At 47.7% G+C, this 1,125,014-nt stretch overlaps 43 protein-coding genes, 3 long non-coding RNA genes, 4 other non-coding genes and 5 pseudogenes across 137 annotated transcripts; 25 read left to right on the forward strand and 30 right to left on the reverse strand.

The window, feature by feature from the left end:
* The first annotated feature begins 33,392 nt into the window (after positions 1–33,392).
* On the forward strand, positions 33,393–34,672 carry LOC100590210 (annotated as a pseudogene).
* Positions 34,673–46,392: 11,720 nt separating this feature from the next.
* On the reverse strand, positions 46,393–63,991 carry ATP23 (ATP23 metallopeptidase and ATP synthase assembly factor homolog). 3 transcript variants are annotated; one of them, XM_003252400.3, is made up of 6 exons: positions 63,613–63,991; positions 59,812–59,857; positions 58,123–58,204; positions 53,305–53,442; positions 49,953–50,036; positions 46,393–46,974 (listed from the first exon to the last, which is right to left on the reverse strand). In XM_003252400.3, exons 1-6 carry the CDS (start codon positions 63,797–63,799, stop codon positions 46,771–46,773), a joined length of 741 nt encoding a protein of 246 aa, XP_003252448.3. In that variant the 5' UTR covers positions 63,800–63,991; the 3' UTR covers positions 46,393–46,770. The 3 variants fall into 3 exon arrangements, with proteins under 3 accessions (XP_003252448.3, XP_030678182.1, XP_030678183.1); XM_030822322.1 differs by having other exon boundaries at positions 46,521–46,974; positions 63,573–63,934; XM_030822323.1 differs by lacking the exon at positions 59,812–59,857 and having other exon boundaries at positions 46,521–46,974; positions 63,613–63,960.
* Positions 63,992–106,928: 42,937 nt separating this feature from the next.
* On the reverse strand, positions 106,929–111,654 carry LOC115837340. 2 transcript variants are annotated; one of them, XR_004032398.1, is made up of 2 exons: positions 111,482–111,654; positions 106,929–108,126 (listed from the first exon to the last, which is right to left on the reverse strand). It is a non-coding gene; the product is annotated as an uncharacterized LOC115837340 (long non-coding RNA). The 2 variants fall into 2 exon arrangements; XR_004032399.1 differs by lacking the exon at positions 111,482–111,654 and adding an exon at positions 109,432–109,550.
* A 47,680-nt stretch (positions 111,655–159,334) lies between these two features.
* CTDSP2 (CTD small phosphatase 2) lies at positions 159,335–185,847 on the forward strand. 2 transcript variants are annotated; one of them, XM_003252739.3, is made up of 8 exons: positions 159,335–159,702; positions 176,191–176,339; positions 178,183–178,221; positions 178,674–178,775; positions 179,369–179,425; positions 181,462–181,554; positions 181,692–181,877; positions 182,054–185,847. In XM_003252739.3, exons 1-8 carry the CDS (start codon positions 159,639–159,641, stop codon positions 182,177–182,179), a joined length of 816 nt encoding a protein of 271 aa, XP_003252787.1. In that variant the 5' UTR covers positions 159,335–159,638; the 3' UTR covers positions 182,180–185,847. The 2 variants fall into 2 exon arrangements, with proteins under 2 accessions (XP_003252787.1, XP_030678184.1); XM_030822324.1 differs by having other exon boundaries at positions 159,350–159,702; positions 178,183–178,239; positions 182,054–182,976.
* A 3,823-nt stretch (positions 185,848–189,670) lies between these two features.
* TSFM (Ts translation elongation factor, mitochondrial) lies at positions 189,671–223,614 on the reverse strand. 8 transcript variants are annotated; one of them, XR_004032273.1, is made up of 7 exons: positions 223,397–223,614; positions 222,978–223,151; positions 219,982–220,110; positions 219,113–219,235; positions 213,181–213,268; positions 198,295–198,418; positions 189,671–189,777 (listed from the first exon to the last, which is right to left on the reverse strand). XR_004032273.1 is itself a non-coding variant. In XM_030822327.1 (6 exons), exons 1-6 carry the CDS (start codon positions 223,451–223,453, stop codon positions 198,387–198,389), a joined length of 603 nt encoding a protein of 200 aa, XP_030678187.1. In that variant the 5' UTR covers positions 223,454–223,614; the 3' UTR covers positions 197,872–198,386. The 8 variants fall into 8 exon arrangements, 4 of the variants coding, with proteins under 4 accessions (XP_030678187.1, XP_003252793.1, XP_003252791.1 ...); XR_004032271.1 differs by lacking the exon at positions 189,671–189,777 and adding an exon at positions 197,767–197,856 and having other exon boundaries at positions 198,130–198,418; XR_004032270.1 differs by lacking the exon at positions 189,671–189,777 and adding an exon at positions 197,769–197,856 and having other exon boundaries at positions 197,960–198,418.
* AVIL (advillin) lies at positions 190,132–209,208 on the forward strand. Its single transcript, XM_030822328.1, has 18 exons — positions 190,132–190,197; positions 191,955–192,029; positions 192,762–192,958; positions 195,138–195,246; positions 195,339–195,449; positions 195,715–195,917; positions 196,379–196,457; positions 196,570–196,668; positions 197,734–197,887; positions 197,988–198,088; positions 198,555–198,692; positions 198,793–198,951; positions 199,738–199,917; positions 202,964–203,386; positions 204,274–204,462; positions 205,408–205,476; positions 206,692–206,817; positions 208,596–209,208. The coding sequence occupies exons 1-18, from the start codon at positions 190,132–190,134 to the stop codon at positions 208,707–208,709; spliced, it is 2,592 nt and encodes an 863-aa protein (XP_030678188.1). The 3' UTR covers positions 208,710–209,208.
* Positions 200,018–200,124, forward strand: LOC115837468. The gene has a single exon (XR_004032500.1). It is a non-coding gene; the product is annotated as a U6 spliceosomal RNA (small nuclear RNA).
* A 95-nt stretch (positions 223,615–223,709) lies between the features above and the next one.
* Positions 223,710–233,597, reverse strand: EEF1AKMT3 (EEF1A lysine methyltransferase 3). 2 transcript variants are annotated; one of them, XM_003252747.4, is made up of 3 exons: positions 233,324–233,597; positions 233,101–233,212; positions 223,710–226,006 (listed from the first exon to the last, which is right to left on the reverse strand). In XM_003252747.4, exons 1-3 carry the CDS (start codon positions 233,498–233,500, stop codon positions 225,615–225,617), a joined length of 681 nt encoding a protein of 226 aa, XP_003252795.4. In that variant the 5' UTR covers positions 233,501–233,597; the 3' UTR covers positions 223,710–225,614. The 2 variants fall into 2 exon arrangements, with proteins under 2 accessions (XP_003252795.4, XP_030678190.1); XM_030822330.1 differs by lacking the exon at positions 223,710–226,006 and adding an exon at positions 231,414–231,618.
* Positions 233,598–234,170: 573 nt separating this feature from the next.
* On the forward strand, positions 234,171–237,816 carry METTL1 (methyltransferase like 1). Of its 2 annotated transcripts, XM_003252756.2 has the most exons (6): positions 234,171–234,322; positions 235,032–235,195; positions 236,332–236,516; positions 236,610–236,723; positions 236,882–236,983; positions 237,135–237,816. In XM_003252756.2, exons 1-6 carry the CDS (start codon positions 234,213–234,215, stop codon positions 237,288–237,290), a joined length of 831 nt encoding a protein of 276 aa, XP_003252804.1. In that variant the 5' UTR covers positions 234,171–234,212; the 3' UTR covers positions 237,291–237,816. The 2 variants fall into 2 exon arrangements, with proteins under 2 accessions (XP_003252804.1, XP_012365760.1); XM_012510306.2 differs by lacking the exon at positions 236,332–236,516 and having other exon boundaries at positions 234,188–234,322; positions 237,135–237,704.
* A 1,294-nt stretch (positions 237,817–239,110) lies between these two features.
* On the forward strand, positions 239,111–243,994 carry LOC100594622 (25-hydroxyvitamin D-1 alpha hydroxylase, mitochondrial). The gene is made up of 9 exons (XM_003252754.4): positions 239,111–239,473; positions 240,117–240,307; positions 240,822–241,024; positions 241,110–241,310; positions 241,395–241,567; positions 241,771–241,943; positions 242,145–242,223; positions 242,513–242,710; positions 243,066–243,994. The coding sequence occupies exons 1-9, from the start codon at positions 239,279–239,281 to the stop codon at positions 243,177–243,179; spliced, it is 1,527 nt and encodes a 508-aa protein (XP_003252802.1). The 5' UTR covers positions 239,111–239,278; the 3' UTR covers positions 243,180–243,994.
* Positions 243,995–245,946: 1,952 nt separating this feature from the next.
* Positions 245,947–254,221, reverse strand: MARCHF9 (membrane associated ring-CH-type finger 9). The gene is made up of 5 exons (XM_012510169.2): positions 254,078–254,221; positions 250,463–251,491; positions 249,264–249,419; positions 248,026–248,218; positions 245,947–247,762 (listed from the first exon to the last, which is right to left on the reverse strand). Exons 1-5 carry the CDS (start codon positions 254,219–254,221, stop codon positions 247,428–247,430), a joined length of 1,857 nt encoding a protein of 618 aa, XP_012365623.2. The 3' UTR covers positions 245,947–247,427.
* Positions 251,806–258,115, forward strand: CDK4 (cyclin dependent kinase 4). Its single transcript, XM_003252755.4, has 8 exons — positions 251,806–254,161; positions 254,600–254,836; positions 254,994–255,129; positions 255,246–255,413; positions 255,571–255,680; positions 256,828–256,878; positions 257,016–257,151; positions 257,718–258,115. Exons 2-8 carry the CDS (start codon positions 254,619–254,621, stop codon positions 257,808–257,810), a joined length of 912 nt encoding a protein of 303 aa, XP_003252803.1. The 5' UTR covers positions 251,806–254,161; positions 254,600–254,618; the 3' UTR covers positions 257,811–258,115.
* TSPAN31 (tetraspanin 31) lies at positions 258,096–268,231 on the reverse strand. Of its 3 annotated transcripts, XM_030822334.1 has the most exons (8): positions 266,395–266,811; positions 264,125–264,304; positions 263,061–263,120; positions 260,454–260,621; positions 260,114–260,194; positions 259,649–259,780; positions 259,232–259,345; positions 258,104–259,142 (listed from the first exon to the last, which is right to left on the reverse strand). In XM_030822334.1, the coding sequence occupies exons 3-8, from the start codon at positions 263,076–263,078 to the stop codon at positions 259,068–259,070; spliced, it is 588 nt and encodes a 195-aa protein (XP_030678194.1). In that variant the 5' UTR covers positions 263,079–263,120; positions 264,125–264,304; positions 266,395–266,811; the 3' UTR covers positions 258,104–259,067. The 3 variants fall into 3 exon arrangements, with proteins under 3 accessions (XP_003252805.1, XP_030678194.1, XP_030678195.1); XM_003252757.3 differs by lacking the exons at positions 263,061–263,120; positions 264,125–264,304; positions 266,395–266,811 and adding an exon at positions 261,150–262,705 and having other exon boundaries at positions 258,096–259,142; XM_030822335.1 differs by lacking the exons at positions 263,061–263,120; positions 264,125–264,304; positions 266,395–266,811 and adding an exon at positions 268,164–268,231.
* On the forward strand, positions 268,119–282,590 carry AGAP2 (ArfGAP with GTPase domain, ankyrin repeat and PH domain 2). 3 transcript variants are annotated; one of them, XR_004032274.1, is made up of 20 exons: positions 268,119–269,295; positions 270,949–271,007; positions 271,699–271,786; positions 271,974–272,059; positions 272,206–272,353; positions 273,407–273,541; positions 273,873–273,982; positions 274,413–274,571; positions 274,738–274,824; positions 274,910–275,014; positions 275,427–275,589; positions 275,768–275,887; positions 276,613–276,741; positions 277,984–278,043; positions 278,276–278,424; positions 278,590–278,680; positions 278,779–279,001; positions 279,132–279,387; positions 279,567–282,283; positions 282,393–282,590. XR_004032274.1 is itself a non-coding variant. In XM_030822331.1 (19 exons), exons 1-19 carry the CDS (start codon positions 268,119–268,121, stop codon positions 279,807–279,809), a joined length of 3,588 nt encoding a protein of 1,195 aa, XP_030678191.1. In that variant the 3' UTR covers positions 279,810–282,590. The 3 variants fall into 3 exon arrangements, 2 of the variants coding, with proteins under 2 accessions (XP_030678191.1, XP_030678193.1); XM_030822331.1 differs by having other exon boundaries at positions 279,567–282,590; XM_030822333.1 differs by lacking the exon at positions 277,984–278,043 and having other exon boundaries at positions 279,567–282,590.
* A 2,200-nt stretch (positions 282,591–284,790) lies between these two features.
* OS9 (OS9 endoplasmic reticulum lectin) lies at positions 284,791–312,679 on the reverse strand. Of its 4 annotated transcripts, none has more exons than XM_003252748.4 (15): positions 312,311–312,645; positions 311,708–311,884; positions 310,791–310,854; positions 310,593–310,669; positions 310,258–310,356; positions 290,371–290,581; positions 290,148–290,249; positions 289,829–289,929; positions 289,600–289,648; positions 288,394–288,482; positions 287,928–288,206; positions 287,167–287,356; positions 286,084–286,248; positions 285,829–285,941; positions 284,791–285,547 (listed from the first exon to the last, which is right to left on the reverse strand). In XM_003252748.4, exons 1-15 carry the CDS (start codon positions 312,470–312,472, stop codon positions 285,422–285,424), a joined length of 2,004 nt encoding a protein of 667 aa, XP_003252796.1. In that variant the 5' UTR covers positions 312,473–312,645; the 3' UTR covers positions 284,791–285,421. The 4 variants fall into 4 exon arrangements, with proteins under 4 accessions (XP_003252796.1, XP_030678196.1, XP_003252798.1 ...); XM_030822336.1 differs by having other exon boundaries at positions 290,148–290,252; XM_003252750.4 differs by lacking the exon at positions 286,084–286,248 and having other exon boundaries at positions 312,311–312,679.
* Positions 312,680–331,489: 18,810 nt separating this feature from the next.
* On the reverse strand, positions 331,490–332,075 carry LOC100607039 (annotated as a pseudogene).
* Positions 332,076–344,032: 11,957 nt separating this feature from the next.
* On the reverse strand, positions 344,033–361,116 carry LOC115837346. Its single transcript, XR_004032405.1, has 3 exons — positions 361,065–361,116; positions 344,547–344,564; positions 344,033–344,076 (listed from the first exon to the last, which is right to left on the reverse strand). It is a non-coding gene; the product is annotated as an uncharacterized LOC115837346 (long non-coding RNA).
* LOC115837446 lies at positions 348,461–348,562 on the forward strand. The gene has a single exon (XR_004032486.1). It is a non-coding gene; the product is annotated as a small nucleolar RNA U13 (small nucleolar RNA).
* A 16,118-nt stretch (positions 361,117–377,234) lies between the features above and the next one.
* B4GALNT1 (beta-1,4-N-acetyl-galactosaminyltransferase 1) lies at positions 377,235–387,154 on the forward strand. 7 transcript variants are annotated; one of them, XM_030822339.1, is made up of 12 exons: positions 377,235–377,814; positions 377,988–378,028; positions 378,436–378,654; positions 379,201–379,365; positions 379,478–379,584; positions 380,046–380,086; positions 380,232–380,412; positions 381,414–381,512; positions 381,657–381,847; positions 382,307–382,447; positions 382,711–382,951; positions 383,600–384,398. In XM_030822339.1, the coding sequence occupies exons 3-12, from the start codon at positions 378,437–378,439 to the stop codon at positions 383,815–383,817; spliced, it is 1,602 nt and encodes a 533-aa protein (XP_030678199.1). In that variant the 5' UTR covers positions 377,235–377,814; positions 377,988–378,028; position 378,436; the 3' UTR covers positions 383,818–384,398. The 7 variants fall into 7 exon arrangements, with proteins under 7 accessions (XP_030678199.1, XP_003252808.1, XP_030678197.1 ...); XM_003252760.4 differs by lacking the exon at positions 377,988–378,028 and having other exon boundaries at positions 383,600–387,154; XM_030822337.1 differs by having other exon boundaries at positions 377,988–378,654.
* Positions 384,796–390,347, reverse strand: SLC26A10 (solute carrier family 26 member 10). Its single transcript, XM_030822345.1, is given in 15 exon segments — positions 384,796–384,980; positions 385,098–385,152; positions 385,232–385,326; positions 385,406–385,439; positions 385,580–385,696; positions 386,464–386,559; positions 386,650–386,727; positions 387,426–387,536; positions 387,629–387,776; positions 387,924–387,990; positions 387,993–388,005; positions 388,727–388,879; positions 389,142–389,306; positions 389,476–389,633; positions 390,116–390,347. Coding segments are annotated over 15 exon segments (1,686 nt in total). The 3' UTR covers positions 384,796–384,816.
* Positions 390,348–393,317: 2,970 nt separating this feature from the next.
* On the reverse strand, positions 393,318–399,121 carry ARHGEF25 (Rho guanine nucleotide exchange factor 25). Of its 4 annotated transcripts, none has more exons than XM_030822343.1 (16): positions 397,993–398,542; positions 397,664–397,804; positions 397,416–397,519; positions 397,201–397,296; positions 397,044–397,120; positions 396,800–396,866; positions 396,441–396,544; positions 396,160–396,229; positions 395,955–396,044; positions 395,779–395,871; positions 395,544–395,594; positions 395,247–395,324; positions 394,849–395,049; positions 394,544–394,724; positions 394,067–394,278; positions 393,318–393,779 (listed from the first exon to the last, which is right to left on the reverse strand). In XM_030822343.1, the coding sequence occupies exons 4-16, from the start codon at positions 397,288–397,290 to the stop codon at positions 393,669–393,671; spliced, it is 1,425 nt and encodes a 474-aa protein (XP_030678203.1). In that variant the 5' UTR covers positions 397,291–397,296; positions 397,416–397,519; positions 397,664–397,804; positions 397,993–398,542; the 3' UTR covers positions 393,318–393,668. The 4 variants fall into 4 exon arrangements, with proteins under 4 accessions (XP_030678203.1, XP_030678202.1, XP_030678200.1 ...); XM_030822342.1 differs by lacking the exon at positions 397,993–398,542 and adding an exon at positions 398,569–399,121 and having other exon boundaries at positions 393,320–393,779; XM_030822340.1 differs by lacking the exons at positions 397,664–397,804; positions 397,993–398,542 and adding an exon at positions 398,569–399,121 and having other exon boundaries at positions 393,320–393,779; positions 397,416–397,630.
* A 184-nt stretch (positions 399,122–399,305) lies between these two features.
* On the reverse strand, positions 399,306–400,345 carry LOC115830442 (rho guanine nucleotide exchange factor 25-like). Its single transcript, XM_030822344.1, has 3 exons — positions 400,246–400,345; positions 399,877–399,991; positions 399,306–399,443 (listed from the first exon to the last, which is right to left on the reverse strand). Exons 1-3 carry the CDS (start codon positions 400,342–400,344, stop codon positions 399,331–399,333), a joined length of 327 nt encoding a protein of 108 aa, XP_030678204.1. The 5' UTR covers position 400,345; the 3' UTR covers positions 399,306–399,330.
* A 417-nt stretch (positions 400,346–400,762) lies between these two features.
* DTX3 (deltex E3 ubiquitin ligase 3) lies at positions 400,763–406,577 on the reverse strand. Of its 6 annotated transcripts, XM_030822349.1 has the most exons (7): positions 406,021–406,577; positions 405,151–405,415; positions 404,629–404,691; positions 404,363–404,438; positions 402,954–403,683; positions 401,828–402,045; positions 400,763–401,488 (listed from the first exon to the last, which is right to left on the reverse strand). In XM_030822349.1, exons 4-7 carry the CDS (start codon positions 404,389–404,391, stop codon positions 401,413–401,415), a joined length of 1,053 nt encoding a protein of 350 aa, XP_030678209.1. In that variant the 5' UTR covers positions 404,392–404,438; positions 404,629–404,691; positions 405,151–405,415; positions 406,021–406,577; the 3' UTR covers positions 400,763–401,412. The 6 variants fall into 6 exon arrangements, with proteins under 6 accessions (XP_030678209.1, XP_003252814.1, XP_030678207.1 ...); XM_003252766.3 differs by lacking the exon at positions 405,151–405,415; XM_030822347.1 differs by lacking the exon at positions 405,151–405,415 and having other exon boundaries at positions 404,629–404,892.
* An 877-nt stretch (positions 406,578–407,454) lies between these two features.
* Positions 407,455–420,298, reverse strand: PIP4K2C (phosphatidylinositol-5-phosphate 4-kinase type 2 gamma). The gene is made up of 11 exons (XM_030822346.1): positions 419,400–420,298; positions 416,754–416,851; positions 415,655–415,751; positions 414,835–414,978; positions 411,657–411,803; positions 411,432–411,470; positions 410,437–410,550; positions 409,791–410,058; positions 409,521–409,624; positions 409,231–409,341; positions 407,455–408,941 (listed from the first exon to the last, which is right to left on the reverse strand). The coding sequence occupies exons 1-10, from the start codon at positions 419,571–419,573 to the stop codon at positions 409,261–409,263; spliced, it is 1,266 nt and encodes a 421-aa protein (XP_030678206.1). The 5' UTR covers positions 419,574–420,298; the 3' UTR covers positions 407,455–408,941; positions 409,231–409,260.
* A 3,911-nt stretch (positions 420,299–424,209) lies between these two features.
* On the reverse strand, positions 424,210–461,664 carry KIF5A (kinesin family member 5A). Of its 2 annotated transcripts, none has more exons than XM_030822352.1 (29): positions 461,183–461,664; positions 447,094–447,181; positions 446,928–447,001; positions 446,409–446,513; positions 446,110–446,158; positions 445,645–445,700; positions 443,381–443,468; positions 442,973–443,097; positions 441,507–441,611; positions 441,170–441,318; positions 440,891–441,039; positions 440,425–440,600; positions 439,192–439,260; positions 438,304–438,510; positions 437,846–437,992; positions 435,569–435,757; positions 435,084–435,201; positions 434,690–434,754; positions 434,463–434,569; positions 433,980–434,081; positions 433,066–433,126; positions 432,759–432,830; positions 432,497–432,601; positions 429,672–429,888; positions 429,276–429,429; positions 428,892–428,974; positions 428,215–428,242; positions 427,629–427,743; positions 424,210–426,625 (listed from the first exon to the last, which is right to left on the reverse strand). In XM_030822352.1, the coding sequence occupies exons 1-28, from the start codon at positions 461,309–461,311 to the stop codon at positions 427,665–427,667; spliced, it is 3,096 nt and encodes a 1,031-aa protein (XP_030678212.1). In that variant the 5' UTR covers positions 461,312–461,664; the 3' UTR covers positions 424,210–426,625; positions 427,629–427,664. The 2 variants fall into 2 exon arrangements, with proteins under 2 accessions (XP_030678212.1, XP_030678211.1); XM_030822351.1 differs by having other exon boundaries at positions 434,463–434,572; positions 461,183–461,662.
* Positions 461,665–464,265: 2,601 nt separating this feature from the next.
* Positions 464,266–482,107, forward strand: DCTN2 (dynactin subunit 2). 3 transcript variants are annotated; one of them, XM_030822356.1, is made up of 16 exons: positions 464,266–464,569; positions 465,499–465,567; positions 470,205–470,213; positions 473,066–473,071; positions 475,726–475,822; positions 476,026–476,087; positions 476,414–476,512; positions 477,117–477,277; positions 477,472–477,616; positions 478,602–478,667; positions 478,883–478,921; positions 479,095–479,172; positions 479,262–479,333; positions 479,590–479,692; positions 479,799–479,890; positions 481,486–482,107. In XM_030822356.1, exons 1-16 carry the CDS (start codon positions 464,534–464,536, stop codon positions 481,570–481,572), a joined length of 1,221 nt encoding a protein of 406 aa, XP_030678216.1. In that variant the 5' UTR covers positions 464,266–464,533; the 3' UTR covers positions 481,573–482,107. The 3 variants fall into 3 exon arrangements, with proteins under 3 accessions (XP_030678216.1, XP_030678217.1, XP_030678218.1); XM_030822357.1 differs by lacking the exon at positions 470,205–470,213; XM_030822358.1 differs by lacking the exons at positions 470,205–470,213; positions 473,066–473,071.
* A 2-nt stretch (positions 482,108–482,109) lies between these two features.
* On the reverse strand, positions 482,110–491,586 carry MBD6 (methyl-CpG binding domain protein 6). 5 transcript variants are annotated; one of them, XR_004032277.1, is made up of 14 exons: positions 489,231–489,524; positions 488,154–488,217; positions 487,826–487,962; positions 487,420–487,522; positions 487,132–487,294; positions 485,857–486,897; positions 485,018–485,679; positions 484,585–484,738; positions 484,229–484,398; positions 483,686–484,102; positions 483,528–483,580; positions 483,237–483,300; positions 482,917–483,086; positions 482,110–482,324 (listed from the first exon to the last, which is right to left on the reverse strand). XR_004032277.1 is itself a non-coding variant. In XM_030822354.1 (13 exons), the coding sequence occupies exons 3-13, from the start codon at positions 487,936–487,938 to the stop codon at positions 483,012–483,014; spliced, it is 3,015 nt and encodes a 1,004-aa protein (XP_030678214.1). In that variant the 5' UTR covers positions 487,939–487,962; positions 488,154–488,217; positions 491,499–491,586; the 3' UTR covers positions 482,110–483,011. The 5 variants fall into 5 exon arrangements, 3 of the variants coding, with proteins under 3 accessions (XP_030678214.1, XP_030678215.1, XP_030678213.1); XR_004032276.1 differs by having other exon boundaries at positions 482,584–483,086; XM_030822354.1 differs by lacking the exon at positions 489,231–489,524 and adding an exon at positions 491,499–491,586 and having other exon boundaries at positions 482,110–483,086.
* A 97-nt stretch (positions 491,587–491,683) lies between these two features.
* On the forward strand, positions 491,684–495,650 carry DDIT3 (DNA damage inducible transcript 3). Of its 3 annotated transcripts, none has more exons than XM_012510320.2 (4): positions 491,684–491,824; positions 494,484–494,531; positions 494,718–494,968; positions 495,057–495,648. In XM_012510320.2, exons 3-4 carry the CDS (start codon positions 494,762–494,764, stop codon positions 495,426–495,428), a joined length of 579 nt encoding a protein of 192 aa, XP_012365774.1. In that variant the 5' UTR covers positions 491,684–491,824; positions 494,484–494,531; positions 494,718–494,761; the 3' UTR covers positions 495,429–495,648. The 3 variants fall into 3 exon arrangements, with proteins under 3 accessions (XP_012365774.1, XP_004089654.1, XP_012365776.1); XM_012510322.2 differs by having other exon boundaries at positions 491,686–491,824; positions 494,813–494,968; positions 495,057–495,650; XM_004089606.3 differs by having other exon boundaries at positions 494,484–494,968.
* On the reverse strand, positions 495,583–520,675 carry MARS1 (methionyl-tRNA synthetase 1). 2 transcript variants are annotated; one of them, XM_030822359.1, is made up of 22 exons: positions 520,418–520,675; positions 519,502–519,592; positions 519,266–519,344; positions 519,053–519,187; positions 518,640–518,715; positions 518,232–518,404; positions 517,967–518,073; positions 512,118–512,234; positions 511,762–511,965; positions 509,874–510,075; positions 506,055–506,129; positions 500,346–500,516; positions 500,125–500,220; positions 499,875–499,992; positions 499,256–499,469; positions 497,380–497,511; positions 497,173–497,277; positions 496,895–497,081; positions 496,247–496,318; positions 496,080–496,103; positions 495,901–495,993; positions 495,588–495,803 (listed from the first exon to the last, which is right to left on the reverse strand). In XM_030822359.1, exons 1-22 carry the CDS (start codon positions 520,524–520,526, stop codon positions 495,657–495,659), a joined length of 2,727 nt encoding a protein of 908 aa, XP_030678219.1. In that variant the 5' UTR covers positions 520,527–520,675; the 3' UTR covers positions 495,588–495,656. The 2 variants fall into 2 exon arrangements, with proteins under 2 accessions (XP_012365764.2, XP_030678219.1); XM_012510310.2 differs by lacking the exon at positions 496,080–496,103 and having other exon boundaries at positions 495,583–495,803.
* On the reverse strand, positions 501,084–501,182 carry LOC115837390 (annotated as a pseudogene).
* Positions 520,676–528,681: 8,006 nt separating the features above from the next.
* On the forward strand, positions 528,682–536,115 carry ARHGAP9 (Rho GTPase activating protein 9). 4 transcript variants are annotated; one of them, XR_004032278.1, is made up of 17 exons: positions 528,682–529,255; positions 529,589–529,806; positions 530,663–530,884; positions 531,077–531,190; positions 531,382–531,474; positions 531,703–531,764; positions 531,901–531,991; positions 532,179–532,274; positions 532,414–532,512; positions 532,729–532,870; positions 532,955–533,062; positions 533,380–533,478; positions 533,650–533,727; positions 533,877–533,901; positions 534,185–534,319; positions 534,655–534,760; positions 535,682–536,111. XR_004032278.1 is itself a non-coding variant. In XM_030822361.1 (17 exons), the coding sequence occupies exons 1-17, from the start codon at positions 528,940–528,942 to the stop codon at positions 535,851–535,853; spliced, it is 2,205 nt and encodes a 734-aa protein (XP_030678221.1). In that variant the 5' UTR covers positions 528,688–528,939; the 3' UTR covers positions 535,854–536,115. The 4 variants fall into 4 exon arrangements, 3 of the variants coding, with proteins under 3 accessions (XP_030678221.1, XP_030678223.1, XP_030678222.1); XM_030822361.1 differs by having other exon boundaries at positions 528,688–529,255; positions 533,877–533,930; positions 535,682–536,115; XM_030822363.1 differs by lacking the exon at positions 532,179–532,274 and having other exon boundaries at positions 528,688–529,255; positions 533,877–533,930; positions 535,682–536,115.
* GLI1 (GLI family zinc finger 1) lies at positions 536,102–548,522 on the reverse strand. Its single transcript, XM_030822360.1, has 12 exons — positions 548,108–548,522; positions 544,527–544,653; positions 544,227–544,319; positions 543,453–543,648; positions 543,066–543,210; positions 542,625–542,714; positions 542,398–542,535; positions 541,934–542,083; positions 540,849–541,013; positions 540,121–540,351; positions 538,664–538,931; positions 536,102–538,052 (listed from the first exon to the last, which is right to left on the reverse strand). Exons 2-12 carry the CDS (start codon positions 544,624–544,626, stop codon positions 536,308–536,310), a joined length of 3,321 nt encoding a protein of 1,106 aa, XP_030678220.1. The 5' UTR covers positions 544,627–544,653; positions 548,108–548,522; the 3' UTR covers positions 536,102–536,307.
* A 1,785-nt stretch (positions 548,523–550,307) lies between these two features.
* On the reverse strand, positions 550,308–552,995 carry INHBE (inhibin subunit beta E). The gene is made up of 2 exons (XM_003252772.4): positions 552,468–552,995; positions 550,308–552,208 (listed from the first exon to the last, which is right to left on the reverse strand). Exons 1-2 carry the CDS (start codon positions 552,763–552,765, stop codon positions 551,454–551,456), a joined length of 1,053 nt encoding a protein of 350 aa, XP_003252820.1. The 5' UTR covers positions 552,766–552,995; the 3' UTR covers positions 550,308–551,453.
* Positions 552,996–556,325: 3,330 nt separating this feature from the next.
* INHBC (inhibin subunit beta C) lies at positions 556,326–574,717 on the reverse strand. The gene is made up of 2 exons (XM_003252773.3): positions 574,233–574,717; positions 556,326–559,117 (listed from the first exon to the last, which is right to left on the reverse strand). The coding sequence occupies exons 1-2, from the start codon at positions 574,543–574,545 to the stop codon at positions 558,372–558,374; spliced, it is 1,059 nt and encodes a 352-aa protein (XP_003252821.1). The 5' UTR covers positions 574,546–574,717; the 3' UTR covers positions 556,326–558,371.
* A 3,998-nt stretch (positions 574,718–578,715) lies between these two features.
* On the forward strand, positions 578,716–760,557 carry R3HDM2 (R3H domain containing 2). 25 transcript variants are annotated; one of them, XM_030822364.1, is made up of 27 exons: positions 578,847–579,031; positions 612,168–612,237; positions 702,613–702,812; positions 707,445–707,468; positions 709,856–709,897; positions 713,069–713,155; positions 713,774–713,900; positions 715,084–715,162; positions 715,865–715,924; positions 716,701–716,841; positions 717,735–717,843; positions 720,571–720,666; positions 724,204–724,235; positions 724,334–724,387; positions 729,165–729,397; positions 732,726–732,895; positions 740,768–740,869; positions 743,470–743,712; positions 744,015–744,141; positions 744,378–744,538; positions 745,006–745,160; positions 746,626–746,726; positions 754,938–755,107; positions 755,860–756,007; positions 757,796–757,893; positions 758,233–758,317; positions 759,205–760,557. In XM_030822364.1, the coding sequence occupies exons 3-27, from the start codon at positions 702,648–702,650 to the stop codon at positions 759,543–759,545; spliced, it is 3,150 nt and encodes a 1,049-aa protein (XP_030678224.1). In that variant the 5' UTR covers positions 578,847–579,031; positions 612,168–612,237; positions 702,613–702,647; the 3' UTR covers positions 759,546–760,557. The 25 variants fall into 25 exon arrangements, with proteins under 25 accessions (XP_030678227.1, XP_012365780.1, XP_030678234.1 ...); XM_030822367.1 differs by lacking the exon at positions 707,445–707,468 and having other exon boundaries at positions 578,716–579,031; XM_030822369.1 differs by lacking the exon at positions 724,334–724,387.
* Positions 594,227–594,334, reverse strand: LOC115837378. Its single transcript, XR_004032427.1, has one exon. It is a non-coding gene; the product is annotated as a U6 spliceosomal RNA (small nuclear RNA).
* A 2,237-nt stretch (positions 760,558–762,794) lies between the features above and the next one.
* On the forward strand, positions 762,795–771,787 carry STAC3 (SH3 and cysteine rich domain 3). Of its 3 annotated transcripts, XM_003252775.2 has the most exons (12): positions 762,795–763,350; positions 764,705–764,771; positions 765,034–765,301; positions 765,539–765,636; positions 766,156–766,228; positions 767,123–767,220; positions 770,045–770,111; positions 770,291–770,340; positions 770,634–770,719; positions 770,890–770,941; positions 771,031–771,168; positions 771,336–771,787. In XM_003252775.2, the coding sequence occupies exons 2-12, from the start codon at positions 764,706–764,708 to the stop codon at positions 771,432–771,434; spliced, it is 1,095 nt and encodes a 364-aa protein (XP_003252823.1). In that variant the 5' UTR covers positions 762,795–763,350; position 764,705; the 3' UTR covers positions 771,435–771,787. The 3 variants fall into 3 exon arrangements, with proteins under 3 accessions (XP_003252823.1, XP_030678249.1, XP_030678250.1); XM_030822389.1 differs by lacking the exons at positions 770,045–770,111; positions 770,634–770,719; XM_030822390.1 differs by lacking the exons at positions 770,045–770,111; positions 771,336–771,787 and having other exon boundaries at positions 770,634–770,941; positions 771,031–771,111.
* LOC115837248 lies at positions 771,751–777,807 on the reverse strand. Of its 5 annotated transcripts, none has more exons than XR_004032281.1 (4): positions 775,588–777,807; positions 775,047–775,372; positions 773,491–773,646; positions 771,751–772,899 (listed from the first exon to the last, which is right to left on the reverse strand). XR_004032281.1 is itself a non-coding variant. In XM_030822392.1 (4 exons), the coding sequence occupies exons 1-3, from the start codon at positions 775,842–775,844 to the stop codon at positions 773,499–773,501; spliced, it is 714 nt and encodes a 237-aa protein (XP_030678252.1). In that variant the 5' UTR covers positions 775,845–777,807; the 3' UTR covers positions 771,751–772,728; positions 773,491–773,498. The 5 variants fall into 5 exon arrangements, 2 of the variants coding, with proteins under 2 accessions (XP_030678252.1, XP_030678251.1); XM_030822392.1 differs by having other exon boundaries at positions 771,751–772,728; positions 773,491–773,629; XM_030822391.1 differs by having other exon boundaries at positions 773,491–773,629.
* NDUFA4L2 (NDUFA4 mitochondrial complex associated like 2) lies at positions 774,500–780,367 on the forward strand. Of its 2 annotated transcripts, XM_030822393.1 has the most exons (6): positions 774,500–774,582; positions 778,123–778,243; positions 778,588–778,676; positions 778,849–779,004; positions 779,459–779,519; positions 779,649–780,367. In XM_030822393.1, the coding sequence occupies exons 1-6, from the start codon at positions 774,521–774,523 to the stop codon at positions 779,703–779,705; spliced, it is 546 nt and encodes a 181-aa protein (XP_030678253.1). In that variant the 5' UTR covers positions 774,500–774,520; the 3' UTR covers positions 779,706–780,367. The 2 variants fall into 2 exon arrangements, with proteins under 2 accessions (XP_030678253.1, XP_030678254.1); XM_030822394.1 differs by lacking the exons at positions 774,500–774,582; positions 778,849–779,004 and having other exon boundaries at positions 777,945–778,243.
* On the reverse strand, positions 780,341–785,687 carry SHMT2 (serine hydroxymethyltransferase 2). 4 transcript variants are annotated; one of them, XM_012510329.2, is made up of 12 exons: positions 785,449–785,599; positions 784,260–784,457; positions 783,700–783,779; positions 783,347–783,547; positions 782,963–783,044; positions 782,684–782,806; positions 782,418–782,557; positions 781,916–782,081; positions 781,599–781,698; positions 781,357–781,512; positions 781,151–781,258; positions 780,341–781,034 (listed from the first exon to the last, which is right to left on the reverse strand). In XM_012510329.2, the coding sequence occupies exons 1-12, from the start codon at positions 785,479–785,481 to the stop codon at positions 780,907–780,909; spliced, it is 1,515 nt and encodes a 504-aa protein (XP_012365783.2). In that variant the 5' UTR covers positions 785,482–785,599; the 3' UTR covers positions 780,341–780,906. The 4 variants fall into 4 exon arrangements, with proteins under 4 accessions (XP_012365783.2, XP_030678248.1, XP_030678247.1 ...); XM_030822388.1 differs by lacking the exon at positions 785,449–785,599 and adding an exon at positions 785,016–785,215 and having other exon boundaries at positions 780,344–781,034; XM_030822387.1 differs by lacking the exon at positions 783,700–783,779 and having other exon boundaries at positions 780,344–781,034; positions 785,449–785,687.
* A 3,383-nt stretch (positions 785,688–789,070) lies between these two features.
* Positions 789,071–798,704, reverse strand: NXPH4 (neurexophilin 4). Its single transcript, XM_030822395.1, has 2 exons — positions 798,496–798,704; positions 789,071–790,637 (listed from the first exon to the last, which is right to left on the reverse strand). Exons 1-2 carry the CDS (start codon positions 798,550–798,552, stop codon positions 789,768–789,770), a joined length of 927 nt encoding a protein of 308 aa, XP_030678255.1. The 5' UTR covers positions 798,553–798,704; the 3' UTR covers positions 789,071–789,767.
* Positions 798,705–802,119: 3,415 nt separating this feature from the next.
* On the reverse strand, positions 802,120–886,995 carry LRP1 (LDL receptor related protein 1). Of its 2 annotated transcripts, XM_030822396.1 has the most exons (89): positions 886,449–886,995; positions 876,929–877,051; positions 874,005–874,142; positions 871,719–871,838; positions 870,431–870,559; positions 870,041–870,304; positions 861,164–861,326; positions 860,833–861,055; positions 859,249–859,438; positions 858,613–858,756; positions 856,894–857,130; positions 855,527–855,707; positions 854,416–854,638; positions 853,071–853,272; positions 852,606–852,731; positions 849,651–849,791; positions 849,387–849,512; positions 848,547–848,663; positions 848,069–848,149; positions 846,288–846,455; positions 842,342–842,524; positions 841,713–841,913; positions 840,001–840,246; positions 839,600–839,797; positions 838,494–838,698; positions 838,148–838,312; positions 837,139–837,383; positions 836,721–836,852; positions 836,186–836,413; positions 835,785–835,959; positions 835,600–835,694; positions 835,211–835,360; positions 834,883–835,023; positions 834,400–834,534; positions 832,196–832,327; positions 831,796–831,930; positions 831,490–831,619; positions 831,251–831,377; positions 830,714–830,865; positions 830,499–830,623; positions 829,796–830,173; positions 828,262–828,451; positions 824,725–824,929; positions 824,222–824,414; positions 822,423–822,548; positions 822,089–822,217; positions 821,708–821,827; positions 821,381–821,494; positions 820,891–821,040; positions 820,695–820,817; positions 820,293–820,409; positions 819,997–820,125; positions 819,617–819,739; positions 819,394–819,534; positions 819,120–819,310; positions 818,232–818,415; positions 818,003–818,088; positions 817,723–817,842; positions 817,041–817,228; positions 816,714–816,919; positions 815,998–816,186; positions 815,374–815,522; positions 814,864–814,957; positions 814,584–814,700; positions 814,246–814,365; positions 813,780–813,902; positions 813,494–813,619; positions 812,862–812,978; positions 812,113–812,219; positions 811,879–812,011; positions 810,911–811,030; positions 810,690–810,812; positions 810,187–810,327; positions 809,951–810,085; positions 809,759–809,878; positions 808,709–808,977; positions 807,303–807,481; positions 806,702–806,808; positions 806,318–806,434; positions 805,649–805,825; positions 805,348–805,488; positions 805,037–805,210; positions 804,640–804,801; positions 804,169–804,343; positions 803,931–804,032; positions 803,702–803,766; positions 803,499–803,589; positions 803,255–803,399; positions 802,120–803,101 (listed from the first exon to the last, which is right to left on the reverse strand). In XM_030822396.1, exons 1-89 carry the CDS (start codon positions 886,513–886,515, stop codon positions 802,961–802,963), a joined length of 13,635 nt encoding a protein of 4,544 aa, XP_030678256.1. In that variant the 5' UTR covers positions 886,516–886,995; the 3' UTR covers positions 802,120–802,960. The 2 variants fall into 2 exon arrangements, 1 of the variants encoding a protein (XP_030678256.1); XR_004032282.1 differs by lacking the exons at positions 802,120–803,101; positions 803,255–803,399; positions 803,499–803,589; ... (7 more) ...; positions 806,318–806,434; positions 806,702–806,808 and having other exon boundaries at positions 807,419–807,481; positions 812,113–812,221; positions 886,449–886,989.
* Positions 865,319–870,898, forward strand: LOC115837249. The gene is made up of 2 exons (XR_004032283.1): positions 865,319–868,097; positions 870,448–870,898. It is a non-coding gene; the product is annotated as an uncharacterized LOC115837249 (long non-coding RNA).
* A 15,107-nt stretch (positions 886,996–902,102) lies between the features above and the next one.
* STAT6 (signal transducer and activator of transcription 6) lies at positions 902,103–918,478 on the forward strand. Of its 2 annotated transcripts, XM_030822398.1 has the most exons (23): positions 902,137–902,409; positions 903,424–903,491; positions 905,563–905,699; positions 906,118–906,256; positions 906,547–906,630; positions 907,030–907,168; positions 907,281–907,333; positions 907,521–907,669; positions 908,260–908,391; positions 908,520–908,708; positions 909,046–909,133; positions 909,273–909,395; positions 910,925–911,017; positions 911,350–911,556; positions 913,741–913,835; positions 913,928–914,064; positions 914,391–914,537; positions 914,779–914,842; positions 914,955–915,065; positions 915,260–915,352; positions 916,752–916,817; positions 916,907–917,035; positions 917,124–918,478. In XM_030822398.1, exons 3-23 carry the CDS (start codon positions 905,584–905,586, stop codon positions 917,311–917,313), a joined length of 2,544 nt encoding a protein of 847 aa, XP_030678258.1. In that variant the 5' UTR covers positions 902,137–902,409; positions 903,424–903,491; positions 905,563–905,583; the 3' UTR covers positions 917,314–918,478. The 2 variants fall into 2 exon arrangements, with proteins under 2 accessions (XP_030678257.1, XP_030678258.1); XM_030822397.1 differs by lacking the exon at positions 903,424–903,491 and having other exon boundaries at positions 902,103–902,409.
* On the reverse strand, positions 918,418–924,998 carry NAB2 (NGFI-A binding protein 2). The gene is made up of 7 exons (XM_003252780.3): positions 924,545–924,998; positions 921,869–922,742; positions 921,294–921,427; positions 920,907–920,958; positions 920,680–920,812; positions 920,289–920,480; positions 918,418–919,281 (listed from the first exon to the last, which is right to left on the reverse strand). The coding sequence occupies exons 1-7, from the start codon at positions 924,625–924,627 to the stop codon at positions 919,172–919,174; spliced, it is 1,578 nt and encodes a 525-aa protein (XP_003252828.2). The 5' UTR covers positions 924,628–924,998; the 3' UTR covers positions 918,418–919,171.
* Positions 924,999–935,412: 10,414 nt separating this feature from the next.
* Positions 935,413–956,272, forward strand: NEMP1 (nuclear envelope integral membrane protein 1). Its single transcript, XM_003252781.4, has 9 exons — positions 935,413–935,582; positions 940,125–940,249; positions 942,152–942,371; positions 943,729–943,801; positions 947,203–947,296; positions 947,755–947,869; positions 948,593–948,818; positions 950,977–951,150; positions 951,865–956,272. Exons 1-9 carry the CDS (start codon positions 935,456–935,458, stop codon positions 952,043–952,045), a joined length of 1,335 nt encoding a protein of 444 aa, XP_003252829.1. The 5' UTR covers positions 935,413–935,455; the 3' UTR covers positions 952,046–956,272.
* Positions 956,273–960,708: 4,436 nt separating this feature from the next.
* On the forward strand, positions 960,709–983,756 carry MYO1A (myosin IA). Of its 2 annotated transcripts, XM_030822399.1 has the most exons (29): positions 960,709–961,190; positions 961,801–962,021; positions 963,571–963,704; positions 963,810–963,925; positions 964,193–964,287; positions 964,507–964,611; positions 964,807–964,853; positions 964,990–965,053; positions 965,258–965,356; positions 967,995–968,098; positions 968,202–968,349; positions 968,846–968,964; positions 969,046–969,132; positions 971,059–971,124; positions 971,268–971,372; positions 973,283–973,345; positions 973,548–973,748; positions 973,919–974,145; positions 974,488–974,688; positions 974,916–975,009; positions 975,472–975,621; positions 975,723–975,791; positions 976,182–976,256; positions 981,099–981,233; positions 981,957–982,063; positions 982,401–982,533; positions 982,686–982,838; positions 983,014–983,141; positions 983,395–983,756. In XM_030822399.1, exons 3-29 carry the CDS (start codon positions 963,591–963,593, stop codon positions 983,519–983,521), a joined length of 3,132 nt encoding a protein of 1,043 aa, XP_030678259.1. In that variant the 5' UTR covers positions 960,709–961,190; positions 961,801–962,021; positions 963,571–963,590; the 3' UTR covers positions 983,522–983,756. The 2 variants fall into 2 exon arrangements, with proteins under 2 accessions (XP_030678259.1, XP_030678260.1); XM_030822400.1 differs by lacking the exons at positions 960,709–961,190; positions 961,801–962,021; positions 963,571–963,704; positions 963,810–963,925; positions 964,807–964,853 and having other exon boundaries at positions 964,084–964,287; positions 983,395–983,659.
* Positions 983,757–995,654: 11,898 nt separating this feature from the next.
* Positions 995,655–1,002,204, forward strand: TAC3 (tachykinin precursor 3). Of its 3 annotated transcripts, XR_004032284.1 has the most exons (9): positions 995,686–995,828; positions 996,413–996,531; positions 998,543–998,636; positions 998,824–998,853; positions 999,337–999,390; positions 999,475–999,591; positions 999,760–999,834; positions 999,921–1,000,079; positions 1,001,915–1,002,201. XR_004032284.1 is itself a non-coding variant. In XM_003252783.2 (7 exons), exons 2-6 carry the CDS (start codon positions 996,418–996,420, stop codon positions 999,831–999,833), a joined length of 366 nt encoding a protein of 121 aa, XP_003252831.1. In that variant the 5' UTR covers positions 995,655–995,828; positions 996,413–996,417; the 3' UTR covers position 999,834; positions 1,001,915–1,002,204. The 3 variants fall into 3 exon arrangements, 2 of the variants coding, with proteins under 2 accessions (XP_003252831.1, XP_030678261.1); XM_003252783.2 differs by lacking the exons at positions 999,475–999,591; positions 999,921–1,000,079 and having other exon boundaries at positions 995,655–995,828; positions 1,001,915–1,002,204; XM_030822401.1 differs by lacking the exons at positions 999,475–999,591; positions 999,921–1,000,079; positions 1,001,915–1,002,201 and adding an exon at positions 1,000,382–1,000,454.
* A 5,041-nt stretch (positions 1,002,205–1,007,245) lies between these two features.
* Positions 1,007,246–1,013,367, forward strand: ZBTB39 (zinc finger and BTB domain containing 39). The gene has a single exon (XM_030822402.1). The coding sequence runs from the start codon at positions 1,007,284–1,007,286 to the stop codon at positions 1,009,420–1,009,422; it is 2,139 nt and encodes a 712-aa protein (XP_030678262.1). The 5' UTR covers positions 1,007,246–1,007,283; the 3' UTR covers positions 1,009,423–1,013,367.
* A 2,139-nt stretch (positions 1,013,368–1,015,506) lies between these two features.
* Positions 1,015,507–1,017,736, reverse strand: GPR182 (G protein-coupled receptor 182). The gene is made up of 2 exons (XM_003252787.3): positions 1,017,534–1,017,736; positions 1,015,507–1,016,990 (listed from the first exon to the last, which is right to left on the reverse strand). Exon 2 carries the CDS (start codon positions 1,016,972–1,016,974, stop codon positions 1,015,760–1,015,762), a length of 1,215 nt encoding a protein of 404 aa, XP_003252835.1. The 5' UTR covers positions 1,016,975–1,016,990; positions 1,017,534–1,017,736; the 3' UTR covers positions 1,015,507–1,015,759.
* Positions 1,017,737–1,036,183: 18,447 nt separating this feature from the next.
* RDH16 (retinol dehydrogenase 16) lies at positions 1,036,184–1,044,101 on the forward strand. Its single transcript, XM_003252788.3, has 4 exons — positions 1,036,184–1,038,386; positions 1,040,367–1,040,625; positions 1,042,541–1,042,704; positions 1,043,285–1,044,101. The coding sequence occupies exons 1-4, from the start codon at positions 1,038,074–1,038,076 to the stop codon at positions 1,043,500–1,043,502; spliced, it is 954 nt and encodes a 317-aa protein (XP_003252836.1). The 5' UTR covers positions 1,036,184–1,038,073; the 3' UTR covers positions 1,043,503–1,044,101.
* Positions 1,044,102–1,055,323: 11,222 nt separating this feature from the next.
* Positions 1,055,324–1,058,360, forward strand: LOC101177434 (annotated as a pseudogene).
* On the forward strand, positions 1,058,336–1,073,914 carry SDR9C7 (short chain dehydrogenase/reductase family 9C member 7). 2 transcript variants are annotated; one of them, XM_030822403.1, is made up of 5 exons: positions 1,058,336–1,058,356; positions 1,062,368–1,062,574; positions 1,066,074–1,066,332; positions 1,067,005–1,067,168; positions 1,072,501–1,073,914. In XM_030822403.1, exons 2-5 carry the CDS (start codon positions 1,062,421–1,062,423, stop codon positions 1,072,716–1,072,718), a joined length of 795 nt encoding a protein of 264 aa, XP_030678263.1. In that variant the 5' UTR covers positions 1,058,336–1,058,356; positions 1,062,368–1,062,420; the 3' UTR covers positions 1,072,719–1,073,914. The 2 variants fall into 2 exon arrangements, with proteins under 2 accessions (XP_030678263.1, XP_003252837.2); XM_003252789.4 differs by lacking the exon at positions 1,058,336–1,058,356 and having other exon boundaries at positions 1,062,274–1,062,574.
* A 23,414-nt stretch (positions 1,073,915–1,097,328) lies between these two features.
* LOC100606573 lies at positions 1,097,329–1,098,047 on the reverse strand (annotated as a pseudogene).
* Positions 1,098,048–1,115,128: 17,081 nt separating this feature from the next.
* LOC115837423 lies at positions 1,115,129–1,115,262 on the reverse strand. The gene has a single exon (XR_004032467.1). It is a non-coding gene; the product is annotated as a small nucleolar RNA SNORA48 (small nucleolar RNA).
* Between the last annotated feature and the right edge of the window lie 9,752 nt (positions 1,115,263–1,125,014).

The raw sequence follows: 1,125,014 nt of genomic DNA on the forward strand, positions 1-1,125,014 counted from the left end.
TGTTTATAAGCTACCTTGTCTATGATATTTTGTTATAACAGCCCAAACAGACCAAGACACCATTCTAAGTACTTGTGTGTATTAGCTGATAACACACTTGTGTGTATTCCTGATAACAACCATGTGAGGCAGGAACTATCATCCTTATTTTATAAATAAGGGAAATGAGGCACAGAGTGGTTAAATAAGTAGTTACCCAAGATCTCATAGTTTGCAAATAGTCGAGATAGGATTTGAATGTAGCAGTCTGACTTCAAAGCCCACACAGGTGTAGGGATTGATACATACATAATACTCTGAGTTTGATTGATACATACAAACAATTGAGTTTCCTTTTGGCAGCATCATAAGTCTGGAAATCATCCTACATGGGCTATGGCCAAATTCTTTCCACCAGGCAAAGCCTAAGTCCTCCTACTCACCAATGCCTTCTGCTATTTCTATTATCTGTTGAGTATTTTGGAGAAAAAATAAATATTTTTTATAATTATTAGGCCCTGTATTTTTATTATAAAAATATTCAAACATCCCAAAAGTAGAGAGAATAAAATAATGAACTCCACATACTCATCATCATCCACCTGTTCACAATCCAGTCACCCCTCTCAAATTCCCCTACCCTACCCACATTCTGTCTCTGTCCCCACCATGCCATTGAAACTCATCAAGGATTCCCAGTGACCTCTTGAATCACAATCCAATGGATTCTTTCCAGGCTTTTTTCAACATCCTTCTGATCTGTCTGAATCTCCTGCCACTCTTGAAGAGACACTCATCATATTAGTGTGATAGCTACCACTCTTTGAGAACTGTGTACCAAGCAGAGTGCTGAGCACTTTTTATACATTATCTCATTTAATTCTCAAAACAGTGCTGAAGTAAGTACTGTTATGATCCCCATTTTCAAAATGAGGAAACAGACTGAGGCATAGAGAGGATAAGGACATTTGTCATAGGTCACACAATTAGGTAGACCCTGGGCTGGAAATGAGGTCTGTCTGACTCTGAAGCTCATACTATTCACCACTACACCATATGTTGAGTCTCTCTCTCTCATCCATGGCTTTCCATGCATCACTCTCTCCTAGAGTCACTTGGATCTCTCTCACTCCCCTTCCCCATCCCTTTTTTCATCTCATCTTCTTATGTCCATATGCTTATGTGCCCAGTAGTACTGCCCTCCAGGCTCCTCTTTCTTACACTCACTCCATCTGTGTGACCTTGCCCATACCAAGGACTTCAATTGCCACCATATGCCAATGACCTCTAATCTAGAATTCCAGCTCCAATCTCTTACAAAGGTTTCAGTTCCAACATTCTCCCTAGCTACTGGATATCACCACTTCACTTACCCATAGGAGCCTCCACTTCAGCATGTCCATTTATCATCTTACCTTGGAAATTTACTTTTCCCCCTCATGTGTTGTTGGTTTAGAGAAATTATATCACACAGTTATCCACCAAGCCCTATCGACCCTGTCTTCAAAACGTTTCTCAAGTCTGTCCTCCTCTCTATCCTTGTTTAATCCTACATCATTTTTCCTTAGATTATGGCAAATCCTTTATTATTGCCACACCATATCTTCCAATCCATTCTCCAAACATTTTTCAGATTGATTTTTAATGTAGATCTTATCACATTACCTGCCTGCCTAAAATATTTCAAAACTTCCTATTAGGCTTCCAGATAAAATCTATATTCCTTATGATGGTATACAAGGCCGTCTCTGGTCTAGTCTGGTCCCATAACACCTGTCAGAGTTGTACCTTACCACTACCTATTTGTACTCAATTCTCTAGCCTGTTGTATCTCTCCAAAATTCTTCTTCGGTCCTATAATCTTTCACATTTTCATGTCCTTCTACGTAATGTCTAGATTGTTCTTCCAACCATTCCCTTTCCTGCCTCCTGCCACCATACATCAACAAAAGTTTACATATTATCTACCTGGCCAGTTACAGCTCATATTTCAAGATCCACCTCAAAGGTTACCTTCAAGGACCTTCTCTGACCTCCCTTTCTTATCCCCAGTCCAGGTTTGGGGTCCCTCCTTGATGCTGCCATACCACTTAGACTTCTGAGGCAGATACTGTAAGTTGCCTACTCAATATCCTTTCTGCTGTCTTTCTTACTATCAGTACTCCAATTCTGTTCAGTGTCTGATGCGTCCAGTTAAAAATACTCATCTCTTGGCCTGGGTGCAGTGGCTCATTCCTGTAATCCCAGCACTTTGGAAAGGTGAAGCAGGGGGATCACTTGAGGCCAGGAGTTCAAGAACAGCCTGGGCAACATAGCAAGACCTAGTCTCTAAAAAATCTAAATATTAGCTGGGTGTGGTGGCACATACTTGTAGTCCCAGCTACTCAAGAGACAGGCAGGAGGATTGCTTGAGCTCAGGAGTTCAAGGTTATAGTGAGCTATGATCATGCCACTGCACTCCAGTCTGGGTAACAGAGTGAGACTCTGTCCCTAAACATTTAGAGACTCTATCTCTAAAAATTAATTAATTAATTAAAAAATTATCTGAGCATGGTGGTGCATACTTGTAGTCCCAACTTGGGAGGCTGAGGTGGGAGGATCACTTGAGCCCAAGAGTTTGAGGTTGCAGCAACCTAGAGTAGTGTCACTGCACTCCAGCCTGGGCAAGGGAGCAAGACGCTGTCTCAAAAAATAAAAATAATTCATCTTCCAGACTCCCTTAAGCCAGGAGTGACCATGTGAGCTACTTCACTCAATGATATGTAAGCAGAATCCTGTTGGATGGGCTTCCAAGAAAGCTATGGTTTTCCTAATAAAAACAGACTCAGCTGGCACATGTCCTCTGCCTGTCTTCCCTGTCTTCCTGCCTAGAACACAATCAGACCAACTATGAAGATGAAAGCCAGACACTAAGGATGGAAAAGCAGGAAGCTGGATGGAGCCTGGTACTGGATGACTTCCTTGAGTGCCAAACTTCCTCACTCTGAACTTTTTACATGAGAAAAATAGGTTTATTTTTAAACCACTGGGTTAAGCCTCTACTGTAGGGTTTCTGTTGCATGTATCCCAATTCTAACTGATAAACTCTCCCTATTTCCTTATCACTTATCACACTATATTCTTTGTAATTGCCTAGTGTCTGAGTTCATTAAATAGGGTCCACGACCACATGGGCTGTTTTATGACTCTCTACTTCATCCTCATCTCACAGCCTCTTAGCTTACTTTTTCGTCCAGCCTTGGCCAAGGCAAGCACCAGGTGAAAAGCGACAGCACATTTATCTCAGCTGCACCACTGTCTCTTGCTTTCTACTATGGGCAATCTGCCTTTGCTTGGAGACACTCAGCCATTCTGCTTCTTGCATAACTTGGAAGTCGAGGGAGTTAACACTCTCAAGGGCAATCCTTATTCAGTAGATTGAATACCGCCACTTCCACGTCTCAAGGGGGCAGTTCTGAGGGACATCCTACACAGCTTCTCAGAGGCCCCAAGGAATTGAACTCCAGGTGCCCACAGTGGTAAACCAGCTCATAACACTTTCCTATATTATTTCTAAATCCACTCCTGCTTATTTTCCAAACAAAGCTCCCTACCAGTGAGATCTTGTCAGGCTCTGCTCTTGGGGTGAACCTTGGCTAAAACAGCTGTGACTTCATATCTCATCAGCACTTAGGGTGGCACCCAGTGATAAATACTGAATGAATAAACTTCTTCAATTATATCCCTTTGGGAGAACTACTTTTTATTTCATTAACGCTTATAATCTGAGCAGATTCTGGGAAGATGATGAAGTAGGAAGCACCAGGAGTCTGTCTCTTCATTTAAACAACACTGCAGTGGTAGAATTTGTCTGGTGGAACTATTTAGAACTCTAGAGTCTATTGAAGGCCTGTGACTTCCAGGGGAAGGCTTAGAGCAAAACAGAGGTTAATTTAAGTTAATTTCAGCCCTTAGCAGAGTAAAAGATACACATCCCACAAGCCAGACCCATGGCAAGCAGTTGTGCACATGTCCCTGGAGCATCTTGCACACAGCTTATGGGAGTCAGAATGGGCAAAAAAGAACTTGCCTTCCAAATATTAGAGATCTGTGCTCTGATCACTCAATGGTGATCCTGATCACAGAGGTATAGAAAAAGAGGTCAGTGGACCTTGTCGTTGCACCTCCCCTCATTGTTGCGAGCCCCTCCTCCTCTAGCTGAAGTGACTTGAGGGGATTCAAAGGACCAGCGCCCTTTTTTTCTTCATTTGTTTTTCTCTTGTTCTTTTTTTGGGAGTGAGGCACTGAAAACTAGGACATTCAAAACAACTGCATAAAAGACTTGGAACCAACCCAAATGCCCATCAATGATAGGATGGATAAAGAAAATGTGGCACATATACACCATGGAATTCTATGCAGCCATAAAAAAAAGGATGAGTTCAGGTCCTTTGCAGGGACATAGATGAAGCTGGAAACCATCATTCTCAGCAAACTAACACATGAGCAGAAAACCAAACACTGCATGTTCTCACTCATAAATGGGAGTTGAACAATGAGAACACACTGGGAGGGGAACATCACACACTGGGGCCTGCTAGGGGGTGCGGGGCTAGAGGAGGGATACCATTAGGAGAAATGCCTAATGTAGATGACGGGTTGATGGGTGCAGCAAACCACCATGGCATGTGAATACCTACGTAACAAACCTGCACATTCTGCACATGTATCCCAGAACTTAAAGTATAATAAAAACAAAATAAAAATAAAAACTGCACATGTGGGAAAAGTTGGCAAGTGACCACACATAACTGGGGAAAGTCACAGGCTCAAAAAAGAGCTGAAGGGCCTTAAGTTTACATCTCAGGCTGATCCTTGGCACAACAATCAAAATAACAAAGAATAAGAGAAAACAGTGAACCCTGGGAAGAGGGAGAAGCTAATTTCAAAAGTTACCATATTATGAAATGCAAATATTTCAAAAAAGTCACAAAGCATACAAAGAAACAGAAAAGTATGGCTCATTTAAAGAAAAAAATAATAAATCAACAGAAACCATTTCTGAAAAAGACCTGATGGCTGATCTACTAGAGAAAAACATTAAACAACTGTCTTAAATATGCTCAAAGAACTAAATTAGGACATGGAGAAAGCTAAGAAATTACATATGAACAAAATGGGAATATTAATAAAGAGATAGAAGATACAAAAAGAAACAAAATTCTGAAGCTGAAAATTACAATAACTGAAATGAAAATTTGGTTGATTGAAAAAATGTTCATTCATTCAATATTCATCTTTGAACAAATATTTATTCAAAACTGGGTACTAACCTAGTGTCAGTGAGATATGAAGTCACAGCTATCTTAACCAGGGTTCCCCCAAAAAGCACATATGAACAAGCAACAGAAAGAATCAGCAAACTTGAAGATAGGATGATGGAAATTAGCAAGTCTGAGGAAGAGAAAGAAAAAAGATTAAAGAAAAGTGAAAAGAGAGCCTAGGGGACCTTGGGACACTATCAAATGGAACAAACTATGCATTGTGAAAATTCCAGAAGGAAGAGAGAGAGAGAAAACAAAAAGACAGAGACAATATTTCAATAATTGCTGAAAACTTCCCAAATTTGATGAAAGACATAAATATAGACATCCAAGAAGCTCAGTAAACTCCAAGTAAGATGAACTCAAAGACAGCCACACCAAGACACATAACCAATCTGTCAAAATTCAAAGATGAAGAGAGAATTTTGAAAGCAGTAAGACAGAAGAGAAGCGAGTTGTCATATACAAGGGGTCCTCAATAAGATTACCAGAAGATTTCTCATCAGAAACTTTTGAAAATAGAAGAGTGGCTCAATATATTCAAAGTGCTAAAAGAAAAAACTGTCAGCCAAGAATCCTATATCTGCCAAAACTGTCCTTCAAAAGTGATGAAGAAATTAAAGCGTTCCCAGATCAACAAAGCTGAGGGGGATTTTTACCACTATACCTGCCCTGCAATAAATGTTTAAGGAAGTCCTGCAGAGTTAAATGAAAGGACACTAGACATTAACTTGAAACAATACAAAGAAATAAAGATCTTAGCAGAGTGTGGTGGCCCACACCTGTAATCCCAACACTTTAGGACATCGTGGCAGAAGGACTGCTTGAGCTCAAGAGTTCAAGACCATCCTAAGCAAGATAGCAAGACCCTGTCTGCACAATAAAATGTTTAAAAATTAGCAAGGTGTGGTTGTGCATGCCTGTAGTTCCACTACTCAAGAGACTGAGGCAGGAGGAATGCTTGAATCCAGAAGTTTGAGGCTGCAGTGAGCTGTGATTGTGCCGCTACACTTCAGCCTGGGTGACAAAGCAAAACCCCATCTCTAACTTAAATAAATAAAGATTTAATGGGAATTATAAGAGCTAGTATTATTGTAATGGTAAAACTCCACTTTTTTATTTTCTGATTTAAGAGACTAATATATTAAGAAAACATATTAGTCTCGAAGCTAGTATTATTGTAACTTTGGTGTAACTCCATATTTTTTTGTTTTTTTTGTTTTTAAAATTTTATTGAGTGTGCTTTTTCTGTTTTTTTAATTATTATTATTATTATACTTTAAGTTTTAGGGTACATGTGCACAATGTGCAGGTTTGTTACATATGTATCCATGTGCCATGTTGTTTTTGCTGCACCCATTAACTCGTCATTTAACATTAAGTATATCTCCTAATGCTGTCCCTCCCCACTCCCCCCACCCCACAACAGTCCCCGGTGTGTGATGTTCCCCTTCCTGTGTCCATGTGTTCTCATTGTTCAATTCCCACCTATGAGTGAGAACATGAGGTGTTTGGTTTTTTGTCCTTGCGATAGTTTACTGAGAATGATGGTTTCCAGTTTCATCCATGTCCCTACAAAGGACATGAACTCATCATTTTTTATGGCTGCATAGTATTCCATAGTGTATATGTGCCACATTTTCTTAATCCAGTCTATCATTGTTGGACATTTGGGTTGGTTCCAAGTCTTTGCTGTTGTGAATAGTGCCACAATAAACATACGTGTGCATGTGTCCTTATAACAGCATGATTTACGGTCCTTTGGGTATATGCCCAGTAATGGGATGGCTGGGTCAAATGGTATTTCTAGTTCTAGATCCCCGAGGAATCGCCACACTGACTTCCACAATGGTTGCACTAGTTTACAGTCCCACAAACAGTGTAAAAGTGTTCCTGTTTCTCCACATCCTCTCCAGCACCTGTTGTTTCCTGACATTTTAATGATTGCCATTCTAACTGGTGCGAGATGGTATCTCATTGTGGTTTTGATTTGCATTTCTCTGATGGCCAGTGATGATGAGCACTTTTTCATGTGTTTTTTGCCTGCATAAATGTCTTCTTTTGAGAAGTGTCTGTTCATATCCTTTGCCCACTTTTTGATGGGGTTGTTTGTTTTTTGCTTGTAAATTTGTTTGAGTTCATTGTAGATTCTGGATATTAGCCCTTTGTCAGATGAGTAGGTTGCAAAAATTTTCTCCCATTCTGTAGGTTGCCTGTTCACTCTGATGGTAGTTTCTTTTCCTGTGCAGAAGCTCTTTAGTTTAATGAGATCCCATTTGTCAATTTTGGCTTTTGTTGCCATTGCTTTTGGTGTTTTAGACATGAAGTCCTTGCCCATGCCTATGTCCTGAATGGTAGTGCCTAGGTTTTCTCCCAGGGTTTTTATGGTTTTAGGTCTAACATTTAAGTCTTTAATCCATCTTGAATTAATTTTTGTATAAGGTGTAAGGAAGGGATCCAGTTTCAGCTTTCTACATATGGCTAGCCAGTTTTCCCAGCATCATTTATTAAATAGGGGAATCCTTATCCCATTGCTTGTTTTTGTCAGGTTTGTCAAAGACCAGATAGTTGTAGACATGCGGCATTATTTCTGAGGGCTCTGTTCTGTTCTATTGATCTATGTCTCTGTTTTGGTACCAGTACTATGCTGTTTTGGTTACTGTAGCCTTGTAGTATAGTTTGAAGTCAGGTGGCATGATGCCTCAAGCTTTGTTCTTTTGGCTTAGGATTGACTTGGCGATGCGGGCTTTTTGGTTCCATATGAACTTTAAAGTAGTTTTTTCCAATTCTGTGACGAAAGCCGTTGGTAGCTTGATGGGGATGGCATTGAATTTATAAATTACCTTGGGCAGTATGGCCATTTTCACAATATCGATTCTTCCAACCCATGAGCATGGAATGTTCTTCCATTTGTTTGTATCCTCTTTTATTTCATTGAGCAGTGGTTTGTAGTTCTCCTTGAAGAGGTCCTTCACATTCCTTGTAAGTTAGATTCCTAGGTATTTTATTCTCTTTGAAGCAATTGTGAATGGGAGTTCACTCATGATTTGGCTCTCTGTTTGTCTGTGATTGGTGTATAAGAATGCTTGTGATTTTTGTACATTGATTTTGTATCCTGAGACTTTGCTGAAGTTGCTAATCAGCTTAAGGAGATTTTGGGCTGAGACAATGGGGTTTTCTAGATATACAATCATGTCATCTGCAAACAGGGACAATTTGACTTCCTCTTTTCCTAATTGAATACTCTTTATTTCCTTCACCTGCCTGATTGCCCTGGCCAGAACTTCCAACACTATGTTGAATAGGAGTGGTGAGAGAGGGCATCCCTGTCTTCTGCCAGTTTTCAAAGGGAATGCTTCCAGTTTTTGCCCATTCAGTATGATATTGACTGTGGGTTTGTCGTAGATAGCTGTTATTATTTTGAGATACATCCCATCAATATCTAATTTATTGAGAGTTTTTAGCATAAAGGGTTGTTGAATTTTGTCAAAGGCCTTTACTGCATCTATAGAGATAATCACGTGGTTTTTGTCTTTGGTTCTGTTTATATGCTGGATTACATTTATTGATTTGTGTATGTTGAACCAGCCTTGCATCCCAGGTATGAAGCCCACTTGATCATGGTGGATAAGCTTTTTGATGTGCTGCTGGATTCGGTTTGCCAGTATGTTATTGAGGATTTTTGCATCAATGTTCATCAAGGATATTGGTCTAAAATTCTCTTTTTTGGTTGTGTCTCTGCCAGGCTTTGGTATCAGGATGATGCTGGCCTCATAAAATATGTTAAGGAGGATTCTCTCTTTTTCTATTGATTGGAATAGTTTCAGAAGGAATGGTACCAGTTCCTCCTTTTACCTCTGGTAGAATTCAGCTGTGAATCCATCAGGTCCTGGACTCTTTTTGGTTGGTAAGCTATTGATTATTGCCACAATTTCAGAGCCTGTTATTGGTCTATTCAGAGATTCAACTTCTTCCTGGTTTAGTCTTGGGAGGGTGTATTTGTCGAGGAATTTATCCATTTCTTCTAGATTTCCTAGTTTATTTGCGTAGAGGTGTTTGTAGTATTCTCTGATGGTAGATTGCAGTTCTGTGGGATCAGTGGTGATAACCCCTTTATCATTTTTTTATTGCGTCTATTTGATTCTTCTCTCTTTTCTTTATTAGTCTTGCTAGTGGTCTATCAATTTTGTTGATCTTCTCAAAAAACCAGCACCTGGATTCATTAATTTTTTGAAGGGTTTTTTGTGTCTCTATTTCCTTCAGTTCTCCTCTGATTTTAGTTATTTCTTGCCTTCTGCTAGCTTTTGAATGTGTTTGCTCTTGCTTTTCTAGTTCTTTTAATTGTGATGTTAGGATGTCAATTTTGGATCTTTCCTGCTTTCTCCTGTGGGCATTTAGTGCTATAAATTTCCCTCTACACACTGCTTTCAATGTGTCCCAGAGATTCTGGTATGTTGTGCCTTTGTTCTCATTAGTTTCAAAGAACATCTTTATTTCTGCCTTCATTTCATTATGTACCCAGTAGTCATTCAGGAGCAGGTTGCTCAGTTTCCATGTAGTTGAGTGGTTTTGAGTGAGTTTCTTAATCCTGAGTTCTAGTTTGATTGCACTGTGGTCTGAGAGACAGTTTGTTATAATTTCTGTTCTTTTACATTTGCTGAGGAGAGCTTTACTTCCTACTATGTGGTCAATTTTGGAGTAAGTGTGGTGTGGTGCTGAAAAAAATGTATATTTTGTTGATTTGGGGTGGAGAGTTCTGTAGATGTCTATTAGGTCCGTTTGGTGCAGAGCTGGGTTCAATTCCTGGGTATCCTTGTTAACTTTCTGTCTCATTGATCTGTCTAATGTTGACAGTGGGGTGTTAAAATCTCCCATTACTATTGTGTGGGAGTCTAAGTCTCTTTGTAGGTCACTCAGGACTTGCTTTATGAATCTGGGTGCTCCTGTATTGGGTGCATATTTATTTAGGATAGTTAGCTCTTCTTGTTGAATTGATCCCTTTACCATTATGGAATGGCCTTCTTTGTCTCTTTTGATCTTTGTTGGTTTAAAGTCTATTTTATCAGAGACTAACATTGCAACCCCTGCCTTTTTTTGTTTTCCATTTGCTTAGTAGATCTTCTTCCATCCCTTTATTTTGAGTCTATGTGTATCTCTGCACGTGAGATGGGTTTCCTGAATACAGCACACTGATGGGTCTTGACTCCTTATCCAATTTGCCAGTCTGTGTCTTTTAATTGGAGCACTAACCCACTTACATTTAAAGTTAATATTGTTATGTGTGAATTTGATCCTGTCATTATGATGTTAGCTGGTTATTTTGTCTGTTAGTTGATGCAGTTTCTTCCTAGCATCGATGGCCTTTACAATTTGGCATGTTTTTGCAGTGGCTGGTACCGGTTGTTCCTTTCCATGGTTAGTGCTTCCTTCAGGAGCTCTTTTAGGGCAGGCCTGGTGGTGACAAAATCTCTCAGCATTTGCTTGTCTGTAAAGGATTTTATTTCTCCTTCACTTATGAAGCTTAGTTTGGCTGGATATGAAATTCTGGGTTGAAAATTCTTTTCTTTAAGAATGTTGAATATCAGCCCCCACTCTCTTCTGGCTTGTAGAGTTTCTGCCGAGAGATCAGCTGTTAGTCTGATGGGCTCCCCTTTGTGGGTAACCCGACCTTTCTCTCTGGCCGCCCTTAACATTTTTTCCTTCATTTCAACTTTGGTGAATCTGACAATTATGTGTCTTGGAGTTGCTCTTCTGGAGGAGTATCTTTGTGGCGTTCTCTGTATTTCCTGAATCTGAATGTTGGCCTGCCTTGCTAGACTGGGGAAGTTCTCCTGGATAATACCTTGCAGAGTGTTTTCCAACTTGGTTCCATTCTCCCCGTCACTTTCAGGTACACCAATCAGACGTAGGTTTGGTCTTTTCAGGTAGTCCCATATATCTTGGAGGCTTTGTTCATTTCTTTTTATTCTTTTTTCTCTAAACTTCCCTTCTCACTTCATTTCATTCATTTCATCTTCCATCACTGATACCCTTTCTTCCAGTTGATCGCATCAGCTACTGAGGCTTCTGTATTCTTCACATAGTTCTTGAAACTTGGCTTTCAGCTCCATCAGCTCCTTTAAGCACTTCTCTGCATTGGTTATTTTAGTTATACATTCATCTAATTTTTTTTCAAAGTTTTTAACTTCTTTGCCATTGGTTTGAATTTCCTCCTGTAGCTCGGAGTAGTTTGATCATCTGAAGCCTTCTTCTCTCAACTCGTCAAAGTCATTCTCCATCCAGCTTTGTTCCGTTGCTGGTGAGGAACGGTGTTCCTTTGGAGGAGGAGATGCGCTCTGCTTTTCAGAGTTTCCAGTTTTTCTGCTCTGTTTTCTCCCCATCTTTGTAGTTTTTTCTACTTTTGGTCTTTGATGATGGTGATGTACAGATGGGTTTTTAGTGTGGGTGTCCTTTCTGTTTGTTAGTTTTCCTTCTACCAGACAGGACCCTCAGCTGCAGGTCTGTTGGTGTTTGCTAGAGGTCCACTCCAGACCCCATCTGCCTGGGTGTCAGCAGCAGTGACTGCAGAACAGCGGATTTTCATGAATCACAAATTCAGCTGTCTGATCATTCCTCTGGAAGTTTTGTCTCAGAGGAGTACCCAGCTGAGTGAGGTGTCAGTCTGTCCCTACTGGGAGGTGCCTCCCAGTTAGGCTGCTCAGGGGTCAGGGACCCACTTTAGGAGGCAGTCTGCCCATTCTCAGATCTCCAGCTGCATGCTGGGAGAACCACTACTCTCTTCAGAGCTGTCAGACAGGGACATTTAAGTCTGCAGAGGTTACTGCTGAATTTTTGTTTGTCTGTGCCCTGCCCCCAGAGGTGGAGCCTACAGAGGCAGGCAGGCCTCCTTGAGCTATGGTGGGCTCCACCCCGTTCGAGCTTCCTGGCTGCTTTTTTTACCTAAGCAAGCCTGGGCAATGGCGGATGCCCGTCCCCCAGCCTCGCTGCCGCCTTGCAGTTTGATCTCAGACTGCTGTGCTAGCAATCAGTGAGACTCCGTGGGCATAGGACCCTCCAAGCCAGGTGCAGGACACAATCTCCTGGTGTGCCGTTTTCCAAGCCCGTTGGAAAAGCGCAGTATTAGGGTGGGAGTAACCTGATTTTCCAGGTGCTGTCTGTCACCCCTTTCTTTGACTAGGAAAGGGAATTCCCTGACCCCTTGTGATTCCCAAGTGAGGCAATGCCTCACCCTGCTTCAGCTCGGCTCGTGCACGGTGCGCTCCACCGACTCTCCTGCACCCACTGTTTGGCACTCCCTAGTGAGATGAACCTGGTACCTCAGATGGAAATGCAGAAATCACCCGTCTTCTGTGTTGCTCACGCTGGGAGCTGTAGACTGGAGCTGTTCCTATTCGGCCATCTTGGCTCCCCCATATTTTATTTTTTACATAAAAGGCTAATTTATTTAATATAATAATTAAATTATTAATAAAATATTAATATTAAACTTAAAAATAGCATGTTTTGGAGCACAATGTATAAAACATAATTTTTTGACATCAACAACTAAAAGGGATGATGACAGAGCTGTTAAAGGAGCAGACTTATGTTATTTAAATTAATATAGTATAAATTCCTATTAGACTATTATAACTTTAGCATGTTAAATGTAATTTCCATGGCAACTACAAAGAAAATAGCTATAGAATATATACAAAAGGAAATAAGAGAGAAATTTAAACATTTTACTACCAAAAAAGAATTTTAAGACAATAATGCAGGAACTGAAAGACAAAAAAAAGCTATACACCATTCAGGAAACAAAGAGCAATATGACAGAAGTCCCTCCTTATCAGTAATTACTTTAATTGCAAGTAGATTAAATTTTCTAATCAAAAGAGAGAGATTGGCAGAAAGATTTTAAAAACATGATCTGACTATATGCTCTCTACAAGACAGACTCAATTTAGACTCACAGGCACACACAGATTGAAAGTGAAAGGGTCAAAAAAAATTCTATGTAAATCATAACCAAAAGAGAGCAGGGGCAGCTATGCTAATATCAGATAAAACAGACTTCAAATCAAAAACAAGTTAAAAAAGACAAAGAAGGACATTGTGTATTAATAAAAGAGTCAATACAGTAAGAAGACATAACACTTTTATAAACATGACAGATCATCAAAAATATATGAAGCAAAAACAGAATTGAAGAGAGAAATAATTCTATAGTAATAGTTGGTGATTTCAGTAGCCCCTTCTCTATAAAGGATAGAACAACCAAACAGAAAATAAGGAAATAGAGGACTTAACACAAAATATCAACTAGATTTAACAGACATATACAGAATACTAGACCCAACAATAACAGCAAATGCTTTCTTCTCCAGTGTACGTGAAATATTTTCACCAAGATAGACCGTATGTTAGGCCACAAATTAAGCCTCAATGTGCTTGAAAATATAGATACTATACAAAGTATTGATGGCAGCAGTGGCCTATCTGGAGCAACCACTGCCATCATGCCAGCTGCAGTGGGGAGGTACAGCTGGGGCTGCATGCTCCATGGAGACAGCAGGAGCCAAGGACAAGCAGGAGCTCCCCAGGTGCTGCTGCAGCCACCCAAGCCACAGATGAATACCTGGGCATCCCTGTGCTCTTGGAGCCTGGGAGCAAGTGGGAACCACACCTCACCCCACAGCTCCAGCCACCCAAACCATGGAGCAGGCAGGAGCTCTGCACACACACCCACACCAGGCAGAGCTGCAGCTGCAGATTCAGGCATCCCTGCGCTCTTGGAAGCCCAGGAAGGCCCCCCTGCCCTCACAGGTTCAGAAGTGCCTGCTCCCACTGCCTGGCTTCCCCCTGCTGTTGGCGCCTGCTCCAATCTCAAAGCACAGTCAGGGCCAAGCCCAGGTGCTGTCATGGCCCAGCTGAGTTTGCACACACTCAGGGAAGTGCTGACACACCAGCCCCCTGACATCCCAGCCCCCTCCAAACAAGCATAGGAGGGAAGCCAAAGGGAGGCTGAAGGCAGGTCTGAAGGCATCCCTTAGCACCTACAGCCTGGGTGCCATGAATGGCAGCAGGAGACCGGCAAGTTCCTGAGTGGAAGGGGACAGGTCCCCAGTGAGCCCCACCTTCAGGCCAAGGAGGACCTAAAGGCTGGGGGCTGGGTTGCCAGTCTCAGGGACCAGAGATGGAACTTGTGGTGCCTTTTCCGGGCCTGTCCATGACCACCCATGGACCAGTTGGCAAGCACTTCCTCCCCTCTGAGCCCCATAAAAGCCCCAGGCTCAGCCAGACAGACATCAGGAGGACCAGCTTCAGAGTGGAGCTACCCACATCAGGGTCTCCTGTCTGCTGAGAGCTGCAGAGACATTGGGACCACCAGCTGCAGAGAGGAGCTACCCACTCCAGGGCATCCTCTCTGCTGAGAGCTGCATAGACATTGGGAAAACCAGCTGCAGAAAGGAGCTACCCAATCCAGGGCCTCCTCTCTGCTGAAAGCTGGGAAGACATCAGAATGACCTGCCTGCAGAGAGGAGCTTCCCACTCCAGGGTCTCTTCTCTGCTAGGAGCAGAACATTCATCAGGGCACCCTGGTTACAGAAAGGAGCTGCCTCCTGAAGATTTCCTCTGATCTGTTATATCACTCAATAAAGCTCCTCTTTGTCTTTCTCACCCTTCACTTGTCTGTGTACTTCATTCTTCCTGGGCACAAGCCCAATGGCAAGGCTAAAAGAGCTGTAACACAAACAGGGCTGAGACATGCCCCCTTGCTTGCGACATTGTGAGTGAAGAGAAGGAAAGAAGAGCTATGGCTCTTCAGGTAGCCCAGACCTGGGAACTCCCCAAGCCAGGGCTGTGACTCCTTCTTTGGGGACCTACAGCTCCTGGCACCTCCAAGACTCCAGGCATCACCATGTTCCCCCGTTCCAGCCTTGGAAGCTGCTTGTGGTGTGCCTGGACCAGCTGTAGCCTTGCAGAGGGCCAGCACCTGGAGCTGCCCACCCCACTGCAGCAACCAGCATGTCTGACTGTATGCAGTGGCCAGACCCCATGCTTACTCACACACCCCTGGCCATTCCACGTCTGACTCACCCTTGGCAGGCATGGGACCCAGGCCAGTAGGTCAAGTGCAGCCTGCCAGGGTGAGTTGGTGAAACAGCCTAGCCACAGAGGTTTCTAGCCAGAAAAATGACACCCTGAAGATCCTGTAACTGCATATTATCTTGGGACAAAGATCCTGTCTCTAAAAAAAAAAAAAAGTTTTTTTTAATTAGCCAGTCAAGGTGGTACATGCCTTTAGACCCAGCTACTCAGGAGGCTGAGGTGGGAGGATTGCTTGAGCCAAGGAGTTCAAGGCTACAGTGAGCTAGGATAACACCACTGCATTCCAGCATGGGTGACAGAGTGAGACCCTGTATCTTTACAATTAAATAAAAATAAATGAGAAAGAAATAAAAAAGAACAAAAGATCACCATCTCTTATGAACATTGATGCAAAAATCTTCAACAAAATACTAGCAAACCAAATCTTGCAGCACATTAAAAGCATTTTACACAATCACCAAGTGGGATTTATTCCTGGAATGCAAGGATGGTTCAATGTATTAGAATCCACCACTGTAATAAACAACATTAACAGAATGAAGGGGAGGAAACCACATGATCTTTTCAATTGGTGCAGAAAAGGCATATAACAAAATTCAATACCCTTTCATGATAGAAAACACTCAACAAACTAGGAATAGAAGGAGACCACCTTAACATAATAAAAGGCATTATGAAAAACCCACAGCAAACATCATATTCAATGGTAAAACAATAAAAGCTTTTCTTCTAATATAAAGAACAGAGCAAGAATGCCCACTTTTGCCACTTGAATTCAACATAACACTGGACATTCTACGCAGAAAAATTAGGCAAGAAAAAGAAAAGACATCTAAACTGGAAAGGAAGAAGTAAAATTATCTCTGTTTACAGATGATATCATTTTATATATAGAAAACCCTCAGGATTCTAACAAAAGAAACTATTAGAACTAATAATGGAATTCAGCAAAGTAGCAGGATACAAAGTTAGCACATAAAAATCAGTTGCATTTCTACATACTAACAATAAACAATCTAAAAGGGAAATTATGAAAATTCAATTTACAATAGGATCAAAAAGAATAAAACACTTAGGAACTAACCTAAATAAAGAAGTAAAATATTTTACAATGAAAATTATGAATCACTGATGAAATTAAAGAAGACTTAAACAAATGGAAATGCATCCTATGTTCATGGATTGGAAGACAATATGGCTAAGATATCAATACTACCCAAAGTGATCTGCAGATTCAATGCAAAACCTACCAAAATCCAAATGGCATTTTTTGCAGAAATAGAAAAACCCATCCTAAAATTCATATAGAATTTCAAGGACCCAAAATAGCCAAAACAACCTGAAAAAAAGAACAAAGCTGGAGGACTCACATTTCCTGAATTTAAAACTTACCACAAAGCTATAATAATTAAAATACTGTGGTAGTGGCATAAAGACAGACATATATACCAATGGAATAGAATTAAGAGCCCAGAAATGAACTATCCTATATATATATATATATGGTCAAATGATTTTTGACAAGAATACCAAGACTATTCAGTGGGGAAAAGACAGTCTTTTCAACAAATAATCCTGGGAAAATGGGATATTCACATGCAAAAGAATAAAACTGGATCCTTATCCAATCCATATTCAAACAATATATCAAAACTGATCAGAGGCCAGGCACCGTGGCTCATGCCTGTAATCCCAGCACTTTGGGAGGCCAAGGCAAAGGATCACTTGAGGCCAAGAATTTGAGAACAGCCTAGGCAACATAGCAAAACCCTCATCTCTACAGTAAGTTTAAAAACAAAAATGAAAAAATTTTTAAAATGTTTTAATGGATCAAAAGCCTAAACATAAGACTTAAAACAATAAAACCCTTAGAAGAAAACACAGGGCAAAAGCTTCACAACACTGGATTTGACAATCATTTCTCAGATTTGACATCAAAGGCACAGACAACAAAAGAAAATATAGACAAATTGTACTTCCTAAAAAATGTTTACATTTTGTACATCAAAAGATACTATCAACCAAGTAAAAACACAACCCACAAAATGAAAGAAAATATCATATCTGATAAGGGATTAATGTGCAGCATACATAGAGAACTTCTAAAACTCAACAAGAAGACAACCTGATTCAAAAATGGGCAAAAGTCTTAAGGTGACTCACCTTTGCGGGATGCCTCGGAGTTGCCATCTGCTCAACCCCATTGGCCTTAAAAAGCCAATGGACCAAAAGGTGGCAGTCTTTTTTTCCTACAAACAGGAATTGGAAGCAGTGGCTGGCAGGCCAGTGCGATCTCTGGTTCCTATTTATGAGCCTACTCTCTATGAGTCCTGTGGTGGCCTCAGAGCTGGCAGAAGCACACTGGGTTTGTCCCTGCCTCCCTCCAACTATGAGTTGGGCCATACTAAACTGTCCACAATATTGAAAAAAAAGTGTTAATGGGCAAAAGATTTAAATAGACATCTCTTTAAAGAAAATACACAAATAGCCAATAAGCATATGAAAAGATGTTCAACATCACTAATCACTGGGGAAATGCAAATCAAAACAATGAGATACCACCTCACACCCATTAAGAGGGCTACTGCCAAAAGAACAGAACAGAACAGAAGTGTTGGAGAGGGTGTGGAGAAACTGGGACCCTTGTGTACTGTTGGTGAAAATGTAAAATGTTACAGCCGCTGTGGAAAACAGTATGACAGTTCCTCAAAAATTTAAAAATTGGATTAACTTATGATCCAGCAATTCTATTTCTGTACCCAAAAAAAGCTGAAAGCAGGGCCTCAAAGGATATTTGTATACCCATGTTGGTAGCAGCATTATTGAGCTAAACCATGAAAGCAACCCATGGTTCATCAATGGATGAATGGATAAGCTAAATGTGGTATATCTGTACAATGAAATATATTCCACCTTAAAAGGGAAGGAAATTCTGATGTAGGCTACAATATAGATGAATCTTGAGAACATTATGTGAAGTGAAATAAGCCAGTCTCTAGCAGACAAGTACTGTATGATTCCACTTATATGAGGTATTTAGAGTAGTTCAAAATTATAGAGTCAGACAGTAGAATAGTGGGTGCCAGCAGCTGGGGAAAAGGGAATATGGGGAATTATTGTTTAATGGCTACAGAGTTTCAATTTTACAAGATGAAACGTGTTATGGAGATGAATGATGGTAATGATTGCACAACATTATGAATGCATTTAAAAATACTGAACTGTATACTTAAAAATAGTCAGGATGACAAATTTTTTGTTTCATGTATTTTACCACAATTTTTCAAATGGGGAAACACTTTATAATCATTTGAAAGGATAGGAGTGCTCATAGGGGTGAAGTTTAGAAGCTACTAATTTCAACATAAAATACTAATAACAGAGGAAAGAGAAAATCGTTAACAGCAGCATCTAACCAGATTTCAACCAATGGGGTTTCATAATTCGTTATGTTCAACTAAATAGGGATCCCTGAACTGTCGATATAAAATGTGTTGTTCTAAATGCAATTACACTGTAAGCACTGTTAAACCTTGGGATATTGATTATTTGAACATTTAGACAAATAAAAGTATTAAAATATTATAAAAATTAAAAGAGTTAAGAAATCATAACATCTATGAATACACAGTCATGTTTTCCCTGAAGATATGACTTCAGTCCCAAAATAAATTTTCAAATATAAAACAGCTATAATAATGTTTCAACCAATAACTTTATATTACCATAAAATTGGAAGAGAAGTAGCTAGTTTTTAGGATAATAAGAAAATGTTAGTAATAAAGCATTATTAGGAAATATGGAGCAACGTTCTGTTACCATGGGCTTTGTTTTTAGATCCATGATTTCATAAAAATTCATGTGTCCCTTTCTATTTATTTTAAAAAGAGATAAAAACCTACCACAGTAAAATGCCTCTAGGTCTATGCCTAGTGCCTTAGAAATAAAAATTTATTATCAAAGGATGGCTAAAGCCTCAGCTCATCCAAAGAGCTCCTCCTACTGTTTCTCCAAAATATAAAATGAGTCTGAAGAGAGGACTTTTAACTGAAGAACCAGAGCATGACAAAATCAAGGCATAGGAACCAGAAGAGTTAAAGCCCCTGAGTCAGGGCTGAGATTCTGATTCTTAAACAGGAGGAGCTAAAAGTCAAACCCTAACAGGGACAAAGCTTCTAGGTTCATTCTCAGGGCTTTCCCTTCCCTTAAGCTGCTTTGTCTAAAAACTGTGCTCACTTGCAAATTTGCAGGGGCTTTTTGGTAATATCTGAACTCAAAGAAATGCAGCTCTAACTAGAAAACACCAAGCACGTGACAGAGTGTGGGAGAGAATTTTTGAACAAAGCACCTCTTCCCATCATCCCCAAACACTCCAAGGCCAGTGTCTACTCTGCACACAAATCATCTTGAAGGAAGTGAAAGATATATCCAGGTATAAAACAATTTTTTTTTAAAACAAGTTGTTAGTAATAAGTTTCTAACAACTTAGAATTAATGTATCATTGTCTGATTAATTCAAATTCTTAGTCTCTGACATTTTTGGCGAATGGGTAGTAGAGTTTGTTTTTCAGCCTATGGGCCTGACAGCCAGTGCCTGAACCACAAAGAGAAAACAGTAAATGTGTTAAATAATAAAGGTTGGAAGGTTATACACCAAACTTAACACATGGAAAGATGAAGAGCTGGTGACGAAATAAGGTGTTTTTCTTTCTACTTGATATAATTCTATTAGTTGAATTTTTTATAATAAGCATGTTTTTATGTAAAACTTCTGAAATTTTATTTTTTAAAGAGTCATCTAAAATAATAATATTATCTGCGACGTACTTACCCATCTAGGTAATAATCCATGCTCTCTATTTTGTCACTTTGTTCAGTCAGCCCACAGACTAGCTCCTTTGGGGCACCAGTCCCCAGACCAGGCACTGCAGAGGCTACAAAGACAATCCTTGCAATAGCAAACATTTATGGAGTGCTACGTGGCAGGCACTGTGTCAAGAACTTATCAGAGCTAGCTCATTTAGTCCTCATCCAATTATGTCAGACCCACTCCTCAATTGAGGAAACGAGGCACTGAGCAGTTAAGTAAATTGCTCAAGACCTCAGCTGACACCGATGGAACAAGTTGTTTGGCTTCAAGCTGCACCTTTAATCAGTATGCTATTTTTCATCCCTAAAGGTGAAAACCCTTCCCAACCTCTGAAGGTTTACAGTCTAGTTGGAGAGAAATGTAGAAACCAATCACATATCATAGATAGTATGATAAAGGCACACACAAAGAAAAAAGAAGAAAGCTTGATTGAGTGTGGGTGGGAAGGGTGAGGAGTGTCAAGGAACATTTCCAAGAGGAAGCCCCGAGCAAAGCCAAGAGCTGGTCTCCTCACAAGAGCTGAGAGAGGGGAGGGTAATGAACATCTACTCCACACCTGCCACTTACCAGGTGCTTGGTGAGTGTATTAGTCTGTTTTCACGCTGCTGATAAAGACGTACCCAAGACTGAGCAATTTACAAAAGAAAGAAGTTTAATGTATTCATAGGTCCGCGTGGCTGGGGAGGCCTCACAATCATGGCAGAAGGTGAAAGGCACATCTCACATGGTGGCAGACAAGAGAAGAAAGCTTGTGTAGGGAAATCCCCTTTATAAAACCATCAGATCTCGTGAGACTTATTCACCATCATGAGACTAGCACAGGAAAGACCCACCCCCATGATTCAATTACCTCCCACTGGGTCCTTCCCACAACAAGTGGTAATTATGAGAGTTACAATTCAAGATGAGATTCAGGAGAGGACACACCCAAACCATATCAGTAAGTGTTAACACAGATCATCTCATTCTAGCCCCATAATAGGCCCTATGAACTATGTGTTGTCTCTATTTTACTAATCAAGAGACTAATCCCCTAAAAGTAAAATAACTTGTCTAAAACTGAACAATTATTAAGTGCCAGAGCCAAGAACGAACTTTTGTCTAGCTCAGAAGCCCATGCTCTTTCCTCTCCCACCTCCCCCCACTACACACACACACACAAGCACACACACACATACAGAGTAGGAGAAGAAAAGGAAGAAATAGCAAAAAGACATTAAAAACATCCTGTAAAAGGCTGGGCGCAGTGGCTCATGCCTGTAATCCCAGCACTTTGGGAGGCCAAGGCAAGCAGATCACGAGGTCAGGAGATCTAGATCATCCTGGCTAACACAATGAAACCTCGTCTCTACTAAAAATACAAAAAATTAGCCAGGCGTGGTAGCAGGCACCTGTAGTCCCAGCTACTCGAGAGGCTGAGGCAGGAGAATGGTGTGAACCTGGGAGGCGGAGCTTGCAGTGAGCCAAAATTGTGCCACTGCATTCCAGCCTGGGCGACACAGTGAGACTCCATCTCAAAAAACAAACAAACAAAAAAATCCTGTAAAAACAAAATGGTAATTAATAATAATAAAATAGTAAGTTAAAAATAATATACAGTGAGTCTCCATTGGTTAAATAAAATAAAATAATAACAAAATGGTAATAATAAAAATTAATTAATTTAATAATAACAAATAAACATCCTGGCATGAGACATCTCCATGCTCTGAAAGAGATCTCTTAAATAAGTAGGAGGCCATTGCTCTGAGGCCATCTCCATACCTTGAGTTCCTACAAACAAATTGCAACTTAGTGAGTAAACAAACTGAAAATCTAACTTTGGAATATAACAAATGGTCAGTCTTGGCCAACCATAGCAGCTGAGCTCCAGCCAATCACAGGCTGCCACCTGCTCAGATCATGTTCAAATAGGGCAAACATCAAGCTGTAGCAAGTCAAGCTCTTTCTGCACTTCCCTTTACTGTGTAAACATACTCACTTCCAACTGTGCTTAGTGAGCTCCCTGAACTTTTGCTGGTTCTAAGTACTGCTGATGCATGAGTTATTTTTTGCTCAAATAAACTCTGCTAAATTTAAGTTGTCAAAAGCTTTTATTTTAACAGACAAAGCTATCCAGCCACAAAGTGAACTATCATAAGATGAACTTCCAGTCCTGGAAGTGTTTGTGCAAATTTTTAACATCTGTCAGCCTATCCTGGAAGGCCCAAGGTGAAAGTTTGGACTATCCAACCTCTAGGGGTTGTTAAATCACAGTGGGTTTCTATGGTTACAGTTACCCTGAGAAGTTAAGTAGAGCCACAAAATAAAGTTCCACTTTAGACTGGTTTTTGTTTCTGTGGCTACACTGTCAGTTCTCTGAAGAGAAAGGTTGAGTTTCATCCTCTTTGTTAACCTCACTCTTCTCAAGGTCACTAATGACCTTTGAGAGACAAATCTAATGGCTATCTCTCTGTTCTCATCTTACTTTACCTCTCTGCAGCACTATACTCTTCCTCCCTAAAACACTTTTTCTATTGATTTCCATAACTACATCTCTCCATCTTCCTGCCTGTTATGCTGGCTGGTCCTTCTCTTTATTTTTGCTGCTCCTCTTCCTCTTCCCAACTTCTACAATGCTGTGACTTGGAGACGCAGTTCTGCACCACCTTCTCTTGGATCTATACTGTCTCCCAACATCAGCTGGTCATGGCCCTGATCTTCCAATGCCACCTATATACAAATGACATTCAAGTGTGTATCTTCAGCTCTGACTTATCTGATATCAGTGTTTTGATGCCCAGTAGGCATCTGAAACTAAACACATTCAGATCAAACCCTTAATTTCCACCCCTTAAACCTCTTCTTTCCAATCTCAGGAGATTGTTCAGGACAAAGACCTCTTTCCCTCAATCCCTCCATCTAATCCATCAATATATCCTGTTGTTTCTCTCTCTAAAATATATTTTGGAATCAACTACTTCTCACCACTTCTACTATTTCCACCTTAGACCAAGACCCTGGACTTACCTGGCTTATCTGAAATAGCCCTCTTCCTGCGCCCACTCTTGCCCGCACAGTCATTCTCCTCACAGCAGCTGGAATTGCATGTACAATAAAATCTAAACTCTTCATCGAAATCTTACAAGATCCCAGATGGCCCAATCCCTGCCTGCCTCTCCTTGCTTATCTTCCATTACCCCTCCTTTGCTCACCAGGCTCTGGCTACAAGAGCTCCTTCCAGTACCTTGAACATGCCAAGTTTGCTCCTGCCTCGGGCCTTTGCACTTGTTTCCAATGCCTGGGGTGCTCTTTTCCTTCCCCTTCTCTAGCTGATTCCATTTTCTTAAATAATGCTCCCTCAGGGATGCCTTTTCCACCCCACGTGTCACTATTACATTAACCTATTTTATTTTCTTTATAGCCTCTTTGTTAACTTGTTTATTGTCTTTATTCCCAAGGAAAAGTAAACTCTAAGAGAGCTCGGACTTCACCCATCATGTTCACCAGTGACCCAGTACATAGAACAGTGCCTGGCATAAAATAGGTGCTTAATAAATGCTTTTTGAAGAAATTCAATAGAACTATTAAAGAAAGGTTTTTGCTTAACTGAATCTACTGATGACTTTATGCCACAACTGGATTTAAAGATGTTTAAAAAGCATTGATTTCTGTTATAAACACGTGACTAGAGAGTCCCCAGTTGCCCATGTTGCCCCAACAAGTTTGCAATGGATCTGCTACTAGGAGTGCTGAACGAGATAACAACCAGTAACTCTGGGGCTCAACTTCCTTTGTTTTGCATTCCCAATCTCTTAATGTAGGAAACACAGTTTAAATGATGAATCTGCCTCTTTCTTCCAGGCCCCCCAGTCTTATTATTTGAAATGAAGAGATATCAAAGCAGAAAGCCTGCTTTAGGCCAAGATACAAATTATCTCATTTATATTGTCAGATGTGTGTCATGTTCCCCCAGGGGAACTATCCAAAAGTAATGTCATGAGCCACTTGCAGTTTCATATGAAACATCTCCACATGGACATCCTCTGCAATTTCTAGTGAGTTTGCAGTTCCATTGGAGGCACATTTTTTAGAAATGTTCATTATTTTTAGATATTAAAGCAAATCTCATAAGGAGGATTAAGGATTAGGTGTTATCAATGTAAAGAGAAAATAATCATTCTTTATCATTACTGCATTGTGTGAAAAAATGACTTCCTTTCATTGAGTTTTGGTTCAAACCACTATAGTGAAATTGGCTTCTAAAAAATTGTCTCAGGTAACTTATTTATAGTCATAATATGGAAAAATACAATTTGCCATCAGTAGCCTATCATTTCTACACTTCTCAGTTATTTGTGACCTGAATAAATAAGGCCTATGGCTTAATAGGATAAGAATGCTGCCAAGATATGTAGAAGCAAAGATAAACCCTCTTCTCTGTCCTCCCCAAGAATATGAGATGGAGGTGCAAGTCATGATCCTTTCAAAAAAGCAAAGCTGCACACCCAGAGCCTTTCTAAGCAAAGCCCTACTTCGAAGGGACACATAGAGTGAAGTGCTGGGGCTGGCTTAAATAAGGTGATGCAGGGAGGAAAATCTTTTTTTGTTATAAGCATCTGAATACCTCAAGAAAAAAAATATTTCAAGATTGTGTTATCGGTTTGTTGTTCATCATCTTCACATTTCCCCTTGCATATCCAACCACAGCTGAATATTTCATTTCCAACTCCCCTGTTAATGTTACAACTACAAATTAATTTCATTTCCTTGTTGGTAATATGTTACATTGCTTGATAAGGTTTTAAAAGATTATTAGAAAAAAGGTGCTTCCTTCCTTCCTTCCTTCCTTCCTTCCTTCCTTCCTTCCTTCCCTTTTCTTTCCCTCTGTGGCCCAGGCTGCAATCTACTCAGCTCGCTACTGCCTGCGCCGCGGCCTGCCTGGGACTGCCGCCGCGCGCCACCGCTGCCTGCTTTTTCTCGTTTGGCTGCAAGCGCGCGGTCGCCATGTTGGCCATGCTGCTCACCAGCTCCTGACGCCGAGTGCTCTGCCCGCCTCAGCCTCCCGAGCCCCTGCCCGGCCACCGCCCCGTCTGGGAGGTGGGGAGCGTCTCTGCCCGGCCACCCATCGGCTGCGAGGTGAGGAGCGCCTCTGCCCGGCCACCCATCGTCTGCGAGGTAAGGAGCGCCTCTGCCTGGCCGCCCCGTCTGGGAAGAAGTGAGGAGTGCCTCTGCCCGGCCGCCCCGTCTGGGAAGTGAGGAGCGCCTCTGCCCCGCCGCCCCATCCGGGAAGAAGTGAGGAGCGCCTCTGCCCAGCCGCCCCGTCCAGGAAGAAGTGAGGAGCACCTCTGCCCGGCTGCCCTGTCCGGGAAGAAGGGAGGAGCCCCTCTGCCTGGCCGCCCCGTCTGGGAAGTGAGGAGCACCTCTGCCCAGGCACCCATCGTCTGGGAAGAGAGGAGCGCCTCTGCCCGGCCGCCCCGTCTGGGAAGTGAGGAGCACCTCTGCCCGGCCGCCCCGTCCGGGAAGAAGTGAGGAGCGCCTCTGCCCGCCGCCCCGTCTGGGAAGAGGTGAGGGGTACCTCTGCCCGGCCGCCCCGTCTGGGAAGTGAGGAGCACCTCTGCCCGGCCACCCATCGTCTGGGAAGTGAGGAGCGCCACTGCCCGGCCGCCCCGCCTGGGAAGTGAGGAGCGCCTCTGCCCGGCCACCCATTGTCTGGGAAGTGAGGAGCGCCTCTGCCCGGCCGCCCCGTCTGGGAAGTGAGGAGCGCCTCTGCCTGGCCACCTATCGTCTGGGAGGTGAGGAGCACCTCTGCCCGGCCGCCCCGTCCGGGAGGAAGTGAGGAGCGCCTCTGCCCGGGCGCCCCGTCCGGGAGGAAGTGAGGAGCGCCTCTGCCCGGCCGCCCTGTCCGAGAGGAAGTGAGGAGAGCCTCTGCCCGGCCGCCCCATCCGGGAAGAAGTGAGGAGCACCTCTGCCCGGGCGCCTCGTCCGGGAGGAAGTGAGGAGCGCCTCTGCCCGGCCGCCCCGTCCGGGAAGAAGTGAGGAGCGCCTCTGCCCGGCCACCCACCGTCTGGGAAGTGAGGAGCGCCTCTGCCCGGCCACCCACCATCTGGGAAGTGAGGAGCGCCTCTGCCCAGCCACCCACCGTCTGGGAAGTGAGGAGCGCCTCTGCCCGGCCACCCCGTCTGGGAAGTGAGGAGTGCCTCTACCCGGCCGCCCCATCTGGGAAGTGAGGAGCGCCTCTGCCCGGCCGCCCCGTCTGGGAAGTGAGGAGAGCCTCTGCCCGGCCACCCATCGTCTGGGAAGTGAGGAGCGCCTCTGCCCGGCCACCCATCGTCTGGGAAGTGAGGAGCGCCTCTGCCCGGCCGCCCCGTCTGGGAAGTGAGGAGCGCCTCTGCCCGGCCACCCACCGTCTGGGAAGTGAGGAGCGCCTCTGCCCGGCCACCCACCGTCTGGGAAGTGAGGAGCGTCTCTGCCCGGCCACCCACCGTCTGGGAAGTGAGGAGCGCCTCTGCCCGGCCACCCACGTCTGGGAAGTGAGGAGCGCTCTGCCCGGCCACCCACCGTCTGGGAAGTGAGGAGCGTCTCTGCCCGGCCACCCACCGTCTGGGAAGTGAGGAGTGCCTCTGCCCGGCCGCCCCGTCAGGGAAGTGAGGAGCGCCTCTGCCCGGCCACCCACCGTCTGGGAAGTGAGGAGCGCCTCTGCCCGGCCACCCACCGTCTGGGAAGTGAGGAGTGCCTCTGCCCGGCCGCCCCGTCAGGGAAGTGAGGAGCGCCTCTGCCCGGCCACCCACCGTCTGGGAAATGAGGAGCGCCTCTGCCTGGCCACCCCGTCCGGGAAGTGAGGAGCGCCTCTGCCCGGCCGCCCCATCTGTGAAATGAGGAGCGCCTCTGCCCGGCCACCTATCGTCTGGGAGGTGAGGAGCGCCTCCACCTGGCCGCCCCGTCCGGGAAGAAGTGAGGAGCGCCTCTGCCCGGCCGCCCCGTCCGGGAAGAAGTGAGGAACGCCTCTGCCCGGCCGCCCCGTCCGGGAAGAAGTGAGGAGCGCCTCTGCCCGGCCGCCCCGTCTGGGAAGTGAGGAGCGCCTCTGCCCGGCCGCCCCATCCGGGAAGAAGTGAGAAGCGCCTCTGCCTGGCCGCCCCGTCCGGGAAGAAGTGAGGAGCGCCTCTGCCCGGCCGCCCCATCCGGGAAGAAGTGAGGAGCGCCTCTGCCTGGCCGCCCCGTCCAGGAAGAAGTGAGGAGCACCTCTGCCCGGCTGCCCTGTCCGGGAAGAAGGGAGGAGCCCCTCTGCCTGGCCGCCCCGTCTGGGAAGTGAGGAGCACCTCTGCCCAGGCACCCATCGTCTGGGAAGTGAGGAGTGCCTCTGCCCAGCCGCCCCGCCTGGGAAGTGAGGAGCACCTCTGCCCGGCCACCCATCGTCTGGGAAGTGAGGAGCGCCTCTGCCCAGCCACCCCGCCTGGGAAGTGAGGAGCACCTCTGCCCGGCCACCCATCGTCTGGGAAGTGAGGAGCGCCTCTGCCCGGCCGCCCCGTCTGGGAAGTGAGGAGCACCTCTGCCTGGCCACCTATCATCTGGGAGGTGAGGAGCGCCTCTGCCCGGCCGCCCCGTCCGGGAGGAAGTGAGGAGCGCCTCTGCCCGGGCGCCCCGTCCGGGAGGAAGTGAGGAGCGCCTCTGCCCGGCCGCCCCGTCCGAGAGGAAGTGAGGAGCGCCTCTGCCCGGCCGCCCCGTCCGGGAAGAAGTGAGGAGAGCCTCTGCCCGGGCGCCCCGTCCGGGAGGAAGTGAGGAGCGCCTCTGCCCGGCCGCCCCGTCCGAGAGGAAGTGAGGAGCGCCTCTGCCCGGCCGCCCCATCCGGGAGAAGTGAGGAGCGCCTCTGCCCGGCCCCACCGTCTGGGAAGTGAGGAGCGCCTCTGCCCGGCCACCCACCGTCTGGGAAGTGAGGAGCGCCTCTGCCCAGCCACCCACCATCTGGGAAGTGAGGAGCGCCTCTGCCCGGCCACCCTCCGTCTGGGAAGTGAGGAGCGCCTCTGCCCGGCCACCCCGTCTGGGAAGTGAGGAGCGCCTCTACCCGGCCGCCCCATCTGGGAAGTGAGGAGCGCCTCTGCCCGGCCGCCCCATCTGGGAAGTGAGGAGCGCCTCTGCCCGGCCACCCACCGTCTGGGAAGTGAGGAGCGCCTCTGCCCGGGCGCCCCGTCAGGGAAGTGAGGAGCGCCTCTGCCCGGCCACCCACCGTCTGGGAAGTGAGGAGCGCCTCTGCCCGGGCGCCCCGTCAGGGAAGTGAGGAGCGCCTCTGCCCGGCCACCCACCGTCTGGGAAGTGAGGAGCGCCTCTGCCTGGCCACCCCGTCTGGGAAGTGAGGAGCGCCTCTGCCCGGCCGCCCCATCTGTGAAATGAGGAGCGCCTCTGCCCGGCCACCTATCGTCTGGGAGGTGAGGAGCGCCTCTGCCTGGCCGCCCCGTCCGGGAAGAAGTGAGGAGCGCCTCTGCCCGGCCGCCCCGTCTGGGAAGTGAGGAGTGCATCTGCCCGGCCACCCACCATCTGGGAAGTGAGGAGCGCCTCTGCCCGGCCACCCACCGTCTGGGAAGTGAGGAGCGCCTCTGCCCGGCCGCCCCCTCAGGGAAGTGAGGAGCGCCTCTGCCCAGCCGCCCCGTCTGGGAAGTGAGGAGCGCCTCTGCCTGGCCGCCCCGTCCGGGAAGAAGTGAGGAGCGCCTCTGCCCAGCCGCCCCATCCGGGAAGAAGTGAGGAGCGCCTCTGCCCAGCCGCCCCGTCCGGGAAGAAGTGAGGAGCGTCTCTGCCCGGCCGCCCCGTCCGGGAAGAAGTGAGGAGCGCCTCTGCCCAGCCGCCCCATCTGGGAAGTGAGGAGTGCCTCTGCCCGGCCACCCCGTCCGGGAAGAAGTGAGGAGCGCCTCTGCCCGGCCGCCCCGTCTGGGAAGAAGTAAGGAGCGCCTCTGCCCGGCCGCCCCGTCTGGGAAGTGAGGAGCACCTCGGCCCGGCCGCCCCATCTGGGAAGTGAGGAGCGCCTCTGCCCAGCCGCCCCATCTGGGAAGTGAGGAGCACCTCTGCCCGGCCACCCATCGTCTGGGAAGTGAGGAGCGCCTCTGCCCGGCCACCCATTGTCTGGGAAGTGAGGGGCGCCTCTGCCCGGCCGCCCCGTGTCTGGGAAGAAGTGAGGAGCGCCTCTGCCCGGCTGCTCCGTCTGGGAGGTCTACCATGGAGGCCAGAAGCAATGTGGGGGCTGGACGTGGTGGCTCACGCCTGTGGTCCCGGCACTCTGGGGGGCGAGGCGGGTTGATCACTTCGGGCTAGGAGTTCGAGACCAGTCTGGCCAACTTGGCGAAACATGAAAAATACAACACACAAACCAACCAACCAACTCAGTGACAACAAAACAGGTCTACCCTGGAGTCATACTCTAATTTTTTCTATTTTCCTCCCTTTCTGATCCTTTATCCCACTTTCTTTTTCTTCCTCTTCCTTCTCCCTCTTCTTTGTCAAATAGAGGATTGAGTTATTATCACTGATCCACATAAAGTCCCTCTCTACCTTATTTTAACTCCCACCCCCCATTTCTATTCCCCGACCTCCCATGTGTAACCTTCCTAATATGTTTGAGACGCATCTTTTTGTTTGTATGTATTTTTAGAAAATGTTTATTGTTTTTGTGTGCAAAAAAAAATTAATAAAAAAAAAGAAAAAAGGTGCCAGAACAGTGCAAAATATCATCACATCCCTAAAGAAGAAAGGCTAGAGATCTCTGGCATAGTAGTAACTTGCCAGCCTTCAAAATTACTGAAAAACAACTGAAATTTTTCAGTCTATGAACTTCAAATCCTTTGACCAATCCCTTGATATAGATATCCACAACCTTCATTTGCTTTCGTTTATCTAACAAATGACATAAAGATGTGATGCGCTGATGAGATGAAATGGAATGTGTGTGTGCATTTGAATGTGTGTGAAAAGGAAGACACCTGTTTTCCTAGGATGTGTCAAAGATGTACAATTCTTAATGACTTCTATCTGGGATTTACTTGTATTCAAATGTTTAAATTTTTCATCCTTCCAAACATCTAAGCCATACTAAATTAATGGAAGAAAGTGGCAATTGTTGGGCCAGGCGCGGTGGCTCACGCTTGTAATCCCAGCACTTTGGGAGGCCGAGGCAGGCGGATCACGAGGTCAGGAGATCGAGACCACAGTGAAACCCCTTCTCTACTAAAAATACAAAAAATTAGCCGGGCGTGGTGGCGGGCGCCTGTAGTCCCAGCTACTCAGAGAGGCTGAGGCAGGAGAATGGCATGAACCCGGGAGGCGGAGCTTGCAGTGAGCAGAGACTGCGCCACTGCACTCCAGCCTGGGCGACGGAGCAAGACTCTGTCTCAAAAAAAAAAAAAGAAAGTGGTAATTGTTTACTAGGGGAACAAAACAGAATGTCACATTAAGAAATCATTGGAAACCCTGTTATCCATGACCACCATCCTACTCTAAAAATTAAAGAAAGAAGAGCACTGGAGTTAATGTTACATTCCCACTCAAACCAAAGACATTTTTGCCTCTTCATATAAACTGTAAACTCCTCTCTCTCTCTCTCTCTCTAACAGGGTGTGTGTCATATCTCTGGATTCTATCCCAATGCCCTACAAATTGAAGGTACCAAATACCTATTTTCTTTTTTTTATTATTATACTTTAAGTTCTGGGATATATGTGCAGAATGGGCAGACTTGTTACATGGGTATACATGTGCCATGGTGGTTTGCTGCACCCATCAACCCGTCATCTAGGTTTTAAGCCCCGCATGCATTAGGTATTTGTCCTAATGCTCTCCCTCCCCTTGCCCCCACGCCCAAACAGGCCCCGGTGTGTGATGTTCCCCTACCTGTGTCCATGTGTTCTCCTTGTTCAAATCACATTTATGAGTGAGAACATGCAGTGTTTAGTTTTCCATTCTTGTGTTTGTTTGCTGAGAATGATGGTCTCCAGTTTCATCCATGTCCCTGCAAAGGACATGAACTCATTCTTTTTTATAGCTCCATAGTATTCTATCGTGTATATGTGCCACATTTTCTTTTTTTTATTATACTTTAAGTTTTAGGGTACATGTGCACAACGTGCAGGTTAGTTACATATGTATACATGTGCCACGTTGGTGTGCTGCACCCATTAACTCTTCATTTAACATTAGGTATATCTCCTAATGCTATCCCTCCCCACTTCCCCCACCCCACAACAGGCCCCAGTGTGTGATGTTCCCCTTCCTGTGTCCATGTGTTCTCATTGTTCAATTCCCACCTATGAGTGAGAACATGCAGTGTTTGGTATTTTGTCCTTGTGATAGTTTGCTGAGAATGATGGTTTCCAGCTTCATCCATGTCCCTACAAAGGATACGGACTCATCATTTTTTATGGCTGCATAGTATTCCATGGTATATATATGTGCCACATTTTCTTTATCCAGTCTATAATTGATGGGTATTCTGGTTGGTTCCAAGTCTTTGCTATTGTGAATAGTGCCACAATAAACATACATGTGCATGTGTCTTTATAGTAGAATGATTTATAATTCTTTGGGTATATACCCAGTAATGAGATTGCTGGGTAAAATGGTATCTCTGTTTCTAGATCCTTGAGGAATGACCACCCAAATACATATTTTCTAAGAATTATGATAATAATGATCTAACTCCTCTAATTCCTACCAGAAAATATATTCCATACATAATTAGACCCATGTTTCTCAAAATATGTTTCACAAAAGGTGTATGCCTTGCAACATGGATGGTAGTTCTACTAAAAATGGGAGGAAAGGAAAAATTATTTACCTAAATAAGATGGAGAAACCTAAGCATAAAGTTAAATAAGTTGTATTACCACATAATTTCTTAAGAAATTTTAAAACACTTTTGTGCATTGTGAAACTCTAAAAGACAGTTAAAGTTTGCAACATTTCCCATAATTGTTTGATAAGGAAAACTTATGAAACCTTGAATGGTACTAGTGTCTTACAGACCAAAGTTTAAGAAATGCTACATTAGACGAATGTTGAGTGCCCACTATACACAAGGATAGTGTTCATTGAAATATACCCATTCTTTCAGCCCTGGGGATTTTTTCATCTGTAAACAGATGATAATAACACCTACCTCACAGGGTTGTCATGAAACTGGAATGAAATCAAATATATGCAATGCCAAGGCTAGCACAAAGAGGGCCAAAATGAACCCTCCTTCTCTGTCCATAAAGGCATTGCTATGGGGAAAATGAAATCATCCTGAATTTTACTGCACTATACACACCGCTGTATAGGTTTATATGCCTGGGGACAGAATTGTATCATATGACACTTCACTGTCTGGTTCAGGAGTTAAGTCAGCCCAGCCATGGCCTTCTCCCACCCAACTAAGATTTTAGTTCCTCAACTTCATGAGCCTCCATCCACCCCTGCCTTCCTTAATTAGACCTATGATCCCTCACACACAGTCAACACATTTGTAAAGACCCAGGCATTCAAGCATAAACCAGAAACATTGTACATCCAGTTGCCAAAATGGTTAAGTACTTTTTTAGCGAAGGATCTTAAGCAAATATATATATATATGTATTTGCTGTTCGGCACTTGCATGACCCTGAATAACATATATATATATATATAATATGCATATTATATATATATATATGTTATTCAGGGTCATGCAAGTGCCGAACAGCAAATACATATATATATATATTTAAATAAAATCTAAGTTGAACAAAGCATTACAAAAATCTTTAAGCCTCAAGTGCATGCAGCCACAGAATATGCTCTTGAACATTGCTCCCTGAAGGGGCTGCTATCCCCCACCTCCTTGAAGGCACCCATGTCGGGGGTTGCCCCATCCAGGGAGCTGGTTTCTGGTTAAGAATATGAGAATGTGTGCACAGAAAGGCAGGCAACAGCATGAACAGCCACGCTTCTAGAAGGCTCTAGGGAGAGGGCAGGAGCAGCGCAGAGGGAATACGAATGAGCAGGCAGAGGACCGGGGTCACGAGACCGTTGGGTGGGAGGAGCCAGTGGCTGGGAAGGTTCTAGTGTGTTGTCTCCCGAAGCTGCCTGCTTCTACGAGGTCATGCCGAGCCAGCACCTGGGCCTGGAACCAGCCACAGCCCGTTAGCTTCACCCACCGCCTCCCGACCATGGACCCCCACAAAGTGAATGCGCTTCGGGCCTTTGTGAAAATGTGTAAGCAGGATCCGAGCGTTCTGCACACCAAGGAAATGTGCTTCCTGAGGGAGTGGGTGGAGAGCATGGGGAGTAAAGTGCCACCTGCTAGTCAGAAAGCTAAATCAGAAGAAAATACCAAGGAAGAAGAATCTGGTGGTAAGAAGATGGAGGAAGACTTAAAGGCAGATGAACCATCAAGTGAGGAAAGTTATCTAGAAGTTAGCAATGAAGGTGTGATTGAACCAGACACTGATGACCCTCAAGAAATGGGAGATGAAAATGCAGAGATAAGGCCAGGCGCGGTGGCTTACGCCTGTAATCCCAGCACTTTGGGAGGCCGAGGCGGGCAGATCACAAGGTCAGGAGATCGAGACCATCCTGGCTAACATGGTGAAACCCTGTCTCTACTAAAAAAATACAAAAAATTAGCCGGGCGTCATGGCGGGCGCCTGTAGTCCCAGCTACTCCGGAGGCTGAGGCAGGAGAATGGCGTGAACCCAGGAGGCGGAGCTTGCAGTGAGCCGAGATCGCGCCAATGCACTCCAGCCTGGGCGACAGAGCAAGATTCCGTCTCAAAAAAAAAAAAAAAAAAAAAAGCAGAGAGAACAGAGGAGATGATGGATCAGGCAAATGATAAGAAAGTGGCTGCTATTGAAGCCCTAAATGATGGTGAACTGCAGAAAGCCATTGATTTATTCACAAATTCCATCAAGCTGAATCCTCACTTGGCCATTTGCCAAGAGGGCCAGTGTCTTCGTCAAATTACAGAAGCCAAATGCTGCTATCCAAGACTGTGACAGAGTCATTGAAATAAATCCTGATTCAACCTAGGACACAGGAAATTGCAGAACACCGGAGAAAGCATGAGCGAAAACGTGAAGAGTGAGACACCAAAGAAAGAATAGAAAGAGTTAAGAAGGCTCAGAAGAGCACGAGAGAGCCCAGAGGGAGGAAGAAGCCAGACAATAGTCAGGAGCTCAATCTGGCTCTTTTCCAGGTGGCTTTCCTGGAGAAATGCCTGGTAATTTTCCCAGAGGAATACCTGGAATGGAGGGGGCATACCTGGGATGGCCAGGAGGCCTGGACCCAATGAAATTCTTAGTGATCCAGAGGTTCCTGCAGCCATGCAGGATCCAGAAGTTATGGTGGCCTTCCAGGATGCGGCCCAGCAAATACGTCAAAATACCAGAGCAACCCAAAGGTTATGAATCTTATCAGTAAATTGTCAGCCAAATTTGGAGGTCAAGCGTAATGCCCTTCTGATAAATAAAGGCATTGCTGAAGGAAAAGCAACCTAGATCACCTTATGGATGTTGCAGTAATACAAACCAGTGTACCTCTGACCTTCTCATCAAGAGAGCTGGAGTGCTTTGAAGATAATCCCTACCCCTCTCCCCCAAATGCAGCTGAAGCATTTTACAGTGATTTGCCATTAGGGTATTCTTTGAGATAATGTTTTCCTACTAGGAATTACAAACTTTAAACCCTTTTTAAGCCTTAAAAATATGTAAAACAAATTTAAAGGGTCTGCTAATTCTTATGTTTTTCTTAATTAATCATTTTGGATTTTTTATTTGAATTATTGGGCAGGGAAAATACTTATGTATGGAAGATTATTGCTCTAATTTGAGTGAAATAAAAGTTTATTAATGCGAGGCAAAAAAAAAAAATGTTTAAGCCTCTTGTGATGCACAATTCATAAGTGATACATTAGTGCCCTCTGCTGCTGGCTATGTTTTCCAACAGCTCAGAATTTCAGTATGGCTTTTCATTTTCTCCTTTTTTTTTTTTTTCTTCTCTCTTCTTCTTTTAAGAACATTCCAGTGATTGTTTTGGTTCAACATTTTACACATAAATTAATAAAATTAGTAGAATGGTAATCAGGATGCATGGGATTATTTTAAATTATTATTGCTTGTGTTTCGACATCAATGCAAAGAAATTTCTTGATCAAAATTACTTAGAGATTTCATATTGAGCTGCAATCATGGAACACAGCATACATTATTGCTCTTTAATTGTAAAATATTCTATAAAAGGGAATTTATGTAGCTGGCCTGACAGCATACCATGTAGGTTCCAATTTTTATTGATTATAAATATAATAGTTTTCCCCTCATTTTGCATGGCTTATTTCTTAGGGTTGCCAGATTTAGCAAATAAAACTATGTCCCAGGTACTTTCATGGAACCTATTTCTACTAAATACTTATACTAAAAAATGCTAAATTCTTAGGTAAAAAAAAAAGGATTTACAGTTGATCTGAAATTCAAATTTAACTGGATTTCCTGTATCTTACCTGGTGACCTAATCTGTTCTCATGTGTGCTCTGAATTTCATAATTGAAATTCTTTTCTGTTATGATAATCAGTTTATCCTACCATAATAATGACTAAAACCAAACATATCTTTCTTTATTTTCTATTTCTTTCCTCACATTTTGTGAAACGCTGAGTAGCTTTTCACATAACAATGCTTAATGCACAAATTGACATAACAGGGTTTGTTAGTCATGAGATTAAAAACATTTGTTCTTAAAAGAAGAGTTATTTAATTAATAGATGGATTAAGTAAGAACAATCCTGAATTCCTCAACTTCCTTTATGGAGCAACAAACATACTATATAAAAAGCATATAAAATTTCCATTTTACGAACGGTAAGTTTGAAAGTGAGGCCACCCAGATGCAACATTATGCTAAAGCAGTGATTCTCAAGCATGCACAGCTGAACTTGTGGAAGTTTTTTGGGATTTTGTGTGTTTGTTTTTGAGACAGATTCTCACTCTGTCACCCAAGCTGGAGTACAGTGGCACAATCAGTTCACTGCAGCCCCGAACTCTCAGCCTCAAGCAATCCTCCCACATCAGGTTCCCAAGTAGCTGGGACTAGGTGAACCACCATGCCTGGCTAATTTTATTTATTTATTTATTTATTTATTTATTTATTTATTTATTTTAGAAACATGGTCTCACTATGTTGTCCAGGCTGGTCTCAAACTCCTGGCCTCAAGAGATCCTTCTTCCTCAGCCTCCAGAGTCGCTGGTATTGCTGGTGTGAGCTACTGCACCTGGCCAGAGAGTGCTTATTGATTTTAATGTACACGTGAATGAAACAGATTGATCTAGCAGAATCTGGGCATTTCTAATTAGCAGCTAGTTCATGCCATTGCCGCTAAGCCAAGGACCATACTTTGAGAAGAAAGATTTTAGGAGAGACCAAAAAAGAAAAAGCAATTTGTTTCAACACGGAACTATATAATGTCTGTGTGAATTGAAAATGCAGATTACTTACCTACCACATTACCGCCAGAATGTAATGATAACTGCCATAGAAACGAAGGATGGGAGTGGAGTTGAAAGAAAACAAATCTTAATAGTCCTGTGGTGGTGTTCAGTGTGCCATCTTCAGTTTCTTTATCGTTTTCTGTCACAGTATCTCTCACTGGCAAAATGGAATTAATATTTGCTCCCTCACTACTTTTTCAGAATTTGAGAACTTGCATTAGATCATTTTATATGCAGCATCCCAAATATGCAGTAATTTAAAGCATACAAGTTTAGACCACATTAGAATTGAGTTCATAGTTTATTTCCATCAGACCTCTTTTAACCATTTTGGTCTGTTGGAGCTTAAAGTAGCAAGATGCAGATTGTGCAACCATGTGGAGCTGATCAATTCAACTCCTGAAAGTGTAATTGGTAAATCTCTTCAAGCGCTTTTGAATAATTAATCAAGACAGGTTTGGTGAACCTTTGCTGAGAGTGTCCTTAGGACAAATGACTTGGTTCCCAATATATTATCATAAAGGAAAACTCCAGCTGCAAATCCCAAGGTGACCCATTTATCTCACTTGAATGGAAAATAATGACTTTTTAAGCACTGCAAATAATTCCGCTGGTTTAAAATCAATTTGGTTAATACAATTAAATTGAACTATTTGATCTTTCAGGTTCAAAAACCACCAACTTGACTCAAACATTAACATTTTAATATGAAAACAGCCACCATAATCTTCCAATGCCTTCAAAAATGGTTTATAGGGACATGTTGTAGAAGACAGTGCATATAACATTGTCTTTAAAATCTTTCCAGAATTAATAATATAAACTGGTATTGAGGTATTCTGCCTTAAGCACTCATATTTCACCTCAAAGCCAATGCCTGTTTTTTTTTTTCACACAGTCTCACTTTGTCACCCAGGCTGAAGTGCAGCGATGTGATCTCTGCTCACTGCAACCTCCATCTCCTGGGTTCAAGCGATTCTCCTGCCTCAGCCTCCCGAGTAGCTGGGACTACAGGCATGCGCCACCACGCCCAGCTAATTTTTGTGTGTTTTTTTTAATACTTTAAGGACTGAGATACATGTGCAGAACGTGCAAGTTTGTTACATAGGTATACAAGTGCCATGGTGGTTTGCTGCCCCCATCAACCCGTCATATACATTAGGTATTTCTCCTAATGCTCTCCCTCCCCTAGCCCCCTACTCCCCAACAGGCCCCAGTGTGTGATGTTCCCCTACCTGTTGTGTTCGCATTGTTCAACTCCCACCTATGAGTGAGAACATGCGGTGTTTGGTTTTCTGTTCCTGTGTTAGTCTGCTGAGAATGATGGTTTCCAGCTTCATCCATGTCCCTGCAAAGGACATTAATTCATCCTTTTTATGGCTGCATAGTATTCCATGGTGCATATGTGTCACATTTTCTTTATCTAGTCTATCATTGATGGGCATTTGGGTTGGTTCCAAGTCTTTGCCATTCTGAATAGTACTGCAATAAACATACATGTGCATGTGTCTTTATAGTAGAATGACTTATAATACGTTGGGTATATACCCAGTAATGGGATTTCTGGGTCAAATGGTATTTCTGGTTCTAGATCCTTGAGGAATCTCCACACTGTCTTCCACAATGGTTGAACTAATTTACACTCCAACCAACAGTGTAAAAACCTTCCTATTTCTCCACATCCTCTCCAGCATCTGTTGTTTCCTGACTTTTTAATGATCACCATTCTAACTGGCATGAGATAGTATCTGATTGTGATTTTGATTTGCATTTCTCTAATGACCAGGGATGATGAGCTTTTTTTCATATGTTTATTGGCCACATAAATGTCTTCTTTTGAGAAGTGTCTGTTCATGTCTTTCTCCCACTTTTTGATGGGGTTGCCTTTTGCTTGTAAATTTGTTTAAGTTCTTTGTAGATTCTGGATATTAGCCCTTTGTCAGATGGATAGATTACAAAAATTTTTCTCCCATTCTGTAGATTGCCTGTTCACTCTGATGATAGTTTCTTTTGCTGTGCAGAAGCTCTTTAGTTTAATTAGATCCCATTTGTCAATTTTGGCTTTTGTTGTAATTGCTTTTGGTGTTCTAGTCATGAAGTCTTTGCCCATGCCTATGTCCTGAATGGTATTGCGTAGGTTTTCTTCTAGGGTTTTTATGGTTTTAGGTCTTTCAATTAAGTCTTTAATCCATCTTGAGTTAATTTTTGTATAAGGTGTAAGGAAGGGGTCCAGTTTCAGTTTTCTGCATATGGCTAGCCAGTTTTCCCAACATCATTTATTAAACAGGGAATCTTTCCCCATTGCTTGTTTTTGCCAGGTTTGTCAAAGATCAGATGGTTGTAGATATGTGGTGTTATTTCTGAGGCCTCTGTTCTGTTCCATTGGCCTATATATCTGTTTTGCTACCAGTACCATGCTGTGTTGGTTACTGTAGCCTTGTAGTATAGTTTGAAGTCAGGTAGCATGATGCCTTCAGCTTTGTTCTTTTTGCTTAGGATTGTCTTGGCTATACAGGCCCTTTTTTGATTCCATATGAAATTTAAAGTAGTTTTCTCCAATTCTGTGAAGAAAGTCAATGGTAGCTTGATGGAGATAGCACTGAATCTATAAATTACTTTGGGCAGTATGGCCATTTTCACAATATTGATTCTTCCTATCCATGAGCGTGGAATGTTTTTCCATTTGTTTGTGTCCACTCTTATTTCCTTGAAAAGTGGTTTGTAGTTCTCTTTGAAAAGGTCCTTCACATCCTTTGTAAGTTGTAGTCCAAGGTATTTTATTCTCTTCGTAGCAATTGTGAATGGGAGTTTACTCATGATTTGGCTCTCTGTTTATTACTGGTGTATAGGAATGCTTGTGATTTTTGCACATTGATTTTGTATCCTGAGACTTTGCTGAAGTTGCTTATCAGTTTAAGGAGATTTGGGGCTGAGATGATGGAGTTTTCTAAATATACAATCATGTCATCTGCAAACAAAGACAATTTGATTTCCTCTTTTCCTATTTGAATATCTCCATTTATTTAAATCTTCCTTTTTTAAGCAATTTTTAATATTTTTAATATTTTTCTTTTTAGCATTAGGTATATCTCCTAATGCTGTCCCTCCCCCCTCCCCACACGCCACAACAGTCTCCGGAGTGTAATGTTTCCCTTCCTGTGTCCACGTGTTCTCAGTTTATGTGCATAAACGTGTTAATAGTAGCTTTGAATGATCCTTTGTATTTCAGTGGTGTCAGTTGTAATATCTCCTGTTTTGTTTATTAGTGAAATTATTTGGATTTTCTCTCTCATTTTCTCAGTTAATCTTGCTAATAGTCCATCAATTTTACTTACCTTATCAAAGAACCTGCTTTTTGTTTCATTTATCTTCTGTATTGTTGTTGTTGTTGTTGCTGTTTCAATTTCCTTTAGTTCTGTTCTAATCTTGGATACTTCTTTCTTCTACTGGGTTTGGGTTTGGTTTGTTCTTGTTTCTCTAGTTCCTTGAGGTGTGACCTTAGAATGTCAGTTTGTGCTCTTTTAGTCTTTTTGATATCAGCATTTAGGGCTATGAATCTTCCTCCTAGCACCACCTTTGCTTTATCCCAGGGGTTTGATAGTTGTGTCATTACTATCATTCAGTTCAAAGAATTTTTTAATTTCCATCTTGATTTCGTTCTTGAACCAATGCTCGTTCAGGAGCAAGTTATTTAATTTCCATGTATTTGCATGGTTTTGATGGTTCCTTTTGGAGTTGATTTCCAGTTTTATTCCACTGTGGTCTGAGAGAGTGCTTGATATAATTTCGATTTTCTTAAATTTATTGAGGCTCATTTTATGGCCTATCCTAAGGTCAACCTTGGAGAAACTTCCACGCACTGTTGAATAGAATGTGTATTCTGCAGTTGTTGCATGAAATGTTCTGTATATATCGGTTAAGTCCATTTGTTCCAAGTTATAGTTTAAATCCATTGTTTCTTTGTTGACTTTCTGTCTTGATGACCTGTCTAGTGCTGTCAGTAGAGTATTGAAGTCCCCCACTCTTATTGTGTTGCTGTCTCTCATTTCTTAGGTCTATTAGTAATTGTTTTATAAATTTGGAAGCTCCAGTGTTAGGTGCATATATGTTTAGGATAGTAATATTTTCCTGTTGGACATGGCCTTTTACCATTATGTAATGTCCCTCTTTGTCTCTTTTAACTGCTGTTGTTTTAAAGTTTGTTTTGTCTGATATAACAATAGCCACCCCTGCTCACTTTTGGTGTCTATTTGCATGAAATACTTTATTCCACCCCTTTAAGTTTATGTGAGTCCTTATGTGTTATGTGAGTCTCCTGAAGGCAGCAGATAGTTGGTTGGGGTGAGTTCTTATCCATTCTGCGGTTCTATTTCTTTTAGATGGAGCATTTAGGCCATTTACATTCAATGTTATAATTGAAATGTGAGGTATCATTGCATTCATCATGCTCTTTGTTGCCTCTGTATTTTGGTTTTTTTGTTTGTTTTGCTTTTTAACTTGTATTTTTGTTTTATAGATCCTGTGTGATTTATGCTTTAAAGAGGTTCTGTTTTGATGTGTTGCATTTCCAGGATTTGTTTCAAGATTTAGAGCTCCTTTTAGCAGTTCTTGTAGTGGTGGCTTGGTAGTGGTGAATTCTCCCAGCACTTATTTGTCTGAAAAAAGACTATATCTTTCCTTCATATATGATGCTTTGTTTCACTGGATACAAAATCCTTGGCTGATAATGTTTTGTTTGAGGAGACTGAAGATAGGGCCCCAATCCCTTCTGACTTGTAGGGTTTCTGCTGAGAAATCTGCTGTTAATCTGATAGGTTTCCCTTTACAGGTTACCTGGTGCTTCTGTCTCACAGCTCTTAAGATTCTTTCCTTCATCTTAACTTTGGATAACCTGACAATGTACCTAAACAATGATCGTTTTGTGATGAATTTCCCAGGTGTTCTTTGTGCTTCTTGTATTTGAATGTATAGGTCTCTCACAAGGCCAGAGAAGTTTTCCTCGATTATTTCCCCCAAATATGTCTTACAAGCTTTTAGAATTCTCTTCTTCCTCAGGAACACTGATTACTCTTAGTTTTGGTCACTTAACATTAATCCCAGATTTCTTGGAAGCTTTGATCATATTTTCATATTCTTTTTTCTTTGTCTTTGTTGGACTGGGTTAATTTGAAGACCCTGTCTTCAAGCTCTGAATTTCTTTTTTTTTTCCCCCTTTTTTTTTTTATTAATTTTTTTTGCACACAAAAACAATAAACATTTTCTAAAAATACATACAAACAAAAAGATGCGTATCAAACATATTAGGAAGGTTACACATGGGAAGTCGGGGAATAGAAATGGGGGGTGGGAGTTAAAATAAATGAGAGAGGGACTTTATATGGATCAGTGATAATAACTCAATCCTCTATTTGACAAAGAAGAGGGAGAAGGAAGAGGAAGAAAAAGAAAGTGGGATAAAGGATCAGAAAGGGAGGAAAATAGAAAAAATTAGAGTATGACTCCAGGGTAGACCTGTTTTGTTGTCACTGAGTTGGTTGGTTGGTTTGTCTGTTGTATTTTTCATGTTTCGCCAAGTTGGCCAGACTGGTCTCGAACTCCTAGCCTGAAGTGATCAACCCACCTCGCCCCCCAGAGTGCTGGGACCACAGGCGTGAGCCACCACGTCCAGCCCCCACATTGCTTCTGGCCTCCGTGGTAGACCTCCCAGATGGAGTGGCCGGGCAGAGGCGCTCCTCACTTCTTCCCAGACACGGGGCGGCCGGGCAGAGGCACTCCTCACTTCCCAGACGGGGCGGCCAGGCAGAGACGCTCCTCACTTCTTCCCAGACGATAGGTGGCTGGGCAGAGGCGCTCCTCACTTCCCAGACGATGGGTGGCCGGGCAGAGGCGCTCCTCACTTCCCAGATGATGGGTGGCCGGGCAGAGGCGCTCCTCACTTCCCAGACGGGGCGGCCGGGCAGAGGCGCTCCTCACTTCCCAGACGGGGCGGCCGGGCCGAGGCGCTCCTCACTTCCCAGATGGGGGGCCGGGCAGAGGCGCTCCTCACTTCCCAGACGATAGGTGGCCGGGCAGAGGCGCTCCTCACTTCCCAGACAATGGGTGGCCGGGCAGAGGCGCTCCTCCCTTCCCAGACGATGGGTGGCCGGGCAGAGGCTCTCCTCATTTCCCAGATGGGGTGGCCGGGCAGAGGCGCTCCTCACTTCTTCCCAGACGGGGCGGCCGGGCAGAGGCGCTCCTCACTTCCCAGATGGGGCGGCCGGGCAGAGGCGCTCCTCACTTCCCAGACGATGGGTGGCCGGCAGAGGCTCTCCTCACTTCCCAGATGGGGCTGCCGGGCAGAGGCGCTCCTCACTTCTTCCCGGAGGGGCGGCCGGGCAGAGGCGCTCCTCACTTCTTCCCGGACGGGGCGGCCGGGCAGAGGCGCTCCTCACTTCTTCCCGGACGGGGCGGCCGGGCAGAGGCGCTCCTCACTTCTTCCCGGACGGGGCGCCGGGCAGAGGCGCTCCTCACTTCTTCCGACGGGGGCCGGCAGAGGCGTCCTCACTTCCCGGATGGGTGGCCGGGCAGAGGCGCTCCTCACTTCCCAGACGGTGGGTGGTCGGGCAGAGGCGCTCCTCACTTCCCAGACGTGGGTGGCGGGCAGAGGGCTCCTCACTTCCCAGACGGTGGGTGGTCGGGCAGAGGTGCTCCTCACTTCCCAGACGGTGGGTGGTCGGGCAGAGGTGCTCCTCACTTCCCAGACGATGGGTGGCCGGGCAGAGGTGCTCCTCACTTCCCAGGCGGGGCGGCCGGGCAGAGGCGCTCCTCACTTCCCAGACGATGGGTGGCCGGGCAGAGGCGCTCCTCACTTCCCAGACGATGGGTGGCCGGGCAGAGGCGCTCCTCGCTTCCCAGACGATGGGTGGCGGGCAGAGGCCCTCCTCACTTCCCAGATGGGGTGGCCGGGCAGAGGCGCTCCTCATTTCCCAGATGATGGGTGGCCGGGCAGAGGCGCTCCTCACTTCCCAGACGGGGTGGCGGGCAGAGGCGCTCCTCACTTCCCAGATGATGGGTGGCGGGCAGAGGCGCCCCTCACCTCTTCCCAGACGGGGCTGCCAGGCAGAGACGCTCCTCACTTCTTCCCAGACGGGGCGGCCGGGCAGAGGTGCTCCTCACTTCTTCCCGGACGGGGTGGCTGGGCAGAGGCGCTCCTCACTTCCCAGACGATGTGTGGCCGGGCAGAGGCGCTCCTCACTTCCCAGACGATGGGTGGCCGGGCAGAGGCGCTCCTCACTTCCCAGATGGGGAGGCCGGCAGAGTGGCGGCCGGGCAGAGATGCTCCCCACCTCCCAGACGGGGCGGTGGCCGGGCAGGGGCTGCAATCCCAGCACCCTGGTAGGCCAAGGCAGGCGGCTGGGAGGCGGAGGCTGCCGCGAGCCCAGACCACGCCACCGCACTCCAGCCCGGGCAACACTGAGCACCGGGTGAGCGAGACTCCGTCTGCAGTCCCAGTACCTCGGGAGGCTGAGGCGGGCAGAGCACTCGGCGTCAGGAGCTGGCGACCAGCGTGGCCAACAAGGCGAACGCGCGCCTGCAGCCAAAGGAGAAAAAGCAGGCAGCGGTGGCGCGCGCCGGCAGTCCCAGGCAGTCCGCGGCGCGGGCAGCAGCGAGCCGAGTAGATTGCAGCCTGGGCCACAGAGGGAAAGAGAGAGAGAGAGGAAGGAAGGAAGGAAGGAAGGAAGGAAGGAAGGAAGGAAGGAAGGAAGGAAGGAAGGAAGGAAGGAAGGCAGGCAGGCAGGCAGGCAGGCAGGCAGGCAGGCAGGCAGGCAGGCAGGCCAAGCTCTGAATTTCTTTCTTCTACTTGTTCAATTCTATTGCTGAGACTTTCCAGAGCATTCTGCATTTCTAAAAGTGTGTCCAAAGTTTCCTGAATTTTTTATTCCTTTTTCTTTAAGCTCTCCATTTCCTTGAATATTTCTCCCTTCACTTCTTGTATCATTTTTTGGATTTCCTTGCACTGGGCTTTGCCTTTCTCTGGTGCCTCCCTGAGTAGCTTAATAACTAACCTCCTGAATTCTTTTTCAGGTAAATCAGGGATTTCTTCTAGGTTTGAATCCATTGCTGGTGAACTAGTGTGATTTTTTTGTGGGTGTTAAAGAGCTTTTGTTTTGTCATATTACCAGGGTTAGTTTTCTGGTTCCTTCTCATTTGGGTAGGCTCTGTCAAAGAGAAGGTCTAGGGCTGAAGGCCATTGTTCAGATTCCTTTGTCCCACAGGGTGTTCCCTTGATGTAGTACCCTCCCCCTTTTCTTATGGATGTGGCTTCCTGTAAGCCAAACTGCTGTGATTGTTGTCTCTCTTCTGGGTCTAGCCACCCAGTGAGTCTACCCAGCTCCATGCTGGTACTGGGGGTTGCCTGCACAGAATCCTGTGATGTGAACCGTCAGTGGGTCTCTCAACTGTGGATACCAGCGCCTGTTCCAGTGGAGGTGGCACGGGGGTGCAATGGACTCCATGAGGGTTCTTAGCTTTGGTGGTTGAATGCTCTATTTTTGTGCTGGCTGGCCTCCTGCCAGGAGGTGGCACTTTCCAGAGAGCATCAGTTGTGGTAGTATGGAGAAGAACTTGTGGTGAGCGGGGCCCTAGAACTCCCAAGATTGTATGCCCTTTTTGTTCAGATACCAGGGTGGGTAGGGAAGGAACATCAGGTCGGGGCAGGGATAGGCATGTCTGAGCTCAGACTCTCCTTAGGCAGGTCTTGCTGTGACTGTTGTGGGAGATGAGGGTGAGATTCCCAGGTCACTGGAGTTGTGTACCTAGGAGGATTATGGCTGCCTCTGGGGAGTCATGCAGGTTGTCAGGGAAGTGGGGGAAAGCCAGCAGTCACAGGCCTCACCCAGCTCCCATACAAACCGAAGGGCCAGTCTCACTCCCACCATGCCCCCCACCACAGCCACAAGTCTGTTTCCAGGTGGTGGGTGAGACAGGCTTGAAAACTTGCCCAGGCTACCCGCCTCCCAGCTGTGAAAGAAAAGAGCTTGTTTCTTCCCCTCTGTGGATTCTGCACACAGCATTTGCACCCTCTCCCAAGTTCTGGCCAGGAGGCTTCATGCCCCATTGAAATTGTTACAAAGTTCAGCTAGAGATGTCCTTCTCCCTGTGGAGTTTTACCCGCTGCTCCTCTGGCTGCCCTCGCAATGGATCCCTGTGGTGACAGGAATGGGCTGCTTGGGGACCCAGCGAGCTCCCTGGGCCTTTCTGCTGCTTCCTCTACCCCTGTATTTCGCTCGGCTCTCTAAATTAACTCAGCTCCAGGTAAGATTGGAAACTTCCACAAACAGACCTTCAGTTTCTCCAGTGGGGGGGTGAGTTTGGGAGAGGAGGGTCTCCCTTTCCCACTTCTGCAGTTGGGCACTCACAGTATTTGGGGTGTCTCCTGGGTACTGTAGGAGTAGTCACTTCCTTCAGAGGGTCTGTGGGTCCTCTCGGTATTGCTGGTTTGTCCCTGCTGTCCATCTGGAGCTAAAATTCGAGCACTGCCTTTATTAAAAAGAAAAAGATCTAACCAGGACTGTCCCCAGAAAATTAGGCCGTATGGGTCCCACATATATGATAAAAGAAGAATAGGGAGAGGACAGCATTGACCACTGAATGAATTATTTCCAATTTTCATCATAACAACAGCTCAATAAGTGTCCTACAATGAGATCAATACACATTTCTTTACATTTAATGTAAATACCAACAGTGGTCACCTATCAACATCATGGAAGAGCACACTTCACAGGTTTCATAATCAAATTTTAAAATAATAACATGTAATAAAAACAAATCACTAAAATACAAAAATGTAATGTATTTATTTACTAAATGGTTAGCTATAAAGATACAATTTTTGCCTTGGAGTTTAAAGCAGTTTCATTTTTTGCCATAGTAACATTTTCTGATAATATGCTAGAATCACAGTCTTCCCTGTCTTATCTGGATTAAAGGGATTGTCTACATTTTATATGTTTGTTAACTTGAGAACCAAATGTTTTTTTCTTCATGATGATGGAAGCTCTGTAATATAAAATGTCACTGTGCTCATATATTTGAATAATACCGATCACGGTTTTCAAAGTCTCTATGAGCATATCTTGCATAAGTCTTGTTATGTGGGATCCTTCCAAAAGGTTCATGGTCATTGAAACAAGATTCAAAAACTTCATCAACAGCCTTTTTAGCTACTTCTTTGCTGATATTCCTAACAGCCAGAATAGAAAGAGTGGCTCTGTCTCGCACACAAGTCTAAAAAGAAGGAAAAGTATGAGGCTCTAATTTTATATAAACATTTAATCATGAAATAATACATTTTATCTAATGTCTGAATTAAAATTAATTTCCTTATATTATTTTACTAATTTCTGTCATTCCAAAGAAGAAAACAAAATGAACAAAGATCCATAACACTTAAGGAGTATTTTTAGCTCAACCTAAAATTATTTAGGCATAAGTAAGACCTTCTCTGTTTTCTCATCTTTCCCACTGATATAAGCAGATGTCATTCTCAGAAATTCTTGGCAGTGTCTGCCAAACAATATCTCCCAATTTGCAAAATCGCCAAAAAAAAAAAAAGTCTATAAGGTCCTGATTGACTTTTTGGTAAAATTTAATTAAATTTAAAATATACTTCACTTCTGTACCTCTCTTTCTTTTCAGTTGACCAATGCTGGATAACTTTTCCTTTGAGAAGGGTAAGTCCTCTCTGGAGGCAACAGGAAACCATACACATATCCACCCAAACTTGGAAAGTACCTTAATTTTTTAGGGGGGTGGAAATTAAATAACTTTTTTTTTCCTGATTGTTCTTTATACAGATATTAAAGTTCTAAGATAATAATTTACGTAATGTTTCATAGTAATAGGCTAGAATTTCTCAATACTCTAATTTAAATATTTAAGAAATATAAGGCCCTGCCATTCCAATTCTTGGAGAGCTTTTAATCGATTTATTTCTCCCCAGGCCCAATCTAAAACTCAAAAGAATGGCATTTGACCTTTTCCTAAAAATAATCAAACACTGGTTTGGATGGCTGTGCATCCTGACAACCATCCGTTTTCTCTGCATGTTCCCAGTTTTTCATTGGCCTGGTCAGTGTGCTCAAGCTGGAGAGACTCACTAACATTGGAATATAGTGTTTCTTAACCTGAATTTTACTAAACGCTGATTTTAAAAAATAAATCCCAGGCATAAAGGAACAAGAAAAGGAAGAACCATGTGAAGCCAAAACAACAGTTGCTAAAAAGAGAGGAAATTTCTCCCCTCCAGGGAAAAAAGGTACAAAAATTTGTCTCCTGAAGCCACAGGGTTGGGAGACACAAGTGTAGACCACAGATTTACTTCTTTTCAGACATAATAAATTTCTGTTAAAATAAAGATATGACTATGCAATTTTACAATCAGTAACTGTACTTGCTGTTTCTATTTCCTGTGTACATGCTATACAAAAGCAGGGACTCCATTCTCTAAGACTCTTCTCCCTCAGCCAGATTCCGACTACCTCCACATATTTTCTGTCCTATTGCTATTTCTATTTGTTTTCTGCTGCTGCTACCCAATGGTAAAAAGAGGAAAACTTCTCTTTCAAAGACTGTGTGCATCACAAACCTACCACAAAGATAGAAGGTGAATTTAAAAAAAAATCATGCTCTACTTCTTTACTATATCAACTGATTTTTTTTAATTGGAAAAGAATATAAAATTAGCATATTTTTCTAAAAACAAAGTATATGTAACAGTTTTTTTTTAAGGAATTTTTCAAACTCTATTGACAAGAGCAGATACCCATGAGCTATGCCAGCACATGCTTTAACCACATTATCCTCTTCTCTAGGGGTGTGCTGATGTGTACCCTGCTTCCACCCTCTCCACTGACAGCAGAACACACAGAATTCACCAGAGAAGCAGGGACTCAAGGGCACAGAAAACATGCAGCACAAGACAAGTCACTGGCATATCACTAAGCTGACCTGGCACAGGCTGAACACCTCACTGTCCAGAGTAACCACCCTTTCCAGGCAGGAGGCTTTTCTTCACCCTCCCATTCACTAAGTTCACAATTTCTGAGTAGCTCACTGTGACTTTCCACCCCCCGCCCTCCAGAATTGAACTACTCTCTTCTCCAGAAAACCAAGGGCCTTCCTGTTGTCCTAAGCCTATCTTTTTTCATCTAGTTGGAACTGATATCCTGATGCTCACATACTTCACCAACTGACTCAGCAGGCTCTTACTATAGAAAATGACTGACCAGCCTTTCTCCTAAACGCGGACACAGGCCCAGGCAGAACTGCTCACATTCATTATCAATCCATGAGTCCTATACTTCCTCTCCCCATGTCCACCTAATACAGATCTCAAAGCCTTTCTAACAGGATAATCTTGCCTTATAGCTCTCTTTTGTTTTTTGTTTTTGTTTTGTTTACACAAATCCCTCTCAGCTAAGCTCATCATACTCAAGTCTGTGCTAAGCCAAAGGTTTTCTATCACATTATATAGCCTTTACAGGTATACTGAGACATAGCCATAACTTGTGCAGCAACACACTCTCTGTTCTGAAAGGGATTACATTTTTTGTCTCCAGAATGCTATGGCAGATTCAAAATAGAAGTCAAGAATTGTTAGAATAACAGTAAGACATGCTGTGATTTCACTTCCATTCCTTATCCACCCCCATCGAAAAGTATCCCAGGTGCAAGATCTTAGCTCCTTTCTTTTTTTTTTGAGATGGAGTCTCGCTCTGCGGCCCAAGCTAGAGTGCAGTGACATGATCTCGGCTCACTGCAACCTCCATCTCCCAGGTTCAAGCAATTCTCCTGCCTCAGCCTCCTGAGTAGTTGGGACTACACGTGTGCGCCACCATGCCCAGCTAATTTTTTTGTATTTTTAGTAAACACAGGGTTTCACCATGTTGACCACGCTGGTCTCTATCTCCTGACCTCGTGATCCACCCGCCTCAGCCTCCCAAACTGCTAGGAGACACGAGCCACCGCGCCAGGCCTCCTTTGATTATTAAAATATCTCACACACTCATTGAGTCACATAGCTTGCCCATAATTATAAAGTAGAACTAAATGCCATCTCCTTTGTTTAAATGGTACATACTTTGTATTCTTTTCACACAGGAAGTTCTTTCAAATTTCAAATACTGAATGTACTTTTCATTTCTTTATTCATTATTTCCACTCGTAACACTCTGGAGGGGAGGTGATTTCATGTTAGTTTTTACCTGGTGGTGTTGTTTTAATCCAAAATGTAACCTGAACATTTCATTAATAAGTGAGCAGTCTCCACTAAGGTTAGCAGCTCGAACCTATCACACAGAAGACAAATAAAAAGAAATAAATGCTCATGCTCTATATATCTTTATGATATCAACCAATTTTTAAAAATTAGAAAAGAATATAAAATTAGCATCTTTGTCTGAGAAAAGAGTATTTGTAAGACTTCTTCTTAAAGGACTTTATAAACTCTATTGACGAGAGCAAATATCTGTGAGCTATGCTAGACAATGCCAAATACACTGGAGAGATGGGGAAAACTTCAATCACCTACCAAAGTAAATTTTCTAAACTTATGCTATAGCTTTACGGACAGAACTAATTTCTTTTGGAACCAAAAGTCAGAGAGCTAGACCTCAGAGTTAAACTACACACTCTACAAGATACAAATACTTGTAGAAATTGCCAAAAGTACTTCAAGAAAGCATTCTTGAAATAAACTGAGTTTCAATGTGAGCTTAAAACTGAATGCATTAATATCTGAGACCTTCCTTCCTTCCTTCCTTCCTTCCTTCCTCCCTCCTTCCTTCCTTCCTTTCCTCTGTGGCCCAGGCTGCAGTAAACTCGGCTCGCTGCAGACTCCCTGCGTCCGGCTCCCGTGATTCTCCTGCCCTGGCCTGCAGGCTGCCTGGGATTGCCGCGGCGCGCCACCACCCCTCCCTGGTTTTTCTCCTTTGGCTGGAGGCGCGGTTTCGCCATCTCGGCCAGGCTGGTCTCCAGCTCCTGACCTCCAGTGCTCTGCCCGCCTCGGCCTCCCAAGGTGCTGGGACTGCAGACGGAGGCTCGCTCATTCGGTGCTCGGTGTTGCCCCAGCTGGACTGCAGTGGCGTGGTCTTGGCTCGCTGCAGCCTCCGCCTCCCAGCCGCCTGCCTTGGCCTCCCAGGGTGCTGGGATTGCAGCCTCTGCCCAGCCACCGCCCTGTCTGGGAGGTGGGGAGCGTCTCTGCCTGGCCGCCCATCGTCTGGGTTATGAGGAGCTCCTCTGCCCGGCCGCCCCATCTGGGAGGTGAGGAGCGCCTCTGCCCGGCCGCCACCCCGTCTAGGAAGTGAGGAACGTCTCTGCCCGGACACCCATCGTCTGGGATGTGAGGAGCGACTCTGCCCGGCCGCCCCGTCTGAGAAGTGAGGAGCCCTCTGCGCGGCCCCCCGTCTGGAAAGTGAGGAGCGCCTCTGCGCGGCCGCCCCGTCTGGGAAGCGAGGAGTGCCTCTGCGCGGCCGCCCCGTCTGGGAAGTGAGGGGCGCCTCTGCCCGGCCGCCCCTTCTGGGATGTGAGGGGCGCCTCTGCCCGGCCACCCCGTCTGGGAAGTGAGGGGCGCCTCTGACCGGCCGCCCCTTCTGGGAAGTGAGGAGCGCCTCTGCCCGCCGCCCCTTCTGGGATGTGAGGAGCGCCTCGGCCTGGCCACCCATCGTCTGGGATGTGAGGAGCCCCTCTGCCCCGCCGCCACCCCATCTAGGAAGTGAGGAGCGTCTCTGCCCGGCCGCCCCGTCTGGGAAGTGAGGAGCGCCTCTGCCTGGCCGCCCCGTCTGGGATGTGGGGAGCGCCTCTGCCCGGCCGCCCCGTCTGGGAGGTCTACCACAGAGGCCAGAAGCAATGTGGGGGCCGGATGTGGTGGCTCACGCCTGTAGTCCCAGTACTCTGGGAGGCTGAGGCGGGTTGATCACTTGAGGCTAGGAGCTCGAGACCAGCCTGGCCAACATGGCGAAACATATGAAAAATACAACTGTCAAACCAACCAACGAACCAAGCGACAACAAAACAGGTCTACCCTTAAGTCATACTCTAATTTTTTCTATTTTCCTCCCTTTCTGATCCTTTATCCCACTTTCTTTTTCTTCCTCTTCCTTCTCCTTCTTCTTTGTCAAACAGAGGATTGAGTTATTATCATTGATCCATACAAAGTCCCTCTCTCATTTATTTTAATTCCCACCCCCCATTTCTATTCCCCGTCTTCCCATGTGCAACCTTCCTAATATGTTTGATATGCATCTTTTTGTTCGTATGTACTTTTAGAAAATGTTTATTGTTTTGTGTGCAAAAAAAAATAAAATAAAATTTAAAAAAAAAAATATCTGAGACACTTTGAGAATATGCCCCTCCCAACCCTAGCCCGAATCTCTCTTGGAGCTTCCCTCAAACCTGTATAAGTTCATGACCTTCCTCTAGGGACTTGATTGTCCTATGAAAAATGGAGCAATACAAAACACATAGAATCAAGAACATTCCAAACTGGTCATGCTATGAGCATGACAGCCTGAAATTAGGACATATTTTCAGATTTACTATACTTTAACGAATGAAAAAGTCTTAGAACTACCCACATAGATTCTACAAGCAGCCTGACCACATTTTTGCTAATTCATTGCTAACAGAATGGCCCACTTCTTGTTCCTTCTACAATATTATGGCCTCATTCCTCTGAGGAGCTCAAAGTACTTAACAAACTAAGTAGCTAAAAGGCATTAATTCTCACAGTACCCAAGAGAGAGACCTATTTAAAAACTCAGGTTTCAGTCTATTCTCTAAATAATGAGAATTATAATTAGATGCAGGGAGCTACATATTAATTTCAAGAGAAAGGGAAAATAATCTAAGTTATAAAGTATAGGCTTGAGATTGAGATTATTTTAATCAACTCTTCAAATAATGACATCCAAGTATATGCATATGCAGAATATGCTCTCTCTAGGAGCATATTCCAAGAGCGATCCAACGTGCTTCGTAATAAATATCTTTTTACGTTGTATTTTTGAAACAAGCATGTTTTACTCTAGGGCGAGCAAGGAGCTCTATGGAAGGCAGCCGGGCAAGCTAGTTAGAAACACTGGTTGTAATCCTGCCTCTGCCACTTACTTACTAACTTTGGAATCTAAACAACTGTCTCACTTTCCACATACGTAAAACAGGGACTATAATAGTATAATATCTATCTCAGTGGGTTATTGTGAAGATTAAATAAGAATCTGTGCAAACAGAACAGTGTTTGGAACATAACCCTCAGTAAATGTTAATTATTATTTTTTTCACATTATAAAACGTATTCCATAGGAAAAAATTAATAGCTTATTAAAGTCAGTCATCACTATTATTAGGACTTACAGGATATAGTTAAGAGAATTCTAAAAATACACTTTAAATTTCTCTAGCTGTATATTAAAAATGGTATTCAATGTTAGTTAAAAACAGAAATTCAAGACTAAGGTAGAACTATGACAGTAGGAAAAGGAATACATTTAAATAAATTACACTTGAATAAAATATTGAAGCATAGAGTGTTCTGGAAAAAAATACAATAAAACTCACCTCTGAGCACGCCAAATGTCTGATGTTGGTGAACCAGTTGACATGGGCACGACAATGATCAAATGCATGAATGAGCTCGTGTGTGACCACTCTGTTCATATGGGCCTGATTATGGATATTATTCTGGCACAAAACTATCTAGGAGACACCGAAATAAAAGAAGTTCAGTGATTTCTAAAATCTCCTTTCATAGACTCGATCTTCTCTCCCACATGACCTCACCTCTCCCCAACAAGCTCACTTGCCTGAAATATCTCTACCCACTCTTCTCCATTGGTCGCACATCTACCCACGGGACAAGTCCCAGTCCTAAGTGTACATGCTCCAATTGCCTCGCCCAGTGACTAACTTCTCCCTTCTCCTCTCTCTGGACTACAGCAGTACTTAGATTAAGGACACATATTTAGGCACCATCCTCACTGGGCTGATCGTACTAGTCTGTCTCGGACTCCACAGCATTATGGTTAAGAGAGTGGGCTTTGGAATGAAGCATACAGATTCAAATTCCAGCTCCAGCCCTTACTAACTCAGGGATCTTGGGCAAGTTTCTTAATCTCTCTGTACCTCAGTTTCCTCAACTATAAAAAGGAGATAATTAGGGTACCTACCTCATAGAACTGTGAGAATTAAATGAGAATATATGTAAAATACTTCTTATCAAGTTTCTGAATGAGCACTGAATGAACAAGGAATGACCACCACTGTCCTCATTTTACTAGAATGAGGGAAAATGCCAGGGAAAACTCCTCAGAAAGACCTTCAGAAAGAAGTGCAAAAAGCCAACAGCACACTGAGCAGGACCCTATAAGAATAAGAAAGACACAAGGGATCCTAATAATAATAGCTGCCATTGATTGTGTACTACTGCCAGACACTGGGATATGTGCCAGATATTTATATACATTCATTCAACATCCATTGATTCAACTAATACTTACTTATTGAGACCTAATAATAGATTATAATCTACTGATGGAGATAGAAATTAACCAAATATTTACCAAAATGTTTACATACATGCAATGACAGTTGTCATGAAGAAAAACCCAGGTTGTCATGAGCATATACAATGAGGTTGGGTGCAGTGGCTCATGCCTGTAATCCCAGTACTTTCAGAGGCTGAGGCAGGCAGATTGCTTGAGCCTAGGAGTTTGGGACCAGCCTGGGCAATAGAGCAAAACCGCATCTCTACAAAAAAATAAAAATAAAAATCAGCCAGGCATGGTGGCACATGCCTATAGTCCCAGCTACTTGCGAGGCTGAGGTAGGAGGATCACTTGAGCCCAGAAGGTTGGTGTTGCAGTGAGCCAGGAACACGCCACTGAACTCCAGCCTGGGCAAGAAAGGGAGACCCTGTCTCAAAAAAAAAAAAGAAAAGAAAAGAAAAGAAAAAGAAAGAATACCTGACCTAGTCTGGAAGTGGGGAAAGGTTTCTCTGTGGAAGGAATGGTTAAACTGGTATCTAATGGATGAATGGAAGTGAAATTTTAGGTGCGTCGGGGAAGGGAGTATTCTAGGCAGAGAGAAAAACCTATGCAAAGCATAGAGGGAGGGTTGACGGAAGAAAATGCTTGAGAAGCTAAAAGGAGAGCCCTAGAGTTGAAGCACAGCAGTGGGGTGGTAGGCAACAGATACGGCTGGTGAGGTCGGGGGGCCAAATCCCTGAAGACCTTGCCTTTACCCTAAGAGCAATGGGAAGCTCTCAGGATAAAGGGAATGTTGAAACAGAAAACTGCTTTTGTTTTATTTTGCTTTTATCCTTTTAATTATAGTTGGAAGAATAGGCAGGAGATGACCAAAACTGGATGCAGAGAAATTAGCTGAAGGCTAATATTCTAGGCAAGAGAGAACAGCACTTCAGCTAGAATGGTGGAAGCTGAAAGAGTCATTTAGGAGGTAAATTAGATAAAATTTGGTGATAGAATATGGGGAAGGAATCAGGGGTATCAAAGATGATCCATAAATTTCTGGCTTGGCTAATAGGATCGATGGTAGCACCATCCACTGAGATATGCAAAACTAAAAGACTGGGTTGGGTGGGGATGGGGGATGGTAAAAATCACGAATTTGGACTTAACACATTTCAAGTCTAAAGTGTCTTTAAGACACTTAAGTAGGCGGGGAGCAGTGGCTCTCGTTTATAATCCCAACACTTTGGGAGGCTGAGGTGGAAGAATCACTTGAGGCCAGGAGTTTAAGAGCAGCCTGGGCAACATAGTGAGACCTCATCTCTACAAAAAATTTTAAAAGTTAGCCGGGTCCAGTGATGCACTCCTGTAGTCCCAACTACTCAGGAGGCTGAGATGGGGGATCACTTGAGCCCAAGAGTTCAAGGCTGTAGTGAGCCATGATTGCGCCACTGCACTCCAGCCTAGGCGACAGAGCAAGACCCTGTCCCAAAAAAATTTTTTTTCATTAAAAATATAAATAAATAAATAAAAAGATGCTCAAGTAGAGGTGTTAAATGGGCACTTGGATATATGGAATGTGGAGTTCTTAAAAGTGAGCTTTGACCCCAGAAAATTGATGAGACCTCCTTGGCAGAGTGCAGAGTAAGAAAAAAAGGGGCTCTATGACCAAGGATTGAGGGACTTCGACATTTAAATGCTAGTAGAGGAAGGTAAGCTAGCAAAGGAGCAACCAGAAGAGTGCTGTATACTAGAAACCAAAGAAAGTGTTTGGCATAACAGCTGAAGTCAAGTGTATACAAACTATATGACCCAGTAATTCTGCTCTTGAGCATATACCTTAGAGAAACTCTTGCACATAGCGAAGGTCAAGAATATTCATAGCAGCATTGTTCATAATAACAAAGTTGGAAACAATCAATATTAAACTGTAGTATAAACACACAACAGAATAAATACTATATAATAGGGAAACTAAATAAACCAGAGAGGTACACACAACAACAAGAAAGAATCTCACAAATGCTGCAGGTGGAAAGTAAGTTGGAGACTATATACTATACAATTTCATAATACTACAAAATGCTACATAAAACTCAAAGTATAACATGTATAAAGCTCAAAAGCAGGCAACTAAATAACACACTGTTGGATTGTATATGTAGATGGTAAAGCCATTCAGAAAAGCAGGGAATGGTTACCACAAAAGTCAGGATAAGGAAGGGAAGAGGACCTGATTCAAGAGGACCACACAGGCTTCTGAAGTCCTAGTAATGTTCTTTTTCTCTAGTCTGGGTGGTGGTTATATAGGTGTGCACTTTATTATTACTGAAAGTGTACATATAGGTTTTTTACTCTTCTGTATGAATGAGATACTTCATAATAAAAATTTCCATTTAAAAAAATAGGCCAGGCATGGTGGCTCACATCTGTAATCCTAGCAGTTTGGGAGGCCAAGGTGGGTGGATCACCTGAGGTCAGGGGTTCAAGACCAGCCTGGCCAATATGGAGAAACCCTGTCTCTACTACAAATACAAAAATTAGCTAGGCATGGTGGCACATGCCTGCAATCCCAGCTATTCAGGAGGCTGAGGCAGGAGAATCACTTGAACCCAGGAGGCAGAGGTTGCAGTGAGCCCATATTGCACCACTGCATTCCAGCCTGGGCGACAGAGTAAGACTCTGTCTCAAAAATAATAATAATTTTAAAAATAATAATAAAATAAAAGGAGAGGGTGCCCAACTGTGTTCAACACTACTGAGAATTAGGATGAAAGTTCAAGATGTGCACTCTGTTTAACCCTGGGGGGACCAAGAAGGGGGTGAATTTATCCAGAGCCATTTTAAGAGCTATAGGTATTGTGATTACCAGTTTACAAATGAGGAAACTGAGAAGAAAAATAACTTGCCCAAGCCCCACAGATAATAAGCAGGGAAACTAGGATTTGAACTCAAGTCTGACTCCAAAATCTAGACTTCTTATCCTTGTTCTATATTGCCACTTCACATGATTACTGTAAAAATGCTATAAATAACCTAAATACATATAGAATTCTCCAGCAGGAAACAGTTAAGTGTAGTTACGTATGAATTATACATTCAAGTGGGAAACAGTTACTTATAACACCATCATTTACCCTCATCACGTGACATTATCTACCGCCTCCAAGACTCTGTCGAAACCCTCTGATGACTTAAAACTAATAATAAAATGTATTGAATGCTTACTATGGGCCAGGCACTAAGATAAGCAACTCTATAAGAGATATCTCATTTAATTTTCATAATCATTCCATAAAATAGATACAGTCGTTGCCCATATTGTACAGATTAGAAAACTCCCCTAATAAAAAATTTTCACAGGCAGTATCACTTCTCACCACATAAAGGTAAAAACCCTTTCATTTAGCATTCAAAGCCTCCCACCATAGGGCTTACATTTCTTTCCAATCCTATTTTCCCTCATTCCCCACATGTTCCTGCCCTCCAGATAAACTAGACAATATGCCATTCCCTACACATGCCATGCAGTTTCCCAGCATGCACTTTTGCTCATGCTGCCCCTGCTCTGCCCCTGCTCTGCCCCTAAGGAGGCTTTATATCCTCTAGTTGAATCTGTTGGCATCTTTCAATCAATCACATCACTGTTCCACTGTGGTAACCAAGCTCATCTAAAATGGTTTAGCTTGCCTCATTTTATAATTATCTGTGTTCAGGTCTTATCTTTCCTGTAAGGCTGTAAACTCCTTAAGACATTTTAAGAGAAAACTCCTTAGATTAAGGATAACTAATTCACTTTTTTAGTCTTACATAAAGTCTACCAAACAGAATGCCGAGCATGTGGAAGATGCCCAAAAAATATACAGAGAGAGGATTAAAAGGAAGGGAACAATTTGGCAATAATGCCTACCTGAGATGTTGAAGCATCAAAACCTCCACTGACATTTCCATTACAGTCTTCGCAAGAAAAGTGTCTATCTTTGTTAACAGCACTAAAAGGCAAGAATAGATTAAAGAGACAACGTTCAGAAACAGTGTGTATGTGGCAACAGCCCTGGGCCAGGACTCAGGAGACCCTCCACCATATAGTAAATCCCCTCTACTACTAACACATAGGAAACCTTGGGAAAGAAACAACATCTTCAGGACTCTTATCTCACCCGTAAAATAAGGAGGTTGTATGCAAAATCCATTCTAGTTCAAATTCTATAGATATGATTCCATAAAACATTTGTTCGCCAAGTGCGGTGGCTCACACCTATAATCCCAGCACTTTGGGAGGCCAAGGCGGGTGGATCACCTGAGGTCAGGAGTTCAAGACCAGCCTGACCAACATGGAGAACCCCTGTCTCTACTAAAAATACAAAATTAGCCGGGGTGGTGGTGGGCGCCTGTACTCCCAGCTACTCAGGAGGCTGAAGCAGGAGAATCGCTTGAACCCAGGAGGCGGAGATTGCAGTGAGCCGAGATCGCGCCATTGCACTCCAGCCTGGGCAAAAAAAAAAAAGAGCAAAACTCTATCTCAAAAAAAAAAAAAAAAAAAATTTGTTCAACTGATTATGGCCATATTGCAAGTATGCTGGAGTTCCTGCCCTTGGGCCAGAATGTTAAGAACTGGATGTCAGAAGTCACTTCCTTTAAACCCCTCAAAGTTATACAACATCTGCAAGGTTCCTACATAACAAGCCGAGATTTCTTTTCCATTAAAAACAGTGCTCAGGCTGGTGTAGCAGAAAGGCCAGGCTTGGTAATTACTTACAAGAAAATTTTGAGTACTGTGTTTACTAATCACCCAAGGTGAATGGTAAGAGCTAGAAAATGAGCTGGGCTGGCGCAGTGGCTCACACCTGTAATCCCAGCACTTTGGGAGGCCGAGGTGGGTGCATCACTTGAGGACAGGAGTTTGAGACCAGTCTGGTCAACATGGTGAGACCCCATTTCTACTAAAAATATAAAAATTAGCCGGGCATGGTGGCATGTGCCTGTAAACCCAGCTACTTGTGAGACTGAGGCAGAAGAATTGCTTGAACCTGGGAGACGGAGGTTGCAGTGAGCCGAGACAGCGCCACTGTACTCCCGCCTCAACAAGAGCGAGACTGTCTAAAAAAAAAAACCATGAGTTAGGGCAGAAGATGTCCAAAGAGAACAAGGCCTGCCTGGAGACAATGCAGCCAATTACCTCTATTTACCCTACAGAAAAGACTTCGTGACCTCAGAGAAATCCTAAGCAGTTCTCTTAAGAAGAGAACTTGGTGCCGGGCGCGGTGGCTCACGCTTGTAATCCCAGCACTTTGGGAGGCCGAGGCGGGCGGATCACGAGGTCAGGAGATCGAGACCACGGTGAAACCCCGTCTCTACTAAAAATACAAAAAATTAGCCGGGCGTGGTGGCGGGCGCCTGTAGTCCCAGCTACTCGGAGAGGCTGAGGCAGGAGAATGGCGTGAACCCGGGAGGCGGAGCTAGCAGTGAGCCGAGATTGCGCCACTGCACTCCAGCCTGGGTGACAGAGCGAGACTCCGTCTCAAAAAAAAAGAAGAGAACTTGGTTTTTGTTTTCAGCAGCCAGACCTCAGAGCAGCACTTCAAAAAGAGTTACTTACCAACCTGAGTGTTTCATAGCATCAAGCAGAAGTTTGACATACGGATCTAAAAAAAGATATTGATTTAATTAAGTAAGCTAATTGGAAAAGTAGCATCAATTAAACTACCCAAATAGCAGTGTAAGATATTATCAAAAAGTAACTCACAGGCCAGATGCAGTGGCTCATGCCTATAATCCCAGCCCTTTAGGAGGTTGAGGCAGGTGGATCATTTGAGGCCAGGAGTTCAAGCCTAGCCTGACCAACATAGTAAACCCCGTCTCTACTAAAAATACAAAACTTAGCTGGGCATGGTGGCACACGCCTGTAGTCCCAGCTTGAACCCAGGAGACAGACGTTACAGTGAGCTGAGATCACACCACTGCACTCCAGCCTGGATGATAGAGTGACTCTGTCTCAAAAAAAAAGTAATGTTATCTTAAAATTGGTAAAAATTGACATGAGAGGCCAAGCTTAAATCAACATCAAAGCAAGTTTGTACTGAAATAAAACACTAATCCAAATACCAAGATGGTACTACTAAGCATCTTAGACAATATCAACTATGCTTTTAAAGTTCATTTTTAGTTAAATGATCAAACACATTGTATTATGGTATATACTAAAAGACTGAGGGAATCTAGGGCCACATTCTTAGAAGTGAACAACAGCACAGTACCTAGATTTGAGGAAGCCAGTAGCCATACTGTTCTGTCCCGGTCAGATCATACTGGCAACACCATGTCCCATGCTGAGTACTACCACATTCTAAACAGGACCTGCCACTGAAGCTCCTCCCCAGGGGATGGTGACTAGGTTACTACAGGACTATTTCCAGTAAGAAGCAAGAAAGGATTTGGAGGGTTGGAAAGGAGACAGAAGACTTAACTAGGACCATAGTACCTTCAAGTATTGAAGGGGTGCCATGTGGGACTAGATTCAGTTAATATTTCTTCAAAGGGCAGAACAAGAACCAAAGTATGGAAGTTACATGTGGCAGATTTCAGCTCAGTATGAGAAAGGATTTTTCTCCAACAATTAAAGCTGATGAAACAATAGACAGTAGATTGAAAAAGCCTCAAGGAACAGGTAACTGTGTTCCAGGAGACGTCTGTAGAGTATCTGGCCAGAAATAGCACAGAGGTTTCCCTGTAAGGGGACAGGGAGGCCTAGACGATTCCTGAGGGCCCTTCCACATCTAAGACTCTATGGGCCCGTGACTACTACAGGAAAGTACAAGGAACGCAAATGCCTCTGATACTAACTTTTCACATAGGTGTCTTGTCTGAGAATATAAATGCACAGCCAATTATATGATGTAACCCAAAAAAAGTGAAAAAGAAACTAAGATTTAAAAAAATTGTTGAAGGAAAAAATAGGTGAGAAAAAGAAATGTGAGATGAGAAAGTCAGGTATAGGTTACTGCTTTACCAACCTGCCCCTTGCAAAAGTGTTCACAGTAGAATAATTATTGTTAACAATAAGTATTATTAATTGAGTGAATACCAGGTAGCAGGCACCATATTAGGCACATTATTATGCATGCAACTAGGAGAATTTTACAGAGTTAAAACAGTTTCAAAAGTCTGTAGTCCTTGTACTTAAAAAAAAAAAATGCAGGCAGCACCATGGTTTAGTACTTCAAAAAGGACCTGCAGCAATATTTAGAAAAAAAATTGCTTTGGTGAAAAAAAAAAAAAAAAGAGTCACCCATGAGGCCTGGTTTCCACCACCACGCCCCACCCAGGGATAGGATTTTAAAGCTTCAGGTTGACACTTTAATATCACCAACAGGCCCTCCCAGCCACCCTGCCCTTGGAAGATCAAGGTCCATTGATTCCTACTGGGGCTCATGTTCAGCACCCTGCCTTCCTCACATCCTATCTGTTTCCAGTCTTCCACCACTGTGTGGCCTTTCCACTGTAAAAACAGCTACCATTTATTCAGCTCAGCTCCTGATATGCTGGCACTTTACATTCATAAAATCAATACTTTTTTTTTTTAGACAGGGTCTCGCTCTGTTGCCCAGGCTGGAGTGCAGTGATGCAATCATAGCTCACTGCAGCCTCAGCCTCCTGGGTTCAAGCAAATCTCCTGCCTCTGCCTCCTACATAGCTGGGACTGCAGGCATGAGCCACCACATCCAGCTAATTTTTTTATTTTTTGTAGAGACAGGGTCTCCCTATATTACCCAGGCTGGTCTCAAACATCTGGGGTCAAGCGATCCCCCTGCCTTGGCTCCCCAAAGTGCTGAGATTACAGGCATGAGCCACTGTACCCAGCCCCATAAAATCTATTCTTCACAACAACCCTAAAAGAGGTATTTTTCCCCTTCTCTTTTTTTATAATAAGGATAGTGAGGATCAGAGAAGTTAAGTCACTCTTCACACCTGAGGAAAGGGATCCGCATTTGAACCCACATCTAACTCTGCAGCCTCATACTCTTTCCACTCTATTCCACTTTGAAGCACCTTCAAGGCAGGGTGCTAACTCATCTTTCTACTTCCCCCACCAGAACCTGGGAGGCACTCAATACATATTTGTACAGTAAATACAATATCATCATTCTCTCCCCTTTTACCCTTGACTCCCCTTCCTCCTCCTACCTCCCTGAGTCTCTACGAGCAGGTAATCCCAAGAAGGTTGGAAAATCTTTCGGTGGTTGACTTTTGAACTATGACTGACTGACTGACCAGCTGTGAAATAGTGACCTTGCTTTGGGACAAGTACGTTTAAGACTAATTTTCTAAATGTATCTGAAAGTAAACTTAAGAAGTCTATGTCAATGTAAAGGAATTAAGAAATCTTCTCTAGTGCAATGTCTCTGGGACGGGAGAGAAATTTGTCAATGGGCAGTTGCGTCCCTGTTTAACCCACAGCAGTTCTTAACCTTTGTGGGGTCGTGGGCCTCTTTGAGAATATGATGAAGCTATTTACTCTCTCCCCCCCACCAAAAAAATATGCACTTAGGGCCGGGCGTGGTGGCTCACGCCTGTAATCCCAGCACTTTGGGAGGCCGAGGCGGGCAGATCACGAGGTCAGGAGATCAAGACCATCCTGGCTAACACGGTGAAAACCCGTTTCTACTAAAAATACAAAAAATTAGCAGGGCATGGTGGCGAGCACCTGTAGTCCCAGCTACTCGGGAGGCTGAGGCAGGAGAACAGCGTGAACCCAGTAGGCGGAGCTTGCAGTGAGCAGAGATCGCGCCACTGCACCCCAGCCTGGGCGACAGAGCGAGACTCCGTCTCAAAAAAAAAAAAAAATGCACTTAGGGGCACATACACACACACGATTTCACAGACCATTTCAGGGATTTCTACGCTCTGAAGCCCATTCATGCATGAAGGCTAAGAACCGCTTCCAAGGAAGGGTAGGTTTGCAAAACTGTTTTTACATTTTTACAGCCTTTGTATGCCTTAATTACATTTTTACATTTTTACAGCCTTTGTGTGCCTTAATTAACCTGGCTGGCACTTTAAATCTCGGCCTCACCCTTACCCTGAAGTCAGTGTGGCTGCATAACTTATGTAAGAAATCGGAGGATCTGTCACAACAGTGAGTGACAAAAAAGGGCAGACAAATTCATTCCACAAGCCAAAAACAGCGACGAAAGGGGTCTCAGCGCCACCTCTAGTGGGGAAACTGAGCCCCAGGCTCCCAACCCAGCCCCCATGATGCCCAGTATGCCTAGACTCTGTGCTGAACCTAGTTCATTCAGCCCTGAGGCTGAACCTGCAGCCCCTGGCCAGGTGTTGCCCAGTCCCCACCCGGTCTCAGACCCATTCTGCCGAACCCCAGCCTCCAGGTCATAGCTCCTACTTGTCTCCAGCGTCTTCAGGAGCCTAAGCTGGCACTTCTGGTTGCTGGTGAAGAAGCTGAAGAAGAACCCTTGCTGGGGATTCCCCTGGGCCAGACGCTCGGGGAAGACCTGGCAAGAGACGTGTTGCTGCTGCAGCTGCTCCCCTGCCGCGGGGCCCCGCCCGCGCTCGTCCGGAGCTCCCGCCATACCGCCTGCAGACCTCGCCGCTGCTTCCTCCTGGCTTGGGCGGCCGGAGCGAGACCGGGAAAGGTAACCTCCCTCCCGCCAACCCGACCGCCCAGGCCCTCCCTCCACAGGGAAGAAGGGCAGCCTGGCTGGGCTGAAGACGTTAGGCGGGAGTGGGCTTTGAACCTGACGGGGAGAGCGGGAGGCGGGGCGAGAGGCGAGGGGCGGGGCGAGGGGCGGGGTGAGGGCATGGGGCGGGGCGAGGGGCGGGGCGCGGGGCCCGATGCTGTTGGGCGGAGCTGGGTCTTGCGACTTCCCTCAAAGGCAACACCACCGCTGCCGCGGGCTTCGCTGCTGCCCTCCCAGTGTGGGTGACATGTCTTTATAAGCGTTGTTCTGCAGCTTCCTGCTGCCTGCTGAGCTGCTAAGGGTGTCCCGCCTCCTCGCAGACACTCCTTCCTCACCTCGGGGCGAATATTGGCCACTAAGTGCTCTTGTGCCGCCGAAGGTCTCGGCCATCCTCCCACTCCCTGCCTTCTTCCGGGGCAAACCAGTTGTCATCTCTAGCCCGCCACTTTCCCGACCCCTGCCACCCCTCAGATCCACTCTGCCCAAAGATGCCTCTGGCCTTATTAAATGTAGTGTTTTTCAGAAACGTTTTTAAACTATAAAGAATGACTAGTCACATCAAAATCCTCAAAATATAGGACCAACTACATTTTTTCTTCCCATCTGTACCCATTCGTTTACCCTACTTTTCTGCCCCCTCCCCCCCACACCAATAACTCCCTGATAACAAAGCGCACCCGGTTTACTTCTACCTCTCAGCCTTAACTCATACTGTTATTTCCATCTTTAAGCTCCTTGCCTCAGCCCCTATGATTGGAGCCCAGGTCAAATCTGCCTACTCCACAGGGCATTCCCAGATACCTTAATCAAAATTAATGTCTCCTGATCTCCCAATGTACAGAGTACTTAGTACCTGTTAATCATTTTCATCGTAGCCTGCCAGGTTTTAACCAATTTGTGTGTTTCTCTTTTCCTACTAAATTATTCCACTCAGCTCACACATTTATTCAGCATCTACTATGATGGGCCAGGCAAGGTGTTAAGAGACTGAGGAAACACATGATTAAAAAAATTGGTAAAGATGAAGAGCAGCATGTGGTTTATGTAAGAAACATATCTGAATAATATAGGCTCACCAGGCCTTTAGGGTTATGAACAATGCTTTATGTGTCATTGATGCTCAATATCTAAATTGAGTGGGATGCTAGGATAGTCATTCATTTGGAATATTATAAAAATACAAACAACTCCTATGTACATAGACTATTAAAGCCAGAAGTCAAAAAAAAAGTAACTACTTTTTAATTAAACTCACCTTGGATGCATTATTTCTAATCCTCACTACAACCCTGCAAAGTAAGTATTATCTCTAATTTGCAGATAAAGTGGGCTCAGCAAAATTCAGTAATTTATCTAGGACCACACAACTAGCTTTCAATCCAGTTATAGAACTAAAACACACATATGGAAAACTAAGCCATTACAATTCAGTGTGATTAGTTTGGAATACTGAAGGCATGCTAGATATGCCTAGAAATGGACCATAGCCTATACACATTTGAAATACTATTTGGATTTTTTTTATGCTTTCTTTTTTTATACATAGGTTCAGGTGGTTTATGTGTAGGTTTATTATACAGATATATTGTGTAGTGGTGAGGTCTGGGCTTCTAGTGAACCCATCACCCAAACAGTGAACGTTGTACCCAATAGTTTATTTTTCAACCCTCACCCTTCACCTCCCACTCTCCCCACTTTTGGAGTCCCCAGTGTCTATTATTCCCCTCTGTATGTCCATGTGCACCCAATCTTTAGCTTCCACTTATAAGTGAGAACATGGGGTGTTTGATTTCATGCTTCTGAGTTATTTCACTTAGGATAATGGCCCCCAGCTGCATCCATGTTGCTGCAAAAGACATGATTTCATTATTTTTATGGCTGCATAGTATTCCATGGTGTATGCGTACCACATTTTCTTTAACCATCTGTTGTACCACATTTTCTTTAACCATCTGTTGGCAGACACTTAGGTTGATGCTTGATTCTGTCTTTGTCTTTTTGTCATAACAATTTCTTTTTTTTTTTTCTTTTTCAGAGACAGGTTCTTGTTCTGTCACCCAGGCTGGAGTGCAGTGGTGTAATCAGAGCTCACCACAGCCTTGAACTCTTGGGCTTAAGCAATCCTACCACCTCAGTCTCTTCAGTAGCTAGAACTACTGGCATGCACCATCATATCTGGTTAACTTTTTAATTTTTGGTAGAGATGGAGGTTTTTTGCTATGTTGCTCAAGCTGGTCTCAAACTCCTGGCATCAAGTGATCCTCCTGCCTCAGCCTCCCAAAGCTCTAGGATTACAAGCATGAGCCACCACACCCAGTCACAATTTGTTTTCCTTTGGGTAGCCAGTAGTGGGTTGCTGGGTCAAATGGTAGTTCTATTTTTAGTTCTTTGAGAAATCTCCATACTAGTTTCCACAGAGGTTGTACTAATTTACAATCCCACCAACAGTGTATAGGCAATCTCTTTTTTCTGAATTCTCATCAATATCGGATTGTTTTTTGACTTTTTAATAATAGTCATTCTGACTGGTGCGAGATGGTATCTCACCGTGGTTTTAATCTGCATTTCTCTGATGATCAGTGATGTTGAGAATTTTATCATGTTTATTAGCCACTTGTTTGTCTTCTTTTGAGAAATGTCTATTCCTGTCTTTTGCCCACTTTTGAATAGGGTTATTTAGTTTTTTCCGGTTGAGTTCCTTGTAGATTCTGGATATTAGTCCTTTGTTGGATATACAGTTTGTAAATATGTTCTTCCATTCTGTAGGTAATTTGATTATTTATCTTACTATGCAGACGCTTTTTAGCTTAATGAAACTCATTTGTCTATTTTTGTTTTTGTTGCATTTGCTTTTGAGGACTTGCTCATAAATTATTTGCCTAGGTCAATGTCCACAAGAGTTTTTCCTAGGTTTTCTTCTAGGGTTTTTATTGTTTCAGGTCTTAAATTTAACTCTAATCCATCTTGAGTTAATTTTGGTATATGGTGAAAGAAAGTTTCATTCCTCTGCATGTCTGTCCACTTTGTCTAGCACCATTTATTAAATAGAGTGTCTTTTCCCATTATATATTTTTGTTGTCATTGTCTAAGATCAGTTGGTTGTAGGTATGTGACTTTATTTCTGGATACTATTTGCAATACCCTTCAGCTACAGGAATAAGTAAAAAAGTACAAACCAAAAGCTGCAACATTTCCTTACTAAATTAGCTAAAACTCTTTCAATACTCATTGTTGAAGAAACAGACGGAAAAAAATTCATACCACAGTATCAGTGGTTGTCTAGGTATTGGAATTTTTTTGTTACATTCTCCTGAAATTTTCTAATGTTCCTCAATAAGCATGTATTACCTTTATAATCAAAAAAATAAACTTTAAAAAATCAAGTGGGCTTTGGATGCCATGTGTAACTTCATCTGTATACAGTATAAAGACATAGGTATGGAATAAAAACACATTAAAGAAGAGATAATGAAGTGCAAATACAAATGAGTTTTAAAAAGGAAAAGAATTACCACAAAGAAATTAGAGCAAGGGCAAAGATTTAGCTATAAGGATTTTCATTTCTCCATTGCAGCACTAATTGAGAGCAAAAACGGCCAGGCCAGTGGCATGTAATCATAGCTACTTGGGAGGCTGAGGCAGGAGACCTGCCTGAGCCCAGAAGTTCAAGACCAGCCTGTGTGATACAGCAAGACACCTCCTCCTCAAAAAAAAAGGGTGGCGGGAAAAGACATCAATTGTTTAAATATCCAACAAGAGATATAATGGAATATATACAACCATGTTAAGTGTCTGTTTTAAACAAAATATGTTCATTAAAAGTTTTTGAGTGTTTTGGGGTTTTTTTGAGCCAGAGTCTTACTCTGTTGCCCAGGCTGGAGTGCAGTGGCACCATCCCGGCTCACTGCAACCTCTGCCTCCCGGGTTCAAGTGATTCTCCTGCCTCAGTGAGCCAGGATTGCGCCACTGCACTCCAGCCTGGACAACAGAGCGAGACAACAGCTCGAAAAAAAAAAAAAATTCAGGCCAGGCACAGGTGGCTCATGCCTATAATCCCAGCACTTTGGGAGACCGAGGAGGGCAGATCCCTAGACCAGCCTGACCAACATGGTGAAACCTCATCTCTACTAAAAATACAAAAATTATCTGGGTATGGTGGCACCGCCTATAATCCCAAGCTACTCAGGAGACTGAGGCAGAAGAATTGCTTGAGCCCAGGTGGCAGAGAGGTTGCACTAAGCCGAGATCAGGCCACTACACTCCAGCCTGGGCGACACAGTGAAAATTTGTCTCAAAAAAAAAAGAAAAGTTTTTTAAGTTCCAAACTAGCATATACAGTATAATTCCATTTTGAATTTGTACTTACTATAATTCATAGAAAGCGTCTGGAAGACTCCTACAAAGTATTCACACTGGTTATCTTTAAGTGGGTAGGATTTGGAGTGGGTAGGATTTTGTGTTTTGGGGGGTTTTTTGGCCTTCATGTTCTAAAGCAAAAATAATTGCTTTTTTATGGGAACTAAATTATTTAAAATTGTATAAATCTATCACAGTAACAAATAAATTACATATAATTGTAAAGAGTTTACCACCTTTCAGCTGTGAAAGTTGATCATATAAATCGGGTCACTTTTGTCATACCAAGTAAAGAGTGGAGAGGCCAGAGGGAAAAAACATTCAGGTCATAAATATCACTTGAAAAAATATAATTCTCTACAGGCCTGGCTGCTGAAACTGCCTGCTAACACTTAAAACCAATTTAATCTAAAGGCTACTAAGACAGCCTGCTACAATTCTAAGAATAATTTTACCCACCACTGTCACTCAGCAGTTTGCCAACCCCACCAAAACATTAATAGTGCCAATAAGCTCTCTTGAAGACCAATAAGTAACATTTCTCCTTCTTATAAAATCTCTAACCTCTCCACTCTTCAGACATCCCGAAGACCCCCCCACTCTACATATTTGCCCCAAATTACTATTTTCTTCCCAAATGAAGCATTCTAATTTCAAAGATTCATCTCTATATTCTGACTTCACAGCTTTTAACACTTAATGCTGTTTTTTAGTTGACAAATAAAAATTATATTATAGTATACAACGTTTTGAAATATATATACACTGTGGAATGGTTAAATAAAGCTAACGTATGCACCCTTCGGCTTTTTAAAAACTAACGTCCAATTCATCCAATTCCGTGAGAGTAAAGCCTTTGCTTAGCTTTCCAGTCCTGTTAAACGGGGGGAAACAACAAAAGGGTCCCCAGGACCCTGCCCAACAATACGCCACACTCTGTCTAGCAAAGCCACACAGCCAGAAAACGCCAGGTGACTGGCAGGCAGATACTTCCGGAAGAAGTCGGCCCTCCGAGCCCGGAAGTGAAGCCATAAGACGCACAGGGTTCTGGGAGGAGTTACGGAGGGGGGATTGTGGTTGCTGGCTGTTACCAGGGCAACCGGAGGCGATTGACCGTTATCTGCGGTTTGGAGCCGTTAGCGGGAGAGGCAGAAATGTTCAGAGGTCTTTTAGCATGTGCTAAAGGGTCGTGAGGGCTCTCTTAAGATTTTCTTCACAAAAGGTTATCCAGTTGTGCCCCGCGGCCCAGCCGCTGGCCCCGGGGATCTGAGTCGTACCCTATTGTTTTTCTCTGAGTCAGTCTTAAGGTGAAATGAAGTGTGGCCTAGTGGCTCCTCACTGTCACTTCTCTAGTTTTCTGCCTCCTTTTAGAAAATTTAAGTTGAGAATTTCTAATATACATCGGGATGTGTTCTAATGCGCTTGTTTTTAAAATTGTGGAAAATTTTTAAAAGAAAATCTCACCAGTCATCCAGCTACCCAGAAGTAACAACATTTTCATGCATTACCTATTAATTGTTTTCTCTGCATATTTTTTCATGGTTGGGATAATTTAGGGAAAACCATTTTGTGTCCTGCATATATGGATGAATACAATATAATTTTGGTATTAATGTCATAGCAACAAAGAAGGCATTGAAGACTTTAAATCTGTTTACAGTGAATTGAAAAGACAGGATAAAGTGGACACAGCATGTGAAGACAATTCTTTCAAGAAGTTTGGCTGTCAAGGAAAATAGAGAATGTGAGTGGCCAAAGCAGAATGACAGGTGAAAGAAAGAAATTGGGAGCCAGACAATACAGCCTGACAGTTTACTCCTGTATTGATGTCCCACCTCTTTCACAAAAGATTGAGTATGCTTGGGGAAAAAAAATACACACTATAATAGGAGAAAATGATGAATAGAAACTGAGGCAAAGGTAATTGGAAAACAAAATAAAGCCAGGGGTATATTAATACCCCGCAACTTCATACCAAAAGGTCCGTGTAATTACTAGAGGGGTGCCACAAATTGGGTTCTGAGGTTCCTAGCAACTAAACCAAAGGGAAAATATAAGTTTAACATGATCCATATGAGGGAGGGGGCCTAATGGCATATTATAGAATCCTGTTACACATTAGCTGTATGAAATTGATTGGGTAATGTAAGCTCTTTGGACCTCATTTCTCCATCTGTTAAAGAGTGGGGAGAGGAAGAAGGAGACTGTTAGACGAGTTGATATTTTAATATCTCTTCCACTACTGACAGTCTATGATCGTATAGGCCAGAGATGGCAAACTCAGATGCCTAAATGAGGGACTAAGAAAGTTTCATAAGTGAGGAAGTGGACTGAATGTGACAAAAGCAAGGAGAGATAGAGATTAGAATGTTAGAGTTGATTGAGCTGTCCCATCTAAAACTCCAGCCAATTCTCACAAAAATAAGGACTCAGTGTTGCTAGATGTTCTGATTTTTCAGGAGAAACAGGAAAATCGTATTTTTGATAATATTATACAAAACAAACAAAACACCTCTACTAGCTAGATACAATTCATGGGTCACTAATTTTCAACCTCTGCTGTAGGTGAAAGGACCTCAACAAGAGGGATAATTGCTTGAATTAAAGAATTAAATATGAAGAAAGAGGAAGAAGTCAAAAAGAATACCAAGATTTCCCCTTGGTAATAAGAAGGAGTTAGTAACATTGATACCAAAATCAGCAGAAGGTTTGGGGAGAGAAGGTGCTTTATTGTGAGTTTCTTGAACATGGGGCAAACTTATTCATGTGTATCCATAGCACATGAATCCAATTCAGCTGCTGGATATGAGAAATCTGCGGGATTTATCAGGGGAAAGGGTGCAGGAATGTAGGTCAGGAGTTTGGGGAAAGAAGATGAAAAAGGAGTTTAAGATGTAAGATTCATTCTTTCAGTAAAGTTTTATTGATTATATATCACAATATGTATTTTCACAAGACTCTCAACTGTCTGAGGGCAGAAAGCACGGTTTTTTTTTAACCACTTACCCAGCTCCTAGCACAATACATAGTCTATGCTTAAGTATGTTGAATAAACAAATGAAAAAATACAAAACATTGTGCTTTACATTATAGGAGATGCAGAGTTGAATTAGAAAATCTTAAGGGAACAAGAAACACTGGGGTCTACTTGAGGGTAGGAGCATGGAGAGGAGCAGAAAAAATAACTATTGGTACTAGGCTTAATACGTGGGTGATGAAATAATCTTTACAACAAACCTTCACGTGTACCCCCAAACCTAAAATAAAAGTTTAAAAAGAAGAAAATCTTCTTAAAGAAGTTTATAGAGCAGGGGCCCCATCTCCTTAAAAAAAAAAAAAAGGAAAAGCGACTTTATAGGCCAAAAAGTAGGACAAGTCTTACACATAAGGAGCTAACGCAAGTTTTAAAGTAGTGCCATTAAAAAAAAAAAAAGTACCATAGGATTCAGAAGAGAAAGATCTTTTTAGAAGAAGTTAAGAAGTTAAGCTCTGTCTTTCTAGATAGTGGACAGTTAAGATTAGATCACACAGGTGTTGGGAGAGGAACTGATCAGAAGCAGTTATATAGAAGATGTAGGCTGGGTGCGGTAGCTCACGCCTGTAATCCCAGCACTTTGGGAGGCTGAGGTACGTGGATCACTTGAGGTCAGGAGTTTGAGACCAGCCTGGCCAACATGACAAAACCCCATCTCTACCAAAAATACAAAAATTAGCTGGGTGTGGTGGCACACACCTGTAATCCCAGCTACATGGGAGGCTGAGGCAAGAGAATCACTTGAGCAGGGGAGGCAGCCACTGCCCTCCAGCCCAGGCAGCAAAGTGAGACTCTGTCTCAAAAAAAAAAAAAAAAAGTGTATACCCTTCTTTTGAAAGTATTTGAAACTGCCAAAAAAAAAAAAAGAGTGAATAGTGAAACAGTTTGAAGCCAGAACCTTGAGAATCACCCACATATAAAGAAGGTGAAGAAGAAAAACCAACAAAGTAAGCAGAGAAAAAGTCATCAGAAAGCTAAGAGAAACATCAGGAGAGTGGGTTTCATAGGAACTAAGATTCCAGGTTTCAAGAAGGAAAGTTCAGTCAGTACTGTCAAATACTACAGAGACAGCAAGCCATCAAGGAGGGTCCAAGTTCATTGGATTTGATGATTAAGGAAATCATTGATGACTTTAAACAACTGGCCAATGAATATAAGAAGACGAGCTGTAAAAAGCAGTAGAATTGAGAGGCTTGTTGATTTGTTTAGGGAGGTGGGGAATGCGGTTCCTTAGGAGCAGGGGAAAAAAATAGAAGATTAAGCTGCAAAACAGGACAAATTTAGGCCGGGCGCGGTGGCTCACACTTGTAGAGCCACTTTGGGAGGCCGAGGCGGGTGGATCACGAGGTCAGGAGATCGAGACCGCAGTGAAACCCCATCTCTACTAAAAATACAAAAAAAAAAATTAGCCAGGCGTGGTGGCGGGCGCCTGTAGTCCCAGCTGCTCGGAGAGGCTGAGGCAGGAGAATGGTGTGAACCCGGGAGGCGGAGCTTGCAGTGAGCCGAGATTGTGCCACTGCACTCCAGCCTGGGCGACAGAAGGAGACTCTGTCTCAAAAAAAAAAAAAAAAAAAAAAAAAAACAGGACAAATTTATGAAGCAAGATTTTGGAGAATCTAAGCAGTGATAAGATCAAGAAATGAAGGAAGAGTAACATCAAGAATAAGCATAATTCTAACAAATATTGTTCAATTACAAGTAACTTTTCAATGTCTATCATCATGTTTTCCTACCCAATGGCCTGGTTTCTTTTCACCTTTAGCCCTAAAATAACTTCATAATCTAAAAAATAGTATTAGAACTTCGACTTAGTAATATTTCCTAGTGTTGCTTTTAAATCCTCTTTTTATAAACAGATATTATCAGCAGGGTGTGGTGGCTCACACCTGTAATCTTAGCACTTTGGGAGGCCAAGGCAGGCAGATCACCTTAGGTCAGGAGTTCAAGATCAGCCTGGCCAACATGGTGAAACCATGTCTCTACTAAAAATATAAAAATTAGCTGAGTGTGGTGACAGGCGCCTGTAATCCCAGCTACTCGGGAGGCTGAGGCAGGAGAATCACTTGAACCTGGGAGGCAGAGGTTGCAGTGAGCCGAGATCGCACCTCTGCACTCCAGCCTGGGCGACAGAGCAAGACTCCATCTAATAAATAAATAAATAAATAAATAGGTATTATGGTGTATAATTCCTGATTTTTCGGTTGCTCCACGTCCCTTTCAGGAAACCACCACTCACCAGCCTTAGCTGGTTCAAGTGAATCTGATTCCCCACACTGCCCCCATTCCTACACTTGATTCAAACCTGACCAATGAGAACCATCATTGGTACTTTTGCTGGCACTATTTATTTATTTATATATATATATATTTTGAGACGGAGTTTCACTCTTGTTGCCCAGGCCAGAGTGCAATGGCGCAATCTTGGCTCACCACAATCTCAGCTCACCACAACCTCCGCCTCCCAGGTTCAAATGATTCTCCTGCCTCAGCCTCCCAAGTAGCTGAGATTACAGGCATGCACCACCACACCCAGCTAATTTCTTATTTTTAGTAAAGACAGGGTTAATCCATGTTGGTCAGGCTGGTCTCGAACTCCCAACCTCAGGTGATCCACCCACCTCAGCCTCCCAAAGTGCTGGGATTACAGGCGTGAGCCACCACACCTGGCCTGCTGGCACTATTAAAAAAAAAAAAAAAAAAAAAAAAAAAAAAAAAAAAAAAAAAAAAACTCTCTCCCTCTGATGTTATATTGCAGGTGCTAAAGACTATACAGACACAGAGCAGACAGGCCACCTTTGCAACCACATGGAGGTTTGTCTAATATTGAAGCTAAAGAAGCTAAGCTGGAAGACAGAGAGACCAAGTCCTGATGACGTTGTTTGAACCCAGAGATCCAGACATGCCTGAAAACTAGTTTTACCACTGGACTTATCCGTTGAATGAGCCAATAAACTCTCTTTTATACTTAACCTTGGGTTTTACCTGGATTTTTGTCATTTACAGTTCAAAATATTCTAATATAGAAGTATACATCATTAAATCAAGATTATTTCTTTTTTTCTCTGTCTTATTTTAAATGTAACTCTATAAGGTACTCTAAAAGTATTCTACAGTCTCACTAAGTTAATCTGCGAATTTGGTAAAATTTCAGTATTAGTCCCAAAAGTATTTTAAGAGCTTGTTTTTGTTGTTTGCTTGTTTGGGACTAAACAGAATTACTCCAAAATTCATTGAGAGAAAAAAAAATGAAAAAAAAACAATAAAATAGAATTCATAAAGGGAAATTGTATTATGTAATAAAGCATAAAACAAGAATAATAAACATAGAGTGGTAATAGAATAAATAAGCAGTCATGGAACAGAATTCAAAGCCTGAATATATCTAAGAGCACTTACCAAATTTAATATGTGGTACATCAAGAAAAGATGAATCCAGTAAAGTATATAAGTACATTGAGCTAGATTTAGAGGAGAAAGATAATTAGATCTTTACCTTATTCCCAGAATAAATTTCAAATGGATTTGTGACTTAAGTGTAAAAAGTGAAGCCAGATTCTCAATATACATTGATTGGCATATAATTGGCACAGTCTTTAGCAATATCAATTAAATGTTAAATATTAATAACTTTGAACACAGCCTTTCAATTCTAGAAATAACCTACAGAAACAAAATATATGTCTAAATATAGGTAATGCAGTATTGGAATATCAAAAGTAGTACACATATGAATTAGGATATGGAATACCTATATCATGAATTCACAGGGTGGCAACACTGCAACAAGGAGGTGAAAATTGATTCTTGAGGGAAATTTTTTTTTCTAAAGCATAGATATGTGTAAAGCATATAAAAAAATATACAGTATATATGTGGTATTGAAACTTCATGGGAGAGTAATAATTAAGAAAAAAATGTCTATGCTGGGTGCAGTGGCTCATGCCTGCTATCCCAGCACTTCGAAAGGCCAAGGTGGGTGGATCATGAGGTCAGGAGTTCAAGACCAGCCTGGCCAAGATGGTGAAACCGCAACTGTACTAAAAATACAAAATTAGCCGGGCATGGTGGCAGGCGCCTGTAATCCCAGCTACTCAGGAGGCTGAGGCAGGAGAATCGCTTGAACCTGGGAGGTAGAGGTTGCAGTGATCCAAGATCACGCCGCTGCACTCCAGCCTGGGTGACAAAGTGAGACTCCGTCTCAAAAAAGAAAAAAGAAAAAAAGTCTAAAAGGCTGAGAAAAACTGGTATACAATTCAATACCATGTTAAAAAGAATGAGGTAGACTTGTATGTTGACAAAAGAGGATGTCCCAAGATGCATTGCTTTTAAAAAACAAGTCGTAAAATAATATGCATAATATGGATCCTTTTTTAATGATTAATATATGTTGATACAAAAAAAAGGATTGATGGTGTTTTTCTCTGGGGTTAAAATTAATCTTTAATTCTATATTAAGTAGAGGGATCCAGCCAGAGGAGGGTCGGAACAGGGGCCCCTAACTTGGTGTAAGTACTGCAATATAATTCCCACAGTCTGAGTTTTGCAGATCACATCCCCAAGGTGTCATTAAATAAGGGTTTTTTATTCCCTCTATTTCCTATAAGTTGATGTTTAGATCTAGGAGCCTGATCAGATTCAGGTTCAAAAATGTTGGTAGTATTTCATAAGTGACTTTGTGTGCACCCATCAGGAGGCACATAAAATCTATCACTTTTTGAGTTATAATTAAAATACACAGATCGTAACTGCTCAATTAGTTTTCACAATTGCGTGCAGCCATGTAGCTTCCTCCAAAAACAAGATACAGAATATTTCCTTCACTCCAGAAAGTTCTCTCATGGGTCTTTATAGTCAGTTCCTGTCCAGGCCCAGAGCCAACTATTTTCTCATTTCCATCACCATAGATAGTGTTTTAGTTCATTTATGCCACTATCACAAAATACCCTAGACTGGGTAATTTATAAATAATAGAAATTTATTTATCACAGTTCCAGAGGCTGGGAAGTCCAAGATCAAAGCACCAGCAGATTCAGTGTCTGGTAAGGGCTTGTCTCTGCTTCCAAGAGTAGTGCTTTGTTGCTGCATTCTCACCTGGTGGAAGAGGCACCGTATTCCCACATGGCAGAAGAGACGGAAGGACCAGGCAGCTCCCTGAAGCCTCTTTTATTAGGGCACCAATCCCATTCACAAGGGCAGAGCAATCATGACTAACCCACTTACCAAATGGCCCCACCTCTTAATAACACCACAATGGAGATTAAATTTCAACATGAATTTTGGAGAGACATAGGCATTTAAACCATAACAGGCCGGACACAGTGGCTCATGCCTGTAATTCCAGCACTCTGGGAGGCCAAAGAGAGTGGATCACTTGAGGTCAGGAGTTCGAGACCAGCCCGGCCAGCCTGAGGAATCCCCGCCTTTATAAAAATACAAAAATTAGCCAGGTGTGGTGGCACACACATGTAGTCCCAGCTACTCAGGAGGCTGAGGGACAAGAATCAATTGAACCCAGGAGGCAGAGGTTGCAGTGAGCCAAGACTGCACCCCTGCACTCCAGCCTGGGCGACAGAGTGAGACTTTGACTCAAAAAAAAAAACAAAAAAAACATAGCAGATAGTTTTGCCTATTCTTGGACTTCTTATGAATGAAATAATACAGTATGTAGTCTTTTATGTCTAGTTTCTTTAACTCAACAAAATGTTTTTTAAATGTATCCATGTTGTTGCATATATGAATGCACTAGTTCATCCTTTTTATTGCTGAGTTATATTCCATTATGTGAATATACCATAATTTGTTTATCCATTCTCCTTTTCATAGACATTTGGGGTGTTTCCAGCTTGAACTCTTTGGGAATACTAGTGTGGGAATAAAGCTGCTATGAACTTTTGGTGTTTCTTTTTTAGAGACAGGGTCTCACTCTGTCGCTCAGGCTAGAGTGCAGTGGCGCCATCCTGGCTCGCTGAGCCTCGATGTCCTGGGCTCAAGTGATTCTCCCCCCTCAGCCTCCAGAGTAACTGGGACTACAGGTGCAAAACACCCCACCTGGCTAAATTTTTTAATTTTTTTTGTACAGACAGGGTCTCACTATGTTGCCCAGGCTGGAATTTTTTAGTATTTTTGTAGAGAAGGGGTCTCTCTATATTGTCCAAGCTGGTCTCAAACTTCTAGCTTCAAGTGATCCTCCCACCTTGCCCTCCCAAAGCACTGGTATTATAGGTGTGAGCCACTATGCCCAGCGCTGAACATTCTTATGCACATCTTTTTATGGGCATTTTAATTTCTTCTCAGTAAGTACTTGGAAGTGAAAATGATTATTTAACTTTAAAAGAGACTGTCAAACAGTTCAAAGTGGTTGTATCATTTTTAATTGCCAACAGCAATGTATGAAAGTCCTAGGTGCTCCACATTCCATTGAAATTTAGTGTTGGTGGTCTTTTTTATTTGGGGTTGTTTGTGTGTGTGTGTGTGTGTGTGTGTGTGTGGTGTATGTGCTGTTAGCAGTTATTGATTATCATTACTTACATATATAAATTATGGTTTACAAAATGGTGATATTCTAATTCTGCCATCCATATAGTTGCTGAAATGCTTTTATGAAAAGAAGCTTCCCTCCAACATATATTTGGTTTCCCTAAAATACAGTTTATATGGGAAAGGCAGGATTCATGCTTAATTATTTCCCTTTATTTAACAATTATCAAAATAATGAGTTGGTTCTCTCATATCCATCAAAGATTACTAGTGAGAGTTGTGTCGGTTTTAAAGAATTTAAGACTTTAAATATAGGCCAGGCATGGTGGCTCTTGCCTATAGTCCCAGCACTTTGAGAAACCAAGGCGGGTGGATTGCTTGAGCTACGGCATTCAAGGCCAGCCTGAACAACATAGCGAAAACCCATTTCCACAAAAAATACAAAAATTAGCCAGGCATGGTGACTCACGCCTGTAGTCCCAGATACTCTGGAGTCTGAGATGTGGGGATTGTTTGAGCCCAGGAGGTCAAGGCTGCACCACTGCACTCAGTGGAGCAAAACCCTGTCTCGAAAAAAAAAATTTGAAATAGAGGTTGAGCATTCCTAATCCAAAAATCCAGATTCCAAAATCTGAAACGTTTTGAGCACCAACATGATTCCACAAGTGGAAAATTCAACACCTGACTACATGTGACAGGACACAGTGGAGACTGAAAGCAGCCATGTTGGCTGTCACTGTTGTTTACCAGCTGACACAGGTGTTCTGGTGATGCTACCATGCTGTTTAGTTACCCTGAACACATTAGTTTTTCACTGGATTAATAATGGTGGGTCATACTTCTTAGTGTTAGACACTTATGTGTGAACAAGTGTAAGAAAATGTTTGCTTATCAGTAGCATATAAATTCAGAGTCAGGAATAATGGTGATGTCAAACAACCACAGATTGTCCACATCGGTGACTGAGATAGTGACACTTTTGCTTTCTGATAGTTCAGTCTACACAAACTTTGTTTCATGCACAAAATTACTTAAAATATTATGTAAAAATACCTTCAGGCTGTGTATATAGCTGTATATGAAACATGAATGAATTTTGTGTTTAGATTTGGGTCCGATCCCTAAGATATCTCATTATGTATATGCAAATATTCAAAAATCCAAAATCCAAAACACTTCTAGTCCCAAGCATTTTGGATAAGGCATACTGAGCCTGTATATTTGATGCGTTTAATCTATTTCAATCATCATTCTCATTGATGTTGAAATTGTCCCATCTTTAGCCAATGGGAATCTTCTCAAAGTAAGCTCTGAGTTCTTTGACATGACTATAGAAGCTTTTGATAGCTTCCTTGCCTTCTAAATAACAAGATGTTCCACACTCATCTTCAACATTTCCTGCCTCAGATGTGGAATCAGCATGTCTCCAAGGAACCCTAAAATTCTTCTCTGTGGGAAATGGTATTTTAGAGGCCACAATCTAGAGTGGATGCTTATTCCTACTGGGTCATTCATGACCAGTTCATTGTTTCTAGACCTTTGCAGTGGGTGGAGCTAGGAAATGTTGTTGTTTTAAAGATATAAAACAACATGAGTTTTATTGCTGTATCCAATTCAAAACCAGGACTATCTTCATCAACCTCACATCTGTATCTCCTTTTCCCCTGTGCCTAAAATCCCACCGTAATTACCTATTTATTTTTCCCATCATGAATAGTCTCAGAATAACAGTCTTCACAGCACCACCACAATATGATCACTGATCATAGTTTGGGTTTTTTGTTGTTGTTTTGGGGGGACTTCTTTGCAACTCTTTTTCTGATTAGGGTATATTCCAGTAGGGATGGATAGTCAATCACTATGTTTTAAAGTCACTTGGAGGCCAGGTGCAGTGGCTCACACCTATAATCCCAGCACTTTGGGAGGCCAAGCTGGGCGGATCACTTGACGTCAGGAGTTGAAGACCAGCCTGTTCAACATGCTGAAACCCCATCTCTGCAAAAAATACAAAACTTAGCCGGGCAGAGTGTCACATGCCTGTAATCCCAGCTACTTGGGAGGCTGAAGCAAGAGAATTGCTTGAATCCAGGAGGCAGAGGTTTCAGTGAGCCAAGATTGCACCACTGCACTCCAGCCTGGGTAACAGAGCAAGACTCCATCTCAAAAAAAAAATAATACTTAAAATAATAACGATAATGTTACTTGGAAACGTTTCTCGTGTGATTATGCCACTAGCTCAGTACACAGGCTGATGTGCTTAATTTTGATTTCAATTTTTAGGGATTGCATTTTTAGTTTTAATTTTGTTTTATAATTATATAAATTATTTGTGTGGTTCTAAAGTCTATAAAACAAGGTCTATCTGAGAAAAATCTAGCTTCTACTTCATTCCATAAATGCTCCCCCATTTCTTATTATATAAATGGCCATTTATTTTTATGGCTTGTCCTTCTATTTTTTAAAGTATAAGCAATATTTCAGATATGTGTATATATGTCCATCCTCTCTTTAAATATAAATGGCACTGGGTGTGGTGGCTCACGCCTGTAATCCCAACACTTTGGGAGGCCAAGGCAGGCCGGTCACGAGGTCAGGAGTTCAAGACCAGCCTGGCCAAAATAGTGAAACCCCGTCTCTACTAAAAATACAAAAAATTAGCTGGGCGTGGTAGTGGGCGCCTGTAATTCCAGCTACTCAGGAGGCTGAGGCAGGAGAATCACTTGAACCCAGGAGGCGGAGGTTGCAGTGAGCCGAGATTGGGCCATTGCCCTCCAGCCCGGGTGACAGTGCTAGACTCTGTCTCAAAAATAAATTAATTAATTAATTAATTAATTTTAAAAATGGCAGCAGACTATGCACTCAATTCACTCATTTAAATTATACAATTCAGCAGTTTTTAGTGTATTCACAAAGCTATGCAACCATCACAACAATCAATTTTCAAACATTTTCATTACCCAAAAAGATATTCCCACCAGCATTGTGGTTTCCAATTTATCTGAATCCTTGACACCATTTATTACTGTCCATTTTCTTTATTATAGCCATCTTAGTGGAAATGAAGTGAGATCTCATTGTGGTTTGGTTTGCATTTCCCTAATGGTCTATAATATTAATATGGTTTGGCTCTGTGTCCCCACCCAAATCTCATCTCAAATTGTAATCCCCACATGTCAAGTGAGGGACTTGGTGGGAGGTGTTTGGATCATGGGGGTGGTTTCCTCAATGCTGTTCTCTTGATAATGAGTGAGTTCTCACAAGAGCTGATGGTTTTAAAGTGTGGCACTTCCTCGCTCTCTCTCTCCTGCTGCCATATGAAGAAGGTACTTGCTTCTCCATTCACCTTCTACCATGATTGTAAGTTTCCTGAGGCCTCCCCAGCCATGCAAAACTGTGAGTCAATTAAACCTTTTTCTTTATAAACTACCCAGTCTCAGGTAGTTTCCTTATAGCACTGTGAAAACGGACTAGTACAAATATGGAGCATCTTTCACGGGCGTTTTGGCCATTTGTATATCTTCTCTTTGAAGAATTGTCTGTTCAGATCCTTCACCCATTTATCAATTGAGTTATTTGTCTTTTTATTGTTGTTTTAAGAGTTTTTTTTTTGGATATAAGTCTCATCAATATTTAATTTGCAAATATTTTCTCCCATTCTATTGTCTTTTCTTTTTTTCTTTTTTTTTTTTTTTTTTTTTTTTTGAGACGGAGTCTCTCTCTGTCGCCCAGGCTGGAGTGCAGTGGTGTGATCTCGGCTCACTGCAAGCTCTGCCTCCCGGGTTCACGCTATTCTCCTGCCTCAGCCTCCTGAGTAGCTGGGACTACAGGCGCCTGCCACCAATCCTGGCTAATTTTTTTTTTTTATTTTTAGTAGAGACGGGGTTTCACCGTGTTAGCCAGGATGGTCTCGATCTCCTGACCTTGTGATCCACCCACCTCGGCCTCCCAAAGTGCTAGGATTACAGGCGTGAGCCACTGCGCCCGGCCACTTTTGTCTTTTCTTGATGGTGTCCTTTGAAGCACAAAAGGTTGGGGTTTTAAGGTAGTTTATTTTAATTTTGATCAAGTCCAATTTATCTGCTTGTTCATTTGTCACTTCTGGTGCTGGCATCAAGTCTAAGAAGGCTTTGCCTAACCCAACATCACAAAGATGTACTCCCACATTTTATTCTAAGATTTTCATAGTACTATTTCTACATTTAAGTCTATGATCCATCATTATGAGTTAATTTTTGTCTATGGCATGAGGTAGGGATCTAACTTTATTCTTTTGTATGTGATATTCAGTTGTCCTAGCACCATTTGTTGAAAAGACTATTCCCTTTTTTCTCTGATGTAATTGTGTTGGCACCATTATTTAAAAAAAAATTAGCCACAAATGTAATAGTTTAATATAATATAAAAACAAATATAATAGTTTTTATAGAGACTGTGTTTAATCTGTAAGTCAATTTGGGGGGTATTGTCATGTTTGCAACATTAAATGTTCCAATCCATGAACCTTAGATGTCTTTCCATTTATTTATGTCTTCATTAATTTATTTTAACAATAATCTTTTAATTCCTTTTTTAGTTTTCAGAGTACAAGTTTTGTACTACTTTTTGTTAAATTTATTCCTATTTCTTTTTTTTTTTTTTTTTTTTTTTTTGAGACTCGCTCTGTCACCCAGGCTGGAGTGCAGTGGCGCAATCTCGGCTCACTGCAAGCTCCGCCTCCCAGGTTCAAGCCATTCTCCTGCCTCAGCCTCTCCGAGTAGCTGGGACTACAGGCGCCTGCCACCACGCCCAGCTAATTTTTTGTATTTTTAGTACAGACGGGATTTCACCATGGTCTCAATCTCCTGACCTCGTGATCCACCCGCCTTGGCCTCCCAAAGTGCTGGGATTACAAGCGTGAGCCACCGCACCCAGCAGTATTTCTTTTTTTGCTGCTAATGTAAATGGAATTGTTTTCTTCATGTCATTGTCAGATTTCTCCTCCATTTTTTGTCTTGTTTTGTTTTTGTTTTTTGTTTTGTTAATAGGTTTTATTTTTTAGAGCAGTTTTAGGTTCACAGCAAAACTGAGCAGAAAAGTAAAGAGAATTCCCATCTGCCTCCTGTCCCCACACATGCATAGCATCCTCCACTATCAACATCCCACACCAGAGTGGGAGGTACATTTTTTTACAATTGATTATCCTACATATCATTATCCTTCATTTGCATTAGAGTTCACTCTTGGGGTTGCACATCCTTTGAGTTTTGACAAATGTATAATAACATGTCCACCATTACAGAATAGTTTCACTGTCCTAGGCCAGGTTTGGTGGCTCATACCTGTAATCCTAGCACTTTGGGAGGCCAAGGTAGATGGATCACTTGAGGCCAGGAGTCCAAGACCAGCCTGGCCAACATGGAAAAACCCAGTCTCTACTAAAAATACAAAAAAATTAGCCAGGCATGGTGGCACACACCTGTAGTCTCAGCTACTAGGGAGGCTGAGGCATGAGAATCACTTAAACCCAGGAGGCGGAAGTTGCAGTGAGCTGAGATCACACCACTGCACTTCAGCCTGGACTATAGAGCAAGACTCTGTCTCAAAAAAAAAAAAAAAAAAAAAAAAAGTGTAGTTTCACTGTCCTAAAAATCCTCTGTGCTGCCTATTCATCCCTCCCTCCCCAGTAACTGCTGGCAAACACTGCTCATTTCACTGTCTTCGTGGTTTTTCCTTTACCAGAATGTCATATAGTTGGTATTACACAGCATATACCCTTTTCAGCTAACTTCCTCTACTTAGTAATGTGCATTTAAGTTTCTGTTGTTGTTGTTAGTTGGTTGATTTGTTTTTTTGTTTGGGACAGGGCCTCACTCTGTCACCCAGGCCGGAGTGCAGTAGCGCTATCGTAGCTCACTGCTGCCTCAAACTGCTAGGCTCAAGGGATCCTCCTACCTTGGCCTCCCGAGAAGCTGGGACTGCAGGCACCCACCACCATGGCTAACTTTTCATTTTTTTGTAGAGACAAGGTCTCATTATGTTGCCCAGCTGGTCTCAACGTCCTAGACTGAAGCCATCCTTTCACCTTGGACTCCCAAAGTGCTGGGATTACTGGCATGAGCCACCATCCTTGGCCACATTTAAGTTTACTCCATGTCTTTTCTTTTTTTTTTCTTTTTTGTGGACATGAGTCTCACTATGTTGCCCAGGCTGGTCTTGAACTCCTAGGCCCAAGCAATTCTACCACCTCAGCCTCCCAAAGTCCTGGGATTATAGGCATGAGCCACTGAACCCAGCCTACTCTGTGTCTTTTCACGTCTTTATAGCTCATTTCTTTTTAGCACTGAATGCATTCCACTGTGCATTCCACTGTCTGGATCTACCACTTGGTTGCTTCCAAGTTTTGGCAATTATAAATAATGCTGCTATGTGCAGATTTGTGTGTGGATGAAAGTTTTCAGCTCATTTGGGTAAATACCAAGGAGCATGATCGCTGGATTGCTAGTAAGAATATGTTTAGTTTTGTAAGAAACTGCCCAACTGTCTTCCAAAGTGGCTACACCATTTTGCATTCCCACCAGCAATAAATGAGAGCTTTTCTTGCTCCACATCCTCACCCATATTTGGTATTTTCAATGTTTTAGATTTTGGCGATTCTAATAAGTGTGGCACTTCCTTGCTGTCTCTGTCCTGCTGGTGTAGTGTGTAGTGATATCTCATTGTTTTAATTAGCAATTCCCTGATGACATATGATGTTGACCATCTTTATACCTGCTTATTTGCCATCTGTATATCTTATTTGGTGAGGTGTCTGTTCAGGTTCAAGTGTCTGTTCAAAAAAATTTTTTAATCAAATTGTTTTCTTATTATTGAATTTTAAGAGTTCTTTGTTTACTTTGGATAACAGTCCATTTTCAGGTATGTCTTTTGCAAATATTTTCTTCCAGTATGTGGCTTGTCTTCTCATTATCTTGACCTCCTTGAGTTTTTTTTAACTTAAATCTAGACCTAAAGATCATACCAAATCTTTACTTCTAAGTATATTTAGAAGTAAATATACTTCTAACTTCTCTTTACAACTGCAATTATTTTCTTTGTTTATAGCTTAAGTTTTTCAAAAGGATTGTATATTTGTACAATTTAACAAGAAGCTATTATGTATTTTGAAATAGATAAAATAATATGCCCATCAGATAATTACCTTCATTACGTTTTACGATGTGGCAAATATTAGTATATTTGAGATGCCAATAATTGCCTGCCTGCCCACATTTTCTAAGAGAATTTGTTTTATGCACAGATTTTCTTTCCCTAAAGGATAATTTAGCCAGATGTAGTGGCTCAGACCTGTAATCCCAGCACTCGATGGGCAAATCGCTTTGGGCTGCTCAGGAGTTCAAGACTGGCCTGGGCAACATGGCGAAACCCCATCTCTACAAATACTATAAAAAACAGCCGGGCATGGTGGTTCATGCCTGTTGTCAAATACTCAGGAGGCTGAGGCTGAAGAATCGCTTGAGCCCAGGAAGCAGAGGTTACAGTGAGCTGAGATCATGCCACTGCACCGCAGCCTGGGCAACAGAGCGGACCCTGTCTCAAAAAAAAAAAAAAAAAAGATAATTTACTAGACCAAATAACCACTTATCATCACCATGACTGATCGGGCCAGGGAGTGCAACACTGCATTCAATACCATTCTCCCATTTTCCTTTTCCATCCTAATAGAAAAATTCCTTCGTTATCTTAGCCGAATGTATTATGACAGGCTGAGCACCTTCTCAGCCTAAGAGGATGAAACTTGATTAGTCTAAGTCAACCATGATAACTGTCATTTGCCTTGCTTAATCTGCCAATGAGATGTACGGGGAAGTTTGTTGGAGGCCTTCTGGGGACATTTTTCCCTGCCCTAAAAATGGAACACATAGGAACAGAAAACCAAACACTGTATGTTTTCACTCATAAGTGGGAGTTGAACATTGAGAACACACGGACACAGAGAGGGGAACAACACACACCAGGACCTGTTATGGGGTGAGGGGTGAGGGGAGGGAACTTAGAAAACAGGGCAATAGGTGCAGCAAACCACCATGGCACATGTATGTATACCTATGTAACAAACTTGCACGTTCTGCACATGTATCCCGTTTTTGTTTGTTTTTTTTTTTTGAGAAATTTTTTTTTAAATGGGACACATGAGAAGGACAGTTCGTTTTCTGTCTCCCAGTGTTGTCAACCCCTGTAATACCTGAAGCTATAACAGCCAACTTGGAATCATGAAAGAAACCAGCCTCAGTGGAAAAGCCAAACTGCTGAGGATGGCAGAGCAGAAAGATGGGAGACACCTGGGCCCCCAGGTAATGAGGTCACTGAGGACGTGCCTTATCTCTAGATTATTGTTATATATGATAACAAATGCTTAAACAACTTTGGAAGTTGTTTAATATACATTCTATCTTCAAATTTCACCAGTTTTCCCAATATTATCCCTTATACAAATCTTTTTTTACAATCTAAAATCACATATTTCATGTAGTTGTCATGTCTCTTCAGTCTCTTTTAATCTGAAACAGTTCTTGGACTTGCTTTGTCTTTCATGACAGTGACATTTTTGAAGAATACAGGCCCACTGTTTTGTTCCCATTGTTTCCCCGTGATTCAATTAAAGTTATACATTTTTGGCAGAGACGCTACAATTTATGCAATTTATGTTCATCACATCAGGACACACCTACAGTCAGTTTGTATTATTTGGGAGGATGTTGTTGACCTTGATCACTTGATTAAAGTGGTTTCCACTAGATTTGTCCTCCTTTTTTCTCCTTGTATTTAATAAATAATCTGTAGGAATATACTTTGGGACTGTGTAAATATCCGCTTCTCCAATAAATTTTCTACCAACTTCCAGCATCCACTGACAATTCTTGCCTGAATAAATTATTACTATGGTAATTGTTGCAGGTGTGACTATCTAGGGCTAGTGGCGCAAGCTAAAGGAATTTACCAAGACAGTTGTAGGTAAAGAAAGGCAGATTAAGACATGACAATTGCATTGCAAGGAAGCAACAGGCAGCACAGCAGAGAAGGAGTTCTGTGTGCAAAGCTCCTGCAAAGAGGCAAGGGCTGGAAGGAAGTTTTATAGGGCCATGCTGGAGGGGGCTACTTGCTGACCAGGTCGTTGTGCCACAAGGTCGTTGTGCCCTTGGGTTGTTTGATTAGCCATCTCTCAGAACAATTTTTCACTGTTCTTCCCCACCCGGGGCCCCTTTCCTTGCTGTTGCATACTTAACAGTACTCCACAGTAATTGCATAAATGGTGACTTTCTAACTCATCATTAGTTCTACGTTAGTTGACACTCTACTGTAAAAAGCCCTCCTTCTCCCTTCCCTATCTGCATTTGCTTGCTTGCTTGTTTTTTAGTGTCAGTATGAATTCATGGATTCTGTTTTATTCAGTGGAATGTAATCCATTAATGTCACCACTTATTTTGATGCTCAAATTATCCCAGGTTTAGCCAGGGAAAGCCCATCAACTGGCTTCTGTGTCATTTTGACATAATTTCATGCTTTTTTTTAGCACTTCTTTACTTTCTGGCCTAGCAAGTTTTTCAGGCCCATGTTGCATATTCCCTCCTCTAGCCATGAAAACAGTCCCATCTTCAAGAAGCCCTGGTTCCTTATAGCGGAGAATGATTTTTTGAAAACAAGATTTGGAAACCAAATCTCTTCATTGAAACTTGCTCTTTCAGCAAGCATAGCTAGGATGTTGTTTTGTTTTGTTTGTTTTAAAAAGAGAGGAGAACAAAAAGCATGAGTCTATGCCAATCCAACACCACCACAAGGTTCTTCCTTACCTTTCCCCATTCCGTATTGGAATCTCCCTCCTCTAAGCAAGAACTCTGGCTCCCAACAATTATTAATGTAATTATTTTCTCAATATTATAATATACAAAAAATAATTTCAGAATTGCTACACCTGTGCCACCACCAACAATAAAGCTGTCAAGTAGAGCTCAAAATTTCTCACAGCTCTTTTGTTTTTAAACTCAGGATATATAGTCAAGATACTTTGTCTAAATGTTACTTGAGTAAGTTAGGTTTCTTTTTCCTTCTGTGTGATTCTCCATTTTATGTACAGTTCAATTTCTTTGTTTCTATTTGTATCCAATTTTAGGACTTCTTCCCCAAAATTGTTGATTATTTTATAAACATGTAAAGCATTAACATGATTCCAAAAGTCAAAATAATACACAAATGGATATGGAAACGTGTCATTCTCTCTCTGTATTCCTTCCATTCTGTTCCCACTCTCCCCCCACAAGTAACAAATTTCAGTCCTTTCTGTTTTGTCCTTCTAATATGTCTTTTCGTTAAAAGGAAGTAGATATATGTGTATTGTGTCCCCTTATTTCTTATCTATGGTAGTGGCATACTATTATTCTCTTTTGCTCTTTGCTTTTTTCACTTAGCAGCAAAGCCTGAAAATCACTCCTTAAAAGCTGCCTAATATGCTATTATGTGTATGTAATGTAACATAATTTATTCACTCTGTATTCTTGTGTATACACATTTAGGTTATTTCCATTTTGCAATTACAAATAATACTGCATATAAAATCTTACACATGTCATTTTATATTGTTGAAGATGTTTCTAGATGTTTCTTCAGGTTAAATTCTTAGAAGTAAGATCATTGAGGCTGAGCACAGTGGCTCATGCCTGAATTCCCAGCACTTTGGGAGGCTGAGGCAAGCAGATCACTTGAGGTAAGGAGTTCGAGACCAGCCTGGCCAACATGATGAAACTCGGTCCTACTAAAAATACAAAAATTAACCAGGCATGGTGGCACACCACTGTAATCCCAGCTACTCAGGAGGCTGAGGCAGGAGAATGGCTTGAACCCGGGAGGCGGAGGTTGCAGTGAGCTGAGATCACACCACTGCACTCCAGCCTGGGCAACAGAGTAAGACTCCATCTCAAAAAGCAACAACAAAAAAAAAGAAGTAAGATCACTGGGTCAAAGGGTAAACTTATATGTAGTTTTCATAGATGTTGCCAAACTATGGGGATTATGTCATTTTGCGTTCAGTGGCAGCAATCTATGAGAATGCCTGCTTTTCCATAGCCTACCTGACAAGGTCACAGTGTTGTGTTTTTGGTTTGTTTTTTTTGTGGGGGGAAGTGGTTCTTTTTCTTTTGAGAGAGGTTCTTGCTCTGTTGCCCAGGCTGGAGTGCAGTGGTGCAATTATAGCTCGCTGCAACGTCAACCTCCATGTCTCAAGCAATCCTCCCATCTCAGCCCCCCAAGTAGGTGGGACTACAGGTATAAGCTACCACACACCTGAATGATATAAAAAAAAAAAAAATGTAGAGACAGTGTCTTACTATGTTGCCCTGGCTGGTCTCAAACTGCTGGGCTCAAGCAATCCGTGTGCCTCAGCCTCCCAAAATGCTGGTTTATAGGCATGAGACACTGCACCCGGCCCACAGTGGGTTTGTTTGTTTCTTTCTTTCTTGAGACAGAGTCTCGCTCTGTCACCCAGGCTGGAGTGCAGTGGCACGATCTCTGCTCACTGCAACCTCTGCCTCCCAGGTTCAAGCCATTCTCCTGCTTCAGCCTCCTGAGTAGCTGGGGTTACAGGCACCCATCACCACACCCAGCTAATTTTTGTATTTTTAGTAGAGATGGGGTTTCACCATGTTAGCCAGGCTGGTCTCGAACTCCCGACCTCTTGTGATCTGCCTGCCTCAGCCTCCCAAATTGCTGGGATTACAGGTGTAAGCCACTGTGCCCGGCCACAGTGTTTTTTAAACTACTGGTAATACTCACTTTTAAAAAAAATACAACTGTAATCATCATGTCTATCTATATATCCTAAAATTGATGCATTTTCCAAAAGAATTTTAGGTAAAGGTCTGTGGAATCATGAGCAGCTTGCATCCATGAGTTTACATTATGTGGATTTAGAACCATGTCGATTCTCTATTTGGAATTTTTCCTTCTTTTATTTTCAGCTGTACTTTGAAACAGTATGGGACCTAGAAGAAGGCAAGCACCCAGCCCCTATCATGTAGTCGGTCTGGCTGCCACTCCAGCAGCAGGATATAGTGAAAATATTATGCTCTGGGGATAACCACTCAGATAGATACCCACATATCCCTTATGCTTGTCAGTGTCTTGAGACTGGTATTGAGTTGTGTTTGTCTTTCTTGCAAAATGTGTCTGTTTTATTCACATATTTTCAGCATGTGAGAAAAAATTTTCACTGTTTTGAAACTCTGACACCAAGGAACAGGGAAAAAGCTAAACCTATAGATGTGAAACTAAACATTATGAAGAACTATGTGCCAGGAGAAGACAGCTAACATCAAAGGTTGCGTGGAACTGACTGCACATTGCAAAACTCAAGAAGCTCAAAGCTGTTGAGTGACTACAGTGGGCACACGCCTTTAACCCTCACTTTGTTCTTACCATCCTCAGAATCCCACGCAGGAAAAGGCCCACCTGTCAGTGAGCAATATTGTAGAACCAGCCAGGAGCCACAACTCCTCTTTAAGGGAGTCAAGCACCTCACTCATGTTTTCTTCCTCAAAGTCCACCTGCCTGGCTGGACTTCAAGCCATCAACCTGTGGAGGGTGGAGGAAACCACCCCCGCTAACTCCAACCCTGCACCCAACAGCTTTCCCTGCTTATGCCGCACCTCAACTTCCTTCCCTTGCTCTTTCTTTCTTACTCTGCACTCCTCCTACCCTTGGCCACTTCACCAATTACCCGCCGGTACTTCAACAAGCCCATCTGGGTCCTCTCCTTCCCCAGCCTGATGGAGGCTGCATAGTATACTGGAAACTGCACAGGCTTCAGATAAAAACAGTAAGTTTGACTTTTGGCTCTGCTTTGATGAGCTTTATGAGCTTGGGCATGTTATATAGCCCCTCTAAGTCTGTGTCTTCGTCTGTTAAGTAGAGATAATAAGATTTACCTTGCAGGAATGAAATAACGTATTTTGCAGCACCTTGGATGGAGCTGGAGGTCATTATTCTAAGTGAAGTAACTCAGGAATGGAAAATCAAATATCATAGGTTCTCATAAGTGGGAGCTAGGCTGTGAGGATGCAAAGGCATAAGAAAATTCGTGGGAAGACTTTGGGGACTTGTGGGGAGAAGGTTGGGAGGGGTGAGAGATAAAAGACTATACATTGGATATGGTGTACACTGCTCAAGTGATGGGTACACTAAAATCTCAGATATCGCCACTAAAGAACTTACCCATATAACCGAAAACCATCTGTATCCCAAAAACAATTGAAATGAAAATAAAAACTTTTTAAAAGATCTACCTTGCAGAGTTGTTGCAGGATTAATAAAGATGGTTTTAGTGTCTGACATATTAGTAGTGAAATAGGAGAGTTCCCTGACCCCCCTTGCAGGACATGTGACAGGGGTGTGGCTCATCTGTTAGGTCGCTGCCACTGATCAAACCCCTTGCAGGATGGGGAGCACACAGATGGACATGTGAAGGAGCCAGGGTGCTGGGCTCCGGACCCATGGCAGCATCCAGGGTTGGGAGCCTGTGACTCTTGGAACCCAACAGGCATGTGTTACGGTGTGCGCTTTGAGCCTTTTATATTAGTTTTCTATTGCTGCACAAAGTACCACGAATTTGGCAACTTGAAACAAATGTATTATCTTACAGTTCTATAGGTCAGAAGTCTGATGTGGTCTCATGGTCTCATCAGGCTAAATTTAAGGTGTCAGCAGGGTGGCTTTTCCTTCATGAGGTTCTAAGGGAGAATCCGTTTTTCTGCTCCTTCGGATTTCAGGCAGAATTCACCTTCTCGTGGTTGTAAGACTGAGGTCCCATGTCCTTGCTCACTGTCATTGGCTGCCCCTAGCTTCTCAAGGCTGCCATGTTCTTGGCCCCTGGCCCCTTCCTCCATCTTCAAAGCCAGACTTTAAGTACTTCCCACACTTCGAGTCTCTCCTGCCTCTTCTTCTGTCTCACCTCCCCTAACTTGTTCTTCTGCCTTTCTCTCCACTTTTAAAGGCTCTTATGATTCACATTACACCCATATGGATGATCTAGGATAATCTTCCTATTTCCACTTCATGATCTGAATTCCCTCTGCAAAGTCTCTTTTTTTTTTTTTTTTTTTTTTTTGAGACAGAGTCTCCCTCTGTCACCCAGGCTGGTGTGCAGTGGCATGATCTCAGTTCACTGCAACCTCTGCCTCCCGGGTTCAAGCGATTCTCCTGCTTCAACTTCCTGAGGAGCTGAGATTAGAGATGTGCACCATCACGCCGGGCTAATTTTTGTATTTTTTGTAGAGACGGGGTTTCACCATGTTGGCCAGGCTGATCTCAAACTCTTGGCCTCAAGTGATCCACCTGCCTCAGCCTCCCAAAGTGCTGGGATTACAGGCGTGAGCCACTATGCCTAGCCCGCAAAGTTTCTTTTACCGTGTGATTTAACATATTCACAGATTCCAGGGATTAGGGCTTGGACATTTTTGCAGGGGGCCACTATTCTGCCTATCACACCTTTCTACCCATGTTTGTGCCATTTGCTCTGTTCCAAGCACAGAGTGGGTGAGGCCGATCACTATCCCCCATGCTGGGAATCCCTCAGCAAACGTCATGAGGCAATGTTTGTCCTCAAAAGCTTCCTAAGTCTTCTTTTAATTACTAATTATTGAACTATCACCCAAGCCCCTCACCTAAAGATTCATTGCACTCGGGCCCCAGTCGCACCCACTCCTCCTGCCCCTCAGGCCAGGCTGTGACCACCATCTCTCCACCTTTCCTCCTAGTTAAAAATAAAGTTCCTCAGTGACTGCCTGGGAGGGATCCAAAGAACAATTTACTCTAAATTGCTAGTGACTGTTCAGCAGTAACCCTTCCATAATAATCTTAGTGCAAAAAAAAATTTTGCAAAATGTACTAAACTGCAAAAGAAATTTGTTACTAAATTTCTGTGAATTGCAATTAAATTGTGTCCAATGCTAATTAAATACTTCTACTTAACCTCCATTCTCCTCTTTTTTTCTTCTTAGCAGCAGCAATTGACCCCACTTACTTCATTTTATCTTGGGGACTATCGTTCATCCCTTTCCCTCCTAGGATACTCACCTTCTGTGCCAGACCCACAGCCCCTGGCTCCACACACGGGTCTCCAGGAGAGCATTGCGGAGCTGCCTGTGATGAAGCTCACAGACAAACAAGCAAGGAGGTTGCATTACAGGGAGACGGCCCAGGCTTCTTGGCCTAGACATTCTTTAACTGTCTTCTTTATAAAGGAAATTGTTATAGACTTCCTAGCTAATTCCTCAAAGTATCCTAATTTTTTAGAGAAATAGTCAAATGTAAAAATATATTGAGAATACTTATATTCACCAGTATAGATGATCTCTCTCTCTCTCTCTCTCTCTCTCACACACACACACACACACACACACACACATACATGCACACACATGCAACTATTTCTGCTATGAGTGGTCGCAATAAAAAGAAAACAATTTGTTGCTGATAGACTGTTTCATTTTTAAAACTCAAAGTTTCAGGTGTGCCCATCATTAAGCCAACACCTCCTTGGCACCACAGACAAGGAAGGCAGGCCTCTTCAGCACAATATTTGCTCACCTACTGGCGCTTGTCACAGTGGAAAGGGGGACATCACATTGTCATGCGGCTGTTTTGATGTGGGGCCATTTTTTAATAAGGTCTCAAAACCGACATCAGTTCTTTTCTCCCCCTCTCCCCAGCTCTTTCATTGTTCATCATCAGGTGGTGTGTGCAATGCACATCCTCCTCTCAACCCTTCTCTCCCATCTCTGATCTCTGCCCCATTCCTCAGTCACCTCCAAGGGTGGACTCACAGTGAAGCTAATGAAACTTCAGCTTCGGGGCCCCTCACTTTCAAGGCCTCTAGGAGGGTTGAAAGTTGCTGGGAGTTGTGAAGGGGTCTAGGTGGAGAGGGGAAGCCAGGCTGCAACCACAAAGCATTTCTGCCTGAGCAATTTTGGTAAATTGCCTAAAGGGATATTAGGAAAAAGGATTCTGGTTCCCCAAAGCATCAGTAATTTTTTTGTGATTTATTGTCTCATCCTAAATAAGTACCTAAATAGGTACCTTTGTACCTAATTTAGCATGTTTTTTATTAAAGCACTCTCCCGCCAAATTGTAAAAGCTTCAGCCCCACAAAGCCTGGATCAGCCCCTGCCTCACCTCATCACAGTTCCCCACAGCATCCACAGGCCTCAACCCACTCATACTTCATTCCTAGCTCCATCCCCATCCAGCCTGCCTCAGCCGCGGGAGCCACAAGGGTGAGAAGTCAGTTGAAATACTGTATCACTTATTAGCTCTGTGGCCCTGGGTGAGATACTGAAGCTCACTGAACTTCATATTCCCACCTATAGAAACTGGATAACAACAGTACCCATCTTGAAAGATTAAGGTTCAGAAAGAATAGATGAGAAGTACTCATCATCGTGCTTGACATGCAGGTGCTAAATTTATATAACCTAAGGCTTTCAATTACTATGGTGGATGGAGATGGGGAACACAGACTACACTCAAACCAGGTAAATTCCATAAATAGTTAAGTACTCAACATTTGCTTGCCACGACTTATATACCATCGTGTCTTAACAGAGGGTTGCTTTAGGTTTGACCCACATATTAACCATCTTCAGACCCAATCCTGGGAGTCTCGCCCTTTGGGAGCCCCAGAATCTACCTCTTAGTCCTTTTCTGCAGTGCTGCAGATACCCAAGCTCTGCCTCAGACTCTGCCTCCTACCTCCCGATTCCTCCCAGTGCCTCTTCATATTATGTTTCTGCTTTAACCCTTTATTTCTAGTTTAGAAAAACATATTAATTGCTGCTTCTCCCATTTAAATTATTTCCTAAGGATTTCTCGGTAATCAATTTTTTTACTTTTTGAGACAGGGTCTTGCTCTGTTACCCAGGCTGGAGTCCAGTGGAGCAATTATAGTTCACAACAATGTCAACCTCCTGGGCTCAAGCAATCCTCCCACCTCAGCCTCCAGAGTAGCTGGGACTACAGGCACATGGCACCATACCTGGCTAATTTTTTAAATTTTTTGTGGAGACCAGGTCTCCCTATATTGTCCAGGCTAGTCTCAAACTCCTGGCCTCAAAGATCCTCCCACCTTGGCCTCCCAAACTGGTGAGATTACAGGCATGAGCCACTGCACCTGACTCAATTGTTTTTTAATATTCATTGAGTGCCTGTATATGTGCTGGACATTTTGCTAGGCTCTTGAGAGAAAACAAGGAATGTAATACAAGACCCTTTTACCTGAACAGGGTTAGAGGAAATAAAATGGATTCTAAATTACTACAAAAGTATAGAGAATATGGGCCAGGCGCGGTGGCTCACGCTTGTAATCCCAGCACTTTGGGAGGCCGAGGCAGGCGGATCACGAGGTCAGGAGATCGAGACCACGGTGAAACCCCGTCTCTACTAAAAATACAAAAAATTAGCCGGGCGTGGTGGCGGGCGCCTGTAGTCCCAGCTACTCGGAGAGGCTGAGGCAGGAGAATGGCGTGAACCCGGGAGGCGGAGCTTGCAGTGAACCGAGATCACGCCACTGCACTCCAGCCTGGGCGACAGAGCGAGACTCTGTCTAAAAAAAAAAAAAAAAAGTATAGAGAATATGTTAAGTGCTATAGAAGTTCAGAAAAGTGATTTTTTAAAATGGTCTGGGCTAAAAGAATCAGGGAAGGTTAAAAGAAGGACTATTTGATCTTGACCTTAAAGAATGGAAGGGGCCAGGCCCAGTGGCTTGTGCCTGTAATCCCAGAACTTTGGGAGGCCAAGGCGGGCGGATCACGAGGTCAGGAGATCGAGACCATCCTGGCTAACACGGTGAAACCCTGTCTCTACTAAAAATATAAAAAATTAGCCGGCCGTCATTGCTGGCGCCTGTAGTCCCAGCTACTCGAGAGGCTGAGGCAGAGAATGGCGTCAACCCGGGAGGCGGAGCTTGCAGTAAGCCAAGATCGCGCCACTGCACTCCAGCCTGGGCGACAGAGCAACACTCCGTCTCAAAAAAAAAAAAAAAAAAAGGATGGAAGGAATTTGGGTGATGACACAGAGGTAGGGGAAGTGAGCTCCAGTGTGCCTGAGGCTCTGGCTGGGTGGAAGAGAGCGGAGGAATTCTGAGCTAAAGCAGGAAGGAGAAGTTGGGATCAGATTTTAGGGGCTCTGAATGCAAGGCTTGAGAGCTACTCTGTAGGCAGTGGGGAGCCCTGAGAGAAGGAGACTATGAAAGTGAGAATGAACGATTGTGACAGGGAAAAGTGATAAGAACTACACGTGAGTCAAGCCGGTGAGATCACAGTGGGAGAGGGGTTGCAAGGCAGAGGCCCAGGGGCAGGGAGCCCACTCCAACTCTAACTATGGGCAGCCTCCATCTATGGAACAGAAACTTGGGGCAGAGAGGGATGCTTTTACAAGAAAAACCTTTTACTAAATGTGAAGACAAGCATTGAACAAATAAATAAGCAAACACATGGTGCAGAAAACACAAGAGCAATTCCGTCTGGCCCAGGCTTCTGATCCTGTTAGGTGGACTCTTGCCCAGTGTTGGCTGACCCTTGAAGGACACCTCCCCGGGCCAGTTTCCCCTTCGGTTCTCCTCCTCTCCTAGCTCCTCTTCTGCCCCTCCCCACCCATCTTTTGGTCACCAGAGTTCATCCTCCGCTTTCCCCACCGGTCACACACTCCACACACCCTCCAGGTTTCCTTCATTCAGTTTTGTGATCCTAAACCCAGACCCATGTATTCAGATATCCTCTTGACATCGACCTGGAGGTGCCACAAACACCACCACTACGTTCGTTACCTTCCCGTCAAAATCTGCTCCACGCGGACCCCATGCCAAAACTCTGGGTGGCAGCCATCCTAGACCCTTCTCTCTCTTTCGTTGCCTCTACTGATTCTATATTGCCAACAGTACTCAAATCCATGCTTTCCTCAATGTTCCCATTTCCCTGCCTTAGGACTTCATCATCACTCACTGGGTTATTTCAGTGGCCTACTAATTAGTTATCTGCCTCCTTCTCACTGCTGCCAAAATTGTTTTTAAAATATAAATATGATCATGTCACTCCTCTGCTTAAACCCTTCAAAGGCCCTCCACCCACACCCTCCCTCACCTCTTCTAGCATGACGTTCAAATTCCTTAGTGTTATGACCTGCACGCCGCCCCCCATAACCTCTTCACCCTCCTCTCTCACCATTCCCACCATCATCATTCATAGATGCATTCATTCGGCAAGGATTTATGCAGCATCTGCTACCTACCTCACACCATATGCTACAGCCCAATGCAACGTCCCACCTGCCTGCGTGTGCTTCTCAACTGCCTGGGCCTCCCTCTCCGATCCCCACCCTCACCCACCTACCTGGAAAACTCCTCATTCTCTGAGACACAAGTCAGGTGCTAGCTCCTCTCTTTTAAGCCTTCACTCACCTCAGGTAAAGGGGGCCATTCTGACATCTGTCCTCACAGTATCGCATGCTCTTCCAGTGTTATTGCACCTACCACATTACATGGCATTTACTTGCTTTATTGTATGTCTTTTCTGCTACACCTTTAACTCTTTGAGGACAGGGCTTATTCATATCTAATTCATCCTTAAGTCCCTAACAGCACGTAGTACAGAGGCACATAGTAAAAACTCAATAAAGTTTTATTGACTTATTTCTAAGATCCTTTCCAACTCTAAAATTCTATGATTCAAAAACAGGATAAAGTTTTTTTTTGTTGTTTTTTTTTTTTTTTTTTTTGAGACGGAGTCTCGCTCTTTCACCCAGGCTGGGGTGCAGTGGCGCGATCTCGGCTCACTGCGGGCTCCGCCCCCCGGGGTTCACGCCATTCTCCTGCCTCAGCCTCCCGCGTAGCTGGGACTACAGGCTCCTGCCACCTCGCCCGGCTAATTTTTGTATTTTTAGTAGAGACGGGGTTTCACCGTGTAGCCAGGATGGTCTCGATCTCCTGACCTCGTGATCCGCCCGCCTCGGCCTCCCAAAGTGCTGGGATTACAGGCGTGAGCCACCGCGCCTGGCCAAGATTTTTTTTAATTGAGAATATGTCATAAAACTCCACCCCACTCCACCCAAAATTATGAATTGGGATTGTCATATTTGGGGTTTTTGTCAATCTCCTGTGGGCAGCAGGCAGTAACTGCGGATACCACGCCAGCGTCGGTGCTGTCCTGGCTCCTCCCGGAGCCCCATCTGCTTTAGGGCATTAAGTAAACGTTAACTTTAACTGCCTTCCTTCCTGATCTGTATCTTTTCTGTAATGCTGAACAACGCAGGGCAAAGGATTCCTACCTAGGGCGTCATACCACCTCTTGCCACGAGAGGACAGTAGGGAGCCCTGGCCGGTGTTAAAACCTTTCTGACCACCAGATGGTTCCCAACACCACTTTAATGGAGGCCAGGACTTAATTTAAATCAGGTGCACTCGACAATCGTTTTCCTTTATTCCCGCTCCCTGAAAACTGAAATCTCTCCCACAGGTGAACACACAAATACCTGCCAATTGTCTAGAGTTTTTATGTTACTTTGCTTAGGAAGAGGAAATGTAGGAAGAGAGAGGAGCAACACCGAGAGCTTTTTAAACATTGGCTGGAGAGGCTCTGTTTAGATTTTTTTTTTCATGACAGGGTCTCTGTCACCCAGGCTGGAGTGCAGGCGTCAGCCACCGCACCTGGCCGCTAGTGGTGTTTTTATTAAGAAAATAACAAATAGACATACCTAAAAGCAAAACAAACAAAACCTCTTCAAAAGGTCCTGGACAGGCCGGGCGCGGTGGCTCACGCCTGTAATCCCAACACTTTGGAAGGCCAAGGCGGGTGGATCACTTGAGGTCAGGAGTTCGAAACCAGCCTGGTCAACATGGTGAAACCCCATCTCTACTAAAAATACAAAACAAATTAGCTGGGCGTGGTGGTGGGCGCCCGTAATCCCAGCTACTCAGGAGGCTGAGGCAGGAGAATCGCTTGAACCCAGAAAGTGGAGGTTGCAGTGAGCCAAGATCGCGCCACTGCACTCCAGCCTGGGCGACAACGCAAGACTTCATCTTAAAAAAAAAAAAAAAAAAAAGTCCTGGGCAAAGAGGGTGAATCCCTTGATCATCAAATTATATTCCTGAAAGCCCAGCATTCTCACCATGGCTCAAACAACGAAAATGAGAGGAGAGGTATTTGTGAACTAAAGAAAATCCGTGTAGGGGACAGTTTTGCTGTGCCTAGAAAAGTGTGTAAGCCAGGTGCTGTCACCCAAGCCCTTGTGGACTGGCAGGTGCGAAGAGAGGAGGCGAGATGAGGAAGCAAATCCTTCAAACCTGCTTCAAGGAAGATGCTTTGCCTTGAAGGGCAGCGAATTCAAGAGAGGAGCCTTTCATGTTAGTTCTGGATAGACCTCTGGAATTTATATTATCCTTAAATGCTTTTGGGCCCTCCCATTAAATATGGGTGGTCATCTTTTACCCCAAAGAAGAAATTTGCGTGAAAAACCAGGATGCACATCCAGATTGCATGAAAAGACTGCACTCAGGGTATCTGGTGTTTGCAATCAGCAAGAAAAACTATCCAGGGAGCCTCATGGCTATTTTTATTTTGTAGACCCCAGAAGAAAAAAGTGCATACCCTGCTTTTATTCTTTGTATACTGGTGCTGTTTCTCCTCAGTTAAAAGAAAACTGTTTATATCAAAGCTGATTATAGGAAGATTTTGGGGGGTTTTTTTGCCATGTCATGAGGTGTTTTTTATTTTCAGTAATCGTACAAATAATGTTCTTTAATGAAAATTATTTGTATGATTAATACAAAATTATTTGTATTAATTTTCATTACAGAAAATTACTTGTATGATTTTCATTATAGAAAATTATTTGTATGATTTTTCATTATAGAAAATTATTGTATGATTATTGAAAATAAAACACACCTCATGGCATGGCAAAAAAAATTTTAAAAACCCTGCTATAATCAGCTTCTTCCACATGGCAGCTGGAGTCTGCAAGATGATGGGGTAGGGAATCCTCCAGGCTCTTAGGAAGTCTCACGCCGCTTCTCCTGCTCAGCAGTCTCTTGGGTTGGTTGGCAGGGTATTCTGCATCCCCATTTTCCTTAGCTTGGCCTTATGAAAGCTAGCGATTTCCTCCATGCCCGGTTCGTCTGCCATTTTCTTAAAACAATCCGAGGCGTCCTGCTCTGAGCCCAAGCTCCTGATGCTCCCGCTGGCATCACTGCAGCAAAAGACCTGTAGGAGGTATTTTTAACTCCAAAATAAATGTTAGTACCCAATCACCCACAGAATGTGTGTGACCTTCCCTGACCTGCCCACTAAAGTCAATCCCATATTATTCTCTGTCGCAGCACATGTGTATGTCCCTCACAGCACTTACGACAGCTGTTTTTTGTTTATTTACTTGTTTATTGATTATCCCTCTCACTAGACTGTAGGCTCCGTGAGGTCAGGCCCTAGGTCTGTTCACCATTCTTTCAGCTCTTAACAAAATGGCACAGAATATGAACGTGGTAAGCAGTTGTTGGATGGGTAAATGAGTGAAGAGAAAGCTTAATGTCATCCAAATTGTACTGAATGCAAGACAAGGAAAATTGGAATCTTGGCTGGTTTCTCCGTTGAACATTCTTTCAGGCATGAACAGGACTATTAAGTCTATTGCTCTTTTTCAATAGAGCCCAATTATAATTACTGTTAATTTACCTGTGTTCTCCAAGAGGGACTATTTAAGCCAATTATTGACATTAAAACATAGAAATATGAAATTTCACTGTTGAGATGGCAATCTATTTAAAATATGTTCTAATTTGACTCTTCTGTTATGAGGTTCTCCTGACAAATCTCCTTATAAAAGCCAAGTCTTCCCCTAATTGAGACTAATCATGGTAGAACCATTAGTATGCTGCAAAGAACAGAGCTGAAGAGCGAGCTAGTCCCAGAGTTGAATCCAAGCTTGGCCACTGACAGCCCTGTGACCTGGAGCAAGTCAGCTTTCTTGAGCCTCCATCAGGGCTGCATGCCTGGTACAGGCCAGACCCTCAGAACTATTCCATTCCACCACTCTCACCACCAGCCAAGGGCAGCCAAGCTACACAAGGCACTTCAGAATTCCTCACCAGGGCATTAGTAACGTTTCACTTAAGAAATGAGAATGCAGGCCACATTCCTATTGCTCCAACTCAAACTTTCTCTCCTGTCTCTGTTTGTTTTACCCTTTAATAGAAGATGGGCGTCCACAGCGTACACACTCCCTACCCTAGTTGCTCCTACTTACACAGAACTACATTGCTCCTCCTGCCGCCTCCACAAAGCCTCCAATTGCAGCTTTGTACATTCTTGTGCAACACAGCTAGTGTTCAAGGGCCAAAGAGGGCAAATGTGGTACAGAGGCTCAGGTTTTTCTAGTTCCATCATCAATGGCTTGCAGTGAGGAGGTACACATGCAGCATGTAGCCACACACACGGCAAAAACGGGGTATATTTCTTTACTATTCAGAAAGCCTTCACAAATCAATTAGGAAAAAGCAAACTACTCGATAGAAAAATGAAGAAAACAGAAAAAGAAATGTAAAAGGCCAGTAGCCTGTGAAAATATGCTCAAGCTTACCCATAATTAAGACAGATCAAAACAGTGAGACACCATTTTCACCTATCAGATTAACAAAAATTAAAATCATTCAGGCCCAGTGTTGGCAGGAGTGCGGAAAACCAGACACTCTTATACACTACTGACAGAAGTACAAGCTAAGCAATTAACAATATCAAAAATTTAAATACAAAACTATATTACATCAACTTCCGTTCATCAAAAGTCCACTCGTTTTAAAAGTGAAAAGATATCCAAGCATGATGGTGTATGCCTGTATTCCCAGCTCAAGGCAGGAGGATCACCTGAGCCCAACAGTTGGAGGCTGCACTGAGCTGTGATCGCACCATTGTGCTACAGCCTGGGCAGCAGACTGAGACCCTGTCTCAAGAAAAAAAAAGTGAAAAGATAATCAACAGATGGGAAAGATATTTGCAAAACATTTAACTGATAACAGACGAGTAAGCATAATATTTAATGGAATTCTATAATCAATATGGAAAGGACAAGCACTCCAAAAGAAGAAAATGGGCAAAGGTAATTATCATAAGAGGAGATACGTACAGCAAAAAAAAAAATATGTGACAAGATGCCTAACCTCACTAGTAATCAGAGAAATGTAAATCACAACAAGAAAGCATTTCACACCAATCAAATTCACAAAAATTAAAAGTTTGACAACAGCAAGTGATGGTAAGGAGGTGGAATAACTGACTGGATAAGAGTGTAAATTACAATAACCACTTTGGAAAAGACTTCTTTTTTTTTTTTTTTTTTTTGAGACAGAGTCTCACTCTGTCACCCAGGCTGGAGGGCAGTGGTGCAGTCTCGGCTCATTGCACCTCCGTCTCCTGGGTTCAAGCAATTCTCCTGCTTCAGCCTCTGGAGTAGCTGGTAGCTGGGATTATAGGCTCGCACCACCACATCCAGCTAATTTTCTTTCTTTCTTTTTTTTTTTGAGATGGAGTCTCACTCTGTCGCCCAGGCCAGAGGGCAGTGGCATGATCTCTGCTCACTGCGAGCTCCACCTCCCAGGTTCTTGCCATTCTCCTGCCTCAGCCTCCTGAGTAGCTGGGACTACAGGCATCCGCCACCACGCCCGGCTAATTTTTTTGTATTTTTAGTAGAGAAGGGGTTTCATCGTGTTAGCCAGGATGGTGTCGATCTCCTGACCTCGTGATCTGCCCACCTCGGCCTCCCAAAGTGCTGGGATTACAGGCGTGAGCCACTGCGCCCAGCCAATTTTTGTATTTTTTTAGTAGAGACAGGGTTTCACCATGTTGGGCAGGCTTGTCTCGAACTCCTGATCCTCATGTGATCCGCCCACCTCAGCCTCCCAAAGTGCTGGGATTACAGGTGTGCGCCACTGCGCCCGGCCTGGAGAACACTTCCAACATCATTGAAGATTCTCATAATCTATGAACCAGTCAGTAATTCCAGTCCTAAGCAAATATCCTAGAGAAACCCCCACACATATGCAATCAAGAGATGATGTGTACAAGAATGTTCATAGAAGCACTGTTTGTAACAGAAAAAAAAACTGTACAACTTTAGTGTCCATTAACCAGAAAACGGATACATAATTATAGTATATTCATACAATTTGAAGTTATACAGTGAAAATAAATTTCCTTTAAAAAGGTATCAACATGGAAGAATCTGAGAAATATAATACTGAGGAAAAGATGATGCAAGTTTCAGCCAGGCACAGTGGCGCATGCCTGTAATCCCAGCTACCCGGGAGGCTGAGGCAGGAGGATTGCTTGAGGCCCAAAGTTCAAGACCAGCCTGCACAACATAATGAGACTCAGTTGCCACAAAAAAATGTGTTTTTGCTGGGCACAGTGGCTCACGCCTGTAATCCCATTACTTTGGGAGGCCAAGGCGGGTGGATCACGAGGTCAGGAGTTCAAGACCAGCTTGGCCAAGATGATGAAACCCTGTCTCTACTAAAAACTACCAAAAAATTAGCCAGGCACAGTGGCAGGCACCTGTTATCCCAGCTACTCAGGAGGCTGAGGCAGGAGAATCACTTGAACCTGGGCAGCAAAGGTTGTAGTGAGCCGAGATCACACCACTACACTCCAGCCTGGGCAACAGAGCAAGACTCTGTATCCAAAAAAAAAAAAAAAAAATTGTTTTCATTAGCCAGGCATGGTGGCGCAAGCCTGTAGTCCTACCTACTTGGGAGGCTGAGGTAGCAGTTCGAGCTCAGGAGTTAGAGGTTATGGTGAGCCATGATCACACCACTACCCAGCATGGGCAACAGAACAACACCCTGAATCACAATAATAAAAGATGCAAGTTTCAGAAGAATACATACAGTAAAATACAATTTACGTAAAATGTAAAAACATTCAAAGCATTGCATAGGAATGATAAACACCAAATTCTGGATCCTGGTGTCCTCTAGGCAGAAGGGAAGGGATGGCAAGATCCCCTGAGCTGGTGCCGCTCAGCTGGTTCACGCTTGTGCAGCTGAAAGCTGGGAAGAGCCAGGCTGTTGGCATCATCACCAGAGTCAACACTTGGCTCACACAGAGGGCACACCTAGGGGTCTGTGAAGCCTTCTTGGGTTGTATAAAGCAGCATTCTGCTTGTGTTGACAGTGTTATTTTTTTAAGCTGCTTTTATTTTTTATGTCTATTCATATGCCTTAAATAGTGTATATTTTAAAACTTAATGTATATATACTTTCATCTAATTCCATTGCCAGGAGTTTACCTTACGTAAGCATTAGCGTATGCAATAACTATCTGCAGAGCATTTTACCAATACTTGCCTTACTCAAATCATCATTCTAAAAACCACAAACTATCTTTTCACCTAACAGGTTGTTTTTTTTTAGGAAACTCATTCAAAAAGGAAATTAGGACCCAAAGCATATTAACAGGGTGGGTTAGCATGCCCCAGCCAGGGGTGGTTCCCCGGCCGCTGTGACATCAGGTGCTGCTGTTCATCCTGCCTGACTAGAGACAGTGCACCTGGCCTTCTGCCTTGCCCCGAGCTGGTGCCGCTCAGCTGGTTCACTCTTGTGCAGCTGAAGGCTAGGCAGAGCCGGGCTGTTGGCATCATCACCAGAGTCAACACTTGGCTCACACAGAGGGTACACCTAGGGGTCTGTGAAGACTTCTTGGGCTGGGGCCTGGCTTTCACAGTCAAGAAGTTTGTGGCTGAAAAGGAAAAGAATGAAGAGCGAGAGGCTCTGGGTGCTGGGTTACCCCACAAGGAAAGCCCCACTTCTCAGCCTGGCCTGGGGTTGGGAGTGGGAGCACAGCCAAGCAGTCGTGACTCAGAACCTCCCCACTGCACTGAAACCAGAACTGGGTTGCCTATATCTATTTTATTTGACTACTGAGTAAAATTATTTCCAAAAATAAAGGGCTACAAATAGAAGTTTAGAAAGCTCTGAGCTAGAGAGTACTGATTAGACATGTGGTTCTCAACAGAATAATAAAACTTTTTACAACCATTCTTCCATTTCTTCAGCTGTGGGGGGCAGGGGGAAAGGCCTAATAATACCTGCCTTCCCAAACCCTGCAGGGCTGCTGGAAGGATCCAGTGAGGTAATAGCCAGCTTCAGCTAAGAGGCCCTTAGGAAAAAAATTTATTATTTCCTTCCTTCATAATGGAGGGTATTTCCAGTTCAAATAATTAGTCATGCAAACAAGACCGTGTGTTTCTTCTAGAAAAAGAAGGAGATGAAGAGGAGGAGGGGTAAGAAGAAAAACAACAACAATTTAAAAGGAGAGAAACTGTGTTCAGGTGCCTGCCATGAAAGGACATAGAGGGTGTGGCAGGAAGGGAAGTGTGGAAAGGAAGAACAGCTGCTGCTTGCCCTGCACCAGACACTGTGCAGTGTGTGAGATGCTTCAGACATTTCACGTCGTCCTCACAGAAAGTAATGCAAGTGCTGTTAGTGCCATTTTATAGATGAGAAAACTGAGGTGCAGACAGAATAAACAACTTGGCCAAGGTCAGGCAGAGACAATTCACGCCCAGGTTGGTCTGTCCCTGGGGTGTGAATATTCCTTCCACAGCCTTGCCAGCGGCTCCTACTCCTAAACGTGGGTGTCCCCTGGCCCTACTTCTCTTTCTCCCTTTCTGTGATCTCCCTGTAAGATCTGCAAGATCTCTTTCATCCCTTGACTTATTTCCTCTGACTTCCAGCCCACTGGACATTTCCCAGTTAAGAGCCCATTGTCTTCACAAATGCCATCTCCAAAAGGAGCTCCTCTCCTGGCCACTCGTTCACCCCCTCTCCACCTAAGGGCTGCCGTCTTCTCCCTGCCATCCATGCTCAAAATCAACATCACCTCTGGTGATTTCTCCCCTTTGCTGTATACGCAATCAATTATCTCCACTCTTTCTTCAAAATCTCTTATTTCTCGTTGTTCATTTTCACCTTTTCTCTTAACACCCCAGCACTGTGACCTTATGTCAGCCTGGTTCCTTGCAGAAGCCTCCAACGGGTCTCCATCAATGCTTCGAGTTTATCCTGCACACTGCTGCCAGACTTGTGGTCCTTAAAAACACCCCCTTCATCATACCATTCACCTGCCCTCCCACCTCTACAGGCTCGCCCACTGCCTTCACCAGATCAAGTCCACACTCAGCCCTGCACTCAAGGCCACCTGCACCTGGCCCCCCCACAGCTTCCCACCCTCACCCCCCACTCCTCCCTCTCCAGTTCCTCAGTTTAGCGAAGGGATTACTCCAACATCATGCTCCTTTCTCCCCTCCTGACACGTGCTGTCCCTCCTCCCCCAGCTGCCTGTCCCCCTCCTGCCTTGCCTCTGGCCCACCTCTCAGTCAGGGCCTCCAGAGCCCTCCTCCCAAGGCCTGAAGGACTCATTATCTGTACTGTTGATCAAGCAAGTAATTATGCACAGCCTTGTAACGCTCTTCTGTTTAGCCTGGAACAGGCATTGAAACTGACTAGTGCTATTTAATCTCTATATCTCATGTCTGCCTCTATGTCTATATCTACGTATCTCATCACCTAAATCCTATAAACCACTTGAAGGTGACGACTGTCTAAAAGGTCTTGGTTTCTCCCTACAGTGCCTAATAGGTAGATGATAGGTGCTGGATACATGTGTTGAGCTCGTTTTTCTTCCCACATAACTTAGCCTCAAACAAATAACCAGGGCTGGTCAGAACAGTAAGCATCACCCTTAGAAGTCTGCTCTTGGCCACCGCAAATCTGCCACAGGCCAATTTCATTGCAACCCCTCAGCTCAGGGTCCCCCACGGGGATCGCTGGTCTCCAGAGTGATCGCTGACCGAGGCGAGGCGCTGGAGGCCGCCCCAGCTCGGCTCTGCCTGCTGATTTGGCGACCGGATTTCCATGCCCCTCCCTGGTCCCGAGCTAAAAGGAAACATCCCGGGGATGGGGGATGGGGTGGGGGGGTTCCTGAACCCTGAACCCTGACCCCTCCTTGGTGAAACCACTCCAGCCCAGCTCAGGGGTCGTCAAAAGCACCCTAGGGAACCTCTGCCCTTGGGAGAGAAAGAAGACACTGCACCTTTAAGTCTGCAGCCGGTTGAGAAAAACAAGCTGTGATTTATATAAGCGGGAAAATCATGTGATTTGCAGGAACGCTCCCTCCTCCCCCGACCCCCTCCCCGCGTCGCCTCCAAGCCCTTCCCAGAGGGGCCCGGGCGGCGGGCTGGGCCCGGCCGCCCATGAGGGGCGCGGGCGGGGGGTGCGCCGAGCCTCGGTTCACAAAGCCTCTTCCCCGGGCGTGCATTCCCGCAGCTCTTCCTTGTGGACCTCAGACGCGGGGACAGGCGGCAGCGGGCTCTGGGGCGCGGCAGCTTGGTCCCCACGCTGCCTCGCGGCGGGCTGCGTTTCAGGGGGTCCTCGGTGGGGGCCCCGCGGTCTTGGGCCTCCGAGGGCGCACGAGGCCCACTCCCTCGACTGGGTCGGCTGCTGCCCTCAGGCCAGGGTGTGCGGTGGAGAAACTGAGGCTCTGCTCCAGCTGCTCAGGGAGAAAGGAAAGCCAGGGACCCCGCACACTGGCGTCTGTGTCCCAGAACACCCAGCAGGGGGGAGAGCAATTTAAGAAATAATCTGGTTGGCAAAGGGCGTAATGAAAATCAGCCATTTCTAGAGCTGAGGGGCGGTGGTGTTTAGCCCAGAGGACCTAGCTAGGTTTCAGGGAAAAAACGGATGTGGCCTTTCAGGCAGAGCCCAGAAAAAAGACCTGTGATTAGGAGACCCTAAGAACCAGCAAAGAGCTTTTAAATATTGGAGGGGAGGTGGTGTAGCTGCGAGGAGCCCACACCCACGCTGAGTTAGCTCTGACAGCTTCTAAAGGAAAGGGAGATGCTTAGATCATCCTGAGAAACTGGAGGATCTCCTGAATGACCTGAAAAGGTCCTCACCCATCCCCCTGCGGCTGGAGGAATATACGGAGCCCATCCCAGAAGGACTCCCAGTGGGAGAGGATGAACAATCACTTCTGAAACCAAGCTCAGGAGAAGTTGAGGAGCTTTCTCAAGGGAGAAGAGCTGCCAGGAGAAGCAAGGATCTCTCTCAGTGCCACTTCCTTTCCATAAACCATAATGATGGGCTCTGAAATTGTCCAAGGAAGGAAACCCGTGGCTTCTCAGAGCAACCAGTACCAGGGGTTCAAGTTCGTCAGAGAGCATGTTGAAGTTCTGTTTTATTTTCCTCCATTGGTCACCTGCTGGGGATGAGGTATAGGCCTAGTGTTGTCACCTGGAGGAAAGACACGATGCAATTAACAAAGCTGCTAATGCCTCCTCTCACCCTGACCTCTGCCCTCAGCCTCTGTTCCAGCCCACCCTCTGCATCCTGCACAGCCAGCTGGGCCCTGGGAGGTCCTCCTGACCCTCCTCCCACCCATCCTTTCTCTGTCAGATGGAGGGTCTTTATGCTGAGATCATTGGAGGAACAGAGCTTCAGTGCACTCTGTCACACCAGCAATGAGAAAACCTTTCTAAAGCGGAAAGCTCACGGTAGGCAGATTCCTGATTATTCCATAAATCCTGGAGAAGAAAAATATAGGTTAACATAACGATTCAAGAGGATGGCACTCTGTGTGTTCAGGCATATGCTAACTTCACTCATTCTGTTATTTAGTGATTTTGTTATTTAGGGTGTGCCTGGCACCGAGCTAGGCGCCGGGGCTACCACATGAATGAGACAGAGATGGTCCCTCCCTGAACCCTGCCGCGTGCCCTTCCACTCTGCCTCCCAGGACAGGAGGCTATGATAGACTTTCCTCTCCTGCACCAGCATATGTCTGTCTCCTTCCCAGCCCACCCCTAGCAGGTGTTGCCCCCAGCCCCAGCTGCTTATGTCTCGTGTGTTCTGCCAAGAGCTGCTTCTGTCAGAAGGCACTAACTCTCTGGTGATTGGGTAGTGGATAGAAGAGGTAACCTAAATGCCTGTCCAGAAAATGAGATCAAAGTTGGCAGCCTCCTGGGCCCCTCCCAAAAAAGGATATAGCCACCAACATTTATAATTAATTCAGGCCCCACTTCACTGTGTCCCACCTGCTTTCTGTCTCTCTCTCTTTTTTTTTTTTTTTTTTTTTAGATCTTTTTCTGATATGCCTGGATGCCCCAGTGCAAGTCTCCTGTTTCTGAAGCTTCCTGTGCCACCAGGGGCCTGTCCACCTCAGAGACCTCCCAGATGCAGCTCAGCTGTATCCACAGGAGGTCCTAAGCCCCTAGGCCCTGCACAGATGTCTACCCAGGGTCTCTTGGTCTCTTCCATAGCTATGAGGCCTCCTCATTGAGGGTGCCCAAACACCACTCTTAATCACAAGTCTGCCAGCCTCCGCCTTCTAACCCTCCTAGACCACACCAGCCCCTGCCCTATTCCAGTATTTTCCTGATTTCGCCTATTTCCAGCTTCCCTCAGCCATTCACAAGCACGGCCTGATGCTGTGCATAGGAAGACCTGGCAGTAAGCCTGCGGTGAACAAATATTTTTAATGAACAAACAGAAATTATGACCCCAAGCTGAAAACACCCTGGAAGCCACAAACTCTGTTACCTTCAAAAGAAGCCAGATCTGGACCGCTGCACTTTTTAAAAATGCAATGAGTGAATTAGTGAAATCAGCTCATCACGGACACTGTCTCTTTCAGGAAATGAAGCCTCCGAAGAAAAAAGGCATCCCAGCCCCTGCCAAATTCCATTCTGTTTCAAATTAGCCTTCCAGTAAAATGAGGGGGCTGTCCTAACTGGTCTTTAAGGTCCTCCTAGTACCAGAGCTCTGAGGCTCTATATTTCCCCTGAACAACCTCTTGGAACTCTCCACATTCTCATAACTGAGAAGAAAATGCATTTGTGCTCTGGGCTGAAGCTCAGAAGTGGGCTTTCACGACAGTCATTTCAGGCCTGTTTCCCTTTTTCTCCCTTCCCTGAAAGGGCCTCTGGTCTTTCCCAAGCTGCCTGAGTAGAAGGGAACACACAGCTCCCCCAGAGCGAGGGGCCCGCGAGAGGGAAAGCTGGCCCAGGCCCAGGGCAGGCTCGCCTCTGACTCTGCAGGGACATTCTTCCCTCCCAGCCAGCAGGGAACTTCTGGAACTTCTAAACAGCACATCCTCGGGCCAGCCCAGGCCCCCACGGCATCCTGCACCCCAGGTTTACAAGCTTTTTAGTGGTAAGTAACACATTTGGCAAACCTCCTCAAGTGTGAGCCAAGCCAGGCCTTTTTCCCCAAGTCCCAAGTAACAAAGGGTTGCTAGGCTGGGCCAAAAACAGGATCCATCTAGCCAGATGAGCCTAGAGCCTTGGTTCTCGGGGCCAAGGCTGGAGAGGACCAGAGGGAAATGTCCTCGGCCAGGCTCACCGTGGTCTCCGTCACCATGCAAGCTGGTCCAGAGATTTCAGGATGCATCACTGATTCCAGGCAGGGCTCCATCCCCGGCCCACACTCAGCCCAGGACCTGGCCAGAGAATCACCAAGCATTCCCGGCAACACGATGCACGGCCCATTTTCCATGCCACGCTCTTCCAGGGTCTCTGGGTGGGAGCAGCCCGGCCTTCTCACTGGGTTCCTGCTATGTCTGGGAGGTACAAAAAGCTTATGTTGGCCAGGCACAGTGGCTCATGCCTGTAATGCCAGCACTTTGGGAAGCCGAGGCAGGCAGATCAATTGAGGACAGGAGTTCAAGACCAGCCTGGCCAACATGGTGAAACCCTGTCTCTACTAAAAATACAAAAATTAGCCAGGCATGGTGGCACATCCTATAGTCCCAGCTACTCAGGAGGCTGAAGCAGGAGAGTCACTTGAACCTGAGAGGCGGAGGTTGCACTGAGCCGAGATCGCGCCCCTGCACTCCAGCCTGGGCAACAGAGCAAGACTCTGTCTTAAAAATAAATAAATAAATAAATAAATAAATAAATAAATAAATAAATAAAAGGTATAAGTCTCCATCAGAGATAGTCCACTGCCATATATCTCTGCTTTCAGATGATTTTAAAGAGAAGGTGTTTTGAAAGCTCGAGACATGTTCTGGGCTTGGCTTTGGCTCTACCTCCATCTCTGTTTTGAGAAACACAGGCCTCTTCTCTGTGGATCTGGAAATCTTGGAGGCAGTGAGCTGTGTTGCAGGGACTTCCTCATTACCCAGGCTGTGCCTTGTCCAAATGTTGCCAAAGGTCTCCAAGAAGAGAAATCCATCCACTCCTTCCTTCAGGCTAACTGGCGTGCCTGCCCTGTAATATCCAAGCAGTGACCCCCAGCCCCATTCCCCTAAGTGTAGGGACTCCATCATTGTGTCCCCCCAAGCTTGCAGTCCCTCTCAAATCTTGCCACAACCCCCCACCTTCTGGGTGCCAAGATTCTCAGATGGTTTGTGCTTCCTCTGGTGACCTCTGGCGGGGATTCCCTGCTTCCCACCTCTCACCCTCTATCTGCACCTCTCCTCCCGCAGCTGCTCTCCTCTCCCATCCCCTCTTTATCACCCTTTGCTTAGCCCCATCCCCGCATTGCCCCAGCCACCCCCAACTCACACGGCAGCAGACTTTTACTCAAGGTTAGGGGTCATAGAGAGGAAATGACAGTAAGCAAATGAGAATCTACGAATAGACATTACCTTGAAAGTTCACCAACCATCTCCCACCTCAGAAAACTTCTCACTGTCGCCTAAGTCCCAACTTAAACCATCTTCTCTCCAGCCTTCCTCTTCTATTCTAGACCCCTCTACCCAAACTCCAAGTTCCTGGGGATTCATCTTGCAAAACAATTTGTCTTGCCTTCCGCATGCCCAGAAAGTCTCATTGTTCTCACCAGAGCGCTTCCCTATCAGGGTTCATCATAGCATAATCCTCAAAACAGAGGCATCTACCTCCAGGATAGATGCCAGCCCGCCCCTGGAATGATAAAGCACAGCATTTTGTTTTCTATGTAACACTTTCTTCCTATCCACCCGCCACCACCGCCCCCTTACATCTGGTACCCCTGACAGTCAAGAAATCCACCCCAAAATGTTCCTGTTTTCTTTTTCCTTTTTGCTCTTTCTTTCCTTTTTCTTTTCTTTACTCCTCTATAGGCATGGCACATCACTGATCAGCATTCCTGCTGCAGTCGAAATGGTGTTCTAATTAAAAATAAGTCAGCATGAATCAGATACAAAAGCACAAAATATTGTATGATTTCCCCTTACATAAGGTACCTAGAGTAGCCAAATTCCCAGAGACAGAAAGTAGAATAGTGGTTACCAGGAGCTGGGGAGAGGGGAGAAGGGGGAGTTATTGTTTAGTGGGTGTGGAGTTTCAGTTTGGGAAGATAAAAAAGATGGAAAATGATAATGGTTGCACAATAGTGTGAATGTACTTCATGTCACTAAACTGTACACTTAAAAATGGTTAAAATGGTACATTTTATTTTATTATTTTTATTTATTTATTTATTTACTGAGACAGAGTCTTGCTCTGTCACCCAGGCTGGGGTGCAGTGGGGCCATCTCGGCTCACTGCAATTTCCGCTTCCTGGGTTCAGGTGATTCTCCTGCCTCAGTCTCCCGAGTAGCTGGGACTACAGGCACCCACTACCATGCCCGGCTAATTTTTGTATTTTTAGTAGAGATGAAGTTTCGCCATGTTGGCAGGCTGGTCTCAAACTCCTGACCTCAGGTGATGTGCCCACCTCGGCCTCCCAAAGTGCTGGGATTACAGGCGTGAGCCACCGTGCCCAGCCAAAATGGTACATTTTCTTTTATGTATACCTTACCACAATACAAACAATAATGTCAATAACATTCATTCTGACCTCAAGAGAGTCCTGCAGTTAATTCCACAAATAGGGGCTTTTCCCTCAGCAACTTTGGATCATATCACTTCTGTGAACTCCTGTGCAGAGAGGCTGTGCTCAGGAGATCAGCCTCACCTGCCTCAGGCTTGGTGGTCAATCATCTTTCTGCTGACCCCACCCATGTGGCTGTAGCCTTTATGCTCCCTTCCAAACTGATGGAAAACAGAAGAAGCACACAGCAACTGCCACTGGAATAGGAGCCTTCAGATGTTGGTTTTAAGCCTAGTTCAGTTGTTAATTAGCTATGCAGCCTTGGACAAGTTATTTAATCTCTCCTTCAATATCCTTATAAAGAAAATGGAGACAATAATAGCCAGTCCCCAGTGAAATAATGGATGTGAACACACTTTGAGAAGTGTGTGCAAGCTGGTTTCATCATCTCTTAAACATCTCAGATATAAGAAGGAAGTTGCTACCTGGAAATAAGGAGGTAGACGGCAAATAGCGCAGTAAATACAACCTAAAAATACCACTTTGATCTTGGGCCAATGTCCCTAAATCATCATCCTCCTCTAAGATGGAATGAAGCAAGGTCCTTCACAGTCTGGTCTCTACTAAGAAAACCCCATTTTACTGAGACACTGATTTTCCCCATGATTCGCTTTTATTCAGAGCCAATATCCAGCTTTGTCCACAGGGTGCCCGCTGCGTTGCTTCACTGAGGTGAGGAGTGGGTTCTGAGCAGGCGCATCATCGGGGAGGAGTGGGAACAGGACAGAGGGAAGGGCTGATTCCCAGGAGCACGTGTTCCCAACGGGGCCCTCTCATAATGTTGACTGTCAAAAGACGAAAAGGTGACAGCGTGAGTAGGGTGGATACAAGACTACAGTCTCATAAAAGACGGTGACCTGATAGTGGCTTCGACGGTGGCATTGGCTGCCCCTCAGTCTGGCTGCCAGCTGGTCCCGCTGCCCTGGCTCTTGGGATGTAAGAGGCAGCACTTCTTGTCAGGAAGGTCTCTCTTTCCCTCAGGCCTTAGGAAGAAGTTCAGGTCCCCACAGCCCAGGTGAGTCCACACTCTTCCTCCCTCTGGCCTCCCCTGCCTCACCAGGACCCTCTCCTGTCCTTCTCTCAGCTGTCCCTTCCCACCTCCAGGGAACGCCGAGAGGCAGAGGTCCCTGTACTCCATGTCTCTGGCCCCGGCCACACTCAGGCCCATCTCACACACCTCACAGTGACCCAGCTCAGCCCAGATGGAAGTCATCTGGTTAGGGCTTCAGACTGATTTCACCAACAATGACGTTATGCTTGTCCACACCCATTCCCACATCACCTCCTTCCGAGTCCCCTTCCCACTCACACAGGCAGTGCCAAGAAGTGAAAATGGAAGCAGACTCAAAGGAACCCAGGCTGGGGTTGTGTCTGGGGACACGACCAGGGCCCAGCGCTTGGACCACGGACAACTTCAGGCCCCGACCTTATCCAGCCCAGCCTCCCAAGCCGCTGCCGCACCACAGCTGCGGAATCTGCAACCTACAGGAGCTCGATTTTCACTTAAAGCCAAGGGAGGGGAACGGAGAGATTTCCCGCAAAGCCGTTCTCTCATAGGGTAGCCTGTTTCCCTGCTTGCCTCTGGGCCTCGGGACACTCAGGGTGGCCTGTCCTTGCTGCGGCCCCACAGCCTTCAATCCACGCCAGCCAGGGGTGTCTGCGTATCACCACATCCCAGGTCCAAGGACTCAGAGGGGCAGAGGGTTGCTGCGGGCTCTGAGAATGTCACCATGAATTGTAAAATTTATGGGATTTTAACTTTACCCAGCCAGGGCAGACCCAGAGGACCTCGATCCCATGGACGACCAATGGAATAAACTGTTTCTACAAATGGGGCCTCATCCCAACCTCCTCTCCACCCCTCCTCTCAAAGGTGGCCTGTTTAAAAGCAAGCTGCTGTAACCTTACCACACCTTCCTGGGAGCTGGGTGGAGGGGAGGGGTAGGGGTGCTGAGCAATCACTGTGGCTGAGAGCTCCCTGGAAAGGGGGAGAGAACTCAAGAACTCCCCATTCTTGAAAGAGCCAGAGTGGTTCCTCACAAGAAACCATGGAGTGTCACTGGCCGGACCGCTAGCACAGCCTGGAATGTATGAGCCACCAGCTTCTCCACCAGTGGCCCTCTCAGCTCCTCCATGGAGGCTGGGGGTGGAAAGGAATAATGTTTCCTCTGAGGCCCTCCGGGGCGTAGCCCATCCCAGCCTTCTCACAGGGTGCTTTGAGGGAGAAACTGCAGCCCAGCCTCTCCAGCCTCTGCCCTCACAAAGGCACCCTCTGTCACAGCCTCCCCCACGATCCCTACTCCCCGCACCACACACATGCACTTCCTACAGCAGCAGATTCCAAGCCCAGTTAATGTCGGATGCTGCCTCCCGACAACATGCTGGAACAAAGGCTGCTCATGACTAAATGTGCCGGGGTGCTTGTCAGGGCTTAGGCAAACGTAATTACAGGGAGAGGCAAAGCCGCTCTTGCAGCCACACCTGGCCATACAGTAAACAGCACTTTTTCCTGTCGAGCTGGGGGGAGCCGAGAGACAGGGAGGCGACAAACCACAATTTGAATCATTTGGAGAGAAGCTATAAATATAATAATGAGTCATTTGTAAAATATAATTTCATCCAAAAGCCTGGAAAAAAATAGGAAAGAAGTTCTTATGCTATTTCAGGCTAAATTGTTCAAGGGTGTTCTGCCAGAACCTGGGGAGGGGACCCAGCTGCCCACCAAAAGCCAGGCTGGGATTCACATACGGGCCTTCCCGAGCTCCCCGCCTCCCACCAAGAGTGCTGCCTGGGACACTGCCTTCCCCAGGCCCTCGGAGTATGGAACATGCCGAGATGGGAATGCTGCAGACTCCAGCGGTTGCTCTGTGGAGAGCTGATAAAAATCATGGACCAGCCAGCCTGACGTCCAGGCTGTGCAACCTCAGAACAGTTTAGGGCAGGCATGCTGTTGTTTTTGGCAAACTCTCCCCCAGCCTTGAGGCCCTAACCAGCCTTTCGTGCTCAGGGTGGCTTTTCTAGTGCTGTTCCAAGGTCTCTTCTAGAACACTGGGAAGACTTAATTCTAGCCCTGGGCCCCAACTGCTCTGGGGGAAGAAGGTGGAGCCTTTCTAAAGCTCTGTCTGGAGGAGGGGGCTCAGGTCACACTAGGCTTGGCCCAGGTCACCACTACCATTCTGGGTAGTTGTGAAGAGCATGTGCTCTGGAATTAGACTTTTCTTAGGTTCGGTTACATCTGGGCCACTTAATATCTGTGTGACCTTAAGAAAGTTACTTAACCTCTCTGGGCTCAGTTACCTCATTTATTAGATGGGTTTAATAATAATTGTACCTTCCTCAAAGGGTTCTTGACAAGATGAAAAGCGTTAATATGGAAACACTTGGAATAGGGCTTGGCATAGTAAGTACTCAATAATGTTAACTAATAAGATTATTATTATTTCTCACTGGGCATCTTGGTACAACAGGAAACCACAGAACGAAGGTACCACGGCATACATCATTCACCACGGGTGGCCGTGGATACACGGGGTCAGGTCCCCTGGCTTGTCCTGTCGACCCTGAGCAAACTCTTCAGTCTCTGCAGCCAGAGGATCCCCCTTATCCCTCCTTACACTCCTACTTTGCCTCTGAACTGAACTGCAAGTAGGGAGAGGAGAAAGGGTAGCATTCTACCTACTGGAGTTTGGTTTTGGTTTTGTCTTTTAGAGACAGGGTCTCACTCTGTCACCCAGGCTGGAGTGCAGTATTGTGATCATAGCTCACTGCAGCCTCTAACTCTTGGGCTCAAGCGATCCTCCCACTTCAGCCTCCCAAGTAGCTGAGACTACAGGCCGCACCACCACACCCAGATAATTTTTAAACTTTTTTTAGAGATAGGGTCTCACTATGTTGCCCAGGCTGGTCTCAAACTCCTGGCCTCAAGCAATCCTCCTGCCTCGCCCTCCTGAGTCATGGGGATTACAAGTGCAACAAGCCACTATGCCCATCTTCTACCTACTGTTTAGGGGCCCTAAGTCAGTTGCTACTTTAAAACAACTGAACACATCCTGAGCTCTAACTTCAGCCCCTCCTTCTCTTCTCTCTTCTCCTCCTCCCTTCTTCTCTTCACTTCCCTCCATACTTTCCTGTTCTTTGTGCTATACCTCTCCTCCTTCCTTGTCTTCTAATCCCAGGGCAGAGCTGGGAGAGTGGGATGAGATCAGTGTACTCAAAGCCTCTGTTCCACCCAAACCACCAGGTCCTTTTCCCTTGTTTCTGAGTGGCCTTGAAAACCCTCAGTAACACTTCTCCCCTGCCCTTAGGTGCCTGCTACACCCAGGGAGGCCAGAAGAGGTGGACAGAAATAGTCTCCATGTCAATATGCTGCATTTTCCTTTCTCAGAAACCAGAGCACCACAGCCAGCTCTAGCCGAGAAGGAAAGTAAGAGGATGTTTTTGCAGCAGGTGTCCTTTGTCCTGTAACTACTAAACTGTCACCCCTCACTAAAGAGGATGCCTTTGCCTATGCTGTCCCCACCCCTTGAAGCGAGCTTCCTCGTCTATTGGGATAGGTAACTTTTTTTTCTTCAATAATTCTTTAATGTTATAAAATACCTGCCAGTGTTCACATTTCCCTGAATGATTTTTAATTCTTTTTCCTTTTTTAGTATGTTTGTTTGAAGTAGGAATGTAAACAAGATCTATATATTGTGATTAATTGATACGTCTCCGAAGTCTCTTGTTTATAGTTCTCTCTCTTTGTAAATCTCTCTCTCTCCCCTTGCACTTTTTTAAATGAAAACAAAATCTCATTGTTTATCTTACAGAAATTCCCAAATCTGGATTTTTTTTAAAAAATTAAAACACAGTGATACCATTTAACATGTTTCTCTGTCTCTTGTAAAGCCAGTAAATTGATAGTTAGATCCAGTGGCCAGGGTCAGGTTTGGTTATTATTATCTCTTTTTGTTCTTATTTTTTGACAATATTACTTCACATGGGTGGTATATAACACCTGGTTGCCTCTCTTTTTGTCACATTGTCAGTCACTGTTGATCATTGCCTACATTCATTAATTCATGAGAGCATACAAAATTTTGTTACTCTGTTCTGTCATTACTTATTCATTTATTAGAGAGAATTCCCCATTTCCAGTGCTCTTAAATTGCTTTGTATAGATTCAGATTTCTATCTAGTATAATTTTCCTTCCGTTTGAAGGACTTCCGTCACTGTTTTTTTTTGTTGTTGTTGTTGTTTTTGAGACGGAGTCTCACTCTGTCACCCAGACTGGAGTGCAGTGGCATGATCTCGGCTCACTGCAACCTCCGACTCCCCGGTTCAAGCGATTCTCCTGCCTCAGCCTCCTGAGAAGCTGGGGCTACAGGCGCCCACCACCATGCCTGGCTAATTTTTTGTATTTTTAGTAGAGATGAGGTTTCACCATGTTAGCCAGGATGGTCTCGATCTCCTGACCTTGTGATCCACCTGCCTCGGCCTCCCAAAGTGCTGGGATTACAGGCGTGAGCCACTGCACCCAGCCATGTAATTGTTTTTTATAATGCTAGTCTTCTGGTGATCCTTGATATTTTAGATGTCTGAAAAAGTTTTTATTTGCCCTTCATTTTTGAAAGCTACTCTTGTTGGGTATAGAATTCTAGGATGACAATTTTTTTCCTTCAGTATTCAGAAGATGTTACTCCATTGCCTTCTGGCTTTCATCGTTTTCAAAAAGAAGTCTGCGGCCAGGCGCAGTGGCTCATGCCTGTAATCCCAGCACTTTAGAAGGCCAATAAGGGCAGACAACCTGAGGTCAGGAGTTCAAAACCAGTCTGGCCAACATGCCCAGAGTTTTGCTCTGTCTCTACTACAAATACAAAATTAGCTGGGCGTGGTGGCCCACGCCTGTAATCCCAGCTACTCAGGAGGCTGAGGCAGGAGAATCACCTGAACCCAGGAGGCAGACGATGCAGTGAGCCAAGATGGTGCCACTGCACTCCAGCCTAGGCCACAGAATGACAGCAGACTTCTTTTTGTTTTTCTTTGTCTTTTATTTCTTTTCTTTTCTTTTTGAGACAGAGTCTTGCTCTGTCACCCAGGCTGGAGTGCAGTGGCGTGATTTTGGCTCACTGCAAGCTCAGCCTCCTGGGTTCACGCCATTCTCCTGCTTCAGCCTCCCAAGTAGCTGGGACTACAAGCACCTGCCACCACACCTGGCTAACTTCTTGTATTTTTAGTAGAGACAGGGTTTCACCGTGTTAGCCAGGATGGTCTCGATCTCCTGACCTCGTGATCTGCCCGCCTTGGCCTCCCAAAGTGATGGGATTACAGGCATGAGCCACCATGCCCAGCCTTTGTTTTTTTTTTTTTGTTTTTGTTTTTGAGATAGAGTCTCACTCTGTGGCCCAGGCTGGAGTGCAGTGGCACAATCTTGGCCCACTGCACCCTCTGCCTCCTGAGTTCAGGTGATTCTCCTGCCTCAGCCTCCCGAGTAGCTGGGATTACAGGCATGTGCTAGCAAGCCTGGCTAATTTTTTTTGTTGGTTTGTTTGTTTGTTTTTGAGATGGAGTCTTGCTCTGTCACCCAGGCTGGAGTGCAGTGGTATGATATCGGCTCTGCAACCTCTACCTCTCGGGTTCAAGCAATTCTCTTCCTCAGCCTCCCAAATAGCTGGGATTACAGGCACCCGCCACCACACCTGGCTAATTTTTTTTATTTTTAGTAGAGATGGGGTTTCACCATCTTGGCCAGGATAGTCTTGAACTCCTAACCTCATGATCCACCCACCTTGGCCTCCCAAAGTGCTGGGATTACAGGTGTGAGCCACCACACCTGGCTAATTTTTTTTTTTTTTTTTTTTTTTTTTGGTATCTTTAGTGGAAACAGGGTTTCACCATATTGGTCAGGCTGGTCTCAAACTCCTGACTTTGTGATCCCCCCGCCTCAGCCTCCCTAAGTGCTGGGATTACAGGTTTGAGCCACCATGCCTAGCCTGCTGTCATTTTTAATGTTCTACCCTTGTACATAGTGTATCCTGTTTTCCTCTAGCTGCTTGTAAGAAATTCTGTTTCACACTGGTTTTTTTTTTTTTTTTTTTGGAGACAGAGTCTCGCTCTGTCACCCAGGCTGGAGTGCAGTGGCGCAATCTCGGCTCACTGCAAGCTCTGCCTCCTGGGTTCACGCCATTCTCCTGCCTCAGCCTCTGGAGTAGCTGGGACTACAGGGGCCCGCCACCACGCCCAGCTAATTTCTTTTGCATTTTTAGTAGAGACGGGGTTTCACCATGTTAGCCAGGATGGTCTCGATCTCCTGACCTCGTGATCCACCCATCTCGGCCTCCCAAAGTGCTGGGATTACAGGCGTGAGCCACTGCGCCCGGCCTCACACTGGTTTTAAGCAGTTTGGTTATGATGTGTCTTTGTGTAGTTCTCCAGTTTTTTGTGCTAGGGGTTCACTGAGCTTGGATTTGTGGACTTACAGTTTTCATCAAATTTGGAATATATTTGGCCATTATGTCTTCAAATATTTTTCTACTCTCCTCTTTTTCCTGGGACTCCAATTACACAAATATTAGGCCACTTGAAGTGCTCTGCTCTTTTTTGTTTTCCTCAATATTTCTTCTCTGTGTTTCTTTTTGGATAGTCTCTATGACTATAGCTTCAGGTTCATTTGTTTTTGCCTCTGCAGTGTTTACTCTGCTATTGATTTCATCCAGTATATTTTTTATTTCACATTATATTTTTCATTGCTAGAAGTTTAATTTGGATCTTTTTAATATCTTCCATGCCTTTATTTAACATATTTAATCTTTCTTTTATTTTCTTAAGCATGTAATAACTGTTTTAATGTCCTTGTCTACTAATGTTCTTTTTCTAACATCTGTGTCATTTCTGGGTCTGTTTCTATTGATTGGTTTATTTTCCTTATTATTGGTCATATTTTCCTCATTATTTATATGCCTATATCCAATAATTTTTGACTGGATAGTATACATTGTGAATTTTACCTCGTTGGGTGTTGCATATTTTTGTATTTCTGTAAATACTCTTGAACTTTGTTCTGAGACACAGTTATTTGGAAACAGATCTTTTCAAGTTTGATTGTGTTTAAACATTGTTAGTTAGGACCATAATATCCACTAGTTTAGTGCTAACTTTGCCCCACTACAGAGATAATACCCTGCTGAGTACTCTGTCTGATGTCTTGTGACTTATGAGGTTTTTCAACTGGCTGGTGAGGACATACACTCCAGGGATTATTTCCTCTGCTTCTTTTGTGTGGTTGTTTCCCTAGACTCAGATACTTTCCTCACATACATGCTCTCGTCAGTACTCAGCTGAAGACTCAATGGGACCCTCTGCAGATTTCTGCCTCTCTCTCTCTCTCACTCTCTCTCTCCTCCCACCTCCTGCCCCCCACCCTTATTCTCCTCCTTCATCTCTCTGTAGCTCTCTCCTGTCTGGTACACTGCCCTTAAAACTATAGCTGCCTTGGCCTCCCTGAATTCCCTGTTGCATCCCCTCAGCTCAGAGAGACTACTGGACTCTGCCTGGGTTGCTCCTCTTTGCACAGCAGCCTGGAAACTCTCTCAAGGCAGTAGGATGGAGCAAATGTACAGCTCAGCTCACTTGTTTTCCCTCTCTCAGGGATCACTGTCCTGTGCTGTCTGATATCCAAAACCATTGCTTCATATATTTTATACAACATTTTAATTGCTCCAGGAAGGAGGGTAAAGTCCATCCCTGTTATTGCATCTTGACCAGAAACAGCAGTTGTTCTGGGTAACTTCTGCTTAAATTTGTATATTCAGCTCAGGACCTTGCTTTCAGATTTCCCTATGCCCCACCATTATCTCCACCAGTGCAGGTTGGAAGCTCTTCTTTAGTGAGCTTATAATACCCTACCTGTGAGTATGACTATCGCTCATGAGTCTCTCTGCAGGGCCACCAAGTTGCTTTCTAGTCGGTGAGTTCATCTAGGGTACAGTTATGTCTACATATCTTTGTATTCTCCCTGGCGTCTTGCATATAGTAGGTGCTGAATTAAATGTTTAGGAGATCTCAGTAAACATATGATTCAGTTTTAAAAAAGAAATAAAAAGAAAAGAAAAAGCAAACAAGAAAGAAAAATAGAAAAAAAAAAATGTTTAGGAGAATGACGCCAGGTGCAGTGGCTCATTCCTGTGATCCCAACACTTTGGAAGGCCAAGGCAGGAGGATCACTTGAGACCAGGAGTTTGAGGTCAGCCTGGGCAACAGAGAAAGATCTTGTCTCTACAAAAAGAAAGTGAAAACATTAACTGAGCATGGTGTCATGTGCCGGCAGTCCCAGCTACTCAGGAGGCTGAAGCAGGAGGATCACTTGAGCCAGGAGTTCAAGGCTGCAGTGAGCTATCACCATGCCAATGTACTCCATCCTTGGCAACGGAGCAAGACACTTACTTTAAAAAAACAAAAAAAGTTCAGGAGAATGAATGGAAAGAAACCCATAGTCACTTGGCCGTCACCAGCTATAACTAAACAATGATAAGACCATACCTATAACTGGCATTTACTATTAGACTCACTATAAACTATGGGCACTGACACTGACAGCTGTCTCTGGGCACCTCCCTCATCCTGAGCTGACCTGGCAATGTCCAGAGCACTTCCAAGAATGTGACTTTAAATATCCTGACCTTGACAATCCCAAGGCCTTCAATGGAGGGTGTGTGGCACTGAGACATATGAGTCATTCAAGGTGCCAGAAAAGTGTAACTGCTTCACTAAGGCTTTCAGAATACTCCCTGTCCTAAGGTGAGATGGAGGAAAGAAAATAAACATCGAAAAGCCTAGTAAACACTCTCCCCAGGGTTTGTCACATTCTCTACCTCCCACAGATGTGTCCAGAACTCTCTGATTATACAAGGGACACTGACAGAGTATCCCAGGCACACTCACTGCCAGGTCAGTGTCTGGACAAAGCAATCCTAATAGAGCCAAGGCAGAATCAAACATGATCAAGGAGTAAGGGAGCAGGGACTCAGGGCAAATCAGTTCCTGGAATCATAGTCTGCATACTTCCCAAAACCACCTTGGTTCCAGAAACCCATGCTTTTCAGGTCTAATAGACAAGGCTGTGCTGAGCTCTCACTCTGGACCCTACACAGTGCACAGATACTATCAGGACAAAATGAGTCCTGCTGATCATCCCTAAAGAATGTAATACTAGGCCAGGCGCTGTGACTCACACCTGTAATCCTAGCACTTTGGGAGGCCGAGGCCGGCGGATCACTAGTTCAGGAGTTCGAGACCAGCCTGACCAACATGGTGAAACTCTGTCTCTACTAAAAATACAAAAATTAAAAAAAAAAAAAAAAATATATATATATATATATATACATTAGCCGGGTGTGGTGGCACGGGCCTGTAATCCCAGCTACTGGGGAGGCTGAGGCAGGAGAATCGCTTGAACCCAGGAGGGAGAGGTTGCAGTGAGCCGAGATCATACACCTGCACTCCAGCCTAGGCAACAGAGTGAGATTCCGTCTAATAATTTCCTTAAATGCAATGTTTCCCAAAGCGGGGCTCCCTAGCCACCCACATATGAATCACCAAGGATATTTGTTAATAATGCAGATCCCCAAGCCCAATCCCAGATGGAAGGAATCAGATTCTTTGGGGATGAAGCCCAATAATCTGTATTCTTAATAAATGTCTTATATACACAAAAGTGTGAGAACCACTGTTTTAATGTTCACAGACGACATTAAAGCAGTGGTTCTGTGAAGACAGATTCGTTGTGCTTTGGGACCTGAGAATTATGTTAGGAGTTGAAAAGTCTCCAGCCATTGTCACCTGGGCTTGAAGTTTCTTTGTGGGCTTCAAGTTTATTTGCTTCTGGTTAATTCTATGGGCTAGTATATGAAACTAGAGCTCTTTTTTTTCCCCCTTGAGACAGAGTTTCATTCTTGTTGTGCAGGCTGGAGTTCAATGGCACAATCTCGGCTCCCTGCAACCTCCACCTCCCAGGTTCAAGCAATTTTCCTGCCTCAGCCTCTCGAGTAGCTGGGATTACAGGCAGGCGCCACCAAGCCCAGCTAATTTTTGTATTTTTAGTACAGATGGGGTTTCTCCATGTTGGTCAGTCTGGTCTAGAACTCCCGACCTCAGGCAATCCGCCCGCCTCCACCTCCTAAAGTGCTGAGATTACAGGCGTGAGCCACCGCGCCCGGCTGAAACCAGAGCTCTTTGTGAGACTAGACTTTGAGTCTGGAGTCTGGCCTGGGTATTTCTTTCTCTAAGCAAATAGGTCTTAGTTCTTTTCCCAAATACCCAGCCTTACATTTAGTCTCAAACTGTACCTTTGAGCAACTTGAAGAAACTGCCTGGGAGGCACTCTAAATCTGGTCGTTGCCTATAGGCTGTGTCCCACTTACATATGTCATGGAAGTTATGGTCACCTTTGTTTTAGGAGGAGTAAAAACCAGGAGGTGCGGCCGGGCGCGGTGGCTCACGCCTGTAATCCCAGCACTTTGGGAGGCCGAGACGGGTGGATCACGAGGTCAGGAGATCGTGACCATCCTGGAAAACACAGTAAAACCCTGTCTCTACTAAAAATAAAAAAATTAGCCAGGCGTGGTGGCGGGTGCCTGCAGTTTCAGCTACTTGGGAGGCTGAGGCAGGAGAATGGCGTGAACCCGGGAGGCGGAGCTTGCAGTAAGCCGAGACTGCGCCACTGCACTCCAGCCTGGGCAACAGAGCGAGACTCAGTCTCAAAAAAAAAAAAACAAAAACCAGGAGGTGCTTGGGAAAGGGCTAGGGATAAGCCTTCAACCATATCCTATATCCCATATTCCATATCCCATAGTCCAAATCCCATATCCCACATCCATATCCCATATCTCATATCCCACAGCCCATATCCCATGTCCCATATTCCATATCCCATATCCCACATCCATAGCCCATATCCCACATCCATATCCCATATCCATATCCCACATCCATATCCCATAGCCCATATCCATATTCCATATCCCATATCCATATCCCATAGCCCATAGCCCATATCCCATATCCATATCTCATAGCCAATATCCGTATCCCATAGACCATATCCATATCCCATGTCCCATGTCCCATGTTCCATATTCCATATCTCATATCCCATATCCCGTATCTCATATCCCATATCCCGTATTTCATATCCCATATCCCATACAATGCACTCCCCCATCCCTGCTTCTGTTCATATTAGGTTAGTGCAAAAGTAATTGCAGTTTTGCAATTCTTTTCGATGGCAAAAAATGCAATTACTTTTGCACTAACCTAATACTATTGGGACAAAGTTTTCACGGCTTTCTAGTCCTCTCAGCCATTTTTTTTTTCTTTTTTTTTTTTACCATAGGCAGAAAGGGCTTCTCTTATCAAAGCTGTATTTTCTTCCTTCTCTGTTTTAGGGTAGGCTAGTTTGAACATAAGCTTACCCTTTTTTTTTTTTTTTTTTTTGAGACGGAGTCTCGCTCTGTCACCCAGGCTGGAGGGCAGTGGCATGATCTCAGCTCGCTGCAACCTCCACCTCCTGGGTTCAAGAGATTCTCCTGCCTCAGCCTCCCGAGTAGCTGGGATTACAGGTGTGCACCACCACGCTGGGCTAATTTTTGTATTTTTAGTAGAGACGGGGTTTCATCATGTTGACCAGGCTGGCCTCGAACTCCTGACCTCGTGATCTGCCCGCCTTGGCCTCCCAAAGTGCTGGGATTACAGGCGTGAGCCACTGCACCCGGCCAGCAGCTTACCTTTTTATAATACTTTACTAATAGTAACAAGAAGGAGCCAATGCAATCCAACACTCTACATTTTTCTACTAAGTAGTGTACCGCTACAGCCGCAGTAGGCACACAATCTGCACCCCAAGTCACAACAGGAAACTGTATAGCTAATTAGATGGCCAATTTCTCAGCCGAAAATGTAGGGGTTCTTTGTCCTTCCTCTTACCTCTTTGGTTGGACAATCCCATTTTTAGGGCCTGTCTCTTGAAACACCTTATGTAACTCATTTCTGTATCAGTTAGGAATCTTTAGGTTGCAGTAAACCAATCTCCAATTCAACTGGTTTAAATAATATGGAGAAGTTATTGGCTCACTTTACTGTAAAGTCCAGAGGAGGAGGTGGCTTTAAATAAGGCTTGAGGCCAGGCATGGTGGTCATGCCAATAATCCCAGCAATTTGGGAGGACAAGGTAGGTGGATTGCTTGAGCCCAGGAGTTTGAGACCAGCCTGAGCAACATAGCGAGACCCTGTCTCTACAAAAAAAAAATTTAAATTAGCTGGGCAAAGTGACATGCATCTGTGGCCCCAGCTACTCAGGAGGCTGAGGAGGGAGGATCACTTGAGCCTATGAGGTCAAGGCTGCAGTGACTGTAATCACACCACTGCAGTCCAGCCTGGGCAACAGAGTAAGACCCTATCTCAAAAAAAAAAAAAGGTAAAAAGGGGAGGGGGGAGGGACAGCATTAGGAGATATACCTAATGCTAAATGACGAGTTAATGGGTGCAGCAAACCAACATGGCACATGGATACATATGTAACAAACCTGCACATTGTGCACATGTACCCTAAAACCTTAAGTATAATAATAATTTTTTAAAAATTCACAGAAAAAAAAAACAGTAAAAAGTAAATAAGGCTTGATCCAAAAGTTCATAAAATGTTACCATGAAGTCAGTTCCCCCCCTTCTCTCTCTGCCTTTCATGGCATCATCATGTTTCATACAGTGGTCTTCCAACAGCTCCAGATTTTCCCATAGTAGTCATGGCATGGCTATAGCAATTCACACCTTACATCTTCATACTAGTAACTGCTATAAAAGTCCTGGGATTCACATTCTCTCACTCACTTAAAATGGATCAAGTGCCCATCCCCGAACCAGCCACTGTGGTCAGTGCGCTAATTAACTTAGCAATGGTTGGGAAGAAGAGCTCATCACACCCAAATCACATGGTTGAAGATGTGAAATCCTCTAAAGGAAAACCATGACTATGGCAACAGGCAGGGAACAGACACTGGCCAGGCACCCAACAAGGGGTTTGTGGCCAAATAGCCAAAAACGAGTGTGATCTACTAATTTTTTCCCATACTTTAGTCAAAGTGATCTTACTAAAACTCAGATTCAATCCCATCACCCTCCTGTCTTAAATCTTCAGGCTTCCCGTTGCCTTTTGAATAAAGTCAATATTTGTTCATAAGGTTGGCAGGGTCCTGTATGATCTGGCCAAACTCTCTTCTCTTCCTCCATCACACTTCAGACAAACTGACCCTTTTTAGTGTCTTAAATTTGCCATGCCCTTTTTGAGCTTTCAAACATGGTCTTCCCTATAACTGAACTTTCATCATACTTCTTTGGCTAATTCCTACTCAATCCTCAGATTTCAGTTTAAAAGTCATTTCTTCCTGGAAGCTTTCTCTGAGTCCCTAGTACTGAGTCATGTACCCCTCCACGGACTCCACATCACCTCTAATTTTTTTTTTTTTTTTGACAGAGTTTCACTCCGTCGCCAAGGCTGGAGTGCAACGACATGATCTCGGCTCACTGCAACCTCTGCCTCCTGGGTTCAAGCAATTCTCCTGCCTCAGCCTCCCAAGTAGCTGGGATTACAGGCACGCACCACCATGCCCAGCTATTTTTTTTTTTTTTTTTGTATTTTTAGTATAGACAGGGTTTGCCATGTTGGCCAGCCTGGTCTCGAACTCCTGACCTCAGGTGATCCACCTGCCTTGGCCTCCCAAAGTGTTGGGATTACAGGCATGAGCTACTGCGCCCAGCCTCCAATTTCTAATATATATCATTTTTTAGTGTCATTGGCATTTAATAAAAGATAAGGAGATCATTACCATGGTCCTCAAGAAATGACCACCTGAACTAAAAGCGTGGCTGCAGAGACAAATGAGGGAGAGAGGGTGATGAGGGAAGCATTTAGAATAACTCCCATGTTTCTGGCCTGGTTAATAGGAGAACACTGGTGTCATGAGAAGGAAGTTAGATCCTATCAAGCCGTGATGGAGCTGCAGTAGACAACTTTAGGTGTCCTGTACTCTATACCCTCTCTCCCTGCTCAGATTCGGGTGCAGCTGTGGCAGACAGTCCCCCTAGGCACTCACAGCTTCCCTCCTTAATGGCCACCACTTGGCTGGCTTCTTGACTTGGGCAGCCCAGAAATGCAGGGAGGCTAATATCCCCAGCACAGCGCTCAAGAAACGGGGTGTGAGAGACCATTGAATAAGTGCCCTGGCCTCCTATGCTGCTGAGGGCCAATCTGAGATGCATTCTACTCAGTTCCTTACGGGCCCAGCCAGATCGAGTTTCATTTGCTCACAGTGGTAACCAGCTCAATAACATACTCTTTGTGGCTTTTCCTTCTTCCCTGCCTCACTCTTTTTGCTCTCGCACCCTGCTTCCCAGGATCATCTCCCAAATAAACTCCCTGAGCTCAAGTTCAAGTCTCAGTCCCTACTTTCATCCCAAACAGAAACCATTGAAGACTCTGACAGAGAAAATAAGAGAAGTAGGTTGAGGGGCAGCTGGCACCTTAACAGCCACCTGTACTGTGAGAAGCCCATGGGACAACACAGGGCCATGATGTTGGCAGGGATTTGACCTCTGCTCAACCTACAGAACATTTTCCCTTTATTTGTCACGGTTGATCTCTCTCTTTGACATGCTTCACTGACACAATCCTTCCCTGGTCTTCCTCCTACATTCCTGGCTACTACTTTCAGTTTCCTTTGTAAAATAAAGTTGCTAGTGTTGAGGCTGGGTGATGGGTACCTAGGAGGCTGTGACAGAATGTTATACTTTTGTGTGTCTTACTCTTTCGAAAATACTTTTTGGGTTTTGTTTTTTGTTTTTTGTTTTTTTTGAGACAGAGTCTCGCTCTTGTTGCCCAGGCTGGAGTGCAGTGGTGCAATCTCCCTCACTGCAACCTCTGCCTCCTGGGTTCAAGCGAATCTCCTGCCTCAGCCTCCCGAGCAGCTGGGATTACAGGCACTCACCACCATGCCTGGCTAATTTTTTTGTATTTTTAGTAGAGACAGGGTTTCAACATGTTGGCCAGGCTGGTCTCAAACTCCTGACCTCAGGTGATCCACCCGCCTCGGCGTCCCAAAGTGCTAGGATTACAGGCATGAGCCACCACACCAGGCCTCCAAAATGCTTTTAAAGAATAACTTCTGGGCCAGGCGTGGTGGCTCACGACTGTAATTCCAGCACTTTGGGAAGCCGAGGCAGGAGTTCGATCACCTGAGGTCAGGAGTTCGAGACCAGCCTGGCCAACGTGGTGAAACCCTGTCTCTACTAAAAATACAAAAATTACCCAGGCGTGGTGGCGCATGCCTGTAATCCCAGCTGCTTGGGAGGCTGAGGCAGGAGAATCGCTTGAACTCCGGAGGTGGAGGTTGCAGTGAGCCGAGATTGTGCCACTGCACTCCAGCCTGGGCAACAGAGTGAGACTCTGTCTCCAAAAAAAAAAAAAAAAAAGAAGGAGAACTTTTTAAATGGGGTTTCTCTTCTCATTTCTTCTTCATCTACCTAATGGTTTTCACATGTGTGCAGAAGCTTACATAAGTGTCACCTGGGGATCTTGTTCAATGCATGCTCACCTTGCCCTACCTGAATGAGCCCCTGCTATTTTTCTGACTTTATCTCCCATCACTCCCATGTGCCTACATTGCTCCAGCCACACTGGTCTTCCTCCTCTTCCCCAAACACACTGATAAGTCCTCCATGCCTCTATGACCTTTGCACTTGCATAACCACAAATGACAGATACCACTACATGATCTCTGCTCAAATGTTACCTCCTCAAAGCAGTCATTCTAAAATAGTGTGCATGCACACACACACGCATACACCCTCTATCACACTGACCTGTTTTATTGTCTGCATAAAACCTGTCACTATCTAAAAATACCTGGCTTACTTACTTGTTTACTTGGATTTTGGCCACCAGCTCCATATTGGCTAGCACTCCTAGAAGGTGAGTTCCTATTTACTGCCCCATCACAACTCTGGGCATATTCAAGCAGCTTGATGAATATGTGTTGTGTGGATGAAGAGCTATATGCCTACAGGACTTGGGAGGGAGAGCTGGGGGCATAGACATAGGAGCTGGCATCATCACAACAGTAACAGTGGAAACCATTTTGCAAAACGGTTTGCCCAGTAAGAGTGGGTAGAAGTGAGGAAGACCAGAATAGAATCCAGGAGATCAGCCACAGAGCGGAAAAAGGAAAAGGAGCCTGGGAAGGAAACCAAGAAGCAGCCAGAGAGTCCGGACAAGCACTGGAGGGAGAACTGCCATAGAAACCACGATAGACAGAGTTCAAAAAGAGGAAGTGGTGGACAGAGCAGGCCAAGATGAAACATACCCAGTCGATTCTTGTCACTAGGAAGTCACAGGAAACACTCAGTTTTAGTAAAATGAGGGGCAACTGGCAACCAATGAAAGTCTCCGAACAAATGCCCCAGCCTCCTGCCATTTGGAGGGACAATTATAATAATAAGCTCGAAAGTATGCCCTTTGTTGGCTTGTCTTCCTTTCCTGTTTCATTCTCCCCACTCCCTTCTCCCTCCTCCCTTTACCCTGCTCCCTAGAATCCCTTACCACATAAACAATTAGCATTTTAATCTGTCTCAGGCTTTGCAATCCAGGAAATCCAAACTAGAATAGACTAGCTGCATTTCTCACCTGTTTCTGTTTTCCTAAGAGGGAACGAGACTTTCCCTTTACATTTCATCATCCAAAACTAGTTTGTGTTCCCATGTCTAAACTAATTATAGCCACCAGGGAAAGGGATTATTAGGATTCGCCTAGACCAACCATGCTTCATTCCCTGGAGCTGGGCATGCTGGGCATCGATATCAAGCCAGGTCCTGGTTCCATCTCCAAACCATCAAGATTCCCAAGACTGGCCGGGCACGGTGGCTCCCGTCTGTAATCCCAGCACTTTGGGAGGCCGAGGCGGGCGGATCATGAGATCAGGAGATGGAGACCATCCTGGCTACGGTGAAACCCCATCTCTACTAAAAATACAAAAAATTAGCCAAGTGTGGTGGTGGGCGCCTGTAGTCCCAGCTACTTGGGAGGCTGAGGCAGGAGAATGGCGTGAACCCGGGAGGCGGAGCTTGCACTGAGCCCAGATGGTGCCACTGCACTCCAGCTTGGGCGACGGAGCAAAACTTCGTCTAAAAAAACACAAAAAGATCCCCAAGACTAATGAGTACAGGGGCCCCTGGCAAGGATGACACCTCTCAACCTCTACACATACGCCCAATTGCATCCACCACAGCGAAGGACTGCTGTACATTCACCCCTCCCCTCTGCAGAGCACTATGCTGAGTGCTATGGGACAGAATGCTAAGATCGTAACATAGGATTTCTAACCTGACGGGGGTGTCATCTGGACACATTATATACACAATATAATGTGAAAACACAGAGGACAGCACAGTGGATTGCAACTCAGAGAGGGAAGACTTAGGGTAGACTCGGTTGTGCTGAAGAAACAAAAATCCCCTCAGATTTACGTGTCTCACACTACATAGCGCCCACAGGTGGACAGAAGATTCTACTCCATGGCACCACGCACACTCCAGAACCTCCAGCCTGAGGGAACAGCATTTTTTTTTTTAGATGGAGTTTTGCTCTTATGCCCAGGCTGGAATGAAGTGGCATGATCTTGGCTCACTGCAACCTCCACCCCACCAGAGTTCAAGCAATTCTGCTGCCTCAGCCTCCCGAGTAGCTGGGATTACAGGCATGCACCACCACACCTGGCTAATTTTTGTATTTTTAGTAGAGATGGGGTTTCGCCATGTTGCCCAGGCTGGTCTCGAACTCCTGACCTCAGGTGATCCACCTGCCAAAGCCTCCCAAAGTACTAGGATTACAAGTGTGAGCCACCGTCCCAGGTCTGAGAACAGCTTTAATCTGGATGTCACCCATTGCTGAGCCAGAGGGAAAGATAGCTCAGAGGGTTTTGAATTAGCAATTGAATTCTGGAATTCTTGGCCCAGAAGTGAAATGTATGACTTCCACTCACAACCCATTGGCTAAAGCTGGTCACATGGCCCCATCGAACTACAGAGAGCCAGGAAGAGAGATCCTACCATATGCCAGAAGGCAGAGAGGCACAGATATTTAGTGAGCATTGGAAAGACATCCAGAAACCACCAAGGAAGAATGACATTTGAACCGAGATTTGAAAAATATTTTAGTCTTCAATAGATGAAGTTAAGGGCCAGGGAGGAGGATCTGCCAGGTAATTATATAAGAGAAGTCACGGAGGCATGAAATGGCCTGGCTGGTATGACCAAAAGCCAGGCTGAATGAGGGGACAGGGATTGGCCTGGGATCCCCATCCCAGGGGATGGGAAAGGAAGGAGGCAGGAAGGCTGAGCCTAACTGTGAAGGGCTTTGAATCACATAATAAGGATTTTGTACTCTACTAGATTATTGCCCATAGAGAGCTACCAAAGAGTTTTCAAGCAGGAAAGCATCATGATCTGATTTGTGTTTTAGGAAGATAACTTTGGCAGCAGAATGGGAAGAAGATTGGATGGGAGAGAGATCAAAGGCTGGGAGACTCTAAGAGGCTGTTGCAGTATAGTCCAGGTAGGTGGTAAGAAGAAACTGCAGTGACGAAGGGGCTGGGAGAATATGAAGGAGGAGGTAGACGGGAGAGACAATTCTAATCTAAAAGGACCACTGCTTCTTTTTTTTTTTTACTTTTATGGAAATATTCAAACATGTACAAGAGTAGAGAGAATAGTTTAATGAACCCCCACATACCATCACCCAGCTTGGTTATCCATACATGGCCGATTTTGTTTCACTTCCACCCCTCACTTCACCCCACTAAATTATTTTCAAGCAAATTCCCATATCATATTATTTAATCTTTAATTTCTTCATTATGTGTTCCAAAAAATAAAAACTTCTCTGGAACATGACTACCATACCATTATCACCCTAAAAATTAACAATGATTACTTAATGTTATCAAATATCTAATCAACATCAAAATGTCCCTGATGGCCTCTTTTATTTTTTCCCAGTTGGTTTGTTTGGATTGGGATCTGAACAAGGTCCTCATATTTCTTTTTTCTTTTCTTTCCTTCTTTCTTTTTTTTTTTTTTAGAGACAGAATCTCACTCGGTCACCCAGGCCAGAGTGTAGTAGTGCAATCTCGGCTCACTGCAGTCTCAACCTCCTGGGCACAAGCAATCCTGCTGCCTCAGCCTCTCAACAACCTGGGACCACAGGTGCAAGCCATCACACTCAGCTAATTTTTAACTTTTTTGTAGAGACTGGGGTCTCGCCATGTTGCCCAGGCTGGTCCTGAACTCCTGGTCTCAAGCAATCCTCCCACCTCAGCCTCCCAAAATGCTGGGATTACAGGTGTTAGCCTCCATGCCCGACTGGCCTTCACATTTCACTTGGCCCTCCCTCTTTTTCTCTCTTGTCATTCGTTCATTGAGGATTCTGCGTCATTTGTCCTATAGAATTTCCCAAATTCTGGATTTTGCTGATGAAATCTCCCCACCACCACCACCATTTACCATCCCTATCTTCCTCCTGCAATTCCTGTAAACTGGTGGCTGATTATAAAACTCTTCTCCTTTTTAACAGAAGCAGAGGGAGAAGGAAAGGGGGAAGGGAATTATTTATCAACACCTACTGTGTACCAGGCACTGTGTGGGTTCTTGTATAAACATGATCTCATTTAATCCTCACTGATACCCTTTGAGGTGAATATTTATTATCACTATTCTTATGGATGAGGAAACTGGGACTCAGAAAATCTGAGTCTCACAAATTGATCTGACAAAACTGGAAAATGACGGAACCAGGGTTGGAACCTGGCTGTGTTTGACTCCAGAGCCCCTTCTCATTGCACTACACAGCCTTGGAGTGAAAAGGGGCTTGGCACATGAGTGATGGTGCAGGAAGGAGGTCTAGCTAGCCTGAGTCCTGGGACTATTATTCATACTGTTCAGTGTTAATAATACACATTGTGACTTCATATGTGCCAAGTACCTTACATGCATCACGAGGATCTGGACAATGGATGCTTTATTATCCCCATTTTACTGGTGGGGAAATTGAGACAGTGAGGTCCAGAAAGGGCAAGTGGCTTGCCCTGGGCAGTGCAGGTGGTCTCACCAGGTTTTGCTCCCAAGTTTGTCTGCCAGTGGAGCCCATGTTTCCACCACTGTCCTACGTGGCCTCTCCTCACGAATGGCTCCAACCTCCTGGATGCGATGGATGAAGCCGGGTGCAGAGATGGAAAGAGCAGCCCAACTTTCCTAACTGGAGGACTGAAGCGAGAGCTCTCACTGTCGGCCTAGTGTGGATCGACTCGTTTCCATCACATTCCGCAACCAAGGACAGTCTATACCAAGCTCACAGCACTGAGGCGCTGGGGGAGGGCCAGCCCACACCTAGCCCCGTCAATCTTGGTGGCATGGACTCCCTCCTAGAGCTTTCTCAGGAGGCCCCGTTTCCTACTGCAGCGGGGCAAGAATTCAGGAGGAGCCCAGTCAAAGGGGAGACAGAGGCAGTGCTCCCTGTGAGCAGCTCTTCCTCCCCAGAGCTGTCATGGACAATTGGAGAGAAAAACCGGGACATTCTCCCCCACCAGGATATTTTGTATGCTTTGCACTTACTGCTGCGTTCCCTTCATCTAAAAGCTCTAAAATTTCAAATAAAAAGGTACAATGAAAGCAGCAGCAGGATAAATAGCCACAGTGATCTGAGCTGAAACCCTGGAAGCTTTATTCACATCTTTAGAAAAACTCTGAAGGCTCCTAGTAGCAGCTGCAGTACAAAGCCTCACACTTTAATTCTAAGGCTGCCAGAAATAGGTCTGTCAGGCCTGAAATATCACTGCATTTCATTACTCTTAAATGTGCATTACCATCTCCGCTTCATTACCAGCTGGGGGGTATTCTCTGGATCAACTTCGGAGAGCACCAGGGATCTGGGACATATGGGGAAGGGCAGAGGACAGAGTTGGGTCTAGAACACCCGGATGGGCAGGAAGACCTAGTGGGCTTAAAGATCACACCAAAGCCCACAGGAGCGGAGGATCCATGTTCCCAGCAGAGGAAGGCGAGCTGCACTCTCCAAGTCTGATGTCACCCGCTTGGGCGGTGAAGCCAGTAGGAGATGGGAGAGGCAGCGGCAGGACTGCTGGGGCGGTGGAGAGGACAGTTTTTAAGCACGGAATAGGGCTTGTGGAAGCAATGGGTAAAGGGCCGGAGCTTTCGAGCCCAGCAGCAGGTAGGAACTGGTCAAAGGAAATTAGGCCATCAAGGCCTGGGGAAATCACAGGCACAAAGCAGCCACTGCAGAATCCTGGAGGGAGACGGCTGCTGGAGATTTGGAAGTTTGGAGCCTGGAGCAATCTGCATGTTTATAATAAAACTGACACTCAGGGCAGCTCTGAATAATTCAGTAGGCACTGTGATCTCGTTACAGTGCGTGTCCCTGGGGTACAAAGGGAGAGGGGCTGGCTCGGCCCAGGCTGGCTGCCGCCACCAGGCTCCCTGAAAGGGCGTGACAGATGGGCCGACACCAGCCACCACCCAGTCACGCTTCGCACGGTGATTGGTTTTCAAAGGAGGACAGGGTTTGTGAATGGAGCCAGCTTGTTGCTTGCTGCCTTCAAATGGATGCTGCTGGGTCGCGTGGCCAGCCGGGCCCCCTTGTGAATGGGGCATCGCCAGTGGGTGGTGAACAAGCCAGAGATGACTCCCTGCTCCCCTCGCCCGTCATTGCTGAAGCCGAGATGGAGGGAAAGGGGAGCAGGGCCCCTGACCCTTCTCTCTGCTGACGGGCTTAACCCTCCATTGGTCCTTCTCTGCTCTAACCCTGCATCAGTGAGAATTACGTTCAGGCGCATATACCAAAAAACAAAAACAAAAAGTTAAAACTGGATGGGAGTGTCTTTTTCTCTCATGTAAACAAATCCAAAGATAACTAGTACAGACCTAGTTTGTGAGCTCCACCACCATCAGACACCTAGGCCCCTTTCCCCTCACTGCCCTGCCATCCTCAGTCCTCAGCGTGCTAGTCCTGGTCCCACGTGACTGCTCAAGCTCCAACCTCACATCCACATTCCAGCCATCAGGAAAAGAAGATGGGAAGAAGCCGCCCAGGGTGCATGTTAGTCATTGAAATTTCCCAGAAGCTGCCACACACACAATAGATAATAATTTAGTTACATGGCTACACTTAGCTGCAGGAGAGGTTGGGAAATGTATGCTTGTCTTATATGGCCATTTGTTTGTTGGGAGACAATGCTCCATGGTTCTATTCCATTTCTACACATCTTGCAAGTGAGTCATTGACTGTCCTTTGTTCCAGATTATCATTTTCAGGATATAGTGGACAGCCCTGGAAGATCTACAACGTCTCCCTCCCAAAGGGGCAGGCATGCTGCCCCTTATAAAATATACATGGACCGGCCAGGCGCGGAGGCTCACGCCTGTAATCCCAGCACTTTGGGAGGCCGAGGTGGGCAGATCACGAGGTCAGGAGATTGAGACCATCCTGGATAACATGGTGAAACCCCATCTCGGCCGGGCGCGGTGGCTCACGCCTGTAATCCCAGCACTTTGGGAGGCTGAGGTGGGCGGATCACGAGGTCAGGAGATCGAGACCATCCTGGCTAACATGGTGAAACCCCGTCTCTACTAAAAATACAAAAAATCAGCCGGGCGTGGTGGCGGGCGCCTGTAGTCCCAGCTACTCGGGAGGCTGAGGCAGGAGAATGGCGTGAACCCGGCAGGCAGAGCTTGCAGTGAGCCGAGATCGCGCCACTGCACTCCAGCCTGGGTGACAGAGTGAGACTCCGTCTCAAAAAGAAAAAAAAAAAAAAAAAGAAACCCCATCTCTACTAAAAATACAAAAAAAACGGCCGGGCGTGGTGGCAGGCACCTGTAGTCCCAGCTACTCGGGAGGCTGAGGCAGAAGAATGGTGTGAACCCGGGAGGCAGAATTTGCAGTGAGCCGAGATCGTGCCACTGCACTCCAGCCTGGGTGACAGAGCAAGACTCCATCTCAAAAAAAAAAAAAAAAAAAAAAAAAAATATATATATATATATATACATACACACACACACACACAGACCATTCTAAAAGATCTGGGTTCCCTAAGTTCAGGGTTCCTGTCTTGAAATGCAATCCACTGTGTGTGCAGGCATCACCAGGCCCTTTCTGCAAAATCCTGTGGGAATTAGGGCTGATACTCTTGCTACTGCTATTGCTGTGAATAATAAACTGTCCTTCATCTCTGACCTAGGAGTCTGGGCCTCTATCACAAGCTATGACACTGGTGGGCTAATTTGTTAGCTTGTAAGTAGGATAAAATCTCAGACCCTTTACAGTTCCTGACAGTGTTCAGCTAAGAATCGGGGTTTCTGCAGGGGTAGTTACTAGAAATCTACCATAGGCTTCTTCCCAGCTACTTGAGTTGGCCATACAGGTGTTTCCAGGTATGTGGACCCCTCCCACAACCAAACAGAAGGGAGTGCCTTCAGGTGAAACTCCAGTCACTTCCAAAATTATAGCAGGTCTCAAAATGCCTAAAGACAGTAGGAGTCGGCCAGGCACAGTGGCTCACACCTATGATCCCAGCACTTTGGGAGGCCAAGATAGGAGGATCACTTGAGCCCAGGAGTTCAAGACTAGCCTGGGCAAAATAGGGAGACTCTGTCTCTACCAAACAAAAAAAAAAAAAAAAGAAAGAAAATTAGCTAGGCATGGTGGCACATGCCTGTAGTCCTAGCTTCTCAGGAAGCTGAGGTGGGAGGATCACTTGAGCTCAGGAGGTTGAGGCCACAGTGAGCCATGATTACACCACTGCACTCCAGCCTGGGTGACAGGGTGAGACCCTATCTCAATTTAAAAATAAAAAGTAAAAAAAAGACAGGGAGCTCATGCACCTGCTTACCTCCTTAGCTCTGAGTGTTCTCTAAAGAAACCCATGGACTTCCTTGTCTCCATCCAGCAGGACCAGGTGCAGGCCTTGGGATCCGGATTTATACCAGGTGCTACCAGAGCCAGCAGGCAGACCCAGCAGGAATCCCTTAATAGCATTCTCAGGATATCCAGGGCTCGAGGTGTTTCCTGGGCCATCAGGACAAGGACAGGGAGGTCAATCCAGTGCCAGGGACACTGCCTCCTGCCTCATTGCCAAGGGGAGAGACTCTACACAGTGAAATCTGGATTACATACTAAAAGGCTTCAAACCCCTAAATGCAAGGTGATGTCCCAGACTGAATCCTGAAACAGAAAAAGGACAGGAGTGGAAACATGTGAAATCCAAATAAAGTCTGTAGTTTGGTTAATAGCATTGTTCCAATGTTAATTCTTCATTTTGACAAACGTACCATGGTTAAGTAAGATACTAATTTTGGGGGAAGCGGGGTGAAGAATACATGGGAATTCTCCACACTATTGTTGCAACTTTTATGTACATCTAACAATTTTCCAAAATAAAAAGTATACTAAAATAAAATAAAGCTAAAAAAATTCAAGCTCAAGATTTAAGAGGCAGGAAAAGAAAAATATGAAGGGTGGGGCACGGTGGTGCATGCCTATAATCCCAGCGCTTTGGGAGGCCGAGGCAGGCAGATCACTTGAGTCCAGGAGTTCAATACCAGCCTGGCCAGCATGGTGAAACCCTGTTTCTACTAAAAATAAAAAAATTAGCCTGGCATGGCACGCACCTGTAGTCCCATCTACTCAAAGACTAAGGCGGGAGAATCGCTTGAGCCCGGGAGTCGGAGGTTGCAGTGAGCCGAGATCGTGCCACTGCACTCCAGGCTGGGGGACAGAGCAAGACTCTGTCTCAAATACGTATGTATATATGTGTGTGTGTGTGTGTGTGTATATATATATGTATGCATACATATATATGTACACACACACACACGATTATTGTTAAGTATTTTTTTCTTTTTTTTTTTTTTTTGAGACGGAGTCTCGCTCTGTCGCCCAGGCTGGAGTGCAGTGGCGCAATCTCGGCTCACTGCAAGCTCCGCCTCCCGGGTTCACGCCATTCTCCTGCCTCAGCCTCTCCGAGTAGCTGGGACTACAGGCGCCCGCCACCACGCCCGGCTAATTTTTTTGTATTTTTAGTAGAGACGGGGTTTCACCGTGGTCTCGATCTCCTGACGTCGTGATCCGCCCGCCTCGGCCTCCCAAAGTGCTGGGATTACAAGCGTGAGCCTATTGTTAAGTATTTAAATTCAAAGAGCTGGGTTAGGTTAGGACCCCTCTTCTGGAGTTCACTATAAACTGTCGTCTTTTCATCGACAAAGAATTTCCAGGATTGGAATAAAAATGGAAGCAAAGGCGCTCTCACTCTGTATAGAGCGTCAGAGTGGGCCGTCAACCCGGACCAACGCCAACATCAAGGTCGGGTGAGGCCTGGCACCCGCTTGGTCTTTGGGCAATCCCGCCGGCGCTGCAGGAAGGGCAGGCTGGGGCCTGGGCTCTGCGGCCCCCCTCTCCGAGCTCGGCTCCCCGGGGAGGGCCTGGCGGCCGCGCTCCACTTAAACCCGAAGCGCTGCCAGAGGCCCCGGACACTCGGGCCGCGCCCCGCGAGGGCCCCAGCGCTAGCGGCCCCGCCTTGCCCGGCCAGCCGCCCTCGGAGGAAAAGCTGTTGCTCAACCCGGAGGAATGCGGGGCCGGCGCTCCGGCGGGGGAAGCGCGGGAGACAGCACGGCCGGCGGCGGCCGCAAACTTAGCCCCTCTGGACACTGCGGCTCCGGGCGGGAAAAGAGAGGCGGCCCCAGGCCGGGCCCCCAGCCCGGAGGTGGCCCAGCCAGAGCTCCCAACTTCGGGGCCGTTTAAAAACGGCGGCAGACGCAAGGCCCGAGGGCCAACGCAAGAACCTCCCACGGAAAGCTCCAAGGAGGCGGGGATTTGTGCCTCACTGTTGTGTTCGTGATTCATCTGCGGCGCCTGAAGAGTGTCTTGAACATAGTAGGCGCTCAGTAAACATTTTTGAAAGAATAACATAATCCCTCTCGGCCTCAGTTTCCTCCCGTGTACAGGAAGGGTTTGATCTCGGAGGGCCCTATCAACTCTGAAATTCCAGGATGCTGAGATTAAATCCCATGTGTACTGCTGTGGTTTTGCTTTTAGTTTTTCGGGGACATTTTTAGTGCTACCCTTTATGATGTGCCAGGAGTGAATTTGACACCAGATGGCTTTTTTTTTCTTAATAAGAAAGAAGACAAAGGGAGGGAGAAAAATATTTTCCAACTGGCAGTGCTGACAGCATTTTGGAAAAGAATCCAGGGAGGCAAAGAGGAGCTGTTTCAGCCTGATTCTGCCTCCTCCTGCACACTCTGCCACCCTGGCCTCCACCATAAACGAGGTAGATCTGAGTGGAGATTTTTATGGATGAGGCAAAGGGAGCATCATTACAGGAGGCTCCACCCCGAGTTAGCACTTGCTTTGTCCTCTGTGGCAGTCACAGCGAACTGGCCCCTGAGCCGCATGGTGGTGGATTCCAGCTATAGGCAGGGCTCTGGCTAAAGGCTGGGTCTGGTGTTAATTAGAAGAACAGAGAGACACCTGGCGAATCAAAAGTTGGCGCTCCCTGCCTGGGGAACATTCAGGAAAAATAGCCAAAGTGGCAGTGCCTCTTCTGGAATTCCTTTTCTCTGGGATCCCAACTCCCTCTCATGGAAAGGCAGGGTGGAGAAGGGTTCCTTGCTCAAAATGACCTCTAGCTGAGTTTTTCATATGTCATGGCGCAGGGAAGGGAAATTCCTAGAATAAGACAATTTGGCAGTGTGCACAGAGGTGCCAACCAGGGATGCTGCAGGCAGTCTGCTTGGGTTCAAATCGTGGCTCCACTACTTACTAGTTGTTTGATAAGGATAAGTGACTTTATCTTTCTGTACCTTAGTTTTCCCAACTGTAAAATGGAATAATTAAAATTCCCACCAAAGGCAATTGTTGTGTGGACTGAATTAGATAATATAAGAAAAGTGCCAGTGGTCTGCCTCTTCAAACAGACACTGGCACAAGGCAAGCACTCAATATTTTCTTATTTAAGTGACAGGACCCCCAAAACTAGAACCTTGGGCTGGACAGGTCTCAAAATGGCTGCCTGTGAAGAGCCCCACTGTGGTACTATCACCTTTGGGCAAAGAAGTCTCCATCCAGCTGACTGGTCCCTCCCTCCTCCTTCACATCCCCAGGAACCTGGAGGAAGGCCACACACGATGAGCAGAAATTATGTGTCAGGCTCCAACTTGATGGATCACCTCCAAAGGGATCTTGGAGGGAAGAAGGGAGTAGTGGGCAAGGAGAAGAGGACTGTTGGTGCCAGTTTGGGAGGCTGGGACTAATGCAGTAGATGGTATATAAACCAGTGCACTGTATACCATAGGTGGCTTGTGATGGCCGCCCATGGTCTATACCTCTGTTGAATGTCCTTGATTTTCTACCGATAAATTGTTTCAGATGCAGTGTTCTCGAATTTGACCAGCAAACTCCCTGAGGCCAAGTCTTGTCTTTCTGTCATGGTATCCACCCGACACAAACATGTCAAAGACGCTACTCACAAAGTAAAGACTTCAGAGGCGTTTCTTGATTGGATGAGATGTTAAACAGGGGAGCGGATTGGAATTCCAGACTGCATGGGCAAGGGGAGACAGAGGCAGCTTGGCATGTAAGGATCAGAGGTGTGACTCATCTGCTGGCCCCAAGTATCTTCCCTCAAACCCACAGTAGAAAATCAAGTAGCAAATCTATCTATCAGTAGAAAATCAAAGACATCCAACAGAGTTATAGACCATAGGCGGCCAGCACAAGCCACCTGTGGTATATAACGCACTCCAAATATTCCACTCAAACCTCTCCAGCTTCCAGAAAGTCAGCGACACCAGGGTTCTCAGCCTGTCCTGCCACAGGGGAGGTGATATCCATGCCAGCCCTGGGAAAATATATCTCTCCAGCTACTCTGTCATTCCTGGCCTGGAGGAGCCTCCAAGGCAAACTTTGCTGCCATTTCTTTCCCTTTTCTGAATGGACATTGGACTTCCATTGCTGTAGTCAGGACAGAGCCCACTGTTGCCCTGAGATGTCTTCTGGAGTCCTCCTAAGTTTCTTCATGTGGCTGGCCCATCCCTGTACTCCCAGGCTATGTAACCTGGGGCAGGTGCGTTACATCAATGTTCAGTAAATATTAAAGTGAACTGAAGGCCCCCCTCGGTGGCTCACACCTGTAATCCCAGCACTTTGGGAGGCCAAGGTGGGCAGATCTTCTCTTCTTCAGAGGAGACTTTCTTAACCATCCTTCTATCAAAATTAACTGCCCCCCCCACCCTGCCAAATTACTTCCCATTATCTTATCCTGTTTATTTTGTTACTTACATGTTCATTGTCTCTCTACCCCACCCAGACTGAAAGTTTCCCTATGAGCTGGGACCTCGTATTTGTGTCCATCACTGTATCCCACCCCCTTTCACAGTGCCTGGCATATGGCAAGTGTCTGCTTGAGGAGTGGTGGCCTCCTTCTCCCTGAGTTAGTCCCTTTCTCTCTAGCATTTTCAATCAGTTCTTTTCTATTAGATAATTCTTCTCCCTTCAAAAAATGCATCAGCTCCTTTATTTTGCAAACTCTTTTCATTTCACCCTTTAGCCATCAGCTTACTTTCCCATCTTTTGCCCCACCTACTACCCAGGAAAAATAGCTAGCCTTCATGTGTCAGAACTTTTCAACTGAAAGCACAGAAGACCAACTAAAAGCACCTTACACAATGGGCAAGTATATTATTTTTCAGAGGCAGAGAGCATTAATTCCACCTTTAATAAAGTCAGCTTCTCTGTGATTCTTTCTCAAAGCCCTGGCCTAGCGGGCTTCCCCTTGTGTGTCCTTGGCCAACGCTGCCTCACATGCCTAAACCTAAACCAATCACTGGCACAGAGGCAGGAAGTGCCGTGGTTGGCTGAGACTCATCAACATTATCCCCTGTGGCTGAGGAGGGGATCTCCTTCCTTGGGTACAGGGCACATAAATTTCAGGACAAAATCAAGCCTTTACCAGCACAGAAAAAGGGTAGAGTGTAGCTGTTGAATCTATGAGCTGCCCAACAACCTTCCAATAAATTGTTTTTCTGCTTAAGTTAGCCAGAGTTGGTTTCTGTGGCCTGTAATCACAGACGCCTGGCGAGCTACACTCAGGGGCTGCCTGATGAGATGACAGGAGCAGCCCTCTCGGCCAGGAGGAGTGCTATCAGCACACATCTGTGAGGCGGCATAGAATGACCATATAGAAGCACATGGAAAATAGTCCCAGGACGTCAGGAAAAGACTGTGGAGTCATGCATGAGAGCTGAGTTATTACAGCTTAGAGTCAGAGTCTATGTATTTTAGGTGACTCATTGTGACTATACCCCCAGGCTATGTAACCTGGGGCAGGTGCATTACATAAACGTTCAGTAAGTATTAAAGGGAACTGAAGGCCCCTTTTGGTGGCTCACGCCTGTAATCCCAGCACTTTGGGAGGCCGAGGTGGGCAGATGGCTTGAGCTCAGGAGTTTGAGACCAGCCTGGGCAGCAAGGGGAAAAACCCTGTCTCTATCAAAAATACAAAAGTTAGCCGGGCTTGGTGGTGTGCACCTGTGGTCCCAGCTACTCAGGAGGCTGAGGTGGGAGGATCCCTGGAGCCCAGGAAGTCAAGGCTGCAGTGAGCCGTGATCGTGCCACTACACTCCAGCCTGGGTGACAGAGCGAGACCCAGTCTCAAAATATAAATAAATAAAATAAAGTGAACTGAAGTGATCACCCTTCCTGTTTAAAATTTTAAACCAGGCGTGGTAGTCAGAACCTCTTGTTCCCGCTACTCGGGAGGCTGAGGCAGAAGGATCATTTGAAGGCCGAGTGCAGTGGCTCACACCTGTAATCTGAACACTTTGGGAGGCCATGGTGGGTGAATTGTTTGAGTCCAGGAGTTTGAGACCAGTCTGGGCAACATAGCAAGACCCCATCTGTACTAAAAATACAAAAAAATTAGCTGGGTATGGTGGCATGTGCCTGTAGTCCCAGCTATTCAGGAGGCTGAGGTGGGAGAATGGCTTGAATCCAGGAGGCAGAGGCTACAATGAGATTGTACCACTGCACTCCAGCCTGGGCAATAGAGCCAGACCCTGTCTCAAAAAAAAAAAAAAAAAGAAGGATCACTTGAGCCCTGGAGTTCAAGGCTGCAGTGCTCCATGATCGTGCCCGTGAATAGCCACTGCACTCCAGCCTAGGCAACATAGTGAGACCTCATCTCTAAAAAATAAATAAAATAAAATAGTATTTTTCCTTGGTTCCCAAGAGGCCACCCATCTAAACAACTGGCCTGTCCCACCTGCTGCCATTCTTTCTGAAGACTTGAACCATTATACCACTGCTTCTTCCCACCTCACCTCTTGCCCTCCTCAGGGACACCCTGCTTCATGGGTCTGCACGTGAGCAGTCTCTCACCTCTGGAGCAGGAGACTCTATCATCACTCAGACCTGCCCCACTCCCACCTCTGAGACTCAGCCCTTCCTTCGCTGACCTAGACCGCCTTTCCTTTCTCCTCCTGGCTGCCCACTCCCACTACGCCTGCTTTGAAGAACCTGCCCCAGTCCCTGGCACATCACCAACATCTAATCAGTAGCTGTCAATACTGTCTTGTCCTCTTCTGCTCCCTGGCCAATGGCCTGCCCCAAAGCCACTTCACTGCCCTCCTTCTGGCTCTAGAATGCCCCCATCCCCTCATGTCCTCCTCTGAGCTAGAAGCTGCTGCCCACTGCTCACTGTCTCCATCCCTGTTCCCTGCTGAACTCACCACTGATTCTCACGGTCTCACCTCAACCAGGCCCCACTGGGGACCAGTAATCCTTTTCCTCTTGGGCCCTCTTGGGAGGACGGGGGCAGGCGTTCCAAATCAAGTTCCCACAGCAGCTTTTCTAAATTCCAGAAGCTTCTCTCCTCCCATCCTCACCTTCCTCCTAACATATGGCCCACTTTCGGCCACTTTGTCAGCAAGAGTGTCTGGCACAAGCACCACCACTTCCACCTCAAGAAGACATCTCTGCCTTCAGGTCACAAAATAGTGGAGTAAATCCTCCTTCTCCTCTCAAAAATCACCCCCAAGATGATAAGGAAAATAAGAAACAGGAACCCAAAGTCTATCTTCAATGAAACAAGGATTTAGAATCCTGGCCCCATCATATGAAAACAGAAAATGATAGAAGAATGGCAAATGACCCCATAGAGTCCAAGAAGGGCAGACCAAAAACATATGGAGGCACAGACCCACGAGAAGCAAGCTGATTCTTCCCTTGGAAACCCAGGAAAGCTCGGGAATTGCAAGTAGCAAGTAAGACAGAAGGATGGGCAGGGGTCTAAAGCTGAGGCAACGTCTAAAACTCCAGGGATTGCTTGAAGATCTGTTTAAAGAGCAATTAGACTGTCAGGAACCCCAGCCATCTCCAGCACAATCAGGTAACTTAATGTGTCCCCTCCCCATTCCTGCAGGAGACAGGAAGATGGATTCTGGAGATATCGAAACAGAAAGATTCTGGACTTAGGGGTTGGGGAGGTACAGGAAAAGGAGTGGGATCAAAGACTGAGGGAAAGTCGGTGACATGGTTTGGCTGTATCCCCACCCAAATCTCATCTTCAGTTGTAGTTCCCACAATTCCCATGTGTTGTGGGAAGGACCCAGTGGGAGATAAATGAATCATGGGTACAGCTTCCCCCATACTGTTCTCATGGTAGTGAATAAGTCTCACAAGATGGGATGGTTTGATAAGGGGTTTCCGCTTTCACTTGATTCTCATTCTCTCTCTTGCCAGCCACCATGTAAGAAGTCCCTTTGCGCCGGGCGCGGTGGCTCACGCCTGTAATCCCAGCACTTTGGGAGGCCGAGGCGGGCGGATCACAAGGTCAGGAGATCGAGACCATCCTGGCTAACACGGTGAGACCCCGTCTCTACTAAAAATACAAAAAATTAGCCGGGCGAGGTGGCAGGCGCCTGTAGTCCCAGCTACGCGGGAGGCTGAGGCAGGAGAATGGCGTGAACCCCGGGGGGCGGAGCCTGCAGTGAGCCGAGATCGCGCCACTGCACTCCAGCCTGGTGACAGAGCGAGACTCCGTCTCAAAAAAAAAAAAAAAAAAGAAGTCCCTTTGCTATTCCTTCATCTTCTGCCATGATTGTGAAGTCTCCCCAGCCATGTGGAACTGTGAGTCCATTAAAACTCTTTCCTTTATAAAGTACCCAGTCTTGGGTATGTCTTTATTAGCAGTGTGAGAACAGACTAATACAGTCGGCATCTGAACAATAACACCCAGTCTCCCTGCCACACACCTCTCCCTAACTCCCACACTATAGCTGGCTCTAGAACTCTAGGTGAGGGGCTTGTAACCTTCAAGCAGGAGATGAAACTAGATCATTCTTTTCTGGAAAAAAAATGTGCCAGAGAAAAAGCCTATTAACACTGACAATTGATACCCTCCAATGAAGGAGTCCAGCCAGCCACTTGATTGCCCTACTGTGAGCCCACAGGGAGAGCTTCCAACTGGATTTCTACAGCCTCCCTCTCAACAGGAGTGGACAGCCAAGGAACACCAGACCTCTGAGGAAAGCCTCCAGCATGACGCAAAGCAAAACACAGGGGGAAGAAAAATTCAAGTTAATATCCTCAGAGAGATAATTTATGTGTCCAAAGGACGTGAAACTATTTCTTAATAAAAAAAAAAAAAAAGTAAGAGGCTGGGCGTGGTGGCTCACACCTGTAATCCCAGCACTTTGGGAGGCCAAGGCTGGCGGATCACTTGAGGTCAGGAGTTCGAGACCTGCCTGGCCATCATGGTGAAACCCCGTCTCTACTAAAAATACAAAAAAAAAAAAAAAAATTAGCTGGGCATGGTGGTGGGCACCTGTAACCCCAGCTACTTGGAAGGCTGAAGCAGGAGAATCGCTTGAACCCGGGAGGTGGAGGTTGCAGTGAGCCGAATCACACCACTGCACTCCAGCCTGGGTGACACAGCAAGACTCAGTCTCAAAAAAAAAAAAAAGAAGAGAAGAGAAAAGAGGGCAGGCACCGTCATTCTCACACCTGTAATTCTAGCACTTTGGGAGGCCGAGGCAGGAAGATCACCTGAAGTCAGGAGCTCAAGACCAGCCTGGCCAACATGGTGAAACTCTGTCTCTACTAAAAATACAAAAATTAGCTGGGTGTGGTGGTGGGCACTTGTAATCCCAGCTACTCAGGAGGCTGAAGCAGGAGAATCGCTTGAACCTGGTAAGCGAAGATTGCCGTGAGCCGAGATCCCGCCATTGCACTACAGCCTGGACAACAGAGTGAGACTGCATCTCAAAAAAAAAAAAAGAAAAGAAAAAGAAAAGGAAAGAAAAAGAAATGCTGGTACATGCCTGCAGTCTCAGCAACTTCAGAGGCTGACGTGAAAACATCACTTGAGCCCAGCTCTGGGCTGCAGTGTGCTATGCTAGGATCAGGGAATCACCAGCTTGCCTAAGAGGGTAGAAGGAACCAGTTCAGGTAGAAAATTGAGCAGGTCAAAACTCCCATGCTGGCTAGGTTCAGTGGCTCATGCCTATAATCCCAGCACTTTGGGAGGCCAAGGCGGGCAAATCACTTGAGATCAGGAGTTCGAGACCAGCCTGGGCAACAGAATGAAACCTCGTCTCTACTAAAAATAAAAAAATTAGCCAGCCGTGGTGGCGCACACCTGTAGTCCCAGCTACTTGGGAGGCTGAGGCAGGAGAATTGCTTGAACCCAGGATTGCAGTGAGCCGAGATCGTGCCACTGCACTCCAGCCTGGGTGACAGAGCAAGACTGTCTCGGGAAAAAAAAAAAAAAACTCCCATGCTGACCAATAGTGTGATCATACCTGTGAATAGCCACTGCACTCTAGCCTGGGCAACGTAGTGAGACCCTTTCTCTTTAAAAAAAATTATCTTAAAAGAAGGAAAAAGTAGAGAACATGAAAGCACTCTGGAAAATTATATAAAGAAAAAATAAAAAGAGTAATAACAATACACTTAGCAAATAGATTAGGATATAGCATAGAGGATACCTACCAGAAAACAGAACAAAGGGATGGTTAATAAGAGAGAAATAATACGAAAATTAGAGGATCGATCCAAGGAGCCTGGCATCCAAGTAATCAGAGATGCAGAAGGAATGAACAGGGAAAATGGAGGAAGAAACTTCAAAGAAATTATAAAGCAATTCCCTGCCGGGCACGGTGGCTCACGCTTGTAATCCCAGCACTTTGGGAGGCCGAGGCAGGCGGATCACGAGGTCAGGAGATCGAGACCACAGTGAAACCCCGTCTCTACTAAAAATACAAAAAATTAGCCAGGCGTGGTGGCGGGCGCCTGTAGTCCCAGCTACTTGGAGAGGCTGAGGCAGGAGAATGGCGTGAACCCGGGAGGCGGAGCTTGCAGTGAGCCGAGATCGCGCCACTGCACTCCAGCCTGGGCGACAGAGCGAGACTCCGTCTCAAAAAAAAAAAAAAAAAAAAAGCAATTCCCACAACTAAAGTACATAAATTGTTTTGGGACAGAGGTTCTTCAGCTTTAGCATCAGAATACCTGGTAGGCTTGTTAAAGCACAGATGGCTGGGCCCTATCACCGGAGTTTCTGATTCAGTAGGTGTGAAGTGGGGCCCCAAGTCTGCATTGCTGACGTGTTCCCACAGTTGATACTGATGCTGCTGGACTGGGGACTACACTTTAAGAACCACTGTATTAGATTTAAAGAACCTGGCAAGTACCCAGAAAAAGGAATGAAAAGCAACCCACAGCAATATACTGTGACATTTCAAGATAGCCAAGATAAAAGAAAACAATCCTAAAAGTGGGGGTTGGGGTAAGGGCGGAGGTGAACTCAAAGTCTCAGAAATCAAAATGGCAAGAACTTCTGAACTGCAAAATTAGAAGCTGAAAAATAAAGGAACAATGTCTTCAAAATTCTGAAGGAAAATGATTTTCAACTTAAAATTCCATACCCAGCCAAAACTATCAATCAAGTGTGAGGATGGAATAAAGCCATTTTAAGTAACACGGAAGTCTAAAATGTTACCTCCCAGGCACTCTTTCTCAGGAAGCTACGGGAGGATGTGCTTCATCAAAACAAGGGAGTAAACCAAGAAAGAAGAAAACACTGAGTCCAGGAAAGAGGAAAAGGGCAAAGGTGATGAGAAACCCAGGATGACAGGTGTACCACAGCCCAGAGGGCAACACGTCCAGAGGAAAGTGCAAGAATGGGGCACCCCAGGACAAAAGTCTCCAAGGGAAAAAGAGAACCAGTAAGATTATATGACAGGTTTGGCCATATGCAAAATTGTACTGAGAGGGCGTTTTACAGAACTGTTGAAGGGTGTGGGAAGACAGAGCCAGAGATTCAAAGAAAAAACCAAGCAAATTAAAAATGAGGCAATTAACTCCAGAAAAAACAAAAAGGTTGTACAAGAAAGGAAATATAAACAGAGTATATGACAAAGTTATTTAGAAAAGGAAATGTAACCAGAATACTTGCCTCGAGAATAAACAATATTTACAAATTCAATAATGAAATCACTGAATATGTGTTTAACTATAGATTATGATATAAACATAATTTGAGTGGTGTCTCACGTGTCCATGTGAAGAGACCACCAAACAGGCTTTGTGTGAGCAACAAGGCTGTTTATTTCACCTGGATGCAGGTGGGCTGAGTCCAAAAAGAGAGTCAGCAAAGGGGGGTGGATTATCATTAGTTCTTATAGGTTTGGGGATAGGCGGTGGAGTTAGGAGCACTGTTTTGCGGGCAGGGGGTGGATCTCTCAAAGTACATTCTCAAGGGTGGGGAGAATTACAAAGAACCTTCTTAAGGGTGGGGGAGATTACAAAGAAACTTCTTAAGGGTGGGGGAGATTACAAAGTACATTGATCAGTTAGGTTGGGGCAGAAATAAATCACAATGGTGGAATGTCATCAGTTAAGGCTATTTTCACTTCTTTTGTGGATCTTCAGTTGCTTCAGGCCATCTGGATGTATACGTGCAGGTCACAGGGGATATGATGGCTTAGCTTGGGCTCAGAGGCCTGACAAGTGGGGGAGGGGAAGAAGTGAGTAGAGAATCAAAATCCTCCACTACCAAGACAAGAAGTCAACAAATTAGATGAATCCAGAATGGCAGTACATATACTATCTAGAAATAAGGGGCCAAGAATGGTGGCTTATGCCTGTAATCTCAGCACATTTGGAGGCTGAGGCAGGTGGATCACCAGAGGTCTTGGGTTCGAGACCAGCCTGGCCAACATGGCGAAACCCCGTTTCTACTAAAATTACAAAAATTAGCCAGGCATGGTGGTGTGCGCCTATAATCCCAGCTACTTGGGAGGCTGAGGCAGGGAGAATTACTTCAACCTGGGAGGCGGAGGTTGCAGTGAGCCAAGATAGCACCACTGCACTCCAGCCTGGGTGACAGAGCAAGGCTCCGTCTCAAAAAAAAAAAAAAGTAGAAACAAGGAAGGAAATACCAGAAAAAAAACAGCTGAGAATTGAAAGCGGTTGACCCTAGGGACTAGGATAAGGGCTGGGAGAAAAGCCGGGGGGACTTCTGTTTGCGTTACAAGCCTTTTAGCACTATTTGATTTTTCAGCTATGTGTATGTATTATCTTGATAAAATAAATACTGATTTTCTAAAGCAACTATAACTCTGGTGCCACAGTCTCCACTACACACACCTGCAGGACTGTGTGGACCCAAAGGAGCAGGGATTCCTTCACCCTCACCCTGTCTGGACAGGTATTATTCATCATCAGCTTAACCCTCTTCCACTCACAAATGCAATTTCTCCATCTCCTCCTGTTCCTGTAGCAGCCATCAACTGGGTGGCTGTACTGAACTATAAGTTTCTAGAGGTCAGGCACAGTGGCTCACACCTGTAATCCCAGCACTTTGGGAGGCCAAGGTGGGAGGATTGCTTGAGCTCAGGAGTTCGAGACCAGCCTGGGCAACACAGAGAGACCCTGTCTCTACAAAAAATTTAAAAATTAGCCAGGTGTGTTGGTGCTCACCTGTCGTCCCAGCTACTTGTGAGAGTGAGGTAGGAGAATTGATTGAGCCCAGGAGGTTGAGGCAGCAATGAGCTGTGATCACACCACTGTACTCCAGCCTGGGCAATGGAGGGATAGCCCATCTCGAAAATTAATTAATTAATTAATTAATTAATTAAAAGTAAGTGTCTACAACATGCCTTTAATGCTTTACAGGTACTCACTGTGCCCCTTACCTGGAAGGCTAGTTTTCCCTCCTCTTCTCCCTTCCAAATGCTGAACTCTAGTTTATACTTCAGATAACATTTCCTCCATAGCTGTTGCTCTCCCCACTCATCTGAGCTATCCCCACTTTGCCCTCCCCCTCTCCCTCCTCACACTCCTCCCCTTCTTCCTCCTTCCTCCCCTTCTTCCCCTTCCCTCTGCTTCTCCCTGCCCCCTCCTCCTCTGTTTTCCCTGCTGGAGCCTTTAGCACTTTGTACAGTAACTGCCCCTCACTGTTAGACTGTAAGCTCCATGAGGCCAGAAACTCTGTCTTATTCACTGTAGGCTCAGGACAGGGCCTGGTGCACGGTTAAGGAGTCAGTAATTATGCAAATAGATGAATGCATGACTCACTTTTAGTAAGGGCTCAAAAAGGATTTGAGTGAATTAATTAGTCACAAAGAATGCAGGCTCCCCCTCAATATTTAAAGTCTGCCTCTCTCTGCCATCTCCATTCTACCATCTACTCTCCCTCTTTCCTACAAGGTCACACCCTCTCAAATAAGTTGGCTGTGGCCAGTGCTCCACTTCCAATTCATTTACTCCTGCCTCAACCCCATAAAGAAGCCAGGGCCTTGGGCCGGGCGCGGTGGCTCACGCTTGTAATCCTAGCACTTTGGGAGGCCGAGGCGGGCGGATCACGAGGTCAGGAGATCGAGACCACGGTGAAACCCCGTCTCTACTAAAAATACAAAAAATTAGCCGGGCATGGTGGCGGGCGCCTGTAGTCCCAGCTACTCGGAGAGGCTGAGACAGGAGAATGGCGTGAACCCGGGAGGCGGAGCTTGCAGTGAGCCGAGATCACGCCACTGCACTCCAGCCTGGGCGACAGAGCGAGACTCCGTCTCAGAAAAAAAAAAAAAAAAGAAGCCAGGGCCCCTTCATGTGACCAGGGTCAGCTCCAGTACAGGGCTTAATTTTTTTTTAGAGATGGGTCCTGCTCTGTCCCATGGGCTGGAGTGCAGTTGTCCCATCATAGCTCACTGCAGCCTCAAATTCCTCGGCTCCAGCAATCCTCCTGCCTCAGCTATGGCGGCTGGCTTTTCCAGGGCTTTGCTAGCTATCTGAGTTTGTACTATAGTGGAATGAGCTGCTTAGGGAATATCTGTCTACCCAGTTCTGAAGGAAATCAATCCTCTCTCAGTTTCCCTTTCCCTAGACCCAAAGTACAGCTCTCAGAGGTCTAGGACCCAGGCTCGACAGAGGGTACCCAGTTAACTCTGGACTTTGGCCTGCTTGACAAGGATAGATCTTGGCCTAAACTAAGTGGCTGGCCCTTCCCAGTCTTCCCACTTTCCCATCCATTTTGCAGGCCAAGAGTTGAGATTCTAGTCCTTCAAGTTCACGTGCCCCGGTGACTCCCAGCCAGTGTCTTCGAGTAGGATGGGTATGCAGTCTGGGCTGAGGGTACAAGGAGGGCTGGGGGTACAGGGAGGACTGGAGGACTGCTTAGCACCGCAGGCGCTGAAGGGTGAAAACCTGCCTTGCCTCCCCACTGAGTTCTTGAGGCCAGAACGAAGCTGGCCCCCGGGAGCTTTCGGGAGAAGGGCCCCCAATCTGTTGATCACTGAAAGGCCTCAAGTCCGCCCGCCCGGGTCAGGGCGGTCCCCTCCCCACCCCCACCAGGCCACTTGACCTCAAAGAACCACCCGGGCTTTGGAATACAGCGACCTAAGCTGTGCCCCCAGAGGGGCCAGCAGGCGGCGGGGGAGGGAGGGAGGGAAGGGCGGAGAGCACCCGGGCTAGAGGATTGGAGAGGTGGGGGTGGGGCACAGGAGAGGCCCCTTCTTTCCTTTGCCCACTGCCGGAGCAGGGAGGAGCGTGGGAAGAGGGAGGTTTGGTCTGTAAATAGGGAACATGTAAATACCGGCCGAGAAACTCGATCAGGTCTCGTTGCCTCTCAATTTAGGAGAAGGGCTGGAGCCAGGCTTTCAGTGGCTGCTTGGGGCGCAGGTCACGTGGCCGCCCAGGACCGGAGGGTGGGGGGAGGCTAGGGGGCTGTTCCCGATGTGGGTAGAGGGGAGGCAGGAATCCCGGCCAACCTCGCCGGCTCTGGCCCCCAGTAGTTATTTTTGTCCTTATGGCACACTTTCCCAACACTGACTGTGGGGGCGGGAAGGCCGGGGGGCTGCGCTGCTCGGGATTCATCCGCCCCAGGCGCTTTCTGAATGCTAAGGCAAGGTGTGTCTGTGGGTTTCTCCAAGCCTCAGTTGGCCTCGGTCTTGTTTCATCTGACTCCCGGGCGGCTTGCTGCTGCCTGGGGTGATGGGCAGGGTGCTGGCAGGCTGTGCCCTGAATTGAAACTCCATCACTGACTGGCTGGTGGAGAAAGTGCCTAGGAGGCTGGCATCCCGCCTTCCGGGCTCAGTGCCCCAGGGAGATCAGCAGTGCCCAGAAAGGAAGGTGCCCGCTGGGACTGGTTTCCAACAGAGCACTGTGTGCCAGGCTCTGTGAGAGGCATTAGGGGTGTGCAGAAAAAGAGACAGCGCCTGCCCTAAAGGAGCTTACACTGCAGTAGGGGAACAGACAAGTAAACCAGAATGAAAATACAGGAGCTCCGAGAAGCTTCTAAGTCAGACTGGAACCTGGGAGGATTTGAGGAAGAGGTGGCACTTGAATTGTATCTTCAAGGATGAGGAGTTAGCTCACAGAGGAGGGGGAAAGGGCATCCAGGCAGAGAGAACTGCCTGTGCAAAGGGAGGGAGGCATAGGAGGTCAGTAACAGGATCCCAGGCACTTAGTTTCTCCTGACAGAAGCACAGGGGGCTGTGGGGGAAAGTGCTGGAGATGGGGTGGGCAGGCTGACAGAAGCTAGATCTTGGGGACCATGGGTGCCCAGCTAGGCATCTGAGCTTCCTTCTGGAAGTCTCAGGGAACTGCTGAATCATTTCATACAGACAGGATCAGGACAAGACAGAGTCAGATTTGCATTTTCTAGGAGAGCTGGGAATGGATTTGAATTTGGGATGTAGAGAATGAAAAAGGTTGATGAGAAACCTGTTGCCAACCTCCCCTGAGACAGCAGCCAGCCATGCATGTGAATGGAAAGAAGGAAAAGGCCTGACAAATCTTTGGGAGTGGAGGAGCCATTGGTTTTCAGGACTGATTGGGGGTAGGCATGAGTTAGGTGGGAGAGAATTGGGTGACCTCAGGTTTCTGGCTTGGGGAACTGGGCAGATGGATGCAGAAGGAACAGCTTTGGAGGAAAGGAGAATGATCATGATGAGCATAGTATCTATTAAACACTCAGTGTTTCAGGCATAAACACTTCATATATCATCTCATTTAATCCTCACAATAACTTACAAAGTAGGTACTATTGTTGTCTCCATCTTAAGGGGAAACTGAGTCAAGAGGTTAAGTAACTAAGCAGTGGTGTTGGAGTGATGAGCATGCCTGCACCTTGCAGGCAGTGAGGTTTCCCAGGCTGTTGCACAGAGGAGCTATCCCCGCTACCACTAGCTCCTCCCTCCCTCTCCAGCCCTCAGCATCTGGCACCCCCACAGCAGTTCAGTCATTAGCCGCTGGGTCTCTCTCCCTCACCCCACCCCACCTCAGCCCCGATACTCTGCCCTGGGAAGCCAGGACAGGACCATACCATACAAGCCTTGTGACAGGAGGGCACCAAGCTCTGGAATCTTGGCATTGACATCCACCTACTCATGAACAATACAAAGCAGAACTGAGACTGCAGGGGCAATCAGAAAAACCAAGAACATCAATGGGTTCCTTTTTTTTTTTTTTAAGTTTTAAGAAAAAAAGTAACATTTCGGTGACATCAGAGATAATCACGAAAGGTCAGTAGCCCAACCTTGTACTTATTTTCTGTGGGGAAAAGGCAATTAGGCATCTCCCATGGAGGAAGCTCCTCCAGCTGTTTCCCTTTCGCCAGCCTTGGCTCGGGACACCCAGTCCGACTTCAGTAGCCACAGCAGGAGACAGACAGGGACAGCCATTCCTTGTTTGCCCCACCTAGCCCCCCGTTCTAGCATTTGGGGGTAATGGGGACACCGCTGTTGTTTCCAAATTGCCTCTTACCAATCATGCAGTCAGAGAGGCCAGAGGAAGGGGGATACAGCAGGTAGGGAACCAAGTAAGAGTCAGTGGGCTTTCTCCTGGGAGAGTTGTTAGACCTGGCTTCAGCTATCTCCCTTGAACCACCTAAAATGAACCACCTAAAGTTACACAACCAGCAACTGGCCCAGGCCCTGTAGGCAGGATGTTATTTTTTTTTTTTTTATTTTTTTTTTTTGAGACGGAGTCTCGCTCTGTCACCAGGCTGGAGTGCAGTGGCGCGATCTCGGCTCACTGCAGGCTCCGCCCCCCGGGGTTCACGCCATTCTCCTGCCTCAGCCTCCCGCGTAGCTGGGACTACAGGCGCCTGCCACCTCGCCCGGCTAATTTTTTGTATTTTTAGTAGAGACGGGGTCTCACCGTGTTAGCCAGGATGGTCTCGATCTCCTGACCTTGTGATCCGCCCGCCTCGGCCTCCCAAAGTGCTGGGATTACAGGCGTGAGCCACCGCGCCCGGCCAGGATGTTATTTTTGAGGCTGTTTTAGGCAGAAGTTAGAAGGTCCACTTGCCTCCCACCACCCTCACCACTTCAACTACAGGAAAGAGGCCCACCATGACCCTAGAGAGCTTTCCAGAGTGCAGACCTTTTCCTAGTCATCTGTGGACAGAGCAGTGGGAAGCCTGCGGCATCAAGAGAGCAAGCCCCACCTATGTTTGGGGTTCCAGGCTCCAGTAGCGCCTCCACTGCTTTTGTAGTCTCTGGAAGCACAGGGGTCCTCACCAGGCCTCTTGGGAACTGCCCCTCCTCCCTCATTTACCCCTCCTTGCTGGGTTCTATTTGCACCCCTGTGCCTCTGGCCTTGGAACGGGTTCTATCTGTTATATACAAACTTTTATTTGACCTCAGAGCAAGAAATGCTTGAAGACCATCTCCTCTGCATCTTTCAGGGACAGCCAGAGCCCTGAGACACACATGAAGGCATCTACTGCATCCAGGAGTGAAAGTAGCATTGTTTTAACACTGGGTCACAATCCGGTGGTGGTTTGTGAATTCAATTTAGAAGGTCATGGCTGGCACCTTAAAACCATCAAATAGAACACAACACGTGCAATAGAAAATATGAGTGTGCACACATAGCCAGGGTAAGTATTGTCCATGAAACTTTTGTATCATTTATCTCACAACATAAAATGTGTTTCTTGCTATAGGTCACCGAACGAATCCCTGGACAAAAGAACACTGGTTTAGACATAAAGTCAAGGCCAGGCATGGTGGCTCACACTGGTAATCCTAGCACTTTGGGAGGCCAAGGCAGGTGGATCACCTGAGGTCAGGAGTTTGAGACCAGCCTGGCCAACATGGTGAAACCATGTTGTTTCTATTAAAAATACAAAAATTAGCTGGGCGTGGTGGCAGGTGCCTATAACCCCAGCTACTCAAGAGGCTGAGGCAGGAGAATTGCTTGAACCCAAGGGGCGGAGGTTGCAGTGAGCCAAGATCACGCCACTTCACTCCAGCCGGGGCAATAGAGTGAGACTTCATCTCAACATGTACAAGTCACCTGTTCTGTGTTAGGCACTCTGCTAGGCACAAGAAATCCAGTAAAGAATAAGACATCCCCTAGTCTCAATCCACCTTCTGGTTGGGAAGCCAATAAGCACACAGTTGCAAGATAGGGTGCCAAGTGGTCTGAGAGATATGTATGAGGCTATGAGGCTATAAAACCCTGACATGAGGGTGGGCATCTGGGAGGGCTTCAAGGAGAGGTGATGCAATTGGAGTTCACAGCAGGAAAAGAGAGCGATAGGTTCTAGTGTCTCCTCCATCCTATAGATAAGAAGAGAACTATGTTAAAGTGTCAAGGGTTCTAGTCTTAAAGTCCAAAGACATCCTGTCTCCTTAACAAGCTGTGAGGTCTCAGGTGAGTCAATTAACCTTCCCAGACCCTGATTCCTCATTTACAAAACAGGCATCTATAAAAATGGGCATAATATCTGCTCTATCAACCTCAAAGAAGTGAGAGATCAAATGAAATAGATAATATATTTGAAAGTATTTTGTAAATTACAAAAGGGGAGGTATTGTCTCTGTGGATGAGGAAATGGAAGCATAACGAAGTGAAGTGTCCTGCCCTACAGTGCTATGGGTAGCAGGCCCCCGTAAATCCTCAGTCCTCAGCTCCTGCCTGCATTCCTCCCACTGCAACTAATCTACCTTAGAAGAGGGCAGGGGAAGGGTCTAAAAAGGCCCCCCTAGCAACCTGACTATTGAAGATTTACCTTAAAGATCCTATTGTTTTAATGATGAGAGGTGGGTATGTCAGAACTCCTCCGTTTCCCTTTCTGTTAATGAATTAAGATCTACCCAAATTCAGTGTTTAAAGTTACATAAGCATCATTCAGATCTGTAACAGCCACTTTCATTTTGGAAAAACAGCATTTCCATTAAAATGGTGTTATATAAAAAGGTTTTGTATACGTGCATAGGAACAGCAGAAACAGGCACACATGATCACCGTATGGCACATAGGCATATGCAGATCATGACCTCACCTGTCCTCATGAGGAAGGGACCATAGGAAGCAGGTGTCTGATAGTACCTGGCAAGTTTGGCTGTGACCTAGTTGTCCTCTAATCATCAGTAAGACCTGATGCATGTTGGGCAATGGGAACTGCAGCAAGAAGGAAGCCCCTTCTTTGGCAGGGTGAGTGCCACTGAATCACAGAATATTAGGGTTGGATTTAGCTCAGAAGTCACCCAGTGCAATCTCACTCTACACCACTCTTGCTGGCCTTGACTTGAACAGCTACCATTGTCCCAAGGCAGCCCATGTCACCTGTAGACAGATGTAGATCACTGGAAAAGACCTGATATTGAGCTGAAACCAGCCTTTCTGGAGCTACTACCTCTGGGTAACAAAAGCACCTACAACCTTGAGCAGAGACTCCAGGAGCCGTAGGCAGCGGAAAGTGCCCCGAGGCCTAAAGAGCAAGTGGGGAGGGCAGCCTGAGTCCACAAAGCTGAAGCTCCTCCCTGAGAGACCTCCATCCATCTAAAGGAAGCTGGGACTGTGGGGGCAGAGAGAGGGGTAGGATGAGGAAGGTAGGGAGGAGGGGAGGAGTCGGGGCCGCCTTAAATGGGAGTAAGTCGGTGGCTGTGAGGAAAGCCCCGCACCTCAGGTCTCATTTTCAGTGTTGTGGGGGACACAGTCCCGAGGTCAGTTCCAGCTCTTATACTCTGGAGTCCTAGGTCCGCCTACACGCACATACCCGTTTCGGGATTCGAAGGTTGTACTTTTTTTTTTTGAGACGGAGTCTCGCTTTGACGCCCAGACTGGAGTGCAGTGGCGCGATCTCAGCCACCTGCAAGCTCCGCCTCCCGGGTTCAAGCAAGTCTGTGCCTCAGCCTCCCGAGTAGCTGGGATTACAGGCGCCCGCCACCACGCCCGGCTAATTTTTTTGTATTTTTGGTACAGACGGGGTTTCACCATCTTGGCCTGGCTGGTCTTGAACTCCTGACCTCGTGATCCACCGACCTCGGCCTTCCAAAGTTCTGGGATTACAGGCGTGAGCCACCGCGCCCGGCCTCGACGGTTGTACTTTTTATGTCACGTGGTACGTCCTTGATTCGAGAGCTAAGCAGGGGGTAAGGTAACTTCCGATCTGCCCCATCCCCTGCTGGAGTTAGGTTAGGCTTAGCGGCTTGTCCTGGTCACCCCTGAAGGGCGGAACCATTCCACCTTACCCGAGGGCTCCCTCCGAGACAACAACCCAGCACTGAGCACAGGAACGTGAGCTTCGGCGTGGCCTTTTAAATAGTTGGGAAGGGGGTGTGGCCGAGGGGACTGGGAGGCCGCAGTCCGGCGCGGGGGGAGTGGCTCGGGGGCGTGGCCGTGGCGCCTGGAATGTTGTTAGGTCCTCTCACCGCATAGTAAGGAGGGGCCACGCCCCTTTTCTCCAAGAGAGCCAATCGGAGCACCGGAACGGTTTCAAGTCTCCCCCGCCAGCCTGCCCGCCCGCCACCCCACCCCCCTTGAGGATTCGATTTTTCCGTAACAAAATAGCAAAGCTCCAGACTGTCCGCAGCCCCGGCCGCTCACAGATGAAGGGTCCCGGGGCCTAGGACGCAGCCCCGAGCGGGAAGCTCCAGCGGGCCGTGAAGAGGCCGAGTCGAGAGCCCGGAGGCGCGCGGGGGTGGGCGCTGCAGCCGCGGGTTGTTTATCTGGAGTACGGAGGGGAGGGGGGAGCCTGGAAACCGCCCCGTGTCCCATTTCCTCCTCTTGTTTTCGCTCCGGATTCTCCATGTTGGACCCAAACTGAGGAGCCCGGAGCTGCCGCTGGGGGATCGGGGCCGGGGGCACCCGGGGGAGCCGCTGCCCGGGCCGCCCGCCCTCTGTACAGGCCGCCTCCCTTCCCGGTCCGGGGAGGAAACGAGAGGGGGGATGTGAACAGCTGTGGAAGTCGGAGTCTCGGGAGCCGGAGCGGGCCCCCGCCCAGGCCCCCCAGCCCAGCCCAGCCCGCGCGCCCGCCCGTCCTCCCGCCCAGCCAGCCCGGGCCCGCGGGATTGTTAGATGGAACACGGCTCCATCATCACCCAGGCGCGGAGGGAAGACGCCCTGGTGCTCACCAAGCAAGGTAGGGGCAGCAACTTCCCAAAACTTTGCGTCGCCCCCGGGCGCGGAGGGGGCTAGCACAGCCCCGAACCCAGGTCTCGGCCCTTGACCTCCCGGGCTTAGAGCCAGCGATCCCGACTGATCCCTCCGGTTCATCCGCCCCCGCATCCCGGCTGGCACTCAGACCTCCGTGGGGGCTGCACGGGGCCCGGGATCCCGGCGCCCGAAGGGAAAGGGCGTCTTCGGCGCAGCTGTCACCCTGTCCCCCAACCCCTCCCCCCGGGGCTGAGAGACGGAGGGGTCGCTCTCGAAGCACTGGGCCACTCCGCGTCCACCCCCTCCGGAGTTGGGGGTGGGGTCGTCACTTTCCTTCGCCGCGCGCGGCTGCCCCGGGATCGCGGGGAGGGGTTAGGAAGGTGACGGAAGGACCCCCAGGTGGAACGGAGCCGGGACGAGTCCAGCACTTCCAGGCCCCCCCAAGCCCGAGGTCGTTCCAGCAGCTAGCTGGCGGTGACGGCGTCCGGCGGGACTTGGGACCAAGTTCACCTCTTGGAGGCGGGGGCGGTCGCGGTGGGGGAGGGGCCCGGGCCCTGGCACACCAGACGTGGCGGGTTCCCGGCTCAGCACGGGCCCCGGGACCTTGGCGGCGCCGGGCTCCCGCCCGGCTGCCTCTGGCCAGTTTCGCTGAGCAAACAAGCCCGACCCGGAGGCCCGGCCAGAGCCCCTCCCTGCCCGGTGCGCTCCCCCGGGGACGCCGCTGCACACACAGAGCCGCGTTTGTTTAGCCCGGGAGCGGTGTCTCTGGTTACATAATTCGCCGGATGGCATCAGACCCGGCGTGGTTCTGAATCGCGCAGCGAAAAAGTGCGAGTTCTCTGTGGGCAGCGGCTGGCGGCCCCCGCCTTCCAGAGTGTCAGGTGGAGGCGCGAGGGGGCCCGCAGGCCCTCGCGGGGGTGAGGCGGAGGCCGAGGCCTCTCCCGGGGCGGGAGAAAGCTGGGGCCCGAGGGTGGAACCTCTTAGTTTGGTCGCAGTGGGGGACTCGAAACTCTTTCCCCCTCCGCCACGTTCTTCTTCTGGCCTTGAGGAATGTGTCCAAAATAGCGGCAGAATTTCCGCGGGGTGTAAGGACGAGTGTGGCGTTTCTCTGGAGAGGCCCCGGAGGCTGGGGCGGGGGCTGGCTCCTGGGGCCGAATCCGGAGCGCTCCCTCCCCTCCTCCACAGAGCGCGAGGGGCCGGTGCTGCAGTTGAACACACTGAGGCCTAGAGCCTGGTGGGCAGCCAGCTTCGGGGCCTCGTGCGCCCCACGTCTCCCCGTTTGGCAACAGTCAGCAGGTCACTAATTCCTGGGGTTCACGTTCCAAGGAGCTCCCCCAACTTCCCTAGGGGCAAAGCTGCTGAGTTGGTGGTGTCAGCCTCTCCCAAATTCCCTCGGTGGAACGAGAGGAGCTGGGAGGGGGGGAGGGGGGCAGTGTGTTCCTCTTGCATCACTGGCCGGACTTTAAATAAGCCTGCCCTGAGAAGGGATGAGCCTTGCCTACTCAGATCCCAGCCCCCGAGAAGGCTCCGGCCTCCCTGACCTCGGTGTTGCCATGATTTCTGCTCTCCTGGCTGCATCACTAACCAGGCTGTGACCCAGGCAGCAACTTCACCGCCTCTGCTGGCTGCTCAACTGTGCTGACGGCTGAAAAAGGAAGGGAGGCTGCGTGTGTTTATAGCTCACTCCTGACTCTTCCCCACTCCCTTCTTATCCCAGGAAAAGACCCTAAGAGCCAGCCAGAGGGGAAGAAACCTAGATGTGGGGGGATTCAAGAGGGGGCAGTGGTGATGAGTAGGGGGAGGAGCCCTGTGCTTCCCCACTAGGTCTTCCTCTCTTGCAGGGACTCGGGAGTGTGCCTTGGGCATCGTGGGGCCACGCAAGGAGTAAGGGAAAACTGGACTGCGCCGGGGCGTCTTAGAAATCAGAGCTGGAAGTTTCATCCACCAGGGTGAATGGCAAGCTACAGAATAGATAACAGCAGAAAGCAAAGCAACTGGCTTGACAGTGTTAAGTTGCTGGTGTTGGATTTTCTTGGAGTTAATGTTTCTCCTTTTTTGTGTGTGGTTTAAGCCAGCAGCCACTGGGTCTCTCCCTCCCCATGTAATTTTTTATTTTAATTGAGATGGAGTCTTACTGTGTTGCCCAGGCTAGAGTGCAGTGGCGCAATCTCGGCTCACTGCACCCTCCGCCTCCCAAATTCAAGCGATTCTCCTGCCTCAGCCTCCCAAGTAGCTGGGATTACAGGCGCGCGCCATCACGCGCGGCTAATTTTTTTGTATTTTTAGTAGAGACAGGGGTTTCGCGAGTTGCCCAGGCTGGTCTCGACTCCTGAGGTGATCAGCCCTTTTCGGCCTCCCAAAGTGCTGGGATTACAGGCGTGAGCCACCGCGGCCCGGCCCCTCCCCATGTAATTTGATTCCATTCCAGAGAAGGCATACTTTCTTCCTGGGCTGCTTAGGCACCCAGCAACCACTAAACCAACTTTGAGTCCCACATCATTTACAAACAAAACCTACATCTTCAAAACAAAACAAAAAAAACAAAAGCTGGGGGACTGGGGAAGCAGATGTTTTAATTAGCTCCTTTTGGAGTTCCTCCTTCTCCCCACTCCTTCCTCTTCACAACATCCCATCTCCATGCCTTGCCTGCCTTTGGAAAAAGGGGAAGAAGGAATGTGAGGTACTTATTATTAATAAGTAAATTTCTGGAAAGAAAGAAATTGCTCCTAGCTTGGGTGGCTATTTAGTGAAGTTACTTGCCATTGCAGATTTTTTTTTTTCTTTTTTAGCATTCTGTTCTCTGAGGTTTAGGGCTGTCTGGGTGTGTTGATGATTCAAAAGTAATTACAGTAGGGGAAGTAGAACAAAGTTGCTGAAAGCATTGATGATAAAAGCACCAAAATTGGATCATCTTCCCAGACAGATGGGTGAAATGGCTTTCTGGTACAGCAAGGACAGGATTGTGTGTAACATCAAAAAGAAAAAAGAAATGTTAATATCAGCTTGGCAAGAATGGCTGTTTATTGCAGCTCTATGTGAGATCGTCACCCCATTGCTAAGAGGTTGTGACCTTGGCTTTGGGATTAGATGGGGAAAAGCCAAGGAAACAAGACCCACACTGTAACTTCCCAACCTGAAATGAGACCTGGTGGAAGCAGCCTCTTCCGGAGCTCTCAGTGACCCACACGCCTTTTGGAGGAATCAGAGATTTTTTTGTTGTCCGTGAATCCTGATGCCCCTTCCTCTCGATGATGCCTTGGATTACCTTCTCACATGCCGAACTGGACAGGTTCTGATAGCTAATCGCAAGGATTCTTCTGAGAAACTGACCATCCCTGAAAATTATGATGTGGCAAGTTTTCAGGATGGCTAGCTCTTTCTTTTGTTATCCGCTTAAGGGAGAAGTTCTGCCTTATTCCCTCAAGAAGTTGTTCAGACACCCTTCACTGTAGATGTAGCCAAGCCTTTAACTTGAAAAGCTTAGACATGAATCTTTCTGGAGCTTCCTTCCATAGCTTGCTATGCGGCGGGGCGGGAAGCCTGCATGTTTATAGCTGGCTCCTCCTCCTGCCCTGCTGGTGCCTCTCACCTTCCTTTGCCTACCCTGGGTCTTGGCCTCTTTGTGCTCTCACAGTGACTGCTGAGGCTCCCTCCTGCATCTCCTTTGGAGTTTTTCCCCCATCTTCGGGTAAGGGTTGGAGCCTGCGTGGTGACTTAAGCTTGTGTTTGCTCCTGCCCCCAAAATCGCAGAGGAGTGCTGATAAATCAGCAACAAAGTTTGTAAATGCCTAACATCTGGGGCTGGGGGTTTGCAGTTGACTCGCAGAGCTTTCCACTGAGCAGCACTGGAATTGCTGTGAAAAATCCCTCGGAGGATGGCAGAGGTGGGTGGGGGTGTTCCTTTGTCCTCTCTTCTCAACCGTAGAGGCCTTAAAGAAACTGGGTAGCAGAGAGGTGTCATTTCATCCTCTCCATGGGACCTTCCAAATCCCTTATCATGGATTTTGTTAAAATGGTAAATACTAAAGAAGTCACATTTCTAGCCAACGTGAATTGATGCTCCCAACCTAACTGTGGAGAATTAAAGTGTTTGTAAATAAGCATGGGAAAGAAAGACAATATGTAAATATATATGGGATTGTGTGTGTATGTGTATACATATCAATACATAGCTTCCCTTCCTCTTCTTCCAATTTTTTTTTTTCTGCTAGCTTTTGGGTAATTTGGGGTATTGTCTTTTATTCCCATCATGGTAAGTTTGGTTCTTAGATTGGATAAAGTGGGACCAGAGTCGGGGATGGTGGTTAAAGTTTTCATTGTTACATCAAAGCATTGTTTCTGGAGCAAAATTGCTTCAGGCCTGGGTTCAGATCCCTTCTTTTCCTGTTTGCAATGAGACTTGATAAATCACTTTAGTATTCTGAGTAACTTATCTATAAAATAGTAATAATGATATCTAACCTTCTATTATACCTGGTACTTAGTAGGTGCTTGATAAATATTAATGTCCTCCTTTTTTACATAGTGAGACTACTCTGTTCACCCTCCTCCATTCCCCCAAGGACACAGTGTAAACAGCACGTAGTCTTGTGGGTTTTATTTTTCAAGACAGGTGGCCGGGGGTCAGAGGGGACACTGACTGTGGGGGCTTGGGCCTTCTGGAAGGATCAACCTCTGAGGCTTACAAACAGCCTTGCTGCACAGACCCCTTCTTTGTGTCATGTGACTCGGGATGTGATTTGTTATCTGCCTGGGCTTTGGGACTTTGGCCATTCTGTCTGGTGCCTGGGCATCTGAGGGTGGGAGAAGGCCAGGCATGTGCCCCCTGTGAGTCTCTAAAGTCTAAACTTCTTTAGAGTTCTCAAATATGGATATAACGAATATTCAAGACAACTGTATGCCACATTCTCTCACTGTTTGCTTTGAGAGTTAATGAATTCAGAGAGATTGAGGTTGCTTTTAGGTAATTTTAATAAGAGGGGGGAAAAGAAAATGGGATTTGAAGAGAAATAGATGTTCTTAAGCTATTTGTTTGCTGCTGTGGTTTTGGGGTACAACATTGAGAAAGTAAAAAAGCAGCATTGATCTGCTTTTCATCTTGTCTTAGTCTGGCCAGCTCTGGGAAGCATGGAATTAACTCGCTTGTCTTGGGGACGTGGGATTGGGTGTGGCCCTGACATATTTCCCTCACTCTTCTGAAATGGAGGAGTAGTTCTGAACTGGGATGCAGATGAGCATATTAACATGCAAATCTTACAAAGAAACTACTAGAAATTAAAGTGGATAAGTCGACTTCTTAAAACTGGAAGCATCTCTGGACCAGAGACCAAATAGAATGGAGTTTCTTTGTCTGGCAAAATGCCCAGCCCTTCAGGTCTGAGTATGCCTGCACCAGGATCTGTTATCACAGGGTAATCCAGTGAGCACCACAGCCTCCCTCTAGGCAAAAGTGTGTATGCCCTGTTTTATGTTAGCTATTCTAGGAGTTAGCCTTGAACCTGATCTCTGAGTGGATCTGACATTTCCATTTCTCTCCTAGGTGCTCTAGTCCTCCCCCCACCCCCATCCCCCCAAATCAGACTTTGCTCTTACTCTCTTTTTATTCTATACCTTCTTTTATTTCTTGCCACAGCTTTTTCCATCCTCTTGAATTTGCACTTTCCCACCTGCACTGTTCCCAGGGAACAAATATGGCCCCAATCCCAGTGAGAGCCAAGCAGACTCATGGAAAGGCTCAAATTGCCTGCAGAAGGCTTCTTGGATAGTAGATCCCAGCTTTTCTGTTCCCGCAGCAGAATAGAGCTAGGACCCCTCTTTCACAGGAACAGGGGCCTGCAGGTAGAGACAGCAGACCCAGTTTTCTGACTCATGTCACATAGAACTACCCCTAGAGAAGAAAACCTGATCCTGGGCATGAGTCCTCCAAGGCTTGCAGAAACACTGAGCCAGTCAGGTATGGTGAGGAGAGGGGCCAAGGGGACTTTGGCCGAATTGCCTTCTAGCCCTGGGTTAGTCAGAGACCCTGGCAACCTTTAGATGTTGGCTCTCAGCCAGGGACACACATCAGAGTCTCCTGTGACACTTGCTAAAAATACAGACCCCCCACCTGGGATCTACTGAATCAGCGCATGGGCAGGTGGGTCAGGCATGCATGTGTTCCAAATGCTCCTTGTGGCTCTGACAGGTGCCCCTGGAGAAGAGCCAGGTAGGCACAGCAGTGGCCCCAACTGCCTGTTTTGCCCCGAGCAGGAAAATTCCTCTTGGTGGTCCAGTTTTACTATATGTTAAAGATCTGTGGCTCTTCAAGGGGAGTCCTAAAGTTTTCAGAGTAAATGGGCAGAGTAATGATCCATCCTTGTTTGCCCAGTAATGGTTACAGCCAATATTTATAGGGTACTTGCCACAGGCAGGGTCCTATTCCTAGCATTTTATATCTAGTATCTCACTTAGTTCTCCTGACAACTTTTCCTTTCCAATAAGAGGAATTAACCTCACCTTACAGATAAGGAAAACTTTCACAGGGAGAGGGAAGGACTTTGCCCAAGGGTACATGGCTAGTGTCAGCCAGACATTTGCATTGTCTGGCATTTCACTTTTTAGAGTGCCTTTGAGTTCATGCTTCAGGTGCATGTTTCAGGTGAAGCCACCTTTTAAGGGACCATGCAGGGGAAACCTTTCCAGATTGGCTTATGAGGAAACTGAACCCCAGAGAATTGTGCCCTAGCAAGACCACGGAACTGTTGAGAAGCTGAACTGGAGCAAGAGCTGGGTTTCCTGACTTCTAGATCAGTGTTTCTCAAGTGGACTCACCTGTACGGCTTGGCGGGTCCTAGGTGAAGCTGAGGGGTGTCAGGGGAGCAGGAGAATGTCCCTGGAGATGGGTGCCTCCCTGGCAGACTACTTCCATTCCTTCTGCAGAGGCCAGCCACATGGAGGAGGAACTGGTTGGCCAGCCTCAATGAGTGTGTATGTGTGTGTGCGACTGATTGTTTTTTTGTGGAGTCCCGGAAAACATCATTTCCGGTTTGGCCCTGTTACTACCTCTGAAATGAGGTCACCATTGAATAAGTTAAAAGAAATCTGTATGGTCCCTTTAATGTGAACATTTTGAGATGGAGACTGAGGTAAGAGTATGAAAGTACTCTGCACTTAATGAGTAGCCGTTGACACTTACAAAGCTTTTGTTAGGACCAGGACACTCCCTGAGCCCCCTGGAATTCTGACCCTGAGAAATAGGTAGTCTTCCCATTTTGCAGATGAAGAAACTGAGGCCCATGGCTGCACATGGCAGAGCCTAGATTCGAACTCAAGTCTGGGTGCCTTGTGTCACCACTGTATTGTTCCCTAGTCAGAACAGATACCCTTGCTTTCTCCTGTGTCCTCACTGCTTTCTGCAGCTCACGTTTGTATCAACCGAAAGCAGGCCTACATACCTGGAAGGGAAAGAAGCAGTGGATTCTTCCTAGGCTTCAACTATATCTAAGCATTCTAGGAGTCAAGGGCACAGCACCAAGACAGGAACTTGAAACACTCACTGAGAGGATGTCTGTGTGTAGCCCCTCCCACAGGGGCTTATTCTACACCTCCTTAGGGGGAAGGAGAGGTAACTCCAGGTGGGCAAGTGTGGTTTCCAGTCCCTCACAATGATACCTTTGCTCTGGCTGGTGCCACATAGGGCAGGGTCTCCTGCTGAGGCAGGGGCAGGATCCAGTCCTTTGAGTTTTCTTGGATGGCATCTCAGGCTTGTCCCTGCTGCCCTGTGGGCTATTAGATCACTTCCTGACATCCCCCAAGAGCCCTCTGGAGTGGGGCCTGCAGAGCTGAGCCTGCAGCTGACTTGTCTATGAGGAAATGCCTCCTCTGTCTCTGGTCCAGGATCTACTACTTCTGGAGGCCCATCCCAACCCAGCACGTTTTTAAAGTATGTTGGAGCTGCCCAGGAGGGTGCTTTGGCAATACCTGCTTTAGAGGCTGATTCTGAAATCAGCATGCTTTAGAACTTGCCAGAAATCCCCTGCTCCCAAAACTGAGTCCTCTTACCTCTCTAGCTGAGGTCAGAGAACAGATCGCTGAAGGGGCAGAGACAAGAAAGGATGTGAGCTGTGACCCTTGCCCCACAGGTGGCATTAAGGACTCAGGTCTGAAAGAAGAGACAGCCATGTAGGGAGCTCTCCTGCCCAGGGAAAGGGAACTAATGGAGACACTGGCTTAGGTAGAGCTGCCCCAGTTGCTGGTGCAGGGAGGGCACCAGCATACAACATGCTGGTATGGGCCAAACAGCATGGCTAAAACTGCTTTTTGATTTTTTTATTTTATTTATTTATTTTTTTCGAGACAGAGTTTCGCTCTGTCCCCCAGGCTGGAGTGCAATGGTGTGATCTCGGCTCACTGCAACCTCTGCCTCTTGGGTTCAAGTGATTCTTGTGCCTCAGCCTCCGGAGTAGCTGGGATTACAGGAGCTCACTACCACATCCTGCTAATTTTTGCATTTTTAGTAAAGATGGGGTTTCACCATATTGGCCATGCTGGTCTCGAACTTCTGACCTTAAGTGATCCCCACCGCCTTTGCCTCCCAAAGTGTAAAACTGCTTTTTTCAAAAAATGCCCATGCAGTTAGATTCACAGTACTTTTTGGAACTTTGGGAGCCGGTGCTAAGCTGGGTCCGGCCCTGCCTTGCTTGTTAGCTGTAGAGAACAGTGTCAGTGGCCGGGCATGAAAGCAGTACAGCCTCCCCATTGTTTGCATTCTTTTGTGTGTGGGGGCTGTCTAGGCATCTCACCCTCTTTTGTTCCCTGCCGACTCACCTGCTGGTCCCAGGAGCTCTTCCGTCCACCTGGCACTTTAGGGCATGTCCATAGCCAAGGAACAGATGCCCCTTGCAGAGGACCTGGGAGGACTTCTCTCCATGGGGGAGTCCCAGTCAAATGTGTCTTGGCTGCAGGGTTCAGGCAGCCGTCCAAGAAGGGCCGGAAATGCTCCAAATACTCTCCTTCCCCCAATAGCTGAAAGGAGGGAGGCCCCTCAGAGGGGCCATTTTATAGTGATAGCTAGGCTAAGGCTAAGTCCTTTGCTGTGGGGGATGGGAGGTGGTGGGGAAGGAAGTACTTCTGGGGATGAACCAAAAAAGAAAGCAACTTTCTACATGAATGGGCTTGTTAAAATCTGATTGCCTCAGAGGTTACCTTCTGCCGAATCCCAGGCAGATGTGTGAGGAGTTCCTTTGCTGGGACACAAAGCTGTGTTGTTGACAAAAGTGGTATCTGGACCTGACCTTCAGGAGAAGATTAAAAACAGTGTTGCCCTGGTCACTCTGGTCTTCATTTGTGTGTATGTGTGCACGTGTTCATGTGTTTGTACATGCACATTTTTTTTTTTTTTTTTTTTTTTAGACAAAATCTCACTCCGTCACCCAGGGTGGAGTGCAGTGGTGCAATCACGGCTCACCGCAGCCTCGAACTCCTGGGCTCCGGTGATTCTCCTACTTCAGCCTGCCAAGCTGGGACTACAGGTGAACCTGGCTAGTTTTTTTGGTAGAACAGGATTTTGCCATGTTGCTCAGGCTGGTCTTGAACTCCTGGGCTGTAGTGATCCAGCCGGCCCGGCCTCCCAAAGTGCTGGGATTACAGGCTTGAGCCACCTCCCCCGGCCCATGCATAGGGGCAAATAGTGTCCTCACCTGGTACTTCTTGAGGGTAGTGGGGGTGAATACCAGGGGAGACGGCGATTTTTGTCTTAAGTGAAACAGTCTTACTTGCTTTTGTTTTTCACAGAATACCCAGTCAGGGAGTTTGTGAGCTGGAAAACAAATTTTGTTGTGGACTGGGGAGAAGGTATAGGGGCTGTTTCGACTTTCTGAAACCTGCTCATGATCAGAGCTCTCAGGCATCTTTCCCTCATCTTCTTGGGCTTCATCCACATGATGATGGTGGGAGGGCTCCTGGTCTGTTGCTGGCCTCCTGGAATGAGGCCCATGATGTTGCCATTTAGTAGTCATCTCCCCTTGGATAATTAATTAAAACAAGCACAGCATTTAGCTTTAGAGTTCGCACAGTGCCTTACTCTGTAACTTCATTTATCCCTTCAGTCCTGAGTGAGGGCTTGCTCTTATCCCAATTTATGGATGAGGAAACTAAGGCTCCAAAAGGCTGTGTGGCTGAGTCAGTAACTGGCAGAGCCTGGACCCCAGCCCTAATGATCCTCAGTGGGGGCATACTCCTCACATACCCTCTTCTCCTCACACCCCGCCTCAGTAGGAAGCCTCGCAGCAGTGAGCTGGACGGCTGGCCTGGCTTTTATGTCTTCAGCCACCAGCTCACTTTCTTCTTAAGCCAGAGCTGCTTCCCTCATTGGGTCTGTGCTAGTCCTCTCAGACATCTAGCCCCAAACCAAGTGTTTGGGGCAGGGAAAGCAGAAGCACATCTGCATCTGGGCAGGAGAGGAGGGCTGGGTGTCCACAGAGGGTAGCAGGGAATGAAGGAGGGAGAGAAGCTCGTAGTGGGGCTACATGGCATCCGCTGGAGTCCTGCCCTCCCTGGTTGGGGAAACCATGTGCAATGAATTTCCTGTGGGGGCCAGGCATGATGGCTCACGCCTGTAATCCTAGCACTTTGGGAGGATGAGGCAGGAGGATTGCTTGAGCCCAGGAGTTCGAGGCCAGCCTGGGCAACATAGTGAGACCCCATCCCCTTTTTTTTTTTTTGAGATGGATTTTCGCTCTTGTTGCCCAGGCTGGAGTGCAATGGTGTGATCTTGGCTCACCGCAACCTCCGCCTTCTGGGTTCAAGCAATTCTGCCTCAGCCTCCCAAGTAGCTGGGATTACAGGCATGCGCCACCACACCTGGCTAATTTTGTATTTTTAGTAGAGACGGGGTTTCTTTCTTTTTCTTTTTTTTTTTTTTTTTTTGAGAAGGAGTTTTGCTTTTGTTGCCCAGGCTGGAGTGCAATGGCATGATCTCCAGCTCACCGTAACCTCTGCCTCCCGGGTTCAAACAATTCTCCTGCCTCAGCCTCCCGAGTAGCTGGGATTATAGGCATGTGCCACCATACCTGGCTAATTTTGTATTTTTAGTAGAGACGGGGTTTCTCCATGTTGGTCAGGGTGGTCTCGAACTCCCAATCTCAGGTGATCCGCCTGCCTCGGCCTCCCAAAGTGCTGAGATTACAGGCGTGAGCCACCACTCCCGGCTGAGACAGGGTTTCTCCACGTTGGTCAGGCTGGTTTCAAACTCCCAACCTCAGGAGATCCGCCCACCTCGGCCTCCCAAAGTGCTGGGATTACAGGCATGAGCCACCATGCCCGGCCTCTGTTTTTTTTTGTTTGTTTGTTTGTTTTTTAAAGAAGGAAATCCCTGTGGGCCTATAAATCCTCTTGTGCCCAGTGTTCCTCTCCTGGAAAGGCAGGCTGTGCCCCTCCCCATCACACACACATGGGTAGGGGTTGGCCTGCACCTGGCTGTCAGGGACACAATGCTGAGTGCTGGCTGAAAGGAGCCATGTGAAAGGCTCTTTGACACAAGTTTCAGATCCCTCTCTGAACTCTGTGGTTCCCTCACCCTTAAACCCAAGGAACAATGCAGGTCTTGGACCAAAGCTCCTGGCTCCAACCCCTCCTTCCTCCTCTGCCCCATTGTCATCTTGATCCCCCAGAGGTATCTGCTGGTCAGAGCAGGTGCAGGCAGGGGTGGGGGTGGATTCCCTGGAGTGGAATCCCAGAGCCTTGTGCTGTTTTACCCCTTCCAACTTTGACATCCTGCCCAAGAAAACCTGGGGCAAGGGGTAGGGGCTAGACCCCAGACTGGTCCTTTACCAGCTCATCCTAGAGAGGCAGAGAGCAAAAGTTCCCAAGAAGACTGTAGTCCTAGCTACTTGGGAGGCTGAGGTAGGAGGATTGCCTCAGCCTGGGACATCGAGGCTGCAGTGACCCATGATTGTACCACTGCACTTCAGCTTGGGCAACAGAATGAGACTCTTATCTTAGAAAAAAAAAAAGTTTTCCAGAAGAGACCTTGAGAGTGCCCCTACACCTCCCATTTGTTGCATGAGTAAATGTGTATGAGACCCTATACAGGGTAATGGTTAAGAGCCTGGGCTCTGGGTTCAGGCAGATCTAAGTTCAAATCCTGGCTCTGCTGTCATACTACCTGCATGACCGTGAGCCAGGTTACTTAACCTCTCCATGCTTTAGTTTCTCTTCTGTAAAGTGGGGAACTAGTGCCTACCAAAGTGTTAATAGTAAGGATTAAATGAGGTAATGATGTCAAGTGTCTAACGCAGACGTGGCACATCCTTGATGCTCAGTAAACGTGGTGGTGGCCTAGAAAGACTCAGTGGCTTGCCTCGGGGGCCCAGCTCCCTTAGTGCTCACCTTCCTCTCCTCACGTAAAGCAGGCTTCTCTATCTAACTCTTCTGGGCTGTTGCAAACTAGTGGAGGCTTCCACAGGTCCTAGCTCTGCAGACGTGACAGGCCCTGGAGGCCCCTGGAATCATTCACTCAGCCAGTCAAAGTTACTGAGCACCTGGTACGCAGAGGGTCACGGAGGCTGATGAATGCACTGGGTTGGGGCCACTGTAGACCTTGCAGGGAGGCAGTCATGCTGGGAGAGGCTTGATGCATTCTGATGAATTCTCTGGAGTAGTATTTAGAAAGGAAAGGAGGACAGCCAGCCTGGAAAAGGATGGAGGGAAGCAGGGCCCCATCAAGGGAGTGGGGAATGAGGGATGCCTGAGGTATTGACCTTGCTGTTGTGGGTCTGAGGTACTCTGCTTCAAGCTCCTGCCCTCAAGGTCAATGCATTTGTGGTCTCAGAGGCCCAGGGGCTGCCGGCCACATTGTGTTTTTGAGAAGACCCTCATCCCCTGCAGAGTCCAAGCTCCCTCCCCATCTAGGACTGAGGCGCTTCTGCCTGTTGGGCTCCCTGCAGCGGGCGCAAGCCAGGCCTTTCCGTGCCCCCAGCCAGCTGCCCCTTTCACCCCCCCAACCTCTCAGGATTACTCAGCCTTCACAGCGTCTGTCACTAAGATGCTGAGTGCATTCCTGACGGCCTCTCTTCAGGAAAAGCCCAGGCTGTGTGGCCTTTTAAAAAAGGCTCTGTGCCCGGGTTAAGCCTCTGATTGTGGTTCTGCATGAAGAAACCATAAACCAAAGGGAAAGCAATGGTTCAGCTTTGGTCTTGGAGCTTTGTGTCGGCGTCTGCCCTGAGTTCCTGAGCTTAGAATTTAATGTGAGCTATACAGGCAGGTGGGGAAGCTGTCCTTTCCCTCCAATTTCAGCATAGAAATAGGGAAAGTCCAAGGAACCTCTGTCTTGCTGTCTTTTCTTTTTTTCTTTTCCTTTTTTTTTTTTTTTTTTTTTTTTGTGAGCCAGAGTCTCGCTCTGTTGCCCAGGCTAGAGTGCAGTGGCTCGATCTCAGCTCACTGTAACCTCTGCCTCCCGGGTTCAAGTGATTCTCCTGCCTCAGCATCCCAAGTAGCTGGGACTACAGGTGTGTGCCACTACGCCCGGCTACTTTTTGTATTTTTAGTAGAGACGGTGTTTTACCATGTCGGCCAGGCTGGTCTCGAACTCCTGACCTCAGGCGATCCGCCCACCTCGGCCTTCCAAAGTGCTGGGATTACAGGTGTGAGCCACCACGACCGCCCTGTCTTTTCATTTTAAATTTGAGATGAGGTCTTGCTATGTTGCCCGGGCTGGTGTTGAACTTCTGAGCTTGAGCAGTCCTCCTATATGAGCCACTGTGCTCAGCTCATCCTGGTCTCTTTGAGTGCTGGGCTCTGCTGAATTTTTTCTCCTTGATAAAGGGCTCTGGGGGATGTCCCCAGCACAACTTCATGACAAAATCCCTGTCCCTGGAAATCTTGGTTCCTTTTCCAGAGCCAGGAGCTTGAAAGTGATGTCCAGGCGTTCAGGCTAATTGCTGGAAAGGCCGTCATTTTCTAAAAGGTTTCCAATGGCCATACCAATGTTAAGGAATCTGGCCTAACCCAGGGGGGAGAGAGCGAGCGCACGCGCGCAAGCTCTGGACTGGCCAACTGGGGAGGCTGAGCCTGCACCTGCAGGAAGTCCTCTGCCTTTCTGTTGAGGCAGAGCTGAGTCCCTTATCCTAGGGGTGATGCTGACTGTACTTGTCCACCTGCTGTGTAAAGGCCATTTTCTCATCCTTGGTCCTGGGGAATAGTTTGATCTTTCCCCGCTCCTCTCCAGGGGGTACTGGCAGCCCAGTAACTGGATGTTAAATGGCTCTCCCATTAACCACTGCTGCAAGGGCCACTTTGGTACATTTTCTGGGTGTTTTGCTCCTGGGTAGCCCCTACCACATTGTCGTCTTCTTCCCTTCATCTCTGTCCCAAGGAACAACACAGGGCAGTTTGTCCTTCACGGTACATTCTGCTTTCGTTTCTTTTCCCCACAAAGACAAAGGCATTTCCAGCATCCATTTTCCTGCACAGTAGTTTGCCCTGTGCTTTAAACTGGAATGGCTTGGGTTTAATCATTAGGCCCATCTCCTGCTCAGGCTCTGGGAAACTCCGGACCCTCTGGAGTAGAGACCTGGGACCAAGGACCATTCTGAGTGGTTGTGCAGCGCCACCTCCTGGCCACAGTGCCCATTGTATCTTTCCACTCTTGCTCAACAGTCATCAGAAAAGTTCATCTATAGCAAAAGGAACTTGCAAAAGATAACCTTTTTTTTGAGACGAGTCTTGCTGTGTCGGCCAGGCTGGAGTGCAGTGGCATGATCTCGGCTCACTGCGACCTCCACCTCCCGGGTTCAAGCAGTTCTCCTGCCTCAGCCTCCCAAGTAGCTGGGATTACAAGCGCGTGCCACACGCATGGCTGTTTTGTATTTTTAGTAGAGACAGGGTTTCACCATGTGGGCCAGGCTGGTTTCAAACTCCTGACCTCAAGTGATCCACCTGCCTCGGCCTCCCAAAGTGCTGGGATTACAGGTGTGAGCCACTACACCTGGCACAAAAGATATTCTTAAGTCCATTTCTAGTTGATCCTGTAATGCTCATAAATTATTTATTTATTTATTTATTTTTGTATCTGCTTGGCCTTTCTGGGGATGTCTTGCCAAGTCTCCTATTAAAATGACTTTGTGGCCAGGCATGGTGGCTCACGCCTGTAATCCCAGCACTTTGGGAGGCCGAGGTGGGCGGATCACCTGAGATCAGGAGTTCAAGACCAGCCTGACCAACGTGGAGACACCCCATCTCTACTAAAAGTACAAAATTAGCCAGGCGTGGTGGTGCATGGCTGTAACCCCAGCTACTCAGGAGGCTGAGGCAGGAGAATCACTTCAACCCAGGAGGTGGAGGTTGTGGTGAGCCGAGATCATGCCATTGCACTCCAGCCTGGGCAACAAGAGCAAAACTCCATCTCAAAAAAAATAAATAAATAAAATCAATAAAAATAAAATGACTTTGTTTCCACCGCCCAAATTATCAAGGTAGGACTAAGCAGCTGCAGTCCAGAAGCAAGGCTATCAGCCTAGAACCTGAGGCTGCGAATGTGTGTTCTAAGGGGCTAATCCGTGGTTATCTGTGTTTTACCAATTAGGCTCCCCATCCTTGAGGGGAGGGGGCCTTAAAGAGAGCTGCTGGAGTGGAGGAGGGAGACAAGGCTGAGAACAAAAAGTGTAGTTTCTTCCTTGGGGCTGGGGCTGCTCTGGAGTTCCTAGTCTCTTGTTTCTAGCCTGAAGTTTTGTTTATTTGTTTGTTTGTTTGTTTTTGAGACGGAGTCTCACTCTGTCGCCCAGGCTGGAATGCAGTGGCACAATCTCGGCTCACTGCAAGCTCCGCCTCCTGGGTTCATGCCATTCCCTTGCCTCAGCCTCCCAAGTAGCTGGGACTACAGGTGCCCACCACCTCACCTGGCTAATTTTTTTTATTTTTAGTAGAGACGGGGTTTCACCGTGTTAGCCAGGATGGTCTCCATCTCCTGACCGCGTGAGCCACCGCGCCCGGCCTCTAGCCTGAAGTTTTTAGGCAAATTGGGCTCAGTTCTGCCTCCACTAACCCAGTATCCAGGGAAGGTGATGCTGAACAGAACTACAGCTCCACTAACTCAAAGGGGACCAGGTTTCTCCATTGTCTGGAACTGATGGTCTTCCTGGGAATTGATGTTAGGGAGGATTTTTGTCTTTGTGAATTAATTTTGAGTGTGCTGCAGCTGGAGCAGCAGAACACCTTGATTCTATGCCTGGCCCCATCTTCCCCCATGGAATGAAGAACAAATGCTCTGTAGCTCAGGTCTCCCAAGCCAGAGAATGGGGATTCCTGACATTCCTGCTTTAAAGAGAAAAGGCTGGAATAAACATGTACGTTTGACATTAACTGTATGTGGTTGTTGACCAGCTGCATACTGTGTGCCCTAGTAGAGCTTACAAACTAGAAGAGCTATGGGTATGGTAGTATCTGTGGACAGAAACTCATGTCCCTAGAGCTAAAGCCTCTGTCATTCTCTCCACCCTAGGCCTGGTCTCCAAGTCCTCTCCTAAGAAGCCTCGTGGACGTAACATCTTCAAGGCCCTTTTCTGCTGTTTTCGCGCCCAGCATGTTGGCCAATCAAGTTCCTCCACTGAGCTTGCCGCGTATAAGGAGGAAGCAAACACCATTGCTAAGGTAGGTGGGTCGGGGTGGTAAGATGCCAGCAATGAAGGGACTGTTAGTGGGAGATCCCCACAGACTATGGCAACCAGACAAGGAAGCTTTGCCTGAGGTTGCAAAGATTTCTGGCTGCGAGGGGGCCCTTCCTCCATCCTTCCATAAGTAGTTCATTTCCTTTCTGTTCCTTCCCATTTGCGGTGTGGGCCATTCAAATGTCACTATGGTTTCTGAGGGCCCCTGTGATCCTGATCCTTCCAGGTTCCGGGAACTAGGCAAGGTGCTTTGCATGTATTGTCTCATGTGATCCAGCCAGCAGCCCTGTAAGGAGATCACAGGATTCACACTTTGCAGATACGGATTGATGTAGAGGGTTTATGTGGCACCTGAAGAGTTCATGGTTAATAAATTGTAGTGTCAGGATTTGAACTTAGATTTCTCTGGCTCTAAAGCCTGTGCTGTTGTTCTCAACTGCAAAGCTAACTTCCAAGTTACCTGACTTACAGGGAACCAAAGAATTGAAACTCTACCATGCTGTTAATAACTCCTGTCAGCAATTCTCTCCTGTACTCATGCAAGGCATTTGGGATTTTGTGGGTATTTTTTATATGTCTAGTATTTCACAGGTGGGGCCAGCCCCAACCAACAAAAATTATTCTGCCCCAAAAGCCAGTGGTACTTCTGAAACACTGAGGTCTGGTTGTCCTTTTTTTTTCTCAAGACCAGGCTGAAGACATACATCAGTGAAAAATCACTGCATTTTGCAGTAGGGGAAATGGTTAAATAAAATACAACATGACAGTATTAATGAGTGATTAGCTTTTACAGAGTTCACAATAACATGGAGAAGTATTGAGTGGTAACATTAAGTAAAAAGGTAGAGTGTATAATTATATAGGATTCTGGAAAAAGTCTGCTGACACAGATTTGAAGGCAGTACACTGAGTGCCACATTGTTTATCTAAGTGCTAGGATTTTAATTTTTCTTCAAAGTTTTCATTAAGAACACTTAAAACCATAACTTTTTTTTTTTTGAGATGGAGTTTCGCTCTTGTTGCTCAGGCTGGAGTGCAATGGCGCAATCTCGGCTCACTGCAACCTCCGCCTCCCGGGTTCAAGCGATTCTCCTGCCTCAGTCTCCCGAGTAGCTGGGATTACAGACATGTGCAACCACGCCCGGCTAATTTTGTATTTTTAGTAGAGATGGAGTTTCTCCATGTTGATCAGGCTGGTCTCGAACTCCTGACCTCAGGTGATCTGCCCGCCTCGGCCTCCCAAAGTGCTGGGATTACAGGCGTGAGCCACTGCGCCCGGCAGTCATAACATTTTATTAGCAAAAATGGGGGTGAGGGGCTTGCTGATCTCTCTGCACTCCCTCCCCTCACATTTTGGGTACCCACAGTGTGGCTTACTTGATGTTTTATAGGGCTTGTTCCCCCATATAACCCCTAAGGAGGGCATGGAAAACAACATGTTCTCAAGGAGAAGCCTGAGTTTAAGGACTTAGGGAGAGTTTGCCACTGTGAGGAATTCAGACTTTGGTTCTGCCTCTGACTCTGTGTCCCTGAATCAGTTACTTGAGTTCCCTGTTCCTCACTTTGTCCAGTTGAGGGGCAGCGACACCTGAGAACAGGGACACTTGTCTTCTCCATCCATCATCAGGCCTAATGTGGAAAGGAAGCTCTAGCCTTTCCCTTTTCCTGCCCCACTCCTAGGAAAAGTCACTTTGACATGGTAGGAGCTTCGAGGTGGCTGGGTCTGGGGCAGAAAGTTGCCCTCCAGGCTTAAGACAGAAGCAGTGGGTTTGGATGGGGTGGGAAAAGCGGTGAGATGGCGCTGACCACCTCCTTCTCTTCCTCAGTCGGATCTGCTCCAGTGTCTCCAGTACCAGTTCTACCAGGTACGTGACTCTGGCCTGGTAAGTACTCACAAGGCAGGACCCTGTGATCCCTGCCAGCTCCACGGGCAGGGGGATGTGCATAGTCCTCGGTGCCTGGCCAGCCACCTCCCTGACCTGGGAAGCCATTTGTTCCCCATGCTTGTTGAGGGCCTGCTATGTGCAAGGCATTAGATTTTCGGGGACAGCTGGTGCTCCATGCCCTCTTCCCACAGCTGCTGTCCATCCCACACCTGCCCTGGCCACCACCTCCAATGTCCAGATCACTTAATAGTTCCACTGGGAGGCTGAAACCAAGGAAAACTCCACCTCCTTTCTTCCTGGCCTTTAAGTGGTGCCTATCCTGGGTTGGTGATTGTGTCTCCACAAAGAGCCCAGCTCTTCCCATAGTTATGCCAAGGGGTACAATTGGGCTTTCTTGGTGGGCAGATCTCAGCAACCTGGCTTGGTTTTAGATCCCAGGGACCTGCCTGCTCCCAGAGGTGACAGAGGAAGATCAAGGAAGGATCTGTGTGGTCATTGACCTCGATGAAACCCTTGTGCATAGCTCCTTTAAGGTAACTCAACGTCTGGAACTCTTCCTGCCTTTATCTTGGGCCCTCTTGTGAATCTGACAACAGATGTGTAAGGCAGCCTAAAGGTGAGGACAGAAGAGTGATTAGAAGGGAAAAGGCCAGGCCTCCAGCATTTTGGCCACCCTGGTGTCAAGGTATCTAGAGGCCCCACTGAAGAATGTTGAGTAGGAACCCTGTGTGTTCCACCGGGGCTGCTATCTCCAGTCACTCCCAACAGGCTGCATCTGCCCCCGAGCCACATAGCACAGAGAGCCAGCCACGAGGGCTCTGTACAGGGCAGGCCGAAAAGAGTGGTTGAATCACCTTTGGCCCTTGCCCCTGCTTGTCTCCTCAGGAAACTCAGGCCCCAAAACTCTCAGCCCAGGTAGAATTTGTCAGAGTCAGGGTGCTAAAGAGTAGGGAAAACCAGAATGGGATGTCACATCTTGAACTAGGGTGAGAACCCCTTAATGAGGTGGCCAGAGGCACTTCCAGGAGTCTCTAAGACCTGTTTCTCCCCACCCACCTAGGGGTATGGTGGGGGCCTCATGTTTCCCTGCCACCATGCTGACAGCATTAACTTTTCTGCCTTCCAGCCAATCAACAATGCTGACTTCATAGTGCCTATAGAGATTGAGGGGACCACTCACCAGGTGAGCTGCCAGCCAGACCATACCCAGCCCAGAGGGTGGGGGGGTCTGCCTTCTGCCCCACCCGTATTGGGGTCCTCCACCCGTCTCAGGGCTTGGGTTCTGTCAGTTGATCCCTTTCCTATAACTCCAGCCTCCCCTTTTTATTGGTATCTTTCATACTCAAGGCTTTCTCATCTTAGAAAGAGTTTCAGCCCCATATCCCCCCCAGCTGTCTCCCTTGTTTCCTCTTTGCAACCAAGCTGTTTAAAAGATTAGTTTACATTTTATTTAATAATAATAATAGCTGTTGTTTGTTAACCACCATCCCCTCATGTGGCCAGCACTGTTACATGATTTATTACATTTCTCTGTTCCTTAAGAAAGGTATCTATACCGGTTAAGATACCTTAACCAGGTATCTCTTTGCCTGTAACAGGCAGGGAAGTCAGTAGTAACCATTTTCTCTGCCTGGAATGCCCTCTTGCCCATGCTCCCCCCGCCACCCCCACTGTGAATAGCTAGTGACTTTCTTCCTCCCCAGCCCAGACAGCTCCTCTGTGAAGCCTTCTCTGACTGCCTTACCTGGGGCCCTCCATTGGATTCTGCCTGAGGAAATGCTCTGTGTGTGTCTGTCAATGTAAGAGCACTCAAATCTCAACGGACCAGGCTCCAGCCTGCAGCCCAGGCAGTCCTGGGTTAAGGATCATGTGACACTGCTAGTGAAAGACCATTTACTCAGCTTGCTTGCCCAGAAGGCCTGCCATGCCCAGCGCCAGGCCCTGGTCAGGACTAGGCTTGGTCCAGCAGCCCTTTTACAGTCCAGCTGAGGGTATAGGGATGTGCTAAACCCTTGTAGAAAAGATGAAGGCATATTTTCAAACAGCTATACACTGTGAACTCCTGGCTAACAAGGAAGGGTAGGAATAATTTTTAAAAGGAATGAGATTAAAATGAGGGAGCACTACCTGCCCAAGGTGGGTGAAAGGATGCCAGACTTGATGAAAGCTGGGATGAGGAAGGGGCTTGTTGGAGGTCGAAGGAATGGCAGGCTAACAGAAGCTAAGTTGTGGCTGCCTAGAACAGAGGGTCCCTGCAGAGCTCCGAGGGGTCTGGTGAGTTGGTGGCCAGTTCAGGCCTACTCTAGCAGGGAGAGTCACGGCAGGCTGACTCTCTTTGAGCTCGGGAGTAATGGGGTAAAGGAGCTTTGGGAGTCAGGTGCCATGGCTTACACCTGTCATCCCAACACTCTGGGAGGCCGAGGCAGGAGGAATGCCTGAGCCCACAAGTTGAGCCCACAAGTTCACAACCAGCCTGGCCTCACATAGCAAGACCCTATCTCTAAAAAAATAAGTAAATAAAGAAAAGATAAAGGACCTTTTTGGAAATGGTTCTAGTAGCAGCTGTGTAGGCTAGAGTCATGGAAGCAATAGAATGCAGACCGATGAGGGGTCAGGTAGCCAAAGGACTTGCCAAAATGTGCAAGAGCGTTAAGGTGGACACAGGTGTTAAGGGTGGCTGGCAGAAGCAAGCACAAAATCGGGTGCAGAGCAAGACTCAGCAGGGTGTCTGTCTAGTCTGTGGTCATTGAGGGGAAAAAGTCACTTCTCCCTGGTGCACTTCATTACCTAATCGTGACCTGGACAGACTGTCCTGTCGGAGCCAAGGACAGAAAGCTCCCATAGAGGCTGTGGCTGGATTCAAGTAATCCAGGATAGGCTGTTTCCATCTGTGAGGCCTATTCTTGATTACTTGTTTCTGGAGGCAGCTGATGGTCCGCCGCCGGAAACAGATGGCTCCTAGGACATGGTGTATGCGCTTCTTCCTGAGCCAGGTTGAGGTTGGGACCACTGATCCATTGGAAGCCTGGTGAGGGGGTGCAGCCAGTTCTCCGGGTCTGTGGGATCTCAGGGCCGCAGGCTTCCAGCCAGGTAGCCCAGGAGGCTGGGCTGCAGGGGTTGAGAGCTCCTTGCTGCTCTCTGTGTAACTGGTGAAGGTACCCAGTACTGCAAAGCTTCATCACAGGGACGCCTCCAACAGGCTGCTCTGCTCTTCCTCAGGTGTATGTGCTCAAGAGGCCTTATGTGGATGAGTTCCTGAGACGCATGGGGGAACTCTTTGAATGTGTTCTCTTCACTGCCAGCCTGGCCAAGGTAACTAGGGGTGACAGGGAAGAACCAGGAGTGGGTGTGGTGGCCACAGGGGTAGTCCAGCAGCTCCCATTTGGTCCCTAGGGTTACACAGGAGGACCAGGACTGTATCCAAACTAAGGCATCTTCTCTCCTCCTAGTATGCCGACCCTGTGACAGACCTGCTGGACCGGTGTGGGGTGTTCCGGGCCCGCCTATTCCGCGAGTCTTGCGTGTTCCACCAGGGCTGCTACGTCAAGGACCTCAGCCGCCTGGGGAGGGACCTGAGGAAGACCCTCATCCTGGACAACTCGCCTGCTTCTTACATATTCCACCCTGAGAATGCAGTGAGTGCTCCTGATGCGTCTCCACGGTAGGGATTGGGAGAGGAAGCAGACTGGAACTGTGGGCTCCACCAGAGAAGTACACCCCTCCAGGAAGACCCAGCCACCCTCTAGGGCTCTGAGGCAAGGGAGGGGGAAGCGGCAGTCGGGAGATTGACACCACATCTTCCCCCTACCAGGTGCCTGTGCAGTCCTGGTTTGATGACATGGCAGACACTGAGTTGCTGAACCTGATCCCAATCTTTGAGGAGCTGAGCGGAGCAGAGGACGTCTACACCAGCCTTGGACAGCTGCGGGCCCCTTAGCCTGCCCTGCTTCCAAGCGACGGCCATCCCAGTAGGGGACTTTCCCACACTGTGCCTTTATGATCAGCGTGACAGAGTAGAAGCTGGAGTGCCTCACCACACGGCCCGGAAACAATGAGAAATAATTGGAAAGAGCTTTAGGACAGCTTAGATGCCGAGTGGGCGAATGCCAGACCGATACCCAGAGCTACCTGCCGCCAACTTGTTGAGATGTGTGTTTGACTGTGAGAGAGTGTGTGTTTGTGTGTATATTTTGCCATGAACTGTGGCCCCCGCGTGTAGTGTTTCAGTGGGGGAGAAGCTGAAAGACCAAGACTCTAACCAAGTTAGCTTGTCTCCTCTCCTGTCACCCTAAGAGCCACTGAGTTGTGTAGGGATGAAGACTATTGAAGGCTCCATTGCCAAACCATGGCCTTTCCTCAGTGGTGTAAGGCCTATGCCAAGGATAAAGGAAGGGTATGCCTTTGGGTACTCCAGGCACACACCTTTCTGAAATCCTTCTCCAGCCAGCTGCTGCAGACAAAGGATTACATTTCTGGGAAGATGAGGACTTGTTTCCAGACCAGCACCCAGTGGCCATCAGGTCTTGTGGCCCAAAGCTATGCTTGCCTCCGGCTGAGTGCCTGGGATGGGCCCTTTCTATGTCTCCCCAAGGCTGGGGTGCTGAGCCTGCCTTCCTCACCACCTAGCCATAGTCTCGAACCTGTGGGGAAGGAGGTTTTCTCCCTGCCCTGGAAGAGGACAGATAACTGATTTCCGTTCTTTTGACTCTGTTTTAAAATTCTCTTTCTAAACACGGAGTGTTGGGCCTGGTTTGTTTCTGACAAATTTACAGTCCTGGGCCTGTGATGAATGTCGGCGGCGCTGGGGTTGCAGGGAAAAGACAAATCCTCAAAGCGTGGACATGTGTGTCCCCGTGGCTTGTGGATCAGCTGAGCTCGGGATCATTTCCATAAGTCTGCTCTTCAGGGATTCTCTGCTGGTGCTGGTGCAAGGACTTCTGTTCCAAAGGCTGGGAAGAACTAAGCTGCCCCAGCCCCTCCCATTTCTTGGGCAGGGCTCTTTCCTGTTGTGTCTTCCCCCAGGGCCTGTCCTGTACCGAGCTCTGTCTGTTCCAGCCTTCATCCTTCCTGGCTGTTGCTTTTCCTCTTAAGGGCCTCAGAACTCTTGCTCTTCCTGGGCTGAGGGGGAATGAGTGTTCTTGCCATTTGCCAACCTAATGCGCATGCTTTCTGCCTCTGGTAACAGGAGTGAGCGAGCCCCTCAGACCTGCACTCTGGGTGTCTCCTGCTTTCAAAGGTTCTTAATAGTGAATGCTTTAAAATTAAAGACATCACGAAATGGAAGTTTTCCCAGGGTGGAAAACAAGAGGAAGTGCTGCTGTAATTGGGAGCACAAGGGGCCTCCCAAAAAGGAGCCCCACCTCAGCATCACTGCCTTAATCGTGGCCTCCCTGGGGTGGGTGGGGTTCTCTCCTCCCTCCCTCCCTCCTCCTGGGATGGGAGGGAGCTCCTATTCCCATCTCTGTGTTCCCTGGAGGCAGGTATCACAAAGCATTTGTGAATTGCTTTACGTGCAGGGACACCACCCACTCAGGACTCTTCCCCATCATCCCTTCCATTGCCACACCCTAGATCCAGCCTCAGGAACTAACAAGTTTTGAGAAAAGCAGGCGGTAGAGCAGCAGCTTGGTGCTCTCGGTGGTTGGCTGGCATTTTTCTCTAGTGTTGTGGTGCCACCTTCCCTCCTTGTCCCAAGGTTATAAGGCCTTGTCTTTCTCTTTGGAATCATAAAGTGGAACAGAGTCCCCAGAACTCGCGTGGCCATTTCCGCCAGCATCACTCCCCGGTGCCTGTGGGGTCCCGGTGTACCTAAAGGGAGAAGGGCCCCATGTGCTAGCCAGAAATATACTGTCTCTTGAGGGAAAGCAGCTCAGACTCTTAGAGCCAGCTGTGGCTTCAGACCCAAGGCCTGACCTAGGCTGCTATCCTAATATTGCAGGAAGGGCCTTTCTTCCAAGCCCCACCCTAAGGGTTAGCCCTTGGCCAAATCTTTTGCTGTCTGGGCCCAGCCAGGCTTTTCTGACTAAATAAGCAATAAGAGGCTCTAAGCTGACTGAGTTGCAAGGACCCTTTCCGCCCTCCCTTGGATCTCCATGTTTTTCCCGATGGAGGAAGAGCATATGCCACCCCCTTTCCTAACAGGCTTGTCCAAGTGCTTGGTGTGGGACCCATGACCAAAGCCCAGGATGGCTTGGTGGGAGTGTCCCTGCTGCATCTGCATGAAGCCCCTGTTTTCTAGGCCTCACTCCCATCAGAACCCTGCCTGCCCACCTGCAACTCCCCCACAGCAATGCCATTCCCACTTGCCCCAGAGAAGCTACTCAGCCAAACCTAGCCAGGGTCCATTCATGTGGACCAGAGCCAGCCTAGTCATTATTTGCTGTCAGGTTTCCAGTTTCACTGTGTGTTAGGGCGAGGGATGATTGTAAAATTTGCTCCTCAAAGGAATCAGGCCAGACTCAATTTTGGAGGGCAAGACAGGGAGAAGGCCGCTTCATCCCAGACTCTCTTCTAGGGCTTCCCACCATCAGCCCCTCCCACTTGAGACTGGTCTTTGGGAGGCAATAGGCCACCATGCCTGGTCAGCACCAATTCAAGCCATGCCAGGAATCTGCCTACCTGCCAGGTTCAGTTCTTTTAAGGTGCCTCTTCAGGGACACAGTGTGTCTCTCTGATTGGGCTTCTAAATCAAAAGCCTGATGTTCGTGTCCCTCTCATAGGGGGAGCTTTGGACACAGGACCAGTTTGGAAAAGGGTCAGGTAAGGGTTTCCACTCTGCACATTGTAGAGGGGACACTCTGTAGGCCCATGGGTCCCTTACTAGAGAGGTTGAGTGAATTTGCCTTCAGTTAACCTAGGACCTTCTGTTTAGCTTCCTCCTGCTTCCCAAAGATTTTAAGCATTTTGTAAATGTATAAACTCACCTCTGGTTAACAGTGGCCCAGACGCTGCTTTGTGCTAAAAGCATGGGAAATGTAAAGGCAGTCTTTCCCTGGGAAATGGATACTATTCTATTCTGCTGCCCCTACCTGTTCCTGAGGCCTCATTTAGAAAGAGAATCCCCTCAGAAGGCTGTCTGGCACCCAGTGTCCTAGCCAGGCCAAGTATATGAGAAAGGTAAGTCCATTTTCCCCTTCAGGTCCTCAGTGGATTACTTAACCACTGCTGTCCCTCGGTCCCTTTTTCCTAAACAGGGGTTTAGTTCTGTCTTTTTCTCCTTTTTCCTAAATGCTGGTAAATATCTACATTCGGCCAGGGAAGAGGAGGCCAGAGGTCAGGCCAGCTGCCCCATTCTTTTAACGTTGTAGGGCCTGCCCCTGGAGCGGACCCTCCTCTTTGGGCCTCGTGAGCTTTTTTGCTTATCATGTTCCATTTCGTGCCGCTTTCCCCCTTCAAGATGCCATTTGGAGGGTAGGGGATCTGCTTCCCACTGTGACTGGGCTATGGGATTCTGACTACCTTGCTTACAGATTCATGGTTTGATAAATTTGTTGTATTCAAAAACTTGAAATGCAGGACGCCATTAAGTGTCTGTTTATATTTTTGGAATATTTGTATTACTTACAATTAATTAATAAAAGTGGGTTTTAAAAACCTATCCAGGAATGTAAGCTGCCACTGACCTTCATTGGCCCTTAAGTGTTCACTGGGTCCATAGCAAGCACCGCCTTTCTTCTCGCAGCCCCTTCCATCATGAAGCAGCTGCACCCCCAGGCTGAGTGGGGTGTTGCACCCTCCGGGAGGCCAGCTGCAGATGCCACACAGGGCTTCCGCTCAAGGTTACACCAGTTCTGCTGTAATCAACCCCATTGCAGTCAGGTGCTTAGCACGCATATATGCTTGATGTCCTATTGACTTCTGGGCATGAACCAGAAGGCCTAAGGGAATGGAATCTTTTTTTTTTTTTTGAAATGGAGTCTTGCTCTGTTGCCCAGTCTGGAGTGCAATGGCACGATCTCGGCTCACTGCAACCTCCACCTCCCAGGTTCAAGCGATTCTCCTGCCTCAGCCTCCTGAGTAGCTGGGATTACAGGCGCCTGCCAGCAGACCCGGCTAATTTTTGTATTTTTAGTAGAGATGGGGTTTCACCATCTTGGCCAGGCTGTTTTCGAACTCCTGACCTTGTGATCCACCCACCTTAGCCTCCCAAAGTGCTGGGATTACAGGCGTGAGCCACCACCACACCCAGCCCTGGGGATGGAGTCTTGATTCTTCTGTGCCCCTCACTGATTCTTCCAAACTGGGAACCCTGAAGCTGAGAGCCTAGCATGGTTCCTGGCAAACAGTAGGCACTCAAATATTGATTGGTTACTGTATGACTAGTAGAGACCCCAACGAGCAAAACTGTGGCCTAATAAAATTCTCCTGGCTCCTCTCCCAGACTTCCCCTCCCTTTGAGAAATGCCAGAAGCTTCTTAGGGAGGCTCTTGCCAACCTAGACATCACAGGCACTCATGGGGCAGCTCCAGCTTCTGCCTCCTGTCATCACCATAATGCATCCATATCTACAATATGGCAAATTTCATATCCTTCCAACCTCTTTCCTGCATTATTGATGGGCTGTGTGCACTTTTTAAAAAATCAATTAGATCAGGGCGTGGAGCTGGAGTTCAAAGAAGCCTTTAAAAGTCTGCTCTTCTTGTTTTGCTGTTTTGAATAGGCAACAGATAAAGCTTTCCCTCTGGTTTGAATAAGTCAAGCTCAGTGCTAGGTTGGCTCTGATTGGCCAGGACTAGGAAAATGCGGTTAAGATGCAAACACAAGCAAATATAACCCAGTGTCTCTGCGGCCATGACTAAGCTAAGGCAGCAGGACCTGGAGCCTCCTGCTTTGGAGTGGTTCTTCAATACTGCTGCTGCCTACGCGCCGGGAAACTGGGAAGGCTGGTGAGCGAGAAGGCAAGGTAAGGTGTCTGATTTACGGGGCATGCCAGTTAATCCTCCTGAATGAGGAAGAAATGAAAGGAAGAGGAGCTTGAGAGTCCCTTGGCTTTGTCTTCTGAGATGAAGCTTTTAAAATGAACCAGGCGTCTGGCCAGTTTTGCAAACTTCTTGTTGAGAAGAACCCCTTAGAGGCAGCTGAACGTATAGGGCACATTTTCAAAAGCTGGGAAAGACAGACCCCTTTCACCTACCCTTAGAGAAAAATGGTATGGAGCAAGGCAGGAGGAGTTAAAACCAGCTTCCTGACCCAGAGAGGTGGCTCACACCTGTAATCCCAACACTTTGGGAAGCCAGGGCATGAGGATTGTTTGAGCCCAGGAGTTTGTAACTTGTGATCATCCTGGGCAACATAGTGAGACCCTGTCTCTACAAAAAAAAAAAAAATTAGCCAAGCATGGTGGTGCACACCTGTGGTCTCAGCTTCTCAGGAGGCTGAGGCAGAAGGATCACTTGAGCCCAGGAGGTGGAGGTTGCAGTGAGCTGTGACGGTACCACTGCACTCCAGCCTGGGTGACAGAGCAAGACCCTGTCTCAAAAACAACAACAAAAAACAGCTTCCTCTGCTCAGGGTCCGTCCATAAGGGCATCTCTGAGAATTACTGGCCACTGGCTTTTAATCTGACATTTCAAAACTGTGCCCCACACCCACGGGGTTTCTGCAGTCCTCTCAAAGGATACTGAATTAGGATTTAGGGAGGAGAGGAGAGACCCAGCTTTCGGAGATTTGATGTCAGAACTGTGTTTTCTCTGTGTTCCAGTGTGACAGGAAGTCCCTTCCTGGAGCTTATCCTCTCGCATTCAGGGTGCCTGGCCCAGTGAGCTCCTTGATTCCTAAATTCCTGCTGGGAAATGGGACAGGTTTCAGCCTTTGAGGCTCACAGTCCTAATTGCTGCCGGCTGGTTTGGCTTTTACCAGGGTGACAGTTCTCTGTCTCCAAGGAATGAATTCACTGGCCCTTGTCCCCTTCCCCTAGTTGGCTCATGGCTTTTGCCTTTAATGACTGCTACGTAGGGTCTGAAGAAAACCCAAACACCATATTTCCTGGCAATTCTGAGCAGCACAGGGTGGGGCAGCACAAGTTATCAAATTAAATTCTCAAACACTGGCTGCTCCGCACCACTGCCTTGCTTTAGTCCTGCTGCAGCAGTAGACAAAGGGAGTTTGCTACTAGATGGCGCATGCTCTCCAAACTTGGCTTTGTCCATCAAGGTTCAAGAAAACAATGGTCAGACATGTTCCTCTTAACAAGCACAGTATGTCCCCAAATAGCAAAAATCCATACAGTCCTTTCTGGGTGAATTTTTAAATCTTACGTAAATCCATCAACCCCATCCTTTTTCCTTTGCCTCTCGGGAGAAATTAATCTAGCTTTACATTAATTATGCACGTTATCAGATTTGAAGCTCCTTGAGAGCAGGTATTTTAATTCTATAAAGCCTCTACGTGACCTTGGACATGGATAGGTGCTTAATTACCCAAGATGCTCCTTGAATACACATGGTACACGACCTACACAGACTTAGATCTTTACCACTTCCCCCCGCTCCCCACCGTGACTTGCTCAATCCTGAAGGAACTGAGACGTCTAAGTGTCTGAGGTTCACACTTCACAGAGAAACTTGGGTCTGTGTGGGAGGGAGAAAGGAAGCCATCTGTCTGCAGGCCAGACCAGGCCACACCCTGCTGGCGCCCAGAATCCTTTGTCCCAGGCCCAGCCCTGCCATTTTACTTTCCTTTGCATCTGGAAAGCACAGGGAATATAGTAGTGACAAAAGAAGGAAGGGTTGTTTGAGTTTTAGAATAGTTTACTCTAAAAAAAAAAAGGATAAAAGCCAAAGAGAAGGTTAAAGTCATCTGTGGAGAAGGCCTTGCAAGCAGGGAACTTGGGAAGAATTGGAATGAGAGTGAGAGAAGGCAACTGAGTCTGGAAATATTTTTTCTGACTAGATTTCTTTCCAAATGCCACTGAACTTAGATTGGTATAGGAAGGGTTGTAGTACATCAAAGTGGCTAGAAGCACAGGTTTGGGGCTCAGACAAGGATTTCATTCTAGAGTGTGATCTTGTGCAAGTTATTCAGCCTTTTTTTTTTTTTTTTGAAAACATATGCTTTTATTTTTCCGTGATTACAAACACAACTGAATATCAAATGCACAAAGTAAGAATTATACGGGGGGAAAAAATCAGATACGTTCATACGTATATCACCTTTTCAAGGCTATTTCCATCCAGAATAACCTTGGTTTGCCAGGGCCAATAGAAAGAAGGCACAAAATCTCCTTTAGTCAAATTTGTGTGTTTGCTTTCTTCTATAATTCCAATACCTCCACCATCAACGACTTGAGATAGCTGCCAAGGTGTTATATAATCAGTGCCAGTGTCTTCATTCATTCTACAACGAAGGCTGTCACTTCACACTTGGAAGGTTGCACAGCGGTCAGGCAGAGGTGCTCCTCACTTCCCAGACGGGGTGGCGGCTGGGCAGAGGCGCTCCTCACTTCCCAGATGGGGCGGGCGGGCCGAGGCGCTCCTCACTTTATTCAGCCTTTCTAAACCTCAAATTCACACAATGTAAGATGAAGAAAATCACCTTCTGAAAATTAGAGATAACATATGCAAAGTGAATCAATACAGGGCTTAACATATTTATCACCCCTTTGGTAAATAACCATGATGATTACCAGAGCTCTTAAGGGCAATGGCAGGTGGTAAGCAGAACTCATGGGTGGTAATCCCCAGGCCAGCCAGGCTCACCATGTGCACTTGCACAAGTCCTTGCCCTCATCATTGTGAAATGGTGCAGGGATGCACCACGAGGGTGTGGCAGGATGGCTGACAACAGACTGGGAAGCAGCTCAGCAGAAAAACTGGATTGATGCCCACTATGGCAAAAGGTATCATCTCCCCTCTTGTTCTGTGATGTTTCAGTCCTGGAAAGACAAGCATCATGCCTCTGACCAGTGCCTTCAGGGCTGTGGACAACGACCCTGGGATCATTGTCTGGAGAATAGAGGTGAGCTGGGCTGGAGGCACCTTACTTGTGACCACTGGCATCTGGAAGCAGTCTGGCTGCCTGGGGCTGCTAGGCAACAGCCCTCCAGCACCCCTTAGCCTATGGTTTGAGGAGAATGAGAGGCAGCATCAAAGTACCTATTTCCCATCCTTCACCTCTCCTGGGTGCTCAAAGCAGGTGGTTGGCAAGTGGAGGAAATGTTCAGCCCCGAAGAACAGGGCTCCAGGCAAAAACAAGCTTGTCCTTTAGCCAGCCACCTGCTCAGTGAGTCTGCAGTTGCAGGAAACACCCTGGAAAGACAGGTGGGACCTACTCAGCAGACTCCCGGCAGCTTCCATCAGAGAAATGGAACATGTCTTCCACAGGGCACCCTGGCTCCTACAAAATATGGGGAGAGGTGGGGCACTGCAGAGGTGAGGGGGCACTGCAGAGATGAGGAGCTGTTCAGCCCGTCTCCTCTTGGGCTTGGGCCCCTCTGTGTGGCTGTGAGCTCCAGCAGTCCATAGCTTGGAAACACCCTGGCCTGGGTAGCTCCACCTGCCAGATACGAGGATTCCCCCTAACCCCTGCCCTGAGCCCAGTCAGTTGCTGCTGCATAAAACCCAGCGGTGATGCTTCACTTCACTATCCTCAACCAGGAGGGGGAGTCAGCTCTCCAGCAAGCCTCGCAGAGATTGTGAGTCCCAGGTCACTTCTATTGTTTGAAGGCTTCCAGTTTCCTTAAAAACTAACAGCTACTGGCGGGGTGTGGTGGCCCACGCCTGTAATCCCAGCACTCTGGGAGGCTGAGGTAGATGGATCACGAGGTCAGGAGATCGAGACCATCCTGGCTAACATGGTGAAACCCCACCTCTACTAAAAATACAAAAAATTAGCTGGGCGTGGTGGTGGGCGCCTATAGTCCCAGCTACTTGGGAGGCTGAGGCAGGAGAATGGCGTGAACCCAGGAGGCGGAGCTTGCAGTGAGCCGAGATCGTGCCACTGCACTCCAGCCTGGGAGACACAGTGAGACTCCGTCTCAAAAAAAAAAAAGCAAACAAAAAAAAACAAGTACTAAAACACGGTTACCAGATTTGCAGTATATTTAACACATTTTACATAGAACACACACAAGTATGGCCGCAAGTTTCCCTCACTTGGAGAGTGTGATGAAAATCTACATCAAGGCTGTGTGAACAGTCCTCCAGGGCCAAGCCATACATGCAGTGATAAATCAGGGTCCTGACCCAGATTCCAAATATAAGACACTTGGCACAGAGCCCTGCTGACCGCTGGCACTCTCCAAATGTTATCCTCCACCCCCCACGGCCCCGCAGAATCCAAGAGTTCTTTCCTACATGGGCCTGGGCCAGCACCCAGTGGTCAGCGTTGGGAAGAGCGTTGGAAGTGCTGGCACAACGGCTCAGAGAAGGGTTTGTACTTGGTCATTTATATCCAGCAAAGGGCTGGAGGTGGTTCACAGGCTTCCCACAATAGTGCGAGATGAGATCGGGTGGGAAGTGGAGAGGAGAACAGGGCGAGGGAAAGCAGGATAGGGACCAAGGTTCAGATCCGGGGTGATGCAAGCAGAGCTCACAGAAGCCAGAGGGGTGGCCACATTAATCCTGTGGCTGGCTGCCTAACATCCTATAAGGTCATTGAGAACATCTCCCTTCCTTCTCCCCACCACCTGCACCGAATGACAGAGAGGAGAGGGAGGCTCATGGGGAAGGGAGGCGGGAGGGGATGTAGCCTGTACCCACCCCTTGTCCTTCCAGAAAATGGAGCTGGCACTGGTGCCTGTGAGCGCCCATGGCAACTTCTATGAAGGGGACTGCTACGTCATCCTCTCGGTGAGCACCCTCCTCCCCACTCCTGTGAGCCTCTCCCCCTGGGGCCAGTTCTTGGGCTCTACTGGGAGATGTGCTGGTGAGGGAAGATAGTCAGTCCCAGGTATCGGTCTCAATGGTTCCTCAGTGCTATGCAGAGCAGACCTCCAGTCTGACTATCAAAGGCCATCATTAGGCCTGGGTTTTTAATTCTGCATCAGAGGATGGGGGTAGGACCCTCAGTCTGCACCTCAGTGAGCCACCCACAAGCAGCACTTCTCCCGGGCCTAGGCCCCACATTAAAGTGGTGTGGAAGGCGGCCTGATAAATGCAAGGCCTGTCTCTGGCCTCAAAGTGCTCATTCTCATGGAGGAGACTCACATGAACGGTGCTGACAGGGTCGTGCAGATGTACAGATCAGCACTGTGCCAGTTGTGTGAGTGCAAGGGACCAAGGGGACCTGTGAGGTAAGCCTGCAACCCGGCTGGGAAAAGATCCCCGTTGGTCTCTATTTATTTGGGGAACAACAAGCTGTCAACTTTCCCCAAATGTGGGGAGGAATTTGGGCTGCCAAAGTTTATGCCATGATTGCAGGTCTGCTTGGGGGCCAGGGCAGCTCCCACATCCACTGCAGGAGAGAGGGTCCTCAGTCTGCCAAGGGCAGGCACATGTGCTGCATTCTCCCCATCACAGAGGGGCCAGCAGCAAAGGGGAGGTGAGCTGGCCCCTGACCTGATCTCTCTGACTACCTCCCAGACCCGGAGAGTGGCCAGTCTCCTATCCCAGGACATCCACTTCTGGATCGGGAAGGACTCCTCCCAGGATGAGCAAAGCTGCGCAGCCATCTATACCACACAGCTGGACGACTACCTGGGAGGCAGCCCTGTGCAGCACCGAGAGGTCCAGTACCATGAGTCAGATACTTTCCGTGGCTACTTCAAGCAGGGCATCATGTGAGTAGGGGTGCACAGAGCAAGGACAGAAACAGCAGCTTACAGAAGAGGAAACCCAAAAGGCCAACATGCATATCAAGAAAGTAATCAGAGAAATGCAAATCAAAACAAAGCTGTCACTTCCACCCACTAGAGCAGCAAATTAAACAGCTGGGAGGTGCCAAGTGTTGGCAAGGCTATGGGGAAACAGGAGCCCTTGTGCCCTGCTGATGGAAGTGTGGACTAGCGCAGCATCCTGGAGAGTAGTCAGTGCCACTTGCAAATCCCACTTCTGCGTGTGTAACTCACAGAAATCCTCACGTTTCCAGGTCCATAAGGGCACATGGACCAGACTGCTCATAGCAGCCTCATTAATGATGTTAGGAAGCTGCAGGCAACGTAGGTGTCCATCACTCGGAGACTGGACATACACACCAGAGTATTATGCAGTAGCCAGAAGCAACAGATTAGATACACACCTAACACAAGGACAGAGCTCACAAACATGGTGCTTAGCACACCAAGTAAGAAACAGACTAAGACATATAACAGAATGCCAATTTCTATTTTAAGAAGCACGTGCATGGCCGGGCGTGGTGGCTCATGCCTGTAATCCCAGCACTTTGGGAGGCTGAGGCAGGAGGATAGCTTGAGCCCAAGAGTTCAAGATCAGCCTAGGCAACATAGTGAGACCCTCGTCTCTACAAAAAATATTTTGTAAAAAAGCTAGCCAGGCATGGCGGTGCACTCCTATAGTCCTAGCTACTCCATGGGCTGAGGGTATTGAGCCCTCAATTATCGAGCCTGCAGTCCCTGATGAGGCTCACTTGAGCCCGGGAGGTCAAGGCTGCAATGAGCCATGATTGCACTACTGAACTCTAGCCTGGGTGACATAGTGAGACCCCGTCTTTAAAAAAAAGAGGTGGGGGGCACAGTTTACTAGAATGAAAATAAAAAGGTCAACAGTTAGAATGGAAGCGTATGGGAGAGAGGAATGGGAGTAGGGCAGGCAGATAAAGGGAATGCACAGACGCGTAACACAAGAGAGGGAGCGAAGGCCGATGATAATGTTCCATCAACTGAGAAGTTTAACTCAAAACTTTGCCCCTGATATTAAAACAAAAAGAGGAATTCCAATGAGCTTGAGAATTGTGAGGCTGGGCCAAGATCAGCTTCTTGCAGGTCAGCAGTCTCCACTGACTGAGGCCCTTCTGGGCACAGAGGAGCACACTGAGCCACTGGGGAACCCAAGGACAAAGCCCCTCTGCTCTGGGGCTACCTTCTGCATTCCCTTAAAGTGCAGGACTCCTGGCTCGGAGGCTGGGCTGGGCTGAGTGCAGGGTGGGCGAGCTGATTCCTAGGGTAGGTGGTCTTAAGGCTGTGGAGTCATTAATGCTTCTGCTGCCGCCCAACTTTTATCCCTCTCCCAGTAACACACTGGCATTCAGACAGTTCCTGGAACAAAACAAGCCCTCTGTGCTGTGGGGCTCTTCGTCACTGATGTCTCCTCTGCCTGGAGCACTATTCCTCTGGGTATTGGTTCATTTTCCTTAGAGTATCTCAGCTCAAATGTCATTTCTTCAGAGAAGACTGCCCTGACTCGCTACCAGAAAGTCACTCACCCAGTCTACTTGTGGGGCAGCAGCTGCCACCGTCTCTATTTACCTTGCTGATGTACTGTCGTCATCACATGAGTGAGGCTGCATCTGTGTAATTCACCACTGTCTCCCTAGCACATAGCAGGCACTCAATTGTTAAAATTGTTAAATTTTTAAAACTGTTAAATTTTTAAAATTGTTAAAATTGTTAAATTTGTTAAAAATTGTTAAAAATAACAGAACCACCGGGCACGGTGGCTCACGCTTGTAATCCCAGCACAAGGGAGGCGGGCGGCCGAGGCGGGCGGATCACGAGGTCAGGAGATCAAGACCACAGTGAAACCCCGTCTCTACTAAAAATACAAAAAATCAGCCGGGCGTGGTGGCGGGCGCCTGTAGTCCCAGCTACTCAGAGAGGCTGAGGCAGGAGAATGGCGTGAACCCGGGAAGGCGGAGCTTGCAGTGAGCCGAGATTGCGCCACTGCACTCCAGCCTGGGCGACAGAGCAAGACTCTGTCTCAAAAAAATAAAAAATAAAATAAAAAAATAACAGAACCTAGCACATAGCAGGCACTCAAATAACGTAATGGATGTTCCCTTAGCTACAAGCAGGGGGGTGTCACCTCTGGGATGAAGCATGTGGAGACCAACACCTATGACGTGAAGCGGCTGCTACATGTGAAAGGGAAAAGAAACATCAGGGCTACTGAGGTTAGTCCTGCACACTGTCTGCCCCGGGCCCAGGGCTTCTCCACCTGGTACCTAAGAATTCTTCCTGAACAATGTTTACCTCTCATCGACAGGTGGAAATGAGCTGGGACAGTTTCAACCGAGGTGATGTCTTCTTGCTGGACCTTGGGAAAGTCATCATCCAATGGAATGGCCCAGAGAGCAACAGTGGGGAGCGCCTGAAGGTATGGCTTCCTAGCCTTAGCACTCTCTCAAGTTCCTCTTTCTTCTTCCCTCCGTGCTGGCTATTCCCCAAGAATCAAGGTGGAACCCTTGCCTTTGAGTAGAATCTGTCTTGGAGACATGCCAAGTGTGTGAGTTTGTGACTCACCCTGGACTCCTCAGCATCTGAGTAACTCCTGTGTCTGGGATCTAGGCTGCTCTCCCCAAAGACATCAGGCAGAAAGGGGTCCCAGAGGAGCTGAGGGCTTCCTTGGGCTTCTTTGACAGGCTATGCTTCTGGCAAAGGATATTCGAGACAGGGAGCGAGGGGGCCGTGCTGAAATAGGAGTGATCGAGGGAGACAAGGAGGCAGCCAGCCCAGAGCTGATGAAAGTCCTTCAGGACACCCTTGGCCGACGCTCCATTATCAAGCCTGCAGTCCCTGATGAGATCATAGATCAGCAGCAGAAATCAAATATCATGTTGTATCAGTGAGTAGCTAAACCTGGCTTTAGCTGGAAGCTGGGGTCGGGGGGAAGGTGTCCCCTAGAACACCAGCCACCTCTGCTTGGCTCCTTGTTTTCGGTGTAGCCATCTGGTTTTCTTCTTAGTCCTTTTCAAATGTAGCTCCTAGAAAGCTTGGAGATCCCCCACTCAAGGAGGCAGTTGTTCTTGTTAGCAACTCTCCTGATCTCTTGAGGAGACCTTTCCTTTACTCTGGCCTACACATGCCCAGGGATGTGGAAGGGATAATGTTTGGGAGAGAGATGAACAAAAGTCTCCACCAGAGAAAAAAGTCCGCACATTCCTGTCCTCACTCAAGCCATGGCTGTCTTAGGAAGTCACACTCTACCCAGAAACTCCAAACTAAAACCAAACCACAACAACATCTAGTTGACTACAAGATGCTTTATAGAGGAAAAGGCACAGGCTAACCTCTCCCCTTCTCCAGTATCTCAGATTCAGCTGGGCAGCTGGCAGTCACAGAGGTAGCAACGAGGCCTCTGGTCCAGGACTTACTGAACCATGATGTAAGTAGAGTTTGGGTGGACTTAGCTTGGGGTAGCCAGACCTGCTTCAGAAGCAGACTCTGTGCAAAATCTTCCTTCTGATCTTGATCAACCATATCTCTGGCTGCTTTAGGACTGCTACATCCTGGACCAAAGTGGAACCAAAATCTACGTGTGGAAAGGAAAAGGAGCCACAAAGGCTGAAAAACAGGCAGCCATGTCTAAAGCGCTGGTAGGAGCTACAGATGTGCAATACTGTTCAAATAATTCTGCTAAGAGCACTTCAGGTGTGTCACTTCACAGAGCCATGCTAGGTATTTGAGCATATAACATTGTGCTTACACACATGGACTGCAAAGTCAGGCAGACAAACTGGGATTCAAATCCAGGTTTTGTCTTTTCCAGCTGTGTGCTCTGAGGAAGACATACTTAACACCTCTGGGCCTCAGTTTCCCCATATCTAACATGGGGGTCATACCCATCTCCTAGGGTTATTGTGAGGATTAAATATCATTTGGAAAGCACTCAGGGCCGGGCGCAGTGGCTCACGCCTGTAATCCCAGCACTTTGGGAGGCCGAGGCAGGCGGATCACCTGAGGTAAGGAGTTCAAGACCAGCCTGGCCAACATGGTGAAACCCCGTCTCTACTAAAGATACAAAAAAAATTATCCGGGCATGGTGGCGTATGCTGGTAGTCCGGGCTACCTGGCGGGGCGCTGAGATAGGAAAATCACTTGAACCCGGGAGGTTGCAGTGAGCCGGGATCAGGCCACTGCACTCCAGCCTAGGTGAGAGTGAGACTCCGTCTCAAAAAAAAAAAAAAAAAAAAAGCACTCAAAACAGTTCTTGGCACACAGGACCTGATGAATAAAAGGTGGCTGTTATTATTGAAGGGGATATCACATATCAAAGTTAATGGCCCTGTCCTCAAGGAGCCTATATTTGTGCAGATCCATGCAGATGAACCAAGCCAGATGCACTTACAAAGCAATAAATGAGCAAACAAATGTGATGCAAAGTCAGTAAGTACAAAAGTACTGAAAGAACACAGCATAATCTTCCTAAAAATTAACAATCATAATCACCACAAGCCAATAAAGAGATCCAAAAATATTCCACTCAGTCATTTTTTTTTAGGCAGGTACCTTGGTCCTTAGACAAAAGTGAGTTAGAATTTGACTCTGACTCCCAGAGGGTGACTCTTATCATGTGGCTTCATAGAGGTGAATTACCAGACAAGCAAAGAACTCAGTGTATTCCACCACTGACCTGCCTTTGGGAATGGGTGGCTCTGCAGGGCTTCATCAAGATGAAGGGCTATCCCAGCAGCACCAATGTGGAGACCGTCAATGATGGTGCTGAGTCGGCCATGTTCAAGCAGCTGTTCCAGAAGTGGTCAGTAAAGGACCAGACCATGGGCCTGGGGAAAACATTCAGCATTGGTAAAATTGGTGAGACTGCCCCCAGATCATCCTCTCACTGCTAAGACTCTAGAAAGGCAGGCACAGATGCTTCTTACTCACTCGGCTTTTCCCAACCCTTTCTCCACAGCTAAAGTTTTCCAGGATAAATTTGATGTGACTCTGCTACATACCAAGCCAGAGGTAGCTGCCCAGGAAAGAATGGTCGATGATGGCAACGGAAAAGTTGAGGTAAGCCCAATGATTCAAATGTCAGGGCAGGAAGCACTGACCTTCCTGGCTGTCCTGCTGGGGGCAGGGGTGCAGGCGATTCTGTGTCTGCTTTGCTTTCCCTTTCCCCTCCAGCACCTCAGGAGTCTTCTCTAAGAGTCTTGTGAGTCTGTAGAGTTTTCAGGGGAGTGAAAGGCACATCCTTAAATGTGCTATCAGTATCTCACCTGGAAGATATATTCAAATCATTGCTCAGCCTTGCAAAGACCAAGCCATGATGGGATGCTCCTGACCAGGATGGCCCAGTTCATCTCAGGATTCAAATCATGCAAATGTGATGAGTCCTCAGCACTGGGAGAGAAACAGAGGGAGAGAGAGAACACGGAGTAAATGTCAGCACCTTCCCCACCTGGATTCTCTCTTTAGCGTGACCTAGCCCCTCCCAGCACCCCCATCTCTGGAAAACGGTGTCTCCTTCTATGCTCAGGTCTGGAGAATTGAGAACCTGGAGCTGGTCCCTGTGGAATATCAATGGTATGGCTTCTTTTATGGGGGAGACTGTTATCTGGTCCTCTACACATACGAGGTGAACGGGAAGCCACATCACATCTTGTACATCTGGCAGGTAGGCCTGGCACAGGCTTCAGCTTTGGATCCTGATGCATCCTCTGGCCACTGGGCTGGGGCGGGGAGCATGGGTCCTTCATGGCCTCTCACCATTGCAGGGCCGCCACGCCTCACAGGATGAGCTGGCAGCCTCGGCATACCAGGCAGTGGAGGTGGATCAGCAGTTTGATGGGGCCGCTGTGCAGGTTCGAGTCAGGATGGGGACGGAGCCACGCCACTTCATGGCCATCTTCAAAGGGAAGCTAGTTATCTTTGAGGTGAGGATGCTGTGATAAAATTACACCGTGAGCTGGAATGTTCCAAACTAACAAACCAGCACGGGACTATTGGAGAGCAGAGGAGGGGTGAGGTAGGGAGTCAGGCTTGGATTAGACAGAGGAAAAAGGGGGTTAATCCCTCTAAGACAGTCAAGTGAATCCCAGCTGCCTAGGGCTTCAAGTCTGAACCACTATCTAAATTATGTTCAAGGTCTTTCATAACCTGACCCATATTACCTATGCAGGTGCACCACCGTCAGCTCCCTAACCTGCACCCTCCACTCGTCAGGTGGGTCTCTTCATTAGACCTCACATGTACCATACCATACCCCTCCCACTGCAGATGTGCCCTTCCAAATTCAAGTCCCACTTCTTCCATGAAGCCCCGGCTGAAGCACTACCAAGCAATGCGTAATGTCACATGCTTGATATCACATAAGTTTGGGGTCAAGTCCTAGCCTTGTCATTTACTAGTCAAGTTTCCAAGTCTCAGTTTCCTCATCTGTACTGAGGAATAATAACATCTACTTCATAGAGTTATCATGAGGATCAATGAAATGATGTAGGTAAGGCACCAGTCACAGAGCCTGGCATATGATAAAGTTCTCAGAATGAAAGCTGTTGTTACTGGTACCATAACTCCAGCTCACCCTGACCCTTTCCAGTGAGCCTAGAAGCTCAAGGGCAAACACAGTATTACAACATTCACGTTTCCCACAACAGCTCCTCTAGCGCTCTGCTCACATGGTGCTCCTTAGATCTGGACTCTGCTTTTCTTCTCTCTAGGGTGGGACTTCCAGGAAGGGAAATGCCGAGCCTGACCCTCCGGTAAGACTCTTCCAAATTCATGGAAATGACAAATCTAACACCAAAGCAGTGGAGGTTCCAGCCTTTGCCTCCTCCCTAAACTCCAATGATGTCTTTCTGCTGCGAACTCAGGCAGAGCACTACCTGTGGTACGGCAAGGTAGGATGGCTGGGCCCCAGGGTCAGACTAGCCCCTGGGAGCCCAGACCTGCACTCCCCTCCTCCTGTCAGCAAGGTCAAAGGACCTTGAGTAGGCTGGAGTGCTTGCTTCGGCAGCACATATACCAAAATTGGAACGATACAGAGAAGATTAGCATGGTCCCTGCGCAAGGATGGCATGCAAATTCATGAAGCGTTCCATATTAAAAATAAAAAAAAGCCGGGTGCGGTGGCTCATGCCTGTAATCCCAGCACTTTGGCAGGCTGAGGCAGGTGGATCACGAGGTCAGGAGTTCAAGACCAGCCTGGCCAACATGGTGAAACCCCATCTCTACTAAAAATACAAAAATTGGCCAGGCGTGGTGGCACGTGCCTGTAGTCCCAGCTACTCAGGAGGCTGAGGCAGGACAATCTCTTGAACCAGGGGGCGGAGGTTGCAGTGAGCCGAGATTGTACCACTGTACTCCAGCCTGGGCAACAGAGTGAGACTCCATCTCAAAAAAAAAAAAAAAAATAAAAAAAAGCCGGGCGCTGTGGCTCATGCTTGTAATCCCAGCACTTTGGGAGGCCGAGGCAAGCGGATCACGAGGTCAGGAGATCGAGACCATCCTGGCTAAAACAGTGAAACCGCATCTCTACTAAAAATACAAAAAAAATTAGCTGGGCGTGGCAGCATGCGCAGTGAACTGAGATCACGCCACTGCACTCCAGCCTGGGCAACAGAGCGAGACTCCATCTCAAAAAAAAAAAAAAAAAAAAAAAAAAAAAAAAAAAAACAGAGTAGGCTGGAGCAGTCCTCAAAAAGAGAAGCCTTTTTTCTAAGGAATCTTCAAAAGGATCTCCAACATTCTCCACAATCAGACTCCAATTAGAAACTCACTGAAGGCCGGGCGCAGTAGCTCATACCTATAATCCCAGCACTTTGGGAGGCCGAGGCAGGTGGATCACCTGAGGTCGGGAGTTCAAGACCAGCCTGACCAACATGGAGAAACCCGGTCTCTACTAAAAATACAAAATTAGCCGGGGTGGTGGTGCATGCCTATAATCCCAGCTACTCGGGAGGCTGAGGCAGGAGAATCGTTTGAACCCAGTAGGCGGAGGTTGCGGTGAGCCGAGATCACGCCATTGCACTCCATCCTGGGCAACAAGAATGAAACTCTGTCTCAAAAAAAAAGAAACTCACTGAAAGCCCTGCTTACATCTAGCAGAAATCTCATAAACTTCTATGCAGATGGAGGCTGGATAATGACTTATCTTCTCATGTGAGTTTGGTGGACTCTAACAGACAGGCACTAATACAGAACAAAAACACAAAATATGATGTCAATTCATATTGCAATAGTGGATTAAAATGCACTAAGGCCAGGCGCGGTGGCTCACGCCTGTAATCCCAGCACTTTGGGAGGCTGAGGCAGGTGGATCACCTGAGGGCAGGAGTTTGAGATCAGCCTGGCCAGCATGGTGAAACTCCGCCTCCACTAAAAATACAAAAAATTAGCTGGGCATGGTGGTGTGCGCCTGTAGTCCCAGCTACTCCAGAGGCTGAGGCACGAGAATTGCTTGAACCTGGCAGGTGGAGGTTGCAGTGAGCCAAGATTGCGCCACTGTACTCCAGCCTGGCCAACAGAGCAAGACTCCCTCTCAAAATAAAATAAAATGCACTAAAATTGTTTTACAAAAAAGAATTGAATAGGAAAAGATGCTTAACATTAGTCACTAGGAAGATGCAAATCAAAATCACAATGAGATAACCACTACACATCTGTTAGAATGGCTAAAAAAACCGACAACATAAAATGTGAGCAACAATGCAGAGCAACAGGAATTTTCATGCATTGCTGGCAGGACTGCAAAATGGTACAGCTTCTGGAAAACATTTCGACAGTTTCAATTTTTTTTTTTTTTTTTTTGAAACAGAGTCTCGTTCTGTCGCCCAGGCTGGAGTGCAGTGGCGTGATCTTGGCTCACTGCAATTTCTGCCTCCTGGGTTCAAGTGATTCTCCTGCCTCAGTCTCCTAAGTAGCTGGGATTACAGGCATGTGCCACCACACCCAGCTAATTGTTGTATTTTCAGTAGAGACGAGGTTTCGCCATGTTGTCCAGGCTGGTCTCCAACTCCTGACCTCAGATGATCCACCTGCCTCAGCCTCCCAAAGTGCTGGGATTACGGTGGGGATCCACCACATCCAGCTAACAGTTTCTTACAAAGTTAAACATACACTTATCGTATGATCCAGCAATACTACTCCTGGGTATTTACTCAAGTAAAACAAAAAACTATCTTCACACAAAAACCTGTGCACAAATGTTTATAGCACCTTTATTCATAATCAGAAACAACCCAACTGGAAAATGGATAAACAAACAGTAGTACATCCACATGATGGAATACTACTCAGCAATAAAAAGGGATGAGCCGCTGGTAAACACAACAGAGATCTCATATGCATTCTGCTAAGAGAAAGAAGCCAGACTCAAAGGCTAAATATTGCATGACTCCACTTATAGCATTCTGGAAAAGGCAAAACTATAGTGATGGAGAATAGATTCATGGTTACCAGAGGTTAAAGATTCAGGGAGGCTTTGAATCCAAAGGGGTCGCAGCCCCAGATAATTTTGGGAGGGACTGAGGAAGAAACTGTTCTGTGCCTTTATTGTGGTGGTAGTAACATGATTCTGCTTGTCAAAATTCTTAGAATTGTATGTCAAAAGCGTATATTTTACTGTATGTACTTTTAAAAATAAATTTAAATTTTTTCTCTAAAAAAAATCAAAAGTAGGTGCTTAAATTCCAACTGAAGCTGAAACAAAGGTGACTTTTGCCAACACCCACTGTGGGTTTCAAAGCCTAGTCCTGTTCTTTGCTCCACACTGTTTTCCTCGCCACTCCCCAGCACCAGAACAAACTTGTCTGTCTTCCCAGGCTGAGGGACTGTGGCTTGGTAGCTGATCCTGGCACACTGAGTTATTAGTCTCAGATGCTTTTCTTTCCACATCAAAGTGTCCCTGTGCAACTAACACCTGTGCTCTCCTCGCCCCACTCTCAGGGGTCTAGTGGGGATGAGCGGGCAATGGCTAAGGAGCTGGCCAGCCTTCTCTGTGATGACAGCGAGAACACTGTGGCCGAGGGCCAGGAGCCGGCCGAGTTCTGGGACCTACTGGGAGGGAAAACTCCCTATGCCAATGATAAAAGGTATGGGAACACAGCCTCCCCCTCTTCTGGGCTCCCCCTGCCTGCCAGGCTTGTGAATTGCACAAAGGCTAAAACCTCAGTTTTAAAAACATTTCTAAGCAGCTCGGTGCCCTTAAATGGACTGTATTGCAGACTTCAGCAGGAAATCCTAGATGTCCAGTCCCGTCTCTTTGAATGTTCCAATAAGACTGGTCAATTCATTGTCACTGAGATCACAGACTTCACCCAGGATGACCTGAACCCTGGTGACGTGATGCTCCTAGATACCTGGGACCAGGTAAGACGCAGCTGCAGAACTCAGAACATGACGAAGACTCCCACAGTAAGGGTTGTTTTTGTGTAGTATCCCCACCCTAGAATAAACCTAGGGTAGCCCTGGACCATCCCCAGCTCAATCAAACTTTTGTCAGCAGTGACCAAAAGAAAGCCTGGGTTTTTTTTCCAGGGGTGATGTTTGAGAATGATGTTTGAAACTCACCATCCTGGGCATTTTCCCACCTTGCTTTGGAAAAACCCAGCCATCCTATCATCATTTTAATCTTAGGATCAATAGCAACGGACTCCACATGCAGAGGATATGGGCCTTTGGGGGAACAAAGGCAGTCAGTAGACTATTGTCATGGTCAAGTAAGAGCTACTGTGGGCCCACATAAGGGCAGCAGAGTAGGGATGGAGGGATGGTGACAGATTTGACAAATGCTTAGGAGGTAAAGTTGGTCAGCCCTGGTGACTCATTGGATATGGGGGGTTTCTAGGAAACTCCCAGGTTTCTGCCTTAGGTGACTAGATGGATACCACCTATCAAAAGTGGAGACTCAGATCCAAGTTTAGTAAAGAAGAGCTACATCTTGAGAGTGTTATTTTTAAGGTGCTTAGAGCAGTCAAGAGGAGATGTTCTGCAAGAAGCTGGATTCAGGAAGCTGAAGTGCAGAGACAGCTCCAATTTGGAAAAGCAGATCTGGAAGACACACATAGCAATTAAAATGATAAACATCAAGCTGATTCTGGAAAAACTTTTCTCTGCTGAACAAATTAGGCTGAGAAAGTTTTCTGAGGCTGTGAATTGCTCACGAAAGAAAGGGGAAAGATAGGGTAACGTGTATGGTCTAGTACTTAGTCCTTGGTATGAACACAGTAACATACATCAAATCTCCACCATAACAGGTGTTCTTGTGGACTGGGGCTGAGGCCAACGCCACGGAGAAGGAGAGTGCCCTTGCCACAGCGCAGCAGTACCTGCACACTCACCCCAGCGGCCGAGATCCCGACACACCAATCCTGATCATTAAGCAGGGGTTTGAGCCTCCCACCTTCACAGGCTGGTTCCTAGCCTGGGACCCTAACATTTGGAGTGTAAGAAAAGACAGTGGGGAAGCTCTAACTTCCTGCTAGGTAGCTCAGAACAGCTCAGTGGGCAGGAAGGTGGGGTACTGATTCACGGCTCAGTGAAACCAGACCTCCTTTCCCTACTCCCATCCCAGTCCCTGCCTTTTACTTTTCTCCTCTTTTTCACCTGCCACAGCAGTTAAGTCCAGGTTGACAATTCACAGCAGGTCTCAGCAATAAGCAGTGTGAAGTATAAACAGTTTATAAAGTGTATCCATACGCATCATCTTTTTTATCTTTACAACGATCCTGATAGCCAGTAGAAGTACTGCTCCCTATTTTATTGATAAGGAAGCTAAGAGGATAAGTTATTTGTCTAAAGTCACAGTTAATCAACAGAAAGCCAGGTTTCCTGACTCCTAATCAACTTTTTTTTTTTTTTTAAACAGAATTTCGCTCTTGTTGCCCAGGCTGGAGTGTAATGGCACAATATCAGCTCACTGCGACCTCCACCTCCTGGGTTCAAGTGATTCTCCTGCGTCAGCCTCCCAAGTAGCTGGGATTATAGGCATGCACCACCACGCCCAGCTAATTTTTGTATTTTTAGTAGAGATGGGGTTTCACCATGTTAGTCAGGCTGGTCTTGAACCCCTGACCTCAGGTGATCCACCCGCCTCGGCCTCCCAAAGTGCTGGGATTACAAGCGTGAGCCACCGTGCCTGGCCTTCAACTGCTCTTTCTTAAACCTTATAGGGAGGACTGAGGGGTTACCATCAAAGAATGTGCATTATGTTTAGGCACCTTTCAAGCCTGCATGGACCCAAAAGGGGGGATTTTCATTTTTACTTATCCTTGAAATGTCTTCTGACTCCCTGGCTCTTTTGCTTTTCCTGAAGACACAGACCAGACCTAAGATGTCCCTCCCCTATAAGAAAGACCTCATCCTGTGTTTTCTCTCTTTTTTCTTCTCAGACAGGAAAAACATATGAACAATTAAAAGAAGAGCTGGGAGATGCTGCTGCTATCATGCGAATCACTGCTGTGAGTCGGGTTCGCTCTTGGGAGAAGCCAGCCACACGGGCAACCAGAGCCAGAGAACCCACAAATGCTACAGACGCTCATGGGCAAAACTCATGTCCTTAGTATTACCATAGTTGTCTGTTTTGATGTAAAGATTTTTGTAATCAATAGAAAAGCAGGTTTCAGAGCCAAGTTCCTTATTTTCCTGACTTCCAGATTTTCAAACAGACTTGCTGTTTAAAAACAACAAAAATGGGGCTGGGCACGGTGGCTCATGCCTGTAATCCCAGCACTTTGGGAGGCCACGGCGGGTGGATCACCTAAGGTCAGGAGTTTGAGACCAGCCTAATATGGTGAAACCCCATCTCTACTAAAAATATAAAAATTTGCCGGGCATGGTGGCATGCGCCTGTAGTCCCAGCTACTCGGGAGGCTGAGACAGGAGACTTGCTTGAACCCAGGAGGCGGAAGTTGCTGTGAGCTGAATGGCGCCACTGCACTCCAGCCTGGGCAACAGAGCGAGAGTCCGTCTCAAAAAAACAACAACAAAAAATGAAAATTTGTTTTATTATTCAACTCTGCCATTTAGGAGCGATTAAAGTCATTGGCAGTATTTTTCAGAAATAAGCTTCTAACCCAAATGACATTTTTATTCGTTTGTGACAGTGAAGTCCACAGGAACTTAGGCCATTTACACCTATTTTAATGGTTAAAAGAAGTGGAGCCTCTGGCCAGGAATCCAGCAGTTCTTTAACCTCAGGAGGAGTGCATGGCACCAGGTGTTCAAACCATCTGGCAATTCTGTCCTTTGTGCTCTACAAACTCAGATTCCAAAGCTAATGTTGATGTAGTATCTTTAAATTGTATGTAAGTAGGACTACAACCTGAAGTCATTTAAAGGCTGGAAATGCAGAGCTAAATAAAAGTACCAAGAAAAGGTATGTGATCCCAATATTCAAATGAGATTCAGGCACAACATGTATGCCAAACTAGCTATACAGGACTTGCCTTGGACTTACTGAATCAGCTTTCCCAAGAACAACCCCCAAATCTGAGTATTTTCTATTCCCAGATGATTGTGACATGCAGCCAGGTTTGGGGAGCATTGTTATCAAAGATGATTACAGAGGGTGAAGTGGCATAAGTCAAAATGTTAAATATTATACACATTCAGAACTGTAACCACGCAGACACCGAGGAGTCTTTTCCCTGTGCCTACATTCTTATCTTACCTAGGACATGAAGAATGCAACCCTCTCCCTGAATTCTAATGACAGTGAGCCAAAATATTACCCTATAGCAGTTCTGCTGAAAAACCAGAATCAGGAGCTGCCTGAGGATGTAGACCCTGCTAAAAAGGAGGTGAGTGGCTGAAGGAACTGTGTCTGTTGGAAGTGGAGCTCTCTGTGAGTAAAAAACTCAGGTCAGCAAATGGCCTAGGACAGTTCCGGCACGTTGTAGCCGCTCAATGGACATCTGAGCTACCCAGGGGCTCAAACCAAAAAAAACAGGGTTCTTTCTTGATTCTTTTCTCTCCACCTACATCAGTTTATCAGCTAGCTTCTGTTCACTCCTCTCCATCTCTCTGCTACTAGTCTAGTCCAGTTATCATGGACTACTTACTACAATCCAACTGGCTTCCACCTGTTCTACAATCCGTTCCCCACGCAACAGCCAAAGGGATCTTTAAAATATATGGCACTGCCCTGTTTAAAACACCTCGAATAGCTTCCCACTACATTTAAAAAAAGAATGTGAAGGCCTATACAATCTGGCCCCTGCCTAGCTCTCTGATTTCATTTCATATACCAATACCCTCATCACTCACCACCCTTCAGCCAGTACAGTGGCTGCTTTGCTGTTCCTTAAACATGCTTATTCCAGCCTTTGAGCCTTTACACTTGCTACTGCTCGTGCCTGAAAAAACGTCCTTCTCCCAAATCATCACAGTGCCAGCACCTTCTCATCATGTAGGTCTCAGCCCTAATGTCACCTCCCCAGGGAGGCATTTCCTGACCACTCTAATACTGCTTCCCATACCCGTTCCAGTCCCTTTATACTTGTTCATTGCCTATTTCCCCCTCTAGTAATATCCTTAAAAGGAGGGACCTTTGTCTGTCTTGCTCACCATCATATTCTCAGCTTCTCTGCACCTACAACAGCGCCTAGCAGATAACAAGTATTCATAAGTTTTGCTTGAATGAATTAACATATTTGAGTTAAAAGAATAAATTTCTTGGCCGGGCACGGTGGTAATCCCAGCACTTTGGGAGGCTGAGGTGGGCAGATCACAAGGTCAGGAGTTCGAGACCAGCCTGGCCAATATGGTGAAACCCTGTCTCTACTAAAAATACGAAAATTAGCCAGGTGTGGTGGTGGGTGCCTATAGTCCCAGCTACTTGGGAGGCTGAGGGAGGAGAACTGCTTGAACCCAGGAGGCAGAGGTTGCAGTGAGCCGAGATTACGCCACTGTACTCCAGCCTGGGCCACAAAGCAAGACTCTGTCTCGGAAAAAAAAAAAAAAAATGAATAAATGTCTTTTCCCCTTGAAGAAGTTGATGTGGGAATGGACTCTGGACTCGATTTCCCACAATGTCTTATCTAGCCAACTCAAGTATCTGGACTACAATTTTCTTGAAAGCAAAGCCCATATATTAATAATCTTTACTTGTATATAAATATTCAATAAATCATTAAGTAAATGTTTAGAAGAATTTTATGCTCAGTAAGATCCACCTGATCATGCATTTGAAAATTTCTGGGTAAAAATGGTAGTTATAGGCAGAAAACAAGGAAAACCGTGGCTCAATTTCGTGCTTCATTCTGCCAAAATTTGATGTCTGTAATTCATCCTTAATACATAACCCATTTATTGCCTTCTGGCAAGAAACTGGTACTTGCTGGCACTATGAGAGCAGTGAATCCAGTAAGCTTCTGCCACAGGCCAAAATGGGACTCCCTGACCTGAAGAACACCTCTCCAATGAATAATTTAAATCTTTAACAGCCTTTCTGAGAAATTCATTCTACTTCCCTCTTCAAGGATCCACCTAGAACTCCCTCTTGCTCCGACTTTCTCAACTTCTGTTGGCAATGCTGTCATGTCTTCCTTCTAACTAGAAACTTTGTTTTCTCTCTTAGAATTACCTCTCTGAACAGGACTTTGTGTCTGTGTTTGGCATCACAAGAGGACAATTTGCAGCTCTGCCTGGCTGGAAACAGCTCCAAATGAAGAAAGAAAAGGGGCTTTTCTAAAGCAAGAAGGCCTATATCTATTGCAAGGCCACAGAAAAGAGCAGATAGTGCCAATATCAGGAAATAATTTATCCACCAATTTCTGCCTGACATTCAGCTACTTAATTTAGATATAATAGAGTCTGCAAATCACAGCATGTTCTCCATGTTTCTCATCCTTGCATTCCTTGCTTGTTATATACCTAAAATGTTAACCATATAGTTTTTGGGTTTTATGGCCCTCTAGCTAAAGTCTCAGCAGAAAGCACTAAAACTCCATAAATCTGGAGAAATCAAAAGAAAGAGAGCCAAAAAACAATGCTTAAAATGTTTAATAACTTTGTTTAATATTATACCGGGACCTACCTTTGTTTTCAATTTGAAGATCATTATTTCTAAAATCTATTTAACCTGTAAATCATTGAAATCATATATACACTCCATAGGCAAAATCCAAATGCCCAGATCTGTAATGTGTCAAAGCATTTTTAACTTTTCAAATAAAGATATCTGTAATGAACAAATGGAGTTATTTTCAGTATTTTGGGTCTGCTTGTTATGGTAATTTTATGTTATACTGGAAGAAATGTTTCAGTCCTGGGGAAGTAAAGAGGCAATGTTCAGTGAGCTCTCTGGGTAACTGGACTCTACTCTAATTTCTGTTTCTGGCACAAGAATGTCAAAATCTGCCTTATAGCTGGCCAGGAAACCTCAGTACCCACCCACCCACACATTATCCAAAAGAGAAATAGGGGCATGTGTTATTAATTTCATTAAATGAGGCTAGAACCAGTGTGTCTACCACTGCAGAGCGCCTTCAAAGCATACTACAATCACAAAGAAGAGAACCCACATTTTCCAGACAACTCTAGGTTTGAATCAATAATCCCAAAGAAATCCATGTGGCAGAAGTAATATAACTAGGGAGGTTCCGAGGCAGAAGCATGGTCCACAGTGTCGCAAAGCAAAAACAGAACAAAAGAGTTCTATGTCATAAAAGGTGTAAGACAGAACATGTAAGTTAGAAATTTCAGAAATACCATAATAAATCTATGTTGAAGGGAGCAGCAGTATTGTTGATGCCTGTTCTCCAAGACACTATCACGTCAATAAGGCCCGCCTGTTGTTTTTAAAGGCACAGAAAAGCTAAATCCAGTTATTATGCAAACAAGGAAAAAATTATTTTTATTATATAACTATTTAATAATTTTACCCATGCATTCTCGGTCTGAAGAGGCTTGGGAAATATTCCTTTTTGTAATGATATCCAGAGCTATAAATAAATATTCCTCCTGGGCCAAAAGTCTCTGGAACCTACTCAGTTTCTGCTGCCTCTTCACCTTCTCCACATTCAAACCGCACAAAGTCTACTACCGACACCCCCTGAGGCTGCACATACTGCCCCAAGGTAATGGAGGGATCCAGCAAGTACGGCTGGGACAGCATCTTAGTCTCTGCCTCTCCCCCAGGCTCATCGTCCAGGGAGCCAACAGAGAGGGGGGCCATGCCCACCACATGCTGCCCAAGGCGGCGGCCAACGTCTTCAAGGTTTGTTTTCTGTTCAGACGTCTCACAGATGACCAGGGCCCCATACTTCCCCAGCACCAGGTTGTGAAGTGAGGGACTCTGCATTGCTCCGTGGACATAAGAGCCAACGTAGAACCCAGATGGCACCTTCACCCATGCAGCTCGTTTAAGAATCATGTTTTCTCCCAGTTTTCCTATTAAAAAAAGCAAAAACAAAAAACCAACACACCAACAAATTGTGATGTCTGTGATGGTACCAAAATATGCACAGAAGAGGCCCAGTTTGGAAAACAGTCCCTTTGCATTTACACAGGATATACAGTAAGATGAAGAGATACCATTTTCAGTTTTTGTATAAAGAGGAAAAGGGGTATGGGGCGGGGGAGCGGGAGTGGGGGAAGTGAAGAATACCTTTATGAAGCACCAACTATATGCCAGGCACTCTGGTACTTAAAAACAGGCCAGGTGTGGTGTGGCTCACGTCTGTAATCCCAGCACTTTGGGAGGCTGAGGCGGGTGGATCACCTGAGGTCAGGAGTTCAAGACCAGCCTGGCCAACATGGATGAAACCCTGTTTCTACCAAAAATACAAAAATCAGCTGGGCGTGGTGGTGTGCACCTGTAATCCCAGCTAATCGGGAGACTGAGGCAGGAGAATCACTTGAACCCAGGAAGCGGAGGTTGCAGTGAGCTGAGATCGTACCATTGCACTCCATCCTGAGAACAAGACTCTCTCTCCAAAACAAAAAACAAAAAACAAACAAACATAGGTTGTGGTGACACAAGTATGTGTGACTCAGGTCCCAGTTCTGCCTCTTTACTGACTATATGACCTCGGGCAAGTGACTCAATGACATAATCTCATTTACTAAATTTATCAAGCCTTTGTTTCCTCACCTTTAAAATAGAGATGAGACCACCTACCTTTCAGGGTTTTGGGGAGAAATAAATAATATATGTAAAAGCAGCCAGGCGCGGTGGCTCACGCCTGTAATCCCAGCACTTTGGGAGGCCGACGCGGGCAGATCACCTGAGGTCGCGAGTTCGAGACCAGCCTGACCAACATGGAGAAACCCCGTCTCTACTAAAAATACAAAAAATTGGCCAGGCATGGTGGCACATGCCTGTAATCCCAGCTACTCAGGAGGCTGAGGCAGGCGAATCGCTTGAACCTGGGGGGCAGAGGTTGCAGCGAGTGAGATCATGCCATTGCACTCCAGCCTGGGCAACCAGAGTGAAACTCTATCCCCCCAGAAAAAAAAATATATATATATAAAGCATTAACTAGGGCCAGGCGCGGTGGCTCATGCCCGTAATCTCAGCACTTTGGGAGGCCAAGGTGGGCGGATCACAAGGTCAGGAGATCGATACCATCCTGGCTAACACAGTGAAACCCTGTCTCTACTAAAAATACAAAAAATTAGCCGGGCGTGGTGGCGGGCACCTGCAGTCCCAGCTATTCGGGAGGCTGAGGCAGGAGAATGGCGTGAACCCGGGAGGCGGAGCTTGCAGTGAGCCGAGATTGTGCCACTGCACTCCAGCCTGGGCAACAGAGCAAGACTCTGTCTCAAAAAAAATAATAATAAATAAATAAATAAAGCATTAACTATAGTATCTGGCACATAGCACTCAAATGCTAGCTACTATTACAATAAGCTTAGTCTTAGAGAACTTAGGTAACCCACCCAGTAATACAAGGCAGAGTTAGAATTAAAACTCAGATCTGACTTCAAAGCAATTAAGTGCTTTTTCCCACCGTCCTGAATACTCCATAACTGACACAGACAACTCCTGATCATCCCTTCTATCCGGAAAAAGTCCACAGCTCAAAGCTCCATGTCATCGGATAGTTTCAATTTCCTCTCATCAAAAACAGAAAAGATAACACTGTCAGTTATTTATGAGAACCATAAACAGATTGTAACTAATTTTTCCCCTTTCTCTCAGGATGTTATTCTCTTCTAAAAGAAGTCCAAATAAGCCAAAAGGTAGAAAGGGGTAGGAGAATAAATGAAAGGTTCTGTATAAGTATGCCTGGATTAGCCATAGTCACATCTAAAAGTCATGAAAAAGGAGAATCCAGAAACCAAAAGAAATTTTAAAATAGCTCAAAGCATATACCCAATAGTTAATTCCCAGAAACTGACAAGGCTGAAACACCCAGCTCTTCCAGAATTTCTTAATAAGCCTCATACACAGCTGTCTGCCTGGTTTCTCACCCATGACTCATTGAAACATCATAGATAATACAAGATGACCTGATAAAAACGGAATTGATGCCTTGACTGGAAACTTCAGATGAGTAGTAAATTCCCACCAAGCTCCAACCCTTCCCTACCACCCTCCCTCCATCAAGGATACTTAGGAAGAAAGCAAGATCCCTGCTAGTCCCACCACAATGATTCAGATATGGTTCCTATAGCCAACAGGCTCTAAAAGAATGTATCTTTACAAATTCACAACCAGATTTTTTGAAAAGAAAGATCAAATTCCTAAAACAATGCTCCTCAATTGTCCTGCCACCTTTTATAAAGAAGAGGAAATAATCTTTAATGTACTATTTTCCCTACAGCATATACTAAAGTACTCAGCTGGAAGTCAAAATGCCATCTCTGCCTAAAGACATGCTTTGTTTTGTTGGCACAGTGATGCAAACAGCCAAAACCCGTGAGATTTTGGATACAAGTCTAAATTCTTTTAAGGAATTTAGAAATTCTGATGACCCTGGGACTCCGTTTCCCTAGATATAACAATTGGTTAGAGCTTGGCAATGGGACTTCCTCCAGCAGCGTATGAGCTCTTTAAGATGCCTAATGTTCCCTAACATCTAACACACAAACCACTTCTCACATTCATATCATCTGACCCTTGTAGGCACATGATTCTTGACCTAGATTTGGAGGAACAAGGTAACAAGAGATCCAGTCCCTAATTTCCAGTTTCCAGAACCTTTACAAATACTCACCAATTGCTAAAGCCAACTGATCCTTGAGTGAGCCTTCTCTGTCAGGCCCAGCTGGAAGTCCAGAAAGCTCAGAGGAATTCAAGAAACCCTAAGTGCACGAAGAAAACAAACATGAACTGATTCTGTACAGAATTCAAACTATCAAAATAATAGGCAAAAATAGTCGATTTCTAAGAAAATTATTGGCCAGGCGTGGTGGCTCACGCCTGTAATCCCAACACTTTGGGAGGCCGAGGAGGGCGGATCACCCGAGGTCAGGAGTTCAAGACCAGCCTGGCAAACGTGGTGAAACCCTGTCTCTAATAAAATACAAAAATTAGCTGGGCATGGTGGCACACGCCTGTAATCCCAGCTACTGGGGAGCCTGAGGCACGAGAATCGCTTGAACCTGGGAGGCGGAGGTTGCAGTGAGCTGAGATTGTGCCAATGCACTCCAGCCTGGGAAACAGAGTTGAGACTCCATCTCAAAAAAAAAAAAAAAAAGAAAAAGAAAACATTATTTAAGACAACTGAGTGTAGACAATATTTTCATTAAGCCAAGAATGTTAAAAGTGGTAACAGTTCCATCTTTATAAACATTTTATTCTATCACTGCACCACCCCCAATTACACTCCACTCTCATCCTCCAGCCTAACTTCCTAGAATGTAATTTCCTAGAAATCAAGAACAATTATTTTCTTTTTCTTTTAAATATAGAGATGGGGTTTCCCTATGTTGCTCAGGCTGGTCTTGAACTCTTAGCTTAAGAGATCCTCCTGCTTCAGCCTCCCAAAGTGTTGGGATTACAGACGTAAGCCACTGCACCTAGCCAAGAACAATATTTTCTTTTTTTTGAGATGGGGTCTCGCTCTGCCGCCCAGGCTGGAGTGCAGTGGCATGATTTCGGCTTACTGCAACCTCCACCTCCCGGGTTCAAGAGATCCTCCTGCCTCAGCCTCCCAAGTAGATGGGACTACAGGCATGCGCCACCATGCCTGGCAAATTTTTATATCTTTTTTAGTGGAGACAGGGTTTCACCATGTTGGCCAGGCTGGTCTTGAACTCCTGACCTCAAGTGATCCACCTGCTTCAGCCTCCCAAAGTGCTAGGATTACAGGCATGAGCCACTGTGCCTGGCCAAGAACAATATTTTCATAAAATCATAAAATGTTAGAGCTAGATTTGCACATTTTTGATGGGAATGCAAAATGGTACAAATCCAATGGTATGAAATTGTAGTATCTAATAAAACTACATATGCATTTATCCTTTGACCCTGAAATCCTATTTCTAGGAATTCACCTTGATGATATACTTTCAATAATACTGCACAAGATTATTCATTGAACAAGTATTTCTAATCATAAAATTTTAAAAACAGCCTAAATGCCCAAACATAGGAGGAGATTAGTTAAACTATAGCACATCCACACAACAGAATACTATGTAGTTGGAAAAAATAAAAAGGATGACCTTCATGAATTGCTATGGAGTATTTCCAGGATATATTATTAAGTGAAAAAGGCAATTTATAAGTGTACGTGCATATTATACTACTATTTGTGCAACAAAGAACTATTTGCATAAATATGCTTATTTTTGCAAAAAGAAATACTGAAAGGATAACCACAATCCAGTGACACTGGTTATCTAAATAAAGGGATGAATGGGAACGGGGTAGAAGGGAGAGAAGCAGTAATACTTCTCTGAGTATACTTTTTTTTTTTTGACAGTTTTAACTTTGAGGACTTTCTTAATGTATTTTATGTATTCAAAAATAAAGTAAACCTGGCCGGCCAGGCGCGGTAGCCCACGCCTGTAATCTCAGCACTTTGGGAGGCTGAGGCGGGTGGATCATCTAAGGTCAGGAGTTCGAGACCAGCCTGGCCAACATGGTAAAACCCCATCTCTACTAAAAATACAAAAATTAGCCAGGTGTGGTGGCGGGCACATATAATCTCAGCTATTCAGGAGGCTGAGGCAGGAGAATCACTTGAACCCAGGAGGCGGTGGCTGCAGTGAGCTGAGATCATGCCATTGCACTCTGGCCTGGGTAATGAGAGTGAAACTCCATCTTAAAAAAAAAAAAATCTGGCCCAGTGCCATGGCTCATGCCCATAATCCCAGCACTTTGGGGAGGCCAAGTCAGGCAGATCACTTGAAGCCAGGAGTTTGAGACCAGCCTGGCCAATATGGTGAAACCTCATCTCTATTAATATAAAAAAGATTTAAAAAACAAACAAATAAAAAACCCCAAAGTGCCGGGATTACAGGCATGAGCCACTGTGCCCAGCCAAAAAAAAAACACACACATTTAAAAAATAAAATTAAATCAACACATATTTGGGGTGAAAATAAATATTGACTACAAAGAAATATAAAACTATATTTCAAATGAGTAACATAACCTCACAGAAGGAAAAAAAAAAATCCAAATAACTAAACAGTCATTTGACCATCTAACTTCAATGTAAAGACAAAAAGAACTACAAACAAATCTTGAACTCCTTAGTAGTTTTGTTATTTGCAGTGGTCAGGGGTAGCAATTCTGAAACAATTTTGTATATATATTGTAACACTTAGTACATATGAGTACATAAGTAAAAATAGTAAACATATTGAAGTTGCTATGAAAAAGGAAGGATTGAACCACACGCACACAGCATATACACCTGCACTGTCTGCTGAAAGAACAAATGACATTCCAGTAGAAATCAGCACACCTGGACGGGCGTGCTGGCTCACGCCTGTAATCCCAGCACTTTGGGAGGCCGAGATGGGTGGATCATGAGGTCAGGAGTTCAAGACCAGCCTGGCCAACATGGTGAAACCCTGTCTCTACTGAAAATACAAAAATTAGCTGGGTAGGGTGGCACGTGCCTGTAATCCCAGCTACTCGGGAGGCTGAGGCAGGAGAATTGCTTGAACCGGGACCCGGAAGGCAGAGGTAGCAGTGAGCCAAGATCACGCCACTGCACTCCAGCCTGGGCTACAGAGCAACACTGTCTCAAAAAAAAAAAAAAAAAAAAAAAAAAAAAAAAAAAAAAAAAAAAAAGAAATCAGCACACCTAATATTTAAATCTTGGTTTCTAAAAACCATTCCCCAACTAAAAAGGACCAGGACTCCTTGAAGAAGTGGCCCATTCCACAGTTGGGGAAAGGAAAGTATGACATAAACCCAAAAGATAAGAACAAACAAAAAAGCCAAAAAGTAAGAAAATACTCAGAAAATAATAAGGACATATCAAAGGACATTAGAGTCAGCTTGCATTGGTCAAATTCGCAGATAATTTGAGCATCAAAATGAATAATGAGTTACAACTTATTGTATAACATAAGAACCCATGAGTCAATGTTAGTGCTGAATAAATCACTAATAAAAAGGAGAAGGGAAATTTCTTTCTAATAGTAGAATGACAACTATTAAAACTAACATATTTTGGCCGGGTGCAGTGGCTCACGCCTGTAATCCCAGCACTTCAGGAGGCCGAAGCGGGCAGATTACCTGAGGTCAGGAGTTCGAGACCAGCCTGACCAACATGGCAAAACCCCGTTTCTACTAAAAACACAAAAAAATTAAGCCGGAAGTAGTAATGCATGCCTGTAATCCTAGCTACTCAGGAGGCTGAAGCATGAGAATCGCTGGAACCTGGGAGGTGAAGGTTGCAGTGAGCCAAGATCACGCCACTGCACTCCATCTCAAAAAAAAAATTCCTGGCCGGGCGCAGTGGCTCACGCCTGTAATCCCAGCACTTTGGGAGGCCGAGGTGGGCGGATCACCTGAGGTTGGGAGTTCGAGACCAGCCTGACTAACATGGAGAAACCTCATCTCTACTAAAAATACAAAATTAGCCGGGCGTGGTGGTGCGTGCCTGTAATCCCAGCTTCTCGGGGGGCTGAGGCAGGAGAATCACTTGAACCCGGGAGGCGGAGGCTGTGGTGAGCCGAGATCGTGCCATTGCACTCCAGCCTGGGCAACAAGAGCAAAACTCCGTCTCAAAAGAAAAAAAAAAAAAATTAAAAAAAAAAAAAAAAAAAATTCCTAAATGTGATCGCTGTCCTGTGGTTATATAAGAATGTCCTTGTTTTTACAAGATAACATGCTGAAGGAATAAAGGGTCCTGATGTCTGCAACATACTTACAAAAAGATTTTTTTTAAACAGTGATGATGGCCGGGCGCAGTGGCTCACACCTGTAATCCCAGCACTTTGGGAGGCCCAGGTGGGCAGATCACCTGAGGTCAGGAGTTCAAGACCAGCCTGGCCAACATGGTGAAACCCCCATCTCTACAAAAATACAAAAAAAATTAGCTGGGCATGATGGCAGGTGCCTGTAATCTCAGCTACTTGAGAGGGGAGGTGGAAGAATCACTTGAACCGGGAGGGAGAGGTTGCAGTGAGCGAGATGGCACCATTGCACTCCAGCCTGGGTGACAGAGAGACTCCATCTCAAAAAAAAAAAAAAAAAAACAAAAACACAAAGCGATGATAACATGTATATAAAAAGTGACAGGGCCAGATGTAGTGACTCAAGCCTATAATCCCAACACTTTGGGAGGCCAAAGTAGGTGGATTTCTTGAGCCCAGAGGTTTGAGACCAGCCTGGGCAAGATGGCAAGACTGCCTCTACAAAAAACTTAAAAATGAGCCTAGCATGGTGGTGTGCACATGTAGCCCCAGCTACTCAGGAGTCTGAGGTGGGAAGATCACTTGAGCCCAGGAATTTGAGGCAGCAGTAAACAATGATTGTGCCACTGCACTCCAGCCTGAGCGACAGAGCAAGATTTTGTCTCAAAAAACAAAAACAAAAAAAAAGAGTACACTGGTGTTTACTGGCAAAATCAAAGCTAAAATTTCTAGTTCAAGTGACTTACCTACTCAATACAATTTAAAAAAATAATCTCAACATTGTTTTCCATATGACTATGTAATGCCAATAATAATTATCGTTTACCAAGACATCTCAAGAGAAGGATAAAGAAGATAAAAAAAAGTTGGTAATAAACTCAAAAAAATTACTGTGAGTGGTTGGTTCATTTTTGCCTTGGCAATAAGGCTGAGTCAAAGACAGAATGACATAATTCCTTTCCTTGATCCCTCTATGGATAAGAATATGCTTATTTTCCTAAACTGTGTCTTTTCCAATCTCTCTTTTTTTTTTTTCTGAGACGGAGTTTTGCTCTTGTTGCCCAGGCTGGAGTACAACAGCTCACTGCAACCTCCACCTCCCCGGTTCAAGCTTCAACTTCCTGCTTCAACTTCCTGAGTAGCTGGGATTCTCCTGCTTCAACTTCCTGAGTAGCTGGGATTATAGGCATACGCCACCACGCCCAGCTAATTTTGTATTTTTAGTAGAGACGGGTTTCTCCATGTTGGTCAGCCTGGTCTTGAACTCCCGACTTCAGGTAATCCGCCTGCCTCTGCCTCCCAAAGTGCTGGGATTACAGGGGTGAGCCACCACACCCGGCTCCAATCTCTTTATTTAGAAATCCTTTCCTAAGACCATTCCAAATTTCTGAACACAAAGCCTCAAATGGCTTCACTTGATCTGGCTAACTCCATTTCACTGGCATGCATTCATTCATTCATTCATTCATTCATCTGACAAAGATTTATTGAGCTCCAACTAAGTAGTGGGCCCAATCCTCTTTCACCAGAGATACAACAGTGAAAAGACAAATTCCCTGCCTCATAAAGCTTACATTCTATTACGGAAGACAGACAACATACAGATAAATTAAAATGTAATATATAAGCACCGTAATAAAAAATTTTAAATGAAGCATGACACAGGGATATAGCAACGGGAGAAGGGTAATCCTATGCAAAGAGATAGCATTTAAGCAGAGATGTTAAGTAACAGAATGAGACATGAGAATGTCTAAAATAGGAACAGCAAAGACCCAAAGAGGAGAGCAAATTCAGCACACTAGAGACAAACCCCAAACTTACTTTACTGTATGTAGAGAGTTGATCCTTTAGGCTCTGACAATGCATCATGGTTCCAAGGGCTACTTGCTGGACCAACTGTTGAAATTTTAAATTTCTGGAAACAAAATCCGTCTCACAGTTTACCTGTGGGAACAAATTGATATAGCTGTATAAGCTGTTTAATGATAATTTCCAAAAGTGCCTTAAGGCTGGAGAGTAAATCAAGATACTGATAGAACAAGCTACAGACTCAACAGAAAAAAAATGACTCCAAAATTTTAAAGCTATAGTTCCTCTCCTAGCCTGAAACAGAATGAAGTGATTCATGTTGGGCCAGTGAGTTAGCAATAGCCTGTATATTCAGAAGATGGTTCAATAATGTCCTGAAGGACTCACCACAAGTTCACCACTTACCTATGTCTGCACACTATCACCTCATTCTCCAGCCATCCCAACTCCAAACCACTTATGCTATTATCTTGTTTATCCCCATCGCTCACTCTAAACTAATCCACATCTGACTCTTCACCAATTATGGCGCCCAAACCTCCTCTAAAATACCTACTCTCTATTCAGCAACAATTAATATAATTAACTTTGTAATGTAACTGTTCCAGGAAACAATCAGTGACAAGGGGTAAGGCTGCACCAGACTCACATTCAGGAGTAATATTCTAGACTGCCAGGCCATTTCTCATCAACACACCAGGACATTTCTATACTTAAACGAATTCGTAACTAATACCCGAGGTTTCATGAGTTCAACTTCAGCTACCCTTTATGGTTCTTAAACAGATCTCTTCTTCAACAACAGGCCCCTTTAGGGCCTACTACAAGCTTTACACCCAAGGGACAGCTGTTCTCGGTATCTAGAATTTCCAACAATTCACCTCTACTAATACAGTTGTGTTTCCTTCCTGCAACAGCCCAATCAGGCCTTCTTTGGTCTTCCTCCCTTGGAGCTTGGCAGCTTTGCTCCAGCCCTCCTTCTGGGCCTCCTTGTGGAGCCAGATCTCTGCCTATAAATTGAGAAGAAAAAGAGCAGACAACAAAGTCACAGAATTTAGAACTAAATGTAGTTCTAAGATATGCTCAGGTTTCCTGATTCTCTAAATTCTCTAACAGAAACTAAAGTAATCTATCATTTACTGGCAGTCTACCACTAAACCAAATACCAGCTATTATTATAACTGGTGCCTTGGATGAATTTAATCTTCACAACAACCCTATGGGGCACACAGTTGTATTTTCTTTATACAGTTATGCACCACATAATGATATTTCAGACAATGACGGACTGCATATATGATGATGGTCCCTAAGATTATAATGGAGCTGAAAAATTCCTATTGTCTAGTGACACTGTAGTCCTCCTAACCTTGTAGGGCAACATATTACCTACATGTTTGTGGCAATGCTAGTGTAAAGAAAATTTCTGTGCTGCCAGTCCTATTAAAGTATAGCACATACAATTATATACAGTACATGATACTTGAAACAATAATGAACAACTATGTTACTGGCTTATGTATTTATTATAATATATATACTTCATTGTTATTTTAAAGTGTACTCCAACTTATAAACTACTCGGATGGCTGAATCTCTGGAACCTGGGAGGTGGAGGTTGCAGTGAATCAAGATCAATCGCACCACTGCACTCCAGCCTGGGTGACAAGGTGAGACTCTGTCTCAAAAAAATAAAAAATAAAAAAAGTTAACAGTAAAACAGCTTCAGGCAGGTCCTTCAAGAGGTAGTCCAGAAAAAAACATTGTTATCATAGGAGATGACAGGTCCATGCCCTTTACTGCCCCTGAAGACCTTCCAGCAGGACAAGATGTGAAAGTGGAACACAGTGTTAATGATGATCCCACTCCTGTGTAGGCCTAGGCTAATGTATGTGTCTGTGTCTCCATTTTTAACAAAACAATTTTTTAAGTTAAAAAAAAGTTTTGGCCAAGTGCGGTGGCTCATGCCTGTAATCCCAGCACTTTGGGAGGCCGAGGTGGGCGGATCACAAGGTCAGGAGATCGAGACCATCCTGGCTAACACAGTAAAACCCTGTCTCTATTAAAAATACAAAAAATTAGCTGGGCGTGGTGGCAGGCACCTGTAGTCCCAGCTACTCAGGAGGCTGAGGCAGGAGAATGGCATGAACCTGAGAGGCGGAGCTTGCAGTAAGCCATGATCGTGCCACTGCACTCCAGCCTGGGGGACAGAGCAAGACTCTGTCTCAAAAAAAAAAAAAAAAAAAAAAAAAAGATATTTCAATAAAAACAATTTTTTTTTTTTTTTTTTTTTTTTTTTGAGATGGAGCTTCACTCTTAGTTGCCCAGGCCGGAGTGCAATGGTGCGATCTTGGCTCACCACAACCTCCGCCTCCCGGGTTCAAGTGATTCTCCTGCCTCAGCCTCCCGAGTAGCTGGGATTACAGGCCCTCGCCACGACACCTGGCTAATTTTATATTTTTTTAGTAGAGACGAGGTTTCTCCATGTTGGTCAGGCTAGTCTCGAACTCACAACCTCAGGTGATCCGCTTGCCTCGGTCTCCCAAAGTGCTGAGATTACAGGCATGAGCCACCGCGCCCAGCCAAAAAAAGTTTAAAATTTTAAAAACAGAAAAAAGCTCATAGAAAAAACGCATAAAGAAAAATATTTTGGTACAGCTGTACAATATGTGTTTTACGCTGTTATTACAGAAGAGTCCAAAAGTTTAAAACATGTTAAAAGTTTATAAAATAAAAATGTTACATTAACCTAAGGTTAACTTATTATCGAAGAAAAAAATGTCTTATAAATTTAACGTAGCCTATGTGTACTGTGTTTTAACGTCTACTGTAGTGTACCATAGTGTCCTAAGGCAGGCCTTCATATTCACTCACCACTCACTCACCCAGAGCAACTTCCAGTCCTGCAAGCTCCATACATGATAAGTTCCCTATGGAGATGTATCGTTTTTTATCTTTTATGCTTATTTACTGTACTTTTTCTATGTTTAGATACACAATACTTACCACTGTGTTACAACTGCCTACAGTATTCAGTCAAGTAACATTCTGTAACGGTTTGTAGCCTAGGAGCAGCTGGCAGTTCCATATAGCCCAGGTTGTAGTACAATATACCATCTAGGTTTGTGTAAGTACTCTATGATGTGCATAAGCCAAAATCTCCTAACGACGCCATTTCTCAGAATGTATCTTCCTAGTTAAGAGACGCATGACTGTACAGACAAAAACTACACAACTCTGAAAGATTAAGATGTCTAAAGTCAGCCAAGCGAGGTGGCTCACTCCTGTAATCCCATCACTCTGGGAGGCCGAGGCGGGCGGATCACCTGAGGCCAGGAGTTCGAGACCAGCCAGGCCAACATGGCGAAACCCCATCTCTACTAAAAATACAAAAAAAAATAGCCGGGTGTGGTGGCGCACGCCTGTAATCCCAAGTACTCGGGAGGCTGAGGCAGGAGAATCGCTTGAACCCGGGAGGCACAGGTTACAGTGAGCCAAGATCGTGCCACTGCACTCCAGCCTGGGCAATAAGAGCAAGACTCCGTCTCAAAAAAAAAAAAAAAAACAAAAAAAAACGTGTAAAGTCAGACAGTGTGGGGGCCCCACAATTTGACTCCTGATCGATCTGACTCCAGAGCTCACACAAACCCTTTCAGCTTCAGGCAACAAGAAACACCGTAACAGTCTCGTTTGTTAATCCTGGGATACTCAATTGCTTCCAAATAAGACAAAGTCAAGGCCAAGGTTGTCATTTAACCCAGATTTCCACTTAGGGCTGTGCCATTATGGTCACTGGAGAGCAGTCTAACTTTATGCTCCCCAGCGTGACCGCCCCAAGAGTCTGAGGTCGAGCTCTAGTACTCCGCCCTGCACACACCTGTTTGAGGTCCCCGCCACAAGTCTCCAGAGCTTTCTTGCAATTTACAAAGGAGTAGCCTGTTTTCCGCCGCAGCTTCATGAGGAGCTCCTTGCTGGAGGCCGAGGCAGACAGACGGGGCCCAGCATGAAATGTGTGCCTTGGCTGGGGCGACTGACGCAGAAGAGACCCAGCCTAGATGGAATAAGAAAGGGATGAGGAGCAGGAAGCAGCAAACTCCAGAGGGTGGAGGGTACACGGGCAGGGAAGCGACCTTAGGGAGCGGACGGTGTGCAAAGGGGGGTGCACCGGGGCTGGACTGGGCAGAGGCAATGCTGTCGAGGAAGGTGGGATGGGGTCAAACGGGGTTGGGAGGAAGGGAAAGCTACAGGCGCACAGGAGAGCTGCAGGGAAACCAGGTCGGCACCAGGACTTCTCACCGGGTGGCTCCCGGTCCGCGCGACCAGGAACACGCGTAATGACCGCAGCAGCGACATCTCCCTGGCCGCAGTAAACTCCCTCCGGCGGGCGCACTGGTGAGGCGACGAACCTACGGCGCGGCGGAAGGGCCACAATTCTCCAGCGGAACGCACCAAACGAGGATGGTGCCACCTGCTGGCTGGAGGAACACCGTCCTCTCCTCTACTTGATTTCTGGAGACGACACATTTCATACGGAATTACCCCCCACCTGCCACCCCAGGTAAAGTAACAGAAACCAAGAAATATAGTTGTCACAAAACAACACAAGAAATGTGGGTAACATTTTATGTTTATTTTCAATGCGCGTTTATATTCATTATCCATTTATGACTCACAACAAACTTGTGTGGTTGGTGAATGGGTTCAGGAATTTGTCCAAGGTCACCTAGGAAGGCAGGGGTGGAATCCATTTAACAAAGCGAGCAAGTATTTATTGAATGAGCACAATATCTGTTGAACACCTGTTGTGTGCCAGGAACTGTTAGGCTTCAGGGGTTTAGACATGAGTAAACCACAGCCCTACCCTCCAAGGTAATTTAATGGTGAGAAAATGAGAATCACAAATGTCCGTGCAAGACAAATTAAGGTCCCATAAGATGAACAAATAGTTAAAGGGCCTCAGGGAGAAAGAAATCACATTCAAGCAAGAGGCTCAGGAAAGAGACAAAGAATAATGAAGATTTTGACAGGTGGCAATAGCCTTTCAGGAAGAGGATTATCATAAAGAGTGAGAAAGAAGTCAGAAAACTTAAGTGTGGTTTTAGAAAACAAAGAGTACATCTTTTGTAATTTGGCCAGAGGTCCAATACACGTAGCGAAGGAGTAGGAAATGCAATAGGAAGGTAATTTGGGATCACATGGACACAGACTAAGTACCAAGCAGAGGAGCTTTTTCTTGCTTCTGCAGGCAGTGAAAGCTAATCAGAGCTAATTTTGGACGATCACAAGAGTTTGCAGAACGGACTGAAGAAGAAAGCACGGAAGCAGGGAGTCCAGAGAAGGTGACTATGTGCCTAAGCAGTAAGTAAAGAGAGCCGCAACCAGAAGTACCAATGTGGGAAGAGAAAAGAGGTGAAGGCAAAACACATTAGGAACTGTGTTAGGCTTCAGGGGATTAGAGATTAAGAAGGAAGGACTGATGAAGCTAAAGAAAAATCAAAGATGAAAAGAACTTAATACTAAGTACAGTGTTCTTCTGCAGAGCATGATGTTCTGTGATCAAGGCTCTAACTCTGGAAAGCATGAAGAAACTACAGTCCAAAGGACAGCTCTGCAGCCTTAGCTTCAGAGCTAGGAGGACTTGACTCAGTTAGAGCCATGGCTCCACCAGACTCTATCTCTAAAAAGCAGAAATGGGTGGTTTGAGGCTTCTTCCTTCTCAGCTCCTGAGCAAAAGCTGAGTTCTTGCACAACAGATTTTTAAGGCTTAATTCTTTCTTAAAAAAAAAAAAAATCCTAGGCTAGCGCAGTGGCCCATGCCTATAATCCCAGCACTTTGGGAGGCAAGGCGGGTGGATCACTTGAGCCCAGGAGTTTGAGACCACCCTGGGCAACATGGCGAAACCCTGTCTCTACTGAAAATACAAAAATTAGCCGGGTGTGGTGGCGCATGCCTCTAGTCCCAGCTACTTGGGGAGCTGAGGCAGGAAGATCATCTGGGCCTTCGGAGGCTGAGGCTGCAGTGAGCTGTGATCATGCCACTGCACTCCAGCCTGGGTGACAGAGTGAGACCCTGTCTCAAAAAAAAAAAAAAAAGAGAAGAAAAAGAAAAAAAAATGCCATAGAATTTTTTTAAGTCCATTCTGTGTAAACAGCAACAGGAATGGAAATGATCAGTGACAGTCTCTCTACAACCACTGCTCTCACATCCCATATACCTCCCTTACCCCCTAAAAATCCTGGATACCTTACCATCCTCCTCCTCTGAGAACAGGAGCCAGGAACCTCCTTGGTGTTCTAACACTAGTGCTGCCAGAGCTCTGGGATTCCTTGTAAGCAGGCACCTCACTGCACCTGCCCAAATGTATCTGGGGTAACAAAAATGGAAGGAGGAAAGTGAGAGGCCAGGGAAATCCATCCTTTTTGGTCCTCGTGTTTGTGGCTCTGAAAATACGGTTTTTGAGATACACGGTTCCTTCCTTATGGCAAGAGATTGAGAAGAACAGCAAGGGTGATGTCAAGCAGGTCTTGGTTCCCTGTGCCTGGCCCTATAGATGTTGACATTTTCATCCTCATCCCGCTGAGCCAGCTCCAGTTGGAAATGCCGGGGCAGGAGGTGCTGAAAGAAGCTCTCTGTCCCGTGCTCCTTTCTCATCTTGGAGGCCAGATAGATGGTGCCATGGGGCCTGCACAGGTGTTGGAGGGTCCCCAGCAGCAGAGGGAAGGTGGGTTCCAGGTACACGATATCAGCCCCCAGCACCAGGTCATAGTTTCCAGGGAAGACATGATGGTCAATCCCCCAGGACAAGGCACGCACCTGGGCCTGGCCTCCAGCTGGCACATTGGCCTGGACGTTGCCCTGGATCTGTTCTAGGGCCAGGGGCAGGTCAGTGATGGTAACATCCCCCCCTGAGAGAGAGGAAGGAGGAAAAATGCAAGTCAGAAGGACCAACCAGGCGTTCTTGGCTCCTGCCTGGAAGGTCTAGAGACCTCAGAGCATAGAGAACAATATCCTGACAGCCTGGAGCCCATACTGGCTTTTAGTTGCCTCAACCTCCACTTCACCCACTGCTATTCTCATTACTCTACATTCTACAACATCAACATTCTCTCTGAGCTAATCTTCAACTCTCTGGCCAACACACAACAATCAGATGTCAGCAGAAGCCTGGGCAGGACTAAGCTGGAGATGGGTTATGTACCCACCCCCACTGACACAAGCTCGCCTTAAGGGTCTGGAAAGCTTCCCAGAAAATGTGACCTCAGCTGAGCCCTAAAGGACAAGTAGGAGTTAGTCAGGTGGAGCTTTCCAAGAAAAGAACAGTGAGTACAAAGGCCTGGGAGTGAGAGAGCATGGCATATTCAAGAAAGGCTGGATCTTAGAGGATGTGGAAGGGGGAGAAAAGTGTCAAGACATAAGACAAAGGGAAAGTGATTATGACATGCTAAGGAGATTCAGGTTTGATACTGAGGGCAGTAGGCTTTAAGGGCAGAAACGGGTGAAGATGGTCAGATTAGCATCTCAGAAACCTTCATTCATGCAGTACATATAATTTGGAGCACCTAAGTGCTGAGTATATAAGGCGAGCAAGACAAAAACACAGCTTTCTTTGTTTCATTCTAGAGGTAGAGACACACTAGGTACTGCATCATAATCATGATGACTATGATGGAAAGAGAAGCAAGAAGTACTAGGAATCCATTCATTCATTCATATTTATTATGTGCCTATATGCCACGTGCTGAGAACATAATGATGAACCAAGAAGATAAGAATCCCCCCTCACTGAGCTTATGGTCCAGTGGCAAGAAACAGATGATAACAACAAACAAAATAAATAAAATAAAATACAGTGTACACCAGACGGTAATATGTGCCATGGTGAAGCCCCAAGCAGGGAAGCGGGATAAGAATTGCTTGAGGGATGGGGAGAAATGCAAGTTGGAGGGACCAACCAACGGTTCTCGGCTCCTACCTGGAAGGTCCAGAGACCTCAAGGCATAGAGGACAAAGTCTTAGCAGCTTGAATGTAATTTTAAATTGAGTGGCTGGAGAATGAAATTTTAAATTGAGTGGTCAGACCAGCCTGACCAAAATGGTGAAACCTCGTGTCTACTAAAAATACAAAAATTAGCTGGGTGTGGTGGCAGGCACCTGTAATCCCAGCTACTTGGGAGGCTGAGGCAGGAGAATCGCTTGAACCCAGGAGGCGGAGGTTGCAATGAGGCGAGATCGTGCCATTGCACTCCAGCCTGGGCAACAAGTGCGAGACTTCGTCTCAAAAAAAAAGAATGGCACATGCTGGCATGCTTTAGGAGGAGCATGCTGGCTGCTATGATGAGAAGAGTATAGGAGGGCAAGGTCAGAAGCTAGGAGACCACTTAGGAGGTGATGGCAATGACTCAGGTGAGAGATGATGATGGTTTAAACCAGGGCAGTAGCAATGGCTAAGAAATGGTCAGATCCTGATATATTTTGAAGGTAGAGTCAACAGGATTTGCCAATAGATTGGATATAAAATATGAGAGAGAGAGAAAAGCTTGGGATGGGCCAGGCACAGTGGCTCACGCCTGTAATCCCTTTGGATTACACTTTGGGAGGCCAATGCGGGATGATCGCTGGGGTCCAGGAGTTTGAGACCAGTCTGGGCAACATAGCAAAACCTCGTCTCTACAAAAAATACAAAAATTAGTTGGGTGTGGTGGCACTTCCTGTAGTCCCAGCTACTCGGGAGGCTGAGGTGGGAGGATCGCTTGAGCCTCGGAAGGTTGAAAGTTCAGGGATTTAGTGAGCATGATTGTGCTACTTTCACTCCAGCCTGGGCAACAGAGCGAGAACCTGTCTCGAAAAAAAAAAAAAAGCTCAGGATGGTTTCTGGGTGTTTGGCCTGACCAACTAGAAGACCAAATTGCCACTCATTTAGATGAGAAAGGTTGCAGGAGGCGCAATTTGGACAGGAAGATCATGAGTTCATTTTCTGAGCACATTAAGTTTGACATGGACATCTATATCACATCAGACAACCACATGAAGATACTGAGTAGGCACTAGGTTATGCAAGCAAGTCTGGAGATAGAAATGGGATAGTCTTAGAGTCATGATCACCAACAGGGCATTTTTTTTTTTTTTTTTTTTTTGAGACGGAGTCTCGCACATGTTGCCTAGGCTGGAGTACAATGGCACGATCTCAGCTCATTGCAACCTCCACCTCCCGGGTTTAAGCGATTCTCCTGCCTCAGCCTCACAAGTAGCTGGGATTACAGGTGCCTGCCACCACGCCCGGCTAATTTTGTATTTTTAGTAGAGATCGGGTTTCACCATGTTGGTCAGGCTAGTCTCGAACTCCTGACCTCAGGTGATCCACCCACCTTAGCCTCCCAAAGTGCTGGCATTACGGGCGTGAGCCACCACGCCCGGCTTCAACAGGGCATTTAAAGGCATGAGGTGATGGGCTGCTCAGGAGTGAGGTAGACAAGAAAAGGAGGGGATCAAAGGACTGCCCCTGAGCCCTGGAGCACTCACATTTTCAGTTGTGAAGATGAAAAAGAACCAACAAGAGAGTATGGAAAGGGAGTGCCTGCCAGGTAAGCAGAAACCAGAAGTGTGGTCCCCTGGAAACCACAGGAATTGTTCCAAGGAGGAGGGAGTGTCAGCATCAAATGCAAAGTCATCAAAGGTAGGCTGATAACTGACTCCTGCGTTTAACAACCTGGAGTTGGAAATGAAGCTCACGACCTTAACTAGAACAATTGGATTGAAGGAAAGAATAGAAGGAGAGGAACTAGACACTAAATATTAACTCTTTTGAGGAGTTTTATTTTAAAGTGGAGCACAGAAATGGAGTGATAGCTGGAGGGAGATGTAGGATCAAGAGTTTTTTTCTGAAATAGGAGAAATCATAGCATATTTATATGCATTTTATATTCCATATATTGCTAAATATGGAATGATCCAAAGAAAAGGAAAAACTGAGAATGCAGGAGAGATGGGGGTGGGTGTTGCTGGAACAATGTCTTTGAGTAGGCAGAAAGATTTGGGGTCTTGTGACAAGTGGGGGGCTTGACCTTAGCTAGCACAATGTGTTCATCCATGGTAACAGGAGAGAAGGCACTGCACACAGATGCAGATGCAGTTACATAAGTAGATGTCGTGATAGGAATATGTGGACATTTTCTGAGAAAACAGAAGCAATCATTAGAGATAAGAAACAGCCCAGGCACGGTGGCTCACATTTGTAATCCCAGCACCTTGAGAGGCCAAGGCAGGTGGATCACCTGAGGTCAGGAGTTCGTGACCAGCCTGGCCAACATGGTGAAACCCCCATCTCTACTAAAAATACAAAAATTAGCCAGGCATGGTGGTGCGTGCCTGTAATCCCAGCTACTTGGGAGGCTGAGACAGGAGAATCGCTTGAACCTGGGAGGCAGAGGTTGCAGTGAACCAAGGTCGCACTACTGCAGTCCAGCCTGGGCAACAGAGTGAGACTCCATCTCAAAAAATAAAATAAAATAAAATAAAATAAAATAGATAGGAAACAAAGTCATCAGGTGAGGGTGAAGATGGCAGAGGAGGCATTTGGAGGTTTGAGGAATAAGAAGGTAAGAAACAGTTGTTCAGTAGAGTGGCAGAAAAAGTGGACAAGAGAATGCACCAGGCTAGCTGGGAAGCACTTAGGACCCACCTAAGGCCAATGGTAACAAAGTTAAAATTAGCCCAGTTAGCACAGTTGCGTATGTACTGGGAGGGTCTAAGTTAGCCTAGGAGTGGGAGTGCCAAGGAGGCCTTCCCTTCGAAGTAACATTTGAGCCGAGGAAGGAGGGATGCATATGCATTAAGCAGATGGTAAAAAGTTTCAGACAGAAAGTAAGCCTGAGTGAAGTCCCCAAGGAAGGGAACATCAGAGTAGGTCTGAGGAACTGATGGACAGGCAATAGGCAGCCCTAGAAAAACAAGAAAGAGGCACAGAAAGAGGGAGGCAGGACCTTGGAGGCCATGCCATAGGTGTTGGTTCTATCCTGAAAGCAACAAGAAGCCACTGAAAGATTTGGGGCTGGAATACACGATTACAGTTTTATTTTGAAAAGATCACTCTGACCACCGGGTGGAAGGGCAGAGGTCTAGGTGAGGACAAGGAGTCAAAGCAGGAAGACAAGTGTGGCTGTTGTAGTAGTCCAGGCAAGTGATTGTGGTGGTTTGGACTGGGGAGCTGTCAGTAGAGATGGAAAAACGTGAGAAGATTTGAGATTTTTAGGAGATAAACTGAATAATAGACATGTGGGTGAGAAAGAGGGTCGTGTCAATGGTGACGTCTAGGCTTCCCACTGGGTGCACAGTGATTTGATTCACTGAGATAGGGAAGTCTGATGGAGAAATGTGTTTGGCGGGGGAAGGTCACAAGATCTAGTTGGGTATGTCACATTTCCCCAGAAGAAGCTTGAAGGCTCTTGGGAAAATCCAGGCAAGAGATGCCAGTGGCCTGAACTAGAGATGATGAAAAGATAATACTTCCCCAGACAACTGGAAGTCCTGGCCGGATCACTTGAGGCCAGGAGTTCATGACCAGCCTGGCCAACGTGGCGAAACTCCGTCTCTACTAAAAATACAAAAATTAGTGAGGCATGGTGGCACACATCTGTAATCCCAGCTACTTGGGAGGCTGAGGCAGGAGAATCGCTTGAACCCGGGAGGCAGATGTTGCGGTGAGCCGAGATCATGCCACTGCATTGCAGCTTGGGTGACAGAGTGAGACTCTGTCTCAAAAAGGAAAAAAAAAAAAAAAAAAAAGAACATTTAACTCATAGGACTGGGTGATTGCTGGAATGTGAGGGGAGAGAGGGACAAGATGACATCTAGCTTTCTGACTTGACAGCTAAATAGGAGGCAAAGAAGGAGAAGCCAGTCTGGGAGCAAGTGAAGCTAGGTGTTCCCATCCATACCGCATGCCTTTTCTCCCCTTTTTAGCATAACTGCCTGCATCCACCCATGCTTCATGCAAAAACTGCTGTTGGCACCCTCCACTGTTTCTTTTTTTTTTTTTTTTTTGAGATGGGAGTTTCACTCTTGTTGCCCATGCTGGAGTGCAACGGCACAATCTTGGCTCACTGCAACCTCCGCCTCCTGGGTTCAAGCAATTCTCCTGTCTCAGCCTCCCAAGTAGCTGGGATTACCGGCATGTACCACCACACCCGGCTAATTTTGTATTTTTAGTAGAGACGGGGTTTCTCCATGTTGGTCAGGCTGGTCTCGAACTCCTGACCTCAGGTAATCCGCCTGCCTCGGCCTCCCAAAGTGCTGGGATTATAGACATGAGCCACCGAGCCCAGTCGGCACCCTCCACTGTTTCTGAGGCTGCTGTGTTCACACTGTTCACCTCCTCCTCACCTGACAGAGCTTCCCTTGATGGACTCCTAGGGAGTCATGGTAGACATGGATAGAGCATGTCCACAGGCTCCACGCATACCTCGCCAGAGTTCTTGTTCTGTGACATCGTCCTCTGTCTCCCTCACTAGACCATAAGCTCCTTGGGGAGAGAAAATCTGTCTTATTTATTGCTGAATCCCCAATACCTAGCATGATTCTTGGTACATAGGGGACTTGAAATACATTTTGGTTGAATGAATAGAAGAATGAATGCCTGCCTCTGGGAAGATTTCCCTTTTTTTATTTTTGAGACAGAGTTTCACTCTTGTTGCCCAGGCTGGAGTGCAATGGTGCGATCTCAGCTCACTGCAACCTTCACCTCCCGGGTTCAAGCGATTCTCCTGCCTCAGCCTCCCAAGTAGCTGGGATTACAGGCATAAGCCATCATGCCCAGCTAATTTTGTATTTTTAGTAGAGACGGGGTTTCACCATGTTGGTCAGGCTGGTCTCAAACTCCTGACCTCAGGTGATCCACCCACCTTGGCCTCCCAAAGGGCTGGGATTACAGGCGTGAGCCACCATGCCTGGCTAGACTTCCCTTAATATGACCTAGTTCTGTCCCTATGAACAAAGACATGTTAATTTACATTCCTAGGGAGATGACATTGTAAGAATTTAGTGCTTTCAGTTTGAGGTTTTGTCTGCCCATTAGATTATAATTTGTGAAACTGTTTCCTCTGTAGTTTTTGGTTCTTGACAAAAGAGAAGCAAATTTTTCCTTACCTTTTCCTTTTCCAAGTCTGCAGTGTCTAATTTCTACCCCCGCTTCCTACAAAACACATCCTAACCCTTGGAAACTCATAAACTTGTTTCTCTTAGCCATAAAAACCTAAGGAATCTGAAACATATTCATAATAAAGTTATAAAGCACTCACGAAGTTTAATGTCTGCAAGTCTCCCTACAGCGTACCCCCATCAGTGCATCTTGACAGAAGACCATGTCCAAAGCCAAGGCGCTTTTAAGTGACAGCATTCTTCATAAAATCACAAAGAGTAACACAAGGCTGGGTGTCGTGGCTCACACCTGTAATCCCAGGCGCCTCGCAAGGCAGTTGGATCACCTGAGGTCAGGAGTTCGAGACCAGCCTGGCCAACATGGTGAAACTCTGTCTTCTACTAAAAATACAAAAATTAGCCGGGTATGGTAGCGCAAGCCTGTAATTCCAATTACTTCGGAGGCTGAGGCATGAGAATTGCTCGAACCCGGGAGGCAGCGGTTGCAGTTAGTGGGGATCGCGGCCACTGCACTCCAGCCTGGGTGACAGAGTGAGACTCTGTCTCAAAAAAATAAAAATAAAGAGCAACACGATAGAAACAACTCCTTCTTACAGGCCTGCCTGAGTTTTATTTCCTACCCTCCCCAAATCACCCACCCTAGGTGCTTTGACAGGCAATTCGCGCTGTCTGGCACACAGAAGTAGGCGCCAAAATAAAAACAAAAACAAATTTAAAAAAAGTTTGTTAAAAAGAAGGGGTTGGACTGGGCCCAAAGTACTCCCCTCTCCCCCAAAGATCCACGAAGTGACCATTTCTCCGCGTCCCTGGGTCCCCACTCTCTCCCGCAAAAAGCCAGCTCACGCACCCTGCAGCGCTGCCAAGATCCCCACGATGCCTGTCCCCGCACCCAGTTCGATCACCTTCTTGCCTCGGAAATCCACATTTTGACTCTCGAAATAATTGCACAGGCTCAGGGCCTACGGGAGAAAAGACAGAGAAAAAGCCGTGAGAATGGCTCCATATGGGAGAGGCGGAGTCCGGGATCTGGACCTTCCACGGACCCTCACCCGGCGCAGCCCACTCCTCACCGCGTCCCACACGCGCGCCGCCACCCCGAGGCGGGACCCAAAGTTCTGGGTGATGGTCAGCACATGCCCACAGAAACAGAATTGGCTCTTCTCCGGGTAAGAGTCTGCAAAGAGCCCGACCTCCCGCGGGAACACCGATTCCAATTCAGATTCGGGATCTGGGCCGGGGTCTGCCATCGGGCCCGCCAAGGGAGTGGCCGGGCACCGCGGCCGGCGCTCAGATCCCGGATCCGGAGCGGGGTAGAGGCTGGGGGCCGCGAGCCGTCGTGGTGTCCCTGTGGCACGAGCCCCGCCTCCCTGAGTTTGCCCTCCTTCCTCCAGTTCGACTTCCTGGAGGTGGAATGAGGAGCTGCCCCTCCCGCCCCAGCCCCGAGCGCACACTCGACTAAACCCACACGGGACCATAAGAGTCAGACCGGGCGGACTGGTCCGAGACCAGGAGTAATGGGAGAGGAGCGAGGACTGATGCCACTGTAGAAGGCGAGGTCTGTAGACCCCTCTCACCTGTGGGGTGCACAGGTGCCTGCAACCAGGATGGTAACCCAGACCAGGCAGAAGCAAGCTAAGAGAAAACGAGAAAACCTTGGGTCCCTGGGCCTGGCCTTGCCCTCCCAGTTGGAGGCTAACGGTGCGGAGGTTCCCTCCAGCACTCGCTCCTTGCAGCCCTCCCCCACCCCAACCCCAGCCCAGCCCCCAGGCCCAGCCCCAGCCCAGCCCAGCCCCAGCCCAGCCCCAGCCCAGCCCAGCCAGCCCAGCCCCGCCCAGCCGAATTTACTCTTGGGTCTTTAAGAGGCGGGAACTGCCACCAACGCGCATGGCTGCGTCATTAACTTGCGCCTCTGGCCTGCGCCTCCACGTGGATTTGGTAGAGAAACCCCGGACTGGGATCATGGCAGCCGAAACTTGGAGCGTAGCCGGAGCAGAGGCCCCGACGCCCCAGAAGCGCTACTACCGGCAACGTGCTCACTCCAACCCCATGGCGGACCACACGCTGCGCTAGTGAGAAGTGGGCAGAGGGAGAGAGAGGAGGGCGGGATTCTCAAAGCAGCGGAGAGAGCAGTTGTGCTGTGACTGCTCGGAGGATTTGGGATAGACCCGGGAGGATCAGATGGGTGACGTCAGTTTTGGGGGTGGGACCGGGAGATTCGACCGAGAGAGGAGTTGGCGGGTTAAGAGTGGGCGTGACGTTCGGGCCTAAGTCTGGGTAGCGGTGCTAAGTTTGGGAAGAGAAATAAATTGTTACTGAGACTGAAGTGATAGAGGCAGAATGTCGTTTACATCTTTTGCTTTTGTTTGTTGGATTTAATAAAAAGGCAAACATATACACAATCCTGCCCGCACCTTACCTTCCCTCCCCGCAGGGCATAAACACAAAGTAGGATCCCAATGCATTAGGCAGCCAGTCTCGGGAGAAGGGGAATTTGTGCCCCAGAAAGGGCAGCTACCCGGCCAGGGTTACATCAACCGCCAGAGTGGAGTTGGGCAGGTCAGCGTTTATGGGCCTCATGATGGGCCTATGATTCACACTGGGAGTTAAGGGTGGTTTCCATTGTCCCTCTTAGAGGCCACAGGGCCCAGTGTTACAGAATTTTTGAGAAACCCTCCTCCCTTTTACCTCCCACCCTCACCCACCCACACACTCTCACAGTACCACTTCTGCAATAGTGTGACCAACCTTCTTATACTTCTTATGTCTTCTTTCCAATAGCCCTGTGAAGCCAGAGGAGATGGACTGGTCTGAGCTATACCCAGCGTTCTTCGCCCCACTCACTCAAAATCAGAGCCACGATGACCCAAAGGATAAGAAAGAAAAGAGAGCTCAGGCCCAAGTGGAGTTTGCAGACATAGGCTGTGGCTATGGTGGCCTGTTAGGTAACACTCAGGCCCTTTCTCTGGGGTGAGAAGAGGCCTAGTAGCTTCTGCTGCCTCAGCAGCTTTTGTGGGGGGTCATAATTGGCCTTTCCCCTTTCGTCCAGACACTGGTGACATCAGCATGGAGAGACTCCACCTACCCTCTACTCTGGGTCTGTGACCTTTGCCCTGGAGAGTGGAGGGGGCTGCCTCAAATGCTTCTTAAAACCTGGGTTGTCCTTTCAGGCATCTATCCCTACATGAGCCATTTCATCTGCCAGGTTCCGGGTCAGTGAGCTGGTCAGCACAAGCGTCAGAGATTAGCCATTGTGGCCAGTGATCCTGAACTGTCTTTCTCAGGGATTCTACCATCTCCCATCTCCTTTGCCCCTCCTTCGCCAGATCTCATTCTTTCTGCCCCACTCTCCTGTTTTTTGGGTTCCTCTTATATTGTCTGTATTGTCCCACCCATGCATGCCAAGCCACTCCCTATTTTTAGATCTTCCCAGATAACAGCCTGATAGAGAAGAAGAGCATGGTACATAGAGGCAGAAAACCTTGGTTTAAGGTCCAGTTCTGTCCGGGCACAGTGGCTCACGCCTGCAATCCCAACACTTTGGGAGGCTGAGGCAGGTGGACCACTTGAGGCCAGGAGTTCAAGACCAGCTACTCAGGAGGCTGAGGCACGAGAATTGCTTGAACCTGGGAGGCAGGGATTGCAGTGAGCCAAGATTGTGCCACTGCACTCCAGCCTGGGTGACAGAGCAAGACTCCATCTCAAATAAATGAATAAGTTCCAGTTCTGCCCCTTCTTAACTCTATGATCTTCGGCATTTCTGACCCTCAGTTTCCTCATCTTCACAATTTACCACAGAGTGTTATAAGGATGAAATAACACAATGTGTGAAAACACTGTGGAAACTCTAAAGCAATGGCAAAATATACATGTATTCTCAGCCCTCCCATTCTGGTCCTGGTGACTATTTTCATTTCTCCCCCAGCCTCTTGAGCATAAAACTATCCATATATTTATCTCTGTCCTCTCTTGCCGTTCTGGACTTTGGTAGTTGCAGATTGAGGCTTCCTTTCCTGTGTTGACCCCTTTGCACTTCCTACAAGTATATGGTTGATGATTCCATTGCTATTTCTATGTCCAGTGGAACTGTCACCGCTGTTCCCAGACACACTTATTCTGGGTCTGGAGATCCGGGTGAAGGTCTCAGACTATGTACAAGACCGGATTCGGGCCCTACGTGCAGCTCCTGCAGGCGGCTTCCAGAACATCGCCTGTCTCCGTAGCAATGCCATGAAGCACCTTCCTAACTTCTTCTACAAGGGCCAGGTGGGGAGGGGCCCTGGTGGGTTAGGCTGGTAGGCAGGTGGGGGCATGGAGGCCAGGATCTCACAGCCCTGTTGGTGCGTGTCTGTCTCACAGCTGACAAAGATGTTCTTCCTCTTCCCCGACCCACATTTCAAGCGGACAAAGCACAAGTGGCGAATCATCAGTCCCACCCTGCTAGCAGAATATGCCTACGTGCTAAGAGTTGGGGTGAGTTGGGATGGGAGGGATGATGGGGTGAGTGGCCCACTCAGGGGCCCTTCACTAAGAATTCAGTGGGGGTGCATTTAGGGACTCACCACCACTCCCATCATCTGGCTGCTGATGTTGCATGCAGCCTCCTGTCTAGGGTGATTTTGCCTGTGCAGGGGCTGGTGTATACCATAACCGACGTGCTGGAGCTACACGACTGGATGTGCACTCATTTTGAAAAGCACCCACTGTTTGAGCGTGTGCCTCTGGAGGACCTGGTGAGTAGGCGACCTACAGGAGGTGGAGGCCCTTTCCAGAGTGGTTCTGTATTTGAACTTAACTCAGTGCCAGGAGGATGGGATAGGTGTCTAAGGGCCAGGGGCAGTCTGAACAGTGAGCAAGGACTTATTGGACCCTTCCTTCTCCCAGAGTGAAGACCCCATTGTGGGACATCTAGGCACCTCAACTGAGGAGGGGAAGAAAGTTCTACGTAATGGAGGGAAGAATTTCCCAGCCATCTTCCGAAGAATACAAGATCCCGTCCTCCAGGCAGTGACCCCCCAAACCAGCCTGCCTGGTCACTGACTGCTTACTCTACCTTAGCTGGACCTCGTCTCCCAGGGACTAGAGAAAAGAGCAGGAGTCCTGGGTCTTCCCAGTTGAGACTGCTGTAGCTGAGACACAGTACTCTCTTAAAGAAGGTGGGGAGCTGCCCAGGGCAGCACCCACTGGTGTTCATGACTACCCCTGGCTCCTCTCACCTTGTCCCTCCGCTGCCAACAGAAAACAAAGCAGCTGACTGAGATGGTCAAAGGACTTTGGACCATAGGGGATCTTTGGAAGGCTGTGGGGTCTTGCTGTCCCTTAGCACTCCCTTCTCCTTGTGAGATCTCTCCTCAGCTGGAATGAGGAATGTAGTCCATCTAAACTGCTTGCTAGGCTCAATTACCACTTCTGTTTGCTTTGTGGATCCTGGGATAACATGTATATGTGTACACATGCCTATTCTGCCATTTCTCAGGAAAGGGTAGAGTATGTATCATATGCCTTCTACCATCCTCCTGTCCTCTCCCTGCGTAAGACTTGACCTGGGGAATCTGTGTTCCCTAAATGTTGTCTCTGGAGAGTCCTTGGGAAGGTGTGGGGGTGGAGACCCTCTCCTTTTTCACATTGACCTTCAATTCCAGAACTTCAGAGCTGACTGACTGGCACAGAGCCTGATAGAGTTGGAGTGGGGAATGAGGGAGTAAGGAGCAGAGAGGTAAACTGTAGGAGATTCTTTTATTTTAATTTTTTTTAGAGACAGGCCCTCTCTCTGTTGCCTAGGCTGGAGTGCAATGGCATAATCATAACTCACTGCAGCCTTGACCTCCTGGGCTCATGTAATCCACCTCAGCCTCTCAAGTAGCTGGCACTACAGGCATATGCCACCATGCCTGGCTAATTTTTGTATTTTTTATGGAGACAGACTTTCACTATGTTGCCCAGGCTGGTCTCAGACTCCTGAGCTCAAGCAGTCTGCCCACCTCAGCCTCCCAAAGTGTTGGGATTACAGTCTTGAGCTGCCGTGCCCAGCCTAATTTTTAAACTTCTTTTGTAGAGACAGTCTTGCTATGTTGCTCAAGCTTGTCTCAACCTCCTGGCCTCATGCCATCCTCCCGCCTCAGCCTCCCAAAGTGCTGGGATTATAGGCATGAGCCACCACGCCTGGCCCTGTGGAAGATTCTGAGGCTAAAAGTAGAACGGGACTGCTAACCAGAAAGCCCCCCAGAGGAGACCGAGTGAGCTGGGGAATTAGAACATCCACATCCCATCCATTTAGCTCCTCTAACAGCCCAGAGACAATCTTTGAACTTAACTAATGTACAAAAAGGTTCTTCATTTCTGCTTCTCAAGCCCCAAATTCCCATGTCTGAAAGAAGGGGGCTTGTACACCCAAGACACCCCATTATCCTCAAGAAAGAAAGATGGAGGTTCTAGGAGCCATTTTAGCCCATTAACCAACCTGTCATCTGCCCAGTATATGTTAGGTACAGGAGGAGGGGGAGGTGTGGCTAGTGCAGGAAAATAATGCAGAGAAGATAAAACCCACTAAGCCAAGAATGTGGGGACAGTTACAGCTGTGCCTCCCCTGCTTCCCTTCCCGGAGGAGCTGGAAGTTGGGGAATTCCTGAGGATGGGCCTGAAGGGGCTGGGCTCACTGGTAGAAGTGGTGGGAATATCAGAGACTGACTAGTGTAGCTTGGTCACCTAGTCTGTACTAAAAAGCCTTATAGCCTTTTCTAGGATGAGACTTTGAGGCTCTTAGACTAGGGCACTCTCCCAGGAGGAAAATCTTAGGCCCTCCCTCCCATGAGGGTCATTGCAACATGAGACCCACGGGAAGTTGTGAAGTCAGCCCCAGCCCCGCCTACTGTTCCTGGGTGCTAATCCCCAGCACAGACCACTCAGGAGGAGGGATTGGCTGAGGAGCTTGAAGAGGGGGCGTCATCACCTCGCCCAAAGGTTAAATAGGGGTTGAGACAAGATGCTCAGGAGAAGCGCTTTCTTTCGCGAGCACCCTGAACCAGACCATGACCCAGACCCTCAAGTACGCCTCCAGAGTGTTCCATCGCGTCCGCTGGGCGCCGGAGTTGGGCGCCTTCCTAGGCTACCGAGAGTACCACTCAGCACGCCGGAGCTTGGCAGACATCCCAGGCCCCTCTACGCCCAGCTTTCTGGCCGAACTTTTCTGCAAGGGGGGGCTGTCGAGACTACACGAACTGCAGGTAGGAAGGGACGCCTTTCCCGAGACTGAGTGCTGGGGAAACTGGCTTTGGCAGCGTCAAAAACGACTGACTAGTGCAGAGCAAATGTGGGAGAGCCAGAGAGAACGGATGCCCATGAATTAAGGAAAAGGCGAGTTGAGGCTGGGGGCGGTGTGGCTAGACTCGGGCAGAGTCCGTCCCGACTCTTAGCAGAGGGCGCTGGGAAAGCGCCTTCTCGCTGTCCTGAGGTGTAGAGATCCTGCAGATATAGTACAAGTGCACGGAAGGCCGGAGTGCGCGGTACCCTCCGCCTGCGTGCGGCTTAAAGCTACGTGCGTTCCTTTTCATTCACTGAGGACTCGTCCTGAGACGGACAGTCCAGACATGGAACTTTTAGAGATTTCTCCTCGACCAAGATGATCAGAGAGGTCCTGAATGTCTGCCTTGCACAAAGTTCCTGTTTTGCCCATCACACTCAAACTTTCTAGGGATGGGAAATGAGAGAGGAGGAGTTTGCAGTATCAAAGGCATACACTAGTTGGGCACCCGAGAAGGAGCAGAAGCTCCCTCTTCCCAAGCCCAGTCAACGCCCTTGGCGTGGGCACAGGTCAAGCTGAAAGTCCCCGCCCAGGTATCCAAGTGTCTGCTGCGTCCGCTACTCCAGGTGCAGGGCGCCGCGCGCTTCGGGCCGGTGTGGCTAGCCAGCTTTGGGACAGTGCGCACCGTGTACGTGGCTGCCCCTGCACTCGTCGAGGAGCTGCTGCGACAGGAGGGACCCCGGCCCGAGCGCTGCAGCTTCTCGCCCTGGACGGAGCACCGCCGCCGCCGCCAGCGGGCTTGCGGACTGCTCACTGCGTGAGTCTTCTCTGCCCCCAGAAGCCCAGACGCCCTGCAGCGGCCCTCTCCTGCTGCGGGTCCCGAAACTATCAATCTGGGGGCAAGGTGGGAGGTCGGCTGTCCCACTCTACCTTTGGGCATCTTGGGGTTCCCATCCCAGTCTGCTTCACCCACACTCGGGTTGAGCCCCAACCTCACTCCCCGCCTACCGCCTACCTCCTTATCCTTTGAGGCCAGAATCCTGGGAACTGGGGGAACCGGAGGAATTGGGCTAGGGTACAAGGATCTGGATGGAATGAATGTAAGGTTCTGTGACTCAAGTTACCCGGGAACCCCGGCCCCTGCGGGCAGGAAATGAGTAAAGAGGAAGGGGGCTGGAAGACAGGCGCAGGCCGGTGCAGGTTTCTGTACCCCAAGGGGGCAGACGCAATCCCTCTCCTGGCCATCGCAGTTGAACGTGCTCCTTCACTGCAGCCAGTCCCGTCGAGTCGTCCCCACCTTCCAGATGCACACTCTCTCCTCAACCCTGCAGGGAAGGCGAAGAATGGCAAAGGCTCCGCAGTCTCCTGGCCCCGCTCCTCCTCCGGCCTCAAGCGGCCGCCCGCTACGCCGAAACCCTGGACAACGTAGTCTGCGACCTTGTGCGGCGTCTGAGGCGCCAGCGGGGACATGGCACGGGGCTGCCCACCCTGGTTCGGGACGTGGCGGGGGAATTTTACAAGTTCGGACTGGAAGGTGAGTCCCAGGACAGAGCTGGGCAGGCGTCAGGGGCGCCCTACCGGAGCCTCCCGGAACCCTGACGGCGCCCCCTCCCGACAAGGCATCGCTGCGGTTCTGCTCGGCTCGCGCTTGGGCTGCCTGGAGGCTCAAGTGCCGCCTGACACGGAGACCTTCATCCGCGCTGTGGGCTCGGTGTTTGTGTCCACGCTGTTGACCATGGCGATGCCCCACTGGCTGCGCCACCTTGTGCCTGGGCCCTGGGGCCGCCTCTGCCGAGACTGGGACCAGATGTTTGCATTTGGTAAGGCACAGGACGAGGTGGGCATGGGGGAATGTAAAGCTGTCCAGGGGTAGCGAGGTATTCACGTGCCTTCTACCCACGCAGCTCAGAGGCACGTGGAGCGGCGAGAGGCAGAGGCAGCCATGAGGAACCGAGGACAGCCCGAGAAGGACCTGGAATCTGGGGCGCACCTGACCTACTTCCTGTTCCGGGAAGAGTTGCCTGCCCAGTCCATCCTGGGAAATGTGACAGAGTTGCTACTGGCGGGAGTGGACACGGTGAGGTTCTCCCTCCGTGCTGTGAGCCAGTTCCAGGGCTTAGCCTCCCCAGACTCCGGGGCCATTTTTCTGTTGCAGGGGATCCATTATGGCCACCTAGACCAGCTTGTCTTAGCACCCCTTAGCCCCAGACTCTTCCATAATCTGCACCCTCTGCTGGGTTCCCACACCCAACACCTCTCTTGCTTTCACCTGTTTCTCAGGTGTCCAACACGCTCTCCTGGGCTCTGTATGAGCTCTCCCGGCACCCTGAAGTCCAGACAGCACTCCACTCCGAGATCACAGCTGCCCTGAGTCCCGGCTCCAGTGCCTACCCCCCGGCCACTGTTCTGTTCCAGCTGCCCCTGCTGAAGGCGGTGGTCAAGGAAGTGCTAAGGTGAAGGGGAAGGAGAGAAGGAACAAGAGGAAATGCCAAGGAAGGGCTGGGGAAGCAAATAGTGGATGGAAGCAGGGAGAGAGCAGAGAAAAGTGGCCCTCTACTCCTGGCCAAAAAGGGTTTGGAAGTTGGAAACAATGAGAAGGGGGCTGCAGTCCCTAGCCTCATCTTGCTGTCTCCATTTTGTGTTTTGCAACCTAGACTGTACCCTGTGGTACCTGGAAATTCTCGTGTCCCAGACAAAGACATTCATGTGGGTGACTATATTATCCCCAAAAATGTGAGTAGAGTCTATGCACCCGTTCTACTGAGCCATTCCTCACTATCTTGGGCCCCAGCCCTGTTCTCAAACACTCTCCTGAAAGCTCTTCAAACACTCCCCTTGACCCCTCTCTAGGACATGCCTTTCTAGGATGTAATGGGACAGTGGGGAGATCCTTCCAAAAGTAGTTCCAGAAAACTTCCCCATCACCCACCAGGACCTACCTTTGTCCCTGTCTGAATATCATCTTCTTCATGCCTGCCCTATTCTGAGCCCAAACTGACAAGTTTGTTTTCCTTCCCACCAGACGCTGGTCACTCTGTGTCACTATGCCACTTCAAGGGACCCTGCCCATTTCCCAGAGCCAAATTCTTTTCGTCCAGCTCGCTGGCTAGGGGAGGGTCCCACCCCCCACCCATTTGCATCTCTTCCCTTTGGCTTTGGCAAGCGCAGCTGTATGGGGAGACGCCTGGCAGAGCTTGAATTGCAAATGGCTTTAGCCCAGGTGAGTGCTCCAGATTTTATACCTTCCCCAGACTGGAGAGACCCTAACCCTCTAAAGTTGTGAGCTCTTTCCCCTGACAAGCATAGGAAATCATATAAGACCTGGTAGAATGAATCTTCTGAAATATGATAAGCCTATTATAGGCCTGGAGTGTAAGTGAGAGTATTCAAACTATTTTTTCACTACCATAATCCCTCACCCTTATTAACCAAGAAGTCCCCTACTGGCCACAGGTGCCACCCAATCATTGACCATTCTAACACTAATAATGCATGCCCTTTACCAATTGGATTACCAATGAATCCCCCCATTATAGATATCTTTCATAGTAATGCTCACCTTCTTCCCTTTCCAGATCCTGACACATTTTGAGGTGCAGCCTGAGCCAGGTGCGGCTCCAGTTAGACCTATGACCCGGACTGTCCTGGTACCTGAGAGGAGCATCAACCTACAGTTTTTGGACAGATAGTCCCGTGGAAAGAGACTGTCATCATCACCCTTTCATTCATCGTAGGGATAAGATTTTTTGTAGGCGCAAGACCAAAATATACATCTTCCCCTAATGCCTGTCTATCTGACCAAACTGGATAGAACCACCATAGTGAAGTGTGAGGCGGCCCTGACCAATGTGTGAAGTATGCACTTAGCCTGACTCAGGAGGCCAAGTGAGAAAACCATGGTTTCTCTGCTTGCTTGGCCCTTCTGATCATGTATGCATCCCCCAAGGATGAAATCAGATTTTAACTAATAATGCTGGATGGCCTGAGGAAAGACTCAACTGCCTCTCTTTTTGGGCTTTCATAGTGTTCATTGATGCTACTGGCTAAGCTTTTATCAAAGCATAAGCTCAGTAACTGTGCTTCTGGTCTGTACCTGGTTGGTCCTTCCTCTTTGCATGTAAGCTCTTTGAGAGGAAGGGTGGAGCCTTATTTGTTTTTTATGTCCTCTGCCAGGGCCTGTGTCTGACTAGGTGACACCACACACATTCTTAGATTGAATCTGAACCACGTGGCAGAAGGGATAAGCAGCTTAGTAGGCTCTGTCTACCCCCTTCATTCTTTGTCTTGCCCCTAGGAAGGTGAATCTGCCCTAGCCTGGTTTATGGTTTCTTATAACTCTCCTTTGCTCTCTGGCCAATATTAAGTGGGTTTGCCCCATCACTTAGTTCTCAGGCAGAGACATCTTTGGGCCTGTCCCTGCCCAGGCCTCTGGCTTCTTTTTTATATTGAAAATTTTTAAATATTCATAAATTTTAGAATAAAAAATCAAATATTCCATTCTTGACTTTGACTTCTCTCATATTCCCACTTCCTACAAGACCTGGAGGCAAGACCCTAACCCTCCCATCTCCCACCTTGGTTTCTCAGGTCCTGGGGGTGACCCCCATAACAATGGGAGGTCTGGACGCCTGGAAGAGTAGTTTGTAACACAAACCCAGGCATGTTTCTGTCTGTAGTGGGAACAGCCAAGTCTAGTCTGGCTTCCTGTAAGAGATTAAGGGGGTGGGGGTTGAAAAGTAACTGCAGGGGCTAAGCTGTAAAATGGGCCCGGAGCTAGGGATTTGCAGACATGGGCAGAGGTTGCTGACTCTGGTAAGGAAAGTGTTTTTGGACTGCCAGGATTGAAGGAAGTCCTAGATTGGTCACTCTGCCCTCTCTGGAAAAGTTGTTCCAAGATAATTTCCTTCAGAGGAAGGGATACAAGCAGAGAAGTGGAATCAGACAGACAGAATGAAAGCTGAGTGTGGGGGTGGCCAGAAGCCCTGGGGCACTGAGGCAGGATAAGGGCAGTGGGCAGAGGGAGCCTGTTTCCCTGAGTCAGCATTCTCTGGCCCCCCAGAGGCTGGGCACAGCTCTCCTCTTGTGATGTATACAGATTAACTCATCTTCCATCCAAATAAATCTCTCAGCACACTGCACATTTCCTTCTGCATCCCAGATTACCCTCCCCATGTCAGGACTTGCCCCCCTTCCCCTACCGCTCATCCTATTCCAATTAGCTGGGTGTAGATGGAGATTTCACTTCACACTTCTTCCTCCTCCACACCTTGGCCTCCTGGCCTAGACATGGCTCCCTGACCAAAGAAACTCCGTTAGCCACCAGGCCTTCTGCAGGGGCATCTAATTATGCAAGATCTACAGAGGGGCAGGGCAGACCCAAAGCCTCGTACAAAGATCAAGGTTTCTGTGCATTTTCTGCCCTTCTCAACTCCTTCCCTACTGTATACTCAGTCTCCACCCCTATTCCTCTATCACTGAACTCAATTTGAACCTAAATGACCAAATTTTCAGCAGATTTGATCTTTGAGGGAGAATAAAGCCCAGCTTGTCAGACCCTTTCCCCTGGAATCAGTGATGAGAATTCTGCCCATCCATACTCCCTATTTTCCACTGGGCAAGCAGGAATGCCCACTTGAAGAGGGCAGCAGTTCCCATGACCCCTTTCCTGGACAACGATCTTTTTAAGTTGGAAAAAGGGAAGAAGAGGAGACCATACTGATTGCTGGCCCCAATCTCCATACGAAGGCTTCCATTAGTGCTGAAGGAGAGGGGAAAGTGTCCCACTTGGCCTCATTTTAGGACCCAGAGTGTAAATGGATACAGTGTGTTTGTGTGTGAGTATGTCTATTTTCTTTGGTATGTCTAACCTTCCCTGCAGAGCCATCACAGAGGACAGCTCAGGCTTGGCGCAGGAAGCTCCACATGTGTCCTGTCTACCTGAACCCTATCTGCCAGTATAGATATTAGTAGTCACTCTGATTTGCAATCCCCCATTTGGTCCCCACCAGCTCTTCTGAGAATGGCAAATCAGTAAAGTCTGGCCTTTCTGTCTCCCAAGATGGGGGATCTAGAGGGTTCTCTCTCTGGGGAAAGAGTTTCCTACTGAGCAGATGGAGGGTTCAGTCTCAGTTCCCTATCCACTCTACTCCCTCAGAAATTGGAAGTTATATACTTCCACACTTTGAAATTACTTGAACCCCAGTCCAGCTTTGGTTCCTACATCCCGAGGCTGGTCTGGATACCAGCACCATGGACAGCAACCAAGACCCCTTTGGGAGAGGGGAGGGGATCAAGGTTTCTTGGGCAAAGATATGTGTGGGCCTTTACAAGAGAAGCATTTTCTCCAAAACATCCCCAGGGAGGAAGGAGGCAAAGCAGAACCTTCCCTAATAGAAGGATCAATAATAAGAAAGGCCTCCAGATCTGACTTTAGCCGTGAATGAAGGAATTATTTAATTGCTGATGAATGGTTTACTTAAAAAACAGCATCATTCATATAATACACAACCCCAAGGTCACAGAAGAAAGTGCCCAGGCTTCAGGCTGACCCACATTGTAACCAGTCCTTCCCAAATCTTTTCTCTATAAACAACAGTCCTCTATGCTGCTGCCTCCAAACATAATGCCATCCATTAATACCACTAGCTGGGCACACCGGGATCAAACCTGTGACCCTAAACTGCCATAGAAATAGCTTAAACTGGGGTTGGAGACTCATAACACTGAGTGGGGGGATTCCCTCCATCTCACTCCAAATGAGTCCAAATTCTCTTCACATTGCTTCTCTAGATGAGCACAGTACTTGAGAAGAACTAATAGAACCCAGATGATCTCCAGAACAAGGCGGATGGCTCCAGCCTTCCCCAGCCCACAGGCCCAAATATTTAGAGTCAGAGGAGTTCTCATTCTTACAAATAACCACCATGCTTCACATTTGCAATGTCTATTTCCCCCATATTTCCGTACCTATTATGTCACTCAACACAAAATTCCATGATTCTGTGCAACTCCAGATGAAAAACACATTTTAGAATTTGTTATACCAGCTACTATTTGAAATAAATGGACCATCAACTATTCTAGAAATCTCTTTATGTCATTGCTGATTTTCTTTGCAACGGCATCCAACCTGTCCCTCATTTATCCTTATTCCAACCCTATGAGGTAGACAGGAAAACCATAGCTAAGAGATTTTTTTCTAAATCACACAACGCATAGGTGGCAGGTCCAGGTCTACCCCTTAGATACCTCTGAGCGCTGCCACCTAGCAGCCAACATGAATTATTCACCAGCAAGTGGGAGTCACACCTACAACTCGGAACCCACTGCTGCATTTGGGATTTGCAACCTGTGCAGAGAAACCTCCCCACACCTCCCAACCCTCCAGAAAAGCCCCAGATGAGAAAGGAGTCTCCACGTGCATATAAATGATTCTTTATGCCCTTCCCCCATGCAGTGGGGGATGGAGCAGGGGGAAGTCCCCGCCCTCATGCAGGGAACGGGAGGTCAATGTATACTAGTCTTATTGCCAGATGCCCTGTGGCCATGGGGTGGGGAATAGGGCTCTACAGCCCCTTTCTTCTGGCACTGGTCCCCCTTCACCAAGTCACCGTGGTGGAGCTGGGGGGCTGGAGGCCCTAGGAGCTGAGGTAAAGATGGTTCTCTCCAGGGAAGGAAAGCTGCTCTCCCCGCCTGCCCACTGGCTGTCTCTGGATGAGTGTGAGGAGCTGCCAGCGGGTACTGAAATGTCATCCAGGTGTCTCTACCCAGTGGGCAGTGAGGCCAGACAATGTCTCCAGCTTGAGGCTGCCCACACAGATCCTCGGTGACGGGGGCAGCATGCCCCAAACACCTTGTCCAGCTGGTACCTCCAGCAGCCATGAGAGCTCTTCTCTGACCGATGCATTGACTCAAGATCCCTGCTCCTGGAGTCCAGTTCAGACTGTAGTGACCCTCATGACAACCTCTCGGCCAGAATGGGAGCTGGAACGGGCATCTGGTGGCCGCAGCTGCCCAAGGAGGTGCAAGATTGTATAACCACAGCGCTGAGGCAAGAGCGTCCGCATGCGCTGGGCAGCTGGGGGGCGGCTGGTGGCCCCAGAGGTGGGGCCCGTCCGTGAGGTCCTGGGGCCCGGCTTCCCTGCCGTCCCTCCCCCTGCATCTCCTCCTATGTCCTTGGTCTTGTCATAATTTAGGACCTTCCACTGCTGGTTCACTGCCTGCCAGCGCTTGAAGATGCGGTAGACAGAGGAGCCTTCATGGATGATGAGGCCTGAGCAATAGGGATAAGAAATCCAGGGTTAACTGTGGCCTAGATCTAGGCCAGAGGTACTTAAGCAAGCATTGCTTCAGAGTGAGAAGATACAGTTGCAAAGGGCCCTGGAGAAGCAGGGAAGTGAGTTGAGGTGGCACCAGGATAGCACTAAAGGCCCCCAGTGGCAGAAAATAAGGCCATGAAACTGAGGGGATGGGCAGGGGAGTTAGGTGTGTAAGAGGAAGATACAGAGCAGGTAAAGGAGAGAGAGGTGCCCTTACCTATGCAGACGACATCCATGAAGCCATACATGCCGTAGCAGATCTGAAAGAGCAGATCCTGTCGTTGCCACTTGGCTGAAGGGCTGAGTGAGGACCAGATGAGCCAGGAGATGCTGGCAACCAGGAAGAGCGAGCCCAGGACTATGGCAGCAATCTGGACCTTCTCGATAACCGTCAGGGAGATGGCCTGCCACTGTGTGGGACAAAGGGCTCCAAAGAGTCCCAGAAAGGGATGGAGGGCCAGGTGATGGGTGGCCCTGAAAGGCAGGGTGCTCCAGGAACCTTCCCTAAAACCTTCAGGCAGGATCAACATCTGTCTTCTCTGTGCCTTGATTAAATCTAGAATGTGGCACTTGTCTGACACCATTTGTCTGTCTTATTTTAGAAAGGCAGGACTGGGCAAGTGCCCTGAAACCAAAACATCTAGATTTGAATCCTAAATCTTGACTCCACCACTTACTGGCTGAGTAACCTTGGGTAAGTTTTCAAATCTTTGTGCATCAGTGTCCTCATTTGTAAAAGGGGATAATAATAGTATCTAACTAATAAGATTATTGTGAAGATTAAGAGTTAATACACACCAAAACTTGACACAGAAAACACTACATATTTGCTATCATCATCAACATCATTTTTTCTTTTTTCTTTTTTTTTTTTCCTTCGAGACAGAGTCTTGCTCTGTTGCCCAGGCTGGAGTGCAGTGGCTGTGATCTCGGCTCACTGCAACCTCTGCCTCCCGGGTTCAAGGATTCTCCTGCCTCAGCCTCGGGAGTAGCTTACAGGCACGTGCCACCACGCCCGGCTAATTTTTGTATTCTTAGTAGAGACAGGGTTTCACCATGTTGGCCAGGCTGGTCTCAAACTCTTGACCTCGTGATCCGCCCGCCTCGGCCTCCCAAAGTGCTGGGATTACAGGCGTGAGCCACCGCGCCCGGCATTTTTTCTTTTCTTTCTTCTTTCTTTCTTTCTTTTTTTTTTTTTTTTTTTTGTGGCGAGTGGGGAGTGGTGATTGTCCCGTGCCTAGAACAGTGCCTGGAATATAAGTGGCACCCCATAAATATCTTTGTGAATAAATTAAGGGCTTAGGAAGGATATACAGACACATAGGAGACTGTGGTAATTGGTGGGGAAGGGTGGCTTTGGGAAAAGAGTAAATGAAATAGGCCTCCTGGAGGGTCCCTGATTCCAATAGCTAAAAGGTCCTCGTCCAATCTCCGAGTCCTCTCCTTGCACCTCACCTGCAGTGGGTTCTTGGTGCTGATCGCCAGGACCTGGTACTTGAAGTAGCAGAGCTCACAGCTCCAGGAGCCCCTCTCGCTGATCCAGCGGATGAGGCAGGGCTGATGCGTGCAGCGCACTGAGCCGTCGCAGCGGCAGGGGCTCAAGAGCTCCCCCTGGAGGAAGAGTGAGGAGGGGCCCTGTCAGCCATCACCACCCCGACCCCACTCAGCCGCGCTCCCCGACAGGGAAACCTCCTCTTCAGGTCACTTTCCCACCTTAAATAATTCAGGCCTTTCACCCAAGACAGGGCAATAGGCTAAGCAAGGCTGCAACCGAAAAGAAGTTTCCCTTGGAGATCAAGGGAAACTTCCCATACCAAAGAGATGAGGGATGGAAAGGGATGGGGGGATTAGAGGGGAGAAGGACTGGGTCTTCTCTTTTCCTAGAATTTGGGATGGGTAGTCTTTAAGACTTCTCAAAAGAAAGGCTTCCTCTTAGGATCTGGAGGGAGGGGAGTGTTAGAGCTTCTGAGCCATGCTTTCCTTCCCCCACCCCATCATTGTAAAGTTACTTCACAGATCTGGTGCAAACTGGGATGGGTTACGGTCCTCGGTTTCCACGTATTAAAAAGCGGAGAAATCGCGGAGGTGGGAGTGAAGGGTGTTTCCCTTTAATCAAGGAATTAATTGTCACTGCACAGAGACACCCCCTGGCACTATTCTGGGACAACTTTGCCCATAAAATTTTAACAAAGAATACTCTTTAGAATGAGATAGAAAGTTGCAGAATGGGAAGTGAAAAAAAGTGCCCCACGGGGAGAAATACTGAGCTAAGCAAGGGCGCTGGCTGGGCCCCTCCCTTCAAGGGGGGCACAGAAGCACTCTCCTTTTTGCCCACCTGCAAGAGAACAGGTCCCCTTAGCTTACGGAGACCCTGGAGCGAGGGAAATAGGAGAGAACAGCAGTCCCTGTTAATGGGTGAGAGGGATTTTGCGCTCTCTGGGGAGAAAGCCCCACCCCTTCCTGGGGACCCTTGACCCTCCAACACAAACAAGCGCTCCAGGAGTCCCCTGCCAGCCCCTCGGCCTCACCCCACTCCCACTCCGGGTCCTGGGGCCCGCCCAGCCTCCTTAGGCGCCGCCCCTGCTCGCGGTCTCCGCGGACACCCCAGGTGCGCGCCCCCACCCTCCGCGCCCGGCCAGGTGCCCAGGCCTGACCTGCTCCGGGCCCTGGAAGCAGATCCGGCACTGAGGGGTTCGGAGTCCGCTGTCCAGGCTGCTGCTGAGCGACAGGGCGTCCAGCGCGCCCGGGGGTGGCAGCGGCGGCGCGGGCGGCGGCAGGGGTCCGGCCCGCGGCTCCTTGTCACCGGCGAGGCCCCGGGCCCGCGGCTCCGACCCGTAGTACTCCTCCTCGTCGCCGTCGCCGTCCCGGGTGGAGCAGCCAGCGAAGGGCGCCCAGCCGCAGCCGCCTCCCCCGCCCCCCCGGGGCTGCGGCTCGGCCCGGGGCCGCCCCCCGCCTGTCAGCACCAGCAGCTTCAGCTCGTTCAGAAACATGCGGAGCCGAGACTTGAGCATCGTCCGGACACCGGGGGCGGGGGGCGGCGTGCAAGAGGGGCTCGCTAGCGGCGGGGGGAGGGGAGAGGACAAGGCCGGGAAGGGGGCGCGCGCTAGAGAGCCGAGCCGGGCCGGGGTCTTCGGGGCCTGCGACAGCCGTTCACTGCTGCCACCGCCGGGGCTCTGCTGCTTGCGGGGCCGAGCGGGCTGGCGGCCCGGGGGCGGCGGGGTGGGCGGCCATGGCCAGGGCAGGGGGCGGGGAGGGGGGCTCAGGGTGCCGCACCCCGCGGGTCTGGGTCCGGAGCGGGCCGGGCCCCCGGGGTTACGCGCCCGGGTCCTCCTGCGGCGGGGCCGCCCCCCATCGCCGTTCTCTCGGTCCCAGTCCCCCTCCGGCTCCGGGATCAGGCTTGACTCGGCCCGTGCGCTCGGCAGTGGCAAATGGCGGCTCCTTCCGGCGGCGGCGGCGGCGGAGACCCCCCCGGAGCGGCGGGCGGGCGGGGCGGGCGCCGGGGAGCGGGTGAGGGATGGAGGGAGGGGCGGGGCGGGGAGGGGGAGAGGAGAAGGGGCCGCGGCTGCGCATCCCCGCCCTGCCCCGCACGAGCAGGTGTCCCCAGGGGCGGGGGCAAGTGTGGGAGCCCGAGGAGGGTGGAGGAAGGGGAGTGGCCAAGGAAGGGGAGTGTGCACACGAGTTGACTAGGTGTGTGTCTGGGAGTGGGGGATGAGCGGGTGAGCATGGAAGGTGAGTGGTCAAATGACGCAGGTGTACCAGGGAGGGAGAGGCTTGTGCAAAATGGGAATGTGCAAAGAAAGAACTGTGCAAGGGTCAGAGGTGTGAGGGAGGTACATGGGCAGGGGTGGGACTCAAGCAATATACACTTTACCCAAAGGGCTGAAAAGTGTGCTCGATGGGGACTGGGAAAGAGAGGTGTGTAAGGAATGGAATCGAATTGTCTGAGAAACGGAAGCCTGTGATTGTAATGTGTGAAGGAGGTGAAGGAGCAGGGGAGGTAGGCGTGCTAAAGGGATGGGAGTGTCTTTCCTGGTACTCTCCTGCCCTCACCTCCACTGCATTGAAGTAAATAATACACACACTTAGCCCTTTGCTTTTATGGAGCCTTCGCTCTGAGAACAAGTTCTACCCCCATCACATTTTTTTCCTGCCTTACACTTACATTCTCCCTCTCCTCCCCTTTGCAAAGCTGAGGGAAAAGGGATTCCAGGGGAGCTCATTGGGTCAAATACACTGGGAAAAAATTTAATTAGTGAAAGAGTAATTAACAGAAGAAGGGAGGGGACAGAGCCTGGGACAGACTGCCAAATTAAGGTTCCTCAATAGAAAGTGATGGAGAGACAGTAATGTTCCCATGAAGTATTCAAATGTTTTGGATGGACTAACGAATGAATCAGAAAAAGGGGCTGGGACCCAAGCAGACAGAGACGACGTCTTCTGTTGCAAAGACAGTAAGCTGTGAAGGTCTTATGTGGAAGGTGAGGCTGAAGTGGGGAATGCTGGTGTGGGAAGGGAGTTTGAAAAACTCACAGACACTTATCTTAGCCTTCCAGAAGGCTTACAAAGCACCCACCCCTAGCAAGGTAGCCAATAAAACATTCACCTCTTGAGCCCCTTAGTTCACTCCTTGAGGTTTTTCTTACTAGTGTTCCAGCTGCCCTTGCCAGGAGGGGCCCAGGGCTACAAGTATCAGGATGGAAAGAGGAGGCATCTGTATTAATATGTATTCCATTTTGCTCTAAATCATGGTTTATATTCATCTTCTAGTTTGAACTCTTATATTCTCAGCCAGATGGTTAAGGAAAACAGAAGTTAGAGTGGAAGGAGTGGCAAATAGGGTAATAAAATGGCTTTAGATTTTAGACAAATTCTCACAAATGAGACACTAACAGCTTTCCTCCTTTACTCCCATACCCCCAAAGGGCTGGGAGATAAAGACCTTGGAGCCAATAAAACAAAGAAAGTAGGAGAAATCTACTTGTGTCTACCTAGGTGTCTGGGCAGAGGCCATTTGGGAACAAGTGTGTTCTGGACAGTGCTAAGTGCTAAGAAAGCGGCACTAGGGAAAAAGAGGGAAGCACAGTGGCTCCAAATGAGCAGTCACAAGGTTTGCAGAAGGGGACATGTCATTTTCATTCATTGTGGTGGTCTGGAGGGTGCAGGGGGTGTGGTGGTAACTTTCTTGCATATGTGCAATCCTGTATCCATCTTATATATGACATGTGATAAATAATATATACATACATATATACATAGAAGTATATATGCACACATACAAATATCACATAATCATAGAACCTTCCTACTGGAAAAAAAAAAACTTTTAAAGGTCAAGTATTCCTGTCTCCTGCTCATCAGTAACTTCTCTGCCAGATGGCCTCAGGTCTTTGCATTAACACTCCCAGGGAGGTTTGGAAGTTGGAAAAGCGAGAGCATTATCTTGTCACTGAGCCTGTTGGATTACTGTATTAATCTGCCTTCAGGCATCCTTTAATCGTAGTTTTGCCCTCAAATGGGCATTGTTTACTCCCTATTTTAGAAGACCCCATTGTTGGCTACATCTTTATAGATAGTCGTACCACTACTTTAAAGGGCCAGTGACAGACACCAAAAACAAAAACCCACATACACACTGGAAGCAAGCAGTCAGTAAAATGTTGTAGAATTAATGAATGAAACAATGACACAATGAGAGTATGTTTTCTCATGGTGGAGCGAAAAGGTGACAGCATCACCTCTGGTACCCCAACTCCCACCCCCTCCCCAATATAGACAGGATGAAAGACCGGTAGTGAGACTGGAGTTCAGCCTTCAGACCGGTAGTGAGACAATCCTTCAGCCAGGAGTTGGGCTCTGGGTGGCCTAGGTTGCCATGGCACCGCCTCGGGCTCCACCCTCTCTTGTCCCCCTCACCGCTCCCTCCCGCAGCGGGGGTTGTGGCAGCCAGTCACGTGCCCGCCGCGTAACCACACCTCTGCTCCTCAGAGCAATGTCAAGCGGTCACGTGTGATAGCAACAGATCACGTGGCTGCCATCGCCCCTCCGCCCCCTTACACTCTTCGCCCTCCTCCCCGCCGAAGCGGCTCCTGGCCGCCCCTCAGCGCATGGGTGGCGGTCACGTGCCCAGAACGTCCGGCGTTCGCCCCGCCCTCCCAGTTTCCGCGCGCCTCTTTGGCAGCTGGTCACATGGTGAGGGTGGGGGTGAGGGGGCCTCTCTAGCTTGCGGCCTGTGTCTATGGTCGGGCCCTCTGCGTCCAGCTGCTCCGGACCGAGCTCGGGTATATGGGGCCGTAGGAACCGGCTCCGGGGCCCCGATAACGGGCCGCCCCCGCAGCACCCCGGTCTGGCGTGAGGTAAGTGCTGTCCCTTCCCAGGAATGAGAACCAGTGCCCGCCCCCCTCACAGCTTTCCATGCGTTCGTTTCGCGAGCTGGTTATGGAAGGGTCGCTCAAGGGCGGGAAGTGGGGCCTTTGTGGTCATGGGAAGGTATAATTTTAGGGACTGAGGTGTAGGATCTTCGATGCAAGGCATGTGTCATGTGTGATCTTTGTGCGGGGCGCGATTGTCCCAAAGGAAAAAGCGTTTTTTATTGCAGGGCCTCACGTGGCTGGAGGGGTCGGTATTGAGTCATTGTGTTATCTCTGGGGCCGGCCCCAAGGAAGACTGGGAGTGGGGGATGGGATGCTGGTGTTGTTCTTTGTGCTTTTTTTTTGGGAGTCCCTTTGTTGCTGCAGGCTCATACCATCCTAACTCTGTAAGGGACTTTTGGTAATAGGAGTCTGTGATTGTAGGGTCTCACTTGATCTGAGAATGGCTACCTCTCGATATGAGCCAGTCGCTGAAATTGGTGTCGGTGCCTATGGGACAGTGTACAAGGCCCGTGATCCCCACAGTGGCCACTTTGTGGCCCTCAAGAGTGTGAGAGTCCCCAATGGAGGAGGAGCTGGAGGAGGCCTTCCCATCAGCACAGTTCGTGAGGTGGCCTTACTGAGGCGACTGGAGGCTTTTGAGCATCCCAATGTTGTCCGGTGAGAAGGTGGTGGAGGGTTGGGAGTGGGGAGTAAAGGGAAAAGACAGCCTATAGGTGGGGTGTGATGATCTGTAGAGAAGTGGGGACCCTGAGGAAATAATGAGAGGCCATGTTGGGTTAAAGGGGATTGAAAAGTGAGCATCTACTCTGGTCAGGCTGATGGACGTCTGTGCCACATCCCGAACTGACCGGGAGATCAAGGTAACCCTGGTGTTTGAGCATGTAGACCAGGACCTAAGGACATATCTGGACAAGGCGCCCCCACCAGGCTTGCCAGCCGAAACCATCAAGGTGAGTGGGGTTGGTAGGCATTGAGAGGTGGATTGGGACCTTTGTAGTAGAACCTTCTGGGATTTCAGGTATAGTGCCTAGTTTCCAGTGCATCTGTACCTCCCCTTTGAAACTAGGATCTGATGCGCCAGTTTCTAAGAGGCCTAGATTTCCTTCATGCCAATTGCATCGTTCACCGAGATCTGAAGCCAGAGAACATTCTGGTGACAAGTGGTGGAACAGTCAAGCTGGCTGACTTTGGCCTAGCCAGAATCTACAGCTACCAGATGGCACTTACACCCGTGGTCAGTAGAAAGATGGTACCAAAATGGGTTCTGGTTGGGAGTAGGACGGTGATTGCCTGTAGCAACTGAGAAGTCATGTGCTTCATGTGTTCAGTCAAGTAAGTTGTGTTTCGTGATAACCCATGGGGTCCCCATCCATTCTTCCTATTCCCTTTAGGTTGTTACACTCTGGTACCGAGCTCCCGAAGTTCTTCTGCAGTCCACATATGCAACACCTGTGGACATGTGGAGTGTTGGCTGCATCTTTGCAGAGATGTTTCGTCGAAAGTATGGGACCCACATACCCTGGACTACCTTGAATTCCCCAAATCGCTTGTTCATAAACCACATCCATACCCTGCCCATTCTTTTTTTTGAGACCGGGGCTTGCTGTGTTGCCCAGGCTGGATTGCAATGGCATGATCACAGCTCACTGCAGCTTCAACCTCCTGGGCTCAACTGATCCTCCCATCTCAGATTCCCAAGTAGCTGACACTACAGGCACGCACCGCCATGCTTGGCTAGTTTTTTAATATTTTTGTAGAGACGGGGTCTCAGTTTATTGCCCAGGCTGGTCTTGAACTCTTGCACTCAAGCAATCCTCCCACCCCTACCTCCCAAAGTAGCGTAAGCTACTGCATCTGGCCCCATTCTTTCACTTGTGTACTACTACCTTGCCCATAGCAGAAAGCTCTGAAATGTTCTGGAATTAGGAACTTCATATCCCTTTATTCTCTTTATTTTTATTTATTTATTTATTTTGAGATAAGGTTTCACTCTGTCACCCAGGCTGGAGTGCAGTAGCCCAATTACAGCTCACTGTAGCCTCTACCTCCTGGGCTAAAGCAATCCTCCTGTCTCAGCCTCTTGAGTAGCTGAGACTACAGGTGCACACCACCATGACTGGCTTTTTTTTTTTTTTTTAGACGGAGTCTCGCTCTGTCGCCAGGCTGGAGTGCAATGGCGTGATCTCAGCTCACTGCAACCTCCACCTCCCAGATTCAAGCAATTCTCCTGACTCAGCCTCCCGAGTAGCTGGGACTACAGGTGCATGCCACCACGCTCAGCTAATTTTTGTATTTTTAGTAGAGATGGGTTTCACCATGTTGGCCAGGATGGTCTTGATCTCTTGACCTCATGATCCACCTGCCTCAGACTCCCAAAGTGCTGGGATTACAGGCATGAGCCACTGCACCTGGCATTTCTTTTTTTTTTTTTTTTTTTTTTTTTTTTTTTTTTTTAAGAGACAAGGTCTTGCTTGCCCAGGCTGATCTAGAACTCCTGTGCTCAAGCAGTCCTCTCACCTCAGCATCCCAAAGTGCTGGAATTACTGGCCTTTATTCCCTATACTTTCTATTTTGAGCCACTAAGCAGTAACCATTCAACTAAGATATCTTTGAAAATGACTGCTACCTTATGTCCCTTCTCACCTTAGGCCTCTCTTCTGTGGAAACTCTGAAGCCGACCAGTTGGGCAAAATCTTTGAGTAAGTGACCAACATGGGAGAAAAAGATTTTCTATTCCGAGTCCTCTTTCTGCTGAGTCCAGGATGGCAACTGGCTCTGCCCATGGGGATGGGAACTGGAGGACCCTCCTGACCAGAGTTCTCCTGTCCCCCCACAGCCTGATTGGGCTGCCTCCAGAAGATGACTGGCCTCGAGATGTATCCCTGCCCCGTGGAGCCTTTCCCCCCAGAGGGCCCCGCCCAGTGCAGTCGGTGGTACCTGAGATGGAGGAGTCGGGAGCACAGCTGCTGCTGGTACTGGAGATGGCTGTGGGCATAGGGAGAGACTGGGGAAAGAAATAGAGCAGTATGCAGGGCCCTGGCCACTGTGGTTAATGAAACTTGGTTGGTAGATGGGCTGTAGTTTCTATTACAGCTGCAAATGGCCACCCACAGAGAAGGATGTAGAAGAGAACCCATCCTGTCCGGGCACGGTGGCTCATGCCTGTAATCCCAGCACTTTGGGAGGCCAAGGTGGGCCTATCACCTGAGGTCAGGAGTTCGAGACCAGACTGGCCAACATGGTGAAACCTCGTCTTTACTAAAAATACAAAAATAAGCCGGTCGTGGTGGCACACGCCTGTAATCTCACCTACTTGGGAGACTGAGGTAGGAGAATCACTTGAACTCAGGAGGCGGAGGTTGCAGTGAGCTGAGTTCATGCCATTGCACTCCAGCCTGGGTGACAGAGCGAGACTCCGTCTCAAAAAAAAAAAAAAAGAAGAAGAAAAAAGAAGAGAGCTCATCCCAGGTATTGTTGTGGGTGGGCAGAAGTCTCCCTGTTTTCTTCATGGTTTTCTGACCTTTGCCTCTCCCCTCAGGAAATGCTGACTTTTAACCCGCACAAGCGAATCTCTGCCTTTCGAGCTCTGCAGCACTCTTATCTACATAAGGATGAAGGTAATCCGGAGTGAGCAATGGAGTGGCTGCCATGGAAGGAAGAAAAGCTGCCATTTCCCTTCTGGACACTGAGAGGGCAATCTTTGCCTTTATCTCTGAGGCTATGGAGGCTCCTCCTCCATCTTTCTACAGAGGTTACTTTGCTGCCTTAATGACATTCCCCTCCTACCTCTCCTTTTGAGGCTTCTCCTTCTCCTGCCCCCCTATTTCTCTACACTAAGGGGTATGTTCCCTCTTGTCCCTTTCCCTACCTTTATATTTGGGGTCCTTTTTTATACAGGAAAAACAAAACAAAGAAATAATGGTCTTTTTTTTTTTTTAATGTTTCTTCCTCTGTTTGGCTTTGCCATTGTGCGATTTGGAAAAACCACTTGGAAGAAGGGACTTTCCTGCAAAACCTTAAAGACTGGTTAAGTTACAGGGCCTAGGAAGTCAGTGGAGCCCCTTGACTGACAAAGCTTAGAAAGGAACTGAAATTGCTTCTTTGAATATGGATTTTAGGCGGGGTGCGGTGGCTCACGCCTATAATCCCAGCACTTTGGGAGGCCAACGCAGGTGGATCACCTGAGGTCAGGAGTTCGAGACCAGCCTGACTAACATGGTGAAACCCTGTCTCTACTAAAAATACAAAATTAGCCGGGCATGGTGGCGCACACCTGTAATCCCAGCTACTTGGGAGACTGAGGCAGGAGAATCGCTTGAACCCGGAAGGCAGAGGTTGCAGTGAGCCGAGATCATGCCATTGCACTCCAGCCTGGGCGACAGAGCAAGACTCTGTTTCAAAAAAAAAAAAATATATATATATATATATATATATAGATTTTTAAATGGCTTTTACTTTTATATTCACTGAACTTTCTCAAACTGGGTCCTGCTTATTACAGGAAAGAGTTCTTGCTTGTTTTCTCCTTGGCGCTATCCCTGATTTACCCTTAGAGCCACACCAGGGTATGTTGAGGTGATCCAGCATATGGACGGAGGAGGAGGGGAAACAGCTAAGAATGACTCCAGCCCCCATCCTATATACTCCTAGAAGCTTCCCATGTCCTCTTGGAGAGAGAGGGAGAAAGTTTTTCCTTTTATTCCTTATAGTCTGGCTCCCACTAAAATACGTCAAGGCATAAAGTCTTGCTATTCTATCAATTTTAGAGGATGTGACAAGGGGCCTTTCCTTTTTCTCAAACCAAAACGGTTACAGACCCTAGATATTCCCTAAGGGAGGAAGAGAAAGCTTAGAGAGAGCAGAAGAGAAGTCAGAAGGATCCAAAGTCTCATAGAAAGGCACTGGGGTTGGCTCTAGGATCCTTCTGATTCCGAAATCTCATTGCTAGCCAAACACCAAGGATCTGTAGGAACAAAGGGAGAGAGATAAGTATCAATCAATTCTCAGTCTCAAGTTAAAAAGGATGTGCGTGAGGGAACTGGAGAATGTTACCTCTGTAAAGCTAAAGAAGAGTCCAACACCCCCTAGGATTTTCAGGGCTTCATCTGAATGCTTAAGAAACTTTTCTCCACACATCTGGCATGTGGGGCTCTGGCTCTTGCAGATCTAAGGATAAAACGTGTGTGAAGAATGCAAAGTTGTGAATGCAAAGTTGCTAGTCACCAATATCTATGCCGAATGTCCCTAGAAACTTCACTGTTACCTGACCAGTGTCCTACAAACTAAAATCCCACTTGACTAATTCCCCAGCCTCTATCCACCCCCACCTCCCACCAACACACAGCCCCAATACAAGAGGGCTTATAGAGAGAGAAACAATGACATTCAAACTAAATTTGCCAACTTGGGCATTGTCCTTACCCAGTTTCCTACCTCCCCTGGCTGCTGCGCCACCCCCAACACACTCACTGCAGTGCAGAAATCATAATCTTGTTGATACAGGGTTGTGAGGTTGAATAAGCCACAACAATCAAAACTTCTTTCCAGTTCGTCCCGAGTCTTGTTGCTCATGACCCACCAAGAAGCATTGATGACATCTGTCTGGAAGATATGGGTAGAGGGAAATTAAGTCTCCCTACATCCTGGTATCAGTTTAAGTGCCTCAATTTCCCTAGTCCAGCAAAGGAAGTCAAACAGAAGCATAATGGTGTGCAACAATTATAGACATGATAAATATCTACCTTTTCAGGTTCTCTAGATCATCCTCATGGAAAATTAACCAGACATCCCAGAGAAAGCAAATAGCCCAAGAGGCCAGAGGCAGTGCATGTAAGGATGATCTTTGGGTAGTTGGGGCTAGACTAAGGAAGGAGTTCGAGGTTAAGAGGAAAATTTTAAAAAGCAAGTTAAGTACTTGAAAGGGTACGGTCTTACCTGTTTGCTTCGGTTAATAGCCAGACATGAGCAAGAGATTACAAATTGGAAGATGAAGACCAAACCAAGGATGATCATGTACTGAGAGGAAAGGTTATGGAAAAAAGTCCTAGATTCCTTTATGTTTCATCTGTATTAACTGGTCTCATCTGTTCATAGAACTTATACCACCATGTCAAATTGAAAGCAATAAAATCAGCTCTTGTTTCGTAGATTATGGGACAGGGCAGGGCAAGAAGACGTGTCCAAGATCCCTGAGGTCCCCTACCCTTCTAACATCTTCCTTAGATGACAGCCCTCCCAAGCGCCCGGTTGCCCCCATCACTTCAGGTCAGGATACAAAGAACAGCAGGACTTGGTGGTGGTTGACAGCACCCACCAGTCCAGCCACTGCAATAAGGAGAAGGAAGACTCCCACGGCAATGACTCCGCCGATGATGTGGATGCTGGACACCAGACCCAGGCCCTTGCCCCAAGCAGCCACTCCAATGAGCAACAAGCTCACCAGCTACGAAGAAAGAGCAGGTTACATCTCAAGAATTCTAGTATGCAGCACAGGCCAAGGCCAGTACAAGAGGACTTGGGGGCGGGGCGGGGGGAAGGAATAATGGAATGGTGTGTGAATGGGAGCTGGGGATGGTGCTATCCGCACCAGGAGCATCCCTAGGCACTCCCAAAGGTTAGAATGGCTGGGACGGGGGGGTAGGGGGTGGCAGGGATGGTGGTATGAATGCAAAAGCTGAACCCTCAGGATCATCCTATCACTTCCACTTTGGGAGAAACTGAGGTTCACAGGAGGGAGGTATGGAACTTATGCCCACGGCCTTCAGTTCATTCCCCCACTCCCAGACAAACCCCCTCATCAACCGGAAGTCTCCCCTCTCCCACGGAAGTCCCCAGGAATTCCCTCTTCGCCGGAAGTTCCTGGGAATCTTCCCGGAACCCCCATACACCCTTCTCCCCACCGGAAGTACCCTAGAGATTCTGCCCACGGGGCCTTTCCGCCCTGAAGCTTCCCCCACCTCCAAAACCTCACCATGTAGACCACGTTGAGAGCGCAAAGCGCATTCTTGGAGCAGGCAAAGCCGCCGCAAACCATCTCCCCAGCTCTGGGGACCCAAGTGGTCCCAAGGACTTGGGGGGAGGGTATTGGGGACCGTCTTCCAGGACCCCGACAGCTTCTGTCTCTTTAAATCAAGGCCAGCCAAACCCAATTCTCTGCGCCTGCACCGTCCCTCCCCTGCCTCTGGATTGGCTAAATGCGTGGCTAATCCTGGACGTCCAAGGCCTGCCTGGCAATCAACCCGCATTACGTCACCGACCCGCCTTCTGTCCCCCTCCTTTTGTTTTTTCATTGGGCGAAACTTAAAACTAGGGGCAGGGTTTCTAGAGATTCTCTTAGGGACTACAGCCTAAACTCCAAAAGCTTGGGTTGAAAGCTGAGCTTTCTGTGGTCGGAGTTAGGAGAGGGCTAATTCGAGGGAGACGGCTCTGGAGGAACTTAGGTGAAGGGGAGACGGCGGGAGGGGCGGGTAGGGGGCCGCTCCGAGAGCTGGGCAGAAAGGGCTCCGCCCGTAGAAGGAGGGCCCTTCCCCGCCCCCTTCCCCCTGTTCTGCAGTGACCTCATGATGACGCCATTGTTTTGTTGTTGCGTCACGCTCGGGAACACCCAAAGGAGCCACATATTGAGCTTATTTAGCCCGGCCACAGAGTCCGCGGGTTGGACACGGCAACACCCAGGAAATCATCACACGTTTGTGTGTCCGCTAGTACCCATGTCCTGTTCCATATCTCCTCCTAAAGGGGTGCGAATATACCAGAAATTCAGTGTGGAAATAGCGGCCTCAGGCCAGTGCATTCCTGTATGTGGCATTGCCACAAGTGCACAGACGGGTGTGCTCAGCATTTTCAGAGTACACGCCTGATCTAGGGCTTGCAAAAAACGACAGGCAAGAGGAAGAGTCTCGGATTTAAATAAATATAAGTGGAAGGAGCCTCCACCTTTTCACCTGGGGGTAGACTGATCAATCACTTTATTATCTAGTAAAGTGCTTTGACAAACCGTCCTTTTCACGGTGGTGGGGAAAGGCGTAATCCTTCTCTCCCCAGGAGAAAGAAACAGTAGGAACAAAAAAGAAAACCCTCCAATCAACTCAACAGAATGATTTAAGTTTGTGTGTACTTAGATTCTATAGTCTTACTGCCACAGTCAGATTGCCACTTCCTAGCTGTGTTACCTTCGGCCAGACACTTAGAAACTGTCTGTGCGTGTTTCCTCATCTGTAAAATGGGGATATATAACAACACACCCTACCTCGGGTTGTGAGAATTAAGTGAGTTAATATATGTAGAATACTTAGAACAGTACCTGGCACATAGTAAACACTCAATGTTAGTTATTACTTTTGAGGTCATTTTACAGGTTCCTGTGGGCAATTCCAACCTCAATTCCCTTATCTTTAACTACACAGTATTTATATAAACTCTTTCAGAAATTAATACCAAAAAGGTATGCAGGAGAATAGATGTTTGACAGGGCCAGAGAGGTGTTTGAGTCTTGAAACAAAGTAATTAAGTTATTATTATTATTATTATTTTGAGACAGAGTCTCCCCTGTCGCCCAGGTTGGAGTGCAGTGGCGCGATCTCAGTTCACTGCAACCTTCACCTCCCAGGTTCAAACAATTCTCCTCCCTGGCTCAGCCTCCCAAGTAGCTGGGATTACAGGTGCCCACCACCCAGCTAATTTTTTTGTATTTTTAGTAGAGATGGGGTTTTGCCATGTTGGCCATGCTGGTGGTGAACTCCTGACCTTAGGTGATCTGCCCGCCTCAGCCTCCCAAAGTGCTACGATTACAGGCGTCCGGTGGAAACAAAGTAATCAGGTCAAACTACCCACTACCTCCCACCTCCCACGCCCTCACTCCCCACCTCCATCCCCTTCCTACCCCAACTCCCATCTTCATTGCCTCCTTCAGTTCCTCATCTACCTTCTTTTCTTTCAGGTCCTAAATCAAGGGCAAGACAATGGTATTAGAAGGGGAACTGGTTGACGAGCATTTTGGTTGTGTGGTGTAGTGAAAGGGATATCAAAATTATAACCAATCTGGGCTTTATGTGCTCAGTGAAAAATAAAAATAAAAATGTAAAAATAAAATCAGAAGATCTAAATCCATGTCTTTGTTTCACCTCTTAATGGCTTCTCTGAGCCTTAGTTTCCTTTTATGCAAATAGGGATAAATAATCCTACTCCTCAGGGCTGTCATGAGGATAATATATATGAAAGTATGTTGTAAACTATTAAGTGTTATAGACATGTTAATTATTAGGAAAGTGATTGAACATGGAACGTGGTAGTTTTTGTCTTTTTATAGGTTACTTTCCTCCTTCATAACCCATAATCACTTGGCCTATTTATTTATTTATTTATTTTTGACATGGAGTGTCGCTTAGTCACCCAGGCTGGAGTGCAGTGGCATGATCTTGGCTCACTGCAACCTCCACCTCCTGGGTTCAAGTGATTCTCCTGCCTCAGCCTCCCAAGGTGCTGGGATTACAGGCATGAGCCACCACGCCTGGCCTCACTTGTCCCTTTTAAACAGGAGGTGGCCTCAGTGGGTAGCTGACTGAAAAAGGGTTACATTGTAAGACATAAGGATACAGGGCTCATTGGGATGTGTAGAGAGGGCGATGGGTACAAGTGTATACTAGAATGCAGGGCTGTGAGGGTAACAGACCAAGTGTGCATGAATTCCTGTGAGAGTTTGAAATTTGCAGATCATCAAGAGTTTAGGATTGCACCTGGGACCTAGCTTGCCATATTCTCCCAGAACCAACACCCATCTTAATTAGCCACCTCCCACAGGAGGCCCTGGGACACTGTTAAGATCTCTCCATCCACCTGGCTGGGAAATCATAGCAGGGACTGGCTGGCAGGGTTGATGAGCCAACGCTAGAGGGGGTGGGAGGTGCAGGAGGTAGTGCTGTCCCAGGCTGTGGGTTTGAAACTCACCAGTCAGGAAGTGAGGTCGACAGACGGAAGGGCAGGCAGGGGCGGGGAGTTCTGGGCACAGCAGAAGGGGCCTTCTGAGGTTTGGGGGCTGTAGGGCCATGGGCCTCAGGGCCAGAGGTGGTTGTTAGCCTGGCAAGACAGGTCTGGGCAACATGCATGCCCAGAGGCAGTTCGTTGTAGCTGCAGTGAGAGCAGAAGTCAGACGACATGAGGTGGCCAAGCAGGCTCTAAACCGCCTCAGGAAGCTGGCAGAGAGGGTGGACGACCCCGAACTCCAGGACAGCATCCAGGCCTCATTGGCCAGCATTCGAGGTAAGAGAAAGGTCAGCCCTCAACTTGAGTGTATCGGGGACTAGCAGGTGCATAGAAGGGTTAGCTGTATCATATATCACTTCCCAGTCAGCTACTTCCTAGTCCCTAAGATGGGACTCTGGGGAAGAATACATTTAGAGAGGATGGAAAAAGACATGGGAGGTATCATTCTTTCTCTTTCCCTGCTCTGATCCTTCTCCCAGGAGATCAAAATACCGGTCCCTGTTGAGCTGACCTTCTTGGCAATGAAGAAATGTGTGAGCAGGGGGAAGATAGGCGGTGACAGACTCATGGTAGACTTGGTCCCTGCCTGGGGAGTCCAGAGCAGGAAGCAGTCTGGGGCAGCAGGTTCTGGGACTGGATAATGAGTTCATTCCCAGGACCCACTAAGGATCAGTGACCTCTTGTTCTCCAGCTCTAGAGAGAAACACATGCACACACGTACACACACACACGCATGCACATTGAAGTACACCATGCAGAGAATCTCAGGCTCCCAAGCATATTCTAACTTACACACCATGCTCTGCAGAGCCAAAGTGCAGATAGGTCCCCAGAACTCTTCTTGGTCCCCTCTCCTCCCCTTGCTCCTGTTCCTGTCTTCCCCCCACACACCTTCCGCTCTACCTCCTTAGTGCCATTAGAGCAAGTGATGACAACACAGGGAGGAAGTGCTGCCATGGCAACACCATCCGCCACATCCTCCTGCCCACCCCAGGCTTCAATCCTGTGGTGGAGCCCTGGCAGGAACAGCTTCTCTCCATCCACAAGGCCCTACCACTGAGGAACTGGTGGAACTGGAGGTTGTTCCAGCTCGCTCTCATTTCATTCACCTCTGATGCGGCAAAGAGCTAACAAAAGCAGGCTGCTTTGCTCATGAAAAGTATCTGGTGGAAGCACTTCCTCCATCATATCCTGATCTCTTCCAGCCATTTCAGTCCTCTCCATTGTTACCTGCCTACCTGGTGGGGGAGTGTCAAGAGATCATTCTTTCCCTCAAGGACACCTCCTGCCAGACCTCTCTGCTGGTACACCAGAGTATAACTTAGGGAAGGAACAGCTTGCTTTGGATGCCTAGTGGGACGGGCTGATGATCCCCTTCCCATTGTTCTTCGGAGGCTAGTGCCCCTCTCACCTCCTGTCCCACACCCTTTGCCAGGAACTACACCCAAAGCCTCCCCTGACAGCCTTAGTGTTTGGAAAGACCAAGGGGGAGTGGGCCATGGGGCCTCCTAGGGAGAAACTCTAAGACCCACCCCTGTCAAAAATAATAATGATAATAATAATAAAGGAGAAGAGCGGTTTAGGCCAGGCAGAAAAGCTGTGCTTAGCTCTGGAGGGGGAGGAGGGTGAGGAGGGTGAGGAGGGGTGGAGGCGGAAATCCCTGAGAAGGCTTCACTCCTCATAAGTGATTTGTTTTACTCCTTCTCTAAGAATTAGTATTCTGTTCCCATTGAACATAAAGGAAAACTGAGGCTATCAAAGGAGGGAAGTTTAAGCCAGAGCCAACAATTCTCCTTCACCCTCTCCGTCAAAAAACACTACTGAAGCGTCTCCTGTCCTGGGGATGGTGTCATCCTGGTTCTGTAGGGAGGGAGGGAGAAGCTGCTGAGCCCCAGGACAGAACATTGGAGGGATTGGGTACAGGTCTCTGGGAGAACAAAGGGCTCCTGGCATCCTGGCTCAGCGCCCCCACCTTCAGAACCCCCACCCTCAGCCCCCCACCAGGCCAAGCACGCTGCAGGCTCCTGCCTCCAAGAGCCGCCCACGGCAGCACTTATTATAGTCTCAGCTGCGTCAGGAGGGTGGGACGCCAAATCAGGGGACCGCTGTGACTCCCCAAGTCCCAGGAAGGGGTCTCCAAGGCTGCAGAGAGACCTTCCTTTGCCCATCTTACCCCACCGCCAAGGGGTCTCAACCTCTTTTCCACTTTGGCCTAACCACTTCAGGATTCTCACCTGGCTGGAGGATAGAAAGCCTTGAACTCCAAGACCCCTAGAGGGGTGGGGGACACAGAGCAGACGGTTTCCATTCACTTTGCCTGCCTCCTCTTTAATCTTCTGAAAGAATCCCACCAGCAAACCTCAGGAGACTGAAAGGGAATCCTGAAGAGGCCAGCTCTCACTGCCTCAACTGAAGAGTCCTTATACTTGGGGAGTGAAATCCTCCACCTGTGGGTAGCCAGGTGTCAGGGCAGTGCCTCCACTAATTCAGCATCCCCCGGTTGGTCCCCCACCCACCATACACACAGATTCCTCTCTGCTTCTGCCTGATGTTTCTGAGGCACTCTTGGAGCTACGGTTGCTATGGAGACTGGATGCATTTTGGCATGGGGGGGTATCAGTCTAAGACACATCCTTCTCCCTCCTCCTAGAGCTGGAGCCTTTGACTTACCCTGTGGTCTGGGCTCCTCCAGCACTCAGATCTCTCCCCTCTCTCCTACCCTGCTAAGTTCCATGTTTGTCCCCATCCCTGGGGAACATTTTCCAAGTTCACTTTGGGACAGTCGAGCTGAAGTCTTGGCCCCGTCAAAGTATTAAGTGTGGGGGTGTGAGTGGGAAAGGGAGCTGGGTCATGAGAAAGGGAACGCGTCCAGGTACCTAGGGGAGACAAGAGATCCTGGGGGAAGGGATTTCAGGGCCCTCGCTTTCCCACATCATCTTCCCCAGAATTGGCAGTGACCCTGGGTTTGCTCTGTTTACCGCGGCCTGTCCACCCAATAGATCGATTTTCACCCTTATCCCTAAATGCCATACCTCACAGTCGCGCTTCCCAACCTTGGTGCAAGAGAGGAGGGGACTAGGTTGTTGGAGGAGGTGAGTCCAAGTCCCAGGAAATCCAGCCCAGGATTTGGGAGAGAAATCCAGTCCTGGATTTTGCACCGCCCTCACAGACATCGGTGCTGGTGGAGAAAAGGTTGGGGGGGAGATAGGGTGGGGGGGCCTGGGGGCTGCCTCCTCCTCAATGTGAGGGGAGCGCCCGGACACAGCGCGCATCCGGACCAAGCCGAGCCCGGGCGAGGCCCCCGGACTCTTCGCCCGGATCTCACGCCCCTCCCCTCCCAGACCCCAGACCCGTGGGTTCCCACCCACCTCCCATTCCCTCTTTCCTCCCCCGCCGCCTCCTGTATCTCCATCCCCAGCATCCTCCCCGGGCCCCTGCGAATCCCCCCGCACGGCCAGCCCCACTAGCTTCCCACCCTCCTCAAGACCCTCTCTCCGACCGCATCCGCGGCCCCTGTCCCTTGAGTCCCAATTCCCCGCTCCTGCCTCCCCCGCACTGGTTCGTTTCCCCTAGCCTCCAGTCCCCTTTTCTGCCCTCTTTTCCTCTCTCTCCCCCATTTGCCCCCACTACTGTCCTCCCCGCCCTCCCCCACCCATCTCAGCGCCCCCACCCAGGCCGGGGTGGACGGTCCGGCGCGCCTCCCTGGAGCAGCACCAAGGTCCCGGGGCTCCAAGAGGGTGGGGGCGCAGGGCGGGGAGCATGGGGAGGGGGCGCCCCATGTGATGGGAGGGGGGCGCAAGCGGAGGCGGCGGAGGCGGCGGCGACAGCGGAGCCGGGCCGGGGGCTCAGCGGGGTCCGGGGGCTGGGGGCAGCGAGCAGGGCGGCCCCATGGCCGGGCCCCCCTGAGGCAGTCCGGGGGAGTCCCCTCCCCTCCCCAGCTCGGGGGTCTCCGGGCCCCATGAGCCGGGGCGCGGGCGCGCTTCAGCGCCGGACAACGACCTACCTCATCTCGCTGACCCTGGTTAAGCTCGAGTCGGTGCCTCCGCCGCCGCCTTCTCCGTCTGCGGCTGCGGCCGGCGCCGCCGGTGCCAGAGGCTCCGAGACTGGGGATCCTGGCAGCCCCCGAGGCGCGGAGGAGCCGGGCAAGAAGCGGCACGAACGTCTCTTCCACCGGCAGGATGCGCTGTGGATCAGCACGAGCAGCGCGGGCACCGGGGGCGCGGAGCCCCCGGCCCTGTCCCCGGCTCCGGCCAGTCCGGCCCGCCCAGTCTCCCCCGCTGCCGGCCGCCGCCTCTCCCTCTGGGCCGCCCCTCCGGGACCCCCGCTCTCCGGGGGACTGAGCCCCGACCCCAAGCCTGGGGGCGCCCTCACCTCCTCCCGGCGCCCCCTACTCAGCAGCCCGAGCTGGGGCGGCCCGGAGCCCGAAGGCCGGGCGGGCGGCGGCATCCCTGGCTCATCCTCTCCGCACCCTGGCACCGGCAGCCGGAGGCTCAAGGTGGCGCCTCCTCCGCCGGCTCCCAAGCCTTGCAAGACCGTGACCACGAGTGGAGCCAAAGCCGGCGGGGGCAAGGGCGCGGGTAGCCGCCTGTCATGGCCCGAAAGCGAGGGCAAGCCCAGGGTCAAGGGGTCAAAGAGCAGCGCCGGAACTGGAGCTTCGGCCTCTGCCGCCGCCACCGCCGCCACCGCCGCCGCCGCCGGGGGAGGGGGCGCTACAGCTGCGACCTCTGGTGGGGTCGGGGCTGGGGCTGGAGCCCGAGGGAAGTTGTCCCCTCGGAAAGGCAAGAGTAAGACCTTGGACAACAGTGACTTGCATCCGGGACCGCCTGCCGGCTCTCCTCCTCCGCTAACCCTCCCACCAACTCCGACTCCAGCGGCTGCTGTCACCGCTGCTACCGCGCAGCCCCCCGGTCCTGCACCTCCAATCACTCTGGAGCCTCCAGCTCCGGGGCTGAAACGGGGCCGGGAGGGGGGCCGAGCATCCACTCGTGACCGCAAGATGCTCAAGTTTATCAGCGGCATCTTCACCAAGAGCACAGGAGGGCCTCCTGGCTCCGGGCCCCTTCCCGGACCCCCCAGCCTGTCTTCTGGCAGCGGGTCCAGGGAGCTGCTGGGCGCCGAGCTCCGCGCTTCCCCTAGTGAGTTGAGTCAGGGCTTGAGAACAGGGAGGGAAGGGTACCTGGAATGCTCAGCTTGGGGTGGAGGAGCGAGGTCCAGGAAACTAGGGAAGATTTTCTCTGGGGTGGGCGGATGAACCAAGCTCACTCCTCTGCCAAGGACTGGGGCAAAGAATAGGAGTCTTGAAGCGGGGTGAGTAGCTACATTGTGCGACAGGAGAAATGACTTGATTTCAGAGGGACTCAGAGAGCCTCAGAGCTTTCTGGGAAAATAATGTCCTTGATCAGAGTGACTAGAAAATTGCTCCCAGAGAAGCCCAGGACCCTACTTCCAGCCTCAGCTGAACTCTGGGAACATGGAAATGGGGCTTTGCCGTGTTTAGAGCGACGTTGAAGGTGAAGGGGATGAGGAAGCCTCAGTTTCCCCTGAGCACTTGGGGCAGGTGGCATGACAGTGACCTTGCAGGCAGCTTCTCGCCAGGGACTAGTCGTCCCCTGGGCTGAGAGCAGGCTGGTGATGTTTTTCGTGCGGTGAAGGCGGATTGGGCGGTACGCGAGTGCGCGGGGGCTGGAACGTGCAGAATATTTAAATGTGAAGTGAGAGGGGGCGGATAGGAAGCCTCACTTCCCCCACTGCCCACCCTCTCCCCAGAGCCGCATTGAAACCCACCGGGGCTGACCCTGGAGTGAGTCAGTGGGGGCGGAACTGCTGCAAAGGCAATCCGTACCCCGGGAGACTTGGGAGGCGGTACGGGGAAGGTAGTGTTTTTTACGGGGGCAGGGTGTCTATTATTATTACTATTTTCCTACTGGAGGAGATAGGCAGGAGACTCTCGGTTCGGCTCACACTCCCGGGAGAGGAGGCGGGTCCGGGAGCGGAGGCGGCCCCCGGGGTTTGGCTCCGGAGCGTGTGGGAGCAGATGGCTCCGGATCCCAGAGTTCCCGCCGCAGCTGCGGCGCCCCGGGAACGTCCGGCCGGTGTCAGGCGCGGGGGCTGGACCCGGCGGGCGGAAGGAGCATCCTTTCCCCCAGGCCTGTGGCTTCTCTCGGCCAGGCGATGGAGCCCTTCCCCACAGTTCTTTTGGAGGGCGTTTGTGGGGAGGGTGTGGGAGATGGAGGCACAGGAAAATCGTAGCTCTTTCCTTTGGGCTGTGGGGAGGGGTCCAGGGCCACGGTGCCGTTGACCTTGAAAAAGGGGAGGGAAACCCCTCACCTCAGTTTCTCTCCTGTGGAATGGAAGCTGGGGAAGACACACTCTCTTCTATGTTTCAGCACCTCCTCCCAGGGTCTGCCCTGGGAACCAGTGGGTTAGGGAGGAGCTCCTCTTCTATTCTTTTTCCAGAGGGAAGAACCTGCCACTGTCAGAGCCCTGGTCTCCCTGTCTGGGGCCGGGACCCGCGTTTGGGGATGTGCTTTAAGGGAGATGCCAACTGAAGTATTTTTGTCTTGCTAGCTCCGTTGCTAAGCAACCACTGAGCGGCAGCAACAGCTGGGGGAGAGCGGCTGGGATGGGAGGCCTGGGGACCACCCTCAAACCTGTCTGTTCCACACACCTCTCCAGTGCGGGCAGGGTTCGGGGAATTTGGAAAGCTGCAGAGGGAGGAGGGGTGGCTCAGTGTTGGGGGTCCTCCTGAGCCAGGAGCCTCCCCTCTTACTGCCCTTCTTCTGTTACAGAGGCTGTGATCAATAGCCAGGAATGGACTTTGAGCCGCTCCATTCCTGAACTGCGCCTGGTAGGTAACCCAGTCCCCTTGTCTATAGGGAAGGCTGACCTCCCACCCACTGCTCTCTCAGCTCTCTCCCTTCACCTCTCCTTCTCTCTCTCTCTCTCTTTGGGAATAGGGAATTGTTTTCCAGTTCTCCTGAGAGTCTACCTTCATAGCACCAACATGGGGTTTGCTATATCCTCCTCACAAGTTTTTCCTATCTAGTCTTTATGCAGCCATCCCCTTTTTCCTGTTTGTTCACGGTCCTCCTCCAGGCTTCTCATTTCTGGTATCTGCCCTTTGGCCTTCATGTTGTATTGCCTAGAATTGGGTAAAGTTTTCCAACTAGTGCCTAGAACTGTGACATGCTACAAACACACACACAGAGAGACACACACGCACAAAACATATCTAGTATGTTTTCTAAACAACCCAACACACAAAAAAGCTGGTACTGAATTGCTGACATTCTTCAGCTCATGCTCCACTTTGAGCTTGGGATCATTTCTTACCACACTCATGCCCTGATCCTCCCAACTGCTCCGATCCCCCCAGCTGCTCTGATCCTCCCAACTGCTCTCTCTGGAATGACTGTCATCCAGGCCCTGTAGGGTCCTGCTTGGATGATTTATCTCTCTGGGTTTTCTGGAGTGTCCAGACCCATGCATCCTGCCTTCTCTTATATCCCACAATTTCTGCTCCACAACCTTGCCCTCAGGGTGTGCTGGGCGACGCCAGGAGTGGGAAGTCATCGCTCATCCACCGATTCCTGACTGGCTCATACCAGGTGCTGGAGAAGACAGAGAGTGAGTTCTCAAGAGCCATAGTAAGCTAACCATTGGGGTCAGGGATCCAGGAGTGAGATCAATGATTAGGCAGGTATGGAGACCAGGGGGGAAGGATGAGGCCATGATAGCAAAAGCACTGGGAGCATGGGGAGGTTTGGTGACCTGTCACCTCTGACCTGTTACCCCTCCCAATTCTTCTGGACAGGTGAGCAGTACAAGAAAGAGATGTTGGTGGATGGGCAGACACATCTGGTGCTAATCCGAGAGGAAGCTGGGGCACCTGACGCCAAGGTGAGGGTGGAGGTGGTGGGGGACAGGCTGGCTGGGGTCAGCACTGGCCAAGGGAGAGGGCTGTGGTTTCCCAGGTCTCCATCTGGATTGGGTCCAGAGGAGTAGACCTATCTGACTTTCCATTTGTTCCCTCAACTCCCCGCAAGTTCTCAGGCTGGGCAGATGCTGTGATCTTCGTCTTCAGCCTGGAGGATGAGAACAGTTTCCAGGCTGTGAGCCGTCTCCATGGGCAGCTGAGTTCCCTTCGGGGGGAGGGACGAGGAGGCCTGGCCTTGGCACTGGTGGGGACACAAGGTAAGGAGGGGTTCGGAAAGCACTGCTTTCAAGGGAGGCCCTGAGGAGGCTACTGGGATATTGCCCAACATGGGTGAGAACTTGATAAGGTGTGGAAATGGCCACTTGGATTACAGTACCCTTCTGGAGAGAGCCTGGCCTCCAAATAAGGGAGTCATGAAACCAAACAATAACTTCCCAAGGTCTGAGCAGAGAACAGGGGATCTCCAGGGAGGAAAGGACAGCTATAGTAGCCATCTCCTTGCCTCTCCTGAAATGTCACCTACCTTGTATTCTGACACTGCCATTTCCCGGTGCCATCATAGGACACAGAAAATCTCAAGTCCTAGTGTGGATAGGAAACCTTTTCCATCTTCCTTTTTGCGACAGCTGGGTCAGGCTGACACCTTTTAAAGGAACTTATCCAAAAACAAAGTGAAAACACAAAGGAAACGATGATGAAAAGAAGACAGCAGAAAACCTTTTAGTTCTCAAAGAAGTGACTCAGAGGCTCCCAGACTCTGCCAGGGCCAGGAAATGCTTTTCCAGCACTCCCCTGTGTCGAGCTGGTGGGACTTGGTCTGGATGCCTGTTCTGCTGGTGCCTATCTCCACCTGTTGCTTGCATCCTGGTTTCTTGCTGCAGAGTGGGCAGTCCAGCCATGACCCACGGGCACCCAACCTTTTCCTAGTTCACAAGCCGGTGTCCTCCCACCAGTTCAGGGTTCGATGGATTTGCAGGGCAGGGTGATTATCACTCGCACCTGGGTCTCAGCTATGTAGACCTTGTCAGGAAGCACCACTCAGCAGCTCTGGAGTATTCTTTGAGCACACACACACACACACACACACACAGCTCACGCAGCCTATTCATACACAGCTAGGTGTGTGAACTGGGCCCAGTACTCAGAAAGGGCTTATGTACTCCCACTCCACCTGGTCACAGAAAAGATGATCTCTCACACCCCATCCCCAGTGGGCCCAGCCTGAGGGCCCAACGAAGGATAAAGGAATTGTGAAAAATCTAACAAGGTGGGGCTCCTTGTTCAACCCTGCCCCTTTCCTGTCCCCTCAGACAGGATCAGTGCTTCCTCCCCTCGGGTGGTGGGAGATGCTCGTGCCAGAGCTCTGTGCGCAGACATGAAACGCTGCAGCTACTATGAGACTTGTGCAACCTATGGGCTCAATGTGGATCGGGTCTTCCAGGAGGGTGAGTGTAGTGATCTCCAGCATATGTGGGAAGCCAGAGCAAGGGGCCTGGGATATTCTCAGAGGTCAGGCATCCAGGCCTCTCTCTGTGAGTGAAGGAAATTAGCCTTTGTGGGAGGGAGGAGAGATCAGGGAGGCCAGAGAAGGTTTGCTTAACAGTCGCAAGGTCTTTCTGGGCTGGAGGAGCTGGCAAGGCCACAGGTGGCATGGAGGCCACAGTGACAAGGAAGTTGGGTCCTGTGTTGTCTACTGGGGATTTCTCAAAGCTGGGCATGGAAGGGTGGTCTTGGGTATCTGGCCTGCTCACACCTCCTTCCCTCAACTCCCCTCAGTGGCCCAGAAGGTGGTGACCTTGCGCAAGCAGCAACAGCTTCTGGCTGCCTGCAAGTCCCTGCCCAGCTCCCCAAGCCACTCAGCTGCATCCACTCCGGTAGCTGGCCAGGTGAGTTGGGGTTTCAGAGTCTGCAGAGGGGCCGGGAAGATGCAGAGGGGCTGGGGATCCTAGGACAGGTACAGAGTACCCAAGGAGGTTCGGGGAGTGGGGAAACAGATGGAAATGGCAGTGAAACTATTGGCAGAAAGTGCATTGGACTGGAAATCAACCAGATTTGAGACATCATTTGCAGTGTCCTTAAGCAACTCACCTAACCTCCTAAGGCTATCGGAAGATTGTATGACATAATACTTGTGAATCAACCTTTGCAACATTTAAAGCACTGTCACAATGTTAGTGCGGATTTTAAAAATTATTAATGACAACATAAATGGTGAGGTGATCAAGGAATGTCTCAAATTCCCCATAACGAGATATGAGTGTAGCTTGGTGGAGTAGGGGGCATCTCAGCTCTGCTGACTCTTCCATATGCGCCCAGGCTAGTAACGGGGGCCACACTAGCGACTACTCTTCTTCCCTCCCGTCCTCACCGAATGTTGGTCACCGGGAGCTCCGAGCCGAGGCAGCTGCAGTGGCTGGATTGAGCACCCCAGGGTCCCTGCACCGGGCAGCCAAGCGCAGGACCAGCCTTTTTGCGGTATTGGACATGGACATGCTGACCCCCATCCTCCTGTCCCCCATGACCTGCCCATCTTCCCTAGCCCCTAGACTCCTCTGTTGGGCCCTTCTTCATCTATCTTCCATATCGTCACATCAGTGTATCCCTCTATCCATCCTCAAACGGATTCCAATAACCGTTCCAGAATCGTCGGGGTAGTGACTCCGAGAAACGGAGCTTGGATAGTCGGGGAGAGACAACAGGGAGTGGGCGAGCCATCCCCATCAAACAGGTAAGTGATCCAGGGGCTGCGGCAGGCTAGGGGCAGCTGGTCTTAGTTGGCTTTTTTCCCACATGTGTCTTTCCCCTTTCTCCAGAGCTTCCTACTAAAACGAAGTGGCAATTCCTTGAACAAAGAATGGAAGAAGAAATATGTAACCCTGTCCAGTAATGGCTTTCTACTCTACCACCCCAGCATTAACGTGAGTGGCAGAGACTGGGCCACGTTGGCCAGCTTTGAATTTCCCTCAAGCTCTACCTGTCTGTGTCTCTGACAAAGCACTAACCTCATTTCTAGGAAGTGCTAGTCCTGTTCTCTTAAGTTTAGCAGGCATGTGTTAAGAGCCCACCATGTGCCCCTGCCGGGAATGTAAAGGTAAATACATTGCCCCAGGAACTTGCAGTCTAGTGGGAGAGCACCCAGGAAGGGAACGCTTTCTGGAGGAGACAATGCTGGGCCAAGTCTGATGGGCCCATCCCCTAGCTGCTCATCACAACCCATTTGGCCCCCAAGACCCCCTCCCCAGTCCCTCTCTATTCTGTACCATATTGACTGCTTCCCAGCATACCAAGGACCCCAACCTTCCCTACACTCTCGGCCCTGTACCCCTCCAGGATTACATCCACAGTACCCACGGCAAGGAGATGGACTTGCTGCGAACAACAGTCAAAGTCCCGGGCAAGCGGCCCCCGAGGGCCATCTCTGCCTTTGGCCCCTCAGCCAGCATCAACGGGCTCGTCAAGGACATGAGCACTGTCCAGATGGGTGAAGGCCTGGGTAAGTAAGGTTTATGACATAGGAGCAGGAGAGGGGCCAGGGCTGGGGAAAAGGAGGGGTAAGGGGGAAGAGGGGGCTGGCACTGGGCGAGTAGGAAGCTGGGTGATAAAGAGGGACCACGTAAGGAATGGGGCCAGAAGAAAGAGAGGCTCACTGAGGTTTCATCTTCTTCCGACAGAAGCCACTACTCCCATGCCAAGCCCTAGCCCTAGCCCCAGTTCCCTGCAGCCACCACCAGATCAGACATCCAAACACCTGCTGAAGCCAGACCGGAATTTGGCCCGAGCCCTCAGCACAGGTCAGTGGGGATGATCTTCCATCTGCTGTCTTCCACACCCAAATAGGATGGGTGTGGGAAATGAATACGGGGTGAAGGCTTGGAGGCTGGAACAAATGCATGAGTGAACACGTGGAGCCCCACACATGAATAAGTTCAATCATACCATGTCTATCATAATGGTTAAGACAAGTGGACTCTAACGTCAACTGTCTGAGCTTGAATCCTGGCTTGCCACATGAGCAAGTTACTTGACCTCTCCATGCCTCAGTTTCCTCATCTGTAACATGGAGATAATAGTTTCTACCTCAGAGGGTTGCTTTGAGGTTTAAACAAACTGAGAATATTGTCTAGTACATAGTCAGCCATGTTTGCCATGTTTGAAAAAAAATATATATATAGTATGCAAATAACATTATAAACAAATGATCCTCACAACAGTTTTGTCAGGTCAAGATTATTACCCCTATTTCAGAGATAAAGAAACTGAGGCTCAGAAGATTAAGTGCCTTGCTCAAGGTCTTAAGGCCAGTAAGTGGCAGAACCAGGATCTGAGTGCAGGTCTGACTCTAAACCGCTCATCTCCCTGCATCCCCAGGAATGATCAAGGGGGAACTCCTGGAGAGGGACAGTTGAGGAGGGGTGCCCTAAAATGCCAAAGCTAGTTCAGGGAATGAGACAGGCTATCAAGAAATCAGGAAATCTGTGGAGGGGGCTACTGAGGCAGCCGTGTCTTCCTCCCTAAGACTGTACCCCATCTGGAGACCTGAGCCCCCTGAGTCGGGAACCCCCTCCTTCTCCCATGGTGAAGAAGCAGAGGAGGAAAAAATTGACAACACCATCCAAGACTGAAGGCTCGGCTGGGCAGGCTGAAGGTGAGGCTCTGGCGGGCACTTCCACTCCCACCCAGAACCCTCATCCCCAACATCAGCTCCCCGGCCCAACTCCTGCAGCAGGAGGAAAAGTGCCTGAGCTGAGTGCTTGACTACCATTACCACTGCACACAACTTAGTGAAAGAGTGGATGGACATCCCCCAGCCCCTGTCCTTCTTTCCTTGTTCCCCAGCTAATTCCTTTCCCCAGCCCCATTCTTAACGATGTCCATGTCTATAGCTCCTGCTGCGTCTCCTAATGACGTTCTAGTTCCTCTTCCTTCCCTCAACTCCACTTACCACCCCAGCCCCTACACCCAGCTGCCCCCCAGCCGATCCCCAGTGACTCAGCCCCTTATCTCTGCATCTCCCACTGATTCCCCAGATCCTGGATTCTGTGACCACCCAGCCCCCTTCTCCCAATAACTTTCTTTTTTTCTTTTTTTTGAGATGGAGTCTCACTCTGTCACCCAGGCTGGAGTACAGTGGTGCGATCTCGGCTCACTGCAACCTCCGCCTCCTGGGTTCACGCCATTCTCCTGCCTCAGCCTTACAAGTAGCTGGGACTACAGGCTTTCGCCACCATGCCCGGCTAATTTTTTGTATTTTTTAGTAGAGACGGGGTTTCACTGTGTTAGCCAGGATGGTCTTGATCTCCTGACCTCATGATCTGCCCGCCTCGGCCTCCCAAAGTGCTGGGATTACAGGCGGTGGGGATTACAGGCATAAGTCACCGCGCCTGGCCTTCTCCCGATAACTTTCTATCGCCAAGTGCTCCCCAACAGCCCTTGACCATAGTGATCCCCATTCTTGTCCCTCAGTGACTCCCCGCACCCCCACCGCCACCAGCCCTGGGGCCCTCTCATCTTAGCCCTGCGCCCCAGCTTCTGTCCCCTTCCCCCGTGTTCACTCAAATCCTGACCCTCCCTTCTTCTCCCAGAGGCCCAGCACCTCGCTGGTCTTGATAATCTATCCCTGCTGCCCCTGCTCTCTGCCGGGTGCTCAGACCCAGGTTCCAGATCTGCCTACTCTCATGGCTCTTGGCTTCTGCTCCACTCTGCTCCGGGGCCACTGACTTTAGTTCTGCTTTCTCTCCCCATCTGTCTGTCCTGCTTTGTCTCTGGCACACTGTCACTATCTCTCTCCATCTCTCCATCTACCTGTCTTTTTCTCCTTCTTTCTTGGTCTCTCTTTCTCTATTCTGCTCTCCATTCTATCTCTATCTCCTTCGCTTCGGGAAACCAGCCAAGCGCAAAATGTGGAAACTAAAATCCTTTGGTAGTTTAAGAAATATTTATAAAGCAGGTAACAAGTGGGGAGCCGGGAGGGACGCTCAGCTGGGGTGCAGAAGGGTGGGGGTGCCCCCGCTTTCCCCTGCATGTGCTCGGGCTTCCTGCTGCCCCCCACCCTCTGCTTCCCCTACCCCCACTGCCCCACTCCCGGGGGCTCGGGATGGACATCAGGGAGGACGGGCTTGGGGAAGGCAGCCCCTGCTTGAACTCTGTCTCTTAATGACCCCATCCCATCCCCCACTCAGAGGAAAACTTTGAGTTCCTGATCGTGTCCAGCACGGGTCAGACGTGGCACTTTGAGGCAGCCAGTTTTGAGGAGCGGGATGCCTGGGTCCAGGCCATCGAGAGTCAGATCCTAGCCAGTCTGCAGTGCTGTGAGAGCAGCAAGGTCAAGGTAAGAGTTTGAGGTGGGGTGGAGGACTGGCCGCAGGAACTGACCCTGGTGCTGACGGCCATTGGCAACGACACGGCGGAAGTCGTGTGAGAGGAGAGCAGAGGTGTCTGAGAAGGAGGTGGGGCTTGGAGGCAGAGTCAGTGCCAACCCAAACCCTCTCTGCAGCTGCGCACAGACAGCCAAAGCGAGGCCGTGGCCATCCAGGCGATCCGGAACGCCAAGGGGAATTCAATCTGCGTGGACTGCGGGGCCCCCAGTGAGTGCCAGGAGGCAGCGGAGGGGCTAGGGTGTGTGGTGAATGCCGGGGTGCCTGTGCTGCCCGGCTGGGAGCCGACCTCTACGCTCCGTCCGCAGACCCCACGTGGGCCAGCTTGAACCTGGGCGCCCTCATCTGCATCGAGTGTTCTGGCATCCACCGCAACCTGGGCACACACCTGTCCCGCGTCCGCTCGCTGGACTTGGACGACTGGCCACGGGAGCTGACCCTGGTGCTGACGGCTATTGGCAACGACACGGCCAACCGCGTGTGGGAAAGCGACACGCGAGGCCGTGCCAAGCCCACGCGGGACTCTTCGCGGTAAGCGTGAGGGAACAGAGCAGGGGGAGGGTTGCTGAGGGTGTGCGAACCTGAGACGGTCCCCTGGGTAGGGGCAGAGGTCCTGGCTGGGGGTCCCTAGAGCCTTTTCCATTGATCCCTGGTCTTGCAGGGAGGAGCGCGAGTCGTGGATTCGCGCCAAGTACGAGCAGCTGCTGTTCCTGGCGCCGCTGAGCACCATGGAGGAGCCGCTGGGCCGCCAGCTGTGGGCCGCTGTGCAGGCCCAGGACGTGGCTACCGTTCTCCTGCTTTTGGCCCATGCGCGACACGGGCCGCTCGACACCAGCGTAGAGGACCCACAGCTGCGCTCCCCACTCCACCTGGCGGCCGAGCTCGCCCACGTCGTCATCACGCAACTGCTGCTGTGGGTACGTGAGCTGGGGGGAGGAAAGGGGGTCTTTGAGGCTTCATCTCGGAAAACGCCTGGCGCGGGAAAGCCCGAAATTCCCAGAGGGACCCCGGAGGTAGGCTTGGCCATGTGGGGGAGGCGGCGCCGGGTGTGGGCGCCCTGGGGACGCGCGGTCACGCGGCCGTTTCCGCCCTCTAGTACGGCGCGGACGTGGCGGCCCGTGACGCCCAGGGCCGCACGGCGCTGTTCTACGCCCGCCAGGCTGGAAGCCAGCTGTGCGCCGACATCCTTCTCCAGCACGGCTGCCCCGGTGAGGGCGGCAGCGCGGCCACCACGCCCAGCGCGGCCACCACGCCCAGCATCACCGCCACGCCCAGCCCCCGCCGCCGGAGCAGCGCCGCTAGCGTGGGCCGCGCCGACGCCCCGGTTGCGCTGGTATAGTTGCCCAGCGGGAGAGACACCCCCATCCTCATGCGGGCCGGGCACGACCACACCGGGCGGACCGCTGGACAGACGCACCCACTCACCTCTCCGATCCGCACCCCGCCCCACGGGAGCACTTCCTACCCCCAGGAGGGCACAGCCCCCACGCCTTCAGAAGACACAAACTCACCTCCCTCTCCCCAACGAGGCATGGAGACCCCAGCTCAACACGCCCCCTCTCCACTGTTTCCACACTTGGATTGCTCTGGGTCTATCCGCTCGGGGTTCGCGGAAGGGGACGTCCCCGGCGGTACGGGCTCCTAGGCGCTTGGACATGTCCGCTTGTGCCCCCTAGGGGCGGGAAGAAGACCCGGTCCTGCCCGAGCTCAACAATCCCAGGGCGGGAGCCCATACCCAGGCTGGCTCCTGGGGCGACGCCACGCCAGAGGGAGGGTTTAGTACATGGGAGGGCTAGCCCCGGGACTTGGGGCCAATACGGAAACCCTACCCCTTCCATGCTCATCTCACTGCCCAGTGAAGGGGGCAAGGGCAGCGAGGGGCAGGACCCCTGCTGCTCATGGGGGGGGGGGGTTCCCAACCCTTTCCGTGAAAGGGACCGTGAGTAGTGGAAACCAGGACGTCCCCCTACACCTACCCATGGGTGGAAGCTAAAGTGTCCGGGGGGAGCCAAGAGCCTGGGTCCCTGGGAGGGAGAAGGGATGGAGCAGGAGCGGGCTAAGAGGGCTTCGGGGGCCTTGTAATTTATTGCTTTGTTCCCCAACATGGGGGTGGGGGCGGGCAGGGGCGTGGGGAGGGCGTTTTGGGGTAGGGGAAGCCCAGGGTGGGCAGGGGGTGGGGTGGGGTGGGGGTGCTCTCGGGTTGTGAGTGTCTGTGACCGTGACTGCGTACCTGTGACTGTGCAGCGCCCGTGGTGATCTGGGGTAGGGGGCACCCCTACAGTGGGACCCCTCCCCCCTTCTTTCTGTCCAGCCCCTCCCTCCCACTGGAGCAGCTCCAGAGCCATTCCTCACCCCCGTGACCTCTCCCAGCCAGGGCTGAGAGGATTCGAGGTGGCTGGGAGGGTTTCCAGGCCCCCTGCCCCTTCCCCACAAAGTGGGTGATAGGGCGGACTTACCTGGCCCAGCCCTGCCTCCCTCAGCCAACCCAGCCCTTGGGCTGTCTGTGTCAGTGGTTTCCGGTCTTTTTTTTTTTTTTTTTTTTTTCTGGCTAAAATAGTTTGCAAAGGACCAGGTAATTGGGGCGGGGAGAGAGGTGGGGGCAAGGGGGAAATGCCCCCCCCCATCTCCTTGGAGGCAGTGGTGTGAATCTTCTTCAACAGCAATTAAAGAGGAAGTGATTTTGTCTAGGGGGTGAGCTGCTGGTCTGTTCTTGGAGGCAGGTTAGGGCATGGCCTTGGTCAAGATGGGGTACTGGGGTGGGACAGGGACAGGCAGAGGTGCCTCCCACTGGGGCTGGTGGCAGGACAGTACCCATGGGCATGGAGGTGGTTCCATCACGTACAACAGTTCTGGTTTCATGTAGTGGAGGACGTGAGCAGGTTGGAGTCAGTGGGGACCCTGGGAGCAGAGAAGGCACTGACTCTTAAGATGACGCCAGTCCTGGGAGAGTTCGGATATGGTACTTAGAGGAGACGACAGGCCCATGGAGAGGGGTGAGAAGATGGGACAGCTTTGGTTAAGAGCAGGAACTTTGGAGACAGATCTGATTTTGAAACCTGCCCCTCCACTGCACAGCTAGGCGACCTTGGTGGCATCTGTTTATCTGTATTCTGACCAGTATCTGTTCAGAGGGCACCTGAAAGGTGCTCCAGCTCTGAGGAGGGCTGCTCCGGGCCAGCCTGCTCACCGTGAGCACTAGGTACCAGAGTAGAACATAGAGTAGGGGTTCCTCCCCTGGGCCCGTCAGGGGGTGTTCCAGAGGGAAGGGGTGAGAGACCTCCTGGGAAAGCTTTCCCAGCTAGCTGCAGAGGTCCCTGGTGTCCACAAACTCAGTGTCAGCGGATGCAGGCATTTATCCACCTCCGTGCCATCAAAGGGACCACCAAGGCCACAGTGGCCTGAAGCCAGTGCTGCCTCCATGAGCTGCAGTGCCGCCAGGCTCAGCACATAGCCAATCCTACCATTTCTCAAGGGCAGCTGAAAGTGTTTACTCAGGTAGAGGGGCTGGACAGGGTAGGGTTGGATCAGCAGCTAGTGCAGGTTGGGCACAGCCATGTGTTGTTATCTACCTTGAGAAGTTAGTTGGTAGCACCAGCATCTTTGGGTAGAATTGTTTCTGACCCTTGGTGCCCACCAGCCCCAAGATGTTCAGCTGCAAGTGTGCCACTGACCTGAGGACACAGCACCAGACCTGAATCCAGTACACATGGAGGCTGCGGCTCTGCAGGGTCCTAGGCTGTGACCACCCAGCACAGCGGCGTGACCCAGGAAAGGTGGATTCAACAGTGCAGGTGCAGTGACAAGTAGAGGCAGGTGTGTGGTCTGGGCAAAGCGAGAAGAGGGGGAGGTAGCAAAGAAGATTGGACTGGAGGACCTGGCCATTCCCCCTTCACCTCCAAGACCTTGGACTCTCTTATTTCAGCTCCACTCCTTCCTCGTGGCCAAAGTTTGCTCCCTTCTTCAGAAGTTTGGGAGTGTGAGAGAATATGGGGAGGAAATAAGGACCCTGGAGAGAATGAAATTGCCTGCAAAGAGCAAGTGGGAAGTTCCTTTCATTTCCAACCAGTGAAAAATGGTCAAGGTGTCAGCAAACCTCACAACAAATCCCAACACCAAGTAATCCACTTGCCTCTTGTCTTAATGGGGAGTATCTTTGGTCTTGTAGGGGAGATGTAAAGGGCTGTAGTGGATGGAATGACAAAATATCAAGCCCTCCAGGTTATGACAAAATAGGAGCCCAGACGGGGACTCCCTGGGTGGGTGAAGAAGAGCTGCTGCCCCTTTGTGCCCATGCCTCCTTCACAGCTCGCCCTGGGCTGCCTTGCTTGGATGCCCTGCCATGCAGGATGCCGTTGCCATCCGCCAGCCCTCCCTGCAGCCCTGCTGGCTGCCATCTGCCACACCCTGCTCCCTGCCTTTTGTCTTAGCACAGCTGGGGCAGACCAACCTTCACCATGGGAGTGCTGCCAAAAGCCAAAGGAAAGGAAAAAGGAATTTTGAATGAAAGTACAAAATGATTAACAGAGTGAAATTTCCAGAACTCTGCTTTCTGGTGATGCTGAGACTCCATCCCCAGCAAATCAAAGCACAGCCCTCCTGCCCCAGCCCCTTCTCATTCTGAGCTTCTGATCAGCTTTGGGAACTCCTTCTGAGACTCTTGCCTCCAAGTAACCCAGTCTTTTCAGAACTCAGGAGCTGGCTTATAATAGAAAGCTAGTGAGCACTTACTTGGGGCCAGGTTCTGTGCTAAAAGCACGACATACACTCTATCTCATTCAATCCTTGCAACCATCTTGAAAAGCCCTTGCTGTTGTCCACAATTTACCAATGAGGAAACAGCATTTAGAAAGTTAAGTGACTTGTTCAAGGGTCCGCTGGTGGGAGATGAGGGGTGCGGTCTGGGAGCAGCATTCTGACTACTGCTGCCCTCAAGGCAGTGTCTAAGCTCTTGTCCAGCTGGAGCATCCCTCCCTCAGGGGGCGCAGATGGACCAGAGGAAGCAGGGTTTTCTAAGTCTACCTATTCACACTTCAAAACAAAACAACATAAGCATAGCATGCACAGTAAGCACTAGTCCACGTTCAGCAAGAGCTTCCTTCAACAGTTGAATCCTTCACTCTCCATTTATAGACACGTGAGAGTTCTGGGCCCTCTATCCTTTTTTTTTTTTTTTTTTTTTTTTGAGACAGTCTCACTCTGTCGCTCAGGTTGGAGTGCAGTGGCGTGATCTCAGCTCACCGCAACCTCCGCCTCCCGGGTTCAAGTGATTCTCCTGCCTCAGCCTCCCGTATAGCTGGGATTATGGGCGCCTGCCACCACACTCAGCTAATTTTTTGTATTTTTAGTAGAGATGGGGTTTCACCATGTTGGCCAGGCTGGTCTCAAACTCCTGGCCTCAAGTGATCCACCCGCCTCAGCCTCCCAAAGTACTGGGATTACAGGGGTGAGCCACCGCTCCCGGCCCCTCTATCCCTTTTCTTATCCTGTGAGCCCGGGGGCAGCCTTCAGCAGAAAGGCCGTTCGCCTCAGAGACCACAGCAGAGGACTCTACCTCAGAGTCCTCTGCACTCAAAATTAGCAGAGCATGGTGGTGTGTGCCTGTAATTCCAGTCACTGGGAGGCTGAGGCAGAATTGCTTGAACCTGGGAGGCAGAGGTTGCAGTGAGCTGAGATTGGGCCACTGCACTCCAGCCTGGGCAACAGAGTGAGACTCTTGTCTCGAAACAAAACAAACAAACAAAAAAAATCAGAGTCCTCTGCACTGGGAGGAGGCATGTGGGGGGACCCATGCCCGCACTTGGTAGTGAAGAAGGGAGATACCAGGCCCACGTACCCTTGGCATACTAAGAAACTGGCATGTGTGGGCAGCAGCCCTCTCCCTGGGCATGCCCAAAGGTGGAGGTCTTTTTTGGAAAATGTTGAAAGGACAGGTGGGTAGGGGTGTGGGTGACAAATGGAATGTGGAGCATGCTATGGGAGAGACCGCAGCAGAAGGAAGATTCCCGCCAGGGGGAACTCCATGGTGTGCATTTTGGCTTTCAGCGTATAAAGGGGGAAACAATAGGGAAAGAGTTGGTGCAAAAGAAGGGAAGGAACGGAAACAGACAGATGAGAAAAGGAAGATGACAGTATTGCAAGTGTTTCTTTCAATCCTTGCCAGGCCAGGCTTCGTTTAGCTACCCTGGTCTCTTCCTGCATACCCCAGCCCCCATTTATAGTACCTGGGGAATGGTGAGCAAAGAACAGGATCAGAGCATGATCTGAAAAGAACACAGCCTCCTCCCTGCTGGAACCCCCACCCCACAAAAAAGGTTGATGGATTGATGGTCCAGTTCTTTATTTAGAAACCTGATTGTTCAAGAACATGGTGGGTGCTTCACTCCTTTTTCACTGGGATTGTGCTGGAGGTGATGCGCAGCATTCTACCATTTCCTCAGCAACAGAGGTGAAGGCTCCTCAACTCAGAAGCACAAATTGTAGGGGACAGGGTGGGCAGGGAAAGGGAAAAGGAAGTCCCAAGGCAATTCAATAGAAGGGGATAAAGCGACTCCACACAGCACTAAGGCTTTCTCAGTGCCTGCTAAGTGTCCTGCCCTGCTTGCTCTCTCCACCCACCTCCACTCAAAAGAGCCTACCAAATCTCCAGGTAGGCAGCAGGGAATATCCTCTCGTTAGGGGACAATAACAGGAAAAGCCACAGAGGAGAGGAAGAGGATTGAGTGAGAGTTCAGGAGAGCAAACATCACAGGCCCAGTGAGGTCTCAAGGTGGCTGCCAGCAGGGGCAGCAGCATTCACCCAGGGCCCCCACACCCAGAGTTGCCCGAGAGGTCCACAGCTCAGCTCCACTCTGCTGTTTGGCCCTCAGGGGTTCCAGGGTGGAGAGGTGGGGAGAAGCCAGGCCAGTCCAGGAAAAGTCTGGATTCCGTGAAGGGTCAAGTGCAGTGTTGGTCTCAGAAGTCAAATTCGTCCAGGTCCCCTGTGCCCTCCCCACCTGGAGAGCCCCACACCCGGCGGTAATTGCTCTCCAGCTCTTTCTGCCGCTGGCGTTCCTTCTGGGCCTCTTCTGCTCCCGGCACCTGGTGGGAGAGGCTAGAGGTGGGCTGGAGCTACTGGCGGTCGAGCCCAGGGAAGTCCTGGGCCAGGCGGCTGGGGGAAGGCAGGGAATGAGGACACCCATGTCCTGAGGGGCTCCTTCCTGCATGGCAGCACTCTGAGCCACTGGAACCCCAGCCTTGTCTTACAGATCAGGAAATGGAAGCTCAGCAATGGCGTGGCTGGGGCAAGCCCGCACCTCCACTCCAGGTGGGCTGGGGACAGGAGGGCTAGGGGCCAGGACTTGGGGGTAGAAGCCTCTTACCAAGATATTGAAGAAGATCTCCTTGAGGTTTCTCGTGTCCTCATCAGTCAGCCAACGTGCACCCTCTTCAGTCCCTTCAGCCCATGGGCGGACAATTTTGATCTCAATTTTCCCTGGAAAGGAGCAGTATGCAGTGAGAGGAGAGGATGGCTGGGAGCCTCAGGGCAGGCCCCCTGCCCCACTGATCCCAGCCCCTCCACTTCCGGCAGCTTGCCCTTCCGACAGCGCTGGGTCCAGCCGCCCTCCAGGGCCCACCTGCAGCTGTGAGTCCCTCCCTCTCCAGCAGCTCCTTCACCAGCCCCTCGATTTGTTTCAGCTGTGGGTTTTCCCGTTTCATCTCGAGGACAGTCAGATCCTGATTAGGGCCTCCGAGACGGAGCTTGGTGACCCGGACCCGGACTCTGTGCTCAGGATCCTCCTCTTAGAGGGGGAGACACACAGGGAAACACAAAGCAGAGGCGTGACTCCAGGGTTAGGGGTGTGGGGGTCATCTCCTCCTAAAACATCAATTGGCTTTGGCAGCTCTTCCATCTCAACATGTATATGAGCCAGGGCTCAAAAAAATGTGTGCCCCCCCCACCGCCCAATTCAGCCTGTAGAGCTCCCTCCACCAATTGCAGCCTTCCATCTTCCCACCCTACCCAATAATTCTGCCCATCACCTATAGGAAAACAAATGTTTTCTGAAGCCAAACTCAGGCCACCTGCAGCAACAAAGTTTTGTTTGAAGAAGCAGGTTGGAAAAGTGTGGTCTCCTCCTCCATATGTTGGGACTTTAAAGATATTTCAATGTTTATAGAGAGAGTGGGAATGGAAGGTTTGAAACTGGAACATTCGATTTAGAATATCTGATGTCCACACCCATGGGACCCTATGAAATGGACACAAGGGGATGCAAGAAGAAGAAATAATTTAAAGTCTATACAGGCTATTGGCTCATGTGCAGCTGGGCTCTCCTATTCATGCCCTGACAGCTGGGGCTTCTCTTGGTGCAAAGTCCTAAAGTGGTTTTCAGCATATAGACTCGCAAGCATTCAATTACTGCCTACTGATCATCCATTGTGTGCCAGGCAGAGTGCTAGGCACTGGGTGTACAGGAGCAAACCAGAAAACAAGCAGATATGCTCTAAAAGCTGCTTCCCAGAGGGATGAATAGGAGGTAAGCACGCAAAGGGATGATGGTGGTGGGAAGCAGGCACAAGTGAGGACAGTGTTCCAGCAACTGGGGAGAGAATGAGCACCCTCAGAAGGGAAGGAACAGGGTCCCCTCTGGGAACAGGACCAGCTGAGGGATGAAAACAACGGACTGGGCTACTCCTTCTTGTCTGACTGCTCTCACCTGTAGGTTGGGGTGATGGGGGAGGCTTTTTGGGGACAACCCTCTTTTTCTTGTGCTTCTTCACCAGCTCTGGACTCTGTTTTTCCTCCAGTCTTTTGATGAGTTTGTTGAGAGTGGATGTCAGAGCCAGCATTGCCCGATCCCGCTCTGACTCCTTCTTCAGCCCATCTGGGTCCAGCTCTTTCTCTGTCTGGAATACCCAAGAGACAAGAGTGAGTCAAGGGTCTGGGGCGTGGAGGCAGCCAGCAGGCTGGGCTCTGTAGGAGAGTCTGATATTTTGAAATGGAATTTTGCTTATCACCCAGGCTGGAGTACAGTGGTACCATCTCGGCTCACTGCAACCTCCACCTCCTGGGTTCAAGTGGTTCTCTTGCCTCAGCCTTCCGAGGAACTGGGATTACAGGTGCCCACCGCCACGCCTGGCCAACTTTTTTGCATTTTTACTAGAGAGGGTTTCGCCATGTTGGCCAGGCTGGTCTTGAACTCCTGACCTCAGGTGATCTGCTCGCCTCGGCCTCCCAAAGTGCTGGGATTACAGGTGTGAGCCACTGCGCCCGGCCGGAGAGTCTGATATTTAAGTCTTGTCCCTCTCTCTGGTCCCCCTTCCCCAACAGCCCCGATTAATTAGGGAAACAGCTACCACTTCCAAGTGCCCCGTCCTTGCCCTGTGCTGTGCCCTCTGTTTCTTTTAGCCCGTCAGCCTGTCCTGCTCCATGGGACCAGGCAGCTGTGGAAGCAACAGGAGGAAGAGCTGGGCTTGCCTCCTGGATGATGTTCTCCAGTTCCCGCTCCATGCCAGCCTTCACCTCCGAACGGAGCCGGTCTCGGTCTGACGGAAGCAGGATCCCTTCTAGTTCCTTTTCGAATTCTCCCAGTAACTGCCGTTCATCCTCATCTTCATCCTCATCCTCATCCTCGTCCTCTTCTTCTTCCATCTCTCTCTGCCGTTCTGGATCACCCCTTTCCTTCTCCTCTGGTTCCCTCTGAGGAACTTCTGCAGCATCATCCACAGGCTGCTCTTGGCCTATATTTGGCTTCCCCTAGGTGGGTAGGGAGTGGGGAGAAAGACAGTTGGGGTTTCAACAGAGACACATGGTCGGGGGCAGACAAACAGTAGCAGGTGTGTGGTACTGGGGGACCCAGGAGTTGAGTCCCAGGTCAGGGTAGTTTTTCAAATGCTCGCAGTTGGGAGGTGGGTTCTACCCATTCCCTAAGCACGGCCTATACCTTTTTTGTTCCACCTTTCAGCTCCTCTATGAATCGAATCAAATCCGCAGGGCTTCGAATGACTTTGACCTGCACGTTGTTCTGAAAATCTGAGATGAAAGAATAATAATCATGAACCTGTTCTGTTGTATTTAAATTTTTTTTTTTTTTTTTTTTTGAGACGGAGTCTTGCACTGTCATCCAAGCTGGAGCGCAGTGGTGCAATCTCTGCTCACTGCAACCTCTGCCTCCTGGGTTCGAGTGATTCTCCTGCCTCAGCCTCCCAAGTAGCTGGGATTACAGGCGCCTGCCACCACGCCCAGCCAATTTTTGTATTTTTAGTAGAGATGGGGTTTCACCATGTTGGCCAGGTTTGTCTTGAACTCTTGACCTCAGGTGATCCACCTGCCTCAGCCTCCCAAAGTGCTGGGATTACAGGCATGAGCCACCGTGCCCGGCTCTTTTTCTTTTTCAACATGGTGTGTTACTATGTTGCCCAAGATGATCTTGAACTCCTGGGCTCAAGCAATCTTCCTGGGTCAGCCTTCCAAGTAACTAGGATTACAGGTGTGCGCTACTGCACTCCTAAATTCTCTCTGGATTCCTAAGTACAGGTAATGAGAGACCAAGGAAGGACATGGTCCCTGCCACTAGGATTTACCTGTGTGACAGTGAGACAAGGGCAAACATTTGCCTGCAGAGAGCACCGTCCTAAGGTGGACACTCTGGTAGGAGAGATAGATGCTAACAACCTGCTAAGTCCCCACTCTTCCATGCACTTCTGAGGCCCTTCTGGCGGTCACTCTAGCTTTTAGGACTACAGAGGAGATCCTAGGGCTAAGGGCTTGTCTTCCCTGGAACACTTCTCCTCTTTCCACAAATATTAACCATTTAGTTTGTTCAGTTCCAGGCCTTCTACTATGAATTATGGATGCATTCTCTTTTAATCTCATGCAACCCTCTAAAGTAGGGGTTATTACCCTCATTTTTTGGGTAAGAAAATTGAGGTTAAGTGAATTACAAAGTCACCAAGTGGTGGAGCCGCTGTGTTCTGCCACCTTGCTAAAATAGCAGTGCTGTCTACAAAGAGTATTAACTACTATAAAAATGAATTTGCTGCTGGCCTGGCTACCCAACCTCCCTCCCAGTGCTTAGCTCTCCCCTCCATCCCTACCCCTGCCAATCCTAAAATACATTCAGTAAAGGAGACATGGAAGGTTCACTCACCACTGGGAGCACCTGAAGCTGAATCTGCTGCCTCAGTGCTCTCCTGCTCCTAACAAGGAGAAAAGGAGAGAGCCAAGTATGAAAGCCTGTTCATGCCCTCCATACTATGAAGGCAAAGGTTCTGGGGATATCCTTGCATCCCTAGGTAGATGTAGGTCTCCTCACAATGGCCCCAGCTGCAGTGACCCTCCCCATCCCCATCCCACTCCTCTGAGGCAGCTGGTCTCACCTCAGCCTGCACCTCCTCCCCTCCTGGGGCCTGGTCCTCTGGCTCATTAAGCATCTTCCAGAAATCTGAGTCCTTACTGTCATCCTTGGTTGGGCTCGCATCTAGGGTACAGAGAACAGGGAGAGATTGATCTGACAGGAGGGGTGAGACAGAAGGCAGCAAATAGGATGGGGTCCCTTCCCCTCCTCTATCACCAAGGGATGAGGGCCCATGGTACTTTTCCACCCCACCCCACCCTACCAGTCAGTCAGGACAGTAAGATCAGGGGAAGGGAAGACATGGAAGTGAGTCTCACGGAACAGGTGAAACAAGGTCCTACCTGCCATCTTTTGGGGTGGCACCCCAGACTTGGTCTCACTCCACACTTGGGGGCCTAGATCTTGCAGCTCCTCTATGATCTTATCTCCATACTGCTTTGAGTCTACTGAGAAACAGCATGCAAGCAGGCCAGGAACACATTCCTCTGGCTATTCAATACTTGGTCTTTTGCCACCCCCTGCCCCCATATCTCCCCTTCTTCTCCTCCTTCTCTAATTACTCACCAGCTTGCCTCTGAACGTAGGCCATGTACTCCTCAGGCTGTAGGGAAGGGTGACAGAGGATGGCCTGGGGTGCAGCACTGGGTGGGGGCCGGAGGAGAGGGTGGGGGCAGAGCCGAGGAGTGCGAATGGTCAGCACATAAGAGCAGGACAAGGGCTCGTCCACACGATCGATGTAGTCCCCAGAGATACCTGCACCCTCGTCACAGAGGAACTGCCAGGACAGAAAGGGTGAATACACTTAATCACCAACAATAATTTGCTGTAGTTATTAGAGCAGGTGTCTTTTACTAAGCACTGATTATCTGTCAAGCATTGTGCATACACTATGCATATGGTACTTTACATAAATTGGCTCACTTATCACAAAGACCCAGTGAGGCAATATTGGTATCTCAACTTCGTGCCTCAAGAAACAGGTGTGATGCAGTTAAGGCGCTTGTTCAGGTTGACTAGTTTTTAAATGGTAAAAACAAGAACTGAATTCAGGCAGCTTAACTGTAGGTAACCAATTTGTGTTTCATATTCTTGCTTTGTATAAATATTGTGTGTGTGTATATATATATACTTTTATTTCCTTTATATAGGTATTATTATTATTATTATTTTTGAGATGGAGTCTCGCTCTGTCATCCAGGCTGGAGTGCAATGGCATGATCTCAGCTCACTGCAACCTCCGCCTCCTGGGTTCAAGCGATTCTCCGGCCTCAGCCTCTCGAGTAGCTGGGATTACAGGCACCTGCCATCATGCCTGGCTAATTTTTGTATTTTTGTAGAGATGGGGTTTCACCGTGTTGGCCCAGCTGGTCTTTAACTCCTGACCTCAGGCGATCCGCCCACCTTGGCCTCCCAAAGTGCTAGGGTTACAGGCATGAGCCACGAGGCCTGGCTTGTATTTTTTTTAAAGTGTATATATATTTGTGTACAAATATGTATTTTTTATATATGTGCATATGGTAAAAATCTTCAAACAATTCTAAGATTCTTATATCATTCAGAAAGAGGGTAAAGATATTGATTGGCCTTTGATAAATTAAGCATGCAATATTCTAATTTTTAAAATAACTATTAAAAGTAAGAGAGGCTGGTGGTTCACACCTGTAATCCCAACACTTTGGGAGGCCAAGGCAGGAGGATGGCTTGATGCCAAAAATTCAAGACCAGCCTTGGCAACATAGTGAGACTCATCTCCACAGAAAATTTTTAAAAATTAGCCAGGTGTGGTGGTGTGCACCTGTAGTCTTAGCTACTTGGGAGACTGAGGCAGGAAGATCCCTTAAGCCCAGGAGTTCAAAGTTACAGTGAGCTATGATCATGCCACTGCATTCCAACCTGTGTGGAAAGCAAGACCTTGTCTCAAAACAAACAAAAAGTGGGAGAGGTCCTACTTCTGAAATGGCAGCATGAAGGACTTCGCACACTCCACAGGGAAACTCCATAACTGATGAAAATTTAAAAACACAAAGCATGGCTGGGCGCAGTGGCTCACACCTGTAATCCCAGCACTTTGGGAGGCCGAGGCAGGCAGATCACCTGAGGTCAGGAATTCGAGACCAGCCTAACCAACATGGAGAAACCCCGTCTCTACTAAAAATACAAAATTAGCCAGCCTTGTGGCGCATGCCTGTAATCCCAGCTACTCAGGAGGCTGAGGCAGGAGAATCGCTTGAACCTAGGAGGCTGAGGTTGTGGTGAGCCAAGATCGCGCCATTGCACTCCAGCCTGGGCAACAAGAGCAAAACTCTGTCTCAGTACAAACAAACAAACAAACAAACACAAAGCATTTAAACTCTTGGGAAATTTTCCTAAGGACATATAACGAATGAGGAAATGTTTACTCAAGAAAATCTACTAAATCTTTTTTTTTTTTTCAGACAGGGTCTCACTGTGTCACCCAGGCTGGAGTGCAGTGGCATGATCACAGCTCACTGAAGCCTCAACCTCCTAGGTTCAAGTGATCTTCCCACTTCAACCTCGCAAGGTAGGACTACAGGTGTGTGCCACCATATCCAACTAATTTTTACAAGCTTTTTGTAGAGACAGGGTCCCGCTATGTTGACCAGGCTTTCTGGGGCTCAAGCAATCGTCCCACCCAAAGTGCTGGGATTACAGGTGTGAGCCACCATGCCCAGCTACTAAATCTTGAATAGTGAGAATTTGCAGCACTTGAACCATGACCTGCTCCCTCACTCTATGCCCCAAACCCCCACCCCACAGCTCAGTTAGACAAAAGCTCTACTCCAGCAGGTGAGCATAGTTTAAAAAAAAAAAAAAAAAAAAAGGTGGGGTGGGGCGGTGGAGGGGGAGGGACTTCCTATTCTCTCAACATCCAGTCATGAGATATGGTATATGGTATTTTACCAGGAGGGCCACCAGCTCCAAGATACAGCAACTAAATTCCTGAAAAAGATCAAGGGCTTCCTTCCTCCACTCAGCCCCACCCACAGGGCAGAGGCTTTACCTCAAGTGCAGTGGGACAAAAGTATCAGGGCCCTGAACGCCCTCACTGAAGCTTGCTCAGAGAGTGGAGGTTTCACAAAAAGAGATGCAAACCGAGAGAGCAGAGGCTGTCATCCCTGCCTAGCTCCCTGCTCATAAAGCAGGAATGTCCTTCCAAGGGAAGCAAGCCATTGTTCCTGACCCCAACTCCAGAGCAGGGCCTCGGGGATTTTGCCCAGGGGGACAGACAGTCCATAAGAACACAGAGCTCCAAAACATTCTCCAAAGGACCTGACTTAATATGAAACAGAGTATGGGGAAATTCAAGCCTATAGGCACTTCCAAAATGTAGAGATTTTGGCAGGAGGCAATTAAAAGGAGGCTGATTGCTCCGTGATGGCAACAGGCTAAACCTTGGGACGGCTAGTTTAACAGAGAGAACCAGGGAAAGGGCAACTGAGAGCCGTCCTGGACTCAGAACAAACCTACATATTGCCCTCAAAAACTAGCCCGACAAAGGGGCCCACAATTAACTGGACTAAACTATGGAACAACTTATGCCCCACATGTCAAAAACAATAAAGCAATTAGTTGGCAATGAATGGAGCCTAACAGCTGGGGGTGATACTGGCAGAGGCAGGTGGCTTAACAAATTCACAAAAGAAACAGTCAAAAAGCCTGCTGAAACCACTGTCATCTAGTGTGGCTGTGTGCAGGGCCAAGACTGTGCACCCTGAGAACACACACTAGAGGCTTCATGTTGTGAGACTGAACGCAAGTAGTTCAGCCAAGTCACTGAACAAATGAACAAACAAAAGCCATGGGGTGGAGGGCAGGAATTTCTATCTGGAGTTACTACAACATACTATCTAAAATGTCTGGTTTTCAACAACCATTATGAAACATGCAGAAACAGTAAAGTATGAAACATATATAGGAAAATATGCAGGCAACAGAAACCACCCGTGAGAGGGCCCAGATGTTGGATCTCACAAAGACTTAAAAGTAGCCGTTATATTAATAAATATGTTCAAAGAATTAAGAATTTAAGTCACACAAAGTATGTTCTCTGACCATAATGGAATAAAATTAGAAATGAATAAGGAAAAAAATTTGGAAATTCAGAACTATGTAGAAATTAAACAATATACTCATTAAGTAACCAATGAGTTAAAGGAAAAAAATCAAAAGAAAACTATAAAATAACTCAAAAATGAATGAAAATGAAGACATAACATATCCAAACTTACAGGATGCAGCTGAAGTAGTGCTTAGAGGGAAATTTATACCTATGAACATCAATTTTTTTTTTTTTTTTTTGAGACGGAGTCTCGCTCTGTCGCCCAGGCTGGAGTGCAGTGGCGCAATCTCGGCTCACTGCAAGCTCCGCCTCCCGGGTTCACGCCATTCTCCTGCCTCAGCCTCTCCGAGTAGCTGGGACTACAGGCGCCCGCCACCACGCCCGGCTAATTTTTTTTTTGTATTTTTAGTAGAGACGGGGTTTCACCGTGGTCTCGATCTCCTGACCTCGTGATCCGCCCGCCTCGGCCTCCCAAAGTGCTGGGATTACAAGCGTGAGCCACCGCGCCCGGCCTGAACATCCATTTTTTAAAAACAAAATCTTGACTCCATAATCTACCCTTCTATCTTAAGAAACTAGAAAAAGAAGAACACACTAAACCAAGAGCCAGCAGAGGGAAAGAACACAGACTAGGACAAAAATAAATGAAACAGAGAACAGGAATACCATCCCATGCGTCCAAAGACAGGGAACCACAGATACACCTTTGTAGGGAGTTTATATATGTTTTTAAGTTTCTGTAATAAAAAGTTTCAAAAAAGACAATCTTTAAATATCCATAACTTGCACCTGGCAATTATGCTTTTTTTTGCCTACTTTCTTTTCTTTTTTAATAGATGCAGGGTCTTGCTCTGTTGCCCAGGCTGGTCTCAAACTCCTGGGCTCAAGTGATCCTCTCTCCTCAGCCTCCCAAAGTGTTGGGATTATTGGCATTAGCCACTGTGCCCAGCCCAATTATATGTAAGATACATTTACACATGCATATATGTACAATGTAATAATCATTTGTGATAACAAAAGAATTGCGGGGGGACTATTTCAACCAGTAGAATAATGGTTACAAAATGGTGGAACACACAATGGAATTTTATGCAGCTATAAAAACAAAAAAGGGCCAGGCATGGTGGCTCATGCCTGTAATCCCAGCACTTTGGGAGGCCAAGGCGGGCAGATCACAAGGTCAAGAGATCAAGGCCATCCTGGTCAACATGGTGAAACCCTGTCTCTACTAAAAATACAAAAATTAGCTGGGTGTGGTGGCGCACACCTGTAGTCCCAGCTACTCGGGAGGCTGAGGCAGATGAATCCCTTGAACCCGGGAGGTGGAGTTTGCGTGAGCAGAGATTGCGCCACTGCACTCCAGCCTGGGTAACAGAACAAGACTCCGTCTCAAAAAAAAAAAAAAAAAAAGATGTAGTGCCACTGAAGGATCTCTAAGGTTTATTGTCAAGAGAAATAAAAGCAAGGTATAGAACAGTGTGTTTAATTTACTATATATTGTTTATAAATAAAGGGGAAAGGAAATAAGAATCTCCATTCATAATTGTTTGTAATCACACAAAAAGGCTGGAAGGATACATGCAAAACTAAGACCAGGGATAACCTGTGGGGCTGGAGCAGGGATGGAGGGGAGAGAATGGGAAATGAGCAGATGAGAGGCAAGTATGGGAAGGAAATATTTCTTTTTTTTTTTTTTTTTTTTTTTTTTTTTTTTGAGACGGAGTCTTGCTCTGTCGCCCAGGCTGGAGCATAGTGGTGTGATCTCGGCTCACTGCAACCTCTGCCTCCCGGGTTCAAGCGATTCTCCTGCCTCAGCCTCCTGAGTAGCTGGGACTACAGACATGCCCCACCACACCCCGTAATTTTTGTATTTTTAGTAGAGACGGGGTTTCACCATGTTGGCCAAGCTGGTCTTGAACTCCTGACCTCAGGTGGTCCGCCTGCCTCGGCCTCCCAAAGTGCTGGGATTACAGGCATGAGCCACCGTGCCCAGCCGGGAAATATTTCATTACATACCTTTTAAATAATACTTTCTGGATTTTGTATCATGGGAAAGTATTATCTATTTAATAATTAGATAAGGAATTTAAAATAGCCATTAAAAACTTGTGAGAGATATATAGATAGTTGGAGACAAATTTATGAGATATAAAAGAGGAAAAGCTGAAAATGGATGAGCTAGGCATTCATTTCAAGAAGTTGAACAAACAGCAAAATAAACCTAGAAAAGTAGAAGGAAGGAAAATAAAGATTAGAGTAGAAATTAATCGAAAACAAATACAATAAAGAAGCTCAACAGAGCCAAAAGTTGTTTCTTTGAAAAAACTAATAAAACTGACTAACCTCTGATGTGACTGACCAGTAACAAATGAGTGATGCAAAAGTAACCCATGAGGAATGAAAAGAGGAACCTAATTACAGATGCCACAGAGATTAAAAAGATAGAAGAATATAATGAACTTTATGCCAATAAATCTTAAAAGTCAGATGAAATGAACAAACTCCTGAAAAGAAAACTTAAACTGTCCCAAGTAGAAATAGAAAACTTTGAATATCCCTAAAACTACTTCAGAAAATGAATCAGTAGTTAAAAATCTACCCGCAGCCAGGTGCAGGTGGCTCACGCCTGTAATCTCAGCACTTCAGGAGGCCAAGGCGAGCGGATCATTTGAGGTCAGGAGTTTGAGACCAGCCCGGCCAACATGGCGAAACCACATCTCTACTAAAAATACAAAAATTAGCTGGGCATGGTGGCACACGCCTGTAATTCCAGCTACTTGGGAGGCTGATGCACGAGAATCTCTTGAACCTGGGAGGTGGAGGTTGCAGTGAGCTGAGATCATGCCACTGCACTCCAGCCTGGGTGACATAGTGAGACTCTGTCTCAAAAAAATAACAATAATAATTTAAAAAAAGGGATCATCAGGGACAATATATATGACCACATTTGGTTCATTTCAGGAATGCAAAGTTGGTGCAACATTAGAAAACCTATAAATTATTTAATTTCAAAATTAAACATAGCCTTAAAACATATAAATAAAAAATTAACAAAATTGCCAAATCCACCGTCACAGTGGGAACATTAACAGAGTTCTTTAAATGATCACTAGTCAACTCCACATAAAATTGTAGAAAATCTGAACAATACAGTGAGCATCTTGAACTGCTTACTTGGAGAAAAGACATGCTTTCAAGCACAAACATACAATTTTTTAAAAATTCATCAAAAAGAAAGTCTCAACAATCACCAAAAGAATCACTGACACAATGGCATAAAATTAGAAACCAATAGCAATCATATAAAAACAACAAAGCAAAACACATTTGTTTAGAAATATATTAAGCATAATTCTAAATAAGTTCAGAAGCACGTAGAAACCATAATGAAAATGGAAACACCACATATTAAAATTTGAGGGATGCAACCAAAATAGTACTCACAGTGAAATGCAGAGCTTTAAGTGTATAATTAAGAGAGAAGACAGATTGAAAAGCATTTCGCTGAAGAAGTTATAAAAATATTTGCAACTCATGTCACAGACAAAAGGATAATATCTCTACTATATAGAGTTCTTATAAATTGACAAGAAAAAGACCAGCAAGCCATTAGGAAAATGAGCAAAGAATTTGGATAGCTGAAAGAAAAGAGTAAAGAAGGGAGTAGAGACAACCCTTAAATGAGTAAAATCAGACATTTTTTTTCTTAAGAGAAATGCAAATTAAAACCACACTAAGAAATCATTCTTTCTCTGATGCCTAGCTGATGATTGGCCAAAATCCAAAAGTTTAAAAATATACCGGGTTGGCATGGCTATAGGGAAATCAGCATTCCCATACGTTGTTGGAGTGAAAGTAATCTACCTAAGCAGAGTGATTTGGCAGCACATAGCAAAATTACACAAACTTAGTGCAGCACATAGCAAAACTACACAAACTTACTTCCAGGAACTCAATTTACATATCCTCTGTAAGTACAAGATTATTCACTGCAGCACTTGTGTGTTAATAAAAGATTTAAAGCAAGCTAAATGTCCATCAACAGGGAACTATTTAGATAAACAATGATACAGCTATATAACAGAATAACAGAAACTATATGCAGAAATAAGGATGACTTTTTTTTTTTGGAGACAGTGTCACTCTGTTGCTCAGGCTGGAGTGCAATGGTATGACAACAGCTCATCGCAACCTTCACCTCCTGGGCTGAAAAGATCCTCCCTTATCAGCCTCCTGAGAGCTGGGACCACAGGCACACACTACCACACCTGGCTAAATATTTTTTTGTAGAGATGGGATCTCACTACATTGGCTAGGCTGGTCTCAAACTACTGGCCTCAAGCGATCCTCCTGCCTCCACTTCCCAAAGTGCTAGGATTACAGGCATGAGCCGCCACACCTGGCCCAAGTAAGGTTTTATATATATACTGATTTAGAAAGAGTGCAAAGATATATGCTTATATGTGCTTTTAAAAAAATCTCAGAGTATATAAAGAAATTAACAATGGTTACCTTTCTTTAAGGATGGAAAGAGGCTAATGAAGGACAATATGTGTTAAAACTTTTCTCTGTATACCTTTTAAGCATTTCTATAGTTGAGTTATGTGAATGTGATGCCTATTCAGAACATTTAATATAGAATTTTTTATTTAAAAAATTTGAGATGATGTCTTGCTCTGTCACTAAGCTGGAGTGCAGTGGTGTGTTCATAGCTCACTGTAGCCTTGACCTCCTGGGTTGAAGAGATCCTCCCAACTCAGCCTCCCAAGTAGCTGGGACCACAGGCACATGCCACCACACCTGGCTAATGTTTTTTTTTTTTTCCATAGAGACAGGGTCTCACTGTGTTGCCTAGGCTGGCCTCAAACTCCCAGCCTCAAGTGATCCTCCCACCTTGGCCTCCCAAAATGATAGGATTATAGGGCATGAGCTATGATGCCTGGCCAGAATTTTTTAATGTTAAAAAAATTCAAGTTGTTAGAAAAAAAAGAAATCAGAATAACACAAAGAAAGGAGAAGGAAGGAAATAACAAAGATAAAATAATGAACATGTGGCAGGACACAGTGGCTCACACCTGTAATCCCAGCACTTTGGGAAGCTGAGGCAGGTGGATCACCTGAGGTCAGGAGTTCGAGACCAGCCTGATCAACATGAAGAAACCCCGTCTCTACTAAAAATACAAAAATTAACCAGGCATGGTGGCGCATAAAGCACCATCCCCTTGGTGCTTTCTCGTGACAGTGAGTGAGTTCTCAAGAGATCTGGTTGTGGCATGTCCCCCCTCTCTCTTTTGCTCCTGCTCCCGCCATGTGAGACTCTGGCTCCCCACTTGCCTTTCACCATGATTGGAAGCTTCCTAAACCCTCCCCAGAAGTAGAGGCTGCTATGCTTCCTGTATGGCCAGCACAACTGTGAGACAATTAAACCTCTTTTCTTTATAAATTGCCCAGTTACAGGTATTTCTTTATAACAATGTGAGAATGGACTAATATGATGTTAGTGAAATACTAAATGGACAACAGAGAGGATAAACAAAACCAAAAGGTGGTTATTGGACTAATAAAGTAGACAAGCCTCTGGCAACATAGATCAAGAAAAAAGAGAAAAGGCAAAGTCAATATTAGGAATGCAAAAGAGGACATATTTACAAAAAGAGATTATTAAAAAACAAGAAAACCTGTAATTTTATGCTAATACATTTGAAAATTTAGACAAATGAATAATGGCCCATGAAATTATACTTTATTAAAGCTTCATGATGCAGCAAACTGAAAAAGCCTTACAATCTTTAAATAAATTAAATCAGTAGCAACAACGATCCCCACAATATACCGGTTTTGTAGCATATTGTGGGGATGGGGAGGATTTATTTTATCTAACTTTTTTTTTTCCCAGAGAGTCATGCTCTGTCACCCAGGCTGGAGTCCAGTGGCATGATAACAGCTCCTAACAGCCTCAACCTCTCCAACTCAAGCAATCCTCCTGCTTCAGCCTCCCAAGTAACTGGGACTACAGGTGTACACCACCACATCAGGCTAATTTAAAACTTTTTTTTTTGAGAGACAGGAGTCTCATTATGTTGCTCAGGCTGGGCTCCTAGGCTCAAGCAATCTTCCTGCCTTGGCCTCCCAAAGTGTTGGGATTACAGACATGAGCCACCACAACCGACCCTACCTAACCTTTGAAGAATAATCTCTATCTTAGCAAACTGCTCCACAGAGCAGAAAAAGAGGGAAGCTCCTCAAGATATTTTATGAAGTGAATGCAACTTTATATAAAAACAAGGTAAGTACAAGAACAGAAAATTATAGACCAATTCACTTATGAAAATAGTTGTAAAAGGTAATTATACTATCAGGATACTGAATATAGCAATGTATAAAAAAAACTTCATGACCATGGATTATCCCAGAAATGAAAGAATAAAAAAAACTACAAAATAAATTAATTTGGCCGGGCACGGTGGCTCACGCTTGTAATCCCAGCACTTTGGGAGGCCGAGGCGGGAGGATCATGAGGTCAGGAGATCGAGACCACGGTGAAACCCCGTCTCTACTAAAAATACAAAAAAATTAGCTGGGCGTGGTGGCGGGCGCCTGTAGTCCCAGCTACTCGGAGAGGCTGAGGCAGGAGAATGGCGTGAACCCAGGAGGCGGAGCTTGCAGTGAGCCGAGATTGCGCCACTGCACTCCAGCCTGGGCAACAGAGCGAGACTCCGTCTCAAAAAAAAAAAAAAAAAAGTAAATTAATTTAACATTTTTAATATTAAAAAAACCATATGACTATCTCAATAGACACAGAATAAGCATGTGTTAAAATTCCACACCTATACATGGTGAAAATATCCAGCAGTCTAGGTACAGAATGGAACTTCACATACCTGATAAAAGGTATCTGCAAAAAGCCTGCAGGAAAACATCATGCTAACAGTGAAACTTCAGGAGCATCCCCTTTAAAGTCAGAAACAAGTCAAAGATGCCCATCATTGCCACTTCTGTTGCACTCGAGGTATAAGAAAAATGAAATGTATAAGACTTAGAAAGGAAGAAACCAAAACTGTTTTTCTTGCAGATGACATAATTATCTATACAGAAAATCTACAAGAATTTGTGAACTACTAAAAATGAAAGAGTTCAAAAAAAGTTGCTGAGTATAAGATCAATATGTAAAACCAATAATGTGACCATGTACCAGCAACAATCAGAAAACGGAATTTTTGGCCAGGCACAGTGGCTCATGCCTGTAATCCCAGCACTTTAGCAGGCCGACGGTGGATCACATGAGGCCAGGAGTTTGAGACTAGCCTGGCCAATATGACGAAACCCCTCTCTAAAAAAATTACAATAATTAGCCGGGCATGGTGGTATGCACCTGTAATCCCAGCTACTCGGGAGGTTGAGGTAGAGAATCACTTGAACCTGGGAGGCAGAGGCTGCAGTGAGCCAAGATCGCACCCTAGCCTTGATGACAGAGCAAGACCCCATCTCAAAAAATAATAATAATAAAGAAAATGAAATTTGTAAAAGATGCTACTTAAAATAGCATCTAAAACTATGAGGTCCTGTATGTTTGAAATATATGCATACACAAACAAGACAAAAATAAAAACTATAAGGTATCTAAGACTAATCTCACATAAGACGTAGAAGAATTTTTAGAGAAAATTAAAACTTTACTAAAATATAGGACAACAAGTAAATGGAAACAAACATGTTCATAGTGTGTGAAGACTTCATATTATAAAGTATCGATTCTCTCCAAATCAGTCTAAAATTAAATTCCAACCAAAATCCCCAAAAGGAGTTTTAATAGAACTTGGCCAGTGATAGCCCCGACAGTTTTGAAATATATCCTACCAGATACCAAGATTTATGAAAAAGCTATAGTAATTAAAACAATGTGGTAATGACATAGGAATAGATAGACTATTGGAAAAAAAGAGAAGCCAAGAAGAAAATGCACATATATTTGAGAACTTGGTAAATAACTGAGGAGGCATTACAAATCAGAGAGGAATGTATGGACTATTCAATAAACAGTGCTGGGGCAACTGTGGAAAATAGGTGTATCTAGGTCCTAACCTTATAACACACATTAAGATAAATTTTTACTGAATTGTAGTCCAAAGTATGAGAAACTCTATTCACGCTTTTCTACTTTTTTTAGAAACCTAAAAAAATAGATGAATAGTAAATATGAAAGGATTAAAGACATAAGATGTACAAGGTATAAAGAAAAAGACTGATAAGTTTGACTATATTGGAATTTAAATTTTTTAAATTAAAATTCATTTAAGCACTAGAAACAAAACAAAAAGACAAAGTATAGATAGAAAGAATGTAGGTGACAAATAATTAAATCTGAAATTTATATAAAGAATGCCTTCCTAACTTATTCTGTGAGGCTGGCATTACCATAATATCAAAGCTAGACAATACTACTACAAAATACTACAGAAAATAGATTAATATCTTTTTTTTTTTTTTTTTGAGATGAGTCTTGCTCTGTCACCCAGGTTGGAGTGCAGTGGTGCGATCTTGGTTTGCTGCAACCTCCATCTCCCAGGTTCAAGCGATTCTCCTTTCTCAGTTTCCTGAGTAGCTGGGATTACAGGTGTGCGCCACCATGCCTGTAATTTTTGTATTTTCAGTAGAGATGAGGTTTCACCATGTTGGCCAGGCTGGTCTCAAACTCCTGACCTCAGATGATCCACCTGCCTTGGCCTCCCAAAGTGCTGGGATTACAGGTGTGAGCCACCACTCCCGGCGACTAATATCTTTTATACATACAGTTGCAAAATTCTTCAACTAAGTGGTAGCAAACCAAATTCAGCAGCATATTAAAAGCATTATACATCATGATTTATGTTAGATTCACTCCAAGAATGCAAGGATGGTTCAACATAGGTAAATCAATGTCATATACTATATTAATAGAATGAAGGGGAAAAAACCCACATGATCATCTCAACTGATGCAGAAAATGGACTTGATAAATTCAATAACCTTTTCATGTAAAAAAAAATCAACTAGGAATAGGAGGGAATGTCTTCAGTTATTGATAAAGTCCATATAAGAAAAACCCACAGCTAACATCATACTCAATGGTGAAACACTGAAAGCTTCTCCCTTAAGATTAGGAACAAGACAAGGATAGCCATTCTTTTCATTTCTATTCAACATAGTACTGGAAGTTTTAGAGTGATTAGGAATGAAAAAGAAATGAAAGGCATCCAATAGTGTTTTTTATAGAAAAAAAAAATCTTAAAATTCACATGGAATCTCCAGGGATCCCAAATATCCATAACAATCTTAAAAAAAGAACAAAGTTAGAGGACTCACATTTCCTGACTTAAATCTTAATACAAAGCTACTATAATCAAAACAGTGTGATACTGGCAAAAAGACAGACATATTTACCAATGGAATAGAATAGAAAGGCCAGAAATAAACCCTCACATATATAGTCAATTGATTTTTGGTAAGGATACCAAGAGTATTCCATGGGGAAAGGACAGTCTTTTCAACAAATGGTGCCAGGAAAACTGGATATCCATATTCAAAACAATGAGGTTGGACCATATGCAAAAATTACACCATATACAAAAATTAACTCAAAATCATCATCTGGGCACAATGGCACACCCCTATAATCCCAGCTACTCAGAAGCTGAAGTAGGAAGCTTACCTGAGCCCAGGAGTTTGAGGCTAGCCTGGGCAACATAACGAGACCCCCATCTCTAAGAAAAAAAAATTAACCTCAAATGAATCAAAGACCTAAATTTAAAAGCTAAAACTATAAAACTCTTGGAAATCAAAATTAAAAGCTTTTGTGCACCAAAGGACACTGCTGAGGCAGGAGAATCGCTTGAACCTGGGAGGCGGAGGTTGCAGTGAGCTGAGATCGTGTCATTGCACTACAGCCTGGGCAACGAGAGTGAAACTCTATCTCCAAAAAACAAAGCAAAACAAAAGATAGTAAAAAGGCAACCACAGGATGGGAGAAAATACTTACAAATCATAGATCTGATAAGGGATTAATATGCAGAATTTATTACATAAAGAACTCTCACAACTCACCAACAAAAACCAACTCAATTCAAAAATGGGCAGAGGATTTGAATAGACATTTCTCCAAAAAAGATATACAAATGGTCACCAAGCCCCTGAAAAGATGTTCAGCATCATTAATCACTAGGGAAATGCAAATCAAAAACCACTATGAGATACTACTTCACACCCATTAAGATGGCTATTATTGAAAAAAAAGAAAAAGAAAACAAAAGAAAGGAAAATAAGTGATGGAGGTAGTATGGAGAAACTGGAACCCTGTGCACTGCTACTAGGAATGTAAAATGATGCAGCTGCTATGGAAAACAGTTTGGCAGTTCCTCAAAAAACTAAACCTAGAATTACCATAAGGCACATTCTACTCCTAGGTACAGACCCAAAAGAATTGAAAACAGGACTCAAACAGATACTTGTACACCAATGTTCATCGCAGCATTATTCACAATAACCAAAAGATGAAAACAACCCAAGTGTCCATCCATTGACAAATAGGTAAACAAAATGTATATACAGACAATGGAACATGATTAAGCCATAAAAAGAAATAAAATTCTGATATATGCTACAACATGGATGAACCTTGAAAACACCATGCTGGCCGGGCACAGTGGCTCAAGCCTGTAATCCCAGCACTTTGGGAGGCCGAGGCAGGCAGATCACAAGGTCAGGAGATCGAGACCATCCTGGCTAACACGGTGAAACCCCGTCTCTACTAAAAATACAAAAAATTAGCCAGGTGTGATGGCGGGCGCCTTTAGTCCCAGGTACTTGGGAGGCTGAGGCAGGAGAATGGCTTGAACCCGGGAGGTGGAGCTTGCAGTAAGCCGAGATCGTGCCACTGCACTCCAGCCTGGGCAACAGAGCAAGACTCCGTCTCAAAAAAAAAAAAAAAAAGAAAACACCATGCTAAGTGAAATAAGCCAAACACAAAAGGACAAATCTTGTATTATTTCACTCATATGAAGTACCTAGAACAGGAAACTCATACAGACAGAAAGTAGAACAGAGTCTGGAAGAGGGAGAAATAGGAGTTATTTTTGTTTGGAATGATGAAAAAAGTTTTGGAAATAGTAGTGATGGTGATAGAACATTGTGAATGTTTCCACTGAATTGTACACTTAAAGACTGTTAGAATGATAACTTTTAGGTTATATATTGTTTCAATCACTAAAAAAATTGAGGGCCAGGCGTGGTGGCTCACACCTGTAATCTCAGCACTTTGGGAGGCTGAGGCGGATGGATCACAATGTAAGGAGCTTGAGACCAGCCTGGCCAACATGGTGAAACCCAGTCTCCACTAAAAATACAAAAATTAGCTGGGCATGGTGGCGGGCACCTGTAGTCCCAGCTACTCGGGAGGCTGAGGCAGGACAATCGCTTGATCCTGGGAGGCGGAGGTTGCAATGAGCCGAGATCACACCATTGCACTCCAGCCTGGGCAACAAGAGTGAAACTCTATCTCAAAAAACAAAACAAAACAAACAAACAAAAAATTGAATTCACCAATAACATACACTCCTATAACCCAGTGATTCTACTTTCTAGGTATTTCCCTGGAGAAATGCTTGTACACTCACAATAAGACCTACATTGCAGCACTGTGTATAAGGGCATTAGAGTTGAAACCCAACTGTTTATCAACAGAGGAATGGGTAAGTAAGCAATGAAACACAATACAGACATTAAAATCACTCAACCAGGCCAGGCACAGTGGCTCACACCTGTAATCCCAGCACTTTGGGAGGCCGAGGTGGGTGGATCACTGAGGTCAGGAGTTCAAGACCAGCCTGGCCAACATGGTGAAACCCCTTCCCTACTAAAAATACAAAAATTAGCTGGGCGTGGTGGTGGGCGCCTATAGTCCCAGCTACTCAGGAGGCTGAGGCAGCAGAATCGCTTGAACCCAGGAAGCCGAGGTTGCAGTGAGCCTAGATTGTGCTACTGTACTCCAGCCTGGGTGACAGAGTAAGACTCTGTCTCAAAAAAAAAAAAAAATCACTCAACCAGAGCTCCATGTCATGCCATGGAATGGCAAACACACTGATCAGTGAAAAAAAAAGTTGATACTCCTGATGTATAATTTTAACACAAAACACTATCTATTGTCTGTAATATATATATCAGTAATAAAAATACAAAACAAGCACAGTGAGGGTTGTGGTTGTTTCTGGTGAGGAGGGAGAGTGACTAAATATGAAGGTGGGCTTTAGCTATTAGCACGAGCATTTTATTCCTTTTTTTAAACCAGAGATCTGAAGCAAATCAGGCAAAACATTAACATCTGTTTAACTTGGCAGTGAATTTATGGGTCTCTATGACTTTTTTTGTATAATTGTATGTTTTATAACTTAAAAAAATCTTTGATATCTCTAGAATCTTACTTTATAAGAACTGAGTTGGTCTACCACCCTAGACCTTCCTTTTGAGGCAAATTGCTCTCCCAGGGTTCTGCATCCCAGCCCTGTCCACATTCTTTTCACATTCTCTCTACTATACCTTGACCTCCCTCTCCTCCTCTCCATTAACATTCACCCAACAGCCTTCAACATGTTCTAGTCTGTTCCATCTTAAAACACACACCAACCACAGAATGCCTCCTCTCTCAACCCCCCAGCACCTCTCACTAATGTTTACCTTTTATCTCCCCTTCATATCCAAACTTCTTCAAAGATTTCCACTTTCTTTTTCTTTTGTTTTAGACAGTCTCACTCTGTCACCCAGGCTGGAGTGCAATGGTGCGCTATCAGCTCACTGCAACCTCCGCCTCCTGGGTTCAAGCAATTCTCTTGCCTCAGCCTCCCGAGTAGCTGGGACTACAGGCGCCCACCACCACACCCGGCTAATTTTGTATTTTTAGTAGACATGGGGTTTCACTATATTGGCCAGACTGTTCTCAAATTCCTGACCTCAAGTGATTTGCCTGCCTTGGCCTCCCAAAGTGCTGGGATTACAGGCATGAGCCACCGCGCCCAGCAGAGTTCCACTTTTTCACCACTTTTCTCAACACCTCATCTTCACCACTCTGCTCAAATTGCCCCAGCAAAGATCACCAATGACCTCAAAATTAAGTCCAACCAAAGGATTGGTCAGGGGTGCCTGGAAGTAGAGAATTTATACTTTCCATCTGGCTCTCTTCTCTACTGTCTGAATTTTTTATTTCCATGTACATGTTTTGCCTTTATTAAAATAATAATGACTATGATTGCCTATAAGCAGTTTTTAATCCTCCTCTTCCTTGAAGGTTCAGACACAGCCAACACCATGGACCAATTTCCCCTTGAAATATGTCCTTCCTCGTTTCCACGTCACCATAGCCTTCTCTCTGGCCCTTTCTTCTGGCAAAACCCTCTTCTTCCCATGCTCTCAGTGATGGCTTCCTTGAAGTTCCATCCCACTTTTCTCACTAGATACTGTTTTCTTTGGGGGATTTCATCCATACCTTGGCTTCAGTTATGGCTGATACAAGGACGACTCTCCACCTCTGGGTTCAATTCAGATCTCTGTGCTAAACTCCAGACCCAGAGATCCACAGCCTCCCTGGAAATCTCTACTTGAATGCCTAGCAGCCATTAAAATCATATTCAAAGCCAAACTCACCATTTTCCTTCACCACACCTACTCCTCTTCCCATTATACCTATCTCAGTAACACGAATCACCGTCTATCTAACTGCACAAGCCAGAAGCCTGGAAATCATTCTTGACTCCTTCTTACTCTATTGATTTTGCCCCCTAAATCTCTCTCCAAATATTCACATTTCTTCATCCCCAGGCCACTTTTATTTCATACCTGGATTACTGCAGCTGCGTAAGTGAGCTCTCAATCTTTGCTATACTCCAGCTAGAGTGGGCCTTCAATTCCAAACCTGAATGTGTCATCATTCTGCTTCAAATACCTCATTGCCTCCCCCAACCACTGTCTCTTGGATTGTCTAAACTCCTCATCATAGCTACAGAGCCCTTCATGACCTGTCCCCTACCAAGTGCCCAGACTCATCTCCTACACTCCTCTTCCCATGATTATCCCCTCAGTCCCTGTGAATATCTGTCAGTTCCTGGGATAGGCCATTGCCTCGTCTCCAGGCCTTTTACACTTAGCGCACCTTCCATTTGGAATGCCCTCTCATTCCCTCTGCCATCCTCTCCATCTGCTAGTCTAACTCCTCATCCTCCAATGTCAGTTCAAAGGTCACTTTTCCCAAGAGGCCTCCTTTTCACAGTTTCACAGTTAAATGTGGCTGTTCATTTAACATGTCTCCTGAGAGCAGGACTAGGTGTCATCCACCTTTTTGTTCCTAGTTTCTATTAGTGCTCGGCACAGGGCATATGTTCACCACATATGAGGAAGCTATGCAGTCTTGACCTCAGTTCTTGGCCTACTGAAGATACAAACACCCAACGGAATAACTAGAATACAATGAAGTAAGTGCTATAACGGATTATATATGTGTGTGGATGCTTGTATTATTAAGTGCTGAAGGAACACAACTAACTAATTTTCTGGGTTAATCAAGAAAGGTGACATTAGAACTGGCTTGTCAGTCATTTCATTCATTCAGTGAATAATTTCTAGGTACCTATTTGAGTGAAGCACTGTTCCAGGAGCTGTGGATACAGCAGAAAACAAGACAGACATCATCCCTGCCTTCCCAGAGCTTATCTTAGTGAGGGAAGACAGAAATTAAACTTAAACAAATACAATAATTTCAAGTAATGATACCTGCTTTGAAGAATGCAAAACACTGTGGATGCTTACCAGGACAGGAGCAATAGGGTGCGTGTGTGTGTGTGTGTGTGTGTGTGTGTGTGTGTGTGTGTGTGTCTGTTTGCTTATGTTAGGTTCCCTGGGAGTTGTCACTTGAATATAACCTGAATGAGGGGATGGGGCCAATTATTCAAAGATCTGCAGGAGTCTGCTCCAGGCAGAGGGAACAATGAGGCCCACTGGTTCGAAGGACAGAAAAAGGCCAGTGTGGCAGAAATACAGTGAGTACTTATATTTCTATCCCAGAACTTGTCCCTGAATTCCAGAACCACAGAGCCAACTGTCAACTGGACATCACCACTAGGATGTCTAAAGGCACCTCAACCTTCAATATCCAAAACCAACCTAATTTCCTCCCCCAAACCTGTTCCTTCACACTTCAGTAAATTACAATTCCATCATTCCAGTTGCTCAAGCCAAAAATCTTGAAGTAATCCATGATTCTATCCCACATCCAAACCATCAACAAATCTCATTGGCTCTATCTTCAAAATATACCCAGAATCCAACTACTTCCCATCACCTCCACTGCCACCACCCTGGTCTGTGCTGAAACATTTGGATCTTAGCCTTTGTGCAAGGCAGAAACATTGAAGGTTTTTCAGGACTGAACAGAGAAGTGATGCAGACTTACAGGTGTGTTGGAGCCAACTGGTAAGTTTTGGAGAATGTTGCAAGACAGTTGACATCATTTGACTTGCACATCATGGGAGTATTTATACCACAGACATTGGCGAACATTACAAATCAGGGCTTCCCTCCCACACCCATAGGGATCTGGGGGTCCAACACTTACCAGCACACAACGGCAGGTACAAATCTGCATTATGGAAAGATAACTCTGGCAGGTGTCATGTAATTCTTTACAGGTGTGTATGAATACATGAGAATCACCCAAGGAACTTTTTGCATTCTATATGCCTGCCTCCACTCAGCTAAGGACCACTAGATGAGAAGCACTTGTAAAGAAGCTGTTCGCAGGGATGCAGGCAAGAGTGAAGGTACCGACCACAGGAAGGCATAGGAGAGTTTTGAGAGATATCTAGTGCTGGGATTACGGGCGTGAGCCACCGTGCCCGGCCTGGAAATAATGTGGGTTTTTTTTTGCTTTTTTTTTTCCTTTTTTGAGACAGAGTCTCGCTCTGTCACCCAGGTTGGAGCACAGTGGCACAACCTCGGCTCACTGCAACGTCCGCCTCCCAGGTTCAAGCAATTCTCCTGTCTCAGCCTCCCGAGTAGCTGGGACTACAGGCACCCGCTATCACACCCGGCTGATTTTTGTATTTTTAGTAGAAACGGGGTTTCACCATATTGGTCAGGCTGGTCTCGAACTCCTGACCTCAGGTGATCTGCCCACCTCGGCCTCCCAAAGTGCCAGGATTACAGGCGTGAGCCACTGCGCCCGGCTGGAAATATGTTTTAAACTTTGGATTTAGGGTCTGGGAGGGACCCCCCCGACTATAAGATGCAACCCTCTTCCCTTAGAATCTGAACTGTCCCTGTGGGAGTGTCAACTTCCCTCTCTCAAGACTCACCCGAACCTCGGCCTCCCGGGGCCTCCCATTGAGGTCACACTTGGACCCATTGCCATAGGTCTGGCTGTGGTAGCGTTTAAGACGATGCTGCTTGGAGGCCTGGAGAAGACATGAGGCAGGAAAGGGGGACATGAGAAAGATAGCAAAGAGGAAGGACGGCACTGCGTCCCCAAAGAGACAAAAGAATGGCCTGTGCCCCCAGGCCCCAGGAAACTTTGTCCTAATGGCCACCAAGCCCCAAGAAACAGATCAGCTAATCTTGACCCTCCCCTTCTTGTCAGGGCTCTCAGCCAGTAGCCAGAACCCTTTCTCCCCGAATCCCACACTCTTGCCACCTTGGCTGTTTCATCATCCCAGTCGAAGGCCGATTGGTAGTAGCCGAGATAGAGGACTTCACCCTTGATCTCTGAATCTGCAAGAGAAGCCACAGTGAAGCACTGTTACTCTTAAGAGGAGGAGAAAGGAACTGGGGAGGCAGGTTACCTTCCATGATATGACGCTAAGGGCTTAAGGAAAATATAGGAGTGAGTTACCTTCCATGTGGTATTGCTGGATGTGGCGTCCATAACAGAATTCATATGTCCACCAGTCCTTTGTCTGACAATTAAAAAATAAGCAATCAGGGGGATGGAGTGCAGATGTCTTTTCTTGGAACCAGAGTCTCCTGGCTCCAAGACACATAACCTCTCATCTACTTACACACTCAATTATCTTCCCTTCACTTCCACTGTCAATTTTCCAGACTGCCAGTAAGGAGGGAGGGCTGCTTTCCTTCTGTGACTTGGAGAGATATCTCTAAAGTCTGTTTTCCACTTGTGGTCTTTCCATTCCTCCCTTTTAAAAGATTTTTTAAATCCTCGTTTGCCCTCCATAAAGATAAGAAATTATGGTATCCCTGAAGCAATCATATTAGGAAAACATAGAAGAACCCAAAATTAAATATTAATTGAACTTCTTGAACATTCCTTGCACTGTTCTGGCCACTGGGAATACAACTGTGAACAAGATTAATTCTTTGACCTCATGGAGTTTACATTCTAATGCGGGGAATCAGACCGAAAATAAACAAACTGATTCAGTAAATATGATTTCAGATCATGAAAAGTGCTACGATGAAAATAAAACAGGATACTGGAGCAGAGTGATAGGGCAAGGGGTGACTTTAGCAGGTAGGCTTAAGGAAGTACTCCTCCTACCCCACGCAGACCCTCAATCTTGCTTTAGCCCTTTTCTGAGATCTTCTATCCTAACCTGCTCCTACATTCAGCAAAGTTTCATCAGTGGTTGCAGGATTCTTTGCTTCTTTCCTGTCCGTGTAATCTGTCTACTCCTACAGTGGTCTTCTTAACCACTACAGGTCCCCTAGATCCTGCCTCATTCACTGGACTCCAGTTCTCGGATGAACTGCTAGTTTCCAAGCCCTCATTCTATCTAACCCAGTCCCTTTCACCTTCAGCAAGCAGGGAGCGTCTCTCATTGGGCTCAACAACTCAGGGATCCCAGGCCCTTGGTAAGCAGGTGTTTCCTCCTCCCTTTCACGCTGGAAGTGAATAGCTCCAGCTGGCAGGCGACACTCATAGCGCTGTTTGTACTTAGAGGAGACAATCACCACGTCCGAAGATTGGCTCTGGGAAAGAAGAGAGGGTCGGGGGGCAAAGAAGCAAAGAAAGGCTGGGATCAGGAAGAACAACGAAATCCCTCTTCAAACCCTGGGGAAGAGCTCAGTCGAAGACAGAATAAGCCACAAGCCCTCCAGCTGTATTTAATGGGTGAGGGGAGAGGGCGCTCCCATTTCTCCACGGGGGCGGAGTCCGAGTGTTTCTATCATAAACTGAGACCTGAAGGTTGACAGCGGGAAGCCCTACCTCTCCCAATTCCTGGCCCCCAGAGAATGGGTCTCAGTCTACGACCCCCAGGGGTCACCGTAAAAGCAATACCTGCTCTTCCCGATTCCCCGTAGGCTCCAGCCCCAGACTCTGGAGCTGCCCTTCTTCCTCTATCTCTTACCCGCTTCCTCTTCTGCCCGGACCCTCGCCCCTTATACGCCTCTCACCTGCCCTCCCATGACAGGCAACGGCAGGATCTCGATCCCATAACGCATCTCACTCAGCTCCTCCAGGTTCAGGCTCCCGACACCACCGGTCAGACTTGCGGGTAACAGGAGTCCCAGAAGCAGCAGCCCTAACAAACTGGACAGCAGCGTTTCCGCCGCCATCTTTCGTTCCCCTTCTTATCCAGAGAATCTGTTTCCGCCCTAAGCCAGGCAGCGGCCTCAACACGCCCATCGGCGCCACATGATTTTATTGGCTGTACGTTCTATCCCTCCCACGTACCCTATTCCTATTTGTAAACGTGGCTCAAAGGCCCCGGGGAGGTGGATCACGACGAGTAGAAATATCAATCGCCGTCCGTGATTGGTCAGAGACCAGCCAATCATCGACAGAATCAAACCCCTCTCACCTTCCCCAATTTCAGAGGCGTGGTCTACGCGCTTGGTCCTTTTAAGTTTGCCCTCTGTCTTCGCCCAGCTGTCATGCGCATCTCATTGCTTTTTCGGACGTTTCTTGCATTATATCCTGCCCACCGCCGGGCGGAGTATTGAGGCAGATAGGTAGCGTGCGCAGTGCCCAAGAAAGTTGTTAAATGCTTGTTGCAAAACAAACAATTATTATACAGACGCTTACCTCTTTTCATATATACATATTGCTTTGGGGCAATCAGAAAATTTGTGTTAAAACCTTCCTATACGATTCTGCAGTTGACCTCCAGTAAAATGACCTCCAGTAAAAATCCTAGAGAAATAATGCGGGCAGCCAGACGCGGTGGCACGCACCTGTGGTATCAGCTACTCCGGAGGCTGAGGCAGGAGGATCTCCTCAGCCCATGAGTTCAAGTGCAGCCTGCGCAACACAGCGAAACCCCATCTCAAGTGAGTACACACACACATACATACATACATACATACATACATACATACAGCAACATTTTGGAAGCTGGAAATCAAACAGAAGAATGGTAACTGGTTTAGCAAACTTGAGAATATTTATTACGAAACAAAGGTAAACAAGAGGCTGATTATACCTTTGGAAAACGCTCTCTGGGGGAATCTCACCAGCCCCAACGAAAAATCCCAAAGATACCCTCATCAGAGTTCTCTTAATGATATAGATAATTAGAATGAATTCCACATGTAAGACTTTGGCCTACGTGCCCCAGCCCTCATTCCACTTTCCAATCAGCTTTTTAGTGTTCTTACTTTTCAAAATAAATAGCCAGAGATCATTAGACATTTAAGGAAGGACTTTAATATACAAGTAAGAAACAAAAACAAACAAGAAGGAAAAAGCAAATGAGAGGAAACATAAATTGCAAGGGAGGGAAAAAAAACCCACTAAAAATAAAACATTTAAAAATAGGCCGGGCACGGTGGCTCACACCTGTAATCCCAAAACTTTGGGAGGCCGAGGTGGGCAGATCACTTGAGGTCAGGAGCTCAAGACCAGCCTGGCTAAACGTGGTGAAACCCCGTATCTATTAAAAACACGAAAATTAGCTGGGCATGGTGGCATGCGCCTATAGTTCCAGCTACTCAGGAGGCTGAGGCAGAAGAACTGATTGAACCTGGGAGGCGGAAGTTGCAGTGAGCTGAGATTGTGGCACTGCATTCCAGCCTGGGCCACAGAGCTAGACTCCATCTAAAACAACAAAGCATTTAAAAATAATCCATCATCAGACTTCTCAAAGAGATATTATAGTGCATTCATAAAATAACAACAGGAAACTACTTGAGAGTAACTACTATTCAGATAAGCAAAAAGAGCTCTTGGAAACTAAAACCATGTTACAGAAATAAAAATTCTATAAAAAGACTGGAGGATAAAGTTGAAGAAGATCAAATTTGTTCTACTTTAGGAGAAAACATAAAAATTAAAGGATCAGTCCAGAAGGTCTGGACTAAATAAGAGTTCTAAATTAGAGTTCCAGAAAGAGAACAGAGAATCAGAAGAGATCATCAAAAAATTATTTAAAGGGACTATCCCAAACTGAAGAACAGTCTCCAAATTGAACAGGCACCCTAAGTATCCAGAACAACAAATCAAACCCACACCAAGACACATCATTATAGAATCTCAGAGTACTGGACACAGAGAAAAAATTCTAAAAGCTTCCAGAGAGAAAGAACAAGTTGCATATACAGACAAAAAAATCAGAACATGTGACTTCATGTTGTTGCTTTGTTAATAAATTTTTTAAAAATCAGAACAACATTAGGATTAAGAATCAGAACACCATTGCTACCCAAAGCAATCTATAGATTCAATGCAATCCCTATCAAAATACCAATGACATTCTTAACAGAAATAGAAAAAACAACCCTAAGAGACCTAGAATGGAACAACAAAAGACCTAGAATAGCCAAAGCTATCGTGAGCAAAAAGAACAAAACTGGAGGAATCACATTACCTGACTTCAAATTATACTGCAGAGCTATAACAACCAAAACAGCATGGTACTGGCATAAAAACAGACACAGACCAATGGTCTAGAATCCAGAATCCAGAAACAAATCCATATGTCTGTATTGAACTCATTTTTGACAAAGGTGCCAAGAACAAACACTGGGGGAAAGACAGTTTCTTCAATAAATGATACAGGGAAAACTGGATATCCATATGCAGAAGAATAAAACTTGACCCCTATCTCTTGCCATATATAAAAATCAAATCAAAATGGCTTAAAGACTTAAATCTGGCTGGGTGCAATGGCTCATGCCTGTAATCCCAGCACTTTGGGAGGCCGAGGCGGGTGGATCACGAGGTGAAGAGATCGAGACCATCCTGGCTAACACGGTGAAACCCTGTCTCTACTAAAAATACAAAACATTAGCCAGGCATGGTGGCAGGTACCTGGAGTCACAGCTACTTGGGAGGCTGAGGCAGGAGAATGACATGAACCCGGGAGGCTGAGCTTGCAGTGAGCCGAGATTGCACCACTGCACTCCAGCCTGGGCGACAGAGCGAGACTCTGTCTCAAAAAAAAAAAAAAAAAAAGACTTAAATCTATGAGCTGAAACTATTAAACTACTACAAGGAAACGTTGAGGAGCCTCTCCAGGACATTGGCCTGGGCAAAAATTTCTTGAGATACGCCACAAGCACAGGTAACCAAAGCAAAAATAGACAAACAGGATCACATCAAGTTAAAAAACTTCTGCACAGCAAACAACAAAGTGAAGTGACAACCCACAGAATGGGAGAAAATACTTGCAAACTACTTGTCTGACAAAGGAGTAATAACAAGAATATATAAGGAGCACAAACAAAAGAAAAAAATCTAATAATCTGATTTAAAAATGGGCAAAAGATCTGAATAGACATTTCTCAAAAGAAGACATACAAATGGCAAACAAGTGTATGAAAAGGTACTCAACATCATTGATCATCAGAGAAATGCAAATCAAAACTACAATAAGATATAATCTCACCCCAGTTTAAATGGCTTTTATCCAAAAGACAGGCAGTAACAAATGTGGGAGAGGATGTGGAGAAAATGGAACCCTCGTACACTGTTGGTGTGAATGTAAATTAGTACAACCACTATGGAGAACAGCTTGGAGTTTCCTCAAAAAACTAAAAATAGAGCTACCATACAATCCAGCAATCCCACTGATGGATATATACCCAAAAGAAAGGAAATCAGTATATCGAAATGATATCTGTACTCCCATTTTTGTTGCAGCACCATCCACAATAGCTAAGATTTGGAAACAACCTAAGTGTCCATCAACAGATGGATTTTTAAAAATGTAGTACATATACACGTAGGAGTACTTACTATTCAGCCATGAAAAAGAATGAGATCCTGTAACTTGCAACAACATGGATGAAACTGGAGGTCATTATGTCAAATGAAATAAGCCAGGCACAGAAAGACAAACTTAGCATGTTCTCACTTATTTGTGAGAGCTAAAAACCAAAGCAGTTGAACTCACGGAGATAGAGAGTAGAAGGATAGTTACCAAAGGCTGGGAAGAGTAGTGTGGGGTTGGGGAGAAGTGGGGATGGCTAATGGGTACAACACATAGAAATAATGAAAAAGACCTAGTATGTGATAGCATAACAGGGTGACTATAGTCAATAATAATTTAATTGTACATTTTAAAATAACTAAAAGAGTATAATCGGATTGTTTGTAACACAAAGGATAAATTCTTGAGGGGACAGATACTCCATTTTTCATGATGTGGTTATTACTTATTGCATGTCTGTATCAAAGTATCTCATGTACCCCATAAATATATACATATATACACCACTGTGTGCCCACACAAAAATACAATTTTTAATTGTATTTAATTGATTCCTTATCAGAACAGCATTGGGCTTACAAACTCATCAACATTGGGAGGGCTGGGTGTGGTGGCTTGCTCCTCTAATCCCAGCACTTTGGGAGGCCAAGATGGGAGGATCACTTGAGCCTAAGAGTTTGAGACCAGCCAGGGCAACATAGGGAGGCTGCATCTTTACAAAAAAAATAAAAAATAAATAGCAGGGCATGGTAGCGAGTGCCTGTGATCCCAGCTGCTTGGGAGTCTGAGGCGGGAATATTGCTTGAGCCCAGGAGGTCAAGGCTGCAGTCAGCCATGATCACGCCACTGCACACCAACCTGGGTGACAGAGTGAGACCCTGTCTCTTCAAAAAGAAAAAATATATTGGGAGCTAGAAAATAATATAAAATACCTTCAAATTTTTTAGGGAAATTATTTCCAACCTGTAATTCTATGCTCCACCGAACTATAATGTTTTTTGATTCAACATTATTTTTGTATAAATTTGTGGAATACAAGTGCAATTTTGTTAGATGCATAGATTGTGTAGTGGTGAAGTCAGGGCTTTTTAGGGTATCCATTACCCAAACAATATGCATTGTACCCATTAAGTAATTTCTCATCATCCAGCCCCCTCAAACTCCATCATCCTTCTGAGTCTCCATTGTCTATTATTCCACACTCTATGTCCATGTGTACACATTGTTTAGCTCCCACTTATAAGTGAGAACATGCAACATTTGTCTTTCTGTTTCTGACTTGTTTCACTTAAGATAATGGTCTCCCATTCCATCCATGTTTATGCAAAAGACAGATTTTTTTTATGGCTGAATAGTATTTCATTGTATATATAGACCACATTTTCTTTAACCAGTTGTCCATTGATATACACTTAGGTTGATTCCATATCTTTGCTATTGTGAATAGTATTGCAGTAAACATACAAATGCCAGTATCTTTTTGATATAATAATTTCTTTTCCTTGGGTAGATACCCAGTAATGGGATTGCGGGATCAAGTGGTAGTTTTATTTTTTAGTTCTTTGAGAAATCTCCATACTGTTTTCCTTAGAAGTTGTACTAATTTACATTCCCACCAACAGTGTTTAAGTGTTCTCTTTTCTTCATATCCTCACCAACATCTGTTATTTTTTGACTTTTCAGTAATAGCCATTCTGACTATTGTAAGACGGTATCTCATTGTGATTTTAATTTGCATTTCTCTGATGATTAGTGATGTTGAGGATTTTTTCATATGTTTCTTGGCCATTTGTATGTATTTTTGGAAAAAAATGTCTATTCATATCCTTTACTCACTTTTAATGGGGTTATCTGAGATTTTTGTCAAATTTTAGTTCCTTTTATATTCTGATATTAGACCCTTGTTGGATGTGTATTTTGCAAATAGCTTCTCCCATTCTGCACATTGTCTGTTCATTCTGTTGACTATTTCTTTTGCTAGGCAGAAGCTTTGTAGTTCAATTAAGTGCCATTTGCCTATTTTTGTTTTTTGTTGCCTGTGCTTTTGAGGTCTTAGTTATGAATTATTTTCCTAAACCAATGTCCAGAAGAGTTTTCCCTAGGTTTTTGGCTAGGATTTTTATAGTTTCACATCTTATATTTAAGTCTTTAGTCCACCTCGAGTTGATTTTTGCATGTAGTAAAAGATAGGGGTCTAGTTTCATTCTTCTGCACATGGCAGTCCAATTTCCCCAGCACTGTTTATACCATTTGTTGAAAAGGATATTCTTTCCCGTATGTGTGTGCCTGTGTGTATTTATTGATTTTTTGAGACAGGGTCTCGCATTGTTGCCCACACTAGAGTGCAGTGGCACAATCATGGCTCACTGTGGCTTTGACTTCCTGGGCTTAAGCTATTCCCCCACCTCAGTCTCCCGAGTAGCTGGGACTACAGGCACATGCCACCACTCCCGGATAATTTTTTAAATTAATTTTTTGTAGAGATGGAGCCTCACTATATTGCCCAGGTTGGCCCAGTGTGTGTTCTTGTCGACTGTGTCAAAGATCAGGCCAGGCATGGTGGCTCATCCCTATAATTCCAACACTTTGGGAGGCTAAGGCAGAAGGATCACTTGAGGCCAGGAGTTTGAGACCCGCCTGGGCAGCATAGTGAGACCTTGACTCTACAAAAAATACAATTAAAAAAATTAGCTGTGTATGATGGTGTGTGCCTGTAGTCCTGAGCTACTCTAAAGGTGAAGGAGGAGGATTGCTTAAGCCCAAGAGGTCCAGGCTGCAGTGAGTCATGATCACACCACTGCACTGCAGCCTGAGCAACAGAGTGAGACCCTGACTCAAAAAAAATTTTTTTTTTTACTCTAAATATGTGCATCTATTTCTGGGTTCTCTATTCTGTTCCATTGATCTATGTGTCTATTTTTAAATGAATATCATGCTGTTTTGTTTACTATAGCCTTGTAGTATAATTTCAAGTTAGATAATGTGATGCCTCCAGCTTTGTTTATTTTGCTTAGGAATGTTCTGGCTATTTGGGCTCTTTTTTGTTTCCATATGAATTTTTTAGGATTTTTTTTTCTAATTCTGTGAAAAATAACCTTGATATTTTGGTAGGGATTGCACTGAATCTGTAGATTGCTTTAGATAGTATGGTCATTTTAACAGTATTAACTCTTCCAATCAATGAGCATGGGATGTTTGTGTCACCTACAATTTCTTTCATCAATGTTATGTAGTTTTTCTTATAGAATCCTTTCACCTCCTTGGTTAATATATTCCTAGATATTTTATTTTTTGATAGCTATTGTAAATGAGATTGCCTTCTTGATTTCATTCGTGGCTAGAACATTATTAGTGAATACAAACACTCTTGATTTTTGAACATTTATTTTGTATCCTGAAACTTTACTGAATTAATTGATCAAATCTAAGAGTTTTTTTTGGTGGAGTTTTTTTGGTGGAGTCTTCAGGATTTTGTAGATATAAGATCATATTGCCAGGCGCGGTGACTCAAAACCTGTAATCCCAGCACTTTGGGAGGCCAAGGCAGTCAGATCACCTGAGGTCGGGAGTTCAAGACCAGCCTGACCAACGTGGAGAAACCCCGTCTCTACTGAAAATACAAAACAAGCCGAGCATGGTGGCACATGCCTGTAATCCCAGCTACTTGGGAGGCTGAGGCAGGAGAATTGCTTGAACCCGAGAGGCAGAGGTTGCAGTGAGCCAAGGTGCTGCCATTGCACTCCAGTCTGGGCAACAAGAGCGAAACTCCGTCTCAAAAAAAAAAAAAAAAAAAAAAAAAGATAATATCATCAGTGAACAGGGATAACTTGACTTCCTCTTTTCTAGTCTGGATACCTTTTATTTCTTTCTCTCTTGCCTGATTGCTCTGGCTAGAACTTCTAGTACTATGTTGAATCAAACTATAATTGAATTGTGAATCCAGAATAAAAACTATTTCAGACATGCAAGTTCTCAAATTATTGCTATTCCATGCACTGCTTTTCAGAAAGATAGAGGATTTATTATGCCAAGACAAATTAGTCAGTCGAAAAAAAAAGAGAGAGAGAGAGAGAGAGAAATGCATGAAGTCCAACAAATGGGATCCAGCACAAAAGAGACAAAAGTAATCTCCAGGACAATGGTGAAGGGAGATGCCAAGTTGTGTAGCAGGAATAGAGATCAATTCATCAAGATTAGAGCAGTTCAAAAGGGTTTGAGAGTGATTTCTTTAAGAAATACATAGACTACCTAATGCATTTGAACTTAGGGAGAAGAGATTTGCATGAGAAGAGTTTGCAGATGTATTAGTGGCAAGTTGGTAGAAAGCTAAGGAGGATAAAAGACAATTATTAATTCTATAAAAATAAAAGGTTGTGCTGGAAAAGCTAAACAGATTTCTGTTTTCTTCAATATTCAATTGATACTCCCCCCCCAAAAAAAAAACTAAAAAATGCTGGGGAAAATGGAAATACCTTCTTAAAAGCATGGTATAGCCAAGAAGACAGTAAAGAATCAACAGGCCAAAATATAAAGGGGATCAGAAACCTAAAGATGTATTCAAAACAGCAGTCACATTTGCTTGGAGGGCATCTACTGCATATGCAGACTTGAGCTTTGTTTTCTAGAGGAAGGGATGGAAGAATCACCAGGGTGGAGAGTCTGAGAGGAGATTCCCCCTGTACTGAACCTTCCCTTACCTCCCCATTCTCAGGGAACGGCAACAAAAGCTGCCTTGGTGTCAGAGCAGAGGAATTTGTGACCACAAGTGGACCCTTACAGAAATTTTCAGTGTAATTTCAGATTCAGGTAGTTTAAAAACAGACAAACAAAAAAATCTGCTTAATTTGTACATTTAGTTTGATGTAGTCCTGAAGAGGTGAGTATAATGTGCCCAGGCATGTGACAGAAACAAATCCAAATCCACACTAGAAAAATATCTTTTCATCTTAGCACCAAAGAATGCCTACAAGTCATTTTCCAAGGAAAATTAGTAGCGCGCACACACACACACACACACACACACACACACACAAAGAGACCTCATAAATAAGAACCAGAAGAAATAACAACAGCAAAAACTGAGCCCAAAAGACTTTAGATATTGTAATTGTGATACAGATTCTAAAATAATTACACTTATTCTGTTTAAAGAAATAGAAACAAGAATACATTGAAAAACAGAAAACGAAAGAAATAAGGAATAAATAAATAATAATGTAGTATATTTAAAAATAGAGGCTCCAGAAGTAAAAGGTATAAAGTTTTAAATTAAAAAATGAGACTTTACTGAATTCATTTATCAGATCTGGAATTTTCTGGATGAGTCTTTAGGGTTTTCTAGGTATATGATCCTATCCACACCAACAACCAAGCTGAGAATCAAATCAAGAACTCAATCCCTTTACAACAGCTGCAAAAATATAAAATACTTAGGAATATATTTAACCAAGGAGGTGAGAGATCTCTACAAGGAAAACTACGAAATACTGCTGAAAGAAATCAAAATCATAGATGACACAAACAAATGGAACTATATCCTATGCTTACATATAGGTAGACTCAATTGTGAAAATGATTACACTGTCCAAAGCAATGTACAGATTCAATGCAATTCCCATCAAAATACCATCGTCATTCTTCACAGAACTAGAAAAAACAATCCTAAAATTCATGTGGAACCAAAAAGGAGCCCACACAGCCAAAGCAAGACTAAGCAAAAAGAACAAATCTAGAAGAATCACATTACCTGACTTCAAACTGTACTACAAGGCTATAATTACTGAAACAGCGTGGTACTGGTATAAAAATAGGCACATAGACCAATGGAACAGAATAGAGAATCCAGAAACAAAGCCAAATACTTGCAGCCAACTGATCTTTGACAAAGCAAACAAAAACATAAATCAGGGAAAGGACACCCTATACAATAAATGGTGCTGGGAAAACTGGCAGGCCACATGTAGAAGAATGAAACTGAATCCTCATATCTCTCACAAAAATCAACTCAAGATGGATCAAAGACTTAAATCTAAGACTTGAAACTATAAAAATTCTAGAAGATAGCATCAGAAAAACTCTTCTAGACATTGGCTTAGGCAAATAATTCATGACTAAGACCCCAAAAGTAAATGCAACAACAACAACAACAACAGCAACAAAGAAGACCTAATTAAACTAAAAAGCTTCTGCACAGCAATATAAATAATCAGCAGAGTAAACAGACAATCCGCAGAGTGGGAGAAAATATTCACAAACTATGCATCTGCCAAAGGACTAATATCCAGAATCTAAAAGGAACTCAGAAAAACCAGCAAGAAAACAAACAAACAATCCCATCAAACAAACGACCCCATCAAAAAGCAAACAATCCCATCAAAAAGTTGACAAAGGACAAGAATATACACACAGCCAACAAACATTTGAAAAAACGCTCAACATCACTAATTATCAGGGAAATGCAAATTACAACCACAATGATATACCACCTTACTTCTGCAAGAATGACCATAATAAAAAAGTCAAAAAATAATAGATGTTGGTGTGGATGTGGTAAAAATGGAACACTTTTACACTGCTGGTGGGAATGTAAACTAGTACAACCACTATGGAAAACAGTATGGAGATCATTTAAAACTGAAAGTAGAACTACCATTCAATCCAACAATCCCACTGCTGGGTATCTACCCAAAGGAAAAAGAAGTCATTATAAGCTTATAGCAGCACAATTTGCAGTTGCAAAAATATGAAACCAACCTAAGTGCCCATCAACCAATTAGTAGATGAAGAAAATGTGGTATATATACACACGGAATACTATTCAGCCATAAAAAAGAATAAAATAATGTCTTTTACAGGAACTTGAATGGAGCTAGAGGCCATTATTCTAAGTGAAGTAACTCAGGAATGGAAAACCCAATACCATATGTTCTCACTTATAAGTGGGAGCTAAGCTGTGAGGATGCAAAGACATAAAAATGATATAATGGAATTTGGGGACTTGGAGGTGGAATGAGAGAAGGGGATGAGTGATAAAAGACTACATGTTGGGTACAGTGTACACTGCTTGGGTGATGGGTGCACCAAAATTTCTGAAATCACCACCAAAGAACTTATCCATGTAACCTAAAACCACCTGTACTCCAAAAACTATTGAAATAAAAAATAAAAATAGGCGGGCATGGTGGCTCACGCCTGTAATCCCAGCACTTTGGGAGGCTGAGGCAGGAGGATCACTTGAGATCAGGAGTTTGAGACCAGCCTGGCCAACATGGTGAAACCCCTTCTCTACTAAAAATACAAAAATTAGCTGGGCATGGTAGCATGTGCCTATAGTCCCAGCTACTCTGGAGGCTGAGGCAGGAGAATCACTTGAACCTGGGGGGTGGAGGTTGCAGTTAGCTGAGATCACGTCATTGCACTCCAGCCTGAGCAACAAGAGCGAGACTCCGTCTCAAAAAAAATTAAAAATTATAAATATAAATATAAATTCAAAAATAAAAAATAAATTTTAAAATGAATGGATAAAGTAATTAAATAACTTAAGAATTCTTCTTTATGGAATAATTTCAGCTAATAAGTGCAGAAGGAATGATATGCTGCCATCTTTTTACAGTCCTAATGAAATAAATAATCTAGTCAACAGTCACCAATGACCTCCAAAAGATTAGGTACATGGCTTGTGGGTGAATCAAACGGGCACCAAGTGAATACATTGACAAAATCTAACATCACGAAAGGAGGAACAACCAGAGCTTCTTGATGTAATACAATAGGAAACACAGAGCATTATCTATGAAGGATTCTTGCTCTCCAAAGAAGACTTTTTTTTTTTTTAAGACAGAGTGTGGCTCTGACATCCAAGCTGGAGTACCGTGGCATGATCTCGGCTCACTGCAATCTCTGCCTCCTGGGTTCAAGTGATTCTCCTGCCTCAGCCTCCCGAGTAGCTGGGATTACAGGCGTGCACCACCATGCCTGGCTAATTTTTGTATTTTTAGCAGAGACGGGGTTTCACCATGTTGGCCTGGCTGGTCTTCAACTCCTGACCTCAGGTGGTCTGCCCGCCTTGGCCTCCCAAAGTGCTGGGATTACAGGCATGAGCCATCATGCCCAGCCCAAAGAAGATTCTAAATATAACCAACAGTTTACAGGAAATACGAGAAATCAGAGAATATGTTAAATGACACCACAGGAATGTAATCAGGAACAAACAGAATCAAAGCTCCAGTTTCTTCAACAAAGTACACTGCAAGAGGAAAAAGGTGGGGAATGTGAACTGTTATAGAGTAAAAGAGATCTAGGAGACATAGCAACCAAATGTAATGCATAGATCTCATTTGGATCCTGAATCAAACTATCTATAAAAAAACTTTTATTAGTCAATTATGGACACTGGATATTATGTGATATTAAGATATTGTTGGCTGAGTACAGTGGCTCAGGCCTGTAATCCCAGCACTTTGGGAGGCCAAGGCAGGTGGATCACTTGAGGTCAGAAGTTTGAGACCAGCTGAGGCAGGAGAATTGTTTGAACCTGGGAGGCAGAGGTGGCAGTGAGCCGAGATCACGCCATTGCCCTCCAGCCTGGGCAACAAGAGTGAAACTCTCTCTCAAAAAAAAAAAAAAAAGACGAGCGCGGTGGCTCACCCTTGTAATCCCAGCACTTTGGGAGGCCAAGGCGGGCGGATCACGAGGTCAGGAGATTGAGACCACGGTGAAACCCCGTCTCTACTAAAAGTACAATAAATTAGCCGGGTGTGGTGGCGGGCGCCTGTAGTCCCAGCTACTCAGAGAGGCTGAGGCAGGAGAATGGCATGAACCCGGGAGGCGGAGCTTGCAGTGAGCCGAGATCGCACCACTGCACTCCAGCCTGGGTGAGAGAGCGAGACTCTGTCTCAAAAAAAAAAAAAAAAAAAAAAAAGTAAAAATAAAAATACCAAAAAATTAGCAGGCGTGGTGGTGGGCACCTGTAATCCCAGCTACTTGGGAGGCTGAGGCATGAGAATCTCTTGAGCTGGGGAGTCGGAGGTTGCAGTGAGCTGAGATCTTGCCTCTGCACTCCACCCTGGGTAGGATGGAGTAAGACTTTGCCTCAAAAAAAAAGAATTTGTTAATTTTGTTAGATGTAATCATGGTATTTTGGTATGGTTTTTAAAATGGTCCTTAACTCTTACAGATACATACTCACGCATTTATTAATGGAATGACATAACGTCTGGGATTTGCATTAAAACAATCCTGTGGGAGTCCGGGGGAAATTGGTGGGATATAGATGAAACAAAATTAAATATATTTTGTAATTGTTGCAGCAAGATGATAGGTACAGAGGGATTCATTATACTTTTGATTATGTTTGAAATTTTCCATTTAAAATTTCTTTTAAGTAACCCAAAGACCAGTTTAGATTTAGCTGAAGATAGGATTAATGAACTGGAAGATAGATGAGAATAACTTATCCAGAATAAAATGCAGAGCAACAAAGAGGAGAGTATGAAAGAGAAAGACATATGAAGAGCAGAGTAAAAATCTAACTAGGCTGGGCACCGTGGCTCATGCCTGTAATCCCAGCACTTTGGGAGACCAAGGCAGGTGGATCACGAGGTCAAGAGATCTAGACCATCCTGGCCAACATGGTGAAATCCTGTCTCTACTAAAAATACAAAAATTAGCTGGGTGTGGTGGTACACACCTAGTCCCAGCTACTCAGGAGGCTGAGGCAGGAGAATCACTTGAACCCAGGAGACGGAGGTTGCAGTGAGCCGAGATCGCACCACTGCACTCCAGCCTGGCAACAGAGGGAAACTCTGTCTAAAAAAAAAAAAAAAAAAAAAAAAAAACACTAACTAATTGTAGTTCTGGAATGAGAAGACAGCATGGTGCAAACCTAATGATTGGGCATTTTTCAGAACTAATGAAAGATACAAATCAACACAGATTCAAGAGGCCCAACAAATTTCAGACAGGATAGATAAAAAGAAGTCCACACATAAACATAGGATGGTTGAAACCGAATAACATTAAAGGAAAACAGCAGATCTTAAAAGCAGCCAGATTGTGGGATATATGGGTGTATGCATTTGTCAAAATTCACTGCCCTTATACAGGTAAGGTCTGTGCACTTCACTGCATGCAACTTTTACCAGAGTAAAAAATTAAATTAAAAGCAGCTAGAGAAACAGCTTCCCTTCAAAGGAGCAGCAGTTTAGACTGAAAACTAACTTCTTATGGCAACAATGAAAGACAGAAGTCAATAGCTGATATCTTTAATGTGATGAAAGAAAACAACTTCTACTAGATATTTTATGACTAGTGTAAATACATTTCAGTAATGAGGATAGCCAGGTGTGGTGGCTCATGCCTGTAATCCCAGAACATTGGGAGGCCAAGAAGAGAGGATCGCTTGAGGCCAGGAGTTCGAGACCAGCCTAGGCTACCTAGGGAGACCCTGTCTCTACTAAAAAAAAAAAAAAAAAAAGAAAGAAAAAAGAAAGTAATAAAACAACAACATTAATGTTTTCTGGAATTTAAGTAAAAATATAGAATTAAAACAATAACATAGACATTGGGAGGTGGGCGGACAAAGTTAAATTGTTCTAGGCTTCTTATATTGTCTGCAAGGATAGTATGCTGATTATCAAACTATGTCCTTCAACTTCAAATCCACCTTTCTGTACACCATGATGCTGGGGCTGGTATTCTGCAAACTACATTTTGTTTTCTTTCTTAAATTGACTTATTTTTTCAAACAACAGATTTAGGTTCACAGTGAAACTAATCAGAAAATATGAGTGTATTCATACACCCTTTGTCCCCACACATGCACAGGCTCCCCCACTGTCAACATCCTGCCCCAGAGTGGCATACTTGTTACAGCTGATGAGCCTATATTGATACATCATTATCACCCAAGGTCCACAGTTTACACGTGGGTTCCCTGTGGTGAACACAACTCTGTGTTGTACATTCTCTGGATTTGGATAAATGTGTAATGACCTGTATCCATCATATAAGTATCATATAGAATGGTCTTACTGCCCTAAAAATCCTCTGTGGTCCACCCCTTTATCCCTTCCCCTACCCCAGTCCCTGGTAACCACTGATCTTTTTACTGTCTCTATAGTTTTGCCTTTTCCAGAATGTCACATAGTTGGAATCACAGTATTTAGCCTTTTCAGCTGGCTTCTTTTACTTAATAATATGCACTCAATGCATGTTCCTCCATGTCTTCTTATGACTTAATAGCTCATTTCTTTATAGCACTGAATAATATTTCATGTCTGGATATACCATAGTTTAGTTTTCCATTCACCTACAGAAAGACATCTTGGTTGCTTACAAGTTTTGTAAGACAATTAAGGATAAAGCTGCTATAAACACCCATGTGCAGGTTTGTGTGAACATAAGTTTTCAACTAATCTAAGCATATACCAAAAAGCATGAATGCTGGATAATATTGTAAGAGTATATTTAGTATTGTAAGAAATTGCCAAACTGCCTTCCAAAGTAGCTGTACCATTTGGCATTCCCACCAACAATGAATGAGAGCTCCTGTTGTTCTAGATCCTTGACAGCATTTGGTGTTTTCAGTGTTCTAGATTTTGGCCATTCTAATAAGTGTGTAGTGGTATCACATTTTTGTTTTAATTTGCAGTTTCCTAAAGACATATGATGTGGAACATCTTTACATCTTTACATATGTTTGCCTTTTTTTTTTTTTGGAGACAGGGTCTCACTCTGTCATACAGGCTGGAATGCACTGGCACAATCACAGCTCACTGCAAACCGAACCTTCCAAGTTTAAGCAGTCCTCCTGCCTCAGCCTCCCAAGTAGCTGGGATTATAGGCACATGCCACCACACCCGGCTAATTTTTGTATTTTTAGTAGAGACGGGATTTTGCCATGTTGGCCAGGCTGATCTTGAACTCCTGACCTCAAGTGATATGCCTGCCTCGGCCTCCCAAATTATAGGCATGAGCCACTGCACCTGGCCTTAGTTCTTAGGCCTTTGGACTCAGACTGAGATTTAACACCATTAGCCCCCTGATTCACAGGTGTTAGGTTTGGACCAGAATTACAGCACTGGCTTTCCTGGCCTCTAGCTTGCAGATGACAGATTGTGGGACTTAATCATTGTATAAGCCAATCCCTCGTAATAAATATCTCTCTATGTATCTGACTATCTACCTTTCTACCTACCTGTCTATTCACTTATATATCTCTCCTATTGATTCTGTTTCTCTGGAGAACCTGACTAAATACATTTATTGTTGAATTTTAAGAGTTCTCTGATATTTTGGAAACTAGTCCTTTATCAGAAACATCTTTTGTAAACATATATCTATGTATGTGTATGTGCATGTGTGTGTGTATATGTGTGTGTATATATATTCTTGCTCTGTCATCTAGGCTGAAATGCAGTGACATAATCATGGCTCACTGTAGCCTTGAGCTCTGGGCTCAACTGATTCTCCCACCTCAGCCTCCTGAATAGCTGGGACTACAGGTGCATGCCAACACATCTGGCTAATTTTTATTTATTTATTTATTTATTTTGAGATGGAGTCTCGCTCTATCACCAGGGTGGAGTGCAGTGGCGCAATCTTGGCTCACTCCAACCTCTGCCTCCCAGGTTCAAGCGATTCTCCTGCCTCAGCCTCCCGAGTAGCTGGGACTACAGGCACGTGCCACTACGCCCAGGTAATTTTTTGTATTTTTAGTAGAGATGGGATTTCACCATATTGGCCAAGCTGGTCTCAAACTCCTGACCTTGTGATCTGCCCGCCTCGGCCCCCCAAAGTGCTGGGATTACAGGCGTGAGCCACTGCACCCAGCCAAATTTTGTCTAGAGACAGAGTCTCGCTATGTTGCCCAGGCTGGTCTTGAACACCTGTGTTCAAGTGATCTTCCCACCTTGGCCTCCCAAAGTGGCAAATATTTTCTCCTAGGCTGTGTCTTGTCCTCTCATTTCTCTTTATAGTGTCTTTCACAGAGCAAGTTTTTAGTTTTAATGAAATCCAGCTTATCAATTCTTTCATGGATCATGCTTTTGGTATTATATCTAAAAAGTTATGGCCATACCCAAGTTCATCTAGATTTTCTCCTATGTTATATGCTAAGACTTTTATAGTTTGCATTTTACATTTAGTTCCATGATCCATTTTGAGTTAATTTTTGTTGAGGGTGTAAGGTCTGTGTCTCGATTCTTTTTTTTTTTTTTTTTTTTTGGCATGTGGATGCCCAGTTGTTCGAGTACCATTTGTTGACAAGGTTATCTTTTCTCCATTGTGCTGGCTTTTCTCCTCTTCTTTGTCAAAGATCAGTTGACTGCATTTATGTGGGTCTATTTCTGGGTTCCATTGATCCATTTGTCTATTACTTTGCCAATACCTCACTGTCTTGATTATTGTAGCTTTATACTAAGTCTTGAAGTTAGGTACTATCAGTCCTCCAACTTCGGTCTCTTATGTCATTGTGTTGGCTATTTCAGATCTTTTGCCTCTCCATACAAACTTTAGAATCAGTTTGTTGATATCTGCAAAACAACTTGCTAGGATTTTTATTGAGATTGCATTGAATGTATCAGTCAAGTAGGGGAGAATTGACATTTTGACAATATCAAGTCTTCTTTCCATGAACATAGACTGTCTCTCCTTTTATTTAGTTCTTTGATTTCTTCCATCAGAGTTTATAATTTTCCTCATATAGATCTTGTACATATTTTGTTACATTTAAACCTAAGTAGTTTATTTTGGGGGAGTATCGTGTTTTTAATTTCAAATTCCACTTGCTCATTGCTGGTATAAAGAAAAGTAATTTACTTTTTTATATTAACCTGTATCCTACAAACTTGCTGTAATCATTATTAGTTTCAGAAATTTTTTGTTAATTCTTTTGGAATTTCTACATAGACGGTCATGTCATCTGTGAACAAAGACAGTTTTATTCACATTTCTTTCTTGTCAACTGGCTCCCTCTTAGTTTCTATCAATAGGAGTGTTGAGGGAGACTGGAAAACTGAAAGAAAAGTGACTTTCGTTTTCCTCTTTGCTTGCTATGCCTGTCAGTGTTGGCCTAGCATGAGAAGTTAGTCCAGCCTCAAGCTTCTATCAGCTCTCCCAGAACAGCTCTTGTGCCCCCTTAGACATCCAGCACCAATCAGGAAACATCCCATCCTCAGAGGTCTAAGCCTCAGCTCTGTTAGGTCCTTTCTCTGAACTTTTGGTTTAGATAACCCCAGCTTCTTCCCGTTGTTTCGCCAGCTCCAAAGGTGGTAGCTGCTCCTTGCAGATTTTATCTCTATGTTACCTCAATGTTTCCCTTTGCTTTTTCATTCCTCCAACACTTATTTAATCAACTCCCTGCCTTGCATTCTGTATTGAAGCATCTAGTGTTACTTTTGTTTTCCTGAATGAACTCTTACTGATACAAATAATACTGATTAACTTCACATTTTGATAAATGAAAGGTTTGTGTTGTAGGTAACCAGTAAAAGTGTGGACATAGAATTATATAACTTCAAATTGATCAAGGGAAAAATGAAATGAGAAATAAATACCAGTTATGATGCCACTGATTTCAGGAAATACTTGTATCTATCATCAAAAAGAATATCAGCAGGGCTTGGTGGCTCATGCCTGTAATCCCAGCACTTTGGGAGGCCGAGGTGGGCAGATCACAAGGTCAGGAGATCGAGACCATCCTGGCTAACACGGTGAAACCCCGTCTCTACTAAAAATACAAAAAATTAGCCGGGCTTGGTGGCGGGTGCCTGTAGTCCCAGCTACTCGGGAGGCTGAGGCAGGAGAATGGTGTGAACCCAGGAGGCGGAGCTTGCAGTGAGCCGAGATTGCACCACTGCACTCCAGCCTGGGCAAGAGAGCAAGACTCCATCTCAAAAAAAAAAAAAAAAAAAAAAAAGAATAAATGTAATTTATTTGATTCTGATCACAAAATACAGGCAAGAAGCACGGGCAATGCCTGTAACTCCTTGATCACACATCTTCCCAGTCTGTGCTTTTATAATACCTTTGTACAACAGCAAGCTCATGCTGTCCCTAAGCGCTTGTTCACATTCTAACAGCTGCAAAGATCAGTGTATGACCAGTTGGGAAGTTAAACAGATGCCCTGCTCACAAGGTAGGGCCCCTCCAATTAGTGTTACAGCTCCCTTTTGCTGATACTGAAACTGAAGTAATTGGTTGCTTTATCCGTCACAGATGAATTAGGCCTGCACAATTCTTCGAGTGCTTTAAGCAACCTTACTGAAAGGCGGTGACTAAGACCCTTTCCTTGCTCCCGAGCTCCCTAAGTCCCGGGCTGCCTGTGGCACCTGGACTGCTGCCCCTGGGTCCCCCACATTCCAGGGCCACGATGGAGGAAGGGCAGGCCAGGCCAAGCATGAGGAATAAACAGTCTTTACTGGGCTCAGGCCAGGAGTCCGTGGGCCTTGAGGACCTCCCTGTATTTGTCAGTTTTCTTCTCCACATTCTTTTCGGCCTGTCTCCATAGCCTCAGGAGTTGTTTCTTCTGGTCGTGGATCTTGGCTTTCTCCTTCCCCTTCTCCTCCAGGGTGGCTGTCACGGTCTGGTACTTTCAACCAATCTCGTGAGCCAGGCACCCCAGGTAGGCGAACTTTCTCGTAGGCTTCAGACGCACAACCTTGGGGGCAACAGGAAGCACCATCCGCTTTTTCCTGTCACAGGGCGGTGGGACGCCACCCAACACCTGGCGGCGGGTCCTAGGCGGCCTGGCTGGGTGCTGTCGTGGGGCTGCCTGCCTCGCAAGCTCCGCCAGAAGACGTGGGGCCCCGGGAAGGGCTGGTGTTCATCCGCTTGCGGAGGAAAGCCAGGTACTTCAACTTGTTTCTGTAGAAATTGCCAGAAATGTTGATGCCCTTGCAGCGCAAGATCACCACCTTCCGGCCCAGCAGCACCTGCTTAGCCACGATGGCCGCCAGGCAGCCCCGGAGGTGACCTCGGCCATTGAGCACTAGGACCTGCCTCTCCGCCATCTTCGGCAGCCACCTAGAAGAGATTGAATTATAAATCAGAAACTTCCCATGAAGAAAATATCAATACTATTTATTCACAAGCTTTTCCAAAAATAGAAGACAATGAAGCTCTTCCAAGCCCATTCAATGAAGTAGTACTACTCAGATACCAAAATCAGACAAACACAAGAAAACTATAGACTATTTCTTATGAATATAGACCCAGAAATTCTCCACAAATTACCATGAATTCAACAACAAATAAAAAGGATTATATACCACGACCAAGTGGGATTTATCCCAGGAATGAAAGCTTCAGTTAACATAAGAAATAAAATTAATGTAGTACATCCTATCCATAGACTAAAGGACAAAAACCACACGGTCATCTTAATAGACACAGAAAAGACATTCGACAAAACTCAACATCTCTTCATGATAAAAACATTTAATAAACCAGGAAGATAAAGGGACTTAATCAACCTGGTAAAAGTTATCAAGCATCTACAAAAAACCCACAACTAATATCATACTTTTTGGTAAAAAAATGAATGATTACTCTCTCTAATATTAGGAATAAGACAACAATACCTACTCTTACCATTTCTATTCGACATTGTACTGGACATTCTAACCAGTGTAATTAGGCAAGAAGATGAAAGTTCTATGTAGATGAATGAATGAATGTAAAAGGCATACAGATTGGAGAGAAAAATAAAAACATCTCTATTTGCAGATGACCTTGTATCTAAAATATCCTAAGGAATTCACTAAAAAATCTATTAGAACTAATACAAGAGTTCAACAAGGTTGCAGAATACAAGAATCAATTGTATTTCTATACACTTGCAATGAACAATCTAAGAACAAAAGTAAGAACATGATTCCATTTGCAATAGCATCAAAAAGAATAAAATAATTAGAAATACATGTAGCAAAGAAGTACAAAACATATACTCTAGGCCAGGTGCAGTGGCTCACATGTGTAATCCCAGCACTTTGGGAAGCCAAGGCGGGCAGATCACCTGAGGTCAGGAGTTCGAGACCAGCGTGGCCAACATGGTGAAACCATGCTCTACAAAAAATACAAAAAAAATCAGTCGAGCATGGTGGCAGGCGCCTATAATCTCAGCTACTTGGGAGGCTGAGGCAGGAGGATCGCTTGAACCTGGGAGGCCGGTCAAGGTTGCAGTGAGCTGAGATCACGCCACTACACTCCAGCCTGGGTGACAGAGCAGGACTCCATCTCAAAAAAAAAAAAAAAAAAAAGAGGCCAAAAGAGGCTAAGCGAACAAAGCAGCTAGTCTTCAAAACCACATATTGTATGATTAATATGAAATGCCCAGAATAGGTAATTCTATAGACAGAAAGTAGATTAGAGGTTACCTTGGGCTGAGGAGCTCACTGAAAGTCGGGAAATGGGTAGTGACTGCTAATGGGTGCAGAGTTTTTTTGGTGATAAAAATGTTCTAGAACTGATTGTAGTGCACTACTCTGTGAATATACTAAAAACCATTGAATCTACACTTTAAATTTGTGTGATAGTTAATACTGAGTATCAACTTGATTGGATTGAAGGATGCAAAGTATTGTTCCTGGGTGTGTCTGTGAGGGTCTTACCAAAGAAGGTTAACATTTGAGTCGGTGAACCAGGAGAGGCAGACCCAACCTCAATCTGGATGGGCATCGTTTAATCAGCTGCCAGCATGGCTGGGATAAAAGGAGAGGAATGTGGAAGGGCTAGACTGACCAAGTCTTCTGGCCTCCATCTTTCTCCCATGCTGGATGCTTCCTGCCCTTGAACATCGGACTCCAGGTTCTTCAGCTTTTGGACTCTTGGACCTACGCCAGTGGTTTGCCAGGGGCTCTTGGGCCTTTGGCCACAGACTGAAGGCTGCACCGTTCGCTTCCCTACTTTTTTTTTTTTTTGAGATGGAGTCTCACTCTATTGCCCAGGCTGGAGTGCAGTGGCACAATCTCGGCTCCCTGCAAGCTCTGCCTCCAGAGTTCACACCGTTCTCCTGCCTCAGCCTCCCGAGTAGCTGGGACTATAGGCACCCGCCACCACGCCCAGCTAATTTTTTGTACTTTTTAGTAGAGACGGGGGTTTCACCATGTTAGCCAGTATGGTCTCGATCTCCTGACCTTGTGATCCGCCTGCCTCAGCCTCCCAAAGTGCTGGGATTACAGGCATGAGCCACCGTGCCTGGCCCTTTTTTTTTTTCTTTTTTTGAGATGGAATCTCGCTCTGTCACCCTGGCTGGAGTGCATTGGTGTGATCTCGGCTCACTGCAACCTCTGCTTCTCATGTTCAAGCAATTCTTCTGCCTCAGCCTCCCAAGTAGCTGGGACTACAGGCACTCACCACGACACCTGGCTAATTTTTTTATTTTTAGTAGAGATGGGGTTTCACCATGTTGAGGAGGCTGGTCTCGAACTGTTGACCTCAAGTGATCTGCCCGCCTCAGCCTCCCAAAGTGCTGGGATTACAGGCTTGAGCCACCATGCCCGGCTGGCTTCCCTACTTTTGAGGTTTTGGAACTTGGACTGGCTTCCTTGCTCCTCAGCTTGCAGATGGCCTATTGTGGGACTTCATCTTGTGATCGTGTGAGTCAGTACTCCTTAATAAACTCTCTTTCATATATACATCTATCCTGTTAGCCCTGTCCCTCTAGAGAACCCTAATATAATGGGTAAGTTGTTTGATATGTGAATTATATATTCTTTTATGTTTTAGAGACAGGGTCTTGCTGTGTTGCTCAGGTTGGCCTAGAACTCCTGGGCTCCAGGGATCATCCTGCATCAGGCTGCTGAGTAGCTGGGACTTAAAGGCACAAGCCACTACACCAGACTTATATAAATTATATATTGATAATACTACTTTTTTTTAAAGTGAAAGGAACAGAGCACATAGCTTCCAACCTAGATGAGGAAAAAAAAAAATAGGCAAAGGGCCAGGTGCAGTGGCTTATGTCTGTAATACCAGCACTTTGGGAGGCTGAGGCAGGTGGATCGCTCCCAGGTCTGTCCTGCAGACCTTGGCTGATGGATGAAATGAGTACTCAGACACAGGTATGTAGTCTAAGAGCAGCTGGGTGACTGCCTGGCTCTAGTGGCCAGAGAGCAGCCCTGAGAAGCTGGAGCTGCTTGCTTTTATTCAGTGCAGGCACAATGCCGAAAACCTGGAGCCAACACGACCTGTATGTAATTAACATTTATCGTTCCCCTTTCAGGGAACGTCTGGTGAGCGGATAATCAAAGGTTAGTTCCTGGTCAACATAAGTAAACGAGACTGTTTAAGATAAATTTCCCCACACTCCCTTGTACTTACTCCTTGCCCTCTGCCTGAGGGTTATAGAACAGCTGCCTTCGGCTGGGCACGGTGGCTCACGCCTGTAATCCCAGCACTTTGGGAGTCTGAGGCAGGCAGATCACGAGGTCAGGAGATCGAGACCATCCTGGCTAACACAGTGAAACCCCGTCTCTACTAAAAATACAAAAAATTAGCCAAGCCAGGTGGCAGGCGCCTGTAGTCCCAGCTACTCGGGAGGCTGAGGCAGGAGAATGGCATGAACCCTGGGGGGCGGAGCCTGCAGTGAGCCGAGATGGTGCCACTGCACTCCAGCCTGGGCGACAGCGAGACTCCATCTCGAAAAAAAAAAAAAAAAAAAAAAAAAGAACAGCTGCCTTCAGCTATTCTCCCCCCAGGCTCTGCAGAACCTTCTGACCTTTCAGAAAATTTGCGTCCTTTCCCTATAGTTTTTCTCACAACTCTGATCATCCCCCAAGGATCCCTTGAGTAACGAGTTCAAGACAAGCCTGCACAACACAGTGAGATTTCGTCTTTACAAAAAATATTTCAAAAATTAGCCAGGCATGGTGGTACATATCTGTGGTCCCAACTACTTGGGAGGCTGAGGTGAGTTGGGAGGATCGGTTGAACCCAGGAGGTCAAAGCTGCAGTGAGCCAAGATCGTGCCATTGCATTCCAGCCTGGGTGACAGAGTGAGACCCTGTCTGAAAGAAAGAAAGAAAAGAAAGAGAGAGAGAGAGAAACAAAGAAAGAGTGAAATGATCAAAACAAATGCCAGAGGAGAGAGAAAAGAAATAGTAGTAGAATAAATAGAAAGCATAAAATAAAATGTTAGATATAAATGCAAATATATTTATATATACAAAATAAGTGTAAATTGATTAATTTTTTTAGATAATGACATGCCACACTGGTTAAAATTTTGAAAGTACAACTGCATACTGTCTAGAAAACACATTTAAAATATAGGAATACAGAAACTTGAAAAGGATGGAAATATATTTAAAAACAGTAACTCAATATGAGTGGCGTTATAATTTGAGTATAGTTTTTTGTCTCCATCAAATCTCTTGTTGAAATTTGATTCCCAGTGTGGCAATGTCTGGAGGTGGATGTAGTGGGAGGTGTTTGGGTCATGGGGGCAGATCTCTCATGAATAGATTAATGAGGGGGGAGAAAGGGGAGTGAGCAAGTTCTTGCTCTATTCATTCCTGCAAAAGTTGATTGTTAAAGATAGCTTAGCACCTTCTCTCTCTCTCTCCCTACCTCTTTCTTGATTTCCCACTGTGTGGTTTCTGCACACACCGACCTCCCTTCCCCTGCTGCCATGAGTGGAAGCAGCCTGAGGCCTTCACCAGATGCAGATGCCCAATCTTAAACTCTTGAACTTTTCCAGCCATCAGAATCATGAGCCTCATCAAACTTTTTTTCTTTATAAATTACCCAGCCTCAGGTATTCCTTTATAGCAACACAAAAATGGATGAAGACGAGCTGTTATCACAATATTAACATCACACAAATTAGAGTTTGTGTTAAAAACTATTAAAGATAAAAAGGTCATTTCATAATGTTCAAAGATTCCATTTAGAGAAAGATAATTTCAAAATTGTATGCAATTATTTATCTTGCTTATGGTCTGACTCTCTCAACAATAGTAGGAATGTTTGCCTGTTTGGTTCACTGCTGTATCCCCTAGCAAGTAGAGCAGTGTCTGGCACTCAGAAAGCTCTCTCTCTCAGGCTGGTCTCAAATTCCTAGGCTCAAGCAATCTGCCCACCTCTCAATATACCTTTAATGAATAAATGAATAAGTAGTTCCAGTATACCTAAAATATCAAGTGACAGAATAATAAGGTGTATAAACAAATCCATAATTATGGTGCGAGACTTATAAATCAATACAGCTACAAAATATTTGAATAGCGTGATTAACATTCATGACCTAGGAGACATACAGAAAACACAGTAGCCAACAATAGAGCATGCAAATAAACATTCACAGAAATTGACATATACCAGACCACAGAAATCTCAACAAATGTAAAAGAACTCAAATCAATTAGGACAAGTTCTGTGACAACAATGTAATAAAGCCAGAAATCAGTAACAAAGAGATAACTAGAATAAATGCAAATGTTTGAAAAAAAGAAATTTCTAACAACCCTATAGTTCAAAGCAGAAATCATAATGTAATTAGAACATATATATAATAATGGAATAATATTCTATTATCTGAATATACTACAGTTTATTTTACCCATTCACCTATAGAAGGATATCTTGGTTGCATCTAAATTTTGGCAACTAAGGATAAACCTGCTACAAACACCCAAGTGCAGGTTTTTGTGTGAACATAATTTTCAACTCATTTGAAGCATGATTGCTGGATTGTATGGTAAGAGTATGTTTCATTTGGTAAGAAATTGCCAAACTGTCTTCCAAAGTAGCTGTACTATTTGGCATTTCCACCAACAATGAATGAGAGTTCCTGTTGCTCCACATCCGATTTGGGCCGTTCTAATAGGTGTGTCATGGCATCTCATTGCTGTTTTAATTTTCAGCACCCTAAAGATATATGATATGGGGCATCTTTTCATATGTTTATTTGCCAATCTGTGTATTTTCTTTGGTGAGGTGTCTGCTCAGGGCTGCTGCCCATTTTTGAATTGGGATGTTTTCTTATCATTGAGTTTTAAGAGTTCTTTGTATATTTTGGATACTAGTTCCTTATCAGGTATGTCTTTTGCAAATATTTCTCTCCCAGTCTGCACCTTGTCTTCTCATTCTCTTGAAGGACTCGGTATTTTTAAGATGACAATTATCTTTAGATAATTTAGACAATTCTATAAAGATTGATCTGTAGATGCAATGCAATCCATACCAAAATCCCAGAAGGATCTTTTGTCAAAGTTGTCATGCTTACCCTAAAATTTATATGGAAAAGCAAAGATCCCATAACAGCCAAAATAAATTTGAAAAAGAAGAAGAAATTCAGATGATTTACCTCATCCCATTTCACAACTTAGTATAAAGCCTCAATAATAAAAGACTATGGTACTGGGGTAAAACTAGGCATATAGATTAATGAAACAAATTTGAGAGTCTGGACATAAACCATTGTACTTCTGGTCAATTGATTTTTGACAAAGTTGCCAAGGCAATTCAATAGTGGAAAGGGTAGTCTAATCAACAAATGGTGCGAAGACCACTGGATATCCATAAGCAAAATGTAGACCCTTGTCCCACACAAAAATTAACTCATAATGGATCACACATCTAAATTGTATTAGTCTGTTTTCACACTGCTGATAAAGACATACCTGAGACTAGGTAATTTATAAAGAAAAAGAGGTTTAATGGACTCACAGTTCCACGTGGCTGGGGAGGCCTTACAATCATGGCAGAAGGTGAAAGGCACATCTTTCATGATGGCAGGCAAAGAGGAAATGAGAGAGCCAAGTGAAAGGGGTTTTCCATTATAAAATCATCAGATCTCATGAGATTTATTCACTACCAGGAGAACAGTATAGGGAAACCACCCCCATGATTCAATTATCTCCCACTGGGTCCCTCCCATAACACATGAGAATTATGGGAGCTACCATGAGATTTGGGTGGGAACACAGCCAAACCATATAATAAATGTAAAAGCTAAAACTATAAAACTTCTAGGAAAAATTCTTTGTGTCTTGGCTGAGACAAAGCACTCTTAGATATAACACTAAAACATGACCCATAAAATTAAAAATTAATAAATTGGACTATATGAAAAATTTAAAATTTGTACAGGACAGTTCTCTGGGTGCATGGACCCACCCAGTTCTTCCCTGTTTCTTGCTTGTAAGAATAACTTGGAATGTGCTGGGAATGTAACATCCTCAAAAATAACTTGGAATGTACTGGGAATGTAACATCCTGACATAAGGAGGAACTGCCTGAAACAGCCCAGGCCTTGTTCCTGTCCCTCCTGGGGAATGGAACATCTTGAGTAGGGAGGAACTGCTTGGGATAGCCCAAGAGTTGTTCCTCTCTCCCCTGGAAGCAGTACATTTTTCAAAGCATTGCCCAGCAAGACATACGACCATGAGATATGTAACACAGAGAGGGCTACTTTTGGGGTCCCTCAGCTGTGATGCAAGTGGGGCACATGCAGCGGAGACTATATCTGCCCCAGGCAGCTTTCTTGAGCCTTGGCATATGAGCTCACAGTGGACCCCAGGCTTCTGCCATTCCTTGCTGCCTATCTGTGAGGAGTAATTCTGCATCATGTAACTTGCATACAAGTGTGTTCTGCCTCACCAGACTGACACAAGTTGGTAAGCGGTGCACAGTGAACCTGCTTCACAAAATTGGCACAGTGAGCAGCATCTGATCTGACAAAACTATGGCTTATTGTCGACATGGGAGGGGCAATACCTCCCAGTACCTGGCCCAGAGTGGAGAGATCAGCTTAGGGGTTCAGGAGCTGAAAATGCAAATGGATGATTTATGGGAAAGGAAGAGTGATAAGCAGGATATAGACTGCTAACCCTACCCCAGCCCCACAGATGTGAGTGAGCTGGCTTCATGGATTGAGGCAAAGAGAGAGCAATGTCGTGTCAATCAAGAAAAATGACGAAACAAGTGTCAATCATTTTAGGAGGTTTATTTGTCAAAGTAAAAAATGCGTGCCCATGACACCGTCTCAGGAGGTCCTGACGACACGTACCCAAGGTGGTCGGGGCACGGCTTGGCTTTATACATTTCAGGGAGACATGAGATATCAATCAATATATGTAAGAAGTACATTGGTTCTGTCCAGAAAGGTGGGACAAATCGAAGAAAGGAGGGGGCTTCCAGGTCACGGTAGGTGAGAGACAAATTGTTGCATTCTTTGAGTTTCTGATGAGCCTTTCCAAAGGAGGCAATCAGAATATGCATCTATCTCAGCAAGCAGAGGGGTGACTTTGAATAGAATGAGAGGCAGGTTTGTCCTGAGCAGTTCCCAGCTTGACTTTTCCCTTAGCTTAGTAATTTTGGGGCCCCAAGATTTTCCTTTCACAGTGGCAGTAGGGAGACATAATGCAAGATCCCCTGATTTTTGAGCACTTATGTGATCCCTCATTCCCCGGGGCCAGAGAGTTTGAGAAGTAGCTACTCAGATGGACCCTGAGGTACTTGACTGGGTACAAGAAAGAGGTACTCAGGTGGCCCCTGAGGCATCCAAGGGGAAGCAGTGGTCCTTCACAGAAAGCGAGACTCACTATCTAAAGGTCAGACATGGAGAAACGCCGGGGAAGTCTTATGCAGCCTAGTTGGTGTGTCTGTTCGATAAAGGGACATTACAAACCCAGATGTCTCAGGCTGAATGGTGCAGTTGGGAGTGGGGGCAAGGTCTCCAGGTCCCCACTGGAGGCCAGTAGCCCTATATCCCTGTCAAGATAAAAGCGGGGAAAGATGGGGAGTTCAGACTTTTCTGAGGCTCTTGAATACTGGGGCCCACACAACAATATTTCCATGTTCCCATAGAAGAAAAAATTAAACTGATGACAGCGAGAAGTTTTGGGATGAACACAGTGACCCGCAGTGTTTATCTGCTTGTGGTGCTTACTTGCTTGTGAATGGGGCCCTCTGGGACATTTCAGGTGCTGATGCCGATAGTTCCTACCACTGAGTGCATTATAGACGTTGACATTTTGGCTGCTGCCTGAGGAGGTATGCCCCCTCACACGGGAAAATTCGAGCTATAACAGTGGGGCAAATTCACTCCTACCTGCCACCCAGCTACCCAAGCCCCAATGGGTCATTCAGCAAAAGCAGTGCTGCATATTAAAACCTTTAAAGGCAATGCCTGCTAGTCTGATGGAATTTCAGGTATCTCAGGTATCCCAACCTCCATACACACTGATTAGCGTCTGTGGCAACAACAAACTGCCACTGGGGTGCCCCAGCCTCTCAGATTTTGGACATGTAACTTGCTTGAAGCAGCATGAAACATAACCATTTTAAATGGAAACTCCGTACTTGCTTCTGGGCCCTGGTGGAAACAGCATCTTACAGCTGGAGTGCCACATGTTGATGCTGTGACCTGAATTGCCAGTTCTCACTTGGGTGCTTAGAAATCCCACCAAGAAAACTGGATAGGCTCAACAGAGTGCAATTATCAAATGGAAATGGTACATTCAAGATAGGGCCCAGCCAGGACCTCAAAGGACCAGTAAGCTTCATGGGCAAATGGCCAGCTTGCCACAAGGGACCAAGTGACCTGTAAGGGATGCTTTGGCTCCTTCTGTGGCTATCTGTAGCCCAAGACTCAGACCTCAGAGACATGCCTAGTGCTGGCATGGCATGTTTTACTGATGGCTCTGTGAAACAACAAGCAGACGGGATCCACCAGGCTGCAGCAGCCATCCATTCATTTTCACTGACTCAAGGGCCATTGCCAACAGCCCAGCCACCTGGTCAGGAGAATGGCAACTAGGAGACTGGACTGTTAAAGGAACCCCTGTGTAGGGACAAGAACTTGCTGCCTGAAAGAGACAAATATACATCACTCACGTGGATGCTGGGTCTAACATGACCACCCTCCACCCTTGAGAGGAACTTGTGTCATGTTTTTGGATGACCTATGGGACTTTACTCTGACCAAGAAACATGCTTCACTGACCAAGCAACTTGCCAGTGGGCACTCTCTCATGAAATACATACACCTCATCATCCTCTGAATGAAAACTTTTAATAATGAAACACCCAGCTCACACAACAACTGAAGAAAGACATCAAGATGGCCTGCTAATGGGATGGCACCCCTCTCTGACTAGGGCAGTATTGACACTAAACTCTGAACTCCAGTGCAAGGGAAACAGCACCACGGTGCATGTTGAAAGACACTGAGCTCAGCAGGGGTGTTGGTGGACCAGGCAGCCACCCGCTAGGCTGCACCTTTGAAATCCCAATCTTAGTGTTCCCAGACATTCTTTTCCCTTTTTCCCTTTAGAGTGCACACCTTGGGAGTGGTTTGCAATTCAGGCTGCTATATTAGCCCAGAGAAGGCACCCCAACTCTAATCTGGAGGTGAGGCTTCACTGAGTGACTCCACTCTATGTGATCCCACAGGAGTGGAGAATGGGACCCAGAAATACCAGGGTGCTAGGTCCCTCAAGCTGTGCTGGGGATGCCTGATTCTTCCATTCAGGTGAGCAACATATCAAGTTTGTATAGGATGTGACCTCCCTTCCTGGACTGGACAACTGAGGCAGAAAGGTCTGAGTCAAGCAACAAGGGCAGTGGGTGCCCATACAGGTTAACAGCCTCAGGAAGAGACAGACAGATGGAGTTGCTACATTAACCCAGGCCAAGCCCATCTGATAGGTAGGGAATGCGTGAGACCCCAGAGGATGGAGGGTGGGGCAGTAACCTGTCCATCTGCTTTTTTCACAAGAAAATGGCAGCAGAGGCCTGGAAACAAAAACACTTTTGTTAGGCTCTCCCAAACTGTGGCCACAAAAGATAACCTGAAGCAGCGCTGGATCTGCCATCCTAGACCTCATTTTGCTGCTGACCAGAGTGACCTTCTTGTCCTGCAAGTAGTAAACTACACCAGCATTCCCAATACCACAGTGTACACCAGCACACCAGCAGAATGCAAGCTCAGGCTTACTGAGGATCTGGCACCCTCTGCATGGCAGGGAGGTGGAAATGGCCTGTTTTAGCTGACTCTGGCAGAGTGTCACAACCACAACTAACAAAACTTTGATGGACTGGAACTTTAATGTACCAAGGTCTTTTGATTACATGAATAGAAGTGTCCCAAAGGCAACAACAAAAATAAGGACTGGACTAATGCTAATCCTCTGAGTAGGGGCTTCATGAACAATATTATATGGGGGAAACTGAGCTCATGCAACCATGCCATCAATAAAACTTGATTGGCAGACACCAATGTGTCCATACATATATAGAATATGTATGGTAAACTAGAGGAAAAAGAAAGGCAATATTTAAAACCCTGGATAGTAGTTACTGGTGAGGGAGGGAAACGGTTGTAATAGGGAGGGTCATTTAGGGGCTTTAAAGCAATGGTTCTCAAACTTCTGAGTCCCAGGACTCCTTTACATACTTAAAAATTATCAGCCGGACATGGTGGCTCAAGCCTGTAATCCCAGCACTTTGGGAGGCCTAGGTTGGCGGATCACCTGAGGTCGGGAGTTTGAGACCAGCCTGACCAACATGGAGAAACCCCGTCTCTACTAAAAATACAAAATTAGCCAGGTGTGGTGGTGGGTGCCTGTAATCCCAGCTATTCGGGAGGCTGAGGCAGGAGAATTGCTTGAACTTGGGAGGCGGAGGTTGCAGTGAGCTGAGATCGTGTCATTGCACTCCAGCCTGGGCAACAAGAGCAAAACTCCGTCTAAAAAAAAAAAAAAAAAAAATTATTGGGAACTACAAAGGACATTAGTTTTTGTGGGTTAATATCTTTTCTTTTCTTTTTCTTTTTTTTTTTTTTTTTTTTTTTTGAGACAGAGTCTCACTCTCACCCAGGCTGGAGTGCAGTGGCACAATTTCAGATCACTGCAACCTCTGCCTCCTGGGTTCAAGCGATTCTAATGCCTCAGCCTCCCAAGTAGCTGGGATTACTAGCATGTGCTACCACTCCTGGCTAATTTTTGTATTTTTTTCAGTAGAGATGGGGTTTCACCATGTTGGCCAGGCTGGTCTCGAACTCCTGACCTCAAGTGATTCACCCACTTCAGCCCCTGAAAGTGCCAGGATTACGGGTGTAAGACACCATGCCCAGCCTTGTGGGTTAATATCTATTGATATTTACCATATTAGAAATTGAGGCTGGACACGGTGGCTCACACCCGTAATCCTGGTACTTTGGGAGGCCGAGGCGGGAGGATCACTTGAGCCCAGGAGTTTGAGACCAGCCTGGGCAACAAAGCAAGACTGAATCTCTACAAAAAAAAAAAAAAAAAATTTTTTTTTTGAGACGGAGTATCACTCTGTTGCCCAGGCTGGAGTGCCACGGTGTAATCTCAGCCCACTGCAACTTCCACCTCCTGGGTTCAGGTGATTCTCCTGCCTCAGCCTCCTGAGTAGCTGGGATTACAGGCACACACCACCATGCCTGGCTAATTTTTGTATTTTTGTTAGAAACAAGGTTTCACCATTGGCCAGGCTGGTCTTGAACTCCTGACCTCAGGTGATCCACCTACCTTGACCTCCCAAAGTGTTGAGATTACAGGCATGAGCCACCATGCCCGGCCAAAATTTTTTTTTTAATTAGCCAGGTGTGGTAGCACACACCTGTGGTTCCAGCTACTCAGTAGGCTGAGAAGGAAGGATCACTTGAGCCCAGGAGTTCTGGGCTGCAGTGAGCTATGATTTCGCTACTGCACTTGTCTGGGTGACAGAAACCCTGTTTCAAAAAAAAAAAGAAGAGAAGAAATTAAAGCAGAAAAACTGTAAATATATACTTATAAATTCATGTTAAGTAATAATAAGACCACTAATTTTAACATACATATATATTTTAAAACTATTGTATTTTCTAAAACAAAAAATAGTGAGAAGAGGCATTGTTTTAAACTTTTGCAAATCTCTTTAGTGTGTGAGTTAATAATAAAAAACAGCTGGACTCTCATATTAGTTCTTCATTCAATATATTTGCTTTTCTGGGTTTTTTGTTAGTTTTTTTTTTTTTTTTTTTTTTTTTTTGAGATGGAATCTCACTCTGTCACCAGGCTGGAGTGCAGTGGTGTGGTCTCGGCTCACTGCAACCTCCATCTCCCGGGTTTAAGCAATTCTCTTGTCTCAGCCTCCCAAGTAGCTGGGACTACAGGCGCACGCCACCACACCCAGCTAATTTTTGTATTTTTAGTAGAGATGGGGTTTCATCATGGTGGTCAGGATGGTCTTGCTATCTTGACTTCGTGATCCACCTGCCTCGGCCTCCCAAAGTGCTGGGATTACAGGTGCGGGCCACCATGTCCGGCCTGTTTATTTTTGAGATGGAGTCTCACTCTGTCGCCTAGGCTGGAGTGCAGTAGTGCCATTATGGCTCACTGCAGCCTCAACCTCCCAGGTTCAAGTGATCCTCCCACCTAGCCCCCTGAGTAGCTAGGACTACAGGCGTGCACCACCACACCTGGCTAATTTCTTTGTATTTTTTGTAGAGATGGGGTTTTACCATGTCGCTCAGGCTGGTCTTGAACTCCTGGGCTCAAGTGATCCACCCACCTCAGCCTCCCAAATCACTGGGATTATAGGCATGAGCCACCACCCTCGGCCTCCATTCAATATATTTGTGATAAGTTGTTTTGGCTAAACTATATGAAGAATTCTGAGCCACTGTACCTGTAGTCCAAGCTGCTCAAGAGGCCGAAGCAGTAGGATTACTTGAGCCCAGGAGTTTGAGGCCAGCCTAGGCAACGTAGTGAGACTCCATGTCTAAAAAAACAAAAAACAAGAACTGTATGATGCAGGATTTAGTTGCCTTTTGTTTATTACACCACACTCAACAAACAGTTCTTTCTTTCTCTCTCTCTCTCTCTCTCTCTCTCTCTTTCTTTCTTTCTTTTCTTTCTTTCTTTCTCTTCTCTTGAGACAGGGTCCTGCTCTGACACCCAGGCTGGAGTGCAGAGTGCAGAGGTACAATCATAGCTCACTGCAGCCTTGACCTCCTGAGCTCAAGCAATCCTTCCACCTCAGCCTCCTGAGTACTTGGGACTACAAGGAGGTGCCATCACGCCCGGCTAAATTGAAAAACAAAATAAAAATTGTAGAGACAGCATCTCCCAATGTTGCCCAGGCTGAAATATTTGTTTCTTAAACGTTAGCTGCAATGTAAAATCTGAAACCATATCAATAAGCCTTTTCCACTCTAGGTTGTATGAAAATCTATCTTGCACTTCGATTGGATTTTTTTACCCATGCATGATTTTGTATCATCAACGAATTGGTCATTCGGAATACATTGGTTCACTGAGCTATGCAGAGCTTCCAAATGTTGCCACATTTCACTATACAACGTTTTTAAAATAACATTCATTAATATCACCACCAGTCTCATCAGAAAGGTCTTTAAGTATTGGGAAATGGTCAAGCTTGGGTGGCAGGTACAAAATTCTATTTCGCTTGAAAGTTCTAATTTTCATTGCCAACAAATAATGTTAAGTTGTTTTCCTTGAAGCGACAGGCTTACTTTATTTTTGTAAAACTGTCTGCCAAATACTCAAGACTCAATAAACATAGTTCATTATACTTTCAAGAAAAAACTGCGTTCACTGAAAAAAAATTGGCTAGTTCAGCTTGTGTCTAAATAACACAAGTGCTTTTCTTCCGAACAACCAGACTTTGGTAGGGAGCAAAAGCACTTTACGCATACTTCCCATTTTGTTAGACAGAATTTTCAAAAGATGTTCACTCAAGGGTTGAGATTTAACAAAATTAATACTTTTCACAGCTTCACAAAGGACACTCTTTGTTTTTGTTTTGTTTTTTTGTCTTCGTTGTTGTTGTTGTTTTGAAATGGAGTCTCACTCTGTCGCTCAGGCTGGAGTGCAGTGGTGCGATCTAGGCTTACTGCAACCTCCACCTCCCGGGTTCAACTGATCCTTGTGCCTCAGCCTCCTGAGCAACTGGGACTCCGTCTCACAAAACAAACAAAAAGAGGCAAGTAATGTTTTATTTGTTTGTTTGTTTGTTTGTTTTCTAATAGAGAAAGGATTTTCCTATCTTGCCTAGGCTGATATCAAACTTCTGGGCTCAAGGTATCCTCCTGCCTCTACTTTCCCAAGTGTTGGGATTATAGGCATGAACCACTTTTTTTTTTTTTTTTTTGTGATGGAGTTTTGCCCTTGTCACCCAGGCTGGCACACTGCAACCTCCGCCTCCCAGGTTCGAGTGATTCTCCTGCCTCAGCCTCCCGAGTAGCTGGGACTACAGGCACATGTCACCACACCTGGCTAATTTTTTGTATTTTTAGTAGAGACGGGGTTTCACCACGTTGGCCAGGCTGGTCTCGAACTCCTGACCCCAGGTGATCTGCCCCCTTCGGCCTGCCAAAGTGCTGGGATTACAGGCGTGAACCACCATGTCCGTTTTTTGTTTGTTTGTTTTTAAAGAGACAGAGTCTCACTCTGTCATCCAGGCTGAAGTGCAGTGGCACAATCTTGGCTCACTGCAGCCTTGGCCTCCAGGGCTCAAAGAGATCCTCCCACCTCGGCTTCCTGAGAAGCTGGGACTGCAGGCGTGCATCACCCCACCCAGCTAATTTTTGGGGATTTTTGTGTATGTGTGGAAACGGGGTTTCACCATGTTGTCCAGGCTGGTCTCAAACTCCTGGGCTCAAGCAATCCACCTGCCTTGGCCTCCCAAAGTGCTGTGATTACAGGCGTGAGTCACCTCGCCCAGCCATATTTTTTAATAAAAAAGAAGATGGTGCTTTGGGAGGCCAAGGTGGGAGGATCACTGAAAGCCAGGACTTTGGGAGCAGCATGGGCAACATAACATGACTCTGTCTATACAAAAAAATTTTTTAAATTAGCCAGGCATGATGGCACACTCCTGTAGTCCTAGATACTCAGGAGGCTGTGGCAGGAGGATTGCTTGAGCCCAGGAGTTTGAGGCTGCAGTGAGCTGTGATCATGCCACTGCATTCAAACCTGTGCGACAGAGTGAAAACCTGTCTCAAAAAAGAAAAGAAAATGGAAAAAGTGCCAAAAAAACATCAATAATATGATATAATAACATTGGCCAGTCGCAGTGGCTCATGCCTGTAGTCCCAGCACCTTGGGAGGCCAAGGCAGGCGGATCACGAGGTCAGGAGATCAAGACCATCCTGGCTAACACGGTGAAACCCCGTCTCTACTAAAAATACAAAAAAAATTAGCCGGGCGTGGTGGCGGGCGCCTGTAGTCCCAGCTACTCAGGAGGCTGAGGCAGGAGAATGGCGTGAACCCAGGAGGCGGAGCTTGCAGTAAACCAAGATAGCGCCACTGCAGTCCAGCCTGGGCGACAGAGCGAGACTCCGTCTGGAATAATAATAATAATAATATTAGCAAAAAAGTGAAAATATCTAGTAATAACAGCAATAATAATAGCATGCACGATCCTTTTGTGGGTCATACACATGATGATTGGGTGTTCACGCACAAGTATGAGATGTGCCACTTTTTTTTTTTTTTTTTTGAGACGGAGTCTTGCTCTGTCGCCCAGGCTGGAGTGCAGTGGTGCAATCTCAGCTCACTGCAAGCTCCGCCTCCCGGGTTCACGCCATTCTCCTGCCCCAGCCTCTCCGAGTAGCTGGGACCACAGGCGCCCGCCACCACGCCCGGCTAATTTTTTTTTGTATTTTTTTAGTAGAGACAGGGTTTCACCGTGGTCTCGATCTCCTGACTTCATGATCCGCCCGCCTCGGCCTCCCAAAGTGCTGGGATTACAAGCGTGAGCCACCGCCCCCGGCGGAGATGTGCCACCTTTTTACAGCGTTGGCACATTACCTGTCTGACGATGACGATGACAAGAAGAAGGAGGAGAAGAAAAGGAGAAGGAGAGGAAGAGGAAGAGAAAAAGGAGAGCAGGCACTTTTTTTTTTTTTGAGACAGAGTCTAGCACTGTCACCCCGCCTGGAGTGCAATGTCGCGATCTTAGCCGGCTCACTGCAACCTCCTCCTCCCAGGTTCAAGTGATTCTCCTGCCTCAGCCCCCTGAGTAGCTGGGATTACAGGTGTCCACCACCACGCCCAGGTAATTTTTTGTATTTTTAGTAGAGACTGGGTTTCACTATGTTGGCCAGGCTGGTCTCGAACTCCTGACCTCGTGATCCGCCCACGTCGGCCTCCCAAAGTGCTGAGATTACAGGCGTGAGGCACCGCCCCTGGCCTGGGAAGGCACTATTAAAGCATTTTAATTATGGTACATCTACATGACAGAATACTAGGCAGCCTTAAAAATATGGTGGCAATACTTGGCGAGAGTGTAAATTGGCATAAACTTTCTGGAGAACAATTTGGGACTAACTATCCAAATTTAATATGTATATAATCCTTTCATTTAAAAATCCCACTGCTAGGAATTTATCTTAAGGATATTGTAATAAGTGCAATTAATAAATAAATTATAAGGTGATATGATGTATAAATTCAGAGTAATGTAATATATTCTATCATCCTGAATTATTTGCTGAGATGTGTTGGATGGGGTGAGGTGCAATTTGTAAGTAAACATGTTACCTTAAACTTATAAACACATATACAGGTCCACTAAGCTGTATCACACTAAAAATAAGCAGGTATTGTTTACACCACTTCATCACTAATAAGCACTTGTTGTGTGCTGAAGATGTAAACAACTGGCCAGGCGCAGTGGCTCACACCTGTAATCCCAGCACTTTGGGAGGCTGAGGTGGGCGGATCACGAGGTCAAGAGATCAAGACCATCCTGGCCAACATGGTGAAACCCCATCTCTACTGAAAATACAAAAAATTAGCCAGGCAGATGCCTGTAATCCCAGCTACTTGGGAGACTGAGGCAGAAGAATTGCTTGAACCCAGGAGGCGGAAGTTGCAGTGAGCCGAGATCGTGCCATTGCACTCCAGCCTGGGCAAAAAGAGCAAAACTCTGTCTCAAAAAAAAAAAAAAAAATTAGCCAGGCGTGGTGGTGCATGCCTGTAATATCAGCTACTCGGGAGGCTGAGTCAGAAGAATCGCTTGAACCTGGGAAGCAGAGGTTACGGTGAGCTGAGATCACGCCATTGCACTCCAGCCTGGGCAAAAAGAGTGAAACTCTGTCTCAAAAAAAAAAAAAAAAAAAAAAAAAAAGATGTACACAACCTAAAATTGTAAATGTATTAGGTAAAATATAATTTGTAAAAAAGTGACATCTGTTACATACAGCCTTGTATAATAGGAATGTGAAAAGTGTGAACCCTGAAAATCTGAGACAGGTCTCAGTTAATTTAGAAAGTTTATTTTGCCAAGGTTGAGGACGTGTGCCTGTGGCACAGCCTGAGGAGGTCCTGAGGACATGTGCCCAAAGGGGTCAGAGCACGGTTTGGTTTTATACATTTAGGGACACATGAGACATCAGACATATGTAAGATGAACATTGGTTCAGTCTGGAAAGGCTGGGCAACTCAAAGCAGGGAAGGGGCTTCCAGGTCATAGGTAAATAAGAGACAAATGGTTGTATTCTTTTGAGTTTCTGATTAGCCTCTCCAAAGGGGGCAATCAGATGTGCATTTATTTCAGTGAGCAGGGGGTGACTTTGAATAGAATGGGAGGCAGGTTTTGCCCTGATAAAAGAAAAACTTCAGCCGAATTAAATTTAAAGGAGTTTAACTGAGCAATGAAGTATTGGAAAATCAGGCAGCCCCCAGAATCAGAGCAGATTCACAGACTTCAGTGGTGCCTCGTGGCCAGAACAAATTTATAGACAAAAAAGTTAAAGTGACATGCAGGAATCGGAAGTGAGGTACAGAAACAGTGAGATTGGTTACACACCTCCGCGTTTGCCTTTCTTGAACTAGTTTGAACACTCGGCAGTCTATGAGTGGTTGGCCAACACTCAGCTATTGTTACGGGTGCATACTATTAAGTTAGGTTTTCAATTTTGTCTGACTATTAAGCTAAGTTACAGTTCATCCACAAGGTCTCAGATATGGAAGTACGGAGTCTTTCTCAGGCCATATTTAGTTTGCTTTAACAATTCTCCCATTTTGGTCATTTTCTCAATTTTGAGAGATTGACCAAAACCTTAGTCGTTGATGTTACTATCACTGTTGTAAATGTACTTATATGGTTTTGAAACCCACTGGAAAACAGTAGAATAGTGGGTTTTGCAAGGAGAGAATAAGCACTGAGTAGAGGGTATCTCCTTATGCTGGAACATCTGTTTACAGGAGAAAAAACAAAACCTGATCTGGTCTAGGATCTAGGTGTTTTCTTAAAGCCTTAGTTTGATTATGTCACATTTAGCACAAGTGACTCCATTTTAGTTTCATTTGGTTTCTTAGGGCCTAGTGCATGAGCTCAGTCCAAAATAATGGCCTCCCATAATTTTGTTTCAAAAAATTCCCCTTTTCTGGCCAGGTTCTCAGTTAGGTGAGAGTGTGACCAAAACTTAGGGCCTTAGCGCCACTCTCAGTTACCATCATTTTAGGTTTCCAGTCTCAGTGTGTCATTCATAGGTTATGGTATCCTCATTGTTGCACATTTCTTTCAGCTTTTGTCATTCCAGTTGAAGAGAGACTATTTGGCGTTCTAGAGATGGCCACATGCAAACATTTAAAACCTTTGAGAGAATACAGCGCACCAGGGGGACTGTTATTATGACTATGGGGAGGCCATACGCCAAGGGTTTGGAGTATATTCTTTACCCAGGGTCCCCATAAACCAAACCACCTAAAATTAAATAGATTAATGAATGAGCTAGCTAGAGTCTACTCACTTAACTAAGTGGTCTTTGCATTAATCCCCTACAACAGAATTTTTATAATTTACATTTGATGTATTTCTCCATAGGCCACAAATGTCAGCAGCTGCACAGGTACTTTTCTGTTTAGCCAATTCTATTATTTAGCATAACTTTCACAAGAGAATTTAAAGTCTGTTGTGTAACAATAGCCTTTAAAGTAGAATTTGCTGTAGAGCCTATTGTGAGGGAGACATTTCTAATTATTGCCTCTTTTATTCTAAACCATGAAAAAAGGACCAAACAAATGATGTCCTTCTAGAAGGGTGAAGGCCTCTTGTCAATGTTCTCTTTAATCCATGAGGTGTTTTGACTGATTTTGAGGCAACGTATGTATCACTAAAGTTTCTCACCTACATTGGGCCTTCATCTTTTATCTATTAAAGTGTAAGTGTATTCATGTATAAGGCTGGCTGCAAAATCCTTCACAAAGAAAAGCGTACCCTGTAAGAGCACATAATAGACCCCCTTTTTATTTCTATTGTTCATAGAGGCATAAACAAGAAAAAAAATTCAAAGATAAGAGTCTCATGATAGTAGAAGTTTTGATCCGTGATCTTGCAGAAAAGCTATTCACATCAAGGATGCCATCTTCTTCTGGGGAGAAACTTTCCTGATTAGTTTTACCCTAAGGGTTCCAAGAGGTGTACAGTTCCAGGAGTGTGGAGGGACCCTTCTCAGTTGTGAGATTATAAACTCAAGGTTCGAGGCTCCAAAGTTTTTCTGTAGCATGGATGGCAAGGACGGTCTTTCTCTGATGTTCTCAGAAGATCCAATCTTCGGGTTCTAGATTGTGAAGGGATCGTCCTCAGAGAACCATAAAAAGCTTACTTTACCTGGTTAAAATATACTGTAGCATAATAATCTACTGCTATAACATCAGCCCTCTTGCATGGAAAAGCTTTTATACACCAGAAAACATGTATTGAAAGTGACAATTGAATGAAATTCCTTTATAAATGTTTAAATGGCCCATCAGGTAGCCAAATGTACCTGAAGCTTTGATTGTCTTCCCAGGAATATGGAACCAAACATTGGTTTTAAACTATTTCCTCAATTTATAAGTCACCACATCAATATATTCAATTTGGATTATTTTATCTTTTCCATGACCAGTCATGGAATGAAGAACCTTTAATAACAAAAGCTTTAAGGATTCAGGAAGGACAAGGCAGCTGTCCTGGTTCTTAATGAGACCATGCTTAACATTAGACATATGTCCTCTTGAATACCAGTTGTTTTCCAATTTAGGTGCATAGCACTGATAACTAATGGGTTATCATAGGTAATTTGACTTAGACCATGGAGTTCATTCAAATTGTATATTTAAACAATTTTAGTGTTGGCTGATTTAGCATGATAATCTACAGCTTGATTTTGAAAGGTTTGTTAAATACGAAAGGTTTAAAACATTGGATATTACAAAATAGACTCTCAGATTACCATAAATCACTCAATTAGCCAAAATGATAACTCAAAAATTTTTTAGGCCAGGCATCATGGCTCATGCCTGTAATCTCACCACTTTGGGGAGGCCCACCACTTTGGATCATTTGAGGTCAGGAGTTCAAGACCAGCCTGGCCAACATGGTGAAACTCTGCCTGTACTAAAAATACAAAAATTAGCCATGCATGGTGGTGGGTGCCTGCAGTCTCAGTTACTCGGGAGGCTGAGGGGGGAGAATCACTTGAACCCAGGAGGCAGAGGTTGGAGTGAGCCGAGACCACACCACTGCACTCCAGTGAGACTCTGTCTCAAAAAAAAAATTTTTTTTAAGGAAAAAACATTATTCTGATAAAGAGGAGACTCAGCTTTCCAAACAAGACCCAATGAAGATGAAGATAGCGTGAGGACAACTGATTCCATCTCCTTTTGTTCCTTTCCTCGCTTTTTCCTTTTATAGTTTACTTAAAAGGTAAACAAAAACCTTTCATTATCTTTTAATATTACATAAATATCCTTTTTAAGATAGAAAACCAAATTTTTTGTTTCCATTAGTGTTATTTTTAATGTTAAAGCTAGTTTTAAAAAACATTTTATAAATCTATTCAGTTTTAGTTAGTTTGACTATAAGGTAAGATTTATATAAACATTTTATAACACTTTACAGTATTTTTTTCTCAGAGCAGAACAATGTTCTAACGAAACTCTGTTGTGCTTCTATTCCAATGTCCAATTTATGGGGAAAAAAACTAAATAATGCCATTTTAACTTTAGCCAATATGTTCACACATAGAATCTCTTATAATTAATTTTTATAAACCTTTTACAACTTGTTCACATCTTTAGCTTTATTTAATTTAAAACAATCCTTTAACCCTCTAATCTAGGCAAAACTTTACATTCCCATACTTTCTTATAATCTCTTACAAAAACACATTTTATTCTCCCTACACATCTTGTATGTAAACTTATTTTTTTAGTAGTCTCAATTACATATTACGATGTTAACTCCTAGTAATTTTACTTTTGGTGAAAATCTTGGTAAGTTTGGGATTTTAATTATGTACTAGGTGTGGAGCCCAGGACCCAGACAGAAATGCAGATAAGGTCTGACTCTTTCCAGTGCCTAACTCCATGTGTCCCAGGCCTTACCTAGCTGTAAAGCAGGCAAGCTGTACAGTTAAGAGTCATAGCGGCATTTTATGAAGCATTTAGGAGGCCAAATCACCTTTAAATTGTACAACATTTTTGGCATAAATTTCTTTTCATAAATTCTTTCACGACTTGCACAGACCATGTACAACATGTTTAGACCTTATGACTTGCCCTAAACATCCCTCTTTTAAACAACCAGTCATTTCACTTTAGGACAAGAATTTACCATAAAACATCCTTTCTTATATAAAATTTCTTTTCTTTATAACCTTCTTTGCATAGCTAGGGGGCATGGCTAATTCCATGTATCTCCATGCCTTATTTAGAATTTAATGTCTTCAAAATAAATTGAACAATTTTCAAAAGTCAAAGCAGTTTATGACCTTAAAGCCTTTAGCAAACCTAATATCTGACCTGCATAATTTAGACAAAATGTTTTTATTTTATCAATAATCTTTAAAGCTATTTTTATTTGCCAAAGATTACCAAAGTTACATGAACTAAAAGGCATTACAGTTTTTATTTTATTTTTAAGAGCTTATTTTTGTTTAAACCAATTAATTAGAGCTCTTTTATATAAGCATTACACACAACCCATATATAGTTACACAGAAAGACAGAAGATTACTACAGTAGTTGTAAGATTTTTCATTTGCCAGTTTTTAAGTTTCTCAATTGGTTATTGGTGTTAGGGTGGAGCCCTTGGAAAAACAGAGCCAGGAAAGGGGTTTCTGGTGCCTCCTGTTTTTCCCAAGGAGTCCAGGATGTTAGAGCTTGAATATCTGCTTTTAATTAAGCTGACTTTTAATCATAGCACTTTTTAATGAAGTCCATTTAAAATTTCCTATTACCTAATTTTAGCCAGGCTAAATGGCCGATATTTCTGGCTTTTGAAATTCACTAGGCTGCAGTGCAGTGGAGCGATCTTGGCTGCAACCTCTGCCTCCTGGGTTCAAGTGATTCTCCTGCCTCGCCCTCCCAAGTAGCTGGGACTACTGGTGTGTGCCACCATGCCCAGCTAATTTTTGTATTTTTAGTAGAGATGAGGTTTCACACCATGTTGGCCAGGATGGCCTCAAACTCCTGACTTTGTGATCCACCTGCCTTGGCCTCCCAAAGTGCTGGAATTACAGGCATGAGCCACCACACTTGGCCAGAGAAAGGAAAATTTAAGATAGTCCATGGAGAAGAGACTAGACAAAGTTATGCACATATTAAACCAGAAAGGACTTACTTCCTAAACAGGGAATCAAACCTGGACTGCCAGTGTGAAATGCCGAAACGCTAGCTATTAAACTACAGCACAGGGTAGTCTCTGTTGCTCTTCCCAGAAGAAGTCTAGAGCAGTTAATTTTGAGCTTGCAAAGGCTTTTATCTACTCAAGATAATTTTTAGAGCAACCTATGATATAAGCCCTAAAATTCCTGTTCCCTGGAAGGCAGAGACCAAGAGAAAGTACTGCCACGTGGTTATAAGGTCAAGCACCCAAGGACATAAAACAAGATGGAGACCCCATCCAGTTGTTTGTTTATTTCAGGGACATGCAGGAAAGTTTGTTATTAACCAGCTTGCTGGGTCATCTTGGGCAGCGAGTTTATGGGGTACTAAGCCCATGTTTTATCCTAAGGTACCCCTCAACACAGAAAAACAAATTCATAGCACAAATACATCAGTATGAGACTGGCCTCAGAATTCTTTTTTGCATTAATCACAACTTTACAGAAGAGCAAACAGTGATTTTTACCATTCATTCAACTGTTTGCACAGAGAGAGAACCAGAAATCTGACTGGTAAGAAATTCTTACCCTTGGCTGGGTGTGGTGGCTCATGCCTGTAATCTTAGCACTTTGGGATGCTGAGGTGGGCAGATCATGAGGTCAGGAGTTCAAGACCAGCCTGGCCAACATAGTGAAACCCCATCTCTGCTACAAATACAAAAATTAGCCAGCTGTGGTGGCACACACCTGTACTACTCCCAGCTACTCGGGAGGCTGAGGCAGGAGAATCGCTTGAACCTGGGAGGCAGAGGTTGCAGTGAGCTGAGATCATGCCACTGCCCTGGTAACAGAGCGAGACTTTGACTCAAAAAGAAAAAAGAAATTCTTACCCTTTTGCCAGCATGCCAGGCTTCTGGGTTCCCTTTCCCTGAGTGGCCCCAGTGACCCAGCTTGCCGTGTCATCACGCTGGGGGCCAAGCTGCATCATAAAGGAAAATTATCTTTTTTGGTTCTGACCAGAGTAAAATATGAGTAATAAAACATATACATTGGCCACTCTTCTTATCACACAATATCAAACTGATAAGGCTTAAATTTGCCCTCACATGGGCCCCTTCATCTTTAATCCAACCTCCGACTAGGAGTTTCAACACGTGGTCTCTGGGCAAGATGGCTGCCCTGAGTAACAGAAAAGATAAAAAAGGGAAAGGAGAGAGAGAGAGAGATTGAGAGAGAGAGAGAAAGCATTGCCTGTGGCAGGGTGGGAAGGCAAACTGCTCAGGGAGCCCAGAGAAAGACCCGCACTGAAAAGCTCAGGTGGCTGCAGCTGCTGTCATGAAAGGATTTTTTTTTCCAACAGTCCCATCAGCTCTCAAGTTTCCCCTTTTGGGGAAGGAAGAAGCTCCCCATGTCCCACTATCCTCTCTATGCCTAATCCTGTCACCCATAGTCATCAGCAAAGAGCGCAAGGAATATTATTCCAAAGGGAATAGCAGTTGACATCCTGTAGTGCCAAATTTGTTCTTAGCCAAAAGGGACTTTACTGAGAGCCTTTATTTATTTATTTATTTATTTTTTTGACAGAGTCTCACTCTGTTTCCAGGCTGAAGTGCAGTGGCCTGATCTCGGCTGTGATCTCGGCTCTTTGCAACCTCCAACTCCCTGGTTCAAGCGATTCTGCTGCCTCAGCCTCCTGAGTAGCTGGGATTATAGGCACACGCCACCATACCCAGCTAATTTTTGTATTTTTAGTAGAGACGGGGTTTCACCATGTTGGCAAGGATGGTCTGGATCTCCTAACCTCGTGATCTGCCTGCCTTGGCCTCCCAAAGTGCTGATTACAGGTATGAGCCACTACGCCTGACCAAGAGCCTTCATTTTTAAATGTACTTCAATGCATTGCTGTTCATTCAGAACGTTCCACTGTAAGTTATCTTTAGTAAGATTCTGCCAGACTTCGCTGCCTCCCAGGCCTAAAGTATAAGCCAGAAGGAACTGTTTCCCAGAAATTAAGGATCCCATTTTTACCTAAAATATTGGCTTTACTCTCAGGTTCTCTTAACTTAGCCAATAATTTTTCCTACCTAAGCATGCAAGAAAAATGAAACAAAAGGGTAGAACACAAAAATCCCTGTGAAGTTTCAAAAGTCAAATTTTATAATCCCTGAAATATTACTGCTTACTACCAGTTCCTTTCTGACCCATTCAGATGTAAGACACCTCTAATTGGATCCAAGCCAGTTCATTCCTGGATCAAATCCATTCCTGGACCTAGTCCAGTTTCTGTTGCAACTCCAAACCCAGTTTGAACCAGATATTTGCTCAAAGAAACTTGGAGAGCTCAAAGACAAATCTGTGGAACTCTGAAATCCAAGAGGAAGCTTACTCACGATCTCCAGCCACTCTGAGAGATCAATGGACACAAGTGGATCCTGCAGTCACCTTGCGTGTTCACTCAGTGCTCCTGGGGGTCGCTAGAAGCTCCATTTCAGATCCCGCTTCTGACACCATCTGATAAAAGAAAAATTTCAGCCAAATTAAATTTAAAGGAGTTTAATTGAGCAACGAAGGATTCACAAATCAGGCAGCCCCCAGAATCACAGCAGATTCACAGAGACTCCAGGGGTGCCTCATGGTCAGAACAAATTTATAGACAAAAAGTTAAAGTGACGTACAGGAATTGGAAGTGAGGTACAGAAACAGTGAGATTGGTTACAGCTCTGCATTTGCCTTATTTGAAGACAGTTTGAAAACTCAGCAGTCTATGAGTGGTTGAAGTATGGCCACTGAGATTGGCCAACACTCAGCTATTGTTACGGGTGCATACTATTAAGTTAGGTTTTCAATTTTGTCTGACTATTAAGCTAAGTTACAGTTCAAGCACAAGGACTCAATATAGAAGTATGGAGACCTTCTCAGGTCATATTTAGTTTGCTTTAGCAGCCCTAAGCAGTTCCCAGCGTGACTTTTTCCTTTAGCTTAGTGATTTTGGGGGCCCCCAAGATTTATTTTCTTTTTACATTTCCCCCCTTGTCTTTTTAAAAATCTTTTCTAGAAAGCATTTTAGAAGAAAATGAGTCTCTGGTTTGAGGTTCTGTTTGATCTCTCATGGCCAGAATGGTTTATTCCTAGACAGGTAGGTCCTAAGCTATTAGTGTATCTCGAATTGGTGGGTTCTTGGTCTCGCTGACTTCAAGAATGAAGCTGCAGACCCTCGCGGTGAGTGTTACAGTTCTTAAAGATGGTGTGTCTGGAGTTTTTTCCTTCTGATGTTCGGATGTGTTCAGAGTTTCTTCCTTCTGGTGGGTTCGTGGTCTCACTGGCTTCAGGAGTGAAGCTGCAGACCTTCATGGTGAGTGTTACAGCTCTTAAGGCAGCACGTCTGGAGTTGTTTGTTCCTCCCCTCCAGAGTTGTTTATTCCTCCCAGCAGGTTCGTGGTCTCGCTGGCCTCAGGAGTGAAACCGCAGACCTTCACGGTGAGTGTTACAGCTCATAAAAAAAGTGTGGACCCAAAGAGTGAGCAGCAGCAAGATTTATCGCAAAGAGCAAAAGAACTAAGCCTCCACAGTTCGGAAGAGGACGCAAGCGGGGTGCCATTGCTGGCTCCTGCAGCCTGCTTTTATTCCCTTATCGGACCCCACCCATATCCTGCTGATTGGTCCATTTTACAGAGAGCTGATTGGTCCGTTTTGCAGAGAGCTGATTGGTCCGTTTTGATAGGGTGCTGACTGGTGCATTTACAAATCTTGGGCTAGATGCAGAGTGCTGATTGGTGCATTTATAATCCTTTAGCTAGACACGAAAGTTCTCCAAGTCCCCACCAGATTAGCTAGACACAGGGCACTGATAAGAGCATTTACAAACCTTGAGCTAGACACAGGGTGCTGATTGGTGTGTTTACAAACCTTGAGCTAGACACGGAGTGCTGATTGGTGCATCCATGAACCCCAAGCTAGACACAGAGTGCTGATTGGTGCATCCACAAACCCCGAGCTAGGCAGAGTGCTGATTGGTGCATATACAATCCTCCAGCTAGACATAAAAGTTCTCCAAGTCCCCACAAGACTCAGGAGCCCATCTCCAATTACCCACTAGACTCAGAAGCCCAGCTGGCTTTGCCTGGTGGATCCCATGCCAGAGCCACAGGCAGAGCTGCCTGCCAGTCCCACACCATGCACCCGCACTCCTCAGCCCTTGGGCAGTCGATGGGACCAGGTGGGGCAGAGCAGGGGGTGGCTCTTGTCAGGGAGGCTCGGGCCGCATGGGAGCCCATGGAGGGGGGGGGTGGGCAGGGGTGATCGAGCATGGAGGGCTGCAGGTCCCAAGCCCTGCCCCATGGGGAGGCAGCTGAGGCCCAGCGAGAATTTGAGTGCCACGCTGCTGGGCCAGCAGTGCTGGGGGACCCAGAGCACCCTCTGCAGCTGCTGGCCCGGGTGCTAAGCCTCTCACTGCCAGGGGCCAGTGGCACTGGCCAGCCATTCCAAGTGCAGGGCTCCCCGAGCCCGTGCCCACCTGGAACTCTCGTTGGCCCGCCAGCACCACATGCAGCCCCAGTTCCCACCTGCGCTTCTCCCTCCACACCGTCCCGCAAGCAGAGGGAGCGGGCTCCAGCCTCGGCAAGCACAGAGGGGCTCCCACAGTGCAGCGGTGGGCTGAAGGGCTCCTCAAGTGTGGCCAAAGTGGACACCAAGGCCGAGGAGGTGCCAAGAGTGAGCAAGGGCTGCCAGCACGCTGTCACCTCTCATTAGGAAAGCTCATTTTTAGCAGGGTGTGAAGTCTCATGTCCTGTGAAGAGAAAATATGGGGAGGAAGGGAGAAAACAACAACAAACAACGAAACAATTCTGGAAAATTGATATTGGCCACATTACTCTGAAGTCCATACATCAGTAGGCAGGTGTGAAAGTGCCTTATGTATATAAATAGGTTACTATTATTTTCTTCTGAAGTTTAATTTGTCTAGCTTCAGTTTACAGAGTTTTATGAAAGTACAGCTTAGTTTTTGGTGACTCCAAATTATAAAAAAATAGAAAAAAAAGGAAAAAATTGAAAACATTATTTTGCAGGCTTATAGCCAAGAAAAGTTGGTGCAAACTGTAGGAAATAATAAAAATTGAAAAACATTAGGCAAGACTAGAATCTAACAACAGGTTACTGTAGTTTTTGTTTTTGTTTTTGTTTTGTTTTGTTTTTTTGAGACGGAGTCTCATTTTATCACCCAGGCTGGAGTGCAGTGGTGCTATCTCAGCTCACTGCAAGCTCCGCCTCCTGGGTTCACGCCACTCTCGTGCCTTAACCTCCCAAGTAGCTGGGACTACAAGCGCCCGCCACCATGCCTGGCTAATTTTTTGTATTTTTAGTAGAGACAGGGTCTCACCGTGTTAGCCAGGATGGTCTTGATCTCCTGACCTCGTGATCCCCCCACCTCAGCCTCCCAAAGTGCTGGGATTACAGGCATGAGCCATGGCACCTGGCCTACTGTAGTTTTTGAAACACATTTTTTCTCTCTCCAGTTTCCCATTTTTACTAAAGACAAATCATGGTAGGACTGGTTTGCTTTATTATACTTGGCCTGATTATTTGTATACAGTGCAGCCAGAATAATTATTTTTTTACATAGCCTTTTAAATTGGCTTTGATGGAACTTTGTTCCATAGAAGGAATTTCAGATAAAACTTTCTTAAAGCCACCGGGTGCGGTGGCTCACGCTTGTAATCCCAGCACTTTGGGAGGCCGAGGCGGGCGGATCACAAGGTCAGGAGATCGAGACCACGGTGAAACCCCGTCTCTACTAAAAATACAAAAAAAATTAGCCAGGCGTGGTGGCGGCGCCTGTAGTCCCAGCTACTCAGAGAGGCTGAGGCAGGAGAATGGCATGAACCTGGGAGGCGGAGCTTGCAGTGAGCCGAGATCATGCCACTGCACTCCAGCCTGGGCAACAGAGCGAGACTCCATCTCAAAAAAAAAAAAAAAAAAAAACCTTTTTTAAAGCCAAGCCCAGCCATAGATTTGTACCATCAAATACCTATGAGTTAGGTGAATTCCTCTTCTCTTGAGGTTTTAAGATAAACTTAGGGCTCCTGGGCCTGTCAGAAAGTAACATTCTTTACTTACCACAGGTCAGGAACCCTGTATGGGTACTGTGTAGACAAAGGTATGAGACCAGTATTTCCAAGGGACTTTTATTGGCTCCATAAATCAAGTTTTATTCCTTAAAGGAAAGCACACCATTCCAGCCAAAGCCTTGGTAAAATAACCAGTTTCTTTAACTGTGACATGTTACAAATGAAAACAGATTCTTATTGCACTTATGCAAATAACTGTATTGTCATAAGTTAAGAATACTCACAAATAGTTTCCAAATTCTGTAGAAATCAGGTAGAAAGAAATGAATATGCTCCAAATTGTGTTCATAGGAGTACATTTTACTCAATTGTTAAACGCTGTAAATAGCTTAAAAGTTTTCTTGACTCTGAAAAATGAAACGAAAAGATCAGCAACGTTTTTAGCAAAAAGTTAAAAAGATCACTTCAGACTTCTATTATTTTAGACCATGTAGTTAACTTCTGTTCTGCTTGATATTCATAAGTATTTCAGCTCTCCATAAGTCCTGAAAGTTTTTCCTCTATTCTGATGTCACAATCATCAAAGTTATCAGAAACCTGCATTCAAAAGCACATGTTAGAGTTTTATAGTTGATTATAAAACCACCTTCTAAAGAGGACTAAAACAAGACAATTGTTCATGGATGACAAAAAGTTTTAGGGCAGCCATAGCCAAAGACACAACTGACAAGGAAATTTGTTACCTCTGTGGCATACAATAATTTAACATAGCAATTATAATTATTAAATGTACATTAAGCTATATCAGAATTATAGGAGTTTCCCATAATTTTGGGACACATGCTAATAACATATTTATATGAATACAGCCCAAGGGAAGCCAAACACCATTTTATATTTGACAATATTTCCTGTACAATTTTCATACCAAATAAGCAAAATATGTCATTTTTGGACTTTAGAGAACCTAATATCTTAAAGGATTAATTAGGTCAGAAAAAGATATAATTTATAATTTTTTTTTGAGATGGAGTCTTGTTCTGTTTCCCAGGCTGGAGTACAGTGGCACAATCTCAGCTCACTGCAACCTCCACCTGGCAGGTTCAAGCAATTCTCTTGCCTCAGCTTCCAGAGTAGCTGTGACTACAGGCATGCACCACCATGCCCAGCTAATTTTTGTACTTTTTTAGTAGAGACCAGGTTTCGTCATGTTGGCCAGGCTAGTCTTGAACTCCTGACCTCAGGTGATCCACCCACCTCGGCCTCCTGAAGTGCTGGGATTACAGACATGAGCCACCATGCCTGGCCATAATTTATAGTTTGATTTGGAAAGTTTGTTCAATATCAAAAGTTTAAAACACTTGATATCACAAAGTACCATTATATGTCACCGTAAAATAAGTAATTTCATTTAATCAAAGTAATATCTCAAGGATTTAAAAAAAAGAAAAAGGTAAAACCTTCATTCTTTGAGAGAGGAGACTTAATTTTCCAAACAATAAGCCCTAATAAAAACAGCATGAAGCCAATTAAATTTGTTTTTCAAAATTTAATGAACAATCTATAAAATTTTAATCTTTACTATAAAATATAACTTCCATAAGCCTTTTATAACCTTTATTCAGGAGTTGGTTAATGCCTCAAGAAAACCTTGTTAATCTGACACAGGGGCCCATATGCTGGTCTTGCATTAGTGTACCTTTGACATTGATGATTAATTTATAGAGAAACTGAACTTATTTTATCTCTTAAAATTGGCCTTTACAATCTCACATGTCTACCTCTTCCACGATAGTCCCTAGGCCTTGAGGAGTTGAATAACTTTAATTTCTGGCCCTGTGTCTCAAGAATGCAGTTTAATTTGATTGGCATCTTCAACTGGGACTGAAGATGGGGTTTTAATTGCTGTCAGTGTTTAAACTTTAGCAGGACTTGGTGTCCTTTTTAGACCCAGGAGTCAAAGCCCTGTAACTCAGTGTCACAAGTACTTTAAAAGCAGAAACAGAGAGATACACAGATGTAATAATCTTAATTTTTAAAATTTTTTATGTTTTTTCTAAAGCAAACCAAAACTTAATAATAATATGATAACTTGATCATATAAAAGTATTTTTTAGGCTGGGTGCAGTGGCTCATGCCTATAATCACAACACTTTGGGAGGCCAAGTCAGGCAGATCACCCGAGGTCAGAAGTTCAAGACCAGCCTGACCAATATGGAGAAACCCTGTCTCTACTAAAAATACAAAATTAACTGGGCATGGTGGCGCATGCCTGTAATCCCAGCTACTCGGGAGGCTGAGACAGGAGAATCGCTTGAACCCAGGAGACAAAGGTTGCGGTGAGCCGAGATTGTGCCATTGCACTCCAGCCTAGGCAACAAGAGCAAAACTCCATCTCAAAAAAAAAAAAAAAAAAAAGTTTTTTAAAATAAATTCTCTCTTTGTGACTTAGACCATTCACGACATGCTTGGACTTTCTGGTTTGGCCTGAACATCCCTCTTTTTTAAACAACCAGTTATTTTACTCCAGGACTAAATTTACCATACAAGATTCTTTCTCATATGAAATTATTTCTTTTTCAGCTTTCTTACCAATAAAAAACTCTTCATTTTTATAACTTATTTTACATTTCTCTTATTTCATGGTTCCTTTTACCTTGTTTTACACATAACCTTTAAATAAGCTTTGAATTAGATGAAAATTGTTCACATTTTTTAAAAGGACACACTTTTTTAAAAAGAATGTTTTCTTACAAATATATTTTTATTGGAAAATACCCAAATAATGAAATATCTATTATGTAATTTAATATAATTTAGATTCTAAATTATGACAAGTTTGTCTACAAGTATGTGTCCAATTACAATTACCTAATTATTTTATTTTAATTGTTTTTTGTTTGTTTGTTTTTGAGACAGTGTCTCACTCTGTCACCCAGGCTGGAGTGTAGTGACATGATCTTGGCTCACTGCAACCTCCGCCTCCTGGGTTCAAGCAATTCTTCTGCTTCAGCCTCCTGAGTAGCTGGAATTACAGGCATGCGCCACCATGCCTGGCTAATTTTTTTTTGTATTTTTTGTAGAGGTGAGGTTTTGCCATGTTGGCCAGGCTGGTCTAAAATTCCTGACCTCAAGTTATCCACCTGTCTTGGCCTCCCAAAGTGCTGGGATTACAGGTGTGAGACACCATGCCTAGCCTCATTGTTTACCTAGATTATTTATGAAAACTGCAATAGTTGTTGTTTAAAATTATGGAACCACCATTGCAAAATTATAACTGAGACAGTGAAAAGATTTGACCTAACTGACTCCATCTTGCTTCTAACCTCCAAACTGTCCTTGTTCATTCCCGGACTTTGGGAGGAACTTAGCTTATAGTTTAGCTTTCAAACAAAGACAATAGCAGTTCTTTCCCAAAACAAACCTCATTACTACCTGTGGACTAGACTGCCTAAAGCCATATAATTAGAAGTTATGGTAATTTTATTAAATAATTCAAGATGTAGCTATTTTCATTAAACCAATATCAATGTCTTATTTATTAAAGACCATACAAGCAAAGTTTTATTATGTCTTGGGCTGGGTTTATAATTTTGTAAGCCCTATGCCAAATTTTGACAACTTATAGTATTTAGCAGGGATAAGTATGAAATTGCTTGATTAAGAAATGCAAACAAAAATGTATGCTGGCAATTCTTATGACATTTTTAATATTATTTTACCAATAATTTTAAAGCTAGTTTATTTATTAAAGATTTTACTTAAGTTCTGTAAACTTGAAAAAGCATTTGACTAGTCTTTTCTTTTTTCTTGATAAAATATATGATTCAAGCACTTTTACTTTTCTTTAAGCCAATTAATTAGAGCTCTTTTATATATTTTCAGTAGGGAAACGTTATGTACACCACACATAAATACACAGATGTATTAGGCATGCCTATCAAGGTATGTCTTATAGATTCAAAAAACCCTTTTCTTTCCCCTGTCTTAGACTTTCAGATTCTTGATAACCTGCTTCACAACCCTAGGCAGTTGTTAGCAAAACAGACTTAAATTTGCATATTAAAGGAAATAACCCAGATGAAAAATAAATAGCAAAATTTACACCATAAGATACAGAGAGGGCTGGGAGTGGTGGCTCATGCCTGTAATCCCAGCAGTTTGGGTGGCTGAGGCTGGCGGATCACCTGAGGTCAAGGGTTCAAGATCAGCCTGACCAACATGGTGAAACTCCATCTCTACTAAAAATACAAAAAATTAACCAGGCATGGTGGTGAGTGCCTGTAATCCCAGCTACTGGGGAGGCTGAGGCAGGAGAATCACTTGAAACCAGGAGGCAGAAGTTGCAGTGAGCCGAGATCATGCCATTGCACTGCAACCTGGGCAGCAAGAGCTAAACTCCGTCTCAAAAAAAAAAAAAAACCAAACAAATGAACATGTACATTTTGGATGTTAGCTTTTAATTAAGCTGACTGTAACCATTAAGCTCCTTTAAAAATGTGTTTTCTTCTTTTTTTTTTTTTTTTTTTTTAGGCCAGGCGCAGTGGCTCACACCTGTAATCTGAGCACTTTGGGAGGCTGAGGCTGGCAGATCACGAGGTCAGGAGATCAAGACCATCCTGGCTAACATGGTGAAACCCCATCTCTACTAAAAATACAAAAAATTAGCCAGGCATGGTGGCACGCACCTGTAGTCCCAGCTACTTGGGAGGCTGAGGCAAGAGAATCATTTGAACTTGGGAGGTGGAGGCTGCAGTGAGCTGAGACTGCACCACTGCACTCCAGCCTGGGTGACAGAGCGAGACTCCATCTCAAAAACAAAATTTTTTTTTAATCTCATTACTGAAGCGGCCTTATTGTCTGGGGTGATACCCAAGGTTTATTGTCTCACAGTCACGAAGATCAAGGACATGAACACACAAGAGTGAGGTTCCGGCCGGGCACGGTGGCTCATGCCTGTAATCCCAGCACTTTGGGAGGCCGAGGCAGGTGGATCATGAGGTCAGGAGTTCAAGAGCAGCCTGGTCAACATGGTAAAACCCCATCTCTACTAAAAATACAAAAATTAGCCAGGTGTAGTGGCCGGCACCTGTAATCCCAGCTACTTGGGAAGCTGAGGCAGGAGAATCACTTGAACCCAGGAGGCGGAGGTTGCAGTGAACCAAGATTGTGCCACTGCACTCCAGCCTGGGCGACAGAGGGGGACTCCGTCTCAAAAAAAAAAAAAAAAAAGAATGGAAGTTTAACTGGCAAAAGAAAGTGAATAGCTCTCTGCTACAGAAAGGGGTCCTGGAAAAATGGATTGCTAGATCCGCAGTGAAATGCAGGGAGTTTTATAGATGAGCTGGTGGGGAGGTGGTGTCTGATTTACATAGAGTGCAAAAAACTGGTTAGGACCAGGTGTGCCATTTGCATAGGGCACGAATCTCTGGTAGCCTCCATACTAATCTTTTTAATTTAATTTAATTTAATTTTACTTTATTTTATTTTTTTGAGACTGGATCTCACTCTGGTTAACCAGGTGCAATCCCGGCTCACTGCAGCTTCGACTTCCTGGGCTCAGGTGATCCTCCCTCCTCAGCCTGTTGAGTAGCTGGGACTACAGGCATGTACCACCATGCCCAGCTCATTTTTTGCATTTTTAGTGGAGACAGGTTTTGCCATGTTGCCCAGGCTTGTCTCAAACTCCTGCACTCAAATGATCCTACTTCAGCCTCCCAAAGTGCTGGGATTACAGGTGTGAGACACCATGCCCAGCCTCCTAAAATTTTATTATGCAGATGGGTTATCTGCCTGAGCTGTGCCATGTTACCCATTTCTTTCTTACTGTACACATGCTAACAAAGAAGGGAAGATGGAGCCTCCATGTTGGACATGCTTGGTCCCCAGGTAGCCCTTTTCTATTGACACAGCTGCCAGCATTCCCCCGTGCAAGCTTCCAGCTTGTTTATCTATGTTTGCAGCTCGATTTTTCAGGCTTCTCTGTTTTAGGAAAAAAAAATGATTTTGGGGGACCGCTTACTGTTAGAGGGGAAGCTCTGCCGAGGACTCTTTTGCCCTCACTATCTGCCTAAATAATTTCTTTCTACCTCCTGTATCATTATCATATTTCAGCTAGGACAAATTGCTGCTATTTCAGAAGTACCAAGTATCAAACCAGAAAGGGCTTGATTTAGGAACAAAAGCCCAGGCTGCCGTGGTGGAAAAAAGAAAGCAGAACCTCAGCTATCAAACTGTAGCATGGGGCAACAGCCATTGCTTTCACTTTGGCCTGGCTAGCAAAAGGTGGTCTTGTTATGTAAATAAAGCCCCTTTGGTAGTCAAAATCAAAAATCTTTCCTCCTTTTTTTCTTTTGCTGGTCATTTTTCTCCCCCACCACACCACCTTTTCTGTGTGTGGGGGAATTTAAGCAGTTCAGAGGACTTATTCCCCATAATTTGGAACTTCCCTTGTATTTGATCAAGTCGTATAGAGTTGACCAAACCCAATGGGAAAAACACCAAAACAACAACAAAAACAGAAACAAACAACAACAGCAACAAAAATAGGTAAACTTATGTGATCACTTAGTGCTCTAATGGTAAGGAGAAATTAAGACCAGCTGGTTGTTAATTCTCACTTTAGCCACGACAATCCTCAATTCAGTTACTTACCTAGGGATGGGTCTCAGGCTGTAGACTGTTTTCTACCATTTTAGAAGCCGGAAAAAAAAACTCACCTTCCCTGTTGGAAGCTAGCTGAAACTCTATAAAGGAGTTACCTGCCTTCCGTCATCATGGAAACAGGAAATCTTGCCTTCCTTGTTGGAAGAAGTAAAACTCAAAAAAATAAGAGGAGTTGCACAGCAAAATAAACTTTAGATTTCAACCAAATTTGGAGAGATCAGGGATTTTCTGGAGGGGGTGCTCTCAGGCCTCAGCAAATTGTCCTACTGGTTTGAGCCATGAAGTTAGCTCCTGCTGGTCCCAAGCACTGATAGGAGATTTGTCAAAGGTCAGGGGCAGCTCCACTCAGAATCCTCCCATGGTTACCAAAATGTGAACCCCAAAAATCTGAAACAGGTCTCAGTTAATTTTGAAAGTTTCTTTTGCCAAGGTTGAGGACACATGCCTGTGGCACAGCCTCAGGGAGTCCTGATGACATGTCCCCAAGGTGGTCAGAGCAGTTGGGTTTTATACATTTTAGGAAGACATGAGACATCAATCAACATATGTAAGATGAACATTAGTTCAGTCTGGAAAGGCTGGACAACTCGAAGCCGGGGGGGAGATTCCAGGTCATAGGTAGATAAGAGGCAAGTGGTTGTATTCTTTTGAATTTCTGATTAGACTCTCAAAAGAAGGCAATCAGATATGCATTTATCTCAGTGAGCAGAGGGGTGACTTTGAATAGAATACGAGGCAGCTTTGCCCTATGAAGTTCCCAGCTTGACTTTGTCCTTTAACTTAGTGGTTTGGGGGGGTCCCAAGATTTATTTTCCTTTCACAAAATTATCATACAATATTGAACCAATAGAATGTAAGGTATATCTAAAACACCCAAAGCCCAAGCTAGCATAAAAATCCCAGCCTGCCACCAAACACTGGAGGACAAGAACACTACTGTCCCTGCGTCTCTCTGGAGTAACTGGACAATTTCATGTAAGCCGTGAGGTCTTTACGACACCCTTGTGCTGGTTAGGGTAAACAAAATCCATGAGCAAAAGAATACTTTGATGAAAACAGCCAAGAAAAGCTGACCAAATCCTGGCACTAAAGTAGCATGGGGCTTCCCTTTTGTTAGTTCTCATCGCCAGCTAATTGAGCAATACACTGATTTTTATTAACTTGTTGAATGCAAATAAATGTGTGTATGGCAAGCATTAACTGGTTCACAGTTTTCTTGGTTGCCTCTTCTGATTGACATCTTTGAACTCGGTCTTTGCTGTAACCTAAGCAAAAAATCTAAATTAAAGAACAATGACATAATAATTGGCATTCAGTTTAAATAGATCGGGCATATTTATAACAGTTCACCAAGTATGTTTATTGCAGCACTGTTTGTCATGAAAACGAAGTGTTAATTAATATATTCATTTGATGTAGTAATATGCAAAATTTTAAATGAGACATATTTTCATATGCTCTTATAAAGAGACCTCCAAGATATGTGTGTCATGTAAAAAAGCAGCATGGGGTTCCACGTGTATAGTATAATTTCTTTCCTGTTTAAAAAAAAAGTTTATATGTAGACAATTTGTAGGGTCACTTCCATCAAAAAGATTGAGTAAATTCAAGGGAAAATCCTTCCTTCACTACAAACAGATCAAATTAAAATGACAGATAATATACCCCAAATATGTATTAAAAAGACAAGCCATGTTCAATAAACAAAATAAGCATACTTTGAATTGTTAAGGGAAAGATAACAGCTGGGGGCTTAAGTCACAGGTCTGCTGGGCCACAGGACAAGAAACAGCACCTGCCAGGAACCCAGGTCCTTTGGAGAACTCACTGGATGTTCTGATGCATGACAGGGGGCTGTATAACGTTGTGACTGCTAGCTGGGCTCCATCCATTCAGAGCCACTTGCCTAGAGTGATTGAGAGGAGCAGAGAGGACAGAGCTAGCCCAGCCCTGTCCCCAGCCCTCTAGGCTGCCATGCAGAATTGGACTTCGCCTGCAGCTGGCTGGGGATAGGATCAAGCAACATACTCTCCGGATTTTTTGTTTGTTTGTTTGTTTGTTTTGAGACAGAGTCTCGCTCTGTCGCCCAGCCTGGAGTGCAGTGGCGCAATCTCGGCTCACTGCAACCTCCGCCTCCCGGGTTCACGCCATTCTCCTGCCTCAGCCTCTCTGAGTAGCTGGGACTACAGGCGCCCGCCACTACGCCCGGCTAATTTTTTGTATTTTTAGTAGAGACGGGGTTTCACTGTGGTCTCGATCTCCTGACTTCGTGATCCACCCGCCTCAGCCTCCCAAGGTGCTGGGATTACAAGCGTGAGCCACCGCGCCCTGCCTGGATTTTTTTAAAAATGTAATCCCCCTGCCTGTCAAATGTAAATTCTAGGCTGTGGAGACAAGCTTGACACCACTTAACATGAATGGATGGAGTGGCGAGAGAGGGAAACCTACAACTCCAAAGTGGACTGGCATATTTAGCACCCATTACAATCTTTTCCTAATGAATCTGACTCTGCTGGAGTACGAAAAACTGCATTTTCTGAACTCCCTCTGAGCTAGCGTTCCTTGTGTCAATCAGGTGCACACTTGAGAAATCTGAATTGGGATAGGGCTTAAATGGGAGAATGCGGGAGGACCTTGAGTGGAAGGTGTCTGCTTTTCTCATGTAAATTGTGGCAGAGGCATTGGGGTTCCTCAGCTAGTAGTAGCTTCTTGGTTTTGAAAGCTTGCTGCACCAGGCATGGTGGCTCATGCCTGTAATCCCAGCACTTTGGGAAGCCGAAGCAGGTGCATCATTTGAGGTCAGGAGTTCAAGACCAGCCTGGCCAACATGGTGAAACCCCGTCTCTACTAAAAATACAAAAAATTAGCCAGACATGGTGGCAGGCGCCTGTAATCCCAGCTACTTGGGAGGCTGAGGCAGGAGAATCACTTGAACCCAGGAGGCAGAGGTTGCAGTGAGCCGAGATCACGCCACTGCACTCCAGCCTAGGCAACACAGTGAAACTCCATATTAAAAGAGAGAGAGAGAGAGAGAGAGCTTGCTGCAGTTGTGACCCCAGTTTTGCTGATACCAACAGAGTTGTGTGATTCTGGAGGCAGGGAGCTGTTTCTAGAAGTTCCGCCTAAAGCAGAGCTTCTCCATCGGTAGGGCAAGTCTTTCTTGCATAGGCTTGTTCTGTTCATCGTAGGACATTTAGCTCAGCTGACACCTGCCCACCAATTGCTGGCAGCTGGCCCAGCTATTATGACAACCCAAAATGGCCCCACATATTTCCAAAAGCCTGGGGAAGCACTATCACCCATGGCATTAAAAGAACAGCCCCCAAATCACATTGTAAGCCCCCAGTACCAAGAAATAAACCTCTGTCATCTACAATGTTTCTGTCAGCTACAATGAACCCTAACAAGGACACACACGTACAAGAAATTCACACACACACAAAACAAGCTAGCAAACTAAAATTTCAAAGCTCTTCATGAAAATTAACATCATGAAAGATAAAAAGCTTAATACACAAGGGAATTTATTCTAGAGTAAATAGAAATAATAGACCAACTGGAGAAAAAAAATTAAATATAGTCATCCCGGGCCGGGCGCGGTGGCTCACGCTTGTAATCCCAGCACGTTGGGAGGCCGAGGCGGGCGGATCACGAGGTCAGGAGATCGAGACCACGGTGAAACCCCGTCTCTACTAAAAAAAATACAAAAAATTAGCCAGGCGTGGTGGCGGGCGCCTGTAGTTCCAACTACTCGGAAGGCTGAGGCAGGAGAATGGCGTGAACCCGGAAGGCGGAGCTTGCAGTGAGCCGAGATTGCGCCACTGCAGTCCAGCCTGGGTGACAGAGCGAGACTCTGTCTCAAGAAAAAAAAAAAATATAGTCATCCCTCATTTCTCAATTATCTGCAGAGGATTGGTTCCAAGACTTGCAGGTACCAAAATCCCAGAATGCTTAAGTTCCTTATATGATATGGTATATTATTTATATATAATCTATGTACATACTCTTCTATACTTTAAATCATCTCTAGTTTCTTTATACCTAATACAATGTAAATGCTGTGCAAATCATTGTTACGCTTTAAATTTTGTATTATTTTCAATTGTTATATTGTTATTTTTTTCCAAATATTTTTGATCAGCAGGTGGCAGAACAGCACTTGGTGAACCCAGAGGGCCCACTGTAAGTATGTTTAATATCCTCAAAGACAAGGAAACAAAAAGACATGACAACTAAATACACTAAGTAAAAAATCAGCCGGGCATGTTGGTGAGCACCTGTAGTTCCATTACAGGTGGGCTTGAGCCCAGGAGGTGGAGGCTTCAGTGAGCCAAGATCACACCACTGCCCCTCAGCCTGGGCAACAGAGACTCAAATCTCAAAAAAAAAAAAAAAAAAAAAAAGAAAGTCTTAATGTCTACAAAACATGAGAAAAAGAGAGAGAGAATTAAAATCAGTATTTCGGTATTCAGCTGAGGCTACATATCACCATCATAGAATGAAATGCTGAGATACAAGAACTAATATGAAGTTCTATTAGAAAATTTTAATTATTAATATTTCATTATGAAAAATCTTTAGCTGTCATTTTTAGAAAGTGTGACAGTTACATGCTACAACAATTTCTCAGTACGGTCACCAACTTATTAAATAGACATTCACTTTCTTTTTTGTTTGTTTGTTTTCAAGACGGAGTCTCGTTCTTGTCACCCAGGCTGGAGTGCAATGGCGTGATCTCGGCTCACTGCAACCTCCACCTCCTGGGTTCAAGCCATTCTCCTGCCTCAGCCTCTGGAGTAGCTGGGATTACAGGCACCCGCCACCATGCTCAGCTAATTTTTGTATTTTTAGTAGAGACTGGGCTTTACCATGTTAGCCAGGATGGTCTCGAACTCCCGAGCTCAGATGATCCGCCCACCTCCGCCTCCAAAAGCGCTGAGATTACAGGCATGAGCCACCACACCTGGCCAACACTCACTTTCAATTAAAGTAAATAAAGGAGTGATTTTTTTCTTTTTCTTTTTACTTTGAAATAATTTCAAACTTAGATATTTAAAGAATAATACAGAGCACTCCCACATATCATTTATTCAGCTTCACCAATTTTTCACATTTGGTCACATTTTATCATTTTCTCTCTATACACAATTTTATATAATTTATAATAAATAATGTGATTAATAATTGTCAAATTAACAATAAAATATAAATTACACATTATATATACCACACACATATATTATATAAATGTATCACATACACATTACTATTATTTATTTTTTCGAACAATTTGAAAGTAGATTGCAGACATCCTTCCACTTTACCCTTTAACACTTTAGGTCATATACTCTAAGAACAGGGATGTTTTATTGTATATCCACAGTTATCAACTTTGGGAAATTTAGTATTTACCATTTGTCTTTTAACAAAGATAAAACAACTTTTATCTGATCAACTTTCCATATTCCAGGTTTTTTTTAGAAAAAAAAAGATAAGGCTGGGCGCGGTGGCTCACGCCTGTAATCCCAGCACTTTGGGAGGCCGAGGCAGGTGGATCACGAGGTCAGGAGATCGAGACCAAGGTGAAACCCCATCTCTACTAAAAATACAAAAAAAAAAAATTAGCTGGGCGCGGTGGCGGGTGCCTATAGTCCCAGCTACTCGGGAGGCTGAGGCAGGAGAATGGCGTGAACCCGGGAGGCAGAGCTTGCAGTGAGCCGAGATCGCGCCACTGCACTCCAGCCTGGGCGACAGCAAGACTCCTTCTCAAAAAAAAAAAAGAAAAAAGAAAAAGAAAAAAAAAGATAGGTTCTTGCTCTGTTACCCAAGCTGGAGTGCAGTGGTGCAATCATAGCTCACTGCAGCCCCAAACTCCTGGGCTCAAGCAATCCTCCCACCTCAGCCTCCCGAGTAGCTGGTACTACAGCCACGTGCTGCCACACCTGGCTAATTTTTTAAAAAGTTTTTGTAGCCCAGCTAGGTGTCTCACACCTGTGATCCCAAAACTTTAGGAGGCCCAGGCAGAAGGATTGCTTGAGGCTGGAAGTTGGAGACCAACCCGGGCAGCATAGCAAGACTCCATCTCTACAGAAAATAAAAATAAAAATAAATTTCTGTAGAGATGAAATCTCATTATATTGCCCAGGCTGGTCTCAAAGGCCTGATCTCAAGTGATCCTCCTACTTTGGCCTCCCAAAGTGCTGAGATTACAGGCATGAACCACTTCACCTGGCCCCAATTTTTTAAATAGTCCCCCAAAATGTCTGTTATATCACTTTTAATCTAGGATCACATGTTGCATTGAGTTGTCATGTCTCTCTAGTCTCCTTTAATCTGGAGCAGTTCCTCATTCTTTGTCTTTCATGACCAACATTTTTAAAAAATACTAGCCAGTTTCTTTTTCTTTTCCTTTTTTTTTTTTTTTTTTTTTTTTTGAGACAGAGTCTTGCTCTGTCACCCAGACTGGAGTGCAGTGGCGAAATATTGGCTCCCTGCAACCTTTGCCTCCCAAGTTCAAGTGATTCTCATGCCTCAGCCTCCCAAGTAGCTGGGACTACAGGTGTGAGCCACCATGCCCAGCTTATGCCTGGCTAATTTTTGTATTAAGTTTCTTTTTTTCTTTTTCTTGTGACAGAGTCTCACTCTGTCACTCAGGCTGAAGTGCGCTGGTGCGACCTTGGCTCACTGCAACGTCCATCTCTGGGTTCTAGGGTTCAAGTGATTCTCCTGCCTCAGCCTCCAGAGTAGCTGGGATTACAGGCACTCATCACTATGACTGGCTAATTTTTTGTATTTTTGGTAGAGACAGGGTTGCACTATGTTGGCCAGACTGGTCTCGAACTCCTGACTTCAAGTGATCCACCCACCTTGGCCTCCCAAAGTGCTGGGATTACAGGCATGAGCCACCGTGCCCAGCCTAAGTTTCTTTTATACAGAGAAAATATTCCTTACTTGAGCGCGGTGGCTCACGCTTGTAATCCCAGCATTTTGGGAGGCCGAGGCGGGCGGATCACGAGGTCAGGAGATCGAGACCACGGTGAAACCCCGTCTCTACTAAAAATACAAAAAATTAGCCGGGCGTGGTGGTGGGCGCCTGTAGTCCCAGCTACTCGGAGAGGCTGAGGCAGGAGAATGGCGTGAACCCGGGAGGCGGAGCTTGCAGTGAGCCGAGATTGCGCCACTGCACTCCAGCCTGGGCTATAGAGCAAGACTCCGTCTCAAAAAAAAAAAAAAACAAAAAAAAATTCCTTACTTGGGGTCTGTCTGTTTCTTTGTATTTAAAATCAAGTTATGTATTCCCAGCCAGATCACTACATAAATGATGTCATGCTTTCTCCGGGGAGCATTTCTGGAGGCACATGATATTCTTCTGTCCCTCATTGGTGATGTTAACTTTGGCCACCAAGTCAAGGTGCTGTCTGGTTTTCCCACTGTGCAGTTACAATTTTTCCTCTTGCAACGAATAAGCCAACTATGGGGAGATACTTTAAGCTGTGTACATACCCTGCTTCTGTCAAACTTTCCCCCTAGAATTAGCATTCATTGATAATTCTTGCCCAAACCAACTCTGATGGTTGCAAAATAGTTATTTTCCAACTCCATCAGCTCCCTCCACATTTATTAATTGGCATTCTCCCTTCTCCTTCATTCATTTAATGAATTAATTATCTATGTATTATCAGTGTGGAGTCATGGATTCCTATGTTTTCAATGGTTCATAATTCATTCCTGGTCATCTCCGCTGGGGGCACCAACCAGATAAAGTATACCTGTCTTATATGTTACAAATATTTTTTCACAGTTTGTCATTTCTCTCTCAAATTTAGTGTATGTTAATTTCTTCACTCGAGTTTTTCATATAGTCAGATTTATTAATATTTCCCTTTACATCTGGCTTAGAGATCTCTTCCCTACTCCAAAATCATAAACAAAACAAAAAGTCCATGATTTCTTTTTTTGAGACAGAGTCTCGCTCTGTCACCCAGGCTACAGTGCCATGGCACCATCTCAGCTCATTGCAGCTTCAACTTTCCGAGCTCAAGCAATCTTCCCACTTCAGCCTCCTAAGTAGTTGGACTACAGGTGTGAGCCACCTTGCTGGGCTAATTTTTAAATTTTTTGTAGAGACGAGGAGGTCTCACCATGTTGCCCAGGCTGGTCTCGAACTCCTGGTCTCCTATAGCCTCAGCCGCCCAAAGTGCTGGGATTACAAGCATGAGCCACTGCGCCGGGTTTCATGATTTCTTTCACTACTTTTATGATTTCACCTTTAATATTAAAATATTTAATACACTTGGAATTTTGGTGTAAGAAGGGTAGAAATTCCACTTTCTCCCCAGCTGATTAGTCATTTATTTGTATAAAATTCATTCATTCAATAATCCACCACACACACATACACATATTTTATGTTCTATATTTCTTATTATATCTTTTTTTCCTGTTGAATCTTGATGCATCTTTTATTAGAACCATGGAGCCACAGAACTCCGATTCTCGGCAATGTGAGGTATCATGCTATGACCTAAGGCTTGCAAGCAGAACTACCGCCAATCTGGCCTCTCTGGGGTTCCCTTCCTCCTGCAAGGTTGCACCAAGCGGCAGTTCGGGGAAATAGGCCCTTGAATTACCCAGTGTGTATCTCTTGAGTGTCTGTTAAATAATGGGGGGCAGGGCGGGGGAGGAGGGGGAGAGGGAGGCTGTGCATCAGTCTTTGTTAGCCAGGCAGAGCGTTTATTTTCCAGGGGTTGTTTCCTTTATCTTCACCCTAACATTCAAACTTGACGTGAGTTTTAGCGTGCCCCCGCCCTACCCCCTCCCAAAGCCCTTATTTGCCCATCCTTGCCTACAAGCTCAGAACCAGCAGGCAACGGAATGGATGGTCCTGGGAGCAGGCGGTTGAGATGCCAGGGTTTGGAGGCTAAGGACTGGGGGCTGTGAGAGAGGACCTTCCCGCGTCTGCTCCGCGCCCCCGCAGTTTCCTCCGCGCCCACTAGAAGGCGCCGGGGCGCTCGCATTCCCCGCGCGGAGCCGAAGCAGCCGCAACCAGCCGGGAGCTGAGCCGCGCTGCGATGCGGTGCGAAGAGCCGGGCGGCGGCCAGAGCGCACCCCGCGCTGCCAGTGGGACGCTGAGCCAGGGATCCCCGGCCTTGCCTCGGGGCTGGGGTGCAACGGACTCTTAACTTGGTCCTCGCGCCCCGCCAACCGCCCCCGGGCGGGAAACGCCCAGAACCACCACCGCGCCGCGCTCCACAAAAGCCCCGGGAGTTCCAAGGCGGGAGGGTTCGGGCGCGCTCCAGAGGCAGGAGGGTCCCCCACACCCTCAGGCTCATGCCCAGCTCCCCCATCGGGCAGCCCCCAGCCCCATGAGGACCCAAAGGCCGGGGCCGAGAGCCCGGCACAGCCCGGACCGAAATTTTGCCGCTGCCTTAGAGCATTAGACAGGTCAGTGCCCGGGGGCGGGGGGGGTGGGGAATGAGGGGAGGAGCAGGAGGCGGGAGGAGGCGCGCTTCCTGGTCCACCCTGTCCGCCGCGCCGCTTCCCGAGGCCACTCATCGGGTCACCTCCGCCGGGGGCGCCCGCCAGCACGGGCGTGATTCTGCATTTTTTCCTGACAGGCTAGGTGTGGAGCCGCCCTCCGCAGCCCACCCCGGCCCAGGTGATGCTCGGACTGAGGAGTCGGGGGCGCGCCGGCCGGGGCGGGCGGCGGGCTTGGGGACTGCCACTGCCCTAATAGAGCGGGGCTTTTCCGCTCACGCACGGCCGCGTCGAAACCGCGGCATCCAAATGTCTTCAGCATTAAGATGCCAGGCCTCGGGTGTGAGAGGAAACCGAGATGCAGGAGAGGGCGAGAAGAAAGGAGGCCGGGAGACCCTGGGGCCTGGGAAGTGAGGGGAGGGGTACCGGGAAAACCGCGGCTGGCAGTGCAAACCCTAGCGCGATGTGTGGAGTGGAGAGCGCTCTTGGGAGCCGGCAGGAGCCTCTGAGGACGCGGGGGCCAAGGGCCCCATCCCTTGCCCTCCCTTCTTCCCTCCCTTTCTCACTCCCCACCCTACCCCCACCTAGGATGTGGCTGGGCCGCCGGGCCCTGTGCGCTCTTGTCCTTCTGCTCGCCTGCGCCTCGCTGGGGCTCCTGTACGCGAGCACCCGGGACGCGCCCGGCCTCCGCGCACCTCTTGCGCCTTGGGCGCCCCCGCAAAGCCCCCGCAGGCCCGAGCTGCCAGATCTTGCTCCTGAGCCCCGCTACGCACACATCCCGGTCAGGATCAAGGAGCAAGTAGTGGGGTGAGTGCCGACCGCGGCGGCGCAGCGCGGCGCTCGCTGGGGGTGGTCTGGGGGCTTTTGTTTCCTCCACTGCTGGGCTCAGATGCCTGCATTCTCCTAACGGGTTGTGTGGAGTGAAGTAGGAGGTGGAAGTGGGAGGCTGCTGAGGCTTGGGCTGGGGAAAATCTGTTCTCCCTGAACCTTGCCATGGGGATGAGGATGGGGATGGGCGTGGGCGGTTGTGCAGTCAAAGGAGGGCCCTGAAAGACTCCCTGAGGTCCTGATTCAGGTATGAGAAGAGACTCCAGGTGGGGTCCTGGTTGGTGGGTAGGCAGCTCCTGAAATCCTGGTAATTGGCCCTATCCTACAACTCTAAAATCCAGATTTAGGGGATAGGTCATCCGATCCTTGGTCCCCCTCCCGAGGACTATTTGAAGGGCAGCATTTAAGGGGACAGATCCTAGATGGACAGAATTGCAGGGCCAAGGTGTGGGGTGCTGTGTCAGTGTTTATGGGATGAATGGAGCTGTGTAGCTGGGCTCTGATGACCCTCACTACCCCCTTCAGGCTGCTGGCTTGGAACAACTGCAGTTGTGAGTCCAGTGGGGGGGGCCTCCCCCTCCCCTTCCAGAAACAAGTCCGAGCTATTGACCTCACCAAGGCCTTTGACCCTGCAGAGCTGAGGGCTGCCTCTGCCACAAGAGAGCAGGAGTTCCAGGCCTTTCTGTCGAGGTACCAGCTTGAAAGAAGGGCATGAGTCTACAGGGGGAGAGCAGTGATTGTGCCGGGAGGGAGAGACCCTCTCCCCCGACTCTGCTCTGTCCTCTCCTTCCTCCACTGCCAGGAGCCAGTCCCCAGCTGACCAGCTGCTCATAGCCCCTGCCAACTCCCCACTCCAGTACCCCCTACAGGGTGTGGAAGTTCAGCCCCTCAGGAGCATCTTGGTGCCAGGTAGGGAGGAGGGTCCCAGAGGATGACCCCAGCCACAGTGGGGGTGGCACAGCCCAAGGTTGGGTGGGGAAGAATGGGAGATGATTGGAATGGGAGATGGGAACCTTTGATGAACGGGGGACTTAAGCTCAAAAGGGGGCTTAGGAGGTGGGAAGTGAGGACGGAAGGGACTCTAGGAATTTCAGAAGACTGGAACTGGGGAGTTTTGGGGGAAAGAATCTATTCTTTGCTGACTAACCATTGGTTAGGTGGTGGTCAGGGCAGGCCATAGGGCAAGCTTTGATGGGACGGGCTCAAAAATCAGTCACTGTAGGCTATGTTATACAGTGTGCCCTGCTGAGGCCTCAGTAAGAAGAATAGGTGGAAAGTTCTCTATTGTGTGTGGTGACACCAGGGAGAGAAAATGAGAAAGAATTCAGGGCTGCCTATGTGATTCTGATTCCCCCACTCCTTTCTTCTAGGGCTGAGCCTTCAGGCAGCTTCTGGTCAGGAGGTATACCAGGTGAGAGAAAACAAGAAGGCAAGGAGGCCAAGTAGGCATCAAGAATGCTGGGAGGGAGGCAGGGCTACTAAGGGAAGGATGGACGAATCAGGGAGGCAAGAAGTGGGTCTGGGGCCTAACCCTGCACTCTCCAATCCCCTCCTAGGTGAACCTGACTGCCTCCCTAGGCACCTGGGATGTGGCAGGGAAAGTGACTGGAGTGACTCTCACTGGAGAGGGGCAGGCAGATCTCTCCCTTGTCAGCCCAGGGCTGGACCAACTCAACAGGCAACTACAACTGGTCACTTACAGCAGCCGAAGCTACCAGACCAACACAGCAGACACAGGTGCGAGGCCTGGGTGGAGAGGGGGCAGGCTGGGCAAACAGAGAAGAACCAGAAAGGCTGGAGTGGGCAAATGGCAGAGGGCATGGGAGGCATCTGGGCTATGGCCAGAGCTGTCCAGCCACACAATGGGTGCTTCAACTGGACCAACAGGGCCAGAGGGAGAAAGGGGGCCTTTGTTCATCTGGGGCTGGAGCAGGCCAGAGGGAAACCCGAGCCTTGGGTGTGTCTCCCCTTTAGGCCAACTATGGGGGCCCCAGGAAGAGACCTGTCTAAGGAGTTAGAAGACTATATTCCCAACCCACCCCTTACTAGAGGGCAAAGGCCTTTACTTTCCTCAGTTCCCATTTCTCTTCCAGCAAAAGAGGCCTAAAAGCCCTCCTTGCTTCTCCCCAAAGCTGGTTTGTTGCACTAAGTTTGCTTCGACCTTGGGGCCTTTGCACTTTCTGTTTTCTCAGCCTGGAATGCTTTTCCCCAGATTTTTGCAGACTGGCTCCTTCTTGTCACTTAGATCTCAGCTCAAATGTCTCCTCTTCACTATTACATTACTTGTTTGTCTTATTTTCCATTCAATACTTACCAGTATCTGAATTTTTTAGTTTACTTAGCCTGGCACCAGACTGACTAGGTTGCTATCAGTTTTGTTGCTTAATAGTTGTGTAAATGTGGCAAGTTACTTTTCTGTGTCTCAGCTTCTTTTTCTGTTGTAGGAATCTACTTAATAGGGCTATCATGAGGATAAAATGAGTGCATATATTTAAGGTAATTTTTAACGGGTCTGGCACATAGTAAGTGCTCAATAAAGGTTAGCTTTTACTTAAAATTTTATTTATTGTTTTTCTTCTACCCATTAGAATGTAAGTTCCATGAAGGTAAGAACCTTGTGTTCTTGTCCACCAAGGCCTAGAAAGGTGGGACACAGAGTAGGCACTTAAATATTGATTGGCTGAAAACAGAATGTTATCCTACCCTTCAGGGTCAAATGCCATGTCCTTTCTTCCCAGTCCGGTTCTCCACCGAGGGACATGAGGCTGCTTTCACTATCCGCATAAGACACCCGACCAACCCTCGGCTGTACCCACCTGGGTCTCTACCCCAGGGAGGTGAGGCTGGTAGGGGCAGGGACATATTAGATCCAGCCTTGGTGGGGAGCAAGTTGGAAGAGGGCAGTCCTGGGAGGGGATATCTACCTGCTCCCCTCTCCCAACTCTCCTTGTCTGCACCCAACCCTGTGCCCCCAATCTCAGACCAGTACAACATCAGCGCTCTAGTCACGATTGCCACCAAGACTTTCCTGCGTTATGATCGGCTACGGGCTCTCATCACCAGTATCCGCCGCTTCTACCCAACGGTTACTGTGGTCATCGCTGACGACAGCGACAAGCCAGAGCGCCTCAGTGGCCCCTACCTGGAACACTATCTCATGCCCTTCGGCAAGGTGTGCAGCTAGCAGGCTGAACGGCAGGCCAGAGGACTCCCGCAGGGAGTGTGCCCTCAATCTGCAGCCTCCAGGGTAGTGATTCGAGGACCACCTGCCTCAGAATCATGGGGTGCCGGTTAAGCATGAGGATTCCTGGAATGTAAGCTTCGTGGGAGCAGGAAATTCTCTCTGCATTCTTAGAATGGTGCTTAGTGCCTAATGGCATTCAATAAAATAGCTGATGAATGAATAAATAAATGCACACAGAAATTAAACGCATTCCAAGACCACTGACTTGGAACCTCTGTGGGGATCTGCATTTTTTTTTTTTTTTTTACCTAGCTCCTGGCCTTTCGAAAGCACTCAAAAGTCTGAAGAAGAATACAAGCTGAGAAGGGTCGGGGGAGAGAAAGAAAGGTGGCAGAGGGCCATGTCCTATTTCTGCAGCCTCCCCAACCACACACACCTTTCCGCCAGGGCTGGTTCGCAGGCCGGAACCTGGCTGTGTCCCAAGTAACCACCAAGTACGTGCTATGGGTGGACGACGACTTCGTCTTCACGGCGCGGACGCGGCTGGAGAGGCTTGTGGACGTGCTGGAGCGGACGCCGCTGGACCTGGTAGGGCAGGGGCCGCAGGATGTGGGGGTGGAGAAGGTTTTTGAACAGGCTAAGGCCACAGCGGGGGCGCTGCGGCCAGGAATGGCCAGCCCTGGGACAAAGAGAGGACCACGAAGTGGGGCCTGGGAACTGTCTGGGTCCTGCAGGGGTGAAGCGGAAGAGGATGGGGCAGGGGTACCCCCGAAGGCACCGGAGCGCAGACCTTGACCCCTTCGGGTCCCCTATCCCAGGCCCGCCTGGAGCCAGCCTCCCTCTCCCTGCAGGTGGGGGGCGCGGTGCGCGAGATCTCCGGCTTTGCCACCACTTACCGGCAGCTGCTGAGCGTGGAGCCCGGCGCCCCAGGCCTCGGGAACTGCCTCCGGCAAAGGCGCGGCTTCCACCACGAGCTCGTCGGCTTCCCAGGCTGCGTGGTCACCGACGGCGTGGTTAACTTCTTCCTGGCGCGGACTGACAAGGTGCGCGAGGTCGGTTTCGACCCCCGCCTCAGCCGCGTGGCTCATCTGGGTGAGTGGCGCCCCTTCCCGGTGGACCCTGGCAGGAGCCCCACGGGGAGCTGGCGCACGGTCACCCGCCTCTCCTCCTAGGCTGCACCCAAGCCCAGCCGCCACCGGGAACCCTAGAACAGTTCTGCAATGATTTACCAAGACCTGCACCTGGGCGAGAGACAGCTCCCACCCTCTCCCAGCCCTGCATACTCTTTTTTTTATAAATATATATGTTTTTATTATACTTTAAGTTCTAGGGTACATGTGCACAACGTGCAGGTTTGTTACGTATGTATACATGTGCCATGTTGAATCTCCATTCCCAGCACAGCCGCTGGGCCCCCATAAGCTTCCCCATCACTGTCCCCGCCACCCCCACTCTACTCCCAGCGCTTCCCCTAGTTCAGACCACAGTCAGTGCAACCCATCTGGCGTTTATTTAACCTCTGAGAGTGGGGGTAGGTTTTTCCATTTTCAAAGCACAAGTATATTGACTCCATTTACACAAGAGTAAAACTGAGACCCAGGGAGCTGATTTACATGCTCAAGGTCCTTAGAAACGCCTTTGCACACACACTTTCCACACCCTAAATTTGAGAGTTCTCCCTTACCAGTCGGCCTTCTGCACCCTCAGGATCCCTCACTGTGTACCCCCCTCCACCCCCAGAATTCTTCTTGGATGGGCTTGGTTCCCTTCGGGTTGGCTCCTGCTCCGACGTCGTGGTGGATCATGCATCAAAATTGAAGCTGCCTTGGACATCAAGGGATGCCGGGGCAGAGACTTACGCCCGGTACCGTTACCCAGGATCACTGGACGAGAGCCAGATGGCCAAACACCGGCTGCTCTTCTTCAAACACCGGCTGCAGTGCATGACCTCCCAGTGATGGCCCACTGGGGATTTCTGACTGTCAGGCTGGGCATGCCTCCTTGTCCCTGCCAGGGATTTCCAACAAACCCCACCACCCTGTGAGCACTCAACTGGCTGTCCCTGAGCCTCTAGTTCCTCACTCTTCCTTTTCAGAACCTGATGCCCAATAGGGGTTGTCCTGGTGACACCCCTCCTTTTTCCAGTGCCCAGAGGCCTGGTGGAGCCGTAACCTCTCCCACAGCCAGTGCCAAGTCCTCCCCCTGCCCATTCTCATGGGGCAGGAAATGGGGGGATCACTTTCCAAGTGCCAAAGAGCCCAGAGGGACTCTAAGAACCTAAGGTGGAAACACTGTCCTCTCATCTTGGGACTGAGGGGGTGGGGAAGTTCCCCAACACATAATCCCAAGACTGTGCCCCTCATCCGCATCTTCAGATCCAGTACTCTGTGTACCTGCTCCAGCCCCACCCCCACAGAGAGAACTTGTGGCTCTGGGGCTGGGGTGAGGGCTGGTGGTTGGTGAAAGCCATTCTTAGTTGTGTCTCTGCAATGCTGTGGGCACAAAAGAAGGGGCACCAGAGTCCCTGTGCAAACACCTAGACTCACTTCATGGATTCCAAAGCTCTCAGCTTCATTCTATTAGTTACGTTAGGTAAGGGGGTTCAAGGGTCATGGTCCTCATCACACACGTCATCGGGGCCCTCTGCACTCCACATGATGAGGTCAGACCCACACTATGCAAATCTTTGGGTCAGTGAGCTCCTGGAGAAGAGAGGAGACGTGTCAGGAATAGATTAGGCACCCCTCTTCCTTGACGAAATGTGGCAGTCCTCTCAGGGGTACCCCACCCACTTAGGGATCTGAGTTCTTCAGTTCCTCACCCATAGCTCAGCCCAGGCTCCCTGAGTTGGTCTTCAATCTACTATTCATTCCGTCCCCACCCTTTCCTTCTTGATCTTCCTCCACAGACCCTTTCCCAAACCCCTCTCCCTGGGTCTCCAGCCACTTACCCCTGCCTCACTTGCCGCAGCCCAGTGCCTCCTGGCTCCCACTCCTGGCGCTACTGCCCCTTACCAGGCTCCCCAGGGCATAAGCAGCTGCATCCTGCACACTCACAAACAGCTGATCTGGGGTCACCCTGTCCAGAAGTCCTGCCCGGGTCAGTGTCCCAAGCACGGAGGCTATGTGGGGAGGGTGTCAGGCTCTGAGACCCTAAGTCCACACCGGGTCTTTTTCCCTCCCGCAGGTGTCCAGTCATTGCCCAGGCACTGGGCCCTGCTCTTCTCCCCACATCTCACCATTACACTGAGCCAGGAGGAGGCGGATCCTAGCATCTCGACATTGGCTGGCCAGCTGCAGGGATGGGGCAAAGGGGTTAAGTCCCAGATTAGAGGGTATAAGTGAGATGCTAAGGGGTTTCTCCTCAACATACCCTCTCCCTCACCTCCACCACTTCTCTGGCCCCAGCAGCATCTGCAAAGGTGACACCACTGAAGTCTAGGACCACCACCCTGACAGGCTCAGCAACTAGAATGGGAGAAGACAGGAGTACCCAGGTGCCACCATGCAACATGCCCAAATCTTCCTTCTTGTCACCCCATCTCACCTGCAACTGTTGGGCCATCTGGCTTTGAAGTCTCCTATGAGTAAAGAAGGGCAGTCACCACTCCCAAGACACAGCATGAACATGCACCCCTTGAGCACAAGGATCCCCTTCAGAACACCCACCTGCCTCCCACTCCCCGAGGATCCACATTCCTCCTAAACCAAGCTCCTTCACCTTTTCTCCTTCTCCGAGCCCCAGGTGCCACTCCAGGTTGCAGCGAAACTGCCCACAGGTCTCAAAGTACAGTGGTGTTGGATAGCTCAGGATGCAGAGCCCCGGGACCTGCAGGAGCTAAGAGGTCAAAGGATCGGAGAAACATCTGGGGCTAATCTTCCCTTCTTTCTTTGGCTGCAGCCCACCCACCTTGTGGCTTCCTCTGAGTGGTCTGTAGAGCTCTGTCCCCTCAGCCTGTCCAAGTGCCAGGCACTGCACCCTAGGGAAGAAGGTGGGGCCAGATTTCCACCTTAGCCTGGCCTGGCTGGAGAGTCACCCCAAGCACCTCATTCTCTTCCCCTGCCCCGAACTCAACTCCCCTCATCTGTATGCCCACCTCCGGGTGCAGCAGACCACAGTCATCATGGAGAAGATCACACCCACAGCCAGGCCCAAATCCACACTCAGGGTCACTACAACCACCCAGGTGACCATCCACACAGCCTGCAGGACAGGGATAGGGGTGGATTGCCCAAAAGAAAAGCCAGGCCATCACTGCTGGGGAAAGAGATCCAGGGCAGTGACTACCAAGGCAAGTGATGGGGAGAGATGACCCACAAAGTAGTAGAAAGCATGACGGAGGGAAAGAACAGGGTTGATTCAATGGGACACACACCAAATGTAATGACCTGCACCAGTTGGGAAGTGACAAATATTCAGGTCAAAGGGGTTCAAACCCCATCCTTTCCCTTGCCTATGAGTAAAGCGTATTAGGAGTTATGTTTGTTGGGGGAGTGGGTGGGTTGCAGAACTTAGGACCAGAACAATTAGGTTTGGTACAGGGCAGAGGCTGGGGATGCTAACAAGATGAGAGGGGGCAATCTGGGGGTAACGGCATTTCTCACAAAGTCCACTTGGCTGATGTGCCATAGTTGTGGAAGTTCCTGCATCTGGCAGAACATCTGGCGCATGCTGGAGATGTTGATGCAAGCCAGGACAGCCTTGAGGCAGAGGAGGTGGGCTGACTACCTCAATGTCCTGGAATACAGCCACCCCTCCCCAGCCATGCTCATGCCTCCTCTGCTCCTTACCTTGGGCAGATAGTAAAAGAAGGGCCCCAGCCACAGCAGCACCGACAAGACCACTATGCAGGAGAAGAGGCCTGCCAGCTAGAAGGAAGGAGGAACAGGAGCAAAAAAGTAAGGGACCCTCCCACCCCCACATGAGAGCTGGTCTCCCTGCTCACTCTGCCTAATCTTCCTCAGAAATCTCCGTTCTCCCAAATCTCCTTCCACACAACCCCCTTCTTAAAATTCTGCCGTTCACATCTAACCCTCCCCCTCCCCCCAATTAATTAAATGCCCATTATTCACCAGTCTCCCTGTAGATGTCTGTTGTTCAAGTTCTCCAGTTTTGCAGCCCACCTCCACCTTAAAAGCCACTGTTGGGTTACCCTATAAGCAAGCTATACGTGCTTAGGGCACCAGCAAAGTAAGGGAAACCAAAAATATTAGGGGGAGGCTTTGATATGTGATATTCCTTTCAAAAGACAATGTCATTGTGTGAAAAAAATAAGAATTTTATCTCTTAAGTTTATTTTATAGTTTTGTGTTTTTATTTTGAACCACACCTGGGGCACCATAAACTTTTTCAGTGCTTAGAGCCTACAAAGGTCTTACTGGAACATTATTATCTTCCATCTCTCCTATCTATAATTCCATCCCTTCAGTCACCCTTTCTCACAGATCCCCAGTCTTCTCTATATAGATGCCACCTGGGTATCTAGCCATCTTCCACCTGTTTCTCCACCACTGCCACCTTGCCTGGATGGCCCATCCTTTCTCCTCATCCAAGGATGCCCTCTTACCTGTGTTTTCCCACCAGCATCGACCAGTAGACTGGTGGTGGCCAGCGTAGCCGAGTTGGGAAAGCAAGAGAAGAGGGAGGAGATGAGGTTGGAGGCACCATGTGCCAGGAGCTCTTGGAGGGATGCAGTGAGATGAAGTGGAAGAGACAAAGGCATGGTGGGAAGTCAAATGAGAGGGTTGGGGTCCACAGTCAGAGTCCCACCTGGTTGGAGTCAATAGTGTAGCTATACTTGTCTGCATAGATGGAGGCCAGGGAGGCAGACACCACAACAGTAACCAGTGCAATGGGCAGCAAGTCAGCCAGAATCCTGGGCAGCTCAGCCAGGTTGGGGAGGAGGGGTTGGGGAAATCTGGAGAGGGAGGGATCCATGGTGAGGAGGGGTTGGGTGCTTCAGTGAGATAAGGAAGGCAGAGAAAATGGGGGGTGGAGATAAGAGGAAGTGTTGAGTGGGAGAGGTGGGAGAAGAGAAAGCTGGCGTCTTTTCATTCTGTCTTACCCTCCAGGCAACAGCCCCACTATCTGGACATGGTATCTTGTGTCCAGAGAAGAGGTGAAGCAGAGAAGGAGGCCAGAAGCACCTGAGAAAGAGAGCAAAATGAAGGCATGGGAAGAGATGGGGTCCCTGGCAGAAGCTAGAAGGGGCTGACCATGAGAGAGGACCATAATGCAGGCCTAGCTGGTTGCAGGAGCCCAGCACCTGGGGGAGCGGGGATGTGTTTGGGATGGGGGCCTGACAACTGATTTGTAGTGTAGAGCTGGGAAAGAGGGATGACATATGCCTGAGGCCACAGAGCGCTGGAGCCAAGGAAGTAAGAGGAGGCTTCTGTGAAGGATGATGGATATGAAGAGATGCCACTGAGCCTTCCAAAGAGGGAAGCTGGACGATATCTAGTGATATACTGGCATCTGTGGAGACGCGGAACGTTTATTTAGTGGGGGAGAGAGAGAAATGTCGGTGGAGGGTGGAGAGGGAGATGCACTGTGAATTACAGGGAAGGACCCTGGTGAGGACAGATGTCAGAGAAGGTGCTGTGACCAGCAAGACCTCAAGAGAGCGCTGTAGGATGGCAGAAGAAACTCCAAGAGGTCTAGGGGGTGCTCCGTGAGAGACGTGGGACAGTGTCGAGGGGGGCTGTGGAAGGTCAAAGCGTCCTTCTGCAGGAGGCCAGGGAAAGTGAGTGTAAGCCGGCCCTCTGTTCCGTGGCCTCTCTGCACTCCACCAGGGGGCGGCAGCGGCCAGTTCCCACAGGACTGCAGGGTCTGCGCGGGCAGGGAGCCGGCGCGCACGGCCATCCTCACCAAGACGACTTCCCCCGGGATCGGCGTGAGTAGCCGGTCTCGGAATCTCACGTTCAATTCTTTGACCGGCACGAGCAGCTCCAGGCTGAGCGCGGAGATGGTCAGTTCGGCCGGACTGCTCGGGGGCAGCGCAGTCAGCACGGCAGCCAGCGTCTGAGGGCAGGGGCGATGAGCAGAGGGCCCTGTGCCAGGGTTCATGCGCCCCGGCGCGGGCCCCCCAGAGCGAGGCCCTCTCTCCCCGGTGCCACCAGGGCTTACACCTCCTCAGCGCCCTCGTTCAGCCACGTGGCTCCAACCTCCTTTCCTGCGCCCTTGTCACATACTACCCCTCCACCCTCCGTCCTTCCTCCCTTTTCGAGTTTCCCTATTCCCGGGACCTCTAGAAGCCCCTTCTCCTTTCTTCTCCCACCCCGACCTTGAAGAGAGAGAAGCAGCCGATCTGGCGCGGGAGGGACAACCCCAAGAGGCTCGGCAGCTGGGACACGAACACGTGCAGCGCGGCCCCGCTGGTCAGCGCCTTGACCACAGGCTCGGACAAAAAGGTGGACAAGACGCCGAGCTGCAGCACGAACATCCCCAGCTGCGGGGGAGAAGACGCGCTGTCACCATCTAGAGGAGTAGCAAACCAACCCCGCGCACCTCCGCCCTCCCGAACCCAAGCCGAAAGCTGGTCCCTCCCTCTTCCCCGGCCCAATTTCCCCGGCCCCTCAGCAGGGATCCCCCGGGATCCTCCCCGGGTCCTCCCTCACCATCAACGCCCCGCTCCCGAAGGCCATGGCCGCGGCTACCCCAACCCGCTGAGCGTCCAGCTGCTCCTTCTCGATTCCGCTCAGGTTCCCCACGAGAGGTTCCGGCACCAGCCGCTCGACGGCCGAGCCTGTCATGAGGCTGAGTATGGCGAAAGTTCCTGTCGCCGGGGGACAAATGCAGACATCACCAGCTGTGCAGCCCTGGGCAGGGCAACAGCTCAGGGTCCACGCCCTGGGTCCGAGATCCTGCTGCCAGACTCCGCTCTCCAAGAAGGCTGCCACCTGGTCAAGACTGTGGGGCGCGAAGAGCTGCGCTAGCCGGCAAAAACTGCTCCCTCTTGCAGATTCTCTGCCTACTGCGTGCCCCTTTAGGGGACCATGCACCTATTCTTCCCCTTCCAAGTCCCTGAGATGTTCATTTTAACCAAATTTCATAGGGGAAAAAAGTTCAGGTAAACTCCCACCTCTTCGCACTCACTCTAGCAAGCATTGCCTAGGTCAGTTTCCTGGCAGGATTGGGCAAGGAGGGAGGTGAAGGTGGGAGGGGTGAAGAGGGAAATTAGGAAGAAGGGAAATGACAGCCCCTGTCCATTTTCACCCCATAAGGAAGAAGAGTCATTAGAAGTCCCTGGTCACTCACCTGTGGACAGGTGTCTCCCAGTACCTAGCAAGCTGTAGATGAGGACGGGGAAGAAAGACGTGTAGAGTCCAAACACCGGGGGCACGGAGGCCAGGAGAGCAAAAGCCATGCCTGGGATAGAAGTGGATGGAAAGGTGTGCTGTGGGGAGGGGGCCTTGTCCAACCTCCAGGACTTAAATGCACTTCCCAGACTCTTAGGGGCTGGCATCAAGGATGCTAAATCATGCCTCATGAGGGAACTGAGGGCTTAATGGGCCTCAGTGGGAGGTCATGGGGCAGACAAGATCAGGGACGCTGTGGCCAAGTCCTGGGGGCCAGGCGTTGTGCCTCTCTCCAGTTCTCTGAGCCAGAACCTGTCTAAGCCTTCTCGCAGGATTGAGCAGATGAGGAGAGGTGGGGGTGGGGATCTGATGGAGCTCCACAGTCCTTACCTCAAACTCCCTCTCTCCCACCCTCAACGGCACGAACCCACCATCTGCTCCCGGATTCTCAGCTTCCTACGCCTCCTCCCGGAAGCCCTCTAGAGCTTGTGCTCCTGACAGGCTGCTGTTAGGGCCTCTCACCCTGGGGCACGTGCACGATGCCCACGGTCACTCCGGCCGCCGCATCTCCGAGCAGCCAGGCCCGCCAGCGGTAATTGGGCAGCCAGTGCAGTGCCGGCAGCCGAGCCAGCAGCAGGCGCCTCGCCCCCGTCCCGGAACAAGCGCGAGCCCGAAGCCTCCACAGCCCGAAGAGCCGGGGAAAGCGGCGCTCTGCAGGTAGCTCCGGTTCCTGCTCTTCGCCCCCGAAGAGCTGATGGAACCGAGCCTCGGTGAGACCTTCCCTCAGCCTGGTTCCCAAGGGGTACTTAAGGTCAGAGGTATCCCCCGCGCCTGGGTAGGTCCTGGTGCCCTGAATCCCGCTCATTCTGCCCTTGGCCACCTCCAACTCCGCCCGGTCTTGAATACTCCTCCGCCCGCGAAGCCCTGAGTCCCGCCTCTCACGAAGCAGGGTCCAATCCGGCCCCGAGGGCACTCTCGCTTGAGGACCTTCTCGGGTCTGGCGAGAGCCGCGGCTTGGAGAGAGAGAGTCTCTATGTTAGGCGTTTCTGCAGACATCCTTGGCCGGATCTGATCGCTGGCTCTAGGGTGGCTGTGGAAATGCGTAGAGATTAGAGAGAGAGAAGCCGAAAGGCAAGCGCACCTCGACACTCAACACCCGCTATTTACCCCTTCTTAGACTTTTCACTTCACTCCCGGTTCCTTTCCCCATCGGCACCTTGGGCGGAGAAAGAGGCTGGTTCCTCTTGGGTCACTGGTCCTTCCCTGAACCACTACATTCTCCCAGCCAGAGCAAAAAAGTTCAGCGCCCATCCTGAACCTCACCCAGACTCACATCTTCATGGGGCACAGCTGGCTCCAAAAAGCAGTTTCATGTCCTACTGACATGGAATGCAGCCACACGTATTGGAGAGGGATAATGACAGAACCAGCACCCACACCTCTGTGAGGAGTGGCTGGGCCTAGTTCAGGGCCTCGGGGGAAATATTGAACCCACAGGATATTTTTTTCTTAGGAACCAAAAAAACTGAAGCACCATTTATCACATTCAAATGCTTTTCACAGGCCAGGCAAAATGGCTCATGCCTGTAATCCCAGCACTTTGAGGCCGAGGCAGGTGGATCACCTGAGGTCAGGAGTTTGAGACCAGCCTGACCAACATAGAGAAACCCTGTCTCTACTAAAATATACAAAAATTAGCTGGGCATGGTGGCAGGTGCCTGTAATCCCAGCTACTGGGGAGGCTGAAGCAGGATAATCGCTTGAACCCAGGAGGTGGAGGTTGCAGTGAGCCGAGATGGAGCCACTGCATTCAAGCCTAGGCGACAGAGTGAGACTCCACCTCAAAAAGAACAAAAAACAAACAAACAAACAAAAAATGCTGTTCACAAAGTAGGCATTCAAAAGTACATATATGGTCAAACTAAGTGCAAAGGAGTCAGCCACCCACCTCATGTGTCCCTATGGTTTCCTAAAGAAATATAAATGTTCTAACTCCAGAATCCTGCTGTTGGCCACAATCCCCCCTCCATTCGCAAGAATCTTCGGCACCCCTCCCCATGATACTCTGGTCCCCCAGTCCATGACCCCAAAGCCCGGGGGGTGGGGTGCAGTGAGGGTGGGTCTCCCCTCTTCAATTCCTCCTATTGTTCCGCAGAAGTCTTATCTGGGCAATAGGTCCTGTCCCCCCGCCTTAGGAATCCCTCCCCCTATTGTCAGCCAAAGGGACCTCCGGCCCACAGGGAGGCTCCAGCTCTCCTCCTCACCCTCCCACCCCAGCAGTCTATTGTCTGTTGAGGAAGCCCAAGTGCACGTGACTGAGCCCAAGGGACGAATGGATACAGTGGACTCGGAGATGCATAAGGACCCAGGACAGGACATCTGGACATGGCTGTGTGAATGTTTGGCTCGCTCTGTTCCAGCGGCTCTCCCAGAAGTTGGGAGGGGTGAAGATCCCCTTGGGCTGTCCATTCTTGGGTCCATGGCTTGAAGAAGAATCCCCTTCTGCTCACTATGAACATGGCTTATGACCTCGCAGAGAACAAAGATAAGGAGACCCAGAGCCAGGAAAAGGCTGCAGCCCCCGGGATCCTCTCCACCTTCCCATCCTCCCTCAGCTGAACATGGCAGCCTCAGAAGGAAAGGTACATTGGCATTTTGTGCTTTCGTATCTGGGTGTTGGGGGAATGGTGAGAAGTCACACTGCATTGGGCTTTCTGGTGGGGTCTAGACCAGAGGGTGGCTAGGGAAAAAGAAGGGCTGGGTAAAGAGGATACATCAAGAATCTAGGGCTGGCCAGATGCAATGGCTCATGGCTGTAATCCTAGCACTTTGGGAGGGCAAGACAGGTGGATCACTTGAGCCCAGGAGTTCAAGACCTTGGGCAACATAGTGAGACTCTAACTCTACAAAAAAAAAAAAAAAAAAAAGGAAGAAGAATCTAGGGCTTTCCAGTGGTTTCATGCCTCAGTCTTTGTCCCTCAACTGCTGCAACTGCAGTTGAGGGACAAAGATAACAACATCTTTTATCTTACACCCTGTCCCCTTCTCCTTTCACCAGACCCCCTCCTCCAGTGGCTGGGGCCAACCGATCTCTTCCATATCACTTCACCCCACCTACCCCCACTACAGCCTCCCCTTCCCTCTGCCAAGACAGCAGCCTCAGTGATATAACAAAACCTTTATTCTCAGAAAACAGGAAAAACAAAATTAAAAAACAAAACCAATAATTTCCATCTGGCCCCTGCCCCAGCCCTCCCACCCACCCACATATCCTCCTTTTGGGGGGACCATGATGCATGCATAGGGGTGGGAGCTAAAGGAAACTGTGTTCCTTGGGCGGAAAAAAGTCCTTGGGTCTAGGTGCTCTCCTCCAAGTTGATATCCCTCCCAGCCTTGCCCACCCTCCAGGCACACCAAGAAGGAGGAATTCTGGAGCAGTGCCAGAAGGACTGCCCTGAAGCTCCTCGGGGAATAGGCGGCTGAGTCAGTACCACCCCCATGGTTTTCACCAGTTACAGCTCATCTTCATCCAGCTTGGCAAGTCTGGCTTGGCAGCGAGGGGTTTTTGGAGTTGGAGAGACTGGAGGAGAGTCATGGGGAGCCTGGGGGATGTCACCAAGGGCCTGAAGAAAAGATTCAAGTCAGAGGATCAAAAAGGCCAGAAATCTACCCTCACTTCTCTCTTTTCAGTTAAGTCCCTAGCCAAGCCACCTCCTCTTCCCAGATATCTTAGACTGTCTGAGACTATCAGCTTCTCCTGAGTTAAAATAGAGGGGAGAAGCGTAAGGGGTGAGAAGTAGGAAGGACCAGACAAAAGTAAGGAATGATATCGGGAGGGAGCTTGGGGTCCCAGAACAAGAGAGGCTCTCCCCTTTTTATCCCTACAATGAGGGAGCTTTATTCGTCATACCTGTTTATCCAGTGGCAAGGGGGCTCTGGCCACCTCCCCTTTGGGTGATGGCAGCAGGGAGGGGAGAGAGCCATTGATGGGTGTGTGTGTGCTGCCCTGGGCCTGATCTCCAAGCCGAATTCTTCCAGGGCTCCCCACTCCAGGCCCTCCTGGCCGCCCCAGGCTGTTGGTCTGGCTCTCCCGTCTCTGGTACTCAATGGGTGACTGCAATGCTGGAGCAAAGAGAGGAACAGAAGGAGGGTTACCTCAGAGACAGATCTCTTCCCTAGGGCCTGTATCATTCTCCCACTTTGCCCTCCCTCTCTGTCAGCCAGTGTCAACTGCTTAGGGCTTTAAGGATTCTATCAAATTTTGAGCTAGCAGTGGAAAAGGGGATGGGCCATGGTCAGAGGGTAGGCACTGGAGACTGGGCAGTGAGGGATTCAGGAGGTCAAGGGGCTGAGAGAGCACATCGGGAAGAAAGGATGAGAGCTTCACCGTTGAGGAAGTCCCGTTGGCTCTCCAAGATCTGAGCCACATGCTTGATCCAGGCCTGACTGATAGCAGGGTCTGCAGCCTGCAGGACATAGCGCTGGATCCCACCCTCTGGCCCTCTGGAGGTCAATGCAAAGCGGCAAGGGTCACCTTGGAGGTTCCGCTCCAGTCCCAGGCAGCTCACCTGAATTGGCAGATAGGAGACAGCCCCCAGATTCCTCAGGCCCTCTCTGGCTCCTCTGAGACATCCTCTCAGAGGCCTCATGCCTTCTCTCTCTCCAAGCCCTCCCTCGTGGCCCTCTCCCCACCTTAATGCTGTTCTTGTATACATATCCAGGCTGTGTTCCACCTCTCACTCCTCCTCCCAGGGCTTCACTGAAGATGATGATTTGCTCAAAGAGGAAGACGCGCCTCTCTCGACCTCGGGAAGACAGCAGCCCTCCAGCCTCAGGCTCGGTGACCCAGAAAGTGTCCTGGCCCAAGAGCTTCCCCTGAGCAGTCAGTTTGCCCTGAAACCAAAAGGATAGTGGCCTTGGAAAAAGAACAAGAAAAAGGACAATTCTCTGCTCCTCCCTTCCTCACCTGACATGCCCAACCAACCACGGGGTCAGCCCCTGGAGAAGACAACTCCCCACAAGGACCTCCTGAGTGCTAGGGCTGGGGCAGAAGAGCATCGGGCCTCCGGTTTCTTGCCCTATCTCCGTACCTCAAATCCCCGCAATCTCCCCAGCGTCATCATATCGTTGCAGCGCTTGGGCACAAAGCACATGACCTCCACAGCTTGCTGGGACACAGGTGAGGGAGGCGCATTGTTGGACGAAGAGAGTCATTATTGGGAAAGAGGCCTCCTCAGCCAGTTGCCTCTTCAGACGGTGTCTCAACCCCAACCAGCCTCCCCCTAAAAACCAGACAGCTGTAAACCACCCGAGGGGCTGGGGGAACCCATGAGATACTAGAAGGATAAGGAGCACATGGTGTGTCCTGGAAGATCTGGGGTCCTCACCTCTAGCTCTGCAGTATCCATCCCAGCTCTATTGTAATACTTGAGAAAATCCTAAGACAGAGAGAAGAAACGCTCAGGGAGGTCACGAGGACACCCTTAGAAGCTCTCACATCCTCCCTGAGGACACCAGTGAGGGCCCTCAGGAAGTCTGGGGGAGCCCTAAGAACCCTGGGGAGATGAATGAGGAAACGGCTATGACAGCCAGCTGTGCCCCCAGGAAAAAGGGGGTCCTGACCTTGAGCAGCAGCTGGTATTTCATGATCCGCTGCACAGGTTTGATGAGGAGGTCGTTCAGCTGCAGGCGGTGCCCCAGCTGCTGCCGGAGCTCCTGGGGACAGGGACAGGATGGTTATGCAGCCTGGAAAGCCCCAGTTCTGTCCTCCTTCCCACCAAGACATCTCAGCCACTGACCTCAAAGTAGCTGTCCCCAAACTCTGACACCACATGCTCTGACTTGGGCTTATTCTGACAGTACACCACATACATATGCAGCCGGCGCTCCTAACACGGGTAATGTTTAAGAGAGAGCAGGGTGGGCAAGGAGGGAGGACACATCTCCAGAGAATCCCAGCCAATTCCTAAGCCCCGCCCCAGGCCCTGCCCCCTCAAGCCTCACGTGTTTGATGAATAGCTGAGCCAGCCAATCAGGATCTTTCAAACACTGTTGTAGCTCTTGCAAGAAATAGCTGGAGGGGTTGGTAGAGAAGGGCAGGTCAAATACATTTCAGAACCCCCACCTCGCCCACTCCCAGCAATTTCGAGCTGTCTGCCCTGGTAATGTGCCCTACAAAACTTCTCCAAACATTCCTTAAGTCGCAATGGGCTGATGTTAGGATACAGGGACAACCAGATGAGGGCCCCTCCCCAGCACCTAGCTGTCAGAGTTCCACCACTCACTCTCGGTGCCACTCATAGATTTGCTGGATATTCCCAAACACAATCCTGTCACGGCCTCGAAGACTCTCGGGGACCCCCTGAGCAGCCATGGTGGCCATGTAACCCTGTGGGAAAGTTGAGGGTGGGTCATGAGCATGTGGTGGCCCTCTCCCCACCTTAATGGTGCTCCTATACACAAATCCAGAGTGTGTTCCACCTCCTGCTCCCTGGTGGGAGCCGCCCTGCCCCCAGAGTAGGGAGGTCCAGGAGTGGGGAGGCTTGAGAGGTGGGACAGAGGAGCGCCCAGGCACCTCCTGAAAATAGCCCTGGGCAGATGGAAAAGCAGGCAGGAGGGGCTGGGAAGGGGTAAAGGGAGCTACCTCCACAATCTGCCCCAAGTCGTCCACGTACATTTTCTCTGTTTCTACCAGTTCACTCAGGACATACCTAGGATGAAAGCAGGAGGAGGCCCCCACTTCAGTGTCGGAGCTCATCCTTGGTTCAGCTGGTTCCTCCCTCCTCCCCTTTATCATCATAGCCAACCTTGGAGGAAATTCCATCTAAAATGTGAGGGACAGTCTTCTGGAAGTTGCGCAACCGCAGGGAAGGGCTGTGGACACTTACATACTCCTTTCCAGAGCCTTCTTCTTCTGTTCCTCCTCACTCTCAGGGGCTTGGGACAAAGTCTCCTCTTCAGGTGGCTGGAAGGAAAGAACATCCTAGGGTGAGCAAACGAATGCCCCTTGAGTGAAAGGAGCCTCCCCAGAGCCTGTCCTCACACCTGCGTCTTATCTCCAGGGCCCTCCAACAATGTGGTCAGCAAGGTCAGTTCCGGCAGCTCCTCTCCTGTGGCTAGAGCTGGCTCCAACATCCAGTTCTGGGTGCCAGAAGTCAAGTGTCAGAGGTCAGGGACAGTAGCTGGGTGGCCCCAACTTGCCCTCTCTGCCAGTGTCCTTCATAGATGTCCCACATGCTTTGGTGCCGTTCCCTGCTCACCTCATATGGTCCTGCCTGACCACTGTCTGCCTCAGTTTCCACACTGAGACAATGTTTGGAATGATCCAACCATCTCCTCAGGCCACTGATGGGCCCTGGGGGGCCTGGGGAACAGGGGCCAGAGCTGAGGCCAGAGCTGGGGCCAGAGGGGGCAGCCAGACCGGAGGCAGCAGAAGCCGATATACTCCCCTCACTGCCCGCAATGGAATAGGATTCTAATGGGAGGAAAAAGAGAGGAGGTGATAGACCTTGCCCCAGCTCCAGACTCAGGGTCCCCAGGGAACTCCCAGGGTCTTCTCTTCATGATGCTCAGCCTCTCTCTCCAAGGGCTCACTCTCTTGCCATCCTCATTTGAGTTGGCCAGGATAGAAAATTTCACCAGGGCACCCCTGGGAGAAAGCACAGTAAGGTAAACACCTGGCTCTCCAGGCCTGGAACCCCCAGTTACATGTGGAGGTTCCCCATATCCTGAGCATAGCACAGATATGGGGGCGGGGGCAGCCATCTGGGCAGACATTGGAAACTGGGGGTGGCCATCTGCTCTCCTACAACCCTCCCCCTTTCAATGGGTACAGACCATTCTCTGGGGAGAGGGGAGGATGAGCTGGGTCCATCTGCCACTCCCAGTCCCCTCCTCCACCAATTGCAGTAATCACTATAGAAAGAAAAGACTTCTGCAGCCCACCTCCCCAACACATGCGTAGACCCAATAGAGGAGGCCAATGAGGAGGGTCCATCAGGGTTATCTTTGGCCTGTGCTCAGCGACAGAGAGCTGTGATTCCTTATAAAGCCCCTTGTAGAACCACCTCATTCTCATTCCTCCATTCCCCTGTCCCTCTTCAGAAGTAGATTCTTAGCAAAAGGTTTGAGGAAAATAATCGGTTCTAGGACTAAGGGGATTGTGGTTGGATTTTTCTCAAACCCGTTTGACTAAGGGAAAGAGATGAGTTCCCTGCCCCTTCCCCAATTTCCTTAACTTGAACTAACAGAAATTTGGAGGCAGAAGGGACCTTAGGGATCACTTAAGAAACCACTTTCCTGGAAAACACATACAGTCTCCAACCCTAAATCCCAAGGGCCAGGGCAAACAGATGCCCTGAACCCCCAGCCCGCCCCCCACTCGACACTGGGCCCTCTCGACCTGGCACTCACCACGTCCCCCCCGGGCGAAGCAGCAGCCGCATTTTGCCAGCACTTTTCGGATCACACGGGGACAGGCACAGCGACCCCCTTTGTGCCCCCCCCGCATGGCGCCCGGGCCCCCCCGCTCCCCCCACCCGGGCCGGCCATGCAGGGGGAATCACGGGGGGCGGGGCGGGGACGGCGCCGGGCGCACACCCCCCCTCCCTCCTACCCTGGTCCAGGCTGTGGGAGGGGGGGAGGGAGGGGACCGGGAGGAGGTGTCCAGGGGTAGGCGGAAGTCTAGTCTTGAGGCGGGCTGGGGGGCTCTAGAGAGAGAGAGGCGCGGGGCCCGGCCGCCGGGCTGGGCGGGGAGGGTTTCCGGAACCCTGTCGGTGCGGGGGCCTAGGGTCCAGATGTCCAGTGGAAGGGGGAGGGATGGTAGGGGAGGCTGGGCCGGGATGCGGCAGCCTCTCCAGCTGTCTCCGGCCTCTGGTTGGGGGTGGCTCTAGGCCCGGGCCAGGGAGGAGGCGAGGGCCGACCCCCGAGCCACTGGCGCTGTGCGGGTCCCAGCGGAGCGGCGAGCTGAATAACAGGCCTGGCCGCGGGGCCGCCACGAGGCGGGGCCTCTGCGGCCCAGCTCCGCCCTCTCCATCGCGTTCCCCCTCCTGCCTGCGCCGGGTTCCCGCCCCGATCGCCCCTCCCCCAGACACCACCACGTTCCCACTCCACGTCCCCAGCGCTTTTTCCCCTCCCCAGCCCGTGCTCCCCCGCCCCGGGGTCCCCCTCCCTCTCTCATCCCGGGGTCTGCGGAGCGCTGGGGTCGGGGTTCAGCCTGTCGGCAGGGTCTGCCCAGGTCTCCCCTTGGCCTCTGCGATGAAGGAGGACTCGGTGGATGGGGCCTTGGCCTGTGCGAAGATGTTCTAGGTTTGGGGCTGTCCCCGACCGCGTGGACAGAGGCCCCCTGGTACGGGGTGCGTGTATGGGGAGTCTTTTGTGGGTGAACACAACCCAGATGCCGCCCTCTGTCAGGACCCTTCTTTCCTCCAGGCCTCGGAACTCCAGCTAAGACTAATCGCCAATTAAGGCGAAGTCCTGGAGCCCGGGCTGGCGAGGGGCCAGGGGTGGGGCGCGGGGACACTCTGCCTGCGGGGGCTCGGGACCGACTGGGATGGGGGATACACATTGGACTCGAAGGCGAGAGGAGTGGAGGTCTCTGCGATTAAATGGGTCTCATGCAAACTAGATGCGAACTTTATGCTAATAAGAGCAGAATATTTTTGAATTCGCCACTTGGCGCAGGATAGCAAACTGTGCCCCACCCCACCCCCAGCTTCTTACCGGGCTGCAGAGCCCCGGCGAGGACCTCATGTTCGCGATCCCTTCTGTGATCTCCCTCCGTACGTTCAGACTCTGGCTCGGTACCCCCCAACCCCAGGGGGCTTCTCCTCGGGGGCTGCGGGGACAGAACCCCTGTAAGGAACCTGCCCTCCTAGGCAGCCCTGACTTCCCCCTTCCCCTTCTCCTACCTGTCAAAATCCACATTGTTATAAAAGTGTCGCCCAGAACGGGGCTATGGCCCTCGTAATAGAACTCATGCATTCCTGCGACTGCCCCGCAGAACTCGTTTTCGGATAAATTGAGTTGTGGGTGCAGCCCTCCTGAAGGCCCTGAAAGACCCCCGACCCCACCGCGAGCCCCCATTCTTACCCCCTCCTGCCCGGGGAGGGCGCATGCGCTTAGCATGCCCCCCATGACCCCCAGTATCCGGTCAGTGCGGCCAGGGGCGGGGCGGTCCGGGGGCTTCATACTGAACCCCCACCCTGCTCCAAGTTTCAGGGTCGAGGGGGCACGGAAGCTGGGGGGCTTTGAGGCCTGCGCGCGTCCGGGGAGTTGCTGCTACGGAATCCGCCCCCTGCCCGGCTCCGCCCCCACTCCCACCCCAGCCAAACTTCGCAAAGTGGGTAGGGTTGTTCTTTTCTCTACAACCATAGTTGAACAACAAAACAACACCCTCTTAATACTAATTCCAACATCGAAGTGTGACCCAGGGTTTCTCAGTGTTACTACAGAGCCCGCTGGTGCATCCCGTTTCCCCAGGTCCTCAGGAGGCAGAGGGACTGGGAGTGCACGCAGGGATCTCCCCATCACCCCCTCTCCCCTTTCCAGCAGGTCCCGCTCCCCACCCCACCCCCACCCAGTCCCTGGAAAAGAACGGTGTGGCATAAAGAGTTACATATTTTACTTTATTTTTATTAAATTAAAAGCTACAGTCTGGCAGCGATTCCAGAACAGGGTAAGGAGGTTCCTCATAGGGATCAGAGAAGAGCGGAGAAAGACAGACTGACGGAGACTGAGACACAGGAGAGAAAGGACAAGGTTAAGGGAGAACTGTATCTGATGAACACACACAGCCGGCTCCATGGGGGGTGGCGGGGAGCTCACATCAGCCCAATTTCTCCTCCCCGGCACCCGAAGTTCAGCGGTGAAGCAGTATGTGGGGGCGGTTGGGAATCAAGAGACCCTCCCTTCCCCACCCTAGGTCCTTTCTCCGCTTGGTCATGGAGCACAGCACATACCAGAAAAAGCCAAGGGCAATGGAGGGGCAGGGAAACCGGGAGTATATGTACACGGGGAGCGGGGAACAGAGCCTTGGAGGTCGGCCTCTGCCAGAAGGGAGTGGCTCACTCTGCATTGAAACACTTGGCCAGTGGGGGATGGGGGAATGGGTTGCCCCCTCCCTCTCGGAACTCCCTTCCCAGTCAGACAGGTCCCCTACAGGTGTGGTGTGGGGGGCAGGGGGCAGAGAGGAGAAAGAGGCTTCTGCTGGGTCCTAGTAGAGGCGGACAGCAGGGGCCTTGGCAAAGGCGATGTCCTTCAGTCATCTGTGATACCCTTCGCTCTCAGCTCCTCTTGCACCCGGGTCAGGTAGGTGGGGTCTGGGTACCCAAACCTGGGAGCAAAGAGAAATGAGGGTGAGGGTTGTTAGCTGTTTGAACTTGCTATTATCCCCATGCTCACCCTCATTCTAGGTGGCTCAGACACCTCCCCACCTCTCCTAAGGGAGGACACCTCCAAACCCAAGATAACTTAGCCCAATTCTGCTTATTTTTGTAGGCTAAGCTGGGCACACCAGGACCAGGTTGAATGTAGGAGAAACTGAGATGGCTGAACAGTTTGGAAGTGGTCCTCTCCAGTTAGGAGGCTCCCTGAGTGAGGGGTTGGTGGGTCCCTCAGTGGAAATGGAGCAAAGGGGAGGAGCCAAGGGAAAGGAAATGAAGAGGGGTCGCACAGCTGGGGTCCCCCTGTGCAGCTGGTCTTGTGGTGGATGTCGTTCCAGGTGATGACATTCGGTCTCCCTGTGGTCATGGACGTGCCGATAGTGAAGGTGAGACGCTGGTCAAACGCCTTGCGGAACAGGGTCAGCACCTTGTTGCCCTCAGGGCAGTCCGGGAGGTAGGCCACCCGTGTGGTGCCAGGATACCGAACTCCTGGGTTTGGGTGTTCAGCCTGGGAGGAAGGTGAAGCAGAGTGGGCAGTAAGCAGCCAGGCATCCTAAGGCCCAGATGCCAGTGGAGGGTCATCCAGGCCAGTCTCTGTCTGAGCACCCCCAGCTAATGCGAACGGGGCAGCAACAGGCTGACAGCTTTCCACAGCAGGAGAGATTATACGGCCTCTGCAGCAAAAGCCTGTTTCAGAGCATAATCCTTATGTTTTAAGAGATTTTTTCTGCTGCCTCAATCCTTCAAGTCTCCATTCAGCAACAAATGGATTCTCAGAAGTGATGGAAGTTAGCTGGTCCCTACACTCCAGACAACTCAGCAAAAATGTGAAGACAGAATAATCTATCTTTCAGCCTTCCCTTCACCTGAAAATACTCCTAATGTTTCTGCCACTGTCTAACTTGTTCCATTTTCCATCACTCTTCTGTGCAGCTTCTTCACCCCTCTGCAGCCAGAATTGCACATTACTCTTTGTCTAGCAGGAAGACACCTATAGGCCTTGACCACTCCTGTTTTTACAGAGTGATGCTCCTGGCTTTGTTGGGTTGGTCAGATCCCTTCCTATTGTGCCTCCCTTCCCCTAAGCCACCACCTCCACAGAATTTACCTCTGCCAAGATGTCAGCACAGTATTTGTGTTCATCAAGGAAATAATATGCAATTCCTTTCTCTCATATCTGATTTGCTTTTTTTTTTTTCCTAGCTCATATCTGATTTTCACGTGTGCCTTGGGATCACAGGGATGGAAAAGCTGGGCCTCACGGGGACCTCCTAGGTCCAGGGCACTGAGTAGGAGGGCACAGTGGAAGACAGCAAGACTGTCTCACATCTAACAAGCACGCTCACCCTCACTCGGTTTTCCTAGGTCAGAGCTTGGGGAAAGCCAAAGGGTAAGGGCAGGCCATGGTCTTCTTACCCCCTGGACACCGGGCGGGAAGACGTACTGGATGACAATGGTGCCGTACTTCTCATAGCTGGGCAGTAGGAGGGTGGCGTCCTTAGAGACCAGCATCCGCCCATTCTGGGGCTGGTTGCCCACCAGCTGCCCATAGAAGCGGCCGCACATGGGGCAGGCCTTTTTCACCTGCAGAGCCCGGGTGATGCAGCCCTCGCAGAATGAATGCCGGCACTTCTCCAATGTCTTGGCATTCTGGATCTCCCCCAGACAGATGGGGCAGGTGCTCTCCTGCTCTTCTGCCTCCTCCCGAAGGCGAGGAGGAAGAGGTGGGGGCAGGGGGGGAGGAGGAGGGGGGAGCCCCCTGGCTCCTGGGGGCAGAAGTGGGGCTGCTCGGAGAGGGGGTGGGCCTGTGCGGTGCATCTCAGGATGCTCCCCTCCACCCCCCAGAGCCAGGCAGCCCATCAGCTCCCCCTGCCTCTGAGCTTTCTTCAGCTCTTTCTCCGCCTCTTTTAGCAGCCCCTTGAGAGCCTTCCGGGCTAGGTAGAGCCCATTGGGAGGGGCCGGGGGAGGGCCCTGTGGGGAAAGCTGGAGAACATAGATGTCAGAAGTCTCGCCATCTATGAGGATGGACACACGGTGCTCCTCCCGAAGCCGGGCCAGCCGGGCTGGGGTCTCTTTGCTCAGGAAGTCCCACACAGGCTTGGAGACAGTCACTTTGTTCTTGCAGGTGCCTCCACAGGCTGCCATTCTGGACAGGACGAACGACACTGCCCCCAGGGTGAAAGGGACTCAGGGTGGGGGGTCCCCATTTGACAAGTATCAGTGCCTCCTACTTCAGGTTCCTTCCAAATTCTCTATTACCTCTGTTTTCTCAAAGCCTAATCCCCAACCCTTCCCCCAAATTCATATTCTGTCTCCCCTTATCTTCCAAACCCAGTACCCACTGAAGAGCAAAAAAGTTTCCAGAGCTGGCCGGGCGCGGTGGCTCAAGCCTGTAATCCCAGCACTTTGGGAGGCCGAGGCGGGCGGATCAGGAGGTCAGGAGATCGAGACCATCCTGGCTAACACGGTGAAACCCCGTCTCTACTAAAAATACAAAAAATTAGCCAGACGTGTTGGCGGGCGCCTGTAGTCCCAGCTACTCCGGAGGCTGAGGCAGGAGAATGGCGTGAACCCGGGAGGCGGAGCTTGCAGTGAGCCGAGATCCAGCCACTGCACTCCAGCCTGGGGGACAGAGCAAGACTCTGCCTCAAAAAAAAAAAAAAAAAAAAAAGTTTCCACAGCTATGTTATCATCTAAGCCACGTATCAGTCTTGTTTCTCCTGTCATTTCTCCCAGATCATGGAAACAATTTGCCCCTCCCACTTCTGGGGGGAAAATGGACTGTTTAAAGGGGAGGGAGACTTTTTGCCCCTCCTTTTGCTTACTTTGATCCTGAAGAGCTTAGAATTGGCATGCAGGCTCACTCTTCTTTCCCTGCTCCCTACTTGTAGGTCGTGTGACCTGGTAGGGCAGAAAAATGGAAGGAAAATGAGAAACCCCTTCTCCCAATTCCCATGGCCCCCAAACCAGCAGCCCATGGAACAGAGACAGAAACCTGGGTACAGGTTGCTAAGAATGGCATTACTTGGAACATGGAATGAAGGAAACCAGTTTAAGGGTGAAAATTGAGGATCCCTTGCCGGGGAGATACCTGGAAAGCCCATGGAAGATGATGGCAGCAGAAATCCTTCTATTTCCACTCAGCTGACCAGGACTGGGAGTTGGGGAAGGGTAAAAAGTTATGATGGCAAATGTTACCATTTCCCTCAGCCAACCCAGAAATAAAAAGTCCCCTTCCATCTCCTCTCTCCTCTGCAGAATTCCATCATCAGCTTCTCCCCAAGTTGCTCAAGAAGGAACTTCAACATGCTAACCTTCCTCCTTTCTTCCCCAGCTCTGAGGCCCCCAAGAAAGCCTAGGGCACACATAAGAGAAGTCAGGAAAGAAAACGCCCACACAGGTGGAGGTCTTCTTGCCACCTCCCTCAGATCACATGGACCAGAATATTTCCTATGCTCCCCAACTCCTCGCCCTGCTCCATATTCCCAAATATTTCAGCCCCTATTGCCAGGGAGCCTTCCTTGAGAGCTAACTCAGTCCCTTCTGCTGAAGTCTGTTAAGGATGTGACCAAAGTGGCAGCAGCCCCTGCAATAACAAAGTTCTCATTGTCACCTTTTAAACCCAGCACAGGCAGGGCTGTCAGCTCCCAAGTCTGGCATTTAGGGAGGGGCGGGGCTCACACAAGGGCTCAGCTGGAGGGCCCTGATGTTTTCCCTGAGTCTGGTTGCATTGTGCTACGGGGCTGTCTCCACAACACTTCCAAATGCAGCTCAAACAGAAAGAAGGGCCATTGGTGTGACCTCCATTTATTGACTGATCCAAAAAGGAGCAGCTGTCCCTTCATGCCTCCATCATCGTTCCCCAAGGCCAGATGCACCTCGAGATTCATAAAGTGAAAATGGAACCCTAGAGTCTCAGCCCATACAGTCTATCCGCGATGCAACACTTCTCTCCCCATCACAGGGGACCCAGGACCTAGGTGTCCTAGGTCCAAGTCCTGCTGGCACAGAAAAGGGAGGCGGGGCCACAGTTTAGGGTGGGTCTGTGATTCCTCTGTGGCAACCCAGGCCGGACAAGGGACCAGTCTCTCCCTCCAGACAGAGACCAGAGGGAGGCACAGCCCGGACGGGCAAGGGTCCCTGGGGGCATCCACTGAAGCAGCTCCCGCCCTCCCCCCACGGCCTCCTCCAAGACCCGACCCGGAACCAACTCCCCACATCCCTCACTAGCCAAAGCCCCCGGATCCCCACCGCCGGGTGGGGGTGCATGTCGGCCCGATCGCAGCCCTCAGAACCCCCGAATGGAGGCCAAGGCTGGAGGGTGCTAGAAAGATGATCGGCCGGGCACGGAGCAGGGAGCCTGGAGCCGCGCGCGGGGAAGGGAGGTGGAGGAGGGGGTGCCGGGGGAGCGGGGGGCGCGTGAGGGGTGCGAGCGGGGCCCGGGGGGCGCGCGGTGGGTGTGGGGGGCGCCGGGCTCACCTACCTCTCGTCAGCGCCGCCATTGCCGGTCACATGACTGAGGCTGTTGCTGGGATGACGGTCCGGGCCTTAGCAACAAGGGGGGGAGACCCCGAAAGGTGGGGGGTTGCAGGGGGTGCAGGCTGAGGGAAAGGGAAGGAGGGAGGACGGCACCCCCTTTCCCCTCACAGGTGATAATCACCGTTCCTTTGACCCCCTTCTATCCGCAAGCCCCTGCCCTTCCTCCCCAAAACAAAAATGGAGGCGCTGTCCCAGTCTTTGGAGGGAGGGGGTGGCGTCATGGAACTGAGGGTAGGAGGTTAAATCCCTGGAGACGCCACCCTTCTCGCTCCCCGCTCCCGGAGGAGCACTCTCCCTTTTCTTTCCCAGCCAGCTGCGTAGCAGCTCCCGGGAGCTGGTGGTGGATGGGTGGGTGAAGTGTTGGTGGGTATATGGGGATTCGGGGGGAGGGCGGCAATTTTTTGAATCCTTATGGTAGAAGGGCCTTTGAGGAACAATGTGGGATGGGAAGAGTCATAGTAAAAAGAAAAGCATTGGCTCTAAAAAATAAACAAATCCGGGTACTAAACTATTTCAATCCCCTCCCTCATCTCCTGCCTCTTTCTAGATTGTTACCTCCTATGACCCCCACAACCTGCTCTCAGATGATCATTGGTAAGTGCCTCTGATTTTTCTCTTTCCACAAACAGGGATATGGAGGCTGGTGCATAATGGGAAGCGAATACATTTTTTAAAAAGTGGCTTGAGGTGGTGGTAGTGTCAAGTGTATGGTTCAAATAGAGTTAAAAACTCTCAAAGAAAAAAAAAAGCTCTGCTCTGCTTCCCACATCAAGCAGTCTCCGCCCAATCCAACTCACTTCCCTGGGGCCACATCAAGCCAGGTTTTTCCACCAGCCAAAAGACTTCCTCAGCCAAGACAGGAATCTCCCAAACTGGCAACAACCTCTATTCATCCACCCCTTTTTCACTCCCCCTCTGGACTGGAGGGCTAGTCACTTTCTTCACTTTCCCAGGACCCTGCTGTACTCTTCCTTCCCTCCAGGAAGAGGACAGCTTTCCCAGGAAGCCTAGGGGAATTCTGGGTTCCTTTTCTTTTAGCTGGTGGGCCGAGAGGCCTACTCACCTTTACAAAGATGGAGTGTTAGCAAGCCCAGAACTCTGGGAAGAGGAAGGGTCCCATCACCCTACTCTTCCCTGGCCCTCACTACCGCTGACCTCCCACAAGGTTGAAGACTAAGTTTTCCATTCCAGTGCACACCCTTCACAGCCTTTTTAAAAAAGTTCACAGCCATCTGTCTAGAAACCCACATCCTTAGTTAGGGGCCCAACACCTTGAACACCAGAATTCAGCTGGTCTCTGCACCGTTAAGCACAGGCTTCCTGAGAGAAGTGAAATTATAAAAAAAAAAAAGAAGCATTTCTGTACAGGAATTTGGATTGAATAATTTATTTCCTGTATTATGATAGTAATGGGAGCAAATACATAAATTTTTATTAATAAAACAAAAAAGATGAAAAACAGAAGCAACAAATGAAGACATCCATACTGCCCATAATACATCAGCCATGTGATCAGAAAACCCATTTCTAAAGAACAATGGTTGCTGGTGTCACAGAGTTTTATTGCATTCATCAGGGGAAAGGGAGATGGTTGGAATGAAAAAGATCCATCAGTCTTCTGACAGGAAGATGTTACATGGGGGCTCCAACCCCTAATTGGGGACTCCTCTTGCTACCACCTTTGGAGCAGAAGATGAAGAGGAGAGGGAGCTTCTCCCTATGGCCTCATGGCTTCTTATGAGACAGATCAGTCCAGCCAGATACAGAGCAAAGCAGCTTTGCATCACCACAGGCCAGTTGCTGGTGCCCATCTTTATGTTTAAAAAAAAAAGTGGAAGCCTCAAGGGGGATGGAGGATAGCAAGAATGGGTGCCTTGGCCCCAGAGGCACTGTAGGGAGAGGAAGACAATGTATCTCATCAGGGTTCTCAACATTATGAGAATATCACACATCAACTCAACTATCTTTGGAAGGGCTGAGTGATTGAGTTATGGCTCTGACTCCTCTCTGGGGGTGGAGAGTGAAGATGACAAAGAAGGCCATCTGTCCCCTAAGAGACACGGTTGCAGTATAAGACAAGACAGAAGAGAACGGAAAAACAAATCCAACTGGAAAAAGGGGTGGGAGAAGGAAGCGTGCTAGGCACACACATCCAGGGAGTAGGGGAAGTTCCCACACTTGAGGCCTCCATCCTCTTGAAATGACCAAAATTGATCTAAGTAGAGATATTCCTTTCTTCTGGAAATAAACCTTGGGGATGGCTAGGCAGGATGAAAGGAAACTTTACATGGAGAATGAATCTTACACCCTGGCCCATCATCCCAGCCTCCAAAACTGGCCACACACCCACTGAAGGGTTCCAGTCCCAGGAGAGGGGTGAGGTTTCGGTGAAAAGCAGCAATAGTCAAACATCTTCCTCCAGGCTTGAATGCTTTTGGCCATCTCTGGGCTCCTGTGCCCAGATGTAGAGATGGGTGGGGACGGAATTGAGGTGAGGGAAGAGATTACTCAATCTTTGACAGAGACCCAATCCAATTCTCTGCATAATCACAAGAGTCCTCTTAGGTCCCACCTCTGTGAGGTGCCAGGCTGCTGACCCACTCTCTACCCCACCTGTGTAGGAATGGCCATATTCCATCGTGTGTGTGCATGCCTGCACCCACATCTGTAGTATCTTGACTGTCATCCATCCTAGGGCCCACCAGGAGGGAGGCATGCCATAGTGAGTTTTATAAAGTTATCAGCAAAATTCAGACACTTTTAGTTCATCCCACACAGTGAAGTGCATCCAGAGTAGTTGCTTGAGCCAGGTCCATCTGTCCAGTCAGGTCCTGAAGATGGCAAACAACCCCCTTCCCCTAGCTCCTATATCATAGAAACAACAGGAGATATTACAAAGATCAAGGCACTTGGGAGAGAGTCAACAATAACATTCTAATACTACAAGCAGACTTCTTGTGGGGAGGGAGAGAGGGAAGAAAAATGGCCAAAGGGGGAAAAGGACAATATATTTCTGAGGGTCAGAAAGAGCCTACTTGACAGGATGGAGTTATCTGGATGGAAGGAGACTGCAGCCTGAATTTAGCAAAGGAAGAAGAGAAGTGGTGGCTAGAATATCCCCACAATTCCCCGAAGCGTCTCAGAACCCCACCACCTTGAACATCAGAGAGAACCAGGCAGTCTCTTAGGCAAAGATGTTGGTAATAAAATCCAGGAATCGCTTAGCATACTGCTCTGGATGGACAGTAGAGATCTCTGCCCCAGCCTGTGAGAGGAGATATGGAACAATGTGTCAGGCCACCCTAGCACCCGTCCCCATCAGCCCCACCCAATGTACCCCAGACCACTTCCATTCTTTTGCCACCCCAATGCTCTGGCACAAGAGGCTCTCCCTTCCCAAACAATAGTCAAGACAGGAAAGGAAAGGCTGTTGGGAACTCTCACCCCATGCTTAACAGTTTTGGCTGCATGAGCTGCTTTCTTCTTGGCATCATACTGTGTAAGGATATCAATGAGGCCCATGAAGTAGACCTCCTTCTGGGGGGCTCCTGGGAGAGAGACCAACAATTCGGAGCAGGTTTAGTTCCAATTCCCTTTCTCCAGGAAGCAGTCAGTTTTGTTCAGAAAAGCTAATCAGGCTCTCCCCCACCACTCTAGTATCTGTCCTCCAGGAACAATCCCCTCTCCACCCTTAAATTGTCCCGGTTCTCTCACCTTCAGCACTCCGGATGGCGTAGACATCAATGAAGGACTCAAACTCTCCTGGGCCCAGGGGCCGATGAGAATGGATGTAGCCTCCAATACCCTCTGGGGAGGTGCCATAGGAGCCCACCAGAGCAGGAGGTCCAGTCAGGCTGCAGTCCCCATCCACCTCTGACTCATCCTCCCGCACGGGCCCTTCCTCCTCTGGTTCAGAGCCCCGAATGATGTCGTGGATGCCTAGCAGAAGGCTGTAGTCCATGATCTTCAGCTGCACTAGAAACTGAGACCCACTGACAAATCAGACACCTCTCTCTCACTCTTCACTGCTAGGTATCACCCCTGTACCTGTACCTTTGGATTTCTGGGGCCCTTCTGGGGAAAGGAAGTATAAAAACTGAGGTTGCAGGGCATCCCACTGCCTTTAGTGCCTGTATGTCCTGGTATCTAAGATTATCCTTTTAGCTTATTCCAGCCACCCCTTCCATGGGTGAGCTCAGCTCCAGGGGTTTTTCATGTCTCATACCAAACCCCCATACATGCAGAGGACCTGAAGAATAAAGGGAAGGGGAGGAGCTCCCTCATACTGTGAACGAAAGAGACAACTACCCTCTAGGGAGCAAAAAAAGGAAAGCCATTTCCCAGAGCATCCAATCATCACCTCCACATCTCTCTTTAGCTTCTCCAGAAATATTTTCTTCTCCTCTTCACCAATATATACTTTCTGGTTCTTGTTGAGAAAGTCCATATCCTTAAGGGTGGGCAATTCTTTAACCTAAGAATAGATAAAGGGACATCTTGGGAACATATCCCTTCCCCAAGGTCTCAGAACCCCACCTTCTGTCTAGGGCTCTATGCTAGCTCAGTTAGATCTCATCTAACTCCACACTGTGATGCTTCCCTGGTCTGTTCTCACCTCCAGTGACTTCCACAGACTCAGTCACTACAGCTATATCCCAAATCACATCCCACTACTCTCTGCTTATGGTTTTCAGCCAAGACCCTCCAGGCTGACTTTTCTTTCTCCTCCATTTTTTTTTTTTTTTTTTTTGAGATAGGATCTCGATCACTCTGTTGCCCAGGTTGGAATGCAAGTGATGTGATCTCAGCTCACTGTAGCCTTGACCTCCTGGACTCAAGTGATTCTCCCACCTCAGCCTCCCGAGTAGCTGGGACTACAGGCACGTGCCACCACGCCCAGCTAATTTTTTTGTTTTTTGTAGAGATTACGTTGCCCAGGCTGGTCTGGAACTCCTGGACTCAAGCAGTCCTGCCTTGGCCTTCTAAAGTTCTGGGATTACATGCATGAGCCACCATGCCCGGCCTGTGTCTTCTTAAGCAAAAGTAGCTGCTTGAATAAAATAACCCAGAATGGGAAGTGGAAGTTAAACATTTTGCTCTTCAACTCTGGCAACCTCACCCATCCCCAAGCCTTCCATATGGAATAACCCATGCCGGTGTTAAAGCAGCTGCTCCCACTGCCCCTTCCAAACAATCCCTGGATCAACAGAAGTTTACCCCCTCTTCTTTTAAGTGGTTTAAGATAATAAATAGCTAGTAATCCCTATTCCTATATAGAGTGGCCTCTCCATCCTAAGAAGTTCCCCTCATCTGCCCTCCCTCATCCCTCACCCTAGCATATAAAATTACTATCACCTTTTCCTTATCGCTGGCTTCCCGGGACACTAGGGAACCCTGCAGAGAGACCCAAAGACCAAGTCAGTAGAAGTGGCTAAAAGAACAGTCAGAACCCAGCCCCTAAGATGAGTACTCAAACCCAGCCTTCTTTCCCTTAAAAGGAATCATCCAAAGACCTCCCAGGGTCTTCCCCATTCTCAGGCTATCAGGAGCCTCCCTCTATCAGAGCTATCCTCTTCTTACCTTGAGGTCATACTTCCTGTGCACAGGAAGACGGTGGCTAAACATATTGCGCATCACAAGCATGTAGCTGTCTTCATTGTCCACACTGACTCGGTACATCCCCAGGAACTGGGGCAGAAGCGTGTTGCCATGGCACTTCACAATGTACTACGGTGAAAGGGGGAAGGAACGGGGAGAGGCTGAGTAGCAGATACACAAACAGCCCAGGGAAATTCAAACACTGCCATTCCAGGGTAGAGCAGAGGACTTCAAGTAGAGAGGTTACAAAGTCAAAAGTGGTGGAAGCTTCCCCAAAACACTCCAGGTTATCCATGCCGTTTCTGAATCCCCCTTTCCTCTGATTCCTTCCATTTGTACATCTCTTAGTTTTTAAGTGTCATCTCTCAATTCACCTTTATCATTCTTTGAGATGAGGGAGGTTAAGTGTTATTATCCTTATTTTAGACGCTTTCTATATGCAAGTGGCACAGAACCAGGATTAGAACTTACATTTTGTCAATGAAATCATTTTATCTAGAGCAGTGTTTCTTCATAGGCTAGATTCCCATAATTTAAAATGTCTGTATTGGGTTGGGCTGTGCTGTGTCATTCTGTCACTGTAATATAAATACAGATTTTTTATACCTCAAAAAAAAAAAAAAACAGTCTGCATGATGGCCTACAATTTGGATTTTTTTTTTTTTTTTTTTTTTTGGAGATGGAGTCTCACTCTGTTGCCCAGGCTGGAGTACAGTGGCGCAATCTCGGCTCACTGCAACCTCCACCTCCCAGGTTCAAGCAATTCTCCTGCCTCAGCCTCCCCAGTAGCTGGGAGTACAGGCGCACACTACCACACTCAGCTAATTTTTTGTATTTTAGTAGAAGCGGGGTTTCACTGAGTTACCCAGGCTGGTCTCGAACTCCTGAACTCAGGCAATCTGCCCACCTCGGCCTCCCAAAGTGCTAGGATTATAGGCGTGAGCCACTGCACCCGGCCTACAATTTGGATTCTTTTTTAAAAATTCTCCTGTTAAGCCAGGCTCACACCTGTAATCCCAGCTACTTGGGAGGCTGAGGCAGGAGGATCGCTTGAGCCCAGGAGTTTGAGACCAGCCTGGGGAACAGAGTGAGATCCTGTCTCTAAAAAACAAAAATTATTCCTTCAGTGCTTACCATCTCTCTTTCTGTGTTGCTGCCTCTTTCTCTTCACAGCCAACCTTCTCAGAAAAGTAATCAGGAATAAATCCATTTCCTGTCTCTCATTCACACCTTGAATCACTGAAATCAGGTTTATACTTCATTCCTCGTCTGAAATCTCCCCCATATCCCTCAGTTGTCAAATCTAGTAAGTATTCTAGTCATTGTCATATTTCAGCTTTGTGGCACTTGATCCTATTGACCAGTATCTCCTTAAAACTCTTTTCATCCTCAGCTATTATTATATCACCCTCCTGATTCCCCTCCTCTCTGTCCTCGAGTACTGTATGGAATGTAGCATGGCATAAATAATTAAAAGTGTCCATCTACTCTTAGTTTCCTTTATGGGCTCATTTCTTCACTTGCTCCTTTAGGTTCTGTCCTCAACCTTCTTTTTATTTCACTGCACACAACCTCCCTACAATAATCGTATCTATAGTCATGGTTTTAATGATCACTTATTCACATATAATTCTCAAACCTATACTCCCAGTCTAATCCTTTCCTGAATTCTGTACCCATACCCCAACCACTTACTGGACATCCTCATCTGGATGAATTGCAGAAACCTCAAATTCAGTATGTCCAAATCAGAACTTTCTTCCTCCAAAAACCTGTTCCTGTTTCTAATTTCTGGCGAATGGGCACCCAGTTATCCCTAACCAGGAACTTGGAGGCCCCTGTGTCTTAACTCTCAGTTCTCCCATAGGTCTTCCTTTGTATCCCCACCACCATCGCTCCCCCAGGCCTTCATTGTTTCTACCCTGGACTATTAAAATTACCTCCTAACTGGTATCCACCCTTCGAGTGTTCCCTCCCACCAATCCATTCTCTAAGATGCTGTCACATTTTCTAAATATTTCTAAATAACAAATATATCATGCCCCTTGCAAAACCACCTTCAGGATAAAGCCCAAACTTCTTTATGGGGCTTATAAGCCTCTTTACAATCTGGCTCCTGCGTATTTCCATAGTACTACATCCCATCCAAATGGAATTTCTTGCCGTTTCCTAACACGAAGTTCTCTCATGGCTCTGTGCCTTAGAAGTGCTGTTTTCCTTTGCCTAGAATGCTCTTCCACCCTGTCCAATGGTTAACCTCTACTAAGTCCTTCAAGGATCAACTCTTGCAGTATCTCCTCTAAAAAACTCTCTTTAGCCTCCCATGTGCACTTCTTTCCCCAGGTGAGTTAGGATGCTCTTCTCTAGCTTCAGAACATTCTGTACAGACTTCTACTATTGTATATATCTTGCTGTGTGCTAATACTGGGTCACTGGTCACTGCCATTAGACCAAGGGATCTGTAAGGGCCACAGATGTTTCATTTACCTCCTTCTCTACTGCCTAACATAGGGCCTAATAAGAGATATTCAATATTTGTTGCATAAACCAAAGACTCCTTTTGGACTCTTTGATGTATTCCTTGCTCACTGATTTTGGTGAAATTTTTCTTCAGTAGAGACATTCAGAAAGAGTGTTTTTACTGCCAAAACATTCCATAAACTCCACACTCCAAGTAAGTCTTTTTTTTTTTATCTTTTTTTTTTTTAGATGGAGTTTTGCTCTTGTTGCCCAGGCTGAAGTGCAAATGCACAATCTCGGCTCACTACAACCTCCGCTTCCCGGGTTCAAGTGATTCTCCTGCCTCAGCTTCCTGAGCAGCTGGGATTACAGGCATGAGCCACCATGCCCAGCTAATTTTGTATTTTTAGTAGAGACAGGGTTTCTCCATGTTGGTCAGACTGGTCTCCAACTCCTGACCTCAGGTGATCCTCCCGCCTTGGCCTCCCAAAGTGCTGGGACTACAGGTGTGAGCCACTGCCCCCGGCCTGTAAATCTTATCAGACAGAACAGCTTCCCTCATCCTATTTAGGGCTGGATATGATTATGGATTCTCTCTTCCAATGAGATTTTTCCCCAGTCAGCATCTATTACTGACAGCAGCTGAGCTGTATGTGAGTAGGGAGGAGAGGAAAAGAATGGGGCTAGAGAGAGGCCTGACCTGGTGATAGTTGGAGAGGTTGCTATGCATGTCAGCAATGTCCTCACTGGATACTTCTTTGATGACCAGAGTCCGATCGTAGGAGATAAGGAAGCGACCATCACTGCCTTCACTTTCGCTGGGGGGGTTTCGGGTAAGGGACACCTGGGGACACAGAATAGGCCAGAGCTCTTTTCCTCCCCCTTTATATGCAGAAACAAGTCAGAGGAAAATGGTCAGCTGAAAGTGGATGAATTCCTGGGGCAGGAGATTCAGCACAGGTTCCTCATCAGGTGTCCATATGTGGACTGAAGGAAACTGAATGCAAAATTCTTTTTTTTTTTTTTTTTTTTTTTTTTGACAAGGAGTCTCACTCTGTCACCCAGGCTGGAGTGTAGTGGTGCGATCTCAGCTCACTGCAACCTTCGCTTCCCAAGTTCAGGTGATTCTCCTGCCTCAGCCTCCCAAGTAGCAGCGACTACAGACGTGCGCCACCACACCTGGCTAATTTTCATATCTTTAGTAGAGACGGGGTTTTGCCATGTTGGCCAGGATGGTCTCGAACTCCTGACCTCAGGTGATCTGCCTGTCTCGGCCTCCCAAAGTGTTGGGATTACAGGCGTGAGCCACCGCGCCCGGCCAAAATTCTTAATGGATCTACATCTTTTCCCCCAAGGACAAGGTTTATAGTTTTCATTAAATTTCTGAAAATGCTACAATCACAAAAAGGTAAAGAATTATATTTGCCAAGACTCTCATTTCTCCAAATATGGCTGTCCCAAATAGTACTCCTCAGTTGCTGGGGGGAAAGGGCTACCCTCACCCCTTAATGGACTCTCACCAAGTAATCTTGGTCATCAATGCCAAATCGATCACGGAGGTTCCTGAAGACCTGGGGACAATACTCCTTGAACTTGAAATGACTGGGCAGATTTTCCCTGAAATTCAGGTTTTCAAAGTAAGAAAACAAACAATATTACATTTACATACACTTGGTAGTTTATAAAGTACTTTCAGACATATTACCTCATTTGATTCTCATAAAACCCTGTGAGGTCCTTTTTATTTTTATTTTTATTTTTTATTATTATTTTTTGAGACAGAGTCTCAATCTGTTGCCAGGTTGGAGTGCAGTGGCGCAATCTTGGCTATCACTGCAACCTCCGTCCCGTGGGTTCAAGCAATTCTCCTGCCTCAGCCTCCCAAGTAGGTGGGACTACAGGCATGCGCCACCATGCCTGGCTAACTTTTTGTATTTTTAGTAGAGATAGGGTTTTGCCATTATTTGCAGGCTGGTCTCGAACTCCTGACCTCAAGTGATCCACCCGCCTTGGCCTCCCAGTGCTGGGATTACAGGCATGAGCCACCACGCCTAGCCCTTGTGAGGTCCTATAAAAACATATTATTTCCATTTTATAGAAGGGGAGACTGTCTCAGAGTGATTCAGTGACCTGCCTAAGTAACATGGTTGGTAAGTGGTATAGTAGAGCCAGGATATACTACCCATCCAAACAGCAGCATTTCCCAAATCTCAAGCAAGTCAGAAGCATTCTAAAGTCAGCAACAGCCACCACTGTTTTGAATGGCATCTTCTTTTCCTAGGAGGGCTTAGAGAATTCAGGTTTTTCTTTCAAGGAGTCCCTGTCAGAAGCTAATGGTTCTCATGGCATCTCCAAGGTCACAAGCAGAAAAAGAGAAAAAGAGCAGGTAATGGTATCTGCACATATTTACTCTATGGAATTGCCAGGCTAGAGGAGAGATAACACTGATTCATAGAAGGATATAGGGAACACCAGAAATTATTCTCATGGTTTCCTTGCACAAAACTAATTTCTGCATTTGGGAAGGATGTTAAATTTTCACCTCACTGAAACTTTTAAAATTACTTATTACTCCTTTCTGGGAAGGTTGACATGAGAATGGCAAGGATCATCACTTACCTGTGGAAAAGGTGATTGTTGACCTTGATCTTGGAGCTGGCCTTAAAGTCATCTGGCAGCAGCATCACCGGGGGAGGCACCTGGCTGAGCTCATTGATCTGATAAGCCAAACCATGAATAGGGAAGCCATGAGGAAGGGTGTGGAGAGCTACCCATACACTGTGTCCGGGCAGCAGTCATGCAAGGGCCACTCAGACCTCATTCCTTTAAAAACACTGGCTATGCATATGCTTGACAGAAGTGAGAGAATGTGTCTAACCCTTCTGCTGCCCAAGAAGGACTACAGTAAGCAACTCTCACATACAGCCCCCAACACGCCCACCCCCGTGGAACTTCATGCTCACAACAGTCATTTTATATTAGGCTAACCCTGTAAGCAACTCAGGACTATTTTTAAAGCTGTGAGAAATTCTAGAAAAAAAAAAAAAAACTCTGCAAGCTCAAGGCAGCTACATGTTCTATTAGAAAAAGAAAAAAAAAGGCATTTTTAAAATGCACAAGAGTGTTAATGGGATTCTGTGGGGCCAACCACAGCAAAAAGGATAAATGTCCATATCCTGCAAAAGGCATCTCTTTGCAAACAGGACCAGTCTTCCTAGACCACTCTGACCCAGTTGTTTGCAGTAGGCCCCCACCTGTCTAGGTGTAAGGTAAAGGAAGAGCAGCTGATTTCAGAGCAAATGCAGGCAATCAGAGGATATGAGCTCATTAGGCATCTGTTCCCTAAAGCCAAACTAATCCACAGCCCAAAGGACACAAGCATCACATGCTCTCCTCGGCCCCCAGGATCTGCAGTCTGCTAATTCAGGGTAGAAAGGGAGCTCTGGTACTTAAAAATCCCGAGCTGTGCTTTCTCCTTGGTGTTGCTACAGTACCTTTCACCTGCCTTTGTTACTGCGTGACTCTAATCACTAGTTTATGTAAGTTCTCCCATCTAGATTGTGAGCTCTTCAAGAGCAAGGACTCATTCTAGTCGTCTGCATCTTTCAGGTGTCTAACTAGCACAATGTTTGGCACACAGTGATCCTGACATGTCTATTAACTGAATAAATGAATGCCTTGCCTATCCTTACTAGATCATTCCACAGAGGCTATGAACTGCAGTCTAACCTAAATCACACACACTGCAGTGCAACCAACTCCTCCCGTTCTCAGTAGAAAAGGAGGACAGAACATATTCCTCCAGATTAAAAAAAAAAAAAAAAAAAAAGCCACTTGAGACTCCCAGCCTAAAATTCAGCTATAGCTCCTCCTGCCCCCTCCTCCCCACCTGCTAAGCAAGCTGAATCATCACTAAGACATATGTTCAAGGAATTTCTCCATTCCAAACACTTGAAGTAGATATGTGTTGGCAGAGGGTGGGGTGCTGGGGCTAAAGTATATATACCTAGTGAAGCTGAGGTAGGTCTTACATGTAACTCCCCCAATCCTTAAAAGGGAAAACCCTCCCTGTTAAGCATCCCACAGGGAATGGATGAATCACCTGGAAGGTACATATGAGAGGCGGCCCTACCTCCATCAGCCTTCCCCATACCAAGTGCCTTCCACTGAATACTCACTAAGAGCTTACCACCCAGAGAGACACAAATCCAAAAGGGATGCGACTGGCCACAAACAACATTCTTAATTTGTGGTTAAATTCTTTACCACAAATTTAAAATGTGACAAAACGCGTATTCTTCCTCACAACTTCCATCTCCACAGCTAGCCATGACTATAATCATTCAAGAACGTTGATTTCGAAAATATTCCGTGTCACATTCAAGATCACTGCATTTCTCCCACTCCAGACCTGACGAAAGATGGGTAATGGCTGTGCTTCTTTCAGCTGAGGTATCCTCAGGAAAGGGGATGGAGGTCTCCCTGGACTCCTCCTGACTCCCAGAGCAGTTTTCTGCTTCAAAAGTTCACCACCATAGTGACCCCAGGAAAAGAGCCCCTCAGCCTTCTCTTTGGTCAACAATCGCCACCACCTACACCAAACACGATCGCTCTAGCCAGCGATAAGGATGCACTTAAGACCAAAGGCATATATACATAAGTCCTGAGAGAGTGCAACTTCTAGCTCAGGGTGCGGTAGCTTCTCTGAAATGCTGTACCTCTGGAAGGGAAAGGAAGGGACAAGCAGGATTAGAAAGTCCAGGAAACCTGGAGCTTCCCCGAGACAAAGCCAAGATTCAAAAGCCAAGGACCAGGGCTGGGAAGCAAGGTGGAAAGCAAAGTGAAAGAACCTCTTCATCCATCTACTCCCCTTGGCCCCTCACCCTCCACCTACACTCTCACCAAAAACCACCCGAGAAAAAGCCACTCCCCCTAATGTCCTCCCCGCTTGCGCCCGGTCCTGGCCAGTCCGCGTAGCCTGAGGCTGAAGCTAGACACGGCAGGAAGGAGTCAAAGCACAGGCAGCTGGATTTCACGGGGGGAAGGTGGAACTAGAGTGGAGCAGTAAAGAACTAATGGGGAGAAAAAAGTCCACAGTCAGAAAACCTGCTGGGGGAACACCTGGGGTTGGTGGGCAGAGACCAAGACAACCCGGGGGAGGGGAGTGGCACTGCGTGGGGCTCCGGAGGCTGGAGCCTGGAAACAGGGACGCCTCGGAGCCGAGGGGTTTGGACAGGGCTGCGGGGATCTCGGGCTGGCTCTCACCGAGTGGGCTACGCCCCACAGGAACACGCCTACCAGCGGGTCGGCCGCCCGGAACACCTTCACCTTCTGCTGCACGAAATGCTTCTTCTTGGTCTTGGAGGCGAAGCCGAAACCTGGGCCGGGGCCTGCTGTCGCCGCCGATACCGTGGCTGGTGGGACCGAGGAGGACGCCATAGTCTACCGCGCAACCGACCAAGTGGAAGCCGGAGCCGGCCGCGATCCAGGCGCCCGACCCCGGAAGCGGCGCTCACCTGCGCTGCTGTCACGTGACCGGAGGCCGGACAACGGACGCGCGAACAGGGCGAGGCAGGACGGGGCGGGGCGACGCTGGCCCCGCCCCCCGGCTCCTGCTGCCTGTCCCAACGTCCGCGCCGTGTGTGGGCTCACCTGGCGCGCGGGATCCCTGTAAGCTGACGACGCAGGCGGCCCGCGAGGCCCCTCGACCTGTCAACTAGGACACCGTGGTGCGGCCTGGGCTGGCGTGATTGACTCCCAAGGTCTAGGGCTTCTTTGCTGCAAAGTGGCCGCCTTCCGGCTTTGCCCAGTTTCTAATGAGTAACCTCGGGCCTGATGCTAATGCGAAAGCATTCTTACCGAATGGGGGTTGGGAAGGGGAGGGTTTTGGAAACCCAAAATTCTTACCAGTGGTCTCAAGCGTCTTGAAATTCATTCATTCATTTAACAAGTATTTATTGAGCACTTACTTGTACTAGGACCTGTTCTGGGGCTGATTTTCCTTTTACTGAAGCAGAGAATAGGACAGTGACTGCCCCGAAGTAGTTGGGAGTCTAATGGCACTGGTTGGCCAATGGAGATCAAGTTTGCAGTATGCTAAGTATGAGCTATCCTAGAACTGTGTATGAAGCAAAGACAATGATACAAAGAAAGGAAGCGTAGCTGGTCAGGGAAGGCTTCAAAGAGGATAGAGACTTTACCGAGTTTGGAAGGGTGGGTGGAGTTCAAGAATAGAGGTTAAAGGCTGTCTAGACAGAGAGAACAGCATACAAAGACATGGAGACAAGAAAGAACAAAGCCAGGTGCGGTGGCTCACGCCTGTAATCCCAGCACTTTCGGAGGCCGAGGCGGGAGGATCACCTGAGGTCAGGAGTTCAAGACCAGCCTGGCCAACATGGTGAAACCTCGTCTCTACAAAAATACAAAAATTAGCCGGGCGTGATGGCGTGAGCCTGTAATCCCAGCTACTCAGGAGGCTGAGGCAGGAGAATCACTTGAACCCAGGAGGTGGAGGTAGCGGTGAGCTGAGATCACGCCAAGCAGAGATCACGCCAAGCAGAGATCACGCCACTGCACTCCAGCCTGGGTGACAGAGCAAGACTCCATCTCAAAAGAAAAAAAAAAAATTAGCCGGGCATGATGGCAGGTGCCTATAGTCCCAGCTACTTGAGAGGCTGAGGCAGGAGAATTGCTTGAACCCAGGAGGCAGAGGTTGCAGTGAGCCGAGATCATGCCATTGCACTTCAGCCTGGCGACAGAGCAAGACTCTGTCTCAAAAAAAAGAAAAAAAAAAAAAAAAGCCAGATGCAGTAGCTCACGCCTGTAATCCCAGCACTTTGGGAGGCCGAGGCGGGCGGATCACCTGAGGTCAGGAGTTGTGGGTGAAGGATTACCCAGGTGCCCAGGCAAGAGACTGAAGGCACAAACTGTTGCAGTATAATAAAGAAAATAGTTAGAATAAAGAATAGTTACAATACAAATTAGATATAGAGATGATCATGGATAATTATCAATCATCAGTATAAACATTATTAATCATTAGCTTTTAATATTACTCTTTGTTGCATTACTAATATAACCTAGGAATAACCAGCAGGTATAGGGTCAGGTGCTGAAGGGACATTGTGAGAAGTGACCCAGAAGGCAAGAGGTGAGTCTTCTGTCACGCCCGCGTAAGGGCCACTTGAGGGCTCCTTGGTCAAGCGGTAACGCCAGTGCCCGGGAAGGCACCTGTTACTTAGCGGACTGCGAAAGGGAGTCTCCCTTTCCTTGGAGGAGTCAGGGAACACTCTGCTCCACCAGCTTCTTGTGGGAGGCTGGATATTATCCAGGCCTGCCTGCAGTCATCTGGAGGCCTAAGCCCCTCCCTTTGGTGCTGTGCTCCAGTGGTCATGCTCCTTGTCCACTTTCATGTTCCTCCTGTACTCCTGGTTCCTCTTTGAAGTTCTTAGTAGATATCGGTAGAAGAAATAGTGAAAATCTTAGTCTTTGATCTTTCTTATAAGTGCATAGAAGAAAATGCTGACGTATGCTGCCTTCCCTCTCTGCTTTGGCTATCTAAAAGAGAAGGGCCTCCTGTCCCATGATCACGTGATTTGCTTGACCTTACCAATCACTTGGACAACTCACCCTCCTTACCCTGCCCCTTGTCTTGTATTCAATAAATACCAGCACGCCTAGCCATTAGGGGCCGCTACCGGTCTCCGCGTCTTGGTGGCAGTGGTCCCCGGGCCCAGCTGTTTTCCCTTTATTTCTTTGTCTTTTGTCTTTATTTCTTACAACCTCTCGTCTCCGCACACGGGGAGAACACCCACTAAGCCCCGTAGGGCTGGACCCTACAAGGAGTTCGAGACCAGCTTGACCAACATGGTGAAACCCCGTCTCTACTAAAAATACAAAATTTAGCCGGGCGTGGTGGCACACACCTGTAATCCCAGCTACTCAGGAGGCTGAGGCAGGAGAATCACTTGATCTGGGGGAAGGGGGTGTGCCAAGGTTGCAATGAGCTGAGATCCTGCCACTGCACTCCAGCCTGGGCGACAGAGCAAGACTCCATCTCAAAAAAAAAAAAAAAAAAAGGATCACTCAGGCATGTTCCTGGAGGATGACTTGAGTATTGCAAAAGTTCAGGGAGAGATAATGAACTAAAGCAGTGGCTGTTGTGGTTGAAAGAAGGGGGTGGCATCTAAAGATGCAGTTTGATGTCAACCTGGAAAATTCATATGAATGTGCGGATTAAAGGAAAAGGGCGGCATTGAGAGTGAGTCTAAGGCTTCTGGCTAATGATGACGATGATGACATCAAAGAGATGATGGTGACATGAAAAGGAGCAGATTCAGAGGAAGGTGAGTTCAGTTTGGAACATGTTTGAGGCATCTGAGGTCAACTGGACACATGCTCCTGCAGCTGAGCAGAATGGTCTGGACTGGGGATACGGATTTAAGAATTGTGGAATCTGCAGGCATGGATGACATGTCTTAGAAAGAGCAAGGAAGGAACCAAGGGCTGAGCCCTGGGATAGAGCAGCATTTAAGAGGCTTGGGGAGGAAGACTCGGAAGGGTGGCCAAGAAAGTACAAGGAGCCAAGATAGCAGGGTCACAAAAGCCAAGAGGAGTTGAGTTTCAAGAAGGAAGGAGTGAAGAAGTGTCATATGTCATGGAGAGGTGAAGCAAAACAAGGACTGCTGTGCAGAAGAAACGTCCACTGTATTTGGTAACCAATGCCATTTACAAAAGCAGTTTTGAGCAGAACAAGCAGCAGATCAAGGTGGGCTAAGGAATGAATGGGGGGTGAGGATGTGGGGATGGGAAGCTTGGGATGGTTTCTGGATATCTGACTTTAAGAAAACAAGTAAGATAGAGAAACACACAGTAAAGGGAGGGACTCTTATGGGAGGGACCTTACAAGGAGATGAGACCACTGAGACAGGCATTAATAAAGAAGATGCACCAAGGGGGGCGGATCACTTGGGGCCAGGAGTTTGAGACAAGCCTGGCCAACATGGTGAAAACCCATCTTTATTAAAAATGCAAAAATTAGCCGAGCATGGTGGTGTGCACCTGTAGTCCCAGATACTCGGGAGGCTGAGGTAGGAGAATCGCTTGAACCTGAGAGGCAGAGGTTGCAGTGAGCCGAGATTGTGTCACTGCACTCCAGCCTGGGCAACAGAGCAAGACTCTGTTTAAAAAAAAAAAAAAGATCCAAACTCCCCAAGTCTCCATCAGTTTATCAGTTTTAGATATGTTATATATTTATATATTGAGATTCTATATCAGTATCTCAAGAATGAAATATCTAGAAGGGATTCACTTTAGCCCAGAGAAAGGAGATTTATCACTTGTCAGAAGGGAGAAGCAAAAGATAAGTGCAGACACAGATAGGTAATTGTGTAGGTGCATGTGGGTAGGGGGCAAGATAAAGAATTTCAGGCTCAAGTGCCTTAGATGACAAAGTTGTTGCCTGACAGAGGAGGGTGGAAAGGGTGTAGAACCTTGCTCTGGGAGACAGGAGAGGAAAGTGAGCAGCACCAAAGGTCCTGGCAGGTTTGTAGGCTCTTCAGTTTTACCTCCCCCAGTTTTTTGAGTGTGCAGTTTTCTCCATCTGAGAAGCTTTGAGATATGAGCAGAAAAGAGAGGTGGAGTATGCTTTAAAATGGGGGTTGGAAGGATGATTGTAGTGGATGCTCCTGGGACACGAATATTGATCTGTTGGCTGTGGAGAGATGATGAAACACTGGAGTGGGAAGGAATTGATGCCAGGACCGAGACTGTTCTGGGTAAAAAATGAAAGAACAAGACACTGCTTTTGGTAAAAATTACAAACAGTGTAGATATCCACCAGTCGTAGACTGGTTGAATGAACTGTAGGATAAATATGTGAAAAATTATATTTTAATGAGGTCAATTGATACATATTGACATACAAAGATCTCCAGGATATATTGTCAAGTGGGAAAAAAAACAAGCCTTATGTAAATCTATAGAAAAACATCTGGAAGGATATATTCCATCAAGTTCCATTTCATCCAAAGAAGGCAGTGAGATTGGGAAGGGATAAAGAATATTTACAACAACATAGAGTTATCATTGAATTTATTTTATTTTAAAGATATCTATGTACACCAAGTAAATACACACAGGGGGCTGTGCGGTTTGGTTTGTCTTCCACGCTGGCATGCAACATTTTGGCAGATGTGAGTGGGCAGGCCAGGTGCCCCTTGCAGTGACCCTGGCTCTGAAAGGGATGCGGTGAAGGTGGGGAGCAGGAGGAGGAGGATGTAGTGTGAAGCTTCTGGTGAAGGGTTTGCGTGTGTGTTGTTTCTTTTTTATGTAAGTGAATTATATTTCCCTTACATCTTGCTAAAGAGAAGGCTGCTCCCTCTGTGTCATCTCTCTCCTCATCTGCGCTACGCCCTCACATTTCCTTATGTGTTTTTAAAAGAACCATGTGGTGGCAACATTACATAAAACCCCCTGGATTCTTAAGTGCCCTGCTGGCAGCAAATATTAGCCTAAGTCCACAGGCCCACAGGAACCTTCCTTCCACCCAGTGCGTCTGGAGACAGCATGGCTTGTCTACCCCACCGTTGCCCTCTTTCCCATGAGTTGCAGCTTTAGTGCAGAGGAGCCAGATTGGACCCCCTTCCTCAGAACAATGGTTTTCAAACTACTCCACAGAATCCTCAGGGTCTCTTAGGACTGTTCAAGGGCTCATTCGCTGAGGAGCCTTTGAACAGTCAATCCTAAGAGACGCTGAGACTTCTTCCACCAAAAAAAAAAAAAAATGCAGACTGCCCAGGTCCGCATTACTTTATTTTTTATATTGGGGTTCTATGTAAGATTTGTTTTGAAAAACATTTAAAAATCACTGCTTTGGATTTATTCCACACTCCACTGGTATTTTTCCCCCTGCAGTTCTCCCTAACTGCTAAAAGGAGCTCAGCAGGTAAAGGGAGCAGGGCCTCTTTCCCTTGAAGGAGTCATGGGCCAGTGCGGCCTGCGCTTACCAGCTGTCATTCCCACTCAGCTTCCTTTCCTGACTTAGAAGTTGGGTGATAGGCTGCCCTGCCGCTGGAGAATCTTGGTCTTCCTCCTAGAAAAGACTGGATATCAGGACACCAGACTTTCTCTCCTGGTTTGGACTGGCTAGTGACCTCCATCCCTGCAGTTACCTAGAAAACCACCTTAGCACCATGTGGAAGGAAAGGACCATCTGAAACTAAAACAACAGTCCTCTTCAGTATGGCGGGTGCTGCATATGGGCTGAGAATAGCTGGGAGAAGACCCCTCAGCGTCAAGCCTTAGAGCTCCCCACCTCTTGAAAATCCACCCTGCCCCTTTCTTTAAAGTGCACTTAATACCAGATGGGGACATTAGAGAAGGAACTCCTTGTGGAGAAAAAAAAATTGTAAATTGGGGAAAAGTCAGGCTCCAGCTTGAATGGAAGGCAACCAGAGAGAGAGATTTTGCCAATGAGCTGGAAGTCCCTAAACCAAAGGGTGGAGATGGGAGGAGTGTGCTGCCCAGTATGGAATGAGAAAGAAATCCAGCTCATCACTTCAACTTGAGGGCACTGTGACAAAAAAAAAAAAAAGGCTCAGAAATTTCCCAGCCTATTCACCCCAAACCCAAGGAATCGATCATTTTGACTACACCTGCCTGTAACCATCTCCATGGACAGATGAGCAGCCATTGACAGGCTGCTGGGAGCAGTCTGCCTCCTCCATTTTTCAAAATATTTTAAATCAACTCTGGGTTCTGGTCACGAGCTCTGGGGCAGGGAATATCAAAAGGAGCTTGAAGAAAAAGGGAAATGGTCCCTTGAGCAACCCATTTCTCAGTCCAGGGGAAAACAGGAAGAGGGAGGCAAAAGGCAGACTTTGTAGGGCAGAGGTAACACCTGAATCCTTTGATTAAGGTGAGGGGTGTATGAAGAAAATTCTATGTCTCAATTAGCAGCCCTTCCATTTTACCTTCCCCTGTGCTATATGTGAAAGAGGAGGGAGGAAGAGTCTATTTCTCTGTCTTATGATGCTAAGACATTCTTCTGCTTAAGGCTTTGTGTGTGTGCATGTGTGTGTGCATGTTTGCGTGCGTGTGTGTGTGTGTGTGTGTGAAGGGTCACAACCCTCTAGCTCCCGTTTTTCCTTTTGTCATCTCTGTGACCTCTACTCAGTGACTAACACCACTCAGTGTGAGACGAGTAGATGAGAAAGAAGAAACATTCACCCTCCTCCCTATTGCCCCAAATAAGGAAGGTAGACTATGCTTTGAAATTGCTAAATACATCAGTAGATACTTGAGAATAAGACAGAAGAGAGACATAGCAGCAGCTTTTGATATATAGATACAGAGTACAAAGAGATACAGAGTAAGTAAGAGAAGACATCAAACATAGTACAGTCCAACAACAGGGGTTGGGGAGGGAGTTAGTATCAGAGACCACAGGTTTGCAGCATGCTGAGAGAAGAGGCCTCAGTCCCTCTTAGAAACTGGGAAAGAAAGAGAAAGAGGGTGTGAGGGCCCAGCTTGTAGCTCAGTCACAGAACAGGAACAGGTGGCATCTGCACACACTTTGGTTTACTATCCTGTTCCTTTAATACCAACAAGCAGACCCCCCTACCACTGCCCCCCGTGACCCAGGCTTGCACCTCCACCCCTAGGCCTCCCCAACTCCTCTTCCGCATTCCTACTTCTCTGCTTCTCAGGCTTTTCTGCCTGTGTGTGCCCGGTTTACTATTCTGGGAAACCCCTGGAGAGGGCTCAGCTTAGATGCAGCCCAGTAAGAGACTGGCCATGTTCTCTGTGCCATTTCTGGGCCCTATAGCAACCTTGGTGAGAAACCCAGTGACACACAAGAACCAAGAAGGTTCCTGTGCTGCTAGAGGAGAGCACCTGGGGACAGAGGAGGAAAAAGAGGGGCTTTTCCACCTCCACTGAGCAAGATGGGAGGGGAGCACTGACTGATTTCGTGGGGCATTTCCTAAAGCTTACTGGTGGCATATACAGATGGGAGGAGGATGGGACACAGGTGCAGGCGTGAAGCAAACATCGCCTTAACCGGAGATGTCTTAGTTCCAGAAACACCTATCCATCCAAAATTATTTCAGAGTGGAGGAAGAGGTGGGGTTGAGATGGCCCCGTAGGGTCTCCTGATAGACCTGCGGTCTACCACCCCGTGTGGCTCTAATCTACAGCGGCCAAGCTCACTTCTTTGGACGTGTGACAGTGACCCCTAGTGGCAGAAAGACAGTACTGTGGTTACCACTGTAGCCTAAGGGAAAGCAAAAGGGGGCACGGGAGGTCAGTGTCCAGATTACACGGGGCAGCACAGGCGTAGCCCCCAGCAGGGGAAAGCAGGAGTTGAGGGGTAACTACGTAGTAAAAGTTTTGAGGTGATAAAAAAAAAAAGAAGCAGCAGCAGGAAAACCAAAGAGGCTGTCAGCAAGAGGGGAAACAACCTGAGGCTGGTCCGAGGAAGCAGCCTGACGCTACCTGAAAGTGCAGGTATGCAGCTGTGAGTGTGGGAGATTAGCTGGCTGCTGTCTCTTGGTGGAGAGGGAAAAGCTTGGCCTGGTCCTCAGCCTCATAGCCACACGGCAGGTCACTCCTGGAGGAAGAGACCCACCGTAATCAGCTCCATAGAAATTAAAGTATTCCTGTCATCGTGGTTACTCTGCTCTGAGAGCGTCCCTGTGAGATCACAAAGGGCAGGGACTATTTGTGTTTTACAGGAATACAGGGAAACTCAAGGCCAGAGGGATGTAAATGACTTGTCCAATGTCACAACGCTTCCAAAGGTAGGAGAGAAACCCAGTCGTCAGATGCCCACGTTGTTTTCGTCCAGACCTTATCACTGGAATAGGGAGAAGCCACAGATGGGATTGGAGGAGGGGAGATATTCTGCACTGAGGCAGGGGAATGACTGGATCTCCTGAACAACACAGTGATGAAAAGAATGAGTCTCACTCCCTCCTCCTTCCCCCAAGGCTCCAGGAACCTCCAAGTGGGGCACAAGGGAAATTTAATCATTTCTTCTGGTCCCACCCAGAGAACCCAGGGGTAGTGGGGACTGTTGTACCTATTGTCATTGATATCTGTGGCATTTCCTGAAGAGATCATCATTGAGAACACAGGATTAGAAGAAGAAAAAAGGAGATTGGGTGTTAGAAACAGTTTGCGCAAACCCTCTCCCACCTTAATCCCTTAGAGAAAAAGATAAGCTGTGACGCTTTCTCCTTAGTTATGCCAAGCTACATCATTATTTTGTTTGAGAAAAAGTCTCCCCAGCCCGTCACCAAGGAGAGGAAAAGGGGACTGGAAGGTAAGGGCTGGGATTGGCATGGTAATAGGAGGAATCCACTCTGAGGCAGCCTGAGACCTAAAGGGCTGGGCAGTGCTCAGGCTGTAGGTACAGGGTCACCTTTTTTTCATATGTGTTATTATTATTATTTTAGACATGGGGCTTTACTATGTTGCCCCAGGCTGAGTGCAGTGGCTGTTCACAGGTGTATTCACAGTGCACTTCAGCCTTAAGCTCCTGAGCTCAAGCAATCCTCCTATCTCAACCTCCCGAGTAGCTAGGACTACAGGTGCATGCCACCACACCTGGCTATATGTATTTTTTTTTTTATTTGAAGCCTTGGCACACCAGAAAGCTTCAGTCAGTGTTTTTTGTAGACTAAGGTCACTTACTTTTATGCCTCTCAACTTGCCCTGAGGACCCCAAAGGCGGGATTACCCTTCTTTTTCACTCACCATTGTCCATGTTGGCCTTCTGGTAGGAAGCCAAGGGGCCGCCAGAAGATGTGGCTCCACTGCTGGTACAGGAGTTGGCAAAGCTGGATGGAGCAGAGGAAAGAGGCAGCCTCTGACACCCACCCTCCACTAGTCTGAGGACCACTAATCCACACTCATCCTCAGCGATAGAGCTGCTCAGCCCTCCCCATCCCCAGAGAGCAGAGGACAACAAACATGGCCACGGGCTGGGAGGGCAGACACCTACCTTCTAATCATAGGCAGGAAGTTGAGAAAGGGTTTAGAAAAATAATTAAGCCACAACCAATAACTGACCCCACCCTATGCCTTCTAGGGTCCAGTGAGCCTTGGGTGGGACTCCAATCCACACGTGTGGTCACTCACTACATATCTGAGGTGGAGCTGGGCGTGGCCTGCAGGTAGAGATTCTGGTAGTTCTGGAAGAGGCTGTTGGTGTAACTGATGCACTCAGGGCTCCGGGTGCCATAGGGGTTGGTGGGTGAGGATGCTGGGTAGTGGCCAGGCCGGACAGGTTTGGCTGCAATAAAGAAAGAAAACAACCATGAGGAGGCTATGACCCTGCATTTGCCCTGGTCCCTGAGGTCATTTAGCTGGGGTTGAACTGAGTTGCTTGTAACATAATCACTTTTTTACTTTTTGGGGGGAAGTGGGATGAGGCTAGGGGTAGGTAAGAAGCAATAATCTAGTTGCTTGGCAATTAGCAATTTGCTAAATTTGCTTCAGGAGATACTCCCACCTTGCCTGCTAACACCTACTCACCAATCTGGGCAGAATGGCCCCGTTTGCCCGAGCTCTTGTAGCGAACAGCCTCCTTGATGCGGTCCACCTCCTGCTGGTACCGGCGCTTGTCCTTCATGGCGCCCTCCTTGGCCTCCTTCAGTGCACCCTCCAGGGCCTTAACTCTCTCAGCCGTAGCCCTAAGTCGTTTTTCCAATTTAGGAAGCTCACAACGCAGATCTGCATTGTCACGTACCAGCTATGGGGCAAGCCAAAGGGAAGAAGTGGAAAGGAAGGCAAGTGACGCAAGACAGTCACCCAAAACAGTGTAGGGGACAGGGGTGAGGAGAGAGAATAAAGAAAAATCAGGGGTCAGAGAAGATGGAGACCATGTCATTTCCTCAAAAGGCCTCATTGCCTTTATGTAATGGACTGTTCTGTCCAGCTCATTCCTTCTCCCAGAGCGAAGGGTGGGTGGTCAGGCATTTAAAAGTTATATAATTTTCTAGGCAGTAAAACCTGCCATCTCCACTGCAGCCCAGAACTCTTGTGACAGCGCCCTGTCCCGTCCCCATGTGGTTTCCCCCACATCTCCCAGCATGTGCCAGATCAATAGCCCCAGGGCGGCCATGGGGATGAGGGACCCCCTTCCCCAGAGAGGGCTCTGTGGACATGCAAAGGGTGGGGCAGCAAGGGCACAGTAGCAGTTTGGTGGCTGTGGCATTGAGGAGAATCTGTGCGTGGCAGGTGCAGTGCAGAGCAGGAGCAGAAGCTGGAATTCAGGAGCCCCCAACATACACATATAGACAGGCAGAGCCCGCCCCGTAGGAAGGAAAGAAAATGTTTGAGGTCTCACAAACATTTGCACTCATTACCTTCACATTCAAGGACTTCCTGGGTTATCCCTCCCCCAGTGAAATTAAGCTAGAGCGTGGTAGCAACCACCCTGCAGCCAGAAAATACTTCCTGATCCTTTTACAGGTTCCACACAATGACTGGGGGCACTACAGGTTGCAAAAGGAACAGAGCCTTGGAAGACAGCGGGTAAATCAGCATAGCGGGCAACACCAGGGGCTCAGGGGGACAAGCTAGAAACCCTTCCATGCAGTTTCCATTTGGACAATTTATGGAGTATAAGCGATGTTTTGCTGTGACAATACTTTAGCTTAATTGATAATAGGGCTATAGTCCTGGCTGTTAAGATTCTGTTAACTGAAAAGTTTTTATCTCCTTTTCCTTTTTACTCTTGTGTCTGCTGAGGTAGGAAATTGTAGAGTCCTCTATTTATCCTATAGGTGAGTCATTTTTGTTTTTTGGGACTTTGAACAGAGGCAGAGGCTTCAATGAAGATAAAAGAAACAGTGTGTGATTGTGTTTTTTCATGGAAATTTTTTGGGGGGCTTGCTCCATAGAGCAGGGCTTTCCCATAGGCAGAGAGGCCCAGAGTAGCATACACGTGTGTGTGTGTGTTTTAAGCAACATAATATGGATTTGGACAGAGAGGGAAAGTGAATGCAGGAATGAAAATCGAATGGCAGAACTGATTTCAAATGTTTCCTATCTGCCTTTCAACTTTTCTATAATTTTGTTACTCAGTTTCATAATAAACAAAGGAAATAAAATCGTAGCAAAGCCCTCTGCAGGCCTAAATAAAATAAACTCTGTACATTATCACTGGGCACAGGTTTGGGAATCATTAAGAAAAAAAAAAGTACTGAATATTTACTATATAGGCTGGGCATTATACTAGGAGGAAAAGAAGTTTAAGTGCTAGGCTAGTGAGAATGTAAATTTAAATGGAATCTTAAGGTAGATTTGAAAGGAAAGGAATGAAGTATAGGTTAGGGTTTATTTTATGAATTAGTTAAAAGGACCAGTTGACAGCCTGCTGAGCCTGTCTTCAAGGCTCAGATATTTAGTGCTAGTGAGAGTGCCCCTACCCAGCACGCACCAAACATTTCCTGTCCTGACTCCTTTGAACTGCCCTTCTGCCTCCCCACCCCATACATCTGAAACCCAGTCATCCACCTAAGGAACCGCAGCAGCAAGGACAGGGACAGAGTGGCAGCAACTTAATACACAGGAGTTTTGACTGGGGCCCCAACCAGGGGCTGGTTGGGCCATCTTAGGGACATCATTTTTTTTTTATTGAAACAGGGTCTCACTCTGTCACCTAGGATGGAGTGCAGTGGCATGATCACAGCTCACTGCAGCCTCTACTTCCTGGGCTCAATCGCCCTACCTCAGCCTCCCAAGTAGCTGGGACTATGGGTGTGCGCCACCACATCCGGCTAATTTTTGTATTTTTTGTAGAGATGGGGTTTCGCCATGTTGCCCAGGCTGGTCTTGAACTCCTGTGCTCAAGTGATCTGCCTGCCTCGGCTTCCTGAAGTGCTGGGACTACAGGCATGCGCCACTGTGCCTAGCCAGGGACATCATTTAATGTCCCTGCACGCCTGCCCCAGACCTAGACAGATGCAGTTCTGTCCACGAGAGAAGCCCAACTCCCTTGCTTCTTCTCATCTCCCTGCCTTGCATCTCTGGGTAACGTCTGACCAGTCTCTCTCCTGTATAGTTACAGCCCATGCCTCTGTTAGTTTCAACCTCTCCCTCCAAGGTAGACCTGGGGAATTCCACTTTGAGCAGAGGTGGGTTAGAAACTTTGAGAAGAGAATACAGGCATGAAACAAAGAACAAGGTACAAGTGGACCAAATACTGTATAAAGAAGGGATTAGTAGGGAAAGTAAAAGCGAACAGTAAGGAAAACATGCAACTAGATTTTCCTGAATCCAAGGGGCCTCTGAGGATTTGGTATGCTAGGTACCTGGCCTCAAAACTTCTCTTCACTCCTTCAGCAGACTCTTACCTGTTTGTGAACCTTTGTAAGCTGTTCCAGGTTGTTCTCAAGAAAGGAAATCTTCTGCTTTTGGGAGTGAATCCCCCCACTGTCTTCGGGCTCCATTTCTGCACTCTGAGAACAGAGAGAAGGAAAGACGTGGCTGTCCTGAGGCCAAACAGGTCCCACCAAGACCAGGCCAAGCCAGCCCCATGGGGGCAACAGGGGCAGGAGAAACCTAAGGATGGGAGGAGGATGTGGGGGCTGATAAGACCCCAAGGACAGCACTCACTTTCTTGACTCGAGTCGTGACGTCTTGAACGAACAGCTTGCGAAGGTTGTGGAGGGTCTGGAGTTCCCGGGCCTGGAAAGAATGATGAAAAATTGGGAATAGCCAGATACCAGGTCTGTCCTATTACTCCAGAATTATAGGAACCTCCAGTCTCTATAATCAAGTGAGTCACTTATCTTTTAGGAAAAAATGTATCTTGATTATGCTACAGAATGGCTGCAAAAGGGCAGGAGGAATAGGGTTAGGAAGAAATGAACCCTCCCCACTCCCCAGTCCTGTGAATTTGGTACGGAAGGGAACCACTCACAACTGTCTCCTCCAGACCCTTGAGGTCCTGCTTGGACTGCTCATGTCGCTCGTACAGAAATCTGTAGCAAGAGAAATAAGGGAAATGGAAAGATCCCCCAGGACTCTCCTTCCTCCTGCCTCTTCCTCTATTACTTTTATCTCCATTTAAGTATTACTATTATTGTTATTTTTTGAAACAGGGTCTCATTCTGTTACCTAGGCTAGAGAGAGTACAGTGGCACAATCAGGGCTCACTGCAGCCTCAACCTCCTGGGCTTAAGGGATCCTTCCCACCTCAGCCTCCCAAGCATCTGGGACCACAGACGTATGCCACCATGCCCAGCTAATTTTTGTATTTTTAGTAGAGACAGGGTTTTGCCATGTTGCCCAAGCTGGTCTCGAACTACTGAGCTCAAGCAGTCCACTTGCTTTGGCCTCCCAAAGTGCTGAGCTTATAGGTGTGAGCCATCGCACCCAGCCTATTGTTATTTATTACACAAGTTACTCATGTTTACCGTGCAAAAATTAGAAAACAATTTTAAAGAGAGACATAAGGCAAGTTTTTATAAAAAGCCTATGATTCTACTATTTACAGATCAAACCAACATTAACCTTCTGGTGTCCACCTTTCCAGACTCTTTTTTCTATGCCTACATATCCGTGTATACATTTTTATGGGATCATACCATGCATATGGTTTTGTAACCTGTTTTTACACTGAATAGAACGTCGTAAACCTCCTTCCATACTGGTGAATACTTAACGGCAGTCATTGCTGAGAATGTCCTTTTGGTCCCGTCCCTACCCCATCATATTTTTCCCATGAGTCACCCTATCATGTCTGCATGTGTGTCCTGCCTCTGCAAGCGCGTCTGAGTTCGCAGTTCTGAGCCTACAAGGCTGTAGGCTTACAGGCAAATCCATGCCACTCACGTCAGCTCCTGCAACTTGGTGCTCTTCTCATGTTCTTCACTCTTCAGCTTCTCATAGTCAGCCTGAAGCTTCTCTAGCTCTAACTGGAGCTTCTGATTTAGGCTACAGAGCATCAGAAGGTAATGGAGATGGGGGAGAAAGATGTTAATGAGGAGGAAGGGAAGGCCAGCTCTTCAAACTTCTTCCTTTTTGAACGAGTGAGTCCAGTTAGAATTGATGTGTCCACCTTCAGATACCAGAGGCAGACTCAGGCCACTGTTTCCATGACAGAGCCAGGAACCCTGACTTCTCTAATCCTAGGACCCTCAAGGAGAGGGACTAGTCCTTATTCCATGTATCTCCTGAGGTGGGGCTACAAAGTTGTGGCATTGTTGAGGGAATGACACACAGATGTTAAAGATCAGATCCAGAGGGGACATGTGAGTCAATACAGCAAGATGACAGGACCCGGGAGGGGCTGGAGTCGCCCTTGGGAACCCTTACTCTTTGAGCTCATCAATGGTCTTCTGCTTCTCGTTGATCTCGTCCCGGAGCCGGGCCAGCTGCCGGTGATGGGCCTCCCGGTGACTTTCCATCTGCAGCTCCAGAGCCTTCTGCAAACAAGCCCACCTCAAGCTCAAAGGCCAGACTCCCAGCAACAAGCTCTGTGAGGGCCAGCACAGCTTTCACCACACCAGGCCCCAATTGTCCCTGACACCTTCCCCACTCACCTTCACGTCATCTGCATCCTGGGTGTCAGGCTCCTTGTCCTTCAGGGCCACTTCATGCACAGTTTCTAAAGGAATGAGGGGAAGACAGCTGACATCAAACCTACCTCTTTCAGAAAGAACTTCACGTTGTGACCAGAACTCTGGGCAGGGCTGGGAATGGACCCACAGGGATGTTCTTCTGTGTTAGAACTGTCCAATTTGATATAACAGGAACAGAGAACAAGGGTGTGTGGTTCACGTAAAATGAGCTACATGCAAAATCTTGGCTAACATATGAGTTGGCATCCATGACTTCAAGCTAATGCTTTGAGTGAGTGATTATTGGGGTGATTTATTTTGATGTTTCTGACTTTTCTGCCCTGGACGGTGGGATGGAGTTATAAGAAGGCCTCACCCTGGGCCTGGAGCTTGGCCAGCTCGTCACTCAAGGAGTCATAGGACTCTTCCAGGTGCCGCTTCTTTAGCTCCACGCTCTGCATGTATTCTGTAAGCGAGCGGATCTTGGCCTCATGCTGATGGAAGAAAGTTGGTGAGAGAAAGAAGATGGAGCAAAGGACACAAACCCAGGCCGCACAGATCTCCAACTCCAGCTCTCCTCCCAGCCCTCCCTCCTGCTACACTTCCCATGAGGGTGCAGGGTTGGGGGCCATTCCTATGGGGCTCTTCCTTTAGCTCCCATGGCTCAGGGGGCAGTACCCACCCTGAGCCCTTACTTTTTTGGCCCTGATCTGCACCCCTGCCACCCCAGCTCTTCTGTCCTTGATTTCACTTGACCCCAGAACTTTGACATAAAGGTGGGTGTTAGGAATTTTAGCCATAACCCCAGAGTAGCCTTCTTTCTCCCATGGCATCTGAAGGTTCTCAAACTTAGGCACTCACCTGAGAGATGAGGAGCTGGCAGGACGAGAGCTCCCGCCCAGTCACTTCCATCTTGCGGTGACATTCCACCTGGAGGTTCTCCAGTTGCCGGCACCGCTTGACCACAGACTTGACTTCTGATTTGATTTTGCTGATGTAGAGTCGGGCCACAGTGAACTCCTCCTCGATGGCCCCACTGATCTCCACTGGCTAAGGTGAGTAAAGGAGGAAGAGATGCTTCTTGGCTGCTGGGAAGCTTTATCCGTTCCCTCCCACCTTCTACGTACCCACACACACCCACATATGCAGGGACTCAAATGGGATGGGTATTTTCCAAACGACCTTTAGCAGCTCTCTATCACGGGCATTTCACATTAAATTCCTCCGCCTGCATTTAAAAATCCAATTCTGGCCGGGTGCAGTAGCTCACGCCTGTAATCCCAGCACTTTGGGAGGCCATGGTGGGTGGATCACCTGAGGTCAGGAGTTCAAGACCAGCCTGACCAACATGGTGGTGAAACCCTGTCTCTACTAAAAATACAAAATTAGCCAAGCATCATGGCACATGCCTGTAATCCCAGCTACTCAAGAGGCTGAGGCAGGAGAATCGCTTGAACCCAGGAGGCGGAGGTTGCAGTGAACCGAGATCACACCACTGCACTCCAGCCTGGGCAACAGAGAGAGACTCCATCTCAAAAAAAAAAATCCAATTCTGGGCCGGGCTCGGTGGCTCACTCCTGTAATCCCAGCACTTTGGGAGGCCAAGGTGGGTGGACTACAAGGTCAGGAGTTCGAGACCAGCCTGGCCAATATGGTGAAACCCTCTCTCTACTAAAAATGCAAAAAATTAGCCAGGAGTGGTGGCGTGTGCCTGTAGTCCCAGCTACTCGGGAGGCTGAAGCAGAAGAATTGCTTGAACCCAGGAGGCAGTGGTTGCAGTGAGCCGAGATCACACCACTGCACTCCAGCCTGGCCAACAGAGCAAGACTCCATCTCAAAAAAAAAAAATCGAATTCTGACAGTCCCCCACTTACAAATAAATCTTATAAAGCAACATGATTTTCTTTTGATCTGCTTGATCACCCAGATTATTCTCACATCCACAGATTTGCATATTTCATCCTGAACTCCATGCCTATGCCCCACCTCTAACTCCTACTGCAAGCACTGCTCTGTTGCTGCTTTTTTTTTTTGAGATGGAATCTCGCTCTGTCGCCCAGGCTGGAGTGCAATGGTGCAATCTCAGCTTACTGCAACCTCCGCCTCCGGGTTCAAGCGATTCCCCTGCCTCAGCCTCCCGAGTAGCTGGGATTATAGGCATGAGCCACCACACCTGGCTAATTTTATATTTTTAGTAGACACAGGGTTTCTCCATGTTGATCAGGCTGGTCTCAAACTCCGGACCCCACGTGATCCACCTACCTCGGCCTCCCAAAGTGCTGGGATTACAGGTGTGAGCCACCGTGTACAGCCTCGTTTTTTTTTTTTTTAAGACAAGGTCTGGCTCTGTCGCCCAGGCTGGAGTGCAGTAGCTCAATCATGGCTCACTGCAGCTTCAACCTCCCATACTCAGGTGATTCTCCCACCTCAGCCTCTCAAGTAGCTGGTACTACAGGCGTGTGCCACCACGCCCAGCTAATCGTTTGTATTTTTTGTAGAGATAGGGTTTCACTATGTCACCCAGGCTGGTCGTGAACTCCTGGGCTCAAGCGATCCGCCTGTCTCAGCCTCCCAAAATGTTGGGATTACAGGCATGAACCACCATGCCTGGCCTCCATTGCTTCTTTATTCAGCACCATTTAGAATTTTTTTTTTTTTTTTTTTAAGGCAGAGTCTCACTCTATAACCCAGGCTAGAGTGCAGTGGTGTGATCTCGGTTCAGTGCAACCTCCACCTCCCAGGTTGAAGCGATTCTCCTGCCTCAGTCTCCTGAGTAGCTGGAATTACAGGTGCACGTCACCACGCCTGGCTAATTTTTGTATTTTCAGTAGAGACAGGGTTTCGCCATGTTGGCGAGGTCAGGTCTCGAACTCCTGACCTCGAGTGATCCGCCCGCCTCGGCCTCCCAAAGTGCTGGGATTACAGCAGTGAGCCACTGCGCCCAACCTAGAATATATCTTTTCAATTGGGTCTATACAGGCCTCTACCTGTCTTCCTGGGTCTAGTTCAAAGGCATGTTTCCTGGCTCTCTGGCTGCCTTTCTCAGTATCTGGATGGCCTTCTCAGTATCTGGATGGCTCATCTTGCATCTTCCACTAGTGCCCAGCCTGAACAAGGCTGCTGTCTCTCACCACTCACCAGCTTAATCTCCCCGTTGCCCACAATGACACTGAACTCGCTCAGATCCTTCATCAGCCCGTTCAGCACCTCAGCAATTCGCTTTCGCTGGTGTCCGCTGACCTCCTGTAGCCGCTGCAACTCAGACTCCAGGGACAGCATGGTGGCCTGAGGACAGCCCCTCAGGTCATTCCTGTTGCCATCCTCCTGCTCCCCTGCCCAGCCCAGGCAGAGGCCTCTCCCTTCATGCAAGACCCTGAGGGCTGCTATGAAGGGAACACAGCCCTGCAGAAGAGTCTGGAAGACAGAGGGACTGTGAGGGGAAAGTGCAGTGACAGAGTTGGGGAGGGACTCATAATGCACTGAACAGCAGTGCAGAGGTGCAGCCACCATATAGCCCTGGAAGGATGCAGAGGTCCCCTCGACATGGGAGATGTTCTGTGGTCAGGGAGCTGTTGGGCCATTGGCACACCACTTACCACCTTCTGAGACAGCTCATCCACCAGAAGCTGGTTCTGCTGGCTCTTCTCCTCCACCTCCTGGGACTTCTGGTCATAGTTCACAGCCAGCTCCTCCAGGGCCTGTAGCACTTCCTTCACCTCATCCTTAGCAGCATCGTTCTCTGATTGCAGGTGGCTCAGCTCCCGCTGGACCTTCTCGTTGTCTCCTCGGGTGGACACCAGCAGCTTCAAGGGAGAGGAGTCGCATGTGGGAAAGCTCACTGCCAGTGACCATTTCTAAGTCTGGGAAGCTGAGCCCCCACCCTACCCAAAATAAAGAGTTAAGAGGAAGGGGACTTTAGGCTTCATAGAAATAGGGCAACAGAATGAAGAATGAAGAAGCCCCCAGACTTTAAAATTTGTGCTTTAAGAAAAGCCCCAGCCGGGCGCAGTGGCTCACGCCTGTAATCCCAGCACTTTGGGAGGCCTAGGTGGGCAGATTGCCTGAGCTCAGGAGTCCGAGACCAGCCTGGGTAACATGGCAAAACTCCATCTCTACAAAAAATACAAAAATTAGCCATGTGTGGTGGTGCACTTGTAGTCCCAGCTGCTTAGGGGGCTGAGGCAGGAGGACTGCTTGACCCTGGAAGATCGAGGCTGCAGTGAGCTGAGATTGCACCACTGCATTCCAGCCTAGGTAACAAATTGAGACTCCATCACTAAAAAAAAAAAGAAAAAGAAAAAAAGAAAGAAAAAAGAAGTAAAGAAAAGCCCCAGTGAGGTTCCCAGACTTCTGCTGTTTGTGGGAGTGATTAATCCCCAAGCAGAAAGCCCCTTCTTCCATCTGATTTTAAAAAGGTCTATTCCATGCCTTCTAGTGATGAACAGAACCCCTTTCCTCTCATGTCCTGCCCTCTCTCCTGTTACCTCTTCCTGGTCCAGCATTTGCTGCTTGAGCTTCTCTATGAGTTGGCTTTGCTGGTTGATTTCATCATCCTGTTGGAGGCAACAGGGGAAGACAGGTAAAGGGAAGCTACTCCTTCCAGTTTAGACGTAAGAAGTTTGGGGGTAGAGGCAGGATCCTGATAAAAATCCAGATAGTATAAACTTTGAGTTAGAAACCCCATATCCTACAGGAAGATCGGTTGAGGCCAGGAGTTCAAGGCCAGCCTGGGCAACATAGTGAGACCCTGTCTCTACAAAAAATTTAAAATATTAGCTAGCCTGGTGATGCATGCCTTTAATCCCAGCTCATTGAAGGGCCAAGGCAGGAGGATCGCTTGAGGCCAGGAGTTTGAGACCAGCCTGGGCAACAAAGTGAGACTCCAACTCTACCAAAAAAAAAAAAAAAAAAAAAAAATTAGCTGGGCATGGTGGTGTGCACCTGTAGTCCCAGCTGCTTCGGAGGCTGAGGTTGGGGGGGATCCCTCGAGCCCAGGAGTTTGAGGCTACAGTGAGCTATTACTGCACCACTGCACTTCAGCCTGAGTAACAAGGCAAGACTCTTTCTCTCAAAGCAAAATAATAATAATAAATGAAAATAAAAATACTTTTATGAAGAATTATTAATGAAGTAGGAAATTGTGCATAATATAATGCCGAATGAAAAAAATCAGATGTATAATTACATATACAGGCTGGGCACGGTGGCTCACACCTGTAATCCAAGCACTTCGGGGGGCCGAGGCGGGCGGATCACTGGAGGTCAGCCTAGCCAACATGGTGAAAGCCCGTTTCTACTGAAAATACAAAAATTAGCCAGGCGTGGTGGTGTGCGCCTGTAATCCCACCTACTCTGGAGGCTGAGGTAGGAGAATCACTTGAACCCGAGAGGCAGAGGTTGCAGTGAACCACAATCGTGCCACTGCACTCTAGCCTGGGCGACACAGCAAGACCCTGTCTCAAAAAAAAAAAAAATTACATATACAGTATAACTCAATTGCATGGTATATGCACAGAGAAAAGCAAAATGTTAAGTGTTATCTCTGAATAGTGGATGATTTTAATTTTCTTCTATACATTTATATTGATTTTTCCACATTTCAAGCATGAGCATTTATCCCTTTTAAAACCAGAAAGAGGCAATATAAGTGATTTTCTTTAATCCTCTACCTCTCATCCCACCTGGCATGCCTCAGTGCCCTGCCTGGCCACCCTCACCTTGTCGTCAAGCTGCTTATAGAGACGGCGGATCTCCTCCTCGTATTTCTGCCGCTCCTCGGGCGCGATGCGCACCACGATGGATGAGTTGTCATTCACAGGGGTCTCCTCACAGAGCTCAGCTCCCAGGGCTGCCTCCTCCCCAGCCAGGCGCTCCGTCTCAGGCACATTCTCTCCTGAAAAGGGGCAGGACAAGGTGAGATACGGGAGAAGAAGCAGCTGCATCCACGAGTTCTTCCTTCTCACTCACCATGCCCCCTGAACTCTCTTGCCAGGTGGACCTTTCTACCTTTTGGGAGTCTGGGAGGTAGGTAGTCCGGCCCCTCCCTTCCCCCATGACTGCTCTACTGCACCTGCCCTCTTCTTGGAGATTGGCCTGGCCAGAAACATCACCCAAACAGAGTTGGCTCCCAAACCTCCTCCTCGTCCTCCCACTGCCCCTCACTCCCACCTATCCCTCTCTAACCATTGCGCCACCGGCTCAGCTCAGCCTCCAGCTTCGCGATCGTCTCCTTCTGGGCCTTTGTCTTCTCCTTCTCCTTCTCATATTTCTTCTTCCACTGCTCAGCAGTCAACTCCAGATTTACTGAGGCAGTGTTCTTAATGGTCTTTGCCCTGGGTGAGGAGAAAAGGAACAAAGACATGAGACCGACATTAGACTTGGGTGACCCTGAGGAGAGAGAGCTGCAGAGGCTGGGATGGGAAGCTGGGTACCAGGGATCCCTCTGGGGACCCTGCCACTGACCGCTGCCCAAACATCAGGGTGGACTTGGTCTCTGCATCATTATAACTGGACGGTGAGCAACAGATGAACATAGTTGTCCGGCAGTTTCCCCCGAGAGAGTCCTGAAGAATCCTTGTCATTTTGCTGTCACGATATGGAACATAGCTTTTCTGGGGGAGGAAGGAGACCATGAATCAGAAATAAACAAATAAAATTCAACAGGGAATCAGAAAGGATAGTGGTGCCACCTGGGGATCAAGCAACCCATGAATTGGGGCATGATGATATGGTGGCATTAGCAGGTGGGGGAGGAGATGGGGTGGGGCTTGAGGGGTGAGGGGACCTAAGGATCACTCACAGTGCCCTCAGCCAGTGCGGAGATCACATTGCCCAGAGCTGACAGTGACTTGTTGATATTCTTTGCCTCGTCCAGCACGGCTCCCTCTGCTCCAGTCTTGCTGACCTACCAGGGCAGTAGGAGATGAGTGTGTATGAGCAGCTGCACATGGAGAGGGCTGTCACCTCCTCATTCCAGGGCTCAGTCCACAGAGAAAGGAAGGAACAGGGAAGAAGATGGAGTAAAAGAGATGCTTGGCTGGGATTGAGGAAGGCCCTTCCTCTGTTCCCCTAAACTGTCTTGTCAAACACCACATTGCCCCTAACCCCCGCCACATATTACATGATTCCTTTTTTTTTTTTTTTTTGAGATGGAGTTTCACTCTTGTTGCCCAGGCTGGAGTGCAATGGTGCGATCTTGGCTCACCACAACCTCCGCCTCCCAGGTTCAAGCGGTTATCCTGCCTCAGCCTCCGGAGTAGCTGGGATTACAGGCATGTGCCACCACGCCCGGCTAATTTTGCATTTTTTGTAGAGATGGGGGTTTCTCTATGTTGGCCAGGCTGGTCTCGAACTCCCGACCTCAGGTGATCCACCCGCCTCAGCCTCTCAAAGTGCTGGGATTACAGGCGTGAGCCACCGTGCCCAGCCATATGATTCCATTTATATGAAATGTTCAGGATAGGCAGATCCATAGAGACAGAAAGTAGATTAGAAGTTGACAGGGGATGGGGTCAGGGGACATTGGAGAGTGACTGTGAATGGAAGATGACAGTGTTCTAGAATTGGATAGCGTAATGGTTGCACAACCTTGGGAACGTACTACAAACAACTGAATTGCACTTTAAAATGGTGAACTTTATGGTATGTCAATTATATCCCAATACAAATCATTTTTTAGTTAAAAAAGAGCCGGCCGGGCACAGTGGCTCATGCCTGTAGTCCCAGCACTTTGGGAGGCTGAGGCAGGTGGATCTCGAGGTCACGAGTTCAAGACCAGCCTGGCCAACATGGTGAAACCCCGTCTCTACTAAAAATACAAAAATTAGCTGGGCCTGGTGGCAGGAGCCTGTAATCCCAGCTACTAGGGAGGCTGAGGCAGGAGAATCGCTTGAATCTGGGAGGCGGGGGTTGCAGTGAGCTGAGAGCATGCCACTGCACTCCAGCCTGGGTGACAGAGCAAGAATCCATCTCAAAAAAAAAAAACAAAGAGTCAAGAACCAGCCTGATCAACATAGTGAAATCCCGTCTCTACTAAAAATATAAAAAATTACCAGGCGTGGTGGTGGGCATCTGTAATCCCAGCTACTTGGGAGGCTGAGGCAGGAGAATCACTTGAACCCAGGAAGCGGAGGTTGCAGTGAACAGAGATTGTGCCACTGCAAGCCAGCCCGGGCGACAGAGTGAGACTCTGTCTCAAAAAAAAAAAACAAAAAAGAGCCAAGGCTTCCACCCACCCCATATCCACAGGACCACAGGACCCCCTACCTTCTCACTCCCTGCCAGGTCCACCAGATACAGCTTCCCACTGAGCTTCTGCTCCGTTTCCATGTTCTCCTGCTTGATGTTGATGAGGAAGATGCTATGGCTCCGAGAGCTGTGTTCATTCATGTCTGCACAAGCAAGGGAGAAACAGGACCTGCCCCACCTTGCAGAACTGAGGTCCTCAGCCCCCGGCTTCCACTGACCCCAGCCCCGCCCACCCAGAGAGAAGGTGCCCCACCAGGACTAGCCCTGCTGCCACATCTCCCAGGCAGCAGGGTCCCACAGACAAGGGGTCCTCCTCCTCTGGGGGGCACAGTGTTTCCTTGCTCACTTTTGAGTCCCTCCACCCCAGAGGACACAGAACACAGGTGGATCCTCAGACTCGAGAGATCCCCTTGTATCCTCACTCACTGGTGACAGCCACATGACGATTTGATTTCCCTTCATCAATCACATCCAGAATCTCCTCCGGGCTGGACACAAAGCGTTCAGTACAACCCTGTGGGGGACAAATGGACAGTGACCCATAAGCTTTGTTTTTTAAGTTTGTATTTATTTATTTATTTTTATTATTATTATTTTCTTCTGAGATGGAGTCTCGCTCTGTTGCCCAGGCTGGAGTGCAGTGTCAAGATCTCAGCTCACTGCAACCTCCACCTCCCAGGTTCAAGCGATTCTCCTGCCTCAGCCTCCCGAGTAGCTGGGATTACAGGCACGAGCCACCACGTCCAGCTAATTTTTGTATTTTTAGTAGAGACAGGGTTTCACCATGTTGGTCATGCTGGTCTCAAAGTCCTGACCTCGTGATCCGCCTGCCTCGGCCTCCCAAAGTGCTGAGATTACAGGCGTGAGCCACTGCGCCTGCTTGATATTTATTTTTATCTTATGTATTTACTACTTTTTTGAAACAGCGGTGGGCACGGTGGCTCACGCCTGTAATCCCAGCACTTTGGTTTGGGAGGCCAAGGCGGGTGGATCACCTGAGGTCAGGAGTTCGTGACCAGCCTGGCCAACATGGTGAAATCCCATCTCCACTAAAAATACAAAATTAGCCAGACGTGGTGGCACATGCCTGCAATTCCAGCTACTCAGGAAGCTGAGGCAGGAGAATCACTTGAACCCGGGAGGCTGAGGTTGCAGTGAGCCAAGATTGGGTGCCATTGTGCCCCAGCCTGGGCAACAAGAGAGAAACTCTGTCTCAAAAAAAAAAAAAAGTGTCGCAGCCAGGTGCAGTGGCTTATGCCTGTAATGCCAGCACACTGGGAGGCTGAGGTGGGCGGATCACCTGAGGTCAGGAGTTTGAGACCAGCCTGGCTAACATGGTGAAACCCCATCTCTACTAAAAATACAAAAATTAGCTGGGCGTGGTGGCAGGCATCTATAATCTCAGCTGCTTGGGAGTCTGAGGCAGGAGAATCGCTTAAACCCAGGAGGTGGAGGTTGCAGTGAGCCAAGATCATGCCATTGCACTCCAGCCTGGGTGACACAGCGAGAATCTGTCTCAAAAAAAAAAAAAAAAAAAAAAAAACAAAAAAACAGTGTCTCTCTGCTACCCAGGCTGGAGTGCAGTGGCGCTATCATGGCTCACTGCAACCTCAAACTCCTGAGCTCAAGCAATCCTCCCACCTCAGCCTCCTGAGTAGCTGGGACTACAGGTGTGTGCCACCATGCCTGACTAATTTTTTTTTTTTTTTTTAAACAAGAGACTGGGCACAGTGGCTCTTGCCTGTAATCCCAGCACTTTGGGAAGCTGAGGCAGGTGGATCACCTGAGGTCAGGAGTTAAGGACCAGCCTGGCCACCATGGTGAAACCCTGTCTCTACTAAAAATACTAAAATTAGCCAGGCGTGGTGGCACGTGCCTGTAGTCCCAGCTACTCAGGAGCCCGACGCAGGAGAATCATTTGAACCCGGGACGGGGAGGTTGCAGTGACCCTAGATTGAGCCACTGCACTCCAGCCTGGGCAACAGAGTGAGACTCTTTGTCTCCAAAAAAAAAAAAATAAATTAAATTAAATGAGAGAGACAGGGTCTTGCTATGTTGGCCAGGCTGATCTTGAACTCCTCAAGTGATCCTCCCACCTCAGCCTTCTAAAGTGTTGGGATTACAGGCATGAGCCACGGCCCCCAGGCATGTCTTCCAGTAAACTTTGATTTGCAAATTAAATTGCATGCACACTGACCAATGACCTTTCAAGACAGTATCTTTTCTTTTCTTCTTTTTTTTTAAAGACAGGTTCTCACTCTGTTGCCCAGGCTGGAGTGCAGTGGCGCGATCTCTGCTCACCGCAACCTCTGCCTCTCAGGTTCAAGAGATTCTCCTGCCTCAGTGTCCCAAGTAGCTGGGATTACAGGCATGCACCACCACACCCAGTTAATTTTTTGTATTTTTAGTAGAAACAGGGTTTCACTATATTGGCCAGGCTGGTCTTGAACTCCCGGCCTCAAGTGATCCACCCACCTCAGCCTCCCAAAGTGCTGGAATTACAGGTGTGAGCCACCATGCCCAGCCAAGACAGTATCTTTTCTGATCCCCTAGACTCTCCCTGGCCCCTAGGCACATCTCATTCCTCCAGGATGTCCACCCTCCAACTTCAGAGTCACTGACCTATGCTCCTCCCCTACCCATACTCTCAATACACTGGCCCCACATAGGTGCCCCACACCCACTCTCACCTTGACAAATGGCACCCGGTTCTTGTCCTCGTGCACAGACAGATTTGTCTTGGTCACTGAATCAAAAGAATGCAGGGTAAGCAAGACTAGTACTTCCGCCACCCCCACCTGCACCTTGCAGTCGGCTCAGATGGTGATTTTCTTCTCTGTGCTAAAGGAAGACTCTCCCTGTGAAGCCTAAACTCCCTGCACGAGCTGAAGGCTCAGTTCCTCCTCCTTCTCCTCCCCAGGGCTCCTGCTCCCCAGCCCCAGATCCTCTCGAATTGTTTATATGTAGTCCTTGGCTGCTAAGCTCATCTCCTGACCTTCTCAGTTTTTGGAAATTCTGGTGAATGGAACCAAAGGATTTGGGTGCTGTGTGCCCTCTGCATCTCTTGTCAGTTGGTACCTAATTCCAAATGCAATGTGAGCTCTCTTTTCTCCACCCTCCTCACACACCCTCACCCAATGGGACAAAACACTCACCATCCAGAAGGTCACGAATTTTGTCCAGGTAAATTTCAAAGTAAGAAACCTGGTTAAGAAGAAAGAAGGAGCGTGAAGTAAAGAGGGCCTATCTTAAATCTAGTTCAGGAATCCCATACTAATGTGACCTGCTCAAACGGTGGTGGTGGGAGGAAAAGAACAGAAGAGAACATCTTGACAAAGAACTGTGGTAACCGGAAAGGGAGTCAAGTTGGGGAGCCCAGGCTCTTCAGTGGGTTTATTTTAGATCTTCCCCTCCCAGTCCCCATCTGAATGCCCAGCTGTCGTGCCCTGGTCACCTTGATGTGGAACTCGAGGTTCTCATCCATGGAGTAGATGTGGTTGAAGATGTCTCGGGCAATTCGAGGAATGATTCCCATCAGCTGAGGGTCGTGCAGCTTTCCCTGGCGAGTGAAGGTATTTGAGAGTGAAGCTGGGGCTCAGGGAGAATGAGACAACTCAGATGTATGCAGGTGAACACCAAAGCAAGAGTCAATAAGAAGAACACCCTAAGTTAGGAGATGGTCACCACCATGTCTGCCTTTTAGAGGAGCAAGAAGATAATCGAGTAGCCCTTTGGACTTCCATTGCTTTTCCAGATCAAAAGAAGACTGGAGTAGTGGAAAGGATGATCCATTGCAGTGGGTTGAAGGGATTCCATTAAACTTCCCCTAATATTGCCCTTCAGTTCATCCTCTGTACCCATCTATCTGCCTCTGGACCAGGCAATCCTTGATTCCTAGATCTTCCCCCACTGAGATTCCCTGATCTTCCATTAACACTCCTAGCCCCTCAACCACCAGAGCCAGAACCCTCACCTCCATGGTATGTGTTTTCCCTGAGGATGTCTGTCCATAAGCAAAAATGGTGCCATTGTAGCCAGCAAGGACATCTGGAAGAGACAGTAGAGAAAGATACTGGTGGAGATAGGTCGGGTAGGAAATGGGGTGCTAAGAAAAGACATTCTACAAAGAAATCTATTACCTTTGACAATCTGCATGGCACATGCATGATAAACTTGCTCCTGAGTCGTGTTTGGGGGGAATACACGGTCAAAAACGTATGGCTTCCCCTGGAATGAAAATAAAAGACATCAGACATCAACAGGCAGGATGTGAGGGAAAAGAAATACCACAACCTCCTTCCAGCCGCTGAGAAAGGCACCCTTTTCTTTTTTTTTTTTTTTTTTTTTTTGAGACGGAGTCTCGCTCTGTCGCCCAGGCTGGAGTGCAGTGGCGCAATCTTGGCTCACTGCAAGCTCCACCTCCCAGGTTCACGCCATTCTCCTGCCTCAGCCTCTCCGAGTAGCTGGGACTACAGGCGCCCGCCACCACGCCCGGCTAATTTTTTTTTTTTTTGTATTTTTTAGTAGAGACGAGGTTCCACCATGGTCTCGATCTCTTGACCTCGTGATCCGCCCGCCTCGGCCTCCCAAAGTGCTGGGATTACAAGCGTGAGCCACTGCGCCCGGCCGAAAGGCACCCTTTTCTTCAATGCCCTTAACGAACAGAAAGGTGGGAGAATGGCCGGGCATGGTGGCTCACACCTGTAATCCCAGCATTTTAAGAGGCTGAGGCGGGTGGATCACGAGGTTAGGAGTTCAAGACCAGCCTGGCCAATATAGTGAAACCCCGTCTCTACTAAAAATACAAAAATTAGCCAGGTGTGGTGGCACGTGCCTGTAGTCCCAGCTACTCGGGAGGCAGAGACAGGAGAATCACTTGAACCCGGGAGGCAGAGGTTGCAGTGAGCCGAGATTGTGCCACTGCACTCCAGCCTGGCGACAGAGCGAGACTCCATCTCAAAAAAAAAAAAAAAAAAAAAAAGAAGAAGAAAAGAAAAGAAATGTGGGAGAATAAGGGAAACTAAAGGTACTGACGCCAGGAGTTGTGTCTGTGTGGTAGAGGAGTGTCGCACAGTGAGATTGTGTTAGGGGATCTTAGTTGTGGTGTGATGATTGAGCACTCCACAACCCCAAACTCCTCCCTGGGAAACCAGATGAAAAAAGACAATAGGGCCACAGGTGAACAATTCATTAACACTGAAAAGTATCTCAAGCTAGAAATATCTTCCTCAACAGATCCATGTACCCTGATATGGAAAGATCTTCAGATGTACTAAGTGAAAGATGCAAACTTAGTGACATATATGTATAGCATGTTCCCTAGCATGTAAATGAAATTCAGTCTACACTGAGAGCCTCTGTGGAAACATCAACGCAAGCTCTCTCTCTTTGTGAAAGGAATATATGAAATCAGATATGTGGGTCTCCCTTTAAGAACAGAACAAGCTTTAATTAAAAAACTGTGGGCCAGGCGTGGTGGCTCAAGCCTGTAATCCCAGCACTTTGGGAGGCCAAGGCAGGCGGATCACCTGAGGTCAGGAGTTCGAGACCAGCCTGGCCAACATGGTGAAATCCCATCTCTACTAAAAATACAAAAATTAGCCGGCCATGGTGGCAGGCACCTGTAATCCCAGCTACGCAGGAGGCTGAGGCAGGAGAATCGCTTGAATCCAGGAGGCGGAGGTTGCAGTGAGCCAAGATTGTGCCATTGCACTCCAGCCTGGGGGACAAGAGCAAGACTTCATCTCAAAAAAAAAAAAAAAAAGAACTGTGAAGCAAATCATTCAGACCTACAAATCCTTGTTTAATTCAGGAATATGTTGTAAATCACGTGTGCTGATAAGAATGATAAAGATGGCCGGGCGCGGTGGCTCACGCTTGTAATCCCAGCACTTTGGGAGGCCGAGGTGGGCGGATCACGAGGTCAGGAGATCGAGACCATGGTGAAACCCCATCTCTACTAAAAATACAAAAAATTAGTCGGGCGTGGTGGCAGGCACCTGTAGTCCCAGCTACTCGGAGAGGCTGAGGCAGGAGAATGGCATGAACCTGGGAGGCGGAGCTTGCAGTGAGCCAAGATCGCACCACTGCACTCCAGCCTGGGTGATAGAGCGAGACTCCGTCTCAAAAAAAAAAAAAAAAAAAAAAGAATGATAAAGATACAAAATACTTACAACTTAGGGAGCTAACCAATGAATATATTTGATGGCTAATCACATTAGAGGTAAATCTCTGGGAAGAGTAAATGAGACAATGCTTGTTCTCTATCATAGGTGACTGACTTGTCAAATTGTTTTACTACAGAGTCCATCTTTATCCAATCGAAATGTAAACCTCAAGATCTACAGACGCCAGAGTTTGCAGAGTTCGGGAGATACATTTTAACTAATTAAGGAAAGCTGTAAACTTTGGCTAGAGCTGGAGATGTGGTTCTAGGTATAGCAATAACATTGCATGAATATATACAGAATTTTTTTTTCTAGAAGGAATTATACAAAAGTGTTAACAGAGGTTACTTTGAGGAGAGAAACTGAGAGAAAGGCTTTTATTTTTCATTTTGTATCCTGCATGGTTTACATTTTTAAACTATGTACAAGCATTATATTTAAAAAAGTTTTAATGGCAAAGAAGAGATAATTGTGTATTCTTTTCTCCTTTATATTTCTTTGTATAAAAGAAAAGTAATAAATGTTTTTTAATATTAAAACAATTAAATCTGGCTTATAGAAAAAAATCCTACCTAAAATATTTATCTAGTCTCTCTGTGGTGAAAGCCTCTGAAGCCCAAGAAACAGAATCCACAAAGGAAAAGAAATTAGAAAAGTGCTCTCTGTAAAGTACCAACTGATAGAACCTTCCTGGAGGACAATTCTATTAAATATTTAAATGTCCATACTGTTCATAGTCTGTACCAGGATTCCAGTGCTAAGATTTCCTTTTACAAAACACCTGCTGGGCTGGGCACGGTGACTCTTGCCTGTAATCCCAGCACTTTGGGAGGCTGAGGCAGGCGGATCACTTGAGGTCAGGAGTTTAAGACCAGCCTGGGCAACATGGTGAAACCCCATCTCTACAAAAAATACAAAAATTAGCTGGGTGTGGTGGTGCACACCTGTAATTCCAGCTACTCAGGAGGCTGAGGTGGGAGATTTACCTGAGCTCAAAAGGCAGAGGTTGCAGTGAGCCAAGATCGGGCCACTGCACTCCAGCCTGGGTGACAGAGAGAGACCCTGCATCAAACAAACAAACAAACAAATAATCAAAAAACCTCTCTATTTTCTTTTCTTTTCTTTTTCTTGAGTCAGGGTCTCATCTGTCATGCAGGCTGGAGTATAGTGGCGAAAGCATAGCTCACTGCAGCTGCAACCTCCCGGGCCCAAGCAATCCTCCCAAGTAGCTGGGACCACAGGCACATACCACTATATCTGCCTAATTTTGTTTATTTTTTGTAGAGGCAGAGTCTCACCATGTTGCCTGGGCTGGTCTCAAACTCCTGGGCTCAAGCAATCCACCCACCTCAGCCTCCCAAAGTGCTAGGATTGCAAGCCTGAGCCACCATGTCCCGCCTTAAAAACTCTCATAAATTAGTAACAAAAAGACAAAAACTAAACAGAAAAAGGTGAACAAGAACTACAAACAAGCAACAGAATAAGAAATATAAATGTTCGGTAATCATGAAGATGTTCAACATTTTCCAAGAAAAGAAACTGAAATGGTAAAATCTCTTTTCACCTCTCAAACTGGAAAACAAAATTTGCACTGTAATACCTAGTGTAGATGTGGGTTCAAAAAAATGAGAACTTTCATTATTTTCTGGTTGGAGAGTACATCCATATAACAATTCAAAAATGCATAATCAAAAGCCTTAAATTTTACATATCCATTGATCTAGAAATTCTACTTCTAAGAATTGATATCATGGAAATCAAGATTTCGCTACAAGGGTGTTTATCATCTCATTGCTTATAATAATGAGAAATTGAAGACGACTTAAAGGAGTAACATTTAGGAGACTGGTTAACCTAAGGAGTGGATTAAATTATAGCATATACATATATTTTATTCCTCACTGTTATTTAAAATAATGCCATAACTGGCTAGGCATGGTGGCTCATGCCTGTAATCTCAGCACTTTGGGAGGCCAACGCGGGCAGATTACTTGAGGTCAGGAGTTCGAGACTAGCCTGGCCAACATGGTGAAACCCTGTCTCTACTAAAAATACAAAAATTAGCTGGGCATAGTGGTGCATGCCGCTAATCTCAGCTACTTGGGAGGCTGAGGCACAAGAATCGCTTGAACCCAGGAGGCAGAGGTTGCAGTGAGCCGAGATCGTGCCACCGCACTCCAGCCTGAGCAACAAAGTGAGACTCTGTCTCAAAAATAAATAAATAAATAAAATAAAAATATCATAATAGAACATTAATAAATAGAACGTCAATATATCTCAAAAACCTGTTGAAAGAATCCAAACACAAAAGAGCACATACTGTATTACTGCCTTCATAAGAAGTTCAAGAACGGACAGAACTTATCTGTAGTGCTAGAAGTCAAAACAGCAGCTACCTGCTATTGTGGTAACAACATACAAGTGGTATTTACAGGAAGAGAATATGAAGGAGCTTTCAGGAGTGACAGAAATGTTCTAGATCTTGATCTGTGTAGTGGTTACATGGGTGTCTACATATGTTATAAAATTCATCAAGCTGTTTGCCTAAGATCCGTACACTGTATGTAAATTATATCACTATCATAAATTATAACATCATAAAATGATGTTATAGTGGCTCTTAAACATTAATTAATGCTTGACCTCACTGTTAATAAGCAAAATGCATATTAAAACTATGAAACACCATTTTTACCTATAAAAGTGGCCAAAATAAAAGACAATGCATTACACTGGTGAGAATGTGAGTAAACAGATATTCACACATATTGCTCAGGGTACATGGAAATTGGAGCCAACTCTATGAAAGGCAATTTGGAAATAGCCTCACATTTTTAAATGCATATGCTTTATGACCTCCACTTCGGAAAATTTATCCTGTAGACATACTGCACATATGCAAAAAATATCTATACAAGGTCATTCAACTGTTTGTAATAGCAGATGATTAGAACAACCCTTAATGTCCACCAACAGAGGCCTGGTTAAATAATGGCCTATCCCTACAACAAATTATACAGTTGAATGAGACAGCTCATGTGCAGTGTAATCCGAGCCCTTTGGAAGGTCAAGGCTGGAGGATCCTTGAGGCCGGGAGTTGGAGACCAGCCGGGGCAACACAGGGAGACCCTGTCTCTACAAAAATTAAAAAAAAAATAGCCAGGCATGGTGGCATGGGCCTTGTGGTCCCAGCTACTCAGCAGGCTGAGGCAGGATGATGGCCTGAGCCTCGAAGGTGGAGGTTGCAGTGAGCCATGATTGCACCACTGCACTCCAGCCTGAGCAACAGAGTGAGACCCTGTCTTGAAAAACAAAACAAAACAAAACCAAAAAAGAATGAGATAAATCTTTATGTGCTGATAAGGAAGGGTCTCCAAGACTCAGTGTTTTGTTTTGGGTTTTTTGTTTGTTTGTTTTGCTTTTTGTTTTTTGAGACAAGAGTCTTGCTCTGTCGCCCAAGCTGGAGTGCAGTGGCTTCATCTCAGCTCACTGCAACTTCTGCCTCCCGGGCTCAAGCAGTTCTCCTGCCTCAGCCTCCAGAGTAGCTGGGATTACAGGTGTCTGCCACCACACCCGGCTAATTTCTGTATTTTTAGTAGAGACGGGGTTTCGTCATGTTGGCCAGGCTGGTCTCGAACTCCTGACCTCAGGTGATCCACCCACCTTGGCCTCCCAATGCTGAGATTACAGGCGTAAGCCACAGCACCTGGCCTAATTTTTGTATTTTTAGTAGAGACGAGGTTTCACCATGTTGGCCAGGATGGTCTCCATCTCCTGACCTCATGATCCGCCCTCCTCGGCCTCCCAAAGTGCTAGGATTACAGGTGTGAACCACTGCGCCCAGCTGGAATTTTTGTATTTTTAGTAGAGATGGGGTTTCACCATGTTGGCCAGGCTGGTCTCGAACTCCTGACCTCAAGTGATCCTCCCACCTCGGCCTCAAAGTGCTTAGATTACAGGCATGAGCCACCACACCCAGGCTGTTTTTGTTTTTAAAGGTGCAGAATGGATGTATAATACGCTACCATTTGTGTAAAAAAAGGTATGCAGGTATATACGTATTTGCTTATAAACGTATAGTAGGTTTTTGGAAAGATCCACAAGAAGTTGCCTTCTGAAAGGGGAACTGTGTGGCTGGAAAAGAGGGGTGAGAAGGAGAAGGAAACAATATAAACCTTTTCATATCCTTTGCATTTTGTCACATGTGCAGGTAAGACACTCGAAAGTTAAATTGAAAATTGTAAAATACAGCCAGGCATGGTGGTACATGCCTATAATCCTAGCTACTCAGGATGCTGAGGTGGGAGGATTGCTTTAACCCGGGAGGCGGAGGTTGCAGTGAGCCGAGATCACACCACTGCACACTCCAGCCTGAGTGACAGCACGTGACTCCATCTCAAAAAAAAACAAAAAAATTGTAAAATAATAAAGTTATGTAAAAATATTTAACAATGGCAAAATAGTAATAATATTTTGTTTGAGAAAAAAGGTTACAAAACAATACATAGTTTATGATATAATCTTATTAAAATTAACATATGTATATATGCAGAAAAAACACTGGAAAAATACATCAAATTATTATTAATAACAGTGCCTTTTTGGGGTGGTAAGATATTGGGTGATTTTTAGCTTCTTCTGTGTCCTTTCCTTTGTCTTTAACTTTGTTAACAATTAAAATGTATTAGTGTTGTAATTACATTATTTTTAATATTATTAAAGAAAAATCTACCTTAATTTTGAATTGTAATTAATTCTTGAATTGTAATCTACCTCAATGTTTCTCCCACCCAGTGGCCAAGAAACAGAAACAAGCAAAATATGCCTATCTCAAGCCAATGCCTCTCATCTTTTTTTTAATTTCCTTTTTCCTTTATTATGTGACATAAGATTTATTGACTTCATATCAGCATTTAAGTATTGTTAACTTTATATAATAGCATTTGGGTTGGGGATTGGTGCATTTCTGGTTGTACGAAGGATAGTTGTATTATATTAGGTGTAATTATGACCTTATTATTGTCCTTATTTGAAGATTTGTATGATCTCAGGAGATGTGTATGGGTTCAAGTTGACGAGGGGTGGAATTGTGATAGTTAATACTGAGTGTCAACTTGATTGGACTGAATGATGCAAAGTATTGATCCTGGGTGTGTCTGTGAGGATGTTGCCAAAGGGTATTAACATATGAATCAGTGGACTGGGAAAGGCAGATCCACCCTTAATCTGGGTGGGCATCATTTAATCAGCTGCCAGTGCAGCCAGAATATAAAACAGGCAGAAAAATGTGAAAAGATGAGACTGGCTTTCTCATCTCTTTCCCACCAACAATCTCTATCCATGCTTCATGAAGCCAGGCACCCAGCCAAAGGGGATTAAATGTAATCTCAAGCCAACCTTGCCCCTCCCCTCCCCCCACAAACACATGGGCACCAATGCACCAACCACCCCACCCCAGCCCCCACACACACTCCCTCAAAACATTCCCAGTTACAGGATTCTAGAAGGCTCCACAGACGCATTAAAATGGAGAGCGCTCTCCAAATGCTGAAGCCAATTATAGCCCCTTTTCATCAGGAACCCCTTTACATCAGTCTAGGCTGGGAAGAAAGAAAGCAGCAGAGAGGAAAGAAGGAGGAGGTTCTCAGATCTGTGAGTCTAAAAGATACCCAACAGCGGGCTGGGCGCAGTGGCTCACACCTGTAATCCCAGCACTTTGGGAGGCTGAGGCGGGCAGATCATGAGGTCAGGAGATCGAGACCATCCTGGCTAACACGGTGAAACCCCGTCTCCACTAAAAATACAAAAAATTAGCCGGGCATGGTGGCAGGCACCTGTAGTCCCAGCTGCTCGGGAGGCTGAGGCAGGAGAATGGCGTGAACCTGGAAGGCGGAGTTTGCAGTGAGCCGAGATTGCACCACTGCACTCCAGCCTGGGTGACAGAGCAAGACTCCGTCTCAAAAAAAAAAAAAAAAAAAAAAAAAACAGATACCCAAGAGCTAAAAATTGGTGCGTTTAGTAATCTCCTGAGCAGGGAAAGCCATGTGACATGAGATATGATTTCAGGAGTTCTGGGAAGGCCTGCTACCTACTTCTCTATTCTTGGCTGGGCTCTAAAATTCCAAGCCTAGCTCTTTATTTCTTTAAGTTTTTTTATTCCTTTTAAAATGTAAATTTCTTTTTTCTTTTTTTCTTTCTTTTTTTTTTGAGATGGAGTTTCACTCTTTCACCCAGGCTAGAGTGCAGCAGCATGATCTTGGCTCACTGCAACCTTTGCCTCCCAGGTTCAAGCGATTCTCCTGCCTCAGCCTTCCGAGTAGCTGGGATTACAGGCGCCCGCCAACGCATCCGGCTAATTTTTGTATTTTCAGTACAGACAGGGTTTCACCATGTTGGCCATGCTGGTGTCGAACTCCTGACCTCGTTATCCGCCCGCCTCTGTCTCCCAAAGTGCTGAGATTACAGGCGTGAGCCACCATGCCCAGCCAATTTCTTTTTTTAATATTTATTTATTTATTTATTTATTTATTTATTTATTTTTGAGACAGAGTCTTGCTCTGTTGCCCAGGCTGGAGTGCAGTGGCAAGATCTCGGCTCACTGCAACCTCCGCCTCCCAGGTTCAAGCAATTCTCCTGCATCAGCCTCCGGAGTAGCTGGGACTACAGGCAGCTGCCACCATGCCCAGCTAAGTTTTGTACATTTCTTTTAATTTTCTATTGATTATACTCAGGATGAATTAATTTTGCCTGATTTTTTTTTAATTACTGCTCCTTGTACAGCAGGGCTAACCCATGGGCAGTGTGCCCAGAGAATAGTGATCTTTTCATGAAAATAACTAGACCAGTGGTCTTCCACTTTTCCTGCCCGTAGACATGGGAAGCACCACCATTATTTATAGCTCTCATAACACACAATTACTCTGAATCAGACTGTAGTATGTTCTGGGAGGTTTCTTATCAGAATCTGGGGGAGTATATAGTTAGTTAGCAAAAGCCATATCTGATGTTCCTCTCCCCTGCCTCTGCCCAGGCCACTCCATGGGCTGTGGATCACAACCTTGATCCAGATTTTCTTGAAGGCAGGGATTCCCTTTAAATCCCCAACACCAAACACAGTCCCTGGCTTATAGGATACTGATGTAGTTTGGATGTTTGTCCCCTCCAAATCTCATGTTGACATTTGATCCCCATTGTTGGAGGTGGGGCATGGTGGGAAGTGCTTGACTCAAGGAGGTAAATCCCTGATGAGTGGCTTGGTGCCTTCCCCATGGTAATGAGTAAGTTCTCGCTCTATGAGTTCATGTGAGAGCTGGCTGTTAAAAAGAGCTTGGCACCTCTTGCTCTCCCTCTTTTTCCCTCTCTCGCCATGTGATTCCTGCTCCCTCTTTGCCTCCCACCATGATTGGAAGCTTCCTGAGGCCCTCACCAGAGCAGATGCTGGTGCCATGCTTCTTGTACAGCCTGCGGAACTGTTTGCCAAATATCTCTTTTCTTTATAAATTACCCAGCCTGGGGTATTCCTTTATAGCAACATATAGAGGACTATGACAGATGCTCTTCACAAATATTTGTTTTTTTTTGTTTGTTTGTTTGTTTTGAGGCGGAGTCTCACTCTTTCCCCCAGGCTGGAGTGCAGTGGCGCAATCTCGGCTCACTGCAAGCTCCGCCTCCCGGGTTCAAGCCATTCTCCTGCCTCAGCCTCCCGAGTAGCTGGGACTACAGGCGCCCACCACCACGCCCGGCTAATTTTTTTGTATTTTTAATAGAGACGGGGTTTCACTGTGTTAGCCAGGATGGTCTCGATCTCCTGACCTCGTGATCCACCCGCCTCGGCCTCCCAAAGTGCTTGGATTACAGGCGTGAGCCACCGCGCCCAGCCAGATAAATATTTGTTGACTAAACATAGATATTGACAAAGAAGGGAGCAAGAAGATACTTGGGATCTGGAGGTTTGGATGAAACAATTAGTAAAAAGGAAAAGTGTTACCGACTTCCCAATTTTGTCAAAGCTAGCTTGTGGGGAGATAGCATATAAAATAGTGATAATATCTAACTCTTATTGAGGGTTTACTGTGTGCCTGCCATGTTACAAAGCAGTTTATATGCATTATCTCATTTAATGTTCACAGTAATCCTAGGACATAGATACTATTATTATTACCACTTTATAGATGACGAAATAGGCTCAAAGAGGTCAGGTAGCTTCCCCACAGTCACATGGCTGAGAAACGGTAGAGCACAGTTTCAAATTCAAGCAATCTGATTCCAGACCCACACTGCAAAGTGATCCAAGAACTGAAATGCCAACACTGTGTCAGAGCCTTATCAAGGCTTTTCCTTCCCCTATTCCATATCCCACCTCCTCACATTTGGGCATTTTTCCAAGTATTTTCAGACAGAACTAAAGCCTTTCATCACTCCCTTTTTCCAACCTCAATCCCATTTTCAGAAGTATGTAATTCTGCTATCCACCCTCTCTACCTCCAGGTAATCGAAGACTCTGTGAGTTGTTAATGAGAAATAAGTTCAGAGTCCCTCCTCCTCTTAGAAATGTCCCCGATATCCAATCTCTCTCCCACCCCCAGGAGTCTAAGTGCTCCTTATAGCCTTCTCTGAAGGGCCTCTCTTCAGAGTCCCACAGTCCAGGGTTCTTTGTTCTCCTTTAATCACACTCTGAGCCTCCCTGGTGTCCCCTCTTCCATTTGTGTATCCCGGCACCTTTCTGTACTTTTCTATCATGTGTGCTGACTAAAGCTAATTGGGGCTGGGGGTTTAATATCAGGGGTCCAAAGATGACCAACCTGTTCAACCCTCAGTAAAGCACTTGGTATAAACTGAACTTCAAGTGCCAGGCCTGATTTCCATAGTGACACCCGTGGGGATTGTTGCCATGGTAATGCTGGAGAGACACTGGCCACAGTGAACGTTACTTCTCGTCTCCATTTTTCTTTATGAGACTCCCCCAAAGCAAAGGAGAGCCCTGCTCCCCACTTCAGATATCAAATCCCAGGCCACCCCAAACAATACTGATTCTGCTCCAATAACCCTGCAGGTCCCAACCTAGCTTTGCCAAGTGAAGTACACAATGGTCCTGGTTTCTTGCATTAAGAACCCACTTAACCATTGGGAGACCTGAGGGAGGTAGCTGTGTACACTTGAATGAAGGGGAAAGAGAAAGAGTGTGTGTGTGTACGTATGTGTCTCTTCACTGTCATCCCTCCCACATCTGGTGCAGAGGCAGCAGCCCAGACAGCAGGCATTGCGACACTGCTGAGAAAGAGCAAGGCAGAGGAAGACAGAGAGACACTTAAATGGGTCTGGCGAAAAAGTCACACTGGATTCTGAGTGTGCAAAAGCAAAACAAGATGGGCACCACACATAGACGGTGACCCAGGCACCCTTCTACTATGACTCAGGCCATTAACTTTGGCTAAGCCCCATCCCCCAGGTTCCTGGAAGAAGTCAGAAGAGTAGGGGAGAAAAAAGGCACACAGAGCTGTCTCTCCAGCTTATTCTCCTACCCTCTAACAAGCAGAACAAAGCCCACCAACAGAAGGGACTCTGAAGTTCAGCGCTAGCCGCAGTGCTGCAGAGGCGAAGGGGAGAGCAGTCACAGGAAGGAGTAGGGGCTGCATTGGGAAAGATTATCTCTCCCACCTTCACTCTTCCCGCACCTTCCCAGACATCCTGAAGCAGTCTCCCCCATTAATTCCTAAGCCAGCTCCCGACCTGGTGGGCTCCAAAAAGAGCTAGAGGAGAAAAGAGAAAAAGGAGTAGGAGTTTCCTTCCCTTGTTGGGACCCTCAAGGGTCTCCTAAAAATCATGTCTCCTGTAGCCCTCATTCCCTAAATGATGAATGAATATTAAGTCTGAAAAAGCAAACTCCAAGGATGTTGCCTAAGACAAAATGGCCCCCCGTAAGCATTTATCTTCAAGTGAGAGATTGACAGGGAGGGCTAGGGTGAGGGAAGATACGAGCAAGACAAAGGTACAGCCCTACCGATATCAGGCAAAACAGACAAGGAAGATCCAGCTGTGGAGCTGAGATGGAATCTGAATTGGCAGGAGGCCTTGGGCTTCTTTTCATCTTTCCTCCTTGCCCACCTCCCACTGTGTGTCTCTCCTGTTTAGCTGGGCTAACAACAGATGGACACCACACCCCTCTTACCAACATCACTCCCTGCCCCATCCCACTATACCAGGATGGCCCAGAGAGCCTAAAGGAGTTGGTCCAGTCTCACTGGAAAGACCTTCCAGAGCAAGGAAACTGGGCCTAAAAGTTTTGCCCCCCATCGTCACCCCCCTCCTGTTTCTCAGCCTTTATGTCTTAGGGGGATCTTAAGCTCCAACTCTCACAACTAATGCTGGCTGTCCAGGGCACTCTGAGGGGGGTCTTCCAGAGTTGATCCAGGAGTTGTTTTGTGGTTGTTTTGTTTTGTTTTGTTTTTAGCCCAGCCAGACTGAACAGACTGCAGGGCCAGAGAGGTCCCTGAAGCAAAAACAAACAGAGGCCTTCTCCATGTGGCAAATACATACACATACACACACACACACACACACACACACACACACACACACACACAGAGAGACAAAAGCATCCATTTGAGTTAACAGTGTGGGTTAGGGTGCAAGGTGGTGACAGACTGGGGCCCTTGGGGACCGGTAAGCAGGTCTCCCCCCAAGCATGTTTATTCAAAGTCCCATTCTCACTGACTCAGAAGGCCCAGGCTTCCTCCCCTTCTTTCCTTCATTCCTTTAACAAGCCTGTGTCCAGGTGCTCTGTGCCAAGCACTGTGGATAAAGATACATAAGAAGCACCTCTGACCTTGACTGCCCTCGTACATGCCCCTCCCTCCTCAAGCTAGTTTTTGTTTCCTGGCCCAGCACCCCTCAGGCCCTACAGAACTCGACCCCAGATCTTTTCTCCCTACACACAGCCTGAGGTCCCTACCAACCTCAGGGGGAGTGGGCAAGACCTAGAATTTCCCTTTGGGCCATTACAGATAAAGGTGTAGAACAGAAACCTGGGCAGGCAATGTGATAGGAAGAGATGGGAGGTTTGCAGTCACAGATTTAGGTTCAGATCCATGGATCAATAGCATGACCTTGAGAAAGTTATTCAAGTTCTTTGGGCCTCAATTTCTGCATCTGTAAAATGGAAATATTGATACTACTTCTGAATGTTGTTTTGGGGGTTAAATAATATACATAGAGTAACAGGCCCACTGTAAATATTAGTTCCCTTCAAATATCCTCCTTGGGTAGGGCTGTCATGATGAGGTAGAGCTGGATGGCTACTTTCTATTGGATTCTCAAGAGAAAGGATGAATAAGCAAGTACTTACTAGGATCTCAGGGTTTGGGCATTTTTCTTTAGCGGGGTCAGTTGGGGAATCTGAAACCCTCTTTCTACTGTACCTGGGACCAAAAGGCAGACCTGACCTTAGGATTCCAGAGGCTCCCCCCAAGATTGGGTGTGGCATCAATGATTTCTTTCCCAGTAAACCCTGCATCAGACCTACTCCCCACAACACACACACACAAATCCAGGCTGTAACTACTTTAGGGAATGATGGAAGGTTTGGTCTTAGAGCCCACTTCCATCCACACTCTGCAGAGACCCTGGACTGCTCACCTCCCATCTAGTCCACTCAAAAGTCTTCCGCCTTACCTTCCGGGAGGTGGGGGTAGAGATCTGAGCCCATAACAAAGGGAAGATACGCTTTCTCTTGGGGAGCGGGTGGTGGAGAAGGGGAAAACATCAGAAAAACATGGGACTGGTTCTAACGGGTGGAGACGCTGCAGACAGCAGCAAAGGGGAGTTGGATCTCCCGAAGGTAGGGAAGCAGCCCCCTGCCACTCTGCAGAGACTCGGCCGCTGGCCTGGCCAGGCCACACCCAGCCATCCTGATGCAGGGGAGAGGAGGGGCTGCGGGGAAGAGGATGAAGGATGAGCGGCGGGGAGGGGGAGCAGAGGGACCGGCAGAGACTAAGGCTCTAAGGGGGGCGGGGAGATTCAGCCCCCTGCCCCCTCCCCGAATTCCATCCTGGGCGACACTCACCCCAATAACGACGCTGTCGTCCCCTTGGAAAATGGGGATGAACTTGTCTCCCCGCAGAATCTCAGCCTGGTTCAGGGGCCGGAATCGGCAGAGCACCTTGATGCTACATTCGTTGTTGGTCTCCGCCATGGTGGTAGCCAGCGTGGGGCTTGGACTCTTCTTGGGCTGCAGGGGTGGTGTGTGCTCCAGAGGAGAGGGCTCTCAGCGGAGGCCGAGGCGGAGGACAGGTGCTCAGTCTCTGGGGGCAGAGTTGAGGGCGCCCGGGCGAAGCCTGGGGAGCAGGGCCGGGGCGCGCTCTCTCTCTCCTGCGGCAGCGGGATGCGGGCGACCTGGGCGTCTGGTCCTCTCGGGCTCTCTGCCTCTCCGCCCCTCGCGCTGCAGCGCCGCGCTGCGGGCCTGGGCGGGGCCGCGATGGAGGAGCGGGGGCGGGGCTCCCTCCACTGGGGACGCTGGCTCGACGTCGACCCCCGAAGGGTGGAACCTCACCGCTCTTCTCCTCCGTCCCCCACTCCTAACGTTCGCAGATAACCTTGCCCTCGAACCTTCCCCACCCAACTCACTGCATCCCACCCTTATACCCCCGACCTGTTTGTCCCTCCATCAGACTCCACCCCCTGGAAGGGATAAGGGGACTGAGGTGGGCCTGTCGCCTGTGTAGCGAAAAGGGTCAACAGATCTCCCTCTCCCTTTATTCCAGGGCATCCCCCAACCCGTCACAGTCCTCTCTCCAAACTGGGATCACACTTCTCATTCTCCCCCTACGCCCATCCCATGCCCCACACGCACAGAAGCTGGACTCCCAACCCACTCAGCTTTCTGGGGGGACCCCTGCCTGTACTCTATGGAGTTGGGTGTCATGGGAGGTTCTGGCTACTCCCTTCCCCTTCCACATCCAAAGGTGCACTCTACTGTCTCCCCAACGTACACACCAGGTCCCCAGTTTCAGGGAAGATAAACTCCCATTCTGGGTTATGGGAATTCAAAAGCAGACACAATACTTATTTTTGTGTCCTAGGTTGAGGATGGGAGGAAGATGGGTAGGAAACATTTTTGCAAGAGAAAGGGAGTCAGAAAGCAGTGAAGGAGGGGCAATGATGGGGATGGGTAAGGCCAGAGAGACTTTGAAGTCTAAGGCAACACCTGCATTTGGGTTTCAGGCAAATTCAGGTACCTACGAGAGTGTGTGTTTCCTGTCTCAGTAACCATTGGAGGATAGAGTCCCAATACTTCAGCCCCCTTCCCTAGCCAAAAAAAAAAAAAGGTGTGGGGGAAGAAAAACGAAAGAAGTGCCAAGCCCAGAGATTCCTTGTCCTTCCTTTGGGTCAGACTCCTGCTGCAGCCCCTGGAAAGAACCACCAAGAAGCTGGCCAAATTGATTTTTCTCCATGTCACAGGCCTCTGCTGGCCAACGGAGAGTTGGACTGCAGGAGTTGAGGTTCTAGGCAAAGGGGAAGGGCAGGGTGGATGAGAGAAGGAGGAGGAAAGCAAAGTTCTGCTCAGCAATTGTCTGGTGAGTGGTTAAGGTCACTTAAGACACTATGGGACAAAAGTAAGAGGCTGATAGCCTGGCCAGACAAGACCTAACTATTCAGAACTCGGGGGTTTCCCACATTGGGGCTACACCTCTAACCTACCTTGAATCTTAAAGGAACTGAAAGAAAAGAGTCCAACATAAGGAATGGGACAGGAAAGCTGTAGGACTATGGAGAAAGGGATAGAGGCTTGGGGAGGAGCCAGGAGAAAGAAAGACAATGAGTTCCGAACTCAGGAACTCTCTAGTCACTTGGTTTGGCACAATTTCTAAGTGTTGCAGCATCCTGCAAGCTCAGGAAACATCCTGGGAAACATCCCATCCTTGGGTCCCCAGGGGCTCCAAGGTGGCATCTTTAGTAAAGGGGTTTCAAAATGCCAGTCCACGGAGGGTCACTGGTCAGAGACAAAAGTTCACTGAGTATGCCCTCACCTCCAAAAGAACAATGGTGAGTTGTTTTTTTTTTAATATAAAGCTGGATTTGATAAGTTTCAAAGGACTATCTTTTATTCTGAGTGTGTCCTTCTTGCTTTTCTACCAAGTAATGATGGTGATAGTAAATAATAGGTTTTCTATTTGTAATATACTTACTTGATAAAATAAAAAGGCAAATCTTCAAGGTTTGTAGTTGTTTTAATTTTATTGAATGATGAAATTTAAAAGTCTGAGAACGGAAGGTAAGGTTGGTGAATAGGTACAAAAAATTAGAAAGTATAATAAGACCTACTATTTGATAGCACAATAGGGTGACTATGGTCAAGAATAACTCAACTGTACATTTTAAAATAACTTAAAGAGTGTAATTGGATTATTTGTAACTTAAAGGATAAACGCTTGAGAGGATGGATACCCTCTTCTCCATGATGTGCTTATTTCACATTGCATGCCTGTATCAAAATATCTCATGTGTCCCATAAATACATACACCTACTGTGTACCCACAAAATTGAAAAAGTTGAAAAATAAATAAAAGCCTGAGAACTATTAACGAAGTGGTTAAGAGCCCAGAGAGTGTTCAGACAGACCTGCAGACACCACTTACCTATTTATGAACTTCAGATAGGATTGCCAGATTTGAAAAACAAAAAACAAAAACAGTATGCTCAGTTAAATGTGAATTTCAGATACATAATTTTTGGGGGGCTGGTATACCCACACACACCCACACACACCACACACAACACACACACACCTACTTATTATCTGAAATTCAAATTATCTGAAAGCCCTTACTTGAGAATATTGCCTAACTTTTTCATTCCTAACATACACTAAGCGTTTACTAAATTTTACTTCTTGTTTTTACTTTGTTTTTATAATACACAGTATCAAGCAAACTTTTTGTTTTTGAAACCCCGGCTGTGTCACAATATGACTAGCTGTATGATTTAATCTAGTCATTTTATTCCTGGGAGCCCAAAACAGGAATTATAAATGTTCTTTCACTGACTTGCTGTAAAAGTGAGAGAAAAGGCTGTATGAAATAGCTCCCAAACGTTCGTTATTGTCGCTCCCCGCCCAAGCTCCCGTACACCAAAACTACACATCCCACAATCCTAGGCGGCGTCCCCTGGCCATTACCTCATTCCCTGGCCTCGTTCCCCCAATCCCGGCCTCTCCAGGGGTGTAGCAGCAGGGCTGTTCTCGCGACTTTTGCTTTACCCTTCTGCTGTGCTACTGCTGTCGCGAGACTTCCTGCTCATCTGCCGCTCCCTTTGCCGCCGCCTTAGCCCGGGACCCGAACCCAGCCTCTCCCCTACCTGAACACCGGCCCCGGCTCCACCGAGGCCCCGGTCCCCCAGCCCCGTCTCGCCGCCGCCATGGCGGACCCTAAATACGCCGACCTTCCCGGCATTGTGAGTACAGGGCCGGCCCCGGCTCCCCAGGACCGCGCCCCCGACCTCCCAAGGACCCCCAACAGAAACCAGCCCGCGACCCCTCCCGCCTGCAGCCCATCCTCCGCCCAAGGGCTCCCGCCGCTCGTTCTCCGATCGGCCTCAGCACCCCCCGAACTCTTCTGACCCGACTGGGCCGGGCCGCCGGACGGCGCACCAGGCCCCCTTTCCGGCGGTCGCCGGTAGCTCGGCCCAGAAATCGACTCCGGGTACTGACCGCTTGTGCCTGAGTGTTTCCACCATCCGTGTCAACGCCTCCCATGTCCCCCCCCCAAATCTCTCAATAAGACCCCATCGCTACCCCAGACACACACACCAGACCACTTAGCGATGGCCTTCATCCTGCCAAGGAAGAGGTTACCGTGGCAGAACCCTCTTGTGCCACATGGGGAGCTCTATCCTTGGGGGAACCTGTGCCCTCCCCCACCCCCCACTCCCATGACAATCCTGGCGTGTACCTTCCTTTTGTGCTGCCCTGCCTGCTTCTCAAGGTGAGGGTTGGGACACAGGACCTTGAGTACTAAGGTCCTGAGTCACTCTCAATCCTTGTGCCAGGGTAGTGGTGTACGGGGCCTAATTGGAGGATAGCCTTCACCTTCTTCGGCAATAGTGATTGCCAAGGACCTGCCCGCCTCTAGATTTAGAGTAACATCGTTGCTATCACTTACACTCACCGTTTACTGTCAGGTCCCAATTGTCTCCACTGTCATCCCTACCCCTTGAGACATGGGAGCTGACATACTGTTGACTCACGGGGCAGGTGGAGGAGAAAGGACAGAACCTTGGCATCACACCCTGCCTTCTCCATTAGCTTATTCAAATGGAATGGGGTAAGGGGTGTTGTTGGATGCTGGGTAGTGAGGTTGGGTGGTCACTGCTTCTACCTGCAGGCCAGGAATGAGCCAGATGTTTATGAAACCAGCGACCTACCTGAGGATGATCAAGCGGAGTTCGATGCGGTAAGAATGTGTGCTGCCACAGACTCCTCCGGACTCTGACCTTTCTCCCCTAGACAGGTCCTTCCCTTTCTCTGGGGAGCTACAGCAATAAGCGGGTATGCCAACCCCAGCCTGGGTGGTATGTAGGTTGCAGGGCTTGCAGCCACCAATGAGCAATGGCAGGAGGGAGAGTCAAGTCAGTGGAATTACAGCTAACAACATCTGTTTGCAAAGACCTGATTCTTGGGCCTTTTAAATAAAATTGAAATATCTCAGAACAGGTTTGGGGCTAGTGACTTAGGCCCCTGGGTTCTAACCCATGGAAATGAATCATGAAGCCTGGGCACTTGTAATAAACTGCTACCAAGAACTAGACTTTGAAATATAGAGAAATACTTTTTCAATATGAATATCCAGTATCCATTGGGCAAGGAATTAAGAAAGTGATTCCAAGATTTTAAAGCAAAACAAATTTGAGGAAGAATGTAAATATTTCATATCAGCGGAGGTGAGACTGTGGTTGCATTTTTAGATCCGAGAACTGTGAGGATGGAGTAATTAGGTACGGACACATTTTAACTGTGAGGGGAAACATTTAGTATGGTTTACTGAGTGTGTTCATTCTGTGGTTTTTTTGTGCAATGCAAAGGAAGAAATGTCTCTGCCCCCAATGAGCCCCAGACTAATGGGGAATTAGGATACATATGGGAAACATATAGAAGGAAAAAAAAACTGAGTGAATGGAAATCAATATAGTAAAAACTCTGTTTAAGTGCCAAGGGGTGTGTTTATAGGATGTGTTTTAGGTTCTATTATTTCTGAAGAGAGCTGGGCTGGGATCACATTGATGATGTGAGTTCTCAGTAAAGGTGTGTCCAAGAGTCATTGCAATATGCAGGCTCAGTATGCTTGTCTGTAAGTCCTGTGGCTATGTCTGTGGGGCTGGTTAGTTCTGGGGAATGCTGACTGCTGGCTTACAATGTATGGCTTGGCGTACTCACTTATTTCTTATTTGACTCCCCCATGTGGAAGTGGTTCTTACATTGTGGGAAACACCTTCTCTGTCCCTTCTCCCAGTGGTGTGTTCCTTGTGGCTTCTGTATTTGCTGGCATGCCAATCTATCCCCCAAGCTTGAGTATCTTGGAGATAATGCAGATGATGTTGTTGCTCAAGGACCTGGGTGTGCACCTGTCACTCCAAGAGGCATCTTATAGGAAGCTGCCTCTGTCCTCACAGAATAGGAGTGTATACAATTGGTTCTCTGTATTTATGGGTTCCAAACCCATGGATTCAACCAACCACAAATGGAAAATATTTTTTAAAAATAAAAAATAGGCCCAGTGCGGTGGTTCATGCCTGTAATCCCAGCACTTTGGGAGGCTGAGGCAGGTGGATCATTTGAGGTCAGAAGTTCGAGACCCCGTCTCTACTAAAAAATATAAAAATTAGCAAGGCGTGGTGGCGAGCGCTTATAGTCCCAGCTACTAGGGAGGCTGAGGCAGGAGAATTGCTTGAACCTGGGAGGTGGAGCTTGCAGTGAGCCGAGATTGTACCACTGCACCCCAGCCTGGGTGACAGAGCAAGACTCCATCTAAAAAAAAAAACCAGTACAACAATAAAAAAAAATACAAAATTTAAAAACACAATATAACAACTATTCACATAGCATTTACATTGTACTAGGTATTTTAAGTAATCTAGAGATGATTTGAAGTATACAGGAGGATGTAGGTAGGTTATATGCAGATACTGTGCCAATTTATATAGAAGATGGGAACGTATGCAGATTTTGGTATCAAGGGAGGTCCTGGAGCCAGTCTCCCGCAGTTGCCAAGGGACAGCTGTATGCTGAAAACTTTACTGTACCACCACAGTTCAGACTGTTCAACTTAGGCCTAGGCTTCCGCCCTTCATGGTGAGATAATGAATAGAACTCAATCCTTTTGTCGCTGTGATACAAACAGGTAGTTTCACAGTAATCCCCTTTCTAAACAAAAAAATATATATTGTCATTCCCTTTTGAAGATACTGGGATATCTCTTAATAAAAAGGAGATGACACCCATTCCAGGTGTGGAAGAACCTGACTGTGCAGCTCTGATTGGCTGTTTCTCCCCCAGAGCCTGAACAGCCTATTTTAGTAGCATCTAGTGGGGTGGCTGATGAGGAGAGGATACTGAGTGTTCATTTCCTGTGGCATGTTGCCCAGGGTGCCAGTATAGAAGTGCATATAAGCTGAACGGCAAATACAAGAAGAGTTGAATTGTTTCTGTCACCTAAGGCTCAGCTAAGTGACTCTCTGTCACTAGGGAGGAATGGGGTGGGCAGACCTTCAGCCGCTTCAGGAGCCCTAAGAGCCAAGATGTTTCCTGATGTCAGCTAATGTCTCTGGCCCCCGCATGTCCCTATGGGTCTTGCAGCTTTCGGGAAGTCAGCTGAGTAATGGCTCTGCCGCTGCTTTTAATACTGACGTAAATATGCAATTTGAGGAGCAGTGAATTGTATGCTTAGATAATTTAGAAATGTCATGTCCATGAGGCCTGGGATCTCACCAGCAGCCTGTCTGTTTCCTGCCTACCTGCCCAAGACTTTGTACAAGTGACAGTGCACATGACCTGTCTTGTGGCTGAACCATGAGATTTTCAGTCACCTTCTTTTTTGTTGTTGTTTTTTTGTTTTTTTTGAGGCGGAGTCTCGCTCTGTCGCCCAGGCTGGAGTGCAGTGGCGTGATCTTGGCTCACTGCAAGCTCCACCTCCCGGGTTCATGCCATTCTCCTGCCTCAGCCTCCCGAGTAGCTGGGACTGTAGGTGCCCACCACCACACCCGGCTAATTTTCTTGCATTTTTAGTAGAGATGGGGTTTCACTGTGTTAGCCAGGATGGTCTTGATCTCCTGACCTCATGATCCGCCTGTCTTGGCCTCCCAAAGTGCTGGGATTATAGACGTGAGCCACCGTGCCCAGCCTCAGTCGCCTTCTTAACCCCTGACAACAGCATTCTCCACCTTAATCTTCAGATTATTTTCAACTTTAATTTTATCAGTTTTTAAAGTAGGTAATATATGCACAGGGAATAGAGGATTCAAGGCAGTGAAAAATCTGCCTCCCACCTCTGCCTACCACCACTCAGTTCTCTTCCCTAGAGACAACTAATATGGACAGACTCTTATGGAACCTTTCAGGGGGTCTCCAGATTTCTTTTTGATTTTTGAGACAGAGTCTTACTCTTTCCCCCAGGCTGGAGTGCAGTGGCACAATCTTGTCTCACTGCAACCTTTGCCTCCCCGGTTCAAGCAATTCTCCTGCCTCAGCCTCCCAAGTAGCTGGAATTACAGGCATGTGCCACCACATCTGGCTAATTTTCTGTATTTTTAGTAGAGATGGGGTTTCACCATGTTGGCCAGGCTGGTCTCAAACTCCTGGCCTCAAGTGATCCACCCATCTTGGCCTCCCAAAGTGCTGGGATTACAGGCGTGAGCTACCACACCAGCTGGGTCTCCAGATTTCTGTCTAAAGGAATAGTCAAGTTGTGTTGACCCTCACTGCTCCATAACTTTCTTCCTGTGATTCCTCCACTGTGGAAGAAATTGGGCTACTAAAGGAAAAATGTCCTCAAACATCCCTTAAAGATTTAAATTGCTAATTTAACTTAAACATAAACATTTTCTGATTCCCATAGTGGGGAGGATGGGGGAGGAAAGCATAAAAGATTTAAATTTTGCTACAGATGATCATGAATTTTTTTTTTTTTTTTTGAGACAGAGTTTCACTCTTTTTGCCTAGGCTGGAGTGCAATGGTGTGATCTCAGCTCACTGCAACCTCCACCTCCCGAGTTCAAGAGATTCTCCTGCCTCAGTCTCCCGAGTAGCTGGAATTACAGGTGTCCATCACCACACCTGGCTAATTTTTTATATTTTTAGTAGAGACAGGGTTTCACCGTGTTGGCTAGGCTGGTCTCGAACCCCTGACCTCAGGTGATCCACCCACCTAGCCCTCCCAGAGTGCTGGGATTACAAGCATGAGCCACTGTGCCTGGCCAATCCTGATTTTTCTACTATCCCTTTAAAACAATTTTAGCAGGAAGTAAAATCTTCTAAAACAGGAATGGACCAGGAAAGTGCACAGGCTGTAGCCCTTTCCTCCTCAATCTGGGAAGATCTCTTTGCACTTCAGACACTCCCAGGTTAATTGGGGCAATAGGCTTGCTTGGAGATTTTTCTTAAAATGTTTGGAAAATGAATTCCCAAATAGAATTCCACCCATACACACACCCCCACCCTAACCCCCAGGGCCCACAGCCTGCCTTGGGTCAGTGAGGCTTTCTGCTCATGGCTTTGAACTGCTGGAATAAGGGAAGTAAATTAAGAAAAACCTCATTAGAAACAATTTAGCTTCTCTCTTTATGGCATAACTACCCCCAGTAAAAGGGGAAAAAATGACCTAGCCATAGTTTGATGGGGCCCTGGCAGAGGCTTCATTTCTCCAAAAGGTAGATATTACTGGACACTCCTGAGATGAGAAACAGTACTTCCTTACAATTTAGAAGATCCTGGAGTATGCTTGATTGTGTTCATTGACTGTTGGTGCACTTAAACTTACCTGAGTTTTTCCTAATGCTTCCCCCATCCTCCCTCCTCACCACCTTGCCTGGACACTAGTTTGCACAAGTAAGACCATTCAATGCTTCTTCTCTGCATGTTTTTTTCATCTGCCATCTCGCATGCAATGCTCTGCCACTGTGCTATTGTTGTAGCTAATTGTTTTAAATTCCAGTGAGTCCCTGACTGGGTCACTGAGGGGCCTGCTGGCCTTATGTTTAAAGATCATTAATCAAGGGTTAGAAACAGCTATGATCCATGAATCATTGTCTCTTCCCCTTGTGAGGTCTGCAGAGTAAAACTGTCCAATGGAGGATGGGATAGAAGCATGGAGGCTATAAATGCTTTTGAACATGAGGCATTTAGGGGCTGGAGTTAGAAGGCAGTTTCCTTTCTCCTCCTCAGACTAAGATCAAATGAAGATTTTTCTATGGAACGACTTTTAGCTATTCTAGACAAGGATAGAGAACAAAAGGGATGACAGCCACAGTCCTCAGTTCTTGGCTGTATGTGGATTATCTCTGGGAAAAACTCATTTTAATATTCCCCTATGCTAGGTCTTTAGAGAAATGTAAATGGGATGAGAAGGAGGTTTATATGCAATTGTAAGATGATCACTTGTATTATTTGTGCTTTCGTGAGTCTTTCTGTTTCTGCACCCCTCCTTTTGAAATGGATGGATGGTCAGCAATATATTGATCCATCCCGGACAGTTTTACTCTACAGCTCTGTCCATCTTCCTTGTCATCATGGTTTTGAAGTCCCCTGGCTGCAGTGTTGGCATACAGCCTGAATAGGCTCAGAGAGTAGCAGTGGCCACTTTCCCTGTCTGATTTAGAACCTCAGGTCTTGCCCTCTGAGGCACAGCCACTTAGCCAAACAGCCCTGGGGGGTCTGGGAGTCCGTTAGTGAAAGAGACTGGGAGTCACATACTAGGTAAGCTGGCACCCGGGGCCAGGGCACTTGAAATTTTCCAATCAAGGTGACTAGTACTACTCCAGGTTATGCAGGAATTATGCCTAAAATCTCATCATCCTTCAGCCCACCCATAGGACAGACCTGGAGGTGGTATATACTATCTGCAAACTAATATACCACTTTTTCTTTGATTTTCTGTCCTCCCTATTCTGCCCAATCCGCATGGTTTGAACTTGAGCTTATGGCCCATTGTCTTCTTTCTCTCCTTGAGTTTCTCCCAAGCTGGTTTTAGCTTGGTGGGACAAATCAGAGAAAGGTATAGTGTGTGTACTTCTCCTTTGTGTTTGCATGTTTGCACTTATGGGTGCTTACACCCACTCTATGCAGAGACATCCCAGCCTCGACCACAGGACCTGCAGTCACCTCTACCCTGAGCTGAAAGAGGAATCTTTTTTTTTTTTTTTTTGAGACAGTCTCACTCTGTCACCCAGGCTGGAGTGCAGTGGCATGATCTCAGCTCACTGCAACTTCCGCTTCCCAGGTTCAACTGCAACCTCCACCTCCTGGGTTCAAATGATTCTCCTGCCTCAGCCTCCTGAGTAGCTGGGATTACAGGCGCCCACCACCACGCCTGGCTAATTTTGTATTTTTAGTAGAGATAGGGTTTCACCATGGTGGCCAGGCTGGTCTCGAACTCCTGACCTCAAGTGACCCACCCGCCTCGCCCTCCCAAAGTGCTGGGATTACAGATGTGAGACACCATGCCTGGCGGAAAGAGGAATCTTGGCTGGGACCCTAGCATCATCTAGGGAACAGAGAGGTTGTGGGTCAGAGGTATCTGGATGAAATCTTGGTGAAAGGAAGCATTTGTTTTTAATCCCACCATGGTTTTTCATATGCACACAACCATCCTGAACCTTCCACACTTCCATCTGCCCATCAGCAGAGCTCCTAGAAAGGCAGGGCATACCACTGGATATCCCCTCCTGGCAGTTCTAAACCAGCCTTTCCTGGAAGTGGGAGCCTTATCTGTGTGGCCCAGACTCAAATAAGGCCTCTTGGAAATACTCTCACCCTTCCCCTTTGTCTACCCTCCAACCCCTGTGAATCTTGTGAACAGAGGGTTGAAGAAACATGTTCTGCACATGTGCTGGTAGCTGTGGATCTTGGTGTCCCCTGGACCCTCTGTGCAAGTACATCATGGCAGAATTGCTCTGGATCCCTCGGAGCTGCAGGGTGAGTTACTAGCCACTCAAGGTGGAGGCAAACACGCCAGGCTGCACAACGGACGAGGAGCAGCCCTGCCTCTTCCCTTACAGGAGGAAATGAGAACGGGGCTATACTTAGGTACTTCATCATTCCTTAAACTCACCATCTGTACCTGACATATTTTGTTTTGTCTCACCTAAAGTCATATCAGACTTCCTACCTGATCACTCTCATTGTGACTGATTCTGCCATCCAAATGTCTAATTTTTCACAGCTAGAGAAACCAAGAGATAGGAAGACAAGGGCCATGAACTAAGAAGGGGAACTCCTCTCCTGAGAATTATTGACCCTCTATCAGCTACAAGTCTAAGAATCTCTAACTTCTGCTTCATCTTTTACCATTTCTAATAGCTTCCCCGCCACCTCAGCCTTCTCTCCCCAGTCTCTTACTCCATGCCACTGGCTTGTAACATCTAACTCCTAGTTTTCAGATGATCCTAAACTGCTGCTGTTAATGGCAAAGCTTCATGACATCCTCACCACCAGAGGGAAAAGGGTCTCATGCTCTTCTTTCTCTTGGGGTATATGGTGACCCCAGCTGAAATTTCTTGGCCCCTAAATTTCGCTAGGCTCCCCTGGGGCCCTGTGGTGCAGTGTGTTGGAAGACTGTCATGTAGTGCATGTGACAATTTGCTAATAACAATTTTGTCTTTTTTTTCCCTCCCTCATCCCCATTCCCCCACTCCCTTTCCTTTTAACTCTTTTGATTTTCTCACCTCTGGGGAAACCACAAGGAGCTGGTAAGAAGCCTGACCTTTCATCTGCTTTTTAACGGGGTGTGCTATGATGAGCAGTTGTTTCTCTGTCCTTTAGACTCTACTAAATCTTTCATTCCTCTATTCAGTCCCACACCCAGCCTTTTCCTATCTCACAAGTCACTGTAATTATACTGCCCCCAACTCATGCCCCAGATCTTCAAGACACTGCTGGAGTAGGTGCTACTGGAGGACTAGAGTGTACTCCCGGGCCACAGCCTTGGAGAGGCTCCAGAGGATGCCAGCGCCAGGTAGCCCAACTGGCCCAGGACACTCTCCCACAGCAGGAATGAAAATGCTCTCTGTGCCTGTGACTGTCCAGAACCTCTGAGATTCACCGTCTATGTGTTGACCCTGTTTTACTCCCCGCTTTCCCTACTTAGGAACGTAAATAAGAAAGTAGGTTCCCATCTGCATAGTGCCTGCCAATAATAAGGGCTTAACAAATGGTAGCTATGATTAATTTTTTCCTGGGTCTGTAGGTTATGCCTCCCATTCCTCTTTTTTAAGAGGATTAAACAAAAGAGGATGGGTGGGATTGGCCTGGATTGGGGCTTTCACAGGGAGAAGTGGCATATTCGTGAGTATGAACTTCAGAGAAGATGGTTGTCTATCCTTAGCCTGAGCCCTTCTCAGTTGATAAGAGGCCAGAGATCACACAGCTATTAGGTGGGTGGGTGTTCTGGCTGTAACATTTCAGAACAGGTTAAAGAGATAATCATTTGGGACTCAAATGTCTCTTCCCCTGGGCACTTGCATATGGGACATTGAGTCCTTTTGTTTTCCCTTGATCTATAGCTCTTACCCCTCTGCCCAGTAATTCCGAGGAAGAGGTAAAGATCAAAGTTGATACTTTGTCCTTTCCCCCCCGCTTCCCTTATTTTTAAAGCTGCCACCCACACTGATTCCTGCTCTAATAGCAGAGCAGAGATGAAGGAAGGAGCTTCCTTCTATCTGCTTTTCTTTCTCAATGATGTCTCACCATGTCCCCCTCACACCCTCTCCCCACATACCTACACACAGGCAGAGGTTCTCAGTCCTGGCTGTAGGTTAGAATCACCTGGATTCTAGCCCTACCCCAGAATAATTCATTAGAATCACTAGAAGTGGGCCCAGGCCTTTTTTTTTTTTTTCTTTTCTCTTTCTTTTTTTGAGACAGGGTCTCACTCTGTTGCCCAGGCTGGAGTGCAGTGGCATGATCTCTGCTCACTGCAGCCTTCACCTGTCAGGCTCAAGTGACCCTTTCACCTCAGCCTCCTGAGTAGCTGGGACCACAGGCACGTGCCACAATACCCAGCTATTTTATATTTTTTGTTGCCCAGGCTGGTCTTGAACTCCTGAGATCCACCTGCCTTGGCCGAACTTTGGGAGGCCGAGGCGGGTGGATCACTTGGATCCTAATTCCAAGTGATCCACCCGCCTCGGCCTCCCAAAGTGCTGGGACTACAGACAGGCTTGAGCCACCATTGCCCGGCTGTCTATTTAAAAAAAAAAAAAAAAAATTCTAAGTGATTCTAACATGCAGCCTGGGGTGAGAACCATTGTTCTAGGTGAAAGAAGGAAGGCTTATTTTGCCTTCCTCCCGTAGAAGGTGGAGATGTTATCCCCAACAGAAAAAGACTCCTGGGTCTCCCTCCTCCTTCCATCAGTACTCTGTTGGGAGCTATCAGGCTTATGACAATTGAAAAAGGGACATGCAGTCAGGAGTGCTTGATGCAGTCTTGGTGTTGTCACTGGAATCTGAATAGCATGTAGATATCTAGTAAGGAGGGAACCTCTCTGTTTTAGTTTCTAGGGTAAAGTCTCTTTCACCACCTACTTGTGTCCCCTGTTTTTGGAAGAGCTTCAGTGCTTAAAGCATAGCAGAGGAGTCAGGGAGAAATATCAGGTGCTGCAGCATCTCTGAAGAGATGCTGGGTTATCTCCATTTCAGAGCTTACATGTGGCTCTTGCCCATGGATACTCTTGGCAAGCAGATATTGCCTATGTTTATTGCTTCTAAGATGTCCCATAAAGATAATCCAGTAAGCCCTTGCCCCTTCTCCCTATCCCTGAATTCACTGGCCTCATGGCAGCCTGGAAATCAGGCTTCTGGTCAGGCCCTCTATCGGCCTTCTTTTTGTACTAAGAGCTTGTGTCTTACCTTCAACAGGTTTAAAGTTCACACTCAGGGTTAGTGGCCTGATTATCTGCCTTCCCTCCTCTTTCCTTCTAGCAAGGATGGGAGGTTAACATTAAAATGGACTTGCTCAGCGGGCAAGGAGATTTACTTTTGGGAGGGGGAGGTTAAAAGAGGTCAGGTTGGTTTCTTGCCTTGAGTGCATGGTGTGTGCCAGACAACTGGGAGGGGTAGCATTGGGGGATGGGAAGGCTTATGTACAGAGAGGGTGGGGAGGTTATGCTCCCTCTGTTCCCAGTTGAATGAGGGTGTTAATATTTATACAACTGAGGCTCCAAATTTACCAGGAAGCTTCAGTTTCCTAGGTTAAGCCTGGGTGGGCACCTTGGAATAGAGCCATCCTTCTTTCCCCTTGGACAAGTAGGGCCCAGTCACCTAATGGTTTGGGGATTTTGTGGGGTAGAGTAAGTTTGAGAGTGGGAATGAGTGTGTCCCTGGCCTAAACTACCTGTTCTTGCAGGAGGAGCTGACAAGCACAAGTGTGGAACACATCATTGTCAATCCTAATGCTGCCTATGACAAGTTCAAGGACAAGAGAGTGGGGACAAAGGGACTTGGTGAGACTGGGCTGGAAGTTGGGTGGGGGGAAGACTGGAGGATAAGCATGAGAAGTGGCTTCCTGTCCTAAGGTCTTAGTGAGTTGTGCCTGGGGGAAGGGGTCCCTCATGGAGATCTTTTATGGAAGCCCTCACAGTCACCTGAGACCATGACTGCCTTGGGCCTAGATCAGGCCCTCAGTTCCATCTTCTTTTCTTGGCAGATTTCTCAGATCGTATTGGAAAAACCAAGAGGACAGGATATGAATCTGGAGAATATGAGATGGTTTGTTGTGTGTGTGTGTGTTGATGGGAATGGTGTAGTGACCCTATCTAGCAGACATGTAGTAGGGAGATCAAGGGATACAGGTGGGATTCTGTTCCTCCTCTGTTCCTGAGGAAGCAGCAGGATGCAGTCAGGGAAACTCTGCCCTCCTGCTGTTTGTTCTGGAGAGCCTCCAGCCCTCTAGCTATCTCAGTTCTTTGGTACTAGGGTGTTGTGGAATCTCAATTGGATATGATACCTTTATGACTTAGGCCCAGGGTGTGGATGAATTCTTGAGGCTGCCTATAATGAGACGTGTAACATTACCCTCTGTGCTTGCTCTCTAGCTTGGAGAGGGTCTGGGAGTGAAGGAGACACCCCAGCAAAAGTACCACCGCCTACTGCATGAGGTCCAAGAGCTGACAACTGAAGTTGAAAAAATCAAGGTAACTACAAACTCTCTTCTCCCTTCTCTGCTGTGACTTACACAGTAGAGGAAGACCTCAAGCAAGAAGAGAAAGATTCCCTGCCTGGCCGGGTGTGGTGGCTCATGCCTATAATCCTACCACTTTGGGAGGCCGAGGTGGGCGGATCACTTGAGGTCAGGAGTTCAAGACCAGCCAGGCCAACATGATGAAACCCCATCTGTACTAAAAAAAATACAAAAAATTAGCCAGGTGTGGTGGCGCATGCCTGTAATCCCAGCTACTCGGGAGGCTAAGGCAGGAGAATTGCTTGAACTTGGAGGCAGAAGTTGCAGTGAGCCGAGATCATGCCAATTCACTCCAACCTGGGCGACACAGTGAGACTCCATCTCAAAAAACAAAAGAAAGAAAGATTCCTTAAGCTCCTGGATAAAGGGGCTAAGGTTTCCAGAGTTTAGAAATATGCATCCATCTGTATGCAGTGCTACACACAGGTGGGCAGTCTGTCATGCTAAAAACCATCCCAGTGACCTCCAGCTACAACTACCTTTAAAGGACTTTACCTATTTTTTTGCTTCTTGATTCATTCTTGCCATCCCCCGATTTCTACCTTTTTTCATACTAGACGACAGTGAAGGAGTCAGCCACGGAGGAGAAGCTGACCCCTGTGGTGCTGGCTAAACAGCTGGCAGCCCTGAAGCAGCAGCTGGTTGCTTCCCACCTGGAGAAGCTGCTGGGACCAGATGCTGCAATCAACCTTACCGACCCCGATGGCGCCCTGGCTAAGTGGGTACCCTACTTTGTTGAAAAATTATTGCTGATTGGGGTTGTGGATGGACTCAGCCAGCTACTGACAGGGGTGCTAAGTGGCAGAGAAGTGGCTTAGATGTTTCTTAATGCTGATTATGAGGCAAAAGTGAGGGAGAGTGACTGGCCCTCCTCCTTCCAGTCATGATATTATTACTCGGTCTCCTAACTAGGCGCCTACTGCTGCAGCTGGAAGCAACAAAGAACAGCAAAGGGGGATCAGGGGGAAAAACCACTGGGACCCCCCCAGATAGCAGCCTTGTCACTTATGAACTACATTCTCGGCCTGAGCAGGACAAGTTCTCTCAAGCTGCTAAAGTAAGTGTGGATACAGTGTTGGTTGGGAAGCCAAGGGGAGATGTGACCCTAGGGATTTTCCTGCCTCTCTCCAAGGAGAGGGTGCTGGGAAGGCTTCTGACCTTACTCTGATTCCTCTTGATTGATTCCTCTTTTGATTCCTGATTCCTTGTTCTCTCTGTTTCTTTCTCTTTTTTTTTTTTTTTTTTTTTTTTTTTTGAGACGGAGTCTTGCACTGTTTCCCAGGCTGGAGTGCAGCGGCACAATCTTGGCTCACTGCAAGCTCCGCCTCCCGGGTTCACGCCATTCTCCTGCCTCAGCCTCCTGAGTAGCTGGGACTACAGGGGCCCGCCACCACGCCCAGCTCATTTTTTGTATTTTTAGTAGAGATGGGGTTTCACCGTGTTAGCCAGGATGGTCTCGATCTCCTGACCTCGTGATCCACCCGCCTCGGCCTCCCAAAGTACTGGGATTACAGGCGTGAGCCACTGCGCCCGACCTCATTCTCTCTGTTTCCCTCGCCCATCTACCTTCAGTTAGGATTTTAAGATTGTGGCTAGATGCCGGGTGCGGTGGCTCACGCCTGTAATCCCGCACTTTGAGAGGCCGAGGCGGGCAGATCACGAGGTCAGGAGATCAAGACCATCCTGGCTAACACGGTGAAACCCCGTCTCTACTAAAAATACAAAAAATTAGCCGGGTGAGATGGCGGGTGCCTGTAGTCCCAGCTACTCGGGAGGCTGAGGCAGGAGAATGGCGGGAACCCCGGGGGGCGGAGCCTGCAGTGAGCCGAGATCGTGCCACTGCACTCCAGCCTGGGCGACAGCGAGACTCTGTCTCAAAAAAAAAAAAAAAAAAAAAAAAAAAAGATTGTGGCTAGGTATGTATTCCAGGGAAAGGAGTCCCTTGGGGTGGCGAGTGGCAAGCAGAGTAGAGCAGGATGGTATTCCTCCCATTGCAACAGCAGGGAAGCAGATGGCAAATCTCACCTCTTTCCTCCCACTAGGTCGCAGAACTTGAAAAGCGCCTGACAGAGCTGGAGACAGCTGTACGTTGTGATCAGGATGCTCAGGTCAGGTGTTCTCCTGTACATAATCTGAGCCTTAGATCCTGCAACTCTAGGCCTTAAGGTCTACAACATTCCACATAAGCCTGGGAGGAGTCATCAAAGGGCTTCAGTTACAGGGATCAGCTAGTGGGTTCCCAGCTAGAACCAGGAAAGATGGGAGAAGATGATAATCATGCAGATATAAGGACCACTCACTTCTTCCCTCCCTTTCCCACCAGAATCCCCTTTCTGCAGGTCTACAGGGAGCCTGTCTCATGGTGAGTTTGGAAGAAACTGGAGTGTTTGGATCACAGAGGGGATAATTGGGATTGGGTTTGCTTTGAGGATTATTTTTGAGTTTGTAGCTATATATTAATTTAGTGGAATATGGGAGGCCTCTTCCTAGTCTGCCTTTCCTCTTCATGATGCTTGTCCCAACTTCCATCCTCAGGAGACTGTAGAGCTGTTGCAAGCAAAGGTGAGCGCCCTAGACCTTGCAGTTTTGGATCAAGTGGAGGCTCGGCTACAGGTATTAAATGGAGGGAAAATTAAATTATGGATAGCTTGGGACTTTGGAAGCCCTGGATGCCCTATCAACCTTAAAATCTGTGTTTTCAGAGTGTCCTGGGAAAGGTGAACGAGATTGCCAAGCATAAAGCCTCTGTAGAAGATGCAGATACACAAAGCAAGGTCAGGAAGACACCTTCCCTATCTCCTCTCCACCCCCTCAGGTTCTCCGAGTGCCAGTGTCAAAGCATGAGAACACACTGACTCCTCAGGTCCCCATCTTCGTAAGCTCTTATGAAGAGCTTATCAGCTTGGAAAGTCAGGGCACTGCTTTCCTCTGCCCACTTGATCCTTTCCCCCATTATGGTAAAGTAGCAGTCTGTGCATACTGACCTGGCTGCCTCAGCCATCCCCTCTGGGCCCTATTGTGTCCCTTCAGGTGCACCAGCTATATGAAACTATACAGCGCTGGAGCCCCATTGCCTCCACCCTCCCTGAGCTGGTGCAGAGACTTGTCACCATCAAGCAGCTGCACGAGCAAGGTGGGAGGCCAGCTGCCAGGAGTGCTAAGAGAAGTTGAAAAATGGGCAACTTTTGGTCCCCTCCCTCATCTTGGATTCTAGTCTCAACCATACATTTCTTTTGTAGCCATGCAGTTTGGTCAGCTCCTGACACACCTGGATACCACCCAGCAGATGATTGCTAATTCCTTGAAGGACAATACCACCCTCTTGACCCAGGTGTGTGCCCCTTTGTTGATCTGTCTCCTTTCTCCAGCATGTGCAAACTAGGTTCTCCAGTGTTATAGGGTTCTGCCTTAGCCTATTTTGTAGCATGGTGTTGTGGCAGGGGGTTGGTCTGGAGTCTCCATCCTGCTTTCAATGTGAAGGCCCTTTGACAACTTATTTAATCTATGAAACTCCATCTTTCCATCTGGGAAATTATACCTCCCTCAGAGTTATGTAGATGAGGTGAAATAATATGGGCAAATTGTTAGGGGCTAGTGAACGTGCTTTCTTATAAAACCCCACTCTTTCCCTTTGTCATCTCAACTTTACTCTCCCTGATAAGCACAGTACACTGGAAGGAATCCGGGCTTTGAAGTCAGAAGCAGGCCCTAATCTGGTTCTGTCGCTTCCTTTCTGACCCTGGACAATGAGCCTCACCTAGTTCCTTCATTGTTTTAGTAATGCCTGGCACACAGCAAGTCCACAATTTCTTTTTATTGTTTTTTATTTTTAAGACAGTCTCGGCCGGGCGCGGTGGCTCACGCCTGTAGTCCCAGCACTTTGGGAGGCCGAGGCGGGCGGATCACGAGGTCAGGAGATCGAGACCATCCTGGCTAACACGGTTAAACCCCCGTCTCTACTAAAAATACAAAAAATTAGCCGGGCGAGGTGGCGGGCGCCTGTAGTCCCAGCTACGCGGGAGGCTGAGGCAGGAGAATGGCGTGAACCCTGGGGGGCGGAGCCTGCAGTGAGCGGAGATCGCGCCATTGCACTCCAGTCTGGGTGAAAGAGCGAGACTCCGTCTCAAAAAAAAAACAAAACAAAACAAAACAAAACAAAACAAAACAAAACAAAAAAAAAAAAGACAGTCTTGCTCTGTTGCCCAGGCTGGAGTGCAGTGGCGTGATCTCAGCTCACTGCAGCCTCCACCTCCCGGGCTCAAGTGATTCTCATGCCTCAGCCTATTGAGTAGCTGGGATTACAGGCACGTGCCACCACACCTAATTTTTTTTTTAGTAGAGACGGGGTTTCACCATGTTGTCCAGGGTGGTCTCAAACTCCTGACCTCAAGTGATCCCACCCATCTCGGCCTCCCGAAGTGCTGGGATTACAGGTGTGAGCCACTGCACCTGGCCGCAAGTCCACAATTTCTGTTGGAGGCACTGTTCTCAGTGCTGGAAGAAGCATTAAAGTCGAGAGACCAGCATCAATCACAGGATCACTGAGATAAATGAAAAAATATATAAAAGACTTAGAATAATATCCTCTTCCTCCAGAGCAGTTTTCTAGCATTTTGAACCAGTGAAACCCTCATTTCAACAAAATCTTATTTAGCTCTCATTACATAAAACAGATTTTAAAAAACTGTTCTGGCTGAAGTCAGGATGGGAATTCTAAAGAGTCCTGCCTGCATGGGCTCACACCCTGAGCGTGGTCTATGGTACTCTAAGGGTAGCTTGAAAATTGGTGCTATAAACATAAACATCCCCCCTCTGTGGCCCACAAATTGTGCTTCCATTTGCCTTCTCTCAGAGAATTCCTTCAGGTCCTCATCCAGTTAAGCAACTGGACCTGACAAAGAGTAAAACCTCTCTACCACTTTGTAGGTGCAGACAACCATGCGTGAAAACCTGGCCACAGTTGAGGGGAACTTTGCCAGCATTGATGAACGGATGAAGAAGCTGGGAAAGTGAGCACATTTGGGAGCTGGAGAACAAGGGTTATCCCTACCCCTGTGAACTCTGTTAACAGCTTACATAGGGTTTCCCCTTTACTATAACTCTAGCATCCCCATCCCATTTGACACTGGGGGCAAGGGTTCTTCTTGCATGTGGGGTTTATACCCCTCCCCTGATGAATACAGAGTGGTAGCTAGGGGTTGGTTATTAGAAGGTGGTCTCCCCTCAGGCCTGGGGGATAAGGACGTGGGCCCAGCCACATGCCAGCTCATGTCCAATACTGCTTTGCCTGGTGTGGGGAAGGACTGGGTCTTGTCCTCCAACACAGCTTCTGTGGCTGACTGTAATACTGTACAACTGTTTCTAACCATTAAATGCTGTTGTACTCTGTGTGGCCTCTGCTGTGTTTCCTGGGGAGGAAGCAGCACTAGGACATAGATATTCATTCATCATAACAGGCAATCTAAGCCACTCTATACTACAAGAGATGGATTTAAATTGTAACCTGTTCTTACCAAAGAACTAAATAAAAAATGAGTACAGAGCCAGAGCCAGAGTTTCAAAATATTCTCATCTGTTAAATTAAGAGTGTCTCCCATAGAAAAGCAGTGGAGGCCCCACAGGGCAAGTACAAAACAGAATTAAAACTCCCAAGGGTCTTGTCTTTACAAAAGAAAAGGCAGGAGGCAGCCCCTGGACAGCTGGTCATGCTGGCCGCTCCGGTTGGACCACGTTGCATAATCCTCAGTCGCATCATCACAACGTCTCTGAGCGTTTTGATGGGGGGAGAAGGGGCAGTGTAGTGTGTATGGGAGGAGAGGCCCATAGGGCTCTCTTTGCCCCCTTACCCCCTTTTTTATATCCCAGAGGAAAGTCGGGGGAACCTGGCTACACCTTGAAATGAGGCTATGTGTTTCAAACCTGGGGACGGGGTAAGAGGGGATCTGTGCTTTGAGCAACCTGAGCCAGAGGCAGAGGGGTTTTGGAGGGGTAAGGGGAGGATGCATGATGCTTATTGCTTTGTACCTTTTACTGGGAAGGAGGGCAGCAGCCAACAGTAGCTCACAGGTTTGTAAACTGAGCCTGTTGGCTTTAAGAAGGGAAGCAATGAAATCGAATTAAATATAAAAGAGTCATTTGTGCAAAAATAACTTAAACAAATAAAAGACCTGGGGAAGGGGGTGTTCCCCTTAGCGCCTGGTGGGGAAAGGGCCATATACCATCCCCCCCAGGCCTTTTCAGTGACATGGCTTCGGGGGGTGCGGGGGGGTGAACTTCCCTGCCCCCTGCAATGGCTCAGGATGGGATTGTAGGGGAAGGAGTTGCATTTGTGCTCTGAGTGGGGAGTAGTGCCCCCACCCACTGTCCACAGGTGCAGGTGGCTGGCAGGGGCTCCCAAGGCTCAGCACTCAGCTCTCCCCAGTCAGGGTCAGATCCAGCTCCAGGTATGGCTGCTATGGGGCCAGTTTCCTCCTCTTGTTTTTGGCAGGACGGCCAGGGCGGGCCCGGGGAGGCAGAGGGACAGCCGCCTAATACCAGAGGGGAAGTTGATAGAAGTAGTCAATTGCTAGGTATCAGGAAGTCTTCTTTTCTCCCCACTCCTTCTAACCCTCCTTTCCTCCTGCTGCCTCATCCCTTACACCCTACCCATACACCCACCTACCCAAACACATACTTACTCGGGCTGTAGGGCTGGGTTCCAAGGTAATATCCTGGCGGGAGCTATTGCTGTTCCGGGTAGGGCTGCAATAAGGGGCACAGATGATCAGGAACAACTCCCAAGCACCAGGTGAATTTCAGAAGTTTGGGTGGGAAACTTTCTACATTTGGATAGTAAAGGCATAATATCCTTATTCATATTCAAGTAAGAATCTGCCCTTTTGAAAACCAAGCCACGATTTGGACATTAGAACTGTCCAAACCAAAAAGAAGTAGGCAAAGGCCAGCACTATAGTAGGCCCAACACTCACTTGTATTTTCTCCTACGGCCACGACGAGACTTTCTGACTACTCCCGGGGGCACCTGAGAAAAGATGGACTGTGTGTGTGGGAAATTTCGAAAAAGGCACCACAGCCCCAACCTTTCCTCAGAGCCCCTGAGCCCAGACCGCCAGCACTCTGCACTCACCTTAAGGTCCTCAGAATGGGGCCCGGGAGGGGGTGGATCCTTGGGCTCAGCACCCCCTTCAGCCAGCTCCCCATTATGCTGCCAATGGTGGGTTCTTCTTGGGGACCTTTCCATTTGTCCATTGAAGCCACCACGTGTCCCCCATTTGAGGGCCAGTCGGCCAGGCTCCCGCCGGCTGCCAGGCTTTCGGCCCCGGGCTGGCCTGGCCTCACCATTAATGCCCCTAAGTCCCCCTCCTCCCCTCCGGCCCCGTTTCCCTGACCCCCTCCCAGTGAGCAGCTCAGGGACTGGGGGGTCGGGAGAACCATGGGGTGGGGCTAAGGCACTGAGGGGAGGCCTGGCAGGCTCTGGTTCGAGGGCTGAGGCGGGGCTCTCGGGGGGTAGACAGGGGGCTTCTGGCTGCTCTGGAGGGATCTGCTGGCAAAAAAATAAGTTCTCAGTCAATCTCAAATACAGTCCCTCTTCTACTATAACTCAGAAAGCCCTAAATTTCCAGTTTGAGAAAAAACTATCTCCCTGACAAATATATGCCCACACCCTCACCTGGAGACTCTGTAGCAGGCAGGCTAGGGGACTAGAAGCCTCTGAGAGGGGTGGAGGAGCTCCCCCCCCAGGGAGGAGCTGCAGCCCCAACTGGCCAGAGAGAAGAGGGCCAGGAGGCTGCAACAGGCTGGGGAGGGCTCCAGGGCTGCTGGTCAGTGAAGACAGATCACCTGTTGAGAAATTATAGTCAGGGGTCTCTCCCTAGGCAAACCAATTAGGCTGAGCAGACCCTACTATTCTCTTTAGGCTTTATCCAGTGGCCAAAGACTTTCTTCCCCAATTTATTCGGCCACTACTCCCAAGTTTTACTCCTGCTTTTTCACACCAAGAGTGTGAATTCACACTCCCTCACTCACCCAGCAGGCTGGCACCCAGCAGAGGGCTAAGGAGTTGGGGGGGTCTCCCTGAGTTGGAGGGGGCCTTGCCCAGAGAGGAGGCCCCCGGGTCAGTAGTTGCCGTGGTGACACTGGAGGTAGGTGGTCCAGGTTGGGGGGCACTCAGGACACAGGGCTAAGAAAAAAGAATGATTCTAACACTTACGCATGTAAAATACTCAACAGATTTATAGTGCTTTCACATCCACTATCTGACTGAAGCCTCAAGTGAGATAGGCCATGCTTATTAAATACAGATCCAATTCTTGCAGTCATCCTACCCCCAGCCAAGAACTAAGGCCTCCCCAAAGGCCCCAAGGAAGAGCTCAGGAATGAAACTGAAAGCTTTTGATTCCCAGCTCCCATCTCTCATTCTACATCTTGTTCTGTCCCACGTACTCACCCCCATCCTCACCTGGGGGGGTGTCCCCGAGGGGGGATCCAGGCTGGCAGCCAGCAGCGCAGAATTTAAAGCTATGAGGGTAGGGGGGGCTGAAAGTGGGGGAAAAAGTAGGGGGGACAGGTCTCCCAAGCCTGAAAATGGCTCCCCACTTGGACCCCCGGCTCCCTCTGCAGATCCCTCCCCATCCCCAGCTGTGGGGCCCAGAGCCAACAGGGGCAGGAAAGAGGCAAGGAGGTTGCTGGGAGGTGCTGAAGGAGGTGGAAGAAGGTCTGAGGGTGGTGGAGGAAGCAAGGAAGCCACCAAAAGCGAAGGCCCTTCAGGCTCTCCTGGGGCTAGGGGAGGACCAGGTCCTCCTGGTGGGGGTAGCAGGGGCTCAGGGGGAGGTTGTCCTCCTCCCCCAGTCAGCACACCAAATAAACTGTGGTTGAGCAATGGAGAAGGTGGAGGCTGCCCCAGACTCAGAGGGAGAGGCAAGGCCCCAAGCATCCCAGGGAAGCCAGCTCCACTCAGTGCCAGGCCCTGCTCAGGGCTGGGGAAAGGGAAAGCCTCTCCACCAGCCAGGGGAGGCAAAGGGCAGGCTGGGCCTGCCCCCATCCCCAGCCCTTCGGATGGGCTTTGAAGCACAGGGCTGGGGACTACTGGGGCTTTGGAGGCAGCTGGTGGGGCAGGGGCACCTGTAAAAAAGGAGAGAAATTCAGCTCAAGGGAGGCCCTTTCTCCCATCATCCAAAGAAGCCACCCTCCCTGTCCCCAACCCAGAAAACCCTCAAAGACCTCTCTGAACATTCCCCTAAATGCCTTGGCTGCCTCTTTCCAGCCAGGATGAGGAAGGGCTCCACAATACTCACATACCTGGCACACTGCTGAGGCTGCCACTGGTGGTCCCAGGCAGGGAGGGCTGGATGGGGTGCCTGGGCTGGGGAGGGCTCCCTGAGGAGAGGGTTGGGGGAGGAGGAAGGTGTGCATCTGACCCCAAAAGGTTAAAGCTTCCATCAGAGTGGGAAGGGCCAGGGGTGGGGAGTCCCAGGAGGGACAGCACAGAAGGGAGAATTGGTTGGGATGGCTCCGGGAGAGAAAAGGGTTGGGGGACAGGAGCAGGGGCCCGAGGACGGCTCCGTCTAGGGGTTTGAGGGCCTCTCCCTTCTAGCAATCGAAATACAGTAGGGGGTCTGCGGGGACGACGCTGAGAGGGACGAAGTGATGAGGGGTGGGAAGCTGAGGGCGCCTGGGCACGGGGCCTTCGGCCCTGTAAAGTGCTGGGAGGGGGTAGTGGGGGATGCTGTGCCTTGGCCGCTGCAGAGAGTAGGCTGCTAGCAAGGAAGGGGGGTGCCCCAGGCCCCTCCACCGTGGGGGCCCCTCCCAGGGGCCCCAAGACCAGGGGCAGGTGCATAGTGGCTGAAGACACTGGTGGCTGAGTGGCAGGACCAGGGTGGGCGGGGAGATTATTGCTCGGGGGCAGGGGAGGGGGTGTTAAGGCATCACTACAGTGGAAGAGAGGAGGGTCTGAAGGTGGTGAGGAGGAGGCATGAGAGGCCGGAGGAGAGCCCAGGTCAGAGGGCACCAGGCTGGATCTGAGGACAGCTCCCCAGTTGTATGAGGGAGCATTGAGGCTGATAGCAGGTGGAGGAGGTGGGGCTGGAGAGGGGGCATTGCCCCTTGGGAGGAAACGGGGGCTGCTACTGCCCCCAGAAGGGACTGGGTCAGGAAGCCTTGCAGGGAAAAGCCCCCCAGGGCCTGCTAGAGTGGGGAAGGCCTGGGAAACTGAGGGTGGTTCTGGGGGAAGGGAGCCAGGACCCCCATTAAGTGGAGTTGTAGGAGGAACTCGACAGGGAGGGCGGGCAGAGGGGGGCCCTGGGGACACAGTGTGGAACATTTGGGGGCTCGCTCCCTCTCCTGCAATAAATGAAAAATGAAGGGTCAGCCTGTGGCTCCCCTTCCAAAAACTTGCTTTTGTCTTCTCTAGTCCCATCTCCCACAAGTTCCCAACCTCCCTGTGCCCTCCTCTCAACACGCAGCTCCCCACCCACTCCCCTTTCTCTTTGCTCCCTCTCATGGAACTCCTCCCACCACCAGCCTTCCAAGCCCTTAGGTTTTCCTCGGTCTTCTGTAAAGTGGCAGAAGACTCACCAGGAGAAGAGTGTGAGCAGGTGGTCTCCATGCTGCGGTACAGAGTTGCCATAGCAACAGCTTTCCGCCGGTGGTTGCACAGCTTGGTCATGTCCTCCTCTGATGCTGGCCCCACCCCAGCCCCACCCGGGGTCACCGGGGCCAAAGGGTCAAAGTTGAAAACCTGTAAGGTGGAAAGCAAGGACAGGGACCCTGAGGGGCTGGAATCTGTGAGAAGGGCTACCTCAGTCAGTGATTTGCATTAAGACTTTGACCTCTGTACTCTCAGGCGCCCCTCACCACTCTGACCTTGGGGACATTAAGTGGACACTCCAGACCGCACTTGCAGGTCCCATCGCTGAGGAGGTAGCTCCGGGTTTGCTCCAAGGAAGACAGCTCTGTGCCACTTGGACTGGGAGAGGACAGGATCAGAGGACATGGGGTTAGCTGGCAGTGAATCAGGCAATACTCCTAAAGCACAGTGCTTAAGTTACAGATCCTCCTAGAAGAACAGAGGATAAGGAATGTGGGAAGACACAGAAAAAGGGAGAATGGATTCAAAGGCCCAGAGCTACAGAAAGCAAAAAGGCTGAGGAAGGAAAGGGAAGAGAGGAGAGCAATCGGGTACCAGAGAGCTGAGCTGAGAGAAGAAGCGGAAGAAAGAAAACCCGGGCAACTGGAGTGGCAGAGCTTGGGGACCTGTGAAGATCCGTACCTGATGTAGAGCACAGCACCCTCTCGCACACAGCGCTGCCAGCCGATGGGGACAGATGTGGCCACAGGGCCCCCAGCTCTGTCTGCTCCACTGCTCTCATTGCCCCCATTCATTGTGTGTAATCAGCTCCCGCGTGCCTGATAACACAGACATCCATGTAGGCACTAGGAGGATTAAACTGGGCGAGGTACCTGAGAGAGGACTCCAGGAAGGCAAAGGTTGTGGGGAGACCCAAGAAAACTCAGGGGAAGCCCCAGAGGAGCAAGGGGAACCCCTCAGAGGGCTGGGAGGGAGAATGAGAAGTCCTCTGCCGTATCACCACAGCTACCTGAACATCTCTGCAAACATTGTGGGGTCCAGTCTAAAGCCGGGGCCACCAGCTTAGCCCACACCTGCAACGCAAGTAGAGAGATGGGACTGTCAGGAGTCTGCCCAACTCTAAAGAGCACCACAGCCCAGCATCCTCTCAAGAGAAAGATCCTTAACAATGTGAGGCAAGCACCTATAAAGATCTCGGGGATCTGCTGGCTTAGTCTACAACCATCCTTTCCAAGCCCAGTCCCTAGGGACCAGAGGGTCAGAACCTCAGCTCCCTGGGACCAAGAAAGTCTAGCCCAATTCTTAGGCATATGAAGGCAAGGCCTCCGTCCATTCGGAGTAGAAGACTTCAACCAGGAGTATGGGCACATTCCCATAATGCTAGGCCACTAGGAAGTTTCCCAGAGTGGCTCCTGTTGTTCTCTACCCAGGAAGATGATATAAAAAGTACAGATTGCCCCACAGGTCACCAGGCAACTGCCCGCTGGGGTGGTACCAGCAGAACTCCCCCCATGCCTGCTCCATCAGACAATCGCTGATCTAGTTCATTCGGGTCTTAAGAGGTGAGGATCATAGCTCAGTCTTCTCCCAGGATCCTGAGAAGCTCCTGATTTTCCCTCAAGCCTAAGGCAAAGGGATTCAGAACCTCCTATTCCACTGGCTTCCGATTATCTCCAAGAGAGCCTGTCCTCCGATAGGAGGGGAAGCCCCTCCAACCTGCAGGTATCCTCCCCAGCCTCACCATTGCTCCCACCCCACACTGGCGGCTTCCAAACTTTCCCTCTCATAACAAGGCGCCCTGTCACCCAGACTGCTTCCCTCAGCTTGAGGAGGAGGGGAAGGCGCACGAAGTAGGAAGGAACTTGGGGAGAGGGCGGGCGGAGGGTGGGCGAAGCACTGAGGGGAGGGCGGTGAGGAAGGCAGAAGTCAGGCAGTGAGAGGGAGAAGCGGCGGGGGCAGGTGAGGGCGGGGGAGTGGGGATGGGGCCGGGGAAAGGGGCCGAGAGGACGCGGAGGGGGCAGAGGGTAGGGACAGCAGGGGAGGGGAGGGGGAGGGGCAGGGTGGGGGGGCCGGGCCCCGCACTCACCGCGGCCCATGGTTCGGCCGGCCCCGCCCTGCGCAGTCGCGGCCCAGAGGGTGAGTGGGAGGGGGGTGGGAGGAGGGTCGGTGGAGCCCGAGCCTCCGGTACGGCCCCGGCCGGTCCTAGCAGGAAGCGCCGCTGCCGCCGCCGCGGATCACCGAGCGGCCTCCCGCGCATGCGCCATGGGGGCCAGGGGCAGCCCTGGGGATTCCGTTCCCAGAAGGCACTGCGCAGGCTGCTGCCGCTGCCGCCGCCGCCGCCGCCGTTGCTGCCGCAGCCACCGCCGCAGCCGCCGCCGCCTCCGCCGCTGCCCGGACGGGAGAGGGGCGGGGCCGGGCCCCCGCCCAGCGGACAGCGACGAGCCAACTGGAGGGGCCGCAGTGCGCATGCGGGAGCGCGCCTACCCCTCCCCCACAACCCCCCATTAATCCCCAAGAGAACAAACACCCCACGCGGCCCCCCCGCCCTCCGCGGAAGGATCTGCGCCTCTTCCCAGGCCACTGGTGGCCAATCCCAGCTCTCCTCAGGGAGGGGACCCTTCTAAAGCCACAGTCTGTTGCGGGAGCCAGGAATGCCAGGTCCGGGAGGGGCCAGGCCCCGAAAGATGAAAGTCGCGACTTGCCCTGCCCCGCCCCAAAGGCTTCCCGGGTAGTGTGCTGGGACTTGACCCGCCTCCCCAGGTCAACATGTCACAACACGACCTCGGCCTGTCAAGTCACATGACCTCTGCCTGTCACTGACAACCTGGTCTGTCTTTAGGCCAGGAGAGACCATCTGGTCCACCCTCCACACTACCCCCATTTTCAGAAGGGAAATGGAGGTGTGGAGCAAAGGAGCAGCCTAACCAAAGACCTGTCATTGCCACACCACTCCAGTCACAACCGGCCTTGTGACAGTTTCTACTTAAACTCTGGCTGCCCCCATGAGGGTATGACAGGATATGTAACAGGCCACCACATGGCCTCTGTTTTCAAGGCACAAGAAAAATACTTTGCATTCTGCGTGGTGCGTTTTACTTTTGTTCAAGTTGCCTCCCAGTTCATGGTTCTCATTTTACCTTCACAACTCTTATCTTTAATTGACAAACGAGGACGGTAAGATCCCTTGGCAAGTGAGGGGGAGTTGAGGCTAAAATCGCGGCTCCGGTCTCCCCAGTCCAGGGCGGTCCTGCGCTGAAGTGCACTCACACGTCCCGGGATGAGACTCCGCTGTAAATCTCGACCCGAACACCTAGGAGGCAGGCCTGTGCCGCGCTCCTCACACAGGGAGTCACAGGACTTGCTGTCTGATACAGCAAGAGAGGGTCTTGGAGAAAGCCATAAGAGTACCGTGGGGGAAAATAGGTGGCCAAACAGAATCGGGTCCACTGGGCAAAATACATGACTTCTGGCAGGCTGAGGGCTTAGCAACTACAAGGTAAAAAAGTCAAGGGCGCTGTTCTGAGAGAAGCAGAAAATGACTACCAAGGGATTCCAGTACCTCGGCCCCTTTTGGGGGATTTACGGGTCTAGAACAGGAGACCACCCCCGTTTTTTTGTTTGTTTTTTGTTTTTGGTGAAACGTAGTCTCCCTCTGTCACGCAGGCTGGAGTGCAGTGGCGCGATCTCGGTCACTGCAACATCCGCCTCCAGGGTTCAAGCGTTTCTCCTGCCTCTGCCTCCAGAGTAGCTGGGATTACAGGCGCGCATCACCACACTCGGCTAATTTTTGTATTTTTAGTAGAGACGGGGTTTCACCATGTTGGTCAGGCTGATCTCGAACTCCTGACCTCAAGTGATCAGCTCTCCTCAGCCTCCCAAAGTGCTGAGATTACAGGCGTAAGCCACCGAGCCCGGCCAGGAGACCTCTTTAAGAAGACTCGAGATGTCGACAATCCCGGTGGATGGATACCAACTTTCAAAAGAAAAGTTCAAAAGGTCTATGTGCCCATTAGCTAGGAGGGGCCAAGGAAAATGGGAGTCCCTTATAGTGGGAGTAAAACGGCGGGTAAAGCTAGGTGGGCGGAACAGCAGCTTCTGGGGGAGACAAGCGGTAAAGAGGCTCACGACCGACGAGGGCTGACCAAGGCTGATAGCCGTTGGGGCCGTTGGGCGCCGGGAGCTGGCGCCCCGCCCTCTCTCCTCTCCCCCACCCTCCGCACCTCCCACCACCCTCGTTGTCCCTTGCGCGTGCGCGTGCAGACACCGGTTGCCAAACATTGCATCATCCCCGCCCCCCTTTCCTCCCCTCCCCCCCGCTACAGTCCCCCTCCGCGCGCGCGCATGACTCACCCACCTCCTCCGTGAAGCCTCGTGACCCAAAGCCACTTCCGGGTCCGACACTACGTCGACCCCCTAGCTAGAGGGAGCGACGGGGGCGGTGCCGCGGGGCTCCTGAGTGGCGGATGCGAGGGACGAGGCGGGGCCAATGCCGGCGTGCCACTTTCTGATTGGTAGGTTTTGGGGTCCCGCCCCTGAGAGGAGGGCAAGGCCATGGTAAAAGATTACAGCTGGGCGCTCCCGAGGTCAGAGGCTTAAGTCTAAGGCACTGAGCGTATCATGTTGAAGATGAGCGGGTGGCAGCGACAGAGCCAAAATCAGAGCTGGAACCTGAGGAGAGAGGCGAGTACTGATTCCCATCTACCCTTTACCCTCCCGTCTCCTCAAAGTTGGGGCGTCCGCTCTTTAGGATCGGCCTCACTCCTCCACAGTGAAGTTAGGGACCGTCCGAGAGAGGAATAGGGAGAGTCCTTTATTCTGGAGTGGTGCTTACAAACCCCTGTTGCTTCGGACGACAGCGTCACTCCACCCCTGCCCGGAACCGGAGCATGGGCCCTGCTCTGTGCTGCTGGGCAAAGGGACCTCGGCTGCCCTTGGGAAATTTATTTACTCCCGTAGCCAACTTAAGGTCACATCGTTAGGCCTGTCCGGGAGGAGGCAGGGCAGCAGGACACACCCCCGCTCTAAGACTGGGTGACCATCGCTCAGGCCGTTTCCGCCGCTTCGCCACCAGCGGCCTTCTTCCTACCCCACCTCCAATTCTGTCTCAGTCTCAGTGCCTCTGGTGTCAGCATGGCCACCTCGGTAGCTGGGGCTACTGGATCCTGCAGCGGATAGGGGAACCATGAGGAGACACAAGCCTTTGGGAGGGGTGCCGATGGACAGGGAGTGGTGTGTTTTCCCTTTGCCGTAGAGGTCTCTGGGCCTCCCGCACAAGAGAGCAGCCTGGATCTCTTAAGTGTGGGAGGCCATTTGGGGTCTCCCCAGGGTATTGTCCTTCCCTCGGGATTAGTCCCTCCCTCTTTAACCCGGTCCTGTCTCCCAGCTAATCTCTGTGTAACCATTGCATCAGGCCAGCCCCGTTTGGCTCTGCAGCCTTCTGACCTGAGGCTCCGCTGCTGATGAAAGCCAAGTCCCACACACTGGAAGGCAAGGGAGGGCTCCCCAGGGAGGACAGTCCTGCAGAGAAATACTTTGGGCAATATTGCATCTCTAGCCCCTAGGGATCGGCAGCTGCCGCTCTGCCTCCACCCCTTCCCTATAAGAGAGACTGGGGGGAATTTATCCATTCATTCTTAACAAATACTTAACGAGGACCTCCTGTGTGCCAAACAGTTTGGGGTTCAGGGTACATCCTTGAGCAAGAGGAAAAAATCATCTCAGTGGGAGGCCTACAGTAAACAAAATATAAGTGCCATGGAGAAAGCTAAAGCAGAGAAAGGAATGGAGAATGTTCAGGATGGAGGTCAGAGTGTTACATCAGGTGGACAGGAATTACCTTAGGTAATTCCTCTGCTCAAAACCCTCCAGTGACTTCCCTGACATGAAATAGGAAGTCATTGGAGGGTTTTGAGCAGAGGAATGACCTGTTTTAAAAGGCTCACTCAGGCTGCTGTATGGTGAATAGAGTTACGGAGGGGTGGCGAGAAGAAATGGGAAGACCTTCTGCAATCAGGAAGTTTCTGCAGTAATTTAGAGATGGTGGTGAATTGACCTAGATTGGAAACAATGGAATTAGAAGTGTTTAGCTTCTTCTAAGCAAAGGTTTTAAAAACTCATTTTTAAAGAATGAGTTAAGGGCCGGACATGGTGGCTCACGCCTGTAATCCTAGCACTTTGGGATACCAGAGGTGGGTGGATCACATGAGGTCAGGAGTTCAAGACCAGCCTCGCCAACATGGTGAAACCCCATCTTTACTAAAAATACAAAAATTAGCCGGGCATGGTAGTGCATGCCTGTAATCCCAGCTACTCAGGAGGCTGAGGCAGGAGAATCGCTTGAACCCGGCAGGCGGAGGTTGCAGTGAGCCGATTGCGCCACTGCCTTCCAGCCTGGGTGAGACCCATCTCAAAGAGTGAGACCCGTCTCAAAAAAAAAGGAATGAGTTAAAATTTGCTAGTACTTTGGATTGCAGGGTGTGAGAGAAGAGGAATGAAGGATGATACCAAGGTTTTTTTAGCTTAAGCAACCAGAGTTGTCATCTGAGATGGGATAACCTTGGAAGGGGAAAATCAGCAAGAGTTTGCCTTTACACATAGTCTTAGGTGCCTATTAGACATTGAAAAAGAAATGGCAAGTAGGCAGTAGACAGCAGAGTCGGAAGTTCTGGAAGAGGTCCACGCTGGAAATGTACATTTGGAGGATGTCAGCCCTGTGGGAATGGAGTTTGGAAAATGCTATGATTTGTTCCCTTCCCTGTAGTTTAGTCTTTACCCTGGCAGATTTGAGGCCTGCTTTGAATTTAGGAAAGCTGAGTTGGCCAGGACTTTACTATTATGTAACCAGGACTACAAATGTCAGCAACTAAAAATAAATTCAGGCCCTCTTCTGCCCTTGGAAATGGCTACAGGGACCAAGTATGCATACCCCACAAGACTGGAAGGAAGGAAGGACCAGGAGGAGGCTGAAGGTAAAAGAAAAATAAAGGCCCAGCACGGTGGCTCATGCCTATAATCCCAGCACTTTGGGAAGCGATGGATCACAAGGTCAAGAGATGGAGACCATCCTGGCCAACATAGTGAAACCCTGTCTCTACTAAAAACACAAAAATTAGCTGGGCATGGTGGCACGCGTCTGTAGTCTCAGCTACCCGGGAGGCTGAGGCAGAAGAATCGCTTGAACTGAGGAGGCAGAGGTTGCAGTGAGCGGAGATCGCACCACTGCACTTCAGCCTGGCAACAGAGCAAGGCTCCGTCTCAAAAAGAAAAAGAAAAAGAAAAGAAAACTAAGTTGCCTCTCTCCCTTCCAAAAATGGCTGACATTTCTCTTTGTTGCCCACAGTGTTCAAGAAGGAAGTGTATCTTCATACATCACCACACCTGAAAGCAGGTAAACTTAACCTACCCTTTCCCAAAAATTTTAAAGGGCAAGATAGTAAATATTTTAGATGTTAAGAGTCCTATAGTCTCTAGCATGACTCTTCATCTCTGCCACTGTAGCACCAAAGCAGCCATAAACAATACATAAATAAACAGATGTGGCTGTATTCCAATACAACTTTACCTACAAAAACAGGCATCAGACCAGCTTGCCAACCTGTGGCATAGACTGTTTGCTACATGGAGCTTGTTCCAGCCACTCCCCATTATCCTGCAAATGTGCTTTTCCAGACTGATCCAACTGCAGAGATGGCAGCTGAGTCATTGCCTTTCTCCTTCGGGACACTGTCCAGCTGGGAGCTGGAAGCCTGGTACGAGGACCTGCAAGAGGTCCTGTCTTCAGATGAAAATGGGGGTACCTGTGTCTCACCTCCTGGAAATGAAGAGGTAAGAATGCTAGGCCTAAAGCTAAAGGGGGATGTTACCTTTCCCTTCTCAACTAATATCTATGTTCCCTTTCCTCATTTCCTTGAAGGAAGAATCAAAAATCTTCACCACTCTTGACCCTGCTTCTCTGGCTTGGCTGACTGAGGAAGAGCCAGAACCAGCAGAGGTCACAAGCACCTCCCAGAGCCCTCACTCTCCAGATTCCAGTCAGAGCTCCCTGGCTCAGGAGGAAGAGGAAGAAGACCAAGGGAGAACTAGGAAACGGAAACAGAGTGGCCATTCCCCAGCCCGGGCTGGAAAGCAGCGCATGAAGGAGAAAGAACAGGAGAATGAAAGGAAAGTGGCACAGCTAGCTGAAGAGAATGAACGGCTCAAGCAGGAAATCGAGCGCCTGACCAGGGAAGTAGAGGCGACTCGCCGAGCTCTCATCGACCGAATGGTGAATCTGCACCAAGCATGAACAATTGGGAGCATCAGTCCCCCACTCGGGCCACACTACCCACCTTTCCCAGAAGTGGCTACTGACCACCCTGTCACTAGTGCCAATGATGTGACCCTCAATCCCACATATTCAGGGGGAAGGCTTGGAGTAGACAAAAGGAAAGGGTCTCAGCTTGTATATAGAGATTGTACATTTATTTATTACTGTCCCTATCTATTAAAGTGACTTTCTATGAGCCAAGGTCTTTTACTTTTTCTTCTTGCCTTTAGGAGCTTCAGGGGGTTTCCCCTCAGCTACAGCCAACTGTTTCTTTAGATCCAAGAGTTTCGCCACTTCCGCAGCAACCTCGTTCTTGTCTGCCTTTTGTGCTTTCAGTTCTCGGACAACGTTTCCCTAAGATAAAGGGGGGTGGGGACGTAACAGTGAGGCAAGAAAAAGATCTATTTAGGATTCAGCTTGTCCAGTCTCCCACAGGGCTTAAGCTTCATACTTGTTTTGTCACTTCATCCATCAGCACTTGTATCTGCTGTGGCCTGGCTGTTGTAACAGTCTCTACAACTGCTGGCTTCGGGGACGTTTTCACCTGGAGAACAACAAAGTTATCACCAGCAACCATAAATATCCCCTAACCTCCAGTTTTATACAGCATCTCAGAGGGAAAGTGATTACCTTTAAGTCGAAGGTCTCTTCTAGCTAAGACAGGAAAGAAAAACTGTAAGTGAGGAAGCGGCAGGGCCAAAAGATGGAAAGAGTGATGGGTGAGGACTACTTAGGGAAATTAAGGAATTGACGCTGTGGCTGTTGTGTAGCGAGGGCACAGCCTTTAGCTTTCTCACCTGGCCCCCTCCAAAGCGCTGCCTTAAACTTTCAATCTGGTCATTTTCCAATTTTTGGAACAAGGGACTGACCTGTAAAAAAAGTTCCCGAATCATCTACTGATTGGATACACTCTACCAGACTATACCGATGACCTCTCCAACCCCAATCTCTGATGTGTTTTAGAAAGAATGAGCTTAACACTGAGCTAATATCTGCTGATTTTAGGAAATTAGTGGTAGCTTTCCCTATGAAACCCCAAATAATTTATAGGGTCAAGATTCTTTAAGCTCTCTAAGGATGCTAGGCTGATCCAGAAGTTTAGCAATGTACTTACTTTTAAATTTTGTGTCAAAGAGGAAATGGCTATCCTGTATTTTCCCTGCCCACTATCTGCTAGCATTATGGAGACTAGGTGATCACAGTGTTTCTTCAAATACCTGTTTACCAGTTAGTTTTGTGTGCCAGGTTCTGGTTTCTGGCATGAAGAACAATGAAGATGTACAGATAATTCTGGACTTGTGAACAACTACCAAGGACTTTACATCAGAAACTTAAGAGTCCCATGACCAAAGTAACACTGGAGAGATGTTAGGTCTTCTCTCACCCACTCCAAAAGCTGCATGGCAAGAGTATCAATTTTAAGAGAGGCTGGCTCTTCCACCTACTGTGCCAATCTGGTGTCCTGCTGGTAAGGTACACAGGAAGTTTGTCAGCAGGATACTGCAGGCTGGAGGTGGGAGCTGCAGCTGGGCCTGGATTGTGGCACTAACTGTGGGCATGTAAGGCTGAAGCATGACAGAGAGCAAGGCAGCTATATTCACTGCCAAGCCAGTCACTGTTCCTGCCCGTTGCCTGAGGAAGAAGAGATATTAGTCAAGACCTCCAGGAGGATACAGCTTACAAGCCACTTTATGCCTTTAGCCAACCCTCCCCGCTTACCTACCTGTCAGCCTCACTGCCTTTAATCCGCTTCCAGGGCTCATTCACCTGAATATATTGGTTGCCATGTCGAGATACGGTGAGGATACTGCGCAAGGCATCCCGGATCCTGGGAAGTGAGGAAGCAGGCCAAGGTGTAATGTCCTACAGATACCAATACAAGGAGGCTCTCAACACGCCAGCAGATGAGACGGAGGTGTCAGTTACTTACCGAACCTTCTCAAGTAGCTGGTGATAGTGCTGGAGCTCCAGGGTGACATGGGCCAGCAGGCGCTGATCATCAGGGGTAAGCACCATCTCAGGCACACAGCCCCCAAAGAACTTAGACACAAACATCCCAGCTCTTGGTTGAGAGTAGGAAAGGAGAAGTGGAAAAAAGAGGGGAAGTTATTATCCAGTCTCCTTGTTAGAATTTGACCCAATTTCCACAGCCGTACATTCTCTCAGGATTCCTGCCTGGAACAGGTAACTCCTGGCTCCCTTAAGCTAGTAGACAAGGCTTAACTAGTTAATGATTTACTCTGTCCCTCCCCTAAGAATCTGACTCTGCACATAAACCTGACTAAATTAAACAACTGTACTTCTTATTTTTAAGAAGTCATTACTCGGCCAGGCGCAGTGGCTCATGCCTGAAATCCCAGCACTCTGGGAGGCCGAGGTGGGCAGATCACCTGAGGTCAGGAGTTCAAGACCAGCCTAGCCATGGTGAAACCTCGTCTCTATTAAAAATACAAAAAATTAGCCGGGCATGGTGGTGTGCACCTGTAATCCCAGCTACTAGGGAGACTGAGGCAGAAGAATCGCTTGAACCTGGGAGGCGGAGGTTGCAGTGAGCCAAGATTGCGCCATTGCACTCTAGCCTGGGCAACAAGAGAGAAACTCCGTCTCAAAAAAAAAAAAAAAAAAAGTCATTATTCAAAATGACCAAGCTGGATATGTGTTAACTGCTATCAAACAAACACTCTAGGTAAGGACTTTTTTTTTTTTTTTTTTTTTTTTTGAGGAGTCTCACTCTGTTGCCCAGGCTGGAGCACAGTGGCATGATCTTGGCTCACTGCAACCTTTGCCTCCCGGGTTCAAGTGATTCTCCTGCCTCAACCTCTCGAGAAGCTGGGATTACAGATGTGCACCACCACGCGCGGCTACTTTTTGTATTTTTAGTGGAGTCGGGGTTTCACCAGGTTGGCCAGGCTGGTCTCGAACTCCTGTAGGTAAGGACTATGTATTAAATGTGGTTAATGACCAAAGCTGAAAGTGAGTAGCAGGACTGACTTATAAGGGTCCAGGGCTCAGAGAGCATGACTAAAGAATCCTAAGTTATGGAGGATACTGCTTTAGATTGCAGAAGAGCTGAGATAGGCACCAATGATAGAATGTGAGCCTAAGGTAACAAAAACTCTGAAGAGTATAGCAGAAGCCTTTTTTTTTTTTTTTTTTGAGACAGGATCTCCCTCTTTTGCCAAGGCTGGAGTGTAGGGGTATGAGTACTGCTCCACTGCAGACTCAATCTCCCAAGCTCATGAGACCATCCCGCCTCAGCATCCTGAGTGGCTGGGACTACAGGTGTGCGCCACCATGCCTGGCTGATTCTTTTTGTAGAGATGGCAGATTCATTATGTTGGTCAGGCAAGTCTTGAACTCCCAGCCTCAAGTGATCCTCCTGCCTCAGCCTCCCAAAGTGCTGGGATTACAGACGTAAGCCACCATGCCCAGCCCACAGAAGCCTCCTACTCCCACACCAAAATAACCCCTTTCTTCAGCCAAACTTTTCAATGATCTGCAGGTGAACTATTTTGCTAGGAGAGAATACATCTTCAATTCTACAAAGAACAGTAATAAGAAAACAATTTACAAAAACCCACTTTAAAACCAACTTTGCTAAATCACATCTCTATAGCTAACTGTTCCATCAAACATACATAGCCTAGTATGTGCTAGGAACAGATCCCAATTAATAGAAATCAACTTTCCACACTGTCCTCACAGCCTCCTGCCCATTTTCTAGTTCTCTCCACATTCCCATCTCCTGAGGGAAAATGAGCCCCACTCCAGCTCACTGCTAACTCTGACCCCTTACCAAGTCCTACCTGTTGATGAAGTTGCCCAGGTTGTTAAGCAGCTCAGAATTATTCTTCAGCAGCAGGTCCGTCCAGGAGAAAGCACTGTCCTGGCCCTCAGGCCGAATGTACAGCAGATAGAAGCGCCAGATGTCAGCAGGGATCCCCGTGTCCTGGGCCATGTCCCCAAACACTCCCACACCCCGGCTCTTAGAGAATTTCCCATCCTCATAGTTCAGGTACTCTGGACAGAGGAGAATGAGTGAGAACCATCTGCTCAAATCACATCCTTCCCCTCTCTAGCCCACTAACTCTTCCTTCTTTCCTCTTTCTAACCTCAACTATGGGTGTCTAGCAACATTTCTCCTTAAGGGGCTGGTATGCTCAGATTTTGGGAGTCCCTTCCTATCCATTCTGGCCCTTTTTTCTCTTTGCTTATATCTACTACAGAGTTTTAGCTTTGGACTTTTGCCTTCTTTAGGTTCTTGTTTCGTTTCTCCAGGTTGAGTTCTCATTTTAATTATTTCCTATTTCATCTCAAATCTCAACTCCTAACTCAAGACAGCAGCTCTCCAAGATCTTTTTCCAAGTACTGCCTCACCCCTCATTTCCTATGAACACCCCATCAGTAGCCTTCCAGGGTACTTACCTGTAGCAATGATGTGGCTGACCAAGGTATAGTTATCCTCAGCTCCTAGGACTGAGCAAGGAAAGACTAAGCCATGGAAAGGAACATTGTCTTTGGCCATGAACTGATACAGGTCCACCTAGGGGAATGTGGTTAGGAGAGATTTCCTGAGACCTTCTTCAAAGGCCCAAGGAAGACCAGACACCCAACCCTAACACCCACGCCCTACCACCTACCCTCCCCATGCACAGCCTAACCAAGAACTGCTCACTTGCTCTGGGTTCTTCCACCATCTCTCCCACTGGTCTGTGTAGTTGGCTGTGATGGACAGATAGCCAATAGTGGCATCAAACCAGACATAGAATACCTGGAGGTCAGGAGGAGGTAAACATGTTAGTCTCAAACTGAAACAAGACATAATCAGCAGTCTATTCTGCTAGCCCAGGGTTTCAACACCAAGGCTGAATGATATGAATAAAAAAGGGTTTTTACCTTGTCTTTAAAACCTTCTAAGGGTACAGGGGTTCCCCATTTGAGGTCTCGGGTTATGCAGCGTGGCTTGAGGCCATCCCGAAGCCAAGAACGGATGATAAACCGGGCATTGGGTGTCCAGTCACTGCCAGGCAATGTCCTCCCCAACCACTCCTCCAGTCGCTTCTCCAGCTGAGATAACGGAGAAAGACAGAGGGCTGATTTAGGAAAGTCTCATATATGGTTAGCATAAGGATAAACACATATAACCTTTGTGGAGCACAGCTTGGCAATATATAACTTTTTTTTTGGAGACAGAGTCTTGCTCTGTCGCCCAGACTGGAATGCAGTGGTGCAATCATAATCACAGCTCACTGCAGCCTAAACCTCCTGGGCTCAAGCAATCCTCCTACCTCAACCTCCCCAGTAGCTGGGACCACAGGTGCACACCACCATGCCAGACTAATTTTTGTAATTTTTGTAGAAACAGGGTTTTGACACATTGCCCAGGCTGGTCTTGAACTCCTGAGCTCAAGCAATCTGCCCACCTCAGCCTCCAAAGGCGCTGAGACTACAGTTGTGAGCCACCCTGCCCAGCCTTAACTAGATTTTTCACACACAGCCAGGGCAGTGGCTTGCGCCTGTAGTCCCAGCTACTCTGAAGGCTGACGCAGGAGGACCACTTGAGGGCAGGAGTTCATGACCATCCTGGGCAACACAGCAAAATCCTGTCCTTAAAAAAATTTTTTTTTAATTTTTAAAAATACGGAACACTTCACAAGTTTGCATGTCATTCTTGTGCAGAGGATGTGCTAATCTTGTCTATATCAGGGTCTCACTGTCACCCAGGCTGGAGTACAGTGGCACATCATGGCTCACTGCAGCCTCAACCTCCCGGGCTTAAGTGATCCTTCCACCTCAGCCTCCTGAGTAGCTGGCACTACAGGCACGTGCCATCACACCTGGTTAATTTTTGTATTTTTAGTACAGATGGGTTTCACCAAGTTGCCCACCCTGGTCTCAAACTCTTAGGGTCAAGCAATTCTCCCGCCTCAGCCTCCCAAAGTGTTGGAAGTTGGAATTACAGGCATAAGCCACCGGGCCCAACCAATTTTTTCTTTTTTTTAATACAGACAGGGTCTTGCTTTGTTGCCCAGGCTACTCTCAAACTCCTGGCTTCCAGCGATCCTCCTGCCTCAGCCTCCCAAAGTGCTGGAATTACAGGCATGAACCACCATGGCCAGCTGAGGAAGTACAAAAAAGAAACAAAAATTTTTTTCTTTTTTTTTTTTCTTTTTTTTTTAAGGTAGGGTGTCACTCTGTTGCCCAGGCTGGTCTTAAACTCCAAGGCTCAAGCAATCCTCCAGCCTTGGCCTCCCAAAGCATTGGGATTACAGGTGTAAACCAGCATGCCCAACCAAAAAAAAATTTTTTTGAGCTGGAGTCTCGCTCAGCTGCCCAGGCTGGAGTACAGTGACATGATATCAGCTACTGCAACCTCCCTACCTCCAGGTTCAAGTGATTCTCCTGCCTCAGCCTCCTGAGTAGATGGGACTACAGGTGGGTGCCACCACGCCTGGCTAATTTTTGTATTTTTAGTAGAGATGGGGTTTCACCATGTTGGCCAGGATGGTCTTGATCTATTGACCTCGTGATCCACCTGCCTTGGCCTCCCAAAGTGCTAGGATTACAGGCGTGAATCACCATGCCCGCCCACATTTTTTTTAATTAGCCAGGCATGGTAGTACACGCCTGTAGTCCCAACTACTCAGAAGGCTGAAGCAAAAGGATAACTTGAGCCCAGGAGTTTGAGGGTGCAGTGAGCTATGATTGTGTCACTGCACTCCAGCCTGGGTGACAGAGTGAGACCCTCTCTCTAGAAAAAAATTTTGTTTGAACACACTTGACTATATACCCTTAGTCTAGGGGAGGAATCAGGATTGCCAACAAATCCTAAACTCTTTTCAATAGGTTATTTTTTTTGTAGACGTACCAGCAAAGCAATTCTGAAATTGTTTTAGGTGTATTGTAGGACTGAGCTAATAAGTAAATGTGCTGATGCCTATTGAGAACCAGAACACCTACAGTGGAAGAAGGTAGATAAGAGATATGAAATAAATAAGAGAAAGTGACAAAGAACTCTGTGAGGATGGACTGAAATTGCAGGTGTCCATGTGAACCTAAAATAAATACCAACTGGCCGGGCGCGATGGCTCACGCCTGTAATCCCAGCACTTTGGGAGGCCAAGGCAGGCGGATCACCTGAGGTCAGGAGTTGGAGACCAGCCTGGCCAACATGGTGAAACCCTGTCTCTACTAAAAATACAAAAAAAATTAGCTCGGTGTGGTGGCAGGTGCCTATAATCTCAGCTACTCGGGAGGCTGAGGCAGGAGAATCGCTTGAGCCCTGGAGGTGGCGGTTGCAGTGAGCCAAAATAGTTCCACTGCACTCCAGCCTAGGTGACAGCGAGACCCTGTCTCAAAACAAACAAACAACAACAACAACAACAAAAAACAAATACCAACTCTCTTTGATAAAAGGTCCTAGTAGCAAAGACACCCAGTAGCAATGAGCACATCTACTACCTAGATTTCAGTATCTAATACTGTTCCCTACTAAATTAAACTCAAGGTTGGTGACATGGTTGATTTCAAGGCTGAAGCAGATGAACCTAGAGTATCTTTTTATGCCACAAATTAAGGAAGTGTTTAAAAAATGATGGGAGATCTCAAAAGCAGACAAGCCACCTTGAATACGTTCCTACTGATGAAATAAGTAACAATTTGAATGTGAAAATAAATTTAGGACAGGAAAGGATTATAAGAAATTGAAAAAAATAGGAATCCATGAGTCTATACTGATAATAAATAGTTAACTAAATTAAAAAATAAATGGAGGGAGAAGGATAAATATAGAGGGTAGTGGCAGAGTTGGAAAATCACCATAATAAAGATTGATTCAGGTAAGAATGATCAATGAATGCTACATTTAGAGGGAATATTTTGTTCATGAAGAGCAAAGTATTGCATGGTCTTAAAGTGTATTCCCTCAAGGCTGGGCGCAGTGGCTCACACCTGTAATCCCAGCACTTTGGGAGGCCAAGGCGGGTGAATCATTTGAGGTCAGAAGTTTGGGACCAGCCTGGCCAACACAGTGAAACCCCATCTCTATTAAAAATACAAAAATGAGCCAGGCATGGTGGTATGTGCCTGTAATCCCAGCTACTCGAAAGCTGAGACAGGAGAATCGCCTGAACCTGGGAGGTGGAGGTTGCAGTGAGCTGAAATCACAACACTGCACTCCAGTCTGGGCGACAGAGCAGGACTCTATCTCAAGAAAAGAAAAAAATAAAGTGTATTCCCAGACTGCTCATAAGTTGCAATGGGGAAAATATTAATTACACAGTGGACAAATTGAATAACACCTGACCAAACAAAATTAAGATTCCCAGTGAAGGGGATGGCCATCACATGCCTCTGAAAAGGACACAATGTCATTTATGTAGTATTCCAAGCAAGAATGCATAGCCTGAAATCACGAGGAAACACCCAACAAACCCAACATGAGGACTATTATATTTTATGTATTTATTTATTTTTGAGACAGGGTCTCACTTTGCTGCCCAGACTGGAGTGCAGTGGTGCAATCATGGCTCACTATAGCTTCCAGCTCCTGGGCTCAACCTTCCTACCTTAGCCTCCCAAGTAGCTGGGGCCAGAGATGTGCACCACCACATTTGGCTAATTTTTTCTTTTTTTCTTTTTTTTGATACAGAGTCTCAGTCTGTCACCCAAGCTGCAGTGCAGTGGTTCAATCACGGCTCACTGCAGTCTCAAACCTTCCCAGGCTCAGGTGATCTTCCCACCTCAGCCTCCTGAGTAGCTGGGACTAAAGCCGCTCACAACCACACCCAGTTAACTTTTGTATTTTTTGTAGAGATGGGGTCTCACCATGTTGCCCAGGCTGGTCTCAAAGTCCTAGGCTCAAGTCATCCGCTCACCTAGGTAGGCCTTGCAAAGTGTTGGGATTAATGCGTGAGCCACTGCGCCCAGGCCAGGATAATTGTTTCACTGTTTGTAGAGTCAGGGTCTTGCCACGTTGCTCAGGCTGGTCTCAAACCCCTGGGCTCAAGCAATCCTCCTGCCTCAGCCTCCCAAAGTAATGGAATTATAGGTGTGAGTCACTGCATGTGGCCGTTAATTTTTTTACCTTTAGAGATAGAGTCTCACTCTGTTGCCCAGGCTGGAGTGTAGTGGCACAATCACAGCTCACTGTAACCTCAAACTCCTGGGCTCAAATGATCCTCCCACCTCAGCCTCTTGCATAGCTGAGACTACAGGATCGCACCACCATACCCGGCTAATTTTTCAATTATTTTGTAAAGACAGTGTCTCACTATGTTTTCCAGGCTGGTCTCCAACTCCTGGCATCAACAGATCCTCCCACCTCAGCCTCCTAAAGTGCTAGGATTACAGGCATGATGAGCCACTGCACCCAGCCTATTTTTTTTTTTTCTCCAAGCCCAGGGTACAGAAGGAGGAACACTGTATTTTAAAAAGGAGGTTAGGCTGGGCATGGTGGCTCACACCTGTAATCCCAGCACTTTGGGAGGCCGAGGTGGATGGATCACCTGAGGTCAGGAGTTCAAGACCAGCCTGGCCAACATGGTGAAACCCCTTCTCTACTAAAAACACAAAAATTAGTCAGGCATGGTGGCAGGCACCTATAATCCCAGCTACTTGGGAGGCTGACGCAGAGGAATCGCTTGAACCTGGGAGGCAGAGTTTGCAGTGAGCCGAGACCATGCCATTGCACTCCAGTGTGGGCAACAAGAGAGAAGCTCCATCTCAAAAAAAAAAAAAAAAAAAAAAAATTAGCAGGTCAATGCCGGACACAGTTGCTCATGCCTGTAATCCCAACACGTTTGCAGGCCAAGGCAGGAGAACTGCTTGAGCCCAAGAGTTTGACACCAGCCTGGGTAACATAGTAAGAACCCATCTCTACAAAAACATTTTAAAAATTAGTCAGGTGGCCCAGTGCGGTAGTTCACACCTGTAATCCCAGCACTTTGGGAGGCTGAGCCAGGCAGATCATCTGAGGTCAGGAGTTCGAGACCAGCCTGGTCAACATGGCAAAACCCTGTCTCTACTAAAAATACAAAAATTAGCCGGGCATGGTGGTGGGCGCCTGTAATCCCAGCTATTCTGGAGGCTGACGCAGAAGAATCGCTTGAACCCAGGAGGCGAAGGTTGCAGTGAGCCAAGATTGCGCTATTGCACACCAGCCTGGGCAACAAGAGCGAAACTCTGTCTCAAAAAAAAAAAAAAAAATCAGTCAGGCATGGTACTTGGGAGGCTGAGGTGAGAGGATTGCTTGGTCCTAGGAGATCAAGGCTACAGTGAGCTATGATCATGCTACTGCATTCCAGCTTAGGTGATAGAGTGAGAACCTATCCCTTAAAAAAAAAAAAGAGACATAAAAATACTTTTATATGCATATGACGTTTCTGAATAGACACAAAGGAAAATGAGTAGTAAATGCCTCTCACAAGTGGGCCTGGGGCTTTCACTTTGTGCCCTTTAATCTATTTCATCTCTTGACAATAGTATGTACAATTCTTAATGGAAATTTAAAACTTTAAAGAGTAATCTGCTCTCAGTATTTGTGGCTAAGGCAGAGGGGACAGAAGAGGCATCCTGAAAACTAGGTTGAGAGAAAAGCTCACTTACCTTAGGCAGGTCCAGAAACAGGTGCTGGGTCGACTGCACCACAGGACATGATCGGCAGACTTTACACTGAGGCTTCTGCGAAGGAAAATTCCAGAGGACAGATCAGGCCTGCAGGCCAGGGGAGGGGTCCAGGCAAGGGGAGAGCAGAGAGGGATTAGCTCCTCAGTCTGCCATCTAGTTTAGCTTCATGCTCACACCCCAATAACTCTACTATGTGGCCTGCTCTAAACATGGAGATTCAAATCTTCTCAGTATAACTCCATTTGTTCTCAGAGTTTCAGATCTCTGTCCCATCACACCAGAGTAGAAAAAGCATTCTCTGAGCACAGGCTAGGTACAGAGCACTGCACTGTACTGGGCTGTGTGAGGGGAGGAAGGAGTGATAAAGTGAAGACATAGCCCCTCTCTTTGAGGAAGCTACAAGTCAGGGAGAGATGGCTTGTATAAGAAACAAGAGTGGGCCGGGCGCGGTGGCTCACGCCTGTAATTCCAGCATTTTGGGAGGCCAAGGCAGGCGGATCATGAGGTCAAGAGATTGAGACCATCCTGGCCAACATAGTGAAACCCCGTCTGTACTAAAAATACAAAAATTAGCTGGGCGTGGTGGCGCACACCTGTAGTCCCAGCTACTTGGGAGGCTGAGGCAGGAGAATTGCTTGAACCTGAGAGGCAGAGGTTGCAGTGAGCCAAGATCGCGCCACCGCACTCCAGGCTGGTGACAGAGCAGACTCCGTCTCAAAAAAAAAAAAAAAAAAAAAGAAGGAAAAAGACACAAGTATGGCTGAGCACCATGGCTCACGCCTATAATCCCAACATTTTGGGAGGCTGAGGCAGGTGGAACACCTGAGGTCAGTAGTTCAAATCCAGCCTGGCCAGCATGGTGAAACCCCGTCGCTACTAAAAATACAAAATTAGCCGGTTTTGGTAGTGCGCGCTTGTAATCCCTGTTACTCAGGAGGCTGAGGCAGGAGAATCGCTTGAACCTGGGTGGTGGAGATTGCACTGAGCCGAGATCGTGCCATTGCACTCCAGCCTGGGCAACAAGAGCAAAACTCCATCTCAAAAAAAAAAAAAAAAAAAAAGAAATAAGTGCAGATCTTTACAAAATAAATTTATTTGTGTGGCATAAAATGACTATATAAACATGGAAGGGTGATGGCTAATGGAGTGAACAGTTAGGTGGAGCTAATGAATGAAAGCTTTCGAGTTTTTTTGTTGTTGTTGTTGTTTTTTCCATCTTTCAGAGAGGGCTTTGTAGTAGAGTTTGGTTTTTTTTTTGGTTTTTTTTTTTGAGACAAAGTCTCACTCTGTTGCCTAGGCTGGAGTGCAGTGGTACAATCTTGGCTCACTGCAACCTCCACCTCCCGGGTTCAAGCGATTCTCCTGCCTCAGCCTCCTGAGTAGCTGGGACTACAGGCACGTGCCACCGCGCCTGGCTAATTTTTGTATTTTTAGTAGAGATGGAGTTTCACCATGGTGTTTAGGCTGGTCTCGAACTCCTGATCTCGTGATCTGCCCCCCTCAGCCTCCCAAAGTGCGGGGATTACAGGCGTGAGCCACTGTGCCTCGCTTGTTTTTTTTGTTGTTGCTTTTTTTTTTTTTTTTTGAGACAGAGTCTCTCTCTGTCGCCTAGGCTGGAGTGCAGTAGCACAATCTCCGCTCACTGAAACCTCCACCTCCCAGGTTCAAGAGATTATCCTGCCTCAGCCTCCCTGGTAGTTGGGATTACAGGCACGCACCAACACACCCAGCTAATTTTTGTATTTTTAGTAGAGGTGGGGTTTCGCCATGTTGGTCAGACTGGTCTGAACTCCTGACCTCAGGTGATCTGCCCGCCTCAGCCTCCCAAAGTCCTGGGATTACAAGCATGAGCCACCACACCTGGCCCCAAGTGAGTTTTGATCTGAGTTTTTGAAGGTGAGAAATTATAATTCTCTCAGGACCTCTCTCCTGAACCCCATATGCCTAATATCCAACTGTCTACCTAACTTCTCTGCCTGGATATCTAACGGGCATCTCAAGCTTAACAAACCCAAACAGTATGGCTGCATCCCACCTGAAAGCCTGTTCTCCTCACTCACGTTCACAGATGGTACTACCATCTACCCAGGCCAAAAACTTACAAGGCATCTTTTTCCTGACCATCCCAAATTCCAGTCTATCCAACTCCATGGAGTTTACCTCCAAAAATATACCTCAAGTCTATTTTTTCTTTTCCATTTCTAGTGCTACTAACCTAGTGCAAGCCACCATCATCCCATTTCTCAGTTGTAGCCTTGTAGCCTCCAAATCCTTCTCCATACTTTTTGTTTGTGGGGGCGGAGTCTTGCTCTGTCACCCAGGCTGGAATGCAGTGGCAATCTTGGCTCACTGCAACCGCTGCCTCCCAGGTTCAAGAGATTCTCCTGCTTCAGCCTCCCAAGTAGCTGGGATTACAGGTGTGCGCCACCATGGCCTAGATAATTTGTGTGTGTGTGTGTGTGTGTGTGTGTGTGTGTGTGTGTGTGTGTGTGTGTTTTTAGACAGAGTCTTACTTTGTAACCCAGGCTGGAGTGCAGTGCCGCAATCTCGGCTCACTGCAACCTCTGCCTCCCAGGTTCAAGTGATTCTCAAGCTTCAGCCTCCCAAGAAGCGGGAATTACAGGGGTCTGCCACCACACCCAGCTGATTTTTGTATTTTTTTTAGTAGAGAAGGGGTTTCACCACGTTGGCCAGGCTGGTCTCAAACTCCTGACCTCAAGTGATCTGCCCACCTCAGCCTCCCAAAGTGCTGGGATTACAGGTATGAGCCACTGCACCTAGCCATTTCTGTATTTTCAGTAGAGACAGGGTTGCCATGTTACAGGCCAGGCTGGTCTCAAACTCGTGGCTTCAAGTGATCCACCCAGCTTGGCCTCCCAAAGTGCTGAGATTATAGGTATGAGCCACCATGCCCAGCCCCTTCAACATACTTTATTTCTTGCTTCTCTGCCATCCATTTTCCACAGAGCAGCTTGTCATTCACCAGAATAAAATCTAAATTCCCACAATGGCTTCATAGGCCCTGGTGATCTGGTCCCTGCCATCTCTCTCACCTCATCTCAGTCTACCCTCCTCCTCACTCACTGTGCTAGTGCTATACTGGCCTTGCCAATTCTGCCTTTTCAGCTCTTAGCTGCCTCATGGCCTTTGCATTTCCTAGTCCTTCTGCTTAGAACATTCTTAATCTCTTATTGCCTGGCTTGCTCCTAATTCTTCGGTTAAACTCTCAGTTCAAATGTTACTGCCTCTGAAAGGCCTTCCCTATCTACCTAAGTTAAATCTTCCCCCAGAAGTCACTCTCTGTCACATTTTCCTGGCAGTTTATCCTATATCATTTCCTTAGTTAGTGTTGGTCTTCTGACCATACTAAATAAAAGTCTGTTTTGTTCATTGCTATATCCCCAGCACGCAGAATTGTAATTGGCCTATTCTAAGGACTCAAAAAATGTATGTTGAATAAATGAATGAAGAAATAAATTAACAAATGGCTAGAAGAGAAGGTATTTAAGGAAGAGAGAAGGATCTAAACAAATATAGATCAGGTGGTGTGATGCAAGACCAAAGGTTGGGAAATATAAACTCAACTTGTCTGTTTCTTAGCACAGTGCTCAGCACATAGTAAGTGCTCAGGGGGTATTTTTCAAATGAACTAAATGACAAGTTGCTGAGATGGGGCAGAAAGGGCCACTGGTTAAAGGTCTAGAATGCTAAAATAAAAATCCTAAATGGGACAAGAAGGGAGTCCCTTAAGAATAAGGACTGTCTCCTTCCGGGCTCCCATAGAGACCCTCCTCTTACCTTAAGCTCGACAGCATTGATGAGTTTGCCACACTTGTCACACTGGTCCCCCCGAGCCTCCTCATAGCCACAGAAGGGACACACGCCCTCCACGAAGCGGTCAGCCAGGAAGCGAGCACAGTGCTCACACCGCAGTTGCTCCACAGTATCTTGCAGCACAAAACCTCGTTTCAACAACCGCTGGAAAATGTCCTGGGTGATTCTGGTGAGGCGGGCCAGGGATCAGGAAGAGACAGTCAGAAGATGTGGTGGACCCCTTCCTCCTGCCACTCCAACCAGGGACCCAAACTCAGTGACAAAGAAATCAGGCAGAAGGCTCCTCAAGGAAAAGGGCATCTATTCATCTTTTGAGAGTTTTACTGGATGAGCTCAGACCCATCACACATATTCCCCAACTGCCCACACGATCTCTCCCCTCAACACTTTAGAATTCACTTTTGTTGAATACAGATTTATCTGTTTTGTATCTTTCATTAACAAAAATCTCCAATAGGATAGGCCTGTGTCTGTTCTTTAATATATCCTAAAAATTAAGTCAGTCCAAGTGCTAAACTAAACTGCATAGCACTATCAGTTGGCGGCCTGTCTACTATGTAAAGTTTTGGGGGTTTTTTTGTTTGTTTTGAGATGGAGTCTCGCTCTGTCGCCCAGGCTGGAGTGCAGTGGCGTGATCTCAACTCACTGCAACCTCAGCCTCCTGGGTTCAAGCAATTCTCTGCCTCAGCCACCCAAGTAGCTGGGATTACAGGTGCCCACTACCAGGTCTGGCTAATTTTTGTATTCTTAGTAGAGACGGGGTTTCACCATGTTGGCCAGGCTGGTCTTGAACTCCTGACCTCATGATCCACCCGCCTCGGCCTCTCAAAGTGCTGAGATTACAGGCGTGAGCCACTGTGCCCAGCCCTTTTTTTATTGAGACAGTCTCGCTCTGTCACCAAGTCTGAAGTGCAGTGGCACTATCTCGGCTCACTGTAAGCTCTGCCTCCCGGGTTCACACCATTCTCCTGCCTCAGCCTCCGGAGTAGCTGGGACTACAGGCGCCCACCACCACGCCTGGTTAATTTTTTTTTTTTTTTTTTGTATTTTTAGTAGAGACAGGGTTTCACTGGGTTAGCCAGGATGGTCTGGATCTCCTGACCTCGTGATCCACCTGCCTTGGCCTCCCAAAGTGCTGGGATTACTGGTGTGAGCGACCGCGCCCAGCCCCAGCCTTTTTTTTTTTTTTGAGACAGAGTTTTGCTCTTGTTGCCCAGGCTAGAGTGCAACGGCATGATCTTGGCTCACCACAACCTCCGCCTCCTGGGTTCAAGAGATTCTTCTGCCTCAGCTTCCCAAGTAGCTGGGTTGACAGGCATGCGCCACCACGCCCAGCTAACTTTTGTATTTTTAGTAGAGATGGGGTTTCCCCATGTTGGTCAGGCTGGTCTCGAACTCCTGACCTCAGGTGATCCGCCCGCCTCGGCCCACCCAAGTGCTGGGATTACAGGTATGAGCCACCGCACCCGGCTATGCAAAGTTTTTATAAGGATGAGTATTAGGCAGAGGAAGAATGAGATTATGTGTTATAAATGCATACAGGAGTGGGAAGAAGTGTCTTAGACTTCAGGACAGCCAGAGAGGAAGGGAGGCACTAGAGGGAAGATAGATATTTCCCATCAGCCTGCATCCAGTCTCTTCCCTCCCTCAGCTGCTCCTTCAGCTCCTGGTCAGGCTTCTACACACACCATCTTCCCTCAAAAATGCCTGGATAACTGCCCAGGGTGATATTGAGATCCTAAGTTTAGGAGTGCCCAGACAGCCACCCAGGTTCCTTCTGTCTCCAAGATACTCTCACTGTTTCCAGTCCCAGCCTTCAAGCCCCATTTCTGCCTCATTAGAGGAAACTTACTTGGTCTGCTGTGGAGTGGTGGTGCGACCAAAAATATCAAACGAAATGTTAAACCAGCGGTAGATGTCAGCATGGATGATGTGGTACTTGTCGCAGATCTCCTGGGGGGTTAGTCCCTCCTCCAGAGCCTTGGTCTCTGTTGCTGTACCATACTCATCTGTCCCACACAGATAGAGGGTGTTCCACTGGCGGAGGCGAGAGTACCTGCAAGGGAATATGGTGATCGCTAGGGGGCCCCACTTCAGCACTTACTTGTCCTTGGGATCTCCCCAGCCCCACCCTTGAGGCATCCTATTCCCCTGGGACCCGGACCCGCCCTTCCCTTAGGAGGTCTCTCCCCCAGCAGCTGGCTCCACCTGGCAAAGACATCGGCACTGAGCACACAACCAATGATGTTCCCAAGGTGGGGGACGTTGTTGACGTAAGGAAGGGCACTGGTGATGAGCACATTCCTTTCCCCAGCCACAGGCAACCTAGTAAGGAAAGAGGAAGAGAATAGTGCGTGGGGGGAGAGGGTCAAGAGGGACCAAAAGTACACAGAACACCCAGACATAGATTTGTTCTACTGTCGTGTGTTCATGTACACTTGAAGTCTTTCTGCACACGAACCCACAGGACCACAGCATCCCGAGGCACCCTAAGATCCCCAGAGCTGCAAATACAGGGCACTGCCACAGTGAGGAAGTCTCCTATACTGCTATGAAGGAGGTTTGTTCAACACCAATTTCTGTCTCTTTTGCTATCATGACTGCCTCTTTTCTATTACCTCATTCACAGGCTCAAACTCCCACTAGGTCTGTCCAATCATCACCCTCTCACCACTCCCAAGAACCCTTTCCCAGCACTGGCTTCTCCCCTTCTTTCCGGGTGCTATGTTACTATAATCTCTAGCCACTATCTGAAATCCAAAGAGCTCACCACCCTAGATACAACCCTTAACAAGTCCTTTTGTACCGACTCTCTAACCCATGTCTGTCACTTTCTCATGGCCTAACTCAAACCAGCAGGCACCAGTTTTGCCTTCACCATCACCCTCTCCTTCCACTTTTCCAGGATCATTGCTGGTCATGCCATTCAACTTGCTGTCTGAAGGCACTCAATTCAGTATTCCTTTTCAAGTTTCATCATCCTTGACATCTGAGCTGTACACATCCTGTATCAACATCCCCTCTTTAGCACCGACACTACACTAAGGCTCCTATCATCTTTCCAACCATTCTTAGCCTACAGTCACTGGCTCCCCGATTCCCTCACATTAACCTCAACCCTTCTTCCCAGCTGCTGCTATATATCCCAAAAGATGGCCCAACTACTTCCTAGAACATTTTACAGCTTATTTCCATAAAACACATCTCACTAATCTCTTGTGCATCCATCACCCTTTCTCCCCATAACTGAATATCATAACTTTCTCTGAAATCCAGCTTAGAAATCACCTCCTCCAATAAAACCTTCCTTCACTGATGGCCATCTTCCCACACAGTCTTTTTTGTATCCCAACCCCCTAACCACTTTGTACCATATTGAGTAGTGCTCCCTTTGTGTTACCCTGTCACTTATCTCTCAGAATAAGTGGAGATCCAGCTACTTGGGAGGCTGAGATGGAAGGATCATTTTGAGCCCAGGAGTTCAAGATTACGGTGTGCTATGTTGTGCCACTGCCCTCCTGCCTAGGTGACAGAGGGAGACCCTGTCTCCAAAAAAAAAAAAAATAGGAGATAACCTTTCTCAGGCATGTATACAGGCAAATACATTTAAATGCATAAGTGGAGGAGGAGACAACTGGCATTGAAGATCCTATGGGCAGATTAAGCTGTGTTGGGCTAGAGTGCTTGCCTTCCTTTGATCTCCTTTGACACTTTGCACCTCTTCATTACACTGATCCCTGTCAGCAGTTACAGAATAGAATGTAATACCCTTGGGAGCAGAACCTAGGGCATATTCGCCTCTATACTTGCCACAGCAGTAAGCACACTTCAGGCAGGCATCACCGTGCCTGGATAATTTTTAAATTTTTTTTGTAGAGATGCAGTCTGTGTTGCCAGGACTGGTCTCGAACTCCTGGGCTCAAGTGATCCTCCCGCCTCAACCTCCCAAAGTGCTGGGATTTCAGGCATGAGCCACGGCACTGCTTCCTATTCTATATGAGCCTTGAAAGTGCTTAGTATTGGCTGGATGCAGTGGCTCACACCTGTAATCCCAGCACTTTGGGAGGCTCAGGCAGGTGGATCACGAGGTCGGAGTTCAAGACCAGCCTGGCCAACATGGTAAAACCCCATTTCTACTAAAAAAGTACAAAAATTAGCCGGGCGTGGTGGCACGTGCTTGTAATCCCAGCTACTCAGCGGGGCTGAGACAGGAGAATCACTTGAACCCAGGAGGCGGAGGTTGCGGTGAGCCTAGATTGCGCCACTCACTCCATCCTAGTGAGACTCAGTTTCAAAAAAAAAAAAAGAAAGTGCTTAGTATTGCTGGGCGCAGTAGCTCATGCCTGTAATCCCAGCACTTTGGGAGGCCAAGACAAGTGGATCATGAGGTCAGTTCAAGACCAGCCTAGCCAACATAGTGAAACCCCGTCTCTACTAAAAATACAAAAAATTAGCCGGGCGTGGTGGCAGGCACCTGTAATCCCAGCTACTCAGGAGGCTGAGACATAAGAATCACTTGAACCTGGGAGGCGGAGGTTGCAGCAGTGAGCCAAGATCATGCCATTGCACTCCAGCCTGGACGACAGCGTGAGACTCCGTCTCAAAAAAAAAAAAAAAAAAAAAAAAAAGCAAATGCTTAGTATTAAACTGAATCCACAATATATGCTCAAGATATACTCAAAACAAGGCTGGGCATGGTGGCTCACGCCTGTAATCCAAGCATTTTGGGAGGCCGAGGCAGGTGGATCCCCTGAAGTTAGGAGTTTAAGACCAGCCTGGCCAACGTGGTGAAACCTCATCTCTACCAAAAATACAAAAATTAGCCGGGCATGGTGGTGTGTGCCTATAATTCCAGCTACTCAGGAGGTTGAGACAGGAGAATCATTTGAACCTGGGAGGCGGAGGTTGCAGTGAGCTGAGATCACGCCACTGCACTCCAGCCTGGATGACAAGGTGAGACTGTCTCAAAAAAAAAAAAAAAAATATATATATATATATATATATATATGTGTACATATATATATGTGTGTGTGTATATATATGTGTGTATATATATATATGTGTGTGTATATATATATGTGTGTATATATATGTGTGTGTGTATATATATATATATACTCAAAACAAGCAAAACAACAAGGATGGACTTTCATAAATTCATTCAAATGTTATCAATATCTACAGAACATTTGACCCTGTGCTAGCAACTGAGCCCCATAAAAGAGACATCTTTACCTTCAATGAGCTTACAAATTAGTGAAGAAACAAACATGTAATGTGACAATTACAACATAACATGACATGGGACCTCCCAGAAATTGAAGCACTTAAGACTGTCTCACACTCTATAGAGAAGGAAAAGGAAGAACTCCCCTCTGCAAGAAGAGTTGTGCGTCAGGCAGGTAAGATGCTGGCATTCCAGGGAGAAGGAACAGTATGCATAAAGGCACAGAGGTGAGAGACAATGGTATGATGCCAGCCCCACCTGCCTCTCAAAACTCATTTTGACCCATGTGTCCCCGACTGACCAGCCTGCCGCCACTGCCCTTTTAGGAATTCCTTAAGAGGCAAACTCTCTTGCTCCTCAGGTCTTTGCCTATTAGGTTTCCTCTCTCTGAAACACCCTCTCTCCACTGTTACTCTGGCCTAACTAGCCCCTACTTATCTTGCAAGCCTCAAATTTGTTTAAGTCTTTGTGTGTGTGTGTGTGTGTGTGTGTGTGTGTGTGTGTGTGTAATGGAGTCGCACTCTGTTGCCCAGGCTGGAGTGCATTGGTGCAATCTAGGCTCACTGCAACCTCCGCCTCCTGGGTTCAAGCGATTCTCCTGCCTTAGCCTCCTGAGTAGCAGGGATTACAGGCACGAGCTACCGTGCCCAGCTAATTTTTGTGTATTTAGATAGAGATGGGGTTTTGCTCTGTTGGCCAGCCTGGTCTCAAACTGCTGATCTCAGGTGATCTGCCGCCTTGGCCTCCCAAAGTGGAGGATTACAGGCATGAGCCACCGCACCTGGCAGTTTTAAGTCTTCACTCAATTTTTTAGAGAGGCCTCTAAATTAGTCACCTCTGATATTTCCTCACATAGCAACCTCTTCTTTTCCTGCAATGGACTTTTTTTTTTGGAGACAGAGTCTTGCTCTCTTGCCCAGGCTGGAGTGCAGTGGCATGATCTTGGCTCATTGCAACCTCCGCCTCCCAGGTTCAAGCGATTCTCCTGCCTCACCTTCCCGAGTAGCTGGGACTACAGGTGCCTGCCACAACGCCCGGCTAATTTTTGTATTTTTAGTAGAGGCAGGGTTTCACCGTTGGCCAGGCTGGTCTTGAATTCCTGACTCAAATGATCCATCCACCTCAGCCTCCCAAAGTGCTAGGATTACAGGCATGAGCCACCGCGCCCGGCCTGGACTTTTCAAAATGTGTAATTCTACATTTGTGTGACAGTTTTTTTTTTTTTTTTGAGTCAGAGTCTGGCTCTGTCCCCCAGGCTGGAGTGCAGTGGCACCATCTCGGCTCACTGCAAGCTCCGCCTCCCAGGTTCACGCCATTCTCCTGCCTCAGCCTCCCGAGTAGCTGGGACTACAGGCGCCCGCCACCACGCCCTGCTAATTTTTTTTTTGTATTTTTACTAGAGACAGGGTTTCACTATGTTGGCCAGGATGGTCTCGAACTCCTGACCTTGTGATCCGCCCACCTCGGCCTCCCAAAGTGCTAGGATTACAGGCTTGAGCCACCGCGCCCGGCCTGTGTGACAGTTTTTTAAAATACCTGTTTATCCTACCAGACAGAAAGTCCCATGACAGCGGAGATCCTGTCTGTCTTGTTCCCCTCTGTATACCCAGCTCCTAGCATGCAGGGACTGGCAAGGAGTAAACACTCAAATTTTTATTGAATGGCAAACATACTCAGAACTATAAATAATTTCATTTTGATGGAAAAATCTGCATATGTATAAATATTATCTTAGTGTAGGAGGAGAGTGACAAAATATGTTACTGAGCCTGCAGTCAGGGACCTTGTGAATTACACAAAGGAACCATCGATAGAATTCTAAAAAGGAGTGATAACAGTCTGTGCAGTTTTAAGCAGTCACTCTGGAGGCAGTGTGGAGTACAGAGTGGCAGGGAAAGAGGATAAGAGATGAAAAGGTCTGTTAGTATCTGTGTAGTGACAGTGACAACAGAGAGGAAAAGAGGTGGATTCAAGGACTACTGAAGAGTTAGAATCAATGACTTGGTAAGGGAATAAATAATACAGCTAGGGAGAAAGGAAGAAGTCTAGGTAGCACCAAGATCTCTGGCTTGGATTTTTAGGTGGAAGGTGGAAGCTGTTCAACAAAGGCAGGTGAATAAATAAAAGGGCATTTGGCAGGAAAGATAACAGGTTTGGTTTTGGATATGTTGAATTTGAGATACCTGTAGAGGTGAAGGAGTCTAGGATAGTATGGCAAATGTGTCTGGAGTTCAGAATACAGATCTGGACTGGAAAAATAGATTTAGCTCCTATCAGTGGGTAAAAAGTAGCTGAAAAACATGGGTGCAGGGCCAGCACAGTGGCTCATGTCTGTAATCCCAGCACTTTGGGAGGCCGAGGCTGGTGGATCACCTGAGGTCAGGAGTTCGAGACCAGTCTGTCTGGGCAACATGGTGAAACCTTGTCTCTTCAAAAAATTAGCCAGGCATGGTGGTGCACACCTATAATCCCAGCTACTTGGGAAGCTAAGGCAGGAGACTCGCTTGAACCCGGGAGGCGGAGGTTGCAGTGAGCTGAGATCGCGCCAGTGCACTCCAGCCTGGGCAACAAGAGCGAAACTCCGCCTCAAAAAAAAAAAAAAAAAAAAAAGGATAGACAAGAAAAACATGGGTGCAGATGGGACAGATGGAGTGTCCAAAATGATAGGCTAAGAGAAAATGTAAAAAAAAAAAAGAGGCGTAAGAATTAAAAGGAGAGGATGAAAAATTAAAGAGAGATCAGCAAACAGGACCTAGCAGGCAGGTTCTGGCTCTATCAACAATTTCCACTACAAAATCAAGCCCCACTCACATGTGCCATGTCTACTCACACTGGATTCTGCTGGGGCCGCAGCGGGGGCAAACTTTCTAGGCCCTTCTCCCAAGCAGTAACAGCCGTAGCAATCTCCTCCTCAGATAGGGTAGCCAGCTCCTCCTCCTATAAAGAGTGGAGAGAATCCCTTACCAGGTGAGGAGGGCCCACAGGGTAAAGAAACTTTCTCCTTGCCACTACCTGAAAAAGTTAGTGGCCATGTTCAAAGTCCATCTCCTAGCCACCTCCCACCTCAGGCCCCAAGGCTCTGCCCTGTTCCAAACCTCAGGCTCATTGGTGACAGCCCTTCCCTCAGGGGGGCTGGGCTGGGGCTGCTTTTGGAAGTAAGGCCGGAGAGCCAGGACACCTTGCTGTTTCAGTACAGTCTCTGCAGCTTGCTGACATGGCTCCTGGGTACTCAGTGTCTGGAACCAGCTGTGCAGGGCACTCAGCTCCTCTGTGGGTATGGAAGAAAAGAAAATCAGCAAACATAAGGACCTGGTAGGCAGGAGCAGGCATCTTTCCCCTTCTTTGTGAGGTTTCTCCAGTTGCTTTCCCCAGTTCCCTCAGCCATCTTCTGCTATAGTTGCCCAGTCAAGCTGCACCTTGAAGGGAGTTCTCAGTATTCTACTGCCCATTCTGTAACCCCTACACCAAGCTCCTAGGGTTGGAGAGATATGCACAGTTCTCACCAGGGAGGTAGGCGGGATCTTGCAGTAATGGGTATAGGGCTCCCCACAAAACAATGTCGGCTAGAGATTCTGTCTCCTTTGTTGGGGATAGAAAAGGAAAATGTACACAAATGAGACACTCAGTTTCTTCCCAATGGTAATATCTAACATTTACTGAGCAATTTATGTGTCAAGCACTGTATTAAGCACTTTATATGATCTCACTTAATCCTCACAATAACTCACTGAGATAGGTACTAATATTACCCCATTTCACAACTGAAAAAAATTGAGGATTAGAGAGATTAAGTGATTTGCCAAGATTACACTACTAGTAAGTGGCAGTGTTGGGTTCGAACACTCTGAATACAGTCTTCCCTCTTAATCCTTACACCATAAGCCTTCCCCAGTCCTCATCTCAAGACCCAACTCACCCCAGCCAGGAAAGGACAGTTCTGACGACTCAAGCTGTGGTCAATGTGAGTCAGGGCTCTCCGCACTGAACCAAGAACATCTTCCCCCTTCTTGCCTTGGACCACTAAATAGTACAGGGCAGCAGACAAAGCTGGCTAAAATGCAGGGGATATGAGTCAGGATGGCCACGCAGAGCAAGGGCCTGCCTGACATCCCCCATACCTTAGTCCTACCTGCAGCTCTGTCGCTTCCCATTCCAGCCACTGGTTAGTGAGGTCATCTTGCTCCCCGCCAGATAACAAAAAGAAATATCTGCCCAGAGAGAGAGCAACAGATGATGGATTTAGAGGGTCCCATTTAGCCCGCTTTTCATCACACAGGGAAACAATGGCTGCAAATAAAGCCACACAAATGACAGTGAGGCCTGATTTGATTCAGTCACCTCCCTACACCAAGGACCAATACTGACCGGCAGATTGCACTAGTGGAGAAGAGGTAGTTGCCACTATCCAGCTGCAAGACAGGGATCTTAGGCCGGGTCAGGAATGGGACCACACAATCTGATGCAAGAATGGAAAATGGGTTAAAAAAAAAAAACAAAGGAAAAGAAAAGAAATACTTTGTCAACTTAGGATAACCTTGCATTGTTCAGTGAGTAAAAAAAGAAAGATGGGCAGTCTCAACCCAGAAGTTCCAGGATAGGACCACTGAAAGGGGGTGGGTCCAGAATGGGCTGGAGAGGCCAGCAGGTGTTCAGCTCAAACTGCCAGCTGGAAGCAACAGATGGGGACTGCAGAGGAGGTGGTGGTATTGGGATAGTGCTGCAGCCAAGAACTTAACGACTGAAAGTAACTGGGATATCTTCATAATTATCTGAAGGTCACAGTGGGAGAACAAAATTAAAAGAGCTGAGAAGACTTACAAGAGAACCTCCTAAGAGTCACCCAAACAATCGGCTGAGAATGAGAAGAGGTAAACAGAAAGGAACGTGTGTGTGTGGTAGGAGGGGAGAGAGGGATTTTCTAAGAACACAAAAGGGTGCCTTGGGGCTCTCATGCTAGTAACTAAAGAGCAGAGGGGGATGCCTGATAGGTGTAGGAGAAGGCTGGGAAGGGAAGAGCAGTTTACTGGGGTGAGGCGGGGACCTGGAAGACGGAAGAGGGGAGGAGACAGATAAGGGAAGGGTATTATATCGAGGGTAATTAAAGGAAGTGAAAGATGTGACTGGGAGGGAAGAAGGCGTGGAGTGATCAAGGATAATAGGAGAAGTGGTCGGTTGGGGTGTGTGGCGAGGGCTAGGGGTTTGGCAAAGACAGCTGCAGAGAATCTGGCGTGTTTCGGTCCCGCCCCCCTCATCCACCACCCACTAGCACCAGCACGAGTACCTTCGGGGCCTACAGTGCTGATGAGCAGCTCTGCTCTGCCCCGGGCTCTCCTGGCGGCGGCCAGCACCGGCAAGCAACCCGGGACGCCCTCACTCACGAACAGTCTCATTTCGCCGTGAATCCCACGCTGATGCAACCGGAACCGGCCTCCCGCTTCTGAGTTGAGGAGCCTCCGCGAGGCACGCCGGGAAATGGAGTTCCGTATTAGGCCACTGCCCTGGCACCGCTACACGAAAGTAGACTATTTCTCCCATCATGCAACACTAGGACACAGGAAAAGACTATCATCGAGATGAAGAGGCCGCAGATGCGGGCTAGAGTGCACTTTTTTTTTTTTTTTTTTTCGTAAGAGGGCGTCTCCCTCTGTCACCTGGGCTGAAGTGCAGTGGCACGATCTTGGCTCACTACAATCTCTGCCTCCAGGGTTCAAGCGATTCTCCGGCCTCAGCCTCCCATGTAGCTGGGACTACAGGCATGTGCCACCACGCTCGGCTAATTTTTGTATTTTTAGTAGAGGCGTGCTTTGACAATTTTGGCCAGGCTGGTCTCGAAGTCCTCACCTCAGATGATCCGCCCGCCTCAGCGTTCCAAAGTGCTAGGATTACAGGCGTGAGCCACCGCGGCCGGCCTAGAGCAGCACTTTTTTTCTGGAGATCCAGAAGAGACGTTTAGATTTTAGGGCAAGTCGCACTTTTAGCCTCTTAACGCTGCTGGAGGGCGGTGACTGAAACCGCGGTTTCTCTTGTCGTTGTTGAGAATGAAATGGCCATGTCATTAGAGCAGCTACTCGCAGTGGCTCTCGATGCAAGCTCTTAATGGTCAGGGTTTTAGAGTTCGGAGTTACCATGTGTGGAATTACTTTAGTGACAAAGTGGAAGTTAGTGTACATATCCATCCTATCAACAACAACAACAAAAATGTAGATAGGCCGGGCGCGGTGGCTCATGCCTGTAATCCCAGCACTTTGGGGAGTCGAGGCGGGCGGATCACCTGAGGTCAGCAGTTCGAGACCAGCCTGGCCAACATGCTGAAACCCCGTCTCTACTAAAAATACAAAATTAGCTGGGCATGGTGGCAGGCGCCTGTAATCCCAGCTACCTGGGAGACTGAGGGAAAAAAAAATCGCCTGAACCCGGGAAGGGGAGGTTGCAGTCAGCCGAGACAGCGTCATCGTACTCCAGCCTGGGCAACAAGAGGAAACTCCATCTCAAAAAAAAAAGAATGTAGATAAATAAAATATTAATACCAGTCTGAGTTCATATACAGCTCGACGTCTCATCAAAGGGGTAGAAGAGCATCTCTTTTTTTTTTTTTTTTTGAGACGGAGTCTTGCTCTGCCACCCAGTCTGGACTGCAGTGGCACGATCTCGGCTCACTGCAACCTCCGTCCCCCGGGGTTCACGCCATTCTCCTGCCTCAGCCTCCCGAGTAGCTGGAACTACAGGTGCCCGCCACCACGCTCGGCTAATTGTTTGTATTTTTAGTACAGACGGGGTTTCACCGTGTTAGCCAGGATGGTCTCTATCCCCTGACCTCGTGATCTGCCCGCCTCAGCCTCCCAAAGTGCTGGGATTACAGGCGTGAGCCACCGCGCCCGGCCTAACATCTCTAGGGAAAAGATGAAATTGAGAAGTAAGGCCGGGCGCGGTGGCTCATGCCTGTAACCCCAGCACGTTGGGAGGCCAAGGCGAGCGGATCACTTGAGGTCAGGAGTTTGAGACCAGCCTGGCCAACATGGTGAAACCCCTTCTTTAGTGAAAATACAAAAATTAGCTGGGTGTGGTGGTGCACGCCTGTAATCCCAGCTACTCAGGAGGCTGAGCCAGGAGAATTACTTGACTCCAGGAGGCAGAGGTTGCAGTGAGCCGAGATCGTGCCTCTACACTCCAGCCTGCACAACAGAGCAAGACTTCGTCTCAAAAAAAAAAAAATTGAGATTCAAGATGGCTAAGAGTTTGGCAATAAGTATATATTATGCAAGGAAGCACATACCTGTTATTGAGAAAGGGACGCTTCTTATCTTTATATTATTTTAAGGATAATTAATATCTAATAGTACTTATGAGCTAAGCACTGTTTTAAGCACTTTATATTTGATCTCAGAAAATTCTGTGGAGGTTCTGGGCCTTTTGAAGCTAGGCCATAAGAAGTTTTGCAGCTTCAGTTGCAGGCTATCCAGCACACTGGTAGTTTTGAGCTGCCATGTAAGAAATCCTACCACTTTGACCTGCCATGCTAGACAGGTCTCATGTAGATATTCTGTCTGACAGCTCCAGCTAATCCCAGCATTCCAGTCATCCTTACCAAGGTGCCAGACCTGTGAGTGAAGCCTTCCAGACCAGCCCATCTGCCCACTGAAAACTCTTAAGTGACCCTTGGTAGGGTCTCAAGGCCACATGAGACAGAAGAATCATCCATCTGAGCCCTACCCAAATTTCTGCTCCATACCTGTACAATTGTTAAACTATAATAAAATGGCTGTTGTTACATTAACAACAACAAAACAAACAAACAAAAAAAAAACTAGGTCAGGCCCAGTGACTTATGCCTGTAATCCCTGTGCTTTGGGCAGCTCGATCACTTGAGCCCGGGAATTCAAGACTGCCTGGGCAACATAAAAAAAATAGTTTTTTTGTCTTTTTGTTTTTGTTTTTTTTGAGACAGAGTCTCACTCTTATTGCCCAGGCTGGAGTGCAATGGTGTGGTCTTGGTTCACTGCAACATCCACCTCCTGGGTTCAAGCGATTCTCTTGCCTCAGCCTCCCTAGTAGCTGGGATTACAGACACCTGCCACCATGCCCGGCTAATTTTTGTATTTTTAGTAGAGACGGGGTTTCATCATGTTGGCCAGGCTGGTCTCAAACTCCTGACCTCAGGTGATACACCTGTCTCCACCTCCCAAATTGCTGGGATTACAGGCATGAGCTACCACTCCTGGCCAAAAATAGTTTTTAAAACTAGCCAAGAGGCTGGGCGTGGTGGTTCAGGCCTGTAATCCTAGCACTTTGGGAGGCCAAGGCGGACAAATCATCAGAGGTCAGGAGTTCGAAACCAACCTGGCCAACATGATGAAACCCAGTCTCTACTAAAAATACAAAAAATTGGGGAGGTGTCGTGGTGCATGCCTGTAATCCCAGCTACTTAGGATGCTGAGGCAGGAGAATCACTTGAACCTGGGAGGCAGAGGTTGCAGTGAACCGAGATCATGCCATTGCACTCCAGCCTGGACGACAGAGCCAGACTCTATCTCAAAAAAAAAAAAAAAAAAAAAATAGGCTGGGCGCAGTGGCTCACACCTATAATCCTAGCACTTTGGGAGGCCGAGGCGGGCGGATCACCTGAGGTCAGGAGTTCGAGACCATCATGGCCAACATAGTGAAACCCCGTCTCTAATAAAAATACAAAAATTAGCTGGGCCTGGTGGCACATGCCTGTAATCCCAGCTACTTGGGAGGCTGAGGCAGGAGAATTGCTTGAACTTGGGAGGCAGAGGTTGCAGTGAGCCGAGATCGCACCACTGTACTCCAGGCTGGCAACAGACCGAGACTCTGTCTAAAATAAATAAATAAACAAACAAACTGAGGTAGGTCTCTCATCCCCATTTTAGTAATGAGGGAACTGAGGCACAAAGATGTGACTTTATGCCAGAAATCACTGTAGAAGTGACTGTAGAAGGCATTGAAGGTACAGTTATCAACAAAATGAATGTGGGCTTCTGCTACCTTGGCAGCACTCACAGACTTCCTGAAAGTTAGAAAATCAAATAATCCTTAAAGTGTGATGAAATTTATGATAGAGGAGGCAAAGCCTGCCATGGTACCTCCTAGTTAGGGCCCCTCTAATGGGTGAAAAGATGCTTTTTTTTTGAGACAGAGTCTCGCACTGTCGCCCAGGCTGGAGTGCAGTGGCGCAATCTTGGCTCACCGCAACCTATGCCTCCCGGGTTCAAGCGATTCTCCTGCCTCAGCCTCCCAAGTAGCTGGGATTACAGGTGCCCACCACCACGCCCAGCTAATTTTTTGTATTTTTAGTAGAGACAGGGTTTCACCATGTTGGCCAGGCTGATCTCGAACTCCTGACCTTGTGATTCACCTGCCTCGGCTTTCCAAAGTGCTGGGATTACAGGTGTGAGCCACCGCACCCGGCCTTTTTTTTTTTTTTTTTTTTTTTGAGACAGGGTCTTGCTCTGTCACCCAGGCTGGAGTGCAGTGGCATGATCTCAGCTCAGTGCAATCTCTGCCTCCCAGGTTCAAGCGATTCTTGTGCCTCAGGCTTCCAAGTAGCTGGGACTACAGTAGCTGGGCCAGCACACCTAGGTAAGTTTTGTATTTTTAGTAGGGACGGGGTTTTACCATGTTGCCCAGGCTGGTCTCAAACTCCTGACCTCAAGTGATCTGCCCGCCTCGGCCTCCCAAAGTGTTGGGTTTACAGGTGTGAGCCATCACGCCTGGCTGAGATGCTTTCCTGTGCATGTGACCTTTCAGCTGAGATCTCAGTGATGTGTAAGAGTTATCTAGGTGAAGACTGGAGGGAGTGAAGAAGGGACGTGTTTCAGGCAAAGGAAACAACATGTGCAAAGGATCAAAGATTTCAGTGCACTTTAAGAATGTGAGGAATTCGCATAAGACTGCAGTGTGGAGTTTGTGGTGGAGACTGTGAAAAGGGTAGAGAGGGAATCTGTAAATGACATTATAAAATGTGGAAAGTTTAAGTCAGGAGAGTAGCAGGGCATATGTGTTTTAGAAAGGTCACTCTGGCTGCTGTGTCAGGAATGGATGGAAGGGGAGCAGAACTATATGCAATGAGAACTATATGCAATGAGACTAGTTAGGAAGTTATATCATCCAGGCTAAAGGAGTGGTAGTTGGGATAAAAAGTAGGTAGATTGGGAAAATATAAATTGAAGTGTTCAGTCATCAATTGAATCAATGTGGGTGGTGAGGAAACAAGATAAATTCAGGTCGGCTGCTAGGTTTCTGGCACGGGAAATAGGGCATACTTTCTATGTGCTACAACAGATGATAGTATTTCCTCTATGATAGTGATCATTATTACATCGTATTTTCATTGTTATGAGTGGGCGAGTGGGCCGGGATCATATTTTTTGTTTTGTTTTAAGACAGAGTCTCGCTCTGTCACCCAGGCTGGAGTGCAGCGGCACGATCTTAGCTCACTGCAACCTCCGTCTCCTGGGTTCAAGCAATTCTTCTACCCCAGCCTCCCGAGTAGCTGGGAGTACAGACACCTGCCGCCACGCCCAGCTGATTTTTGTATTTTTATTAGAGATGGGGGTTTCACCACATTGGCCAGGCTGGTCTTGAACTCCTGACCTCAGGTGATCTGCCTGCCTTGGCCTTCCAAAGTGCTGGGATTGAGCTGGATGTGAGCCACTGCGCCCGGCCCCATATTCACCATCTTAATTGACGATGCCTAGTACATAGTCCCTACCTGGCATATATGGTAGTAAACATTCAATAAATATTTGTTAAATTATTTTATTTATTTATTTTGAGACAGGGTCTCACTCTGGCGCCTAGGCTGGAGTGCGGTGGCACTATCATGCATCACTGCAGCCTCAACTTCCCAGGTTCAATAGATACTCCCACTCACCGTCCCGAGCAGCTGGGACTACAAGGCGCACACTGCCATACCTGGCTAATTAAAAAAAATTTTTTTGTAGAGGTAGGATCTGACTATGTTGCACCTCAAGCTCCTAGGCTCAGGTGATATTCTGCCTTGGCCTCCCAAAGTGCTGGGATTATAGGTGTGAGTTACTGTACCAGGCCAGTATTTATTGATTTCATATTAAACTAAATAGTGGTATTGGGAGAGAAACAGGTTTGTGGGGAAAGCTGATAAGTTCAGTTTGGTTCATACTGAGTTTGTGGTACCTGCGAAATACTCGAGTGGATTTTTTGGTGGACAGTGGATTAGATTGGAGCCCCAGAGAAAGATCTTGACTGGAGATACGGTCCTTAGCAGCATATGGAAATCATTTGAGCTGGGGAGAGAATAAGACCACCCAGGGAGGGCGTGCAGAAAGCACAGGGCACAGGATCTCAGACAGGCTTCTGCGGTTTAAGGAACAGGCAGAGGAAGGTCATTTCTCATGCCACAGACAAGGAACTGCTAGAAAGGTAAGAGGGATACCAGCAGAGTGTTTGTAGGAGAGAAAGGTCAATTGTGTTGCCTGCTACTGAGATGTCAAGCAACATAAGGACTGCATAAGGACTGCAGCGTGTTCAGGCAAGGTCGGGGGTGACTATTGAGGAGTGACTTTGAAAAGGTGGCAGAGTGAGGGGACAGGAAACGGAGATCCCCTATACAGTGTAGGCAACTCAAGAAGTTTGACTGTAAAAAGAAAGAGGCCGGGCACGGTGGCTCACACCTGTAATCCCAGCACTTTGGGAGGCCTAGGTGGGCAGATCACGAGGTCAGGAGTTTGAGACCAGCCTGGCCAACATAGTGAAATCCTGTCTCTACTAAAAATACAAAAAAATTAGCGGGCATGGTGGCGGGCGCCTGTAATCCCAGCTACTTAGGAGGCAGAGGCAGGAGAATCGCTTAAACCTGGGAAGCTGAGGTTGCAGTGAGCCGAGATTGTGCCACTGCACTCCAGCCCAGGCAACGGTGCGAGACTCTGTCTCAAAAAAAAAAAAGAGAAGAAGAAAGAGAGAGAGACATATATATGGTGATACCTGGAAAGCCCAGTAACGGGAGGTTTGTCTAAAGACGGGAGAGACTTGGATATGTTTAAAAGTGAATGCAAAGAGGCTAACAAAAACAAGCTGAAGTATAGGAGAGAGAGTTTCAGAGAAGGCAAAAAAAAAGGGTAGATTCAAGCACTGAACACCAAATGAATGAATAAGTGAATAAATGGGTGAAATTAGTCACTATTTTGGAAGTGGGAAGGAAGAATTGAGGGGTAGGGTTCTCCATGTGTTGAAGTGAAGTAAACTAGGAAGATCACTGAGGCAGAAGCCCAGTACTAGCCACTCAGCCCTCAGGGGAAGAGAGCTGGCTCTCTGATATCACCAGTGGGGAGGGGCATTCGCTCCTTAATCCACCTCTCCAAACCCAAACAGAAAGCCTCACATTGTGCAGTGGAGAAGCTAAGAGAAGGGGAAAAGAGGAGTGGTCAGGTAAGGCGGAAGCAGAAGTGTGGGTTTTAAAGTGCTGGTAATCCAGGGAAGGTCAGTTCCCACCTTCCACCAAGGAGAAGCTGACATCAGTCCCCTATCTACCTGTCATAGCATCTTGTATTGCTTGTCCATTGTCCCTGATTCAATTGTAATTATTAAGTTTATTGTGTCATTAGTTAAGGTCTGTCTCTCCTTAAGCTCCAAAAGGGCTCATTCCCTTCTCTCATCTCCAGTGCCTGACACTGCTCCTTGCACGCAGGAGGCACTCAATCAATCCTGGATAAAAGCACAAATGAGGCCGGGCGCGGTGGCTCACACCTGTAATCCCAGCACTTTGGGAGGCCGAGGCGGGTGAATCACCTGAAGTCAGGAGTTCTAGACCAGCCTGGCCAACATGGTGAAACCCTGTCTCTACTAAAAATACAAAAACTAGCCGGGTGTGGTGACAGGCACCTGTAATCCCAGCTACTCAGGGGACTGAGACAGGAGAATCACTTGAACCCGGGGGGGCGGAGGTTTCAGTGACCCGAGATCGCGCCATCGCACTCCAGCCTGGGGGACAAGAACGAGACTTCGTCTCAAAAAAAAAAAAAAAAAAAAAAATGAATGAACCCACACACTAAAGTAGCTCCCGCCTCAAGAAGCTTGTGTATACAGGACAGTATCAAGGCTTCTCAGCTCCCAAAATCGTGTCCTGGATTGGGAGGGTGGTGATATTTCAACTCTGAATCCCTCTGTGTTTCTCCCACTTTGTCTTTCTCTCTGATTTGGTCTTGGTATTTATTTGGCTTTCTGTTTCTCTGTCACCATGTCTCTCTGAGTCTGCACAGGAAGCACGCAGCTGTGGTCTGAGGTGATTGGTAACGGAAACATTGATGCTTGCATAAATTTAATAAAGAATAACACACATTTTTGTCCTTGTCATTAACCTTGTGTCTCCCTGTTTCTGTCTTGAACCTGATTCTTTCTTCTTATCTCCTTCCTGCGTCCAGCTCAAGACTCCCACCACTACCCAGGACCAACTCCTGCCCCTGAATCTTCTGATGGGCCCCATAAGGTACTAGGAGGAAAACTACTGGCCTAGGTCATCTCCTCTAATTTCCTGCCTTGCCGGCCATGCAGCCCTGCTGACCACATCCTCTCTCATGTTACTTATATACTTCCTCACCAGACACCACCAGGAGTTCTCAGCCCCCAAAACCTGTCACCGATCCTCACCAGGCTGTTTGCTCTACCCTTTCCCCCAACTCAAGGGCTCCTGTCCTCACCTGCCCGCAACACTGCTCCTAGAACCATGTCTCTCTACCTGGAGACAGCCAGGCCTGTTCCCTTCTGGGTCTCCAGTGTCCCTTTTTCCCACAGGTGACAGTGCTGGCTACAATGCTATCCGGCCGGTGGTGGCCAAGTTCCTGGGGGATCCTAGGGCTGGGTCCTCGAAGCCCTTCTCAGGGATCCCAGCTCTGTGCCCTCTATGCCTTTACTTATACTGGGGCAGATGGCCGGCAGGTGTCTCTGGCTGAAGGAGACAGGTTCCTACTGCTTCGAAAGACCAACTCCGACTGGTGGTTGGCAAGACGCCTAGAAGCTCCCTCCACCTCCCGACCCATCTTCGTCCCAGCAGCCTATATGATAGAGGAATCCATCCCTTCCCAGAGTCCAACTACCGTCATCCCCAGCCAATTGCTCTGGACTCCTGGTGAGTAAGTGCTAAGCCCTCTCCCTTCACCTTCCTACCTCCCATCACCTTCCTACCTCCCTGGCTTCTGGAAATTTTTGGGAGGTCCCCCTCCCTCAAGCTTCTGCTAACCACCTTCTCTTGTTTTCCTTTGATCAGCCTACCTCTCGCCCCCGCCATGGCATCCTCATCCCACTGCCTGTCCTCCTAGTCCTAAGGCTTCTAAGTCTCATGCCATTTTCCACATCCTCCCTCTGCCCTTCTTGTCTTCCCTGTGAGTTCCCAAGATGGGGGACCCAGTTACAACAACAGTTCTGATCACCTGCCACCCACCCTCCCCTTTTCTGTTTCCAGGGCCGAAGTTGTTTCATGGTTCCCTGGAGGAGTTGTCTCAGGCCCTGCCAAGCAGGGCTCAGGCTAGCTCGGAGCAGCCTCCTCCACTTCCCCCCAGAATGTGTAGGAGCGTCAGCACTGACAGTCTGAGGCCCAGCCTTCTGAAGCCTTTCCAGGAAGGACCAAGTGGAAGATCCCCCTCCCAGGAAGACTTGCTGTCAGAAGCCAGTGCCAGCACAGTGAGTCACAGCTCTTTTGAGCTGCTCCCTGTTCTAGGCACAGGACAGACAGCACCCCTGTCTTCAGGGGACTCCCCTGGGGATGACAAACACAAAAACAAATAAATAAGATAACCCTTGGTACTACTGATAAGTCTACAAAGGCAAGTTAACATGGTGGAGAGTGGCTGGGGTGGTGCGGGGAGACATCTGTGAGGTCACGGCATTCAGTTGACTCTGAACAAGGAGGAGAAAGAGGCAGCCAAGAGGCAAACTGGGTAGGAGGTGAGAAGGGACAGCAGGAACCAAAGGCCCCGAGGGGACAGGGCACAGGGCGCAGTGGAGGCACTGAAAGGCCAGCCCTGTGCTCTTCCTTCCTCCAGACTCCTAGCCCAGGGCAGGGTTTTTCTGTGATCTGCTTGCCTGCTAGGCCACAGCAGGTCTCCTCTAGAGATGTGACTTGCTCAGCCCTTCCCTCTCTTTCTTAACAGTGGGTGGAAAGGGGCTCCTCCTCCCTTCTGTAGACCCTTCTCTGTCTTCTTTTACCTTGCAGGATATGAGGGTGGGGCATGCCCTTCAACATTCCCCCCACCCCACAAAAAGCCTGTTCCCCTTTCCTGTGGCCCTGAGGTGGGGGTGGGGTGGGGGAGGCGGGAAGTTGGCAACAGGAAGTGAGGAGAAGAGCAAAGAAAACTGTGAGAGAATTTTTAAAAAGCAGCTGGGGCCTGGGGTTTCTCCCCCAGTACCTAGGTCACCTCAGCCCAGTGCTGGCGGTGAGAAGACAGTGGGGGAGGGAGCAGGAGATGGGAAGGCCAAGAGAAGCATGGGAAGGGCAACAGGCAGAATGACCACCTCCTTCTTCCCCTTTTTCTGGCAGGCAGGCCCCCAGCCCCTCATGTCAGAGCCCCCCGTGTACTGTAACCTGGTGGACCTTCGCCGCTGTCCTCGGTCCCCACCCCCAGGCCCTGCATGCCCCCTGCTGCAGAGGCTGGATGCCTGGGAGCAGCACCTGGACCCCAACTCTGGACGCTGCTTCTACATAAATTCACTGACTGGCTGCAAGTCCTGGAAGCCCCCGCGCCGCAGTCGCAGTGACATGGTGAGACCTTACCTCCTGCTTCTCCACTGTCCTCTCAAGCTCTTCCTTCCCCTGCTGAACCTCAAGGTACTGTGTTTTCTCTCTGGGGCTCTCGGAAGATCAGAAGAATCAGCCAAGTATGAGAAGGGTGTGGACTAGAGTGGGTAGAGGTGGCATCTGGATGTAGCTTTATTTCCTCCTCCCCTAACCCAGAACCCTGGCTCCATGGAGGGGACACAGACCCTGAAGAGGAACAATGATGTCCTGCAACCTCAGGCAAAGGGCTTCGGATCTGACACAGGGACCCCAGAACCGCTTGACCCACAGGTGAGATCCCTCCCATCTCCCAGTCACATGCAGAAAAAGCCAGCTTGTTATGACTTTTTGTTTTGTGTAAGACATTCTCCATTCCCCACCACACCCACCACCTCTCACCCGTATCCCACCCCTCTTCCTCCTTCAGCCGGGGATTCCTGAGTCGAGGGTTTCCCACCTGTTTCTCCAATCCTCTCCCCTAGGGTTCACTCAGTCTCAGCCAACGCACCTCGCAGCTTGGCCCTCCAGCCTTGCAGGCCCCTCGACCTCTGCCGCAGCTCCTGGACGACCCCCATGTGAATCTCCCATTTCTTTGTGAAGGCCAAGATCCTCCCTGCCCCCCCCTCCCCCGCCCGCCCCATTCCTGCTCCACATAAACATCTTCCTCTTTCTGAATATCCTCTTACCCAGCCCTCCCCGAGCAACTTTAAGGGACTTCACTCCTGGGAGACCCCCTAGGGAAAGCCGTGGCCACTGTGGAGGGCGCGGGGTGACTTACAGATGCCATTCCCCCCACTTCCCAGGAGGTGGAAAAGTCGGGTCTGCTCAACATGACCAAGATTGCTCAAGGCGGGCGCAAGCTCAGGTGAGAACCCGGAATACAGCTAGGGCCTGGGCTGTCAACTCCATAGGGTAGAGCAGGATGTTGGAAGAGCACCCTCCCCGTGTCATTCTAGAATGACCTGTTCGCTACCACTACCTCCCCCTCTCTGTCCCCGCAGGAAGAACTGGGGCCCATCTTGGGTGGTGTTAACCGGTAACAGCCTGGTGTTCTACCGAGAGCCACCGCCGACAGCGCCCACCTCGGGCTGGGTGAGTGTGAGCGAGAGGCGCAGGAGGGGTGGGGGCGCTGCCTACCGCCTCACGCCAATGTGGGGGGCGGCAGCGGGGAGGGCGGTGCAGAGGAAGGTAAAGAAGCCCACCTCCTCACAGCTCACGGGGGAGAGGGAAGCAGTAAAGGAAACAACACCGTGGCCTCAGTTTCCTCCCTTATTGTCAGGGGCCAGCGGGTAGCCGGCCCGAAAGTAGCGTGGACCTGCGCGGGGCGGCCCTGGCGCACGGCCGCCACCTGTCCAGCCGCCGCAACGTCCTGCACGTGAGCGCCCTCCCGCGCGTCCCCAAGGCCCCACCTTACCCGAGGGCGCCCCCAATCTTCCGCGCAGGCCTCCCGTTAGGTCTCCCTGCTTTTTATACTCCTCCCCGTTGACCCGAGCGTTTCCCCGCCTGGCCCTCAGATCCGCACGGTTCCTGGCCACGAGTTCCTGCTGCAGTCGGACCACGAGACAGAGCTGCGAGCCTGGCACCGCGCGCTGCGGACTGTCATCGAGCGGCTGGTTAGATGGGTGGAGGCCCGGAGGGAGGCTCGGGCCGGCCGGGACCAAGGGAGTGGGGTAGGAACGATAGGAGTCAGGGGCAGTGGGGGCAGGGTGGGCTCGCTGGAGAGCCTTGGCCTGGGCCGGGACGTGGGACCCTGGCAGGGGGTCAGAGTCCTGCTAGGGGTGCAGATTTCTCTCCTCTCTCACCTTCGACACGGCCCGCCCCGGGTCAAGGATCGGGAGAACCCCCTGGAGCTGCGTCTGTCGGGCTCTGGACCCGCGGAGCTGGCGGAGCTGAGCGCCGGGGAGGACGAAGAAGAGGAGTCGGAGCCGGTGTCCAAGCCGCTGCTGCGCCTCAGCAGCCGCCGGAGCTCCAGTGAGGCGAGGGCCGGGGACGGACGGTCCGGGAGCGCAGCGAGGCTCCCGGGCGCTCACGCCCCGCTCTACCTGCCTCCTGCAGTTCGCGGGCCCGAAGGCACCGAGCAGAACCGCGTGCGCAACAAACTAAAGCGGCTCATCGCGAAGAGACCGCCCTTACAAAGCCTGCAGGAGCGGGGTCTGCTCCGAGGTGAGGGGCCTGGGCCAGGTTCATGGATAAGAAAACTCCAGCGAGGCTCAGAATAGAGCTTCCCAGAACTAGACCACAACCTTCTGTGACTGCTGCTTTCCCACTACCCCAGATTGTTTAGGGGAGAAGCCGGGGTGACCTGTACCCCTTTGCCAGATTGTTTGAAGCAGGGGAAGGGGGGTGGAATGTATTTCCTTGCCCAGGCCTGGCACAGGCAGCCAGGAGGACCAGCCTCACTTAAGGATAAAGACCTATGCTGAGAAGACCTCCTGTGAGTGACGCTGGCACTGGCTTCCCGCCTCACTCTGCTTCCCCAGACCAGGTGTTCGGCTGCCAGTTGGAATCACTCTGCCAGCGGGAAGGAGACACGGTGCCCAGCTTTGTGCGACTCTGCATTGCTGCTGTGGATAAAAGAGGTCATTTTCTCAGAGACCCCAGAATCCTCTTCCAACAGGCTAAGGCCTAGAATTTTCTGCCTCCCCCATTCTACCTAGTCTTCCTACTGCCCTTTTTCTCTCCACCCTTATATCCCTCACCACACACACTTTCAAGAAGCAGACCTCATCTACTCCTTCCTCATCTCTCAGGTCTAGATGTGGATGGCATTTATCGGGTGAGTGGGAACTTGGCAGTGGTCCAGAAGCTTCGCTTTCTGGTGGACAGAGGTGAGAAGGCTTGTGGGCCAGTGGTTGTACTAAGAATGTCTTGCCTGAGAACCATGGGCCGTCCTACATGAGGAAGCTGGCAGAACAGAGAGGCCGTCAGGCTAGAAGTGTATGTCTTAGCTCCTGATCTCTCCTCATTCATGTTGCAGAGCGTGCGGTCACCTCCGATGGGAGGTATGTGTTCCCAGAACAGCCAGGACAAGGTACTTACATGGAAGACCCTTCAGACCCCTAAAACTTCCATGTATCCTCTTTGCTTCCTGTGGAAACCCCCATGTACCACTCCTGGGAGGGTTGTCCTCATCCCCACCTTAGCTGCCTTGCCCCATTGCAGACCCTCTAGGCATTCCTACAGTCTGCTTTGACTGGATTTCTCCAGAACTTCTAATCTCTCAGTCTCTAGATCTTTCTGGCCCTTCATGAGCCCTGAAGCCCCTATACCTCCTTCTCCCTCCAGAAGGTCGGTTAGATTTGGACAGTACTGAGTGGGATGACATTCATGTGGTCACCGGAGCCCTGAAGCTTTTTCTCCGGGAGCTGCCCCAGCCTCTGGTGCCACCACTGCTGCTGCCCCGTTTCCGTGCTACCCTTGGTAAGGGTTGGAGCTTTGGAAAGAACCCTTGATATGGGGGACACGGGCGGTAAATAATAGAATAGAGGTTCCCTTATACTCTTCTTTCCCATTCTGACCTTAGAGATGGAAAATAACATTCAACTCAGGTGCCTACTCCAGTTGCTTTTTTGTGAATATTTAGAGGGTTGAATTGAAAAGAATTATGAGGCTATAGTTGGGCTATGTGAAAAAGAAAGCTGTGCTAGATTAATGATGTCTTCCATGCCTGTGGGAAAGAGCAGTGAATTTACCCACCCTGTCCTAGCACCTTCCCTAACCTTACTACCATGCCTTTCCCATCACTCTCTTTCTAGCACTCTCCGAATCAGAGCAGTGCCTCTCTCAGATACAAGAATTAATAGGCTCAATGCCAAAGCCCAACCATGACACTCTACGGTACCTCCTGGAGCATTTATGCAGGTCAGGAAGACTGAACCTCTTTGTTCATGCTGGGGAAAGGTGGAGTGGGGAATGCCACAGGGACTCTGTGCAGGTGGAGTGAAGGTAGGGAAACACCTAAGTTTAATGGGCAGGTGAGGAAACAGGCAGCCTCTGTGCAGGAGCATATTACTAGAGTCAAAACCTTTATTTTTTTATTTTATTTATTTTGAGACAGAGTCTCGCTCTGTCGCCCAGACTGGAGTGCAGTGGTGCAATTTCAGCTCACTGCAACCTCTGCCTCCCGGATTCAAGCGATTCTCCTGTCTCAGCCTCCTGAGTAACTGGGATTACAGGTGCCCGCCACCACGCCTGGCTAATTTTTGTATTTTTAGTAGAGATGGGGTTTCACCATGTTGGCCAGGCTGGTCTCGAACTCCTGACCTCAGGTGATTTACCTACCTCAGCCTCCCAAAGTGCTGGGATTACAGGTGTAAGCCACCGTGTCCATCAAAGCCTTTAGGTCCAAACCTAAATGTCAGCATCAAGTGGGGAAATGGAACCAAGATGCTGTGAAAGAAATAAGGGAAATCTTACTTCTTCCTTCCCTCTGTGTCTTTGTCTCCCATTGGGACATTGCTGATGGCTTCTTTGGTTGAACTGGGCCTGGGCAGTGACTTCTGAGAGAGGATGGCCATTTGAATTAAAGACTCCCAAACTATGAGCAGACAGAACTCTTGGGGGCAGCCCCTGAAGCTGGAAGAGGCAGTTGTATCTTCAGGTTGTATCCTGAAGGTTTCTCCACTGGTCCATCTCCATTCCCCTTGTGTCTCCTTGTTTTTTTGGTCACCACGTGGAGGAATCCCAGAGTGAACTCTTCCCTGCTCAGAACTTTGAAGGGTTACATTGCTATGAAGTGGCAAGCTGCTGCCATATATCCCCTTCCTTGGCCTTTGCTTACAGGGTGATAGCACACTCAGATAAGAATCGCATGACACCCCACAATCTGGGAATTGTGTTTGGACCAACCCTGTTTCGGCCAGAGCAGGAGACATCTGACCCAGCAGCCCATGCTCTCTATCCAGGGCAGCTGGTCCAGCTGATGCTCACCAACTTCACCAGCCTCTTCCCCTGATGCAGGGAAGGAAGAAGAGAAAACATATTTCCAGTCATCTCTGGTGGTGAGAGTCTGGTGTTCTGTTTTGAGGACATCCCTTTAAATCTCCCAAATGACTGTCTCCATCTTCATGAGTGTGACTTGAGGTGTTGGGATGGGTGAGGGAACTTCTCTAAAGAGGAAACTGAGTGGATTAATCCCTGCATCTCTTCTTGTTCCCTGTTATCATTCCTCCCCAACATAATAATACACAAAGCGGCATGTTATTTTTTCTGATGCAGTTCCTTTATTATCAGGAAACAGTGTCATTATCAAATTTCTCCTCAAAACATATACAGACTATACATAGCCCCCAGCCCATATCTCCCATCCCTGGGGCATCTTGTGCAGGGGACTGCAGCTCCCCCAATTTTTCTGGAAGGATAGAAACCCCTTAGGAAAGCGATCTGTGATGGATGAGATTCCCTACTCTTCAGGCACTAGAGTTGAGGAATTGTGTTTCCCCAGGTAGGGATCTCAGTAAGACACTCATGTTGCCCACAGCCATGTTGGGGGGCCCAGAGGGAGGTGGGGTATGTCCAGAGCTGCCCCCCTGATCATGGGAAGGAGGAGGACTCAGCCCCTGGGCCTCATCCAGAATAGCCACAAAGTCCAGCTGCGTGTTGTCAAGATCAAGAGAGTCCAGGGGGTTACATACCTGTCCTTCGGGAGGAGGGTACAAGGCAGGACCCCCTCCTAGCCTGCCCACCTCAGGATGGCCACAGCTGGGGTTTGTGCCTCCTACTTTGAGAGGCCCATAGCAAGTTGGCAATGGGGGCAGAAGTCGAGGTGGTGCTGCTGCCCTATGGGAAGCCCTGTTTGCCCCCACTACAAAATTTTCATGGCATGGTGAAGGGGTGAGATAGGAGCCTGACTTGTGATTGGGCAAGTTGGGTCCAAAGCCAGGTCCATATGTGGTCACTGGAGCTTTAGCAGGGCTTGGGCTAACCTGGGAACCCCCCAGAAACTTAGGACTCTGGTAGGAAGGTTCCTGGGCTGGGGCATCTTCCCTGCCCCCACCCTCCCACAGCAGCTCCTGTTGAGATTGAACATAATTACACACAAGCTGAGCCTTGAGCTGCCCTGTGGAATGGGTGGGGGAATCAAAGTCCAGGCAAGGTCTGGGTTCTGAAGGAAGATAATCAGGGGGTGGCTGGGGATAGGGGCCTGACTGGAGATACTGGGGAGGAGGGGGCTGGGGGTAATGGGAAATGAGAGGCTGTGGATGTGGGGGCCCCTCACTGGGGTGGGCACTGAGGCAGGGTGCCAGTCCTGTGGAGTCAGACCCCACTGGGCACGCCTGTTCCGGCTTGACTTGCACTTGTCCATAATGTTCAAGTCGAGGACACTGGCTGTAGGTTCCACCTAGAGCCTTGGGGCTTGGGTACAGCCCAGAGTGGGAAGGGAACTCACCCCATGTTTCTTGGGTGGGGTCAGGATATGAGGCCTGCTGGGGACAGGGGTTGGGGCCATAGTTGGTGGGTGGACCAGGCCCAAGGGGCAGAGAGCCTGGACCCCTCGCTCCATAAGGCTCAGCTGCTGCCCCTTCAGGTCCCCCATATCCCAGAGTATCAGCAGGTGGGAAGTCCATATAGGGGTTCAGACCACTGCCCACCATAGAGGTCCCAACTTCTGGCTCTTCCTGTAGCCCTCTAGCATCCATGGCAGCATTCTCAGTGATGCTGGGGGGCTGTGGTGAGTAGACAGAGGTTGGGAGGTAAGGATCAAAGTTCTGTCCTCCCCCTGCCACAGTGGGTGGGGTATGGACACAGCCCAGGCTCTTGAACCTCTGGACTCTAGCTGGAGCAGGACGGTCAGCAGCCCGGGCTGGGTCACTGGCCCTCCGGGTGACCCCTGCATTGGGGTTGTATCCTGGATACTCGGCTCGGCTTCTCCAAGGAGGCATGGGAAGACCCCCTATCCGATCCAGGCTGGATGCTGCAGTGGGTGGAGTACCACCCCCTCCGGCTGAAGCATATCTTGCCCGGAGCAGGTAGTGCTGGGCAGGCATAAGGCCAGGCAGGGAGGATGCTCCATTCTCTGGTGGGGAGCCAGGGGGGAAAGGAGAGGCCAGGGAGGAGCGGCGGCTGACAGTATAGGCAGAGCTGATGCTGCTGGAGCTGCTGCTGCGGCGGTCAAGAGAGACTGGGGGGCCCGCGCGGCGGGACACAGGGGTACCTGCAAGTGATGGGGGGAAAAGGTAGGACGGTCAAGGATCTTCCTAAATCTCACCCTGCCTCCTCCATGCAACAGCCTTGTCCTGGATTCCCAGGTATAAGCTCGTTATCCCTAACCAGTCAGTTCTGTCTCCTACTTCTCCCATGCCTATTCTGTTTCTGGGTTACCAAGGATTCAGGGTCGCTATGAACAGTTGTACAGGTTGTATGCTGCACAGTCCTAGGGAACAGCATTCGCATCATAGCCTTTGCATACTTGTTTGTTTGTTTGTTTTGTTTTGTTTGAGACAGAGTTTCGCTCGTTGCCCAAGCTGGAGTGCAATGGCGCAATCTCAGCTCACTGCAACCTCTGCCTCCCAGGTTCAAGCGATTCTCCTGCCTCAGCTTCCTGAGTAGCTGGGATTACAGGTGCCCACCACCATGCCTGGCTAGCCTTTGCATGTTTGTACATCACAACTATTTTCTGATAAATGGGAAGTGTCTTGAGGAAGGAGATCATTTTCTAATTATACAAAAGTGCTATGTGACAGCCCTCAAGGGTGACTTCCTCCTCTCAACCTCAGGGCAGGTCCAGATCTCACCCCAGCCACTCCTCCCACACCCAGGTCTCACCGGTGTGGGACAAGCTGGGCAGTTTGAGACCCCGGGTCCCTATTGGCCGGAGTTGATGCAGCTGGTCCAGCCTGAGGTTCTCAAGGCGGCGAAGAGTGGACAGACCAGTGCCAGCGATGCAAGGTCCCTCGTCCAAGCTGGAGAGGTCTTCATTGCTGCCCCCTGCATTGCCAGTCATTTCCACACCGCTGTCTGTATTGGCTGCACTGCCTGCCGGGGAGTGGTCACTGCTGCAGGATGACTGGGCCCCAGGGCTTGGCTGTGGCTTCTGTGGAGAAGATGAGGTCTGAGGGCAACACCCTTCCCCATAGCTCCTTCAACTTGATAAGTGGCTGAAGCCTGTGTCCCAGTGACTGCTGGGGTTCCAAGGAAGCTTGTAAGTGTAGAAAGGGCTAAGCAGGTAAGAGATGGGGGAGCAAACTGAATGTGAGACATTTGATGAGAAGAACCTAGGCTGGAGCACGGACTGGCTGGACTCAAATTCTTGCTCTTAGTTCTATGACCTTGGGCTATTTCTCTATGTCTGAGTTTCTTCACCTGAAAATGGGAACAGTGAGTCCCTTTCTCATGAAGTTGCTGTGAGAAGTACATGGAATTATACATGTAAAAGGCTTGGAACATATACTAAGTGCTATTTAAGAAAGAGTTGCCGGGTGCGGTGGCTCACGCCTGTAATCCCAGCACTTTGCAAGGCCGAGGCGGGCGGATCACGAGGTCAGGAGATCGAGACCATCCTGGTTAACACGGTGAAACCCCATCTCTACTAAAAATACAAAAAAGTTAGCTGGGCGTGGTGGCAGGCACCTGTAGTCCCAGCTACTCAGGAGGCTGAGGCAGAATGGCGTGAACCCAGGAGGCGGAGGTTGCAGTGAGCCGAGATCGTGCCACTGCACTCCAGCCTGGGCAACAGAGCGAGACTCCGTCTGAAAAAAAAAGAAAGAGTTTGGGTTGGATGCATTGGCTCATCCCAGCACTGTGGGAAGCTGAGGTGGGAGGATCATTCGAGGCCAGGAGTTTGAGACCAGCCTGGTCAACATAGCAAGACTCCATCTCTAAAAAGAAGAAAAATTAGCCAGGCATGATGGTGTGTGCCTGTAGTGATCACCCGAGCCCAGGAGTTTGAGGCTGCAGTGAGCTATGATTATGCCACTACACTCCAGCCTGGGCAACAGAGCAAGACCCTGTCAGAAAGAGAGAGAGAGAGAGAGAGACAGAGAGAAAGAAAGAAAAGAAGAAAGGAAAGAAGGAAAGAAGGAAGGAGAGAGAGAGAGAGTGAGAGAGTGAGACAGAGAAAGATTCTAAAATCTCTAGATTTGGGGAAGCCCAAAGAGCAACACTAAGACAAGAGACAGGCAGACTGGTCACAGAAGAGTGACTTCTATAGGAGGGAAGTAACTAGAAAGATGTCCACAGGGTGAGCTGGGGTATGGAGGTGAGGGTTGCCTGGGCTCTCTCACCATGGCACCCTCTGGCACAGTCAGTCTGCTCTCCTCCCTGATGGGACCTCCTTCCCGCTCCCTCTTGGGCTCCACTGTAGAAATGGATGGTGCCCGAGGCAGGGGGCCATCCCCTCGGTGCCGTTTGGTCACATGGGCGTCAGGACCATGCACTGTCTTGACATGTTTTCGCAGTGAGCTGGGATCTGTATAGCGTTTGGTGCAGCCAGGGAGCTTACACACATACGGCTTCTGTTGAGTAGAGAGTGGAGACAGAAGGCAAACAGATCAAAGCGGAAGAATGCAGAAGAAATGGGAAAAAGTGGTGACAACACAGGGGGCAGGGGAGGAGCACACAGCACCAAAGGAAGTAAGGAGGGTGGAGGCCTCGGGTGGGAGTCAAAGATGCAGAGATTAAGTGGAGGGTTAGGAAAACTGACAGCCTGGGAAAGATGAGGGGGTGAACCCAGGGCTGTGACGTCCCATAAATCCAGGGGTTGGAGGGATCAGGGGTCTCCTCTAGATGGCATCTTTTAGGTTAGCCCTTTGGCTGGTTAGAGGTTAGAGGTAGGAGGAGGAGTGGTGAAGTGGAAATTCTGGGTTTCAGAAAAGCCTTTTCTGGGCGAATTATGTGGGGAGGGGGACTCACCTCTGTGGAGTGGGTGCTGGGCTAAGGGATTTCTTATGGGGGAAATCTCCCTGGTAGGTGGCTTCTCAAGAGGGGAGGGTCTCTTAGTTGGGGCATTCACCTCATTGGAATGGGTCCGATTCTGGTGCTTGGCTCGGTCACTGGCATTGCTGAAGGCTTTACTGCAGCCCTCATGCTCACACATGTATGGCTTCTCACCCGTGTGTGACCGCAGGTGCGTCTTCAGGTTTTCGAGGCGTGAGTATGACTTCCGGCACCCTTCAAACTGGGGGACATGCGGGGGTCAAAGGATAGTTCTCAGACGGAGGACATGGAGATGGAAGGAACCCTCAATCTCCAAAAGGACACACATCAGAGAATATAACTCAAGATGAAAGGCACTTCCCAAAACTAGGGGACAAGGGCAGGCAAGAACTTGGAGAAGGGAAGCAGTTGGAGGCACTCTCCCTGTGGGAATATAAAGAAGCTAGAGCATCTTCTGACCAAGTCAGGGCAGATTTCTCTGCATGGGGATCTTAGGCTGTCCCAAGATGGGGTCGTCTTGGGGGAACAGGCTGTTGTCCTTGATGCAGGGTTTATCCATTAGGCAGAGTAGTAGGCACAGTACTGAAGGCCGACAATACTTTAAGAGGCCCACGAACATGTTTTAATGTCTTTTTAAAAAAATTTTTTTTTGAGGCAGAGTTTCGCTCTGTTGCCCAGGCTGGAGTGCAGTGGTGCCATCTTGGTTCACTGCAACCTCCACCTCCCGGGTTCAAGTGATTCTTCTGCCTCAGCCTCCCGAGTAGCAGGGACTACAGGCGCCCATCACCACGCCCAGCTAATTTTTATATTTTTAGTAGAGGCAGGGTTTCACCATATTGGCCAAGCTGGTCTCGAACTCCTGACCTTGTGATCTGCCCGGCTCAGCCTCCCAAAGTGCTGGGATTACAGGTGTCAGCCACCGTGCCTGGCCTGTTTTAATGTCTTTTAAAATCAAGGGGAAAAAAATGAGCTTTTAGGTCCAAGAGTGTTTTAATATATATCATCATATTCATCTTTATGCCAACACAGTCACACAAACATTATTTTTAATATTTGTTTATGGAAGAAAGGACTTATAAAAGCAAGTCTGCCTTGGGCCCTACCTTGAAGGACAGCCCCGATTTAGGAAGAGACCCTGGACTTGGGACACTGGTGCCTCACCGTGCACTTGTGTGGCTTCTCGCCAGTGTGTCTGCGCATGTGCACCACCAGCATATACTGGGCTTTGAAGGGCCTCAGCTCCCTGGAGCAGCCCCCCCAGTGGCACACGAACTCTTTCCGCTCCCCGTGGATGTGCTCGCTGTTGATGTGCTGAGGGAGAAGATACAAAGGCACTCCAAGGCTCTCCCATGCCCCCAAGGTCCAGAACAGACCTTCCCTCCACCCCCTGTTCCTCTTCCACGACTCCACCTCAAGGAGGAAGAGGCAAGAACAATATCGTATCTCATGTCTCAGGTCTTCCAGCTCCCTAAGGCAAAGCTACAACTTCTGAGCTTCTGCCTACCCAACTGAGCATTCAACTTCAGTCTCCTCTGACCTCCTGCCCTCAGCCGGATTCCACCATGTCCCACTCAGAATCTCCTAAAGGTTCTGGCTAGCCATTCCTGTTACCCCCTGGGGCTCACGTGCACCAGCTGCTCTTGGGAGTCAAATTCCTGGCTGCAGCCATCCCAACGGCAGTCAGTTTCATACACAGATTCAGGCTCACGCTTCTCCTCTCTCTCAAGGTCCTCCCGCCCATCCAGCATCCCCAACAGGGGATCCTAGGGCAAGAGAGGCAATCTCAGGGTCACTTGGGTGACCTTTAGTTTTGCTCAGGTCCCAGAGGTAAAGCTCCCACCCATCCCCTTACCTGTATGCCTGTGGAGTTGGGGCTGGACATATCACCTTCCAAGGGTTCCTCCCGGCACTTGCCAACCAGCATGTCCAGCTCAGACTTCAGCTTCCCCAGGGGAAGAGGTGACGGTGATGAGGGTGGAAGCAAGCAGAAGGAAGAGGAAACCAAGCCAGGTCTTCCTGGCCTAAGTGCCCCCACCCAAGCAGCTAGAGCCTCCTGGGTTTGGAAGGGACTTCCTCCTCAGACTACACTGGTGAATGGGATGGGCAAAAGGTGGGATCCCATTTGGAAGTGTCTGACTCAACTGCAAGGAGTGAACCCCAGCACCCACACCTCTTTACTTTTCTAGTACTGAAAACTTATATCCCTTGTCCTTCCTTCACCTTTCCCCTACAAAATCCACCACCTACCCACCCTGAGCTGAGGGAAATCAGGTAGCAATATGGGCACTCTCACCTGGCAAGTTGGGAGGGGTCCCCGGGACTGAGGATGTGGGATCATCCCGCCCCGGGCGGAGTCATGGGGACCACAAGGCTGGACCCCGAAGGAAGGCGAGGGCCCTTTTTGGTGATTCATCTGGGCTGGGAATCCCAGAGATGGGCTGAGGAGGAGAGGAGGCAGTTACTTAAGATAGTTAGGAAGTCTCAGGAAGGATTGGGCTATTTGGAGGATTTCTGGAAGACTTGGGATTTGTAGTGGTTGAGGCAGTCCCAGGGAAGTACTGAGGAGAGTTGTCTTTGAAATGACAAGGATTCAAATAGAGTTAGGTAGTTTGAGGGCTTGAGACTTTTAATGGACTTTGGTAGGGGCTTTAGGGGCCTCTTGGCCCGGGGCTGACTGCACCTCATGGTGCCAATGGAGAGATGACCGTAGGAGCCTCCTGGAGATGTGCATCGTGAGTTGATGAAAGCTACGAGGGAGCTGGGTGAGGTGCGGATAACCGTCTGCAGGTCCAGGCTGGCATCTGACAGAGGTGAGATGGACAGTGCCCGCTTCTTGGTCAACTTGACTGCACTCCGGGGAGAAGAAAAGAGTGGGCCTGGGGCAGGAGACAGTGGAGATGGATATGGTAAAGGGGCGTGTCTCTTCATGCACCTAACCTATGGGTCCTGACTTGGCAAAACCAATGATACTTGATTCTGCTTTGCCCTGTTGATCCTATCTGTGACTTTTTTTTTTTTTTGAGAGACACAGAGTCATGCTCTGTAACCCAGGCTGGAGTGCGTGGCACCATCTTGCCTCACTGCAACCTCCACGTTCCCAGCTTCAAGTGATTCTCCTGCCTCAGCCTCCCCTGTAATCGGGACTACAGGTGCACACCACCACGCCTGGCTAATTTTTGTATTGTTAGTAGAGACGGGGTTTCACCATGTTGGCCTGGCTGGTTTTGAATTCCTGACCTCAAGCGATCTTCTTGCCACGGCCTCCCCACAAAGTGCTGGGATTACAGGCGTGAGCCACCGTGCCCGGCCCCATCTGTGACTTCTTGATGGTGCTCTGATGCCTCACATCTCCAAGCATCTCCTCCTCCAAGTGAGATCCCCTGCCCTCCCACTTTCTCTTTCAGAACAAGTCAGAGAGGGGCAGAAAGGGAAGAGGTGTTGCCTGAGCCCTCACCCTCGGTGTAGCTGTTGGTCTCTCTGGCTGACCCATAACTGTGGGGGCCGGACATGAGGTTAGCTTGGTGGCAGAAGGGCGGGCCAGACAGTCCTAGAAAAAAGAGACAGCTGGAATGGGAATGGAGGATACGTAAGCCTCACCTTAAAACCCCAGACATGACCTGATCCCAGATTCCAGGTCCATATGACATGGGGTCTCAAATCCTCCTGTAGATAGGAAACTGGCATGGGGTGGGAGTGGGCCCAAGTGGGAGACCTGCCAAATCCTCAAGGCCCAGGGATTGGTATATACACTGACCTTCTGTCCCCACACTGGGGGCCCCCTGACTGGGGAGGGGCCGGAGACAGCAGGGCTCGCCATAGCTACTGACTGGTGGTGGGGTCATCGAGTTGAACATGGCGTCTCAGAGGAGGGTGTGGGGACACTGCAGAAAGGGAAGGTAGTTATAAAGGTGGAGGCAAATAGAGACGGTCAGACAGCAGTCTCAGGCACAGAATCCTGGGCAGAACATCCCTGGTGTCCCCTGCCCCTCTAAGGCATGTGCCACGAAAATCGAGTTGAAAAGAGCATCACTGAGCCGGGCATGGTGGCTCACACCTGTAATCCCAACACTTTGAGAGGCTGAGGCGGGAGGATCACCTGAGGTCAGTTCAAGACCAGCCTGGCCAACACGGTGAAACCCCCGTCTCTACAAAAATACAAAAATTAGCCAGTCATGATGGCGGGTGCCTGTAATCCCAGCTACTCGGAAGGCTGAGGCAGGAGAATCGCTTGAACCTGGGAGGCGGAGGTTTCAGTGAGTCGAGATGGCGCCACTGCACTCCAGCCTGGGCGACAGAGCGAGATTCCGTCTCAAAAAAAAAAAAAAAAAAAAAAAAAGCATCACTCACTGAGTGAGGGAGGGGATAAGGGGAAATGATGTTCCAGAGACGCAGAGGCAGTCTTGTAGTCTGTGTACTCTGGGGATCTTCTTGGGAACTGGGTGGGAGCTTTGCCTGTGTGGTCTGTGTGTAGAGGGCATGTTTTGGACTAATTGTGCCTATATTAACTTCAAGTGATTTTAGTAACATGGACTCTCTAATTCTTCTTGCTCTAACCCCGGGCCGGCTTTGAGGGGTGGGATGGGAGAACTCGTGTGATGGATCTGACTTCAAGCACTGGGCGGCTCTGCTAGAGCCCGTTTCCCCTTCCTTCTTGTGCCCCTCCCCAGGGACAGCCCGTGTACAATCTCTGCAGTGTCCAGCAGAGGGAGCCCTAGCCACAGTCCCGACATAGAGCCAGGTGGGGCCAGGAGGGAGCACAAGCGATCTGCCCTCTTAGACAGAAAACAGTGTGGAGGAGGAGGTAAGGTTCCTGAGGGGAGTCTTCTGGGTCTGTTGGGTACAAAGGTGAAAGCTGGTGTTATTCTGGGGTAGTTTAAATCGGGCCCACCTAATCTTTTTGTCTCTGTTTTGGGGGAACAGGAAAGGAAGTATGAGGGGAGACTCTGAGAGAATGAAAAAAACAATGTGATCGTTATAAAAGCGTAGCGAGGAAGAAGGTGCTGCTGTCCGTTTTTCTTTTCAAACTCCAGTTTTGACTCCATCCCGGGTTTTCCGGTCTCCCGGGAATGAGGGTGGGGTGGGGCGGGGTGGGGTGGAGAACCACCGGGAGCGGGCCGGGCCGGCCGGCGCGGTGGGTGATCCCGGGATGCTGGGATTTAGGGTGAGGGCGGGGTGAGATGGGGAGCGGAACCCGGACCCCGCGACCCAGCCCGGCCCGGCAGCCTGGGCTGTACCCTTCCTAACTCCTCCTTTTCCAACCGAGATGCGGATCCCGCATCCAAGACCTCCCAACTTGACCTTGGCACTAATGTTGGGGGGCGGGGGGCACAGCTGGCTGGCAGCTGGATGGGGGGACAATTCTCCCGCCTCCTTCCCTCTATGACTCACCCAGGGGAAGGAGGCAAGTTCGCAAATGATCCCCCAAACACTAGAGACTCCCCCAAACTTGCCTACTCAGTCATCTTTCTGCTCCACTGCCCAGCCGCCGAAGAGCCTCCAAGGAAATGGGGCTACACCCCTCGCCCACGCGTGCCACAGCCCACCCACATCTCCCCTTCAGGCTAGTAAAAGGAAAATGTCGCCAACTTTTTTAGCTTCGGTAAAGTTTTTCTGGGGTGTGAGAGTTCGGGATGGGACAGGGAGCTCTAGGGTTCCCCTGCCGGAACCCTAAACCATCTTCGGTGTCTCCCTGTTTTCCAGCGTCCCCCTCGCACCCCCGCTCCCCAACTCCCAGGAGTCGGCTCCGCCCCCCTACTCCCGGTCCCGCCTTCCCCGCCCCCGTGCCTCCTCGGCCCACCCAAGTCGCCGCCGCAGGCACTGGCTGCAGACGGCTCCGCTCCCCCCTCCCGCCCCGGGAGCCCAGTCGAGCGAGCGGTAGGGGTGGGGGCTGAGGGGCGGGCCGCATTCTTCCCTCCTCCTCTCAGCGCATCCGGAAAGCAGGCAGTGGCGCCCAGGGGGGCACTACTGGAGAATGGGGGTCCCCATTGGTGGGGTTAGAAAGGGAGAAGAATCCAGAAAGTATAGGGGAGAGAAATGAGAGAAAGTGACTGGGTCAATAAAATTAGGTGTGTATGGGGAGGAGGAGGGGCCCGGACACCTTAGGTTCCTGGTTATAGCAGCCGGCTTCCCAAGGGTTAACCCCTCCAGACCCCCGGGAACCCCCTGGTGACGTCAAGGGCGGGGATGCCAGGGAGATAATGGTGGAGGGGGAGAGGTCTCTGGACCCCGCCCCCTAGGGAAAACCACACTTATTCCGACCCTTACATATCCCCCGGGAAACCGCCCGCCTTCTCCCTCTACTGGAACGTAAAGACCTATCCTATAAGACCCCAGCTCTCCAGATCCCTAAAACCCTCAGTCTCAGGCTCTACGGGGTCCCCTTTCCCTAATCCTGTCCCGAAAGCTAGCTGCCCAGTGCTGATTGTTTCGGGGTCATGGGACCTGAAAGAGAATTCAGAGCGGGGAGCAAGGGCAGGCAGGGTGGTCTGAGGCAGAGGAGGGGCCTCGATCCCCAGCTCCCGTTTGGGCGGGGGGCCAACGGGGATACACAGGCTGGCAGTGACCAGTGGTCCCGCCCAGCCCCGGTAGGGGTCTCCCTGCGGCTGGCTCCCGCTGCCCCGGTGGTCCTGAGGTCAGAGGGTCAAGACAAGGTCTCCCCGGCTCCTCCTGAGCGCCTTGCCCACAGCCCTTGGGACTTAGCAGTCCAAAATTGCCTGGGGTCATTCTAGGGCCATCACTACACCTTGGACAGCCCCCTGCCCCCAGCCCCCTTCCAAGTCCAGAAGACACTCCTTTCCCCCCAAACACAAGCATCCACTGGCACATCTGTCACAAGACAGGTCAAGGGTTCAAGCCTGGCTGGCCCCTAGTGGCTCTGTTGCCTCCCACACACCCGTCCCCACCCCACCTGGAGCTCCCTCCTTTGCAGTCCCCTCCTTTCAGAAACACTGACGTCTTCCTGCCCCACGCGCAGACACACACCTGGAGTTCCCTCTCTACAACGCAGACCTCCAGCTAGCCATCCCTCCAGCCTCTTCAGCTTAACCGCATGAAAGTGAGATATTTCTAATATATGGGAGAGGCGGAGACAAAGACCCACGGTTCCCTGAGACAGAGATACACAGACTGACAGAAGAAAAAAGGGAAGAAAAAGAAGATACAGAGAAAGATACAAGTGAAAAATTTGGAGTTTCTAATGTCTCACCCCAGGCTCTCCCACCCCTATTTTGCCTCTATGTCCCGGGTCTGGGATGAGTCCCTAGGAAGCTGAGCATCCCCTCAGGCCCCCTCCCCCACTGCTCCCAGGTGGTCCCCCGCCTGCCCCCCCCTTCTCACCTCTGTCTGGGCGCTGGGCTCGAGATGCGCGGTCCAGGGCAGGAGTCTGGGCTGGGGGGTGTGCGGTGGGGAGGGGGGCGGAGAGGGCCACGGCGGCGCAGCCTCGATGCCACCCCCACCCCCCCAACCTGGCCCCCAGCCCTCCCGCCGGCCCAGCCCGCCGGGCCGCAAGCCCGGACCACCCGCGAGAAGCGCAAACTTTTTTTTCCCTTTTGCAAAAACTTTTTCTCGCTCCAGCCGCTGGCGCGCCGCCGCTCTTCCCGCTCGCCCCTCACCTCCCTTCTATTTCCCTCCCTCTTGCCGTTCTGGAGGATGAGGCGGGGTAGCTGGAAGCAAGAGAGGGGGTGCCGGGCTTATTGCACCCCCAGGACCCCCAGGATCCTCCCCCTCCCTTGAGGGACCCTATGCTGCCTACGCCCCCCTCCCCCCCCCGCGCTGAACACGCTGCTGTTGGTGGGTAGTAAATCCCGGCTTGGATTTCTGGATCGGCTGGCCCCAAAGAGGCCCCGACAACCAGATTGAGGAAAATATTGCGGGGTAGGGGGAGAAGTTCAACCGAGAACGGTAATAGTGGATGTAGGGTACTCGCCTTTGGTTGGTGCTAACTGAGCATTCTGCCATCCTGTGATTTATCGGCAGGCCTCACCCTTTGGATGGAACTTGGAGCGGCTGGGACAGAGTTGGGGTTTGGGGCAAATCAAGTTGAGGGGCTGGGGGCTCTGGCAGAAGATGAGGAGTCTATGGAGCATAAAAGCAAGAAGCAGCGGCTGAGGCTCTGGGTGCAGGGTGTGTGTTCACGAGGTAACCAAGGAGCCCTGGGACTGAAGCCCCTTTCCCGAGAACCCCGGATCTGCCTCTCGAAGTTCTGGAGACTGCCGCCCCTCCGCACCACGCCACTGCAGGCTCTAGCCGCTCTTCCAGGCTTTCTGCTCCCTCTGCTGGCCGTCCTCACACATGACACCTGCTCGGAGTCGAAGCAGAAGAGCTGGGGAGCTGAAGGAGGAGCCCAGCTGAAGGAGGAGCCCCTCACTAAGGCCCACTTAAAAGCACAGGAGATGGATATGTGAGCTCTGAGAAACGGAGAGGCAGAGGTTGCTATGCCCGGCGGTACTGCCTGACAGGGAAGTGCCCTGCCTCTTTAGATTTGCGTTGCCATCGTGACCGGATATAGGGGAGGGGCAGCATTTCAGTCTGATTTTTATGAGAAAGAGGAGAAAGAATGACAGGGAAAAAGGGCACCCGCTCCCGTTTTTTTCAACCCCACAGGCAGACCTCCCACATCCTAGCTCTGCTTCCAAGAACCACCCCCTTGGGTCTGGAAGGTCGGTGGGTTAACTGTTCAGTTTGAGGGTCAAGGGGGAAAAGAAAAGGTGAAGGTAGGGGGAGGTCTGGGACTTTGACCCAGACTAGTTATCCCCAGAGGGTCAGAGACCCAGCTCAGTCAGACCAGACTAACGGTCACTGAAAAGAAGGCACCCCACACATGCTCCTGCCCCAGCCTCGAGCCCCTTCTTCCAGAGGAGCTATTTATGTATTTATTTATTTATTTATTTTTATTTGGAACGGGGTCTCACTATTTGCCCAGGCTGGAGTGCAGAGGCTATTCACAAGTGTTATCATAGCCTTGAACTCCTGGGTTTAAGCGGTCTTCCGGCCTTAGCCTCCCAAGAAGCTGGGACCACTGGTGCCCAGCAAGAGGAGCTCTCTTAGAACACGTTACTTTCTTCTCCCCACCCAGTTCTATAGACCAGTGAGTCTCAAACTTTTTGGTTTCCTCTATACTCTTAAAAGTCATTAGGTTAGGCACAGTGGCTCAGACCTGTAATCCCAGCACTTTGGGAGGCCAAGGCGGGCGGATCACCTCAGGTCAGGAGTCCAAGACCAGCCTGGCCAACATGGTGAAACCCTGTCTCTACTAAAAATACAAAATTAGCTGGGCATGGTGGCGCAGGCCTGTAGTCCCAGCTACTCAGGAGGCTGAGGCAGAAGAATCGCTTGAACTTGGGAGGTGGAGGTTGCAGTGAGCCGAGATTGCACCACTGCACTCCAGCTTGGGCGACAGAGCGAGACTCCGTCTCAAAAAAAAAAAAAAAAAAAATCATTGAGCTTTTGTTCATATGATTTACATCTATCAATTCACTACATTAGAAATTAAAACTGAAAAAGGCTATAACACAAGAACATACAAGCACACATTCCATTAACAATGATGTCAGAAAGATGATGTAATCACATGTCACACAGCCTCTGGAAAACTCCACTGTACAATTTTAAGATAATGAGAATTCAAAAGGCGAATAACATGTTAGTATTATTATGAAAATAGCTTTGACTTTGTGGACACCCCTGAAAAGGGACCTCCCAGAAGCCTACAGAGTACACTTGAAGAACTGTTGCTCTGGACCATCATCCGAACCCTTCTTTATGACTCACATTTGTTGATTTTCTTTCTCCTTTTTATTAAGAAAGTATAAGCCGGGCGCGGTGGCTCACACCTGTAATCTCATCACTTTGGGAGGCCAAGTCGGGTGGATCAAGAGGTCAAGACATCAAGACCATCCTGGCCAACATGTTGAATACAAAAATTAGCGGGTGCCTATAATCCCAGCTACTCGGGAGGCTGAGGCAGAAGAATCACTTGAACCCAGGAGACGGAGGTTGCAGTGAGCCAAGATCGTGCCACTGCACTCCAACCTGGTGACAGAGCGAGACTCCGTCTTAAAAAAACAAAAAGAAAAAGAAGAAAGAAAGTGTAAATGCTTGTCTTCCAGTGGGTCCTGTCCCCTGGGAAAAACCAGGGAACTTCTTAGGCTTAGTACCTCATTTTCCTGACTCCTGTTTCTGGGGGTCCCCTAAGCATCCTCCCTCAGCGCCTTGCCCGTCTCCCTCTTGACCCTCCCTTAAGATACCTCAACAGCCCTTACCCTGGGCCAGCCTGCTTACCCTGCTTCAAGCCTGCTGGACCATCTATCTGCTTCCTCCTCCCCTCACTTGAGGACTTTCTCATCTTGGGAGAGACTTAGTAATTTTTCTCTGCCTTCCCTCCCTCCCTCCCTAGTCCCTGACATCTTCTCACAGGACTTAGGGCAGGAAATCATGCTTTCTGGGTAGACCCCTTTAGAAGAAACGCTTTACCCATCTCCCAACACATCAGCCAACCTGGAACAAGCCAGAGTCTCAGACAAGAAAGTGCCCATTTGGGTCCCGTAGGGGTCAAGTGAGTCATACTGCCAGGTGGTTTTTGGGTTGGGGTGTGGATCAGGAATCTGACGCCTCCAGTCACAAGTGCCCTGTGCCTGGGAAACTTCATCTTGGTCTCTTCACTCCAAAGCCCCAGGTCCTCTTGCTAGCTGCAGCCACAGGCCTCCACCACCATATCTGGCACATCTGTCTTGACCACATTGCCATTATGATCCAGGTAGAGGAGAGAGAGGGGCCTTCGGGCAGTAGGGACACAACATGAGGTACTGGCAGGCCAAGGATTGTTGGCTTTGAGGAGGCTGAAGACGGCAGAATGGAAAGAGGCAGCAATGCCTGGGCTGCCAGCCAGGTGGGGAGGGCACTGCCCACTGCAGTAATTCAGTTGGTACCCCTCGGGCTGCAGTATCCAGTCCTGCCATCCCAGTTCCTGGAAGTCTACGTAACGGTCTCGCCTGCAACATAAGGGGGTCGCAGGCTCACAGGTGGGGGTCCTCCTCCTGGCCCGGCCTGCTCCAGGCTCATTGGCTCGGATCTTAAGCTCTAGGAAGGGCTGCTGATGTCCTGCTGTGTCCAGGAGCCGCCTTGGTTGTCCAGTAACTGTGCTGTTGCCTTCTAGGGGTCTGCAGTCTAGTTGCAGTTTCAGGACACCAGACTTCTCACCCCTCAAGCCACTAGAGGGCAGAGTTAAGGCATGCCAGCCCAGGTTGGTGATGTGGTGCTCAGCCAGGAGGGTACGGGACCCTTGGCGCCTCCTCCTTGGTCCCCATCGGAAGATCCTCAAGCAAAGAGTGCCAGGAAGGGTGGGGAGCACGTGCAGCCACAGGCGGGCATGGTACAGGTGGTGGGACCGAGGAGTGGACAGGTGAAAAGTGAGCAGGGAGCTGTAGGCTGAAGTGGAGTCTGCCCGAAAGACAGAAAAGGGAAAGAAAATGTGAGCAGAGATGAAGCTCTCCTCTGAGACTCCCCAAGCCCTGCCCACTGCTCTCCCTCGAACCTACCTTTAGAAAAGTAGAGAGTGCTTTGTGTCCTCTGCAACCAGTCCCTGCCCCAGCTCCTCGTTCTCCTGCCACACCCCACTCCCTCTGCTGCTCCTGCCAGGCTCCCCTTCTGCCTCCTTTTCCCTATCTGCTCTCTGCCTGTTGCTCTCTCCCTCACCCACCTGTGACAGTAGCAAAGCTGATGACCTCCTCCCCATTCCCTGAAGCCACACTCCCTGGCTGTAGTCTCCGGAGGGCTCTGGTCAGCGCTGCCTGGGGTGGAGGATGAGTTATTCTGGGACGACTGGTCAGGTGCAACCCATCCAGGATTTGCTGCTTGGCTAGCTCCAGCACCAGAGCTCGTTCTGCTTGGGGCGCCAGTTTGGAGCCCCCACAGGAGGGACACACAGACCCTGTCCCCTGTGCTCGCACCAGTGCCCACAGCAGCACCAGCCAGAGCTGGACATCAGGGAGCCCCATGCTCCTGGTGAATGGCCCTGGTTCGGGAGCCTCAGATGGCAGTTGCTCCGTCTGTTGAGTCTGATTGCTGGGGGCCAATGAGGGCACAGTGACAGCAGACACCACTGCCACACCTACCCTTGGCCAAGGGTAGAGCCACCTGTCTTCTATTGTCTGGGACTCAGGAAGGCTGAAAGTAGATCATCTGATGGATAGCTGTGCTTGACCCTCACAGCTCATGTCTGGCTACTGACCTGGGGCCTCTTTAGAGCCAGCTGCCTGGGGCTTCCAAACCTAGTGGTCAGCCAGCCGACCTACCCTCGGAGTCCCAGGATTGGCCAGCTGTGCTGCCCATCAGGCCCCTGCAGGGGGTGGAGGTCCTCCTCCCCACCAGCTCAGGTTTCACCATCTGGCCATGGTGACTGGGCCTGAAGTAGGGGTATGGGGGTGGGGGGTGCAATGTGGACACGCATGATGCAAGAAAGAGGATGATTTCACATGCCCAGTCCCCAAGGTCTGGGACTTGGGGGAGGGAACGCCTTATGAGCCAGGTGGGGAAGGGCAATTTTCCCTCATACCTCTAGTCTTTCTGGCTTCACCACTGCTGCAGCAGTTTCCATGAGGCAGCTGTGAGTTCCCGTGGGTATTTCTCTGGGGCCCTTAGGCCAGAAGGAAAATTCTGGTCTCTTTATTTCCAGCATTGGAGCTGGGAGAGGGATGAGGGTTTGGGCGGGTAGGAGAATGGAGCCCTCTTGCTCAGGCCCAGGTGGCAGTGCCACGAGGCACAGAAGTCACCCCCTGACCCTGCCTGTGCTGGCCGCCCAGAGTCCAGTTGGCCTGGAGCATGATGTGGAGGAGGGCCAGAGCAGGGGGGTTGGGGCGGGGAACGTGTTCCTGTGATGTCTGGGGAAGCCCAGAGAGGTGGTGGTGGTGGTGATGCAATCTTAAACAGGGCAGAGTCCATCAGGACTGTCAGGGGGCATGACACTTGGGAGGGCCTATACCCAGCTGCCACTTCTCTTTCAAGGGACTGTGAGAGTTGCTTAAATTTGGGGCATCCTAGAAGTAGTGCCAGGCCTCTTTTTTTTCTTAAATTTTTAAAATTTAAATTTTATTTTATTTTATTGAGGTAAGGTCTCAATCTGTTATTCAGGCTGCAGTGCAGTGGCACAATCATAGCTCACTGCAGCCTTGAACTCCTGGGCTCAGACAATCCTTCTGCCTCAGCCTCCTTAGTAGTTGGGAATACAGGTGCGCACCACCACACCTGGCTAATTTTTAAATTTTCCGTAGAGACAGGGTCTCGCTATGTTGCCCAGGCTGGTCTTGAACTCCTGGGCTCAAGCAATCCACTTGCCTCAGCCTCCTAAAGTGCTGAGGTTACAGGCGTGAGCCACTGCACCACCCTTCAGGCCCGTTAATGGGGGTAGAAAATGGGAGCTTTAAGAGCTTTTGACAACAAAGCAAGGTGAATACAGCAGTCTTGGTTCCCAGTCTCAGCCCTCCTGACCACATTTCCTCACTGGCTTTATTTTATTTTGTTTTATTTTATTTTATTTTATATTTTTTGAGGCTGAGTCTCGCTCTGTCGCCCAGGCTGGAGTGCAGTGGCACAATCTCAGCTCACTGCAAGCTCCGTCTCCCGGGTTCACGCCATTCTTCTGCCTCAGCCTCTCGAGTCGCTGGGACCACAGCTGCTTGCCACCATGCCCGGCTAGTTTTTTGTATTTTTAGTAGAGACAGGGTTTCACTGTGTTAGCCAGGATGGTCTCCATCTCCTGACCTCATGATCTGCCCACCTCGGCCTCCCAAAGTGCTGGGATTACAGGCGTGAGCCACCACACCTGACCTATTTTTTATTTTATTTTTTATGTTTTTGAGACAGGGTCTCACTCTGTCATCCAGGCTAGAGTGTGGTGGGTGGCCTGATCACAGCTCACTGCAGCCTTGACCTCCTGAGCTAAGTGATTCTTCCACCTCAGCTTCCAGAGTAGCTAAGTCTACAGGTGCGTGCCACCACACCACACCCCACACCACACCACACCACACCACACCACACCACACCACACCACACCACACCCCACACCACACCATACCACACAGGCTAATTTATTTTTTATTCTTTTGTAGAGACAGGGTCTTGCTGTGTTGCCCAGGGTGGTCTCAAGCTCCTGGGCTCAAGCGATCCTCTCACCTCAGCCTCCCAAGGTGCTAGGATTATAGACATGAGCCACTGCACCCAGTCCTCACTGGCTTTAAATGGGGGGGGATTCAGACCCCTCCACCTTGAATTCATGAGGGTGGGCCTCATGCTAGCTTTTCTCCTTATGCCCCAGTTTCTCCAAGAAGCTTGACGGGGAGAAAGCTGTGGGGGAAGTGGGTGTGATTTGGAAATGTGTCTTTACTCCACTTTGTTCCTCTCCCCTCTGTTTAGATGATAGGGGCTGTCAAGAGAGACTATTAGATCTGGGGGACAGGGTTCCTAATTGGAGGGCTGGGCCTCAGTACCACCAGTGTCCACCATGTGGCAGTGCCGCGCCTCTGGACATCAGCTGGCTTGTAGCTGGCTGGAGCTTCCCAGGGACGGGGAAGGGGCAGCTCTGGGGAATGGAGCGATGAGGAGTGCTCCTCAACCTCTCACTCTGGGGACCCTGCCTCCCCCACAAGAGACAGGGACAAGCTGTTTCCTCTGTTCTTTCCCCATCACACTGCCAGAGAAGAGAGGCTGTCTTCAGGATCCACATCACTGCTACCTTTGGTTTTGGACCTCATCGCACAAACACGTGGCAATGGAGCTTGGTGATATACCAGGCTCTTCCTAGAACCTCAGGGCACTATTTGGTGGGGGTGGAGTGGGGTGGGGGTGCACTGAGATGATTAGACCCTCCTGTCCACCCTGCATTTCTCCCCAAGCTCTGAAACACATTCGAGAACTCTGTCCAGTGTTCTCCCCAGCCCCCAGCTCCCATTCTGTTGGTCGGGCTGGTAAATGACAACCCTCTACCCCCTCGCGTCTGGAACATCGGTCAGCAAAGTGGAGGTATCTATCCATGGTGGTGCCTTAGAAGGCTTACCTGTTGGTATCAGTAGGCAGTCAGGGGAAGTGACAAGAAGTGGCTGCAGGAGTCACTGACCCCACCTCTCCCCACCCTCACTGTCAGGTGCCCCCAATTTCCAGCTCTTCCCACCCCCTTGCTGCTGTGCCTGGCCTGGCCCTACCTCCCCACTGACACTTACGTCAGAGCTCAGCTATAAATACGTTCTTAGCATCTTAGTCACTTTTCCCAAGAAGTGCTCCTGGGTTATAAATACCCCAGCCATCTGCCTCACTGCCTGCCCTACCACCAACCTGGTTGGGGGCTGGGGATAGCGACAGGCTTGGGGGTAGGTAAGGAAGTAGAAGACAGGCTTGGGGGTGGATAAGGAAGTAGAAGAAGCGGGAGTGGTTATCTTGCTCAAATGAGAAAAGCCTGAAGGGGTCCAGAGGTAGGAGCTAGGAAGCTCTAGAAGAAAATGTTTGGAAGAAGACAGACCCACTCTCTCCCCTTATTACAAAAGACAGAGCCAAAAAAGAAAGGGAATAATACTGATCCTGTTTTTATTTAAAAGTAGGCTATTTTTTCATCATGGATTTTTTGCATTAATTTTGACTTTAAAGTAATATTGCATTAAAGTCCTATCTTGATTAATAAATTGTTCACCAACCCCTTAAAATTTAGCCCCCCCAGATGAATGACTCACTTTGCTTTACCCCAGTCTTAGCCCTGGGGACTAAGCTGTACTTGGGAAGGAGGTTAGATCTGGGGGTCGGGGGTGTGTTGGGGAGACACCAGAAGGCCTCCTTAGATTCTCCTTAGATGAAGGTCTCCTCAAGTCAAAGGTGGGATAACTTCCATGGGTTGCTCAGGAAGCCCTCAGGCTCAGATTTACAGTCCCCCAGGCAGTCCTTTTCAGACTTTCTCCTCTAGGGTTTCTATTTCAGGGACCTCTTACCCTCATAGGAGGGGGTTATAAACTGAGCAAACACAGACATCACGTTTACCAAAGAACACATGGGTTTTGCGCAAACTCGGCCTTGGGCTGCAGACAATATCGACTTTGTGGTTCAGGACTGTCCAGCCAAAGGGAGGAGATGTGGGGGAGGAAAGGCAAAGGTCTAAAAAAGACCCAGTCTCAGAGCAAATGCCACCCTCTCCTCATCCAGGCCTTCCTCTTCTCCCTGTCCCACTCCAGCAGCCCTTGCCCATTCCAGCTTCCAGGCAGGACTCCTGGGTGGAGCACTGGGGACGGGTGAAAGGAAGGCAAGTCAGAGGTCCTGGCAGCCAGCTCTGAGCGTGCCTCTGCCTCCTACACTTGCGTGCACACAGCTGGTCAGTTTACTGGATGACTAAGCATCGATCTGTCTCATCTTTTGGAGGGATTACAGAGGGAACAGGTAAAGCCTAGGTTTTTATTAGCCATGAGACCTCAAAGATGGTTCTGGAAGGATAGAGGGACGGGGGTGCCTAAGAAAGAAGAGGCATAAAGTGTGAGATGGATACAATAGCTCAGTTCTGAGGAGACCATGTGAAGAGAGAGCAGAGTAGGCAGACTACAGCATAGGCAGGCAGGCTCTGTGTCATCTGGGGTGCCAGTTAGGGCCCTTGTAGGAGATAGAGGACCATTCAGCTGTCTGTTTTTCTTCATCAAGAGAACTTAGTGAAGGAATTATTTACAGAGGTATAGGCAGAGTTAAGGGAACCAGTAAGAGATGTTGAGGCCCCAGGGACTAGCAAGATAGAAAGCCTTTAGGACCCCCTAGTGTTGAAGCAGTTATATCAGAATGTAGGCAGAGCTGGGGCCATGGAAGGGGGTAGCCAGGCTACTAGTGTAGGGACACAGAATAGCCACAGTTACACAGAACCATGGCACCTAGGCAGAGAGGGAACAGGGATAAAAAATGCCCTGACCTCAGCAGGAAGCCAGAGGGCAGGGGAGCTCAGGTGATAGAGCTCAGGCGAGTCAGCCCTTAAGGGCATAGAGAAAGGCAGAGAAGGACAAAAAATGGATGAAGGTATGCAAAGAGAGCTTTAGCAGTTCACCTGGACAACTAAGAAGGAAAGGGGCTCACAACAAAGAGGTGGGTAAGTAAGCCTCTATTTTGGGCAGCAGTGATCTAAACTTTGGTGAATCCAAAGAAGGGGGCTCTCTGGAGATGCACAAAAATCGGGGGAAGGGGCTGTTTCAGCTCATCTTGGAGTGGAGACCATCGAGTAGAAAGGACAGGAAGGCATAGTGGGTTATGGGGTCAATTAAAGGTGAGCTAAGCGTGTCTTTGCCTGGGAACCAGATGGCATCGCTCATGGTTGGAGATGGGTCTGAGTCCCTTGAGTCGGGGTTAAGCATGTGGGGCTAGCGGGATGGACCATGCCCTAGGAAAGAGGGTAGTGGTCAGGAAGATGGCACAGTGACTTGCTTTAGATGAAGGTTTCTTCAAGTCAAAGGTGGGATAATTTCCATAAGATGCTCAGGAAGAGGCAGTCCACATTCTGGACAGAGAATGAGGTCATTCCCTCCTCTCAAGGAAGTGCACTTCTGTAGGGGCGTGTTTTCCCATGCAACCTTGGGCTGCCCATACCACACACAGACTAACTGCACCCACAGGCCTCCACTACCATGTCAGGTATGTCAGTCTTGACAATGTTGCTGTCCCTGTCATAATAGAGCAGAGACAGGGGGCGCCGGGCCGTGGGTACACAGCATGAGCCCCCTCCAGTGGTGCCTGCAGCTGTGTTGGCCTTGAGAAGATTGAGCACTGCAGTGTGAAAGGAGGCAGCAATACCAGGCATGCCTGCTATGTGTAGTGGGCACTGCCCTATGCAGAAGTTCATGGCGTAGCCCTCTGGCTGGATGATCCAGTCGTGCCAGCCAATCTCACGGAAGTCCACAAAAAACTCTTGTCGACAGCACATCCTGGACCCTCCTTGGCAGTCGATGCCTCGTCGGTGAATCCGGTGTTTGCCCCCAACTCTCACCCGGGCTGCCACAAAAGGCCTATGGGCAGCTCCACCCAGGATGACTGAGCTCTGGGCTACCTGGCCTTCAAGTACCAGCTCCAGGGTCAGGTGCCCCTGGCTGCAGGCAGCTTGAGCTTCAGGCCCCAAGAGGAGTTGATGCCAGCCACTGGCATCCACCTCCAGCAGGTACTGAGTAGCCAAGGAGAGGTTGGTGTTATGTGGACCCAGCACAAGGACCCTCACTTTCAAGGTCCAAGTGGTATTGGAAGGGAGCTGCACAAAGAACATGAGACTGGCCTGCTGGACCTCCCTGTCACCAGCAGTTCTATCAGAGGAGAAGTGAAAATCAAGACGAGTCTGGTTGATGGTGGACAGGCCTGTGGACATAAGAAGCCCCAGTCATTGCGGCCTTCTGAGTGTCAATTCTACCAACTATTTCTCTATACTCAGCATTCTTGAGTTGTCTATAGCACTTGGCATTTGCTACAGTTTAAACATGTCCTCCAAAGTTCATGTGCTGGAAATTGGACCCCCAATGCAGTGGTGTTGGGAAGTGGGGCCTAATGGGAGGTGTTTGGGTCATGGGAACACCACCTTCATGAATGGATTAATGCCCTTATCTTGGGAATGGGTACCTTATAAAAGGATAAGTTTAATTCTCAGCCCCACCCTCTCTTTGCCCTTCTGCCATGGAATAACACAGCAAGAAGCAAGAAGGCCCTCACCAGATGCCAGCCCCTTGATCTTGGACTTACCAGCCACCAGAACCATGAGTTAATACGTTTCTGCTCATTATAAATGACCTAGTCTGTGGTATTCTGTTATACCAGCACAAAATGGACTAAGACAGCACTGCTGACAATCCTTTCGTTCCTGAAAATCTTTTCTCTCTTGGCTTCCGTGACACAACTCTTGTTATAATTCTTCCCTGGTTTTCTTTGCTGGCTTTTCTTTCTCTGACCATCCCTTTAATATCAGAGTTTTCCAAGGTCTGTCTTGGACTTTCATTTCCTTCTAGTCTACATTAAGGGAGCTCTTAATTAGACTCATGGTCAAGCAACACAATTTTTTTTTTTTTAAGACGGAGTCTCATTCTGTCACTTAGGCTGGAGTGCAGTGGCATGATCTTGGCTCACTGCAACCTCTGCCTCCTGGGTTCAAGTGATTCTTCTGCCTCAGCCTTCCAAGTAGCTGGGATTACAGGTGCCTGCCACCACTCCCGGTTAATTTTTGTATTTTTAGTAGAGACGGGGTTTCACCATGTTGGCCAGGCTGGTCTTGAACTCCTGACCTTGTGATCCACTCGCCTCGGTCTCCCAAAGTGCTGGGATTACCGGCGTGAGCCACCACGCCTAGCCAAGCACACAATTTTTATGTTGGTGATTCCCAAATCTGTATGCCTAGACCAGACCATTTTGCATATTTGGACCAGACATATAGATTTGGAAATCACCAAGCTTCAGGCCTAGATTTCTAACTACTTACTTTTGTCACATGAATGTCCTGGCAGCACATTAAAATCAATTTGTCCCAGAGCTGGGTGCAGTAGTGCATGCCTGTAATCCCAGCTACTTGGGAGACTGAGGCAACATGCCCAAGACAAGCCCGGGCAACATGGCAAGACCCCATCTTATAAATACATATGTGTGTGCGTATGTGTGTGTATATATATGTATCTATGTGTATACATGTGTGCGTACACATATACAAACACAAACACACACACGTATATTATATACATATATATGTATTTTATATATATATATATATTTTATTTTTTTGAGACAGAATTTTGTTCCTGTTGCCCAGGCTGGAGTGCAATGGCGCAATCTCAGCTCACTGCAACCTCCGCCTCTCGGGTTCAAGCAATTCTCCTGCCTCAGCCTCCCAAGTAGCTGCACCCAGCTAATTTTGTATTTTTAGTAGAGACAGGGTTTCTCCATGTTGGTCAGGCTGGTCTGGAACTCCTGACCTCAAGTGATTCGCCCCGCTCAGCCTCCCAAAGTGCTGGGATTACAGGCGTAAGCCACCGCGCCTGGCCTATATATTTTTTTTAATCAATTTTTTTCAACCTGAAAAATCATTACTTTCCTTCCTATATACCCCCTTTTCATTCTTGGTGGTGCCACTACCCTCTTTATCACCTGTAAAAACTCTATGATCAGCCGGGCCTGGTGATTCACGTCTGTAATCCCAGCACTTTGGGAGGCTGAGGCAGGTGGATCACCTTAGGTCAGGAGTTTGAGACAAGCCTGGCCAACATGGTGAAACCCCATATCTACTAAAAATACAAAAATTAGCCAGGCGTGGTGGTGGGCGCCTGTAATCCCAGCTACTTGGGAGGCTGAGGCAGGAGAATCGCTTGAACTCGGGAGGCAGAGGTTGCAATGAGCCAAGACCACACCATTGCACTCCATCCTGAGTGACAGAGCGAGGCTCCGCCTCAAAAAAAGAAAAAAAAAACAACTATGATTCTTTCTTTACTCCCCATATACCTTGTCTCACCAGAATGGTTCTAATGCCTGTGTATTTTTTTATATCCCTATTACTACTGCCCAGTTTCCTCTTATCATCCCTCACCTTCCTTACTGAACATCTTAGTTGGGTTTCTATTCCCTCTGCTCTACTACAATTGCACACGTCAAGATCACCAACACCTTCCACAAAACAAATCTATCCATTTGTATTCATCTTACTTGACCATTAAGCAGTGTTTGACACAGTTAACCACTCCCTCCTTCTTCCATATTTTCTTCTCTTGGCTTTTATAACACTGGCCACTCTATCTTTTTCTCCTCTATTGACAGCTCCTCTTTGTCGGCCCAACCTTTAAATGTTGGAAGTCAGGCCAGGTGTGGTGGCTCACACCTGTAATCCCAGAACTTTGGGAGACTGAGGTGGATAGATTGCTTGAGTCCAGGAGTTTGAGATCAGTGAGATCAGCCTGGACAACTTGGCAAAACCCTGTCTCTACAAAAATTACAAAATTACCCAGGCGTAGTAGTGTACACCTGTAGTTCCAGCTACTACAGAGGGCTAAGGTGGAAGGATTGCTTGACCCTGGGAGATCAAGGCTATAGTGAGACATCAATGCACCACTGCACTCCAGGCTGGGCAACAAAGTGAGACTGTGTCTCAAATAAATAAATAAATAAATAAATAAAGTCCTAAGCTCCCTTCTCTTCTCTATCTATACCCTCTCCCAGAATGATCATCCATTCCATGGCTTTCAATTCCATCTATATGCTGATGACTTCCAAATATATATCTCTGGTCCTGACCTCTCCCTGAGCCCCAGCCTTGTATGTCCAAGTGCCTATCTGATATTTGACTTGGACATCCAATGATATTGCAATCTCTTCTTTTTTTAATTAAAAAAAATTTTTTAGGCCAGGTGTGGTGGCTCACACCTGTAATCCCAGCACTTTGGGAGGCCGAGGCGGGTGGATCAGTTGAGGTCAGGAGTTCGAGACCAGCCTGGCCAACATGGTGAAACCCTGTCTCTACTAAAATTACAAAAAATCAGCCAGGCATGTTGGCATATGCCTGTAATCCCAGCTACTCAGGAGGCTGAGGCAGGAGAATTGCTTGAACCCAGGAGGCGGAGGTTGCAGTGAGCTGACATCGCGCCACTGCACTCCACCCTGGGTAACAGAGCGAGACTCTGTCTCAAAAAAAAAAAAAAAACCCACAAAAATTTAGCCAGGCATGGTGTGGGCACCTGTAATCCCAGCTACTTGGGAGGCTGAGGCAGGAGAATCACTTGAACCTGGGAGGCAGAGGTTGCAGTGAGCCGAGATTGTACCATTGCACTCTAGCCTGGACGACAGAGCAAGATTCTGTCTCCAAAAAAAAAAAAAAAAAAAAATTTACATGGAGATGGAGATGGAGGGGGGGTCTCACTATGTTACCCAGCAGACTGGTCTTGAACTCCTGGCCTTAAGTGATCCTCTCACCTTGGCCTTCCAAAGTGCTGAGATCACAGGCATGAGTCAATGTGCCCAGCCTCAATCCTGTACAAGGAAGTCTAAATGTATCCCCCCAATCCAAACCTGTTCCTTCTCCAAACTTCTCCTCTGTAAACGCATTGCTTAAGGCAAAATCTTGATTGTGTTTATCCTCTACTTTGAAATTATCTGAAAGTTTTATCAACTCTACTTCTAATTCCTAATATAATTTCACTTCTCCCCACTTCCTCTACTACACATTAGTCCAACTCACAACCATCTTTTTAACTATAGCTTTCGTTCACTCAAGTGATTCACTCTTGCCCTCCAAACCATTCTCCAAATATCAGCCAGTGATCTTTTTATAAATCTGATTAGTTTTATCTTCTCAGCTTAAAACACTTCAAAGTCTTCCCCTTGCTCTTTGGATAAAATCTAAACTCCTTGAAATAGAAAACTTGTTTGACACTTTACTACACCCTACCTATACTGGCCTTTTTCTGTTCCTCAAATTCACCAAACATAAAGCTATCTCATAGCCTTTACACTTGCTAGTCCCTTTCCCTGGAACATCTTTCCAAGATCTTTGAATGACTGACTTCTTTTTGGCATTCAGCTCAGATGTCTCCTCCTCAGAGAGGCTTCAGGCTTCCTTCCTAATCTATCTAAAGGAGGCTTCAGCCAGGCGTGGTGGCACATGCCTGTAATCGCAGCACTACGGGAGGTCAAGGTGGTAGGACTGCTTGAGGCCAGGAGTTTGAGACCAACTGGGCAACATAGTGAGACCCTGTCTCTTCAATAAGTAAAAAAAATATAAATAAATAAAAAATAGCTGGGCATGGAGGAACACACCTGTAATCCCAGCCACTCGGGAGAATCACTTGAGCCCAGGAGGTCAAAGCTGCAATGAGCCAAGATCATGCCACTGCACTCTAGCCTGGGCAACAGAGCGAGACTGTCTCAAAAATGAAATAAAATAGAATAAAATGTAATAAAATAAAATAAAATAAGAATAGCCTTCAATCCTGCCTCCATCTCTCTAATATATCATCCTGCTTAATTGTTTGTATAGCCATTATCATGTTATTATGGTCTATGATCAGTGTGTGTTTTTTTTTTTTTTTTTTTTTTCTGAGACAGAGTCTTGCTCTGTCACCCAGGCTAGATTGCAGTGGTACGATCTTGGCACACTGCAACTTCCACCTACCCGATTCAAGCATTGAACCTGAGTAGCTGGGATTACAGGCATGCACCAGCACGCCCTGCTAATTTTTGTATTTTTAGTAGAGACGGGGTTTCACCATGTTGGCCAGGCCACTCCGGAACTCCTGACCTTGTGATCCTCCTGCCTCGGGCTCCCAAAGTGCTAGGATTACAGGGGTGAGCCACCAAGCCCAGTCCAGTGTGATTCTTCATTCATTTGTTTACTACGTATTTCTCCTACCCCTCCTTCTTCCCTGCAGCTAGAATGTAAGCTCCATGAAAACAGCAGTTGTGCCCGTATGGTTCACCATTGTATCCTTAGTACTTGGTATTTAGTAAGCACTCAATAAACACTTGTTGAGACCAAGCGTGGTGGCTCACACCTGTAATACCTGCACTTTGGGAGGCCGAGATGGGAGGATCACCTGAGGTCATGAGGTCATGAATTTGAGATCAGCCTGGCCAACATGGTGAAACCCCTTTTCTACTAAACATACAAAAATTAGCCGAGTGTGGTGGCATGCACTTGTAGTCCCAGCTACTCAGGAGGCTGAGGCAGGAGAATTGCTTGAACTCGGGAGGCAAAGGTTGCAGTGAGCAGAGATCATGCCACTGCACTCCAGCCTGGGTGACAGAGCCAGACTCTGTCTCAAAAACAAACAAACAAACAAACAAACAAACAAAATACTTGTTGAATGATCTTTCATTTATTTAATTATTTTATGTTAACATCAGGATTCTTTTCCCAAAACATGGATGGATCATAAAATTCATGGTCTCAAAAACCTTATTAGTTAATAAAGTCCTAACTCTTTTAGGAAGCAGTTAAATACCCATTGTAATTTGGCCTTAGCTACTTTTTTTTTTTTAAAGTAAAAAATGCTTTATGAGGCCCGGCGCGGTGGCTCATGCCTGTAATCCCAGCACTTTGAGAGGCCGAGGTGGGCAGATCACCTGAGGTCGGGAGTTCGAGACAAGCCTGAACAACATGGAGAAACCCCATCTCTACTAAAAATACAAAATTAGCCAGGCGTGGTGGCACATGCCTGTAATCCCAGCTACTCAGGAGGCTGAGGCAGGAGAATTGCTTGAACCTGGGAGTCGGGGGTTGTGGTGAGCTGAGATTACGCCATTGCACTCCAGCCCGGGCAACAAGAGCGAAACTCTGTCTCAAAAAAAGAAAAAAAAAATTAGCTGGGCATGGTGGCACGCCCCTGTAGTCCCAGCTACTCAGGAAGCTGAGGCAGGAGAATCACTTGAACCCAGGAGGCGGAGGTTGCAGTGAGCCGAGGTCGCACCACTGCACTCCAGCCTGGCGACAGAGCAAGACTCCATCTCAAAAAAACAAAACAAAACAAAACAAAAAACAAAAAGAGTGCTTTATTATGGGAATGGAACTGATACTCTCATGGGCTCAAAAAGGCAGGATATGAAGTTCAACTAGGCTTCATGTAAATTGGAAAGTCAGGAATAGGGTTCTTTTTTTTTTTTTGGAGACGGAGTCTCACTCTTGTCTCCTGGGCTGGAGTGCAGTGGCGCAATCTCGGCTCACTGCAACTTCAGCCTCCCAGGTTCAAGCAATTCTCCTGCCTCTGCCTCCTGAGTAGGTGGGATTAGAGACACCCGCCACCATGCCCAGCTAATTTTTGTATTTTTAGTAGTGACGGGGTTTCCCCATGTTGGCCAGGCTGGTCTTGAACTCCTGACCTTAGGTGATCTGCCCACCTCAGCCTCCCAAAGTGCCGGGATTACAGGTGTGAGTCAACGCGACCAGCAGGAACAAGGCTGCTCTTGACAGCTCTCAGAGCCAACAAGATCTCTTTCATCTCTCTCTCTAGATAAGTCAGTTCCACTCTTCTCTCTCTGTGGATCTACTACTTCTGCCTCCTTGTCAGCTTCTTCAGGTCCCAGAGTTGTAGCCCAGGTCCCAAGTCTATAGGACCTTTTGCTCAGCTCCTCCTAAGTGAGCAGATCTTCCAGTGTCCCAATTCCAAAATCCTAAAAGAGTCTGACTGGCCCAACTAATCTTTTTCTTGCTAGGTCACAAAGCACCCTATAGTTAGCGCCTTTTAAGTCACTCCAGTTATGGCAGGCAAACATAAGACCAACAGGGGCTGTAGTAGACTATTACACTGTTGGCCCCAAAGGCCAACACCTCCCAATATTCGTGGCTTTGTGCTGTCCCTTTCCATATTAATGCTGGGCTTCACCATGTGACTTGATTTGGGCAGTGAGACATTAGCAAGCATGGTGTTTATTGAGTACTTACATATTGAGGCATTCCACTCTTGGAAGCCAGCCACAGTGCTTTAAAGGAAGTTGAGCTAGACTACTAAATTATGAGAAGTCATGTGGGGAGAGACTTTGGAGGATTAGAGACCATCTTATATGTTCCAGTCCCATCTGAGTCCCCAACTGAAGTTGCATGGGAGACCTCAGCTACACCACATGGAGCAGAAGAACTGTCCAGATAAGCACAGTCAAACCACAAAATCATGAGAGTGGCTGGGGGCAGTGGCTCATGCTTGTAATCCCAGCACTTTGGGAGGCTGAGGTGGGTGGATCACTTGAAGTCAGGAGTTCAAGACCAGCCTGTCCAACATGGTGAAACCCTGTCTCTACTAAAAATACAAAAAAAGCCAGGCACGGTGGTGGGCACCTATAATCCCAACTACTCGGGAGGCTGAGGGAAGAGAATCTCTTGAACCCTGGAGACGGAGGTTGCAGTGACCCAAGACTGCGCCACTGCACTCCAGCCTGGGCAACAGAGTGAGACTCCATCTAAAAAAAAAAAAAGAATCATGAGAGATAATGAATGTGTTGTTTTAAGCCTCTATGTTTTGGGCTGGTTTGTTATATTGATAAGTAACTGAAACAAAAATTAGTATCAGAAGTGGGGTGCTACCATCACAAAAACCTAAACTATGTTGCGTTGGCTTTTTTTTCTTTTTCCGAGACGGAGTTTTGATCTTATTGCCCAGGCTGGAGTGCAGTGATATTGATCTTGGCTCACTGCAACCTCTGCCTCCTGGGTTCAAGCGATTCTCCTGCCTCAGCCTCCCCAGTAGCTGGGATTACAGGCATGTACCACCACACCCGGCTTTTTTTTTTTTTCAGATGGAATTTCACTCTTGTTGCCCAGGCTGGAGTGCAATGGCATGAACTCAGCTCACTGCAACCTCCACCCTCTGGGTTCAAGCAATTCTCTTGCTGCCTCAGCCTCCTGAGTAGCTGGGATTACAGACATGTGCCACCACACCTGGCTAATTTTTTGTATTTTTAGTAGAGATGGGTTTCTCCATGTTGGTCAGTCTGATCTCGAACTCCTGACCTCAGGTGATCCACCTGCCTTGGCCTCCCAAAGTGCTGGGATTACAGGCGTGAGCCACTGTGCCCCACATGCCCGGCTATTTTTGTATTTTTAGTAGAGATGGGGTTTTTCCATGTTGGTCAGGCTGGTCTCGAACTCCCGACCTCAGGTGATCTGCCTGCCTCAGCCTCCCAAAGTGCTGGGATTACAGGCGTGAGCCACAGCACCCAGCCTTTTTTTTTTTTTTTTTTTTTTTAAAGAAACATCTTGCTATGTTGACCAGGCTGGTCTCAAACTCGCGGCCTCAAGTGATCCTCCCACCCTGGCCTCCCAAAGTGTTGGGATTACAGGCATGAGCCACTGTGCTTGGTCAGTTGCACTGGCTTCGGGAATGAGTGGCAGGCAGAAGTTAGAAGGATAGGGAAGAAACTGTTAGTAAAGGAAGGAAGAACAGTGAGGAAATTGCTATTGGAAGCTGAAGAAAGGGGAACTTGTATTATGTATTGGCTATCACCTGTGGTAACTTAGAAGCCAGGGAAGATATCTAACAAAGTTGTGAATTTAGCTAATGATATTTCCAGGCAGAATGCTGAAAATGCCAATTGGTATATTTTAGTTGCCTAAGATAAGGCATTTCAGGAGAGAGATGAACTAAAAAAGGAACTGTGGCTGGGCGCGGTGGCTAACACCTATAATCCCAGCACTTTGGGAGGCCGAGGCGGGCAGATCACAAGGTCAAGAGATTGAGACTATCCGGGCTAACATGGTGAAAACCCATCTCTACTAAAAATACAAAAATTAGCTGGGTTTGGTGGTGTGCACCTGTAGTCCCAGCTACTCAGGAGGCTGAGGCAGGAGAATCGCTTGAACCCAGGAGGCAGAGGTTGCAGTGTGCCAAAATTGCACCACTGCACTCCAGCCTGGTGACAGAGCAAGACTCCGTCTCAAAAAAAAAAAAAAAAAAAAAAAGGCACTGTTCAATTTTCAAACAGAATTTACAGAAAATATTTCTAAAACGACTTGCTAAATTAAAAAATAGAACCCCTTACTCTATGTTGCTAATTTTTCAGAAAAAAAACAAAACAAAACAAAAAAACTTTCTTCATGTTGTACATGTAGAGGAAAGAAAAGAAAAATAACAACAAAAATTCTTTTTCATTCTTCCTCTCTGACAAAAGGTTCTTAAAGTAAGAAATTACCTCAGGGTAAAAATCAATCCAGGGCATTTCCAGTAATACAGGGACTCAGAGTGAAGATCAAAACAAATAAAGGGTCAGCTATAAAACCTTTTGTTAGCTAGTCATGGGAACACATGCCTATAGCCCCAGCTACTCAGGAGGCTGAAGCAGGAGGATCCCTTGAGGCCAGGAGTTTGAGGCTATAATGCAATATTATTGAGGCTGCAAATAGCCACTATACTCCAGCCTGGGCAACATAGCGAGACCATGTCTAAAACACAAACCAAAAAAATGCTTTGTTTGTTAAGATCTAACTTTTTTTTTTTGAGATCTAAAATTTAAGACGATGTTCTGTCAACCCTCACAACTAGACAAATGCACTTCTAAACATCTTAAAGGTGTCATCCCATGACACAGACTTGTAGCCTAAAGAAGGGTCTGTCTTGATAGAATGTGGTGCCTTCTGTATAACTAAGTAGACTACAATTTATTATTTACAGGGTCCACAGAGTTTTAAAGAGAAGTTTAATACTGAAAGCAGCACCAGTTTGGATTAAAAGGGACAATTCAAAATAGAAAGGGGTCTCTGGGCCCCCAACTCTGGGCAGAAAGTAGGCTGAGAAAACTACTCGGCCACAAACACAGATCATTTCCTATTTAAAAGGAAAGACATCTCAGCAGGTAGAGTGCCAAGGACTGAGAGGGTGGATTTGGAAGTCCAGGAGAGCAGTGGTGAACAATGGGAAATACCAGGGAGCAGAACCAGGCCCTAACTAACCAAGGGAATTCTGGGTTTGGAGTGGACCTAGATATTTGCCTGGCTGAATATAAGAAGTTTTATAGCAGGGAGCAGTGGCTCACGCTTGTAATCCCAGCACTTTGGGAGGCCGAGGCGGGCGGATCACGAGGTCAGGAGATCGAGACCACGGTGAAACCCCGTCTCTACTAAAAATACAAAAAAATTAGCCGGGCGTGGTGGCGGGCGCCTGTAGTCCCAGCTGCTCGGAGAGGCTGAGGCAGGAGAAGGGCGTGAACCCGGGAGGCGGAGCTTGCAGTGAGCCGAGACTGCGCCACTGCACTCCAGCCTGGGCGACAGAGCGAGACTCTGTCTCAAAAAAAAAAAAAAAAAAAAAAGAAGTTTTATGGATCAGTGACTGCTCTGTGTCTCCTATTCTCCCATACCCCATTTTGAACAGGAGTATCTGTTATGTTTATCCTGTCCCTGTCTCCTCGGCATTGTATGTTAGGTGCGTGGGAGGCAGAGAACTTGTATTTTTAGGACACAGACAGTGGTATGCTGGTAAATGTTTAATAACTGGTCTCCAGGGAAAAAAATCAAAAGCCCTGATTTGTAGTCTTTGTCAATTTCTATAGTATAAATTCTCCCACCATGGCTGATTTCAAGCTGCTAATGTGACATCACTGAATGCTGAGTTGGGAGAAGATGTTCACAATCAGCTTTCATAAGTCAGAATAAGCCAGTGCTAGGACACCACTGAAGGCCCCTGCACCTGAAGAAATGTACCAGAAGAGCCTCACCTGTATTTGCACCTAATTCAGGTGATGAGATGCTGTACTTCAGCCTGATCCTGATGCCATAAAGGGATGAAAGTTTGATGTGGGTAGCTGGGAGGGGATGACTGTATTTTGCTTGCGGGAGAGATATAAATTGTTAGGGGTCAGAGGGCAGACTTTAGTAGGCTGCTAGATTGGTAGTCCCCAATAAACACTACCTCATGGATTTCATGCCTTCGTCTAGTTCCATCTCACAGTGATTGATTCTAGGCTTGGCTACAATGACTTGCTTTGTCAATAGGACATTAGCAAGCAGGGTGTATGTAGAAGTTTGAGAATAATTTACACATTGAAATTATCCTCTTGGAATCTAGCCACCGTTCTCTAAAGAAACTTGGGATAGACCATTGAATGATAAGAGGCTTCATGGAGAGAGGCTGCTACATTCCCTCAAAATTCATATGTTGAAATCCTAACCCCCATGTGATCGTATTAGGAAGTGGAGCCTTTGGGAGGTGATTAAGTAATGAGGGTGGAGCCCTCATTAATAGGATTAGTGCCTTTATAAAAGATTTCCAGAGAGCTGCCTTGTCCCTTTCCTCCATGGGCAGGCACTAAGTCTACTCTCTAGTTCCTGCTCCCTCCCACTTTAACATTCAAAGTACTTTACCTGTATTAGCCCATTTAATTCTCTCAACTATCCTCTTATTATCCCCATTTAACAAATGAGAAAACTATTAACCACTAGGTCAAATAATAATGGCTAATAAATGGCTGAGCAAGAATCTGAGCCCAGGCTATCTAGCTCCAGTTCAAGCGGGGTCTTGAAACAGGCGGGGGCAGGTGCAGTGGCTCACGCCTGTAATCCTAGCACTTTGGGAGGCCGAGGCGAGCAGATCACTCGGGGTCAGGAGTTCGAGACCAGCCTGGCCAACATGGTGAAACCCCGTGTCTACGAAAAATACAAAAATTAGCCGGGTTTAGTGGCGTTCACCTATAGTCCCAGATACTTGGGAGGCTGAGGCAGGAGAATGGCTTGAACCCGGGAGGCGGGGGTTGCAGGGAGCTGAGACTGTGCCACTGCGCTCCAACCTGGGCAACAGAATGAGACTCCATCTCAAACAAACAAACAAACAAACAAACAAAAAAACGAGGGAATGAGGGGCCAGAAATGGGAAGGGTCTTCTAGACCTAAGAAAGAGCTTGGAAAGGGCTCAATTGGCATTTTCTTTCTTTCTTTTTTTTTTTTGAGACAGAGTCTCGCTCTTTCACCCAGGCTGGAGTGCAGTGGCGCGATCTCGGCTCACTGCAGGCTCCGCCTCCTGGGTTCACGCCATTCTCCTGCCTCAGCCTCCCGAGTAGCTGGGACTACAGGTGCCCGCCACCACGCCCGGCTAATTTTTTGTATTTTTTTTAGTGGAGACGGGGTTTCACCGTGTTAGCCAGGATGGTCTCGATCTCCTGACCTCGTGATCCGCCCACCTCAGCCTCCCAAAGTGCTGGGATTACAGGCGTGAGCCACCGCGCCCGGCCACTTTCTTTCTTTTTTTGAGACGGAGTGTCACTCTGTTCCCCAGGCTGGAGTGCAGCGGCGCAATCTCGGCTCACTGCAAGCTCTGCCTCCAGGGTCCACGCCATTCTCCTGCCTCAGCCTCCAGAGTAGCTGGGACTACAGGTGCCCGCCACCATGCCCAGCTAATTTTTTTGAGTGTTTTTAGTAGAGACGGGGTTTTACCATGTTAGCCAGGATGGTCTCGATCTCCTGACTTTGTGATCTGCGCGACTCGGCCTCCCAAATTGCTAGGATTACAGGCGTGAGCCACTGTGCCCGGCCTTCAATTTGCATTTTCTAGAGTCCTGGCTTAGAATTTCTGATCTGCTCACTATATACTCCAACTATTCCCCTGTCTATGGAAGTAACTATCTCTCCACCTTGTCCTCTATCTTTTATCCATCTTTCTTTAATTAATTAATTTTAGAGATGGGGGTCTCACTCTGTTGCCCAGGCTGAAGGGCAGTGGTGCAAACAGCTCAGTGCAGTCTCAAACTCCTGGGCTCAATGATCCTCCATCTCAGCCTCCCAAATAGCTGGGACTGCAGGTGCACTCCACTGCACCCAGCTGTTTTTAGCCCAAGGATGGTGGCTCATGTCTGTAATCTTAGCATTTTGCGAGGCTGAGGCGAGTGGATTGCTTGAGCCCAAAAGTTCAAGACCAACCTGGGCAACATGATGAAATCCTGTCTCTATAAAAAAAATATACGCGCCGGGCGCGGTGGCTCACGCTTGTAATCCCAGCACTTTGGGAGGCCGGGGCGGGCGGATCACAAGGTCAGGAGATCGAGACCACGGTGAAACCCCGTCTCTACTAAAAATACAAAAAATTAGCCGGGCGTGGTGGCGGGCGCCTGTAGTCCCAGCTACTCGGAGAGGCTGAGGCAGGAGAATGGTGTGAACCCGGGAGGCGGAGCTTGCAGTGAGCCGAGATCACGCCACTGCACTCCATCCAGCCTGGGTGATAGAGCGAGACTCCGTCTCAAAAAAAAAAAAAAAAAAAAAAAAAAAAAAATATACGCTGGGCGCGGTGGCTCACGCCTGTAATCCCAGCACTTTGGGAGGGTGAGGCAGGCGGATCACAAGGTCAGGAGATCGAGATTATCCTGGCTAACACGGTGAAACCCTGTCTCTACTAAAAATACATAAAAAGTAGCCAGGCGTGGTGGTGGGCGCCTGTAGTCCCAGCTACTCGGGAGGCTGAGGCAGGAGAATGGCGTGAACCCAGGAGGTGGAGCTTGCAGTGAGCCAAGATCGCGCCACTGCACTCCAGCCTGGGCGACAAAGCGAGACTCCATCTCAAAAAATAAAATAAAATAAAAAATAAAAAAATTAGCCAGGCATGATGGTGCATACCTGCAGTCTCAGCTACTTGGGAGGCTGAGGTGGGAGGATCACCTGAGCTTGAGCCTGGGAGGTTGAGGCTGCAATGAGCTGTGATCATACCACTGCATTCCAGCCTGGGTGACAGAGGAAGACTCTGTCTCAAAAAAAAAAAAAAAAAAAAAAGAAAAAGAAAAGGCCGGGCACAGTGGCTCACACTTGTAATCCCAGCACTTTGGGAGGCCGAGGCGGGCGGATCACGAGGTCAGGAGCTCGAGACCAGCGTGGCCAACATAGTGAAACCCCGTCTCTACTAAAAATACAAAAATTAGCCGGGTATGGTGACACACGCCTGTAGTCCCAGCTACTCGGGAGGCTGAGGTGGGAGAACTGCTTGAACCCAGGTGGCAGAGGTTGCAGTGACCTGAGACCATGCCATTGCACTCCAGCCTGGGTGACACAGTGAGACTCTATTTCAAAAAAAAAAAAAAAAAGGTTTTTAAAAAAGAGACAGGGTTGCCGGGTGCGGTGGCTCACGCCTGTAATCCCAGCACTTTGGGAGGCTGAGGCGGGAGGATCATGCGGTCAGGAGTTTGAGATCAGCTTGGGCAACACGGTGAAACCCAGTCTCTACTAAAAATACAAAAATTAGCCGGGTGTGGTGGCGGGTACCTGTAATCCTAGCTACTCAAGAGGCTGGGGCAGGAGAATTGCTTGAACCCAGGAGGTGGAGGTTGCAGTGAGCAGAGATCACGCCATTGCACTCCCGCCTGGGTGACAGAGCAAGACTCTGTCTCAGGAAAAAAAAAAAAAGGGTCTTAGCTACGTTGCTCAGGCTGGTCTCGAACTCCTGGCTTCAAGTGATCCTCCTGCCTTCTGAGTAGCTGGGATTACAGGCACAAGCCACTGTGCCCAGCCCCTTTATCCATCTTTCTGAGTCCCATTTTGATCCTGTTCTCTGTGATATGGGGACCTGAGGTATATATGGGAACATGACATATGGTGAGGTATTGTAGTCCTGGTGTTTTATTTTTTCTTCTTTTACTCAAATGAGGCATCTGGAGGAGAGGGGAAGGGAGGGGCTACATCGTGGGGCCAGAGAAAGGAGAGACTCCCCACCTCCCAGTCGCTGTGTGCAGGCCCAGGAAGTGGATGGGCTCACACCACAGCCTGTGGGTTTGTGGGGCCTGCAGAGAAAGGAGCCAGAGGAGATGACGGCAGCCAATCTCAAAAGAAGTGAAATTTACCAGCTTTCCAGCTGCCTATTGGTCAGGTCTGAGCTACCAGAGTGACCCCAGGGGGATGTGGGGGTTGTGGGGACACCTGGGATAAGGAGATTACAGCCTGTGGGAAGCAGGGGTTGGATGGTTTTTGGGGAAGGAGTCAGAGGTAAGGCTAGTGAGGAAACTTTTCCTTTCCTTGAGGGGTCAAGTTCTGGGGAAGAGCTACAGATCAGGAACCCACCTGTCTCGGCAAAGCTGATGATTTCACATTCCTGTTCCCCGTTGTCCTCCGGAAGTGCCCCCTGTGGGACCCCGTGGAGGCGCTGCAGTGCAGTCCTCAAAGCAGCTCTGGACACAGGGCGATTCAGTGTTGGGCGCTGGGTGAGGTGCAGCTTGTCCAAGATGCTTCTCTTGGCCAGATCAAGAAGCAGCTCCCGCTGGCTCTCCAGTTCCAAGGTGGGCCCCCCACATGCTGGACACTGACCGCCAGCTCTGGGAGTGGCCACTGTGGTTGGAGCCAGGAGGAGAAAGGCCAGAAGCAATGAGGAGGTCATTGCTGGGGAAGGCCCTTCTTGAGCAATACAGACTCAGGGCTCAGGGTCTCAACAGCTGTGGTCTCAACTCTGTCCTGGCTGCCAGAGGCCCTGGAAGAAGTGTGCGTCCAGTTGGCATGGCTCCTTGTTGCAGGGGACAGAGCAGCAGCCAAACATCTGACTTGAAAATGAAGCCAGTTACAGGTGGAACTTGGCAGAATCTGCCAACGCATAGTCAGTGAAAGTACAGAGTGGGGGACGTGAGGAGAGGTTGGTTTGTTTAGGGAAAGACATGTCCCTGGGCCAATGTTGGGAGACAGTTGTTATCCATGTGAGCTGCCAGGCCTGGGGACAAAGGTGAGAGATTAAATTCCTCCTCAGATCTCTACCCTTGCTGGGAATCCTGGGGATGGGGGAAAGGGACAGATCACAGGTTTTGGGAAAGAATGTTAAAGGGAGACTCTCAAACAAGAAGGGGTCATTGGCAAGGCACTTTAGCTCACTGTCATACATGAACAATTGAGAGTTGCATTCTTTTTTGCCTGGTGTTTCTCAAAGCCCATCCCCATCCCTCCATCCTCCCTCCCTGGGGTTCTCAATCTAGTCTTATTTGTTAGCCCTGGTTGAGTTTTGCCCAAGAGGTCTCAAAACCATGAAGTCTGAAGGTTAAGGGAAGGGAGGCACAGTGTTCTAGCCATGTCTTCGATGCTCTCAGAGGGAACTCTTAAGGGGGGTAAAGGGCTTGAGTTCCAGATTTGCTCACCCTTTGGGGTTTTTTTCTGTCTTGGAAAAGAAGTTTTGAGATTCCCTTTTTTTTTTTCTTTTGAGATGGAGTCTCGCTCTGTCGCCCAGGCTGGAGTGCAGTGGCGTAATTTCAGCTCACTGCAACCTCTGCCTCCCGGGTTCAAGCAGTTCTCCTGCCTCAGCCTCCTGGGTAGCTGGGATTACAGGTGCGTGCCACCATGCCTGGTTAATTTTTGTATTTTTAGTAGAGACGGGGTTTCACCATGTTGGTCAGGCTGGTCTCGAACTCCTGACCTCGTGATCCGCCCGCCTCGGCCTCCCAACATGCTGGGATTACAGGCGTGAGCCACTGTGCCCGGCCAGGAGTATAGGTTTTAAATCCAGGTATTCTTGGTTGTTGTCCTTCAGTTCTTGCACTTGTCTCAGAAACATTTCAGGCTTTCATTCTGTGTCAGGGCACTGAGAAAATAAAACAATTTTCATCTGGGAAATGCAAGTCTTTTACGATTATCAGGCTCAGAGAGACATTAAAATGAGACAGCAGACCAGGCACGGTGGCTCAAGCCTATAATCCCAGCACTTTAGGAGGCCAAAGCGGGCAAATCATTTAAACTCACGAGTTCAAGACCAGCCTGGGCAACATAGCCAGACCCTATCCGTACTAAAATAAAAAATAAATAAATAAAATAAAATTTAAAAAAAGCTGGGAGTGGTGGTGTGTGTCTGTAGTCCCAGCTATTCAGGAGGCTGAGACTGGAGGATCATTTGAGCCCAGGAGGTGGAAGGTGCAGTGAGCTGTAATTGTACTGCTGCACACCTGCCTGGGAAATAGAGTGAGAGCATGTCTCAAAAAAAAAATAAAAAATGAATAAATAAAATGAGACGGCAGTCATGTCCTACTCCCTGCTTTTGAGCTATGTATTCATCTCTTTTTTTTTTTTTTTTTTTGAGACGGAGTCTCGCTCTGTCGCCCAGGCTGGAGTGCAGTGGCGCAATCTCGGCTCACTGCAAGCTCCACCTCCCGGGTTCACGCCATTCTCCTGCCTCAGCCTCTCCGAGTAGCTGGGACTACAGGCGCCCGCCACCACGCCCGGCTAATTTTTTTGTATTTTTAGTAGAGACGGGGTTTCACCGTGGTCTCGATCTCCTGACCTCGTGATCTGCCCGCCTCGGCCTCCCAAAGTGCTGGGATTACAAGCGTGAGCCACCGCGCCCGGCCACGTATTCATCTCTTGAAATTGCTTGCTATTGCCACAAGTAACTATAAATTAACGTAATAATGCTGCACTGGACACTATAACCTAGATCCTATAGCTTAACAATGTATAGCCAGTCACTAATCAATGTTATTTCTGTAAACCAACAAGAATACCTGACAACTTTGTATCAGTCTACTCCCTGTCTCCTTCTTTTTTGCCCTTAAAAACGTGCTTGTAGGCTGGGCGTGATGGCTCACGTCTGTAATTCCAGTACTTTGGGAGGCCGAAGTGGGCAGTTCACTTGGGGTCAGGAGTTTGAGACTAGCCTGGCCAGCATGGTGATACCCCATCTGTACTAAAAATACCAAAGGAAAATAAAAAAATAAAAATAAGCCAGGCATGGTGGCACATGCCTGTAGTCCCAGCTACCTGAGAGGCTAAGGCAGGAGAATCACCTGAACCCAGGAGGTGGAGGTTGCAGTGAGCTGAGATCACGCCACTGCACTCCAGCCTGGGTGACAGAGCAAGACTCCGCCTCAAAAAAAAAAAAAAAAAAAAAAAATCTGGAACTTTGGTTTAATTATTGTGCCTCAGGTTTCCTCATTTATAAAACAGGTATAATAATAGTACCTATTGTATTGAGGATTTGATAGTAACAATAGATGTAGAATGCTACACATTGTATATTGTACTTACATACACATAATACAAATATTAGCTATTATTTCCTACTGGTCATCCCTGCCTGGTCTGGAACTCCTGAGCTCAAACGATCCACCTGCCTTGGCCTCCCAAAGTGCTAGGTGTGAGCCACTGCGCCCGGCCAAGACAAAAAGTTTAAATCGTGGTGAAAAGTGGCAGGTTAGATCAGTTCAGTTCAGTTGTATTTTTCTTCCCCCATTGTTGTTCTCTAGAGGGTTGAGAGAATTTGGGGGCAGGAGGCAGTGATGACCAAGAGAGAGGGCTGGGCGAGGTGGCTCACACCTGTAATCCCAGCACTTTGGAAGGCCAAGGCAGGTGGATCACCTGAGGCCAGGAGTTCGAGACCAGCCTGGCCAACATGGCAAAACCCTGTCTCTACTAAAAATACAAAAAATAGCCGGGCGTGATGGTGCATGCCTGTAGTCCCAGCTACTCCGGACGCTGAGGCAGGAGAATCCCTTGAACCTGAGAGGTGGAGGTTGCAGTGAACCGACATTGCACCACTGCAATCTAGTTGCCTGGGTGACAAAGGGAGACCCCATCTCAAAAATAAATAAATAAATAAATAAAACAAACAAACAAAAAAACACCAACCAACCTGGAACTTGCTCATCCTTGAAGGAAAGATGAACTTCATGCCTCTATGACTTTGCTGGAATCTCCATTCTTACCTCTCTAGTGAACTATTTATAGTCTCAAGATTAGCTGGAATTTCACCTGTAGTTTCTTTGTAACTTACTCAATCTCTTTTACCTCTAAGAACGAATTGCTGTTCCTTGTGTTTCCATAGCACATTTAAACCTTTCTATTGTAGCACTTAAATTGTACTATAATTATTTGACTTTTTTTGCCTACCGCAGTTCCTGTCACAAGGTAAATATTTAATGGTCGAATTCTACAAAAGACTACATTGCTTCTTTGAGGGAGTTTGGTCAGTAAATTGTCCACACACACATAATCAGTAACTAAATTGATTCTGCCTAGAATGGACAAAACGGGGGAGGTTGGGCATTTAAGACGATTTTTGAGAACTGTATCTTCGAGAGGGGATGATGGTAAGAATGTGATCTTAATAGGACAAACTGAGTTCCTCCTAGGTCAGTTTTTTTCATCTTTACGTAAAATGGACATTTACCTGCTGAACTATAGTTATCCATGTATGCAACAAATACCGAGTGTACGTTCCTTTGGTACAGGAGTTACTGCCCTAAGTGAAAGGCTGTTTTGAAAGTGCTCTGTAAATTGAAATTACTTTAGAATGATCACTATTAGTATTATATTGAAATCCAGGGTATTCTATCTAACAGACTTGATGGGTTTAAGGAGGACCGAGACTCCCAGTGGCTCCGGATTGGTGTCCTGACACAGGTAACGCGGAAGGAGGAGAGGGCGAGCGAGCTAGTGAGTGCGAGTGCGCGCGCGCCGGCGGGAGTGCGTGCGGCAGGCGGTGAGCCCCGCAGGGCTGCTGAGGGGCACGCGGGAAGCCAGGAAGCAGGGACGGGCAGAACGCAGGACGCGGTGACGACAACGCCGGACGTACTGACGTAGCGCGCAGCCGCAGCGGGGGGCGGACTCTGGGCTTTTCTTCCCCTTCTGATTTTCCCCTCCCCCCTTTTCTCCCTTTCCGGGTTTGGTTCCCCCCTTTTCTTCCCCTCTCCCCCTCCTTCCCAAGCCCCTTTTCCCTCCCCCGTCCCAGTCCCCCCTGCTTCCCAGCCCTCGGCCCTAGGGAAGCCCCGGCCGAGAAAAGCCCGCCCCCAGAAGCGCGCCGCCGCCGGCCGTCGGGGCCGAGCCGCAGCCGAGCGGCCGTGGGCCCGGGCGGCGGGCGGAGACGCGGGCGCCTTCCCCGCTACGGCCCGTGCGAGGTGAGGCCACCTCCCGGCCGAGGGGGCGGGCGGCCCGGACGGCTTGTGGGGAGGGGGCGTGGCGGCCGCGCGGGCGGGCGCGAGGAGGCCCCGCGGCCTGGGTTCCCCGCGCCTGGCGGCTGGTCCCGGGGACGATGGGTCAGGGTCAGATGGCCCCGGGAAAGACTGCTCTAAGTGTGCGCTGCTGGAGAGAAGCTGGGGGCGCGGGGCGGAGGGCGGCGGTGCGGGGGCAGGGGGGTGGCGCCACCTGTGGCCTTTGCGGGGGGACCTAAAAACTGTTACGCCCTTGTAGTGCTTCGGGGTGGCTAGCTCCGTGTGTTTCTTGGGTGGCGGTTTTCCTTTGAGCGTGGAGCATGGGAAAATAGGACGGAGAGGTGTAGAAGAAGTGTTTAAAATCGTGCTGGTGTCCAGGTTTCTTACAGGGACGGGGATTTGAGTTGGCACATACAAGGAGATGTTTCTATAGCTTAAAACTTGGGCCTACACTAAGCTCATAACTTACTCGAGCCCCTGAAAACGCTTCGATTCGTTTTCCCGTAGAGCTAACATTTTTCAACATTTGTGGCCATTAGTCTCGGAACTACCAGGAATACTTACTTAAAGTGAATTGTCATTGGATAATGATGAGGAATGACCGAATAACAATCCCAGAACTGCATTAAAACGGAAGAAAGAAAAGTGGAAAAGTTTGAATTCATATCCCAGTTGGATGAATATTCTTGTACATATTTGTTCAAATAGATAACTAAGATTGAGAAGCCTGAGTCCTGTCTGATATGCATAAGCCACGTGGAGACTCAAGGAAGGAGGAAAGTGACAGGTTTCACTTCAGGAATATCACAGATTCGTAGCATTTTCTTGTATTTTTAGATAGATTTGCAGTTGAATTATTTGTGGCTCTTGTTCCTAATGCTTTTTGTTGTTGTTCCACCAATATCCCCCCCCATCCCACCGCCCTTTTGATGCTGGGGTATCAAGACAAAAAGTTGTAATTTTTTTTGAGACAGGGTCTCAGTCTGTCACCCAGAATGGAGTGTAGTGGTTCCTTTTCGGCTCAATGCGACCTCTGCCTCCTGGCCTCAAGTGATCCTCCTACCTCAGCCCCCCAAGTAGCTGGGAGTACAGGCGTGAGCCACCACTCCTGGCTGATTTTTGTAGAGATGGGGTTTCACCTTGCTGCCCAGGCTGGTCTGGAACTCCTGGGCTCAAGTGATCCACCTGCCTTGGCCTCCGAAAGTGGTAGGCGTGAGCCACCACGCCGGGAAAGACAAAAAGTTTAAATAGTGGTGAAAAGTGGCCGGTTAGATTAATTCAGTTCAGTTTTTAGTTGTATTTTTCTTACCCTGTTGCTGTTCTCCAGAGTTGAGAGAAAAGATAACTTTTTTCTTGAAGGCCTGATGAACTCACAAGTTAAATTTCAGAGTTGAAGTTCCAGTTGTCTTTGTGTCCATTATATGATGAGTAGAGCTTCACAGTTTTTTTTTCACAGGGATGGGATCTTGCTATGTTGCCCAGGCTGGTCTTGAACTCCTGGCCTTAAGTGATCCTCTGGCCTCAGACTCCCAAAAGCACTGGGGTTACAGGCGTGAGCCATTGCTCTTGGCAGAGCTTCACAATGCAAAGTTTTTAAAAAATGTGACAAAAATAGCGTGCCTGACTGGCTGGGCACGGTGGCTCATGCTGTAATCCCAGCACTTTGGGAGGCCAAGGCAGGTGGATCACCTGAGGTCAGGAGTTTGAGACCAGCCTGGCCAACATGGTGGAACTTCGTCTCTACTAAAAATACAAAAAGTAGCCAGGCGTGGTGGCAGGCACCTGTAATCTCAGCTTCTTGGCAGGCTGAGATGGGAGAAGCATTTGAACCCGGGAGGCGGAGGTTGCAGTAAGCCAAGATCGTGCCACTGTACTCCAGGCTGGGCAACAGAGCGAGAGACTGTCTCAAAAAAAAAAAAAAAAAAAATAGCATGCCTAATATTTTTTAATGGAAAGTTAAGAGAGGAGATGGCTTCCTTTCTCTTTCAAAATAAAAACCAATGTTACTTTTTGTTGTTGTTGTTCTGTTCTCGCTCTGTCACCCAGGCTGGAGTGCAGTGGTGCAATCTCGGCTCACTGCAAGCTCCATCTCCTGGGTTAACGCCATTCTCCTGCCTCAGCCTCCTGGGTAGCTGGGACTACAGGCGCCTCCCCCCGCCCCCACCACACCCCCCACCACACCCGGCTAATATTTTGTATTTTTAGTAGAGACGAGGTTTCACCGTGTTAGCCAGGATGGTCTCCATCTCCTGATCTCATGATCTGCCCACCTCAGCCTCCCAAAGTGCTGGGATTACAGGCATGAGCCACCGCACCCAGCCAAACCAATCTTAGCTTTAAAGCTCTAGATCTGTGGCACCCTTTCCCCCTAACATGCACACTGGCCTCTGGCTGTTCCTTGAGCACACTAGGCACACTTCTGCCTCAAGGTCTATGCTCTTGTTCCCTCTTCCTGAATTACCTTTCTCTTACAAAGCTGTATAAGAGCATATAGCCTGTCTGTCCCCTCACCTCCTTCAGGTCTTTACTCAAATTTCACTTTTTTTTTTTTTTGAGATGGAGTCTTGCTCTGTCACCCAGGCTGGAGTGTAGTGGCATGATCTCGGCTCACTGCAACCTCCACCTCCTGGGTTCAAGCGATTCTCCTGCCTCAGCCCCCTGAGTAGCTGGGATTACAGGTGTCCGCCACCATGCCTGGCTAATTTTTTTGTATTTTTAGTACAGACAGGGTTTCACTGTATGTTGGCCAGGCTGGTCTTGAACTCCTGACCTTAAGTGATCCACCCACCTCCGCCTCCCAAAGTGTAGGGATTACAGGTGTGAGCCACTGCGCCTGGCCCAAATGTCACTCTTAACAGTGATATTCCCTTGGCTATCTGGATGGCAAAGCCCCTCCTGCATACATATTTACATAACTATCCCCCTTTTCTGCTTTATTTTATGCCTTAGCCCTTATCAACCTATAACATGTTATATATTTTAATCTCCCCCAGTGGAAAGTAAACTTCAGGGCCAGGTGCAGTGGCTCATGCCTATAGTCCTAGCACTTTGGGAGGCCAAGGACGGGGCATCACCTGAGGTTAGAAGTTCTAGACCAGTCTGGTCAACGTGGTGAAACCCGGTCTCTACTAAAAATAAAAAAATTAGCTGGGTGTGGTGGTACACGCCTGCAATCCCAGCTACTCGAGAGACTGAGGCAGGAGAATGGCTTGAACCCGGGAGGCTAAGGTTGCAGTGAGCCGAGATCGTGCCACTGCACTCCAACCTGAGCAGCAGACCGAGACTCTGTCTCAAAAAAAAAAAAAAAAAAAAGAAAGCTTCAGGAGAGTAGGCATTTTTGTTTTATTTATTTTATTATTATTATTTTTTTTGAGACAGAGTCTTGGTCTGTCGCCCAGGCTGGAGTGCAGTGGCATGATGTCAGCTTACTGCAACCTCCACCTCCCGGGTTCAAGTGATTGTCCTGCCTCAGCCTCCTGAGTAGCTAGGAATACAGGCACGCGCCACCACACCCGACTAATTTTTGTATTTTTAGTAGAGATGGCGTTTCACCATGTTGGTCAGGCTGGTCTTGAACTCCTGACCTCGTGATCCTCCCGCCTTGGCCTCCCAAAGTGCTGGGATTATAGGCATGAGCTTCTGCGCCCAGCCACATTTTTGTTTTATTGATTTCCATATCCTCAGCACTTAGCACAGCACTTGATGTTCAGTAAAGTGCACAACAGATGTATTGACTGATAGGTAAGGGGGAGTTTTTTCCTTGAACTCTTTCCATGAATTTTTCATCGTGATTAGTTGTCCTTGGAAGGGTGGGATGGGTTTTCACTAGGAAAACCTAGTTTTCTAAGGTACTCATTGAGAGATGTTGAGATGTTTTTTCTGGGGATGTTTCTCTTTGGACAAACATCTTGTGCTTTGGGGCCATTGAATGAAAATACTGAGGGCAGAGAAGAGGATGGAGTGTGGAAGTCTTTGGTGTTGGTAGTCTTATCTCAGATTTCATGTGGCTAGAATTTTTACCTACTTCATGCTCTTCCCTTGAGGTTGTTCATGTCCCTGCCAAGACAAATACCACTCTTGTTACTTCTCTGACCCTACAGAGCTGAGCAGGCTGGTTCCACTTTGAGTTTTTCAGTAGCCTGAAGATGTTAATATTTATAGTTCTGTCTTTATGGGCTAGTTCCTACCCTCACCCCCACCAATTCATGTAGAGACAGTTGAGCTTAAAAACTTCAAGAATAGGTTTCTCTAACAATTGTAGAATGTTCAGTTCTAGAGAACACTTGATCCTTTTTTCACAGATTGATTTTGGGGGACATTTTTAGCAACTAAATCTATGCTAAGTTTGAGGATAAAAAGGAGCAGGCACCCTAAATTCTGTGGGTTATCCCTCATTTTATCTTTATTTATTTATTTATTTTTTTGAGATGGAGTCTCGCTCTGTCGCCCAAGCTGGGGTGCAATGGTGCGATCTTGGCTCACTGCAACCTCTGCCTCCCAGGTTCAAGGGATTCTCCTACCTCCGCCTCCCAAGTAGCTGGGATTACAGGCATCCGCTACCACGCCCAGATGATTTTTTTATTTTTAGTAGATACAGGGTTCTGTCATGTCTCGAACTCCTAACCTCAGGTGATCTGCCCGCCTCGGCCTCCCGAAGTGCTGGGATTACAGGCATGAGCCACCGCGCCTGACCTATCTTTCCTTAGTTTCTTGGTTGGTACGTTAGTTACCTGCATTGATCTTCCAGCTAGAGTAACCTGGATGAGATTTCTCTTTGGGGCAGTTTGGCTACTCTTCTTTAGCTCAGGAAGGCAAAGGGAGTGAAGTGTGCTTTTTTCTTTTTGAGATGGAGTCTTGCTGTGTCTCCTAGGCTGGAGTGCAGTGTCCTGATTTCAGTTCACTACAACCTCCGCCTCCCAGGTTCAAGCGATTCTCCTGCCTCAGCCTCCCAACTAGCTGGATTATAGGCACCCGCCATCATGCCCAGCTAATTTTTGTTTTTTTGTAGAGACAGGGTTTCACCATGTTGGCCAGGCTGGTCTTGGACTCCTGACCTCAGGTGATTCGCCTGCCTCGGCCTCCCAAAGTGCTGGGATTACAGATGTGAGCCGCTACGCCCGGCCTGAAGTGTGCTTTTAACACTTTGTAGGAATGCTAGTGGCAAAGCTAAGGCTTTTGCTTCAACCTTTGCGAGGACATTGAAAGCTGCCAGGCCTAGGAGAGAACAGTTAATGGGAGGTGCAAGAATTGGGGATCTGCTATGCATTTGACTGGACATAGTTCTGATATTATTAGTATAAAGAAATAACTGCATCTTCTAGAATCATATTAGTAGTTCTCATTTTGTGAATAATTTTTTCTTTTTTTTTTTTTTGAGACGGAGTTTTGCTCTTGTTGTCCAGGCTGGAGTGCAATGACCCGATCTCAGCTCACCACAACCTCTTCCTCCTGGGTTCAAGTGATTCTCCTGCCTCAGCCTCCCCAGTAGCTGGGATTAACAGAGATGCGCCACCACACCTGGCTAATTTTGTATTTTTAGTAGAGGCAGGGTTTCTCCATGTTGGTCAGGCTGGTCTCAAACTCCCGAGCTCAGGTGATCTGCCCACCTCAGCCTCCTGAAGTGCTGGGATTATAGGCGTGAGCCACCGCACCTGACTGAATAATTTCTTTTTATGTATTTATTTTTTTGAGACGGAGTCTCACTTTGTTGCCCAGGCTCATGTGACAAAGTACAGCCAAAACTTTGTTTTACGTGCACAGTTATTAAAAATATTATATAGGCTTGGCTTGGTGGTTCACACCTGTAATGCAGCACTTTGGGAATCTGAGGCGGGAGGATTGCTTGAGCCCAGAAGTTTGCAGCTGCGGTGAACTATGATTGTGCCACCATACTCTGACCTGGGTGACAGAATGAGAGCCTGTCTCTTAAACCCAAAAAGGCTAGGTTTTCAAAAAATACAGTTCATATTTTTGTTGGGCCTATGTCTTCGTTGCATATGACAGTTGTAAGAATTTATGGTTTTTGTTTATGAGGAACAGTATGGGCATCAAGAAATCCTTGGTGTCTTGGAAAAGGGTGGGTCAGATTTGTGAAAGCTTACAGGATTAATAACAGAAGACTAGGAGGAAAGTAATTAAGGCAGTGACAATCCAAATTTAATGGTAGGTACATTTGAAATATATGGTTGGGTGTGGTGGCTCACGCCTGTAATTCCAGCACTTTGGGAGGCTGAGGTGGGTGGGTCACTTGAGGTCAGGAGTTCAAGACCAGCCTGGCTAACATAATGAAACCCCATCTCTACTAAAAATACAAGACCTTAGCTGGGTGTTATGGTATCACATGCTTGTAATCCCAGCTACTCGGGAGGCTGAGGCATGAGAATCGCTTGAACCTGGAAGGCGGAAGTTGCAGTGATTGGGATTGCGCCACTGTACTCCAGCCTGTAGCAGGTGAATGTATACCCATGAGAAGTGTTCACTTACAGTTTCTTTGTTCCTTTTTTTTTTTTTTTTTTGAGACAGAGTTTTGCTCTTGTTGCCCAGGCTGGAGTGCAATGGCGCTATCTCGGCTCACCACAACCTCCGACTCCCGGGTTCAAGTGATTCTCCTGCCTCAGCCTCCCAAGTAGCTGGGATTACAGGCATGTGCCACCACGCCTGGCAAATTTTGTATTTTTAGTAGAGATGGGCTTTCTCCATGTTGGTCAGGCTGGCCTCGAACCCCCGACCTCAGGTGATCTTCCCGCCTCAGCCTCCCAAAGGGCTGGGATCACAGGTGTGAGCCACTGCCCCTGGCCTTTTTTGTTGTTGTTGTTGTTGAGACAGTCTTGCTCTGTTGCCCAGGCTTGAGTTCAGTGGTACGATACCGGCTTACTGCAACCTCCGTCTTCCTGGGTTAAAGCAATCACCTCAGCCTCCCGAGTAGCTGGGATTACAGGTGCCCGCCACCACATCTGGCTAATTTTTGTATTTTTAGTAGAGACGGGGTTTCACCATGTTGGCCAGGCTGATCTCAAACTCTGGGGCTCAGACAATCCACCCGCCTTGGCCTCCCAAAGTGCTGGGCGTGAGACACCACGCCTGGCCCACTTAAAGTTTCTAATGCTGTTGGTAGAGACAGCTCCCAGCAACCATCAAAATCAATGGGAAGAATATGGGAGACCTTGTAAAATTTAACAGATCTCTTTTCTTTCTTTTTTTGTGACAGGGTCTTGCTCTCTTGCCCAGGCTGCAGTGCAGTGGCGTGATCTCGGCTCACTGCACCCTCCGCCTCCTGGGTTCAAGCAGTTCTCCCACTTACAGTCTTACAAGTAGCTGGGATTACAGGGGTGTGCCACTGTGCCTGGCTAATTTTTGCATTTTTAGTAGAGACAGGGTTTTCACCATGTTTGCCAGCCTGGTCTTGAACTCCTGACCTTAGGTGATCCACCTGCCTTGGCCTCCCAAAGTGCTGGGATTACAGGCATGAGCCACTGCGCCCGGCCACAGATCTCTTTTCATCCTTGTCTTACTCTGTTGTTTTTGCAGCGTTCGTTACTGTTGACCCCTCTCCTTCTTCAAATATTTGGTGATGCTATACTTTTTTACTTGCTTTCCTGGCTCTTTTTCTCCTGCCCATTCTTCATTTATATATTTTTTTATTTTTATTTTTTATTTTGACACAGGGTCTTGCTCTGTTGCCCAGGCTGGAGTAAACTGGCATGATCATGACTCACTGCTCCCTCCATCTCCTTGGCTCAAGGCTTCCAAGTAGCTGGAACTACAAGTGCACACCATCACACCTAGCTAATTTTATTTTTTAATTTTGTAGAGATGAGTTCTCCCTGTGTTGCCCAGGCTGGTCTTGAACTCTTGGGCTCAATCAGTCGTCCTGTCCTGCCTTGGCCTCCCAAAGTGCTGGGATTGTAGACTTGAATTACTGCACCTGGCCCCTGTCCTTTAAATGTTCATTTTCCTGAAAGTTTCTGTTGTATTCTCCCTCTCTATCTCTCGATCTTAAACCTAGTGGCATATGTATCTCTTGAAAGACTTATTAAGATTATGGCCTACAAAAACTCTATGATCTGGCCCCTGTCAGCCTTTCCGGCTTTTCCTTAACTACCTGGGAGTTAGCTAGGTGAAGTATGGGGAAGAAAGTTCTGGGGAGGCACTGCCTATGTAAATCATGGAGGTATAGAGCAGGGTAACATAGAGTCTTTGCCAAACTGCACGGAATGGGATGAGGCTACATATGGGATTCTTGTGGGAATTACAGAAAAGACTAGAGAGGTACCTAGGTGCGTGATCTTGAAGTCCTTATTTGATAGGCTAAAAAGTTTGAGTTTTGTCTTAAACTGTGAAAGCTACTGAAGGATTTACTTTTTAAAAATATCTCTTGTAGCAATTTGGAGACTGGATTGGAAAATAGACTGGAATTAGGGAGTCCAGTTTAGGGAGGATCACAATAATCCAGATAAGAAATAGGGTCTAAAGTAGTCATACAAGTGCACAGGGATAGATGGACTCAATTTTTTTTTTTTTTTTTTTTTTTTGTGAGGCGGAGTCTCCCTCTGTCTCCCAGGCTGGAGTGCAGTGGCACATTTCGGCTCACTGCAACCTCTGCCTCCCGGGTTCAAGCGATTCTCCTGCCTCATCCTGAGTAGCTGGGATTACAGGTGCATGCCACCACACCCGGCTAATTTTTATATTTTTAGTAGAGATGGGTTTCACCATGTTGGTCAGGTTGGTCGTGAACTCCTGATCTCAGACGATCCGCCCCCCTCTGCCTCCCAGAGTGCTGGGATTACAGGCATGAGCCCCCATGAGATATTTAATAGATAGTCAGGCTGGGTGTGGTGTCTCAGCACTTTGGGAGGCTGAGGTGGGAGGATCTCTTGAGCCCAGTTCGAGACTAGCCTGGGGCAACTTAGTGAGAACCTGCCTCTAAAGAAATACAAGAAAAATTAGCTGGGCCTGGTGGCACACACCTATAGTCCCAGCTATTTGGGAGGCTGAGGTGGGAGGATCACCTAAACCTGGAAATCAAGGCTGCAGTGAGCCACAGTCCCACCACACTGCACTCCAGCCTGAGCAATAGAATGAGACCCTGTCTTTTACTATGCTTGATCTTAGCCAAAAGGCAGAGAAGTGATGACCCTGTCTTAAAAAAAAAAAAGAGCCGGGTGTGGTCGCTTACGCCTGTAATCCCAGCACTTTGGGAGGCTGAGGTGGGCAGATCACCTGAGGTCAGGAGTTGGAGACCAGCCTGACCAACATGGAGAAACCCATCTCTACTAAAAATACAAAATTAGCTGGGTGTGGTGGTGCATGCCTGTAATCCCAGCTACGCGGGAGGCTGAGGCAGGAGAATTGCTTGAACCTGGTAGGCGGAGGTTGCTGTGAGCCGAGATTGTGCCATTGCACCCCAGCCTGGGCAACAGGAGCAAAACTCTGTCTCAGAAAAAAAAAAAAAAAGAATCTGTTAGACATGGAGATGTGTGCATGCGTGATTGACAAAGCTAGAGAGCAAGAGAGAGGATAATAGTGGTAATGAGAAGGATGAGCTCTGGGATGACTTCTAGTTTTCTGGGTTCCATGCTAGGGTGGATAGTGACTTCCATTTATAAATTAGGGAATATAGGAAGGTGCACGTTTGGGAACAAAAAATGAGATGTTTGGTTTTTGAATGGTTGAATTTGAGGTACCTGTGGAACCATATGGAAATGCCTGCTGGGTAGTTGGATATACCAGTCCAGAGGTAGAGAAGTTGGGACTGGAGAGAGATTTGGGAGTCAGCAGTATAGTAGTATATACGTTGTAGTTGAAGTTATGGGTTTGGGTCAGCTAAGAGGCATGTTGAGACTGAAGAGCTGCAGGCTGAGGAGAGGAGTTGGAGAACACTGGTGGTTAAAGGTGTGACTGGTGGAAGTGGAGCCCCAGAAGAAATCTGAGGAAGCCTAAAGATAGATGGAAAACTAGTAAAGGCTGGGCACAGTGGCTCACGCCCGTAATCCCAATACTATGGGCCTAGGCGAGAGGATTACTTGAGGCCAGGAATTTGAGACCAGCCTGGGCAATATAATGAGACCTCATCTTTATTAAAAAAAAAAAAAAAAAAAAAAAGAAAACCAGTAAAGTGTGTATAATTAGAACTAGGAGGAGTTTCATGGAGGAGGAAGGCAGTATCAGAGGTGGTAGAAAGACCAAGTAGGATAAGGACAGAAAATAACTAATTGGATTTGACAGTCAGGTCATTGGTGTCTTCAGTGAGAGCAGGGTCACTAGAATGATGATAACATTTTGAGGAATAAATGGAGGAGAGGAAAACAAACTTTGTCTTTCAAGATGACTGCAAAGAGATGGAGAGAGAGGACAGTAATTAGAGGGAATGTGCAAGGAAGAGTTTTTTAAGATGACAAACTCGAGCATATTTATATATACAGGAGAATGAGCAAGACAGTACAGAGCCATGATAACAGAATGAAGTTCTTGAGCCTGTAGAGAAGATGCAATCTAAAGTAGGGTTAGAATTATTATCCCCTTCATTAAGAGAAGGAAAAGGTCAGGAAAGGGGTGGGGAGAAATGTTTGGTATCTAAACAAAGGAATTTGAGAGAGTTTCTGCCATATGACCTTTGTATTACTTGTGATGTAGGAGGCTTATTTTTTTGGGTCAGGGAGCTGATGTCTTAGAGTAAGGCGGGTTGGTTGAATAGGGGCCTTGAGAAGGGAGGCAGGTTCAAGTAGCTGTTGAGAGAATGGGAGGGATAGCTGCTGAGGGTACTTGTATGGCTAGGCAGGCAAAGATATCATGGGGTAGTGTAAGGGTGGGAGAGCATTTCAAGCAGGTACAATAGCCTGGGCAAAGACCTAGAGGTATTAAAGAATATGGTATGAGGCTGGGCACGGTGGATTACACCTGTAATCCTAGTGCTTTGGGAGGTCAAGGCGGGAGAATTACATCATGTCAGGAGTTTGAAAGCAATCTGGGCAACATTGTGAGACACCCACCTCTACCAAAAGTTAAAGCAATTAGCTGGATGTGGTGGCATGCATCTTTTGTCCCAGCTACTTGAGAGATAGGTGGGAGGATCACTTGAGCCCAGGAATTTGCAGTGAGCTATGATTGCACCACTGTACCCCAGGCTGGTCAACAGAGTGAGACCCTGTCTCTAAAAACAGAAAAAGATGGCCAGATACAGTGGCTCATGCCTGTAATCCCAGCACTTTGGGAGGCCGAGGCGGGCAGATCATGAGGTCAGGAGTTCAAGACCAGCCTGGCCAACCTGATAAAACCCCGTCTCAACTAAAAATACAAAAAATTAGCCAGGCATGGTGGCGCTTGCCTGTAATCCTAGGTGCTGGGGAGGCTGAGGCACAAGAATCTCTTGAACCGTGGAGGCGGAGGTTGCAGTGAGCCGAGATCACACCACTGTACTCCAGCTTGGGCGACAGAGCAAGACTCCATCTCAAAAAAAAAAAAAAAAAAAAAAAAGGAGAATATGGATGGTATATATGGGGCAGTATTTTGAATGACTGAAGAGAAGGATATATTTAGGGCCTGATTTTATGGTGGGCTTTACAAGCTATATTAAGGAATTTGGAATATGAGGCAAAGGTGAACCTCTGAAGATTTTTAATCAGAGAAATGAAATGATTATTTTGTATTTTATAAGGGAAACTGGCAGCAATTTGAAGAAATACTTATACTGGATTTAGAGTAGAGGGAGTCACACTGGTTAGGAGGCTGTTGTAGTCTATATAAGAGATACTGAGGCCGAGCACAGTGGCTCATGCCTGTTATCCCAGCACTTTGGGAGGTTGAGGCAGGCAGATCACCTGAGGTCAGAGTTTGAGACCAGTGTGGCCAATATGGTGAAACCCCATCTCTACCAAAAATACACACAAAAAATTATCTGGGCATGGTGGTGGGTGCCTGTAATCCCAGCTACTGGGGAGGCTAAGGCAGGAGAATCACTTGAACCCGGGAGACAGAGAGATTGCAGTGAGCTGAGGTTGCACCACTGTACTCCAGCCTGGACGACAGAGACTCCGTTTACAACAAAAAAAAAGATATCGAAGTCAGGGTAGCCTAGAGTATGCTGGGTAAAAAACAGTCTCCATACCTCAGTAGCTTGAAACAATTAGTTTCCTTTCCACTGTCACTACATGTCCATCAAAGATAGGCTAAAGACTTTTAGTTGTACAAGGACGAAGATCAACAGCAGCCTGCGCAACCACTGTTGGGAATATTGCCAGTTGCTCTGCTGAAGGCAAAAGAAAGCTCTGGAGGCCTTGCCCCGTTAACTAAATGTTCTGCGCAAAAGTAATGAGAATGGAGGAGAGGAAACAGCTGAAAAGAGCAGATGAATGTGAGATGGTTCCAGAATTTGGAGATTGTTTAAATGTGGGAAGAGGGGAGGAATCGTGGATGGATGACGCTCAGGTTTGTGTCTCGGGCGAACTGGGTGGTGTTGGCTTACTGAGATAAGAAAAGGGTAGGTTTGGGATTAGAGGAAATGTTGGTAGAGAGTTCACTTTTGGAAATGTCTAGCAGCTAGTTGTCTAAATGGATCTGGAGTGCTAGAGAGAGGCAGGGGTGTTTAGATTTGGAAGTACTCTCCACAAGAAGGTTTAATCTGTGATAGGGAACAGGGTTACTCGGGGCAAACTTAAGAAAGTGATAGGAGAGTAGACATGGAGCCCCAGGAAATGCCAGAATTTTAGGGATGCTCCTGGTCTGATGGCATTGGATTTTAATGTTAAGATTGACATTTTTGGGACCAAGGTAGCCTATGCCCATTCCTGACAGATAACCCAGTAATTTTTTGAGGAAGGAGCAAACGTAAGCTGGTAAGCTACATTTCCCATCACGTGCTATATTCTTTAGAGAATGTTAGTTCTCACTTATTTGTGCCAGTGGAGAACTGTTATTGGTCCTTGGATGGAATGCATTATAATTCTTTGATTTTGGATATATTTGGCAAAAATTTTGACAGTGACCTGTAAGCTGCCAAGACATACAAAAAAAGAACAAATAATGTGATAATATCATGGGAGTATAGTAATAAATTATACATATTAGATCATTTAATCTTCAGAATAATAATCCTCATGGAATAGTATTGTATTATCCCCATTTCACAGTGAGGCTTAGGGAAGTTAGGTTAGATTATATGACCATCATCATGTGGCCAGGATATAAACCCAGTTTGATGTGGAAGTCTTTTTTTTTTTGAAATGGAATTTCGCCCTGTAGCCCAGGCTGGAGTGCAGTGGCGGGATCTCTACTCAATGCAACATCCGGTTCCTGGGCTCAATCGATTCTCCTGCCTCAGCCTCCCAAGTAGCTGGGATTGCAGGCCTAATTTTGTATTTTTAGTAGAGATGGGGTTTTACCATGTTGGTCAGGCTGGTCTCAAACTCTTGACCTAAGGTGATCCACCCACCTTGGCCTCCCAAAGTGCTAGGATTACCTAGGCTTTTTTGTTGTTGTTGAGACGGAGTCTCACTCTGTCGCCCAGGCTGGAGTGCAGTGGTGGGATCTTGGCTCACTGCAACCTCCGCCTCCTGGGTTCAAGCAATTCTGCCTCAGCCTGCCTCAGCCTCCTGAGTAGCTGGGACTACAGGTGCCCACCACCACGCCTGGCTAATTTGTATTTTTAGTAGAGATGGGGTTTCACCATGTTGGCCAGGCTGGTCTCAATCTCCTGACCTCATGATCTGCCCTCCTTGGCCTCCCAAAGTGCTGGGGTTACAAGCGTGAGTCACCATGCCCGGCCGGCTTTTTTTTTTGGGGGAGGGACAGAGTCTCACTCTGTTGCCCAGGCTGGAGTGCAGTGGCGCAGTCTCTGCTCACTGCAACCTCCGCCTCTCAGATTCAAGTGATTTTCCTGCCTCATCCTCTCGAGTAGCTAGGACTACAGGCATGCGCCACCATTGCCAGCTAATTTTTTGTATTTTTAGTAGAGACAGGGTTTCACCTTGTTGCCCAGGCTGGTCTTGAACTCCTGGGGCTGAATCAGCCCTTCTCATCCTCCCATTGTTAGGATTACAGGTGTGAGTCATCATGCCTGGCCTGAAGTCTGTGCTTTTAACCCTCATCTCAAATTGCCTTTTAGGACAGGGCAAGTTTGTGTTGGGCAGCCAAGAAGTTTGGTTAATGTTGCTTCTTGTTCTTTTCGGCTCCAATATTTTATTTGGAAGAATTTCAAACCTATAGGAAAGGTGGAGGAATGATACAGTGGACACTGGCATGACATTTACCTGTATTTACCAATTGATAATATTTTGCCAGATTTGTATGTTTGCTCTCTCCCTTCCTCTCTTTCTCTTCCTCTCTCCCTCTCACTTTTTCCCAATCCTCTCTCCTCCCTCCCTACACACATAGCACACACACAGTTTTTTCTGTTACTGTTTATTAGGAATTTTTATTCACGTATTAGGAAATAACAGACATCAGGATACCTCACTCCATAATTTCTTAAGCATATATCGCCTGAGAACAGTGGTGTTTTCCACAATACCATTAAGTTCACTATCACATTCAAAATATTTTACAGTGATATAAACAGTCCATATTTAAATTTCTTCAGTTATCTCAACCTGCTTTACAACTTACCCCCACAATCCTGGATTCCTACAAGGAACATGTGTTGCATTTAATCGTTGTATGTTTGTAGTCTCTTTTAACCTAGAGCGTTCTCTTCTGTTTTTTTTTTTTTTTTCATGTTATTAATATTTTTGAAGTGTCCAGGCCAGTTGTTTTGAAGAATGTTGTACAATTTGAATTTGTCATGATTAGATTCAAGTCAAATATACTTGGCAAGACTACTACCCAGGTGATGTTGTGTGCACATAATGTCACTTTGTCTCATTATTGATTATGTTAACTTTGATCACTTGGTTAAATTGATGTCTGCTTGGTTAAATTGATGTCTGCTTGGTTAAATTGATATCTGCTAGATTTCTTCATTGTAAAGGAATCTTTCCGCTTTTTTTTTCCCCACCCCTGGCCTTGTGATGTTGGATCCTTTTCCTTTGGTAAAAATTAAGAAACAGCTGTGGGATGATACTTTTAAGATTTTGGGTCTCTTTTCCTCCACAACCTTTTACCTAGTGACATTAGCATCCATTGATGATCCTTGTCTGAATTTGTTATTATACTAGTGGTTTCTTTTTTCCTTTTTTAATAGAATACTTCATTAATTTGCATGTTATCCTTGGTCAGGGACCATGCTAAATCTTCTCTGTATCAGTCCAATTTTAGTATATGTGCTGTGGAAGGGAACACCACTGGTGCTTTGAATATGTTGATTTTCACATTCTCTCAGTCCCTCTGCATTTACGGCTGGTATTGTTCTAAAGAGAAGAGCTTTTCTCCTCCCTTATGTTTTTGAGGATAACTATAGATTTGATAGTTTAAAAAAATTCAACAAGTTACAATCCATTACTGTTAGTATTAAAAGTACCAGTAATATTCATTATTAGAGATGTATTAAAAGTACCAGTAATATTCATTATTAGAAATATGAAAATTGTCCTAAATTTGATTCGAAGGGGCTTGAGGGAGCCCCTTCAAGCTGGCTGCTTTGTCCTTTTGACATATCCCTGTCATGTTTTGAGCACTTCCTTACACTCTGGTACAAGGGGTTCTGCGCTCACTTTGTATTTTACTTGCCCCAGACTTGGAATCAATTGTTTCTGTAAGGAATCCTGATTCCTTGAATGGGGAATGGTTGCTATAAAGAGAAATTGCTTCTCATTCTTTTCTTTTGTATTTTTTTTTTGACGGAGTTTTGCTCTTGTCACCCAGGCTGGAGTGCAGTGGTGTGATGTCGGCTCACTGCAACCTCCGCCTACTGGGTACAAGTGATTCTCCTGCCTCAGACTCCTGAGTAGCTGGGATTCTAGGCGCTTGCTACCATGCCCAGCTAATTTTTGTATTTTTAGTAGATACGGGGTTTTGCCATGTTGGCCAGGCTGGTCTCGAAATCCTGACCTCAGCTGAGCTAATCCGTCTGCCTCGGCCTCCCAAAGTGCTGGGATTATAGGCGTGAGACACCGCACCTGGCCTGCTTCTCATTCTTAATTCTCTATTCTTTTGTTTTTTCGTTGTTGTTGTTTTTTTTTTTTTTTGTGATGGAGTCTTTCTCTTTGCCCAGGCTGGAGTGCAGTGATGTGATCTCAGCTCACTGCAACTTCGCCTCCCGGGTTCAAGCGATTCTCGTGCCTCAGCCTTCCCAGTAGCTAGGATGACAGGTTCGCATCACCACGCCCGGCTAGACTAATTATTGTATTTTTAGTAGAGATGGGGTTTCACCATGTTGGCCAAGCTGGTCTCGAACTTCTGACCTCAAGTGATCAGCCCGCCTCAGCCTCCCAGAGTGCTGGGATTACAGGCATGAGCCACTGTGCCTGGCCTATTCTTTGTTATTTTTATGAGATTAGTTATTTATAGTAAAAAAAAGATAGAGTGGGCCGGGCGCGGTGGCTCACGCCTGTGATCCCAGCACTCTGGGAGGCCGAGGTGGGTGGATCATTTGAGGTCAGGAGTTCAAGACCAGCCTGACCAACATGATGAAACCCCTTCTCTACTAAAAATACAAAAAATTTAGCTGGGCATGGTGGTGCGTGCCTGTAATCTCAGCTACTCGGGAGGCTGAGGCGGGAGAATCACTTGAACTCGGGAGGCGGAGGTTGCAGTGAGCTGAGACCGCGCCACGTACTCCAGCCTAGGTGACAGAGTGAGACTCCATCTCAAAAAAAAAAAAAGAAAAGAGTGGATTACAGATCTAAGACTCTGTGTCTTCCCAGATTTGCTTGAGCAATAAAGTATCTAACCTGAGTTTGTTTTTTTGTTGTTGTTGTTGTTTTTTCCTTGAGATGGAGTCTTGCTCTGTCACCCAGGCTGGAGTGCAGTGGTATGATCTCGGCTCACTGCAACCTCCACCTCCTGAGTTCAAGCGATTCTCCTGCTTCAGCCTCCTGAGTAGCTGGGATTACAGGTGCCTGCCACCATGCCTGGCTAATTTTTGTATTTTTAGTAGAGAAGGGGTTTCACCATGTTGGTCAGGCTGGTCTTGATCTCCTGACTTCAAGCGATCTGCCCACCTCAGCCTCCCAAAGTGCTGGGATTACAGGCATGAGCCACTGTGCCCAGCCTTTTTTTTTTTTTTTTTTTTAAATAGAAGATTGCACTATATTGGCCTGGCTGGTCTTGAACTCATGGGCTCAAGTGATCCTCGCACCTCAGCATCCCAAAGTGTTGGGAGTACAGACGTGAGCTACCATGCCTAGCCTTAACCTGAATTATTTCACATAATGAAGTGATTTATAAGTAGTTATGGTGACTTGGCATGGGAGATGGGCTATTGCACAGAAGATTGGCATTGTATTGCTTTTTTTCACCTAATTTGGTGGTGACATAAGTTTTTCTTTTTCTTTCTTATTTTTTTTGAGACAGAGTCTTGCTCTGTTATCCAGGCTGGAGTGTAGTGGCACGATCTTGGCTCACTGCAACCTCTGCCTTCCAGGTTCAAGCAATTCTCCTGCCTCAGCCTCCTAAGTAGCTGGACTACAGGCACATGCCACCACGCCTGGCTAAATTTTTTTTTTTTTTTTTTGAGATGGTGTCTCGCTCTGTGGCCCAGGCTGGAGTGCAGTGGTGTGATCTCGGCTCACTGCAAGCACCGCCTCCCGGGTTCATGCCATTCTCCAGCCTCAGCCTCCAGAGTAGCTGGGACTACAGGTGCCTGCTACCACGCCTGGCTAATTTTTGTATTTTTAGTAGAGGCGGGGTTTCACCTGTTAGCCAGGATGGTCTTGGTCTCCTGACCTCGTGATCCGCCTGCCTCGGCCTCCCAAAGTGCTGGGATTACAGGTGTGAGCCACCGTGCCCGGCCTGTGCCTGGCTAATTTTTTTTGTGTTTTTAGTAGAGACGGGGTTTCACCATGTTGGCCAGGCCAGTCTCAAACTCCTGACCTTGTGATCTGCCCGCCTCGGCCTCCCAAAGTGCTGGGATTACAGATGTGAGCCACTACGCCTGGCCAAAAATACATTCTCATATCCCTCTTAGGCTCAGGTAATCCAGGCTGTAGTCACTTAAGAGTTGTTTCCCTCTTTATATCTTCTGCTGTCTGAATTAAAATATTCTTAGGTAGGGAATCTTCTCAACCCAGGCCTTTAATACTTTGTGGGTTTTGTGTGTTTGTTTGTTTTAATTTTTTCTTTGAGACAGAATCTCACTCTGTTGCCCAGGCTGGAGTGCAATAGTGCGATCTCGGCTCACTGCAGCCGCCGCCTCTCAAGTTCAAGTGATTCTCCTACCTCAGCCTCCCAAGTAGCTGGGATTACAGGCGCGTGCCACCATGCTTGGCTAATTTTTTTGTATTTTTAGTAGGGATAAGGTTTCGCAATGTTGGTCAGGCTAGTCTTGACCTCCTGATCTCAAGTGATTCGCCCCCCTTGGCCTCCCAAAGTGCTGGGATTACAGGCATGAGCCACCGCGCCCGGCCAATATTTTGTATTTTGAACCTGCGTCTTGCATTCATCTGCATATATATTTTACATATTGATCTGTGAATACAATCTAGAACTCATATGAAGTTAGGATGTGTATTTGTTTGTTCTCACACTGTTATAAAGAAATGCCTGAGACTGGCTAATTTATAAAGAAAAGAGGTTTAATTGACTCACAGTTTCAAATGGGTGGGCAGGCCTCAGGAAACTTAAAATTATGGTGGAAGCAAAAGCAGGCATGTCTTACATGACAGCAGGTGAGAGAGCATGTGAAGGAAGCAAAGGGGGAAGAGCCCCTTGTAAAACCATCAGCTCTTGTGAGAACTCGCTGGCTATCACAAGAACAGCATGGGGGAAACCACCCCTATGACCCAGTCACCTCCCACCAGGTCTCTCTGTCAACACCTGGGTATTACAATTCAGGATGATATTTGGGTGGGGATACAAAGCCTAACCACATCATGGTGTTCAGTGTATTGAACGTTTCTGTTGGAGCATAGTTTTATAGTTCTTGATGAGGTCTCATGTTTTAGAAAGTCTGAAATAGGATTAGCCTTGGAATTGGGATCTGTTATATCAAAATCACTTCTTATTCAACAGCTTGAGAATGTACTGCTCTGGGACTCTACATGAAACCAGACATGTCAGTCTTATCCACAAAAATATTTTGCACTGAAGGTGAAACCCATTAAATGTATCTGCATATTTCTTTGATGTGGAAACATATAAATAAGCTGCACAGAAGGTGATGATGTGTTAGTAACATGTTCCTTTGAAATAGTTACAATTCTGCATATTAGGCCGTGGCTCATGCCTGTAATCCCAACATTTTGGGAGGCTGAGGCAGGTGGATCACTTGAGGTCAGGAGTTTGAGACCAGCCTGGCGAACATGGTCTCTACTGAAAATACAGAAATTAGCTAAGTGTGATGGTGGACATTTGTAATCCCAGCTACTCAGGAGGCTGAGGTAGAAGAATTGCTTGAACCCTGGAGGCTGAGGTTGCAGATAGCCAAGATCACACCACTGCACTCCATCTGGCCTGGGCAACAGAGTGAGACGCTGTCTCAAAAAAACAAACAAAAATCCTGCATATTATTGCTATTGAGGAAGTATAAAATACTGTTTTGATGGGGGAAGGTGGTCATTTTCAGACGTTTTAGCTGGTATTTTAATTAACTTACTAACTTATCAGTTAATTGTGTGGCTTTTGTTTTATGTGGATGACTGCTCTTACTTAAGAAATGAGCTGCCTGGTAACATAAATTGCAGATATTAAGATGAATTGTATACTTTCCCATTATTTCTGTTACTTGGCCAAATTTAGAACCATGTAGAGCTCTCCTGTAGAATTGAAATCCACTATTTTTTCCCTAGTGTCTTTCCAAATTATACTTGATAAATAGAGTTTCTTTTTATTTATTTAGAGACAGGGTCTTGCTCTGTCACTCAGGCTGTAATACAGTGGTGCCATCATGGCTCACCATAGCTTCAACCTCTGTGGCTCAAGCGATCTTCTGCCTCATCCTCCCACATAGCTGAGACTACAGGCACACACACCATGCCTGGCTAATTTTTTGATTTTTCTGCAGAGAGAGGGTCTTGCCATGTTGCCCAGGCTGGTCTCAAACTCCTGGCCTCAAGTGATCTTCCTGCCTCAGCCTCTAAAAGTGTTGGAATTATAGGCGTGAACCATTGTGCCTGGCCACTAAATATATTGCTTAATAAATACACTTCTTAACACTTCACCTGGATGGTTGGGGCAATACATTTGAGCTTGAGATCAGGTGAGCCTTACACTTGGGTGCTTGTGGGAGAATGTTACGATGCTGGAATTGTTTTCCATGTATTGAATTCAGACTAGAGTTTATGTAGGATACTTTGAGAAGAACCTTAGTAATTCCATGTATGTTTAGCTGTCCATGAAATGTAAAGTTTCTTTTTTTTTTTTTTAAGGTTATACTACCTCCCTGGTAATGTGAAGATCTATTGATGTATTAATAGTTGGTAGAGCCTCAACACAAGAAATGGCACATAAAAGGAATGGTTATGTTGAGTAATTCATTTAAATGAAAAATAAGTTAAAATAGAGTAAGATTACACATACAGAGTGAATATGATATGTTTACCACCTGATCTGGTATTTGGAAAAGTAGGACCTTGTTGCTACTATAGCAAGCAGTTTTAGGGACAGTAGAAAAAAATGCTGAACATTTATTAACCAACAAAAATAATTCATAAAAATGGAATGTGTGGTTATTCTTACCCTAGATTTATACAAATGGTAAATGTAAGAGAAAATTGAAAAACAAATCTACATATTCTCTCATTGATTTAAGCCCATGTGCTTTTTTTCTTTTCTTTCCTTCCTTCTGGGTCTTCCTACATCAGTTTTAGAAGGGAGAGACGTGTTTTCTTTGGAAAAACGAGCTGTCTTCAAAGAACTTACTGAGACAAAAAAGTTATGAAGGGGGTTATGGGGTAAATTTTTGTTTTCCTTTAGCTTATTTCTATTCATAAAGAATATTTATTTTTATAATTGGAGGAATAAACCAATTATCTTAACACTTTACAAAAGGGATAAAGGGGCTATATGTCATCTCTGAAGCTTGTATGTACTCCAATAGACCAGGTGGTCTTAATTGGTCTTCAATTAGGTAGTGATTTCTTTTTTTCCTGGGTTTTGTGACTTTTCCTTTGGGTAGGCTCTCTGTGTATTGCAGCCAATTTTTTTTTTCTTTTTTTTTTTGCCCCACCTCTAAGCTGTAGTTTTTATTAAATAACTTCACTCTACTTTATCAGTTAGTTAACAGAACTTCTATTTAAATCTAGTAGTATATAATTCTCTTTCTGTGACAGAGTATAAATATGCTCATTTGAACTCTGGGAGAAGGAAAGCTGGTGCGTATTAGCGTGCCTTAAGTGGCTAGAGACTTTTGGTGTGATCTGTGTAAAATTTGAAGAAGATAATATTGTATGTTTTACTAGAGTAAAAACTTAGTTTTAGTGCAAAGTGGCTATTGGGGTGATAAGGAAGAATATTGTATTTTTCCATAGGTCCCAAGGTTTTTTGAGACAACTTGAGTGTCAGATGAGGTACTTGGGATCATTAGGAGGCTTAATAATCATTTTTAGGGTTTGTATGTATTAAAGAACCTTACTGACTGGCTAGCTGTAGAGATAAAAAATGAACAATTAATGAGCAGGATATAATGGATTAGATCCTGTGATGGAAACAGAATGCAGTATAATTTAATTAAGTCAATTGCTCAGTATAAACAGATACAAAATAAGAGAGAAGTCAATATAGAAAGGCATCATGGGCCGGATGCGGTGGCTCACGCTTGTAATCCCAGCACTTTGGGAGGCCGAGGCGGGCGGATCACGAGGTCAGGAGATCGAGACTATGGTGAAACCCCGTCTCTACTAAAAAATACAAAAAACTTAGCCGGGCGTGGTGGCGGGCGCCTGTAGTCCCAGCTACTCGGAGAGGCTGAGGCAGGAGAATGGCGTGAACCCGGAAGGCGGAGCTTGCAGTGAGCCGAGATTGCGCCACTGCACTCCAGCCTGGGCGACAGAGCGAGACTCCGTCTCAAAAAAAGAAAAAAAAAAAAAAGAAAGGCATCATGATGGAAAAAGTAGAAATTGAACTAGGCTTTAAAGATTAGTATACAAGATTCATTTCGGTCATCATCTTTTTTTTTTTCAAGCCAAACTCATCCTTTTAATCAGTAATCCACTCCTGAGGTAACTAACCCACTTCCTCGATAATAGCATTAATCCCCTCATGAGGGTGGAATTCTCATGGATCATCATATTTCAAATATATATATATTTCTTTTTTGAGATTTGCTCTTTTCTGAAACATTTTACTATGGAAAATTTCATACGTATTCAAAAGCAACAAGAGTGGTATAACGAATGTCCATATGCAATTATCTGCTCATGGTTAATTTTCCTAGTACCTCCCTTATTGTTTTGTTTTTGTTTTTAAATAGAGACAGGGTTTAACCATGTTGCCCAGGCTGGTCTCGAACTCCTGAGCTTAAGCAACCCACCTGTCTTGGCCTCTCAAAGTGCTGGGATTACAGACAGGAACCACCAAGCCTGGCCCCTTATTGATTATTTTGAAGCAAATCCTTGATATGTTATTTCGCCTACGAATATATCAGCATGTATCTAAAAAAATAAGGACTTGTGGGTGTGGTGGCTCGTGCCTATAATCTTGGCACTTTGGGAGTCCGAAGTGGGAGGATCACTTGAGGTCAGGAGTTCAAGACCAGCCTGAGCAATATAGTGAGACCTCATCTCTACAAAGAGTTCAAAATTTAGGGCAGGCATGGTGGCTTACACCTGTAATGCCAGCACTTTGGGAGGCCGAGGTGGGAGGATCATTTGAGGTTAGGAGTTCGAGACCAGCCTGACCAACATGGTGAAACCCTGTTTCTACCTAAAATAATAAAAACTAGCTGGGTGTGGTGGCGGACGCCTGTAATTTCAGTTACTCGGAAGGCTGAGGCAGGAGAATGGCTTGAACCTGGGAGGTGGAGGTTACAGTTAGCTGAGTTCACACCACTGCACTCCAACCTGGGCAACAGAGTGAGACTCCACCATCAGAAAAACAAAAAATTAGCTGGATGTGGTGGCACGCACCTGTAGTCCCCAGCCATGTGGGAGGTTGAGCTGAGAGGATTGTTTGAGCCCAGGAGTTTCAGGTTGCAGTGAGCCGTGATTTTACAACTGCACTGTAGCCTGGGTAGCAGAGCAAGACCCTTTTCTTTAAAAAAGAAAACAAAAAAACACGCACAAAAATAAGGACTTTAAAAAACCAATTGCCCGTTTAAAATAATAATTCCAGGCCGGGTGTGGTGGCTCACACCTGTAATCCCAGCATTTTGGGTGGCCGAGGTGGGTGGATCACGAGGTCAGGAGTTCAAGACCAGCCTGGTCAAGATGGTGAAACCCCATCTCTACTAAAAACACAAAAAATTAGCTGGGCGCAGTGGCAGACGCCTGTAATCCCAGCTACTCAGGAGGCTGAGGCAGGAGAATTGCTTGAACCCAGAGGGCGGAGGTTGCAGTGAGCTGAGATCGTGCCACTGCACTCCAGCCTGGGCAACAGAGTGAGACTCTGTCTCAAAAAAGAAAAAAAGAAAAAAAATTCCTTAATATTAAATACCTGGTGTTCATATTTCACTGATTGTATCATGATTTTTTTAGTAGCTTATATGTTTAAAATAGGATCCAAATAAAGTCTGTTGTAGTTGGTCAGTGCATGTTTAACATCTTTTAATTTTTTTTTTTTTTTGAGAAGGAGTCTTGCTCTGTTGCCCAGGCTGGAGTGCAGTGGCAAGATCTTGGCTCACTGCAACCTCCACCTCCCAGATTCAAGCGATTTTCCTGCCTCAGCTTCCCAAGTAGCTGGGATTACACGTGGTTTTCCTTTAACATTTTCAATCATATAGAAATTTGCATTTTTCAAATTGCAAAAGTAATATGTACTCATTATGAGAAATTTAAATGATTTTATAGTATAAAAGCCATCCTAGTCAACACAGTGAGACCCGCATCTCTACAAAAAATTTTTTAAATTACTTGAGTGTGCTGCGACACATACCTGTAGTCCTAGCTGCTTGGGGGGCTGAGGTGGGAAGATTACTCGAGCCCAGGAGGTTGAGGTTACAGTGAGTTATAATCATGTCACTGTACTCTAGCTGGGGCAACAGAGTGAGACCCTGTCTTGAAAAAAGAGAAAGAAAGGAAAAACATATAATGTAAAAGATGAAAATTCTGACCCTACCCCAGAATCACTAGTTAACCAACTTAACAATTCAAAGTTTTATAGTGGGTGGGTATCTTTGTCTCATATTAATTATAGGTAAAATCTGTGTTTTACAAATACAGATGGGGTCTCATTATGTTTTTCAAGCTGGTATTGAACTCCTGCGTTCAAGTAATCCTCTGGCCTCAGCCTCAAAGTACGGGGATTACAGGTGTGAGCCAGCATGCCTGGCCTAGATACCTTGTTTTTTTGTTTGTTTGTTTTTGTTTTGAGACAATCTCGCCCTGTTGCCAGGCTGGAGTGCAGTGGCGCGATCTCGGCTCACTGCAACCTCCACCTCCTGGGTTCAAGTGATTCTGTTTCAGCCTCTTGAGTAGCTGGGACTACAGGTGCACGCCACCATGCCCATTTAATTTTTTTTTACTTTATTTTTAATAGAGACGAGGTTTCACCGTGTTGGCCAGGATGGTCTTGATCTCTTGACCTCGTGATCTGCCCTCCTCGGCCTCCCAAAGTGCTGGGATTACAGGTGTGAGCCACCGTGCCTGGCTAGATACCTTGTTTAGGTAGCACTGAACCTATAGTTAAGAATTAGGAATGGATGGCCAGGCGCGGTGGCTCATGCCTGTAATCCTAGCATTTTGGGAGGCCCAGGCGGGCGGATCACCTGAGGTTGGGAGTTCGAGACTAGCCTGACCAACATGGAGAAACCCCATCTCTACTAAAAATACAAAATTAGCCGCGCGTTGTGGCGCATGCCTGTAATCCCAGTTACTCGGGAGGATGAGGCAGGAGAATCACTTGAACCCGGGACGCAGAGGTTGTGGTGAGCCAAGATTGCAACATTGCACTCCAGCCTGGACAACAAGAGCGAAACTCCATCTAAAAAAAAAAAAAAATTAGGAATGGACTTTTTTTTTTTTTTTTTTTTTTTTTAGTATATGTGCTGCCAAAGTAAGCACATGGGATGGATATTTTTGGAGACTAGAGAAAAAAATATGAGAAGTTGTTCCTTATATAAAATGAGAATTCTTAAACATTTTTGGATTTACTTTTTGAATTGGTATTACATTTATATGGTTCAAAGTTTTAAGGATAGAAAAAAGTATGAAATGGAGTTTCCATCTTGCCTTTTTTTTTTTGAGACAGAGTCTCACTCTGTCGCCCAGGCTGGAGTGTAGTGGCATCATCTTGGCTCACTGCAGCCTCCACCTCCTGGGCTCAGGTGATCCTCCCTCCTCCCACCTCAGCCTCACAAGTTGAGCTGGGACTACAGGTGTGAGCCACCATGCCTACAGGTGTGAGCCACCACACTCAGCTAATTTTTGGTATTTTTAGAAGAGACGGGTTTTTGCCATGTTGCCCAGGCTGGTCTCGAATTCCTGAGCTCAAGCAATACACTCGCCCCTGTCTCCCAAAGTGCTAGAGTAACAGGTGTGAGCCACCATGCCAGGCCCCATCTTGCTCTTTTTTTTTTTTCTTTGTGAGACTGAGTTTCGCTCTTGTCACCCAGGCTGGAGTGCAATGGTGTGATCTCGGCTCACTACAACCTCCGCCTCCCAGGTTCAAGCCATTCGCCTGCCTCAGCCTCCCAAGTAGCTGGGACTACAGGTGTGTGCCATCACGCCCAGCTAATTTTTGTATTTTTAGTAGATATGGGATTTCACAATGTTGGCCAGGATGGTCTCGATCTCTTGACTTCGTGATCCACCCACCTCGGCCTCCCAAAGTGCTAGGATTACAGGCGTGAGCCACCGGCAGCCGGCCAATTGTTTTGTATTTTTAGTAGAGACGAGGTTTCACCATGTTGGTCAGGCTGGTCTCAAACTCCTAACCTCAGGTGATCCACCTGTCTCAGCCTCCCAAAGTGCTGAGATTACAGGTATGAGCCACCGTGCCTGGCCCCATCTTGCTCTTATACCCCCAAACAAGTCACTTTCTATGCCTCTCTCCAGAGGCAACTATTATTACCAGTTTTTGTGCTTCATATGTGTTGATAAGCATAAAAAAGGCAAGTTTATATATGTATATTTTCCCCCATTTTACAAAAATGGTTCTGCATCTTTTTTCACTTAGCAATATAGCTTTTAAGTATCATACATCAAGAATTTCCTTATTTTTGGCTGGCTGCAGTAGCTTATGCCTGTAATCCCAGCATTTTGGGAGGCCAAGGCAGGTGGATCACTTGAGGCCAGGAGTTTTTGTTTTTGGAGACGGAGTCCTGCTCTGTCGCCCAGACTGGAGGACAGTGCTCTGATCTCAGCTCATTGCAGCCTCTGCCTCCCGGGTTGAAGTGATTCTCCTGCCTCAGCCTCCCGAGTAGCTGAGATTTACAAGCACCTGCCACCATGCCCAGCTAATTTTTGTATTTTTAGTAGAGATGGGGTTTCGCCATTTTGGTCAGGCTGGGAGGCCAGGAGTTTGAGACCAGCCTGGCCAACATGGTGAAACCCCAACTCTACTAAAAATATAAAAATTAGCTGGACGTGGTGGTGCATGGCTATTTGGGAGGCTGAGGTATGAGAATTGCTTGAACCCAGGAGGTGGAGGTTGCAATGAGCTGAGATGGCGTCACTGCACTCCAGCCTGGGCGACAGAGTGAGACTCTTATCTCCAAAAACATTTCCTTATTTTTGTTTATGCATGCAGAGTATTGTGGGATATGTATGCACCTTTTGTTTTTTTTTTTTTGAGACGGAGTCTTGCTCTCTTGCCCAGGCTGGAGTGCAGTGGTGGGATCTCAGCTCACTGCAACCTCTGCCTCTCGGATTCAGGAGATTCTCCTGCCTCAGTCTCCTAAGTAGCTGGGATTACAGGCGCCTGTCACCACGTCTGGCTAATTTTTGTATTTTTAGTAGAGATGGGGTTTCACCGTGTTGGCCAGGATGGTCTCTTAACTCCTGACTTCAGAAGATCCACCTGCCTCGGCCTCCGGAAGTGCTGGGATAACAGGTGTAAGCCACTGCGTCTGGCTTGTGCGTGCACTTTTTCTTTTATTTTTTTGAGACAGAGTCTTGCTTTGTTGCCCAGGCTGGAATGCAGCAGCTCGATCTCGGCTCACTGCAACCTCCACCTCCTGGGTCCAAGTGATCTCCTGCCTCAGCCTCCCGAGTAGCTGGGACTACAGGTGCCTGCCACCACACCCAGCTAATTTTTGTATTTTTAGTAGAGGCAGGGGTTTCACCATGTTGGCCAGGCTGGTCTCGAACTCCTGACCCTAAATGATCCACCTACCTTGGCCTCCCAAAATTCTGGGATTACAGGCATGAGCCACTGTGCCTGGCAGAATAGTCTTTATTGAGAAACTGTCAAGCTCATCATAGTGATTACATGTTTTTCAAAATTCTGATTTTCACTTGAGAGCTCGATTTTTATCATTGGTAATAAACCTGTATTGTTCAATGGTCAGCTGCATTCTTTGTTTATGATTTAAGTGGGTTGGCAATTTGAGCAAGGCTCATCTGTCACAGTTTGCCTCTATTCCACATGGTTTTTGGCTGGGCTGACTCATCTGTGGTCAGTTGGCATGTTAGCTAGGGGCTGGTTGGACCTGGATAGCCTCATTCACGTGTCTAGCATTGGGCTAGAGCTGCCCTCTAGGTTGGTATGGCCTCTTGCAGGCTGGCTTGGTTTCTTTGCATGATGGTTAGGTTCCAAGAGTTTTGAGTGGAAACTGAACGGCCTCTTGAGGCCTGGGCTCGGTGGTGGCAGTGTCATTCATGCTGCACTCTGATGGTTAAAGCAAGTCACAAGGCCAGCTCATATTCAAGGGGTGGGGAAATGAACTGCACTCTTTTTTTTTTTTTTTGAGATGAACTGCACTTCTTGATGGGAATTGCTACACATAACTGTGGCCATGTTAAACGTGGGCATAGTTCTTTATTATTCTTCTTTTTCCCCTTCCCTTTCTCTCTTTCATTCTTTTTAAATGAAATGGATGTTTTCTGCTTGTTTTTATTGCCCTGACTTGTCTTTCTTTTTGAAGTTCATGTTAGAACAAAGCTTACTTACTTATAAATATTTCTATGATTATTTGGTGTGGCTGGGGACTGGTATTTTCAGGTCCCAGCTTAGCAACTATTTTTCAGATTACCGTAATAATACCAAACATCTGTTAATGCTGAAAAGATAGTGTTTCTTCTCCAGGTGATTTTGATCTCTTTGAAAAATTGGCAATTTCTGAGGGTTAACACTCTGGTCCTTTTATGGGCTCTGTTTCCAGCCCTTTATGGCTTGTTAGTTATAGAGAGTTACTACTATTGACCTGAAATATACATATATATTTTGTTGTTGCTAGTTGCTCCATGAAGTCAGAGAGGGAAAGGCTCTGTTGCAGGAGCAGAAGGTGTCTGGATAGTAGTTGTCTTGAGTAGACAGTGTTTTTTTTTTAATATATATGTATTTTTATTATACTTTAAGTTCTAGGGTACATGTGCACAACGTGCAGGTTTGTTACATATGTATACATGTGCCATGATGGTGTGCTGCACCCATTAACTCGTCATTTACATTAGGTATATCTCCTAATGCTATCCCTCCCCCATCCCGCCACCCCACAACAGGCCCCGGAGTGTGATGTTCCCCTTCCTGTGTCCATGTGTTCTCATTGTTCAATTCCCACCTATGAGTGAGAACATGCAGTGTTTGGTTTTTTGTCCTTGTGATAGTTTGCTGAGAATGATAGTTTCCAGCTTCATCCATGTCCCTACAAAGGACATGAACTCATCATTTTTATGGCTGCATAGTATTCCATGATGTATATGTGCCACATTTTCTTAATTCAGTCTATCATTGTTGGACATTTGGGTTGGTTCCAAGTCTTTGCTATTGTGAATAGTGCCACAGTAAACATACATCTGCATGTGTCTTTATAGCAGCATGATTTATAATCCTTTGGGTATATACCCAGTAATGGAATGGCTGGGTCAAATGATATTTCTAGTTCTAGATCCCTGAGGAATCGCCACACTGGAGTAGACAGTGTTTTTATATGTGAAATAAACAAGATTCTTTGGCAAGTCAGTGACTAATCAGCTCATCAGGATGAATCAGCAGAAGTCCTAGGTGAGGTGAGAATGTCAGCACAGTGAGCCCCTTGCCCTGAGTTTATTGGGCATCCCATTAAGGTAGCTGTCATAGCTCCTATTTTGGAGAAGAGTAGGAGTCATTGTTCAAGATTTAGCTTACTTTAAAAACTTTTGGAGGGGGAAGGTCACTTTTAGTATAATGACACCATTAGAAGTGACATGTGGCTGTTTTTCAGATTACAGCCATTTTGGCGTGCCCAAGTGTTAACAGTTGTTAAGATCTTTAAAACTTGTCTTCAGGTGATTAGAGGCTATTCTGCTTCTCCAAGTAAATTTTATTGTCTTGGGTCCTAGACAAGTTAACTGTAGTTTCTGATTTATCTATTGCCTAAACCTGTGATAATTTGATAGCAATAGGCACTAAGAGGTGGCATTTAATTGCAAAAGATGGATGTTGGCTGCTAAATACAGCTGATTAGAAGGCTAGGACAAAGTGTCTTTTTCTGGTGACAGGGTCATTATTAAAGCTTTATTTTATTTTTATTTTATTTTATTTTATTTTTTGAGACGGAGTCTCACTCTGTTGCCCAGGCTGAAGTGCAGTGGCATGATCTCAGCTCACTGCAACCTCCACCTCTCGGGGTCAAGCGATTCTGCTGCCTCAGTCTCCCGAGAAGCTGGGACTACAGGTGCACGCCATCGTGCCTGGCTAATTTTTGTATTTTTAGTAGAGACGGTGTTTCACCACACCAGCCAGGCTGGTCTCAAACTCCTGACCTCCTGATCCACCCACCTCGGCCTCCCAAAGTGCTGGGATTACAAGTGTGAGCCACCGTGCCTGGCCTAAAGGTTTATAGAACGCTTCAGTAGTCAGATGGCTGAGTTCAGCTCCTTTCCACTCCTGTGAAGTTATCTTTTAAGACATTTGGAATCCTTCATAGAAGTCTTATCAGCAGTGATTCTCTTATAGGTGTTTGCTACTTGGGTCAATTTAGCCTAAATGGTTCTAAGCTGTGAAGCACTCCTCGATGCTATGCTGGTAGCCAGATCTTTGACAATTGCTGCTGCCTCAGAAGATTGGATATGGGCCCCACAGAGGCAGAGAATGGTTAACTGCCATCTTATTTTCCAAGCATAAATTTTACCTTCTGAGAAAGGAAGAGAGGGCTGGGTGCGGTGGCTCACGCCTGTAATCCCAGCACTTTGGGAGGCTGAGGCGGGCAGATCACCTGAGGTCAGGAGTTTGAGACCAGCCTGACCAACATGGTAAAACTCTGTCGCTACTAAAAATACAAAAATTAGCCGGGCATGGTGGCGGGCACCTGTAATCCCATCTACTTGGGAGGTTGAGGCAGGAGAATGGCTTGAACCCAGGAGGCGGAGGTTGCAGTGAGCTGAGATCACGCCGCTGCACTCCAGCCTGCATGACGGAGTAAGACTCCGTCTCAAAAAAAAAAAAAAAAAAAAAAAAAAAAAAAAAAAAAAAGAGATTTCTGAGAATACAAGGCAGATTGTTAGAATGAAGAAAAGAACAAGGTTTTGACAGTTTGGCCATTTTATTGGCTGTACAAATAAGTTTTAAACACCTTAAGAAACCTAAGTTTACCTCAGAGGAAGTAACTTCTTAGCTTTGTAAATGCACCAAACAATTAGAAAACTGTTTCAGTGCTTATTATGTGTCAGACACTGTTTAAAATTGCAGGTACAGATACGAACAAGGTAATAAAATATTTCTTTTTTTTTTTTTTTTTTTGAGGCAGAGTCTCGCTCTTTCGCCCAGGGTGCTGGAGTGAAGTGTTGTGATTTCGGCTCACTACAACCTCTGCCCCTCTCCCCTGCCCACCCCCGCCCCCACCGGTTTCAAGCGATTTTCCTGCTTCAGCCCCCTGAGTAGCTGGAATTACTGGTGCCCGCCACCATGCCCAGCTAATTTCTGTATTTTTAGTAGAGACGAGGTTTCACCATGTTGGCCAGGCTGGTCTCGAACTCCTGACCTCGTGATTCGCCTGCCTTAGCCTCCCAAAGTGCTGGGATTATAGGCGTGAGCCACCGTGCCCAGCCCACAGTATTTCACTTTTAATTATAATATGATTACAATTAGGGCAAGAAAGTCAAAATTATGTTGCTCTTGATTGTCTTAATCAGAGTTAGAGAGTGACCTCTTGGTGTGACAAAGCTCTTAGTGTGAACCCACTGTGCCCACTTAAAAATTAGATGTATCTGGGCATGGCTTGAGTGCCAATGGGGAAAGGAAACTAGTAAATATTTTGCATAGGGGAGAACAAGGTATTTCATGGGAAAAAGTTTACCACAGGAGGAGTGTTTTAGGACCAGCACTAGTGGTGAAAATGGGAAAGGCAATATCCTCTGGCCATTCCTTCGCAACTTTAGCCAACTACTCCACATTCCTAATGTCAAAACCATGATGTGCAGGGGCTATAAAAAAAAAAAAACTAGAACTTTTTCATAGAAACCTTTGTTAAGATACAAGAAGGCAGACTTTCATGATGTGGTATTTGTGGAACAGGGTTATAAAACAAAATGGTGAGTTAGGGGTATTCTCACTTTAGCATAGAACACAGTAGGGCTTGGGTGTTTTGAAGGCTTCCAAGAATACAGACTGACTTGGGCATATTAAGGGTTCCAGTGGTGGCCTCCTGAAATAGATTAAACAGCCAGCCCTCAGGGTCTTGTAATAATAATAACTACTGCTTTTAGGGTGAAGAGATACTAAATTATGTACTTGCAATGCCTACTTCTATTCACAGAATAAAATTCTGCCTCTGGCCTCTTTTCACTTCTGCTTCTCATCTATTAAGAGAGATCCTAGTTTTGTTTGCTCAGTTCTAGACGATTTTTTTTTTTTTTTTTTTTGAGATAGAGTTTTGCTCCTGCTGCCCAGGCTGGAGTGCGATGGTGTGATCTCGGCTCACTGCAATTTCTGCCTCCTGGGTTGAAGCCATTCTCCTCCCTCAGCCTCCCAAGTAGCTGAGATTACAGGTGCATGCCACCTTGCCCAGTAATTTTTTGTATTTTTAGTAGAGATGGTGTTTCACCATATTGGCCAGGCTGATCTCAAACCTCTGACAGTAGGTGATCCACCTGCCTTGGCCTCCCAAAGTAAAGCGCTGGGGTTACAGGTGTGAGCCACCATGCCCAGCCTAGACTACTCTTTTTTTTTGAGACAGAGTCTCACTCTGTCACCCAGCCTGGAGTGCAGTGGCACGATCTCAGCTCACTGCACCCTTTGCCTCCTGGGTTCAAGCAATTCTCTGGCTCAGCTTTCTGAGTAGCTGCAATTACAGGCACCCGCCAACACACTCGGCTAATTTTTGTGTTTTTTTAGTAGAGACGGGGTTTCACCATCTTTGCTAGGCTGATCTTGAACTCCTGACCTCGTGATCCACCTGCCTGGACCTCCCAAAGTGCTAGGATTATAGGCGTGAGCCACCGTGCCCAGCCTAGACGACTCTTTTTAATGAGTAAAAAACAGCTGAAGAATTTCAGGGAATAGACTGGGTGATTAATTTATGTTAGAAAGTGGTAGGCCAAGAAATGCTCATACAAAGAGGGAGTCAATGTAGAGAGGAACAAAATGCAGGGTTTTTTATTGTAAATCGACAGTGGGAATGGTTATAGAGGGTTCAGGGCAGGGGCAGTGTTAGGGGAAACATTGTGAGCCGAAGAAATTGGGAAAGATGATATTAACAGGTGCTGCTGTGGATTTTGAATTGGATCTAATATATTAAGGTTTAAAATTGCTTTTAACTTTTTTTTTTTTTCCCCTCCTCCCCCAGAGGTTAGACTTGTTTCTTATATGTGATGCCATTCCAGCACTGGACTCATGGAGGCTGAGCATTTATTCAGGTAATAATAGATAACATTTATGGAGCACTTTCTGTGTTCCAGGCAACAAATTAAGTGTTATACATCTGTTCTCATTTAATCCTCACACAACTCCATGGTGTTGGAAGTGTTATTGTACCCATTTAGTAGATGAAGAAATTGAGATGCAGAGAGTGTATAAAGAGTGAGTTCAGTGCCGGGCGAGGTGGCTCACACCTGCACTTTGGGAGGCTGAGGTGGGCAGATCACCTTTTTTTTGTTGAGATGGAGTTTTGCTCTTGTTGCCAAGGCTGGAGTGCAGTGGCACCATCTCAACTCACCGCAACTTCCGCTCCTGGATTCAAGCGATTCTCCCGCCTCAGCTTCCTGAGTTGCTGGGATTACAGGCATGCACCACCACGCCCAGCTAGTTTTGTATTTTTAATAGAGGCAGGGTTTCTCCCTGTTGGTCAGGCTGGTCTCGAACTCCCGACCTTAGGTGGCCTGGCCGCCTCAGCCTCAAAGTGCTGGGATTACAGGCATGAGCCACCGCGCCCGGCTCTAATTTTTTTTTTTTTTGAAACAGAGTCTTGCCCTGTGGCCCAGGCTGGAGTGCAATGGCGCGATCTCAGCCACCTCTGCCTCCCAAGTTCAAATGATTCTCCTGTCTCACCCTCCCTAGATGCTGGGATTACAGGCGCCCACCACCATGCCCAGCTAATTTTTTTTGTATTTTTAGTAGAGACGGGGTTTCACCATGTTGGCCAGGCTGGTCTCGAACTCCTGACCTTGTGATCCACCCTCCTCGGCCTCCCAAAGTGCTGGATTTACAGGCGTGAGCCACTGCGCCCAGCCTTATAATTTTTTATAAAGTAGATAAAACGTTTTGAAATAGTTAAAGTGTATTTGCATGAATATCCATATAAGGTAAATATGTATAACTAGGGAATTCTTTCTTAAGAGGTGATTAATATAGATAACAGAAATCTCTTGATTTCTTCCTGCTTGAGATACTGTTCACAGGTATTTTCACCTTTAAGAAGCCTTATTAGAGTTTCTTATAGGACCTTTCTTGGTGCATTTAAATGCTTATATATGGATTACATTAATTGCAGTACTATGATATCAGTTACTGAGTGGCCAGCATTAATACATTTGTCCTATTTTTATTTTCTGTCTTTTTAAAAAAAGAACTTTATTGAAATATAGTTGACATACAGTAAACTGCACATATTCAAAGTATACATGCGCTATGTCAGTTCACTCACTGCAACCTCCGCCTCCCAGGTTCAAGTGATTCTCCTGCCTCGGCCTCCCGAGTAAATGGGACTACAGGTGCATGCCACCATGCCTGGCTAATTTTTGTGTTTTCAGTAGAGACAGGGTTTCGCCATGTTGGCCAGGCTGGTCTAGAACTCCTGACCTCAAATGATCCGCCCGCCTCGGCCACCCAAAGTGCTGGGATTACAGGCATGAGCCACCACCGTGCCCGCTGTGCCATTTCTTTTCTTTTTTTTTTTTTTTGAGACAGACTCTTGCTCTGTCACCCAGGCTGGAGTGCAGTGGTGCGATCTCAGCTCACTTTAACCTCCGCCTCCCGGATTCAAGCGATTCTTACACCTCAGCCTCTTGTGTGGCTGGGATTACAGTTGTATGCCACCACACCCGGCTAATTTTTTGTATTTTTAGTAGAGATGGGATTTTTCCATGTTGGCCAGGCTAGTCTCAAACTCCTGACCTCAAGAGCCCGCCTCGGCCTCCCAAAGTGTTGGGATTTCAGATGAGAGCCACCACACCCAGCCTAGAGTAGAGCCATTTCTTGTAGAGTAGGTCTGCTAGTGATGAATTATGTCTTTCTGTTTTTCTGGGAATATCTTTTTCTCCTTTGTTTTTGAAGGATAGTTTTGCTGGATTTTGGGAATGCTTGGTTTGCATTATTTTAGCTTCCATGGTTTCTGATGAAAAATATGTGTTATCTTAAGGATCTCTTGTGTGATAAGACACTTTTGCTGCTTTCATGATTGTCTTTGTCTTTGTTTTTTAACAGTTTGATTGTATGCCTAGGTGTAGATCTCTGAGTTTTTCCTGGTTGGAATTTATTGAGCTTCCTGGATGTATAGATTAGTGATTTTCATCAAATTTGAGCTTTTGGCCATTATTTTACTAAATATTATTCTTGCCCCTTTTTCTCCTCTCATAGGACTCCTAGTAAGTATTTGTTAGTATGCTTGATGGTGTCCCACAGGTCTCTCAGACTTTGTTCATTTTTCTTCATTCTTTTTTCTTTTTGTTCCCCAAACTGGATAATCTTTATGTTATTTTGTTTTGTTTTATTTTATTTTATTAGAGATGAGGTCTTGCTGTGTTGCCCAGGCTGGAGTATAGTGGCTATTCACAGGCACTACGAGTTCAAGTGTACTATAGGCTGGGCGTCCTGGCTTATGCCTGTAATCCCAGCACTTTGGGAGGCCAAGGCAGGTGGATTACCTGAGGTCAAGAGTTCGAGACCAGTCTGGCCAATATGGTGAAACCCCGTTTCTACTAAAAATTCCAAAATTAGCCAAGCGTGTTGGTGGGTGCCTGTAGTCCCAGCTACTGGGGAGGCTGAGGCAGGAGAGTTGCTTGAACCTGGGAGGCAGAGGTTGCAGTGAGCCAAGATCGCACCATTGCACTCCAGCCTGGGCTACAGAGCGAGACTCCTTCTGAAAATAAATAAATAAATAAAATAAAATGAAATGCCAGGTGCAGTGGCTGATGCCTGTAATCCCAGCACTCTGGGAGGCCGAGGTGGGTGGATCACGAGGTCAGGAGATCGAGACCATACTGGCTAACATGGTGAAACCCCGTCTCTACTAAAAATACAAAAAATTAGCCGGGCATGGTGGCAGGCGCCTGTAGTCCCAGTTACTCCGGAAGCTGAGGCAGGAGAATGGCAGGAACCCAGGAGGCGGAGCTTGCAGTGAGCCGAGATCGCGCCACTGCACTCCAGCCTGGGAGACAGAGCAAGACTCTAGCAAAAAAAAAAAAAAAAAAGTGTACTATAGACGTAAACTGCTGGGCTCCCAAAGTGCTGGGATTATAGACATGAGCCACCACAGTCGGCCTTAGTTTTTTAAGATACTTCATTGTCTTTGGGCTTGAATAGCTTCCAATGAGGCGGAGGTTGTGGTGAGCTGAGATCGCGCCATTGCACTCCAGCCTGGGCAAGAAGAGCGAAACTCCATCTCAAAAATTAAAAAAAGAGAGAGAGAATTCTGTTGTTATCTTTATCTTGGTTCTTCTATATGTCAGTGTTCCCCAGTCCCTGGGCCATGGACCAGTGCTGGTCCAAGAGGTAAGCGGCAGGCGAGTGAACATTACCCCCTGAACTCAGCCTCCTGTCAGATCAGCAGTGGCATTAGATTCTCATAGGAGTGTGAACCCTATTGTGAACTGTGCACGTGAGGGATCTAGGTTGTATAGTCCTTAGGCAAATCTAATGCCTGATGATCTGAGGTGGAACAGTTTCATCCTGAAACCATCCCCTTACTGTCCATGGAAAATTTGTCTTCCACAAAACTGGTCCCTGGTGCCAAAAAGGTTGGAAACTGCTGTTATATGTGTCCTTTTGCTCTGGCTGCTTTTAAGATTTTCCCTTAGCTGGGTGTGGTGGTTCATGAAGCCTGTAGTCTCAGCTACTTGGGAGGCCTGAGGTAGGAGGATCACTTGAGCACAGGAGTTTGAGGTTGTAGAACACTATGATCGTGCCTGTGAATAGCCATTGAGCTCCAGACTGGGCAACACAGCGAGATGTCATCTCTTAAAAAAATAAAATAGCCATGCATGGTGGCTCACGCCTGTAATCCCAGCACTTTGGGAGGCCAAGGCGGGTGGATTACTTGAGGCCAGGAGTTTGAGACCAGCCTGGCCAACATGGCAAAACCCTCTCTCTACTAAAAATAAAAAAGTTAGCCAGGCATGGTGGTGCGTGCCTGTGGTCCCAGCTACTAGGGAGGCTGAGGTATAAGAATCACTTGAACCTGGGAGAAGGAGGTTGCAGTGAGCCAAGATCGCATCACTGCACTCCAGCCTGGGGCGACAGAGCAAGACCCTGTCTCAAAAAATATATATATATATGTTCTGGTAATGATGTGCCTTGGTATGGTTCATTGAGCTTCTTGAATCTGTGTGTTTATAGTTATACTCCAGTTTGGAAACTTTTAAGTTATTATTTCTTTAAATTTTTTTCACTTTCTCTTCTTTGAAAAATGCACTGACAGATGTATTAGGTAGGCCTTTTTTTTTTGAGATGAAATCTCCCTCTGTTGCCCAGGCTGGAATGCAGTGGCAGGATGTCAGCTCACTGCAGCCTCGACCTTCTGGGCTGAAGCAGTCCTCCCACCTCAGCCCCTCAAATAGTTGAGACTACAGGCATACCAGGATAATTTATTAAAATTAAAAAAAAATTTTTTTTGTAGAGTTGGAGTCTTGCTTTATTGTCTAAACTGGCCTGCAACTCCTGGGCTCAAGCAGTGTTCCCACCTCTGCCTCCCAAAGTGGTGGGATTACAGATATGAGCCACCATGCCCAGCTATGCATTTTATTTCAGTATTTATTTTTTCTTGTTTCTGTTTTGGGTAGTTCTATTGCTATGTTCTCAAAATTTTTCCCCTGATTTTTTCTTCTGTAATTTCTAATCTGTTGTTAGTCCCATATAGTGTATTTTTAATCTCAAACAATTCAAAGTTTTTTGTTTTTTTTTACTTCTACCTGACATGCTCACTTTTTTTTTTTTTTTTTACTTCTATCTGACATGCTTACTTTTTTTTTTTTTTTGAGACGGAGTTTTGCTCTTGTTGCCCAGGCTGGAGTGCAATGGCGCGATCTCGGCTCACTGCAACCTCCACCTCCCGGGTTGAAGCGATTCTCCTACCTCGGACTCCCAAGTTGCTGGGATTACAGGTGCCCACCACCACACCTGGCTAATTTTTTGTATTTTTAGTAGAGACAGGATTTTGCCATGTTGGCCAGGCTGGTCTCAAACTCCTGACCTCAGGTAATCCACCCCCCTCAGCCTCCCACAGTGCTGGGATTACAGGCTTCAGCCACTGGGCCCGGCTGCTCACTTTTTACTATAGGTCTTTGCACATGTGGAATATAGTTGTAATATAACTTTTCAAGTGTCTGTACAGATTCTATAATTTGTATCATTTATCAGTCATTTATTTTAACTTTTCATTGTGAAACAAATATAGATTTATAGGAAGTTGCAAAAAGAGTATAGGAATATCCTATGATATCCTTTTACTCAGTGTCTTCCATTAGTAACATCACATAACTATAGTACAATATTAAAGTTAGGAAGTAGCCATTGGTAAAATTTACAGTTTATTCAGATTTGTCCAGTTTTACATGTACTTGTATTTGTGTATGTTGGTCTTTGAATTTCATAATGTGTGAATTTGTGTATCTACCATCACTGTGAAGATGCAGAACAGTTCCATCCCCACAAGGATCTTTCTTGTTGCCCTTTTATAACTACACCTCCCTCCCTCCACCCCATTCCCTGGAAACCACTAATATGTTCTCCATCTCTATAATATTGTTATTTCAAAAATATTACATAGATGGAATCCTACAGTATATACAGTTGGCTTTTTTCTTTTTGAGATTGGCTTACCCCAACCCCTGACCCAGTTAGCTTAATTATCTGGAGATTCATCAAAGTTGTTACATGTATCAATAATTTGTTCCTTTTGATTGCTGAGTAGTGTTCCGTGGTGTCGCTGTATGCGTTTGCTTAATCATTCACCTATTGAAGGACTTCTGTGTTGGTTCCAATTTTCATCTATTGCATATAAAGCTACTATGAATATTCATGTACAGATTTTTGTATAATTATTAGTTTTTATTTGTCTGTGATAAATGCTTAAGAGTCTGATTGCTAGAGGTATGGTAATTACATATTTCTTTTCTTTTTTTTTTTTTTTTTTGAGACGGAGTTTTGTTCTTGTTGCCCAGGCTGGAGTGCAGTGGCACGATCTCGGCTCACTGCAACCTGTGCTTCCCAGGTTCAAGTGATTCTTCTGCCTCAGGCTCCTGAGTAGCTGGGATCACAGGCGACCACCACCACACCTGGCTAATTTCCTGTATTTTTAGTAGAGACAGGGTTTCACCATGTTGGCCAGACTGGTCTCAGACTCCTGACCTCAGGTAATCCACCCGCCTCACCTCCCAAAGTGCTGGGCTTGCAGGCGTGGTGAGCCACCTCGCCCAGCCTGGTAATTACATATTTCTTTCTTCCTTTTTTTGAGACGGATTTCACTCTGTCATCAAGGCTGGAGTGCAGCCGTACAATCATGGCTCACTGCAGCCTCGAACTCCTGGGCTCAAGTGATCCTCTTGCCTCAGCCTCCCAAAGTGCTGAGACCACTGGTACATTCCGCCTTGCTTGGCTAATTGTTTTATTTTTTGTAAAGATGGGGTCTCACTGTGTTGCCAAGCTGGTCTTGAACTCCTGAGCTCTAGTGATCTTCCTGCCTCAGCCTCCCAAAGTGCTGGGATTTCAGATGTGAGCCACTGCATTTGTCCTATTTTCTTCACTCAGGGAGCATGCTGGACTCTGCCCTTGCTCCCCCTAGAGTCTCCTTGCCTGTTACATTCCTTGGAAACACTGTTTAGGGATTAAGCCTGATAATCACACACTTAAGCCTGATAATCACAGGACTCACCTCATTTGTTTCCCATCTCCCAGGAATCACTATCCTTCACTGCCTGATGCCCAGTAACTTGAAAACCATTGTTTCATATATTTTTTCTTTTTCTTTTTTTAGTTATTTCTCCTAGGAAGGTATTTTGATTCTTGTTACTCTGTTAGCCAGAAGTGGAATCCCCTCCCCCAACCTGTAAAGTTTTCATTAGCATTATTACACCTATTGTTACTGACTACTATCCAATAATTCCTTTCTTTCTCGAGTTCTTAAAAAGGGAATGGCAGCCAAATAGGGCTAAGACAAAAAAGATACTTCTGATGTTGTTCAGTGTCTCTTGAAGCCCACATAATTCCAGAAAATTGCAAATCAATCAGATACAGGCTTAGAGCTAGAAGTAGGTCAGCTACCATAGCACAAGATGATGGTGTGAAAATATTTTAGTGACAGCTTGTGCATGATAATATATCCTTTCTTGTTCAGGGTTCTTTTTGGATATAATGCTGAATTCTGGGTGTTATCATATGCTTTTTTTCTATTCTAATCTTTTTATTCTTTGTTAAAAAATATGGTCATGCTTATAAAATCACAACTTCTACATTTAAAGGGTAGGTTGGCCAATTAAAGCAGCCTTTCCAACCTAAGTGCATCTAGCCAGGTAATTCTCTCTGAGCTTCATTATTTGTTTTAGAGCTTAGATCAGAGTTTGACAATGTAGCGTATATACTAAGATTTCTTAAAGATTTATCTGTGTATTCCAAGGTGTGCTTATCTGTGTAAAAAACTCAGCAAGACATGGCATTGCCAACAGGCTATCAAACATTTGAAATATTCCTTTGGAGTTATTTTCTGGAATTAGGCCACTTTTCAATAATTAGGTGACTTTGAGCTCTTGGAGTCATCTCCTAGAACCACCTTTGGAATGGAGCTGCCTCTGTGCTAGTCTTACCAGTAGAGTTTTATTTGTATTTCCAGCCTGTTGCTTCTGCTGATGAACCTGGGTATAGCTTTGTATATTAGTCAGCTATTTTCAACATTGCCTATCATGGTGCTTTGCGAGTGGTTACTCGGTAGTTATTTGCTGCATGAACGAATGTCTCTTCATTGAGTCACTGCATCAGTCACTTCCCTCCTAACATTTCAGGGGAGCTTTCCTTTTCTTTCCATCTCTATCCTTTTGGTTATTTTCTTTCTTGCTTGCATTTCCTCTGGAGGGTAAACCAAGAAGGCAAAGGAGATGAGCCCAAAACCATTCTGTTGTTTATTAGTAACCCTGATAAGAAAAAAGTATTATATGAGAAAGGATTGAAATACTTGGTGAAAATGAGATTTTGGAGTTAATGCTGGATTTCATTTTTTCATTCTATTTCTCCCACTACTAGTTATGGATTCGGTTTTTGCTCTTTTTTCTTTTCTTCAAAGCCCTGACCATCTTTTTTTTCTTTAATTTATGGCTAGTGATGTCCTCTTACATTTTATTTTATTTCTCATTTTTATAACTTTTTCCCCCTCCGTATGGAAGCCTCTCCCATGTGGAGTCCTAATTCGGGAAAAGGAGTCAGGCTGGCGGGACCAAGGGAAAGCAAAAAGAGAAGGCAGATAAGCTGTAAATCTGCCTTCGTGGTCCAGGACACATAGCCCTCCTGCGCAAATAACTCATAATCTTTCTGCACCCAGCTATCACCAGACCCTCAGCTGATAGAAAAATGCAAGTTATCTCACTGCAACCTTGACATTGTCAGTACTGCACAAGGTGTTATCATTAACCCTCTTCAGCACACAGCACAAGTACCATCTTATAGAATCCCCAGCAAGCCTTTGCGTCTCCTGGCAGCCATTTCTTCTCTTGCTGACTTGTCGTTTGCTTCCTTACAACATATTTTCCTACTTTCTCTAATAAATAAATATGCCTTTCTTTACCTACAACTGTCTTGGTAAATTCCTTTTACTGCCTGCATGACACTGGCCCCAGATAGTTGCCACTCAAAATACTCCTCTTCTTTATCCCTTTAAATATTGGTGTGTCTTGGCCAGGCGTGGTGGCTCACGCCTGTAATCCCAGCACCTTGGGAGGCTAAGGCAGGCAGCTCACCTGAGGTCATGAGTTCGAGGTCAGCCTGGCCAACATGGTGAAACCCCATCTCTACTAAAAATACAAAAATTAGGCCGGGCACGGTGGCTCATGCTTGTAATCCCAGCACTCTGGGAGGCCGAGGCGGGCGGATCACAAGGTCAGGAGATCGAGACCACGGTGAAACCCCGTCTCTACTAAAAATACAAAAAAATTAGCCGGTTGTGGTGGCAGGCGCCTGTAGTCCCAGCTACTTGGAGAGGCTGAGGCAGGAGAATGGCGTGAACCCGGGAGGCGGAGCTTGCAGTGAGCCGAGATTGCGCCACTGCACTCCAGCCTGGGCGACAGAGCGAGACTCTGTCTAAAAAAAAAAAAAAAAAAATACAAAAATTAGGCAAGCATGGTGGCAGGCGCCTGTAATCCCAGCTACTTGGGAGGCTGAGGCAAGAGAATCGCTTGAACCCAGGAGGTGGAGGTTGCAGTGAGCTGATATCCCGCCATTGCACTCCAACCTGGGGGACAAGAGCGAGACTTCGTCAAAAAAAAAAAAAAAAAAAAAAAAATTGGTCTGTCTTGAGGCCCCTGCTTCTCTTCTAGCCTTTTCTTTGGTTACTCTGCCACTGTTTTCATTGTGTTTTCTCCCTCTGTGACCCTGTTTAAAATCCAAGGTTTCAACTACTCTCAGTTTGGTGTTCTAGATTTCCAGTTCCACTGGTGTAACTATCCACTAGACACTTTAATTTTGTCCGTCCATAGGCATAACGTATTTATTATGTATGAAACAGAACTTTTTCTTTCCAAACTGGTTTCTTCTTCAGTATTCATATTTCAGTGAGTAGAAATATTATCCACTCAGTGTTTCTCAAACTTTTTGGTATCAGAACCCCTCAACACTCTTAAAAATGATTGAAGTCTCCAGAGAGCTTTTGTCTTTGTGAGTTATAACATTAAATATTAATGATTAGAAGTTAAAACTGAGAAAATTTAAAATACCTATTTTTAAAAAGTATAAATTTACTAAAAGTGACAGTAAATCTGTGTCCAGAATTGGTGGGTTCTTGGTCTCACTGACTTCAAGAATGAAGCGGCAGACCCTTGCGGTGAGTGTCACAGTTCTTAAAGGCAGCGTGTCCGGAGTTTGTTCCTTCTGATGCTCGGATGTGTTCGGAGTTTCTTCCTTCCGGTGGGTTCGTGGTCTCGCTGGCTTCAGGAGTGAAGCTGCAGACCCTTGCGATGAGTGTTACAGCTCTTAAGGCGGCGCGTCTGGAGTTGTTTGTTCCTCCTGGTGGGTTCGTGGTCTCACTGGCTTCAGGAGTGAAGCTGCAGACCTTCGCGGTGAGTGTTACAGCTCATAAAGGCAGTGTGGACCCAAAGAGTGGGCAGCAGCAAGATTTATTGCAAAGAGCAAAAGAACAAAGCTTCCACAGTGTGGAAGGGGACCTGAGTGGGTTGCCACTGCTGGCTGGGGCAGCCTGCTTTTATTGTCTTATCTGGCCCCACCCACATCCTGCTGATTGATCCATTTTACAGAGAGCTGATTGGTCTGTTTTACAGAGAGCTGATTGGTCCATTTTGACAGGGTGCTGATTGGTGCATTTACAGTTCCTGAGCTAGACACAAAAGTTCTCCACCTCCCCGGGGACTAGAGGCTGAGGCGGGAGAATGGTGTGAACCCGGGAGGCGGAGCTTACAGTGAGCCGAGATTGCGCCACTGCACTCCAGCCTGGGCGACAGAGTGAGACTCCGTCTCAAAAAAAAAAAAAAAAAAAAAGTTCTCCACCTTCCCACTAGATTAGCTAGATACAGCCCACTAGATTAGCTAGATACAGAGTGTCGATTGGTGTATTTACAAACCTTGAGCTAGATACAGAGTGCCTATTGGTGCATTCACAATCCCTTAGCTAGACATAAAGGTTCTCCAAGTCCCCACCAGATTAACTAGATACAGAGTGCCGATTGGTGCATTCACAAACCCTGAGCTAGACACAGGGTGCTGACTGGTGAGTTTACAAACCTTGAGCTAGATACAGAGTGCTGATTAGTGTATTTACAATCCCTTAGCTAGATATAAAGATTCTCCAAGTCCCCACCAGACTCAGGAGCCCACCTGGCTTCACCCAGTGGATCCTGCACTGGGGCTGCAGGTGGAGCTGCCTGCCAGTCCCACACAGTGGGCCTGCACTCCTCAGCCCTTGGGTTGTTGATGGGACTGGGCGCCCTGGAGCAGGGGGCGGCTGGCGCTTGGGGAGGCTCAGGCCACGCAGGAGTCCACAGTGTGGGGGAGGCTCAGGCATGGCGGGCTGCAGGTACTGAGCCCTGCCCCGCCGGGAGGAGGCAGCTAAGGCCCGGCGAGAAGTCAAGCACAGCAGCTGCTGGCCCAGGTGCTAAGCATCTCACTGCCTGGGCCGGCGGGGTCCGCTGAGCCCACGCCCACCCGGAACTTGTGCTGGCCCGCAAGTGCTGGGTGTGCAGCCCGGGTTCCCGCCCACGCCTCTCCCTCCACACCTCGCTGCAAGCTGAGGGAGCCGGCTACCACAGTGCAGCGGTGGGCTGAAGGGCTCCTCAAGTGCTGCCAAAGTGGGAGCCCAGGCAGAGGAGGCGCCGAGAGCGAGTGAGGGCTGCGAGGGCTGCCAGCACGCTGTCACCTCTCAAACCCATTGCATGTTAACATAAATTTTTATGAAAAATAACTTTTTACAAAACAGCAGCAACAAAATTTGGTGAGAAATGTGGCATTTTTTTCATTTTTGTAATTATTTTTAATGATGGTACTAATAGAAGACAGCTGGATTCTCATAACTGCATTTTCATTCAAATTGGTTACAATATTCCATTTTATATATCTTCTGGAAAATGCTACTATACACCCATGAGAGCATGACAGTGAAAAAGACAAACAGGGTTTTACTACTACTGTGAAAATGGTTTTGACCATGTAGGTTCCGTGAAAGTCTTGGGGATTCCCAGGGGTTCCAGGCCACACTTTGAGAGCTGCTCTTCTGTCTAGTACCCCAGGTGTCTTCTTAGATGTCTTCTCTCCCAGTCATTACACACATCTCATATGTTACTACGTTTTTTTTTTTTGGAGACGGGGTCCTGCTCTATTGCCCAGGCTGGAGTGCAGGGCTCACCACAGCCTCGACCTCTCAGGATCAAGTGATCCTCCCACCTCAGCCTCCCAACTAGCTGGGACCACAGGTGTGTGCCACCACACCCAGATAAAAGTCTTAAAGTTAGGCCAGGCATGGTGGCTTGCCTGTAATCCCAGCACTTTGGGAGGCTGAGGCGGGCGGATCGCGAGGTCAGAAGATTGAGACCATCCTGGCTAACACGGTGAAACCCCCCTCTACTAAAAATACAAAAAATTAGCTGGGCGTGGTAGCAGGCGCCTGTAAGTCCCAGCTACTTGGGAGGCTGAGGCAGGAGAATGGCGTGAACCCAGGAGGTGGAGCTTGCAGTGAGCCAAGATTGTGCCACTGCACTCCAGCCTGGGTGACAGAGCGAGATTCTGTCTCAAAAAAAAAAAAAAGTCTTTAAAGTTTTTATCTCCTCAATGTATCTTAAGTCAGAGTCCCCTCATTCTACAGCCAGAGTACTTTTCTTCTTCGTTTTTTTTGTTTGTTTGTTTGTTTGAGATGGAGTCTCACTCTGTTGCCCAGGCTGGAGTACAGTGGCGCGATCTCGCGATATCTGCTCACTGCAACCTCCACCTCCTGGGTTCAAGCAGTTCTCTGCCTCAGCCTCCTGAGTAGCTGGGATTACAGGCACCTGCCACCACGTCCAGCTAATTTTAGTATTTTTAGTAGAGATGGAGTTTCACCATTTTGGCCGGGCTGGTCTTGAACTCCTGACCTCGTGATCCACCCGCCTTGGCCTCCCAAAGTGCTGGCATTACAGTCGTGAGCGACCAAGCCTGGCCTGGGCCAGAGTACTTTTCACATTTTTTTCTATCTAGTGTTTTTGCCTCTCTTCTTTTTTTTTCTAAGCCATTCACGTTGTAGAAAAAGTAATCTTTCCAAAATAGAAATCTGATGATGTAACTCCTTTCCAAAAGTCCTTTATGAGTTTCTTACAGCTTTATTAGTATGTAAGACTTTTTATAATCCTGTTTCTACTAACCTCTCTAGATTCTTCTCAGCCATTCATTTCTCCATGAATACCTTTATGTTATAGCTTTCTTTATGCGATACTTGCAGCTCTGAGAAAAAATCATGGTGACCTGTATATCTGTATTAACAGTGTTGAGTTTGCACATATGTACTTTACATATGTTATTTTTTTAGACAGCCTTCCAAAAGAAGTACTCTTATTATTCTGTTTTATAGATGAGGAAACTGAGACAGATGATTGATCTCTTGTTAAACCTCTAAGATAATCTCAAGGAACATAGGCTTGTTTCCCTACTTTTCTTTTCCTTTTCTTTTTTTTTTTTTTTTTTGAGACGGAGTCTCGCTCTGTCACCCAGGCTGGAGTGCAGTGGCGTGATCTCGGTTCACTGCAAGCTCCGCCTCCCGGGTTCACGCCGTTCTCCTGCCTCAGCCTCCCGAGTAGCTGGGACTACAGGCGCCCACCACCGTGCCCGGCTAATTTTTTTGTTGTTCTTGTATTTTTAGTAGAGACGGTTTCACCGTGGTCTTGATCTCCTGACCTCGTGATCCACCCGCCTCGGCCTCCCAAAGTGCTGGGATTACAGGTGTGAGCCACCGCGCCAGGCCTGTTTCCATACTTTTCTATTTGGCTAAATATTACTTATCCTGGAGGATCAGGCTTAAGTATTCCCTCCTTCTGAAGCCTTTCCAACGGTCTGATTTAGATACCTGCTCCCTCCATGGCTTACCTTGTGAGCAGCTCGAGCTAGCCCTTAACATAATACAGTTTTTACTTGTTTGTCAGGGAATTTTATTTCTTTGGAACAGGAATATTAGATTGCATCTAATATTTATTCCCAGAACAAATGTGCATATTGAGGTCCTTAAAATCTGATATCCCTCTGGACCTTCTTATTCTGGTCATTCTAAGCAAGCAGGACCCTCAGTTTAGGAGGAACTGTAAAACAGATACTATTATTATTATTATTATTTTCTTTGTTTTTGAGACGAAGTCTCGCTCTGTTACCCAGGCTGGAGTGCAGTGGCATGATCTCGGCTCACCGCAACCTCCGCCTCCTGGGTTCAAGCGATTCTCCTGCATCAGCCTCCTGAGTAGCTGGGATTACAGGCACCCACCATCATGCCCAGGTAATTTTTTTTTTTTTTTTGTATTTTTATAGAGACGGGGTTTCACCATGTTGGCCAGGGTGGTCTTGAACTCCTGACCTCAGGTGATCCACTCACCTTGGCCTTCCAAAGTGCTGGGATTACAGGCGTTAGCCAGTGTGCCCGGCCGATCATGTTATTATTAATTCTTCCAGATTTTACAAATTGTGATCCCAATGTATTAGTTTAAAGAAGACTTAATAATAACAGAAAATAATAGCTAACCTTTATTTATTTATTTAGAGACAGGGTCTCGCTCCAGGTTGGAGTGCAATGGCGTGACCACAGCTCACTGCAGCCTTGATCTCCTTGGCTCAAGCGATCCTCTCACCTCAGCCTCCCAAGTAGCTGGGACTACAGGCATGCACCACCACATTTGGCTAATACAAAAATTTTTTTGGCTGGGCACTGTGGCTCACGCCTATAATCCCAGAACTTTGGGAGGCCAAGGCCAGTGGATCACCTGAGGTCAGGAGTTCAAGACTAGCCTGGCCACCATGGTGAAACCCCGTCTTTACTAAAAATACAAAAATTAGCCAGGCCTGGTGGTGCATGCCTGTAAACCCAGCTATTCAGGAGGCTGAGGCATGAGAATTGCTTGAACCCGGGAGGCAGAGGTTGCAGTGAGAGGTTGCCGTCAGGCGAGATCACGCCATTGCACTCCAGACTGGGCAACAAGAGCGAAAGTCCATCTCAAAAATAAATAAATAAATAAAAATTATTTTATTTTTTAACAATTTTTAAATTATTTATTTATTTTCGAGATGGAGTCTCGCTCTGTTGCCCAGGCTGGAGTGCAGTGGCGTGATCTCAGCTCACTGCAAGCTCCGCCTCCTGGGTTGAAGCCATTCTCCTGCCTCAGCCTCCCGAGTAGCTGGGACTACAGGTGCCTGCCACCACGTGATTTCACTGTGTTAGCCAGGGGATTTCACTGTGTTAGCCAGGATGGTCTCGATCTCCTGACCTGGTGATCCGCCCGCCTCGGCCTCCTAAAGTGCTGGGATTACAGGTGTGAGCCACCGTGCTTGGCCTTTTTTGTTGTTGTTGTTGGCTGGGCTCATGCCTGTCATCCCAGCACTTTGAGAGGCTGAGGCAGGCAGATTACTTGAGATCAGGAGTTTGAGACCAGCCTGGCCAACATGGTGAAACCCTGTCTATACTAAAAATACAAAAATTAGCTGGGCATGGTGGTGCATGCCTGTAATTCCAGGTGCTCAGGAGGCTGAGGCAGGAGAATTGCTTGAGGCCAGGAGTCTGAGACCAGCCTGGACAACATAGTGAAACTTTACAAAAAAAAAACCAAATTAGCCAGATGTGTTGGTGTGTGCTTATAGTCCCAGGTATTTGGGAGACTGAGGTAGGAGGATCGCTTGAGCCTAGGAGGTTGAGGCTGCAGTGAGCCACGATTGTGTTATTGCACTCTAGCCTGAACAATAGAGACCCTGCCTCCACAAAGAAAAAAAAAGTCTGGGTGCAGTGGCTCATATCTGTAGTCCCAGCACTTTGGGAGGTTGAGTTGGGAGGATCACTTGAATCCAGGAGTTAGAGACCAGCCTGGGCAACACAGGGAGACCCCATCTCTCCAAATTAAAAAAAAAAAAAAAAAAAAAAGCCAGGCATGGTGGTGCATGTGTATAGTTTGAGCTACTCAGGAGGCTGATAGGAGGATTGCTTGAGTCTGAGAGGTTGAGGCTGCAGTGAGTCATGATTATACCACTACACTCCAGCCTGGGCCTCAGAGCGAGACCCTGTGTGTCTGTCTCTCTGTTTCTCTCTCTATATATATCTCTATCCCCCCTCTCTCTATATATGTATATATAAAATTGCAATTCTCAGCCTCTTGCCCACCTAATTCTCACTTTCCTGTGAATAACATCAATAAAACATGTCACATTTTAGTTGTGATTTATGAAGTCGATACCATTTTCCTTCTCTCAGTAAGTTATATTGTTTAATTCTAGAATCCGGTTTTCTTTTCTTTATTAGAGATACATCTGAATTTTATCTTTTTGATGGGATTCATTTGCCCCATTCTTTTTTTTTTTTTTTTTTTGAGATGGAGTCTTGCTCTGTTGCCCAGGCTGGAGTGCAGTGGTACGATCTCGGCTCACTGCAACCTCCGCCTCATGGATTGAAGAGATTCTCCTGCCTCAACCTCCCGAGTAGCTGGGATTACATTACAGATGCCCAGCTAATTTTTGTATTTTTTAGTAGAGACGGGGTTTCGCCATGTTGGCCAGGCTGGTCTTGAACTCCTGACCTTGTGATCCACCCGCTTTGGCCTCCCAAAGTGCTGGGATTACAGGTGTGAGCCACCGCGCCCAGCCTCATTTGCCCATTCATTCTTATTTTTATGTTAATTTTTTTTGAGACAGAGTTTCGCTTTTGTTGCCCAAGTTGGAGTGCAATGGCGTGATCTCAGCTCACTGCAACCTCTGCCCCCCAGGTTCAAGTGATTCTCCTGCCTCCGCCTCCCAAGTAGCAGGGATTACAGGTGTGCGCCACCATGCTTGACTAATTTTTTGTATTTTTAGTAGAAACAGGGTTTCACCATGTTAGCCAGGCTGGTCTCGAATGCCTGACCTCAGGTGATCCTCCCATCTCTGCCCCCCAAAGGGCTGGGATTACAGGCGTGGGCCACCGTGCCCGGCCTGCCCATTATTTCTTTCTGCCCACCTCTCCAATTCCTTGAGCATTGCAGTGGATGTTTAATTTTGAGAATACTAATTAGCTTCAGTAATTATACACCTTGAGGCATTTCAGGATATTTATAGCTTTGTAGTTTTGGTCTTGATATGTTGTAGCTTTTTGGCTTTTGTGTCTTTTTTTTTGCTTAAGAAAGCTTTGAATTCTGTTCAGAGAAGATTTGTGTTAATCCATCTAACTGGAATTTAGGGGTATTAGAGGTTTATTTTGTCGGTGCCCAAAAATATCATATTTGTATTTTGTTCATAGCATTTTGAGGTCACCAAGAGTTTTAAGATGATGTCTTTTGTTGTAGACAAGTTTCAGAATCAGACCAGTATGGAGGATGCAATCTTACTGTGTCTTTGAATATGTACCCAGGCTAGTGTGGGGACTTGTGTAACACACAAAGAACATCTGCAACCTGCCCCCTTGTTGCCACACTTTAATTTGCAATTAGGCCTTGCAGGATGTGTAGCTGTATTCTCTTTTACCAGCCATCATTCTGTCTACCTGCAAGGGTCTTTTGTGTAATATTAGTGTCATCGAAATCTGTTTCAGAATAGATTTGATTCTGAATCACTTACTTCTATAATATTTTAACCTTTAGTTGGGAAATGAACTTTCATCAGAAAGATAAAAATGGATTGATTAAGGAAATTTGAAAAACAATATGTTTTTGAGAGTGTCATGGTGTATAAGATATAGTTCGTAGACTTGGCTTTGAGTTTTTAGGAGTTAATAGGATTGAATTATTCAAGACTCAAGAGGAACAGGAAGAAAGATTTCGTTTTCCTACCTGCTTTTTTGGACTTCTTTCTGTTACATCCTATTATATTTGGAGCTTAAAACTAGAGCTTCAGTACAATTTAGTTAATTGAATTATGCTAGTAATTCTCTCTGGTGAGATTATGTATGGAGTTACTGATTATTTTTAGTATGCCTATGTAGACAGGTGAGGAAGATAAGTTGAAGAGATCAGAAATACCTTTATATTAAATATATACTCTAATATTCATTAATTTCATTTTTAAGGAAACTGTCCTGAAGTTAGAGGAAGCACTAAGTGAAGTAGCCATATATAAATAATTTATTTTCTGGTCAGGCCAAGCTTGCTTACATATTATATTGTATAACATATATAGGCTTATATTTTGATGTTAGAATATTAGATAACCACTTCATATTTGCTTTTTGTGGCCAATAGCTTATTTAACAAATACTCATCATGTCAGAACTATCTGAGAGTAAGGGATATAGCAGTGAAGAAACAGAAAAAAATCCCTGCCCTTATTGAGCTTATCTTTTTTTTCATTTTCTTTTTTTTTTTTTTTTTTTTTTTGAGACGGATTTTCGCTCTTGTTGCCCAGGCTGGAGTGCAATGGTGCGATCTCGGCTCACCACCACCTCCTCCTCCCAGGTTCAAGCTATTCTCCTGCCTCAGCCTCCCGAGTAGCTGGGATTACAGGCATGCGTCACCACGCCAGGCTTATTTTGTATTTTTAGTAGAGACAGGGTTTCTCCATGTTGGTCAGGCTGGTCTCGAACTTCTGACCTCAGGTGATCTGCCTGCCTCGGCCTCCCAAAGTGCTGGGATTACAGGTATGAGCTACCGCGTCTGGCCTCATTTTCCAATTTTTTATTGTGTTAAAATCCACATAACAGAATTTGCCATCTTAACCATAACATAAAATTTACTATTTTAACAGAATTAACCCTCTTAACAGTTCAGTGGTATTAAATACATTTATGATGTCATGCAGCCATCACCACCAATCCTTCTCCATAATTATTTTCATTTTGTAAAACTGAGAAATTCTGTACTCATAAAACAATAATTCTCCATTCTGCTCTCCCCCTTCCCCCCAGCCCTGGCAAGTACCATTCTACTTTCTGTCTTCTATGATTTTGAATATTCTAACTACCTCATATAAGTGGAATTATACAGAAGTTATCATTTTGTGACTGGCTTTAGCGTGTCGTCAAGGTTATCCATGTTGCAGCATTTGTCAGAATTTCCTTTTTAAGGCTGAATATTATTCCGTTGCATGTATATACCACATTTTGCTTATCTATTCATTTGTTGATAAACACTTGCTTCTACCATGTAGCTATTATAAATAATGCTGCTATGAACATAGATGTACAAATATCTCTTTGAGACCCTATTTTCAATTCTTTTGAATATATACCCAGAAGTAGAATTGCTGAATCAGAACTTAGACTTTAGTGAGAAGAATGAAAAATAGGCCAGGTGCAGTGACCTGTAATCGCAGCACTTTGGGAGGCCAAAGCAGAAGGATGTCTTGAGTCCAGGAGTTTGAGACCAGCCTGGGCAACACGGCAAAACCCTGTCTCTACAAAATACAAAAAAAAATTAGCCAGTCGTGGTGGCACATGCCTGTAGTCTCAGCTACTAGGGAGGCTGAGGTGGGAGGATCACTTGAGCCTGGGGTTAGTGAGTCTTGACTGCACCACTGCACACCAGCCTGGACAACAGAGCAAGACCCTGTCTCAAAAAAAAGAAAAATAATACCATCAGACAGACCAACATGGAATCCATGAAAGCAAATCCTTAAAATGAGACCCACAAACAGCTGTCTTGATTATAGTTTATCTGAAATTGGCTCTACTTTTTTGCCTTTTCATGCCCCCTTTTTGCCCATGATAGGAAACAGAGTGATGACAGAGCATGTAATAATAGTTTCATTTTGTTACAGATTTGCTGTGGGCCAGACACCCTGCAAAATTACTTTGAAAATTATATAATCACAATATCCTATGAAAGTTGTTTTTTGTTTGTTTGTTTGTTTTTTGTTGAGACAGTGTCTTGCTCTGTTACCCAGGCTGGAGTGCAGTGGCATGATCTCAGCTCACTGCAACCTCCACCTCCTGGGTTCAAGAGATTCTCTTGCTTCAGCCTCCCTTCAGCCTCCCGAGTAGCTGGGATTACAGGCATGCACCACCACACCTGGCTAATTTTTGTATTTTTAGTGGAGATGGGGTTTTACCACGTTGGTCAGGCTGGGCTCAAACTCCTGACCTCAAGCAATCCGCCCGCCTCGGCCTCTCAAACTTCTGGGATTACAGGTGTGAGCCACTGCGCCTGGCCGAAAGGTTTCAACTTGCTTATTTTACGGTGAGATAAAGAGAGGCTTAGAGAGGTGATTACTTGTCTAGGATCACAAAGCCTGGTATGTGATAGGGCTAGGTAGGCATGGTCCTAATGTTATCAAGCAAAAGGGGCTTGCTGCCCAGTGCACTACAAGCCAATATTACGACACTGAGTTTTTGAGAAAAGAAAAGCTTATATTGCCAGTTAACTCACAGGAGTCAAGCTCAAATCTGTCTCCCGGTGCAGTAATTTTATTAGAACAGGTTTAGCGAGTCGATTCTGGGCTTACTAGGTGATTGGTGGAAGGAAAGGAGAGGTCTAGAAAGTCCTTGGCAGTACCCAGTTATCTCTTCATGACTCCTCATGGGTCCCATATTCAAATTTGGGAGGAGTTAATATGAAGCATGTGGTGGCAATTCAGGCTGTGATGAAGCTCCTTCAGAGTGAACTCTAGTTGGCTGTATTGGTTGCAACTGATTTCAGCCAGTTTTGTTATATTACAAGCAGAAGGAGTTTCAGTGTTTCAGAAAGTTGTTTCTTTTCTTATCTGCTATCTTGCAAACTCAAGACTTTCTGTTACTGGTTTAAGTTTTTGGGGCATGGTTTTACTAACAACTTCAGTCCCTGGGCAACAGCATGAATGGAAGCCCACATTCCATATTTTTAATTTTTTTTTTTTTTTTCTGAGACTGAGTCTCTTTTATTTACGTATTTTTTTTTTTAGTGTGGACCCAAAGAGTGAGCAGCAGCAAGATTTACTGCAAAGAGTGAAAGAACAAAGCTTCCACAGCATGGAAGGGGACTCGAGTGGGTTGCCCCTTTTTTAAAACTTTTATTTATTTATTTATTTATTTTTTACCAAGTCTCATTCTTTTGCCCAGGCTAGAGTGCAGTGGTGTCATCTTGGCTTATTGCAACCGCCACCTCCTGGGTTCAAGTGATTCTTCTGTCTCAGCCTCCCAAGTAGCTGGGATTACAGGCACTTGCCACCATGCTTGGCTAATTTTTGTATTTTTTAGTAGAGATGGGACTTTGTCATGTTGGCCAGGCTGGTCTGGAACTCCTGACCTCAGGTGATCCGCCTGCCTCAGCCTCCCAAAGTGTTGGGAGTATAGGTGTGAGCCACTGCCCCCGTCCCCATATTTCTAAATATTTAGTAGTTATAAATCAAGATTTTTAAAAAAGGAACCTAATAATTTTATTTCACTACAGCCTTGAACTTCTGGCTTCAGGTGAACCTCCTGCCTCATCTTCCTGAGTAGCTGGGACCACAGGCATGTGCCACCTCACCCAGTAAATCAAAATTAAAAAACTGTTAGAACTTTGAAGGGAAATTATTTTTTGAGACAGAATAAGATAGTTCAGGGATATCCTACAAGCCTAGTCTCCATCTGTACCCTTCCCGTTGTTTGTCCCTTGCCCACCATTCAGGCAATGGAACGTGTATAACAGAAGGTTATTGTCCATGGAAGGACAAAGTTTGAGATGAGAAGAAATCCACTGAAGGCCCTGATTGGGGTTTGGGGCTGCTTAGGCAGGAGAACCTGGGATCTGGAGCATAGCTGAGAGTAGTAGAGTAAGGGTCTTCAGGTAGGTATGTCCTCTGGTCCCATGGATATCTTGCCCTGAGGGCACGGACAAGTCAGAGGAGGGTCATAGTGGTTCTATCTTCAATGAAGGATCCAGAATAGGTCCAAGACCAAGAGTGCCAGAACTCAAAACTGGGCCCCTTTGACCATGCTGTCTGTTGTTAATAGTAAGAAAGCCTCAGTTTACAGAATGAGATGATGGCTTACTCTGTATGGTTAGTGGAGAGGGGATAGAAAGCAGCTGATCTGGCTGGGCATGGTGGCTCACGCCTGTAATCCCAGCACTTTGGGAGGCCGAGGTGGGTGGATCACGAGGTCAGGAGATCGAGACCATCCTGGCCAACATAGTGAAACCCTGTCTCTACTAAAAATACAAAAAATTAGCTGGACATGGTGGTGTGTGCCTGTAATCCCAGCTACTCGGGAGGCTGAGGTGGGAGAATCGCTTGAACCAAGGAGTCAGAGGTTGTAGTGAGCAGAGATTGCGCCACTGCACTCCAGCCTGGCGACAGAGCAAGACTCCCTCTCAAAAAAAAAAAAAAAAAAAAACAGCTGATCTGACCTGGAGAAGTGCTTTAAATGGACCATATTTTGAAAGAACCAGCCTGTTTCTCCTTTGAAAATACAGTTTAGTATTTACTCATAGAATCTAGAGAATTTAAGAATTGAAAAAACGCTGCTTCTTCCAAGTGCATTCTGTTCTGGTCTTTGCACAGTTTAAGTTGAATGGCACAGTTATGAAGAGATATAGCCATTTTTTTCCTCTAAAAATAGGTGAGGCAGGAGCATATTCATCTGATATTCATCTGATTATATGTTGGTTTGCAGTTTATACTGAACAAGATTTTTTTTCAATACCATTTGTTTGCTTACTTAGGATAAAGTAATGTATAAAAGGATCAGATTATGGTTTTATATTCTATATTATACTTTTATAGGGAGATAAGTCATAAAAATTATCTTATATTGTCCTAAAATTTCCAATTGTCTGAAATTCATCTCAGATTTATGAAGAGAGGTGTATATTTTTATTTATTTTTAATTTTCGAGAGATGTATATTTTGATGGCTGCAGAGAAATGCAGTTTTGGATGCAGAATATTATTTCTTCATCACATAAATTGTTGAGTTTGTGGAATATATCTGGTCTGGTCTTTTTTTTTTTTTAAAATGGTTAATTTTATGTTATGTGAATGTCACTTCAATTTTATTTATTTATTTTTTATTTATTTTTTTGAGATGGAGTCTCGCTCTGTCACCCAGCCTGGAGTGCAGTGGCATGATCTTGGCTCATTGCAAGCTCCGCCTCCCAGGTTCACGCCATTCTCCTGCCTCAGCCTCCAGAGTAGCTGGGACTACAGGCGCCCGCCACCACGCCCGGCTAATTTTTTGTATTTTTAGTAGAGACAGGGTTTCACCGTGTTAGCCAGGATGATCTCGATCTCCTGACCTCGTGATCCACCTGCCTCAGCCTCCCAGAGTGCTAGTATTACAGGCGTGAGCCACCGCACCCGGTCTTTTTTTTTTTTTTTAAGATAGAATTTCTCTCTTTTTGCCCAGGCTGGGGTGCAATGGCGCGATCTTGGCTCACTGCAACCTCCACCTCCTGGGTTCAAGTGATTCTTCTGCCTCAGCCTCCCAAGTAGCTGGGATTACAGGTACCTGCCACCATGTCTGGCTAATTTTTTGTATTTTTAGTAGAGACAGGGTTTTACCATGTTGGCCAGGCTGGTCTCGAACTCCTGACCTCAGGCTGCCTTGACCTCCCAAAGTGCTGGAATTACAGACATGAGCCACCACGCCCGGCCTGGTCTGGTCATTCTTGTCATTCTTAAGATACCAGTTTTATGATTGACTGTCCAGCCACACACTATTCATCAGACCTCATACATTTTTTTTTTTTTTTTTTTTTGAGATGGTCTCACTCCCATTGCCCAGGCTAGAGTACAGTGACACGATCATGGCTCCCTGTAATCTCGACCTCCCCAGCCTCAGGTGATTCTCCTACCTCAGCCTTCTGAGTAGCTGGGACTACAGCTCATTATTACATCGTATTTTCATTGTTAAGAGTGGGCAGGGACCATATTTTTTTGTTTTGTTTTGAGACAGAGTCTTGCTCAGGCACCCAGGCTGGAGTACAGTGGCGCGATCTCATCTCACTGCAACCTCTGTCTCCTGAGTTCAAGCAATTCTCCTACCTTAGCCTCCCGAGTAGCTGGGATTACAGGCGCCTGTCACCACCCCCAGCTGATTTTTGTATTTTTAGTAGAGACAGGGTTTCACGATGTTGGCCAGGCTGGTCCTGAAGTCCTGACCTCAGATGATCTGCCCACCTCGGCCTCCCAAAGTGCTAGGATTACAGGCATGAGCCACCATGCCCTTATTATTATTATTATTTATTTACTTATTTTTGAGACAGAGTTTTGCTCTTGTTGCCCAGGCTGGAGTGCAGTGGTGCCATCTCAGCTCACCTCAACCTCCTCCTCCACTTGGGCTCAAGTGATTCTTTTGCCTTAGCCTTCCGAGTAGCTGGGATTACAAATAGGCATGCGCCACCGCCCCCTGCTAAATTTGTATTTTTAGTAGAGACAGGATGTCTCCATGTTGTTCAGGCTGGTCTCAAACTCCCGACCTCAGGTGATCTGCCCACCTCGGCCTCCCAAAGTGCTGGGATTACAGGCGTGAGCCACCATGCCCGGCCTCTATTATTATTATTACTTTTTTTGTGTGTGTGTGTGAGACGGAGTCTTGCTCTGTCACCCAGGCTGGAGTGCAGTGGCGCGATCTTGGCTCACTGCAAGCTCCGCCTTCCAGGTCACGCCATAATCCTGCCTCAGGTTCCTTAGTAGCTGGTACTACAGGCGCCCGTCACCACGCCTGGCTAATTTTTTGTATTTTTAGTAGAGACGGGGTTTCACCATGCTAGCCAGGAAGATCTCAATCTCCTGACCTCGTGATCTGCCCACCTCGGCCTCCCAAAGTGCTGAGATTACAGGTGTGAGCCACCGCGCCCAGCCTATTATTACTGTTTTTAGAGACAGCGTCTTGCTTTGTCATCTAGGTTGAAGTGCAGCAGCACAGTCATAGCTTACTGCAGCCTCAAACTCCTTGGCTCAAGTGATTCTCTCACCTCAACCTCCCAAGTAGCTAGGACTACAGGCACATGCCACCGTGTCCGGCTAATTTTTTTGTAGAGATGGGGGTCTCACTACATTGCCCAGGCTAGTATCAATCTCCTGGCCTCAAGCGATCCTCCCACTTTGGCCTCCTGCCAAAGGGCTGGGATTACAGGCACAAGCCATCATGCTTGGCCAGAGTTGGAGTTTAATTTAAATCTGAGAAGACCATAATCATGGATTTTGTTCAGTTTTCAAGCTACCCTTTTTATTGATTGGTGTGACTCTTGTGTTTGCATGTGTTGAGCTGTAGGATCTATTAGAGGTGGAAAAAGGAATAGCAAAATATTGAGTGCTATCTCAGTACTAGAGGCATAATTAGTAAAAGTCTGAATTGATGTTAGACCTAGAATTTGGTGGTGTGGAAAATCGAGTTTTAATCCCTTCTTTTTTTTAAAAAACGTATCTTCCTATGTCATTTAGATTTGCTTTCTCTATCATAACTGCTCTTTCCAAATAGTACCATTGTTTATTAGCTCTCTTGTTATCAGATTTGCCAAATTCCTGAAAAATATTTGATTTTTTTAGAAAGTACATTAGAGTTTGGCATTTGGTTTGCGTGACAATTTCAGCAGCACCCTTTATTGCAAAGAGCTTGGGAATTTGTTGACAGAAATCCGTTTTCTCTATGACTCCTGATTCCCCCCACACCCCCGCCCCAAGGCTTTCTAGCCTGTGGTCTATTTTTAAATCCCGCTGCTGTGCTCTGTATTGCGGCAGTTCTTTTCCTGAATTATTTATCATTGTTGGAAGCTGAATGGAGCAGTATGTTTCTTCACCACTGCTCATTAGGACCCACGTGTCTGTCTTCAACTTGGATGACATATCTGGTTCATGTTAAATCCCACTGGTCCATCCTGGGAAGGCTTTGAGATAATAACAGGCCACAGTTGGCTGGGCGCAGTGGCTCACACCTGTAATCTCAGCACTTTGAGAGTCCAAGGCGGGTGGATCACCTGAGGTCAGGAGTTCAAGACCAGCCTGACCAATGTGGAGAAACCTCATCTCTACTAAAAATAAAAAATTAGTCTGGTGTGTTGGTGCATGCCTGCAATCCCACCTACTCGGGAGGTTGAGGCAGGAGAATCGCTTGAACCCGGGAGGCGGAGGTTATAGTGAGCCGAGATCACACCATTGCACTCCAGCCTGGGCAACAAGAGCGAAACTCCATCTCAAAATTTAAAAAAAAAAAAAAAAAGAACAGGACAATCTATGATATGTTATAAAATCATTCAGACTTTTGGATTACTGTTATTTTGTTTCAGCAGCAGTGGGACAGAGAGAAGCTATGCCATGTCCTTCCCTTAGACTATGCTCAAAGATACTATGTTATACTGGCTTTTCTGATGATATTTACTTTTTGTTTTCATAGTTGTTGCATTGATGTTACTCATTGAGGAAAAGTGAAAGAGAAATCCCTATAAGAAGCACAATGTTAAATCAAGATTCATTTTAGTTATAAATATGACCTGGATATTTGGAGATATCTTGAAATTCTCTGTTTTGGGGGTTTGGGTTGTGGGGGATTGGCTTGTTTTGTTTGGGAGTATTTCTTCTCATTGTCTGTCTTCTCATCTTATTACAGACTATAGGCTTGGAAGAAGAATGACAAAACCTAAGAGCAAGGCAGTTATTTTGAATGATATTTCTTACCTTTTCTGTTTTGCAGAACTGATGTTTCTCTTTTGTTTTCATTCTATTTTTTTCTACATCCTGTCTTTCATGAAAATATTTTTCTCTCCCTTGATATCACTGCTTTTTTCTTTTTGATATATGAATACACAGCTACTCCTGTGTTCTTTACTTCTTTAAACAGTTAAACCTTTTATGTTACTGTAGGCAGAAAAAGGGTAGCTGTTAATCATTTAGGCACTGAAGAGGGTAAAACTTTGTTTGCCTGCCCTAGTTTGTTGGCTGTCTCTGAGTTTGTGTGTGTGTGTATCTTAAAAAAAAAAAAAAAAAAGTAATGGTATATATTTGGTTCCCATTCTTGGAATAATGATGAAATATTTTTATATTTTGAACCAGAACAAATTTTGGTCTTCTGTTGCTGCTTCTAATCAGTTCTACTGGCGCAGAAACTGGCATATCACTGCTCAGTGATTTCTTTTATTATTATCATTCCATTCATTCCCCTGTAACAGTGGCTCTTGGTTGCATAAATCCCATATTTCTCAGCAGCTTATATCATCTTTGCTCACTGACTGCTGTCCTGACATTAGCTTGTTTCTTTGGACTGTGTCAACTAAGTCAAAGTAGACTAAATTTACCATTTTTCCCTTGTGCTTTTGCTCCCTTCTTAGTTATCTTGCCCTCTGTATTAGTCCATTTTTACACTGCTGTAAACATACTACCTGAGACTGGGTAATTTATCAAAGAAAGAGGTTTATTTTATTTTATTTTTCTTTTGAGATGGAGTTTCGCTCTTGTTGCCCAGGCTGGAGTGCAATGGCGCGATCTTGGCTCACCGCAACCTCCACCTCCCGGGTTCAAGCAATTCTCCTGCCTCAGCCTCCCGAGTAGCTGGGATTACAGGCATGCACCACCATGCCTGGCTAATTTTGTATTTTTAGTAGAGATGGGGTTTTTCTATGTTGGTCAGGCTGGTCTTGAACTCCCGACCTCAGGTGATCCACCCCCCGGGCCTCCCAAAGTGCTGTGATTAGAGGCATGAGCCACCGTGCCCAGTAAGGTTTAATTGGCTCACAGGAAGTTCCGCATGCCTGGGGAGGCCTCAGGAAACTTACTGTCATGGCGGAAAGGGAAGCAGGCATGTATGTCTTCGTGAGTGCAAGCAGGGGAAATTCCAGACGCTTATGTAATAAAACCATCAGATCTTGTGAGAACTCACTCACTAGCATGAGAACAGCAGGGGGGAACCGCCCCCATGATCCAATAAGCCTCCTTTCCTCACACATGCGGGGATTATAATTCAAGATGAGATTTGGGTGGGGACACAGAGCCAAACCATAGCACCCTCTCTTTGCTATTACTCCTTGAAAAAGCCAGTTGAAAATTAACATTTTTTAGGAAACTTTCTATGATTTAGGCTCTTATTAATTTATATGTGCTATTTTGTATTTATTTAACCTTCTGTCTTGAAGGTGCTTATAATTTAAAGCATAGTCCCTGCACCCAAAAAGTTATCTAGAGAAAATAAGAAATGAATTGACTTCTTTTTCTTTTATTACTTTGAATTTCTGTTGCTTTTAAATTTCATATTATATTTTTAAATTCCAGATTTCAATGGTAAGGGCAAGAGCAAGGATCTTGTTTCCCGTGAAATCTTAACGGACTGTTCCTGCCGCCCTCATCCATCTTACCATGGGGCATACTTGTTGGATGATAGGGTAACAGTGTAGGAAAGAGGGATCTTAGGTGTTGGGGATTTTCTGTTTTGTGCCTTTTCGAATGGTAAAAATTCTAAGTATTTAGTCTTACTTGAAATTGTATTTTGGAGACTAAAATGACACAGACTACAAATTGAATGTACAAAAAAAGACATGCTAGATTTCTGAAATAGCCATCCAAGTTTTCGCTGCATAAAAAAGTTAGTGCTTATTTATTACTGGCATGCTAGAACGGTGGCTTACTTGAGCTAAAGTCTGTCGCTGATGGCCTGATGATGTTGTTTTACACTCTTAATAAAATTGAGTTCGCATCAATTTATGATGAAAGTCTTTTAGGTGACTTTCAGAACCAGAATTGGATATCATCTGCAGAGCTGTTAACCTCATTTTCCAAATTCCCATGACACTTTGCACAAGAGTTATGTTTGCCCCAGAGATCTTAATTCAGAACTAGGGTCCTTCATCTTTTAAGAGGTGAAGCTACATTTGATTTTCCTGACACTTGAGATCATTTGATGGTGTTAAGATGCTGGGGTAGGGGTAGGAAGTGGGAAATGGGAGAGTGGGGGTAGGTGACAAGAAAGTTCTTGAGTAAAGGCTAGGAGGAAAACTACCTGAGGTTACTTATTTGCCTAATCCTTCTATTATTAGAATTAGGAGATTGTAAATTAGTCTCCAGGTCTCTTGTGTTGCCTTCTTAGTCCCACCCTAGCCATGACAGACAAATTCTCAGCCCTGGCCCTGCTGACTGTGTGCAAAGTTAGAGAACAGCCCCCAGATCCACCCCCCACTTTTGGCAGCAACTGCAGAGTTTGGGGGGGTCCGCAAGATCACCCTCGGGTTCAATAGTTTACTAGAACGACTCACAGAACTCACTAAAGCTATTATACTCACAGTGAAGGGAGACAGACTAAAATCACCCAAGAGAAGAGATATATGGGCAAAGTCCAGGAGGGTTTCAGATGCTGAGCTTCCAGTTTTCCTTTCCCAGTGGAGTCATGGATAGTGTAACTCCTCCTGTCAGTGGTGTGTGGTAATACACATGGAGTATTGCCAACCAAGGAGGCTACGTAAGCCTTGATGTCCTGAATTTTTACTGGGGCTCCATCACATAAATATAATTGCCCAAGTGGCTGACCTCAGTCTCCAGCCCTTCCTGAGGTTGAGTTGATAGTATGTAACCTGAAGTCCCCACCATAAATCATATTGGTAGACTTATCTGTCACGGTTAAGTCCCCTAGTAAATCATTATCAAGAGGATATTCAAAGAGTTTAACATTACTTCCTAAGAGCTAAGGGCAAATGCCAGACCTCTGTTTAGGCAAGGTTAAATTCTTTACTACATACCGTGCTAGTTGAAGTGTTAGGCCTAACTAAGAGAAAGGGGAAGGGGACTAGTTTAGAGTTTTTTGAACTAAGAAAATTTATTTTCTGCTTAAAAAGTTAAATATATATATACACATTGAATTTTTTTAAAAAAGTAGATCCAAGTTGATAGAGCTTCCAGGCACCTGAGAGATGCAAACTCAGATCATCCCTGGTGGAATATACCTCAACCCTGGCTTCAAAGAATTCTTAAAGATAGATTACCAACATATGTGAGCTTATAATAGTAACCAAAGAAACAAAAAAAAAATCACAAAAGAAACACGGTTCTGTGAACCAGCATCAACAGAAACAACTGAACCAGACCCAGAGAAACTTTAGGTATTGGAATTATTGAATATAGAACATAAAATAAATATATTTAATGAAATAGAAAAGTGAATAAAGACCAAAAATAAGAAATGAGAGAATAAAGCAAGACTAGTTGGTTTGTAAAATAAGCAATTAAATTATTTTAGAAATAAAAAAATAATGATTGAAAGAAACTCAGTGGGAGGGAACTTACAGTTCTGGTGATAGCTGTGTAACAGGAAGCTGATTTATGCTGCTGCCTTAAGTGAATAATTGGACAAAGTATATGAAAAAATGTTTTCAGATATTGGACAAAGAGTAGCACAGAACAGTAATTCCTGAGAGAAAAGAAAGAAATTTGACACTATGATTGTCCATCTTTCAGCCTGAAGAAAGTTTCTGGGTTGAAACTAGGGTTGGGAGGGATACGCATACAGAGCTGGCAATCTTGAATTGAGGAGACAGAGGTAGGAATCGAGAAGCCAAGGCAGCTGGAATTGTGTGGCAGAATATTTAAGAGGAGAGAGCCTCTTAAGAAAAAGAGAGCTCTGGAAATTTGCAGAGGGTTCCCGTAAACCTACACTGTACAGTACAGTAGCTACTAGCTACATGTGGATATTTAAATAAAAATTGAGTTCCTCAGTTACACTAACTACAATTCAAGTACTTAGTAGCCACAGTTTCATCATCACAGAAAGTTCTATTGAACTTTCCTGTCATGGATGCTTTAGCTTTAGTTCACTGGTGTGAGGAAACTACTCAAGGCCAGAGAAAGACTTCTGGAAAGGATTAGTTGAGGAATAAAGGGCCATGAGTATTTTTTGTTTCTACTAACCAGAGTAGAAACACTGAACACCTGGGACATTAAGTAGAGTCCTTAGAAGGATATTGCCTCAGTAGTGATACCAAATTAGCTCCAGTGTAAAGGCTGTCGAAGACTAGCCTAATCAAGCATAAAAGCAAGCCTCAGAAGGATCAAACTATTTCTAAGTCACTGAGTCTCAAAAGAAAGCCCAGACCGGGCGTGGTGGCTCACGCCTGTATTCCCAGCACTTTGGGAGGCCAAGGTGGGGGGGTATGAGGTCAGGAGATCGAGACCATCCTGGGTAACATGGTGAAACCCTGTCTCTACTAAAAATACAAAAAAATTAGCTGAGCGTGGTGATGGGCGCCTGTAGTCCCAGCTACTCAGGAGGCTGAGGCAGCAGAATGGCGTGAACCTGGGAGGCAGAGCTTGCAGTGAGCCGAGATCGTGCCACTGCACTCCAGCCTGGGTGACAGAGCAAGACTCTGTCTCAAAAAAAGCAAAACAAAACAACAACAGCAAAAAAGCCCAAAATTAGTTAAAGGAATATTTTAAAACTAGAAACCAACAGTGTAAAATTTACATTTGGCATCTGGTCACAAATTATCAGGCATGCAAAGAATCAGAGAACACAGTCCATAATGAGAACAAAAACAGTCAATAGAAAGAGACCCAGGAATGATTCAGAGAATGCATGTTAAGGAGAGACATGGAAAATATAAAAATGACCAAAATCTAACTTTTAAAAACAAAAACTGCAATGTCTGAGATGAGAAATATAGTGCCCAGGATTTACAGATCAGCACAGCAGAAGAAAAAATTAGTGAACTAATTCATAGCAAATGAAACTTACTCAAAATGTAATATAGAAAAAAAGGCTGGGTGTACTGGCTCATACCAACACATAATCCCAGCACTTTGGGAAACCAGGGTGGGAGGATCACTTGAGCCCAGGAATTCAAGGCTGCAGTGAACCAACATCACACCACAGCACTCCAGCCTGGGCAACAGAGAGAGAGCCTGTCTCTAAATAAAACATAGATAGACAAAAAAATAAGTGAAGAGTGTTAATGAGCAGTGGAACATCAAGCAGTCTAAAAATATGTGTAATTAGAGTCTCAGAAAAGTGGGAAGGGAGACAAATATTTGAAGAAATAATGGCTGAAGTTTTTTAATTTTAGTGAAAACTGTAATCCCACAGATCTGGAAAACTCACTGAAGATTTTCTCTTCATCACTGATAAATTTTTTTTTTTTTGAGATGGAGTCTTGCTCTGTTGCCCAGGCTGGAGTGCAGTGGTGCAGTCTCCACTCACTGCCACCTCCGTTTCCCAGGTTCAAGCAGTTCTCCTGCCTCAGCCTCCTGAGTAGCTGGGATTACAGGCGCCTGCCACCACGCCCAGCTAATTTTTGTATTTTTAATAGAGACGGGGTTTCACCATGTTGGCCAGGCTGGTCTTGAACCCCTGACTTCAGGTGATCCATCCGCCTCGGCCTCCCAAAGTGCTGGGATTACAGGCATAAGCCACCGTTCCCAGCTTTATCACTGATCTTAAGCAATTTGATTATGATATTCTTCCTTGGTAGTTCTCTTTGAGATTTTCTGTTTTGAGTTCTTTGAGCCATTTGGATCTGTGGGATCCCAACAGAAAAATCGTGAAGAAAGTTATACCAAGGTGCATTTTAATCAAATTGCTTAAAACTAGTGATAAAGTCTTAAAAGCAGACGGAGAAAATAAAACATGTTAAATATAGAGGAACCAAGATGGGCTGAATTGAGTCCTCCTAAAATTCATATGTTAAAGCCCTAACCCTAGTACCTCAGAATGTGATAGTATTTGGAGAGAAGGCCATTAAATAGGTGAATAAAATAAAATAGGAGGGCCCTAATCCAATTTGACTGGTGTCCTTTTTTTCTTTCTTTCTTTCTTTTTTTTTCTGGAGACAGAGTCTCATTCTGTCACCCAGGTTGGAGTGCAGTGGCATGATCTCGGCTCACTGCAACCTCCGCCTCACGGGTTCAAGCGATTCTCCTGTCTCAGCCTCCCTAGTAGCTGGGATTACAGGCATGCGCCACCTTGACCAGCTAGTTTTTTTTATTTTTACTAGAGACGGGGTTTTACCATGTTGGCCGGGCTGATCTTGAACTCCTGACCTCAGGTGATCCGCCTACCTCAGCCTCCCGAAGTGCTGGGATTACAGTCATGAACCACTGCACCTGGCCCAGTGTCCTTTTTTTTTTTTGAGATGGAGTCTCACCCTGTCACCCAGGCTGGAGTGCAGTGGTGTGATCTCAGCTCGCTGCAACCTCTGCCTCCTGGGTTCAGGTGATTCTCCTGCCTCAGCCTTCCAAGTAGCTGGGACTACAGGCACCTGCCACCACGCCTGGCTAATTTTTGTATTTTTAGTAGAGACAGGGTTTCACTATGTTGGCCAGGCTGGTCTTGAACTCCTGACCTTATGATCCACCCACCTTAGCCTCCCAAAGTGCTGGGATTACAGGCGTGAGCCACTGCGCCCGGCCTGTTGTCCTTTTAAGAAGAGGAAATTTAGACACACAGAGGGATAGTGGGGCATGGGCATATGTGTACCAAGCAAAGACCATATGAGGACACAGTGAGATGGCCATCTGGAAGTCAAGGAGAGAGCCCTTGGGAGAAACCAAATCTGTGAACACCTTGATCTTGGACTTCTAGCATCTAGAACTGTGAGAAAATAAATTTTCTTTTTAAGACACCCAGCCTGTAGGTTAGGCGTGGTGGCTCACACCTATAATCCCAGCAATTTGGGAGGCTGAGGCTGGCAGATCACCTCAGGTCAGGAGTTCAACACCAGCCTGGCCAACGTGATGAAACCCTGTCTCTACTAAAAATGCAAAAAAATTAGCCAGGCATGGTGATGTGCACCTGTAATCCCAGCTACTCTGGAGGCCGACACAGGAGAATTGCTTGAGCCCGGGAGGTGAAGGTTGCAGTTAACTGAGATCGCACCACTGCACTCCAACCTGGGTGACAGAGTGATACTCCATCTGAAAAAAAAAAAAAGACACCCAGTCTGTGCTATTTTCATATGACAGCCCTAGCAAACTAATATATAAGGTAAGAATTACAGCAAACTTTTTATCAGAGTCATTGCAAGCTAATGATTCTGAGAGATAACATTAAAATGCTAGATGAAAAAACCTATCAACCAGCGAAAATACCTTTCAAAATTGAAGAGGAAACTGTCCAGGATGGGCAAAACATTAGTGGCTTAGGGCTGGGAATTGGGAGAAAATAGGAAGTTCATTCTTTTGCCTTTTTTTTTTTTTAAGAGATGGAGTCTTGGTTGCCCAGGCTGGAGCACAGTGGTGTGATCCTAGCTCACTACGGCCTTGATCTCAGGCTCTGGCAGTCCTCCAACCTCAGCCTCCTAAGTAGCTGGGAGTATAGGCACGTGCCTCTACACTCAGCCTTTTTAAAAAATTGACATAATATAATTATTGTATATATTTATGGGTTACATAATGATGATGTTTTGATACTCTAATGTGTAATGATCAGATGAGGGTAATTAGCATATCCATCTCAAATTTTATTATTTTGTTGCATTGGGACCATTTAGTATCCTCTTAGTTACTGGAAACTAAAAATTATTGTTAATTATAGTTGTGCTGCAGTGATATAGAACATTAGAACTTATTCCTCCTATCTAGCTATAATTTTGTATCCTTTAACAAATCTCTCTCTATACCCCGTTCCCCCTAGCCTTAATCAGAAGTTGTTTCTAATGAGTATAAGGTTTCTTTTGGGGGTGATAAAGTGTTCTAAAATTGATTTTGATTGTGGTAGTATAACTCTGAATATGCTAAAAGCAATAGAATTGTGCACTTTAAATGGGTGAATTGTATGGCATATGAATTATGTCACAATAAAAAGTGTAGATGAAATAAGGCCTTTTTAAAACATAACAAAAGCTGATAGAATTCACCACCATCAGACCACCACTACAGAAAGTGTTAAAGACAGGAGAAAACTACACCAAATCAAAATTTAGATAGAAATAAAATAAGGCAGGCTGGGCGCAGTGGCTTATGCCTGTAATTCCAGCACTTTGGGAGGCCAAGGTGGGTGGATCACTTGAGGCCAGGAGTTTGAGACCAGCCGGCCAACATGGCGAAACCCCATCTCTACTAAAAATACAAAAAAACTAGCTGGGCATGGTGGCGTGTGCCTGTAGTCCCAGCTACTCAGGAGGCTGAGGCAGGAGAACTGCTTGAACCACAAGGCGGAGGTTGCAGTGAGCCGACATAGCGCCACTGCACCCCAGCCTGGGCAACAGCGCAAGACTCTGTCTCAAAAAAAAAAAAAAAAAATGCAGATCATCAGAAATCTGTGGAGGAAATATTATTTTATTTGGAAAAATATTTAAAAGATAATTGTTCAAAACAAAAATAATAAAACTTCTGTGGGGTTTATAACGTGCAGAAATAAAGTGGATGACAGCAGTTGCCCAAAAGATTGGGAGAGGTGAAACAGTAGTACAAGGTCACATTGGCCCTTGAACAATGTGGGGGGGTTAGGGGTACTGACCCCCCATGCAGTCAAAAATCCACATATAACTTTTGACTCCAGAGAAACTTAACTATTAATCGTCTACCGTTGACTGGAAGCCTTACCAGTAACATAAACAGTTCATTAACAATTAAACAGTTGATTAAACAGTTGATTAATAGCCTTAACAATAACCATAAACAGTTGATTACAACATATTTTGTATGTGTATTATGTACCATATTCTTACAATGCAGTAAGTTAGGAAAAAGAAAATGTTAAGAAAATCATAAGGAAGAGAAAATACGTTTACTATTAAGTGAAAGCGGATCATCGTAAAAGTCTTCATTCTTGTCTTCACATTAAGTAGGCTGAAGAGGAAGAAGAGGGGTTGGTCTTGCTGTCTCAGGGATGGAAGAGGGGAGGAGGGGAAAGGAGAGGCAGGCACACTTGTAACTTTACAGAAATAGTCAAAATTTATGTTTGACTGTTCTGCTTTTTTTTTTTTTTTTTTTTTTTTTTTTGAGACAGGGTCTTACACTGTCTCCCAGGATGGAGTGCAGTGGCACGATCTTGGCTCATTGCAACTTCTGCCTCCCAGGCTCAAGCAGTCCTCCCACCTCAGCCTCCGAGTAGCTGGGACTGCAGGCCTGCTCCACCGCGCCTGGCTAATTTTTGTATTTTTTGTAGATATGGGGTTTTGCCATGTTGCCCAGGCTCTTAATGATTTTCTTAATGGTGTCTGGAAACTCATCTGTTGCTTCTTGGTTGACAAAAGCTGCTGTTTCTGTTATCTTGACATTTTTAAAACCCAATTTCTTTCTAAAATTATGAAACCATCTTTTGCTGGCATTAAATTCTCTAGCTTTAGATCCTTCATCTTCCTTTTGCTTTAGTTGTCATATGATGACCTCTTTTTCTTGAATCATATTAGAGTCTATAGGTATGCCTTTCTTAGGTTTTTTTTTAGAGACGGTCTCACTTTGTCACCCAGGCTGGAGTGTATAAGGGCACAATCATGACACTCTGCTGCAGCCTTGAACTCCTGGGCTCAAGTGGTTCTCCTGCCTCAGCCTCCTGAAAAGTTGGGACCACAGGTGCATGACACCATACCCAGCTAGTTTTTAATTTTTGTAGTGCCAGCGACTCGCATTGTTGGCCAGGCTGGTCTTGAACTCCCAGCCTCAAATGATCCTCCTCCCTCAGTTTCCCAAAGTGTGGGGATTACAGGCATGAGCCAGTGTGCTTGCTTTATGCCTTTTTTTTTTTTTTTTGAGACAGAGTTTCGCTCTTGATGCCCAGGCTGGAGTGCAATGGCGTGATCTCGGCTCACCGCAACCTCCTCCTCACAGGTTCCAGCGATTCTCCTGCCTCAGCTTCCCGAGTAGCTGGGATTACAGGCATGTGCCACCACGCCCGGCTCATTTTGTATTTTTAGTAGAGATGGGGTTTCTCCATGTTGGTCAAGCTGGTCTCAAACTCCCGACCTCAGGTGATCTGCCCACTTTGGCCTCCCAAAGTTCTGGGATTACAGGTGTGAGCCACTGTGCCCGACCTATGCTTTTCTTTTTTTTTTTTTTTTTTTGGAGACGTGTCTCGCTCTGTTGCCCAGGCTGGAGTGCAGTGGTGCATCTCCGCTCACTGCAAGCTGCGCCTCCCAGGTTCAAGCCGTTCTCCTGCCTCAGCCTCCTGAGTAGCTGGGACTATAGGCGCCCGCCACCACGCCCAGCTAATTTTTTGTATTTTTGGTAGAGATGGGGTTTCACTGTGTTAGCCAGAATGGTCTCGATCTCTTGACCTCATGACCCACCCGCTTCATCCTCCCAAAGTGCTGGGATTACAGGCGTGAGCCACTGCGCCCGGCGCTATGCCTTTCTTAAAGCAATCCTGCATCCATATAAAAGCCACATTTTCTTTTCTTTTTTTCTTCCTTTCCTTTCCTTTTTCCTTTCCCCTTTCCTTTTTCCTTCCCTTTCCTCTTTCCTTTCCCCTTCCCTTCCTTTTTCCTTATTCCTTTCCTTTCCTACAGTCTCTGTTGCTCAGGCTGGAGTACAGTGGCACAATGAGGGCTCACCATAGCCTCGAACTTACAGGCTGAAGCAATCTTCCCACCTTAGCTCCCTGCTTCTTGGTTTCCATGCCTGACTAATTAAAAAAAATTTTTTTTTTTTTAGAGATGGGGCTCTCACTATGTTGATCAGGCTGGCATACCCTTTTCTTAATTTTCAAAAATATTTCTGTGGTACGCAGTTTGTCTGCAAGTTTTTTTCAAATTGTTGCAAATCTCCAAAAAAATTCCCAATGTATTTACTGAGACCAGGCACAGTGGCTCATGCCTGTAATCCCAGCACTTTGGGAGGCCGAGGTGGGTGGATCACCTGAGGTTAGGAGTTCGAGACCAGCCTGACCAACATGGTGAAAACCTGTCTGTACTAAAAATTCAAAATTAGCCAGGCATGGTGTTGCATACCTGTAATCCCAGCTACTAGGGAGGCCGAGGCAGGAGAATTACTTGAACCCGGAAGGCGGAGGTTGCAGTGATCTGAGATCACGCCACTACACTCCAGCCTGAGCGACCAAAAAAAAAAAAAAAAAAAAAAAAAAAAAATATATATATATATATATATATATATATATTTACTGAAAACAATTCACATATAAGTGGACCTGTGCAGTTCAAACCTGTGTTGTTCAAGAATCAACTGTATACTGTTTTACGATTCTTAAATATGAAGTGGTATATTACTTTAAGATAGATTATGATAAAAGGATACACTAATAAACCACTTCCTAAAAAAAGCAAAGAGGTATAGCTAGTAAGCCAATAAAGGAGATAAAATTGAATCATAAGAATGCTTAATTAATCTAAAAGATAAGAGAAAAAGGAAGATGAACATATTGGACAAGTGTGGTCGATTTAAATCCAGCCATATCAATAATCACATTAAATACAGACAATCTAATCACCACTACCAATAGGTGAAAATTTTCAGATTGCATCTAAAAGCACGACCCAGCCACATGCTGTCTGCAAGAAACTTTTAAATATATTTCAATACACAGACTAAAAGTAGAAGGATGAAAGACGATATACCATGCAAACACCAATTAGAAGAAATCAAGATTTTACTGTATGTATCAAAGCAGATTTCAGAACAAAGAATATTACCATGAATATAAGCAGCTTATTTAATGATGAAAAAGGAGTTAGTTCTTCAAGAGGACTTAATGATCATAAATGTTTATACATTTAGTAATAGTTCCAAATATGTGAAGCAGGTGTGGTGCACACCTATACCTAGCATTTTGGGAGGAAAAGCCAGGCGGATCACTTGGGTTCAGGAGTTCAAGACCAGCTTGGGCAGCATGGCGAAACACCATCTCTACAAAAAAGTACAAAAATTAGCCAGGGGACTGGGTGCGGTGATTCACGCCTGTAATCTCAGCACTTTGGGATGCTGAGGTGGGTGGATCATTTGAGGTCAGTAGTTCAAAACCAGCCTGGCCAACATGTGAAGCCTCGCCTCTACTAAAAATACAAAAATTAGATGGGCGTGGTGATGGGCGCCTGTAGTCCCAGCTACTCGGGAGGCTGAGGCAGGAGAATTACTTGAACCCAGGAGGCAGAGGTTGCAGTGAGCCGAGATTGCACCACTGCACTCCAGTCTGGGTGACAGAGCGAGACTCCCTCAGAAAAAAAAAAAAATTTAGCCAGACATGGTGGCATGTGCCTGTAGTCTCAGTTACTGGAGGTGCTGAGGTGGGAGGATGGTATAGTTGGAGATTTCAACACCATTCTCTAAATAATTGGTAGAATAAATAAAACACAAATCAGTAATTAACTTAACCCAGTTAACACTTAACCACTCCAACAACAGCATGATACACATTCTTTACTGGTGTTCATAGAATGTTTACTACAATAGACCATATCTTGGGCCATAAAATAAGTTTCAATAAATTTAGAATTTTTTTTTTTTTTTGAGATGGAGTCTCACTCTGTCACCCAGGCTGGAGTGCAATGGTGCCATCTTGGCTCACTGCACTCTCCACCTTCTGGGTTCAACTGATTCTCCTGCCTAAGCCTCTGAAGTAGTTGGTACAGGTGCACACTACCATGCCCAGCTAATTTTTTTTTTTTTTTGTATTTTTAGTGGACACAGGTTTTTGCCATGTTGGCCAGCCTGGTCTCAAACTCCTGGCCTCAAGTGATCCACCCAACTTGACCTCCCAAAGTGCTAGGATTACAGGCGTACACTTCTGCACCCGGCCTCTATTACTAATTTCTAACTAAATCTCTTTATGACAAAACATACTTTGTGTATTTAAATCCTAAATTTGGCTGGGCACGGTGGCTCAACGCCTGTAATCCCAGCACTTTGGGAGACCTAGGCGGGCGGATCACTTGAGGTTGGGAGTTCAAGACCAGCGTGGCCAGCATGGCAAAACCCCATATCTACTAAAAATAGAAAAAAATTAGCTGGGCGTAGCGTCATGCGCCTGTAGTCCCAGCTACTCGGGAAGCTGAGGCAGGAGAATTGCTTGAATCTGGGAGGCAGGGGTTGAAATGTTCCGAGACTGCGCCACTACACTCCAGCCTGGGTGACAGAGAGAAACTCTGTCTCAACAAAAAAAAAAAAAAAAAAAAGAAATGAGTAACATAAAAATATCTGGAAAATCCCCAAATATTTGGAAACCTAACACACTCTGAAACTCTGTCAACAAAGAATTAATAAGGGAAATTAGAAAATGTTAACAGAATGAAAATGGGAACATGATATGGAAAAATTTGTGGGATGCAATTAATTAAGTACTTAAAGGAAGTTTTCTAGCATTAAATAGTTATATTAGGAAGCAGAAGAATCTAAAATCATTGACCTTAAGAAATTAGAAAAGAAGAGCAAACTAAAAGTAAGCAAAGGAGAGGAAATTGTAAAGACCAGAGCAAAAATTAATGAACTAAAAAGCCAAAAAAAAATCAGCAAAACTGAAAGCTAGTTCTTTAAGATTGACAAAATTCAACTTTTAGCCAGATTTACTAGGAAAGGAAGAGAGAAGACACACCTTATCAGTATCAGGTATGAATGAGAGAGAGAACATCACTGATGATTTTCCAGGCATTGAATATCATGAACCATTCTTTTTTTTTTTTTTTTTTTTTCCTTGAGATGGAGTCTTGCTCTGTTGCCCAGGCTGGAGTGCAATGGCGCGATCTTGGCTCACTTCAACCACTGCCTCCAAGGTTCAAGTGATTCTCCTGCCTCAGCCTTCCAAGTAGCTGAGACTACAGGCATGTACCACCATGCCCAGCTAAGTTTTGTATTTTTAGTAGAGATGGGGTTTTGCTGTGTTGGCCAGGCTGGTCTCAAATTCCTGACCTCAGGTGATTCGCCCACCTGCCTCGGCCTCCCAAAGTGCTGGGATTACAGGGGAGAGCCACCGCGCCTGGCCTGTCATGAGCCATTTTATGCCAATAAATTTTACTATTTATTTATTTTTCGAGACAGAGTCTCGCTCTGTCGCCCAGGCTGGAGTGCAGTGACGCGATCTTGGCTCACTGCAACCTCCGCCTCCCGGGTTCACGCCATTCTCCTGCCTCAGCCTCCTGACTACAGGTGCCCGCCACCACGCCTAAGTTTTGTATTTTTAGTAGAGACGGGGTTTCACCGTGTTACCCAGGATGGTCTCGATCTCCTGACCTCGTGATTCGCCCGCCTTGGCCTCCCAAAGTGCTGGGATTACAGGCGTGAGCTACCACGCCTGGCCAAATTTTGCTGTTTATATTAAATGGACACATTTCATGAAAGACCCAAACTGCTAAAGCTCATTCAAAAAGAAACATAACCTGAATAGGTTTATATCTACTAGAGAAATTGTAGTTTAAAAACTCACCCACAGGGTCAAATGGCTTTACTGCTGAAGTCTATCAAGAATTTAAGACATACCATTTCTACATAAACTTTTGAAGAACATAGAGGAACACTTACCAACTCATATTATGAGCCCAACCTTACTCTGATTCCAAAACTAGATAAAGATATAAGAAAACTACAGACCAAATTTTCTTGCGTACATGGATACAAAAATCTTTAACAAAGTTTTAGTAAATTAAAGCCAACGATATGTAAAAAGGACAATACATCATGATCAAGTAGGGTTTATCACAGAAATTCAAGGTTCATTACATTCAGAATTCAACCAATGTAATTCTCTATTAACAGACTGAAAAAATAACCCATGATCATCTCAACAGAAGCAGAAAAAGCATTTGACAAAATTCAGCTTCCTTAAGAACCACTGGGTTTAAAAAAAAAAAAAGAAAATTCAGGCTTCATTCATGTTAAAAACTCTGAATAAATGAGAAGGAAATTCTTCAATTGATAGAGGGCATTTATGAAAAACCTACAGCTAATATAATACTTAGTGCTAATACTGAATTCTCTGCCCCTAAGAATAAGAAAAAGGCATGGGTATTTGCTCTTACTGATTCTTTTCAACACAGTACTGATGGTTCTGGTCAGTGTACTAAGTAAGGGGATGGGGGAAACAGTAAAAGGCATAAGATTGAAAAGGGAAAAACAGTTTTCCCACTGCAGAGGACAGCATATCTCTATCTATTATATACTCTACATGTATGTAGAGTATCATAAAATGTATAAAACTAGAAAAATTTAGGAAGGTTGCAGGTTACAAAGTCAATATATAAAAACCCATTATATGTTTATATGCTAGCAGGAGCAATCTGAAATCGATAAAACATACCATGTACAAATAGCATAAAAATATGAAATACTCAGGGCTAAATTTGACAAGATACATGCAATACCATTGCTTATAGATCAAAACATTGCTTATGGATCAGAAGACTTGATATTTTAAAATTCTTCCCATGTCCATAGATTCAATACAATTCCAATTGACAAAATTTGTCTGGAAGCACAAAGGGTCTAGAATAGACAAAACAAGTTTGAAAACGAAGATTAAAGTTGGAAGACAAACTACCTATTTCAAGACTTATTATAAAAGTTCATTAATTAAAATGGTGTGTGAAATAAACATGTCAGTTGATTTTTGACAGAGTTGCCAAGTCATTTCAATGGGAAAGAGATGACTTTTTAAGAAGTGTTTTTGTTTTTTTTTTTGAGACGGAGTCTTGCTCTGTTGCCCAGGCTGGAGTGCAGTGGCGTGATCTCAGACCACTGGAAGCTCCGTCTCCCGGGTTCACGCCATTCTCCTGCCTCAGCCTCCCGAGTAGCTGGGACTATAGGCGCCTGCCACTAAGCCCGGCTAATTTTTTTTGTATTTTTAGTAGAGACGGGGTTTCACCGTGTTAGCCAGGATGGTCTCGATCTCCTGACCTCGTGATCCGTCTGCCTGGGCCTCCCAAAGTGCTGCAATTAACAGGCGTGAGCCACCGCACCCGGCCAAGAAGTGTTTCTTAAACAATTGGATAAACTATACTAAAAACAAACCTTCAAACTTACCTCAAAAAATTAACTCAAAATGAATCATAGATCCGGGTGTGGTGGCTTAACGCCTGTAATCCCAGCACTGTGGGAGGTGGAGGCAGACTCTACTAAAGAAAAGCAAACAAACAAACAAACAAAACTAGCCTGGCATGGTGGCACATGCCTGTAATCCCAGCTACTCAGGAGGCTGAGGTGGGAGAATCGCTTGAGTCTGGGAGGTCGAGGCTGCAGTGAGCTGTGATCATCCCACTGCATTCCACCCTGGGAAATAGAGCAAGACCCTGTCTCGAAAATAAAATTCTTTTTTAAAGACACTGTTGAGAAAATGAAAACGCAAGTTTCATACTGGCAGAAAATGTAAGTTTTAGAAAACACTCATATGTAGAATATATGAAGAACTCCTAGAATTCATCAATAAGAAGACAACCCAATTAAAAAATGGACAAGAGATGTCAACAAACACTTGGCCAGAGAAGATAGAGGGTTGAAAAATGAGCACATGAAAAGATGTTCAGTATTAGTCATTAAAAAAATGCAGGCAGGGTGCAGTGGCTCACTTCGGTAATCCCAGCACTTTGGGAGGCTGAGGCAGGCGAATCACTTGAGGCCAGGAGTTCGAGATCAGCCTGGCCAACATGGTGAAACCCCATCTCTACTAAAAATACAAAAAATTAGCTGGGTATGGTGGCCCACATCTGTGGTTCCAGCTACTCTGGAGGCTGAGACATGAGAATCACTTGAACCTGGGAGCCAGAGGTTACATGAACTGCGATTGCACCACCGCACTCCAGCCTGCATGACAGAGTGAGACTCTGTCTCAAAAACAACAAGAAAAAAACCCCATCAAACAAAAAGTCTGGCCATACCAAACGTTGATGAGACTGTGGAGCAGTTGGAACTCTGTTACTGATAAGAAAGATGGTACAACCACTTTGAAACAGATTTAAAAAAAAAAAATTAGGCCAGGCGTGGTGGCTCACGCCTGTAATCCCAGCACTTTGGGAGGCCGAGGTGGGCAGACACCTGAGGTCAGGAGTTCAAGACCAGCCTGGCCAACATGGTGAAACCCTGTCTCTACTAAAAATACAAAAATTACCTGGCTGTGGTGGCATGCGCTTGTAATCCTAGCTACTTAGAAGGCTGAATCAGAAAATTGCTTGAACCCGGAGGTGGAGGTTACAGTAAGCCGAGATTGCACCACTGCACTACAGCCTGGGTGACAGAGCGGGACTCTCTCTAAAAAAAAAATAAAAAAACATTCTTGCCACAAGAGACACCCATTCTCTCTCTATGTCTTTATGCAAGAGAAATGAATCTATATGTCCATGTCAAGATTTATATATGATTTTTTTATACCTGCTCTATTTGTAATAGTTAAAAATTAGAAATAGCTGGGTATGGTGGCACACACCTATAGTTCCTAGCTATTCGGGAGGATGAGGTGGGAAGATCCTGGAGTCCAAGAGTTTGAGGCCAGCTTGAGCAACATAACAAGAACCCATATCTAAAAAAATAAAAATAAATTAAAAATGGGAAACAACCCAGATATTCCTCAACTCATAAATGAATAAATTGTGCTTTATCTATTCAATGGTATATAACTCAACAAATTAACAATTTATTGATATATCAGTACATGGAAATTGTGAGACATTAATTTTTAAAAGTTTTTGATGGTCTGTTGGGTGCCACATGAAATTTTTGGTTTTAATTTGTATTTTCCTAATTCCTAGGAGAAGATGAATTTCTCTTTATTATTAGTCATTTGGGTTTCTAATTTTTAGTCTTTGCCAAGTTTTCTAATTACTTACTCGTCTTTTTCTTTTTGGTTTGTAATTCTTTGTATATACTGAGTACCAATTATTTGTCCTATATGTATGTTTCACAAAAAAACTCGCAGTCTGTAGCTTATTTTTTAACTGTTTATGAATTTTTTAAATTGTATAGAAGTTTTCAATTTTGAAGTCATCAAAAGTTTCAGTGTTTTTTCTGATTTGTGCTAATTCTTATTCAAGAAATCCTTCTTTATGCTGAGGTCATTAAGAATCTTGTATATCTGTTTTTGAATGTTTTAAGGATTTACTTTTCATGTGTAGGTCTTTAATCTACCAGAAATTTATGTTTGTGTGTGGTGTGAATAGGGCTGTAATTTTTTTTCTATGTGGATAACTAATTGCCCCAACACATCTGGTACTGTATTTAATTATGCTTCTAATATAATGAAGTTTTGGGGCATGTACAGGATCTCTATTCTTTTCCCATTGATCTGCTTAATTCCCACGTCTAAATTACTATATAAGAAGCCTATCCCTTGGATGCCATGGTTCACGCCTGTAATCCCAGCACTTTAGGAGGCTGAGGCGGGTGGATCTTTTGAGGTTAGGAGTTTGAGACCAGCCTGGCCAACATGGTGAAACCCCATGTCTACAAAAAATACAAAAATTAGCTGGGTGTGGTGGCGCGCACCTGTAGTCCCAGCTACTCGGGAGGCTGAGACAAGAGAATCGCCTGAGCGCAGGAGGCAGAGGTTGCGGTGAGCCGAGATCATGCCACTGCACTCCAACCTGGGTGACAGAGTGAGAATCCATCTAAAAAAAAAAAAAAAAAAACCCTTTGCCTAGTGTGGCAGATTTTCCTTCCTTGTGCATCATATTTAAACTCCATTGACATTTTTGTTGGAATTGAATTGAATTTAAGGATTAACATGGGGGAACTGGCTTTGCAATATTGAGTCGTTCTAGCCAGAGATGTGATCTATGACTCCATTTGTTTGGGTTATTTATACCCTTCAATAACATTTCATAAGTTTTTCATTAAAGATCTTTTTTCCCTAGATAGTTTTGTGTTTGTTTGTTTGTTTTTTTTTTTTTTTTGAGATGGAGTCTTGCTCTGTTGCCCAGGCTAGAGTGCAGTGGCGCCATCTTGGCTCACTGCAACCTCCGCCTCTTGGGTTCAAGTGATTCTCCTGCCTCAGCCTCCCATACCCTAAGTAGTTTTGTTAATTGTTGTATTTCCTTTTTCTACCATTAGAATATAGATACACTGTTAATTTTAGTACATCGATCTTCATTTCAGCTGAATTATTTTAAATGCTAAATGTTTGGTACTTAGATTTTCTTGGGTATTAGACAGCCACATTGGTTAAATTTAGGAAAGTTTTGTTTCTTTTTAATTATACCTTCTTTGTTTTTTATGTCTTACTGCTTTTGTCTAAGCATTCCCATTCAATAACGAACAGAGATGGTGATGGTGAGCATCCATATATCATTCCTGACTCTAACGATGACTTTTTTTCATATAAACTCAGTAATAACAATACTGACTCCAATTTATTAAGTGCCTACTCCGCGCCATGTACAAATCACACAGTGTGTTAGTGATTTGTTTCTAATTTTTGTAGTATCTTGCAAGACAGAGTTACCCCATTTTATATATGACATTCAAACAGGTAGAGTAGTAGTTTGCCTGTTACATAATTAGTGAGTAGAAAATCTGGGAATTAGTTACTGTTAGTTTTTGTGCCTTACCTAGAGAAAATCTCTCAGCGGGGAGAAGTAGAAAGACTTGCTAAAATGAAATGCTGACATTTTCTTTATGAATTCTCCATCTGCTACATGCTATAGAAATGGCACATACTCCCTCAGTACTCACCATCCACAGGCCTTACTTATTGCTTCCTTTTATATCCTGTTGATGTGAATGAACACTATTGTTTATTTTAGTCTTAATTATTGCTTAATTCAGATTATATCTTATTCATCACATAAGCAGATTTTGCCTTCTACAGCAGCAGCTCTTCGTTCTACATCTCTTTTTTCATTCTTTAGACAGTTTTTTATTTTAATCAGACAGGATCTTGCTCTGTCACCTAGGCTAGAGTACAGTGGTGCCATCATGGCTTGCTCCAGCCTCAACCTCCTGGGCTCAAGCAGTCCTTCCACCTCAGCCTCCTGAGTAGCTGGGACTGCAGGTGAGCGCCTAGCTAATTTTGTATTTTATTTTTATTTTTTGAGATGGAGTCTCACACTGTCGCCCAGGCTGGAGTGCAGTGGTGCGCATGGTCTTGGCTCACTGCAACCTCCGCCTCCAAGGTTCAAGCAATTCTTTGCCTCAGCCTTTGGAGTAGCTGGGATTACAGGCACCCGCCACCATGCCCGGCTAATTTTTGTATTTTTAATAGAGATGGGGTTTCACCATCTTGGCCAGGCTGGTCTTGAACTCCTGACTTCGTGATCCACCCTCCTTGGCCTCCCAAAGTGCTGGGATTACAGGCGTGAACCACTGTGCCTGGCCAACGCCTAGCTAATTACAGGTTCTCACCTGTAATTCCAGCACTTTGGGAGGCCAAGGCAGGTTGATCACCTGAGATCAGGAGTTCAAGACCAGCCTGGCCAACATGGCAAAATGTCATCTCTACTAAAAATACAAAAAATAAGGCCGGGAGCAGTGGCTCATGCCTGTAATCCCAGCGCTTTGGGAAGCTGAGGCAGGAGGATCTCCTGAGGTCAGGAGTTCGCGACCAGGCTGACCAACATGGAGAAACCCCGTCTCTACAAAAAATACAAAATTAGCCTGGCATGGTGGCGCATGCCTGTAATCCCAGCTACTCGGGAGGCTGAGGCAGGAGAATTGCTTGAACATGGGAGGTGGAGGTTGCAGTGAGCCAAGACTGTGTCGTTGTACTCCAGCCTAAGCAACAAGAGCGAAACTCCATCTCAAAAAACAAAAAATAGCTGAGCGTGGTGCCTCACACCTGTAATCCCAGCACTTTGGGAGGCCAAGGCGGGTGGATCACCTGAGGTCAGGAGTTCAAGACCAGCCTGGCCAACAGGCAAAAGCCCATCTCTACTAAAAATTCAAAAAATAGCCAGGCACGATGGCTCACACCTGTAATGCCAGCTACTGAAGAGGCTGAGGCAGGAGAATCACTTGAACCCAGGAGGCAGAGGTTGCAGCGAGCTGAGATCGCACCATTACACTTCAGCCTGGGCAACAGAGCGAGACTCAGTCTCAAAAAATAAATGAATAAATAAATAAATAAAGTGCTTAGGATAGGTTTGGCAAAGTGACTCACGCCTCCCAGCACTTGGGAAGATGAGGATCGCTTGAGGTCAGAAGTTCAAGACTAGCCTGGGCAACAACTGAGATCCTTTCTCTACCTAAAAGAAAAAAAAAAGTTTAGCCTGGTGTGGTGACGTGTGCCTGTAGTCCAAGTTACTTTGGAGGCTGAGGCAGGAGGATCCCTTGAGCCCAGGAGCTTGAGATTGCAGTGTGTTATTATTGCCACTGCACTCCAACCTGGGTGACAGAGTGAGACATTGTCGCTAAATAAAAAAATAGAAAATAAAGTGCTTAGAACAGTACCTGGACTACACAAGTTCTCAAAAGGATTTTGGCAAATGTAACTTGATTTTATCACTTTTTTTTTTTTTGAGGTGGAGTCTTGCTCTGTCACCCAGGCTAGAGTGCAGTGGCATGATCTCGGCTCACTGCAACCTCCCACCTCCCGGGTTCAAGCAATTATTTTGCCTCAGCCCCTCGAGTAGTTGGGATTACAGGCCTGTGCCACCATGCCCAGCTATTTTTTGTATTTTTGGTAGAGACCGGGTTTCACCATGTTGGCCAGGCTGGTCTTGAACTGACCTGAGGTGATCCTCTTGCCTTGGCCTCCCAAAGTGCTGGGATTACAGGCATGAGCCTCGGCACCCAACCTTGCTTTTATCACTTAATGTGTCCTGGGGATCTTTTCATACTATATATGGATTTTGTAAATGATTCTTTAAGAGAGTAACTTTGTACCAGCCTGGGTGAAGCCAAACACTGTCTCAAAAAGAAAAAAAAAAGTAACTTTGTGAAGGAACGTCAGCATTAAGTTTTGTTGTAATTTGTCCCATCTTATAAAACACCTCTTTATCGCCTCCATCCTCCAGCTATCAGCCGATTTCACTTTACAACAAAGTTGTCTGAAAGAGTTGTTTATTCTTGCTATCCCCAATTTCTCTTTTTCTTTCTTATACCTACTCCCGTTAGGCTTTCACCACCACTCTCTATTCCTAAATCCAGTAATCAGATAAAAATTCTCATTTCATTTGACCTATCAGTACTTGATGCAGTACATCACCTTCTTCTCTTTAAAATACTTTTTCATTTGGCTTCCAAAACACTGTACTGTCTTTTCTCACTGGCCATTTCTTCTTAGTCTCCTTTGTTGGTTCTTCTGACCCTCCTTTTTTTCTTAATGAAAAATTTCAAAGATATAAAGTAAATTTTTAATATTATAATGAATTCCCTCATGTACCCTTCATAATCATCAACATTCTACTATTCTTGTTTAATCTATGACTCTACACATTGCTTACCCCCACTTGGTTATTATTTTTAAAAGTCTCATTTGGCTGGGCACTGTGGCTCATGCCTATAATCCCAGCACTTTGGGAGGCCAAGATGAGAGGATCACTTGAGGCCAGGAGTTCAAGACTAGCCTGGTCAATATAGTAAGACCCCATCTCTGATAAAAAAAAAATTATTAAAAATAATGAAAGTCTCATTTATTGTATATAATTTACTTGAATAACTCTTACCCTTTTAGATGAACAGTTCTGTAAATTTTTACAAACATTTACAATCTCCTAACCACCATCACAATCCAAATATAAAATATTTTCATCTCAGATGGTTACCTTTTGCCCCTTGTAGTTCATTCCCTCCACTTACCCCCAGACTCTGGCAGCCACTAATATGTTTATTGTCCTTATAATTTTGCCTTTTTTCCAGAATGTCATGTAAATGGCATCACACTGTATATAACTTTTTGTTTGTTTGTTTTTTGAGACAAGAGTCTCACTCTGTCCAGGCTGGAGTGCAGTGGCACAATCTTGGCTCACTGTAACCTCTGCCTCCTGAATTCAAGCAATCCTCCCACCTCAGCCTCCCGAGTACCTGAGACTACAGGTGTGTCCCACCATGCCCAGCTAATTTTTGTATTTTTAGTAGAGACATGGTCTCACCATGTTTCCCAGGCTAATCTTGAACTCCTGGGCTCAAGCGATGCGCCCGCCTTGGCCTCCCAAAGTGCTGGGATTACTATAAGCATGAGCCACTGCGCTCGGCCAGTATATGACATTTTGAGACTGACTTCTTTCACTCAGCATAATGTCTTTGAGATTCATCCAACTTGTTCCTTATATTAGTACTTTTTTTTTTCTTTTTGAGACAAGGTCTCACTCTGCTGCCCAGGCTGAGTGCAGTGGTGCAATCACAGCTCACTGCAGCGTCGACCTCCTGGGCTCAAGTATTCCTCCTGCCTTAGCTTCCTGAGTAGCTGGGACTACAGCCATACCACCATGCCTGCTAATTTTTGTATTTTTCGTAGATATGGGGTCTCACTATGTTGCCCGGGCTGGCCTTGAACAACAAATGATCTGGCCACCTCGGCCTCCCAAAATGCTGGGATTATAGGAGTGAGCCACCATGCCTGGCCAGTTCATTCCTTTTTATTGCTGAGTATAATTCTGTTGTATGAGTGTACCACAGTTTGTTTATCTGAGTCTGCTAGAGATTTATCAATTGTATTAATCTTTGAAGGAACCAGTTTTTTGTTTCATATTTTTTCCTGTTTTCAATTTCATTGAGTTTTGCTTTTTATTATTACTTTCATTCTGATTCCTTTGAATGTATTTTGTTCTCCTCTTTTTAGTTTCTTAAGATGGAAAGTTAGATTATTGATATAAGATCTTTCTACTTGTATTAGTCAGCTTCAGCTGCCATTGCAAAATACCACAGACTAGGTAGCTTAAACAGCAGAAATTTTTCTTTCTTTTCTTTCTTCTTTTTCCCTCCCTCCCTCCTTTCTTTCTTTCTCTTTCCTTCCTTTCTTTCTTTCTTTTTTCTTTCTTTTTCTTTCTTTCCTTTCTATTTTCTTTCTTTCCTTTCTCTTTTCTTTCTCTCTTTCTTTCCTTCTTTCTTTCTCTTTCTCTCCTTCTTTCTCTCTTTTCTTTCTCTTCTTTATTTCTCTCCTCCCCTCCCCTTCTCTCCCCCCTTTTTTTTTTTTTTTGAGACAGGGTCTTGTTCTGTTGCCCAGGCTGGAATACATTGGTGCCATCATGGCTCACTACAACCTTGACCTCCCAGACTCAAGTGATCTTCCCGAGAAGCTGGGACCACAGGCACGCACCACCTGTATATATATATATATATATATATATATATATATATATATTTTTTTTTTTTTTTGTAGACATAAGGTCTCACTGTGTTGCCTAGGTTGGTCTCAAGCTCCTGGGCTCAAGTGATTCTGCCTACCTCAGCCTCCCATACCTGGGAGTAGCTCATACCTGGGATTACAGGTGTGAGCTACTGCATCCAGCCAGAAAGTTATTTCTTATGGTTCTAGAGGCTGAGAAGTTGAAGATCAAGGTACTGCCAAGGTGGTTATAATCCTGAAGCATCCTGAAGCCTCTTAGCGTGTAGGCAGCTGCCATGTCTCTGTGTGTTTATATGACCTGTTTGTGTGAGAGGTAGTGAGGGAGAGAGAGAACTTTCTGTTGTCTCTTCCGATAAGGATACTAATACGATCAGATCAGGGCCTCGTGTGACTTCATTTAACCTTAATTACTTTCTTAGAGGTCCCATCTCTAAATACAGCCCCACTACCAGTTAGGGCTTCAACATTCGAATTTTGGGGGGACACAGACTTTTAGTCTGTGGCACTACTTTCCTAGTGTAAGCATTTATTATTATGTATATATTTCTCTTTAGGCACTTTTTTAGTTTGCATCCCACAAATTTTGCTACATAATGTTTGCATTTTTGTTCAGCTCAAAATATCTTCCAATTTCCCTTGAGACTTCCTCTTTGACCCAAGGATTAATTAGAAGTATATTTAACTTCCAAGTGTTTGGAGATTTTCCTGTTCTATTTTTGTTACTGATTTCTACTTTAATTTCATTATAGTTAGAGCATATACTTCGTATAATTTTGATTCCATTACATTTGTTAAGGTTGTTTTACAACTCAAGATATGATCTGTCTTGGTGAATGCTCCATGAGCACCTGAAAATAATGTGTATTCTTTTTTCAGTTGGAGTGTTCCATATATGTCAGTTAGATCCTATTGGTTGATGATATTGTTCAGTTTTTTTTTTTAATTTTCTTTTTCTTTCTAAAATAAATTCCTGAACCCAGAGTGTTCAGTTCTTTTATATCCTTGCTTTTTTTTCTGTCTAATGGTTCTATTTCTGAGAGAGTGGTGTTAAAATATCCCATTGTAATTGTGCATTTGTCTACTTTTCCTTTTAGTTCTCAGTTTTTGTTTGTGTATTTTGAAGTTCTTTTATTAGGTGCCTAGATATTTAGAATTACGTCTTTTTGGTGAATTATTATCATTATGTAATGTTCCTCTTTATCCCTGGTAATTTTCTTTGATCCGATGTATACTTTGTCTAAGATTAAAATTCTAGCCTTTTTTTGGTTAGTGTTTATATGGTACATCTTTTTCTATTACTTTTTAAAATTAATAGACTGGCCAGGCACTGTGGCTCATGCCTGTAATCTCAGCACTTTGGAAGGCCGAGGTGGGAAGATCGTTTGAGGCCATGAGTTTGAGACTAGGCTGAGGAACATAGGGTGACCCTGCCTCTTAAAAAAAAGAAAATAGCTGGGCAATGTTGATACATGCCTGTGGTCTCAACTGTTTGGGAGACTGAGATATGAAGATTCCTGGGGCCTGTGAGGTTGAGGCTGCAGTGAGCCATGATTGCACCACTTCACGCCAGCCTGGGTGACGGAGGGAGACCTAGTCTCAAAAAAATAATAATTAAAAAAAATTAGGCTGGGCACAGTGGCTCACGCCTCTAAACCCAGCACTTTGGGAGGCCGAGGTGGGTGGATCACCTGAGGTTGGGAGTTCAAGAGCAGCTTGACCAACATGTAGAAACCCCGTCTCTAGTAAAAATACAAAATTAGCCGGGTGTAGTAGCGCATGCCTGTAATCCCAGCTACTTGGGAGGCTGAGGCAGGAGAACTGCTTGAACCTGGGAGGCGGAGGTTGTGGTGAGCCGAGATCGTGCCATTGCACTCCAACCTGGGCAACAAGAGTAAAACTCTGTCTCAAAAAAAAAAAAAAAAAAAATATATATATATATATATATATATATATACTTTCATTTTTAGAACAGTTGTAAGTTTACAGAAAAATTGAGCAGAAAGTACAGAGTCCCCATATGCCACCCACTGTCTTCCATACACACAGTAGTGTCCCCTGTTATTAACATCTTGTATTAGTATGGTTCATATATTAAAACTGATAAACTAATATTGATGTATTATTATTTTTAAAGAGACAGAACCTTAATGAGCCGAGATCGCGCCTCTGCACTCCAGCCTGGGCAACAGAGCGAGACTCTGTCTCAAAAAAAAAAAAAAAAAAAGAGAACCTTACTCTGTTGCCCTGGCCAGAGTGCAGTGGTGTGATCATGACTCACTGCAGCCTCTAACTCCCTGGCTCAAACGATCCTTCTGCTTCAGCCACCAGAGTGGCTGGGATTACAAGCACAAAGCTACTGTGCCCAGCGTGATACATTTTTATGAACTAAAGTCCATAGTTTACATTAGGTTTTATTCTTTGTGTTATACAATTCTTTTGATTTTGACAAATGTATAATATCATGTATCCACCCTTAAAGTACCATACGGCATAGTTTAATTCATATTTTTTTTTTGAGGTTAAGAGCGGAGGTTTAATAGGCAAAAGAAAGAGAACAGCTCTCTCTCCTGCGAGAGAGAGGGGCGCCCAAGGGGGACTTCCTAATCCATATACTTTTAACCTGCTTGTATCATTGTATTTGCAGTGAGTTCCTTGTAGATGGCATGTAATTGGGTCATTTATAAAAATGTATTTGGACAATCTCTGTCTTTTAACTGGCATTTTTAGATGATTTACACTTAATATAATTGTTACTATGTTAGATTTTGTCTACCATCTTATTATGTGTTTTTTCTTTGTTCCTCTTATTTTTTAATCACTTATTGATTCTGTTGTTTTGCCTTTGAGTGATTTGAACCTTTGTAGTATTGGATTTTAATCTTTGTAATTTACCTACTAGGTTCTGACTATATCTTTTTGTATAGGCTTTTTATTGGTTACTCTAGAGATCTCTCTAGATCTCTATGTATATATGCACACATATATACATACACAGATATGTGGTACATGTACACATGTGTGCATATAGATATACACACCTAACTTTTTTTTTTTTTTGAGATGGGGTCTCACTCTGTCATCCAGGCTGGAGTGCAGTGGCACAGATACAGCTCATTGCAGCTTCAAACTCCTGGGCTCAAGTGATCCTCCCTCCTCAGCCTCCTGAGTAGCTGAGACTGTAGGCCTATGCCACCAAGCCCGGCTAATTTTTTAATTTTTTGTACAGATAGGGTCTCGGTATGTTGACCAGGCTGGTCTTGAACTCCTGGCCTCAGGTGATCCTCCTGCCTCAGCCTCCTTACATGCTGGGATTACAGGTGTGAGCCACCATGCCCAGCTACATGTAACTTTTAATATTTAGAATTGATATTTTACCATTTAAGGTGGAGTCTTGAAACCTTACCACCATATAGGTTTCTTTCGTATCCCTCTTTATGTTGTAGTTGCCTTATCTGTTACATCTACATACATTAAAAACCCCGTCAACTTAAAATTTTTGCTCTCAAACACCAAACATTTTAAGGAACTCAATAGGAGAATAGTCTATTATATGTAATCAGATATTTACCATTTATGTTTTTCTTCCTTCTGGTCTTCCGTATTTTGTTGTATTATCATTTTCTTTTTGTAAAATGTCCTTTGACCATTCTTTTAGTGCAGATCTGCTACTGTGAATTCTCTTAGTTTTCCTTCATCTGAGAATGCCTTTATTTGATCTTCATTACTGAAGGATATTTTCTCTAGATATAGAATACCGTATTTATAGTTCTTTCATTTAGCACTTTAAAAAAATGTTGTCCCACTTCCTTCTAGTTCTCATGGTTTCTTTTTTTTTTTTTTTTTTGAGATGGAGTTTCACTCTTGTTGCCCAGGCTGGAGTGCAATGGCACGGTCTCGGCTCACTGCAACCTCTGCCTCGTAGGTTCAAGTGATTCTCCTGCCTCAGCCTCCCAAGTAGCTGGGATTACAGGCGCCTGCCACCATGCCTGGCTAATTTTTTGTACTTTTAGTAGAGACGAGGTTTCACCACGTTGGCCAGGCTGGTCTTGAACTCCTAACCTCAGGTGATCCACCCGCTTCGGCCTCCCAAAGTGCTGGGATTATAGGTGTGAGCCACTGCTCCTGGCCTTTTTTTTTTTTTTTTTGAGACTGAGTTTTGCTCTTGTTGCCCAGGCTGGAGTGCAATGGCACGATCTTGGCTCACTGCAACCTCTGCCTCTCGGGTTCAAGCAATTCTGACTCAGCCTCCTGAGTAGCTGGGATTACAGGCACTCACCACCATGCCCGACTAATTTTTGTATTTTTGGTAGAGGTTGGGTTTCACCATGTTGGCCAGCCTGGTCTTGAACTCCTGACCTCAGGTGATCTGCCCGCCTTGGCCTCCCAAAGTGCTGGGATTACAGGCGTGAGCCACCGCACCCAGCCCTCATTCTCCTGGTTTTTAATAAGAAATATGAAGCTGCCAGGCATGGTGGCTGGTGCCTGTAATCTCAGTTACTTGGGAGGCTGAAGTGGGAGGATTGCTTGGGGCCAGGAGTTGAAGAGAAGCCTGGGCAGCATAGCAAGAACTCTTCTCTAAAAAAATAAAATAAATATAGATTGGGGGCATGGGGGCACATGCCTGTAGTCCCAGCTACCTGAGAGCCAGAGCCAGGAGGCAGGAGGATTGCTTGAGCCCAGAAGTTCAACGCTGCAGTGAGGTGCAATCCTGCCACTGCACTCCAGCCTGATGCTAGAACAAGACCTGTCTCTTAATATATGTGTATATATATATGAAAGAAATATGAAGCCGTTTGAATCATTATTGCCTTAATAACGAATGCATCATTTCATTTTGGTTGCCTTCAAGATTTTTTCTCTTTTTGTGTTTAGCTGTTAGATTATGATGAATCCAGGAGTTTATCATGGATTCGTTTGTGTTTATCCTGTTTGGGGCAATTACTGAGCTTCTTGAATCTGTTGGTTTATGTCTTTTGTCAAACTTGTGAAGTTTGCTTCCATTATTTCTTTCAATATTTCAGTACAGTCCTTCTCCTCACCCTCTGGGACTCTAATGTCCAGAATATTAGACATTTTGGTATTGTTCCTCAGGTCCTTGATGATCTGTTTTTTTTTTTTTCCCCCAATAAGGAAATTTTTTTAGGCCAGTTGCAGTGGCTTATGCCTGTAATCCCAGCACTTTGGGAGCCCGAGGCAGGCAGATCATCCAAGGTCGGGAGTTCGAGACCAGCCTGACCAACATGGAGAAACCCAGTATCTACTAAAAATACAAAATTAGCCGGGCATGGTGCCACATGCCTGTAATCCCAGCTACTCGGGAGGCTGAGGCAGGAGAATCGCTTGAACCAGGAAGGTGGAAAGATGGAGGTTGCGGTGAGCTGAGATTGCGCTATTGCACTCCAACCTGGGCAACAAGAGCAAAACTCCATCTCAAAAAAAAAAAAAAAAAAAAAAAAAAATTTTTTTTCCTTTAGTGTTGAGATTCAATATTCACATTTGATACCTCTGTTGATCTGACTTCAAATTCATTGACTCTTTCCCCTGTCATTTCTGTTCTGCTATTGAACTCATCAAGTGAGTTTTTATGTTTTGATTGTTATATTTTCCAGTTCTAAAATTTTCATTTGGTTCTTCTTTATATCCTCTGTTTCTTTGCTGAGACATTCTGTCTTTTCATTAGTTTCAAGAATGTTTGTCCTACCTTGTTGGAATATTTTTGTAATGTGAGATCGTTAATTTCAACATTTGTGTCATCTTCTTGTTTTGACTATTCATCTCTTTTCTTATACAAATTCAAATTATCTTGGTTCTTCATATGCTGGGAAATTTTAGATTGTATCCTGGAAAATTTGAATATTATGTCATGAATATCAGGGTCTCGTTTAAATCCTGTGGTGAATATTGACTTTAATTTTAGCAGACATTCAACCTGGTTGTGTTCAACTTCAAGTTCCGTGCAGCTTTTTGTGAGTGATGATTCCAAAGTCTGTTCAGTTTTTGAAGGCTTTGCAGTGCTATTTAGATCTGCCTTGCACGTATATCACCTACCCACTCATCTGAGATTTGGCTGATGGCTATTCTTATAGTTCAGAATGACCTTAATGTTAGGAGATACGTACTGAATTGTTTTAGGTGTGAAGAGTGATCATGAAAGCATGTCAAATAGACCTGAAAAAAATTTATATGCACATATATGCATGCACATATGTGTTTACATAAGTTTGTATATGTATCTAGGTGATTGTTGTGCTAGTTTTGCAAATTCTCTTTATGTTAGAAATTTCTCAAGTAAAAATTTCAGGGCAACAAATAAATAAATAAAGGTCAGAAACATGTCATTCATCTGCTTAAAAACCACGAATGGCCTGTCATCTCATGAAGTGTAAAAGTTAGATTGCTTTCAGTGGTCGATTTGGCCCTGTGGGATCAGCCTTCCAACCCCCTAAGGCTTCTCATCTCACTCAGAGTAAAAGCCAGAGCCTGTTTTTTTTTTTTTTTTTTAAACCTTTTGTATGACCCTTAATGAGTCTATCTCTTATTCCTAGAGCTTATCTTAGTTCCTGTCCATGGTAAGAATCCAACCATACAAGTATTTGTCTGAATAAATAAATAGATGTGTCTTTGTGACAAGTTTTATTGTTTTCATCAGGATGCCTTGACCATAGCTATACATTATTTTGTGCTGTTGCAGATCATGCACTGCCTGTAATGTTCATTACTTCCTGAGCAATAGAGATTATTACTATCTTTCCTTGGGCTCTTAAAAATTAAGATCTGAGGCCAGGCTCAGTGGCTAACGCCTGTAATCCCAGCACTCTGGGAGGCCAAGGCGGGCAGATCACCTGAGGTCGAGAGTTCGAGACTAGCCTGAGCAGCCTGGAGAAACCCTGTCTCCACTAAAAATACAAAATTAGCTGGGCGTGGTGGCGCATGTCTGTAATCCTAGCAACTCGGGAGGCTGATACAGGAGAATCACTTGAACCCGGGAGGCGGAGGTTGTGGTGAGCCAAGATCGCGCCATTGGACTCCAGCTTGGGCAACAAGAGCGAAACTCCGTCTCAAAAAAAAAAAAAAAAAAAAATTAAGACCTGAGGGTCATATCTAAGCTTGCCGTTCCAGAGCCATGTATACTGTCTCAAATAATTACTTTTCTTTCCTGGTCTCCTTTGTAGCAGTTTCTTTATTTTAATCTACTTATTGTCATCCCTGTACTTATACTCTCCATTACCATCCTTTTTCATCAGTTCTGTCAGTAAGATGCCTTCATGGTTTCCTTATTCCCTCATTTTACAGCCAAAGTATTTTTCCCTTCCTTTGGGGGCAAATAATAGGAAGAGGAACAGATAGCTAGCTACTGGTGTCCTGTGCTGTCTGCCTTCTGCCCCAAAATGAAAAACAATTTTACTAAATATAGCTCGCTGGCAAGAAAATTCTCTGTAACAAGGTTTGGTCTTAATTTTACATTTCTAAAGTCCAGCCCAGTAGCTTTTAGGCAAAGATCATATCTCTGGCCTCAGTTATTTTGCAGGTGAGAAAAAGGTAAGGTAAATTTAAAGGTGAGCTTTTAATTCAATACGTATTTCCAACTTGTTATTCACTGAAGAGACTATTTTGGTATTTCGACATATGTAGCAGAAAGGAGCTGCTGCTGTGTCTTTAAAAGCTATCCTCAGAGCAGTGTGGAGGCAGGCGTGCCACTGAAGTACTTGAATGAGAGAAGAGGAGGTGGGAGGGGGTGCTCTTACAGCCTCTGTGTGTGTGTGTGTGTGCGTGCGTGTGTGTCTGTGTATGCCTGTGTCTGTGAGTGTATGTGCCAGTGTGACTGTTGGCAGAGCTCTGGATGATATCTCTCTGAACAGCTGGGCCATGGTCGGCTTCAGAGCTGCTTGTCAGAGCAATTAGCTAGCTGGAGCTGCAGCAGCAAGGATCAGTATCATTTCATTCAAGGGTGAAGGGGGCGGGAGAGGGCTGCGGGTGGGGGAAGAGGCACAGGTTTCCCAGAAGGAATTTCTTCCGGCAAAATTCCGGCAGATCAGATCTTTACAATGAAATCTCCATTAATAATGTGAGCTCGCTGTTGGTGTAAGTACAGATCCATCTGGGGTGAGTTTTGGATAATTTTCTTTTTTTATATAAAAGTCCTTGAACTCCACAGACTGGGTAGAAAGAAGCTATAAAGATATTTTTCTATCTTGGCTGATTTAACTGTATAATATACACTAGGGAAATTAGAGAATTTAGAGGTGCTAAGTTTTGTGAGGGTTTTTTAGGCATTTTCATTTGCTGTTTTTTATCTTTAAAATATTATAAAAATTAGGTTTGCTAAAACTTTTACTCTATTCAGATTTTACCTCTTCCGTGGCTATTTCAAGCAATGCTTCATTCAGATGCAGCTTATGAGAACAGTGGTGATTTCTGTTCTCTTTGGTGATGCTCTTGACGCACATTGCAGGAAGCAGGGATTCCCCTATAAATATCCTTCACTGTGTCATTACCCAGCTATCCACACCTGGCTGGTGAATGTGCCTATCTGTCCTATATCTTTATGTAACTATCCCCTAGTCTTTAAATGTGATAAGTCTTTGCTATGGCTGGGGAGCTTTTTTGATTATGAACATCCTAGGAGGCATTTGTTAAAACCTTTTTACTAAAAAATGCCTTTTGATGTGTTGAGATTGTCACATGGATTTCTTCTGGGTTTATTTATTCTTATTTTGTATTACTTTTTCTTATAATTGGCTTGTTTTTATTTGCTGGCCTTGGCTTCTAAAGAGTGCAGAGATGGGATTCCCTCTACCTCCAGTGACGTAGTGATTTTGTTTGCAGTCTTTTTCTTCTGAGAGGGAGGGGACAGAGAGAAGGAAGAAGAAAAATCCATCTGAAGCGGTGCGTTCTTCCTTCTGTGACTTGATGTTGGTAACTGGGTGCCATTGAATAGAGCTGAAGCCAAAGTGGGATGTTTTAAGGGTGCTATAATTTTGTTTGTTTCCTTTTAAAATAGGGTCAGACCGAAGTCAGAATTGCTGAAGCAAGGTGCCTGAATTAACCCTATATGTCCTGCTGTTAATTTTACCTAATTACTTTTTCTAAATAAGGAAAGAAAAAGAACTCATGAGCAGGTTTCTGGAACCAGGATCCATGAATAATTTTGGTTGAGTTTTGGATTTGGAATTTTTCTGCCTTATTTGCACAGACAGTTTGTACACTGTTTCTCAGACCTAAAAAATAGGTAGTTATGTAAAATTCCTTGACACTGTAGTTTAGAACAAAATTCTAATTTTGATATATGTAGCTAAAGCAAAGCTTTAGGAAGAAATTGTTATATATACTCTTAGGTGTGAGCATAACAGCCCAACCCATTTTTTTTTTTTTTTGGATTGAGTATCTGGGCTTCCAGCCCCTTTTCGTGCAACTCCATTTTAATACCGCTGATTTCTAGAGGGCTGCAGAGGTCAGTTTGAAAAACTCAGGAAACTAGAGCCTAGGAAAATTGAAGGTTTACCTATCTGTCAATGTGTGTTTGGGTAACATATGTGGAAAAGTGCCTTTAAGAATATGCTGGTTTATTTTCTATCTTTATTTTCTCTTCTGTTCTGTGCTTTCATTTACTCTAAATTCTTTGTGTGAAGTGAAAAGAGTAATAATGTCTGCTTCTCAGCTTACATTAGGTATTCTTATTTTTCTATGATAGTTCAATTATATTAATATTTATTACAGCCATAAATGTTTCAAACCAACACAATCTATTTTTGGAAGGGGGCGGTAGGAGAAGAAAAAGGAAGATAATCCTAGGGCAAATGGAGAGAATTCTAGAAGAATAACCTATTTAGATGCTTGCCAGAGACAGGAGCTATAAGGGTTAAGAGAAATTCCACCACATCCTTGCATCTTGATATTGCAGCAAATTTGTGGATAATTTCTTGCTAGCTTTTCAGGAAACCCCTGTGGTGGACAACCCTCATTAATCGTTGCTGGGAGACTGCTCTGACGTCACTGGGAGCAGTTCCCTGTCTGCAACTAGGACAGGAATAGCCTTTGAGGGGGAAGAAAACTGCTGTGAAATTAAAAGATGATGGTTTTGTTTAGTTGGTTTTCCTTTCATTTGAGGGTAGATAAGATAGACCTAAAGTCTTTCTTAAATGTTTGTCATTACCAAGGGAAAAATTGCCAAAAGTTCTTTTTATTTCAACTGGAAGGGCCTTCTTTTGAAATCTTTATTTTCTAACCATCAAGGTTTTGGAAGAGGTCAAGGAAAAAGAAAAGCTATTGAAAGATGTTAGAGAAGTAAGATTTCTGTTTCTTTTTATCCCCTTTTCCCTCTCCTTTTTTTTTTTTTTTTTTGTTTTTGGAAGAAGGAAAGATCAAGAACAGCTTTTATAAATCGTTGTTTTTAGCATCACCCTTTTTGGGATAATTAAAAATGTGATATATATGTTGGAAGGACACTACTGTGCCTAAAAGTTACTATACCTACTTAATTCTCTTCTCTCTGATGTCTTCCTCTCCTGGCCCACTCCCTTAACAGCTCTCACTGTTAACACACTGTTAACAGCTTCTCTCTCTCTCTCTCTTTTTTTTTTTTTTTTAAGACGGAGTCTTGCTCTGTCACCCAGGCTGGACTGCCGTGGCATGATCTTGGCTCACTGCACCTTCCACCTCTCGGGTTTAAGCAAGTCTCCTGCCTCAGCCTCCCAAGTAGCTGGCATTATAGGTACATGCCACCACACCCAGATAATTTTTGTATTTTTAGTACAGATGGGGTTTCACCATGTTGGCCAGGTTGATCTCGAACTTCTGACCTCGTGATCCGCCCGCCAGCCTCTCAGAGTGCTGGGATTACAGGCATGAGCCACCACATCCGGCAAGAGCTTCTCTTTAGAAAAAACTTACTGGTTGAATGCTTGCCCCCTGAAATTCAAATCCCAGCTTTGCCAATTGCTGCTCTGTGACCTTGGCCAAATTACTTAACGTCTCCATTTGTAAAATGGGTCAGACATAGTGGCTTACACCTGTAATCCCAGCACCTTGGGAGGCTGAGGCGGATGGATCACTTGAGGTCAGGAGTTTGAGACTAGCCTGGCCAACATGGTGAAACCCAGTCTCTACTAAAACTACAAAAAAAATTAGCCGGGTATGGTGGCGAACACCTGTAATCCCAGCTACAGGGCAGAGGTTGCAGTGAGCTGAGATCACACTTCTGCACTCCAGCCTGGGCAGCGGAGCAAGACTCTGCCTTTTAAAAAGACACACACATGCACACACATTTGTAAAATGAAGACAATAATTAGTACCCACTTCCTAGGGTTGTTTTGAGGATTAAAAGAGTTAATATATGCATAATAAAGCTTTTAAGACAGTTCCTGGTCATTTAAAGACTTAGTTAGCATTAGCCATTATTATTAATATTTAGAAATAGAGTCCAGCCCAGGTGGCAGAGTGAGACCCTATCTCTCTCTCTCTCTCTTTAAAAAAAAAAAAAAGGCAGGGGTATGTACTATTTGTGCTTCAGATCACATGTAATTTTTGAGGAAGCCATAAGAGGTTTTCAAGCCATGTAAGAGATTGAGTTTTTAAAATGAAGATCAGGGTCGGGCATTGTGGCTCACACTTGTAAGACCAGCACGTTACTTTGGGAGGCCAAGGGGGGTGGATCAGTTGAGGTCTGGGGTTTGAGACCAGCCTGGGCCTTGTCTCTACCGAAAATGCAAATAAATTAGCTGGGCATGGTGGCTCATGCCTGTAGTCCCTGTAGTCCCAGTTACTCGGGAGGCTGAGGCAGGAGGACCACTTGAACATATCCAACCAATATGGATACAAATTCTGTACTAATATGGAAACAAAGTTTAGAAAGAGATATCTCAAAACATCGTGTTGTTAATAGCAGTTATCTCTGAGTTGTTGATCATGGGTTTTTTTGTTTGTTTGTTTTCTTCTCTATAATTGTGCATTTTTGTTTTGTTTTTTGTTTTTGAGATGGAGCTTTGCTCTTGTTGCCCAGGCTGGAGTGCAATGGTGCAATCTTGGCTCACTGCAGCCTCTGCCTCCCGGGTTCAAGCAATTCTCCTGCCTCAGCCTTCCGAGTAGCTGGGAGTACAGGCATGCGCTACCATGCCCGGATAATTTTGTATTTTTAGTAGAGACAGGTTTTCTCCACGTTGGTCAGGCTGGTCTTGAACTCCTGACCTCAGGTGATCCGCCCATCTCAGCCTCGCAAAGAGCTGAGATTACAGGCGTGCGCCACTGCACCCAGCCATGCATGTTTTTTCTAAGTATAAAGAAACCTGCAGTACTTTTCTAATCATAAAAATTAAAAAATATAAAAATTTCTAGTGTTCATATCTGACAGATGAAAATTTTTAGCATTTGTTAAATTCAAATAATTGTGATGACTTGTATAACCTGGACACAGTGTTTGGAATACAGTAAATGATAGCTGCTGCTATTATTAGTTGAGAAAGATAGCTTCCTATGATTAGCGTTTGGGGCTTTCATATTGGGAGGTAACATCTCTGAGAAGATACCCTCTTCATGCACCTTCTTGTCCTTCTGAGGTTAATAAATATGCTCTCTATCTGCTAGCCCAAGAGCTTTACACACATACACCACATACACAAGGTTATAGAATTAGAGTGCAATGTTTCATGGTTTTGGTTTTTTTTGTGTGTGATGGTATAGAGGAAATTTAATGTGCAGAGAGGCCTGCTAGTGACTTTCTTTGCCGTGACTTAAAAAAATGCTTTAATACAATTTATGACTCCCACTGAAAATTGCTTCTACCCTATTTTCTGAGTTGTTGCCTTAAGAATTCTTGGGAAATTTGGGCTGGGCACAGTGGCTCATACCTGTAATCCCAGCACTTTGGGAGGCCAAGATAGGCAGATCCCTTGAGCCCAGGAGTTCGAAACCAGCCTAGGCAAGATAGGGAGATCCAGTCTCTAAAAAAGAAAAAAAAAAATCAGCCAAGTGTATGGCCCTGTAGGCTCAGCTAATTGGGAGGCTGAGGCAGGAGATCACCTGAACCCATGAGGTTGAGGCCACAGAGAGCCGAGATAGCACCTTTATTCTCCATCCAACCTGGGCAACAGAGCGAGACCCTGTCTCAAAACAACAACAACAACAACAACAACAACAACACCACTACCACCACCACCACAAGAAAAAGAGAGAAAGAATTCTTGGGAAATTTGAAATAGCATTCCAGAAAAGATTTTCTCAGTTTTAGGAATTTCTGAAATTCTGTCTATTGCTTCTCATGTTAGTCTGCTATGTGGGTCCCTTGGAACTCAGTGCTAACAAATGAGATCTAGACATCCACCTGTTTTTTTACAAATAATTTTCAAAAATTTATTTGAAAAATTACTTTTCAACTTCAAGAATCTGCTTATAAGTAAAGCATAGAAGACAATTTTGTAATGTAAACGTTAGCATTGCCTAGCTCTAGAAACCTTTGCTTCTATTCCACAGCCTCTTATTTTTTTTTTTTTTAACTTTTATTTTAGGTTTGGGGGTATATATGAAGGTTTGTTATACAGGTAAACATGTATCACAGGGGTTTGTTATACATATTATTTCACCACCAGTGTTAAGCCCAGTACCCAATAGTTATCTTTTCTGGTCCTCTCCCTCCTGTCACCCTCCCCGCTCAAGTAGACCCCAGTGTCTATTGTTTTCTTCTTTGTGTCCGTAAGTTCTTATAATTTAGCTCCCACTTACAAGTGATAACATGCGATATTTGGTTTTCTGTTCCTGCCTTAGTTTGCCTTGCGCTTCATCCATGTTCCTGCAAAAGACATTATCTTATTCTTTTTTATGGCTGCATAGTATTCCATGGTGTCTGTACCACATTTTCTTTATCCCTAAATCAACCACATCTTTGCTATTCTGAATAGTGTTGCAGTGAACATTCATGTGAATGTGTCTTTATGTTGGTAGAATGATTTATATTCCTCTAGGTATAAACTCAGTAATGGGATTGCTGGGTTGAATGGTAGTTCTGCTTTTAGCTCTTTGAGGAATCATCACACTGCTTTCCATAATGATTGAACAATTTACACTCCCATCAATAGTGTTTAAGTGTTTCCTTTTCACTGTAACCTCACCAGCATCTGTTATTTTTTGACTTTTTAATAATAGCCATTCTGACTGGTGTGAGGTATGAAATTAAAAAAAAACACCCACAATGAGATACCATTAGATACTATGGTATGGTATCTCATTGTGGGTGTTTTTGATGGGCATTTCTCTAATTATCAGTGAGATTGAGCTTTTTTTCCATATGCTTGTTGTCTGCATGTATGTCTTCTTTTGAGAAGTGTCTGTTCATATCCTTTGCCCACTTTTTAATGGGGTTGTTTGTTTTTCTCTTGTAAATTTAAGTTCCTTATGGATGATGGAACTCGTAGGCTCAAGCCGTCCTCCTGCCTCAGCCTCCCAAATTGCTGAGTTTGCAATGGTGAGCCACCGTGCCTGGCTCACACCTATAATCTCAACACTTTGGGAGGCCGAGATGGGAAGATCTTGTGAGGCCAGGAGTTCAAGGCCAGCCTGGGCAACCTGATAAGAACCTGTCTCTACAAAAAAAAAAAAAAAAAAGTTAGCTGGGCGTGGTGGTGCCTGCCTGTAGTCCCAGCTATTTGGGAGGCTGAGGCAGGAGGATTGGTTGAGCCCAGGAGTTCAAAGTTGCAGCGAGCTGTGACTAGGCCACTGCACTCCAGCCTGGGCAACATAGCAAGATGCTGTCACTTAAAAAAAAAAAAAAAAGGTGGCCGGGCATGGTGGCTCACACCTGTAATCCCAGCACTTTGGGAAGCCGAGGCGGGCGAATCACCTGAGGTCAGGAGTTTGAGGCCAGCCTGGCCAACATGGTGAAACCCTGTGTCTACTAAAAATACAAAAATCAGCCAGGCGTGGTGGCAGGCGTCTGTAGTCCCAGCTACTTGTGAGGCTAAGGCAGGAGAATCACTTGAACCCAGGAGGCAGAGGTTGCAGTGAGCTGAGATTATGCCATTGCACTCCAGCCTGGGTGACAGAGCAAGACTCTGTCTCAAAAAAAAAAAAAAAGTATGGGAGATTGACACAGATCAGCAGTACTAAATTATATATATGAAAAAATATATGTTATATATTTTGTAGTGACCAGGTCTTGCTCTGTTGCCCAGGCTGGAGTGCAATGGCCCAATCATAGCTCACTATAGCCTCAACCTCCTGGGCTCAAGGGATCCTCCTGCTATAGCCTCTCAAGTAGCTAGGACTACACAGAGGTACCACTACACCCAGCTAACTTTTTTTTTTTGGTAGAGGTAGGGTCTCACTGTGTTGCCCAGGCTGCTCTCAAACTGCTAGCCTCAGGTGACACTCCTGCTTTGGCCTCTCAAAGTGCTGGGATTACAGGCATGAGCCACAACACCTGGCCAGCAGTCCTAAACTAAAATCTTCAGCTCTCCATATATTGAGGCATGGGAAGTTTAAATATTGTGATTTAGCTGGACAGCACTCCCCTACACTGATTCCTCAATATATCCTGGTGTTGGTTTTCCAGCAGTTTAAAGATTCTTAATTTCTTTACTGAAATTCAACAAGGAAAAATCTCCAGGGTTTTTGGGATCCCTTGTTATTTGCATAGATTGATTGTCTTTGCTATTCAGTCCTTGCCCCATTCATTTTTAGTACAACAGAATGGCAGCATTTCTTATTCGTCTGTATAGACTATTCTCTGACAGTTTTTGCAGCAGTTTCTATGGGAAATGCTTTATTTAAAAAAAAAAAAAAAAAGGCAAGGGAAATCTCATCTTGAGGCTGTTAGTGATAGAGCCTGTTGCCATGGAGTCTTGGATCAGATTGGCTGACCCAGGGGCCAATGAACAGATAGAACATAAACACATTATCATTTAACTTTGCAGAATTTATTATTCGATAATAGGTGACATTAACACCATAACTGTATATAGAAACTGTGAAATAAAATGTTTCAAAAATGGTGTAAGGTGTTTTTTAAATTTGCTGTTAAATATAAATATGATAATTGCATATTCTTAATGTGATTTGATTGGGGGAGGATATGGTGGGAAATACCTACCACCTATCTGTGAATTGGGCTGCTACTGCAGCCACTTGGTCTTGTGCTAAGTCTAAGTCTAACTATGACCTTCTAGACTAGAGGAGATTTTTGTTATATATATGAAGCTGCCTTTCTTCTTTTTTTTTTTTGAGACGGAGTCTCTCTCTGTCCCAGGCTGGAGTGCAGTGGCACAGTCTTGGCTCATTGCAACCTCTGCCTCCTGAGTTCAAGCTCTTCTGCCTCAGCCTCCCAAGTAGTTGGGATTACAGGCACGTGCCACCATGCCCGGCTAATTTTTTGTATTTTTAGTAGAGATGGGGTTTCGCCATGTTAGCCAGGCTGGTCTCGAACTCCTAACCTCGTCATCCACTCGCCTCAGCCTCCAGAAGTGCTGGGATTACAGGCATGAGCCACCACACCCAGTGCCCTTCCTTTCTTCCTTCCTTCTTCCCTCCCTCCCTCCAGAAATATTTATTTATTTATTTATTTATTTATTTATTTATTTATTTTGAGATGGAGTTTCGCTCTTGTCACCCAGGCTGCAGTGGTGCAATCTCGGCCCACTGCAACCTCTACCTCCCAGATTCAGGCAGTTCTCTTGCCTCAGCCTTCCAAGTAGCTGAGATTACAGGCGCCTGCCACGATGCCTGGCTAATTTTTTTGTATTTTTAGTAGAGATGGGGTTTCACCATGTTAGCCAGGCTGGTCTCAAACTCCTGATATTAGGTGATCCACCCGCTTTGTCCTCCCAAAGTGTTGGGATTACAGGCATGAGCCACTGTGCCTGGCCTGAAGCTGCCTTTCTTATTTTGATAGCTTTTAAATCTGCATCGGAAATTATTAGCTTTTTTCTTCCTTGTTTTTCTTTTTTTTCTCCTCCAATCTGACATGGTAGATCCCCGTCAACATTATATAGTTGTCTCTCTCTTTGGTCTGGAGATAGAGGAATGGCTGAGGGTAGCTTCCATGTTTTCCATCTTTACTTCTCTAGCTAGTTTATATTGACTTAGATCTGGGATATTTCACTGAGCTCAGTGTTGGTTCCTTGTCATAGCAGATCATGGCATGTTCCTTTTCCTATTTTATTGCGCAAGAGAATAAGAATGATTCATTCATAGAAATTTCCCTCTCTAGATCTTGTAAATGAAAGAAGTCAAGAGTTTTGCATTTCCCTTCTTACACTTTATGTCAAGGGATACTTGAGAAATTATGGTGGGTCTTATTCTTTGCTCTTCCAGTGTTCTCATACTTAGATATTTACAGAGCTGAAGGATTGAAAGCGATATCCAGAGGTCCATGAGTTTATTCCTTTATTTTGAGCTACTCAGGTCTCTGTAAGATATGAATCATTATACCATCACCTCCATCTCAGGAAAAACCAATTTTAGATTCTCTATTAAGCAAGAAAGACAAAAAGTGTGTTCAGTATCTGACTGGATAACTTACTTTAGGGTAAGAATCAGGAATGTGGTTTGGTTCATTGGATAAGCACAAAGCAGGAGGAAGAAGTATCACGTTAGATTCACAGGTTATAAGCTTGAATCTCAGTTCACACAGTTTGTTAGATCTTGCGGATCTTTTCTTGCTAAGCTTTATTTTGAATGAGAATCACTGATCTCTTAGGTGAAAATTTTGGAAAGCCGTCCTGATCTGAATTTGGGAAAGCAGCAGACCATTTTGAGAAAACAGTGTGATATTAAAGAAAGAACGTGAATTTGGAGGCATTCTTGAGTTGAATTCTAGCTTTGCCACTTACTTTTTTTTTTTTTGAGACAGGGTCTCACTCCAGGCTGGAGTGCTGGAGTGATGCAATCACAGCTCACTGTAGCCTTGACCTCCCAGGCTCAAGCAATCCTCTCACCTCAGCCTCCCAAGTAGCTAGGACTACAGGTGTGTGTCACCACACCTGGTTTATTTTTTTATTTTTGTTTTTGTAGAGACAGAGTTCCACTATGTTGCTCAGGCTGGTCTCAAAATCCTAGGCTCAAGCAATCCTCCCCGCTCAGCCTCCCAAAGTGCTGGAATTACAGGCATGGATCATCACACCTGGCCACTGTTTACATTCTATTAATATGGCAAATTACTTTTTTCTTTTCAAGACAGGGTCTTGCTCTGTGGTCCAGGCTGGAGTCCAATGGCACAATCACAGCTCACCATAGGCTCCTGGGTGCAAGTGATCCTGCTACCTCACCCTTTCAAGTATCTGGGACTACAGGCACATGCCACCATGCCTAGCTAATTAAAAAAAAATTTTTTTTTTAGACAGAGTCTTGCTCTGTCGCCCAGGCTGTAGTACAGTGGCGTGATCTTGGCTCACTGCAAGCTCCACATCCCGGGTTCACGCCATTCTCCTGCCTCAGCCTCCCAAGTAGCTGGTACTACAGGCGCCTGCCACCACGCTCGGCTAATTTTTTTGTATTTTTAGTGGAGACAGGGTTTCACCGTGTTAGCCAGGATGGTCTCAATCTCCTAACCTCATGACCCACCCACCTCGGCCTCCCAAAGTGCTGGAATTACAGGCGTGAGCCACAAAAAAATTTTATTGAGACAGAGTTTCCTATATTGCTCAGCCTGCAAATTAATTCACTTATTTATTTTAAAATATACTTATTATATGCCAGGCACTATTCTAGACCCTGTTTATAAGCAGCGAGCAAAGCAAAATCAAAATCCCTGCCCTCTTTGAGTGTACCTTGGGGACAGAGAGATAATAAACAAGATAAATAGTAAAATAAATTGATCGTTCGACAATGATAAATGATGAGAAAAATAAAGTCAAGGAAATGGGATAGGAAGTATTTGGGGTTTGGTAAGAGATAGGGTCAAAGAACAAACACTGGTGGTCAGGTCATTTAAGATCTTGTAGATCATTTTAGGGACATTTGCTCTGAGTGAGATGGAGACCCATTGGGGGATTTTGAGCAAAGATGTAAAATGACCTAACAATGTTTTTACACAATCATTGTGGCTGCTGTTTACAAAATACTATGGTAGGGGTGAAAGTGGAAGTAAAGAAACCAATTAGAGGGATGTTGCAGTCATTCAGCCAAGAGAGGATGGTGGAATGATAAGGCAAGGAAAAGAAATAAAAGGCATCAAAATTAGAAGGGAAGAAGTAAAATTATCTTTATTTGCAGACGATGGGATCTGAGATATAGAAAACCCTAAAGATTCCGGCCAGGCGCAGTGGCTCACGCCTATAATCCCAACACTTTGGGAGGCCGAGTCGGGCGGATCACAAGGTCAGGAGATCGAGACCATCTGGCTAACATGGTGAAACCCCGTCTCTACTAAAAACACAAAAAAATTAGCCAGGCGTGGTGGCGGGCGCCTGTAGTCCCAGCTACTTGGGAGGCTGAGGCAGGAGAATGACTTGAACCCAGGAGGCGGAGGTTGCTGTGAGCCGAGGTTGTGTCATTGAACTCCAGCCTGGGCAACAAGAGCAAAACCCCATCTCAAAAAAAAATAATAATAATAAAATAAAAGAATAAATGCATTCAGCAAAATAGCAGGATACAAAGTTATCACAAAAATCAGTTGCATTTCTGTACATTAATAATGAATAATCTGGCCAGGCACGGTGGCTCACGCCTGTAATCCCAGCACTTTGGGAAGCTGAGGCAGGTAGATCACCTGAGGTCAGGAGTTCAAGACCAGCCTGACCAACATGGAGAAACCCTGTCTCTACTAAAAATACAAAATTAGCCAGGCATGGCGGTGCATGCCTGTAATCCCAGCTACTCGGGAGGCTGAAGCAGGAGAATCACTTAAACCTGGGAGGCAGAGGTTGCAGTGAGCCGAGATCGTACCTCCAGCCTGGGCAACAAGAGCGAAACTCCATCTCATAAAAACAACAACAACAACAACAACAACAAAAATCTGAGAAGGAAATTATGAAAACAATTCCATTTACAATAGCATCAAAAAGAATAAAATACTTAGGAATTAACCAAGGACGTGAGAGACTTATACAATAAAAACTATAAAACATTGCTGAGAGAAAAGAAATTAAAGAAAATATAAATGGAAACACATCCCATGTTCATGGATTGGAAGACTTAATATTGTTCTTTTTTTTCTTTTTCTTTTTTTTTTGAGACGGAGTCTTGTTCTGTCGGCCCACTACAACTTCTGCCTCCTGGTTCAAGCAATTCTTCTGCTTCAGCCTCCCGAGTAGAGGCTATTTATATGATGCCAATTTGACATGGGAATATGTTACTCATAAGAGAAAAACAGTACCAGTAAGCAGCAAGGAAAAGAGATGTCTCAATTATTTTTCTCTCCCTTCTTACTATAAAATGATTAGGAGGAACTAGTATTCACTGAGCAACTACTGTGCAGGCACCTTGCAATTGTTATCTTGTGATTTTTAGTGGCTCTGTGAGGTATTTATCATGCCTATCCTACAGATAAGGAGGCCGAGGCTCAGTGACATAATTAATAAGTTGTAGAAACAGTAGTCACACAGCCAAATTCTTGTGGATCTATGAAGTCCACAATCTTATCTACTGTTCTTATCTACTATAACATGATTGTTGTCTCCTGCATTGTAGAGATTAATATTCTTTATTTTGATAGGTTCTACCCCTCATTCACCATAATGACGCTCGTCTTTCTCCTTACAGCAGAGATAGTGTTAGGCACAAGGGTGGTATACCCTTATATCCTCCATAAAAGTGGCAACTCTCCCTTATTTTACCTCTTTCCTCCCAATCAGCTCCAGGATGTTGAGATAGTATTCTTTGCTTATATAAATTGTTTATTATTTTTTCATTATTATACTTAGTATGTGTGTTTTTTATATATATGAGATACCATGTAGAGAGTATATTAGGATTGGGATCTTCTACAATTAACAGCAAAACCCAAATACAGGCATACCTTGGAGACACTGAGTTTTGTTCCAGACCACTGCAATTGAATATCACAATAAAGCAAGTCATACAAATATTTTGTGTCTCAGTGCATATAAAAGTTATGTTTACACTATACTATCATCCATTAAGTATTCAACAGCATTGTCTAAAAAAAGTACATACCTTAATTTCAAAGTACTTTATTGCTGCCAGGTGCAGTGACACATACCTGTAGTCCCACCTGCTCAGGAGGCTGAGATGGGAGGATCACTTAAGGCCCAGGAATTCAAGGCTGTGGGACACTTATGATTGCACCCATGAATAGACATTGCACTCCAGCCTGGGCAACCTACTGAGAGACCCTATCTCAAAACAAAGAAATGAAAAAACTTTATTGCTAAAACATTCTAATAATCATCTGAGCCTTCAGCAAGTCATATATTTTGGCTGGTGAAGAGTCTGGTCTCGAGGTTGATGATTGCTGACTGATCATGGCGGTGGTTGCTGAAGGTTGGGGTGGCTGTGGCAATTTCTTAAGATAAGACAACTTGCCAGGCGTGGTGGCTCACACCAGTAATCCCAGCACTTTGAGAGGCAGAGGCAGGCAGATCACTTAAGCTCAGTAGTTCGAGAGCAGCCTGGGCAACACAGCGAAACCCTGTCTCTACAGAAAATATAAAAATTAGCCAGGCTTACCTGTAGTCCCAGCTCCTTGGGAGGTTGAGGCGGGAGGATTGCCTGAACCTGGGAGTTTGAGGCTGCAGTGAGCTGTGATCGCACCACTGCACTCCAGCCTGGGTGACAGAACGAGACCCTGTCTCAAAAAAAAAAAGATAACATGAATTTACCGAATCGACTGACTGTTCCTTTCGTGAAAGATGTCTCTAGAGCATACGGTACGGTTTGATAGCATGTTATCCACAGTTGAACTTGCAAAATTGGAGTCAGTCCTCTCAAACCCTGCCACTGCTTTATCAACTTAGTTTATGTAATATTCTAAATCCTTTATTGTCATTTCAGCAGTGTCCACAGCATCTTCACCAAGAATAGATTCCATCTCAAGAACCTACTTTTTTGCTCATCCATAAGAAACAACCCTCATCCATTGAAGTTTTACCATGAGATTGCAGCAATTCAGTCACATCTTCAGGCTCTACTTCTAATTCTAGTTCTCTGGCTATCTCGGCTGTTTCCACCCCACCTTCAGATACTTCCACTAAAGTCTTGAACCCCTCAAAGTCTTCTGCAAGTGTTGCAATCCACTTCTTCCAAACTTCTGTTCGTGTTGATATTTTGACCTCCCATGAATCACAAATGTTTTTAATGGCACCTAGAATAGTGAATCCTTTCCAGGTTTTCAATTTACTTTGCCTGGATCCATCAGAGGAATCAGTGTCTATGGCAGCTATAGCCTTACAAAATTTCTTTCTTTTTTTTTTTTTTTTTTTTTTTTTAGATGGAGTCTTGCTCTGTCACCCGGGCTGGAGTGCAATGGCGCGTTCTCAGCTCACTGCAACCTCTGCCTCCAGGGTTCAAGTGATCCTCCTGCCTCAGCCTCCCGGGTAGTTGGGATTACAGGCCCCCACCACCACGCCTGGCTAATTTTTATATTTTTACTAGAGATGGGGTTTCACCATGTTGGTCAGGCTGGTTTTGAACTCCTGACCTCAGGTGATCCGCCTGCCTCGGCCTCCCAAAGTGCTGGGATTACAGATGTGAACCACCATGTCTGGCCCTACAAAATGTATTTCTTAAATAATAAGACTTGAAAGTCTAAATGACTCCTTGATCCATGGGCTGCAGGATAATACATGTTATGTTAGCAGGCCTGAAAATTAATCTCCTTGTACATATGAATCTTAGCTCTTGGGCGATTAGGTGCATTGTCAATGAGCAGTAATATTTTGAAAGGAATCTTTTTTTTTTTTTGAACAACATATCTCAACAGTGGGCTTAAAATACTGAGTAAACTATGCTATAAACATGCGCTGTCATCCAGGTTTCTTTGTTCTGTTTTTAGAGCACAGGCAGAGTTGATTTGGCATAATTGTTAAGGCCATAGGATTTTCAGAATGGTAAATGAATATTGGCTTCAACTTAAAGTCACCAGCTGCATTAGACCCTAACAAGAGAATCAGCCTGTCCTTTGAAGCACTGGAACCAGGTTTTGACTTCTCCTCTCTAGCTATGAAAGATAACATCTCCTTCCAATAAAAGGCTCTTTTGTCTACACTGAAATTATTGTTTAGTGTAGCCACCTTTATCAATTTTCTTAACTAGATCTTCTATATAATTTGCTACAGCTTCTACAACAGCACTTGCTGCTTCACCTTGCACCTTTAGGTTATGAAGACAACTTCTTTCCTTAAACTCATGAACCAACCTCTGCTAGCAGCAAACTTTTCTTCTGCAGCTTCCTCACCTTTCTCAGCCTTCATAGAATTGAAGAGAATTAGGGACTTGGTCTGGATTAGATTTTGGTTTAAGAGAATGTTGTAGCTGGTTTGATCTTCTGTCCAGACCACTGAGACTTTCTCCATGTCAGCAATAAGGCTGTTTCACTTTCTTACCATTTGTGTGTTCCCTGTAGTAGCACATTTAATTTCAAGAACTTTTGCTTTGCATTCACCAGATGGGTAACTGCTTGGCACAAGAGGCCTAGCTTTTGGCCTGTCTTGGCTTTCAACATGCCTTCCTCATGAAGCATAATTTCTAGCTTTTGATTTAAAGTGAGAGATGTGTGACTCTTCCTTTCACTTGAATGCTTACTTAGAGGCCACTGTAGAGTTATTAATTGGCCTAATTTCAATATTGTTGCATCTCAGTGAATAGGGAGAGCCAAGGAGAGGGAGAGAGATCGGGGAACAGTTGGTTGCTAGAAGAGTCAGAACACATACATTTATTGATTAAGTTCACTGTCTTACATGGGCACAGTTCCTGGTGCCCCCAAACAGTTACAATAGCGACATCAAAGATCACTGATCACAGATCACAATAACATATAATAATAAGGAGAAAGTTTGAAATATTACGAGAATTACCAAAATGTGACACAGAACATGAAGTGAACACATGCTGTTGGAAAAATGGTGCCGATAGACTTGCCTGACAGGGTTGCCAAAACCTCCAATTTGTTAAAAAAAAAAAAAAGAAAAGAAAAAACCAGGCACAGTGGTTTACACCTGTAATCCAGCACTTTGGGAGGCTGAGGTGGCAGGATTGCTTGAGGAATTCAAGACCAGCCCAGGCAATATAGGGAGACCCCCATCTCTACCAAAAAAAAAAAAAAAAAAAAATTAGCTGAGGATAGTAGTGCATGCCTGTGGTTCCAGCAATTTGGGAGGCTGAGGTGGGAGGATAGCTTGGGCCTAAGGTCAAGGCTTCAGTGAGCTATGATCACACCACTGCACTCCAGAAGGAGTGACACAGCGAGAACCTGTATCTTGGAAAAAAATAAAATCAGAGGTAGTCAGTCCAGGACTGGTCTAATCAGGGGCCTAGGTATCTATGTCTATGGTTTTCCACTCTGGTATCATCTCAGGGTCCAAATGGCTGCTGGAGTGCTAGCCTTTACTTTCACATTCAAGCCAGAAGGAATTAGGGATGAGTGAAGAAGTACTACCCACTTCCTTTAAAGATACTTCATGGCCAGCCTAGCCAATATGGTGAAACCCTGTCTCTGTTAAAACTACAAAAATTAGCCAAGCATGGTGGTATGTGCCTGTAATCCCAGCTACTCGGGGAGGCTGAGGCCGGATAATCTCTTGAACCCGGGAGGTGGAGGTTGTAGTGAGCCGAGATCGTGCCACTGCACTCCAGCCTGGGCGACAGAGTGAGACTGCTAGGGCTGCCATAACAAAAGAGCACATGCTGGGTGGCTTAAACAATATACATGTATTTTCTTACAGTTTTGGAGGCTAGAAGCCCAAGATCAAGGTGTTGGCAGGTTTGGTTTCTCCTGAAGCCTCTGTGGCTTCCAGATGGTCACCTCTCTGTCCTCATGTGATATTTCCTTTGTGGGCACCATGCCTCTGGTGTACTTCTGTGTCCAAATTTCCTCTTCTTATAATGACACTAGTCAGATTGGATTAGGGCCCACCCTAACAGCTTCATTTAACTTAATTGCCTCTTTAAAGGCCCTGTCTCCAAATGCAGTCACATTCTGAGGTACTGGGGGTAAGGACTTTAACACGGGAACTGGGTGGGGGACATCATGTGTTCAGCCCATAACACTAATTCTTTTTTTTTTTCTTTTCTTTTTTTTTTTTTTTTTTTTTTTTTGAGACAGAGTCTCGCTCTGTCACCCAGGCTGGAATGCAGTGGCGCAGTCTCAGGCTCACTGCAAGCTCTGCCTCCCGGGTTCACGCCATTCTCCTGCCTCAGCCTCTCAGAGTAGCTGGGACTACAGGCGCCCGCCCCCACGCCCGGCTAATTTTTTTTTTTTTTGTATTTTTAGTAGAGACGGGGTTTCACTGTGGTCTCGATCTCCTGACCTCGTGATCCGCCCGCCTCGGCCTCCCAAAGTGCTGGGATTACAAGCGTGAGCCGCCGCGCCCGGCCAACACTACTTCTTATATCTCATGGACTATAACTTAGTCATGTACTCATTTAAGATTTACAATGGAAATTAGGATGTGTGTAGCTTTTCCCCAGGAAGCTGTGTGCCCCAACTTAAAATCAGCAGCTCTGTTACAAAAGAGATGATTGGATATTGGGGAATAAATAGCAGTTTCTCCTTTGCAGCAGAGGCTTGAGGACTAATGATTATTACAGATTTCCATTTTTTCTTTGAAATCAGGTTGTTGTCTAATTTCTCTGGCCAATCTCACATTTGATGTTAGATTTTGAAAGATTGTCAGCCAGGCGTGGTGGCTCATACCTGTAATCCCAGCACTTTGGGAGGCTGAGGCAGACGGATCAACTGAGGTCAGGAGTTCGAGACCAGCCTGCCCAACATGGTGAAATCCTGTCTCTACTAAAAATACAAAATTAGCCAGGTGTGGTGGCACACACCTGTAATCCCAGCTACTGGGGAGGCTGAGGCAGGAGAATTGCTTGAACCCAGGAGATGGAGATTGCAGTGATCCGAGATTGCGCCATTGCACTCCAGCCTGGGCAACAAGAGTGAAACTCCATCTCAAAAGAAAGAAAGATTGTTTTAATACTGAATTGTTGTCTGACGTGTCCTTTCTAAGGTCATCAGTTATGGCAGGATAGATGTAGTTGCCTGGCATTTAAGTTAGCAATGGAAGGCATCCTGAGAGTGCCATGAATGTAGATAAATTGTGATTTTTTTTTCCTTTTCCAGATGTCTTCTCTGGGTTGAGTTGGAAACAGTTTCGCAAAGGGGTGGGAAAAGACAGTGTGAACTTTCAGGGTCTCTTTCATCCCTAAGATTCTGTGGTGCTTTCTGCATAGTGGCATTACTTTGATAAAGCTAGAGAAAATGGAAGCATTAGAGGGGAAGGACCCTCTGCTCCTCTTTGTTTGAAAGAGGAGGCTATTTGGTTTGTTCTGTTCCACTTTAGGACGTAAAAAGGGCATTTTTGACCAAGAATGTAGAGAAGCTGACAAAAAGTGTAACAGGGCCCAACCAGCACTTCAGTCCATTGATCAAAGCACCTACAGTTCTCATTTTAAGGCAAGTACAGCCATAACAGATACTGAGCAAATAAAGAGGGTATACCTGTCCAGAACATTTTAATCTTGTTCTCTCTTTACTTTGCCTAAGGAATTGCTCTGGATACCAGCCAGTTCCTATGGGTTTCCTTACACACCAGTGAATCCTTTTGCAGTTATAGAATAGAATGATTTTCATGCTTCCTTGATTTGGAATATTGGCACAACTATTGTTTTATTATTGTTATTGGCCCAGTACTAATAAAGCCTATGACAGTTTACTTCTACAGTCCTTAAAGGGCTTGGTGACTGTCATAGACCTGTAGCTTTATGTGTTTCATAAGTACTTTACACTCTATTCCCATATATTCATTCTGTCTTTGAAGAGAATGAAGATTCGGACCTATATCTCTCATTCATAACTCAGTAGGACCTTCCTTCCTGTCCTTCTCCAAATGGCTGTTAGGCATTTACCTCTTCAGACATGCAGTTATACTGTTTTTGTTTTTGTCCTTTGTTTTGACACTGTAATGGAAAGAACATGGAATTTTGGAACCAAGTAGACCTGGATTTGAATTCTGGCTCCTTGCCTGTAGCGTATGGAATGGAACAAGTCACTTAGTATTTCTGAGTGTTGGTATCTTTATTTTTTTTTGTATCTTTTTTGTAAAGTGGAGATAACACTTTATACCTTGAGAATATTGAGTAAGATGATCTCAATAAACTTTAAAAAAAATTCAAAGTCATAGGGGTGGACCCAGGTTGAGGGGAAAGATGAGAGTTTACAAGTCTAATTTTTTAATTCAAAAATATGTCCCCCCACTGGTACTCAGAGGCCTCAGATCTAGGCACCCTTCATATCCCACACTTCACACCCCAGAATGCTTCTGAATGAGCAGCCACCCTGGAACACCTAGGACTTTAACTTTTGGATCAGACACAGCTAGGTTGGAATTCTACCATTGCCTCTCTTGTATTGACTTGGGAAAGTTATTGCATTTCTCTGAGCTTTGGTTTCTTCAACTGGAAAATACCCTAACAAAGAGTTGTGTTAGGATTCAACAATAAGTAAAAAGAAAAAAATAATTTAAAAAAAGTCGAGAAAGAATGCAGACTTTGGCATCAGACAACATGGAGGTTCTGGTCTGTTTCTGCCACTTAGTGATGGAACCTTGATCAGGTTGCTTAGCTGCACTTGGTGGATATGAGTTGAAGTACATAAAGCACCAGGCTCATAATCTTGCTCAGTAAACCTCAGTAAATCATGCACCTTTTCCTTTTCTCCTAATTCCCAATGTCAAAGAATGGAAGAAAAGGCTTGTGACACAGGAGCACCTAGACTGTTTTGTTTTTAACCTACCACTTAACCCCTGTGGATGTTTGTTCCTACTGTTTGATTCCTAAAGGAATTTTTGGGTTGGTTTGTTTGTTTGTTTTGGTGTAGTTAAATAATGTATAATAAAATGCACAGATCTTAACCATTTTGTTAATGAAGTTTGTTTGTTTGTTTTGAGATGGAGTCTCACTCTGTTGCCCGGGCTGGAGTGCAGTGGCGCGATCTTGGCTCACTGCAACCTCCGCCTCCAGGATTCAAGCAGTTCTGCCTCAGCCTCCCGAACAGGCGAGCGCCACCACACTCGGCTAATTTTTGTATTTTTTAGTAGAGATGGGGTTTCACCATATTGGCCAGGCTGGTCTCGAACTCCTGGCCTCGTGATCCGCCCACCTTGGCCTCCCAGAGTGCTGGGATTTACAGGCGTGAGCCACCGCGCCTGGCCTAGTTAATGAGTTTTGACAATTGTATTCACCCATGTAACCACTGCATCAAATAAAATTGAATATTTCAATCAGTCCTGGAGGGTCCCTTTTTTCTCTTTGCAGTTAAGTCTTGAGCGATCATTTTCTGATTGTGATCACTGTAGGTTAGTTTTGCTTGTTCTTGAGCTTCACATAAATAGACATATATAGTATGTGTTCTGGTGGCAGGGGGTGGGGAGGAGAGTCTACTTTCTTTACTTTATCGTAGTAGTTTTGAGATCCATCCATGTTTTTGTTTTGTTTTGTTTTGTTTTCCAAGATGGAGTTTCACTCTTGCCCAGCCTGGAGTGCAATGGCCCGATCTTGGCTCACTGCAACCTCTGCCTCCCAGGTTCAGGCAATTTTTCTGCCTCAGCCTCCCGAGTAGCTGGGATTACAGGCATGCCACCACCACACCCGGCTAATTTTTGCATTTTTAGTAGAGACGGGGTTTCACCATGTTGGTCAGGCTGGTCTCGAACTCCTGACCTCAGGTGATGCACCCAACCTGGCCTCCCAAAGTGCTAGGATTACAGGCATGAGCCACTTTGCCCGGCCCTATCCACGTTTTTGTGTGTCTCAGTAAGGTGGAGCAACCTTTACCCAAAATGCTTGGGACTGTCTGTATTTCAGATTTCAGATTTTTTGGATTTTGGAAATTTTTTTTTTATTTTGGAATATTATGGTTAAGCATCCATAATCCAAAACCCCAAATTGGAAATGTTCCTGTGTACATCCTTTGATCATCATTGGTGCTCAAAAAGCTTTGGATTTTGTACTCTTTCAGATTTCAGATTTTCTCATTAGGGATGCTCAGCCTATGCCCGCCTGTCCCCCCGACATCTCACAGTCCCCTCTGTGCAGCTTTGAGCTACTGAGTATCCTCAGGAGACATCTTGCCTTTGAAATTGTGCTAGTTGGCTGGATGAAATGTACACTGTACACAAATAGGTTGTAGGGAAGCACACATCTAGGCCCTCCTGGGAGCCTAATGTCTGCTTTGTTCTAGTCACCGTTACATATGAAATAGTTCCTTTCTTCTCCCACCAAAAACCTCCCAAACCCTTAATTTCTTCTCTATACCAAATAAACTATGAAGAATGGAATTACTTCTCTGCCTTTTAAGCTACTACTGGCTTTATTTTAGCTGTTTAAGGCTTTTTTTTTTTTTTTTTTTTTTTTTTGAGATAGAGTTTCACTCTTGTTGCCCAAGCTGGAGTGCAGTGGCGCAATCTTGGCTCACTGCAACCTCCACCTCCCAGGTTCAAGAGATTCTCCTGCCTCAAGCCTCCTGAGTAGCTGGAATTAGCAGGCATGAGCCACCATGCCCAGCTAATTTTTTGTATTTTTAGTAGAAACGGGGTTTCACCATGTTAGCCAGGCTAGTCTCAAACTCCTGACCTTAGTGATCCGCCCGCCTCCCAAAGTGGTGGGATTGCAGGCGTGAGCCACTACGCCCAGCCTAAGGCCTTTTTTAGTTAGTTGCTTACTTTTGCTTTTGTTTTGGCCCAGAAAAAATTGTTTCCAGGAATCCTTATGCCCCAAGAGTAACGAGAGCCTTCTGCATTGGCTGAAAGGACTGGAAATGACCTTAATTAAAGGTTATTTTGGAAAGCAAAAGAGAGCCTCAGCCTAAGAAATACAGTTTTATGCTTAGTTTATCTTCCAGGGGATCTTAACTCTGGATTAGTAACAATCTGACCCCTCATTACTAGCCTCTGCCTACTTTCAGGGCAGTTTCTTTTATCCTAGAAGAAAATGGTAAGGAGACTTAAAGCCGTGTGATTTGAAAGCCTGACTTGAAGCTGGGAATGTTTAGAGAAGGACATAAGGTAAAGTTTTCTCTTATAAAGAGCTGATAGGGAAGCAAGATTAAGCTTGTTCTTTATGACTCGCACAGAAGGCTAAACAGGGGCCAGTGGGAGGAACTACCAAAGAGGTAAATTTTGCCTCTTTAAAAGGAAAGTGTTCCAAAAAGAAATGGTTTCTTTCCGGAGGTGAAGACTTTCCCTTCACTAAGAGGTATACAAGCAGGGACATTTTTCACAGTTACTAATGAGTCAAGAACCTAATTATGGAAGACTATGGATGTAGAAAAATGGAGCTAAGGCTGGGCGTAGTGGCTCACGCCTGTAATCCTAGCACTTTGGGAGGCTGAGGCGGGCAGATTACTTGAGGTCAAGAGTTCGAGACCAGCCTGGCCAACATGATGAAACCCCTTCTCTACTAAAAGTACAAAAATTAGCCAGAAATTGCTTGAACCCGGGAGGCGGAGGTTGCCGAGATCATGCCACTTGCACTCCAGCCTGGGCAACAAAGCAAAACTCCATCTCAAAAAAAAGAAAAAGAAAAATGGAGCAGAATGAGAAAGCTTCTAAGTACTCTTACAGTTATGAGATTCCATGATTCCCTTGTGTCTTTGGTAGACTTTCCTTTCTGGTTTTTGACTATTTCTCTCCTTAGTTAGAGGCAGTATTGTATAAAGTTTAGGAAAGCAAGTAACAAAGCCAGATTTTCTGGCTTTGAGTCCTGGCTCTGCCATATGCCAGTTGTGTGCCCTTTTAAGCAAACTGTTTAACTTCTCTGTGCCTCAGTTTACTTGTCTGTAAAATGGTGATGATAGTAAGAATAAATATGTAATAGGATCATTGTAAGATTAAATGAGATATATAAAATATTTTAGGATAGTGCCTGGAACAATGTAAGCACTCAAAAGTTTTAGCTGATTATTATTATTATTGCCTGTCTCCCTGTCAGTTATTTCTTTCTTTCTTTTTTCTTTTCTTTCTTTCTTTCTTTTTTTTTTTTGAGATGGATTCTCACTTTTTTGCCGAGGCTGGAGTGCAGTGGTGTGATCTCAGCTCACCACAACCTCCGCTTCCCAGGTTCAAGCGATTCTTCTGCCTCAGGCTCCTGAGAAGCTGGGACTACAGGCACACACCACCATGCCTGGCTAATTTTTGTACTTTTAGTAGAGATGGGGTTTCACTATGTTGGCCAGGCTGGTCTCCAACTCCTGACCTCGTGATCTGCCCACCTCGGCCCCCCAAAGTGCTAGGATTACAGGAGTGAGCCACTGCACCACCCAGCCTGTCAGTTATTTCTACTTAAAGAGCTGGACTTCTCTGTCTGGTCCAGGTAGTTCCTCTCTTTTTTCTTTTCTTTGAGACAGAGTCTTGCCTTTTTGCCCAGGTTGGAGTGCAGTGGTATGATCTCGGTTCCCTGCAACCTCCTCTTCCTGGATTCAAGCGATTCTCCTGCCTCAGCCCCCCAAGTAGCTGGAATTACAGGCAGACACCCCACGACGCCCAGCTAATTTTTGTATTTTTAGTAGAGATGGGGTTTGACCATATTGGCCAGGCTGGTCTCGAACCCCTGACCTCAAGTGATCCACCCGCCTCAGCCTCTCAAAGTGCTGGAATTACAGGCGTGAGCCACCTCGCCCAGCCATTCTTTTTTTTTTTTGGGACGGAGTCTCGCTCTGTTGCCCAAGCTGGAATGCAATGGCGCAATCTTGGCTCACTGCAACCTCCACCTCCTAGGTTCAAGTGATTCTCCTGCCTCAGCCTCCTGAGTAGCTGGGATTACAGGCACCCCCCATCACACCCAGCTAGTAATTTTTTTGTGTTTTTAGTAGAGACGGGGTTTCACTATGCTGGCCAGGCTGGTCTTGAACTCCTGACCTCATGATTCGCCTGTCTTGGCCTTTATAGGCGTGAGCCACCCGGCCTGGCCCGTTCCTCTCTTAATATTCCCTTTTTTTTTTTTTTTTTAACTATCTTCTTAATATACTTTTTTTTTTTTTTTAAACTATCTTTCAGGATTCTGACATAATAAACTCAACTCAGAGTAGCTTAAATGGTAACAGGATTTATGACTTCACATATCAGGAAGTCCAGAGATAGGGAGTGTCCAGACTGACTAATTATTGTCTAATCACAGCATCAAGGATGCAGGCTCCAGCCAGGCCTGGTGGCTCACATCTGTAATCCTAGCACTTTGGGAGGCTAAGGCAGGTGGATTGCTTAAGCCCAGGAGTTCAAGACCAGCTTGGATGACATGGTGAAACTCCATCTCTATTACAAATACAAAAATTAGCCATTCGTGGTGATGGGCGCCTGTAATCCCAGCTACTCAGGAGGCTGAGGTGGAAGGATCACCTGAGCCCCAGAGGTTGAGGCTGCAGTGAGCTGTGATCATGCCACTACACTCTAGCCTAGGTGACAGACTGAGACCCTGTCTCAAAAAAAAAAAAAAAAAAAGCCTGGGTGAGGTGGTTCACACCTTTATTCCAATTGCTTTGGGAGGCTGAGGCAGGCAGATCACCTGAGGTCAGGAGATTGAGACCAGGCTGGCCAACATGGCAAAACCCCATCTCTCCAGCAATACAAAAATTAGGCCGGGTGCGATGTCTCACACCTGTAATCCCTGCACTTTGGGAGGCCAAGGTGGGTGGATTACCTGAGGTCAGGGGTTCAAGACCAGCCTGGCCAACATGGAGAAACCCCATCTCTACCAAAATACAGAAATTAGCCGAATGTGGTGGCACACGCCTGTAATCCCAGCTACTCAGGAGGCTGAGGTAGAATCGCTTGAACCCAGGAGGCAGAGGTTGCAGTGAGCCAAGATCACACCACTGCACTCCAGCCTGGGTGACAGAGTGAGACTCCATGTAAAAAAAAAAAAAAAAAAAAATTAGCTGGGCGTGGTGGTGCATGCCTGTAATCCCAGCTACTAGGGCATGGTGGTGCATGCCTATAATCCAGCTGAGGCAGGAGAATCACTTGAACCTGGGAGGTGGAGGTTGCAGTAAGCCAAGATCTCACCACCGTACTCTAACCTGGGTGATATAGTGAGACTCCATCTCAAAAAAATAAGAAGAAAGGTTGGATGCAGACTTATTTTCTCTGCTTCCCCATCCTCCATGTGTTGGCAGGGTGCTGCCACAGTCTAGGTATCATCTGCATCCAAGATCACCTTTGGTAGAAGATACCTGTTTCTTCCAGAGGCTTTAAAAAATTTTTAAATAAAATAGGAAACCTTTTCCATCCAACAAAGTCCCTTTGTGTCTCACTTGTTCCTTCTAAAACCAGTCACAAAAGGGAAACAGAATTACCACAATTGGTTTAATTAATTTATATCCATCTCCCAGGGATTGGGGATAAGGTCTCCTTCCCTGATCATGTATTCTCAGGGGAAGGCAAGCGCCAAAAGAAATCTGGGTTAGATCAATGAATGTGGAAGAACAGGGAAATCTGGGGAGGTGCCCTTTCCTCTGCTGCTTCATTTTTCTCAGTGTAAGAATTACTTTGTTTTATACAGCTCTTCAAGAGGCTGGTGGTCTCAGTAGAATAACTGACTAAATTTTTTTTGAGACAGGTCTCACTCTGTTGTACAGGCTGGAGTACAGTAGAGCGATCTCAGCTCACTGCAACCTCTGCCTCCCCGGCTCAACTAAGTAGCTAGGACCACAGGCGTGTGCGACCACAGGCGTGTGCCACCACGCCCGGCTAATTATTGTATTTTTGATAGAGATGGGGTTTGCCATGTTGCCCAGGCTGGTCTTGTACTCCTAAGCTTGAGCAATTCACCTGCCTTGGCCTCCCAAAGTGCTCTGGTTGTAGGCGTGAGCCAACACGCCCAGCCAACTGACTAAATTCTTAAAAGTGGGTAGTTAAATCAGTCTGTTTTATGGGTATCTGTAAGAAGCTAAAGTTCAAGTCTTCCTGTTTCTCCAATGAATGAAGGAAGCCATGTGTCTCCGTAAAACTTGAGGTTGAATATGTGACCATATTCTACAGATGAAAGATCATTTTTTATTTGTTTGCATTCAGTGTTTTGGCTGAGAAACAGTACTTGGACACTGAAACTATTCCAGGTATCCAGATAGTTGGTCTTTTCCTGACCCACATGTGAAGGACAGCTGCAAAGTTGTCATTTTGATTTGATGAAATATACCCATTTGGTAATTAAGGCCCATCCTTGAAAAAGAAACAAAGCACTGCTGTGCCTTGCACGGTGGCTCAGGCCTGTAATCCTAGCACTTTGGGAGGCCAAGGCAGGTGGATCACTTGAGCTCAGGAGTTTGAGACCAGCCTGGGCAACATGGCAAAACCCTATCTCTAAAAGTAATAGAAAAATTAGGCTGGGTGCAGTGGCTCACACCTATAATCCCAGCACTTTGGGAGGCCGATGGATCATCTGAGGTCAGGAGTTGGAGACCAGCCTGGCCAACATGGTGAAACCCCATCTCTGCTAAAAATATAAAAATTAGCCAGTTATGGAAGCGAGCGCATGTAATCCCAGCTACTTGGGAGGGTGAGGCAGGAGAATCGCTTGAACCTGGGAGGCAGAAGTTGCAGTGAGTGAGATCGCCACTGCATTCCAACCTGAGTGACAGAGCGAAACTCTGTCTCAAGAAAAAAAAAAAAAAGAAAAATTAGTCAGGCATGGTGGCACATACCTGTAGTCCCAGCTACTTGGGAGGCTGAGATAGGAGGATCACCTGGGCCCGGGGAGGTCGAGGCTGAAGTGGGCCACAAACATGCCACTGCAGCCTGAGTGACAGAGTGAGACCCTGTCTCAAAAACAAAACCAAAAAACAAAAACTGCTTTATAATTTTTTATATCACCTTCTCTTTCTGACAAATAAATTTGAGGCTATTTAAGCTTGGAAAAGAGAAAAATTCTGAAGGCCTATCATGATAGAAGATATAAACTTAATTTTCTGTGACTCTAAGACTGATTTAGGATCAAGATTGAAGCAGTTCATAATTTATAATAGGGAGCAACTATATAACAATTAAGATTATTTCATAAATAGTGAAATGATCCTGTTCCCGTTTTCCCAGAGGTTAGCAGGCCTTTCAGAAAATTGCAAAAATGAGTTCTTCTTTGGGGAATAGGGGAAGATTGTGGGAGGTCAAATCTAAGAACCCTTCCAGTTTTGACTGTTATTTAATTTTTTTTTTTTTTTTTTGAGACAGTTTTACTCTTGTTGCCTAGGCTGGAGTGCAATGGCACGATCTTGGCTCACCGCAACCTCCGCCTCCCAGGTTCAAGTGATTTTCCTGCCTCAGCCTTCCGAATAGCCGGGATTGCAGGCATGCACCACCACGCCCAGGTGATTTTGTATTTTTAGTAGAGATGGAGTTTCTCCATGTTGGTCAGGCTGGTCTCTAACTCCTGACCTCAGGTTATCCAACCACCTCGGCCTCCCAAAGTGCTGGGATTACACGTGTGAGCCACCGTGCCTGACTAATTTTTTTTTTTTTTTGAGACGGATTTTTGCTCTTGTTGCCCAGGCTAGACTGCAATGGCACAATCTCAGCTCACCGCAACCTCCACCTTCCTGGTTCAAGTGATTCTCCTGCCTCAGCCTCCCGAGTAGCTGGGATTACAGGCATGCACCACCACACCTGGCTAATTTTGTATTTTTAGTAGAGACGGGGTTTCTCCATGTTGGTCAGGCTGGTCTCAAACTCCCAGCGTCAGGTGATCCGCCCACCTCAGCCTCCCAAACTGCTGGGATTACAGGCATGAGCCACTGTACCTGATTTTTTTTGTTGTTGTTGTTTTCAGAGACAGGATCTTGCTTTGTCACCCAGGCTGGAGTGTAGTGGTATGGTTGTAGCCCACTGCAGCCTTGAACTTCTGGGCTCAAGTGATCCTCCCACCTCAGCCTCCCAAGTAGCTGGGATGACAGGCACACTCCACCGCATCCAGCTAATTTTGTTCTTTTTTTGTAGAGAGGAGGTCTCACTATGTCACCCAGGCCAGTCTCAAACTCTTGGCCTCAGGCGACCCTCCCACCTCAGCCTTCTGAAGTGCTAAGATTATAGGCATGAGCCACTGCACCCAGCATAATTTATTTATTATTATTATTATTTTTTTTTGAGACAAGGTCTTACTCTGTTGCCCAGGCTGTAGTGCAGTGGTAGAGTCATGGCTTAATGCATCCTTGACCTCCTGGGCTCAAGTGATCCTCCCGCCTCAGCCTCCTGAGTAGCTGAGACTACAAGTGTGCACCACCATGTCTGGCTAATTTTTTTAAAAAAATTTTGTAGAGACAGGGTCTCACTGTGTTGTCTAGGCTAGTCTTGAACTCCTAGGCTCAAGCAATCCTGCTGGCTCAGCCTCCCAAAGTGTTGGGGTTACAGGCATAAGACAACACACACAGCCCCCAGTTTTGATCTTTATTAATGTTTCCTAGCCAAGAGATATGGAGAATGCATGTGCTGAGTTTTACTAGTACTTTAGACTGAAGAGAACTGAGGCTTGATTTACCCATTGTGGGGGTGGGTAATACATACATACATACTACATACATAAACAAAGTCCCATGTATAGCAAATGATCCATGAAGGTCTGTAGGTTATAACTGTTTTTATAGTAGCCTTTAGTTACTGAATCAGATAATTTTAAAATGGAAGTTTGTAGTCAGTTTCTTTCAATATTTGTAGCCAGTTTCTTCTAATATTTCTCATCTTTAAATTCAACTATATGACTTTTTTTTTTTTTTTTTTGAGCCAGAGTCTCGCTCTGTCACCCAGGCTGGAGTGCAGTGGTGCGACCTCGGCTCACCACAACTTCCGCCTCCCAGGTTCAAGCGATTCTCCTGCCTCGGTCTCCCAAGCAGCTGGGAGGCAATTGAGCGCAATTGAACCAGCTTGCTTAAGATAAAGGAAATAATTTAAGGCTGGATGCAATGGCTTACCACCATGCCAGGCTAATTTTTGTATTTTTAGTAGAGACAGGGTTTCACCATATTGGTCAGGCTGGTCTCGAACTCCTGACCTCAGGTGATCCACCCACCTCGGCTTCCCAAAGTGCTGGGATTGCAGGTGTGAGCCACTGTGCCCGGCCGTCAACTATATGACTTTGCAATTGTGTGAATGACTCTCTGGCCCTCTAAAGATAATTTGTCTAGCCCTAAGTAAACCAAGTCTCCAGGCAGCTGCTGAAGAGCCACCACAAGGTGAACAAAACAATACTCCAACCACCTCAGCCTTCTGAGTAGCTGAGTAGCTAGAACTACAGGCACATGCCACCACTCCCTGAACCCAGGAGTTTGAGGCTGCAGTGAGCTATGATCGCATCACTGCACTCCAGCCTGGGTGACAGAGTGAGATCCTGTCTCAAAAAAAAGAAAAAAAAAAAAATCACAGGCCGGGCGCAGTGGCTCACGCTTGTAATCCCAGCACTTTGGGAGGCCGAGGCGGGCGGATCACGAGGTCAGGAGATCGAGACCACGGTGAAACCCCATCTCTACTAAAAAATACAAAAAATTAGCCGGGCATGGAGGCGGGCGCCTGTAGTCTCAGCTACTCGGAGAGGCTGAGGCAGGAGAATGGCGTGAACCCGGGAGGCAGAGCTTGCAGTGAGCTGAGATTGCGCCACTGCACTCCAGCCTGGGCGACAGAGCGAGACTCCGTCTCAAAAAAAAAAAAAAAAAAAAATCACAAAGCAATAGCTTGGCAGACCATCTAACTTATGTCAGGATGAGGCTAACTTTACTTCTTAAAAGACTTCTGGGTCTTACCCTTCTTACCCTTTAAACTGATTTGAAGGAGAGGAAAATGTCTGTTGTGACCATTTTCTTGAAGCATTGCTAACCATTTGTCTGTTTATTTAATTCCATTTCTAGGGCTACACTGGGAATAGATGTGACATCTGGGAGAGTTTCCAGTGAAGGAGGGAAAGAAGTCTTTAGGGTTGAAGTACAGTCGGTAACCTGTATAAGGAGAAACCTCTGCAAACTATTGTTGGCGCTAAACATGTTTGACTTGGGCAATTGAGGACATGAATCTGTGTATAAGAGTATCATCTTCTGTTTCTTAGTGTGTGGCTGGAGAACTGTGTAGGCTTCATTACAGGATTTCCCAGGTAGTGATAGTAAGTGATAACGAAGCAGCCATCCCTGCAGTATAGATACTCTATCACTGGGAGACAGTAGATTGACTGAACCCAAATAGTGTGTAGCAAAGTCAAGATTCCTCCTCCAGGGAGGGACCCAACCTTTCTGAAGGACAGATGTCTACAAAGTTCTCTTCTTGTTTTTTCAGCTTGCTTAAGATAAAGGAAAGAATTTAAGGCTGGGTGCGATGGCTCACACCTCTAATCCCAACACTTTGGGAGGCCGAGGTGGGAGGATCATTTGAGTCCAGGAGTTCAAGACCAGTCTGGGCAATATACCAAGACTCCATCTCTACAAAAAAAATCTTAAAAATTAGCCAGGCAGGCTGGGCGCGGTGGCTCACACCTGTAATCCCAGCACTTTGGGAGGCTGAGGCGGGCGGATCAGGAGATCAAGACCATCCTGGCTAACACGGTGAAACTCCGTCTGCACTAAAAAATAGAAAAAATTAGCTGAGCGTGGTGGCGGGCATCTGTAGCCCCAGCTACCCAGGAGGCTGAGGCAGGAGAATGGCGTGAACCCAGGAGGTGGAGCTTGCAGTAAGCCGAGATCATGCCACTGCACTCCAGCCTGGGTGACAAAGTGAGACTCCATCTCAAAAAAAAAAAAAAAAAAAAAAAAATTAGCTGGGCATATGCCCGTATTCCTAGTTACTTGGGAGGCAGAGGTGAGAAGATTGCTTGAGCCCATAAGTTCAAGGTTGCAGTGAGCTATGATTGTGCCACTGCACCCCAGCCTGGGTGACAGAGCAGGACTCCATCTCAAAAAAAAAAAATATATATATATATATATATAGGATTTTATAGATTCTGTAACCATTTAAGCTTTGTCTGATTTTACTTCTTTTTGAAGGGAGAGTAGCTTGAAGTTGGTGACAGTGTTGTGGGTTTGTGGTAGCTGTGAAAGTTTTTCCTTGGGAAAGGAGAATACTCCTTTCTAGTAGTCAGTGGAGCTTTATAATTTTCTTCTTTCTGGAGAGAATCTAATGGGTGAAGTGATTGAGCCAGAAATGTGAGCAAATTTCTGTAGGGAACAAGGGGAGAAAATAAAGTGTCAAGAGGGCTCATGCTACTTTAGAACTGAATCCTGGTGAATCTCAAAATAATTATGCTGAGTAAAAGAGTCCAGACAGTGTATGAGTGATTCCATTTATATAAAATTCTAGAAAATACAGACTAATCTGTAGTGACAGAACAGATCAGTAGTTGGCTGGGGGTAGTGTGAAGGGAGGAAGAGATTACAAAGGGACAAGAGGAACCTTTGGGGCATGATGAATGTGCTCACTGTTTTGATTGGGGTGATGGTTTCACAGGTGAATGCATGTGTCATAATATAAAATTATACATTTTAAATACATGCATTTTATGTCAATTTTACCTCAATAAAGGTTTTTTTTTTTTTTTTAATAAATGAACCCAGGGACAGCATTTATTAAATAACTCTTTTCTGGGTTATAGGAAGGCTGCTGGAAAAAATGTACCCGGGTGAAATACAAGTCTTGTGTATTTGTTAAGTATGGATACATACCTCCTGCTTAATGCATTTGATGTTTCTTTAGGAGTCCATAGAGGCCACTGTATTCTATTGAAGAACATGTCTAACAGTAACACTACTCAAGAGACCCTGGAAATAATGAAAGAATCAGAAAAAAAACTGGTGGAAGAATCTGTAAACAAAAACAAGTTTATGTCTAAGACTCCAAGTAAGGAAGAAATTGAGAAAGAATGTGAAGATACCAGTTTGCGTCAGGAGACACAGGTAACGACTGGAAGTGCATTGTATGCACACTTTTTTTTTTCCTTTAGAGACAGGGTTACCCAGCTCTGTCTGTTACCCAGCCTGGAGTGCAGTGGCACAATTAGGGCTCACTGCAACCTCAAACTCCTGGGTCAAGAGATCCTCCCACCTCAGCCTCCCAAGTAGCTGGGACTACAGGCATGTGCAACCACATCCAGCTAATATAAAAAAAAAAATTTGTAGAGACACGGTCTCTCTCTATATTGCCCAGGCTGGTCTCAAACTCCTGGCCTCAAATGATTCTCCTGTCTTTGCCTCTCAAAATGCTGGGATTATAGGTGTGAGCCACTGTGCTTGGCCAACATTCTTTATACCTGAATAAAAGTGGAAATGTGTAAGAATCAGTCACTTTTAGAAACACTTGATTCTCTTTAAAAACTCCAGCTTCAACTCTCAAAAGAAATCTTCCCTTATTGTCATATAGTCCACAATGAAGTCTAAAAAGGACAGAGTAAAATCCCCAATCTATTTGGGCCTGAGTTCACTGGTTCTTGCTGCATTTTGACTTTTTTTATTACCAAAAAATAAACTGTACACAAATACATATTTAATAAGTCATAAAATGACTCATACAATAAATTCTTAAAACTTGAGCTTCCTGGCTTTACACACAGTGTTAAATTCATATCCTGGTTGTGTTAAAGCAGTCAGCATTTTTCTGGGTCAGAAATAGCCTCTGAGCTTGCCACTTGGTAAATGTGAGTAAAAGGAATTTTACTCTTTGTTTGCCTTGTTGTTTTTCATCCAAATTCATACTATAGTACAGAAATGATAGTAGTAGATAGTTAGCCAAACTTCCTCACGGGGTTCTTCTTTGGTTTCTGCCTGGCCAGCCCAAACTCTGAGCCTCCTCTCATCTACCTGTTAGAGCCCTTATTCTGTGGTCACTGCTGGTTTCTTCTGTTACCCAAGCCCAACAAATCCTTTCCTTCATGCCCAGGGGTGAAAACTGGTTTTATTATAAGTCAAGAGACAGACAATTAACACTAGCAAGAAGTTAGATTAAAACACAGGAACAACAACATTTTAGAGGGTCTGGAAACTTGAAGCACAATTTTTCTAGACAATTCAATTCACATAAGGCTTGTCTTCTTTAAAGATTAAAACAGCAGTAATATAAAGGAACGAATTAAAATTAGACAGCTCTCTGAGATATTTTATTCTCTAGCTGCCTGCTTTTCTACTGTTTTTCGTCTTACAATTCATCAGTCTCTGCCCTGGCTGTTTTTCTTTCCATTATTACATGTGACTTGTCATTCTCTGCCCATTCTTCCAGAGCTTGTGGAGACAATCTGCCACTGTTCCAGCTGTACTTCCAGCCTCCACTGATACAAATAATGAATTTTAAATATTCAGGACAGATAAGTGATGAATGTTTCATTATGTGCTGTCATGTTACATGAAAGATAATAATTAAATGAACTTTTGGGTCTAAGTTATTCTATTCTTAGGAGACAATTATAAATGGTGTTCTGAATTCCTGTTTTATGTACTTCTTGAAGCTAGGCAGAAAAAAAGGGACATCTATAGTGTTTTTTTTTTTTTTTTTTTTTTTTGAGGCTGAATTTCACTCTTGTTGCACAAGCTGGAGTGCAATGGCACAATCTTGGCTCACTGCAACCTCTGCCTCCCAGGTTCAAGCAATTCTCCTGCCTCAGCCTCCCGAGTAGTTGGGATTACAGGCGCCCACCACCACACCTGGCTAATTTTTTGTATTTTTAGTAGAGGTGGGGTTTCACCATGTTGGCCAGGCTGGTCTTGAACTCCTGACCTCAGGTGATCTGCCCGCCTTGGCCTCCCTAAGTGCTGGGATTGCAGGTATGAGCTACCGCACCTGGCCCCATCTATAGGTTTTATATGCTTTATGGACACTCGCTTAGTTTAAAAATGTCTTCAGGCCTGGTGCAGTGGCTCATGCCTATAATCCCATCACTTTGGGAGGCCAAGGTGAGCGGATCACTTGAGGTTAGGAGTTCAAGATCAGCCTGGCCAACATGGTGAAACCCTGTCTCTACTAAAAATACAAAAAATTAGCGGGCGTGGTGGCGTGTGCCTGTAGTCCCAGCTACTTGGGAGGCTGAGGCAGGAGAATTGCTTGAACCCAGGAGGCAGAGGTTGCAGTGAGTCAAGATCACCCCACTGCACTCCAGCCTGGGTGACAGAGCGAGACTCCAAGACTCCAACTCAAAAAAAAAAGAAAAAGTCTTCACCTGGAAATACAAATACAATGTCTCAGGGTTTGGAAGGGGACCTGCCTCCTCTCTGGCTTGACTCCTTTTGCTGCTGGTAGAGCAGGTGGAGCTGCTGCTGCCATCTACTGGAGCTCTTGTTCCTTTTGCAAAGTATTCAGTCTGGTCAGCCTCCCTGGATCCTATGGAGCAGTACCTTAAGAAGCACTCTACTCTCTATCCATTTCCCAACATACCATTTACACCTTCATCAGCACTAAAAATTCTGCTGCTGAGCCGGGCATGTGGCGCGTCCCTGTAATCCCAGCTACTTGGGAGGCTAAAGCAGGAGAATTGCTTGAACCTGGGAGGCAGAGGTTGCGGTGAGTCAAGATTGTACCACTGCACTCCAGCCTGGGCGACAGAGTGAGACCCTGTCTCAAAAAAAAAAAAAAAAAAAGAGCATGGCTGGGTGCAATGGCTCATGCCTATAATCCCAGCACTTTGGGAGGCCCAGGCAGGTGGATCACTTGAGGTCAGGAGTTAGAGACCAGCCTGGCCAACATGGCAAAACCCCGTCTCTACTAAAAATACAAAAATTAACTGGGCCTGGTGGCGCATGCCTGTAATCCCAGCTACTCAGGAAGATGAGGCAGGAGAATCACTTGAACCCCTGGGAGGTGGAGGTTGCAGTAGCCCAAAATTGCACCACTGCACTCCGGCCTGGGTGACAGTGAGACCCCGTCTCAAAAAAAAAAAAAAAAAAAAAAAACCCCAAAAAACAGCATTTCTGCTTCTCCAGGTTTTACAGGTTTTACACCCTGGAAGTCTCCCCAAGAATCCAAGTGGTCCTTTCAAAAAAGTCCCTGTTATGAATTGGAGCTGAAAAGTTTGGGGAAAAGGGACATTCATTACATATAATGTGTGAGATATATCCTTGGGATCAGCAAGTGAAACTCAGAACATCTTTTGCATGGAAACAATGCTAGAAAATGCAGGTTCTGAGATTCTGTTTAGAATGGGCAAGTCCTCAACACATACTGAATTTAGGTGTGTCCTTTTTTTTGTTTTGAGATGGAGTCTCACTCTGTCACCCAGGCTGGAGCGCAGTGGCGCGATCTTGGCTCACTGTAACGTCTGCCTGCCAGGTTCAAGTGATTCTCCTGCCTCGGCCTCCCAAGTAGCTGGGACTACAGGTGCGTGCCACCATGCCTGGCTAATTTTTGTATTTTTAGTAGAGACAGGGTTTCACCATGTTGGCCAGGCTGGTCTCAATGTCCTGACATCAGGTGATCCACCCACCTCAGCCTCCCAAAGTGCTGGGATTATAGGTGTGAGCCGCCATGCCCAACCAAGAATGTCCTTTAGCCAACTTGGAGGCCGGGCGTGGTGGCTCACGCCTGTAATCCCAGCACTTTGGGAGGCCAAGGTGAGTGGATCATGAGGTCAAGAGATCGAGCCCATCCTGGCCAACATGGTGAAATCCCATCTCTACTAAAAATACAAGAAAGTTAGCTGGGTGTGGTGACGCGTGCCTGTAGTCCCAGCTACTCGGGAGGCTGAGGCAGGAGAATCGCTTGAACCCAGGAGGTGGAGGTTGCAGTGAGCCGAGATGACACCACTGCACTCCAGCCTGGCAACAGAGTGAGACTCCATCTCAAAAAAAAAAAAAATAGCCAACTTGGTAAGGCCTCTTAGTTGGGCTTTCTGCCTTTAAACTTGTAATCCCTTTTGATAAATGTACCATATTGTTTTAGAAAGGTGGTTGTGAAATAAAGAACTGCGTGTGTTAACCCTCTTCAAACATTCTGTGTGTCTTACTGCCTTAAGCCAAGTCCAATATTTCTCAGCATGTTATATTGTGACCTAGTCTCTTGCCTGTCAGCCATCACCTCTGACATCCAGTGCATCAGCATTATCTGATTCCTTGGTCCCTGTTATAAATAGGAGCTGAAAATTTGGGGAAAGCATGCTTTTGTACATGCTTTCTCTGCCCGGAATGCCCTTCATTCCTTAATATTCTTATCCTGACCTCCTCCAACTCCCACCCCTACCAACATCTGTCTAATGCCTATTTATCCTTCAAAACTCAATCCAGATGATGTCTTTCTCTAGGAAGCCTTTGAAAACCTTATTCACCTATTGCAGGTCTATATAGTATAATTCTTTGATTAATGTCATCCTTACAGAACTATAAGCACTACGAGGCCCAGGATTAGGTCAATTTTGGCTCACCATTGTATCTCTAAGGCCAACACAGTGCCTTGCACATAGCAGGCACTCAATATCTGTAAAGGTATGAATCTATGGGTTGCTAGGTCTGAGTCAGATGCTTCTGCTGTGTGCTGTAGCACTCCATGAGTACCTCTCTAGTACACTTAATGTACTGTATTGTAATTGTCTGTTTGTCTGTCTTCTCCAACAGGATTATGAGTTCCTTTTTGACAAGGTTTGTGCCTTTTATCTCCATATCCTCCAGTAGCTAGCATGATAACATGGTGTATATTAGGCTTTTAATATATGTTTGGCTGTTAAAACTATCCATTCTGGGAAATAAGCAGATTCATTCATATATTGTTGGTAAGAGCCTAAATTGGTACAACCACTTTGAGGGGCAATTTAGGAATACTTTATAAAAAACTTTTAAATGGACTACAGATATACTATATTTATATATATTCAATGATATGGTCATTATTTATACTAACAAAAGGTCAGAAACATCCTAAATGGTGAAACAGAGACTGGTAAAATAAGTTATGGTATAGGTACACAGTGGAATACTATGTAGCCATTTAAAATGGGGTAGATCTTCTATAGAATGATACTCATGAAAAAAGTTTAAAAGCAAAGTTCACAGTAGTATGTATAATATGTTTATTTTTATTTTTATTTTTTTGAAACAGAGCCTTGCTCTGTTGCTCAGGCTGGAGTGCAGTGTCGCAGTCTCAGCTCACTGCAACTTCCACCTCCCAAGTTCAAGCAATTCTCCTGCCTTAGCTTCCCAAGTAGCTGGGATTACGGGTGCCCACCACCACGCCTGGCTAATTTTGGTATTTTTTAGTAGAGACAGGGTTTTGCCATGTTGGCCAGGCTGGCCTTGAACTCCTGACTTCAGGTGATTGCCCACCTTGGCCTCCTAAAGTGCTGGGATTATAGGCATGAGCCACCGCCCCCAGCCAATATATTTGGTTTTTTAAAAAACCTTTGTGTACACATACACTAAGCTTATATATGCATAAAAGATACCTGGATATATCCAAAAGAACTTCAATACTGGTTGACCATTTAGGAGAGAACCAAGTATCTGGGGGACAGTTGTGAAAGGAGACTTACTGTGCTATATATACCCCCATTATGCCTTTTGAATCTTTGTGCCATGTGTTATGTATTGCCTGTTTGAAAAAGTAGTGACAAATACTGCTTCATATTTCTGGACTATGAATCTTCCCTTACTGCAACAGATCTTACCACTGAGCAGATCCACCATCATTTCTTATTCTTTCCATCCACCTTCTCAGTTCTCCATTTTGCATTGTGGCCGTGTTATTTGCTAACTAGTGAAGAAGACCAAGAAAAGAGAAATCCTCACCTACCCAAGGCCATGCTGGTACTCTGTCTCTTGTTTCCCCTCTGCTATCCTCCTGCCTCAGTTCTCTCTACGCCCCATTGGAGTTCCATTCCAAACATCTCAGAACTCCTAAGTGCCTCATCCCCATACATAACCCTACCCAACCTCTTCCCAGAAGCCCCCATTTTGACTTCTCAGATGTTTACAAATCTTATTAATTGGCTGTTCTTTCCCTCATCCCACCTTACGCCTTCATTCTTTATCTTCCTCAGTTTCTAACCTGACCCTTATCCACTCTCTTCCCCTTGCTCTGGAGGTCTTATCCCTATCTTTTATGCTCCCTTCTTTGTATCTTGATGCTCAGGGAGGGAGGCATTTGGGAAGAAGACTCTTCATTCCATTTTTGCATCTATAGAAACAGATATTTTGGGTATCTCAAGTTGGAACTATGAATGCATGTGTTGTCCTATAAAGATATTATAAGTGATGGTTAGGGGCCATATTTCATATCCATTATAGATTAAATAGGCTTTTGTGAACAGGGTTGGGGGGAAAAACACTCTTTCATGCCGTGGTAGTGACATTTCCAGAAGCATCCTAAATAGGACAGGATACCATGGTTTGTCCAAAAGTAACTTTTATCAGTCTGTGAAATAGGCCAACAAAATCAGTGTCTTCCAACTCTTTTTTTTTTTTTTTTTTAATGGTTTTTGTTGTTTGGTTTTTGAAACAGGGTCTGGCTCTTATCACCCAGGCTGGAGTGCAGTAGTGCGATCTCGGCTTACTGCAACCTCCGCTTCCCAGGCTCAAGCCATCCTCCCACCCCAGCCTCGCAGATACCTGGGACTACAGGTGCATGCCACCACACATGGCTAATTTTTTTTTTTTTTCTTTTTTTGTAGAGATGGGATTTCGCCTTGTTGCCCAGGCTGGTCTCAAACTCCTGAGCTCAAGGGATCCGCCTGCCTCGGCCTCCCAAAGTGCTGGGATTACAGGCATGAGCCACCACATATGACCATCTTCTGATTCTCTAACTTAATGGTGAATGATGATTTGACTATAGATAGCCTGTAGTCCCTTTCCTGTCACAGTTGTTAGAGTTGTAGGTTGTAGGGAGAAACCCATATCAAGTGGTCCTCATCATAGTTTGGCTGTTGTTGTAATGGTTTTTACAGTTAGTGCTTTTTCTTTATAAACATGTATTGTTTTTAACTTACATGTTGATTTTCTTCCACCTTTAATATTTTCCAATTCCCTTCTAACAGAGGCGGACATCTAACCATGGTCATGCCAGGAAAAGAGCCAAGGTGAGAGCCCTTCCTCTGTAGCTTCTTTTCTAATGTTATTAGTAATACATTTCACAAGTAGACTTGTCATGAATATCTAGTTTGTTCAAATTATGTAGGCAGAGTTTTCTTGCCTGTACTCTGTACCCCAATTGTGAACCTGCAAAAGTGTGCACACACACATGTACACATACACATACATATCTCTAATGGAAACTGTGTATGCGTACATAGGTGTATACACATTTGATGCCTGAAAGGCTACCCAGCTGGAGCCTTCCACAGAGCCTAAAAGAACTGGATACTAGTTGTGCTGAAATACCAGTTTCTCTGCTCACTCCTAGCTTCTCTAGGAGAATGGCTGCTTATATGAGTCTTTTTATTCCCCCTTCCTTTTTTTTTTTTTTCCTTGTGAGTTTTCTTTAAGATAAATCCTGCCCCACTAAGAAAAATGACTCAACATTTTTGGATATCCTAAAAATACAGGCTTTTTTTTCCCCCTAATGTTTTACTGTTTTTTTTTTTTGAGAGGGAGTTTTTTGCTCTGTTGCCCAGGCTTGAGTGCGATGGTGCAATCTTGGCTCACTGCAACCTCCGTCTTCTGGATTCAAGAGTTTCTCCTGCCTCAGCCTCCCAAGTAGCTGGGATTACAGGCGCCTGCCACCATGTCTGGCTAATTTTTGTAATTTTAGGAGAGATGAGGTTTCATCATGTTGGCCAGGCTGGTCTCAAACTCTTTTTTTTTTTTTTTTTGAGATGGAGTTTCACTCTTGTTGCCCAGGCTGGAGTGCAATGGCCCGATCTCGGCTCACTGCCTGATCTCAGCTCACTGCAACTTCTGCCTCCCAGGTTCAAGTGATTCTCCTGCCTCAGCCTCCCAAGTAGCTGAGATTGCAGGCATGCATCACCACTCCCGGGTAATTTTGTATTTTTAGTAGAGACGGGGTTTCACCATGTTGGTCAGGCTGGTCTTGAACTCCTGACCTCAAGTGATCCACCCACCTTGGCCTCCCAAAGTACTGGGATTACAGGCATGAGCCACCGTGCCCGGCTTCGAACTCTTGACCTCAGGTGATCCACCCGTCTCAGCCCCACAAAGTGCTAGGATTACAGGCGTGAGCCACCATGCCTGGCCATTTTTTCTTTTTTTTTTTTTTGAGATGGAGTCTTACTCTGTAGCCGGAGTGCGGTGGTGTGATCTCGGCTCACTGCAACCTCTGCCTTCCGTGTTCAAGTGATTCTCATGCCTCAGCCTCCCAAGCAGCTGAGCTTACAGGCACACACTACTATGCCAGGCTAATTTTTGTGTTTTTAGTAGAGATGGGATTTTGCCATGTCACGCAGGCAGTTCTCGAACTCCTGGGCTCAAGCGATCCACCTGTCTTGGCTTCCCAAAGTGCCGGGATTACAGACATGAGCCACCAGGGGCAGGAAGAAGATTTTGCTTTTAATCATTATATGATAAAATTACCACATCACAGATTATTTTAAGCAGTTATCAGGGAAGACTACATGTGTTAGTGTGTGATAGGTTTTTAATTTAGCTGGGAAGCAGTAAAGTATTAAATTTTTCTTGCATTGGGAAGAATTGCCACCAAAAGTAATAATTAAGGTTGGCCACCCTGTTCCTCCAAAAAAATAATGATAGAATTTGGAGAGTGGCTCAGCCACTATGTGGCTTGAGTTTGAAGAAGGCCAAGAACTATGATAAATTGGCTCTGTGGCTTGCCTTACATGGCTTGATCCATAGTGACGGGCTTGATGTTAAAGTTCAAAACAAAGGTTACTTACTGCTACTTTAGTTCCTCTCAAATTTTTTGGGATAAGTAAGACAGCTATTATCTCCATCTTACAGATGAGGAAACTTAGGCTATAGGGATTGAGTGGCTTAACAAAGTACATTCAGTAGCAAGTGGCAGAATTAGGCATGAAGTTAATTCCTCAGGCTCACAAGTTCTTTCTGCTATACTGCGCTACTTAGAGCATACCTGTCATGTTTTGTACTTTGGTATTTACTGTAATCCTTGGTTTTATTGTATTGAGTCTCAGTAAATGTTTATAGGTAGATTTCTAATGAGTCACCCTATAGTTTTTAGCTTTGGGTGGGTCCCTAGGAGAGAAATGATTTGCATAGTGGATTTCTGATATTTTTGGGATTCACCAGCTAGCAGAAGTAAAGTGGGCAGATTAGGTATTATTGCATTAAATCCCAAATGTTAATAAAGTTTTATCTGTCTCTTTTTTTTTTAATTTTTTGTTTTTTGGTTTTTTTGAGATAGGGTCTCACTCTGTTGCCCAGGTTGGAGTGCAGTGGCATGATCACAGCTCACTGTAGCCCTAACCTCCTAGGCTCAAGCAGTTCTCCCGCCTCAGCCTCCCGAGTAGCTGGGACCACAGTCATGTGCCACCATGGCCACCTAATTTTTTAAAAATTTTTTTGTAGAAATAGGGTCTCACTATGTTGCCCAGACTGTGACCTCCTGGCCTCAAGTGATCCTCCTACCTCGGCTTCCCAAAATGCCGAGTTTACAGGTGTGAGCCACCATGCTTGGCCTGTCTTTCTCTTACTCTTTTCTTAGACACTTCTTTCCATACCCTTGGCATCTCAGGTTTAGAGTCATTTAGCATTTATTGTCTACTGTATGCTAAGCACTATTTAATGATATGTATATTTACATACTGTATATTATCTAATTCTCACAACAGGTTTTTAGGTAATTTTAGGTATTTATCGCCATTTTCCTGAGGAAAAACAGAGACCTGGAGAGGTCAGGTAATTTGCTCAGGGTCTCATAGCTTGTAAGTACAAAACCAGGAGTTGAAGCTAGGACTTTTGGCTCTCAGCCCCATTGTCTTTCTACTATGCTATGTTGCTGTGTGTTTGCATAAAGTTCTGAGACTGAAATTAGAGTACGGGGCTGAAGAGAGAAGAGGGCTGAGTGAAATGGTTTCCTACCATCTGTCCACGTAGCCAGTTTGTACATGTCTACTGCTGTAAGCAAGAGAAGTATCTTTCAAGTGAATCAGGAACTGATGAGTAGGACCCGTTTGAAAAAAACCCCTGTTTAATGGAAACAGCAACTAACAGAGCCAAAAAGGACACTTTTCATTCAGCCAAAAGCTTTCTGAATGTTCACCAAGGGAAGAAATATATAAGATACATAAAAAAAAATTGAAAATTGTTTTTTTCAGTCTAATTCCAAGCTAAAGTTGGTGCGCAGCCTGGCAGTGTGTGAGGAGTCCTCCACCCCATTTGCTGATGGGCCATTAGAAACCCAGGTAGGTCATTTGAAGGAGTAAGTGTAGCTTTTGCGCTTGGCAGTTGTTTGGTAAGATGTAGTATGGCAGTCACAGCAACATCAGACTTGAAAATCAGGGTAGACGGTACTTCAGAACAAAAGCTGTTGTATTAAAACAGGGCATGGTCTCTCCTCCCAGCTGTGGGTTCCAGTGGCAGTGGCAGTGCTGACAGACCTGCGCCAGAGAGGAGGGGGACCCTAAAAAAGAAAAAAGAAAAAAACCCCAGCATAGTGAGAGCATGAAGTATAGGTCTTCATGTCTTGACCACCTAGGATGATGCAGACAAGAAGATCCCAGGGCTAGATCTTATTTTCTTATGTGTATCCTCCCCCTCTGGTGGTTAGAACCATTCCCATTCAATACCTATGCCAAGAACAGCCTGTGTAATTTGAGCTCTCCATAAAGTAGGCTGTGCTTGCTGGCAGAAAAAGCTGTGTCTCTACCCTCTTGACAGAACAAAACTAAAACAGTTTAATTAGTAAAATAACACTATAAGAGAGAGCTGCCTCCCCAAGATTCACCTTCTTTGAGATTCCAAGGGAGCTGCAAAAAAGTTAAAATCCTTTTCCCCCTTTGATTATCCTTTTTCCCCTTAAGGATATAATTCAATTGCACATCAGTTGCCCTTCTGACAAGGAGGAAGAAAAGTCCACAAAAGATGTCTCTGAAAAGGAAGACAAGGACAAAAACAAAGAAAAGATCCCAAGGAAGATGCTGTCCAGAGGTAAGGAGTTTTTCCCATCTCTCATCTGTTCTAGGGCAGTGCCCTTTTCTTTTATCCTGAAGCCTGGCACCTGCTAGCCTTACTGGCCCATCAATTTGTAGTGTTCTGCTAACTTGGTTGCTTGAGGAGATGCCTAACAAGGTTACTTTCTTTGCCTCTTTAACTGAACCTGCCTTAGGAGCTCACATGCCACAGACAGCTACTCCATCCGCATTGGCATTATCCATAGGAGGACGATGTAGTCAATTCTGATTTTACTTATGCTCTGGAATAATGGTGACATTGATAATCATTGGTAGCAAATCCTCCAGATGCCATTTATATTTTGGTTTGGGGACGGCTAGGGTGATATTTATTTATTTATTTTTATTTTTATTTTTATTTTTTTGAGACGGAGTCTCCCTCTGTGGCCCAGGCTGGAGTGCAGTGGCACGATCTTGGCTCACTGCAAGCTTTGCCTCCCGAGTTCAAGCGATTTTCTTGCCTTAGCCTCCTGAGTAGCTGGGACTACAGGCAAATGCCACCACACCTGGCTAATTTTTGTATTTTTGTAGCAATATTTAGTTTCACTATGTTGACCAGGCTGGTCTCGAACTTCTAACCTCAGGTGATCTACCCGCCTCGACCTCCCAAAGTGCTGGGATTACAGATGTGAGCCACTGCGCCTGGCCTGGTTTTTTTTTTTTTTAAATAATGCAGATTTGCCTCTAATTATTAGACTGTCTTTGCCTTTAAACTCTTGTACTGGTAGCAAAAAGACATAGTCCATAAAAATGATAATTGATAAGAAAAGGCAAACAGGATTAAAAAATAATATTTGGGCATATTTACTGAGATTCTGGAAAATTCAGCCCTGACTGCCCTTACCTGGAATTTATTTTCTTTAATAAAACCTGCTATATTTTGATCAGGACATTCAGTAAATACCTGTTGATGATAGATGGCTTTTCAGTGTAATATTGATGTAATACTATGGCCCAGATTCTTTCTTCTGTCATTCTGATGGGGAATTTTGGGATCTAGCACATCAAGTTCATTCTGGGTTTTACGTTAAAACCCTGGAAGTTTGATTTTGCTTTCCTATTCTTTTTTCTCCTGGTTAGGTTGTGGACTTCTGCTTAGGATTAGATAGCATGCAAAGCAGTTTCATTTATTTTAATTTCTTTTGTTGTGGTGGTTCTAGACTCCAGCCAGGAATATACGGACTCCACTGGAATAGACCTACATGAATTTCTTGTAAATACACTGAAAAAGAACCCAAGGTAATAACATGATGGGTATAAGAGGAAAAGGGGTTAGGGGATAGCAAGATTCCAAGAGGCCAAACGGCTTGCCAGAATTTTTCCATTCTTAGAATCTAGGATGCTCATCTCCCTGTCCCCCTGGTGTTTGTCAGGTATAGTTTTATATTCTGTGAGGGATTCAAAATACTCTCACATTGAGGTTTCTGTTTTCAGAAGAATTGGGAAAAATTCTGTGAAAGAAGAATGTAGAAACAAAGAAATATGAAGTCTTGGGAGTATACTGATTAAAAAGCACACATTGGGAGTGATAGTAAGAGGAACTAAAATAAAAAGCATAGAAGGAAAAAATAATTGATTTGTACATAAGCTAAATTATAATTCCTTTAAAATTCTGTATATAACAAGATGGAATATAGAGTGACGATTAGATTTATAACGTGTTTATATGAATATGTTGCTAACAGTGAGATTTCTGATATGGTATAACAAAGTATATGATTGGAGGACCTGAAAAATGTATACTTGGGTTGTTTTTCTTTTTAAAAATATTGTAAAATAGTCAAGTGAAGCTTAGCAGCATTATGGTTCATTACTGGGTTTGGATATATACCTTTTTCAGCTTCTGTAATGAGCAAGTTGTGTTTTCAATCCCTGCTTTCAATGTCTATGGGAGGGCTGCTTTTTGTTTTGTTTTGTTTTGTTTTAATCTTTTTTAAACAGGGACAGAATGATGCTGCTAAAATTAGAACAGGAGATTCTGGAATTTATTAATGACAACAAGTAAGTTACTTGCATGAAATACATAATTAGAGGTGGGAGGGGGCACTGGAAATAAATTTAGGTACAATTTTAGGAGATGTTCCCCTTGAAGTGTGATTTTTGAAAACATACTGAAGTTTTTAAGTTATTATGTAGATTTGAGTTGAAAAATAATTTATATCTTTTCAGTAGCTTGCCCTTGTCCCAGATTTTACTATTCTTAAATGTCTTCCTTTTTCTTTGTTAAACATCATCTAGGTGGGTGGGACCTAGGGCTTAATAAGTAGTCTTTTTTTTGAGACAGTCTTTCTTTGTCGCCTAGGCTGGAGCACCGTGGTACAGTCTTAACTCACTGCAATTCTGCCTCCTGGGTTCAAGTGATTCTTGTGCCTCAGCCATTGAGTAGCTGGGATGACAGGCACATGCCTAGCTAATTTTTGTATTTTTTGTAGAGACGGGGTTTCGCCATGTTGACCAGGTTGGTCTTGAACTCCTGAACTCAATTGATCCGCCCGCCTTGGCCTCCCAAAGTGCTGGGATTACGGGCATGAGCCACTGCACCCAGCAATGAGTAGTCTTAATGAGGAAAGTAGGTCATAGTAATCTGCAGAATACTGTAGATAAAGAAACTGAGAAAAACCTGTTTGGTTCCCATTTAGTAAATATCTATATTCCTTATAATATGTCTATTTCTCCTAAGAAACTTTCCACTTTAGACACTTGTAAGAAAAATTAAAATTGGTTGTTATTGCAGTTGTTTGTCTTATTTCACTTTTTTTCCCCGGGTTTCCCTTCAGTAATCAGTTCAAGAAGTTCCCTCAGATGACCTCATATCACCGGATGCTATTACACCGGGTAGCTGCCTATTTTGGGATGGACCACAATGTTGATCAAACTGGGAAAGCTGTCATCATCAACAAAACTAGTAACACAAGAATGTAAGGGAGGAAACCATGGTTTGGGAAGACTTCCCTGGGATAACCTGCTGGGTTGGAAGAGGAAGGTGTAGGATCAGGATGTCTCTTGGAGATGGCCAGGCGTGGTGGCTCACGCCTGTAATCCCAGCACTTTGGGAGGCCAAGATGGGAAGACTGCTTGAAGCCAGGAGTTCGAGACCAGCCTGGTCAACACAGCAAGATCCCATCTCTATTACTTTAAAAAAAAAAAAGTGTAAAAATGGCCAGGCGCAGTGGCTCATGCCTGTAATCCTAGCACTTTGGGAGGCTGAGGCGGGTGGATCATGAGGTCAGGAGTTCAAGACCAGCCTGGCCAAGATGGTGAAACCCCATCTCTACTAAAAATACAAAAATTGGCCGGGCGCGGTGGCAGGCGCCTGTAATCCCAGCTACTCGGGAGGAGAATCATTTGAACCCCGGTGGCAGAGGTTGGGGTGAGCTGAGATCACGCCATGCACTCCAGCTTGAGCGATAGAGTGAGACTCCATCTCAAAAAACAAACAAACAAAAAAATTTTTTAAAGTATTTTTCAGGGAAGGGGATTGGGGTTGGGGTTGGTTATATAATTAATTCCTACTCTTTCTGAGCCTTGGAGATAGATTCTAGAGAGACTGATGTTTCATGAAGTCTGGCCCTAGCCTCTCTTCACTTCACTGATAGGACAGATATAACTATGGAGGAAGAGAAGTTATAGATGTATAAAGAACAGACCCTGAAGATTTCATTAAAACCTGCATGTGACTTTTTGGATTCCTTACTCCAGAAATTCCCTGAGTGTGAGTTGTGTAATTTAGGAGAGCTGTACCTAATAGGTCTGCTTCCTAACAAAAGGGTCTTTGTCCTCCTTTCCTTTCACATTTCTCTCCAAATCTCAGCCCTGAACAGAGGTTCTCAGAACATATAAAGGATGAGAAGAATACAGAATTTCAACAGAGGTTCATTCTCAAGAGAGATGATGCCAGTATGGACCGAGATGATAACCAGGTGAAGAATGGAAAGGGGTGGGCCTATATAGAGAGGTTGCATTAAGAGAAACTGGGAAGGGAGAAGAATTTTTGTGGGATGGAGAAAACTCAAACTATCTTAGTACGGAGAAATGTATTGAGCTATACTGAGTTGGCTTTCGCTTAATGTCGAGAACTGTTTATTTGTTGAACTGGATGCCACCCTCTTAGCCCTAGAGAGACATGGTGCTGAGGTTTGCTAGGTGATCTCATTTGGCCTGGAACTCCTTGGGTCTGCCACTGACTTCTAACACCACATCATTTAGAATAAAGCAAGGTTGATCCCTGCCTCAGCCTTGATCCAACTGTTGGTTTCATTCTTTTTTTTCTTTAATAGTTAGGGATTTCTTTGGGAACCACAAATAGCTACCTTGTCCCACTTCAACTCTTATCCTAGCTTAGGGCTAGCCTTGAACTGGCAAAGTTGCGATCTAATTTACCCAATTATAAAGGTGTTTCTGATCCCTTTCTGCAAACTCCTTAATCTTTTTCCAACTCCTTCCACCAAGGTGAGTGAGTTAATTTGACATTTGATGCTGGGAACCTCAGATAGATCACTCTGTGATCCACTGCTGTGGGAATAAGAAGGGAACAGCCTATCCTATCCCTTTAAATGGACCTGGCTATTGCTTTGATCTGAAGCCTACCCTTTAGATAGTAAGTGATTATTTGGGGGTTAGCTAAGAAGAAGGTTTAGATCCAGCCTGCCTCTGCTTGGCCTCCAAAAGGGATTCGATTTGAAGAGCGTGGTTGAGTAGAGCCTACATGAATCTTGCTAATTAATAACTATAATAATATCTTACCTCTAGTGTCAAAATTAGTTTTCTTGGGATATTGTATGGTCTTGAGACCAGGACCTTTCCTGCTTGCTACTTGAGTATTTGAGGGAGTCCTTTTGAGAAAAGTGCCATTATCTATTGTGGACAAACACGCTGGGACTGATTGAAAACAAAGAAACATACAAAAAGACAAAATTTAAAAAACGAGAAAGAGCCTTTCCATCCTGATGCCCTTCTCCATTTTCCCAAACCCTTTTTCTGTGGATCAGGAATTATTCAGACCTAGAGGCACACTGGGGCAAAGTGGAGTCTGTCCCTATTGTGAACTTTTCATCTCTCAGCTTCAGGCTTGATCCAATAGGGTTGTTTCTGTGTACTTACTGTCTGTGATGTTAATAATAAGCATAATAATTGCTATCTTATTGAGTGTTTTCCCTGAACTAGGCTGTGTTCTAAACACATTTTATGCATTATCTCTTTTAATCCTCTTCACAACCCAATGCGGATGGGGGTTATTATCCCCACTTTACATATAAGAAAACTGAGGCTAAGAGATGTTAAGTTACTTGTCTAAAGTTATATTACTGGGAGGTGGCAGAGCTGAGATTCTGCCTGACCTCAAAGTCCATTATGTTCTTTCTACTTTGCCATTGGTTTACCTAGGGGCTGAGGACAATATAGCTCCTTGAGGTCCTGTGTCTTCTTGCAATGGGATTTATAAAAGGACATTTGGTAGGATTTAGGTTCTTGAAGCTAATGAGAACTAAATCTAGGCAAGGTTGATATTCTTGAAGTTATGGTTACCTCTGGAGATGGTAAAGATCAGGAAGACCAGCCTAGAGCAGCAATCTCCTTAGTTGCTTCATGTGAAGCTTTCAAAGCCTCTGGATTGGAAGTCAGAATCTTTTATAATCTGGTGATATTCATTTGATGAGTTTTCTCCCTTAGAACTCCTTGCCTTCAAGAGCAGGATGGATAAGGACACTCTATTACACCCTACCCTGGACAGTGTTCACCAATTGCAGGCCAAGAGAGGAAAGATCATGATGAGGATTTAGATGGGAGGCTACTCAGAGGTGGTGATCTCCCCAGCCATCCCTTCTGGTTACCTCACTACATTTTCTAGAGAATGTAAGGTTCTTCTCTATCCTCTATTTTCTTCTTTTCCTTGTCTATCTCTCTGTCTCTCCCCTTCCTCCACTGTACCTTACTTCTCTTCCTTTCTCTGCCCCTCTTTCTATCTGTTCTCCTTTTCTTTCTCTTTGTATTGCTCTAATCTCTTTCTTCTTTATTTCTGTAATTTGTCTCTCCCCTTCCCCACCTCCAGTTAATATAGTTAAGTTCAGGAAAAAAAATGCTTAGGCTTTGAGTTTAGCTTCGCCCTTGGGATTTCATTTCCAAGGCCCTCTTTGCTGAGCTGTGTGTGATTTGGGTCTTCAGGCCATGGCATTAGTGACTAAATAAGGAATAATGCCAGGTGCTAGTTCTATAAGCCTCCTCCTCTACGTTCAGCTCTGCTAAACACCTGTTTCTTCTCCCGTTCCAGCTTCCCTCTGTCCTTTGCTTTCCCTCTAAGGCAGTGTTGTTCCTTTTCCCAGGGCTATTTTCTCGATCCTTACTGACTGGAGGCTACCTGATTACTAGAGGGAAGCAACCCAGTCCTTATAAATAGTTGTTATTCTTGATACTGCGGGGGTGGGAGGGGTGGGGATTTGGAGAGTCCCCAGCCATCCAGAAAACCTGATCTCCCAAACTGCATGGTCAGATGTACCCAGTGAAACCTCTCCAGGACTGGAAATTTTATTCTTTTTTTTTTCCATTTTTTTGATGGCAACTATAAACTTTCCCGGTTTCTCTTCCTTGCTGGTGTGCAGTGAGCTTGCAGTACGAGGAGAACTTAACTAGCTTAATTCTGCTCATCGATCTAGATCAGAGTTCCATTGCAGGATGGAAGGAGGAGCAAGTCAATAGAAGAGAGAGAGGAGGAATATCAAAGGGTCCGAGAGAGAATATTTGCCCGAGAGGTAAGTGTAGCATCTGAGAGTTGTCAGCCCATAGCTTTTAGCTCTTAATCATTGGAACTGTGAATGGAATGAACCCTCCACAAATGTTTTTGGGTTTGTTTGTTTGTTTTATTTTAACCAACATCAGCCAACCCCAGATTTGATCTCTAAAACTAAATGTGGCTTATTGGGAAGCTGCAGATTTTTACTTATATTGTTTTCAATACATTCTGCCATATGGTATACAAAGAGAACTATAACTTGGAGTGGCTGAATTTGGTAAATTTGCCTAGACTGAAAATAGAAATGGTTTTGGCAGGGTCTGAATCTTGCCTCTAAAACCCTCCTCCTGCTTACCCTCTTTGACTCCCTCTATCCATTTTAGGCATCTTTGCTTCTAAGTGGAAGACATAGTGTTCACACAGGCTGTACATTCATCTTGTTTGACCAGCCTCATTTTTAGGATATGTTGGTGATTGTTAGAGCACAGGTCTGGCATCCATCCTCTATGAGCTCCACATTCTACATGCACAGAGAGTACCACTATTCTCTCCAGTCTCTACCTGAAAAGGAAGTCTCTTTCTTCCTATATTTCTTACCTTGCTTCCTACAACAGGACTAGCTCCTAGGGCTAAAAGCCAACATGAATCAGTTTAGGCAACGTTATTCTTAAATGTGTGGACTATATCAAATATACTTGGTACCCCTGTATCTGGTTGCCTTTGCCTACCAGATTGAAGAGAAGAATAGCAGAAATTCAGTAAAGGTTGTGGGTGTACAAGAGGGAAACAAATCTCCAGAAAATGTAGTATCCAGATATGAGCACCATCTCACAATCACATGAGTAACAAAAGAGGGAAAGCCAGTCTCCCTTCATTGTCAAAAATGGTCAGGGTTTTCTTTGTTTTTTATTTTTTTATTTTTATTTTTTTAGATAGGGTTTCGCTTTGTCACCCAGGCTGCAGTGCAATGGCACAGTCACAGCTCACTGTAGCCTCAACCTCCTGGGCTCAAACGATCCTCTTGCCTCAGCCTCCCAAGTAGCTGGGATTACAGGCACGCATTACCACGCCTGGCTAACTTTTTTATTTTTTGTAGAGATGGGGTCTCACTGTGTTGCCCAGACTGGTCTCAAACTCCTGTGCTCAAGTGATCCTTCCGCCACAGCCTCCTAAAGTGCTGGGATCATAGGCATGACCCACTGTGCCTGGCAAAAGATGGTCAGTTTTAATCAATATACTTAGATGAACACTACTCTCCTCCCATTCCCCCATTCTCCCCTTTCTCACCAAGGGGGGAAATATATATATATATATATATATATATATATATCTTTTCATCATCATCATTAGTTTAGAAAAATACTGTCTCCAACTAAAAAACTGAACAACTATGTACTTGCTCCATTGTCTCAGAGATCCTCACTGGGAACTGATACACAACAAACCTTCTGGCCCAAAGTCCAAGAAGGAATCTTCTTACCTCCTATTATGTAGACTTCCATTCTAAGTCAGAAAAGTCTGTCTTCCAAATTATTCAACCATAGCCCAAAAAGGGTTCTCTACCTTTACCTACAAACCAGTTGGGTGGAATGAGAGGAGAGATGTCATTTGTACATGGCTGTGGCCAGTGATAACCCCCTAAGTTGTGTACGGAACAGGTTGGTGGATAATAGCAGCAAGCACTGGTCGGGCACGGTGGGTCACGCCTGTAATCCCAGCACTCTGGGAGGCTGAGGCAGGCGGATCACCTGAGCTCGGGAGTTCGAGACCAACCTGGCCATCATGGAGAAACCCTATCTCTACTAAAAATACAAAATTAGCCAGGCATAGTGGCACATGCCTGTAATCCCAGCTACTCAGGGGGCTGAGGCGGGAAATCACTTGAACCCAGGAGGCAGAGGTTGCGGTGAGCCAAGATCGTGCCATTGCACTCCAGCCTGGGCAACAAGAGCAAAACTCCATCTCAAAAAAAAAAAAAAAAAAAAAAAGTAGCAAGCGCTTATATAGCACTTACTATCTTTTAGGCATTGTTCTTAATACTTGATATAGATTAACTCAGTCCTCATACTAGGCCTATGAAGTAGTTTATATTATTTTCCCCATTTTATAAATGAGGAACTAAGGCACATAAAGATTAAACAACCGCCTAAGTTAACACTGCTAGTTAGAAAAAGAGCTAAGTATTTGAATTCAGCCTGGCTCCAGAGTCTATGCTCTTAACCCCCTAATGTAAACCACCTCCCAATAGCTTGCTCTGCTCTGGGCTCTTTAGATTAAGAAGTACCAGTGACATCGTAACCTAGCTGACTATCTGTGATGTGTTCCTCTGCTTCACTTACACCTGGAAAATGACTGCCCCACTATGATAGCCATTAGCAAAGCTACAGATGTTCTGAAAACACAGACAATTTATAATAGGGTATTGGAGCTAATTATGTACAACAGCGGACTGTATCTACCTACAACCATAACAAAGGCAAAGTTAGCTCTTCTCTTTTTTTTTTTCTCCTGATTTCTAGTCTTCAAGCCTCTACTAATGTATGTATTCTTTGTTAGATCCTTGTAGATTTATCACTTTGATTTCAGCACTTCTAACTCTTGTTGTGGTAGAGGCATCAGGAATCTCAGAAAGTCTAGACAAGGAACTATGGCCAAAGCCCATCATACTCCAAAGATTCCATGTGGAGAGGAGCCTGGCTAAAGGAGCTGATTAGGGGTGGAGTTGTGGGGTTGGGTGTGGGAGCAGGAGGCAAGCCAAAAAGAAAGGAAGTGGCAAGAAGGGTGTTTGGATGGAAATGCTGCTGCTGCAGCCTTCTCTGGAGCCTGAGCTGTATATTGGAAAAGCTGCCCAGCATAGGCTCTGCTCTGCATGGAGCTCACTCTGCTCAGCAGCTGGACACTCTTGGTACCTTTTCCTAAAGCTTGGGAATCCACCACAATGCTCACTTCACTCAGCTCAGTGGCTTTGTCAGGAAATGATCCCCAAAGGGAATGTTTCAGGCTTTTAATTTTCTCATTTTTTCTAGGCCCTGAAAAGTAACTGCTTACCCAATATCCCACCCTCCTTGGGTCTCAGGTCAGAATGTCTTTCATTTTGGCCAATGTAGGAGACAGAAATGGAAAAGCCATTAAGGATGATTTCCAAAAACAAAGTTTCTTTCTCTTGTCTCCCTTTTCCCTTCCTTTGAACACACTCTTTAGGACCAAGGACATCAGTTATTATTCCCAGGTTACCAATAAATTCAGAGCTAAAAAGGAAATAATAATTAGGTTAATACTTTCCTCTTCCTCCTTTTCACACTCCTGCCTTTGTCAGCCTCTTTTTTAAAAACACCTATCCAAAGGCTAAAGCCACCAGATGCTCTTTCCCATTAAAGGTGAGAAGTCAGATTGGGTATGTGGGTGTGGGTCATCCTGTCCCTGGCCCCTCTCTCCCTGTTGGTGGGGTGAGCTTTGGTTTGAGGACCTTGGGTATTCATAGCATCATGGACATCCTTTTCAGTCATGCCATGCTGTTTTCTTATAAGTTATTTTCCGTTTTCTCCCCCTCACCTAGACTGGCCAGAACGGATATCTAAATGACATCAGGTTAGTACCACTTAGCATGTTCCCTGCTTCTCATTGAGCTTTGCCAGTGAGGTTAATATAATCCTGTAATGATGCTTTTCTTTGATGTTAACCAACAGACTCTCCAAAGAAGCCTTTTCTTCTAGCTCTCACAAGAGAAGGCAGATTTTTAGGTACCTCTGTGTGATCTATATCTCTCCTTTTTATTTTTAATTTTATTTTGTTTTGCTGTAATCTTTTCAGCAGAGTGGGTTTGCTCCATGCATGGCTGCTTGTGGAATAATTAAATTTGTGGTTTTTGCAACATTGGATATTTTTCCCCATTTAAAAAAATGGCTCCTGGTCAATGACTTTATTTTTATTGTTGCTGATTTCATTTCGAGTCCTAAATAGGTGGTGAAGGGGACCAAATAGGTGTGTCTGGGATAGGTACAGCTTCCTCCCAGAAATTTGCTGGAATGGGGCATTTTTGAAAGATTCAAACATATTTATGGTAAAGTAAAAGAATGGGTGTCTTCTGGCTAACCTTTTCTGAATCTATGGAAAAGATGTGTAGACATTATTCCTGACCCAGCATAGGAATATTTTTTCTTAAAGATATCTTTAAGAAAAAATAATACATATATATAGAGAGAGAGACACATACATGGACACCTCTATGTATGTAGTTTTCTCTTGAGGCAATGTAATGTGTAAGATGACCTCAGAAAGGACCTGGCCAGGCGCGGTGGCTCACGCCTGTAATCCCAGCACATTGGGAGGCTGAGGTGAGTGGATTACAAGGTCAGGAGTTCAAGACCAGTCTGGCCAAGATGGTGAAACCTTGTCTCTACTAAAAATACAAAAATTAGCCAGGTGTGGTGGTGGGCGCCTGTAATCCCAGCCACTCGGGAGGCTGAGGCAGAGAATTGCTTGAACCCAGGAGGCGGAGGTTGCCGTGAGCCGAGATCACGCCACTGCACTCCATCCAGCCTGAGCGACAGAGCCAGACTCTGTCTCAAAAAAAAAAAAAAAAGGACCTAAGGGACCTGTCTGCCTTAGAATGGACTTAAAGTGTGTCCTTCATATGATTGTTCACTACTTATTCTGAATGCTGGTGCAACCTGTTGTATTAACTTCCCCAGTTCCCAGTGTTCTCCATTTCTCCACAAGGCAGGTATAAGACCCTCCCTTTCATTTCAGTCTCTCAATCCTACCCCAGAGGATAATACAAGGCAGTGGTAAGAGAATAGGGTCTATTCTGTTACCAACTCATTTTAAGTATATTCTTCCCAATTTACCAATAGAAAAACTAGAAAATACCGATAACCTGAGTATTTAACACTAGAATTCAGGTCTAACCCCCTTTCCAAAGGGTTTCTCTCTTATTGACTACTACACTTGATAAGGACTGTCTGACTAACTTGTATTTGAGATCTCACTCCTAGTACTCTAGTTGTCCTTTCCCTGTTGTCCTTTCTAAAGCTAGCCAAACCTTGTGGAAATTGGGATAGTGAGATTTCCCATTCTTGGGGTAGAGGATTTTCCATCTCTCTCAAGTCTTTTTTTCTTAGGCTATCCTGCCCTGCAGTTCATCTGAAAACCCCAGGCAGAGAGGGCCTTGCATTGTTGGTGGTAGTAGAGATAGATAGAGTCCCCTGCATTAAAAACAAAAAACAAAAAATCAGGATTCCTGTTCCACAGTCTACACTTCGGGGTCATAGATCATCCCAGGATAACTGTAAGAAATAGGAGTTTTAAACCAACTCCTATGTGTGAATTAATGCACAGTGCTTTACAGTCACCAGAGTATACTTTATCTGATTCAGTTCTGTCAACATCCTAATTTGGTCAGCTGGATTACATGTAAAAAAACAAAAGCAGAGAGATTAAGTGGCTAGCCCAAGTTTACATGGCTAATAGAAGCAAAAATGGAGCTGATTCTTAGTTTAGTGTCCTCTTCACTACACCACACCAGCTCTCTACAGATGTCACCCCTTCCTCTCTTAGTAGTGTTACATTTGGAGCCCTAATCCAGATTCACTGATTAGAGTGATGCTCTTATTAGGGCTGTGGAGCATCAGACTACATCAAACTGTGCAGATAATAGCTTGAAGGATCTACTGAGCAGGTGCAGCCCTTTCCTCTCTAGACCCCCCCACCCCGAGACGGAGTTTCACTCTTGTTGCCCAGGCTGAAGTGCAATGGCATGATCTTGGCTCACCGCAACCTCCGCCTCCCAGGTTCAAGCAGTTCTCCTGCCTCAGCCTCCCGAGTAGCTAGGATTACAGGCATGCACCACCACGCCCGGCTAATTTTGTATTTTTAGTAGAGACGGAGTTTCTCCATGTTGAGGCTGGTCTCAAACTCCTGACCTCAGGTGATCCACCCACCTCAGCCTTCCAAAGTCCTTGTATTACAGGCCTGAGCCACTGCACCTGGCCCTCTCCAGACCTTTTAAGCTACGGATTTTCCAACTGAGCTTTGATTGAAGATCTAGGTCATCTAAAATGCAGCATCGTGGGCACTTAAGGGAATAATTCCTTCCTCTACTTGGATACTAGTCCAAAACGCTAATGATTAGAAGCTGATCTTCTCTAATTGCTTTACACCTTTCTGGCCCAGTTTATGTTTGTGAAACAAATACCTGTAAACCAAACTCCATTATCCACATTGACAATAACTATGGCAGCTCCCCAGTTCTTTGGAAGAGTCTGCTCCATTGACATGCCACAGTGAGGCCTTACTGATGTTTATTGCCACCTCTTCCACAGGCATCTCTACCCATTCCCCAGACCCAACAAGCTGGACTTTTCACCAGCACTAAATCTGCTTGTAAAAACTAATCAGCTCTGATTTTATATGAATATGAGGTGTGACTGCTCTTTGTCCTTTACCTCCATCTCTCCAGCATACACACAACCCAATCCAGTGCTCAAAATTGAATCTGGGTAGCGTTCCCTAATTATTTTTATTTGTAGAGAGGGAAAATTGATCTTTTTCCTGCCAAGACTCAACTTAGATTCTCCAAGTTTCAGGGTAGTAGTGTACTAACCCAGGTTAGTCAGATCATCAGGCAGTCTACATTTTGAGTGTTTGGTCATCACTGTCTTGGGAAAACTGGATTAGTATAGAAGTGCTGCCATTTTGGCCCTAGCTTTTCAAGGTATGTGGTTTAAAGTTGCCTTGTTCACTGTCTACCTCTAGTAGCAAGAGAAAATAAATGGCAGGATTTCCTTTTCAGTGGAAAAGGCCTTTAGGACTTGTCTTGCAAAATTCAAGCTCTAATGTCTAATGAGCAGCTTCATCTATTGCCACTGCTGTATCCCCTTACCCCACAAACACACTCATTTTTATTGAGTCCTCTTAGTGTACTTGCCTTTGTCCATTGAGATGTAGCTGTTGTCTCTCACTTCAGGTCTGGTTCTGTTCCTGGAGAGTACCTAACTTATACTTCTTTCTTGTTTCCCATTCTACTTTTGGCATTCCAAAGGAAAGGGGTAAAGCTTTGGAGAAACAGGAATATTTTTTAATTCACTAACTACATAAAAGCATTTAAGTGCTTACACACACAGACACATGCACACACACACACTCTCACTCTTGGGGTTGCAGGGAAGAATTAGCATGTTCCTAATCAGTTGTGCCAGTGTATTCTTAGCTCATCGTGATTGGCTTGACTAATACCTAAAAGAAGGACCCTAGCATGTATTTTGCCCATTTTTCCTACAGTGCCTTTGGAGTAGGTATTCTAATAAAGAAAGGTGTTTTCTTTAACATTAATGCCCTTAAGAAAAATGCCTTTCTCTATTAAAATAACTCTGAGCCTAGTGCCTTTGGGGCCAGTGGGATTAGAATGGGGTTTCCTATTTGCTTTTGATGGGATGGTGGTAAAAAGAAGGGAGCCCAAACTACAATGATTTTTTGCTTAATTATTCCTCGGTATACCTACCAAAATCTTTGTAATTGTTGTCATTTGGTTTCCTTAGGTCATTAGTTGTTGGGGATGTGGGGTATGAAAGAAAAATTGCTGGTTCTTGGTTGCTTAATGATTAAGAAGCAGTGAGAGTTCAACCAGACAGGGTTTTCAGGCCAACCTGGCTATCTTGAGGCATACAGCTGTTAATAATCATAGACAGTGATTATAACATCAAGATAACCCTGCTGTTTCCAGAGCCAAATAAGAGAGGGAGAACCCCTTTCCTTAATAGTTTTGCTTAGGGAGATAGGATTATGAATATGAAGGCAACTAGGCACAGTCAACCCCCCTGCTCCTTGCCATCCTGAGTCCCAAGAGCGTATTTGCTGAAGACTTTAGCCCTTAGAGATCCTGAAACCAATTGTTCACAGACAGTAACATGGAATTTCCACAAAACAGGTTGGATCAATCCTAGACTATCAAACTGAGTTTTCCATAGTGCCCCTTTAGTTCACTATACTCTTCTTGCAACTCCTGGAAGGGTGGCCATAAGCAGTACCTCTGCTGGCTTAGACATGTGTTATATGGAAGACCCATTGTGGGTTTTATCCGTGTCATTGGTTCCTGCCTTTTAGCAATAGCAACTTCTAGGAGTCCTTTTATTTTAAGAACTTTCAGAAGGAACTGGTACCCCTCTGTTCCCCATTATTTCTTGCATGTGTGGGATTACCCTCAGAGGGTGGGAAAGAGACCACAGCCAATCTCAGCATCATGTATATGGTTTCCCATCCACCTCTGGTCTGATGTATTAAATTAGTTGCCAGTGCACTGTCTTCCAGATTTGCCTCTGTGTTCTTTGTTACTGTACTGGATCTTGTTCTGTCTGCTCCCATCAACTCTTAGTTGGCCAGCCAACTAACAATAAGTCAGTGTCCATCCTCCCTTTAATTCTTACTCATTCTTTGTTATTGAGAGAATAGAAATGAATTATCTCCTAGCCCTTCTGCTAAAGTGGTGGGTGGGAGGTGCTCTGACCACTATGGTCTCTGCAGGGGGAACCGTGAAGGGCTGAGCCGCACCTCAAGCAGCCGCCAGAGCAGCACAGACAGCGAACTCAAATCCCTGGAGCCACGCCCTTGGAGCAGCACAGACTCTGATGGCTCTGTCCGGAGCATGCGACCCCCTGTCACCAAAGCCAGCAGCTTCAGTGGAATCTCTATTCTTACCCGAGGTGACAGCATCGGCAGCAGTAAAGGCGGCAGTGCAGGAAGGATCTCCAGGCCAGGTATTACAGCTTCTTTTCTTCCATGTCATACCCATCCCTTCTTGTTTGTCTCCTGTGAAACATCACTGATACTTACTTTTTTTTTTGAGACAGAGTCTCCTCTGTTGCCCAGGCTGGAGTGCAGTGGTATGATCTCAGCTCACTGCAACTTCCGTCTCCCAGGTTCAAGTGATTCTCCTGCCTCAGCTGCTTGAATAGCTGGGATTACAGGCTTGCGCCACCATGCCTGACTAATTTTTGTATTTTTAGTAGAGGTGAGGTTTCACCATGTTGGTCAGGCTGGTCTCGAACTCCTGACCTGAGGTGATCCACCTGCCTCAGCCTCCCAAAGTGCTGGGATTACAGGCGTGAGTCACCACGCCCAGCCCATATTTACTTTTAATAAAACATTTGTCCCAGTATAGTTTCCTGGAAACCTAATACAGCCAGGGGAAGGGACATTTGAATTTTGGATCCATTGTCCTTGCTTGGATTTAGTCCTCCTCATTTTCTTTCAAACCTTCTGCCTGATTGAAAAAAAAAAAAAGAATTAATTATGATTAGATTATTTTCTCTGATTTTCATGTAAGGTGGAACATCCATATCAGCCCAGGTCTCAAGTTATATACTAAGATGAAAATGATAGCCACTTCGTTCTACGACTCTTGAGATTGTAGAGGCTTTGTAGAGCAGAGGGAATCCTTAGAGATTAGTTGTTTGTAATTAATTGATACCAGCCAATAGGCTAGAATTTAGAGGGATGCTGCTATGGCTGCTTCTCTGGAGCTCAGTCACCGGAAAGGAGCAGACACTCCTATGTTCCACATGAAAGCTCTGTAACCACCCATCAGCTCTCCTGCTACAAAACCTTCTCCATCTATTTCTGCTGCTCTCTTAGCAGAAGGGCATTTAGACCTCTATTTCATCGTCCTCCTCCCTTTGAAGAGTTGCTTGAATCTCATCCCAGAAGTTCTGTAGTTATCCTCAGAAGACATCAGTAGTGCTGAAGATTTTGCCTCTGACCCCTAGGTCTCTGCTGCCCTTCTCTGTTACCTCCTTTCTAATTCCACTGCCTCAGCCTTTATCCAGGCTTTTATTTCCTTTTATGTAACTATGACACTGGCGCCCAAACTGATATCTCTACTCCATTCTCAGCTCTTTTTTTTATTGATTTTTTTTTTAACTTTTTCAAGAGTCAGGGTCTTGCTATCATCCAGGCTGGATTGCAGTTGCACCATCATAGCTTACTGCAGCCTTGAACTCCTGGGCCCAAATGATCCTCCCACCTCAGACTCCCAAGTAGCTGGGATTACAAACATGAGCCATTGCATCTGGTTGCTTAGCCCTTTTTAGAGCCAGTTTGCCAATCTAAAACAGATCTAAACTCATCAGTAGTCTCTTAAAAATGTTCATTTCTGCATCATCACCTGAATAGTAAAATCCAAACTACTTAATATAGCATAACTTCCTGATTCCAGTTTGCCATTGCTGTCTAATTTCCAGATCTTTCCTTCTTTCCAACCATTTCTTTTTTTTTTTTTTTTTTTTTGAGATGGAGTCTCGCTCTTGTTATGCAATGGCACGACCTCGGCTCACTGCAACCTCCGCCTCCCGGGTTCAAGCGATTCTCCTGCCTCAGCCTTTTGAGTAGCTGTGATTACAGGCACCTGTCACCACGGCTAGCTAATTTTTTGTATTTTTAGTAGAGATGGGGTTTCACCATGTTGGCCAGGCTAGTCTCAAACTTCTGATGTCAGGTGATCCACCCACCTAAGCCTCCCAAAGTGCTGGGATTACAGGCATGAGCCACAACACCCAGCCAACCATTTCTTGAATATGGCATTAGCTTTGTTTCCTCTTGGTCTTACAAGCGTCTGTCATTCTTCAACCGCAGCTTTCCTGCTGACCCCTCTTTAAATCCTTTCCTGACCCTCCCAGGAGTTTTTGCTTCCTCATCTTTGCTTTCATACAACTTTGTCGATATCACCGATGTATTCCTTATCCTTATCAGATTATAATTGTGTGGATGTCTATCTCTCATCAGAAGTTCCTGTGCTGTTGGCCGGGCATGGCGGCTCACACCTGTAATTCTAGCACTCTGGGAGGCAGAGGCAGGCAGATCACTTGAGGCCAGGAGTTCGAAACCAGCCTGGCCAACAAGGCAAAACCCCGTCTCTACCAAAAACATCAAAATTAGCTGGGCGTGGTGGTGGGTGCCTGTAATCCCAGCTACTTGGGAGGCTGAGGCAGAAGAATTGCTTGAACCTGGGAGGTGGAGGTTGCAGTGAGCCAACATTGTGCCACTGCACTCCAGCCTGGGCGACAGAGTGAGACCTTGTCTCAAAAAAAGAAAAAAGTTTCTGTGCTGTTAAGGGCAAGGACTGTGTTTCACTCATCTTTATGTCTTTAGTTCACTATACAGTGCCTGGCACATAGTAGATATTCAGTAAAAGTATGTTGTGTTGAATGAGTTCATGCCTTGGAGAGCCTAGAAATGGGGAAATTAGTTGGATAAAGGTTATGTGTATGCATGTGCCCATGTGTATGCTTGAAGTTTTCTCAGCAACTTTTTTTTTTTTTTTTTGAGACCGAGTCTTGCTCTTGTTGCCCAGGCTGGAGTGTCATGGCACGATCTCGGCTCACTGCAACCTCTGCCTCCTGGGTTCAAGCGATTCTCCTGTCTCAGCCTCCCAGGTAGCTGGGATTACAGGTGCCCACCCTCAAGCTCGGATAATTTTTATATTTTTAGTAGAGATGGAGTTTCACTATGTTGGTTGGCCAGGCTGGTCTCAAACTCCTGACCTCAGGTGATCCACCTGCCTCAGCCTCGAAAAGTGCTAGGATTACAGGCGTGAGCCACTGCGCCCGGCCCTCAGCAACTTTTATAAGAGATGTTGCAAATTGAGAAGAAAGCAAAGAGAAGACAGATCTCTCTCTCTCTCTCTCTCTAGCAAAAAGATGAATCTCTTAAGAGACCAAAAATCTGTGCCTTCCCAGGAAGTAAGCATTTATATTTTCAGCTATCTAAGTGTGATGGACAGATTCCAGACACTTCAGGGGAGGTGCTTCAGCAGCCTCACATTTTGTTCAATTTCATAACCAAACATTGACAGTCAAGGTGGTTCCTGTCCCTAGGGAGCAGAAGCCTGCAAAGAGGAGGACTGGCATCAGCAAGGCAGCTGAAATGCATCTGTGCTCATCTGTGAATCTTCAAAAGACAGTGGGGGAGGGGACAAAAGGGAATAAAGAGGAAAGGCAAAGAAAAAGTAGAGCCCTCTGACTAAGCTTCCAGGGATAATGTGTTCATGGCTGTGCTTCCAACTTTTCGTGGGTTTCTTCTTTGCCTTAGGTATGGCACTAGGTGCCCCAGAAGTGTGCAACCAAGTCACCTCATCCCAGTCTGTCCGGGGGCTTCTCCCTTGTACTGCCCAACAGCAACAGCAGCAGCAGCAGCAACTTCCTGCTCTCCCACCCACGCCTCAGCAACAGCCACCCTTGAATAATCACATGATCTCACAGGTGAGTCACCACTCAGTGTCACAGTCCTCTCCACTCTGATTCAAGCAAACTTTAGATGTACCGTCATGTCTCTTGTGCTGTGGGTGGCAGGAAGGATCAGTTTTTGGACACATGCCACTCTCTCCCCCATTTCTCATTTGTTAGTTGTAGGGAAAGAAGAACCTTGGGCAAAGGTTTTGCCAAATAACTACTGAGTCAGCTTGGGGGTTTTTTGCTTTATATTTCTTCCACTGCTTCCTGAACATTGTCAGTAGAATCTTTTATTTCATACCACATTTCTACTATACCCCATCTCCCTCTATGTCCATGTGTAATTAACAAGGCATTTTTTTTCATTACATCTATTTATGGAACTTGAAAAGATTATAACTTCCACCATCATCTGACCAACTATGTGGACCCATAAACACATATTTATGTGTTGGGGTTTGGGGAAAAAAGAAGTAACACTCAAGACCCCTGCCATACATATGCCAAGAAACACAAAGACTCCAAATGTTGTCTTTGTTTTCCATGACTCAAAAGGGCTGTATCCTTCTCCTTTTGTTGCTGGACTGGTAAATGTTGGTACCAACTAGAGTTTAAGTGAAGTTTTGCATCTGCGGAAACCAGGAAGGTCATCAGCCTAAGAATCAGGTCCTGTTCTAAACCGGAACTTCAGTATTCTGTTTTATTTATTTCTTTCAATTTTTTAAAAATGTATTGTTATTATTATTATTTTGAGACAGGGTCTTGCTTATGTTGCCTAGGCTGGTCTCAAATTTGTGGGCTCAAGTGATCCTCCCTCCTTGGCCTCCTAAAGTGCTGAGATTACAGGCATGAGCCACCACGCCTGGCCAGTGTCATTAAGGTGACTATGTTTAAAAGTCACCTTAAGGCCAGGCGTGGTGGCTCAAGCCTGTAATCCCAGCACTTTGGGAGGCTGAGGCGGGTGAATCGCCTGAGGTCAGGAGTTCAAGACCAGCCTGCCCAACATGGTGAAGCCCGGTCCCTACTAAAAATACAAAAATTAGCCAGGTATGTTGGCGGGCGCCTGTAATCCCAGCTACTAGGGAGGCTGAGGCAGGAGAATTGCTTGAACCCATGAGGCGGAGGTTGCGGTGAGCTGAGATTGCGCCACTGCTCTCTAGCCTGGGCGACAGAGTAAGACCCTGTCTCAAAAAAAAAAAATAAAAAAATAAAAAGAAAAGTCACCTTAATGCTCTGAGCAGAGCTGTGCTGAGATCTTCACTTACTCTCTTCTCACATGAATAAAGCTCTTTATGAGGAGAGCCCCATACTTTATCCTGAAGTATTCTCTGGTAGCTGGAAAGCCCATGTGTCTGCAGTCTTTTCTGCTGCAGTTTACATTCTCATTTTACCTCCCAGGCTCCCTCATCCCCCTGCTCATTAGTCCAGCTTGGCCTTAGAAATATTTCTTCCCTAGGTGTAAGAAGCAAGTCCCAAACACTAATACCCCCTGAACTAGAAACTAGAGTGCAAAGACCCCAGAATGGCCCAGTATTGCCCTATCTCAAATATTGTGAAATGAAGCTGAAATAAAGAACAGTGAAGATCTAGGAAATCCTACTTTGTGTCTGTATGTAATTCGCATGCAAGTCATTGCAGTCCTCTATCTTAGTCTAAGTCAGTTCTTTATATGGTCCTAACTTTCTTGTTCTACCACCATCTACCCCAGTAAGTCTCGTTCACTTCAGTTTACCTTGCTCCCTACTGAAGCATAGTGTTCATGTGTACTTTTCTTTGTCTGTGTCTTAATTCAAACCTGTAAGTGGGTAAACTGTGCTTCTCCTTCTGTCATCTGCTACTGTGTTTTTGTATGTGTATGACTTGCTTTTCCAAGGTCCTAATATTTTCTAGTTTTTTTTTCCCGTAAAATGTGTATTTTAATAGTCTTGCTCCCTTTTCTCCCTCTTAGTCTCCCATCTGCCGGCATCTTCCACCTATCATCTCATACCTAGAAACAGACAGCAAGAGTGGGAGAGGAATAAAGAGATAAGAGAAGAACCATTTGGGACTGAAATTTTTACAGAATGTCCAAGTGACTGGCCCTAAACCCCAATCTTCTACTCAGGTTCTGTCCCTGCTACTGGATTGTGAGGGTCAATGGGTCGATCGTTGGCATTGGCTTATCTCCTATGGGGAGTGTGGTGCCAGGTTAGGTGCTATAGCTTGGGGGTAAGGGAACACTACTTGGTGCAGTGATTCCTGTTCTCTTAGAAATTCATTCTTGAGATTAATTGTGATCACTAACTCCAAATGAAAGAATTTATCCAAGTTTTGATGCCCTGGAAGCATTTATGGAAGCTGCTAAAAATTATCCCACCATCGCACTGTATGTATCTCCTTTTTTCTTCCTCTCCACTTTTTCACCCTTCCTCTTTATTTTTTTATTCCTCTTCCTACTGCCATTTTCTTTCTTTCTTTTGCTTTCTTTTTCCCTGATTGGCCTTCAGCACTGGGGGCTCCCTAGACCAAAGTTGCTGAGCCTGGGAATAATTATTGTTCAGTTTCTAATGGTATATAACAGTGCTAGCATTAAAGAAGTGATCACGTGCACACACAAACACCACTGTGCTTACTCTAAAGCTTTTCCTGTAGAAGAAAAACTTTGAGACTGGGTGCAGTAGCTCACGCCTGTAATCCCAGCACTTTGGGAGGCCGAGGAGGGCAGATTACTTGAAGCCTGAAGTTTGAGACCAGCCTGGCCAACCTGGTGAAACAACGTCTCTACTAAAAATACAGAAATTAGCTGGGTGTGATGGTGTATGTCTGTAATCCCAGCTTCTTGGGAGGCTTCAGCCTCCTAAGCATAAGAATCGCTTGAACCTGGAAGGTGGAGGTTGCAGTGAGCTGAGATTGCACCACTGCACTCCAGCCTAGGCAACATAGTGAGACTCTGTCTAAAAAAAAAAAAAAAAAAAAAGATCTTTGAGGAAGTGTTGTTACCTTTAACTCTGTCACACAAGGCACTTGCCCCAGGTCTGGGACCAGTACTGACTAAACTATGATCTTTCCCTTCCTGGCAGGCCTCCTCTGTCCAAGCAGGCCTTCAAATTGTATGTCAGTGAAGCTCGTGAAACCAGGGGTGAGGCTGAGGATTAAAGGGCCAGGGGATCCCTTTTGCCCAATTGCTTAAAATGAAGTAGACTTCTTGAAAAGGAGTTCTCTGGGCCTCCTCTTGTCATCAGGCATCCGAGAGCCAGTGAACAAGCCCAGAATTTGCCAGTAGGTGGCAGCCACATGCCTCGGGGCCAGTCTTTTTTTTTTTTTCATTATTTATTTTTCCATAGGTTATTGGGGTACAGGCAGTACTTGGTTACATGGGTGAGCTCTTTAGAGGTGATTTGTGAGATTTTGGTGCACCTATCTCCCGAGCAGTATACACTGCACCATATTTGTAGTCTTTTATCCTTTGCCCCCCTCCCACTCTTCCCCCCAAGTCTCCAAAGTCCATTTTATCATTCTTTTTTTTTTTCTTTTGAGATGGAGTCTTGCTGTGTCACCCAGGTTGGAGTGCAGTGATGCAGTCTTGGCTCACTGCAACCTCCACCTCCCAGGTTCAAGTGGTTCTCCTGCCTCAGCCTCCTGAGTAGCTGGGATTACAGGCACGCACCACCACGCCCAGCTAATTTTTGTATTTTTAGTAGAAATTGGGGTTTCACCATGTAGGTCAGGCTGGTCTCAGACTCCTGACCTCATGATCTGCCCACCTCGGCCTCCCATAGTGCTGGGATTACAGGCGTGAGCCACTGTGCCCGGCCCATTTTATCATTCTTATGCCTTTGCATCCTCATAGCTTAGCTCCCACATATCAGTGAGAACATGTGATGTTTGTTTTTCCATTCCTGAGTTACTTCACTTAGAACAATAGTCTCCAATCTCATCCAGGTCACTGCAAATGCTGTTAATTCATTCCTTTTTATGGCTGAATAAGTATTCCACCGTGTCTATATACCACAGTTTCTTTATCCACTCATTGATTGATGGGCATTTGGGTTGGTTCCATGATTTTGCAATTGTGAATTGTGCTGCTATAAACATGCACATGCAAGTATCTTTTTTGTATAATGACTTTTTTTCCTCTGGGTAGATACCCAGTTGTGGGATTCCTGGATCAAATGGTAGTTCTACTTTTAGTTCTTTTTTTTTTTTTTTTTTTAGATGGAGTCTCACTCTGTTGCCCAGGCTGGAGTGCAGTGGCGCGATCTTGGCTCACTGCAAACTCCAGGTTCACACCATTCTCGTGCCTCAGCCTCCTGAGTAGCTAGGACTACAGGCGACCACCACTATGCCCAGCTAATTTTTTGTATTTTTAGTAGAGATGGGGTTTCACCGTGTTAGCCAGGATGGTCTCGATCTTCTGACCTCATTATCTGCCCCCCTCAGCCTCCCAAAGTGCTGGGATTACAGGCATGAGCCACTGCACCCGGCCCTACTTTTAGTTCTTTAAGGAATCTCCACATTATTTTCCATAGTGGCTGTACTAGTTTACATTCCCACCAGCAGTGTAGAAGTGTTCCCTGACACTGCATCCATGCCAACATCTACTGTTTTTTGATTTTTTGGTTATGACCATTCTTGCAGGAGTAAGGTGATATCACATTGTGGTTTTGATTTGGATTTCCCTGATCATTAGTGATGTTGAGCATTTTTTCATATATTTGTTGGCCATTTGTATATCTTCTTTTGAGAATTGTCTATTCATGTCCTTAGCCCACTTTTTGATGGGATTTTTTTTCTTACTGATTTATTTGAGTTCGTTGTAGATTCTGTATATTAGTCTTTTGTCAGATGTATAGATTGTGAAGATTTTCTCCCACTCTGTGGTTTGTCTGTTTACTCTGCTGTTGTTTGTTTGTTTTTTTTCCATGCAAAAGTTTTTTAGTTTAATTAAGTCCCAACTATTTATCTTTGTTTTTATTGCATTTGGTTTTAGGTTCTTGGTCATGAAATCCTTGCCTAAGCCAACATCTAGAAGGGTTTTTCCAATATTATCTTCTAGAATTTTTAATTTCAGGTCTTAGATTTAAGTCCTTAATCCATCTTGAGTTGATTTTTGTATAAGGTGAGAGATGAGGATCCAGTTTCATTCTCCTACATGTGGCTAGCCAATTATCCCAGCACCATTTGTTGAAAAGGGTGTCCTTTCCCCACTTTATGTTTTTGTTTGCTTTGTCAAAGATCAGTTGGCTGTAAGTATTTGGGTTTATTTCTAGGTTCTGTATTCTGTTCCATTGGTCTATGTGCCTATTTTTATACCAGTACCATGCTGTTTTAGTCACTATAACCTTATAGTATAGTTTAAAATCAGGTAGTATGATGCCTCCAGATTTGTTCTTTTTGCTTAGTCTTGTTTTGGCTATGGGGGCTCTTTTTTTGTTCCATATGAATTTTAGAATTTTTTTTTTTTTAATTCTGTGAAGAATGATGTTGGTATTTTGATGGGGATTGCATTGAATTTGTAGATTGCTTTTGGCAGTATGGTCATTTTTACAGTATTGACTCTACCCATCCATGACCATGAGATGTGTTTCCATTTGTTTGTATCATCTATGATTTCTTTCAGCAGTGTTTTGTAGTTTTCCATGTAGAGGTCTTTCAACTCCTTGGTTAGGTATATTCCTAAGTTTTGTTTAAATAAATTTCCTTATGGTTTTTCAGAGTTTCCCTGACTTTGCAGTTTGACACCCTTCAAGAAGAGAACTATAGCTGAGGATAGCTGTGGAGTAACTAAAAAAATAGCACTGCTATCATTGCCCTTCCCCAGTTAGGGGAGGCCTAAGAGGAGCATCACTTCTTCTCACTTTACTCTTTAGTCACAACTTACAAGTGTGGGGAAAACAGGCCCAGTTTTGTTTTGTTTGTTTGAGACTGAGTTTTGCTCTGTTGCCCGGGCTGGAGTGCAGTGGCGCGAGCTCAGCTCACTGCAACCTCTGCCTCCCAGGTTCAAGCGATTCTCCTGCCTCAGCCTCCTGAGTAGCTGGGACTACAGGCACGTGCCACCCTGCCCAGCTAATTTTTGTATTTTTAGTAGAAACGGGCTTTCACCGTGTTGGGCAGGCTGGTCTCGACTCAGGTGGTCCACCCACCTCAGCCTCCCAGAGTGTTGGGATTACAGGTGTGAACCACTGCAGGCAGCTATTTTTTTTTTTTTTTTTTTTTTTTTTTTTTTTTTTTTTTTTTTTACCACTTTACTGTCCTTTTACCACTTTACCGTCCCAGAATATATATGCCCTGAACCAAGATAGACCCTCCTCCAAAAGAATGAAGAGAATTGGGATAATAGAAAATGTGTATGAAAGCCACCAGTATAAGCAGCTAATACTGAACATCTTGTCCATCAGTTATATTTGGAATGCCATTGTCTTGACAGAAAATAGGTGTGCCAGTAGAGCTAAGAGTTTATTTTCAAGGCTACAGCAGCAACTCTTCCATGTCACACAGTGGATTCTCAATAATTTTACCTAACCAAAATTACTTACATTTTATTTAATTCAGATATCAGGTCCTCTGCTGAGACCTCCAGAGTATTCTCCTCTTTGGGGAGTCTTCTAATTCCTGTACTCTGCCTCCTGAACTGTTAGTCTCTTCTGTGAAAGAAACTCTGGAGATGTGTGGCAGGAGAGGATATTGATACCATGGCCCCACACATCTTATTGCTCTAAATGTGGAGGGAGGAGCCTGTGGAAGGTGCTTGGATAATTCTGCTTGACTTCTTCCTTCACCTCCTCCCCACTACTAGAGTGGAGTGGAAAGAACCTATGCCAGGCAGAACTAGATTTCAATCTCAGCTCTGCCATATTAACTGTGGAAGCCTAGATGAGTGATTTAATTTATCTGAGCCTTTTTTAATTGCAAATACAAGTTATATCTCCCTATAGGATTCTTGTGTGAGGCTGTAATGAGACAATGTATGTAATAAGATAATATATACAAATGTTATTTTCCCCCCTTCCTTGCCTCTCTCCTTCTCTCATCTCTCCTACCACCAGGGACTATGACTGGAGAACTGATGAGGTGATCAAAATGCCTGGAGGGGAAGAAGGGAAGGAAAAAATAATAACTACCCACCAGTTGATTTAGAACACTCTATGTTCCTAGTAAACAAATCCTCCTGCTTGAGGCTAGTGAAGGGGGACTGAAGGGACAAAAACTAAAGCTAAGCTATTTATATTTTATTCCTAAATCCTTCCTGTTTGCTTGGGGGGAGTGGAGGTGGATTTTTCATATTGCTGTCACAGCCTGGAGGAGCAATCATGGAGTGGAAGGAAGTAGCCAGAAGCAGGCACGATCTTGGGTGTTTTTTCCTTCTCTGCCCTTGGGAGGGAGATGATCCTTGTGAATGAGTATTTCCTCTAGGAGAGCTGTGGTGTGAAATCAAGGAGCAGCTGAGCCAGACCTTGGATGACCCTTCCTGCAGAAGCAGTGCAGCAGTGCAGACAGAAATCCCTTCTCAAGTGGGCAGTCAAGGAGGGTTATGATCATGCTCCCCAGGAATTGTGTGTTCAGAAAAACTGCTTTGGGAAAAGCTGTATTTGGAATCAGACAGCAGACCCTGACCCTGAGAGTCCTCAGATTGCTCACAACAGCTGCAGAGCTCTGAATGGCTAATGGGGAAGGGAGTGCAGCAGGTCTCCCCTGATAAGAGAGATTGCCTGTTTGTCAAAGAGATGTTAAATCTTCAAGCTGTCCCAGGCTTGGTCACCTACCTGCTCAACAGTCATGCTACTCATGTGAAATTTCTTCTATGATTATTAACCTTATTGTTCCTTCCCTTTCCCTCCCCATCTCTGCCCACTCCCCCCCCCACCCCGCTTCCCACCTCTCTTTTCTCTTCCCTTTTCCACATGCCTCTCTGCTGGTCCACAGCCAGTCCCGGCTCTGCAGCCCTCTCCGCAGCCTGTTCAGTTCTCTCCAAGCTCCTGTCCCCAAGTCCTTCTGCCAGTCTCTCCGCCCCAGCAGTACAACATGGTATAAACTCCATTCCCCCTTTTTGTCTTGTCCATGTGTGGCCTGTATCTGTGGGTATGTCTGGGTCTGTCTGTGATGGCCTTGTAAGCATGTGGTGCTTTTGGAGGGCATATTGAAAGCTATTTCTTCTTGAGGGGCCAGCACAGGCTGAACTATACTCCATGCTAATGGCCTCATCACAGCACATCAAAAGATGCTTAAATGTAAGACAGAGGAACACTGTGTTCCCCCGAGTTTCAGGACAGAGAATGAAATTGGATGTTGGTATAACCTAGGCTCCTCATCTCTACCATGTACATCCTAAATCTAATTTGCTCCCTAGGCATGTCTGAGGAACCTAGTTTCTTCTATACAGAATGGTTCTCTATAATTTCCTTTAAAAATAAAAACACAGACTGGGCGTGATGGCTCACACCTGTAATTCCAGCACTTTGGGAGGCCAAGGTGGGTGGATCACCTGAGGTCAGGAGTTCGAAACCAGCCTGCCCAACATGGTGAAACCCCATGTCTACCAGAAAATACAAAAATTAGCTGGGCGTGGTGGCACACACCTGTAGTCCTAGCTACTCGAGAGGCTGAGGCAGGAGAATCGCTTGAACCTGGGAGGCTGAGGTTGCAGTGAGCCAAGATCGCACCACTGCACTCCAGCCTGGGCAACAGAACAACATTCCGTCTCAAAAAAAAAAAAAAAAAAAAAAATGCAATTGCAGACTTCTCTGGTATCACTGGCAAAAACTTAAACTGTTCCCCTGTTTTACCATGTCAGTTTATATTTTAAAGATCCTCATCCACTGCATAGCACATGCTGTTTAAATCGTTTGTACTCTACAAATCCTTTGAAGATCTGATTTGCCTCATAGTTGATAACTTCCATCATAGTTGTAGGAGCCCTGAATTGTTTTGCTCTGTCTTAACATCTGCTTTTTCACTAGAATCCTCTCCCTCCTCCTACCTCTTATTTCCATTTTGATTGTCCTGGAATATTGAGTTCAAAATAATATGCAGTCCAGTTCACTTGTCATCTGTTCCTGCCCAATAAGTAGCAAAACAGCTAACTTGAAGATCAGATCCCTGAAAATGGAATGAAACTACAGAAAAGCATTGTCTTTTGGTTTCTGCTAGTTGTGTGTGTGTGTGTGTGTGTGTGTGTGTGTGTGTGTGTGTGTGTGTGTGAATTACTGTCCAGGGAGCAGAAGGGAAAAGGAAGCTAACAAACTCTAACCTATCACCATGCGAGTGAGAGATGGAACACCATCACCCTTGCTGCTTAGGAAAGACAGCTGAGAGAGAAGGCAATTACAGCCTGGCCAGTCAGTCTTATCCTCCAGCTTAGCCACTCACTCTGCCCTCCTTTTGGAGGTGAGAATTGGAAGTAGTTTCTGAAGGGCAGGAGAACTCTAGGCTAGTGTCAGAGAACAAAGGTGGAAATGACCTCCAGAGGGAGTAAGGAGATAAGCAGCAGGAGTGGGAGCCCCCAGTCTTGCTGCTGCATAGGCAGAGCTGTGAAGGCACATGAACCTAGCTACCCATGGTCCACTCAAGGTGTTATCTGGGTCCTTTATTAAAAAAACAGGATTTGTGGCAATGTAGGGGCCTTTTTATGGTTGGGGGCATAAGGAAGACAGGAAATGGAAAGACTCTTTAATCTTTTTCGTTAAGCCGCTAGTTTGTCCTGTTTTTTCTATATACAATAATTGTGTCATTGCTCTCATCTCCCAAGGACTAACCCTAACAACAATCATAGGCCAGGCACGGTGGCTCACACCTGTAATCCCAGCACTTTGGGAGGCTGAGGCAGGCTGATCACTTGAGTTCAGGAGTTCAAGACCAGCCTGGCCAACATGGTGAAATCCCGTCTCTACTAAAAATACAAGAATAAGGCTGGTGCAGTGGCTCACGCCTGTAATCCAAACGCTTTGGGAGGCTGAGGCAGGTGGATCCACCTGAGGTCAGGAGTTTGAGACCAGCCTGGCCAACATGGTGAAACCCCGTCTCTACTAAAAATACAAAAAAATTAGCTGGGTATGGTGGTGCATGCCTGTAATCCCAGCTACTTGGGAGGCTGAGGCAGGAGAATTGCTTGAACCCGGGTGGCAGAGGTTGCAGTGAGCCGAGACTGCACCATTGCACTACAGCCTGGGCGACAAGAACCAAAACTCCGTCTCAAAAAAAAAAAAAAAAAAAAAAAAAAACAACAAGAATTAGAATTAGCCGGGTTTGGTGGCAGGAGCCTGTAATCCCAGCTACTCAGGAGGCTGAGGCACGAGAATTGCTTGAACCTGGGAGGCGGAGGTTGCAGTGAGCTGGGATTGAGCCACTGCACTCCAGGCTGGGCAACAAAATGAGACTGTGTCTCAAAAAAAAAAAAAAAACACACAGTTATAATCAGGGTCACCATTGTTACCTCATATGTGATAGAGAGACTGGCTCTGGAGTTGGACTTCAACAGCTATTCAATTCATAGCACAGCACAGAGGTAGGACTATCCCCCATTGTTTTAAAGAAGGTTGTAAAAAGCATTGCTATTTCTGTCTATGTTGAAGCCAAAGACATGAGGTTTGATACAGCCCCAATCCTTGCGTCTTATACTCTCTCAACAGGCAGATGACCTCAGCAACCCCTTTGGACAAATGAGCCTTAGTCGCCAAGGTTCTACTGAAGCAGCTGACCCATCTGCAGCTCTATTCCAGACCCCACTTATCTCCCAGCACCCTCAGCAGACTAGCTTCATCATGGCTTCCACGGGTCAGCCCCTCCCCACTTCCAACTATTCCACCTCCAGCCATGCACCACCTACTCAGCAAGTTCTGCCACCGCAGGGGTACATGCAGCCCCCTCAACAGGTGAGCAGCTCCAGTTCCCAGCTTAAATCACTTAATTCAGTTTGTCTAGTATTATACTTTCTTTATTCCTCTAATTTAGACAGACCAGAGGGAATACCTCTCCCTACCTTGCACTTGAGAGTTGTTCTAGCCAGAAAGTCTTCTTTCTGTATAACATAAATCCTTGTTTTACTGCAATTGCAGGTCCAAAATATCTCCGTTTACATATTTCTGGCCATCAATCTTGAGGCATTTATAGTAGTATGCTGATGTTGCGGCTGAATTTTAGGGACTTCTCACACATCTGTCTCCTCTCACCATAGATCCAGGTTTCTTACTATCCCCCTGGACAATATACTAACTCCAACCAGCAATATCGACCTCTCTCTCACCCGGTGGCCTATAGCCCCCAACGTGGTCAGCAGCTGCCTCAGCCATCCCAGCAGCCTGGTAAGAGAAACCACTGGTTTAAGAAGGCAGTGAATAAGGGAAGGGCACACCAGGAAAGAAGGTAGTATTTTCTCCATTAAAATGAAGGTGGGTCTAGGGGCAGGAATGATTAGGGTCCTAAGAACAGACCTATGCTCTCCAGAAAAAGATAAAATAGGATGGAGAAGGAAATTACAGATAGAGTGTGACCTCCTAAACATTCATACTAATGTATTTTCTGCCTTGCCCATCTCTAGGTTTACAGCCCATGATGCCTAACCAGCAGCAGGCGGCTTACCAAGGCATGATTGGGGTCCAGCAGCCACAGAACCAGGGCCTGCTCAGCAGCCAGAGGAGCAGCATGGGGGGCCAGATGCAAGGCCTGGTGGTTCAGTACACTCCACTGCCTTCTTACCAAGTGGGTGCATTCTGCATTGGGAAGGATCACCCCAGTCCTTGGCATGAGGAAAAGGAGAGACTCCCAGGGTCATCCATACTAAAAACTCCAATACTAAAATATTGTCTACTTTCCCCTAGAATTTTTAGGGTTTTTTCCTATGACGGAAAGCCAATGGAGTTTGAGAAGAATCTTTAAATTGTTTGGTCTTTATACAGCCATGGAATGAGTATATGCCCAGGAAAGTAGTGGCTAAAGGAAATCAGGCTCCTTTCTTTATGTCAGATGCCCAAGGGCGGTATTTGAAGAAGGCAGAAATAGAGACAGCTCTGGAAACATTTTCTTTAGGCAGATGGGGAGAACAGGAGGAGGATCTAAGGTAGGGAAGGAAGTTGTAATGCCCTGATCTCGTGATGACTAGGCTGTTTCTGCATGAGCTCAATGTGAATGCGAATGTGAGTAGTCATGCTCTTCTCTTTCTCAACCAGGTTCCAGTGGGTAGTGACTCGCAAAATGTGGTCCAGCCGCCTTTCCAGCAACCCATGCTGGTCCCTGTGAGCCAGTCTGTGCAAGGAGGTCTCCCAGCAGCGGGGGTACCAGTGTACTATAGCATGATCCCACCTGCTCAGCAGAACGGTACAAGGTGAGGACTCCCAGAGAGCCAGGACATCTCCCATAGACCTTCAGCAATGGTTGCATCATGGTTTTGTTTCCACTGGCCTAAGAAAGGCAGGGGTAAAGATCCCAGTAGTGCCCTAAAGCAGGTAGAATATGAGGGAGTTCATTCTCCTTTTCACTTATTGATTTGACATTTGCATAAGAGGTTATCAGCAGAAAAAAATTCCTGCTTCAGAGACTTATAATTTATGATTACGTCCATTTTTATGTTTCAAAAGAATGGGACTCAGTACTAGAGGATAGAGATTGCTCATCAAGAGAAGAAATTTTTTTGGACTGTGATGTGTAAATTGTTCTGTGTACCTCTGTTTATCAATGAAACTGATGGTGTGTCTATTTCTGTATCTATTTATATATAACTGAATATAGGTCATAGTGGATAGAATTTTTAGTGGTAGAAGTCACTTTAGAAATCATCTAGTCCACTCCTCCCGTTTTATTTTTCTCTCGTTTTTAAATGAGGAAATTCCAGCTAGGGCTGTTAAAAAATTTACCTAAATTCACGTAGCTAGTTAGAGGCAGAGGTGGAACAAGAACTGGAGTCTGGGCAACTCCATGTGTTTCTGTATGCCTGTCTCCCAGTATATGTGCATTTACCTTTGTCTTTTTCTATATATGTCTCCAGGTTGTTTTGAGTTTTGTGGAGTTTTTTTTTTCTATTTGTCTTTATGTGACTGTATTTGTTTTTTACTTTTCTTTTCTTTTTGAGATGGAGTTTTGCTCTTGTCACCCAGGCTGGAGTGCAATGACAATCTCAGCTCACTGCAACCTCTACCTCTTAGGTTCAAGCAATTCTCCTGTCTCAGCCTCCTGAGTAGCTGGGACTACAGGTGTGCGCCACCATGCCCAGCTAATTTTTGTATTTTTAGTAGAGACGGGGTTTCACCATGTTGGCCAGGTTGGTCTTGAACTCCTGACCTCATGATCTGCCTGCCTTGGCCTCCCAAAGTGCTGAGATTACAGGCATAAGCCACTGCACCTGGCTGACTTTTTTTTTTTAGGTCAAAAATAATTAGCAATCCTTAGTTTTTGTGTTGTTTTTTTTTACCCATCTCTTTATAGCACTCTGTGTCTGTGTCTGTGACACTCTCTTTGTCTGTGTTTCTGTTGTGTTTCTTGAAATCTGTGTGTGTGCATATGTGCATGTATGTGTGTCTGGTGTTTCCAGTGTTGGGAAGAGCATGTGTCACTAACATTCCATCTGTAGCACTGATTAGCAGCTTCCTAATTGAAAGATGATCAAGTACAAATACATATAATTAACTTTGAACTGATGAGTGATTTTAGAAATTGCATGGCAAATTGGTCTGAGCATGGCTTGAAGCTGCCTCTGCTTCCCATAGGGGAGGACCAGGAAGCAGCAGCTGTTTGCCAGGAGCTGTGTTCGTCCCTCTACTGCTTCACCACTCCTCTCTTCTCTGTCTTCCCAGCCCTTCTGTAGGGTTTCTGCAACCCCCTGGCTCTGAGCAGTACCAGATGCCTCAGTCTCCCTCTCCCTGCAGTCCACCACAGATGCCACAGCAGTACTCAGGTAAGAGGATAAAAAATTGTGGGTCTTGGGCACTGGCAAGAGCAAACATTGCTGAAGGGCTTATGCTCTAGAGCTGGGAAGGGCAAAAAGAGTTCAGGTATTGGGTCTGTCCCCACTGTGACTCCATCACAAACTAAAAACAAAGTCTTAGCTGGTGTTTTCCAAGAGTAGTGAAGCTGACCTCTCAAGATGACACTGGGGCCAGGCACACTGGCTCACACCTGTAATCCCAACACTTTGGGAGGCCAGGGCAGGAGGATCACTTGAGCTGAGGAGTTTGAGACCAGCCTGGTCAACATAGCAAGACTTTGACTCTACTAAAAAAACTTTTTTAAAAGGCCAGGCGTGGTGGCTCACACCTGTAATCCCAGCACTTTGGGAGGCCAAGGCGGGTGGATCACTTGAGCCCAGGAGTTTGAGACCAGCCTGGCCAACATGGCAAAACCCCATCTCTACTAAAAATACAAAAATTAGCCAGGCATGATGGCGCACACTTGTCATCCGGCTACTCAGGAGGCTGAGGCATGAGAATCACTTGAACCTGGGAGGCAGAGGTTGCAGCTCATGCCACTGCATTCCAGCCTGGGCAACAGAGCAAGACTCCGTCTCAAAAAAAAAAAAAAAATTATGGCCAGGTGCGGAGGCTCACGCCTGTAATCCCAACACTTTGGGAGGCCAAGATGGGCAGATCACCTGAGGTCAGGAGTTCAAGACCAGCCTGGCAAACATGGTGAAACCCCACTTCTATTAAAAATACAAAAATTAGCTGGGCATGGTGGCGTGCACCTGTAATCCTAGCTACTCGGGAGGCTGAGGCACAAGAAATGCTTGAACCTGGGAGGTGGAGCTTGCAGTGAGCCGAGATCGTGCCACTGCACTCCAGTCTGGGCAACAAAGCGAGACTCCGTCTCAAAAAAAAAAAAAAAAAAAAGCCAAGTGTGGTGATGCGCCCAGTAGTCACAGCTACTCAGGAGTCTGAGGGGAATGATCGCTTGACCTGGGAGGTTGAGGCTGTAAGGAGCTGGCATCGTGCCATTGCACTCCAGCCTGGATGGACCCAGATAGGGAGTGGGACCCTGTCTCTAGGGGAAAAAAAAATGAAATGACATTGGTTGCCTCAGCCCTGAAAAGCTATGTCTCTGAATTCTTAGTTTTCTTTGTTTTTCTTTTTTCTTTTTCTTTCTTTCTTTTTTTTTTTCTGAATCTAGCACTATACTCACATGCCTTTGGGTCATGAAATGAAGACACAGAAGACCTGTGTCTTCTGTACTTATCCTTCGTATAGACAGCATTTCTTTTCTCTTGGGAGGGTGAGGGAAGTTGATAAAATTCTTTTTAACTTAGAGCTTAGATTTGTTTAGCAGCTTTTGTTGTGTGCTCACATACATTGTAACATTTTACTTCTCACCATAACTTTGTGAGGAGGAAATTTAAAACTCAAAGAAATTAAATGACTTGCCTAAAGTCACAATCCTCTAACTTGAATTTGGGTCTTTTGACTTTCTGCATCCCATACTCAGTCTTCAACACATTTTCTTTTTTTATTTTATTTTATTTTATTATTATTATACTTTAAGTTTTAGGGTACATGTGCACAACGTACAGGTTTGTTACACATGTATCCATGTGCCATGTTGGTGTGCTGTACCCATTAACTCGTTATTTAGCATTAGGTATATCTCCTAATGCAATCCCTCCCCCCTCCCCCCACCCCACAACAGTCCCCGGAGTGTGATGTTCCCCTTCCTGTGTCCATGTGTTCTCATTGTTCAATTCCCACCTATGAGTGAGAACATGTGGACTGAGTCTTCAACACATTTTCAACACATTTTTTTACTCAATTTCTTTCTCTCCAGTGGAAAATAAATGGACATCATGTTACACAGCTAAGGGCCCTCTTTGGAGAGGCCAGCCATTCCAAGTTAATAAGTTTATGCCATGCAGCCTTTCACTGCCTTTGCCAAGAATTCCCCTAACACGCAAGTACAGCTGCCCTTGTTTGTATCCCTTTCACCCTACCCTCAAATAGCAGTACACTGCAGTTAAAGAAACTTTAGGGGGCTGTGTGTAGTGGTACACACCTATAATCCCAACACTTTGGGAGGCCAAGGCAGGAGAATTTCTTGAAGCCAGGAGTTCCAGACAAGCATGGGCAACAAAGCAAGACCCTATCTCTACAAAAAATTTAAAAATTAGCTGGGCATGGTGGCATGTGCTTTTAGTTCATCCCAGCTACTTGAGAGGCTGAGGCAGGAGGATCACTTGAGCCCAGGTGTTTGAGGCTGCAGTGAGCTATGATGGTGCCACTGCATCATGGTGATGTCACCCTGTCATCATGGAGAGCAAGACCCTGTCTCAAAAAAAAAAAGGCCGGGTGCGGTGGCTCACGCTTGTAATCCCAGCACTTTGGGAGGCCGAGGCAGGCGGATCACGAGGTCAGGAGATTGAGACCACGGTGAAACCCCGTCTCTACTAAAAATACAAAAAATTAGCCAGGCGTGGTGGCAGGTGCCTGTAGTTCCAGCTACTCGGAGAGGCTGAGGCAGGAGAATGGCGTGAACCCGGGAGGCGGAGCTTGCAGTGAGCCGAGATTGCGCCACTGCACTCCAGCCTGGGCGACAGAGTGAGACTCCGTCTCAAAAAAAAAAAAAATCTGGAAGGAAGGAAGTCTTTTGTTTCTTCTTTTCTTTTTTTTTTTTTTTGAGACAGAGTCTTGCTCTGTCACCCAGGATGGAGTGCAGTGGTGCAATCTTGGCTCACTGCAACCTCCATCTCCCAGGTTCAAGCAGTTCTCCTCCCTCAGCCTCCTGAGAAGCTGGGACTACAGGCGCCTGCCACCATGCCTGGCTAATTTTTGTATTTTTTTTTTGTAGTAGAGGCGGGGTTTCATCATGTTGGCCAGGCTGGTCTTGAACTCTTGACCTCAGGTGATCCGCCTGCCTCAGCCTCCCAAAGTGCTAGGATTACAGATGTTGAGCCAGTTTCCCAGCCCAGCTGGGAAGGAAGTCTTTTTTTTTTTTTTGAGACAGGGTCTCTATCTGTCGCCCAGGCTGGAGTGCAGTGGCACGATCTCAGCTCACTGCAGCCTCCGCCTCCCGGGTTCAAGCAATTCTCTTGCCTCCCAAGTAGCTGGGATTACAGATGCATGCCACCACACCTGGCTAATTTTTAAATTTTTGGTAGAGATGGCGTTTCACCATGTTGGCCAGGATGGGCCTGATCTCCTGACCTCATGATCTGCCCACCTCGGCAGGAAGTCTTAATTTAGCCTCCAACCATCTCCTTTCCACTCTATTGTGGGAATGTCAGAGTGCCCTCTTCTGGTAAGAGGGAGATGTTTTGTCAATTTTCCCCATTTAGAAATGGAATATTTTCACTTGAAGATTTTTTGTACCCTCACTATGTTGGATGCTGTGGAGTAGATTCCAGAATTAATCTTACTTATTAGACATGATCAGTTCTTACCTTTAAGGAGCAATGACTTCCAGGCCAGGCATGGTGTCGCATGCCTGTAATCCCATCACTTTGGGAGGCCAAGGACGGTGGATCACTTGAGGCCAGGAGTTCGAGACCAGCCAGCCTGGCCAACATGGCAAAACCCCATCTCTTCTAAAAATACAAAAATTAGCCAGGCATGAGGGTGCACATCTGTAATCCCAGCTACTTGGAAGGCTGAGGCATGAGAATCGCTTGAACCCAGGAGGCAGAGGTTGCAGTGAGCCGAGATTGCGCCACTGCACTCCAGCCTGGGCAACAGAGCGAGACTGTCTCAAAACAACAAAACAAAAAAAGGAGCAATGACTTCTGCCTTCATACAGGCTAAGGCTTTTAATTCAAAAGTCCTTAACTTTTATTATGTTATTGGTCTCTCTGGCTGTTTTTCCTAGTGTCTGTCAGGGGCACTTGGCCTTAAAATTTCCAGTGGGGTATAGATATTGCAGAAACCAGCTGCAAGAAGCACTGTAGCCTGTGGTGGTGCTGGGTACTGCAGGGCATTTTTTCTCCTGCATGTACACGTAGGTATACTTTATGTGCATTTTTGTGTGTATCCTTTGTGGTATGTCCTTATATCTTTTGGGTCACTGTGGTTACATCTATTCATCTTCAAATGCAACGTCTTTGAACCATAAACAAATCAAGTGAAAAGAATTTTTCATTACCTACTCTGACTGTCATACTAGGTTAATTTAAGTAAACTAAAACAACAGTTCTGGAAGTTGGCAACACTAGAAATCTGGACTAGGGTTAGTAGAAAGAGATAATTAATGTAGGCTTCCCACATCAAAAGAAATGGGGAATCCCTCTTTATCATCTGTTTTCCTTGCTTCTTTGGAATTTTCTCAGTTTTATCTCCTTTGTTCCTAGTTACCTGGTTGATCCTAGGCTTCTGACTGACCCCTTGTACTTTTCCTAGTGGGACCTTGTGTTCTACCCATATCCTCTAAAATACTGTATTCACCATATGGATTTTATAGGTCTTTAATCCCTGCTTGTGGAAATCTAAGAGGAGGTGGAAAAAGGGAAACAAGTGCTTCTTGTGCCTCATTTACCCTATACTGAAAAGATAGACAGCAGGCATAACCCACAAGGGCCCCTCTGTCACCTTCAGAGGACAGTTGCCCGCCCTTCTGTCATGTAGCAACATGGTCACTTTTCCAAAAATAAAGGCAGGGATTAGGATTGGCTGTTCCTGGAACAACTGTTCTGGTTTATTAATACATTTTTGTAGTTGCCCTGTTTACCCCCACGCCTGAACTTTAATTCCTTCACTATAGTAGGAGACATAACTCTAACCCCAGGAAAAACTTCTCCCATTAAAATAATGAGTTGCAGGTCCCTTGAGGTTTCTACAGGGGTGCTTGTCTGGGGAAGATGCACACAGACATGAAATGGCAGTGATACCTATACAGAGACACCCAACTCACAGTGACACAGCAGCATGGACAGAGTGAAATGCATACAGAAATAGCCTCTCACATATTTACTGGCTCATTGTTTAGCTGAGGGGTTTCCAAAGCTGAGACTGCTCTTTCATCTTCCATTTAGTGAAGATATCCTACTCCCCCACCAAAAAAGGGAAAAATACCAAGATATTATTGGATTCTATCTTTTAATTTGGGAAAGATGCCTGTGGATTTTATTTCTCCAAACAATTCCTTTCCATAGATGTGATTTCTGGTGGTAAGAAGCCTATCGGTCTTCTACCTCAGTGATTTAAAAAAACAAAAAAACAAAAACGAAAAACAATTCTGCCAGACATAAATGTCATCTGTTTGTATTTATGCGGTTTGCTGTGCCCAATCGACCTTTCTGCCCAGGTTTAATGATGCCACTTAAAAAGCCATTCACATGTCCCCTCTCCTTTCAGAGCTTTCAAGCTGAAATTGATTTCCTTATTCAACCCCCCTCTCCCCCTTCCCACCGGCTGCCAACCCATGCTCCTTCCCCAAACCTGATTATATGGAAGTGCTGTCACTGGGCAGCGGTTTTTTGTTGTTTTTTTTTTTGCCACGTCTATTAAGAAGTAGCGACAGTTCAGCTGCTAACAGATGCCACCTGCTTTGGGCTCGAGGAAGAGAAACATAAAAATCAGCTCATCAGTGGAGTAGTGCTCTGTGTCCTCAGCTAAGTGAAGGAACAATGCTTCAGGCCAGCAGGGGAGGACTCAGTGTGAGGAGGAGCTCAGGACAGAGGCTGCAACTAAAAACCCTGGCTTTGTTTTTGTTGGGATCAGAAATAAATAATATGAGGACTTTGTTTTCTTTCCCTCTCCCTGTGACCTCCCTAATAGCTCCTTATGGCTACCTGCTGGTATTAGAGCTTCCACTGCCTTGCTTATGCTTATTCCTCCACACTCACCCCCTTCTCCACCTTTCCTGGCCCAGGGCATTAGGCTCAGATTATGAGCTACTTTCTAGAAAAACAATACATTTAATTATTCTTACATTGGACCCTCAGGTAGCAATGAGGTATTTGAATACCTTCTAGAAAAACAATAGATTTAATTATTTTTACAGTAGACCCTCAAGTAGCAATGAGGTATTTGAATAAGGTCAATTGCAATTTTGTTGGTAGAGGATGTTGAAGCAGGTGAGCGATTCTTAGGATGGGGAAATAAAATGCCCAGAAAAACTACAGTAAGGGGAGAGTTGTTAAATGCATGACACTCCACAACTGTGCAGTTTTCCTATGGCCCTACTACAACCTATGCCCATGAATACTCTATCTACCTTGGCAGGAGATGGGGATATGTGAGCCTATTGCACTGAGTATTTGTGCTCTCTGATTGGATGAACCCTAGAGGGTCAGGGGTACAAATGGTCTGGGGAATATGATATGACAGATGCTGTCTCCTGAGCTTCTCTCTCAGACCTCCCACCATTTCTTTTCCTTTCTTTTGACTGGTACTACCTGAGAAAAACAATCACACTCACTTCCCAGCATGACTGGTGCCCAGGGCAGAGGCTGCAACATTTCCCATTATAGGAAGCAATTTGATGACAGCAGCAGTGGCAGCCCTGGAGCATCGAGCCATGAAAACAGCAGCATTGCAGCAGGTTTTCAAGCTAGTAACCCCCAATTCCCATTTTTCCACCACCACCCACATGTGAACTCAGCTTCAACAGGAATATAGCCTGGGAGGTCAGGAATAAACCCTCACTCTAGATAATCCGTTGCGGGGAAGCAGAGCGCTAGCCCATCCCTCCCAGCAGGGACCGTCCATCAAACTGCTTGACCCTGACTCTTTACCTTGCTTTTCACCATGAAGATTTAGGTCTTAATGTTCCTCCTTATTAAGGCCTTCCCTTCTCCCACCCTGTGGGAGGATAAGTCTATCCATGGTTGCCAGTGCCAAAACCCCAAGGTCGCATTCAGTCAGCCACCTGAACCTGTCAGTGTAACCTTCAGAGGGTCTGACTTTCACTCCATTCCTGCTGGCATTGCCCTAATTTCAAATCTCTTCATTCTGTTTCAGCAGGCTTTTTTTTTTTTTTTTTTTTTTGAGACAGGGTCTCATTCTGTCACCCAGTCTGGAGTGCAATGGCATAATCACGGCTCACTGCAACCTCAACCTCCCAGGCTCAAGTGATCCTCTCACCTCAGCCTCCTGAGCTGCTGAGACTACAGGTGCATGCCACCATGCCCAGCTAATTTTTGTATTTTCTGTAGAGATGGGGTTTCACCATGTTGCCCAGGCTAGTCTTGAACTCCTGGGCTCAAGCAGTCCACCTGCCTCGGCTTCCCAAAGTGCTGGGATTACAGCCATGAGCCACTGTGCCCGATCTTCAGTAGCTTCCTAAATGGTCTTTCTTGCTGTTAGTCTCTCTCCCTAGCTATCCTACATTTGGCCGTTTGAGTTAGCTCTCCAAAGCATAGCTCTCCCAACACCTACAGGATAAAGTCCAAACATCTTACCAGAATGTGCTTCAAACTCTGACACCAACTATTTGTTTAATGTCTGACTCTTTAATAGACTGTCCATTCTATCAGGGCAGGGACAGCCTTGTTTTTTGTACACTCAGTGCCCAACATAGGAACTAGCACGTAGCAAATGTTCAATAAGAGTTTGTTAAATAAACGTGTCTCATCTCCTACTGCTTCCCCTATATGGCCCCTGTGGCTTAGCACCTTGAATCATTTGTCAGTTCCTGAATATGACATACATCTCCATGCCATTCCCTCTGCTTAAAATGCTTCCCAACTTACCCCATTCTTGGCCAAGACATACTTTCTGGGTCTGGCATAGTGAAACTACGTGCATTTATCTTCTCCAGAACAACCAGAGGTCACTGGCTTATCTATAGCCATTACCAGAAAAGCCTGCACGTGTCTGCAGCCCTGGCCCATGGCCCAGACCAGGACCCATACCATGCCTAGACATTTGAGCAATCTGACCTGGGCATTTGGTTATAGCCAGCGTTGACAGAATGGAGTAGTTTTCTGCCAAGCATACCAAAGTACCCCTCACCAGGTGAAGGCCAGGGGAGCACTGGCATCTGGGGCTCATACCCCTTCCACTCAAACTTCTACTGGTCTGAGAAGATGAAGTCAGAAGCCACATCAGCAGCCATCTCAGGTTCCTGGCAAGACGTAGCTTGAGTGACCTTGAGGCAATGGGTGGATTTATTTGCTGCTTTCCCACTCAGGGCTAGCTGGAAGGCAAAAATACAGTTTGAATTTGTAACCAACTGCTTTCTTCCTGCCCTTCAGGAGTGTCACCTTCTGGACCAGGTGTAGTGGTCATGCAGCTGAATGTCCCTAATGGACCCCAGCCCCCTCAGAACCCATCCATGGTCCAGTGGAGTCATTGTAAATACTACAGCATGGACCAGCGGGGGCAGAAGCCTGGAGACCTGTACAGTCCTGACAGCAGCCCCCAGGTGAGTGCAGCACTCAGCCTTGTCTTAGCAAGGAGATGACCGTATTCTTCCCAGGGCACAATGTTTGCTATTGACTGAGCAGCCTCTTTTACATGTCTTTTCCTGGGTACTTTTTGGGGAGAAACACAAGAAATAGAGAGCATCCTCTTTTAAGGAACCTAATATATAAGGTGGCAGGTGGGATACACACTTGAAAATGCTCAGAGAATACTTAAATCAATATGCCAGAAATGGATATTAAAATAACATAAATGGGCCAGGCACGGTGGCGCACACCTGTCATCTCGGCACTTTGGGAGGACGAGACAGAAGGATCACTTGAGGTCAGGAGTTTGAGACCAACATGGTGATACCCCGTCTCTACTAAAAATTAAAAAATTAGCCAGGCGTGATGGTGGGCACCTGTAATTCCAGCTACTTGGAAGGCTGAGGCAGGAGAATCGCTTGAACCTGGGAGGTGTAGGTTGCAGTGAGCCAAGATTGCACCACTGCACTCCAGCCTGTCTGGGTGATAGAGCAAGACTCCATCTCAAAATAAATAAATAAATAAATAAATAAATAAATAAATAAATAAATAAAATAGCATAAATGAATTAAGGACTGAGGTTGCAGTTTGAAAGAAGAGTCTGACTTTGGCAGAGTTCAGCAAGAGAAACTTATTTCCTGAGAGAGGTGAATTTTAAGCCAAGCCATAGGAATATCCAGAGGGTAATGTTTGATGTTTATGTGACGTGTGCTCCTCTTTTCCACAGGCCAACACACAAATGAGCAGCAGCCCTGTCACATCTCCTACCCAGTCTCCAGCACCCTCTCCTGTCACCAGCCTCAGCAGCGTCTGCACAGGACTCAGTCCCCTGCCTGTCCTCACACAGTTTCCCCGGCCTGGGGGTCCAGCACAGGGTAGGGGGTTGGATTAGTGCTGGCTGCTGTGGAATTCACCTTTCACATCCCATTCCCAATTGCAGAGATTGAAAGAGTAACAACAGGCAGGGGACCAGTGTAGATGATCCAATTCTGGGAGCTAACTCTTCCTTTAACCTCCCTGTATAGGCCTTGGACACTTGCCCCTCTCTAGTGCTGTCCATGCTTAACTTTATTTAGCCTTCTTTACATACTTAGTACTTACAACCAAGTAGGTGAAAAGAGCTGGAGAAAATAAGTTCACTGAACTTTCTAATGACCAAAGAGTTTAACCTAATATCAGTACCAAGTTTGAGGGCTGGGAATGTGGGGCTTTGTAAGAAACGGTATGGTCTTAGAAAAGGAAACACTAGATTTGGTTTCAGAAGTTCCAGTCTCACCACTAACTAGCTTTGTGATGTTCAGCAAGTTGCATAAACTCAGAAGTAGACCTCAGTTCCTAGTCTGTAAAATGGGGTTAATCACACATAAGATGGGAATTTTATCTGCTTTCTGCCCTAGCTGTCACAAGCAGTATAAAAATGAGAATGTAGTTTAAAAACGTTAAAGTGCTGGCCAGGCGCAGTGGCTCATGCCTGTAATCCCAGCACTTTGGGAGGCCGAGGTGGGCGGATCACCTGAGGTTGGGAGTTCGAGACCAGCCTGACTAACATGGAGAAACTTCATCTCTACTAAAAATACAAAATTAGCCGGGCGTGGTGGTGCGTGCCTGTAATCCCAGCTTCTGGGGGGGCTGAGGCAGGAGAATTACTTGAACCCGGGAGGCGGAGGTTGTGGTGAGCTGAGATTGTGCCATTGCACTCCAGCCTGGGCAACAAGAGCAAAACTCCGTCTCAAAAAAAAATAAATAAAAAAAATAAAGTGCTTTGAAATGTAATATTTATCAATAATAGGTAACACTTAATGGTACTTAATATGTACCAGGCATTGCTATAAATGCTTTATGTGCGTATATTTGTTTAACCTTTCCAGCAACATTACTGAGAGAAAAAAATACCCAACATCGGATCATATTTCCAGTAACAGAGCCACTATTTTAACCCAGGCAGTCTGGCTCCAAGTCTGTGCTCTTGTCTACTGTGCTTATACTGCCTCTCACATGAGTCAGAAACTTGGACCCTGGGTTTAGGGGTTGGGAGAATCTATATAAGAGATAAAAGACAGCCGGGTGCAGTGGCTCATGCCTGTAATCCCAGCACTTTGGGAGGCCGGGGCAGGCAGATCACCTGAGGTCAGGAGTTCAAGACCAGCCTGGCCAACGTGGTGAAACCCCATCTCTACTAAAAATACAAAAAAAAATTAGCCAGGCGTGGTGGCACATGCTTGTAATCCCAGCTACTCGGGAGGCTGAAGCAGGAGAATCGCTTCCTGGGAGGCAGAGGTTGCAGTGAGCCGAGATCATGCCATTGCACTCCAGCCTGAGTGACAAGTGAAACTCTGTCTCAAAAAAAAAAAAAAGAGATAAAAGACATTCATAAGGGTCTGTAAGTTTCTTCCCTGGTCATTTTCATAGGACTGTTGTCTACAATGGATAGTGCCTTTCTTCAAGGATGATGGGACCTAGTAGTCCCATTTGTCTGTGAGACACAGTTGAGAGCCAAAGGATTTAGGAAGAGAAACAACTCTTATACCAGTTACATGGGCATTTCCATCATAGAAAATTAGGAATAGTATGCATTGTTGCTATCTCCAAAGCCCCTTGAAGTCTTATGAAAGTCACACTATGAAGCTTAAGCTCCCAGAAAACCAATTGCTCTTACTCCCTAGGTGATGGGCGCTACTCCCTTTTGGGCCAGCCATTACAGTACAATCTGTCCATCTGCCCTCCCTTGCTCCATGGCCAGTCAACTTACACGGTGCACCAGGTAAGGGTGTCCACCAGCAACCGTAGGGCCATCAGACCCCCCTTCTTATTTGGGTGCCTGTCTCTGAGCTTCAACCAGCTGGGTGTACAAGGGAAATAACACAGAATGAACAAAGTGGGAGCCTTGCCGTACCTCCTATACTCATGTCTCCCAACCGACCCCCATGCCAAGGGGGAGGGGCTCTTTGTTTCTCAGTCGCTGCTCCATGGCCAACCTGACTGCCTGGTGGGGTGGGGTCCTCTGGGTTGGTGCTACTCCACAATCTCTCAGGCAGACATTATGATGCAAGGCAGTCAATGTTGTTTACATGGGATGAGAGTCGTCTTTTAAATGTTGAAGGGACAGAGTGGATTGAAGCACGGAAACCGGGGCAAGAGACAAGCACTCAAATCTGCCTCCACTGACCTGGGGACAGCAGATGTTGGTGAGTCACGGGATGCTGAATCCCCAAGAGAAGGTGCCCACCCTTCCGGCGCTTAATTACTACTCCAGCATGGGTGGGAAAAGCCAGCTTAGGACAGGGAGTGGAAGTGGGATCCTTTGTGCTCAAAAGCAAGCAGGAACTGGAGAAGAGAAGTATCTCAGTCCTCCTTACCAAGCCATCTCAGATTCTGAGGAATATCATGGTAAAAAGTGGGAATAACACAATTATGGGAGTTGCCTCTCATTAACAAAGAGTTTTCTAATTAGTGTCCTGTCCCTAATCTACGACATCTACCTTTGGTAGTCCTAGACCCAGTTTAGGAGAAGATTGGTAGAGAATATGGGGGAGGAACTCTTGTCCTGCAAGCCTCCCACTAGGTGAACAAGATCTGTCTTGGGATTTGGAGCAATTTCCTAAACAAGGAAAGGAAGGGAAACTTGACTTCCTGAGATGTTAAGAAGGAATATTCTATTTGAGCCAGCCTCTGAGTGGGAAGGGAACTATGGAACATATTTCAGATTGATACATTATTGTTAAAGAACATTAGCAAAAGCCACATTTTCTTCATAGCAGTAGCACCTTGTGAGAGAACTGAGGTATACGTTCTTAGTTCAGAAACCCGGGATTCTGATTCGCAGTCCCTTCTTGCCTACATCTCTGGGCTAGGAGAAGAGAAAGGTTCATTTGTTTTTCTCCTAGTTGCCCTGATCAGAGCTGGGATGGTGGGGAGGGGAAGAAAGGGCTAAGAGAGAAAGGCCAGGCTTTTGAAGACATTGTATACAGATTTAGTCAGCTGGACACTTCTCTGCCGGGCTGCTCTCCAGTCCTTCCTGTCCTATTCCTCTCCTATTCCTCTCACAACCGTGTCCTTTCTCCTCCCCTTCCAGTCCTGGGGCGGGTGCTGGAGGTGACAGATCTCCCTGAGGGCATCACCCGTACCGAGGCGGACAAACTCTTCACGCAGCTCGCCATGTCTGGCGCCAAGATCCAGTGGCTCAAGGATGCTCAGGGGCTGCCTGGAGGGGGTGGGGGGGACAACAGTGGAACTGCTGAGAATGGCCGCCACTCGGACCTCGCTGCCTTGTACACCATCGTGGCTGTGTTCCCCAGCCCCCTGGCTGCCCAAAATGCCTCCCTTCGTCTCAACAACTCCGTGAGTCGCTTCAAACTTCGAATGGCCAAAAAGAACTATGACCTGAGGATCCTGGAGCGAGCCAGCTCCCAATAAATGGAGGAGGGGAAAGGGACTGTCACAGAAGGAGCAAGGGCAGGGTGGAGGGGGTTGAAGGGTCCTGACAGACCATGGACAGAGGCAGGAAGTAAGGAAACCGATGTTAAACTGGAGCCTAAGACAGTGATGAAGATGGAAACAGACAGATACCCACACTGGCATTGGACTCCTTCTTGCTCCCCTGCCATGGGTCCCTTCGTTTTCCCTGGTTGACCCCCCTTGCATCACTCTTCTTCCCATCCTCTTCTTTTTTTTTTTTTTTTTTGAGACGGAGTTTTGCTCTTGTCACCCAAGCTGGAGTGCAGTGGCACGATCTTGGCTAACTGCAACCTCCAGCTCCTGGGTTCAGGTGATTCTCCTGCCTCAGCCTCCCAAGTAGCTGGCACTACAGACACGTGCCACCATGCCCGGCTAATTTTTGTATTTTTAGTAGAGATGGAGTTTCACCATGTTGGCCAGGCTGGTCTCAAACTCCTGACCTCAGGTGATCCACCCACCTTGGCCTCCCAAAGTGCTGGGATTACAGGCATGAGCCACTGTGCCCAGCCCCCATCCTCTTCTATCATTTTTCAAATCTCTTCTCCCATCATAAAATTAATTTCTCTCACATTTTTTGGTCAGGTAGAATTGGGAAAGTCCCACACTGTCCTCCTATTACCTTAACATCCCAAGCTTCCTTTCCTTTTTTTGGTCTTTATGAATATATTTATATGGACAGAATTAAGATAAACAAAATTGATTGCCCTATTCTCTCACTTCCCCATCTTGTCTTCCTAGACCCCACAGAGTTAAAACTTGGGACTCCCCCGGCCCCCCCAGAACACTTGTATATTGTTTGTTTGAGGTTTGTGCCGCAGTTAACAGACACAGTATTTAATTGCACATACAGATGTTTGCTGGGTATATTCACTGTAAATTTTATTTAATCTGGTTTTTTGTTTGTTTGGGGGTTATTTGGGGGGAGGTTGGTTTTGTTTTTAAATATAAAAAAAAAAAATCTGTCACTGGACATCAGTCACTGTTTCTCTGTTGCCTCCCTGGTATGGGTAAAGGGTTGGAGGCCCTGGGTAGGTATAGCCCTACAGCTGTTGGAGGTGTTTGTTGTGGGTTGGGATGGCTTTCTGTAACATACGCACACTATTGTTAACACCATTCCCTCTGTCTCATCCTCTTCCCCGTACACGGTTCTGATAGATGGCTAGATCTCTAATGGGACCATGGCTTTGGGCTCTCCCAGTTCTGCCACTGTGGTTCATCGAGCAGATCACTTCTCAACTCTGGATCTGTGTCCATATCAGTAAAATAAGAGACTTGGACTTACTAGGTGACCTCTAAGTTTCCTTCCAGACTATTAATTCTGTGGTACTGTGTACTCATTTAGGGCCCTTGTAGTTGAGTTTTGAGATAGGGTCTTGCTCTGTCACCCAGGCTGGAGTGCAGTGGCAGATCTCAGCTGACTGCAGCCGCCTCCCGTGTTCAAGCGATTCTTGTGCCTCAGTCTCCCGAGTAGCTGGGATTACAGGCGCGATCCAACATGCCTGGCTAATTTTTTTTTTTTTTTTTTTTTTTGGTATTTTTGGTAGAGACAGGGTTTTACCATGTTGCCCAGGCTGGTCTTGAACTCCTGAGCTCAAGTGATCTCCCGCCTTGGACTCCTAAACTGCTGGGATTACAGACATGAGCCACCGCTCCCAGCCCAGCTCATCTTCTGAAAACCCTTTAGGGATGGAGAACTTGGGCTTTTTTTTTTTTTTTTTTTTTTTTTTGAGACGGAGCCTCGCCCTGTCGCCCAGGCTGGAGTGCAGTGGCGCGATATCTCGGCTCACTGCAACTTCCACCTCCCGAGTTCAAGCAATTCTTCTGCCTCAGCCTCCCGAGTAGCTGGGACTACAGGCGTGCCCCACCGTGCCCAGCTAATTTTTGTATTTTTAGTTGAGATGGGGTTTCACCATGTTGGCCAGGCTGGTCTTGAACTCCTGACCTTGTGATCCACCCGCCTCGGCCTCCCAAAGTGCTGTGATTACAGGCATGAGCCACCGTGCCTGGCCGCCCTTCTTTAATCCTAAAGCCAGAGGATTAGGTTTTACCTGTAAGGGACAGAAGCAGATGTTTATTGCAATGAAAGCTACAGCAACTGAACTCGCAGTGCCAAGATGCTATATTATCCAAACATGCTCAGCAGTCCCTGTCCTCTGTGGCTGAAAAAAGGTGAAGAGCAGAAGTCATCTTGCCTGCAATATGGAGCCTTTCCTTTAGAGCATCTCAAAGCAAGCCCTGTTGTTCTGCAGCCTGTCAAAGCAGGGCCATTAAAGAACCTGCAGAGTCAGAACCATCCTGCACACCCTTTTCAAACTCCCCCCTTAAATAAAAAAAAAAAGTACTGGGTGAGAATGACAAAGCACATTGCCCTGGAAATCTCTTGGGTCCAAGTAGCTGTATCCCTAACCATGATCCTACAGGAGCTTGCCTGACCCAGTCTCCAACACAGTCCTTTATTTCTTACAGATACAGGGAATAAAGCAGCACTGCATTGCCACCTCTAAATTCTCTCCCCTGAGATGGGAGTATCTCCTCTTTCATCCATGTCACAGCCCAAAGAGTAGGAGAAGGGTGCACCCCTGTGAGATGAGAATGGCATCTGTCTCTTTGATCCATCAGTTATATACTGAGGCATCAAAGGTGGGAGATGGAATCAGGGAATCAAAAGGGTTTAGGAAGTGTGAGGGTTGGCCATCCTACCTTTAAGAGTTTGCAGTTCTCATGAGGAAGGGGATATTACTTAGAAATGATTTTAAAAATTCCTTATGTGGCAGCTATATGCTTCTGTCCAGTGTTAACTGGCCCTTTTTAATAGCCCTGGTAATTCCCTTCACTCTAAGGACAAAATTTTACAAGGAGGGTGGGGAGATGTCTCTGGGAGCTGCTGGAGGGAATGAAGCAATACTACATATTCTTCACTTTCTTACAGGATAGCAAAGTACTCCTCCAACCACCCACAGATAAAAAGCAATCTAGCCATGCACGGTGGCTCACACCTGTAATCCTAGCACTTTGGGAGGCCGAGGCAGGTGGATCACCCGAGGTCAGGGGTTCGAGACCAGCCTGGCCAACGTGGTGAAACCCCATCTGTACTGAAAATACAAAAATTACCTGGGTGTGGTGGTGGGCGCCTGTAATCCCAGCCACTTAGGAGGCTGAGGCAGGAGAATCACTTGAACTTGGGAGGTTGCAGTGAGCCCGGATTGCTTCATTGCACTCCAGCCTGGGCGACAAGAGCAAGACTCCGTCTCAAAAAAAAAAAAAAAAGCCATCTAGAATGGCCGATAGGAGAGCTCTGTGAGTTCAAATTAGCCTTTTTTTACCCTGTCTCAAAAAAATAAATGAAAAATAAAAATAAACTCCCCTTAAATGTTAAATGAACATGAACAGAAACTGCCCCTTCCTGAATTCAGCCATTATTCACCTGTTCGCCTTAGATGAAGAATCAAGGAACAGCAACTGTGGGGGGATGGGAGGAGTTAGGGTCCTGCCCTGCCCCAGACCTCTCAGTGTCCAATTTCTCTGTGTCAGCTGTGTTTCTCAGCTGTCCACTTTCCTCCAGCCCTGTCATTTCAGCCCTGACACCAAGGCAGGAGGCTAGGAGGTCTACAAATAGCGACTGGGTAGCTGGTGTGAACACAGAGGGTACTGGGGGGGCTTAGCCCCCAAGGAAGAGGACCAGTTTTTCCCCAGCACCACCATCAAGGCCTTGGGGCTCCCAGATCCCTCTACAGACTGTGGACTGACTTAGGGAATCCCGGACGTAAGTTACCTCTTCATCCTCTCGATTTCCACGACTGCTCACCCCAGCTGCCCTGATCTATAATCTATTCAGCTTCTTCATTTCTCTCCTTGTCTGTGAGTCGTTTGGGTTTTAGGAGTAAAATTATTATTCTACTCTAGGATGAGTTTGGATTGGAGGGTGGGGTGGGGGTGGGGGTGGGGTGAAGGGAATGAAGTAGTAAGGGAAGGAAAGGCTCATATTACCCTGAAAACTTAAAATAGCTGAGCCCTGAGGCAGGCTGGGACAGAACTAGGCACAGGGCCCCCAGGGCTCGAGAAAGAAGTAGGCGAGGACAAATGTCTCCAGTCCATCCTTCCTTGTGTGCACACGAGGACACACATTAAACCTCTTGAGGAGAGGAGATCTGGGAAGGTATGCATCACATCTCTGTTGCCCACAGATTCCCAGGAGAAACAAAGTACCTATAGGAAAATGACGTAAACCATGCAGCTTTGAACACTGTGTAAGGGCTGTAAACTATGGGGTCACCCCTCAGGATGGAAGGATGAGTATCAGCTTGAGGAACTAATTGGGAAGCTCTTTAGTCTGTTGGGCATTTTTTATTTATTTATTTTTTTTTGAGACAGTCTTGCTCTGTCACCCAGGCTGGAAGGCAGTGGCACAATCCCGACTCACTGCAACCTCCGCCTCCTGGGTTCAAGCGATTCTCCTTCCTCAGCTTCCTGAGTAGATGGAATTACAGGTGTCCACCACCACACCCGGCTAATTTTTGTATATTTAGTAGAGATGGGGTTTCACCATGTTGGCCAGGCTAGTCTTGAACTCCTGATCTCTAGTGATCCGCCCGCCTCAGCCTCCCAAAGTGCTGGGATTACAGGCATGCACCACCACACCCGGCCATGTTGAGCTTTTTTCTAGACCTCCATGAAATCTGTTAATAAAACCTGCCAAAGGATCTGTATTTGGCCCAGTGCAGTGGCTCACGCCTGGAATCTCAACTATTTGTGAGGTTGAAACAGGAGGATTGCTTGAGCTAGTTCGGGACCAGCCTAGGCAACAAAGCAAGACCATGTCTCTACAAAAAATAAAAAAGTAGCCAGGTAATGCGCACCTTGTGTTCCAGCTACTCAGTAAGCTGAGGTAGGGGAATCGCTTCAGACTGGGAGGTCAAGGCTGCAGTGAGCTATGATCACGCCACTGCACTCCAGCCTGGGTGACAGAGTGAGACCCCATCCCAACAACAACAACAAAATCTCTCATCACATTTCTCCGAAAGCCTCCCCTTTGAGGACCACCCTACTGCAAGGGACAGAAATAAGGGAGAGAAGAATGAAAGGGATTAGATTTCATAGTGGGGTCCAACCTCTTGCAGGATGACAGAAAAGGAGGTGCTGGAGTCCCCTAAGCCCTCCTTCCCAGCAGAGACTCGGCAAAGTGGGGTGAGTCTGGGCCTCTGACCACTGGGTGTGGGGGCCCGGGAAGCCATTACAGCTGAAGAAGAGTGCTTAAATTGATCTCATTTGTGTGTGACTCATTTTTTGCTGGCCAGCACCTGCAGTCCCCAATACCAATACCCCCCTAATCCTGGGGTACCTTCCTTGCCCGAAACTAGAAAACTGTCTAGTTTGCTCTAGCGCCCCCCTACTCTAGAGAGGGTGACAAGTCCTTTTAATATTGGATTTTCTTCACTCCCTCCCTCAGCTACAGCGGCTGAAGCAGTTACTCAGGAAGGGTTCTACAGGGACAAAGGAGATGGAACTTCCCCCAGAGCCCCAGGCCAATGGGGAGGCAGTGGGAGCTGGGGGTGGGCCCATCTACTACATCTATGAGGAAGAGGAAGAGGAAGAAGAGGAGGAGGAGGAGCCACCCCAAGAACCTCCTAAGCTGGTCAACGATAAGCCCCACAAATTCAAAGATCACTTCTTCAAGAAGCCAAAGTTCTGTGATGTCTGTGCCCGGATGATTGTTCGTGAGTCATGAAGGGAAGTGAAAAGAGTATGATATTGAAGGCAGAGGTTTGGGGAGAGGGCATAGGAGAGGAGTATTTGTAGCAGATGGGCTGTGGCTAGAGTTGGCGTAAGGCAATGCTACTAGAGATTGCGCAAGTAGGGTCCCAGACAGAAAAGGGAACCTAAGAGTAGCAGCAGTGGTACAAAGGGAAAGGGCAATCTGGAACCTTATCTGAATTTTCTCCCCCTCTCCCAAGTCAACAACAAGTTTGGGCTTCGCTGTAAGAACTGCAAAACCAACATCCATGAACACTGTCAGTCCTATGTGGAAATGCAGAGATGCTTCGGCAAGATCGTGAGTAGGCTCTGGAGAACAAGGTGTAGAAAGGAGGGGACATGGCCGGGCGCGGTGGCTCACGCCTGTAATCCCAGCACTTTGGGAGGCTGAGGCAGGTGGATCACGAGGTCAGGAGATTGAGACCATCCTGGCTAACACAGTGAAACCCCAACTCTAAATACAAAAAAATTAGCCGGGCGTGGTGGCGGGTGCCTGTTGTCCCAGCTACTCAGGCGGCCGAGGCAGGAGAATGGTGTAAACCCGGGAGGCGGAGCTTGCAGTGAGCCGAGATTGCGCCACTGCACTCCAGCCTGGGTGACAGAGCGAGACTCCGTCTCAAAAAAAAAAAAGAAAAAAAGAGGGGACATGTCACCAGCCAGCTACCCCTTGCTGGTCTCTCCTCCATCCCATTCATTTCTCTGTTTTTTCTTTCTCAGCCCATCTCTTTTTCTGAAAAAGGGTGAGCACTCATGGGAGAGGTGGGCTTCTGGACCTTACTTTGCTACCTCTAATGCTTCCTCCCATCCCATCCTACAGCCGCCTGGTTTCCATCGGGCCTATAGTTCCCCACTCTACAGCAACCAGCAGTACGCTTGTGTCAAAGATCTCTGTAAGTGCCCTTTATGGAACATGAGGGAATGGGCAAGCCTAGACATGGTTTCATGCCATCTCTAGCTTTGGGAGCCAACTTCTGAAACAGAAACTTCCTATTTCCCATAATTCTCCCTCAGCCTCACATTTTTATATCCATTTGGATGCAGAGGCAATATCCCCATTTTACAGCAGAGGGAGATAAGATTTAGTTGCAACTACATACAGTTAGCAAGAGGTAGAGCCAAGACTGGAATCTTCAGTTGCTAGCTTCAGAATCTGTACTCTTTATGTGCAAAATCATTTCTAAGCAAGAACAAGGATTCTAGATTGTCCTCATCCTTACTACAGAGTCATATCAGACTCGGGGCAAGACCCAAAGGCTGCAGGCACCCTGGGCAGGTTCATAATTTGACAACCCTTAAAAGCATATTCATTGACAAATTTGCTCAACATTTATTTGGAGGAGAGGCTGAACTCTGTGAAGAGCATGGGTGAAAAAGAAGAACCTATTGGTGGCAGCACCTCAGCTTACACATGCCATTCAGCAGAACAAAGCCAGCAGTTAAGGGCCTATTCTCCTTAGAAGGAGAATAGTGATTCTGCGCATGTCTCAACTCCCAAGCAACCAAAGTTGTCTTTCAAACGTCATATAATGCTCTGCCTGGAAGGAGTTCTAATAAATACTTTTCTCCCTCACATTACATCACCAGTGATATTTTTAGAATCCTTTATAGATTGGTATCCTGGGTATTGCCCAGCTGACCCTTCCCTAATCTTCCCCCGCGGTGCCCCCACCACCACCCAACACACACATGGGTATCCATCTACTCAATCCTGCCTCTCCCTTCCTTTCCTCCAAGCCTTTCTCTGCCTCCCCAATAATGTCTTCTTTCTCCTCCCATTCGATTAGCTGCTGCCAATCGCAATGATCCTGTGTTTGAAACCCTGCGCACTGGGGTGATCATGGCAAACAAGGAACGGAAGAAGGGACAGGCAGATAAGAAAAATGTGAGCACTGTACCTCCCCACGAGGTCCCTCCCAGAGATCCCATGGAGCAGGTCATTTTCCCATTTGGAAAGCTGACAGAAGTAATAGATTGTCTTCCCCTAAAATTGCACAAAACTCGGCCGGGCATGGTGGCTCATGCCTGTAATCCCAGGACTTTGGGAGGCCAACACGGATGGATCATGAGGTCAGGAGATCGAGACCATCCTGGCCAACATGGTGAAACCTCGTCTCTACTAAAAATACAAAAATTAGCCAGGCATGGTGGTGTGTGCCTGTAATCCCAGCTACTCAGGAGGCCGAGGCAGGAGAATCACTTGAACCCAGGAGGCAGAGGTTGCAGTGAGCTGAGATCATGCCACTGCACTCCAGCCTGGGTGACAGAGTGAGACTCCATCTCAAAAAAAAAAAAAGCCAGGTGAGGTGGCTCACGCCTGTAATCCCAGCACTTTGGGAGGCTGAGGTGGGTGGATCACCTGAGGTCAGGAGTTTGAGACCAGTCTGGCCAACATGGTGAAACCCCATCTCTACTAAAAATACAAAAATTAGCCAGGCGTGGTGGCACACTCCTGTAATCCCAGCTACTTGGGAGGCTGAGGCAGGAGAATCGCTTGAGCCCAGGAGGCGGAGGTTGCAGTGAGCCGAGATGGTGCCAATGCACTCCAGCCTAGCCGACAGAGCGAGACTCTGTCTCAAAAAAAAAAAAAGAAAAAAAATTGCACATAACCCAACAGACATATTTTTGCATGCAATTTTAGGGTGTTTTGGAACCTGCTGCAGCTCACTATGGGCCTCTGGTTAAGAACTCCAGCCGTAGATTATGTTTTCTCAGCTTCCTTCTGAAATTGTCAGATTAGCCACCACAACCACCTGAAGGCTAGGCCCAAAGTCTTTGGCATTGCTGGGTGACAGAGGCAAGAGCTGTGCTTTTGGATGTAGGGAAGAGAACTTGTCATGCCAAGTAACTGGAGAATTCTAGAGCCATGCAAGGATCCATGAAGATCATCTGGTCTGACCTGTTCATTTTACAGATGATGAAACTGAGGCACAAAGCTACTGGCCAAGATAAACCTCATTTCCTTTTGTAACAGGGTTACTAGGTTGGTGATGCCATAGATTTGCATTCAGTTCAGCAAGGAATTTGTTAGAATATTCTTATATCTTTCTGGACAACCAGGGTGGACTAGTATGGATGATGGTTACAGTTAGATGGACTCCTAAAATTGGTTGAGTGGCAGAACCCAGAGTCCAGGTCTTTTCAGCATTATACAGCTAGAGGGAGATTTCTGATGCCTTATAACATGATTTAGATATAATGAAGTTACAAATTATATATTCATGCTGGGTGTGGTGGTTCACGCCTGTAATCCCAGCACTTTGGGAGGCCGAAGTGGGCAGATTGCCTGAGGTCAGGAGTTCGAAACCTGCCTGGCCAACATGGTGAAACCCTGTCTCTACTAAAAATACAAAAAAAAAAAAAAAAAAAATCCAGGTGTGGTGGCGCTCGCTTGTAATCCCAGCTATTTGGGAGGCTGAGGCAGGAGAATCGCTTGAACCCGGGAGGCGGAGGTTGCAGTGAGCCACTGCACTCCAGCCTGGGGGAGAAAGTGAGACCCTGTCAAGAAAAAAAAAAAAAAAAAGGAAGGAAGGAAAGAAGGAAGGAAGGGAAAAGAAAAGAGAAAAGAAAAGAAAAGATAAATGTACATATTTGATCAAAAAAATCAACTGCAAAAAACAGAACTAGAAATCTGGCCTCAAACTTGTTGATATGGAGGTTGGACACAGATAAGGGATTTCTATGGAGTGAATTAATGACTTATAAGGCACTAGCAGTGTGATTTGGCTGCTTCCAGAAGGGCTAACATATTCTTGGGTTATATTCTTTTAAGGGAATTATAAAAATTGTGCTGCTCTTTTTTTTTTTTTTCTTTTAAGACGGAGTTTCGCTCTTGTTGCCCAGGCTGGAGTGCAATGGCACGATCTCGGCTCACCGCACACTCCGCCTCCCGGGTTCAAGCGATTATCCTGCCTCAGCCTCCCAAGTAGCTGGGATTACAGGCATGCGCCACCATGCCTGGCTAATTTTGTATTTTTAGTAGAGAGGAGGTTTCTCCATGTTGGTCAGGCTGGCCTCGAACTCCCGACCTCAGGTGATCCACCCACCTCAGCCTCCCAAAGTGCTGGGATTACAGGCATAAGCCACCGCGCCTGGCCATGCTGCTCACTTTTTACTTACACACTAGAGTATTTTTAAAGGCTGACAGCATAGTCAAGGACCTGGAATCTGGTAGTGAATTCCCTGTCATTTAACTACATTCAAGCAGAATGTGGGTGACCCACCTGATAGGATGTTTTAGAGAAAGTCCCTGCATGGCCGGGCGCAGTGGCTCACGCCTGTAATCCCAGCACTTTGGGAGGCCGAGGCTGGCGGATCATGAGGTCAGAAGATCGAGATCATCCTGGCTAACACGGTGAAAACCCGTCTCTACTAAAAATACAAAAAATTAGCTGGGCGTGGTGGCGAGCGCCTGTAGTCCCAGCTACTCGGGAGGCTGAGGCAGGAGAATGGCGTGAACCCGAAGGCGGAGCTGGCACTGAGCCGAGATTGCGCCACTGCACTCCAGCCTGGGTGACAGAGGGAGACCCCGTCTCAAAAAAAAAAAGAGAGAAAGTTCCCGCATTAGGCAGATGGCTGGACTAGATATTTCCTCCAAGGCCTCTTCCATCTCTGAGATCCCATTATTCTATAGTTCTCTGACCTGATTATAGAGAGCCAGGGCATGTGTTCCCAAGACAGTGTCTCCCTAACTCTGGTGCCCCCTCCAGCCTCTAGCAGCCATGATGGAGGAGGAGCCAGAGTCGGCCAGACCAGAGGAAGGCAAACCCCAGGATGGTGAGTGTCACCCACCTCCATCCAGAGATGGAGTAGGATCAGAGGCTCAGCTGTGGAACAGAGGGTGGAGGAGCAAAGGGCAGGCCAGCTTTGGATAGATGAGGCCCTTCCACAGAAGGGTAAGAGAATAAGAATTGCCCTCCAGGAGACAGACAATTCGTTGGTGTTTCCTATCCCAGGAAACCCTGAAGGGGATAAGAAGGCTGAGAAGAAGACACTTGATGACAAGGTAAGAATCCTTCCTCCCTGCAAGGAACCCAGTTCTCTCCCCAACCCAGCTCTGACACCACCATTCATGGCCCTGGCAGAAACTCACTCTTTAACTCCTAGGCTTCCCATCACCTTTGACCCACTCTCTCCATCACCTTGCACACCCACCCACAACCAAAACACTTCTGTCAGTTCAGGGACCTAGAAGAGAGTTGGAGTGTAGAGTGTGTGGTGAATGTCCCTGCCTTGGAATCCTGCCCCTCAGTGTGGGGTAGAGGAGCCCTAAGACTCATCATTCCCTTTCACCCCCAGCACAAGCAGCCTGGCTTCCAGCAGTCTCATTACTTTGTGGCTCTCTATCGGTTCAAAGCCCTGGAGAAGGACGATCTGGATTTCCCGTGAGAGGCCTTGGGGCAGGGGGCTGGTACTGTGGAGTGAAGAGGAAAGAGCTGGGTTCCCCCAAGGGAAAGGAAAAGGGGGGACTCAGGGCTTGGAGCCTATTGATGCTGGACCCAGGGCACAGAAGGGGACCTGTTATGTGAGCGAGGCCCCTCCCTTCCCCTCCCAGGCCAGGAGAGAAGATCACAGTCATTGATGACTCCAATGAAGAATGGTGGCGGGTGAGAGAAATGGCTAGGGCTGGGGTGGAGTGTGGGTTGAGTCCAGAACCCGACATTGAGAGATGGACTCTCCCTACTATCTTCCCTAGGGGAAAATCGGGGAGAAGGTAGGATTTTTCCCTCCAAACTTCATCATTCGAGTCCGGGCTGGAGAACGTGTGCACCGCGTGACGAGATCCTTTGTGGGGAACCGCGAGATAGGGCAGATTACTCTCAAGAAGGACCAGGTAGGCTGTTGCCCCAACCCAATCCCAGGCCTGAATGCTCCCTAGCCCACCACACTCCCTGGAGAGCTTAACCATTAATGAGACTAGGGTGAGCCCCGGCTCCCCTGCTGTCCTCTCCTACCTTTTCCTTTGATTCCTCTCCTACTTCTGATCCTTTAATCTTCTAGATCGTGGTGCAGAAAGGAGATGAAGCGGGCGGCTACGTCAAGGTCTACACCGGCCGCAAGGTGGGGCTGTTTCCCACCGACTTTCTGGAGGAGATTTAGGCGTGCGGGCGCCTGCAAGCGGGAGACACCCACACCCCATTCTGGGCTGGCCCAGTGGAGTTTGGGGAGGGGGGCGAAAGCAACGGGACTGCTGGGAGAGGAGGGGTAGGAAGGCCTGCCTGAGCGCGACGGGGCTTCCGGGAAGGGACTGGTTCTCGCCCCCTTCCCCAGCCTGGGGCCTCGGATACCTGCTGCCCAGAGCAGCCCGGACCGGAAATCTTTCAGGCCCCGCTTGCAAGAGCTGGAAGAAAACGCGTATCTACTAGGAGGAGCGAGGGACTGGGGCGGGGGCGGGGGCGAGGGAGGGCGAACTGTCGAATGTTGCAAATTTATTAAACTTTTGACAAAACTTAGAAAAGTTGTTATTTAACTGGGGTTGAGAAGAGGGCCTGCGGAGGGGTGGAGAATCCTCCCTAGCTGTCCCGCCTCGTTACCATTGGGTAACCTGAGACCCATCTGGGCTGAGGTTGGCGGGAGGTGGGAAGTCCGCCCGCCAGGTGAGGCCTCTGTAGTCAGTAAAGAAAGGGGAGGGCGGGGCTGGAGTCACCGCCCCCGCGCCCCAGCGATTGGGAGCAGGATCTTGTAGTAGGGTAAGTTCCCCCTTGCTCTTGGCGATTTAGCCACAGGCAGCCCCTTGCATTTCGGAATCTGGCTTGGTGCCGAGCTAGGCCGCCAGGGGGCGATGCAAGATCTCGGTTGGAGAGCGAGGGATGGGGAGGGGGTGGAGGGTGGGTAAGGGGAGAGAACCAGAGACACCAAGCCCGAGACCCTGGGCCTGGGAGGGGGTGGGGTGCGTGCCGTCTCCATGGCAACACTTCCTCAAGTCCTCCGAGAACCGAGCTAGCTAGGCCGGGGGCCTAACCCCACCCGCGCGGCCCCTGCCCTAACCCTTTCCGACAGGTACCGAGTGAGGACGGAGGGCAGACAGCTAACCGGCTCTCGTGGAGACACCCCTGCGGAGCGCCCTATGCAAATGTTATTATTTGCATATGCAAATATGCAAATACGCCGGCCCTGGTCAGGGCGGCAGGTGGCGAGGAGCGGGAAGGTGTGGGGAAGGGAGCAGAAGGAGACGAGGAGTTTGGGGACCTGAGAGCGGACCCAGTGAGAGGCAGGCTGGGGTGGTCGCTGGAGTGGGGCAGGCGTGTGTGGGGGGTCTTGAGCTCGATGCCGGGTGGGGGAGGGTCGGCTTGGCCAGCCAGGAGCTCCTCTTCTCGTCTGCCCGTTGTCTGCCAGGACTGAGGTTGGCACCGCCTAGCAAGGTTGGCAGCGGGAGCCCGGGCACCATCTGCTGCTGGCGGGGGGAGGGCAGAGGCTCAGCTGGGCTAGGGAAGAGGAGGGCCTGGGACGGGCGCGCCCCCCTTCCAGAAGGCTGAGGTGTGATGGGGGTAGGGAGGCACACAAGAAGACTCTGCAGAACTGGGTTCAGTTTTCTGTTCCCTTTGCCCTTGACGGTCCCGGATGCCTGAGGGGGTGGAGGCGGAGTCATTAAAGAAGACCCCCCTTTAATCGCGATTGAGCTGGGATAGGAGCAGATCACAGGCAAACACACACCAACCACACGCAAATCAAGCCTTCTGTCCTTATCCTTCCTTGAAATCTACCTACCAGGAATGTATGAAGGGAGGGACCGCGAGGGCTCGGGTCGTCTCTATTCATCAAGGTCTGAGGGACTCAAAATCAGAGCCCCCCGAGATCCTCGAGAGGCCCCCGCCAATGCTAAGGCAAAACCAATTTACTGGCTCATTGGGCGGCAATGCTGGTGTGCGGATGCCGAGAAGCAGGGAGAGCGGCTGTTCTCCCCCAACACTCGGGGGGCGCCCCCCTCCCTAGCCTCACTGAGCCGGCAGCTGTCCCTAATTAGAGCGGCGGTTTAATTGGATTTATCAGCAGTTAATAGGAAATTAAGCAAAGGGCCCGAGAGAAGGGGGGCGGGAAAAGCGGGGAAACAGGCTGTGCTGGACTAGAAGGAGGGGTGCTAGGGTACCAGGGGTGGGGACATGTGACCCAGTGTCCCGATCCAGCCCCATGGTCACGACCTCCCGTCAGTACTTACCAAGACTGTTAAGCCCTGGCCCGCGGGCCGGAGAGCAGGTCCCCAGAGAGGGCGGCAGGCGTGACAGCCACCCTATGTGAGCTCCCAGCGCCCTCCATCCCGTAAGCGGCGCCCGGGTGATGGATGATACTGCCGCACGCTGCAAAGGTCATAAGTCTGGGCCAAGGAGCAGACTGAATTGAAAACAGATCCGAGGAAGGGCCGGTACTGGGGTACAAGACAACCCGCACCCCAACCTCTTCCACTGCCCACTCCACTCAGCGCGCGCGCGCGCGCACACACACACACACACACACACACACACACACACACACGTGCCCCTTGAAGTTGGAAGACTGAGCAGCACGGGGGGAAAAGGCAGAGTACAGAGTGACCCTCTCTATAAACCCCACCAGAAGCAGTGTTGGGGATCCTGAGAATCTCCTGGTGCAGCTCCAGTGTTCCCTTTAGGCTCTCCCTCCACCAAACTGCCCGATTTGAGTCAGTGGGGTCCGCCGGGTCTGCTGCTCAGGGGCGGCCCAACGTCGGCACCACCCGCCCTAGGGGCCAGTCAAGGAAGCTTGCAGGCAGCTAAGCCCTGGTGCACGGGCCTCCTAGTCCACAGCCCCAGGCGCCTCCTGTCACCAAGACCTCATTATACTGCTAGGCTAACAAGGCCTGCTCCGGAGACCCTGATGACTTCCCTGCCACATTCCACCCCGCAGGGCACAGATGGCAACTCTTGCATATGCTAAGGTGTGCTAGCCTCTGAGTGGGTGTGGGTGGTCTCTCCGTGCCCCTGGCAATTATGGACGTCTGTATCCCCGGCGTGTGGTTTGTGTGTCCGTTTGTTCCCTGGGTATGTGAGGTGTGTCTACCTGAGCCCCAGGTGTGTCCGACTCTGTGCCCGAGTGTGTGTCTGTGCCCCTGAGTGTGTCTATATCTGTCGGGTTTGTCCACTTCCCCGTCCCCAGCTCCCATCTGGGAGATTTTGCCCGGGTGTGCCTCCGCGTGGGGGCGTTTCCGTGAGTCTCCGCCTGCAGGTCTGTGTATGTGTGAAAATCAGGAAGAGCCAGCGGGGAGTGTGTGTTGCTATCGCGTCTCCGCCTGCAGGTATGTGTGTCTCGGTGACAGTGCGTAGGCGTGCGCCTGGGTGTGAGCCGCGCGGCGGCGTGTATCCGAATGACAGTGTGACGCACGTGCGCGCGCGCGTGTGTGTGCGCGCGCGCCTGGGTGAGTCTCCCGCCCCCACTCCTTCCTTTCCCCATTTCTATTCCTCTCTCCTCTCCCGGCCAGCTCGGCTTCGCCGTCCGCATCATCTCCATCCATTATTGAAGAAACAGCCGCGTCCGCTCCAATCACATCAACACCCCCACCCCCTCTCCGTTCCGCTCGCCCCGCGGCCCCTCTGAGTGCTGAGGAGAGGGGAAGCCAAGGCGCGGTGGGGGCGCCGGGTGGGAATGGGCTTATGACCCTTGCCCCAAGCCCGGCCAGGAGCCGGGACGCCGGGGTCCCCGGCGGAGAGCGCTTTGCATAAACAGATGGCGCGGGCGTCTTTGTCTCACTCGTTCGCTCACCGCGCAGCTCCCGGCTCCGCTTCTGTCTGGCTGATGCAATCATGATCATCTCGGTGCCTCGGGACCCGGCGCCCTTAATAATGGCAGAGGGGGTCAGGGGCCCCGGGGCTCCCGAGCAGATATGCTGGGCCCTGTGTCTTCCCTCCCGGGCGCCCCTCCACGTCCCACAGCCGCAGCGGGAAGACCAACGCTGCGTGGAGGTGACCAGGAGGAGGACCCCGGGCACTGAGGAGGAGGACCCCGGGCAGTGCCCTGAGGCGTCCCCGGGCTGCCCTGTTGGGCTGCTGCAGTCCCCAGAGGCAGCAACCCAGAGAATAGGAATAGAGCTGGGGAATGGGGTTGGGGAGAGACAGAGATAAAGACAGAGACAAAGAGAGGCATTAGTAAAGAGAGACACAGTGAGATGGAGAGATGTGGAGGGAGGGAGCGAGACACAGAGAGACACAGAAACCGAAGCAGAGGGACAAAGCCAGGTAGGGAAGGCAGCAAGAGGGAGAGCAGACAGACACAGCCAGAATAGGGAAGAGAGAGATGGACATACCCAGAGACAGGAAGCAGACAGACCGCCCGAACAAGAGGCAGAAAGAAGGGCAGACAGAGGCTAGGACAGGCCAGGTCAGAGGGCTTAGGGCAATCTCGAATCTGCAGCCCAGAAGCAGAGATGAAGCCCCCGCCTCCCCGGCCCCCAGGCATCTGAGGCTGCCCAACCCCAGAAGAGGAACCCGCCTGAACCCTGGGTGCCGATTGTGGCTGGCGAGATAGGAGCTTCCGCGTCCACTCTCCGCCCTCCGGTCCCATCTCACACCAGAAGAGTGGAGGCTGCGGGACCCACTGTCTTGGCGGCGGGAGTGGCGGAGTGACGGGTTGGGCGTGGACGGACACTCTAGGCACCAACTTAGCGGCCCGAATGCCGGGAGTGCAGGGTCGGCACTGCCCGACAGGGGGTGCCCAAGGCCTCTTCCCCGAGCTTGGGGGACGCTCGGCCTCCAGGGGGCGCCCGAGCCCACGGCCCCTCCAACACGCTCGATCCGCTGAGTCCCGCTGCCTTTGATCCGCTGTGCAGCCAGAGCGCGGACTGGGATCCTGGTGCGGGTTAGCGCTTGGAGTCCAGTCCCAGCGGGATCCCGGGCCGCGCCTAATCTGCGGCTAATGACTTCTGCGGTCCCTCACTCCACTGGGCCAGCGTGGCCTGAGTCCTCGTGGTGGGAAAGTGTGGGGAGCGAGGGGAGATGGGATCCGGAACCCAAGGAGTCCTGTGTTCCAGATCGGCCCCATGGGCCAAGAGCCAGAGACTGGAACCAAAGATGAAAGGGGGCTTAGAAGTAAATTCACAGAGACAGGGACCAGAAGCAGGAGAAGGGTCAAAGAGTGGCGGAGAGGCGGAGCGGAGGCAATAATATAACGTTGCATCTCGGTGAGCGGGGCGGAGGCCCAAGGCCGGAGGGACAGCGGCGGCTCTGGAAAAGCAGCGCGACAGAGAATTTGGGACCTGGCCGGGGTCACCGGAACTCAGAACAAGGGGCACAAGGAAGCAGGCGAGGGCCCGTGAGCAAAGGCGCAAGGACCAGGCGCCCCTTCCGGCGTCCTGGCTCCCCAGCTGTGCCACAGAGAACCAGATGTGCAGCCCAGCTGTGCGGCCGCTCAAGTTTGAACCCTGGGATTGCTTTTTGGTCCCAGAGACTGGAGGGCTGGGGGGCGCGGGTGACAGGACACGCCCTCCCTTCCTGGGCCCTGGAGGTGCGGGCTCTCTGGGAGGGCTGGGCTGCTGGAGACTCTGACAGCCCGTCAGCCCCGCTCCCCCGCCCCCCACACACATCGCAGCGAGTCTCTGTCTCTTTGTTCTCGCCGTGTCTCTGACACTTTATCTCATTATCCGCCGGAGGGAGGCGGAGAGCCCGGGACCCCGCAGCCTAATTACAGCCGCGCTTGTCAGAGTAGGGGGCGGCGGAAGTATCAGCGCGAAGAAAAGGGAGGGGGACCCTAGAAAGCGCCCTCTCTCTCCCTGTACCCCGACGATCCCAGTGACGGGTGCATAGCTCGCTCCCACCCGCGCCCTCCACAGGGCGGGCTCTGGAGGGGGAGGTGGGGGGTGCTCTGCAGGATCGGCTGCGAGGAGGGAGGGGGTGGTGGAGGTTATCGTGGGAGTAGGGAGAGATATTAGGACTTGGTTCCTACGTCCCTAAGACCCAAATTCCCCAGAGACGGGGGCTGTGAGCCTCCCCACCCCAGCAGCATAGCACACACCTGAGATGGTTGAGGACAGGAGGGAATCGCTTGCAGTTCTGTGTCTGTGTCTTGTTCTCTTTCAGCATCTGTCTGATCTTTCCTGTTTCTCCCACTCCATTCCCTTCCTCTCCATCCCACAGCCAGAGGAAGGGGATGGCCTCCTTGGGCGGCCCCACCTTTACCCTACCCCAGGTAGGCAGAGCAAGCAAGTCTCTCAAGCCCCACTGCCATGACTGTAGTAGAATAAATAAACTGGCATATGCTATCCTGATCCTGAGCCATGATGAACATACACCTGGTTCTTCCAGCCTCCAACCACGATTACAGTCCAACCACAACCTGAAGAAACCACTCAGAACAAGAGGGGCTGGGGGAGCTTTATGGTGTGGGCCTGTGTTCCTCCTTCCCCCACTACACTGTGGAGGGGACAGAACCAGGGTTCTCAGGACCCGCTCCTGGACAGCTCTAAGGGTGTCAGGGAAGTGCTGCCCATGCCCTCACGGGCCCTAGCCCCTCCTGGTCCCACCTGTGAACACTCCACACATGCATTTTGCTAAGTGCCTGTTCCAGGGCCATGCATCCTCCCACATCTTATGGGGTCGTATGCCAGTGAGGTCCTTCCCTCAGATGCCAAAAGCCCCAAGAATGATGGTGTCACTTGGTCGAGGTGCAGGCATATGGAGGAGAGAGTCAGAGAGCAGAAACCACTTGGCTCCCAGACAATTCCCCTACAGGCTTTGGGCCTGGAATTGAGGAGAAAGTGAGCTAAGTCGGGGTGGGGTGAGTCCAAAGAAGCACGGGCTGGGCCAAGCTACGCTGCTCTGGGCTGGGCTGATCCCTCCCCACTCAGGGGCGGGACCCCAGGAGGAGGGAGAGGACAGAGCCACTGGAGAGTACCAGACTGGAAAAACGATATGGCAGGAGCCAGTATTGGGGCCCGCTTCTACCGGCAGATCAAAAGACATCCGGGGGTGAGTCCCAACCTCAGAACCTCTAACTCCTAACTCTCCTGCTGCCCCACCCTCCAAATCCCCCAGTGCCTTGCCTTGTGCCCAGGTCCCTCAGCACTCCTATTCTTCCCCTAAGGTTGCCCCAGTCTCTCTCCGAAATGTCCCTGTGTCCCACAAATCTACTACCTTGGACAGGATCGCTGTAGGGTGAGGGAGACCATGCCAGGAAATATGGTTATAGGAGATTCCAGGGAGGGAGCACAAGACCCGGGGTGGGGTTGGGGTGGGCAGAAAAGCTTGTAAAGGGTGACTGGGAACTGCAGGGAGACGGCTGACCCCAAAAGTGCTCTCCGTCTTCCTCGCAGATCATCCCGATGATCGGCTTAACCTGCCTGGGCATGGGCAGCGCTGCGCTCTACTTGCTGCGACTCGCCCTTCGCAGCCCCGACGTCTGGTAAAGGCCGGGCTTGGGATGCTCACGGGGACCTGGGTGAGGCAAGATGGGGTGGAAATAGGCGGCCCTAGTGGGGATCCCGTGCCCTGCTGCATGTACCTTCGACTGTACCGACCAGCATCTCAGGGCTGGAGCCCACTGCTGACCTGGGAGACCTCCGTATCCCCTCCAGCCCACCTGGCCGGTCACTCCTCAGCTTGGCCCGCCCTGAAATGCGGAACCCGCGCCTCTCCCCGCCTGGTTGCCATGACGACGCCGCTCAGCCAGCGGCGGGCTCGGGCTTTTGGGTACCTCTAAGTCCTCACCAGAGCACTGGGGGTGTGGCCGGGTGAGCTGCTGGGGGTGGCACTGGGGACCAGTGTGGGGCGGAGATTTCATACCCGGCCCGCAGAGGGGGTCCGGAAGTGAAAGGCGCACCCATGGCTTTATAATTCCCGGCACATCACCAGAAACCCAGCCCCATGGGATCTCTGTCTGATTCCCACGACTCTGCTCTTAGGGTTAACCTAGGGTGGCAGGTAGCAAGTGGGAGTCCCTGGGCCCCGTTGTCAGTTTGTCACCCAGCCCCATGCTGACAATGGTGACAGGCTTCTTGTCTCACTTGTCAGCACCTGCTAATATGACCGTTCCTTTGTCAGTCTCTGGGAAATGGGACCCCCGGGCAGAAGGCGGAGGTACTGGGGTGGGGCCAGAGCCTCTGGCTGGAACTTGGGGGTCAAATTGGGTTACAGAGTCCTGGGTTCCAGGGAGGAGACCCTAACCCTCCCCCTCCTGCTCCACAGCTGGGACAGAAAGAACAACCCGGAGCCCTGGAACCGCCTGAGCCCCAATGACCAATACAAGGTACGTCTCGATGGCTCTAGGGTTGCCCCCCATCCTCTTATCTCCTGGTCCTGGCACCCACAACTCCCATACTAGAAGCAAAGGGAGGCTTGGGGCACTCAGCGCAACCCCCTTTCCCTCTCCTCTTAGTTCCTTGCAGTTTCCACTGACTATAAGAAGCTAAAGAAGGACCGGCCAGACTTCTAAGCCAGGCTGGGCTGCCAGTGCCATGCAAACCACGGACAGCCAGCCCATCCACTTCTTCCACTCCTCCCCCCAGGCCCCAAGGCGTCAGTCCGGCCACCCTGTCCTGCTCCTGCTTACACAGGCCGGGTTCCCACGCAGAGGGGAGGCTGCTCCACTCCTACTCTCCTCCCTTGCTCCCAGCAGCGGAAGCGCCTCTGACCCTTGGCTTGAGTCCCATGTGGGGGAGGAGGAGGCAGGCAGCACCAGCAGGGGTCCACCAAAAGAGCCCAGACCAGCCCCTCTGCCCTCCTACCCGGGCCTCGAAGGGTGTGGCACAGGCTACGTGTTGAGCGTGGCCTACGTGCGCCAACAAGAAGCAGGGGCCTCTGAGTGCCAAGCGACGTGGCGGGCTCCAAGTTAGCCCAGGCTCTGGGAGCCAGCCCAGGGGCGGCGCTGCTCAGCTTGGGCTGGTCCAGGGCCTGCCCAGGCCGGGGGACCTTTGCCTCCCGAGGTGCAGCGCACTCCTCCCCTGCCCAAGCCTACTGCCTCCCGCTGCCACCAGTGCCCCCTCCAGCCCCACACCTGGGCCTCCCCCTGCCGCTCCCCTCCCTTGCTCCCCTCTGTCCCCAGGGATCAAACAGAGGCAGCCGTGGGCAAAATACAATTTCATTTAACAAATTGAATTTGCTGCGCCTGCTAATCACGTCTGGTGTCGGCTCTGATCAGAGACAGAAAGAGGAAGCTGCAGCCCTGGGGGTCCTTGTGGTAGAGGTGGTGGGAGGGGAGCGGTGTACACATTGAGGGAGACAAATCACCGTTTGGCCCAGGGGACCCCACCCACAGTAATGGAAACTCAGGGCAGGTTAGCATTTTATTAGATAAAATCAGGAAGGAGGGTGCCTACCCACCCCTGCCTGCCACTGGCTCTGAAGGGCACTCCCCAACTTCCCCAAGAAAGAGCACGCATCTCTGACACTGTGATCATGACAGGGGTTCAAACAGAAAGTGCCTGGGCCCTCCTTCTAAGTCTTGTTACCAAAAAAGGAAAAAGAAAATATCTTCTCAGTTACAAATTCTGGGAAGGGGGACTATACCTGGCTCTCGCCCTAAGTGAGAGGTCTTCCCTCCTGCACCAAAAAATAGAAAGGCTTTCTATTTCACTGGCCCAGGTAGGGGGAGGGAGAGTAACTTCCAGTCTATGGGCCTCATTTCCCAGGTGCCTTCAATGCTCATCAAAACCAGGCATGGGGAAGGCCCTGGCAAACTGCTCCACCCGTTGCCTGAGGTCGGCCAGACGCTGACTTGTTTCTGAGTCCTTGAGCAGGAAGGATTTGAAATCCTGGAGCTTGGCTAGAGAGAGAGGGTGAGGAAACAAGAGCTCTAGGGAAGGCAGTGAGATCAGCTGGGGGAGGGAGCAGACAGTGAGTGGGAACTGGCTGGCCCGGGGCTCCTTCTTGCTCACTCACCAGTCTTGCTCTTCACCTCTAAGCCAATGTCGACCCCTTCATCTATAAAGTCCACAACTCTCCGGAAGTCATCCTCACGGAACTGTCGAGAAGTTAAGGCCGGGGCCCCTGGAATGAGGCACAAGGGGAGGGATGAGCATAGCCCAAGGTCACCTGGCAGTCATCCAGCATGGGAGCCCCTTCCCTCCTCAAACCCCAGGTCTCACCAAGCCGCAGGCCCCCTGGTGTGATGGCACTTCGGTCTCCAGGACAGGTGTTCTTGTTGGCAGTGATGGATACAAGCTCTAGCACCCGCTCAGCCCGAGCTCCATCCAGGCCCTTGGGCCGCAGGTCCACCAGCACCAGGTGGTTGTCAGTACCACCTAAGGTGGGTCAGAAATGGGGAGTGGTGAGTCCTGGGCCTCTGCCTGAAGCTACCGAGGCCCTCACCCATCCCCTGCTGGCTTACCTGATACCAGTGAGTAGCCTCGCTCTAGCAGGGCATCTGCCATGGCCCGAGCATTCTTCAGAACCTGCAGGGAGTACTCCCGGAACATGGGGGTGCAGGCCTGGAGATGAGACAGTAGCAGCTGTGACCCTAGGCCTGGACCCAAGCCCTGCACTACCCTCTGGCCCTGCACCCTCAGCATAGCTTTGTGATCCCAGTCTTGACCCCTTCCATCCTGGCATTTCCCTTCCATCAGCCCCAGCATCAGTTAGCAAGGTGCAGGGTCTAAGCCTCCAGGCCATTGCCCCCCAACATCCTACAAAGACAGGATCGCCAACCTGCTTTAGGGCCACAGCTACTGCAGCAATGGCATGATTGTGGGGGCCCCCTTGCAGGGATGGGAACACAGCAAAGTTGATTCGGTCCTCAAATGTGTAAGGGATCTCCCGGCCAGTCTTGGGGTCCACAGCCTTCACCCCTTTCCGGTAGAAGATGAGCCCTGACCTGTGTGAGAGGTGGGTGGTCAGAGTCTAAGCTGAAAAGAAGGACAAGGGACAGAGAAGGCAGAGGAAGCTGGTGGACCTGGGCCCCAAGGGCACACCTCACGTGGGCTTGCTACACTGGATTCCAGTGGTAGAGGGAATCGGCCCCTCAATCCCATCCCCGAATCCCCTGCCAGGGCATGGCCACCATGGGCAAAAGAAGGAGAACTGTCACAGACGGGGCAGGAGTCTTAAGGGCTGCAGGTGGGAATGAATTCCTCTCAGGTCCAGGCCAACAGTGCCCCAGGAATAGGCCTGAAGGCAGGGAAAGGCAAGGCCCGACCTCAGGGAGCCTGACCTGGCCCCTCGAAGAGTCTTGTGAGTAGTGGTGGTGACGATGTCCGCATGCTTGAAAGGCGAGGGAATCACCTTGGCAGCCACCAGGCCACTGATATGGGCCATGTCTGCCAGCAGGTGTGCTTTGACTTCATCACACACCTGGGCAGGTACAGAGGCAAGGCCTCAGCCTGGGGAGGGCCCGGAGAGGCCTGCCCAAGGCTGCCATCCTCCCACACCTCCTCACCACCCCCTGGGGAGGTGCCCAGTCTCCAGCCCCCCACCAACCTCTCTCATGCGGGCATAGTCAATGAGGCGAGCATAGGCGCTGGTGCCAGCTATGATGAGCCGCGGTCGGAAAAGTCGAGCAGTCAGTGCCAGCTGGTCATAGTCAATGAGGCCAGTTTTGGGCTGGACAGACACAAACAGCTAAAGCCCTGAGAAGGAAGCAGGGCAGCTCACTCCTCCTTGACCCTAAGGACGGCCTAGCGCTCCAGTCCCTCAGCTTCTCCAGGGGAGGACCACCACCAGGGCCAAGAGCCCCTCCCCACACCCTAGAGCACTCACGTTGAGCTTATAGGGCATAGACTCGAAGAAGATGGACGTGGCTGATATCCGCTTGACGTCAGACATGTAGCCGTGGGTGAGACTGGGAAGTGAGAGGAAGTAGGGAGGCCTGGGTGGAAGGACCCCCAGACTTACCGCTCCCTTCAACTCCACAGTTCTCTGTCCCCGGAACACCACTCCTAGTACACACTGCCTCACTGCTCTGTCCACTCTGTGGTAGGCACTATAACTGGGATCTTATCTTCCTCATCCACTGTGACATGCAGGACAGGGCAAGGCCTGTTCCATCTCTATGGTCCACAATACAGTAGGTATTCAATAAATAACTCCTTTCCCACACCAATGCTGCCCGCCACGACCATCAGCCAGCCCATCCATACTCACTGGCCCCCATCGGGCAGGTCCAGCCCCATGATCCGGTCGTGAGGTTGCAGAAGGGCTGTGTAGACGGCCAGGTTGGCTGGGGACCCGGAGTAGGGCTGGACATTGACTCCCCACTGTGCAGGATCCAGGTCAAAGGCTTCCAAGGCCCGGCGCTGGCACAGCAGCTCAATTTCATCCACCACCTCTGCTCCCCCATAGTATCTGCCGTGGGAGAGGGGTAATGAGGGCACAGAGAAAGGACTCTCAACCATCAGCAAAGGACTGGGAAGTTCACTCCTCAATGAACACTGGGAAGGTACAGGTGGGTTCCCCCACTGGGAGCACCATCCCTGACACTGCCCTCCAGCCCTCACCTCTTGCCAGGATAACCCTCCGAGTACTTGTTGTTCAGACAGGACCCCAGGGCCTCCAGCGCAGCTCGGCTGCAGAAGTTCTGGGGTGGTGGGGGGCAATGTCAGAAGGTATTGAGCCCCTTCCCCTGGACTCCCACAGTCCCTCCCTGCCAGAGCCAGAGCTGAAAGCGGGAGTACTCCCTGCAGAAAGCTCCACTCACACAGCACCAGGCCTGGGGCAAAGCCAGAGGCAGCATTCTCAGAAACCCAGCTGCCATGAGCGGTGGCCCCTCAATGCCAGCTACGCACTCAAACTTGTGCTTCTAGGCTCCTCCTTCCTCATAGGAGGAAGGAAGGAAGAGATCAGATGAGACTGTAGGGACCCTGGAGGCTCCCTAAATGCTCCAACCCCATAAACTGGACTTGCACTGCCTTTGCTTGAGGGAGATAAGAAAGGAAGATAAAGCCCAAAGAAAGGTCCTGAGTGTGAAAGGGGGTTTTGGAGAAATATCAGTTAAGATAACTTTGTTACTTCCTGCACCCACGGTGGCCCAACCCCTGCCCATCTCCCCAGGTCCCACCTCTGAGGCAATGAGCTCCAGGCCACGACACTGCCTGTCCTTCTCCCTCTGCAGCAACTCCCACATCTCAGGATCACTGTCCGACAGGCTCTCCTGGCCTGTCCAGCCCCTGTTTGCTTCCCCAGTCTGAGTCTGGGCTGCCTTGCTGTGCTGAGCCCGAATGGCCATCCTGACCAGCTGCCCACATCTCTGCAAAGGCTGGAGGCAGGAAAAGTCAGGGTGAAATCACAACAGTCCAGACAAACTGTCTCCCAGCCACCCTCACTCATGCTTCTAAGGCCACACCGAGCTGCCAGTTGTCCAGCCAGCCTGTTTCAGTTCTCACTACCCCCACCTCCACCTTCAAAAGCCAGTTCTGGAGCCAAGCTTGAGATCAACGTCCAGGGGGTGGTTCTGACTTGCTCCATTCACTGCACGGCATCTCAGAAATCTCCCACCACCTCACTCCATGAACCACTCTGCAAAGCTTGTCCTCCAAAAGCCTATGTCTCCCCAACTCCAGAGAGGGCCACTGAGATTCCAGAACCTTCCCACCCACAGGAACAAGAGGGTCTTCCTGCAGGGCACCATAAACTGATACCCCAGTCAGCGGGGGAAGAGGCAGAGTTGGCAAGGGCTGAGGCCACAGATTGTAGAGCAATGGAGGTGGGAGGGTAGACCTTTTGCAGTCCCTGAGGAAGAGCTGTGTGGGAGTGGCGGGGGTGGGGATCTGTCCGAGAGTAAGCCAATACCCTTTCCCCTTACTTAGCCTCCTACCCGTTCCACCTTCTTCCAGCCCTCACTGCCGCCGGGACCCCTGCCTGATGCAAGCAGTGAGGCTCGGTTGCATCATCTGCAGGGCTCAGAGCTGGCCGGAAAGGCTCAGCTTGTGAGGCCAGGCCGAAAACTCCGCTCATTTACGAGCACGGGGTCCGCGGGGCATCCGGGGCTGTCCTCTACCCTAATGCCACGTGAAATGGGCGGTCACGAGGCCCTGGGGCGTCTGATCGCCAGAATGAGGACAGGCTCGCAGTTAACTCCACGCGCGCCCAGGGGTCTTGGGGATTCCCTAGTTACACGTCCGCTCCCTGAGGCCCCAGTCCACGTGCGTGGAAAAGCCATGAGAACCCCAGAGTTTGTGACTAGGAACTAAGGTAGGAGAAGAGCTTCCTTTCCACTGATTACCCAGCGTCTGGAGCCCCATTCTTACCCGAGCCGCCCAGAACAAAGAGAAGTACAGCATCGCAACTCGGAAGTCGCAGGAGGTCCAGCCACCAACTCCGGTCTACGGCAGCAAGCTGTCGGAAGACGACCGTTCGGAGAACGCATGCGCGAGAAGAGGGCGCTGAGACGCCAAGGCTAACGGGAGGAATCTACGCATGCGTAGTGATGGCCCCTTTGTGGCCTTTTGGGAATTGTAGTTCTCCCCCCTCCCCGCTTTTTTCTCTACGATTCCCGTCTGCAGCCCCAGGGTTAGAGGCCTTTGCCTGGGGAAAAAAACAAAAACAAAAACAGAGGCCCAGTGCCGCCCCCTCTCCTTACTGTCCTGAAGCTTTTCAGGGTTTTCCCTCTGCTTGTAGTCAAGACAAACGTTTATAGGGTGCCTACTGAATATCTAGCTAGCATTATTAGACTCCAGGAGATCTGGGCCCCCACACAAGATAGAGAGCTATGGAGCACTGGAAAGCACCGTAGTTTAGAAGGATCGGAGACCTGACTTCAAGTTCTGGCTCTGGGACTAGTGCATTAGCCTATGTGGGCTTCAGTTTCCTCCCTGGTAAAGCCACAAGAAAATACTGTGTGATGAGGATTCAATGAGGCTTTTCCTGTGAACATGGGCTGTGACGGATTGTCCTCCCCTCTTACTCTGACCCACAGACCTGCCTCCTCCATGGCATCTCCTCTTTCTCCTCAGACATCTGGGAGCAGAGGAAGGCACCCCTCCTGTTGTTCACTTGTCGCATTTTGTTACCTGTCCATCTCTTGATGTCCCAGGAGTCAGTGGGCTCTCCTTTTTTCCGCAGGGCTATAGGTCTTTGAGACTGGAAGGGATCTTCCTTTTAGCCTAACTTCATCCAGACGAAACCCTTGGGAATGGGATTTATCAACCCCTCCAGGAGTAGGTTCCCAAACCTCGGCATCAGAATGGGTTGGAAAATATGATATAAACATGAGTGTAGGGTCTGTCTTCAGAGGTTCTAATTCAATGGATCTCAAAGAGTAGAATTTGCCCACTTACGCTGTCACACAACTAAACCTCTCCTCAGTGGTTCTGATAAGCCAGGTTTTTTTTTTAATTAAAAAAAATGTTTTTGGGCCGGGCGCGGTGGCTCACGCTTGTAATCCCAGCACTTTGGGAGGCCGAGGCGGGTGGATCACGAGGTCAGGAGATCGAGACCACGGTGAAACCCCGTCTCTACTAAAAATACAAAAAATTAGCCGGGCGTGGTGGCGGGCGCCTGTAGTCCCAGCTACTCGGAGAGGCTGAGGCAGGAGAATGGCGTGAACCCAGGAGGCGGAGCTTGCAGTGAGCCGAGATTGCGCCATTGCACTCCATCCTGGGCGATAGAGCGAGACTCCGTCTCAAAAAAAAAAAATTTTTGGCCGGGCATGGTGGTTCATGCCTGTAATCCCAGCACTTTTGGAGGCCAAGGCAGGAGGATCTCTTGAGGCCAGGAGTTCTAAACCAGCCTGGTCAACATAGTGAGACCCTATCTCTACAAAAGAAAAAATTTAAAATTAGCTAGGCATGGTGGTATGTGCATGCAGTCCCAGCTACTGGGAAGGTTGAGGCAGGAGGGTCACTTGAGCCCAGGGGTTCAAGGTGAGCCATGATCAAGCCACTGCACTCCAGCCTGAGCGAGAGAGCAAGACTGTCTTCAAAAAAAAAAAATTGTTTTTTTTTTTGAGATGGAGTCTCATTCTGTCACCCAGGCTGGAGTGCAGTGGCATGATCTTCACTCACTGCAACCTCTGCCTCTGGGTTCAAACAATTCTCCCTGCCTCAGCCTCCTCAGTAGCTGGGATTACAGGCGCCCACCACCACTTCCGGCTAATTTTTATATTTTTTAGTAGAGACGGGGTTTCACCATGTTGGTCAGGCTGATCTGGAACTCCTGACCTCAGGTGATCCGCCTGCCTTGGCCTCCCAAAGTTCTGGGATTACAGGTGTGAACCACCGCGCCTGGCCAAAAAAATTGTTTTTAAAAGGCCAGTCAAGTGAAGCAGTGGGAGTGAAGAAGAAACAAAGAAATCTGTAACTGATTGTGATCAATTAGTTATAAACATCACTGCACTTGGACCAGCCTGTTAAACAGCGGTTTTGCGAATCATTGCCTTATGTAGCAATGTTACTCTATGCCATGCATTCCATAGCCCTGGAGATACATGAAGAGCTCACTGGCTGCTAGGATACCAAGAGGTGAACAGGTAACAAAGTGTGACAAGTGCAATGACAGACAGACACACCTAACTCTGCTCTCAGATGTCCAGTTGTATGAGGAAGAGGAGGAGAAGGCAAAGGAAGAGGGGAGGACAATCCAGCACAGCAGCATGTTCACAGGAAAAGCCTCACTGAATCCCCACCACACACTATTTTATTGTGGCTTTACAAGTGAGGAAACTAAGGCCCAGATGGGTGAATTTGTTAATTCCAGCCGTTCCCACCTGGCTCTCATACCAGCCCTTAGAAATCTCCCCTTAGCCGGAACCTCCTTCCCTGCCACTCTAGGCTCAGCTCTTCTCAGGTGTTTCCAGCAATAAGCCTGGTGTTAGGAGACTTCCGGGTTCTTCTGCTTTTGGGCAGTCTCGGATCCAGAACCATTCCTGATCTCCCTCCTCTTTTCAGTTGACCCTGTTATTCAGCCAGCCAGCCAGCAGATATTTATTTTCTGCCTACTGACTTTTCACTCCCAGATATGTCTGGGTCAGACCCCATGTCTGACTTAGTTTCGGGCTGGAGCCAGTGGGCAAGCCCCTGGGGAACACTGCCCTCCCAGTGGGCACCCTGACCCCGGACTCCAGGCGAAGATGAGGAGTTTCTCGGTGCCTCAGCTTGTCCGCACCGCACCCCCTCCCTCCTCCAGCCAGGGGTCCCAAGGGGAGGGGGCGGCTGAGCGGAGAACCGCTAATGAAGCCGCAGCCAATTAACGCCCAGGCCAGGGTCGGGGGGCGGATAAAATTAGCAGCCTCGGCTGCAGGAGGGAGCCGGAGGCGGGGGTTGGGGGAGGGTGGGCAGCTGGCTAAAGGGGGCCGTGTTTGCTAGTGGCAAGTAGCGGCCACGGGCCCCGCCCTCCAAACCCGCGCTGGTCCCTTCCCCCACCCCCTCATCCCAAAGCTCCCTCCCTACCTCCTCCGTCTGCAAACTCAGCGCCCACGAAATTAGGAAGGAAAAGGAAGATCGATGACTCCAGATGCCGCGAACACCGTTCCCCCTCCCTCCCAACCTGCCACCTCCCGCCGGCCCCGTGGAGCTTAGCAGGTTGTCAGCGCTCTGCCTACACTGTCCCTGTCCATCCCATTCAAGGTCTTACACCTCCTTCCCCAAATCGTCCGCCGGTGATCCCCACTCAGGTCTCATCTCCATCCCACTTGCTGCAGCTTCCCTTCGCCCACCTCAGGGAGGAGAATCCCAATCTCAGGCGGGGCTCCTACCCCGAGGGTAACCCTCAGCTCTCTTTGATCCGGTCTTTGGTGACTTCCAAGGTGCTAGCTCTGTCAGTCTTTGTCCTGGTTTCCCCACGAGCCGCTGAGGGAGAAGGCCTTGGCCAGGTCTCTATGATATAGAAGCCCCACGCCACCTCCCCATTCCCTACAAAGGTCTCACACAGGCGTGTACTGGATTTCACTTTATTTTGTTCCCTTTCCCGTCTGTTTTGGCGTAAAAAAATACCACCGAGAGGAAGCAGCAGGAGAGGGCAGGTGGAGCTGGACTGCCTGGACTGGAGGGGGGCGGGCAGGGGCCGGGGGCGGGGCCAGCGCCTCAGCCCAGGGGTTCTGCTTCTGGTACCCTAATAGGGTTTGGAGGAAAAGGGGACAGGCATATGGCAGGCAGAAAGGTGGGAGGACAGACCGAGGTTTTTAGGCCTTTACAGTCTTAGGCGGGGCAGGGTGGAGCAGGACAAGCGCTGGGGGATGGGAAAGTCAGGGTGGGGTGAGGGTGCCAGGACAGGAGTTATTAAAGCTGAGGGGAAAGGGAGTGCCCAGCCTAGCGCCAAGGGTGAAAAGGGGACCCACTGTGGACCTAGGGGACATTGGGACCGCCTCCAAGCCCCGCCTATTCTGGGGCTGCACTCTTATCCCTTTCACTTTGGGGTGTATTGGAGGGGGCTACCCCAGCCTTGCGGGCACTCCGCATAAGGAAAAGGGCACCCACGCTAGCTGAGGGTCCCGAGAGGCCGTTCCCCTCCGCCCCCAGAGTGGAAGGAGTGGGCGACATGGCCACAGGAGCGGCAGAACACTGGGAAGGGGGTCCCAACTAGCGAGGCTGGGATTTGGCGGGAGGCTCGGGGCTGTGGCTTGGGAGGGGCGCTATCCGAAGTAGGGGTGCTCACTCTGGAAGTTATAGTCTGGGCACACCTTCTGCACCAGTTTGTAGTCAAAGCTGAGGAAAGAGACGAAGATACAGATGACTTTGAAGGGCTTGGCACAGAGCCAGGCGGCCTGGCTCTGCGTGTGCTCGGTGAAGCACACCTGCGATGGGTCGTACAGGCACGGTCGGTGCTTGCGCGCGCGGTTTGTCTTCTCATACTCCACGTGGCAATTGAAAGCGCGTGACTCTTTGGCCCCAGGCACTCCCAACGCGCCCCCAAGCGGCCCCGCCAGTGCGCCCCCGAGGGAGCCCCCAAACCCCGGCCCCGCCGCTGCTGCTGCCATCCCCAGCGGGGGCCCCAGCCCAGGAAGCACCCCCTCCAGGGCGAGCGTAGACTGCAGAGGGTGGGGGACAGGCCCGGGCAGCCAGACTCCTCCGAACTCGACACGCTTGGAGGGCGGCACGATGCTGACACTGAGGTTGCCCAGGCTGGACGAGTTGTGGCGGAAATACACACTGAAGGTACCGTTCACATGGTCCACGATCTTGCCGGTCACCAGCAGCGAAAACTTGAGGGTATGCACCCGAAAGTAGAAGTCCCCCCAGCCGAAGATCTTTTTGGCGCGGGCCGCCTTGATGGACGGCTTCCTCTTGGTGCGCTGCGCCGGCAACGCCCCGGCTGCCCCTGCCCGGGCCAGCGCCCCCGTGTGGTTGGTCGGCCAGGCCCAGCTCCAGGCGCGGCCCGCGCCTAGGCCGTCGGAAGACCTTGGCGCTGGGAGCTGCTGGCCGGGGGCACCCGCTCCGGCCGCGGCGGGGCGCAGCCCCAGGTACTGCGGCCTTCCGGACTCTGGTATCTGGGCACTGACGGCCTGTGCACGAAGAAAGAGGAGAGAGAGACGCTGGGGTTGTCCCCCGCCATCCCGCCAGAGCCCTGTCGACGCCAGCCCCTTTCCACAGCCGCTAGGAGACCAAATGGAACCACGCAGTCCCGCAGGGGACAGGGAGCGTGCCTTGGAGGAGAACTGCAGCTCTTTCAAGCCATGTAGTCTTGGCCCAGTCACTTCATCGATCTGGGCCTCAGTTTGTACATCTGTGAAATGACGTCAAGAACCCTCGTGTGCCCACAGAGCTCCAATGAGGGCCAAAAACCCAAAGCCAGTGTGAACACGAGTAGGGAGTGGAGCTCTGGATCCTGGCTCGTCTTTCCTGGCCCAGCACCTGGTTGGTTCCAGTAATGAGCCAGGGAGGGACTGGACTCTGAGCAAACTGAGCCAGGGAGGCTGTGACCACGTTAACATCCAGCATCAAGAAAGAGGCCCCGGCCGGGCACACGCAGTGACTCACGCCTGTAATCCCAGCACTTTGGGGGGCTGAGGTGGTCAGATTGCCTGAGGTCAGCAGTTCAGTTCGAGACCAGCCTGGCCAACATGGAGAAACCTCATCTCTACTAAAATTAGGCGGGCATTGTGGGGTGCGCCTGTAGTCCCAGCTACTGGGGAGGCTGAGGTGGAAGAATCACTTGAACCTGGTAGGTGGAGGTTGCAGTGAGCCTAGATCGCACCACTGCACTCCAGCCTGGGCGACAGAGTGAGACTCCCTCTCAGAGAAAAAAAAAAAGGAAAGAAAAAAGTAAAGGAAAAGAAAAACAAAGAGGCTCCAAGACCTCAGAGAGCAGAGCCCCCACCTGGGCCTCAGCCCCAATTGGCCTGCAAGGAGTGAGTGCTGGGAACCAGTTGAGCAGAGGAGGAAAGCCTGGGTATCCCTCCCAGTCGCCAGTGCTCCACTCTGGTGGAGGCCGCCTGGCCATTCTTTTCCTGGGCTCCATGGGGGCTGAGGAGCCCCCTCCGGCTCCCACCCGTTCTATGTGTCTCAGGTGGCCACTGATCTTGGAGACAGCACGGGCTCGAGGACAAGATGGATCGAGAGGCAGGAGTGGCCTGGCCAGGCCCAGGCCATCAATTATCTGGGGTAGGGGTGAGTGGGGGTGGCCGGGAGTGAAGGAGACAGAAAGGAAGCAAGAGGAAGAAATATGGAGATGCCGCTCCAGCGAGGGGAGCAGGCGAGAGAGGAGCTGCATGTCAGAGTGTGTCAGTCAGCCTGAGCTAGCCACCACCAGCGAGTGCTGTGGCCCTGACTATGCACAGGTCCCGTGGGGGAGGTGGTACCATGTGTGTCAGCCTGGGGTTCTGGTGTCTCCGTTAGCCCCAAATGGTTGTGTGTGTGGCCTGTACATGTGTGTGTGGCTGTGGTGGCTGTGTGGGTGTGTGTCTGGATGCCCATGGTTATGAGTCTGAGGAGCCTGTGTGTGTGTGGCTGCTTGTCGTGGCTGCATGTCTGTTGTGTAAATCGGTGGTGACTGTGTATGTGCCTGGATTGGCTGGGTGTGTGTGTCAATCTGTGGAGTGGTGTCTGTGTGACTGGTGTGGTTATGTGTCTGGGTTGGCTATATGGCTGTGTATAGCGGTCTGAGGGTAGCTATATGTGGTTGTCTGGAGGTGTCACCTTTCCTGTGTGAGCCCCTGTCATCCTCTGCCCAAGTGTCAAGCTCTTTTTAAAGGGGGTGTATCCGTAGTCACAGAACAAGTGTGGTCTTGCTGTGTTCCAACAGGGGTGACATATATGCATGTCAATTGTATCTGAGTGGTCTCTGGGGAGGTGTCCCACACTGGCCTGCAGGCTGTGCTGTGGGTAGGTAAGGAGGCCAGGAAGCATGGGTGCCCCCCTCTGTTTGCCCACACCCATGTGTACACACACAGTGTCACTGGGGACAGGAACAGCAGAGCCAAGCTGCTGGGCTAGAATCTCCACCGCCTGGTCCTCGTCCCCGCTGCACTGCGATCCCGGGTTATTAATGCTGCCACCACCCGCTCGTCATACATATTTATCGCCCCCCTCATTCCCCCTCCCATCCATCCCTCCTCTCAGCCCAGGTGAGGGGGCGGGGGCAGCAAGAATGATTGACTCCCACAGACAGGCTTAAGCCAGCAGCTAACACCTGGAGGGTGGGCCTGAGAGGGGGTGGAGGGAGGGGTCCCAGGGTACAGTGGGAGGGAGAAGAGGCCCCAGAAGTGGGCTTGGAGAGGGCAGGGCCTGAACCTGAGAGAGGGCATTGGGGGAGGGGGGTTAGGTTTCCTGGGAAAGCCAAAGGGTGGGCCATTTGAACTCTGATCCCTAATCTCACCCAACCGCTGTTCTTTCCAGAAGCCCAGTCATCCAGGTCCCCTCTATCCCCATGCCATCAGATGTTATAACCCCAAATGCCTCCAAGCCATCCCCTCCCAGCAGACCAGAGCACCCCTATGTCTTGCATCCGGTCAGAACCTGGCTGGGGTGATTCAGGCCAGTGACTTCTACCAAGCAGGGGCAGGGGGTAGAAGTCAGGGGCAGGGGGAGGGGAGGAGGTTCAGCAGGGTATGGAGAGGTTCCAGGGTGTCACCCCCATCTCTGGTCTCAGACAAAGTGCCGTCTGTGCTTCTCTGATCCTGGCGAATCCCCTGGCTTTGGGCACTCCCGCCCCCACCCACTACCGTAGACAGCCAAGATAAAAAGGAAGAGTTGGGGGGGCACGGTTGAAGCGACCTTGTGGGGGAGTTCGGACAGGGAGGGGTGAGAGTCTGTGAGGAAACGAGCCGAGAAATGGAAACATGGAATAAAATAAAATAAAATCCTCCCTCTGGCTCCCTTGATTGCTCGTGCTCTCTCTCCCTCTCTTGCGCTGTTTTTCCATCTCTCCCTCCCCATTCTCTCAGTCTCTTTTGTCTCTCAGTCTCTTCTCACTGTCTCTGTCTCAAATTTCCTCCTCCCATGATTCTGATTTTCTCCCTCTTTCTGTCTGTGGTTCTCTCTCGCCGTCCTTCAGGTTGTCTGTCTCCAGCGACATGGGGGGAGGTGGGGGAGTTGGGAAGGCAGGTGGTAAGGAGCTCCTCTCTGCCCAGAGCTCTTGTCGCCCACCTCCATGGCTGAGGGTGGGAGCAGGATGTTGTCCGAGGAGGGGTCCCCCTTGCTCCAGAGCTGGCTTAATTAAGCTAATTGGGCGCGGTGACATTTGCGGAGGGGAGAGGCTAGCGCCGCTGTCGGCGCGGGGGCGGGGTGGAGGTGCTTGGCAGCTGGGGGGTTCAGCAGGCTCCTTCAGGCCCATTGCGGAGCGGGGAGAGCTGCACCAGGAGTGCTTTGCCCCCGAGGCAGCAGGCCCACACACCTGCAGGGAGTTGATGTGGCCTCCTGCTAGTGGGGGCAACAAACTCCACTTCAGGGAGTGGCTCTTTGGGGATGACACTGCTGGGATTGGGGGAAGATCAGGCTGTCAGCCCCCCAGCCGCATTGCAGGGTGCACCTCCCCTGGGCCTCCAGGCTGGCCCGTTGCTTTTCCCCTACCACCTGGGTCAGGCAGGGTGCTCCCAGGATCTGGCCGGGGGAAGGGACAGTACCCTATGGTTGGGGAAGGGACAGTCCAGGCCTGGGCTGGGGAAGGGGAGAAAAGAGCATCCTGAGCCCCTGCACCTAGAAAGAGGCAGGGGGGCCGCAGTCGGGGCCGGTGGAGTCTGGCTGGGAACCAGGGATAGAGATGTGGGGGAGGACAGAGGTGGGGTGGACAGGACAGCCTGGGGTGAGGACTGAGACAGAGAGGGAGGGGGACTGGGATTGGGGACTTGCAGGCACAGATATAGGGTACAGGGATGAGGATACAATAAGGATAGGCCTGGGGACAGGGATGAGAAGCAGGATAGAAATGGTGGCCAGGCGTGGGGCAGAGACAGAGATGTGGATGGGGTAAGGACCAGAGGAATGAAGATGGGCTACAGAACAGTCCAGGAAGCAGCATGGGGACAGGAATGGTGGATGAGGGATAGGCACAGGGGACAGGCAGGGATGGAGTCGGGGTGGGGCAAAACAGAGATGGGGGATGGGGGTGGTTACTGGGCAGAAACAGGGATGGATGCAGAGACCCAGGAGATGGGGATGGGAGACTCAAACGAAGACTGGAATGGGAAATGGGGGACAAGGGAAGACATAGGAGACGAGGACAGAGACAGGGGCTGAGGACAGGTATGAGAAAGGAGCCAGAGGGCAAGGCAAAGACCAGGCAGGATCAGGCTGTGGGAGGGGGCCAGGCAGGGTGAAGCGAAGACACCTCTTTCCAGACCCTACCACTGCATGAGGGGGCGGGCACTGCTGGTGGGGTGGGGTAGGCTCTGCCCTTGGGCTGGACGCCCCCTCCCTCTATCCCTGCCTGCCTGCCTGCCTTCTCTCGGCCTGCCGCGCAAGGCTCACCGTTATCTGAATTTTTATTTTATTTTATTTTATTTTATTTCCCTGCTTCCTAGAGCCAGCGCGGTCCCCGCGGGAACGGCTGCCCCCCGCCCCCCGCCCCGCGCCTCACTTTATTATTGCAATAAATGTGCCTATAAAGGCGCCGGCTCCAGGGCGCGGTGGGGGTTGGGGGGAGCCGCGGAGCGGGGATGTAATTTCCCGAAGCCGGAGCCGGAGGGGGAGTGGGCGGGGTGGAGGTGGAGGAGGGGCAGGCGGGGGAGAGGGGGAGCCTCGCCAATTTCCAGCGCTCCAGGCAGCGCTCCCTGCTCCCCATCCCCACTGGGCAGCTGCTTCCCACCCCACGCCCTGCGACTCCTCCTGCGCCTGAGCCCTGGGACCCTCTCCTATGACCCTGCCCCCTCTCTGTTGCCCTGTCCCTCACGGATCCCACACATCTTGAGTTGCAGGGCTAGGTCCAAAGTTCCCCATCTCCTTGCCAATTACTCCATCTCTGACCCCTGTGAGGTCCTCCCACTTACCTGCTTTCTTTAGACGTTTGTTTTGTCTCTCTCCAATTACCTCGTCCCTGACCCTGCTTTGCCTTGCTTCTGTCCTTATTACCTCACCTCTTCCCCAGTCACCCCGCTCCTGGGTCTCCAGCTCCTCAACCCATCCCAACCCTGACACTCTAAATTCTCCTTTCTGACGCATGCCCCTCCTATTAGGAATGTGAGGCTTCCACTGCAGGCTCTGGCCCAAGGGAGCTGTCACAGCAGGCCTTCCCCTGTCCCCCTGGCCCAGCTGCGGCCCCTGATTACCCCCAAATCCCTGCCAGCAGCTCTGGGCCCTAGCCCAGGCTGTGCGTGCCTAAGTGGCCCAGCCAGAGATTAGCTGGGGGGCTAGAGGAGGGTGTGGAGGCAGGAGGGGGTAGCTGGCCGAGGGGCTTGGGCCAGCCAGCTCTGAGAGAATCAGACCTAATCCTTTCCTGAGGCGGGATAGAGCTGGCAGGTCCCACAGGGCCCCGCCCCTGCCCTCCCCCAGCTAATTAGTAATTAGTGATTAGTGATTAGTGACTATTGATCGCCTGCTGCTTCTCCCAGTAGGCAGCTGCTTTGGCAAGGGGTCAGGGAGACAGAGAGAGAGGGAAAGGAGTCAGCGACTGTATGAGAAAGATCCTGAAGAATCCCTGGCTGAGAGGCCAGAACCCCAGAGGCAGTGGAAGCCAGGAGTCCCAGGCTCTGAGAGATGGGAAGGCTGGAGTGAGGAGTAAGGGAGAGAAACCTGGAGGAGGGTGAGCAAGCAGGACGGGAGAGGCAGAGGTGTCAGCCATTCATGGTTAGGGTTGCCAGAGTTGCCCTGTAAACTGTCCCCTAGCCACCTCTTACCCAGGACCAGCCTCACCTTTTGCCCACTCCCAGTGCTGGCACCAAGACACCCCTAAGCACCCACACACATAAGCCACACTCAGATACATAAACACATCCTGAGGCTCACAATCTCACAGCACACTCAAATGCACTCACAAGCACACAGAAACACACTCACAAACCCCAGAGACTCATACAGACAACACAAGGGCCCCAGCACACAGATGCACCAGAAACCCCAGGGTATACATGTGCATACGCCACACTCACAAGTGCACAGAAGCACACACAGGTATTTGGACACACAAACACTCCTATACCCACACCTCCCCATGCAGTTTTACATATTCACACACCCGCAGTGTGTACACACGTAAACACATTCTCACATGCACATAAGCTGGGCTAACCAGCAGATCCACTCTCCTCATTGACTCCAACACGGAGGCCCCACAGCTGCAGCTCACACACACACACACTCAGATGGATCCCATTGCTCATATCCTCACGCTCACTCTCCCTCAAGTCTCCACCAGATGTTTCATTCCCCCTCAGGGGCCAAAGGAAATTAAACCAGATCTGTCCACAGGGGAGTTTATTTGCCGGGGAGAGTGGAGATGAGGTGGGAGGAAGTGGAAAGGAGGGGCAAGGGAATGCCATACCTACCACCTCTTGACCCCAGGCCTTCACACATGGGTGGGTGGGAGGTAAGGCACAGACCCCCCCACCCCTCCAGTCCACTAAGGACAGAGCTGGGCAGCAAGTCCCTAAGAAGCTCCTGCTAGTGGAAGCAGTTTTCATGGAGGGGCTCCTCTGCCTACCTTCCAGCCCCTCAAGGTCACCAGGCGGGGCTGGGAGGGCCAGGGAGCTCTAATGTTAGCTTCACTGGGGCAGCCCCTGCCCTGCTGGAGTTTGCCAAATGTGATTTGGCTGAGCAGGCAGAGGTCCAAGTGTTGGGGGAAGAAATACACCCCTTCTAGACTCTACAGGGGCTGAGGGTACAGAGAGTGAGGGTTTGGGGAACGACCTGCCTGCCCCCAAACTAGGTAGGTCACAGTTGGGGGTCAGAAAACAGGGAAGCCATAGGCAGGGGAGGCTGGTAGAAGGAAAATGGGGGACTGGGGCCTGGGCCCCCCATTGCGGGCACACACCAGGGGCATAGGCAGATGGCTGCACTGTAAGGCAGGCACTGGCACTCACTCATGCAAAGCCAACACCCCACACCACACCAGTATACACATGTACCCTTGGCCCCAGTACTGGACCAAGCCTGGCTTCCCTGGACACACGAACACAGGTGCACACGGTGACCCACGCCCTCCGCCCAGCACATATGAGCACACCATGTTCGCAGGTTGAAGCCTCCAAGTCAGGAAGGAGGCAGATCAAGTCTGGGTCTCCTTAGCCTCTGGCTCTTCGCCCGAGAGCCTCAGGGAAAGAGGCCTTGGAGTGGGGTTAGAGGCAGGGAGGGCATGGGAGGAGAGACCCCCGTTCCAGACAGCCTCCCCTTTCAGTGGGGCATGAGAGGGGGGTGTGTCGGTGAGGTCGTGCAGGGGAGATGGTGTCTCCGTGGGAAATGTGATGGGAGGCTGGCTGTAGCCAAGTTCAGCCGTGTCTGCCTGAGTCCGTGTGTGCGCGTGTGCTCGGGCCATGGATGCTCCCGACACAGGGCCCACCTGGCATGGTGACAAGTGCAGAAAAGAGAAATGGGAAGGCGGGGGTGGAGGGGTGGAAAGACAGACAGACAGTGAGGCAGGCGAGCGAGACTGGCGCGGAAAGACGGCAAGGCTGACACTCTGCTGGCTTGTCTGTCTGTCTCGCACTCCCGCTCTGTCTGGCGCACTCGCGGGTCGGGCTTCGTCCCCTCCCCCGCCGCGCCTGAAGTCGGCTACGAGGGGGACCTCCGCCCGGCACCCTCTCCAAGCCTCAGCCAACTTGCGCTAGGAGAGTACCCGTCCTGAATCGGGCAGTCTGTCTGTCCGCGTCCCCCGCGCCGCGCAAACTTGGGACGCTCGGAGCTGGGGGCGGGGCGGGCGCACGGAGCCCCTCGCACACTGGGACCTTCGCGTCCCGGACCCCCGCGCTCGCGCCCCAGCCCTGCCACCCTTACCTTCCTAAGGAGCCACGGGCCAAAGAGCAAGAGGAACCATTCCGGGAGCAGCCTCATCTTCTCTGGCGGCTGAGCGGGGCAGGCCGGGCGGGTCCCGGGCAGGCGGGAGCCAGGCCTAGGGGCTCGGGGCTCCGGGCGGGCGGCGGGGCGGCTGCGGGAGCGGCGGGAGCGGCGGCGCGGCCCGCGGACTGGGCGCGAGGCGCGGAGCCGGCGCTGGGGGCGGGGCGCGGGCGGGGGAGAAAGTTGGGTCTGACTCCGCGGGAGGGGGGCGGGGCTCCGCGGCGCTCCAATCCCGGCCGCGCCCCGCGCGCCCCCTCCCGCCCAGCTGGGGGCACCGAAGGTGACTTTCACTCAGACACGCCCCGGACACGCCCCTGGCCCAGGTGCGAAGCGGAGGGGGTCGAGGGGCTCAGGCACTGGGCCCCCGACAGGCCGCGTCTGTGCGCCCAGGAGGAACGGGGCAGGGCGTGGGGCTCTGGGCTCCGGGCCCGTGCACCCGGAGTGGGGGCGCCGCGGAGCCCGGCCGGACGAGGCTCTCCAAGCCCCGGGCCTCTACCCTGTTCAGGGCCAAGGTGGGTCGGGGCAGGCGCAGGGCAGGGGCCGAGGTGGGGACGGGCGGGGCCTCGGGCGGCTGCCGCCGCGCGATGCTGACGGGGATGGATGGGCGCCCCGCGGCTCATTCGGCCGGGAGATGAGAATCATTGATCACGGACGGAAACCCCATCACGTCTGTCAATAGGGCTGACAAACGGCGCCCGCTGCCCTGTCCCCGCCTCACCGCACCTCTGCGGTCTCAGGACCCCTCGGCTAGACCGGCTGTTCACCTTTGCCCCTGGCCCCCACCACTGACCCCCACGAGGCCCAGTGCGCCTCTGCATGGGGGCTGGGCAGGAAATCCCTCTCAGCGCCGCCTGCCCGGCCTCTTGGTGCAGTCTCTGTTCCTTCCCTCCCGCCGTCCCATCTTTCACCACCAGCTCTTCTAGATCCTTGTCCCCATTCCCTATCTCTGTCCTTGTCTCTGTCCCCAGCCCCAGCTCTCTGTCCCCATCCTCTTCTCTGTTTCTTCCTCGGTTCCCTCCTCGCCACTGCCTCTCTCTCTCCTGCCCGGGAGGCTTCAGCTGTCAGCTGTTGCTATGCACTGAGGCTGTGGCTGAGGTTGTGGTATGACCAACACCTAGACAGTGAGAGATAGGGACAAGCAAAGAGACCGAGAGACAGACACATCCCTTGAGAGCCCACCCCAGGGATGCACGCAGATGCATTCACGGGGACAGGGCACACAGAGCGAAATACAGAGACAGGCGCACACCTAGCGGCACCCCAACACACAGAGGAGCACAGCAACAGAGGCGAGCACACCTGCACCCAGACGAGCACACCCAGACAGCTGCTCAGTGCACTCACCCTCTCTTTGTCTTGGCAGAGAGCAAACACCCACAGAGGTGGACACACACACTGAGACACACACAGGTGTGTGCTGTCACTGGCAGCCCAGAAGACAAGTGGGGGCACATACAAAGAAATGGACAGATAGATATGGGACGTGACAGCCACACACACGAGTCAGGAAAAGGACCGGGTGCTGAGAGGATGAGCCAGATGCAGAGACACCCAGGGAGACAGGTAGAAGCCAGGAGGCAGGAACCTGGGTGCCGGGGTGGGGGTGGAGAGGAGAGAGGCAGGAAGGGGCAGAAGTGTTCAGGCTCAAGGCCAGAAGGCCTTGAGCCAGAACTCTGAACCCAGGTTCCAAGCACGGGGGCTGCTTCAGTAGTAGGTGGGAACTGTGGGCACACCCAGGCCTAGGCTGTCCAGGACAGAAGCCCATTACCAGGGTCCTGGTCTTCTGGGGGCCTAACCCACTGCATCTCTCCTCCTTTAGCTACAGTCTCAGGCCACCCGTTCTCTCTCCAGTTACACACACATATGTGTGCGCGCTTGCACAAACACAAGTGCAAACACACACATGCACACTACTCGCCCTGTCTCTGGGTCTTTGCCTCTGTCCCCCTGTCTCTCCGCCTCTGGATCTCTGCCTCTCATTCGGTATCAGCTTCTGTCCCTGGTTCTCAGCCTCTGCCCTTGGTTCTTCCCATTTCTCAGGCCGAGGTGAGGGCTTCCCATCTGCCTCCCGGGTGGGTAGTTTGAGAAACTGCCTCCTGGTGGACCCTCTCCTAGCAGGTCCTGACGGGCGGAGTGGGGGATGCTGACTGGAGGGGTATGCCTTCCAAGCTGCAGCGGGGGTCCCTTGTCGCTCTGCCCAGGATCTTGAGGTGACAGGCAGAGATCAGTGGCTCCCGGGGGGCGCCAGATGCACCGCTGGCAGAGGGGCAGGGGTGGGGCTGGCGGTGGCGGGAGCGGGCAGGCACTGAGGGAGGGAGGGGAGCCGACTGGCAGAGGGTGGAGGGGTGTGGCAAAATAGCCGGAGGGAAGGAAGCGAGAGGCTGGGCTGGGGTCCCCCGCAGGTGCATAATGAGTGCTGAGGCGGGGGCTGTGTGGGGCTTCAGGATAGGCAGTGCTGCAGGAGTACAGACACCACCTGGTGGCCAGATTGGGACACAGACCTCCTACTCGGCAACCACGGATTCTGTTTCCCCGCAGAGTTGCCCATCCAGCGCCCTTGGGAAGGCAGGGGAGGATCTCAGAGTTGGCTTGGAGGATGAGGTTGGAGAGGGCTCCTCAAGGCTAAGAGGGAAGGGGAGGGCTCCTGTTTCCGCAGGTGCCTAGACTTGTAGCTTCCCCAAGGCAGAAGGAAGCCTGGGAGGAATCTCCTGGAGTTGAACCAGTGAGGGAAGAGGAATGAAAGGCAGCACTCCCTGGTTGGGAGCTGGGTAAGGGATCTTCAGACATTTGCGGCCACCATCCCTGAGCTCATATTTGCTGTCCTGGGACTCAAACCCTCTCTCAGTCCTGGGCAGTGTAAACTGTGCAACTTTCTGCAAGAAGTTTCCCCCTCTAGGCAGGGGTTGAAATGGACCTGGACACCTTTGACTGACAGTTTTTTCCTGTTACCCCCTGGAATGACTGAAATGATTGGTGAGCTGGAGCTGCTGGGGGCCTAGGGGGCCTGGCAAACTGGTCTTCCCAGCTCTCCTTCACCGCGGGAGACACCTGGCTCTGGAATGCAGCATTTTACTTTGCATTTGATTCATTAGTCTCCACAAAGTGAGATGTCAATGCTTCAAGAGCAAACTCAGGCAGAGAGAACTGCATGGGAGCACCCTGAAGGATGAGAAAGCCTTCGCAGCCTCAGTGTATTCACTTCTTATAGTGGGGCTTCTTACTGTGGGAGATCATTTTGGGTAGGGGGGTGGTGTCTGCTAGAAGTGAACGCAGAGAAACAGATCTGAGTTAGTGTCCTAGAGCCAGAGGGAACACAAAATCCGGAGACACGAAGTCACGGCTGAAGGTCACACAGCCAGGAGAAGCAGATCTTCCATGTCAAGTCCACTGCCACCCGCTTCCCGGACACAGCAAGATGGAGAGGGAGAGGGCCCTGGGAGAAGGGCACTGAAAACCACGCATCAGCCTGCCTCCAGCACGGGGCAGGTCTCCCTCTGGTGGCCGAAGCAGGAAAGCGCAGCCCCAGCTCCCAGCGTCTCTCACACACAGGCAGACACCAGCGGCTTTTTTTCTTTCTTTCTTTTTTTTTTGGGCTTTTTTTTTTTTTTTTTTTTTTTTTACAATTTTATTTATAACAATATTTGTGTTATTTAGTTGTAAAGGAATTCAGCAAAAATTATTAAAACGTTCACGTCCCCAAAACGGGGCTGCCCGCTTTCCCTTCCTGGGTGTGGCCCACCTCCTCAGCGTCCCCAGGGGAGGGGAGGCTGGGGGAATGTTTACCAGAGGAAGTCTCCAGTCCTGGGAACCTCGGTGGGGACCCTGGAGACGGGGAGGGCCTGTCTGGGAGGGGGGTTGAGCATGGCCATCTCATAGGTGCCCCTGGAGTCAGGGCTGGGCTTTGGGGTGGCCTCCCCCAAGAACTAAAACACTCCATCCTTTCCTGCCTACCTCACCCAGAGCCACATCTTCCAGACAGGGGCAGCAAAGAACTCTCCCTTCCCAGAATTAGCCCTCAGGGAGCTGTGGGAGCGGGCAAGCAGGGGTAGGGGCGAGAGGGGAGAGCCTTGGCAAAGTGTCTTATACAGGGAGGGGGAGGCTGCACCACCAGCTCTCCCAGTGGGGTGCGTTCTGGTGGGAGGGTAGGAGGTGCAGCCCCGAGCCCTCCCTGCCTGCCTCCCTGAAGGCAGCATGGGGGTGCCGAGGAGCAGGCAGGGAGGGGATGGAGAAATAATACTGTGCTCGCTTGCCGGCTTGCTCGCTCACATATAAAATGTAATTCCTTCATTTTTACATTTATACATCCGGCGGGGCCAGGGAAGGGCTGGCTAGGGAGGGGCTCACTGAAGGACTTCACTGGCAGGGGGCAGGAGGCTTTCTGGGGGCAGTCCGACGGGGCAGGGCCCTATGCCAAGGGGTCCCCTATCTCGTCCTCAGGGCCCCTGCCCAGGAGTTCTCGCTTCTCGTCCGTGCTGGCCAGGGAGTGGCGACTGCCGTGGCCCCCCATGTAGAGTGTGGCATACACGGGGTTGGTGAAGTTGGTGGGCTGCAGGGTGACAGAGGGTTCAGGTAGGGCTCAGGAGCTGGTCCTGTAGCCCAGGTCACCCCACCCCCACCTCCGTCCCTCACCTAACCCAACACCTTTGGTTAAGCCACCCACGGCCTCTTGGCCCTCAACCCTGCCTGCCTCCCAGCCCACCTTGTCAGGGTCCAGGGCAAAGTCGGCATCCAGTAGGCCTCCCACGTCATCAGGCTCTCCGCCTTCGTACATCTTGTAGGTGGGGTTTCCAATCTCCACGTTCATGGCCCCGTTGGTCATCCGTTGGTGCTGGAAGCCCTTAGCCCTGGGGAGAGGCAGGAGTATAAGGAGACAGAGATTACTGGGGCGGAAGGCTAGGATGGCAAAATAATGGCCAGAATGTTCCAGATTCCCTGTGACTCACCCTTGGACTCGCCGCTTATACCAGAATACCACTCCGGCCACCAGAAGCAGCAGCAGCAGCAACAGCAGAGGGATTAGGATGGAGGCTATATCTGGAGGGAAGAGGTGGGACACTGAGTCACCAAGGCTCAGGGAAGCAGGAGGCACACAGTCCCCCTGCTCTAGGTCCCGGTGGCCCTGCCTGCCCCAACCCCTGCCACCTACGTCCTGGCTGCTGCTGGCTGAAGACGTGCTCCTCACACCGGGGCCCTGTCATGTGGGGTGGGCACCTGCAGAAAGGAGGGACACGGCTGAGTAGGCATAACCTCCATAGCCACTGCTGCCAGGGAAATGGGGTGGGGGGGGGGTGGACACTGAGGCCTGACGGTCCTCCTGCTCAAATCTGGGGAAGGGAGGATGATCTATGCCTGGCTGAAGCCCGGGCCCAACTCACTGGCACTCAGGCATCATTTTGCTGTTCATGGTACAGGAGCCGCCATTGCTGCAGTGGCCGACGCAGGTCAGACAGCTGGGGGCCACCCGGCCGTCCGTGCAGCTGCAGGAAGGAATCAGAGGCTGGGGCTGGGGCTGGCAGAGGTGTGCCTGGGATGATGAGGAAGGGAGGGGCAGGGCAGGGCTAGGACAGAGCAGGGGCCAGGCTGGGTGGAACTGTGGAGGAGGGCCCCACTCACTTGCAGGTGACATCCCCACTCTGCTTGTTGACCACACAGGCCCCTTCGAGACAGCGGCTGCACTTGTTCACCTCACACCTCGGTCCCTCAAAGTAGGCAGTGCAGCGGCATTGTCGGGAGCCATCAGCAGCCATCTGGCATGTGCCAAAGTTCTCACAGTAGCCAGAGCACTGCCCTGTGGTTGGGGAGGGACAGAAGTGCCTCAAGCCCCACCCTCATGAGGGCTCTCCATAGATTGAACAGAGCTTTTCTATTTGCATAATCTTGGTGCTGGGGGCGCACTGCCTCAGGGGAAGTGTGCCCGCACCTTTGTGGGGAAGCGCCAGCAGCTTGGGCCTGCCTCAGCTGCATAAAGCCCCCTTTCCTGAACTTGCCCCTGTGGGTCCCAGGCATAGGCTGAACATCACCCCATGCTCTGGGGTCCCCCGTCACCCTCCCGCCTGCCCTGGGGCCCAGGGATGTCTCACTCACGGTACTGGCAGCGGTCACCCAGGAAGCCGGGTAGGCATCGGCACTGGGGCTGGTTGCCCTGGTTGACGGTGCAGGTGCTGTTGTTGGCACAGTAGCCCGCACACACCTGCTGAGTGCATTTGGGGCCCGTGAAGCCCGTGGGGCACCGGCACGTGGGCATGCCTGGTGGGAGAGGATGTGTGAGCGGGACTGTGGCCCTCGGGACCACCTGGCCCTATAGCAGAGGAATGGGCTGGGGGGACCGGGCGAGAGGCAGAGACTGGAGTGACTGGATGCTGGGTCCTAGAAAGGAGGCTGGAGGCGAGGCAGGGGCTGGGCATTTGCCTGAGGTGGGGTGGTGGGTGGTGGGGCTGGGGCCCGGGGGAAGGAGCAGGTGTGGCGGGATGAGGGGGCATACCAGAGGGGGAGGCAGCACAGGTGCCCCCATTGCGACAGTGCTCCCAGCACTGGTCCAGTTCACACTTGTCACCCGTGTAGCGGGGCTGGCAGCGGCACTTGGGCTGCCTCCGTGCATTGAGGAAACAGCTGCCACCGTTGAAGCACTGCAGGTTACAGGTTCCAGGCCGGGGAGCTGCAGGAAGGGCCCGTCAAGGGGCAGAGCCAGGGGAATAGGAGGAGAGGGACAGGCAACAAGGTCAGGGGAAGTCAGGAGCCACAGGAAGGAGATGGTCCTGAGGCATGGCTGGGACTGGGAGGGCATGAGCGTACCATCTGGTGGGGGCGTTGGAGAGGGCACAGGCACGCATGTGCCGTTGTCCAGCCGCTTCCCATTGGGACAGGTGCAGACAGGCCCACTGGGACTCAGCAGGCAGAGCCACTCGCATTTCTTGCGGTCACATGGGTTGGTCACTGCAGGTATGGATGGGGTGGGGAGGATGCTGAGCAGGACCCTTCTCTGAGCCTTGTGAGCCCAGGGTGACCCCCTCTCCACCAGGTCCCAAGGCCACAGCTTGGAGACTCAATGCCCACAGGCCCCCCTTCCCCAGCCCAGGCTCCCCTCCACCCCCACCTTCGGGCTGCTTGTGCTGATGGTACAGGACCACGTCAGAGGCGTGGCTCAGGCCCCCTGTCAGGTTGACCAAGGGGCTGTGGCCAAACTTATGGATCTTGAAGACACGATTATTGATGTAGGTGACACCATAGATGTAATCCTCAAAGACATCGATGCTGAAGGGGTGACTTAGGCCTGAGGGAGGAGGTGGAGTCAGAGGGGAACTGAGGGGCACTCAGGCCCTGCCCACGCTGTCCAAGACACTGGCACCCATGACTCCCAGACACCTCCAACTTAACACATCCAGACCAAATTCCCCCTCCCCACACCTGTTCCTCCTCCTGTGGCCACTACTGGCAAAAGGTCCCACCACCCCCGGACTTCCGGGGTCATTCATGGCTGACTTCTATTCCTTCTCCCCCAATTTGCTACATTCCTAATGTACCTATGCTGCCTCTGTGCAACCCAACCAATGAATGGACAAGTAGGCCAGAGGGTCAGGGTGGGCCTCAGGCCTGCAGGGCTGGTTCAGGGGGAGGCCAGCTGGAGAGGCCTGGAAGGAGCTACAGCATTGCTGGGGGTCAGTGACAAAGGATGGGAGGCACTGAAGTGAGGCCTTTGGCTCAGTAGGGAGGATGGCAAGGCTGGGGACAGGGTTGGGGACTGTGACTGCTGCCGGGCTCTGACCTCGTTTGCTGTCAGCAGCCACAATGGGGTCCGTGCCATTAAGCCGGATGCTGCCGATGACTGAAAGCTTGGCGTCTGCCCAGTACAGCCGCTCATTGTGATAATCCACGGCCAGGCCTGGGGAGGGAGAGAGCACTGTGAGGGCTTGGCCTCCCCAACCCAGGCTCAGGGAGGAAAGAACTGCCTCCGTGCCTGGGACAGCTCCACCCTGTTCACACGCCACTCACAGTCACCTCTTCCGGGAAAAGCCTCCATGGCCAATCTGCCCTGCCCCAGTCCAAGCCCCATCCCATCCCTTGCTTTTGTGTGACTTCAGCAGCAGCTGGGCTCTGCGGGCCGGGCCTCCTCCACGTCCCTGTCCCTCCTGCACCCTGCCCCACAAACCTGTGGGCCACTGAATGTTGTCCTGCACCAGTGTCTCCCGAAGCGTCCCATCCATCGCTGCTGTCTCAATCTTGGGGTGGTTGCCCCAGTCTGACCAGTACATGGTGCTGGGGAGGGAGAAGGGGTGAGTGTGGGCAGGCCGGAGGGCCAGAGGAGGCAGACCCAGGCGGGACACCAGCTTCTTGGTCTGGGCACAGAGACTGCTGGGGACTGGGAGGAGGGCATTCTGTCCTTCTACAGAGAAGCAGGAGGGAGTCCGCTTCTGAGCAGGTTGAGGGGCTTTTCCTCTAAAACCACAGTGTGCTCATTCAGAGCCACCGAAGCTGGCAGAGCTGTTCCCCAGGGCAGAGTGTGGCTGTGCATGACAGCCGGCTAAGCAGAGGTCAGGTCCCTGCCCGAGCAGGCCCAGCTGGGGGCCCTGGGCAGAGGCAGCATGGGGAGAGCCAGGCAGGGGTGGCCGAGAAGGCCCAAGAGCCTGAAAAGGACTCTGTCCTCAGGCTGGCCTGGGAGGGAAGGGCACGCCTGTGGGTGCAGCCCCCAACCCTGTCCTGGGGGCTTCCTACCACCGGCCCAGAGGCCTCCCCCCAGGGCCCTTGCCCACCCCCTCAGTGGGTCCACCACAATGGCGTGGGGCTCGTCAATCATGCCCGAGATGAGCGTCTTGCGGTTCTCGCCCTTCATCTGCGCCACCTCAATCACATCTCGGCCCGAGTCAGTCCAGTACACATTCCCGGCCACCCAGTCGATGGCGATGCCTCTGGGCATTTTCAGCCCTGAAATCTGAATGGAAGCCACAGGTTTAGGGGCCACCGCTTTGTCTTCCTGCCATTATCCCCCCATCACCACTCTGCCAGCCTGCTGGAACATCACCCCAGGCTCACAGCCAAGTCCCTGGCTTTAAAGAGATTCAACCGGCATGGAGCTTATGCGCCAGACTTGCAGCTCTCACACGTGGCTGGTGAGCCCTCCCTGAAGCCTGTGCAATGGCGATGATCACCTAATTTTATTGATAAACAAAGTGAAACCCAAAGAGGTTAAATGAGGCAGCTAAGACGTACACAGTGGGTGGTGGCAACGATGGGGGATTGGTGCCGGAGGGCTGTCTGCCTGCCCATCGTGCCCTGTGCTGCCTGCAGCACAGCCAGCTGCTGACCATTCCCACTGCTCTGTCTTCCAGCCAGCCATGCCTCAGAACACAATCCTAAGACTGCCCCCTGCTCCACTCTCACCCTTTGCCCCTTGCACTGCCCTTTTCTTTTCTTTTTTTTTTGAGACGGAGTCTCGCTCCATCAGCCAGGCTGGAGTGCAGTGCTATTCTGCAACCTCGGTGCCACTGCAACCGAGTGGCATTCGGCTCACCGCAACTTCCACCTTCTGGGTTCAAGGGATTCTCCTGCTTCAGCCTCCCGAGTAGCTGGGATTACAGGCTCCCGCCACCATGCCTAGCTAATTTTTGGATTTTTATTTTATTTTATTTTAATTAAATTAATTTATTTATTTATTTTGAGACGGAGTCTCACTCTGTCGCCCAGCCTGGAGTGCAGTGGCGTGATCTCGGTTCACTGCAAGCTCCACCTCCTGGGTTCATGCCACTCTCCGGCCCCAGCTTCCCAAGTAGCTGGGACTATAGGCGCCTGCCACCATGCCCGGCTAATTTTTTTGTATTTTTTAATAGAGATGGGGGTTTCACCGTGTTAGCCAGGTTGGTCTCGATCCCCTGACCTCGTGATCCGCCCACCTTGGCCTCCCAAAGTGCTGGGATTACAGGCGTGAGCCACCGCGCCCAGCCAAATTTTTGTATTTTTAGTAGAGACAGGGTTTCACCATGTTGCCACGCTGGTCTCAAACTCCTGATCTCAGGTGATCTGCCCGCCTTGGCCTCCCAAAGTGCTGGGATTACAGGCGTGAGCCACTGTGCCCAGCCAGCACTGCCCTTTTCAAATCCTGCTCTGAACTGCCTGCTCTATGGAGCTCTTCCACTCCATCCACACCAGGTTGGGCACTCACGTTGAGGTGGGTGACACCCCGGTCAATCTGTCGCCGGTGGCGGTTGGAAGTGGTAGGAGGCGCAGCAGGTGGCAGGCTGCGGTAGGAGATGGTGCCCGTGTGCCAGTTGGTCCAATAGACACGGCCAGCCTTGACATGGACATCCATGGCATCAATGCGGACACTCTCGTCACCCTGGAATGCCTGCTCGTAAGCCGAATGGGGGTGCCCGGGGAACAGGCTGCGGATCTCATTGTCATCAGCGATGTACAGGACCTGGTATTCAGAGCCTGGAGAAGCAAGAGGCCAGGGCTGGGGCTGTGGGATGCAGGTGTGCACCCCACCCAGCTCAGCTCCTTTCACATGAACAGTATCCTCTCTCCTGGTAGAACCATCTGCTCCGGCCAGAAGCTGCTTCTTACCCTCCCTGCTCAGGGTTGCAGGCTCCAACCTCAGCCTCTGAACCTCCTCCTCTCCTCCCCTGAGCTGATCCACTGTGACCTGCTCCTTTCAGCCAGAAAGCTGTCCCTGCCCCTCCAGACCCAGAGACTTCTGCCTCCTCACGGCTGCTGGATAGCATCACCACGCTCTCTGCTACAAACTGCCTGGCACATGCTCGGGGGTGCATAGGCACATGGGGTGTGTGTGCTTGGCATGGAGCATGTGGGTGTGCATGGGAGTGCATGGTGGGGGTGTGTGTGTACCAGGGGTGTGTATGAATGTCTGTGTACAGGCATGTGGAAGGCACAGGTGGGCATCAAAGCGTGTGGGGAATGTGCAGGTGAGGCCCCCATGACTGTGAGTGTGCTCTCATCCTGGCAGTGGTGGGTGAGGAGGCGTGTGTGCAATTCAGAGCACTGCCACACCCCAGACTCCTTCAGTCAGCCAGCCCCAGGACCTGCCCCCGCTGTTGGGCCAGGATTGTGCTCAGGCAGCTGCACTATGAGTCTGGGGCTTCCTGTCCGGGCAAGATGTCCGCAGGAAGAGATTCAATTCCAAGTCGGCCCCGTTTGATATTATCCCGGTCGCCCTGCCCCACCCAGCTTTTCTGCCCTCTGGCGGCTCCGGCACCTTCGGCCTTGCAGGTGTTGTGCGTCTTCATGAAGTTTCGAGCACAGCTGCAGAGGTGGCCACCCTTGGTGTTGTTGCAGAGCTGGGAGCAGGTGCCGAAGCGCAGGCACTCGTTGATGTCTAAGGGTTACAGAGAGGGTCATGGGAGTCCACAGCTGGGGTGTCCGCCCCTGCTCTGCCCTGCTTTCCTACCTTGGCATCCGGGCTGGCCAGGCACAGTGTGGAAACCCGAGCGGCAGGCACAGTAGGCCGCTTTCTCAGTGCGCACGCAACGTGCCTCGTCCCCACAGATGCTGGCGTTGGTGGCGCAGCTGGTCAGCTTGGGGTCTGTGGGGGACAGAGAGTGGATGCCCTCCCTTGAGCCACCCCAGGCCAGGGCTTGGCTCTCCCCGCTCCCCACCGGTGTCCGGTCCGCTGCTGGGCCTCACCGATGCTGCAGTCCTCCTCGTCAGAGCCGTCCCCGCAGTCATCGAACATGTTGCAGCGCAGGGAGAAGGAAAGGCAGCGCTGGTTCCGGCACAGAAACTCCTTCTTGTCTTTGCAGTGGGTGGTCTGGGCCGTGGGGGGCTCTGAGGAGGGCGGAGGCTTTAGGCCCTGGGTATTCACCCCTGCCCCCTCCTCCCACGGCAACCCCATAGATAACAGTGGCTCCCAATTCCTAAGTGACAAGGCTTGCAGGGGGAGCAGGTCAAATGTTTGGGTTCCCAGCCCCACTTGCAAGACCTAAGGCATCAGGCAGCCCCCAGAGCCTTCCCCAGGGGCTTCTCTTTCCTAACGAAGAGCCCCCAGGCTCCTAGCAATAGATCCTCCCTCCCCTTCCTGGGCAAGTCCTCCTGGTTAACCCTAACCCCAGTGCAGCTCCCACGAGGCCCACACTCACCCCACTGTGCACTACCCGCCCCTGCAGGCCTCTCGTGGGCCCCCTGCTCACCACAGTCCTCTTCATCAGTCCCATCTCCACAGTTGTCCATGCCGTCGCATTGGCGCCCGATCCACAGACAGACGCGGTCATTCTTGCAACGGAAGGGCCGGTTGGGAGGACACACGAATCGGGCTGCGGCAGCCAGGGGGACACAGAGCCAGAATCAGTCTTGGGAGTGGGGGGTGGCTGCTGGCCACTGGGGAGCTTGGGAGCCCCACCCCAAATCTCACCACACTCCTCGGGGTTCTCATCTGAGTTGTCCCCACAGTCATCCTCGCCATCGCACTTCCAGGCCAGCGGCTTGCACAAGGTGTTGTTGCACTGGAACTCGTCCAAGGGGCAAGTCCGCACTGGTGCCAGGGGGAGCCAAGAGATAGAATGAGCCATGAGCCCACCTAGACCCGTCTCCACAGGTGGGGGTTCCAGGCTCAGAGGGGTCACCAGGCAAGCAGTGGCACAGCCAGATTGGAGCCAGGTCTCTTAATTTTCTACTTGGTGGGGCCAAACTGCCTCCTCTGGTATTTAGGGGAGAAGAGGCCATTTTTTCAGGGGTGTCTGGAGTAGTTCAGAGGGCACTGCTTCTCTGGTATGTGGCAGGGCACTGTGCTGTGTAGTTCCACAGCGGGGATGCAGGAACAGCACTGGGCTGGGAATGGAAGACCACGTTCCCATCCCTGTGCCTGGCCTACCAAGGCAGAGCCAAGACATCTGCCCGCACAGTTGGGATTTCCGCTTCAAACCCCAGTCTTTTCTCACCCCGGGCTTCACCTGCCCCCTCTGTGCTGCCGAGGCCAGGCAGGTCAGCGAGGGACAGGCACTGTCTCACTGTCCCCAGGAAGGGAAAATAGGCAGGGCTTTTCTTCTTGGGGCAGCAGACTGTCTCGGAGGGACTTGTGGGGTGGGCCCTAGATGGGCACAGCCCTCAGGGTTTGCTGGATTTCAGCTCAACTGGTCCCCTAGACTAGGGGGCATTGAGCTGGGGCACAACCCGCACAAAAATGTGTATTCAGGGGCCCTGTGTCTTGTTTACTACTACGTCCCTAACACCTATGGCAGTGCCTGGTACATGGTAAATGCTCAATAAGTATTTGTTGCATGAAGAATGAATACAGAAGAGAAAGAATGAGTGAATGACTAGGCCATGTGGCAGGGTGGGCAGCAGAGGGAGGACCCAGGGAGACCAAGCCAAGGGGCGCACCGCCAGTGCTGCAGGCCTCCTCGTCACTGCCGTCCATGCAGTCGGCGTCTGCGTCACAGCGCCAGCGCAGGGGGATGCAGTGGCCGCTCTTGCACTGGAACTGGTCCATGTCACAGCGGGGGGTGCAGTCTTTCTGTGGGCATGGGCACAGGCAGCTGGTCAGCTCTCGGCACCCCCCAAGCCCTGCCTGAACTCCTCTGAGGCCATCTCCTTCCTTCTCATCTCCCTGCCCACCTCGTCTGAGCCATCCGCGCAGTCGTGGTCACCATCGCATTTCCAGCGCCCCGCGATGCAGCGGCCGTTGGCACAGGAGAACTCACTCTCGGAGCAGGGTCGAGGGGCTGGGAAGGACAGGGGGAGACAGGCCCAGGAGGGTGGGCACAAGGACTCCAGGCCTCAGTAGTACCACAGTCCCCAGCCCAAGGCCCATCCCCGTGTCTCTGAAGGCCACAGCTGACTGACCCAGAGGCCGAGCCAGTCCTGGCAGAGCCCACTGGCTGCCCCCGTGGAACAGCTAGGCATAGGCGGGCTCACACTTACCCCATGGGACAGACACCAGAGAGGGCACAGGTCCCTGGCCTTGCCCTCAGGACAGACTGTGTTTGGGGACGGGAGCGGGGGCAAGACCACTGAGACAAGCACCAGGGTTTGGGGAGAGGTCAATCAAGGATGATGGGTAGAGGCACGGCACAGGGACAGGGGCTCTGGGACAGAGGCGGGGGTATGGTGGGAGCACAGGCACATCAGAGACACCTACCTCTGCAACCCCAAGAGGACAGTGTGAAAATGGAGAGAAACATGAGATGAGGTGAAATGGCACAAACTCAAATACACGACATGGAGTGGGGTGGGTGAGGAGGGCGGCTCCTGCCCCCGCCCTGGGAGGTGGCCGCCAGCTCTGGCGAGGCCTGTGGCAGGAGGGTGGCGCGGCAAGGGCCAGGCCTGGGAGGGGCTCACGCGGGGCTGGGTGGCTGGGGACGTACTGCAGCTCTCTTCATCGGAGTTGTCACCGCAATCATTGTCGTAGTCGCACTGCCAGCGGCCGGGCACGCAGCGGTTGTTCTTGCAGCGGAACTGGTATGGCTCACAGGTGCGTTCATCTGGAGGAGGCAAGTGTCAGGGCAGTCAGGGACAGGGCTGGGGCAGACATTAGGGTCCAAGCAGGCATGGTCAGGCTGGCCTGGCAGGGATGGTGGGCATCCCAGCTTGGGAAGGGTCAGCTGCGGGGAGCCCAGGCGGTGTTTTGAGATGTGGGGTCTATAAGGAGGTCTGGGGACAGGAGACATGGTTGGGGGTGTGTGTGTGGGCAGCTGCCTTGGGGAGGAGAGGAACATATCCCATAGGGTAGGCAGGGAAAACTCCACACAGGTATGTGTGGATGAGGCGTGGGCAGGGGCAGGGATAGGGAAACTGGGAGACATGGGGCACGGGTGGATGTGGGGAAGTGAGCTCCAGCCAGGCTTCCTTCCCCAGCCCCACAGCAGGCCCAGGAAGCCCAGCACCAGGTCCACGCTGAGACCGGTGAGCAGGCGGCCTCCAGCCCGCCGCCTGCCAGGGGCGCCATGCCTCCCACTCAGGTAGACCATCTTCCTCCTGGAGCGGGGTCTCAGCTCACCACACTCTTCCTTAGGCTCATCCGAGCCATCCCCACAGTCATCCTCTCCATCACACTTCCAACGCGCTGGGATGCAGCGGCCGGAATCCTTGCAGCGGAACTCGTCCACACCACAGGTCATCTGGGCTGCAAGCAGGTGGGCATGGGGTGAGGATGAGACTCCTTCCAGGAGTGTGCCGGGAGGGTGGGGAGGCTGTGGGAGCGGCCACTGAGGGGGTCACACATCGGGGTGGTGTGAGCAGCAGACACTGGAGAGGGAAGTTGGGCCCCAGGCCAGGCAACTCACTGCAGTTGGCGGGCTCATCACTGCCATCCACACAGTCATTGTCCCGGTCGCAGACCCAGACCCGAGGGATGCACCGTTTGGTAATGGAGCACTGGAACTGGTTGGGGGCGCAGGTCACCTCGGCTGCGGGGCAGGCAAGAGAATGAGGGCCCTCCCTTACACCTGCTACTCCAGTTCACCATCACCGTCTTCTCCCTCTTCCAAGCCCTGGCCTTGGTCCTGGCAGCAACTTCTTGGGAGGAAGGAACAGTTTATCCCCAGTTTTGGTGCTTTTTGTTTTCTGGATCTCTATGTCTCTGTATCATGCATGATGATTTTTATGAGCAAAGCAAGTTACATCCAATATAATTTGTGTTGCCCATCTACTAAAGCTATTTGAGAGCCTCTCAAAGCTGTGGGGAAATTCTGCCTGCCCTGCTTCCATGTCATCTCCCACCGCTGCCCCACCGCCACCTCCAACACTCACGGCAGTCCCTCTCGTCCTCCCCATCTCCGCAGTTGTCCTGCCCATTGCAGCGGAAGATGCCGGGAATACAGCGGTTGGTGTTGGTGCATTTGAACTGACTGGGCAAGCAGACGTGGATGTCTGTGGAGGGAGGAGGGGGTGACTCGTGGCGAAGGGAGGACTCAGGGGCAGGGAGAGGGTGCCCATCCCTCAGCAGGGAGGACACAGGCTTGAGCCGCAGGAATCCAGCCTGGAGAGCAAGCTGCCATGGGCTGCAACTTCCCTGCCCTTGAAAGCCCCAAATCCTGGGGTGGGGAAGATGCTGGGGAAGGAGGGAAGGTGGGCGGGCAGTGCTTTACCACAGTTGGCCTCGTCACTGTTGTCCTGGCAGTCATTGTCGCCATCGCAGATGAAGGCAGGGTTTGTGCAGATACCTGTGGAGCACTGGAACTGTCCGGGCCGGCACTTGAACTCGGCTGCCAGAGAGGGAGGCTCAGAGTCAGAGTGGCTGGGGTGGACACGGCCAGGTCCACTTGCAGGGCACCACAGCCCCAGCCTCTCCAGTGGCCATTCAAAGCCTCAGGAGTCAGGCCTCCGACACAGCTGGGGGCCCTCCTGTCACCCCCAGCAGGCACTCACGGCAGTCCGGGGGCTCGTCTGAGTGGTCCCCGCAGTCGTCCTCGGTGTCACACTTCCACCAGAAGGGGATGCACTTGTCGTTCTTGCATACAAACTGGAGGGCAGGTGGGGGCAAGAGGGGTTGGTGGGGGTCTGGGGGACTCAGAAGTCTTTCTTTTGAGGGGCTTGGATGTTTCAAAGAAGTTGAGGCAGGGGTCAGGGTGTTATGGGGCAGGTTGGGATATGGTGAGTGCAGAAAGGCCAGGTATGGGGCTGCGTGGGACAGGGTGGGGAAGGCAGCACTGGAGCATGGTGAGGAGGGTCAAGGTTAGGGTGTGGAGGTGTCTGTGTGAGGTGACGGGGGTAAAAGTATTGCTGTGGGGAGACAAGAGGTAGGCAAGAAATGTGGGGGTGTTAGTGTGGGGAAACCAGATGCGTGAGGACATTAGGACAGAGCAGGTGTTGGGGTCCAAGGAGGATTGGGGGGTTGGGGAGCGGGCACTGGCAATGGGGTCTGGGGGACAGCCTCACCTGGCTCGCCGTGCAGTTGGACACACAGGTGCGTCCGTCGCTACCCAGGTAGAAGTTGGTGGGGCAGGCACATTTGTGCCCTCCCCCAGGGGACAGCAGGCACAGGTTGCTGCAGCCACCATTGTTGACCTTGCAGGGGTGATTGGGCACTGCCAGAGAAAACATTGTGAAATGTGGTGATATTTTCTGGCCTACCAAAGGCTGCCTCACTCACTCTATCCTGGACGGAGGCGGGTGGGTCTGAACCCTGCCTCTTTTAGGAGGGAGCTGAAGCCGGAGATAGGAGAGGATCCTCTCAAGGTCCCAGAATCAGGCCAGGCCTGAAGGCCAGCTCCCCACCTCCTCTGTGCTTCCCTCCCAGGGGCCTGCCTTCCTTCTGGGGGCCCGGCACCCAGACCCCCACTTGACTGGCCTCAGGGCCTTGCTGCTGCCAGACTCCAGGGCTGGATCCAGGCCGGGCTGAAGCTCCTGGGAGCCAGACCATCCCCTGTCTAGACCCTCCTGGAGTCTCCCAGTGTCTGGCCAGGAGGGTTTGGTCAATGCTGGAGAAGGGATGAGCAGGAACTCCCAGGGACCCCGGTGCCTGGCTCACCCTTCGCCTGCTCCCACCCCTTGCCTGCTCACCATCCGGCTGGCGCAGGGCATGGAAGACATGCAGGTCCATGGGCCGGTGCAGCGTGCTGATGAGGAGCGTTTTGTTGGTGCCCGTGGTCTTGTGGGCTCGGTTGATGGACTTTGTTTCCCAGTCGGTCCAGTAGACGTAGTCCTCAAACAGGGTCAGTGCAAAGATGTGCGGGATGTCCTGGCTCAGCACTGTGGGGCCGAGGGGCAGGCACAGTGCCAGTCAGCCCAAGCTCGGACAGGGTGTCGGCCCACTCCACCTCCTCAAGCCCCACTACCACCCTGAGAGGTGGGTGTCAGCCCCAGTTACAGATGGTTCAGGGGCCCCCCATGGTCTCACAGCTAACAAGTGTCAGAGCTGGAGTTCAAACCTAGACTGCCTCATGGCAAGTTCCTGCCCCGCCAGTGTATGGTTCCCCTCGGGAAGTGGGGAGCACTGCAGTTCCCAATCGCAGGCCTCCCACCCCCACCCTCCTAGGGGCCAGTCCTCCAGAACTGTGTATACAATGGAAAGGCCTCTCCTCTTCCTTCCCAAGGGAGCTGGGTGGTGGCCAGGCTGGGGAAGCCCCCGGGGTGCTCTGAACCAGCAAGTGGTGTCCTCAGGCCATATCCTCCGCTTTTTACGTCCACTCTTGTCCCCAAAACTTGATCCCCTGTCGCTTCAGACCTCCATTCCCACTGAGTCTGCTGTGCCTGGACAGCTTCACTGGCACACTGACCAACGTGGCGATTGGAGCCATCCAGGCTGGCAAATTCAATGTAGTCCTCGCGGGCGTCAGCCCAGTAGATGCGCTCAGTGACATAGTCCAGCGTCAGGCCGTTGGGCCATGTGATCTTGGTGTCCACGATGACGCTGCGGCTGGACCCATCCATGCCGATGCGGCCGATCAGTGAATGGTCACCCCAGTCTGTCCAGTACAGGTACCTGGCGATGGGTAGGCAGTGAGCCCTGGGAGATCCTGTAACCCATCCCACCAGTGGCCTGCAGGGAGGCTGGGCTTGGATGCTGCTTTCAGGGGCTCCCCCAACCCTCCTCAGCCACATACCCATTCTGCACATCCACCACCAGAGCCCTGGGCTCACGGAGGCCAGAGCTGACCAGCACCGTCCGATAGGCCCCATTGAGCTTGGACACCTCGATGGTGTCCCGGCCTTTGTCGCACCAGTACAGGTTGCCACCCACCCAGTCCACAGCCAGCCCATCGGGGTTGCTGAGGCCTGTACGGTGTAGGACCTGCAGGAAGGGGCAGGGGAGGGAGAGCTCTGGGTAACTTGGAGGAGCACCTGCAAGCCTCTGTGAGGCTCAGCCTCCCTACGTGTAAAATGGGGTAGAGCTCCCTCTGCCAGCTCTGGTGGGAGAACCATGGAAGTAAAATGCCCAGTCCTGGGCCTGACACTGTGTAGGTGTCGGCAGAGGCTCTAGGAGAGGGGGTTCTAGGTGAATGGAACCACAACCCAAGCCTCACAGTGCTTGGCCAGACCTCATGGGGAACTTCCTGATAATTAAGGAGATGTGGGGCTGGCAGCGAGGGGAAGAGCAAGAGGAATCTCCCAGTCCTTGCTGTCTGGGCCCAGAGGAGGGTGAGCAGCTAGAACAAGCAAGCAGTCATACAGTGACTAGTGGAGTGAGAAGGAAGCAATTTGGGTTGGTGGGCGGGAAGGAGAGACGATCTGAAAACAGTCATCTGAGGCGGGCCAGTGTTTGTCGCCGAGGGCCGCCCGCCTCACCTGCACATTACTCCCATTAAGGTGCATCCTTCGGATCATGCTGCCCTGGGTCGTCACATCTGTCCAGTAGATCATCTGCTCTCGGTAGTCAAAGTCCAAGGCAACGGCGTTGTTCAGGCCCTGGATTTGGGGAGTGAGGGAGAGTAGAAGTCGGTTGTGGCAGCAGGGGCCACATTTGCATCTGGGGGAGGGATGGTTGGACCTAAGCGGGGAGACTTGCAGGGGAGGCTGTGCTGGGTCTGGGAGATGGGCACCGGGGAGGAGAGCCTGGGTTTGCTACCTGCTTAAGTAACGTGTAGTTGGACCCGTCCAGATTGAGCTTGCGCAGGTAGTACCGGTTGGCGAAGATCAGAAACGGTTCCTCGTCTGCAGACAGAGGATCTTGCCTCAGCTCCTGGCACATTCTAGCGGCCCTGATCTCCTGCCTGTCTGGAGCTCTGCTGCCCAGGCGGTCCCACACAGCCCCTAGATGCCTGGGTCACCTCATGCCCTCCAAGCGTGCATCTCACCAGTCACAGCCTTGCAGCTGTGGGGGTCGCCGCCGCGGGGTGCGTAGCCCTCCACGCACAGACACTTATAGCTGCCATGGGTGTTGATGCAGCGCTGGCTGCAGGGGAAGGTGGTGCTGCACTCGTCCACATCAGCACACGTCCGGCCGTCGTCCTTCAGCCGGAAGCCAGGGCGACAGCGGCACTGCAGGCACAGGGAGCCTTGGGCTGGGCGTGTGGCAGGGTCTGGGCCTCCCACCCTGGAGACCTGGCTCAGAGACTCCAATTCCCTCTACCCGGCCTCACTAGGGGCAGCAGCACATGGGTACTGAGTCCACCCAGCTGGCCCACAGTGCAGGCCTCCTTCTGTGTGCCCCCGAGTGTCATTTGACAGAGCTGCACGTGCCCTCCCCCTGGAAATGCTTTCTTCTCGTGGCTATTCTCCTGCCTCAGCAGCTGCTCCTTCTCAGGCTCTTCTGCTGGTCCCCTCACCTCCCTGCTCCTGGCTGTTGCTCAGCTAGGGGCTCAGAGTTTGGACTCCTCTCTTCTCCACCTACACTGCTCCCTTGGGAATCATATTCAGGCTCATAGATTCAAATAACATCTCTATGGTGATAACTCCCGGACTTCCCTCTCCAGCCTGGGCCTCTCCTTGAACTCCAGACCTGTGTATCTCTTGCCTACTTGACGCCTCACTCCTCTCTTCCTCTCACACTCCGTATCTCATCTGTCAGCAAATCTGCTGGCTGTCTACCTGCCAGATAGAGGCAGACCCCAACCAAGCAGATTTCTGTCTCATTCACTGCTGTATCCCCAGTGACTAGGGGATGAATGAATGAATGAGGCAGTGGAGAAAGGCGTTCCTGGCAAGTCTGGGGTGTGGAAGCTCCTCCCCAGGGCTGGGCATACCTTGAAGCCGATCTTGAGGTCCTCACAGTCCTGGCTGCAGCCACTGAGCTTGCGGCTGAGACACTCATTGATGTGGCAGCCACGCTCGTCCGAGCTGTCGCCACAGTCATCCTGGCCGTTGCAGAGCAGTGCCTCAGCCACACAGCGCCCACTGCTGCACAGGAACTGTGACGAGGCATTGCACTTGTGCTCTGCGGAGGGGCGGAGGCGGCAGGTCAGCGGGGTCTCGGGCAGTCTGGGGAGGGGGCAGAGGGGAGCCAGGTCTGGGGCCCACCTGGGCTGGTGCAGTGTGGGTTCTTGGGAGCCTCGTCACTCTGGTCGTGGCAGTCATTCTCGCCATCGCACTCCCACTGGCGGGAGCTCAGACAGCGCCCATTGGCACAGCGGAACTCACTGGGGCCACAGGTCGGGTACTCTGGGGGAGTAACGGACCTGTGAGGCTGATGCCCTGGCCCGGCGGAGGGCAGGGCCTCCTCCCACCACCGCCGAGGGCTCACCACACTCAGGGGACTCATCAGAGCCATCTGCACAGTCACGGTCGTGGTCACACACGAAGTGCTTGGGGATGCACTGGCGGTTCTGGCACATGAACTCACGGTCGTCGCAAGTGCTATTGTACACTGCGGACAGAGGTGGACACAGCCCTTCAGCCCTGCCCGGCCAGCGGCTGACCGTCCCCCACTCTGACCTCCTGTGGTTCTCCTGGTAGAGTGGGCAGGGCACTGGATGAGGAGTCTGGACACCTGGGCTACAGCTAGGGCTCCGCCCCAGTGGACCCCACTGAGGCATTTCCTCTCCTGCACCCCGGCTTCCTCATCTGCAAAGTGAGACTGTGGCCATTTGCTGTCCACCCGCTCCACGTGGCCCTGCCACTCACAGCAACCAGCTGCGATGCTCTCATCTGCACCATCAGCACAGTCTTTGTCACCGTCACAGAGCCAGCGCTCGGGGACACATACGTGGGTGCCAGGGCAGGAGAAGGAGGAGGGGCCGCACGTCTTGCCTTCTGTAGGGGGAGAGGGGGCCACCGAGAGACTTAGGAGGAGGTGGATCAGGGCTAGCAGTGGGTGATGCTTCGCCGTCGTCTGCAGGGGTGTCTGTGTGTGGGGTGGAGTTGGGTGGGGTCTGTCCCTCCCTGGGGCACCTCCCCCGGCCCAATCCCAGCTTCCTCACCACAGTGAGCAGCCTCGTCTGAGCCATCCCCACAGTCATCGCTGCCGTCACACAGCCACTGCTTGGAGATGCAACGATGGTTCTGGCACTCAAACTGGGCCTCTGAGCAGAACTTGTCTGGGGCAGTCAGAAGCCACAGTTAGATGGGGAAGGGCGGGGATCGCCCACCTGGGGAGGCTGATGCCATGCGAAGGACAGGAGAGATGCCCACAGCACCCCTCTGTGGGGGGGCTCAGCAGCAGCTAGAGGCAGAGTCTCTGAGTCTGACCTCAAGAGTTGGGGTGTGGGGCAGGGGGTGAAGGCTCTGGGTGCCCTTTTCCAAGCGGGCATTTGCTGGGGGGGGACTAAGAAGTGGGGCCCAGCAGGTTCTTGGAGCACTGAGTGGGTTTAGTGGTCACTCACTGCAGTGGGTCTCGTCCTCGCCATGTTCACAGTCATCCTCCTTGTCACATGTCCAGCTCATGGGGATGCAGCGCCCACTAGGGCAGGCGAAGTAATTCAGAGGGCATCTGGGGCGTTTCACACCTGAGGGGCGAGGCAGGTGTGAGGGCCCTGCTCACCGCAGGCCACCACCCACCACACACCTGCCCTTGCCCACCTGGGCAGTCACGCTCATCACTGTAGTCCCCGCAGTCATTGGCGCCATCACACACCCAGCTGGGTGCGTAGCAGAGTGAGGTCCGCTCGCAGGGCTGGAAGAGCACACCCTTCACGCCCAGGCGGAAGTAGCTGCTGCAGTCGGTGGCACCTGGTGGGGGCAGGGGTGAGGGTGATACCTGGTTCTCCCCGGATCACACCCGACTGGGGCAGCTGCCAGCCCTATGGAGCCTTCATGCTTTTCCAAAAGTTGAACGGTGCCCTTCCGGTGGGGCGCTGTCTGCACCATCTCCTCACTGCCCCCTCTCGGAAGCCCACAGGAGCCCAGGAGCAGGAGCGGGATGGGGACGGGGCCTCAGGGAGATGGAGGCTGTCAGCAGGGATGAGGGAAGGCAGAGAGGAATGTGGGCAGTTGCAGGAGGGCCTGAAGGTGGGAGATGCAGTGAGCGATGGGGAGGAGCCCAGAGGTGCCAGCAAAGGGCGTCACTCACTGCAGTTCATCTCATCTGAGGCGTCCTCACAATCCACAAACTGGTTGCAGCGGCTGGAGTTCCCGATGCAGGTCCCGTCCCGGCAGCGGAACTCGCCCACACCACAGGCTGTCTCTAGAACAGTGCCCGCCCCGTACCGTCAGGCCAGAGTTTTCTCTGTGGGGGCCAGGAGGATGCAGGACAGAACTCTTGGCCCACAGCACCTGCCCTGGCCTGTCACAGAGTGCCTTGAACCAGACACCACGGGGCCCAGGGACAAAGCTCGGCCAGGGAGGGGTGGGGCAGGAACTGAGGTACAGATGGGTTATGCCAGTGCGCCTCACTTACTGTTGCAGGGGATCTCGTCAGAGCCATCCCCACAGTCGTCGGCCCCGTTGCACCACAGCATGTTGGACACACAGCGCCCATTGCTGCACTGGCGGAAAGTCTTCTTGCAGCGGCGGGAGTCTGCAAATGGAGGAGTAGGCTGCGCGTCAGCCACAGGCACAGGGAAAGGGCTGCCTCCCTGAGACGTCATGCACGTGTCCAGCTGGCCGCCCCCAAACCCAAAGGCCCAGTCCAGGCTCACAGTGGTTCTGCCCTTCATGAGCTCCCAAAACTCATGGTCAGGAAGCTGGGTCCTGATCCTGCTCCATCCTGCAGGGGCCTGGGGGAGGGGGACCTGGGCTCTGGGCCTGGAAGAGGCAGGGGCTGCAGGGGGCTCCTTACTGCAGTAGGATGGCTTCTCATCGGACTTGTCCTTGCAGTGGGGGACACCGTCGCAGGTCAGGCTGAAGTTGATGCACTCGCCATTGGCACACTCAAACTCATCTTGTGCTCGGCAAGAGGAATTCACCGCTGGGGAGGGAGGTGGAAGGAGCTTTCTGAGCCAGGGCTGTGGGCCCCAGTGCCCACGCCTCCTCCCTGGGGGAGCTGAGGTCATCATCAGCTTCTTCTTGGCAAAAGGCTTTGGGGTGCTGGGCTGGAGCATGTGGGGGAGATGGTCACCATCCCTGGTGTGTGCTTGGGTTCCCCACCAGCCCCTCCCCCCTGCCTCTCTCACCTCGGCAGGTGAGGTCATCCTGGAGGATTCGGCCCCCTCGGCATGAGCAGTTGACGTGGCCCTGGTGAGTGAGCAGACACAGGTCCTGGCAGCCACCGTTGTTGATTCGGCATGGAGAGAGTTCACCTGAGCAGGGACAGGGCAGGCGCAGGGCTGGAGAGTGTTCTCTGCTGTGCATGCACCCACAGTGCACCCGCCCACTCACTGACTTCATGGAGCTCCCAAGGCCCTGCTCAGCCATGGCAGGAACAGCGGCTTGCAGCCAGTGGGGAGTCTTGCATGGGGATGGCTGCTGTGGGAGGGCCAGGTGCATGGGGTTTTCGGCGGGTGTGCTGTTGAGGATGTGTGTGCTTTTAGGCAGGGCACCGTGGGCTTTGAGGAGTGTTTCTGGGAGATTGGAGTCTGAGGGCCCTGAGATCACGGGTGCAGTAGTGAGCCCAAGGGCGCATGGGAGACGCCTGGGAAAGCTGCAGGTCCGTGGTGGGGGGCGCTGGGGCATGTACTTGTGCCCACTGAGGGCACGTGCACCCAGGCTCTCGGCTGTCTGTGTGGCTCCAAGTGAGGAGAGTGACCAGGGTGGGGGTGGGGGCACCGAGGGCATGGATGAGCCCTGAGGGGTGGGTGTGACATGAATGTGTGTGTGCAATGTGGAGGAGATGCCAGGCGTGTGCAGAGTCCATCTGTGTGCATAGATGCCTTGGTGGGAAGGGGTACAGGAGCACTGGGGGTTTTGCAGTTTCAAAGGTGTGTACAGCTGTGTGTGTCTGAGTAATGGAGGCCCAGGGAGAGCAGGACCAGGCAAGTGTGTGGTGTGTGGGGTGTGGGGTGTTTATAGTATGTCTGTGTGATGTGTGATGTGTGTGTGTGTGTGGTGTGTTTGTGGTACGTGTGGTGTGTGTGTGTGATATGTGTTGTGGGTGGTAGGTGTGTGGCATGTGTATGTGTGTCCTATGTGTGGTGTGTATGTGTCATGTGTGGTGTGTGTGTGTGGTGTGTGTGTGGTGTGTTGCATGGTGTGGTGTGTGTCTTGTGTGTGCTGCAGTGTGTGTGGTATGTGTGTATGTGGTATGTGTGTGGTGTGGTGTGTGTGCTGCGTGTGTATGTGGTATAGTATGTGTGGTGTGTGTATGTGTATATGTGTTGTGTGTGTGTGTGTGTGTGCATGTGGTGTGTGTTGGTTGTGTGTGTGGTGTATGTGTCCTGTGTGGTGTGTGTGGTGTGTTGTATGGTGTGATGTATATTTTGTGTGTGCTGCAGTGTGCGTGCTATGTGGTGTATGTATTGTGTGTGTGGTGGTGTGTGTATGTGGTATGTGTGGTGTGTGTGTGGGGAATGTGTGTATGTGGTGTGGTGTGTGTGTGGGGAATGTGGTGTGGTGTGTGTGTAGTGTGTGTATGTGGTGTGGTGTGGTGTGTGTGGGGGGTGTGTATGTAGTATGGTTGTCTGTGGTGTGTATGTGGTGTGTGGTGTGTGGTGTGTGTGGTATGTGTGTGGTGGGTGTGTGTGGTGTGGCGTATGTGGGGTGTGCGTGTGATATGTGTGGGGTGTGTATGTGTGTGTACGTGTCGGGGGTGTATGTGTATGTGGTGTGTGGGGGGTGTGTATGGTGTGTTGTGTGTGTGTTGTGTGTGTGGGAGGGGTGTGGTGTGTGTAGTGTAGTATGTGTGGGATGTGCGTGTGTGGTATGTGTGGGGTGTGTGGGGTGTGTGTGGTATGTGTGGGGTGTGTGTGGGGTGTGTGTTTGTATGTCCAGGCACGACAGGCAGGAGGGCAAGGCAGGTGGCGGCAGCCCCACTCACAGCTGTTGGTGTCGTTGGCCACGGCGATGATGCCCATGGGCTGCTGGGGGATGTCCACGCGCAGCAGCTTCATGTTGCTGCCCACGTGCTTGTTGGCCCGCTGCACTGCCCGCCGCACCCAGTCGGTCCAGAAAATGTGCTCCCCATACACGGCCAGCCCGAAGGGGTGGACAGGCTCTGACTTTAGGATCACCTGTGGAGACAGCGCCATCACCGTCACAGCATCGCTCGGGCCTCTCGCCCAGTCTCCACCGGACCACAGCCTGGCCTGGCCTCTGACAGCTACAGAATGAGGGCCCGCAGAGGCATCCTGCCATCTCCCTCATCTAGCTGATGAGGAGCAACCTGGGCAGGGTGGGGTTGACCGAGGCTGGGGCCTGGAGGGACTCACCTCCGCCCAGCTGTTCCCACCATGTCTGTGCCTGGACGGTCTCGGTTGACGGCTGACCCCGGCCCCGGCCTCCCCTCAGCCGCCCGCCAGCTCACCCACCCCGCAGACTCACATAGCGGTGGGAGCCGTCATACTCGCACCGCTCGATCTTGTCCAGGGTGGCGTCAGAGAAGTAGAGCTTCTCAGCACGGTGGTCGATGGCCAGCCCGTTGGGGGTGCGGATGTCCTTCTCGATGAGGGTCAGGACATTGGCTCCTGACAGCGCCGCCCGCATGATGCTGGGATGCTGCTCATTCCAGTTGGTCCAGAACATGAGGCTGGGGGAAGAGGGTCCAGAGATCAGGAGGCAAAGCCTGAGAGTCCACCACAGAGGGCACAGGCCAGGACGCGTAGGCACCTGGAACCCGGAGGCCTGCCAGGGCAAAGCCGCCCCAGAGCCATAGAGGCCAGCAGTGCCCCGATGCCCAGGAAGGGCCCCGCTACTGCACAGACAGCTCACACACGAGGTGGCTGAGTGTGAGGGGATGAGGGCCAAGTGTGAGATATTCACATTGCAGTATCTGGGCAGTGACTGTTTACTTGCAAAGAAGAGAGCCGGTGCAGCCAACTGAGACAGGCTCTGGGGTTCCAGCCCTGGCTCCACCACCCACCAGCTAGGTGCCCTTAGGCAACTTACTCAACTGCCCTGTGCCTCAGTTTCCTCCTCTATGAGGTGGGGATGGTAGCACCACCTGCCTCGCAGGATGGTTGTGAGAGTGGAAGAAGTTAATCTCCATCTTAAGGACAGATGGCACACGCTATGTGAGTATTTCCCAGGAGTTTATTCGTAACTGCTCTCTTCTGTGCAGGGAGGCTGGCTGTCTTCCAGATCATTCAGGAAGCCCTTGTGGAGTTGAGTGTGGCATGTGTCCCAGGTCCTGGGGTATGTGGGTCCTATCCTTAAGGAGCTCTCAAGAGTCCCCTTCTCCGTACTTTGAGGCCTTTGCATGTTTGGGGTTGGAGCCACCGTTCTGCCTTGTAACGGCTCGGATCTTGAATGAGCCTGTCGCCCCTCTGAGCCTTGGTTTCCTCTCAGTAAAGGAAGCAATGGGAACAGCCAGCCCCCAATTATGCCGTGCTCCTTGTGGGGTGGTGCTGAGGCTGGAAGGGGGCTGTGGAAGGCCTCAGGGCTGGTCATGCACTACCCTGGGTGTGACAGAGTGGTCCTCGGACCACCGGCATTGGATGGTGAGCCCTGGGCCCTCGGTCCCAGAGCTTGTCACTCAGCTAGGCCCAGGGCGGGGCAGGGGACTCCACGTTCTCTTGCTCCTAGGCGATCTTTATGCACAGTGGAGTCTGAGACACTAAAGCCACACAAAAGCCAGCTCCGTTCCCCAGTTCCCTGACAGGACCTGCCCCTGCCCCCACCCCAGTGCCTCTGGCCCCCTCCCACCTCCGCCCCTCACTATTCTGGCCACAGATCTGTCCTCTGGCCTGTGAACTTGTCTCCTCAGACCTCTCCAGGTCGCACCCTTCTTGCCCACCCCCAGCGTCTCCAGCACCATTGAACTATCCCGCCTTCTGCTGGGCTCACGTAGGAAAATGGTGCTGCTCTGCCCCTCTGGAGACACTGGCTGCCCTGAGCCTCGGCGAGCTCATGAGAAGCTCTGATCTTAAGGGCCTCATCCTGGAGGAGAGCAGGGGTTTGCGGTGGCTCTGGAATCGAGATGTAAGTTGGGAGGGAGGCGGCGTGTCCTTCTAGCCTCCATAAGGGAAAATGGGTATCCTGGGGCAGCAGCTGGTCATCTTCCTGGAGGATTGGACTTGGCCTGTCAGTCCCCACCAGGGACTCCCACACCTCAGGTGAAACAACTCGCACCTGCAGTGAGAAGTGGTTTTCCTCCCGGCGTCAACAAACTCCTCCATGTGACACGACTGTGTTCTGGGTGAACCTGCTTCCCAGGAATGGGGCAGGAGGGAGAGAGAGGCTTTCCTGGGGTAGGTGCTCAGCGTCCAGGAACATGGCGGACCTTCTAACTATCCTGCTGTGAGCTCTACAGGGCCATCGGTGCTCCAGTGCTGACGTGGGGAGGGCTCAGGAGGAGGCTGGGTTGTTGGAGTCTCCACTGGCCCCTGCCCTCTCCACTGGGGTCCACAATCTTCCGATTCCCCGAAAGTGCCTGCTCCTTGTGGCCAGGGGGAGGGCCCCTCCTGCTGGTTCAGCTCTTTCTTCTGGGCGCTGGGACCATGCTCCCACTCAGCCACTCCTGCCATCCTCAGATGCTGGCTAACATGCCGCCTCTTCAAGGACACGTTCCCTGACTTCCAGGTGGGGCCAGTCCTCAGCACACAGCCATGAAGCTCTTCATGACGCCCCTTGCGCTCCCCACTGGGTCCTCTGCACCTTCTTTGCCCTCAAAAGCCACTCGCTGAATGTGTGATGGAATCCCCTGGGCTCATAAGAAAGGAGCTTGGTGGGCAGCCAGGGGGGCACATCCTCTGGGACGAGGGCCAGGCAGCCCTGCTGGACCCTCCAGGGAGGCTTCAGACTCATGAGAGACAGGCTCTGAGGCCATCCCCAGACAGGTGAGGCAGCCAAGGGTCATGGAAGGGGGGCTGGACCTCCATCATCAGCTGCAGACATGCCAGATGACAGAGGCAGGAGGAAACAGAGGGCCCTTGAGCCAGGTTGGACGTGACTGACATTGGTGGGGAGAATCTGGGTTCGGGACACTCACATATCTATACAGCTGCTTTGGGCTGTGTTTACTAGTTTCCTAGTAAAGCTTTTGAAAAACATTCCAAGCACTGCTGAACTGGGAAAAAAATGTTGCTAACATGTGGGCCAGGATCCCTAAGGCGAGGGGGTGGCTCACTAGAGGCCCAAACAGCCGGGATGAGGGCTGCCCCTGCGGGAGAACAGAGCAGGCTGACTTCGGGTGAACCCTCCAGGGGGAGCACCCACCCCCGGGTGCTTCCTGCCACCTGTCCTGGCTTGTGCTCCTAACTCCTCCGCACCCTGACCTCACTTCCCGGCTGGGCTCGGGCCTGCCTACGCCCCATGGCATGCAGAGGTCCCCCTCTGTCCTCCCTGCCTTGAATTTGCCTTTCTTCAGGCTTTTGCTCAAAGCACTTCCCCTGTCCAAGCTGGCCTTCCTTGTCTTTTCCAATTCCAGGCTCTGAGCCAATCTACTGCCTTCATGACGCCTGTGGTCACCCGTATACAGCCCTGTGCCAGTTACCATCACTTCCCACAAGTATGACTTCTCAACCCAGCTAGGTGGCTTGATAGGCCCAGCCTCAGGCTTCTGTACGAGGGGTTCGACAAGCATTCTTTGCCTGAAGCTTTGGATCCCAGAGCTAGAGGCCCTACCCTGTGCCTCCAACATGGTGCTCTGATGAATGAATCAATCACAAAGGCAGAGCGTCCCCCACAATCCTGATGCTTCCTTTGGTGCAGGCAGCTGGAATCTTAGCCAGCTTGTATCACACAAGAGGAACCTGAGGCTTGGGAAGCTTTTGCAACTCCCCCCAGATCACACAGCAGGGAAGGGTGGAGCTCAAGTCAGGGCCTGCCTCTCCTGCACCCCCGCCTGGGTCTGCCTGGGGAGTTTCTGCCACCCCGAGTCCCACCTCTCCCTGCTACCCCCATCCCCAGGCAGCAGCTCACTTCTGGCACTCATCCAAAACGAAGGCCCGTGGGTGGTCATCTCCAGACATAGTGATGACGGTCTCACGCTCGAAGGCCCCTGGGCGGGTCTGGTCCACTGTGTGGCGTGTGATGGTGGATGTCGTGTAGCTTGTCCAATAGAGAGTGTCCCAGCCACGGTGATAGGCCAGGCCTTCCACGGAGCCCACGTCTGTGAAGAGACAGGAGCAGCCATTGGTCGGGAGGGGCCAGAGGGCAGCCTGCACAGGAGCCGTGGGGGACAGCCTGGGGCACGTGCTCTCCTGGCTGGAAGGCGAAGTGTGGGGTATGAGAGTGCATGAGGTGCAGCAGAGAGGGCTCGGGGGCACCAGGGTCTGACTCAGTGCCCCCAACCTCTGCTGTCCTCACCCAAATGACCTGTGGTCACCTCCCAATCCTCTCCCACTCAGGGCGATCGGGCTTCCTGGTGTGTTTGCACTTTCCTGGAGCTGCAGTTCTGCTGAGTTAAGTGCAATGTAGATTTCAGTAAATCAAATCCTACTTGGGCTGTGCTGGGGAGCCCCCTACTTAAAAAGACCCTGAGCTGGATTGATTATTTTATAAAGCAGACATCTTAAACTCAGGTTAAAGAACCAAGGTACAGTGAGAGACACAGCTGAACAACAGTGTAAGAGAAAAGACTCGAGTGTTAATGGCTACAAGCGATGGTGGCTACCAAAAGGCCACGCTGTGGTATGGTCTGCAGACAGCTGGAGGGGAGGGGACATCCCTTCCAGGGGACTGGGGATTGATCTGCCAGTCTCTCCTGATCGAGCTGCGAGCATGGAGTACCGAGTTTAGCTTCGGATGCTACATTTTTAGACAGACATGCAGGCTGGACTACATGCAGCAGAAAATGTCCCAAAAAAGGCTGAAAGGACAGGTCTGTATAAGTAGCACCTAGTTCCATAACTGGCAGGTCTTTATGGACCAGCTGAATGAACAAATGAGCAAATGAATGAGTCAAGGGACCTGGTGGTAACCAGGCTGAAGAAGAGAAAATGTAGTGGGATGCAGTTTTCAAAGAGCTGAAAGGCTGTCCTATGATGACGGCCCTGACACTGTAACTGCTCTTTCCAGAGCACACACTCCGTCCTCAGCATCACTGAGCTAAGCCTTCATGCGCAGCAGCTCGAGGAATCCTGTCTCACCACGCAGATGAGAAGGCTCAGGCTTGGCAAGAGCAGGAAACTGACCCAAGTTACTGAAACCCCAAGTGACTGGAGCTCAGCCCTATGTCTGCAGCCTGGGTTTGTGAGCACTGGGCTCCACGGAGACCTCTCGCTTGTTCTGTGCAGCCCTGAAGGCAGAACTAGGACCAGTGGCAGGGGGAAGACGGGGGCCGACGCTGACTCCAAATCAGGAGTCACGTAACTGCGGGGGTGCAGTGGGATTCGGCTGAGTTGCAGCTGCTGGGATTCAGACCCAGGGTAGAGTGCCTGGCTGGGGTCTGAGAGTCTGTGCTGCTCCCCGCCCCATGTCCCACTTCCTGGGAAGACTTAGGGTCTGGGCTCACTCTCCACAATGGTGATCCTCCTGGAGCCATCGTCGTTGATCTGTTGGATGTTCCCAAAGTGGATGTCGCTGAAGAAGATGCGATTGGGGGTGCCCGGAGAGGTGCCTGCCCGGTAGTCAAAGGCCAGGGCGATGACGTTCTTCATGTGCTCAGGGTCCTCGAAGGGCTGCACGGGCGCATTGAGGTTGCGCTCATCCGACAGGTGGATGCTCTTAAGAATGGTGCGCTCTGAGTAGAGCAGGTAGCCGGCGTACTCGCGGCACGATGCTCCGTCTTCAGCCAGCATCCCGTGGGCACAGGCGCAGGCCCGCTGCCCACGGCCCCGGTACAGGCACAGCTGCTGGCACCCGCCATTGGCCACTGCACACACGTTGGTGCCTGGGGGAGGGGAGGGTACAGAGGGCAGGGCCTGCCTTGGGAAAGGCTCGCTGGTGCCTTTGTCATCCAGGCTTTGGCGAAAGCTCTGCCCTCTGCCTCGGTATCCCCAGCTTGGACGACCCTCCAGGGCCCAGAGCCCGATGCCCAGATCTGTCCCAGAGCACCTCAGCCTTTCCTCCCCATCCCTGGGTCTCTCGGGCCATTGGAAGGTGCCCCATGGGTCTAACTTGTCTCCCAGCCCTCTCACACTGGGTTCCCTGGGGAGCACTCTCCCAGGCCAGAGTCCCCCTCACCTCTCCACCCCAGCCCAGAGCCCCAGCCTCACCTTTCTGCCGGTCCCGGTTGAAGACTTTGATGTCTTTAAGCTGGACGCCGATGCCGGTTCGCAGGGGCACGGAGTCTGTGGCATTGTCTTTGCTCCCACGCTTGATGGAGCCGTTGGCATGAGTCCTGAAGGAAGGAGAGGGCACAAGCAGGGCATCAGTGGAGCCAGGAGGGAAGGAAGAGATTGGCTGAGGAGGCCAGGACAGAAGCCCTCACCTGTCACTCCAGTAGATGAAATCCTCAAACACAGACACTGAAAACATGTCCATGTTGTTGCTAGACAGAACCACCTCGCGGTTCTCACCCGTCTCCAGGTCGATCCGTTCAATCTTGTCTGTCCGTGCATCGCACCAGTACAGCTTCCCATCCTACAGGCCAGAGGCACCCACCTCACCTCCAGGGCTGAGCTCGCTGCCAGCCCCATGTCTGGGGCAGCATGGAGTGCATGGGCCAGAGTGGGGCCCTCAGTTCAGCCTCCCCTACTCACTCCTGCCTCCTGCATACACTCCCACTCTCTGCCCTGCTAATAAGGCGACCTCTAGGCATCTCTCCACTCCCCCACTCCCCACTTCTGAGCGACCCCTGCCCATCATCTCTGTGGTAGCAGGAGTCCTACTCTGGGTGGAGGGCTGGGCCGGGAGACCCCGTGACGTCCCCTGGGCTCCATGTCCTTCCAGAATGGGCTCATCACAGGGAACAGGGGCCTGGGTCAGGGGTCTACCATCGGCTCCAGGGCCAAGTTGGTGTGCGAACCTGGTAGTCCACTGAGATGCCGTTGGGCCAGCTGATGCTGACGTTGACCAGCACCACACGCTCCGTGCCATCTAGCCGAGACCGCTCAATACGCGGATACTGTCCCCACTCAGTCCAGAACAAGTACCTGTGGGGTGTGGGTGGAAGTGGGGGGTCAGTCCCCAGACCCTGGAGGAGACAGGGCCTTATCAGCATGGGCCATGGGCAGAATGACAAGGCCAGTCTGTCCAGCTCCTCACCCTTTCTCCGGGTGGACGGTGATGGCTCGGGGCTTGTCTAGACCCTGGGAGATCACCACATAGCGGAAGGAGCCGTTGAGCCGGGCGACCTCGATGACATCAAAGCCCTGGTCCGTCCAGTAGATATTGCCTAAGGAGGGAGTTGGTGGCGCTCAGGAAGGTTGGGTGAGGACAGGTGGACCTGGTGTCCTCCGAGCCCCCAGGCACCCCTGCAGCTCCTCTTCCTGCTCCCGCCAACTCTTCCTCCCACTATGTCCCCCAGTCCTCTGCCACACCTCAAGCCCCACAAACCCGCCCACTGCTCACCTGCGATCCAGTCCACTGCAATGCCCTCCACACGGCCAATGCCATTGGTCACCACGTCTTCACGCCACGTCTGGTCCCGCTTGGCCCGGCTGATCGTGCTCAGGCCCATGTCCACCCAGTAGATGGTGTCATTTTCTGGAGGTGGAGGAGGTGACATGGGGATGCCCAATAAGGCAGGGGTAAGGCGAGGGGCTAAAATCTCACAAGGCTCAGGACAGAGGTGAGAGGGTGCCGGAGGGGCCAGGTGCTTGGAAGGGGAGGTGGAGTCGGGGTGGCAGCTGTAGCAAGTGCCCCACCTCGGGCTAATTCAGGCAGCCTCTCACTGGACCCTCAGGACACACCACACCACCCCTAAAGCTCCTACGCCATGCCCAACTCCCTCCGCCACCAAATGGCTCACCAGCATGGAAGTCGATGCCGACAGCCAGCGAGGTCCCCGACACTGGGACCAGGGCATCTGACTTGTCATTGGGATCCAGGGGAATTCCCCTGATTCCCTCATGCACAGAGTATAGGAGAAAGGAACCTACGCCTGAAAGACAAGGAAACTTAAGGCATGGGTATCACCAACAGTCCCTTAAGCTTGGTTCCTGTCACCCTCCAACTGTTCTCTGCTTCTGCTTTGATATCATCCCCCCCTCCCCCCGCCATCATCCCTATCCTCCACCCAGCACACACACCCTAGCCTGAGGCCAGAGCATGCACCTGGCTGGTAGCTCTGGGGAACCACCTGCAGGACCCCTAGCCACCATGAGAGGGCAGCAGAGACTCGGATTTCTCACCCTGTGCTCTGCCCGCCTCCACCCAGCACAACCCAACCCTGCACCCCTGCAAGTCCATTAGGGAAAGTCTGGGAGTTCAGACCAGACAATCAGGACTAGGTGACTCCAAAATCTAGACTTCCAGTTTGGTGCTCAGCCTGATCCTAGTTTCCTCTTTGTCCTCCCTCTGTCTGGTCTATGCCACACCCTCTCTCCAACATCTAAAACTCAACCCCCTAAGGTCACTACTAAGCCAGTCTCATTCCCAGTTACCGCATTTCTTTTTCTTTTCTTTTTGTTTTTTTTGTTTGTTTTTTTGAGACGGAATTTCACTCTTGTTCCCCAGGCTGGAGTGCAATGACACGATCTCGGCTCACCGCAACCTCCGCGTCCCAGGTTCAAGTGATTCTCCTGCCTCAGCCTTCCGAGTAGCTGGGATTACAGGCATGCACCACCACGCCCAGCTAATTTTGTATTTTTAGTAGAGACAGGGTTTCTCCATGTTGGTCAGGCTGGTCTCGAACCCGGGCCTCAAAGTAATCTGCCCGCTTCGGCCTCCCAAAGTGCTGGGATTACAGGCGTGAGCCATGAGCCTGGCTCTTTTTTTTTTTTTTTAAATTGAGATGGAGTCTTGATCTGTTGCCCAGGCTGGAGTTCAGTGGCGCAATATTGGCCCACTGCAACCCTTGAACCTTCCTGGTTCAAGCGATTCTCCTGCCTAGGTCTTCTGAGTAGCTGGGATTACAGGTGCCCACCACCACGCCCAGCTAATTTTTGTGGTTTTAGTAGAGAAAGAGTTTTGCCATGTTGGCCAGGCTAGTCTCAAACTCCTGATCTCAAGTGATCGGCCAGCCTCGGCCTCCCAAAGTGCTGGGATTACAGGCATGAGCCACCGCGCCTGGCCCAGCTTTCCCATGTCTTGAGGCACCACTACCCATGCACCTCAGAATCCTCCCTTGCCTTTATCCCTTTGATACAGCACGTCCCAAAGTGAATCCCCAAATGGGCCCTGGTTGCTCAGACTCAGTGAAAAAAAGAATGAATGGTCAAGTGAGTTTTGGAAAACCCCAAACACTTGAAAAATTCTTGGCACACATAATCATATTCAAGGCTCTGAGAAGTTCTGCAGCACAAAACACTTTTAAACTTCATTCAATTCAGAGTTTCTTTTGGTAAAATCTACCCACATCAAAGAGGGAGGCTCCTAGGAATGCACTTTTGGGAAATGCTGTCCCCCGGCAAGCTCATAAATCAGTTAGCAGGTTCTTGTGAAATGCGTCTGAGTTTCATTTCTTTTCTTCAACCCTTGCTGAGCCCAGCCCAGGCCCATCATCTCACACTCTGATTACTCCTAATGGCCTCCTAACTGGTTTAACTGCCTCTGTTTCTTCCCCACCACCAATGCGGGCCAGGTTGATCTTTCCCAAACATCACTTTCCAGGCACTCCTGGCTGAGAACACAGGAGCCCCGCCTAGCTCACAGCCTTATCTCCAGGACTTCCCCACACTTTGCCCACCACTCTTGGCTGGGGCTCCTGCACACACCTTGCCTTGTGTATAGTTCCCTCTCCTTTGAACCATGCATCCAAATCCTACTTGTCCTAGAAAACCCAGCTCAGAGCATGCCTCTTCCATGCGGCTGCCCCGATCTGCCTGCTGACATCTATTTTTCCAAAATCCTACTGGAGGCACTGGAGAGTCACAGCCACTTCACAGTCCAGTGTCCCCTACACGATGAATGTAGTCTTGTCCCCAAGGTAAGAAGAGGAAGGTGGGGCTGTAGGGTAGGAGGGGTCAAGGTTGGGGAGCTGGGACAAGGCTGGGAGGAAAGCCAGGCACTAACCCTCGCAGGCCTGCTGGCCACTCCGGAGGCTATAGCCGGCTGTGCACATGCAGGAGCGGGTCATCTCTGACGTGGGCAGGCAGAGCTGGGAGCAGTCACCGTTGTTGACACTGCAGGGGTTGGTGCCCTTATGGTCTGGGGGCAGGTGGGAGGCAGAGGGAAAGGGTTAGGTGGGCCTCCTTGGGACCTCAGGGTCAGGCTTGGGCTGCTCAGAAACAGGATGGTCACTGACTACCCTGGACCTAATGGGGGTCACCACCCTACCCGGCTCTCAGGTTTTCTGTCCTCCTGGGCCCCTGGCCTTGTGAACAGGGCTGCTGGGAGCCTATAAGGCGCCTTTGTGGTAAGGAAACAAGGAACCCCTTTAGGTGGTGGGTGCAGCCTAACCCACTTACTCCCTTGCCCCATGGCCCTGCAGCCTGCAGCTCTGGAGCCTCCCCTGTTGCCCCTGAGCTCCCAGCGGCCGCCCGGCCTCGCACCTACCCAGCTGGATGCTCTCATCATAGACCTTCATGTGCATCACCAGGGTGGTGCTGTTCCGAAGGACCACGGAGCCCGAGCCGTCAGCCTTGCTGCATGTGCCCATCTTCTCCGACACCTGATCTGCCCACCACAGCTTGTCTCCTGGGGCAGCAGGAGGGGATGAGACCCTTGGGAAGTCCCCACACCCAGCTCTCCTGAAGGGCCCATTGGCCCTAAGTCATCAGGCCCGCCCCACTTGGTGAGAGACTGCCCCAAGCCAGCCCCTGTCTCCCAGTAGGTCTGGCCTGGCCTGCTCTGCGTCATCTCTGCTTCGCCCAGCAGCCCTCACCCATGATGGCCAGGGCGGTGGCTTTGCCCAGCTGGCTCCGCATGGCATCGATGACCTCCAGCCCACTCCCATCCAGGTTGCAGCGGTTGATGGTATGGTTCCCGGAGCTGATCCAGTAGAGTTTGCTTTCAGGGAAGTCAATAGCCAGGCCTGGAAAAGGGGGAGTCACTGCCGGGGAGTCTGGCCCAGGGCTGGGGATCCAGGGATGGGAGCAGAGGATGTGTGTGAGAGTGTGTGGCTGTGCGTGGGGGGAGGCGAGGGGGCAGGTGGTGAGAACAGGCACTAAGCTGGGGCTCTGGGGAGGCTAAGGGGCAGCTGAGAGACCCTGCAAGCACCTGCTGGTCAAGGAATTAGGGAAGGGCTGTGGGGGTGGGCAGGGAAGCTCGTACCCACGGGGCCCTTCTGGCCACTGAAGAGCAGGGTGCGATTGCTGCCGTCCATGTTGGCCATGCTGATGTTGTCACCATCGGTCCAGTAGAGCTTCCTGGGGGGAGGGTGCCAAGAGGGAAGGGTCAGGGTCCTCTTCTTCCCAGCCCCACACCCCATGCTCCCCGGCCCTGGGCCCTAGACTGACCCACGCAGAGGGTGGACGACAAGGCCATGGGGCTGCTCCAGGCCTTGCACCACTGCGTTCTTGAAGGAGCCATCCAGCCGGGCCACATTGATCTGCTTCTTATTGGTGTCATAGCTTGTCCAGAACAGGTTTCGGGAGACCCAGTCCACAGCCAGCCCGTGGGCATTTGGCAAGTCTGGGGACACAAGTAGGGAGTCAGTTGTTGGGTGTCTGCAGGGCAGTGGGTCAGGAGGGGGGGCCAGTGTGCTTTCTGGAGAAAAGGGATCAGGAAACCAGGCTGGAACACTGAGGGGGAGCAGGACTGGGAGAAGGACCACTCGGACCAAGTAGACCAGGGTTGGGAGCAAGGGGCGGGTGGGGGTGCCCATGTCCACTGGTGGGCATCCAGGGCCAGGAAGAACCTGCAGAGACGACTGTCTCCACGCCTGTGCCGTTGATGAAGGCCCGCTTGATGGCCTGTGTCCGCACGTCAGACCAGTACACACGCTGCTCACGGGCATCGTAGTCTAGCACTGTGACGTTGTCGATGTCGGGCACCGTGAAGGAGATGATGTAGTTGTAATAGGGAGCATCCAGGTCCACACCTCGGATCTCCATCTGACGTGCGTACAGCAGGAACTTCTTAAACTCTGTGGGGCACAGGCTGGTCACTGAAGGCAGTCCCTGCCTCTGTGCTTCCCACCCACCCGGTTTCTGGCCCTGCCTTCTTCTGGATCCGTCTGTTTGCTACTGGCCCTTGGCTCCGTGGACATACCCCGCTGGGTGCAGCCTCCCTGGCAGACCTGCAGCCCCTTCTCACAGTGGCTGTCTCTGGAGCCTCTCCTATCGGGACCCTCCCGACTGGGACTCTGCCTTTGCTGACAACCGGGATCCTGGGGCCTGCGGCCTTCCCTCCAGCCTCAGTTGCTCACTGGCTCTGGAGGGAGGGGCTCCTACCATAGCAGGTGGTGTTGTCCTTGTGGAGCTTCATGAGGTGGGGGCAGGCGCAGGACACGGTCCGGTTGTAGTTGATGAGACACAGGTGGGAGCAGGGGCCCCGGCCCCCATTGGCCTCACAGGGATTGGGAGCTGGGGGCAGGGTGGGGAAGAGAAGAAGCCAGAGCATCCTGTGACTTGCTGCTCCCTACATGGACCACCCCTTCCTCGCCCACTCTCCTCCCCCTGTTCCAGCAGCCACTATTGCTAGACCCTCCTCTGCTGCTAGACGGTGCCTCTGTCAACAGCCGGCCCACCCCTGCCATCGCAGCACAGACTTGCTCCTGTTCTCACTGCCCTCTCCTCTCCTAAGAGCTTCTACAGCTTCTAAAGAGGCTGCTGGCTCCTTTCCGGCTGCTCGAGGCCCCGAGCCCCTTACCCATGGGCTGGCGGGAGGGGTGGTACACCTGCAGGTCAAAGGGCTGGGTGTTGGTCCTCTGTACCACGGTGACATTGTGGCCGGTCCACTTGTTGGCCTTAGCCAGTGTGTTTGTTCGCCAGTCAGTCCAGTAGACTTCCCCCCCATACAGCGTCACTGCAAACGGGTGCGACAGGAACTCGTGTCCCCGAAGCACCTCCATGTGGCCAGAGCCGTCGTAACGGGCTGAGTAAATGGCATCTGACCTGAGAGCATGATGGAGCAGAATGAGGATGCCAGCCAGGATCTCAGCCCTCAGAGCTCTGCCCAGGCGCCCACCCTCTGGGCCCTGGCCACAGCCCTCCCAACGAAGAGCACGGGACCATTCCCTCCCCTAAGCCCTGCTGGCCAGAGCAGACAGACAGAAAGACCAAGGTGTGAGAACCCAACAGGTCCAGGTTTCACCTCTCAGGCCCCGATTCCCAAGCCCCAAGGGAATCTTTCGGTTACTTCTCCCCAGGGCTGCTGTCGGCACTCAGGGCTTTGATGAAAGTCAGAAAAAGGCACCCTCAGTGTGAACCCCAGGGGTGCGGAGCCTGCAGTGAGCCAAGATCGCGCCACTGCACTCCAGCCTGGGCGACAGAGCGAGACTCTGTCTCAAAAAAAAAAAAAAAAAAAAGAAAAAGGCACCCTTCCTGGGCAGACCAATTAGAAAGAAGTTTCCCCTCCCTCTGGGCAGACACAGCCCCAGCAGAGGGAACAGAGTGGAGAGGACAGGTGAGTGGAGAGGATGGTACAGTGTGAATAACCACAGCTGACGGCCCTGCTTCTGCCTCCTCTATCCGCCCCCTCCCCTCGGCCCTGGCCTCCCCATGCCCCTCCATCCTCCTCCTCCTGTGCCCAGTCCTTTGCCACCGTTCCTAGTTCTAGATCCCTTGGTCCTTCTCGCCACCCTCATCACCACAGGTCCCTCCCCACCCTGTCCTGGTGCCACAGACTTGGGCCTCCCCAGGGCACAGAGGGCGCTGACCTGGCGTCAATCCAAAGGATGCGCTTCTCCAGGTAGTCCACGGTGAGCCCGTTGGGCCAGCCCCCAGAGCCGGTCTCCCGGTGCACGGTGCGGCGCCCGGCCCCACTCATGGAGGCTGCCTCAATGCGGGGCAGGCTGGCATCCCAGTCTGTCCAAAACAGGATCCTGGGGAGTGGGGAGGGGTCAGGAGGGCTAAAGTCGGGGCCCTCAGGGAGGGACTGTGGTGGGATCGTAGGTAGAGGGTGGGAGGAGGCAAATGGCACTGAGGAGTAAGGTGTCCCTGGCCAGGCTGAATGGGACTTCAGGGGGGCCATGGGGCCAGGAGAGGGCTGGGTAGGGTCCTCACCCATCCCGGGGATCCAGTGCGATTGCCCTTGGGTGCTCAATGTCACCGGCCAGCAGGGTGGTCCGGAGGGTCCCATCCAGCTTGGCCACCTCGATCTGGTCCAGGTTACTCTCCACCCAGTAGATGTTGCCTGCAATCCAGTCTACAGCCAGGCCCTCGGGTGTGGCCAGGCCGTACTGAATCACCACCTCGAAACTAGTCAGGGCTGGAGAAGAGAGGGCAGTGAAAGGTTAGCGTCTCCTGGGGAGCTGTGCATGAATGTGTGAAATCCTGGGAGCCCTCGATGACCCACCCTCAACCCCGGCACCTCTGCCAAAGTTTCTGACTCCTATTGTCTCCCCAACTTTTTTTTTTTTTGAGACAGCGTCTTCTGTCACCAAGGCTGGATAAAGTGGCATGATCATGGCTCACGGCAACCTCGACTGCTTGAGCTCAAGTGACTGCCATAAAGATTTCTCCGTGCTAATACATTATGTGTGTGCCTCATTGTTTTAGAGACTGTTGCACAGTGTGAATATCATCACAGTTTACTTAGCCTCCCCTTGTTGATGGACATTTGTAATGGTTTCAAGTTTTCCTTATTACAAACAATACAAATTTCTCTAGTAAAATGTGCCTCTTTCAAATCTTTGCTCAGATGTCACCTTCTCAGGGGACCTTCCTTGACCACACAACTGAAAACAGCCTGTTTTGATCACTGCTGCATGCCCACTGCCCAGTGTGTACAGTGGGCACTCACTATTGCGTGTGACTGAAGGAAGTCTGGGGTGCACCACGCTGCCTGGGACAGAAGGCAGCGTTCAGGTACGCCACTCTTAAGTGGCTTTTTTCTTTCAAGCCTGCAATTCTATATCTGGGGAGCAGAGCTCCAGGCCATTCAAAGGTAAGGCTGATCATTTTCTTAATTATCAGGCTGGCAGTTCTGCTGACGATAATTATGGGGCATCAGGCATGGAGACCCACAGCAAAATCTAACCCAATTAACAGAAGTGTGGGGGATGGGGGAGCCAAGCCTCTGCTTTGGGGCCACTTGGATGGGACCTGTGGCCCCTAGCGCCTAAGTGCTCCGCCTGAGTGCATCCCGCCTGGCAGCAATCGGTGGTCACCTCCGTTGTCCAGCAGCTTCCCGCGGTAGATCTTGTCCTCCACCACGTCGGTCCAGTAGAGGGCGCTCTGGCTGAGGTGGAAGTCCAGGGCGATGGTGTTGCGCAGGCCGGGCACCAGGACGCTGTAGTCTCCTTTGTGAAGATCGATGCGCCGGATCTCATGGCGGTTGGAGAAGATGATGAACGGCTTGAAGGGGTCTGGGATGGGAGGGATGTGACGGGGTCAGCAAGGGGCTAGCTGCCTGTGTGCCACCCATCCTGGCGCAGGCAGGTCTCTGCTGGTCCGGGCACTGGGGGCTAGGGTGGAAAACTCAGCCTTTGGCACCTGGCCACCAAGCCCAACCCACTGCAGCTCAGAGGCCTGCCTCGGCCTGCCCCACCACACCTCGCTGTTGTCTCACCCAGGCTGCGGCAGCTCTCGCCGTCAGGCTCCAGGACCCAGCCCTCGTAGCAGGAGCACTTCACGCTGAACTTGTTCTGGTCGCACTTTTGGCTGCATTTGAGATGCTTGGCACAGTAGCTCTGGATCTGGCAGGTGTGGTTGTCGGGCCCCAGCTCCATGCCCAGAGGGCAGGAACACACAATGCCTTCGCCAGGTGCCACTGAGCAGTTGTGGCTGCAGCCACCGTTATTCAGAGAGCACTGGTCTAGGGGAGGGGCAGGCATGGAACAGACCCAGGGTCAGAAGCTGAGAGGAGGCAAGACCACGGCCCTGCTGGGCCCCAAGTCCTGGGCAGTGTGGACCAAGTCCTTGTGCCCTGCCCACGGCCCCATTCGTCTCCATTCCTGCTGAGTTTCAGCCCAGGACTTCCTGGGCTCCCTCAGGACCAGAGTTGGGACCCTTGCACCCACCAGCTGGCACCATACCTCCCCTTCCCACAGGGAGCACCCCTCAATATCTCTGTCTGGTCTCGATATGTCCCTGCCTTCTTGGGCCCAGGGTGGGGGCCCCAGCTTTTTGCCTCCGTGGGAGGGACCCCGGGAGGTCCTTAGGTCCAGTCCCCTTGTGCTGATCTCTCCTGATTTGGAGGGGGTTAGGGTGGGGTGCGGTAGGGCCTATCCCACCCTTGGTCCTCTGGCACACCTTGGAACCTGCCAGCCTGTCGGCAGTTCTCCCAGCCAGTCCCTGTGGCCTTATCTTCCACTCCTCCGTTCCAAGGAACTGGGGGCTGTGCCTGGCTAAGAGGACCACATAAGGCTGCTCTGCTCCTCATCTCCAAGTCACACCACATGGTCCTCCCTGACTCCCAGACTCCCCCAACCTCATTTCTTTTGGTCTTGAATGGGCACCCTCCTCCCCTTGCCTTTTTGTTTGTTTGTTTGTTTGTTTGGGACAGGGTCTCGCTCTGTCGCCCAGGCTGGAGTGTAGTGGCAGGATGTTGGCTCACTGCAACCTCTGCCTCCCAGGTTCAAGCGATTCTCCTGCCTCTGCCTCCCAAGTAGCTGGGACTACAGACATGTCCAGCTAATTTTTGTATTTTTAGTAGAGACAGGGTTTCGCCATGTTGGCCAGGCTGGTCTCAAATACCTGAGCTCAAGTGATCTGCCCGCCTCAGCCTCCCAAAGTGCTGGAATGACAGACCTGAGCCACCGCGCCTGCCCCCATGCCTTCTCACTCACTCTGCAAGTTCTGCCTGTCCTTGGGAACCCCATGCAATCCCCACATCCTCCAGGAAGCCTGCCCTGACCATCAGCACTCAACCCTGGTGCCTTTGTCTCCACAAGAGCACTCCGCATCTCTCTGTGGTATGCATGTGGGCGAGGGGTCCGAGTCTCCACAGCAGTTTAGGAACTGTACAACCTTGGCCCAGGTCTGGGGGACCACTATGGAACCCCTCTATGCCTCAGTGCTCCCATCTGTAAAACGGAGAAAACAGAGCACCTGGCCCCCAGGGATGCCTTGTGGATAAACTGCTCTAATGGCGTGGCTCGCTCAGCACAGCGCCATGGGGAGCGCCAGGTCCACACAGGCTGCTGGTGACCACTCTGGGTGCTGCTCGCCTGCCCGGCTGCCAGAGCTGCTCTCTCCTAGACTCAGGTCCCCCCAAGACTGTCCTTGGCCCAGACTCCTATCCAGCCACCCTCCCACCCTTCCCCTGGGACCAGGCCTCACCGCAGAGCTCGCCCTCGTCTGAGCCGTCGCCACAGTCGTCGTTGCCATCACACAGCTTGTCAGGGGGCAGGCAGACTGAGGTGTTGTTGGCACAGGGGTGCGAGGGTGGCCTGCAGGCCAGGGACTCGCAGTTCTCCTCATCCGAGTTATCCTCACAGTCGTTGTCGCCATCACACACCCACGCTTTGCTGATGCACCGAGCTGAGGGACAGGTGCATTATGTGGGCCCGGGCCCGGGGACTGGGGCTCCCCCTGCCCTTTCTTCCAGACCCCGTGGGCTTCTCTGATAGGGTCAGGATTGCAACGCTGTGGGGTCCACAAGGAACCCTGAGGCTTTTTGGGTCAAATTCACATAGGCAACAAACAAGGCAGGAATCTGCAGCAGGAGGTGCTGAAGCTCAACTCTGGCAAGGGCTTTGGCTCCCCAGGTCCTCTGTGAGCTCTGGCCCTTCATGCCTTCCCCCACCCATGACACACAAGCTTCCTTTGGACTGCCTTTTGCCTTGCACTGTCCCCAGCCCCACTCCATACAGCACAGTGCCATCCCCCTTGCTGCTACTCTGCTCTCAACATGGTCTCCTCCTGCCCACATTATGCTGCTCCAGATTATCTCCAACCCTCCTCTTCACCTGAGTCCTTGCAGCCAAACTTGACACTGGGATCGCAGACGTGGGTCACTCCCTCACAGCTCTTCTCGTCGCTGGAGTCCATGCAGTCAGTGTCCCCATCGCAGCGCCACCGCAGGGGGATGCATAGTCCATCCAGCCGGCACTGGAATTCATCAGTGTGGCAGCCACCAGGGGGCCTCGTGGCTGCAGAGGGACAGTGGAGGGCCTCAGGAGGGAGGGGCCTCAGGTCAGCCCTCCTCATCCCTGCGCCCTGCCACCCCGGTAAGCCCAGCCTGGGGTTATGAGCAGAGGCAGGCCTGGAGAGACTGCCAAGCTTTGCTGATACTCCTTGGAAGCACCAACTCAGTAGTAGAGTCAGGTGGTATCACACCTCCAAGGGCCCCACAATCACATCATCTAATCCCCCCATTGACACCGGAGATCTCGGCTGGAGAAGCAACTTGCTAAGGCCTGAGCCCAAATGCCCACCACCTTGGCCTCTATTTCATTCATTCATGCCACAGATGTTTACTGAGTGCCTCCTGTGTGCCAGGCGCTGTCCCGGGGCCAGCACTGAACCAGACAAAGTCCTTACCCTCATGGAGCTTAGGTTCTAATGGGGAAGAGAGACAAGACATAAGCCATAAATCTAGACTGTAATTTCAGGTATTGATAAAGCTATGGAGATAAAGCTGGGTAGAAGCTGAGAGGGATGGGGGTGATCTGTCAGGTAAGATGGTCAGGGAAGACCTCTGGGCAGAAGGCATCTGAGCAGAGGCCTGCATGAAGAGCGAGTGAGCCCAGAGGATCCCTGGAGGCACACTCCAGGCAAAGGGAACAGCCGCTGCAAAGTCTCATCTCCGAGACAGGACTACGCTGGCACTTCAGAAAACACCACACAGGCCGGGCGCGGTGGCTCACGCCTGTAATCCCAGCACTTTGGGATGCCAAGGCGGGCAGATCACGAGGTCAGGAGATCGAGACCATCCTGGCTAACATGGTGAAACCCCGTCTCTACTAAAAATACAAAAAATTAGCCAGGCGTGGTGGCAGGTACCTGTAGTCCCAGCTACTCGGGAGGCTGAGGCAGGAGAATGGTGTGAACCTGGGAGGCGGAGCTTGCAGTGAGCTGAGATCGCGCCACTGCACTCCAGCCTGGGCGACAGAGGGAGACTCCATCTCAAAAAAAAAAAAAAGAAAAAAGAAAAAAGAAAACGCCACAGCTGGAGTAGAGTGCAGGGGGCGGGGAGGGCAGGAATGCAGGTCAGAGGGGTAGGGGAGGGGGCCCTGCAGGCCGTGCAGAGGGGCTTGGCATTTGTTCCAAGGGTGCAGAGGCCAGTACAGGCTCAAGGGCAGGGCCGGGGCATGATCTGACTTATGTTGTCAGGATCACTCTGGCTGCTGTCCTGAGATCTGACTCAGGAGGCCGGGAGAGGAGCAGGAGCACTGCCTGGTGGAGCCCCACACTCATACACTCATGCTGCCACAGGCACCCTGCTCCTCCCCCTTCCCTACCCTGGGCCCAGCTGATGCTCTCATCTCATGCCGGGACTTTCAGCAGCAGTCTCTGAACTGATTTTCCTTTCTTGGGGCCCCTGAACCTCTTCTCAATCTAATCTTCCTCTAGGGCTGTGTTCCGAAATCACCTCCTACATCACAGCACCTTCCGGCTTGAAAATCCTTCAAAGGTTCCCAGTGCCTCCCAAATCAAGCCTCTCACTGATTTACACCTGCTGTCATCATCTGCCCCCTTTGAGGACAGCCTCATTCCCCACTGTCCCTGCACGAGCCTTTCCCTCTGTCTGAACGGACCCACCTGGCCCCACTGTCACCCTACGGAAGTGCTCAGTTTCACCCTCTAAGTCTTGACGACAGCATTCTCCGGACCATGCCATCCCCACTGGAAGACCCTCCCTCCTGTCCATTTACCTGCAGTCTAAACACAACTCCTCCTGAATGGTCCCAGACCATCCAGCTCATACCATAGTTAACAAATGCTACCAATAGCGACACCCTGCTCCTCCACGCCAGGCCTCGCATACCTCCGCTCATTTCATACAGGAGGATGCCCAGGCTCAGGGGAAGCAACTTGTCCAAATTTGCCCAGCTTATCTGGGAGGGGCAGGGAGCTCTTCTCACCACACCACACAGCCTCCAGGGGCCCCTTCTCAGAACCCTAAGGGATATCACCTGTGCCCCTCACCCTCCCCTTCACAGAGATGGCCCTGGAGACGCAATTACTATTTCCCGAGCTTCCTGTGGCCTTCTCTGTCCTCCCTCTCAGGGTGGGGCTCAAGGTGGGCACTCAACGCTGTCCAGTCTTCTCCTACTAGGGTGGGAATGTGCCCTAACTCTATAAGGCAGAGGCTGTAATCTAGTGGTCCACGGGTCAGATGAGGCCTGCAGGAAGAGTTTGGTCTGTAGTTTTTTTTGAACTTTTTTTTTTCTTTTGAGACAAGGTCTTATTCTGTCACCCAGGCTGGAGTGCAGTGGCGAGCTCACAGCTCACTGCAGCCTCAACCTCCTGGGCTCAAGTGATCCTCTCACCTCAGCCTTCTGAGTAACTGGGACTACAGGCATGTGCCACCATGCCCAGCTAATTTTGTTTATTTTTTGCAGAGAAAGGGGTCTCACTATGTTGCCCAGGCTGGTCTTAAACTCCTGGAAACAAGGGCTCCTCCTGCCTTGCCTCCCAAAGTGATAGGATTACAGGTGTGAGTCACCACACCCAGCCCTTTTTTTTTTTCTTTTCTTTTCTTTTTTCAAGATGGGGTCTCGCTATGTTGACCAGGTTGGTCTTGAACCCCTGGCCTCAAGTGATCCTCCCACTTCACCTCCCAAAGTGCTGGGATTATAGGCATGAGCCACCATGCCTGGCCCGCACCCAGCCTTTTAAAACTTCTAAAATCAACTGCTAGTTGGTATGGCTTAAATTGTGTTCCCTAAAAAGATATTAGTCCTATCGCATAATACCTGTGAATATGACTTTATTTGGAAATAGTGTCTTTGCAGATGGTCAACTTAAGATGAGGTCATAAGGGTGTACCTTATCCAACATGACAGGTGTCCTCACAGAAAGGGGAAATGGGGATCTGGTGACAGACATGCCCACAGGGAGGACACCATGTGAAGATGAAGGCAGAGATCGGGTCAAGCTTCGACAAGCCAAGGAGCTGCAAAGATTGCCAGCAAACCACGGAGGCTGGGGAGAGGCCTGGGACAGAATCTCCCACACGGCCTCAGAAGGAACCCACCCTGTCAACAGCTGGGTCTGGGACTTCCAGCCTCCAGAACTGTGAGACGAGCGAAACTAGTACTGTAGTGTTAAAAATTTGGTAGTTTTCACATAAAAATCTGTATATCTTCCAGAGCTAGGAAGCCAGCATTCCTTGAGAGGGCCCATCCCTCCAGAAAACTAGGCCCCCACTGCCCCCGAGGCTGGGCCCCAGAGGCCAGGGCACTGGGAGCCTTGTGGAGCCAGCCCCTCTCTCCTCTGTCTCTTCATGCTCATTCATCCCTGCCTGCAGCATCCTTTTCTCAAGCGACTATTTACCAAACACAGGCCATGTGCTGAGCGCTTTTCGTGCGTGATCTCACTAAACCCCCACATCAGCGCTGTGATGTTGGTGCTAATATTACCCCACTTTGCAGACGAAACTCACAGAGGCCCATGGAGATTAAGTAACTTGCTCAAGGCCACCCAGATAATAAGTTGCAGAGCTGGAGCTCAAACCCAAGGCCACCAACTGCAAAGCGCATGATATTAACAGTGTGTGGCAATGATTTTTCGGCAACCTCCCTCTGCCACAGGTCCGGGAGCTCCTGAAGGACAAGAGCCATGCCTAGGCTACCTCTGGCTCCCAGACGGTGGCCGACGCACCGTGGGTCTGAAAGACAGATGGATGGGCTGGGGGTCTGATGCAGGGGGCTCAATCTCATCCCTGCCCCACGGGCCCCCGGTGCCCACCCTGGTTGGTGCAGTTGGCGTGTGTCTCATCACTGTAGTCTCCGCAGTCATTGTCCCCATCGCAGGTCCAGTGCTCGGGGATGCAACGCCCGCTGTTGCACTTGAACTGGGTGCTAGAGCAGGAGTGGCTGCAGCCGGCTTCGTCACTGTTGTCCCCACAGTCATTGTCTGGCGGTGGGGGAAGAAGGGGAGAGGCAAAGAGGGAGTTGGTGGAGCAGCCTTCTCTGTGATCCCAGCCTGGGCCCCCTGCCCAGAACCCACCCTCAGCCCACCCTAACCCCCCCACTGGGAAAAGAACAAACAGAAAAGACACAGAAACTGCATAGACTGCAGCATGCACCATGACCCACGTGGTCGGGATGAGGAGGAGGAGAAGGCTCCCGGAGGGCCCCTCACTGAAGCTCAGAAAGGCTGGGTGTAGGGAACGTTAAACATTTGTTTCCCCTTTCTGGCAGGTGTGGGAACAGGGGTCTGTTTGCTTTTGGGGGAAAGGCAGGGGTTTCTCTAGTTTTGGAGGGAGAGAGGTAGGTGGGGTGCAGGCGTGGCCGGGGTGAGACAAGCTTTACAGGCCTGCCCTGAGGCTGGCACTGCTGAATACCATGCTCTGGGTGCCTGGCTTATAGGGGCCCTGCCTGTGGCTGGCAAGAGTGGGGGCCACTTCTGGACCAAGGTCGCTGAGGCTGGCTGAAGGAAGCTCCTGCTTTCTCGGCCTTGGGTGGGGGCTGCTTGACTTGACCTTCCGCATTTATGGGACATGTGGTGGAGACTGGGGTCTGGGTTATGTTCCTGCCTCTTTTCCAACTGGATTTGCTTCTCTAACTCTCTCCTCCCCCTGCATCTTGGCCTTCTTGTCACCACCTCTCTGTCATCTCCTTTCCTGAGAGGCTCCCTCTGCCCTCTCTGCTTCTTTCCTGACCACTATTTGCTTTCTCCCTCTGTTTTCTGCTCTCCCTCCTCTCTGTTGCTTTTTCTTCATATCCTAGCAGCTCTGGAGTGGGGGCCTGGAGAACCTGCAGGGGGCTGGGGCCAGCTGGGCTCTGGGTGATGGTGCATGTGCTTCTATGCACTGACCGGCAGGCTCAGGACAGGTCTGTTCGTCAGAGCCGTCCCCACAATCCTTTTCTGAAACACAGAAACCGCCGGGGCAACCATTGGCATGCGAGACACGGCAAAGGTGAGGGGCAACGTGGCGCTGACCCAACACATCCGCTCACACATCAGCTGGGACAGGAACCACTGGGGCAGCACGTCACAACACAACACAGATATAACAGAGCCCTGAGACACCACACACGGCGGTCACCTGCCGCACATTTACACATATAATAGCCCCGGTGGCTCGAGGCTGACATCACCTGGTCCATGGCTATCCGCCAGGTAGGCTTCTGAGCCTGAAGCCCAGAGCCTGAGGGGTGCACCAAGGACTCCAGGAGATGGGGGTTTGCAAGGAGAAAGGAGTCAGGCACTGGTTTCTCCTTGCTCTGCCTCTCTGGCCCATCTCACTCATCTCTCCCTGGCCTCCGAGCCCTACTAGAGGGTGGGCAGCTCAGGCCCTGCCTGGGGTAGGAACGACACTAAAAGTTGATGGTCTCCCCTTGGTCCATTGTGGCTCCCTCCTGGCATTTCTGACTTCTCCTATTTTCTCCCAGGCAATCCAGCAGGGATTCAGTGTCCTGGAGGGAGGCCCTGCTGGATTCTGAAGCCCTTTGCCTTCCCTGAAGGGCCTGGCTGTAGCCTCTAGCTGTCTTAGGAATCGGCAGGTGAAGAGAGCAAGCTCTTACCATTGTCGCATCTCCAGTTGATGTTGATACATCTGCCATTGTTGCAGGTAAACTGAGTCAGGGGGAAGCAGGTGGGATAGGCTGTGAGGAAGAAAGAGTAGCTGAGTAGGGCCTTCAAGATTACATGGCATCACAGTACTGGGCAGGTGAGTGCAGGGGCCCTCCCATAGCCAGCAGCCCTTAGCCCAGTCAGGAAGGGTGGGGAAGGCCCCACAGCAGTGCCTCGGCTGGAAACTCCACTCACTCATCCCCATGAGTCAGCAGACACAGGACCCGTGCTGAGTGCTTCTCCTGCATGGGTTTGCTGAGACACAATGCTGTGATGATGGGGCTCTCCTCTCACAGAGGCCACCGAGATTAACTTGCTCAAGGCCACCCAAGTACTGGGTTGCAGGTGCCTCCGGCACCCCCAACAGTCATGCTCTCAGGATGCCCCTCCCCCAGGCCCAGCCTGACTCCCTCTGCCCATCCCTCTTACCACACGAGGCAGACTCATCAGACCGGTCCCCACAGTCGTCATCCAGATCACACGTCCAGGAGATGGGGATGCAGCGGCCACTGGCACAGGAGAACTGGTTGGGGGGGCAGGTGCGGGCTGGGGGGAGGGATGGGTGTGAGTACTCATTGTCCTGACCCTCTTCACTGCCTCTTCTTCCCTATTATTCTCTGCCTTTGGTGTCCCTTATTTCCAAGGATCCAAAACCATTTCTCTTAGAGAATTCAAAAGCATCTCTCTGGTCTCACTGGATGCTTTACCCTTTCTCTCAACGGGTCTCTGGTATCCTCCCAGGAGGAGATCTACCCTGCCTTGTTCCTCCTCTCCAGTCTAGAGCTGTGCTGTGTCCCCTGCAAGCTCAGCCCTCGCAGTTTCCCAGGCTGGGAAGGGGATAGCAGACCCCGCTCCTGCTCAGGGCTCCATCCCCTCTGCCCTAAATTCTTTTCCTCCTTTCTTTTATTTTATTTTTAGAGACAGGTCTTGCTCCGTTGTCTAGGCTGGAGTGCAGTGGCATGACCATGGCTCACTGCAGCCTCAACCTCCCAGGCTCAAGTGATCCTCCCACCTCAGCCTCTCAAGTAGCTGGGACTAGAGGTGCACGCCACCAAGCCCGGCTGTTTTTTTTGTTTTTTTTTTTGTAGAGAGTGGGAGGTCTCACTATGTTGGCCAGGCTGGTCTTGAGCTCCTGGGCTCAAGTGATCCTCTCACCTCAGCCTCCCGAAGTGCTGAGATTGTAGGCATGAGCCACCGAACATGGCACCCTCGTCTCCCCTGCCTCCTTGACTGAGGGGTGCCTTGTGTGATCTGAGCCCCATTCCACACCTGAACAAGTGGCATTGGACTCGTCTTCACTGTTCCCACAGTCATTGTCCCCGTCGCAGAGCCAGCGGTTGGGGATGCACCGGTTGTTCTCGCACTTGAATCGGTCCGACGGGCAGGTGTGCTGATCTGAGGAGGGAATGAGTCAGGGGTCAGTGAGAAGTTGGGTGCCCCCAGCTTCCTGCCTGCTCCGGGATAGGCACTGCCAGAGCCGAGCTGCCCTGCAGGCCTGCCATCCAACAGGGTGGGGCATGGCGGGTGACTCACGGCAGAGGGCTGGGGCCTCATCACTGTTGTCCAGGCAGTCGTTGTCTCCGTCACACTTCCAGCGCTCCTGGATGCAGCGGCTGTTGGCACAGGCAAACTCGCCCGGCTGGCACTGGGGTGGAGGCACGTAGGATGGGTTCGCTGTGGGCACCACAGGATTGTGAGGGGGAAAGTCAGACCCCAGTCGTGGGACAAGTGCTAAGCCCTTTGCACCATTTTTGTTTGTTTTACTATTTTTTAATAATACAAAGTAATTTTTTCTAGTACAAAATTCTTCATGAACAAATTATCTGGATGGAAACTGCAATTCTTTCCCAAGCAACAATAGTGATGTTTACTCTACTTAATACTTGCTGTACTTCAGTGTGACCTGAGAATCAAATGGTGTCCAAGAGAGCCCATGGCCTCTATACCTCTGTCACCACCGAACAGGCTCTCACCACTCCTTCCCTGACTTCTCCATGAACTTCCCCTTGGAAGTCATCTCCGGGAACCCCAGGGCCCTGCCCCGGTCCCTGGACTTTTTATTTAGTTTCATCGGTCCCATCAGCAGGAGTGAAGACAGGCAGCAGAACCGCACAGGCTCCACCCCTCCTGTCCCCAGAACATACGCCTCACCATCACTATCTGTCTTGGCCCATTAGCAGCTAAATCACGATGTCCTTTGTCTGTGGCTTGGTAACCTCCACAAGAGCAGGCTCCTGTGTGAGCCCGGTCTCCAGACCTCACAGCTGTGCGCTTGCCTGGTCTGACTCATCTCCCATCCCTCTCTAATCTCTGAAACTTCCCATGGCCTCACGGGTGGCAATTTCCCCTCCCGTATCCCATGGACCATGGGCCTGGAGGCTGGTATGTGTCCTCCTTGCTCCTCACTGCTGTTCCCTGGACTGTTCTTCCCCTTACATCACGCTTCTATACCAACCTCTACTTCTGGGAGGCTCCCAGGCCGCGCCCTGTCATCTGTAAGGGTTTTTAGCTCCTGGCTCACCAGCACTTTCTCCAAAATCACTCCTGGTTCAATTCTTGGTGACTTCAATTTCCATGTGGATGATCCTCCCATTACCTTGGCCCCTCCCTTCCTTAACCCGCTCAGCCAACGCCCTCTCCTGACCCCAGCCACTCCCTCCTAGCTGTACACTATGGCTGCACTGACGCATTTTCACTTCCGGGATTCTATCCTAAGGAAACCATCCAGAATATGGGCAGGCATGGTGACGTGCGAAATAGCAGAGGCAGGATTACAAAACAGGCTCTGGGTCAAATTTCCTGGGTTTAAATCCTGCTCTAACTTTGGGCCTCAGTTTTTTCATCTGTAAAATTGGGATAATAAAACCACTTTTCCCACCGGGATGTTTTTAGGGGTAAACAAATAACTGCAAGGGAAATGTCTATGACAGTGCTGGGCACATAGTCCATATGCTCAACAAACGTGGGTTGTGATTATATCAAAAAACTGGAAACAACCTAAACATCCAACAGTAGAGAAACGGTTGAGTAAATTACACGAAATTTATCAAATGAAATATATTTTAGTCATTAAAAATGCTGCTTATGTACTCGTTACATACTGTCAAGTGACAAAAGCAGGAAACAGAACAGTATGTGCAGCACGATTCCATTTATGTGAAAGTAAATCATAGGGAAATGTTTGGGAGGTGGTTCCCCCAAATGGTAACAGTGGTTATCTACAGGTGGTGGAATCTGGGGTGATTTGGGCTTTCTCCTTTGTGTTTTTCTATACTGTTTACTTATTTCATTGTTTTGTTTTGTTTTTTTGAGACGATGTCTTGCTCTGTCGCCAGGCTGGAGTGCAGTGGCACAATCTCGGCTCACTGCAACCTCCGCTTCCCAGGTTCAAGCGATTCTCCTGTTTCAACCTCCCAAATAGCTGGGACTACAGGCGCGTGACACCACACCTGGCTAATTTTTGTGTTTTTAGTAGAAATGGGGTTTCACCATGTTGGCCAGGCTGGTCTCGAACTCCTGACCTCAGGTGATTCACCCGCCTCGGGCTCCCAAAGTGCTGGGATTACAGGCGTGAGCCACTGCGCCTGGCCTTACTTATTCAGTTTTACAATGAACACAACCCATTTTTATGAAAAACAAGGCTTGTTAAAATCATGCAATAATAACACAGAAAATGCTGTGACACTTGAACCAAAAAGGGCAGAAGACATTTTACAAACAGACGATTACAGCTATGTAAAAAACAATATAACCCCCCTGAGGAAAAAAGAATGGTGTTCACTTTACCACAATGCTAACAATATATGGTGCTCACTGGTGGGATTTGGGCTTTTTTCTCCTCTCTAATTTCCAACATATATATTATGTATATTTTTTAATTTTAATTTTTTTTTTTTTTTTGAGACAGAGTCTCCATCTGTTGCCTAGACTGGAGTGCAGTGGCATGATTTCGGCCCACTGCAACCTTCGCCTCCGGGCTTCAAGTGATTCTCCTGCCTCAGCCTCCCGAGTGGCTAGGATTACAGGCACCTGCCACCACGCTTGGCTAATTTTTGTATTTTTAGTAGAGATGGGGTTTTGCCTTGTTGACCAGGCTGGTCTTAAACTCCTGACCTCAAGTGATCCACCTGCCTTGGCCTCCCAAAGTAATTTCCAATATTTGGAACTATTATTATTTTACTTTAGTAATGGAGAAATACATTTAAAAGAAGTAAAGGATAATTTCCTCCTTCCATCCATAGCTGTCCATTCTTCACTCAGTTTCCCCTAATCGCCATCCCCTCACAAGTCCCTCCCAGCCTCCCATCTTCCCTAAACTCCCTCCTAGCCCCCTTTGCTCACCCCCTCCCTTGCTTCCTGTTGGCCCCCTCAGGGCCCCTCATTGCCTCCTTAATCTCTGACTGGGACCCTGTAGCCTCCCCTCCCCTCTCTGCGGCATCCTCCTGCTGGGGTCTGCTTCCCACTCCCACCCAGCCAGGCCCCTCATACCCAAGCAAGTGACGCCATCTGCGTCCAACACCTGGTCCTCAGCACAGGCGCACTGGCGGCTCCCAGGGGTGGCCAAGCACAGGCTGCTGCAGCCGCCATTGTTCACCCGGCATTTGTTGGTGCCAACTGTGGGGAAGGGCCATGGGGAAAGGCAAGGGGAGGAAGAGGTCAGGAGAGGTCAGAGAAAGAATAGGGGAGGAGACACATTAAGATGTGGGGACAGAAAGAGGAAATATGGAGAGGAAGAAGATCATGTTGAAGAACAGGAGACACAGACATGGGGCAGGAAGGGAAATGGGGAACAGAGAATCAGATTGTGTTGGGGGAGTTCTCTTCTCAGGATCCTCAAAAGTCAGAGCCTAGGATCCCTGGGAAGTGCCTTCACTCCCAGGGAAGTCTCAAATCAATGCCTAGGTCCCACCACCCCTTCCAGGTCCCATGCTGCCCCCAGCCCCAAGGAGGTACCTTGCTGCTGCTGGGCATCATACATTCGGATCTCAAAGATGGGGGGCCGCTCACTGCGCAGAAGGGTCACAGTGGGGGGTGTGCCTCCTACACCCCGTTCCAAGCGGTAGACACTGCCACTCCGATACTCAGTCCAGAAGAGGTAGTTGCCATGGTGACACAGGCCAAAGGCATGGTTCAGCTCAGGACCTTCATACACAATCTAGGGATGGAGAGGATATTACTAAGGGGTTGGAAGAAAATTGAGGGAGGCCTGTGGGATCACTGTTTTGTACATTCATTTGTCTATGTCCTGGGCATGGGTTTTGCTTTGTTTCCCCCATTAGCCTGGGAGCCCCTGAGGGTGATAGTTTTGCACACAGTGGGATGGTAGATCCTGAAGCCAGCAGATGATCGAGTGATCCAGCAAGGATGCTGATGGTGAGGTTGTCCATATGGTCCTCTCCTGGGCTCATTCATATTCATTCATAGTCCCCAAATACACACACACACACACACACACACAAATGAGCAGACAGGCAGTATTCATCCATTCATTTCTTCAACATTTACCAGGATCTGTTAGGGGCTGAGCTGTAGTAGGTAGTAAGAGGTGAAAACGACACGGTCTCTGCCCTTGAGCTGCCCACTGTCTCATGTAGGGCACATACGGGTGATCCAGAGTGAAGAGGGGTCTGGAGATGACACCCTAGGGGAGGTGGCCCCTGAGCAGTCTGCCAGGGGAAGAGGAGCTGGGGTGAATATTCCATGTGGAATGAACTTCGTGAGTAATGGCACAGAGGGCAGATGCTCTGTGACGTGTGCTGGGAGGAGCAAGCTGTCTAGTGCTGCTTGTTCAAAGAGTGTTGGGATGAAGGAAGTGGGGAGAAAAGAGACCAGAGAGGGGGTCAGGGGCCATATCATGAAGGGCCCTTATACACTAGAACACGTACATGACTCATGAAGCACATGACAATCCAAATGACCAAGTGTAGAGATATGCCGTCCCTAGGCCCTCACACTTGCAGAGAGTGCAGACACACACCAAGGCATGCCGTGTATTTACGCACACACATGAGGAGGCGCACATGATGTGTATGCAGAGACCAGCACATGGACAGTCAACTTCACAGACAACACGAATAGACACAAAGAGACACAAATGGAGGCAATCCTCAAATAACGCAATACATAAGATATGCAAGCACACAGATGTACACATCTATAGATGCACAGAAAAACATACATGAGGCACATAGGCCTGGACACACACAGATACCCACATACTCACACACAACCTCATCCACGCCCAAGCATGGTCTAGCAACACACACAGACTCCCGCACACAGGCACATGCCTGCCCACCTTCCGGTCTGTGCCATTGAGCAGTATCGTCTCGATGCGGTCGTAGAAGGCATCCACCCAGTAGAGGCGCCCAGCCGGGATGTCCAGGCTTAGCCCATTGGGCCAAAGCACTGTCTTGGAGGTGACAAAGATGTCTCGATGTGAGCCGTCCATCCAGGCCCTCTCCAGCCGCCCACGCCGACTGTCCTTGGGGTCCTCCTCCCAGTCTGTCCAGTACATCCACCTGTGGGCAGCGACTGGTCAGCATCACGTGGGCACCCCCTGCCATCAGCAGCCTCCCCTGTGATCCCAATCCATGAGTACTGTCCCAGAGCTCCTCACAGGGGTCTCCTGTCCTGCTCATCACTGGATCACACATTTCATTCATTCACTCCATTCAACAAATATTTGTTGAGTGCCTGTAAGTTGGGCACAGTTTTGGCATTCATGGATGCAGAGGAGACCAAGGCAGCCAAGGTCCCTGCTCCCACGGAGCTCCCATCCCACAAGAAACAGGTCAATCAAGGTTACATGGAGAGCAATAAAGGCCAGGAGGGAAATAAAGCAGGGTGATGGGGTGGAGAGTGACCGGGCAGCAGGTGGGGGTGTCAGGAGAGTGGTGGAGAAGGCCACCATGAGAAGGTGGCATGAGTGAGACTTGATGTAGAGAAGAAGCCAGTCCTGCAAATATCTGGGAGTTCCAGGCTGAGGAACTCCAAGAGCAAAAGCCCTGAGGCAGGAGGAGCTGGGGTGCTTGTTTGAGAAACAGACAGCAGGCAGTGGGGACAGAACTTCAAGTGTGGGAAGCGAGATGCAGATGAGGTCAGACAAGGGCCAGGAAGACACTGTGGGTCTTTGCAGGCCTGACAAGAACGTGGGCCTCATTCTCAGGATAAGGGGAGCTGGTGGAAGGCCCTGAACTGGGAGTGACAGGATCAGATTTCTTCTATGTTTAAGGAATCACTCCCATTTCCCTGAAGACAGGGACTCCTTCTCCTCTTGCAGACTCTCATTCCTGCTAAAGTATCCCGCCTCAGCTGCCTTCCCCTGCTTCCCTGTCCATTTCATCCTCCAGTTATCTGAAGCCCACACACTCCCGGCTCCTCCCACCCCAAGGCCTGGGAGGACTCACCCATTGAGTGGATCCACCACAATAGCCCTGGGGTGTGTCATTTTGCCCTCGATTAAAGTCTTGCGGGTCTGAGCAGCTTTCTCCAGCCTGGCCACGCTGATTGTCTTTTTGGGCCCATCGTCCGTCCAGTACAGATTGTCTCCCATCCAGTCCACGGCCACACCCTCCACATTGTGGATGCCTGTTGGGGAAAGAGGGACCGGTGATGAACAGCTTCAAAGGAAGTTCAAAGCTGCCTGCCTCTGGCCCTCCCGGACTCAAGTACCTTTGAGCAGTCTGGGCTACAGAGGGGTGCAGGGACCCTCTGGGGCCCTAGACAGATGGGTGGGGGTAGGGACAGGAGGCTGGAAAAGGAATAGGGAAGGCCCTGTGTGCTGCCATTTGTATTGGGGCTAGCTTCTCAAAATCACGCATGGCAGACAGTAAACTACATGGCTGATGTGGGCTCTTGCGTGAGGGCATCTGGCCCATGCCTGAGTGGAGAGCTGAAACAATGGGCATGTGGCTCTGGGCACAAGTGTGACATCATATCCTAGGCCTAAAAATCCTGAACTAACAAAATGAATGAATTAGGAAGTGATTTTTCACTTAGCCAAAGGCTTCACCCCAAGTGTCCTTTAAATAGCAGTTCCCTTGATATAGGGATCCCCAATCTTTTCCTGATGAGTTACTTTTGATTTCCCCAAAGTCTTGTGATATGATTGCTGACTGTTGTTTTTCTTTGAACTGCAGTGTGGATGGGGTGCAGGGCAAAGGTTATAACTGGCATCTGCCAGATTGATTGGGAGGCAGCCTGATCCTGGGGCCCAAGTGCAGATTTGGGGCAGAACTCGTACAGCTCAGAATCCTTCACATAGACATTAAAAAGACAATGCACTGTGAACCTGCCCAAGCAGCTCAGAGGGAAGACCTGGATGCAATTCACAAAACACAATTTTCTCAGGACACATGAGCATGCAGTTTTTGGTGACTGCAAGGTCAGCTGCACAGACCCTGTGTGCGCACATACGTGTGGGTGTGTCCTGTTTTGATCTGGCAGGACTGTCTCCAATTCAAGACCTCAGTTGTCTCCTGGCTGTCTGCTGTGTGCAGCTCCAGGGCTCTGAGCCAATGCAGAGAGACCCTGAGTTTTCCCAAGGGCTGGCAAGGACGGCCCATGCTGCCTAACCCATCCATCCTCCTGCCTCTTCGGCTCAGCCAAGAAGGGGGTCACATAGGGGTCAATCTGTCTATCCCCTCATCTCCATGCCAACCAGTGCAGCCAGCCGGTCAGCAGGGGACCATCCTGCTGAGAGGGCACCGAGAAACAGATGCCTGGGCCCCAGCCCCCTTCCATCCCCATGGGCCACATCCCTAGGAGCCAGTACCGTCCTTCAGGATGGTCTCCCGCTCAGTGCCATCAATCTTCTGGCGGCCAATGAGGTAGCTGGTGGTGTCGGCAAAGTAGATGAAGCCGGTCTCAGCGTGGAAGTCCAGGGCTCGGGGGTTCATGAGGTTTTCAATGGGGATCATGTGCTCGTCTGGGACCTTGGCCCCCATATCCATGCCCCGGATGATGCCTGGCCGGCCCTTGCCATACACGAGGAACAGCTCGTGCTCCGGCTCTAGAGCAGGCACAAGCCAGGGTACAGTCAGACACACACACGACTATCATCCCCACCCAGGGGCTGCGGCCAAGGGGCTGCAATGCCCCAGCTGTGATGGGTCAGGAGACGTTAGGGATGCGAGGCTCTGGGTCAGATGGACTGACCACACACACACTAACATACAGGACGCTGGGTCCTGGCCGCAATACCCCAGGGGCTGACCTCTGCACTCCAACGGTAGGAAATGAGGGAAGAATAGCAGGTTTTCAGCTAAGTGCCCTCTGATCAGTCATGAAATCAGTGGCATAAAAGGAGTACCTTCAAAATACGTTGGAGTCACATCACTGTTTACCACTTCCTCTGCTGCCACCCTAGTGTAAACCACGTCACTTCTTGCCCACTACACTGAAACAGTCTTCTGGCTACTTCCCTACTGCCCATCCCCCACCCAGCAGCAGCGTGACTTTTATACAAATGTGAATCCAATCATGTCACTTCCATTCTCAAAAGTCACTATGAACTTCCCATCCCAGATATAATAAAATCCAACCCCTGCCTCCTTCTCTGTCCTCACACCACTCAGCCCCGCTGGCCTTCGTGCTGTTCCTCTGGCTTGCCACACTCACGCTGGCCTCGGGGCCTTTGCACTGTTGATTCCCTCTGCCGGACACGCTCCTCCCTCAGGGAGTTACATGGTTGCCCTCTTCATTTCACAGAGAGCTTGGCTCAAACACCACATCCTCAGAGAGGCCCTTGCTGTCCTCATTAACTCTGTTCTCTGCTTTATTTATTCATTTATTTTTAATTTTTTGAGACAAAGTCTCACTCTGTCACCCAGGCTGGAGTGTGGTAGTGCCATCTCAGCTCACGCAACCTCGACCTCCCAGGTTCAAGCGATTCTCCTGCCTCAGCCTCCCCAATAGCTGGGATTATAGGCATGCACCATCACACCCAGCTAATTTTTGTATTTTCAGTAGAGACGGGGTTTCATCATGTTGGCCAGCCTGGTCTGGAACGCCTCACCTCAAGTGATCTGCCTGCCTCGGCCTCCCAAAGTGCTGAGATTATAGACATAAGCCACTATGCCTGACTATTCTCTGTTTTATTTTCTTCATAACCACTTATTACCACCTAAAGTTACATTTATTTGTTTCCCCAACTAGACTATAAGCTCCATGAGGCCAGGGACAACATCTGTCTCGTTCACTGCTTAATCCTGATGACCAGAACAGTGCCAAACATGTAGTGAGTGCTCACTGCTCACTAGACACTTGCTGAATGAATCAGTTTAGTTTTCTGCAGAGTCCGGTGGGCGAGTGAGAAAAGCACTTTTTTCGAATGTAGATTCAAGTCCCATCACTGCCCTCACTAGCAGGTACACTCTGGGACACTTCCTTCATCTCCCTGCACGTCAGACAGGGGCAGCCGGGCTGTGGGGGACACCTGAGGAACCCTCCTGCCGCCTCCCGATGGGCACACACCCCCTTCCCTGTCACTCACTCTTGCATGACTTCCCGTCACTGCCCAGGCTGAAGCCGGAGCGGCAGCGGCAGGTCCGCGCCTTGTGGCTGTTGGCCAGCAGGCAGATGTCAGAGCAGCCACCCGGCTTCCCATACTGGTCGTTTTCACAGGCATGGCTCCTCACTGGGGGCAGGGTGAAGAGCTGTCAGGACCCCTCAGAGCCCCTGTGCCAGGCCTTGAGAAGGCTTCCTGAATCTGACCACACCCCTTGCTGCTGTGGTCTTTGTGCTTGCTATCCCATTTTAGGATTTGGAAGCCACAGGGGTGGAAACCCTCTGCCCCCCAACAACCCAGCCTTCAGACTCTTGGGTGGGGACTTCAGTAGTCAGGGGAGAGAGTTCCAGGGTTGCCCATGGCCAGGTGCTCCTGCTCCAGACTGGCAAGGGGAATGGGAGGGACAGAGTGGGATCTGAAGGCTGAGTGGGTGGATGGGGGCTGGCAGGGGAAGCTGGGGGGCCAGGGCAGATAGCACGAGTGGCTGGCTAGGAGAATCGGTCATGACATGAAAGAAGCCAGGGTCCCCACAGGAGGGCCCATAGAGGGGCTGTGATCCCAAGGTCCCAGAACCATCATGGGGTAAAGCCAGCTTTGGAGGGGCCATGGAGCCCTGCTCACCTCGGGGCTGACGCCTCTGGTGGTAGATGTGGAGGGCACCACCCTTGTCCACCCGGGTGACAACCTGGTACTCGGTGCTGTTAAAGCGGTTCACACGGATCACACTCGTCTTCTGCTGGGCATTGGCATTGTCCGAGTTGGTGGCATAGAGATAATTCTCAAACACGGTCAGGCCATACAGGTGCTCGATCTGAGACAGGCAGGCAAGAATGGACAGCATGAGATGACAGGGGTTCCTCCCTCTGCCCTGGAGATCCCCTCAGCTTCCTCCAGACTTCATGACCTGCATTCCCCAATTCATCCTGTAGTTTTTTTATTTTTATTTATTTATTTTGAGACAGGACCTCACTCTGTCACCCAGGCTGAAGTGCAGTGGCACGATCACGGCTCACTGCAGCCTCCACCTCCTGGGCTTAAGCGATCCTCCTGCTTCAGCCTCCTGAGTAGTTGGGACTACAGGCACATACCAACACACCTGGCTAATTAAAAAAAATTTTTGTGTAGAGATGGGGTTTCCCTATGTTGCTCAGGCTGGTCTCGACCTCCGAGGCTCAAGCAATTCTCCTGCCTCAGCCTCCCAAAGTGCTGGGATTACAGGTGTGGGCTACCGTGCCTGGCCCCACCATTTTTTAACTCAATGCTTTACTCCTGTCTCCTCTGGCTGGATTAACCTATTCTGAAGATTTTTGCTTACCAAGATCCCACTCATCCTCTACAGAGCATGTCTTTAAAGAATTTATGGGATCTTCTAACCAGAGATGTTTTCTCCTTCTATACATCCTCCGTGACACTGCTATCTATCCATGTCTGGCACGGTGATTTGTGGACTTATCTCACCCACTCTACTCAGACCCCTTGAGGGCAGAAACCCTGTCCTTCACAGAATTAGGCACTCGGTAGACACTTTAGTGATTTTAGACTGAATTAGAGTTGGGCTCTAAACTCTGTCCACAGAGGACATTCTTAGTCTGTTATGAGGGCTAAGAGGACACACTTGCCCCAAGCAAGCCCTGTAACACCCCTGACTACCCACATAGCTTATCTGCAGTGACCAACTGTCCTAGTTTGCCTAAGACAAAGGTAAGGGTTTGCTGGCTTACCAGACTTTCAGGGCTAAAACTGGGACAGTCCTAGGCAAACTGGGCTGGTTGCTCACCCTAATTATCCCACAATGGAGATGCCACCTCCGAGCCAGCAAGGCTTCTAGACCAAGTTCCAGTGCTACCATCCGGCTTTGTAAACACAGGCAAGTCACCTAACCTCTTTGATCCTGCTTTTTCATCTGCTGAAAGGGAACTGAACCACCGCCCTGTTCATCAACTAGGGGTTATTATAAGGGTCAAATGAGAAAAAGGAAGTAAACAGAAGTGGTGTCTCTAAAATGACTGTTCCCATCACAGTGGAACCCGTATCTTGTCCTTTCTCTGTAGTATTCACGCCCACCCCACTCCCACTAGAGGCCTGGGGCATCCACCCTCTTTACCAGGAGCATCAGAGAACGGTTCCCCTACAGAGGCTTCCCCCCTCACCAGAAGGCCCTGAATCATGGTTCCCCCACAAAACCTCAGACAGTAACTCCCTCACCAGGATGCCCTGGATGATGGTCTGGCGGCCCTTGCCCTCATAGTCCACCACTTCAATATAGTCCAGGTAGGCATCTGCCCAGTAGACAAGGCGGCTGACCAGGTCCAGCGTGATACCGTGAGGAAACACAATCTTGCTGTCGACGAGCTTGGTGCGGTTCTGCCCATCCATGTCACAGCGTTCCACCTTTGGGATCTGCCCATAGTCAGTGAAAAACACCTTCCTGTGGGAAGATGCATGTTAAATGGGGTCTGGACATTGGGCACCCTCCTTTCCACTGTGGCCTCAGCCTCCCACCTTCCAGGGCCAGAACCCCGCCTGCCACTCTCACCCCATGGCAGGGTCCAGGGCAATGCCCTTGGGGTTGTAGAGTTCCAGGTCTAGCAATGTGACACATGTGTCCCCATTTCTGTTGCAGACAAAGATCCTATCATCGATGTCATCCACGAAGTAGAAGTTGCCTGTCAGCCAGTCGATGGCCATCTGTTCCACGTCTGGAGAGTATGAATGAAAAAGCCATGGGGTGGGGTAGGCCCTCTTGCAGAGATGCCCACCCTTTGCTGGTGAGAACCCACACCTGGAAGCCCACCTTCTCTGGATGCCCTCCCACTTAACACCCCCATGCTGAGCTCAGAGTGGATATACAGGAGGCCTTGCGTAAATGCTGGCTGGCCGGTTGACTGACAGACTTCCCAATTCTAGCCCGTCCTTGAAAAGGGGCCATCTTCTTGGGGCACCTAAAGGTAGAGAGCACAGGTCCACTAGCTCAGTCCAGTTTTTTTTTTTTTTGTTTTTTTTTTTTTTTACTTTGCTTTTACTTGGGATAAGAGCACTCAGGCTACCAAAACATTACACATCTTTGCTTTTCACTGGACTTTTATCTACCTTCTACAGTAAATCTAGTTATCTCATGCTAACCAGAAGCACTGACTGGAAGCTGGACATATGGTATAAATTTTTAGCAGGATACACGCTAATAAACCCAGTTTGGGAGAAAAGTATTTCAAAATATGAACTCTACAGAGATGCAAAAGGGAAGATCCATGGGGGCAAAAGGTTGGGCACCAGTGACATGGGCCAAACTTCCTCTACTCAGCCCCAGTCCCCTGTTCCTGCAATGTCCTTATTGCTCAATGTCCTCATGTCCTGGGGAGGGTCAGAAGAGGTGGGGAATAAGTCATAGGGCTGGAGGAGAGAGAGTCTAGGAGGAGGGCCATGAAAGAATCCTCAGGGTAAACTGAGGCATGGCTCAGAAAGAGATGGGGCTTAAGGAGGATGGGAGTGGGGGAAGGAGATGGAGCCCAGCTGCCTAGACTCAGTTTCAGGCACGGTTCTGGAGGAGATGGAAGAGGCCAAGAAGGGCCAAAGGAAAGAGAGGCAGGGCAAGGGTGGCCGGAAGTCAAGGAGACAGGAAGTCTGGGGACAGGGACGCACGCTAGCCTCCTCTGGGCTCCTCGTCTCCAGGACCACTGGCTTCCTTCCATCTACTCACTGCCCCCTTCAACTATCACCATCAGATGGTGCCTCTTGCAAACTGGGAAACTCCTAAGGCAGTGACTTTCTGGGACCCCTGCCTGGAACTCCATCTCCACCAGTTTCCCCAACAGGTAAAGAAATCTTTGGGCTACCTGCTTTGGGCTGAAACTCATCCTCCATTAGCCACACTCAACCCAGTAGGGATTCTTCCACCCCCACACAGCTACAGGTATAATGACTTGCTGTTCTGCTCAACCCCTCCCTAATTCCCCCTCCTCCCCACAGGGATTCAGGGGCTGCTCCCTAACAGTGGGTGGGGATGGGGTGGGGGCAACAAGAACAGAAACGCAGCTCTCAAGGAACTTGGCTGGGCCCTGACACTGACTCAGAGTCACAGGACAGGAAGGGAAGGAGCCAACTGAGGGCTTCATCAAACTCGTTTCTTCTTCAGGTCCTCTCTGCTAAATCCCATCCCAATGCCTGGAGAACAAGGCCACAGAGACGAGGTATTACCCCTGTAAGTATTCATGCATCCCCAAGCCCAGCCACTCTTTCCTCTGGGCCCCCAATACTGTCCCATCCTCACAAGATTGGAGAGAGGGGGAAGAGTAGCTTGAGGAGGCCAAGGCCCTGTAGGAAGAGGGCCTAGTGCAGGGGTAAGGCAACCAAATTCTTTGCCCCACACGCTGTAACCACAGAGAAAACAGATTCAAATGAATGCTGCTGGGCTGCCTCCAAAGGAAATCGAAGTCTCAAAGCAGGGACCTGCCTGCAGCCCCTGGCAGCCAGCAGGGTGGCTGGAAGTCAAACAGGGCTGCGTGCCCTTTACTTGGTGGGCACGGCAGGGGTCTGGGGGCTGCTGGCATGTATATGAACTTCATCAGCGAAAGCTGTTTTCCCAGCACCAGCTGGCGCAGCTACGGCCGGCCTTCTCTCCGACTTCCTGAGGCTTCCCTGAGTCACTGCCCAGCCCTAGGGCTGGCAATACCCTGCCCCTGCTCCCCCTATCCACCCTTCTCTTGGCAAGAGAGAGGAGGAAGAAACCTGCAGAGATCTGATGCCGCTATCCCAGGTGCAGCTCCACAATCAGCCCCCCTCAGCCCCAGGATGTGGCCTGGATTCCCTCCCAATTCCGGGAAGGAAGGCAGAGAGATCATCCCTGCTCTCAGATATTTACCCTTGGCCGGTCTCCCTTCCACCTCCCCAAAGGCCAGGCAGGGCCCCACTCAGCAGGCCGGTGAGGAGTTGGCAAGAACTGGAGTCCTCAGCCTGCCTGGCCTCCCCTTTGGTATTTTTGCAGCTGGAGACTATTAGTTGCAAGCAAAAATCCTTTGTTATCCAACCCGCTGCACCACATTATTTTTCTCTCTCCTAAAGTTCAGATTCCTCTGCCTGCCCCACCACACACACACATGCACACACATGCACACACGCATGTATGCACACACACACGCATACACAATCACACACACACACATACACTTGGCCATCACTCCAAGGCCAGTGTAGAGAGATGGGCTCAAATCGAGAGGAGGAACCTTGCCTTCAGGGCTGCCCTATTAGGCAGTATCTGGGCCACCCCTCTCTGTCTTATGAATTGGGGTCCAGGTGGGGTCCTGGGCTTCAGCCCAGAGATCCTGAGCATTCTGGCTCCACCAACCCTGAGGGGAGCTGTCCCCTTGTGGCCCAGCCTTCTAAGGGCCAACCACCTCAGCGCACCTTCTGGAGAGGCTCTGGCCAAGGGCCGAAAATCCTAAGGACAGGAGAATCTCAAATAAACCCAAGGGGAGAGAGGGAGGCTGTGTTGTGGAAGGAGTTGGGGGTGGTCTAGGGGCAGAGGGGCAGGGGATTCCAGCGTGAAGAGGGAGGCTAGGAAGCAGGGAAGAGGTGCAGGAGTCAGACGAGAGACCACAGCTGCCCATTATGGCACAGAGGACTTTCAGTTCCAGGCCCCAGAACAGACCTGGTGTCCTGGCACCCCATCCCACTGCGCAGCATCTGCACTCACTACAACTCCAGCTTTTCTCAACTTCTCCACCATTCCCATTGTTCAAGAGGCATTTCTGTACATGGTGGCTACTTTCCCAAACACACGGGCCCCACCCCATGTCCCAAAAGACTCTAGCTTCAGCTGCAGGATTCTAGTCACCTGCTCTAAAATAAGGAAATCTGAAGGAAGGAAGAAGCCTTTATGCCCTGAGAAAATGTCACCCAACACATCTACACACCCAAGAGTGTATACACATCCAAAGAGGTCCCTGGACCTCTAACCACATCCCCAGGGAGCACACTAGATTCTGGCCCTTGTTCCTGGAACCTCCCCACCTCTCCTTCTATCATTCTGCTCTGCCCTGGGTCCAGCTGGGCCCTAGACACTCACAGCCTGAGTTTGAATTCTGGTTCTGTCACCTTCCAGCTGAGGCTATGGGCAAGTTACTTAATGCCTCGGAGTCTCTGTTTCCTCATCTGTAAAACTGGATGGTGCACTAACTGCACTTAGCATGAGGCCTGGTGCATGATTAACACTCTCCACATGGGGGCTGCGGTTCCCACCATGTCCTCCCCTCCCTGAGCCCATCCTTTCCCACCTTTTCCACCAAGTCGCCCTCTGTGGCCTCCTGACTCTGGGTGGGCCCTCCAGGTGGGCCATTTGGGGCTAACCCCTACTACTCGTCAAGACTCAGCTCAGGCTCCCAGAAGGAAGCTTGCCCTGTTAGAAGGAAGTTTTCGAGGCCGGGCTCGGTGGTTCACGCCTGTAATCCCAGCACTTTGGGAGGCTGAAGCAGGTGGATCATGAGGCCAGGAGATCGAGACCATCCTGGCTAACATGGTGAAATTCCATCTCTACTAAAAACACAAAAAATTAGCCAGGCATGGTGGTGGGTGCCTGTAGTCCTAGCTACTCGGGAGGCTGAGGCAGAAGAATGGCGTGAACCCGGGAGGCAGAGCTTGCAGTGAGCCGAGATTGCATCACTGCACTCCAGCTTGGGCGACAGTGTGAGACTCCGTCTCAAAAAAAAAGGAGGAAGTTTTCCTGTTACAGGCTCCATAGGCCTCTGGAGCTCCTTTGATCATGGCCTCTTCACCTGACTACAAAAACTGTAAGGAGGGTGCTGCTTTTTATCTTTGTCTCAGGCACCTGACACACATGTATTGATCCATTGAACAAATATTTATTGAAGACTGAGTCTGTTGTTCTAGAGCTGGGACATCATTTTCCCCCTCTCTTCTACTGCCAGGATCCTGCCTCTCTGGCCTTGGGACACTCCAAGACAGTGGGAGAGGACAGTCTGTCTAGTAATCCCACTCAGGGATCTCGCCTGGGCCTGGGAGAGATGGTGGAGAGTCTGAGGACTTAGAAGGTGGGAAGGAGACCTCATGGTGAGCCTGGCAGAAGCTCTGCTAAACGATGTGGCCTCATGCTCCTTTTTTCCTGCTGGGTCCTGACTTCAGCTCTTCCTCCTTCCACCAGCCAGTCTGGAGCTTAGCCGTGTTGTGTCACCTCGTTCTCCTGGGCTCCCTTCCTGCTCCTGCCTGTGATTCCAGCCTGTGGTTATATCCTGCTACCTTCCCCTGCCTGGCTTAGGTCCCCAAGAGGCATTTCGACCTAGATCCCAGGGATGACTCCTGGATTCCGCTCAGCCCATCTTAGGGTCTTCCCTCTATTGAGAAATCCTTGTCGGGCTCTAAAACACATCTCTCTTGCTTAAGTTACTTCCTTTGGCTTGAAAACAGCGAGGGGAGTGCTGGGAGCAGTCTGGGTGGAGAGGCAATTTCAAGGAGACAGCAGGGGAGGAGAGGACAGGGCTGGATCTGGGCCGGGAGACACAGGGCTGGCCCTGGCCAGGAGAGAGGAGGAGCAAGAGCGAGCTGTTAAATGATTAGGAAACTCAGAACAGGAATGGGAAGCAAAAGTGCCAGGATGCAGGCGGCCCAAGGCCAAAGAGTGGGGTGGCTACAGCCACCCCTTCCCAAACGGCCTGGCATCCCGTTGGTCAGAAAGGCCAAGGAAGGGCATGGTTAGCTTTCACATGTGAAGTCTGGAAGTACTTTGTAGGCACGGGTGGTAGGCTGAGAGGGTCCAGGGGTGCCCAGCACAGTGGGGAGATAGCACCCCTTCCAGCAGCAGCAGCCAGTTCATTAGACTCAGAGGGGCTGCTGTCTGCCCCTTCTTTGCCTCCCCTCTAGACAAATCACTACCCCATTTCCTGTTGTGATTTCGAAAACACACACACTAAAAAAATAAATAAATAAAAGAAAGGGAGAGGAAGGGAAAAGTGAAGTTGGCCAGCTGGACCTGGGACCCATTTCGCAACCTTGCTGCCTGCAGCCCAGGGGGCCTTTGCTGAGCTCCCCAGCCACCTCCTTCTTCCCCATGCAGCATGGTGCAGGGAGGGGAACCCTGAGACCTCTGAGGGCCCCTTCAGACCATCCTTTCACACACAGTCCAAACTCCTGAGTGACTTCAGCAAACCTGATTCCCTTCAAGGCCTCTATTTACAACCTCAGAACCTCCCCTCACCATACACACCCATGTTCCCAGGACCCCAATCTTGCAGTCTGCCTCATTCTTTCTACAGTGGTGGCATCCTCCAAGGTGAAGGGAATACAGATCAGAGGAGCTCAGCTTAGGAAATGCAGGGCTGGGCTGAGGTCGGTAGACTGCATCACCAGCCCTGCCCAGGGGCAGCCTGGCAGGAGGCTGGACAAAGCTGGGTTACAGGCTCCATAGGCCTCTGGAGCTGAGAGACTGGTCAGAGGTGGGGGTGAGAGTGCGCAGGCCTGGTTCCTGACTCAGGGACTATCAGGCCTGTTGATCCCTCTGGGCCTCAATTTTCAGAACTTTAATCTTTTGTGTATCACTTTCAAAATGTCTGCCGTGCTTATGTACAGCTTGTGCTACTGTTTATTACCAGTTATTTCAATTAACTTACTTTTCTTATTTCACTGCATCCTAAACAATTGCTGAAGTAACAGATTTGATGTGCTAGTTACAGGAGTTATCCTAATGCATATCAAATAAAAACATAACTATAACAGTTAAAAAAAAAAAAAAAAAGCTTGTCCAGGTACCATCTAAAATCAAATCAATGCATAGCCCGTTTGAGAAAGCAGTAGTGAAAGCCAGGGCTGCTCTTGGTGCTGGCCAAGGGTCTTGCCTTCTCTTCCAGCGCTCCCCATCGAGTTCTCTGGTCTTGGAATTCGAGCCTCATAGACCTCCCCAAACCACTGGGCCAGCGGCAGAGGGGAGGGGGAGGTAATCTCAGGTGGGAGGAAAAGAGATGACCCACCCAATCCAGGGGGACGACACTGGGCCTGAGGCAGGAGAGTCAGCAGCCCTGGGGCGTTGAAGAGGAATGTGCACACACTGCAGGGCCTCAGGCGGGGTGGGGGGGGGGGCCTTGGGGGCTCTCAGGACTCCACAACAGGTCTGACTCACATGGCCCAGGACACATGTGAACCAGGCTCATTTCCTGGCCTCCTTCCTTCTTTCTATTCTATTTCTGCTTCCAGAGTTTTCTCTGGGGCATGCTCCCCCTTCTGCCTGCACCAGCGGGCTGGCCTCGCTGGCTCGAACACTCCTCAATTGTCAGACTCCTCCCTCTGTGTGCACCCCTGCTGCATGAGGCTCAGCCCCAGGGGTCTAACAGAGGTCACAGTCACAGCACAGAATGGAAGGCTTGCAGGGAGGGCAGCCCTAGAGGGCAGAGTGAAAGCAGGAGAAAGCTGCAGCCTTTCTTCTTCATCCTCCTTGGGGAGCTAATTACAGGCCAGCAGCTGCTGTGCAGGTGAGTGCCTGGGACCAGCCACCCTACACACCAGGGCAGGCCAGTCAGCATCTCCTGGGGAGGAGGATGACCCGGGAACTGGGGGAGGGGCTAGGGGAGAGACACTGACATCCTCAGTTTGGGACCCATAATTAGTTTGTGGGAGAGAGCAAAACAACCATCCTCAGGGTGACAGCCAGACATTCAGGCGGCAGGGGTGTGGAGCAGGGGGAGGGCAGGGAGGAAGGGACAGAAGCTGGGACAAGAGAAACCCGCTCATTTACCCCACAAGCATTTCCCCTTGGACTCTTTGAGCCTCCTGGACTCTGCCCCTGAGAGGCCCAGTGAGTTTAGCAGACTGGGAGGCAAGGCAAATCTGTTTGCCAAGGGAGAGGTACTGGCTTCTCCTGGGGAGGAAGTCAGATAAGAAGAGGCCAGAGTAGAAGTTGAGAAGGTTACCTCTAGGACACCCCATAGCCACCTACCCACAAGCCCACTGTATGGCAAGATGCAGGGCTGGGGAGGAAACTGACAAGCTGTCTGCCCAGACAGGCCTGTTGAGTAGGGCAGTGGACAAGGAACAGGGGGAGGGCAGCTGCACAAGAGGGTCTAGCACCAATCCCACCCCATCAGCCATGGGGTTCCCTGAGTCACCCACTCGTTAAGAGCTCAGCCAACCAGGCTTGACAGCCCCCAGCTCAGCACCCCAAGGAGGACACATGTCTGATCACAGGTGAGCTGTGGACACCAGCAGCCCAAGGACGCTATCGGGGATGCTCTGGAGGAGCCAAAGGCAGAAATGTGAACCTTACGCTGAGGCCACGGAGAGTGACGGCTCTCAGAGGAACCCCTGCTCTCCACCATCCCGGGAAGGCGCCTTTCTCTCTCCCAGAATGAATCCCTTGTAACCTCCTGGGATCTTTCTTTTCATCACAAGAACCAAATAAAGAAACTTGAAGATCTTCTAGAGAGGCCCAAGGTTCACAATCCTCAACTTCAAAGTGTGCTGTCCTTTACCACTGGCTTTCACTCCAGTTAATCTGATCTAGACAGACAAGCCCAGACCCATTATGCAGATTAGGAAACCAAGGCAGAGATGGGAATTCTGGTTTACTAAACAGTTACAGATCAAGTTAATCTCCCTTAGGGGGTCAGATCAACCACAGGCCAGATTCTTCCTCTCAGCCCTGTGGTGCATTTCTTTGGAAATGTGATGCTGCCAGATGTTGACTTTAAGGCTGCTGGTGTAACAGCCTCTGAGATGGGCAGGGCTGTTCCCAGCAGTGGGTCTACACCCAGCTATGCTCGTGCCCCTTCCTGTGACACCCCTTCTTCCACAACTAGGACAGCAAAGTGTAGCCTAGGGAGGAGCCTGAATGGAAGCATCCAGGATATTCTAAAATCTCATGTGGCTCACGCTCCTCTCCCAGCCTCATTCACTGCCACAAAGCCACAGAGAAATAATCTCAGTACTGCCCTCCCCCGATGGCAGCAGAGAGTCCATTGGCAACCGTCCCTGAGGGAAACGATGGCCCATGGAGACAGAGCAGCTGGGCCCCAGCTCCTTTACCCTCAGCTGCAGCCTAACAGGGCACCTCAGGCTTCCGCTCCTTCTTTCCCTAGCCTTGGCTCCCACTGCACCGGAAAGTCCCTCTGCAGTCTAGTCAACACTCCCCTCTCAGAGAAGGGACAGTCCCTGGTCTCTGGAGATTGACCATTCACTGCCCCCTCAGCCCTTGGCCAGAAATGCAGGGGCCATCCAGACACTTGCTCAGAGAGCTGGGAGGGAGCATGCCCGTGGCTCTGCCCCTGCCTCAAACACACACCATTGTATCCAGCCTCCTGCTTCTCCTGCCCCAGACAGGACCATCCTGTGTAACTCCCGGCCTCTGTTCAAGACAGGGTCTACCTTCCCCGTCTCCCCTACCCTTCCCAGCCCTCCAAGCTGAGAGCAGGTGACTCACGGTGCAGACTGAGGGAGATGTTGATGGTGTGCTCATCCACGAAGCCCTTTAGGCCAGGCATGCGGGCACACTTGAGCTGCGTCTGGGCAGCATTGTCCCCGACATGCACCCAGCATACGGTCTCATTGGCATAGCTGAAGTCCATGGCTGTGGTCTGCCGCGTGCTCGTAGGTGTGATTGTAGACACCTGGGCCCCACTCAGGTACGTGGCCAAGATGTTCTGGGAGTTGGCTATCAACAGCACAGGGGGCCGGTCTACTGGCTCTGGGAATGGGGAAGAGAAGAGTCCGTGCAGCCAGGGCTCTAGGACCACCTCTCAGGCCACCACCCACCAGGGAACAGCACTGAGGGGGCTTAGTTAGCACTGTGGCCACAGGCACCCCCACCCACCATTCTTGGCCTTGCAGGAGCGGTTATCCGGCTGCAGCAGGTATCCTTCAACACAGCCACATATGAAGGAGCCGTCTGTGTTGGTGCATAGCTGGCTGCAGGTGCCATACACTGAGCACTCATCAAAATCTGTCGGGGAAAGGGCAAGAATGTGGTCATTTCCAGTGTGACAGGGGCAACGAAGTGGGTGATCATCAGACATGATCAACGTGTCCATCCTTACAGCTACCTTGAAGGAAAGTTCGGCAGAATCTATTACAGCATGAAATGTGCAAACCTTATCACCCAGCAAGTCCAGTCTTGGAAAACACTCATGTACATATCACTCATTCACGCAGGGAAGATTTATTGAGTCCCTACTATGGGTCAGGTGCCAGGGGTACATCAGTGAACTTTAAAATAGACCCACATTGCTGTCCTCATGAAACTTATATTCAGATAATAAATGAAATATAGTTACTATAATAACATATGAAACAAAGTAAATAAAGTATACATTAGAGGTGCTAGTGCAATGGAAAGAGAACAGGGATACAGAATGCAGATGGCAGGGATGTAATTTTAGAGGGGTCGGGGGACGGCTTCACTGAGAAGGTGGCATTTCCACAAAGACCCGAGGGAGGCAAATTTAAAACAGAGAAGTTTGCATTGCTTGTAGCAGTGAAAAATTGGGAACATCTCACTCATCAACAGGGAGGTGACCAAGTAAACTGTGGTAAAAGTCATACGTCATAGTGGTTTCTAAAAGAATGATGTAGATCTTTACATATTAACACAGAAAAAAAATTGTGGAACACACTGATGAGTGAAAAACATTGAAAATAATACATACAGTATACTATCATTTATGTAAAAAAGAGCACGCAGTACTCTTGAGCAGTACTTCCAATTACATTTTCTGTGAATACACACAGACAAATGCACAAAAAAGGGTCTGAAAGAGAGACAGCAAACTGATAACAGAGGTGAACTCCAGGGAGAAGGGAAGGGGACCAGAATTGAAGGAGATTTGTCAAAGGGGACTTTGGTTTTATCTGTTAACGCTTTAATTTTTTACAACAGAAAAATTTACATATCAACTATAATTTTAAGGTGAATTTTTAAAAGTCTAGTGGAAGCAAATGGTTAGGGTTCACAGTCATGCCCTGGGGTGGTGGCACGCCCTCTCTTGCACCTTCCTTCTAGTTTCTTATTCCAGCCAGGCCCCCTACCCCTCTCTGCCCCTCCCTGCCCACCTCAACTGGCCACTGGCACACACACATGCACACAGGCATATGCACTCACATACCTTTGCAGGTCTTGCCGTCTGCCTGAAGCTGAAAGCTGCTGTTGCAGTAGCAGGTGGGCCCATCGAGTGTGGGGACACAATGGTGCTGGCAGCCCAGGCGAGAGCAGTTGCCTCGGAGCTCTGTGTGGGGGCAGGAGAGACACATATTCAGGCTGCCAGATCTGGCAGCTGCACTCAGGCCACAACCTTCCCCTAAACCCAGTCAACCTTCAGAAACCACTTCTAAGGGCTGCAGTGTCAGAGACGGAAGGGTCTTAGGAAGCATCTACTATATTTCACAAGTGAAGAAACTGAAGCCCAGAAAGGCTATAAGACAAGCCCAAGGTCACACAGCCAGTGATGGCTTAGAACCCACATGTCCCTGTTCTGGATGTTCTGGGCTACCTCTGTCCCTATGGAGAGTGGTTCTGGCACTTTCTTGGGGTCAACAGGAAGAGGGGACGGTGAGTCTTATCCCTTTCATATGCCTCTCGTCTACACTGCCTGGGGATTACAATGTTGGCTTCAGCTGGGGCTGAAGAGTGGGCATAGAATCGTGTCTGTCCCCACAGGATCCCAGCTCTGGCCTGGAAGCACCTGTCTAACCCATCCCCGGAGCCCTAGAGGCCTCAGAGAGAAGGCCTAAGGCCCAGGTAGAGGACAGGAAGGAGGAGCAAAACTGGTCCCCTCTGGATTCTTTTCTAATCTTTCTCCTGCCACTGACCCACTTCCACATTGGAGACAGAAGGGAATGAGACAGGAGGGGGGAGAGGTGGGAGAGCAGTTGCCCCCCCAGACCAGCGACCCAGTTAATGGCCTTGCGTGGGGCCAGGCAGCCTGGCCACAAAGACCCCTTTGTCCAGCGGCCTCACACCCTGGCTTCCCCCTCCACCCCCACCTAGGAGAGAGAGCCGCCCAAGATGCTAAGACGTTTAGAGGCACTAAGCCTGCCAGGAAGAGTTGGGATGGGGGGCCAGGCCCCAGCGATTCTTTCTCCTCCCCACTTCCACCCGAGAGCCATTCGTGCTGCCTGCCCAGACTTCCTCCACAGAGGGGGAAAATATCATTTGCTCTGGAAAACCTAGAAAGAGTAACTTTTCTGGATATAGCGTGAGGGAATGAGGAGGCCGATTTCTGCAATATCAGAGAAGGAAGTTCAGACCTGAGGTTTCTGAAGTTCTCTGTTGTTTTAGAGACTGTAAATGTACTCAGAAGGAAGCAAGCTTGAACACACACCACACGAGAGGAAGGGGTGCGCGTGGTCATTTAAGTCAGCCCCCAGGCCCGCATTCTGCATCCCGTCCCAGGAGCTTCAGATGAAAACATGCAAAATCAACCAAAGAAAGGGAGAAAAATCTTCCACAAACTCCCTTGCTCCATCCTCCCTCCTCCTAGTGAACAGGATCCAGACGAGTCTCCTCCCACAGACAGATGTTTTCTCGGGCACACAGCACAGGACACTGCCCCCACACCCAAGCACAGCCCCTCCCCTAGGGCCACGCTCATGGCCTCTCAAAGCCGGCCTCTTGCTCCGGGCCCAGACCCCGAGGAAAAGAGAAGGGAGAGGCCACTATTCCCTAACATGCAGGCTTGAGGCTGTGCCTCCCCCGACATGACTCTCAAATGCTCACGCTGTGACCGGACTCTCCATGGCCCACAGGGCCCTTTGGGGAAAAGACTGTAGAGCTGGTGACCTGAGCTACAGGCTGGAAGCAGCCTGACTTATCATCCTAATGTTCCCACCTCAGCCTGGATGGCTTTCCTATCAACCACCTCAGACAGTCTAGACTGTCAGAGAGGGAGGGACCAAGGCAGCTTTAGGGCCCCTCAAAGATCTGCAGCTCCTGGGGGATGCCTTCTAGGGCACCCGTAGGGGCGGCAGGTGGACTAAACTAGATCGCTAAGCTTTAGTCACAGCACCTCTGCTCCTCCCTGTGTTCACACTCAGGCTTCATGCAGAAAACCTTTTGAAGAAAGGATCATGCTATTTTTAAAAAAGTATGAAAACACTGATCTCTCATCTTACAGAAGAAAAACTGCGACCTGGAGAGAGGTAGTGACTAGTCCAAGAACACACAGCCAGAGGGAAGTGCCCAGGCTACAGCCCACGGCTGAGGCCCACAGGGGTGTCTGACCAAGCCCCAGGCCCAAGGGGCACATCAATTTCACCTGCTCTCTGAAGGCAAATCTAAGCAGGGGACCAGGACAAGGCCTTATCCCCACTGAAGGTGCCAGGACAGTCCTCAGAAGGTGGGCTGATAACATGCTGCATCCACACAGGAGAGTAGAGAGTGGAAAAGTCCTTACCTCGGCAGTGGGGCCCCTCATCTGAGCCGTCCATGCAGTCCTGGACCCCATTGCAGAGGCGGGACATAGGAACACACAGCTCGGTACCCAGGCAGTTATGCTCGTTTGGCTGGCATCGCTGGGCCTTACTCTGTGGACCTGAGGGCAGACAGAAGGGTGGGCATGAACAAGCTGGCTATGGTGGCTCTCTGGTCAGCTGTTCACTGGGGACGAGGGGAGATAAAACTGGGGTTTCAGATCTCAGGAGGCCTCGGGGCTAGTTAGACTCTTCCACCTAGAACTCTTTTATAACATTCCCCACAGTAGCCACACACCTGTAGGCAAACAGGTGGAGGTAGAAACTAGGCCTTCAGCAAAGAGTCCACCCTCCAAATGCCCCATACCTATGGACCCCAGTGCCTCAACATTCTATGCTCAGGAGACAGGCTGAGGACAGCCTGGTTTTTGATGATGACTGAGGTCAGTAAAAGTTTTGATGATGCCGGGAGTGATGGCTTATGCTTATAAATCCTAGCACTTTGGGAGGCTGACGCGGGCAGATCACTTGAAGTCAGGAGTTCAGGATGAGCCTGGCCAACATGGTGAAACCCCATCTCTGCTAAAAATGCAAAAAATTAGCCGGGCATGGTGGCATGCACCTGTAGTCCCAGCTACTCAGGAGGCTGAGGCAGGACAATCGCTTGAACCCAGGAGGCAGAAGTTGCAGTGAGCTGAGATTGCACCACTGCACTCCAGCCTGCACGAGAGTGAGATCTGTCTCAAAACAAACAAACAAAAAAAGGTTTTGATGAGCTGAGGGAAGCAGAGTCCATGGCAGAGAAACTCCAATGATAAGGAAAAACTCCTTCCCACAGCTCCCAGGTTGCAGAACCCGGGGCCAAGAGTGGTGCCAAATCTTCTAGACCTTCACTTTCCAATACGTAGCCCAGTCACATGTGGCTATCAAGCACTTGAAAGGCAGCAAGTTCAAACTGTAAGTATAAAATGTACACTGGATTTTGATGACTTAATACCAGAAAAATTCAAAAGATCTCTAATGACTTTATATGAATATACTGTACTAAAGTGATAATATTTTGGATCCATTGGATAAAATATTCAAATTCATTTCATCTGTTCATTTTTACCTTTTTTATGTGGCTACTCGCAAATTTCAAAATAGCACATGTGGCTTGCAATACATTTCTATTGGACAGCACTATTCTAGACTTCCAACCCCACAGCAACAGGCCTGATAGAAGGATTTGGGAAGAATCAAAGGTTATGGTCTGGCCAGGCATGGTGGCTCATGCCTATAGTCCCAGAACTCTGGGAAGCTGTGTCAGGAGGATCACTTGAGGTCAGGAGTTTGAGACCAGCCAAGGCGACATAGTGAGATACCACCTTTCAAAAAAAAAAAAAAAAGGGTTGTGGCCAACTGGTCATATCATCTCTGGAACTTCCTTTGTTGCTCAAGAGGATGGATGAGATAGAGAGACCACTGTCTATTGGCCCCCAAGCCTGGACATGGTGTGTGAGTGACAGTGTCTATGACCCATGTGTGCCTGGACAGGAGTCCGCTTGCACAACTGAGGGTGTGGCTGTATAGCATGCAACAGTGTGTAGTGAGAGTGTATCTGTGTGTCTTTCTGTATGCTGGTGTTTCTGGCCTCAGGGAGTTTCCATGTGAATCAATCTGGGTTTGTGTGTGTGTGTCTCTATGTTGGTATGTGTGTCTGGGAACATCTCTCTGAGTATAGAGTGTGTTTCTGCATCCACGTTTGAGTGTGACTCTGTGTTACCGTGAGAATGTGTTTGTGCCTTTGGGTGGGAGGTGGGCTCATCAGTGCCAGGTGGGTCGGTGTGTGATGTTATGAGTCCAGGGGGTATGAGTGTGAACAGAGTGGTAATGCATATAAGGTGAGATTTACAGCAAACTGAAGGAAGAATGAACAAAAAGAGCCAGATCTGACCCTTCAGCATGACTTTCTTTACTTCTAACGCCAAGGATCAGGGTCAAAAGTTTGGGGGTGCAGGTGGCATCAGACAAGAAGAGACTCCAGGCTGAAGCACCCTGCCGTAGATATACCTGCTGAATACCCCTGGTCCCCATCCTCCAGGGCAGAGTGTAGGGGTGAGGCAGAGCCCACTAGTGACTCCCTTTCCAGCCCTAAAATTACCCCTGATAATTATGGGTGGGGGTGTGGGGACAGGACACCAGATGAGACTGGAGCAGGATAAAGCCCACGAGAGAGAACAGAGATGGACCTAGGAATGCAGGGTCGCTTTGACCCTGGCCCGGATTAACCAAGCAGGGGAGAGGCTAAAGGTGGAGCCACCAGGACTGTGCCAGCTACCCAGGACTCTGGGGTCCCACCAACAAGTTCTCCACTTTTCTTGGCAGGGCAAAAGCTGGGCGGGGACCTTTCTCCCAGTTACAACAGCTGCCTCCGATTACACCACTTACTGGGGGCAGGGGAAGGCGGGGGTAGCGGGAAACGCACAGGGGTGGGGCTTCTGGTTTGGGGCTGAGCAAGTGCCATGGCCTCTGGCCTGGGAGCCAAAGGACAGAGGGAGATCTGAGGATCCGACAAGACCTGGGGCCAGTCATCAAGGGTCAGGGAGGCCGAGAGGTGGAACAAGGGAAGAGCTGGAAGGAAAGGGAGGCCGGGCCATCTTCTAGCAAAGCTGTCAGCCCAGAGAACACCGTCTTGGGGTGCAGCACCTGAGGGAGAAATCTGAGGTGCCATTTCTAAGCCCAACAGGCACCATGCCAAACATTTTGAAGGGGTGTAAAGGACAGTTTTAACTGTGTCATGGACAAATACAATCACTGAGCGAGGTCCACACCAGGCTAGGGATCAGCTGTCCTCCTCCCAAACATCTGCCAAAGGAAGAGGGATAAGTTAAGGGTTTAGGGAGAAGAATCCAGAAAAGGTACTTACAAATCTCAGGGGCCTCATCAGATCCATCTGGGCAGTCCCTCTCACCGTCGCACCGCCAGCCCTTTGAGATACAGGTTATTTGATCTCTGCAGGCAAACTGCTTGGGGCTGCAAGTCTTAGGGGCTAGGGCAAGGAAAGAAAAGGGGGTATAAATGAAGGATGGAGGCCAACTCTGTGGCCCCAAAGTTCCCTAGGACTGCTCTTCCTTCCCTAGCATCAGTCTCCATCTAGCCCAGACCCTGAGCCATGGTCTATGTGCCTGGGGGTGTCAGGGGGTGGCTTTGGGTAGTTCCTAGACACTGTGTATCTGCGGTGGGAGTGGGGAGGATCCGGAAGCACATTTTACTGCACCCCTCCAAGTCCTCTAGGCTGCCTGTTCCTGGGAGTCAGGGTCAAAGTCTTTGCTATTCTTGGTTACTCTGATCAGACACCAGCACCCCCTGGCTTTGATGACAGAGTGATGGTGAAGGGGGGTGCATTTAGGCCTTGACATGTTTTCTCTTTATCTTCCTCTAACTCCTACTAGAGGCCCAGAGCTGGTGTTATCTAACCTCTCTGCTTCCCTACCTTCTGGGACACTCCTGGTCCCCTGACCCATCACCCCATCCTTCCCAACCCCTAATCACTAGGCCCCCAGATGGGAGCAGTGGGGAGGGATGCCCTTGGCACACACAGTAGTAGTTGGAGATGGTATTAGCAGAGGCACAGGAGGGCAACGCTGGGCAGGAACGGGCAGGGTGGAGAGCCCTGCTTCCATCTCCATTCCCTATTCTTTTTTTTTTTTTTTTTGAGACAAGGTCTCACTCTGTCCCCCAGGCTGGAGTGCAGTGGCACAATCTCAGCTCACCGCAACCTCCACCTCCCAGGCTCAGGCGATTCTCCTGCCTCAGCCTCGCCAGTGGCTGGAACTACAGACACGTATCACCATGTGCAGCTAATTTTTGTATTTTTAGTAGAGATGGGGTTTCGCCATGTTGGCCATGCTGGTCTCAAACTCCTGACCTCAGGTGATCCACCTGCCTTGTACTCTCCATTCTCTAAAGACACAGCCTCCCTTGGTTAGACCTTAGGGAGACTTTCAGTAGACATCCTTAGAGTTAAGAAGCACCTAAAGATTTTGAAGATATCAGAATTGGGGAGCAGAGGCAGGGGGATGGCTGAAATGAACTCTAGGAACTGGTTTCAGTACAGTCCGACTAGTTAGCTACTATATTCAGGACCTCTTGGCCCTATCCTCCCACCCCAATCAGGCTTCTTCCACTCCTACCCCATTCTCTTCCCTCATCCCCCAAGGAGGAATTAAGAATGGTGACAATTAAATCTTTTTTTTTTTTTTTTGAGATGGAGTTTTGCTCTTGTTGCCCAGGCTGGAGTGCAATGGCACGATCTTGGCTCACTGCAACCTCTGCCTCCTGGGTTCAAGCAATTCTTCTGCCTCAGCCTCCCGAGTAGCTGGGATTACAGGCATGCGCCACCACGCATGGCTAATTTTGTATTTGTAGTAGAGACAGGGTTTCTCCATGTTGGTCAGGCTGGTCTCGAACTCCCGACCTCATCTGATCCATCCATCTCAGCCTCCCAAAGTGCTGCGATTACAGGCGTGAGCCACCACGCCCGGCTGACAACTAACTGTTATTGTGGGCTCAGTATTTGCCAGGAACTGTGGTAAAGCAGTTTTTTCCATGTATCATCGTATTTAATTCCCTCCACAGTATGACAAATGGGGACAACTAATACCACCATTTCACAGATGAAGAAATTGAGCCAGGTGACTTGGCCAGGGTCAAATAGCTGGCAAGTGACAAAACCAGGACTCAAACCAGCTAAGCTGACTCCAAGCTCTGAAACAGTGAAATCCACACCAGTCCTCCCATTCCCACTCCTCCCAACCTCTATCACCACATCCTCCACAGGAGAAACAGTCACCCACCCCTTCTCTCCCACCCAAGGCTGAGCTCCCAGTCTCCTGGCCTTTCGTGGCTTTTCCTCAGCCTGTGCCATCACATTTCTATTCTGCTGGCACACACTGAAGGCCAGCTCTATGCCAGGCACTGCACTAGGCATTAGGGTGCCAAGGAGGGTGAGATGACCCTCTGCCCTGCAGGAGCCAGAGTCGCCTGAGAAGACAGCTGTACCCAACTAATGCAAATGCAGGGCAGAGACAGAAGTATAAGGAAAATGGGTGGGGGGCTCTTAGGAGGGAGAGAGTCTGATGGGAGCCTCACCGAGATGTCCTCCCTCCTAACCCCCACCGCTGGCAGGGGGGACAGCACTCAGGCCCCTGGCCAAAATGACCGAGTTCAGGAAACACATCAAGGATGGCCTAGCCAGGCTCCCCCTTCAGCCCCCCTCCCCTGGCCCCCACCCTGAGCCTGGAATAAAGGCCCCTTGAGGAGGTGGATAATGCTGAGTTCATTGCCCCACTGGGCCAGCTGTGAGGTCTTCCCGGGAAACACAGCCCGCCAGCCTAGTTAGCATGCCGGAGAACCGTCCGCTTCCCCTGACCAGCCGTGGCCGGCTGAGGGGGAAGAGGGGGGCTGGAATGGGACTCAGAGGCAGATGGGATGTTTGGAGCCCAGAAACAGACCCCCGTGCCACCCACCTGGGACTTGGTCCATGCCCTGCTCCTCCCAGGGGCAGAGCGCACAGCCATGGCCTGAGGTCACCAGGTGGTCACCTAACCTCCCCTCCATTCCACATCCCAGCCATGGTGTCCCCTCCTTTAGCCCTCACTGAGTCCCCCCGCTGTCCCCCACCCCCATTTTTGGCTTGAACTCCACAGAGGAAACAGCAGCTGGCAAACTCCAAAAGCTGGAATGAGAGAGATTCACAAACCAGATGTGCTCTTGCAGGGAGGGGATGGGGGATGGGACAAGTGAAAGAAAGAGGAGGGCCCAGGCCCCTATCCCACAGCAGCACCGGGGGAGGGGGCCACATCTCCTGAGGGCCTGGCCAGCACAAGGATTGCAGAGAGATACGTGAAAGAACTTCCTGTCAGGGCTGGTGTTGAAGGCCCCAGGAATCTGGAGTGAGAAGGCTGAGGCCTGTCTTTGATTTCCTTCAGGGGGAGAGGGAAGAAAGAAACAAATAAACTACTTTGGGGCAGTATACACAGCCAAGGGAAGCCTCACTCAGAGCTGGGAGAGAGCTGGGTTGGGAGTGGGGTAGGACACTTATAATCTGCTTAGAAGGAAAGCCAACCCCACTCCCCTCAAAAAAGCCTTCTGTGTCTGAATCCAGCACCCAGAAAACCCACCTTTGTGGCCTGCAGTTTAGATGAGAGAACAACACTGCCCTAAGGTCTGAAGCAACTAAGGCCTTCCCCGCCTCCTGGCCCGCATGAGAGAACCCGGAGTTCTCCCTGACCGATGGGAGCTAACCTTTTTCACCTTGCTAACCACCAGCCACTGATTGGAAATACGGTGACTATTAACTCACTTAGATACTATAACCCTGTGAGGTGGGTGCCCTTGCAGCCCCCCTCTCACACATGAGGGCACAGGGTGACTGGTAACTGAGCAGGTGGTTTCCTCATAGGTCATGGGATGGAGCCGGGTTAAGAAAGGAAACCAGGCCAGGTGCGGTGGCTCACGCCTGTAATCCCAGTACTTTGGGAGGCCCAGGCAGGCGGATCACAATGTCAGGAGATCGAGACCATCCTGGCTAACGCCGTGAAATCCTGTCTCTACTAAAAATACAAAAAATTGGCTGGGCATGGTGGCAGGCACCTGTAGTCCCAGTTACTCGGGAGGCTGAGGCAGGAGAATGGCATGAACCAGGGGAGGCGGAGCTCGCAGTGAACTGAGATGGTGCCACTGCACTCCAGCCTGGGCAACAGAGTGAGACTCCATCTCAAAAGAAAAAAAAGAAAGAAAGGAAACCAGCTGGGCGCAGTGGCTCCCGCCTGTAGTACCAGCACTTTGGGAGGTGGAGGCGGAGATGGGCGGATCACTTGAGATCAGGAGTTCGAGACCAGCCTGGGCAACATGGTGAAACCCTGTCTCTACTAAAAATACAAAAATTAGCGGGAGGCGGAGGTTGCGGTGAGTAGAGATCACGCCATTGCACTTCAGTCTGGGTGATGGAGTGAGAGTCTGTCTCAAAAACAAAACAAAACAAAAACAAAAAAGGAAGGGAAATTGCAGGGAGAACGCTGTTGTTCTCTGGCCCTGGCAGTGGGGAGAGGATTTTAAGGGGTGGCCTTCAGGGCTCCTCAGAGAGGAGGGAAGGGCATAGAGGAGACAGAGAGGAGCAAGAATGGGACAGAAGAAGGGGAAGACAGGCAGGAGAAGAAGGAGGAGAGAACTAGAGAGGAAGGAGAGAGAGCGAGTTTGGAGGAAGAACACCAGGACACAGGGGCCGTCTGTTCTCGGCTTTGCCTGAAGATGAATGTGACTGCCATGCTAACTTGGCCAACACCCTGCCCCACCCCCCCAAACCCAGGCACCCAGCCCAGCCACGGCCCCCAGGGCCACCAAGCTGGAGCCAGGGCAGGAGGTGTAGAGTTGGGTGTGTGTCCAGACACAACACAGACCCCACTGCCCTGCTTGAGCCTTGGCTGTCATCCTGTGTCCCATTCTGGGACCTCGGGGGTGGGGAAGTGGGGTGAGAATGCCTGGCCAGAGAGGGTGACAGCGAAGTCCAACCCTGAAGGAGTCTTCTCCAGAGGGGGGGAACCCATCCTTTGATACCCCTTGAGGGAGCGAGAGCAAGGAAGAGAGCTAAGACCTTAGAGGTGCTTCTTAAAAGACAAGGAGACTCAGGGACTGCAAAAGCATGACAGGGACCCTTGGGGCCCTTTTTAAGAGTGGACACAGCAGAAGGAGAGATAGGCTCCCCTCTGAGATAGGTGAGAGGGGGGTTTTCTAAAGGGAACCGCATGATATAGCTAAGGGAACAGAGTGGGAGGAGGATGCTCAAGGTGTGGGGGGGCGGGGGCGGCGGGGACAGAGCCTGCAAGAATCTGAATTTTCAACCTTATGGGGGTGGGGCAGCAAGGGCCTCCCAAACCCAAACCGAGAGGTTTTCACTGAATTTTATGTATTTTGGGTGTTGCCCGGTGGCTCCTTCCTGAGGCTCAGACACATTTTTGTCATTCCTGAGTCTGGGCCTCTGCTTTGCGGCCTGGACAGACAGACAGACAGGGTGGCTTGGACAGCCAGGGGAGGGGAAGGGTCTCCGTTTCCATTCTGAGTCAATATTGACGCAGCAGGACATTAGCCTGACCCGTGACCTCCCCCACCAGCTTTTCCTTTCCCCACAAATAAAAGCCAGACCCCCAGAAGGCCTCCAGAGGTCACCATATCACTCACTAGGCATTTCTAAGCCTCCCCTCCTTCTCCCCCGACCCCAGCCACACACACGGCTTATGCTAACCAGAGTAAAAGCTCCAAGCTCTTGACTCACTCCTTACATCTTTCTCTAGTTCTTAGGCTCCTGGTCAGGAGGAAGTTCTGCCAGAAGTCTAACCTCCCTCCTTCCTTCTGAAATACCTCCTTTCTCCCTCTTAGTCCACAAAGGGTATCAAGTTCCTTTCTTCCAGAAACATTCTCTCCAAAACGCATTCCCCAAATTAGTGGAGGAGGAAGAAGAAACAGGAAGTCGGAGGAAAGTGGAGAGGAAACTTTTGGTGCTGAACTGGACACTGGGTTTGGCCAGGAAGGGGGAAAAATAGCCAAAACGGAGGGAAGGGAGCTAGGGGGTGAGTGGGAAAGCCCAGAGAGACTCTTGCTCCCAAGAAGCTTTTGGGATACCAAGAGGCCTGGATGGGGGTAAATGGAGACAGGCAGAGAAAAATAAGACAAGTGACAGAGACGCAGAAAGCAGGGCAGAGAATGTCACAAAGGTTCGGCAGTAAGAGATGAACCGAGAGGGTGAGAGACAGAGAAGTTCTAAAAAGCCAAGACAGCGCACACTAATGACAGACAGACAGAAAGACAGACAGCCAGAAAAGCCAGGAAGGGGGCTCAGTCCAGAGATTGCCAAGGCGATGACACAGTTGTCCTGGGATGAACCCAGAGAATGACTACCCCGCTGAGCCTAGAGTAGGGTGGGAGCAAGATCTGCCCTAGCTTGGGGAGACAGAGTCTCAGCCCTAGGCAGTGCCTGACTCAAGGGAGACCCAGAATAGGGACCACTACCACCACTGAAGTCAGGAGGGTAGAAAGGAGGAAGGAAAATGGAGCTCTTCAGCCAGGGAAGCTAAGGCCTGGGGGGGAGAGGCTTTCGTCTCCCCTGGGGGAGCAAGAGGGACAACTCTCCACATACACCCCTCACCTCTTTCCCAGGGAGGGTTTATATTGGTGCCTGAGGCCATTGCACCGGAAACACTCCAAAGCCAACTGCTTCCTTCTCCAAACAATGCAAGATCCTGCTAACCAGGCTGAAATCTGGGACAGAAGAGGGAGGCAGGTTCTCCACCGCTCATATCCAGCACTACCAAGTCAGGGGCCTTCCTGCAGTACCATTCAGCTGCACCCAGATGCCCCAAGAGCAATGAGCCCACACCCAGAGCTGGAGGACCTGAAAGGTGAAGAGTCTGAGGAGTGAGGAGGACCCTGAGAAGAGAGTACTGGGAGGGAATAAACCGAGGCTTGGGGGTTCTGATGTGCAAGGGCTCACACTGTAGCAGGAGGAAAGAGAGTTAGACTTGAGTAAGGAAGAGCTTCCCAAAAGGTAAGGAAGGGGTTTTGAAGAAGGGGGGCATCTGGACAGAACTGACTCTGGCCAGGACCTGGGCTGTCATCCTTTGGGAGGCTCAGTGATGGAAGGGTGGTTGAGAAAATGAAGAGAGGAGAGATAACAAGATCAGAAGAAAAAGATGTCCAGTGAAGCAGCCCTAAACATCAAAATATCCCTCCAACCCCAAAATGAATTTCTTACACATTCTTGCTTTAAAAGACAGCGAGGCAAAGGGAGGCGTTTAGGATGTGAGTCTGATCAGGCAGAAAGGAGTTTGGAACTTTCTCTCAGGGATCTAGGACGCTAACACCCCAGCTTCATAACTCACTTCCACTATACCTACTCTAGTAACTGGTAATATGCCGGCTCAAGGGGGTGTGTGGAGGAAGGTCAGGAAAAAGGGAGGGAGGAAGTCAGCCTTATTCTGGGAGCTGTATCTGTCTGGGGGTGCCCTCCCCACTAGAAAATATTCCCCAATCTCAGCAGGGCCCTCAATAGTCCCATTCTCCACCCCAACTTTCTGCAACCTCTCCAGCAGCAAGTACGCTCAATTTTGTCACTAGTGGGGAGTGACGTTACTCCCCAAAGGGCAGGGGACCCCAGAGGCAGTTTCGGGCATAGAAGAGAAAGCAGAAGAGGTGGGAAAGCCCCTAGGATTGCTGCCCTGGAGAGAAAGCAGCAAGGCTGTGATAGCAGGAGGAAGGTTACATACTAAGTCAGGTGAGCTGGGTCATTTCCATTCTCTGGAAAGTAAACAAGAAAGTTCAGTGTTGATGGACCCTGAGGCAAGAGGGCAGGGGTTAGGGATAAGGGATCTCCTAGGCTGCCTCTGGACAGTTGAACTTAACATTTCTATGCAATTCCCCTTTCTCACCACCCTGTACCCAAGAGTTGAGTGGAGCTGATTATTTATATTCCTACTCCCAAGGCAGAAATATTGGTGTGTGTTTGGGGAGGGGTCCTCTCCTGGGGCTTTGGATAGTTTGATCTGAGCTGGAGATACAGAGGGGGCGTGGGTGAACATTTTAAGAAAGGGTAGGGAGATAGTTAAGGAGAACATGTCCAGTCTCTCTCTTCCACTAACTTGGTGTGGCAAATAGAACTCCCTTAGGGCCCTGGGAGTGATGCTATCTGGGGTCCCTTCCTGACCTTCCCTGCTCTCCACAGAAACCCTCTTGCTTCTGCCTAACTCTAGCCACCCTCCTTCATGGGGCTCCTGACGGGTCTCTCTCTCTCTCAACATTTTCTTCTATTCCTCCCAGAAGCGGCTGCAACCCCAATCTCCCTGCCTCGATTTCCCTTCTCACCTCACAGGGCTGAGAACAAGAGAAAAACACATGATAATGACAGGAGTTATGGGCAGGGGCTGGCTGTGCGGCATCTGGAGGATATTCAGGAAAAGCCCCTCTCCTCCTCCGGGGCAGGTAATTGGTGGGGTGGGGGTGGGGGGTAGACAGTCCCCAAGATGGCACAACTGAGGGCCACTAACTATGTTTTTTGGGGACACAGCTGCTTCCTGACCCTGTAAGTCTCCTCCCCCAGTGGAAGCAAGTTAGGGAGAGGGAGGGAGATAATCTGGTTTCAGAGAAAAACTTTCCCAATCCCAGTCTGGCGAGACAGAGGAGGGGGTGTATGATGGTATCGGGCCCAGTTTTGTCTTTGGATGACAGGGCTAAGATGACAGGAAGGGATGAGATCCCACCCCTTCTCAAATCAGGGACCTAGCCCAGCCCAACCCCATGACCCCAGCTTAATGCTTAAAGCTTGGGCAAGACTTGAACCAGTGACTCACAAGTAGGAGAAAAAAACAGCTGACAAAAAAAGGGAAGAGAGGCACCCCATTTCCCCAAAAGGATGCAGTTCTAGCCTAAGCCTAACTCTGCAATATACAAAGTGTGTGTGTATGGGATTTTGGGCTTGGGGGGGTGGTGCAGGGAATAAACACATTTACTAAAGGAGTGTGGGGGGAACAGCCATAATCCCCATCCAGCCTCCAACTCTCCTTCTAATCCAAACTGTGATGAAGCCAGAAGTCAGGGAGAAGGCAGCCTCCCCCACCCTCCTACCCCAGCATTCCAGGCCATTCTCCAGTCCCCTTCCCCAGTGATGACATCTGACGTTTTTTCATCTCAAAGCTCCCAGGAATTAAGAAGGAAAATTCAAAGTCACATAGTATGGCGAGCTCCCCCTCTCTGCCCCCCAACACAGCCCTACCCCAGGCTACTGACAGAGGCCCTGATAGGGGGAAGAGCCCTCTTCAACACCCAGGCCTCCAGCCGGGGCTCTGGGGTCGATTCCACGCCCAAGCAGGGGGCCCTCCCTCTCCCCACCCACAGCCTTCCCGGGCCTCCCTGCCCTCTACCCGGCAGGGTACCCCTGGCCTGGCTCCCCCTTCGAGCTACAGAGGCCAGTGCAAAAAGCCACCCCCCCACCCCCACCCCCTTTTGCAGCCGAACATTGCAAATCCGGATTCCTTCACAATTCAGATGGGGGCTGGGGGGTTGGAGGATGTAGGGGAGGCAGAGGCCCTCCCCGAACAGAGATAGGAAAAGAAGGCCTCTCCTCCCCAGGATCAGAAAAATGGGGAGCCCTCTTCTCTCTACCCAGGCCTCTGGTCTTTGTTTGTGCTGGGGGGCCCCGGAAGCATCATTTGCCCAGGGCCCCCATCCCCCAAATCGGACCCCCATCCCCGCCCCCAGTCGGGCCGCTGCTGTGTCAGCTGGACTGGGATAACAAAAGGCACCCCCTCCCGCGTCTCCCTTCCCCATCCGTATGCAGGAGTGGGGGCTGGGGAGAGGGTGCCCCCAGGGGTCCAAGGGGGACGCGGAATCTCACTCACCGTCGATAGCGGCCGCGACCAGAGCTGAGAGCAGGGGCAGCAGCAGGAGCAACGGCGGGGTCAGCATGGTGTGGGCTGATGCAAGCAGCAGCCCCTTCCCCTCTGGTCCTGCTACTTCTCTCCTTCACCCCCCCAGTTGGGGGGTCCCCCTTTTCCTCCTTTCCCCCTCCTTCTCTGTTCTTATTCTTTCCTTCGGCAAAGCGCACCAGGGGCGTGGGTGAAGAGGTAGAGTTCCGAGCCCCTTGGGGAGGGCCTGCTGACGGGGGTGCGCCCCCTGCCCCCAAATCCAAACCCTTCACCCCACCCCCCCCCGCTTCACTCCTCGCTGCTCTTTCCCCCTCCCCTGGCGAAGCTCACAGCCCCATCTCGGAGCCGCCTCCGGCTGCAAAAATGCACAATTGGGAGGAGGCGGGGAGGGGGGGTGGGGGGCGTGGACCAGGTAGGGGAGCCTTTGGAGGGGGCTTGATGGAGCTCTGGGGGCTCCCCTCGTTTCCGCCTCCTCAGTGCATGGGCCTGGAGCTCGCACCGCTGTTCCCCGGACTGAAGTGCCGAGGGGGGGTGCTGATGGGGGAGAGGGAGGGGACGGGTAGAGGAGGGAGGGAGGGAAGGGGCGGGGAAAGAAAGAAGGTTGGTGGGGGGGAGAAAGAGCTACGCGGCAATCCAGTGAGTGCGCATGCGCCGATTTGACGCGCTGCCCGGGGGAGGGGGACGCGGACCCGCGACAGGGTTCGGAGTTCTGGAAAGCGGTCCAAGAGTGAGGGTCCCGGGGACTGGCTAGCTAGTTTGGGGCCTGGGGCGCCCTCTCCCCTGGCTGGGCCCTCCTCCCTGGTGCTCCAGAGAGCAGAAGGGGCCGAGGGTGGGATTGGGCAGTGGGCGGAGAGCTGAGCTGCTCCCCTTTGAAACTCAGTGTCATACTCTAGGATTTCAGGCTCCCTCCGGGGGCGTCCGGGACTCGGTGGTCTGGGCCGAGGCTCGATTTTCTAGGGGAACCCTGAAGGTGCCTCCTCTGCCTGGGGTGGGGACAGGGGCCGCCAGTCCGCAGGGAAGGTGCAGGGAAAGGCTGAGCTTTGATTTGGAGACTTTGGAAGACCGGACCGGGATTGGGGCCTGCGAAGGAGGAGGCGGGGTGGGGGAGGGACCGAGAGGACCCGCCCCCACCTCGCTCCCGGGCTCGGAGTAAACAGGGACACCCGCGGGGACACGCCGGAGCTTGTCCGCCCGCGTGGAGCTCGGGGATGGAGCCCACCTTAGTACCCGCCCTGCTCGCCCAGCCCTGGGCGCGGGAGGGGCAGGCTCTGGTTTGGAGGGAGGTGAGTCACCAGCGGGTGGGGTTGAGGAAGGGCCACCCCCTTTCGCCCAAGAAGTCGGGGCTCATTTATTTTTCTGTTTTTTTTTTTTGTTGTTTGTTTTTTTTTTAAATACCTTCTGACTGGCTTGCCATCAAGTTAGGGTTTTAGATTCCGAGCGCCAGGATTTGGAATAAGATGAGGGACTCTGGACCTTCGTTTCCAGGCCTCGGGTTCCAAGGAGGTGTCTGCTGAGTGCCAGACCTTTGTCCCCAGGCTCAGCCCACACGGGAATGATACTTTGCAGAAGGCAGGCGCCAGGCGGTTCCCAGGGGCCAGTGAACGTGCTTCTGGCCAGTGCCCCCTTCTGGGCGGCGTTTTATGGCTGTTCCCTTAGTGTCTGACTTTCTGGGTGTCTGCATGTCAGAGTTCAAGGAGCCGGGCAGACGACGTCGGCTGCCAAAAATTGACGCTGGAGAGGAGGGACGGTTCCCCCTTTTACGTACTAGTTACAGAGAAGTCCCCACTCCAGTCTGTCCTTGGCAGAAACAGGAGCAACACCAAGGACTTGCCTCCTAATGACAGTGAGCTCAACCTTTAGCTTCTTCCAGCCGGCTTTGCTGAGCGCGGTGGCCACCTGCCTTTAGTCTCCCGGGCTAGAAACCTCAGACTTTTTGGCAAGCCAAGGGGTCCTTTCCTTCCTATATCCAATCTTGACAGCCTGTGCTCCAGGCTTGTCATTTTTTTCCTCTGAAATATATCTCAGATTTCCTCCATTTCCACTGCCAGAGAGTTGCTCCAGGCAGGAATGGGGTCTTATTTCTCCTTTTATCCAGCTCCTATGGCCCAATACAGTGTGAGACGCACTATGGGGACTCACCAAATGCCTACGAGGTTCCTCCCAGGGCCCCTCCCAGTATTGGGATCCAAGTGAAATCAGGTTGAAACAGACTTTAGACAGCTTGACAGCTTTGAAAGGAAAACGGTATCTGGAGCAACCACATGTAGCCTGAGAGGGCTTGAAGGGGCTTTCCTCCCTCCCCCTACCCATCTGTCAGGTGAATCTTCCAAAAACTGCTTTCCCTGTGTCTCTTCCTTGCTGGGGAACCTCTAGTGGGTGTCTATAGACCAGAGTCAAATGTGAACTCCCCTTCAGTCATGGCTTTCCAAAACCTGGCCGGCATGCACTTCTCACTTGCAACCTCCCATCCCCTGCTATCTCCTGAATGTGAATGTGTATTTTTATTAACTTTATATTGTTAAAAAAAAAAAAAAAAAAGGAAAGAAAAGGTAATACCTAGTGGTTAAAAAAAGTACAGGAAGGTACAAAGTGAAAGGAAACTTGATGCTCTCCACCCCCCCCCCATTTTTCTGCTGCACCCTCAGAGTAGCTTCTACCAACAGTTCTTCAGGTCTCCCCTTCCAGCAGAGGTTCCCCCCGCTGCCCAGGTTGGAGTGCAGTGGCCTAATCTTGGCTCACTACAACCTCTGCTTCCTGGGTTCAGCGATTCTCCTGCCTTGACCTCCCAAGTAGCTGGGATTGCAGACACATGCCTCTATACCCAGCTAATTTTTTTTTGTATTTTTGGTAGAGCTGGGGTTTCACGATGTTGGCCAGGCTGGTCTCGAACTTCTGACCACGTGATCTGGCCTCAGCCTCCCAAAGTGCTGGGATTACAGGTGTGAGCCACTGTGCCCGGCCAGGAGAGTTTTTAAAACAGTAACATACAGGCCAGGCGTGGTGGCTCACGCCTGTAATCCCAACACTTTGGGAGGCCAAGGCGGGTGGATCACTTTTCAGGAGTTCGAGACCAGACTGGCCAACATGGCAGAACCCCATCTCTACTAAAAATACAAAAATAAGCCAGGTATCGTGACGCATACCTGTAATCCCAGCCACTGGGGAGGCTGAGGCACGAAAATCGCTTGAACCCAGGAGGTTGTGGTGAGCCGAGATCGTGCCACCGCACTCCAGCCTGAGCAACAGAGGGAGACCCTGTCTCAAATAAATAAATAAATGAATAAAACAGTAACGTACAAATATAAGTGAATATCCTTTAAAACTACAAAGAAACTCATATGATATATACTGTTGTAACTTGCCTTTTTTTCAATTAACTTAGCTTGATCCCTTTCCACATTGAACGCATTTAGCTCACCCTTTGATCTTGGCTACTTGGAATCTCCTTGCTTGGATGTTCCACAGTTTGTTGGGATTGTTGGGCACTTGGGTTATTTCCAGCAGGTGAACTGCTAAGGGCATGTCTGTAAGGTGAGAGAATGCATATTTATGTCTTTCTTTTTTTTTTTTTTTTTTTTTTTTTGAGATGGAGTTGCACTCTTGTTGCCCAGGCTGGAGTGCAGTGGCATGATTTCAGCTCACTGCAACCTCCGCCTCCCAGGTTCAAGTGATTCTCCTGCCTCAGCCTCCCGAGTAGTTGAGATTACAGGCACCCATCACCATGCCTGGCTCATTTTTGTATTTTTAGTAGAGATGGGATTTCTCCATGTTGGCCAGGCTGGTCTTAAACTCCTGACCTCAGGTAATCCACCCACCTTGGCCTCCCAAAGTGCTGTGATTACAGGTGTGAGCCACTTTGCCCTGCTGAGAATGCATATTTCTACCTGAGCCATTAATTATACTGTTCCCCTGCTCCTCTATCCTCCTCAGAAAAGCCCTCCTGTTATTCTTGCTCTGCCTATCTCTCCTGTTCCAAACTTGTATTCAGGATAGCTTCAGTATCCAGAGTTTAGCACTTTATTTTGTGGGCTCTGTATCCACCACTAGACTATATACTCCTTGAGGGCAGGGACCATGTCTTTTTCTTCTTTGTTTCCACCCAGCGTGAGAGGCTCTTGATTGGTGAAAGGAATGTTAGGACTAGAGTTGCCTTTCCTGGAACAGGATGTGACTTCAAGCATCTTCTTCCCTCTATTTCTCCCATAGCATTCATTGTTTAATCCTCTCTGCCTCAGCGCCTTCTCTTCCTCCTCACATCTGTTCTTAAGAGGCATCTTCAAATCCTTGGGTTGAGATTATAACCATAATAGTAGGGAATCATGGAGGAATTCTCTGCAATTCATGATTGATACCTGGAATGGTGACGAGGGCAAAGAAGCTAGTGTGGGGAAAGGGTATCTCCTTTTTCGGGTCGCTCAGCAAATTACAAAATACCCCCCTTTTCTGAGTATAACAGGGCCTGGGCTGGGGCGTTAATTGGGTAGCTCTGGAACTGAATGTCAAGCCAGAGGCTAGCACCACCTAGTGGTCAGTTAAGGAAGTGTGCGTAGGAAGGGTATCCCGGAAACGTCTGATGGCAGGCGGAGAGAGGGAAAAGGACCAGTATTTACTGAGCGCTTACCATGTCCCAGGCCCACGCAGTGGACTTTATTTACAGTATCAGCTCACTTAAGTCTACCTTTTGTCATGGGTGTTATTTCCAGTGTGTATAAGAAAATAGAATGTTCTGAGAGATTAAGGAATCTGTCCCAAATAATGGTGCAGATCCAAGCCCAGATTTCATTCACTTAATAAAAATATTAGGTACCTCGTATAAGCAAGTACATTGCTAGGCACTAGGGATAAGAGACGGAAACACACAGTCTCAGCCTTCAAGAAGCTTACAGGTTAGCTGGGTGCTCAACAAGTGACAGACAATGACAACACAGTCAGTTCCAGTTCCTTAACACCCGTGATGAAGGCATGAGCAGAAGGGCATGGGAACACGGGAAGGATACCTCTTCCAGACAAGGTGGTCAAGACAGAGAGCAGCAGATGATGCCAGGCTAAATGTTGAGTGAGAGGAAGAAAATGACAACCAATAACAAAAGAAAAGGGTGTTTTAGGCTGGATGGCAGGCAAAGGCATTGGAGGCATGAGAAGTTTAAAACATGTGAAGAACATCAAATATGGTATGATAGCTGAAGTTTAAGGTACTTTGAGGGGAGGGTGATGGATGAAGTATCAGAAAGCCTAATCACAAAGCATGATTTTAGCCACAGTAAGGACTTAGAATTTTTTTTCTAGAAGTAGTGTAGAGCCGGTTGAGAAATTGGTGAAGTCCTTAATGCATGAGCGATGGAGCTGGAGAGGAAGAGGATTCAGAAACAATAAAGAAGTAGGATCTAGTATACTAACCAGTTAACTGTATAGGCCTGAAGATAGTGACAGAGAAATCTGAGTCTAGAAAATTCGGCTCACATTAGAATCACCTGGAGAGTTTTAAAAAATCTCAGTGCTGTGGTGGCATGCATCTGTAGGCCCAGCTACTCGGGAGATTAAGGTGGTAGGATTGCTTGGGCTCAGGAGGTTGAGGCTGCAGTGAACAATGATCATGCCACTGCACTCCAGCCTGGGTGACAGAGTGCAACCCTGTCTCAAAAAGAAAAATAAATGTATCAATGCTGGAGGATTTATGCTACTTGATTTCAAGACTTTTAAGTGACAATAATCAAGACTATGTGGTGCTAGCATGAGAATTGACAAACAGATCCATGGAGCAGAATAGAGAACCAGAAATAGACTCACAATCATTTGATTTTTTTCAATAAAAATTCTATATGCATTTATTATTTTATAATGTTACTTTTATACACTTTTATCTTGGAATTATTATTTTTCATTTGATTAGTTTTCTACGCATCTATCATTTTCCCCAAATATCTCAACATAATTAAAAAAATCAGATAGTTGTTTGATTTCTTATTGCAATTCCTTCGTGTTTACCACCCCTCCACCCTGCTCATTCCTATCTCACCCTGCGCAACTTCTGCATTCTTGCTTCAATGTTGACTAGGCACAGCCTTCGTTTTTCTTTTTGAGACAGAGTTTTGCTCTGTTGCCCAGTCTGGAGTGCAGTGGTATGATCATAGCTCACTGCAGCCTCAACCTCCTGGGCTTAAACTATTCTCCCCTGTCAAATTCCCGAGTAGCTGGGACTACAGAAACATGCCACCATGCCTGGCTTCAGCATCCATTCTTAAACTGCTTTTCACCATTGATCTGGGATTTTACTCGTAGCTGGAACCTGTCTGAGACCAGACTATTGGAGGTCTCTTACTGCTGGAGGATGGTATCTCTGGGAAAGGCCCACTCCCAGACCCAGGAATGCAGGATCCATCTCAGTGCAGCTTTTCTCAGCTCTCTACTTGTCTGGGATACCACACTTCTCAACCAGATTCTGTGCTTCTCATAAAGGTATTTTGATCAGTAAATTGTTAAATCTGTGTTTCTGTGAGGGGATGAGAGGCGCGACTTCCTATTGCACCAACTGGCTGATCCCACTGTAAAAGTCATTTGATTTTGGCAAAGATGTCAAAGCCAGCCAGTGGAGAAAGGAATGTCTGTTCAATAAATAGTTCTGGAATAACTCATATCTATATGGGAGAAATAAATGAACCTTGACCCCTACCTCACACCATATGAAAAATTAATTCAAGATTGATTATAGGCCGGGCCCAGTGGCTCACACCTGTAATCCCAGCACTTTGGGAGGATGAGGCAGGAGGATCATAAGGTCAAGAGATTGAGACCATCCTGGCTAACACAGTGAAACCCCCTCTCTACTAAAAATACAAAAAATTAGCTGGGTGTGGTGGTGGGCACCTGTGGTCCCAGCTACTCAGGAGGCTGAGGCAGGAGAATGGCATGAACCCAGGAGGCGGAGCTTGTGGTGAGCCGAGATCGTGCCACTGCACTCCAGCCTGGGCGACAGAGCGAGATTCCATCTCAAAAAAAAAAAATGCAAATTATATCCACAGTATGATATCTCTCAATACTCACCAAAATGATTAAACTTTAAAAAACTGATGATACCAAATGTTAGTGGGAATACAGAGCAACTGGAACTCTCATACATCATTAGTGGGAATGTAAAATGTTCTATCAATTTGGAACAATATGTAGCAGTTTCTTATAAAACTACACATACACCTACCCTATGACTCAGCAATTCTATTCCTAGTTATTTATCCAAGAGAAATGAAAGCATATGTTCACACACAGACTTGAACACAGAATATTCATAGCAGTTTTCTTCACAGTAGCCAAAAGCTGGCTATAGCTCAGGTATCCTTCATTTGAAAAAGGATAAACAAACTGTGGTATAGATCCACCATGGGACACTACTCAGCAAGAAAAATGAAAGAACTATGGATACATGCAGCAACATGGATGAACCTCAAAACATGTTGCGTAAAATAAGCCAGACATAAAAGTACATTCTATATTACTCGACTTAAAAAAAAATCAGAACAGTGGCTTCCCCTGTGGGTTGGGGTGAGGGTAATGATCCACATCTTGATAGAAGTTTGGGTGTTACAAAGCAACCACCTGGTAGGGCAGAGATTTGAACACAGGTGGTCTGCCAGCAGCCAAGGTTTTAATCACCATACTACATAGCCTTGCCCAGGCTGTGGAGCCTCAGATGTGGATGAGATCACACAGAAAGAGTATCCCGTGAAGACAGGAGACTGAGAGGGAGGACGCAGAGAGGTAGGTCGAAGACCGAGAAAGGAATCATGAAAAGTAGTTGGGGGAGAACTTACTCAAGAATGGCTAACAGTGTTGAGTACTGCCGAAAGGCCCAGCAAGAGAAAGACAGGAATGTGCCATCATTCAAGGCCCTTAGGAGGGTGTATGTGACATGGGCCAGGACAGTTTCATGACTGGTGGGGGCAGCAGCCAGCCGGCAGTGTAATGAGGAAGTAGGGAAGAGAAGACTGAATATGAATAACTTTCCCAAGATGCTTGGCTGCACAGGGGAAGGGAGAGAGGTAAGACAGTAGTAAGAGAGCTGAGATTTCCTTGCAGAGGCACAATCCTGACCACAGCTGACTCCATCCAGAGCTGCTTGACTTTGCCCACTCACCAGGATGGCTAACTTGTCCTTCTGTGAAGTAAAGGTCCGTTGGCTACAGTACGCCTGTGACAGCCTGAGGGCTCCGTTTGAAGCCTTGAGATCAGCTGACTCCACCATTGCTCACATCCTGTCATCCTTGGCAGGCCTTGATTGGCATCCATCCTTCTCCACTAAGTCCAGTCCTTCCTCTTCCTAACACTGTTATACTGGTCTCTACCCCTCTCCTTTCTTGAAGCCTGGAGCCACCCCTGGCTCACATTATCCTGACCCCTCTTGGCTTGCCTGGAACCTGATCGTTCCTTGAGAACATTCTTCCTTTAATGAGGTATCACTTATTTTCTCAAGTGTATAGGGCGGGTGGTAGTGGGAGGACGGGCAGGCAGCCCACCCTGGAGTCTCCATTTCCTATGGCCATATGGCTTCACCATGGTCTTAGTTAGGGTTGCATTTAGCAGCAAGCAATGGAAGACCCAATTAAAGCAGGCTCAACAATGAGGAGTTTTATAGCAGGTCCAGGGCTGGTTGATTCATCAAGGGTTTTCCACTTCTTCACACTCATACTTTATCCTCATTGATTGGTGGTATCTCCCCTCCCAGTTGCAACGTGGTTGCAGCTATTCCAATCCTAAAAGTGAACATGGCACTGAAGAAGAACAAAACCTTTCCCAGAAGCCCCCTAAGTCCTATTGGCCAGGATTGGGTCACTAGCCAAGGGAATAGAAATACTGTGATTGACTAGGCCAATTAGATTCATCCCGTGAATACATAGGAGGGGGACACCTGTGCGAAATCCAGACTTTGCTAGCAAGGGAGAAAAGCTTGACTGCTGAATAGGCACTGCCAGTGCTTGCCTCAGTAGTCATATCAAATTCCTCTTCCTTTAAGAGCCAGCTATTTCACCTTCCATTGGGATGTGCAACATAGGGCTTAAGGGCAACATTTCCGGTGCCAAACTAACTGGATTTGAATCCCAGCTCTCTCACCTTAGCCTTGAGCAAGTTGCTGAGTTTTCCATGCCACAGTTTCCTCATTTGTAAAATGAGGGTTATCAGCACTATCCAATAGAATTTTCTGTGATGATGGAAATGCCCCATGTCTGTTTTAATATAGTAGACACAAGTCATACATAGCTATTGCACATTTGAAATATGGCTGATACGTCAGAAGCATTGAATTTTAAAATTGAAATAGCCACAAGTGGTTAGCAGCTACTGTACTGGGCACATAGTTCTAGCTCATAGTATTATTGTAGGATAAAAAGTACAGCGCTTCAATTTTAGAGTAAGAATTGAAGTAACACATAAAGCCCCACTAAGTGTTAGTTATTATTTTTGCTGTTATCCACTGATGTCCTGGTCACTTTACTCCGTGAAGGCTTTGTTTATTTTATTTTTATTTTTTTGAGACAGGCTCTCACTCTGTTGCCCAGGCTAGCGTGCTGTGGTGCAATTATGGCTCACTGCAGCCTTGACATCCTGGACTCAGGGATCCTCCCACCTCAGCCTCCCCAGTGGCTGGAACTACAGGCACGAACCACCACACCAGGCTAATTTTTGTATTTTTTCTAGAGACAGCATTTCACCATGTTGCCCAGGCTGGTCTCAAACTCCTGGTCTCAGGCAATCTGCCCACCTCAGCCTCCCAGATTGCTGGGATTACAGGCATGAGCCACCACACCTGGCCTTCTGTGAAGACTTTAGCAGCTGACTGTCTTCCTGTCCACCTCAAGTTTTCCACAAACCCAGATGGTTTCAGTGCTCAGGCAGGTAGTCCAGCCAACACCCTGGCCTCTTGGTTCCTTGTTCTCTTTGACTCCAGTGACTTACCTCTGTGTTGCTGTAGCCACTCACTCTCATAGCCACCACCTTTACCACACCCTTGCAGGAGAGCTGGACTGAAATCTCACTCCCTAGATTCTGACCACAACATCCTAGCCTTACAGCTCTTTCTTTCCCTTGCCCCCGGGAAGCCTGGTCTTTAAGTCTGTTGAGACTTCCAGTTTCTTGCCTTTCTTTCCTTTGACACCGGCCCCTCGTGTCTTCACTTTTCTTCCTAACCAGTCTCCATTCCACAGTGCTTCACCTCTGCTCTTCAACTGTATTGTCTCCCTCTCTGTTGTTATTAACTTTCTGAATGGATCTCCTGGCTTCAGGACTTATCTTTTAAATCCATCCTCCACATTGCAGCTAGGCTGATCCCTCTACTAAATCTTATCATATGACTCATCTGTCTAAATCTTCTAATGCTCCCCATTGCCCACTACTACCCGTTCCCAGAAGGTACCATGCTCCCACAGGTATCCATGCCTTTGCATATGCTAGACCTTCTTCCTGCTTTAATGCTCTTCTTGTTCTTTGCCTGAATAATTCTTATGTCCCTTCAAGATTCATTTCAGGCTGGGCACGGTGGCTCGCGCCTGTAATCCCAAAACTTTGGGAGGTCGAGGCAGGAGGATCACTTGAGTTCAGGAGTTCGAGAGCCTGGACAACATATTGAGACCCTGTTCTATGAGAGAGAGAGAGAGAGGAGAGAGAGAAGGATTCGAACATGCTTTATGCTGAAGTATAGAGCTGTCATAACTACAGAGCAGGAGGGTGGAGATTTGGGGAATGAAGGCGATAATAAATGGAACAAGTGCCTGAAGAGGCAGAAGGGAGGGGCCTTGAGCACAGGTGTTTCCTAATTAAATGATGAGTTGGTATGAAGATGGATGGAAACTTGGGGAGAATAGTGAAGGCCTGGGAAATAGAGCTGGCTAGGGGTCCTCAGCAGCTTCCCACAATTCTTTTGTGACCTCTTCCTCGTTTCCCTCATCCTCCACAAATCACAGTCCACTATTCAGTGTTCTTGAACTGTCTTGTCTGTGAAATGTGCTGAGCTCCAGCAATCAATCCATCAATCAGTTTAGTCCTTACATAGGAGAGTATGTGTAAAACATTTAGCCCAGCACCAAGTACATGGGAGACACTCAGTTAATTGCAAGCCTTGGTATCTTTACCAGCAAGAATGCATGTTGTTTTTTCTAGCTGCTGCACAGCAGTGTGTACAGTATGATATGAGTCCTTGCCCTCCTTGAACTTGTGTTATTGTTGAGGAAGAAAGATGTACCCACAAAATAATTAAAAAGCAATACAAAGGAATATGTAGTGGCCACCAGTATCCAAATTGTGCTTCTATTATTATTATTATTATTTTTGAGACAGACCCTCACTCTGTCGCTGGAGTGCAGTGGTGTGATCCTGGCTCACTGTAACCTCCACCTCCTGGGTTTAAGCAATTCTCGTGCCTCAGCCTCCCAAGTAGCTGGGACTACAGGGCAGTGCCACCACACCTGGCTAATTTTTGTATTTTTAGAGACGGGGTTTCACCATGTTGGCCAAGCTGATCTCGAACTCCTTACCTCAGGTGATCTGCCCACCTTGGCCTCCCAAAGTGCTGGGATTACAGGCGTGAGCCACCATGCATGGCTGTGCTTTTTTTTTTTTCCCCCCACAACCAGCACTAAAAAGTATGTTTTATCATGACTTAGAATTCAGATACATATAGGGCTGGGAGTGGTGGCTCATGGCTGTAATCCCAGCACTTTGGGAGGCCGAGGTGGGTGCATCACCTGAGGCCAAGAGTTTGAGAGCAGCCTGACCAATATGGTGTCTCTACTAAAAATACAAAAATTAGCTGGGTGTCGTGGCGTGTGCCTGTAGTCCCAGCTACTGGGGAAGCTGAGACAGGAGAATTGCTTGAACCCAGGAGGCAGAAGTTGCAGTGAGCCGAGATCCCGCCACTGTACTCCAGCCTGGGTGACAGAGGGAGACTCCATCTCAAATAAAAAAAAAGAATTCAGATACATATATAAAGCTGAAACAAAAGCTTAATTAAACAATACTTATCCTTACTTCGCATGATGCCTTCTAATATTTTCTGTACTGTTCTATTCTACTTCAGTTTTATTTTTTAATTTTATTCACTTTTTTATTTTTATTTTTTATTTTTTGAGATGGAGTCTCGCTCTGTTGCCCAGGCTGGAGTGCAGGGGTGTGATCTCAGCTCACTACAGCCTCTGCCTCCTGGGTTCCAGTGATTTTCCTGCCTCAGCCTCCCGGGTAGCTGGGATTACAGGCACATGCCATTGTGCCGGGCTAATTTTTTGTATTTTTTAGTAGAGACAGGGCTTCACCATGTTGGCCAGGCTGGTCTCAGACTCCTAATCTCAGGTGATCCACCCACCTCGGCCTCCTAAAGTGCTAGGATTACAGGCATGAGCCTCTGCACCTGGCCTTTACTTCAGTTTTAAAGAGTGAAGGTCAAGACACTGTATTTTTTGTTTGTTTGTTTTGTTTTAAATTTTTTTTGTAGAGATGGGATCTTGCTATGTTGCCCAGGCTGGTCTCGAACTCCTGGCCTCCAGCAATCCTCCTGCCTCAGCCTCCCAGAGTATTGAGATTACAGGTGTGAGCCATTGTGCCTGGTCAAGATGCTGTTATGGGCTGAGTTGTGTTCCTCAAAAATTCTCTTGAAGTCCTAATCCCAAGTACCTCAGGATGTGACCTTATTTTGAAGGACCCCCTTATAGGGTCTTTACAGAGGTAATTAAGTTAAAATGAGGCCATTAGGGTGGGGTCTAATGCAATATGACTGGTATCCTTGAAAAAAGGGGAAACTTGGAGAGTGACTTGCATACAAAGAGAACACTGTGTGAACATGAAAATGGCCATCTACAAGCCAAGAAGGGAGGCCTGGAACAGAGCCTTCCTTCACATCCCTGAGAAGGGATCAGTCAACCCTGCTCATGTTAACCTTGATCTTGGACTTCTAGCCTCCAGCATCTTGAGAGATTTCTGTTGTTTAAGTCATACAATATGTAGTACTTTGTTACAGCAGCCCTAGCAAACTGTTACAGTCACCAAATTGATTTTGTGACTCACTATTGGGTTGTAACCGGCAGTACACAGACATAAAGTTATTTTTTCCTTATGCTTTCTCTTGTGCAATCTTTTGTGTGTGTGTGTGTGTGACGGAGTCTTGTTCTGTCACCAGGCTGGAGTGCAGTGGCCTGATCTCGGCTCACTACAATCTCTGCCTTCCAGGTTCAAGTGATTTCCCTGCCTCAGCCTCCTGAGTAGCTGGGATTACAGGTGCCCACCACCACGCCTGACTAATTTTTTGTATTTTTAGTAGAGACGGGTTTCACCATGTTGGCCAGGATGGTCTCAATCTCCTGACCTTGTGATCTGCCTGCCTCAGCCTCCCAAAGTGCTGGGATTACAGGCGTGAGCCTCTCTTGTGCAATCTTTACCACCACTCGATGGGATAGCAAGGTCCAGGGGAGGGTGATACAGTCACCCTCACAGTCATGCAGGTGCAGATGTCATTAATGAAGGTCTGACAGACCCTGCAATTGTACAATCTGAAGATGAGTATCTCCTTAAATTTCAAACTCTAGGCACTTTACCCTAGCCTAGATTCTGTTGAAGTAGGTGTAACTATTATTCTCATTTGAGGGATTGACACCTGATTGTGAACCTCCTAAATGGAGTCAGACCCAAGCCAGATTTGCCTCTAAATTCTGATTTTTCCCCTTACATCACAGTGTTCCCATTGGTATAATCAGTTAGAGAGGGAGTAATAAATACTATTTTTCTACCAGTACTTGCTCCTCGCCTTCCTACCCCCTAAAAGGAGCCAAAGTCAGAGACCACATTTACTCTTTTCCCTCCTCCTCTCCAAGTCTTTGGGGACTTGTAGCTCTGACACCCTTAGATGGTGAAACCTGGCTTCACCTACTGTCTGTGGGTGTCTGCAGGCAGAGTGGGCACCTGGGAGCACATACAAAGCACGCGTGCCGTGAACACGTATGTGCACACACCTTGATCCTAGCATGGCTTGTTGGACAAGCCAGTGGACAGAGTCCCTGCCTGCCACCTCCACCCTTGCTCTCCCTTCTCTTCCATTCACTGTCCTGCAGACATAGCAAACACATATGCACATACACCCTCAATAGGATCCTTTTGGCAGTAATATGACCCCCAAATCTGGAGAGTTCTATGTCGGATGGAGACCCTTCTCCTTTCCTCATACCTGGTTTATTATGAACCATAAAAATAGTGCCTGACAGTTACTGTGTGTCAGGCAGTGTTCTAAGCCTTCAGATGTATTACTGCATTTTATTCTCACATTATGGGTTAAGACTTACTTGCTCCATTTTACAGATGACGAGAATGAATCACAGAGTAAATTGCCCAGGGTTGTGTGGTTAGCAGCATTAGCAGGATTTGAACCCAAGCAGCCTGTATCCACAGTCCAGTCTCTTAACTGCTATATTTTGCTGTGTTCAAACCCTCTGCTGCCTGGCTGGGTCCACACACACGTGCACTCCTGCACAGACCTGCGGGGTAGCAAGGGATGGAGGGGGAGGAGCTGGTTCTGGAAATCAGTTCAGGCACCAGGGGGCAGCATAGGCCTAGCTTTGGCCCCTCAGCCCAGCCCTTCTATGGGAGGGAGGAGGGGAGCAGAAACTTCCTCCCACCGCCCCTCAGACACCACCTCTTCCCCACACCGGGGCTCTCAGGTGTCGGGGAGTAAAGGCCTCTCTGGATCCCTTGGTCTTCTCCAGCTCCTCCCCCAGCAAAAACTGCAGAACCCTCCACTAGTTATGTTGATGACTCAGAAGCTGAGCAAGACTGTGTGTGTGTGTGTGTGTGTGTGTGTGTGGTGTTGTGATTGCAATGGGCTCTGAGTGCGGATATGTTTGTGAGCCTGCCTGCACGTGTGTGTGTGTGTGTGTGTGTGTGTGTGTGTGTAGTCTTGTGGTCAGGGAAGTTGTGCATGTGTGTGTTTGTTTCTTGGCGTGTCTCAGTGTTTACCCCAGAAACAGATAGGAACTTGGCAGATAGGAACACAGCAGATTCGTATTCAAACTTGTCCCTTGTGAATCTGCAGGCAGCAGCTCCGGCTTGTGCTGGTTCCCACCACAGTCTCAGGAGGGGTGCCCTGTGAGGAGAGGGCAAAGACCAGCTTCAGTCCAAGGGACTCCTGGAGTCTTCCAGAATTCTGAGCTGAGGGTTTCCCTCCCCCACTCCCTCCCATCAGTGGTCACGAGACCGACCTCTAAGGCGTTCCCTGCCAGAAGGGAGGGGGACCTAGGAGTTGGCTGGCATCGAGCTCCCCGGCTGCTTTTCAGGGTCCTCCACTGGAGGGAGCGCAGAGTCCAGAGGGATTTACTTTTCCTGAGGCCCTGGGGAGCCCAGTCCCTTGTGGGCCCAAACCCCAGCCCTTGGCAGAGTTTGAGTTTGGGAGCCAGCCAGTTAGGAGTGGCATCTCTGTTTGATATTGGGTGACTTTCTGGAGAAAAGCTGATGCTTTTGAGGGAGCCGGAGTAAGTGGGGGTCAGCCTCCCCCCAAGCCTGGCTCCAAGGCCTGGACCCCAGTCCTGATCCCCCACGTGTTCCCCCACTCGGCACAGGAGGCACACATATTCACTCCACTTTCTTCCTCTTCCTCCTCCAGCCCACTTTCTCTTCTCTGTGTCGTCAGAGCTCCAGGGAGGGACCTGGGTAGAAGGAGAAGCCGGAAACAGCGGGCTGGGGCAGCCACTGCTTACACTGAAGAGGGAGGACGGGAGAGGAGTGTGTGTGTGTGTGTGTGTGTGTGTGTGTGTATGTATGTGTGTGTTTTATCTTATTTTTCTTTTTGGTGGTGGTGGTGGAAGGGGGGAGGTGCTAGCAGGGCCAGCCTTGAACTCGCTGGACAGAGCTACAGACCTATGGGGCCTGGAAGTGCCCGCTGAGAAAGGGAGAAGACAGCAGAGGGGTTGCCAAGGTGAGGGGTTGCCTCCGAGGTGGGTGCGGGGGCCTCTAGGAGTGCATGGGGGTGGATTCGTGGGGGGAGCTCTCGGGATCCTCCCCTGGCTGGGTGGATGGTCCCCAAGAGATGGTTTCAGCTACTGTTGGTGGCTGGTGGCACTGGGTTTTGGCAGTTTCGAACTCCTGGAGGAATCTGGGAGGGTCCAGGCCTCAGTACTCCCCTCCCCCATGGGTCACGTTTTCACAGCCTCACCCCTGCACCCCCAGGGCCATGGAAAGTCAGGGAAAGGAGGTGAAGGAGTGACCCTCTGCCCTGGGTCGGGGGAAGTGGCCGCCCCTCCCTGGAAGGTTGATGCCAGAGGGCAGTGGATCCTTGTTAAACCCCTATCCTGCCCTCCGCTAAAGGTTCCTGTTCAAGGGTGTGGCTGGGGGGTGAGAGAGCCCCAGATGTAGACCTCATGGTGGCCCAGAGGAGGGGGAATTTCCCCCTCAAAACTGCTCCACGCTTGGCTGCTGTAGACGCTGAGATTTCCCAGCGGCGGCGCCGAGTTAACCCTCCTCGTGCTGAACTGGCTCCACCTCCCCGCCCGCCCCCACCGCCACATCCACACATTGGGCAACTCAGAGAAGCTATTTTAACTTTCGATCCTGTGGTCCCACAGAGGACTCGGGGAGGTAGGGGTTGAGATAGGCGAGTTTAGGCCACCAAGCGGGCGGACGAGGATCCCAGACTTTGCGCTTCCCTTCTGGGTTTGGAAGGGAACACTGGCCCCGCCCCTCACGCCGTGGCTCCTCCTTCCCTTCCCCTTCATGGGGCTGAAGACAAAAGGTGCCCCTGTCCTGGTCAAGCCAATCGACCCAGGCTTGTTATGGGTTGAGGTGGGGAGAAATGTGACCTCCTGATGTCTGGGGAAGAAGAGGGGTTGGATGTTTCTAGCCAGGGCCACGCCAGGAGGCTGGTCACTCTGCAAGGGGATGCAGAGGAAAGCGGTGCCCATCCACTCCAGAGGACCTTTCTCTCTTGGGTTAGAGAAAGGCCTATTGGAGGAACCTGAGCAGGAGGGGTAAGGATTCTGCCTTGAGGAGAAAAGAGCTGGGGTAAGTGGGAACTGGAGGAAAGAGGGGCATGAAGGTCTTGGAGCAGGAACGTCCAGGGAAGGGACCTCTCCATTTTCCATCCCTTTGAGAGTCCTGGGAGAGGTGAAAGGCTGAACGTGCAACAGGAGGACTTGGGGTTACTGGGATTGGGGAGACCCGGGGAGTTCTCATCCCATCCTCTCCCTCATCTCTGGGAGAGGGTTATTATGAGAAACGTGAACTGAGAGGCCCCTGGGAAACCACTGGTTACCCAGTCCCCCCCGAACCTGGAAATGGGGATGCAACCCCCTCTTCTACTTCCCTGTCCCCTCCTCTCCTTTCTACCTCTTTTAGTCTCTCCTCTTTGCCTTCTAGCCCTCCAGATTCCTCTCTCTTCTAGGCTCTTTCCTCCTGGCTTACTAAACCCGCCTTTTTTCTAGTCTCTCCCATCCTCTTCCTCAGTTCTGTCTACTTTCCTTTTCCATCTCTCCTCCTTCGAGTCTCCTCCCACCTTCCCCCACTTCTTAGGATGATCAGATTTGCCCCTGGAAGGGATCCTAACAACACAGTGCGATGGTTAATCCCCACACAGATTCAAAGCCTGCTTTCCAAACTCACTTACTGAGTGGCCTTGGGCAAGGTAGAGAAACTCCTTAAGCCTCAGTTTCTTCATCTATAAAATGGGATATTAGGCCAGGCGCGGTGGCTCATGCCTGTAATCCCAGCACTTTGGGGGGCTGAGGCGGGAGGATCACGAGGTCAGGAGATCAAGACCATCCTGGCTAACATGGTGAAACCCTGTCTCCACCAAAAATACAAAAAATTAGCCGGGCGTGGTGGCGGGCACCTGTAGTCCCAGCTACTCAGGAGGCTGAGGCAGGAGAATGGCGTGAACCCTAAAGGCGGAGCTTGCAGTGAGCCAATATCGCGCCACTGCACTCCAGCCTGGGCGACAGAACAAGACTCTGTCTCAAAAAAATGAAATGAAATGAAATGAAATGAAAATAAAATAGATATTATATATTTTAAAAAGTGTCGTGAGGCCTGAAGGAGATAATACACTGAGTGTAATGCCTCATACATAGTAAGTGCTTAACAAATAGTAGCTGTTATTACTCTCCCATCCTCTTCATCATCTAGCCTTGTGGTTTTCATTTTTATTTTATTTCATTTATTTATTTATTTATTTTGAGACAGAGTCTCTCTCTGTTGCCCAGGCTGGAGTGCAGTGGCTCAATCTTGGCTCACTGCAAGCTCCGCCCCCCAGGTTCATGCCATTCTCTCACCTCAGCCTCCCCAGTAGCTGGGACTACAGGCGCTCGCCACCTCGCTCTGCTAATTTTGTTTTTGGATTTTTAGTAGAGATGGGGTTTCACTGTGTTAGCCAGGATGGTCTTGATCTCCTGACCTCGTGATCCGCCTGCCTCGGCCTGCCAAAGTGCTGGGATTACAAGCGTGAGGCACAGCGCCCGGCCGAGCCTGTGGTTTTCAAATTATCTCATGGAGTCCTAGAATTTTGAGAGGTTTGTCTAGGGATGCCTTTGGCGTCAGGAGGTGGGGAGAGGGAAGTTGAAGCAGTTGAGTTTCAGGCTTTCCATGCTTGCTTTCAACAGGGCATCTTCGGTTTCGTACCTTTTATGTAATTGAGATTCCACAGATTAAAAGCTGACATTGCCTACTGCTTTAAAAAGTTTGGAAAGTTTTCCACTCATCTAACACTCATATTTTATAGATGAGAAGATCGAAGCCCACAAAGGGAAGGCTCTTTGCCCACAGAACCAGAGCCAGGTCTAGAGCTGCAACCAAATCCTCTGCCATCTCTAAGAGAGCTCTCTCTCTACTGCCCTGTCTCCCTTTGCCTCCCTATCCCTCTGGCTACAGCTCAGCTCCTCCCACCCCTGTGTCTATCACTGAAGGAGTTACCCCCATCTCAGGCATTGACTCAGGATGCCCCTGGTTTAAGGTGGTCTGGCCGTGAGTGGTGGTGGGGATGGTCCCTAGGAGGGCTATCTATGGGAGGTCCCTGGCTGCCCCAGGAGATAGGCCAAGTTTCTTGGGCACCCCTCAGAGTGGCCTTATTTTTCTCCTCCAGGCAACCTCCAAGTCCCAGATCATGTCTCTGTGGGGTCTGGTCTCCAAGATGCCCCCAGAAAAAGTGCAGCGGCTCTATGTCGACTTTCCCCAACACCTGCGGCATCTTCTGGGTGACTGGCTGGAGAGCCAGCCCTGGTGAGTCCTGGCTGCTCCCTGCTGGTCCCCCAAGTCTTCCCTGACTCATCTTCCTTCTCCTTAGATTTTTCTTCCCTCACCCATGGATTCAGAACTTGAGACCTGTTATTCCATGTGTAGTGACCTAGATTTAGCGGGGAGTCTGTGCCCCATCAAGACCAGGCTATGAATGTTGACAGATGGAGACCCCATCTCTTAGGAGGCTGAGCCGAAGAGGAGGGGGTTTGGGCTGGGACAAAGGCACTTCTCACAACAGCTAGAAGACTGGGGAACAAGGAGCAAGGGTGAAAGCTACAGAGGGCCTAGATGGAGAATAAGGAGCGAAAAAGGAACTGCTGAGCTTTTGGCTGTGGGGTAAAGGGTCAGGAGAGCTGAGGAAGCCCTGGCCTAAGGTAGCCTCATCCTGATCTTCCTGCAGGGAGTTCCTGGTCGGCTCAGATGCCTTCTGCTGCAACTTGGCTAGTGCCCTACTTTCAGACACTGTCCAGCGCCTTCAGGCCTCGGCGGGAGAGCAGGGGGAGGGGAGCACCATCTTGCAACACATCAGCACCCTGGAGGTGGGGCAGGAGGGGAGGGGACAAGGCTGGGTGGGGCTGAGGTTGAACTGGGTTGAGCATTGGGCCCTGGAAGAAAATTGTTTGGATGCTGGAAGCAAATTGGTGTTCCTGTGGTTAACTGCTAGCTAGCAGGCAAATTAGATTTTAAAAGCATGCAAATGCACAAAAACTTCTGGAGTCTACAGTTGTGCTTCCTTATAGTATATGTGTGAATGGGGGCCTGGGGATTGGAGGGATTGAAGGACATGAGTAAGAGCCAAGCTCACTGTTTACCACCCTCATTTCTGTAGAGCATATATCAGAGGGACCCCCTGAAGCTGGTGGCCACTTTCAGACAAATACTTCAAGGAGAGAAAAAAGCTGTTATGGAACAGGTATTGTGATATTCCACCTCCCACCCCAACTCAATTCCCGGAGACTTTGGCCTGAGCCATGACAAACTAGAAAGAATTTGAACCTCAGTAAAGGCTCAGTGTTCTAGGCCCAGGAATGACCAAAGGAGGTTCCTAGGGTCAGAGCGAACCCCAAGTCAAGCTCAGGGAATCTTTCTATGAGGGACTGAGGGTAAGAGGCTGGGGAGAACAGAGCAAGGGATAAGGAGCCGATTCTGCTAGGAGCAAGGTCTTATCCCCACGATATTCCAAAAGGTCAGGAAGAACTGCCAAACGGGAGAGGGGAGCAAGAAAACGCTATCTGCAGAGCAGAGAGTGGAGGCCAGGTACAGAGGGATGAGCAGAGTGTTTCACCTCTTGGCATCTGTCCTTCCTGTGTAGTTCCGCCACTTGCCAATGCCTTTCCACTGGAAGCAGGAAGAACTCAAGTTTAAGACAGCCCTGCGGAGGCTGCAGCACCGAGTAGGGGAGATCCACCTCCTCCGAGAAGCCCTGCAGAAGGGGGCTGAGGCTGGCCAAGGTGGGGGCCAGGGCGGTTCTGGGGAGTGTGTAGAAGTGGTTCCCTCTTGGATCTCAACCTTAACTGAACCTCTAATCTGTCTCCACCCTTGATTTCTGCCCCCAACCCTCAGTGTCTCTGCACAGCTTGATAGAAACTCCTGCTAATGAGACTGGGCCAAGTGAGGTGAGTAATGGGCTGAGAGGTGGAGACTGAGGTCAAAGTGCAGCTGGAGGGATGAACGCTAGACCTCAGAAAGACACAGGCTGAAGTAGGGTAAGGGAATGCTAGAGGAGTGAGAAAAAGAGCCGTATCCAGGAGCTGGGTGTGGAGGCAGCGTGAGGCCCTGGCTCAGGCCCCTCTCTGCCCGTAGGCCCTGGCCATGCTACTGCAGGAGACCACTGGAGAGCTAGAGGCAGCCAAAGCCCTAGTGCTGAAGAGGATCCAGATTTGGAAACGGCAGCAGCAGCTGGCAGGGAATGGCGCACCCTTTGAGGAGAGCCTGGCCCCACTCCAGGAGAGGTTGGGCTAGGGCTGATGGGGAACGGGGGGCAAGCTGGGAGTGGGCAGCTGACCCTGCTGGAGGCCCTACAGGTGAGAGAGAGAAGCCAGGCGGGAGTGCCTTGGAGTGGACCAAGATGCATAAAAGCCAGTTCCAGCGGGGCTGTGCACACTATCGTTCAGGTCGCATCCTGTACAAGTGGGCCCAGTGGAGGGGCACAAGCGGGGACTCATCCAACGCAGGCTTCTCTCCTCAAGCCCCATGCCTAGAGGAATAGGAGGGCTTTTCCATTTGGTTTATTGGGTGGGAACACTTTCCAATTTGCCACAAAGCACTGTAAGTGCTGGCAGCTGTCCTGGGTGCAAGAGCCATCAGGGGAGAGGCAGCTGGGTTTCCACAGGGGGTGTAGGCACTGAGAATGAACCTCCCACCCAGACCCTAGGCCAACAGATCACAGAACCCCCTTCAGCCCAGGTGCCTTGCAGCCACACCCACTACCCACCCCACTCTTCCACACATGATAGCCTTTCTCCCTGGGTATAGGGGAAGGGGGTCTGGGCCAGAGCAAGCAGCCTTAATCCTGTGCTCCCTGACCGCTGTCCTGCCCCAGGTGTGAGAGCCTGGTGGACATTTATTCCCAGCTACAGCAGGAGGTAGGGGCGGCTGGTGGGGAGCTTGAGCCCAAGACCCGGGCATCACTGATTGGCCGGCTGGATGAAGTCCTGCGAACCCTCGTCACCAGGTATTCCCCGGGAGCCCCCAGTGTGGCCTAGAACAGACCTCGGGAAGAAAAGAAGGGGGCTAGAGCTGTGGGGAGGGCACCAGCAGGGACCTAGCCCCCAACTCCCCTTGTGTCCTCCTCACTCCCAGTTGCTTCCTGGTGGAGAAGCAGCCACCCCAGGTACTGAAGACTCAGACCAAGTTCCAGGCTGGAGTTCGATTCCTGCTGGGCTTGAGGTTCCTGGGGGCCCCAGCCAAGCCTCCGCTGGTCAGGGCCGACATGGTGACAGAGAAGCAGGCGAGGGAGCTGAGTGTGCCTCAGGGTCCTGGGGCTGGAGCGTAAGCTGGGATTGGACCTGGGGTTGGAGAAGGGCTGTTAGGGTGATGGAGGCAGCCTGGAGGGCTGGCACTGAAAAGAGCAAGGGATGGGGAGGGAGGGCCATGGGATGTGGAGACCCTGAATGGTCAAGGCAGAGGAAAGGGAGGGACCCATTTAGGGCTGGAATGGGGTAGGGGCATCATGATTTGGCCAAGATGGGGACTCCTCCCTTAAGAACCCAAACAGAGACGTGGAGATTTAGGGCTGGTGACAGTGGGTAGTCTACACTCACCCATGCACTTGCCACACCTGGCCACAGTGAGATGAGCTCATTCACACTCTGACCTCCCCTGGCAGAGAAAGCACTGGAGAAATCATCAACAACACTGTGCCCTTGGAGAACAGCATTCCTGGGAACTGCTGCTCTGCCCTGTTCAAGAACCTGGTGAGGGGCTTTGGGGTGCAGTGAGGGGGGCACCACTAGGATACTATGGTACTCTCCTTGGAGAGGATGTCGGAAAGCCCAGAAGGAGCGGTCTCTGTCCTCATGCCCTCGCCCTTGCTCTCCCTCACCCCACCCACAGCTTCTCAAGAAGATCAAGCGGTGTGAGCGGAAGGGCACTGAGTCTGTTACAGAGGAGAAATGCGCTGTGCTCTTCTCTGCCAGCTTCACACTTGGCCCTGGCAAACTCCCCATTCAGCTCCAGGTGAACCGTGGCCCAGCCCTTCCCCAATCTGGGACCCCAAGTCCTCCTCCAATGCTACACACAGGGGCCCTGGACCCTCACCTCTTGTGACTGCCCCATACCCCATGTGTCTGGGATTCATGCACACTGGGGCCCGGGTGAGTGGGGGTGAGCAAGAGCATGGAGTGCACAGGGCAGGGAATGGTAGTGGATAGCAGCAAACACTTTGGAAGCACTTCCTATAGACCAGGGCACTCTATTAAATGATACATACGCACATGCGTGCCAGCACACACACGTTTGGTTTTTTCACAATGACATTATGAGGTAGGCAGTATTATCAGCCTCATTTTATAGATAAGGACATTGAGACAGAGAGTTTAAGTAGTTTGTCCCAGTCACACAGCTAAGTGTTAGAGTTGGTATTTGAAACCTGGAGGTCTGGCTCCATAGCAATGACTCATAACCACTTCTCTACAGTGAGGCCCTGATTGAGCTTCAGAAAGCATTTAATAACATGGCATGAGCTTTTTGATTATGATGTGTGAGTCCAATAACTTCTCTGAGTGCTCAGAGCCAGCCCCCTGAGGAAACTTCTTGCTTCACTAAGAAACCCCTGTCCGGCTGGGCGTGGTGGCTCACGCCTGTAATCCCAGCACTTTGGGAGGCCGAGGTGGGTAGGTCACGAGGTCAGGAGTTCAAGACCAGCCTGGCCAATATGGTGAAACCCCGTCTCCACTAAAAATACAAAAATTAGCTGGGCGTGGTGGTGCAGGCCTGTAGTCCCAGCTGCTCGGGAGGCTGGGGCAGGAAAATCGCTTGAACCCAGGAGGCAGAGGTTGCAGTGAGCCAAGACTGCGCCACTGCACTTCAGCCTGGGCGACAGAGCAAGACTCTGTCTCAAAACAAACGAACAAACAAAAAACAACTCAGCACTTTGGGAGGCCAAGGTAGGAGGATCGCTTGAGGCTACAAGTTTAAGGCCAGCCTGGGCTGCATAGGGAGATCCAATCTCTACAAAAAATAAAAAATTGGCCGGGCACGGTGGCTCATGCCTGTAATCCCAGCATTTTGGGAGGCCAAGGCAGGTGGATCATGAGGTCAGGAGATCGAGACCATCCTGGCTAACATGGTGAAACCTCATATCTGCTAAAAATACAAAAAATTAGCCAGGCGTGGTGGCGGGCGCCTGAGTCCCAGCTACTTGGGAGGCTGAGGCAGGAGAATGGCGTGAACCTGGGAGGCAGAGCTTGCAGTGAGCCAAGATCACGCCACTGCACTCCAGCCTGAGTGACAGAGCGAGACTCTGTCTCAAAAATAAATAAATATATATGTAAAAATTAGCTGGATTAGGTGGTACACATCTGTAGTTCCAGCTATTCAGGAGGCTGAGGTGGAAGGATCACTTGAGCCCTGAAGGCGGAGGCTGCAGTGAGCTGAGATTGCACTACTGCACTCCAGCCTGGGCAACAGAGTGAGATACTCTCTAAAAAAAAAAAAAAAAAAGGAAAGAAAGAAAGAAAAGAAACCCCTGTCCTCACCCCCTTCAGGCCCTGTCTCTGCCTCTGGTGGTCATCGTCCATGGCAACCAAGACAACAATGCCAAAGCCACCATCCTGTGGGACAATGCCTTCTCTGAGATGGTGAGGAAAGTCCTGGAGTTGGAGGGAACAGGGGCAGGGTGGGTTCTAACATGGGCAGTGGTGCAGGCCTGTTGATGGAGTGGCGGGCATGTTTAAATGGGTGTGACCTTAACACCTTCTCATGGGCCTGCTTTCGTACTTCTGACCTCTTTTCACCCCAGTCTTAACAACTATCAGGCCACAGCACTGTAACCTACAAAAAGCAGCAAGTTGGTGAGCGGTATCAGGTGCTGTGGAGGGGTAGGCCACAGGCAGGTGGGAGGGATGAAGGCCGGCCCGAGGAAGAACAAGATGGTAGTCTGCAGTGCTCTCTTCTTCCCCCTTCTCCCCAGGACCGCGTGCCCTTTGTGGTGGCTGAGCGGGTGCCCTGGGAGAAGATGTGTGAAACTCTGAACCTGAAGTTCATGGCTGAGGTGGGGACCAACCGGGGGCTGCTCCCAGAGCACTTCCTCTTCCTGGCCCAGAAGATCTTCAATGACAACAGCCTCAGCATGGAGGCCTTCCAGCACCGTTGTGTGTCCTGGTCGCAGTTCAACAAGGTCATTCTCCTGCCCTTTGGACCTCCCACCCCCAAGCTCTTCATCCCTCGGGCACTCAGGGCCTGCTCAGCCTCCACGCAGGGACCTTCCACTGGATTCTCCACAGTGCCCCCTCAGGTCCTTTAGGGAGGCCTGTCATGGACCAGGGAGGAAAAACCCCAGGCCTGGGGGTTGGCTCTGGAGATGCATTCTCTGACATCCCTGAGGTTTTGTTCTGGGGGCCATCTGTCCTTCGTCTTTACCAGTGACTTGCATGACTCACCCAGATTGTGTGTAAACAGAGCTCTGATTCAAAGTGACTTTGACCCGTTGGAAAAATAGTTCCTGGCCGGGCACAGTGGCTCATGCCTGTAATCCCAGTCTTTGACATGCCGGGGTGGGCGGATCACCTGAGGTCAGGAGTTCCAGACCAGCCTGGCCAACATGGTGAAACTCCATCTCTACTAAAAATACAAAAATTAGCCAGTTGCGGTGGCACGTGCCTGTAATCCGAGCTACATGGGAGGCTGACGCAGGAGAATCGCTTGAACCCAGGAGGTGGAGGTTGCAGTGAGCTGAGATCATACCACTGTGCTCAAGCCTGGGTGACAGAGCAAGACTCTGTCTCAAAAAAAAAAAAAAAGGCGGGGGGTAGGCATGGTGGTTCATGCTTGCAATCCTAGCACTTTGGGAGGCCAAGACGGGTGGATCACCTGAGGTCAGGAGTTCAAGACCAGCCTGGCCAACATGGCAAAACCCTGTCTCTACTAAAAACACAAAAAATTAGCTGGGAGTGGTCATTTGCATCTGTAATCCCAGCTACTCGGGAGGCTGAGGCAGGAGGTGAACCCAGGAGGTAGAGGCTGCAGGGAAGATCACACACTCCAGCCTGGGCAAGACTCTGTATCAAAAAAAACAAAACAAACAAACAAAAAAAAAACAAGGCTGGGTGTGGTGGCTCACACCTGTAATCCCAGCACTTTGGGAGGCCAAGGCGGGTGGATCACAAGGTCAAGAGACCGAGACCATCCTGGCCAACATGGTGGAACCCTGTCTCTACTAAATATACAAAAATTACCTGGGCATGGTGGCGTGTGCCTATAGTCCCAGCTACTCGGGAGGCTGAGGCATGAGAATCACTTGAACCTGGGAGGTGGAGGTTGCAGTGAGCCAAGATTGTGCCACTGCACTCCAGCCTGCCAACAGAATGAGATTCTGTCTAAAAAAAAAGAAAGAAAGAAAGAAAAAGAATTCCTATTGCAAAAACTGAACAAAATCCCACAGGGACATGTGCAGTAATACCAGCTACCACGTGTTGACAGCTTATATGCCAGGCGCTGTGCTTAACACCTTATGTATGTTATCTCACTTAATCTTCCCAACATCCCTTTGAGGTAGACACTATTATTATCCCCATTTTACAGACGAGGAATCTGATGCTGAGAGGGTTATGTAGTTTGTTCAAGGTCCCAAAGCAGGTGAGTGCCATGGCTAGGAGAGAATCACATATTTCTGACTCTTGCTCTTTTATTTTATGTTACATTATGTTATTTTATGTTTTGGTTTTTTCTTTCTTTCTTTCTTTCTTTCTTTCTTTCTTTCTTTCTTTCTTCTTTCTTTTTCTTTCTCTTTCTCTCTCTCTTTCTTTCTCTCTCTCTCTCTCTTTTTCTTTCTTTCTTATTCTTTTTTTGTGTGACACAGAATCTTTACAGAGAAGAAAGAAATGCTCATGTGACCAGAGGGTGTGTTAGCAAAAGGGAGCAAGACAGTCACACCCAGCAGGTTACCTTCCTTTGGGCTTCACCTCTGCCACACCTCCTTAGGGAGAGGGTGTAGCATAGTAGTTAAGAGGGGTTCCAGTGCCAGAATGCCTGGGTTTAAATCCTAGCTCTGCCTCTTACCAGCTATGTAGACCTGGGCAAGTCATTAGACGATTTGGACTTCCATTTATTCATCTGTAAGATGGAATTATAGTCCCTACCTCCATAGCCTAGTAAAGAGCAAATAAATATATGGAAAGGCTTGAAATAGTGGCTGGCACATGTAAGCATTAGGATTGGTTTTTGTTATTGATGGAGTCTCAGGTTTGGTCTGATCCTCAGCCCTGTGATTCTGTCGTGAGGGCACTCACAGCTCAGTGCCTGCCCTAAACAGGCTCCAGCTCTGGCCCTCCCTTGGCTCACACCGTTTCCCCTCTCCCCTTAGGAGATCCTGCTGGGCCGTGGCTTCACCTTTTGGCAGTGGTTTGATGGTGTCCTGGACCTCACCAAACGCTGTCTCCGGAGCTACTGGTCTGACCGGTGAGTCCCCGCCCTGGGTAGTCTGAGCAGCCATACTCCAGTCACCTCCATACTCACTGCCCATGCCCCATCCTCTCCTTCATCCCGGCCAGGCTGATCATTGGCTTCATCAGCAAACAGTATGTTACTAGCCTTCTTCTCAATGAGCCCGATGGAACCTTTCTCCTCCGCTTCAGCGACTCAGAGATTGGGGGCATCACCATTGCCCATGTCATCCGGGCCCAGGATGGTGAGGCCACCCCAGCCAGTCCTCTGTCTCTGTGCCTGTGCCCTCTGGGGTTTCTTCTGGGAATGAAATGTCCTGACCTTCCTGATGCCGATGCTGATCTTCAGGAAGTTCTTCCAGCTTCTCTTCTTCCTTCTGTGGTCTAAATGTTCACCTTCTCACTGTGAGCTCTGTGGGACTGGAGACTAGTGGGTCTCTCTCCCTCAGGAGCCCCACCCTAGGTCCTCTCTCCCTTGCCTTGGTGGAGTGAGAACTGGTCTTATGGTGGGGATTGGGGAAGGGGAAGAAAGTCCGGATAGAGGGATCTCAGGGTCTCATTCCTACCATAGGCTCTCCACAGATAGAGAACATCCAGCCATTCTCTGCCAAAGACCTGTCCATTCGCTCACTGGGGGACCGAATCCGGGATCTTGCTCAGCTCAAAAACCTCTATCCCAAGAAGCCCAAGGATGAGGCTTTCCGGAGCCACTACAAGCGTGAGCTGGAACTGGCAGCTCTGATTCCTTCCTGTCACCCACTTCCTCCCTGCTCCCCACTGCCCTCCTCTCCCTGCCCCCCGCCCCCCTCCTCTCCCTGCCCGCGTGTGTCATCCTGATGTCACTCCGTATTACATAGCTGCGCTTCTCTTACTTCCCCATCATCCATGCCCACCTTTTCCACCTCCCTTCCTCCCTAACCCTAGAGCACTCCATGGCTCTCTTTTCCTTCTCACAACAGCTGAACAGATGGGTAAGGATGGCAGGGGTTATGTCCCAGCTACCATCAAGATGACCGTGGAAAGGTGAGTGTGGTGGTGTGGACAGTGGGTAGGTCAGGGGCCTAGTGCTTATCTGCAGGAAGGAGGGGTGGCATCAACCCTTGGTCAGTCACATGTACCTCCTTCCCTCCTCCAGGGACCAACCACTTCCTACCCCAGAGCTCCAGATGCCTACCATGGTGCCTTCTTATGACCTTGGAATGGCCCCTGATTCCTCCATGAGCATGCAGCTTGGCCCAGATATGGTGTAAGGAGCTGGAAAGACAGGAATGGGAGTGGTCTGTGCAGATGGGCTAATCTTAGCATGGGCAGCTGGGAGAGCTGGCATTGGGGGCTAAACAGGGAATTTTCCTTTCCATGAAAGGGACACCCGTTCAAAAGCAGGGTGTGGTGGTGTCCAGGAGAAGGGCTGGCATCAGGGGGTCTATTTTCTTTCCCCAGGCCCCAGGTGTACCCACCACACTCTCACTCCATCCCCCCGTATCAAGGCCTCTCCCCAGAAGAATCAGTCAACGTGTTGTCAGCCTTCCAGGAGTAAGTGAAAAACCTCATGGGGATACCATCCCACTCTAAGGGGGTGGGCATTTGAATTGTTAGAAGAGGCTCTTCTGTGAGAAAGGAGCAGCAAATGCTAACAGCCTTTCTTCTTCTCTTCTGTTCACTCTAATGAGGGGGTAGTAGTTAAGATCTGGACTGTCTAGGTTTGAATTCTAGCTCCACCACTTACTGGTTTGGGGCAAATTACTTAGCCTTTGGTGCCTTATCTGCACAATGGGGAATAATAATGCTAATAATAATAACCTACCTCACTGCATTATTGTGGAGGTTAAATGAGTTCATAACACTTATAAAGTGAGTTCATAACACTTATAAAGCTGAGCATAATGCATGGCTCATAGCAAAAGCTGTGTTAAGTCCAGTCGTGGATCACTTAATGAAGGAGCATTTTCTGTCCTTAGGCAGTTTCATAATTATGTGAATATCATAGAGTGTAATTACACAAACCTAGATGGTATAGGCTACTAGACACTGAGGCTATATTGTGTAGCCTATTGATCCTAGCTTTAAACCTGAGCAGCATGATACTGTTCTGAATAGTATAAGGAAATAGTAACATAAAGGTAAATATTTGTGTGATACGAATTTTCAGCTTGATTATAATTTTTTTTTTTTTGAGACAGGGTCTCATTCGCTGGAGTGCAGTGGTGCGATCTTAGCTCCCTCCAACCTCCGCCTCTTGGGCTTGAGCAGTCCTTCTGCTGTAGTGCACCATGACACTCGGCTAATTCTTTTTTAAGGTTTTTCTGCAGACAAGGTCTCACTTACTGCCCAAGCTGGTCTCAAACTCCTGGGCTCAAGTGATCCTCCCACCTCAGCCTCCCAAAGCGTCAGGATTACAGGCATGAGTCACTCTGCCTGGCCTTGATTATAATCTTATGGGACCACTGTGGTCTGTAGTTGACAGAAATGTCGTTAGGTGGTGCATGACTGTTATTATTATTTTCTGTCCTGCCCCTGGGAGCCACTGTCACTTCTCTGCTGTGTTGATTTTTGTTTACTCATCTGTTTTGGCCTTCAAGTGGCCTAGACATTTTTCTTCCCGAAGTATGACACTCAGGTGCTTATTAACTCTTAGTCAAGGCACAACATCTCCCTTCCCAGAAGGTGAGGCGGGAGTGAGGACTTGGGGACTTAAAAACTACCAAAGTTCAGAGTCCAAAGAAACATTAGAAATTGGCTAATCCACCCCCCCTAACACGCACATTTTACAGATGAGAAGATTGAGCTCAGAGCATAGAAATAGCTTGCCCAAGGCCACGACTAAGTCAGGATAAGGAGCTGGAGCTTGTTTCCTCACTCAGTGGTCCTGACTTGGCACCACTCTGCCTTTGCCTAGCCTGCCTTCCTCTAACTGTGCTCTCCCTACTTCCAGGCCTCACCTGCAGATGCCCCCCAGCCTGGGCCAGATGAGCCTGCCCTTTGACCAGCCTCACCCCCAGTGAGTGACAAAGCCCCTCCTGACCCCACGCGCCTCTTCTTTCCTGGCCTTGCCCCGCCCTCCTCATTTCCGTTGCTGGTTCCTGGCAGGGGCCTGCTGCCGTGCCAGCCTCAGGAGCATGCTGTGTCCAGCCCTGACCCCCTGCTCTGCTCAGATGTGAACATGGTGGAAGACAGCTGCCTGAGCCAGCCAGTGAGAGCGTTTCCTCAGGGCACTTGGTGAGTAGCAGCTTGGGAGTGGAGGCTGGGTGGCATCTAGGGGAGTCGGCGCCATGCCTACTCCACTGCTTCTCCCATCTCCTTGCAGGATTGGCGAAGACATATTCCCTCCTCTGCTGCCTCCCACTGAACAGGACCTCACTAAGCTTCTCCTGGAGGGGCAAGGGGAGTTGAGGGGAGGGTCCTTGGGGGCCCAACCCCTCCTGCAGCCCTCCCACTATGGGCAATCTGGGATCTCAATGTCCCACATGGACCTAAGGGCCAACCCCAGTTGGTGATCCCAGCTGGAGGGAGAACCCAGAGACAGCTCTTCTACTACCCCCACAGACCTGCTCTGGACACTTGCTCATGCCCTGCCAAGCAGCAGATGGGGAGGGTGCCCTCCTATCCCCACCTACTCCTGGGTCAGGAGGAAAAGACTACCAGGAGAATGCACAGTGGGTGGAGCCAATCCACTCCTTCCTTTCTATCATTCCCCTGCCCACCTCCTTCCAGCACTGACTGGAAGGGAAGTTCAGGCTCTGAGACACGCCCCAACATGCCTGCACCTGCAGCACACACACACACACACACGCACACACAGATACAGAGCTCCCTGAGGGTGATGGGGCTGAGCAGGAGGGGGGCTGGGTAAGAGCACAGGTTAGGGCATGGAAGGCTTCTCTGCCCACTCTGACCCAGGGCCTAGGACGGATAGGCAGGAACATACAGACACATTTACACTAGAGCCAGGGATAGAGGATATTGGGTCTCAGCCCTGGGTGAATTGGAAGCAGCTCAAGGGACCCTGGGTGGGAGCACAGGAGGGGTCTGGACATGTGGTTACTAATACAAGTTTTGCCCTGATTAAAAAATCTCCCAAAGCCCCAAATTCCTGTTGGCCAGGTGGAGGCTTCTGATATGTGTATGAGACTATGCAAAAGTACAAGGGCTGAGTTTCTTCATGTATAGCTGTGTGAACGTGTATGTACCTAGGATATGTTAATGTATAGCTGGCACGTTAGTTGCATGACCACATAGAACATGTGTCTGTCTGCTTTTGCCTATGTGACAACACAAATTTGGGAGTGTGAGACACTGCACAGAAGACAGCAGCAAGTGTGCTGGCCTCTCTGACATATGCTAACCCCAAAATACTCTGAATTTGGAGTCTGACTGTGCCCAAGTGGGTCTAGGTAGCTATGACATCTACATATGGCTCCACACCTCCAATGCTGCCTGGGAGCCAGGGCGCGAGTCTGGGTCCAGGCCTGGCCATGCGGCCCTCCAGTGTATGAGAGGAGGGCCTGCTGCATCTTTTCTGTTGCCCTATCCACTGCCAGCTTTCCTTCACTCCCCCATCCCATGCCACCCTTTCTCCCTCTCGAGGCAGGGGTCATAGATCCTAAGCCATAAAATAAATTTTATTCCAAAATAACAAAATAAATAATCTACTGTACACAATCTGAAAAGAAAGACGCTCTAACTGCTCAGATAGGTGCTGCGGTCCAGCCCCCAGCTGGAGGAGACCCTGAGTCCAACCCAGGCCTCCCAAGGGGGCCAGTGAAGGGATCCCACACCCACCGCCCCCATGTAGGGCAGGAGGGAAGAAATTGCAAAGGACTTGGGGGATAGATGGGAATGGGAGGGCAAACTGCAGCACTTGTTAAATTAAAGAAACAAACCAGAAGCACAAAAATGGGGAAGGAGAGGGGAGAAGGAGCAGGTCCAGTGTTCCCAGGCCCCCAATTCTGGGGGCAAATGTTGCCACTTTTAGCTGGACCTTCCCAGGGAAGTCCCCCTTTCCCCCTTGTCCAAACTGAGTCCAACTGCTCACACCACTGGTGCAAACCTAAAGAGAATGGGAGTGTGTTGTGTGAGGGAGGGGAAAACCCCAGATGCCCTGGAAGCAGAGTCCTTGCCCTCTCGCTCTGGGCAGGGGTGAGGGCACCACGCACCCTCCTTGTGTCCTCTCTCCAGGCCTCTGCTTGTTATTGCTTGAAGCCCCACAGTCTTATGCCCATGGAGCAGGTGGGGAGGCAGGAGAAGGGCAGAGGAAGGATCCAGGGTTGTGACTAGATTCCGGGGATGGAGAGCGTGGGGGTCTGTGTGAGCCAGAAGTCTGAGGTCCTGGGTCTGAAGACACCAGTCCACCCCTCACTGCCGGCTGGCCTCAGCCTCCACTTTCACGCTGCTCCTGCGACCCTCCACCAGCGCGGGATGGGGTCCTGGGGCAGGACATCTGTCCAGCAGCCCTTCCTCGAACTCTGCAGGGAAAAGGGGGCAGTTAGGAGACTGCAGGGTGACTGGCTGCAGACAGAGGTGGTTGGGAACAGAAGCAGGGGCAAAGAAAGCTGTGAAGATGGGCTCAGTTTAGGTTTATTGAATTACTGCCTCCTGCCCACTGCATGTGTATGGGGGGTTCCATTCCCGTGTGTGTGAGCCCCCTCCCCTCCCTGGCTGTGCGTAGCTGTCTCTGTCTGTCTCTCTCTCTCTTTCTCTGTCTCTCCCGCCTCCTCGGTTGCGCTGGAATTTCTGGTTCTGTCAGGAGCTGCGGGGGTGGTTCGTCTCTGACCTCTCCCCTCCCCCCTTCCCAAGCTCTGCCACCCCCACTCATCCCTGGCCCCCTCCCAGGCCACTCTACCATGGCCCCCCAAGTTTTTCGGTAGCCAAATCAGGGGGAGCACAGGAAGCCAGCCTCCGAGCTCCTCCCTCAAGAAGAGCCCCCCTTCCAGTCCCCGCCCCCACTTCCCACCCACGCACAGTTTAAAAATACCAAGCCAGGGTTGGTGGCTTTGTCTGCTGCGTCACTCTCAGCCCAGCGGCTGCCCGGCCCTCTGCCGGCCCACTCCCTCTTCCCCCTTCCACACACAAAGCATCACTGCTTTGGGCTCCTCTGCTTCCAAGCTGGGCATCCCCATCCCCATCCCCACAACTCCTAGCCTGCTCCCCACTCCTGGGTTGGTGGAAGTGCCATCTGAGCTTCCCTTATTGATGCTCCTCCTTCCTGCTCCTTCATTCTCTTTTCTCTGTCCCCCGTTCCCCAGTTCCCCTTTCACAGGTTTACACTAGGACCAGACTTTCCATGGTGGGAGCTGCCTGGCAGGGTCTGCCTCTCCACACCCCAAGGCCTGGCTGGCTGGAGCCCAGCCATCCTACTGCCCTCTCTGACAACTATATCCCTCTTCCTCCCACCTGGCCCCAGGACACCAGAATTGCTGTGTGGGGCCTGGGTGGCCGGGGTGCTTGGGGACAGCACTGCTGGCTGCCTCACCTGCGAGAGGTGGCTTCGCAGGCACACAGGGGCTGAGGCGGCCCACGCGGTCGTGGGAGACGAGGCGGGCGAGCCGCAGCCCCTCGTCCATCAGTGTCTGCTGCAGGATGTGGCGGCTCCATAGCCCATGGGCTGGCAATGCCAGAGGCAGGTCAGCAGGGGGCGGCGTCAGCCTTGGACATGACCCCACAGCTGTGGGCATGGGCACTGGTCAGGTAAGGGGCTGCAGCCAATGGAACCCCCACCCTCAACCACACAGCCAGCCCACAGGCCCTTCTGCACCCCCTCCCAACCCTGTTCCAGGCGCTGCCTCCTGGCTCACTCCTCCCCCAACCCCCTCCCCTACTTCCCCACCCTCAACGAAGAGAAAAGTGTTCTGAGGCACACTCACCCTGCAAATGTCCATCCAGACTCTCCCCAGACAGGCTGGCGCTGTCCTCCTCCAGGCTGGGGCGGTATGGGGGTACATAGGACTCAGGACCTGGGGGAGGCTGCTGGATTTCAGGGTGACTCTGTTCTCCAACCTGTGGATGCCCAAAATGGGGAAATGAAGACCTGGCAAGGGAGGGGATCGGGGAAGGCTGCCCAATGCCCCTCTATGCACCCCGGAAATCATACCTCTTGTTTCAGCTTCTTCAGTGGAGGGCCTCCCAGTTCTTCAGGGTGAAGCCTGAAAAGATGGGTAAGAATAAAGTGGGTGAGGCTGACGAGGGCCACACGACGGGCAGAGCACAGAACCCGGCCAAAGGCATGTGTTATTTAAAACTTTTGCCAAGAAGCTGGCCGAGAAAGAGTCTCTAGTTCAAGCACTATTGTTGTAGGCGGTTGGGGGGGCCCGACATGGATGGGAGGAGAGACCAGACCTGAGACAAGCTGACTTGGCCAAAAGCAGGACATCCAGGTGGGCGGGAAGCAGGCCTAGAGCTGCCTGAGCTGAAGGTTAGGACATGATCTAACTCCATAGCAGGATTCCAGTCCAGGAAGGATCTGGGGAAGGGGTCTCACCTGGAGCCCTTCAAGGAGGACAAGTAGGTGCTCTCTCGGGCTACTTGGCGGGACAAAGAGAAGAGCTCCACTCTCCGTAATAAGAGCGTGTTGTCCCTCATGCAGAACTGGGCAGCAGCCTCGTTGATGGTGAGCTGTGGAGAGAGGGCAGCCAAGGAGAGTCAGAATTCGAACTTGCCCACTGCCTCACCAGACCTCCTCACACCCCTTCACCATCGGACAAATGAGGCCCATCCATCAGACGCTTGCTTTGGTTTTAACACTACATGGGAGCTTTCTGAGGAAGAAAGACAGAGGTCAGCACCCACAGCTTCCTAGGAATGCCTGGGGCCTCCTCCACTCCTGTGGGGTCCTGAGTGACAAGGAGCTGAACAGCTCGGTGCTGCATGTATCTCTGCTTCCCCCTCAGCTGAGGATGGAAGCACTGCGGCTGCTGGGGTAGGGGCCTGTCGGGGAGGGGGTCAGGGCCTGGGGTCCTGGTCAAGAGGTAATGAAAGATAGTTGGAGACTGTAGAAACTCGCAGAGGTAAGTGGCTGGAGGCAAGGGCAATCCTAGGAGGCCTGGGGGTTCTCACCTCGTGCAGGCTGAGCTGCTTGCCCTCCCGCCGCTTAGAGTCAAAACGGCCATAGATGATGCTGTATTTGCGGATCTCCTCTTCCTTCTGGCTGTCATTATCATCCATCTCAAAGATGTGCCCAACGCTCCGTGCCAGCTTCTTATTCAGCTTTAGCAGGGATGTGACCTCCCCAGCATCCCCCCTTGGGAAGCTCCGGAAGATCCTCTCCACACTTTCCACCACCATGCGTACCATCTCTGGCTCCAGTCGGTCTGGACCACCCCCAGTCCCACCTGCTGCCAGCCCCCCAGCCCCAGTCCCCTCAGGGACTCCTCCCCCTGCAGGGGGGGAGAAGGGGGGCGAGCCAGCCTCCTCTTCTCCTCCTGCCCCAACGTCCGACTCTGGAGTGCTCCGGCCTGGCCAGATCCGGGGGTCCCCTGCCCCAGGTCCCCCAGGCAGTGGTGATAGCTTCTCTCCAAGTTCAAGGGGGCTCTTGGGGCTGAAACTGCGGGCACTGCCTGCCTTTTCCCCTGGGCTGCCATGCCCATTGCTCATGCTCCCTTTCCGGGTACCCGCAGTCTCAGAGATCTTGAAGAGCGGGATGCTGGAGACAGGAACAGCAGGCACTGGTTGACTGAAGAGCCCTGGATTGGTGGCCCACTCTCTCAGTGCCTTCTGCAGGCGCCGGACATGGAGGGGCTTGGTGGCCATGCCCACAAGTGCCATGATCTCCAGAAACTCCTCCTCACCCGCCTCACACAGCTGCTGCACGTCGTCCCCTCCCTGCTGGATGAAGGTCTCATAGTAGGAAAGGAGGTTGGCACGCTGCAGGACCCGGTACAGCTGCAGCTCCCCCAGCGTCCGAGGCAGTGCCATGGCTCGGGCACTGGGCCTGAGAAGGAGGGGCACAAGAGAGAGGCAGTCGGTGCAAGTCCCCCTACTGGGTACCAACCCACACTAACAATTGTTCCCTCTTTCCTGCCTGCTTTTCTTCCCCTCCCTCATTTGGATGCTATCCTGCCCAGTGCCCAGGTCTGAGTACAGACTCTGGGAATCAGGCACTGCTCAGAGGCATGGACAAGCCAGTGTCGTCCTAGACTGGCCTAAAGCCCCAAAAGTCAGTGGGTTGTGTCTGTAGGAGTCGAAGCCTCTTACAACCTTATCTTCAGCTTTTATGTTTTTGGTCTGGGGCAAGAAGAACTTGAGCGCTGAGGCTAACCAGCACCGACCTGGGATGGCTGGACCTCCCTCTCCCCCAAAACACAATCCTCACCTTCCACTCTAAACACTCAGCAGTCTCAACACTGAAGTGAAGTCACCCACACTAAAGTGAATGTAGGAGCCCCGTCTCCCCCACAGTGGGAAGCTGCTGTCCCAGCTTCATTCCCTGTGAAGGGGCCACAGCCCCAGGTGGCTAAGAGGGAGGGTGTGGCACCTTTCCTGGCTTTCCCACTCAGTGAGCCAGGTGATGCCTTGCTCTTCTCTGCTCAGCTTTTCCCAGGGGTTAAGCATTTATTTATTTATTTATTTATTTACTTATTTATTTATTTATTTATTTTTTGAGACGGAGTCTTGCTCTGTCACCCAGGCTGGAGTGCAGTGGCGCTGTCACTGCAACCTCCGCCTCCCGGGTTCAAGCGATTCTCCTGCCTCAGCCTCCTGAGTAGCTGAGATTACAGGCGCCCGCCACCACGCCCGGCTAATTTTCGTATTTTTAGTAGAGACGGGGTTTCACCATGTTGGTCAGGCTGGTCTCGAATTCCTGACCTCGTGATCCAACCGCCTCGGCCTCCCAAAGTGCTGGGATTACAGGCGTGAGCCACGGCGCCCGGCCTGGTTAAGCATTCTTAACGCACGCTTCCTCTCTCCCCGCAGGACCTCTCCACCCTTCCAGGCTGCCCAGTGCTCCTCAGTGGCCCCTCTCCTAGCAGTGACACTCCCCACTTCCTCGGTCAGCCTTTTCCTTCAGCTCAGGGGCCGCGGCAGGGGGAGGGGCGCAATTGTTCTGCTCCGGGGCCGTCCGCCCACACACACTCCCACAGTGGTAGCGTCTGTGGGCGAAAACCGCCCAGGGGCTCCCGCCTACTCTCCTCTCCCTTATTTTCCACCCGCATCTTCAAGTGGAGTGGGGGAGCGGCTCAAGGCCTCTTGATGAAGGGGCTGCACACTGAAACTCCCCTCCCCACTCTGTGAATAAAAGGACAGATATGGGAAGGAACGCCTAAAGCCTCCCTGCCTCCCTCGTCACCCCCCCTTTCCCCCGCTGATGCTCCTTTAACTCAAAGACACCGCCTTCTCCAGGACCCCGGGGGCCCGCGCGCTCCGTGCCAACGAGGGACTGAGGCAACTGAGCGTCCCCCACCTTCCGCACTGATGCCAGCTCGAGCTGCAGGGCATCCCCTGGTGCTTGGAGGCTCCCACATTCTTTGCAGGGGGCTCTTAGGCCAGATGGAGCCCACAGAGTAAACCAGGAATGGAGATTTAGGTACTACTCTTTCATATCCAGCTTCATCAGATCCTTGCCTGCTCCCAGGGCCCCCTAATTCGAAGACGCACCCCCTTTTCCATCAGTCTCCACCCCCCACCTCCGTCCTGCTTCCCCACGTCCTCCCCTCGACCTCCGCCCTCTGGACCCCATTCCCAAGTCCAGCTCCACCCATCTCCACTCCCCGCTGCCTCCCTTTGCCCACTAACTTGAGTCTGGGCTGCAGGGTCCGGCGGGCGCTGTCCCCTCCGCCCGGCGGCTGCTCGGCTGTGGGGGAAGGCGCTCTGTGCATGGACGGCCGGAGACCACCCGGGCTGCCCTTCTCGGTGCCCGGCGCTCGGCGCCTGCTGCGTGCTGCCCTCTTCCCCACGCACGATGCCGTGTCCACCGCTGTCCAGGCTCTGTCCCTCCCTCCACGTCTTCTCTCTCCGAGCCTCCGCGCCTCTGTCTGTGCCTCTGCCCCCCCACCCTCCCCGGCTGCGCTTGCCGCCTCTCCGCGCCTCCGCCCCCGCAGGACGCACGGGGAGCGAGGCCCGGAGCTGCGCTGGCTGCCGGGCTGGCGGGCGGAGGGCGTGGGCAGAGCCGGGGGCGGGGGTGGGGGCGGGGGCCGGGGGGCGGGCGCTGGGGCCTCTCGGCCGCGGAGACGCCGCGGCTTAGAGACTGGGAGAGGCGGAGACTGGGGGGAGGGGGTGTGGAGCAGGAGGCGGGGGCGGGGATTCAGAGCTGGGGCGCCGAATTGGGGACCGAGGTGACCGAGGCCCGGCTGTGGAGGGCGGGCTTGGGGACCCAGCAGGCGGGGCGAGGTCGCTCTGTGCCGCCCACGCCGGATGCACAGCCGGCCCTCTTGGCGCCCACGTACCCACGTGAGCGCCCCGCCGGCGACATTCCTTCTCTCCCCCACCCCTCCGAGCTGAGAGAGGAGTTTCACAACCACGCACAAGTACACAAAGACACAGAAGCGCACGGACGTGCACACGCGCCTAAACAACTACGGGGACGCCCGTTGCCCACACTCAGGCCTTGTGGTGCTGGACGTGTGAATGTTAGGAGTGAGTCGGGAAAAGTTAGCGAAGGCTGGGCTGTGCGGCTTCTCCTGTGCGTGCATCTGACTCCCATATAGTGTGCATTTAAGGCGGGCCTGAGAGCGTGGGGCTCTACAGGGATCTCCTAGATATCCCCGCGCCCCTTCCCAGCCCCCAGTGGAATAATCTAAGGGGGTCGCTCTCAGAAACCCAGGCTTCCATGCTAGCCTGGAAAGTTTGAGAAACAGGAATGGGAGGGTTATGCTGCACGCCACCACTTTGGTGCGCGTGTTGATTAGACGCGTCGGGTTTTGTCAGCGCGTAGGTCAGGCAGGGATTCCTCCACTTGTCCTCTGTTTGCTGAGGATGAGGCCCTGCCTGGGAATTTTGTGTGGCAAGGCTGTGACAGAGACGATACCCTTCCTGGGGCCGTCTATTAGGGACCTCGCCCGAGAGTCTAGTGGAAGATGAGTAAGAGGTCGGGAGCCTACGACGTGACTTCCTGCGGCGGGGCTGGAAGGAGGAGCGCCTTGAAGGAGCTTAGCCCCCCCTCTGCAACCCACCGCCGTCTCCCCCTTTGGTTTCTCCTAGCCCCATCTGGTTCGCATTGCACTCCCGCCCACGGCTGGGAGGGCTGCTGGGGGAGGCGGGGGCTCTAAGGGCCCGGCCCAAAGGCTCTAAGCCCCAGGGAAAGTGGGGGGGGGAGGGGGTGGGGGACAGAGAAGCGAACGGACTGGCCACAGATGAGGTTTCCCCTAGTCAGAAACCTCAGACCCGCCCCGCCTCTCTGTCCGCACTTCTGAGGGGCCGGGGCATGGCGGGGTGTGGAGGCCGTGGGTCGGGGCTGGTTTTACAATCTGGCCTAGCGAGGAGACCTTTCCGCCTTGTGGGGTCCGGGGAGAAAGAGCGCGTTGTTGGTGGGAGGATTTCAGTTGCTCAGGTCCTTTTCTCCAACCTATTAAGCGCCAAACCCAGTGGGGGTGGTGGGAACGAGCAGAGTCCCGTCTCCCAGTCCCCCGCCCCGCAACTGGAGGGTGCGGCTAGACGGGCTCCTCTGGGGACGCTCCCGACCCGGTACGGGGTGTGGGCGACCCCTCCCCCGCTCCCCACCTCAGGTTATTTTGGATCCCGGGCTGCCAGCCGCTGGCCCCGGGTTTCCACGTGCCCCCTCCCTCCCCCAGCCCACGCTCCCCGTGACGCACATCCTCCGCCCACGCAGCCTCTGCTCGAGGCGCCCCCCTCCCTCCCACCCCGGCCCCCTTGGGGCGGTGCTGAGCCTTAGGATCTGGAGGGAGACGCCCGCCCAAGGAGGAGGCGGAGTAGGGCGTGAGCAAGTGAGCGGCAACCTACTGGGCGCGGGGCGCCCGGGTCCCGGTTATGGTCCGGCAAAGACGGGGAGGGAGGAGCCGATTTTGAGCTCTCCACTCCCCAGTCCTGGGAGTTGGCGGGGAGGTGCTCGGCCAGAGAGGGACGAGGGAAGAGAAATTCCGCAGAAGGGGCCTGCCCACTCCCCTAGGGGAGCCAGCGGGGGTCCGGGTGCGAACCCGTGTGTGAGAGTGAAACTACCGGGTGTTTGTGTCTTTGTACCCTTTTTTCTCAAGATTGTCGTGAGATTCGGGTGAGAGAATGTACAGGAAAACTCTCTAAATTGTAGAATGCTAAGCATATTTAAGACGCTACTGCCAGTTTGTGTCTCTGCACCCGAGATTATGTATTTATATGTTTCTTTATATCCACTTGTATATCTGTGTCCGTCTTTCTCTCTAGGTTTGTATATGAGCCCCTATTGAAAAAATCATTGACTTGTCAGGGCCCGCCAGAGGCCCAGAGCGCCCCCGCAGCCCGCAGCCAGAGCTGCCGAGATGTCTGTTCTTCCCGCCCACTCCTGCCACCCCCAACTCCCCTCCTACTCCCTTCCGTTGAGAACAAGGAATTTCCAGCCTTTAGCAAAGGGAAAGAGGCAAAGACAAAGACGGAGACCATGGGAAACTATAGAAAAACATAAAGAGACAGGTGTGTGTGTGTGGGGGGGGGGGGGGCGGGTCGGGAGTGGTGACAAAAAGGGAGTGGGGACAAATACAAAAATTTTCATTTGTTTCCTGCATGGGCCCTGTTCTCCCCTGTGTCCCCTTGGCTCACTCAAAGAAGGACCACTTCTTTGCCTGACTCACCTGCTCCCCCCATCCCCAGTGCTCTCAAAGACAGAGCAGAGCAACTGATCTCGTGATAAAAAGGATTAATATTCCCTTTATCTGTACTGGTCTCCTCCGTGAAGGGAAACAGTATCCTCAGTCCTAGTTTTCCAAGAAAAGGGGAAACGATTGCGAGGAAAGGGAGGAAAGTGGGCGGCAGAGGAGTGCAGAGACTGTCGTCCCTACGCGCACGTGTAGATTTTCATCTAGCAGATTGCTCTGCTCACTCCTCCCCCAACGTCTCCACTGGGCCAGATCCGACTCACTCAGCAAGGTTTGGCTCACCCTCTCCTTCCTGGACCCCTTCCACTCCTCCAGGCAGAATTAATTCCTCCCACCCTTCGGTGGCCTCCTCATTGCTCTTTGTACACATTTCCAATTATAGTTGCTTGTTTCAGCCGAAACCCAGGACCTCTCCAGGATAGGCCTGTTATCTGGTGGACCCTCTGAAATGAATGAATTGATCCTATTCACAGGCCTGTGCAACTTCGAAAGGGCAGGTGACACAGATTTTACTCCCAAAGGGGCTGAGCCTGGGCAAAACTGTTTAAGTGGAGACATTTGTTTTCCATATCTCTTTCTCTTGTAAAGTTTCCAGTGAGTCCCACAAGTCTGTCTCCTTGGCCTTCTAAAATGTCCACCATTCTGGTAAATTAATTCACACTCAGATGCTAAAGGTAGTAGGCTGAAGTCCTGGCTGGTAATAGGAATATAAAGTAATGATCCCTTTTTTCTGTTTCAGTAACATGCCAGAATTTATCATCTAAGGAATGTTGTCCTTCAAATTAGTTATTTTACAAGAAATGTTTCACTCCTGAAAGACAGATAATCCTAACCACTGCCTTTAAGGAACTCACAGACTAATAGAGGAAATAGACCTATAAACAAATAATTACAACATAGTGCAATAATAGGGGTACAACAATGACAGAAGTATAAGAGGGTAAGTGATCTGTTCTGCTTGGAGTTGTGAGGGGCCTTGGTTTAGACAGGCATCCAAAGGAGGTGATGATGCAGTCAGTATGAGATTTCCAGGAGTGGCCAGGGTGGTGGCTCACACCTATAATCACAGCACTTTAGGAGGCTGAGGTGGGAGGAACATTTGAGCCCAGAAGTTGGAGGCTGCAGTGAGCCTTGATGGCGCCACTGCATCCCTGCACCACAGAGCAAAAAGTGAGTCTCAAAAAAAAGAAACAAAAAAAAATTTCTAGGAGGAAGGGAAGTCAAGTCAGAGAGGACAGAAAGTGCATTTCCATGGAGGTGGAGGTATGAAACAGAGTGATATGTTTCAGAAACTATAAAAGGTTGTTCATTATTGCTGGGTGGTGGGTGGAGGTGGTTAGAAATGAGCCTAGGGAGGTGTACAGGTACATTACATTAAAAATATTATGGACCAGTGCTTCTCAAAGTATGGCTAAGGACCAATTTTTAAAACATTTCCAATCTGTTATTGTCCACTACTTTTATAGAATGCACTAAAAGTGAATTATGCAAAAAACAAACTACCATTTTGTTAGATTCAATAAATATAAAATTTCTGTGTCAAATACCTATAAAACTTTCTAAATGCTTACACTTAATTTCTGAAATTGTTTCATTACAGATTGGTGACAAACATTGAATAACATTATTATAGTTATTTGTGTCTTTGCTTCTGAGTTTTAGATCATACTAAGGATGTTGGACTTCATCCTGTGGTGTTACTGGAACCATAAAGACTCTGGAAACAAACACTCATGGCATGGTCAGATCTGCACTTAGGAGCAGAGTGGAGGAAGGATTTATGGCTGCAAAAACAGTAGGAAGGTCAGCTTGAAAAAAACTGAGGACCCTCTCAGTTGAAAGATGGCAAGGCACTGGCATGGGGGGAAAGAACAGATTCAAAAGATAGAAAATAAGATCGACAGGACTTGATTGATTGGCTGAGGGGTTGAGAGGAGAGAATGAGGGTTTAGGGTGACTCTCAGGCTCCTAGCTTGGGTGACTGAGTATGTGGAATGGAGTGTTCCTTCTCAAAACTCTGGAATCGCCTTCATCAAATATTCGTGGCCTGCAAATCCTTTATCCACAATTCCTAAATTTAAAAAAATTATGAAAACCAAAAGCTTGACCGGGTACTGTGGCTTATGCCCTTAATCTCAGCACTTTGGGAGGCTGAGGTGGGTGGATCACCTGAGGTCAGGAGTTCAAGACAAGCCGGCCAACATAGCAAAACCCCGTCTCTACTAAAAATACAAAAATTACCTGGGCGTGGTGGCGCATGCCTGTAATCCCAGTTACTCAGGAGGTGGAGGCACGAGAATCGCTTGAACCTGGGAAGCAGAAGTTGCAGCGAGCCAAGATGGTGCCGTTGTAGGAGGCCGGGCGCGGTGGCTCACGCTTGTAATCCCAGCACTTTGGGAGGCCGAGGCGGGCGGATCACGAGGTCAGGAGATCGAGACCATGATGAAACCCCGTCTCTACTAAAAATACAAAAATTTAGCCGGGCGTGGTGGCGGGCGCCTGTAGTCCCAGCTACTCGGAGAGGCTGAGGCAGGAGAATGGCGTGAACCCGGGAGGCGGAGCTTGCAGTGAGCCGAGATCGCGCCACTGCACTCCAGCCTGGGCGACAGAGCGAGACTCCGTCTCAAAAAAAAAAAAAAAAAAAAAAAAAAAAAAAAAAAAAAAAGATGGTGCCGTTGCACTCCAGCCTGGGTGACAGAGTGAGACTCGGTCTCAAAACAAAAGAAAACAAAAATTAACTGGGTGTGGTGGCGGGCATCTGTAATCTCAGCTACTCGGGAGGTGGAGGCATGAGAATCGCTTGAACCTGGGAAGCAGAAGTTGCAGCGAGCTGAGATCACGCCATTGCACTCTGGCCTGGGCGATAAGAGCAAAACTCCATATCAAAAACAAAAACAAAAACAAAATCTTTTTCATAACATATTTGACAATAAAACCTAATCCGAACTGAATTTATTTTGTGGCAGAACCTGACCTAAACTTACATAAGGTTATTTACAGTTTTCACTTTTCCATCTTTCACTTACCACAGTATGAAGTCATATATGTCATTCCAGAAATATTAATTTGTTTGATTACTGGGTGCTGTCCCGATGCATTGGGATTGTTGCTTTATATTTTGTATATGCACCATACTATCTTTCAAAAATCCCCAAAATTTTGAAACACATTTACCATCCAGATTTCCCACCCCATTTACTCATCAGTGTTGGCCTGAGTTCTTTTGGCTATTTGCATAAATCCAATCCACCTGCAGATAATGAATATTCATTGCATTGTGTGTTATAGACTCTGAAGGAGATTCTTGTTGTTTTGAGCAGTGTCCTCATTAAAACAAGGCTAAAAGCTTCTTGAATGACTATCTTGAAATGGCAGCACTCATTTGGATGATAAGTTGTAATGTGTTTATGGACAGCCAGTCTCATTACTATACACTTCATTTATATATTTTAATAGTCAGTGGTCAGTGATCTTCTGAAATTAGTTCCCCTGGATTTGCTTTAGTGAAAACCAAAGAGCAAGCTCTGAATAGTGAGAATCGGGCCTGGTAAAAAAAAAAATGAAGTATGTGTTTATATATGTGTATATATACCTACACATAAAAAATACATATACATATCTATACATATATATTAGTAAACTTTATTTTATTTTATTTATTTATTTTGAGACAGGGTCTCACTCTGTCACCCAGGCTGCACAGTGGTGCAATCACAGCTCATTGCAGTCGTGACTTCCCAGGCTCAGGTGATTCTCCCACGTCAACCTCCCAAGTAGCTGGGACCACAGGTGCATGCCACCACACCTGGCTAATTTTTTTTTTTTTTATTCTTTGTAAAGACGGGGTTTCACTATGTTGCTCAGGCTGGTCTCAAACTCCTAGGCTTAAGTGATCCACCTGCCTCTGCCTCCCAAGACATTGGGATTACAGGCATGAGCCACCACGCCTGCCCAATTTATTCATTTTTTTTAGCAACAAGGTCTTACTCTGTCACCCAGGGTGGAGTGCAGAGGCATGATCATGGCTCACTGCAGGCTCAACCTCCCAGACTCAAGTGATCGTCCCATCTCAGCCTGTTGAGCAGCTGGGACTACAGGCATGTGCCAACACACTCAGCTAATTTTTGTATTTTTGTAAAGACAGAGTCCTACTATTTTGCCCAGGCTGGTCTTGAACTCCTGGGCTCAAGCCATCCTGAGCCCCGGTCTCCTAAAGTGCTGGGATCACAGGTGTGAACCACTGAGGCTAGCCAACTTTATTTTTAGAAACATTACATGTACAGAAAAATTGAAAAGATAATATGGTGAATTCCTATATACCCTACATTCAATTTCCCCAATTATTATCTGACATTAGTGTGGTACATTTGGCACCATTAATGAAACAGTATTGAAACATTATTAACTAAAGTCTACAGTTTATTCAGATTTCCTTTGGTTTTTGTTGTTGTTGTTGTTGTTGTTTTTAGACTGAGTCTTACTCTGTCACCAGGCTGGAGTGCAGTGGCACTGATCTTGGCTCACTGCTGCAACCTCTGCCTCCCAGGTTCAAGTGATTCTCCTGCCTCAGCCTCCCGAGTAGCTGGGTTTACAGGTGCCGGCCACTACGCCCAGCTAATTTTTTGTATTTTTAGTAGAGATGGGGTTTCACCATGGTGGCCAGGCTGGTCTTGAACTCCTGATCTCGTGATTCGCCCGCCTTGGCCTCCCAAAGTGCTGGGACTACAGGCGTGAGCCACCATGCTCGGCCTCCATGTTTTTTTTTTTGAGACGGAGTCTTGCTCTGTCACCCAAGCTGGAGTGCAGTGGCGCGATCTCGGCTCACTGCAAGCTCCACCTCCCAGGTTCACACCACTCTCCGGCCTCAGCCTCCTGAGTAGCTGGGACTACTACAGGCGCCCGCCACCACGTCCGGCTAATTTTTTTGTATTTTTAGTAGAGATGGAGTTTCACCGTGTTACCCAGGATGGTCTCCATCTCCTGACCTCATGATCCGCCCACCTCAGCCTCCCAAAGTGCTGGGATTACAGGCATGAGCCACTGTGCCCGGCCTCGTTTTTTTAAACTAATGTGTTTTTCTGTTCCAGGACCACATTATGTTTAGTTCTCAAAAACATAATGGGCTGGGCATGGTGGCTCATGCCTGTAATCCCAGCACTTTGGGAGGCCGAGGCGGGCGAATTACCTGAGGTCAGGAGTTCAAGACCAGCTTGACCAACATGGAGAAACCCCATCTCTACTAAAAATACAAAATTAGCTGGGCGGGGTGGCACATGCCTGTAATCCCAGCTACTTGGGGGGCTGAGGCAGGAGAATTGCTTGAACCTGGGAGGGGGAGGTTGCGGTGAGCCAAGTTTGCGCCATTGCACTCCAGCCTGGGCAACAAGAGTGAAACTCTGTCTCAAAAAACAAAAACAAAAAAACCCTAATGATGTTTTGATGACTTTGACAGCTTTGAGGAGTACTGGTCAGGTATTTTGTGGGATGCCTCTATTGGAATTTGTCTAATGTTCTTCTCATGATTAGAGTAGTGTTACGGGTTTTGGGAAGGAAAACCACAGAGTTAAAATGCCATTTTCATCTCATGTTATCAAGGGTACATAGTATCAACATGATTGATGCTGACTTCCCTAGGTCGGCTGAGGGAGTGTGTGTGTGAAATACAGGATGACCATATCAGCACTGTTGGCCTAGACTTTTCCTTCTGAGAATGAAATTTATTCTCTTGCCCATAGCTCAGCCCCATTTTGACTTTTTTTTTTGAGACAGAGAGGCTCGGTCTGTCACCCAGGCTGTAGTGAAGTGGCGTGATCTCAGCTCACTGCAACCTCTGCCTCCTGGGCTCAAGCAATTCTTCTGTCTCAGACTCCTAAGTAGCTGGGATTACAGGAACCCGGCACCATGCTGGGCTAATTTTTGTATTTTTATTAGAGAGAGGGTTTCGCTATGTTGGCCAGGCTGGTCTCAAACTTCTGGCCTCAAGTGATCCTTCCACCTCAACCTCCCAAAAGTGCTGGGATTACAGGCATGAGCCACCACACCCAGCCCATTTTGACTTTTTTTTTTTTTCTTTTTTGAGACAGAGTCTTGGTCTGTCGCCCAGGCTGGAGTGCAATGGGGCGATCTTGGCTCACTGCAGCCTCCGCCTCCTGGGTTCAAGGGATTCTCCTGCCTCAGCCTCCCGAGTAGCTGGGGTTACAGCCACCTACCACCATGCCTGGCTAATTTTTATATTTTTAGTAGAGATGGGGTTTTGCCATGTTGGCCAGGCTGGTCTTGAACTCCTGACCTCAGGTGATCCACCCGCCTCGGCCTCTCAAAGTGTTAGGATTACAGACCTGAGCTACCGTGCCCGGCCCATTTTGACTTTAACAAAATTCCTTGTTTTAGACCAGGCGCAGTGGCTTACGCCTGTAATTTCAGTAATTTGGGAGGCCAAGGTGGGAGAATCACTTGAGGCCAGGAGTTTGAGGTCAGCCTGGGCAATGTAGCACGATATTGTCTCTACAAAAAGTAATTAAAAAAAATTAAGCCAGACATAGTGACTCATGCCTGTAGTCCCAGCTACTTGGGAGATTGAAGTGGGAGGATCATTTGATCCTGGGAGTTCGAGGCTGCAGTGAGCTGTGTTTACGCCACTGCACTCCAGGAGGGTTACAGAAAGATACCTTGTCTTAATAACAACAACAACAACAACGACACAAACAAATAGCTGGGCATGGTGGTGCGTCCCTGTAGCCCAACCTGTCTAGGAGGCTGAGGTGGGAAGATGGTTTAAGTCCAGGAATTCAAGGTTACACTGAGCTGTGATGGTGCTGTCGCACTCCAGCTTGGGTGTCAGAGAATGACCCTGTCTCTAAAAACATTAAAAAAAAAAAATCTTGTTTTGAAAGCTTGAACCTTCCCCAGGAGATACCCCCTTCCTTGGATTCCTCAATTCATTTGGCTCTATCATCTGTAGTTTTCCTACCCATCACCATCAGATCCTCTTAAAAAAAAAAAAGTTTCAATTTCTACTAACAGTTTCTGAACACCTGGATCTCTGCTGGGCCCTGTATTAAATCATTGAATGGGAAGCAGCTAATCCATATAAATAACTCCGGCTTTGGGGTCAGTAGGATTTAGGTTGGGATCACAGACCAGATGAACTATGAAATCTTGGGCAGGTTCCTGTGGCTGTCTTGGCTTTGGCTTCTTAAATGGAGAGAATTATATTTGTCTCACAAGATGATAAGAGGAATAAATGAATCTTTCTTAATCCTAACATTAATTTTACTTCCAAAAATAAAAATCCTATGAATACATTTTTAAAAGCTAATGTTTATGCTTATAAAATATTGACAACACACACTTTTTTGTGACTTCTATTTTAAATCCTTTAGGACTTTGGAGAACCACACTTTTGTCAGTCGACTTTAAAAATTGCCCTATCAGGACCCTACTCATAAAGCGATCTCAATTGTAGGCGTCTCATAACAGAAAGGTCGTGATAAAAAACCGAAAGGAAACCAAAGGAACTTCAGACAGCTTCGATGGAAATACCGAGTTTGATCAAGGAGGCCTCTCCCATTCCGATTTTCTATTGGTTAAGCTTACCATCAATCACACCAGTTGTAAATAAACTGAAGACGGAAGCATGTTGTTAGCGGGGTGGGATCTTCCTGTCGCCGCTGCTAGGGTGAGAACCCATTTTCTAATAGGCTGAAAGCTGCTTTTCCCGCCCTCTCTCTTCAGTTGCTAAGGGGCGGGACTCGTAGGGCCCTTGGAGGGCTGGGTGCTCGAAGCCCTGCCCATCCAATTGGTTAATAGGGGCGGGTTTCGTAGAGGATAGGCTGCTGTCGCTGCCCGTTCGGAGTTAGTTGCTGGGGTAAGGCACGTGAGGAGGAGGTGGCTTGAGGCAACCATGGCGGGAGGAATGAAAGTGGCGGTCTCGCCGGCGGTTGGTCCCGGGCCCTGGGGCTCGGGTGTCGGGGGCGGTGGGACAGTGCGGCTACTCTTGATCCTCTCCGGCTGCTTGGTCTACGGCACAGGTACCGCCCGGGCAGCAGCTGCCAAGGGGGCAGGTGCCGAGGGGGTTATTTTTGGAAAAAGGATTGTCCCGAGGGCGCGGGCCGTTACTTTGCAGAAGGGCGGTGGCTCTACCGAGGGGCGCCGGCGTAGTGTGGTGGAAGAAACTTGGCAGGCTAGTGGGCGTCGGGACTGAGGGTCTGGGCCCTGGAGCGGGCTGGGGCAGCTTCCAGAGTGGGGAGGAGCCTGAAGCCTTTTGGCGGAGACAGGAAGGGAGGCCTAGACTCGTTGAGAAGCGGTCCTGGGGGCTGTGTCTCGTTGCAGAGGCCTCGAGTTTCTTGGTTAAAAGCGAGAAAACCTGGGGACTATTCTGGGCAGGCAGAGCAGCCGCGGGAAAGGGACTATCTCATTCATTCGGCAAATCAGCAAACACCATCTGAGCGTATGCTCTGTCAGGACGCAGGGCACGGGTGGCAGAACGGATGTAGCTGACAGAAATGCAGTGATCTCTATTATCTTCTGCTCTTGTAAAACCTTGACTTCTTACCCCCCCCGCCGCGAGATGGAGTCTTGCTCTGTAACCCAGGCTGGAGTGCAGTGGTGCGATCTCGCTCACTGAAACCTCCGCCTCCTGGGTTCAAGCAGTTCTCCTGCTTCAGCCTCCCGAGTAGCTGGGATTACAGGCACCCGCCACCGCGCCCGGCTAATTTTTGTATTTTTAGTAGAAATGGGGTTTCACCATGTTGGCCAGGGTGGTCTCGAACTCCTGACCTCGTGATCCATCCGCCTTGGCCTCCCAAAGTGCTGGGATTACAGGCGTGAGCCACCGTGACCGGCCAAGATAATGCATGTTTATTTTAGATGATTTGGCAAGGTACAATTAAGTATAAAGAAGTAGGCAGAAACCACACTGTTAATCCATTCAGAAGCAATCTATTTTGGCACACTTTCTTCTGATCTTTTTCCACATATTTTTAATTTTTTATGAATTGATAATTCGTATCCAGTTAGTACTCTAGTTCTTTTCCCTGGAGGCTGCCAGTCGTTACCAGAGATAGTTTTCTCGTTTGATTTTGTAGTACAATAATTTTCCTAAGTAATTTAAAATTCTTTTTTTGTTTTGTTTGTTTGTTTGTTTGTTTTTTTAAGATGGAGTTTGGCTCTTGTTGCCCAGGCTGGAGTGCAGTGGTGCAATCTCAGCTCACTGCAACCTCCGCCTCCTGGATTTAAATGATTCTCCTGCCTCAGCCTCCTGAGTAGCTGGGATTACAGGCACCCGCCACCACGCCCGGCTAATGTTTTTTTTTTTTTTTTTTTAAACAGAGTCTCCCTGTTTTGCCCAGGCTGGAGTGCAGTGGCCAGATCTTGGCTCACTGCAAGCTCCGCCTCCCGGGTTCACGCCATTCTCCTGCCTCAGCCTCCCGAGTAGCTGGGACTACAGGCGCCCACCACCATGCCCAGCTAATTTTTTGTATTTTTAGTAGAGATGGGGTTTTACCGTGTTAGCCAGGATGGTCTTGATCTCCTGACCTCGTGATCCGCCCGCCTCGGCCTCCCAAAGTGCTGGGATTACAGGCATGAGCCTCCACACCTGGCCTTAAAGTTCTTCATAAATATTGTCTTACTTGTATTACATTCCAGTGTATGGGCAGATCTTCATTTAATTTTTTTTCTTTTTTTCCCTCCACGAGATGTAGTCTTGCTCTGTCTTGCCCAGGCTGGAGTGCAGTGGCGCAATCTCGGTTCCCGTTTCAAGCCATTCTCCCATCTCAGCCTCCCAAGTAGCTGGGACTACAGGCGTGTGCCACCACACTCGGCTAATTTTTTTTTTTTTTTTTTTTTAGATTGAGTTTCGCCCTTGTTGCCCAGGCTGGAGTGCAGTGGCACTATCTAGGCTCACTGCAACCTCAGCCTCTAGGGTTCAAGCACTTCTCCCTCTGCCTCCCGAGTAGGTGGGATTGTAGGTGCACGCCACCATGCCTGGCTAACTTTTTGTATTTTTTGTACAGACGGGGTTTCACCAGGCTGGCCTCAAACTCCTGACCTCGTGATCTGCCTGCCTCAGCCTCCCAAAGTGCTGGGATTACAGGTGTGAGCCACCGTGCCTGGCCATATTTTTTTTTTGTAGAGATGGGGTTTCGTCATGTTGGCCAGGCTGGTCTCAAACTCCTGAGGTCAGGAAATCCCCTCACCTTGGCTTCCCAAAGTCCTAGGACTACAGGCGTGAGCCACCACGCCTGGGCCCAGCTATTTATTTATTTATTTATTTATTTATATTGAGACGGAGTCTGGCTCTGTCGCCCAGGCTGGAGTGCAGTGGTGCGATCTTGGCTCACTGCAAGCTCCACTTCCCAGGTTCACGCCATTCTCCTGCATCAGCCTCCCAAGTAGCTGGGACTACAGGTGCCCACCACCACACCCAGCTAATTTTTTTTGTACTTGTAGTAGAGATGGGGTTTCACCTTGTTAGCCAGGATGGTCTCAATCTGCTGACCTCATGATCCACCTGCCTCGACCTCCCAAAGTGGTGGGATTACAGGTGTGAGCCACTGCGCCCAGCCCCTTATTTATTTTTTTGAGACGTAGTCTTGCTCCGTCACCCAGGCTGGAGTGCAGAGGCACGATCTCGGCTCACTGCAGTCTCACCTCCCAGTTTCAAGCGATTCTCCTGCCTCAGCCTCCCTAGAAGCTGCGATTACAGGCGCCCGCCACCACGCCCAGCTGATTTTTTTGTATTTGTAGTAGAGACGGGGTTTCACCATGTTGGCCAGGCTGGTTTTGAACTCCTGACCTTAAGTGATCTGTCTGCCTTGGCCTCCCCAAGTGCTGGGATTTCAGGTGTGAGCCACCATGCCCAGCTGGACAGTGGTCACTTTTAAACCTTGAATTAGCTGATATTAAATACAAATTGAGAGGAGAATCTTCTGTTTTGGTAAATCAGAGGGACTGCATGTAATCATTGCCTGCTCTTAAAACTTGAAGTGACACAAAACAGCTGGAAGGAAACAAGCTTGAAATCTTTTAGTATCCTCCTAAAGTACTATATATTTAAAATATTGCTGGCTGGGCGTGGTGGCTCATGCCTGTAATCCCAGCACTTTGGGAGGGTGAGGTGGGTGGATCAATTAAGGCCAGGAGTTCTAGATCAGTCTGGCCAACATGGTGAAACCCCATCTCTACTACAAAAAAAAAAAAAAAAAAAAAAGTTAGCCAATTGAGGTGGCTCATGCCTGTAATGCTAGCTACTCAGGAGGCTGAGGTAGGAGAATCGCTGGAACCTGGGAGGCAGAGGTTGCAATGAGCCAAGATTGCACCACTGTATTCCAGCCTGGGTGACAGAGTGAGTGAGACCCTGTCTGAAAAAAATAAAAATGCTGGCTGGGTGTGGTGACAGATCTGTAATCCCAGTGCTTTGGGAGGTCAACGTGGGTGCTTTGGGAGGCCAATGTGGGAGGATGCTTTAGGCCAGGAGTTCAAGACCAGCCTGGGCAACATAGTAAGACCTTGTCTCTCTAAAAAAAAAAATACTAGCTGGGTTTGGTGGTGTGTACCTGTAGTCCTGGCTACTTGGGAGGCTGAAGTGGGAGGATTGTTTGAGCCCAAGAGTTTGAGGCTGCAATGAGCTATGATCACATTACTGTACTCCAGCCTGAGCAGCAGAGCAAGACCCTGTCTCAAAAAAATAAAAAAATAAAATAAAACCTGCCAATTCTGTTCTACTCAGGAAAGGGATAGAGAAAATCAACAGATGGAGTATTTTAGCTTACTTTATTTCTTTATAGGACAGGAAGTATATCTAGTGTTTAAGACCATAGTCAGACCTGGGGGTGAATCTCAGATAGGTGATTTACTACTTGTGTGATTTTGGAGCAAATTACTTAATCTTTCTTAAACATCAGTTCCTCATTTATAAAATAAGGGATTATGAGAGTGCTTACCTCAGCATTGTTGGGAGCATGAAATGAGACAGCATACTGTCTTTTTTATTTATTTTTTTTTTATTTTTTATTTTTTTTGAGACGGAGTTTTGCTCTTTTTGCCCAGGCTGGGGTGCGATGTCGTGATCTCTGCTCACTGCAACCTCTACCTCCCAAGTTCAAGTGATTCTCCTGCCTCAGCCTCCCGAGTAGCTGGGATTACAGGCATGTGCCACCACGCCTGGCTAATGTTTTTGTATTTTAGTAGAGACGGGGAGTTTCTCCATATTGGTCAGGCTGGTCTCAAACTTCTGACCTCAGGTCATCCGCCCACCTCGGCCTCCCAAAGTGCTGGGATTACAGGCATGAGCCACTGCGCCTGGCAGCATACTGTCTTAATTGATACTTAATAGTAGTTTTTATTATTACTTGTCTGACTGAATGAATGTGTAATATTTAAATAATTAAACGACAGAAATAAGACTCTGCCTTAGTTCTTCTTTCTTCTCAGTTTTTTTTCTTATTTCTCAGTCTGGCTAATGTTTTAACCCAAAGTTTAGGAAAGTGGTTAGTTTAATCTTTTTCATGAAATGAGTTACAGTTATTAGCTTGTTATGTTTAATTCTTGTTTCCTTTCTTTGCATAAAGCTGAAATTGATGTAAATGTGGTCATGCTTCAGGAATCCCAAGTTTGTGAAAAGCATGCCAGCCAACAATTCTGTTACACAAATGTGCTTATCCCAAAATGGCATGATATATGGACACGGATACAGGTAATAACTTGGAATCCTCTGGCAGGGGCAGCTTCTGTAAATTTCTATCTGTTGGTGATTAGTGAGTATTTTGACACTTTCCTCCCCTTCACATACTTAAAAAAAATGTTGTTAACAATCTTGTTAGGGTTGAGATTATCCTGAGTTGTGTTTTCATCAATAAGCATTTATGCCTACTTTGTATTCCTCTCTGCTCCCTCAAGTAGATTACAGTATTCTAAGGTAAACTTCTTTCCTCCTCCCTCCTTTTCCCAAAGAAACTGCTTTGTTTTCTTGTCCTTCATTTTGCAGTATGTGTGTGTGCACACCCACACACCCCTCTTTCTTTTTTTATTTTTATTTTTTATTTTTTGAGGCAGAGTCTCCCTCTGTTGCCCAGGCTGGAGTGCAGTGGCACCATCTTGGCTCACTGCAATCTCTGCCTCCCGGGTTCAAGCGATTCTCCTGCCTTAGCCTCCCAAGTAGCTGGGATTACAGGCATATGCCACCACACCTGGCCAATTTTTTTGTATTTTTTTAGAGATGGGGTTTCATCATGTTGGCCAGGCTGGTCTGAAACTCCTGCCCTCAGGTGATCTGCCCACCTCGGCCTCCCAAGGTGTTGGGATTATAGGCATGAGCCATCGCACCCAGCCCCCCTCTTTCTTTTTAAAGGCCTTATGCCTTCTTTGGGCTGGAAACTGTTATGTGCCTGTCGGGATGTAAACTCTTTTGCTCCACTGTTCCTATTCTGATTCTACATGAGATATTTCATAAATCCCCGAACTGAAGAATGACTTTGGTCTCATTTATTTCGTAACACTGTTAAGTCACCTGGCAAACAGGAATGTCTGGCTGTAACAGTGATTGAACAAAATGAGTCCTTTCAGAAATGTAGTTGTTATAAGCATAGTTACTGATGAGGACATTTGTTGTTCACATCAAAAACATAAGGGTGGACTTGTGGATTTTTTTTTTTTTTTGAAACGGAGTCTCGCTCAGTCACGCAGGCTGGAGTGCAGTGGCACGACCTCGGCTCTCTGCAACCTCTGCCTCCTGAGTAGCTGTGGGCTGTGCCCAGCCAACTCGTGGATTTTTAAAAAAAATTCTTTAAAAAAAATGTCTGATAAGCTGGGCGCTGTGGCTCATGCCTGTAATCTTAGCATTTTGGGAAGCTGAGGCGGGCGAATCACTTGAGGTCAGGAGTTTGAGACCAGCCTGGCCAATATGGTGAAACCCCGTCTCTACTAAAAATACAAAAATTAGCTGGGCATGGTGGCGCAAACCCTGTAGTCCCAGCTACTCAGGAGGCTGAGGCAGAAGAATCGCTTGAACCCAGGAGGTGGCGGTTGCAGTGAGCCGAGGTCATGTCACTGTACTCCAGCCTGGGCGACAGAGCGAGACTCCATCTCAAAAAAAAAAAAAAAAATTATAAAAAAGTGATACTCCATCTGGGGCACATTATAACCAACATTTACTCATAATCAGTGGCTTGTGACAATGGATTGAACTCAGCCTGTCATTATGGAAAACATTTTTAGTTTTCTGGGGCAGTTTATGCCTGGCAATTTTCTTAATATTATAGACATTTGCTTTGTGTGATCTCTAATAAATAGCTGTATTGATAACTCTTTCAGTTTGGAAGTATTTTTTCCCTCTATGTTCTGCCCTAATAGTAGATTCAGATCACGTTAACAAGAAGGTATTCTAACAGCTGTCTCTCTGTAACATGTGCAGTGTTATTTGCCCAATTATGTTTTAGCCACTGTATTTCTATATTTCTGATAAGCTTTGTGGAAAACTGGCACCATTACTGATTTGGTTGTTTACTCTGAGGGTTTTTTAAAAAATTGTATTTGTGAAAAATTAAAATTCCTACTTCCTTTTTTCTCATCCTGATTTTATTTTTTTATTTATTTACAGATCCGAGTAAATAGTTCCAAATTGGTTCGAGTCATCCAGGTGGAGAATGAGCAGAAACTGAAGGAGCTAGAGCAGTTTAGTATCTGGAACTTTTTTTCCTCTTTTTTAAAAGAGAAATTGAATGACACCTATGTTAACGTGGGTCTATACAGCACAAAAACCTGCCTCAAAGTTGAGATTACAGAGAAGGACACCAAGTACAGTGTCATTGTGATCCGGAGTAAGTCTCACCTCTGTTTTTCTGATGGATTCTGTAGTGATAAGGACTGAGTTCTGAAGGGTATAATTAGTGAGACTGAGAAGTCAGCCTAAGACAGCTCCAGTTGGGTTCTGATTATAACCCTGAGTATACCACTTCTCCAAACAGTTCATGGAGACTTCACCTGTATCAGACAGGCCTAGAATTGAAACTCCACCTCAGGAAATTCTGAGTACCTCCTTACCTGGAACTGTGAAGACTTTTATTCCTAATTATAATGTGCTGCTAATGGCCCTGAGCATATATGCCAAATACTGTTAGAGTAAATCAGATAGACGTGTTCTACCTTCTGGACACTTCTAAACAAAGGTAACTGTCTGATGTGTACATGCCTACATTTAAAGACGTGAATGGTTAATAAAAATTGAAGAAAGGTAAAATTGAAAATCATTCACAAGTAAAAAGAATATTCGTGGAACCATAAATAAAGATGAAGACCACCACAGTTTAAAACTTATTCAGTGGAACTGGGAGAAGTTTTCTCTTTTCTGAAGATGACTGAGAAAGTTTCAGGGGAGATGGATCCTGTTGAATTCTCTCTGACTTTGTTTCCCCTTGGTTACTACACAGGGTCCTGGGATGTTGTAAGTAGTAGAAATGTTTCTCGGTTTAGTATGAAATAGGTTGTGCCCTTCCATTTGTCCCAGGGTTCTTTGGTTATGTAGGGTTGGCTTGTTTTTTGACGTTCCTTCTACAATTACTGATTCCTCCTGCTCCTGTTCTGTTTGTGGGCCTCCTGTAGAGCTCTTGAATGTGAAAGCTGTGGGAGTATCTGGTATGCCACTAAGGGGCCTTTGCTAGGGCCCCCTGGTCCTGAGTGAGATGTATTTGCGTGTAGGCTTTTCCAGCACAGTGCTCTGTAGCAAAAGGAAGTAGGTGGTATTGTTGGGCAAGAAAAGCAGCCAGTTAGAGAACAACACAAGGCCCTGACCCACAGTTCTGGGCAAATCTGCTGAGTTCCATGACTGAGTGACTTACAGCTTGAAAGCCAGAGTGATAGAGACCCCTTGTGGGTGATTGCATGAATTGCTGATGGTACTGTGTCTAGCTTTGTCCAAAACGAAGCTTGAGTTTCTTTTAACCTTAGCATAGGTAGCTGAAATAAAAATAAGATCTTCAGGCAAATACAGGTTAGACAGAGACCTAATTATACATTGGAAGGGTGCCCAGGCTTTAGATGAAATTTAAATGCTTTTTAGGTGGGCTGTTTGCATTTATTTTTATTGTAGCTGACCAATAGTGCCAACATTGTCTTTTATTCTATAATGGCTTAAGCAGTTTTGTTCCCTTATTAAGCAAAAATCTTTATTTATTTCAGGATTTGATCCCAAACTCTTTCTTGTTTTCCTTCTTGGACTTATGCTATTTTTTTGTGGAGACTTGCTGAGCAGGTAGGTTCCAAGGATAGTGTGCAGAATGACACGGCTCATACCTATCCTGCTTGGGTTTTATAGTAACTATTAAGTACTGCCATTCCCATTTCCAGGACCTTTATGGCTTGGCCATTGCCCACTTGGATATTTACAAAAAAATAATGTGTATTATGATTTTTGTTTTTTCTTATTTGAACAATATTGACAATAATGAAATTCCCACATTAGGTTGGCCCATCATTAGGTTGATAGGAGTTAGCCAATACAATGAAATGGAACATCATCACCCTTTCTATTGCTAGAAGTAATGTGTTAAGGTGTCATCTTTACAGGTCCATGGGTTGATGATTTTGTTCAGATGTAAAGAGACAAATAGCGGCTGGGCGCAGTGGCTCACGCCTGTAATCCCAGCACTTTGGGAGGCCAAGGCTGGCAGATCATGAGGTCAGGAGATGGAGACCATCCTGGCTAACACGGTGAAACCCCATCTCTACTGAAAATACAAAAAAATTAGCCGGGCGTGGTGGCGGGCGCCTATAGTCCCAGCTACTTGTGAGGTTGAGGCAGGAGAATGGCGTGAACCCAGGAGGTGGAGCTTACAGTGAGCCGAGATCGTGCCACTGTGCTCAGCCTGGGCAACATGGCAAAACCTCATCTATACAAAAATTAGCTAGGCGTGGTGGTATGTGCCTGTGATCCCAGTTACTCGAGAGGCTAAGGCACAGGAACCACTTGAGCCTGGAGGTGGAGGTTGCAGTGAGCCAAGATCACACCACTGCACTCCAACCTGGGCCACAGAGGGAGACCCTGTTTTAAAAAAAAAAAAAAAAATCAAGTGTTTATTCATTTCTTCCTTTAGGAACCTACTAGTTAAGACAGGTGAGACTGACATGTACAAATATGAAGAAAATATATAGGTAACTAAATAAACATTGAATGAAGGTAAAATCAACATTAAGTTTGTATACAAGTAAAAAGTATTTGTGGAGTAGTGAATGAAAGATTAACAATTGGAGTTTGAAGTTGGGCTGGAGTGGGGTTGCTGGAAGTTGTTCCTTATTTTGGGGATGCTGAGAGAAACAGTGAAGGAGGAATAACTGGTAGAAAAAATCTGGAATGGGGGGCTGGTTGTGGTGGCTCACACCTGTAATCCTAGCACTTTGGGAGGCTGAAGGGGGAGGATGACTTGAGCCCAAGAGTTTGAGACCAGCCTAGGCAACATAGTGAGACCCTGCCTCTACAAAAAAATACAAAAATTAGCCAGGCATGGTTGTGTGTGCCAGTAGTCCCAGCTACTTGGGAGTCTGAGGTAGGAGGATCACTTGAGCCCAGGAGGTTGAGGCTGCAGTGATCCGTGATTGCACCACTGCACTCCATCCTGGGTGACAGAGTGAGACCCTGTCTCAAAAATAATAATACTCAGGTTGGGAGAGATGATGGGGGATGTGAATAGGACATTATGTAAAGGCTGATTATTGGGAAATATATGAGGGAAGCCATTTAATCCTAATCTTCATAATCTGGCAGTAACTACATAGCATCAGTCTCTACAGTTCTCTGACCTCAAGTTTTGGGCAAATATAGGCACACATCACTTTATTGTACTTCACTTTTTTGTGGTTCACAGATAGTGCATTTCTTTCCAAATTGAAGGTTCGTGGCAACCCTGGGTCAAGCAAGTCTGTCACACCATTTTCCCAATAGCATGTGCTCACTTGGGGTCTCCGTGTCACATTTTAGTAATTCTCATAGTATTTCAAACTTTTTCTTGTGATTATAACTGTTATGGTGATCCATGATCAGTGATCTTTGATGCTGCTGTTGCAATTATTTTGGGTCACCACATGTCCATGTAAGACAGTATATTCATTTTCTTTTCTTTTTTTTTTTTTTTTTTTTTTTTTTGAGACAGAGTCTCACTGTGTCGCCCAGGCTGGAGTGTAATGGCACGATCTCGGCTCACTGCAAGCTCCATCTTCCAGGTTCACGCCATTCTCCTGCCTCAGCCTCCCCAGTGGCTGGGACTACAGGCGCCCGCCACCACACCCGGCTAATTTTTTTGTATTTTTAGTAGAGACAGGTTTTCACTGTGTTAACCAGGATGGTCTCGATTTCCAGACTTCGTGATCCGCCCGTCTCGGCCTCCCAAAGTGCTGGGATTACAGGCTTGAGCCACCGCGCCCAGCCAGATACAAGTTTTGATCCAGAGCAAGACCCTAACTGTCTTCAATTTTGTGAAGGGTGAGAGGTGAGGAAGCCTCAGAAGAAAAGTTTATAGCTAGTGAAGGTTCTTGGTTCATGAGATTTAAGGAAAGAAGCTGTCTTATTACATAAAAGTGCAAGGTAGTCTGGGCGTGGTGGCTCAGGCCTGAAGTCCCAGCACTTTGGGAGGCCGAGGCGGGCAGATCACTTGAGCCCAGTGAGATCGAGACCAGCCTGAGCAACATGGTGAAACCCTGCCTTTACAAAAAATACAAAAAAGCCAGTCGTGGTACCAGCTACTCGGGAGGCTGAGGTGGGAGAATCACCTGGGCCCAGTAGATCAAGGCTGCAGTGAACCATGATCACGCCATCGCACCCCAGCTTGGGCAACAGAGTGAAACCTTGTCTCAAAAAAAAAAAAAAAAAAAAAAAAAAAAAGGTGAACCAAGCACTGGTATAGAAGCTGTAGCAAGTTATTCAGAAGATCTAGCTAACATCATTGTTAAAAGTGGCTACAATTAAAGAGCTCCTCAATGTAGACAAAATACCTTATACTGGAAGAAGATGCCATTGAGGACTTTGATAGTGAGAGAGAAGTCAGTGCCTAGCTTCAAAGGAGGGGTGATCCTCTTGGTAAGGGTTAATGCTGTTGGAGGATTGACTCCAATTTTGAAAGAAGTTGTGGTAAAATGCTATCAGACAGTATTGCATGCTTTAGAGAAATCTTCATTGAAAGGATGAGTCAATGCAGCAAACTTCATTGTATTTTAAGAAATTGCCACAGCCACTCCAGCCTTCAGAAACCACCGCCTTCATCAGTCAACAGCCATCAACATGGAAGTGAGACCCTTCACCAGCAAAAAAAATGATGACTCACTGAAGGCGTAGATGATCTTTAGCAGCTGTTAGCAAAGTATTTTAAATTAAAGAATATATATTTTTAAGACATAATGCTGTTGTACACTTAATACACTATAATATAGTGTAAACAATTTTTGTATGCAGTGGGAAACCAAAAGATTTGTGTGACTTACTTATTGCAATATTTGGTTTATTGCAGTGGTCTGGAACCAAATTTGAAATGTCTCTGATGTATGCTTGTACTGCTGTAATCTTGTACCTTTTGAAATCTTTCGGCTGGGTTAGTTGCCCTAGTTTCAACAGTGCTATGTATGAAATATATACATATGGTCATGAAATACATTTTTTTTCTGCAGAAGTCAAATTTTCTACTACTCTACTGGGATGAGTGTGGGAATTGTGGCCTCTCTACTAATCATCATTTTTATACTATCTAAGTTTATGCCTAAGGTAAGTATCAGAATCTTCATGTGCAGCTAGAATGAATTTGGATAGCTGAAGGACTGTTTTCCTGGGTAATCTTAGAAAACTGAAAATGTGTATTGATGGCTGATGAGTCAATATCCTACTCTCCTTGATTCAGAAAGGTACTTTCCACGATGAAACTTGGAGCCTGATTACAAATTCTTTCTTTTTATATAAAATCCTGTGCTCAGAGGGGGATTAAAGTCTGCTTCCTGTTTTTTAATTATATAGCCAGGCTTTTAAGTTATTTAGCATCTCATCTTCCCAGTGTTCGTTGCAGACTGTACCATTTTAAGTATAAAGGACATCTTTTTAAGAGAAGTGTTTTTTGTGCGTTTTGAGTAGGTTGAATTTTTTTTTTTAAATCATAGTTCCATTTTGCTTCTTTTATGTATGGAAAGCCTGTTGTAACTTTTTGCTTTCACTTCTACTCTCTGTCTTAGAAAAGTCCCATTTACGTCATCCTGGTGGGAGGCTGGTCTTTTTCTCTGTACCTCATTCAACTAGTTTTTAAAAATTTACAAGAGATCTGGAGGTGTTACTGGCAGTATCTTTTAAGTAAGTGTTGTCGGTTTTGCTTTCCTTTTGTACGTTTATAGGCTGTTTCAGTTAATTTGATCATGAAAAGATTTTGCATGCTTATGGGATTTAATAGTTCATGTCATTTTTTTAAACTTTTAAAAATCATAGTTTTTCACTTATTTCTAACCCCTCTACAATTATCACCTTCTCTTAAATTAGAATGGTGCTGTTAGGGAGAAGATGTTCATTTATTGGTATTTATAAATATACCTTTCTTTACACAATAAACATCTTTCTGAAAAGCTGTAAGTTGACTTTATTAATGGAATCATATTTTAAATATACTTGGGGACCTTATGTAAAGGACTCTGCAGTTAATTTTTTTCTCCTTCATTTCTGAATGAAACTGCTGTAGATTTTATTTACAAAGTAAAAATCCTTGGTCATATAGATAGTAACCTTTGATTTATCCTTTGAGGGGTGATTAATCTGGATTTCCATATATTGGTTTTTTAAAATAGTCTATTTCACGGTTGTTCAACATGTAGCTTTAATGTTCTGTTTGAACCAAATAAATTTGGGACAGCAGAAAGGATAGAAACTTAGAGAAATGTATTCTAAGAAAAAAATGTGAAAAATTAAGTAAAAATCTGATTTCCTGGTTCAATTGGTGCTATATAGTAAATTACTGCTTCCCACACAAATTATTTTTACCAAGTATAGATGAAAAAGAATGTCTTCTGATAACTCTTCTCATAGGTTATGTCCTCACAGTTGGATTCATGAGTTTCGCAGTGTGTTACAAGTATGGGCCCTTGGAGAATGAACGAAGTATCAACCTGCTGACCTGGACCTTGCAGCTGATGGGCCTGTGTTTCATGTATTCTGGCATCCAGATACCACATATTGCCCTTGCCATTATCATCATTGCTCTTTGTACTAAGAACCTGGAATACCCTATTCAGTGGCTGTACATCACCTACAGGTGACTGAAAGGCAATGTAACTTAATATTGACAGGTACAGTGTGAGATGCAGTTGCAGCAAGAGGATACAGAGGTGTTGACCTGGGAGCTTCTTTGTTAATGAAAAGTCATTGTATTATACTTCCACTTTTGTTCCTTCCCGAGTCTATTTTTTTTTTTACTTTCTATAGGAATTTTTATATTTTTATTCTAGTCATTTTATATAAAATGTCTAGTAAAATGTCATGTGTTCCTGTTACCACAAGGTGGTGCAAATTATATCACTTTTTTTTTGAGATGGAGTCTCGCTCTGTCGCCCAGGCTGGAGTGCAGTGGCGTGATCTCGGCTCACTGCAACCTCCACCTCCCGGGTTCAAACGATTCTCCTGCCTCAGCCTCTTGAGTAGCTGGGATTACAGGCGTGCACCACCACACCCAGCTAATTTTTATATTTTTAGTAGGGTTCCCCATGTTGACCAGGCTGGTCTTGAACTCCTGACCTCAAATGTCAGGAGTTCCTAAAGTGCTGAGGAGCTCCCAGAGTGCTCGGATTACAAAGTGCTGGGATTACAGATGGGAGCCACCGTGCCCCGCCACAAATCGTATGCTCATTGAGGTCTCCTGGGTCGTTTTTTTTTTTTTCTTTTGAGACAGAGTCTCGCTCTGTCACCGAGGCTGGAGCACAATGGCGTGATCTCGGCTCACTGCAACCTCCAACTCCTGGGTTCAAGTGATTCTCCTGCCTCAGCCTCCCGAGTAGTTGGGACTACGGGTGGGCGCCACCATGCCTGGCTAATTTTTGTATTTTTAATCGAGATGTGGTTTCACCATGTTGGCCAGGGTGGTCTCAAACTCCTGACCTCAGGTGATTTGCCCACCTCAGCCTCCCAAAGTGCTAGGATTATAGGCATGAGCCACCTCACCCAGCCCATTTCAGACTTTCTCAGTGGCTTTCAGATTGCTCTGGAGGTCTTAGTCTTATTTTAAGATGTAATTCATAGCATGTTTTGTCAACTTGCATAATAAATATGGAATGTTACTAGGTCCTGAAGTTGTCTATTAATAGATAGTCGAGGTGATGCTTTCAGTTTGGGAAACCAAGTTATTGGACCACAATCTTTTTTTTTTTTTTGAGATGAAGTCTTCCTCTGTTACCAGGCTGTAGTGCAGTGGCACGATCTCGGCTCACTGCAACCTCTGCTTCCCGGGTTTAAGCGATTCTCCTGCCTCAGCCTCCTGAGTAGCTGGGGTTACAGGCACATGCCACCATGCCCAGCTAATTTTTGCATTTTTATAGTAGAGATGGCGTTTCACTATGTTGGCCAGGATGGTCTCAATCTCGACCTTGTGATCTGCCCGACTTGGCCTCCCAAAGTGCTGGGATTACAGGTGTGAGCCACCTTGCCCGGCCTTTTTTTTTTTTTCTTTTGAGATAGAGTTTTGCTCTTGTTGCCCAGGCTGGAGTGCAATGGCATGACCTCGGCTCACTGCAACCTCCGCCTCCCCGGTTCAAGCGATTGTCCTGCCTCAGCCTCCTGAATAGCTGGGATTACAGGTGTGCACCACCATGCCTGGCTAATTTTGTATTTTTAGTAGAGACGGGGTTCCTCCGTGTTGGTCAGGTTGGTCTCCAACTCCTGACCTCAGGTGATCTGCCTGCCTTGGCTTCCCAAAGTGCTGGGATTATAGGCGTGAGCCACTGTGCCCGGCTAGGACCACAATCTTACACCATGATTTTCTTGTTATTTTCCCATCTACTAAAAAATAAGTAAATATTTTATCATTTATTGGAAAATAAAGTGAGTTTGTTCACATTAGTGAATAATATTGACTATAAATAATTTTTTACTTTCTATAGGCATTTTTATATTTTTATTCTAGTTACTTTATATAAAATAAAAAGGTCTAGTAAAATGTCATGTGTTCCTGTTACCACAAGGTGGTGCAAGTTATATCACTTTTTTTTGAGATGGAGTCTTGCTCTGTTGCCTATGAATTGTCACTCATAGTCTAATATGTCAGGAGTTCGTTATAACTGAAGATGTCTGGAATTTTTAGGAGTGATGACTCTTAATGTTCAGGCTGTCTGCTGTATGCTTGGCCCACTAAAGGGAGCTAGAAGTAAGGATGGATATAGATTACTGATTAATGATTCATAATGTTATTTTGGTGAGCACAGAAAGGTGTGTAAGGCAGCAGAAAAGCCTGTCCCCCCTCGTCTCCTGACAGAAGAAGAATATCGGATACAAGGAGAGGTAGAAACCCGAAAGGCTTTAGAGGAGCTCCGAGAATTTTGTAACAGTCCAGACTGCTCTGCTTGGAAGACTGTTTCTCGAATCCAGTCTCCAAAAAGGTAAACTCAGCCAGATATACCAAGCATCTATCAGGGTAATTGTGACTTTGAGTTCTACCAGAGATCATACTTGTAGAGAATCGTGCACTTGTGACCTTTGTTTTCCTGTTAATCTTCAAGTAGTCAAGAGAAAGGTGGATATATAATTACACATTAAGCAGTAACCTGTTTCCTCAGGAAACTATCTACTCTAGCTTTGATTGTAGCATTAAGATGGGAAGAGTCCAGTACCATATTAAGTTTCCCTTCTGAAAGTTTTGCATTGCTCTCTGAGTTGGTAGGGTTCCCCCCTACCCACTTGTTAGTTGGGGGCAAATGTACCAATGAGTATGTGAAGCTTCAATTTGGAATCATGATGGCATAAAGTTTATAGGGCCATAAACGTGAATAACTGTGTAATGCCCCTTAATCTTCTCTTATCAGGATTACAGATGACTAAAGGAACCTTGGCACTTTCATAATTAGAAAGGATAGGCAAGTGCTTATTAAGCAGGATGGAGTTGCAGGGGTATTGGCCTATGATCCCAGCTTTCCTTTTCTCCTTAACTTCATGCATTAGTCTACTTACCTGCCGGAGTAAGGACAAGGATGTTGGCTAGACTCAATATAATTTGAGTTGTGAGCATATCGAGGGCTTTAATTTGTTCTTACTTTGAAAGAAGACCAGAAAGGACAGAAGGCATATTTCTAATGAGTATTATCTTCTGTTTCCAGATTTGCTGACTTTGTGGAAGGCTCTTCCCACCTCACGCCAAATGAAGTTTCTGTCCATGAGCAGGAGTATGGATTAGGGAGCATTATTGCCCAGGATGAAATCTATGAGGAAGCATCCTCTGAGGAGGAGGACTCATATTCTCGGTGTCCTGCTATCACACAGAACAACTTTCTAGCCTAGGTAGTGGTCAGTTATCTTTATGTGGACTGGCTTGGTGCCTTGGTCCATGTTGCATGTGTTGTGCAATTGCTTTCAACCCTTTGAAACAAAGTGAGATAGGGTAGAAATTCTCTCACTGAAATAAGAGGCCTAAAAAGGCCTCCCTTTGGAAATGAGAGGTCTCTATGGGATCCCTGAGGAAGGAGAATGGATAAAGTAGTGAATGCTGGGTAGTTCACTTCCCACTGGTTAAGCTAACAGCTCACTTTTATGTTCCCAGAGAAATTGGATGGCCACAGCTAGCATGGCATTCTAGCTCCTTTTTGAAAATTGATTCAATCATGGCATTTCTGTCACTGGCTGGCTCTCCAAAGTAAGAACTGCTGTTAAGTGCAGGAATGCTTTTAGACTATAGGCTGCAACTTCCAGAGAGAAATCCACAAATCTGAGCCTCCTTCACTCCAGCTTTTATTTCAGTGACTTTAGAATAATTATTGATTTAACTGTTTTGGGAGGAAAATAGATTTTTATTGTTTTGTTTTTTTAAATGAATGTCTTTTAAAAAACATAACAAACTCATGTTCCAGAACCAGCAAGTGCTCCAGAGTGACACACCCCCTAGGCCTCTACATATTTATTAATATGGATTATCCATTAAAGCCCCAGGAGCTGCTGTTTTAAGCTTTGATTTAGTTCTCATACATATGATAGAAAGTCCTATTTGCCTTTAGGAACATGCCTGTAGGCTCTTCTGCAGGTGAGGTGTATTGGGCTTTTCATTATATTCAACTTTCAATTCCATCTTAAAAAACATTCGTATTCTTCTCTTCCCATTCTTCCTTGCCCTGCCTTTGCCCTTTCAGGAAGAGTCAGTTCCTTTACCTGTGAACTATATATGTTCAGAGTAGCATTATTCCTGCTAGCTAGGAGAAGTCATCTTGTTTAGGGGATTTGGATGCTTTTTACAAGTTCTCCATTTTTCCTGTCATTGGGTCATGTATCTTTGAGTTGCTATGAAATCAGGAAACTGTCTCCTTTTTCTTTCCCTTCCTTTGTCTACATGTTCTGTCCATTCCTTTCAGCCTTTTCTCACCACCCATACTCCCCCAAATCTAGGTAATTTTTAAGCCTCGAAACTATGTAGTTTCTTGATACACAATTTGTAGTTACGCAGCAGCCACAATTTGCATTGCTAGGAAATAGGCTCCAGGTTATCTTCATGCCTCTGGGTGCTCATTCAGCTGTCAAGTTTCCATGAACTTACACTTATTTATGATTGCGTTTCTGACCTGAGATTTATGCTGCCTGTTATTGCAGTAGCATTAGTTTCAGATTCTTTTGCCATTGCAAAGTACCCCTTATAAACCAGCAATGTCATCTGTGAGGAAGCAAATTCTCAAGTGTCTGTCATTTACTTGGTTCTTTTTCTTTGTGGTCTTCACCCTCATGCCCTGGAAAAATCTGTAATTACCTTAGCCAGGAAGATAGATGGTCATGGCAAGCGCGCAGCACCAGACTTACTGGCTCACCATGATCATGGAAAAAAAGCGGATGATTTTTTTAAAAGCCGTAATGACTCCTTTAGACCAGCCATTTGCGTGGTAATTTTGAAAGTCCTGGCTCCATTGCAGACTTCCAAAGGGTCAGCTCTGAGACTGCCCTCCAGGTGGGCAGTTGATTATTTCCACCAGTGTTTTCCACAGCCTTAAACTGTCCTAAAGTGACAACTACCTCAGTTGGCAGGAAAGAGACATATAGTAGAAAGTGAAAAATGAGCAGTATTTGGGCAGATGCTATGGGTTACAGTTGAAGGGTAAAAGAAACTTTACATTGGGAAACCTTTATACCCTTGTGAATTATGTACATGGTAAAATGTTCTCTCTCTACAAAGAACTATTAAAATTTCTGAAATATACTATTTTTTACCTTATTTATAGAAACTGAGACTTAGCATATTTAAGCATAAGTTTATTTTAAAAAATAATCCAACTTGTGCAAGTGGTCTTAGGATTCTCTGGAGATTTTGGTGCCTCCCCTACTTAGGGAGGTGATAGCTTGCCTATAAGGGTTACTTTTCCTGATCATGTCTTTATTTCAATAAGAAAGCACTGTGAAATTGTGAAAGATTCTCTTTCTCTGTTTAATAAACCCCCATGAAATATAGTTTCCATCTCTAGACCAGTTTTTTTCCACCGTGTTTAGATTTGAGGTGAGTAAAATCAAACTGTTTTTTACTCCCTATCTGGTAGTTGGAGACCTGCGCTGTAGGCAGTGGAGATGGCAATTTGTTCTGCAGCCTGAGAGTTACTCTCAGACAGTGAAGGACAGTGCTGCTCTGGTGTGCTGTGTGTCCTTGCCCTGCCTGCCTGTGGCTCTACCCAGATGCTTCAGATCCTCTGTGTACCCGGAGATTGCTTGACTTCAACCTTCTTTAGGAGCTGCTCTTGTCTCCCTCTTGGCCACTTAGTTTGCTGGCTCAGTCACTACTTGAAGACCCCATTTAATTTTTCTCTGGCAGTTATAGCTCTTGTGATTTCAGTAGTCTCATCTCTCAGGCCAATCTCATCAAGAAGGATTGAAGGGATAACTATGAGGTAAGCTGGACATTGGAGCCATGTTTGCTGCCACGTCAGCGTCTTGCTGGGTGAATGTCAAGCCATAAATGGGCTCCAGGGCTCTGGATCTCATCAGCATTGGAAATCTATTGTCTCTCATCAGTCTGACCAAATTATGTAGAGCATTAATGTAGAGACTCCCATTAATGGGAATACAGGAGGCAGCTGGCATAAAACATTTCTTTCACTTTCCTTTCCCACTCAGATTGCTTCAAGAGACCAACAGAACACAGGGATCAAAAGCAAGGAAAATTTAGCAACTTCGTTACTTTCTAATAAGTAATTCCTGTTAGCTGCTGCATCCCACCAAAACTAGTTTATTTTTCTCCTCAAATTCATGATTTTTACGTCTGTTACAAAGGCAATTTTGCTGATAGCTCTTTGGGTCCCACTGTTCCTTTTTATGCTAATAGATTCCATTCTAGGGCCCAGCCGTCTCTTGACTGATGGTGTTCCCTTTAACCCTTGGCATGTATAATAGAATTTTGGTGAATGAAAGAACCCAAATAGGCCAGATAGTCCCCCCAGGCCCTGATATCCATAAAAGGCTTGGGAATGCATTATGTAATTGTCCTTAGTCTTTTTGTTGTTTTAGAAAAAAAAAAAAGATGGGCTCAGATGGATGCCTACGTAAAAATGGTTCCTAGCTCTGTACTCATAACTTTTCTTTGAATTGAGTAGTGAAAGGAAGTAGGAGGAAAGGAAATTAAATGTCCTTCTAGTATTCTCTGGACTCAAGTCTGACATATGAGATAATAACCTATATTGAAATGCCAAGAATTGTATCTGAAACAAGAGAACAGTTTGACACATTTATCATGCCTTCATATTACATATTAACTGAAACCAATTAATAAACATATGAAATATCCATTGCACAAGGCAAAGGCACCTAAACCTTTTGTTTCTGTTTCTACATAGCAGAAATTGATTTATTTTTTATTTTTTTAGGGGAACCTATATAATTATGACCCAGTGATGTCTTTTGGTGACTTAAGCTTACAGATTCAGATTACAATTGAGTTGATTCTAGATGGTTACTACCTTGAAAAGGATGTTGGTGCATTATGTGACACGAGCCAGAGCCTGCTGGGAATAAACAAAGCAGATTCATGCCAACACCAACTCGTAGCTTTAGTGGCGGATGGGAGTGGTCACAGACTCCCAAAATGTGGAGCTTTGGATTTCCACACCACCCCACGTGTGTGTCATCTTCCGGTTTCACACTCTTGATGATAATTTGAAAATGGTGAAATCACCTCTGAATTTGCCTATAGCATGAGCACATTCTTATGACAACATAACAAATAGTTCGTAATGTGAATATTAGAAACTGTTACAGCCTGCAATTACTGTAATTTTCCATGTTTGTGGAATTGATATAGAAATAGCAGGGCTAAGGAATTACTGGCAAGTTTTAGCCTGTGGGTAATACCTTAGGGTTATTTAAATATTTGTAATTTTATTTAAATGTTCATGAATGTTTGAAAGGGACAAAATTATCAGGGATGGCTCTTTGCCATGGGTCTTATTTTCACCCTCTTTTCTGTAAGAAAAAAGAACAATGTCTTATGTATTTTTAAAGTTTTTGGTATAGTTTCTAATTCCAATTTTAATAAAAGTTTTATAGATATATCGTGGTCTTTCTTAATGAACATATTATTTTCTTGTTTGGATTTCTTGTTTTCAGGTAATCAGCAATTAACTCCTCAGTTTCATCTTTCTAATGAGATAGTTTTGCATGCCATTGATTTCCCTTTTTTTCTTAGCCACCCCTTCCTGTCCTGAGTCTGTACTGGTCTACTTTCATCCTTGGACTGGATGATTTCCCAGGATGCAAAATCTCTAAGGGGTATTCTTGCAGGAGCAGCAGGTTGTACTATCATGCTGTCTCATAGAAAAGCAAAATACAGGTTATTCTTGGCCCAAGGAACTACTCTGATTATACTTTAGTTCTTTTGTTTTTTTACGGCATAAAGTATCTCTTTTGTTTGTCCATTGGGATGGGGAGAAGACCTATGGCTCCAGCTGTGGGATCCCTACCAATAGCTCTGTATAGGGTGGAAGAGAGAGTAGGGCTGTAGTAAGCATTATGTGTATTGAATAAAAACTTCAATTATGTCTAGGCCCAGCTTCTACCATAGGAGTCTGATACCTTTCATTTTGTGTATTGGCTACCTTCTTTGCTCTGGGAATCCTTTGTAATATTCATATTAACTCTGTACCTGTCTTTTTTCATCTCATTTATTAATAATTATTATTATTTTTTGAGACAGTCTCTTCCTGTTGCCCAGGCTGGAGTGCAGTGGCATGATCTCGGCTCACTGCAATCTCTGCCTCCCGGGTTCAAGTGATTCTCCTGCCCCAGCCTCCCGAGTAGCTGGGATTACAGGCACCTGCCACCACACCCTGCTAATTTTTGTAGTTTTAGTAGAGATGGGGTTTCACCACGTTGGCCAGACTGGTCTTGAACTCCTGATCTCAAATTATCTGCCCGCCTGGGCCTCCCAAAGTGCTGGGATTACAGGCATGAGCCACTGCACCCTGCCTATTTATTATCATTATTATTATTATTTGTTTTGTTTTGTTTTTTGAGATGGAGTTTCACTCTGTCACCCAGGCTGGAGTGCAGTGGCGGGATCTTGGCTCACTGTAACCTCTGCCTCCTGGGTTAAAGCAATTCTCCCTGCCTCAGCCTCCTGAGTAGCTGGGATTACAGGCCCCCACCACCATGCCCGGCTAAGTTTTTGTATTTTTTAAGTAGAGATGGGGTTTCACCATGTTGGCCATGCTGGTCTTGAACTCCTGACCTCAGGTGATCTGCCCACCTCAGCCTCCCAAAGTTCATCTCAGTTATTTGGACCACATGGAAATCCATTGTCTATTTTTTTTTAAGACAAAGTTGGCAAAGTAGGAAGAAAACAGGATGTAGAACATATGTAAATTTATGTTAATATACACTAATGACATCTTTTCTCTTCTTCCTTCCATAACTACTACTAGGTAAATAAGAGACATAGGTGATCGTTAATGGTTGAACTAATAAAAAAGCATAATTGCTAGATGTACATCATAGAGTTTTAGCGAGGATAAAAAAACATGGTAAGTGATGAGCATTTTTTCATGTGTCTTTTGGCTGCATAAATGTCTTCTTTTGAGAAGTGTCTGTTCATATCTTTTGCCCACTTTTTGATGGGGTTGTTTGTTTTTTTCTTGTAAATTTGTTGGAGTTCATTGTAGATTCTGGATATTAGCCTTTTGTCAGATGAGTAGATTGCAAAAATTTTCTCCCATTCTGTAGGTTGTCTGTTCACTCTGATGGTAGTTTCTTTTGCTGTGCAGAAGCTCTTTAGTTTAATTCGATCCCATTTGTCAATTTTGGCTTTTGTTGCCATTGCTTTTGGTGTTTTAGACATGAAGTCCTTGCCCATGCCTATGTCCTGAATGGTATTGTCTAGGTTTTCTTCTAGGGTTTTTATGGTTTTAGGTCTAACATTTAAGTCTTTAATCCCTCCTGGCCATCAGAGAAATGCAAATCAAAACCACAATGAGATACCATCTCACACCAGTTAGAATGGCCATCATTAAAAAGTCAGGAAACAACAGGTGCTGGAGAGGATGTGGAGAAATAGGAACACTTTTACACTGTTGGTGGGACTGTAAACTAGTTCAACCATTGTGGAAGTCAGTGTGGTGATTCCTCAGGGATCTAGAACTAGAAATACCATTTGACCCAGCCATCCCATTACTGGATATATACCCAAAGGACTATAAATCATGCTGCTATAAAGACACATGCACACATATGTTTATTGTGGCACTATTCACAATAGCAAAGACTTCGAACCAACCCCAATGTCCAACAACGATAGACTGGATTAAGAAAATGTGACACAAATACACCATGGAATACTATGCAGCCATAAAAAGTGATGAGTTCATGTCCTTTGTAGGGATATGGATGAAGCTGGAAACCATCATTCTCAGCAAACTATCGCAAGGACAAAAAACCAAACACCACATGTTCTCACTCATAGGTGGGAATTGAACAATGAGAACACATGGACACAGGAAGGGGAACATCACACACCAGGGACTGTTGTGGGGTGGGGGGAGGGGGGAGGGATAGCCTTTGGAGATATACCTAATGCTAAATGACGAGTTAATGGGTGCAGCACACCAACATGGCACATGTATACATATGTAACTAACCTGCACGTTGTGCACATGTACCCTAGAACTTTAATTAAAAAAAAAAACATGATAAGTTGTCTAAAGCACTTCTCCAACTTTAAAGTGCATGGGAATCACCTGGGGATCTTGTTAAAATGCAGATTCTGATTCAGTAAATCTTCAATGGTGCCCAAGAATCTGCATTTTTTTTTATTAAGAGGGAGGATCTTGCTGTGTCACCCAGGCTGGAGTGGAGTGCAGTGGCACACTCATAGCTCAGTGCAGCCTGGAACTCTTGGGTTCAAGCAGACCTCCCAATTCAGCCTCCCAAAGATTCTGGATTTCTAGTAAGCTCCCAGGTGATCAGATGGTGCTGGTCTGTGGACCTCATTTTGAATAGCAATGATGTAAAGCACTTAGCTTGTTGCCTGGCACATCTTAGTCCAGTCTAAGTATGATAAATGTTATTAATACCAGATAGTTTATGAGAGCCAAGAAGACCCTCTACCACCAAGTATCTTCCTCACCATGTCTGAAAATACCTGCCTTTTTATTGTGTAACATCTTTTTAAAAGTTAGTATCTGTGGGAAGATTAATGAGTGAATTGGCTTAATCAGATTGCTGCCCTCCCAATTTGTTAGAAATCAGCACCAAATGATTTGGATTTTTTTTTTTTTTTTGAGACAGAGTTTTGCTCTTGTCCAGGCTGGAGTGCAATGGCGTGATCTCAGCTCACTGCAACCTCCACCGCCCGGGTTCAAGCGATTCTCCTGCCTCAGTCTCCTGAGTAGCTGGGATTACAGGCACCCGCCACCATGCCCGGCTAATCTTTTTTGTATTTTTAGTACAGACGGGGTTTCACCATGTTGGCCAGGCTGGTTTCGAGCTCCTGGCCTCAAGTGATCGGCCCGCCTTGGCCTCCCAAAGTGTTAGGATTACAGGCGTGAGCCACCGCACCCAGCCTAGAATTTATTTTTATTTTTTTGCCGGTTTTATTGAAGTACAATTTATATAACAATATAATTTGCCAGTTTTAAGTGTACAGATTTGCTGAGTTTTGACAAATGGAAACAGTTGTATAACCACTACCACAATCAGGATATAGACTATTTCTGTAACCCCAAAAAGTTCCCTCTTGCCCCTTCCATGGTCTAGAAATGTTAAGGGGGAAAAAGGAAGGTGATTTAGGAGTCAAAGTAGAGGAAGACTAATAAGCTCTGGTTGCTTCAGTTTTGCCTAGAAAGCAGGAGATTAGAAAATCCCAGCTGACTTGGATGTGTATGTTATATCTTGTTAGTTTAGGTTGACCCACTGGCTCCAGTTTGCCTGGGACTTTCCTAGTTTTAACACTCAAATTCCCATGTCCAGAGAACCCCGCTGTGTCCCACAGGCAGATCAGTACAGTTGGTTGCCCTAGCTGTGATGTTCATGTCATTGTTCTTAACACCTGAGAGTCCCATCTCATTTTAGAGTCACTTTTCTCATGAGTAAGCACATAGTAGGCACTCAGTTGACTGAATGGGTGGACATGCAGGTAAACCCCAGATGGCTGCAGATTCCTGGCCTAGAGAACATGAGACTTGGGTTTTGGTGCCAGCTCTGCCAGGTTTGCAGTGGTGTGACCCTGGAAAAGTGGTTTTCTCACTCTAGATCTGTTTCTTCCAGTGGTAAATAGGTGATATTTGTCACTTCTGCCTCTAGGACATGGATACTACTCCACCTATATATAGCATTATGTTTTGATGTCACTTCCACTCAGCTTTCTCTCTTTTCCTTGCCTCCCTCCACCTTCAAATATATGTAGTAGATCAATAAATTATGTAAAGGCAGGTTGATAATAGAACTGCTGATGGGCCAGGCTTATGCAGAGTGCTTCTGTGAGAGCAATAGAGTTTGGACCTTGCACCAAGCAGCCATAGCTGAGAGTTGGAGAATCAAGTCTCTCTTCAGTTAAGTGTCTATAATTACCTGTAATTACCTAATTTGTTCTTTGTGCATGCCTGGGAGAGAGGATGGTAGGCAGAGGGGGCTTGCTGTTTTTAGGAATTTTCCTGGCTGGATGAAGGGGTACTTCTTATCTATCAGATGGAGCTATTACAGCAGCTCAGGGTCTTACTCAGTGTCCTAGTGCTGAAGAATTAAAATTAGAACTTGGGCTCCAACTTATGGCAAACTTAGGGAGCTGCATTCTGTTCCTGGTTCTGCCATGCACTAGCATGGAACTGTGGGCACATTGTGTAACCTCTCTGATTCTGGTGTTTGTCCCTAGTTTTCCATTTTAATGGAGTATCTGTATTGCCCTCCTCAGGATGGTGCTATTCAGTGAGGCATTGCAGGGGGGAGTTCAATGAAACTGGGACATCTATACACATGTGAGGTATTATTACTAATCACTTTAATCTTTAGGTCTCTATGATAGGGTCTGATTCATGGGGGAAGGGAAGTGGAGAAGAATTTGGGGATTTTGTCTGCTTACCTCTCCAAGTAATCTCATTAACATCCCCTGACTCCCGATAAGATAGGAAGAGTAGGTATGAGGGAGGTACTGTTTTTTGCTAGGAAGACACTCTTTGTAAAGACGTGTCTCGCCATGTTGCCTAGGCTGGTCTCGAACTCCTGGGCTCAAGTGATCTTCCCGCCTTGGCCTCCCAAAGTGCTGGGAGTATAGGCATGAGCAGCCGCACTTGGCCCTACCTGTCCTTGACAAAATTCCTGACTTCTCTTTGGGAAATATTTTCCTTGGCTATAAATTCCATTATTTCAGCTTTCATTTCCAAATTTGGGAGACAATGGAGCAAGAACCCTCCTTTAGTTAAGCCTCTCAGCTAATGCCAGCCAGATACCCTTTCCTACCTAGCGAGAGCTTGAGTGTCTCCCTCTGGGGCTTCAGGCCTGTGAAGGGTTAAGTGAGCCACACCCTCAGCAGGAACAGTCTGGACTTTGTGCTAATCAGCCATCTCCGGCCTCTCCTGGTTTGACTGGCACAGGGAGCCTGGGCTGGAAGAGGCAGCAAAAGGGAACATCAGAAGAGTGGACACTGGCAAGAGGAGGGCAGCGTTTTTCCCAGCTTCCCTGCACCATGGACAGCTCCCATTAAGCCACCTCTCCATCCTGGGGCCGGAACACCTGTGCCCCATTCCTGTCAAATTGAGATTTCATCCACCATTCTCCAAAGAACAGTGAAGTTATACCCTAGTTCCAGTGTTGGGTGAGTCCTGCCTTGACCTGTCACTGCTTCTCTTTAACACCTTGGGGCGCCCCATCTGGGGCCTGTTGCCTTTTTCCCTTCCCTACCCTCAACCAGTCACATTCCCACTCCCTTCAAATCCAAATCCAAAGAAGATGACTGCTCCCAACCCACCTTCTGCTTCTCAACCTTCTCTGCCAAGTTAGTTAAAAGACTTAGTTTTTTGTAAAATCTAGAAAATACAAAAATAGTATCTATTTCATGGGGATATTGTAAGCACTAAATGAATTAGTGTATGTACAGTGCTTAGAACCCTGTCCAGTTCATGGTAAACGCTGCCTGATTGCTAGAGACTGCTATTATTGATATTCTTATTGCTTCCTCAGTTGTGTCCTTCTGATAAGTGACAAGTGCTCTCTTTTCCTAGAGCTTGGGAAAAGCCAAGTGAAGGGAGAAGGAAGCCTGTGTGCCCCTTCTTGCCCCACTTCCAATCCTCCTTCCTCCCCTCCCCAGCCCGGGTTCAGAGATGCAATAGCATAGGAGGATGTGTCTCTTTCATTCCTGTTCGGGAGTGGCATTGACCATTGTACTAATAATTCTGTCCTGTGCCTGGCCACTCTGCCTACTCGGTCTCACAGGAAAGACTGAGGAGGGCCGGGTTTCCTCCTTAGGGAACACCTGCCCATGTGCCTACTGCATGGGGGCCAAGCCCCACCACCCTCCCTGTAGTTCCAACTCTGCTCCTCCTTTTTCACTCCCCCAAGAAGCTAGGTGTGTCCCTCTGGGGCAAAGTCCATGCCAGAAGTTTACAGGAGTGGGTGTAAAAGCTGGAGATGGAAAAATAGAGACAGACATGTAGCACATCCAGAGGTCCTGACAACTGCCTGTTTGTTGGGGAAGCAAACTCCACTTTCATTTTCTTTGGGAAATTCCAGTCTCTTATGGAGGAACTCCTGCCTCTATCCTCTATAATTCTGCCTTGTCCAGTTCCCATTTTAAAAATGAAGCTCACTGTAGCAATGACAGGGAAGGAGAGACCTTTGGAAGAACTTCTGAAATGGGTATGGGTAGGTTGGGTGCCTTTAATAGGGGCTGTGAGAGGTAAGGGGTTGAGAAGAAGCACTGGGGGGAGATGGGGAGTCTTTACCCTGGCCAGGGCCCATTGTAGGAGAGAGAGGGCTTTCTGTACCTGGCGGCAGCACAAGTCTTTGCTTACACTTTCCTCCTCAGCCCTCTCTCCTTCAGTCACAACTCTGCTTCCCCAGTTGTAGCCCACTGGGTGCCTGCCTTCCCCTGGTAGTCAGAGGCAGGTGTTCCTGTCCCACCCCTGCCCCACCCCCACCAACTGTAACCCAGGCAGCAGAGGATCCCCCCCCACCTCCTGCTGAGAGTTTCAGCCTCCCTAGTTAGCTTGGGCTGGTCCAGAGGCCTCTCCTAGGTTGGGGGCTCTCTTTAGGGCCAGGGTAGGAAAAGAGGAAGGCTCTTCTGGTCCTTCTGCCATCCTCCTCTCAAACAGTTACTGGCCCCTAAAGCTGAGTGGACATCAGCAAACTGCGCCCCTTATCCCCAGGATCAGTGGCCCCTCTGGACATGCCTCTCCTGGAAGGTTCTGTGGGGGTGGAGGATCTTGTCCTCCTGGAACCCTTGGTGGAGGAATCACTGCTCAAGAATCTTCAGCTTCGCTATGAAAACAAGGAGATTTATGTGAGTGTCATATGGGTGCCTCTGGCTGTGGATATGTGGCTGGAGAGGTCACAGGCTCCCACCTCACCCTCAAGCTCATTCCCTTCACCTTTTTCCTGGCTCCAGACCTACATTGGGAATGTGGTGATCTCGGTGAATCCCTATCAACAGCTTCCCATCTATGGGCCAGAGTTCATTGCCAAATATCAAGACTATACTTTCTATGAGCTGAAGCCCCATATGTGAGTAGGGGGACCAAGGGAAGGCTGAGAGGGCCCCAGCTTCTTGACACTGAGTCATCCTAATTTCCTTTGTCCCTTCCCCTGAAGGGGCTTCTCCAGCTGCCCCTTCCTTCCCTGGCCTTCTGGAGGCCCCTTCCAAGGCCTGTCACATCTTGCCCAGTCTGCTCCAAGTAGAGAGAGTGGATGAACCTGGGTGCTGGAGATTGAATGAAAGATGGTGTCTTGAACTGGTTCCACAATAGTCATTGCCCACTTCCTCCCCACAAGCTACGCATTGGCAAATGTGGCGTACCAGTCATTGAGGGACAGGGACCGAGACCAGTGTATCCTCATCACAGGCGAGAGTGGATCAGGGAAGACTGGTGAGGCCCCTGGCTGGGGGAGCACATGGAGTCACCTCTGGAACTGTCTCCTTGTCTCTTTGCAAGCCAGACTTAGACCTGACCCTCCACCCCACAGAACTTCCTTTCCACTTTTTCTGACTCCAAGGGGTGGTGAGGCACCAGGGTGAAGGAAGTTAAGGAGGTGGGGGGATGGGCTAGTCCTGGGTGGGGACCCACGAGAGTGTTTCTCCTGCACAGAGGCCAGCAAGCTGGTGATGTCTTACGTGGCTGCTGTCTGTGGGAAAGGAGAGCAGGTGAACTCTGTGAAGGAGCAGCTGCTGCAGTCTAACCCAGTGCTGGAGGGTGAGAATTCTGCTCTCTGCTCTCTCCACCCTCCATCTAACCCCCAGAATCACTGAGCCGTAGACCCTCTTCCCCAGTGCTGCAAAATCACCTCTCTTGTTCAGCCCAAAAAAATCTGAGATTGTCATGAGGACTGGAAGCCCTTCCTCCTTTCCCTTCTCTAGAGTTTCACTTCTCCCCTCCTCGTCTCTGTAGCTTTTGGCAATGCCAAGACCATTCGCAACAACAATTCCTCCCGATTTGTGAGTAAATGTCTCCCCACCTGGGAGGAGAGGATGTGGGGGCTTGAGAGGGAGGAATGTGGCACAGACCCCTCCCAGGCAGAGTGGTGAGAAGAGGAAGAAGCTAAGTCTCTCTCTCTCTGGTCTCTCTCTGAAGGGAAAATACATGGATATTGAATTTGACTTCAAGGGATCCCCCCTCGGTGGTGTCATCACAAACTGTACGTGTCTCCCCAGTTCCACTCACCTGTCTTCCACCTGCCTCCCATGGCCCTTTCTGCTAATCTGTTCCTGTAGAAAGGCAGAATGTTAGATGTCAAGGAGACTTCCCAACCACTAGGAATGCCGGCGATGGGGGCAGAGTTAGAGGGAAGCTACTGCATCTCCCAGGCCCTCAGGATGTTATTTTTCTAATTCTCTGCCAGATCTGCTTGAGAAATCCCGAGTAGTGAAGCAGCTCAAAGGAGAAAGGAACTTCCACATCTTCTATCAGCTGCTGGCTGGAGCAGATGCACAGCTGCTGAGTATGTGCCTGCATGGGGAAAGTGTCCTCATGAGTGACACATGGCAAAGTCCCCAACCTCCATTCAGTTCCAGAACCCCTGTTCCCTCTGGGCCCCTACAGCCCTCTTCCCTTGAGCCTCCCAGATTTTCCTTGCTGCATTTCCCATTCTGAGCCTCACCCACTCATTGTTGGGAACAAATTCCTTTACCCCTGTGTTCTCTTCCTTTTCTGGGGTTTTATTGCCAGGGATATGCCTTCTTGCTTCTTCACTGTTCTCGTTCCTCTTTCCTGCCTGGGTTCTGCTTTCCCTGAGCTGGCTTCAAATATAAAACACTTATATCCATCTACTTTCCTTCCTACCTTCATCTTAAGGGAATTTAATTAAAGCAGGGAAGCAGGCAGAATGTTGTAAGTGTTCAGGACCTTTCAGTGAACTCTAGTTGAAGCTGTCCTGGGTCTACATCTGCCTTACCTAGGACCCTGTTCCTGATTTTCTTTTCATTCATTCATTCATTCATTCATTCAACATCTCTTGAACACCTATGATCAAATATTATGCTAGCCTCTAGGGATACAGAGTTGAGTAAGACATGACCCTGTCCTCGAAGAACTTATAGTCTTCTAGGGATAACAGGTGTGTGAGCAGATCCATTGTAATATGGTGTGATCAGGGCCATCAGGCCTGTGCAGCTGGCTATAAGAGCAGAAGACCGGCCGGGCGCGGTGGCTCACGCTTGTAATCCCAGCACTTTGGGAGGCTGAGGCGGGCGAATCACGAGATCAGGAGATCGAGACCACGGTGAAACCCCGTCTCTACTAAAAATATAAAAAATTAGCCGGGCGTGGTGGCGGGCGCCTGTAGTCCCAGCTACTCGGAGAGGCTGAGGCATGAGAATGGCGTGAACCCAGGAGGCGGAACTTGCAGTGAGCCGAGATTGCGCCACTGAACTCCAGCCTGGGCGACAGAGCAAGACTCTGTCTCAAAAAAAAAAAAAAAAAAAAAAAAAAAAAGAGCAGAAGACCTAGAGCCCCTTGGCTTGGCCTGGGGAAGGGTCGATCACAGCCTGGATGCTGGACTGGCCTGAAGTGGCTCTGGGTGGGCATCACTGGAGTGTCTGGTGGACTTTAAGCCCTACTGGAGTTTGCCTCCCAATCTCCCCTCTGGCTGTGAGCACCGTGGGTGTCTGGCCCCCAAGAATGTCTCTTTGGTTTCTGGTGATTCTACGCTAGGTCTGTGCTATCTCCTTTTCCACTCTTGGATATCTCTGTGATCTTCGGGAACCCCTGCAGATCTCATGCTCTTTCCTGGCTTAATAGTTTTGGTTATGTTCAACTTGTCTGCATCATGGGCATTAGTGTCTTGTTCTGGTTGGTCTGTCATCTATTGGTTTAAATCAACTCTAGATGAGGTCTCCCAGGTATCATCATCCCCAGACTTTCTGACTCATTCTCCCTCCAGATACCCCTCCTTAGCAGGCTCTTGTTTCAAAATTTGTGTGCCGAGGGAGCTGCCATTAGACTATAGTTTGAGGGATACTCCCTGATTCTCAGATCATTTGCATACCAGATAATTGACATCCCTCAAACTCCATGATTCACCGAATCTCTCCCATCCTAGGGAAACAGCTTTGATCATTCACTTGATTCATTTATTAAAAAGAGAAAATTTCCTGCATGCCAGAAAGGCACACAGAATATGGAGATGAAAAACACAGTCCCAACACACAAGTTGCTCATTTGTGGGAGAGACAGAAAAAAACAAAACCTAGCCCATATGATATGGGCTGAGATATAGATTCACCAGTGGAGAATGCAAGAGAGCCATTTGGCTCAGGCCCTCAGCATCAAAGAAAACTTTTCAGAAGAGGTGTCAGGGTTGGGGAACATGCTACCTGCCATTTTATTGGTGTTTGGTGTTCAAACAATGAATGAGCAACCCAGGCCAAGAGTTGAGGCTGGGGGCAGGCAGGAGATATGCGTTTACCTTTCTCCCCTTATCTTCACCCTCCAGAGGCACCTGCGTAGGATGGAAGGGTTGCTTATTTTTATTGTTTAGAACCCTGAGGGTAGGGAGAAGAGTAAAATGAGGGTTTTGTTTCATAAAAGTTGGGGGAAAACCCAATCAATATGAGCATAAAAACCCTAAACACTACTTAAAAGTGTACTTAAAAATTTAGTCTGTTAGGCCAAGTGACTCATGCCTGTAATCCCAGCACTTTGAGAGGCCGAGGCGGGTGGATTGCTTGAGTGCAGGAGTTGAGACCAGCCTGGCCAACATGGAGAAACCCCATCTCTACTAAAAATACCAAAATTAGCCAGGCGTGGTGGCACTCACCCATAGTCCCAGCTACACAGGAGGCTGAGGCATGAGAATCACTTGAACCTGGGAGGTGGAGCTTGCAGTGAGCTGAGATCGCACCACTGCCCTCCAGCCTGCGTGACAGAGTGAGACCCTGTCTCAACAACAACAAAAATTAGTCTATCATCACAGGAATTAATGATCCCAAAACAAAGGAGGCAGGGGAAGAACCCAAAACAAAAATCACTCCTTTGAATAAATGAATGAATCCATTAGGGCAAGAGCTGTGAGGTGTCAAGGCTGGAGGGCTCCAGAGAGCCTGGGTACTAACCCTCTTCCCCAACACTGGCCCTCCCAGAGGCCCTGAAGCTTGAGCGGGATACAACTGGCTATGCCTATCTGAATCATGAAGCATCCAGAGTGGATGGCATGGACGACGCCTCCAGCTTCAGGGCTGTACAGGTGGGTGCCCAGGGGTGAGGCAGGCTTGGGCCCTTAGGTCATCCTCTATTCGCATTGGACTGGCACCAACAGTTCAGCTTTTGATTTCTGCTTTCTGCCTAAGAGTGCAATGGCAGTGATTGGGTTCTCAGAGGAGGAGATTCGACAAGTGCTAGAGGTGACATCCATGGTGCTAAAGCTGGGGAACGTGTTGGTGGCTGATGAGTTCCAGGCCAATGGGATACCAGCAAGTGGCATCCATGATGGGAGAGGTCTGCATCCCAGCCTGCTGGAGCCCCTACCCAGACCCTGAATCTCCTACTGCAAGTCGTGTCCTTCTACCATCTCTAGCATAATTGATCTCACCCTGATGCAGTCCCACTCAGCCCACTCCTGAATTCTCCCCTACACAGACTCACTGAGAACTCCTGATGAAGCATATTAGAATGAGCTTTTAAATTTGATATATCTAGGTCTGGAAATTCTCTGAGTCTGAGTTGATTATTCTGCAGAATGGGGATAATCACACCTAATTCATGAGATTCTCATATTACAGTAGATGATACATGCAAAATGCCCAGATCCCCTTTCTCCTGTCCCCCACCTCCCTGAGATTCCTCCAGGGCCATGTTCTGGGTTGGCTGCAATGACTTCTCCAGTGAGACCCCAGGACACCAGTGTCTCAGGCAATTTCACTTATCAGATTGCACTCCCTCCCCTGAGAGAAAGCTGCCTCTAAGGACATGCTGTACTTTCTTATTACCCCAGGTGTTCGGGAGATTGGGGAGATGGTGGGCTTGAATTCAGAAGAACTAGAGAGAGCTTTGTGCTCGAGGACCATGGAAACAGCCAAGGAAAAGGTGGTCACTGCACTGAATGTTATGCAGGTAAGGGGCTCACTGGAGTGGAGGAGGCTGTTTTGACCCTGTTCTGTGATGCCACCCTAACCAGCTGGGCCTCACCCACAGGCTCAGTATGCTCGGGACGCCCTGGCTAAGAACATCTACAGCCGCCTCTTTGACTGGATAGTGAATCGAATCAATGAGAGCATCAAGGCAAGTGGCTGCTCTCTTTTCTCCATGCTCTCCTGTCTGCCTCACTTTCCTGCCCCGTCACCAGCCCTATACCTTGGTTTCTGAGATGAGCAGAGTAGGGAGGATGATGGGGAGGGTACAGTTCCTTCCAACAGTGTGTTGTCATGGAAACATCACTGGCTTTTGAGTTAGACAATCTGGATCTATCATCTACTTACTTAATTGAAAGTCATGTGGACTTTCAATTAAGTAAAAAGTCATGTGGACTTTCAATTTCACAAAGGTTCTGGGCCTCAGTGTCCTGATTTGGAAATGCCCACTAAGAAACACTAATGGCCAGGCGCGGTGGCTCACGCTTGTAATCCCAGCACTTTGAGAGGCCGAGGCGGGCGGATCATGAGGTCAGGAGATCAAGACCACGGTGAAACCCCGTCTCTACTAAAAATACAAAAAAATTAGCCGGGCGTGGTGGCGGGCGCCTGTAGTCCCAGCTTCTCGGAGAGGCTGAGGCAGGAGAATGGCGTGAACCCAGGAGGCGGAGCTTGCAGTGAGCTGAGATTGCGCCACTGCACTCCAGCCTGGGCGACAGAGCGAGACTCTGTCTCAAAAAAAAAAAAAAAAAAAAAAAGAAACACTAATGTGCTGGGTGTGGTGGCCCATGCCTGTAATCCCAGGACTTTGGGAGGCCGAGGTGGGAGGATTGCTTGAGCTCAGTAGTTCAAGACCGGTCTGGGCAATATAGTGAGACCCAAACTCTATATTTTATGAAAAAAAAAAGTTAAATAAAAAACTATTTAAGAAACACTAATGCATTCCTACCTGCTTCACAGGGTTTAATGAGGATCAGATAAATTATGTAAATAGTTACCATATGTTACCACAATTCCCACGCCTAGGTATATACCCAAGAGAACTGAAATTAGATGTTCTCACTAAAATTTGTACACAAATGTTCATAGAAGCCTTATTTGTAATAGCCAAAAAGTAGAAATAGCCCAAATGTCCATCAGCTGATGAAGAGATAAACAAAATGTGGTATATCTGTACAAAAGAATGTTATTTGTCCATAAAAAGAATGAAGTACTGATACATGCTTCAAGATTGATGAGCCTTGAAAACATTTTGCTGAGTGAAAGAAGCTAGTCACAAAAGACCACATTTTGTTTGATTCCATTCATATGAAATGTCCAGAATAGGCAAATTCATAGAGATGTGAAGTAGATCAATGACTGCTAAGGGCTGGGGGAAGAGGGGTATGGGGAGTGACTAATAATGGGTATAGGATTTCTTTTGTGGGGCGATGAAAATGTTCTGAAATTAGGTAGTGGTGATGGTTGTACAACCTTTTGAATATACTAAAAAGCCACTGAATTGTACATGGTATGTGAATTATATTCAGTAAAGCTGTTATTAACAAACTATCCACATGGAAGTGCCATCTATTTAGAAGCTATTACTGAAAGGTAGTAGAATAAGAAGGAATTTGAGTCTAGGCTTGGTAAGTACCTATCCTTCTGAAATTTGACTTTTTCATCTGTAAAATGGGAACAATAATACCTTATAAGGTTATGATAAATAAAGACGTGGAATCTTTTGTAAAATGCTCTACAAATATAAGAGATGGTTATTGTCCTGAGAGGTTTTATTGTCTTTCTACCTGGTACCATCGGAGCACCATCCTGGAATCTATCTGTATCTTCCTTTTCCTCCTTTCCTCCCTCTTTGCTTCTTCTCTAGTGTGTGGAGGAGGGAGAGTAAAATCACAACAATTCCTTTCCAGTTTGGCAAAGCTCTTGCTAGTTCTGTTTGCCCCCTACTCCAACCCCATCCGCTCCAGAAGGAGCTGGCCTGGTGTGCAGACCTGGGGTTGCAAAGGGGTCTCCAAACCCCTTTACTGAGGACAGTAAAGGGGGCCTGTCCTCAGATTTATCTTTCTCTCCTCTTCAGGTGGGCATCGGGGAAAAGAAGAAGGTAATGGGAGTCCTTGATATCTACGGTTTTGAGATATTAGAGGTGAGAGTGCCTCACCTCAGCACCTTGCTCGCCTAGGATTAGAGGTGGACAGGCTCACAGGGGGGATGTGAGGGAGGGGAGGTAGGACTGAGAGGGAGAAACAGTCTTGGAGTGAGCTCTCTAACCTGTGCTCCCTCTCTCAGGATAATAGCTTTGAGCAATTTGTGATCAACTACTGCAATGAGAAGCTGCAGCAGGTGTTCATAGAGATGACCCTGAAAGAAGAGCAAGAGGAATATAAGAGAGAAGTAAACCAAGTCTTTTCTACTTCCCCCTCTTAAACAACTTCTAGGCATATGCCAGAGCTTCCTTTCTCCTTGATCACAATTTCCTCTACATCGTCCCCAGATGGGAACACAGAGGACAAAATGTTTCCCTTGCATAGTAGATCATTCCAGCATTACCAAGTAGCCCTAATCCTCTGCTCTCCATTCTTCATTTCCCTGGCCTCCCGGGGTGCATGTGTGGAAAGTCCTGACAAGAGGGAAGTGACAGCTGTGCTTGGCCTATGGCAGACTGAGAGCCAAATATAAAAAGGACATTTCTCCTGGGCTTGGCCCAACCACATCTCTTTCTGTGCCCTTCTCTAACATCTCAGAGTCCTTGGTCTCCCCCGGGCCCTAGCTACGGTTGCTGTCCTTTCTTGTAACACCATGATCCCAGACTTCCTCACCAGAAGTGCCCCATGGCTCTAATTTCTATGGCTAGGTGTTAGAAAAGCTCTCTGATTGAGCTCATTACCTTCAAAGTGTGAATGGCTGAGAGTCTCCCTCATCAAAACCCTCCCAGGGATGTTCCCTTGTGAGCTCTCAGGAATAGGTTGTAACAGAATTTCAGGCAATGTGGTCACAATGTGTGAAAAAGTTTTTTTAGTTGTTTTGTATGTTTTAACTTTAACAATTTAAATGATCAAATACATAATACATTCCCATGCTTCAAAATTCAAAAAGCTTAGAAAGTATATAAGGAAAGTTTCCCTCCTACTTCTGCCCCTAGCCTCCTAGTTCTCCTCCCCACCCAAAGGCAACCAACATGGGCCTCCTTCCAGAAGTCTCTTACGCATATGCAAACAAATTTGTAAATATATTTCCCCACAAAATCTATACAAATGGCAGTAAATACACTCTGTTCTGTACCTTGTTGTCATCACGTAACGAGATCTTTCCATATCAGTATGTAAGGATGCTTTTTTACAGCAACACAGTATTTTAAGAATGTCATAATTCCTTTAACTGGTTGGGGAAGGTATTTGGGGGATTAAGTGGGAGGCAACTTAATTTAATTCTGTTTTCTCTAAAGACCTGTGATAGAGGGAGGAACGAAAGACCTATGCTTCCCAGCCATACATGAGAATGTCCCAGCCTGCAGTGTCTGACCCTTGGGTGGGATCAGGAGCTATCCTATCTGTAGGCCTGATGCCCAGCAAGTCCCCAAAGTGGAGAATGATTATCTTTGGGTCTTCTGCTTTTGTACCATTCTTGCTTTTCAAAACATTATATAGTCTCAAAGTCTCATGTAGATAAAGTGGTTCCTAAAGGGTGGTCCTGGACCAGCAGCATCAAAATCACCTGGAAACATGTTGGAAATGCAGATTCCAGGCCCACATCCCAGACCTGTTGAATCAGAAACTTGGGGAGTGGGACCCATAAATCTGTATTTTAACAGCCCTCCAGGTGATTGTGCTGCACACTCAAGTTTGAGAATCACTGATGTAGATCTTTGAAGATGTATCAAATTAGCCTTGTTGTTTGATGATAAACTCTCATGTGCTGTGGTTTTATAGAGCACAGAGTAGTGTGGCCGCTGTTCCACATACACATGGATCCTTCCCCACTCCCACACGGGAAATCTCTATCCTAATCTTCACTCAACATGTTACACTTCCCTCTCCACCCTACACCACCTACGGGGATCTCTGCATTGTCCCACCCTGTCTCACAGCTGCTCCAGTTCCTCCCGTGTGTCTGTCTACCCACCCCACAAATTCTCCACCAGCCTTGGAGGGATGGGGACATAAATAGAAATCATACCAAGGACCCCTCTGAACTATGGGGCTTTCTGATGTCCTTTGTTGGGTGGGTGAAAGGCTGGATCTGGTGAGGTCTCTGGAGGCTTGTCTTGGACGTGTTCCCTGTAATTTGTTGTCTCCCCTGACCAGGGCATACCGTGGACAAAGGTGGACTACTTTGATAATGGCATCATTTGTAAGCTCATTGAGCATGTGAGTTGTCATTCTCTTATCTGTGGGACTTCCCCTTCCAGACTGCCTGAACATCCTTCCCCTATCTCTCTCCCTGATTCCCCACTTGGTAGGGGCAGTAAAGAGGGCAGAAGATAAGAGCAGAGAAAGGGGGCAGCAATGAGAAAGTGGACATCTTGGAGGACCAGATTTAGGTTGGGCTTCTTTTGTTCCCCCGGCCCAGAATCAGCGAGGTATCCTGGCCATGTTGGATGAGGAGTGCCTGCGGCCTGGGGTGGTCAGTGACTCCACTTTCCTAGCAAAGCTGAACCAGCTCTTCTCCAAGCATGGCAACTACGAGAGCAAAGTCACTCAGAATGCCCAGCGTCAGTATGACCACACCATGGGCCTCAGCTGCTTCCGCATCTGCCACTATGCGGGCAAGGTGAAATGGCAGGGCTGGAGGGCAGAGATTAGGGCCCAGGCCCAGGCTGAAGCCAATGGGGGAGGAACCCGGGGAAGGTGAGAGTCTGGAATACTTCACAATGAGACTGGGAGGGCCAAGTGCTGGGACAAGGTTGTGGGGTCTCCAAACCGATAGCTGCTCCTTTACAGGTGACATACAACGTGACCAGCTTTATTGACAAGAATAATGACCTACTCTTCCGAGACCTGTCGCAGGCCATGTGGAAGGCCCAGCACCCCCTCCTTCGGTCCTTGTTTCCTGAGGGCAATCCTAAGCAGGCGTCTCTCAAACGCCCCCCGACTGCTGGGGCCCAGTTCAGGAGTTCTGTGGCCATCCTCATGAAGAACCTGTATTCCAAGAACCCCAACTACATCAGGTGACATGGTGGCATGCAGGGGAACATGCTACATATGTGATGGCACGTGCGGGGTCCATGTGCTGTAGAACATGTCCATGTGGGGGTGCTTCTGGAATAAGGATATCAGAGGTCCTTTCCTCACAGAAAACAGTCAGATAAGGAGCTGAGAATCCCACAGGGAGAGAGCATCAGATTCAGTAGGGAATACATAGAAGTGAGTGAAACTGGGGAGGCCAGTGTGTCTACTTTCTTTGAAACTTTTCAGTGAAGTGGACCGTGTGCAGCATAGGGGAATATGATGGGTTACACTGGCAATGGTGTCAGCCCCTGAAGCCTGTGCCTTACCCCACCTCCTACCAGGTGCATAAAGCCCAATGAGCATCAGCAGCGAGGTCAGTTCTCTTCAGACCTGGTGGCAACCCAGGCTCGGTACCTGGGACTGCTGGAGAATGTGCGGGTGCGACGGGCAGGCTATGCCCACCGCCAGGGTTACGGGCCCTTCCTGGAAAGGTACCGATTGCTGAGCCGGAGCACCTGGCCTCACTGGAATGGGGGAGACCGGTAAGACCCCATGAGGAGACTGGGCATCAGGAAAGGGCAGTGCAGGAAACATCTCTGGGGGAAGAGACCTGGAGGTGCAGTGCACATCTGCTGAAGCTGGGTGAATGGATACTTTGAGGAATGAATTGAGTGATCACTTCTTGGAGGCTGAAAGGATTAGGGGAAAGGTGGAAGAGGACTCCCTCCTGAGATACCCCTCTGCAGCTTTCTGTCATCTGCTTCCATAGGGAAGGTGTCGAAAAGGTCCTGGGGGAGCTGAGCATGTCCTCGGGGGAGCTGGCCTTTGGCAAGACAAAGATCTTCATTAGAAGCCCCAAGACTGTGAGTTAGAGAGTGCACTTGCATTTGGTGAGGGTAGAAGGTGGAAGAGTGAGAGCCCACGTGAGAAAGGCTGGAAGGGGAGGGAGCATGTATAACCTGGAATGGATCACTATCCAGTGGATGGGAAGCTTCCTGTCTGCAGGAACCGTATCCCTGGGAATTGAACTCTTGGGTTCCTACACTGCCCTGAGCCTGCGGAGCTCAGTGCTGCATGGCTCTAAGTGCCTTTGCCTGAGGCAGAGCCCTTGAGGGTTGGGTTGATCAACATCTAGCTTACGGCCTGCTACAAAGTTAGAGTTAAGTAGATACTTGTTTACTGAATGAATAAATGAGTGAACTAAGAAGACAAAGGAATGATCAAATAAGGCCTGGTTGGGAAGCCTCAGTACTGTGGGGTATAGGAGAGGACAGCACTGTTCCCTTGAGCCAGTCTCTCTGTCACACCCTTCTACCTCTCCACAGCTTTTCTACCTTGAAGAACAGAGGCGCCTGAGACTCCAGCAGCTGGCCACACTCATACAGAAGATTTACCGAGGCTGGCGCTGCCGCACCCACTACCAGCTGATGCGAAAGAGTCAGATCCTCATCTCCTCTTGGTTTCGGGGAAACATGGTACGGTCATCCCCAGAGTCCCACTCTGTTCACTCTAATAGGGAGGATGGAAGGTGGCTCAGGAGGTGCCATTTTTCTAACATCTCCTATGTTTTCTACAGCAAAAGAAATGCTATGGGAAGATAAAGGCATCCGTGTTATTGATCCAGGCTTTTGTGAGAGGGTGGAAGGTAATGGAGATTGGAAGAGAGATTTCCTCACGTTGTTCCTCCTGGATTGTGCCACCTGCTGGCAAGAGCAGCAGAGAGCTAGTCCTGCCTGCACCCAGGCCGTACCTCTGTGTATCAGGTCGTCCGTGTGTGGGTGGGTGTCTGGGAGTGAGAGGCCCGTAGGGGAGACCTGTATAGGTGTCTGGGTGAGTAGATGCCTAACTTGGCAGCAGAACTTTGCCTTCTGCTCTAAGTGTCCTCACTGCCAACTTGTCTGACTTTACTTCCTCCTTCCAGCTACAGTCTCAGCTCTTTATCTTACTCAGGTCTTTGTGTGGTTGAAAAATAGTACAACCTCTTCTAGAATCTGCCTATCTTCACTTTGGCTCCTTTCTTGTACTTTTCTTCCAGGCCCGAAAGAATTATCGCAAATATTTCCGGTCAGAGGCTGCCCTCACCTTGGCAGATTTCATCTACAAGAGCATGGTAAGTGGTAGGGGTTAGGGTGGATGTTAAGGATGGAGCAGGGAGGCACAGGTTTGGGAGAGGGGTTTGAGAAGAGGCAACTGAAAGCTTTCCCCCAAGAGTTTCCTCAGTCTGCATGTACTTAAGTCCTAGGAGAAGAGGGCAGCTACCTGCAGGGACCAGGCCCCGGTGCCTTGGACTCAGGGGCAGAATCAGATAGCATTTTGGCTTGAGTGGACACTCCAGGCAACCTTGTGGCAGGAAGGGGTCTCAGCACATCCACCATCTGGTCTGTGGTCAAATAGCCTTGTGAAGAGCCTGGGGCTGGATGTTTAACAACTGTTGAAGAGGCTAAGCCTCATTGAAGAGTAGAGTGATCCACACATTAACTAGCCCAACCTCCCAAGATCCATTTTAGGGTTGGGGTGAGAGTAGGCGAATTGTATCTTCCTTCTACTTCCTCTGAAACTATTGTCAGCAAGTCAGAAAGTAAATCTCAGGAAGGACCTATCCTAATTCTGGAGGATGTGGGTCAGGCTGGGTGGGAAGACCCACCTGGAAGGCCTACACATTCAAACTTACAGGCAGTTCCCAGGGGGAGAAAAACAGGGACAGAGAAGAGTAACTTCTGGAGACATCAGTCAGATAGCAATAGTGCTCCTGAGAAGTGTCAGGGAGGAAACCAGGGAGGGAGAAGCACTTCCAATGAAACCTTGGGAAAGGCCAGAGAGCCTTTCCCAAGGAGGAAGAGCAAGATCCCACAGAGCAAGAGGGATCTTGGACAGAGGCTGGAGCAGATTGTAACTGACCTCCACTGATTGGGTTTTTGACCATAGTTAGGACCCTGACTGTGCTCATTCAGACATAAGACACGTTTGCTTGCAGCCCCTCTTTGTTGTTTGAGAGTCTGGATCCCTCAGCTCAAGAGAGGAATGGGGGCTCTGAAGCTCTGGGCCTCTTTTTTGCCTTCCTGAGCCTTCATTTGCTCGTCCTCTTCCCCTTCCCAGGGAAGTTCCATCTTCCAGGTCTCTTCAGTTGCCTGATCACCTCTTGTGCTGGTGCCAGAGTGTCTGCCTTCCCACCATACATGCTTCTTGCTACACACCTGAGACTTGTAATCTGATTTTGCTGTTATCTCCTGACTGCCCTTCTTCTTCCTTTTCTTTCATCTGTATATCGTCAGGCAGCTACTAATTGTCAACCCAGAAGCTGCTGGGTTTAGACCAGGGTCTCAATAAATCACACCCCCACAGAAGCCTGCGGGCACTGGGCACTGATTCCCCCAGTGTTTCTGACTATTCCAGTTTGTCATTGCCTTGACTGTAACTAATGCTAGTATCCATTATCATTTGTTTTATTTTTATTTATTCATTTATTTACTTTTTGAGACAGAGTTTCACTCTTGTCGCCCAGGCTGGAGTACAATGGCGTGATCTCGGCTCACTGCAACCTCCACCTCCCAGGTTCAAGCGATTATCCTGCCTCAGCCTCCTGAGCTGGGATTATAGGCATGCGCCACTGTGCCCAGCTAATTTTTGTATTTTTAGTAGAGACAGAGTTTCACCATGTTGGCCAGGCTGGTCTTGAACTCCTGACCTCAAGTGACCCACCCATCTTGACCTCCCAAAGTGCTAGGATTACAGGTGTGAGCCACTGCACCCGGCCTTACCCATTATCTTTTGAACATCTACTATGCTTTAAGCTCTTTACATGCGTTAACTCTAATACTTTCAATAACCCTGTGAGGTAGGCTCTTTTCTTTCTCCCATTTTATAGTTAAAAAGCCAAGGCTCAGGGAGGTTAAATAACTTGCCGGGGGTTCCACAGCTGTAAGTGGTAAAGCTGGGTTACAAACTATTTGACTCTAGAGCTTTTAACCACTGCCTAAGACTGCCCCTCATTGATAGAGGCTCAGGCAACCCATGGCCCTAGGCAGACCTGGTGGCAGGAGGGCTGCATAGGAAAGGGCAGAACTTTCTAGATCTAGAAAAAACAATAAAAAGAAGAAAGCCTTCAGAGGCCTCACATTAATTGGAACAAAGGGGATTATGACAGATGTTTAGGCATGTTTGTTGAATTATTAATAAATAAAATCAGACTAGGGACTGGGGACTCCAGTCTTGGAGGCCTTCCCAGGCCCAGATCCCAAACCCACGAAACCCACCAGACCTGTAGTGGAAGCTACAATGAGCTTGGATAGTTCCTGCAGTTAACAGCAATATACTATGTATTCTGCCTCTTTCTATTTTAATTTTTTAACCTGATATCTTAGTAAAACATTTTCATAAAAATTCCAGACATTTGGAAGTGCCAAAAATCAAGTCATTTTTTATATCTTCAGTAATTCTGTGCCATAAACAAACAGGTTGCTAGGTGCTCTATGGGATGTAAAACCTTGGCCAGGCAAGGTGACTCACTCCTGTAAGCCTAGCACTTTGGGAGGCTGAGGCGGGAATATTGCTTGAGCCCAGGAATTTGTGACCAGTCTGGGCAACATAGTGAGACCTAGACTCTACAAAAAAAATTTAAAAATTAGGTGGATGTGGTGGCTCGTACCTGTAGTCCCAGCTACTTGGAAGGCTGAGGTGGGAGGATCGCTTGAGCCCGGGCGGGCAAGGCTGCAGTGAGCTGTGATGGTGGCACTGCACTCCAGCCTGGGCGACAGAGCAAAACCCTGTCTCAAAAAAAGAGGCAAAAACAAAAACTTAAGAATCCTTGTCCTAGGTTGGGGGAGACTAAAGAGTCAGTTGCCATGGATGAAGCTTGATTGGATCCTGGAAAAGGAAAAATAAAACAAAGCTTCAAAGGACATGTTTAGAAGTTTATAAAGGACATGTAGAGAAATCTGAGAGTGGATTGCTGCTGGATGAGTGATGTTGATTTTCTTAGGTGTGGTGATGGAGTTATGATCGTGTAAGAGAATGTTCCAGTTCTTGGGAGAGGCATGCTGACGTTTTAGGGTAAAATGTCATGATATCTATAACCTACTTTAGGATGGTAGGGTAGCAAGGATTTGTGTAAATGTGTATATGCATGTATTTATATGCACACATGTGTGTGTGTTAGAGCACACAGATAGTGCAAGGTGTTAACATTATCAGTTGGTGCATTTAGATGAGGAACATACAGTACACAGATGTTAATTGTATCTTTTTTCAACTTTTCTATAAGTTAAAAAAACTCAAAATAATAAGCTATATTGAATTTTTAAAACATCATATTAAGCCATTCTTCTGTATAAATTCTCCAGTGGTGTTCCACTCCTTACCACAGCCTACAAGGCCCATCATGATCTGCCCCGACCTACTCTCTGATCCTGCTCAAGTGATTCCGGCCACCCTTTTTTTTTTTTTTTAGACAGAGTCTTGCTCTGTCACCCAGGCTGGAGTGCAGTGGTGTGATCTTGGCTCACTGCAACCTCCGCCTCCTGGGTTCAAGCGATTCTCCTGTCTCAGCCTCTAGAGTAGCTGGGATTACAGGCATGCGCCACCATGCCTGGCTAATTTTTGCTCACCCTGGCTTTTTAATGTCTTTGGAAAATGCTGCCACTCATTCCTGCCTCAGGGTCTACTTCTTTGCATCACAGCAGATGCCATTATCTGACATCACACTATATATTTATTTGCTTGTGTAGTTGGTACCCTTCTCCACCCTACAGTAGAATGTAAGTCCAGTGAAAATGAAGACTTTGTTCACTGTTATGTCCCAATACCTAGAACAGTGCCAGGCACTAAGTAGACACTCAATAAATGTTGACTAGTGAAAAAAATGTGAGACCTGGGATCCTGCCTTATAAGGACTCAGTGTCTAGAAAAGGGAGCTGCTTTCCATGCAAATAACTATAGTACAAAGACAAGTGTAGGCAAATTGCTATGGGGCTTCAAAGAAAGGAGAGGCAATCTGGGGCTTGGGGAATCAGGGAGGGCTTTGAGCTGATCTCCCAGGTTGGCAGAGTTGAGTCAAGAGAGCATCGAGAGCTAAAGCACACAGTGATCATGCATGGACTGGGTAGGGGCATGGGAAACAGTCCTGTCCGGGTGGTGTGCCCAGGGAATGCAGGGGTCCTGCGACATGAGGCTGGGCTCTAAGTGTCAGGGAGGAAACCCAGGAGAGAAAAGCACTTCCAATGAAACCTTAGGAAAGGCCAGAGAGAAGGAGGATGAGCATGGGATCTTGGACAGAGGCTGGAGCAAATTGTAACTGACCTCCGCTGATTGGATTTTTGACCGTGGTTAGGACCCTGACTATTGCTCATTCAGACATGAGACACATTTGCTTACAGCCCCTCTTTGTTGTTCGAGGGTCTGGATCCCTCAGCTTAAGAGAGGAATGGGGGCTCTGAAGCTCTGGGCCTCTTCATTGTCTCCCTGAATTCATTTGCTCTTTCTCCTTTGCTCCTTTATTTGCTCCTTCTTCCTTTGAATGGAGGCTGACATGTTTGGACTTGACTGATTTGAGAGGACGGGAAATTTGGTACCTAGCCAACAGCCGACACAGACAGTGGCTGCCACCTGTAGGCAATTGTGAACAGAAGGAATAGAAAGCTACAGGAGCAAAACTTTGAGACCAGCTTTCATATTGGTTCCTCTTACCTCACTGCCCTGGGTAGCAGGTCTCTGGTTGGAACTAATCCTTCTCTCCCTCCGGTCTCCTATTCATGCTATTACCTCCCGGCCTCAAGCCTGCACCTCATGCTGAAAAAGATCCAGGAGGTGACTCCCTTCCATCTCTTCAGCTCCACCCCTTGCTTCTCACTGTGGGTTAACTTCCTCCTTTGAAGTGGCAGGATCTGGGTGCCAGTTTGCCTGTCAGGAAGTGTTTCTTCTCATCACTCCACTCCCAATCCCCCTTCTCCCAAACTAGGTACAGAAATACCTACTGGGGCTGAAGAACAATTTGCCATCCACAAACGTCTTGGACAAGACATGGCCAGCCGCCCCCTACAAGTGCCTCAGCACAGCAAATCAGGAGCTGCGGCAGCTCTTCTACCAGTGGAAGGCAAGTGGAGCCCAGGCACCCCTCCTCTCATTTCGTCTTTTTTTTCCCTCCCCCTGATTTTCCTCTTTTGCCTCCCTCTTCTATTTTTTTCCCATTAAAAAAATTGTGGTAAAATATACATAACATACCATCTACCATTTTAACGGTGTTTAAGTGTATAGTTCAGTGGCATGAGCGACATTCATGTTGTTCTGCAGCCATCACTGCCATCCATCTCCATATGTGTTTTTCATCACCCCAAACTGAAACTCTGTACCCATTAAGTAATAACCCCCTATTCTCCCATTCCCCTAGCCCCTGATATCTTATAATCTACTTTCTGTTTCTATGAATTTCACTTTTCCAGGTGCCTCATATAAGTGGGAATCTCATAATATTTGTCGTTTTGTGTCTGGCTTATTTCACTTAGCATAAAGTAATTTGTTCTTTTATTCAGGAAATGCTTATTGAATACCTGTCTGGGGCTAAGCCTTGCCCTGAGAGCTGAGCATAGAGCCCTCCTGGTGCTTTTATTTGATGGTGTCCATTCCCTCCCCCAGCCTCCCTCGGTTCTCACACTCCTCCTTAATGGTCCTCCAGCCCCGGCCTCTCCCTGAGGTGTCTAGTGCCTGTCCTTTTTCTCTCTCTCCTCTCCTAGTGTCTTCCAGTCAATGTTTCTCACCTCCCCCCCCAGCCCTGCCCTCCCACTCTATGATTTTAGCTCCTGTCCCTCCTTCCTCACAGTGCAAGAGGTTCCGTGATCAGCTGTCCCCAAAGCAGGTAGAGATCCTGAGGGAAAAGCTCTGTGCCAGTGAACTGTTCAAGGGCAAGAAGGCTTCATATCCCCAGAGGTGAGCACCTCCCAGACCCTGCACAGCCAGTTCCATCAAGCAGCAGTTCTCAAACTTGACCATGCCTTAGAATCACCTGGCAGGATTGTCACCCCCAGGTGCTGTGTCCCTCCTCAGAGTCTCTGATCCAGCAGGTCTTGGGGTTGGGACCAAAATTTGCCTTTCTAACAACTCCCCAAGTGGTGCTGATGTCTTGGTCCTGGACTGTGCTCTGTGGACACTGACAGAGGATACGTGGATGTGGGGGAAGGGCCTGGGAGGACTAGGATGGGAACACTGGGGGTGGGGAAGAGGCCTGTGGGCCTTGTCCCGCTGCACACCTCCCGTGTGTTCTCAGTGTCCCCATTCCATTCTGTGGTGACTACATTGGGCTGCAAGGGAACCCCAAGCTGCAGAAGCTGAAAGGCGGGGAGGAAGGGCCTGTTCTGATGGCAGAGGCCGTGAAGAAGGTCAATCGTGGCAATGGCAAGGTAAGGGCCTGCAGGCTGAACTCCTCCCGCAGCTAGTGCAGAGCTGTGGGCTGGCATCTGGAGAGCGGATGGCAGGCTGTGTTTGCGCCCTGCCAGGTGGAGTGGGGGCAATTAATCCTGTCTTTCCTCACCCTTTCCTGTTCCGTCCCTAGACTTCTTCTCGGATTCTCCTCCTGACCAAGGGCCATGTGATTCTCACAGACACCAAGAAGTCCCAGGCCAAAATTGTCATTGGGCTAGACAATGTGGCTGGGGTGTCAGTCACCAGCCTCAAGGATGGACTCTTTAGCTTGCATCTGAGTGAGGTATCAGAGCTGGGTGGGGCAGGCCTTGGACTGGAGAAGGTGGTATGCATCCCAGGGCTGGGGCAGGCTGGAGGTGATGGGGACCAGACCTTTCACTCTGGGCCTTTGATGTCCCTCAGATGCTCCTAAAGAGAAAAAATGAATCCCTTTCCTGCTATTTTTCCCTCTTCCTAAGATGTCATCAGTGGGCTCCAAGGGGGACTTCCTGCTGGTCAGCGAGCATGTGATTGAACTGCTGACCAAAATGTACCGGGCTGTGCTGGATGCCACGCAGAGGCAGCTTGCAGTCACCGTGACTGAGAAGTGAGGCCATGAACTGGGGGTGAGGGGCGGCTTAGAGTAGACGGCCAGGCTGATGGTCATTGTGACCGGGATCAGAAAGCGAAACATGTAGGGCAGTGCAGGCCGGGGCTTGGAGGTGTTTCTCAGGCCCCCACCCAGGTTCTCTGGGGCCTCAAGTCCTCTGACTCGCATGATGGCGGGGGGCCATCATGAAAATGTGGGAGTCAGGGTGAGGGGATGGGCACTAGACTTAGTTTTTCTGTTCCCTCTCCAGGTTCTCAGTGAGGTTCAAGGAGAACAGTGTGGCTGTCAAGGTCATCCAGGGCCCTGCAGGTGGTGACAACAGCAAGCTACGCTGCAGGAAGAATGGGAGTCATTGCCTGGAGGTGACTGTGCAGTGAGGAGGGGGCACCATGCAGAGATGGCAGTTGCTTCCTCCTGAACCAGCACTAACCCCCCTCTGCCCTCCTGTGTGGGAGGATCTCTAACCCCTCTGATCGTGGGGCATGGCTTGGGGATTAAACTACCCTTGAAGAGGACCCTTGTCCCAAACCCTTCCTGTTCTCTCCTCCAAAAGTAGCTTCCTCCAACCCTCAGCCTCTCTGCTCAGTAATAAAACATGTGGCTTGGAAAGGTTCAGTCAGGGTGGGTGGGTCCCTGTTCCCCCTATCTTTTCACCCAGGTGTACTTAGACCCCTGCCCCCATGCCCTTTTTCCTCCTCAAGCTCCTTGGATCCAGCTAGTGAGGTAATAAGAAAGGAAAAGAAGAGAAATTGTCTCCGGGCTCCTTGACCGGCTGAGCTCTGGGGGGGTGTTCAGAGAGACTGCGGTGGGTGGAGGGGCTGCGGGGGGAGTTAAGGATGGGGCTCAGGTCGCAGGTGGCCAGTGGACTGATTCATTAAGTGTGTCCCTGGAGGGAAGAAGTGAGCATCCCTGTGTTGGCAGAAACTGGGGTCCTTTGGCGATTTAGCCTGAAAAGCGGCCCAAGGCTGGAGGGCTTATGTATGCTGGGGTGCTGGGGAATGCAGGGTCTCCTGTACATGGGAGCGCCATCACCCCCTCTACTCCCACACACAGCACAGGGCTGCATCACACCAGCCTCCCCGACACCCCCTTCCTTCTCACACACCCGAGATGCCAAACTGCTGCCAACAGTTATCTTGCTCGTCTCTGTCCCACAGCTGGGGCCTGCAGCAGGTGGCACTTCACTGGGAGGCTCCCTCATCAAGACCCTTCTATCCCTGTGACCTGGCCCTTTCGTCTCCTCTTCCTTTATTTTTCCTGCGTCATCGTCATTATCTTTTTCTCACCCTCCCGACTATCTCACACCATCTCATTGTCCCTGTTTCTGTGGGCTCTGACTAATATCAATATGTAATATTTTGTAAAATGCTTTAAATATTTTCCTACTCCCCCTCATATCTATTTTCTCATAGATTCTGTCTTGTCTCAGCCTCTCACCATCCTGGCCTCTACCTTTGGGGAACAAGCTGCTCATATATTCACAGTAAAATTTAGAGCTGTGGTCTGTGAGAGCTTAGCAGGGGCTGCCTTTGTTTTTGTCTCTGGCTGTCTTTTCCTCCTGTCAAGATCTCTACCTTGCCTACCTCTTCCCGCTTCCTTCCCTGAACTCACTGTGCCTTGAGGCTGGGGTCTCCCTCCACCTGACTTCCATCTGCAGCCAGCTCACGGCCTGGCTATCATGCTGGCCAGCGAAAACTGATTAACTTCTCTTCCTGCCTGCAGATTAATCTGCTCTCTGAGCACAAGCCACGTGCTTCTGGCACACCCTGCTTTGAGCTGAGATAGAACTTGGGGAATCATCTGTTTTCAGGCGGGTGAGGGGCTAGAGCCTGCCTTGTTTGGGAGGAGGGTGGCTCTGTTCAGAATAGGGTAGCTCAGGCTCTGGCCAGCCTTCTCCCACCCCCAACAGCTCCCCCCATCCTTGACTTCTCAGAATCAGGCCGAGAAGAGCCTATCTGGCCGAGAGGGGGGTGGTGACCTGCGCCTCATCGCCCCCGCTCTCCATCTCATCTCCTGCTCCCAGGGCCCAAATTGTCGTCACTTTCCCAGTGAAGTGTCTGGTCATTTTCAGAAGCAATTTCAGGAGAACATGCAGCTGCTGTTCCCTATCCTGCATGTCCCTTCACAGGGCTGAAGGCACTGTCAGCTCCCTGGGCTGGGGGGTAGGAGAGGGGAAGGGCTAGGGCCCTCACTCCTGTCATCACTGTGCCCGTTATGTAGATGGACTGGAGTTCAAGGAAGGGCAGGCGCTCCCCCTGTCCTTTACTCTTTTGTCTCTCTCTTCCTCCTCTGCTTTCCTGTCTCTGCCTCTCTTTTCTGGAGCCTAGGAGTGTGTGTTTTCATCCCCTGAAACCATAGGGACTCAGTTTCCCCACCTGTGTTACAGGGTTGGAATTGGCTCCATCACTGTGGGAGAAGCTGGAGTTCTGCTACCAGTCCTCCCCTCCCCAGCCCTGCCTCTTCTCTCCCAGCCCTCTCCCTTCGGCTAGTTCAGTGCTCTGAGAGTCTGGGTTGTTTCAGCCTCTGAGGGGCACAAGCCATCCTGGATTCCCCTAACCCCATGAGGAGCCATTCTAGCATCTCACAGCTTAAACCAGCTCTACCTCAGTCCTCCTGGCTTAGTCCATTTCTTCCCCAGGCTCTGAGGGCCTCTTGTTCCTTGCTCTGTGGGCTTTTCTCCAGTTGTCTCCTGGCTGCAGGACATGGCAGGACGTGGAATGCTGTCATCCTTCCACTCTTCATTGATATTTCCACCCAGTGTCACATATGACCCTAGCCCTGCCCTCCCCTCGCCAGTACCCCTCTGGGATTTTGAGAGAGTCCACAAGTTGTGCATGTGGTGGATATATTCAGGCCATCTCGTGTGTACAAGCTAGAGGGTCTGCTTCCACCTCTGGCCCTCAGTGAATTGCTGACTAACCTGTCTCATCACAGCACAACTCTACACACCTTTTCCTGGCCTCATTCCTAACCCATCATAGCCCCAAAGAGGGGAAGTTGCAGGGGAGGAGCTACTAAGGACCCAAGTACCCTGCTCCTCTAGGCCAGGGACATCATCTGAGATGTGGCTCAAATAAAGGGTGGGTGTTCAACAAAAAACACTTGGGGACTCTATAGCTGCAACACCCACTTTACATGTTATTTCCATATGATTTGTAGGCAAAATGAAGCCCAGGCTGTCCTAGCCCTCCAATACCTCCCTCCCTCATCACCTCTCCAACATAGCCTAGCATTAGCTCTTTCAAGTCTTTGCTAATCCCAGAGATCAAGGGGTGATCAGCTCTCCCTGCCATCCCCTTGTTCCCCCCCCACTTCCCCACCATCCTTGGCTCCTGCCATCCTCTTTGAGATGCTGCATCATCAAAGGACATTATTTATGGTGTACCTTTGCTGAAGCCCTGCTTCCCTGGTGCCAGGGCTTGGGAGCAGGGATGGATTTGTTGGTGGGGGAGAGGGGTGGATGCAGAGATTGGACCCAGGAGGCTTTTAGTCCTCAGCTCTTGGCTTAATACCTCCTCCTCTTGCACACCCAACTCCCTCCAGCCTGCCTAGCTTGGGCCTCCAGCTCCAGATTGGTGGGGTTAGGAGAGGAGGAGGAGGGAAATGGATGAATCCAATTAGGAACAGCACCTGGGCTCCTCACAGGAATGAACCAGTTGTGCCATTTGCATGTAAACAGCTTCCCACTTCTCTCCTCATCCTACCAAATGCTCCCAACCCTGGGTCCTGGCCCATGTTCTTTGCCCACACAGCCCTGTAATTAGCTGGGTAATGAGAAACTTTTAATGAGTCCCATTAGCATCTCACATAATAAAGAGGCCTTGAGACCCAGCTGCTGTCCTCACTTTGGGATGAACACGGGTCCCCGTGTAGCCAGTGACTTCTGTCATTACAATCTAAGTTCTCGGGTGGGGTGGGAGACAAACATTTCAGGACCCCAGCAGCACTTGAGAGGTTCCATGGTGGATCCATGTTTTTGACTGTGATGCAAGAAACTTGGCTCTGGCTTCCTTGTTCATTTTGTAAATAACATTTTTTCCTCTTTTAAGAGACAGAGTCTTACTTTGTTACCCAGGCTGGAGTGCAGCAATGCAATTATAGCTCACCGCAGCCTCAACCTCCTGGGCTCAAGTGATCCTCCTGCCTCAGCCTCTGGGATAGCTGGGGCCACAGGCGTGCACCACCATGCGTGGCTAATTTTTAAAAATGTTTTTGTAGAGATGGGGTCTTACTTGCTATGTTGCTCAGACTGGTCTCGAACTTCTGGCTTCAAGCAATTCTCCCACCTCGCCCTCCTAAAGTGCTGGGAGTATGGGCATGAGCCACCATGTCCAGCCTTGTAAATATATTTTTATTGCGCACCTATTATATGTCAAACATTATAAAGTGAGGGATACAGTAGCAAACAAAACAGACAAAAATTCTTGCCATCATGACACTTATATTCCTGGGTGGGAGTGGTAATAGAAAGACAATAAGTAAAATACTTAGCATAGTGGATGTAATAAGTTCATGAAGGGAAAAATAGAAGTGAGGTATATGGAGTTTTGGGGTAGTGATAATTTTAAATAGGGTGATTGGGGAAGGCTTTGTTGCACAGATTGTTTTTGTAGTAAATATGAGCTAAAGATACAGTTATCTCCCAATCTCAAGATGTGGAAGAGTAGAAGGTCCCAAATCTTCAAGTCTCTTGGAGAGGGGGGCCACCCATTCCCTCTGGGACAGTTAACTGTTCCCTCACAGGTCAAAGTTTATGCCAGTGCAGTAAAAAGAGTGGGAGACCTGGGGTGAGACAAACCTGGATTTGAGGCTGTTCTTCACTGATTAGTAGCCATACATACTGGAGCAAGTGACTGAACCTTCTGGGCCTGTTTTCTCACCTGGAAAATCGGAATATTTCCTACTTACATGGTCATGGTGATGAAAACCAGTTGGACTGCTCCACGCCAAAGCACCCTGCAAACATTCAAACCCTGCATCCATTACAAATACTGGGCTGACGGATGGCTCTGGCTTTGCTTTTGCATCTCCGCTGTCTCATTCAGCAGCAGCATCTGGCTCTGGCGCTCGGCTCTGATCCTGGTTCTGACTCTCCCCTGGAGCTCTCTCCCTTGGGTGAGAAATAAGCAGATAATCTCCCTCATCTGTGTGGGGTGTGAACAAGAGGCTTGAAAGGTCAGAGAAGAAGATGCCTGAACTGCAGGGAGACAGATTAGAATGGAGAAAATGTAACTCTGAGGAAAAAGGGAAGCAATTAAGAGATCAAGGCCGGGGGCGGTGGCTCATGCCTGTAATCCCAACACTGGGAGGCTGAGGCGGGCGGATCATGAGGTCAGGAGTTCGAGACCAGTCTGGCCAACATAGTGAAACCCCGTCTCTACTAAAAATACAAAAAAATTAGCCAGGTATGGTGGTGTGCACCTGTAATCCCAGCTACTTGGGAGGCTGAGGCAGAAGAACTGCGTGAACCCGGGAGGCAGAGGTTGCAGTGAGCCGAGATCGAATCATTGCACTCCAACCTGGGCAACAGTGTGAGACTCTGTCTCCAAAAAAAAAAAAAGAGATCAAGGCCGGGGAGGGGGTAGGGGTGGTGCAGCTATCGAGTTCTGTTCATCCTCTCTGAGATTACATCAGGAGGTGTAAAAGAACTCTAGAAGGATGCAGCTAAGTCCAGCTGATTCAGGGGTCAAGAAGGATTGAGGTGGGGGAGGCATCGTGACCACTGGTGAGGAGTGGAGGGAGGCAGACACTGGAGCTTTCTTTGCCCAACAGCAGGGGAGGGGTGTGACACTCACGAGGACCAATGTAATGGGGCAGCTCCCTCTAGGAGGGGGACAGGAGAGGACTGGAGGGGATGCTAAACTCACCTTCTAACCCTCAGGGGTCTGAGCCTGATTGTCCTGGGTGGGGAGGGGCGCCTGCCTGAAACTGTTTTAGCCCAGGAGTCAAGCCTGAAGGTTACAGGGCAAGGAACTGGTGGATGAACAAGGTGGGGAAAGAGGCCCAGGGTCCACATCTACTAAGCTGGACTCAGGCATGGGAATTGGTGTTGTGAGGGCCAAGACACTTGGCCTCCTAAAAGTTTGCTGAAAATCACTGACATGAGACTAATTGATTCATAGGAGAAAAGGTAGATAAATTTATTTAATATGTATATATGAGCACCTTTAGAATGAAGACCCAAAGATACAGGGGAAATTGCCAGTTATTTATTTATTTTTTTTGGAGATGAAGTCTCGCTGTGGCTCCCACGCTGGAGTGCAGTGGCACGATCTCGGCTCACTGCAACCTCCACTTGCTGGGTTCAAGCAATTCTCCTGCCTCATCCTCCTGAGTAGCTGCGACTACAGGCACGCACCACCATGCCCGGCTAATTTTTTGTATTTTTTAATAGAGACAGGGTTTCACCATGCTGGCCAGGCTGGTCTCAAACTCCTGACCTTGTGATCCGCCCGCCTCGGCCTCCCAAAGTGCTGGGATTATAGGCGTGAGCCACCGCACCCAGCCTGAAATTGCCAGTTTTTATGTTTTACAAAGTATGGACAGCTATGTAGAAATATGACTGGACAGAAGGGCATGCTCTAATGTTAAGACTGAGTGGGGAAACCCAGCAAGGCCTGTTGAGATTCCTCCTGGCCTCTCTCATTCCTTCCTTCTGGGTATGGGGCAGGACCCTCTCTGGAATAGGGAGATCTTAGGACCTAAGTCAAATAAGGTAGGTCAGATAATTTTTTATGGCCAGTTTTTACATAGAGTAATTTTAGGTTTTATGGCTGGCTTTGGGGAAAAGAAGTTCTGATTTTTATAGCTGGCCTTGGGGGAGAATGGGACCCAGCGACAGGAGGACAGGAGAGGGTCAGAGAAAAACTCTGCTTCTGAGGCTGCTACTGAGGTCTTCATTTTAGGGTATTGTCTTCTGAGCCCTAGCATTCCTCGGTGTGAAAAATTTTAAAGAAATTTTATAGTCCAGAAATTGAGTTGGTGAATTGTCTTATAAGCCATGGAACTAGTCTCTTAGTCCTGAGAATAGGCCAGTCTAGTTAAATAGTTATTAGTTGTGTCTAATTTTAGGCAGTGTGTTGCAGATGGGCTTCCACCAAAGCCAGGCCTCTATATGATATGAGTAATCAGTTATTTAATAAGAGGCATTTTTGTCTCAATAAATAAATAAATAAAAATATACGAATAAATGAATGTATGTTTCTTATCAGACTACGTCTGTTCTATCATTAATTCCAAAAGGGAGGAGGGTGTGGTTCCCCCTTCCCATCATGGCCTGACCTAGTTTTCAGGTTAATTTTAGAACACCCTTGGCTGTGAGGAGTGGTCCATTCAGATGGTTAGGGAGTCTTAGAATTTTACTTTTGGTTTACAAAGTCATGTGAAATAAGCAGACATTTGAGTTAAAGTTTTTATTTTTTAATAAAATATTTGATTTAAGCACTTTTTTAACTGAATTAATTAGAGCTCTTTTATATATTTTGATAATGGAACATTACATACACAGGCAAATATAAATATGTAGACACATAAACAGAAGTAGAGCTTATAGATTTATACTTTTTTTTTTTTTATGAGACAGTTTCTCCTTCTGTCACCTAGGCCGGAGTGCAGTGGTGCCATCACAGCTCACTGCAGCCTCGACCTCCAGGGCTCAAGCAATCCTTCCACCTGACTGACTAGCTGGGACTACAGGCGCGTGCCACCATGCCTGGCTAATTCATGTATTTTTTGTAGATATGGGGGGTTTTACCATCTTGTCCAGCTGGTCTTGAACTCCTGGGCTCAAGCAATTTTCCCAACTTGACCTACCAAAGTGTTGGAATTACAGGCGTGAGGCACTACACCAGACCAGATTTTTTATGTTAGTTTCTAGGTAGTTTTCCCCAATTTCAGACTATCAATTTTTAAATTATCTGTTTTATGTCTTAATTATTAACTAGGCAACTCTAAACTTGTATCTCTAAGACATGACTTTTAGGTGAAATAAGGTAGAAAATGTATATTTCAAAGGCATGGAATTTAGATCTAAATAAAGGTAAAGTTATCTAAATTTTAAGCTGTTGCCTTTTCTATTCTAAAAGGTTTTGGAGGTTTGGGTGTAGAGAGGGAGATGCCCTTACAAATGGAGTTTTTGTTGTTGTTGTTTTTGTTTTGAGACAGAGTCTTGCTCTGTCACCCAGAGTCTTGCTCTGTCGCCCAGGCTGGAGTGCAGTGGCACGGTCTCTGCTCACTGCCACCTCCGCCTCCCGGGTTCAAGTGATTCTCCTGCCTCAACCTCCTGAGTAGTGGGGATTACAGCTGTGTGCCACCACGCCCAGCTAATTTTTGTATTTTTAGTAGAGACTGGGTTTCACCATGCTGGCCAGGCTGATCTCGAACTCCCAACCTCAGGTGATCCACTCGCCGTGGCCTCCCAAAGTGCTGGGATAACAGGCATGAGCCACTGCCCGGCCTTTTCTGAGTTTTTTTAAGGAGTCTGAGTCGTTAGAAGCCTTTTCTAGATTTTTTAAAAATGTGGTATTGAAGATGGCAAAGAGGAAGGAGGAATAGGGTGGAGTAAAAGTAAATGGGAGAATAGTTTTTAAGAAAGGAAGTGAATAGAGACATCAAACACATTTAAAAAAAAAGATTTCAGTCTACTGAACAAAATTTTTTAAAATAAGATTTAAAGAGAAAACACAGGAAGGTTTTAAAAATATACACATAGCTTGAAAATTAGCTTTTAATTAAGCTGACTTCTAACCATGGAGCTCTTTAACAAAAATTCTTTTAAATTTCTCTCTCTCTCTCCTTTAAAACTTTTAGTAGAGATGATGGGGTTTCGCCCTGTTACCCAGGCTGGTCTCAAGTCCGGGCAACTTCTGGGCTAAAGCGATCTGCCTGTCTTGGCCTCCCAAGTGATAGGATTACAGGTGTGAGCCACTGCGCCTCACCTTAACTCTCGTTACCAGATTTTAGTTGGGACAAATGCTGATATTTTAAAAGTCACATAAATATTAAGCCAAAAAGGACTGATTTCTGATTAGGAAGGAAACCCTAAGCCACGGCGGGAATTTTAATTATTAAACTGTAAAATAGAGCAGCCTTCATTGTTAATTTTGTATGGAATCCAAAATGGCAGTTTGAGTGTAATTGTTTTAGGTCAGGTTTTTGTGCTTTAATTTAATCAAGACAATTTTTAAGGATAGCTATGACACTATTATGTATCCTTTTAATTTGATCTTTCTATCAATTCTTTAGAACAAGTGATTTTTTTAAATTTAGGAATTTTAGTCTAAAGGATTTATCTTTTGGCCATTGACAATTAGAATTTTTAATGGGGTATTTAATTCCAATAGCGACTTAATCCAAAGGTTTCTTTATGTCAAAGAAAACAGAAGCCCAGGAGGGATGAGACCTTGTAAGACAAACTCCCCTAGGAGCTTGGAATGTTTGAAAAGACATGTGTTGAGCTCCCAATCTTTTCATACTGGCTGTGATAGTACCTGAAAAATCACGTCCTTTGGATGGTGGAGACCAAGCGGGAATATCCCCATCTAGTCACGTCATGCTCTCAAGGACATAAGACAAGAGGGAAACCTCTCACCCTGTTTTTATTTCAGGGACTGGCAGCAAAGTTTATCATAACAGAAGTCAGCATAACCAGAACCACAAAACTGACCAGTTTGCAGGGCCGGCTCAAACAGTGGGTTGCAGGCCTGTTCTACCCTAGGGTACCCCTCCTTATGACAGAACACCAAAAGACAAAGACAAAAACAAAGGAAAATGGCAACAACAACAAAAAAGCTATTTCTGAAAGGAAAACAGCAACAACAACAAAAAAAGCTATTTCTGAAAGGAATGGGGTCAAACAATATGAATACTTATACCACAAAGTACTAAAAAATATATCAGACTCACTATACCAAGGTTAGTCACACACAAAACCTGTTCTCTCATTAATCTTACATTTGGAAAGGAAAAGGGAAACAATGATTTTTACTGTCCACTCATCCAGAGTCCACAGAGGGAGAGACGAAAACTGGAAAACTGGGAGTCTGGCAGGAAATTCTCACTCTTCTGCTGGCTTGTCAGGTTCCTGTATTTCCTTCTCTGTGGCTTCCAGAAAAGCACAATAGCTTTGGTGGTCTTATTTGTGATGCCAAACGGTGGTCTTGGCCCCCTAAAGTTTCAGTGAAAATCACTGACATGAAGCAGATTAATAGGGAAAAAGGCATACAAATTTATTTAATATGAATGGGAGCCTTTAGAAAGAAGCCTTGAAGCTACAGGGGAAATTGTCTATTTTTATGTTTAGGTTTAACAAAGTATGGACAGCTGTGTAGAAATAAGACTGGACAGAAAGGGCATGATCTAATGTTAACAGACTTGAGTGGGGCCACCCAGCAAGGCCTGTCTGTTGAGATTCCTCCTGGCCGCTTTCATTCCTTCCTTCTGGGTGTGGGGCAGGACCCTCTCTGGAATGGAGGTTTTATGACCTAAGTCAAATAATGTAGGTCAGATAATTTTTTTTTTTTTTTTTTTTTTTTTGAGATGGAGTCTCTCTGTCAACAGGCTGGAGTGCAGTGGCGTGATCTCGGCTCACTGCAACCTCCGCCTCCTGGGTTCAAGCCATTCTCCTGCCTTAGCCTCCTGAGTAGCTGGGATTACAGGTGTGTGCCACCATGCCCAGCTAATTTTTGTATTTTTAGTAGAGACGGGGTTTCACCTTGTTGGTCAGGCTGGTCTCAAATTCCTGACCTTGTGATCCACCTGCCTCGGCCTCCCAAAGTGCTGGGATTACAGGCGTGAGCCACTGTGCCCGGCCTTTTTTTTTTTTTTTTTTAGAAAGTTGTATTTTGGGCTTTTTAACTAGCTTGTTTTTTAATTAGATTATTGGCTTTAGGGTGGAGCCCTTTAATAAATAGGGGGAAGAAAACATAGTTTTTAGGGCCTCATATTTAAATGTGTAAAGCAGGCATAGCTGGAAGGCAGAATACAGATCCCCCCTAATCAAGGATCCCATTTTTATATTGAATCCTAGGCCCCCCAAAAGAGGGAAACGTCATGGGACGAGATGTGTGGCATTTTTATCGAGTGCCCCACTGTAAAGATGCTCCCCCAAGGCTGCCAGCCCAGTGCCGATTAGCCCACTCTGTGCGTAGCCTTTTTTTTTTTTTTTTTTTTGAGGTGGAGTCTTGCAGTGTTGCCCAGGCTGGAGTGCAATGGAGTGATCTCGGCTCACTGCAATCTCTGCCTCACGGGTTCAAGCAATTCTCCTGCCTCAGCCTCCTGAGTAGCTGGGATTACAGGCACCTGCCACCATGCTCGGCTAATTTTTTGTATTTTTAGTAGAGATGGGGTTTCAACATGTTGGCCAGGCTGGTCTCGAACTTCTGACCCCCAGTGATCAGCCCACCTCGGCCTCCCAAAGTGCTGGGATTACAGGTGTGAGCCACTGCGCCTGGCGTGCTTAGCCTATTTTTAATGAGAGTTTCATCCTCAATGGTGAGTGCTTTCATTGTCTTTAGGTGCCCAAATCATGTTTTTAAAAATTTAAATGCACAAAGAAATAAGTAGCCTTGTATAGTGTTAATAATTTGTGGTGAATAACTGTCATAAGTCATCTCTAAAACTGTATTTTTTATCTAGTTATTATATATGACTAGCTGTATGTCTAGTTTTTAAAATAATACAAAGTAATTTATTTTTGGCATCCTCAAAAACCAAAGAGATTAGGTAATGTAGTGTAGAAGAGAGCAGAGCTTTAGACCTGAGAAGAATCTGCCCATGACTCGAAACTCCACAACGAAAGTAGGAGACCCCAAAAAAGGGGTGAGTGTCATCTTTTCTGAATTTTTTTTTTTTTAGATGGAGTCTTGCTCTGTCACCAGGCTGGAGTGCAGTGGTGCAATCTCGGCTCAGCCTCCCGAGTAGCTAGGATTACAGGCACGTGCCACCATGCCCAGCTAATTTTTGTATTTTTAGTAGAGACAGCATTTCACCATGTTAGCCAGGATGGTCTCGATCTATTGACCTCGTGATCCGCCCACCTCGGCCTCCCAAAGTGCTGGGATTACAGGCGTGAGCCACTGCACTTGGCCAGTCAGATAATTTTTTTGGCCAGTTTTTACATAGAGTGATTTTAGGTTTTATGGCTGGCTTTGGGGCAGAGGGGTTCTGGTTTTTATAGCTGGTCTTGGGGGAGAATAGAACTGAGTGACAAGAGGACAGGAGAGGGTCAGAGAAAAACTTCTGCTTCTGAGGCTGCTATTGAGGCCTTCATTTTGGGGTATTGTCCTTTAAGCCCCAGCGGTGTCGAACTGTACACAAACCATACACAGCAGCCAGCTCGGGTGCTGTTAGGAAATGGGCTCACTGCTGGGTCTGTGGGGTATGTGTGTGTTTGGGTGTGTGGCTGCTGTCTGCATCCTCCTCCCCCCTACAGCCTCCCCGCCTCCCCTCCAGCCACCCTGGGATTGGTGACTCTCAGCCCCTCCCCTCAGCTCCCCTAGACCCTCCCAGAGCCTTTATCAGGGAGCTGGGACTGAGTGACTGCAGCCTTCCTAGATCCCCTCCACTCGATTTCTCTCTTTGCAGCAGCACCGGCAGCACCAGTGTGTGAGGGGAGCAGGCAGCGCTCCCAGCCAGTTCCTTGATCCTGCCAGACCACCCAGCCCCCGGCACAGAGCTGCTCCACAGGTAGGCGAGCAGGAGAATGCTGGATGGACCGGAGCTGGCACCAGGGGACAGGAGCCAGCGTCAGGAGGGAATAAAGCAGATGGCAGCCTCTGATAGGGGAGCAGGGGACTGGGAAGGTGAGCACAAAGCACCTGTAGGGCCTAGAGCTGGTTAGTGTTTGGAGCCTGTGGCTGCAGACTCATTCTTTCATACCAGAAAGTTTTTGCCTAAGTCTTGGGATTATCTAGTACTGGAAAATAGCATCCAGGATCCCTCCTCCAGCTGACTAAGGAAACAGACCAGTCCATGTCCTATAAATCTATCATCTTCCTTGGGAGCTAGAGTCCCCCTGGCACCACTATAGCATTGCACATCCCCTGGGGAGATATCTGATGGGGAAGCAGGGATACTAAGCCCAAGGGTTGTACCCCCTTCTCAGAAATACTTTCCACCCTCTCTCCAGACCAGGGCTTGGACAGTGGAGTTGGGGGCTGGGGAAGCAGGGTCAAGCCAAGCTGCTGGTAATGAATGTCTCTTGTGTCTTCACCCATGCTGTATCTTCCTCTTCTCTCCTTTACCTGAGTCCTGTCCCTTTGCTCTCCCAGGCACCATGAGGATCATGCTGCTATTCACAGCCATCCTGGCCTTCAGCCTAGCTCAGAGCTTTGGGGCTGTCTGTAAGGAGCCACAGGAGGAGGTGGTTCCTGGCGGGGGCCGCAGCAAGGTAAGTCTCCCCTGGCAGAGTACTGGGGACATCACGGGAACTTGGGACCCTGCCTGTCTGGACAGCTGTAGTGAGGAAACTGGGGTGGGTGGGTTGTCCATCAGAGGGCATTTTGCCTCCCTTTGGATTTCTTTGTTTCTCTGGTCCTTTCACGTTCCCACTGTCTCCAGGTGTGTTTGTGTCTCGGTATCTCTGCATGTCTTTGACACCTTGTACATAAAAGGTGCCCTACAAATATGTTGTTTGGTGGGTTGATCGATGGGAGACTTGGTGATTGGATGGTACTGTGAGGGGTGAGCTAGGGTGATCTAAGGCTCTCTATGGTCTACCTCAGGTCCCTTTGCAAGGGACAGATCTCTTCTATTTCCTGGATGGTATGAAACAGTCAGAATTTCTTTCCCAAATGGTCATTTGTGTGCTATTTTACCTATCAGTTATGTGTATTGTTTTATTTTCAAAATGCAAATAAATTCCCTTATCTTTTTCTCATCCACCCCCAGTAACCTCAGGTGCTTCGAAGATCCCAACCCCTTCCTTCTTCTCTTTTCTCCCTTGCCTGCCCCATCCTCTGCTTAGTCAGGATGGGAAAACAACAACAGCAAAAAAACCAGGTTGAGCCTTGATTTCCACAGTTCCTTTACGAAACAGAATAGGAATTGTCAGGGTAGGGGCACAGGGGGAGGATAGGGAGGAAGTCTTTTCAAGGGTTTGAAATGACAGCAATTACATCAGTACAAATGCTTTTAAGATGATTACGGGTGGGACTTATTACAAATTCAGCGTGTGAAGTTTAACTGCCTCTTCAGCTCAAATCTGTTTAGCATCTCATTACAGGAGGTGGGCAGAGTATTCAACAATTTGGGAAAAGTGGCTGCCTGAATGCCATATGCTGGGCCAAGGGAGATATCACCAGGGCAGCCTTGCAGGTGGCAGCAGTTGTGCCATATCCAAAAGGCCAGAACCGTTAAAAAAAAACACCCAGGGGAGTGCCAAGTATGGGCTGGACACCGTTTGGAGCCACGAAATTCCAGCCCAGGATAGTTAGAGTATCTGGGTTCTTCTGAGACAAACTTGTTTCAAGACCCTGGCCAATGAGATATCCCCTCTGCCCCTCTTGGTCAATGAATGAGAGGGATTGCCATCCTACCCCTTCTCCCTGAGAGTCTGTGAGGATGAGGGAAATTGGGGCAGGAAGAGGGTAGTACATAGGTGTGCCTAGGCAACTGGGTTGGTATGTGTGGGGGTGCGTTCTTTGTAAATGCACTTCTGTGTGTGCACAACAGCCAAAGGATGCCCGGGTTCTGGAAAGAGAGGCACTGCCGAGACTTGAGATTTGAGGTGAAAATCTCCAGCCATGATCATTGTTATTGTCTCTCTGCAGCTGCAATTAACTGGCTGTGTGGTGTGTGCCCACCACCCTGCTGTACCCAAGTTGCTAAAAAAAAAAAAAAAATCACAGGGACAATCAAGAGCCCGTGCTGGGCAACAGCTCTAGAACTTGGGGTTCAGTTGTGGAGAGAAGAAGACGTGCCTTCTGAGCATGTTGCCTTCCTGGAATTCTAGACCTAGGGCCGAAAAGGGAGAGGGAGAGAAAACTAGAGGCAGAAAGCTATGGAGAATAGAGAAAGACATGGTGGAAAACAGGGAGAGAAACATCCGTGGACATCGTGCAGAGTGGGGGAATCACAGGTGCAGATGTGTGCCTCCAACCTCACCACGCGTGTGAATCACCTGGGGGGGCTGCTTAAAATGCAGATTCTGTCTCAGGAGGTCCGGGGTAGGAACAAGAGTCTGCATTTCTAACAGGCTCTGTGTAGTGCTGGTGTTGCTGTTGGTCCACAGGTCACTCCTGGAGCACCTACTTCTCGTCCAGTGTGAACCAGAGGAAACTCTGAAAGAAATAGGGTGTTGGATTCAGGATGGGCTCAGGAAGAGGCTGTTTCTTGTGGGAAAAGGATGAGTGGATCCAGGGGGGAGCCTCCTGCCTCAGCCCTCTTTGTTTCTTCCCTAGAGGGATCCGGATCTCTACCAGCTGCTCCAGAGACTCTTCAAAAGCCACTCATCTCTGGAGGGATTGCTCAAAGCCCTGAGCCAGGCTAGCACAGGTAGGAGGCAGCCCTAGGAGAGAGGGGAATGAGGGGCAGGATTCTGAAGATAAGAGGCCTGGGAGATCCTTTTAGATGGGAGGGAGATGGGGGATAGCTTAGTGAATCGATGAGGGTTGTGATCTGAACCCCCCTCATCACTTTCCAACTTCACTCCCCATTTAGACATTTGTTCTTGGTTTCACAGATCCTAAGGAATCAACATCTCCCGAGAAACGTGAGTAGCCTCTTCTCCCTCCCTATCTCTTGCCACTTGCCCAGAGCTCTGTGGGGCATTGGGCCCAGGGGCCAGTTTGTCCAGCCCCTTCTCACCTGGTACAAACAATATGCCAGCTCCCACTGCCCAGCCAACCTTTCCTGAAAGGGAGAAGCCATCCGGAACTAGGAGGAAGCTGGTGTGAGGGGCGTGGTGGGCTCTCCCTCTGCTGGCTGGTCCTTGGAAAACCAGGGGATCTCTTCATGGCCCTGAAGATTCCAAGTCAGGCACCTGCTAGAGCAGAAAATTCTTGAAATGTGGAGGAAGGAAAGGTGGGCAGAGAGAGTGGGTTTAGGGGAGGCACTTGCTAACTGCGAGGAGTCATGCTTTGACAAGAAAAAGGAACAGAGACCAAAAACCCAGTCTCAGAAGTGTTGACCCATGTCTGGGGAGATGCATCACTTTCTCACCATCACTGCTGACAATGTTGGCCCTTTTCTGCAGGTGACATGCATGACTTCTTTGTGGGACTTATGGGCAAGAGGAGCGTCCAGCCAGGTAGGAGTGTGCGCGGGTACAGTGGAAGGGCTTAGGGTACTGGCAGAATATGATAGAAGTCATGTGCCTCATATTTGTCACCAGAGGGAAAGACAGGACCTTTCTTACCTTCAGTGAGGGTTCCTTGACCCCTTCATCCCAATCAGCTTGGATCCACAGGAAAGCTTTCCCTGGGAACAGAGGAGCAGAGACCGTTATAATGTAGTCCTGCTGCAGCTGGGAGGAAGGACAGGGAGACTCTGCTTCCTCCCCAGTCTCCCAACTCTGTCTTTGAACACTGCCCTTCATAGCCAGCCCTTTGCTGTTGGATCAGGGTGTAGTTCACGTTCAGAAAGACCCCTCTTACTTACACTGTTCGCTTTACCCTAGACTCTCTTACTGATGTCAATCAAGAGAACGTCCCCAGCTTTGGCATCCTCAAGTATCCCCCGAGAGCAGAATGAGGTAAGGATTGTTCATTAGAGAGGGGAGAGGGGACTGGGGAGGGGGCTGTGGGGGTTGCCAGCTGTGCATTTCCTCCCATGCTACAGGTATTAAAGCTCATAGATTTGCCCTGAAATATACTGCCGGTGCCTAGCACACTGTCAGTCAAACACAAAGACACTTAGAGGCACATGTGTTTGTACACATCCTCCCGTCTTTCATCTCTTTCCTCTGGATCATGGACCGCAGCTGACTATTGAGCAGGAGTGAGTGTTGGGAGATGAGGAGAGAGGGGCTTCCCCGATGGGCAACTTCTGTTGTTTGGACTTCATTCTTTTCTGATCTATGCAAAAAGATGGAGAAATTATTATCTGATAATTACAAATACCACAACCAATTCACAGGCAAGCATTTGCCTCCCAGGCAGGCTGAGCCTTTCGGATCACTCAGAATCCTGGGTTAATGGGTCCAGAGAGTAGTCATACACAAGGATGATTCAGGCAGAAATGCAAGGAACTCTGAAATCTAATGGGGATTAGCAGGAAACCATATCTGAATCTCTCTTTAGCATAATGAATAAGAACATGGCCTGAATGTGAATCCTGGATCTGCCACTCTACCTGTATCTTTTTGGCCAAGGTACATACCCTCCTGTGCTTCAGTTTCCTCATCAAAAAATGAAAGTGATAATAGTATCTCGCAGGGTTGTGGTTTTGAGGATTGAGTATAGGTAAAGTGTTCAGAACAGTGCTGGGTGCACAGTGCTGTGTGCCAATTTTATGATAATTGTCCCAGTTTGGGAGGTATGGGGGATGTCCTAATGTTTCCGCTGACTGGCTCTGTCTGGACCCCAGGCCTGAGTGGGCTGACAGATTCCTCATTTGGTATGCGAGTGTGAGAGTCCCCCAGGGAAGTGTCTAGTCAAAACACGAAACTTCTGCCTTGACACTGTCTTCCCACACACAGCAAGAGCAGCTCCACCAATGGCTTTCTTTTCACTAGTTTCCAAAGAAGTGGGGTGGAGGGAGTGAAAAGGAGAGGGAGAGGGATTGGGAAGGCTCATAATCATGGAGAGCCTCCTGCCTTCCTCCCTGTGTCCCTGTTACCCATACTCATTGGTTTCAAGGTGGTACGCCCAAGACCCAAGGAGCTGGTGCTTGATGATGCTGCCTGTGCATGAATTCCTGGGACCAGAGACTGGGTCTGGCCCCCCATTTAGTGTTGGGTGAGAGGGCACAAAGAGCTATAATAACTGTAACTTGCTGATTACATGGTAGTTACTGTATCATTTTGCGCTCATTAGATGGTTATTTCAGTCCTGCCGACGGCCAGATAATTATACGAGCAGCTATATCTGGATGACATACTCTCCTCCAGCGTTATGCACTGGCCATAAAGATAATTACAGTGCAATTTTGCTATAGTATTTTATACAAATGGCAAAAACAAGTGCATTGTGGAAATCTACTTTTAATGCTTGTTTGTGCATCCAGGCTCTTTCAGAGGGACCCATAATTGCAGCCTTCATAATCTTACCACTGAGGGAGCATTCCCAACCTGTTAGGTGTCAGGCAGAATAGGACATAAGGTTTCTGGGAGCTGGCATTTAAAGATTAGATGAAATGGATCAACACAGATCATTGTGTCATCTGATTTCATTCATGTGAAACTGTAAGTAATCCCTGGGCCTGTGCTTCCTCTGGGAGGTTTCTGGGAAGAGGAGGAACTGGATAAGGCAGGGGGAGCATTCATAGTAGGGCACCTTGGACACGGCTGTGTGTATGTCTGGCTCATGGGGGTGCTAGGATGGCATGAACTTGGTTCCTACATCTTTGGTCTGCATGGGTCCCACTGACCATGCACACAGGTGTGTAGAGTCATGTAAATATGGCAGCTGGGAAGGTGCAAGTACCTGCGGCTAGGAGAGTTCCATCCTCAAGCCCAAAGCCTGGAGGGCAGGCTGAGGGTCAAGACTCATGTTCTTTCCTCTTTCACAGATGCCTCTCCCCTTCTCTCCTGCTGCCCCAGCAGGTTTTCAGTGGGAGTTTTTTACAGGACATAAGATGTGATTTCATTGTGTTGTTTTTTTTTTTGTCCTCAGTACTCCACTTCCGGACTCCTGCACTGCATCAGGAAGACCTCTTTCCCTGTCCCAATCCCCAGGTGCGCACGCTCCTGTTACCCTTTCTCTTCCCCGTTCTTGTAACATTCTTGTGCTTTGACTCCTTCTCCATCTTTTCTACCTGACCCTGGTGTGGAAACTGCATAGTGAATATCCCCAATCCCAATGGGCATTGACTGTAGAATCTCCTAGAGTTCCTGTAGTGTCCTACATTAAAAATATAATGTCTCTCTCTACTCCTCAACAATAAAGGATTTTTTGCATATGAATGATGTGATGTGTGTGTTTACTTGTTTGGTTAGTGGGTTTTTCTGTTCCTTGACTCCTCCAGGTCCATGGCAAATACACACATACTTATGATACACACACTTCATATTTAAATGTAAATAACTTTACATATCTTTTTGTATATATCTATTTCCTGAACAGTGCCTAACACAGTGCTTTGCACGATGAGTATCAGATTTATTTAGTGATTAAAATAAATACATGAATTTGGCAGATAGTTTCTAACACACAAAGATTTTCACAGACCAGTTTTAGATAAAGAAAAAACAGGCCGGGCCCGGTGGCTCACGCCTGTAATCCCAGCACTTTGGGAGGCCGAGGCGGGTGGATCACGAGCTCAGGAGGTCGAGACCAGCCTGACCAACACGGTGAAACCCCAGCTCTACTAAAAATACAAAAATTAGCCGGGCATGGTGGCACATGCCTGTAATTCCAGCTACTTGGGAGGCTGAGGCAGGAGAATCGTTTGAACCCAGGAGGCGGAGGTTGCAGTGAGCCGAGATCACGCCACTGCACTCCAGCCTGGGCAACAAGAGCAAAAAACTCTGTCTCAAAAAAAACAAAACAAAACAAAACAAAAAAGAAAAAAAGAAAAAGAAACAGAAAAAATATATTCAGAGTGACTTGTATTACTAGGATGGGCCTGACAGATATCCATTCCTGAATCTGACCCTACTTAATTAGAGAAGGAGGTGGGGATCAAGGCTGTGCCGAGACCCAGCCACAGAGGAGGATGAATCTATGAGCCTATACAATTCTTCTGTCTCCAAATGTTGAGCCTGGGTTCTGTGACAGATCCTGGGGATGAAATGATGACTCATACACAGAGTTTACAGTTTAGCAGGGCTGTGGACAAGCAAACAGAACTTGATCCAGCTAGGATGAGATGTGGACAGGGAAGTTACTACCGAGGCCAAGAAAGAGAGGAGCAGATATCTTTACCGTTAACTGGCTGCCTTAGTTATTATAAAGGGAAAACATTTATCTCCGACTCCTCTCTAACGTGCCTGTTACCAGCCCCTGCAGCTCTGACTCAACAGTCCCCAGAATGTGTAAGGCACTTACATGTGGTATGCATGGGTATGGATGTCTTTTATTAATCTGTGATGTCAACTATCACCTGTCATCCCAAGGGGGCTTCTGCACCCTAATGGAACAGCCAGTGAAATCCTCAGGCTCCTTATCTTAGCTTGGTACAGGGGCCTTGGTTATGCCCCTGAATTGCACTGATAAAACATCAACACATAGATTTCCCAAGGCAGTGTAAGAACAGGGCCACAGAGCCAGAGGCCACTTCCTGCAGTCCTTTCATTCTAGTGAAAGTTCTATCTTCCTACAGCCCGACTTGGGGCCACTTTGAAATGACAGCTGTATAGTGGGGGGTGGGGAAAGGAGGGAATACTCACCCTAGTATTACTTATGTCAGCTCTATAGCCAGAGGTCATAGAATGCCCCCCACTCCAGAGCCTAGACCCTTTTTCCAGTGAGTCATCTCTTTGACTTTTCAAAATTATCTATCTATAGGGCTTAAAACTGGGGACACTTTTGCAGAGTCTAGGGGCTTTCTTTGGGTCATGAAAGCTACAAGAGTTGGTTCTGCTCAGACTTGGTGGGAGTTAGGCTTATAGGCTGAGATGAGACAATTGCTTTGCAAGTAGGAACGTTAAGTGCAGAAAGATTGCTCTCTAGTGGGACTGACAAAAATTGCAGGGGACTCCAGAAAAAAATGAAGACAAATGTTAAGTTAGATTCCTGTGTTTGCACTTGAAGAATGTGTGAAGGGATCCTGACCCTCCCTTTCCTGCTGTAAAATGGTTGATGCCTAAAGAGATCTGGTCCACAAGACCTTGACTAAATTCCTGGCCCTTTCTTCTCCATTTAACTTTGTATATGTTTGTTATTGTGACTATATGGTGATTTACTTTAAAAAGACTTCAATGTAAGTGGTATATACTTTCACCTGCGTCTTTTGGATGATTTGTTTTCATGTGAAGTTTAATGGGGTCAACCCTCCAGAGATGGCTGGGGCAGTTGGTTAGAAAGACTGAACAGGCCCAGGCCCTTGCAAGCCCAGCAGCCCTCTGTCTCCAGAGTCATGCTGGAGGTCTGGACCTGCTGGCTGTGTGATATTCCACTTTAGGGAGACTCAGTCACCTTGCACAACTGTGAGAGCTGGGCCTGCCATTGAAACACTGTGTGAACCTCTAAGTGACCCTTTCACTAGATGGTAAAGTGAGATGCCTCATCCCCAAACTATAAGAACAGCCGTATGGCTGTTTTTGTATCTCCTGGCTAACAAATGTTACATGTTTGGCAGCATTTGGTATAGTGCTTGCTTTCAGTATAGTCTACCACCAGTTAATGAGGTTGTGGAAAGGAGGACACACAATCTCCCAAATTCATCAAGAGAATGGACAATTGCTGAATGGCCAAACTGGCTTAGATCTGTTGGCAACATTCAGTGTGTCCCTTCCTTTCCATTTATCCATCAAGGAATTACTGAATCCTACCATGCGCCTGTCCTGGGAGTTTGTCCTTGGCTGCAAGCTATTTTCAGGCAATGACTGGGATGGGATGGGAGACAGGATGAAACTGAAGGGTCTTGGAGCCTAAGAGCTTCCTCTGTACTGAGGGAAGGAGGGTGACATGACCAAGACTTCTAATGTCTTTGGTGGTGGTGGGTGGGGCAGGCAGTGTAGGTGGTTTTGGTTTGATGACAATTCTTGGGTAGGAGCATTTGAAAAGATGATTTGGGAGAGGGGTGGGGAGGAAGAGTGATCGAGTTCTACACAGAGTTGGGGAGGGCAGGCTTCAGGAAACAGGCCTGGGGTGCCAAAGAACAGTGAGATCCGGTGACTTTCTTCATTTGGCCACCTAGGTGGAAGGAAGGACAGCAGTGGATTATCAGAAGGGTCCAGTAGTTGCGGTCTAGCCCTCAAGTGCTCCTTCATTCATTCAAGCAGGCTTAATGTATTAAGCACTTATTGTGCCAGGAAGTGTGGTAAGAGGCAGTGTGGACATGCGGCCGTGTGCAAAGCCACAGATCCCTGCCTTCAGGAAGCCCACAGCCTAGTGGAGGAGATATATAGTGATCAAACAATCTTACATTTTGTAAAATGCCTATAGTAGATGTTCTGAGGAGAAGCTTTTGGAACTGTGAGCGTAGAACAGGGGAGGTGAAGAGAGTTTGGATAGGGTTTTTCATTCTTCAGGCACCAAGTCCCCCACACAGTGGATGGGCGCTTAGAAAAAGCCAGGCCAGGGGACTTGGAAGCCCCTGCACCCCTCGCGCGGGTCCTGGCCCCGGCCCCGCCGTTGGGGGGCGCTGCCTCCTCCCGGGCGGCGGGGGGCGCTGCGGCCGGGCGGCGGGGGGCGCTGCCTCCTCCGGGACGGCGGGGGGCGCTGCGGGCCGGGCGGCGGGGGCGGCCCGGGCCGGCGCGGCGAGCCGCGCGGCGGATGGAGACTCTGGCCGCGGCCGGCGGCGCCACCTCCTCGTCGGGCCGGGCACGGCGGGCCGGGGCCTTTGTGTGAAGCGGCGGCGGCGATGGTGCTCGGGGCCCCGCAGAGCCGGGTAAGCGCGGCCAGGCCGAGGGCTGCCCCTGGCCGAAGCCCGACCCCCGGCCCGGCATTTATCTCGCTCTTGCTGGGGTCTCTCTTGCCCGCTCCCTTCGGCCGGACCCATCCTCCGCGCCCGCGCGCAGACCCGGCCGGCCCCGCCGCTCCTCCCTTGGCCCCTTATTCAGCCCCGTGCCCGCAACAGGCTCACCCGGGTGAGCCCTGCGCTGTTTGTGGAGGCAGCGAGGCGCTCGGTTCCTCCAGAGGGAGCGCCCCAGCCGATGCAGCGCCCTTCCCTCCCAGATGCGACTCTCCGGAGGGGAGACCGCGGCGCCCGGGGATTGTTGGGGTGTCCTCGGAAGTTCCCAGCCTCCCCCTCTCCCACCCTCCACTCTGGCTGCCCAGCGCTCCGACCCGACGATCGTTCAGGGGTGGCCACCAGGGCCCGGGAGATGCTTGGCCGGTACCCCACAATACTTAGACGCTTCCTGGGCCCCAGAAAAAGTTGGGAGTTGTTAGAATCTGGAGAGATGGAGAAAGGGGCTGTGTTGGGCAGAGTTGTGAGACTGAACAAGGATGCAAGTAGCTCTTCTTCCTTAGTCGTGCAGGAGTCAGAAGGGGCAGAAAGTGGTAGTGGACAAGCCTCTAGGAGTCTTATCTGTATAATTGGAAGTCTTTCTTGCGGCATCAAGTAAATCTGTTAGTGCAGGGCCAACAAAATATAAACCCCGAAAAGGGTGGCGAAAAAGAATACAACATATTAAAGTAATATTAAATACTACCACAGTTGTGTTCTACTTTGCTTTACTGTGCATTCTGAGTGTTTTAACTTCACAGGATACAGGGACTGTGTTGAAGCAGTATCTGGAGGGGCTCTGGGTTATCGAAAGGCCAGAGAGCGGATATGTAGTATAGGCAGAGAGAGATGGGGATTCAAGAACGTGAGATTTATTTGGAGATTATTGAGAGGTTGAAGACACAGCAATGACAAAGCTAAAAAATGGAACTACCTTATCTGTTCCTCAGTAGCTAGTGGAGCTTTGATAGTTGTGTTCAAGCATGTGCATGGCATTTGGCATCATGAGGGAAAAGAATATGCTTAATGAATTAGGAAAGCTTGTATTTGGGAGGAAATTAATAGGAGAAAAATTTGATCCAGTGGCTCTGGTAATGAAGTATAAGATTGTGTCCGAGGGAATGCCTCTGGTTCGTCTCTAGGCACCAGCTTAAGACCAAGCTATCAGATTGTCATCAGTCCTTTTGGTTTTTGTCATAACTCTTTGAGTATATACAGGGCGAGATGTCATTGCCTTGTCATAATGGAGGAACTCTCCATGCCAGTTTACTCCTGATCCCCACCTGGGGCTTGGAAGCATTCACGGTGGTGGTATTTTCTCCTGCATAGCCCCTCTTTTGCACGGATGTGTTTGGCCATCCATCTTTTTCTCTTGCTGTCCACAGATTAACTGTGCTGATAAGGAGGTAATTTCATAGGAGCTGCTAAGATGGGCATGAGGATCAAACTGCAAAGCACCAACCACCCCAACAACCTGCTGAAGGAACTCAACAAGTGCCGGCTCTCGGAGACCATGTGCGACGTCACCATTGTGGTGGGGAGCCGCTCCTTCCCGGCCCACAAGGCTGTGCTGGCCTGTGCAGCTGGCTACTTCCAGAACCTCTTCCTGAATACTGGGCTTGATGCTGCCAGGACCTATGTGGTGGACTTCATCACCCCTGCCAACTTTGAGAAGGTTCTGAGCTTTGTCTACACGTCAGAACTCTTCACAGACCTGATCAATGTTGGGGTCATCTACGAGGTGGCTGAGCGTCTGGGTATGGAGGACCTCCTCCAGGCCTGTCACTCTACCTTTCCTGATCTAGAGAGCACTGCCAGGGCCAAGCCCCTGACCAGCACCAGTGAGAGCCACTCTGGTACCCTGAGTTGTCCTTCGGCCGAACCTGCCCATCCCCTTGGGGAACTCCGAGGTGGTGGGGACCACTTTGGTGCTGATAGAAACTATGTGTTGCCCAGTGATGCTGGAGGGAGCTATAAAGAGGAAGAGAAGAATGTTGCCAGTGATGCTAACCATAGCCTGCATCTGCCGCAGCCGCCACCACCACCGCCAAAGACAGAAGACCATGACACCCCTGCTCCCTTCATGTCCATTCCTAGCATGATGACCCAGCCAGTCCTAGGCACTGTCAGCACGGGCATCCAGACCAGCACAAGCTCCTGCCAGCCATACAAAGTTCAAAGCAATGGAGACTTCAGTAAAAACAACTTCCTCACCCCTGACAATGCAGTAGACATTACCACTGGGACCAACTCCTGTCTGAGCAATAGTGAGCACTCCAAAGATCCAGGCTTTGGGCAGATGGATGAGCTCCAGCTCGAGGACCTGGGGGATGATGACTTGCAGTTTGAAGACCCTGCTGAGGATATAGGCACAGCTGAGGAGGTGATTGAGCTGAGTGATGACAGTGAGGATGAGCTGACTTTTGGAGAGAATGACAATCGGGAGAATAAGGCCATGCCCTGCCAGGTGTGCAAGAAAGTTCTAGAGCCCAACATTCAACTGATCCGGCAGCATGCTCGGGACCACGTGGACCTGCTGACGGGCAACTGCAAGGTCTGCGAGACCCACTTCCAGGACCGAAACTCCCGGGTGACTCATGTCCTGTCCCATATTGGTATTTTCCTTTTCTCCTGCGATATGTGTGAAACTAAGTTCTTTACCCAGTGGCAGCTGACCCTTCACCGACGGGATGGAATATTTGAGAACAACATCATTGTCCACCCCAACGATCCCCTGCCAGGGAAGCTGGGTCTCTTTTCAGGGGCAGCCTCCCCAGAGCTGAAATGCGCTGCCTGTGGGAAAGTATTGGCCAAAGATTTCCATGTGGTCCGGGGCCACATCCTTGACCATCTAAACTTGAAGGGCCAGGCCTGCAGTGTCTGCGACCAGCGTCACCTTAACCTCTGCAGCCTCATGTGGCACACGCTGTCCCATCTCGGCATTTCAGTCTTCTCCTGTTCTGTCTGTGCCAACAGCTTTGTGGACTGGCATCTTCTAGAGAAGCACATGGCTGTGCACCAAAGTCTGGAAGATGCCCTCTTCCACTGCCACTTGTGCAGCCAGAGCTTCAAGTCAGAGGCTGCCTATCGCTACCACGTCAGCCAGCACAAATGCAACAGTGGCCTTGATGCACGGCCTGGTTTTGGGCTGCAGCACCCAGCTCTCCAGAAGCGGAAGCTGCCAGCAGAGGAGTTTCTGAGTGAAGAGCTGGCGCTGCAGGGCCAACCTGGTAACAGCAAGTATAGCTGCAAGGTCTGTGGCAAAAGATTTGCCCACACAAGCGAATTCAACTACCACCGGCGGATCCACACGGGGGAGAAGCCATACCAATGTAAGGTGTGCCACAAGTTCTTCCGAGGCCGCTCGACCATCAAGTGCCACCTAAAGACACACTCGGGGGCCCTCATGTACCGCTGCACAGTCTGTGGGCACTACAGTTCCACCCTTAACCTCATGAGCAAGCATGTTGGTGTGCACAAAGGCAGCCTCCCCCCTGACTTCACCATTGAGCAGACCTTCATGTACATAATCCATTCCAAAGAGGTGGAAAAGAACCCGGACAGTTGACTGGGTCCCGGCAGAGCCACGGGGAGCATCCAAGCAGCAGCCAGGACGCTGATATCTAAGAGCTGTTGGTCCCTCCCCAGCTGAAGTTATAATTTTGCCTTGGTAGGAATTCTGTTCTGTGTTGTGTTTAAAGAAGAAAAGAAGAAGAAATAGCACATAAGCTGTTACTGTTGTTGAGAAGCAACAGCCCTATCACATTTACCTCCATACCTGTTCTTGCCCATGAAGGGCTGTGTTTTTCATTCTTTTGAGGCTGGTTTTGGGATCTAGTCAAGCAGTTGATGTCCACTAGACCCCCTTCCCCAGCCTCTCTAGTTTTAGTTTACTGATAGGTTTTATGCTGCTAAGAATCTAACCAACAGCCTCACTTAACAGAGGAGGTAAAGGGAGGTTTTCACTGTGGGTGTTACCGCCAGGCCTCCAACCGGGATGACCAGCTATGAGAAAGATTTTGGGAATGTGGTCATTCAGAAAAGACAGGTCAGCAGGGCAGTCCCCTCAGGTTCCAGCCCTCAGCAGGGACAAGATATCAGGGATGTTGGTGTCTGCTTATCTACAGCCCTAATCTGCTGATTGGACAGTGAAAATCTTTTGGCAGCTAGATCCATACTAGGGACAGAGCTTTCTGTTTAGGTCAGAAAGCTTTGGGATGAATCCCTGCCAGCCAGAAGGGGTGTCCTGCAGTGCCGCCAGAAGTGGCAGCCTGGATGGACAGGAGAGGTTTGTCTTTTCTCCTCATTTCCAAAGAAACAGGATTTTATGGAGTGATGGCCCGGGACGTCCGGCCTTCTGTGGGGCAGAGAGGATAGGGAACCACTTTGATATAGTCATCTGTTTTGGCTACTTCTGTTGGCCGTGAGTGTCTTGGTGGAGAGGTGGGGATGTCTCTGACAGCAGCAGCCTTGCCTTAATTTATATCTGGTCTCCCGCCCAGAAGTGTTTGGCCCGTGGTGTAGATGAGCTGACTCCATGAAGTGGTGGAGTGGCAGACCGCGAGCCCTTCAGGATTAAAGGGACCTGAGTAACTGGTGGTGTGTAGCAGGGTGTGCGTTCTGACTGTCTGTCCTAGTCGGGTAACCTGTTGTTTACTTTGTGCTAACAGTGCCGGAGCTTTGTCAGCTCACCTTTGACCTGCTGGAATTTATCCTGATCTGTCGTTGCCATCACCTCCAGGGGGCGCTATTGGATGGCAGCTGGTTCAGGCCCTCCGTGGGTGGCTGCAGAGTACGCCGGCACAGCCCACGCAGCTGGTTAGCTCCACTCTTACTTGGTTTTCTAAGGGGCTTTGCCCAAAGAAGGCTTGAGGGATAGGGCCCTCGATCTTGCATACTTGTGAGGTGCCACCTCAGTAGCTCATACTACCTCACCCTGCTCAGGTGAGCTCTGAGAGTCCCTGGCCTCAGCCCTGACACTGCCCCTGGTGGGATTCAGCAACACCCCGGGCTGTTTCACAAGCAAGTGGTTTTCATTAACTCACAAAGCCTTTTTGGACATTAATGTTTATTTATTTTTGTTTTTGTATACACATTACCCAGCATCTCTTTTGTATAAGAGACTTTAGGAAAATGAGTTTCTCCCCAGCAAGTAGCCATATTCCAGAGAACAGCCTTGACCAGAGATTTGGAGAACCAGGGGTCTAACTAAGGGAAGATGTGTCAAGCCCTTAAGCAAGTTCTTTTCTTCTTCTCCAGATTGTCTCTAGCATAATAAACCCAGGGAACACTTTAGGCCATGGGTATATGTTCTAGAAAGTTCGGGACAGTTAAATTCCAGGCCTTTCATCCCCCTTCCATCCTGTGATGGGGTAGATTGGGGACAGGGTTGAGGGGAACAAGTGACATGAATGACCTGTTTGCACAGTTTGGAAGCCTCCTGTCTTTATATTGAGATGTCAGACAAACCAAAGTTCCATCCTTGTTGGACCTGCTGCTGCTCCCCAGCCCTGAACTGATAAAGCCTCAGAGTCGGAGTGCATGGCTCTCTGGTGGGGTGACCATTAGATGAAGGGACTTGTACAGTGGCCAGTTTAAAGGTCCACCTTTGACCATCTAAACCCACCTTGTTCAGTGTCCCCTCAGGACATCCTCATCAGGAAAGCAGTGTTGAGACTCTTCATTGCTGACTGGCTTCTCCCTTTCTTGCTCACACTGACCATTAGAATTTAAGAAGGAAATGTGTAACAGACTACAGTCAAGTGTCTGCTACATTTTCAAGCATGAGCAATCCCTCCCAGGCTGTTGGTGAGGACTGATTTTTGAAATGCTGGCGTGAGAGAGGTGGTAATTACAGGAACCAGCCAAGTGGCTGAGAGCAGATAAATGTGCTGGAGAAACCTTTTTCCTTAACAGAGGGCATCATGGATGCTGGGTGGTCTGTGTACTTAACCTGAAACTGTGAAGTTTTCCCTTTTTGCCAGTAAACCAAAAAGCAGATCCTTGAAATTTTGCCCTTGAAACACGAAACAGAAAACTGCATCCCCTGATCCCCCTGGGGCTGATCAGATTGATCAGGGTGGCCCAGTTGGTCCCAGTCAGATACGTCATAGGATCAGTAGCTCGTGAGATTTGTTGACCAAACCCTCTCCCTGTTGGTGACCCCTGTATTCACACCTGAACTTCCCTGTTTCCCCCCACCCCACCAAAGTCATGTCTGCTTCCTCTGCCTCTAGCTCACCCTCTTCTGAATGGTTTTGCTTGAAACACTATATTGCGGCAGAGGGCACCCTGGGATACCTGGTAGAAGGTATTCATTTTATTTTGCATTTTTAATTGTTTTGACTTTCTGTTCACTTGATTTTGTTGCTTCCTCTGTACTGGAGCCTAGTTTAGTACTCTCTTCTGTGTTACTCTGAAGTTCTGTTCAAGCCTTGAACATCCTCTTCTCCCGTTTTCTTGGTATGTACTCAGGACCAGCTACATCATTTGTGGAGCCCTCTTATTCACAAATTATTAAGAATTTCAAGGTGGTGGTCATAGAGCATTAAACCAAATATGAGGCCATTCCCAACTTGTTTTCTGAGGGGAAAATGGTAATACTTGTGTGGCATCCGGGGTTAAACAGCAGAGGCTCCATGTGGCCAGAGGCAGAGATTACTATCCTGGCACTCCAGTGACCCACTGGTGACTCACTGATGCCACAGCACCCGCTAGGAAGCTCTGCTAAACCTTAGTATTTGGTCCTAAATTTTATGACTCCATGGAGTTCCCATAGTCCATGGCTAGTTAGGAAGAAAGAAGGTGGGATAAGGGTCAGGCCCAGGTGACCCCGAAGAACCAGGAGATGGGTAAAAGTTTTTTGTTATATTCTTCTTTTCTGATCTGTGAGTACCCGTTTGTCTCCAGGCCAAACCTTTGGGCTTAAATATCTTTTTCCTAGACAGGTTTTTGCTAGTGTTGAATTTTCTTCCTCCTCTGGCCTCCTTCTGTGCCCCTTTCCCCAAGCCCCAGACTGCTTAACTTCCAAAGCAAATTCTAGATGGACACTATTTATTGGTATGGGAGTGGGCTCTATGGGGTGGTCTGCGCCCATTTGGGACTCTTTTCCCTAAATCCTGCACCAAATGAGTCAGGAGGCAGGGTGCACAGCATTAGTTTCAATGCGGTTATGCATCGTAAGCTTAACATCAGAATGAAAATGAAACTCGATTTTGATGTTTCTTTAAAACCCCCTGTCCAATCCACTCGCCGCCCCCACCTTGAATAGCTAAAGTCTCTTATGAAACAGAAGAGTTGTTGATGTCTAACTCCTTCCATTAAATTAATAAGTACTGACCTCCTAATATTTAAGTGTTTACTATCTATTGCTGTAAAGTTTTGTATATTTTGTAAACTTTTTTCCCCAAATAGTAGATGTCCAAAATCATTGTACATCTGATTGTTTTATATTCCATTGTTCAGCACAAAGTGTGATTTTTATTTAGAATAAAAAAAGAAATTTGAAATGAGAGTTCTCTTCCTACCTACTATGAATATGCTCATACCTGGAGTTCAGAATATCTGGGCTCATCACCCTTTTAGTAGCACATTTCTGCCCAGCAGATGCCAGAATTCTTTCAGGTAGCACATTTTCCTTTCCTGTAGCTGGAATTCCCCAGGATTAACTTGTTGACCTGTTTTTAGTGGGAAATTAAGTCAAAGACTCAGCCTTTTCAGGGGATATCCCTGAGAGGATCCTTCATCAGCCCGGAGAGAGTGGTGGGTCCCTGTCCATGTCTAGTTGGACTAACGTTACTAAGTGAGAGATTTGGCTACAATTTGTCTTGCCAATGCCATTTGATTTGCTGGGACATGGTGTGTCTTTGAGTGGAGCGAGGCAGATTGAAACAGGGAGGAGGCAAAAGTTTGGCATAGTTTAATGAGGTTGATACGTGGGTGTTTCCACAGAGGAGACAGACCTCAAGAAGTTAGGGAGTGATGTCCATTTGGCCCCAGAGCACATGGCCCACGCGGGGCTCCCATCAGTGCTCAGTAGATGCTGAGTGTAGCAGGTGGTTCCCACTCTTCCCCTCCATGGATGGGAGGCCTTAGGGAAGTATTCATACTGCCAGGGTGATAACTAATCTTGGGAGAGTAGCCTCTGAGGTGATCTGGAATGCAACAGAGATGTAAAATTTGGTTTCCTTCAGGAAATTCCTGTAGCCCAAGTCAGAGGAGGCAGTGATATGGGCATCAGATCTTGGCTTTTTTATGTTGGGACAAGAGAGGAAAGTCTTTTTCAATGTGAATTCTGGATTAGTAGGCTAAGCCCTTACTGCGACCCAAGCCACAACCCAGACTCCTGGTTCAAAAAGCCTTCAGCTCCGTGCTACTGAGAAGCTGTCTACAGCTTAAGACCCTTTCAGGTTTGGGCCCAGTGAGCAGGGAGATGCAGGTTTCCTTCCATGCTCCTGACAAACCTGGGTGCATATGCAATTGGAGCACGCGGTCAGTGCATCCACAGAACAGTTCTGATTTCTCAAAGCAGAACAGGTGGTCTCCAGGTCAGTGAGTAGTTACTCCAAGTTAAACATTCCAGACACATGGAGCACTTAAGCAGGACAGAGGAGATGGTGAAGAGGCCATCAGTGATTCCATCCAGTCCCCTCACCACGGGCAGGATTAAGAGGCAAAGGATGTGGAATTGGAAGGCGGAAACTCGATCCTGTTCTTAGACCTTTACTTCAGAGTTCCTCATGGACAGGGTCCTAGTCTCCCAAACATAAGTGATCCTTTTCCAGAAGGTCTACTCGTTAACAGAGGACTTTTTTGTTTCATCTGTAGAACAAGTGTTAAGGAACCTAAGTTGTGGGACAGGAAAATTATGAAAAGACATGGCCAGGGAGAACTGACTTATAACAGTGTCAGGGCTCTGCCCTGTGGCGGAATTGAGAAGTTTCCACTGTGGCCTTCCCCATCTGGTGCCGGGGACAGAGGGTGAAGGACAGAGCATCTGTCAGCACCTGCTGCTGGCTGTCCCAAGGGCTGCTCCCGGAATGACATCCCTTGATACTTTCCTATGATCTGGAGAGAAAGAGATGGGGGTGGGTTGGGCTTTCTGGTAGCTCTGTGTCTCCCTAGAAGAAGTCTGGAAGTTGCCTAGATCCGAAGCTGGGAAGAGGTCAGCTATGAGGAGCTGACTCTGGGACAGCTTCTCTTGCTTGTGGGGAGGGAGCAGGATGGACAATGGGGAGGGGTGTCAGCAAGGAAATGGAGCTGTGTTTCCTGGATGGCCGTGGGTGGAGATACCATCCTGCTGACCCAGCTGCAGGGTGCAGGTCTCAGACCTTGGCTTCGCCCCCACCCCTGCCATCCCCATCCCCCTTCACTTATCATGGCTGTGCATAGGATGCACAGCTAGGGAACGTCCTGCTGGGGCTGCCTGGTTCCTTGGCCTCTGGCCTCTTGTCCCCGTAACCTGCATAGTGAGCTGGAAGATCAACAAGCTCACAAACACAAAAGGAGTTTGTGAGGTTCCTGCAGAGTTCACTGTTTCTGGCCAGAGTGATTTATGAAATGAATGTGTCTAGTTTCCTCTCCCGAGCACCTCTTTAGCCTCAGCTCCCTTCCCAATCCCAGCTGGAAGTGCAGATTTTTAAAAGATCCAGAGTCCATGGCTATCTCTTCCATTTATTTCACCTTTTTTTCTGCATGGCTGCTTAGACACAAGAACCGAGACAAATAGTACAACACTGAGGGCCTGCTCTCTGTCCCTCCTGATCCTGTCTCTCTCTCCACACGTCAGTATTTTAAGATAGATTCAAAATTGACCATGAATGCTTTGACTCTCCCCTGTACATCCCCCCAAATCTCCCTCTCACCTGTGCCTTTTCCTTCACTGTTGGAGGAGCCTGGCCTCTACCTCAGCTAGGTGTAAGAGGTTGAGGGGGAGAGATGGGGGAAGTATTTGGAAGCAAATGGAGCGCCTGAAAGCTCAGGCTTGGCTCAGGGTGGGGGGCTGCTGCAGCGGGCTGGCTGTCCCCCTTGGTGATGATGATGGAATGCTGGGTAGAACAGGAGGAAGAGGAGGCACGTGTGCCCGCCTTGGTCTGGTCCTTAGGAAGGTAATGGACTACAGCGTTCAGGAGCCGGCCCCGGAAGTGTGGGCTGAGAAAGTTGTAAAGGATGGGGTTGATGACACAGTGCAGCATGGAGAAGCAGTCGATGACATCATAGAAGAAGTAGAGCAAGTGGACCAGGTGGCAGTGGAGGGAGATGTGGGTCCCATGCAGTGTGAGCAGCAGCAGGGTCACATGATAGGGCAGCCAGCACATGACAAAGACAGCCACGTAGGCACACATCAGCAGGCAGTGGCGCCGGCTCTTGGGTTGTCCTGGCTGCCGCAGCCGGCAGGCTGTCAGCACATTGAAGACTGCAATGAGAGGGAAGGGCAGCAGGAAGCCCAGGATGGTGGTGGACAGGGCCACTGCCAGGGCCCAGGTGCTGTACGTTTCAAAAGGTGCCATGAAGAGGCACATGGGCTCAGGGCCCTCCACCAGCTGGATGTGGACCACCTCAGGCAGCGGGATGATGGCCGAGAGGACCCAGATGCCCGCACACATGGTCCGCCGCACTCGGTGCTGGTAACGCTGCCAGGAGGGGGAGGCGCCGGTGAGGGTGACATAGCGGTCAACACTGAGGCACACCAGGAAGAAGATGCTGCTGTACATGTTGACAAAGTAGAAGTAGTGAGTGAAGCGACAGGAGAAGCTGCCCCAGAGCCAGGTGTAGTCCAGCGTGACCTCCAGCATCCACACGGGCAGAGACAGGACGATGCCCAGGTCCGCGATGGCCATGTTGAGGATGTAGAGGTTCAGCAGCCCCGCCCGGCCTGAGCCGTGCCAGTTGACGCAGATCACCAGGAGGTTCTCCACCAGCCCAACCACAAACATGGCCAGGTAGAGGGCAAAGAGGACCACGCGCTTGGTGCTCTGGCTGAGCTCCACGTGGCACTCAAACAAAGTGTGGTTGAAGAGGTCGAGCAGCTCGGTCCAGTTGTGGATCTCTCCAAGGTCACTGGCAGGCACTGCGGTGACCCCCTCCGAGGGGCCGGGCCCCCAGCTGGGTTTCACTGACATTGGGACCAGCACACGCCTATTGGGATGAAGGGAGGGTTGGAAGGGAAAGCAGACCTCGAGAGCCTTGGGTCCTTAAGGTAGACGCCACAGGGAGTTGGGGGCTTTGGGGAAAGACTCTGTGGCTGACAAGGCAAGAAAGGGAAGTTTAGCTTTCAAACTGTGAATAAATAATACACAACTCACTTGCTAGCTCTGACCCAAGAGCAGAGATACTTTCTTAAGGGGTTTCAGCTGGAAGAGGCCGGGACTGTTGGTGTCCACCAACATTTCTTCCCACCCCCAGCCAGTTCCCCCTCAACAACCCCCTCAATCCCCCCACACCTGCCATTCCTAGGTGGTCTCCAACCTCCACCTCTCTCCTGGCACTTCATTCCTCAGCCCTTTTGTACAGATCTTCATTACTCTTTTTCTGTCTTGTTATTTGGACCATGAGTGTGGAACACACAAACGCACACCACACACATCTAATTTGCTCCTAGGAAAACCTGTGGATCACGCAGGATAGCCAGTTGTCTCCAAGCCCTGATTCCCATCTTCCCTGGGAGAGGGTGACACTCACCTGAATTTCCCTTGGGAGCCCCTCGGTCCTGGAGGGAGGGCCGGCAGGTCCAGGCTGTGGGGAGCTGTGAGGAGGCTGGGGGGCCCTTGGCTGTGGGGCTGGCTTCCCTGCTGGCTTCACGGCGGCTCTTCTCATCCAGGAAGTAGCTGTCACTGCTGAGGCTCTGTGGGGAGGGCTGGGGTTTTTCCTGCATTCCCCCAATCCGGTTACAGGGGACGTCCCAGCAAAAGACCCGGTGTGCCAGTGGCGGGGAGGTCATACTGCCAGCATTAAAATCCCAACTCCTCCCTCACCCGCTGAATGAATTTACCTCTTTCCTTAGCCTCAGTGCTCTCCTCTGCAAAGTGGGGTCTATTATCTACTAAAAAGGGATGCTTTGAGAATTAAAGGAGCTGTTGAGGGAGGGAAAGTGCTTAGCTCAGGCGGGGCCTGTGACAAATGCTTTACATATGTATGTATTTTCCTCTCCCTAAGTCAGCTTGGAATCTCTCTCTCCCCTGTCTTGATTCCAACTAGAGTGAAATTGGATGTGGGGGTGTAGGGGAGGGTCAAAATAAATCTGAAAATCAGTTGGGCTTTTAATAACTCTGGCCCACCCCTGCCATTCTCCCCAGCCCCTCACAGGTCTGTGAGCTCCCTGCCTTCATCTTGTGATTGGAGGTGAGAATCTGGGAAAGAAAAGATTGAATGGCCAGGCATGGTGGCTCGCGCCAGTAATTCCAGCACTTTGGGAGGCTGAGGCAGGAGAATCGCTTGAGCCCAGGAGGCGGAGGTTGCAGTGAGCTGAGATCAGGTCACTGCACTCCAGCCTGGGTGACAGAGTTAATAAAAAAAATAAAAATAAGATTGAATGCGGGGTGTCAAGGGGGCTTTGTCAAAGCTTCAGAGAGATTCCTGAGTAGGGAGGGAGAGAGAACAGCGCCCTCCCCCTGTGGCTCTATACTTCTCTGCATGAAGGGTGTGGTCGGTGGCTGGTAGGGGATGAGCAGGGGATGGGGCGTGGGGGAGGGAGAGCAGACTTCTCTCTCCTGCCAAGCTAGAGGGTAAGGGACTCTGAGCCACGTGTTATGGGTAAACATTTTGTGTCAGCAGAGCTTCCCGCCCCTCAGAGCGCTTTCACCTCACTTCATCTCGTTTGATTCTGGAGATACCCCTGTGGGGAGGATGGATTTCTTCATCCTCTTTGAGGCCCGGAGAGGTTGTGTGTTACACAAGCCACACTTGGCAGATGGCAGAGCTGCCTAGGCCTGAGCCAAAGGTGTGTCGGCTGGAGGGGATTGAGTATATATTGTCAAGGTGAAATTCCCATAGCATAAAATTAACCATTTTAAAATGTGTGATTTAATGGCATTTAGACATGCACATTGTGCAACCGCCACCTCTGTCTAAGTGCTAAACATCTTCATTACCCGCAAAGAAAACCCCATAACCATTAAGCAGTCAATCCTATTCCCCCCGCCCCCAACCTTCTGCTTCCTGTCCCTATGGATTTACCTATTCTGGATACTTAATAGAAAGGGAACCATATCATATGTGACCTTCCGTGTCTGTGTTTTTTTTTTTCCACTCAGTATGTTTTCAAGGTTCATTCACATTGGAACATGCATCCGTACTTCATTTCCTTTCATGGCTGAGTAATATTCCCATATATATATACACACACACACCACATTTTCTTTATCCACTCAAAGAGAACATTTTTTAAAAGTTTGCTAATTGATTCTTTTATTATGGTAAAATATACCTAAGATTTACCACGTTAACCATTTTTAGGTGTACAGTTCAGTGGCGCTAAGTGCATTTACACTGCTGTGCAACCATCAGCGCCATTTACCTCCATGGGAGGGGATATTTTTAATTTTGTAGTTTTGTAGTTTTCTTAAACCTTCCACTTACATATCAGATCACTCCAAGATCACAAAATCTATCATGGCCAGTGCAGTGGCTCACACCAGTAATCCCAGCATTTTGGGAGGCCGAAGGGGGAAGACTGCTTGAGCCCAGGAGTGTGAGACCAGCCTGGGCAACAAGATGAGACCCCCATCTCTACAAAAAATAAAATAATTAGCCAGTTGTGATGGTACAGTCTGTACTTGGGAGGCTGAGGTGGGAGGATCACTTGAGACTAGGAATTCAAGGTTGCAGTGAGCCGTGATCACCCTGCTGCACTGAAGCCTGGGCGAGAGAGCTAGATCCCATCTCCTAAAAAAAAAAAAAAAAAAGCCAATCATGGGCTAGGCTAGGTGGCTTATGCTTGTAATCTTGGCACTTTGGGAGGCTGAGACAGGTGTATCACCTGAGGTCAGGAATTCAAGATCAGCCTGGCCAACATGGTGAAACCTTGTCTCTACTAAAAATGCAAAAATTCCAGGCATGGTGGTGGGTGCCTATAATCCCAGCTACACAGTAGTCTGCTGAGGTGGGAGAATCTCTTGAACTCAGGAGGCGGAGGTTGCAGTGAGCGGAGATCACGCCACTGCACTCCAGCCTGGGTGACAGAGCGAGACTCCGTCTCAAAAAACAAACAAACAAAACAAAACAAAAACAAAAAACCATCATGATGAACCACAACAGTGTGAAATGTGGTTTACTTCGATTTTTCAGTTAGTTTTGCTCTTATTCTCTCTCTTTAGGATCTTAGTTTCTATCCCATTGACATTTTTATTCAGTAAGGAGCCTTCTGAGAATTTCCCCTTCCCACTACGTGCTTTTGACCCATGCAAATGAAGCCTGTCCTAGACCAAGCACCCTCCAAGGAAGGCCCTGGTCTGGTCTTTGTCCTTTCCAGATGTCCACATCTGTGACCACTTCCATTCCTCACAAGACTGCCCTTTAGTGACTCCTGTCTCCTGGGTCTCTGAATTGTCCTTCCCATATGGAGACATCCCCCCTGCAGCCTCACCTCTACCTGCTACCTTCTCCCACCTACTCCTGTCACCCAATGTGTATTTGTAGAAAGAGGAAGTGATGGTGGTTCCTTCTGGCAGAGGCTCAGAGGGAAAGCTCCTCCTTCAGGAAGAAATAAGTGATAGCTCTGCAGTTTTCATGTGGGGCTTTTTTAGGGGGTGGGGGTGCAGCTGGAAAGAGAAAGACTGGGAGGAAGAGAAAGAGGGAGGAGCAGGAGGCCAGGCTCCTCGCCAACCTGGGCAAAAGGAGCAGGCCAGCAGCTTTGCCCTATGCAGCAGGAACAGCAGCAGTGAAACAATTCCTGGAAATTTACTCTTTTTCCTCCCCACCCCACTATTTTTCCCCAAAAAAGTATAGACAAGACTTTGCGATCAACAATCAGAAAGGAAGGAAGGTACCAGGGAGGAGGTATTGGGAGGCAGAGATAAAGGCAGACGACTTTCCAGGGTCGGGTTAGGCAAAGGGCTGTGCTTGGACCCTGGCAGAAGGGGTGAGGCAGGCTGTCCTAGGGATCAACCCACGTGCCTGGCTTATGGGGTGGAGGCAGGTGCTTTGTGGACAGGTTAAGGCTGAGGGATTTGGCAGTGACTGCACTCGCGTCCACAGTGTGAACTTCCAGAAGGCCACTGAGTCGGGAAGCCAAGTCTATTCGTGGAGGTTGCTCTGCTGTCCTGCCGCCGGCTTCCCCAAGCTAGAGAGGAATCTGGTTTGCCAAGAAGTACCAGATTAGGAGCTTTCCAGGCTCCTCAAAGCCTGTGCCCCACTCCCCTGTCCGTGGCTCTCTCTGCTCAGTTCTTCCCTGTTCACCGGCCCTTCACAAGACCCTGTGGAGATAACACCAGTTTTTGAGTCAGACCTGTTTTTGACACTTTCTTCCACCACTTGGTAGCTGTGTGATCTTGGGCAGGTCACTTAACCTTTCTGAATCTCAGTTTCTTTCTTTTGTTTTTTGTTTTTAAATATTTATTTGTACAGATTGATGTGGTACATGTGCAGTTTTGTTACATGCATAGGTTGCATGTTGGTCAAGCCAGGGCTTTTAGGGTATCCACCACAAGAATAACATGCATGGTACCCATTGACTAGTTTCTCATCATCCACCCCTCTCCCATTCCCTCTTCCTTCCACGTTTTCACTGTTTACCATTTCACTCTCCACATCCATGTGTACACATCTTTTAGCACTCACATATGAGTGAGAACATGCAATATTTGATTTTCTGTGCCTTGATTGTTTTACTTAAAATAATGATCTCCAGTTCCATCCACATTGCTGCAAAAGACATAATTTCATTCTTTTTTATGGCCAAATAGTATTCCATTGTGTGTATATACCACATTTTCTTTATCCTTTTATTCATTGATGGACACTTAGGTTGATTCCATGTCTTTGCTATTGTGAATAGGGCTGTGATAAACTTACTAGTGCAGGTGTCTTTTTAATGTACTGATTTCTTTCTCATTGAGTAAATACCCAGTAGTGGGATTGCTGGGTCGAATGGCAGTTCTACTCTTAGTTTTTTGAAAAATCTGCATACTGTTTTCCATAGAAGTTGTACTAGTTCACATTCCCACCAGCAATGTCTAAGAGTTCTCTTTGCTCCACTTTCTTGCCAGCATCTGTTATTTTTTTATCTTTTTAATAATAGCCATTCTGACTGGGGTACGATGATATCGCGTCGTGGTTTTTATTTGCATTTCTCTGATGATTAGTGATGTTGAAGATTTTTTCATATATCTGTTGGCCATTTGAAAAATGTCTTTTGAAAAATATCTATTCACGTCATTTGCCCACATTTTAGTGGGATTATTTGTGGGGTTTTTTTTTCTTGCTCGAGTTCTTTGTATATTTTGGATATCTGCCCTGTCAGATGAATAGTTTACAAATATTTTCTCCAATTCTGCGGGTTGTTCATTCTGTTGCTTATTTCTTTTGTTGTGCAGAGCTTTTTAGTTTAATTAAGTCCCATTTGTTTATTTTTGTTTTTGTTACCTGTGCTTCTGAGATCTTAGTCATAAATTCTTTGCCTAGTCCAATGTCCAGGAGACTTTTCCTTATACTAGATACTAGATTTTTCCCATAATACTAGATTTTCTTCTAATAATTTAATAATAGTTTTGGGTCTTATATGTAAGTCTTTAATCCATCTTGAGTTGATTTTTGTGTCTGGTGAGAGGTAGGAGTTTAATGTCAGCTTCTTAATATGTAAAGTGAGGATAATGATGCTTCCCTTACAGGTTATTATATGGGATACATGAGATAATATATACAAGCCTGCCCTTTTTCTGCTTCATGGGAATAAGGAAAAAGGAATCCTCTCTTGTGGAATAGACATTGAGAGACCTCTCTAGTCCTACTACCACCAGCCATTTTTTTCCTCTCTGAATTAGATCAACGTGAGCTTCCTCTTTTATTTGGCTGTCTTGGGTTGTGTTTTTTACATAGAAGGGTGGGAACATTCCCAAATGTCACTATGAATTACCACAGAGAGATGTAGTAATAGTAACAGCTAATGTTTATCGAATACGCACCATTGGCCAGACACAGTTGTAAGGGGCTTTATCCATATCACCTCGTTTAATCCTCATAACAACTTCATGGAGTGGGTACTACCATCGACAAGGAAACCGAAGCACAGAAACTTTAAATAACTTGCCCCAGTCACACAGCTAGTAGTTCAATAAGCCCATATTACAAGGATTCTTGAGCTGGAGTCCATGCAGCTAATGGTTTTAGGTGTGAACTCTATGAAAAGTATAAGCAAGTTTTTGTTTGTTGTGTTACGTGCATTTCTGTGGGGGCTTATAACCTTCCTTAGATTCTCGAAGGGGCCCAGATGTCCAAAAGCTTAAAAAAAAATGACCCTTGGAGAGCTTCTCCTAGACTGGGGTCAGGATAAAAAAAGCAATGTTGGGTATCCACTTGTGTGGAGCTGACTCAGACCTGGGGATTCTAGGAAATTTCTTGCATGAGGAAGAAGGTGTCTCCTTCATGAAGGCTGAGGGATTTGTAGGATGATCTTGGAGGGATTTGAAAAGGGGAAAGTGAATGTCTTTGCTTCCCACTCCCTATCTTTCACGAGATGAAGGACAGCTGTTTCCTCTGTGATTTCCCAAGTGTGAGAAGGGAGGGTGTGACATCAGTCTAAGGAAGAGGAAGCTTGAAAAGACTGATAAGAGACTGGAAGGGCCCCAGGTACTATTCATATCCCACTGCTGCCTACAGCACCAGCAACCTCCCCGCATGCCTCCACCCTTCCCCCTTCCTTTGATCTCCTATCTCTGCCAGCTTCTGTTTCTCCCTCCCTCTCCCATCTCCTGATCTGCACCCCTCCCCCAGCCTCTCTGTAGATGTGGTAAGTCTCTTGTTGATTCCAGATTTCTTCCGTTTCTGTTAACTTTTGTTGAGCACCTAATGTATGCTGGTCAGAAATTCTCCAGTGCTTCCCAAGACCCCATCTTTCTAAGTTTTCACCATTTTAATAAAGGCATATGAATTCTTAGACTCCCTGAAATTGGAGTTGGGAGGACCTGACAAAGTCATCTTGATTCTCTGCCCTCGTTATAAAGATGAGAAAAATAGAGGCTTTAGGAAATTTCATATTGTCGCATGATGTAAGAAATAGTGATGAAAATGGAAAGCGAAGCCAGATGTTGCAGTGTCAGCTACCTCAACATTCATTCATCTCTGCTAGAAGCTAGCACTGCCGGGGCTGGAAATACAAAAATGACTGGACTCAGTCTCGGAGCCCTCAAGGGGCTCTGAGTCTGTCAAACCTCTAGTGTGCAGCACACTCAAGGCACCATCCATGTTGCTTAATTAACACTAGTCCAGTCTCTTACCAGCCAGCATCTTGCTGTTTCCGCCCTTCTTGGAGGATCCATGCAGGGAGATATGGGGGCTCCCTGATGCTGGAGAGAGTGGCCATTGGGATGAGCTGAAGAGCCTTGGCCGATCCCAGGCCGATGCCCACGTCGTGACTGCAGGGCTAGAGAAGAACCACCAGGGGGCGCGCGGCTCTTTGCTAGCCTCTGGTTTCTGCAGGAAACCTCTCCTTCCCTCTCCCAGTCCATCTCCACTTCTTCCTTAAATTAGGGGACAGAAATTGGGCAAACATGGACAGTGAGAGAGACGCCCAGTGCAAGGAAACCCTGGATTATTCTGTCCCACCCCTACTCCCCCAGCTCCCTGCCCCTCTACATCCTGCCCACCAGTTATGAAATAGTTTCCTCGACCTCACCCGGAGGGACCCTCCATGGACAGCAGTGAGGTCCACTCTGTACCCCTTTCTGTAGTCTCCTGAGGAGAAGATCCCTCCTGTCCATCAACACCCTGATACAAACTGAAGTAATACCTTTCCAGTTACTAGGGTTCATATCCTTCCCTGCTTGGGCAAGGTTTTGGACACACCATCCTCATTGTCCTTGTTCAAATGAGCAATGTTTTTAGCCTCTCAGTGTCTGAGGGGTCCAGATCCTGGATGTGGGCCCTGACAGGGGAGGGCAGAGGGCAGTGGAGCCAGCACCCAGGGCATATCAGGAGGTGAGCGAGTGAGCCCTGTGACACCTGCGTAAGTCATTCCATTCCCCCTCCCAGCAGCCCTGGGTACTTCCTTCCTGTGGGTTCCAAGGCTCCATTCCCTTCTTTCCCCTTTCTTTTCCTGTGAGGTTGGACTCCCTGTGTGGGTCTTCAACTTCTTTCTGCCCCAGAAAAACTGTAGCAGGAGGGGACCTGCTCTTGTTCACTCTTTTGCCTTCTCCTTCTCATCCTAGAGAGCCTGATCGTGCCCTACTTTTCTGGGGAGAGATTGATTCTGGATGCTGAGTGGGATGAGGAAACTCAGGCTCAGAGCAGGATTTCTACTGAATGTGCCTGGAAACCATGTGTAGCTTCCCAGTAAAGTCTATTTTCTGGGAGACCATGGTCCAGGAGTGTTGGTATACAATGTGTGTTAGGCCGTTCTTGTGTTGCTATAATAAATACCTGAGACTGGGTAATTTATAAAGAAAATAGGTTTAATTGGCTCATGGTTCTGCAGGCTGTACAAGCACGCATCTGCTTGGCTCCCGGTGAGGCATCAGGAAGCTTATAATCACGGCAGAAGGCAAAGGGGGAGCTGATTTGTCACATGGTGAGTGGGAGCAAGAGAGAGAGAGAGCTGGGGAGGTGCCACACTTTTAAACAATCAGATCCCATCACAACTCATTCCAGTGTCTCCAGGACAGCACCAAGCCATGAGGGATCCACTACCATGACCCAACACCTCCCACCAGCCCCTGCCTCCAATACTGGGAACCGCATTTCGACATGCAATTTTGGTGGCACAAATATCCAAACCATATCACGAGATATGTAGAGACAAGTTCTGACCCTTGTTTGTAGATCACAGTGGTGTGTGTCATGGTGTGTGTGTGTGGGCCCCTGCGTGGACACCTGTGTGTACACCTGAGTAGGCACAGCAAGGCAGAGAGGCATTGGTGGACTAGGGAAGCATTGCTGAGTAGTGATAACTACTCACTGGGCAGGACTTGGGGTTTGCAATTGCAAAATTTAATCAAAGTAATAAAAGATCTCTGTAATGAAAACTATAAAACACTGAGGGAAGACTTAAAAATAATACCAAAAAAACGGAAAAATATTTCATGTTCATGGATTGGAAGAATCAATAGTGTTAAAATGACCATACTACCCAAAGTAGTTTACAGATTCAATGCAATCCCTGTCAAAATACCAATGACATTCTTCACAGAAATGAAAAAAAAAACTTTAATATTTATATGGAACCACAAAAGACCCAGAAATTTACATGGTACTGCAAAAGACCCAGAATAGCCAAAGCCATCTTGAGCAAAAAGAACAAAACTGGAGGAATCACACTATCTGACTTCAAATTATACTAGAGAGCTATAGTAACCAAAACAGCATGGTACTGGCATAAAAACAGACACATAGACCAATGGAACAGAGCAGACAACCCAGATACAAATCCACACACCTACAGTAAATTCATTTTTGACAAAAGTGCCAAGAGCATACACAGGGGAAAAGACAATCACTTTAATAAATGGTGCTGGGAAAACTGGATATCATATGCAGGAGAATGAAACTACAGCCTTATCTCTTACCATACACAAAAAATCAAATCAAAATGGATTAAATACTTATATCTAAGGCCTCAAACTATGAAACTACTACAAGAAATTTTATATCCACAAGCACAGACAACCAAAGTAAAAATGGATGAAGTGGATCACATCAAGTTAAAAACCTTCTGTGCAGTGAAATATACAAGCAAGTAAGCGAAGAGACAGCCCATAGAATGGGAGAAAATACTTGTAAACTACACATCTGACAAACAATTAATAACCAGAATATATTAGGAGCTCAAACAACTCTGTAGGAAAAAAAATCTAATAATCCAATCAAAAAGTGTGCAAAAGGCATTTTGCAAAAGAGGAGATAAAAATGGCAAACAAGTATATATAAAGGTGCTCAACATGATTGAGCCTTGGAGAAATGCAAATCAGAACTACACTGAGATATCATCTCACCCCAGTTAATGGCTTATGTCCAAACACAGGCAATGAATAATGCTGCCGAGGATGTGAAGAAATGGGAACATTCATACACTGTTGGTGGGAATGTAAATGAGTACAACCACTTGGGGAACAGTTTGGAGGCTCCTCAAGAAAACTAAAAATTGAGCTACCCTATGATCCAGCAACCCCACTGCTGGGAGTATACCCATAACAAAGGAAATCAGTATATTGAAGAGATATCTGTACTCCTATGTTTGTTGCAGCACTGTTTTCAATAGCTAAGGTTTAGAAGCAATCTAAGTGTGCATTAACAGATTCGTGGATAAAGAAAATGTGATACATATATGCAATGGAGTACTATACAGCCATAAAAAGAATGATATTCAGCCCGGCACAGTTGCTCACGCCTGTAATTTCAGCATTTTGGGAGGCCAAGGCAGGTGGATCTCCTGAGGTTAGGAGTTCGAGACCAGCCTGGGCTTCTCTACTAAAAATACAAAAATTATCCAGGCATGGTGGTCCACGCCTATAATCCCAGCTACTAGGGAGGTTGAGGTGGGAGAATCACTTGAACCCAGGAGGCGGAGGTTGCAGTGAGCCAAGATTGTGCCACTGCACTCCATCCTGGGTGACAGAGTGAGACTCTGTATTGCGGGCTCTTTTTTGGTTCCATATGAACTTTAAAGTAGTTTTTTCCAATTCTGTGAAGAAAGTCATTGGTAGCTTGATGGGTATGGCATTGAATCTATAAATTATCTTGGGCAGTATGGCCATTTTCATGATATTGATTCTTCCTACCCATGAGCATGGAATGTTCTTCCATTTGTTTGTATCCTCTTTTATTTTATTGGGCAGTGGTTTATAGTTCTCCTTGAAGAGGTCTTTCACATCCCTTGTAAGCTGGATTCCTAGGTATTTTATTCTCTTTGAAGCAATTGTGAATGGGAGTTCTCTCATGATTTGGCTCTCTGTTTGTCTGTTATTGGTGTATAAAAATGCTTGTGATTTTTGCACATTGATTTTGTATCCTGAGACTTTGCTGAAGTTGCTTATCAGCTTAAGGAGATTTTGGGCTGAGACGATGGGGTTTTCTAGATACACAATCATGTCATCTGCAAACAGGGACAATTTGACTTCCTCTTTTCCTAATTGAATGCCCTTTATTTCCTTCTCCTGCCTGATTGCCCTGGCGAGAACTTCCAACACTATGTTGAATAGGAGTGGTGAGAGAGGGTATCCCTGTCTTGTGCCAGTTTTCAAAGGGAATGCTTCCAGTTTTTGTCCATTCAGTATGATATTGGCTGTGGGTTTGTCATAGATAGCTCTTATTATTTTGAGATACATCCCATCAATACCTAATTTATTGAGAGTTTTTAGCATGAAGGGTTGTTGAATTTTGTCGAAGGCCTTTTCTGCATCTATTGAGATAATCATGTGGTTTTTGTCTTTGGTTCTGTTTATATGCTGGATTACGTTTATTGATTTTCATATGTTGAACCAGCCTTGCATCCCAGGGATGAAGCCCACTTGATCATGGTGGATAAGCTTTTTGATGTGCTGCTGGATTCGGTTTGCCAGTATTTTATTGAGGATTTTTGCATCAATGTTCATCAAGGATATTGGTCTAAAATTCTCTTTTTTGGTTGTTCCAGGCTTTGGTATCAGGATGATGCTGGCCTCATAAAATGAGTTAGGGAGGATTCCCTCTTTTTCTATTGATTGGAATAGTTTCGGAAGGAATGGTACCAGCTCCTCCTTGTACCTCTGGTAGAATTCCACTGTGAATCCATCTGGTCCTGGACTTTTTTTGGTTGGTAAGCTACTAATTATTGCCTCAATTTCAGAGCCTGTTATTGGTCTATTCAGAGATTCCACTTCTTCCTGGTTTAGTCTTGGGAGAGTGTATGTGTCAAGGAATTTATCCATTTCTTCTAGATTTTCTAGTTTATTTGTGTAGAGGGGTTTATAGTATTCTCTGATGGTAGTTTGTATTTCTGTGGGATCGGTGGTGATATCCCATTTGTCATTTTTTATTGAGTCTATTTGATTTTTCTCTCTTTTCTTCTTTATTAGTCTTGGTAGCAGTCTATCAATTTTGTTGATCTTTTCAAAAAACCAGCTCCTGGATTCGTTGATTTTTTGAAGGGTTTTTTGTGTCTCTATTTCCTTCAGTTCTGCTCTGAACTTAGTTATTTCTTGCCTTCTGCTAGCTTTTGAATGTGTTTGCTCTTGCTTCTCTAGTTCTTTTAATTGTGATGTTAGGGTGTCAATTTTAGATCTTTCCTGCTTTCTCTTGTGGGCATTTAGTGCTATAAATTTCCCTCTACACACTGCTTTGAATATGTCCCAGAGATTCTGGTATGTTGTGTCTTTGTTCTCGTTGGTTTCAAAGAACATCTTTATTTCTGCCTTCATTTCGTTATGTACCCAGTAGTCATTCAGGAGCAGGTTGTTCAGTTTCCATGTAGTTGAGCGGTTTTGAGTGAGTTTCTTAATCCTGAGTTCTAGTTTGATTGCACTGTGGTCTGAGAGACAGTTTGTTATAACTTCTGTTCTTTTACATTTGCTGAGGAGTGCTTAACTTCCAACTATGTGGTCAGTTTTGGAACAGGTGTGGTGTGGTGCTGAAAAGAACATCTGTTCTGTTGATTTGGGGTGGAGAGTTCTGTAGATGTCTATTAGGTCGGCTTGGTGCAGAGCTGAGTTCAATTCCTGGATATCCTTGTTAACTTTCTGTCTTGTTGATCTGTCTAATGTTGACAGTGGGATGTCAAAGTCTCCCATTATTATTGTGTGGGAGTCTAAGCTCTTTGTAGGTCACTCAGGACTTGCTTTATGAATCTGGGTGCTCCTGTATTGGGTGCATATATATTTAGGATAGTTAGCTCTTCTTGTTGAATTGATCCCTTTACTATTATGTAATGGCTTTCTTTGTCTCTTTTGATCTTTGTTGGTTTAAAGTCTATTTTATCAGAGACTAGGATTGCAACCCCTGCCTTTTTCTGTTTTCCATTTGCTTGGTAGATCTTCCTCCATCCCTTTATTTTGAGTCTATGTGTGTCTCTGCACGTGAGATGGGTTTCCTGAATACAGCACACTGATGAGTCTTGACTCTTTATCCAATTTGCCAGTCTGTGCCTTTTAATTGGAGCATTTAGCCCATTTACATTTAAGGTTATTATTGTTATGTGTGAATTTGATCCTTTCATTATGATGTTAGCTGGTTATTTTGCTCATTAGTTGATGCAGTTTCTTCTTAGCATCGATGGTCTTTACAGTTTGGCCTGTTTCTGCAGTGGCTGGTACCAGTTGTTCCTTTCCATGTTTAGTGCTTCCTTCAGGAGTTATTTTAGGGCAGGCCTGGTGGTGACAAAATCTTTCAGCATTTGCTTGTCTGTAAAGTATTTTATTTCTCCTTCACTTATGAAGCTTAGTTTGGCTGGATATAAAATTGTCGGTTGAAAATTCTTTTCTTTAAGAATGTTGAATATTGGCCCCCACTCTCTTCTGGCTTGTAGAGTTTCTGCCGAGAGATCCGTTGTTAGTCTGATGGGCTTCCCTTTGTGGGTAGCCCGACCTTTCTCTCTGGCTGCCCTTAACATTTTTTCCTTCATTTCAACTTTGGTGAATCTGACAATTAAATGTCTTGGAGTTGCTCTTCTCGAGGAGTATCTTTGTGGCGTTCTCTGTATTTCCTGAATTTGAATATTGGCCTGCCTTGCTAGATTGGGGAAGTTCTCCTGGATAATATCCTGCAGAGTGTTTTCCAGGTTGGTTCCACTCTCCCCATCACTTTCAGGTACACCAATTAGATGTAGATTTGGTCTTTTCACATAGTCCTGTATTTCTTGGAGGCTTTGTTCGTTTCTTTTTATTCTTTTTTCTCTAAACTTCTCTTCATGCTTCATTTCATTCATTTCATCTTCCATCGCTGATACTCTTTCTTCCAGTTGATCACATCAGTTACAGAGGCTTGTGCATTCGTCACATAGTTCTCATGCCATGGTTTTCAGCTCCATCAGGTCCTTTAAGGACTTCTCTGCATTAGTTATTCTAGTTATCCATTCGTCTAATTTTTTTTCAAAGTTTTTAACTTCTTTGCCATTGGTTTGAACTTCCTCCTTTAGCTCGGAGTAGTTTGATCTTCTGAAGCCTTCCTCTCTCAACTCATCAAAGTCATTCTCCATCCAGCTTTGTTCTGTTGCTGGTGAGGAGCTGTGTTCCTTTGGATGAGGAGAGGTGCTCTGATTTTTAGAGTTTCCAGTTTTTCTGCTCTGTTTTTTCCCCATCTTTGTGGTTTTATCTACCTTTGGTCTTTGATGATGGTGATGTACAGATGGATTTTTGGTGTGGATGTCCTTTCTTTTTGTTAGTTTTCCTTCCAGCTGCAGGTCTGTTGGAGTTTACTGGAGGTCCACTCCAGACACTGTTTGCCTGGGTATCAGCAGTGGTGGCTGCAGAACAGCGGATATTGGTGAACTGCAAATACTGCTGCCTGATTGTTCCTCTAGAAGTTTTGTCTCAGACAAGTACCCGGCCGTGTGAGGTGTCAGTCCGCCCCTACTGGGGGGTGCCTCCCAGTTAGGCTACTCGGGGATCAGGGACCCACTTGAGGAGGCAGTCTGCCTGTTCTCAGATTGCAAGCTGTGTGCTGGGAGAACCACTACTCTCTTCAAAGCTGTCAGACAGGGACATTTAAGTTTGCAGAGGTTATTGCTGTCTTTTGTTTGTCTGTGCCCTGCCCCCAGAGGTGGAGCCTACAGAGGCAGGCAGGCCTCCTTGAGCTGTGGTGAGCTCCACCCAGTTTGAGCTTCCCAGCTGCTTTGTTTACCTACTCAAGCCTGAGCAATGGCGGGCGCCCCTTCCCCAGCCTTGCTGCCACCTTGCAGTTTGATCTCAGATTGCTGTGCTAGCAATAAGTGAGGTTCCATGGGCGTAGGGCCCTCCAAGCCAGGTGCGGGATATAATCTCCTGGTGTGCCATTTGTTAAGCCCATTGGAAAAGCACAGTATTAGGGTGGGAGTGACCCAACTTTCCAGGTGCCATCTGTCACCCCTTTCTTTGACTAGGAAAGGGAATTCCCTGACCCTTTGCACTTCCCGGGTGAGGCAATGCCTCGCCCTGCTTTGGCTCATGCACGGTGCGCTGCACCCACTGTCCTGTACCCACAGTCCAGCACTCCCCAGTGAGATAAACCTGGTACCTCAGTTGGAAATGCAGAAATCACCCATCTTCTGCATCGCTCATGCTGGGAGCTGTAGACTGGAGCTATTCCTATTTGGCCATCTTGGCTCCACCTCTCTCTTGTAGGGTTTTTATGGCTTCAGGTCTAACATTTAAATCTTTAATCCATCTTGAATTAATTTTTGTATAAGGTGTAAGGAAGGGATCCAGTTTCAGCTTTCTACATATGGCTAGCCAGTTTTCCCAGCACCATTTATTACGTAGGGAATCCTTTCCCATTTCTTATTTTTGTCAGGTTTGTCAAAGATCAGATGGTTGTAGATGTGTGGTGTTATTTCTGAGGCCTCTGTTCTGTTCCATTGGTCTATATATCTGTTTTGGTACCAGTACCGTGCTGTTTTGGTTACTGTAGCCTTGTAGTATAGTTTGAAGTGATGCCTCCAGCTTTGTTCTTTTGGCTTAGGATTGACCTGGCAATGCGGGCTGTTTTTTGGTTCCATATGAACTTTAAAGTAGTTTTTTCCAATTCTGTGAAGAAAGTCATTGGTAGCTTGATGGGGATGGCACTGAATCTATAAATTACCTTGGGCAGTATGGCCATTTTCATGATATTGATTTTTCATATCCATGACCATGGAATGTTCTTCCATTTGTTTGTGTCCTCTTTTATTTCATTGAGCAGTGGTTTGTTGTTCTCCTTGAAGAAGTCCTTCACATCCCTTGTAAGTTGGATTCCTAGGTATTTTATTCTCTTTTGAAGCAATTGTGAATGGGAGTTCACTCATGATTTGGATCTCTGTTTGCCTGTTATTGGTGTATAGGAATGCTTGAGATTTTTGCACATTGATTTTGTATCCTGAGACTTTGCTGAAGTTGCTTATCAGTTTAAGGAGGTTTTGGGCTGACGATGGGGTTTTCTAAATATACAGTCATGTAATCGGCAAACAGGGACAATTTGACTTCCTCTTTTCCTAATTGAATACCCTTTATTTCTTTCTCTTGCCTGATTGCCCTGGCCAGAACTTCCAACACTATGTTGAATAGGAGAGGTGAGAGAGGGCATCCTGTCTTGTACCAGTTTTCAAAGGGAAGGCTTCCAGTTTTTGCCCATTCAGTATGATATTGGCTGTGGATTTGTCATAAATAGCTCTTATTATTTTGAGATACATCCCATCAATACCTAATTTATTGAGTTTTTAGCATGAAGGGCTGTTGAATTTTGTCAAAGGCCTTTTCTGCATCTATTGAGATAATCATGTGGTTTTTGTCATTGGTTCTGTTTATGTGATGGATTACATGTATTGATTTGCATTTGTTGAATCAGCCTTGCATCCCAGGGATGAAGCCAACTTGATCATGGTGGATAAGCTTTTTGATGTGCTGCTGGATTTGGTTTGCCAGTATTTTATTGAGGATTTTTGCATCGATGTTCATCAGGGATATTGGTCTAAAATTCTCTTTTTTTTGTTGTGTCTCTGCCAGGCTTTGGTATCAGGATGATGCTGGCCTCATAAAATGAGTTAGAGAGGATTACTTCTTTTTCTATTCATTGGAATAATTTCAGAAGGGATGGTACCAGCTCCTCTTTGTACCTCTGGTAGAATTCCACTGTGAATCCATCTGGTCCTGGACTTTTTTTGGTTGATAGGCTATTAATTATTGCCTCAATTTCAGAGCCTGTATTGGTCTATTCAGAGATTCCATTTCTTTCTGGTTTAGTCTTGGGAGGGTGTATGTGTCGAGGAATTTATCCATTTCTTCTAGATTTTCTAGTTTATTTGCGTAGAGGTATTTATGGTATTCTCTGATGGTAGTTTGTATTTCTGTGGGATCAGTGGTGAAATCCCCTTTATCATTTTTTATTGAGTCTGTTTGATTCTTCTCTCTTTTCTTCTTTATTAGTCTTGCTAGTGGTCTATCAATTTTTTTTAACCTTTTCAAAAACCCAGCTCCTGGATTCATTGATTTTTTGTAGGGTTTTTTTGTGTCTCTATCTCCTTCAGTTCTGCTCTTAGTTATTTCTTGCCTTCTGTTAGCTTTTGAACTTGTTTGTTCTTGCTTCTCTAGTTCTTTTCATTGTGATGTTAGGGTGTCAATTTTAGATCTTTCCTGCTTTCTCTTGTGGGCATTTAGTGCTATAAATTTCCTTCTACACACTGCTGTAAATGTGTCCCGGAGATTCTGGTATGTTGTGTTTGTTCTTATTGGTTTCGAAGAACATCTTTATTTCTGCCTTCATTTCGTTATTTACCCAGTAGTGATTCAGAAGCAGGTTGTTCAGTTTCCATGTCGTTGAGTGGTTTTGAGTGAGTTTCTTAGTCCTGAGTTCTAATTTGATTGCAGTGTGGTCTGAGAGACAGTTTGTTGTGATTTCTGTTCTTTTACATTTGCTGAGGAGTGCTTTACTTCCAACTATGTGATCAATTTTGGAATAAGTGTGATGTGGTGCTGAGAATAATGTATATTCTGCTGATTTGGGGTGGAGAGTTCTGTAGATGTCTATTAGGTCAGCTTGGTGCAGAGCTGAGTTCAAGTCCTGGATATCCTTTTTAACCTTCTGTCTCATTGATCTGTCTAATATTGACAGTGGGTTGTTAAAATCTCCCATTATTATTGAGGAGTCTAAGTCTCTTTGTAGGTTTCTAAGGACTTGCTTTATGAATCTGGGTGCTCCTGTATTGAGTGCATATATATTTAGGATAGTTAGCTCTTCTTTTTGAATTGATCCCTTTACTATTATGTAATGGCCTTCTTTGTCTCTTTTGATCTTTGATGGTTTAAAATCTGTGTTATCAGAAAGTAGGATTGCAATCCCTGCTTTTTTTTTCTTTTTTTGCTTTCTATTTGCTTGGTGGATCTTCCTCCATCCCTTTATTTTGAGCCTATGTGTGTCTCTGCATGTGAGATGCGTCTCCTGAATAGAGCACATTGATGGGTCTTGACTCTTTATCTAATTTGGCAGTCTGTGTCTTTTAATTGGGGCATTTAGCCCATTTACATTTAAGGTTAATATTGTTATGTGTGAATTTGATCCTGTCATTATGATGTTAGCTGGTTATTTTGCTCATTAGTTGATGCAGTTTCTTCCTAGCATCGATGGTCTTTACAATTTGGCATGTTTTTGCAGTGGCTGGTACTGGTTATTTCTTTCTGTGTTTAGTGCTTCCTTCAGGAGCTCTTGTAAGGCAGGCCTGGTGGTCACAGAATCTCTCAGCATTTGCTTGTCTGTAAAGAATTTTATTTCTCCTTCACTTATGAAGCTTAGCTTGGCTGGATATGAAATTCTGAGTTGAAAATTCTTTTCTTTAAGAATGTTGAATATTGGCCCCCACTCTCTTCTGACTTGTAGAGTTTCTGCCGAGAGATCCGTTATTAGTCTGATGGGCTTCCCTTTGTGGATAACTCTACCTTTCTCTCTGGCTGCCCTTAACATTTTTTCCTTCATTTCAACCTTGGCAAATATGACAATTATGTGTCTTAGGGTTCCTCTTCTTGAAGAGTATCTTTGTGGTGTTCTCTGTATTTCCCGAATTTGAATGTTGGCCTGCCTTGCTAGATTGGGGAAGTTCTCCTGGATAATAACCTGAAGAGTATTTTCCAACTTGGTTTCATTCTCCCTGTCACTTTCAGGTACACCAGTCAAACGTAGGTTTGGTTTTTTCACATAGTTCCATATTTCTTGGAGGCTTTGTTCATTTCTTTTTCTCTTTTTTCTCCAAACTTCTCTTCTCACTTCATTTCATTAATTTGATCTCCAGTCACTGATATTCTTTCTTCCACTTGATCAAATCGGCTATTGAAGCTTGTGCATGCATCCTGTAGTTCTCATGCCATGGTTTTCAGCTCCATCAGGTCATTTAAGGACTTATCTACACTATTTATTCTAGTTAGCCATTCATCTAATCTTTTTTCAAGATTGTTAGCTTCCTTGTGATGGGTTCCAACATCCTCCTTTAGCTCGGAGAATTTTGTTACTACTGACCTTCTGAAGCCTACTTCTGCCAAAGTCATTCTTCATCCAGCTTTTTTCTGTTCCTGGCGAGGAGCTGCAATCCTTTGGAAGAGAAGAGGCAGTCTGTTTTTTTTAATTTTCAGCTTTTCTGCTCTGGTGTCTCCCCATCTTTGTGGTTTTATCTACCTTTGGTCTTTGATGTTGGTGACCTACAGATGGGGTTTTGGTGTGGATGTCCTTTTTGTTGATTTTGAGCTATTCCTTTCTGTTTGTTAGTTTTCCTTCAAACAGTTTCCTCAGCTGCAGGTCTGTTGGAGTTTGCTGGAGGTCCACTCCAGATCCTTTTTGCCTGTGTGTCACCAGCAGAGGCTGCAGAACAGCAAATATTGTTGCCTGATCCTTCCTCCGGAAGCTTTGTCCCAGAGGGGCACCCACCTGTATGAGATGTCAGTCGGCCCCTACTGGGAGGTGTCTCCCAGTTAGTCTACACAGGATTCAGGGACCCATTTGAAAAGGCAGTCCGTCTGTCCTAAGAGCTCAAACACCATGCTGGGAGAACCACTGCTCTCTTCAGTGCTGTCAGACAGGGATGTTTAAGTCTGCAGAGGTTCCTGCTGCCTTTTGTTCAGCTATGTACTGCCCCCAGAGGTGGAGTCTATAGAGGCAGCAAGCCTTGCCTTGCTGCGGTGGGCTCTGCCCAGTTTGAGCTGCCCAGCTGCTTTGCTTTCCTACTCAAGCCTCAGCAATGGTGAATGACCCTCCTCCTGCCAGGCTGCTGCTTTGCAGGTTGATCTCAGACTACTGCACTAGCAGTGAGCAAGGCTCCGTGGGAATGGGACCTGCCAAACCAGGCACGGGATATAATCTCCTGGTGTGCCATTTGCCAAGACCATTGGAAAAGTACAGTATTTGAGCAGGAGTGTCTTGTTTTTCCAGGTACAGTCTGTCACGGCTTCCCTTGTCTAGGAAAGGGAAATCCCCTGACCTCTTACACTTCCTGGGTGAGGCAATGCCCTGCCCTGCTTCAGCTCACCCTCTGTGGGCTGCATGCACTGTCCAACCAGTCCCAATGAGATGAACTAGGTACCTCAGCTAGAAATGCAGAAATCACCCATTTTCTGCATCAGTCACACTGGGAGCTGCAGACCGGAGCTGTTCCAATTTGCCCATCCTCTCCCTGCTTTCTTTACTGCTGAGGTTGGATTCCCCCTGTGGGATCCTGCAATCCTTCTGCCCCAAAAAACTATTATAGCAGGAGGAAACCTGCTCCTGCTCACTCTTTGCCTTCTCCTTCTCATCCTAGAGAGCCTGACCGTGCCCTAGTTTTCTGAGGAGTGATCGATTCTGGGGTGCGGAGCAGGATGAGGAAACTCAGGCTCAGAGAGGGATTTCCACCTAATGTGCCTGGAAACCATGTGTAGCTACCCAATAAGGCCTTTCTATGTTCAGAAGGTCATGGACCAGGGGTGTTGGTATAGGAGCTTTGTAGAGACAGTTTTGACCCCTGTACTTAGAGCAGAGGGGTGTGTTTGCCATGGAGAGTGTGTGTGGGCAGCTGTGTGTGAGCCTGTGTGGGCTCTGTGTGTGTTCCTGTGTGAATATATGTGTGTGCTCCTTCATGGACACAGCATGCATGTAGTGGGCAGAGCAAGGCAGAGAGAAATCAGGAGACTAGGGACACATTGCTGAGTGATAGTATCTTCCTACTGGGCAGAACTTGAGGTGTGCAAAGGTGTGCATGAGTACTGCAAAAACAGTTCAAAGAGCAGAGAGGTGGGGCCAGAATAAATATGTTGCAGAAAGGCAGTCATCGGGGAGGAAAGTGAGGATTCCCTGCCAAAATGCCTGAGGGCTTCCCTGCCTACCACAGCCCTCTGTGTTCTTAAATCCTCCTGTTTGAACAGAGATCAGACTCTGGTTTCCCCCACAGCCTGTCTGTGTCTGTCCTCTGCAAAGCCATGTGGCTCTACCTGGCAGTTTTCGTGGGCCTGTACTACCTTCTGCACTGGTACCGGGAGAGGCAGGTGCTGACCCACCTGAGAGATAAGTATGTGTTCATCACGGGCTGTGACTCTGGCTTCGGGAAACTGCTGGCCAGACAGCTGGACGCACGAGGCTTGCGGGTGCTGGCTGCGTGTCTGACAGAGAAAGGAGCCGAGCAGCTGAGGGGCCAGACTTCAGACAGGCTGGAGACGGTGACCCTGGATGTCACCAAAACAGAGAGCGTTGCTGCAGCCGCCCAGTGGGTGAAGGAGTGCGTGGGAGACAAAGGTAACCACCCAGGTTTCTCAAGTCTGTCTCTGTCTTCCCTCTGTGTGAAGGGACCACCTCCTGTCTGCTCCCTGGGAAGATTTCTACAGTGTCTTTCCAGGTTGAAGTAACAGTAACTTTCTAATATTTCTCACTTATCAGGCTGGCCTGAGCCCCGTATCTTTTCAATCCTTAACCTCTCCCGACATTGGACGTGTCTAGTCCTGGGGAGAGTTTGCCCTGATGAGATTTTCTCTCCAGAATTCCTCTCTATCCTCTCCCTCCTGTCTAAGCAGAAGTCATAGATTGTTTGATGCTAAGAGCCTGGGTGAGAGATCTGGAGACTTGCTGGAGCATGGTTGAGAAGGGAGCACAGGGCTGCAAGTATGCACGGAGGCTGTGCCTGTGCTGGAGCCGGGCTCATGTTCCCAGCACTTTACCTTGTTCTTGCTAGGGCCCATCAGCGTCCACTGAGAGCTACGATCATCTCCATCTTCAGAGGAGAGTATCAACATAAGGACTGCTTAAGGAAGGCAGAACTAGTAAGGGGTTACTTTTTCTTTCTTTCTTCTTTTCACTACACTAATTCATCTGTCTTATTATAGAGGAAGAAAGAAACATGGATTTATTTTAGGTAACAATAAATGCAGAATATGATCTTTGTGGAAAACACTGAAAAGAATAAAGATGAAAACAAAAGTTTCCCTGAAATTGTCATCCACACATAAGTCCTTTTTACAATTATACATAATGAGGATTTTATATTTTGTTCTTAGTTTCAGTCACCTTAAATTCTCTGGAGAAGATGAACATTTTTCCACCATAATGACCGTTTTTATAAAATTATATTTAATTATTTAGAATACTGTATCCTTCCAATAGCCTTACCTATGTAATCCATACTGAGTGGTTGGATATGAAATTCTTTCCTGCTTTTTATCATCATAAATGTCATCTTGGTGGACTTTTATTTGCCAACATCTCTATAAGTGTGAGTATTGATTGGATTCTTAAAAATGAGATGTCTGGGTAGAGGAATCTGCATTTGCATCAGGGCAGGGCCTGTTATTGAGCAGGGGACGGATTCATATGCCTGGGCCAACCCTTCCAGATCAACAACTGCCACCCCCTGCCTGGACTCAAGGGACCCTGTGCTCCTGCCCCCTAGCTCTGTGGGTTGAAAACTCTATTGACTTGAAGTCCTGGGGATTGTGTATTTGCATCTTCCAGAGAGGTTTTCCCAGAGCTGGGTGAACTTGGGACTAAAGGGAAGGATGAAGAGTAGGCTTCTGATGCAGTAGGAGGAGAGGGTGACATTTTCTGGGGCAGAGGGTGGAGTCTGTGTACTGAGTGGGGTGATGCAACCTTGCTTTCTTCCCAAAGCCTGTGCATTGGAATTCCCCCGTGCTTTCTATAAAAATGTTACTGATGCAGGATGTTTCAAGACCAGTGCCCTGAGGTCAAACACAGGATGTTCTCCAGGTTCCCCCAAGCCTAGGATTTCAGGTCTGTCTCTTTCTCTCTTCCCTCTCTCCCTCACTCTCCCTCTTTCTTGTCTCTTACTCCATGAACAGATAGTTGCTGGGCAATCACTATATAAGGTGTTAGCATACCTGAAAATGCAGCCGAATGTCTGTAATGTCTGCAACATTCATGTTTAACTAACCAAACATTGATCTTCATGTTTCCAGACTAATGCATGGACAATAGTTCTTTAACATGATTTCATGCCATCTTTAAATAGGGGTAATAGCTTATTGTCTTTCAGGCAGTAGGCTGGTCCATGAAGAGTAAATGGAGAAAGACCTGGGTTTTGTGGCCCACCAGCTGCTGAATGCCCAGCCCCCACCCCTGCAGATACTGTGGTGTTTGTTATACCCTCCTCCCCGTCCCGCACCTGTCATCCTGCCTTCACTTTATTGGGATGTGATTTGCACCCTAACTCTGTCCACCTGCACAGGCACAACACAGTGATGCTCTCTCATCTTCCCACTGTCCCAGGACTCTGGGGCCTGGTGAATAATGCTGGCATTTCCTTGCCCACGGCCCCCAATGAGTTGCTCACCAAGCAGGACTTTGTGACCATACTGGACGTGAACTTGTTGGGGGTGATTGATGTGACTCTGAGCCTGCTGCCCTTAGTGAGGAAGGCCAGGGGCCGTGTGGTCAACGTCTCCAGTGTCATGGGCCGGGTGCCACTTTTTGGTGGAGGCTACTGCATCTCCAAGTATGGCGTGGAAGCCTTCTCTGACTCCCTCAGGTATGGGTCTGGGACGGGGCCCACCCTAGTCTTCCTGCTCCTGTCCTTGTGGGGAAGTCTTTTCCAGGGAGTTCCTTGAATCCCAGCCTTTAAGGCCCTTTCATGAGATCCCTCTCTGTCTTCATGTGTGACACCCTCATCTTCCTCTTTCTGGATTGGGCTGGCTGTTCACTGGGAAGCACCTTCCTGAGGGCGACAGGAGGGGCCCCAGGTCAGAGATTTTCTTGAACGATACCCCTTCCCTGGATGGATCTCTTGGTCAGAAACTGCCAGAAGCAGAATTGGACCTGGATCTTTGGCTTCAGATCCTGCCAAGAGGAACACAGTACTGAGGTTACCAAGCCCAGGACAGGGGAACACTGTGTATCAATGACTAATCCCAGGGAAGGACCCTAAACACTTCTTCCCATTGCACCTTGGTATTGGAGCCACAAAGGCAGACCAGGCAGTCAGCGCTGGATGGAAGAATGCTTTGCACCCTAGAGAAGGAGCAGAGAAAGATCAGCTACAACAGTGTGTGTTGGTCCCCTGGCCAGGGAGGCTCTCCCAGCAGCTGACACTGGGCATGTGGCTTGCTCACACCTTTCTCTTGCTGTAGTAGAAGGACCCCAACCCCTCCTCCCTGGAATCTGAAATACTTGCAAACCTGGGGCATGCCTTAGGGCCACGGACACACACAAGCTCATGCAGACACAAGAGCACTCACCGAGTCAGAAACAGGGAAAGATATTTCCACACCAGGAGATGGGTGCCTGGCTTTGGGGCTCTTCCTCTCTAGGGAGAGAAATGCTTCAAGCCCTGAGGCCATTCCTTCGTGGCTCTCTGGGGCCCAAAGACAGCATGCAGGACATGGTCTTTCCCAGCAGAATTCATGTCCAGAGCCCCTCTGATGATGCGCAGAGCATCTGAGTCCACACAACAGACACGTTAGGCCCTTGTCCAAGTGGCCAAAAATCCGTTCTTAATCAACAACAAGGTTTTGTCTGTGACCTAAAACTTGATACCTGGGAGAGGGACAAGAGATCTAGAATCAACTGCCAATGCTTATAATGTTGGTGACCACGTCAACCTTGCTGGCCATGGTACCCACCTGAGTTGGGGAGAGTCCTGGAGATTCCATCTGAGCTGGGGATTGAAAACTCAAGCTGGAGATTGAGAACTCCATCTGGCAGCCTGGTAAGGAAGGCTGGGAAAGGCTCCTAGATGAAGGAATGCCACCAGCCCAGGCCCCGGGTGAGCATTAGCCACCTGCATGTACTGCAGAGTTCTCTTCTGGTGAAGATCAAGGCCAAGCCTGGTGGGGGATGCTGGGCAGGTGGTCACAGGTGTGCTCCTCCTTGAGGGCCTGTGGGCCCTGGACAGGAGTTGTGGCGCATGCTGTTGGCAGTGGAACCCCCCAAAAAAGGGATTTGCTCAGGGGAGCTCCTTGGTCCAATCAGCTTCTAGACTCCCACTGACTGCAGGAAGCCCAGTGGTTGTAAGTATGGGGAGCCAGATTGAAGACAGATGCTTCTTAGAGGACAGCTGCCATCACCCAGCTCAGAGGCCAGGGAGATTCCTGGGGCAGGAAAACGAGGGAGGGGACTGAGGACTGGAGAGGAGGCAAAATGTGGGAATTGTGGTGATCCACTGGATGTGAGGGACATAGGAGGAGACAGCACTAAGGTGCTGCCTTGCTTTGGAATTGGTAGGATTTAGGGCTGGTAAGCTCAAGTGTGTAAAATATGGGAACTCCATACACAGGGAACGTCACCATGATGATTATGACCCCTTGATTGCTGGAAATTAAATATTCCCAGCTTTCTATCTCACCCATTGTCCTCATATGTTGTGATATCATAGTTTTACTGTTATTGTTTGTGTTTTACTTTCCAAGACCCCCGAAGTTTTTCCCCTCTGCTTCTCTGTCTTGCAGGAGGGAACTCTCCTACTTCGGGGTGAAGGTGGCTATGATTGAACCTGGCTATTTCAAGACTGCTGTGACCAGTAAGGAGAGATTCTTAAAGAGCTTCCTGGAGATTTGGGACCGGTCCAGTCCAGAGGTCAAGGAGGTCTATGGCGAGAAGTTTGTTGCAGACTGTGAGTAAGCTGTGGACAGTGGGGAGAGAAGCAAACCCTTGTGTGGAATCCCTGGTCTACCATTGGTGTCTGAAGGGCATTAGAGTTTGATCCCCAGGCTCTCCCTTCCCCACAAAGTGGAGACCTTTAGCCCCATTTCCACGATGGGTGCTGTGTGTCCAACTGGTCATGAAAAGCAAGTGTCCAGGCTTCTCAGATCTTGGGACCAGTCTCTATCTGAACCCATCATTATTGAGGAACAAAGTGAAGCCAGAAAGGGAAGACATTGGTGGCGGATCACAAGCTGGCATTAGAGACAGCTTGTTTTTATGTGCTGAGACTTCTACTGTGGGTGGAGACCATCATTTATGCAGTCCAGATATTCCCAAAGAGAGACAGACATGACTTAATGTGGGACACTTGCTACTTTCACATGGATGGGCTCCAACTCAGGGAATTTGGATAAAAGAGATTTGAGGCATTGCTTGACTGGGGGTTGTGGGGTGGCATGAGTTCTTAGACCCTTTCCACTCTAAGTTGAATCCAAAGCAGGAGCGGTTAGGGGTGGAAATATATATGGATTATTTCTGATTCTTAACAGATAAGAAATCAGCTGAACAAATGGAGCTGAAGTGCACACAGGATCTGTCCTTGGTGACCAACTGCATGGAGCATGCGCTGATTGCCTGCCACCCGCGCACTCGCTACTCAGCTGGCTGGGATGCCAAGCTTCTTTACCTCCCCATGAGCTACATGCCCACCTTCCTGGTGGATGCCATTATATACTGGAGCTCTCCAAGGCCGGCCAAGGCTCTATGAAGCCAAGGCTTGGATGCATGGTTGCATGGATTCGGGGCGTGCTATGAGGGGTGATGTATCATTGGGAGAGATATAAAGTGGAGGGAGGGAGCTGTCAGGTCAGTAGGGCACCAATCCCACCTCCTTCATTACCTCCTGGCCATGATTCTCCTGGGAGATAATTCTGCTCTCTGGAGATGTTGGTAAGAAAGTTTCAAGTTACACAGCTGAGAAACAGGGACCAAATAGTGTTCCTGGGTGCACTGTCACTGTGGGTGGCCACTCAAGGTTCCAAGCCTCTTGGGCCATCCTTGGGCTAACAACTTGGGTGGGTGTGAGCAGGTGGAAGGAGCCTCAGCCCATGCCATTACCTCCTGCTTCCTTATCAGGCTGTGTGTTAATTCTGGGCCAGTCTACACTCTCCCACAGGGTGGAAATGGCCTCAAGGATGTGAGGGCACCCCTCCTCTGAAGATCCCTGTACATGTGGTGTTGGGACCAGAACCATTATGGAGCCCCATAGGCCTCAGGAGTCATCGCAGAAGCCGTGGCTGGGAGGTGGTGTCCTAAGTAAGGATCTGTGCAGAGGACAAATAAATCAGTTTTTGATTTGTCTTGAAAGCATGGACTTCCTTTGACTCTTTTGATGTTGAAAAAGTTGATAGTTTCACTCATGTGCAGTGATTTGAATGTTCTTGTGAAGCTCCACTTGGATTCCAGACACATGAGATTGCAATCCCTCTCTGAGTCTGGGTTCCCACCTTTGCTCAGCACCCAGAGTCACTCCATCCAGGAAGTCAGGTCACTGTCAGCCTCTCTAGGACTAGAAGTCAAAGGCAGAAAAGAGTGAACAGGAATAGATCCCCTCCTAATATTGAATTCTCTGCTAGATGGAGAACAAGATCCCAACGGGGAAGTCTGATCTTAGAGGCAAAGAAAGGGGAAAAAGAGAAACGGGGATGGGAACTCCCAAGCTGCTCGGAGGGAGTAATGGAATGACTTACACAAGCGGCTGTCAGAGTTTTTACATTTTCACTCCTGAAGATGCCCTTTCCCTAGATTTTGGTGGCCTTGGGGAGCAGTGGCAGGAAGAGGCAGGTACCTTCCTGAATATCAGGGGATGAGAGGCATGGCCTGAGAATGGATCTGAAGAGAGAAGATGGACTGTCCCTGCCCCCTCGTAGCCCTTGTTGCCACCAAGGTGAGAGGCAATTGTTTTCTTTCCAGGGGGTTCTCGAGTAGCCTGGAGTCACAGAAATAGACCCAAGGACAAGACAGCAAGGCAACCTCATCAGCCATATTGACAGGCAGGCCTCAGATCCCTTCCCTGGGGCAACTGAAGCCTCCTCCCCTCACCTGTGCCCTCTCTGTGGCCCTTAGTGACTGACCCTCACTTTAAAGTCATTGCACCTTCCCTGTGTCATCCCTCAGGTCCCGCACCATATCCCAACACTGCCACTCCTCCAGTGACAGGGAGTGAGTCACTGCCGGACTCATCTTTCATATTTTTCCTCCCTTTGTTGAGCCCCTGCTGTGTGCTGGACAGAAATTCCCTTGAATGACCTGGTCCTCATCCTCAATGTCTTCAGTTTTCTGATGATGTCGCAAGTGTGGACTCAACACAGAAAGCATTAGGGGAAAGGGGTGTAGAATCCTGGACTCAACACAAATTGTAGTTGGGAGGTAACTCCCCGGGATTCTCATTTTTCTTTCTTCAGGATAAAAGTCTAGGATATGGAGTCTTTAGGAAGCCCCATGTTGTTTAACAAATCAATGTTTATTGTAGAAACAGAGATTGAGGTCAGATGTTGCAGGGCCACTGAATTTAAAACACACAACGAGGCCTGGCATGGTGACTCATGCCTGTAATCCTAGCACTTTGGTAGGCTGAGGTGGGTGGATTACCTGAGCTCAGGAGTTAGGGACCAGTCTGGGCAATATGGTGAAACCTGGTCTCTATTAAAAATACAAAATATTAGCTGGGTGTGTTGGTGTATGCCTATGTTACAGCTACTTGGGAGGCTGAGGTAAGTGGATCGCTTGAGCCTGGGAGACGAAGGTTGCAGTGAGCTGAGATTGTGCCGCTGCACTCCAACCTGGGTGATAGAGTGAGACTTCATCTCAAAAAACAAAACAAAATAAAACAAACAAACAAACGAAACACACACAGTGAGGAGCGGGTGGAGATAAACGGCAAAGCGGAGTGGGTGGAGATAAATGGCAGAGCAGAAGGCTTCACGGATCATTCTCTCTTCCCCACCCCACACCAGGACACCAAGTTAACAACTGTCTCTGCATCAAAAAACACCTTCATAAGAACCAACAATCAGGTGATGATAACTTTTTAACCTGGTTTTAACCTCATATTGCTGAAAGAGGCACTAAAGAGTTAGAAAAAAACAGTCGTGAATCACAGACACTACTGCGCTCTAAACCCTGGCAGTGGAGGCACGGTGCTGAGAGCATCTCTGGGTGCTGCGGGAGGGAGAACACAGCAATTGTGAGGCACTGAACTCAGTGCTATCCTGTTAGAGCAGGAAGAAAAACCAGACCAAACTCAGCTGATGCCCATCCATGGAGGGAGCATTTAAACCAGCCCTAGCCACAGGGGAATCACCGATCCCAGCAGTCCTGACTTGAGTGCCCACAAACCTCGATACCAAGGGCTACAATGCTCCATGTCTCCAAATAAACTTAAATAGCAGTCTAGGCCATAAGAACTGCAACTCATAGGCAAGGCCTAGTGCCACAGGGGAGTCTCTGATCACAGCAAACCTAACTTGAGTGCCCGCAAACCTCGCCACCAAGGGCTACAATGCTCTGTGTCTCCAAGTAAACTTGAAAGGCAGTCTAGGCCATAAGGACTGCCCCTCATAGGCTAGGGGTAGTGCAGAACTAGGCCCAGAGGCACTGGATTGGGGGACACGTGACATATTGAGACACAAGCTGGGGCAGCAAAGGGGAACATTTGTATCACCCCTCCCCTAACCCTAGGCTGCACAGCTTGAGGTTCCAAAGGAGACCCCTTTCTTCCACTTGAGGAGAGGAGAGAGAAGAAGAGTGGGGAGGATTTCATCACGCATCTTGGATACCAGCTCAGCCACAGCAAGATAGAGCAATGATCAGAGTCAGGAGGCCTCCGTTTCAATCCCTAGCTCCCATATGACATTTCTAGACAGACCCTGGGCCAGAAGGCAACCCAGTGCTTTCAAAGAAAGGACCCAGTGCTGGCAGCATTCATCACCTTCTATCTGAAGAGACCTTGGGCCCCAAATAACCAGCATTGATAGCCAGGTACTACATCAAGGACCTTGGGTGAGCCTCTGAGACTTGCTGGCTTCAGGTGAGACTTGGGACATTCCCAGCTGTGTTGGCTATGGAGAGACACCCTCTGTTTGAGAAAAGTGGAAGGAAAAGTAAAGGAGACTTTGTCTTGCACCTTAGGTGCCAGCATGGCCACAGTGGAGTGGAGCACCAAGAAGACTATTGTGGTTTGTGCTTCCAGGACTTGACTCTTGGATGGCACTTTCTGGACCCGCCCTGGGCCAATGGGGAGCCCATTGACATGAATGGTGCGTCCCAGGCCAGGCAGCATTCACCACAAGCTAACTTAAGAGATCTTGGGCTTTAAGGGAATATTGATGGGAGTCTAGCAGTACTCCATGTGGCCTGGGGTGGTGGTGACTATGAGGTTAGGCTCCTCTGTCTTTGGACAAGGAAGAGAAGAGTGGCAAGGATTTGTTGTGTGGAGTGAGTGCCAGCTCAACTGCAATCCAATAGAACACCAGGTACATTTCTAAGGTTTTTGACTCTAGTCCTTGATTCCTGCACAGCACTTCTGGAACCACACGGGGACTGGGGGACATCACTGCTCTGACAGAAGGACACAGGCCTAACTAGCTTTGTTATCTGCTGATTGTAGAGCCCTTGGGCCTTGAGCAAACATAGGCAGTAGCCAGGGACTGGTTACAACAGGCCTTGAGTAAGACCCAGCACTGTGGTGGCTTCAAGTCTGACCCAATGCAGTCATAGTGGTGGTGACACAGGGCTGCTTGTGTCACTCCACCCCCAGCTTTAGCTATCTCAGGACAAACACACACAGAGTTACTCTGTATGTATGGGAGAAAGTAAGGGAAGAGAACAAGAGTCTCTGCCTGATAATCCAGAGAATTCTCTCAGATCTTGTCGCAAACGTCAGGGTGGTACCTCTACGAGGTTCTGCAAGAACCATAGCATTACTGGGTGTGGGGTGCCACCTAGAGCAGATACAGATTAGATCACAACACTGAAGTTTTTCCAAGTATTTGGTAAGTCTTACAAGAAGGATGGCTACAAATAAGCCCAGACAGTGAAAACTACAATAAATACATAACTCTTCAATGCCCAGATACCAAAGAAGATCTACTAGCATCAACAACATGCAGGAAAACATGACCACTCCAAATGAACTAAATAAGGGACCAGGGACCAATCCTGGAGAAACAGATATGGGACCTTTCAAACAGAAAATTTAAAATAGCTGTGTTGAGGAAACTCAAGGAAATTCAAGGTAATATAGAGAAGAAATTTAGAATCCTATCAGAAAATTTTAACAAAGAGATTGAAATAATTAAAAAGAATCATGCAGAAATTCTGGAGCTGAAAAATGCAATTGGCACACTCAAGAATGCATCAGAGTCCCTTAACAGCAGAACTGATAAAACAGAAGAAAGAATCAGTGAACCTGAAGACAGGCCAGTTGAAAACACATAGAGGACATAAAAGAAAAAATAATAAAAAGCAATGAAGCATGCCTTCAGGATCTAGAAAATAGACTTAAAAGGGCAATTCTAAGAGTTATTGGCCTTAATGAGGAGGTAGAGAAAGAGAATATGGGGTAGAAAGTTTATTCAAAGGGATAATAACAGAGGACTTCCCAAACCTAGAGAAAGATATCAATATGCAAGTACAGGAGGTAATAGAACACCAAGCAGATTTAACCCAAAGAAGATAGTAATCAAACTCCCAAAGGCCAGGGTAGAGAAAGGACCCTAAAAGCAGCAAGAGGAAAGAAATGAATAACATACAATGGAGCTCCAATACATCTGGCACCAGATTTTCAGTGGAAACCTTACAGGCCAGGAGAGAGTGGCATAATATATTTAAAGTGCTAAAGAAAAAATCTTTTAGCCTATAATAGTATAATAGTATATGTGTTGAAAATATCCTTCAAGCGTAAAGGAGAAAGAAAGACATTCCTGGACAAACAAAAGCTGAGGGGTTTCATCACTACCAGACCGTTGTACAAGAAATGCTAAAGGGAGTACTTTAGTAAGAAAGAAAAGGACATTAATGAGCAATACATAGTACTCACTGATAGTAGCAAGTACACAGAAAAACACAGAATATTATAACATTGTAACTGTGGTGTGTAAACTACTCTTATGCTAAGTAGAAAGACTAAATGATGAACTAATCAAAAAAAGTAACTAAAACAACGCTTCAAGACATAGTACAATAAGCTATAAACAGAAATAATAAAAAGTTAAAAAGTTGGGGAACAAAGTTAAGGTGTAGAGTTTTTATTAATTTAAGCTTGTTTGTTTATACAAATAGTGTTAAGTTGTTATCAGGTTAAAATAATGGGTTATAAGATAGTATTTGCAAGCCTCATGGTAACCTCAAGCCAAAAAACATACGATGGATGCACAAAAAATAAAAAGCAAGAAACTAAATCATATCTCCAGAGAAGAACATCTTCACTAGAAAAAGACAAGAAGGAAAGAAAGAAGGAAAAGAAGTTCATAAAACAACCAGAAAACAAATAACAAAATGGTAGGAGTAAGTCCTTACCCATCAATAATAACATTGAATGTAAGTATCCTAAGCTGACCAATCAAAAGGCATAGACTGGCTGAATGGATGAAAAACCAAGACCCATTGATCTGTTGCCTACAGAAGAAACACTTCACCTATGAAGACAAACATAGACTGAAAATAAAGGGATGGAAAAAGATATTTCTTGCCAATGGAAACCAAAAAGAGCAGGAGTTTTATCTCAGATAAAATAGATTTCAAAGAAGGTCACTATGTAATAGTAAAAGGGTCAATTCAGCAAGAGGATAAAAGAATAATTTTAAATATGTAATATATGCACCCAACACAGAAGCACCCAGATAGATAAAGGGAATATTATTCGAGCTAAAGGGAGAGATAGGTACCCAATACAATAATAGTTGGAGACTCCAACACTCCACTTTCAGCATTGGACAGATCTTCCAGACAGAAGAATCAACAGGGAAACATCAGAATTAATCTGCACTGTAGACCAAATGGATCCAATAGATATTTACAGAACATCTCTTCCAATGGCTGCAGAATACACATTCTTTTCCTCAGCACATGGATCGTTCTCAAAGATAGACCCCATATTAGATCACAAAGCAAGTCTTAAAACATTGAAAAAAATGAAATAATATCAAACATCTTCTCTGACCACAACAGAATGAAACTGGAAATAAGAATAATAATTTTGGAAACTACACAAATACATAGAAATTTTAAAATATGCTCCTGAGAGACCAGTGGGTCAATGAAGAAATTAAGAAAATTGAAATTCAAAATGGATTAAAGACTTAAATGTTAGACCTAAAACCATTAAAATCCTACAAGAAAACCTAGGCAATACCATTCAGGACATAGGCGTGGGCAAGGACTTCATGTCTAAAACACCAAAAGCAATGGCAACAAAAGCCAAAATTGACAAATGGGATCTAATTAAACTAAAGAGCTTCTGCACAGCAAAAGAAACTACCATCAGAGTGAACAGGCAACCGACAGAATGGGAGAAAATTTTTGCAACCTACTCATCTGACAAAGGGCTAATATCCAGAATCTACAATGAACTCAAACAAATTTACAAGAAAAAAACAAACAACCCCATCAAAAGGTGGGCAAAGGACATGAACAGACACTTCTCAAAAGAAGACATTTATGCAGCCAAAAAACACATGAAGAAATGCTCATCATCACTGGCCATCAGAGAAATGCAAATCAAAACCACAGTGAGATACCATCTCACACCAGTTAGAATGGCCATCATTAAAAAGTCAGGAAACAACAGGTGCTGGAGAGGATGTGGAGAAATAGGAACACTTTTACACTGTTGGTGGGACTGTAAACTAGTTCAACCATTGTGGAAGTCAGTGTGGCGATCCCTCAGGGATCTAGAACTAGAAATACCATTTGACCCAGCCATCCCATTACTGGGTATATACCCAAAGGACTATAAATCATGCTGCCATAAAGACACATGCACACGTATGTTTATTGCGGCACTATTCACAATAGCAAAGAGTTGGAACCAACCCAAATGTCCAACAACGATAGACTGGATTAAGAAAATGTGGCACATATACACCATGGAATACTATGCAGCCATAAAAAATGATGAGTTCGTGTCCTTTGTAGGGACATGGATGAAACTGGAAAACATCATTCTCAGTAAACTATCTCAAGGACAAAAAACCAAACACCGCATGTTCTCACTCACAGGTGGGAATTGAACAATGAGAACTCATGGACACAGGAAGGGGAACATCACATTCCAGGGACTGTTGTGGGGTGGGGGGAGGGGGGAGGGACAGCATTAGGAGATATACCTAATGCTAAATGACGAGTTAATGGGTGCAGGAAATCAACATGGCACATGGATACATATGTAACAAACCTGCACATTGTGCACATGTACCCTAAAACCTAAAGTATAATAAAAAAAAAAACCTGCACATTGTGCACATGTACCCTAAATCCTAAAGTATAATAAAAGAAAAAAAAAAAGAAAAAAAAAAAAGAAAATTGAAAAATTTCTAAAAACAAATGATAATGGAAACCCAACATACCAAAACCTATGTGATACAACAAAAGCAGAACTAAGAGGGAAATTTATCGCTATGGGTGCCTACATCAAGAAAAAAAAAAGGAAAACTTCAAATAAATAATCTAACAATGTATCTTAAAGAACTAGAAAAGCAAGAGCAAACCAAACTCAAAATTAGTTGAAGAAAAGAAATAATAAAGATCAGAGCAGAAGCAAATGAAATTGAAATAAAAAAAAACTTTACATAAGATCAATGAAACAAAAAGTTGCAATTTTGAAGTTAAACAAAATTGACAAATCTTTAATCAGACTAAGCAAAAAAAAAAAAAAAAAAAAAGAAGACGATCCAAATAAATAAAGTCAGAAATGAAAAAGGAGACATTACAACTGGTACTGCAGAAATTCAAAGGATCACCAGTGGCTACTAGGAGCAATTATATGCAAATAAATTGGAAAATCTAGAAGAAATAGACAAATGTCTAGATGCATACAACCTACTGAGATTGAGCCAGAAAGCAGTTTAAAACCTTATTATTTGAAACCAATAACAAGTAATGAGATTAAAGCTGCAATAAAATGTCTGCCAGTAAAGAAAAGCCTGGGACCTGATGGCCTCACTGCTGAATTCTACCAAACATTTCAAGAATAACTAACACCAATCATACTCAAACTATTCCAAAAAAATAGATGAGAAGGGAATACTTTCAAACTCATTCTATGTGGCCAGCATTACACTGATACCCAAACCAGACAAAGACACATCAGAAAAAGACTATGGGCCAGTATCTCTGATAAATTTTGATGCAAAAATTCTCAACAAAATACTAGCAAACCCAATTCAACAATCCATTAGAAAGATAATTCATCATGACCAATAGGATTTATCCCTTGGATGCGAGGATAATTCAACATACCAAATCAATCAATGTAATATATCATATCAACAGAATGAAGCATAAAAGTCATATGATAATTTCAATCAATATTGAAAAGAATTTGATACAATTCAACATCTCATCGTGATAAAAACCCTCAAAAAACTGGGGATAGAAGGAACACACTAATCTCAAGATAATAAAAGCCATATACAACAGGCCAACAGCTAGTATCATACTGAATGGGGAAAAACTGAAAGCCTTTCCTCTAAGATCTGGAACATGACAAGGATGGCCACCATCACTATTATTATTCAACATAGTACTGAAAGTCCTAGCTAAAGCAATTAGACAAGAAAAAGATATAAAGGGCATCGAAATTAAAAAGGAAGAAGGCAAATTATTTTTGTTTGTAGATGATATCATCGTGTATTTGGAAAACCCTAAAGACTCTGCAAGGAAAACTATGAGAACTTATTAAAAATTCAGTAAAGTTGTAGCATACAAAATCAACATACAAAAATCAGTAGGGTTTCTATATGCCAACAACGAACAACATGAAAAAGAAATTTTAAAAGTAATCCCATTTACAATAGCCACAAATAAAATTGAATACATATGAATTAACTTAATCAAAGAAGTGAAAGATCTCTATAATGAAAACTATAAAACACTGAGGCAAAACGTTGAAGAGGACACCAAAAACTGGAAAAATAGCCTATGTTCATGGATGGGAAGAATCAATACAATATTATTAAAATGGCCATACTACCCAAAACAATGTACAGATTCAATGACATCATTAGCAAAATACCAACGACATTTTTCACAGACATAGAAAAGCAATCTAGGCTGGTGTAGAGTGTCTGGCTTTTCCAGGTGCACACTGCAAGCTCTCAGTGGATCTACCATTCTGGGGTCTGGAGGATGGTGGCCCTCTTCTCACAGCTCTGCTAGGCAGTGCCCCAGCACCCCACATTTCCCTTCCACACTGTCCTAGCAGAGGTTCTCCATGAGAGACCTGCCCCTGCAGCAAACTTCTGCCTGGACATCCAGGCATTTGCATACATGCTCTGAAATCTAGGCAGAGGTACCCAAACCCCAATTCTTGACTTCTGTGCACTGGCAGGCTCAACACCATGTGGAAGCTGCCAAGGCTTGAGGCTTGCACCCTCTGAAGCCACGGCCCAAGCTCTACGTTGGTCCCTTTCAGCTGTGGCTGGAGCAGCTGGGATGCAGGGCACCAAGTCCCTAAGCTGCATACAGCACGGGGACCCTGGGCCTGGCCCATGAGACCACTTTTTCCTCCTAGGCCTCCTGGCCTATGATGGGAGGGTCTTCTGTGAAGACCTCTGACATGCCCTGGAGACATTTTCCCCATTGTCTTGGGGATTCACATTTGGCTTCTTCTTCCTTATGCAAATTTCTGTAGCCAGCTTGGATTTCTCCTCAGAAAATGAGATTTTCTTTTCTATTGCATTGTCAGGCTGCAAATTTCCTGAACTTTTATGATCTTTTTTGCTTTTAAAACTGAATGCCTTTAACAGCACCCAAATCACCTCTTGAATGCTTTGCTGCTTAGAAATTTCTTCTGCCAGATACCCTAAATCATCTCTCTCAAGTTCAGAGTTCCACAAATCTCTAGGGCAGAGGCAAAATGCTGCCAGTCTCTTTGCTAAAACGTAATGAATCACCTTTGCTCCAGTTCCCAACAAGTTCCTCATCTCCATCTGAGAGAACCTCAGTCTGGATTTCATTGTCCATGTCATTATCAGCATTTTGGTCAAAGCCATTCAACAAGTCTCTAGAAAGTTCCAAACTTTCCCACATTTTCCTGTCTTCTTCTGAGCCCTCCAAACTGTTCCAACCTCTGCCTGTTACCCAGTTCCAAAGTAGCTTCTACATTTTGGGTGGCCTTAGAGAGCAGTGGCAGGAAGAGGCAGGTGAATTCCTGGAGGCCAGGGATGAGAGACATGACCTGAGAATGGATTTGAAAAGGAAAGTTATCCCTGCCCTCTCCCAGCCATTCTTGCCACCGAGGTGAGGAGGAATTGTTTTCTTTCCGTGGATGCTGGAGTATCCTCAGGTCACAGAAGTAGACCTAAGGACGAGCCAGCAAGGAGATGCCAATAGGCACTGACAGGCCCCAGGTCCCTTCCCTGGGGCAACTGAGGCTTCTGCCCCTCACCTGTGCCTTCTGTGGCCCTCAGTGACTGACCCTCACTTAAAAGTCATTGCACTTTCCCTGTGCCATCTTTCAGGTCCTCCACCATATCCCAACACACCCACTCCTCCAGTGGCAGGGAAAGGAATGGAGACTTGGAACCCACAGGAAGGAAACACCCAGGGCTGCTGGGAGGGGGAATGGAAGGACTTCCACAGTCCCCCCATGGGATCCTTCACTCCTTCTGCCCCAAAAAACTATTATAGCAGGAGAGGATCTGTTCCTGTACACTCTTTCAGCTTCTCCTTCTCATCCTAGAAAGCCTGACCATGACCCAGTTTTCTGAGGAGTGATTGATTCTGGGTGCTGAGCGGGATGAGGAATCTCAGGCTCAGAGAGGAATTTCCACCTAATGTGCCTGGAAACCATATGTAGCCTCCCAATAAGGTCTTTCTGTGTTCAGAAGGTCAAGGACCAGAAGTGTCAGTATAGCAGCTTTGTAGAGACAGTTCTGACCCTTGTACTTAGAGCAGAGGGGTGTGTTTGCTATGGAGAGTGTGTGGGGGCTGCTGGGTGTGAGCCTGTGTCAATATACATGTTTGCACCCACATAAACATCTGTGTGGGCACAGCAATGCAGACAGAAATTTGTGGACTAGGGAAGCATTGCTGAGTCATAGTAGTTTCCTACTGGGCAGGACTTGGGGTTTGCAGCTGCATGCATGAGTACTTGCAAAGGCAGTTCAAAATAGTAGAGAGATGAAGCAAGGATAAAAAAAAATGTTGCAGAAAGACAGTGATCAGGGAGGAAAGTGAGGACTTTCTGCCAAAATGCCTGAGGGCTTCCCTGCCTACCTCAGCCCTCTGTGTTCTTAAATCCTCCTGTCTGAACAGAGGCCAGACTCTCATTTCACCCCAGCCTACCTGGGTCTGTCCTCTGCAAAGCCATGCGGCTCTACCTGGTGGTCCTCCAGGGCCTGTACTACCTTCTGTGCTCATACCGGGAGAGGCAGGTGGTGAGCCAGCTGAGAGACAAGTACGTGTTCATCATGAGCTGTGATTCATGCTTCAGGAACCTGCTGGCCAGACAACTGGATGCACAAGGCTTGCAGGAGCTGCATGTAGGACAGAGAAGGGGACCAAGCAGCTGAGGGGCCAGACTTCAGACAGGCTGGAGACAGTGACCATGGACATCACCAAGACAGAGCATTGCTGCAGCTGCCCAGTGGGTGAAGGAGCGTGTGGGGGACAGAGGGACCACCTCAATCCCTCCTAGTGCCTGTTTGTTTCTCCTCTCTCTGTGTCACTAGGGGAGACCTAGTGTCTGCTAAGTGGGAACATTCCCAAGACTTTTATTTTTAGGGGCTTGAGCTTTCCATTTTCCAGAGCAGAAGTCCTAGAGTGGTTGTGGCTGGGCCCAGGGTTAGAGAAGTCCAGCCTGTGGTTAGAGCCCAGTCTCTGGATAACGTCGGGCCCTGATGGTTGGCATGAGACCATCGGGGATGGGGCCGGGCAGGATCCAGGCTTCTGATCTCAGCATTCTCTTACTGGTTCCTTCACGCTTGTCCTTGTTGAGGTCTTTAAGATTATCTCCACTTGATTCACGAAGACACTGGGGCTTGGAGAGCTGAAGGGACTTCACATCTAACACCGAGTGATGAATCCTGTTCCTTTTGGGGAAAGGGAGATCATTGATTGCTTTGTTCTGATTGTAAATGGAAAACATGAAGAAATTATAGAACAGGATAAGATTGGATAGATAGGAGGATAAGATAGGATTTCTCATTGGAGAAATCATAGAAGAGGATGAGAGTGAAACAACATTCCCCCTAATCCCAGCCTCCAGGGTTAATTTCCCTCTACTTTACACATTCTGGGGTCAGCATTTTCATCATCAAATTTCTTCCACAACATAACAATCAAGGTCTCCACATTCCAGCATGTGGAGAGGCCATAATTTGTTAAAGGGATTATATATTGTTGAATGCCGAAGTTTGTTACCCACTTTTCCTGGCATAAGTAACATCTCAGTAATGATTCTCTACCAAGGTTTGTTGACAGGCTTAGCAGTGCTATTCAAGAAAAGTAAAATTATTGAATCAAAGAATCCTCATTTCTTTAAGTCTAGGAAAGGTTTCTGAGTAGGGGAAGGGCTACCATTGCAGGCCTTATTGTTTTTCCAATATTCCTAGGGTCAATCTCTGTCTCCTGTACCCCCCAGCCCTCACCCACTCACACCCCTGCCCCTGCTGGCCTGGAGTCCGTAGTTCTGTAGCTCTGACTACTCCAGATCTTTCATGCTATTAGTTTGCTCCCCTATGTCTTCTGTAGAGTCTTCCCCAAAGCTTGCTGGACCCTATGGGGATAGGGCAGAGGTGGCCTTATGAGATGGTGGGAGGAAAGGGTGGTACTTCCTGGGGCAGAGAGTGCAGTCTGGACACCTGTGTGGCGTGAGACCTCTTTCCCTCCTCCCCTCCTGCTCTGGCCATTCAGTTCACAGCGAGCTTTGGGATTCCCAGGTACACAGGGTGACCTTTTCTTCCAGGACAGATATTGCCTTGACATCGATGCAGGTTGTAGCACAGCTTGTCCCCTGATGCCCAGTGCAGGCCTGCTCTCTAACTTACCCCAGTCTTAGGATTTAAGTGTATCTCTCCTAACCAGGATGCAGAAAGCAATTATTTATGTGTTATTCTTTCCTTCCATTTTCCTTTCTCTTCTGTCCTTTCCCCTTGGTTTTTCTCTCTTACCCCATTCCTGTCTTCCTGTTTTCCTGTCTCTGTCTCTCTCCCTTGGAGAGATATTTGTTGGGCCCTGGAGGCATGGGGAGAGCATCTGAGTCCATACAACATACTCCTGTGGCCCTTGGAAGAGTACCCAATAAACTCAGCCTAGGAAAACAACAGGGTTTTGGCTCTGATCTAAAAGCTCTGACACCTGAGAGAGGGGCAAGAGAGCCAGAATCATTGTTACCAGTTCTCATAGGGGTTGTGACCCAGTCAGCCCTGCTGGCCATGGCAGCCTCCTAAGCTGGGGAGGGTCCTGGCAGTGGGGTCTGAGCTGGAGATTGAGGATCCCCACCTGGCAGCCTTGAGCAGAAATAGGGGAATGACTTTTGTCTTCAGCCCAGGCCTAGGGGAAGCCTCAGCCGCCTGCCTGTGCTGTGAGGTCCTCATGAGGTGAAGCACAGGGTCAGGCCTGTGGAGAAGGCTGGGGAGGTGGGCGCATATGGGCTCGTGGAGGCCCTGGACAGGAGCTGTGTCTCATGCTGTTGGCAGTGGAAGCCCCAAAGAAGGGATTTGCTCAGGGGAGCTCCTTGGTCTAATCGGCTTCTAGACACCCACTTACTGCAGGGATCCCAGTGGCTGTGAGTGTGGGGAGCCAGACTGAAGGCAGAGGGACGCTCCTTAGAGGACAGCTGCCATCACCCAGCTCAGAGGTCAGGGAGATTCCTGGGGCAGGAGAAGAAGGGAGGGAACTGAGGACTGCAGAGGAGGTAGAATGTGGGAATTCTGGTGATCCACTGGATGTGAGGGGCACAGGAGGTGATAGCACTGAGGTGCTGCCTTGCTCTTGAATTGGTAGGATTTAGGGCTAGTAAGCTTTCGTATGTAAAATATGGAAACCCCAGAGACAGGCAAGGCCACCATCATAACTTTTATCTGCTATCTGCTGCCCTTCCCAACTCTCCAAGCTTTCTTGCGTCTCCCACTGCCGTTGCATGCTGGGTTTGTATTGGGTTTCCTTGTTTTTTTGTGTTTTGCCTCCCAAGACCTCTGAAGTCCTTGGCCTTCTGTGTGTCTGCCATGCAGGAGGGAGTTCTCCCACTTTGGAGTGAAGGTGTCTGTGATTGAACCTGGTCACTTCAAGACCAATATGAGAAGCTCTGAAAGGCATTTACAGGACCTCAAGGAGCTGTCGGACCAGATCAGCCCCAAGGTCAAGGAGACATATTGGTTGAAGTTTCTGACATTCAGTGAGTGAGTTCTGGACAGTGGGGCAAAAAAGAAATCTTTGTCTGGAAGTCTAGGTCCATCATTAGTGTCTCCAACAGTATGAGAGTCTGTCCTCCAGACTCTACCTCCCCAACAAAGTGAGGACATTTATCCCCATTCCCAGGGTGCTATGTGGTCAACTGTTCACCTAAAGGAAGCATCCAAGCTTCCTATAATTGGGGGACCACTGCCTCATCTGAATCCCTCATTATTTTGAAAAGGAAACTGAAGTCAGAGACCATGGCTGCCAGTGGGCTCATGGGCAGCTGGGTTTAGAGATAGCTGATTTTCATATTCTTAGGCTGTTAGTAGAGACCTTCAATTTATGAGTCCAGATATCTCAAAAAGAGAGGCAGAGGGGGCTTAGAGTGAAACGGATGTTCCTTGGGTGAAGGTTGGGGCACTCTCTGGGGAATATGGATGGATTAGACTTGAGGCATATCATTTGGGGGGCCTGGAATTCTTAGACACTATCCTCCTAATTCAGAGCTCTAAATGGGAGGGAAGGATGTGCTAGTACATTAAGGATCTTTCCTCATCCTTAACACACATCAGAAAAGCATCTAGAAGGCTTTGGGCAAAATGCAGTACGAATCTATCCTTGTTGACCCACTGCATGGAGCACTCGCTACTCAGCTGGCTGAGACACCAATCTTCTCTACCTACCCATGAGCGACATGCCTATCTTCCTATGGACGTGATGCTCCACTGGGGCTCTCCAAGGCTGGCTAAGCCCCTGTAAATCCAAGACTGGGGTGCACGGTTGGGTGGAGCTGGGTGATCTGGGTGAGGTGATGTGTCCTGGGGAGAGTAATGGCGTGGTGGGAGGGAGCACTCTTGCCATCTGGATGCCTATCCCAGCTTCTTCCTCATGCCCTCCACAGAATCCCACTGAGAGATCACTCAAGACTGGCAACATTAGGAGGAAAGAACCAAGGTGTTGTGCTAAAGAATGGGACCCAGTAGTGCTCATAGGTGTGCTGTTGCCTTTGAGTCTCTTGGCCAATTCTGAGGAGTCTACACAATGGGAGCGTGTGAGAAGGGGAAGGATCCGCAGCCCACACCTTCTCTGCCTCCTGCTTCTTCCCCAGGTGTGCATCAACCTGGCCAGTCTATTACACTCTCCCCATGATGGAAATGGCCTGGAGGAAGTGGGTGGGGGCTCCTCTGAATATACCTGTGGACAAGGTGTGGGGTGACAGGGCAGCCATCAGCCTGACCCCTAGACCTCAGGTGTCAGCTCTGGGGGCATTGGCTGGCAGTGGTGTTCTCAATAGGGATTCTGACAGAGGACACAGGAACCAATGTTTGACCCTCTTGAAACCATGGGTTTCTCTGGTTACTTTTGTTCTAGAGCAAAAGCTAAAAAGTGCAGCCATGTGCAGCAAGTTGCCTTCTAGTCTGAGGGGAGCATGGGCTGTGAAAAAGAGGGAGGAGGAGGCAGGTGCCTTCATGGGGATCTGGGGATAAGAGGGACAAACTCAGGAGGAAATTGAAGAGAGAAGTTGGATTATCTCTGCCCTGTCTCAGCCCTTTCTGCCACCAAGGTGAGGGGCAATTGTTTCCTTTCCAAGAGTGCATCAAGTAGCCTGGGGTCACAGGAGTACATAAAGGGACAAGGAAGAAATGACATGCCACGAAGGCACTGGCAGGCCTCTTTGTAGCACTTTGTAGCGACCTCTTTGTAGCACTCAGTGACCAGCCCTCACTTTAACATCATTGCACTTGGGAGGGGTGCTGTTTCATGGGGTGAGAAACAGAGTGGTGGGAGGGAGCTCTCAAGTCAGGGTCATGTACCTCACTTCCCTCACCTCTGTTCTAGGTTTTTTCTGGGATGTTATTCAGGACTCTGGTGATATTAGGAGGAAAGAACCACATTTTGCTGCTTAGGAAGGGAGACCCAATCACAGATAATGGCATCCCACTTCCTTGGGCTCTGAGCTTCATGGCCCACCTGTCACCCTGAAGAATCCACACTTGTGGAAGTTCTTGAGCAACTGGGGGTGGGTGAGCCCACACCTGCTCTTCCTCCTGTCTACCTCATCAGGATGTGTCTTGGCCCTTGGCAGTCTATGCTCTCCCACTGGAGGGAAATGGCCTGGCAGAGGAGAGGGCTCCTCATGGACTGTGTGTTTAGTTTGAGGCCAGGGAAACACTGCCAGCATAGAGGCCCAGGAGGTGCTGAGTAAGGCCCAGGCCCGTGCTGGGGCAGTTCTGAGTTATCCTTATGCTAAGTCAGAGCCAACTCCTGGACCTCACCTGTGTCCTCAAAAACTGGGATACCCACTGCCCCGGACCTGCTCAGTCCTTGAGTGACATGGTCTGACCTGTCCCAGCCAAGACTTCGCTGTTCATTCACCCAGGAGGCAGACAGAGACTGGAAGATGGTTCCCAGATCCCACATAGGAGGTGCTCTGCCTCAGGGTGGTTATGAAGTAGGTGCGGTTTGCTTTCTACCATTTCCCACCTCCATCCCCTATAAGCTTTGGGTCTGCTCTTTGGGGGTGGGTTCATAATCTGGCCCCCTCCCCTACTTCATTAAGGAATGGCCAAACCCTGCGGGGCTTTCCCAAGGTGACACCTGCTTTATGTGATTCTATGCTGGTCAGACTTGGCAAATGGTGGATCACAGAGATACATCCTTTGTCCCTTCACACTAGAGAAATTTGTGGTCCCATTTCTGTGTCAGACTCGCTAAGCCATGAAGGTGTGAGCTGGGACCAGGCTCATCCCAAGGAGCGGTGACCCTAGATGTTGATCCAAAGAACCACAGAGGTTCCAGCATCATTCCCCGGCATCTTATGCAATTCTGGGTGTGGCCCCTCACTACTCACACCTCTGGTTTCCTTATTTCCTTTCCTTTACCACCTTCCCCCTTAGCTTTCTGTAAATTATTTGCTAAATTGCCTAGAATCTCTTCTTCTCCTCCAAGTCCCGACCCTGAGAATTTTCTGTCTCTGGCCCCAGTTCTCTGCTCCTCCTATATCTCATCCCCTCTTACAGTCAAGGCCTCTGCCCAGACAATTCCCTCAGCTGCCCAGTGAACTCATGATCCCTCCTCATCATCTTGCCCAGGGCTGCTCACTGGTGACCTGAGTATCACCCCCACAGGGCGTCAGGCCTGAGTCCCCCAGGTCTTTCTGCTTTCTGGTGGCTAAGCTTCACATACCAGCCTCCCCTATAGGAGGGCCCTGCTGCCTCTAGCCTCAGGACAGTGGAGGTACATCCACCCTAGGAGAAATCCATTGCTTTTCATCCTCTCTCATGATGGAGACTTACCTAAGAATTCCAGAGAGCTGACGACCTGCAACTTGTTTCTCCTGGGGTTTGGAAGGTACAGAACCAATGTTGTTTGTTTTACATTAATAAATTTGTCTTGAGTATTTTCCCTGAAAATAAACTTATTTACATACCTGCACTCATGACAAATGATTTTGATCCCTGGAGCAAAATCCCCAGGCTGGGTTGGGGGCAGGGTGGAGACAGGATTTCTAGGGGAGCTGTCTGGGGTGAGTCCTCATCTTTCATTTGCCTCCCTTACACCGCCTGGGTGAGCCACCACTCATCACCAACATTGCAAGTGGATTATTTCCCATTCTTGGCAGCTTTACCTAACAGGGCAGGGGGAGAGAGGGAGGCAGCTACCAGGGCTGTCAGAGGTGACAAGGCTTCAGGTTGGACTTGAATTTCTTGCATCTGGGCTAATTGCTGTGGTGATGCATCCACCTATAAAAATTACAGCGCGGCTCACCCAGGGACCTAGATTTGTTGCAAGCTGTGGGAGGAAGGAGAGTTCTTCCAGGTGGGTTCCCGCAGACTGCCTGCTAGGGCTCAGAGGACCAGCTTCTTCCCTGCTGTCTCCTGAGCCCAGTCCCTCTTGGCCATCACATTCCCCCTGCCCTATGGCGGCCCTCACAGACCTCTCATTTATGTGTCGCTGGTTCAAGAACTGCAATCTGGTCGGCAACCTCTCAGAGAAGTACGTCTTCATCACAGGCTGTGACACTGGCTTCGGGAACCTGCTGGCCAAACAGCTGGTTGATCGAGGCATGCAGGTGCTGGCTGCTTGCTTCACTGAGGAGGGAGCCCAGAAACTTCAGCAGGATACCTCCTATCGGCTGCAGACCACCCTACTGGATGTCACCAAGAGCGAAAACATCAAGGCGGCGGCCCAGTGGGTGAGGGACAAAGTGGGCGAACAAGGTGGGGTGAATTACATTTTTTGGCTTTCTTGGTTTCTCCTTCTTCCTCTTCCTCTCTCCCAAAGCATCTGACGGTATCAGAGACCCTGATGTCCAGATTGGGTGGGAGGGGTGACGTAGGGAAAGGCCCCTGCCTCAATCTGATTGGAAGCCACTGCATGGTTTGGCCTGTTCACATGAAGGGGTGATTTCCCAAGGAAGTTTTCTGTCCTGGAAACTCAGAGAAACAGGAAAGAGGTCTCAACAGGAAGTGAGGGGGGAAGATGTGTTCTGTGTGTCCAAACCTCTAAAAATGGACATGCCTGGCCGGGCATGGTGGCTCACGCCTATGAGCCCAGCACTTTGGAAGGCCAAGGTGGGAGGATCATGAGGTCAAGAGATCGAGACCATCCCGGCCAACATGGTGAAACCCCATCTCTACTAAAAAGTATAAAAATTACCTGGGTGTGGTGGCATGTGCCTGTAGCCCCAGCTACTCAGGAGGCTGAGGCAGGAGAATCACTTGAACCCAGGAGGCGGAGGTTGCAGTGAGCCAAGATCGCGCCACTGCACTCCAGTCTCGTGACAGAGCAAGACTCCATCTCAAAAAGAAAAAAAAAGGATGTGCCTCTCTGACATTTCAGCAGTCCTAACCATCAGCTCCTGGGGAAATACAAGCACATTTCTTGTTGGGATCAGGATGGGGGAGGGGGAATGAGACAGGAGGTTGGATCCCATGAGTGGGTGCAGTTTCTCTCCTTGACTATGTCAGGCAGGGGAGAAAGAGATCTGGTCTCTTCTTGACATCATGGTGGGTGTTGATTTGACTTCAGGGCAAGTATGTATGTCAGAGTGGCTGCTCCTATTGGGAAAGGAAGCTGTGGACTGGGGCTGACCCAGGACTGTGTGGGGACCTGCCTCATGCACTTCCAGCACACAGGGTGTGGGCCCAGGAACAGGAGGAACAGGATGGCTGAGTTGCAGAAGCAGCAGACTAGAGGAAGTCCTCCCTCCTAAAGGAACTAGTCTGGAGCCCATGCGCAGAGTCAGGGCAACAGAGCCCTGGAGCCAGGGGGATCCAGACAGTAACTCCCTGCTTGATTCTTCTCCTTAGCACTTATCACTAGTCAATGTACAATAGATTTGACTTATTTATTGTCTGTTTCCCCTGCTAGAATAAAGCTTCCTGGGGACAAGGATTTTTGTCCCTTTTATTTACTGTACATCCTTAATACCTAGAATAATGTCTGGCACCTAGTAAGGTACTCAATAAATAGTTTTTGAGTGAGCCAATTAATTAATAATTCAGCAAGAGTCAGCCTCTGTCTTCAGCAGGCTGTCTCAGCCAGTTCCCTACATTCAGCCTTGAGCCACTTGCCTTAATACCTCACTTAGCATGTGAGTTTCCTGTTGCTATTGTAACAACACAACTGTAGGGTCTGAAGACAATACAAACGTATTATCTTGTAGTTGGAGAGAAGTGATGTCCAAAATAGGCCTCACTGATCTAAAATCAAAGTCAGCAGAGCTGTGTTCCTTCTGGAGGCTGTAGAGGAGGATCCGTCTCATTGCCTTTTCCAGCTTTCAGAGGCAGCTGGCATCCCCTGGCTCCTGGCCTGCTACCTCCATCTTCAAGGCCCGCAAGGTTGGGCCCAGTCTTTTTCACACTTTTCTCAATCTCTCTGATTCTCCGGTTTCTGCCTCTTTCCACTTAGAAGGACTCGTGATTATATTGGGCTCACCAGGTTAACCCAGGATAATTTCCCTGCTTTAAGGGAAATTTCCCTAACTTTAAGGACAGTTAATTAGCAACCTCCATTCCACCTGCAATCTTAGTTCCCCTTTCCCATGTAATCCAGCAGATTCACAGGTTCCAGAGATAATGAGGATGGGGACATCTTTGGGGGACCATTATTTTGCCTAAGCCACTTGGCAATATCCTGGTCTAAGAAACAGTGGGAACTGGGGTGGGTAGGGGGATGGGACAGGAAGTTCTTTCGTGCTTTCTCATTGCTCCTGAATGGAGAAAGGCAGGGAGATTGGGTAGGGGCATGGCTTGGGTGGGGACCCCAGCCCTAAAGGAAGGGGTGGACTAGGATTTATGTTTGTGTTGAGACCTGCCCTCAGGAGACAGTGGGATGTGCCTGCAGAGTATCTTGGGGCTGCTGAGGCTGGGGCTGTGGGGGGAATCACCAGGGCAGTAGGGCTTGGGGAATCCTTGCATGAAGGAGCTGGAAGGGGTCCTTGAGGAGTGTTTAGAGGGATTTACAGTGTGTCTTTAGCATCACCCTCCCTCTGGTGGAATTTTTTTGGAACCCCAATATGTAAAACAAATGAAAGGAGAGCTTCTCCTGCATTTTCCTCCCCCTAGAAGGCTTGGAAAATACAGCCTGCAAACAACTGTTTTAGTCCAATCTGATGAAGGGCCCGAGGCCCAGAGAGGGAAGTGACTTGTTCAAGGCTGGAGGTAAACCAGGACTGGACCTGAAGCTCTTCAACCCTGGCCCCTGCAGAGTTGAATGAAAACACTTAGCATTATTTCTTTCCATTTGTACCAAACTAATTGAAATATCTCAAGGACAGTCCTCATCACATTTTCCATAATTATTTTATTTAAATATTTTATATATTTATTTATAAATATTATTATTTCCTTCTAGGCTTGTGAGTTCCTTGAGGGATAAGATGCTGTGTTGTTCATTTTATGTCTCCTTTGCCCTGTATTTTACTTTATTTTATTTTATATCATTTTATTTTTAGAGACAGAATCTTACTCTGTCACCCAGGCTGGAGTGCAATGGCACCATTATAGCTCACTCTAACCTCGAACAAGGTAACCTGTAACCTGGGCTCAAGTGATTCTCCCACCTCAGCCTCCTAAGTAGCTAGAAATACAGGCACATACCACCACGCCTGACTAATTTTTTTTCTTTTTTTGTAGAGACGGGGGTCTTACTCTGTTTCTCAGGCTGGTCTCAAACTCCTGGCCTCAAGTGATCCTCCCACCTCAGCCTCCCAAAGGGTTGTGATTACAAGTGTGAGTCACTGCACCTGGCCTCCTTCTCCCTGTAATTGTCACAGACTAGATATATGCATGAATAAATGTGTGAAGATGAATGAATGAATGGATTGATTTTGGTAGTATGTGAAATGCAGTTGGTTATATTTAAGTGAATAGAGAAGGAGAAGCATGATGGGGAAGGGATCTAAACATAATTCATTGGTATGAAAATGAAACTCTTATCCCAAAGCTGATAGCTGAAATGCTGTTAGCCAACACCTCAATTATAGCTGGTACAGAGCGCCAGCTAGCCGGCAGACTTTATGTGAATCAGGAAAAAGTGTCCCTTCAGGGAAAACGAATTAGTAAAAGACACACCTTCCTTTTATGTTATAGCCTGACCGGGTTGTGTCTTGTGCACCTGCTCAACCATCCTTGAGGGCCCTGAGCCGGTGGGGAGCAGAACTTGGTTCTTTCCCAGGCCCACTGATGATTTCTGTGTGGTTCATCTCACCCCTAGGCCTCTGGGCCCTGGTGAACAATGCTGGTGTGGGCCTGCCTAGTGGTCCCAACGAATGGCTGACCAAGGAGGACTTTGTGAAGGTGATTAATGTGAACCTGGTGGGACTGATCGAAGTGACCCTTCACATGCTGCCCATGGTCAAGAGAGCCCGGGGCAGGGTTGTCAACATGTCCAGCTCTGGTGGTCGTGTAGCTGTCATTGGTGGTGGCTACTGCATCTCCAAGTTTGGCGTTGAGGCCTTCTCTGACAGCATCAGGTAACTGGGCCCTGGTACCAAACCATTCCGGGTGGAAATCCCAGGGATTAGAGAGGGTTGGGAGTGACAGCATGTGGGCAGGGGAATTCCGCAGACAGGAAGCTAACACAATAGCAGAAGGAAGGTTAGACCTCAAGGTGCTTTCTCCAAGGACCAAGAGAAGGGATGAGGAGAAGAGGTAGGGTGGAAATACAAGGCATCAGGTGGGCCTTCCCTTGAGCGGCACCAGGGTGAGTGAAACCCTGTTTGGGCCTATGAGAGGAGGGAGAGTCCCCCAAACAGACAGACAGGCCTGGAGGCACAGGTCCCCTCTGGGAGGTCCTTAGAGGAGCATGTAGGCCTTGTGTAGACCCACACCCTTCGCCAGGTGGGTGTTGAGTGAGGGGTTGCTAATGGGAGGGACCTGGTGGGAGGCAAGGCTTTGGCCTAGATTCTCTATTGACTTCTTCCCGCTGGTTATGCCTAATGCAAATTGCCCAGAGACTGCTGGGCCAGTTTTGGAAAGGGCTGAGTCCCTAAGGAAGGGCTTATTTGCACAAAGGCAATGCCAGAGCCAAGTACAGGGGTGGGGGAAGCATCTCTGGGTCCCTGAAAGACAAGCCCATCCAGAGGTGACTCTCCCTGATGATTGTCATCTTGGGGCCCAGACTGACTGCAACTCTTCTTTCCCAGGCGTGAGCTCTACTACTTTGGGGTGAAGGTCTGCATCATTGAGCCAGGGAACTATCGGACAGCCATTCTCGGCAAGGAGAACCTGGAGTCACGTATGCGAAAGCTTTGGGAGAGGCTGCCTCAGGAGACCCGGGACAGCTACGGAGAGGATTATTTCCACATCTGTAAGTTCCTGGGGAAGGAGAGGGGTCTCTGAGTGGGGGCGAGTGGGTCTTTGGGTCATTAGCTGGCTTTCCGTTTACAGATGGAGTTCAGGACCCAAGGTCACACAGTGGCAGAGCTGGGGTTTGAGAATAGACAGCAAGTGGCAGAATCATCACTTCTGGAGCGGCCCGGGGAGTTAAGGGCAATTCAGTCCACTCCTGGCACCTGCCCCCACAGCATCATGATGCAGGGGAATCAGGTGAAAATGCACTGAGATAAATACAGCGAAGAGATCAAGGGCATGGCTGCTGGAGCCAGACTGCCTGGGTTCAAATCCTGGCTCTACTACTTACCAGCTAGGAGACTTTGGACCTATTACCTGGTTTTCCCATGCCTCAGTTTTCTTATTTACAAAATGGAGCTAAAGATAGTGCCTCCCTCATGGGGTTGCTATGAGGGTTAGTATGTGTGAAGTACTTGGCACATTCCGAGCGCTTGTTAATAAAGAAGAAAATGAGCACATGGGGATTTAAAAGGGAAGGTCTCTAGGCAACTCTCTTTCTCTCCCTGAGCTGAGGGTCTCCTGTGAATCATAGGTGTTTTTGGAGGGTAGAGGTGGGACACGGCAGCTGTTCACCCTGCTGCCCCAAAACTTTGTGCCACGGAAGTTGTCTGCTGGACGTCATACGTCAACAGAGCACAAAGCCAAGACAGCAATTTTTTTCACTTAATACATACACATTTCATTGCATTTTTGTTTTTTGTTTTTGTTTTGAATCAGTAATACAAAGCATGCAAGGCTGCCATGTCCCAAGCCTGTGTGGGGCTGGAGAGCTGGAGCGGACACAGCAGTATGCCTGCCCTTCACTCCCTGTAGCTTATGGCCCAGTAGGGGAGACAAACATTAATAAAAACACATGTGTTTATGGTAGATGTGGATAAGTGCTACAGAGGAGAAACAGGTTGTGAAAGAAGAATGGAGCAGGAAGTTGCGGTCCCAATTCAGACTATGGTGAAGGGGAGAGCTCCTCTGAGTTGACTTTGAGGAGGAATAAGAGTTAGGTGTTGCTGGGAAGGGGAAAGAGGGGATGAGTAGGGACTTTTTTTCTGCAGGAAGGCTCTGAGGCAGAAAACTCCATTTGAGGAACTTTAAAGAAACCAGCAGGTGGGAAGCAATGGGAGGTAGCTGGGGTATACGGAATAAATTAGAGCATCAAAGCACACTGAGGGTTAAGGGGTGAGGGAGAGGAAGCCATCAAGGGTGAGTGCTAGCTTTACAGCTTGAAGAACATGGTGAATGGAGGTGTCTTCATTCATTGATTTAGGGAAGCCTCAGGGAAAAATGTTTGGAGTACTCCTTAGATAAATTCATCTTTTAGTGCTAGACATGTTAGGATTCTGTGAGAAGAAAATGTCTAAGGATTTACACTAGTTGGGACTTACTCAGTGACAGAAGATCCAATGCAAATTATTTAAGCAGAAAAGGAGTTTCTTGCCTCACCTGACTAAAAAGTTGAGCAAGATAAGCTTCAGGTACAACCTGACCCAGACTGCAAATGACATTGCTAGGACCTGGTTCCACCCGTTTCTTGGCTCTGCTTCTTTTGCACTGACTCCGGTCTCTAAGCTCTCTCCCCTGTGGGAGCCACATTGCTGCAGCCTCTCTTCACCTCCACCTAGGGTGAGGTCTGCTGGGAAAATAGGAGAGTTATTTCCAGTGTCTCTCCCAAAAGTCCTAATGTACACTCCGACTTGAAGGACCTATGGTGGCCACATCATGGGGGACCACAAGATGCACCCAACCCTAAACCAGTCACTCGGCCCAGGGGAATGTGAAGGTGTGATTGGCTCAGGCTGGGCCATGTGCTCTGCCCAGACCAATGGACACAGTGTAGGGGAGGCATAGGTCCCCAAAGGGAAATCTGCAGCTGTTGAGAACAAGGAGAATAGATGTTAGCGTGTGTGGGGAAGAATATTTATCCTTTGTGTGATCATTCTTAGCAAAGAGAAATTCAAATTATTTGTGGAGCTGCTTGGAGGCTGGGGTGAAATGGATTCAGCCAGTGTCTGGAAACCTCACAAAGTCATTTTCTAAGTAAGCACTCAGGGTGAAGAGAGCTTGTAGCATCTTTAGTGTGGTCCATGAAAGAATATGTATAAAGGCAAACTCTTCTGAAAACCTTGTCCAAAAGCTGGTATTGTACTAAAGAATAGTAAGGATTGGGTTTATAAAATATCTTAGGCCAATTCACCTGTAGTCGACACCATAATTTCAGAGGAAAATTTTCAGGCAGTGGTCAACTACATTTAGATAAACGTTTTCCCAAGTGGTTATACTAGAATTTTCGCTTCAGTTGCCCAGTGTTTATTGGGATACAGAGATGAGACAGTCTCCAGGAAACTAGCAGGGAAGATGTGAAAGCAAATACACCACCACATGAAGAATCTTGCAATAATGGACATGCGTACAAAACAAAGCAGCAATGCAGATTTCATTCTGCTATCACAGAAGCCTTACAGAGGCGACAGTTAATGCCTTAGTGAGTTTTGAAGGATGAATAGGAGTACACCAAAAGGGAAAGAGATGGCGGATGTTTCACACAAGAGGAAGGGTGTCAGCAACATTTTGCTGACCTGACATAGCATTGTATGATTTGGAGGCAGTGCAGATTCAGGCTTATATTCCAGCAGTCCCTCTAATCATGTTATACAGCTCTCCAAACTTATTTATCCATTTATAAAGTACAATTCCTCTCTCATGGATTGTTAGGTGAATTAAACAGAAACACAAAGTACTCAGCTCTGCTACAGTAAGAGCTGAACAAACTTTTGCCATTGCCATTATAGTCTGGCAGGAGTGCTGTGGGTGATGATTGAGGAGGGGAGAGATTAGGAGACAGATCATAAAATGCTTTGATTGCTATAGTAGGGAGCGTGGCTCTTATCCTAAAGGCATTAGAGAGCCTTGTAAATGGCTCTGAAATGAAGGATCAGATTTGTGTCACTGTGGGAAGGATAAAAAGGCCACCTGGGAGACTACTGCAGAAACCCAGTGAAGGAACGATAAAGATATGAAGTTGTAAGTCATGATGGTTCTGGTGGTGGGGGATGGCTGTGTGACAGACAGAAGAGATATTTAGGAGTAGTCCTAGAGCATCGCTGGGTACAAACTCAGCAAGTTGCTGTGGCTGACCAAACAGGCCCCTGGCTTGTAACCCCTAGGACCAGGCCTGATACTTTATAGACTTTGTCTTGCTTAATTCTCCCAATAACGAAAACGTTTTCCCAGGTGCCTAACTCCAAAGCCTATGTCCTTCCTCACTGTGAAGGAGAGTGACAAGGCTGGATGGGTCCTTCAGTCTCCCTTCCCACTCCATGCCTAGCAGGGTGCCCAGCACTGAATGGCAGCGAATATCTATTTGAGAAAACAATGAAAGCAAGTGCCTCATACCGTTCCTCATGTCTGGGGTAACTTCTCCCACCCCACTGCCTGTGCGAGCCCTCCCCACCTCTCAGAACCCAGTCCCCAGCTCATCTCACCGTGTCAGCTTGCTCCACCTCCTCAGCCCACAAAGGTTTCCCTGTCGCCGAGGGGGCAGAGACAGCCCCCTGGGCATCCTGAACGATTCCTTCGACCCTCAGCCCTGCTGCTAGTGGCCTCTGTGCCAGGTCTACGGTCAGAGGTCAGGGTGTGGCTTCCTAAGACATTACTGCTTTATGGACAGTCTGGCTTTAAGTTAGTGTGGCTCTTGTTGAGATCCCAAAATGTAGTTTGGCTTTTCCCCTGCATCAGTTTTCTTTCCAGGAAACAGAAAATGGAGTTTCTTGGAGTCTGGGGTGAAGGGGACTGAAGCGACGCTGCCCCATTCTCACCAACCACCCACAAGAGTCCTGACCCCAAGCGGGTGAATTCCTTGCCTGCTTGGACCATTCTCAAAGTCAGGGCAGCTTTGGCTTCCTCTCCATTTTCAAGTTTCCATCCCTTATCAGGGCAGTCTGACTTTGAAGCACCATTTTCCCTGGTGTCCTCAGGGCTCTCAATGAAGCATGAATCCCCCTGTCCTGGGGTGAGGATGCAGATGAGGGCCTGGTGGGTGTGTGGTGTGGCCCTTCTCCCATTTATGTCATGAGCTTTGGCAGACTTGTACCATTTGGGTGCTCTGTCCCCATCTCCACCCCTGTGGGTCAATGCAAACAGAACAGCCCCTCACATTTGTGAGGGCCCCACGAGGTGCTTGTCTATGCCTTAGATTATTTGAGTCTACAATGGCCTTATGACTGAGGTAGGGGCAGTATTACTATTTTTAAATAATATTTTCTCCTGAATGTTTTTGTTTAAATGTGGGAACTCTAGGAAGTACACAGAAGAAAAAAAAAAAGGGACTGTCTCCCCATCATGTTTGCTATTCTGTACTCCCCCAGTGTCTACCCCACTATTAATCATCTTTGTTATTCTCCAGGACAGATATTTTTTGAGATGGAGTCTCACTCTGTTGCCCAGGCTGGAATGCAGTGGTGTGATCTTGGGTCACTGCAACCTCTCCCTCGCAAGTTCAAGTGATTCTCATGCCTCAGCCTCCCGAGTAGCTGCGATTATAGGCACGTGCCACCACGCTCAGCTAATTTTTGTATTTTTAGTAGAGACGAGGTGTTACCATGTTGGCCGGGCTGGTCTTGAACTCCTGACCTCAGGTGATTGGCCTGGCTTGGCATCCCAAAGTACTGGGATTACAGGCCTGAGCCACTATGCCCAAACTTTAGGAAAGATAGTATTATCTCCATTTTATAGATAATAAAAGTTTAAGCTCAAAGTCATATAACTAATAAGTGGCACAGTTATAAGAAGAATGTGCACAGTTCTTCTCATCACCCGTCTAATGCAATAGTAGGAATTCAGTGCACAATTGTTGAATTCAGAAAGATAAATAAGATTATTTATTTATTTATTTATTTATTTATTTATTTATTTATTTTTAGACAGCGTATCATTCTGTCTCCCAGGCTGGAGTGCAGTGGTGTGACCTTGGCTCACTAAAACCTCCGCCTCCTGGGTTCAAGTGGTTCCCATACCTCAGCCTCCCTGGTAGCTGGGATTACAGGCATGTGCCACCACGCCCAGCTGATTTTTATATTTTTAGTAGAGATGGGGTTTCACCATGTTGGCCAGGCTAAGATTATTTATAATAGTCTTATAAATGTGTGTTTGTATAAGGGACCACCTGGAGGGTGTGGCAGACCTGCCTGAAATGTTAGATCAGGGATCTGATGGAAAGGGAACTTGGACGGAATTCAGAAGGAACTCTCTTTTATGAAGAATAACAGAGCCTTTTTCCCCTCTCTGCCCTCAAACAGATACTGACAAGTTAAAAAACGTAATGCAGGTGGCAGAGCCCAGAGTCAGAGATGTCATCAACAGCATGGAGCATGCTATTGTTTCCCGGAGCCCTCGCATCCGCTACAACCCTGGCCTGGATGCCAAACTCCTCTACATCCCTCTGGCTAAGTTGCCCACCCCTGTGACAGATTTCATCCTAAGCCGGTACCTTCCAAGGCCAGCGGACAGTGTCTAAACTGGGGAGGCTCAATGGGTCAATGGAGCCTAGAAGTGGGGGAGGAAGGAAGGACCGTGGGGTCACAAAAGGTGGTATCGGATATCCTGGGGGCACTGGCTGCAATGGACTCTTGGCTCAGCTGACACCCACTGCTGTCGGATTTACCAGTAACTTCTAACAGAAGATGAATGCCTCTTCCCACCCTCTGGGACCCCACAGAAACCTGAGGTGGTCTTTGCAGGTTCAGTGATCTGCAGCAATGGCTCCAAGGACATCTGTCACCCAATAAGGATATGGCTTTTTCTGGTCCTGGAAAAGTCATGGAGAAGAAAATCAGCTCCTGTGGAATCATGAGCCCCTTTCAGTTATCACTGCCACTGAGAAATACTGTGGGATAATCTCGCCTCCAGAAGAATCTAACCACCTTCCTACTGGGTCCCTCAATATGCATAACTTCATTCACATAACCCATTACTGAAGTATGCAGTAGGGCAGATAGGGAGTGCAAGATTAAATCAGACAAAAGTTTAAAATATTTTCTTTCTTTTTAGATTCTTATATCTATAGGTGATTGGCATCCACATGAAATAACATTCATTTATTTAATCACCATTAAGTAATTTTTCAAATATTTATTGAGTGGCTACTACCTACCAGGCACTTTGTAGGTGCTGGGGGAATATAAAGATGATTAAACCATGGTCTTGGTTTTTTATTGTTTATTTTGTGTTTTGCTTTGCTTTGTTTTAGCACAATATCTAGTAGCTGAGTTAGGACAAACAGCGATAGAAGGAATAGAAATCAGAATACAAATTTTTAGAGCTATGAAGGACCCTGGAGGTCTTCATCCAATACTTCACAAGCTTGGCTGTACCTTGTAATCACCCAGTTAATTAAAAACTACAGACTCCTGTGCCAATATTAGAAAATCTGATTCAGTAGGACTGAGACAAGGTCCAGAAATATGTGTTTATAACAAGGACCTATATGATTCTGATGCACCCGAGCAACTTGGAGCCACCAATAGTTCCATAGAATAAGTAACTTAACACTCAGAGGGGGAAATGACCTACCTAAGCCCCCAGTTTAGTAACTAAGACAAGGATAGAAATGAGACATTCGGACTCCCAGACCAGGACTATTTTTCAGTTATAGGAAAATGAATTTCTCAAATTAGTCACATTGTCAAATAAGCCATTGAACTAATTTTTTTAAAGAAAGACTTAAACTCCTGGGTCATATGAAGTTCTGTTGAAGAGTTTTTTTTTTAATCTTGATAAATGGTCATATAATAAAGGTCAACTGTGATTTTTTTAACTAAAATATCTTTAATTTGGGTCTCTTCAACATCTGAAAATAATAAAATATAATCCAGGTACATCTGCAAAGACTCTTTCCAAATAAGGTAACACTCACGGGTTCCAAGGGTTAGCTTGTAGATATATCTTTAGGGTGCTACCATGCAACTCACTACAGTTTGTTGTTTGCAGCACTTCTATTCCTGGCACCAAATTCTAAATCAGATAGAATGCATTCAACAACAAGTAACAGAAAAGCCAACTCACACTGGCTTAGACAATGAAGAGTGAGGGCAGGGCCCAGTGGCTGAAGGATGGCATTGAGGCTGTAGGCTCTTTCTACTTCTTTGCGCCGCTGCCCGTAGTTTTAGCTTTACCCTTTGTTGTTGTGGTGTGACTGCCAGGCAAAGGGAACTCTACATTTCCTCATTCACAACTTATAGAAGAAGAAAGAGCCTGCCTTTCCACAGTATTCAACACTGAAGAAGTTTCTTTCTTAGAGCCCTCATCATGTGTCTCCTTGAGTCTCATTGGCCCAAATTGGTTTAGGCTTGTCCACCCCTGGCAAAGAGGTAAGTTGCCATGAATTGCTTAGATTAATCACGGGGCAGATGGGATGTTGGGAAATCAGTCACAATGTCTACTACCTTGGAAAATGCAAAACTCAGACATTATGCTGTCGAGAGGGTTGAACAAAGGTCAAAAATAAATTTTCTGAAGACACAAAAATTTACTAAGGGGAAACTGGCTAGGCAATATTTTGAGATAATAATTTACACTTTTTCATTCCTCCCTGTTTTTTTTATTTCCCCTTCTTCCATTCAAATAGATAGCCAATTTGGTACTTCTTTACCTAGGGTGAGATGTTTGATGGGATAAAACACATAAATTTCCTGCACTTTCTCCAGCTTTAGTTTCCCCCAACCCTGATATATTTAGAAAAATTACAGAGTTTTGGGAAAGAAGTAAAACAGAATGTGACTTATGGGTGTACCAAATGATTCAGAGAAACAGAGACTTTCCCCTATGACAAAGAGATTCACTCTGATGAGAGAAGAAGGTGATGTTTGGGGTTCCCAGGACAGGAGGGACCAGGGCCCACTTTCTGGAAGCACCTTGGGGGCACACCATGGGGAGGTGACAAGACTCAAGAGAGTCACAGCTACATTGTATGTTTAGGCAGATGAGACTTCAGATGACCTCACAGAAGACTCATGTGTCCCACCATGGCAGGAAGGTAGTAGAAATTTGCTAGATATAAAGGGCATGTAGACTGGAACAGCAGACACTAAAGTGGTAACCTTTAGAAGATAGAAGACTTAATATTTTGGTCTGAGGGCCATCTCTCCACCTCATCATTAATAGCTGAGGTATTTTTTGAACTTGTGAGCTGAGATTCATATATGCTCCAGAGTTACATTTTGATTGATTTCATATTAGGACCATCACCTTTCTTATATAACTTTTGTGTTTTCCTGGAGTTTTGAATTGCCTTTTCTTGTTCATTTATTCAGCTTCTTAATCATTTTTATCTCCATTTTTAAAGTAGGGGAGTAATGTGATCTGATTTATATTTTTAAAAGATCACTGGGGGGCTCTGTGGAGACTGAAATGAAGGAGCAATGGTGGAAGCAAGGAGGCCGTTGCATAATCCAAGCAAGAGATGATAGTGCCCTAAGCTGAAATGGTGTTAGCAGAAATGATGATAATAGATGAAATCAATATATAATTTGGAGGTAGAACCATTGATGGACTTTAACCATTAGTCAGTCTGTCAAGAAGAATTTATCAGGCTCCTACTATGTGCTAAATGTGGTTCCAGATTCTAGAGTTATAGTCGGGTGTAAGACAGAGTCCTTGCCCTCAAAGAGTTTATATTCTAACGGAGGGAGGGGTTGGCCAATAGACACATAAAAAGTGAATGAAATAATTTTATATACTGATAAGTGCCATGGAGAAGAGAAAATATAACAATATAACAGATGACCAGGGAGGCTGCTTACCTTTTTTTCTAATCAACATTAATGAGGTAAAGTTTGCGTAAAAAGAAGTGCATCCATCTAAGTGTACCGTCTGATGAGTCTTGTCATATGAATACACCTGTACAACCACCACCAGTCAAAATATAAAACATTTTTCTCATCCTAGAAAGTTCCCTTGTACCTGTTTGCAGTTAATCATCCCTCCTCTCCACCCTGGCTCCAGACAACCACTGATGTGTTTCTGTCACTATAGATTCATTTTGAGGCTGCTTACTTTTTAAAAAGACCACTTTTGCTGCCATTGGGGAATGAATTGGAATGAACTGGATTGAAGAGGTGCAAGTCTAGACCTGATAAGAGAAATGTGACAATAAAATAATAGAAATAAAAATAATTGGCATTTATTGGACATTTATTCAGTCCAAGCACTGTGCTTAGAATTTCCCACATATTACCCATTCAATTTTATTTAATCTCTGCAACAAGTCATGTGAGGTTACTCCTATGTTATAGAGGAGGAAACTGAGGCTCACAGAGGTAAAGTAATTTGCACAAGATTACACTGCTAATAAATGGCAGAGTCAGAGTGCGGTTCGTCACATGCTACAATTAGCAAGCACTTCCAGATTGCTCACCACATGCCAGACACTGTTCTAAGCACTTTAATTTTCTTTTTTTTATTTTTTATTTTACTTTAAGTTCTGTGATACATGTGCAGAACCAGCAGGTTTGTTACATAGGTATATGTGTGCCATGGTGGTTTGCTGTACCTATTAACCCATCATCTAGGTTTTAAGCCCTGCATGCATTAGGTATTTGTCCTAATGCTCTCCCTCCCCTTGCCCCCTACCCTCAGACAGGCCCCAATGTGTGATGTTCCCCTCCCTGTGTCCATGTGTTCTCATTTTTCAACTCCCGCTTATGAGTGAGAACATGCAGTGTTTGGTTTTCTCTTCCTGTGTTAGTTTGCTGATAATTATGGCTTCTAGCTTCATCCATGTCCCTGCAAAGGATGTGATCTCATTTTTTTTAAATTTTATTGTTATTATACTTTAAGTTTTAGGGTACACATGCACAACGTGCAGGCTTGTTACATACGTATACATGTGCCATGTTGGTGTGCTGCACCCACCAACTCACCATCTAGCATTAGTTATATCTCTCAATGCTATCCCTCCCCCCTACCCCCACCCTACCACAGTCCCTGAAGTGTGATGTTCCCCTTCATGTGTCCATGAGTTCTCATTGTTCAATTCCCACCTATGAGTAAGAACATGCGGTGTTTGGTTTTTTGTCCTTGCGATAGTTTGCTGAGAATGATGGTTTCCAGTTTCATCCATGTCCGTACAAAGGACATGAACTCATCATTTTTTATGGCTGCATAGTATTCCATGGTGTATATGTGCCACATTTTCTTAATCCAGTCTAAGGTTGTTGGACATTTGGGTTGGTTCCAAGTCTTTGCTGTTGTGAATAGTGCCACAATAAACATACGTGTGCATGTGTCTTTATAGCAGCATGATTTGTAATCCTTTGGGTATATACCCAGTAATGGGATGGCTAGGTCAAATGGTATTTCTAGTTCTAGATCCCTGAGGAATCGCCGCACTGACTTTCACAATGGTTGAACTAGTTTACAGTCCCACCAACAGTGTAAAAGTGTTCCTATTTCTCCACATCCTCTCCAGCACCTGTTGTTTCCTGACTTTTTAATGATGGCCATTCTAACTGGTGTGAGATGGTATCTCATTGTGGTTTTGATTTGCATTTCTCTGATGGCCAGTGATGATGAGCATTTTTTCATGTGTTTTTTGGCTGCATAAATGTCTTCTTTTGAGAAGTGTCTGTTAATATCCTTCGCCCACTTTTTGATGGGGTTGTTTTTTTTTTCTTGTAAATTTGTTTGAGTTCATTGTAGATTCTGGATATTAGCCCTTTATCAGATGAGTAGGTTGCGAAAATTTTCTCCCATTCTGTCGGTTGCCTGTTCACTCTGATGGTAGTTTCTTTTGCTGTGCAGAAGCTCTTTAGTTTAATTAGATCCCATTTGTCAATTTTGGCTTTTGTTGCCATTGCTTTTGGTGTTTTAGACATGAAGTCCTTGCCCATGCCTATGTCCTGAATGGTATTGCCTAGGTTTTCTTCTAGGGTTTTTATGGTTTTAGGTCTAACATGTAAGTCTTTAATCCATCTTGAATTAATTTTTGTATAAGGTGTAAGGAAGGGATCCAATTTCAGCTTTCTACATATGACTAGCCAGTTTTTCCAGCACCATTTATTAAATAGGGAATTCTTTCCCCATTTCTTGTTTTTATTAGGTTTGTCAAAGATCAGATGGTTGTAGATGTGTGGGGTTATTTCTGAGGGCTCTGTTCTGCTCCATTGGTCTATATGTCTGTTTTGGTACCAGTACCATGCTGTTTTGGTTACTGTAGTCTTTTACTATAGTTTGAAGTCAGGTAGCGTGATTCCTCCAGCTTTGTTCTTTTGGCTTAGAACTGTCTTGGCAATGAGGGCTCTTTTTTTGTTCCATATGAACTTTAAAGTAGTTTTTTCCAATTCTGTGAATAAAGTCATTGGTAGCTTGATGGGGATGGCATTGAATCTATAAATTACTCTAGGCAGTATGGCCATTTTCACGATATTGACTTTTCCTATCCATGACCATGGAATGTTCTTCCATTTGTTCGTATCCTCTTTTATTTCGCTGAGCAGTGGTTTGTAGTTCTCCTTGAAGAGGTCCTTCACATCCCTTGTAAGTTGGATTCCTAGGTATTTTAATCCTTTGTAGCAATTGTGAATGGGAGTTCACTCATGATTTGGCTCTCTGTTTGTCTGTTATTGGTATATATTAATGCTAGTGATTTTTGCACATGGATTTTGTACCCTGAGACTTTGCTGAATTTGCTTATCCACTTAAGGAGATTTTGGGCTGAGACGATGGGTTTTTCTAAATATACAATCATGTCATCTGCAAACAGGGACAGTTTAACTTCCTCTTTTCCTAATTGAATGCCCTTTATTTCTTTCTCTTGCCTGATTGCCCTGGCCAGAATTTCCAACACTATGTTGAAAAGGAGTGGTGAGAGAGGGTATCCCTGTCTTGTGCCAGTTTTCAGAGGGAATGCTTCCAGTTTTTGCCCATTCAGTATGATATTGGCTGTGGGTTTGTCATAAACAGCTCTTATTATTTTGAAATACATCCCATCAATACCTCGTTTATTGAGTTTTTAGCATGAAGGGCTGTTGAATTTTGTCAAAGGCCTTTTCTGCATCTATTGAGATAATCATGTGGTTTTTGTGTTTGGTTCTGTTTATGTGATGGATTATGTTTACTGATTTGCATATGTTGAACCAGACTTGCAGCTCAGGGATAAAGCCAAACTGATCTTGTTGGATAAGCTTTTTGATGTGCTGCTAGATTTGGTTTGCCAGTATTTTATTGAGGATTGTCACATCAATGTTCATCAGGGATATTGGTCTAAAATTCTCTTTTTTTTGTTGTGTCTCTGCCAGGCTTTGGTATCAAGATGATGCTGGCCTCATAAAATGAGTTAGGGAGGATTCCCTCTTTTTCTATTGATTAGAATAGGTTCAGAAGGAATGGTAGCAGTTCCTCTTTGTACCTCTGGTAGAATTCGGCTGTGAATCCATCTTGTCCTGGACTTTTTTTGGTTGATAGGCTGTTAATTATTGCCTCAATTTCAGAGCCTGTTATTGGTCTATTCAGGGATTCAGCTTCTTCCTGGTTAATCTTGGGAGGGTATGTGTGTCCTGGAATGTATCCGTTTCTTTTAGATTTTGTAGTTTATTTGTGTAGAGGTGTTTATAATATTCTCTGATGGCAGTTTGTTTTTCTGTGGGATCAGTGCTGATATCCCCTTTATCATTTTTATTGCGTCTATTTGATTCTTCTCTCTTGTTTATTAGTCTTGCTAGCGTTCTATCAATTTTGTTGATCTTTTCAAAAAACCAGCTCCTAGTTTCATTGATTTTTTGAAGGATTTTTTGTGTCTCTATCTCCTTCGGTTCTGCTCTGATCTCAGTTATTTCTTGCCTTCTGCAAGCTTTTCCATTTGTTTGCTCTTGCTGCTTTAGTTCTTTTAATTGTGATGTTAGGGTGTCGATTTTAGATCTTTCCTGCTTTCTCTTGTAGGAATTTTGTGCTATAAATTTCCTCTACATACTGCTTTAAATGTGTCCCAAAGATTCTGGTACATTGTGTTTTTGTTCTCATCGGTTTCAAAGACCATCTTTATTTCTGCCTTCATTTTGTTATTTAGCCAGTAGTCATTCAGGAGCAGGTTGTTCAGTTTCCATGTAGTTTTGCAGTTTTGAGTGAATTTCTTAATCCGGAGTTCTAATTTGATTGCATTGTGGTCTGAGGGACAGTTTGTTGTGATTTCTGTTCTTTCACATTTGCTGATGAGTGCTTTGCTTCCAACTATGTGGTCAATTTTGGAATAAGTGTGATGTGGTGCTGAGAGGAATGTATATTCTGTTGATTTGGGGTGGAGAGTTCTGTAGATGTCTATTAGGTCAGCTTGGTGCAGAGCTGAGTTCAAGTCCTGGATAACCTTGTTAACCTTCTGTCTTGTTGATCTGTCTAATCTTGACAGTAGGGTGTTAAAGTCTCCCGTTATTATTTTATGGGAGTCTAAGTCTCTTTGTAGGTCTCTAAGGACTTGCTTTATGAATCTGGGTGCTCCTGTATTGGGTGCATATATATTTAGGATAGTTAGCTCTTCTTGTTGAATTGATCCCTTTACCATTATGTAATGGCCTTCTTTGTCTCTTTTGATCTTTGTTGGTTTAAAGTCTGTTTTATCAGAGATGAGGATTGCAACCTCTGCTTTTTTTTTTTTTTTTTTTTTTTTTTTGCTTTCTGTTTGCTTAGTAGATCTTCCTCCATCCCTCTATTTTGAGCCCATGTGTGTCTCTGCACGTGAGATTGGTCTTGATTTTTTATCCAATCTCCAGTCTGTGTCTTTTAATTGGGGCATTTAGCCCATTTACATTTAAGGTTAATATTGTTATGTGTGAATCTGATCCTGATTATGATGTTAGCTGGTTATTATGCCCATTAGTTGATGCAGTCTCTTCCTAGCATCGAAGGCCTTTACAATTTGGCATGTTTTTGCAGTGGCTGGTACCGGTTGTTCCTTTCCATGTTTAGTGCCTCCTTCAGGAGCTTTTGTAAGGCAGGCCTGGTGGTGACAAAATCTCTCAGCATTTGCTTGTCTGTAAAGTATTTTATTTCTCCTTCACTTATGAAGCTTAGTTTGGCTGGATATGAAATTCTTGGTTGAAAATTCTTTTCTTTAAGAATGTTGAATATTGGCCCCCACTCTCTTCTGGCTTGTAGAGTTTCTGTGGAGAGATCTGCTGTTACTCTGATGGGCTTCCCTTTGTGGGTAACCCGACCTTTCTCTCTGGCTGCCTTTAACGTTTTTTCCTTCATTTCAACCTTGGCGAATCTGACAATTATGTGTCTTGGGGTTGCTCTTCTCAAGAAGTATCTTTGTGGTGTTCTCTGTATTTCCTGAATTTGAATGTTGGCCTGCCTTGCTAGGTTGGGGAAGTTCTCCTGGATCATATCCTGAAGAGTGTTTTCCATCTTGGTTCCATTCTCCCCATCACTTTCAGGTACACCAATCAAATGTAGGTTTGGTCCTTTCACGTAGTCCCATATTTCTTGGAGGCTTTGTTCATTTCTTTTCACTCTTTTTTCTCTAAGCTTCTCTTCTCGCTTCATTTCATTCATTTGATCTTCAATCACTGATACCCTTTCTTCCACTTGATTGATTCAGCTACTGAAGCTTGTGCATGCATCACATAGTTCTTGTGCCATGGTTTTCAGCTTCATCAAGTCATTTAAGGTCTTCTCTACACTGTTTATTCTAGTCAGTCATTTGTCTAATTTTTTTTCAAGGTTTTTAGCTTCCTTGTGATAGGTTTGAACACCCTCCTTTAGCTCGGAGAAGTTTGTTATTACTGACCTTCAGAAGCCTACTTCTGTCAACTCATCAAAGTCATTCTCCATCCAGCTTTGTTCCATTGCTGGCGAGGAGCTGTGGTACTTTGAAGGAGAAGAGGCACTCTGGCTTTTAGAATTTTCAGCTTTTCTGCTCTGGTTTCTCCAGATCTTCATGGTTTTATCTACTTTTGGTCTTTGATGTTGGTGACCTACAGATGGGCTTTTGGTGTGGATGTCCTTTTTGTTGATTTTGAGCTATTCCTTTCTGTTTGTTAGTTTCCCTTCTAACAGGTCGCTCAGCTGCAGGTCTGCTGGAGTTTGCTGGAGGTCCACTCCGGACGCCGTTTGCCTGTGTATCACCAGCAGAGGCTGCAGAACAGCAAATATTGCAGAACAGCAAATATTGCTGTCTAATCCTTCCTCTGGAAGCTTCGTCTCAGAGGGGCACCTGCCTGTATGAGGTGTCAGTCGGCCCCTACTGGGAGGTGTCTCCCAGTTAGGCTACACGGGGGTCAGGGACTCACTTGAGGAGGCAGACTGTCCGTTCTCAGAGCTCAAACACTGTGCTGGGAGAACCACTGCTCTCTCTTCAGTGCTGTCAGACAGGGATGTTTAAGTCTGCAGAAGTTTCTGCTACCTTTTGTTGAGCTATGCCCTACCCCCAGAGGTGGAGTCTACAGAGGCAGGCAGGTCTCACTGAGCTGTGGTGGGCTCCAACCCAATGTTATCAATTTCTTAAGGGGAACTTAAATTAATATTTCATTGTGTTAATTAAACTCACTTTAAAAATTTAAACTGTGTTCATAAATTTAACATATTTAATTTTCTTTTAAAGTATGTCTTCAACAGGATTGTAAACAAAAGAAAATAAATACAGTGTGAATTGTATGACTGATAAACCTTAAATAAGCCTTATAAACCAAGTAATGCAACATATAAATATGGCAAAGCCACATTATCTTAAACTTTCTAATATGATTTATAATCTAGCACAATTTTCTTTTATCTTAAAACCACAAATCTAATTGAATACTCATTGTACATTTAAAAATTGGAATTAGAAAGCAAATGTGTTTGATAATCTATTATGTGAAATTGTTCATAATATGCCACATTCTCTTTTATGTTTTAAGTACTTAAAATACTGTATAAATTATTTTCAAATTTAATTCAAAATAATAATTCATGGTTTGGTCTACTTGACTGTCTCTATACATTACCATTTCTATACTCTATTATAAATCTCCTCAGACATTTACTCAATAAAGAGAAAATTATTTCATTCCAAGTAATTTGACATTGCCTTTTAAAGTGGCTGAACTTGGATATAGACCTGAGATTTTGATTGGGATAAGAATATTTATAGCTGTATATATATAGCAAGAATTTTCTCACAATGATGGGGAACATTTATTAGAAGCCCTTTTAAATGCCCCTATGCTGCATGGGGGTGCCTCACACAACCCACTACCCCTGCATTATAGTGGGTGCCCCTAATTCGCACATCCAGTCTGTATTAGTCCATTCTCATATTGCTATAAAGAACTACCTGAGACTGGGTTGTTTATAAAGAAAAGAGGTTTAATTGACTCAGAGTTCTGCAGACTGTACAGGAAGCATGGCCAGGGAGGTCTCAGAAAACTTACAATCACAGCAGAAGGTGAAGGGGAAGCAGGCACATCTTACGTGGCCAGAGAAAGAGGAAGAGGATGAAGGGGGAGGTGCTACACACTTTTAAACAACAGATCTCATGAGAACTCACTCACTGTCATGAGAACAGCAAGGGGGAAATCTGTTCCCATGATCCAATCACCTCCCACCAGGCCCCTCCACCAATATTATGTATTACAATTGGACATGAGATTTGGGCAGGGACACAGATACAAACCATATCATTCTGCCCTTGGCCACTCCCAAATCTCATGTCTTTCTCACATTGCAAAATACAATCATCTCTTCTCAACAGTCCACCAAAGTCTTAACTCGTTTCAGCATTAACTCAAAAGTTCGCAACCAAAAGTCTCATATGAGACAAGGCAAGTCCCTTCCATCTATGAGCCTGTAAAATAAAAAACAAGTTAGTCACTTCCAAGATATAATGGGGCTACAGGCATTGGGTAAATACACTCATTCCAAGAGGGAAAAATCAGCCAAAACAAAGGGACTACAGGCCCCATGCAAGTCCAAAACCCAGAAGGGCAGTCATTAAATGTTAAAGCTCCAAAATAATCTCCTTTGACTCCATTTCTCACATGTAGGCTACACTGATGCAACGGGTGGGCTCCCAAGGCCTTGGGCTGTGCCACCTCTGTGGCTCTGCAGGGTACAGCTCCCTCAACTGATTTCATGGGCTGGTGTTGAGTGCCTACAGCTTTTCCAGGTGCACAGTACAAGCTGTCAGTGTATCTATCATTCTAGGGTCTGGAGGATGGTGACCGTCTTCTCACAGCTTCACTAAGCAGTGCCCCAGTGAGGACTCTGTGTGAGAGTTCCAACCCCATATTTCCCTTCTGCACTGCCCTAGTAAAGGTTCTCCATGAGGGCTCAACCCCTGCATCAGACTTTTGCCTGATCATCCAGGTGTTTCCATACATCCTCTGAAATCTAGACAGAGGATCCCAAGCCTCAACTTTTGCCCTCTGCACACCTGCAGGCTTAACACCACATAGGACCTGCCAAGGCTTAATGGCTTGCACCCTCTGGAGCAGCAGCCTGAGACTTATCTGGGGCTCTTTTAGCCATGGCTGGAGCTAACGTGGCTGGGATGCAAGGAGCAGTGTCCCAAGGTTGTGCAGGACATCAGGGCTCTGGGTCCAGTCCACAAAGCATTCTTCCTTCCTAGATCTCCAGGCCTCTGATGGAAGGGTCTGCCACAAAAGTCTCTGATGTCTTCTGATACATTTTCCCCATTGTCTTGGCTACTAACATTTGGTTCCTCTTTACTTATAAAAATTTCTACAGCCAACTTGAATTCCTCCCCCAGAAAATAGGTTTTTGTTTTCTACCACATGGTCAGACTGAAAATTTTCTAAGCATTTATGTTCTGCTCCCGTTTTAAATATAAGTTCCAGTTTCAGATCATCTCTTTGCACACATGGAGGACCATACACTGTTAGAAGCATCTAGACCAAATCTCAAATGCTTTGCTACTTAGAAATTTCTTCTGCCAGATACCCTAAATCATTACTGTCAAGTTCAAATTTCCACAGATCCTTAGATCAGGGGCACAAGGCTGCCAGTCTCTTTCGTAAAGCATAGCAATAGTGACCTTTATTCCAGTTCCCAGTAAGTTCCTACTCCATCTGAGACCTCCTCAGCCTGGAATTCGTTGTTCATATCACTATCAGCATTTTGGCCACAACCATTTAACAAGTCTCTAGGAAGTTCCAAACTTTCCCTCATCTTCCTGTCTTCTTCTGAGCCCTCCAAAGTGAACAACCTCTGCTCATTACCTAGTTCCAAAGTTGCTTTCACATTTTCAGGTATCTTTATAGCAATGCCCTACTCCTGGTACCAATTTCCATATTAGTCCATTCTCACATTGCTATAAAGAACTACCTGAGAATGGATAATTTATCAAGAAAAGAGGTTTAGTTCACTCACAGTTCTGCAGGCTGTATAGGAAGCATGGCTGAGGAGATCTCAGGAAACTTATAATCATGAGAGGGGAAGCAGGCATGTCTTACATGGCTGGAGAAGGAAGAATAGGGAAAAGGGGTAGGTGCTACACACTTTTAAACAACTAGATCTCATGAGAACTTACTATCACAAGAATAGCAAGGTGGAAATCTACCCCTATGATCCAATCACCTCTCACCAGGCCCCTCTTTCAACATTGGGGATTACAATTCAACATGAGATTTGGGCAGGGACACAAATCCAAACCATATCATGATGTAAGCCTGCAACTCTCATTCAGGTTTCTTCACCAACTGACTGGATCCAGTGGATCCTTTCCAGTTATATTCTAAGCTGAATTGTTTTCCTATTCTTTCTATCTGTAATGAGATAATTCTTACTGATATTCAAATGTCATCTCTTTGTATTCTGTCAAGTCTATGTCTGAATCTAGGGTCATAATTCTAAGGTCATTCTAGTGACAAGAGGGTTTTTAAATATTTTTCTGGCCAAGATAAGTAAAGCAAGATAAATACAAAGTATTAAATTTACTTGAATAAATAATCACTGGCACTTAACTAGGTTTAACTGGTTTAGCTCCTTCCTTTCCTTCTTACTCTCTCCCCTCTTGTGCAAACCACCACAATCATATATTATCACTTCACTTATAATGTTAAATCCCTGGTTAATGCATAAGGTAGCTACTGGCTCTAAGTCAGGAGATGAGCTCAGAATTTGGGATAATTTTAGAAATAATGTCACTCAAATGCAAGATGAGTCATCTTAGAAGAAACCCTACCCAAGAGATGATTTGCAAGTGTCTCACTAAGGTGTCATGGGACACTTCAGAATTTCATCAGGGCAAGGCAGGTCTCCAAGAAAGCAGGCCTGGAATATAATGTGTGCACATTCCATGCACGTACTCCATACGCTGCAGCAAGTGAGAGTAGAAGAGGGTCTGCCAGGAGTAATGGGTTTCCTGGAGCCTAGGAGAAGGTAGCCAAAGAGAAGGACCATGCCTGGTGGCCTGCTGCCCCATGCAAGAGAGAGGCTGTTCTGGCCTCAACAGCTGCTGCTGGCTCTCAGGACCCCATACTACTAGAGTGAAGAGAGGCAGTTCATTCCAGGAACTTGATAGAAATATTCTTTAAAAACATCAGATTTCTTTGGCTCTAAACCTGGCCTCATGAAAGAATCTTCTGATCTCTAATAGGTGCTCTCAGTGTCCTTGATCTCACTCAGAATAAGTTAGTAGCCCATGATTATGCTCTAGGTAGGTTTTCCACCTAGCAGTAGCTTCCCTTGTAAATTGGGTTCTGGGTTTGTAAATCAACTTCCTTTCAGAGCTTGATCTCCTGGGGTAATGGCTGGAATTGAATGTGAGGACCTGCAAAGCTAAAATACAGACATTGCCTGTGCGCTGTTTCACCAAGTAGATCTCCCTGGATGGGGTCTAAATTGGCCAGTAGATCTTCTGACTGTTAGCTGAGTTTTCTTCAGCTAAACTTTGACTGTGGATCTGGTGGATATAGAATTCAGAATCAGCAGATTCTGATTTTTCTATGGGATAAAACAAATTTTGATGGAAGTGGAAAGAAAAGCTCAAATATGAAAGAAGTTGGCGATTGTTTGCCATCATATGGGAAGTAATGAGCTTTGATGAGGCTTGGTGAATAACAGGGCTGTAGCTACAGCGGAGACATAAGGATCAGTAGCAGTCACAGTTGCATGTTATTCCTGACACAGCATGCTCTTTGGGGGTAGCCCAGTGTCATGGGTGGGGAAGCACATGGACTCTGGAGCCAGCTTGCCTAGGACTGAACCCAGGATCTACCACGTACCAACTGCATAACCTTGGGCAAGTAAATTAACTTCTGCATGCCTTAGTTTCCTAAAATGTAAAATGGGTTTTTTAAAGATTAAATGAGATGAGGCACATAATTAAAACTGTGTCTGATATATAGAAAGTGAGACATAAGTGTTTACTATTATATTATTACTAGGTGATAGAATATCTATTGTCTAATAATAATTGTGGAATATCTTATTTTTCATGAATTACATGAGAAAGAGAAAACCAACCAGCTTGTTAAGGAGCTGACATAAAGAATGTAAGGGGCCAAATGCAGTGGCTCATGCCTGTAATCCAAGCACTTTGGGATGCCGAGGTAGGAGGATCACTTGAGCCCCGGAGTTTGTGACCAGCCTGAGCAACATCGTGAAACTCAATCTCTACAAATAATAAAAACTTAGCTGGATGTGTGTTGCAGGAAGTCAGGGACCCCAAACAGAGGGACCAGCTGAAGCCATGGCAGAACATAAATTTGAAGATTTCATGGACATTTAATAGTTCCCAAAATTAATACTTTTATAATTTCTCACACCCGTCTTTACTGCAATCTCTGAACATAAATTGTGAAGATTTCATGGACATTTATCACTTTCCCAGTCAATACTCTTATAATTTCCTAAGCTTGTCTTTAATCTCTTAATCCCATCATCTTCGTAAGCTGAGGATATATGTCACCTCAGGACCCTGTGATGATTGCATTAACTGTACAAATTGTTGGTAAAACATGTGTGTTTGAACAATATGAAATCTGGGCACCCTGAAAAAGACCAAGATAACAGCAATTTTCAGGGAACAAGGGAGATAACCATAAAGTGTGACTGCCTGCGGGGCCGGGCAGAACAGAGTCATATTTCTCTTCTTGCAGAAAGTGAATAGGAGAAATATTGCTGAATTCTTTTCCCAGCACGGAATAACCTTGGGGAAGGAATGCATTCCCAGGTGGAGATCTATAAATGGCCGCTCTGGGAGTGTCTGTCTTATGCAGTTGAAGATAAGGTACGAAATATGCCCTGGTCTCCTGCAGTGCCCTAAGGCTTGCTAGGATTGGGAGATTCCAGGCTGGTGAATTCTAGTCAGGCCGGTTTTCTGCTCTTGAACCCTGTTTCCTGTTAAAATGTTTATCAAGACAATGCATGCCCAGCAGGACATGGATTCTCATCAGTAATTCTAATTTCACCCTTGCCTTGTGATCCTGCTCTGCCATTTGCCTTGTGATCTTTTATTGCCTTTTGAAGCATGTGATCTCTGTGACCCACTCCCTATTCATACACTCCCTCCCCTTCTAAAATCCCTAATAAAAACTTGCTGGTTTTGTGGCCTGAGGTCACCATCACGGTCCTACCAATATGTGATGGCACCTCCAGAGGCCCAGCTGTAAAATTTCTTTCTTTGTACTCTTTATTTCTCAGACTGGCTGACACTTAGGGAAAATAGAAAAGAACCTACATTGAAATACTGGGGGCTAGTTCCCCCAATAGATGTGGTGGCACACACTTGTAGTCCCAGCTACTTAGGAGGCTGAAGCAGGAGAATCCCTTGAGCCCAAGAGGTGGAGGCTGCAGTGAGCCATGATAGCACCACTGAACTCCAGCCTGGGTGACAGAGCAAGAGACCTTGTCTAAAAAAATACAAATAAATAAATAAGGATTTGTTAGCTAATTCTTAAGTCTACAATTTTTTATGAAGAGCAATGGCCAAGGCTTTTATTTGAATTCATTCAGGCAGGATTTACTTTTATTATTCAAGAAATGTTTACATAGCCCATATTAAATGCCAGACACGGAATAAGTGCATTGCAAATACTAACTCATTTAATCTTCTGTAACAATCATTTGCTATTATTAACATGTCAATTCTACAGGTGAGGAACCAAGTGAGATGAAAGCTGAGGTTCTAACCTGGGCAGTCAGGCTCCAGTGACATGTGCTGAACCACTGTGTGACACTGATGTCTCCCACCTCCACACAGAATTGTAACTGCAGAGCAAGTGGATTCAAGAGCCTGCAGCTCAACAAACAGCTCTGATGCAATGCATTTTTTCACCTGTTTGTCTTGTTTAAATTTTTTTCTTCATCAGATTGGTATAAGAAAAGAAATTATAGTTTTCATTATCTGAATTGGGCTTAAGGTATACAGAATTTAATTTTTCTTATTGGGATAATAAAGCCAAAAGAAATTAACCACTTGGGGTCATCAGGCAACTGTAGTGCCCCAGGCTTTACATTGAACCTACACCAAGGATAACAATGTCACTCTCAGTCAGGTCAGCCAAAGTGAAGGCCTGTGAGCTCTTGTAGTAGGTATACAATAAGAATTAAATTTAGTAAATTCCTGCCTAGCCTGGAATGCATATAATTTTGAAGGCACATTACTGGCCTCACAAAGTTTCTTCTCTTTTTAGAACTTCTGGTGCTGAAAGGATTAAACTCAGTAAGTACAGTGTTTATTTGTTAATAAGAAAGAAATTAGGCAGGTGATTTCTTGAGGCAATCAAAGCCCCATGTTGCTTTTGCTTCTAACAGTGTAAGTCTAACCCATAACAGAATTAAAGGACAGGAACTGTGTCTTATCTCTTATGTTATTTGCACCCAGTGACCAGCTTGTGTTTATTCCATTCAATTGAATCTTGAGATGCAACAGAAATGTGCTGGGTTAAATATTTGACTGGGAGGAAATATACTGAGTCTTAGCTGAAATCTTAACAGCAATTATCTTTGGGTAGTCTGATGCCTGTGGTTTTTATTTTCTTCTTTATACTTTTGATATTTCCCCTAAACCACAATCTTAGGTGTTCACAACAGAAGACTACTTAGAGAAAGAAGAGAACCCTTCTCCCTATCTCATTCCTTTTCAAATTGTGGTTTTTATTTTTACAAACAGTATATGGGCACACAGACAACCAAATAGTTACAAGGGCTGTTATGAAAACCCACAGGAGCTCCTCTCCTATTTCCTTCCATTTCCCACTCCACAGAGGATACCACTTTGGATTATTTTAGCCAATTCCTTTTAGTTTAGTCATGATGGTTATTTCTTTCTCTTGCAGCAGTTTGAGCAGAAGCAGGCCAAGGTGGCATGGTAGCTCCCCAGTGTCTAAAGGCCTGACTCCTTATACCTTGCTTTACCATCTTTAGGTGTTGTTCTTATTCACATGTTCCAATATGGCTCATCACCAAGTTTTAATTCCAACCAAGAGAAAAGGAAAAATAGGAACAAAGAGCACATACTCCTTTCTTTTAGGGATGTGAGTTATAAGCTGCACAAATTTTTTACCAGCATACCATTAGCCAGATTTTAGTCATAAGTCCACATCCAGATGGAAGACAGGCTAGAAAATTATTTCTTTCACTGAGCAGTAATATGCCCAACACTGAAAATTCCGTTTACTACTATAAAAAGGAGAAAATGGGTATTAATTTCTACCCCCCATGCACAGTGATTGGTTCATGAATGGGTTATTGAGGTGGGAAATTAAAGAAAGAAAGAGAAATAAAATTAAAAAGAGAAATAAGCTTTCCGGTATTAGGCTGACTTGTCCCAGAGGCAGCAACAGCCACAGCCCAGAACCAGGAAAAGTCTTGATAATACTATCTAATGTGCCCTGAAGACTCTCCCAGCACTCCCTCAACATAGGGAGGAGAAAAACAAATTTTCTTTTCTCTTATGGTATGAGTTTATAGATTCCTGTTCTCTGTAACTAGTAAATTCAAGTATTCTGTTTTATCTAAGTGGTATGGTGAATGCCCTTAACCATCTGAGCAGGCCTGAGATACAGCCATCTGGGTGCCATAGTGGAGGTCATGGAATAAGCCATGATAGGCACTAGGGCAAACCCAGATAACAAACATCTGGGCTGCATAGCAATCGTCATGTGTAATCCTGAGTTATGAGCCTGTCACAATTTGATTAACTGTCTTTGTTCTGCCTCAGTATCCTTGCTTTTGCACCATGGTAAGCCTGCTTCACGCTAGCCCACCCCCTTTTTAAAGTGTGTATAAAAGTTAAGTGCTGTCTTTGTTCTAAGCCCAGTTTTTGGATAAGTCTGCTGGGTCTGAGTGTACTCAATAAAGATCCTCCTGTATACACCCCAAGGTCTCTCTTGTCCTACTAATTCCTGCAACATTATGACCCAAGCCAGGCCAATGAGAGTCAATCCTGAGGTTTGTGCTAAAATTATTATTATTTTTTTTTTGAGATGGAGTCTCGCTCTGTCACCCAGGCTGGTGTGCAATGGCACAATCTTGGCTCACTGCAAACTCTGCCTCCCAGGTTCATGCCATTCTCCTGCCTCAGCCTCCCAAGTAGCTGGGACTACAGGCACCTGTTACCACGCCCGGCTAGTTTTTTTTTTTTTTTGTATTTTCAGTAGAGACGGGGTTTCACCATTTTAGCCAGGATGGTTTTGATCTCCTGACCTCCTGATCCACCCGCCTCAGCCTCCCAAAGTGCTGGGATTACAGGCATGAGCCACCACGCCTGGCCAGTGCTAAAATTATTATGAAACTTGCAATGCTGATAGAACTACTGGCCATTCTGACCATGTCAAGGAGACAGCTTGACTGAGAATGACATCAACACAATGAGAATGGAACCATGAGATGGAGAGAGACAGTGTACTAATGACAGAGTTTAAGGCCCTGAATCTAACTGGGTAGTTTCTTCTGTAAATGTTTTCTCTTTGAACAGAATACTGCATACTAAGATGTTGAACCTTTAGAGTTTCATCACTGTTCTTCATCCTGGCTGTATTAAAATGTCCCAGGACAAACCTGGGATTTGTCCTTTGAATTGCCACCTAGAATTGCACAATGTGCAATTCAGCAAACTTGCTGTGTGGGATACTAGCTAGAATTTACAAAATCTCTCCTTGACAGATGTTTATCTCATTCTACTTTCATGTGTTACATAGTGTCAGGAGGTGGATATCTTGCTACTTCTGCTATTTTCACTCCCACTGCTCTAAGTGGAGCTGCACTGACTGCTGACCTAGATGCACATGAGTATGTGGTCTGTGTCCTTGCTGTTTTCCTAGTGTTCCTGTACCTTGAACTTCCCAATTATATTAGCCAATACAGTCTCTTTTTGCCTAAGCCACTTTCAGTTGGATTTCTGTCACCAGAAACCAAAATAATCCTGACTAATGCTCCAAGTAAGCCCTGTTCAAGGAAGAGAATTTGCATCATATTCTAAATGTTCTAGCCTCAATGGCTTTTCCTAAACTGGAGAATAAAATTTAAAAGATTAATATGTATATCTTTTCCTTGGGAACATACATATAAATATAAAATTATATTTTTAAAGGTTAGAAGGACACACATCAAACTAGTAACAGCGAGTTACTTCCTGAGAAACAGTAAGCAGAGCAGAATTAGGGATAATAATCAAAAGAGCCTTTGGTTTTATCTGTAATATTCCAATTTTAAACATAAGTTTAAAATATTGTGATTTTTGTTAGTAATAAAAAAAACTTCTAAAAAGCAAGATTTTCTTTTCTTCTCCTCTACCAGTCCATTCCTGAATAGTTCAATTCAAAAACAAGGTAAGCATGCATGTTGAAGGGAGGTGGCAGTGCATGATAGGAACCACAATGCCCAGAAGGAAGTGTCAGAGCACAAGAAGGTTGAAGAGGGAGTCCATGAAGGAAGGCTGTTTGGTATGAAGTGTTGGAGCCCAAGTGGGGCATGAAGGAAATATGTACACAAGAGGGGCAATGGTGGGCCAGGCATGGTGGCTCATGCCTGTAATTCCTGCACTTTGGGAGGCCAAGGCAGGTGGATCACTTGAGGCCAGGAGTTCGAGACCAGACTGGCCAATATTGTGAAAGCCCATCTCTACTAATAATGCAAAAATTAGCTGGGCATGGTGGCAGACACCTGTAATCCCAGCTACTTGGGAGGAGAATTGTTTGAACGTGGGAGGCAGAGGTTTCAGTGAGCTGAGATTGCGCCGCTGCACTCCAGCCTGGGTGACAGAGTGAGACTCCATCTAAAAAAAAAAAAAAAAAAGGGCAATGGCAGGAGTTTTGAACAATAAGTAAATCTACAAGGGCAATGAAAATTAGAGTGCTCACTGGGAAGGGATTAAGAAATATGGGAAGATAAATGTAAGAACATAGAGAGGAAACAACCACTCTCTCTCACTACTTAATCAACACAGAATACTTCTGTGGCCACAGATGTGTGAGGATTTTTCCTCACAGTGAACCCTGAAAATATGAGACGGGTTTCAGTTAATTTAGAAAGTTTATTTTGCCAAAGTTGAGGACATGTGCCTATGACACAGCCTCAGGAGGTCCTGATGACATGTGCCCAAGGTGGTCAGCGCACATTTTGGCTTTATACTTTTTAAGGAGATATAAGACATCAATCAACACTCGTAAGATGAACATTGGTTTGGCCTGGAAAGGCTGGACAACTCAAAGTGCGGAGGGGACTTCCAGGTCATAGGTAGATAGGAGACAAATGGTATAATTCTTTGGAGTTTCTGATTAGCCTCTCCAAAGGTGGGAATCAGATATGCATTTATCTCAGTGAGGAGAGGGATGACTTTGAATAGAATGGGAGACAGGTTTGCCCTAAGCAGTTCCCAGCTTGACTCTTCCCTTTAGTGATTTTGGGGACCCAAGATGTTTTCCTTTCACACCACTAACAACCAATTCTCCAGCAGAATCTCCAAAGGATACAGCTGGGTGTCCTCTAATTCAATTCAATTCTAATACTACCTACCTGGAAATAATGTCAGATTTCACAGGTTGAGGGCTCAGTCCCATAAGATTATTCCAGCTTCTGATACCTATTATAATAAGTTGTCACATATAATTCTGACAGATCAGCTATAAACTAGGGTTCCCACTCTCCCCTCCTCAGGTTTGATTGTTACTAGGATGGCTCACAGAACTCAGGGAAACACTTAATTTACCCATTTATTATTAAGGATATGACAAAGGATACGCATGAACAGCCAGATGGGAGAGGCACATGGAATGAGGCTAGTAGGAAGGGAACAAAGCTTCCATGCCCTCCCGAGAACTCCCTCCGGGCAACTCCATGTATTCAGTTATCTGGAAGCTTCCAGAACTCAGTCCTTTTGGGTTCTTTGGGTTTTTAATGGAAGCCTCATTTTGTAGACACAATTAATTAAATCATTGGCCACTGGATTATCAACTCAAACTTAAGCTACTCTCTGCTCCCCAGAGGTTGAGGGGGTAGGGGGATGGACTGAAATTTTCAACCCTCTAATCTACATGGTTGGTTTCCCTGGCAACCAGCCTCCCTCTGAAACTAGGGCCCCAGCCACCAGTCGTCTCATTAGCATACAAAGGACACTCTTATCCCTCTAGAGATTCCAAGGATTTTAGGAGCTATATGTCAGGAGATGGGGATGAAAGTCAAATATATATTTCACAATATAACAGGAGAAAACTGGAATGAACCCTGAGATTTTGAATTGGCATTGAAGGTATCCATGTTAAAGCATACCATTGGCCCACAGACAAGATAAACTCATGGCAACTGAGGTGCTCAAATTTAAAACAGAGCCAAGTGGCCATGGCTGGATTTGGGAAAAGTCATGTACTGTCTGTTCTCAGAAGATGTTGTAAAAATATCATAGGACCTCCATTTCTATAATCAAGCTAAACCAGTTGCTGTTGCTGTTAAGATAAACGGGGGCCAGCAAGCACCCCCATCGGCCATTTTAAAGAAACACCTGAAAAGAGACTTCTGGTTTGGGGCTTGGAAATAAACCAATCAGAGATAACCTGCCACAGCCAATCAGGGATCAGCTGTATCAGCCAATCAGGGATCAGCTGCGCCAATGAGTCCGAACTAAGGAAGTTTCAATCTTTCATTTGCATAAACAGACCTGATTGAGAACCTGGAAAGGAACTTTTGCTATAAAACCAAAACCTCTCTTTGCTCTCTGGAATGCACCTTCATTTTACACTGAAGGCTGGACCCAGCTTGGAAATTGTTCACTGGAATTAGGTTACTTTCCTCCAAATTCCTTTTGAGATAACATTTTTTAAAGTTTTAAAATGTTCACTTTATTTCACATAACACTTAACCAGATACCATTTATATCTGAGGAAGAGATGGCCCAGGAGACTGATCTATAGTAAAACATTCTAAGAAATGCAGTCCAATCTTATACATGTCCAGGCATCCCTAGACAAGAATATCATGATGCAGAAATATAGGTATCACTACCACATTTTACACAAAAGGGAAATTATCAATAAACTTTAGGAAGTAGTAAATTCACCTGTCCCTTAATATAGGAATATGCAATTGTTACAAAGCCATAGTAAATGGTTTATATTAGGTTGGTGCAATTGTAATTGTGGCTCTGCCATTACTTTTAATGTAATTTTATTTTATGTTATTCTGCTGTTACATAGAGCATAACATTTTCACAAAGCTTTTTTGGGATTTAGTCAATGATGAGCAACACACAATAGTTGTCCAACTAAATAACAATCACTAGACAAACAGGACACCCTCTTACATATACAAAAATCTGCATGGAAATGTACTAAAGTTTTAGACTTGGACTTTTGTGCTTTGTTTTCCCTTTCTAGTGTGTTAAGAAGTGACATGTACTTCAGTTTGCCAAAAGAAATGCTAGTATTCTGGCAGCAACATGCTACTTCTATTACATAGTAAAGTAGATACCAGAACTATAAAGGCAGGAAGTGTAAATGAATTTTTATTGGGAAGGAAAGCTGCCAACTTAGCAGCAAATGAAGAGCGAATAAGGAAACTCTTATTTGCTCCTTCCACAGGTACACATGACCTCCATAATATGTGATATAGGAGACATTTCAATTTGTGACACCTCAACCCAGAAATGGCAAGCACTTTTCCATTCAATCTGATATTTCTGGATTTCTACTAAAAAGAATACATTAAGAGCATGGAAAAGTTGATTATTGAGAAGAAACCCCCAAAGAGTAAGGGAGGGAATGTGGAAATTAAGAAGTTACATGGAACACTGCTGGGGATAGGCCCCCAAATCTGGCCATAAACTGGCCCCAAAACTGGCCATAAACAAAATCTCTGCAGCACTGTGATATGTTCGTGATGGCCATAATGCCCACGCTGAAGGCCGTGGGTTTACCAGAATGAGGGCAAGGAACACCTGGCCCACCCAGGGCGGCAAACTGCTTAAAGGCATTCCTGAACCACAAACAATAGCATGAGCAATCTGCACCTTAAGGACATGTTTCTGCTGCAGATAACTAGCCAGAGCCCATCCCTTCGTTTTGGCCCATCCCTTTGTTTTGGCCCATCCGTTTGTTTCCCATAAGGAATACTTTTAGTTAATCTATAATCTATAGAAACAATGTTTATCACTGGCTTGCTGTCAATAAATATGTGGGTAAATCTCTGTTCATGGCTCTCAGCTCTGAAGGCTGTCAGTCCCCTGATTTCCCACTCCACACACTATATTTCTGTGTGTGTGTCTTTAATTCCTCTAGCACCGCTGGGTTAGGGTCTCCACAACTGAGCTGGTCTTGGCAGAACATTCTTTAAATTATAATTAACTACATTTTTATATCTTCACAGTAATACAAAACACAGTCATTTGCAAAACTGGTTCAGATTACTTAAATACCAGATACATTTTTTAGTCCTCTGCCTAAGCATTTGGAAGGTACTTACGTTTATGTGAAATTAAGCTATGAATGCCTTTCTACAGCAGTAACTGCACACCAGGAAGGCCAAGACAAACACAAATCAGGAAATGGAGTTTTCCCAAAGCTGCAGTGTGAAAAGACTATAAGCAGTTAATTCCAAGCACATGAATGGGTTTCTTTGCTATAGGAAATCCAAGTGGAATAAGGAATGGAGATGCATAAAAATGTTTCTTGAAGGGAGGAAGAATGACACCCTTTATGCATTTAGTTTTCAGCCCCTTCTACTGCATCACATTCTTCCTTGCACTGTCTGATATTCATAGTGTTAGGTTGTCTCTAGCAGATAAGGGTGCTGTCTTTGTGTGAATCTTCATTCCGTGTATCAAGTTCTGCAGTGTATCTGTTTTATTCAGCATGCAGGTGAGCTCTGAGTTATTAAGGATTTCACAGTAAAATACAGAAAAGTTAAGAGCAAGCCCCAGGTAGATTGGGTGGATGAATTGCCTCTCTTTCTTGCTTATATCAAATGCCTCTTGGTAAGCTCCTTGGGAATTATCTATCTTGTTTTCAATCATCACCACTTGCAACTTCGGCAAGGTACAGAAAGTAATCTCCCTTCATTTTCAATTAGAAGACCTTACTCTCTGGATTAGTTGCATCAGCTATTAAATACTTATCCAGCAATTCCAGGACTGTGGTACAGATAGATCTCAGCTCAGACTCTACTTTCTCCTGATAGCCCTTAATCAGCTGCAACTTCTTGTTGGAGGTAACAGTTTTCTGCTCAATGCTCAAGATGACCCTCTAGGTGGACCTGTGATCCCCTGACCATGTTTGTGTAGGCCACTGAAAGCAGGTTGAGCTCCTCGTTGAACAGCTTGGTGCCCTGCTATGTCACAGCCTTCACCCAGGTAGTGATGTAGTCATACCATCTGGCCAGCTCAGCCAGCTTGGCCTTCTAGGATCAGCTCCGTCTTCTCCATGGCAGGCACAGGGCTGTGACTGGGACAGAGGCAGAGGATGAGAAGAGTGAGGGCAAGCCCCAAGCCAGATTGAGAGGAGTTCTCAAGAGCTTCTGCCCAAAGCCATCCCTAAGGAGAGCCTAGCTGCTCCGTGAGGGCAGTGCCTTGCTCAGGCCCTCAAGCCCAGCACCACTGGAGGAGGCACATGGGCCCATCCTGGCACTCCCTTTTTCAGAGAACTTCCATTCACATTCTTGGCATCAGAAGTGGGATTTGAAGCAAACTACAACTCTCCTCCCTGCATCATCCTAAACCAATACATTGGGGCCTGCAAGAGCCCCTTGGACTCAGTTGTCTTCTTGGCCTCAGTTGTCTTCAGGATGGGAGGTGAGTAGTGGGGTGGCCTCCAGTAAGTCCTCTTGAATTCCCATGCTTTGGCTAAGGTCTCACAGACTTAATTTTCTTCAGGAAGCCTGTTCATCTGGCTCCACAAGGTACCTATTTGCGGGATATGCTTGCACTTTGTGGGGTACCCTCATACTTCATGAGGTATGCTTACACTTCAGTTTTGCCAGGATGCATGGACTTCTACTGCACTTGAAAGGATGCATTTGTCAGGTCAGTGCAAAAGTTTTGTGGAGACATTCAAGCTAAGGACACTAGAAGGGAAGGGACGTCTTTGTTAAGTCAGTGCAATGGTTAGCTTGTATTTTAAGTTTTCTCTGCTGATCAGCCACTTTTCAGCACTACAGCTGGCTTTATAAGCAAAAATTATAATCCAGGGAGTTACAATTGGCTAAGTCTCTGGACAAAAATTACCTAGGACAATCCTAAACTTCCTTGGCAGAAATGGAGCTCTTTTGAAATTTCAAATGTTCCTGCGTGCACAATTGGAATAGAAAACACCAAAACTGCCAGAGATAATGGAGTTTTTTTTTTTTTTTTCAGATGAGATCTGTCACATTCAAGGTGGTATGGCTGCAGACAGAAAGTCTTTTTTTCCCAATTGGCCTTTTTTTTTTTTGAAGCAAGTTATCTACAAATGGTTTAGCACCAGGTTTCCCAGGAATGTGCATTACATGACAGGCAAGGGGGTGGCTGCACCTTGTTTCCCAGGACTAGGGGCTCTCTGCACTGCAACTGGCCCTTTTGAAAGTTATTTTATTTTATTTTACTTACAGTTCTGGGATACATGTGCAGAACATGTAGGTTTGTTTTATAGGTATACATGTGCCATGATGATTTGCTGCATTTATCAACCCATCATTTACATTTTAAGCCCCACATGTATTAGCTATTTGTCCTGATGCTTTCTCTCCACTTGCCCCCACCCCCCAACAGGCCTCAGTGTGTGTTGTTCCCCTCCCTATGTTCATGTGTTTTCATTGATCAACTCTCACTTATGAATAAGAATATATGGTGTTTGGTTTTCTATTCCTGTGTTAGTTTGCTGAGGATGATGGTTTCCAGCTTCATCCATGTCCCTGCAAAGGACATGATCTCATTCCTTTTTATGGCTGCATAATATTCCATAGTGAATATGTACCACATTTTGTTTATCCAGTCTATCATTGATGGGCATTTGGGTTGGTCCTTTAGAAAATTCCAAACAGAATCAAAAGGCTACTATTCCCTCCCTTAAGAGAAAATAATTCCAGGCTGGATGTGATGGCTCATGCCTATAATCCCAGCACTTTGGGAGGACAAGGTGGGTGGATCACTTGAGGTCAGGAGTTTGAGACCAGCCTGGGAAACATGGTGAAACCCCATCTCTACTAAAAATACAAAACTTAGCTGGGCGTGGTGGCGCACACCTGTAGTCCCAGCTACTTGGGAGGCTGAAGCATGAGAATCACTTGAACCAGGGAGGTGGAGGCTGCAATGAGCTGAGATTGCACCACTGCACTCCAGCCTGGGTGATAGAGTGAGACCTTGTCTCAAAAACAGAGAGAGAGACAGAGAGAGAAAATAATTCAAAATTGAGTGAATGCCTTAATGAAATAGAAAGAGAGATTAGAGCTTGTAAGCCTGAAACTAAAACTGCAAAAAAATCCTCTGGAAGAAACTTCTTCCACTAGACTCCCCTTTCTGCCACTCTTCTTGTCTTCATTCCCCTTTCTGCCACTCTTCCTGTCTTCATTCCCCTTTCTGCCACTCTTCCTGTCTTCCTGTCTTCTTCCAGTCTTTCTTTCAGAAAATCTTTTTGCCACCTGTCCTTTATCCTTCACCTTCTCCTTCCTCTTTCACTCTTTCAGCCGGTTATTTTGGAAACATTTCTAAATTTTTTCTGAACTTCTCTGTGTGTTTTCTTGTAAAATCCTGTGAGAAATTCCTGCAATTGTATGTTACCTTGATATCCATTTTAATCCTCTTCCAACACACCCAGACTTCTTGAAAAAGCTTAAATTCTGGTGGAGCCAAGATGGCCGAATAGGAACAGCTCCGGTCTCCAGCTCCCAGCCCCAGCGACACAGAAGACGGGTGATTTCTGCATTTCTGCTTGAGGTACCGGTTTCATCTCACTAGGGAGTGCCTAACAGTGGGTGCAGGACAGTCGGTGAAGCGCACTGTGTGCGAGCCGAAGCAGGGCGAGGCATTGCCTCACTCGGGAAGCGCAAGGGGTCAGGGAGTTCCCTTTCCTAGTCAAAGAAAGGGGAAGCAGACGGCACCTGGAATATCGGGTCAGTCCCATCCTAATACTGCGCTTTTCCAACGGGCCTGGAAAACGGCACACTAGGAGATTGTGTCCCGCACCTGGCTCGGAGGGTCCTATGCCCACGGAGTCTCACTAATTGCTAGCACAGCAGTCTGAGATCAAGCTGCGAGGTGGCAGCGAGGCTGGGGGAGGGGCGCCCGCCATTGCCCAGGCTTGCTTAGGTAAACAAAGCAGCCAGGAAGCTCGAACTGGGTGGAGCCCACCACAGCTCAAGGAGGCCTGCCTGCCTCTGTAGGCTCCACCTCTGGGGGCAGGGCACAGACAAACAAAAACTCTGCAAGAACTTCCACAGACTTAAATGTCCCTGTCTGACTGACAGCTTTGAAGAGAGTAGTGGTTCTCCCAGCATGCAGCTGGAGATCTGAGAACGGTCAGACTGCCTCCTAAAGTGGGTCCCTCACCCCTGAGCAGCCTAACTGGGAGGCACCCCCCCAGTAGGGACAGACTGACACCTCATTCAACCCGGTACTTCTCTGAGACAAAACTTTCAGAGGAACTATCAGACAGCTGAATTTGTGGTCTCACGAAAATCCGCTGTTCTGCAGCCACCGCTGCTGACACCCAGCAAAACAGGGTCTGGAGTGCACCTCTAGTAAACTCCAACAGACCTGCAGCTGTGGGTCCTGTCTGGTAGAAGGAAAACTAACAAACAGAAAGGACATCCACACCAAAAACCCATCTGTACATCACCATCATCAAAGACTAAAAGTAGATAAAACCACAAAGATGGGGAAAAAACAGACCAAAAAAACTGGAAACTCTAAAAAACAGAGCACCTCTCCTCCTCCAAAGGAACGCAGTTCCTCACCAGCAATGGAACAAAGCTGGATGGAGGATGACTTTGATGAGCTGAGAGAAGAAGGCTTCAGACGATCAAACTACTCTGAGCTACGAGAGGAAATTCAAAACAACAGGAAAGAAGTTAAAAACTTTGAAAAAAAATTAGAAGAATGGATAACTAGAATAACCAATGGAGAGAAGGGCTTCAAGGAGCTGATGGAGCTGAAAGCCAAGTTTCGAGAACTACGTGAAGATTGCAGAAGCCTCAGTAGCAGATGCGATCAACTGGAAGAAAGGGTATCGCTGATGGAAGATGAAATGAATGAAATGAAGAGAGAAGGGAAGTTTAGAGAAAAAAGGATAAAAAGAAATGAACAAAGCCTCCAAGAAATTTGGGACTATGTGAAAAGACCAAACCTATGTCTGATTGGTGTACCTGAAAATGATGGGGAGAATGGAACCAAGTTGGAAAACACTCTGCAAGATATTATCCAGGAGAACTTCCCCAATCTAGCAAGGCAGGCCAGCATTCAGATTCAGGAAATACAGAGAACGCCACAAAGATACTCCTCGAGAAGGGCAACTCCAAGACACATTACTGTCAGATTCACCAAAGTTGAAATAAAAGAAAAAATGTTAAGGGCAGCCAGAGAGAAAGGTCGGGTTACCCACAAAGGGAAGCCCATCAGACTAACAGCTGATCTCTCAGCAGAAACTCTACAAGCCAGAAGAGAGTGGGGGCCGATATTCAACATTCTTAAAGAAAAGAATTTTCAACCCAGAATCTCCTATCCCGCCAAACTAAGCTTCATAAGTGAAGGAGAAATAAAACACTTTACAGACAAGCAAACGCTGAGTGATTTTGTCACCACCAGGCCTGCCCTAAAAGAGCTCCCGAAGGAAGCACTAAACATGGAAAGGAACAATCGGTACCAGCCACTGCAAAAACATGCCAAATTGTAAAGACCATCGAGACTAGGAAGAAACTATAGCAACTAACGAGCAAAATAACCAACTAACATCATAATGACAGGATCAGATTCACACATAACAATATTAACATTTAATGTAAATGGGCTAAATGCTCCAATCAAAAGACACAGACTGGCAAACTGGATAAGGAGTCAGGACCCATCAGTGTGCTGTATTCAGGAAACCCATCTCACGTGCAGAGACACACATAGACTCAAAATAATGGGATGGAGGAAGATCTATCAAGCAACTGGAAAACAAAAAAAGGCAGGGGTTGCAATCCTAGTCTCTGATAAAATAGACTTTAAACCAACAAAGATCAAAAGAGACAAAGAAGGCCATTACATAATGGTAAAGGGATCAATTCAACAAGAAGAGCTAACTATCCTAAATATATATGCACCCAACACAGGAGCACCCAGATTCATAAAGCAAGTCCTGAGTGACCTACAAAGGGACTTAAACTCCCACACAATAATAATGGGAGATTTTAACACCCCACTGTCAGCATTAGACAGATCAATGAGACAGAAAGTTAACAAGGATATCCAGGAATTGAACTCAGCTCTACATAAAGTGGACCTAATAGACATCTACAGAACTCTCCACCCCAAGTCAACAGAATATACATTTTTTTCAGCACCACACCACACCTACTCCAAAATTGACCACATAGTTGGAAGTAAAGCTCTCCTCAGCAAATGTAAAAGAACAGAAATTATAACAAACTGTCTCTCAGACCACAGTGCAATCAAACTAGAACTCAGGATTAAGAAACTCACTCAAAACTGCTCTACTACATGGAAACTGAACAACCTGCTCCTGAATGACTATTGGGTACATAATGAAATGAAGGCAGAAATAAAGATGTTCTTTGAAACCAACGAGAACAAAGACACAACATACCAGAATCTCTGGGACACATTCAAAGCAATGTGTAGAGGGAAATTTATAGCACTAAATGCCCACAAGAGAAAGCAGGAAAGATCCAAAATTGACTCCCTAACATCACAATTAAAAGAACTAGAAAAGCAAGAGCAAACACATTCAAAAGCTAGCAGAAGGCTAGAAATAACTAAAATCAGAGCAGAACTGAAGGAAATAGAGACACAAAAAACCCTTCAAAAAATTAATGAATCCAGGAGCTGGTTTTTTGAAAAGATCAACAAAATTGATGGACCGCTAGCAAGAATAATAAAGAAGAAAAGAGAGAAGAATCAAATAGATGCAATAAAAAACGAAAAAGGGGATATCACCACCGATCCCACAGAAATACAATCTACCATCAGAGAATACTACAAACACCTCTATGCAAATAAACTAGAAAATCTAGAAGAAATGGATAAATTCCTCGACAAATACACCCTCCCAAGACTAAACCAGGAAGAAGTTGAATCTCTGAATAGACCAATAACAGGTTCTGAAATTGTGGCAATAATCAATAGCTTACCAACCAAAAAGAGTCCAGGACCTGATGGATTCACAGCTGAATTCTACCAGAGGTACAAGGAGGAACTGGTACCATTCCTTCTGAAACTATTCCAATCGATAGAAAAAGAGGGAATCCTCCCTAACACATTTTATGAAGCCAGCATCGTCCTGATACCAAAACCTGGCAGAGACATAACCAAAAAAGAGAATTTCAGACCAATATCCTTGATGAACATTGATGCAAAAATCCTCAATAAAATACTGGCAAACCGAATCCAGCAGCACATCAAAAAGCTTATCCACCATGATCAAGTGGGCTTCATCCCTGGGATGCAAGGCTGGTTCAACATACGCAAATCAATAAATGTAATCCAGCATATAAACAGAACCAAAGACAAAAACCACATGATTATCTCAATAGATGCAGAAAAGGCCTTTGACAAAATTCAACAACCCTTCATGCTAAAAACTCTCAATAAATTAGGTATTGATGGGACGTATCTCAAAATAATAAGAGCTATCTACGACAAACCCACAGCCAATATCATACTGAATGGGCAAAAACTGGAAGCATTCCCTCTGAAAACTGGCACAAGACAGGGATGCCCTCTCTCACCACTCCTATTCAACACAGTGCTGGAAGTTCTGGCCAGAGCAATCAGGCAGGAGAAGGAAATAAAAGGTATTCAATTAGGAAAAGAGGAAGTCAAATTGTCCCTGTTTGCAGATGACATGATTGTATATCTAGAAAACCCCATTGTCTCAGCCCAAAATCTCCTTAAGCTGATTAGCAACTTCAGCGAAGTCTCAGGATACAAAATTAATGTACAAAAATCACAAGCATTCTTGTACACCAATAACAGACAAACAGAGAGCCAAATCATGAGTGAACTCCCATTCACAATTGCTTCAAAGAGAATAAAATACCTAGGAATCCAACTTACAAGGGATGTGAAGGACCTCTTCAAGGAGAACTACAAACCACTGCTCAATGAAATAAAAGAGCATACAAACAAATGGAAGAACATTCCATGCTCATGGGTTGGAAGAATCAATATCGTGAAAATGGCCATACTGCCCAAGGTAATTTATAGATTCAATGCCATCCCCATCAAGCAACCAATGACTTTCTTCACAGAATTGGAAAAAACTACTTTAAAGTTCATATGGAACCAAAAAAGAGCCCGCATCGCCAAGTCAATCCTAAGCCAAAAGAACAAAGCTGGAGGCATCACGCTACCTGACTTTAAACTATACTACAAGGCTACAGTAACCAAAACAGCATGGTACTGGTACCACAACAGAGACATAGATCAATGGAACAGAACAGAGCCCTCAGAAATGATGCTGCATAGCTACAACTATCTGATCCTTGACAAACCTGACAAAAACAAGAAATGGGGAAAGGATTCCCTATTTAATAAATGGTGCTGGGAAAACTGGCTAGCCATATGTAGAAAGCTGAAACTGGATCCCTTCCTTACACCTTATACAAAAATTAATTCAAGATGGATTAAAGACTTATATGTTAGACCTAAAACCATTAAAATCCTACAAGAAAACCTAGGCAATACCATTCAGGACATAGGCGTGGGCAAGGACTTCATGTCTAAAACACCAAAAGCAATGGCAACAAAAGCCAAAATCGACAAATGGGATCTCATTAAACTAAAGAGCTTCTGCACAGCAAAAGAAACTATCATCAGAATGAACAGGCAACCTACAGAATGGGAGAAAATTTTTGCAACCTACTCATCTGACAAAGGGCTAATATCCAGAATCTATAATGAACTCAAACAAATTTACAAGAAAAAAACAAACAACCCCATCAAAAAGTGGGCAGAGGACATGAACAGACACTTCTCAAAAGAAGACATTTATGCAGCCAGAAAACACATGAAGAAATGCTCATCATCACTGGCCATCAGAGAAATGCAAATCAAAACCACAGTGAGATACCATCTCACACCAGTTAGAATGGCCATCATTAAAAAATCAGGAAACAACAGGTGCTGGAGAGGATGTGGAGAAATAGGAACACTTTTACACTGTTGGTGGGACTGTAAACTAGTTCAACCATTGTGGAAGTCAGTGTGGCGATTCCTCAGGGATCTCGAACTAGAAATACCATTTGACCCAGCCATCCCATTACTGGGTATATACCCAAAGGACTATAAATCATGCTGCTATAAAGACACATGCACACGTATGTTTATTGCGGCACTATTCACAATAGCAAAGAGTTGGAACCAACCCAAATGTCCAACAACGATAGACTGGATTAAGAAAATGTGGCACATATACACCATGGAATACTATGCAGCCATAAAAAATGATGAGTTCGTGTCCTTTGTAGGGACATGGATGAAACTGGAAAACATCATTCTCAGTAAACTATCGCAAGGACAAAAAACCAAACACCGCATGTTCTCTCTCATAGGTGGGAATTGAACAATGAGAACTCATGGACACAGGAAGGGGAACATCACACTCCGGGGACTGTTGTGGGGTGGGGGGAGGGGGAGGGACAGCATTAGGAGATACACCTAATGCTAAATGACAAGTTAATGGGTGCAGGAAATCAACATGGCACATGGATACATATGTAACAAACCTGCACATTGTGCACATGTACCCTAAAACCCTAAAGTATAATAAAAGAAAAAAAAAAAAAAAAAGAAAAAGCTTAAATTCTTTCTGTGCTTGAGATATAAATTTGCTACCCTATTTTCTTTTCTTTTTTTTTTTTTTAGCAATTTAATCAGAGTTATTTCTTTCTCTCTTTTTTTAAGTTATATATTAAGTTCTGGGATACATGTGCAGAATGCGCAGGTTTGTTACATAGGTATACATGTGCCATGGTGTTTTGCTGCACCCATCAACCCATCATCTACATTAGGTATTTCTCCTAATGCTATCCCTCCCCTAGCCCCCCAACCCCCGACAGGCCCCAGTGTGTGGTGTTCCCCTCCCTGTGTCCATGTGTTCTCATTGTTCAACTCCCACTTATGAGTGAGAACATGTGGTGTTTGGTTTTCTGTCCCTGTGTTAGTTTGCTGAGAATGATGGCTTCCAGCTTCATCCATGTCCCAGCAAAGGACATGAACTCATCCTTTTTGTGGCTGCATAGTATTCTATGGTGTATATGTGCCATATTTTCTTTTTTTATTTTTTTTAATTTTATTATTATTATACTTTAAGTTTTAGGGTACATGTGCACAATGTGCAGATTTGTTACATATGTATACATGTGCCATGTTGGTGTGCTGCACCCATTAACTCATCATTTAGCATTAGGTATATCTCCTAATGCTATCCCTCCCCCCTCCCCCCCACCCCACAACAGTCCCCAGAGTGTGATGTTCCCCTTCCTGTATCCATGTGTTCTCATTGTTCAATTCCCACCTATGAGTGAGAACATGTGGTGTTTGGCTTTTTGTCCTTGCGATAGTTTACTGAGAATGATGATTTCCTGTTTCATCCATGTCCCTACAAAGGACACGAACTCATCATTTTTTATGGCTGCATAGTATTCCATGGTGTATATGTGCCACATTTTCTTAATCCAGTTTGTCGTTGTTAGACATTTGGGTTGGTTCCAAGTCTTTGCTATTTTCTTTAAAGCTCAGTAAATGCTTCAGCCATGTGGAACAGATAAATTTCAACCTGTTCCATTTACAGAAATGCAGTTGGAATAAAATTGTTTTTTTAAACTAATGCATTTTACTTAACTTATGACTAAATTTTAAAACAAAAGCTATAAGATCTTTGTGTTTGTATTTTTGTGTATATATATATATATATATATATATGTTTACATATCTATTCATATATTGTCTATAGTTCCAAATTTTTTTATAAATAAATGAGTACTTGCCAGGTGCAATGGCTTGTGCCTGTGATCCAAGCTCCTCAGGAGGCTGAGGTGGGAGGATCACTTGTGCCCAGGACTTTGAGGCTGCAGTCAGCTATGATTGGGCCACTGCACTCCAGCCTGGGTGACAGTGAGAGCCCATCTCTTAAAAAAAAAAAAGTATACTCATAGATTAAGCAAATAAGCTGAAATGCTTTTCAAGTTAATGTGATTTAGTCATCTTTTAGCAGATGGGACTAGCCTAATATTGTTGTTTTGATGGAAATGGCGGCATCTTCTGAGTTATCAGCAAAAATGTGCATGTATTTAACTTTAGAGTTCTTGCTTTTATAATATTTGCCTGGAATGCAATAATGTACAATTGGTTGACAGAAACAACTTGGGATAATGGCTAGATTTGTTTGATGTCTCTGGAAATTTTCTAGGCATAATTCTTTGAGAGTGAATGGATTTGGTGAATATGGACATGATAAATTTTGTAAATTAACCTTTGATAATGGTTTATGTTTTGTAATATGTTTACTTGGGAAGGTTTTTCAAATCTCTTTGGTAAGTATACCCTTAGAGTTTAGCTAAGCTAAATTAAATGATGGATGTTCATTGAATGTCTAGGTCATTTCCAGATAAAACATAATGCTGAGATATTTGTTGTTGAATATAAGTATAGGCTCATATACTGCTGGCTTCTTATTTCCAAGAAAAACAAAAGTTACTTGAATCTCTTAGTAGAAATGTCCTGTTTCATATTAAAGAGTTGTTTTGTTAGAAAGCCTATGTCTCTGGAAATGGTAAAATGTGTATTCATGGATTTTTGGTATGTGATTGGTGGTTAAGAGTTGATAACTTCTAGCTGGGTGTGGTGGCTCATGTCTGTAATCCCAGCAATTTGGGAGGCCAAAGCAGGTGGATCACCTGAGGTCAGGAGTTTGAGACTACCCTGGCCAACACAGCGAAACCCCAACTGTCCTAAAAATATAAGAATTAGCCAGGTGTGGTGGTGTGTGCCTGTAGTCCCAGCTACTTGGGAGGCTGAGACATGAGAATAGCTTGAACCCAGGAGGTGGAGGTTGAGGTGAGCCAAAATTGTTCCACTGCACTCCAGCCTCACTGGGTGATAGAGTGAGACTCTGTCTCAAAAGAAAAATTGATAACTTCCTGGGTTTTCATTGAAAATTAGGGTTTCTAAGAGTTGACATTATAACTAATGTGTATGATTAAACTACTAGAGATGAAAAAGACCATTCCATATGTAAGTATATGAGAAGGATATGATGTGTTTTTGGTAAGGAAGGTTGAAAAGAAAGAGGATTATTTTGTATAAGAAAGAATGCTATATGGCAAATTTTTCTCCTAGAGTAAAATGATTGGTTATTTAAGAAAGAGAAAGTGTAAGAAAAAGCAGAAAGTCCAAGCATATCATAAATTGTCTGAGTAAGTCATGATAAGTTTTATAAAAATAGCATTTATAGAGGAAATTTTCTGTGTCATCACTTTGTCTACAATTGGAGGAAAATTCTTTATGGGTCTTACTAGGGATTGAACTTTGATGTGAAAAACACACTGATGCAGATTTTGTCTCCTGTGTTAGAATAGCAAGGTTTTCTTAGAATGTTGATTTGCTCTTAGTAAAATTATAAGAGGTTTTGATTAATTCTGAAATTTGTTTCTTTGACAGCCATCCTATCAATTACAAACAGTTTCTATTTCTGCCACATTTCTCCCTGGAATCTATCTAACTTCTTTCCCTAGTTTCAGGTTGGAAATACAGCTCTCCTTCTTCCTATCCTAAAAAGATATGGTTTTTGCTTGGTTGGGATGATAACATTCTCCTTCGATCTTTTTGTTGACTCCTGTAACATTTTTCTGGTTCTGCCAGTTCACTTTTAATCACGTTTAACTTTCAGGTTATCTAAATGAACTTACCAAAAGAAAAAGCAATCACATTGCAGGAGATTTTCTTTTCTTTGCCTTTTGGGCAATTGGCCTAGGAAACAAAGATTCTGTTTTACCAAGATAATTTCCTGTGCTTCAAGTTATCTTTATTAGGTTTTTTGTTACTTAGGAAAACTGAGCTTTAAAATGGTCAAGGTTTTTACATTCATGTAACTTTTTCTATTGCTTTTGACATCTTTTGTCAGTCTGGTTAAATGAATAACTATCATTTTGCAGTGAACTTTGATTCTATTGAATCAGATACTTTGAACTTTAAACCTTGTGACATCTTTGGAAGGTTTCCTGGGATCAAAGCCCTAAATTAAATCTTTTAGATATCATTAGGAAGCATTGTCAAATAAAAACTATGTTTAACTTTCTTTAAGTTGCATTTGTATAAATGTGTTATTAAAATGTGTTTCAAAATTGTATGTGATAAAATTCTGAGATATAGTGATATGTGTTGTCAATCAGCTATAGTTCAAAACTGCTTTTCATGGAACTGCTGATCAGTGTCAAGCAAGGCAAAGTTGATTACATGATATTAAGTAATTGATAAGGATAATGTTTTATGACTTTTATTTAGAGCATTCTTGTTCTTACATGTTTTGTTTTTCAGATTCAAAGAAATTTTACTTCATAATTTTTTATAGTTTGTAATAATTTGGTAAAATATCCTTTTGTTAACAAAAGTGGAAGCATTTGCTTTTTCTCCCTACTTGAGATCTCCAAAATTTAGGAACTATTTGTGAGTATTCTTATTTTATTTACATGCTCTCTATAAGCAGGATACAACTGGAATTCTCAGTTATAATATCAAGGTTTTGACTGAAATGTCATATTTAAGAATGTACATAAAATGCCTGGCTTCAAGAGTTCCCAGGCTTACAGTAAGTGAGTCAAAATTGCTGCTTCCAGGCATGCCCAAGGACACTAAGACTGTAAGTGAAATCTAAAGTTTGCCTTTGTTTGGCTTCCTAAACTCAAAAGGTTTTAAATTTAAGATTCCTATAAAATCAGTGTAAAAAGAAAAACTTATGTTTCCAAAGAAAAACTATATAACTGTTACTATATTGTAGACCTGTACATTGTTTTCAGATCCTTGTTATCTACCTGTAGACTGGACTACACCCTGAATTCTCCTAATTTCCTGATGCCTCTGCCAAACTCCAACAAGGAACACTCTTAGACAATTAACAGGTGCTTACCTGACTTTCTACCTTGCCTGGCCCAGGCTGTTCAAATTGGCTATGAGTCTCTCAGTCACAGAAGTCCCACCAAGGGACTAGATGGACACAGAGCAGGTAGCCACATCACTTCAACAATAATATGGGACAAAGACATAACACTGGTAGTCAATGCTGCCCATGGCAGGTTTCAACCAAATGGAGGGAAATGTCAAAGTATGCCCCGGCCAACAGACAAAATGAATTCCCCATGGCTAACTGAGGTGCTCAAAGTCACAGGGAGTATGGCTCGGAAGGCCTCAGGAAACTTACAATCATGGCAGAAGGCAAAGGACAAGTAGGCACATCTTACATGCAGGAGCAGGAAGAAGAAAGTGAAGGGGGAGGTGCTATACACCTTTAAACCACCAGAGCTCATGAGAACTCACTCATTATCATGAGAACAGCAAGGGGGAAATCTGCCCCCATGATCCAATCTCCTCTCATCAGGCCCCCTCCTCCAACATTATGAATTACAATTCTACATAAGATTGGGCAGGAACACAGATTCAAATCATATCATTCTGCACTTGGCCCCTCCCAAATCTCGGGCTCTTCTCACATTACAAAATATAATCATCACTTCTCAAGAGTCCCCTAAAATCTCAACATATTTCAGCATTAATTCAAAAGTCCACAGTCCAAAGCCTCATCTGAGGCAAGACAAATCCCTTCTGCCTGTGAGCCTGTAAAATCAAAGACAAGTTAGTTACTTCCAAGACACAATGGGGTTACAGGCATTGAATAAATACACCCATTCCAAAAGAAATAAATCACCAAAACAAAGGGGCTACAGGTCCCATGCAAGTCCAAAATCCAGCAGGGTTGTCATTAAATCCTGAAGCCCCAAAATAATTTCCTTTGGCTCCATGTCTCACATGTAGGCTACACTGATGCAAGGGGTGGGCTCCCAAGGCCTTGGGCAGCACCGCTCCTCTGGCCTGCAGGGCTCAGCTCCCATGGCTACTCTCAAGGGCTGGCATTGAGTGCCTGCAGCTTTTTCAGGTACATGGTATAAGCTGCCTGTGGATCTACCATTCTGGTGTCTGGAGGATACTGGCCCTCTTCTCACAGCTCCACTATGCAGTACCCCAGTGGGGAGTCTATGTGGGGGCTCCAACCCCATATTTCCCCTCCACACTGTCCTAGTAGAGGTTCTCCATGAGGGCTCCACCCCTGCATCAGAATTCTGCCTGGACATCCAGGTGATTCCATAAATTCTCTGAAATCTAGATGGAAGCTTCCAAGCCTCAAATTTTTCCCTCTGCACACCCACAGGCTTAACACCACAAAGAAGCTGCCAAGCCTTAATGGCTTGCACCCTCTGAAGAAGTGGCCTGAGATATATCTGGAGACCTTTTAACCATAGCTGGAGCTGGAGCAGCTGGAGTGCAGGGAGCACTGTTCCAAGGTTGCACAGGGCAGCAGGGCCCTGGGCCTGGCCCAAGAAACCATTTTTCCCTTCTAGGCCTCTGGGCCTGTAATGGGAGGGGCTGCTGTGAAGGTCTCTGTCATGGTTTCAAGGCATTTTCCCCATTGTCTTGGTTACTAACATTTGGTTCCTCTTAGGCAAATTTCTGTAGCTGACTTGAATTTCTTCCCTGAAAATGGGGTTTTCTTTTCTACCACATGGCCAGGCTGCAAATTTTCCAAATTTTTATGCTCTGCTTCCCTTTTAAATATAAGTTCCAGTTCCAATTTTATGTCATTTTTTGCTCATGAATATAAGCATAGGCTGCTAGAAGCAGCCAGGTCAAATCTTGAATGCTTTGTTGCATAGAAATTTCTTCCACCAGATGCCCTAAATCATCACTCCCAAGCTCAAAGTTTCACAGATCTCTAGAGCAGAGGCACAATGCCTCCAACCTCTTTGCTAAAGTATAATAAAAGTCACCTTTGCTCCAATTTCCATTAAATTCCTCATCCCCATCTGAGACCTCCTCAGTCTGGACTTCACTGTCCATATCACTACCAGCATTTGGTCACAACCATTCAACAAGTCTCTCAGAAGTTCCAAACTTTCTTCATTTTCCTGTCTTCTTCTGAGCCCTCCAAATTTTTCCAACCTCTGCCCATTACCCAGTTTCAACTCACTCACTATCATGAGAACAAAAAGAGAGAAATCTGCCCCTGTGATTCAACCACCTCCCACCAGGTCCTTCCTCCAACACTGAGGATTAAAATTCAACATGAGATTTGGGTGGGGACACAGATCCAAACCACATGAGGAACAGTCTTATACTCTGTGTTCTCAGAAAGATGTTTTAAAACTATCCACCAGGTGTGGTGGCTCATGCCTGTAATCCCAACACTTCGGGAGGCTGAGGCAGGTGGATCAATTGAGGTAAGGAGCTCAAAACCAGCCTGGCCAACATGATAAAACCCCATCTCTACTTAAAAAAATACAAAAGTTAGCCAGGCATGGTGGTGCCCACCTGTAATCCCAGCTACTCAGGAGGGTGAGGCAGAAGAATCACTTGAACAAAGGAGGCAGAGGTTGCAGTGAGCCAAGATCGTGCCACTGCACTCCAGCCTGCAGCCTAGGTGACAAGAGTGAGACTCCATCTCAAAAAAAAAAACAAAAGTCATAGGAACTTCCTTTCTATGATCAAGCCAAACCAGTTCCTTTTGTGGGTACCAGGATAAACTGCACCCAGAAATATCCCCCCTTAGTAGTTTGAAAGAAACAACTGACAGAAATTTCTGTTGGGGTTTGGAAATCAACCAATCAGAGATCACCTGCTTCCAACTCAGAGTTTAGTTGTATGAACCAATCAGGGCTCAGTGGTATTGACCAATCAGAACTCAGCTGCATTGACCAATCAGAACCAAGTTTTCCCATACTTCATTTGCATAAATAGACTTGATTGGGAACCTGGGCAGAGAAACTTTTGCTATAATACCTGAGTCCTCTCTTTGTTCTCTGGAATGCACCTTCATTTTACACTGAAGGCTGCATCTCTCCAGTTTGCAATTTGTTCTCTGGAATAAAGTCTCTTTCTTCCAAACTCATTTTCAGAGAACTTTTGTTCACAATGTGAAGTCAAGGTTTTCAGTACATAGAGGGGGTAGGTAGATAGATAGATAGATACTTGTCTTAGTCTATTTTCTGCAGCTATAACAAAATACCACAAACTGGGTAATTTACAAATAATAGAAGGTTGTCTGGCTCATGATTCTGGAGGCTGGAAAGTCCAAGAGCATGGCACTGTCATCTGGCTAGGGTCTTCTTTCTGCATGATAACGTGAGTGAAAGATGGACGTGAGCACACAAGGCAGAGAAAGAAGATCATCCAAGCTCATCTTTTTTTCAGAAACCCACTCCCACAATAACCAACCCACTCCTTCAAAAATGGCCTTAATCCATACATGTAGGGCTTCACCCTCATGACCTAATTACCTCTTATTAGGCACCACCTCCCAACACTGTTGCATTGGGGATTAAGTTTCTAACAAACTTTTGGGGGGATACATTCAAACCATAGCAATACTTAAACCTGAATATCTTTGTGTGTGTGTATATATATGTGTGTGTGTGTGTGTGTGTGTGTGTGTTTGTGTGTTCCCTTTCTCCCTGAAAGGGCCTGGGAGCAGCAAGATCTAAATAATAATGCAAACACCTGGTACTAAGATCGTGGCTTCTAAATACCATTCCCCCATTGAAAGGAAACAATCTGCTTGGAGAAATGGGCTGATGCAGGGAAAATACCAGACGAGCCAAGCTGGTTTGAAAGGGGTGCCACCAGCTAAACAAGTGGTAATTTAAGCATCAAAATAATTATTGAAATCAATAGATAATAACCAATCAAATAAGATAGAAAACCTTGAGTCCATACTAATGGACTGAATTGTATTCTCCCACAAGTCATATGTTGAAAGCCTAACTCCAATGTCTTTGTAGATATGTATTTGGAAATAGGGCCTTTATGAAGTAATTAAGGTTAAATGAAGTCATAAAGGTGGGGCTTTATAAAAAAAGAAAGAGACCTCCCTCTCTCTGCCATCTGAGGACACACCAAGAAGACTGCCATCTGCAAGCAAGGAAGAGAGCCCTCACCAGAAACTAAACCAGGCTGGACTTTGATCTTGAACTTTCCAGATTCCAGAACTGTGAGAAACTTAATTTTTCTTGTTTAAGCCACCCACTCTATGGTATTTTTTTTTCCTTCTTCCATGTGTCCAAGGCATGAACCAAGCATGGGCACAGACCAAAAGCCAAGCTGGGATAAACAAGGGGTTGCTTTGTCCCTGGCTGATATGAGATGGTCACCACCAACCAGATGCTACTCTACCAGGTTGGGAACATCTATGGGTTTTTTATGGCAACCCTAAGCTGACTAATACATTGATATTAATTAATTAGCTAATGGGCAATACAATATTTACATATTTTCATAGTTACCTCCCTACAAAACACTTACTAATTACCAAAGGAAATTATAGTAGAGAAGCCTAGAAGATACCACCTGAACCAAGTGAGGAAAGTGAGCATTGTCAGTAATGGGACAAATTGAAATTATACATCACCTGAGAGTATCTGATAAGAGGAATACAGCCTCACTTGTGTGATATTCCTGCTGAATTTCGCCACAAGGAAATGTCAGATAAATCCAAATTGAGGGACATTCTATAGCATAAGTTGGTTTGTAACCTTCAAACGTGTTTAGGTCATGCATCAAAACACAGGCAACAAAAACCAAAATAGACAAATAGGACTTCATTAAACTAAAAAGCTTCTGCACAGCAAAAGAAACAATCCACAGAGTGGAGAAAAAAAAACTGTAGAATGGGGGCCAGGCGCGGTGGCTCATGCCTGTAATCCCAACACTTTGGGAGGCCGAGGCAGGCAGATCACAAGGACAGGAGACCAAGACCATCCTGGCTAACACGATGAAACCCCTTCTCTACTAAAAAAATACAAAAAATTAGTTGGGCATGGTGGCACAGTCCTATAGTCCCAGCGACTTGGGAGGCTGGGGCCAGAGAATCACTTGAACCCATGAGATGGAGGTTGCAGTGAGCTAAGATCGCGCCACTGCACTCCAGTCTGGGCGACAGAGTGAGACTCCGTCTCAAAAAATAAAATAAAATAAAATAAAACTGTAGAATGGGAGAAAATATTTGCAAATATTTATCTGACAGTAAACTAATGTCCAAAATATATAAGGAACTCAAACAACTCAACCAAAACAAAAACAAATAACCCCATTAAAAAGTAGGCAAAAGCTGAGCATGGTGGCTCATGCCTGTAATCCCAGCACTTTGGGAGGCCAAGGCAGGTAGGTTGCTTGAGCCCAGGAGTTCAAGACCAGCACGGGCAACAGAGTAAAACCCCTTCTTCACAAAATAAATAAATAAATAAAAATTAGCCAGATGTGGTGGCATATGCCTGTGGTCTCAGCTACTCAAGAGGCTGAGGTGGGAGGATCACTTGAGCCTGGGACGCAGAGGTTGCAGTGAGCTGAAATCATGCCAATGCACTCAAAGCCTGGGTGACAGAGTGAGACCCTGCTTCAAAAAAAAAGTGGCCAAAGGATATGAATAGATATTTTTCAAAAGAAGACATACATATGGGCAACAGATATATGAAAAAATGCTCAGAAATGCAAAGTAAAACCACAATGAGATGTCATCTTATCCCAGCTATTATTAAAAAAAAAAAAAAGAGTTGACAAGACATGGAGAAAAGGGAACTCATACACTCTTGGTAGAAATGTATATTAGTACAATCTCTATGGAAAATAGTATGGAGATTTCTCAAAAACCTAAAAATAGAATTACCATTCAATCCAGCAATTCCACTACTGAGTATCTACCCAAGGGAAGTAAATCAATATATCAAAAAGATATCTGTACTTGTATGATCATCACAGCACTATTCACAATAGCAAAGATATGAAATCAATCTAAATGTCCATCAATAGATGTTTGGATAAAGAAAATTATATATATATATATTACACTATTTAGCCATAAAGAATAAAATCATGTATTTTGCAGCAACATGGGTGGAACTGGAGGTCATTATCTTAACTGAAACAAGCCAGGCACAGAAAGTCAAAAACCTCATGTTCTCACTCATATATTGGTGCTAAAAAATGTGTATGCATGGACATAGTGAGTAGAATGACAGACAATGTAGACTTGGAAGGGAGAGGGGTTGGGAGGGGGCAGATGATGAGAAAGGAAGTTAATGGGTACAATGCACATTATTTGGGTGATAGATACCTTAAAAGCCTTGCCTTGACCAATATGCAATCTATGCCTGTAACCCCATGAATTTGTACTAATTTTTTAAAAAGTGTTTAAGTCATTGTATTAGGGTTCTCTAGAGGGACAGAACTAATAGGATAGATCTATATATATAAAGGGGAGTTTACTAAGTATTAACTCACATGATCACAAGGTCCCACAATAGGCCATCTGCAAGCTGAGGAGAAAGGAGAGCCAGTTTGAGTCCCAGAACTGAAGAACTTGGAGTCTGATGTTCAAGGACAGGAAGCATCCAGCACGGGAGAAAGATATAGGCTGGGAAGTTAGGCCAGTCTAATCTTTTCATGTTTTTCTGCCTGCTTTATATTGTAGCCACCCTGGCAGCTGACTAGATGGTGCCCACCCAGATTAAAGGTGGGTCTGCCTTTCCCAGCCCACTGACTCTAATTTCCATTGGCAACAAAAACACTCTCACAGACACACCCAGGATCAATACTTTGCATCCTTCAATCCAATGAAGTTGACACTCAGTATTAACCATCACAGGCATGAAAGGCAAGGAAAGACTGAAGAATTGTTGCAGATTGAAAGAGGCTAAGAGACTGACAACTAACTGCCACATATGGTTCAGAACTGAATCTTTGACTACAAAGAACAATATCTGGTCAATTGGTGAAACATAAATAGGGTCTAAGATTAGATGATAGAAATGTAACAATGTCCATTTCCTGATGTTGATGGCTATATTGTGGCTCTGTAGGAGAATGTCCTTGTTAATAGGAAATACAACTAAAGTACTCAAATGTGATAGGGCATCATGTTAGCAACTTGGTCTCAATTCCAAAAAAAAAAGGTTTTTTACACTGCATTTGCAACTTTTCTGCATATTTGAGATTGCTTCAATATAAAAAAGCAAAGTACATAATAAATATATCATAAAGCAATATTTATGTTAAAATGGGACACTGAATAGCTATAGAAAAATACCCAAGAAACTAGCAGTATTGCTTTCCTCTAGGGAAGAGAACAAGAAAACTGGGAGACAGCCCTGAGGGAGAGGGAAAGACTTACATTTCTTTATTTTTTGAGACAGAGTCTCACTTTGTTGCCCAGGCTGGAGTGTAGTGGTGTGAACATGGCTCACTATAGCCTCAACCTCCTGGGCTCAAGAAATCCTACCACCTCGGCCTCCTGAGTAGCTGGGACTATAGGTGTGCACCACCTTGCCTGGCTAATTTTTTTTTATTTTTTGTAGAGATGTGATTTTGCCATGTCACCCAGGCTGATCTCAAACCCCTGAGCTCAAGAATTCACCAACCTTGACCTCCCAAAGTTCTGGGATTACAGGCATGAGTTACTGTGCCCTGCCAAGACTTACATTTCACCACTTTTATTGAAGTCTTTTTTTACCGTATATATGTACTTTTAATTAAAAATTTTAAATTGATATTTTAAAATAAATAAATACATATTTTTAATGTGACCAGAAATTTGATTTCTAGGTATGTACTACAGAATCACTTGTATATATGTACAATGAGGCATTTAGGAGGATGTTCATTGTAGCATGGTTCTTAGTAATGAAAAATGGAAAACAAGAGTTCATTAATCTAAAAAAGGCATAAATTTAATAGAATATTATACAGCAGCTAAAAAGGACAAGATCTACATGTATTAATATGCATAGATTGATAAACTATCTTGAATAAAAGGGGCATGCTGCAGAATATGAAAATAGAATATATTTTATGTTAAAAAAAATCAGGCCAGGTGTTGTGGCTCATGCTTGTAATCCCAGTAGTTTGGGGGGCTAAAAAGGGCAGATCACCTGAGGTCAGGGTTTGAGACCAGCCTGGCCAACATGGTAAAACATAATCTCTACTAAAAATACAAAAATTAGCTGGGTGTGGTGGCTCACACCTATAGTCCCAGCTACTCAGGAAGCTGAGGCATGAGAATCCCTTGAACCTGGGACAGAGGTTGCAGTGAGCTGAGATCATGACACTGCACTCCAGCCTGGGCAACAGAGTAAGACTCAGTCTCAAAAAAAAAAAAAAAAAAAAGAAGAAGAAAAGAAAAGAAAATCAACTGTAGAAGATATGTGTAGTTTCTGTAATTCCTTACTGCTCAAGTCACAAGATTTTTTATTTCCCCAATTGCTCCTATAGATAACATCATTATAGCAAAACCTAAGATTTGTCTTTTTAGATGTATTTCAGATTTTTGGATTCAGGCAACTGACTGACACCACCTGGACTCATGGCTCATGACTCAACTGGTCCTGTGGCCCCATCCCCAGAGGCAGACTCAGTGCATGAGGACCATTCTCCACACCCTCATCATTATACCCTTAGACAATCAGCGACACCTATTCCCTAGTCTCCTGCCCACCAACCAATGCAGAGAAGTGCTTAACGGAGCTGATGGAGCTGAAAGCCAAGGCTCAAGAACTACGTGAAGAATGCAGAAGCCTCAGGAGCTGACGCAATCAACTGGAAGAAAGGGTATCAGTGATGGAAGATGAAATGAATGAAATGAAGTGAGAAGGGAAGTTTAGAGAAAAAAGAATAAAAAGAAATGAACAAAGCCTCCAAGAAATACGGGACTATGTGAAAAGACCAAATCTACATCTAATTGGTATACCTGAAAGTGATGGGGAGAATGGAACCAAGTTGGAAGACACTCTGCAGGATATTATCCAGGGGAACTTCCCCAACCTAGCAAGGCAGGCCAACATTCAGATTCAGGAAATACAGAGAATGCCACAAAGATACTCCTCGAGAAGAGCAACTCCAAGACACATAATTGTCAGATTCACCAAAGTTGAAATGAAGGAAAAAATGTTAAGGGCAGCCAGAGAGAAAGGTCGGGTTACCCACAAAGGGAAGCCCATCAGACTAATAGCAGATCTCTTGGCAGAAACTCTACAAGCCAGAAGAGAGTGGGGGCCAATATTCAACATTCATAAAGAAAAGAATTTTAACCCAGAATTTCATATCCAGCCAAACTAAGCTTCATAAGTGAAGGAGAAATAAAATTCTTTACAGACAAGCAAATGCTGAGAGATTTTGTCACCACCAGGCCTGTCCTAAAAGAGCTCCTGAAGGGAGCACTAAACATGGAAAGGAACAACCTGTACCAGCCACTGCAAAAACATGCCAAATTGTGAAGACCATCGAGGCTGGGAAGAAACTGCATCAACTAACGAGCAAAATAACCAGCTAACATCATAATGAAAGGATCAAATTCACACATAACAATATTAACTTTAAATGTAAATGGGCTAAATGCTCCAATTAAAAGACACAGACTGGCAAATTGGATAAAGAGTCAAGACCCATCAGTGTGCTGTATTCAAGAAACCCATTTCACGTGCAGAGACACACATAGATTCAAAATAAAGGGATGGAGGAAGATCTACCAAGCAAATGGAAAACAAAAAAAGGCAGGGGTTGCAATCCTAGTCTCTGATAAAACAGACTTTAAACCAACAAAGATCAAAAGAGACAAAGAAGGCCATTATATAATGGTAAAGGGATCAATTCAACAAGAAGAGTTAACTATCTTAAATATATATGCACCCAATACAGGAGCACCCAGATTCATAAAGCAAGTCCTGAGTGACCTACAAAGGGACTTAGACTCCCACACAATAATAATGGGAGACTTTAACACCCCACTGTCAACATTAGACAGATCAATGAGACAGAAAGTTAAAAAGGATACCCAGGAATTGAACTCAGCTCTGCACCAAGCTGACCTAATAGACATCTACAGAACTCTGCACCCCAAATCAACAGAATATACATTTTTTTCAGCATCACACCACACCTATTCCAAAATTGACCACATAGTTGGAAGTAAAGCTCTCCTCAGCAAATGTAAAAAACAGAAATTATAACAAACTGTCTCTCAGACCACAGTGCAATCAAACTAGAACTCAGGATTAAGGAACTCACTCAAAACTGCTCAACTACATGGAAACTGAACAACCTGCTCCTGAATGACTACTGGGTACATAACAAAATGAAGGCAGAAATAAAGATGTTCTTTGAAACCAATGAGAACAAAGACACAATATACCAGAATCTCTGGGACACGCTCAAAGCAGTGTGTAGAGGGAAATTTATAGCACTAAATGCCCACAAGAGAAAGCAGGAAAGATCCAAAATTGACACCCTAACATCACAATTGAAAGAACTAGAAAAACAAGAGCAAACGCATTCAAAAATTAGCAGAAGGCAAGAAATAAATCAGAGCAGAACTGAAGGGAATAAAGACACAAAAACCCTTCAAAAAATTAATGAATCCAGGAGCTGATTTTTTGAAAAGATCAACAAAATTGATAGACTGCTAGCAAGACTAATAAAGAAGAAAAGAGAGAAGAATCAAATAGACTCAATAAAAAATGACAAAGACGATATCACCACTGATCCCACAGAAATACAAACTACCATCAGAGAATACTATAAACCCCTCTACACAAATAAACTAGAAAATCTAGAAGAAATGGATAAATTCCTTGACACATACACTCTCCCAAGACTAAACCAGAAAGAAGTGGAATCTCTGAATAGACCAATAACAGGCTCTGAAATTGAGGCAATAATTAATAGCTTACCAACCAAAAAGAATCCAGGACCAGATGCATTCACAGCTGAATTCTACCAGAGGTACAAGGAGGAACTGGTACCATTCCTTCTGAAACTATTCCAATCAATAGAAAAAGAGGGAATCCTCCCTAACTCATTTTATGAGGCCAGCATCATCCTGATACCAAAGCCTGGCAGAGACACAACTAAAAAAGAGAATTTTAGACCAATATCCTTGATGAACATTGATGCAAAAATCCTCAGTAAAATACTGGCAAACTGAATCCAGCAGCACATCAAAAAGCTTATCCACCATGGTCAAGTGGGCTTCATCCCTGGGATGCAAGTTTGGTTCAACATACACAAATCAATAAATGTAATCCAGCATATAAACAGAACCAAAGACAAAAACCACATGGTTATCTCAATAGATGCAGAAAAAGCCTTTGACAAAATTCAACAATGCTTCATGCTAAAAATTCTCAATAAATTAGGTATTGATGGGATGTATCTCAAAATAATAAGAGCTATCAATGACAAACCCACAGCCAATATCATACTGAATAGGCAAAAACTGGAAGCACTCCCTTTGAAACCTGGCACAAGACAGGGATACCCTCTCTCACCACTCCTATTCAACATAGTGTTGGAAGTTCTGGCCAGGGCAATTAGGCAGGAGAAGGAAATAAAGGGTATTCAATTAGGAAAAGAGGAAGTCAAATTGTCCCTGTTTGCAGATGACATGATTGTATATCTAGAAAACCCCATAGTCTCAGCCCAAAATCTCCTTAAGCTGATAAGCAACTTCAGCAAAGTCTCAGGATATAAAATCAATGTACAAAAACCACAAGCATTCTTATACACCAATAACAGACAAACAGAGAGCCAAATCGTGAGTGAACTCCCATTCACAATTGCTTCAGAGGATAAAATACCTAGGAATCCAGCTTACAAGGGATGTGAAGGACCTCTTCAAGGAGAACCACAAACCACTGCTCAATGAAATAAAAGAGGATACAAACAAATGGAAGAACATTCCATGCTCATGGGTTGGAAGAATCAATATCGTGAAAATGGCCATACTGCCCAAGGTAATTTATAGATTCAATGCCATCCCCATCAAGCTACCAATGACTTTCTTCACAGAATTGGAAAAACTACTTTAAAGTTCATATGGAACCAAAAAAGAGCCCACATCACCAAGTCAATCCTAAGCCAAAAGAACAAAGCTGGAGGCATCACGCTACCTGATTTCAAACTATACTACAAGGCTACAGTAACCAAAACAGCATGGTACTGGTACCACAACAGAGATATAGATCAATGGAACAGAACAGAGCCCTCAGAAATAATGCCGCATATCTACAACTATCTGATCTTTGACAAACCTGACAAAAACAAGAAATGGGGAAGGGATTCCCTATTTAATAAATGGTGCTGGGAAAACTGGCTAGCCATATGTAGAAAGCTGAAACTGGATCCCTTCCTTACACCTCACACAAAAATTAACTCGAGATGGATTAAAGACTTAAATGTTAGACCTAAAACCATAAAAACCCTAGAACAAAACCTAGGCAATACCATTCAGGACATAGGCATGGGCAAGGACTTCATGTCTAAAACACCAAAAGCAATGGCAACAAAAGCCAAAATTGACAAATGGGATCTAATTAAACTAAAGAGCTTCTGCACAGCAAAAGAAACTACCATCAGAGTGAACAGGCAACCTACAAAATGGGAGAAAATTTTCGCAACCTACTCATCTGACAAAGGGCTAATATCCAGAATCTACAATGAACTCAAACAAATTTACAAGAAAAAAACAAACAACCCCATCAAAAAGTGGGCGAAGGATATTAACAGACACTTCTCAAAAGAAGACATTTATGCAGCCAAAAAACACATGAAAAAATGCTCATCATCACTGGCCATCAGAGAAATGCAAATCAAATCCACAATGAGATACCATCTCACACCAGTTAGAATGGCCATCATTAAAAAGTCAGGAAACAACAGGTGCTGGAGAGGATGTGAAGAAATAGGAACACTTTTACACTGTTGGTGGAACGTAAACTAGTTCAACCATTGTGGAAGTCAGTGTGGCGATTCCTCAGGGATCTAGAACTAGAAATACCATTTGACCCAGCCATCCCATTACTGGGTATATACCCAAAGGACTACAAATCATGCTGCTATAAAGACACATGCACACATATGTTTATTGTGGCACTATTCACAATAGCAAAGACTTGGAACCAACCCAAATGTGCAACAACGATAGACTGGATTAAGAAAATGTGGCACATATACACCATGGAATACTATGCAGCCATAAAAAATGATGAATTCATGTCCTTTGTAGGGATATGGATGAAACTGGAAATCATCATTCTCAGTAAACTATCGCAAGGACAAAAAACCAAACACCACATGTTCTCACTCATAGGTGGGAATTGAACAATGAGAACACATGGATACCATCAGGTGATGACACTGTGACTTAATCTCATCCCTTCTTTACAAAGCATGTCCAAGGCAAAATATTTTAAGAAAGGCATGTAAGTCAGGGAAGGACATGAAAGAGTATGCCCAGGCATCTGGGGACAATGTCCAAGTACAAACTCAAAGGGACAAGAAATACAGACCACTTCCTTACCAGATCTGAAGAGCTTCAAGAGGAGAGATGTGTTAGTGCTGCCACTTGCCAGCCCAGTCTCATATCTCTCTCACTGACCCACCCTCTGCAACAGCCATGCTTAGAGACATTTAGTTCCTTGAATATCCAAGTTCATTCCTATCCTTGTCTCTTCCTTTCACCCAGAATGCTTTTTCTCTTCTTACCTTCCTGCATGGGTTAGAACTCAGTTCCTTTGTGAAGTCTTCTCTCTGCACCAAGAGAAGGTAAGTCACCCTGTCATTGGTGCCCCTGAGCACCTGGTATACACCTGCATTTGTATTTATTGTATTTATTGTATAGCTATTACAGAATGTTTTCACCCACAGAACTGGGTTCAGATTCTGGCTCATTTGGCTGTGGAGAATTTTGTCCAACTCACAGAGTTTCTGTAAGGAGTAAATGGAGCACTTGACACAGCATTGCCCTTAAATTAACTCTCTGATGTTCACTCTGTCCTCATAGGAACCATGAGTCAGGTTTAGTGACTTAAGGTACTTAATAAGCAATTAATTATTTAGTAACAGACCCATTCCCATCATTCCCATATGGGGTATATTTTATATATTTTGTATATA

Source organism: Nomascus leucogenys, chromosome 11 (genome assembly GCF_006542625.1).
Source record: "Nomascus leucogenys isolate Asia chromosome 11, Asia_NLE_v1, whole genome shotgun sequence".
NCBI classification, from domain to species: Eukaryota; Metazoa; Chordata; class Mammalia; order Primates; family Hylobatidae; genus Nomascus; species Nomascus leucogenys.

Coding starts and splice junctions, on each gene's coding strand:
- ATP23 (XM_003252400.3), bottom strand. CDS start 63,799: ATGGCGGGAGCTCCGGACGAGCGCGGGCGGGGCCCCGCGGCAGGGGAG. Junction 58,205..59,811: donor GCTATGAAACACTCAGGTTG/GTAAGTAACTCT, acceptor CTTGCCTTTTAG/TGCTGTTAACAAAGATAGAC. Junction 53,443..58,122: donor TTGATGCTTCAACATCTCAG/GTAGGCATTATT, acceptor GGTGTCTCCTAG/ATAGTTTTGTGCCAGAATAA.
- CTDSP2 (XM_030822324.1), top strand. CDS start 159,639: ATGGAACACGGCTCCATCATCACCCAGGCGCGGAGGGAAGACGCCCTG. Junction 179,426..181,461: donor TTGAGGGGACCACTCACCAG/GTGAGCTGCCAG, acceptor GCTCTTCCTCAG/GTGTATGTGCTCAAGAGGCC. Junction 181,555..181,691: donor TCACTGCCAGCCTGGCCAAG/GTAACTAGGGGT, acceptor CTCTCCTCCTAG/TATGCCGACCCTGTGACAGA.
- AVIL (XM_030822328.1), top strand. CDS start 190,132: ATGCCTCTGACCAGTGCCTTCAGGGCTGTGGACAACGACCCTGGGATC. Junction 198,693..198,792: donor ACATCTTGTACATCTGGCAG/GTAGGCCTGGCA, acceptor TCACCATTGCAG/GGCCGCCACGCCTCACAGGA. Junction 206,818..208,595: donor TAGACCCTGCTAAAAAGGAG/GTGAGTGGCTGA, acceptor TTTCTCTCTTAG/AATTACCTCTCTGAACAGGA.
- TSFM (XM_003252743.3), bottom strand. CDS start 223,453: ATGTCGCTGCTGCGGTCATTACGCGTGTTCCTGGTCGCGCGGACCGGG. Junction 219,236..219,981: donor ACACAACTGTATTAGTAGAG/GTGAATTGTTGG, acceptor TTGTTCCCACAG/GTAAACTGTGAGACGGATTT. Junction 210,410..213,180: donor TCAGTTGGCTTTAGCAATTG/GTGAGTATTTGT, acceptor TTTTTTTAATAG/GAAAACTGGGAGAAAACATG.
- EEF1AKMT3 (XM_003252747.4), bottom strand. CDS start 233,500: ATGGCAGACCCCGGCCCAGATCCCGAATCTGAATTGGAATCGGTGTTC. Junction 233,213..233,323: donor CGGCGCGCGTGTGGGACGCG/GTGAGGAGTGGG, acceptor TTTCTCCCGTAG/GCCCTGAGCCTGTGCAATTA. Junction 226,007..233,100: donor GATCTTGGCAGCGCTGCAGG/GTGCGTGAGCTG, acceptor CCTCTCTCTCAG/GGGGGGATGTTACCATCACT.
- METTL1 (XM_003252756.2), top strand. CDS start 234,213: ATGGCAGCCGAAACTTGGAGCGTAGCCGGAGCAGAGGCCCCGACGCCC. Junction 236,724..236,881: donor CCTACGTGCTAAGAGTTGGG/GTGAGTTGGGAT, acceptor TTGCCTGTGCAG/GGGCTGGTGTATACCATAAC. Junction 236,984..237,134: donor GTGTGCCTCTGGAGGACCTG/GTGAGTAGGCGA, acceptor TCCTTCTCCCAG/AGTGAAGACCCCATTGTGGG.
- LOC100594622 (XM_003252754.4), top strand. CDS start 239,279: ATGACCCAGACCCTCAAGTACGCCTCCAGAGTGTTCCATCGCGTCCGC. Junction 241,311..241,394: donor GGACCAGATGTTTGCATTTG/GTAAGGCACAGG, acceptor CTACCCACGCAG/CTCAGAGGCACGTGGAGCGG. Junction 241,944..242,144: donor GTGGTCAAGGAAGTGCTAAG/GTGAAGGGGAAG, acceptor TTTGCAACCTAG/ACTGTACCCTGTGGTACCTG.
- MARCHF9 (XM_012510169.2), bottom strand. CDS start 254,221: ATGGAAAGCTGTGAGGGGGGCGGGCACTGGTTCTCATTCCTGGGAAGG. Junction 251,492..254,077: donor GCCCCATATACCCGAGCTCG/GTCCGGAGCAGC, acceptor ACACACACCTAG/TCAACTCGTGTGCACACTCC. Junction 248,219..249,263: donor GCACCAAGAACCCACTGCAG/GTGAGGTGCAAG, acceptor TGTCCCACACAG/TGGCAGGCCATCTCCCTGAC.
- CDK4 (XM_003252755.4), top strand. CDS start 254,619: ATGGCTACCTCTCGATATGAGCCAGTCGCTGAAATTGGTGTCGGTGCC. Junction 256,879..257,015: donor CAGTTGGGCAAAATCTTTGA/GTAAGTGACCAA, acceptor GTCCCCCCACAG/CCTGATTGGGCTGCCTCCAG. Junction 257,152..257,717: donor CGGGAGCACAGCTGCTGCTG/GTACTGGAGATG, acceptor CTCTCCCCTCAG/GAAATGCTGACTTTTAACCC.
- TSPAN31 (XM_003252757.3), bottom strand. CDS start 261,212: ATGGTTTGCGGCGGCTTTGCCTGCTCCAAGAATGCGCTTTGCGCTCTC. Junction 260,622..261,149: donor CTCTCAACGTGGTCTACATG/GTGAGGTTTTGG, acceptor CTTTCTTCGTAG/CTGGTGAGCTTGTTGCTCAT. Junction 259,781..260,113: donor CTATTAACCGAAGCAAACAG/GTAAGACCGTAC, acceptor CATATCTTCCAG/ACAGATGTCATCAATGCTTC.
- AGAP2 (XM_030822331.1), top strand. CDS start 268,119: ATGAGCCGGGGCGCGGGCGCGCTTCAGCGCCGGACAACGACCTACCTC. Junction 274,825..274,909: donor GAGCCATCCCCATCAAACAG/GTAAGTGATCCA, acceptor CCCTTTCTCCAG/AGCTTCCTACTAAAACGAAG. Junction 279,388..279,566: donor TCACGCAACTGCTGCTGTGG/GTACGTGAGCTG, acceptor TCCGCCCTCTAG/TACGGCGCGGACGTGGCGGC.
- OS9 (XM_030822336.1), bottom strand. CDS start 312,472: ATGGCGGCGGAAACGCTGCTGTCCAGTTTGTTAGGGCTGCTGCTTCTG. Junction 288,207..288,393: donor TGAAAGGTGGAACAAAAAAG/GTATAGGCCGTG, acceptor CTACCCACCTAG/GGGAAGCCAAATATAGGCCA. Junction 286,249..287,166: donor CCCATCACCCCAACCTACAG/GTGAGAGCAGTC, acceptor TCCCCCTCTAAG/AGGAGGATCCTGAGCACAGA.
- B4GALNT1 (XM_030822337.1), top strand. CDS start 378,206: ATGCAGGAGAGGGCGAGAAGAAAGGAGGCCGGGAGACCCTGGGGCCTG. Junction 379,585..380,045: donor CAGGAGCATCTTGGTGCCAG/GTAGGGAGGAGG, acceptor CCTTTCTTCTAG/GGCTGAGCCTTCAGGCAGCT. Junction 380,087..380,231: donor CTGGTCAGGAGGTATACCAG/GTGAGAGAAAAC, acceptor ATCCCCTCCTAG/GTGAACCTGACTGCCTCCCT.
- ARHGEF25 (XM_030822340.1), bottom strand. CDS start 398,665: ATGCGGGGGGGGCACAAAGGGGGTCGCTGTGCCTGTCCCCGTGTGATC. Junction 397,297..397,415: donor GTCAGGCAGGACCATATGAG/GTGAGCAGGGAA, acceptor TCTGGCACCCAG/AACTGGATGTTGGAGCCAGC. Junction 396,045..396,159: donor CTCAGCTATTCATCAAACAC/GTGAGGCTTGAG, acceptor TACCCGTGTTAG/GAGCGCCGGCTGCATATGTA.
- LOC115830442 (XM_030822344.1), bottom strand. CDS start 400,344: ATGAAGCCCCCGGACCGCCCCGCCCCTGGCCGCACTGACCGGATACTG. Junction 399,992..400,245: donor CCCTCCCCGGGCAGGAGGGG/GTAAGAATGGGG, acceptor CTGTCCCCGCAG/CCCCCGAGGAGAAGCCCCCT. Junction 399,444..399,876: donor CGCCGGGGCTCTGCAGCCCG/GTAAGAAGCTGG, acceptor ATCTTCGCACAG/GCCAAGGCCCCATCCACCGA.
- DTX3 (XM_003252766.3), bottom strand. CDS start 404,391: ATGCCAATTCTAAGCTCTTCAGGATCAAA. Junction 402,046..402,953: donor TCCCGCCCGGTGTCCAGGGG/GTAAGAAGACCA, acceptor CCTTCCTCCCAG/GCTGAACACCCAAACCCAGG. Junction 401,489..401,827: donor TGCACAGGGGGACCCCAGCT/GTGCGACCCCTC, acceptor CTTTGCTCCCAG/GTTTGGGTACCCAGACCCCA.
- PIP4K2C (XM_030822346.1), bottom strand. CDS start 419,573: ATGGCGTCCTCCTCGGTCCCACCAGCCACGGTATCGGCGGCGACAGCA. Junction 416,852..419,399: donor TGTGGGGCGTAGCCCACTCG/GTGAGAGCCAGC, acceptor TTGGCTTATCAG/ATCAATGAGCTCAGCCAGGT. Junction 414,979..415,654: donor TTGATGACCAAGATTACTTG/GTGAGAGTCCAT, acceptor CTGTGTCCCCAG/GTGTCCCTTACCCGAAACCC.
- KIF5A (XM_030822351.1), bottom strand. CDS start 461,311: ATGGCGGAGACCAACAACGAATGTAGCATCAAGGTGCTCTGCCGATTC. Junction 439,261..440,424: donor ATAAGCAGCTTGACGACAAG/GTGAGGGTGGCC, acceptor TGCCTCCAACAG/GATGATGAAATCAACCAGCA. Junction 432,831..433,065: donor AGGGTCTGGAGGAGACAGTT/GTGAGTGGTTCC, acceptor CATTCTTTCCAG/GCCCGGGAACTCCAGACCCT.
- DCTN2 (XM_030822356.1), top strand. CDS start 464,534: ATGGCGGACCCTAAATACGCCGACCTTCCCGGCATT. Junction 479,173..479,261: donor AAGTGGAGGCTCGGCTACAG/GTATTAAATGGA, acceptor CTGTGTTTTCAG/AGTGTCCTGGGAAAGGTGAA. Junction 479,693..479,798: donor CAAGCAGCTGCACGAGCAAG/GTGGGAGGCCAG, acceptor TTTCTTTTGTAG/CCATGCAGTTTGGTCAGCTC.
- MBD6 (XM_030822354.1), bottom strand. CDS start 487,938: ATGAATGGGGGCAATGAGAGCAGTGGAGCAGACAGAGCTGGGGGCCCT. Junction 483,581..483,685: donor CCCATTCTGAGGACCTTAAG/GTGAGTGCAGAG, acceptor ATCTTTTCTCAG/GTGCCCCCGGGAGTAGTCAG. Junction 483,301..483,527: donor GGCCGTAGGAGAAAATACAA/GTGAGTGTTGGG, acceptor CCCTTATTGCAG/CCCTACCCGGAACAGCAATA.
- DDIT3 (XM_004089606.3), top strand. CDS start 494,762: ATGGAGCTTGTTCCAGCCACTCCCCATTATCCTGCAAATGTGCTTTTC. Junction 494,969..495,056: donor CACCTCCTGGAAATGAAGAG/GTAAGAATGCTA, acceptor ATTTCCTTGAAG/GAAGAATCAAAAATCTTCAC.
- MARS1 (XM_030822359.1), bottom strand. CDS start 520,526: ATGAGACTGTTCGTGAGTGAGGGCGTCCCGGGTTGCTTGCCGGTGCTG. Junction 518,716..519,052: donor ACTGTCCTTTCCTGGCTGGG/GTGAGTTGGGTC, acceptor TCCCCAACAAAG/GAGACAGAATCTCTAGCCGA. Junction 495,804..495,900: donor TGGATGAAGTGACAAAACAA/GTATGAAGCTTA, acceptor CCTTTATCTTAG/GGAAACGTTGTCCGAGAACT.
- ARHGAP9 (XM_030822361.1), top strand. CDS start 528,940: ATGCTATCCGGCCGGTGGTGGCCAAGTTCCTGGGGGATCCTAGGGCTG. Junction 533,728..533,876: donor TCGCTTTCTGGTGGACAGAG/GTGAGAAGGCTT, acceptor TTCATGTTGCAG/AGCGTGCGGTCACCTCCGAT. Junction 534,761..535,681: donor CTCCTGGAGCATTTATGCAG/GTCAGGAAGACT, acceptor CTTTGCTTACAG/GGTGATAGCACACTCAGATA.
- GLI1 (XM_030822360.1), bottom strand. CDS start 544,626: ATGTTCAACTCGATGACCCCACCACCAGTCAGTAGCTATGGCGAGCCC. Junction 542,715..543,065: donor GACCCCTCCCAACTTGCCAG/GTGAGAGTGCCC, acceptor CCCCTGGGGAAG/CTGAAGTCTGAGCTGGACAT. Junction 541,014..541,933: donor AGAAGCCACACAAGTGCACG/GTGAGGCACCAG, acceptor CATGTCCCCCAG/TTTGAAGGGTGCCGGAAGTC.
- INHBE (XM_003252772.4), bottom strand. CDS start 552,765: ATGGGGCTCCCTGATGTCCAGCTCTGGCTGGTGCTGCTGTGGGCACTG. Junction 552,209..552,467: donor CAGCTTTGCTACTGTCACAG/GTGGGTGAGGGA, acceptor TCTTTCGGGCAG/ACTCCACTTCAGCCTACAGC.
- INHBC (XM_003252773.3), bottom strand. CDS start 574,545: ATGACCTCCTCATTGCTTCTGGCCTTTCTCCTCCTGGCTCCAACCACA. Junction 559,118..574,232: donor CATCAGCTTTGCCGAGACAG/GTGGGTTCCTGA, acceptor TTATGTCCACAG/GCCTGTCCACCATCAACCAG.
- R3HDM2 (XM_030822364.1), top strand. CDS start 702,648: ATGTCTAACAGTAACACTACTCAAGAGACCCTGGAAATAATGAAAGAA. Junction 744,142..744,377: donor TCAGCCATCCCAGCAGCCTG/GTAAGAGAAACC, acceptor GCCCATCTCTAG/GTTTACAGCCCATGATGCCT. Junction 755,108..755,859: donor GTCCTGACAGCAGCCCCCAG/GTGAGTGCAGCA, acceptor TCTTTTCCACAG/GCCAACACACAAATGAGCAG.
- STAC3 (XM_003252775.2), top strand. CDS start 764,706: ATGACAGAAAAGGAGGTGCTGGAGTCCCCTAAGCCCTCCTTCCCAGCA. Junction 766,229..767,122: donor CGCTTGTGTCAAAGATCTCT/GTAAGTGCCCTT, acceptor CCATTCGATTAG/CTGCTGCCAATCGCAATGAT. Junction 770,942..771,030: donor CCAATGAAGAATGGTGGCGG/GTGAGAGAAATG, acceptor TATCTTCCCTAG/GGGAAAATCGGGGAGAAGGT.
- NDUFA4L2 (XM_030822393.1), top strand. CDS start 774,521: ATGTGTGAAAATCAGGAAGAGCCAGCGGGGAGTGTGTGTTGCTATCGC. Junction 774,583..778,122: donor TATCGCGTCTCCGCCTGCAG/GTATGTGTGTCT, acceptor CTCCCCACTCAG/GGGCGGGACCCCAGGAGGAG. Junction 779,005..779,458: donor AGCACTGGGGGTGTGGCCGG/GTGAGCTGCTGG, acceptor CCTGCTCCACAG/CTGGGACAGAAAGAACAACC.
- LOC115837248 (XM_030822392.1), bottom strand. CDS start 775,844: ATGGGACCGGAGGGCGGAGAGTGGACGCGGAAGCTCCTATCTCGCCAG. Junction 775,373..775,587: donor TGTCTGCTTCCTGTCTCTGG/GTATGTCCATCT, acceptor CCCATTCCCCAG/CTCTATTCCTATTCTCTGGG. Junction 773,630..775,046: donor GCGGAGCCGGGAGCTGCGCG/GTGAGCGAACGA, acceptor TGACCTTTGCAG/CGTGCGGCAGTATCATCCAT.
- SHMT2 (XM_030822386.1), bottom strand. CDS start 785,155: ATGAGCGGAGTTTTCGGCCTGGCCTCACAAGCTGAGCCTTTCCGGCCA. Junction 783,548..784,259: donor TGGAGCTCATTGCCTCAGAG/GTGGGACCTGGG, acceptor CTCCCACGGCAG/ATACTATGGGGGAGCAGAGG. Junction 781,699..781,915: donor TAGCTGTGGCCCTAAAGCAG/GTTGGCGATCCT, acceptor TCTCATCTCCAG/GCCTGCACCCCCATGTTCCG.
- NXPH4 (XM_030822395.1), bottom strand. CDS start 798,552: ATGAGGCTGCTCCCGGAATGGTTCCTCTTGCTCTTTGGCCCGTGGCTC. Junction 790,638..798,495: donor GCCCGTGGCTCCTTAGGAAG/GTAAGGGTGGCA, acceptor CTTCGTGCACAG/GCCGTCAGTGCCCAGATACC.
- LRP1 (XM_030822396.1), bottom strand. CDS start 886,515: ATGCTGACCCCGCCGTTGCTCCTGCTGCTGCCCCTGCTCTCAGCTCTG. Junction 838,699..839,599: donor GAAGCTGCTGGACAACGGAG/GTGACCACCGAT, acceptor TCTCTTCTCCAG/CCCTGACTAGTTTCGAGGTG. Junction 803,102..803,254: donor TTGCCCTGGACCCTGACAAG/GTGGGCTGGGAG, acceptor GTCACCCTGCAG/CCCACCAACTTCACCAACCC.
- STAT6 (XM_030822397.1), top strand. CDS start 905,584: ATGTCTCTGTGGGGTCTGGTCTCCAAGATGCCCCCAGAAAAAGTGCAG. Junction 908,392..908,519: donor CTGCGAACCCTCGTCACCAG/GTATTCCCCGGG, acceptor CCTCACTCCCAG/TTGCTTCCTGGTGGAGAAGC. Junction 911,557..913,740: donor CCTGGTCGCAGTTCAACAAG/GTCATTCTCCTG, acceptor CTCTCCCCTTAG/GAGATCCTGCTGGGCCGTGG.
- NAB2 (XM_003252780.3), bottom strand. CDS start 924,627: ATGCACAGAGCGCCTTCCCCCACAGCCGAGCAGCCGCCGGGCGGAGGG. Junction 921,428..921,868: donor AGCAGCTCAGCCTGCACGAG/GTGAGAACCCCC, acceptor CTCTCTCCACAG/CTCACCATCAACGAGGCTGC. Junction 920,481..920,679: donor TCTGGATGGACATTTGCAGG/GTGAGTGTGCCT, acceptor CCATGCCCACAG/CTGTGGGGTCATGTCCAAGG.
- NEMP1 (XM_003252781.4), top strand. CDS start 935,456: ATGGCGGGAGGAATGAAAGTGGCGGTCTCGCCGGCGGTTGGTCCCGGG. Junction 935,583..940,124: donor CTGCTTGGTCTACGGCACAG/GTACCGCCCGGG, acceptor CTTTGCATAAAG/CTGAAATTGATGTAAATGTG. Junction 940,250..942,151: donor ATATATGGACACGGATACAG/GTAATAACTTGG, acceptor ATTTATTTACAG/ATCCGAGTAAATAGTTCCAA.
- MYO1A (XM_030822399.1), top strand. CDS start 963,591: ATGCCTCTCCTGGAAGGTTCTGTGGGGGTGGAGGATCTTGTCCTCCTG. Junction 963,926..964,192: donor TATGAGCTGAAGCCCCATAT/GTGAGTAGGGGG, acceptor CCTCCCCACAAG/CTACGCATTGGCAAATGTGG. Junction 964,288..964,506: donor GAGTGGATCAGGGAAGACTG/GTGAGGCCCCTG, acceptor TCTCCTGCACAG/AGGCCAGCAAGCTGGTGATG.
- TAC3 (XM_003252783.2), top strand. CDS start 996,418: ATGAGGATCATGCTGCTATTCACAGCCATCCTGGCCTTCAGCCTAGCT. Junction 996,532..998,542: donor CTGGCGGGGGCCGCAGCAAG/GTAAGTCTCCCC, acceptor TTTCTTCCCTAG/AGGGATCCGGATCTCTACCA. Junction 998,637..998,823: donor CCTGAGCCAGGCTAGCACAG/GTAGGAGGCAGC, acceptor TTGGTTTCACAG/ATCCTAAGGAATCAACATCT.
- ZBTB39 (XM_030822402.1), top strand. CDS start 1,007,284: ATGGGCATGAGGATCAAACTGCAAAGCACCAACCACCCCAACAACCTG.
- GPR182 (XM_003252787.3), bottom strand. CDS start 1,016,974: ATGTCAGTGAAACCCAGCTGGGGGCCCGGCCCCTCGGAGGGGGTCACC.
- RDH16 (XM_003252788.3), top strand. CDS start 1,038,074: ATGTGGCTCTACCTGGCAGTTTTCGTGGGCCTGTACTACCTTCTGCAC. Junction 1,040,626..1,042,540: donor GCCTTCTCTGACTCCCTCAG/GTATGGGTCTGG, acceptor TCTGTCTTGCAG/GAGGGAACTCTCCTACTTCG. Junction 1,042,705..1,043,284: donor CGAGAAGTTTGTTGCAGACT/GTGAGTAAGCTG, acceptor GATTCTTAACAG/ATAAGAAATCAGCTGAACAA.
- SDR9C7 (XM_003252789.4), top strand. CDS start 1,062,274: ATGGCGGCCCTCACAGACCTCTCATTTATGTGTCGCTGGTTCAAGAAC. Junction 1,062,575..1,066,073: donor GGACAAAGTGGGCGAACAAG/GTGGGGTGAATT, acceptor TCTCACCCCTAG/GCCTCTGGGCCCTGGTGAAC. Junction 1,067,169..1,072,500: donor AGAGGATTATTTCCACATCT/GTAAGTTCCTGG, acceptor GCCCTCAAACAG/ATACTGACAAGTTAAAAAAC.